Raw genomic sequence first — 962849 nt, 5'->3', positions numbered from 1 at the left:
TTTTGTTAGGGAGCGCTTTAAAACCGCGCGCTGATCCGTTTTAACCCGCGCTTGTATATTTACGGGAGCACCGATCACGCGATGATCGCCAGCAGCATCGGGCTGCACTTAATAATTTATCCAATTGCGCACGATCAATTCTCCAAATTTACGTTCGTATCATCCTTAAGGGGGTCACCCCGTGTGGGGGACCAATTTTTCGGGGTTTTCTCGTCATCTTTTTACATCGAGGAATAAAAACATGGACTTTTGAAATTCGAATTGTTTATCCGAGATGAAAAAACCAAAGAGCGTTTTGATGTTCTGCTATCGCCTGAACTAGAAGAGTTAAAAAATATTAAAAATTCATTGATTTTCGCGCTTCGCCAAACGCAAAATTTCGAAAATCTTTCAAACCCCAAAAATCCTTCGATTTTTAATATTATTGTATAATTTTAGTTCAGGCGATAGCCACTGCTTTAAAAATTAAAGCGCTCATTGGTTTTTCCATCTCGGATGAACCAATCCCCCGGAATCGTGGAGACGATGAAGAAACATACGAGTTCCTTTGGAGCAGTTTCACACCGAATCCACCCGAGATATGAGAGTTCAAAAATGCTATTCTAAAGTTAAAATACCAATAAATAAACCCTCGAAATTTCAAAAGTCCATATTTTTTTCCTCGCCGCAAAAAAACCCTAAAAAATTCGGCTGCCACGCACGGGGTGGCGTCCCCTTGAGTGGAGCAAGTTTTTCTATCACTCTGCTCGAAGTATGACATCGCCGCGGAAGGAGATTCACTCGGATTTCACTAGCCATTGAAAAATCTCATGATCCAGCTAAAACCTTAACATATTAAGAAAAAAAACAAAATACGAATAAAAACAAAGTGAAAGAGGGCTCGGGCGAGAGTGTTGATTGAAAATGTTTTCCGTTATACGACGAGCGACGGAGTTGCGAGGTTTTTCATCGTCGCGCGCGCTGTGACAACGAGAGGCTCTGCGAGGATAAAAAAAAGCTTTCACGAATTATTGACGCAGGCGGCTATAACAGCGTCGTCATCTCGAGCTTTTCTGACTGCGGCTAGCTAATACAACGAAAATACTTATACACAATCTGCGGCCGTGCACGAATACACGGAAAGAGAGTGTAAGGGGAGCTCCAAGAAAAAAGGGCGAGACGCAGGCTCGTTTGAGAGAGCAAACCGAGCCGGATTACGCCCTTACGATCTTTAACCGCGTGATGGATCCGCGTATATGTGCTTAGGGAGCGTCGTCGTAGGTGGTTGATCGTGCTAAAGCGTTGCATACGAAGGACGGTGATGGATAGCGACTACCGACGACAGGGCACCGGCACTGGCGTTAGGCAGAGCTCAATGCCACGACGTCGTCTCGTTCAGTTTCATCGTCGCATCACACCGCGCCATACAGGGTGTCCCATCCCGTCTTATTAATCCAAGCTCTCGTTACGACGCTCGAGGAGCTCTCAATTCGATATCGAACTCGATGAAACGAGGTTTCTCCCTTTTAAAAATATGTTTCCGGTCAATTATTACCGGCCTGCGAATCATCCGCGTCAAAGGATAAGTTCGTGCCTCGAGAACGGCTCAAAGCTCTTAAATATTTCCCCCTCCCCCCACCCACTTCCCTGCTTTTAATAGCTCCCCCCTGATTGGATGAACGTTAATATCTAATAACTCGCCACCGCAGCGAGCCGCTTGTCAATAAAACGCATTAAACTTCTCACGGCTCCGCCGTTTTCGAAGCTGAACTTAGGCTCACGGTATTGACCGGCTCTGACGGGGGACATCCTGCTGTACGCCGCTGCGGAGTTATATACGCTCGTCCAATCCGTCCCGGAGACGACAAAGCTTCCCTCCGTCTCGCTCTCACTCTCAGAAACCTTTATCTCTCAACACTCGTCCTCGCACTCCCTCCGCCGCTTCTCCTCACTCATCAGCCGTATTATAGGCGCTCGCGAGTCTGACACCAAACCGCAAATCGCTTCATGTCCAGCCGCAAGTACGCTGACGCGCTATACGACACCTGAGACGTCCTCGTATAATCGACGTCGAGTCGACGCATGCACGATCCTCTCCTCCCCCAAATACGCTTTTATCCATTTTTTTAATCACCCGAGTGACGCTGCAACGCTCCCTGTTATGGGGACAATTACGGGGGATTCCAACTTCGATAGCTTTTGAGCTTCCGGTCATTTGAGTAACGCTTTTCTAGAATTATTGATTCGCGGTGGTTCTTTTTCGTGCGGATAGCGAATCGCGACATCGAATCGAAATAGTTTTGCTCAATTTTTCATTATCTTGCTCACTTCTGTTCGGTTGTAATGGCTTTTTATTCGAGCTTTGTCGCGCGTGAAACGCTCGAAAATTATTGGCTTTGTTTAGAGTCGTGAAAGGAGTGCTGAAAATTTGCGTTTCCAGCGTTTCCGATGGAATATAGGAAAATAGGATTTTTTTGGTGGGGATTAAATGGCAGAAGTACTAAAATTTCGAACGGCTTAAATCTTTAGGTATTATAAACTTCGAATCGTAATTTCGAGACAGACGATTTAGACTAGAGCTTTGAAGCGCAGAAACTTCAAGATCCAAAGACACAAAAAAGGTTACGTAGAAAATAGAATGTAACATTGCCCGTAGAACGACTACTAAAATATCGATTTTCCGAAAATTCGGCCATCACTCTTTCCATTCATAAATTACTACAATCACCAATACTGTGGGTATTCACAATTTCGAAAATTTAATAACGAAAGAGCAAATTTAACCGAGATTGAAATACTGAAACGGGAAAACATTGAACGGCCAAAATGGCGAAACGTTGGAAAGTCGACTGATCGAAATAAAGAAACGCATGCAGGAGTGTGCTCAAAATACAAGCTTCTCACTCACTCACTTACTCAGACCAGTGATCTCCAATTTTAAACATCGCCATTTACTCTGTATATTCTGGTCTGCCTATAAAACAATTACTCTCCATTTTTAATTCGAAAATATGAACTTTTGACATTCGTATGAGAGCTTCGAAATGAGCGAATTCGAAAAAGCGAATTCGAAATGAAAGCTATCGAAATATATATATTTTCGAGTAAATACGAATTCAAAGAAGGAATCAACCGTTCTACAAATCGGTTATTCGACATATTGAAACCCAGCGCCCTCTCCTTTAAAATAGGAGAATAGAATTTTTTTCAAATCTTTTTATTTTCATTGGGAAATACGCTGCTCTCGTACTCTCCTTCGTATACGCCCCGAAATTGTTGTGTATACAAGCAGCACGCGAAGTGACGCTGACGAAAGCTCGTGTCGGAGTGATCGTTCGTCGTAATAAGCGCGTCAATCAAAAAGCAATGAGAAAACGCTTGCACCTTGTTCCCTGGAACATGATCGACTTGCTGGACAATGTTTTCGATGCTCACAGCAGATCCGCAATGCTGCTCAAAATAAAAATTGGTAGACACCGAGCAGTGCGTGGTGGACTCTCTGGGCAAATCGATTTAAAATCCGTCGTTCCATGTCGACGCAATTGCGGACAAAATGCTCGTGTAAATTTGAAAAACTCTTTAGCACCCTCGGACACGAGCGAGCTTTTCATTATTTCAATTTTTTCGCCATCATTTTTGAATTTCTTTCATTTCGATAAGAATGGACTAATTTTCATTCGCAAATTGAGTCACTGCATGCACGAAAGACGATGAAATTACAAAACTCGAGCACAAAGGTGCTAAAATTATAGAACAAAGAGCATATTGACTGCAACTCGATAGCGAACGCTGACTGTATCAGTACAGAGAGCATCGTTGGTGCTGGAGTGCAGTAAAGCACACCCGACCTTCTCGAGTTTACGTACAAAAGCAATTCGATACAAATCCTTATCCATGTATCGGTGCACTGCGCTTTTCTCCTTCTCGTATCGACGGCTACCTTTTTTTCCATTATTATTGGCTCGTGGACGTTCCACGTATCATTGAACACGGTACGAGGACATTAGTGCAAATATTAGTAGTGTATTTTTCCGGCAGAACTCGACGCTCGTCTGTGCAAACAGAATTCGATATTAAGAGCATGCTCTGAACTAATAGAAACCCGTGCTGTGAGGTTCGCGTCAAAGAATCAGTTCGATGTGGAATTCACTCACATTTCTTCACATTTTTTTCCATTCAATATCTTTTCTATTTTTCAATCCCGAACATTTTTTCCTCTTCTCATTACCAGTCACGTAATGAAACTCGAAATAAAAGTTTCTGCATATTTTCCCTACAACTAGAATCAAGTAGTTTCGTGATTGGAGCAAAATCATTACGCAGACAGGCAAGAACACCGACAAAATATCACCCGAACAAGATATCGCACAGACAGTATATCACCATTTAATTTTTTTGGTAAAGGTAAAGGCAAAGAATTTTTAACGTTGGTCTCCAAGCCGAAGAACGAACCTAAACGCACACACCCAAATAAAAAACAGGCAAACTACAATCACGATTATCTACATATAAGAGACAAAGTATATCCAGGCATTCACTCAAAAGTTACTGCTAAACGACGTTGGCTATTCGTTCTCTCATGAACAATATTCAAAACAACACACACAAAATTGAACTCCGATTAATTCGCGATAAATGCCTGCTCTTCGTAGACTATCGACGCGATATTTTGTCGCAGTTATATTTAGTCGTGTGAGATTTTGTACGAGTGATTTGTCCTGGTGATTGTAACAGTTTTATTTGGTGTTCAATGAAATAGTGTTATAATTTTAAAGATCAAACACAATTTATTCATTTATTTTGTTTTTTATTTTAGCTTCGAATTTTTTTTTTATGTAACATCGGCTCTGTTCGTTCGATCGTTCGATCAAAACTGCCTCGATTCATACACGGAGAGAAAAAAATAGTAAGAATTACCATGCTGCCATGGTATTGGGGTTCTATATCGCCCATTTTGAAGGTGTAACATTATTTTATTGCTTCAAATAGCTGTATTATTTACCACATTCACAATCTCAATTCACAATCTCCAGACAATAATACACCTCCGATCGTCACACATTCCATCGTACAATTCGTTCAGCGTATCCATACCATGATCGCTTGTCATAAAATATAATGAATATTGATTACTTGACAGAAAAATATAAAAATAGATCTCACTCACTCAAAACATCCATATCCATAAATCGAAGGGAAAATACAGCATAATCGGAATACAATATAAACTTATCTCGTAAGTTGTTCGGCGAATCCCACGGTGGCTCTTGCCCTGGGACTGGAGTGCAGATTCGATGATGAACAAGAAAAATGATTCTCTCGTAATGGACGATGGTGATTACTGAATTTTCCGGAGAATCCTGTTCCAACCAGCCTCGTAGACGTCCCAGAGCGAAGAGACCGTGAGCATGGGATTTAGACGCGATCACGCTTCGATTCCCCCTCTCTGAGGATCGTAATTTCGAAGGATCCAGTAACCATGACGATATAGAATGCTTTACCCGCGCATATTTAAGGATATATTGCACAGGCGATACAATGTTGCCATGCTAAACCATGCTAAAAACATAAAAAAATTCAAAATGATCAGAATTTTATAAAATTTGGTGAACATATTCTTTAGTGCCAAATTTGACAATACAAATTTTTTAAGATTTTTCTTCTGTACAGTTATCGAGTAATTGATCACTAAAGTTCACGTGTATAAGCATAGCGTTTCCATATATATGGGTATACATTCCGGGCATAAGAAATCTGCTTTAATACGTAATTACTTGATAACTAAACAGAAGAAAATTTTGAAAAAATTTGTGTTTTCGCACTTGATGTTGAAGAACATTATCACCAAATTTGATCAATTTCTAATTATTTCGACTTTTGTATCATTCACCCTTAAGACGCCAAAACGACGAGCTCACACAGGTTTTCACCAAAAATATTGTAATTTCCAAGTAAATTCTAAATGAAAGTTTTTAAATTGCGTATTTTGCTGTGACAAAGATTTAAACTGTGCTATTTTTTCCTAACACAGTTCACCAAGGAAACGTTGTAAAATTTATGTTGACTCGATGGTGAACTGTCAAGTAGAATTATTATGCCGTTTTGTGTTATACTTGGTACTGTTTTCACAATTGAAATTTACAGTTGAACATAGTAAAATTTGAGTAGCTCGAACACACGCATCGATCATACGCCAAAGTGTTTAGAAATGAACTACGGTAAATAACAGAATTTCATTCGAGTGAATCGAGTCGCGGAAAAACACTTTACCCGAATTGCCTGCGGATTTAAATTTCAGGCCAGAACTCCAGTTTCAATTTCTCGTTACATGATATATTGTCTGTGATATATTTAGACGTGCTACCACCTGAACAATTGCTAAAATACCTCCACGGAATACGCACTTAACTCAAATTCCATTCAAATTTTCCCCGACAATAGTCAAATTCCATGCGATTCCTGCTGGAAGATTTTTATTTGCAGGTTTATTGCAAGCTCGCGAAAAACCGTAAAAAAATTTCATTTTCAATCATTGTATTCACGCCATTTTGGGAAAAAAATGTTTCAGTTCGTCAAAAGAACTCGGATTCTACGTTCGTATTTGACACATGAATTCCACGGAGATATCACACGTAGCGTACGCACAATGGACGAGTAATTCTCGTTTTGTGATACCAGCACGTGCGTTTACATGGTTCATGTTACGATATTCACTTGGACTACTGGCGACTGTATAGTTCGATACGCACGTATATACGCGAAGAAATAAAACTTTCGGTGTGCACATCACAATGGGCCAACACACTTCGCACAGAGAATCCTGCCTACTCTAAATGTCGACGGAGTTTCAAAACTCCGGGTGGAATGCTCTTGTTTGTCATTTTAAATATCCTGTCAACGAGGATGAAATATGGCACTTAATAATACAACGTTCCAGCAATGGATAGTGCCCGGAGAGCAGCGAATATAAACGCGATGATGCTGGATCTCCGGACATGCACACACGAACGTGAGAACCGGGCGAATTCGTCGACCGTTTGGAAAATCGGTGACGAACTAAATAAATGGGGAGAACAGTGCGGACGAGAAGTGTTGCAAGAGGACGGAGAGAGAGAGCGAGAGTGGCGCAATATTGAAGACAAAAGGAAAGCGAGTGGGAGAGAAAGAACGAGAGACAAATGGACAGACGCGAAAATGTAGAGAAGAGCGTCCAGTGTGTCTGTCGAAGTGAAAAGCATTTTGTGCAAACACACAGTGTGACCACGGAAAATATCTGGTGAAATATATATCGCCGGGTGTTTGAGGGCGTTACCGTTCGATCTCATAAAATATTCATGAGAGAAGTTTGCCACCCTCTTCGCTTCCTCGGTGCTGGACCATCGACGACGCGCTTCCGGTGATCTACCGGTCGGTACATAGCAATGAGAACGAGTGACAGTCTTGTGGGAGTTTTAGACGAGGAAAAGGGGGAGGGGGGAGTGACCCTGAAGAGATGAGGCAAACCCAACCGGTGCCAGGAAACTCTGGGGAAGCTCGTCCCTGCACGGACCAAGGTGAAAGCACGCTCAGGCAAAATGTGGCAGACGGTTGGTTATCGAAACGTGAAAGAGAAGCGTTGGGGAGCCCGCAATAAATTAAATGGACGCTCGGACTCGCAGTCGCGCGGAGTCAAACGGGTCGGGGCATTCTTCAAAACTTTCCAGAGACTTCCGCCTTCGACGGGGTATTTTTAGGTCCATGAATTGAATTGTGAATTCGGGCTCGAAATATAACGGCCAGCGCCACTAAACTCTTGCGGTAATATGTTAAAAGTTAATGAGCAATTTGGAAAACGTAGAGTTGGTCAAATGCGCCTGGAAATCTCGGGAATACGCTATAAATTCACCACTTTACGTCCAAACTCGGACTAACTTCTCAGGCTAATACGAGAGGCTGTTGGTGAGTTTGAAGCGAACGGTCGAAACGCGTTAACATTCCATTTGACGATACAACCGAAAGCTACAGTATTCCCTACACACTCGCACGAGAGAACACACGAAAGGACCAGTTGCGTCGAGTTCAATGTCAAACCGCCTTGAAACCTCGACTTCGACGCCTCCGAGGACTCGGGTTACGCCTTTTTTCCATTCAACCCATCGATCTCCGTACGGATGTGTAGAATATTATGTGCCCTCGCGTAGAGATAAATGTGAAGCCTAACGGAAATGCGACGGTTTAGCACTGAGAGCTTCCAAAAGAGAATATTCGACGAACTCTCACCAGTGTGCCTCGCTCGTCCCCGCTTCGCTCTATTCTCGCTTTATCCGCTTTCTGTCATTCCCTTTCCACGTCTACCGCTCCCATTTTCATTTCCAAACGCCACATATCCACCCTGATATGGGCCATCAGGAGGAGGGACGAACGAAAAAGAGCGGTTTTCGTGAAAAAAATAGAAGCACGAAAAAACAGCGAGTGTAAAAGCGATAGGGTAGCCGGGACTCGAATTTTTTCACGTTTTAGCTGACTGCCGATCGGCGGGAAAAGAAGACTGGAAAATCCGAGACTGGATAAGCCGCGGAGCAAAGGATTCGATCGGGGTGCGGGGAACGAGCAACTAATTGGGGATGGACAACGCTCGAAGAGCGCGTGACAACAATACGAGAGACTCGTGTGCACGCGTGTATAAATGCATCCAGGAAACATTATGCCTGACCCCTCTTCCAAATAGTTTAGGTTTTGGCTTACTCCCGACTGGCTCCTGTGGTCAGAAACCGCAGGAAAATTTACCGCGCCAGAGCCACATGCTATTGTCACTGTGCGATCCTAACTTAAGAGCCTGAGCGCGCGTGGGTGTGGGAATTGACTGCAGGCATGAGAAAATAACGTCGATGCAGAGGTCCCTGGTCATTTAGCCATTTCCAACCGTCGATATCGCCCACCGTTTCGAACGCATTTCTAGTGCTTCCTGCGAAGAGACTTTAAGGGGGAATATCAGTGTGAAGGAAAATGAGCTTCAGCGCAAAAGAGCTTCCGTATGGTCCAGGGATGACGGACTGATCGGTTAGAACTTGTTTTATATTAATATTCAAGTTACATTATTCAATTTTATGCTCTCAAAGATTTAAACGCGTTTTTCTCGAAGCGTGCTTTTTGGTTGACAGCATAACTCTGTCAAATTTTGTCCAATCGACTACATTCCAAAAGGATTCTCTTCGAAAAACTTATCGCTATCGTCGCATCGTAGAGCTTTTTTTAATCGTTTACTTTTGTTTTTTATTAACAATTTACTGCAAAATTTTTGTGCAATAAAGTTCGAATTTTTTTTTTTTTTTAGATACCGCCATTTTTTTCTAATCAAAGTTTTCAAATTTTCTACGATTTTGCGATAGCTGTACTATTATATTTTAATAATCTTTTTGAATTCTCTGCTCAATAAAATGTACTAAAAATGAAAAATGAAAAAAAAAAAAAACAAATTCTCGTATTATTTCAAAAATTAGTACACAAAATATCAAATAATTTGATCGAGCACTTTTTTCAAAAGGAATTCCCAAAAAATACCTCATTTCTCAGCCTGTCACGCTGATATTTCCCCTTAACGAGCTCCGTTTCGTATAGTGAATTTGTAAGTAAATGAGCTGCAAAGATGCTGCGTGAAAAAATGGCACATCCGTCAGCAATCATTGGCAAATGATGTATCGAATTCATCATAGTTTCTAAATGAAATCAGCGATGCGCTCTGTATGAATCGAAGAACAAAAGTAGCGATTGACTATTTTGCGCTTTTCAAATTACCCAGTAAAATCTCAGTGAAGCGAATGCACATTGTATTTTTCCGGTTGAGAGAGGCTTCATTTGTACAGAACTAAAACAATTATTCTTTCGAAAGTTTCGGAGGTTCGAGTTAACATAACCGAGCGATATAGAGATGCGGAGAAAACCAGTGAATTGTGGGATCGTGCACTACAATCGTTTCACTCGCCGCTCCAAACTATTTCCTCCCGGACGATCCATCAGCTCTTTCCATAATTAACGACGATATAGCACAATGCCAATATAACGCGGGCAACTACTGTTGTTGCCTGGAAAAAGAGAGTGGGAAATAGAGAAACGCGCTAGCGGAAGCAGCGACAGAGAAAGAGAGAGGGAGGCGGGAGAGAGGCGACTAGTGCGTCTCCAATTCAGGACGGCAGCGCTCGATCGATTAATCATACACAATCGCAATTACAGCGGGGTAGACCGATCATCGGTTCAAGAGCCCGCTATCATTGCTATGGAGCACGACAACTGGCTATTTCGTCTTTTCTGTCTTCGCGTTCAGCTGCTCATATTTTCTCGAATTCACAAACTTTTTTATCAATCAGTCCGTCTAACCACAAATGCATTCTGTGCCTAGAAAAAAATGTTTTAAAAAAACATAAAAACTGCCGACTGCAAAACTCCTCCACGGAAGAAAATAGTTGTAAACTTTGAGGTGGTTCATACACGGAACGATTTTCTTAAGAAAGTCTTGAAATGTACACACAGAGTTTAAATAGGCAGTCGACTAACACGCATATCAAACTTTAAAGGGCTCGTCTTATTGGTTACTGAGATAAACGTGCTTAAATATGAAGAGAAATACACAAGGGGTTTAAGGACTATGCGTTAAAAGTCGTCTATTTTTCCGCATATAAAGAATGAACGCTTGTTACGAAGTTTATGACAAAGTACACAATTAAAATTAAGTATAAAATGAAGGTTTGGGAAAAAACTCGGGACGATTTTGTCTTGCTAGTAATAGAGGTATATTACCTTAAAGATTAAATGAAATTGGTAATGAGCACTCGTATTTGCTTATTTCGAGATTTCGTTTAAACTTTTTTCTTGATCCATTTCCCGTTTTTTTCCCCCTATGCGTTCTCTAATGGGATTTTTTATATGAAAAACCATAGTATTTTTGCTAGGGACGAATGACATTTCGGGTTCAGTCAGTGATGGATCCACGATTAATTAATGGCTTGTTATTTCATTCGCCAGAAGATAAGCTGAAAAAATTTATTTACGATTTCGAATTAATAACTCGGTAAGCTGTCATAGTCCCGAAATGTCATCTGTCATAAATGACAGATTTCCGAAAAGGCGTAACCAAGAATCATTATATTCCCGAAAAGTCATAAACCAGAAACGACATAAACCCGAAAAATTCCTATACGGATATAGTCTACTGCCTTCGAAATTTTTTTTTTTCGGTCATTACACATTTTTTCCTCTCATTCGACTCAGAATCGCGTGAAACATGTTTCGAACCCATCGTAGGAGGTCATTTTTTCGATTATTGAAATTTTTGAATCTCGGCATTTTTTCATAGTCTACTGCCTTCGAAATTTTTTTTTTCGGTCATTACACATTTGTCTCATTCGATTGAGAATCGCATGAAACATGTTTCGAACCCATCGTGGGAGGTCATTTTTTCGATTTTTGCGATTTCCGAAAAATTTCAAAATTTTCGAATCTCGCCATTTTTTCATAGTCTACTGCCTTCGAAATTTTTTTTTTTCGGTCATTATTTTTTCGGCATGATCTACCTCAAAAAGTCTGAAATACTAAAATAGATGTCAGGATTTTCGTCGGGAGATATTTTTACTTTTTTTATTCAATGATTTGATTATAGAGCCATCTCCCGACATCAATTTTATTTCAGGCTTTATAAAGTTAACTTTTTATGGTTTTTTTCAAACATTTTTTTTATTTCACCCTTTTTCAAGCTCATCATTTTTTAATGAATAAAATCAGCAGACTGTCAACTCGAAGTGAAAGTAGCAGCGCGAAAAACATTGTCAAGTTGTCTATATAACCAACCATTCGATATGGAAAAATAAATTTGAGAATAAATATTAGTTTCCTAAGCAAGTTCACCAGAGATTTTAACAAACTATGTCAAAGAACACTGTCCGTCACGTGTCGAAAACACGAGCAAAAATTCTTCTTCGACAAGTGTGACCGTTCCAAAGAAAAGTTGCTTCAAAAAAGTCCCCCCCATCAGCTGATCCCAGTGAAATCCACAACTCCCGTCTTTTTGCCCCGCGAGCAGTCAGCATTTAAAAATAACACCAATGCTCCTTCCGATTTCTTCCTTCGTTGAAAAACTCTCACTTATGAGCTCTCATTTGTCACAATACCGAAAAGAACCTTGCCGCACAATCACTACGATCACTACGAAATCACCGAACAAGAATCAAGAACGTTAAGCAGTCACAAACTCAATAAATGTGATCTCAGATGCCCATTCACCCACACATATCCAAAGACACACGAATCCATTGTGTTCTACTGATTCGTGATCCGCAACAGACGAAGCTGGATGCGGAAGGTTTAGAGAAGGAGAATAAGTAGGTCGTGGATAATTGGTTGGGATCGGTGCTTCGGTGCACAAGGGCGAAGAATGGATATAGACGGATAAACACAAACAGATTGGGGGAGGCAGGGGTGAAAACCTCTCATACACACATGTATAATGGATTTTCACTCGGCTTATATGTATATAGGAATGTGTGTATTTCTATACAAAAGCAGGAGTCAAGACGAGAGGGCCCGGAAGAGAAGGGAGGGGAAGAGAGGAAGGGAAGTGAGCAGCCACCCTCGCAAAATCGTCTGATGTTCCAAGTGGGTATAGTATTAGAAGGGAGGAGGAGGAGGGGGGTAAGAGAGGAGGAGATGCAAGAGAGGCCAGTCAAGTAGAGACTTCCTATCGGGACTCGAGCTGCGCTCTCGAACAACACGTTCATCCATTATGGGGTGAGTTACGAGAATATATATAAGGCTGTGCGGGGGCTACAGTCAAAATGGAGAAGAAGGTTAGCAACGACGCGAAAAGGCAATTCAAAATAACTTTTAAGGGCGTGTATTGTCGAGACATTGGAAATGGCGAATTAGGAGAAATCACTGAGTCATTTTTCTTGTCAACAAATTTGAAGGTAGCCCATACACGAGACGACTTTCTTGAGAAAGTCTTGAAATTTACACAGAATTTAAACGGGCAGTCGACTCACGCGCACTTCAAATTTTAAGGGGTTCGTCTTATTGGTTATTGAAATAAACGTGTTTGAATATGAAGAAAAACACACAGGGTTTTAAGGACTTCGCGTTAAAAGTTGTTTATCTTTCCATATAACGAATGAATGCTTCTTACGAAGTTTATGAAAAACGTACACAATAACAATGAAGTATGTGATGATAGTCTGGGATAAAATTTGAGACGATTGTCTTGCTAGTAATAAAGATATATTACCTTAAAGATTGAATGAAATTGGTAATGAGCACTCGTATGACCTCACATTTGCTTATTGTGGCAATTTGTTTCTTCTCGGCTTGGCCCATTCCTGTCATAGGCTTCTGTCTTTTTATTAGCACTTTTTTCTTGATCCACTTCCCTTTGGATTTTCCCTTGGCGCTCTCTAATCCGATTTTTGACATAAAAACTATACAGTACTTTCGCCAGGGACGAATGAAATTTCGCGTTCTGTCAGTGATGGATCCCCGATTAATTAATGGCTCGTTATTTCATTAGCCAAAAGATAAGTTGAAAATAGTATATTACACCACAAGGGCAGAAAGTTTGATATTCCTGCACTGCGCGTCACAATGCCCGAGGCGAAGCCGAGGGCATTTGACGCGCAGTTCAGGGCTATCAAACTTCTGCCCGTATGGTGTATACTATTTTTCTTCATAGCCGGTCGAAAGTACGTTTCTTCCGAAATACGCAACTATCGATAGAAGATGTTTTGATGCCTGCCCCCGACATTTGCTGCACGAGCGAAGCGAGTGCTGCTGGTCGGGGGGGCAGGCATCAAAAAAACAAGATATTAGCAAAGATAATTAATATGAATATTTGCATTCCTATGAAGCTGAAAATAAATCATTATTCCGAACGACTATATTCATTTTATCAGCCTGGTCACTTTATTTTTGGCTTTCACATTGATTTTATCTGGAAGGATAAATGTATGTTATTCGTTCGGATTTGTACTGTTTTGATAATAGTGCTTGGAAATAATATGGCATTTCCATAACATATTTCCGAATGAATAACATAATCTTATTCGTACGGTTTGCAGATGACTAGACACAACCTTTCAAAAAACACGTAAGCAATATCTGTTCAAACGTCAAACGTCAAAAGTAAAAAAAATAATTACGTCAAACCTTTCGGAATGCAGAAAAAAGTTTTTGCTCCCGCCGAGACAAATGAAGCGCATGCAGTTTTGACAGCACAGAAATGTTATCTTTCGACTAAGGTGTGCAGAGAAAAATTTTTGCTCCCGCTGTCACAGCGAGCGTGTTTTTTTTTTACCAATGCAGGAATGTTGAACTTTCGGCCCTGAAATCGGGGCCGAAAGTGCGTACTTTCGACCGAGGTATGAAGAAAAATTTATTTAAAATTTCGAATTAATAACTCTGACATTAATTTAATATGTGATAATATATCTTTAATTAGGAAGTAAAAATCGATCCAATTTAGACACCCATAAAGTACGGTCTTAAAGCCACACCTTAATATTTTTCTTTCGACACATCCGAGAAATCGACCGAATCGTCGACTTTTTTCTTCGCTCGTTGAAACTCTATTCAGCATTTCGATTACGATTCTATTATTTAGATGTACGAGTGACCAATTCTTCATTGTTTCCGTCTTTCCATACGTGTAATCATCATGGAATTCTGACCCAATTCATAAGCTCCGGCTATGTATTATGAAACGACCCAAAACTTCCTCACCACTGGCCACCCTCATCAATATTACGTATGTGTAACTCGAAATGAAACATTAGCGTACACTTGGATAATAAACAATGCGAAATCACATGTGCCTAAAATGTATGCGATAGACTCGCATCGTAAATCACCGTGTTCGGGTATATTATATACACGGTCGATCAGCCACGATGAACGCAAATTCTCCGCTTTAATTAGGCTCCCTGCTCTGAATATGAGAGAAAAAAAATAGTGGTCATTCAATATTCAATTCAATTCAATATTCAATATTCGAATTCAAACCTTCAATAATTTCAATGCAATATCATTAACAATGTAATAAACTCTTATAAATTTCAATTTTTGTGCCTTTTTGTATTTGATTAAGAGAGCTAGAGAGTGGGGGATCTCGATTTTGTCGATCGCTCCTCAATTAGCAGTCCGATATACATACAATAACTTCATAGTCTTTATCTTCTTTTCCGGCAGGGTTCAGCCAGAAGCACGACTTCGGTGGGAAACACCCAAGAGAAAAAAGTGCCACAGCAAGCATCTGAAATGAAAAATTGAAAGAGATTATTAAAATATAAAAGTACAGCGGTCGCAACATCGTAGAAAATTTGAAAATTTTAATTAGAAAAAAATAGCGGCCACTAAAAAAAATTCGAACTTGACACAAAAATTTTGCAGTAAATTGTTAATAAAAACAAAAGTAAACAATTTAAAAAAAACTCTACGATGCGACGATAGCGATAGGTCTTCTGAAGAGAAACCTTTTTGAATGACAAATGACATTGGACAAAATTTGACAGTTATGCTGTCAACCAGGTCAAAAAGCATGCTTTCGAGAAAAACGCGTTTAAAGTTTTGAGAGGATTGAATGATCTAACTCAAATATTAATATAAAACAAGTTCTTACCAAGACATTCCACCTTAATAAAAATAATTTGAACACTAATTTCTCTCCTTCGAAAGTCTAAAATATATCGATGAATTATTACAACGACTCTCCCTAAATGAAATAATTTTTTGTGGAAACTGCGAATGAACTCTGAGATAAAAAGGAGCACCGCCCTCCTTATTAAAACTCGACAAGACAGTTTTTCACTCTTCCTCCTCCTGCGAGTCGCTGCGATAAGACAACTTTGCTGAGTGCGTTCGAACGAAAATGGCTCTCTTGTAACAGCCGTATATGTGTACCCTATCGGATGTCAGATGAGGTACAAAGAATAAGATGCTGCGTGGGATAAGATGGAACGAGAAAAAGGAAATGCATCGCACGACGATAGTGATAAGTAGGCCACGGTGATTGATAGAACACTGACGTTAATAGCGTCGATGACCTGTCTGATGAAAAGTCGATAAATCGATCCTAAGACGCCTGAGACATTTACTTGATGCTGGGTACAGAGGCCGAGAGCAGAAAAGAGCGAGGGAGAGAGAGAGAGAAGGCCAACAGAAAATGAAAAAATACGCGTTTTTTATGTTTTTATCGTGTACTGTTTGAACGAAGTAGTTGTAGATTCCTGTACTTTTATTTATAGATTCTTCTCGTTTCACGAGTATGAGAAGAGTTTGTTCCTCGATAAAGCCTTCGAGATCCCCTTACAGCATTATTCATTGACGCTTGATTCGATAGCCTTATGACGTGAAATCCTTCGAAACCTTCGAAACTCTAATTACTCATTTTTAGCGTGGCTCAAATTCTGCCAGGATATTCAAAACATCTTTTCGGAATCATGAATCTTTGTGATCTCGGATTTCTCGGGATTGTTGCTTCTTTTTAAATGAGTACGAACCTTGAGACATCGCTGCTCGGGAAATGTTCTTGACGGATATATCACGGCGACAGTTATTCGTGAATATCGTGGTAAATAATCCTTTCAATCCTACCGAAATCTCCAGCGATATTCGCATCTCTGGCTCGCCCCTCTGATTTTATAGCTGAACGATTTAACGGGCTCTTAACTTATTTAATGATTGCGCAAACTCGCGAGGCAAAGTTCCTCACGGATTTCGACTTTTTCGAAAGCTTCGAGTTCTTTAGGGTTTTTGGGTCACGCTAATAAAGCAATCACACCGCGACTCGAGGGATTGTGAGGCATCAGAAGTCTTTCCTCGTTAGCCGAAACCCAGGGCGATCCTCATGCTCGGGAGCGTGTCACAACTTTGCGGAATGTTCGGTAATTGAAACTTTCATGAAACATCCTTCGATGCCTTGTCTCGTCCCCTGCTCCTTTCCCCATGCCCTCCGTCCCTGTCACGATTCTTCGCTGGCGCTTTCGAGCGATAAACTCATTCGAGGACGACAAAGGCATTTTCAACGCAGTTCGATCGGCGCGATCTCTCAATAGTGAATTTTCTCCCGACACCCTCCCGAGTATTTTTCAATATTCCTCTCGCGATACAGTGCAAACCGTCCGTGCCTGTAAAAGCATCGGTCAAAGAAGGAAAACAGAGAAGGGGGTGGGACGCAGTTGGGACATTCAAGCGCGATTTCATGGCTCGTGAAAATTTATCGCGTAACACGATACAAAACAATTCACCCCTCATCACACGTGCGCCCCATTCCCTCATCCCTTTCTCCAAAACTCTTCGACGCTCGCTCCAACTTTTCACCATTCACAGGACAACTGTGGCTCCGAAATTTCGATCTCATGTGCCCAGACTTTCTGAGCATGTCGGAGGATAAAACATTCTTATTTTTCTCCTGTCGCGACCCTTCAAAAACGACAGAGTTATAAGAATTGCTGCTTGGGCCAAAGAAATCAATGGTTTCTATTTCGAGGACTCGAAGTTACGAATTTGTACGGAGGGAAATAAAGAACCGATGATCAAAGTTCATTTACTCCAGTTCGATATACAATATAAACATTACAAATCTGAAGCATTTATTGTGGGCCGGACGAGGGAATTTATATCCTACGAACGAAAGAATCCGCAGGGTCTCGTCTCCGGAGGGTTACTTTTGTAATTTCTCGACAACGTTGCGTAAGATATTCTTCCTTCGCGCAGCCCTCGCTTCTATCTACCTCCAGATTTCCTCATCTCCCATCGCTCTCGAGGGATTTTCATAATTGCATTTCGGATGAATCTCGCATCTCGTCTTTCGCCAAGCAGATATTTCTTTGGCCTTTCTTCGGCAATGTCGTTTCTGCGTATATACGAGAGGTTCGTATAACGAGCAAAATACGATACTCATTCCTTCCTCCCTTGAGCGGACTTGGAAAAAAATGCGCACAAAAACGTGTGGCTATCGCTTAAGAGCCTCGAGTTTGCTAAATCGTCCTGAGCGCTTCGATACGACGACGATTAATTCGAGAATTTTTTACTCCGGATAAAAGTCCAACAGCAAATGGAGCGGATTATCAAGGATCTCCGAACTCAGCCTCATTTTCGACGATTATATCGAGCGCGAGCCATTTCGTGTCGGATTTTGGCAGCTCTTTTTCCAGGGAATCTACGAAAAAATGTTCCTTCATTCACTTTTGTAGGGACGACGTACGTAAGAAAATCTTTCTCCATGAAGACGAAGTGCGAATAAATTTGAAGAATTATCTGAAAATAAACGCCGCGCAATATCCAGTCACGGATGAAATATCATTTTGCTTTCGAGAAGCAGAAAGAGAGCCACTATTTTTTAGCACAGAATAATATCAGCCAAGATAAGAGAGAAATATCGAGGCGATGCAGAGGTGTGAAAACGTGCGCGTCCTTCATCGCAACCACGGTCTAAGGATCGATCGCGAGTCAGACCTCTGACAGTTTTATCAACGTGCAGCCTCCTTGATGTTGCGGTTGGCTGAACGGAACCACGCGCCTCTCCGACGTACTCTCGCAAGTAATGCGGATATGTATACAACGCCTATAAATATTAATATAGTTATAGATAAATAATAGCCGGTTTGACACGCGTGTTGCACGCCGAGTACACTGCGCAACGTAGCCTGAGGAAATTATTTTAGAAAAGTACCTTGAAAATCACGACAACGAAGAAGCCACTCTTTTGTGTTCGACGAAATTGATAAATTGATAAATTGATAAAATTACAGAAATTTGTGTGCATGTGTCGTGAAATAATTGGTAAAAAAAAAGAAAACTCATTATTTAAGTAGTTCGGCTGTTCTATGACTAGTCAAGTTTGCAACTACTTATGTCGATTAATTTTAACTCTAAATTATTGATAAAGTTGATAAAGACTTTGCGTTGCTTCAAAAATGCTTTTAAAATTGATTTTGGAATGCTTTAAAAATATCATAAAAGATCAAATTTATACTTCAACTTGACTAGTTAATGATCGAGTCGGTAACGGCACAACCTAGGGAACATTTTTATTGCGCGAAAGAAAGTTTACGTCGGCGTAATGCCACCGAGAACAAGGAATGGTCAATTCTTAAAAAAAATGCGGAGCCACTAGACGAATGAAAGCACGTGAGTCAGTCGCAAAGAGAAATTTGATGAAATTCCAGCGATTCTCAAATTTACTCGAATTTCAATCAACTGTTGCCAGCAGTCCGACGTAATGACTGACATCCGCTTTCGACACGTCAAAAACTAAAGTTTTTTCATGCTTTCTTTCTTAAAAGCCGCGTAAGGTAATGTTTTTTTTTTTTTTTTTTTTTTTTTTTTTTAAAGAAAATGCTTATCCTCAGCAGGGGACCTTAAACTATAATTTACCACAAAGAAAGTGGATCTTCACCGTACTTTATCGGACAGCTGAACTACTTAAATGGTTTTTTCACACTCACCTTCATTTTGAAATATCGAGGCAGTTTTATCTCAAGTTTTGGAGTAAAATCAATCGGGAACTTGCGCAGAAATGTTACTACAATGTTCGGGCTCCCAAATTTGATAGCTAATCGTTATAATACACGAAATTAAATTCACTCTCTGCTCTATTCTCGCGATCGATTAATTCCGACCGGAATACATTAACCGGAACGCAACATGTTTGAGGATTCCATTGATGTGGATAAACTATGCGAAATTATATGGAACGCGGTCAACGCTCATTCGATCTCTCCGTGCTTATTGGTATATTAGAAGCTCCAATTTTGGTTATTATGGATAATTACGTGTGACGTGGAAAAATTCATGTGGATATTTCACCTCGTGATTTTCTGCAGTAAACAAATGCATCGATGTTTTGACACGAACGCAATTTCTCATTTTTACGTACGATTCTGTTCAGTGTTTTGACATCTCATATAAATTCTCAATTCGTTGCTCGTTTACTCTTCTCATACTTTTTCACCTCCAACATTCGATCCTATTCATTTATTCCCAACTTTTGTCATCGGAGTAATAAACAAATAAAAATGTTTGCCTAAAATGTACAAGGTAAAAAATTACGTCGCCAATATTTTAATTAGGGATTTGAAAGGATTTCAGTCAATTTTGTATTAATTATAAAACGCATCCTAGCGTGATCGTCTCCACAGAATTTTTGCACTCTCCGATTCTCGTAAACATTTCGCTTTTCCATTATCCGATGCTTCACAGCGGAAAAATCATGTGTTTATTAAGCTCGAGGCTGCAATGGGAAAAACCAAACTCGCGTCTGTGTACTCTGGACCTCGATTTTGCTGAGAACAAAACAACGGTGTTTGCTACTTTTTCATAGTGATAAAACGTCATGGGAAAGCAAGTTTTCGAGAAGCAATAAAAGTGACAAAAAATATCGAACTTTGAACAAACGTAGTTAAGGTGGTTCATGCACGAAACGATTTTCTTAAGAAAGTCTTGAAATTTACACAGAATTTCAATGGGTAGTCGACTCACACGCATTTCAAATTTTGAAGGCTCCGTCTTGTTGGTTATCAAGATAAACGTGTTAAAATATGAAAAAAATACACGCAGGTTTACAGGGACTATGCGTAAAAAATCGTTTATCTTTCCATATAACGAACGAACTGTTGTGCCCTAGATTTGCAAAGATGAAACACCGCAATCATTAGCAACATAAAAGTAGAATGATGAGGAAATGAGAAACGTCCCTAAAGCGAAACTTCCAGAAGTAAATCGAGGTTAGGAGGTGCATCGAAGAAGGGAAAAGTCGATTGAATCAATGGAAGAAGCGACTAACCAAAATTCGGCAGTCTTTGACGAAAATTCGAACGATTGGTCTCCAGGCAGATAAACTTCGAATTTGTAAACTTTTTAAAGAAACTTATTGTTGCAACTTGTTATCAAAGTATCGAGTTGGAGTCCAGCTCTTTTGGCCTTAATCCCTTAAATACTCGTCCTTGATAACTCGTCCCTTCGTGACGGTCTTCATGGGCACAACAGAACGCTTCTTACGAAGTTTATGAAAAAGTACACAATAAAAATTAAGCAAATAATTTTCTTGATCCATTTCCATTTGCGTTTTCCCTTTGCGCTCTCTAATGCGATTTTTCACATAAAAAACTACAGTATTTTCGCCAGGGACGAATGAAATTTCGGGTTCGGTCGGTGATGAATCCCCGATTAATTAATGGCTTGTAATTTCATTCGCCAGAAAATAAGTTGATAAAATTTATTTACAATTTCGAATTAATAACTCTGGCATCAATTTAAAGTGATTATATCTTTAATTGGGAAGTAGAAATCGGTCCAATTTAGACACCCATAAAGTACGATCCTTCGGGCATGATCTACCTTAAATGAGAGGAAATCACTTTTTCTCATTTTTAAAAGTTTCGGATCGATTTCAGCACCCACTTCGATAAAAAACGGAAGTCTGTTGAACAAAGGTGAAAACGTATGTGGAAGGATGTGGAAAAAAAAAATTGAAGAAATGTATTAAAAATGTGATTGAATCCTGAGAAGATTGTCTCGGTGTATAAAAAGGTTGCAGGCAGTGTCGCAATCTGGGGGAACCCCCTTTGGGAATTTTGTATAGATGAAGAAAATGCAAATGGGGATTAGAAGCACCTTCTTTACAAAGGAATTTATATGGAATACAAAAAAAAAGAAAATTATGTGCATACTTCTGTCTCCTTCGTATCCGCACCGTTGTCCGATGCATTTTATGCTCGGATATCCCACCGTGTTCGGCTGACGGTACATCGGCTCTCGGAGTAAAGGCCTTCCGTACAAGGCTCCTTTTCAGTCTGCTCCAAAACGAGTATCGTAATAATGTGAAAATAATAACGACAAAGAGCACGGAACGAAGTAGAAAATGGCGTGTTTTCTATTTGCTTAAAACAAAATATAAAAGGATTTCCTTGAAATGTAATTATAAAAGTCGAGCCACGAGCCGGAAAATGTTTCGTTCATTCTTCCCGGCTGAATATGCAGCTATCGGATTTCCCTCAACGCCTTTGGAATTTAGTGGAATAATATCGCGAAGAGATAAATTTCATACGGAAAAAATGTTTAGATGCCACAAATTTGGAATTTCTTATATCGCGTCACATTTTTTGGCTTCCACTTTTGAATCAACGTGCTATTTGAACAAATATGTTGCACAAAATAACTTTCGTTTGAAATGAATGTTTGTGCACAAAAAGTCTGAAGTTCTCTGCATCTGCGCATGCCCAAACAGTTACTTTTGAATAAAAATGCGATTTAAAAAGTTCACTCAAACAGGAGTCCCCGGTGCAGAAGCGAATTTCACGCCGACAAACGAACCGAACGTATCAATTCGTTGGGGGAATTAAAAGACGAAAAAGCCACCAACGAAGTGAACGTACTCTAACGAGCAATCAAGAAAAAAGGGAAGAAACGACAGGAGTAGATCGACTGCACGTCTGTATGCAGGGCCCTTTTTATTTTCTTATTCCAACGTGTATACACACGCATCGAAAGAGAACGAGATAGAGAAGGGAAGGAAACAAGGTGAAAGAGGTTATCGGCTGGGGTCACGCCATTGATGGAAGAAAAAGGGGAAAAGTGGATAACGACGAAGTGCCTCATTAATTAGGGTCATCCGATTTCCTCGAAGAAGATTATTGGATCTCCGGAACTGGATAACTAGCGAAAGGGGTGCTGGCCGCGTGAGGAAATCGCTAACTTGGAAAGAAATCTTGAATTTATCCTGCCCCTCGTCCTTCAGCGAAATTGCAAGCGTGACGTATATAATATTGACGTGCTTGGCGGACCTAATCAGTCTCCCCAGTTAATTAAGATCTAGTTTCCTTGTGCGCGAAGCTACTCCTCAAAACCCGAGCTACTTGTTCGAAAATAAAAGGATAATTATCGAAAAGAAGTGAAGTGTTCAATAAAGGCTTGTTAATTAATTATACGTTATTAACCCAAGACGGTTACACGGGGTGTGACACACCCCAGGTAATCTGTGCGCCGAATGTGCACTGGGAATTCAATGAATTTATTTTTATAACCTTATTTCGCTGTATTATTATTATTTTTACATTAATTTTTTATTTTTGAATAAAGGAATTATCATCTTACATGAAAAATCATTGACATCTTGTACATCATTTTGCCGCTGAAACCCGCATGTTCATAGTGCGGAATAAATATACTTTTTTAAAAACCCACAAAAACTATTATACTGACCAGAAAGAGAATGCTTTCACAAATCAGACCCTGCTTGAATTTTGTTAATATGTCAAAAAACAAAAGAAAATACAGCATTTTTCGTAAAAAAGGGCTTTTTCGCGAATTTTTTTTCAAGAATTTTTCTAAACATACTTCAAACTAAAATTTTCGTTCCGTTCTTGGATAGGACAATAGAGAAACGTTTGAAATATGTTCTCAATTTCTGTTGAGCCCCCAAAATAATTCTACGAAATGCCACAGCGCTCTGAAGTGCTTGGGGTGTAACACACCCCGTGTGACCACCACGGGATTCTCATGAGGTGTGACCGTCTTGGGTTAAGAATAGCATTTAATGACGTTTCGAACTTCGTGAATAAAGTAGTGAGGAACAAGAGTGAAATGCTTTTAAAACATTATTTTTTGCTGACGTTTCCAATGTGGATGATTACAAGAGCTTTTGTGTTTCAATGAGACTTCTTGAAAAATCGATTTTTTTATTGCATTTTTCAAAAGTGTACACGTTTAAAAGTATCATACTAAAATTTTATAAAGATCTGGGCAGCCCGAGTGCACTTTTGAGCGACGTTTACTTGACTGTCCGAGCGCGCTAATACGCATAAAAATTTTACCACGTGTTCTTTATGACTATAGCTATAGCGCGTAGCATACGAATTTCGAAATTTTTAGTGGAACTATTTTATTTTGAAAAAACGATGAAAAAAAACGAGCTTTTTCGTAGTTTTTGGAAAAATGGCAGGCATTTTGTGATTTTTGAGAAAATCAAAAATCGTATGACATGCGCTATAGCCATTTACCTATTGAATCCAAAACCAATTTTTTTTTCTCCGATCATTCCTTCCGGAGATTTTATCAACAGCTATCTTTTTGTTGGATTTGTCTTCTCCTCCATTTTTCTGTACGAAAACTGAATAAAATAGATATAAAAAAAATTTTTGTGTATTTTGAGAGTGTATTTTTTAGGCCTAACACTTTTTATATCCATATTTATAGTTTATTATACCTGTCAAAAAAATTCGTGAAAATAATCTTTTTTTTGCACGTCCAATTAAGATAGATCCCTTAACAAATCGTCGAATGTCGAGTTCTGGGGTCGACATACAAGAAATATCTATTCGAAGTACGAAGATTTGAACGAAAAATCGAACGAAAATATTGCCCTTTTCAGGAGTGTATTAAACTTCGTTTATTTCTTAACCAAAAAAGCTGTTTTACAAAACAACTTAAAAATGCCTCGAAAATTTGCAAAATTTGCGAAAAAGTTATGTCCCGATATTAATTGAGCAACTCGCACATTACTCGGACGATCAACGTAACCTCTGCGTCCCTGCAGAAGCAATTTGACATTGTCGACTCCCGAAAGACCGAGCCCAGCGTCTTCATCGAAATAAATTCGTTCAGCAATGACAGAGAATTTTTTGATTCAATCCCAAGTAGGGCCAGAGTATAGCAAGAGATTAAAGCGACAGGTGAGTCCGCAGGCTGAGTGGAAATTATATTCGTATAAAAGGAAATAATGAAAAATAAAGTTTCAGAGTTTGGGGAAGGGGAGGAGCGAGTGTGTGTGTGAGTTCTTAAGTGGAGAAAGTCTGCGACCAGTGATAAGAAGTTAAGCATAGCAGACTTTTAATTCTGGAGCACACTCTCGAGGTTCACTAGTCTCAGTTCACCCTCTGACTTCCTCTCTCCCTCTCCCTCTTCCCTCTTTCATTAAATCTTTCGTTTCAGTCCTCATTTTCTCTTGAATAAAAAAGTAAAAACCCCAATGGCTTTTTCCTCTCTTAATTCAAGAGAATGTATAATTCACCCTGGATTACGACATAATGCAAAGCCTTGTTATAAATAATCGAGTGTCCATGCCCCCTCCTTTCGTGACAACTCTTTTACCTCGAAATCACGCTCAAGTATGAATCTCACGAGTCCATGAAAAAAGCCCGGTGCTCGAGCAGCATAACTATATTGTCTGCATAATTAACCTAAATCGCGTTCGAAATGAGGACGAGAAAAAAATTCCATCTCTCCATTTGTAAATACACGAATGATTATGGAAAAGCTCCTTTTTTTCACTTTACAAGCTTTTCTCTCATTTTTTCACTAACTTTGAAGTATCGCGTGCAATGGGGAATCCAAAACTCACCGAAATGAAATATCGAGGATCGAAAATGATCGAGCTACTTCAAGAGGGAGCATGAAATCGAGTAATTTGGACTTGAACAATATCGTTTACGAGGCTGACTTGGACGATCGTTTTTTTCGTTTACGAAAAATATTTCTTCGTCAGTAAGAATGGGCAGAGTTAACGGGCTGAGATTGGGAGAGAAATAGACGAAATAACGACGTTTGCTTTGGGAAATGGAGTAGCGAGGAAGAGCGAGTTTTTTCATTATCTTTTTCGAATTGATGGGAGGATCCGAGAGGGTGGCTTTTTCCAAATGACAAAAATATCGAGTACTCTATACAATAAATTCCTGTATATTTTTTTTCATTTGAGCATAAAAACGTCGAATCGATAGATGCGCAAGTCTAAAAATAGAGAGAAAAAAAAACGAAACGGAAAGTGAAGCTGGAGAGTGAAAACGAGGAAAAAAGGAAGGAATCCGAGGACGATGCATCCGATAATTCAGCAATAAGCTTTCAAGCGAAACACGCGAAATACGCGATGGCAAAATAAAGCAAGAAGACACGCGAGGAAAGCGGAAGCGGAAGGAACGAATTAGCGAGAGAATAAAGCATATTTCCAGCACGCGGTATGACCGAGGCTTGTGGAACGAGGCGGGTGGAAAAGGCACCGGCACACGTAAAGGGTTCTCTCGTGCACTAACGCGAAAGATTCGAGAGAGAGAGGGAGACAAAGAAAAAGATCAAAAGGACGGTAAGGAGGAAGCGAGAGTGGGATGAAATTGAAGGCCGCAGCATCCATTCTAGGTACGGCCTTCAAGACCCCCCAACCCCTGCGAAAATCAATGTGAGCTTCTCCCGTTGCTGCTGTGGTGTCGCTACTACCCATCCTGATAACGCCCCCCCCCCCCCCGGACTCTTTTTCTTTTTTTCTTTGTCATCCAGCGTGGAAAAAATAGACTTTCTCCGTGGGACTCTCCTGGACCAAAGCTCGTTGCCATCAGGTTTTTGGATTCTCTGCAAAATCCCATTTTCATGTTAACAGAAATATTTTCACAATGGGCTTCGATTTTTTTCGTAATTGAGCACATCTCCCCTTTGCGTCATTGCACGTGGTAGAGAGATGGTCCTGTGGGATTGCTGATTGTCAGTTTAGCTTTTTATGAGAGCGAAGTCGATTCTTTTCCCTTTGGTCGGACTCGAAGCTCGGCACGATCCAAGATTTGCACGATTTTGGTGCCGTTGTTTAGAGGAAATTAATTTTTCAAATGGAAGCATGCTTTTGGTGTTACTCGAGATTAATGTGGATTTAAAATTTCCCGAAAATCATATTTTTTTGAACGGAAATACGAGAGAAATTGCGGTCGTTTTTGGAGTAACTTCGATTGGACGCGAATTCCAGTTGAACTCATGTTCATTCGCGTATTGTTTCCATATTTTTCCATCCCGAGTCATTATTAGGAACGATTTTTATTCATACTCCCGTCGAAACGGAGTTTTTTCCCACCAGGAGAATCCGATGGGTTTTGTGCAGCGAGGACTGTTCTCTGTGCAGTGTTGCTGGTCTCCCAAGCTGAAAACGAGGGCCCATTACCGGAACGAGATCGAAGAAAAACAGGGAAATTGCAAAGAGAGAGTCGAGAGGGGTAGAGGAAAGAGTAATGATTTTGTTAGGGGCGAAAAAATTCGACGACCTGACGCAGGCGTCGATCAACGACGGTGCAAAAAGCTTTTTGAAAATGGTGCACGCGTTTGAGTTCGTCAATATGCAAACGACGATGAGCGATGAGAAAAACGTGTATCTGCATTTTTTGTGTCTATAAGTGTGTCATATCCGCGCGTATTTCGTTCACTGGAATTCGTGAACGTCGCGCAGCTGCAACTTTCATTTTTTTTATTTCCATTATTTTTTTTTGTTTCGTTTTTCTCTTTCATTTTGTTCAATTTTTGTTGAAGTAGTTCACGCATGAAACGATCGTCTTGAAATTTATACAGAGTTTCAATGGGCAGCCGACTCACACGCGTTTCAAATTTTGAAGGCTTCGTCTTATTAGTTATTGAGACAAACGTGCTTAAATATGAAGAAAAATACACAGGGTCGTGGCGACTGCGCGTAAAAAATCGTTTTTCTTTCCATATAACGAATGAACGCTTCTTACGAAGTTTATGAAAAACGTACACGATAAAAATTAAGTATGCAACGAAGGTGCGGAGATATGTTACCTTAAAGATTGAACGAATTTGGTAATGAGCACTCGTATAACCTCACATTTGCTTATTTCGACATTTTGTTTCTTCAAGGCTTCGGCTATTCCTGTACTAAAAAAACTGAAAAAAGTCACTTTTTTCTTGATCCACTTCCCTTGGCGTTCTCTAATGCGATTTTTGATACAAAAAACTATAGTATTTTTGCCAGAGACGAATGAAATTTCGGGTTCCGTCAGTGATCGATCCCCGATTAATTAATGGCTTGTAATTCCATTTGCCATGAGATAAGTCAAAAAAAATTATTTACAATTTTGAATTAGTAACTGCGACATTAATTTTTAAAGTGATTTTATCTTTAATTAGGAAGTAAAAATCGGTCCAATTCAGACACCCATAAAATACGACCCTCCGGGCACGATCTACCTTAAACTGATTCCACGAATACGAGTGATCTTCCAATCGAACGTTTTAGTTTTTTTTTTTCATCTTTAACTGTGTAAAAACCGTAAGCGAGGAAATATTGTCGTTGGCTCTGAAGGACGTTCGTTCGAAAAGTGTATTAATTCGAAAAGCCCAAAATCCCTGCGATCTCACGTGGTACTCGAAGACTTGTTGATCCTCGAAATTTGCACGAAACTGTGTCAACGACGACTCGACGATCGCGGTGTTTCGAGGCTTGGAACTCCCCAGGGAAGCGAGCATTTGACGTGGTGTCATGGGATGCGTTTTGCAGAAAAATACAAATCGTTATCGTTTCCTGCGAGAGTCGCAAAAACGAAAGCTTAAAATAAACGATTGAAAAAAAAACCATCATCGGAATCGTTATCAGAATTTTTTCTCGCGTTAAAAACAACCGGAAGAAATATTTCACTTCAAAGAACAAAGAATCAACCGAATCGACGTAGAACTCCCTGTACACAGCGAGGAATGACAAACTGAAAATAGATCGTAGTGGTTCATCGGATACGCTCTCGTACATAATTGAAATTGTATCGTTAACAGGTTCCCTGTTTCGTGTGTACCGTTCCATCCTCTCCTCTCCTCCGAATTCTGTTTTCGAAGCATTCCATTTTAACTCTCGCCCTGAGGAGCAGTTTATCGAGCCAAAATTTCAACAGGGCCTTAAAATTCCCGGACATTCTAAAGAAGCTTGGAACGAGGGACCGATTATTTCTTTCAATCGCAGCGAAAGTTGCTTCGAAACCAAATCAACAATACAAAAGAAAATCGAAATTTTTACTCCCGAAAATTCTCATCTCTTCTCCCTTCAAACGAATTTTTCAATAACCGCATTAATTGCGAAAAATTCTCAAATTATTCGACGATCCATCGACAGAAGCAGGGGCTCAAAAAATATTCCTAATTTTCTAAAAAATCAAAAATTCTCATATCCACAGATTATTACATCGTTTCCTCAAATATTTCAGTGGAAATGAATTTTCATAATTTTATTAAAAAGAGAAACAACTTGCTCTCGAACACCCGGTATATGAATTCAGATCGCAACGAGTTCTGTGTGTATACAACTGCAATCTAAGCGCCGAGTGTGTGCGTAGCGAGCCTCGCTTTTAGAGATCAAAGCTCATCTTTCTCTCCCACACTCGCTTTCCCCCGATACATTACACGTGTACACGCTCCGTGTACACATATATTTTCGTGAATTGAGAACACTGAGTGAATTCGAGGCTCACATAACTCTTGGTACGTGGCCTGAAAATTAGCCTCCTGCGGAGTGTGTAACGCAGCGCAGCTTGTACATCAACATTTCTGTGTGCTTTGGTATGCGAGTATACAACAACAGGACGAAAAAATGATCTGAGCCCCATTCGTTTCGGCCGATTGACGATTATATAGCGACAAAAATAATGACTATTCAAAAGGTTTGAACACGAATGATGATTGTGATTGAAAAGCCATTCTGTGGTTGTTCTGAGTACGGTTATAAACGGGCTCGTGTCCTTTGGAGGACATTTTTGGGGTCGAATAAATGTTGATGGAACAATTAGGCTCGGGAGTGCAAAGACCAAGTGGCAACTTGTGACTCGAGGAATTTTGTGTTTGATATAAATATAAAAATGTCCCGGGCGAATGTGATTTGTTTATTGGTTCGTCGAGCGATGACAGAGTCGAAGAAAATAATTTTTAAGTTGAGAAATTGGGGGGAAAGAGTAAAAATAATCGAAAAATCATGAATTTTCATTGTTTTTGTCAAATTTTCTTCCCGCACGTGTCAAGCGCAAAAAATTTTTGGAAAATGTATTAAAAACACGCGCCACAAATGAATGGTTACTTTTGAATTAACTGAAACTTGTTTCTTTTATCGTGATTAAAAATATAAATAATGGAAATGTAATTTTGTTAAAAGTTCTTTCCCCATCGTAGCATGCTCGAGTGAAGCGAATCGATAGAGCTCAAGTTTTAATTCAATTCGAAAAGCTTGCGCCAAAAATAACACGCGATTATTCGGCCACCGAAGAAATATTTTACACTAAAATGTGAATTCCCACTGAAGCATTATGAATTTCTCATTTTTCAGGATTCAATTAAATAAATAAAACAACAACGCCGTTTTCGAATTTACATATTAAAGGTTCTTCAAATCATTTATACAATGCAGTATTACTATGTTTCATATATAAATAGTTTGGATAATCATTGTAGAGTTTATCGAAATATATATAACGATACAAGATACTCGTACGATTTCATTAAAAAATATTCTAATCGTGTAAACATTTTATATTGTTTATTCTACAAGTGCGAGCTCGCGTTCGCTTTCCAACATTTTTTATTTTCCTTATTTTAAGCTGAAGCCGTAACAACTACAAAATATTTACAATAATGCAGATTCAGTTGTAAAATACCGTCCGTGCGAGTTTTACCAAATTTGTGGCTCGATATGTTTATTCCTTTTTGTAGATTTTTTTTCCATTATCATTTTTTTCCTCATCTCTGATCTGCGTTTCACGGTTTCGGGTACTGTACCAGCAGTTTAACAGCCCAGCTGTATGCGCACAACCAACGCAATCTCGTAACCCATTTTTTGTCATACAACGAATGAAATAATCTGACGAAATGATACCTCTCGAAAAGCTGACAGGAAAATGAAAAAAATTGAAAAAAAAAAATAAAAAACAGAGTCGCACGAACGGAAAATTACTGACACTTCTCTCACCCTTACGACATAAATCCTCAACTAGCTCAAGCAGACATTTTTTTATTCCTTTTCCCTGCCAACACAAAAAGTTCCATTCGCGAAACAACCTATGGAATTATTTATGTACACACTCGAATCTCCAAATGAAAAGTACAGCGGAATAGAAAGAAAAAATAACGTCGAACTGTGAAAAATGTTGTGTAACCACAATTTTTTTACGTGGAATACAGAGTTTGGTATTGAATTGTTTTGCAATGAGAAAAAAAAGTGAGGATTGGCGTTCCTGGCAACGTTTCGGATGATTCATAGAACGGCTTTTTGAAACAGAAATTCGTTAATAAATTGGTGAATGAAAATGTGATGTAGTTCTAAATTCTGCGAAAATCTACGACCAATTTTCGCGATATATCGCAGCTAAAAATTCCTCTTTTTCCGGAGATGTATTTTGTCCTTATAAAAATCAAACAACCATTTAATCGTATAAATAAATGTCGACTCGGTAAGATCGTACTACCTCGATCGGTTCGCGAAGACCATCGCTTTAAACACTCTCACAACGTGATCTCTACCTGCAAGAGATTAGAAAAGAAATAAGAAGCTGCAAAAAGTAGGAAACTCAGTGGATTTTCACAGATTGCAGTTCCCACGTTTCAACTAAATTGCTCATAAATTTTATCTTGACTTTCAAACATCCATCAAGCCACTTGAAATCCTGAATCCCTGACGAAAGAATTAAGGGTATTAAAAATTCCGAAAGAGAATATTTTAAAGCAGAAATCACTCATCAGCAGCACTACGAAACTTCCTCTGGCTCTGGATCTTACATTTTTGTTCCTGATTTTCCTCCCGATACACTTGGAAGTCTCAATTATTACATTTCTTCATTTATTTTTTTTGAATTTACACACAACTTTTTCGCGAGGGATTCAAAATAATGGTACACTGAGAAAAAACATGTTTCATTGACACCCTGTAATAATGCCACATTTCGTTGCTGCAATAACTTTTTTCTCTCAATGTAGTACTTTTTCCTCAATTAAAAACTATTTACATTCGTACGACCCGAAACTTTATCTCGTAATCGAATATGCACTCGTTTTCCTATAACTTACGAACTAATCCTATAAAAAACATTTATACCACAATAATTGGACAGCTTTTCATCAACGTAGATCATTACATTCTATGTGGAGAACTTAAATAAGAATCGGCAACTAGACGTTGATAACGATATGTTTGAAATTATTTATGATTGAACGCCTTAAGGCATTTCCCATAGCACATGTGCGTTGACCGAATTCCGAGTGAATCGATTTATTTTTCGCTTGAATAATTAACTATTACGAATATTGGATTTCATACATTTCGCTGTAATTTAAACGATATGCTCGAATTACCCGAGGCCATTTCAGAGCTCATTACGATGTTCATCAAATTACGTACCGGTATTTCACGAAAATCGTTGATGAAATTGTCCCTGATTAAAAAGACTATCAATTAGTGACTTGACGAAATGAATTTTTTTTTTTTTTTTTCTTTTCAATTCGCTGTAAACGGAGCACCAATTACTCGATGAGCACACATTATAGACGATTATTTATTGGTATCAAAAAGTGTGGCAAACTTCTGTTGACCCGAATCAAAGATATAAATTTTACGAAGTGTATAGATAAATTTTGAAGTTTGTTTGGCATGTTGGGTCGTTTTATAGAAAAATTGTACAATTAAGGCAGGTTGGACTTGCAAATTTGTATGCTTCGAACGAGTTAATCGCAATAATCGCGTATCTCATTCGGGCATTGTGGATCTCATCCAATTGAACTTCGAAACCAGCAAGCATCGAAAAATTTACTGGTTTCTCTGATAATGAAAATTCTCCCGAAATACCATACATTTCTCTGCTCCAGAGAAACGAAATATTCGCATTAAAAAATTTCAAAAGTTTGGCAAGCTCCTATCCACTAGTTCTCGCTACATTTTCTCATTGTACTTTCCCTCACTCGTCATCGTTTCCATACATTATCTACTGCTCGCTCGTTCGTCGAACTTTTCATATACGAACAATGGGAAAAGACACGTGGTGCTAAATAATTTTTCATATCCGGTGCGTTACGAGTTTTATGAATTTCTCGTTTTCACTCACAAAGCTGAGTATGTATACGAGATACAGTCACGCACAAAATATAGAACGCATCAAAATGTGCAGTTTATCAATAATGAAAAAAATGGAGAAAAAAAAATGTAGAACTGGAAATCAAATCGTTCATTAGAATACAAATTTTTTTACAATTCTTCGGAGCACGCAGAAAATGATTTCTGACACTCAATCAAATAAAGGTGTGAAAAATATGAAAGGATAATTCTTCAGCCTCACATTTTAAAACGTTTGAAATTTCTCATATTTTTGGTGTTTTTCGAAAAATATCTTCAGTAATTTTCCGGAGGATTATCTCAAGTAAAAAGTAACGATTTTGAGGTAATTTGTTAAAATTCAATAGCAAATTGATCATTGGAAATGTCGAAAGTCTCGTATACATCCTGGGAAAAAAAAACACCGTAAAAATGTCCACTTTAGCCTGGCAAAGTTGTACAATAGTACATAAACGCATTGCGTTTTGGAGTCGCAGTGCATTAAAGCCGAGGCTTAAAAGCTATTTCATCGTTTTGACGACGATGTATACGAGTGTGAGTGTGTTTGTGTTCGTATATATTATGGGATAACGAAAATTTTCATCCCGCGTTTATACATAGGCACAATTATGGCACTTGGCACGAAGTTTTCGTTAACTCTATGCTGAATAATGCAACGCTATTTCACGAGAGGGCAAAACTTGGATAAACTGGTATACAAAGACGAATATATAAAACGTTGTTACGGACGAATTAACGTGTACACTTTGACTCGAGGTTTGATGAGAGAAAAAAACGAACAGAAAATTTACATAACATCAGCCGGAAGTTTGAGATGATAGGAAAACTTTGTTGACATTATTAAAACGATGAGGAATCTTGAAACGAGAATGCTTCTCGATATTTTTGGAGTATGATCGGCACTCCAATTTCTACACTAATATTGTGCCTATAAAAACCAATATTTTTTATTGCATCGTTGAAAATTAATAATTATTATATAATTATTTCGTGAACAATACGAAACAATTGACATAATAATTCATTTATTATTTCCCATAACGTTTCCGATGACTCGTGTTTTCCATCGTACGAATAAGTGTAAACGATCATTTGGAAAATCGTACGTATCAGCACATGGCCGAGTGCTCTTCGCTCCTTTTCTCCAGTCTATTGAAGTCAAATTGACGTTTGATCGGCGAGCCTCGTGTGGAAGTGAAAAAAAACGCAGGAGCACGGTGAAGCTTTGTCGTATTCGCTCCTCGTCTCAGAGCTTCCCCTTGTCCTGAACCACTTCCTCCGAACAGTTTCTAATGAGTGAAAAAAAAATATAAAAATTATAGAAGCAAGAATCTGTTTCGAGTGGTTGATTTTTGTGGCGTGACTAATGAATGAATCTTGGGAGGAGTTGCCGATGTTTTGGGAAAATAAAATTCCCTCCACACAATTTTCACTTAATTTGAAGACACAGAAATGTAGCATTTTTACCAAAAACTTTATTATCCTGGTCTTGTATCATTGATAAAGAAACAATGTCAAAATTGATTTTCCACGTGAACGATAAATTGAGCAACAACTGGATTCCCAACGACCGTAAGAATATTCATATTTTACGGGATACTTGAATCGAGAGTTTTCGAAAATTGGACGAATAAATCATACGACCTTAATTTTGGACAAAACTTTTCCGTTTGCCGATCTTTATTACCTTCGGGCTCATCCTCATAAATCACGGGCTAAGCTACCCGGTGAAACCGAACGGTCTAAAGGTCGAATCACAGTTCGCTTGCTCATCCTCCACTTTCTCTTTTGTATATTGCTGTCAGGACTGTTCAATCTCGCGCAAACATTTTTTTTCGACAAACCCTAAAGTGCACGAAGCATAATAAAAATCATAGGGAAGGAAAATCTCCACAATTTCCGGTTTCCAAAAGATCGTATGACATCCAAGTGGCTAACGGGAAGGCTTGAAAACTTTATTTTTATAAGTAAAGACTAAAAAAGAAAAAAAATTCTTCAAGTCAAGAAATCCAAATAATCGTTTTCTCCTCAGGGCATTTGCCCCGAGAATCTTCCGTCGTCATAATTCGCACTTTGCCAAAAAATAAAAATACATCACTGGGCGTAACTTTTCAACAACCGAAGCAAAACACGAGCGGTAAACTAGAGAAAATAAAAAATAATGCCAAATTTGGTTCAGTTTCAAAAAATGTGGAAATTATTATTCCAGAGGTCAAAATGGGATTTGAAACCCTCGCTCGTAACGAGTACAATATACTAATTACACCGAATCAGGCCCAAATTCCGATGGGATTGAATTTACGGCTCTAACCTTTTTCGATCATGACGAGGCTTACGCCCGAACGCCTTTCGTTGAGCTCTGCGTGTGAATAACACCAAATCGTGCAGGTGGCTAAACAAATATTTATGGAATCAAGCCGCACTTCAATAGGATTACAATAGCAAAAGCTTGGAATCCGCAAAGTCAATACATTTTCCCGGTTTCTGGTTTCTCCTCGATGCTGATCGATGGAGAATAATTTTAACACAGAAGACAGATGGTGAAACTACTCGATGATAAATTAATAATGGATTAATGCTTGGAAACAAAAAAAAATGAATGCACTGATGCGATTTGTACAAAAGCATATTTCTTGTTCTTTTTAATAATAATAATGATAATGATAATAATAATAAAATGATGACAATATTAATAATTATTAGAATACATGGATTTAAAATTAATATTGAAATATTTTACAGACAAGAAACCATTTTTGTTCTTCTATCTACGCGATACGAACATCGATTTGTTTGAATGATGATTGTACAATAATAATGCGAAATTTGAGACTATTCGGCGATGTGAACCGGCATTCGCCGCCAGTCTTAACGTTAATACATGAATGGCAATAATTAGAAGAAACTTTACGATGAAGGCAGATAGAGAGAGAGCGTTAAATTAGCTTTTTTAGAAGTGTATGAGATTCTATTTTCTTTTCTTTCAGAAATAATAAGCAAAGAAATTTTATTTTTAGAACGGTGACGTCGACGATTTTACCTGATAATTATAATTACAGTCTTGGTGCTCTTCTCGTCAACGTCGCCGTCTATTTATTATTAAGAAAGGAACACATTGAGGCACGATTCGGTATTCGATTAAGGCAACTCATTGTTTCATCGTTGTTTCAAGAAATACGCGTCGAAAAGACCAGAGCACTGGCGCAACGACAGATGGCGATTTCAAAAATCGTGTAAATCCCTCTTGTCTGGTTATTTAATTTCTTGTAATTTTTGTTTTTAGGCGAAAAAACAAGTCAAGAATTTTCGTGGCTCAAAGCACTTTTAGAGGAACGCTCCTAGCTAATCATTTTTATAAAGGATTTGGAAGCAAAAATCATTCGAATGCTTACGGAGTTATAATTTTTCATTATCTCTACTCACATTGTTCGAAAATTTAACGTTTCGTATTGAGTCTAATATTTTCAATGATTTTATCTGAAATGCTGATACACGAAGAATCCTTTTAGAAGCATTCGGAAAACCACAAATTTAGATCGTGAAACGGGAAAAAACTTTTGGAACATTTTTTTCAATATTTTCGACTTGAAGTGTCTCCTCGAAACTTTCCGCATCAGCATTATTAAAAATGTTCATAGTTCGTGAGAAGGCTGGAATTTCGATGACAAAAATGACTGGCTGTAGACTTGTGTTAGAGCATAAGTATCAAAGAATCGTAATGAGAAAAATTGTGGGTAAGCAGACGAGAGGGAGAACAAGTTTTGTACAAAAGAAGCGCATCGAGTTCTTTCTTACAAAACTTTGTTAGTCTCACGAATAATTAGAACGATCAAAGGCCTGTATAGACCAGAAAAATTAGACAGAAGATGTCACGATTAAGGGTTTGATGAAGAGTGCTACGGAAACGTAGAGCTGATAAAGTAGCGATAAACAGGTAGGACGAAACATTGAACACGAGGAAAAATGAAACTAGCCATGAAAAAGCCAAGGGAACGAAACGATTTTTTGTGGTGTTCAATTGTTGTTGTTGTTGTTGTTGTTTTTAGCACAATTGTTAGCAGAGATGGTGACGAATGACGATGATGTTTGATTGTGAGGACGTTTCTGTGATCGGTTTACAACCTTCGCAGCGGAGCCATACTGAGGGAACTGCACTTTGCCTTCCTCGTCGGTTGGACCGACATCGGAGCTACTAGAACCTCGTCACGTGACGGCGAGCCTGAACCACCGTTGCCCAGCTCCTGGAAATACAGAAGGAATAAGGATTTTTTTCATAGCCTTTATTCCTTCTACGAATTGTGGAGAAAAAAAAACAATAAAAATCTTCTACACCGAAGGAATGTGACTTCGAAAACTACCGTGAAAATTCGCAAAGTTAGGAAACAACGGAAAATTATTGTTTTCACGACTAAATTTCAATTTTCAATAACATTCGATTGTTCTTTAAATTCGCGAATTTTCTGTTCTCACGCTCCAGTCGGTTTCGATGTTTAAAAAATCTTTTCAACACAAAATTGAAAATTTTGGACAATAGAAGAGAAAACGAGTTTTCCCATTTCGTATGAGTGACGAATGTATCACGATATTTTCACGGAAAATTTCACTCACAAATCTTTCGGTGTACAGGATAATAATAGTTATGCACATAAAACAGGACAATGAAATGTCTCTACAATACCATGGAAACCACATCATGCATTTTTTATAATTGCTACATGCATCCGCATGCGCAATCACCCGGAAACAAATATCCGAACGAACAGAGGATTGAGAGAAGGTAACGAGAAATAAGAGTGAGCATAAAAACAATGCGGCGAATATTTTGAATATTCCACAAAATAAACATTCTTTCAAAAAATCTTATATTTCCATAGTGCGATGATAATAGACAAAAAGAAATCTGAATGAAACACAAAAATTACATTCGTATTTGTTTCTCACAAAAATCGTAGAAAATCGTTGATTCTTTATCGAGTAAAAAAAAAAAAGAGAAGATTTTCAGTCGCAATCGATGGAAATGCAAATCAATAAATTCATTCGTAGACTCATTGAAAAAATACAATAATTACTTGTGTCCGTGGAACACTGATTTTCTGATTATTTTACACTTAATGGAACAATGATTTCAAACCATAGGAGATAATTCTGTTTCGGCGACTTTAGGGAGCAGATCAACCGAAGAAGAGAAGACACGCAGTTATTAATATAAACTACGCTGCCCGAATTCCTCAGTCGTATCATTGACGCAAATTCATTTTGAGCCAGTCGAAAAAAACTGCAGAAAATTTAAGTTTTCAAAAAAACAGTCAATGTTTTTTTTTCATCGCGAAAAAATATCCCTATATTTTTCTGTGAAAAATCTCTCGACGTCTACAAAAAATAAAAAAAGAAAAAGAAAAAATATGTGATAACGAGTGCAGGAGCCTGGTGATATTTGGACCAAAAAATTGAGGTCATCGTGAAAGGCTCATTAGCGAAGTAAGTATCAAAGTGACTACTTAAATTTTTATTATTTCGTTACTTACATGTGACACGTGGCGAAATATCGATCCACATTTTCATTCGTTTTTTTCGTTCGTTCTTTCTTTTGCTGTGATGTTTTTGTTTTTTTGTTTTGTTTCAACGGATAGGCATGAACACACAAACAATCGTCACCGTCAAAAATGACAAAAAAAAAGAAAAATAAATGCAATTTTTTTGCAGTCGTTCGTTGTGGAACTACGCACGACGTTTTTTTTCGTTCTGGATTGTTTTTTCTCGGTTTTGTCTATCGTATTTTTTTTAACATTATTCATTTCAAATAATTCAATACATGCAAAAAGTTTCGATGACGAGTACCCCAGACGGGTAGGAAGAAACAAATAGATCGCGTTTTGTTTTTTCTTCGAGAAAGCAACAAACTTTTCTGCATACTTAACGATGCGCAAGCTAGAAACAAACAGAGGCATTCGAAGTAAGAAAAAGCATAGATTTTCATACGTAAATTCAAAAGCGAAGCAAAACGAGAGAAAAAAAGTGTTGAAGGAATAATGAAAAGAAAAGAAAAAAACAAACAGTTTTGCAATTCAGTTTCAAAGAAAAATGTGGATTTATGATTCGCATCAAGGAAACAATGCCTCAGCATCAATGCGATCGATTTGGTCAAAGGAAATTTGTTTTTTCTTTGCTTTCTGTCCGGATGCACGAAATATTTTTCGAGCCAGAGAAAAATGCAGGATGCGAGGATAAACGAAGAAATATAATGGATGAACAAACCAGAAAAATGAGAAAGAAGAATATGAGGAAAAATATAATTAGAGCTGTTAGGAATTAGGTTATCAACGAACGTTAATATTGTTGCAACTGGCCAATCGCATCTGGGCTAACTGTTGACTCGCTGGCGTTAGACTGTTGGTCGAGCCGAACGGTGACATCATCGTCGACATTGCTCTCTTCAATTTACTCGGCGTTTTGTTGAAACTGAACGCACGTCCGACTTTCATTCTCGTTCGTGATGCAAATCTATGCACGAAAAATTTCATTAATATTTGTGTTATTCGATTGAGCAAGAAAAAAAGTAGTGCAAATAGCATTGTAACTCGTTCTCCCTTCGTCACAAAAGTTTACGGAACTTCGTCATTTGTTTTAACGTCGATCAAATTCAATATCAATCACAGTGTCGTTTCATATAGAAAGCATTCATTAAAAAGTTCTAAAAAAACTCTTGCGAACATTCGAAGGAAGAAAAGTTTTTTTCCACAAACAGTAGGAGTGTTGCAAAAAATTCAAAACTTGAATAAATCTCCCTGAACCAGTTCAAGTTGGCGAGACTAGAGAATAATTCGGAGATAAAAATGTAAAAAATAAACAAAATACGGTCATAGGTTGATCGGATTCGCACTAAGAAAACGGTGCCGAAGCCACGTCACTCGCAATTCAAAACTCAATAATTCGTGATGTGTCAAATTCATGCAATTTAACCACGTAACAAAGAAAAACCTCGCGATTCGAGTGTAACAAAAACCTGTAGGTTGCAGGAACTTGAAAAAATAAAAAATACTGGAATGTTAAATAGGTAAATGGAAATGTACTCATGAATGGTTAGAAGCACACAGGCAATAGAAACTGCGAATACACGTTTAAAAAACTAGTTCTTGAACTGGCTTATTTGTTAAACCGAATAATGTTATTTTCGTATTTAATTCCTTGAGCAATTGAAGTAGTAACAAAGTGTTAAAAATATATGTATAACCTAATAAGATAAAGCAAGGTGTAGGGTTGGTACAAAAAGCTAGTAAAAAAAATGTAATTCAGCCTGGTGCGAAAACTGACGGTAGTGGGACATGTAACGTGGTTTCACACATGCTATTGAGTAGGAACACATACGGGTCCATATACTCCAGGTAAAAATTATGAAATAGGCTCCTGCAACCAAACGTGATGTCGTCCCATTATTTGTTTTGTTTCAACATGCAATATTGAAAAATAGATATAGATGAATCGAATTTCACAGCATTGGAAAAACGTTTACTGTACAAGTTTTTAAATCATTTTTCATTCTTCAGAAATGAAATTATTGGCGTTAATACGACATATTCGATTGACGAGTGGCCAACGATTCCTAATGAAAAATCTTTTACATTTACATTAAGACAATTTCATGTCTCTAAAGTTGGAATCGCTACGTGGTTATAATAATCGAGGGATTACACAGATTAATGAGAAGTTTTATTTTCAACCGAACACCACGACGGTAAATATCTTCGTTTTGTTTCTCATTCACCGTGAGTATAAAGCCTCGATTGAAAAAATAAATATGCGAAATCTACGTAGCCACTAATAAGCCTCGAAGTGTCAATTATGAAAAATGCAAATTTGTATATTAAAAAAAATCTGAAGAGTTGAAAAATTATTTGAGGTTTTGATACTTACTTAAATGCTTTACTCAATGTACCTAACGCTACGTCACTCGTATCAATCTCAAGTTGATGTGAATCAAGACTTATTAAAAATGTGTCCTGGGAACAACATCAAAACGAGAAAACAATTACGCAGGGTTCTTTCAAAAGATGAAAATATGATCGTTGGGAGATCGTTGGTAAGACAAAAAAATACGTACTGCGTCAGTTTTACAAACGGTATTGGCCATTTGTCTGCACAGTGTCCGTAAATAATTCGTCTTGTTCACTTCCTCGTCAGTGATAGTGAATGAGAAGAGTTTTTCTTTGAATTCCTGATTACTTCGAACCATCAGGGCAAATACTTTTTGACATTCTGCAATGAAAACATCGATGCTTGAAACTTAAAGGGCCAAGATTAATTTGAAAATCCAACAATTTATAGTTTATTAAAGGAACAATTTCGTGAATAAAGTCTAGGAAAACCATGGAAAATTTCGAAAAATTGCCAATGTAATATTTTTTTGAAAAAGAATGGGCAGATTATTTTCAAGTATTTCTTCGAAAGAAACAATGTCAATGATACACCTGAAAAATAATGTGACAAAATTTTTGAAAAAATTGACTCACCGTCAGTTTCTCGAATGTCGACGACTTTTTTAATCGTACTCAGGGAAAGCATCGCGATATGTTTGTAAGGTTTGCCTTGACTGAGTTTCGCCGAATGAAGACCATTCGCTGTGTTAGGACTTTTTAACGAGTTAAAAGCTTTCGATCGTTTTTTGCATATTTCGAGGGTGTCGTTAAATAAGAACAAAACGAGATGATCGCCTCGGCCGCTCAAACTCTCGCTAAGTTCCATAACATCGCATTTGCCGATGAAAGAACGATGCGACGATACTAAGTAAGGCGGACAGTTGTCAATCTCGTTAAATATGTCGAATATCACAACTTGACCCTCCGTTTTTCTTTTATCCTCGTTTATGTATGTCATAACTTCCTTAATACTGCTGATCGACAGTTCCAAGGCGCTATGGTCTGGATTATTCTTATTTGTATGCTTAAGAATATCTGCAACAGATTAATTGCAGATTTCTGTTGCGCATTCGTTGTCTCTCCGTGATTAATTCTTCAACGAAAACTTTTGATGCAACTTCTGTTGAAACTATTACCAGTGAAGAAAACCAGAAATTATGAATATAAATGAAAAATTGGAGAAACTCACCATTTAATAATAAACTAATACTGGGTAGCCTTTGCACCGGTTTGATCAGTAACTCTTTCAGACTTTGTCTGCCGCACTCGGGTTTGGTTTGGCAGATTTTGAGAAAAGCGTGAAACCTCGGCTTATTCTGATCGCACTGATCCAACATTTCTTTTATATTTTCGAAAAAATTAACGTATGGTGGATACGCTTTGACAAGATCCGGCGCATATTTGAGAAATATATTTCCTATGCTAACATCCTCGGCCCAGTGTGCCGCGCTGTAGCGCAATTCTTCCAACATTTTTTTGTGAACTTCGTATATCGGGGGAAAATCCCCAAAAATTTTTTTCACTTCAGTAGTGTTCAGTAACTCGCCACTCGTCTCTATGAGATCCTCCAATGGTGATTTGAACAGCTGTAAGTTGAGAAAATTATTTAAAGATAGTTTCATCGAATATTCTATCCTCGAAAAAAATTCTTGACGAAATTTTACTTACCGTCATTATTGTACTGAGTATACCAACGTAATTCGACTCAGTTTGGACCAATTCGAGGAATACTTGATGTCGTGGTGATAAATTTTTTCTCGATGTTTCTGTCGTTACGGCTTCAACCTCTGGAATATCTGTCAGTTAACCAACACAATCCCATTGTATACTCTCATCTCTTTCCTCTTGTATGGTCCATGTTAATTCATTATTTGACACTCCGAGAAGTGAAGCAACAGCATTGATTTTGTATAGAGAATATTCTTTTTTCCCGGCCTTGAGTTTAAAAACTTGACTTGTTACTGGATAGTGGAGTATTAGTAAAGCAAAATCGTTCGGGTTTCCCGAAACGAATGAACCATAGGAGGAAGGAATATTTTTGATATTGTTGGAAATTACTTTGTTTCACTCCGAAAGTAGGTATTGCAAAATTGCAGCTTCGATTCAAATCCACATGGATACAAGCGACAGAGTAGATCAATCTTTTTGATGATCTTCAAGTTTATATCATTGAATTGCAAGCAATGAAGACTTTAAATTTTCGTTTCTTTTTTGTATTTTTTCAAATTTGGCTAGAAATAAAAACTCGTTGCATTGGAAAGATGCAAACTCCAAGATCATTGCCTTGTTTTTCATATTCATTTTATTCACGAACGGTTCGAACTCACCGTCTAATAATTTGTCCGGACTGGTTGTACAATCCAAAAAACTACCGCTGACGCTGAGGTGACCGGCGTCGCTGATGCTCGACCGTCTCTTGTGCACGGCCGGCGAATCAGCACCGTTCTGCACGAGACTAGATAATGTTTCGGCGAGCCGCTTCCGTTTTCTTCTCGTCGAGGCTGTGGTTGGCGTAGCTGCCTGTTGACTATCTCTTCTGGCTGATGCAGTCGGCGATAAAACGGATTCGAGATACTGTTTCGAAAAATAATTTATTAATTTTTGAATATTCTACTTTCTGTGTCCTGTTCTTGAGTTTCGAACCAAACGTTGCCCGCCGAACATCGACGAGCGTAGAAACAATTGATTAAAAATAATAAAAGGAAAGAACAATTGAAATACGCTGCAAAAATCGTAGCAAATTAATCGTCATTGACCATCAAAAAATTTACGTCCAAATTGTGTTTCGGCCAAATAGAAAATAACCCCGAAGCAAAAAGTAATTTTTTTTTCTAAGCATCAAGAAAAATGTGCTACAGCGAAATATTCGTACTTACATCTTCGAAAAGATATTCCTTCTCATCCGCTGCCCCTTCATTTTGTACAGAGGTCCAGAACCATTCGGCTTTGACAATGTGGGCCCGAACCGAGGCCAAGTCAGGTAACGCATTTACGTTGGACTCGTCTACTACCTGCGAAAATATATTACTCAGGGTTAAGATGTTTTCAAGAATTTTCTAGTAAAACCTTTTTTTTTTCTTTAACAAGACGAATCACCAGGACGGCACGTTTCAACGAATTCTTACAAGAGGGGATTACTCCTACCACTTTTAATCAGTCAAGGAAAAAGTTAGCTAGAAAAATATGTTCATACACATTTTCCAAATACCCGCTTATCGATTACTAATATTGTTATAATTACGAAACGGGATTTAAAATTGCATTCATTCTCGGGCAAAGGACTTAAATATTGCTAAAATAATATATTTTCATGTTGTTCATTCATGATTTTAATGCTTTTTGTATTTCTTCGGTATGTTAGTGGTTTGACAAAAATCAGAAAATTTCTAACCATCTTTTAGGTGTGAAAATATATTTTTAATAACGCCGGAAGGTCGTCAACAAACTTCATTTTTATCTTTATAATGTACGAATTTGTTTTCAGTTGCACACACTTGTGTTCCATAGTTATGAAAAACAAAAAAAAACAAATTGCTAAGGTAATATTTTGAAACTTGTTCATTGTTATGACGAATATTTTCACTAAAGCATGACAACGATTAGACATTTTACAATAGATTTCTCAGCAAATTGTGCAGAATTTTCTTCCGGTCACAAACAAATTGGTCGACATTTTTACAGAGTTATTATCATCGAAAAACCATGTCAAAAATCTGAAAGATGGTTCGATTTTTTCACATGTTTGTCCAGTCATCAAGCATCAAAATTTCAATGACAACGTTGATGGGGAAGATTTTCGATTCATTGCAATAATAAGTGACCACGGCGATCGTTATCAAGGCTCAGAGTTCCAAACAATACACCAGGTTCCCCAAAACTAATTTCGAAAAAAGGCCGATTGCAAGATAGTCGATTTACACGTAGTACAAAACCGCATTACAAATGCCCTCTGAATAAAAGAATTGCTACCGCAAGACGAGGTTTGTCCTCGAACCGCTTCGGTCTCACATTTTCGCCTCTGTTGAGAGTTCTCAGCTTGACGCAGGACTGAGAAAAATCCTCGAAACTTCCCTCGACGAGACTGCTATTTGAGCTAATTTTTGAAACATCGCGATTTGCTATTCGAGGGATTTTTGCACGAGCAGGTAAGGGACTGGGCAACGGTGTGTATTTTTGCCTCGGTGGTATTTTCTCGAGGCCCTTACGAGCGGGACTGACTTGCATGCTCTGTTTGAAAGTATGTGGGAAATTGATTTCGCTCATTTTAGCCAACAAGTTGGTTGCGAGTTTGAGTGTGCTCGAAGAATAATTACTTTTTCGGCACAAGGGAGGCGAGTCATTGATGAATTGATCGGAGACGAAGGAATCATGTTTTTTCTCCAAATTTGGATGGGAATGAGTTTTTACAAATTTGGAGTGATCAGGTGTTGTGATTTTAGGGATGGCGAAGCATGATTTCGACTTCCTCCAGCGTACGTAACGACGCGGTATTATTATTTTCTTATGAGATGACGACGAGATCACGCTGCGATTGTGAGTGTCAGATTGAAATTTGAAACATTTTGATCCCAGTTCTGCCGGAGCACTGGAACATTTGAGAGGCTGCCAATGTGGTAAAATGGTGCTAAACTCGTTTCCCCAATTATTGGACAGTGCGATTGTTTCCGAAGTTTTATACGCATCAGCGCTCGTCGCTTGCGGCACAAATGCGTCAATGTCCATTTCCATTTCTCGACTCTCCTCGTCCTGAATGAATTCACTGTTGTTTTGCTTTCTTGCAATCGTTCCCGATCGTGCTAAAATTTTTTCGCTGCTGTTGAACATCTCGCAAGACATAGCCGTCGACATGGAACTGTCAATTCCTGAATCCATTTCGCTCTCGTTTCTCGTCGAATTTCCCGACATAGTTTCCAAATTTTCCGGCAATGTTCCACCTCCGGAACTATTCCAATCTATCATTATTGCTGAATCCTCGCTCAAATTATTTGCCATCAAATTCCCTCTTGAATTATCCTTGTTCATGATGCAACCACCCGACCAAGACGGCATTTCATACATGGAGATCGATCTCTCACCACGTTTTCGACGAATCATTGTATTGCTCAAGCCACTCAAAGAATCCCACGTGTTTAACGAACGTGGTATTGTGTTTGTGTATGGATTGTAAAAAGTAAAGGAAAATGGCTCCTTACGAAGAAAATTAAAAGTAGCCAGTCTTGATTCGCCCGATGTGCGCTTGAAATATGAAAATTTGTTTGTTTGCGTGTCGGCAATCCTGCATCGTCGATTTCCCATATCCGTAACCTATGCAGATTTTTTTCAACAGCCCAACACATGTTAATCGATGCAATTATATTTCAATTATGCCTCAATGATTGTCACTTGTTTCTTTCAATTTGTATTTCATTCGTAGTTCGATAAATTAAACAGTGAAAAATACTGAAATCGTAGTTCTCGCCGTTCTACCGTTTTTTTTTTTACATTCCATTTTCAACATCATCCTCCTCTCTCGTTATCTCGCTTTTTTATGGATACTTTCAACTTACCACGTGCGTGCAATTCGGGTCGTCAATTTCAGTAGGTTCACCGCCCTGTTGCTGCAAAACTTCGCACATGTGTTTCTTCTCATCCTCAGGAAAACCGAAGAAGCAGACTTTGGCACCGACGAAAGGCTTGAGCTTAAAATTTGCGACCTGTTGAGAGGAAGGCAGACTATTGTAGAAAAATTGATTCATCGTTTCCCATTCGAATTACGCTAAGATAAAATCAGGAGAAAATTCATATTTTTCACCGGTGTTATTTCATTAATTTGAAACGTTGAAAACGGAAGTCCAAATATTTTTGACCGTTAGAAAAAGTATCGAAAAACATCGAAAAGCAAGCGCACATAACAAAAACACGATAAATTAAAATAAATATTTGTTTTTCCTTCACGAGTAATTTTTATAAACAATAATTTTGTTGAAATATAAAATAGCCTCTATACTAAAGATAAATGTAATTTTCATAACGATGAAAAAAAAAGTGACAGCTCAAATTCTTAGAATTAATGGCCTACAAAATAGAAGAGCTATAAATTATAGAATAAATTATGAAAACTGACCAGTTCCTCATTGTTCCCAAAACTCTTTGTGTCGTATTTTCTGTCCCACAAGGCAGTGACCCAATTCATGGACATAATAGGAACCCGAAATGTGACGGCGTACTTGTACTTTTCCCCGCCGCAACAATTCGCAATTAGATGTGTAACTTTCACGCCCATTTCCTTCCTAATGCTACCGCCCATACTGTGGATCATATTGATGAGTTTCGTCTAGACAAACAACCACAAAATCCATTTTCATTCGAAGATACCGGAAGTGTGTAGGTGTCAATGTCTGGCAATGATCCCTGCAACGCTTATTTTTTCATCTACACATTTATTTGATGATACGGAAATCAGCACATTGGGATGCAGTGAGCGATCTTCAATTCTCTATTAAAAAATATTTTTCAATTATTGTAAAGGTTTTACGTTTTGATGGTGGACTGTAAAAAATCAAACTCTCATATTGTTTCTAATGATATTCCTCCGGCTGATTTGAATTCTGAACGCCAAACAAAACTTTTCAATGCTATAAAATAGTTTCAGATTCTCCAAAAGAAGTTGGAAGTCTAAAAAAATGTTCACTAGAAACTCGTAAGCAAAAACCTCGAAATATTCCAAACGCGTCGTAATTTCATGTATAAATTTCTTAACGTTTTTTTGGATTTCGAATGTCATTTTTTTGACAATCGATTTCGTACCCCAGATCTGGAAAGAAAGTCAGGCGCATCGTTTTTCATTCGTGATTGAGTCGATTTTGTGAAACAGTTACAATTGTTTTTGCGGCTTGTCGCAAAAAATTTTTTGCGCTGTTCCAAAACGTGCGTTCGTTATCGTTGAACTTGAAGCGAACTTCGGAAAAAATTATTCGATTACTAATACCGCAACGGTAGGATAATGTGCTGAGGTAACGTCGAGATAAGAGCCAGCTTACCAATTCATCCTTTTTCCTAAAGCCGGTAAACACGACCACTGTTCCGAGCATGGCTTGAGTGTACAGCGGACGTGAAATACTCGGCAAGGACTCTTTTTTCTCCGCCAACTGCAGCAACGCCGTTGGTCCCAATATTCTGTGAACAAAATGAATAATAATTAATGAATAACTACTACAAATAAAATACGAAGAATTGAGTCAATTTGGAACAAAAATAGCGACTTTGTTTGCCCGACGATAGTCGAGTGATGTCAATATTAGTTCTCCAAATCTGGGGATCGTTCGTTAAAAGTAAACATTTTCCTTTTGCAATTTTCCGAACGAAAATCCTTCGGTTGTACCAAAAAATTGGAAACAAAACACACAGACTATCTCATCAAAAATCGAATCTTATGTCAATTCAATAGAAATTCGGAGTATCATTTAAAATGAATAATCACTAGTGATGAATATCACGAGCAAATATTGCCACTTTCATGAATCATTATTTTCTTTTGTTTGAACTCATTTTTCTTTGCATTCGTTTGCCTGAAAATGAGCAAATGATTTTTGGACAGATCCTTCCACTTCTGATTCAGTTTTCTCTCGAATAAAAGCATGTCGATCAATTTTATTTCTCACGCCCATAAATCATGGCTTCAATCTACTTTTTACGTTTTCAATGTTGGCCAATAATTGATCTTCCCCTACGATCATCTCGAGCGAACATAAAATCTGATTGTGTAATTTAGCAGGATAGCAGTATAGTGATAATAATTACCTGTGGGCACTTTTGTGAAGCGCATCGTACTCCGGTCCCTCGAACTGATTAAGTATAAAATATGTGCAGTACGTGGTGTCCTCGATGTATTCGGAGCCGCAATTGGACTTGAGAACGGGAACGCTGAACTGTTGAGCAGCGGCACCGAGGGCTGCATCATCACAGGTTGGACCGACCAAGCATATCCGTTTTTTCCGAGGTATCCTGGCTGCTGCAATGAAGACAAAAAAATCAGGACGTCGAACGAAAGACGTTAAAATTTATTAAAATTGGAGAATCGGCGGTTGTAGTCGAGGCGAAATGACTCGATTTCAACGCTCATAAAATCGAGTGGATTATTCATGTGAATACAGGAGAAAAAAGCTTCGAAGGAGTGAGATAAAAATTGGTGAATTATGCGATGACGCTGAAGTTTCCAACGTTGGAGTCCAACGAAATGATTGAAAAAAACTCTCCAATAATTCCAGTAATTCTCCTATTTTGTTCCCTGCCAAATTTGCGATTCGTAGTTTTTCAAGCTGCACCAACGATTCGTGAAATAAAAAATTGGTGAATTAAAAACCTTTTTTTCGTTCATTTCGTTGGAGTCCAACGTTGGAAACTTCAGCGTCGTAATTATGCGGGATTTTTCTGGTCTCAATAACGCGTGCGAGAGCCTCTGTGGAAATGACCTTGTTGAGCAATCTCTTTCTTTCTCGACCAAACTAGTTTAAATTCGCTTATTTTAATAACGCAGCTAGTTTAATCGAATTAACGACGACTGTCGACAAGACCATGGGAAAAATATTCCAATTGTTGCGCTCGTGAGAGCGACACGTAAACTCGAGGCAGTAACACCATTTTTCCGTACGCTCTCCAGGGAAATTAGACAGAAAATTCAATGGGTGTGTTTTATATGCTGCGCCGTGAGAAATCGCAAATTCACGAACAAAGGGTGAAAATTCTAGCGTTTCTAGGCGACTCGACTTTTTCCAACGGAACATTCGTTAAAACCGGCAAGGATCTGATACAGACCCGGAAAATTAGTCGCACTTATTTTTCTTCTTTAATATCATTCCACCAACTTAAATCTAGAAAATCTTCTGGCTCGAAATTTCATTGTTTTTTGAAGATAAAGACGCAGACGTTGCGCACGAGCTTATCTCTCTCTCTCTCTCGCCCTCTCTTTCCCTCTTGAAGATAAATTAGTGACTCTAATGGCTTATCTCTCGAAATGATAAATTTATTCTTCCATCGAACTCAGCGAAAAAAGGGTGGAAGCGAGTTCAAATATTACAAACACACCCAAACCCAGCGAATTGCATGTTGATCCAATGTTATGAAGAAATTGTAGAAAAAAACCATTCGCAGCTAAAAAATTCAACCTCAGAATCGATGTACAAACTCTTCTATCGACTTCTCTAATCTTTTTCACATCTGTTTTTCTTCTTCGGTTCATTGCGAATCGTTGGAAGACGCATTTCGAAAATGAATCCAAATTCAAACAATCGCATTATTCACCATTTTTATTACTACAAACTTCCCATTTCCTCTTTTCACAGATGCTGAATTATTTCAAAATCTTCATTGTTCTTGTTAAATTCACAAGAATGGTGAACGACAAACTCATTCTTATTCTTGACAAAAGATGCCTCGCAACATTCTATTTATACGAGCACCAGAAAAATTTGAATGAAAACCATGGCTACTCGATGACAAGAAGAAAAGACACTAAACGAACACCAAAAAATAATGTCTTCTGGTCCTTGGAAATATTACTGGCCCTGATTTCACTATTCGAAAGAAAGTAAGAGAAAGAATGTGCCTAGAATTATTGAAATTCGAATTACATTTTTCAGAATCTGTCAAATTTTGTTGAGTGTCGATCGAAGAGTCATGAATTGTTGAGCAAGTTTCGAAGCTTGGTGTAAATAATTTTTTTGCCTAGTATAATTAAATAAAAAGGTCAAGAAAAATTGTTTGGATTTGACTTAAGTTCAAAGTAGCGTAACACAAAGCAGAACGGAAAGAACTTTTTGAAATTTTGTAGCGCAACCGCAGAACAACGAGGCGGAGAGCCATAATTCAGTTAGCCTGTAGTACAAAAATCATTAAAAAATATTTTCGAAAAACAAGTAGCTGAAATATTCGAGTCTTAACAACAACATTCGGTTTGTATACGTATATGTAAATAAAATGTGTATATTTTGTTTTATTCGTCAGTTTCAAGGAAAGAAGACTGGTGGGAGATTTTTTTCGCAAATGCCGGATCATCGTCGAACTCTGACGTAATTTTACCCAAAACCTGAATGTGTCAAGGCCGAAAATGCAAAAAAAAACACTAAAGTGAGAAAAAACATCGCGAAACCTTGCGAAAATTTTGAAATCATCCTCCCATGTATTTGGGGGAAAAAGAAAGATCGAAAAAAAGTGGGAAAAATGTGAAAATTGGAGACGACCAGATTGAAGGATGACAGGAAAGCGTCCGACGTCGGAGTTTTCCGTAGTGGTAAGGTTAGTTAAACGACAAGTATGAAAATGTTATGATTAATACATATATACTTTTTGTTCAATTTCGGTGCATAAATAAAGCTCAAACTTTTATTATTCATTGAGATTAACCACGGCTTGGTATAGTCCCCCCTCTCAGCCGCGGTTTTACTCGCTCTGTCTGTTCCTCTCTTGCTCACCGATCGAAAAACACGCGCGAGGGAGCGAACGAGCGAATAAGAGAGAGAGTGAGAGAGAGAGATGGATAGATAGAGAGGGAGGTAGGAGAGAAGAATGAAAATGAAAAAAGGCACAAAACTCGAGACAAGATCGAACAAAAAAACTTACGCTCTGTCTTGACCGTCTCCTCACTATTTATATCGCTGATACTGCTGTGAACGCTTTGCTCTTCCATTTTGGCCCCTATCGTAGTTACAACATCGGTCCACCGCACTTTTATAACGATTTTTTTACGCGTACGTTAAGATTCGTTACGACGCAAGGATTCAGGCGTTAAAAAAAAACAAATCCTGTTCACGGAACACTCGAGAGGCGCGCAAGAGCGACCAACTACGCGAACGTTTATTTATCATTTAAAATCCATCGTTCGCCCATCGGCGGACGCACGCGAAACACTGATTTTCAACTTTCAGCATGAAAAGTCACGAGGAGAGCGGCGTGCGGGAAGGGGACAAGAGGGCTATAGGAGGTTAGAATAAGAAAAAAATACGCACACACGCACTATATCTTGTGTTGGTTTACGAGCGAAAAATTCGAGTTCGCTCGTTCCGCAATCTATCGACTCGCTTTTGCACTGCACGAAGAGAAGTTTCCTCCTCTTTTCTCTTTCTCTCTCTCTCTCTCTCTCTCTCTCTCTCACTCACTCACCAACCTATATTCACAATGATTCCTTCGGTTTCCCACCGCACGTCACTATGGCGCTGGCCTCCGTTTAGGTACACATTAAAACACGACAACAAACTTTTTTCTCGTTTGTTTGATACATCCACGGATCGTTTAGCGAGCCTCATCGGCACTTTTTTCTCTTTCTTGGCCCTTGAGCTTTGCACTCCCAAGGAAAATGAGAGAATCTTTTTTTTCATACTCGCCGCATATCGTGGTAGCACTAAATTATGACAGCTCTCCCCTCCTCTTCTTTCGCGTCATCCCCACTCTTCGCTTACCCAAAGCACAACAGCCACAGTCGTGTCGTGTCCACTCCAGTCCACGCTTCTTGAATTTCGACTCTTCGAAAACCCTTGAATTGTAGTGCGGAGAAATAAGAAGGAACGACTCATCTCCTCCCGCGCCTCTCTCAGAAAACGACGCGCTCGTGTTCATTCGTCGTCAGAACACGCATCACGTGGTCCATTATAACGTGCGCGTGTGACGGAGAAACACACAACGATGGTCACGTGACACTCCGAGCGGTTACAACAACGCCGTGGATGATTTTGAATTCTCATAAAATACACGAATTTCCTTCATTTTCGTTCTTTTTTCTAAATCCGCGATTATTTGAAGAAAAATTACTATTAACTTCATTTAGATTTGAAGTTCAAATGTCATACAGGGTTCGTTCCGACCTGTGCTAATTCCACGTTTAAAAAAACGTTTCCTCCATTTATCTCCGATTGTTTATTTTTGGCAAATTTCTCCAACGATCGATTTGCGGATTTCAGGTGTCATATTTCTCAGATGTCATAATAATAAATAATGAGACAACGTTATTGGGAATTTCAAAACCAACTGATTTTTATTCTTGCCTTATCTAAAAGTTGTTTTCATTCGCATAAACATTGCAACGATCGATTTAGCCATTATTTCAATTCACGCATTTTCAGTTCACTTCCATCCATACATCCACGTGAAACATTCTTACCGCCATTTAAATGTACTATTTGAATGTTGTTTTTCCATTTCTTTTTATAATTACACAAAAATGATGTTTTCGAGACGCAGCATACGCAAAAAAAATTAACTTACCAAGATGGGGGATTCAATAAATAAAATTGAGGTGTACACAGAAAAGTAGAGTGGCAAAGTGGGATACCTGAGGAAATATCGTACTTTTTAGAAGTATGCGAAACGTTCATTATCCAATTACGTACTGTGTTTTTTTACGACTTTCGTAAAAAAAAAAAACATTTTTCTCGGAGCATCATCAAAAATTGGTGGAATTTTTTGTTTTTCAATCCGATGCACCTTTGACGGCTTCTTTTGAAAAGCAGTGGAAAAAAAATTAGAATTCCTTCAAAGTATTCAGTTTTTCTAAATTTCATTTTTTTAATGATTTTTTCTTTTTCTTCCTTTTTGAATTTTTTTCATCTTGAAAGTATTCCTTTTTTTCGCCTTTTTTGAAAAATATACCAAATTGCAAAAATGAAAAGAAATTACTTCCGAATTTTTTTAAATATCCGATTTTGCCCTACATATCGACTTGATGAAAAATAATTATTATATATAATCGATGAGCGCACATTCCGTGCTCATGTTAAAATCGTATCGTGTGTTGATATTACCGTTAATATTGCAAAACGTAAAAAAGCTCATAAATAGCAAAACTTTTTAGCTATTTATTATTTTTAAAACAGAAACTGAAAAGAATTTTTTATTGTGATTATTTCATTTTTCTTCTATCCAAACGAATTTCAAATCTTGAAAAAATTCGTCGTTTTCGGTTATTGATTGGAGTACTTTCTCAAACTAAATAAAATGGACCAAAAAAAGTTTTAAACTTTGAGCTTGATTTTTCGAAGAATAACATTATTTTACAACGTAAACGACAATATGTGTAAATGTTCGTTAAACTTCTAGTGGTGACTCGATGGAACTTGAGATCACTGCTCCGTTTTTTTTCCTGAATCTCTTCCGGCTACTCTAAGAAGTTCAGCACAATTTTAGACTCGAAAACTGAATAGTTTCTTCGTGCTTTTCTATTGGATGGTCTAAAAAAATATATAGCTAGTGTGTATGTTATGTTTTGTTCTTGTTTTTGCCGATATTTGCAGAACTATCCAAAATCAGGCACATTCGGTACGTTTTACGAGAGACGATTCACAATGTCGCTATTTACGTACATTACAGCTCTTCACACTTATCAATTATTCAAAACTCTCCAACGTATCTGCTTAATCAAGCTTTACACAACGGATTTAAAGCCAACAATTTTATTCAATTTCACACGATTTCAGCACTCAACAATTTTATTTGAAAAACTAAAACCTTACGATATTATCGATTCTTCGACAATAGTATCAACGATATCACTGAGAAAAACTTTTGCATCTAATGTTCGATGAATTACGTATAACTCATTAACGTTATGAATTTTTTGCAGACTACTTTGCTAATTTTTTCCGAACGATCTAAGCGATTGAAATCATCGGTAATGTTCGAAATTTTCATTGAAACAAATTCGTCGAGTAGAATTCCAAACAAGAATACTCTTTAAAAACTTTTCAAAGTAATTATACAAAATTCGTGTTGGTAACACTTTCTGCCCGATGGCTCGAGTTGTGAAATTCGAGTAGAATAAAATCGAAGGCTACGATGGGTATAACATCCTTGACAACAAAACATTTTTTCCTTATCTCTACGAAGTTTTTTCCCTTTCATACATTTTATGATACATATTACGACGAACAGCTACACACAATTAAGCCAGCACTATAGTATTTGATGGTTGCGGGTGAAATGCATGAAAATACAATATAAACGGCGGGAACGTGTGTTCTTTCTCCTCCTTTCCTCTTTCCATAGAACTTATTTTCGAAAATGATAAAAAGAGGACGCACAAATTTTTGTCTAAACATACATACAACGATCTCTCGAATAGGAAAGAATTAACAACAATTATTTCTGTTTTAGTTTTTCGGATCAAGTGAGCTTTTGTAATGCCTATCACTTCCTAGTGTAAGAATATCGACGATTGTATCGTAAATTAATAATAACTTCATGGAATACTCGAAATAAATGTGGATCCGCTAATTGAAAATGAACGATGAGACTATATGGAAAATTATAATGATCGAATTCAAAGATTTTCGTAGTTTCAAAGATAATTATTAATTTACTCGTTATTATTTCGTAGTCTCAAGAATCAAAATGATCAAATCAATGCTTAAAAATCTCTAGGCAACTCGGCACATTGTTATTGTGGTAGTAAAGATTATTGTATCTTGCGCTTGACGTTGTAGTTCTCGATGTTTTTTTACTTATTCTGTCATCGTAAAATACAACGTATAATTTTTCGTGTATATTGGCATGGTTTTTCGTTCACTATGACTGGATTGACCAGAGTTTCAATTAGCAACCGCGATAGAACGAAGAAAATAGTGGTTGACCGAATAGCCAGAAATTTGTAGAATATTCAGAGTTTTTTCTGCTTTTTTCGCATGGAATAGTATAGTTTCTAGTATAGAACAGTAAATATATTATTAGGTCAATTCTGAATGTATCGAGAGAAATTCATCTACGTGATTACTTGTTCGAGGGAATCACGTTTTATTCGACATACTAAAAACTAAGCTCGTTCTTTCTTTTCTCCATCCATTAACTCGAATTTCATTGCAGAATCAACGATTGGACAAAAAATAATAATACGGAAAGTAATTCACATTTCAAAAGTTTCGAGCAGTTCGTGTTTTTTTGTTGTTCAAATTCTCGTGACGCAGTTTTCAAACTTATCAGACTTCGATGCAACGTTATTGCTCGATACCGTGTTTTTTATTCGATATTTCATCGTTTCTGGTAAAGATTTAGCGTTTTTTGAATCCCTAGCACTGCTTTGGGACGAAGGAAAAAAGTAAGAGAGCACACAGAGGGGGAATTTATACATTCGCATACGTGTCAATGAAACAGACTCGTGGGTACTCTCAGATCTATTTTCAAGCTAGTTTTATAATATATGCAACGAGGTAACAAACGCATCACGTCTAATGTTGGATCTCAAATCGCAAGTTGTTTCGGTTTCCTTTCGCTTCTGTCTTTCCTTCGTCTTCGAGTTTGATTATTTTTGTTTTCTTCATTTTTTAATTCTCTTTAAGAACGCATATCCAGGGCTTCCGACGAGGCTCTCTAGTTTGGTCAGCATTTGATGAAGTTCTTGAAGTTTATGGTTCCCTGTTATCACTTCGATTGTTGATTTGCCTCGTCATCGTCGCTGTAGTCGTCACTCAGATAACGATTTGTTTGAGGAAATTCGTAACGCCCCGTTTTTTTCGGTGGTGGACTGCAAATATTAAGTTCATTGTTTAATTCGTTGTTTTGATGAATGCTTTGCACATACGTTCCTATCTTAAAAGTTCGATATTTCAGTATTTAATAATGAATGTTATAATAATTCAATGACAAAGTTCTTAGGCAAATGGAAAAAAACACAAGTTTTCCATCGCAGGATACAGGTCTCTTAAACGTTTCTAATGTGCTTTTAATTTTATCGGAAAAAATATTTTTTTCTCTTCACTCGTGATAACAACCACTGAATATTCAGTGTCAGAAAAAATGTTATCGAAATTCATACACTATTCATAAGATCTGGGAAATCGTCGGAAGTGATAACAGGGGAATAAATTTATTTACTCCGGAGTTTCTGCTTTCAATAACTCATTGGACAATTTTCATACTTCATCGAAACACCTAAAATAATTGTGTTTTGTTTTTCGTTTCCAGCGTTGCTGAGTAATGACAGTTTTATCGGGAAAAAAGTTGGCTAGGAACGTATGAACAAGCATCCTGAAGGATGAGGGGGCAGAATGCGAGCGATTTTCATAGAATTTTTTTACAAATTACTTCTCATTAATTTCCAATAAAAAAATTGCACTCTTGTGGCTATAAAGTTTCATTCGATGATCGAACAGAGTTATTAGCTCGACTTCCAAGTCTGTCGGAAAAGTCATTTATACAAAATTTGGTTGATAAATCACCAGCAGTGCATGAAGACCGCAAGCAAACGGCGCTTTATCTGTATTATAAATTTCTTCTCTATTATAATTCAGAAAATTGAACTGACGCTCTACGGAGGAGGATGTTAGCAGCCGATGAGGAGACAGAAAATGCGGATTTATCGAATTGTTACGTCGAGGAATTCGCGCACTGGCCCGCGTACGCTACGGAGCTTTACTCAATACTAGGAAATGCGGAGACATAGTACCTGGTCTGATCCTCGTCGTTATGGCTGCTACTGCTGCTACCGTTTGGACTCCCAGCCCGTTTGGGGCTCGCCGGTGGCGACAGTGCTTGCATTAACCGACCTTTGCTTTCATTCCAGATTGTTGACTGCAAACCCCAGCGTAGAGTGAACAAAAAATAATAAAAAAATCGTTAAACACTAACCGTCGTCGACAAGAACAACACAAAAGTTAATTTTTGGAGGTAACCGATCTCTAGTTAATGAAAAAGGACAATCACATTGCCAAATTGTAGGGAAAATCGAACTGTTTATCGATTGATGCTCGTTAATAAAACTGGACTTTGATAAACGTACAAATCTTCATAGGGTATCCGCTCTTGAGAAATTATTACGAGGGAAGATTTCCTAACGATTTGTTAGTAAACTTGCTCGTGACAGAAGCTACAAAATCTAAATTAACGTCTACGAATCAATAACGAAGCAAAATCGCATGAAGATAAAATTCAATTTATTTTATTTAGCGCTATCATCAAGATCTATTGTATAAATATATCACGATTGAATGCATATGAGCGAATAACAATGACGGTAAAAAATGAGAAAAAAGTTAACAACTATAAATACAGGCTTGATAAAAAGCGAGTTTCTTGCAGCGGGGTTAATCCAAATCCATGCATTAGAATCATTCGAGAATACACTTTATCCCCGTAATGAGAATGTCAGCTGTGTATACGAAGCCGACTACTATCATCACGGTTACTATAATCACGTAGGAAGCGAGTAAAAAAAATATTCCTACATCCGGGATGTTACCCACCAATCTTCCTTCTCTTCCGAATAATAAAAGAAACGCGTCTATAAAATCACGCGATTTTTCCTCCCATTTGCTGATCATGTCCATACGTCTCTCACCGATATTTTCCATAACCCGCTTTCCCTTGTCCTTCAGATCGTCGAATTTATTTTGTAGGCGAAACTTTTTCTCCTGTGTTAATTGGATGAATGTAAATGAAAACAAAATATTATTTAGTCATTTCAAAATATTCGACAGAATAAATTGCTCTTAAAATTATTCAAATTTTTGAATCTATTAAGTTTTCAATGCTTTTAGTTGTACAAGTTCATCAAACTCCATTCATTGCACTGTTCTAAAGTGGCAAGCTTTCAAAGGTTGTCATCGAAAAACCAGTTATTCTGTCATTCTGGAATAGTCGATCAATTAAAAAAAACTGTAAGTTTGAGTACTAAATTTACGTAATAATATTTTAATGAACTTGAACCTTTTGAATATTGTAAAAATTTCTGGAAATAAACTTGACAAACCGGATTTTGTATGTTTTTTGCAATCGAAATATTTTTTTAATTTGCTGCGTTAAACGTACCAATCACAGTTTAAAATCTTTATAACACGTGACCTTTGACAGAGTGGTTTGAAATTTTTTAATTTGGAAAAAATCGAGTTTTAACGTACGTTGAGGAAAGAAACATTCAATTCCTTGGCGCTGTAGCCTCTCGCCAAATTTCTTCTCACATACATATCATAATCTTTGACTATTCTCGCAACGATATCCGAAGTTGAGACACCTTCGGTTCTCTGTGTAACAACAAACATTCCACGATCCTTTATCCACGCGTAAACATCTACTCCTTCATCGTTTATGTATGGAATATCGTCGTGAGCAACAAAGTCGATCTGCGAAAAAGTAAACATCAATTTCTTCGGTTATTCTCAAATAAAAATAAATTTCGTTGTGATTGAAGCACGATCAGCAACAACTCTACAATTTGTTTGTTAAATTTTCATCTCAAACAATCAGAAACAATGCTGTACCTTATGTTTCTCGATGAATTCATCATCGAGCTCCCAAGGAGCGTCTCTGACGACTTCGTCGACGTAACGACAATGCCTCACTGCATCGTACCTTTCCTCATCATTCAACACTGTTCTGCCTTTCTTACGGTGTGTCAGTTCATCGTTGCACACTGATATTTACATTACATAAACGGATTTTAATTGACAAACAAAATTTTCGTCTTCGCGTTTTAGTCATCTACGAAAATTCAAATTCTACAATCGATTGCAAGAATTATTTCCTGTCAAAACTCACCTCCGGCGATGAGATAAACGTTGGGAAAAATATTTTTTGCCTGTCTCAGTTGCCTGGCGTGTCCCTGGTGAAAAAGATCGTAAATACCGTCCGCATAAACTCTCACCTTTCTGGGTACTGCAAAAGAAAATAAAACCGTTTTAAAAACAATTGAGAGAGCTTCGTTCGACGAAGAGTTGAATGAATCGTACCTTTGCCACTGCGAGCCATTTTGAGGGTGATTTTTGTGTTGTAATCGCACATATTAGCTTCTGCCAAAGCTTCAGGATCATCACTGAAAGGAGCTTCGTTGCAGCTAGACTGGAAGGCAAACGAAAAAGCCATGCTTTTTAACAATGTTATTTGGAAAAATTCGTTCCTCTCTCGAATATTCGCTGATACTGACGTGGCCTCGCTCCGTCTGGCAATTTCTTTTGTACAATCAATTACTGACGCTAAGAAAAACGTTCTATGAATATTTATAAGCTGCCAGAGAATTCTATGAGTACGACACGCGCTCGAAGCTTCGCGAGCTGGCGAAAGAGACTAATTTTATTTATTTTTTTTTTCTTTTTTATTCCGCGACTCGTCTTCGTGTATGTATCAACACCACGAGTTGCTTTGATTAAATAATTTCGCAACGTACCAAAACATGACGTTTTATTCGATTTTTTTTCTGTTAATGCATATTTATTTATTTTCATTCAACTTTAAAGCATTTAAAAAAGAAATCAAAGAAATCCCATTATCGCTTATTCTCTCTGGAAACGCATCATATGTTTTGTAAACACGTCATATAGTTAATGTTTCGATTGAATAACTTTTCACGATATGGCCAAGAATACTCGTCGTCCTTCTGACAAGATGATTGAACATTCAAAAAAAGTTTTTATTGTTTTTTTTTTTTTATTTTTCTCATGTAAATGAGAAATAACCATTATTGGAAGTTTCATCTGAGAAGCAACGTGGAAATCTTCCTTAAGAGTCAATCTGCTTATCACCTAAGTGGACGATTGCGACGATTAACCCCTAATCTCAGCAAAGTTCTGTCACAATCACAGTTATTTTCTGAGATCTCTGTGCTGCCTTTCGATTGAGATAAGCCAGATATTAATTGTATGAGTGAGGTTTGAGAAGAATTAGTGAATTCGTTATTCAAAAGAAATAAAAGTGAATGGTTTATCGGTCGCCGTGTTCATTGGAACATCCAGTTGAATTTATATGGGAATCACCACTCGTTGCTTCTCATGAAACAGACAGAATTTATCAAAAGAGACACAGTGTTACGTAATACTCAGATAAGTGGAGAAAATCACTAATATTCATAAATTATGTTCACCTAAATCTGGGATTCATTAATTTTTTGTTCATCTTTCATTCACAATTACGTAATCATTATAAAAGAAAGTAACTTTTCATGGGGAAAATAATTCTAAAATAGAGTTTTTCGATACTGTTATCTATTCAGACGTTTTGATTGGGGCTCGGGCTTTATGAATTTGTTGAGTTCTCTCCTTTCTCTTTTTCGAATTTCTTTTTCGATTCACAATTGAAGCCACAAATGAATCTTTTGAGTTTAATGAACTTTGAAGCTTAGTTTTTTTTCAATGAGACATAAAAATAAAACATAAAACGTTCAAGATGTAGAAAATTCGTTTGTCTTAATTGAAAGTAATATTTTTAAAACCACAATCATATCCATTTTCTTCCCAATGGCTCAATCATTATGCATTTTTTAATGGTGAATTGTTATCTTATGTTCTTACCGAGTATGTAGGGAACTCCGCTCGAATGCACGGAACTTCTTCACCATTTTTGCTCTCGGTCAATAACATTGTTTCCAAAGTTTCACTGTCCCCGTTAGCCATTTTCTTAGGCATTTCAAATTCCATTAAATATAGATACTAGCAATATTTGTTAAACTGTAAAAAAAATAAGAAACCTCATTGGAATTATCAGTGTTGTACTATCATAATTGACTTATTATGACAATTACAATTTGATGGTATCACAAATTTTTTTCTCAATGCTGTAAGGTTGAATACACATTAATTTTTATAATAAGAGTTGATCCTTATGAATAATCAAAGCTTTTTAAAAAAAAGTTTTACTAATAAACTCACATAAAAAGTTGATTTTACCAACAGCAACGAGTTGTATATTGTGTTAAAATGGGAAAAAAAAAGGCAAAAATCTTATCACAGTATAAAGTGTGGATAAGAAAATAAATCAGAAATTGGTTTATCGACCAACAGAAAATAAAATAAAATACAGCGAGTGTGAAATTAAATTTGATATCTTTTTTTTCACTGCACCAACACTTTTCCCAATAGAAAATATTCTAAAACTTTTTTTCTAGACGTTTTATTTTGAAACGCTTTTACTCGCATATGTCTTATCGACGGTGTCAAAAAAACGAATAATCGTTTTTCATATTTCAGTATCAAGATTCACGTAACTATGGCAATAGGTGAAAATTGGTTTTGAAAAATTCACAGGAAACAAGGGAAAAAAGTGAAGATTTGTTTTTGTTCTAATTCCTGAGGATAAAATGGAGTTTGAGTAGTTGAAGTGAAAAAAAAAATGAGTTTTATCCGCGCTGTAGTAACGCGAGGGATGAAAAATTTTGCACCATTCGAGCTGCGATCAAATTTCCAAAAAGTGTTAGTCCCGTATTGAGCCAGGGGAAAAAACCACCTAACCTAGCAAATTTTCTCACAAAAAATTTCTCAAATACAAATAAAAAATAAATATAAAGTACGACGTTTTGTAAAATTAATGAATTCAAGCCTCGGTGCTAATATTTTTGAATAAATAAGTAAACCATCTGTGAATTTATTAGTCCGAAAATTGTCGACTGTCTTTCTCGCACTCGTGTATCACGTGGTACCCCCGTTAGTTTCATGAAGAAATATAGAGGCTGAGAAATCCGGACCGACACACTTTCCACGGGAAAAAAACGGAACGGTTTATTTCAAGCACTTCTGTACCGTCCATAGACACAGCGGATTAATGGACAATTAATGAATTGTTAATTCATTTACATCATGAACGATGAGTTCAAAACCAAAAAGAGTTTTGATATTCAGAAACATTGCACCAATGTTTTGGCTTTTCCAGACTTTTACGAAAGAGGGTATATGACAAACGTTAAATAAAAGCGTGGACAAATACCGGAACGTTTATGCTAAAGTGTGCATATGACGAAGATTCACTCCAGAGTTGCAAACAATTTCGTACGTTCGATGAACAGTAATATTGCGTTTTTAACATATGACGAAAAGAGAAAAAACGAAAGAAAAAAAAACAACAGCACGATCGAAACAATGGGAACTTTCGTCGTAGTATATATATGGTTTTTCACGATTCAATGCACAACTCTGCAAACACACGTACACACTATATATACCGCGGAAATAAATGTATTATGATGCCGCCATGGTATGCCTCAGCTGACCTAGCAGACGCTCACCACGACACTGAAAGTTGAAAGGATGGAAAAAGGGGAGAAAACCACGCTCGGGAGCGAACTATTTAGTCGTAAATGCGCACACGCTGTGTGGCACCGCCTTAGGAAAATAATTTCTATTTCCTGAACATATGCGTGTATAACTCGGATTTCACTATCCCGATTGAACGATCTATACGGTTTGAAATCCTAGATTATATATTCTCGTTCGTACATGAATAAAAAAAAAGTATATTTTTCCAAAGTTATGTATATCTATATACGTGCGCAAGGTGCACAGGCGTTACAGGCTCGCATGAACACGTACGTATAGAACATATATTAGTGAGAGTTGGATTATCATGTTTGACAAAATCTACACAGGTGTTTCCGTAAAACTATGTTATACACACAAAAACGTCAGGTATATCAGTCGAATAAATTGAAATTGAAGACAGAGATAAAACATTTTTTATGAATTGATATGAATTTGAGAAAGTTTTAAGGCGTACAAAAACGCGAATTGAAAAAAATATATTCTTGCGGATACTAAGTGCGCAATCAAAGATTTTGTTGTAGCCAAACAAGCTCTGTTACGTGTATTCAACGTTTATTATTGTGAATTAGTATATCTGGGATCAACATATTATTTATTTACCGCGCAACTGTTGAATTTCGTCAAAACAAGTTACTCTTCGTTAACTGTAAATCAAAAACGTTTCACAACTAGTCTGCTCAGCAACGGACAAACACAATTTTTATGAAAACCTACCACGCACTTGAGACTTTATATAGTTACCTTTTTGAATATTTCGCGCTACGCTTGAAGCGCTCCGAGGTGAAAAAACTTCGTACCCGAAACCACAATCACCTACGCCCGTTGCAACGCGACAAAATAAATGACAACCTTTGTGTATCAATACTGTTAGTCGCCACTACAAATACTCATTGTTTTACGGAACAATATATCAATTGGCACGAAATCTTTTTCCAATATTCCAAATTCAGTCGAGTATTTTTCAGTTCTGGTTCGATATAGTTTTTCGATCGCGCGAGCTGTTTGACATTTCAGTGAAGCGGCCGCACGCCGGTCGCTCGCAACGTAGCAGACTGGCATGCTTCATGCTGCGCGCACAGGATGACGTAATATCGGATGATCGTGCACGTCACGCCTCGACGCCGTCTATGTAAAATACGTGGAGCATACACACGTGTGAGTGTATGTATGTATACTTATAAAAGATAACGGTAGACCGTTAACCGAAAACGAACACGCAGTAGCTCAAACACCTCAATTTCAGAGTGTCATCTGTCAGAATATCTATGTCACGTTGATAATAGAAATAGAGGAAGGTCACAAATTTGTATTTCACCGATAGTAGAAACAATTCCTGTGGTTCCGATTTCTCGCTACACTACTCGAATAAAAAACGTCAAAAATATTCTCCGTCAAAAATCAAGCCATAAGGCTTTCTCTTCCCGGAAAAATAATAAAGCTGACAATTCGTTCAATCAGATTTCGATGGATATATAGAAAAAACCACTTGTAGAAAGCTCTATTTCGTAATATATCGAGTGTTCGCAGAATATTCGGTACCGGCAATATTGGCAGTGAATATCGGGAGCATACACACACACACACACACACACACACACACACACACACACACACACACACACACACACACACACACACACACACACACACACACACACACACACACACACACACACACCGTTGCTAAACTTTGGACGCACAATTGCTTATGTTTGCGTTTATTTCGATTGTTCAAACATCCGATTGTGACCGAGACGACACATTCTTCGTTTTCAAGTTATTTAGGGGCTCAATAAATCGTAGAGAATTTTGGAACGTCCATGTTTAGTAAATTTACGTAACACATCCTGCGTCCGGAGTGACTCGTCGGTCGTTATCATGGCGCTTCGAACCGGATATGTGATAGAAATGCCAATTAATAACATGTACTCCAGTTTCATGATACATCTATGTGGTGATGACTCGATTGGATACATTTCAGATAACTCATCGATTAGTTATCTCGTGTCAACTTTTCTGGAGAGTAGACGCGTCGGAGAGGAACGTTGCGGCATTCCCCGTCTAATCATTTGTTCGTAACGAAGAAGACGGTTACAAAAAAATGATGGTCACCGATTTAAAAGATGCATGAAAGCGGGCAATCTCGTCGAATGAAACGCTCGGTTTACAAAGCTGACATTTATTTCGATCAATAATAACTTTAAAATAATCTCTATACAATAATAATATTATCATCAGAGCTATAATTTATTTCATATAAGTTTTCCAGTAATTTTTATTTATTTATTTTTTCTTTTCATTTCAGCTCATATTTTTTTCCTGCAAAGAACTTGGTAATTCGTTCGCGATAGGTACAAACAAAAGTGATTAATTTTTTTGCTCGATAATCGGATATTTCGCAAGTCGAACCGAAGCACTTAAAAATTTTTTTTTTTTTGAAAAATAAAAGAAAATAATTGCAGGTGCAAACGACTAAAAAATTATCAGCATGGTTTTAGTCATCTCGCGATGAATGGACCGAGAACGAGATTTACACTCTACTTTATTTAGTGGGCTTCTCAATGCTACTTTTATTATTCGTAATATGTACAAAGAAATATTCTCATAAAGAACCATATTTCGTTCGTCTCTTTCGTCGGCGGTTTGTTTTTTTGTTCCACCGGTGATTTTTTTAACGACGCTCACGTCGAATTAGTTTTTTTTCTTTTTCTCTGCGAGACAGAAAACATTTTCTTCTTGCGCCTTAATTCTTCAATACTCGTTTATCTCGTTAATGTCAAACGTATTTGAAAATTTTTAAATCTACTATAGCTGTATATTGAGTTTCAAATAAACAGACGAAATGGGAGCACGGCCAATTGCACCTTCTTTATCAGCAGCTTTAACCAAACTTTTCAGCAAAAGTACGTTTTTGGGGGAGCAAAATATCAAAGCGTTTTATCTCATTTTAGTGATGGACTTGGAAAAATGTGGACCAAAAGGAAAACGTCGATCGCCGCCCAACGATTTGTCACAAACTTCTAATTTTCGATCATTTTTATCCTTTTCGCTGTTTTTTTTTTAATTTCAACTTTTTAAATACAAATTCCAACGGTTCATCGTTTCGGTTCAATAATATTTTAGAGATTCCTGCGGTAAACCGTGTAGCTTTAAACACTGCATCGTTTATCGATATTATCATTAAATAACATTTACTCGTATTCTAAATATTTAATCGTAAAATACCTAAATCACAATGTCATGCTCGCCACGCGGTTTTACCAGTTGGATTGCTTAATTTCTTCCTGTTTTTGCTTCTTGGATCAGGAACCGTATCAATATCAAAATACAGATTAAATGGTTAAAGAAAAAAATACTTGCAGAAACTTCAGTGAATATTTTCCATTTTTTATCTTAAATTTCCATCGAAACAGCGAGTCTCTCCAAAAAATCGACCTGAGCCGTTATAAATAATCAAAAAAAAAAAAAACGTTTATCTTATAATTGTTTACTCTCGTATCGACATTATCGTAAAAACGTGGACGATTTGAATCTTCAGTGTTTTGTTTTTTTTTCGTTTAATTGGTCATGCAGGATCGTACGAATGAAACAGCACAAATGAAATTATTTTTTTTTCACCTTTGCTCAATCCTTCATGAGCAATCCCAGGATTACGAGGATCGAGCGAAGTCGACGGTGTATTTTTGCCTCTCCTCTTTTCTATGTCTCATTCGAAGCTTTCGTGCTTCGAACTTGTCAAATCCTTTGCATTAAAAACCACAAACGAAACTTATTTCTTGAAAAATACGTTCATTGGACTCGTGAGATTAATAATAACGACGATAGAAATGAGAGATTGAATATCAACCGCTTGTAAAAACGTTCCTGTCTCAAAATGGCGTCTCTTCAATTTTCATGATTCTCTTATCATTTTTGTCCCATCATTTCGTACATTATCGCTAACCGATCGACTGACATAATAAAATGAGAAAAATATCGTTTCATAAAATTCCTATTTTTTTTCGCTTTTCATTCTTCTCATAAACATTACATCGTATCAAGACTTTCAGATTCAAGCAAGTTTTTTTTCGTGCGCTACAAGTCGTGAGTAGGCGAAAAATTTGCAATTTTTGCGTCGCGTCGAAGTTATTTATGAGAGGGCGAGGGGGTGGGAGGTGGGGGAGGGGGGGGGGGAGAAACATTCTTTTTTGGCGCGAGGTACAAAAAGAAGAAAATATATATATGTATATAATATTGAATCAACAAGTAACAGTGAGGTAAAACCGATTGGGTTGGGTCAATCGCCATTTTTCATCTGGTTCTCTCGTGTTTAGTTTTTTGTTTGTTTGAATTTTCTTTTTTGTCTTACTCTCATGCGCTCTGTCGGAACGAGAGGCTGGATATTTATTAGGCTGAGACGAAAAAGTTTCTCCCACCTTTAATAGGTACACAATCTAGCTACCTTAAGAACTTTAGTTTAGTTTTGTTATAATCGCGAAGCGTAGGAAACTCTTGCGATTGCGAATTGGGATGAAGGGCTACCGACAATTCTCTTTCATTTCTCTTCTCATTCTTTCGACTGACTCTTCGGGTGTGTTTCAAGTTTTATACTCTTTCTTTTATCTTTCTCTTTCCTTATTCCATCGTCTTGCAATCGGAGTGAAAAAAATAAATTGTTAGTTGTTTAAACGAGATGCTAATTAACGACTGCTGGTTGATTGCTCAGAGCCTCGTGCAAAGCTTGCTGCTGATCTGCCGTTAAAGCGCTTATACACGCCTGGAACATCGTTTCGTTGCTCTGCAAAAAACAAAACAGAGCAAACGGTCGTTTCATTTCTTGCCATTGCTATTGCTATTCTTTTTCTAATGTTAAACTTACTTGAATTTGTCTGACAATACTAAGAATTCTACCCATCACTGGATTATCTGCAGCTACAGCCTCCTTGAACAACGCCTCAGCGAAAAAGCTTATAAGTCGTGGTAAGTTGGCGTTGTTCGGTCCTAAAACTACCGGATAGTTAGCCTCTATCAAGTCGCAAAGATATCCGTAAACGTGGGGCGCTTCGTCTTCGTCGACCACTACGGGTAGCCAAGAGAGCCTTAATGACAAAAAAAATTGAAAATCAGTTAGGATAAATCTTGAGTTTTTCAAAATAATGGTTAAGCGCCGGTTCAACCAGGCAAAAGTAGGGTCATTATAGAAAAATGTAAACTTATTTTCAACCAAATTTTGAAGTCAACCATGAACATGATTTTTTATGGAAAGATTTATGAAGAGCCATTTTGATTAATTTCAGGACAATTGCCAATTACCTTAACACGAAAATAGTGTCAATTGTTAGAAAATTCATAAACACAATGGTCAGCAACATTTTTTCTTTATACAGTTACACTTCCGAAGGAGTTTGATTTTGGGTTAATAATGTGTTGGCACACCAAATTATGTTCGAGATTTTGAAAATTTTATTACGAGCCTGTGAAGAATTAATAATAAAAAAGCAAGGTTCGACATTTGATATGCAAAACAGGAAAAAATGGAGTTTATCCCATAATTCAATTCGTTAGATTTACTAGGCAACTATCGAATGGTCCACAATGAATTTTGTCAGAGTAGAGGAAATGTAAAGATAGAAATCATTAGTATGAATAAATTTTTCAAATAGCTTACCAATGTGGGAGTATCTCGTCGACGTTGATAGCTTTGTTGTTGTATTTAAGAATTTTCGTAACAGCTGATATCGCGTTTTCAGTTGGATTAACGTTTTCCTGCAATCTCGATTCTGGATCGTTGATAACTTCCATAAGCCTCGGAAGTGCTTCAGCGCAAGCTTGAGCGAAAGCTTCTCCACCGAATTGTCCAAGTACTCCGCAGCCATAAGCAGCCGCTTGTCTGACTTCGGGAGTTTTGTCAGTGACGTATTGGATCATCGGCCTCAAGAAGTATTCCTGATATTTTGCGCATTCTGGACCACCGTATTCTATGACGTCATCGAAAACACACAACGCCCATTGGTGGTCGGACCATGCGCGCTCCGGTGCCAAAAGTTTCACGAAATGTCCGCATATTTGATCGAAATATGGGAAAAACGCGGAATTATGGGTTATGAAAAGAGCGTGTAAAATGTCTGCTATTTTATTCAGAGTGTAAATATCCTCGTTGTCTTCAGCGGCGATTTGTTCTTCGACGACCTTGATTGAAGAAAAAAATCGTTACTTCTGTTCGATGAGTGTTTTTTTTTTCTTTCTAAATTTGGCATTTCTGCTTCCTCGGCAATACCAACCTCGTCGTAATCTTCGTCTTTGCGTTTTTCCAATCTCGCCACTGCGCGCTCAAAGTGTTCGTTCAAAAGCTTGTCAAGTATACGCAAAAGCTCGGTCATCGGTCCAGCTGCAAGACAGCCCGGCCCGAGTGCCTCAATACATTTCGCCAAGGAATATAAAAGCTCAGGCAACACTTCGGCTTCGGGTTCAGTGTCGATTGCCTTCAATAGGTCTGGCCGTATGTAATCCCACATGCCTTCGAGATATTGAGGCCCTGAGCAATAAAAATTTTTTTATTGTTAAAGCTCATTTACTTCTTTTGTCATAGAATGCATTCGAAAATCCCGTATGAAAACAACTTTCTTAGGTGTCCATACGTTTTTTCAATGACCACTTGAGGAAATAATTTATTTCTTCTTAAATAATTGTTATAAAATGCTGAACCAAAACAGAGCACGAGTTGAGATAATTCTCGATATAATTGATGGAAAAATGAATATTTTTGAAGCTGAGAAATTAGTGTACCTTTGATCTTGGCACACTCCAAGAGACACGGCAAGCTTTCAGCAGCTGCAGTTCGAACACCGTCGTGGAAATAAAATTTGAGCATGGGCACCATGAGCCTGACGACTTCTTCAGCGTAATCGGCAAAGCCTTCTTTCAATTCACGCGCATAGCAGACCAACATTTCACACGCCGAGGCTTTGTCCTCTAGACCAGCCGTTTTGATACCGAAATTTTGTTGTTCGCCAAGTGACACGAATTGCCAATCGAGATCACCCTCAACGCCCTCCATGTCTTCGTTGTCCAGCAACGCGACCTCGGGTTTCATAGCTGCTGTACGTAACACTGGTCCCATTACCAAAGGCAGATATTGTTCGAACTGCTTTCCTGTTGGAGTGCATAAAAATAAAGTAAACTCTAGTACGGTCAATCGATAAAATTAGTATCTCATTGTAAATACAAAATTAAAAAAAAAAAAAAAAAAAAAAAAAAAAAAAAAAATTATTGGCCTGTAAAGAAACGAAAGGAAAAATCACAAAACTCTGCGATTATCAATGACGTTAATACTCGTATTTTCGTGTTTTAATTTTTCGGTATTTTATTGGTTCTTATTAGCATTACCGAGAATTTTGCAAATCCGAGCCCAAGCTGAGATCAGATAACTCGTTTGCGGATCGTCATCTGGCAAATCACCTTCCGTGTGAGTTTTCAACAACATGTCCATGACTTCGCTCGCATCTGTGATAAACTGTAAACAATGAATAAATTTAGAAACCAGATGAAGTGGAGAAATAAATTAAAGATAAATGTGATTGATCGACGTGTGATTGTACGATTAACGAAATTCATGATTTTTTTGATTTACCTTTTCCGGCCCGACAGCCAGACCGATAAGACTCACACACTCGATCGTTTTTCCTCTCAGCATTTTGTGCTCTTGCTGATTCGCATTCTGGATAATGTACTTGAGACATGGCATGAGTCTGTCGTAATACGTAACGAATTGTTCCTCACAAGTGTCTGCTACAGATGCGATCGTAGTCACGACCTAGAGTTTTTCATGATTATATTATCAAGATTACACGGATTGATATCAAATATCACAGTCGTTGGTATGCATCGAAATCTTTTTTTATCGTAATATCACGATTTTTCAACAGTTCAAAGGTTATTTCTATTTAAAGCTTTTGACGTAGACTACAATCTTTCCACTTATTGTTGTTAATATTTTGAATGATGGAAGGGGTGGGGGTTTCAACCCCCACCCGATGGAAGAATGAACATTTAAAGCATGTATATTCATAAAACACGAACCTGCTCGAGTACCAGCTTCGTGCCCTTCTCTACGAGTTCTCGGAATTTAGCAGTCAAGATCGATTCCAATTTGGACATGATTGCGTCGAGGTACGGAGTCAGAATGTTTTTCGGGCAATCCTCACTAAAGTTAACGAGCGCTGCACCAGCGTGGGCCTGAACTCGTGGATTGGCATTGTCATCAAGCACCATCAACAGACCGGGTATAACTTTGTCGTGGAATTTTCTTTCGAAAGTTGGTGCAAAATCGGTGGACATTTGACCAACTGCGTTACAAGCTGCGTATCGGACACGAGGATGCTGAAATATTCAATGCAATTTAGATACGCGAAATTTTTCAATTGACATGTTTTTAAATACGAGAACCACAAAAACTGTGAGAACAACTTTTTCAATTTTTTTTTTTTTTTTTTAGATTCTTACAAATGCAATTTCGCAAAACTGTTTAACAATGAGAAATCTACTCAATGTCATTGCAAATAATTTCACAAAATTGCACCAAAAAGAAACTATATGCCCTTCGTTCTTTAGGATTCACAAAAAGCATTGGACTATATGCAAATACGGAAAAATATACATTTGCATACTATTTCGTTTTATGGGGTTGGTGAACTTGTTGAAATACCTTAATAAAGATGGAATGAAAAATATCTATCGGAACCTACGGGTAAAATATTTCGATTACAATGCGGATCTGGTATTTGGGTTGAACACGATTTTTTCATGTTGTTGCAACTCTTCAAATAAAATTATGTAAATTAAAATCGTGTATGTTCCAAAACTATGATCGTATTACGATTAAAAAAATGACGATCAACTCTCAGGAACTTGCATCGAGGCAGGTTTTGATAACCTTGCTATCAAAACGATAGCAAAGTAAAAACCAACGACTCTCGAGCGTTTGATTTGTCACTGACGTAACGCTTTCAGAATCATGTTATGAAAACTGACCGCTGACTCGATCTGTGACCATTATATTGATAAAATGCGAGGGTCAACGCTTCGACGCCTTCGGTAAAAATGAAAAAATTAATTTTTCAGGTTGTTTTTTCTTGAACTTACTGGATCTTGAAGATAATGAATGATTCCTTCCATTATTTGACCCAACATCGCTTCCATCATTTTGTGACAACCTTCGCCGACTGCTGAGATGGCCATGAGGGCAGCGTGTCTGTAAAAAAAGGCTAAGTATGTCAATCGAGATATTTGCATGTCTCAGCTGTATTTCTTATTAGTTTCTGTTTCGAACATTGAGATTATATGTTCGTCAATGAAATACAGATCGTATCAAAAACAACACAATCCTGTCAATCATTGAATTCCAAAGAGCATTCGAAGGTTTGCATTCGCCAGTACGGGAATAAAACTATCGACTAAACTCAATGGTTAATCTGCCACAGATGTAACGCGAATAAGTTTTTCGTAATAAACAGACCGCTGACTTTCTATGGCACAAGAAAATATACGAAAAATATTCTATTAAAGCTGCTGCGTGAGACTCAAGATTTTTTCAGATTGTATCCATCGTACGAGTGTTTCAAAAATGAGAAATTTCATAAAATGTCAATATGATCATCTGAACCAGAAGATTGGAGTATTCTTTCACTTCAAAACTTTGCGATTATATCAATTTGTCTCTGTAATTGTGAACTTCATGGTTTTTAAGTCCAAGTCAAAAGTCATGAACATTAAGTAATCTTCGATGGGAATAGTTTTTCTGTGGAAAACAATGTCTCACATCAAAGCTGCTGAAACTAGATTTATTCTCAAATTGTATTGAAGCTTTTGAAGTGAGCGGAAAGACGATTCGTGAACGTGGCCATGAGCGAGATCAATACCATAAACACTCACAATATTATTTCCACTTAATTTTTTATTAACTTTTATGATTACGAGAAAACGAAATTATCTATGGGAATTGAAAAAAAAAAATTGCTTCCTTACCTGTATTTCCAATCGCTATTACTTAACATCGATGGTATATTTTGAACAATGTGCGGCAGCATTGTTTTGCCACCAAGACCGCAAGCAAGTCGATCCAAAGCACTTTCGGCAACAACGTTGTTGCATTCGTTGTCCTCTTCAATGATTTCATCCGAAAAACTCCATTCTTCGTCCTCTTCAAGATCAGTCATCATTTTCAAAACTAGTGGAATTAACGCGACGATATATTTGCCCCCGACTTTACGAACCATCGCGGGTGCTGTCTCTGCGAGTGTGACCAAAACTTCAAGGGATAATTGACGCCACGAGTCACCCATTTTCTCGTCCGAAAATATTTTCATGCACATTTCCATTATCGCCTCCAATTGAGGCCTCAAAAATTTTGGTGTCGTTTCTGCCAAATCTATCAACACTTTCAGAAGCGCCTCGTCTTCTTGCTTCTCGACCGATTGTGCCGTTACTTGCACAACTCCTGGTAATAACTCCGAAAAATGTTTCTGTATGTTTGCTTCTTTCTCGTGAAGGGTTATGAACGCACCGATTGCTCTGACCGCTTGAAATCTCACCTTGAATTATAATATTTCGCAATTATTATTTTCTCCTTTTATTTTTCAACAATCATTTTTCATAATTTACAAATTTGCACCATTAGAATGTAAATTTTGTATTTTCCGTATTTTCTCCAATTTAATGAAAATCAGTTAATATTTTTTATCAATCTTTTTGTAGAAAACAGTACAAATTTATTCGAATCATGCAAATTTGTGATTTTTTCATGTTCACTCCGTATCTGTCTGTAAATTAACACGTCACAAGTTACAGTCATCAGAAAGTGTTTTTTATTTTGGGAGAATTTGTGACGAGAAAACGTGTTTTCGTGTGAACCCGTGTATCAATCTCCCGGTCCTTTGTAATTGGCGGTCAAAAAATAAATTCTACTCACTTCATAATTTGCGGCGTCCATCAATGATTGCTGCAACATTTGTTTAATTGAGTCGAGATAATTTGCTTGCTGATTTCCAAATACACCGGGGACGGATCTGTAACAATGTATTAATTATAAATAAAAATTTTTTAAATAAAATTTTCAAGATTTCTCACAAAAAACCTTTCAAAGTCACACAAATATCAATGAAACCGAAAATTTAGAGAGGATTGCGTATAAACAATTGATAAATTAAACTTTTTTGAAATACCAGATTCCTAACTTACGTGAACATGCGGAGAGCGCTTTCTTTAAGCGCTGGCACTGGGCCGTTTGCACACTGGAATAGGAACTGAAGGAATTCTGGCCACAAATTATTGCCATCATCGTCTATAAGATTTCGTGCAACTTCGGCTGCGACTTCGCATACTTTGCGTCTCAATGCATCACTCTGTTCATTCTGCACTGCCAGAAGTATTTGCTTTTTCAACTCAGTTTGAGCCTCTGGGAGAATCTGTGATAAAACGTTTGAAATACATTCATAACATTCCATATTCCATATAACATTTCAAATACAATTAGTTCACGTTGAGAGGTGGCAACATTCTAAGCATCAAAATTGTGGAAAAACAAAACAAACTGGCTTAAAAAAAAACCCTTTTCGGAGATATTCAAACGAAATTTGAACAAAACCCACAAAATTTGACAATCCTCATGATTATGATTTTGACCATACTCCTTTCACTGTTAAAATTTGTTTCAATTTTACGAATTTCGTATCCCTGTACCTAAAGTATAAAACTGTTTGTTTCAATACTATGATTGTGTTCTGTACAGCACAATCAACTCTCAGAAACGTCTGTATGGATGACTCGGAGAGCTTTGCCATCAGGACGATGTCAAAACAAGAGTCTTATCCACCCAGTTTACTCTACCACAAATGTAACGCTTTCGGAATGAAGAAATTCAACCGACCGCTGACTCCATCTGTGGTATCAGTGTCACAATTATTCAAGAACTCAAAAAAACGGAAACTTACTTTTGGATAGAAATCCATGAATTCTGAGGAGAAGAGCCGTCGCAGGAGCACTGCTGCCATGGCTCGCATCTCCTCGGCAAGGATGGAATTGCATATTGATCCAAGCAAGAAGGTGACTTTGCTCTCCACAGGAATATTTCTGTATGCTTCCTAAACAGAACAAAAAGTTAGAATATGTAAGTCACATGTTCATTAGGGAAGAAGATAAAGCAATTATCATATCTATTCATATTGTCATTTTTGTAAATAAGTATACGTCCATTCTAAAAATTGAAGTTCCAAGGCACTCTTATTTTTAAAATACCACAAAGAATTCTTCTTTTTTACAGAACAATTTTGAATCTTCGTTTGAAGAAGTTTCAATTACATTGACCGAAAGTAAATAATATGACTTGAAGAATTCTACAATTTTGTACATGAAAGAAGAATAAATAGGCGTCAAAGGTACTTTTGTTTTATACAACAAATACCGGAGTGCTAAAACTGCATAATCGTTTTGATAAAAATTTGTCTGTTACCAAAAAATGAAAAATTGTAACAACGTATCTGGTAGAGACATAATTATGCAAATGTTAATTCAAACTAGGTTTAAACTGCCACACAATGTTCTTTTTAATATAGGAAATGCTAGGGCATCGTATGATAAATTATTCAGGCGGTGTCTTCAATTATCGTGACACTAAAGGAAATGAACTTGATGTATGAGTCATAAGCCTATTTTTATCGTACTCTTTATCGTTCGTCACACCGTATTCATTTGAGTTGAAAAAAAAAGCAGAAAAAAGAAAGCGAAAATCGCGGATGGATTCGAAATGAAGGCAACAACACGTGTACCCTTTTTGTGGCATTATACGTATATAGAAATTGAACATTCCTGAGAATTAATCACGAGCGTATAAATAGAGATGAGAATTTGGGCTGGAAGAATTTTCACCTACGAACGGAGCGAAGTGATGTGAAATGAAGTAATGTAATGGTCCATATTGGTTTTTTATACACGAGCTCGCATAACCTATCAATACACACGCGACATTTTGGGTGCATTTTATATGCGTGCTCAGAGTGGACAATATTGGGCGCGAAAAAAGTGCGGAAGTCCCTATTTGGGATAAAGCGAAGGTAATGTTGGGCGACTTTTGGCGGGCAAGTAAAAGCGATGAGTCAGGATTCAAGAGTAATAAAAAAAAAAGTGGGCACAAGTTGATTTTTATCGAATGCTTTGCTCAATCCAACAGCGCTGACATCGAAATAATATAGGATGAACTCGAATCAAAAGGAAATTTGCCAAGCCGCACGCATATCTGTTCATTCGTATATAACAAGCCGTTTGGCAATGTTAGTCGCGTCGAATGGTGAAAATTTGATGCCGGTGGGGACGAGGGCAGTGTAGACAAGTAGCGGATGAGCGTCAAATAGATGCGAATCACGGCAAGGATCGCTGGGAACGTGACCGGTTGTTCGGAAACGTTGCGAATTATAAAATAAAAAGAAAAACGTTGCGGGGCCGAGGAGAGGAAGGGGGAATTCGACTGCAGCCACGCGACGACACCATTTTGGCATTTTTCCCTTGGCTATTCCGAAACACCTGTCAGCCGAGCCATAACCCCGTTTAATTTTACAATTATTTCTTCCATTGTATAAAATTCACGCCTGCTAACCCTCCAAGTATTCAATCAACGCGATGGCGAGCGACGGCGGGGGAGGGAAAATTATGAAATATAAGAGAGTAGCCGCGTGCTCGAGAAGCCCTCTGACAACACGTTGCCAACGTGTTGGCCCCGAAATTACTCATTTTTATAACGTCAATCCCCCGATGTTTTCAACAACCAATTAGTTCGTTAAAAAGATTTGATGAAGCTCCATTCATTCACGTACCTCTGCTTGTGTGCGGACATCGTTATCCGTGCTAAGAAGGGTCCTTAAAAGCTGTTGAAACTGATCGAGGTCTGCCGCCATTGTCGCCGAACGAATGAGACCATCGCGCACTCTCTCACGAGTCGATCGTCATTTCCAAACATGCCGTGCCAACCTTCATACTTTTTCTTTCGAGCTTGAAAAATTAATGAATCAGCATTGCCAATTGCTTATAGCCAAGTGAAGAGTGAAGTTCGTCAGGAATTCCATTATTGTTTTGTCCACAAAACGCCGCTATATATCAAATTCAAACAAACGCCAAAATCTGAATATCGTAATTTGAGCCTCAATATAATTCGTATGTACCTCATTATTTTCTGTTTATTTCCCACAGAAATTCCAATTTTTATTTTCCAGAAATTACTCTTGGATGTATTGATACAAAACATAAATCGAATGATAACGTTTGATTGAATGAGTTTTCCACATCATTGAAATCTATAAGGGTGATGAAGAATAATTAGCAAAGTTTATAATGATGTCATTAGAATGTAGCTTCGGGAAACATTAATTACTTATCCCCACGTTTCGGCTTTCTGTTTACGAGTGCGCCGAGTGCATAACGTGACCTTGACACTAGATGTTTCTTAGTCAAGCAATTTGAAAGCTGTGTTTTTCTCATCATAACAGTAATTACCAAACAAGTGGTACAGGAACGAGAGTCGGTGGAATTTTAGACTTATTCATCTGTGTTTGACAAGTCCACTACTATGGCTTACCCTGTAATAACTATATAATATTTGTTGTTTACTTATTTTAAATAGTTTGAGGTTACGTTCAATTTCCGTAAACAATTTTTTAAATATTCAAGATATTTTCCAACACTATTTGCAACGTTCATTACGGAAAAATGTGAATTTGCTGATCCGTAGGGCGCGATGTACGGCTCATCGGGAGATCAACCACAGGTTACTCCTGAAGTTCAACAATGGTTTGCTTCGGTCGACAGAGATGGTAGTGGCAAAATTACTGCCACTGAATTGAGGGCTGCTCTTGCTAATGGACAGGGCGGAACTTTTTCAGACACTGCTTGCAAACTGATGATTGGTACGAATTTTTTATTGCTGGATTTGAACTTTAATCTTCATCAGCATTGAGTTTTCCCATTGTTCATTAAAGAAATGTCATTGATAAAATAAAAAATTGGTTGCGATTGTTTTTTTTTGTCATTTTCAATCGATCTACTGACACTGATTCCTTCAAATGATTTTGTAGAGAATGTTTAAAAAAGTGCAGCCCACAAATGTGCAAGTAGCTTGAGTGTCTCCAAAAGTATTATAGTTTAGCTGGTTTACTTGAAGAATTGAGATTGAAATTTAATTGGGCTTTAGAATATTATGTAAGTGCTGTAGCGCATTAATAAAGGAATTATTTTGTCACAGGTATGTTCGACAAGGAAAAAACTGGTACAATCGATTTGGGAGAATTCCAGGCTCTCTACAATTACATAAACGCTTGGTTAGGAGTATTTCGAGGATTCGACCATGATCAATCGGGTAGTATTCAAGAGAGTGAGCTGTATGCAGCTTTAACGCAAATGGGCTATAGATTCAGTCCTGAATTCATTAAATATTTGATTAAAAAAAGCGATTTCAATAACACTGAGAGCATAACGGTTGATCAATTCATCGTCTTATGTGTACAAATACAGAAGTTTACGGAAGCTTTTAGAAACAAAGACACTGCACAAACAGGTACCATAACTATAAGCTTCGAAGATTTCCTATCGATAGCTCTTAGCTGCAGCATCTAATAAGCAAAGTTTTCAGGTATCTTTGTATTTAAGCAACCACTGAATGCTTTGCAGATATTTTTATTACTCGTTTCAAATAGTATTAAGAGAATGGAAAGCAAATTGCAATTTGCCGCATTTCTGTAATTAAATATTTAAATTAGGTAGGAATTTCAAATTTTACATTCGTGACAAATCAGGACTGATAAAAAAACAAAATTTTATGAAACAACAAACACTTAAAACTTTTAGTTTTACAATCGACTAGGAAATTCTCCAAATTGTTGCGAGCTATGCGGTTTCTGGTAAATTGAAGTTCTATTTTTTATACACGCAAAATGAGCTGGTACTTAGAATTGAATGCACTTTGGAACTGACGAAAGAACCGATCAAAGTTTTATTATACAAAGCTTGAATAAAGACAACGATCTTTTTAGCCATTTCTATGCCTGCTATAACCAATTATATTAAGAAGAAAGTTTGATGAGAAATACCAGAATTTTTTTAAAGCACTCACCAACTAATATCTACAAAACTACAAAAATAAAAGCCATCGGATATTAATTTGGACTATAATGCATGAAGCAATTGTGACATTGTGGAATTTGGCATATTTCCAAAAATCGTTGTAGTTAACGGTGAACACAAAGTATGAAATTGGGAAATTGAGGAAAAATGTTTGAGACTAGTTCAAGTTTGTTTATTGTAAGATCCCTACATTAAAGAGATTCGGGTGAAGATGCCAGAATTGAGAAATTCGCTTTTGCTATAAGTATTTACAAAAAATAGTGGGAAATCACGATTATATTGCTTTTTTTGCAAAAACCCCAAATTACAAATTCTTTATAGTCTCTAATAATGTACAATGAGTATCTTCCCGTCTCATTAAATTATATGAATAAAAAACCAACGCCAATTTTTTTCTTATTTCCGATATCCAAACAAATGTTGGCCCCACCTAACCACAAATGGAAAAAATACGAAAATATTGTGAAATTATAAGATCTTCTTCAAAGTATCGCACAGTCATTTTTTCACACACGAACGTCGTGCTACCATCCAGAGAGTTTCTAATGTGTAAAATTCATCAATACCTTCCAAACACATCCAAATTTGTCGTCACAAAAGTACACAGAGTGCACACGTTCGCCCGAAAACAAGTGTTTCAGATACCAAATATGACTTTCAAATACGTTTATTCACCTCAGTCTATTTTTTCGACATCTGAAAATGCAAATATTTTCAAGGCTCGGCAAACGAAACAATAAAAAAAAAAAAATTTGACTGAATCGAAGAATAAGATTGAATAATTTAATGAAAGCAACAAAATGATCAGACGAGTCAAAATCACTGGAATAATAACAAACTTTTAACACACCATTTCGACGCTGAGCCGAAGATATCAATAATCTTTTTAACGATCTTACCGAACAAACAAAAAAACAGGAATTGTGAGAAAAAAAGGAAGTCTAACGTGTGTAGATGTGAATTAGCTAAGGGCAAGTGGAGGATAAATTGTGGAGTGGTGGAAAGGTGACACAAAAGGATACGAGTTCATGAGACTAACATTGCAGGGAGAGCCTGCATTCACAACGGCAAAGAAACTGTTAAAGGGAGACGGAAAACGAAAACAGGATAGCGAAAAGTGAAATGAATTGGGAAAAGGATGAATCGAAGGAACGAAATAATGCTGAAAATATTTATTTTAAAAAATTTATTTCGAAACAGCCGAAGAATAGTTGAGCCAGTCGAAGAGAAGAAACGGATTCGAAAAAAACGAGTTCTGAATACCACAAAAGGAGTTCGATCTGAAAAGAAGTGAGAACAAAAGGTAAAATATTCGAATTGTTGGAACGAACTGAATTCAGGAAGCATTGGGAAAAAAACGTTAAGAAAAATGTTCGCTGGCGGTACTTCGGTAGTTCGCCGAATCTACATGGTTTATTGAGAATAAAAGGGGGACAAAAAAGCAGCGTAAAACAGTGAGCAAAAGTAGAAGAGGCCATTGGTGCCACTTATATGTACATAAAAATTCTTCAAATGGGTAAGAGCAACGAATCAGCGATGAATAACCAAAAAGGAGCAACCAGACTTGCATTATTGTACGAAATAATGTCATTTACGACCTTTTATTCGTCAAATGAATCGCACACACACACACACCTCACAGATATAGTAATATGCGTGTAATGCTTATATACGTATATACTTAAAACCACCAACCGGAAACCTCTAACGGGCGTATATACTTTGATACATTGGCGCAGGGATCAATTTTCTGCTTCGATAAATTTTGAAGTGTCGTTAAAAACCTTGGCTCGCCAACCGCAGCGCTGCAATCGTGCTCTTCACGTCCAGTGGTTTTAACCTCGCAGTTCAACAAATTATGTTTTGATTTTTGAACGACTCGCTAGAGCATGCTCTCGTTTGTTTCGACTGAAAAATGGTACGATAATTTTGTCGACTATACCATTATTAAAAATTCGTTCAATCGAGAAAGAAAAAACTATCAAAATTCAGTTGTAATTGGGAAAATAAAAAATTAATATTTTCGAGTATATTGAAATTTTGAACTCGCGTTAAAACAGTTTTGACGCGTTTTACGGATCTGACGTGAATTATTCAGTCGTGCGAATATGTAACGATAACGAATTCAAATTTTCCAAATAATTTATCCAGTGAAGTGTTTCGATGCCGACATTTCGATTATGTAGAATTTTTTTGCACGGCGTCAAGTACGTACTTTTTTCGTATATTCGTGTTTATTATGAAAATCAACCTTTCGGATGCAATATTTATTTTTGTTGCTTGTACATCCCGTCACCAGATGGCGCACGTTCCCTAATCATTTCGTTGATAAAATATGATCGTATGAACAGCTACGCTGTTGGCGCGGGCTTTTGGGTTTTAAACGTATGGAATATATATTTATATACATAAAGTGTCGAGGGATAACTCCTGAGGGCTGAGCGCAAATGTTCCACCGCCTGTTACTCTAAGTGCGGTCAGTGCGCGACGAGCACTCGCTATCACGAATTACTATATTTTGGCTCATTTGTCGTCGCACTGCGCAACGATGACAAGGATCAGAATCCAAGTTACAGCATAGAAAAAAGAAACTTTTCAATGAAGTGCAAAAAAATTCACGTGCTTCGAGTGATTCGAGTTTCAAGAGTTTTATGTTATCGCATTGTTATTGTTGACTAATCTCAGACTCATTCGCCATGTCCACGTAATTTCACACGTAATGAATTATCTGTAGCCCGGTATGAATTCCCGCAATTTCCGATTCTTTGGAGGAGCACCGAGTAAAGAAAATCACACATTGTATGCAAGAACGCGCTGTAGCTAGTGCTTTGTAGGTCATACGTGTGGAAACTAAAAATAGTCAATTATTCCGGTAATTCAAAAATATAAAATACAACTCACTCGGATCACGTGATCTTTGATAATAGAAATTTATGCGATTCGGAAGCGTGATTATTGTCCAGGAATTATCATGATTATTAGTCGAATTCGTCGCGATTAATTTATCCAAACATCAATCGCGACACGAGTGAATAAATTGTGGAGTGAAAAATAAAAAAAAACATGCTGACCCAACGTTCGAGTTCATGAAATCGCAGGTGCATCTCCAATACGTGAGTGTTCTCGAGCGACAGCGGACGCGCAACGAACTAGTAATTAGCATATAAATTCGTTAACTCAAGTTTTGTGTTATCAATTGGAAAAAAAAAAATTTCAAATTTTTGAAGCGTTATGAAAAAACTGGGAGCGACGATAAATCGGGGGCTTGTTTGAAGAAAAATGATGCGTTATTCGGTAACGCTGTCGTGCTTGTGTTGTCAGATTATCACACAAAAATAAACAATGAACATTTTCGAATCAATATAAATTTCGCCGATACCAAGCGCTTTTAACTGTAGGCGGAGGCGGGACGAACTAAAGAGTGACAAAAACCGGTGTTTAACCCAACCACGTATACAAGTGCTTTATCGAAAAAGTGAACGTTAGGCCAATCCAGGTCGAATGGTTTTTGAATAAATTCTAAGTGATTCGGAGTTTATTTAATTCTGTCGTACGTAACAAACTCTCGCGTAATTGGCCGGAGAAGGCGAGAACAGTTATGATATTATTGCTGTCCATATGGGGGAGCCTTCGAGGCAACGGTTTCGTTGTCGGGCGCGTTGGATCCTGAGCACGTGTTTCATGAAACGAAGCAAATTGAAGACGACACAGAGAAACGTGCGTTGACGATTTCGGCTAGTAGAAACAATCCCTCCTCCTTATTTTTCTCCTCCTTCAAGAGGTCACACAAATTTGTACACTTCGATGTTTACGTACCCAAGTGTTTTCTATCTCCTTTTCTGCCCCATGTGTCTTTTGTGTAGCGTGTGCTAGTCGATAAGAGTCGATCGTACGAAACCGAGGAGTGCGTTTGTACGACTGCGAAGGAGGGAGAGGGGCCAAGAGAGAGAGAGAGAAAACTGGCTGTGAGAAAGAAGCGCCCGGAGACGAAAGGCGGGATGTAACGACGCCGGTAGTGACTGTTCAACGTGAGCAGAGGATCGAAAAGCAGCGAAAAACCTAAGCGTGTCTTCGCTCGTCGCGTTCGGGTTAATCTCATTCGTAAAGGCTGCTTCGCAACCCGCGCATGTCAATTCTTGCATCATTCTATTGTAAACTAGATTGTTTATACATTTTATTTACAAACTATCGTGCAATAAAATTCGACAATTTTATAAATTTACAATCAATTTTACATCAAATTTTTAACTCGTCGCTTTACAATCGACAATCGTGGATAATAAAAAAACAGCGAAAATGCCTGATAAAGTTGCACCGGTTCCGGAAAAACGATCTGTTGTCAAAGCCGAAAATGACACTTCCGTCGACACCGGTGGCGGCGGTATTAAATTGAAAAAAGAACTCGGTTTGTTGGACGGTGTTGCTATCATCGTCGGGGTTATTGTCGGTTCGGGGATTTTCGTCTCCCCTAGAGGAGTACTCAAAAACAGCGGCAGCGTTGGGCTTGCACTTATCGTATGGATTTTTTCCGGTGTGCTATCACTCGTTGGTGCATTGTGCTATGCGGAACTGGGTGAGTATTCGCAATTTATCATTATTTTCGGAAACATTGACACCTATCGGTCCCAAATCGAACCCAAACATAGAAATTATTTTTTTTTTCACTTACAGACCCATATTCGGGGATCCTCCGCGACTCGCGTGAGATGAATCCAAATCCGAAAATCCCCGCCGTTTAAATTACTATCGTACAGTCACGAGCAAAATTTCCGAATTTCCATATTTCTCCAACACATCGATTGCCATATGTTTTGAATAATGAAAAACCTTTACCGGACATTTTTCTTTTATTCTTCCCATAAAAATAAACGTTCCACTGCTTTGTTGACCGGAATTTAAAACCTCGAGCAATGCATCTTACCTTTGTCCAGTGCTTGCATGAAAATATTTCAATTTTTTTAAAATCGAAAACTATTATTTTAATAATAAAATAAAACGATGGCAGACACAAAATATTCTTAAATTGTGCACCACGCTAAATACTAGAATTAACGAGCTGTCAACGTTTAGATTTTCTCTCTTTCATTTTAACCTAAACCGCTGCGTCGTTACACGCTTTACTATCGTCACGTATCGCGCACGTGGACCCCCATTTTTTTTTCCAAACTCAACGAAAATGTCGGTACATTTTAATCGATATTCTTGGCTTATCAGAGCCATCAGAGGTGCTCATATGCCTGTACCGTGTGCCTGACACTACTGTGAGAATTGCGTCATGCTTTTTCATTCACCTGCTCTATTCGGACGCATTTGCCTCGCGGCAGGATGGAGTCAACGAACCGCTGTTTCCCGCACACTAAGAATTCGATATTTTTTCGTATTTTCATTATTATTTCCTCTCTAAGACGAACGGTACATGGAAATTCACTTTCTAACCATCTCTCGAGTTATGTTTATTCCCATTTTCATGCTTCGGTTCACGAGTATTCCAAAAAAAGTATCGACGAGTCTTGGACGAATTATTTTTTTTTTTTTTTAACTTTCATAAGAAAACGATGATTTGCGTGGCATTAAAATTCACAAATCGCTCAGTATTTTTTCACTTTATCCAATAATAATCGTGCTCTTTACGATCGTACGTGAAAGTACAAAGTGAAACTAGGAATAAAATAATTTTCATAAATCTCTGGTATTTTCGAGGCGGAGAAAAATGTGTAGAAAATCTGAAATATTCGTGCTTGAATTGCAGGCACGATGATACCGAAATCGGGCGGGGATTACGCATACATCAGCGATGCATTTGGTCCACTCCCTGCGTTTCTCTACCTCTGGGTAGCTCTGTTCATCCTAGTACCGACTGGTAACGCGATAACTGCCCTCACATTTGCCCAATACATACTGCAACCGGCTTGGCCCGGCTGCAAACCACCCTACGAAGCCGTACGCTTGCTGGCAGCCGTAATTACATGTTTGTATTATTATATTTCACGATTTTTCCAACCATTTGTTAGAACTTTTTGAGCAAATTTTATCGAATTTTATTTTTATAGGGGAAAAAGTTAAAAAAAAGGTTTTTCAAAAGGGACGATGACGAAGCAAAATGATTTTTCGTACATGAATTTTCGAAACTTTTCAAACTTTTTTTACGTTCAAACATTCTTTATACTCGAAAAATATTTGACGTGGTAACTTACTCGGATACTTGGAACAATGTGTAAAAATCACTTTTTCGATTAAATCTCAAAATAATATTGCTCGTACAACGATTCAGCTTTAACGACTTTGGCAACTCTGCGGATGCGGATCATTTCCATCGCGTTTAAAATTTCGGAGGTTTATCGTCCTCGAGTTAAATTTAGCTCTTGTTTCTCGCTCCTAAATATTAGACATTTTTATTCTTCTCGTTTGTTGCTCGTTTTTCACGAAGACTTTTTGGATCTGAATTTGTACAGAAAAAACATTAATTTAGAAAATTCTCGTTTGTTTGTATTCTCGCAAGATTTTTTTGCTCGCTTGACATTCGGAAATTCAGCTTCGAGTCGCCGAAGGTCAAATACGCAAAGACGTTGTGAATTTTCAGGTTTACTGACCGCGATCAATTGTTACAACGTCAAATGGGCGACGAGGGTCCAGGACATATTTACGGGGACGAAAATATTCGCGCTCGTTATTATCATGGCTGCCGGTTTGTGGTGGCTCTGTTTAGGCCACACGGAAAATTTCGTCAAACCGATGGCCGGCACCAGCACCGAACCGGGCTACATTGCGCTCGCCATTTACTCCGGTCTCTTTTCCTATTCCGGATGGAATTATCTCAATTTCGTCACGGAAGAGTTGCAGAATCCTTACAAGTAAAATACTTGATAAAATATCATGCGATATTGACGTTGATCGAACCCGGTTGGTCCAACGCGACGGAAAATCGATGGAAAAATATAGAAATTCCATGACCCGAATTCACACTTGTTCGGCTTCCTGTTTTCGCGTTAGGCTGGACTCGAAGCTTTTGAATCATTTATCCACGATCCAATGAATCTAAAATTCGTTAGTGTTTGAAAATTTTTATTTCCAGTCCAATTTTAGCTGGTTTTTTGAACTCTCGCGTTTGGTTTTACCTCAAACGAATTTCTTGTCTTCTCATCCACTTCATAATTATGAAAAAATTCAAATTCGCCAGCAATGGAATTTTGGTGTTTTCTCAATACTGGCACATCGCTCGTACTTTTTGCTCGAGCATATTCGATGAATTCATTCAATTTTTACGTTTCAGGAATTTGCCAAAAGCCATCTGCATATCGTTGCCACTAATCACGGTCATTTACGTACTTGCAAATGTTGCATATTTTGTTGTTTTAACGCAGGATGAGATCCTCGCTTCAAACGCAGTCGCAGTCGTAAGTAAACTGTCATAACTCTTTTGAACAATATTTTTTTACATTTTTTATATTATTTCAAAATTTGTGATGGCTTTCAATAAAAGTTTTATCCTTCTCATATAATTCCGAATATTTTTAGATTATATTTCCCTTCCGAAAAATCATAAAACGTGAGAAAACCAAGTTGTTTTAACAGTCCCACTCAATTTGTTTTTTTATCTTATCAAATGAAGTATCAAACAAATCGATCGAAAGTTCAAATCATTTATACGCGTGAAGAACCGAACGATCATTTTTCTCCTCAATTTCATCGTGATTTATTTACATAACATGGTTGCGTGACCACCACACACAATATTATTTTTATTTTTCACAAATTTTACACATATCCAAGTCTTACAAGTGTAGGATATTTTAAAATCGAGGATATTATGTCGTTAGGACTTGTTGAGGGAAATGTCTTTGTCAAACGTCATTGCAGGTGTGAAATGATTTTAGATCTACGGTGAATAGAAGAAAAATTGAGTAAATTGTAGAAATTAAGGGAGCTGGAGAAAGTTGGGCGAGAAAATTTTGAATTTTTGAATATTCGACTTGAATTTTGTGTCTAGATTTTTTTTTTTTACTAAGGACTCGCCCCTTTCCTTAAAAATGATGGATCGACGAAAATGAATCGATATTTCAATGGACAATATTTTTCAGACGTTTGGTAACAAATTACTGGGAGTGATGCATTGGATAATGCCATTTTTTGTGGCGTGTTCGACGTTCGGTGCCTTGAACGGAGCGATATTTGCATCCGCACGGTTATTTTTCGTCGGAGCCCGAAACGGGCATTTGCCGAATGCCATTGCGCTCATAAACGTACAAAATCTGACGCCGATGCCGTCTCTTATCTTTCTCGTGAGTACAAACGTAGTAATAACAATCTCTTCGGAAGCACTTGCTCGTAGGATGATTCGCGCCGCGTGGAATATCGCACCTTAAAGTATTAGATTTTAAGTGTTTTGTAAACACAGGATCGATTACATATCGAGACTCTGTTGTTACAAGCGGAGCTTCTGTCGAGTGTCTGATTTCTAGGCAAAGCAAATATTTGTCTGAAATATTATATCGAAAATCAGCAAAAGACGAACCGAGATTATTTGTTAAAAATTCGGTAAGAATATAAAAAAAAAAATCGACTTTTCACAGTTTCCTCCATTTTCGTAGTACAAACATGACTTCAATGATTTTGTGAATTTTTGTATACGTTGAACAACGAGATAAGATGATGAAAAGTTAACACAAATTATTCGATCGACCTCCTTAATTAATTTCACTGTTATCACTTCGCCTAAATTTTCAATTGTTTCGATCATCGCATTCCCAACAACGAAAATTAACGGCGAGACTATTTTTGCAAATATTGCTCTCAAGATTTATCTGTAAACGATTTGAAGTACGATTTAATTAGGTAAATGCTATGACAACACATGTGTGAACAAATTGGTATAAATTGGTAGTTCGTTGACCGTTGAACGATGAATGGAGACAATACATAAAGTTACGAGTACACATGATCATTCGGCCTCACACATACGTACGACGTAATCATATTGAGAATTGAATTGAAATCAATTCAATTTCACTCACTGAATGAAAGCTTTCATAGAGTCTCGTCGAGACCCTGTGAAATGTGACTTTCTCGGTACGACATTTGGCCTTGCTACTTTACTCTTTGTACTTCGTGTAATTTGTTCCCATATGATCCGCTAACTTGATCTTTTCTTATTCAATCTTCATCAGAAATCTCGAGCTCGAGCTAAAGTCCTTAAGAAATGATTAAAAAAATAAATAAATAAAAAAAAAACAAATCAGTTTGTGATGAAATATTTTTGAAAAGAGAAACTTGTTGGAAGATCTTTCTTCGTCAGATACTTTTTGATTTTTTGCACTTGAGAATATTTTCCAAACGAAGCAAAGAGAGATTGAAAGGTTGTTTACTCTATTTAACATTTATTAAAAATTTTCTTGAATATTTAAAATATTTTTCAAATCAAATGGAGAAAGATGAAAAACTTATTTCTCTTCATCATTAATTTAATTTATTTTCTCTCCAACTTTATACTTTTTCACTTGAAATATCGAATAAATGATTTCGTCAGTGTGGATTCACTTTTACGTGCACTAAAACCTCTGATCGAGACCCTAAACTATAATTTCCGTCTCTAGTGCATTATCACACTAGCCCTGCTGATCATAGAGGATGTCTATTCGCTGATCAATTATGTGAGCTTCGTTGAGGCACTATTTACCACGCTATCGGTCTCTGGCCTTCTCTGGCTCAGGTTCAAAAAGCCACATCTCGAGCGACCCATAAAGGTATGCATTTTCAAAACACGAATAAAGTCACATCAAAAAATAAAGGCAATGAAAGCTGTTTTTCAAATTTATTTACCGACCGTATTAATAATCAATTAATTTTTTTGGCGAATTGACTTGCACGATTGTGTGAATCGAACATGAAACTTTCATTATTTAATTAAATATTTTGCTTTTTAGGTATCGCTCGTTCTGCCCATCATATTTCTTATGATATGTTTATTCCTGGTTACGGTTCCCTGCTACGTTTCGCCTTGGGAAGTTGGCGTTGGAATGATAATAATCCTGTCCGGCATTCCAGTCTATTGGATTTTCATCCAATGGCAAAATAAACCAAAATGGCTTGTCCAAGGATCGGGTGAGTGTAAAAGCTTCGAAGATATTCGAAAGTTGTTATTTGTTATTGTAAGACTGCTAATAAAAATGCTAATAATTCAATTCGAATTGATTTCAGAAAAACTTAATACGGTCTGCGCAAAGATTTTCATGTGCGTTCAAGAGGACAAGAACGACTGATATCGCGACTACGAAATAGCAAAATGATTAATTTATTTATGAAATGAAGACACAACGTTACGTCGCGTTCATGTGAAATCCTCCTTTTTTTCTTGTTTTCTTTTTCAAGCATTCCACTCCGAAGATATTGCGACTCGAACGACCACAAGTGCCATTAGTATTATTGAGACAGTTGCTGCTTGTTCCGGAGCCTTAATCCCAGAGCACAACCGTCCGAAGTAAACATTTTTATTCGCGAAAAAAAACCGGAGCAAAATCAAATGTGCTGGCGATTGTTTGTTTTGGTTTGCTAGTATTTAGGAAAAATTAATTTGCTAAAAATTTGTTGAGCATCGAGGATCTGACGATTTTTTATAGATTTTCTTAGAGAAACGAATATTTAGGCCGATTTAGGAGTAACCCTATAATTAGAGTTTATTGTAATTTTTTTTTTTTTTTAACCAATCGTCAATTCGAACCTGAAAAGCAATAACGTTAGAGCTTTTGAGCAATTAAAATATATATGATCCAACATTACAAATGTTACGATTAAAAATTCGCTGCTTAAGCTCATGAGCTCATTGAGCTCAAGAATTAAATTACTTGTAGTGAAGTCTGCAAAACGGATGAATGATTCACGAATTCAATTGTACAAAGTTATAAAATAGGATTATACATTCGATCGTGAAAATCTTCAATAGAACATTTCTTCTGGATGTAGAGCCAAAAGAAGTGAGAGAAAAAAATCTCAATTATCAGACAAGCAGAACATGCAAGAGGAAATACACTCGAATATCACCGAGTGAGACCAAAACTCACAGTTTCAATTTAAGGGCGAGGTAACGTCAATTTGGTGAAAAATGTTTAAGAATTTTTTTAGACGCTACAGATAATACGAAACTATTTTTTGGTTGTGACATCATAATACAATATTTTAATATAATGTCACAATCAATAAAATTGATTTGCTGTAGCGTCTAAAAAAATGCTTAAAATTCGGTCTTTTTTCCACTGAATAGAAGTTCTCCGCCCTTAACTGAAATGTGACTATTTATACGCAGTTTTAAAATCCAAGGAAAACGATCACTATTTGCTCTATTGTTTACGAAGGGCATGTCGACCAAGTCAATTTCGTTATGAATCATAAGGATTGAAGTTCCCTGGGTCTCGGAGATCTACTGAAGCAATTTTTCATCAAGTTGCAAACATTTTTCGATAAAATTTTATCAAATTATTTTGTTGCATATTGAATCTGTGAGTGAACTTTCTGTTCGTATTTTTACTTTAAAAGTGAACAATTCACGAACATGTGGCTATGAAATTTGCTTTTTCGTAATAGATTTTCCATTTCCGCATGTGCAAAGAGATGCAACATTCGTAGAGGATCACGCACTACTCGAGAGTGCGTTTTTGAGTGCCTAAAGAAATTTGAAAAATGCATGAATATTCGGATAGATGCGATCGGCGAGTGTGATTTTTACGACAATACGATTAAGGTAGTTTATATACAAAAATACACTAAGGTACTTTAGAAATCATTGTTATACAAGCACCGATTAAATTCAGGGGTAAACGTAAGCTAATTACGCTTACAACTGCGATGTGAGCGATGATAATTACGATCGCCTAATAAGGCCAAAAGTTAATGAGATCATGTAACTACAAAATCAGTTTTACACGTATTTTACTTTTCCATATCTTGGCTATGCTCTGATAAAAATTTTTAAGGAAATTAAAAAGACATCCGTTGAATACTTAACAAAAATGGGGACGTCGGGATTTCGTATTGACGCCGATCCTCTGAGGTGCTTTGGGGCAGTTTTTAGGGCGAGTCCGAACAGGCTGGGGTAATTGTTTACGACTGGAAAAGAAATTTTTTCTTCGTTGGGATTTTGTCAATTCTCATATTACGGGCCGAAAGGTACACCTAAGTGTTCGAAATTCAAGGATTCAAGTTACTTCGATAAAAGCCTAGTTACACGTATCAAAAAAAATGTTTATACTGTACACTCGAGGGGCTGTCGCGGCGTTCAATTGCATAAAATTGAAAATTTTGCAATGAAGAGACTTTGGAGTGTTTGGACTGACCCTCCTAATTTTAGTACAAATTACAAGAAAAATGTATACACGAAATGGTAACCGGACGTTTCTGAATTGTAAAATAGCTTTTTCATAATGGACTGGAATTAAAAAATGTCGATTACCCCGCGGATTGGGAACAAAAAAAACTGAACCTCAAAAATAAAAACAAAACATTATACAAACTCGACGTTTCGCAATCGTAGTTTCAAGTCTCTTCAGTTTCAATCCCAATACCTTGTTCCAAAAACGATGTTGAACGAAGCTTGAAATTATACAGGCTTCGTACATCTGCAGCTGTACAAACTATTGAAATTTTGGAGGAAAAAATTTTGTTCGCATTTTCGATTAGATGTTTACTAAATGAGACTTTATTGTACACCGTTCCATATGTTGCCGAGGTCGAAAAGGATATTGCATTATTGAAAGTTTGGCAGGTTTCTTATTAGGAAAAATAAATGGTATAAGGATTTTTCAGGATTTCAATGATGGTTTGTGACAACACTATTATCCAATCGATTCAACAATACTTTTCATTATATCGACTCTGGGGCGATAATAATTATTTATTTGGCACATACAGTATAATAATACCCACTTATATTTTGGAATTTCATATGACTAGCAAAAAGACAATAATTCTTCATTATTTTGATTGAAAGACAATAATTGTATCGATAATTGTATATGTTTTGGTTTTTCTCTCCATCGATGGAATATCGCGTAGTATTATATAGTGGAATTATTTTTCAAGTTATTTGTATCATTCTCCACTCCCAACCACGCACAGTCTTGACTGTAGAAGCAAAAAAAAAAAAATAATCGTGGTACCGAATCGCGATAATGAATAAATTTCAAGGTGCCTTCGCGGTGTTGATGCACGTGCAAGCTCGTTGTTTCCATAATTTGTCTCTAAATTACAGTAAGATTATGAACTCTGATTTTTTTTCTCCACCTGGCCACATGACATTTTCGAGTGTTTAGATATTTTGAAAATTTGATCGATTCGCTAGAACGCACGTAATCAGAATCAATTGCATTGCCGTATACAATATAGCACCGTCTGATTTCGCTGACTCAACACACATATATGACTATCTGTCATGAAAAAATAAAATAAAATAAAAAACAAAAAAATAACGAAAAATGTTTTGATGTCGAATTATTCCACACCTCGATTACCATAGTTCTACATCTCTTATCACTTTTTCTTATCGTCAAATCGATGGACGATAATAAACGGTTGAAAATATTGATTTATCAAGCGTTATCGCGTTTGCTAACATTAAAAATATTATCTCTGACTCTCGCGGTGTGCGTATATTTCGGAAAAATAAGAATAGAAACTGGACTAGATCCAGTTCAATGAGATAATATAGAAGATAGTGAATAGCTCGGAAACGAGATTTTCCCCAAAATTAGCATGAGGTCATTTGCTAGAATTATCGATAGGCCCTGCGCACGTTACCTCGCGGAATGTTCCGTGTATCATTATCTTATCATTACACATGTATGGTTTTTCATCTTGGCGAACAATAAAAATGATGTTTTTGTTTCCCCGGTAAGAAAAACCGGACAGATTTTCTGCGTTTTGTTGTAAATAAAGGAAGATATTTTTTGTTTGAACCATTTCAACGACAATGGTTAGTCTGGGAAAATAAAGTTTTCTGAGCATGACGTCCATCAACCCTCCGCCAAAGGTCGTGTTACCCAGCCGTATTTTTCGTGCGTTTTCACGAGGTTCCTGAAAGATTCTTCTGCCGATTTTCGGTCGAAATCTTTGTTGTTCTTTGGTTTTCTTGCCACTCTTCCCTTTATCGAGAAATAAAAAACCGCAAATTATCACGATGGCAGATCTCATCTCCAAATGAATGACCGATAATGATTTTATTCATTAAAACGTTCTTATAAAATAACATCAAGTATTACGTCTCTTCGATATTTATTTCAATTTCATAGTATTCGTCATTGATAAGGTTAAACGTGATTTCAGAATCATACAATGTTTACCTTGCCCTTAACGATGCTGGCTGCAAATTGCATGACAACCGCTTCAATGGTGTAAGCACTGGCCCATCCTCGAGGTGTCAACAACTCCATACAAATAGCTCCTCCTTCCATAACAAAACCTTTCTCGATTCTTGGTGAGACAACTCTCATGAAAGGAGGTGCAAAGGGAAACGTTTCTGGAAATATCAGATGCAAAAGTATATGCGGAATTTCCAATTCTATCATATCAGCTGCAAGCTCGCTTTCCGGGTCAATTTTGTGCAAACGTATGTGCCATTCATAAAGATTGTCTGCTACAAGTTCAGCTGTGAATGTTGATTCCGGACGATGCTGAGTTCTCTGAATTTCACTGAGTTCTTTCATTAGTCGACGCAGCCTTACACCTCTCTCCGGGATTCCAATCATCTGAAATTTCGAGAATATATTCGGTAAATGTGTTTCCCTTGAGTAACTCAATGTTTATCAGTTGAATCCCTCAATTTTATTATTCTGGAATGTGCATTGTGTCAAAAAGTAAAAATTGATTTTTTTCAGAATAAAGTGCCAAAAAGTTTTGGAAAGTGTAGAAAATGAAAATAGCGGAATGATCTTTTCCATTATCGAAGCCCCTCAACTTTTGGATGTGGGAAGGGCAGTTTTGTATTTTTGTAATTGAAGAATATCATAAGAAAAAAACCTTTTTGTACTATCCGTTGGATATTAGATTGGATAAAAACCCAAAAACGTTTGTATATAATTATGAAATTAGAAAAAAAATGTAATCCTCTGAAAGTGATAAATTTATACTGAGATATTGAAAATTGAACGAAAAATGGATATTTTCATAACCATGATTAGATTGCTTTCCAAATCTATTGTCAAGTCTGAAATATCTTATGAAATCGAATGAAAATTTGCGAAAGAAAAAAATTTCGTTGTTGTATACCTTTTTCTTGATAGGATCCATTAGGATTTTCAATTTGTGAGCGCAAAGTCTTATTAATTCTGGAACGAGGAATTGTTCAAATTTTTTAAATTTTTGTTAATGGCGGCTAATCGTGCTCGCAGGTTCAATCACGTTCTTGGTGAATAAAAAGCTTTCGTATTTCAAACGTTTTGCAAACGACACTAGTCAAAGTTTCTCGATGATATTAAAACATTATTTATGTTCGGTATATGCAGAATTAGCGAAGGTTTCCACGCCAATTAGACACCAAACTAGACCAAGCCTCGATCAGTTTCGATCGATTACATCCGCTCGGACAATCGAGAACTATACAACCCGTTATGGTAAAGTTCAATAGTAGTTTTGTAATATTGTCAACTTTTATTGCTTAAAGTTTGGCACTGTTGCTAAGCACTTAGATCTTCAATTGATTTACTTCGAATAAGACATTTCACTTGTAAATGGTTTTAAATGGAATACGATTCAATAATATTTTCGATTGATTTAAAAAATATCAAAATCATCAGTTAAGACCGAATTTTTTTTCACGGGAAGTATATGATGACAAAAGACTTGATTCAGCAACGGAACTGAGTTACAGTGCCACCTAACGGTCAAAAATTTTTTCCGGCTTCCGCCATGTTCAAATTTCTACGATAGGCAATTTGCGCGCGTGAATAGCGAATGAAAATAAAAAATTTTACACTACCGTAAAAAACTGATAATGCATATAATATACACACTTGTTATTCGCAAGCAAAATAGAAATGAAGAATAAGCTCTGCATTGCATCGTCAAAAACGAGTATGTGTGACAAGGTGTAAAATAACAAATTCGGAAAAAAATTGATATTGAAAGTGCTAACAAATACCTGAGAACAATTGCCGTTCGATTTCTTCGATTTGAAGAAATTACTGACCGTATGACTAGCGCCAGGGTTTTCGGGTAAAGCGGCTTCGGAAGGAGTTACCGCATCGGGACGATGATGACGGCTCAGTAATCGCCTCGATGGCGAGCTCGTCGAACTGCTACCTGCAACATCTTGTTCACCGATTTTTTCCGATGGACGAAACAGTTTGCGAAAAGCCGCGACGACTTTTTCCTTCGACCTTGTCGTCATTTTGATCTTTTTCTCACTCGTATACACTCACTCGTATCGTACAGTTCGGATATGTGATTTATTAATCTGAAATTTCATCCGTTACAAAAAAGTGCAGTTCGATAATAGTAAATTTTTTGTTTTTCGACATCTCGTCAAGTCTACACCGAGACATAATTCAAGAAAATATAAAAAATCAGAAAAGATTTCAGCGTCAAAAGAAAAAAAAATAGCGCCCGTCACTTTTTTTATCTTCATAGGGTGCATCAGGTTTTTCGAGATTCATTTTTCTCCCCCATAAGAATAAACAGGCTTGTACATCAACAAAAACAAAACATTCAGTAAGCGCCACTGTCACTTGCTTCTAAAGGTAAACATCTGCGTATTATGGGAAGGATTTTAGCTATTCGACACTGCAGCATTTATACGAGCGTGTCAACAATAAACAATCACAAAGAATAATAGGGATATGAATAAAAAAATGTTATTATGTACGGAGAAAAATCATTTGTATAGACCGTCGTAGTCTTGACAAGTGTAACGTTTTATAGTGCAATTAATCATAGGCAACAGGGAAAGAAAAAAAAAAGTAGCAAGATCCGATGATGCGTGGGAAAAAGTATGAAGAAAGGTGAAAAGTGAAAATGAAAATAATGCTTACTCATTTTGCGCCACGTGTACATATTTTTCCTCAAGTCTTCGACTCTATTCACGTCCGAGACGATTGATGAGTAAAAATATGCCGATCAAACACAAACAGATAACTTTGCGACCACGTTATTTAGTGTGTGATCCAAAGTGAGGATACAATTTTTTTAGAGTAGCGCATTTGGCGAGGGGTGATACGAACATCCAAGCTGATGACGCGAGTAGGACAACGCGCAGTCTCCGTCTCATGATACACACAGAATCAAACCAATTTGTGTGCAGTCTCGGTGTTGTATGTTTGTATTTGTGTTGAGTAGGGTGTGGAACGAAAATCAAACGTTTGTCTATATATATATATATATTTATAAGAAGAACGAACGACGAGACAACGAGAGGGTTGGGGTGGGAGAGAAAATACTCATATCGATCCCACCTGTATATTTTGTTGATGTTAAACGATGAGGGTTCGATAAAGCATCGGAATTTTTCAGAACAGCGTTAAATTTTCGAAATCTCGTTTCATCTTGTTCAATCAACTAAAAAACTTTTATTTCCTGTCTTACATGGTTTGTCGATGGAGTTTTTCGCTTCTAAATCTTATACATTTACTGGTAATTCATAAAGGAGGCATTTCATAACCTAGAAAGTTGTATAAAAATTTTCAATTTGAACGTGACAACCTTTTTTCTTCTATGGTTCTCATGGTCCGCGATTTGAGTTTTAATGGTTCTTCACCGGAAATTAAATGCGACGATAAAATCTTTTAAATTGCAGTTGTTATCGACTGTAGATAAAGTAGCTCACTGACGTGAAAAATTCGTCCCAACTGTTGATAAGGCAAGTGTTTGTACGACTAAAATTCACAGAACACTTGACTCCCTGCACAGTCGATCGAATATCACTGAAGGAATTCAATTCTGACAATTTCCCTTAAACTTCTTCGGGGAATCCACAAAAAGAGGGAATTTCAAACCAAAAATGGTGTATCGTTGGCATGAAAATAACGAATTGGGTTGCCATTAGAGAACGTGAAAATGGGAGTGTCGACTGAGATTATATCGCGATGATTTTGTGACCGCGAATAACTGCGTTTAAGAAATGTACAGCAATGATGCCAGGAATCCGATCAAGTGCCACGACCATGAAGTGAGCTCATTGATTTATTTTCAAAATCGTAAAATTCTTCACTTGCTGTATAATATCGGTTGTGATACGATGAATGAAAAGTGGTAGTGAAAGAATGAAAACAAAAAAAAAAACCAATAACGTACACATTTTACATGTATAAAGTTTGTAATGTAGTTTATAATGATTTATTGTAGTAAAATTAGAGTAATAACAATCACATATCGTGTCATTTATCAACGAGATATAACACACATGCTTTTTTTTTCTCTCTTTTCATTCTATTATCATTTTGTTGTTGTTGCAGCATATTTCATTAAAATGATGGGACATAAATAATTTAGATGCATCGTCGAGCGAGATTGTGTGTTCGATGCCAGAGTGCTTAAAAATCACGTAACATTAAAAATATATATGTATAATATATATATAATATGTATAAATTGTCGAGTTCATTCCTATAAATATCTTCTAAAATCTTGTGTGGCAAATCAATCACTTAGAAACAAATTCACAATTTTTACGTTTTACTTTTATTCATTTATTCTTTTTAATATTTTTCGTTTTCTTAAATTGTTTATTGGTATTTATCATTTACTTTTTACTTATTCATTCATTTCTTGCTTCTTCTTTTTCTTTTCTTTTACTTTTTAGGCACCAATGGTATGCGGACCCTGTCTCTTTGGTACATACGACCGATTCGACTTGTGTTTGTCATTCCGTGGTTTTACTGGTAGATATGTTTATACAACATATCTCAATTATTTATCTCGTGGTTGTTTTCGTCAAAAAAACGATTTGCAATTGCATTTATTCATTTATTTATTTAGATATTTGTTGTCTGTTGTTTTCTTATTAAAATTGAACGCCTTATCGAAGACACTGAAAAAACTGGAGTCCCGTGTACACGTTTCAATGAGTTTATCGCCTTCTTCTTCTGCGTCTCCTTTCGTACGATCTCGTAATCCTGTGTCTCACAGTCAATGATACGATCCATGATAAGATCAACGAAACACCACGATCACGTCGTCCTCTTTCGTCATAATATTCATCAATTATTTTGCTCTTTATTTGTTTTTAATTCTTTGCCCGCGCTTTCTACGTTATTTGTCCGCGAACGAGAACTCAGTCTTCTTCCTTCTTCTCGGGTTTCAAGTCGACCATTGCGTGAAGTTCTTCCGGGCTGTATCTATTAGTGCGGATAGAAAAAAAAGGAAGTGAGAAATCATCCAAGTAGTTTTTTTTTCTGGAGGCAAAAAATGTTGAATAAACAAGGATAATTTTGATTATGGGCATTCAAGGTTAACGGCTCATTGCCGGATAAATCGATTAAACAATTTGGCGTGTTTTATCCTTGTGAAAAGCTCGAGATAAATCAACGACAACCGTGCATTATGCGTCGTTAAGTGATTTTTTCTTTCAACCTGATCACCCGTTAACGATCTTGATATTCATAAGTTCCACTTTTATAGGATAATATTAAAATCAAGGGAAAAACAAAGCACGGGAATTTAAAATGCTCGAAGCTTACCCTAAGAGACTCTGCAAATCGCAAACGAAGCGATAAACGTATCGTTTTCCAGCTGTTTTATGAATAATGTTCTTGTCGTAGTAGTAACGAAGACCGCGGCTAAGCTTCTCGTAGTTCATCTTCGGCTTGTTCTTACGTACACCCCAACGACGCGCTACCTCGTCGGGATCGGTTAACTTGAATTCCCAACCATCACCCGTCCACGATATAAAGCCCTGACACGATTTATCCGTTAGTAGCTCCAGTAAAAATTGCCACAACTGGATTGGCCCGGATCCGGTGAAACAGGGACCGCCGCCTGAAATTGCAAACAAATTTATGTTTTCAATCCTATTTTCATGGGAGTTTTTTTTTTTTTTTTTATTTAGTTCTCTTTTTAATATTAAGAAAATTAAAAAATTATTTTTTCTTAATTTTTTATATTCAATACATAAAAAGTAAAGGATAAAATAAAAATAAAGAAAACGATTAATCAATCGTTTACTTTACAGAGCTCATTAGTGAACACGGTTGATAGTGAGAATTCAATTTCGTTCTTTTTTTTTCCCAATCTAGTGGTTCGAAAAGTTCTGAGAAGTTGGAAGGATGGTTTTGCAACTTCCATTTGACAGGATTTACACTATTTTTGTTCTCACAATACAAAATAAAACACTTCAAGCTTGTGAATATTTCAGAAAATTTCAAAAATTGTGTTTTTGTATTACAAATAAATGTGGTGTTTGTGTAAATTGTTAAGGCTCAATAAAATATCAAAATTTTCGTGTATTTAGGCAAAGAATTCGAATAATCGTAAAACTGTTTCGACACGAACAATAGAATTTTCTCAAATTCGATTATATTTTCCAGACTCAAGTTGGATCATCACACAGCCTCTTGAAAATTCGTTTGAAGCACTGAATTATCGAATGTTCAAAGGTTTGAAAAGCCTTGAGGAAGCTCACCTGTATAACCAGCGAGCATAGCGCTCTGCAGAAGTGGTTTTTGGTCCGGATTATTGCCGATGGAGGAAGGATGATGAGGATTGGAAGAATCGCGCGGTCCAAGACCAGCGAGAAATGCTGGATGATGAGAAAGATGTTCGCCCAATGGGCCGACGCCCCATTGGTCGGCACCGACTCCGGCGGCCCCAGCTCCGGTTCCGCTGCCCGGAACAGTTTGGAAACTCGTCGTGTCATACTGTGCGTAACCAGTCTCGTTGTAGCTTTCGTGATAACGACCTTGAGACAGAGAGAGAGAGAGAGAGAGAGAGAGAGAAGCAAAAAAGCCCAATTAAATCAGCTGTCCAGTAAAAATTTCGATTTTTCATTTTATTTTGTTCTTCCAGAGGGAACTCACCACGTGGATAATTCTTGAATGGCGGTGGTTGATACTTCGGCTCGAGATGGATTCCACTGGCGCTGTAGAACTCCGGCGAACCGTCGAGATTGTAGTGATTCGGCGTTTGATGATCTTGCGGAATACTGTGATAATCGGAAGCGTCGTCGTAACCGGAATAATGGGCCGGTGTCATGTAACTGTCGTTCGTCGTAGCACCAACGCGCAAATCGTTATCGTTGCTACCATTGCCACCAAGATCGCCACCAGCCGTCATTCCAGCACCACCACCACCGCCGCTTTGCAAATGGTCCGTTATGTGATGGCTCGGATAGTTCGCTAAACAAAAAACAAACAAATTCGTTTTATTCAACTTCGAACAACAATTGGATTATAAATTTTAGTGTTTTCATTTATCAAGAATTTGGTCGGATTATTTCAATGAAGATACACCGAGAAAAAAAATGGTTGATGCGATAGCAATTCGTGATATTGGAAGAGTTTTCTTTATTTGAATGCATTGTTTTTGGAGAGAATTAATCTGCAGATCTAAAACTATTTTATTCGTTTTATTATGTTTAAACTCGTGATGTTCCAATGAATTTTTTTTTCTCAGTGTATTTCATGATGAGAAAATTCAAGTGTGAATTTGCTTTCGAAAATCGGTTTTTCCATGATCAATTTTTCGTTGGTTAAAGTTGAGTCTTTGTATGGAGTTGAATTTCGTGATTTTTTTACGAAAAAATATTGTTTTAGGTGCTTGGATGCGAGACAAAATTTTCAGAAAACTCAAAGTATTTTCAAGTGCGTTTACTTACATTCCGCTTTGAGCTGATTCAAGTTCCGTAAATGTATGTACGCGTTGCTCGCGTTGTTGTTATTGTTGTTATTGTGATTGGTGCTCGGTGTCGTCGAGTGAGAATTCGGTGCATGGGAATTGTGGTTGCTGTGCGGGGGTGGCGACGTCTCGTCCCTCTGGCTCTGCTCGTCTTGGCACACAGGACTGCGCAAATGGTTGTAACCGCCTATAAAAAAAAACGAAAAATTTCATCGATATTAGTTATTTCACAATTTATATAGGTAAATTCATCATTTTTAAGGGGTTCGCATGGAACCTCATTGAATTGATCTCGTGATTCGATCATTTTTCATTCGAAAATGCAATGAATTACTCCAAAATAAAATTGGCACTCCATTCGTTCATCATTTTCGATGGAAATATCACAAAAATCGGTCCGGAGTGAGCTCGTGTCGCTCCAGCATTCGTTTCAACGGCTCCAAATGCATAAATATTCTCAAACATTTTTTACTCGACTTTTTTACTGCATTTTTCGAAAGTACACATATTTAAAAGTAACATACTACTAAAATTTTATAAAGATCTGAGCAGTCCAAGTGTACTTTTGAGCGACGTTTACTTAGCGCGCTAATACGCACGCTCAGTGCGCTACCGCGTACCTGCATTTGTTTTAAAAATTATTACGTTTTTCGACGGCTCGTTGATAAAATCTCCGAAACTATTGAACCGATCCTTATGAAAATTTTACCACGTGTTTTTTATGACTATAGCTGCAGCGCGTATCATACGAATTTTGGAATTTTGAGTGGAACTATTTTTTTTCTTTTTTTTTTTCTTCGAAAAACGTGCTTTTTGTGATCTTCGGAAAAATGGCCGTCATTTTGTAATTTTTGAAAAAATAAAAAATCGTACAATATGCGCTATAGTAGCCTGTTTAATCTAAAACCAATTTTGTTTCTTCGATCATCCATTCCAGAGATTTTATCAACAGCGCACACCCCCGCATTTTTTGGACCTGTCTTCTATTTTCCCGTACGAAAAATGGTTAAAATCAATATATAAAAAAATTTTGTTGCATATTTTAACAGTGTATTTTTTAAGCCTAACACTTTTTATATCCACATTTATAATTTATACCGACCAAAAAAATTCGTGAAAATAGTCTTTTTTCGTCCGTTTAATTAGGGTAGACCCCCTAGATTTTTTCCCCCAAAACTGAGTTATTTCGCTCGCAAAAAACGTGTTTGCTCCAATTTGACCGTCGTCAGTGCAAACTCTTAATTTTTAACCTTGAATCACGTACGTTTGTCACGGAGCGTCGAGCATGAGATAAAATCGTGATTTTTATATAGAAAAAAGAGTATTTTTGAAACGACAAAATGGAATTCTGCTGAAACCCATACGATAAAACGTCGAATGAAAAAAAAAAAAAACGGAATATTGTAAATTTTCATGAACAGAATGAGGTTTAATCGTGAATTTTAATGCGGATGGGACACAGAGAGATCGTAGAAGAGCGGGTTAAATCGTGGGCGTCCTGTATCGACGCGATTGGTCGGTTTCGACTCCGCCTATAACGCGGACTTCCTTTCTTCGTTCCGCGATACCAACACTCGCGTACCACCCCGGCGATATATTGCGCGTGTGTGTGCGTGTGTGCGCGCGCCCGAGCCGTTTGTAGTTCGCGGTTTGCGTAACAAAGACGGAGATATAAACGCGCGAGTGAAACTGTTGGGGGTAAAACTCTCGTTCGTCGATAGCCTCCTCTCCATTGTACGCGCTACACATCCGCATGAAAACCCGGACGATGCGAAGCCCGCGCTTTTCCATCTGTTGCTCCTCGCCCGGCAGCTCATTCGGTCCCCTGAAAAAACTCGTCTCAGAGCGCTTCGACCCGCCTTTTATTTTCGTACGTAATTCTCACTTTAGACGAAAAAAACTTGGCGGATTAAAATCTCCAAGGTCTGTTTGATATTTTCATGATAAATATTGACCGATCGATTGTTTACACTGACAAAAGTGTGCGAAGACGAGAAACGGTTTGTTTCATTGATCAAATTAGTCGAAGGCTTATCCGGAGCTGAGAACAAAATGCGCGAGAAGGAGTTTCATCGCCGCGACTCAATGCCACGAGTCCAATCGCGGAAAGGAAAATATCTGCGCACGGCGAGCAACGAGTGCACTTATTAACGTCCCGATATGACGGAGGAGCGAATGAATACGAGCGAGAGAGAAAACATAATAAACGACGAGTCTCGAGTCGCTCAGTTGCGAATAATTGGAAGCGTGCTCGCACCGCGACAAGCATATGCGCGACCTGCACCACGTTTTTTGCCAACTTTCTTTTCAATTATGCGATGAAAATTTGATCGCGGGGCTTTTAAATTGTACCGGCTCGCCTTCCCTGCTGTCTCCCCCCTCCCCAACTTCTCCGGCACCGTTGCTGGGCGAATGAATTCCCCAACGACACAGCTGATAATTTAGCGGACAGCGCGAAAGCGCTTGCCCGAACTTGCAGGCAGCCTGACGGCTTGCGAGGAGGGAGGCGCGACGAATATTATGCACGTGCGGCATTTGACGCCAACTTGAGCCTCGAGTGCGGCCAGTTTTTTAAGAATTTCTCCAAAGCGCGTCCGATTGCTTTCTCTTAAGGACGCGATTCTCGGAGGAGAATTTTTCAACGCTGACATTTGCGGAAGGACTAGACAAGTTTCTTCAAATATTTGTATTTCAAGCTTTTCCACAAAAACTCAAATTTCCAGAGATTCCATCGGGGACCTTAATTCCTCGCGCTGTCAGGAGATTTTTCTCGATCAGAGTGCAGGCTTCAAGAATATTTCGAATAATTTTGAACGAGTCTCCATTTTCTGGATAAAATATTGTGCACTTTTTAAGCCTCTCGGAGCGTACGTTGTTTTGCGCAACACGCGCTTCCGTAAAACTGCATCAGTCAGGGAGCTCGGGGTTCTAACTGCCTAGTTCCATCCGAGCAAGGTTAGATTGCATCATAGGAACATCTAAACCAAGAGATAAACTGCCTTAAGGATATTTGGCACAGCAGGCTTACACAATGTTGCTATGCTAAACCATGCTAAAAACATAAAAAATTTCAAAATGATCAGAATTTTATAAAATTTGGTGAACATATTCTTTAGTGCCAAATTTGACGATACAAATTTTTTAAGATTTTCCTTCTGTACCGTTATCGAGTAATTGATCACTAAAGTTCACGTGTATAAGCATAGCATTTCCATATATATATAGGTATACATTCCGGGCATAAGAAATCTGCTTTAATGCGTAATTACTCGATAACTAAACAGAAGAAAATGATGAAAAAAAATCGTGTTTTCGCACTTGATGTTGAAGAACATTATCACCAAATTTGATCAATTTCTAATTATTTAGACTTTTGTATCATACATCTCGTTAACCCATGGAAACATCAATACGAAGTCGGCGCTTCAAACGGAAGCTAACATGGAGTATTTAAGGTATTAGGTGATATATTAATTCGTAAATTTTCCTGAAAAAACTAAAATATCGCAATGGATTTGTGAACTAGAAAGTATTTTGAGCTAAAGTAATGAATAATTATCCTTCAACGTGAAGTAGGCCTCGGTCTGAGAGGGTTGAACACAACGAAATTCGGTTTCATAAAAAATTTCGTACAGCGCGACGCTGAAGTTTGCAGCGTCCGAGAGTCCAACGAGAAGAACGAAAAAAGGGGTTTGCGATTCGCCGCAATTATTTGATTTCCCAAAGTATCGGTGCAGCTTGTTGAAAAACATCGAATTGTAAATTCGGCAGGGAAGAAAATTGAGGAATTACTGGAACAGTTGGAACCTTGTTTCATTTCGTTGGACCTCCAACGAACGTTGCAAACTCCAGCGTCATCGCACAACGCGAATATTTCTGATGAAGATGTAAAACCATGAGAATTGAAAACGTCGGTAAAGAACGCTGGATCTCTCGACCGAGTGGGAATTAATGAAGAGCCGAAAAAAACGCAAAAACAGCAATCGGAGAAGGAGGGCCCTCGAGTTTGGATGATGCGGTGTCGAGTTCTAGTTATTTTACTTTTGCGTGTATATTTCTATAGACGTCATTATATTTTGCGCCCCTTCGGAGAGGCTCGAGTGTGCGTGAGCAACGGCTCGCACGCATTTGTTCGAGAAGCATATACGAAGCTGTAACGCTTCTCGCATTCACAGGCATGTACGCACCTGCGCGCGAGAAGTGCAGCCTCGAACTGCTGCTGTTGCCGCTGCTCGTGTCCGTGCTGACGAGAAAGAGTCGTTGCTTCTGCACCTCGCACCCCATTTCATGGACGCTGAGCGTGGGAGTGCTTGCCCCGAGTGGCCCTCACGCCCCCTAACACACTCCCGTATACGCGGCTTGTCTCGTACGCACCTTTACATTTTTGTCCCATAATCTATATATAGCCATTCGGCATGTGAGGTATATAAATGGACGAACGAGCCGGTTTTAATGTGTGAAACTTTGAGTTTGGGAAATAAAAGAGGAGCCCCGCTCCGAGTCGTATTAAAACGCGTTTCATTACGAAAATGAATTATCGAGGATCGCGCATGTGAATTGTGGGCGAAATTATTTTCGATCAATCATTTCTCACTGGATTCAGCTGTTGTACATTCGTGCCTGGACAAGTTGGTACAATATCGTCAAAAGATATATTCTCATAATTCAATTGTAACGAGTTTAGATTACTTCAATTATTCTGTTGGCAATAACAGATAAAAACATTATTACAGCTTCTTCAATCGAACAACTTTTCCATCGAATCGAGGCTCGTGTATCGTCGTTACGGTACCGACGACAACGTAATCTTGTTCAAACAACTCTTCAAACTTTTTCATCATTGACACTCCTCGTTATTGAGATTAACTAGCAAGCTGTTAATGACTTTTGAGTTCGACATTTTTCCTGATCACGATCCGCGCTCACTGGCCGTTGTTAAAGACTTTTCTCAAAATCTATGCTCAGGAGATGAATGAACTCGCGAAATGGGAAGTTGGAACGAATTTGTCAAGTCGATCGTGACCTCCGGTCGTTAAAGTTGGAATACGCGAGGCTCGACTCCAATTCAACGGCGTGGTTACAACTGACTGGAGTCGGTGTACGAATAGTTGGGAATACGAGGGGAAAAGGTTGGAGAGCGTTGCGCAAAGCTGGCGAGCAAAAATAGGGAGCAGAGGGCCGGTGTTACAGAGGTTGAGGGAGCATGAGCGGACATCAGCTGGAGAACAGGTGCCAAAGGCGGTCAGAGAGGAGTCAACGAGCTCGTTTCTCTCTCGCTCTCTTTTTTATTAGCCTCTCTTCGCGCCCTCTTTCCCTCGAGAGCAGGCGTTGCGCTGTGTTTTTTGTGATTCTCGCGGTGCCTGGGCAAGAGCGCGCCCGCGCTTACACTCGATCGAGGCACGGCGGTCGGCACGCGCCAAGCCGAACGAAACGGCCGCCGACCGCGCGACGAGCGAGAGAGAAACGCGACAGAGTCCGCGGAGCTCTCGCACAGCTGCTGTCGCCTCCGCGAGGAGAAAACCCGAGAGACTGCACAACCGAGACGCCGCAGACGTTCGGCTGCTGCTCGGGGATCGATCAACGAAAAAAATCATCAACCCACACACACTGCGCGGAGCAGCCACGAAATGAGGAGGGAAAAAATCAACTGGCCACAAAAAAATCGCCCCTGTTAACTCCTGCCGCGGGGCCTCGCGCCTCAGGCGCTGCCCACGGTGGTACGGAAATAGAATTTTCAGGGGGTAGCTCCTCTTACGTCGCTCCCTATCCTGCCTCAACAACGCGCCTTTTTTCACTCGGCAATGACTGAGTGCTTTTTCGAAGATTTTTTTATCTTCTGCCAGGTGATGATCTTCGTTAAGATGCTCGGGACCGTGAAACTTTGCGGGATCGATTTTTCACTCTCATCTTATTGAGATTCGTTGGAGGTTTTCTTTAGTTTTCTCACATTCTCGTTGTCGATTATTTACTGAACACACCCCGTCACGGGCTTTTCAATTGCAGTCAAAATTCTGAGGCAAAGCAACGATGCTTGATAATATTCAGACGTTCGGACAATATTCGAGTGAATTTCAATGTGACACTGAAGTTTGCAATGTTGGAGTCCAACGAAATGATGAAAGAAAAAAAAAAAACCTACGATAATTCCAGTTATTCTCCCAATTTCGTTTCCTGAGGAATTTGCTATTCTTAGGTTTTCAAATTGAACCGATACTTCGTGAAATTGAAAATTGGCGTGACAATTGTTTTTTTCCTTCGTTTCGTTGGACTCCGATGTCGCAAACTTCAGCCTCGTAATTTCAACGGTTAGGACCCGCGTTACTGTCGAAAGATTCGTTGTCCTTTCGATAATATAAACTCAAAAACGCATCGGCCCTAAATCAGTTTTCCATCGAGTTTTTCACTCGTTCGGTATTCTCGTAAACGCTATTTACGAATGTGATATAAAAAATAAAAAACGGGTGCACATTGTTCGACGGCTGAGACGATGACCTTTGAGCCGAGACGTGATACTTTGTTTCGAGCTCGACAAGACTATTTTTATTTTTCCTTTTTACAAGAGTGAGCAACGTGCCGAGCGTGAAAAATTCATCGCCAAGCTTTCGATATCGTAATAAAAAAACTCGGCCAATCAATTATTCATTATGAAACGAAGGACTGATTGGCTCTGGAAACAGACAATTCTGTAGGAAGTAATATAACGATTTTACCTCGGATCAAACTCTAATGAGGGTGTAAAAAATACTCGTTTGTCGATCGTTCGTTGAATCGAGACTTTTGAAAGATTTTTCGAAATTTCTCCAAAGTTAAATGAAACTGCGATCATTCGGAAACTATTGATTCCCCATGAAAATTGTATTTTGAAAAATCCCTTTCTTTAGAGCCAATGCCTCTAAGATAATTGGCTGATTTTTCTTCATTTTTCGAATGAACGAAAGAAACATTTATTTCTCATGTCTCGAAATGCGTATTTTAAAAAATTTTTTACATCTTTTTTTACCATTAACCGAAAATCACTGGTTCCAGTCAGAACTCCGAACTCGTGCGAGCGAGAATGGTTCAAATTTTATAAAGAACATGTATTCGCTTAAGGAGTGACGAGGTGACGAGCGCGTGTCAGGGCAGTCGTTAAGATTATTCCCACAGAAATAGAATTTTTCGCAGGTTCGGGAGTGAAAGAGTGTGTCGAAATTTCCATTGAGTCAATTGTCACCTGACGTCCTTCCAGCTGCTACTTTCGAAGCCGAATTACGAGGAAAATTGTGACGCTCAAGCTCGCAACGTTCGAGTCCAACGAAGTGGTGTAAAAAAGCTCAAATAATTCCAGTAAACTTGCAATTTTCAATTCGTCATTTTTCAAGCCACATCAGTGCTCCGTGACACAAGAAAACGATGAATCACAAATCTTTTTTTTCCTTCATTTCGTTGCAAACTTCAGCGTCGTAGGAAAATTGAGGTATGTATAAAAAAAAAAAAAAAACGAAATGGAAATTTCATTGAAATTAATCGGAGAAAATGGAGCTTCGGAAATACCTGGTGTGTGCGTAGTCGCGTCTAACGAAACCGGAGGCATAACAGTTCTGTTTAACGCTTGTTGTTGCGTCGTTTGTTGGTGGTGGTGTGTTTGATGCTGTTGTTGACTGTGATTATTGTGGCTATTATTGTGAGAATTGGTCAGAATTTCGGTCTCATGATACGAGGGATAATCCGCGTAAAATGGTTCTTGGGCGGAAACGAGTGTATTGAGCATGTCGAGAACCATCTCCGAGGATGGTGAGCGGTTGAGGGTCGTGGACAAATGGTCAGTGCGAGCGGAGCTGCCGGAGCGATTATTATCGCGTTGATTGATATCGGTGTCGGCGTTGTTCAATGAGAAATCGTTGTTTCTCGATTTGTCCGTGGCGAGGGAGAGCTTTCCGGTGTTGGTTGTAGTAGCAATTTTAGGACCTTTCGTTGTTTCGTCGTTATCGTAATACGACGATAATGACGAAGAGCCGATACGAAAATTCACGGAGCTGCCTGGAGCGGAAGTCGCGATTGAAAAATCGTTAATACCGATTATCGGATTACCGGTGACACGGGAAGAGCCCGATGTCTCGAGGCCCGCGACGCCCGCCGTGACGTCGCTATTCGAACGCCCGAAACACTCTCCTCTTCGGAGCCTCCAACAATGATCAGTTTCTCCTCAAAGAGTCAATATTCAGAGCTCGCCGGGTGAGCTGCTCCCACTGACTTAAACGCCACTTCCGCTCGGACGCGCACTTGTACTTTTTATCACTTTTGTATTTCAGTCACACCGAATCTCGTGCTCTTCGAGAACTCGAGGTTGCGTTAGTTCGCAGCGCCACACGCCGGTTATTCTTCGCCGCGACTTCCGCCGGGAGAACAAGAGACGAAACACAACACAAGTTTCACGAGAGGTTTCTCCTGCCTCTGCTCCTCGAGGATTAATCCTTCGGTGTAGAGACACGTTGAAACACAATTTCGAGATCACACTTTGTACGGAGCTCGATACTTTTCAGGGGGCACTTTCCTAAATTTCGATCCCTACACGTCGTCGAATTTAGCACCGTCAAATTATCCCACGGGAAAAAGCCACAGTCGGATCGAACAATAATAACGAGCCGAATGCGCTCGAGAAACACTTCAAAAAATGACGATAAAGCCCCGTTCGTGGATCGGCTTCTTAAAAACAATAAAAAAAAAAAAACCAAAAAAAGCGTATTCCAAAGGTCGAGAACACTCGCGTTATCCCCGGCTCATAGCACAACGAGATTTTTCACACTTTCGATCGAAAACGAAGAAGGGCTAATCGCGGGCGGGGTACGAACGGAGTTGTATCGGTAGCACAACAGCGCCCCATCCTCGGTCAACGCATCGTCGCTTTAATCCGCAACGAAAAAGACTAAAACTTTGTTTTGCGGGCTTCGCGAGCCTCGGTTTATTCCTCCAAATGCCACGAGACGACGCAGGGGGGGGGGGGGGGTCGTTTGCGCTTCAACGGTTAAAAGGTAAACAGTAAATAAAAGCAAATTCGTAAGAAGGCGCAGAGTCGTGTAGCGATTGAGCGAAGAAGCGGGCGCAACAGCAGTCTCCACTTGACGTGAACGCGCGCGTGTCACTGTGCCAGTGCCGCGGACCGTTTCCGCTCTCGGGCCTCACCAGAGACAGCCAAGAGCGAAGGAGCGAGCGAGCGAGAGAGAGCGAGATAAAGCAGCGGAAAGAGAGGGACTCCAAGAGCAAGAGGGATAAAAGGCTCTGCCGGGCGGAGAGGGGGGAGCAATTTAGAAAGAGAGAAAGAGTGGCTGATCGTGGTGCTTGCCTACTACTTCTTCGCTTCCACCGGGCGTTGCACGGGCACGCTACTTCGTCTATGCGCTTTTGAGCCGTGTCTCGTCGACCCCCTTACCCCCACCAGGCTCCTGCCGACCACCACCACCACCGCGAGGAACTTCAGCCCCGCGAACGCGCGGCAAAAGAGAGAGATAAAGGAGAGGGAGAAACGAGAGAGGGAGAGAGCGAATGAATTTACTCATCGGTGGTTTCGTCGGAGTTAAAAAGGCGCAAATTCTCGTTACTGAGGATGCGGAGTTTAGCAGCGTGGATGCCCTTTTACGCTGCTAAATATCACGCACATGTGCGGCGCACTTCCCTTTCCATAGATTTTTCGCTTCGGCTTGCTACCACTTTCCCCGTATCATCGAACATCCGAAGCGAGCGCACATTTCTTTGCTGACCAGTTACGATACGACTGTCGCCTTTTTCTCTCCCTCCCTCCCTCTCAATCCTCTCTCTTGGACAATCCACTCGTACTCTTGCTTAGGATCAAAGCGTCCCGTATGCAATGGCTATTACGAAGTTTAGACCGAGTGGGGGTGCGATCCGCTCTCTCGTGTTCGTGTGCAACTCCTCGTTGAGATCTTATTATCTTCGCGAGCCTGAGCCATAGACAATATCGCAGAGACTCTTGTTTTTTTTACACGAATGTCCAATTTTTCCATCGCTTTAGTGCTCAACCGTAGCGAACGGGGATCAGAAAAAACTGTTGTACGCAAACGTGCTTAATCGATCGATCGATCGATTTTTCATTGAAATTAAAAAAATTATTTACAATTTATTTTAAATAATTTTAATAAATAACTAAATAAGAAAAATTTAATTTTTTAAAATACAAATAATAAAATAGAAAAACGCATTGACATTGCAATCGTGATCATCATCTTTTGATAATTTCACCAATATTTCCGGCGAGGTCTAGATTACTCTGCTGTTTTTTCTGTCCGCTGTTTGTGGACTCGATAATATGTAACAATCTCGAGATTACAATTTGGAGATTCCCCGTTTAATAAACGAGCTTGGGGCTCATTTTTTTCATACTGCCTCGATAAAAATCTAACTCGTGACTAATTGAAGAATTTTTAACCCGTAGAGATCACGCACCGATGCAAAATTCATTTCTTTATCGCCCATTTTTCTATGACAAAACTTGATTTTTCCATTTTTTTTAACAACTGTTATCGATTAGTAAGGAATCGTGGATGAAATAAAAACGCTTTGAAAAGTCCAAGTGCAAATTTGCACCTCAAAGAGAGTGTTGCACAGCGATCATGTATATTTTTGACGAGCAAATGTTTCTTTCTCTCCCGTTCCTTATCGATCTCTAAGCCCATCGGTATCGACAGTTTTATGAATAAGTCGTGAGCCGGGATGAGAAAATGCATTAAATTTCCGATTTCAATTATTCTCGTCTCGTGTTAAATGATTGATGAAGGTTTTTGCGGTTCCGTTAATAATAAATAAACAATGCGGATCAGCTTCAACGAAAAAGTGATAAATATTGAAACTTTGGAGACGTTTTATTCAATCGATTGCAGAATTAACTTGGCAGCAGCGATGAAATTTCAGGAGATTTTATTCCGTTGGTTCTTAGTTGAAAATATCGTGGGGTTGGAAAAATTGTACGATGCTGAAGTTTGCAACGCTCGAGTCCAACGAAAGAAGGAAAAAACATTTGGGATTCACCGATTTGTTTATTTCACGGATCGCATCGGTGCAGCTTGAAAAGCTACGAGAATTGAAAATTCGCCAGGGAACGAAATTGGAGAATAACCGGAATTACTGGAGGCTTTTTTCATCATTTCGGTCGGCTCCGAGCGTTGCAAACTTGAGCGTAAAATCGTGGGAAGTCACTGAAACCCAAAATCGTCGCGATTCCCCAAGAATTCCCCCATCGACGACTCGTCCACGATTGAGCACAGCTCCACCGCCTTTGACCTCTGGAATATTCCCAGCACACGTTCGATACACAGTGAACATCAGAGGATACGAAAGTGCGGAGTGAATATCGTTGGGTTTTTTAATAAAACGCGATCGAATCGAAGGACGAGAGAATGGCTCGAGTGGAAAGGAGAGAGCAGAGGGTGGCACGTCCCTCGGAAGGCTCAACCACCTGCTGCCGTGGACGTAGACGCGCGTCTGTATAGCGAGGAGACTGAGTATGAGTGGAAATCGTTTTCTGTATATATGCGAGAAGCATGTACGCCCGTGCATTGAAGTCTTCGTTGCGTGTTTTCATTGCGAGAAACGTAGGAATTAGTGGTGAACATGAGCGTAAACGCATTTTTCCCACGTCTCGTACGCTCCGTACGAGCGTCAGCAGCATCACAATTTTCCCTACCCTTAAAGAGCCCACGCATATACATAAATATACAGATGGATGTATAAATTGCTGTTGTAGAGAGAAAGCACGAGAGAGGATGAGTTTTCTCCGGGGGATTTCCGGCCCGATGCCGCATCTCGCTCGCCGGCGAACCTTCCACCATACTAATGTATACGCACACACCGGCATGTACGAGTGTGTGCGAGGAATTAGTGTTGAGGGTTGCAAACACGCGGACACATGTAGACACGCCGGGTCGGCACTTTGCCCCGCTGGGATGTTATATCGCCCGGAAAAATCTTCCGGTGAAAAGATTTCCTCTTTCATATTTCTTTTTCCATTGCTTTTTTGCTGCCTCGACAATTGCGCGCTCGGTTCTTAACCGTCGAAAAAAACGATTTGGCAGGTTGTATCGAAACTTTGCTTTATTGATCATCGATCCGTATCGATCGTTTCACAACAAACGTTTTTAACGCTTCCTTCGTCCTTACGCGGGAGAACGAGAACCACGAGGAATATCATTTTTCATTGATGCTCGGTACGGAAACGAAAAAAAAAACGAAAAAAAAACGAAAAAAAATTGAAGACAAGAAACTTGGAATCCGCACGGATGCGCGCGGCGATGAAATTTTCAGCTAGGCAAGTTCACGCGGATCTCGTGGAAATCGAAAATTGCTGGAAATACGCACAGCCTGCGGAATAAGAAAAGAATAAGAAAAATAATGTTTTTAGATACCAATGATGTCTTGAGGAAGCCTTGTTACCGCGGTGAAAATCACTTGGGAATGGAAAAAGAAAAACTCTTATTTGAGGTTAACGAGCAATGACGACACAAACGGTGCAAGGTTTGACAACACCACGAGCCAGCTGGTTTAAAACCTAGATATGCGTACGCACATAGATATAGAAAATGGCTCTTGTCACATTTTGCTTGACGGTTTAACAACGAAAGTATTCAAACCGCTGTCATAATATTAAAAATTGATCAATCTCAAAAAATAAGTTACGCATAATTAATTGCGAGAATTAATAGTTTCTTTGATGACGAAAAGAGCAAAAAAGTTTAGTCGCTTTTTTGAATCACGAGTATCGCATGATCTTCCTTAATTTCTGACAATTTTTCCTCCTTTTTCTCGCCCCCCCCCCCCCCCCCTTCTCCGGATCCTTCGAAGTTCCAAAGGCTTCGAACAAACGAATCGAAAAAAAATGAATATTGGCCGAATGGCACGACAGAAAAATGTCCTGTTCGATTTAATAATCAAAAGCGTGACGGCCGTTGATTGTTCACGGGCGAATCGGACAGACATACGTGCCCGTGGTTCACCCACGCACACTCTCTCTCTCTCTCTCTCGTGCGTCGCGCTGGGCCTAGCCTACTTTTTCTGGCTCGTTTTTTTTCCGTGCCTGAAGGATCACGTCGCGCTCGAGTGCGAGTGAGAAAGGACAAAGTTCCTCGTCTAAGGGAACCGGATGCAGCGGAGTCCCCGTGGGGGAGGAGAGGGAGCCGAGTGAGTGAGTGAGACAGAAAGAGAGAGAGAGAGAGAGAGAGAGAGAGAAAAATGAAGGACGAGAAGAGGCAAGGGACGAAAGAGAGCCTCGAGTCCCCGTACGGTGGCTCTCGCACGTGATACACACGGAGGACCGGAAGTGCTCACCTCCCTTCGTCGCCTCGTGCGCCTCATGATTTTCTCTCTTTCTCCTTCCCCTTATTTTCCCCTCGGCCTCTCTCGCGCTCTCCTCTTTTCTGCGTTGTTATAGACGCGTCTTTCTTTTACTTTTGCCCCGACGAGACCAACTCCGGCAGGCAACGAGTCTCGCGATCTGCCCCCCGAGCCCACCGTGCCGTATAGACTTCGGAGAAATTTCACAGCGGAGAGGATACTTCAAAAAGAGCATTTAAAAGAGGCAAAGTCCATTAAATTAACATAAAATGTGGAAGATGGTGGAAAATTTAATCACGAAACTATAAGCTTTGTGGAAAATAACGATTGAATTGGGCGTAGAGTATTTTTGTGTTACTTGAATTTCGAAAATCTACAAATTTTTGTTCCCAAGCGCGTGCGTGAATGAGAAAAAAAACACTACGAATTAATTTGACCGCGTGCGCGTCTACTGCTTCTGATGAAAGGGGAAAAACGGAGATATTCCTTTTTCCAAGACGCGCAGCAGCACGTGCCAGACAATAGAAATTCAATAGTACAGGAAGATCGGATGAAGCCTCTGAAAAATTCATCACAATCGAGCTCTTCGGGAGAGCGAGAAGTTTGAGTGCTCGCATCGCACTTCTCGATGGGGGTATACGTACGAAAAGTATTCTCGATGAATGATCGAACAAGAATATCCTTCCGCGTTGGGCTAGGCCGAACGATCTCTGAACATTCGGGGGAGGAAAAATCTCCAATCTTGCCAGTTGCTCCGGTTCCGTTGCTGGGACATTCGTTTATTCTTCCAGATGATTCAAAAGGGATAGAAAAACTCCGGCGATGTGAAGTTATCGAATGAAATCGTGGAGTCGAATGTGCTCAATCAAGTTCTTCGATTCGAGATTGAAAAAAGTGTCTCAAAACTCCGGATATAAAGATTCGCCAAAATCTTTGAGATTTTTGAGAAAGATCGTGCGCGTCACACTCGCGATTCAAAAACGCAACGGAACTTTTTCGCTCTTTTCGTGATCGAAGAAAGGGTCGTGCTTTGAGGAGTCGAAAATAGTCTAAAATTGTTCTCAAAGTTTGAAGGAGAGGGTAGAAAATTTGAAAATCGTTGGGGCGAGTTGCTCTGTGTACATAAAATAAAATGTACACGCAGGGGGGCTTCGAGGAGAATTGTCGAGGGTACGGTAGCTCGAGAAACATCATACGACCCCCAACTCAGGTAAATATATGATTGAGGATTAAGGTGGGAGGAGGAGAAATGAAAGATGCGAGAGTGGAAGGAAATAAAGAGCGAGGAATCTACGATACACAGGAAAATAGAGAGGCAAAGGTTGGGGAGAAGAGCGGTGCGTTGGTTCCGTTTTTGGCGCAGGTTGTATTCATCCGTTCGTTTCATTCATAACGTTCGTAAATATAGGTATAGACATAGACAGGGACATGTGGAGACGCGGTTGCTACTGGGCTCGAGCTAAGAGTCTTCTTCCTTTCTCGTCACTTTTTTCTCTCCTTTTCTCTCCGCGTCTCGTCGTCGGGCGAGCGCACTTTACAAAACACATCGTCTCGTTTGGCACTCACGACACGTCCCGATGGCACATGCTTGCGTTCGTGTGGTATCGTCATTTCGTAGAGGCCGCGAGGAAGCCTTTTGTGTTCCTTGGGGTACACGAGACGAAATTTCATTTTCCATATCTAGTCGCGGCCAGATAAGATGAAGGAAAAATAGCAGCGGACCGCGGGTGCGAGGAGCGTTTGGGAGTGTTTTCATCCCGCGTCAACGGAGATGAAAAAAAAATCGAAATTTTCTAAAACTTTGAAAATGAAAGCGAAAAACCGAGTTTTCGTACGCGCGACGGAGGAGCAGCTTCGTCGTATTTTTTCTGCTTCTCCACGCCCGAAGCCTGCTTGTGCGATGAATCTTCATTCATAAAGCAGTGCGAGGGAGCCCTTGCCGCAGTGGTTTTTGGTTGCTCAATATACCTTCTTTTTCTCTATAGAGACACAGAGACGTTGAGTGAGGAAAAAACGAGACGGAGCCCAAGAGGAGGAGGCCCGGAGCCGCTGCTGCTGCCGGTGGCGAACACGGCTCGCGTTACAACCGGAAGCTGGAAGCAAGGCAAGAGATAGAAGGGGACAAGGGTGTGGCAAAAGGGCAAATGAGAAGGGGAGGAGGAGGGCTCCTACCCCAATAATATACTCGAGAAAAAAGCGGCCCAGATAAGCTTCGCATCGTGCATTCTCGTATATGTACGAACAAGTATACCTATATAACGTGCTCGAGTGCTCCTCCCTTAACGCACTCTTAATGTGCCCCCTCGAGGCATTGTTGCTCATTTGGTAGACGAAGAAAGGGCACCGATGGAAAGAGACAAATTCACGAAGAAAAGAATGATAGGAGGAGTGAACGGGAATTGAAAAACACGCGGACACACGAAGGAGGAAAAAATCAGGCAAAGATAGAGCTCGGATAGAGCGAAGGGAGGAAGTTGGAAGGACGAGAAGTGAGCAGATGCACGCGTCGAGCGTTGAGCTCATAGAATACGTACCGCGTGAATGTACACAGGGGACGAACTTGTCGAGCTACTCGAGCACATAATAAATATACGTTGAAGGGGAGTGAAGCTTGGGGAGGAATGCATCCCTTCTTCGAGCTCGAGAGGCTGTGCGTTCTTCGCGAACCACGTGCCGTCATTTCAGTTTCACCAATCAAAGCGAGAAATGCGATCGGGGCTGGCACACGGACCGGATTCCGAAGAGGTGCGACGAGGCAAAGATTTTCGCAAATGTCGAGTCCGTTGACGCATGAAATACCGGAAAAATGAAGTGTTATTGGGGCGAATTTGGGAGGGAGTTTTGTTCCTCAGGAGCTCGTAACGATGCGATTATACGTTTTATTGGGTTTATTCAAATCCGTGGATTGTGGCGAACCTGAGAAACGGACAATGAAATACGAAATGGATGCTGTTTCGAATATTTCGTTACTCGCCTACCGTTTCTTTTGTTGGGCTATCACGATTGTTATTCCGCTTCGAACAAGTCTCCGTTCATTATAATTTTCTCCTTATTTTTTTCTCTTTATTTTAATAAAATTCATATTTGAGGCCCCTTGCGTCGACGCTCCGTGCCGAAGGCTCGTTTTATCATCGATACACGATACGCGAGAAATATTAAGTGGATTCATACACCACGGGGAGCGGAGAATAAGAGAAGGAGAAAGAACGAGGGACGGAGAGAGAAAGCTCGATCGAAATGCACAGCGCGCAACTTGGATAACTCGAGGTTATGAGCCACCGCGGTTCGGCGAAGCGAGAATAAGAGAGAGAGAGAGAGAGAGAGAGAGAGAGACGCTCTTAAGGGAGAAAGAAAGATACGAAATGTAATGTATACCCTCGAAAAATATCGCGGATCGCTCGCTCTCCGTCTTGCCGACAGATTGACAAACCTTACGCCGATAATGGCAATCGCGCGTTCGCTCTCGCCGCGATCTGAGACAAAAGTTCAATCGCAGGAGCGAGAACGATTTTGAGAGAGAGAGAAATAAAAAAAAAGACAGACCCATTTTTGGCGAGTTTTTAGCCGCCTCAACATTCATAAAATCATCGTCTGCGAGAAGGAACACGCACCTATTAAAATATAACGTCTTCGCATCGTGTCGCGTGCGTGCGATTTTACGCGTACGTGATGCGAGCCTACAATGTCCGATGCGTGACGACGCCAGGGGGAGCTCCTCTTTATCATGCCAACTTCGCTACTTGAGTCTCTGACCAGACGCTCGCGAACGTGGCAACGGAAAATTTCGTCCCGGCGAATCAGTTTTTTGGCACACAAATAATGGAGAATATTCTGTTGACAAAAAAGTCACTGAATCCTGATGCAAAAATGTCGTTTAATTTTTCTTCAAATTTCTCCAGCCCTTCAATTTGTTTATTTTCGATTCGGTTCTGTTGAGTTTTCGATACGACTCGCCTACAAATTTACCGAATTTCCAGCAGTTTCAGCGTTCCAGTCGAGAAGAATAGTCTGAAGAACATTCTCACCAAATATCATAAAATCTTTAAACGCGATTATCTCAGAATCGTCTTTTTTTAAATAAAAAACTATTAACCCGATCCATACCAAATTTATACCACTTTTTTTTATAATAATAATAGCTATAGAGCCTGGACGAAGGATTTCGTATTTTGTTGGAAAAAAAGTCGTAACAAAAAAACCGAAAATTTAGGACCTCAAAAAATGAATTTTTTGTTAAAACTGTCGCCATTTTTTTAAAATCAACATTTTTACCAATCCTTCGTCCAGGCCCGAGCTAGCGTTATAATAAATGAGTGGTACAAATTTGGTGTGGATCGGATCAATAGTTTTTTAGTTATCATGTCCATCACAACTGGATGCTAAAAAAAAGGTGCAACTGGAATACAGCTGGAGTTGGGCCATTTTGAGAAATTTTTCGATGAATGTCGTTTACAGTTTTCCAATAAACATTTATTTTCTTGTGTAAAAAAAAAAAATCAAGAAAATCACGTTTTTTCGTTCGCTGCAAGTGTGTACACAAAAGGCCTTGAAAAATTCATAAGAATATAAAAAATTCGTGTTTTCCTCATAAAAAAAGAAATCTCATTGACATGAGTGGAGCGTTCCAAGGTGCGGGGCCCGAAAGCGAGTTGACATACGGCTCGCAAAATAACACTGTAGATTCCGAGGAGTTCGGTATATAGAGAACGAGGGTCTAATGAGCGAGAGTTTTGGAGTAGCGAATACGAGAAAGAGCTTCAACGTGATTTGGTGAGTGAGGAAGAAAGAGAAAATGTGGAGAGTAAGACGAAGAAGTTAGCGAGGCATTACGCGCGATACATAACGCAGAGCGTAACGGTACACAGAAGGCAAGCAGAAATAATGAGTCTATTACGATTTGGTACTTATGAGTAGAGATATTATGGTCGAGGAACGCACACATGAAAGAAAAAAGGTCGGTCCGACGGTGTGCGGATAGTCATTGGAAATGAAAAGTAGCAAGAAAAACGTCACCAAAGTTATAATAACGCGGGAGTGTAGCAACGAGTCGCGCATGCAGCGAGTCCGCGAAGTAAAGTCCCTTCTCTCGTGTTTCCTCCGCTGTTACAATAATTATCTACCTCCCACACTGGTCCGCGAGTTCATGAATAAAAGAATAAAAAAATAATAATAAAAGAGTGAAAAACGCCTCGAGGGCGATAAATAACATTGGTAGTTTCGATTCTGCTCTGGCACAATCGTTATCATTCTGATTTTCTGTAGCCTCGCGAGAGTTTAAAGCTCAAAATCTCATCGCATAAATCGCGTTCTCGTTCGCGCTCGTACGACCATACAGCTTTGTTACGAGCTCTATAATTATGCATTTTTATTGTTGTTCGTTAAAATGCGATACAAATAGCGAGTATCTCGCTCTCTCTCTCTCTTCTTCTTCTTCTTCTCGCTCGCTTGTTAAACGCCCGGACGCTTGTGGCGTGATAACACAATCCAACATTAACGGCGACGTCGAAAGAGACGATTTACCAAGAATCATATACGACGCGGCATGAATCATGCCTGCGATCTAATTTATAATTGGGTAAAAATCAAACGCAACAATCCACCGTAATACCGCAGCTCGCGTTGCCATAGCAGAGGCTCTATCGTCCGCACCGGAAGTGGGACACTCTTTTCTCCGTCGTCCTTCAATCCCTATTTATTTTCCTCGGAATCCTTCTCTCAAGGTAAATCATGCCCGAAGGATCGTATTTTATGGGTGTCTGAACTGTCTCGATTTTTACTTCCCAATTCAAAGCATTACCACTCTAAATTAATGTCAGTTATTAATTCAAAATTCCAGAGCAAAAATACTCAAGTTTCTTACGCAAAAAATATCGCATTGGAGAGCGCAAAGGGAAATGGATAAAGAAAAAAGTATCAATAAAACGACAGAAGGCTGCGACAGGAATGAGCCAAGCGAAGAAGAAACAAAATGCAGAAATAAGCGAATGTGAGGTTTTACGAGTACTCATTACCAATTTCGTTCAATCTTTATTACTAGTAAGACAATCGCCTCGAATTTTTTCCCAAACCTTCATTATATACTTCATTGTTATTGCGTGTACTTTTTCAAAAACTCGTAAGAAGCTTTCATTCGTTAAATGGAAAGATTTTAACGCAAAGCCCCTGCTGTGACTCTGTGTATTTTTCTTCATATTTAAGCACGTTCGTCTAAATAATCGATAAGACGAAAAATTTGATACGCGTGTCCAGTCGTCTATTTATGGAAGCTCTGTGGAAATTTCAAGACTTTCTTAATAAAATCGTTTCGTGCATGAACTACCTTAAAGTAAACACCATTTGCAGCGAATAATAGGTTCGCTGGAAGGAGATCGAAGTGATTTTGGGCGAGGATTCCGAGTCGCTCTTTAATTTTGCGCAGCTTAAAATTGCGCAATTTTGCTGAACTCTGCCTCCGCAGGAACGATGATTGCGCAACTCGCGTCAAAAGAGGAAAGTTATTCGTGTAAATTCCTAAATAGAATGATCCGCGTTGGATGACTGAATTGAATGAAATGAATGGCAATGGTGTTTGGACACAAAGAGAGTGAAATTTAGCGGGGGAAGGTTCGTGAACTAAGAAATTGCATTGATCCTGAGCGCGTGCGTGGTTCGTTCATTCGCGCAACGAGGACCACCGCGAAGAATCAAAGTGAACGCAAGAATGGCGTCCTCGGGGAGTCGGCCCGTTGTGATTCGAGTCCGCACGCAGAGCAATATCCACATGCATTTGTTTCAGTGTATATTTAACGATTTGCACACACAGAGAGCGAGAGCAAGACAGCGTTACAGCCGCAGCACGCGAGTAACAACGGATCATCTCCATTGTCCGCGGCGGAGCGTGCAAAAAACGCAGCAGGCAGCGCGAGGACTAGACAGAACTGTTGCGATCGCGTTCGCTCTCCTGTCCTGGCTTTCCCTCGTTCACTAACAACAGCAACGACGATGACGACGACGACGACGACGACGACGAGCAACAACGATCGCGCGGTAAACACGGTCACCAGAAACCGCGGCGTGGCTATCTATGAATAGCTCTTTCTGTTGATGCTTCGCGCTTCGGTTGCCTCGTTGCTTACTTTGTATGACGCAATGAAAATATATTCTATACGTATTTACACACGCATACACGCTTGCCTAATTGTTGCCAATGCCCAACTCCTCCGTGACACGTGCAGCTATTTCGCCAAATAATCATTTTCGCCAAATCATTTTTCCTCCTTCCCATTATCCCGAGGCAATAAAGCTATGGTAAAACGCGTCTAATGATGATTGCTCCACGAGCGTATATACAAATATTACGTGACATTTTTACCCGATTCCATTCCAGTTGTGAGTTTAACTCCATTCTCTTTACATTCCAAGCATCCTTTTTGTCAGCATTTGCTTACCGAATCTTCGAGTTTTCATTGCTCGAATACAACGAAATTTCGCAGGAACAGTGCCCCGATCTTGGCGACCAATTGGGCCTACGAAGGGCTGCTTTTTTGCTACTTTTCTTGACACGCACGACGAATTAAACCGACGAAAACGAGGACAAAATTTAGGGGGGAGTGGACTCATTCCGGACGCAGGTTAAATACGGACACCACACAACATCTTTGCATTCCGAAACCCTCGCTTTCACACCCTTGAACTCGTGCGATAGCCCCATCGATGTTCAGTGTACTCACATTCTTCGAGGCGTGAAGCGATTCGTTTTCTTCGAGGTGAGACCGATCATAAAATCAAAGTTAATGAAACAATGGGATAAACGGTTTCAATGTTATTAAAAAATTAATTCAATATCCTTGTTCCATGCGCAAGAATCACTAACGCAGTTCAAACTCGGGCTTGCCCTGGCTGTTTTTGAATTATTTATTGATTTGTGAAGTTTCGCAGTTTGGGATTATTTCTAACGGTCTGTTTGGGGGAATTTCGGACGTTCTGCTCTCACCCCGAATCGATTGATTTTTTAAAAATTTCAGTAACGTCGTAAAAACATAAGAAAAAAAAGACGAACGTGTACGATATCGAGTGCGTAAATGTAGCGGTGAACGATGTGAGAAAAAAAAAGTTATTTTTGCTTTGAAAAATATGAAAATTCGGCATCCGAAGAGTGGATTATGCGAATCGAGTGTGAAAAGCGGGCTCACAAAGTTGCACGAGCGAAAGTACGAGTCGAAAAAAATGTGTTTGCGATGTGTGCAGCAATTTCTAATGCAATCTAGATTCAGCCCAAGGGCCGTCCGGAATTACCCCGAGGTTCGGGCTAAACCCGAATTTTACGGAGTCTTATTATTGGCAAATATCTAACAATTGTTTCATCCATTTGTTCAAATTTACATCGTAAACAAGATATCAAGGAATAGAGCAGATGGAAAATTTATTTTTTCATTTCAATTTGCTTCAGGCGGTCGGTATTTCGCCAATTTCCCCTAGCGGAGTTGGGTGACAGCGAATATTTTCGTTCCATCCAACGCTTCGAACTCGGAGTCTACGAATATGTTTAAGCTTGAATGGAAAGGTAACTCACCGTCGTTGTGATAAGATCTGGGAGTCAATGAAGCCGGTACGGATGGAAGTGGCTGTTGAATCGAAGCCTGAGATGGTGTATTTCTCGGAACGGCGCCGCCAGACGAGGAAGTCGTCGAGGTTGTGGAGCTCGCCGGCGTTGCCGGACTCTTGTGTTCCGGGGTCGGTACCGAATTGTTCGCGGGGTTATTCTGCTGCTGTTGTTGCTGATAGCCGAGAAAATCACCGAGATCCGGTACGCAAACGCTCTCGTAAAGATTGGCGGGCATGTTTTCCAGCGACGCCTTCTCGACTTCGTCTTCTGGATGAAAGAGAGCCAGCAATGAGAAACAAGAAAAAATAGAGAAATCAGGTTGCGTCGAGTACGATTTTCTTTTTTTTTAAAAAATGATTTTTGCTGCGTCGTCGTCGCAACAGGATGAATTGCGATCGCGCGGTGCTCACTTTCCTCATTTCCGTTTTCGTGCCGCGCGCGCACCGAACAGGCGAGAAATCGAATTCTGGTGTGCGGCGGCGCGCCTAGCCGGAGCAGCATGCCAAAAGGAACGAAAAATTGCAACTTCTCGTGTCCGAGTGCGAAAATCCGGTATTGCAAAGTTAGTCCGTTTTCATTATTCGCGTTCCGACCACTTTTGCTTTGCTTTTTCATCGCTCTAATCGCACGAATCTCATCGTTGCATGACCAACCGAGTGATTCGGTTTTTCAAAGTCTTTTCTACACTCCTTTCCCCGTGGCAGTGCGTCGAAAATTGTGAGAAAACTCGATCTTTCGTCGTCTCAAATTTCACTGCGGAATCGCGGGATCGTCCACTCGAAGCTGCCCCGCGGTCGCGAGGCTACAAATCTCGCTGCGACCCTAAAACTGTCGCGAACGACAAAATTAATTGGCAAACGGGGTGCAATGCGCCACTCACGAGCCCCATTTTCCGGAGTGCTTCGGCTCACGTGACCAATCGAAAGACACAATAAAAGAGAATATCAATGATAATAATGAGAATAATGCGAGGCGAGCGCGGGTGTTCGAAAAACCGCTTGAGTGGCCGAACGCGCGATGCTTCGGGAGTCTCAATTCACTCCGGCAAAGGCACAGGACATCCGGAGTTGGAGTTTCTATGGCGGGCCTCTTATTTTTTCCCTTTTTTTATATTTCTTCCTCCCCCTCGAGCCAGCCTACTCTCGTCTTTCCCGGGTGTTCCGCTAAATAAAAACCTCCAGACTGAATTCAACTCCTCGAGATCGAGGGCGTATGGCCCGTGTGTCTAGCGTCTCATTGTCCACCTTAAAGGTGCCTGCGTTTCATACGCGCGTATGTGCACCGTCTAATTCTCAGCATTCTTCGATCTACCTGCCCCTCGACGCGGGCTATTTTACGGAAACACGATATGTTTCGGCCCCTTCCAACATTTTACTTCCCTCCCGATCGGCCAGGACGTTCCGCCCTCGCTGTACATCCACGAAATTCGATTTTTCCACAATTTTATTTACTCCTCTGACCCCCGTCGTCGCGAGATCTTTTCATATATCGAGTTTTATTACCGTTCCCATTTCAAAATACGCTGGCAAAATGTGGACTTTCGTTTGCGCGGTGCAGCTCAGTGACGTTTGACGATTCTTCGCAAATTTTTTTTTTTTTTTTTTTTTTACACTTTTTCGGGCTTATTTATTCGAGAATACGTTTTGTGATGGAGTTTGGGTAAAAATGAAACGAAAACGTGAACGCAGACGCGGCCGATATTTTTATTTCCATAAAAACGGTTGCGAGGGCCTGGAAAATCGAAAATTATTAAGCCCTTCAACCCCTGACACTACTGTAACACTATCCAAATCAATGCTGCGTCGATCCAAATACGTACAAATATGTGAACAAGCACACGAGAAGCCTCGCGTATTCGTACTTGACGATGTTTTGGATTGATCGCTTCCGGTCTCTCGGGCTAACCCAGCACAGCTGCTATCGGACGATTCGATCGGGAGCAGCTCACGAGATTTATTGCCTACTGCGCAGTAAAACGCACCCACCGTACTGCTCGGAGAGCCTTAACTACGGATCCTACGTTTGCTCCTCCGCGTTCTATATTTTCGCGAATCTTCAACTCTGGCAACGATTTCTTTTCATATTTTTCGATCCGCCGCACATTTTCAACGCGAAGACAACGAAAGCAACTAAAAGTTGTGACGAAAAACGGACAAGGTTTGATTTCTTTCCGATTACTAGCCAAGTGGCTTCTCGATCGAGTTACGAGTCGATTGATTTTATCGACTGGAGTAATCGCCAGTTTTGTCTAAGCACCTAAAGTCATTTTTTACTGACGAAAAATCCCGCTCGAATGATTATTTTTGTAATCCTCGAACGCACAGATCTCGAGGTTATTTAACACAAAACAATAGAAAAGGTTGGCATGGTTTTTGTGGAACGTACCTTTCTGAAGCATTTCCAAATGCTCCCAGAGAATATCGCCCATGAAGGCGGGAGCACGTGCGAGGAAAGAGTCTTTGCCCATGGCACAGATTTCTTTGCCGGTCATGTGTTGCCAGGGCTGCATGGCTACACCCTCCAGAGAGAATTCCCTGATGGCCCAGTGGATCCAATGGTGAACTGCCTTCTCGGACCACTGTCTCGGGTCTGGAACAACAAAGAGACGCACGATTAGAGATATCGCGCGATAAAGGAGCGCGAACATGAGAAAAATGTGTTTTAAGGAGAGTAGAAAGATTGGAAAGTTATCGCGGCTTCTCCAGGCGATAAGCTTGGAGGGCAATTAAGGTCTGTCATTCATCCGAGGCCAAAACAGATGTTGCCAACGGTAGAGGAACAGAGCAGTGATTTTTTTCGTATCGTTGTCGAGATAACAATAGTGCCCGAGGGAGGAAAAAGCTAAAATGGCAGTCGGTCAAAAGATGGCGACGCGGAGGAAAGAGCTGCGAAGTTGAGCTCGAAAAAATCTTTTCTCGAGAACCGATGGCAAAAGGGTCGAACGCAATGATTTTCGTGACGGGGACAACGCGATAACGATTTTAGTGAGAAACAAAAGCTCGTTGGAAATTCCACCATATTGGCGCGATGTCGATGGGCAACGATACCAAGAAACTCTGGAATGTCCCATTTGAGGTGTGCACGCCCATATTTGCGCTCGTTCGTGCTCGACTCGCGCGACCATTGTTTCGCGGTATCTCGCGGCTTTTTTCGTTTTAAAGTGTGTATAAACGTCTCGGAACGTTTTACGTTGGCACACGATCGTCATCGCGTTGTTCGAGGTGCCGATGCCCTCTGAGCTCCGTCGCCAACGCCTCCGTCTCTCTCCCCTATCCTACATTAATTTTATTCATCCACATACATACGCGCTCTTCGATATATCGCGACGATTCAAATGATTCAGTTAATCGGACTTTAATCGAGCGGAGTTTGTATCAATTGTCTCGCTCGCTCGATGGATTTTCGGCTAATTTTTTCACCGCTCTTCAAAAGGCCAACGAGTTTCATCATTTTCCCTCAACGCCGAGTGTCCCGGATTGAGACATTCGTCATGAAATATTCGAAAATGTCCGCTGATAACGAAAGTTTTTCTAGAAATTTGAATACATCCTACGAAATACGATTGTACACTTGTGATGGGCGGAAAAATCGAAAGTTTCTTTAGATACTCTCGAATCTTTCAACGCGATTATCTCAGAATCGTCTTCTTTCAAAATACCTTTGCGGTGGAGACGGTTACCAAAAAACTATTAATCCGATCGACACCAAATTTAACCCTTAATAGCCACACGGGGTATATTGGACCCCAGCCGTTTTTCGACCGACGATAACAAATAGAAATTTCGAGAAAACGGGACTTGTGGTCACCTCGGTCGACAGTTCGGACCTTTGAGAAGAGAGCCTCATCGTTATTATTTGAAGGGCCCGTTAGTTTAGTTTTGGTAGTCGATCAAGTCAGATCGTGCGAAGATCCGGGGTCCGATCCACCCCAGCGTGACAAATTTAACTAAAAGCGTGATTTTTTAATTGAAAATTATGATTTCAACATAAATTTTTGTGAAAAAAGTCATTTTTCCTGCATTCTTTTCTTTGACATTTTTTTTTAATATTAAAAATAACACGAATAGAATAAAATCGTTATGGTCGTTTCTTAAAGGTTCAAAATACATTCCAGTATTTTTATTTTATTTTTTTTTTTACAGTTTTTCAATTATTTATCATCCCCCAAAGTGAGTGGGGGCACTTCGGACCCCGTGCGTGACTATTACGCCAGAAACTTGAGGTGTGACTAGTAAGGGTTAAACCATACTTATTTATTATAATAATGGCGAGAGCCTGAACGCAGGATTTCGTATTTTGTTGGAAAAAAAGTCGTAACAAAAAAACGGAAAATTGAGCACCTCAAAAAATGAATTTTTTGATAAAACTGTCACAATTTTTTAAAAATCAACATTTTTACAAATCCTTCCTCCAGGCCCGAGCTATTATTATAATAAATAAGTGTAATAATAAGAGTTGGGCCATTTTGAGAAATTTTTCGGTGAAAAAAACTGTACAAGTACATGAACGTATGTACTAATGAACGTCGTTCACAGTTATTCAATAAACATTTATTTTCTTGTCGAAAAAAAATCAAGAAAATCACGTTTTTTCGCTCGCTGCAAGTGGATGTAAGGCCATAATGACGCAAATGGAATAAAAATACAATTAGTCCGTCCGGAATCCCCCACGTCGCGATATATTTCGTCAGAAGCATTGTTTTTCCCCGAGTCGGAGATTCGATCGCGACACAATGTAGTGCAATGTACACACTCTCGGTAACTCATTAAGTATCACGCTCTCCCTCTCGCTCTACACAATCTATCCGCATGTTGACGGTCATTCATTATCACGTAACAATTTTTCTCGTGTATATCTCGGTTAGGGATTCGTCACGCTACAGGTCACGATGCTCGGTAAATCGATGGGAGAAACGACACGTAGAAAAGGTTTTTTTTCTCTGCGCATATCGCAGGAACATCATGAATCACGAATGCGCGGGAAACAAACCCGTTCGCGCATTTCGGGACTGTTTTCCGGGCAGAAATTTCAAGCCTCTTTTTTCAACTTCGAAGCACGCTACTTTGCTATCGGGAATTTCGAGCACTGTCGAAACTACCGGGGCGCGATGACAGGGAGTACAAAAACTGAGAATTTTTAGTTTGTTCTCAAATGAATCAAACACAACGCAATTTCGATGAAGCTTATTTTCCCTGAATTATTCGAAGGAAATCGAACGGAAAAAGCGAATTAGAAAAAATTCTTTGACAAAAAGATATTGCCAATTTGAAAAATGAGGGAAAAAATGAAAAGAAAATTCGACACTCGGAACCAGCCATTTCCACCGTAAAAGTTTTTATTTTCCATAAAAAACTTGACGAAATTGACTGAGACAAAGAAATGGGAAAACTTGCTTCCCCGAATGTCGAACTCGAGCGCAAGACCGTCGAAGAGCGGGGGTGAGAGGAACTCCAGAACAGTCATGTCCACGAAGGTATAACCAAAAAACGCAAAGAGTGGTTTTTGCGGTGTACGCAGACGTTCTCGTCTCACCTCGTGAACGCACGCAGCACGTATCCTAAAACAGAGATAAATCGACGCGCACACACATCGCGTCGGCGTGTACAATAGCGTGGAGTACGTAACGTGTGTAGAGCGCGAGTGAAGCGAGCGGAGTCGTGCGAACAAAGGGACTCGGGGGATCGCCGCGATTCGGATGAAGGCCTTTTATGAATGGAAGAGAGCGCGCGCTCTCCGGGACTAGGCAAAGTACGAAACGAACGAAAAACGTGTGGCATGAGACACACGTACGGGAACGTACGTCCGTACTGTGAGTGCGAATTGTAATGAAAAACGTAAAATTCTTGTAAACGGCAAAATTCTTCCGTCTTTGAACCTTAAAAAATGCAGAAATTTCCACGTTCTCGTGTTCCAGGGGAAATCAACTTTGAGCGCAACAAAAATTCGATTATTCGGGAATCGGAAAGTTTCAATCGTTCATCCTATTCGTCGAGAGTCGAGTTTTCGCGCCTTCTCAACGCTTCCGATCGACTTTCGTCCGTCGAGATCCGGTGCACGCGAAGTATTTTGTGAAATTTTCAAAAATCCTCAACTCGGAGGTCTTACGAACGAGAATCCAACGATAAAGGAGAGAGAAAAAGAGCGAGAACGTGGCTGGTGATCGAACGCATGCAGACACGTGTGTTTTGATGTGTGCGTGCGACGAGACAGATCAAAGGACACCGCCAATGTTTGAGGATCGCGCCGATGTTTGTTCAACTTATTCCTTCCCAGCATTGTTAACAGACTCTTATGAGACTCCTCAGAGTTCTCACTGCTCTCTCATCACAGGCTCATTTTCACCTTCGCCACATCCCCCCATTCGTATCTCCCTCTCGCTCTCTTTTTCTTTATTTTTTGTGTGTGTTTTTGAGAAAATTCTCTTTCCTTATCTGACGCGGAGATATGCCAATACAGCATGCTGCGCGAGGCACGAGATAATCTCGGCACGTTTAACAGGTGTTCGGAGACTCCGCGAGAGAGTGACACTTCTTTTCTCATTCTTTATTTGACGAGAGGAAAGAGGGGGAGAAAAATAAAACGGTACAAGTTTGATATTTACTGAAATTTGGTCAGCCGAAACTGTCTTCGACGTTCTTTTCTTATTCACTCTCGCCGGGCTGGAGGCAACGAGTGCGAGAGATCGTGTCGCGCGGAGCCGCTCGTGGCACGTTAGGAAACGATTGAATTTTCCAATATTCGTTAAAATCGGATTGAAAGTTTTTTTTTTTTTTTTTTTTTTTTTTTAAATTTGTAAACTCACAATGTTTGGATCGCTGGTTTGGCGATGTTACGGAAAATTGACGAGACCGCAATGAGATGTTTGACGCCAAAACGCTTTTTTCAGGCACCGAAAAATCGCGTCACTCGAAAAAGAGATTCAGCTGCGTGACCCGGCGTCGTGCGTTCGGGGCGCCCAAGCAGCTGCTCATTTCCTTATAATTTCGATTCCCTTAATCGACGGACAGTGCGTGTATTTCCAAAAATGACGAAGCGATAAAACAGGAAAAATTGCTCAATAAAAATGTGTTATCGCTCGTCGAATTCGCTATTTATTCGCGGATAACGAAACAGCTGATGCGTGCCATGCGTTTTAGCGGTTCGCCGCAGCAAGATTGCGCTAGCGGGATCGGCAGGTCCAAAAACTTCAGCGGACCTTTTCTGATAAGCTGAGCAACGGCGCAGCAGGTGTCACGACTCTATTCCACCCGGACCAGGTATAAGCGAGGAGGGAATAAAGAGCAAAAAATCAAAGCTCCGAAACGCGCGCGGGGAGCGCCAAGATTTAGAAATTTGCCAGATCAACAGCTGCCCAGGCCTATTCTGTTCCTCGCAGTGTGTGTGTGTGCGTGCACAGTCGCAATATCTGCACGCTGCCTGCGCCACAGGTGCAGAAGAGGTCGGTCAATAGTACCTGTTGAATACAGCCAGCTTTTTCAACGGCTCACCAATTTCCCCGATTAAAATATGCCTCGTTCGTGAAATAGAAAAAATCCGATAAGATCGCACTCCAAAACTCTAATAATCGGTTTTTTTTTTTAACAATAGCGAAAAGAAGAATTAAATGAAAAATGTGAATTACGAATCCATGGAAGGCGAACCTGTCCAGATATTTCGGGCGGAAATTCCGAGCTTCTTTTTTCGAATTGCCAGCACTAAAACGGATTGAAAATAAACAATGTCATTACGAGTCGTGTGCGAGTGGAATTTTCGAACGCTTTTCAAAGGAATCGCATTTAAAAAAAGAACAAGGAAAAATGACAATTTTGACACAAGTGATTTTTCTAACGGCAAAGTATCGATGGAAAAATGAACGTCGGATCAATGCTTTTGTACATCTTTCTAAAATTTTGGCTCACCAACTTTTCTCACAAATTTTCTGTCATTTATAATATTTATGAAAGAATAATTATAATTGATAGGTCGCGGATTAAGGTAGATCGTGCCCGAATGATCGTATTTTATGAGTGTCTAAATTGCATCGACTTTGACTTCCTAATTGAAGATATTTAATTAAAACTTTAAATTAGTGTCAGAGTTATTAACTCGAAATTGTGAATACATTTTTTCAACTTGTCTTTTCGTGAATGAAATTACAAGCCATTAATTAATCGAGAATCCATTGCTGACCGAACCCGAAATTTCATGGCGAAAATACTAGTTTTTTTTTTTATGCAAAAAATTGCTTTAGAGAGTGCAAAGGGAAAAGACAAAGGGAAATGGATGAAGAAAAAAGTATTAACAAAAAGACAGAAGGCTGTTACAGGAATGGGCCGGGCCAAGGCGAGAAACAAAATGCAGAAATAAGCAAACGTGTACTTCATTGTTATTGTGTACGTTTTTCATAAACTCGTAAAAAGCGTTAATTCGAAGACGAAGCCGTTAAAATTTGATATGCGCCTGAGTCGACTGTCCATTCAAACTCTGTGTAAATTTCAAGACTTTCTTAATAAAATCGTTTCGTGCATGAACTGCCTTAAAGATCGAGGCGAGTGGATAAAAAATGATCGTTTTTCATGCAGTATAAAAAAATTTGAAAAGAGACGGAGAGAAAAAATAATTTGTTCGCCTCGATCTGTCACGAGAATCATGTATCTCTGTACCGTGCATCAAAATTCGCGACGTTCTCTCTCTCTCTCTCCTTCACCGTCTCACTGGATCGGTATATAATCGCACGTACGAATATATAGGGACGCGATGTGATGGGGTTCTGATGGGGAGCCGATGCCACACATCCGGTATGCGCATTCAGAGCCACGCGGGTGTGACGTTGCTTCCGGTCTACATGCCCTCGACGTTTTGCGTTTATTCGTTCATTTCTGCATACGCATACACACACACACACACATAAAAATGGACACAAAACTATGCGAATATGACGAAACGAGCCATTGAAATCAGTGTGGAAATGTTTGTGTCTCCCGAACGTATTTGTGGACAAATCGATCGCTCAGAAGCAAACGGTCGCGAGGAGTGCTCGGTTTTGCCTTTCGGCTCTTCCGACTCGAGGCCTTTTCAGTTTCATCATTAGTCTGCACGTGCTAGTACACGCACTTTTGGGTTACTCTTTCGTGTAAATACTCTTCTATATCTATAAATAATGCCTCGCTTTCGAACGTTAATACAAAAATGTATCAAGGTGTGTATACGAGTGTACGCATAAATATGGATATACATGGACACATACATTTCTCGGGACACTGAGCGTCCCGACGTCGCACCGTCAGAAATCACCTCGTCTGACCTCATGGTGAACCTACTGGCTTCCCCTCGCGAGTCGTTCCACTTCGTGTAACGAGAGAGTGGACTGCTCCATACTACACGTTCGTTCGTTACTTGCCTCATTATTTGCCTACATCTATATGCCCGCGTGCACGTACACTTTGCTCTCGCACACCATTGTCTCACTCTCTTTAACCTTAAGCACCGTCATAGCCTCGCACACACGCATGCTGGGAGAGATAGAAACGCACACTCTCGAGCGATGGGCTCTTTTGTTCGAACGACGAGAGCCACGCAACGTTATCTCTCGAGCTCCATCTCGATGTGTCCAGCCAGCGAGCCCGGAAAAATCTTGCTCTCCCTCTCGCGCGCGCGCGCTTTTTTTTCGACGTAACGAAACACTGTCCTGATTGGATGATTCCTCGAACGAGAAAATCGAGGCGAACTACCGGGGACTGAGATTCTTCGAAGTGGAGTTTTGTACTTTTTGGAGGCGCAGTTTTTTGCTGGGTTTGGTTCGTTTGGAAAATCGACTTTCCGGGTATTATTTTTCGTACGATAATGCAGAAATATCGGCTCGGGGATTCAAAGTTTTTCGTAACTTATGTGGAAAACTCGTCTCCATTTTTTCTCGCGTCTCGTTGTTCGAATAAGAGACAGCGGAGGATGCAAAAATTGAATTTCTCTCGAATGTGCTCAACGAAAATATGGAAACATTGACGCGGGAGTTTCTGGCAGGAATTGAATGTTAAAATCGAGAAAAAACGTTGTTGATTCACCGAGGAATTTCGGTTCCGGTGATCTCATTTCTTTCGTCACGACGACTCGGGAAAATTTCAATCAAATCAACAATTTTCCTTCCCCAATGCACTGCAAAATTTATCATTCGACAGGATCGCGCGATGCAACGATTCGTCCAAGTTGATAGGAAGCTTTCGAGGATGACAAACCTTTGGTGATGTTGAGACGAAGTTGTTCTTTTTCCCAGGATGCGAACGAGGCCTTGAGGGCCTCGGTCATCTTCTTGTTCGTCCCAGGCGTCAGCGGCGGTACTTGCGCCGGTATATCTGTAAGCCAAAACATCAGAATATATCATGAATCCCAAAGGAAGTGAATCCCACACTCAAAATATGTTTTTCCACAAGAAAAAAAAAATAAAAATAAAAATAAATACAAAAGAGAAGATGAAAATAATTAACGGACACGAAGATCGATATCGCGGAGATTCTTCGGTCGGCTCCTCTCCATATTCATTCCCGTTAAATCCTCTATTGTTTATAAAATAGCGTAAAACTTTCAGCTACGAGCCCACAAGAATACGCATGCTTGCATAAACAAACACCTCCGAATTGGATACCGAATAGAAATGGACGATAATTACACGTCTGTTTTGTCTGTTTGAGGTGAATAAAGAGAGTATCTGATCGGCTGGAGTGAGCCAATGTTCACTCCAACACACGCTGCTCTCTTTCTCACTCTCCATTTATTTATCTCTCTCTCTCTCTCTCGCTCCCTCGATTTCTCTCTCTTTCTCGTATCTCTTGCGTTAAATTTATTCGAGTTTTGCGCGGAATGGAATGGAATGGAAAAAAAAGGTGAAAATAAAATAGAATAGGACACAGGTGTATATTAGTCCCCGTGCGAGTCTGCGCCCCGCGCAGTTTCGTTTCGCTCCGCCACACGAGGAACAACAAGTCGTGTACACGTGTGGATCATACAGGTATGAGGTTGAAAGAAGAACAACAGGAGTGGATCGCGTGGAAACGACTCGGTTCTGTAAATTCCGCATCGTGGGAAAAAAGCGAAGCGAGCTTGAGTATTGTGTGGCGCTGGAAGACAAGCGGCGAGGAGCAACGCAACGCTTGCGATATAAACGTATGCTAATTGCGTTCGATTTATAAGAGCGCTAAATTTTTCAACACTGGCCCCAACTTCGATGACGACCGATGAGAAGAAAACCGGGAAAAATAATCCGCTGCGACGACTCGCGGTCGCAGCCTTGAGCGGGCATTTAAATACTCGATGGGAGTGGAAATTTTTTCATTTTACTCACTCTTTTGAGCGGTGAGACGATGCCCAGGAAGGGTGGGAAAACGGCTCCGGCTCTCGCCGCTCCGAGAGTTTTCAATCGAAAAGCATTTTTTTCGTCTCTCATGCGAGAACCGGGGGGATAGCGAGCGGAGTATTGTAAATGGCGACGAACAGAGAGCCGGTGGATTCGTCGACGGGGTCCCGAGTGCGCGTCGCTCCCTCGCTGAATTACGTGAGCCGCGTCAGGTGTCAAGACCGGAGCCTCGTAAGGTGCTCACAAAGTTTACTCGAACTCGAGCAATGGCGAGGAAGTGATGCGGGGAGCTCGAGCTCGCGAGGGTGAGAAAAGGAAAACGAATTGTTGGAGGGCTCGTCGCGCGAGCAGCGACGACACGAAGTCTTCTTTCCACTATAGATAGTCATCGTTTTCTCGTAAAAAACCGTCCTGTTGCGAACGGGCTGCGACACACTGCTGTTCCTCGAGAGCATGTATACGCACGCAGGGTGCAGGTGCAGGCCTGTATTTATAGAGGCATACACCAGGGTGCATCGGAGCACGTTAATTTCCACGATAAAACAACGAGAATTTATCAGGGAGCAACTATTCAAGGGCGCATGATAAAAAAACTGTTATTTTCGGTTGAAAAAAGCGTCGATTCTTACGGTCCTAGAGCGGAAAAGACGAACTTTTTCGTCGCATTTCTTCGTCAGACTCCGTCAGTTCCGATTCGGTTAATGGGGCTGATAAAATTACGGTGGAATCGGACTGCTGGGACTCTCGGCGAATTAATACGTGAGCGATATTACGTAGCGAAGAACCGTTCGAACGATCAACGACTTTCGATATTTACCAATCGCGGTGGCACATAATGGAAATCGGGGCATCTAACCCCTGACCTAACGTACGCCACCGACCTCGTGACTGTTCAGCATAAATTATCATATTAATACGCGCCCCGGCTCGAGACTTTTGTTTAACGGCTCGCCAAGCGCTTCCACATATATATATCTGTATATAAATAAATAAATTTAATGATTTGCATATGTGGAATATATGCACGAAGATATGTAGCGTCCGAAACTAATTAGTATACCGACTCGGAGTAACCCCGATATATATATCGTCGAGCCCAAATGAAAAAATGTCTTTCGTGTATCGGAGATAGCCTTAATTGGGCTGAAAAATCCATTCGGTGTATAATTCATGCGGGAACGATAATACGCGAGCATTTCTTTGTTCGTTGCGACCGACGAGATCTCTAAGATCTGACTAATTTATTCAAATTAATGATTTTTCATCGTCCGATTCTTTGGGAAAAATAAAAAGTCGATAAACACTGTAAAGGTCGTATCTTTTTCGTCGGTTACGAACTTTGTTCCCTTTCCTCATTCGTGTCTCTATACACTGAGAAAAAAATTTGGTCGAAACACTTGAAAAACGTTAAATTTCACAAAATTTATGATAATTATTCAAATAGATAGCGATTCGGATTAACAAAATTGGGGGTTAGGCAACGATACTTGGGTCACTCTTTCGAGGTAAACAATTGATTTGGCTCGGCATCGATAAGGTTTTGTCAAGCTACACGAGGAAAAAATCTGACTATCTCAAAATTATTTGTTATTTTCCACAAATCATGTTGGCTAAACTAATAATATGTTTCAACGAATTTTTAGTTATATCGACCCCCCCCCCCCCCCCCCGCCAGTATGATTCGATTTACAAAGTCGATTTACAAATCATTCTCAACAAAACCGTTTCGATACTTCAGTATACTTGATATTCAAATATATATATATCATAAAAGTGTATGTGAATTAAATATAAATAAAGAAATGTTTCGAGTTCTTTGAACAAAAGATTTGGTTTCAGTCGTTTGGGTAATTCTCATGAAGAAAAATTTATTTTTTTTATCCTCATTGATCGCAAGATGTTAGCTATATCAAGCAACAAAGATATCCACAGTTGGTTGTTGCAACGATTTTTTTTCTTAGTGTAAAATTTTCAATATTCATCGTCCCCGAGTTTTATTCTTTCTGCACATCTCTTATTTTCTCACTGTAACGAAAACACGCGTGAGTATTTAGGCAAAGTGTCTCGAGTTTGTATCTTTTCTTGTGAAAAAAAACGTGGCTGGATCTTGATCCTGCGAGTCGAGGGGAGCTAATCTCCGAGCGGATTGGGCTGGATGTTACTTTATTTTTCTCTCGCTAACAGCGCGAGACGCGCGTTCATAAAATTTATCAAACGTGCTCCGTTAACATTTTGGGTGGCACTTTCCAACGGACGTCGGGCACGTGTTTCGATACTCGGGGAACGATCCACACACGCGGGCTCTCGTATAATCCCCTCCTGTCTTTCCTTCACCTCTCCGAGGGGCACGAAGAAACGAATTAAGAAGTGTGCACATACGCGCGTGTTAGCTTATGTATGACGATAGAACAGCAGCAGGAACAGCAGCAGCCCGACAACTGTTGCAGCTGGCGTTGACCTCTTGCCCGGAGAGAGCATCGGTAGCTTATAAAACGTCTCGGTGTTAGCATTTCCAAAAAAATCATCCAAAGACGTAGCACAAGAACGCCGAAGAGCCACTGGGGCAGGGGGGGAGTCTCATCGTTGGGCAACATATGGTTTGCCACCGGTTAAGGTCCAAGCTCAACGATGACTTTCATCCCTTCTCGAATGCACGCTCGATGTCCAAGTTCCATTAATAAATGGATATTTTTGAGAGTTAGTGTCAGCGATGAGAAGGAATCGTCGTTGTTTTCAGGGCGAGTTGCTGCTCGGAATTTTTCTTCGATCAAATTCTTTGTGGAGTTTCTTTAGACTGTGGAGAATCAGACGTTCGATTGTGCAGTTAATTCAGTCATCAACTTGTTGAACGACCAAGACGTCGGAGGGAACTTGTTTGAGTGGAAGCAATGTTTTTCCTCGTTTCAGTCGATCCTGCCCCGAGGACACCTGTCGCACATGGGAAACATCGGAAATACTAGAGGATCGTGCGAGAAAAGCTCGTTTTCGGCTCATCGTAGCTGACGCGGTTGATCAAGTTCTTCGGTACGGAATGAAAAAAAGGCACGAGGCACTGTCACCCTCGGGGCAGAGACATAAATTTGGCGTAAAGTAGGAATAGTGAATGTCAGATGGCACACCAGTTCCAGGACCGAGCCGCCGGCTGCACTCTTAAAACGCCATATTTTTAAAAATGCTTGTCCCTGCGACAAAGTGACTCAGAGGCAAAAACGATTTTCTTCGAACCGGGGCGCGATCGCCTCACCACGATATTCAATTATTACTAATCGATTAACGTAGATCATTCCCGAAGGATCGTACTTCATGGGTGTCCAAATTGGATTGGTTTTTATTTCCTAATTAAAAATATAATCACTTTGAATTAGTGTCAGAGTTATTAACTCAAAATTGTGAATACATTTGTTCAACTTATCTTTTGGTGAATGAAATTACAAGCCATTAATTAATCGGGGATCCATCATCGCTAAGAGGACCCCAAATTTCATTCGTCCCTGGCTAAAATACTATAGTTTTTTATGTCAAAAATCGCTTTAGAGAGCGCAAAGGGAAAACACAAAAGGAAATGGATCAAGGAAGAAGTGTTAATAAAAAGACAGAAGGCTGTGGCAGGAATGGGCCAAGCCAAGAAGAAACAAAATGCTGAAAAAATAAGCAAATGTGAGGTTCTATGCGAGGGCTCATTACCAATTTCGTCCCATCTTTAACGTAACGACGTATCTTTTATTAATAAGACAATCGTCTTGAATTTTTTCCCAGACTTTCATTATATACTTCATTGTCATTGTGAATTTTTTCATAAACTTGGTAAGAAGCGTTAATTCGTTATGTGGAAAAATAAACGATTTTTTACGCATAGTCGCTTTCACCCTGTGTATTTTTCTTCATATTTAAGCACGTTTATTTAAATAACCAATAAAGACGAAGCCTTTATGATGTGCGAGTGAGTCGACTGTCCATTTAAACTCTGAGTAAATTTTAAGATTTTCTTGAGAAAATCGTTTCGTGCATGAACTACCTCAATGAAACTGGGCTCGAAGACGAAAAAAGTAGTAGTTTTATGTGATTTGAAAAATAGAGGTTAAATCAAGTCTCAATATTGAATGAAATGCTCGATTTTTTCCTCGAAGCGATAACTCAAACTCGATAAATTTTCGAACCAAACGATATCCGGTTACACGATGATTGTAGTTTGAAAAAAAAAAGGTTTTGAGCTCGAGGAATCTCGAGAATTGGAAACTATGCAGAGGAGAGGACGAGAAATTTTGTTGCGTGCAGTCGAAGCTCCATGGAACTTTATATGGGTTTGTGTAGTATCGTCGCGTAGCGTATTATCGGAACAGAAAAGCGTGTGTTTCAGCATGATATCAACTACTGTGGCGAGTGTGCCGAGGTGATAAAATAACAAGCTATCTCTCTCTCTCTCTCTCTCTCTTTTTCATTCTCTTTTTTCTTTCTCCCTTATTCTCGTCCCGCCGACTTCCTGAGTCAATCCAGGCAAGATTCTTCCAAGCATACTAATGCTCCCGTTCTTCATAAACTGTGCGAACATTGTACTACAATCGCGTCCCTACATTTGCCATTATTATATCGCTTAAACTTTGATTTTATGTCGAGGGCGAGAGAAAACTGATGAGTATATTTTCGTTAAAATATTTTCGTTAAAAAAGGAGCAGAAAGCGATTCGAGATCGTAGCAATTATAACGAGAACGATTGAAAACGATTCGATCGATTCGACTGTTTTTATAGTAGAGCTTAATTTGAAAAAAAACGTAATTCTGCATCTACTTCGTTCTCGTTTACTCAATCCCTCTCGGGACATTATTTCTCTTTTTTCCTCGCACAGTGTGGTCAATCCTTCATGCAGATAAATACCGAAGGACGACGATGCGAATCGCTCTCGCGTGGTTATTGCTGTATCTTGACTCTTGAGGCCTCGTATTCTGTTATCTCAAGCTCTCAAATGCTCCGCTCTGAAGCCGCATCCTGTGAGTTCTCGTTAAACCGTTTTATATGGCGAAGCACACAAAGATTTTTCAAACATCTGAGCATTATTCCGGAAAAAATGAAACTCAACGGTCCCAAATAATGACGTTAGTTGAATTCACTTTTCAGAGATCTCGAATTAAAGTCATTTTGCGACGAATTCAGAAAAATTAGCCCAAAAATGGCATCCAATGAAAAAATATTTTGTGAAAAACTTCTTTAAAATAATAACTTCATCATTTTAGAAATATGATCGGTAGAGAAGCAACATTTTTATACAATTTCATTATTAAAAAAACGTTTGCAGAGTTCATTTTGACCAGCGTGGTGCAACAGCTGCCGCTGCTGTTGATACGTCACGCTGTCTAAAAATTTTATAGCTTATCAAGTGAGTTGACTGTCCAAAGTAGTATTGGAATGGGAGAAAATGAAAAAATGAACGATCAAAAAGTTTACCGGGATAAAAATCGTCGTTTTGTAAAAACGGACAAAAAAAACGTGGCCAAGCAAACGAACGACAAAATATGACCAAATGATTGAACGGACTTTACACGTGAACATACGTTGAACGCAGCGTTGTCAAACCAAAATACGTACGTGTATTTTTGGATATAACTGATGAAAAAATTCAATAACTTTTCATGCGTGTGTGCGACTTTCATGTGCCGGAGTGGCAGTGTCAGAAAAAAGTCGACATTCGATAATTAATTTGCTGCTAAACTCCATTCCAGTACACCTTTATATTTGTCTACAAAAAATACCATCGCGTAATCTTGGATAGCGAATTCTCACCCCACTACCTTAAACCGTCCAAAGAGCAAAGTACTTGGGACTTGGCTCCACATTTGGCCGTTTCAAAAAGTTCTTGGATCAATATTGAGTGTAAAAATCTGATATTTCCTTCCCAAAATGAAAGAGAGTAAGATTTTGCCCCGGCGATGCCGTCCGAGGGTCAAGAATGCGCTTCATAAATATTTTATCATCTCAGGCAAGAGCAGGCCCGGCAGCTGAGCATATGGCAAGCCCACTTGCTTGAAGAGCTCTCAAATATAATTATTCTTTAATAGCACTATAGTAACATTGAAATATATATATATATATATATATGTATGTACGAATGTATAGAACTAGTGACTGATGCGGGTTCGTTGACCAAGTACAAAGGTTGCTATAATAGCGCGTCAGTCCCTCTGTGTATCTACGAGGTGCGGGCAAGAATCGCAGCTTTTATTTTCTTCGCTTGGCATATTCGATTGATGTACAAGTTTATTCAAAATTTTCTCCACACACGGCAACGTGTTTTCCAATCGCTGATTTCTACGTCGATCATGGCGAGCTCGATGCGAGCTTGATAAACGTTTTGCCATTGGAGAACAAATTGTCAGGATTTTTAGTCCCTCCCGAAGGGAGAGGCTCAAGTTGGCAGTTTCGTTACGTTTTTCGAAACGACGTTTTTCCCATCGTTGACAGATCGGATCGACGAAGTGTGCAATTTCTTATGAATTCTCCTGTACTCGTGTGTATTTAAGGCAATCTTCTATGAATGACGATCGAGGAGTGGCGAGAGAGCCTAACTTCTGTGTATAATCAAAGGGGGAAATCGAAAATAGCAAATGTGCGGCTCGCACATCGAATCGGATTCGCAGCCTTGATCGACTCGTGTGCCTCGTCCGCTCTCCCTTTTGCTCTGCCCTCGTCGACGAGAAGCGATCAAATTTTCAATGCGTGATTATCGGAATTTCGTTTAAATTCTGGGTGAATAAAAGACCGGCGAATTATCGAGAATGATTCTGAAAAGCTGTTCGCGAACGTTCATCGATAAATTTCGAGCCTTATTTTTCAGCTCGAACGATAACATCGATCTGACGTTTTTGTGTTATAATTCGCGGGATTCGCGTGAAATGGTGCGATTAAAAGACCCCGCAGGCCGAGTCGCACTCGTCGAAATGGCTCCTGAAGCGTTTCCACGACTTCCGTCGTCGTCGTCGTCGTCGTCGTCGTCGTTGGGCATTTCTCCCGATATTATCCGTGCCCGTAGTGAAACGTGCGCGCGGGAACTAACTCACATATTAACTCGTATGCATGAGTGTGGCGCACGTGCGCGCTCGGCCGAGCTTCGGCCCTAATTTTATCCGCAGGCCGAGAGAGCGGTAGCAGTTTGACGTAAAAATAAAAGCAACGACACCGCCGTTCATGCGACACGAGCTCGGCAACTTCCCTCCTCCGTATATTCTCATCTCGCTCGCTCCGAAACTGCGTTATAATTTACGCGATCGAAGAATTTACTCGCGCTATATTTCCTCCGAAAGTTTATTTCTATTTTCCGAGCTTCGTTCTTACCGGGAGTTTGGACTCGGGGCATTATTTAATCGCGCTTCTCTCTCACGGCGAACTGCCTTAAGAATATTAAAATGCGAGCTCCCATCGATCGCAAGTTTTAACGAACGATCCCGGCGACCAAAGTTTTAATAAAACTCGAGAAATCTTCAGAGAAACTCCGAGCCACAAGCTTCTTTTGTGCGTATTTTAATATCCGCGCGACCGGCTCGACTCATCGCAGGAAATCGGTGAAAAAATAGAAGCAACATCGCCTTGGAAAATTTGAATAATCCTGTCCGAGAGTTCGAAAGGAACGAAAAAACTCTCCTCGAATTCGCTTCGAAAGCAAGAACGTAAGAAAACTCGGCGTTCCCGGAGTCCTGCAGCCCCGACGACTTCCAATTCGTATAAGCGAATCGATTTCGTCGAGGCACCTCGCAAGAGGGATGGAATTTCGTGCAGTAGGTTACTCGGCTACACAATTGACAATGCGACGGTGGTGTATCGGAGCGAAGAGTTTGAGAGAAGCTGTAACGCGGCACGCGACGCGCCAGGCTCGAGGATTCCCCCCCACTTGGTGGTGTGTGGCGTGTTGCGAGGCGGACCGGAAGTGCATGCGGTAAGTAAGCCCGGCGATGCACTCCTCGACGGGAGTGTACAAGCGCGAGGTCTCCGTGTGCATGCACACCCTCGTGAATATATTTTCCCCAACGTCTCGGCAACTTGGCCATCGCCGAGGGGCCAACATCTGTCGTGCTTCGAGAGCGGAGCACGAAGTGTGCGCGGGTGTCTTTCGCGCACCTTCTTCCAAGCACAGTAAAAACTGGGGTCTTTCTCGTGCTTTCTTTCCGGAGCTTGTGCCTCGCTCTTTCTGCACCGCTTTCAGAGCGTTAATCAACGTAATTTGAGAGGAGGAAGCGAGGGGATGAGACGGGAGAGAGAATTCAATGTCAAAGTCGAGTATCCTCGGAGCTGACGGCGGGGAGTCAAAAGTGGGTCAGGAAAGAGCTGATTTTGTAAAAACAACGAAAAATTATTGGAGAAATTAAATGATCGTTAAGCGCACTTGTCACGATGTTCGTGCTTTTCGAGTTTCCTACGATTTCAAAAGACGCCCTGATAAATATCGTGTATCTCTTCGCACAACCGGTTGTCGATTATAATCCACATTCGAATTTAACTATTCACCAAGAATAATACAGTGGGCGTGTTAAGCACTAGGGTTACCTCTGGGCCTGCCGAAAGACTTCATGGCCTTGATTCCCATTCCGGTGTGTGTATCAGCACCGTAATCGACGTACATTCCTCTCGCGTTCGCGCACTTGGTTAATTCCTATATATGAGAACGAGTGTCTCGAGTTCACAGACCCCCTCGCATTCGCCCTTAGCCGGTGATCTGGGTGAGAGCGTTAGGAGAGGAGTAAAGCAAGAAGGCAGAGGGAACCAAGAGCCGAGATTGGTGGAAGCGATTTATTCGTCGCTGTCGATCTTCCCGGTGTTCGTCGTCGCCGGTGAGCGAAGCTGGGGCCACGTGTTTATCGTCGTCGTTGTGGCGAAGGGATGGTGCAGCAGGAGCGAACCGTGTCACGTGGTCGGTTTGGCAAAGTCCGACCACGTCACGCTCATGAAAATCGAGGCTCCTCTCGGAAATTCGGAATAATATCGAACCGGATATCCAGGTGCGAGGTGGTGTGCAGTCTTTTATAAATAAACGAGCTAACAAGAAGGGAAGAAAATTCGCACCGTGAGGGTGCAGAGTCGGCGTTTATCCCATGACGAGCGAAACGGAGCAGCACTTTCATCACGTCGCAGCGATCCATCGACGTTCCATCATCATCGTCCTTCCTCTTTATTCGTCCTATCGATGGCAACGAAGCGTTGACAATTGGAGCAAGGCGCACAGAGCTTTATCCACGTTGTCGCGTTCATCCACCATGTGTTTGCTATCAATTCGTTAAATCCAGCCTCCCTCGTGCCTCGCAGCTTCCAACCGATCTATTTTCGTATGTACCTGCGAGGAAGCGGGGGATCGCGCACGCTTGCGCAACTTGTTCCGTCCAATTCCCCTCCCTTTCTCGCTTCCTGCGGGCACGAATTCGTATACACGTAGGCCGCCTCGGCGTGTGCACATGTAGCTGTGACTGCGCGGACCAGTTTATTTATTAGGTCGAAGCGTCGCGGAGTAACTCGGCATGTTCCAAACTTACATAGCGCGCATGTGTTGTCAATAAAATTGCTTTCTTTTCGGAGGTGAAAAACAACGTTGAGGAAACGAGCTTCATTCACAACCCCCGCCCGCGTCGCACTCGGCTCCGACGTCTTTTCCCCTTCCCCTCCGGCTTCGTTCCCCCTCCGGGCGCGCTTATTCTCGCGTTATATTTACGAAGCGAGTTCTATCGGAGTTGGGAAGATTTTTTTCGGGGCAGAGAAGCTCCGCTTGACTCTTCCGCAGTTTGTCTCGCAGCTGAGCGGGAATTTGTTCAAGTTTTTCCTTGTTTTTATCGTTCGTGATTGATCGCTCGATTCGCTCGGTCACTAAACACAGAAACAGGGTCACTCGTACATTTAGCGAAACACTCGCGTCCCCTGGGCACTCGGTAAATCTCGAATAATCGAAAAACTCGGAATTATTGTATTGCGAAAGGATTGTAAAAGTTGCGATAAATGACAAGTTTCAATGGGAATAACCACGCGAGTACGAGCAACGCAATGTCTCGTGCACACGTGTATTATCCTGCGTGTAGGTGTAACGCTCGTCAGTAATTTAGTGGTGGGGGTGGGGGAGGGAGTTAACGCGGACGACGAAACGACCAATGGATCGTCGCTACGACGAGGTTACTGCATCGTAAGTCAGAGGGCGTTAAACACTCCGACAATGTGATGGAGGGAAAGACGAAAAGGAAAAGGAGGAGACGAAGGGAGCGCGGATCGCGTACAGCAGGGGAAAAGTGGCCGCGAGAGAACGAGACTCGTTCGTGTTATTGCGTTCTCGCTTGGACGTGGGCATCGTTGTACCATTGAACGTTCAAGACCGCTCGCATGTCCGCACTGGATCGGTAAAACGTTATGGTCGCACGTCGAATTTCGTTCGTCGATGTTCCAATTCACGCGTTGTCGTTCGACAAGAGCCTCGGAAGAGCGGCGGCGAGTCTTTGCGATCGACTGTCAAAGGCTTATTTGCGGATAAATTTGTTCCGAAAATACTGAAGCGAACTCGAAGGGTCTCTGGGTAACCATAAACGTTTGACGTCTCGCTCGTCTTCCGGCAGCTCGAAAGTCGACGCTCTTCGTACGTTGTTTTTTTAGTCACTTTATCGCACTGCCGATTGCCACAGTATTTCTCGCGTGGACGCACGCGTACCGTACGCGTCGTGGCCGGAGAGCCGAGCCCCGAAGAAGAGAGGAGAGCAGCGATCGCGAACTCTCGCGTTACCGCGGATAAGTGCGCACGCGGCGCGGCGGAGGAGCGCGCGAAGGGCAAACGCGCCGAGGAGCAAACCGGAGAGCGCGAGCACCAGCACCAGCAGAAACTTCGGGAGGAGAGAAACACTCAATGGGAACGAGCAAGAGAGCGAGGGAGATGAAAATACGTGAAGAGAAGTCGAGGACACGAGGCCAAGTGTGCGTACATCCCAGGGCCGGAGAGGAGCACCAGCAGAGAAGGAGAGAGGCGCGAGATCATGGTGGAGGAGAATCGCGGCCAGAGGGACAATGTAAGGAGGGAGGCAGCGAAGGAGGAGAAGAGAGAAAACGCGAGGAGCGCTCGGGAAGGGGAGCCAGAAGGAAAGGAGGGGAAGCTTGAGACGCGCGACGGAGCGCGATGTATCGCGTTCTGTATAAAAAAAAACGTCTATCGAGTGCTCAATAGTCCAAGGGAAATCTGACGCGAACCTCACATTAATATTAAAATCGACGGAGCAGGTCAAATTTTGGCCAACATTTCTGTTGGATTATTGTTTATCCACTTTCAGCTCGAACTTTGGTTCGTACGGCCCAACATTACCGGCCCCCGGATCGCCAATCACGAGAATTAATGCGCTTCTACGAGACTGAGATTTGTTCCGTTCATGAAATCGACGAGATCTTGGAGAGAATGGCTCCGCGAAGTGAGAGGAAGAGCGAGAGAAAGAATCTCGGGACGGAGCCCCCCCCCCCCACCCCCCTTCCGCTCTGCGGCTCAACTGAGAAATCTCGCATTTACCGCCACTCGCGCGTTCCCGACTTAGTTTTATGAATGAATACCCTCTTGGCCGGCTGTTCGAGGCGAGGCATGCGCAGCAGCAGCAGCCCCGCGATCTCGCGGTTTACAGCCAGCATCGCCTTTTTCTTCTCCCGCTGCTGCTCGCTCTCCTCGCCCGCCCAAGCACCTGCTCAGCTGTCTTGTTCTCTTATACGTTAAATCTTCCTTCATTCCGTCTCTCGTTCACGCTAACTTTCAACCACAAATTCACGTAACACGCCCCCGTTACTTTCCCGAAATATCGCCCTACCAACAACGATTATTTCATTAGCTCAATTCGCCGCGTATATATTCGTTTTATAACGGAATACATACTCTAACGAATGGCATTCCATCATCGCTTTTGAAATCGCCATTATTTCGTATCAAAATTACTACGATTAATGACGCTCAAGTTTGCAGCGTCGGAGTCCAACGAAACGATGTAAAAAGACTCTCGAATTATTCCAGCAAATCTCCAATTTTGCCTCCCGAATTCCTTATTTTTCAACCCGCACACATCATTGAGATCACGTCAAACGAAAACAATGATGAATTACAAATCTTTTTTTCCTTCGGCGTCGTTGTTTACGCGAAGACTAAAAATTCCGTGCAACTTTTGTTGCGAGCTGAATCGAGCCAAATCACGCTGAAGTTTGCAACGTTCGAGTCCAACGAATTGGTGTAAAAAAAAAACTCTCGAATAATTCCAGCAAATCTCCAATTCTGTTCCCTGCCGAATTTCCAATTCGTGTTCAGCCCTGCACATCAATGATTCGTGAAATAAAAAATAGGTGGATTACAAATATTATTACACCGGCGTCCGGAGTCGCTTTTCTTAAATGCGTTTTATTCCACACGAATAATAAAGAGCAGAAAATCTCATCCCGGCGCCACGCACTCGTGCAGAGGCTGCTTTCCCACGAGCGTCTACATAAACCCCGCGCTCGATATCGTCTGACAAGAAGATTGACATTAACGGATCTATCGTCGTGTCGATGAATGGGAACCAGAATATGACACGGAGGCTCGCGGAGTCGCGGAAATGCTCGCCGGTACATAGGATTTATTAATAAGGAGAGCGGAGAGAATCGCTGTTTCTCGTAAACAGGTCGTTGAATGAACGTAAGGCGACGGAAACGAGGAGGATAAGAGCAAGGGAGAGGGCAAACGAAAGTAAAAAAAAAAGAAAAAGAAAGAAAAAAAAGAAAGAAAGGAAGAAACAGTAAGTAATGTTACTACGAGCGAGCAAAGTGTCTTCCGGTTCGCGCTCCGTTCAGTCGATCGAGCTACTCGAGTCCATTCATGGACTCGGCATGTCAGCCCCCTCCCCCCGCCTCATATTTCTTTCTTTCACGCGACGACTCTGCGCTGGCCCCCGCCCTTCTCCTCGCGTATACACTTGATTGCTGCGGTGCCGCCAACATCAGTAAAACATGGCGTGTCTGAGTTTCCGCGAGGTGTTTCCTCGACGAAACTCTCCTTAAGCTCGGGCTCTTACGAGCCTTCGCTGCAGCCCTTTTCCTTTTATTATTTTTATGAGTTTTGAGCTACGAGACTTTGAGCCGGGACCAAGTCGCTGTTTCGAGCTTCACACTCCAGCCTGGCGAGTGGATAAAACGGTGAAACCGCGTTCCAGGGCGTCTGCGTAAAGACTCGGACAAAAGATTGAATAATTTTTGGGAGGGTTTTTCTCAACGGTGAGAGGACGGGGGAACTTCGGAAATGGATTTTTCTCAATTTTGATGATACTCGAGCGACGCGTTCGCGTGCGTGCGGCGACCTCGTCAAGGAAAAACGGGATAATGAGGGGCGAGGATGAGAAAAAAACGGAAAGTAGAAAAAAAAGGTAAAAGGCGAAGATAATGGGAAGGAGAGACACGGGTAAATATAGTTGCGGCGATGAGTATACGCGGGAGCAACGCGCGAGGCGCGTTGCAAGCTCCGGAGAGAGATGGAAAGGAGAAAAGGTAGATGGAAGTGTAGTGTAAGGCGTGAAGCAACGAAGAGCGACAGAGAGCGAGAGTTTGTGCGCGAAAGAGGGAGAGAGGAAGACGAAAATGAAAGAAGAGAAACGCACAGGTAGGTGGCCTCAGGCCGAGCAGGTTTTTGCTCCATTTTTTCTTCGTACTTTTAGTTTTTTATTTATTTCGTTGGCCGTTTATTATAACTAGGAAGCCTCGTGTGTTGGCTCTCTCGAGCTGCGCCTCCTGGTGTGTGTCCGATAATGCCCCGACGGTTGCTCCTGCATATAAACACGGCCAACATATGGGAGTGTTTCTCCGTAAAATACGAGAAAGGCCGAGTGAGAGATTAACAAATGAATGGAGAAAAGAGAGGAAGAATATCGATGTGACCGACTTGGAAAAATTTTACGCCTTAAAAGTATACGAAAAGGAAGCTCGAAGATGGCAGCGTCAGGTGCGGAGAGCCTGGGAATATTCCAACTTCGATGGCAGTGCGAAAAATCAAAAGTACGTTGAACGACGATTTTCAGATCTTTGAGCAAAACCTTTTTACGAACGTATCGTCGCGCGATTTTAATCGCGATGTGCTTACTATTGTGCATTTCTTCAAACTTATTTTGGGAAAAGAGACAACCAAAAGTCAACGAACATGCTTCAAAAACTCAAATTTGAAAAAACATTTTTGTTTTGAAATTGATTTTTTTTCTTCAATCAATTTGATTTTCTACAATTGCGTCTCGTTTACGATAGCTTCGTGGTGCACTTAGACGAACGTTTACATATTATCTGTCACCTACAGCTGTTTTAAAAAATTGATTTTTCACCCTTATTTCTCATATCGAATGAAAAAAATGTATGGGGCAAAAGTCGCCTTTTCGTCGTGCAAAAAAAATGATTGCGTCTACTTCGTCCCCGACGTTTGAATTTATGTTGAATTTTGCTAAAAGTTCTTCGTATCTTGGCGTTCTATTTAAAGGGAAACTTCGTTGAGATTCACGAAACGAAATTAATCAATGGAAGAATAACGAACGCACGGCTTCACACTAATTTTCATTGGAAACGAGAAAAAAACAGTTTCACGACGAAAATAATGAGGATTAAAATTCGAGTGAAAATCTCCCCTGCCTGTTCGTTCGCGTCGACGAATCGAGTGTTGGAATCATCGCCGAAACTTTCGTCCGGACTGGCGAGTTTCATAACCTACGAATTGCAGGTTCAACCGAAGTGTCGTTGAATCGAAAAGTTCATTTTCCAGTGCCCAGATCCAAGGGACTGTGCGAGCATCCGAGTGAATTCTGTGCCTCGAAGGCTCGCGATAATCAAAGATCGAGAGAACACGGAGCAGAGCACGGAAGAGAAAGACGAGGGGTCAGTGCGAGGAGTTTGCATGTGAGAAATCAGGTTGACTAGAATCGAGAGAGTAAAGGGAGTTCGGGGAGAAAAAGAAGAGAAGCAGCAGCGGAGGGGGAGGGAAGGAAGAGAGCGAGTATCGCGTCATTTCCTCGGGCCCTGGGGCAAATCGGCGCTCGCTCTCAACTTCCGGCAACCCCGTGACCCATGACCACCTTGTGTCACGATGCACTTCCGGTATCTCAACATCGGAACGCGTTTGTCTTTTTTCTTTCTATTTCTTTCTCCTTTGATGCTTCGCTCGACAAATTGAAACTTTAATGAACCGCAGAGGATTCGGGGCTTCGAGGAATGAAATTGGCCTCGAAGGTGCATCAATTGTTCCTCTGCTGGACGCTCCGCGCGGCTTTATCGAGATCGCGGAATGTCGATAGTGCATTTATCAAAGAGACCTTAATCCGCCGCAGTTCGCAAACGGATAACGGACACGAAATTCACTCGGCTAATTCCCCAATCGGTGAGTTAGTTAGCTCACGCGCGGGCGAATGTACATCTTTCACCGGAAGTCGATGGACGCGCGCCTCGCACACATTGAATAACGTTTTTTCGAAGTTGCTTCCACGCTCTCAGGGAGCACACTCCTCGAGTATAACGTATTACGCGCGGTTACCGTGTGAATATGTCTGCTGCAGCGTTGTGTCGTTTTTGCCTCGGTTGTCTCCGGTGAAAGTCAGCGGCTTATTGGTGAGTTCGAAGAGGAGAGCAATAATACACACCGAAAAAAAGCATTTTGAGGTGAATGAGACGCGAGGCCGGCCGGGGAGGCGGCGGAGATAACGGTCGCTCGGAGTTTGCCCGACTTCCGGTCTCCCCGGTAAAAGCGCCAGTCGAAAAAGAAAGCAGAGATAGAGAAGATTAATCTGCCGATGTTGGCTCGTGGTTGATCAATGACGTGGCTAAATAAATCACGTTCCATTATCGAAATGTGCCACGGTTATTATTTTAAATTCCGCCTCTCAATTGTCTCGTACGAACTTATCGATGTCAACGTTGATTGGCACGCCGCGAGACGGTTTCCTCGTTAATCAATGCTTTCGGAAGTGCTTCCTTTTTTCGTGATTGCCACGAAGGCTTGCTGCAAAAAGTCCAATAAATTTGTCTATTTTTATGAGAATACTCGGGGTTTCCGTTTCCTTGAATTTCCACTCATACTTAAACGACGATAAGTCTTTCTCGGTGGAGAAAACAATTAGCACAATTGGCACAAGTTCCCTTCAATATTCCTCAAACGAGCTCGCCGCCACGATCGACTTTAAATAAACCCAACAAAACAAGTATAGCGAAGCACAGAGAACGGGGCCGTAAAATAAAGCTGAAAATTCAATTGAAATAAAACAGTCTCTCCGTCCACGAAAAGCTCCGCCAGCAAATATCGCGTCTCCGCGCCGAGATTCTCTCGCCGCCACGAAATTCTTTCCCACGGGAATTCCGTAAGAGCGTGCTCCCTTTCTCTCTCCCCCCCCTGCGCCTTTCGTCAGTCATCGTTATCGTTTCGAATTCAAGGAGCAGAGTGCGATACTACCCAGCAGCGCGAAGGAGAGTACAAAGAGAGGAGTCCGTCAGAAGGAATAACGAGTCGGCCCGTTCTCGCCGCTGGTTTCGCCGGCGAATTTCTTTCGCCCGCACAATGCGAGCCCTGCGCTCCTCAGAAAACCTATGAGGTCCGTACATTTGCCCTTCTCCTCATCAGGGCGATACATAATGAAGCCGTCTCGCGCTGTACACACGAGAAGAAGAAGAAGAAGAAGAAGAAGGAGGAGGAGGAGGAGGAGGAGGTGCAGCGCGCGCGAGAGGACACACAGCAGAGAGGAAGAGAAGGCGACCGGCTGGGCTCGCGGTTTGCGAAACCATTTCATCGTGCCTTCGCTCCCTTGCTTCTGTATACATATATTATGAGTTCATGCATAAAATACATATTATATATACGAGGCATGTGATGTATATATACGCCTTTGGACATGTATATTTAGTACGAGTATAACACGAGAAAATAATCGCGCGAGCGAAGCGGCTCCGAAACGCGACCGAGATTACCCTCGAAAACCAGTTCCCGGCTTTGCTCCCACGCCGCCGCGTGAACGTCCTTATGTACGGGCGCGTATAGTATACGTGAATATACGCGTATATCAAGCCCCGTGAGCTTCTGGCCGGCGCACAGCGCACACGGGGATAAAACGCGACGGGAAAAAAGACGACAATTAAAACGAACAAAAATGGGGGACACTAACTGTGGAACGAGACAGGTGGACGCGGGGCAACGGAAAAAATGAATAAGGAAAAGAAAAAGAGGAGAACGACGACGACAACAACGGTATGGGGAACTAAAAATAAATTCGAATTGCGCAACACGATTTTGAATACGGTCATTAGTTGTGATTACATTTTTTCATCCTTAATCCTCTCTCTCTCTCTCTCTCTCTCTCTCTCTCTCTCTCCCCTCCTCCTTTGTTCTCTTATTTCTTTTAGGGTCGTTCGAAGAGATCGAGAGTCATCGCGGGGTCAGGGAGATCGGAGCCGACGATACGGCTGAGGGTTTTCATATACTTTAGGCTCGCGACGCACGTTTGTGCGCGCGAACTGGTTGGCTCGAATTTGAACCACGGTTGGAATCGAATCGGTGGTTTTTTGAGGATTTTTGTAGCCGCGACGACATCGAAGCGACGCTTCTCTCGATTGGCATTTTTTTGGCTTCTTTCGAGTCGGTTTTTAAGTTTTTGAATTTTCATTGAACGACGAGGTGCGGTGCTGGCTTCCGAGTGGCCGAAATTAGCAACGTTACTGCGAGGGATTATTTATTGTTTTGATAATTCGAATATACAATAAATATATTGACGATTGAGAAATACCGTTATGCTTGTGATCGAATTTGCAAATGTCACGATTCATTAAGGCCCGGTAATCAGACGAGGTTTTTCTCACAGCATCTTCGGAGTGTGCGTATACAGTCCAATGAACATAATACCCGCATCGGTTTAATTACGACGGCACTATTAACGGGGGTCTGCAAATCAACGTGATCGATCTATCAAAGCGGCTTTCTCCGATCGAGCTAGCCGAAAGGCTAGCTCCTCGATTGTCGGATGCGAGAGCGGAAATAGTGCCAGGAGGACAAAAATATTGTGAAAAAGCTTGTTTCGAGTGGCGAAATTTCGGGACGCAAAAGCGAGGAAAAAAACGTTGCGTAAAGCCGAGTTTGCGTCCGCGAGGAAATCGAAGACTGGACATCCGGAGCTCGTGATTCGATTATTCAGGTACCTGGCAAGTGTTACGACAAACAAATCCTCGAAAGTTCGAGCCCGAGTCGAGAGCGAGCGGCACGTGAAAACGGGAGGAGCTTCGAAGGAGTCGAAAAAAGAAGAGCGACGGAGGAAGGAGTTGGAAGAAGTGAGAACACTGGTGCTCACGTAGTAAGTGTAGTAAGAGAGCGACCGGAAGTTCCACGGGAAGCCGCTCAAGGAGGGACGGAGGGACAGGCCAGGAGAGGCCCACCGGAAACGAGCGTAGCCCCGCGTCGCAAGGCACATGGGCTAACCGAAGAAAAGCGTTTGAGCGAACGAGCCGAGGAGAGGAGGAACGGCGAGATTGTCACGGTACAAGTGCACGTACGCGTGTGCATGTGTCCTCGTTCAAAGAGGCAACGAAAGAGAGAGCGAGAGAGAGAGAGAGAGAGAGAGAGAGAGAGAGCGACGAGGGACAGGGAACTCGAGCTATTTTTGCTACTTTGTATATATACGTACGCAGCATATATATTTAGGGTTGGCAAAGAAAAGGGAGTCACGCATACACGATTTGAGCTCGAGAGTCATGTGGGTCAGGCCCTTTTCCCTCTTTTTCTCTCCTTTTTATTTAAACTTGTCGACCAAATCTTTCCTATATCTGTATCACGATCGAGAATGCAACAAGTGACAGTGAAGCGGTTACTCGAAACTCCCTCGCTCGAGTGCGGGCCACCCTCTTTCATCATCTCCCCTCGTTTTCTCCCTCTCCAGAGTCCTCCGTATACCTTTCTCTGTTACTCCCTTGATGTCTATTATTTGCACCCTTTTCATGAATGGCCCATCGGAGCGTGAATCACGAGCGGAATGCGCACCGAGAAATTCATTAATGGATCAAACGTATGCGGCGCGAGAGCCCGAAACCTCTCGTCTCGTGATTTACGATTTAACGAATGTTTTTTTTCGCCCTCGAGCGAACTGTAACGCGAGGAGTCTACGAAATACAATGCCCGGATATCGTCATGCTGTTTTTTCTTTTTAATCACTAATTAATATTCATCAACAGTAATTCTTCTCTTACCCCAAGTTTTTTCTTGTTCGTCGACTGTGCGCTCGCTCCGCCAAAGCCCCTTTTCCGCGAATCGCGTCAAGACGCGCGATACAATTTATTTTAAAACGGTGAAAATATAAAGCGACGATTCCCCAACGCTCTCTCGATCTTCGGCGTTAAACGGTTGGGAAACTCTCCGGTTCATCATTATTCAATGGGGAAGCTCCTCGGTCTCAGAACGCGAGAGGAGGAGGAGAAGAAAGAAGTAAATGTTGCGGAGGCCTCCCCCCAGCAAGCTCATCTTCCTTCTCGCACTTACCGCATCTCAAATACACACTTAAACCACTGATTCCTTCATGCTCGTTTTACCATCACTCTCCCCCCGCCCGCCCGCCACTTTTTTCATTCACTGACTCACTGACGTATATATCCGTAGAAACGCGAGCGTGTGTACGGTGTGTATACTCGACTACATTATTGTTAGACAACTGGCCGTTTCCGGCGCTATCGCGACTACGTGTTTGTCATATATTTACGTTTGTCAGCGAGCATGCACAGCACACGAATAGCGTCTTGCTGGTTTCTTTACTTTTCAGAGCCTCGCTACGTTGCTGTACGAGCTCGATGCTTTTGTGTGAGATCGGAGAAATAAATCAAGTTATTCGAAATTCTTATTTCCGATCGACTATTTAGCAGAGATTACGCGTTTAACCGAATATTTATTCATTCAATTCGTATTTATTTCGATAGTTTTCATTTCGAGTGCAATTTGAATGGAGCATACGAATGTCAAAAGTTCATTTTTTCGAATTCAAATGGAGAGTAATTGCTTCGTGGACGGACCAGAATATGGAGTAGGGAAAAATCGAAAGTGAATTTTTCGAGCCTATGAAACTTGGATATGCGGAATAACGATCGTTACTATGTTTTTTCGAAATAGTGAGTATTCACAGTATTGCTGATCGTAGTGAATTATTAATCGAAAGAGTGCGATAGTAGAATTTTCGAAAAAACGATATTTTAGTCGTCGCTCAATGGGCGATGTTACATTCTATTTTCGATGTAAACGTCCTTCGAACCTCGAAGTTTCAACTTTATTTATTTTCGACACACAAAGCTCCAGTCTCGATAATATCATTCGAAGTTCAAATAACTCGAGATTTAAGCTGTTAGAAATAAGAGTAATTCCAAAATTTGATCTCGCCACTCGAAATATTTAGCGCTTTTCGTAATGTGCGCGATAAATCGTTGGAGCACCTGTCTCGGGCGAGAGGAGTCTGTGAATAGAGTTTCCTGAAGGATCGTCGAAAGCTCCGCGGGCGCCTGTAATCTCGTTCCAGGCTCTTTTAATCCCTCGGAAAAGAGGAGTTGAACTGTAACAAATCGTTTCCGTAGTTGGGCACAATTCGCGGCTAGTGGAATAACTCATTGTCGGTAAGTTCTCGAGGAATCGAGTATTGTTTATGAAGATGGAGGATCGATCAACTGTAAATCGCGGCTGGTATCATCCCCTACAATTATTTCTTGTCTGAGCGGTGAATCAAGCCTGGAACGGCGAAGCGGTCTGCAATTATTTATTGTCGTAACATCGAATCGAGCTTCGAATCTCATCTTCTACAATTATTTCTTGTCGCTGAAACAAAGGACGCTGCATTGCCGTTCGTTCGGATTATCTCCGTATATATAAGAATGAATTGCAAAAGTGAGCATTCGCAGTTGCTCGTTCGCAAGCAAATATGAAGGTAGTTATACAAATGACGAAGGAAGCCCCTGTTTATTCGAATTCTTGTTTAAATTCGTTAAAAAGTGGACGGAGAAGGAGGAAAGCGCATCTGCCACGGAGTGCAGACACGTGGGGAAGGGAAGGAGGGACGAGGGACGCAGAGGGAAGGCGTTATTATACACGGAGACAAGACGAGAGCTGCGATCCTCGCGAGAGTCATTACGTAACGGACTTTTGCCACAGAGAGGGCAAAGAAAACGACGGTGAAGTTACCGAGGCATAAAGCTTGAAGGAAAAGGGGCGACCTCTCTTCTCTCTTCGTTTCTTTCCATTTCTTCTGTCCGCTGTTTTTTTTTCTTCTATTCAACGTATTTCTCCGAGTCTCCTGTCGCGAGACTGTTTTGCTCGCTACTTTTATTGAGAACATCGGCGAGTCGAGGCACACATTCGGAACGAGGTGTTCGCCCCGTCCTCCTGTTCGTCGAGGCGTTCCGATCGAAAGATTGCAATTTGCGGGGTGGCTTCGATCGGAGCAAAGTACATTTGCGGCGAAGGTGAATTGGGCGAGTAAAAAGAGTATGAAAATGAGGGCAATTCGACGGGGAGGAGTTGAGAGATCGGAGAGTTGCAGAAAAGGCGAAAAGATGTGGTCGCGAGGAAAAAGCTGACCGCGAGAGAGGTAAAAAAGAAACTCGGAAGCTCTCTCCGAGGGAACCAATGAGGAGAACTCGTCGAACAGAGCGAGAAAGCGAAAGAGAGCATGAGTCAAGGAAAAGGGCGAGGAAGCTCGTCGGAAGAACGACGAGAGGATGAGCAGGGCGCAGAGCCAAGCAGACAACGAACGTCCAAGATAAAGCAGACGACGATAAAGACGACGAGGATCTCAGAGGATAAAGACGAAGAAGACGTTACAAGAATAAGGAAAAAAAACAACTACTAAACGAATAGACAGAGCGGGGAAACGAAGAGGGAATGGCGCAGCGGCAGGCAGGGGGGTGCCCGCGAGGAGGGGAATGAAACAAGAGGGCGAGGGTCGAGGGGGAGTTCGCGAGAGTTCTGGCTGGGTGAACGCGCGTCCGGTCATTAACGGAGCTTATCTACATGAGCACACCTCAAACTAAGCCAACCGAACCTCGGTTACATCCACGCTCTCTCGCACCACTACGAATAACCACGCCGAGTTGTACTACCTGTTGAACGTCCCTCTCCCTCGCTCTCTCCCACTTTTCTATACACATAAGAATACCGGGTGTCCTATAACACGTGATCGATATACCGTAAACCGGAGTTCACGATGGCAAACGGAGTCTGCGGAAGCCGAACGCTTCGAGCTCCGATCAGAACCGCCCCTGACGAGGTATTAATTATGAAATTGGGCAAACCAGGGGCGAGTGTTTTCTGTCTGCAGTCGGCTGCAATTGGGGTCGGTTGGGGCAGAAATCGTACGGGAAACAAAACGGATCTGTTGGAATTTCGATGCAGCGAAAATTACTGCGATTTTTCCGGGCCAGAACGCGAAGCTCGAGGATTCGAGACTTTCGAATCTTCCGATCGTAAGAGAGCTCCGATCCTCGAGCACGAGAATTTGATGGCGCCGAGACGTTTCGTTATTTCGATAGCCACGAAGCTGAAATTCGATTTATTGGTGGACTTTGTAATTAGCTACGATTCCGAGCAACTGCGGGGGGACACCCTGTAGATTTTCGTGTGTGTACGCACACTTACGGTAACGATAGCCGCGTGCAACATACATTTTGTTATTTCGCTACGTACCGCAGCGACGATGCCACTTATTCGCACCGTTCGCCACAACTGCAATTGTTGAATATTTCTCCCCTTTTTCTCCCGTTCCTCGCGATCCGAGCGCTCGTCCCTCGCGTCCTTCAGGAGCGTTCGAAAATCTGGCATTTTATCGGCGCAATCAGACTCGAGCCACTTCTCTTTCCGAGGCGACAGTTGGCGAATGAGATTTTTCATTTTTTTGCTCCCAGCCAAGGACCCAGACTTGAAAATCGTACGAACGCGAACCTCCGTCTGACCCGTGACGGAAAGTGGCCTCGGGCAACGGAGCTGCTCTCGTAGATCGTTGATACGAAATATTTTTCGTCTGACCCGCCGCCGCGCGAAAGCGAAATAAAAGTAACCGGAGATAAATAAATCAATTCATTAGCACCGAAATGCGAATTAATCCTCTACCAACGCAACCAAAATTCACGCGCTGAAAATCCGGAGTCGAAAAAACCGCGCGAGCAACTTCAACATTCCTCTCGACTGCCTACATTTTTTTCTACGTCGCCAGATTGATTTTTTCGTGTGCATCATCGTGACTCGAATCTCGTGAGATCACTTATTACGTTGTAATATTATCGTCGAATCGATTATACGCCTTGAGAAAGAGAGAATGAGCGTCCCGCACGAGGAGCTTTAATTGCTGAGGGGTTAATCATTCGTTTATACCTCTGCAGTCATTAATCACTCGCTAGGATCTCTCGTACGCACGCTCATCCATGTAGACTCAAGTGTTTCATGTGTGTAGGAGCATGGAAAACGGTAAGAGATATAAATCGATCTTCGCTCTCTTCACTCACCGCGAAGCGGCAATCGTTTTGGCCTCCGTTTTTACATTATTCACATCGCGAGTGCACCGGATCGACTCATGACTTACCTGAAACAAAAGAAAAATACAAAAATTCCGATTAATTTCCTTCTTCATGGAATCACTGGTCGAAATAACTTTAGTATAGTTAGTGGATTTCGTCAATTTTTGTTCGGTTCGAAAGCAAAGATTGAAAGTCGGTGACGATATTTTTCACGTCGAAAAAGCAACTGAGAAACTTTGAGTTCCTTGGCCAGCTCGAATCGTCCATTTTCCTGGAAAAATCGAGGATTGAATGAAGGCAAACGTGCGAATCGAATTTTTTGTACGTTCTTCAACATACAGTGGGAAAATGAGGAATCGTTTGAGAGGGTTTGACACTCGAGACGTTGGACGACTGCACGCTCGTTTGCGAGCAAAGAAAATTTCATTGGCGAGGAATTTTTCAATCCTCGGAGAGCCGAACTTCATTAGCGATGCGAGGCTCCCACGTGTCAGGAGACGAACCAAAGTCAGGGCACCTCGAGCGAAAGAAGAGAGGCCAAACAACAAATAAAAAAAAGAAGAGAGAACGTGGTTTCGAGGGCAGCAAAAAGTGGAAGCACGCTTCGCTGCTCCCGTCGACGAGCCGAAGCAAAAGCAGCGCCACCGCAGCGGCAACGGGGCCGAGCAGAGCGAGAAGTAATGCTCGCTGTGGGTGCGCCCTTTTCGATGAATATACGCGCATGTATGAGCAGAGAGGAAAAAACGCGATCGAAAAAGAGCTGAAAAAATGAGGCAGTTCTTTCTCCACTTCGATCCTTCCGATCCGTTCTCAAATCGCGTTGCGACTGCGGTGGAGCAATTTAGTCATCAAAAACCCAATTCCGAAATCGACGTCCTGAATTTAAATTCACATTTTATGCAGAATTTAAACGAAACCAATTTTCCTGATTTCGTCAAAACGAAGAAACTCTTGAGACATATTTATTTTTCGAAATATATCGGAGAACGAGAAACTTTACTTCGAATAAAATTGCTCAAACCCCTCAAGCCCAGTAATTTCTCAAGCACGAAGATTATCCTCCGACAACGATCCTGAAGAAAATGCACATAAAAAAACATGAAACCGATGAGTCGGAGCCGAACGAAAAACGACGTGAAAAAGCCTTTTACGCGAAAAGTGTCCGGGCCGGATTCCCTCGACTCTCGTCCACTTTGAGGACCACTCCGTGACAATCGGGAATTGCGCGTTGAATTTCCAATCCGTTGATTCCGCAGTTCGTCCATCCAGAGAAGAGACGCGGATGCAGAATCGGGAGTGTTTGCCACGTAGTTCGACTTTCGTGTCGATTGAATTGTTACGTATAAGGGGGAGAGGCAAGTGTCGATTAATTAAACCTCAGCAAACAGAGACTTCAGGGTTGAGAGCAGTATCAGTGCCACGAGGCATCGAAAACCATGGGAAGGCGCCCCTTTCGCAAGAGACTGTTTTCGCGTCCCCGTTTCATCGTGCATATATAGCACTTTATCCGTTAAGAATTGTAGATCGAGGTGACAGACCACGAGCATTCGAGTAATCAACCCCTTGGGCTGTCATTAGTGTATTCCAGAGTTCCCTCCGGTGGAGAGAGAGACGCAGACGCGCGCAAACAAGAGTTTGATGGGTGGCACTTCGTCAAACCCATCGAAAGTGTGCGCTCCCTCGATTCTCCAATTTCTCTTTGGGCTGGATCCAGTCAGACGGTGCTCGAGTCCCCGGAAAGTGTTCGACCCTGACAAAGCTCAGGGACGAGAATGAAAATTGCGAATGAGTCGTGCAGAAGGGCGCACAAAATCTTCTTCGTCGAAGAATGAGGGAAAAATCTTTTTTTCAAGATCTCTTGGTGGTCGCTGCGAATAATTTGGTTGAGAAGCGAGGATCTCACTTCGCGCGCCCTTCCCCGTGCCAATGAGAAGTTTCACGAGTTCGCTGGCTGAGGGAACCTCGTTTTTTGCGGGTGTGAGAATATTTGGAAATCTGCGTTGAATTGAGAACTCAGCCGCTGTGCCAGGCTGAGACCGAAGAATCCTCGGCATATTAATAGTCCGATGGAACATCTTGGCAAAAAGATATTTATATGCTTAAGAGAGAGAGAGAGAGGTAAAGAGGTGAGTAGGTAGAGACCGGTAGGTGGGTAAATGCCGAGCAGATGAGTATCGCACGCACAATGCGGGATCGTGGGAGCTCGCGTGCTTTCGCTCCCACGCCGTGACGCTAGGATCGTGCACTCGCTCTCGTCGCTCGGATCGTCTGCGGCGGCGGTTCTTCTGCCTCGCAGAAACACACGCATGGAAGGCGAGGACGTCGAGACGCGAGTTCTTTCGCCCTTTTTGTGCACGTTGATAGGTACGCTCGTTTGTAGACCCTACGATTAAAAAAATGGCTACCGCGCGGCCATATACAGGTGCGTATATTCGTAGCGCGCGAGGGTTCTCGTCTCGTTAAGGCGCGTCTCGGGCGCGTTAACGCAACATTTTTGCGGCGCTGAATTCTCGGGAGTCTTTCACATTTATTATACGCGAGACAATAATTTCACAGGCGACAATGAAAAATGATTGCTCGCGGTGCATGTTTACGCCTTGGTAAAAGAGACTCGAGCAGGGAGCGTTGAGGCCTCGCGGAGTTATTCGGGGGGGGGGGGGCTCGTTGCTCGTTTTCCCTCGATTCGAAGGAGGATCGGAAATCTCATTTGAGGATGTTTCGTCCTTCGGAAAATCGCGGTTTGCATCGACCTTGGAGTTTATTTTGAGAAGACTCAACACATCGAACGGTTCGCCTCCGAGTTTGGTCAAACTTGTAATCGGGAGTCTCGGCACCATTTTTCACGGGGACTCGCTCGGGTCAGCGATCTCGTTGTAACAGGATGGACGTGGCCATGCCGCACGGTAATTGGGGTATAAATAAAAGTCAGAAGCGCTTCGGCCTGGAGAGAACGAGCCGGGATAAAGACGGACTCGAGGCGCAGCGATGGATCCCCTTTTTTGTTCTCTTCGAGTTTACTAATTTCGTGTGCGTCTCTCGCGATCGCTCTTCCTCCTCGACCGCTCGACCACTCGACCGCTTCGTACGGACACGCAATGATAGCCGTTTACGAAACGAAACAATTACTTATACGCAGCAACATATATTATCCATTCATATGTACATACAAGAGAGGAAAAGAGAGAGGCGAAACGAGATAGAAACGTACGTAAAAGAGGAGGGTAAAAAAGAAGAGAAAACTCGAGAGTACGCTAATGGCAGCAGCACCTGCGATATCCTCGTATTCTCACGTGTTCGTACGCTTTAGAATAAAACTTTATTGTCGAACACCTGTAACACCCAACGTGACTCCACTTTCGAGAAGGCTGTACGTGTGGACGCATATTTTTTCATTTATTCCCTTCTTCGGGACGAATGCGTACGCGACATAAGGGTGAGAGAACGAGCCCCTATTGTACCTCGAAGTATTTTCTTTACAACAATTTCCCACACTCTACTAAGCGGCTGTTTAATAATGTATACGAGGGGGGCGGCTATCCGACGTGTGTCTTCCCCGGAGGATGAATTAGCCTCGTTTTGGCTTATCCGGATGAGCGAGTGTGGACGCGTCGATCGGTGTTCGGTTCGTCGAACATTGCGTCTGGCATCGTTCGCGTAACCGCTCCACTCGTCGCCGATTTCGTTGAAACTCCAAAAGACTTTGAAGAACGGTGAGAAAACTCGAGCGTCGACGAATCCTCATATCGGGAGCGAGTACACACTCATATTTTTCTTAGCAATCGCGCTTGAGTAAGAACAAAACGAATGTATGAAATCATGGAACGAGGTCGTCGAGCAAACTCCTCGCCTCGTACCGGCACAGTGACGTCAGTGTGTCACGCCTCGACGGGCACTGATCGCGTCATTAACGTCCCTCCCTCGCTCCCCCCATCGCGCTTCGTCCTTACCACCCCCGCTCAACCTGTAATCATCGCCGTCTGACCACCACAAATGATTCGCGGATTATGCACCGATTTCGTGAAACGAATGGGCGCCGAGGGGGACAAACGATTCGTTGGCGGGCCCGCCAACACTGCGATGACAAAAAATAAAATGTGACGGTCGTTGAATTTTCGGTGATCGCACAATCCCCAACGGTCGAGTGAGCTGGGAAACTTCGTATTTTCGAGGCTCCGGTTTTCGCCAAATCTCATTTGGAATCGAGTCTTTTTTTCGTATTCAAAGGCAAATTATGCGGAACTTTGACAAATTAAATTCAACGAAGTCGGAAAACGTGTTCAAAAATGAGTTTTTTTTTGTGAAATAAAAAAAAACATTTTAATTATTTTTAACTGAAAATTCGATTCGGTTGGAAAAATAGAAAAAAATAAACTTTTAAATTCTTTTTTTTTTTTGCTATTTGTTCGCTCACTTTTCCGTGCCCTTCGAAGTACCGCGTCAGCGCTCGAAAGAATGAAAATATTCGTGCTTCTTCCAGTAAGCAACATTTTTGGGGCTGACAGCGTAAATTGGATTATAGAAAAGGAGGATAAATTAAAAGCGAAACATTGTGAAGTCGCGTGTAGTGTGTGCGAACAGAGCGAAAAAGTACAAATTTAGTATGAATAAGAAATAAGACACGTTATCTCTGATGAGTCCGAGAGTCACTTTCATTGTTTGGAAATTTTATTTCAGCTCCCAAGTACATTTTATGAGTACAAAAGACTATAATATATTCGTGCGAGAAGAAGCGAGGAGCCCGGAAACCACCGAAACTCTTCGCTCGCGGATCCTCATCCGACATTATAATAAGATTTTTTTTTTTTTTCTAGTTAAATTCAAGTATTTCCCGTTACCCACGCGAGCACGGATTTAATTACTCGTTAATGGAGCTCAGAATTCGAATGATGAAAGAGGGCGAACGGACGGAAACGGGGGGAGACGCATAAAACCTTAAATAATCAAGATGTTAATTTTTCCCGAAACTCCCTTTTACTTTCTTCATGTTTGAATAAATTCTATGGAAAAAGCCTCGTATCGTTTTTGCTTAAGGTAGTTCATGCACGAGAAACGACTTTCTTAAGAAAGTGTTGAAATTTACACAGAGCTTAAATGGGACTGACACGTATGTCAAATTCTAAAGGTTTCGTTTTATTCGTTATTTAGATAAAAGTGTTTAAATGCGAAGAAAAATATCACAAGGCTTTAGGGACTGCGCGTAAAAAATCGTTAATCTTTCCATACAACGAATCAACGCTTCTTACGAAGTTTATGAAAAACGTACACAATAAGAATGAAGTATGTAACGAAGGTCTGGGAAAAAAATCGAGACAATTGTCTTGCTAGTAACAAAAATATATTACGTTAAAGATTGAACGAAATTGGTAATGCGAACTCGTATAACCTCGCATTTGCTCATTTCAGCATTTTGTTTCTTCTTGGCTTGGCCCATTCCTGTCACAGCCTTCTGTTTTTTTATCAACTCTTTTATCTCGAGTCTCTTCGCACTCTCTAATGTGATTTTTAGCATAAAAAACTGTAGTATTTTAGCCGCAGGGACGAATGGAATTTTGGGTTCGATCAGTGATGGATCCCCGATCAATTAATTAACGGCTTGTAATTTCATTCGCCAAAAGATAAGTTGAAAAAATGTATTTACCATTTCGAATTAATAACTCCAATATTAATTTGAAGTGATTATATATTCAATTGAGGATTAAAAATCGCCCCAATTCGATCCTTCGGGCATGATCTACCTTAAACAAAACATATTTTCTTTGATTCCAGTCGCTTTGCTTTATCAGCAAATTTCCCGCGTCGTATCTACTCAATTGCTCTGTCATAGAAAAGCTAATTAAGTGTGAGAGCTGTCACGTAACGCCTCGACTCCCGAATGGAGAAAGTTCTACGAGAGTATTTAATTGTCGTTGAAAAATTCGAACAATTCGTTTTTATTTACATTGCTTCCTGCAATATTCCAACCCATGGAAAGTCCTCCGGTTGTTTCCCCGCTAAATGTCATTGCCAAGTTCACAGACTCGTGAATATTTCGTGAATTTTCTACCAAGTTGACTCGATCGCGTGGATCATAGAAGAACTCGTCACGTGCGGGTGTTCGTCAGGCGTGGTAAACGCGGGGAAGCTACCACACACTTTTTGCTCCTGCGTACAAGGGAGCAGAGGTCATGAGGCGTAAAGAAATGCACCAACACAGAAAACGAGGCTTGTTGCGACTCTCTGACGTTTTCTATAGAGATAATACAAGAACAAAGGTAAAGAGGCGAGGAGAGAGAAAACTTTCAGAATGTATGACTCACGCGCGAGAGGAGACGGAGAGGGACTCCGAGGATTGGACGATCGAGACTCCACCCGCAATCGACACGGATCCACATTGAATTAAGGTATTACTTTCACGATAACCCGAATATTTTACAAATAACTGATTTCAAGTTACGGTCAAGTAAACGTGCACGCGAATAATTTGGCGAACTTTCAGCTCAGCTTACCGAACGTTTGATAAAGAATGGAAACTTGAAAAATCGTAAAATTTATACATATAAATTCTACATTCCTGATACAAACTGCCTCGCAGATAGAAAAAAAATTTAAGGAATCCATAGCGAGGATAAAAATAAAGGGTTACCGCGAATGCTTAAAAGAGGCATTAACGATAAAAGTTGGAAAAATCATGAGTCGAAATTTCGAGTGCCTTGATTAGAGCCACCAAAAAATACGGTCATGCGAAAGGAGCGCCTTAAAGCGACGGAACTTTGAAATGAATTTTTTAAAAATGATGCTGAAATTGTTTTTTTGTCGATGCGAAATGGCAGGGAAAATTTCCAGTAGAAGTATTGCGTAGCGGAAACGAAAGGACTGAGAAGAGACGATGAATGGAGCCCTTGAATCGGATTTGCAGGAGAAAGAGCTTCGAGAAAAGTTCACGAAAATTCGATAAATTTGTGTATCGAGGAGGAGAGGAACCAGCAGAAAAATCAGTGCGCGCATTGACGATTTTTCAGCACGTGTCGTTGCTTGATTTCCGGATTTATTCGGTTCCCTCGAATCGCGGCAGTGTCCGTCTCGCGTTCGGTGGGGCGAAATTGAGTTATTTGAGCAGCAAGAGAGCAATCAGAAAGGAAAATCAGAGTCAAAAGTCCACGACGAAAAAGTGCGTTTTCATCGAAGATTTGAGTCTCGTCTGATTTCAATCGTTTTTTAATCAGAAAGATCGGACCCCCTGCGTTCTATCGACGAATGTAAAAGCAGTGAAAACGACAATCAGATCCGATAGCGATCGACTGGGCCAGCGAAATGATTATATTGTCGCGGGTAAACAAGCCGCGATGATTTCCGTCGAGGAAAAAAGTCCGCTTTAAATCGATAGCGATCTCAATTCGAGAAGGAAAATGGAGCACCTCGCAGCACCTTAAAATTATTTAAACAAACGCTATATCAGATTCGAGGGCAAGTGTCATAAAGATGGGAAAAACGATGGAGTGGGGTGAAGAAGCGCGATAGCAGGGCCTCGTCATACCGTTAAAATATGCAACGTGCCCCGCGGCAATCGCGTTTATAATCCGATTGTACCTTCTGTCTATTTTTTCTTGTCTTTATTTTTATAAATATATTATTTGCTCTCTTAGGCGAGCGCGGTTCGTTCTCCCCCCCTGGCGCGGAATGGGCGACTTCGAACCTGTTTTCTCGCATGGTGCGCGCCGGGTTTCTTGTACGCCAACCTCCTGCTCGGTGAATCTCGTATACGTTCATTGCCCAGCAGATAAATATGTAACGTGCATATAAATACGAAAACATTTGAGAGCGGGACTCGTTTTTTTTCGAAGATACGGAGCCCAACTTTGTTCGCGTACCGATGCGAGGGGAAAAGTAGACTAGCGAAGAGCTCGCGAGGGGAAAATTGTTGTCGTTAAAGAGAGAAGCATCGTCGAGATGACAAAAAAGGGGGCGCGAGTGATCGGAGATAAGAATAAAACGATCGGACAATCTCGAGTGGCCGGGCGCTGATGGAATTAGTTGCTTTGCGATCTCGCGTCAATCTCCTTTTTTTCTTCCCTCGCCGCCCATTACGTTTGAATTTATTGAAACCGTATTCCGGGGCTTGGTTGCGAGTTCTCGTTGCTTTTTTGTCTGCCGCAATAAGTGAAAATTCGTCGAGCATATTATTTGCGACGACGTTGGCGAAGGATTTGTCGTAATGCGCACGATTTCGATGCGATTCCCCGTTTCGTCTGTAGCAGCGCGAAGCAAAATTTTTCTTTCCCTCGTGTCTGTGTGTGCGCAGCGAGGACGTTTGAGAGATTTCGTAAATCGCTTTGAGTTTTTGTTCCCCTCGTCAAAGGACGTTACACCGCGGAGGCTGCGTGAGGAGCGCTCCCGAAAACCTTAATTACGAATTCGAATCGGTAACAATGCATCCTTCTCGTTTTTCCATTCTCTCTTTCTCCTGCCGTCATAAGCGCGGCGCGCGAGCACATGCGGACGGAGATAAGAAAAAGGGAGCAGCGAGACTTTTCGATGTTCGCGAATCGCCGACAGTGAGCTAATTGGGATTTCACGAAGCAAAGAAAAAAAATATTATATATGTATGAAAAAAGTAAAGTGCCGTAGAGAAATGAAAATATAAAACGAAACTACCGAAAGCCCCATCGCCACGCAAACAAACAACGACGAAAAGCCGCTCTCTTTTCCCCCCGCTCTCGTTCTTATGAGAATCACGAAGCCGGGTCGTTGTGATTTAATTAGCGTCCCGGAGAAGCCCGCGAAACTGCGCAGCATTCAGCTTTTTACCTCGCTCCTTCGGCTCTTCGTCATTTCGACGAGTCCGCGTAACGTAACACGAGTTTAAAAAACGAAAAACTAAAAAAACAACAACAACAACAGCGACATTGAAAATAACAAAAGAATCAAGTACTCGAGTCAATGAGACGAAACGAAACTGCGAGCGTTGCATTTGAAGAATCGATCATACTTTTATCGTAAAAAGACATTTTTCTTCACCGGCTTTCATTAGCTCTGAACGGCGATCGTTTGTTTACCTTTCACTATATTCCCGTCATAAAATGCACCGAGTAATTTGTAGCAAAGTACAGTAAAATAGACGTCGGTATAAATATAAACATATTTATAAATCATACACACACTTATTGCGGATCCATAACACAGGCTCGTATATCACAGCCGAGCGTCGTCGATTTCCGGCTTAAGTCGCATTCTGCGCCCTGGTAACGTACGACAGCACGTACATACATTTAACATGCGCGAATCCCCGAAGGCAAACGATCCGTGAGACCGGGATTCGATCGCGTAAACCAGTCGATATTAAATCGAGGGGGTACACGCGTAATAGTACACGTCGCTGTATGTACAAATAATAAGATAGTAAAGGAAGTATATTGCGTCGGTCGCGATCGCCCGAGTACGGGAACAGTGTTTTTTTCTTTCGCCTTAAATAAGAGCCCGAAGGCTGCAGATCTTTTGACGCTACTGGACCATGCGGCCTGTGAAGTATATTCGCACTCGTAAGGAGAGTTCTCGTTCGAGTGATGGAACGAGAGTCTTTGTCGAGCGTTGCTTGTAATCCGGGCGATTAAATCTTGAATAAAGTTGGGCTCAATTTCATCGCGGGAGTTCGGTAATAAGTTGACTGTACGCGAAAGCCTGTGTGTGTGTGTGTGTGTGTGTGTGTGTGTGTGTGTGTGTGTGTGTGTGTGTGTGTGTGTGTGTGTGTGTGTGTGTGTGTGTGTGTGTGTGTGTGTGTGTGTGTGTGTGTGTGTGTGTGTGTGTGTGTGTGTGTGTGTGTGTGTGTGTGTGTGTGTGTGTGTGTGTGTGTGTGTGTGTGTGTGTGTGTGTGTGTGTGTGTGTGTGTGTGTGTGTGTGTGTGTGTGTGTGTGTGTGTGTGTGTGTATTGGGAGAGATCAGACTGAAATAATGCTACTTTCACGTCGTTTTATTGTCGCGTGATTAATAAATTTATCGCAAAATTAAGCAATTTCACGCCGGCTGAATATTGCATGGCTTTTTTTCCAACGTGCTCGTGTATCGACGAGAGAGTACTCGATTCTGAGGACATTTGAGTAAAATCAGTGAATGGAGATGCCGAAATGTTTTTGACTAAAAACACATTTTTCGTTGGGTTAATTAGAGATGCGGAAAAGGAAGATCAAAATTACGAGAATCTTTGGGAATAAACTTTGGATTCTCAAGCAATAAATTCTTTGCCTTTCTCCAGCACGAATGTGACGAGGAAAATGTCACCTTACGACCCGGATCGAAAAAATTACATTTTGTGGTTCACACCAAAGCATAAGCCCTCAAAAAAATTAGGGGCCCACTCCCATATTTGGGGGGTGACACTAATAACTAAAAATCGCGGTGCGGTTCTCGTTTTTCGTTGGTATCTTCAAAACTGAAGTGGTTGCGGCAAAAGTTCAAAAGGCAAATTTCTTCGTTTTTTATTGCTCTACAATAATATGTAACCGGAAATTGTATAGTTTTTTTTTAATTCCTTTTATTTTTATAAAAAAAACCCTGTTTTTTTTCATTTGCTCAACAATCGAGCTCAGAATCTTTATTTAGTTACAGTCCGTGTGCGTTTAGGGTCAACGACACCGCGCGGGACAAAACTCTCTAGCAGAGGGGAAGATGGTCTCGTAATTTATAAAATCTTTCGTCGATACGAACCGCGAGCAAAGAATGTATCATTGTGAACGTTTGATTAATCGATCTTTTATTCTGGAGTTACGGTGGCAGTCAAGCTCCGCCTCTCTCTCTCGCTCCCCGTCTCCCGGTTCTTGTTTCTATGCGGAGGGTTTGCGCGTCGATCTTGCCGGGGAGGATTGGAGGAGGGGATGCTGAATAAGATTGAAAATTGTGGAAAGACTGGGCGGAAGGCTGCATCGTGCAGCGGAGGAAAGATTAAGTTCGCATGCGGATCTGCATTTATGTAGACGCTCGTACAGAGCGAGCGAGCGAGCTTCGGCTGTTCTTCCCTCAAGAAAAATGGTCCAGGCTGCACAGCCAAGCGTTTCGTGCAGTTCTTTCGCGGCGGCGAGAGAACTGGAATACGGAAGGATCTGTGCGAGCCGATGCGGAGCGGAGGCAGATCTTTGCTTGTCGCAGTGAAAATATCGAAAGGGTAAAATATTTATTTGGCAAAAAGGTGTGGAAAATTCGTGAAAAATGGTAACGATTCTTGCAAGTTTATTTGAAGCGGAGAATTTTCATGCAACGAAGCCGCAGCGTTTACGATCGAGACGTTGACTCAAGATTATAAAAAAAAAAGTATCCGTGACGCAAAAAAACCGCGTAGACTCGAACGCTCCAGCCCCAATCGCGGTCGTTCCGCGCGTCTTTCGATAATAGAAGCTCAAATAAGCAGCGATTCCGTGTCCCAGAGCGAAAGATAAGTGTGCCGTTTTGCCCCAGCAGCGTTTTCCTTCGAGTGCAGAAAAATGAGAGAACAAGAAAAGTTAAAGGAAAGGGAGCAGGGGCGAGCGGAGAGAGGCAAGAAAGGAAGATAAGCGCGCGGCGATGATGCTGCGGAGCAGCACGCCAGGGGATCTCTCGGAGCCCTCGGGCATCACTTTTCTCTCTCTCTCTCATTTCTCTCCCTTTATCTCCGTCTTCCTCGACTTATAAATAAATCTCGATCGCGTGGCTCCGGCCCCCACTATTTTCACCGTTCATGTGTCCTCTCTCTCTCTCTTTCTGTGTTTTTCTCCTGGATGCCCGAGGGGGTTTCGCTGGTGGACGCGCGCCGTTCTCTCCCGACGATCCCTTCTCCTTGCGAAGATCCACGCGCTTCGCCACACGACTCTCGCGCGCGACGTACCGCTGCTGTTGCTGCTCCTGGCTCTCTTTCCTCCATCTTTCTTCTTCTTCTTCTTCTTCTTCTTCTTCTTCTTCTTCTTCTTCTTCTTCCTCTCATATTATCTTTCCCCCGTTTTATCTCTTTCTCTTCTTCTCTCTCATCTTTATGTGTACAACTCGGTGTATTACTTGTGTTGGTGATGATGCTCGTGTTCCTCTTTCTCCTGGCTCTTTCGCCGCGAGAGAAGCCGGTTGCACAGGTGCGCGCTATTCAGGATGTTGTAGCTCCACCGCACAACTCCCGAGACTTTGCTCGCGATACACCTCGATATATGTACACACGCGCATCTTTTAACATCCTTTTTGCTTATTATACAGCTCTCTGCTTTTTTGTATTTTTATTAGATCCTTCAGCCTCGGATTCTCTTCGTATCGGAGCGCTACCACACTCGAAGTTGCTCCTTTATATTTTTCTTATCCCTATCGTTATCGCGTTATTATTTGTACGTCGATTTCGCGTCTTGGACAGTTTAGGCCGTTTCATTCTCGTTGAGCTTACTTTATTTACGGGTATTTTGCGTTGAGCGTCAACGCGCCTAGGACGTTTTTCGACGTTCGCTGCGCGTGCGATGTTTTCTCGAAAGTTCGAGGGCACCCAGCGCGCATATTCTGGGAAGCAACCGAATCATTTTTATCGTCAATTTCTTTATTCTTTGCATATCGCGAAGAGCTCGGTCCTTTCCAAGTGACACGGAGGGGGTAAAACATTTTTTTTGTTTCCCGCGATCCGTGGAAACGCTGCGGAAAGGCAAAGGCACGAAAAAGTTGAACGTTCTGGCTGAGCGGGTACGACGAATTCCGCACGGTAATGTGTATTCGGGGGCAATTAAAAGCGATCCTTTGCCAGAGCGAGTCTCGACCCTGAATAACTTGTCACCGCAGGCCGCGCAAAGCGAGCACATTTAATTAGCACGAAAATGTTGAAATACTCAATTTCCTTTTTCCGAGCAGCAGCTCAATGGCTCGCTCTCTCTCCGTTGTGGACAAAGTTTTTCACAAACACGGAGACACGAGGCAGAGTGCATAGTGAGAGCGCGGTTTGTCTCTCGTTCTCGGTTGTCGTCATCGCGGCGCATGAATGAAAGCCACGGGGAGTTTTCATTCAACGTATCGAATACCGATCGTGAGAGACTTGTGGTATTACGTATTACACGTTGAAAAAAACGCTGCTGGTGCAGCGTTCGCTATGTTTTCTCTCTTCCTCTTCCTCTCGTGTGTTTATACGCATAGAAACGTCACTGTATTGGAAGGAAAAATGGAGGCGTCGCGGGAGCGGGGAATAGGAATGAATTTTTTCTTCGCGCACTGCTTGGGCGCTGTAACGAGCTCGGAGGATGGTGCAATCTCGTCCTTTCCGTTCTTCTGTATTCTGTAAAAGTGCAAATCCGTGCACGAGCGTCTCAGCGTACGGAGTGTGTCGCGCCGTGGCGAACAACAAAAGGGCCGAACTTTTCGCCTTCGAAGGAGCGAGCTCCGCCGGCTCGCGTCCTTTTGTTGCCCCGCAGAGAGCCTCGACATAAACACATATCCGAGAGCTCCAAGGTGTAACGGTTCTCGCAATGTTGCACATCGAAATGATGCATGCAAGTTGGAGGAAGACAGTCATCATCGACGCGCGTTAACTCACCAGTACTTAGCTACATGTTATATATTTCTCAACCAGCATCTTCGAATCCACGGATCTTCGCGAGAGAGAATCTCGCGGTCCCGCGCTTGTGTGCGGCGCCCAGCATCCGGGCGCGTAATACCCGGAGAATTGAAAAAACTACTACGTCGTCGTTATTCTGCTAATTAGAAGGACAGAAGGAGCGATCTCGTGTACGATCTTTAAATTAAGGTATTCCTTTCACGAACCCGAATATTCTACAAATAAATGATTTCGAATGACAGTTAAGTAAAACTCCGCGCTAACAGATTGCCGGAATTTCAGCTTACCGAACATATTTCATAAGGAATCGATACTTCAAAAATGGTAAAATTATTATACGGGAGCTCACCACATTTACATTCAATAATTCATGCACCAAATAATTCTACATTCCCCTGATACAAACTGTCTCGCAGACAGAAATTAAGGAATTCATAATAGCGACGATAAAAATAAAGGGGGGTTGTTGTGCTTAAAAGAGATGTTGACGATAGAAGTTGGAAAAGTGGCAGAAGCAGAAGCTCTTCCCATGTAACCGCGACTCCTCAGAGGTCAGGGATCAGTCGAAATTTCGAGCGTCCCAGTTTGCACCAAAAAAATAGCTTATGCGAAAGGAATACCTTAATTTTATGGGCATACGACAGGAGACTGAGAACACACAGATTCTGAACGGAGTTGGCACGAGGTTCGAACATTTATCGAAAATTCCCCGATCCCTCGGGCCACCTGGCATTAATATTCTTTTTTATATATGCAACAAGCACCAAAAGTGGTTGTCACTCTCCATAAAATGTTGTGCAACGACATAAAATGCATGATAATCGTGATTGGATCGGATTTTTTGTTCTCGCGATCGGAACGAACGAGTTTTAAGTTCCGTTGTGGGCCACGCAGGCTCCCAAGTAATCTCGCCTCTTTTCCCGAGCTCACGTACGGTTTAACGTTCCGCTGATTCCGCGCGCCACGCGTAAGTTCCGAGGCGGCGCACGATGAGCGCGAGCGAGAGAGAGAGAGAGAGAGAGAGAGGCGAGAAGGAGGGAGGAGAGAAAATTCCACGATGAAAAAGAGCGTCCAGGGATTGGAACGAGGCAACGAGAATCGAATGTATGTGTATATACAAACAAGAAGAGATGTACGTCCATCTCGCTTGCTCGCCGATGACCTTATACGTCTTGAGCAAAACCTGTTCGGCTACCCCCGGGTGCATTCGAGCTGCTTCTCGCTCTCGGATCACGCCGTTCAGTGCAATGATGCTTCTGCTTTTCTGCCTGTTGCGCCGCGTTGATCTCTTCTCCTTGGCGGTGCTCCTGCTGCGGCTGCTACGCCGCTGCTGCTTCTTTTATCCGCGACGCCTCCCGGCCAAATCAATTATTTATTTCGTTACTTTTATTTGGCGAGCCGAGAAAGCAGCGTCGACCGGCCTCCCGCGCGCGATTCGAAGGGGGGCGAATGTCGAGGAAATTTATCCCCGAAATCGAGCGATTTCAATATTTTTATGAACTTTTTGTCTGCGATGAAACCCCTTGACTACTCTGTTTTCGCGAGTAATCGTAGCGCAGCAACGCGTGCCAACTCGTGCATGGTTCCAACATGAAATATAAGAACACGAAGCGCGGTTAAGTAATTCTTCGTTACAGATTGCAGGGCGAAATATTAATGTTTAATCGTACAATCGTATACATAGTTTTACGATCGCGGCTCAAAGTGAGAAGAAGCAGAGTCGTTAAAATCCTTTCGTTATTCGCTCGGCGATTCGGACGCGCGAGAGACACGAAAATATATAGACTCGAGCATTATGTCACGTAATAATGATCATCATAAAAACGGACTAATAATCACAACAATAATGTGTTTTACAGTCGACAATTAACACCGCATTGTTTAACTTTCCTCGTCGTCTCGCGTTGGGCGCGCGGCGGCGTATGGAAGTTCTCCCTCTCATTATTTCGTAACGCGCGCGCACTCGCGATTGCCTCTCGCGATTAAAAAATCTCTCGCGGTTCGAGTGCCTCGCGTTTGTTAATCGTTTCGACTTTTTCACACATTTTTTTCTTCTTTTCTCATTTTCGCCGAGCGCGTGCACCGAGAAGGAAACGAGACTGAATAATTTGAGGGGAGTCGAGGCTCCGAAAGCCGGGAATCGAACTTTTTGTCGTTTCTGAAACGAATTTATCCAGGAAGTGACAAAAGGTCTCAGGCTTTGGTGCGGCGAACAGGCTCTCGATCTCGAGACAAAAATACGAGCCGAGCGAGCTGCCCGGAAGGTGATACGAATAACGCAGACCAGAAGGCCTTAATCTCGTTGGCTCTTTCATGCTTGCCTGGCTGGGAAATTGGCTCGGATCTTGCAGTCGAACGTGGCCATTAAGTGTATCGTATATAGAAGATTTACTTCTCTCGCTCTTTCCCATTCATTCGAGGTTGTTCTCCGCGGTAAAGAGGGATTGAATGGATCGGAGTTATCTCTGGGCGCGGTGTTGTGTGCAACGCGAAAGTCAAGGAGCTCGTTGGCGGGAACGGAAACGCGTTTCCCCCGACAGGATATACGGGAGAGTTTAGAAAAATCGAGTTGAAGAAAAGCGGGGGAAAGGGAGGAGGAGAGCAGGAAAAATGCGCGCAGGGGAAGCGAAATCGGTAAAAATCGTCGGTGAAAAACCGGACCCGCGTATATGAGCGTGCAAATACAAAGCCGCGAAGGAGAGATTCATCCCCGAGCAACATCGCGGAGCCGTGCACGCTTCGCTAGCGTGTGAATAAAAGAGGAGTAACACAACGAATCGCGGGAGAAGAGACGGGGACGGGAGAAACGCGCGCGCGCGCACGGAAGGAGCAAGAGCTCCGGAGAGGATTACGTCGCGTGGAAAGGAGGAACAAGTTGTTGATGCCTCGCGCATCGGCATGTATTTACACAAGCGGACTTGATTTATAAATGCACAAACTACATCGATGAGCGACCAAAAGAAAAGGTTGGAAAGCGGCGCGTTATTGTATGAATCCGTGTCCGCAGGAGCAGGCTCTCCTTCGCCGGACACTCCCACGCCTCCTCGCAGCAGCTGATCGACATCGCGCCACTCGAGTTTCGTGCGGGACGCTCTCTTGCGCGATGCCAAAATAAATAACGAGGAAAATCATCTGATTTCCGCGACGGATGCGCGGCGACTCGTGCACGGGCACGTGCAAATGCGCGGGATACTCGAGCTCTCTCGGGCGGAGGCATTTCTCGTTGAGAGGAACGAGGAGCACTAAAACGAGCCTGGCGTTCGGTGTAACGAAGAAAAAACTACAAGTTTGAGCGCCCAACGAGCACAAGCGCGTTGGGCGCTTCATTCACACGAAGCGTAGAAACCAATCGGCCAAAGTGAAACTCCGCAGTGTAAATCGATTGAGAAAACGGATTATTCCGCTGCACGTACTCACCAACGCGTTTGGCACTCGTGAGAGGCGATCGATCCGCCGCCGGACTTGAGACATTAAACTATTTTTCATCAAGCTTAGCAAACTCCCGCAGTAATTGTTCCTGTCAATGCGGGAGAGCGCGTGATGAAACGCTTCGAAATTAAATACTCGCATCCACGTCGATCGAGGGGTCCGCGTTCAAATTTTTTTTGCCAACTTCTGAGGCTGTCAATGGAGCAGCCGCAACTCTGTTGATCCTGTCGCATTAGTAGAGCGAACGTTTTTGTTTTTCTTGCCTGATCTGCTTCTTTGCTTTATCAATTATAATTCGCGCGGTACACACCCGCCGTATAATTATTGATGGTAAATTGTGTGAACATCCTGGATGAAGTGGTTCGCGATCTCGCGTCGCCTGATGGTTATACTCAGAGGCAAAAATACTGGAATAAACGTCCGCTGCGTTTACGTTACTTTTTAATCGGACAGGATCCGAGGCTCGAATGTGCTGTCTCAATCTCGCGAAAAGTTAAACTAAAAGGTTCGAATGAGAAATCCTGTTCGCTCGGGGCGCATATGCGACGAGGAGAAAAGCTCGTGCAGGAGGCACGAATCATGATGGAATCTGGGAAGAGCTGGGAGAGGAAAAAAATTGGAGAATAAAAAGAAGTGAAAATACGCGATCCGCGCGACCGCAAGAATTCTCGCGGGGTGAAGCAACGCGGCCCGATGGAAAGTTTCCCGATCGCGAGCAAGGGACCGGGAGAAGACGAGCGAGAGAGAAAGATCGGAAAGAGGTCCTCCCGCGTTTCGACGAATAGCGGCGGGGAAGCTTATCGTTGCTCTCGGTGTCGCGACCGCACGCAGGCCACATTTCAAACGAAACATTTGAAATCCTCCATTTTTCTCTCTCTCTCTCTCGTCTCCAATGAACATATCGTAACGAGCTGCGCCGGGGCACATACACGACGAGGTTACAAAACGGCGATAATAAAAGCTCCTGGTCGCACTCGACCACGACGGAAGGAAGTGGTCTCAGCCTTTCTCTCTCCGACTCATATTTTTCGTCCACAACTTTTGCTACTCGTGACGCAATTTCGTGCGCGGCGTATTACGGCCAATGCTGCGAGAGAAATACTGAAATAATTTAACGAACAAAATAACCAGGGACGGAGTATACGAACGATAAATTTCGTCTCAACGGATGAATAGCAACTCGATGAAGTCCAGAAAGTGAGAGAGTGTTCGAAATGAACGCGCGAGCTACAGCGAGGACGCGAGCCGCAGATTAAAACGATTCGGCGAGGCGCGCGCGCGCGCGCGCGATAAAGTCCCTAGCCTCGTTTGCGTGAGAATAAAAAATCTCGAAAACAAGAGAAATCACGGGGAGATAAAGCCCGTCCAATTTCCGCTTGGCGAGGTTCACGCCGAGTGACGTACTCGGATCCATGTATAAATGAGCGTGTATCACGAGGACTTCCGGTCTTTATACGAAGAGGCTGATAAAAGAAATACTGATATTTGCGCGTGGTATTTTAGTTGACACGAAAATAAAAACGAGTAAATAAACGAAGAGAGAGAGAGAGGAAAAACGAAAAGGAGGGCGTGTGGAGACGAGGAGGAATGAAGCTGTTGAAGCGCTCCCGCAGCTAGCCTCGCATGCCCTGCTCGCTTCGTGGTCCATTTCAGATTTCATCTCGCTCGATTTCTGTCCCTCCTTTCTTTCTTCCTTTCAGTGGCTCCGTCCCTCTTCTGTGTTTCTCCTTCGAATCGGCTCGCCTGAGCTCGCGTTGACGTTTCTTCGTTTGTATATCTCGGAAGAGTCTGACTGCTGTCGTTTAACGGAGAGGATTGGGGCTTCGACAACGACGAAGTAGATGCGCCAAGCGCACACGGCCCGATGCGATCCGGTCGCGCATTAATTCATTCCGATCGAACACGGCTAAAGGAGACAGAATGTGTGTATGCTCATATACGAATATGTGGACGAGCGTTGAACACGCCTGTGTGGAGTATGGGAACCGTGGACTTGTCCAAGATATCGATACGTTTCGTGTCCCGCGCTCTCTGCGCGCGGAGCACAGCTACCGTGAGCAGCAGTTGGACGTTGGAAAAAGGCGTCGACGTCTTCGACAAGCTTCTCCACTCGATTTATCGAGATTCACCGGCGCGCGGCTCTTATTTATTCAGGACCCATCGCACTTTCCTCGCTCCTTTTAGCTTCGCCATCTCGAGAATATTGTCAACGGAGTGCGGGCTCGACCGGAGGATTTTTGCGCCGCGCTCACAGTCGCCTAAGAACCGTTATTTTTTTCGATTTATAAAACCGCGGATGAGGGGCGAAAAAAAATGTTACTTTCTACTATCCGAGACTCGGAGTCTGAGCACAAACGAATGGACGAGTGTGTACGTAGATAAATACGTGAGCGCGAGGCATAATTCGCTGAATGGCGATCGCACAGCGGGCAATTTCCCGTATCGCGCGCGTACAACCTCACCCGGTCTGTGAAAATTCAATGAAAAGACACGGAGCGAAGTAACACTCCGCGCAGAGCGAGGAGAAGAGATGAAAAGGGCGCGAGGATCCGATAGTGCCGAAGAAAAGAGGCGCAATCAGTTCCTCGCGATCCCCATTCCTGTGCGTGCAGCATCCTTTAAGAACATGTGCGTATTACCGCTTTATATACGAGGCATTTCACACCTGGTTTCAATTTTTCGAAAATCTTTCGTAGCTCAATGATCCGTCGATTTTTAATATATATTTCTCTGGGATTTTAGTTCAGGCGATAGCCCCGCTGCTTTGCAAATCAAAACGCTCTTTGGTTATTGTTTCATCTCGGATAAACCAGTGCCCGAAATCGTGGAGAACGTGGAGAAACATGTGGGTTCCTGTAGAGTACTTTTACACCGAATTAACCCGAGCGATTTATGACGGTGAAGTTTGCAACGCTGGAGTTCAACGAAATGATGTTAAAAACCCTCCAATGATTCCAGTAATTCTCCAATTTCGTTGCCTGCCGAATTCGCAATTCGTGGATTTTCAACCCGCTCCGATACTTCGTGAAATCAAATATTGGTGAATTACAAATCCTTTTTTTCGTTCGTTTCGTTCAACTCCAACGTTGCAAACTTCAGCGCGTCGTCGAGATATCAGAGTTCAAAAATTCTATCATAGAGTTGAAAAACCAACAAACGGACCCTCCAAATTTCAAAAGTCTGTTATTATTCTCTCCCTCTCGCCGCAAAAAAATCGCGAAAAAGCCCAAAAAATCCGGCTGCCACACGGTTCGATCTCCTTAATATGTATTTACTATTATATTTTGTATCTATTCGAGCAGAATTCAAAATACTAACATCGAAAATGTGATTAATTCGAAGAAACACCCAAGAAAAAGAGTATTCACCTCTAAAAAAATATTTCGTACTTTAGAAGCAAAAAAAACCTTGACATTATTGTTTCCAAATTTCTTTTATACTATCGAGTGAAAGTGTTCTTCAAAACAAAAAAAAATGACATCTCCACATTTGTTGGTATCTCAATTAGTATAGGAATTATCAGAGTTTAAAGTTTTTGAAAAACTTCCAAAGCCCATGCACATTTTTTCGAAAATTATAACGCTCGTCGCAGAGAAGAAGAAAAAAAAAAGAAAAAAAAAAACAACGAGGAGAATTAAAAATCGTCGGGGTCACGGCCCAGGTGAAATGGCGTGGAATGCCCCATATAAAAAAGCAGTGTTTATACATGTGGAGAGATACGTGTGATCGAAACCAGCTCATTGTAGACCGGAGGCTCTCGAAAATTAAAACGTAATTACAGTCCATATAATACTCGCGCGGTAGTCGAGGAAGCGCGATCGTTATTGGGAAAATAGCATCTCGCGTAACTCTCTCGATGCTTTGATCTACCTGTGAGCACATGCGTGTACATTAATGGGCGAGATGTGCGCGTATGATCTTTGGTCTCGTTGTTTCAAGAGATCGATAAGGAAGAAAGGAAGAGCGAGAGGGAGGAGGAAGAGGATGGTGGAACGGGAGGTGCGTTGTACGAGAGCGGTTGCACCGTTGCACAGCCAGTGATATTTCCTATCGGAGTATGTACAAGGATGGCAGAAGGGAAGGAGAAAAAAGGAAGCGTAATTTCATTGAAGAAGTCGAGAGGAGGCAGATAATCTGTAATAAAATCAAGTAATTTGTTGTTTTTGTTGGTAATTTTGAAAAATAAGAGGCCAATTTTGACTTTCCTATTGAAAATAGCGCGCGCGAAGCATCGACTCGGGGGGACGAGGAAGGAGAAGAGCGTCGCGGAGGGCGATGAGAGATCCGAGGGAAGGCATCACCGAGGCTAATCGCTCCCCTCAGTCATCCTTTTTAACAACAAGAATCGATGACTCTCCCGTGTATAAATAGTCTGCGGAAAAGCAAAGCGAGCCTCTCGCGCCTGCTCCCTTCCTTTTTACTTCACCTGCGAGCTAACGAGTAAAAGAGAAACGCGTTAATGACGAATCTGGAGGAGCGTCCGCGTCGACGAAAATTACGTGCTCGATATTATGGCCAGCGCTGAAGCCCCGCGCGGGGAGCGCCGGCGGGGCGCAGAGGAAGCTGGAGATGGCGATGTATAGGAAGGATCAAAGAGGGAATGAATCTACTCGGACAGTCACTATAAGCAGGCACATTTCGTGAGAGTTACTCTGCGCTCCGGAATAACGAGAGTGCAAAGAGAGAGAGAGAGAGAGAAGCGAGGAACGAATGTGGCCAACGTTGCCAAGAGGAAGGGAGATGAAAATAGACGCGGAGGAGCACATACGCGCACACGTTTACACGCGAGTACACGGACATTGAAGCAAACCAATACATATTTTCGTGACTCTCGTTCCTGTGCAGAGCACACGCACACGCACGCACACACGCACCGTGGAAAGTACAGCGGTGCTACCTGGATGCTGCAGGTTCTAAGTGGCATGGCTAGTTTTTCCACTGTTGGCGTCTTGAAGGATGAATGAACCCAGCAATTTGTTGGGAGCGAGGACCGAGACGAGGCACAAGTGTGGTTGTAACGTCTCTCGTTACGTATTAACACGTGTACATGCGCGAATTGCGTGTGTTTGTTAAAATGTAGGATACAGAAACGTGTGCGTTGCGTAGTGCTGCTGGCAACTCCCCCCTCAACACATGCACTCGAGCAGCGTTGTGTGTACCGAGGGTAGAGCTCGGGCTGATGCAGTATGTAGAATTTATTATCTCTGTGTAATCTCTGTTGGTAGCAGCGCGAGAGGGCAGCGAGAGAAAGAGCGTTCGGACGCATGTGTGTGCGGGGAATAAGCGAGGCGATAGTGGCCGATGGATATCGGGGAATACGAAGAGGAAAACGGAGAGTTTCTTCGTCGGAAGTTGCTCGTGTGAGCGCAGCTTCTCGATTGTCTGTTATGATTGTGAGCAGGAATAAGGATTGTTGGGATTGGAGGAAAAATGGTAGAAAAATAAAGGAAGTTTATTTTTGAGCTGCGAAAATGCTCAACCTGCGAAGTTCATTCACTGACGCTCTCGCTCAGGTGCAACTATCTCCGCATTTAGAAGAATAAAGAAAAATATAAGCGTGGGCATAAAAGACACGGGCCCCAGTCAGCCGACGTTTATCTCGCTGAAATTGATAATAATGATTTTTTGAATGGCCGCTTATTGGCCACTTGGCGCGTCGATGCGGTTTAAATATTTCAGGGCAAGAAAGGGCGTACGCGTTTTTTTATCACGAGGGTTTTAAGCGGTCGGATTCGCAGGGTGGCTCGTCGAGGCCCCGAAGTATGGAGCTCCGTGCTTAATGGTCTCTCTCTCTCTCTCTCTCTCTCGTTTGACGCAATAACGATGCGTTTTGCGGGGTGCTCGAAGAATTAATTCCGGTGGAAGAGGATAAACAGCGAGCGCGTTCTCGCTAGAAAATAAAAGTTGGGATCCTCGCTCTTCGTTTTATTTTTTCTCTCTTTATGAGCGTCAGAGAGAGAGAGAGAGAAGGAAAAACTCGAAGATGGAGCAAGGTGCTCGGCATAAACAACGCTAATAGACGTCTAATCCCTGCGTTATCGAGGCGGGAGGGCAACACTCGAGAGCCTAAGAAATATAATGTATACAGTAATAGCATTAGCGCTGAGCCGACTATAATCCTACGCAAGGAATATTACATGTCTAAAGCGGTGCGGCAGGAAGGGTTACGCTTTTAAGAGCCCTCGAAATGATGCATAAACGTTGAGCCGTAAAAACCAGAGTTTTCTCTCTCTTGCTCCCCCCCCCCCCTCCCTTCTTTTGCCGGAGTCCAAGTTTATTGAAGCTAGAACACCGGAGAGGCTTTCCTCGCGCCAAAGATGCTCGTTTGGAGCGTTCTTCTTGCTGCTCTTCTCTACGTTCGATCCTCTATCCTCCGGAGCGGGAGCAATAACGCGTCTTCGTCTTTCATAAGTTCTTACACATGTAAAAATGCCCAGGGGTATTGCGATCGAGGAAAAAGGAGGCAAGTGAGACGGAAAATAAGGCGATTCGGGCGCACACGCCTGGGAAGCGCGGTATCGTACGCACCGAGGATGAAACCTCGAGGAAAAAGAGGTTCGAGAGCGTAAGGCCCAGCAACGATAAACTCCCAGGGAACGAAAGAAATCACGAAACACACGCATTTTGTGGCGGCGATTAATCGGAAGGGGAAACGGGGGGAGGCTGGTGGAGCCTTCGGGGCAGCCCGCGGTCCACTATCAGCGGCTCGCGATTACGAGCCGCAATTATGTCTCCGCGGAGCTCACCGCTGTACTGCGGCTCCTGCCGGAGCAGCAGCCGCACCGATCTTTGAGGTCGTCGTGTATAACTCCTGGCAAAAGTTAGCCGCCCATGAAAAATCGTCGAGCGCGATTTTTCCCCTCTCCGCAAGTCGCCAAGATTTCGTCGTTACTTTTCTGCGACGCCGAGCGCCTCGGACGTTTGAGCACACTTCGATGAACAGGTCCATAAAATTCTTTCGACCATCGGGAGACGAGGAACTGTGTCAACACCGGAGAATCGTGCTCCGCGCGACGATCCAATCCGTCACGATATATCCGGGTCCGATTATATCTCCCGAGATTCGAAGCCCCGATTGTGTGCGCGGTCGCATTCTTTCGGCGGTCCCGGCCCGTCGAGAGAGCACGGCAAGCATGCACTTCCGCTCGGGAGAACACGGCACGATCCGTCCGCACGTGATATGTAATAACTTGTTGGAGCTACTGTACCAGTCGCAGAGCGTGTGGCTCCGGAGGGAAAAGTGGGGGGCGCACCGTCGGAAAATGTTGAATCGAGGTGGTAAAAGAGAGTTCTCCGAGACGGCAGCAGCCAAAGGGAGCTTAGGTGTGCGCCAAGACCATATAAACATATAATGAGTGCGCTCTGCGGATATAAAAATATGGATATGTACACGTGTATGGAGTATGGTAGAGGAGAAGTTGATCGAGCAACTTGTTCTCGTGCGCGCGAGAGAGAAAACGACGAGGGAGAGAAAGGGGGAGCGAGACGAGCGAAAAGATGGAGAGAAAGACGGGGAGGAAGAGCGAAGCGAGGGAGTGGGAAAGAGACGGGCGTCGCGAGAGGAGGGAAGGGCGAATCGAGAGGCTCGTTCCCACGATCTCATGAATGAACTCGCGTGGCCAGCGGATCTAGCGCGAGTGGTGGGGCTCGCGAAAGAGAGAAAGATGTCGAGAGAGGGGCAGGGAAGGAGGGAAGAGCGAAGGGGTTCAAAAGGAGCGAGAGAACGAGAGGTGAGCGCGCCGGAAAGGTAACGCTACATCGAGCCAGGACTATTATACCCTCGAGGGATGACCAGACGCAGACGTATACGAGCCGCAGAGATGCGGAGGGGTAAAAAACTCGACGCGAATTAAAACGATAGTTTTCGTCGTTTTTGTTTTTCGGTTATTATTATTATCATCGGAGCAACGGTTCCGAAATCCTTCGGGGTCAACGGCGGGAATTAGTAAGAGCGCGCGGGTCTCTTAACTCACTTTCGGAGCGAGGCCTCGAACTTACGACGAAGCATTCGTAATTGCTACTCTAATTGATTAAACGTACTTTATCGAGCATCCGCGCGTTTCGATACTCCCGAATTTTTAAACTTATCGCCCGATAAATCAAGCCGCTTCGTCTTCGAATCAACTTAACGATCTGATTTCAGGAGAGAACTCATTTTCTCATATTACACTCACGCGCTTTATGATCTCGTTGTTATGACGCTAAGCCTCATTACGAAACACGCCGCCGTTTTTTCGATTATCCGTAGTAATCAGAGCTCCCGGGAACGAGGAATGAAAGTAGGTTTTTTTCTCTCTCCATTTTTTCTTCTTTTTTCCGAGTAAACGTCGGAATTTCAGCTGTTTTTTGTTCATTTTATTAAGAAAAATTGGTTGGATGGATATAAATAAAAATTTTTACGTATACTCAGAAGTACTGGGAAAAATATTTTCTTTTTTTTTTCAATTCTTTTTTTCGTAGTATTTTTTTGTACAACGGTTTTGAAAACGGCACCCCTGGAATGGGCTGACAGCAAATCTCAAAAATGCAACATCTCGGGACAAAAAAGCAAAAATATTCTTAAAATATATGCTATTAGCTGTCAAAATATTATTTGGAAAAAAAATGGGGAGCATTTGAAGAAAAAAAAATCACAATTTTTGAGAATTTCTGAGTAGAAAATTGTTTATAAGAGAAGACAAAAGAAGCTATCAAAAAACGGCTACGTCGTGCTAAAAAAAATTTTTTCAAGTTTTTTTCCAGTACTTCGGAGTGTGTGAAAGATTGGACAAGGTTCTATGTAAATCCATCCAACCAATTTTTATTTATAAAAAAAATTTTTAAAAAACACATAAAATTCCAACGTTTAAACTGTTCACAGCCCTTAATGGCGCGAATCGTTCCTTCATCTCGTCTCGTTTTTCAAAATGATTTAATAATTTTTCGATAAAAATGCTGAAAATGGTGTGCAGGGGTTGCTAAAATGAAATTAGGGACGAAAACGTTTTCGCTCCGACGGCCAATCGTTGAGGCAGTCCGCAACAAAAGAGCATAAAATTCGGAATTGAAAAGCTTCGCGAAATAGTTGATTGAATAATGACGACACTCGCAATGAAACCTCGTTCGGATGGACGGCGCACAATAAGGTGGAAAAAAGTAATGATCGGTTTTGAAATTTCGCTCATAACCGCGGTCGACAGACTATTTTAACAAACGGCGAAGGTCTCTCGATGATCGACCACTAGCCGCTCGGGAGAAAAAAGCGTGAGAATAAAAAGCTGAAAAACAGGGTGAATGAGTATTTTAAGAAAATAAATGCAAAGAAAAAACGTTGAGAAAGCGAGCTGAGGAGAGAAAAAAAGGGGGGATTGGAAGGATCGTACGATGGTTTGCTGGTCCACCCGCATCCATTCTCTCCCTTCCTTTCCTTCTTTCTTATACTCTCGCGTCGCCCTCTCGGTGCCTGGCGTGGTGCTCGTTCATGAATGAAAGCGTCGAGTGAATCGCCGGGTCGAGTCGCGTGGCGCCACGGTGACGTCACACACAACCTGTTGCTGTACCTGTTCCTTCGACTCGACGCCATGGATTTCTCTCTTCATCTCCCTTCTGTTTTTTACCCCTCGCTCTGTGCTTCCTTTCGCGACGACGCTCACACGGTGCGTCGCCCAATAAATGGGTGGTCAAAGGCGAGCTCGTCGACGCGTTATTTCGGCACGTTGAGTCATAAGTGTGTTTCGACTTGGCGTTTCACCGAAGTTCTCGCGACTGTAGAATTGCTCCATTTTTGTGAGTATTTGCAAAACCGAAATTCCGCTGTTTCTCCGTATTTGCTGATGAGAAATTCAATGCTCGCGTGTTTCTCTGACAATTTTCAACTTTCCCAATAACCAAAGATTTGTTTCTTTCAATTATTCCACAATTCCTACGAAAATAATGTGTGCCGAATTGCGAGTACAACGACGGACCAAACTCGCAAAAAGTTATTCAATAATTTTCGGATTTTTCAACCATTTTTCAAGAGAATTGGTAATCAACCTTTATGAAAATCGATCGAAAATTTGACGGAAATATTTTCAGTTCACAAATCCAAATAATTGAATTTGGAACCGAAGTGTAGACTCGCACGATCGGCTGAACTTCTTCTTCTGAGCATTCACCATGATAAATCCTTCAAGCTCATTTCAAAATCGTTCTTTCTGGAGCTCGAGAAGCGGAGGGGCGCGCATAAACGTGGACTCGAGCAAACAAGGTTAATTAAGTAACGAGCACATTATTCGGCCTACGAAGTGAACAGAATAAAACAAAGCATGAGACACAGAGTGAGACCGGATAGAAAACGAGAGTCGGTCCGCGATGATTCATAATGCTTTTCGCTCGTTTCGTTTGTCTCCTTCGTCTTCTTTTTATTATTTTAAATTATCAGTAGGATCATTGCGAATAATTCCAGCGCGAAAGTGCCCCGCGCAATTGTTTACTTTGCGAAACGTCTTGTGAATGGCGCAAAATCCCGAGTGTGTGCGCGAGAGTTGGGGATTGCATGAAAAATGGATGATCGAGCGGACGATTTACAAGGAGCAAGAACTCTGAACGAAGAGGCGATGACGAAACGAGCGCACGCGGTAGTTCGAAAAACGTGCGCGCGCGTGTGTGTTCGGAATTACACGCAATTTAATCGGACAGAATTGTTGCAATTTTATGAATGAAATCGCATTAATTAAAAAGATGCTTTGTGCCTCTCCATTTGTATATTCTTTGTTAACCGAGCGTCAATCTCGTCGGATCTTTCATTCCGAGTTCGTTCCTTCGGCTCTCTGCGCGTGCGTTTTTCCTCTTCCTTTGCACAATAATGCGCGAGCTCGGCCGCGTATAACGAGGTCGATGTGGCAAGTTTTCTGCTCAGTGCTCCAAGTGCAAGTGGAGAAAAGAGGAGAAATTGCGCAATTTCGGGGGGCTCGAGTTACGCGAGGGATTCTCCGGAGTAGTCTGGCCCGAAGGATTGAAAGGAGTGAGCAAGTTTGAGCATCTCCGGAGTCCTGCCGGCTCGGCGGCGCCTTTCAGGGCCCTGTTTCATCGGCGGGGAAACCGTGGGACGCGGGGTTTCGCCGGGTGGCGCCCCCGCTCACCGGAGCCCGGAAACCGCCGGGGACTCGAGTCGGTAAATTATCAACCGATGACGGAGTCGCCCGCCTGCCAGTTTCTTTCCCCGCCTTCGTCGATCTCTCTCGGCCGATACTTCAGGGATTCTCCGCGTCGATGCAACCGCTCGAAAAGCACGTCCCGTTTACGTTTCAAAATATATGAAACGAAAGTGAGAGAAAGAAACGAGAGTCTCGGCGTGCACGAGATGAAAACAGCTTTCCTACGCTCCCGTCTTACCGGTCCTATCTCGTTGTTCCTCAAATAACTCCGAGCTCGACGCTTCATGAATGATTCACAAGCGCGCGAGCGCATACGGGAGAGCGAACGAGACAGAGGCCACGCGCTTTTCAAAGGGGATATACGACTGTGTGGCTCTCGTTGTTCACTCAATATCATCGCCGAATGCGAGGCCGAGATCGAGATGATGCCGCTGGCCGCTGCGGACGCCTATCTCTATGATACAAATATAAATTTGATAAAGAATTTATTCGCGATAAGAGAAAATGTGTGTGGGACGATTGAATACTTTTGTCGACCCTGGACTGGCATGGGAGTACGAGGAAATTTTACATTCGGCATGATGATTTTGAGACGGAGCGGGCGAACTTCGTGGTAACTTTGATGAACCCTTTGAACACAGAAAAGTTCATTTATTTTCATGTCCGACGTTCACTTGACGCGGAATCTTCGAAGCGGCTCGTCGCCGCGCTTGAGGGTTCCTTGGAAAAAATGAAAATGGAGCCTTTCTCTGCGGCACTCGGAAAAATATTGTGACGATATTACGCGCAGTCCTATATATGCTTTAATGAGACTCGGCGTGAGAAAGGAAGAGAGAAGAAACACGAAGAAGAAGATAAACAAGCGAGGCGTCTGTCGTCGTTGCCGACCAAAAACAGGCGAGGGCATCTGGCGCTGTGTTTTAGAAACGGTGTGATTTACGAGGGACTTTTGTACAGAATCCACCGATCGGTGCGCGCGCCCGGACTGGCCGTCGGACGATCCATTTTTCAACTGTAAATCCGTAAACACGAAACTTGGGAAGGGAAAATGTGGAAGCTTGGAGCGTCGATGATCGGCGGCTCATTTTTATCATCGCTCGTCGATAAGAAGTTCGATCTCGACGCGCTGATTCGGTCCGAGTTTCCATGTAAATTCGACCAGTTTTGATGGACGTTTATTTCCATCTCGCCGATCGATTTAATGGCTATGAAAATATTAAAGTGCGAGGAAGATCTGAAGGATCGATGATTACAAGCATGATCGCGGCGCGGATTGATTTTCCGCTGGTCACGAAGGGCGATTCGGAGAGGCCGAAGCGAGTGACAAGTTTGCGTAGCAACTTCGGCAACGTTTGAATGTTTTTTGGGGTTGTTTACTCGGGACTCTTGTTTCGCGTCGTTTTCCTTCGGTCCTATCTCCCGCCGGCACTTCAAATGTACACGTATAAAACAGAGGAAAGGGAACCCGAGCTATGTGCATTGGGAGTTTGTGCATACACACGCGAATGGAGGCAAGGAGAAACCGCGAGAGTGCCTGAGAGGTTTGTGGGGCTAAAGAAATATCGTGAGAATCGTTGGCTTTCTTCAGTTTTCTCACAAAGTTTGAGGTCCAGTCAGAATCCAATGAGAGTCTGGCAGCGGCGATTTTCTCACTGCTCGTTACACGAAAACCATACTTTTTCGTTGGCTCGCTCGTGGAGCGGCGCTCCCGTTCACATAGAACGTATCGGGACGAGCGATTTCGAGGCTTTTGCTGGGACGAGGAGCGAGTGGCGGTGCATACGAACTCTCACACGTGTATCGCGAGATGAGAGCAGCCCCATGCGCAGCTGCGGTTACACACATTTCACGCAATGTGCCGGCCACCTTGCTGCTTCTGCTTTTCTCTGCGCTCTCTCTCTCTCTCTTTCGTTCTAATCCTCGCTGTCGCTGTTCCAGCTCTTTTTCGAAGGAGACTTCGAGGGCGACGCGCGGTGTCGAGCCTCCGTCCGATTCGGTTCTCGCTCTCCCGACTTTGTTTTTGCGCCCCGAAACGTCGAGAATTTCGTCCGATCGGGAGACGATAGCGGTGAAAAAGCACCCTCGCGAGAGAAGCGTCGAACGTTGTGTGAGCGCCCGGTCGAAGCGCAGGCGACTCATTTCGATGCACCGAACTTCCTCCGCGGGAAGGATTTATCCGCGAAGGAATTTATTCGTTGGTAAGAAAAATAGAGTCGAGCTCGAGCGCATGTTTGGTGGGAATGACTCTTTTCTGAAAAATCAGGAGCCATCGAGCGTCCTTGCAGACGCTGTAAATCCTCGGGAGCAGACTTCAACGCGTGCCCGGACGCTAAGCGACTCGCTGCGCCAGGCTCGCGAGGCGAAACATCGATAAAAACTCGTAAGTAGAAATAAAATTCTCTCGGCTGACAGGCCGTGGCACCGATCCTCCGGAGCCTCTGTTACGCGGAGCCCTTCGTAATGAGAACCCAGGGCACGTAAGAGACGCGGAGACTAAGACAGAGACACGAGAGTCGCCTTAAGACGAGAATTCTCTGCTGCGTGCGCGCGCCTTCATCCGGTACTCGTTTGCTTGGAATAAATTTAACACTCTTTCTATATTTATATACGTTTAGACTTATAACTCTTCTGGTTTCTCTCATATACTTTCATATAGATATATCGATTAGAAAGTAAGAAATCGCTTCTCGGAATAACAAAGCAAAATGCGTTTGCGACGACCGTTCTTCGTGTACGGGCGAGGTGTGGTTGGCCGATGTGGTCATTGTCGAGTCTTCCATCGCGGTGTGCGTCTCTCGAAAACGAGAAGAATCCGTCGAAGCGAGGGGGACCGAGGGAGGGAGAGAAACGACGAGAAAATGTGCTAAAATGATGAAACTTTGTTAGCATTTGTCAAACGAAGCGTTCAAGACTGTTGGCGTCCAAGGATTGACTCGAGACGAACATTCCTTCGACAACTTTCCGGCGCGTTCTGCCTGAAGAGTCTCGAATTTTTAAAAAACTGACAAAATTTCGCGCATCGAGCGGCCCCGCACGTTGGACGACTCGAGTTCGCAGTTTTTTCATTTTCATTTCCCTTCGATCCGTGACCAATTAAAACTCTGCAGCTAAACATATTATTTTTCATCGATTTAGAGTGCCTTTGTGTGGAAATAAAAAGACTGATCCTACGAGATCGTAAATGCATTAATAACCGTCGCATTTTTCAGGGGCCGCAAGCCCTATTGCTGGGAATCCTCGAGGAAAAAATGCGAACGATGAAGAAACAACGGAGCACGATATTTGTTCGAACTGCGACGTGAGAGACATTAATAGCTGGGCAAAGTGGAGAAAATATAAAAGACGAAGCTGCGTCAACGACAACTTGGACGGCGAGGAAAAAATGAAAGAAAAAAAGAAAAAAGAAAAAAACATTGGATGTTCGTGTTAGAAACAAATTTGTTTTGGCCTACGTCAATGTCGTACTATTCGTCTTGAACAATGGAGAATTTACATAAAACATCGGCTTGGCTACTGGCGTTGCTGGCGTTGAACCGCGTGCACGACGTTCAAGTGTTGCTGTCATCGTACGCGCGAGGTGCTCACGCGGGGGGGGGAGCAGGCATCGTCGAGGATCGCGTAACAATTGCCGTCGCGTCCGCACACCGCGTTATAACGTTCGTATATGATCTGTATACAGGATGATTCAGAGCGCGCGCAACATGATGCAAGGAGAAAAAATCACTCGGGAATTTTTGAAATGACGTTTCGAACACAAATATTACGCAAGGCACCTTCGTATCACATCGTATCTTATCAATTAACGAATTATTACGACACGTTTTTTAATTTAGCGGAGCAAATATGCTCCGAGGGAGCGACAAACATGAGGAAAAACGGCGAGTTTACACGGGCAACAATAAAACCATTATTTTCACATGTTGAATATTAATAAATTCGTTTCTTATCGCTTTAAGCTGCTGTTCATCCGCGATACGATTTTCTGCGAAAGTGTTGAAATTTACGCAGAGTTTAAATGGGACTGAGACGCATATGAAAATCCTGAAGGCTTTCTCTCATTGGCTATTCAAATAAATGTCTTTAAATACGAAGAAAAATGCCACAGAGTTTTAGGGGCTATGCGTAAAAAATCCTTCATCTTTCCATATAACGAATGTACGCTTCTTACGAAGTTTATGAAAAACGTACACGATAACAACGAAGTATAAATAAAGGTCTGGGAAAAAATTCGAGACAATTGTCTTGCTAGTTACGAAAATACATTGCGTTAAAGATTGAACGAAATTGAAAATGAGCACTCGTGTAACCTCACATTTGCTTATTTCGGCATTTTTATTCTCTTGGCTTGGCCCATTCCTGTCTTTTTATTGACCCTTTGTGTTTTCCCTTTGCGCTCCCTAATGCAATTTTTTACATGAAAAACTGTAGTATTTTAGCCAGTGACGAATGAAATTTTGGGTTCAGTCAGCGATGGATCCCCGTTTAATCAGTGGCTGGTAATTTCATTCGCTTAAAGATAAGTTGACAAAATTTATTCACAACTTCGAGTTAATAACTCTGACATTAATTTAGAGTGCGATAATATCCTTAATTAGAAAGTCAAAATGGATTCAAATTAGACACCCTTAAAGTACGATCCTGCGGGCATGATGTACCTTAATTTTGTAATTTTCTTCTCGATTCGCCATCGAAAAAGGTTGTGAATTGCCCTGTAATTGGGACGTACATCGTCGCACACAAGTCTCTATCTCGGTTCTTTATATGTATGAGATTGAATTATTCAATAGAACCGAGTAGAGAAGCAGCAGTCGAAGCTGCTTTTGCATTTATCGGTTTTAAGGAAACTATAAGCGTCTTCAGTTCGATTTCCGATGTAGTGCAGTCGCGTAAGATCTTTTGCCCGATTATCCCGATATTACAGGGGAAAATTCAATCACTGGATTTTACTTCGTTCACCTTCGGTCGAGGGAATGATACTTTTAGAGGGAAGAAAAACGTTTGACGCGCGACGAAAATCTATCGACCGGGGACATCGTCACTTTAGCGAATTGGATTTAGTTCTCGGAGGTTTTTCAAGGAGAAAAAAAGCGACGATTCGAGATGAAAAAAAAAGATGGTTGCCTCCAATTTAAAATAGTGAGAAAGCTCTTAAGGAATATTCATAAAATTTAATTCTATATAAAAAAAATGATGACGCAAGGTGCAGTCTTCGGAGCACTCAACACCTGGAAGTGACATAAAAGTAAAAATCCCTTTGTCCTGGTTGTTAAGGGGCCGCGGGTTATTGAAGTTTATTTGCCAAATGGTTCAGTTTCCACCTTTTCATATTCTTCGGTTTCGTTGGAACGATCTGCGAAGGGGAGCTTGTAAGAATGCTGGAGAGTCGAAGGCCCAGCATCGCTCGCAGTTTTCATGTACAAACGCGTAAATATAGAGAGATAAAAAAATGAATAATATACGAGGACGCGTGTGGGATCCGTGCGAGTCCGTTAAACCCCCGTTTTAACGTCTTTTTCTTATAGCGCCGCGAGCGACGTCTAATAAATATATTTTGATATACGAATGCGCGCGTAATGAAAAACAACTTCGATATTCACGCGGGGAAGGCAAAAAAACTAAAAGAAAATGGGGTTTGAAAATTTTACGTGCGTCACACGCAAGCGCACGCGAATTCCGAACATTTTCAGAGGGATTCGAAAAGGAAGAAAAAGCTTTAAAGATCATGCGTTACTCGTTATTCAAAAACGCGACTGAACTCTTTTGCTCTTTTCATCATCAAAGAAACTATTGAAATTTATTCTCACAATTATTACAACAATTATGCGTAACTGAGTTTGATCAAATGGGGCAAAACGGACACAGGGTCCATTTTGCCCCATAAAGTTGAATCCCGGGGCAAAATGAACTTTCCCGAAACTGAAATTTCCTAAAATGCATAAAATTTTTTTTTTCCGTTCCAAATCATGTCCTGACCATAAATCATGGTAAATTATTGAATTCCACGGTGACATCCCCAAAAAATTCAAGTTTCAGAGCAAAATAGATCCCAAACTACTTTCTCACTATCTATTCCTTTTTTTGACTTATTTTTAATCAAGCCAAGTACTATACTCATTATTTATTCAATTCTTTGTCTCATTGGGACTTTGTCCCAAATATATATAATATACTGATATGTTTGGGATAAACAAATCAATATGATATTCAAAAAACCACTGAGATGAACAAACTTTTTTCATTATTTATTCACTTAATAATTATCGCTATACTAATCAAATTAATGGTGGGACTCCGATATAGTGCGAATACCAAATATACCCTAGCACGATGGACCCAAAGTTGATTTTTTGCATTCTTCAAAAACATGACAGAAATGGGATATAAGATTTGACTCATTTTTTTTCATTTACATCCAATGAATGGGGCCTGAGTGGTCTCGTATCTTTTTCCATATTACCGAGTTGACATTCTATTCGGGAACAGTCGCTTAGAACGGCTGAATTTCGAAAAATGTCGGTTTTTCGATTTTTATGCCTCTAAGGGGCTGTGTGTCCGTTTTGCCCCGAAATTTTTTTTTACAAAATTCGGAAAACGAGGACTGGGCATCAAATTTGGGACTGAAAAATAGTTGAAAGACCATATGCTCATCAATGAAACTTGCTTAAATCCTTAAGTGTCCATTTTGCCCCACATTACCCTATAATGACAGCGGTTTAAATGCTTTCGTAATTAAATCGTCAAGCGAAATGTGACGACAATTATTTTGTATTTGTATGCTTATGCATATCTAGATTTTAACCTTTGCAGGACGGATCTGGTCGAAATATCGACCAGCACTAGTTTGGTCGGACACTCCACTTGAAAAATTCATCAATATTATGCACGAATTGAGTGTGAAAAAAAAATCGATTTTAACTCGAGAAGTTTCGGTACAGAAGTCTAAATATTAAGAAATTGATCAAATTTGGTGATAATGTTCTTCAATATCGGGTGCGAAAACACAATTTTTTTCAAAATTTTCTTCTACTTCAAATTTCAAATTTGGCACTAAAGAATATGTTGACCAAATTTTATAAAATTCTTAACTTTTTGAAATTTTTTATGTTTTTAGCATGGTTTAGCATGGCAACATTGTATCGCCTGTACCGAAACTCCTTAAAAATCCCCGTCCGTGAAAGGTTAAACCAGCCGGCTCATGGTGTTATTGTCAAACCTTCCACCGTTTGTCGTCATAACTCGTTATAATAAGTGTTTTTCTTTTTCCATTCCCAAATGATTTTCATTGGTAACAAGGCTTTCTCAAGACACGATTCATATCTAAAAACATTATATTATCTTATTCTCGTTTTTGGCTCATGAAAGTTGGGAGGATCCCGTTTCATTAAATCGAAATGTCTTATCTTTAAAATCTCTTTAAAAAATGTGATTTTCGTGAATATTTTTCTCGAAAACTAGACGGTAGATCCTGTAATAATTTCGGGAATGGTTGCACGCTGTATATTTCCAAATGTCAATTCTCAAAGTTGAAATTTTCGGTTTCCATTAGATTCGCGTGTTCTTCCTTAAAAGCGAGCCCACCGATCTCGTGTCCTCGGCGTTTTACTCCGTTCGTTGCGTATTCGTCGTTCCGAAAGAGAATGCGAGCACAAAAAAACGAAGGAAAAGGAAGAGAGAAAGCGAGATGAAAAGAACGGGGTTGTGCTGCTGACGCGCCCGATTTTTTCGTACTCCGTGAAAGAATGAGAAGAAGAAAGAGAAGGGACGAACAGATTTTAGTTTCATACACTCTGTCACGCGAAAGACGCACCATACGGCTGTGGTGCACGTCGTCGTCGCTGCGTCGTCGCGTTCTTCGTCAAAAGACACACACCGGATGTGGTTCTTTTCTTAACGTACACTCCTCGGCTCGCCGTTCAATCGGGCCCCGTACATATTACCATACGCTATTCGTATGTGTGATCCTCATTTGAGTTGAGCTGAATATCGACGAGCGTATGAGCCTTGCAGGTCGAAAGAAATGAGGCACGAAGAAAGACAGTGAATCGTTAAAATCGTTTGAGCGGTAACGGGACGATCGGTTGCGTTTATAAATCGAGTGAAATCGTCGGGAAATGGATTCTCGATGGGCCACGAAAGTTTTCAGAGTTCCACTTAGTTCCTGGCCGAGGTAAATCTCGAGTTTAACAGAGCAGCGAGCGCATCAAGATCGGAGATTTCGCGCGACGCCCTTCGATCCCCGTTGTCTCTACTCGCTCCTTCATTGCTGTGTTTTAACGTGACGCGTAACACGCACGGACGAGCGAGAGACGCACAGGATGCGGCCTCAACCCTTCCGTGACGCCGGGACAGCCCTCGCGCGGGGAGTCGCTCGAGGGAGACTCAAGAGAGATGAGAAAAAAAAGAGGAGAGACGCGATCGTCGGAGTCCATCGCCCCGTTTCTCGTATCTCCTTGCGATTGACGTTTGCGCCGAACGTCCATTTCCCGAGCGTCAACTTCCCGAGCAACTTTTGTGCTCGGCAAACAGTTTTCCCGAGCACAAAGATATCTGGAGAATCGTGATTCGCGATTATCGGCTTTAAAAAATCCGGAAAAACTTGATTCTTAATGAAGTTCGAAGGCGATCCAGGCTCCGGAGGTTCGAGGCTGGTGATTGGCGGCTGGAAACTCAGTGGCTCGAGGCTTGACAGTTGAACTAAATCGTCGCGTAAAATCGGCGACCCACACAGCACACGATCAAGCAGAAACGAAGATATATCGTGGCTGCGAAAGAGAGTCTGGTTCTCTGACTCGGACTAACACGAACGCAAGCGCACACGGGCCGGGCCGTATATTTACACAGCTAAAAGCGTTCACGCGCGTGTGGACACTTGTGCTCACATACGCACTGGACTATATGCAAGCATACAGCGCGAAGGAAAGAAGGGAAGGCGGGGGCGTTCAGTGGAGGGCCTTAATGAGGATGCTGCTGATTATCCAATTCGTAAATTCTCGCTATATTTTGATCGTGCTCTCGAACCGTGCCCAAGCTGGTTCATGGACTGGAGACGTGGACGAATATCGTCGTGTGTATGGGGGATCTAGAAAAGGCCCCGATGCAGCGTGCTCGACGTCGCGCCCTTTCGCTTCTGAGGGCTCATCCCACCGCACGTCAAATGCGAACGTGTGTTTGGTGCATCGAGATTACTCGAAACGATGTTGTGTGCCCGTGTGTGCGAGCGACGCGACCGTCCTCCGAGCGTCTCTCGCTCGTCGTTATAAAACACAGCGCACTTACTCGTTACACACTCGCGACTCGTTCCAATCTTGCACGGTTTATAGGGAATGGACGCGCGGTACAATGGAGCAGAATGGAGGGACGACTCTCCTCGCTGGACGCGTCCACGGGAGCCACGGATTATTTACGCGCGCGGGCCTCCTCGACGTCTCGTTTGCGCCACAATCTTGATGATTTTATGTAATTAACACGCCTCCGGAATTTCGCCGGACATTTCATCTTCCGAGACCCCGAGTTCCTCCTCGTGACTAATTTCCGGACTCGGGATAACGCACCTCGCGGATATTCCGAGAGATTGATGAGCCCCTTGACAATGGCGGCTGGCTTCTTCTCCGTCCGCGGTTTTTTGGCAACGCTCCGGGAGCACGTTTTCTCTATTTTCTAACGAGCCTTCCGGCCCGGGCTTGGCTTTTCTCATCCACTCCCCATTTGGCTGTTTGATTACGAGAATTCGGTGTTGGAAACGAGACGAATTTCGTGGGGGGCGATTTTCGGAGCGAGATGCACGAACTCGAGATCAACTTTCGGTTGTTCATTCTTCGGGGACGATAGCGCAACGAATTTCTCGAGAAAATTGCATTGACCGCAGTGACCGTCGGCCGACTTTTTTATCTAGATCTCGTTCGCTGCAGCGGTTATTCTTAGTGCGTCTGAAAAAATATCTTTTTCAATATTTTCCATTTCTTCATTCGTCCGCGTCTACGAATCGTGATTCAACTTTTGACAGTAAAAAGCTACAAAGTTATCGGCGCTTTGGTGAAAATTCTGGGCGGCGCGAATTCTACAACGACTTAGTCGCTTCATTTTCGTAGCCTAAATCTGAATATTCTTACCGCGGAGCACGCGTATTCTCAATTTTGGACGAGATTCAAGAGATCTAAATTTGGATGTGAAAAGCTATCGCTCCGCCGCGACAGCTCGCGGAGAGCGACAGACAGCAAACGCGTGTAACGAGCCCGCGACCGTACGTACACAGCGGTCCAATAAAAAATCAAAGAAATAAGATAATCTTCAATAAATAGGCACGTTTCAAAAATACTTTTCTATCCCCCAATAAACCGAACGTTTCGTTTCACTGGATTCACGAATTTTTGACTCATCAAAAATCGTTTCATACCTTGATCGATAAAGTTTGAATTTTTATCGAAAAAAACTGGAATTTAACACAGCAGAACGCTCGAAAAGAGTTTCTGAACTCTCTCGAAGATTCTGGGCCCAAGCTCGTGATTATGAAAGTAAAACTGCGCCGAAACGAAAGTAAAAAGCGAGACGAAGAGAGCGGGTCAGTTGACAAGAGTACTCTCGTGTACGCATAAAAAGCGCCGCGTTCGTTTGCAACAAGACGACATGGCGCAAAGATCCCACGGGAGTCATCGCCCGGCGCGACGAAAGTGAAAAGTGAAACTCCCGAAAGAAGCGCATTGTTTCGAGGCACGAAGACTCGCACAATGATTTCGTCTTTGAATTCGTATTTCTAGCGTATCAGCTCCGTTTGCGCTGAGTCAAACAATTACGACTATTTAGCTCCACAAAAGTTCAACACGATTCGCAGCGTGAAGACGAGAAAAACGAATTCGACGGCAGATGGCGCGTGGAAAAAGCGAATTTTTTCTCGCAACCACGATCATTTTATCGGGTTGAGCTCTTCGGCTCTTCGTCGCTGTCGGCTCTTCGTTTAGTTCCTTCAAGGTTTGTTTGCTCAGTTTCGAAATACAAACTCACATCAGTGAAAAAAGCAAGATCGATTCACGAGCGAAAAGGCAGACCTCGTCATTTGTCGAATGTCTTGCGCAAAAAAATAACGTGTGCTTCGTCTTTTGACGATTCGAGCCGAAAATGGCCTGGCGAAAACCTCTTTCTGGTCTCGCTGCAAGTTCGTCGCTCGCAACCGAATTTCAATGAGTTTTGAGCAAGATTTATGAAACTACGCGGATGAAAATTGTTGAAATAAAAACGACGAAATATTTGAATGTGTTTCAGCGGAACTTCGTTTTCAGCGTTACAATATCGATAAACTCGAGTATTTATAGAATGGAAGGACTTACCTAGCGAGCTGTCAGGATCCGAGAGGTCAGAGAGGGATGGAACCTTCCTCATGGAGGTGAATCGTCCGGGAAGGGTTGGCACGAGACCCTCCTCTTCCGCGTCTGAGGCCAACTCTTGCTTCATGTACTTCGCCATCATCATCATCACACCTCCGCCACTGAGACTGCCGCATCCGCCCAATATACCGGAAGTGCCTCTGGCATCGCGCTGCAAAAGATTCGGACAAGGCGTAATCAGCATTGCTCGCGTTAGCGAGTCAAATCACTTTGTCTCTACTATGAAACTGGAATCGCAGATTTTTCAATGCAAAAATCTAGAGGAAGAATAATGAAGTTCCGCGAATGAAGCGAGAAAAATCTTCCGTTTAAGAAGCTCCAAAACGACGCATTCCGTCGAAACTCATTGTCGTAACATTCTTTCGATAATTCAAATCAATTTTTTCGTATTAAGGAGGGTGGATCGCGACGATACGATGTTGCCGTGCTGAACCGTGTTAAAAATATTAAGAATTTCATAAAATTTGCTAAATGTATTCTTTAAAAAGATGAAAGACAGTATCAATTTTTTTAGATTTTTCTACGACACAGCTCTCGAGTAATTGAACTCCGATTTAGCGCTCAATTATTCGATAACCATTGAAAAAAATTGTATTCTCAATACTCAATTCCAAAGAATATGTTATCACGAAATTTTATCAAATTCTGATCATTTTGATTTCGTGATCCACCCTCCTCAATTCTCTCCCGACTGCGAGAGCCATTATTCTTCCAAGAAAAAATGGGAACTCAGCTCAACTCCAAGTCGTTGAATGACAAAAAATATTGTTCACGTTTGTTTGCATACTTGATGGCTTCGAGCGAATTAATCCCTCGCGTATGCATGCCCGCTTACGCCGCATTCGTATCCTAACGTAACGCGAATCCCGGTCGGCTCCGATGAAAAAAAAAACATAAACACATGGACGCGTACTCGTGTGCGAATACGAGTTTGTAACCGAGCAGTAGCGCATCGAGTTGTCCGAGAGAACAAACCGTCGAGGGAGATACCGAGTCGGTATAATCGGTATCGAACACACATACTTGGCTCAGCAGAAAACATGAATGAAGCATAAACCTGCTGCAGGAAGAGCGAAGGGAGAGGGGAAGGAGGGAGAAAAGAAAAGAGAAAACGTGTCGGACAGAATCGGCGATTCCAGGTACAACGAGTGCAAAAGAAAAGGGAGAGGAGGCTGAAGGATCTACAGTGGTGGGTTACAAATGAGAAGAAATACTGCGAAGAGGGAAGAGCCAGTTCGGGGGTTGAATTTTATATGGCGAAACGTTCTGGCGATCGTCTAAAGTTAACTTTCGAGAAGTGGCAGAAATAAATGCGGCGAAAAAAAAATAGTAAAGAAAAAAGGTACTGCGATATAATTTCGTTTCGCGAGAACTACTCTGGGAACTTGAGGCAAATCGACACTGCGGTTTCAGGCATGAGCGGGAAAAAAGAGTGCGAGAAGGAGTTTGCGCGGAGGTAGACAAAGGAGACATCTTTTCAGAGGCTCCGAAAACCGAGAAAAAAACGCAGAGGCGTGAGCCCCCGTTTTTCGGGTGAACGCGGCGCGCTTCCGTTGTCGCAGTATCGACTCGAAATTTTTAGAGATTTTAGCCGTTTCTCAGGGGAAACTATTCCAACAACGTTCAACGCTTAGCGGAGTAAAAGCTTTTCTTTTAAATAAACGATTTCGCTAAAAAAGTTCACGTTCTTTGAATCCTTTCCCATCACATGGTCTGCACAAAAGAATGAAACTTTAAAAAGTTTTTTTACTCGACGATTCGTAACACGGATTAGGAATAAATTTCAACATTGATTCCAACTTTTAAGGTATTCTCCGTCGCATCGATCCCAACCTCTGGGAAGTCGAGGTTGTACAGGAAGCTTCTGCTTCTGCCATTTTTCCAACTTCTATCGTCAATATCTTTTTTAAGCATTCGGTAACCCTTTATTTTAATCGTCGCTATGGATTCTTCAATTTTTTTCTATCCGTGGAACAGATTGCGAATAGATCAATTTGGTGATAATGGAATCTCCGCAAGCTCCCGCATAAATTTCACGATTTTTAAACTTTTAATTCTTAGTTAAATGTTCGATAACCCGAGCTGAAATGTCGCCAATCTATTCGCACGTACTTTATTTGCTTAACTGTCATTTGAAATCAGCTATATTTGTAGAATATATTCTGGTCCGTGAAAGCGATACCTTAAGGAGGGTGGATCGCGGAATCAAAATAATCAGAATTTGATAAAATTTCGTGATAACATTCTTTCGCATCTTGTGTACAAATACAATTTTTTACAAATTTGTTTACCACATGGTTATATATTTTGAAAGAATAAATTTACCAAATTTTAAAAAATTCTTATAATTTTCAAATTCTTAATATTATTAACGTGGTTTAGCATGGCAACAGTGTATCTTTGCGATCCACCCTCCTTAAGGAAGTTGAGGCATTAGAATGAAAATGATGTCACCGCTTTTAAACCGATTGCATCTTATAAAGTGAAGTGTAAAAAAAAATCAGTTAAATTTACAGACAGTTTAGGAGCGTCGTTGCTGAGAAAAATCAATAACAATTTGGGCCAAATAACATGTAATCTTATGGAAGTCAAGACACATTCAGTGATATCTCCGTTAAAAATGATGCTAAAAATATGAAATTTTTTGGGCAACACGAGCAAGGCTCGCCGAATAATGTCAATTTTTTTCAGATTTATTAGGTGATTTGCTGAGATTATATTAATAATAATCTGTTTTCCGTGCAGTTTTTTGAGGCTAGGATCGTCACTGTTCGTGTTTTCGACTGAGCTTTCACCAGTTTTTCGTCTTTTTTCCCCAACTTTTCTTTAAAGTGTATGCGACATTGCTAACTGTAAACTGGCCTAACTTTTGAAAGGTACAAGTCATCACTTTTGGGTAAAAAAAATGACTGTACAGCCTCAACTTCCTTAATCCATTTTTATCGATCAACGTTCGACATGATTTAGCGAATTTTCACGTCAAGTTCACGGCGACTTGTTCAATGATTTGAACGACTCGCGATCCTAGTTCTCGTCGAATGACTTGTCCCCGTCGAGACACGAAGAAGTGGCCGCGGGGACAAGAGACCGAGAGAGTGAGAGAGAGAGAAAGCGAGTAGGAGAAAGATGGAGCCGAAGGTTGTTGGTAGTGGTGGCGCGGAGTGGAGTTGGCAAAAGGAATGAATGGGACATTGCGGGGGGAGGAGAAAAAAGGACGGAGGAAGAGACGCGACCGCTTGACCTTGATGCGGGCAGAGCAAACTCTGAATGAACACGCTCGAGCCGACGCGGCCAAGTGACGCAACCCGAGAACCCGAGTCTCGTTGCAGACGACGATGCACTGCCCTCCCTTTTTCTCTACCGCTCGGCGGCGAGCGTATATCCAACTGTGGATGCAGCTCGGAGACGCGCTTGTTGTGCGGTGGGGAATTAAAAGCGATACGAGTCACTTTCGTAGGGCTTCGACAACTTCCATATTCTCTGCCCTCTCCCTCCGTCTCTTTGTTTTCAATAGATTCAGTCATTATTTTGTTCCACGAGCAGAAATCTGCGCACGATTTTCATTAACAGCGAACTCTTTTCGGGCTTTCGGTTCGATTTCGGGGATTTGGGGACTCGAGACAAATATATGTCTTGACGAGGGATCACTTGGAGGCAATTCATTTCTTTCGAATGCTCGATTTAAAAAGTTGACGGAGAAATTGAAGTAAAAGTTACATTAAATTTGCGTCAAAACCGATCATTCTGAATTTCATTTTCATTATTCATTTTTCGTTTTATATTCATAGATTATCAAGTTTTGCTCGATATTCTCGGACTCTTCGATCAGTCGAGTCGATTTTACGAGTATGAATTAACGCAAAAACCGAAATTGAAGCGCCTTCGTAATAAAAATGAATTCGTAATTGTATCCGAGTTGGAAAATTAATGTCCGGGACGGGACGTTGCTGCATCGAGTTCGCTTTATCGCCAGACCGTTCGAAAACCCGCATCGTCCGAGATTTTACATATTTATTCATGTATGTATTTTAAGGGGTCTACCCTAATTAGACGGGCAAGAAAAGACTGTTTTTACGAATTTTTTTGAACGGTATAAATGATAAAGTTGGGCCTAAAAAATACACTCTTCAAATACGGAAAAAATTGTTTTTTTTATTCATTTTACTCAGCTTTCGTACAGAAAAATGGGGGAAAAGACAGGTCCAAAAAAAGTGTGCGCCGTTGATAAAATCTCTGCGGAATGGATGATCGGAGAAAAAAATAAAAATAGTTTAAGATTCAATAGGTAAAATAGGCTGTAGCGCGTGTCACAAGATATTCGATTTATTTCAAAAATGACAAAATGACAGCCATCTTTCCAAAAACTACGAAAAAGCACGTTTTTTTCGTCGTTTTTTGCAAAAAAAAAAAAAATAAAAAAAATAGTTCCACTCAGAATTACAAAATTAGTCATAAAGAGCACGTGATAAAATTTTGGTAAGAATCGGTCGAATAGTTTCGGAGAATTGGTCAACGAGCCGTCCGAAAACGTAATTTTGCGAAAAACTCTCGTTCAAACCGAAGGCAGGTACGCGGCACCGCACTGGGCGATGCGCATTAGCGCGCTCAGACACTTTCGAAGAGTGCAATTTAAAAAATAATGGATTTTTTGAAAATTCTAATTAGGTTAGAGACCCCCCTTAAATATAAAATGCACTTGCAAATAACGTATAATTCGTGAGAAGCATCAATAAAATGTGAAATTGATGAGGCCTTAATACTAGCGAATGAGAATTCACATTAATACATAATATATGAATGATCGATCGTTACGAGCATTGGGCTTAATTAAACGAAGTCCTGAAGACCTTTCTCGAACAACGATCCCACTGTTGTGAGGAAGAAAGAGCGAGACAGAGAGCAGAAGGGAGGGAAGGGAAGTCGAGGTGAATTCAGAATGAAAGAGTTTCGTCCTCCCCTCCTCGATTCGGAGTAACGATTATTCTTGTACATACATAAATACGTGCTGAGATAAGAGAGCAATCTCTCTCAAATTCTTGCTCACTCCTCCGTTTTATTTGTCAAGCTCGACAACGAAACCTGCTGCGCTTAAAAAGCAAGAGGATCGATTCTCCGAGTCGATCGAGAGCTGTGGACCAATTATTTTCCCCTTGGATCTCCGGCTCCTCTGCCTCTTAAACGATCGTTAACTTTTTACACGCTTTCATTCGTACGATAGAAAATAACGAAGCGGGGGCCAAGGAAATATCGTGAGATTGCGAAAAAAAATGTGTTACAAAGCTCGATCGCAATGGTGCGAGCGGGAAGGTTAAATTTGTGCAACGAGGAACGATTTTTTTCATCGTTTCGTTGGGCTCGATTAATAATTAGTATTGAAATTCCAGACTTTCTGACCTGCTCTAGCTCTCAAGTTGAATATTTCGGTCCATTTTCATGCCGCGACTGCATAATGATCGCGCTCGGTTACCAATCGTCGTCAATTATGAGTGCCAACGATCGCGGTGACACGCGAGGAAAAATTCGATATCGTCGGTATTTTCGTATCCGGCGAACATAAGACAAGCGTGTGTCTTTCAAAAAAGACGAATATTTTTCCCTCCCACGGGCACGTGGGAGGGAATCTCGGTCCACGATTTCGTCGCGCGCACAGATCCTGTTGGAAAGCAAGAGAGACTGAAATTGAGATGCAGGACTCTTGCATTACGAGGAACTGCACGAGCTGCTGGTCAAATTACCAAGAAAAATTAAATAAAACCATCGAAACAGACAATACGAATCCACGCGTGTCTCTGCTCATGCCTGTATTCCTCAACGCATTTGTAAATGTGATCATCAATGCTATCATTTGATGCAGAAAAATGTGCATCTTCCCTCTCTCCTCTCCCGCATCATCCGTCATTCGTCTCTACAGCTTATCGGTCAACAACACGTGTGCTCTTCCCAACGATGTGTGGGCGACGTTCGGTCTAACCGACATCATCTCATTCTCTCTTTTTCTTCTTTTTCTTCCCGGCTCTTTCTCCTTTCTCTCATTCGCGCTTTGATAGTACAATGGATGGACGAGTGTCGAAAAAACTCGTCGATTTTGACCATATCCTAATCGAAAAAATTACATTCATACATAAAAAAAAATGTTTAAGTTAAAATTCAAATATTATTTAAATTAAAAATTTAAATAGAAAATTATTGTATTGAATTTATTAAATTATTGAAATTAAATACCTAAAATTAAATGAAAGAAATTATTTATTCAATTAAATTTCAATATAAATAAATAATTAAAATAATTAAAATTGTAAAAAATTACTGTTTTAAATTTCTTTATTTTTCTATATTTAATTTATAAAGAATACATATTTTTAATTTTTTGCTTTTTTATTCATTTATTAATATATTTATTAGATACAATTATTTATAAGATTATGATTAAGTCATATTAAATTCATAAATTCAAGTATATATTAATGCTGCATAAGAAAAAATAATAATGAGAATTACGTACGAATAATATAATGTAATAAAATAAAATCTAACATATAAATGTTAGAAAATAAATTTATAATAAGAACATAAATATTTTATATTAACAGGAAGAACGAGAATTAAAAAAAAAAAAAATTTCGTTCGTAAAAAGGCAAGCAAAAGTTCGAGAACGTTTTACACGAAACCGCAGCAGCTCTTTGGAACTCCCCATTCGATAAAATTGTTCAATTTTTTTCATTCTCATTACACAGGCAAACACGTCGCGTGCCTGTGCCATTTTTCGAAATTTTCATATTTTTGATAATCTGGAGTAGTTTGAACTTAGTAAAATCGAGAAAACGAATAAAAAGTTTAAAAATGTACCCAATAAAGTGTCCTGTACCTGATCCTCGATAATAAACCGTCCCTGGGGAAAAAGCCCCAAAAAATGACAGTGCAGCCTCAACCGTAACTAAATCTCAACTTCACGTTTTAACTTTAGCGGTCCTAAATACGAGTGTTTAATCAACATGAGCTGGCGAGTTTCAGGACTTACGTAACTCGTTTACAGAGGTAAATTGAACGAGCTCGAAAGTGTACTTCGCCATGTGCATTATCCGCCCACTTGCTCGCAGGCATTTCGAGAAAGTTCGGAAATCAAATTACTCGTATCCTCTTACGCATAAATAGGAAGGAAGAGGGGCATTTCCACGTATGCCACACATCTGGCTCCATTGGTAAGTCAAAATTAAGGATCGAGCAATTTCAAAATTTTTCGATCTCGAACAACCTTCGACTGTTGAAAACGGAAGAGTTTGCGATATTTTGACAGCGATTCGATCCCCTTTCGAAAAAAAAAAAAAAAAAAAACGGTTCGAGCACCGAGATCACTGGACAATGGACCACCATAGAAAAATAGATTTCACTAATACAATTGATGTAATCGGCGCGTGATAAGTGAATCGGTGTATTCGTAATGCTGGTTTCTCGAACGGAAGTAAATGACGAGCGTTTTTATACACGGAGGGATCCGAGGAAACGAGAGTCGTTATGGAACGTTAAATAAACATATGAGCAATGGTAACGTAAAGCAAGTCAGAAAATTCCGGCTGTGCACGTACACAGCAGAAAGATCGACGACACGTGAGCAGGCATTCGTGTTTAACAATAAAGTCTGTGAACTCGAGCTCGAGACGAGGACTATTTCCAAGAGAATAACGCAGTAGAGAAGCAAACGTATAACCGTACGTCTAATGGAAGTAAATTAAGTCGAACAATATCAAAGCGCAAGTTAGAAGCTTTTGTCTTAACGAGAGAGCCTCGTTGAACATTAATTTTACTACAATAAACACGTTCCACGTACGTAAATGTGTGCATACGTGAGCGTCAGCATGTCCTTCATGCTCATTATGTCACTCAGCGGGAACCGTGCGATGCCATAGTGCAGTCAACACTCAATTTCTCGCTGGTGTATGTGGGCTGACATTTACAGGCAAAATTAATCATGCAAGTGACGAATTAAGGCCTTATATGCACTTGGAGTGGGCGAAAAAACGTGATTTTCTTGTTTTTTTTTTTTTTTCGACAAGAAAATAAATGTTTGTTGAAAAACTATGAACGACGCTTTTTGAGCATCAGTTGCTGTGGACGTGATAACTAAAAAACTGTTGATCCGATCGGTACCGAATTTATACCACTTATTTATTATAATAATAGCTCGGGTCTGGACGAAGGATTTGTAATAATGTTGATTTTTTTAAAAATGTGCGAGAGTTTTAACGAAAAATTCATTTTTTGAGGTGCTAAATTTTCGGTTTATTGTTACAATTTTTTTTTCCAACAAAATGCGGAATCCTTCGTCCAGGCTCAAGCTATTATTGTAATAAAAAAGTGTTTATAAATTTCGTATGGATCGGATTCTCAGTTTTTTAATAATCGTCTCCACCGCAAAGGTATTTTTAAAAAAATACGATTCTGAGATAATCGCGTTTAAAGTTTCGAGTATCGGAGGACCGCGCGCACTTGAAGAATATCTGATAAAAAACTTTTCCATTTTCCGCCCATCACAAGAGTAAATACGGCCTTAAATCACAATGAGGAAGAGTTCGCGACGTCGTTATGAATATTCGTCGATCATTATTTTTTTACGACATTTTTAGCGCTTTACGAATTATTTCGAATGAATGGAAAATTGGGATTGCCAATGGGAAGGAGAATCTTCTGAAAAAAATGCGTTTTCACATTCCATCGACACGAACTTCAAACACCGTGATAAAATCGAGACGTGCGAGTGTAAGGAAATACTGAAAATCACCATTATCGAGCAACCCATCTCAAGTATATATTTACGTAATCAGTTTTATCCCTTAATGTTTATACGGCCGTACAAGATTCGATGTTTCAAAGGCAAAAACGTCAAGAAATCACGGAATATTGTTCGTCGATCGCCGGGACGTGACTGCGTCGTCCCTAAGGGACAACAATAAATATATTTTCCATTGTATTATCGGAGATTTGTTATGATTATTTTGACGCGCACGCTTGGCATACATGCGGCTAATTTATCCGCGGAGCGAAAATGACGCGGCTATCGGAAAATGGACTTTTTCATTTGCTTTCTCATATGCTATGCTCGGATCATCGGGCTATGCTGCAGGACTTGGGCGCAAATTGGCATGCGTTTATATGTAATTTAGACACAAAGAAACTCCTGCATACGTGTGTTGACGCATAGGGTGTCCTCGCACGAGCGTTCGCAAACTTGTCTGCTAAACTTTTCGTCAACTTTGGTGTGACGGGCCGTCAATAATTTGTTCGACAATATGGGGCTGTGAGACTGGAATTGTCTGCGCGGAAAATCGTCTCTCGCGGTTTGTTGGTTCGAGGGACTTCGATCCGCAATCGGGAAACCGCCCGATTTCTGAGGCTCGCGGCTCGGCACTTGTATTCGTCCCCATCCGCGCAAAAGTGGAGATAGAAGTTCGTCGTGGGGGACTTTTTCGTGGGGATTTTCGTGCTCTAAAAAATCGGTCTGATGCACTTTTTTTCAATTCCCAACCGTTTCCGTACTGTGAGCGATCAAAGTACGAGGTTTCGAGAGCTCCCACTACCGATTACTTCGCAGCACGAAATCAGACGGGAAAGCAGTGTCAGAACTTTTGACCCGAAGTGGTGGGGACACCCGGTACATTTATAAACATGAACGAGGAGGCGTCGCGAACGTTCCTGAATACTTAATGCCCTAATGGGTCCGAGAACGAGAGAGCATCGCAGTGTCGACCGCGTGTGTGCACACGCTGTGCATAGCCCCCGTGTTTTAGCCTCACGGGCTCGTGATTTTATCGACGATCGCACTATGCTCGCGGGAGCGACGACGGATATGAAACCCCAAAGATGATACGTGTTTCTGAGTGCTTGCTCGAGCGGGGATCCTCCATCGAGTTGAAAAACGTGGCGCTGAGACGTTGTTTTTTTTTCAATTTGTGTCGTCGAGTCAATCTCAAATCCGTGTATCTCTGGGCACACATCCGAATTGGCACGAAATCGATTACTGTGACGTGAGCTTGAAAAAAACAAGTTCCTTGACACAGCGAAGATCTCGAGTACCTTTTTTCGCTGGCGGAACCAGAGTCTTGCACACATTTCGATGTGCGTACGAAGGTGACCGAGTAATGGAAAATTCGTTTATGCAGAAATTTCGTTGTGGATTGGAGTGCAATACAAAAAAAAGTTGATGGGATGAATATTTCGAATGAAATCCTGCTCACAGGAAATGATTACTTTCTACCACTTTATTGGGTTAAGTTATTTTTGAAAGTACGTTAGAATTTTATAGGAAACTGAGCAAGAGTAACTGTATTTACACGAGTGTGCATACTTCGATATTAAAGGAGACCAGCAGTGCGGTCGAACGACCCGATATCGCGGGCATATACATCTAGAAACTCGAGCCATCCGGTTATCCAAAACTATCTGTAACCTTATAATCGATAATCGAATGATGTACACGCCTGACTTGTGAAAATACGATTAATCGATCGAAAAAGGCAATGTGCAAAAGCGCCGGAAGACCGAATTTTACCTCACCGCGAATAATCAACAAAATTTTCAAATTTATCAATTTCTCAAATGTCACGCCACCGTCGCGCGTCATCTTAAAACCTAAACATTTTTGCATTTCACATTTTTTCTTCCACGTTTCAATACCGAAGGGCTAATCATTTCTTATTCACTTTTTATTTTTTATTATATTAAAAAATATATATTTATTATTATTATCATTATAATAACAATTATATGATATAAAATAAAATACAAGGAAGCAAAGATAGAACTACGTATATACGTCAGACAGTTCGAATTGATGGCACAAAAAGTAGAAAGGGAGAACAGAGAGAGGACCCATGAAGAAAGGGATGATCGAAGCTAAGCGGTAAAATAAGGATAAGGGGAACAAGGGGGGGGGGGGGGGGGATAATTATGTAAAAGTTAAAAAACTAATACTATAAAATAAAATAAAAGAAATATAAAGGATTATTATAAAAATATATAAAAAATATTATATATTAAAAATATATTAATTATTATATTAAAATTTGTTCATTATATTTTGTATAAAAGAGCCCTGGAAACCTTTTTCAGCTTCCTGAATTTTTCGTAGCGGATCCTCAACAGATTCAAGGGCGAAGGCTTGATTCATGGATTTCCGATGCAAAAATTTCAACGAATGAAAAATCAAAAGATTCGATAATTCAAAAGATTTATTTACCAGTCAACGCAATCGATAAATTCTCTATCAATCGATAAACAGCCAAACGTCATGTTCGTGTAGTTTGAATGAACGTCAGAATAACGTTCGATCGAGTGGAACACACCTAACACCCAAGGCATATGGGAGATAAATATTTCTGACTCTCGCAGTCGAGCCTTTTACGGCGAGTGGTAGCCTCAATATAAAACGTACTCGTGCATTCAGTCTTTCGAGCATGCTGCAACGTTTTACCGATCGATTAGTTAAATAAGTCGGAGAAGGATTAAAGAGACGATTGACAAATCAATTCCACGGCGTCTCACAAATATTTTTTCAGCACTTTCATAGCCGTTTGTTTTAACCAAAAATTCCAATAACCACAAATTTTTAAATAAAAACAAAAACTATTTTTTAATAAAATAAAAAAAGATAAAATCGAAAAATTCGAAAATGCACGAGCGTAGGCAAGTTCGTTGATAAATGAGAATAAAACTCAAAAAAATTTCTCTATTTGATGAATGCGAATTTGCATCATTCAACATCAATAATGAATCGTTCATTTCACCGTGGGCAAAAAAATCTTTCGAAAAAAAAAAACATAAATAAAACGACTTCTGTAGGCACGAAGATTCGAGCGTTGCTATACGATTTTTCACGCGATAATTCACGCCTGCTTTCATATTTATTATCTCTCTGCGATTATTCTTCTTCGATTTCTATCAAATGGATTTACGAGGAGAATTCCTCATAGTTTGAGGAGAAGCAGGATTTCATGCTGCAAATCGTCAGAGGAACTTGGTGAGAGAGAGAGAGAGAGAGAGAAAAGGGGAAAGAACGAATAAAAACTCTATCGAGATTGTGCTTTGACGTATTGCTCGGCCACACCGTGGAATTTCCTGCGAATGTGCACGAGCAATCAACGTATATTTTGCGCGATTCTCCTGTCAATCGTTGACGCATCAAACATGCACGCACCCCCGAGATTTATTGAGCGCTCGATACTGAAAAGTAGCAAATCACGAGAAACTCTATTCGAATACAATAAAACGATAATAATTGTGAAAAAAACTGCGGCAGCAAAAGAGATTTTTCGAAAATGAGTTAGCACGATTTTTCATTCTGGTTGAGAGCCAGTGCGAGCTACGATCAGTCAAAATAGACAAAAAAAATAAAACAAGAATTACGTGTTCGATTATTTCCTAACACCGACGAATCGTGTTTCTCCTTACCTCCCATTTATCATTCCCTCTCACTATTTTCTCTCTTTCCTGTTCTCAGACTACACATAAACCTCGCTTTCCGTACCTCGGACGTATCAACGAAATAGCTGCATGCTCTCAGAATAGAGTGCAAATTGCAATTCCATGAATGAAAAGTTCTTCGGACACGTCCGCGAGAACAAAACCGTCTACAGGAAAAGGCCTAAAGGTCTGTCTAATTGATCGATCGATGCGAACTCATATTTGCTCAATTTCGAGGAGCAACTCTAAATCAAAATACCGTTTGCACTTGATTATTAAACATCGAAGATTGTTCAAAAATATCGTCTCATGAAATTGGAACGAAAAAACGGAAACAAATTTCTCGAGATGCCGTAGAACCCAATTTTTCTGTCACTCACATCCAATCGGCATCGGAATTAAGGTAGCTCGTGCACGTAACCATTTTCTTAAGAAAATCTTGAAATTTACACAGAGTTCGAATGGGTAGTCGACTGACACGCGTGTCAAATTTTTAAGGGTTTGTCTTATCGGTTATTGAGATAAACGTGTTTAAATACGAAGAAAAATACACAGGGTTAATGCGACTATGCGTAAAAAATCGTTTATCTTTCCATATAGCGAATTGACGCTTCTTACGAAGTTTATGAAAAACGTACACAATCAAAATGAAGTATATAATCAATGTTTGGGAAAAAATTCGAGACAATTGTCTTGCTAGTAACAAAAATATATTCCGTTAAGGAGGGTGGCTAGCGACGATACAATGTTGTCATGCTAAACCATATATTAAAAATTTCAAAATTATAAGAATTTAATAAAATTTGGTGAACATATTCTTAAGTGCCAAACTTGGCAATACAAATTTTTTAAGATTTTTCTTCTGTACAGTTATCGAGTAATTGATCACTAAAGTTCAATAATCACTTTAATGCGTAATTACTCGATAACTTGGCAGAAGAAAATTTTGAAAAAAATGGTGTCTTCGCACTTGATGTTGAAGAATATTATCACCAAATTTGATAAATTTCTTATCATTTTGACAAATGTAGCCACCCTCCTTAAAGATTGAACGAAATTGGTAACGAGCACTCGTCGTAACCTCACAATTGCTTATTTCGGGATTTTGTTTCTTCTTGGCTTGACCCATTCCTGTCATAGCCTTCTGTCTTTTTATTAACTCTTTTTTCTTGATCTATTTTCCTCAGTGTTTTTCCTTTGCACTCTCTAACGCGATTTTCCCGATTAATTAATGGCTAGTAATTTCATTCGCCAAAAGATAAGTTGAAAAAATGTATTCACAATTTTGAATTAATAACTCTGCGACACTAATTTAGAGTGATAATATCCTTAATTGAGGAGTAAAAATCGATCCAATTTATATACCCATAAAATACGATCTTTCTGTAACTAAACTGTAACTAAATAACCCAGGGGTTTTATTATATTCTGGATGCTCCAGTCGCTTCAATAGTGATGGTGAAATTCTATAAAAATGATTCACATTTGACGAAATTTTCGAGTCGATTTACTACAGTTTGAACTTTTCAGTTCGAATGGAACAGAAAAAAGATCGAATTGTGTCGTCAGTAAAGCGAGCGATCGAAGATGGAGATGGAAGATACAAGAGTCAAGTAAAAGGTCGACTTTTATGGTCAAGTGCGTATTTGCAAAGTGGTTCTGAGAGGTAACCGATCTTGAAATGAAAAGCTCCGAGTGTAGGTTAGATCGAGTCATGCGCAGGGAAGGAGATAAATGATGGAAAATGAGGAAGCAAGAAAAGGAAGATTGCGTCAGTGCTGAACGCGTATATAAGAGGAGGGTTCGTTTTACGAGCTCCCAAAAGAGGACTTCCGGTTGTCGTTGGATCGCCACAGCCGAGCGGTCAGTTTTCTGGGCCGATCTCGGTGCAACCGAGCACGAATTCTCTCCACCGTAGTACCGGAGACTCGAGTGTGTGCGCACACGATGAGTTCCTCCGTGTGACAACTCTCGGCCATCCAGTGTACTCCGGTGCTCTTTTTCTCTCTCTTTCTCACGGATAAACCGCTTCATCTCGCTCCACAGGTTCCCAGGCTCTTGAGTGACCGGCTTCCAGTGTATTTAAAAGCCGAAGAACGCGAGCAGCTGCTTGGGAGCTGAATTTTTTCAAAATCTAATTGCCGCAACGAAACACTTTCAGGAAGATGTTCAAGAGGAATTCGTCCGCAGCGCTAGTTCGATCGGCGCAGGGCCGATTCCGTTTGAAAAACTTTGAAGATCAGCTAATCAGCTGTGGAAGCAGTGGGGAAAAACTTTCATTCGTCGGTTCACAGTGCTTTTCAAAATACTTATTTTGACTCGAATTTGACGTGCACGATCGTTGAGACAAATTGGAAGAAAGACGAAGCCAAGTGAGGGGTGGAATTCAATGAAATTAAAAAATTTTCATCAAAATTGGCTAATCGACTCAATGAAGTCTATTAAAATAGGAACGAAGAGTGTCTGGAGAGGGAAATGGGAAGTTGGATACGAGAAGAAACGAGCTCGATATACGCCGACACTTCGGCGAATGAATCCTCCGAAGAATTGGCAATATTTGCACGCGATCGATCCCCCAGGATTTCTCCCAGGATGCATTTTTTATAATCACCGATAATTGTGGCAGACAGCCCTTAATTAAGCGCCGCTGGAGAGGCCGAGCCCTTTGGCCTCTCTGCATAGACAATCCTCTTCGTCTTCCATTTTTTTTCTCTTCTCCCGCGAGCACTCCTTGGCTTCTTCCCTCGGGTCTCACCCGAGCCCCGGCGTGTGGTCGTTTTTTTCTTCAAACGTTTTCCCACAAGAGTATTTTGCGCCGATTTTCCCACATCTGAGCCTCGGAACGAGCGTTTCCGATGATCTCTTAATAAGAATTCTTCAAGAGTCTCGACGATGAATTTTCCAAAAGAAGTTATTCCGAGTCATCGAAAGAAAAATCCAACAGCGAGAGAACTTGAACCGGAGAGCACTGCTCCAAGTTCGAAAAAACGCGTTTGCCCGAACCGGAAATTCGTCGCCAGGCAAATTAGATTTTTATCCTCATCAGCGTATACAGCAAAAGGCTTGAAAATGCCGTTCCTACCGAACGGGATACGCTTTTCGGGCTCTTGTACTTTTCGACTTCCTGTCAACAGGGACATTTAGGATGTGAACGTTTAAGGGGTGAGGCCTACTGTGACCTTTGACGCTAACGCGCTTCCTTGCCACGAAGGACTCTCCGGCGCGTCCCTTCAAACTCCCACGAAACTGTATTTAAACATTTTATTTCCGTGGCTCAACTCATCGGTCATAAAACTTGGTTTATTCAACCCAGAAATAACGATTTCTCCGATTAACCATTCGGGATTTGTTGAGCTCCGATGGAAATTCAACTTCGCACACGTGGTTATGAATGAATCTTCGTTTCGGAGAATCGCGATCGATAATCTCAAAATTCACCGCCGTGCTCCTCCACGGCGAATAACGTTCTCGGCCTTTTCCGCGCGAGGTTTCCAAAGTTCTTTACGATGGCTGTTTAACCGCGAGAAATATTAGGCGAAAGCGCGAGCCCAGCGAAAGGCGCCGCGCAACGCTCTCGACCGCCAAAAATAGCAACCCTTTGCTACGTTTTCACCACACCGCAACCGCATCAACAAACGCGCCAACCCCGAACCTCCTCCGCTGAATCTCAACTTTTCCGTATGAAACTTCGGAAATTCTGATTATTGTTACTTCAGAACGGAATCTTTCGCTCGCCTTTGTGCGTTCAATTCCAACAACGTTATCTCGAGTGCATACAATTTTTTTACTTTTTCTCTTCGATTCTTTATTCTTCCTCTCCGCTCCAGTGTCCGAGTAAAATTCAAGTAATTTATCAAAATTATTCCGATTTTTCTCAATTCTACGTTACTTTATTGTTCGCTCGCGATATTTTCGACGATATTTTCGAAGTTTCATGAATTCTGAATTCATTATGAGGATTGGCGGTGAAAATTCGATGTGAACGACACTAAAAATGAAGCCGAGCTTTTTTTGTCGTAGTCCGAAACGAAAAGATTGGCGACGTTGAATTTTTCAAATTTCATTATCTCCGTGAAGAACGAAAATCAAAAGCTCGGGTCGACGAGACTCTCCGCGAACTCGTTATTTGCTTCGTGTCGTTCATCTTCGGATTTTAAATTTAAAAATGAGCTAGTTTGCACAAAGAAAAGCTATTGAATTCGATTCCCGATGACGAGACAAAGTTGGGTTTGACGCTGAAGTGTGCAACATCGGAGTCCAACGAAACGAACGAAAAAAACATTTGTAATTCACCAATTTTTCGTTTCACGAAGGTGCAGCTTCGGAAAAGAACGAATTGCGAATTCGGCAGGTAACGAAACTGCAGAACAACTGTTATTTTTTAAGGGTTTTTCACATCATTTCGTTGGACTCCAACATTGCAAACTTCAGCGTCATAAACATCAATATCAATAGTATCGAAAAAAAGAATTAAGAAACTGTTATGAAATCTCGGTGCCCTCGCAGAGCCGAGGATGAGGATTAGCCTGTATCGTTCGCGCGGAGTTTCGTAATCACACGATGCGGCGCATTAAGAGGCCTATGGCCGAAGACCACTCTCAGTTACGACGACGTTGTACACACACGGGACAATGTATTCGTATAAAAGAGCACGATTGAAGGGAAACGTTCAGGGACGCGTACGAAAGTGCGTGAGCCGTGAATGCGTGACCGGTAGCTCCATATGCCATAATACTCGAGCGTGTAGCGCGATATACATATGTATACGTGTTTGCGTGAACAAGTATACGCCATAGAGCTTATAGGAGTCTTTGGAGCGGAGAAAAGGAGGGAGGGAGAGTGGGTGTCCGGGGCGTTTGCCTGACGAACGGACGAAACAGTCTTTGGAGTAACGGTTACAGTTATTGGCAGTTTACAGATTTTGTCATTGCGGGAGTTACAGTTATTGGCAGTTTTCTCGATCCCCGTTTGCATTTCACAATCCACCCACGTCGACGGTTGAAACATTAAAATAGGGGAGACGGAGGTTGGCCAAGTTTGCAAACGATTGCTTGTAAGCAAGGAACTAAAGACGGTTTCAAAAACCAAATGATTTTTCAGAATAGAACCTTCCTGCATCTCAGATGAAAATTTGAATTTTCAAATCTCAGAGGAAATGAGTTGCCGATGAGTTTTGACGAAGCAACGCTCGTTTACTACGAAATTAACGAAAAGCTCTCGAACAATTCCAGTGAATTTCCATAATCTTGTTTCCTGCCGAATTTGCACATTAGTTTTTCAACCTGCACCAATGATTCGTGAAATAAAAAATTGCTCAATTACGAGTCTTTTTTTCATTCATTTCGTTGGACTCCAACGTTGCAAACTTCAGCGTCGTGGGCAAGTTGACTATTTTAACCTGACGACCATCCAAACAAAATATTATATTTTTACTGGCACACCTTGAATGGGCTCATTTAGAGGACTCGTTTACGTCGACACATGTGTTAGCCAACCCCGTACCACCGTTAGCCTACTTATTACCCCATACACTACTTTTTTTTAGCAAAAAACAGTTCTACCATCAAATTATAGCGATAATTGATAAAAATACCATGCACAATTACTGTTCAATCCTGTAGAGGATTATTCTAATAAAATTGGAAAAAAATTCGAGGCAGCGGGAGATAGATAAGATTGACGTAAAAATTTGGTTTTGTACCACGACGCTGAATTTTTTATTTCATGAAAAAGTATCGGTTCAGGTTGAAAAGCTAAGAATTGCAAATTTGTCAGGGAACGAAGTTGGAGAATAACTTCAATAATCGGAGCCTTTTTTTATATCGTTTCGTCGAAGTCCAACGTTGCAAACTTCGGGGTCACAAAAACAGCTGCGAGTAGATTTGATCGAATCGCGAGAATCGACGGTGAAGCGATAGAAAAAATCACATTCAGCAGGATATTTAAGTTGGACGTTTGAACCGAGTCGCCAACGGCTGTGCGATTCGGGAGAGCGGCAGATCAGAGAAGTCTGCGCGCCTCACGGTCGAGCCGATCTCGGGTGTTCTCGAGGTTCCTGAGCACGGGGCCGGTACTACGGCCGATTGTGAGTTAACGCAGAGAGGAGAGAGTGAATACATGTCGAAGGTGGAGAAGGGACGAGAGGTTCCGTGGGTTCTTTTTGACTGAGGCAACGAAAGAAAGATGAAAAAAGAGCGCGAGAGAGCGACGAGGGGAGCGGGGGCTCAAGAGACCCCGATGCCGTTGAATGAGGCAGATAAAGATGGAGAAGAGGCTGAAAGAGAGAACGATGAAAGAAACGGGGCGTCGCGAGAGCGGCGCTGGGGAGCGGGGGAGAGAACAAGAGGGCTGAGGATCGTCCAAACGTGCGAGCGAGAAAGTATAGTGCCGGTTTTACGTTCATTCATGAACTGCGAGAGCTGCTCGAGCAGGGACCGAGGAAACACCCAGTTCGCTTGACTCACTCTCTCGAGTATTTAACCAAGTTCGTAACGCTCTCTCCTTCTCTGGTCTTTCAAAAATTGTATAATCTTTCATATTTTTTTTTTTACTTGGAATATGACGGTGTAAGAAAAGCTGGAGTTTTTTCGAAGCACGCACGAAACGAGGCTTTCTCCGTTTCGAAATCTCCGGCAAGAGCCTCTTCGAAAAACAATTGTCTAATCGCCTGTTGCCCAAAACTTTTCGTATACGAAGTTATTTTTTTTTTTTCAGTGTCGTCAAAAATGGGCGCTGGGCACATGAGAATTCATTCGTAGACACCGCACCCACCCTTCGAGGTCACACACTCACCACACTGGTGCAAATTTGCGCTTGGACTTTTAAAAACTTTTTATTTCGTCCATGAATGTATGAAATTTATCTTACGAGACTTTTCAGGGGTAACAATTCCTTAGTAGTCGATTACGATCCTTAAGACCTTACACAATACGTCGAGAATTTTCGAAAAATCGATTTTTTTACGGATTATTATTCTCCATAGTTTTCGGCGTATTTCTGTTAAAGTCGATTGAAAAATTCCCTATAGATCGGAAATTATTAAAGAAAACGTAACTGCCCGAGGAGAGGGCCTGATGCGCACTTGAAACTTTAAGGAGGGTGGCTAGCGACGATACAATGTTGCCATGCTAAACCATGTTAAATACATTAAAAATTTCAAAATGATAAGACATTTCGTGCACATTGGGTCACTTTGACCCCAGGTAATTTTTGACATGGAATATCTCGGTAACAATGCGCTTTTCGGAATAAAAGGTTTAGTCACTTTTTGCAGTGAATCGATCCAACTTTAAGGCTGCAAAGTCGGATTTCCAAAAAAATCTTTTTTCATTGTTAAAAAACGTGCTCAAAGTTGATAGTGCACGTAAAAAGCACTTTTTCGGTTAAATCTCTCGTAAGAAATTAAATTTTGAGTTTTTAAAAAAATCCTTACAGAGTTTTACAGACAGGGGTCCATGCTTTAAGGGAAAAATAGTCCACTTTCCAACCGTTCCAAAAGGTTTATTTATTTTGGAGTATGAAGTGGCTATGCTCCCTACTTTTAGAGAGGGGATAACGATTTCTTAATATTGAGGCTTTTACTTATGAGATGCTCATCTGTAAATGTTATTCACGTGAGGAAAAATGTTGGGGTCAACCTGACCCCGGATGCACACTAAGGGTTAATAAAATTTGGTGAACATATTCTTTAGTGCCAAACTTGACAATACAAATTTTTTAAGATCTTTCTTCTGTACAGTTATCGAGTAATTGATCACTAAAGTTTACGTATATAAGCATAGCGTTTCCAGGTATTCATTCCGGGCATAAGAAAATCTGCTTTAATGCGTAATTACTCGATAACTAAGCAGAAGAAAATTTTGAAAAAATTGTGTCCTCGCACTTGATGTTGAAGAACATTATCACCGAATTTTATCAATTTCTTGTCATTTTGACGAATGTAGCCACCCTCCTTAAGGAGGGTGGATCGCGACGATACAATGTTGCCATGCTAAACCATGTTAAAAATATTAAGAATTTCAAAATTATAAGAATTTCATAAAATTTGGTAAATGTATACTTTCAAATTATGTGAGACAATATAATTTTTTTTACGTTTTTCTACCACACAGCTCTCGAGTAATTGAACATTAAAGTTCACGTGTATAAGGATGGAGTTTACATTTATACAGTTATGCATCTCGTACATAAGAACTTCGATTTAACGCGCAATTATTCGATAACCATGTGGTAAAAAAAATTTGAAAAAAATTGTATTCGTAAACTTGATGTCAAATTTGATCAGATTCTGATTATTTTGATATCGTGATCCACCCTCCTTAAATACGTTTTGCTCAAAACTACTTTTTCTGGCACGCTCTGCCATGACAACTCGCAGAGTTTTTAATATTTTTCGATGCTTTTTTTTTCAAATATTCGAAATTATTTTCTCTATGATCTGTCGAGTCGTATTTTTGATATATTCGTGATTAAAAAGTGTTATAAAGATAAATAAATGCACACTTTTTTAAAACTGCCGTAAATTGCTAAATTTTTCGAATTTCAAAAATCCGGCTCGACAGACTATAACTACAACTTTATTTGACAAGATTTTTTTTACCTTTTGCAGATACATCAACATCTCAAGAAGAAATGATGCAGACCGTGGAGCAACTTTTTTTTCGCGGTGCTTCGAGAAAGTGATTTTTTATGTTGTAATTTTTGAAAAAAAATAATGAAATAAATTGTTTTGCAAAGTTTAAACACTAATAAACGATGTGTAAAAATGATTTTTATTAATTTCTATTTCTATCTCTTCAAAAAACAGCTTCTTCTTTTAGCCCGTTCTAGCCACTGCTGGTCGTACGTAAAGCGTTTGAAAAATTGAAAAATCAAATTTTATTATAAAAAAGCAATTTAAAAATTAGTTCGATAAGTGGAAGTTTGCAAGTGAAACATTTGCCCGTTGTCAAGAGAGCAGCGACAAAAATATGGGAGCTCGATCGAAGGGCAAGTTCCAAAGGTTATCGAAGAACTGTAGAGTGCGTGGAAGATCATAAATAAATGAAGAGTTTGAATGCCGTTAAGCGACGTTCCTCTCGAATGAGATTCAAGCGAGAGAAGCAGGCAGCGACGATTCTGGAGTTACACGGGGAGTCCGCGGGCAGGTTTTGTACCCAGTCTGGAGTACATAACGTCAGATATTCCCTAAATGGCGAGGAGAAATGTGTAGCCATGTGTGGACGAGAGTAAAGCAACGGTCTTTCGTGCATTGCGACGAATCGAGAAATGATTTAGCTAGCGAACCGAGCATCAATTAACGATCGTTCGGTTTCTCGGAAGATTGGAGAGAAAAAAATTGCGACGACGAATTCGCGGTTTGTTTTCAGCGAGTTTTTATTTTCGTGGTGAAAACAGCGAGCGCGTGTTATTCAAATTTTAGTAACAACGAAATCACACGCAACAGCCTCGCTGTAGAAACGACGCTTTGCCCCGCATTCGTATGGCTCACTCAATTATTTCGTGGCTGTGAAACTCTTTCACTCTTTATTACCAGCAGCCTCGTTCTAACTGATGTTTGTTTGTAATTGAATTCGTTCGGGTCGAGACACCCGTTTCGAGCCCGGTGCACTTTTGTTTCAATGAATTAAACTGGATCTAAACTCGAGCCATTAGAGCCCCTCAATCGTTTAATCATCGTCGAAATACGCGAGTATACGCGTCGTTCTAAATTATTCGGTTGATCAGAGAGACTATCCTTTTCCATCAACTTTTTAGTGCTTTCCAGCACCAAATTATTGGACCAAATCACGGATTAAAATTGAAGCTTACCTTGAGGGCTCTGTGGTCGATCGGATAACCTTTTCTGCTCCCAGGACTCTCATCGTAAAAATCTTGTTCCTCGTCAACGTAATCGTACAAGGATTCGACATCCATATCTCCTGAAACACACGCATCCGCAGACGAATCACGATTAGAACGGGGACAAGGAACCACCGAATTATCAATTTTTACATTAAGGAGGAACATCAGTTTGAGAAAAATGGTGATAGCTTAATGAAACTTTTAGGGGTTAATGTTCCTCCTTAATTAAATCTCGAAAACGAATAAAATCGTCGGATAAACCTTTCGGCAATTTCTCCTCTAAATTCGCACTGTATTTTCCCGCAAAAAACGTCCTAAAATCGGATGAGCCAAAAAAATCCGCAAAAGCCGCTCCGAGAAAGTAGCAAATTCGCACGAATTATAAGTTCCTACAAATGAAAAAAAGCGCAATACTTTATGCCCCAATCCGGACGACATTTTAAAGGCTTCGTCTCTGATTTGCGGTTTCATAGGATGAGAAAAAAAAAAGGAAGGAAGGAAAGTATCTTTCGCCACAGCGAGAAGAGACGCGCTCTGTCCGATGCGTTCGTGGTTCTCGTGCGACGAGAAACATTGTCCGGGTGTTCAACAATAACGTGTATGCGCCCCGCGTGTGTATAATCCAAATGTTCACGTCTTCGACACTCGCGCACGAAAAAGGAGTAACGTACGTACAAGATACGTGAAAGAAAAGAGGGAAGAACGAGAGAGAGAGAGAGAGAGCGAGATCGAGTGAAGGGAGTTTTCAGGAGCCCACGGGCTTCGAGAAGGATCGTATTACTCAGGGCTCCCGATCGGAGAGATGATGGTAGTTGAACGACAGATGGTAGGTGTAAAAGTGCAGTCTTCGCGGGACGAAGGGACCGCCGAGTTGGCCGAGAGTCCTTCACACGGCTTCGAAAAAACACCAGAATTTCTCTCCTCCTGCCTCTCTCGCTTTCTCTTTTCATATCTCTGCGTTCGGATCCCGCCCGTAACGATATTTCTATATATCGTCTGCTCGAGGAATATTGCAGCGATGCACACACAGGAGGTTTGAGGTATAAAACGTCGATGGGGCAATCGATATATCCCACGGATGCTGGTTACCTCGTTCGAGATCCTGGGAAAAACTCTGACCACCGAAGAATATCGAGCAACAAAATCCTCTCACACGTCCTCCACGTGGCAGCAGGCGATATCGCGTCAACGTTTATTCACCGATGACGATTCTTTACGAAAGTTGCGTCACGACGCCTTCTCGTTTAGGGAGCTTCCTTCGGTGACGAAATTCAAGGTAGTTCGTGCACGAAACTATTTTCTTAGGAAAATCTTGAAATTTAGACAGAGTTTAAATTTTAAAGGCTTCGTCTCAGCGGTTATTGAGATAAACGTATTTACATATGAAGAAAAATACACAGGGTTAAGGGAGCTTTCCAGTGTGACAGCCCGAAAAATCGCTGTTTTCGCGATTTTTTTTGTAAAGAAAAAATAATCTAATCGGTCTGGTTTTTTTTTGTATATTAATTGGGTATTGAAGAATACAAAACAATTTTTTAATGATCGATTTATTTATTAATTAATATCTATAAAAATGATGAAACAATTGTTGCAGAAAATTCACTTGGATTTGGCAGTTTTCTTTACAAAAAAAATAGGAAGATGGCAAAAAAAAAAAAAAAGCTTCCATAGCACGATGAACAATGACGTTAAGAATATTGTGTCAAAAATTCAACTCGATAGCTTTAAAACTTTGCCCTCCAAGTTGGACACCGTTTTGAAAAATACTGTTTCGAGAAAAACGCGTTCAAAGTTTCAAGTGAGGAAATTTTAGGTAAATCGTTTACTTACGGTCAATCAGCGATGCTGTACAGTAACCGAAATAATCTGAATTTCGGCATGAAAATTTCAGGGAATATTCGGAAGAGTGTATACTATTCGATAAAGCAAAAAAAAATCGATTTTTTGAAAATTTCACACTGGAAAGCTCCCTTAAAGCGACTATGCGTAAAAAATCTTTCCATATAACGAATTAACGCTTCTTACGGAGTTTTTGAAAAAGTTCACAATTACTATGAAGTATGTAACGAAGGTTTGGGAAAAAATTCTAGACAGTTGTCTTTCTTACTAGTAACACAAAAATATATACCGTTAAAGATTGAACGAAATTGGTAACGAGCACTCGTACAACTTCACATTTGCTTATTTGGGCATTTTGTTTCTTCTTGGCTCGGCCCATTCCTGTCACAACCTTCTGTCTTTTAATTAATACTTTTTTCTTGATCCATTTCCCTTTGTGTTTTCCCTTTGCGGTCTCTAATGCGATTTTTTAACATAAAAGCGATAGTATTTTCGCCAGGGACGAGTGAAATTTGGGGTTCGGTCGGTGATGGATCCTCGACGATTAATGGAGGGCTTGTAATTTCGTTCGCCAAAAGATAAGTTGAAAAAATTTATTCACAATTTCGAGTTAATAACTCTGACATTAATTTAAAGTGATTATATTTTTAATTAAGGAGTAAAAATCGATCCAATTTAGACACCCATAAAATACGATCCTTCGGGCATGATCGCGACCTTTGAAATGCCGCGGATTTCGAGATGCGAGAGAGACGAGACTCGGGCCATTTTCTCGTGGCCCGAGTCCGACAGACGGAAGCAAACGTAGCGATTCCGCTCGATTTTGATCGACAGCTACAATAACGTAATACCGAATTTCAGCTGTGCAAACGAGCAACACACTGCGAAAGAACCTTGAATTTTTCGAACAAACGTCAAACGAATATTTTTCATCGCATTTCGTTCCAATTATAACTATTAAGAAAATATGGATATTTTAGCTCACACGTGTTTATCAGTCTCCAGCAAAAAATGAGATAAAAAGTTTCGCAGGCATCGACAAACATTTCGTAAAAACTTTTCAAATGTTAATTTATCAAGTTCGACGAATCGTCACGCGAGCTTCATTTCGGGGCTTCAATTCTTTTCTTACAGCAATCATTTAAATTTCTTCCTCGCACAGAACCAACCCGGCGAGTCTCCTTTATTGGAACAATCGCTCGCGTGTATATTCCCGATCTTCGGCAAGTACCGCTATTTACTCAACCGTATCTTCCTCTCCGTTCGCAGAAAATAACAGGAGACGCGTGAGAGGTGGATGGACAAAAAACCGAATTATTCCATTTCAATATCGTATAACGATAAATTTTTCATCACAATTCACTGCTTTTCTTCAAACCATGATTTATATTTAGTGCTAGATCGAACCGATTCCTCATTCCCAGCAAAAGCTTCGACACAAACGATTCGTTTGCTCCAATGAAGCATTCGAAAAATCGTTCGATCTGCAGCAGCGTCGAGGGAAAATGGTTGAAGCTACGAGACGACAGATCCATCAATTTTCTTATCAATTTGACGAAAAAACGCGATATTCGATCGCGCAAATTGAGTTTGTAAGCTTTGGGTACAAAAACGAAAAAAAAACGTCGACTTTACAGGACCCGAAGAACCGCAACGAATTGTTATCGTTGAAAGTCCCCAACGCTGATACGCTCGTCGAAGGCATCGTGAGATTACTCGTGAATTTCGCGACTCGAATTGCTGCGAGACTTTGAGCGACGGGTTTGGAAAAAATCCCCGCGAGTATTTTTATCTTCGATGACGAATGCCATCGATCATATCGCAATCGAAAATCGAGGTAAATATTGATCGTTCGCAAGAGTCCGTCGAGCCGGGAAACTGCAAAATCGCATGATTAGTTGCAACTACTTGGAGGCGAGTTGAATTTTCATTTATCGATGTCCACTGCAAATTATCTGCAAGTAAATCTAATCGTCGAACTAAACGTAAAAACCTTTTCATCGGTGCGATACTAATTCATACGATTGAAGAATTTATCGCGATAAGAAGTTACCGCGCGACATCGATTGAAATCTGATGACATTCAAAACGTACGCAACTCTTCGAAAATGGCTGCCCGGAACGTGGCGCCACTTTCCGCGGATGAATACAAAATATTGGAAAAAAAACTCAAATTTTCCTATCACGAAAAACGTCACGTGCCTGGATGGACGAAGATTTGAAAAAAAGTCGTAAGGAGCAGATCGAGTTTCAGCGATACTAAATAAAAGAAACACTTTTTGGAATGCTTCAAAAATGAGCGAAAAGTACGTCGTAAAAGTGAAAATTGCTTCCGGGTTTAACGTAACGACTGTTTTATTCGTTGTACCATTCTTCCGGAAATATATTTTCAGATTAAGGATGTTCGGGGAGGCAGGGAGGGCGCAAAAGATTGAAAAATATCTTACAAAAAGAAATTCAAGTTTCGAAAAAGTTTCGATGCCTTTATAAAACGTTGATCGATCGGGCCTCTCGGAAAAAATAAATCGAGTCGTCGTTTCAGTCACTCGCTATTTGACGTACGAGTGTGTGTTATTTATCTGTTTAAATAGATTTGGCATTGTGAGGTCTGACAGTGGCAAAGTCAATTGCCAAAAAGGTATTCGTTGGAGGTTCGATTGTTCGTGGATTCGACCCCCCGAGTCGTCAACCTGCTCGCTGTGTAAAATCGGCTCTCGGAATCCGAGGGTATTAGGCACCCCTACTGTGTGACCGGATTTTTCACCTGCGAACCCCTCTTTTATTTCTCTTCGAGATTTCTATCTCTCAGCCAACTATTATTGGCTTGAGGAGGGGCGAGAGAAAATGGGGGGGTAGAAAAGCACTCAAAAAATTGAGATCGAGCTACAAACATGTTTACTTCCGATAGAATTTCCTTTTTCCCTTTAAGGGGGTATTATTTTGCTCGAGATATCGATCGTTTTCCAAACGATCGAAAAAGTTCATCTCCGGAGTATTCACGAGGCCGAAAAACGAGTTTTAATTCATTGACGCATCTTTCAAGTGCTTGCGGAAAATATTAAACTCCAACATCGTCATCAGCTGCAAAGCAACGAATAACTTCAATCCAATCCCCCGGTGAAGAGAATTGAACGTGCAGGCAATTTAATCGTAACTATAGTCAACGAGGAAATTAATACACGAGTGAAAGGTAAAGAAGGTGCAAAGGAATGAAACGAGTCAAAAAACAATGCGACCGGATAATTATTGAGCTGCGAGACACGAATCGATCGAACGGAATGTTCGAAGATGCATTTCGAACCGATCGAACGTTGAGGGACCGAATATTTTGGTTTTTCGGGGGGAATCATTAAGGGGGAATAGCAGTGTGACAGGCTGAATAATAAGGCATTTTTGGGATTTTTTTTTAAACGGCTCGATCAGATTATTGGAAATTTCGTGTATTAATTATTGCAGTAATGAAGTATACAAGGAAATGATTTTTTAATTTTTAGTACACTTTATTAAGGAGAGGAGCGCTCGCAAAATGACCCCGACGGTCGACAGCACAAGTGTCACAGCAAGCATCTGAAACCAAAAATTCAAAAAGATTATTAAATCATAATAGTAAAGCTATCGCAGCATCGTAGTAATTTTGAAAATTTTGCTTATCAAAAAATGGTGGACATTAAAAAAAAATCGAACTTGACACAAAAATGTTGCAGTAAATTGTTAATAAAAAAAACAAAAGTAAACAATTTTTAAAAAAATCTACGATGCGACGATAGCGATGAGTTTTCTGAAGAGGATCCTTTTTGAGTGAAGTCGATTGGACAAAATTTCGGTTATTCTGTAAACCAAGTGAAAAAACATGCTTTCGAGAAAACCGCGTTTCGAGTTTTGAGAGAATAAAATTGAATGGAGTAACTTAAATATTAATGTAAAACAAGTTCTTACCGATTACCCTTTTACGTCCAAGCTCTTATTTCACACTGACATATCCCCCCTTAATGAAGAACCACGCCAGCCAACAAACCCATGGGATAAACGTTGATGGGGCTCAGCAACCGTAGCGCAGTTTACACATAAAAGAGCGAATATACTGTTTAGATTGATGCGAGGGCTAAAAGGTCTCGGTGACTGGGCACCCCAACGACGAGACTGGTGCGAACCCTCACCTGTCGGGAGCGAACCATTTTTTCTCCCCACATGCGCGAGCCTTTCTCGATGATTTTCGATTTGTATGTACGAAGACCGTGTGGGCACAGGAGCTTATAAATGGACCTTCCGGGGCTGGTAATCCAGTGCACGATCTGTTTTCCTGTCTTCTCACATTTATTATATTTCATTATTTTTATGCTCCTCCTCGAATGAATCCCCGGGAAAAGAAATGTTGCGACGCGCTCCGCTCAGTTCCAGTATAATTATTTTTTGCTCGAGTTCGATATTCTCGCGTCATGAAAAAAACAATACCGAATCGTCGTCCCTCCGCCACGACCCAATTCGAGTCGCGGCTCCGTTCTATAATTGCGCGGCCGTCGATGTTGCAGCGATGAATTATTCGGCTCCGCTATTCTCGGGAGTCAACTGCGATAATTTATTCGTCGAAATATGCGACGAAAATAATTGATATTCTGTGGAGAGTGGAAAACCCGAAATTTTCGATTCCCCAGATTCGAGAGCCTCGGAAATGATCAAACCTCGTTTCTCGAGGCTTCAGCGACGCTGTAAACTTCGAGAGCGTCTCTCTGGTCAATATCTTTGGGCCTGTGTTCCTATTTCAGAATCATAAAGCACCGGTAACAAGGCTCGAGTACTCGAGAACATCCAGGTACGACTCGGACCTGTCGAGGGATGTTTCTGCGTCGATGAGAAGCGTGTGCGAACTTTCTGCTCTCCCTACCAAAACGTTTTTCTCCCCTCGAAGCCCGCCTCAGGTTCGTCGACCGGAGTTTTAATGCCTCGAAATTACGAGGGCAAACAAATATGAGGAACGAAAATTCAGCAGCTCGGAGAAGCCTCCATTTCCGGGAGCTTTGTGTGAAAATAAGTCAATGAGAGTCGCAAAAGCACGAGGATCGGGGAAAATAGAAGATCCACGTCCCCCGAGTCAAGCTGCTGCTGTTTACAAGGAAAAATAATTCGAGTACCGGCGACACGACAAAGAGCGACGGAACCAAGAGAGTCGCCAAGGGCAATGGGAAAAGGAGCGCTGACGCGAAACCAGATCTTCTAGGATAATACCAGTGTCCGATGCTTCGAGAGAGAGCGAAAGGACGGAGGGCCGCACGAGATGACGAATTTTTTGCCTGTGTTTATGGCTACTCGGGGCTCCGACCGCCACGCTTTCCCCCATCACTCAAATACCCTCCGTATCTTTGTTAAAAATCGGTAATAACGCTGCACACTCGTTACGAATGTCAAGTGCAGTTTCCGAGAACTAAACGATCAGTCAAGAGATTTTCTTGAGGGAAACTAATCTCGCATGCAACCTTGAATTACACTCCTTGCTTCCCAAAGCCACGTTTCGGGCTTGAATCACCAGCAGAGAATGGAAATGGAAAAACTGTTCCGAATAACCAAGTACGACGATCGAGTCAAGAAAGGAAATCAAAAACTCGAATCGAAGCCCTCCGAAATCGTTTTTTGGTTCTTGTCAGATCTACGAATTTTTCACTTTTAAATCAACTTGTTTGCACGGAGAAAAACTAATGAATTCGACTCTCGATGACGAGGGAAAGTGACTTTGTGGCGAGGTCAATTTTTCTGCAGTGTTTCCCTCAATCTATAAAAATTCGACATCTCAATTGGTAATCTTGGATTTTGGAAGAAAGGACCGTTTTCACGGCTCTTTCGTGGTCCACCGGTTTCAAAAAACCAGTTTTCTCAACTCATATTGAGATTTCGAGTCCGAATCGTGGATTCGACCTTCTTATCGAACCTCCTTGATAAGCTCAAGGTGACAAGCATCGATTTATTTTGAAAACAGCCCAGAATTTATTTGCTCAGCGAGAACGATTCCTCTTCGTTCGGTAACCAAAAACGTGGCTTTCTAGTTCAGGAATGTTTATCGAAGAATAAGAACGTGAAAGAGCCTCAACTTCGTTGAGAAAAACATTATTGATTCAGCGATTGATGTTATTCGAAGAGTTTTCTTCATTTAAATGCAATTTTTTCGGAAATAATGAATCTGCAGTTTGATCTAAAACTATTTTATTCGTTTAATCACGTTTAAGGAAGTTCAAGCGATGTAAATAAAGGATACGACACGAAAAATACTTGGATTTTGTTATTCCAAGTTGATGAATTGAAAATTTGCGTGAATCTTGTTGAACAGCGCTTAATTATGTGTGAAAAATTTGGAGGCTTCAGCGTCTGACAATCGAGATATTCATCGTTGAAAAAGGCAGGTTAAACGGGGGCTCTTGCGGGAGCTTTAAAAAATTGCGAGCTTAAAAAATAAATATCTCAATTTCGAGACGGCGAGTAATCGGCATGTTCCTTGAGTTAATACTACCTTAAGCTTTCTGTTTAAAAAATGTTATTGTGCGAAATTGGAAATTTTTCCATAAAATACGCTTGAACCTCCTTAAGGTAACTCCTGTACTGCATGCTAGTCAAATGAGTGCTAAATTTTAAAAACGCTTTTAGAGCAAGTTTAACGTACCGATTAAATGTATTGTCAGTGGATTTGTATTACAGCATATCTTATTGAGATGTAAAAATATTAAAAACGCTGGTTTTACAAAACCATCAACTGATGAACGCAAATTTCCACGCTGAGACATTTTCACTGGTATTTTTCAAAGAATTATCTGCCTTTTTTCATCGATTTTATTGCAACAAGTCTCATTTTGTTCGTCAGCAAATTGTTCATTAAGTGAAAAAACTTTTTCATTCATAATTTCTCTCAGGAATGAGTTTAGAGGAAAATCTACGTGGTGAATTTATCGAGGATCAGTTGAGGAACAAAATGAGACTTGGTGCAATAAAATCGGTTAAAAAATAGAGATGATTCTTTGAAAAATACCTGTGAAAATGTGTCATCGTGGAAATTTGCATCTATCAATTAATAGTTTTGCAAAACTATCATTTTTTAAATATTTTTTCACGTTAATAAAATATGCTTGAATAGATATCTACCAACAATAAGTTTAATCGGTACGTTGAACTTGGTCTAAAAGCGTATTGACGATCATGTATTTCATTGGCAGCCCGCAATGTCAGATTTCGTTGTTCCAATTATTCGTTTCTGTGTTCGAAGGAGCTCTATATAAAACGAATTTAATTTGTTTGTATTGAGGATTTCGAAGGGGGAGAATGTCGTGGGATGAAAAGTTTGTGTTTCGAGTCGATAAATGATTATTTTGTAGGATCACGCGCCCATATTCTCCGTGAGGATTCGCATCGAGAGCATGGGGGTCGAGGATTTTCGTCAGTGTCTCGTTTTAAATGCATCAGCGTTGAAAATTGAAACTGTTGGAGAGAAGAGAAGAAAAAAAATAAGTGCGAGGGAGAAAAATAAAAAGAACGAGGGAAGTGACCTGGAGTGTCTTTTGTTTCAGGCATCTCGAGATGCTGCAGCATCCTCGAGAAGGCAACATAATATCCCGAAAGAAAACGTTAAGGGGAAAGCCCGCTTCACCAGATGCGGGTTTCGGGAGAGCCGAGGTCCTCCCACTCCTCTTTCCCTTTCGTTTCAACGGACATGGTCTTTCTAAGATTCTCAGGCGCATCACTAACCCGTATCCGAAACATTTGCACCCGAAGCACGAACCCCCGAGCCCTTGGCCGTAAGAATTATAAAAAACCTCTCAAAATTCTGTACCCGGAATGAAGAATTCTTGTGCTGGCTTCTCAAAACTTGAATGATTCTAATCTCAATTGTTTTTCGGCTCTGCACTACGAGACCGGGATTTAGAAATGTTCGATCGAGGGCGCCGAGACTTTTTCGTTAGAGTCAAACGTCAACGAGATCGCAGTATTTTTCGAATAATATTTTTACACTTCGGTGAAAAGTACTCGAAATGGCTGATTTTACAGCCCGATGTGTCTCGATACGTCGCCATTTTGTTCCAGGGTTGAGAAGGAACAAAAAGGCGAAAAAGAATGAACGAGCAACGATTTGACAAGAAAACTTGGGTCCGAGGAGAGTGCAGAAATGATGAGACCGTTTTTTCCTCGCCGAGACTCAAGGGTGTTGAAAAATAAAAAGAAGTCCGCGAGTCAAGATCCGAAGAATGCGAGCACGAGATTGGCGAGAGAGCAGGCCTCGGTGTCCCGCTGCGCCGAGAGAGGACGCACGACACGAGCGAATGAGCGTCAGAGCGAGAGCGGACGCGCCAAAAGGAGAAAAGAGACGAAAAACTTCGAATTTGCTGTCTCCGAGAAATGCCGAATGTTTCGCGCCCGCGTTGGAGCCGTTGGAGGAGAGATGGCCGAGAAGCGAACAGTAGCAGAAGAAGATGAGAAAGGAGAGAAAAGGAGGAGGAAGAGGAACAGAGAAGCGGAGAGGTTTCGAGTCTTAGCCTCAAATTACTGTAACGTTTTCCCTCTCTTTCGCTTCGCAGTTATGCTCGTTTTCACAACAAAGAAAGAGAGCCGTCGCTTCGTCCTCGTCTCCTATTCTTTCCCTCTCTCTTCCGCTTTTCGTCCCTTCCACGTCGCGTCACAGAATTCTCTTCCCTCGGACACTGAGACTCGACTCGTTTTATTTTTCCTCGTCGCTCCGTCCCTCTCCAACTCGCGAGTTTCGTCGAGCGCCATACCCACCAACGGCGCTCATCGGGACGCCGGAGAAAAACCGTCTTCTTCTTCATCACACAACACTATACACGCTATACGTTCTCGCTACGGCAAACTCTATCCGGGGCAAGCCCCGCGGCGTTGCCACGCCGGGGTCCAAGATCCCGAGAAACTGTACAAAAAACCACCCGTCCTCCGACACGCGCACACATTTACGGGATAAACAGTCGCACACAGCCGCACTTGGGAAATAAACAGTCCTACACTCGGGCGCATAACAAACTTGCAAAAACGGGGATAAATGTTCTCCCCGTTCTCGTTCCTCCATTTTCTTCCATCCTTATTTACCTTTTTCCGCCAACTGTCATCGCAACAATTTTCATCATTTTTTTGGCGAAATTTCAAAGCTTCATTTTTAGTTCGAGTTGATTTCAGAAAACATGATTGTTAGTCGAGAGTGAGGCCTGAATTGAGAGATCGTGGATTGGCGGGTGAAAATAATTATTCGTCGAAATAAAAAAAAACGTTCGGTGCAAATGAATCCTTTCGTTCGAGAGGTTTTTCATTCCAAGACAAAAGTCTGGAGAGTACCAAATGAATAGAGCAAAATCTAAAAATTCTCAGTCTCTAGAACGAAATAAAATGTCATATTTTTTCCTCGGATTTTCAAGATTGTCATTGTCGATCCGGAGGATTCCGAGTCAAGTTTACAGCCCAAAACGACCAACTCCATAAATTATGGGCTCTTTCTTATTCTCCTTTCCCCCATTGAGTGATAATAAACGCAACGAGACGAGAATAGTCATGAGTCGTTGATCCGAGGCTTCGGAGTGATATATATTTTTATATATAGAATATTAGTGCTTCGTGAACGCGCTCTGTCCCCGTACGATCGGGGGGGGGGATATGAAGAGCTAATTTGTTCAAGGATTTTATTAGCGCGATCATTGCAACGGATCGGCTCAGGGATTTTTTTTCCATCGAGCTGTTAACATTCACAATTTCTAAAAAAAACTGTTTCCTGCTTTTCCTCGTACGCTTTTGAGCAGCATCATATTTTTCGACGAAACATAGATTCCCATTTTATTATTCAGCACTCACTAAATTCGTTCTTCACTTTTTTTCAACGATTCGTTTCTTGAGTCAACAAAAATCTTTCATTTTTTCAGCTAATTCTTTTATACCGACTTGTTTACTCATATGTCCGTCCACAGCTATACAAGATACGTTGATCGATGACGGGGAGGCATGAATACATAAAGGGCTATGAGTAATATGGTCGCGAAGTCTAACATAATTGATCGTTGCATGCTTCTGTATACACAAGAATATTACGTAACGAAAACTTTCTTCGCGACACCGCAACATTGGACGAATAACCGTCTCGCCCCCCTCCCCTCCGCTCTGCCGGGCGGATCTTTGTTTATCGACAGTAAGTAAAACACAATACGCTTATCGACTCGTTGTACAGTTCGATGCAGTTCGAATCTTGACAGTTGACTCGAAATAGACTTCCAACATTCACTCATCGTTTTTTGATTTTCCTGACAGTGGAGTGGTCAAAAACTCACGAACCATAACCTCAGCACGATCAACGAATTCTAGTTTTTATGCTTTGTCGTAAATTCGGAGACGGAATTGACACGAGTTTTCGAATTAATCGAAATTCGACAAATTAAGGAGTGGATATAAATGATTTCAAGTATATTGAGTGAAAACGCTAAGCTTTCATTGTTTAACGAACGTTTAATTAATCTTCGATAAGGAGTTCGGGGGACACTTGTTAGATCGCAATCGTAGACTGTGACCAAAATCTTCTCAACTTCACCGCTAGATGGCCATTTGACTCTCGCAATCGCCGCTTCAGATAAACCATGCTAAAACCCTCTCATTTTTTTTCTCTAGATGTTTTTCAAGGTTATGATTTATTCAGATTATGCAATTTTGAAACTTCCGATTCTTTTCATTTATTAGCTGACTGAACAAACTTTTTTAAGCAAACAATGAAAAACCGGTTTTGTGAACAAGTTGCTAAAGCGTGTGGATTTTCATCGAATGGCTTCTGCGTTATTATCTCTCGCGAACAATTTCAAGAAGAGCACACAAAAATCGAATGATTATGTATTTTATGTCGATATTCGAAGCCGTTTGCCGGAACGTCAAAGTTTACGTCATTTCGCGCAGCACCCATAGACCTCTACATGTTTTAGACAATTTTTATTTTTCTGCAATTTTCTAACCACCAACGATCGCATTTGAGCCGGGTAACCCTCAAAAGTTTCAGTACGTGCTACTCACAAAAGAATGTATTGGCGATAGCGCCATTTTTCTATTTCACTCATAAAAAGCGTTCATTAATACACGACGAATCATAACTCGAATAGATTTGTGTAATGCCACATGTATATTATAAATTACTGAGCGCACAGTCACGCGGTCAAAGTGAAGAATGACACGTTACCGTGTTGTATTCGTATGCGTATATGGATGTCTATATATGCAAGTATTTAGTAGTGTGTACTTGAAAAAAAAAATGAAGAAAGGATAGAGCGCGTGAGGTGAGTTAAAAGTTTCGCGCTTAGCGGCGCTTTAATTGCGTATAATGTTTTCATGCATATCGATATGATTATGGCTCAATAGAAGAGAAAAAGATTGTATATGTGTTGCTATAAATAAATACCTGCAGTCTCGTGGGGAAGTGTCGTCCGTTGATGATGAAAAAAAAAAAACAAAAAAAAAAGAAACCAAACTATTTCAAACTTATTTCAAACAAAACCTCAACGTCACACGCTCAATTTTTCAACACTGTATTATACGACGACACCGAAACACACAGTATGAAAAGTAAAATTAGCGAAAACAAATAACAAATAGAAAGGGGAATATTATCACGTGTTAAACTATGAAGCGACCCGCACATCGGTGAGCACACTGCCGCGGCGCAACCCGACACAATATACAAGAATAACAAATTAATATATCCTGGCTGCGTCTACGGCCGTTCATGAATGAAACTAAAGAACAAGCACGCAGCACTCTCTCCCACGTTACCGAACCCTCAGGCTCCCCACTCCTTCTTTTTTGACTCAACTCGACGCCGGGAAACTTTCTCATTGGTCAACCGCTTCCCCACTGCTCGCCTCGCAACTCCGTGCAAATATACGAGTCAGACGAGCGCAGAGGGGATTTTCTTTCGGCACATCAATTCGCTGAATAAATGATTTCTCGACGAATAATTTGAACAATTAATCGAATAATTTGCGTGGCATGATTGAAAATCCGATTATCACAAATTTGACGTTTTTCCGAAAATCCATTCATGATTCCCAATGAAAATATTAAATCTGCTACTTCGAGAAATATTTGAAATTACTACGTACTCCGATTCATAGACGTTACTCATAAGTGATAGTCAAAATTTCTCTTTTACAGTTATTAGTTAATTGATATTAAAATCTATATTATTTTATAGTTTATCTGAAACGATTCATAAAAAGTATTTAATGTAGGGTATTAGACACTCGATTCAATAGAGTCGTGACATTGATCATTGGACGTCCGCCATATTCGTCTACAAGCAGCTGATTGGAATATCCGCAACTCCCAAGAAGTGAGAAAAATTTTTCCTCAGTTTTTAATCGATTGATGAATGATTATCTATTTAACTTTATCAGTTCTGAATCAATAACTATAAATAACATTTGAAAAAAATACATTTACGTTTAATCAATTCGCTTTCCGTGTGTGTAACCTCTAAATGGACGTACACCATTCCGATCTTGAAATTTTGTTACATAATTGTAAATTTTGCTGAAAAAACGTAAATTGTAATTGATCTTGATAATTGATAATTAATGTAGAAAATATGTATTTCAGGCAACCATGCTGACCCCACGATTCGTCGCCGGTGTGCCCAAGATTGTCAAGCGTAACATTGGAATAGTTGCACCAGCTCTTCAGAAGGCCAGTGATCCCATCCAGCAATTGTTTCTTGACAAAATTCGGGAGTACAAATCAAAGAGTGTGTAAGTACAATGTTTCAGCATTCAAATTCTTGCAGGTGTTAGAATTATCATGAAATCGATCAAACAAGTCTGCCTTAAACTACATAAAAATGTATTTTTCTGCACCGAGACCTATCGCAAAAAATAGTGACAGGTAATTTATTTCACTTGTCACAGTGGTGGAAAAATGGTCGATCCGACTCCAGAGATTGAAAAGGAACGTAAATCTGAACTGGAGAAGCTCGCAGCTCATTACGGTGGTGGACAAGGTGTTGATATGACTTCTTTCCCCACATTCAAATTCGAAGGTAATTAATCTTTCAGACCTACCTTACCTACTTTCTTGATCTTTCAACTACTCATTCATTTCATTTGACAACTTTCCACTTTGATCCGTAGCTTAAAGGTCATTTTACAAGTACTAGTATTGCATTCCTGAACAGGAATCTCAAACCATGAAACATACTTGATTCACATGAAAATGAATCTATACATTTTCTAAAAAACATATTTTATCAAATGTTTTTTTGAGAATTGTCTGACTCAGATTGACCTCATTTAGAATATGCGGACAAAGTGTCGAATGGAAACAATTGATCTTTTTTTGTTCCGAACATGGAATATTTTTATTCAACTATTGATAGCAATGGAATATTATTTACCTGTCATACTCTGTACAAATACAGTGACAATTAATAAGAAAAATTCCATTATTTCAGATCCTAAAGTGGTAATCAGCGCCACCGAAAAGTGAGATAATTATGGTAAAAATAGTGTAGAAGATATGAAATGACGAAACGTTGGTTTTGTGTCGATGATAAAAAATACCACACTCTTCGACTGTTACTTTTAAGCTGAATAAAAGAAAAACTCCGTATATTTGATCTCCGTAATAATTTATTTAATTTAAAAACAAAGTTTGCTTATCTACGATCTTACTTTCATATTTATTTTTACAAATTGGATGTCGTGTCGCTGATAAGACGCGTATTCGTTATGGCATCGTCAAGAAGCAACATACCACACTTTTTAGATATGGATTTCATTATTCTAGCGCACTGAATCATTTCCTGTCGTTTAATCGTCGTATTGAAATCTCCTGAGCACGTGCACAACTCGTTAGCGTTTTCTCTTTTTATTTGAAGGCACTTACGACACTGAAGATCTTGTAAAACGTAACCCATCGTTCTACGATAAAGTATATCTATCAGAGCAAATTCGATTTCTACGTTCTCGTAACTCGTCTCGCACATCGGGCAGTTCCATGAATATCTGCAAAATGAATAATTCTTTGAATCGAGTAAAATGCCAATGACACAGAAAAAAGAAAGCTTTGCAAAATTACTTACATTCCGTCAACTACGGAGACTGAATTGTCCTTGCAAAGATCAATGTCTCTCGTGTGATTGCAAGTTTTGCAAATGACTTCAGGCAATACAAACGATATACAAGGATCCGTCCACTCAGCTTTGTCACTGAAACTTCCAACTCCGATTAGACGCAACAGATTTTTTTTGAGATCATACACATCGTCGGTCAGTTCTCTATCGAGGGATAAAATCTGAAAACAAAAGTGTTCATCCCGCTTGAAGTTTATTAAGTTCTTCAATTTTGTTGTAATGAAAAATCATTTCGAATAATCACACCTTGCAAATGGCTTTAATCATTTCCAACGCCGGACTGATTCTCCTGCTCTCAGCGCCGCCAAGATCGAGATTAGGATTATCCTGAAGGTTAACAACTTTTTCAGGCAGTCTTTTGTGAATTTTTTGAACGAGTTGAAACAATTTTTGAGACATTTCGCCAGCGATGAGTTTCTTGGCAAATTCAGCAGAATTTTGTAGCGCTCCGAGTCCCAGAGGCGCAGTTTGAGTTTGACTAATGACGCTGTCTCTCCTCCTGCGTTTGGGAGTCTGATGCTCAGGTTCGTGGTCGGTTATGTGTCGGTAAATAGCGCTGATGTAGCCGGCGATAATGGTACGAAAGTGTTCGCGACACATGGCTTCGTTGGGTAAAATTTCCATGAGATTCCAATTCATCACAATTTGCGGAGTGTCGTCCTCGTCCTCGTCCTCTTCGTCGAGGTCCTGCAAATCTTTCGGCAATTTGCCGAGAACACCAGCGTGGTTTGGCAGATCTAGCCAGACGAGATAGAGCCAACAGTTCTCAAAAGTGATGTTGATGCTGTGGAACAGTTCTTTGTTTCTGATCGAAGCGACGACGTAATTAATGTGTCCGAGGGCAGCATCGACGGTTCTCTTTTTCGTACAAATGATGATTTTATTAAAATTAGCGAACACAATTATCGACCCGAGTCGCATGAATTCAGCGACCAATTGTATGAACAATTTTTTCATGTAATTATGAAGTGTGCGACGTAGAGCAGGGTCATAGAGGAGAGCGCTGGGGGAGCGTAGCCAGCGATAAAAGTTCATCAATTGGCAATCGGCATAAACATTTCTATGGAGAGTAACGTCTTTGAGCCAGCTGCTGACCATGCTTCGAAGGACTTTGAAGGAAGCGCTGCACAGCGCAGTTTCGTCGTAGCTCGGTATCGTCGCTGTCGTCGATAAGCCGGTGACCAATTCTTGCAACGAGGCTTGAGCAGCTGCGTGAAAAGCGACGAAAGAACTCGTGCCATCGACGTCGTTGACGTGATGCGATTGCAGCAGAGTATTTACAGCTAAACTTTCGATATCAAGCTCGACGCAAACGCTCGAATAAGTGCCAGGATAGTTCGCAATGGAGTTTGTGCTCTCCTCGAAATCGGTTAACAATCGGTTGTCGTCGTTCTCGCTACCTCCCAAATCAGGCCTCTCGGTCGTCGAGTACCAAAGCACAAAATTATGTTTTTTCAAATTCCTCGCGTAGAACAAATCCGCTCCGAAGAGTGTCGCATCGGCAGGAATGTTGCCGATCGGGGCGTGGAAATAACGGCATTGTTCAGCCATCAGCTTCAACACTCTCTCGCTTTTGAGATAATGTCCAATCATCGTTGTAGCTCCGAGCCTTTGCCACTCCAATGTATTGAATAAATATTCCGAATCTTGTACCCTTGTATTGACAACTGGAAAATCGTTGAGCAATGGCATTTCGCTGATCAATTCTCCGACAGTGATGGCTGTTTGAATGGCCAAAATCGTCGCCCCTTTCATCTCGTTCTTGTAAGTTTTTAGTGCAGCTTGAATAGCTCGACAAATGGCCTGGAAGCTGGTTTCTATTTTTACTTCGAAATGAATTTCCGTAGGTGCATCAATATTTTGTGCCGATTCTTGTAACGCTCTAGCTCTTTCGTTGACGTAGAGCGTTCCCATGTTTGGCATCTGATTGGTTTTGACAGTGTCTTGAACGTAAACGTGAGCTCGTTTGCTAGGGCCAAGAAACAGGCCCCAAATGGCGCGCTGGTGGTTCGAGGACCAGTGGTGATACAGAAATATGTATTTCATGTCGGACTCGAGATAAGGCTGAGCGGAAATGCTCTTGAACTGCAATTGTTCCAACGAGAAAGTGTCTCCGATGTCCGAATTACGAGGACACGAGGAAGAGTCGACCATGCAAACGCAGCCGAGGTTCAAAATTGCCCGAAACTCCAGAGACATCTGAGTTTCGTAAATCCCTTCGACTTCCGGTTTACTCAATTCGTCAGCCAACATCGGACCGTTTACTTCGTAAAGCTCCTCGGGAACGGTGTACTGATAAAGATTGTAAACTGGCCTCGATCTCGGCAATATTTTCGAGCATTTTCTCCACGTCTCGTTCGGTCCAGGTTCGCCTCTTTGCTCCCTCGTATTTACGTAGAAAATGCGAGGAACTCTGAGCCTTATCTGATGCAATTGTTTGTCAACCATTGCCCACAAACGGAACATCCCGGGCTCACTGGTTTCTGCAATTTGGATTATTTGCCAAGGTGTTTCGAGGAGCGTTCGATGAGAACGGTGGATGAAGCCGTGGATCGTGTTGACGTTCGTTGTTCTCGAAACGCCGCGGTTCCCCTTGTTCAACTCGTCGCTCCCGGTTCTGCTCCTCTTGTTTCGTCGTTGTAGCGATCTCTGTTGGGCCTGATGGTGCCACTTTTTCTTGTGAAACTCCAACCACGCCCGATGCTCTTCGTGCGTTTTCCCGTAACTCGGAGGCTGACCAAGAACTTCGCGCCAATTTTTGCTCAAGGTTTCCTCGTCCAGCTCCGCGGAGGATTGTCTCTTTCTCTTGGTCACCGTTACCATCGGTCTCTTGAATACCGCGGAGGGACCAGCGCCATCTTCGATGTCGACGATCGGCGCCGACTCTCTCGCGCTCTCAGGGTCTTCTCTGCTTTCTGCCCTCGTGGTTTCCACTTTTCTGAACATGTCAGTGATTCGCCTCTGCTTCTTCACGTCGTTCTTTTCAAGCAGCTTCTTGTGCAGCCAGTCAGGATACTTGACGCGAGGAACTGGATTCGAAAGACCCTGAAAAGCAGCGGGAATGGTTATGATTTTTTGTATCGTACTGCCCAATCTCTCGATGTAATAACCCCAATCGAGGATATCCCGAATATCGAAACTCTGGAGACCCGAATCTTTGAGCCATTTGCGTAAATAGTGCCGTTTCAAGCTCTCTTCGGACTGAAAAATCGCGAGAGGTATAGCTCTTTCGGTGACTGGCGCACCTTGCGGCTTCATCGATATTACGAACTTGCAAGCAAGACCCTTGTCCTTGACCATGTCGCTACCTAAAAACTCGGCCAGTCTTTTGGCGGTGGAGATCGAGGTTGATTTCTGAGTCCCATATTCTTCCAATTTTCTCGACATCGATTTGTTCTCGGAGATGAGTTCGAAGAGGTCGGAATCCGGCATGTCAGCGCCTTTGCTGTACAACACGTCGAGCCAGTAATCCGCGACTTTGGCTACCGATTTGTAACACTCCTCGAGAGTATCGCCTTTCAGGAACGACTCGAAGACCGAGGATTGGAAGATTTTTATGAGTTGAAGCTCGCCTCGTCGTTTTACTTCGAAACCTTTCAACTCCGCGAGGCTCCCGTCGAAATTGAAAACAGCGTAACGTTTTTTCAACTTTTTTCCTTCCTCTTTCGCCGCTGGCAATACCATGGCTCGGTAAGGACCGTCGACTTCGAAGAAAATTGAATTTTCGCTTCTTATCTCGTAAACCATATTGGCAGGATCGACGAGATCGTGATAAACGTCGTTCGTGAATTTGTCCTTGACCATGAAATTCAATATTGCGTTCGGGTAGGAAATAGCGAACTTTGATTTTTTTGGGTGTGTAGTTTCGATGATAAAATTGCTTGGGAAGCTTTGCGGTAAAATGCACCAAATACCGTCTGTGTCGAGTTCCAATGGACGTCCAACTCTTTCGATTATTTCTCGAGCTCTCATGATAATATTCGCTCCCGTGTGACACACGATTCCACCCATTTCCATGCTATGCCAGCGGGCACCTTTGCGCATAACGTATCCGTAAAAAGAATTGAGAATACATTTGTGGGCGAGTTGCAGGGAGTCGTAAATAATTTCGCGATTTTTCGCCGACTTAATTTCGCTGGCGTCGCCGCTGGCTATCGCAGCTGCGACCTGTTGCTTCGCCATTTTCGTTAAGCCCTTGTACTCGTAACGGCGATCTCGAAAAGCTCGCACGGTATCGACGTAGAAAGAATTCTCCTTTTGGCAAACCGTTTGCTTGCGTATTTCAACCTTCGTCACTTTCGTTTTTGCGTAAGCTTTTCGACAATAATCGGAGAGCCGTTTTTTCTCGAGAGCGGCTTGTTCCGGCAGAGGAAGTTCGTGGAAAGGTCGCGCCGTGCTACCGTCTTCCGATTTGACTGTTTCGGTCTCCAACTGTTGTCGAATTCGTTGAAATTCACCGAGACTCGCTGGCAGATATTCACCGCGCCAAGCCCATTCCATTTCTCTTTTGCACGCTGCTCCAGGGCTGTTAAAATCACAAGCTGCGCAAACAGCCTCGTTTACGATGGCCGAAGGTTGTAGTCGGTTGGTCAAAATGATATTCGGGTACATGGCTCCAACGTCGAGATGATAAATAACTGGATTTTCTTGTCTGATCGGATGGGCCTTAAGAGCTAACAATTTATCTTTTATTTCCTCCGAGACTTGCTCGAAATTCGTGACCGATTCGAGAGGCACTTTTTCCTCCTCTTGGATCGAATGTTTCAGCGCCTTTTCCACCCCACCGATCAATTCGTCCACGGCACTGGTCTCGATCTTGAATTTATATGGAATATCCGCGCGAAATACGCCCGATTCTAGAGCTTCGACGTGACCGCCAACGTACGTTTCGACGTCGAGCACGTGCCCATCCGTCGTCAATTTATTCAGTTCAGCAGATTGTTTATTTGGGAATATGATATTCGCTCGAAATGCTTCGACCATCAATAACGACTCGCACAGTGTGCCGGAACCTTTTCTCAGTACTTCGTCCGGATTCATGGGAATAATCGTACATAGAGCGAATATAAAGGGCTGAACGTACTTTTGATATAGATAAAAAGTCGCCACAGCATCGGAAACTGAATAATTCGCTAGCTTCTCCGGCTGCTCCGCTGCTAGTCGACACATGTCTTCCGCATCCAGTTCCACTGGATCGTACCTCAGTTTTGCTTTAGCTACGGCCTTCAGACCTTGTGAACCGACGGGCAGATAAGAATCACGTTTCACCCAGCTTTGGAAAATATAATTCGTCGTTAGTATCGTTACAACTCGCCAAACAAAGTGTCTCAGTAATTTTCAATTCGTTTCAACAAAAATCAATTTTTCATGAAAGTATGTCGACGATTTTTTCTCAACTTGAAAAACTTCTTTCAACTCTCGAATAATGATTATAACTGAATGGAATGATGACTGTTTTTCTCTGGAAAGAATTTTTATTTTAACGGTACGAAAACTTACTGTAAACAATCCAAATGAATAGCTGCTCGACTTCCATAAAAGTCATCCCTAGTTTTGGCAAAACCGATCGTTTTCTTCATGTCAATATTGTGGAAAGTTGCACGAGCTTCAACGAACGGCCAATCGAAACCATCGCCGTGGTAAGAAACGAAAATGTGCGGTTTCACATCGTTGATGTGCTCGAAAAATTTCATTAACGTCGCTTTTTCATTCTTTTCGTTGAATACCGTGAAGAGTCCTTCAAATTCTGGCCTCGGCGTGTACTCGAAATCTTCAATATCCGCCGATATTATTTCTCGATTCGTTATCAAATACCCCTGTCGGAATAAACGCAAAAACTTTTGTTATCACTGCGTTTTTTCAAACCTCGTACCTTTTAAGTTCTTTGTCCATTTTACCTGACCGTCGATCATGTATGATATCATCATCACTTGATCAGTCGCAGAATCCGGAAATTTTAGTGGTAATTTTGTAGTTTCAATGTCATAAGCCAGGACGATTGGATCTATAGGTTCTATGAGATCTTTTCGTCGTGTGATTATTGGCGGTTCTTCTGTACCTCGCGTTTTCACTGTGTACCATAAACCTACGAAAACTTCACAGTCTATGGCCACTCTTACGTGATGAGGAACATCATGTTCTCTAAAAACCATAATTATGAAGCAAACAAATTTGATACATACTATAAAATTGGTAATTTCAAAAAATTTTACTTGGAAAAATGTATCACTTTGTTAAAATACAATTTACCGAATGTCCAATATATTTTCCATGTGGCTCGTTGGTTTTTTTACTTCCTGACGTTTCATGGGATTCAGCATGTCGGATAGAAGATTCGTATAATAAGTATTTGACTTTTCACGCTCTTTGCTGGCTTTTACAGCTCTGTTTATGTCCCTTTTAACTTTTATCAAATCGGTTAAATTGGCAAAAGAAACTTTCAGATACTTTTGCTTGAGGCCTATTAAATGATTAGGCTGAAAATAACTTTGTGTTAGCATGCGAGATCAGTTTATACAATGTATCTACAGAATTTGAATTTAACAGAAAATTACCATATCGAGATCCTCTTTTGCCACTATTTCTATTTTTACAACCGTTCCGGCATACTTTTTCAGTAAAAATGTTGATACTTCCTGTTCTGTTTTTTTGCGACATAATATGTAAAAGTATGGGTAGTACGGCATCGATACTTTGAATCTTGTACAATCTTCTTCCAGAAAATAATAATCTACTCCGCTCAGAAGTCCCTTATCCTCTCCTATAATTTCAGTCTATGGAAAAATACATTTTCAAGCTATATTTCAATTTCCTTTGTGGCTTATTCACTGATAATAAGTAAAACTACGAATATTGTGAATCTACCGGCTGCATGTTGATAAGATATCCTGTACGTTCTTTGACATCGTTGGTAGTGTGGAAGCCATAAAGGCTGTCGAGTCTTATATTTTCAAGGGCTTGATTGAGTCTGCTCTCTGCTGTGTTTTCTCTTTTGGGGAAGGAAAATTTGACTTTTTTAAAATACACAGAATGATGTAGAGTAAAAAATTTTAAGTTATTTCAAACTTACTTTGGAGTATTGTCATCACCGAAATATCGCTTTTTTGTCGTTTCCGACCTATCCGGACGATATTTTCCGGTATTCACAGACATTTTTGTGACTTTACACTTTGCTCATCTCGTCGAAAACAATAAAATAAACGATATTTTGTCCTTCTTTGCAAGGTGTTTCACATTTTGTATCGAAATACATACATTTCGAGTTTAAAAACCCAATTCACTTCTCGAGGGATCCTCTCAACTTTTTGAGAGAAGAATATTAAAATCTTTTACAACAATAAACAATAACAGTGCAACAGGTCAAAACTGTGACAGTGTTGGCTGATCGGCTGGAAGAATGCGCGCCTTTTTCGCTATTCTCGAAGGAGTGGGGGTTTCCAATAACCACGTGGTTTCGAAACTCGCAACCCAGAGCACCAGCAAAGAAAGAAATATGAACTAAAACTTCAGAAGGCGTCATCGAGGGCGTTGCGAGCGTTTTTTTCTGAACGAATGAGATTTTTTGTTTGCCTGTTAAAAAATTTTGAACTCAAGGGGCGCGTTCAGGGAGTCGCTATTTGCGCTAAAAATACAAGATATAATAATATCATTCAATGATAACGTTAGCGTTTGTAGCGCAAATAGCGACTCCCCGAACGCGCCCAAGGTAAACAAAGATAATCTCTTTTTGGTGGGAAGTTAAAACAAGGATTAGAAGCGTCAGATTTTTATATTTCGAAATTGGTTTTTCCCCATCGTTCAATAATCAATCGCTAATCACGGGTTTAACCAGGCAGAAAAATAGTGAAAATAAAAATGAATAAAAAAGCACGTTTACAGCTATAATGAAAATAAATTTCACATGAACAAAAGTACTGTGAAGTGTTATTACAATAGATTCGTTAACTTAATTTTCGACTCTTATTAGACTTGGTTTTGGTGAATCGTCTTTTGGGTGGTAATAAAAGTTCCACAGCGTCGAGTATTTCCTGTTGAGTAACTTGAGTGTATCGACTTTTGACAGGTTCTTTATGTTTGAATCGTGTAACAGCTGCAGGTGGTGAGAATTCGATTTCCATGTCGGAGCCATCGGAGCTCGTGATCGCATTTTCATTTTCTTTATTTTTCGTGATTTTAAATTGAAGAGGTTTCAAAGTTTCATCGAGTTCCTTGTCGTCCGTGAGTTTAACGGGATACATGGTGACGTAGTATGTGCCACTTTTTCTGTGTATATGAAGAGTTGGCGGTAGCTCAATTTCATCTTCGTCGAGATCGTACATGCGTCTTTTCGCCCATTGGCCTCTGCCCAATGAGTGGTTGCTTTTACTTTTGTATGCTCGACTTCTTTTAACTTTACTCGTGGAAGTTGTGGATCGAACTTCGCTCGCCGAGCTGGTTGCTGCCATCATCGACTTTTTAGCGACTTGCATTTTGTCCCAAATATATTTCGGTATTGCACCGGGTTTCCAACCAAGAAGAGTTTTCAATCGGCCCGGTGCTTCGCCGGTGTTCCACAGCCATCCCATGTTCCCAGGCACCCTCATCCTGACGTCCAAACAATTTTTATGACCGTAACAAAACCTCGAATTTCGGTAATCGTCCATAAGCTTCATAACTCTTCTGCTCACTCTTATAGCTGAATTTCGACGGCTATAGGCTCGATCACCCGCCGGTCCAAGCAGCATCATTGACTTTTTTTTCCCTCGTTGTTTTATCTTCCGGGCACTTACAGATTTTCTTGCTATTGAAGTCTTCCTGGCCGGTTCAGGAACTTCTTCTTCCTCCGGTTTTTCCTCTGGACTTTCCTCCACCGGTGGTTTCTTCTTTTTGGATTTGCAGCTCGTGTCACCGCAAGGACTTGGTTCTGAGTCCGGTTGATTCACTGACTCCTGAAGCTCTCGTTGTTTTTCCAGTTTCTCGTCAGGCTTTTTCTTCATCTTCGAGACCAAAGTCGGCTCAATTTCATGGAGATTGTAATCTCGATTTGAAACCGATGCTGCCAAAAGAGCGATGGGCTTGTCTTCCAATTTCCCAGGTAATTGGGTATGGCCTTTTGGCAAACTAGATGCCAATTTTGGAGGCAATTTCAAAGTCGGCATTTCGAGACCACAACTCGTTAAAGCTTCGTTTTTTTGCCTACCAAAATATGGACTTTCTCTTGGATCCATCAACCCCAAACCAGCCAAACCAGGCACTTTGCCAATCGATTCGACGAAGTTTTCGGTCTCTTTGAAAGCCTTTATCAGACAATCGATTCCTTGGCAAGGTTCGTTCGAACAACCAAAATCTTTGCTCATCGTCGTCGTTTTTAACGAACCCATTGCTCCCGTTCCCAATTTTCCGAAACAACCACAACCGGATTTTTTGGAGGATGCTGACTTGACCGGAGACTTGCAAGACCCGGAAATTAAATCGTTTACCGATTGTCGAGGATATCGAGAATTTTCTTCGTCCCGGCTCTTATTCGCCTCACTGCAATTTGCGGCATTTCCGGGCGTATTCGAGCTCCAGGGCCCACCACCTCGCATTCTCCCTCTGTACAGATAATTCAATGAGTTTCTCTGAGAAACTGGAGCGTAACAAGATTTTACAATCGAATTATTGTTGTAAATTGTTTCCACGTTTTGTACGCTCCTCAGATTCGAACAAACTCTGTCTGACGTTATTCCCCTTAAAACAGTGCTAACTGGTCGACAGACACAACTCTGCACATTGGAGCTAGCTTCCGATGGAAAATCCCTCGTCAAAGGGTACTTTTCTTCGATAATTCGATGAGTAGAGAGTTTCAGCGGTGGTACTACTTCCTCAGGACCACCATCGCGTTTCGCAAGCTCCTGACAAATTGACGCGAGGCCAATAATGCTACTGGGTTTCGGTGACGAAAGCCCTTCTGATTTTCCTTCCGGTGAACAAAACTTTCCTCGATTTTCGTCGTTCGTCTCGGTAGCCTCGTTCCCTTCTTCCGGGACTTTGGTGCATTGGAATTCGTTGGAAGTTTCGTTACTCTTGAACAGAAAAGAATCATTTTTAACGGCAAACTGTGTTACGATTGATTTTCCGAGACAAGTTAGTCTGAGAAATAGCAAGATTGTTCCGGATGGTTTTCCCTCCTCATCGGTGAGATTCCACGTGTTGCGAAATGTGTAGGGCTTCGGAAGATGCGCAGAATCGTTCATCGACATGGACACTTGATCGCACAAACAGCCCGGCAAAGAAATTTCGGTTTTACATATCGAACCTTCCGCTTCTTCTCGGGAACAGATTTTCTGGGCCGTTGCTTTGTAAATGCCAATTTTCAAGGGCTTTGAGCGCATTGCATCGACCAATTCATTGGGTCTTTTTGGGAAAAGGCACGATTTTCCAGCAGTGAAATCCAGCTTGCCTTCAGCGCTCTTCCTTTCGTTGCTCAACGTCGATTGCTTCTCATTTCGTTTTTTTGACGACCAAAATTCGTCCTCGCTTATATCAAACGCTGGAAAATCAAGAAATTCGAGTCTCACGGTCAAAGGTTTCGAGCCGATTTCCGAAATCTTCTCGACCGTCAGATTCAAACGGTCAACGAGAAATTCCAGCATGTAAAGTTGTTCGGCTTTCGCCTGGGAACAACACGATTCTAGTGCCATAGTGATTCTTCTTAATCTGATTTGTTTTCAAACGACAGCAATGACATTATCAAGAGAAAAATACTACGGAATCTTCATATTATTTTTTTTTTTTTCGAAGCTTTACGATTTTTTATTCAAACACGAAAAATTTCGATAACCAAAACGTCTGACATAGTCGGCGCCTCGAACTTCTGACAGGTGATCATCGAAACATTTGAAAGATCAACAGGTCTTTTTTTCAAGAATTAAAAAGTACATTTATTTCACTCGTTTTCAAACGTTCAGCTGATGCTTTCGAGCTCTTCCAAGAAAGTTCGACATTTTCCTTTCAGAATCTTCACAGCTTCCATGAAAAGTATCGACGGCGAAAGAGCACCCAAGGATTCGATCGTAACTGAAATTTTACGTGTGTGTTAACACCATTTTTAAACAGAACATTCGAATTAGCACTAAAATTGAATGAATCTGAGCTTACAAATGTAGTGATCTGGTACTTTTCCCAGTTCAACCGAATCTTTTAAGCTATCGTGTCTGAATACATTCCGGGAACAGCTGTCGTAGCGTGCGCTCTTCACTCGAGCCTCTCTAGAGCCATCTTTTGCTTCAACGATCTCTATTACTCCGGGACTGAAGCACGTTTTCAATAAATCTGCAAGATCATCTTTGATCGGCTCTGTCAACGTAATGGAAGGTAGAAGTCTGTATGACGCGGTAGCTGTAAAATATTTAGTCCATTTTTATAAAAATTTCATAATATTCAAATTAAAGTTGTTTCATTAACTGGGACTTTTATCAATAGGATTGGAAACGATTCCAATGTATTCAGGAGCAGACTCATTTGTTGCATTGTACTGAAATTTTTTTCCTTCCGCGAAGTTGTCATTAGCATGGGGTTTCGAGTAGTTTTTACTTATAAAATTGGACCTTTTTAGAAATCAAAAAATATACTTCAATCGACGACTGATCGTGATTTCATACTACAATTATTGAAGTTGATTTGTCGTTTTTTTATCTAGATTTATTCTGAAATTCATAAAACACAGGACTTCCCACAAAGTTACTTTTCCAAAATAAAATTTCATAACAAGTATTTTATAAAATGAAAAGGGTAAAATGAAAAAAGATTTTTCAGTCGATCCACCGTTATGGGGGGGTTTAAAAATTTGAAAGATCCAATTATGGAATTGATGGAGCGATGTTGAAAACCTTGATAGCAAGAATAACATCGGGAATCGTGGCTGAATTTTTTTTATGCTGATCAACTTTCAATCTTCAATGAAATTGTCCATTTATATGCAGAATTTTTTTAAACCAATGGCACAATTTTTGATTGAGAAAATTGTACATAATTCAATTGGGAGTAAAAATTATTCCATTGCAGTCAGGGCTAACAGTTTACTCACCGACGGGTGAAAATTTTGCATGGTCTTTTCCAATGCCCTTGACAGCATGCATAAATGCATGGATCTCCTGACCAGGCCGCATTTTACATACAAGTATATCGCTTTCTAAAACTCCAAGTTGTTCTTCTCCACGAGGATAAATTTCTGACTGGCGACCTATCGGCACCCATCTGACATCTCTGCTGTAAACTTTGCCAAGAATGAAAAAGTTATGATGGAGAAATTTCTGAAATTGGAACTCATCTCGAGAAATCAATTCCATTACCATTGTTATTTTTGTAGATATCATCAGGGCGTCGAGAATCTTTAGGTGCCTGTGTGTTCCAAGAACAGGTAACTTTCATTTCATATCTCAGAGTGTCCTGATCACTGACCTCTTCCTCTTCGCCTCCAGAATGTGAGGGATATTCAAATAACCTAGGATCTGCTCTCAATGGCAAAAGCCCCAATCTGAAGAAAACTTACTTTTGTGAATTTTTATGAGACATTGACACCAGATCACTATCCTGATGTGAAACAGTAAATTTATTTTTTATTCCTTAGTGCAAACTATTGCAAGTGTGTGATGGAAAATTAAACTTAAACTGCAGTTTCTTGCTATTCAAATAAAAATGATAATTGTTGGAATATGATTGCCTAATGATTATGCCATTTTTTTGTTGTTGCTCACTGTTATAATAAAGTTCAGATGTCATTTTTTCACTTTTTTGAAAAGCATTACAACAAAGTTTTACCAAGATACAATTTTTCTTTCAGTTTTCTGGAATGCAATCAAGTTTACCTGTGAGCAAGAACTTCGTCCTGTATCAAACTTGTGTTGTTTAAAATGTAAACTTTCTCAATGGCCATGGAGGGTACTTCGCTAAGTAAAATTCTTCGCAAAGCATTCGCCAGGGCAGCGGAACACCCGATTAGATCGAATTCCAATTCTCGTTCATCCTTTGATTGACTCACAACTTTGATTTTCAATTGCTAGGATGAATAAAGTAATTATCGTAAGCTGACATGAAAATTGAGGATATTTTGAAACGGAATTCGTACCTTTTTAAAATTTGTTATACTCCATCCACCTTCCAGTGGCAAGTTGGAATATTCCGAAGCCTTCGAAGTACATAGAAACAATTATCAAATAGTTGTTAAGCGACAATAGATTTAAAATTACTTTTTTTTCGTTTACTCACGTTCGGAATTCCATATTCTTCTAAAATTACGCGAGGTTTTCGTTTCTTTTCTGCCATTTTCAAGTAATCTTATAGGTTAAGATGTTGTTATTTTCAAACACGTGGGTCGACTGCAACGCTACTGTGATGTTCGGGAAAACGGGGAAAACGCGCGGTCGACGGCAAAAAAGAAACTGACAGATTGATCAAAAACGACGAGTGGCTCGCTCCCGCGAGGGACCCACGGCCCACGATTTCTCAACGATTTTGCCGCGTAATCGTAATGGCCTCTGCACACTACGCGCGATGAGCGATGAGCGACGAGCGATAGCCAATATGAACTCTGCTTTTTTGGCCATCGTCCGGAAAATCAGAGCTCTTATTGGCTATCGCTCGTCGCTCACCGCTCATCGCGCACAGTGTGCAAAGGCCATAACGGTGAGAACGAAGCTATGCGCCACACTACTGCGATGCAATAATTTTTTCACTCCGCGGGTCGCACACAGCACTCGCAGCACGCAGCAGTCTGTTAGCGTTAGCGGGATATTACGAACACGATTCAAAATTATTCTCTTGAATTTTAAAGCAGACAATAATAATAAACTTTTTTCTGCATGGAAAAGTTTTCTCGGAGACTTTCTGTTAGTTCATTTTGTGTTATAAATAAGGTCTCAAAAATTTTGAAACAAGCGGGCCTATAACAATATAAAATTCGTAATCTTGAAGAAATGTCATGAAATACGTATGAAATCGACGTGCATATCCGATATTCGAGACATTCTGACGTAAGTAATAATTTTTCTTCATCCTATTTAGAAATTTTCAGGATAAAATAAAATACTGTTCCAATGTAGCAAATGAATTTTATGACGTTGAATTTATCAGCGTTGGAGTCCAACGAAATGAACGAAAAATTAGTCATTTTCCCATTTCTTCCCTCCCTATTAATTGAATAATAATTGAAATAAAAAATAGGAGAATTACAAATGTTTCTTTCGTTCGTTTCGTTGAACTTCAATGTTGCAAAATTCAGCGTTTCCCATGAATTTAGGAAAATGCGTTTTCGGTTCGAAAAATTATCGAAAAAACCCATTTTGCTTTTTATTATTTTTATGGTTATAGAATAGAAGCAAAAGAGAGCGAAAATAAACAATAAATTTTATATTCTAACGTTTAAATGTAACGACATACCAACTCATTGGATTCGGTAGACTCAAATACAAATAGTGTACTTGCGGACGAATATATTAATTATGGAGATTGTTTATTAATCCTCCTGTGGATAGTAGCAGCAGGTGTTTTGAATGGAAATTGATAGGAGGCTGCACAACACAAGTGGCCCCCTCTACTGACTGATGAATCATGCGCTGTTTCGTAGATGCACGTCAGGTCTCTTGTCAGGTGCATTATCAGCAGGCGCGCGGGGATACGTCAAAAAAGCATATAGAAAATCGCTATAAAATGAAGTATGTTCGAAACTCAGTGTTTTTCTCTCATTTATTATAAAAATGAGAAATAATTCTCGGGTTTTCAAAAGTTTTTGATCGATATTCAGTTATAAAAACGTGAATAAAAAACGTGTGAGCTTGGTGCGAAGAAACGAAATCTTATCGCTCCGTGTTTTTCCGGCGGTCGAACTACAATTCCTGTCAAGCAGGAAGTATGATAATTACCCCTATGCTTTCATTATAGCTCCGGCTGTTTGATAACGTGTATATGCGATGAAGTATAATATATGCAAAGCCTCTAAAAATGACTGAACCCTGCGGGTTCCCTACCAATACGTACATAAACGTCTGGTATGCTAATGGAACCAAGTTCGATCATTAGAGATCTGACCTTCTGGAAACACTAACCCTATAATCATCTTCCGAACATTTTCGCCCATGCTGTATCTCGGTTCTTGTCTTGGATTTGACATAACCCTCGTGTGCATCCAGGCGCAAAACCTCCGTCAAAAAAACTCTTACTACATTGTACAAGCTCCGCTACTTCCTACGGTAAAAATTTCAATATTTTGAAAATTCGTTCCAAGCGGGTAATATTTAACTCTAGATATGTACTCAATATACGTAATAAACGTAAATCGTTTATTTCGCAGCTTGAACTCCCTCAGAATTATGATTTTTCTCGAAGAAAAAACTTGAAGGAGTTTTTGGAATAAATTCACAGATTCATATTGTATTTTGTGACAATAGTTTCGTTTTCTTTTCTATATATTTTTTTCACAGTAGTATATTCTAATCAATCGAACAAAATGAAGATGAATGAAATGAACCTTTTGTATTTGCAGAGGTGAATTTGTAGTAAAAATTTCCAATTGCATACTTCATTTTGTAGGAAATCAATCTTGAAGATGCACTTGTATGAAGTTGAAGTTTGCAACGTTGGAGTCCAATGAAATGATCTAAAAAAACTCTTGAAATGATACTGAAACTCTTCCAGTAAATCTCCAATTTTGTTTTCTGACGAATTTGCAATTCGTTATTTTTCAATCCACATCAATGATTCGTGAAATAAAAAAATGATTATTTATAAATCTTCTTTTCGTTCATTTCGTTGGACTCCAATGTTTCAAACTTCAGCGTCATGCACTTGTAATCTATGAGTGTAATCTAAGAATTGTTTATTTTTTTCATCCGAAGGACTAATAATTTATAAAGTTCTTTGAAAAAGATACATTGCACACATTATTTCGCTTGGAACAAATACTGCAGTTCATTTTTTTTTTTTTTTTAATTTACATCTAAGGGTTGAATTTACCTGAACACAGACCTTATTGATTTATTTTTCAGTTAATTTTCCAAAAGAATCAAACTTTTTGTCAATTTTTTTCAAAGAATGTAAGCTTGTCAATAACTGGGAGAATTTTATGAAATTTCAGTCATCATGTTTGAGAGCACGCTCGGACTAGGACTTTTAGTCCTCTTAGCGAATCCTTGTCTTGCTCTCTACACTGACTGGGACATAGATGGGCAATGTCCTGGACTCGTTTCAAGGATTTTTACACGATACACACCACGTGGCAATTTGACTTACACCATTTTTACGGAACGGCCCGAACTCCAAGGACTAGATCAATGTATATTGGGCTGTTGCACAGCACCGCTGTGCAACGTTGTTCTAACATACAATGCAACGTGTTTCCACGTACATTGTTTAAATTCAGAAATGTGCACTCCCCTCTTCAGACCTGACACACTACCTGAGGACCCTCCAAGAATGATTCTAGTCAAACCTGTTAAACCAAACGAAATATGGGCTGATTTCTTGGATCATGTGCCTGATGAAACCACCGGGTGAGAATCAATTTTTCAAACACTGCATAATTGAAATTTGTTTATTGTAACTATTGGAACTAAAGATTCCAAGGGAAAAAATGAAATTAAGTTGTTTAAATTCACAACATACGTTTCTTGGATTATCCAGAACAGAGCAACGTGAGCCAATGGAATTTTTCCAATCCAGTGGAGTTAACTGTCTGGACGATGCATCATCTTGTATGGAAAATGAGGTTTGCGTCGCAACAGATATTAAGAGACAATACGGAGTTTGTCAATGTACTATTGGTTACAAAAGGAACATGGCTGGTTAGTGAAAATAATTATTTACATAAAACCATGGTATTAAAGTTGGGACAGTTACAGAATTGTTGAAAAATCATTGCATCATCTGTTCTATTATTGAATTCCCCAATTTTTCTAATCACATCTACTTGATTACTTTTCAAAAAGAGAAAAAATAGTGTAATTTTCGTTGGAGCTCAATTTTATGTTTACAACAATGTGTCAAGTTTTAAAAAAATCTAACGTTCCATTTTTTTATATGCTTTATCACATTGAAAAATGAACAGACAAGTGTACACCACTGATCGGGCCTCATACTCTCGGAGAATCACGGAATTTGGGTGAAGAATCGGGGATGAAAGATACCACCACTTCGATCAAGCCTCCTCTGCAGCATCTCGTCGTTTCGGTCGTTTCCAAAGAAGTCAGGTTGCCAGAAAACGAAGTCATTTTATCGGCCTTCACCGTTCCTGCCGAACAAGGAAACGAACACTACAATTACGCGTGGAGTCTTCTGAGTCAACCCGATGGACACACAGGGACAATGACTGACCAAAATCGGATGACCGTCAAACTCAGCAACTTGTCCGAAGGACTCTATAAATTTCGAGTCACCGTTACCAGTCCCAATGCTTATGGCGAAGCCTACGCTAATGTCAGTGTCTTACCACGTGAGTATTTTTCTCCGAAATTATATTGTTCGATTAATGAACACTTGAAAAATAGACCTGAAATATTGACTGACAGCGAGGTCTGTGCAGTTGTGTAGCTTCGGCGGTCTTCCAAATCAAACGGTTTTGGGCAAGACCAATACTTGAATAGGTGACCGCTTAGCCATGCACTCGCTCGCGCATCTATCACAGGAGCAGGAACAAAATTAGACAAATAACAGGAACATTCTGTTGATCACATGAATTTCAAGTTTTGGTTCATATCAGGAAAAACAATTTTACGATTTTTTTTTTCAGCGAAGCGGATCAATCAAGCACCCATAGCGATAATATCACCAGCATCTCAAGTAGTCAAGTTACCCAATACGGGAGCCGTTCTGGATGCCTCACCGAGTCGAGACGACGATCGGGTGATACGATATCATTGGGAACTGCAACAAGGCCCCATTGGTTATCAGCCAAGTTTGATAGACACGCCAACACTTCAACTAGACAACCTTGTCGCTGGAAATTACACTTTCAAGTATGTACTCGTATCTTTTTATTGTGAATCATTGGATTTATCTTCTGAAATGATTGGTTTTTATAAAACATCCTTTAATACGATTTGTCTTAATACGTAAACTATCTTTTGATTTCAAATGAAATATCAATGATTAAACATAGAGATTTTAGAATTTTCTAAAAAAAAATAAACAACTTGAAAATGAAACTGAACAGAACAAATGTTGAACGTAAACGAAGGTTCACCAATAAAAAGTTGTGTCGTGAAGAAATTTTTTTTTATTATCTAGATCAGTGTAATTAATTTCCTGTTTTTAATCTTCTTATTCAAGATTAACGGTCGAGGATTCTGATCACATTACAAATTCTACAACAGCGAACATTACAGTCCTCAAAGTAACGGATTATCCACCGAGCGCCAACGCTGGTCAAGATATTATAATATATCTTCCTCAAAACACGTTAACTCTAAATGGTAATTTGAGCACCGATGATCGAGGCATAGCTAGTTGGGAATGGACGAAAAGTCCATCTGATCAAAACAAAGCTGTCGACATGCAAAATACTAGAACTCCTTATCTCCAATTGTCAAATTTGGAGGAAGGAATGTACACTTTTGTTCTCAAAGTTACCGACGATTCGGATCAGTCCTCAACAGCTGAAGTTCACGTTTTCGTTAAACCACCGACCAACAAACCTCCCAAAGGTGCGTTCAATGTCGTACAAAATGAAGTATCGGAAAGGCAAATTTTTCATTTTATCACAATTACAATAGAATAGAATATTAATGAATTGATATTTTGAAAATTGCATTTTTTATTGATTCAAATCTTCCGAATGAATATTCTGACCAATTAAATTATTTGGTTTCGTTGATTATTGAAATACTAAAATATTTACGTTCTTTCTTTTAGCCAACGCTGGCAACAACATAACAATTGCTTTACCGGAAACTCGGACGGTGCTCGATGGTAGTAAGAGCAAGGACGACGTAAAAATTGTTTCCTATCACTGGCAACAAATAAGGTATTACAAGCTTGATTGAAAAAAACAAACAAACAAACAAAAATTCGTACGCCCTTTGAATTCTTCCTGAAAATATATTTTGTTATTTCAGTGGGCCAAGCAAAGTTGAATTCAGTGCGGCGAACGAATCGATCACAAATATTACGAAACTGACCAAAGGAGATTATGATTTTAAATTGACTGTAATCGATGATAAAGGAAATAAAGATTCCGATACGGTCAAGGTTAAAGTTACCCAGAGTGAGTAGAGTTTTTTTCAAACCATGTGAAAATATGTAATTAATTTCATTCATGACTGTTTGATAATATATTATTATCTATATAATTAATTGCAGATAAAAATGCAGCACCCAAAGCAAATGGTGGTGGCGATCAGAACGTCGTAGCTCCCGTCAGCGCTCTGTTCATCAACGGTTCTCAATCTTCAGATGATTTGAAAATAGGCCAGTGGGAATGGACTCGCGATCCTTCGAGTCTGGCAATCGGCACGATTGTCGAAGGAACGGATAAATCGCCGATATTAATGGTCACAGATATTGTGCCGGGACGTTATGTGTTCAAATTGAAAGTGACTGACGATCAAGGGCTCAGCAGCGAAGACACCGTTTCTGTTATCGTTAAACCTGGTAATATCATAATCGCTAACAATCATAACGGATGGAAAACGACTTCAATCTTTTCTTTAGCATATCAAATTTCTCGTATACGATATTGAAATTTGATTACGCACTTTCTTTTTTTTTTTTGATAAAAAAGAAAATAAAATCTATGATAAAGTTGTATTTGGTGAACACTGAATGATAATGACTTCATAAAACCTAGACAAGTATAGAAAAGATTCAAAAAAGAGCTTTCCGCTGAAAGGTTGGGCTTTTTGATTGACAATAATTACGAACATTTGAAAGTGGCGATGAAAAATTCGACAATAAGAAATGAATCATTAAATCATTCTTTTTCATTTCAGATCCAGAGTTATTGCATTTAGTTGAACTGACCCTCAACGTTGGTGCACAATTATTGACAGAGTCCCAGAAGGCGTCTCTAGTCTTGAAACTTCAAATGTTATTGCGCGACGAGGTGTCTATAGTCGTGCGAAATTTAAAATCCGAACCCCGAACCGGACGTGCGCGATTAGTTTTCTACGTTCGTCAAAAAGACAAAAAAACGAGTATGGCCGGACCGGAAGTGGTACACAGATTGAGAGAAAAACTTCGACAAGATTCTGGCCTTTTACAACTGTCTGTTGCTGCTGTTGAGACCGCCGTTTGTCAGAACAATTGCTCCGGACACGGTGTCTGTGACGAGGAATCTAGACAATGTTTGTGCGAAGCTTTTTGGATGCAAAATTTGATACAAAAGTATTTTGGAAACGGGGAATCGAATTGCGGTGAGTTTTCAATCCCCCATATGCATCGACGATTATCTTACGGCATTCCTGAAGAGGAATCCCTGTCGAGAACTATAAAAAAAATATTTTATGTTTTCAAAACTATTTTTCGATCGTACTGATTGATTATAAAGTCTACAGAACGAAAATTTGATGATAAAATATTTAGAAAACATAAAAATTGTTTTTTTACTTGAAAACTTGTATCAATTTTGACCGCGTTTTAGACAGCTTGACACAATATTAATGGAAGAATACAAAGTTGAAATCTGACCTGAAACCACGTTCCTAACATTGTTTTGCGAGAAGCGATTGGTATAAATAATTTCTTCCAATCTAAATTCTTTTAGATTGGAGCATTCTCTACGTTATAATAGCGCTACTATCGTTGATCGTCTGTTGGGTTGGTCTCGTGTGGGGAATCGTTTGTTTATGCAGCCGTATTTGCGGTAAAAGGAGATTATTGAGACCAAAGAAAAAACCAACACGATACTCGCTTCTTCAGCCAGAAGCCGAGGATGACAGTAGTGCATGTAAGTTTCCCACGAACTGGTTTCGGATAAATAAAATATAATGTAACATTAGAATATTAAAAATCACATAAATCAAGGTCTGCCCTGAAAGATATTCTGAAGATGCAATTGAATAAAAACAATATTGTAAAGATACATTTCGTTTAGTTTCAGCTCACAAAATGGTCCTTTCAGAATCCGACACGGATTCTGATGACGTACTATTCGAGCACCGAAAAGGCAAAAACGGCCACTTGAGAAACGGCAAGACTCGGAACGGTTTCCTCAAAACCGGTTCTCGTGTAAAAACATGAAATCACATCTCGAATTTATTTTCCACTTGTAAATGTATAAGGTAAAACCTAAAAGAATATGAAAAGTTAGTCGATTCAAATGTTTGTCGATGGGGCGAAAAGATGACTGACGAATGTGGTAAGACGCACATTTGCGTATTGATTTTGGCCAAACATTTAGTACTAGTCACAACAAGCTGTCGATTATTTTGGGATTATCGTATCGCTCGATACCCGTACCAGTCGTGGCTCGAAATATCATTGTTTTCATTTATTTTATACTTAAACTTATGCTGTACTGATATTTATCTCTGTGATTAGTACTGCAAATCGACGTGGCTGCGAAAACCTTACGAATAAGGGCGTAGTGCAATTTCACAAATGCACTGTTTGAATCATTCCTCGGTTTGATTTTTTTTTTTAATTATCGTGTAATTTATCTTATGACAAATATGCCATGGCTATGAAATATGTACTTTATCAATGGTATGATTATCTAAATATTTAAGCAAGAAAAGTTTTTTGTGCACGTTACACAGGGTAAAGAGACAACGCAAAAAACAGGTTGACAGAATATCGCTCCGTCGGAATTGGGCACATAGTTTTAAGCAATTATCGAAAATCGCTGTGTTTGTGATTTCGTCTATGATTTCCTAAGAAAGAACCGTCAAATATGTGATCAGATCTCAAAGCCTACGTTCGCTAGAAATGAAAAAACAAAACAGAAATTTTGGTGCATTCGAACAATGCAAACATGAACACTCAAATTTTAAAAATCACTCATTGCCTATCACTGAATCGAGCGAAAATAGTTTTACCGTTAAATTGTGATGTTACTCGTACTAAAGTGTGAAATGTGGATTATAAAAATGAGCCGTAAATATTTTGCACCCTCGTTTAATAAACCGAACGATTATTTATCCTGTCATTAGAGTAACGTGAGATGAAATTGTGAGCGCGATACTGATGTCGGAAGTTCCTAAGGGAACTAAAAACAAAGAGATAAAAACGTAATTTAATTACGATAAAGAAATATTGTGTCAAGGCTGTTTCATTGGTTTATGAATGCCACAGATTGCAGCCACCTACATTCCATGTTCGTTGCTTCAGATATGTGAGAATGAGCTGGAGTATTGAACAAAGAAACATATGTATGTTTAATTGTATATAAAAAATGATGAAACAGTAAAAAAGAACATAACGTTTGTGAAGAATGGTTGAAAGTAGATGTAAATGTGACGGTGCCTGTACCTTCGACCATGAACACTTCAAATATAGGTTTTATTTGCAGTGAAATGGAGGAAATATTTGTTTTCTAATCGACAACGAATTTTATTGAGAACTTCTAGAAATCGAGGCTTTCTGGGGCCCTCTCAGGAAAACAATTTTTTCGTTTTCAAACAAGAAATTGTTAAACATCTTTGCGAACAAAACGTCGGATTTTTTTAAAGCATTGACACATTCATCATTTTCAATGGGTTATGAATTTTATTGATCCACTTGGAAAAAAAACTTTCCGAGACGCTGTTTGAAAAGGTAATTTCTTACTCTTACATGGGTCGAATTATTATTAACACACTTCACACCAAAATCGGCCATAAAAAATTGATACTTTCGAATGTGACAGCAAAGTGTAAAAATGGTTTTCCATAATAATTGTTGAGTTTGCTCCTAGTTGAAGACGTGCACTCACTCAGAGATTCGGTAAACAATAAAGCACATTGAAATTTCGGTCAAAATTCTAACGCTGAATTACAGGACGGACATATTTTTGAATTTACAATTCGTTGAGTTATGCAAAGTTTCGTGTAAACGTATTTTATTTTACTAGACGTCAAATTCGTGGCCTTTGAAATATTTCGCATAACTAGTTATTTCGTCGTATGAAAATAAAATTTTCCGTAATTGATTTCGTTCAACACTCTTCCTCAGGCTCGTTCGTTTTTTCGTTAGGTTCGACTGCTTGTTTGTAATCTTCGACTAAATCAGGATTAAAAACGGCGAATTGAAGAGTAACCTTCTGATAATAATCTGGCAATAATTCTATATTGCTTATCACAGTCGAGAGGAGATGAGCTTTCTCCGCATAAATGCCTAAAAAAATAACAAGTTATACATTAGTAGTGATCTGGGAAAATCTAGGAATAAGTAAATAAAAACAAAAAACTATAGATTTTATCAATACCAAAAGTGTACCGAGAGTATTGAACGTTTTTTCAACAATTAGACGTCAAGAAGCAAAATCATACATTATTTTTCACCAAACGATTCGTTTGCATTGAATTTTTTTGAAGAACACCTGAACCGTCAAGAAAAAAAATATAAAACAAAAGTTCCAAAGTTTTGACAACTTTGTATTTATTAACAAGAAAACTAGTGATAATATGAACTAAATTTGAAAAAACCAATTCCGAAAATTTCTAATATTAGGATGAGACGGACGAATTGAGTAAAAAATAAATTACCAGCATCCTCCACCGATAATTGTGTGAAGTGCACATGAAGATGATAATAAGACGGCAAATAATGAAAATATATCCTCAGCTTCGATGAGCTGATATCGTATTTCTTGACGATAGCTTCTGTCCCTTTGTCCCTTATATTTTTCAATAGCGTCAAGTGACTCGCATTCAAATCTCTTATTGAATTGATTTTCTTCCTCGAAATGGCCAACACGTTTAGAGTATTGAGGTTGCCATCCCACTTCAAATCAGGGATCAAAACAAATCCGTTGTTCGAATCAGTGTCCTCATAAATAATTCTGTCTGCTTCTGATTTGTGATTCAAAATATTTTCTACCCACTGGAAAAAAAGATTTTTTTTACAAATTCATCAAAAAAAATGGTAGCTGTGTTTGAATTAGTTCTTTTTTCACTAATGTTATTTGTAATCAACCTGAAGCGACAATTGTTGTCCAATGACTTTGGGTATGGTCACTTTTTTGTACAATTCAGGAGTTTCTGTTACAATGTTGATCTCCTTCTTAGAAAATTTTTCCAAATGTTTCTGCGTCGCAGGATATATCACAGTTGTATTCAAACCTGCAGTGAAAAACAATACGTAGATTGCATTACTACAAGTTGAACCGTCAATTGTAAAAACAAAAAAGTTCACCTACAAATGAAAGTGTAAATTCTATCAACTTAATTTTGATAAAGCAAACAAAGAATTGCAAAGTGAAATTACAATTTTTCTATACATTGTCTTGATTTTATATTCGGGAATTCAAAAATATAGTGAAAAATAGAAAAATAAAAACTCATCGTACTCATAAATATTTGGATTAAAATTTTGTTATATAATTTTGAAAAAACATATTTGAAACCACAAAGAACAGAAAAAATAATAAAGTACTTTTTCCCTAAAAATTACATTTTTGAAATGCATGTTATGAAAAAAATCGTATATCATTAGTAGCAATTGCCGCAAAAAAATGTCGGAATTGAATAAAAACTTGTCGGAAATGGAGAGTGTCTAAAAATGACAACAGAAACTTACCGTTGTGTTCTCTTATGGGAAAGCATTCGTAAGATCCGTAAGCATCATTGTCAAAGAGATGCTTCAACAGTGTTTCGTCGTCGAAAAAGTTTTTCAAATTTTCGGATTCATCGGGGAAAGTTTTTTTCTCCAATAAAACAATTGCTGTATTTTCGTGGCCTTTGAATGATCCTTCAAGCCATACTTGTTTACGCACAATGTTGTTGTTGAGTACACGTTTGACCTCAAAATTTTGCCAATTTTCTATTACGTCAATCGATTTCTCTTGGGCGTCTTTAATTTCAACATCCAATTTTATTTTTTTTGCCGGCGAATCCACCAACTCGTCCTTTTCGTATCGTTTCACTTCAGCCATGTTTATTTTGTTATTGTTTTATCGGCTTTTTATTTCTGACAATGAGCCGGCCAGCGTGCGTGCGTAAAAACGAACAACCATCAACAAATCAACAATCCACAGCAACGCAACACACATACACACACTTCACCCGGTCGTATTACGTAGGTGTAGTTCGCCCAAGCCTGTCGAAACGTTGTTGACGATGAATTGTAGCCTCGTAGCGGATCTTGCGTAAACTACTGAACGTCACAAGACTTTGATCAGTAGAGCCATCTGTTTTCATATGTTGAAATGTCGGTAAATTATCGACATAACGTCACCTACATCCAACGAGACGACTGCTCATCTCTGATTCAACATTTCCATTTCTTAAGATGATGGATCAGTCGGTAATCACAACCGTGAGTGCGAGAAAGATAGCTGCAAATTTTAAAAAGGAAATTTTTCCACATCGTTCGTCTGATCGAAAAAATAAAAATGTCATCGGATTTTTGCGATCATGCTGCGTACGATGACATTTTTATTATTTTTATCGGACGAACGATGTCAAAGAAGTTTCAATTTCAAAAATTCGAGGTGTGATTACCGACTGATCCATCATCTTAACGTGATCTATCAGTTGTTCAGTCGGTAAAAATCCTGCTGCACGTTTTATTCCGAGTAGGTTGATATTTGAAAGAAAAAGTGAAAAAATGAGTTACACGCTATTCTCATTTTATTAGAGAACAAGGTGTAACTTTTATTTTTCTGAAAAAATCAAGTATGTCCGAGTAAAACGTGTAACCATTTTGCAGCTATCTCTCTCGCACTCACGCAAGCACCATGCAAGTGATAGATCACCTTAAAAATAAAACTCTGTCTCAGTGTCGTATTTGTAATTTTACGAGAGTTTATATTTTTTGTTATATATTTTGTCCAATTTCACTTATCAGCGGAGTACGCAGAAAGTTCAAAATTTTTCCGTAAATGGCGGTATATGCATGTTTGAAATTCGGGTGAAAAAATTGCGGAAAAAGCACGAAAGCATTGAAATGTTTTCAAGATCACTATCAATATTGTAACTGATCAATCATATTTCTGCAAAGATATGATCTCAGAAGTGAAAACCGACAATGGGATCTGAATAAAAATTTCTAGCCACTTGTTCTTTCTTTTCTCTCCGCCATTTTGTTGCTTCCTGGCTACGTCATCACTTTTTTTTATCTCTTTTTGTTTTGTTCTTTGTCTTTTGTCTCCTCCCCGTTATAATACAAGCTGTGGTGGGGCAAGGATCGTAGACACAAAGCTTCACGCGAGACCACGCAACTCACGCACACACACACACTCTATCCGTATACACACATTTGTAAACGTTACAAACGTGCAGTGTGGCTTTACCGTTTCACCTGTCGTCAAGTGACGATCTGGAGTGGTCGAAAACGTGAGCTGAAAAGTTCAAATGCAGCACAGTTGTGAAATTGGAAAAAAAATTTGGCAGATATAATTCTGGAATCGTTTGATTCATCATACGCAAGCCTGATGAAGTCAAATATTTCATATGACGTTGAAGAACTATCAGAACTCTCGCAGAAAATTTGTCCCCGATAACGGGAGTAATTCGTATTAATTCGTAAAAAAAAAAAAAAAAAAAATCGAGCTCGAGAATCTTCATGAGAGCCGAGAGAGGGAGAAGATTTTTCGGATGACCGACCAATCACGTTGCATCGATAAGTACAACTGCAATAAAGTTCACAGGCAACAAGGTGGCGCTGTAGGTCAATTCCCGATCATTTGACGATACAAGATCCAATTTGACGTATATAATTTTTTTCATATTCGCATAGTTCGTGGTCAGTAACTGGGGTTAAGAGAGAGAAAGAGAGCGCAGGGGAAAATGTCGGTGCGTTGGTGGGGTCCGTCGTGCGACTAGCGACTTTCGCCCACTGTTTCTCTCGTGATTTTGTCGAACATACTTTTTTTTTTATTTTTCCGTTTCTCACGCGAGAACGAGTCGCGAAAAATTGGTTGATTTGTTTGAGTGTTCGCTAAAAGGTGGATTGAAAAGATCTAAATTGACGGGTTTTTTGCGTCGAGAATTTTTCTGTTATACACGCGCGTGAGAGAGGAGCCAACAGCCAAAGCCTTCGATCGTTATAAAACCTATATACATATACACATACACGTATATATGTATATATATACCTTAACCATATATATAAATATATATTAGTGTGTGTTGTGCGTTCCGTGCGTTCGGGGAGCGCGCGGTGTTTTGTGACCAAACGGCCGTACAGATCTAAGAAATTTCCAACGAGCCCGAGCATAGAGACACCGTGTACAAAAGAGACGAGAAAGCATGGCGGCCCTCGGAATACTCGGAAAAGTCGAGTTCGTTGTGGGCGGCAAGTACAGATTAATGAGAAAAATTGGCTCCGGATCTTTCGGTGATATTTATCTTGGCATCAATATTACAAATGGCGAGGTAAGTAATATTTGTTTTTTGTTTCTTCATTTCGTTCCTTCGTCTTCCCGAACAAATCCCTTGTTTTTCTTATTTTACGCACGTATCCGTACGAGCGCCAACGACAGTTTCCTTGTGTCCTGATTTTTTTGTTCGTACATAACGCTACATCTATATACAGAAAATTCTATATAATGCTCGAATATGTGGACGGGTGTATATATATATTAATCTAAGTACGAGAGTACAGAGAACGCTTCGTATTTACAACATCGTTATATACACAAGCTCTAACGGTCGCACATAATCACTCGATTTCCATCCTATTTGACTCTTATCCCCCTGTCACATTCGTCTCGCATACCCGACCAACACCCACGCTCCTATTTACTGTTTTTCTCTTTACTTTTCTTTTGTAAACTGGCTTTCATCATGAACTTTGATAAACAAATGGTCGATGAAACGTCATTTCGTAATTGCGTATTATTTCAATTCTTGACATGTCGTACAACGTTCTCATTTTGGCGAGCAACGACGGATCGAAAATCCAGGCGTGATGTCGAAACTATGAAATTTTTCCGACTACTTTTTTTTTCACCTCGTTTTAACATATTTATTTCGAGAACATTCCATATGAGTTTTCGGAGTTTTTTCCTTGTTGATGATTCGCGATCTTTCTACCAGCTTGCTCACTGCTAAAATAGAAAGAATTTTTTCACTTACTTTCGATTCAAATATTATTTAACAAGTAATTTCACTAGATTTTCGATATCAAATAATTATCTCAAGGTGCACTTAATTTTAATTAAATCATTGAAGTGCATCGAGTTTGCATCAAGCCCAAAGATTTTAAATTTCAGGCTTGAACCGTAAAACAGTATACACAATTAATTGGAATCACGATAAAAAAAATCAGTTCAGTTCTCAAATGTTTAAAATGCAATGCTATTTTTGATGTCATCATTTGCATTTTGTGGCAATGGAAATTGTCGAAATGACTTAGAATTTTTCGAGGCATTGAGGATTGAGCAAAAATAAAATTGATGCAATTTTATGTGGCTCAATTCACTGATTCTAAGACTTATGCTTGTACTTTGTGAAACAGGAAGTCGCAGTTAAGGTGGAAAGCGTCAGAGCACGTCATCCTCAGCTGCTCTATGAATCGAAGCTGTACAAGATATTGGCGGGTGGTATTGGAATACCTCATATGCGCTGGTAATTTATAAACATTGTTTCTTATTCAGTGTGATCATAGTCGTTTTAGAGTTATTATACTGGGAAAATAGTTAAAGGATTCAAGTTATGATTAACAATTTATAAATTTGAGGATTTTTTTATAGAAACTTTAGATTTTGGGAGTAAAATATATTGTCACTGTTAGATGTTGTTTCCAATCTGGTTCTTTTTTTGCAAAAAACATTCTTCTACCAGTGCAATTCTGTGGTTTGAATGACAATTGTTTAAACATCAACCGGGTCGTTTTGACCCACGGTGATCAGTTGTCGTTGTTCAAGTGTTATTTTATTTTATTATACGGAATGAAAAGAAGAAAAAGGGTAGTAATACCACCCTGATTTTTTAGGTATGGCCAAGAACGAGAATGGAACGTCTTGGTTATGGAGTTACTCGGCCCCTCGCTTGAGGATTTGTTCACCTTTTGTTCCCGGAGATTCACCATCAAGACCGTTCTCATGTTGGCAGATCAAATGATCGGCAGGATCGAATTTGTACATTGCAAACACTTTATACACAGAGATATCAAACCCGACAACTTTTTGATGGGTATCGGTCGTCACTGTAACAAGGTCGGAGACGAAAAGAAAATTTTCAAATTCAAAAGCACAGAAAGACTATTCTTGAACTTCATTTCTAATCTATTACTCTTGTTATTTTTGATTTTTTGGATTGCGTATACAGCTCTTCATCATCGACTTCGGTTTAGCCAAGAAATACCGGGATGGACGTACGCGACTTCACATAATGTATCGCGAGGATAAAAATTTAACCGGAACAGCCAGGTACGCATCGATAAACGCCCACCTTGGTATCGAACAAAGTCGTCGGGATGACATGGAGTCGCTTGGTTACGTTCTCATGTACTTCAACCGAGGTTCGCTGCCCTGGCAAGGTCTCAAAGCTGCAACCAAGAAACAAAAATACGAGAAAATTAGCGAGAAGAAAATGTCCACCCCCGTTGACATATTGTGCAGGGTACGTTTACCTTCTTTTTTTTCTTTCTCCATCGTTACGCTGATCTTTTAGTAACAATTGCGTAATTGAATATTTCAGATTTTATTTTTATACTGTGTTATTAAAAAAGTAATTCAGTTTTACAAATTTGTGCAAACTTTTATTTTGCATCGATTTCTTTAAAAATTCTTTTTGTTTTAAGCATTGCCCAACATTTATTTATCAGCAAAAATTGGTATAGTATTAAAATTTGCGACGAAACCATTTTCCGTTGTTATTTTCTCGTTTTTCCATCACATGAAATAATAAATCATAAAATTGAATCAATCGAGCTTCATTTCTCGTAGCGTCTTTGAAAAATTCGTTCATCTGATTCATCTTCAAAATTTATTTCATCTAAATTAAAGTTTGAGGCATTAAGGCGAGCGTGAAGTAATGAATTCCCAATTCTGAAGAGCCTCTCAATTTCATGATATTTTTTTGGCGACTTTAATTCCCAATGTAATCAAACAGTTCATTTCGTTGAAAGACGTAAATTATGATTTCGTGTTTTTTTAAATTCGTTCTTCAAATCGTTTCTTTCAATGTCAAATCTTTCATAAAAATCTTGGCAATGAGAGTCCCCAAATAAATTTGTAAGCATCACTTTCGTAGAGTATCGTTTTGGAACGCTCATTCGCCTCGTTTGAAGTTCATTTCAATAAAAGATGGTTGAATACATAAATAAAAATTCCGAATTTCACGTCGTTTTGGCAGCACAACTTATTTTTTCAAATAATCTATCTCTTAATGAACAAAACTAAAACGTCAAAAAATATACCAGAAATATAATTAATTTACTATAGTGATTTTTTTGAAGAATGAAATTTCATCTTATTTCCTTGTTTTCGTATTCATTCAGGGATTCCCCGCGGAGTTCGCGATGTACATAAATTACACAAAGGGAATGCGTTTCGAGGAAAGTCCCGATTACATGTATCTTCGTCAACTCTTTCGAATTCTTTTTGGTACGCTCAATCATCGGTACGATTACACGTTTGATTGGACGATGCTTAAGCAAAAAATGTTGCCGAGTGGCGTTACGGTACCGCAGACTTCACCGACCACGGGACAACAAGGTATAGGTAAGCCGAGATTAAGTTTCTCGATGCTTCTTATTCTTCATTCGTTTTTTTATATTATGTTCCGCTCTATAATGGTTTCTCAATCTCATTCTTATTTTTGTTCGTATTATTCTTTTGGGTAATGGTGGGAAATTTTCAATTTTCTGATATTTTATTTCGGAAAACAAAAATTCTGCAACCATTCGATGGATTGCAGTCTTTTTTCCCATGTGAATACCCGCTTCAAAAATAGCATATTTTTCAGGAACGAGAAAAATAAGAAGATAATTGTATTGGTACTTTCGAATGCTTTGCAATTCCAAATCAACCTGAAAAATAACTTCAACGTTCTTCAGCAGATATTGGAAAAATTGTAGTTTCTTAAATGCTTGAAAATTTTATTCAATATTGTTGAATTTTTCAAAAAATAAATTTGCGATCTTCAATCCTTGGACAATAAAAACAAAAATTTTCGAACAAAGTTCTAATGAAGAATGAATTCTAAAATTGCAGGCTTCCAAGTATCAGTCGTTTTATTCCAACCGCAAACAAATGTCTAACTGGTTTTTCGTGGAATGTTTCACTACCAGAGTTATGAATAAATGTTGAATTTTGTTATTGAAAATTGATATTTGGAAGAGCTGTAAAACGGTCGATTATTTCAGGTTCGAATGGTATCGTAAAGCATTGAAATAACGATTAAAAAGTAGATATTCATTGAAAGTAATTGGCTTTAATGCCGAACGAAAAGGTTCACTTTATCTCCATTGTCCGCGTTTTTATAATGGTTTTAAGTTATACAAAATTATTCATAGAATTAATTTAACAGAGTGAATTCTCAGAGAAGCATGTTCTTGAGTATCGCAAATGTTTGTAATTCGTAGCAGCAGCAGGTGAGGCCGCAACGAAAAAGAATGCTTGCGGTAGTGTGACTCGGCAGGCGGTCAACAACACTTCCAAGAAAGGTTAGGGTTAATCTTCTGTCATCTGTCCGTCCGATGAAAAAAGAACGAAAGAGATGAATGAGAAAAGAAAAATGAAAAAAACGTAACAGACGAAAAGAAAAGAGAAATAACTCCTTAATCCCTTGTCGAATCGTCACCGAATAATTTCGCCCGCAAGGTCATTAACCACCACCGCCATCGCTAGCAAAATCAAGCCAACCAACAAAATACCTCCTCGTACATCGCCTGTACTTTCATGTAATGTCAACGTGGTGGTGGCTATCGAAAGATATACGAAAACCAACAAAATATGGCGTTTACAAAACACCAACAACCACAAAGAACAATAACAAACAGAACAGAAAATTTCATCGACTTAATAAAGAAAGTGTCCACCAATCCCCGTCGTGTTCCATGTCCTTTCCTCCTAACCCTTCCCGTTTGTCCATAATAATTTCTTTTTTTTTTTTTTGTTTTTTTTTTGTTTCAATATTTTTTCCAATTTTTAAAACGAAAAGAAAAAGAATGGATAACTTCCCAGCTGCGTGACAAATGTAAAATATTGACGAAGGAAACGACGACATTCGCGATTAAATCGATGTAACCGAAAGCTTGGGGTAAGCACGAGAAACGCTTCATCTTACTCGTCGTCCTTATTCCTGAGTCTTCGTCCTCTGTGTTCCATTCGTGTCAGTGCTATTTTGTTGTTTCGTGTTAAGACACATTACACTTAAAGATAAGTGCACGAACATACTTACAATTCATAGAGACATTTTGACACTTGTGCGATAAAAAAAAAGGATTCCTCCGAGTGAATCCGCTTACTAACGAGTATAACAAATAATTAACCGACAAAAGAAGCCTCTGGGAAAGAGAAAAACGCCCCGGACTCCGTGTAAAGTCTTAACTTCTCACCGGAAAACCCCAAAAAGACAAATTTAGAAGAGACTTTTTTTTCGTTTTTTTTTTGTTCATTCTAACAAGACGTTATTTCTTTCTGTCGTAAGGTTTCGAAGGAGAGTGACAACTGTCAGGATCTTCGATCATCACTTACGCGCAGCCGGAATTCTGGGATTAAAAATTTGTTTGCTTCGGTTATTTGAGTGAAAGAGAATATGAGAGAGAGAGAGAGTGAGTGAGTGACTGAGAGAGTGAGAAAGAGAGCGAGAGTCAGGAAAGTAGTGACTGTGTGAAAGCGTGAGGGACAATGGAAAAAACGAAAAAAATTCGAGGACAGAAGGAAAAAGGGAAAACGCAGAGCAAGAGAGAAAGAGAGAGACAGAGTTCAGGTGAGAATCTCGTTCTCTATTTTTCGTCATCCCTTTCATTCTCTGCTTCGCAATTCATCGTTGAACTGCCATTTTCTTGCGTACTCAAAAGCGCTTAAGAATTCCTCACAAAAATCATTCATTTCGACCGAATTTTTCGAACTTCGCGCTTCCACCATCGTCCGATTCTTTTTTACTCGAGGGAGGGGGGAGGGAGGAAAAAATACACAAAAATTCGAATTTCTTTCGTAGCAGTTTCATCGACTATTCCTTCATCTCTCCCAAAATCTCGTACCTCGTACCCTCTCCTTACATGGTGCACGATAGACACACATTATACATAACACACTCACGAAACGCTCATAATTATATGGTATTGGGTGTTTCTACGTTGATCAACGTTTAAACGAGGGTGGTTTCATTTTCGTTGAAACTGTGGAAAAAAATGAAAGGGTTAAAGTCAAAAATGCAATCGCTGATTCTTCGTCAATCGTCAGGATAAATATCGCAATGAAAAATCGTTTGGAAACAAGTAATTCCAGCTGGGAAAGTTTATTTGTCCGTTGCAACAATGAATTTCCGTATGACAAGTAGCACAATTTGGAAAACACGAACGGATTAGTATTTCGAATGAGGTTGGAATTGGGCAAACGATTTTCATCGTCAGGCACAGATGAAAATAGATTTTAACTGAATTTTAAAGCGCCTAGATCGTTTGGGTTGCCTGACGGTGCGAATTTATCGTGACGAATGAAATAATTGACCTGGACTCCGAATGAGCAGTGAAGAAAAATCGTCATTGCCAATGAACTAAAGCATCGAACCGCGATCAGCTTGAAAATACTAACAAACTTAACATCATGATAAAATAAGAAAGAAAAGGTGTGAAAACTGAAGTGAAGGAAGGAGTGAAGTTCATGCAGCGGTCAGCAGCTCACTTATTTTCTAATCAAAAACGTTGCTTCGTATCTGTTACAGGTGCACCCTAAAAAAATCGATTCGTACTGTACGTGACAAAACAAAAGCACCAATAATCCCGAAAGTTCTGGAGTATCTCGAAAACAAATTTAAAAAACAAAACGAACTCGAATGAATACAAACAAACAAACAAATAGTTCAACACGAAACACCGCCGGAGCAAAAATACGCTAAAAGGAAAAAAAAAACTAAATGATTTGAAAACAAGAAACATTTGTGTACCAGACTCTGAAAGTAAAAGGAAAAAAGAAAAAATCATTATCTCCGACTGAGAAAAAGAAGACAAAACGAGAGCAAGCTGAACATATATCACACACATACTATTAATAATTATAAACATGTGGAAACGAAGGACGAACCCTCGAATTCGAAAATATGACGTTGTGCCAGAATTTTTCTTTTTTCTATTGTGCACTGAAAATACGCAAACGTCCTCGTCTCGAAGTTTCCTCTCATTCGCTCTCGCTCTCTTTCTCTCTCTCTCTCTCTCTCTCTCTCTCTCTCTCTCTCTCTCTCTCTTACTTTCATACTCTCTCATGAATTTTACAAGGGTACATAGTAATTCATATTGCCGTATAAAAACTTCATTTGTCAATCGTGACTCGCGTTCTTAGTTTCATTATTATATACGAATAACTATAATATGTTTAAAGAGACAAGAAAAATGGAGGATAATTTGGATATAAGAAAAGTATGTTTTTTTTCTTAATTTTATTTCTTTTGTTTTTCCGTCATATGTACCGAAGATTCTCGATCTCGTTGTGGTAAATGTGCGCGCGCGTCATCAAAGTCAAGTATGGCAAGTGATATATACATGAAATAAATAGTAAAAAAAAAGGAGAAATAATAATCATCAAGTTGAATTTTAGAAAAAATTATATTTTTTATCCTTCTTTCACTCACGACCGATTCAAATTCAATTTACGAGATTAAGGCTCCCACAATGTTTCGAGCAACAAAACAGGCCTTCATCACAGTGTGGGGCTTGAGCTCAGTTTGCTTCGTCAGAAATAAAAAGAGCTCCACCAGGCTCCCTTTCAACTTTCGTTATTAAAAATTATGTTGAATTCTTTGCGATATTTTACAAAAATCCAACTCTGAACGAGCGACGTTTCGGAGTTATTTTTTCGCTATTCTCTCGTCATTATTCATCTTCCGCGGGTTCATCGTTACGCCACGATTCCTAACTCCTATATAATCCATATTAATATTATTACAATTTGTTTTATTTCCATTTTTATTTTTCATTCTTCTTTCGCTTATGTATGCTACTATATATATATGATCATAAACAAAAAAAACACAGAAACACCTCCACACAACGACGGGGATACCGCGTTCATTGAATATGAAAACGCTGAGAGAATGAATTTTAAAAAAAAAAAAAAAAAAAAAAAGAAACGGGGCTATTCGTAGCGATCGAAATACGAAAATGATGCGAACGTTGTTATGTGGACGAAGAAATGAAAAGTTTAAAATGATGAGATGAGAAAAAAAAATATTGAAAAGAAGATAACAAACGGATGATAAAATGTCGCAGTAAATATATATGTGAAGAACCATTGAGTGATGCTGTGCTTGAATGAATTGGTACGCGTCTCTGCTGCGTGTTTGCCCGCGCGAATGCGACTACGCATTAATAATTATCGTATTAAGGAAATTTTAAAAGTAAGAACAAAACAAAAAATACAATTAAACGAAAAAAATTTCAAATATAAATAAAATAACGAGGGGGAAAAAAAAGAAAAAAAAAACAAAAAAAGAAAACCGAAAAGAAAAGAAACCACACAACAAATACAAGTAATGAACAATGAAATAATTGATAATTGATAAATATGATGGAATACATACGAGTGTGCGTGTGAATTTGTGACTGCCGGAGTGAATGCGTGTATCAAGTAAATTAATAAAATAATTATACATGCACATGCTATTGTCTAGTATATTATACATATAAATATATATATATATATACATATAAACACGTATGCATATGTATATATACGTACATATTAATATTATTTCTATTATTATGAAGAAAAAAAAGGAAAAAACAAACAAGCAAACAAATGTTACAGTGACGAAAGGGGAAACGAAAGAATAATTTACTCGTTATTTCACAAAATACTTCATCGATGATTACGTCAATCGTTCATTGCTCTCATCCTATACTCTTTCCTAATACCACCCTTTTCTTCTTCAGAAATAAAAAGGATGAAACATTAAACAACGGTATTCCGTACGTAAAAACCTTTCGATTTTCAACAAATTATCCTTCACGAAACACCTGTTTGACGTCTTATGCGAATTTATGATTTTTTAAATCATAAACTCTGAAGTTTGAGTACTGAAGACGCTTTCAAGGGAAATTTTCGTAAATAAATAATCTTTTGTGGTTTTTTTTTCTCTCAATAAACTGACGTAAAGGCTATCGTCTCATTAGTCACGTGCTTGAAATCGTTGGATGAACGAAGCAAGAAACTGTTATTGATTCTCCATCAGGTTGGAGGGAATATTTTTGTTGTTACTAATTTTGGTTTTGAGAGATCAACAGAGTGCTGTGAGTCTCGAGATTCGCGACGAGAAGAGGCACAAATGAACTTAGAAGCTCCATAAACGAGGACGTTACGAATAGCGAATATGAAACGGTGAAAGGGACAAGTTTTTCTTTGCAAAGGGAAAGGGGAAGGTCATCGTGCACTTGACACTTTATTGCAGCGGTATTTTTGGGTCTACGCAGGTAAGCACCTACTACATTTTATTTTCTCTTTTGACCCACTGACCCTATTTTCAAGCCTGTCTAATCCTCATTTTTCCATTTCAAACTTTCTTCGTCACTCATTGCGACCACACCAGTTACTTTTATTCTTTGTCATAATAACGCCTCTGTTTAGGCTCGAAGAGTACGTCGAAGAACAAAGAGCAGGAAGACACAGGCTCACAAAACTATGTTGAATGAAGAAACAAAGTGATGTTTTCAAATATCCCCCTGCCATGGGGCTGGCTTCTTTTGAGAACTTGCTGTACTGTCACATTCACAAAATCCAATGCATATTCTCTGGTGCATAATGATGCAATCACCGCAATAAAATTTTATCTTCTCAAGAGTTTAGTGTTACATTAAAAATCGATTTCTGGCCATAATTTACCTTTTTTTTTGGTTCGACCCTTCACTCTGGTAACTTTATATCGCAAATGATCCCCCAACGTACCATAAATCGTTCTCAAAATAGGAAGATACACAAATTCTGACAAATTTTTTAATCACTTTTAATAGCTGGTTCATTAAATTCGACGATTTTTTAGATTGAAAAAAATTTATCAAAGCCTTGACGAGAATTTTATCGATTTAGCGATTTTAAATGTTTCTTTGGCTACTCAAACATGCCCCCCTCCCATTTCGACTCTTTCAATTTTTTTTAACGGCCATTGTTTTATGACGTTTGATAATTTGTTTAAATGTGACAAAATTGTTGATAATATTAAAATTGAGAATAAAATCGACAACTGCATCGAGTTGGTCGTAATTTTTAAAATTTTTATGCTCGAATGGTTCAATGAGGGTTCGAACAACGCAGCATTGTTTGGAGTTGACGAATGTTTCCGTAAAGTTTGTTTGATCTTATTTACGTGAAAAAGATAATGAAGATATTTGATAAATTTTTTTTATCATCAGCGATATCACTTACAAAAGATAGACTTGAAAAGAAAAATTCGATTTATGATTTTGAATGTAATTAGTTTATGGTAATTATCCAGAAGTTGAGTCTTACCTGAAAAATTTTTGAAGGCTATGGGATAAAATCTTGATTCATTGATATATTTTATTATGGCCATCGTGATAAAAAAATATGAAAAAAACGATTTTTTTTCCGATTCTAATAAGCTCCGGTTTGGCAATTTTTTAATATCTTTTTTTTCTCCTGAGTTCCCAGTACTTATAGCAATTTTTCTACTATGATAATATTAATGATAATAATAATTATTCATTTTCTGATGAAAATAGTTTCTAAGGTCAGCGCTGCGTGATGAATTTTTTTGATGGAGCCCTACTTCTGAATAAACCCAGCGAAATATATTTTTCTTTGAGGCTAACTTCTGTCAGTGATTCGGCCAACGAAAAAACATTTTTTTTTGCATATGAACTGTGGGCAGTTTAAACAAACGTTTTAATGCAAATAATCATCACTACCAAACGACTCCTCGTCGATTGGACCCTATAACTTTATTAGCATAAAAAAAAACAATTTGGAGGTAAATTTGTTGAATTTTTAAATTTCAGTTTATGAAAATAAATTCTCAAAGCAAAATTTGAATTGATCTAACGAACACCGTCAAACAACCGCCAAACAATTGGCATTGAAAAAACTGAATAAGTTGAAATGGGGGGCTGAATCGCAAGTGCCCCGTTTCTTGGTCGATAAAGCAGTACGACTGATAAGTAAGCTTCGTAGAGGGCCCCTCTTTGTCAGAGTTGTTGGGCCGAGTCGGCCGAGTAGATTCGTAGTTTGGTAACACTGCTTCACTGAGGTCTTTTCATTCGTTCGGTTTCTTCTATACACTGATCGAAAATGGCAGTAATACTCGTGCTAGTATACCTATAGTTCGCTGCTGCAGCCAAGGAAAATGCACACCGATACCCATCGATGTGACCAATACATTTTTGCCGGGATCGAAAATGACCGCTTAAAGGGACGACCTTACCTACGCAGTGCTACCAATCCACGGATCTTATTGTCGGACAGCTCGTACAGCTGCTACTTTTTGTTGGTAAATGTGTGCGTTTATCGATGTATATTGGTGTGAAAATGTGTGTATAGGTTGGATGCGTGCGTGCCCCTCTTTGGGGAAGGGTAAAATGTCGGTGCGTTGGTGGGGTCTGTCTATCTGGTGGAACAGTGAACTCTCGCCATCGTTCAGTATCGCCCGTACCCTTCTTTTGTTCCTTACCCAACAACACCTTTTATAACAATTGAAAATAATTTTAAAGAGGGGTATTGAATCAAGAACGATATCTGACAGGCACACTGCGAATAAAGGATTTGACCCGCTTCCCCGCGATCCCCGAATCCCTCGCCCTTTTTTGTTCATTTTTTTGTATGTACTCAAATCTGAAAAAAAAATTCTACCTCGATTTCCTTTAGCTTTGTTTTTCTTTACAATTCTCTACCTCTACGTGGGATATTATCAGAATACCGTTATTCACCTGTTATCTTATTTATTTATTGTTCTTGTCGTGTAACGTTTTTCATTCGTGGTCCCCGTTGTTCGGTTCACGTTCACTCTGCAAACGATCCGTTATCGTTTTTGTTGAGTTGTTTCTTGGTAAACTACGAACTTGTTGAAATTTCTGCACGTAAATTTTCGTGATTACTTTCGCTGTTCTGATCTACTGAGATCGTGTTAGTGGTAAGAGAGAATCACTATTGCTAACGACGAAATCGCGTCAAGTGTGCAAGAGTTATTTTTCTTCGTGTGGCAGCTTGAAAAAGCAGCCACATCGGGGACCCCGCAGCATCATCATAAAAATACATATTGGGACGACAAGGAAAAGCGAAAAGCTGCAGAGTGGCAAATCGAGGCGGAAGTGGCATGGCGAGGGCCGGAATACTCGGCAAAGCCGAGTTCGTCGCGGGTGGAAAATATAAACTTATGAGGAGAATAGGCTCCGGGTCTTTCGGTGATATTTATCTAGGGATGAACCTCACTAACGGCGAGGTAAGTTTTATCTCCTCTTCACTTTTATTCATTTTACTCGAAATTACAGAATTTCGCAATTCGCGAAACTTTACTTAGCAATGGAGATGAAAAAAAATATTTGTTGCGAAATTTATATCCTCGGACAAATGCTCGACCCTACCCTCTTTCTCACGCTCACGACTATATACGTCGCGTACCCATTAACGTTTCTCTCTCTCTCTCTCTCTCCCTCCCTTGCCCTCTCCCTCTTCTCTCTCACTCTCTTGAGGATAGTTTTCTAAACGATTCGATTTATTGCGCGATCATCGATAATCCCAAATGGCCGAATGATTCGTTCGATACCTCTCGCTTTCTCTCTTTCTCACTACGAATTATATTACGAAATTTTTACAGTTTTCTCTGGGATTCCACAAATACTAAAAAACTATTTAAAATCATCTTTTTATCGAAGAATCAATCATGTTCCAAGATCCCCTCATTTATTTTCGAGTATCACATCTCAGATATTTGTAAAAATACTTTGTTTTACTTTTTGATGAATGTAGGAAGTTGCTGTCAAATTGGAACATGTAAGAGCTCAACATCCACAGCTTTTATACGAGTACAAGGTGTATAAAATATTAAATGGAATTACAGGGATACCTCATGTGCGATGGTAATTGAGATTAATCATTATGAAATGTACAAAAAAGCTTGCAACTATTCTTGACAGTAGAATTTTTGGAGTTTTTCAAAGATAATTGTGCTCTCAATATATTTACTTGGAAATGTGTACTGTTTTGATATTCTTTTATGGCTACCTTGATATTTTCTTCATTCCAAAGCCTTTTCCTTTGGAACAGAGTGACATTTTTTTTTTATTCCAATGAGATAAAAATTCATTTCTCAGATTCAATTTTTGTTGAAATTCAAAAACTGGATGTGCCCTAAAAGGTTTAGATTATCTAATGAATATACGAATTGAGAAACAAACAGAAGATTTTTGTCGCATGCTCAGGATGCAGTATTCAAAAGTAAAAAATTTTAGATCAGAGATGATACAGATGCAGACTCCTCGAAGCATAGCTGTGCTCAGTTTTGAGAACAGAGATATTAGAGAGACATTCTGACAAAAAGATGTAGAAAGTAGAACTGTTTTTTTATTTTCACAACCGTTTATTATAGATCTCAAGTATATTAATGAGTTTGAATTAAATCAATCTGATTTAAAGGTGGGGAGAAGAACAGAATTGGAACATTCTCGTTATGGATCTCCTTGGGCCTTCGCTGGAAGATCTCTTTACTTTTTGTTCGAGAAAGTTTACCATTAAAACGGTTCTCATGTTAGCCGATCAAATGTTACTTAGGGTCGAGCACGTTCACAGCAAATCCTTTATTCATAGAGATATCAAACCTGACAATTTTTTGATGGGCATAGGGCGTCATTGTAACAGGGTAGGTATAAAAAAAATAAAAATTACTCACTGAACACTTTCATTGATTTTCCAAGTTTGTTAAGTACACGGTCGTTAATAGTTGACAGTTCTCTTCACAATTAGAGAATCATTTACATCTCAATGAAATTTGGACGATGTCCATATTGTTATTACTTCCATTCAAATAAAGTTCTCATTTTCCACCAGCTTTTTATCATCGACTTTGGTTTAGCCAAAAGGTTTAGAGATCCTCGTTGTCGAATACACATAGTGTATCGAGAAGACAAAAATTTAACTGGTACAGCAAGGTATGCGTCGATAAACGCACATCTTGGTATCGAGCAGAGTAGAAGGGATGATATGGAGTCGTTGGGTTACGTCCTCATGTACTTCAATAGAGGATCACTGCCTTGGCAGGGTCTTAAAGCTGCCACAAAGAAACAGAAGTACGAAAAAATTAGTGAAAAAAAAATGTCCACGCCCATCGAAGTTTTGTGCAAGGTAAACATTCGTTGCTTATATTTATTCACTCTTCTCAGTTTCCCCTTACGAGAAAACTTCATTATTTGTTATGAAAATCTTCAATAATGCAATGATTTCATGAGATTTTGTTTCGACCATAGAAATTTCGGATAGTCCACGTTTTCTGAACGTCTCAAATAAGATCACTAAAAAAAAAAAATTTCCCTCGTATTAGTTTGTTGCTTAATAAGGTTCAGTTTAGGGCTAAATGTTAATTATTCGATTTTTTTTTGTTTTCAGGGCTTTCCAGCTGAATTTGCAATGTATCTAGGATACACGAAAGGACTGAATTTTGAACAGAGACCTGATTATGTGTATTCACGTACGCTTTTCCAGATACTCTTCCGAACCTTAAATTATAAGTATGATTATACGTTTGATTGGACGATACTTAAACAGAAAGCTGTGCCCGGAGCGCACACATCGAATCAAAATACTTTAGTACCTCAGACACAAACTCAGGAACAGGAGCAACAACAACAGCAACAACAGCAGCACCAACAAACGCACCAACAACAGCAGCAGCAACAACAACTACAACAACTACATCATCAACATCAAATGCAACATCAACAAGAAGTACAGTGTTTAACAATGGAAGAACTTCAACCGGTACAAGGTCAGCCATCGACACAAGCACTTGAGCAATCGAGTGGGGCTAAGAATTCCGACTAATTTCATATGTTTCATCATTAAAATACCTCGTTGTTTCTGCTCTTTTTCGACCTTTTCGTTTCATCACATCTTTTTCGTATCATCAATCAATATTTTGACACTTGCTCACAGCAGAGATAAATTCATTCTCGTTCAACTATCTTTCCTGCTTTCTCAGCAATAATTCCGTTAAGGTCAGATCCCTATCATTTATATTCTCTAGAAAGATTAGCATCACAATTTAAGAAGTTTCTAAGAACTTAAATTAGTCACTAATTTTAAATGCACAGGTTCTCCAATACTTGCATTTAGAAAAAGTGTAAGGAGAAAAGGATTCGATTATTTCACCACGGAATATTTCAGTCCATGATGTTTTCAAAGATAATTTGCAAGTTTTTGTAGATCTCTGAGTATTTAAAATTTCGTATGAGGCAAAATGTGCTTGAGAATTTCGATAGAAATGAAACGTTGACGGAATTGAGGCTTGTTTCCTTTCGATTGCTACTAAGCATTTGCATAACATTTTTTTATGTTCGTTTGTTGTGATCGTGGATTTGCATTAACATCGTTGTCATAATTCGCCGTGAGCAAGGACGAACGAACAAGACGATGACAACGGTATCGGGTTCGTGGAGTTATTAAATTTTCCCCTGTTCTGTACATCTTTTTAAGGTCTCAAGTTTTTTCGTAGTGTTTTGACCCGAAATTCCAGCTCTAACTTATTTCTGCTATTGTGATCCAGGGAGAAACGGAGAGGGAAAGAAAATAGCAAGAAGATAGTGATTTTATTTTTGACTCAAAGGGTTGTTTTACGAACTCTCCTAATATCCCATTCTTGTTCCACAATGTACAGGTGATGAAACGCGATTGGACTCTCGCAGGCACCCCCGTGGACCGATCCATGACAGGTTCAGCATATTATCGTAGAATGAGAAAGTGGAAAGAAAAGGCGAGGTAAAGAGAGATCTTTAAAAGCTTTTTTGTTTCCTTTTCGGTTCTTTCACAATTTGAATGAAGCGGAAGCACGAGAATTCGTGATTATTTCGATAAATGGGAAGAAAGGATCGAACGATTGCGGGATGTTCACGACCGTAGACAGTAAAAATGCATCGAAAATTTTGTTCGTGTCGATTCTTTTTAACATTTCGCGAAAGTCTTCAATTATTTTTCGACACTAATTTCGATTTCGTTGTTCATTCAGCAAAATGAGTGGCTCCTAAAATGAAGAAACTGAAAATCTTATGAAAATCGAAATTTATCGGAAATTTTTCCATCGTGAGCTGTGGACCGAGTAAGAAAATTTTCAAACCGTTCAACCTCGATACTTGAAAACAGAAAACAGGAAAAAAAATGTTGATAAAAAGATCGTCTCTTTTCGTTCCGTCCAGTTTGCATAGCGCCATTGTTCCCACGTTCATAACACAAGCATAACGCACAGGAGGCCGATACATAATAATAGTAATTGTCATATTCGTACATATTAATCCGTGTATCGTTAGAGCCATATCGCGAATGTTTTTAATACTGAAATATGAGAATTCATAATCCATATCATTCGTCATCTGGAATCGTTTGTTCATGTCTGTTACAGGAGTACCCTAAAACATACACAACTGTACGTACCACGTCATGAAAAAACGCATCATAATCGAATACCGAACAATCACAAACCCAAACACAAAAGAACGGGGAGTAAAAACGAAAACGAAAAATAAAATAACGAATAAGCGAGAGCGCAAAACGATTGCCACTGTTTTGAAATACGTTGGGCGATTGTGAAATCGATGAGAAAGGGAGGGAGAGAGAGACGAGAGAGTGAGATTGCGAAAACAAGTGAACAAAAAATCATGAAGCCGGAAATGAAAAAAAGTCATAGTAAAAAACAACAATCACACACTAACTCCTCGAGCTCCGAGTTGCGCCCGTTATCTAGCGAAGGAAAGCGCTCGATAGAATGCAAAAATGGGGGTTTGGAGAAAGTGAGAGTGGTGGTGAAGATTGTGAGTGTTAAATGGCGAAAAATTAAAAAAAACTATGAACATATATGAATTTATATATACTCATAGGCACTAAAAACAATAAACAAACGGTATATAAACTACTGAAATCATTTTTTCGGTTTTCTCATGCTCGCCTTAGCAACGATAATGCTGAGACGCGTGAGCGATGCAATGAATATAAACACACCCACATAAAAAATCATGTTTAACGGTGGACCAGATAACCAACGTCTCGTGTTTCACCAACGGTACTTAGGATTCTTACTAATTCATCAAACTCATCGCGATCGGTGGAAAAATAAAAAAAAAAAAAATAAAAAAAAACTAAACAATTCTGACGCAATACGGAATAAACGATATAAAAAGCAGGTTTTTTAATACATTTCTAATTCCTTTCTATCTAAACCTCCTTCATCGTTACTTATCAATCGAATTCATTCGCACGTTTAATCATTAGTGAAGTAAAAACGATGTTATTTGTATCTATTTGTTTTTTTTTTTTTTTTTTTCGTTTCAAATGTCTCGTGATCTGTAACGCGGACGTACAGTAGTCTTTTTTTTATATTCCATGTATACATACAGTCACGCCCAAACGTAACGCATCACTTTCAATAGCGGTACGATGCAACGTGATGCGTTTCATTTTGGCGTGAGTGGATATTTACTGGGCATCGGTGACGCAACGGTTACGACCACTTGAGACTTTGTAGAAAACTTAGAGATCCATCCTGCCACGAAACAAAAATAGAAACGCTTTTCTGATGTGTGACGAAAATAAAAGGAAAACCGAAACGAGCAGATGTTTCTAAGTAAAATGAGACGAAAGAGAGAGACTATGTGAGAATGTTCTTTGTGCGTACTTGAATTTTGTACCGTCAATTTCTTCGTGGAAATATTGGGACGCACCTATTTGCCTTCAAATATAATTTATGCTTGTGAAAGCTAATAAAATGTTAACATCGCTCGGATCAAAGAGGAGAAAAAAATGGAGCCTGTTTATTGTCTTTTTCAGAGCTCTATCGTGGTTTTTGAATTCCACAGATCTGAAATTCTCAAAACGCTCATTTACTTTTCGTTTCTCTTGATGTTTTGCGATTTTATTTACGTTGCCCATCGATTAGAAACAAAATTGAATAAATAAGATCGTTTGATTAGCTAGAGATGAAAGGAAAAGTGGTGGATGCTATTCAATGGTGAAGATTCGGAAACCTGCGTTCAAATATTTTTATTCTTCTTCCGAGGTTCCGGATAACCACCTCAAGAATTTTTTAAATTAGTTTAGCTCTTAATATGCGATCGATTGGACGAGAATTTGATGACTATAGAAACACTATTAAAAATGAATTATAATAATAAACGAAAATATGTACAAATTTTTGCAATGTTCTCTGCAAGCAGAACCTTCCAAAGTCGGTTTTCACTTTATCGAATAAACAAATGCGCGTATATTCCTCGTCATGGAATGGGAATTGCTAAGAGAAAGAGATTTTCCGAGACTCGGAGACCTTTTTTCTAAGATTTGTAACACAAATCTTTCAATTGTTTTCACAAGTCATTAAAAATTATCAATTTTTCAATGAATCTCTTGATTTTCAATATCGTTGATCTATCGAACTCTTCAAAATGCGCTCCGACGAGTCTCGGATTCAATCGTCGTCTCTAGGCTCTTACGTTTCCTGTTCTCTGAATTGTCGCGACCGGCCTTGATACATTCGTCGGGGGACGAAGCAGAATAATGAGAAAATGAAGTTTGGCAAAATTGGAGGAAAAAATAGGCGAATAAAGAAATTTTGCCGAACATGCGAGGTTTAGGCTGGATAAAAGAGGACAAAAGAAGGTCCGATAAAAATATTAATGAACGGGGCAATTTATAGAAGTAAATGAATAATAAGATGAAAGGTAGGAAGGAGCCATTAAAAGGAAAAACAAATAAAACGAACAAGAAATAAATAAAAACAAACAATAATTTAATGAAGTTAGCGTACGACGAGAAAAAGTCGGAAACGAACGGTGTGATACGATGATCTTCTTACCCGCGTGATTGGTTCGAAATGTACGAATGCGTCAGTCCAGCGATACAATTAAATCGTATTGATTCTAGTTTGATGTAAGTATAATCGAGGACAAACGTGTGACTGAATGCGAGCGAAAATGTGTAAACGAATGAGGATAAAAAATTTACGAAATAAAAATAAAAACAAAGAAAGAAAGAATATGTAACGAATAAGTTATAAATGATTAATAAATAAAAACAAAAAAACAAACTAACGACAGTTGTGTGTACGTGTATTCTCTTATTCCTTCTATATATATGTACTTTAAAATTGAATAAAAATATTTCTCATTTACTTTAGAATCGGTCGCTCGTAAAACTTGAGCATGATTTGAAATTCAAATTTTCCAAAGTCATCCAATTTGGCGTGAATCGTTTTTTTTAATTTCCATGTTCGATTCAAGCCGAAGCTCCAAACCGTCAGCGAGGGTATTGATTTTTATTTTAATCGATCGAGCTGTCAAAGCAATGAATAATTGAACGTAATAATAATAATAATTTTCATACTCAATTCCACCAACACTTAGCCAGCGTTATTTTATTCAACGTTCGTTTGATACAAGGATTAATAAACTCTGACGAGTGCGCTCCTCATTAATTTTCTTGTCTCCGAATAAATAGTTATATTTTAAGGTGAAGAGTTTTGATGTACAGTTATGAGATTTCCGCGACATAATTTCACTTGTAATTTACGCATGTACGTACTTTGTGCAGAGGTATCATCGGCTCTCGTCGCCATAATCAAACTGAAAAGTAGTGTCCAACGGTTCAGTATTCAACGTTCGATTCATAAGATACAAAAGCGTAGCGACGACTGCCATAATCTTCTCGAGGGAAATAAAGTCCTATTCGTTTCGATGATTTTAACGCTTAAAATAATATCACCACACAGCTAAAGCTGTTGATAGAGAAAAGGAAAACAAAAGAAAAATCGATAGAAAAATCAAAAGAAATGTTTCCGATGAGGCAGTCTAGCAGCAACGGTGTGCCAAGTCATCGTGCCGTAGCCAATTTCAATCGTGATAAAATGTATAAAAAAAGTATTAATACGAGATGCACTTGTTCCAGCCACTTTTACGTTACAAGATTGAGAATTATTCATGTTGGTCTTCATTGTAACCGATAAATAAAGTTAAGCTAATTAGTTTTAATTAGAAAAATGAATGATTCATTGTTATAGGAAATAATGTAAGACGTTTGATGAAAGTAAATTCAATTAACTAGAAAACTCCAGAGAATTCGAATAATGATTAGTGAATTTTATAATTTTTTAACGAAGTGTAAATGTTGAAATTGAATCACAAGTGGCCAAAACTGGCACATCTGTTCCAAACGAAACAATGTTTGAAACGAACTGAACGAAAGATCAAAAAATTCATATATAAAGTCGACTGAACAAATAAGGATATTTTTGTCGACATCAATCCGGTTTAATGTACACATTAATAACTGAGCAGAGTGTGAATTTTTCTCAAATCGTCGGTGCCAACGCTGATGGATTGCGTCTTATTGTCGACATTTTTGCATGGAATACTTATTTCGGCTGCCATTATTTTGTTTTTAGAACGTAATGCAGCTGCCATTTCGCGGCTTAGGAATATCGCGAAGTCCGCCTCTGCTCGGCCACCCGTCGTTCTTCTCACAGTCTCTTCTCTGACGGCGTCCTGTTTCGAATATGAAAATGAAGAATTTGTTGTAGCAAAAGAATGGAAATTTGAAGGATTTTGAAGTTGTTTTCTCGATTTCTTACCGTCAATTTCTCCGCTTTATCTTGCAATTGCTTTATAGTTAATTGTCGTTCCAATAATTGATAAGACAATAATGCTTTGTTCAATTTGGGCTCTTCGCTCGTAATAAGTTTGCACTTTCGTAGATCCGGCACGGTTGGATTCATCATTACTTTGTGAATTTCCTATTGAATCATAAAAGGGAATTTAAAAAATGTCAATTTAAGTAGGAGTTGAAGCTTGTTCGATTTGATTATCCAAAATAAAGTATTTTAAGTTTAAAAATAGAGTCAATAAGCCAATTCTTACCTGAATAAGTTTGCCTCGTTCCTTTTGCAATTCCTCGAGTTTTGGATCTGTTCGTTTTCTGTACGACAAATCCGGCAACGGTTGCAAGGAATTGAGTTTATTTCTAAGATCATTAGCCAAAAGTTTTCGTTTTTGACGATGCTCCGAACTTAGAGCTTCTTTGAGAGCGTTTATCTCTTGTGTGAGAAGTCTGTTTTCGAAGGTTGAACTTGAGAAATCAGAGGAACTACCACTCGATGGGACCGTCGAAGTACCATCGCTGCTTGGCAAAGTCGAGCCTGGACCCGTTGGCGTCATCGATGTTTTCTTGCCGAAGGTCTTCAACTTTTCCTTCAATTGTCCTCTCTCAGACTCCAGGCTCTCGATATCGGTTTGCAGATGGTCCATCGTTTCTTCGAATTCTTTTTCCTAAAAAAAAGACAGTTCGAGGGTTTCAACGAATGCTCCAACGCCCATTTTTCCTCTCGATGAGTTTGAATAAAAATAATGAAAAATATTTACTTTGCGTTTGAGTAGGTTCTGCGCTTCCTCCAACTTTCTCTTGAGTTTATCGACGTCAAGCTCGTGTTCGCGCTGCTGGTGGGCCAAGCGTTTCTCAGCGAGATCTCGACGCAGTACCATTTCCGAAAGCTCTTCCTGTTTCTCTCGAAGCGCGAGACGACACTCTCGAATGTCGCTATCCCTAGTTTCAAGTTTTCTTCCTAATATTTTAGTCTCTTCGGATTCTTTGATGGCGGCTTGTGCTCTCATGAGAATTGGGGTTATTGGCTCATTGTCAGCTGAACCCGTTTGCGCGGTCGGTTGTTGTCCAGCGATTGCTAGCTCGTTTTCACACTCGGCCATTTTTTGTGCCAAATTAGCAGCCATCTGTTGTATGACGGCAAGACTCGATTTGATAGTGGCGACCGGACCAAGATCCTCCGTGTCATAAATACGTTCAGTCGAAATCGCTGCCATTTCTTTGAGCTTGTTCGCACTTAGGCCGCTATCGAAGTCTGCAAAAAAATTATTATTCAAAGATCTACGAACTTTTTCACCTGCTAGCATTAACTTAAGGGGTAAAATCAATGCCGATGACATTACCGCCATTCGCTGTGATTGCTTGTAAAGCGCTCTTCAACAAGTCCTGCAACGTTTTCGTTATTTTCACTGAATGCTGATAACAATTAGTAAATTGTTCGGCCCAATCTTTCTCCAATCCGAGATTCGTTCCAGGACCCGAAGAATTTGTTATTTGATCTCTTGGGACACGTCTTCGTGCGGAGTTGAGATGTTGCTGGATGACCTCGCACGTAGTTTCGGCGTGTTGGCAAAGCAATCCTGGAAAAATCATTCGATCAATGAAGTTCATTGAGAATTCGAGGTCTCGGATTTTTTAATTTTTCGACCGTTGAAAAGGATGAAAAAAGGGAAAATACCTATATCGCCTCCTTCTCCATCCAAAAGCGTTTTGACAGCGGTAGCTTCGGTCGTGATGGCATCGCAAGCGCTTCCGAGAGATCTTGTGCCATTGACGACCATACGTGCCTGATTAGCGATAGTGCTTTCGCTGAGAAGGACACTAAACATTGTGGCAAAGTAAGCCGCGCATTTTTCCAAAGCATCCATCGATACGTTCTCGTCAAGTTGATCTTTTTTAGCCAAATTAATCAAACAATCAAGTGCTTTTTCCTGCGCAGCCATCTCGGGATAAGTAGCACCGACTTTAAGTAACATATCGGGAGAACAAACGTTCAGGGCTGATTCGAAACATCCGAGAGCTGTTTGCAGTGCGTACATGTGCCCGCACAAACGGGATCTGAAGGCGTACTGGGCGATTGAATGTCCTTTTAATAACGTGGATCTGCAAAAATAAGAACACGATTAATCATTTTCGTATCGGAGATGAAAAAAAGTGCTTCCTTTTTAGTCATTTTATGTAAAAAATTCCAGTTAACGTTAGAATTCTTATTTTCTTAAATAAAGCCAATATTTCTCACGGTTGTTTCGATATTAATGCTTAGTTTGATTTACTGAGACGAAAAGTGTTATTGAACAAGGAAACTGGAAAATTACCTGTCGATCTTATCGATAGCTCGATACTTGTCTCTAACTTGAGAAATCAATATTTCCGTTTTATGAATCATCCTCGGTATGAGCAGCAGTGTCATAATAGCATCGTGATCGCCACCGCGAACGAGGAACGCGGGGGGCATGAAAGAAAGCAAATAACGAACGTGCAGACGCGCTTCTTCGACGTCGAGTCGTCGAAGTTCAAGGTCGACAGCTTTCGTTTGTGCTCTCGTTTCGGCGAAAGTTTTTTGGAAATCGAGAATCTCTGCGAGCTGTTGTTCCGCACCGCGTTCCCCGGTTTTCGTCGTTTCCGTCGATTGCACGCGCGTCTGCAACTGCAAGCATTGCTCCTGCAATTGTATCGTCAGTTCCCGGAATTTGGTTATCGTCGACTCGCGGTCGGCGAGAGTCTCGAGAGCTGCATCACGATGACGCTGAGCGTCCCGAGCTGAGCCAAGCGCCAAATCCAACTCTTCGCGCAATTCCAGCTCCAATTCCTTCGAGGATTCGGCTAATTGGTCAGACATGTCCTAGGAAAACGTGAAAAATGCAAATTTTTACTTTTTACTTGAAATTTGTTGAAAACGGTTTTTAGCTTCGAATTTCATTTTTTTATCTCCATATCAGCAAGTTCAAGATTACAAAAAATGTAACCGAAGGACAATTTTTAATGAAAAATTACTTGTAAGGCTTCCAAATCAGCTACAGCTTCCTCCAATTCAGCAACTTTTTCTTCCAAAGCCATTTTCCTTTCGCCAAGCATTTCTACCATTTCTTCAGCACCAAGAGCCGCATCGACCTGAAAAATGTGTACTTGTAAAGAATACAATGAAAAATTGAAAATAATGAGGAATGAAAAAATTGAGTTTTTCCTCGTCCAAGCACCTGCTCTTGCAAATCGGCGATTTGGTGTTCCATCTCCTCGACACGAACAGACAATTTTTCCTTAGTCCGCCCAAGCTCAAGAATTTCCGATTTTTTCTGGTCCAAGTCTTTCTGAAGTTTTTGAAATTCGTGTTTCTCGTGAGCCGATAAATCTCGCATTTTTACGAGTGTTTCACGCAATCGACTGTTCTGCTGCTCAAGTTGCTTGATCTCGTAGGTCGAAGGGCCGTTTCCTCCACCGGAAACGCCGGTTGTTCCACTGGCCTTTAATTATTAAATGATCAACTCCATGAACGGAAATTGTTAATGAAAATTCAATTGGAAAATCGGAATCGATTTAATAAAAAAGAAACTTTCGAATCAACGTTTTTACCCTTTCCGACATTTCTGTCCGCAAAATTTCCAAATCTAACGTCATCTCCTCGAGCTTTTCTTTAAGCTGATCCAGCTCGATCTGGAGAGTCTCAGCTTTCTCTTCAGCCATTTCTTTGTCGAGTGTCGCCATTTCTACGGTCTCAGCTAAATCGGCCATTTCATCTTGATAAATTCCACGAGCGAGTTGGGCCTCCCGAGTCTCTTGTCTCGCACGTTGAACTTCTCTCTGAAGACTTGCCTGTCAAAATGTAATAAACAAAAAAATAAACATAAGACCTCAAAATACTGCAAAAATTTCAATATTATTTTTATAGTTTCAACTCACTTGACTCTCCATAACTTTGGATTTGAATTCCAACAGTTGTTCGAGTTGAAGTTTCGTTTTTTCGAACTCTTTCATCCTCTCTTTATCTTGTAACCGTTTGATTCGAAGAGTTTCCACTTTTTCAGTCAAATCGACGACCTGAAACAAAATTTTGAATAATTTCAATCAATATTTTCCTCCACTACAAGCCAAGAACATAAATGAAGCGAAAATCATTTTGTCCGCTCACCTGAGATTTCAAATTGTCATTTTCCTGAGCCAGTTGCATGTGTGTAAGTTTTTCTTCAAGATTGGCGCTATTGGCTGTGGCCGATAACGAGCCAGCAATTGCTTGTCCCGGCACGAAGTTCGGCTTGAGAGTTTCCACAAAGCCGGTCTATGATTGAGAATCGAGAAAAAAAGAAAAGCCTGAAACACTCTCAATCTTGATTTGACGTTACGAAGTGTTTTATTTCTCACCATTATCGTTATGCTTCGAGAAAAAAAAAAGTAAAATTCTTAGGAACGAAAAATTAGAAACTAAAAATACATGCTCCATTGATCTAAATGCATTGCGTAATACGATAATAAAAAAGAAAACACTTTGTAACATTCCTTGCTCTCTCGAGAGCTCCTACTCATGGTATCGAGTTTTCGTTAGGCTTCCGTTAACGTCGAGCTTATTAAAAGTCGGATAAAATCGAGCAGACACCAAAAGCTACACCCAACTCTATCATAACTAGGTCAAATGATATTTTTCCATTTGCATTAATATTATTAAAATAATTCTGCTTGAAAAATCTCAAATAAGCTACTTCGGTAATGCTGAAAATAATTTAGTATCGGTTAGTCGTTTTCAACGATTATTTCTACCCATACCGAGGGCGTTAATGCTACTTTCATTGACGTTGAATTAAACAAGTTGAGAAAACCGACCTCGAGTCCTATCGACAATTTTTCATTCGGTTTTATAGCTAATAATACATTGAGGTGTTGAAAATCGAGTGAGAATACAGACTCGTTCGTGTTATCGCAAGCAACGATTTTATAAAACCATGATTTATTCGCACGCTTCTCAGATAATGTAGGAACGAGAAATTTCGTTAGTGGGGAAACGTGAGAAAGTTGCAGGCAACGAACGTTCCGTTCACAAATAAACATTTTCCTTTCGATTCTCTTCAATAATCTCAACTCAATTAACATAAGCATTTTTAATACGTGTTATTGTTGTTACCAAGCAACGATCGAATTGCTAAAATCAATCGAAGAAGCGAACGGTGATATGAGGGATTTCGGGGATGATGGATGATCGATGGCTCGTGTCAGACTTCCTTGAAGCTAAGTGGGAAAAAAAAACAACTTCATTGTTTTTCTCTCTCTCTCTCTCTTTCAACCCATCCACAGCAATTACAAATATCAAGAGTGTTAAATTTTTTCGTTTTTTAATATGCACTATTTTTTCATTGTTTCGAGGATGAAAGTAGTTTCGTGTTATGATTACTATGAGAACAAACAACTAGTATGATGTAGTAACTGTATTACAAGAGTTTATTTTTTGTTAGAGCATTATAGTTATATAGTAGAAATATTCAGGCTCATCGCAAATGGTCTTTGGAAACTCAAGTGTAGCATCGAACCTTCCTGTCGAAAGGTCTGCTGATATTTTTCCATATTCCTTCGTTACGAGATCATTATCATCAAGATTGAAGGATCCAAGTTCGTTTTTCTTGGATCTTATTGCAACGAGTGGAGATAAAAAGATAACTCGCAGGACACATCTTGCGGGGCATAAAATTTCCCTAGAAAAGCCTCTCATGGCGTTTCTCTATTTTCATTTAACTCTCAGAACTAGAGAGTACTTTTCTTTAGGAAATGAAATAGTCTCAAGAAAAAGGTTCCATTTTTGATGGAGAAAGTGATTTGAAGATCAGTAACGAAGAAGACACTGCGTCGTAAAATATGGAGAAACCTTTCAGCTCGAAATTCGATCTTGAACTCAAGCTTGCAAAGATGACCCCATTTGTGGTGGGTCAACCCGAACATGTACTTATGTAGAGATATATCATATATATATATATATATATATAAAGTGTATATGATTTTAAAGAAAACTGAAATATTACATTAATGAGTATTAATTACATTATTGCGATCATCTTGGGCCTTTGGCTTTTTGCCGGGAGGCGAGCTCGTGCTAGGGGTTTTCTGAAACACGTACGTGCATTCCCATATGAATTCCCACATTTCAAACATTACACTTAGTTCTCATAATTTTTCCTCACAAATTCCCACTCCTTTGTTTCTCACTCATAATTGAGATAATTGTTTTCATCGTTTTGTCTATTGCAACGTTATTATTTCTCGGTATATTTTTATTCTTTCGTTTTATCCAGTCGGGATCATCCTGTTTCCACCATTCGTGCGAGCTTCGGAATGAGCCTTTGCATTTTAGTATTTATCGTGTGACATGAAATAACGGGTACAATAAAAATTAATTTGATCATTTGGAATGAATTTGAGATTAATTGAACATCGAGGATCGATAAAACTTTGTTGAAATATCGTTTTAACACTCGCCAATAAATAATAGCGAAAAAGCATCGACTTGTTGGATTAAAGGTTGATCGATAATATTTCGGTCGTTGCTTCACATAAATTCATAATTTTTCGTTTTTTAAGATACTTCAATACCGATTTTTGAGGTGTAGAGTGAATTTCAAATGTTCTATAAGCGAATTACTTGAGAAAATTCATTTCATGCTATTTATTCAGCCGAAAGCTCCGTCAAAATAGAAATAATATCGACGGTTTTTATTCCAAGATTTCACTCTAATTCTACGCACTTTCAAATTTTTTTATTCTTTCTTTTCGTTCAGCAGGAAAAATACCAGTCCCAACGGGAACATCAATGTTTTCATCAAATATGATACTTGAGCTAACGCAACCAACTCGAAAATATGAAATATTTAAAGGCTCTTAAATATGGAACATTCTCGATAAAATTAGCTCTTTTTTTACCTCTACAAATGATGCACGTTTTGTTGATGTTGGCGCAGGTATTTGCGATTCACCACTGTCCTTCCGTTCATGAGGCGAACCCGTCAGATTCTCGATGCTCGGAGCACTAAGCTGAGTTCTGCTCCCTGCCAGTGATAGCCGAGAACTGTATGGAATTTCAAATTTAGAAATAATATTTTTCCAGTAGTCCAGAAGGCATTGCCCCGATCCCAATGGTGTTGAAATTATTTCCTTGGCAAAAATTTTTTCAAGCAATTTAATCATGTATGCGTTCGATCAAAAAATTAAAAGTATAGTTTTGAATATCGTTGATTACTGTATGACTAATCATTGAATTGATTTCTCTGTATTACTATTTTATAAACGTTTTTTCGATAAGAAATTTTATTCATTCAATATTCATGTACTGTGAGATTGGATGTATGATGATGTTTCAGGGATGAAAAACCAACGAATTAGCAATGAAAATATGTCAAGACAAAGAATGAATGTTTTGATTCCAGGAAATGAATAAAAAGATGCAAATTTCAAAAAGCTTTATCCATTGACCAAATGACATGAGTAACCGATGTCCAAAATCACACGAAACCATCAAAACAGACGCCACAATGGGGAAAAAAATCTAAATTCTATATCTTATCCATAGACCTTACCCAGACAGCTTATCCGACTGTTGCCGTGTTACTTGCGCAGGGGATGTTTTCCTTCTAACGCTTGTTTAACGAGCAGCATATACATATTGATTAATTATATGTCATTCAAACCAAATAATAAGGAAATTCAACTGATACAGCAGACAGAAAGATAAAGGAATGAAATAATAAGAGTATGGATGTAACGATTATGAAATTTTGAAACTTACGCCGTTGGTTCGTTCCTTCTGCGCACGCTCATGCTGCGTACGGATACAGAGATAAACACAGATATTGGTTAGTTTTTGATGGCTTTGAAAATGAATGTTTCACGCAGATTTGATGAGCTAGAATTTTTCATTCCTATGAAAATAATCCATAAAATGAAAGCCTGAAATGTCGTGTTCAATGATTAGAATTCCCAAACCCCCTCTGCAGTGTTTCCCAAATCACCCAAATTGGTTCTTATTCGAATGGAATCATAGCAAAAAAATGATGATGAATCCATGTAAGAAAGATGATTGCAACTCATGCTTTTTGTGGCAAATTTAGAATTAGCTGGAGAAAGTTCATTCAGAATGGAATTTTTTGACTTGGAGCTTCGGAGGGATTGAAGTTAGGCTGGGAATGAATAAAGTGGAATCTGGAAATAGCCTGTTGGGTTAGAAAACCCTGAACCCATGTATCCAAAGTAAGATGTGATTTTTCATGCTTGAGAAATGAATCAAAAGAATATTACCTGTTGAGACGACTACGAGCTCTTGCAGCTCCGGTGTCATCTGGCGTAGTAGCACTGCTACCGGCTGATGACGGGCTCGTTGGATCTGGCCTATTGCCAGCATCGTCAAGCAAAATGAGTTGGGTCTGTCGTACAAACATTCCATGGTTTTCTTGACACTGGGGAATGTTAAAGTTTTTAAAAAATCATCCGCTAGTTGAAAGAGTGATGTGATTGAATATAACCAAAAAACGAAATCTTGTTTCGCCTTTTTAAAAATGTTTTTTTTTTCCAGAAAATGTGAATTGTTTTCGAAAAATACGATTTCATGATTTTGAATCTTTTTGTAAATTTCAAAATTTTGAATTTTTCGAAGTAAACACTGTGCTCTGTCAGTATCGTCTACCTTGAAGTACGACTGTCCTTTAATAGTGCCATTATTCTTGCCCTTTGGTTCATCGAGAATAACGCCGATCCATTTGCCAGCAGCGAAACTCGGATGTCCGATATAAGCAATCGAGCCCTGACATTCTTTTCCCGTTATTTCCACCCGCTGTCCAATTTTCAATGACATTTTGTTCACTTATGTGTTCGAGACTTCATTAGGATCTCTCACAATCAGCTGTCAGTCTCTCAAATGTCGCCATATTGAATTTTACAGGTAGGTAGAAAGAAGGGAGCGCTGCAGGTGGCACTTTTCTGCAGTATAAAATTCCCTCACAGGTGGCATTACTGAGGAATTCTCATGAAAGAGATTTTTGGAAACCGACTGGCCGGTTACAGATAACTAAGGAAGCTGACACGAGTTAGCAATGATACTGAATCATCTCTGAATCACATCTTCATTTTATTTTATTCATGAATATATTTCTATATTATCTACAGATTTGGATAACGACGCCGTTGAACCGGAAAAAGTCTTTCTTCGTCTGCAACGAGTGTATTTTATAAATAACGGACTGCTGTGTAAAAAATGATTTGTCAAATATTCAGAAACTAATAAAGAATTGTTTAAAAGGTCAAAAATCGACAATGGAGGCGGATGATTATACAATGCGTTTATTTTTCAAAGGTGCAGGAATGTTGTCATTTTATTCAAACAACTATTAGGAATAAACAGGGTAGAAATATGAAGCGTATGGAAAAATGCATTTTCATTTTCGCAGCACGTATTCATAAAATTCAGAAGGTTTATACGTAAGTGTGACATTAATAATATACAAGCGAATCAGAGTTACATTCTGCAATTCTTAACCTCGCACTTATAAGGACGATTATCATTTGATGATGATATATCACGACAAAAATGATAAATTAAAAAATGACTTTTATGACTAGATTGCATCGAAGATTATATTTTACAAATGCATTTTGGTATATCACGTACTTATTTCTTAAAAGACAAAGCTCCTGTTCTTATATCGATTCGTCATATAGAAAAAAAAATCATCTGTGAATTGCCACTTGTTTTTACGATCGAATGGTGGATAATCAAGACGAGAACAACGCGCTTTTAAAAATAGTGCCCACATATATATACTTATCGAAGTCCCATTGTTCGATCATCTCGAATCCAACGGTAAATCAAAGTTTAAAAAATTGTTTTTTGTGAAGCATAAATTCGAACAACTGAAATTAGGAAATTGATCTAATTTTCAAGGATAATTCGAAGTCAAGCTCTTAAAATAAAAGAAGTTCGAGGGAACTTGGGCATCTTCTACTTCTCAGAAATTTGGAAATGTGGCGTTGTCAGAGACGATATAGAGCATACAAAAATTATCAGCCTCGCGACACCATTGGCGCTCCGATCACTCCACATTTTCCCCCCTTTCGAGGTTATGTAGCAAACAAGCTACGTCCACCTCGCACCAGTGATTTTTACAAGCTTATAATTATGGATTTATCTCAGTCACTTCGATTTCCAGTAACTACGTAACATATTGTTTCGCAAAAAAACGTTTTCGATGAGTTGATATAGTTTATTGTGCGTAAACAGTTCGCGTAAGCGTCGTCGAAACCTTGTTTACGTTTCCGCGTGTAGTTCAGTGTATATTTATACAATTGCCACATGCTGCTGGATGATTACGTAGATATCGAATATCACTTCGTTGGTTTATCAAGCGGTGTATTCGCTAACAATGATTCCAGCCGTCGGTGGTACCGAGTAATCGCACTTTCATCCCTGCGCGTGAGACTCTCTGTTTCTCCAATGTTTCGACTCGGCAAATTGCCTCCTATCGGCTAAAGCGCTTGAGGCCGTTTGCGGCACGTTTTTGAAGCATTTCCGGCAGGTCAGACGCCAAAATGCCAGCCTAAAGTCTGCCGAATAGAACGCGTAGATGAATGGATTTATCGCCGAATTTATCCAACCTGAAAATAGAGAAATACAATTTTCTAAATGCGAAACGAAATGCTTTTCGATTTTTATCGAAACGCGCGATCCATAATAATTCAAAATTCCAATTCGAAAAAGTATTCGAAAAAAAAAACGTTGATTGCAAGCATAAAATTATCGACAGACATTTCAGTCCCCAGTACATTTGAATTTTACCTCTACAGATTTTCCCTTTCTGTTAAATTTTGATAAGAATAATTGAAAAATTACGATATCGAAGTAAAACGAGTGAACTTTTAAAAACGTGTCCAAAGTGTCGGAAAACCCGTGAAAAAAATCTCCCGATCGTCGCAGTAACCCAAAGTTTTTTTTTAACCTGTTGTTCCACCGTTTCTCGATATCTCATAAAAATTCGGACAATTGTTGCTTTTGTAATAATAGCACAAAATAATGTTTTCAGGATGATTTCCGAGATGTCGTAATTCGAGAAGGATTATTCGTAGCTGCAAAACCCTGAAGCGTCAATGGAACAAAGCGATCGAGCTAGAAACGGTACAATTGACATTGTATAGTTGCGGAGCAAAATATCGAACAATATGGTACGTACCGAGCCACGTGAGCGCGGACATGAGGCTGTCGGGGGGTTCGACGGGAATGAACGGCGTGGCAAGATAAAGGACGAAGAATGGTAGCCAGCAAGCGATGAAGCCGCCGACAACAACGGCCAGAGTTCCAGCAGTTTTGGTTTCTCTGGTGACGCGATTGATGGAGCTCTGATGGCTGCCGCGTTGTTGGTTCCTGGATGGAACAGCGAGTAGGACTTTTTTCCCGGTCGGACCGGCGGCGGCGGGAGTCGTGGTCGAGTCGGTGGGAAGAGCTCGCTGTTCAGCGATTTTTTCGCTGGACGAGCCTGGACCGATGTCCGAAACGCTGGACAGCTCTTCGGAGCGTTTGCTCGCGGCTCCCCCCGCTTGAGCGGTGGTGCAACAACTTTTGGACCTCTCGCGTCCTATCGCGACCGGGGTTTTACCCCGATGCGAGCCGTAGTCGTTCTGAGCGTCCGCGGAGCCCTGCAGGCTCTTGTGTCGCCTCGCAATCACGCACGATATCCTCGCGTAAACGTAAATCATGCATAACATCGGCAAGAAAAAAGAGCCCATCGAGGAGAAGACAACGTACGAGCTGTCCATGTTGTAACCACATTTTTCACGATCGCGATTGGTCGCGCGTGGAAAACAGCCCAACAAGGGTGGGCTCGTTATTATGCCGGCGAGAATCCACACGACGACGATCATCAGGCCAGCGAGCCTTTTGCTGCGGCGACGCCGACTGTAGACCAGCGGCTGTGTCACTGCCAGGTACCTTAAATATCGATCATTCGTTGATTACCGTTACTAAAATTCTCTTATTTCAGGATTACTGGAACGAGAGGATGTCGGCTTTTTGCTAAACGAGCTCTTCAACACGCGAGGAGTGTAATTGCACTAATCCGGGCGATGCCGTGACGCCCGGGGTGAAATATCGACTGGACTTTTCACAACCGTGTGCAGCATTTTTCACTACTCTTCTGCACGAATGGATCGAGTTAATTAGAAAGTTTGCATATTCGCGCAATCGCTTTAAAATAAAGTACAAATTGCAAGTGAATATCGTGGGAAGAGGATGAAGAAAAGGGAAAGAACGGCGGGAAGAAGAATAATGGGACGAATGCAGAGATATGCGAAGAGGGGACGCCGCATTCGTTCACGGCTCCTCGTAATCCCGTTACGCAAACGTGACTCGATTCTAAAGAGCAAACTCGCGGTATAACGTTAAATATATACGGTTGTGAGCGACAACGAATGCGAGCGGGACCGAGACGAAACTGAATTAACCGAACGAAAACTCCCAAGGAAGTTTATCGAATTTTTTCTTCTACTGAGAGCTCACCTGTCTATCGATATCGCGCAGAGCGAAAGAATACTCGCCGTGCACAGTAGAACGTCCAACGATACCCAAGAGTCGCAAAGTATTTCACCGAGGGTCCAAATGCCACCGTTTATCTGCGAACACATTGCAAGCAGATCAGTTACGAGAGTTTCAACTAATTTCTGACTCCGGGTCGTTGCATATCGGTGAGGAACAAATTCTCAACTCCGTCAGACGCTCCCGACGACCTCGGCCACTTGGCTTCCTCCCTGCTCTCAAGAATTGGAAATTTTTCTATTTCTTTTTTTGTGAGTACGCGAAAAACTCTGGACAAAGGGAGCAACGGGACTGAACGCTGGGGAAATTGGTGGACTCGATCTTGGTCAAATTGAGACGACAGAATTCAGAATTTTGTTTCTTCAAGCTTGAAATTTTAGTTCGATACTGCCAAAAAAATATTTTTCTCTTGATACAAAGTTATTTATGAGTGCTGAAACTATTTGCTTTGCCGGAGTTGAACAAACTCGAATCGACACAGAAAAATATCATCGAAATGAGTTATTTATTGGGCGGTCCAAACGATTGTTCAGTCAAATTGATGATGGAGATTCAAACGAAAGTTTATCGCTATTTGCGCTATTTGGTTGATGATTATATGGAAAATCCATACGAGTTCGTCGTACGAACTAAATGAAACGTGTCATTCACCAAAGAAAAGATGAATCCATTAAATTTTCGAGTGGAACGAAGAAAATTTTGTGGCTCACTGGAGCAAGCTTATATGAAAAAAAAAAGGAAAAATGGAAGAGCATAAAACGAAATGGGAGCAACGATTGTCTAAACTCGCCAAGGACTCGTCGCACGAACGATTGAAGAGCTGAGATTTAAGCGCGTTCCATATTCTCGAAACATTTATCTTCTCCGTCGCGAGTGCTGTGAACGAATCGATAAAAACCACGAGATTTCACCGGCGTTTGAAAGGATATCCCGTGACATTAACGACCAGGATTAGATGGGTTCTGACAGCAGCAGCCGCAGCAGTAACACGAGATTCGATACTTTATACGAGTTTTCCGGTTGCTGAGGTTTCCCTCAAACTGGCGTCGCACTACGAGGCGCGTGTGACATTGAAATTTGATAACGATTCGTAATTTGGACGATGGAAAATGAGAGACAAATGAAATGGGCATAAACATTAGTGGGCTCGTTGAAACACACCCATTTGTAAAAGCGGCATACCGAGTCCGGAATCCGAGATTCACTCGCGAGATAATTCGAGCGTTAAACGCCTATAGGGTAGCACGTACGGTTGCGGATCGATGAGTAATTAGCCAGCGGGGGGAAGTATGCCGGCGTGCAACCGCAATGTTGTGTACACCGCATCGATGAAAATCGATTTATTAGCGCGGAGAAAACCTAGGACGCTTATGCGAGTGGAAACACTAAAAAAGTCGGGTAGACGCTGCTCCTCGGGATATTGGCATGCACTCGCGAGAACGCACAAGCGCTCAGGATAGTGTGCACCTCGTTAAAAGTATCGATTGGTCGCGTTTTACAAGTAAAAGTAAAATGAACGAATTGTTAGAGGGCGTTGAATATACGTACGTGGAGCAACACAGCAGGTGGCATAACCGCGAGCCCGACCAATAAATCGGCAGCTGCGAGGCTTGACACGAAACAATTAGTGACCGAGCGCAGTCGCCTCGTTGTTATTACCGCAGCGATCACGAGGGTGTTACCGACCTGGAATCAAATTCAAGAGGAACATCGATAATAGCCGATTTCACTCCCCCCGGGCAGCAGCTCTTCGTCGCTTTCCTCCGTGCTCCTTCGCAACGTTTCGTTCCATTTTGTCTTTCCACTAAAAATCAATGGTATTGTGCTCCAGTCCCCGTTGTTCCCGGATATGATACACCGTGCCATCGGAAACTTCGGCCCTCCCACGCGGATATTGACGAATTGCCGATAGCAATTTATATCGGAACGTCACCCTGTGGTGTCGCTCACTGGCAACGGCATTACACATCATTTCGATGAAAAACTCTGCCATTTCTCTTGCGTCCTGTCAAATGCAACGAGGAGCAGGGAGGTTCATCAACGAGCGGAGCTTTTAAAATGGATTTTTGTATACAAAGAACAAGAGCCGCTTCAGATAATTCAATCCCAGGCTCAAGGGCGCGTATCACTGACATTCCAAGCTTTCGTGCGATATTTCGGAATCAAGTGCTCTAACGCGCGGAAGCATTGCGGAAGGGGACGACGAGAAGGGCCTGGCATTGAACATTTCTATGGACGGGTCGCCCCGTGCGAGTATCCTGAGCCACCGATAACAGCTAGCAGCGAGAGAAAAGCATTTTTTAACTGCGTTTTCAATCTGTAACCGTTCGATACGACATAAAACAGTTGCCGCAATGCACGACCGCGTGCGACTAACACTCGGACGGAATAAATATGTTGTACGGTGAAATTCAGCTCGCAACGCGAATAGAAATATTTCAAAGCCGTTCGACGAAACAAACTTTTGTGCTGATTCGATTACTCGGTCGACAATACCCCGGGCTTCGATAGATAACGTCTATGATCGCCTATTTACTCGGCCATTCCGATCATCCGCACCATTCATACCTCATTCACCATTCAACGTTGCCCATTCAGTGTGCATTACCCTACCGCGGTACTCTCATTCACACGGACAGACGCGCGTCAACGTTTTTTTTTTTGGTAAATATGTTTGTGTATGAAACTGTAAACAGTTATTCAGAACGGAACGTATTTTTCTGTCTATTTTTTACCGCGTACAATGGCCACATCGTCGCAGGATTTTCATTCCACCGTTGTATTCGAATTAGCACGTACTCTGTTCAGACTCGTGAGCAAAAGTTCAACTATCAGGACGAAAATGTTTTCCACCCGCGCAATGATCATTGTCGGAAAATTTCGATTCGATTTTTGATTTTTGGAAGCCTGATTAAGGGCGCGCTGTTGGGTTCGACGTTACCGAAAATTGGTGTCCGCTTCTGCATGGTCTCGGTGGCTGTCTTTTGGCAAACTTTTTTGACTTTTTTGTTTCGTTTTCTTAGCACGAAATGAACATTCATTCGTGCTTTGTTGAATCTTCCTTTCCTAACTTTCTGCCCTTCCGGTCCCTTTCTCCATTGATCGACAATGTTCATAGACAGACCAGAATATAGAATAGCAATAAATCAAGAGTGTAGAAAAAAATGTTTCGAGCCTAGAAAACTAGATAGCAGAATATGCGAGTTTCGTCATTTTAGTGTTTCAGTATTTCAACCTCATCAATATTCAATCTTTCGTTATCGTATCTTCGAAATTGTGTCTATTCACAGTATTGCTGATTGTAGTAATTTATGAATCGAAAGCGTGATAACCGAATTTCCAGAAAATCGACATTTCAGTCGTCGTTTTATGGGCGATTGTATCATTCTATTTTCGATGTAAACGCGTCCCTCGAACTTTCAAGTTTCTACTTTATTTATTTTCAACATTCAAAGCTCCAGTCGAATTGATCTGCTTCCATATCGTCGTTCGAAGTTTATAAACTCGAGATTTTACCTGTTCGAAATTACAGTAATTCCAACATTTCATCCCCACCAAATAAGTGTTCACGTTTAATCGCTTCAATCCAATAAACAAGATTTTTCAATCCAGTCTAATCAATCTCCAATCCAAAAAGTTTCAATAGTCTCAAAGATTTTGTGCACTCCACCAAATGGTGTCTGATTAAGGAGTTTTGTTTCCAACCCCATTACACTTTGTTTGGCTCTCTTGATGAAATCTTGGAATAATCCATGTGATATATTACCATACATTGTTAGTGTCGTACACGCTTTGAAGCACGTATCACCGCATATAACAGTGGAAATAGGACGAGGGAGTAGAGCAGCCCATCACTGCGACGAAATGGTGTCTTTTATCAATGTTGGATTATAGCAATTAGTAACTCCGGAGGAGGAAGGGGAGACTATAGGTAGGTAGGTAGTGGATTGATTGGAATACGAGAAATTGTTATGACACCGAGTCATGTTGGAGTCGATGTGTAGGATGTGCGGAGTATCGTTTTAACGATCCGTGTATATTCGCCGCATATGTGTACGCCCCGACGAACTTATTCGAGTGGAGCATTCTCTCGACATAATTGTGCTTGTACGACAAGAGCTGTGTGCATCCTGTGCAACGTGAGTGTAGAATTTACGTCTCGGTGTATCAAAGATCATCGTAAACGCAGAATCCCTTATTCGGTACGAGGCCATAAAATATTTAGCAAAACAGGGTAAAATATTATGAAGGGAATGCTAATGGCCCTGCGCACACTGAAGTTGCAGTTAATGGAAAATCAGCGTTTCGCTGCCTGACCGCCTGGATTATTCTGTTTTTAAGGTGGTTCCTCCACGAGACAGTTAAATTAGGAAATTATTTAAATTTGGCATACGTATTGTTTAACATATGAACAACACCTCTATAAAATTTTAACAAGTTTCACCATCCCGAACCCGAGATATATGTAATTGAAGTTGACTCAATTAACACGTAACATATGGACCATGCATAAGCAAACGGCACATTATTAATTCTACCGCTAGTCGAGCCGCTAGTACTAAAATTAGGAAGTTTATAAAAAACGAGGAGGAGCTAGAGCAGGATATCACAGATATTGTGAAAAAAAATCAAGGTGATTGACCATCTAGTTTGACAGATATAGCCTCGAGAAGTACGAAGATTTAGGCTGCATACGATATATTTTGTTGCAAGCGAACAAGCGAATGTCGTCTGTATAGACAACCTTTTCTGTGTGTTGAAGCGTAACCCGGATAGTTCCGTCAAAAAATTTACTCACGATGTCGGATCAAAAATACTTTTAGAATAAATTTTACGAAAGCAAATGATATTTGTACTATATCTGCTGGCACCGAGTACGTATATAGGCTCTTTACAAAGTTATTGATTACGATCCGAACGAATTATCAAGCCTTTTAATATGCAGACAGTACATAACTTTTGGTTGGGGCTGTCGCAGAGAATCAACCTTAAGTAGTTCGGCCGTATTACGATTTCGTTTACAAATTTTGAGTTTTTAACACGGTGCCTTATTATGGGAGAACTCGCAATAATATTAATTGTGAAATTGGGACTGCTGCGTAACAGCTCATTGAACTTTGGGCGAATTCGGGAATCGCGGGAATTTCATCAAATTTATTTTTGAGACTGGCTCACGTGCTTTCATTCGTCTAGTAGCTTCGCTTTTTTTTTCATGAATTGACCATTCCTTTTTCTCGGTGCTGTTGCACCGATAGAAACTTTCTTTCGCACAATAACAATGTTCCCTGGCTTATGTGTATTTAAAGTGTCGGACTCGATCGTTAACCTGAGTCAATTTGAAGTATAAATTTGATCTTTCATGATATTTTTAAAGCATTTTATTACATTCTTACGATAAAAATATTCTCAATGCAAGTGTTTATTAATTTTATTAATAATTTATACTTCGAATAAATCAACATAAAGTAGTTGCAAACTCGACTAGTCATAGAACAGCCGAACTACTTTAAGGAGGAACATCAGCTTCACGTAAAGTGAGGTTATGTAAATACGAATTTCATTGTTTTTATCTAAATTATCTAGGTTGTAAACGCCCTGTTTGCTTTATTTATGCGGGATTAAACCCCAAAAATACGTCATTTTTGGGCGGAATTTATGTGATATATATTAAAAATGGCAGAATTAAACGACCTCGAATTTTGCACACATGTCCTTTAGAGTTCAAACTGTGGAACAGTACTTTTTTTTTCTAAACTATCACCATTTTTTATTTGTTTTTGCTAGAGTTATTTCCTATGCGTAGGCGTTAAATATTCGAAGTTTGGAAATGATTTACTAAAAAAATGGCTGAACGAAGTGGATTAAAAATTGGAGAGGCTATAGAAAATATATCAAAAAATGTATTCTAAAAGTTTAATTAAGCTATCACCACTTTCCTCAAGCGGATGTTCCTCCTTAATGCACCCCGTACGAATCTCGACACCTCGGAGAAAAGCCTCCAACCAGCGACAGGCTTGTACTAAAAATCGACTTCCACCAGCAGGTCTCGCCTGTACTTCGATGTTCCATTGTCCCTCCCTCCATCGAGGCCTGAGTATATAACCCACTTATGGGTGTTATACGTGTCAGAACTCTATCGCTGGATGATTCATGGGAGGTCTCTATCAGTCGATTTGTCCCCGTGTTTTCGCATACACACACGAGCTCTGTGCCGAACGTCATAGTTTCGTAGATTGTTCTAAAGGCACATACGTGCGTAGAGAACCCTTGACCAGAGGAGCAGCAGTTGCTCGGGTATATTTGAGCCAGCGTTCCCGTGTGTGGGACTCGGAATAGAGCGTTTCGGAGCACTCAGCAGCAGTGCGTTATATCACGTCCCTCGAGCATCGCAGTTTCTGTGATGAGTATTGTGAGACGTGTATTCGGTTGTAACACACACAATACCGAAGAGAGAGAGAGAGAGAGAGAGAGAGAGGGAAGGACCGGGGAGTGTAGTTTATGTATGCGGAAGGCGGATGGGTTACTGCACCTCTGAGAGCTTCATCAAGCACCTAACAGAAGAGAACAGAACTCGGGGCGAGACACGAATATTGTGCGAGAAGTTTCGCCTCGTATATTAATCGGAGTCTGTGGAGGACATTAACCAACCAAGTTCCGAAGTAGGCTCTGACCGCAGAGTAGAAGCTCAGCAGGAGCCGAGGGACTTTTCGTTTTTCTTCTTCGGCGCACATGCCAGGTCAAGCCTCAAATTCTTGGTGTTTCCACACTCGAGCTGCGTTTTGAGCACATTTCATCGCGATACGCTGGACAATGATCGTGGATTGGTTCAGACAAGCGTGCGTCAGTGCAGACGACTCGGACCTGATTGCCATTGGATTTTGGACGCAGATGGATTGGGAGCAGGACACGCTTTCGAGTCTGGTCATTTGCTAACTTAGATTTTGGGGAATGTTGGAACGAAACGACGCTCGCGGGGACCCTGGCAACGGGCTTTAGCCTCGGCTCCGAAAGCTCATGCCCCGCAATTAGGTGCCGTCGGATTGTCGCTGATTCATGAACAACGGACCAGCAGTGCCTCGACGTTTAACAAGTTCATGCTATTTTCCTTTGAACAAAGCGAGCCAACGCGCTTCGATTCTAATGGAATTATGAGTCCCCGAGAATTTAACTCCGCGAACAATGCTCCCGGCAGCAAACGCACGACAAAATTAACGGACGCACACATTGGAACGACGCTAGCGTGCGGGACTCGCTAGCCTAGCGTTAAATGAAAAACGTTTCGCAGTACTACTCACAATGGTAACGACAATAAGGACGGAGAACAAGGCAGCGAGAACGAGATCCGTCCAATCTGGCAAGTATTCCGTGGTCGATGCTGGTGCCGACGGTGGATGAACGTCTCCGTAATCCGCAAGACTCCCTCCTTTCGGTACGTTGCTCCCGTTGTTGTTATTGTTGTTGCTGTTGTGCTTGTAGTAGAGCCAAGCCGGCGAGTCTACTGCAGCTACGTAATAAGCGCCCGTACAATTCTCCATTCCACCGGCCATTGTCGTTTAACCCGCTTATCACCCGCGATAACTTTTTCCTCTTCCTCTTGCCGCTGCTGCTGCTGCTGCTGCTGCTGCGTTCCTCTGTCTTCTCCTCGCCACTTTCGGCCATGCGTGCTTCTCACTTTATCTGCAAAGTACAGATTAAATAATCAATCGGATTACAACCCATGACGTTCGGGCTTGATCGATTCACCGCGGTTGACTCGAACTTTTGTAAACTCGGAGCTCCTCGAGAGCGAAGGGAACCTGCGAAGAATTTGACAAATGCAATATTATTTGCTGGTTACCGACATTTTTTTCGAGGTTTACGATCCCTCGGTCCGTCGTTAGCGATAAAGGGGGGAGTGTCGGTGTGAAAAAAGTGCTGGGCCGCAAAGGAGCTTTTGTATGGTCCCGCGATAGCGGATTATTTAAGTTATACATCATTCAATTGTATCCTCTCAAAACTTGAAACGCCCTTTTCTCGAAAGCATGTTTTTTGAGCTGGTTGACGGTATAACTCTGTCAAATTTTGTCCAATCGACTTCATTCAAAAAGGATTCTCTTCATTTAATTTGTTTTCTTTTTAATTAACAATTTACTGCAGCAAAATTTTTCAATAAAATTCGATTTTTTTTCTAATGGCCGCCATTTATTTTCTAACGGAAATTTTCAAATTTCCTACGATGCTGCAATAGCTTCACTATTATTATGTAATAATCTTTTTGAATTTTTCATCTCCGATGCTTGCTGCGACGCTTATGCTGTCAACCGTCGGGGAGGTTTTTTTTTGAGACGCCACTTTGCGACAGCTCCTCTGCTTAATAAAATGCACTAAATATAAAAAATCATTCCCCGTATACTTCATTACTTCAATAATTAATGCGCCAAATTCCACATAATTTGATTGAGCCGTTAAAAAAAAAAAAAAAAAAAAAAAAATCCCCAAAAACTACCTCATTTTTCAGCCTGTCACACGGATATTCCCCCTTAATTGCAATTCAAGATCGACGAAGCCTCGTCACGGATCGTTAGAGTTAATGTTTGTGATGGATTCGTAGGCATTCGCTCACGATTCAAACGGAATGTGCTGGCCAAGGGATTGGAATACCCGAAATAGTTGTTACCAATCACATGAAAAAACAAAAAATTTGCATCAGTGTTCCTGGAAGTAATTTTGGTCGTTGTTTCCAAGTCGCCAATTGCGTCCGTTATTTGTTTAGAATGCGAGTGAATCGACCGAGAATTTCGCGTGCTCCAGGCTCGGCCAATTAAGACGATCGAGTTCTCGTGTCCCTTGCCACAGCGGTTTAAATTCTTGGTGCAATAGTATCGGCGGAATCCTACGGGTAGCATCTTGACATATATTGACGCGAACCTAAATAGCCTTGGAGGGAATGGGGTCGGGAATTTAGGAGGGTAAATAGGCGAACCAAATGGTACGGAAGGAAAATAGTTCGTGCGGTAAATAAATCGAATTGGAATGCTGGCCCGTTTACTGGCAAATTGCAATCGGACATTTGACGCTGCACGTCGAAATGACGAGCCAATTGGAACGAATACGTTATGGTACGGGCACATGCAAATTCAGGGAGCTTCATCGACTTTGTACCCATAAAAGCTTCGCTCGACTTTCGCGTACGAAACTGTTTTCATCGATGGACCTCCGACCGGCTCTGAATCGAGCAGGGCAAATAATATCTCGACTGACAAATTTGTTCGCAATATTACGCGCAGAATAAAAAGTGCTTTGGGCCGTTAAAGCGTCCCGATGTGGGTCGATCGTACGCGTGTTTTCCAAACGACCAGTTGAGTTCTCAGCTCCCCTCGAGCTTTTTGTTTCTTTACAAAAATAGTTTCAACAACGACTAAATGCAGGAGACATTCGAGTCAAAGTTGCTCAATCTCGATCGAAACGAAGCAAGGGGAGCCACCATCGTCCTCGCGAGCAGGTCGACCCAAATCCTTTTGAAAGCTCAGTACCAAACTCGGTGTCTTCATTCACTGTTATCAGCAAGCTAAGTTCCGGGATATTCTACCTGCGACAAATGGAGCTCGGAGCGAGCCGTTTTTTCTGAAAATCAATATCCGAGAACGTAGATTTTTATCTCCTTTTTACACCAACTTCACTTCAAATCGCTGCGACGCGAGGTTCGCAGGATTCGAGAAACCGATTTTTCGAGAATTTCATTCCCAAAAATTAGGCAGTTTGAGAAAAAAAGCAGTGGTTACTGCTACTATACACGTATGGTTATCGCCTCTATGGTAAAATGTACCAAAAAATATTGTTAGGACAATTTTTCCATAGTTAAATGAACTATATCTGTCATGATCAACAAAACATATAATCTCTATGGTGTGGATGACCATGTGTTATTTAAAAGTAACTAACAATCATGGTAAAAATCTTTACAATGATCAGATAATGCAAGTTACTTTATAAGTAAGTCGTTTTGGATATGAAAAATATGGTATACTGTATCATATTCATGTTTGGATAAACCTTACTGAATTTTACCATCCATATTGCAACTAATATCTATGATTGAATAGCCATTATCATAATATTTCATGATAGGAACAATTTTTGTAATTTTGTGGAGACTTGTGCTTCCAGGTATTGATGATTATTTGTTATCGCTAAGTCAACCATACCGCAAGGGATATTTATACCTTTCTCCTGAGTAAAAGTACGATGCGACAAAAAAAAAGTCGATCAGAGGAAGGCTCGACCCCGAGACTTTCGGAGTTTGAGTTTGGAACGCAATCCATTACGCTACCACACACTTTATAGCTGAAAAAAAAAACAAAACTTCGATATAAACCGTGATGACGACTTATATATGCGTTTGCTTGTATCCTAGTTATAGAACGTATGGTAGCGCAGTGGATAGCGCTCCAGGCTCGAACTCCAAGAGTCCCAGGATCGAGTCTCACTTAGGTCAATCAATGTTCTTCGGTTTGTTGAAATTCTTTCTTTTTGTTAAAATCCTTCCTCACCGTGGTCTACCTTAAATCTTTGCCAAGTGTACCATGAGCGTATAGTCGAGAGTACAATGCCTGATCGTCAAAAGTATTACTATTATTTGGTGACATGTACACAATATATTTTTGGCAAGGCCATTGTTGCTGTTAATATATGCGCTTGATGTAAACGACATATAAAATATAGTAAATACAATCATATTTTTTCGAATGAGCGTTACCATAAAAATATTTTTATCATCTCAGGGAAACATGCAAATATGGTACTATGAACCAAAAATGTTTCTCAGTGTGGCGAATCAAAACTCATTCAAAATCTACTCTATACGGTTTCCCCACTTTCACAGTGATTATTCGAGAAAATCCAGCACAAATTCAACTCCGCGCTTCCGGACTTCGACACAGTTTTTTCCCGAGATCGTTCAAAGCCGTTCTGACGAATTCAAACTTCATTTCTTTAATTTATTCCCTTGCACGCACACGCCTCTATATTCTCAATGAAGAGGCATAGAATTACCGATCGTATTCGCACAAGCTTGCAGCGAGATACAGGGGAGACCGAGGCAAAACGGGGTACTCCAAAAATTACGGAAATTGTTTTTTTTCCGCTACATTCTTCGGAAAAAGGTAAAAAATGAAAATTGAAAGAAAGAAAGCAAAAATTTTGTAGTAATTCCAATTTTTTGGGACTATGTTTCAAAAAAAGCAGTCAAAGAGTGTAAAAATTGCAAGAATTCTAGTACGTTGATTGGTGTTTGAGAGTGAGAAATCGATTCTCAAATTTCTGGAAATTACGATATTTTCTTAGGTACCCCGTGTTGTCTCGGCCTCCCCTATAGTTCGGTGTTGACTCGAACGTGTATACGAGATATTTTCGATGCTCCAATCCCGCTGCCAAACCCAATTTCTCCTGCCTTCGGATGGATCGCGTAGTATCGAGATAGTACGCTGCCTTCCTGCATTTATACGTATTTATATCGGCTTGTATATAGTGAAAGGAAGATGAGATTTTGTGAGAAGCTATTAACGAGAGGGTGCGAAGCTCGCGAGGGTTTGAAAGTTCTGCGACTTTGCAGAAGCGCGAGCAACAATTTGTTGGAGGCTCGCGTGAACCGTTGCGTAACGTGTTCGCGCGTCGATTCTGAGTCGGCAGTCCTCCCGTCGGCGTTCGGAGTCGCCCTCGAGCCGCGGAATAATCTAAATTTACGAGGAAAAAGCCAATCAGAGGCAATCGAAGCTCGTTATATATTTTTGATTGGTTGGTGGTGCATCGGGAATCGGGAGTCAAAGAGCTTCGGAGTCGTGTGCGTGAGAATAAGCGTTGTTCGTCCGATTGGCGAGCCCGGCAGAGCGCGAATTGCAAGTCGAACCTTTCGGGGCTCGTGCGCATGAAAATGACTTTTCGTTTCGTCATTTACAAATTTGAATAAGAATCGACGATGCCTGGTGAATAGTTGAATAAATTATGCGCTTTCCGAGCCAAATTCTGGCCATGGCCTTGCGGAAAAAATGGTCTCCAGGATCCTCGAGGAGACCTGGACTGCTCTATCGAGAGAATCTCCTCGTCCGGGACGACCGACCAGGAAACGAGAAGCCTCATAATTTTGGCAAAGAGCTTGAATCCACAGCAAAACATGACGGTGCTGCTGCTGCCGGGAAAGCTCGAGCGGACAATCGTTCACGGGGTGGCATAATGTAATGGGTCGGGGGCATGCACGATGTGCGGTCCCCGTCGTACTTTATGTTCGTACACGCGCGCGCGCACCGTGAATCAGGCTGGGGATTAGTGCGTGTGTATTTCCGGGGGAAATTTCCTCGGGAATTTGGACCTCGGGTTCTCAGCTGTTGCACAGTTTTTCTGCAGATCTCTGTGGAGAGCCTCCGCCGGGAGCGAGTGCCTCACGGCGTATGCACTTTGGGATTATTCAAGTTGGTACGAGGAGGCGAATCCCCAAAGTCTCTTGCGCGCTTTGTCACGATAAGGAGATTTTGAAATTCTGATGGGCTCCCCTCCTCCGGCGGCGCATTCTTCTTCGGAGTTTTCTAGTCCAACTGTTCTCCGCGTACAGCTTTGATGTGAATTGTGGCACAGACTTATTTCGAATGGCGGACTCTCGGATGGCGGAGCTACACGGATGCTGCCGCAAGAGGTTGGACATTTTTCTCCGGAATTTCACAGCCTCGCTTTACTCTCGAGTTTAGACGTGAATTGTCGCACAAACCGCTCGCATTTGCACGGAAATACTTGAGGTAGTTCATCCACGAAACGATTTTCTTAAGAAAGTCTTGAAATTTACAGAGTTCAAATGAGCAGTCGACTCGCACACGCACGTCAAATTTTAGAGGGTTCGTCTGCTTATTGGTTATTGAGACAAACGTGCTTAAATATGAAGAAAAATACACTGCGGGACTATGCGTAAAAAATCGTTTATCTTTCCACATAACGAATGAAAGCTTCTCACGAAATTTATGAAAAACGTACACAATAACAATGATGCAACGAAGGTTTGGGAAAAAATTCGAGACTATTGTCTCACTAGCGCTCGTTACCAATTTCGTCACAGCCTTCTGTCTTTTTATTCGTACGTTTTTCTTGATCCATTTCCCTTTGTGGTTTCCCCATTCTAAGGCGATTTTTACATAAAAAAGTATAGTATTTTCGCCAGGGACGAATGAAATTTCGGATTCACTCAGTGATGGATCGTCGATTAATAAATGGCTTGTAATAATTTCATTCGTCATGAGATAAGTTGAAAAAATGTATTCACAATTTCGTATTAATAACTCTGACATTAATGTAATTGATAATATCTTTAATCAGGGAGTAAAAATCGATGGAATTTAGATAGCCATAAAATACGATTCTTCGGGAATAATGTACCTTAAGTGCGGATGAGTTTAGAAGAAATATATTGAATTTTTCGTGTTAAAATACAAGTGCAAATGAATAAATGACGAACGAGGATCGCCCCGATCTCTGTGCATCGTCGGCTTTCATACGCGCACGTAAGCCTTGCTTTATGTACTGTAAAGAAAAGATGCACTCCGCCCACATGTCTCGTGTGCTTTGCATCAGCTCGATAAATATTCCATGGGCCTGAGGGTGGCTTAGACGTCACAGCGAAAAATCTAATGCGGGGCAACGGGTTTCCAACACACTTTTATACACTTTCCATTGTCGTGTTGGATGCGAATTCAGATCGGTGATATGAAATATTGAGATAGGCGGAATAAAACCGAGCAAGATGAACTGCCAGACTGGGAGAAAAGAACGAAAATGATAAGGCTCGCCAAAAAAATAGAGAAAATGAGGAAGATGCGAAAAGTCGAAGAAGTGGGACGCGCGCGAGGTCTCGAGAATAAAAATCTTCAACATTTTCAATCTGCCTACTTCATCCACGTCAAAATCCATTCATGCGTTATGCATCTTAAAACGTATATACGCGAGTTACGAATTTTCGATATTTCTTCTTTGTCGATATTTACCTTTACAGCCAATCGAGATCGCCTCTTTCGATCTTTTATCCGCATGTTATGATGCGTTTCTCGTCTCTCCTTCGATTGCTATCTCCACGATGGAGGCGAATTTGTGCAAGAGAATATCATACTTCTGGAATCGCTCCTCCGGGAAACTCTCCAAAAGACGACTTTCTCGATTTCTTATACTTCAAGCTCGATAAAGGAGCTTTTGAGCTGTTGACTTTCAGACAACACGTTGGTAGATCGAGGAAACGATACGCGAAGGCCATTCCAATAGTTTTTGCAGCACGAGCACAAAGTCCGCTTCTTATTTTACTAAGCGAGCATAAAAGTTGAGAAGATATCTTCGATTTGGGGCAACGGATTATTCCCTGGGTCGAGAGAAAAGCAAATCTTTTTTAATCTCATTCGAATATTATTTTTTTTCACAATAATTCTTGGCCGATGAATGCCACTTTACAGGGAGTCGCAGGCCCGAAAAAATAACAATGAGATCACTGGAGTCGAAAAGCACGAAAAGCTTTTGAGCTCGACGAGAAAATTGTTGCGCGTTGTTGGCGAGCCAACGCGAGCCACATTTTTCCTACTCGACGGGTTCGGCCCGCGTCGATATTTTATTCACCGAAAACACACAGCTTTCCATCGCCGCTTCGTCAGAATGAGAGAAAACGTTTGAACGTGTGTCCGTTCGTGCGTTCGCAGGCGTTGTAACGAATGGCAAAATAAGCCGCTGCTCCGAGAGATGCGAGAGACAACGAGCTCGGCAGCACGGTTCGGTTTGAAGGGGCCCATAGAAAGCTAACGATTCACAGAAGGCTTCGGTGGAGCTGATTTTAAGCGAATTGCGTACCTGATTCATGAGAACTTTCGAGATGTTTCTTCAAAGGAAAACTACCGCACAAAGCATTTCCGAAGTTGCTTACCGACCTTTCGACTCCCGATTGTACTCAAAGGATCAGGCTATGTTTAGAAAGCTTTTCAATTAAAACCCTTGCAAGATATCCCCGGACGTTGTGGAGAGTCAAACATTTTTTAAAATCAAGCATTCAAAATACCGTGCTCGCATTCTCGCACTCGTTTTATTCATTTTTCTTCGTCGATTTCATTCAATTTTTTATATTTTCTACCAAAATTACATTTTACAAACGATATTTTGAGAGGCAGTCGACGAAACGCAGATAAATAAAAATCTTTTGTTCGCATTTTCGGAATATGTTCCAGTCAAGTTTTCTTTTTTCATTTTTTTGAAACTTTTTATCGAAGAAAATCGAGTTTCGAGGGCTCTGTTTACGGTCAGTTTCATCAATCAAACTCTTGCCCAAATCCCTCCGGTAAACAGCTCACGCGATATATCGCTGGATTTTAATGATGAATAAGCCCTGCAGGAAATGAAAATAAACGATGAACCTCGAGAGCGCTACAACGGGGTTGGAAACGAAATTTTTCAGGCGAAATCCTCTATTGGCTTTTCCCGAGTGCGCTTTTTCCGAAACGATGTTTCATTTAATTTTCTTCATCAAATGCTGATCGAGCGGGCGTTGATGACGCCGTACTTTTTTCGTATTATAAGCAACGAAGAGAAAAGTGCGTAGTAAAATCTTGTTATCGCTTGCGAGGAAGGTTTTATCTTACCGAAAACATCGCAGCCGTTCTGGACCTCGCTCTCGGAGGCACGGGCGGAAAATCCAACGGAAATCGTCGGAAGATCTGGAAGTGCGAACTTTGCATCGATTGGAACAACACCGAGGAGCTTTTGCTCGGGGTATAAAAACCGAGAGGGAGACATAAAAAAAATAAAGATATTGGAGCGTTAAGGCGTCGAGAGAAGTAACCGAGGGAAAGCATGGATTCAGGGACATTGAACTCACGATAAACGTGTAGGCAAATGGAAAAAAAAACGTGCGAGATCGACTCGTGCAAGAAATGGGAGGAGAGAGGCGCAAATTGAGGAGATAAATTAATGAAGAAACCGGAATGAAAGTAGCCCGAAAACTGGCGCAAAAATTCGCCCTCCTCAAAAATTTGTTTTTTTTTTTTTTCTTTCATTCATTGGAAAATGCAAGTGCTCCGAAAACTTGATATTCGATCACTCCGATGACGAAAGAATGTCGCAAGAAAATTCGATTTTTACCGAATTTCAAGTTCCGAACGAACGAAAATTTAGCGAGTTTAGCTCGAAAAGAAAAATTTTCACTCTCCTGGGAGGGTGGTCCGCTGCCTCCCTCCCCTTCACAAAAGGACTGCAAATACTTCGGCCATAATTCCTGCGCGAAACAATAAAAATAGTAAAGCCATTCGCAAACTGCCGCGTCCTCGTTCCCGTGATATCCTGGTTCGTCGGAGGTATACACAAGGATCGGGGTTGGAGAATGTCGAGGCAAAGGGAGAAGACGAAGGAAGAATGGCCGAGGGACGCGGGGGGAGGTCGAAGGAGGCGAGACCGATTTCTCGGATCTCTCTCGTTAGAATTTCGAGTCGTCGTTACTTCGGTCGTTAGAGTTTAAAGACTCCCGATATCCACACACGAACGTGAATTATTCAGGAGTTGGCGGTGCTCTGTGCTGAGAATATTATCGATAGATAAACCCCGGTTTTATCAACCCTGTCCCGCGCGAGTTCCTCCGAAGTAACTCGAAACGTTAAAATCATTATTTTCTCCACCGGGGAAGCACGTGAGTCAAGTTTTTCATGCATATTCGTCCGCCACCTGCAGCGATTTCGCCCGAATTTGGTCATCGCATTTTGGCCGTATGACACTTCCCGGGCACTTTTATCGTGCGGTGCACGACACGCGGGCCGAAAATTTAGCGAGCTCCATTAGGTGCAATCATGGCGAGGGGGAAGCCTCCTATTTGCTTAAGAATTTTTGTCCTCGTTCCACATTTTTCTGGAACCGCAAAACTGATTAAATTGCCCGAGTCACGATTCCGAGGGGTGAAATGTTCGCGCAGCACGTCCCTTCGAATCTTCTAGTCCATTCCGCTCCTGTTCCCTTCACTATTTTCATATTTTGATTAAAGGAATATTTACATCGTTAAATTGCCGGAACAGACATTAAACTTGGAGTGCGATTCATGCGGTTATTTCGACACGCGGAAAACTCGTTACAACAACGCAAGGGCAGTAAAAAACTTGCAGCACCTCATAAAAACGAGGATTTTAGAGAGTCGCCTGCGTTACACGATCCTGAGCGCAGCGTCATTTTCATGACTGATTTCATCGTATTTTTTTCCATCGCGCGTCTGCGGCGTTCGAATGGTCGGTGAGTATTTTTCGTAAATTATTTAAACAACGTTCGTCGTGATGGAATCACGACTTTGGTCGTCCGGATCGGAGGTCGTGTGACGAAATTCCATTGAAACCGAGCCTGTCGCTGCAAATAACTAGTTTTCATTCGCGAATTTGATAGTCGGGCGATGCGGGAACGTAAAAAAACACCGAATGCGAAAGCGATTCCGACGAGTTCGATGCTGGCGAACCGGAAATTACACGACTCCGATGATAGAGGAGTGCGACGAGGTTGCATCAAAACTGCAGGGCGTTTGTTAATTATTCTCGAAGCTACGTTGCACACGGGGCTGGTTCATGGTCGTAAATATACGATCTATAAATTTGCTCTGTTTATAAAAGAATTCGCAATATATTCGTGTGAAGGGTAAGGAGGAGTGAAATGAATGGGACAGAACGAGGCCGACCGGAAGCATATTAAGGTCGAACGACGAAAAAGAAAAGGAGAAAGAAAGCTTTCACCCGGAAGCTAAGGGACTTCTGAGGGTGTTCCCTCGAGGTGGAGAGCATCGCTTCATTTCACGATCGCACTCTCTCGTAGTATTTTTTCCATCAATGATCATAGAGCTCGCTGTTCTTGAAATATTTCACTCGCGCTCTCTCACGCTCGATTTCTTTCTCAACTTTGAAAATTCCCTTCTCACGTTCCACCAACAATTTGCTGATGTACGCGCCATTCCGTTCGCTGGCCTCTTCCCTGTTTTCACTACGATCAAGTTGGCTTAACCCGTTCGAGTGTATACTCCCTGCGCTCGGTACACTGCAGTCGAGAGCCCGGCTCAAAATTAAGGTAGTTCATGCACGAAACGGTTTTCTTAAGAAAGTCTTGAAATTACACAGAGTTTAAATGGGCAGTCGACTCACACACACATCAAATTTTAGAGGGTTCGTCTGCTTATTGGTTATTGAGACAAACGTGCTTAAATATGAAGAAAAATACACTGCGGGACTATGCGTAAAAAATCGTTTATCTTTCCACATAACGAATGAAAGCTTCTCACGAAGTTTATGAAAAGCGTACACAATAACAATAATGTAACGAAGGTTTGAGAAAAAATTCGAGACTATTGTCTTACATGTGGCGTTAAAATTTAAACGAAATTGGTAACGAGCACTCGTTACCAATTTCGTCACAGCCTTCTGTCTTTTTATTCGTACTTTTTTCTTTATCCTTTGTATTTTCGCCAGGGACGAATGAAATTTCGGGTTCACTCAGTGATGGATCCTCGATCAATAAATAGCTTGTCATTTCATTCGCCATGAGATAAGTTGAAAAAATTTATTTACTATTTCGAATTAATAACTCTGACGTTAATTTAAAGCGATAATATCTTTAACTAGGGAGTAAAAATCCATCGAATTTAGACACCCATAAAATACGATCCTTCGGGTACGATCCACCTTAAAAGGAAATTTATAACCGTATTTATTCCCTGGGAGAGAGAGAGAGAGAGAGAGAGAGAGAGAAGGAGAGAAACGCAGGACCGAAGCATCGTTTCGATCCAGCATGCGTTTCAGCAGCAGCAGCAGGAGATCAGGTTCAAGAGCTCGCCTGTTTCTTTCAATACTTTTCAAGCACTGCCTGCTCCATCATTTACGTTCTTCAAACTGAATCCTCTTGTTTGTTTGCTTTCACGGTTATTCGCTTCTTGTTATGGGTAAACAGAGAAATATCTCGTTGCACTGTAAAATAACGAGTCTGCGAATGAAACGTAGCAGAAATATTGAGCTAGACGAATCGAGTGTCTGAAGCTTGAGTGGCAGGTGGAAAATTTCTTGGGTTCCGCGCATCACGCGAATAAACTCGCATCCCTTTTCGTGCATCCAACAACAATTATTAATCATAAAAAACTTGTATTTTTCCTCTCGTTGGCACAGTACATGAGACGCGATAACGCGGCTACTCCGAATTTACCTGCTGATGCAATTTTATCCCGCAAGGCAGACCATCGAGACTCAAAAATTCAGTCGAAAATTTGCCTCGCGCATGGCCCCTCGTTAATACTCGTTTTCCGCACGACTCGTCACTGTTTTCGGTAACGAAGAGCCGAAATAAAGCAAGAAGACTAGAGAGATCCCTGAATAAATGTTCGAAGAGAGCACCAGCGATCCGCGCGCGCAGATGGATGCGTCGCGGCGAGTCTGTGAGACACGAATAAGCCGATGTGTACCAACGGTACATATTTACGTATGGGCTTTTTTGTGCGAGTCCAAACGATTCATGGAGACTCCGTCGGAGAGTCCGGGGGACGTTTCGAAGTGAGAAATTGACCGGTCGATTCGAGAAGGAGTTTGGGCGTGACCGAGATTTCCCGTTTCCGGTTCTCCACTTCGTTGTTTCAAGGGCCCCGTACCTTCAGGTTTTTCCAAGCTAAATTCCAGGGAGAAAATATTCCTAACGAAGTTCCCGATTGGAGAAGCGGATTGGAATTAATGAGGTAGAAACGAAGGTATATTTAATTCGCTGAGTAAATGAGGCTTGAAACGTCCCTCGATCGAACTGCAGTTCCATGCAAAAAAGCATAGAATTAGAAGCCTCTCTGACGAGCGAGATCGCAATCCGGGCACAAAGCAACAGCGGGAAACCTGCCGTCGAGGATATTGGCACGAGTTCGATCATCGATAATTCATTTGAGGAAGGTCTCTCTCGCGTGTATGGGGCCGCGAACAGATTGTATCGAATCGGGGAGGATTGCTGGGCACGTCTTTCCTCGGGACAGAGAGATTGGATCGTCCTAGAACGAGTTTCGGTCCCCATCAGCTCTCGTCCCCGGACAAATTGGAGACGAGAATTTAAACTTATTTGAAAAAGCGTTTTCGCCAACGAGCCTTTTGTGCGAGAGTCCCTCGCTTCGTTGGACGCGAGAAACGCGTTAGGGGAATAAACAGCCCTCGATTTATCGACTAGACACACAAAGAAATGAGACGGAATTAAAAAACGTCATTTCTAACCCGTTCGGAGATGCCCGTACACGTAAAAACGAGCTTGTACCCACGCGCAGCGCGTAATTTATGTCTATATAGTTCGAAAAAGCTCGTGCGCCACTCGCAACACTGTGTTGCGTGTACGATCTGTCTATATGCATACAAAGGTATTACGCTACTGCCAGCATGACGTGTGGAATGCAAACTCGTTCAAGCTCTCGGAGGATTCAACCTCCCATATTGCCGAATTGCCAGGGAGACCCCTTGAGTACACGAGAAACGAATTGCTTGCTTCCCCCCCCCCCCCCCCCCCTTTGCTCGTCCCCGCTCCCTCAACCTTTTCATTCTCTTTTTTCAACTTCCTTATTCGTTCTCCGCATGCGATTCATGTGCTTTTCTGCAAAAACTTCACTGTTGGCATTCCCTTGGCATGTTTTTTCCCGTGTTTCATTCGCCAATGTCACAGCTGCCGTCGGTTCAGCGCGCTCATCGCTTCGGAGCTTTTCAGGGTTTGTTGCGACGAGATGCGAGCGTGCGCGGTCCCGTTGCTTGAGATTACGGATAAGTGTGCGCGCAAACGTCAGCGTGCTCGAAATATTATGGCGCTTTTTTCGCACCGCTCGCACTCCAATCGCGTATCCTCCGCATTCAACGAGCAAATAATCTCCCTGCAGCGATACAATCCTCAAATCGGATTTGAATAAAAGACCGATAAAGCCTGAAATATATCGGCTCCAAAATGGGTGCCCGCATCCATTATATTTTCTCCGTAAGCAGAAAATATACGTTCTCGATTGCGAACGTAGACTTCGGCTCTGATTTGCCGCTGCAAGCGTTCCACGGGCCACGGGAAAATTGTGAAATATATGGTGAAAGGATGACGCTGAGCAGACGAGGGCGGAGACTTTGTCCGCGAAGGATTGACCCAAGTTTCAATCATTTTCACGTCCTTTGGACAAAATACACCAAAGTGTTGGCCTCGGTCGACTTTGGACGAGTGGCAGCACGCAAAGTTCACGGGGCTACGGTGCCGATCGTCATCGAGTCCGTGGCTGACCACCAGGAAACCGAGAAATGACGATCTAGCTTTCGAAACAACGGGCCACACAGCTCCCGCAAATTTGTACGATTCTCGCTATTTACGGGGAGGCGAAGAGGGTTTAAGGGGGTATGTATGTACAGGCGTGCAGACCGGTGGAACTCGGGCAGGGGGGAGGGCGGAATGCCAAAGGTCAGGCGTTAAAAGTCGCGCCATTTGTATGCTCACCGTTGCGGTTATCTCGGCGCATTATCTCCAGAAATAAACACGTGTACGCATACAGGAAAATGCACACTCGGATTTTTTCGGTAATACGCAGAGGAAACGCGAGAGGGCCCGAATTTTGCAAAACGCGTTCGCACCTCCGGAGCGGCTGTTATATATTTTTTCATAAAATTTAACTCCGCTCCGCGGCGAGGAACTTAATTGCTCGTAATATTCGAGGCCATTAGCCGCAATAGTGCACGTTTATTAATTAACTTACGAGGCGGTGTACAAAGCCACACGGATTTTCTCTCGCGTACTTCTGCGCGTCCTCAACGGCATGTGCGGCGCCAGGACGCGCGAGGAAACACCTTCCCACCCCGTTTTAACGAATTACCGGATCACGGATGGCTATTCCCAATTCATGAGCTAGGCGTCCCCGCCGCTCTCGCGTCCTCCGGATTTTGACTGTATGGAATTCTACCGCAAATAGAGAATAATCCGTTCAACCAATTACGAGGAGAATGCCGCGGGCGCTCTTGTGTCGCGCCGAACTTCTTCCTCTCGCCGCCTCCTCCTCTTCTTCCGCTCGCGGCGATTCAACTATCAATGCTTCTTTCCAGCACCTGCGAGTGACGCCAGGAAGGCAGCGTCATTTTTTTATTCCTCAACGTCATATTCGGAACAATGATGCTTTTGTTATTCAAATTATCCGAGACGAAAGAGGCTCGATTTCTCGAAAGCTTCGACCAAAATCTGACCAATCGTGCCCGAGTCCGTTGTATTGGAAATTTTTGAACGACTCGAGCATTTTTTTGACGGGAATTTCCGGCACGAAGAGCCGGCTCGTTTCTGTCGGTGCGACCGTGTCAGTTTATTCTCAACGCCGATAAAAAAAGGCTATTTTTACGACGGATTCTCGTGAATTTTTTCTCAAATAATGACCAGCCCGATGGGAATTCATGCATTTTTCATCGGCGCCAAGATACCTCCATTGGAAATACAGAATTCGAATTCGAAAAAATGGAGGAAATATTGAAAATTGGGATTCGATGATGAACCAGTGCATGCAATTCTCGCCCGTCGCAGCCACGTGGAGCTTCCGTTCCGCGAGTCGTATTTTTATAGTCGAATGAAAAACGGGACGATGGAAGTTCGCGCACCTCCTGAGCAGACTCGTACCTTCGAGCATAAAATTCTTCCCTCATATTTACGTCGGTTGTTATCGAAAAACCGTGAACTTTGGTTATGAAAGTATATGTTCGTGGGCGAAAAAGGGCGCCCCGAAGTTGGGTGTCGCGCCCGCGCGTTAAAAACCGTTCGGGAAACTATCCCCGTGTCTCTTTTCCCCTTTGCCCCGAACCCCTTGAAAAACCTCCAGCCAAAATGCTGCGCCAGAGCTTTCGAATAAATTTGAAGAATGACAGAAACGGGCCGTCTGCGATTTATCGCCGAGGCGGAAAAACGAAGAGAATAGAGTGAATGGACAGCGAAAAAAGGCTATAAAAAGAGCGAGGGAAAGAGGAAGATAACGCGCTCGTGCCGGGGGTGAGTGCGTGCGCGTGCTGACAAAAGCGACGCGATACGAAGGCCCGGAGAAACCGAGTTCAAAATAGCTGCTGAAGCGAGTTTCGATCGCTGCTGAATCGAAAATGGGACACACTTTTTTCCACAATTTTAAGGCGATTTTTGCCCTCGATTTCAATCTGGAGTTCGGACTTTCGCATTAATTAATCTCGCGACGAAAAGCGATGAAACTTGTCATGAAATCATCGAGAATAAAAATGGGCCGATGCGCGTCCTGAAATTCTTCCCTCGCTCCAGCGCGCTTTCGCGATGTTTAAATTCTCGAAAAACCCCGTGAACACCCGGTTTATAGCGGAGTGAAGCAAACGCGGATGAGAGCAAGATACATCGGTGCTGGGTGGAATAAAAATAAAATTGATAGGGCGCAATAAAACGGCATTTCCCATCTACATCCGCGTACGAAATTCAACCGACACACAAAAACCTGCATATGCTCTCGCGGATTCTTTCGCCGTTGCGCTCGCTCGTGTGCGAATTACTTCCGGTCGCTGCTAAGGCGAAAATAGTCTGGCGGGGCGTGAGGAGACCGGGATATGCGAAAATTGCCTGGGCATGATCAACGTCACTGGTGAGGAATGTGTTACTCGCGCTATTCCAAGCCCCGCGCGCCGTGTACGCGCACGAACCGAGAGAGAAAAACCTGGGGACAGCGAAAAATGTTGACCCCTTTTGCATCCCCGTTGAACGAGAACACTCCCATTCTTCTCACCCCAATCCCCGCGTGCTCTGACACTTCCGAATGCAAATGCGAGCGAAAAGCAAAGAAAAACCTTTGTCTTCGTCTCGTTTCGAATTTCAAATTCGAAATTTGAAAATATTCCCTGATCTCCGCGCGGACGCTTCGTCCTTTGACGTTTGAAAAAAAATTCAACTTTCATCCCGCCTCCATTTCCGGCAGAGACTCACGGAAAGTGCGCCTCGCTCAACTCGGCTGCTCACGAGAACTCAAAGCGTCGAGGAATTCAATGACAAGTTGTTGCTCAAGTGCAAGAGCAGGGAAGTAAATGAAGACGCGAAATCTCTCTGCACGCCGAACCGCACACCACTTGCGAGTGCTCTGTCCGCACTTACTCCCTGCGCTTCGAATTCCCAGAGTCGTGCAGTAGTCGAGGTACAGCTGTGGCCAGACACCCGTAGCAGACTCCAAACTGTCTGGGGAATTAGCCGGCGCTCATGCTCCTCCAAAGGGTTACCTGACCTTCGCCTTCTCCATCGTTCCTACCGTGCGGTCCTCCTCCATTTCTATTCCGGATTATACGCTTTCGTATAATAAAGATTTTAGTGCCAGTGTATAACGGAGCTTAATATTAACCGCAGCTATTAAACCTACTTTGTGCCTTGACGGTGGGTACGAAAATCTGAAAGCCTGGAAAAGGTTACAACTGTATTTACGAAGATGGACGAGAGTACGTCGCACTTTTGTGAGTTTAAACTCAAAATAGCAGGAGAATTTTCACTCAAAATACCACTTTACAGGAAGGTACAAAAATGAAAAAAAAATTAAATTTGAAAATTCCGAATGAAATTTCAGTTTCTTTGCTATCGTCATCAATGAAAAATCGTCCCAACATTTTTGGCAACGTGTAATATTGATGGAAAATTATATTACGATTCATTTTAAGAATGGGGAAGGTCAAAAAAAATACAATCTTGTTTTTATGAGAGAAATTTCTTAGCTACTGCAATCATTCATTGTTTCAGCATTCATTGCTCCAAACCCATACAACCCCTTAACACGTAGACGTGGCTGGACGAGTCCGGAGCATCTTCCTAATTTCATATTTTCATACGGTCCCCTTCGTGATTTTTTTCAGATTCAAAGAGGAAATTTTTCATAAAATTTTTACCTTTCCTCTCCCCAAAAATAAATCGCGGTATCAATTTTCATGAATGACAATGCTTAAAAAATAATTTAGCATATGCTTTTTAACAAAAGTGGACAAAATTTTCGACTGGAAAGAAAGCTGAAATTCGTATTGAAAATTTCGTAATTTTGCGTGCTAGTCAAATGAGTGCTGAACTTTCAAAACGCTTTTAGACCAAGTTCAACGTACCGATTAAACTTATTGTTAGTAGATATGTATTCAAGCATATCATATTAACGTGAAAAAATATTTAAAATAATAGTTTTGCAAAACTATCAACTGACAGATGCAAATTTCCATGATGACACATATTCACAGGTATTTTTCAAAGAATCGTCTCTATTTTTCAACCGATTTCATTGCACCAAGTCTCATTCTGTTCCTCAACTGATCCTCTACGAATTCACCACGTAGATTTTCCTTTGAACTCATTCCTGAGAGAAATTATGAATGAAAAAGTTTTTGTCACTTAATGTTAACAATTAGCTGCAACAGTGAACGGATCGAGTTAAAAAAACAACTACACGGTGGATTCATAGAGGACCGGTTGACGAACAAAATGAGACTTGTTGCAATAAAATCGATGAAAAAACGCAGATAATTCTTTGAAAATGTGTCAGCGTGGAAATTTGCATTTATCAGTTGATAGTTTTGCAAAACTAGCGTTTTTAATATTTTCACATCTTAATGAGATATGCCGTAATACAAATCCACTAACGATACGTTTAATCGGTACGTTAAACTTGGTCTAAAAGCGTTTTGAAAATTTAGCACTCATTTGACTAGCATGCAGTACAGGAGTTACCTTAATGTCCCCAAAACTTTCTTCCGGAATGGAGTCAGTGGGAACTGGAGCTCGAGCGGTCCCTCGAATAATTATTCAGAAACGAAAATTGAGCGAAATTGATGCCACGAAAGTTGGTCGCTTCGTCGTTCCTTCGAATTTGAAAGTGAGTAAAGATGTGCAGCGTCCTTGGGCGCGAACGCGCCCAATTCTTTGATATCCTGCGAGAATTTGGAATGCGAAAGCTCTGGGAGCGCGCGGAGGTTTCCGAATTCGGGGCCACTCGAAGCCGCGGTTCGTTCGAACAGAATTGAATCCTTTAAAGCATCAGAAACAAGAACTAGTCCAATTATTGTGCGACCAAGCTGACTAAGAGGTTTAGCGGAACTTGAGCAGGGAGTTTGAAGGGAGGGAAGTTGGAGGGTCTAAACACACATTGAAAACTGCGCAGATAGATTCTGCCGTTTGTTCTAGGATCATGAGCGGAGGAAACTCGATGGAAAGACGTGCCGCGGTTTCGCCGCTCTGATACAGAGACGTCGTCGAGCAGAGAATTTCCCTCGGAACAGCAACCATTTTGCGTAAAGTTGTCTCCCCGTGCGCGCAGTCCCTTAACACGATTAGTGCTCACGGAGCGTGTCCTGGTCCACGGGAAATTAACCGCTATCAAGAATTCATTGGCCGGACTTGCGCGGCGCACTCGTCGAGAAAAATCATTAAAAAACCGTGCGGTTAGAACGTGTTTTCCAGCAGAACGCTGCTCGAAGTAATTGGATCCCGATTCTCCGCGCTGTGGAGAACACAAGCTTCGAGAAACTTTGACAATTTTTCGTGCGGCCCAAAGGCCTCGCAAGGTGCGAGACCAGGAGCGACGAAAATTCCGCCAACGAGGGAACGCAGCTGCGAGAAAAGACCCCTTGAATACTTGATTTCTTCGAACGAGCTGGAGAGCTTCCGCTCGAATTTGGCCTCCGCCGCTATCTCTCCGACGCCCAAGGAGGATCGAGCGTCGGGGCAAGGAAAACCGACCGGATGCGAGAACGACCGAGACCGCAATGACCCGGAGAACGGTATTCCCAACTGACATTACACGCCCCCCTTCTCCACCATGGACAATGCTCCTTTTCTTTATTCTCGGGATTTCCGCGCACTATTTACTTGAACAAGCGAAGTAGAAGTGACCCGACTTTGGAAGCGGGGACGAGAGCGTTTATCGGTACTGCGGGGTACGATTCAGCAGCTCGTTAAGGCGCGCGCGCGCTCGCTCGACGAAATTCCGCCTGCAAATTTTCCCTTTCGACAACATTTTTTCCTGCAATCGATTTTCATCCCTGCGAAACTTTACGAAGATTCCCCGAGCGTCGATTCAATATAACGAAGCACTTGAGAGCAATTATTGTTTCGTCGTTATCCGAATGCAGTTACGCCTCGCTCCCGCTCTCTTTCTATTCCCTGCGCCGCGTCATAATTATTAACCTCGTTATTCGCGGTTTGACGTTAATTTCATTATCGCAGCAGCCAATTCCGGGGCTTCATCTCGCTCCGCGCCTGGCCACAGGGAGAGACATTCGTTGTATTTGCCAAATAAATTCAATCGCGAATTCCAGCAGTGCGAGGACGACAGTTTTCCAGCTCTTGGCAAAAGTGCGCGCACCCGCGTTCCCTCGATTAAGGTCGATCTAATGGGGAGAGTGAGTCGAGGAGCGAACCAAGAAGCCATAAACCACGTTCGGCTAATCGATTGCTCGTGGATGTACCTCATTTATGTGGCTCGACTGCGTGTACGAGTAAACAAAACGCTCGATTTATCGTTCGAAATCCTCATCGCTTATCGAACGATTCAGATCGATAGTGCGCGCTCGCCGGAGATCATTCATCACTAAAATGGAGATTGATTCGCTCACGGAAAAAAGATTTTGAGCACGAAATGTCGAGGGTGAAAATGGGGGTGGGCCCGCGGTGCGTGGAGCATCGATAAACTTGAAAATGCTTCGTGGGAGTGTCCGAATGAAGCTTCCTTGGAAGCTGCGATTCCGAAGGGGGTTTCGAAGTTCGACAAATTTCAAGTTGCATCGATATTCGACCAACGATAATTAACCGAGGCACGGTCTCACGAGAAAACTGGAATTGCTACTCGTTTGAAAATGCCACAAGCCGGGAATAACGACGACACAGAGCGCCGCTTTTATCGTCGAACTTTTTTTATATTAGAAGTCATTACGAAGTTGAATATAAAAGGAGAGAAAAGGCCACGCGAGCGATAAAAAATCACGAGAGTCGAAAGTTTCGCCAGGCGAGTTGTGTTTTCCAGCTCGACAATCCTCGCGAACGAGCTTCGTTTCGAGATACACACCAGCAGCTTCGGAAAGCATTCTCATAGCGTGCATTCAATCCTCGTGTCATTGCTATCTCGCGACCCAAAATTGCACAGTCCTGCAATTTTAATTCTCTCGAGTCCTGCAATATCTCTCGGCTCTGCGAGTCCCTCCTCCTCGTCCCCGAGTTCCTATTTTCTCGTTTCTATAGTCGTGTGATGAGTCAAACGTAACAGAGCCCGAATCGGCTTTGAGGATTGTCGCAAACTTTACACAATGTTCATCGTCGACCTGCGCTCAGTAATTAAGGACTCGCCCGATATTAAGGAAGTTCGAGCGTATCTTACGGAAAAATTATTTTCCAACTTTGGACAATGAAATTTTTCAAACAGAAGCCTTCATGAATATGCCGATGATTTACCCTCTCAAATTTTCAATTCATTAACTTGGAATGATAAAATCTAATGTATTGTTCGTATGGTGTCTTGGACTTGCTTAAAGAACCGGAGAATTTCATCCGCGTGCTTCTTGAGCGTAAAGGACAGAAATGAAATTCGATCATTTTTATCGAATTCGGTAAATTTTTAAAATATTTTCATGCTTTTTATTCATCTTTGCTGAAAATTGAACTTTGACCTGCCTCGAGTACCCTCGAGTTTTGACGTTTCCTTCATTATTTTTGCTCTTCTTTGAAATAAAAATATTTTTTAAATCCACGCGAAAAACTGCACATTACTCACGTCCTCGTGGGAAGATTCTACGTTTCGCTCGGAAAGTTTCCGGCTCGTTGAAATAACCGTTCTTTATTAATACAGGTTTGAAGAAAGAGAAAGGCGAGCTTGAAGAATATTTCAAAAATTCAGGCGAAGGTCGTACGTGTTCGGCAAGTCGAGAGAATATTCTGTCACGAGGAACAACCAACCGAAAAGAACTTGAAAATTGATTGCGCACTATTATTTAGGTTATCCGAGGGATTTATAAAATTGTTATTCCCAGCTGAGGATGTCCAGACTCTCAGAGTATGTCCACGTGATCGTAAAGCATTTGAAATAATAACGTAACCTCACTCTAAGCTTTCATTCATGCACGAATCATCCTCGAGCCTCGGGCCTGGGCACTCTGGTGGAAAACAACACAAAGCTTTAAAGCTCGGCCGAATCCTTTTGTTCTTTGCCAAATTATTTCACGTTTTGCATTCTGAGTTCAGCTACTTTAAGGAGGAACATCAGCTTCGCGTAAAGTCAGGCTATGTAAATACGAATTTGATTGTTTTTATCCAAGTTATCTGGGTCAAGTATAAGCCCTGTTTACTTTGTTTATATTGGATTAACCCGTAAAAACGCGTCATTGTTGGATGATATTTGTGTGAAACGTAAACAAAATGGTAGAATGATACGACCTCCAACTTTGCACACGCGTTCTTCAGTGTTCAAACTGTCGAACAGTACTTTTATCTAACCTTAACCATTTTTTATTTGTTTTTGGGTATGGAAAGATGGAGTTATACTCAAGTTAGCAACTATACTTTAGGTTGATTAAATTGAAGTATAAATTATTATTAATAAAATGAATAAACACTTGCATCGGTGACGAGAATCGAGAGTCTCGTTGTGTCGAAGCTGAAGATTGTTTTGACAGGAGGAATGTGAAATTCATAAACAAGGTGTTTACGTCTCGTCCTTCGTAATCTTTGCTTATGGTTTGTAATATTGCCTGCGCTGTTTTACGAGAGAGAAATAATTGCAACGGGCTAACGAAGCCTCGCGCGTGCTTCGCAGAGACATTCTTGTCTCGAAGGCTGCTCGCACACTCCTCCACTTTCTCACTATCTCGTAAGCTCCGAGGCCACAACTCCTGGCGTGGTGGTACTCTCATTTAAAAGTGAGATTGAGCTTGCACTCGTCTTCCTTCCCTCCTCGGTTTCATCCTCCCGCTGCTTCGAGTGCATCTCCGCAGGCTCCATGCGAAAACCCCCAAAGTGTAATTCCCAACGTTATTGTCGTGTTGTTAGGCAGCCCCTGCAACGTCTCATCTCTTCGTGTCACACAGGAGCTGCACCGAAGTCACGAGATCGCTGCACTATTCGCCTCCTTTTGGCTGCGCATTTGGCTCTTTTTCCCCAACCTTTCTCCGCCTTCGTGAGAACATTGCTAATTGATATTTCACCGAATCTCGATATCGATTTAACCGCGAATTTATGTCCTCTCTTATTAAGGGATCTAGCCTAATTAGATGGCCGAAGAAAATACGATTTTCACGAGTTTATTACCAGTATAAATTAATAAACATGAATATAAAAAGTGTTAGGCTTTAAAAATACATTTTTTAAGTACACAAAAATTTTGTTTCTGTATTCATTTTATTCAGTTTTTTCAGAAAAACCGCACCTTTTTTCACTGTTTTTTGCAAACGAAATAATTCTGCTCGATATTCGCCAAGTAAACGTCGCTCGCACAAGCGCACTGAGACTGCTCAGATCTTAAAATTTTACCACGTTCCTTTAAAATATGTTTACTTTCGAAAAATGCAATAAACAGAAAACCGATTTTTTGAAATAAATTCTGATTAGGACCCCTCGACTATTTCGTTGAGCAATAATCAAGTTTTCTGCTGAATAAGTTTGGCAAATTACGCAGCATCCGGAATAATGGAAACGCAAAGATAGCGAGAGCCCCCAGATGTGCAGGAAATTTGTGTCTTTACCTTAAAAAAGCTGCCCACACACACACACACACACACACACAGATTATGCGAATTTTTGTAAGGCGAGTCAGCACGTATGCACATTTCGTGCTCGGTTATTCTCTTTCAGGATTTTTCTCCCTTTTTTTTCATTTGCTTAAAAAATTTTATGCATCCTCGCGCGCCTCGTCGCGCACGCACACTTCGACGTGTACGGCGCACACGGCGAGGTGTTAATATTTGAACTGTTGGATGAGAGCTCCTCCGTATTCGTATCACCTTCAAGGTTTTGTGTCTGTTCAAACACACTCGACTTTTCACGCTGCAGTTCTTCGAGCGTATAAACGCATGGATATATTCGTTAATTCATTCCGACGAGGGCTTCCAACAGAGGATCCTCATCGTATTGGCTTTACTCTCGTGCTTAGTGCGCCAACGATTCTCTCCAATGGGGAGGAAAATTTGTTTAACTCGATAAGAACAACCCGCTCCGGGTTCGAAACTCCTCGCACCTCTGGGAATTTCAATACAAACGATGAAGTCCAAACGATCGCGTTCACAAACCTTCGTTCGGATTCGGAATTTTGGTGAAAATGGTCGAGGAGAACGAAAATTTTCGTAAAATTTCCTCATTTTTTATCCTTTTTTCCAATTATCATTGATTTTTCAACATTTTTTCTTCGTTCCTTTGCTTTTTATTTTTTTATTTACATTCGTATAACGCACCTCGACTGTTTCTTAAAAGAGTAAAAAGTGCGTTGTACCGAAATAGCAACGAAAACGAAACCTTCACGCATTTGTCAGAACTTTTTTACCAAAAAAATTGCGAAAAATGACAGCAAATTTGTCGGTGTTCGAGAGCAAGAAACAGACACAGTTCCTGAAATATTCCAAATGTAAAATGATTCCTGGATTTTGCCCCGGTCTACCCGCGACTGAGAGAAACGTACTCGCGTATTCCATTCGCGTTGAATCACCTTGAGGCTCCGATACCTTTCATTCACGGTTGCACAGAAGAGTAGCGAGTTCTTTGGGAATACACTGTGAAGATCGAAGGAGCCCGCACGAATCCGGCGAGATATCAAAGGATGAAATGAAAAACAAAGTATATATAGAGGTCGGCTGAGGATGTAAAGCTTTTTCTTGTACAGCGCGCGGTGGGGCTGGAATCCTCTCCAGCCGTTCCTCCCCGGCCGATAACAGGTTTGTCTCTTGTTTTTTTTCAGCTTTTTTATACTTCATCCGGAGGTCTCTCGATATTCCGGTGCTCACATAGAATATATTCATTTCCCAGGGAGCTTCGAGGTGTAAGCATGGATATTGGCTTGTATCGGAGGACTGGCAACACGTTTTCTCTTCAACTTTTTCTCCCTCCTCGGGGAAAGCTTGTCCCGCCGACGCGCGGGCGAGCTTCTTATTTCTTATCATATTCGGCGTATCACCCTCGTCGAATCTATCCGCTTTATTCTTTCTCCTTCTCGATCGCTTCTTCCCTCGCGAGGTTGTCTCGGCTCGGACTTTAGGATTGCTCTCGACCGTAAACCTCCACTGCTCAATCGACGGAGCTCAACACCTTGGGACCGAACGATCTTCTTGCTCGTCCCCCTGGATCCGCACTTGGCAAACGAGCTCTCCGCGGCATATCGCGTGCTTCCAATAATCCGAATGATCGCCAACCGTAAATCGATCACCGACGGAATAATTTCATTATTCCTGGGAAAATCGTACGGACGTTTTCTCATATATAGAAAGCGAAGGGCGAAGGTGCTGATCGGAAGTTGAACTTTGGCAAGGGTGAACAACGATCGTGTTCGAGGGCAAGTAATCCGGGAACTTTGGCTCGATTATGCCCAGCGAATACACGAGAATTCTCTTCACAACTTTCGCTCGAACTTCAGCTAAGCTCACAACTTTTCCATCAAAGTTATGTAAATTATCGAAATTGTATTTGCACGCTGTTTTATGGAGAATCCATTGGCGGGGTAATGAATTTGGGAAGGAGGCGAGGACGAAGATTCACGAAGCAGCGTTCAAAATTCGAGGGAAAAAATTGCTTCGATAAAACGCGATTGTGGCGACATTTTCACCGAGGATTATTCATCGTTGTCCGCCAAATCCGGGGAATTCACAATGCGCGCGGACCAATTCCGTGTCCCGGGGCTCGACACACTCTGATTTCTCTCGGCATCAAATTTTCTACGTTCCCATCTCGATTTATTCATACTCGCGTCCACCGCGGATCGTGCGCGGGGACGATTATTTTCATTTCTACTACTGTATAATTTCTCGACGATTATTCTCTCTGAAACGAGGTGCTCCAACGCCGGGTAACAGCCCTGTCCAAAGATAGTCTCCATTCAATTCTCATCTCGTGGAATATGCTGACGAATATAATGTATTTTTTGCATCGTTCTTTGTCAAAGTAGGGAATTCCGGTGATCTTCGTTCGTAGAATGAATTTAAGGCCTTGTATACACTGCTCGTAAAGGGGTGATGGAAAAGAACAATCGTAACAAAAAAACCGAAAACTTAGCACCTCAAAAAATGAATTTTTTGTTAAAACCGTCGCCATTTTTTTACCTCAACATTTTTACAAATCCCTCATCGTCCACGTCCAAGCTATTATTATCGTAAATAAGTGGTGTAAATTTGGTATCGATCGGATTAATAGTTTTTTAATTATCATGTCCACTGCAGCATCAAAAAGAAATTTTTTGATGAAAAAAATTGTGCAGGTATAACGTTGTTCACAGTTTTTCAATAAACATTTATTTTCTTGTCGAAAAAAAATCAAGAAAATCGGGTTTTTCGGACGCCGCGTCGTTCTTGGAGTTGTCGAGCCTCCTTGGATCGTTTTATTAACTGCTACGAGAGGATGTGAAGCGAGAAAAAATTCAAATTTCGTGGCTCCGCGTGAATTTCCATACTTGGGAGTTTCGCGATCGAGTTATTCGAAGGGGAAAACTGGTGTTTATTTATTCACGAAGATAAATGAAACGTCAAACGATCGCGTAGCTCGTAGGAAGCCTAACTCAATGAGGCTTCGGCGCACCTGTTGAGCGATTTGCATACACGTAGCGCACTCGCAAATCGATTAACCGAAAGTTCTAAATTCCAAAGCCACGCGGAGATCGCGCCTTAAACGAAAAAGAGTTTTCGTCCCGAGGCCCGAAACTCGGCTATTTAGTTCGATGCGCGTTCGTCGTTCCCGTCGCGTTCGTTTCGCAATTATCGCCAAGTGGAGAAACCAATTTTCAGGGCGTTCACGGGAGACTCGCTGTGCGAATTCGAACGGCACGGAGCGCATCAGCGGTTCTGCCGTGAAAACATTCGCATTCGCATAACGAGATTGCATCAGCCGCGCGGAACTGTGCTTTAATTAACTCGGCTGTTCGACATTTTGGCGGCACATTTAATCGCTCGCCTCCTCGCGTTCGATATCCATATCCGAAGTTTTTCGCCGGTGTCCCAAACAATCCGGATGAACTGACCTGTCGTCGCAGGATGCTCCGTTGATTGCGCTGCTCCCAAAGGCAAACGATTTGTTATTCGACCACGAATTTCGTAATTCAATTAACCGCGCGCGGACGGTCGGTAACTCAAACGCGCTTGATCCCTGCCATAAATTGAAACCAAATAACCCGATTGATTTTGGGCTTTCGTCGTGACGATACGAGCTCGGAAATTAATGCAAATTAAGAGGGGAAAAAATCGTCCGAAAATCGGGGGCTCGATGGAACTCATTTCCAATCGAAAATTCTGTCTACTCGGCTCACATTATTCCCGCGTCCAATATTCTCCCGAACGCTGCGACGATCGTTGCTGCGGGACGAGCAGCGAAACACTTCCATTTGCGAAACCGCGATACGCCCGCGCCTCTGCTTTTTTTGGAATTTCATTTGCATTAGTCTTCAACGCCGAAACACGTTCTTGACTACAAAAACACGTTGCCGAGTGTGGCGAGAGTGATGCAAATGTGATAGAACGGATATGCCACATGTGTGCTTATGCGCTTGGCGAATGCTACTCGGATCTCATCCCCGCATCGACAATGGGAGAGGTCAAGTATGCTCTCTCATCGTCAGCCAACAGAAACGCTGCGCGTACATTTGCCATTGTTTTATGCGAGTGTGGAAATTTCTCATCCGCACGACTTTCGCGCCAATTTTCATTCGAACTTTTCGTACTTTTGAATTCCTTATTGTTCTAACGTTTTTGGTCTACCGTCAAATTACTGCGCGCATCGTGTCACGAACAGCCCTCTCGAGGGCGAAAAAACGTGAAAAAGTTCATTAAAACCAGCGTCGAGAGCATTTCAACAACTATTCCATAGACGAATATCGCCATGGGAAATTCATTGCGGCAACGTTTTGATGGTTTATTTTCCATCGAAAAGTGCTAAGTGACAACGTCGGAAGCTCTGATTTCCTGGAAAAATAAAAATAAAAGACGAAAAAGGTTCAAAAAGGGCGATAAAATAACATTTTTCCACAAAACTCGGGAAGTTACTGTTCAAAGAATAAAAGCTTCAAGAAGGACGATGAACTAGCATTCTTCAAAAAAGGCAAAAAAAAGAAGGAACGCTGAACGGTCATGAAATAAAACTCGGAAATTCGCTATTCAAAAAGGGTTTGAAGGGTGCGATAAAAACGATTTTTCGAAAAACCTCCAAAAATTAGTATTCAAAGAGTTTTGAGAGAAGATAATAAAAGTTTTACCGAATCTCGAGAACTCACAATTATACAAAAGGTCTGAAAGGAATGATAATAATTCGATGTACTAAAAATCCTTCGGAACAATGCTGCGGGTTGTGAAGTTGAAGATTTTTTTATTTCCTCCTTCGCGCGGACAATTTGCAGCGAAGTGAAATTTCATCAGAGTCGTCGCGGAGTACTTTTTTAAAGCCCCGACGAAGGGGGTGGAGAAAAAGGTTGGCACTCGCATTCGGAGAGAACGTGAGAAAAATTGCTCGAAACAAGGTAAACCTCGGGCCAAAATAATTTAGCCGCGTCTCTGCTGTGTCTCTCGGTGTTCCGTCTCCTTTCGTCCCGCGCGCTCGGATTTCTCTCTTAGCTCTCGCAGATATCGAGTTTTATTACCTCCTACCTTACTTCTTGTCGACAGTCGCGTGCGTCTTATTTTCCGTAGCCCTTCCGCTCCCGCTGACTTTCGTATCCGACGATTTGGCCCTTGAATCATGCGTTGCGCTCGAGCTTGAACGTTATTGTTTATACGTTTCGGTGGTACGATTTCGGCGATGGCTCGTTCGGGCCTCTATTTCACGCTCAAGAATCCTCGCGTATATAATTTCCTCAAACGCGCGGCTCAACATTTATTACGCTTTATTTATATCGGTCGTGTCCCCGCGACTGTTCTCTTCCGATAAGATTCATTGCCATTTTTCACGATGGGCCAAAGCCGATTTTCGCAATCACCTTGCCCCAGCAGACACGAAACAGTACGAATTCGTAGTATTTTTATTCCCGGCGCTAAAACCCTCCGAAAAGCTCACCCGAAAAGTCACATTTTTCCGGAATTTCCTCAAGCCCACCGCGCCCCGTTTTTCCCCCACTTTCCAATCGGAACGAACTCACTTCCCTCCACTTTCATTCCGTCCCCTCAATCAGGCCGAGTTTCACTCCGAATCTATAATTCGAGGCCGAGTCGTTCCGCGTCGCGTGCGTGCAAGTTCGAAATTTTCTCGTTACACGAGCACGGAGGATTGGCGTCAACCGGCGAGTCCCTCGCCCGCTTTCTTTTAAGCCCCAAAAACACAGGTTTCCTCTGACAAAGCTTCCTCTTGAAATTCGTAGCGCACACTCGACGATTGACGCGCTGCAGGGGGCCGCGTGCTCGCAAGGGCACCCACACGAGCAGGCCATGCACTGAGGACCCGGATCCGCAGTTTGATTATGAGAGTCTTTTGAACACCAGTTACTCCAACCTACTCCGGATGATGCTGAATAACTGGTATTATCCCTTCTACGAGCCACCATTTACGAGGAAGCTTTGTGAGCAAGTATTTCGCCGTTTGTGTCCTACTTCTTATCCCCTTTGAAGCAAGGCACGAGACAATGCGGCGGGAGCTCGCGAGATCTGAAAAACTGTGTCAATTCCACGTCCCGGTGGGCGCGATCAATCCGTTTTTTAAGCTCGACCCCTCATAGCGAGAGTGCGTTTTTGAATCGAAGAATGCGTAGCGGATATTCAACCTCGGAGTTGTTCAAACTCGATTTCGTGAGCGCGGTGCACGGAGGCAACGAGTTTCGTCAAGTTTCTGAAACGACGAGGGAAACTCGCTTTGAATTAGTTCGCTAATCCGACGATTGCTCCTAACAATAAACACTTTTTTGGAGTCTCGGCCGAAGCGGAATTGTCCCTGCTTTGTTTTCGGTGCAGCGTCGCGCCGAGCGGAACCAGCTCTTTTCCTGGGACTAAGAGATCCCAAAAGTTTCGCTGTTTCTTTGTAACACTCGTGACTGCTTCGCCTTGTTTGCTGCGAAGATTCCTTGTTTCGTGTGTTCTTACACATGTGCAAGCGATCGAACAAAGCTTTGGAGCTGATTAACGTCATTACGTTCGTAGGTGGGCTCACTCGTTGGACGAAACCCTTCGCTCTTTGAGTCCCGGCGCGACAGAAATGAAGCTGCACCTGCTTTGTTTTTATTTGTTTTCTTTTACTCTCTCACTCTCTCATCTTCAGTGCGCGCGTCCTCTGGACTTTTGTGTCGGAATCCGCTTTTCGTTTAATTAGAGAATGCATTTTTGTCGTTTTGTATTCCTCGTCGAACGGGTCTCTCGGAGCTCTTTGAGATCTCGCCTCCAAAGAGAAGCTTCCGCGGGGGCGACGAGTCGTGATACTCGCGAGCTCGTGCAATCATCTCTACACTTTTAATCGTAAATCCACATTTTTCAAATGGAGTTTTGAGTGTGAAAGTACGATTCTTAAAGCTCGAGGCGTAAAAGATTCAAGGGATTTCTTACTTTTTCAATTTATCGAAACTTTCTCGATCTCACTAAACCGCGCTTCCAAGTTCGACAGCGCGGGATTCTTCTCGCACTCGCCTTTCCTTCTGTTTACGTCTAATCGGTCGAAGATCCTGGAAGAATTGGTGCAATAATGGGCGCTCGGAAAAGGAGCGTTAAGTCTGACCTTATCAAGTGCGATTCCGATTGGCCGCAGCGCGGAGAAATACACGCCAAGTTTTCAATTCCAGACGCAGGATAAATACGGACGCCGCAACATAATCTTGTGTTCCAAAACCCCCACTTTTTTGAGCACTCGAAATCATCCGAGGTCCTATCGATATTTAGTGTATACTCACATTGTTCCAGGCGGGAAGTGATTTATTTTCTTCGAGGTAAGACCAGCAATTACAAAATTTCGTACATTTTCATCCAATTTTTGCCTGTACATTAAATTGATGAAACTATACAGGATAAACGGTTTCAATGTCATTCAAAAATCCATTCAATATCCTTATTCCATGTAAGAATCATTAAGGGGGGTGGATAGCGACGACACAATGTTGCCATGCTGAACCATGTTGCATACATTAAAAATTTCAATAAAATAAGATAAGAATTTAATAAAATTTGGTGAACATATTTTTTAGTGCCAAATTTGACAATACAAATTTTTAAGATTTTTCTTCTGTACAGTTATCGAGTAATATTGGTCACTAAAGTTCACGCGTATAAGCATAGCGTTTCCGGGCATAAGAAATCTGCTTTAATGCGTAATTACTCGATAACTGAGCAGAAGAAAATTTTGAAAAAAATTGTGTCTTCGCGCTTGATGTTGAAGAATAACATTATCACCGAATTTGATAAATTTCTTATCATTTTGACGAACGTAGCCACCTTCCTTGACGCAGTTCAAACTTGGGCTTAGCCTACTGTTTTTTAAATGATTAATTAATTTGTGAAATTTCGCAGTTTGGGGTTATTTCGAACGGCTTGTTTGGAGGAATTCCGGACGCTCTTGCTCTTGCCCCACATCGATAGATTTTTTCAAATTTTAGTTACGTCGTAAATACACATGAAAAAAAAAAAAAAAAAAAAACACTAACGCATGATGAAGACGAAAAAGTGATATTTGTTTTGAAAAATATGAAAGCTCACCACCCGAAGACTGGATTCCGTCAATCGAGTGTGAATATGTGGGCTCACAGAGTTGCACAAGCGAAAGTACGAGTCGAAAATATGTTTGCGATATGTGCAGCATTTTCTAATGCAATCCGGAATTGCCCCGGAGGTTCGGGGTCTTTTACGGAGTTTTACGGAGTCTTGTTTTTTACCTCCAAATATCTACCAATTTTGACATCTATATTTGTTAAAATGTACATCGGAAATAGTAAACAGGATATCGAGCAGTAAAATAGATTGAAAATTTATTTTCTTACTTCATCGTGTGGTTATTGATTTCCCCTAACGAATCGAATTCTCGGCTTGTCAGCGTCTCATCGGATTAAAAATATAACGTGAGAGAAGTGCTTGTTCCGGAGCGCACGGTCACCTCGACACGGATTCTCCTATCCACGCGTGTTTCTACCATCACAGGAATTCCGCGGGGAGAAGTTTTAAGTGGGCACAAAGGCGAGGGGAGCGATTGATCTGGGAACTTCTGGCTCGTGGGCGAGAGGAAAGTTTTTACGCAAATTGATTGCCTACCGGGGGATCGAGGAACGAGCTTTTTAATTGCTGAATCTGTCCGATCGCGAAGGTTATTGAGAATAACGCGAAGGTCCTGCAACTCGGAATATCAATCGGTCGAAAAAACGGTCGCAAGTTGTTGCGTCCCGAGCCGAAAATAATGCGAGAGGGACGCGAGGAATAAGAGAACGAAGCGGGATCTGCACAAAGTAAATATGCGGTGCCGGAGCCAACGAAAGACACGATTATCTCAAATGCAAATTAAGCAACAAGAGTACTTGAGAAACAGAAGGAAGAATGCGCACAAGTTTGCGAAATAACAAAACGCGGAAACAGTAATTTGGATTGCAAAGTAGAGGATGCTCGAGGCGAAGAGACCAACTCGCGCCTTACAAGTTTCTATTCTCAGCAGTAAAAACTAATTTCGCTCAATATTGCGGCTGGTGGAAAGTATATTAAGGGCCCAGTTTCTGCATCGATTGAGACGAGTGTGGTCCTTCGTCGTGAAAAGTGCGCTTTTTCGCCCCCTTAAACTGGAAGAACGAGTTTATTTCACATGATTTTATTGGAGGGCGCATTCGCGTGAAGCAATTATGCGAGGAAGTTTGAAAAACGAGGATTTTTTTCATAACAATGAGAGCTGTGAAAAAAACTGGGGAACTCTCGTCCTGGTGGGAACTTCTGTAAATGATTTTTCGAGGAAACTTTCTCCCCGGTAAGCTGTAGGCAAACTTCACGATCGAGTATCTCAAAGCTCTTCATTGAGCTCTCGCAAGCAGAGCTCTTTTTAAAATGCTTCAACTTGCAGGCTGCGAGGAATGGAAAATCGTCGCTTGTAATTACTGAAACTTCGTGATTAAGTATTTAAAGTCTTTTTATTGAACTTTCGATTAAAAAGCTCGGCGACAAGGACTCGAGACTCTTTCGCTAAGGTTCGAAAACCTTTTCAGAGTCCTCAAGACTTAAAACTCTTCGTTTTAAGTCTTGAAAGCCCTTCCGTCAAAAAAGACACGAGCGATGCACGAACACCGCTCTGACAACGTGCCGGCACTGCATCGAATAATAAAGAGCGTTGATGGCGACACCGAATTAATGTTTCCTCGGCTCCGGTTGACCGGATGCCCGATATTCATTCTGCGCTCGAGGCTTTCTTCCTCTCACCGAATCGCTCGTTTACCACTATCGAGCTCACCCAGAGCCCGCAGTTTTTCAAACTTCTTACCTCTTCCGTCCCTTCTCGGCTCCATTTTCTTCACCTTCCGAGCTCATAAATTTCATCAAATTTTTTGGAGTTCGGAAATGCTCATCATTCGTGAGTTTACCAACAATATTTTCCCGACGAAATTTTCTTCCGCCGACGAGGCTCGGTAAATTATTTGCGAATTTCGACCCTTTTTCACGGTTTTTTTCCCTTTCCACCACTTTTTCGGTAAGATTCTTCGGGTTCGATAACATCAAAGGTTTTCCTCGCGTCCCGGAGGACCTCTTAGCCCCGGGCGGTCCGGACGACTCGATCTTCGCATCCGTCCCAAATAAACGACGAGCGCGACGCGGCCATGAAAAGATATTACGTCTCGTGTGTGTGTGTGTGTGTGTGTGTGTGTGTGTGTGTGTGTGTGTGTGTGTGTGTGTGTGTGTGTGTGTGTGTGTGTGTGTGTGTGTGTGTGTGTGTGTGTGTGTGTGTGTGTGTGTGTGTGTGTGTGTGTGTGTGTGTGTGTGTGTGTGTGTGTGTGTGTGTGTGTGTGTGTGTGTGTGTGTGTGTGTGTGTGTGTGTGTGTGTGTGTGTGTGTGTGTGTGTGTGTGTTTATAATGCTCCTGCTCGATGGAGCTCGTGCGGAGCCTCCTTTGACGCTGTTATCCTTTCACCCGTTTTCGAATCCTTTCATTTTCCGCGTCGAGATCATTATTGTACGTAATTAGATGGCGTCTAACGAGGCGAAAACCGTTCGAGAATGCCGAAGTTCGATAATCATCAACCTAATCTCACTCGCCGATCGATCGCGATACGAATTTGTTGGAAAGTCCTCTCGGTATCGACTTCTTTGTGGAACAGTATCGTCGCATAAAATATTTCTCATTGAAAAAATTTGAAAAAAAAAAACAAATTTTTTTTATTTCTACACGAAAAAACTTTGCCCATCGAAAAAAAAACCGTTTGGTTGAACAAAAATGAAGTGAATTCAAGCATATTTGTGGCAAAAATTATTCGCTTCGTTCAACAAAAGAAAAGTCGAATCCACTGCATATTTTCGTCCAATTGCGATCAATGGATTTTGTTCGACCAACAAAGTTCCAGTGCCCGCCGCGCCGTGATAACTGCAGCTTGTTTTGTTCACTTAAAAGAGTCGAAAATTTCATGATAAACCGAAAATGACGCGGAGGGATTCGCGTTAGTAAATTTTTCATAAGGTCCATATCGAGGGCGATATTAACAGTGTTTGTGCTGTAATTGATTGCAACTGTTATCTTGTGCGTTCAGTTCATTCGCACGATATCGTACGGAGTACAGAGTTACGCAGAGTAAAACTGTCCTAAAAGTGGTACGCGCGCGTACAAATGGCTTTGCAAACGCTTCGAACTTTATCGGAGGGAATAAATTGTCCGTGACCCCGGAACGCGTCGATACGAATAGAACGTCAAGTGAATGAGAACATTGAGAAAATTTATCCTTTTTTGATGGGCAGCACAACGTAAATCCTCTTTATTTCGATGCTACTGTCAGATCGCAAATAGAGATGCTTCGATCGGGCCGAAGTGCCATTGTATAAAGGCATACAAGAATGGAGCGGGGCAAAAGTTTCTTCTTTTTCGAAGCCTCGGAATTCCGAGGATTGTAGAGATTCGAATATTTCGTCGTTTGTCGTATGAAAGAATGAAAAAAAATATTTTCAAACGGAGAGCAAATTTCGTGGCATTCGGGCACGATCTTGACGCAGTTCAAGAATTACGAAACTCAATGTATGTGGACCACTGAATAACTTTTTCTGCTCCATTAATTTTAATCCGACGAAACTTTTCGTTGCGTCAATGAAATGAAAAATGCTACGAATGCTCGCGAATTTTGAAACTTTCAGCTCAATGAGGAAGTTGGCATACGTACTGTGAATTTCGTATGCACTCGGGCGCATATGATCCGTCGCAGCGGTCGAGAGGCATCGACTCCACTTTCGCTGAAAGTTGTTCGCTTTCAATAGTCGCTTCTTTCCGCTGCAATGAAAAACTCTTCGAAGTGCACATGGAAGAGGCAAAATTCTCTTTATTTTTCTGTATCAACCCCGTCCCGGAGTCCTCGACTTCCGGTTCTTTCCAGCCGATCGCTTCCGCTCGCTCGCAGCTTTTCCCCAAACACACAATTGTTTTTCCGTCCGGAATCACATTTTTTCGACCATTTTATCGTTCCGTGCGCCACTCAACTTCCTGCTCGTTTCCATCGCACAAAGCTTTGCACTTTCGACGATTAGATAAAAGTCAGAAAGCCCGATTGCTCATCGAGCCCGGAGGCTTGTTTCTATATTTTTAGACGTCACTGCTCAGCACTGTTTTGAGCGTTGCGCGTCCCGCAGAAGCTAATTTTCCGAAGGTCCCTCTCGCCCTAAAACAACAGTGCACCCGCCTGGCTCCAGGCCAGACGAAGGCTCTCCTTCCGGTTCGTCCCTCACTTCCGGTACTTTTCCCTCATTCTCCGCAGAGTCGCAGAACCGTGCACCGGGGACCCGTAATTGCGTGGTGCCGATTATAACGCGATAATGTTTGTAATGAAACGCACTTTTGACAGCCCCATCGCTTCCGGTTGGCTATTGTCGAGGACTCCGAGTGGGGAGGATTCTCTACGCGTTTTCAACGCTCGTGTGGCTCGTACAATTGCTCCGATAATGCGAGAGGCCAAATTGGGAGCCCATTGTTCCTGGTACCGGGGCTTCGTTATCGCGGGACAATTATTCGGAAAAAATAATCGCACTTCGCACCCTTTTCACGTTCGCAGGGCAGTTTGGGCTCGAGTTGGTGGAGAATTTTTGGAAAAATGCATTTTCCCGCTGCTGTAACTTCTTCGGAAAGATTCAACGTTTTTTCTCGGAGTGTTCTCGCAGTTGTTTTCGCGGTAACAACGTCACGCGAGTGTCTCGTAATCGGTGCTCGATGGGCGCCGAGGAATTCGGAAAAAAGTAGTAGAAAAAAGCTTCGTTCAGCGTTCCTTCGTCGCTCCTCGTTCTCCAGACTGATAGAGCACGGGCTTCCGGGAACGTCAGCACAAAAACTGTGTCTGGACAATAAACCTGCTGCTCGGTCTCGCTTCCTCTGGCCCTCGCCGTGCGCAGCACCCTATCGCGAGATTCTTTCGCGATAGGGAGCTTATCGAGGCTTTCAAGCTTTCTGGAGGATGCGATAAAACCGGCGGGTTTGATTGACGAGAGGCTGGCCGGAGAGGCGATCGCAGACGGCCCGAAGACTTGCTGGACGCGGTCATGGAACGCGCACGCGATCTCTTGACGGACAAAAGCGAAAAAGTTTCAAACGAAGCGAAGGAAAAATCGGATTCCGTGACTAAAATTGGCTCCGAAACAGGCCTCGAAAAAAAATACAACAAAACAAGAGTAATTGACGATTCTAGCTCGTGCTTTTTCAACTACTTTCCGAGTCAGAGGAGCCCGCGAATTCGAAAATCTCGAGCGACCTCGATCGACTGTTTCGCCGGAGAAACAACTCCAGCATTCGCTCCTCGTCTCTCGTTCAAATTGTCTCGATTAGTTAGCCAAATGCTTTGCTATCGAAGCGTGCTCACGTCGCGGTGGTCGCGCGCGAACTGAAAATCCCAGGAAACACCCCCGCGAACCGGCCGCCACTAGTTCGCACACCCGCGCTCACGCCGCTCTTCTTCGCCCCTCGCATCCCTTCTCGCCTCACGATATCTGGGAGCTCTTGTCCGCCGTGCTACGAGCACAACTGTTTCTCCGCAAGCTCTTATCCTCATGAAAGCTTCGCGCCGTTTTTCACTTTCATTTCCTCCCCCGCACACGCGTATCTGCGATCCGGAAGCTCGCGACGCAGCAACTTTATTCGTGACTCATGCAGTTTCGCAGCCTCTATTTTCTACCTGCGGAAACAGACTTTCTTTCGAGCCAAAAGTTGCTGCCTACGAGGAGGCATCGATTTCCGCAAATGAGAATAGTTTCGTCCATTTTTTGCTTTTCGGACGAAAAATTCAACAATTTTATTCAATTCTCCTTTCCGCGGGGGCGCTCTTCCAACTCTGCGAAATAATTCCATCGCACTATTCGCCGGAACGTGATCGAATGTTACTCGAACGAATCACTCTTGCCGCAAGCATTTCATTTTCTCCGCTCAATAAAGCTCCGCGACGTACGACTCGCTTTGAGAATCCGAAAAACGTTGCGAATCCCCGAGAAAAAAACGGCTTTTCGTTGCTCCCTTTTTCCCACGAAATAAAATGAAAATGAACAACGTTCCACGACTTTCATGGCGATTGAATGAAAAGATTTTTCCTATGCGTTCGCCGGGATGCTTGCGAGCGATGCGAAGAAACGGAGATTAATATCACTCGGGATTTTTAAAAGCCTTGAATATTCGAGTTTCGAAAGCTTTCGACGTTGAAACTGGTACGCGGAATCAAGCGATACTTCAAGCGATTCTTTTCTTTCCACTTCCGCTTTGTGATCGCTCATCCACTTTGCGAAATTTTCTCAGTTGCGGCACACCGGATTTGTTAATCACTATCCGAGTGCTCTCGGCCGGAGGAGAATTTTCGAGAATTTCGCAGTGAGCAATTCAATTGAATTTAATCGCTGAGGAGCTCGATCGCGCAGCTCCTCTTGGCTCCGAGTTTGTTTGCCTCGAAAGTACAGCGATTCTCGTCAAATTTCATTTCACCTTATTACCGCGTATTAATTAGGTTTTCTCACGCGTACGCCAAACTGTAAGATTGCAATTGAAGGCGCACGTGCCCGGAGTTTCGGTAGGTCGCACCGTTTAACCAGGAGGGACTGGAAATCTCCTAATTTCTCGATGCAGCTTCCGCTTCGTTCTGAGAATAATCCCGGATAAGTTATTCCAAATATTCTCCGAGGAAAGTTGAATTTTGCAACGACGCTTTCCGCTCGGAGCACGGGGTCGTAAGGTTACGTTGAATTTTCTTTCCTGCTCTCTCGCTCTCTTGTTACGTCGAAGGCGAGCCAGCGTTTCTGAGACGAACCGAGTTCGACTGCATTTTTGCTGCTGGGCTTGGCTCGTCGGACTGCCGAAATGCTTGAAGGTCGAATGTGATTTGAATTCACAATTCGCTGTCAATCTCCGCGCGACTTTGATTGAATTCCCTCCCCCGAAGGAGAGGGAAGATCGAGGCCGGATTTCCCGGAATTTTCATCCGCACTCGTTTCTTCGGACTCCCAAAAATGCTGTCGAATCGCCCGATTTATTCGCGAATTTTCCGAAAAGCTGATAAATCAACTTTCACCGTTTTCCGCACGAGACAATTTTCCCTCTAGACCCTCCTCGAAGACACATAATTGAGATCGCCTCACGACAAGCTTCCTCGCTGGCGCTGAACGCACCACAAAAGGAACCGGTTAAGCAGCTCCAGCTCAATTCAACGTGGAGCAGAAACTTTGCAGCTTTGTTTACAACGGCAAAGAAAAAAAGTTGCACTCTGCACTTCAAGGGAGCAAAACTTGCGAGTGATGCAACTTCCGGAGAGAACTCTGAAGTAACCAGCAGTGAGGGAAGCTTGTAAAGGAACGCGCGTAAGTGCTTCGGGATTATAAAAATAATTTCGAAATTTCGAAACTTCGGAACGATTGAGGCGGAACTTGCAGGCGATTAAACTTCACGATTGAACACGATTGAAAAATTCAGGATCGAACGTTCCCTCGAATGTGAAGAATCTCTCGGGAACGAATACGCTTAAAAAGAGCCTGAAAAACGATTATTTGTCTCTGGCTCAATACCGAATAAGCGGAAACTATTAATTAAGGAAGAGCAAAGAGACATCTCGCACGGCTGAGAAGCTTGAAAAGGCAAAGGGTTTCGGAGGCGGCGTTCTCAGTCGCGATTTCTTACACGTGCGAACACATCCCGAGGATTCGCGCGAGGAGAACCGCGCCAGAATTTCTCGTCGTTACTGATCCCCGCTAACGACGTGTTCGCGGACTCGACGATATGAGACAGGAGATGAAGGGACAAAAAATTCCAAAGTTTTTTTCCCAAGAGGAGTCGCGACTCGTTTGAAGATCCCAACGCGCGGAGCTTCTCGCCTGCTGAATATCTCATTTATGTCGAAATCCAACTTGGTTTTTCTCGTTAAATCGGAGCCCAGGAATTCTCGGTTCGATATCCACGGGGAAAAAGCACTCGCACGTGCGGTCCCACAGAAAAGTCTCATCATTGCGTTAAGATCCTCGTGCTGGCCAAACGGACTTTCGCGAAATTGAAATTTTTTCGTAAGTGTCTCCGCGCGAAAAACAGGGAAAAGTTTTTTCCTTTCTTCCCAACGAACTTCCTGCCTTCTTTGACAAACCGAGTCGCGGAACGCACTTTGCAAATGAAAAGTGCTGCGACATCGTAAAGAAATCAAATCGGCTGTGCTCTCTTCCATTTGCCATTTCGTCATCCCTATACTGACATATCATGTTCCAGTCCTCCGACAATCAACGTCTCCAATTTCAGACGTACTTGGTAAACAGTAATTTCTTCGAAACTGGCCTTTGCCTGAGCATCAAATGAAATGAGGGGCTCGTACAACCTGCGCAAGCTCTTTTCGTACGTAATTCGCTGCGGGTTTGCAACTTTGTTGCATAAATCCAAGCTCGTCGTCGGTGTATGCACGTGCATGATGCGTACGAGAAACTGGGGTTATTCGGTGCACCCAAAGTTTTGGAAAGCCAAATAACTTTGCAGGGGAATGACGATGATTTCGGGAAAATCGGTACAGATTTATTGGCAAGTAATCGCGATCCCGGGAATCCTTTTAATTTCGGATTCTCGCTTCAGGAGACCGAATTTTCGTGCGGAAGAGTCGGAAGGGTTCGCACCTGAAGTGGGATAAAAAAATATTGGACCGAAATCGTAAAAATATTGATACGGAATGACTCTTTTGATCGTGATTCGAACTTGGGAGCATGCAAAAGAGACCGAAGAAACCAGAAAAAGCTGCTGCGACTCCGAAATCCTCGCAAAGTTTGAAGCCCTCACCGAGCCAGAGAGAGGGATGTAAGTAGAAAAATATTCGGAAGATAAAAACTTGGTAACTTTGGCATGAAAGTTACCCAAATTATTTGAGTCGTGTACCCCGGGAGAATTGGGCCGCCAAAAAGCATTTTTTTCAGTTCTTCCTGCACGAGCTTTCGTTCGATACCGCGGAAGGAGTAAATTCGACAAAATGTTCGAGCAGCTAACAAAATTCTAGGATTTTCCGGAGCGGCGATATCGACAGAGAAGCTTCGCAAATGGTCTTTTTGCTGGTGAATACACTAAAACTCGAAAAAATTCTGTATCATGCAAGAGTGCATGTAACGACCCTGCTGGCCTCCCGGACGGGTGGCTGCACATACAGACGGGGTACAACGTGGGCTTACGCAGCAGGGAACATCGATCGAGCCCGCGGTCCCAGAGACCTCGTAACTCATAACTTTTCGGCTAATAACCCGCCCCCAGCAACGTCTTACTACTGTGCTGCACTCCAGGAGGCTCGGTCATACGTGCAAACAGATACTACACGCTTGTGAGTTCAAAAAGGACGTAAGCGGCGCCCTGAACACGGGGAAAAGCTTGTTATACGACCATCGAACTCTCTACAATTGGGGCTCTAATGTGAAGCTGATATTTGTGATTTATAGTCGTTTGTTAATGGTTCGTTATTCGTTATCTTCTCTGCGAGCTCGAATATTCCGTATTTTTTCATCTTGTTGATGAAAATTTCCTCCAATTTTTGTGTTTTTCAGGCAGAGCGGTGCCTCTTTTGCGGGGCAGGCGGTGAGAGGAACACTCCTAGCTTGAAGAGGATGGATCAGTCGGTTTCGCAAGCGTGAGTGCGAGAGAGATAGCTGCAAATTTCGAAATCTAAATTCTTTATTGAGACAGTTGCGGACCGATTACAAAAAGGCTGTCAGCCAATTTTTGGGGTCGTCCCGCGCAGGCTGACGGAGCCTTTTTTTAATCGGTCAAACTGTGTCAACGAATTTTTGGAAATTAGTTCGGTGAGGTTAGTCGACTCATCTCTCGTCTTACCAGCTGCACGTGAATTTAGTTTCTGGTTTTCAATTTACATGTAAAAATATAATTGTGTACTTTTAGACGAAAAAATCATTATTTCAACGATAAAGTTCATGATTTTGGTGAAAAAAGCTTCTTGTATCAAACACTTGCTTTAACCCCGTTGGCTGCCCTGCTCAAGCAAATAGTTTACACATATTCGAACGTATCTACCAATTTGCATAAAAATCCCTCATTTTTTATACATAGCACCGTTCCACCTTAATGTCAACTGTCAAAAATATTGTTCCCGTTGTCACTGGGATACGAAATAGTTTGTATTTTATTCTTTCGAGGAAAAACGAAGCTGGGCATTGTCTCGAATAAGAAAAATGTAAAAACACCACCGTTTGAAAAAAAGTCATCATCGGAGTTCGTGCTATAAATAGCAAGTTGTTTTCCTTCGAAGATATTTCCCACGAGAGTTAAACGATGTTTTTGGGTTATAAAAGGAGGTAGAAAAAATAGTAAAATATGTCCAACGTTATACGACATTTTTGCACTTCATTTCTCACTCGAGGATTCGTGAATAATCGATTTCGAGCACTTACAACTGCACTCTTCCCACAGGGGAGAGAAAAGGTTACTCTTTCGTCCCCTCCCGCACCGCGCGGTTTCCTCTCGCTGCCTCTCTCTCACTCTCTCGTTCGTTCTCATTGAACGAGAGTGCGTCTCAACTTTGAGTGGCTCTATTCTACCTTCGAGAGTTAGCTGCACAGGAGTCGACTCTTTCTAAGAGACGCGGTTGGTCTTCGATGCGACGAGCATCCCTTTCCCGCACAGTGCGATGCTTTCAGAGCTTTTTTCCTTCGAAATAATGACAGTTTTTTCTTCCTTTCAACGTTGTTCCATTTTTTCGCTGTGAGGTTGAAGAATATTCGCTTTTACCTTTTGGAATATATTTGTCGTTCTCGTCGGATTTTTAGGGCTCGGAAGAATAAATATTGGGCGACGGGGAAAAATTCGTAAAAGTATATTGAACACGAAAACGCGTTACTTTTATCAAAAATACATAAAAATATGTACGAAATCGTCGATAGAAAAATGCCTCCGTCGTGTGCTCCGACTTTTGGGAGATTTCTCGAATTCCACCGGCGAAAATTTCTCGTTTCCGGAGCCCACCGTCGCCAGCGGGCCCCCGAATCAATCTTTCGGCACCTTCGCCAAACCTCTTTTATCCTCTAGCCCGCCAAATCAGGATCCATTTCGTTCTGGAAACTCGGGGTTTCCCGCCCGGGTGAACACATTTCGAGGAATCCCTCGAGGTCGTACAATTTAGCCAAAACGTTTCGAATGTTGTCGAGATAATGCCAACGTCGAATTTTCAGTTTTCTGAGGTACTCCGGGGACGGATTGTCCGCGAGAATTTTCACGATTTTCCGACAACAGCATTCCTCCCTTTTCCTGCGCGACGAATCGACGCTCGGGCGAGCTGCGATCGGCAGCCTTTCGCGACGTCTCGTTGCCTTCCCAAGCTCGCTGCACTTCCTCGGACTTCTCAAATAAACTCGACCAGCTCCCTCCTCCTCGCCCGGCAGTTCCTGCGGAAATCACGTGGGAGAAAAATCCCGTTTGAATCAGATGAAATAAATGGCTAACCGCTTCCCCCGGGAAATATGATGACTCGATTAAGCTACGAGATTGAATCACCGACTCGCACGTTAAATACGATAAAAGTGCAGCACGCAACGGCTTAAGGGGAAACGAGCGTGGGAAAACTAACGAGATTTACCAAGTTTTACTTCCGATGTCACATTTCGAGGTGCAAAGAGAACGTTTTGCAAAGGCTTCTGAACTCCGGAATAAACATTTACTCGAAACTTTTACTCGAAAGGTAACGTTAAGGCCTCACATACACTTGGAGGGGACGAAAAAACTTCATTGTTTTGCTTTTATTTCGACAAGAAAATAAATGTTTATTGATAAATTGTGAACGATATTCATTAATACGTATGTTCATGGACTTGCACGATTTTTTTCATCAAAAAATTTCTCAAAATGGCGCAACTCCAGCCGTATTCCAGGAGCACCTTTTTTGAGCTTCATTTGCGGTGGACTAACTAAAAAAAACTATCAATTCAATCCATACGAAATTTATACCGCTTATTTATGATAATAATAGCTTGGGACTGGACGAAGGATTTGTTAAAATTTATATTGTAAGAGCATGGCGACAGTTTTAACAAGAAATTCATTTTTTGAGGTGCTGAACTTTCGGTTTTTTGGAACAATTGCTTTTTTCCAACAAAATACGAAATCCTTCGTCCAGGCCCTAGCTGAACGAAGTGGGTAGTAAAATTTTCCATTTTTCAGCCCCCATCACAAGTGTGTATAAGCCCTTAAAAACTCGTGAAAAATGAATGTTCGACAATTCGATTATTTGGTCTGGTTTTTTGAAGAACTTCAATGAATGAATGAATTTTTTTAACCCCCCAATGCAGATCGAAGGATGAAATAGAGAAGGAAAATGGACAAAAATCAGTGCACAGAATGTGAAAAAATAATTGGCGACATGACAAAAAGCGCGGAAATGCTGCGAAAGCGAATGTTGGCTCGTATCGAAAGGTTGAAAAGTTAAATATTATTGATGAGGGTGTCGTACGTGCCTTTTTCACGAGTGGAAGCGGAGCGGGGTTGACTCGTTTAGCCTCGCGGGTGAGCCCATCGTCGATCATTTCATCGATCGAGGCTTTAGTCATGTCGGCATCGAGTACAAGAGCATCGTGCTTCCCGCCAGTTGGTGGCTCGTTGCAATTTTTCCGCGGTACATTGAGCAAAGAATGTGCCTTTTGATGAAACTTTTCTCCAGCATCGTTTGTCTCGGGAGTTTCATCCCTGCGGATTCTGTTTCTACGAGAATTCGGTTTATCCCAAGCTTCTGTGCAGTTACCGGGATCATCCCCGCGGGTCAACGCCGCATCAGAACAATTTCGTTTGCCTGCGTTAGCGTCAGGCGTTTCCACGGTTTTATAAGAAAATTTGGGCTTTTCGTGCTTCCTCTCGTTCCTCGGAGCCCCCAAATTTTTTCTTCTCTTCTGTTCGTCACACTCGAGGCCCTCGGCGCTCCTCGGTTCGCGGGGTTTCCCTTCGCGGGTGCACTCGTTCCAAGATTTGTTCAATCTCCTCTGGATGTGCTCGGTGTCCGATTCCTCTTTCATCAATTGTCTCGCTTCTTCCTCGGTCTCGCTCGCGGCCTCCTCCTCCTCGTTGCCTCGTTTCTCTCCCCGCTCCCCCGGCTCTCCGCACGTTTCCGGTTCTTCCTCGTCCTCGAGCTTGGAGCTCTCCAATTGGATGTCGAGCAGCTCGTCGACGAGTTTCCTCCTGAACTCTCGGCGCTCGTGCTCCTCGCTGCGACGTTCCTCAATCTTGTTCGAGTTACTGGACTTTCGGGGATCGATCTTCGATGTCCGAGCTCTGCTCGCCTGTATCGGGGAAGAGGAGTGAAACAAACAGTGAGAAAAAAAAACCGCTGAAATTTATCGGGAGGCAAGTTTTTTCGCGGATCCTCCGCTACGACCTTTCTCCAACTTTCTCGACACTAAAACTCAATCTTCGCGATGCCTCGTTCTTATTTCCCATTGACCCACTTCCCCGTTTAACAAGAATTTTCAACGACCCCGCACTTTTTGGTTATCCATCGTTCCTCGATCGAGAAACGCCCCCGGCGAATGTACGACGCGCGATATGGAAACGGATTAGGCAACGAAGTAAATAATAAAATCGAGAGTGTGATCGATAATGCAGAGCATTCGTTGTACAGCGTTTGTTTTTAAACTCCGTATTACGAGCAGTTCAATTTAATCCGGCACTTCGTTCGATGAAACGTGAATTATTCATTTCCATAGGACTCACAGCGTCACGACGGAAATTTCATTTCTAGTTTTCCGAGCGCGAGCCACCGCCGCTGTCACTGTTTTTATGCAACGTTTTTCCCCTCCTATGAATTATTCACGGCGGCATTTGTTGGGACAATGTTAAAATTATTAAAAAGATTGTCACACGCGCGATGCGATGACAGGGACGGAGTGTCGGGCACGGCGCTATGAATTATCGACGTTAATCGAATGCTCCGGAAAATCGACATGGGAGAAAGGATGCCTCGGTGAAATGGAAGTCAAAACAGGCGATGTCAAAGTCAACGGTCAAAATCGATCGTTGTAGCGACCACGCGAAAAAGTCTTGAGGAAGGGACGTTTGAAAAGTTATAGAATTTCGACAAAGCGGCTACGAGAAGCTGACGACGGCAGTGGGAACCGCCTGAGCGGAAGTAACGTGTGTGACGCCACTTGACGATTCGAGCTCGCATTCCTGCGATCCTTTCTCCCCCGTCATTTATCGAACGTGCCTCGAGCCGTAAGAGCCTGAAAAAAAAATAAAACTCCTAGACAAAGTGTTTTTCGGTGTTCTCGATAAGTAAATAAAAACATTCGCGAAAAGTTGTGGTTTGAGTTAGCACGCCAATTGACTTCGCTCCTCTCCACTGCGCGATGTGTTTGCTCGAGCGCGATGCACCGACTCTATTCCAACCTTACAATCGGTCAGAATCAATGAAAATTATTCCGGATTTAAGGTAACTCCTGTACTGCATGCTAGACAAATGAGTGCTCAATTTTCAAAACGCTTTTAGACCAAGTTTAACGTACCGATTAAACGTATCGTTGGTGGATTTGTATTACGGCATATCTCATTAAGATGTGAAAATATTAAAAACGCTGGTTTTGCAAAACCAGCAACTGATAAATGCTAATTTCCACGCTGAGACATTTTCAAAGAATTATCTGCGTTTTTTCATCGATTTTATTGCAACAAGTCTCATCTTGTTCGTCAACCGGTCCTCTATGAATCCACCGTGTGTAGTTGTTTTTTTAACTCGATCCTTTCACTGTTGCAGCTAATTGTTAACATTAAGTGACAAAAACTTTTTCATTCATAATTTCTCTCAGGAATGAGTTGAAAGGAAAATCTACGTGGTGAATTCGTAGAGGATCAGTTGAGGAACAGAATGAGACTTGGTGCAATGAAATCGGTTAAAAAAGAGAGATGATTCTTTGAAAAACACCTGTGAATATGTGTCATCGTGGAAATTTGCATCTGTCAGTTGATAGTTTTGCAAAACTATCGTTTTACATATTCTTTCACGTTAATAAGATATGCTTGAATACATATCTACTAACAATAATGTTAAGGAGTTTCGGTACAGAAGTCAAAATATTAAGAAATTGATCAAATTTGGTGATAATGTTCTTCAACATCAAGTGCGAAAACTCAAATTTTTTCAAAATTTTCTTCTACTTAGTTATCGAGTAATTACACATTAAAGCAGATTTCTCATGCCCGGAATGTATACCTATATATATGGAAACGCTATGCTTATACACGTAAACTTTAGTGATCAATTACTCGATAACTGTGTAGAAGAAAAATCTTAAAAAATGTGTGTCGTCAAATTTGGCACTAAAGAATATGTTCACCAAATTTTATAAAATTCTGAACTTTTTGAATTTTTGAATTTTTTTAGCATGGATTAGCATGGCAACATTGTATCGCCTGTACCGAAACTCCTTAATCGGTACGTTGAACTTGGTCTAAAAGCGTTTTGAAAATTTAGCACTTATTTGACTAGCATGCGGTAGAGAACTCAGAATAATATTAACCCTTAGTGTGCATCTGGGGTCAGGTTGACCCCAACATTTTTTTAACCGAAAAAGTGCTTTTTACGCGAACTTCAACTTTGAGCACGTTTTTTAACAATGAAAAAAGATTGTTTTGGAAATCCGACTTTGCAGGCTTAAAGTTGGATAAATTCACTGCAAAAAGTGACTAAACCTTTTATTCCGAAAAGCGCATAGTTACCGAGATATTCGATGTCAAAAATGACCTGGAGTCCGTGAATAAGTTGTACGGTATTCGAGCCTCGGAAAAGTTCATATCGCGAAGAAAATTCGTCACAGATTCCGTTTCTTCAAACAAAGCATTACCTTACGGGGCTTTTCGGAAAGAAAACATGAAAAAACTTGAGCTTATGACGCGTCGAAAGCGGACGTCAGTCATTAACGTTGGACTGCCTTTATAACAGCTGATTGAACTTCGGGCAAAGTCGAGAATCGCCGGAATTTCATCAAATTTATTTTTGAGGCTGACTCACGTGGCTTTATTCGTCTAGTAGCTTCGCTTTTTTTTTTAATGAATTGACCATTTATTTTTCTCGGTGCCATTGCACCGACGTAAACTTTCTTTCGTGCAATAAAAATGTGCCCTAGATTACGTGTATTCAAAGTGTCGGACTCGATCATAAAATAGTCGAGTTGAAGTATGAATTTGATCTTTTGTGATATTTTTATTGCATTTTATTACATTGTTGTGAATAAAATATTCTCAAGGCAAGTGCTTATTTATTTTATTAAGAATTTAGACTTGAATTCAATCAACATAAAGTAGTTGCTAACTTGACTAGTCACAGAACGGCCGAACTACTTTGATGGAGAAATCATTCGGGTTTTTTCATATTCGAGTCCAACGATTGAATTTCACGTTGAAAAAATGCGTTTGGAAGCGAAATACATCGAAGAGTGCCTCGAGCAGGATTTGAAATTTTTAAGATTTTCGTTGCTAGGTGATATTAAGGAAAAATAATGAAGCGAAGTTTTCATCGACGAATCCTGGAGCGAGTGTCCTAATTTTCTTCTTACTCGACACTCTCCTGCGACGGAGAAAAAAAAATTCTGCATCCGCTGCACTCGAATCCCCAGGCTCGTTAATCCTTCAAGTTTTTTATTTCCTTCTCGAGTTTTTAGAGCCTCGATTAATTTGAAATTGTTGAATTTTCGTGTAATTATACTGGCTCGTACCTTAGGACTCGGGGCGCGATTTTTTCGAGCCTCCCACGATAATTTGGCGCCGGAATCTTTGCGTCGAGGTTCGGAAACTTTCCTGACGAAACGATTGATTTTATCGAGTGTATCCGTCGACTCGTCGCTCGGTTGTTTCTTCTCCTCTCCCATCTGGCCCGAGCTCATTTTACGTTTGACAAATTGGCGCAAATCCTCACCCAACTCCTTCAACTCACGCTGATCCCACTCGTACTGCTGCTGCCAATCGTCTTTCACGACGCTCGAACCCGTTTCCAACGAAGGCTTACAATCGCCCTCGAAATGACTCACTTCGAGACTCTCGCCCTGCTCAACTGCTCGGTTTCTCAAATCCAACCACTCCCGACCACGATTCTTCGATGACAAATCCGTCTCCGGTTCGAAATGCGGCTCCTGCGATCACGCTTGCCGTCAAAATCTTTATTTTTATTTATCAATACACTTGACCTCGCTCGCAGTCACTTTTTTCTATTTCAATGAACATTCGATGCAGCAAAACTTTGGTTATTTATTCACAAAATTCGTAGTTGGGCGGATCTCGCTTCACTTATTTTCTTAAAGACGTCGAAAATCGTTAAAAATACGTAAACGACCCGATTGAACAATTCTATTTCCTCAAATTATGCTGATCGCCAAATTTTCGGGGTTTTTAGAACTTGCAAATGTCACATTTTTTGTATACTTGCCGAGTTATTGCAAATTCTAACTGAAAATGTCGACGAGAACGTCTTTGGAATATTCATCGACTCAAAATTCATCGAATTTATCGACTCAAATTTCCCATGAAAATAACCAAAAAAGTGAAAAATTTAATGTAAAAGCGATCTGACGGCCACGGATACTGTGAGATCGAAAAAGAGCGAGATTCGTGCATTAAAAAGTCAAAAAACTGGGGCAGGAGTTTCAGGGTTAAAATATTCCCGAGGCGGGCTGCGTTACGAAATTTGAGAGAATACGAAAAAAAAGTGAATTTGGTCTTACCCCGGATCGGCGGACGGGTTCGGTATGTTTGCAGGTGTTTCGCAAGGGTGTTTGGTCGTGCGAGAACCAATAATCGGACTCTTCAATCTCGCCGTCCGAAAAGACTGTTTCGCGAAAGGGTGAATCGCATCTGAAGAGGCATTCAGGGCAACAGTCGAATTTCTGTGAGTGACGATGGACCCTGGGGCTCGATTGGTTGTTGCGATTGTGGCAGCGAATTGTGGTAGTGCCAGGTCGATGAGACTGACTGCGTTGTTGATAGGAGGCGCTCGTGCGAAGCCCGTTTATCGTGACATTCCCGCTTTTTCCGTACTCCAAGTGCTGGCTTAACATCGCTTCTGCTGATTTTTCCGAGTTTCTTTTACCATAGAGACAAACGCGCGTGAAAATATATAACAGGAGAAATTAGCGGAGTTTGGGAGGGGACGAAGGAAAACGAGTTCAGGAAAAAAAAACAAGTAATTTTGAGGTTAAACATGAAAATGGCAAAGTTGCGCGTTTTGTGAAAGTGTTTCTTCTTTCTTCGGAGCGTATACATTTCCGGTTTGCTGTGAAAAGGAAAGTACGCAGAGGGTCAGACTAAAAAGAATCGTTTTTTCCGACCACGTTTTTTCCTCGTCCATTCGATTTCCGGGTCGTAACAAGTTTCCCAGTTCTCCCGGGTAAAATGAACGCTGAGAGGAGCGCCGAAGCGGCGAGAGTTTCACTTTATTCGGAAATGATTTTCTACCCACAAATTCACACGAAAAAAAATGGTTTTTTTTAATCATTATATCGAAGCTTACTTGCGGCTTAAATGCTCGGTTTTACGATTCGCGTCGACCGACCAATTTTCTTGGCTGTCCTGCTGACAGCAGTCACAGTGGCAACATTTCGTTCGATGTTTTCTACGTGGATTTTCTCTTTCACGAATTCTCCCGATATCACCGTTGAGACGAAAATCGACGTGGGAAGCGGTGTGACGTGCTGTCTGACGTTGCGTAGCAGAATTTTTAACCTCATGTGGGGGCTTGTAAAAGTCCTCGCGAAGATCGCGTTTAACTGGAATCTGCGGAGTCATTTATCACCGTTATGGAATCCAATAAAGTTCAAAAGTCACTGCCCGAGAATCGAAGAATTTTTCGTTGTCAAATCTCATCCCGATTCGCCAACTTACTAACCGTGTCGTCATCCATGACACTCGATGTTTAATACTACCGGAATCTTTCAAAAAGAGCGTTTTACACGGTGCGATAAACTGCGCGATGAAAGAAAAACTGTAAACTAATTAAAAAGTCAATTGAAAGAGCCTGCGAACGAAATCGGTGTCGCAGGCGAGCTTCGTTAATTTGATGCTGTCAAATTCTCAGTTAAAAATAACAACAAAAAAGCTCCCAGAACCTTTCAGCATTGGCTGAAACGTTCTTTTATTTCGAATATTCATAAAACGCGAATTTCGAATTTACGATGAGCATCGTCGTACAAAATCCAAAAGAAAAATCTTCGCTGCACCATGCTTCCAGTCGATCTCGTCCAAACGTCGTCGAATCTCGTTTTTTTTTCTTTATTTCATTTAATCTGTTTGAAAATCTTTCAATAAACCCACTCCACTCGTTGGTCCACTCGTTTCGCCATTTATTTAGCTACTGTAGAACGTTATGGCTCGCTGGGGAATCGTTTCGGTCGGCTGTTCCGGGCTAGCACAGTTTACTAATAAATTTGATATCTCCGCTGTATAGCAACAAAACGGTATTCCCGTCGCGTCATTCGTGTTGCGTCGATTTCTTGTGGAAAAATAAATGGTCATCGGTGCTCAGGCGCACTAAAAAATAGTTGAGTGGCAAATCATTTGTTGATATTAAAAATATCGATAAAATTCACGAGGAAGCATCGTTATTAGTTTGAACAGCAGAGCAATTTTTAGGCCCTTTTATTTCGCCTCGAAAGGCAAATTAACTCGACCGAATACTTGCAGAAACGTTCAAATATTACTGCACACTGAGTCTTCAAAAAAAATGGATTCTTTTGTGTAAAAACTATTGACTTTCGAACTAAAATATAAAGAAATAAAAAATAAGCGTTTTCGATTAAAAAATTATCATTTTTTTCAACTCAAATTTACAAATATGAAAACAAAAATGAAATTCAATAATTTGCTTGCAGTACTTGTCCTCGAAAATATCGTCGGGAGGAAAGAAGGACGAAAAGAACGAAGCTGCGTTCTAAAATTCTTTTTCGAGTCCGCAGCTGCTGCGGTCCGGGAAACAGGAAAGTGTCGAAGATCCATTACAGATATCAGGGAACAGTGTTGAACTTTTCCGAGTGCGTCACACAGGCTTCCGAGAATTGCGCATATATACGCGTGCGGATATCGTGTATTCATAAAATCGATTTGACTTTGTTGTATCTCGAGCCCACCACACTCGAGGAGATATGCAAACTTTCGGAATCGTTTCGATCTCGCATATTTTTGCCCTCGTATGTATGCAACGCACAAAGTTTAACCCCTTATTTTTGCTGGTGTACAGATTCCGGGATCGCGATCTCGCACGGTTTTTGCAAATCTCAGCTCCGTGAATTTAAGCGACGTTACTAAACTTTGGGGAATGTATGGCTTTTGAGGATTGCGTCTATACTGCGAGGAAAAAGTTTCTACAACACCCGGAATGTCCGAAATGAACTTTTGTAATCCTTTGTAAATAATACAATAATTGCGCGTCCAATGGAAAGCGACTCGTCGACGGGGCAGAAAGGAAGGAACGATCGAGGAGAACGAACGCGTTTCCTCGAGACAAAGACACTTCGAGTACAACGTCAGTGGAAATTTCTCATCTTCGATCGAATCGTTGAAGCTTTGAAGGGAGATTTTTCTATGCGATTCATACAATCCTCGTTACAGCCCGGCCCAACATTCTTTGACAAAAGGAAACACAAAGTTAAGGAAGCACTTTTTCGTTCAACCGCAGGCGAGGGGAGAGAAACAGCCGAGGAAGATTGTAACGAGGACGGCCAACACAATGCATCGTTGATACGCCGGCTTCCCTTACTCCGGATACTCTTGAGATAGCAAAAAAATAAAGTGAAAAAAAAAACAGAAACATCAATCGATTCCAACCCTCCGAGGCCCTTCTCTTTCGTTTCGTCTCGCAGAGTCTCTCGTTCAATTTATTTCACCGCGGTAAACTCGGTGCCCAACGTTCTTTAGCGTGAGCCACTAACTCGGGGGCAAATAATCAGCAAAGGCGAGTGTACCGGGAGGAAATTTGTGAGATAAAGGAAAAGAGGGGGAGAGACACGAACGCGGAGGTCTTTCGTGCACGCTCGGTGCATTACGAGACCGCGAAACTCGCGGTCTATACGCTCCGTAAATATCTACAATCAATGAGTAAATAATTGATTCAATGCGGATTTAAATGCGACACTCGAATCTTTGCCCCATTCATGGAGGAGTGAGTTCTCAGTCGCTCGTGGCTGGAGCGGATGGAAAGCTCGTTGGAGAGGTGCTTGCAAAAGCATTTAAAAAATAATAAAAATATTTTCGGACCGGCCATTTTCGTCTGCGAATAACTGCAGGGAACATTTGACCCTCGTCCTGGTTTCTTCCCCGATGGCGTCGACGGGTACGGAACGAGCAGCGAGATCGAATAAATGGTGGGCCAAAAAGAAGACGCGGAAAGAATCGAAGTTGCCTCCAAAAGCGATGGGTTCTTGGATGAAAGAATTGGTCGGCGACGGACGAATCTTTGGGGAAAAACCCAAAGCCTGGGAGTCTGCTCCTCAAATCGGCATGGACAAGATTCGAGCTCGGACGGACATGGGAAAATATTTGGTGAACTTTGCCAATTCCTCGACCATCCACGGACTCAATCATCTGGCAGCCCCGCATCGTCATCCTTTCGAGAAGTACGCTTTTCTTGGTTTCTCTGGCTCCGAGCGCGATCCAAGCGCTCAGGAGTTTTCAAGTTTCTGTCGTGAAAGAAACTCCCAATCCGATCGATCGTCCGAACTCGATTTACTCGAAAAAGCTCAATTTCACTTGCAGGTTCCTCGCAGTCGTTTTCATCCTGGCTGCCCTCGTGTGTCTGATCCTTTTGTCACTGATTTTCTGGGATCGTTATCAGAACCAAGCTGTCATATCAATCGTCGACAATGATTACAGGGGCTTCACGATCACGCAGCCCTCGATGATGATCTGTCCGCTCGAAAAATACGACGAGAACAAATTTCCCACTGTTTTTGCCAAGTAAAGTTTTCCCATTCGATCCCAAAAGCTGAGACTCATTTTGTAGTGCTGAAATCATAAAAACAGATCGTTCGGTTAGCTGAGTTTCAATTGAGAGCAAGGCTTCTTAAATCAACTTCATTCGGTCATTTATTTGAAAAAATTAACGTGAAATAAAATTAAGGAGTTTCGGTACAAAAGTCAAAATATTAAGAAATTGATCAAATTTGGTGATAATGTTCTTCAACATCAAGTGCGAAAACACAAATTTTTTCAAAATTTTCTTCTACTTAGTTATCGAGTAATTACGCATTAAAGCAGATTTCTTATGCCCGGAATGTATACCTATATATATGGAAACGCTATGCTTATACACGTAAACTTTAGTGATCAATTACTCAATAACTGTGTAGAAGAAAAATCTTAAAAAATTTGTATCGTCAAATTTGGCACTAAAGAATATGTTCACCAAATTTTATAAAATTCTAAACTTTTTGAAATTTTTTATGTTTTTAGCATGGTTTAGCATGGCAACATTGTATCGCCTGTACCGAAACTCCTTAATTTCGTTTGTAAATCCTTACAGATACGGTATCGAAGATACGGACGAAGCGAGAGGATTTTTTGGTTTCCTTTCGAATGCTACTTACGAAGAGTTTCCAAACACCCCCATTTACAGCGCTGTGCCATCGTCGAAATGGTTAGAAATACTTTGGGAATTGAAACCTAACGTCGAGACTGACAAACGTGATCAATCATCCAGATCTTGGATCGTTACCGAAAGGGGACTTTGCTTGATATTCGACTCACTGATCAGTGATTACTTTTCCTACGAGTGAGTATTTCATGTCGTCATTTTTTCCTCTTTTATTTCACGAGTTCTCGTTAATTCATTGTGAGAACGAGCAGCACCAGCTTGCGGGGAATTATCGCTTCCCTTGGACGATAAAACCCTGGAAAATCCCTTTTTTGTTCGTCTCCACTTCGATTCCAATCAGCCTTGCATCTTCGCTAACGTTTTTTGACGATCACATGCGTTCTTCCGTGCAGCAGCGGTTCGAATGAATACTTCGTAATTCTGGAAGCCAAAAATATTAAATTTTCATTTAAAAAATTCGATTCGAGTCCAGTGATCGTTATTGGACTTGGAATATAAAAAATGTCCGTCGATTACTGAGCTTTCTACCTCCATTCAAAGTATTTCAAGCGCAGACTGAAATAGCACCGCGCTAAAAGCTTCCTTTTTCCATAAAAACTTCCATGAGCCATTTTACTGTCTGAAGTTCAAGGCTCTTAAGATCGGTGAGCAGCGAACCTGTTTATTTTTTATGCATCACGTTGACACAGAAACCCTGAAAGAACCTCGCCGTTGTTTCAACTGTTTCCAAAGGTTCTGCCTTAATTTACAAACTTTCACAGATATTGGATGGAAAAAAATTGGACAGTCGTGCCGCTGCCTGAAAAAATTCCATCGTACAGGTACGAGCAGCGAGAAGAAACTCGTTCCATCAATATCATAACGCACGCAGTGTTCGTGAGTATTGAATAAAAAAAAAAAAGAGAACGAATTATTGAAACAAAGTTTGAGAATCTTTTTTCGGTCTCTCCTTCGACAGGCGAACAGCGTTAATCCGATTAACATTCCGAATTACATGAAGGCTGGCTTCTTGATAAAACGAAGACATCATGCGGCTATCGAAATCAATCCGACGCAAATAAAAACTTCGGCAGCGGTTAAGAGTCTGTCCATCTATCAACGGAAATGTAAAAACTTGGGGGAGGATAGACTCAAATTATTTCCGGTTTACACCCAACGTATGTGCAGCCAGGAATGCAAATTTGATCGTATGCTCAAGAGATGCGGCTGCTATCCACATTTTGCGAGACCATTACGTGAGTCCGAACCTTTCAGGAGTGCAGAAAAGTTTCGTCGACAATCGTTCGTTCAAGTTTTTTTTTTTTTTTTTTTTTTTCATATGAAATTTTCTCTCTATTCGAAATCCGTTGGATGGTGGTTTGTCTGGAATGCGCGGCATCGAAATTTTTAAAAGTAGAAATCCTGTTTTGTAGCTTCCTTCTCGTTGGCTCAAATATTGCAGTTTCAAAGAATTTTTAAGCCTCCAACAATCTTGGTGAAATGACCAGTCTCCCCTCTTTTCTGACGATTCTTCCAGCTGGAATTCCCATCTGCACGGCAAGACAATTACGCTGCTTAGGTGAGAACCACGATGAATTCATTCAAGTGTACCTCACAGCGGCCAAGACTTGCAAATGTCTTCCAAATTGTGACACAGTCACGTACGAAGACATCGAAATGGGCAGCATACCCATGTAGGTTGCTTTTTTCTCTCTTCCTTTCGATTTAGTCCTGAAATTGTACCAACAGAGTTTTCGAATCATTACGTCGGTTGAAAACCGTACAAGAATCTCTAGCACTAAAAATAAATTCGTTTCAAGAGCGTAAACTCCGTTACCGGCGTACAATAAAATGAAATTATCGTGGCTGCTCTTTCCTCAATGGAAAAATGAAGTTCTAACTGTCAAATGATTTACAGCAGTTGGTGGTTAATTTCATGAAAAGTGTTTTGAAAAACTTGAATTCGTATTTATTCCTGGATCTTCTTCATTCCTCATACGCTAATCGTTTTATTGGCTACTTTCGTTTGATGAAAGGAAAGAAGGATCGCCCATGGATGCAGTTCTCAATTACCACATCGATTTCCCCTCCGAGACTATACGTCGTGAGCTCCTGTTCGGATTCCTCGATTTTCTGAGTGAGTATCATCGATCGCTGTTCCATCAGTCAATCACGCGGAGTCGGTTTCAATTTCCTTCAAATTTCCTCTGTTTATGCACGTTTCCATCGTTCCGATGCGACCGCGACTCCGCGTAGCATCCGTCGGTGGGGCAGCGGGCTTGTTTCTCGGTGCGAGCGTAATATCCTTCGTCGAGATCATCTACTACGCGACCCTTCGCCTCTGCTGGTACAGGATTGGGATACGAAAAGAAAGAGAAAATAAATTAAAAATTCAAAAAATTATGGTTAAACAAAATTGTGACAAAATTCTTCTCAAGTATTGACGTTTTCGGATGCTTGGCATCGAAAATTATTTGAAAAAACAGATTGACGATTTTAAAATATTAAAACATGTATTCTTAAGTCGATGCTATGGTTCAACGCTTTTTTATAGTCGACGAATTAGAAAAAGTTTTCAAAAAGTTTCTCAGTCCATTGAAGGTGAATGTCTGGAAACTATTCCTCCCTACTTGAACTGTCGATAACAGCAGAGAACAGATTTTATTGATTCTTTGATAAAACTTCTGCTTTTTTATTGACGAAGGGATGGGCTCGTAAAAACCCGGTCGGGTATACGTGGAAATGATAAAGATCAAAAAAATTATGTTAATGAAAACAGAGCTAAATAAAAAGGTTCGAATAACTGGAAAATACGTTTTTTTATTTACTGTTGAGATGTTCACACCGTTTCGTCGTCTGGACTCGACCGAATATCAACACTGATAAACGAATCAATAAAATATTACATACATACATACAATTATACACGCGATTAATCGAGTCAGTGGACGAACGATGCAGTGGAACTTGGTCTAACGGTTTACTCTGATTTTTCTTTGCTATTTACGTCGTGCTGCGTAAATCTCGTTCGTCGTTATATTTTCATAAATCTCACGAAGTGCGTATAAAGGAATGACGGAGGATTTTCGTCTAAAAAGACGCGAGTATATCACTGAATGGGGTTCCCAGTTCCTTTGATGCAGCCTCGAAACCCTCCACGAAAGCTTTCTTCTGATCCTCGCTAGATAACTACAAACAAACAAATGAGTTTATGAAACACCATCTTTCTATGGAGCCCACAAAATTCTTAGTTTTGAACAACTCTCTCCGTTAAAATACAATATTGCCAACGAGAAGAAATCGAACTTACTCTTTGATAGAAATCCGACGCTGCTATGCACAAAATTTTCTTGTCCTCGTACTCGTACTTTCCCATTCTCGACTGAACTAGTGGAAATCTGAATTTTGACGGCTCAGGAAAAGAATATCTGTGAAATATTCTATTACTTTTGGTTCTCGATTCATTGATCCTGAAACTTTTGATCTCGTGGATTGTCACCAATTCAAAGGATACAGGGCTCTCAACCAAGGATTAGTCGAAGCGCTGATAAAGAAGCACGAAAGACACCAAGTCGACATTGCCAAGGGTAAACTTTGGATGAAATTAGGAAGACTAAAAACAATCCAATCCTGTAGTAGTTCTAGTTGAGTACCGTTGCAGGCTACTCGTTCGCAAACCTGATGGAAAAAAATATAATCAGAATTACTAAAATCTGTGAAACATCAGTTACCACGATTCTTCGGGGCATTCAGTTACTGCCACGGGTCTTGAGAGCCCGGAGGTCCACTACTCGTATTTTTTTAAAACTTTCTATTTTCCAAAACATTTATTTTCAACGGTGGAGCAACTCGTAGGCGAATGGTGCCGGATCCAGTGTCGACAAAGCGAATAATTTTGAAGTTCAAAGTTTCGAGCGTCGCCTGAGTTAACAAGACTCGTGGCGGTGACGCAACGATAATCGATCGAATTACCTTGAAGACAACAGCTGACAAAAGTCTCTGATGGGGTTGCTGAGGCGACAAAAATTCGCCGATTACCTTAGTAAGAATATCGGAGGGTGGGAAAAAATCGCCGAGAACTTCGGAAAGAACAGCGCAGAGTACTTGAACCTCAGTTGGATAACCGCGCTTTATACGATCGAATATCGAGGCCGTTCTTTCGATGGTGCGCACCAGAGCTTCGGGCTCGATGTCGGGCAGCGGTTCCTCAGTTTCAGGACGATTGAATCTGTCAGCCGACTCGGTGTACATGCACGTCAACAGTAATTGGAGCGCTGGCAATGCGAGCAGAGGACTCGCTTGTCGCAAACGTTCGATCGTCACTTTGACTATTTGCTCCGCTACTCGGCCAACCACGCTACGAGTCGCAATTAGTCGCTCTAGTCCCTGAAATCCAATTTTCCTTTTAACGCATTTCAATTATGTCAATCCTCGATACTGCATTTATCAAGTTTGCATATTTATCGTTGCTTGGAAATAAAAAATCGACAAACTCAACGCGACAAGAATCGGAGCAACGCTACTATAATTTGGTTATATTAATCGAGGTATTTTCACTAATCATTCGAATGATTCGATCATTCTTCGAATTTGATTCTCGCGATACTGGGATTTTTGCTCAAATTGTTACCATCAAACACTCGCGTGTAGGCAACGAATCTTTACGACTTTTAAAAGGATAAAAATCTATATCGTTCGATTCAAGGCTCAAAAATGAATTTTTTCTGGAAAAAAATTTGATTGGTTCTTTATATTGGGGTGTAAGACAACGAAAATCCTTTCTGAATGCTTTCTTTAGAAAATGATAGGAAACTCAACCTGCAGAAACGTTCTATGAAGATCTGTCGAAATATTTGGCAACGTGACTAGAGTGAGAACCAATTCCAAAACAGCAGGAGCTTCGGCTTCTGGTGGAGTATCCTCGGCGTGTTCCAAGAGGAAAAATACCAGAGCCCACATGATCCTCTGATGTTCTTCGCTCTGACCGAGGACTCTAAAATTAAAAAATGCAAAAACAGCGTGACGCTACTGTTTGGGGAATGAAAATTTTTTGAATGGAAGCCGACAACAATTACCCATTCTCCTCTTGCACCTCGATATGCTTTTGAATGTACTTAATCGCCAAGGGATGAACGACGTTCATCGTTTCCTCGCAATTAGCCAAAATGGCACTTTGCAAAAGATACAACATGCCATGGAGCGCCGTTATACGAGCGGGTAAGAAGCTCGATTTGAGGCTCAGATCTATCGAACGTTTGACTTTTTCCAAAGTTTCTATATCCTGGAAACAAAAAATTCAACTTTATATTAAAAAATAACTTTTTACTGAATATTATTAGCAATAAATTGTTGATACTGAGATACTGCGATGGTTTTTCATGATCCGGGCAACTATTTTTAATAAAAATTTTATTTTGGAAAAGAATCGGTTCCATTGCACTCAGAGTTTTAAAAATTTGCGTTGGAAGGTTGAAAATCGCGATAGGCCTAGACCAGGAATAAAACCAAAGGCAGCAAGCTCAGGGAAGTAAGAAAAATGACAATCGTACCAGGGGAGCGAGTACAGCAGCTGATTTACAAATAGCGACGACGAGATAGTGATGTAAAATTTCATTCTCGACGATATGAGTCCTGGAAATTTCCAAGCAAGTATCGAGCATCCATTGGAACTGCGCTCTCTCGACGAAAATTTCAGACATGGACAAAAGGGACTTGATGACTTCGTTGAGTAGCCTCGGAGGAGTATTGGCTCCTGGCATCATCCAACGCGTGTAGAGTTCGATGAGAAACCGCAGACAGGAGGCGACGTCCAATCTCGAAATTTCGAGAGTTCGTTGTCGTCGTTCTTTCAATGAAATAACGGAAGAACTTAATTTATCCTCGTGCAGAGCGCACACGGACCACAGGTAAGGAATGGACAATTGGCTGTACGTGAATTCACGAGTATTTGGATTTCTCTCGATGTTTCCACGATCGAACAAGTGCTCCAACCTCGCGGAGTCTTGTCTCGTTTTTCCAGCGTTGCTGACGAACTCGTACTTGGTCGTCAGGATGTCCTGAACGACGAGCAGCCTCTGGGAGCTTTTTTTCAGCAGCGCCAGTTGAGGGTCCCGTGGATGATGGATGGGTAAACTGTTGCCCGGATTGCCCGGGCAGGGGAGCAAAAGTGTCTGCATCAAGAGACGAGTTATCGCCTGAACGGCGAGACTCGTGGCTAAACTCTGCAAAGCATCCTCCGAGCGGTCGAGCTCGTTGGGAGAAAAGCTCAAAACACTCAAGAGCGCCATCCACATTTCTTCGAACTGAAGCCTCGAGGTCCAGCCCAGAAGAGTCACCCTGAAAATGAATTGCTGAAGGATATCAACTTCCTGAAGAAGATTTGACTCGATCGACAAGAGTGGCAAATTGCACTTTGTCGTCCCGGATGGCGTCACCGTCCAACCCTGTTTCCAAGCGAGGGGCGGCGTCAGAACGAAAGTATTCACGAGCGGTTGTCTGCTGATGCTTATGATCAAACTTTTCAGAGTTCTCAACATGAAATCCGGCATACTTTGCGAATCTTCCCGACGATTTTCCAACCAGCAAACTAGTCCACTCATTTCGAGACAGGCACGAGCGTAATATTTCGTGTCCTCGGAACCCAGAGCTTCGCTCAAGCCCTGATCGTCCGGGGCAACCAGAGGGGTCCCACTTTTTATTGACCAGTGATTCACGAGCTTCGTGAGAGTCTTGGATGCCGAGCAAATCCACGAGTATCGTGTCTCGCTTCCGAATATTCTCGTTATTCCCTCGTTCTTCAATAACTCCTCGGCACAATTCAGACTCAGTTCGAGCTCGTGAGGCTTCAGCATTCTAGCACTTTTTTCGTGAAGCTCCAGCATCCAGTGCGCAGTTTCCAGAGTGAGGAGAGCGAATTTGGCCAAATCCTCTTCATACTTTTCCACCGAAGAATCTAGTGAGAATTTCTGCATTTCGTGTAAACTCGTTACGTAATTCGTCACTGAAGGAATGAGAGTGAAAAGAGTTTCCCGATAAATCGTGTCGTCGATGAGGTTCGAAAGTCTCGAAGTGTACTTGACGATTTTGCCGTTGTTCTCAGAGCTGCTGGGGTCGTAAATCTGATGTGGTTTTGGCACTAATTCGTTCATGCTACGAACCTTTTCCAAAATGCAACGTCTGGCTGATCGATAAAGAGGACAAGGCTCCGTCGATCGACCGTTCGCCGCGATTTCATTTTCACGAAATTTTTCCCTGGTCATTCTAACCCCGAGTCTCACGCATTCTGTGAGAATTTTCAGATCGAATTCTTTGGCACCGAGGATCGAGTCGCACTCCTCGAGCTCGAGGTTGCTCAGCAATTGTGCAGATTCCGGGAGGTCCAGACTCGCGCAAGGATTGCAACAGCGTAGTTTGACTTGGGAGTAGAACCACTGACGATCCAGTTGGATATTTTTCACTGTGGACGGATTGAAGGGACGGCAATGTTCGAGCTCCAACGGGGACAAATCGTAATAAGCGACCGCCAGTTTGTTCATCAGACTGACGAGTGTCCCGTGCTTCCGCGCTAACTTGGTGGTGTGCAGCGTTTCCATGACTTGGAGCAAATCGTCGCGTGGCAGTTGCTCGAGCGCGTCCGCTGGACTCGAGGCCAAAAGTATCTCCGCTCGTCTGCTTGCGATCTTCGCAGCCATACGAGAAAGCGCGAGATGCTTGGTTTCCAGGAAGCGTGGAATGAGCGCGATTATGACAGCGCCGCTTTGACAATTGTGAGCACCTTCCATACACTGCAACAATCTTTTGACGAAGGAGGGCTTCGTCAGGTCGAGGCACCGTGCTGCTATCGCTTGCACCAAGAGACCACTCGCTGCTGGGTTTCTGTGAACTGCTGCCGTCACCAAATCTCGAACGGGAGGTTCGTTCGACAAATTAATTGTTTCTTCGATGTGATTGACCAAAAGCCACGTCAGTGGTTCGACATCATTCAAATTTTCGCAAACGTGATCGCAAAATAATATCGTACCTGCTTCGCGTACGATTCTTCTGTTTATGCTGCTCTTCTGACTCTCAGAATTTTCGTGATTCTTCCCAAGATTGAAGTTCGCTTCTCCGAGGGCTTTCAATTTGCTCCCCTCAGCGATAATTCTGCTACGGTTTTCCAGATTCTCAGCAAAAGCCGAGCTCCATCCAGTCTCTTCGATCCCCAATATTTTAGACCAGAAGCTCACTTCGCTGTAATCCAAAAGCGTCATCAAATAAGCCCAGTGGCAAGTCAAAAGCGGACAAGTGTCCGCGACGTCGATCATCATCGCGTTCAATCGAGAAATTGGCACGTTTTGCGTCTCATTTTTACGGATTATTTGCATCGATGCGTTCGCGATTTTGCAGTGACTCCCGGATTCGAACATGTGAACGCACAGTTGGAGGAAAAAAGCGAATTGGTGAATGAGGCAGGTGTCCTCGTCGGTGGAACCTGAGGGCTGAGAAGATTGCATTGAATCGATTACGGTCTTGAACGTAAAGTGATCGGTGGTCAATATTTTTTCACGATAATCAACGGATTCCAGGAGACAACGAATTCTCCCACCGACGAGATCGATCACGCGGAAAATAAAATAAGCGAATATGTTTTCCGGGGAGATCGGGGATGATTGAACGTTGGTAGCGTTGAGAGGATCTGCCGAGGAGTAAATCGTGTCGAAAAGTCCCAAAGTGTGCACCAAATCGGTCATGTAAACGCTCAGGTCGGACAACCTCGCGAGCATGGTTTCTTCTTTGGCGTAAGCGATCAAAGTGAGTAGAACAAGGTTCACCATACCCAACCAACGTTTCAGACGAACGAGAGGTTCTTCGATGCTCGGGGGCACCGTGAAGAGGACTTTCAAAAGTGGATCCACGGGTCTGAAGACCGTGGGGGAAACGGCAGCGAAAAGTTTCATCAACGCTGAATCCGCGTGTTTCCTCTCAACGCGAATTTTCCCTGAAGCCAAAAGCGGTAAGATCGTGTCTGTCGATAGACGGGACCATCGTCGCCACTTCTCTTCGCCATTGCCGTCGTCTTCGTACCGCGATTCTGCAATGCACCTTGCCAAAAGGTCCAACACTCGTGGATACTCGATTAATCGAAGCATCGTTGTCATCAAGACTTCTCGCGTGGTTTCGAGCTCCCTCTGATCCGTGGGATTTTTCGTAGTCGCTGAAGATCGTACCAAAAAAATGTCCTCGACTGTGGGTATCAAGGCTGGGATGCAGTGACTCGTCGGCGGCTGTCCGCTCGCCATCAAACCGTCGCAGAGTTGGATTATTTTTGGCACATCGATTATATTTTTCGAGTGAAATTTTTTGTACGAAAGGTGCACTAGAAAAGAAAAAATTTTCGGCAATAATTGGTCCGTATTTTGAATCTGTGCTTCGTCGATGAAGGCGAATTGATCGAGCACGAAACCTATGAATATTTTGTCCGTGTCCAAAAGACAATAATTCACGTGCAACTGCACCAGTTGAGTCAAGAGCGACAGTACTTGAGTCTGGAATTCTACAGCACCGGTCGTCGTGTATTGCTTCAGAGATTTTATCACCATCGGCTCGAAAATCTTTATGAAAGATGTCACCGATGTTTTTTGGTTCGTTACACGTGCGAAACTCTTGAACACCGATGATAATTTACGATCTTCTCGTCTCCGCATCGAGCCGATCCAACTGAAATTGAAAAAAAATATGTTCAATATTTTTTTTAGGCTGATCTGTTTTGTAGTATTTCAATTTGTACACGATCGTTTTCAATGAATTCCAGATTTTCACGAGAAAATTTGGCAGAATAATTTCATTATCGAGCCTTGGCGGTGCTTTATTTTCAACAACGTTCACCAAACGTCGACGGCTTCAAAGTTTTTTAAAAAAAGTCTTTCCGGACCGTCCTTAAACCTTTTTAATTTTAGAGGGACTTTGTACCTCTGAAATTCATTGAATATTCAAACTTCATTATCATTTATTATGATTAGGGTCACAATTTACGTTCCTACAAAGATACCGGAGGGGTTTAGGATCAAAAGCCAAAAAATCTCACCCCGCGTCTGGTTCGTTTCCACCCCTGCAATTATTTCCCATAGCTTTGATGGTCTCTGCCATGTGCCTGGCTGGTTTTTGGAAGCATTGTGCGTACAAGCCACGGCGAGCGTCGTCTCTCCGGAGGTCACCATTTTTTTGAGGATTTCTTCCGGCCTCAAATTCTGCCCACCGCGCATTGAGATTTGTGCCGAAAAGGCTCTTCAACAGTTGTCGAACGCACTGTACCGTGGTAGTCGGGGCAAGAGTGAGAGTCGTTTGAAGATAGTGGAGAATTTCATCGGCGTGTTTGCTTGCTTCGGGGGTCCCAGCGATTTCCAAAATTTGGGACATGACTTCGAGACAAGCGTTGAGAAGAGCGAGATACATTTTGCTTGCTTCAGAGTCAAGAGTGCTGGTGTAATTGGCGTGGGCCGATTTGAGTGTTTCGTAAAGCTTCATGTAATGTGGCATAGGAAAAAAATTGCCAGTCAATTCTTTGCCAGTTTTGAGGACACCGAGTCCCCGTTCTCTTTCCTTAAGCTTTTCGTGCGAGGAAACTTTTTTTCTCGGTGAAAGCGACTGAGCCGAAGGAAGAGACGGCAATGCAGATTTGGCGCTCGGTGGAACGAGCTGAATTCCATCGATAACGTGCACGTAAATATTTACAAGTCTCGCAACATGAGTAAACAAAAGTTCCAGATTCCGATTCGTCGCAGTGTCCTCGAAGAGATGCCACAGACTCGCGACGTCATTGGAATTGCCATTTTTCTCGTTATTCGTTTCACTGTTGGGCTTCAGAGCGTGCAGAGCGATTCCTGATATTACGTTTCCCACCAATATGATCAAGTGTCGATGTATCGATAGATCCAGGCTCACCGGCGATGAGGACAACATCGAAGTCACCAGAGACAAAAGTCCGTTGCCAATGGGCGTTAAGACGTTAGTTGTCAGAGTAACTTGGTTGATTTCTGGTGTTCGACTCGATGCACTTATTTTCGCCTCTTTTTTTACAGGCAATTTTGCTACGAAACAATCCCACGCTCGGGGATAAAGCGTCGTCGGATAAACCTGGCTCAAGTGACTCAGAGCTTCGCAACAACCGTATGCGAAATATTTCGATGTGTAAACGAGCAATTTTTCCGTTAATAAATTGATTACTATGGACAGAGAATCTTCTAACTTTTCACGATTGTCTCGCTTTCCAGTGTCAACGTAAAACGAATAAAATGGCTCGTTCAATGTTTCTACCATTAACTTATACTCCATTTGACACGTTCTCGACGAGAGTGGATCGGATATTATCGTCGAGAAATAACGATCCGTATAATGCGAAGCTTTTCTCGTCACTTCGTTTTCGTTCGGATGCTGATAGTACAACGATGGAATAATCCTTTGAAAAGGGAAACAAAAATATCGTCAAAAAGATTATAAATAAATCAAACCTTAAAACTATTTTTTTTCGCCATAGAAACCAAGGGGAAGAAATGACTCAGTTCGATTTACCTAACGATAGCTCCGCTCGCAGCAGCCCGAATTCTCGGATCCAAGTCTGCGAGCAACGTGAGTAAAGCTTTGATTGCGTTTTCTTGGAAATCAAAGTTTCCCGTAACATGCTTAACTGCGATATAGGGCAATTCGCTCAATACTTTGGCTAATTGTACTTTAACGAGAAAATATGGATTGTCGACTAGACGCAAAAGTTTTTTCATTGCTCGAACTCCCAGATGATTGTCTTCCGATTCAAGAATATCCGTCAAACAAATATTCAAGGCCATTAGAGTTTGACGACAAGCGGTCGTCGAATCATCCTCTAAACCCTGCAAACGATCGTGTTAAGAACATTGATTTTTCTCGGTACAACAATCAACTACGTAAATTCAAGGAATTTTTCTGTCTACCTTTATCAACAAATTTATGAGATTCTCCAGTGGCACTGCCTTCTCGCCCGGACGTTGGTCACACGATTTTTCGATATTGCTATAACTGCCTTTGCAACGTGCGTAAACAGCTGTCAGATAAAGTCCAATGAGGATGGTCACGTTTCCTCGTATCTGAGGATCTGGATGTTCGGAGAACAGCAAAACATCAGCAATCATCTGTTGATTGCCATCGAGTGTTGGATCTTTTGCAAGAGTCATAGACAAAACTCTTGGGTAAAGGCGTAAAATATTGCCTATACAAGTGAGAGCCAATGACTTAACGCTAACGCGGAAATATTTATCAGGAACTAATTGTCCACGAATTCCTGTGAGCAGGAACGACGATGTCAAATAACGACATGCGTAAATCAGCGGTACTTCTAAATCGGTGTAAGACCCAATGTCTATTCTTTCTTGTGGCATATTCGAGACTGTGATCAACGACGAATCATCCGAAAAATTCAATTCTTCGTGTAATATCGGATCCTCATCAATTTTTTCACTTTCCCGCGAATTCAACTGGTCCAGTTTTATAACACGATCCACTGAGGTTTCCAGGTCGACTGTATCGTCAGTCAAATCACCTGTGTCAAGTAAATGCGGATAAATTATATAATAACGAAACTAAACGTTTGGAGTATCAAATTTCGTACAGAAACTTGTCTAACAACAGTTTTCTGAGTTAAGCAGTCGAATTTTCGAAGGTTTTCGTAGGAATTTCGATTCTGCACAAAATGGGTCACCCCAACTCTGCTCAATTTTTAGTCTTGATTACGACATAGTGCACGATCCAAAATTCGGTCGATCAAGCTATGAATGTATAAAATAAAAATTGACCTCTTGTACCTACTGTCAATCGAGCGATTACTCATCGAATATTGATTTTCTGAATGATTGTCTGACATTTCCAAAACTCCACAGCTCATCGAAGGTGAATCAGATTGCGATTGGTGATGGCCACTGAAATTGTTAGTCGAATCGGTGATCCATTTTTCAACTTTTGGTTCAATTTCCGGAGTGTCCGGTTCGAAAAGTGTAAGCCTCGATTCCGTGTGATCGCCAGAAATCGTTGTGGTCGCAGAGCTCATTTGTCCCAACGATATTCGCGTCGAATTTTCTACAGCAATTATTTTGCTGCTGGGTATGCCTCTCTCCGATGTCAAAATTTTCACGAGCTCTTCCTCTGGCGACTGAAGGAGTTGTGCGAGTGTTTCGAGTGCTGCATTCACCATATTGTGATTCGAGTGCCACTTTGCATAGTGCAAACACAGATCGTAGATTTGTATCAGACAATCAATTTGACATGTTTCCGATTCAACCTCCCCTTCCGGAGGAGCTTTTATGTGAGGTAGGATTATTCTCAAACAACCAAGAACTCCAATTACCAGGGACGTGTTATCTTCGGTCTGTGAGACTGGCACTAAAGTATCTGCATTGAAATACCAGAATAATAAAAATTACAGTATTGAATAATTTTTTGAAAGGTTTGATGTGTTGTGAAATGATCTTGAGTTTTAATGAACGGCGCATTGGAATATTATTTGTGTAATGGATAACTTGTCATCGATGGAATGGATAATTGATATTGATTGTTCTCGTGTGAATATTATTTACCTATGAGATTTCTTAGCACGTAATTCAAGAAAATTCGAGGTATTCGACAATGCAAGCAAGTTGTTAATATCATGCTAGCTGCGTTTCTTCGAAATACCGCCTGAGATGAAGACAAGTTTGGATAGAATGCTTTGAGAAGTGTCTGAAATAAGTTTTTCTATCATCAAAACGTATATTTCTTAGTGTACCGGGAATTGATTGATGACATAAGTTATTCTTACCTTCACATCTTTATCCGTCATAAATGGTCCTAGACTCTTTAAAATCAAAGGCAAAGATTGAGCTAATGTGTCGATTACAGAGTCTTCGCTTCTTTGAGTGATTGCCACTATACATGGCAATAAATTTGACACATAAGCTTTCCCTTTCATCGGTCTTATTGTGTGACTCAGAACAGCAAAACGCCATAGCGCTGCACGCAATGATCTTGCTGAACCATTTTTATTTATCATGTTGTACAGAGCAAACTGCACTTTTATTATATTGCTATCTGCCATTGACTGAAAATAATGAATATTAATCATTGATTATATGAATTTACCATTATCTTTTTGAAACGATGTATAAAAGATTTTTTTTAAATTAAAAATTTTATAAAATATACAAAGAAAAAATTAATTTCCATAACTCTTGATCAATGAATTGTTGCATATAAGTAGAGAAATATTAATAAACACAGATTGTAAGAAATGAAGAAAATCAAATCATTTAAAAATTTTTTTTCAAAAATTATAATTTCAAAAATTTTCAGGATTTCTCTTGCTGCAAAGAATTTGGAGTTAAAGTTACTGATAACGATTACTAATTATGAATATTTCCCAATACTCTTATAATCCTGTTGAGACATTCATCAGCCAGCATCCGAACATCCGATTCAGAATCATCGCACAGCTCAAGTAAACGACTGATAGAAAGACCGAGAACTTGGGAAAAGTGTGGTGCTGTTTTTACAGATGGTAAACACATATTCTCCACTATGGTGGTGCAGCAGGCAATTTTTTCTGCTTTCCTAGTTTGACAAAAATGATATAAAATAGAATTTAAAAAGTTTCTTTTCAGATTTTTTATTTTTTCAAATAAATTGTCTGTACAGATATAGTTCATAAATTATACAAAATTGGAGACAAAAGGTTTTTACTGTTTGCGGCTGACATATTATTGTTTCTATATTTGATAATGGTTTTGAATCTAGAATTCTATTCATCTCACAGCTTAATTGAATCATTTCCAAAAAAATCTATCTGGAATCCTCTATCAACAAATGTTGTTAAAGGGATGTATGTAAGACCTTAATTGAAAACAATTAAAAAACAAAACTTTATTGTGCAGAGAATGATTCGATTCTTTAATGGATTCGAAATTTCTTCCAAAGAAATAATAAATTACATGATTAGCAACAATAAAGAGGTGTATTGTTTACCTTGCAGCATGATCAGTTAAGCTGTTGGTGTTCTGTTGAAAATTTCGTATTGCATCGACAGCTTTCATAGCAGTATTAAGAGCTTGCGCCATTGTTGTAATATTCATTAGCAACAAAGTCTCAATTTAAAAAAAACAATAGTCACACACAATTTTTCGTATCCATTATCTTCAAAGTTGAAGCTCGTATTAATCAAGTAAGGCAATAACAATGAGGGGACAAACGAATCATAACCAAACAGTTGCTACAGTTTCCTGCCATTTGTGACAGACGAATTTTCTTCTGTGCAATACTACTACGACATCATCGCACTGGTACATAATAACACGAATTACGTGCAATATACGTGTATGTCGTTGATTTGAATCGGCGCACACGAGCCACCCAGCAACTGACGACGCCAAGCGACGAACAAACACATAAAAATTCTGCTGCAGGTTTTCCCGCGCTCCTAACAAAACGCTTCTAGATGTCGCTAAGTGTAGACGACCCAATCATAGCTTAGAAAATGGCAGCAGCTTGAGAAATTTCTCAATTACTCATCGTACAATTGTGTTATTACCGGAAAACATTTTCACTCCAGCCGAGTTATATTTCAAAAGATCTACAACAACGTTTCCATTGCAAAATACTTTTTCCCGCGAATTGTGAAAAAAAAAAGGCGTCGAGGTAAATATTCAAAAAGGAACGCAGTCTTTACGCTGATTGTACCCTCGTGAAATTTTGTCACATTGTTTGTATTCTACAGAGCGTGGACATCAGATTTGCGCACATTATGGATCTTTTTATTGAAAACGCGCTCGAATTTTCAATGTGAAAAAAAAACTATTGTTTCTTAAAACAAAAACAAAATGTGGTTCGAACGGTTTGGCACACTTTGAGGACAGCTTATCACTGTATGAAATGTTGCAAGTTCAGCAAAACTCTTTCTGCAGCCTGAGGTAATTCCGCGTTGAAAAATGAAGAAATACTCTCTGAAAAATCCTGGTTGCCTTTGAATATTAATCAATCTTCAGTACAATGTCTCTGACTTATTCCTGTAATGAAATTCTGGATTACCGCTCTGATTCGTTTTGGCCCAGGTAAAACTGTCATTTTCAACACAATTGGAATACATTTTGTCAACTTCGACTGGCAAAAACAAATTAGAGCCAAACATCAGATGTCACCGGGTCATTAGGACCCAGAGCGAAAATTTTGAATCAGTTAATACTCAAAATTGAAATCTTTTTTGTTATTAAAAAATGATACATAATGATTTTTTCACAGCCCATTTTTTTCAATACCGTTAAGTATTTCCAAATTCAATGTTTTATGTGAAAAAAAATCAAGATTTCTCATAAAAAATACACTTCCCATGTATCTCATTAGGATATTTATTTCTTTTTACATCTTCACATAAGTATCAAATAATTATTTTCAGCATTCATCATCTAGATTTAATGAAAATCATTGGTGAACAAAAATGCCAGGCTGTGCTGCAATTGGTTGCAACAATCGCAGTGAGAAGGGTTTTACTATGAAATGTTTTCCTCGTAATCCAAAGTTGAGAAAAATTTGGACAGAAAGAGTATCGAGAGCAGATTGGGAGCCGTCAAACAATTCGTTCCTTTGTCACGTACATTTTGAGGCAGATCAGTGGACGATAACGCAGAGTGGAAGAATAAAGTTGAAAAAGAACGCGATCCCATCGATATTTACTGTTACGTCAACACGAAAATCACCAAGGAAGAGGAGGAAGCTGGTTCACAGCGAAGAAGAAGATATTTACATAATTGAGTATCTGGACGATCCCACGAACCATAAAATCTCGTCGAAAACAGTGAATTCAAGTTACGGTTGTTATTCAACGAGTAATTTGCCCACGATCGTAAGGTCAGGTTTCTCACGCTCTTCGTGTCGTACGACAAGTGAAAGTGTTATGGATACGACCGAAATGCCTGAAACAATCGTCGTTTCTGACGGCATGAGTGACGAGAGTATAAAAGAGATAAAAGGTGCAAACGGTGTCACTAACGACTCCAAAGTATCGGAAACTCCGAATGACTCGGAAGTTGTAATAAAAAAGGAATCACCGCCAAATTCGAATCACGAACTCGACGAGATCGAGGAAAAATTACGATTCATTTGCGACGGTGAGCCACAGAAAGACGACAAGAATACTATAGAAAAAGAAATCAATAGGAAATGTCAACTTGACGAAGATAAAAGCATGACTGCAAAGTTCAACGAAGATGAAAAAACGACACCTAAAGATTCAAGCAGCGGTAACAATGAAAAATGTACAAAGAGTCAAGAGAACGTTGGCATAAACTCGAGTAATCGTAAAAGACAATCGACGTTTGAAATAACCTCCGATGCGAAAAAGCCGCCCGTTACAAACGGAATAATCAGCTCGAATGTTAATTATGAGAAACCTGAAACCGAAAGCTCTGCAACGGCAAAAAGATCGACGTTTACAATCAAATTAACGGGTATCGACGAAGACGTAACAGAAATCGTCGAGGGTTTGGGAACAGAACCGATTTTAAAGTACAAATCGAGCAATGATTCGTCCAACACCAACAAAAATTTAGTCACATCAGTGATATCTGTAACTGACAACTTCGTAATAAAATCAGAAAATTGGATAAAGAACACTGAACGAAAATTGGAGTCGCGTCTATCGCCAAGCTTGGAAATCAAGCAAGAACCAGAAATTAATGGAATAGAAGACAAAAGTTCGACAAAGCTTTCGTTAGAACCGCCAGGAGATGATGACGACTCGACGGATCGTCAACAACTGAGGAAAAAGGTCAAGTTTCAAGAGGACGTGATAAGAAAGCTAAGAAGCCAATTGAACGCTAGTAAAGAAGCGCAATCGTCAACAAATTACATAAACACGAGATCTCAAACGAAGGGAAAAGTGATTATTCCAAAATCGTGTAATGGTGATTGTCAAAACGAAAGCAAAGATAAGTTGATCAAAGATCTATCAAAGAAAATTGAACACTCAAACGAGACTATTTCGAGGCTTCACAAGAGTCTAAACGAGGAAAGGCAAAACGTCAAAAACGCTCTTCTACAAATTCGCCAAAGAGACAATCGTATCAAAGAAATGAACTGGAAATTGAACAAGGCTTCGAAATACATAGAAAGAGCTGAAAAAAATGCTAATAATTACAGGAAAAAAATGACGAATCTTCAAAATATACTTGCCAAGAAAAATCTCGAGGCAGAAACTTGTAGGAACTCAAACAACTTTAAATTGACGGTACCAGCCGATACGATTAGAAAAGAATACAGAACGTTTTCGAGTGATGTTTGTTCTGCAGTAATCGTTGAAGAAAATGATCATGAAACAACCAACAACGAAAACGTCATTTATCAAACGGTTCAAGATATTTTCGAAGAAAGTAATCATGGCGATGATGATCCGATGATCGACAATCCTGAAGATTTTATGCGTCAATTCGCAGGTTCTCTTTAGAAAAAAAAAACAATTTCTTGTGTTTGATAATTCTTTAAATAAGTATTTTAATTATTTAAAAACTGATAATGACCTGAAAAAACCGCATCACCAAACTGTTTACGGTCTAGGATGGGAAATGTCAAAAATGATGGACACGTTCAAGTTTTCGTAGTTACGAATCGTACATTTCTCAATTTAGTTATTCGAGCATTATTGGAAAACGAGACTTAAAATGCAATAAGTGATTGTTAAAATGCAATATTCCTCGTTATTATTGATTAATTGAATTCCCTTATCAACTTGCTGCAGCAAGTTGATTGCTCTCATATTTAATACATGTACAATGCTGGTTTTGCCTATTGAATTCCTGCATCTAAATTTTTGAAAACTCCCGTTTGACGGTGAGATTATTGCAGTTATTTTTCAACTTTGAAATACAAAAACACTTGATCAAAGTGTTGAAATAGTTGAATGAAAGCTCCAACGCTTTTTACATCTTTTTTGACTTCCCTTAGACCGTGAATCGATGAATAAGAATGAAAACATGTGCACCGTATCGTTTGGACAAAAGCACATCTGTACATCAAACAAAACCTCCAAGTTTTCATGATTATCGCATTTGTTTAAATATCAAATAATGAATCAAGTAAATTAAATGTATGGTAGTGATTCGGAAAGATAAAATTATGTTGGGAGCAAAATTGGAGTGTCATATGGAAAGCTAGTACACACATCTCGGATCAACTGTCTTGTGAAACAACGCTCAAATGATGTAAATAACTTGTAAGTAGCTTGGTACTGTTGATGTAACAACTCAATGAAATATTTTCACCTTCCATGCCGATTTTTGATTCATTGTCTACGAGTGGTAAGACCAAAATATTTTTTTTCCCCTTCAACCCCTTGCGAAATTTCAAGAGTGTTGGATAAGCTCTGCTCTCTCTTATCAAGTTCGGGTCTTGCTTGTAAACGTCGTTCGTCGCGATCCTTGCAGCTTCATAATTCCAGTGCAAATGATCCTCTAACCACGGAGACATCTGGCTGTTTCCCTTCAGAGTGACGTTATTGGGAGTGCATCGTTCGACCAGTTTCTCCTCGATGTATTGGTACAGCAATTTGCACACTCGCTCAGGATTTTGATACGGAACCAAGCTGCATAAATGCTCGATCGAATCAACTTCGGGTTACAATTTTTAGGTTATTTTCACTCAAAACGAACCCACTATTTTTTGGTCAATTGAAATTTGTTTCGACTGCAGTGGAAAAAATCGTCCCACGATATTTAATTTTGAAAAAAAAACGATCAAAAAATTTGTCCAGGATCACTGAGAATCTCAACCAAGAAAAAAAATATGGAAAGGCCCCAAAAAACGAGAAATATACCGTATAGAAAATCTGGCGGTGACTGTTTTAGGAATTGTCAATTGAACAGGAACTTCGGCCTGTAAGTTGTTGTCAATGTAGTGCAAAACGAATGACGGATTCCGCCAAACATTCATGAGCGTTCGTTTGGCTTTTCCATCCAAAGCGAGCTTCTTCAAGCCCGCTATTTTTCTGTAATCGTCAATGTTTACTCTGAGATTGTGATAAATGTCTTCCTCGTCAGGAGTGATTTGGACGACGTCGTCATAAAATTCAGGAATTTTGAAGCGGCCCTTATCATCCACCAAAGTGTTTATTATGAAGAGAATATCTTGAATGGGCTCCCATAATATTCCACCGTATTCTTCACTGTGAAAATTCTCTCTGGGCCCATCGATAGTCACGTCGAAGTAACAATATCCACGAGAACCATGAATCAAACAGGGATCCTTTTTGCTAATCCATTCTCCATCGTTTATGAGCATGCAATCAATTCCTGTTAAAAATCCTGTTTTCAGCTCTTTCAAAGCCTGCTCAACACCAGGACTTCCCACTTCGTGCATCGATTCTAAGAATTTTTTTCATCGGATGAGTTCATTATTTTCCTTTTCATTATAGAACTACCAATTCATCATTACTTAACAGAACTGAACGAACTTCGCTAACTCACTGAATTTTGTAAAATTACACTTTTTTTAATTGATTGATTCAATTTGATTAATTTTTTAAACCAATCACCGCAGAATATTTTGATGTTGACTGGAATTTCCAAGCCTTGAACTTTGTAAGCTTCAAGGGCATGGAGAAAACAGAGCAGAGGACCCTTCATTTTCGCAGCTCCAGGACCGTACAAAATTTTATCTCGTTCGATCAATTCAAAAGGATCTGTTGTCGTCGATGATTCACGAGCCACGTCCGCCACATCCAAATGACAATAGTACAAAAGTGTTTTTGCATTTCCACTACGTCCCAGAGTGCCTAATAACACGAATGGCGTTCTGACCTAAAAATTTGAAGCTGCTCGCTTTCAAAAGCTCTGCGTAACAAGCACGAAATGGAAGTGAACGAGAAAGCGTTGAAATGTGATCGGGACTGTAGTTTCTTGTTTATCAAGAGAAATACCGACGAGTCCGAGTCTTCTGGTGTATAATTTCCAACGTCTTTAAGATCGACATGAAAGCCAAGCCCTTTCAATCGTTCTTCCATCCACTCAATCATGGACGACAATTCTTTATAAGATTGTGGATCGTTGCTTATCCCCGGAATCGCCACGATTTCTCTCAGTTCTTGAACATATTTTTTTTTCTGAGCATCAATGTACTTGAAGCACTTGACTATGTGCGGTGGAATAGCAGCAGGCATCTTGTAAAAATACAATTATTAGAAACGGGATGTGAATACTCAGTGTGATGATTCTCAAAATGTCAAGAGCCCTTTTTATGGCGATTTACATTTGTCTTGTTCTGCATCATTTGTTTGTTCAAGTAGCGAGCAACGCGTTGGATATCCGAACGTTAAACTGTTCCTGGACCATCAGGAAGAGTTACGGAGCTCGAAAAATCGGCTGAAAATATAGATCGTTTGGTTAAATGACCTCAAAATTCTTCAGACAAACTCAAATCGTCGTGTACTTTCGTCCATACACGCTCTTTAATTTTGAGTTGGAGTAGGAATAACGTACCGCTACAATATAAATACATATTTATGTATTTTTTTCTTAAAACAAAAATTTAAAATGGCAACGGAGTATTCTCATGAATTTTACAGTTATTATTTCAAAGTTAGTCGGCTAAAGTGCACCAGCTGCTTTCCCATTGGCAGAACTCTTCTTCATTGTTTTTTCTTTAACTGGAGCATCATCAACTTTGTTGCACTCGCACCACGGAGTTATGGTTTTATCACAGTTCAAGGAAATATTCAATATTGTTAACGTCGCATCGGATATCGTTGCGTTTATCGTTTGGGTCAATTCGTAAGACACGTTATTGAGGCCTGTTTGACGGTCACGTTTCCTTGTTATCTCACGCTGATTAAAACATTTCGCCATGTCCCTCTTACGGTGATTCTTGTCGTGTATATGCCTGAAATTGATTTCTTTCTAAATATAAATTCGAAAACAGCCACCTCCTCCTCAAATAATTGAACAAATAAAATTACGAAAAAAGTTAATTTCTTATTTAGAATCTGATTCGGAGTGTTAATTGTTTACTTGAAAGTGTTGTGGGTTCCTGTAGATATATTTTGGGGCCTTTTCACTCCTAAGGCAGCTTCTTTAAGTCGCACGTAAAATTCATCGTCTTCCAGTCCCCAACCCCAATATTTGTTCGACATTCCATTCACGAGCTCAAAATGCTCTCTAAAAATAAATTTATTTGAAATTTATTTCAAACCAACCAAAACGTCTATACCGATTTATCAAAATACTGAAATCTTGATTTTAGTACCTCCTAATCAGAAGTATTCCTCCTATAAATGTTGAATAATGATATCGAGGATGGAGTTCAGGCGATGATACGTGAAACGGTCCATCGGCTGGGAACTTGTATGACAATTCGTCATTAATGGGCAACAAATCAACGTCGTGCATCGCGATATAATCAAAGTTGTTTTTCACTTGAAGAAAACCAACATTTATTAATGATGCTCTGTTGAATCTAAATCTGTCCACCTAGAATTGAATACATATTTTCAAAGCATGTTCGAGACACTTTGCTATTCAACAAAATATTGAGCATGTTTCTCTTTACTGCCAAGTATGATTAAATTCTCAATGATTCGTTCACAATGCTCTTATCAAACTGCAAGCAAAAATCTTAATGAAAGTCGTCCGAAGAGTCAAAAAAATTCATTTACTTGACGAATTATTCTTACTCCAAATTGGACGACAAAATTTTTCGAAAATGCTTGAAAATCACGAAAAAATTACAATACAAATTTGAATGTTTATTTGAGAATACATCAAACTTTGATTTTTAATGTGAAATGTAAAATGGCTCTTGGATAAAAGTTCCAAGATCCCTCGGAGAACTCCAAAATTTTTTTAAGAAAATTGACAAATAAAAAGTAGTAGACTTATTGTCTTATCGAGTTTCTTTCGTGATATTTCAATTATTCAATTGACACTACTCACTTGATTCAATATGAATATGTGGTAATTAATATTTTGTTTATCCAGAAAAAGTTTCATGTGAGGTGCAAAGGATAAAAGCTCCTCAAAACGATCTCTAAATGGCACTAACAAGGCTAAACGGTGCTCAGAACTTTTTAACTTTTTCATCAGTTGACTTGACACTTTTCTGTTCTCATATTTTTCGGCTGGATCATCTTCCTTGCATTTGCATTCATCTGAAAAAGAAAGTATCCATTTCTTTTGGTTTAAAAGTAGCCCAAAAAATAGGTGTTTGTAATAGTTTTCAAATCAGATTAGATATTTGAACTCTGGAATTTATTTTTTAAGGAAACTATGGTTATGAATGTTAAAAAATCTTACCAATACCAAATGGAATGACACTCAGTAAAAAAGACACAACAAAAGTAACAAGAATGCAAATGATGAGGTGTTTCGCTCGCAAGTTTTTCCAATTGGCTTCCATGCCGAATGCTTGGTGTTCAAGGCATTGAGAAGTTTTTTTTTTCAACACAAGTTTATATTCTAAATATAAACAATTTCTTCAATGCTTTTCATCGACATCCTTGATTTTTCTGAAGTTTGAATAATTTCCGAGTTTTTCAAAACAATGCCGAGAAATTTGTACGTTTTTATGGGCCATTGTTGAATAATTTTATCAAATTTCGAGGAAAATCCCAACTTATTATCAGCTTTATGTTAACTAAGCTATTGTATTGAGAACCGACGATTGAACAATTTTTAAAAATTACATTCTATTTTCAAACAGTGTTTTTAACATTTTTTTTTAAACCAAGAATTTCGAACACTCTTTATTTGCGATAACAAACATAACCTCACTGACCTTAGTTACGTGATGATAAATCAGTTGCCTTTTATATCAACATAAATGTTTTAAAATGCCCCAGACGAGTGTGTACGTGTGATACATATTATTATCACTTTTTTCGGAAAATGAACATTTATAAAGCGACAATTTTTTATTTCGAAGAAAATTCATTAAACGTATAAATTTTTTAGAATTTACAAAAAAAGCAAGTTTTCAATTTTCCATAAGACTAGAATGTCTACGTTGATGGACACTAATAAACATACTTCAGATATAACTTTGACAAAATTATTTTTAAAAAGTTATAGAAAAAAAATGTTTAAGGTTGGTCTGGAAACATACTTCCTTGGGAAACATTTCGAAAATTGCAACGTCGGAAATGAATTGTAGGTCGAAGACAAAGAACAGAACACAGAGTTTGCATTATGGGGTTTATTAAAAATCACTCATACTTTCTATGTACACGTATTCATTATTATCGTTATAATTTTTCGACGAATGAGGAGACTTATCGAAATAACAATTAATGAATAAACTGGTGGGATGATTGGTCTGTTTTTCTCGCCTATGTCTTCTCCTCATTCGATTTCTGTTTTGCTTATTGATTGAACTCAAAATAATATCTTCGAGCCATACTCTATAAATTAGACTTCGTACAAGTAAAATATGATAAAAGAATATGGTATCGAGCATAAATTCAACACTATACGTGATAGATACAATTATTCATTATTTTAATTTCTTAAAAAAATTATAATTATGGATCGGTTTACGATGATGCTGTCAATGGGATGAAATAGATTCGAATAACCGCAAAGAATCGATACGTAAATGTCACGAAATACAATCAAGCGATTTAGCGATAACAGAACGATCATTGACACAAAAGTTTCGTTAAAAATTCTATGCCTCGAACGGAGGGGTTACAATTAGTGAAATAAAAACTGTCATGGGTCGGTAAAGTGTCAGTTTGTATCATACATCGAGAAAAATATCATTTTGAAAATGAACACACATTTGTCGAACAGATTGAGAATGTATACAAAATCGGTTTTTTTTGGGTTTTCTGATTAATCCATGGGCAACATTCGTACGTAAACATATATATGCTGAATAATTTATAACAAACAAAATAGAAAAAAAATATAGAGTTGATGCAACGTTGAAAATATCGAATTTCTAGAATGTTGTCTACTTGACGAATTGTACTCTCATCAATTACCACTAATCGGAGCGGAATCATTGTTCCAACACCAAAAGTGATAAGAAAACAAAGGCATTTTCTCTCTTTTTTTTTTTTTTGGAAACATACAAATATATAGTGTAAATATACTCTTTGCAGATTATAGAAAGGGACTGACTGTAGTTGATTCAAATGACAGACGGATTTTGGCCATGACTTCTTCCTCTACGCTTTTTATCAAATATCCGCTTTCCTAAATTTTAAGCAGACTCATCACCTTCCTAAGCCACAATCCATCTTATTAATGTTATTCAATATCGTATTATAAACATAAATATAATACGATTGAATAATTTTGAGGTTTTATTGTAAATTACAAAAAAAAGGCAAAGAGAATGGCGGAACTTGGGATAATAGTAAAAAAAATCTCTGCTACTGTCCCAAGTTCGATTTCCCAATGATTCGCTTGAATATCTCTGGTATTTATCGGGTTTTTCATCGTTTTACATAACGACACACCATTTTTTGGGTTCGACCTCGGGGTCTGACGTTAATTTGTCGTCGTTGAAACCCTTGAAGTTCGATTCATCGGTTTGGAAATTGTAACCTTGAGCATTAGGCGTCGATACTTCGACGGGTCTTCTCAAGCCTTTCAGTAATTCCAAGGACGTGTTAAAGAAATTGCTACTGCTCTCGGTTTTCAATTTTTTAAAAGATGCTCCCTCGTTATCTGTCATTTTACGTTTCCTGTCGGCGGGACTGCCGTTGCAAAGTATCGCGTCGGACAGCTCGCTCGGATATCGTGAGAGTTTGCTGCTCGCAGGATCGTCTTGATCCAAGGAAACACTCGATGTGTTTACGAAAAGCGAGCTGTTCGGTGAAAACCGGCTTTCTCGAACGGTGATGTATCTCAAACGATTTATCGTGCTGCGTCCCGATATATTTCGCAGAGTTTTGCCGAACGACATATCGACGCGTTTCGGCGGTTCGTCCGGAACCGGATCTTCGGCGTTACTCACATCGAACAGCTTTGAATTATCCTTGAGACAATCATTCAATTTGATTTGTACGTCTTTTAACATTATCGATGAATCGTAAGAAACGAAGGATGCGTCGTCGATGTTTCGGTTCGCTGTATCTTGGTCCGTAGTTTCGGCTTCTTTGTCCGATTGTGATATGTTCCCACTGTCCAAAGTCTCACCAGTTGTCGATTCTACGACTTCGTTCGAGGAGTTTTCGATTACTTTCGACAACGCTACAGTTTCTTCGATTTTTTCTCCTTTATTATCTCCGTTCGTCGTACATTCTTCGGTTGGCAAATTTTCGTCCGTTGATTTTGACACTTCGGGCTCGTCGATTAGTTTTAAAAAGCTCTCTTCGCTCTCCGAACCAGCGGTTTCAATCTCTTCCTTCTGATCCTCGTTCTTCAGTGCTTCGAACGAGAGATCGCCATTTTCCTGCTTTTCGATCTCGGTGCTGCTTTTCTCATTCGTCGATTTTTCCTCGATCGATTCGCTCGCCGTCTCTTTTGGCGTTTCCTCACGAGGCGTATTTTCTGTTTCTGTTAATTCTACAATTTCTTTACCGTTTGTACTCGAATGATTGATGCTTTCTTCAACTCCTTTGACAACATCATCGTCCGCAGAATTTTTCCCACTTTCTTCTTTGACGTCCTTCTTCGTTATTGACACTCTCAGCTGCACCGCTGATTCCTCAGAACCCGTATGCATCGTGCCAGACTCGGTATCTTGCGACTTTGATGTTATTGATGTCAACTTCTTCTCCTCCTTACTCGTTGTAGGCTGAAACCCAGGCGGATTTTTCATTGCTTGGTGATGAGACTTTGCAGGACTACGCAACTTGCTCTGCAACATAGAAGCCAGTTTTCTTGCGCATCGTACAGAATACTAAATTTACTGTGGGATTTTGGCAATTAGCGTTCCAAGGTAAAGCTTTTTCAACATTTCGAAACACGGGAAAATTTGCAAATGGAAACGTTCGTTGTGATCCAACAATACAGAAATTAGTGACATCACATTATTGAAGATTGAACTGAAACAAAACGATTTACTGAAGTACACAAAAAAGCTTCTACAACGATTTAATTAGGTGGTAAGAATTGCCCAGACTCACATTCAACTCACAAATAGAGCATGTAAACACAAAATCATCGAAACACGCTCTATTTTTCATATTTGCACAAAAAAAATGTATCATTACCTTAAAAACTTTAGTCACAGGTACCGGCAGTTGTTTTTGCACTCCGACCAATTTAGCCCTGCAAGAAAGATGAAAAAGTCTTATCGATAAGCATTAAAAAATCTCTAACTCCCTAACCGCTCTTTAACTACAGGTGAACAGTCTATAAAACAAGAATTTCCGGAGGTGATGAGAGGTCGCGAAAGTTGAACATATATTTGAGAATAACAAAAAGAAAAAAATGCAGTAGAAATTCCCTCGCAATATTTTGGTTCAAGCATTCCATAGAGTCGGAAGTCCCTGGAAGTACTTGTCTACAGACGAGAAAGGATTTAGAAAAAAAATGAGAGAAATTTTGAGAGAACGACCAGGATAACAATTTCGTTCGATCCCTTATCCAAAACAAACCAATCCTTTTAAAGACTCCAAAAAAGTAACAAGTGTTCCACATGTCCGCAGTTATCGAAATATAATTGCAAACAATTTCATTCAGCAAATAATAATCATAAACATTTATTGCACTAAAAATTTATTGACATAATTGTGGCTTCTTTTCTAAAGTTAGACAAAGTAGAATTTCCCAGAATCATGCCAAGCCCAGATCTTTCCTCTCGAATGCCACATATTCTTTCGTACTCTCCCACTCCAAAGACAAACTCCAAGCACACAGAAAAAAGATTGTTCTATCCGAAACCCAATGTTTTGGTTTATGAATCTTCTGAGGGAAGCCACATTTATGTATATAAATTCCCCACATCTACCGGCAATACCATTACTTGATGAACTTGCTGAAACTTCAACATTGCATACAGACGACATACAATGCGGAACGATCATTCCAAGAGGAATACATTGGAAGAGAAGTTTCTTCCGACTCTTCTTTCTCTTTGCTTGTTTGGGTGCTAATTTCAGGATTACAAACCTGTTGGAATTATCCGACTCTCGTTGTCTCATGGAACCTTTAGACGACAGAGCAGAAGTAGTTTTGAGTCTGCGAACGTACAAATTCCTCTCATCGCCTCCAGGGGCCGCCTTCTTTGGCGTTTTACCCATGTTTTCTTGCTTTTTTTCGTACTTAATCTTTTTTATCTCTCTTAGTGTTTTTCTTTAGTTATTTCGTTTATTAAAAGTAGCTTTGAAACTCCTCGGTCGAGTGTAGAAAAACCTGATGGTTTTCACCTATTTTTACGATTGTTCTTCACCCTCGAGTTCCCTTACAGAAGCAGAGACAGAAAAAACAAAGATATCTCTAAATACTTGGGTCCCACACGGGCAAAAATGTGGAGATACAGAGAGTGAGAAGAAAATCTGGTCTCGAAGTTGAGTCGTCGTGATTAAATGAATTCACGTAAATTAGTTAAACCCTTCATAAGGAACTGTAAACTCTTCACATAGATACTGAAAAGGGCTTTTTTCTCGTTTTTTTGTTTACCGAAGCGAAGCGACGTTTGGCCGTGATGCGTGAAGTACACTCCCTATAGACTCTCAGAGACGCAATTTAAACTGGTACGATTATCTTGACGCCATGTAACACAATGCTGCGTGCGATCGCTCCGGCGAGTCGAAAAAAAAATGTGTATATTTTCACTAAAGAATCGGGGGGGTATACGCGCGACCGCAACCCTTTCTCTCTCTTTTTCTTTCTCTCACTCGCTCTCGTAAAAATTCTACACTCCAAGGCCTAATCGCGATAATAGTATAGAAAAATTCTCGTAACTACACCTTAACCTTTCGAGTAAATCCGCAATTGTTTAAAACTATTTTTCGGCTTAAATGAATGGCACACCTTGTTGTAATTATTCGCGTTTCCGAAACGCCTTCTCGTTTTTTCTATCTCTTTTTTGGGACGAAAAAATCTGTGAACGCCGTTGATGTCTCGCACTCCGAAGGATGGCCTGGCGCGTACGTGCGTGTATTCTCCACGCTTCTCGATTCCAATCTCTCTCTCTCTTGTCCTTGCTCAAGTATACATATATCAGCGGCAAGTTTTTATACTTGTCTCTCTTGCTCAATATTTTTTTCTCTGTCTCTCTTGTTTCTCTCTTCCTCTCTCTCTCTCTCTCTCTCTCTTGGTCTTTTACGATACCGGCGAAAAATGATGCTAAGCCCACATTCGTCGGGGACGTCGGGACTCGAGACTGTAGTTACGACCCAATCATTTGAGAGCTCTCTGTACGACGTCGGTGCCCTTGCAATTGAAATCCCTCCCCTTCGACCCTCTTGCCCTTCGCCGTCCTTTTATATTTCCTTGCAAACTTTTCTCTCGTAAATTACAGTGGAGTTTCGAAATCGTGCTTTCGCGCAGCAATATCGTCTTGATTTGCCGCATTCGTTTTTAACGAGTTTTAATTTTTCACAGCTGCCAAGAAGGAAATTTTCTTTTACTGTTTTATTTAGCAGTATACTTTACTCCATATGTACTTTTTTATATTGTTTTCCACTCGGAATACCGATTGAATTCAGTCGGAAGGTCGGAAAGAACCGGCATGCACGCGCGTCAAATAGCTGCGTTTCTCTCGTGTTTTACTTTTTCTCCAATAGATTCTTCTTTTTTCATCCAACTAACAACGTTGACCAATCCCGTGCGAATTTCTTTGTGTTCGAAATTTCAGTTATTGAATCTCGAACAAAGATGGCGCTCATATCACAAAAATTCTCCGTCGGTAACGTAAACTTCTTGGAGGGGAACATCTTAATTATATATATATATGAAAATCTTGTCAACATGTTTCAGCACACGAAAGCATCAACGATTTCTTCCAAAACCAAGTGAAATTAATCATTTTTAGCAGACAATGAGATTGAAAGTTTCGAAAATTGGGGTGCGAGGAACATTCCAATTGTCCGAGGTAAAACTGGAAAAAGATGAAAAGAAAATGCAAAAATTCAACATTCCAAGCATTGTTTCATCGATCTATTTTTATTGCATTTCGTGCTTGCATTCGAATATCGTACTATATTATCACCGATACTTAAGATGATAACTCAATATATTAACATTGAATCAATAAACATTTGCACATGGGAACGAGGTGCCTGGAATTACAGCCCCCTACGAACTAGAAAAACGCTTTTTTCTGTTGCTCTACTAAATCTAAATGCGTTTATACATTTGACTCAACAATTTGTTCTTAACATTTCTTTTTTTTGTCACAACGACTAATCACTTGTAATTAATATTTAATTTGCAAGCGAATATGTGCAAAAGCATCAATCGAATTCTGTACCGTCGCAGAACGCTGTGATTCATCGAAAGGTTTATTTTGCCTTGTTTCCATATTTCCATATGAAAGAATCCCATTGATCATCACGATCAAAAAATAAGTTATTAACTGACGACTTCTTTTCACTTGAAATTTCTGGTAAAAAATTTGAGGGATTTTTATCAATGTTGATCCGACACATCCATAAAACTTATCACATTTTTTTGAAAAAACAGTGTTCGAAGTGAAGTAACAAATGACTTAACGGTACTTGAGTATTTATTTACAACGAGTAGCTTCGAAGTGGTTTCTATTTAACTTTTTGAGTGTTCTCAAACGAGTAACGATTAACCACAGCGTTCATACTCTGTCATTAAACATTTGAGTTCGATTGATTCACTAATTTAAGATCACAGACTACTGTTCAATACTTTTCGACTCGCACTTATCGACTATTCTATTAACGCATGATAAAAAATTAAAAGAAAATAAAAGTTGTTTGGAGCGGCAGTAAAATACTTTAAAACTGGAGCACAAATGAAAATAACAATTCATTTTACGAGAAAAAAAACACGAAATTTCCCGTGGCTATATAATTGGACATTCGATCAATAAATCACGAATTTTGTACATGTCCAGAGTCAAGTAATGAATTTTCCACTCTTTAAATAATGGAATAATTAATACAAGTCGGCATAATTGTTTGCGAAATCGATAAAACATTATCGGCAATTATTTTATGTACATAATTGACTAAAAGGTTTATTCTCCGAGTTATACTGCACTTTCAAGAACAAATCGATAAGTTTCGATAGACCCGGACATCCGAAAACGGCAAAATTTATGACGATTGATTCCTTGAAGATAAATCGTTACGGAAAATCGAAAGTATCGATTTGTTTCAGAGAGCACAATCCATGTCGCGTTTTACCGGCACACTTATACAATATTTTTTACACATAAGTACACACGAGTCTATGCTTTCTTGTCTCTTATAGTTTGGTGTTGATTTAACCTCCAACCAACGTTGGAACTAGATTCGCTAAACATTCAAAATCTTTTTTCAACTAACTTTGGCTTTTTTTCTTCGTTTTATGTATAGATGAACGTGATTTTTTCGCAAAATTAGATCGTCGGTGTGTGTGGTCCCTCAGAGCAAAACACCCGAGTAAAACATTATATTTATAAAACGATGACGAAAGTTAGCCAAATTTGTTGCATGTTTCGAAAAATTCATATTGAACATTGTAAACAGCGACGTGTATAAAAGCGGGCGTACTTCGCAAATCGCAATTCTAAAGTTGATTTCAACAAACGTATAAAAGATTCCAGACGACGACGTTCGAACTACCTGCGCTGGATTTCTTTCCTCTCGCATTTTCAAACGTCGTTACGGGTTTTATCGAATCGAACTTATCGACCGAATATATTGACTCGTGATTGTACTTTTGAATATTTTCCGTTGCATACTATTTTATCTCTCCAGATAACGCGCCAGATTTTAAACAGGAACTTTGTAAATAAATAATTTGAGAATTGGAAAATTCGAGACTAAGAAAAATGTCATGTGAAAAAGCGCCGGGACTTTCGGAACCTTTTTTTCGTGCGCTTAAGACGCTCGAGCTTCGTAAAACGCGCCGGCGATACAGTCACGTATTGAAAGTAATAAAATTTTCGAACGAAAGAGATCGAGAGAATTTTTCATTCCGAATTGCATTTTTTTCAGTGTGTTCACTTAAAAAACTTGGCGACAATAAAACAAACAGAAATATCTCTTCAAATTTTCCCACACGTTACTGCATCCTCGGCGCATTTTTCGATGCAAATTTACTTTACACTTTTCGCATGCACGCACACACGCATTCGCACACACACCGTTTTCGCAAAAAACTGCTAATACTCTATAGCAATACTTTACAAAGCTGTCAAATTTGACAGCCATATTTAGAATTTTCCGAAGCTACGATATTCGCTTAGACGATAATTACACGTTGAAGTCGACTGAGGCAAATTTGTCCTGCGAAGTTTTCGTCGTTCAAGGCCTCGCACTCTGATGTCCGTTGGGTGCGAACACGTTTGTGATTGAGAAAGCAAACTTTTGTTGGAGCTACAGAACTACTCGAAAGTTGTTATTTCAGGCAAAATTCCATAAATTTGAGGTGGCGTTTTAGAACTTGAAGCTTTTCGACAAGATTTTCCGGCAATTTTCCCCCTGAACTCTAATAATTTCTTACAAAGCGATCAAATGCGATTTGCAATCAGACCACCGTTCCTGAAGCTTTTGCCTCTGATCCAAATGGTGTTCGGACAGATTTCTCATCATGCCAACCTGTCCACCCGATTTGAGTTTCCTGGGGTCGAGATTAGCCCCGAAACTCTGAACGCCCTTGGCGAATTTAGAGAACGGTGAAAGTATCTCTTTCGCTGTCGTCGCGACGGGACTGGCAACACTCGCAACGTTATTTTTGATGGATCTGAGAGCGGATTCGCTCTGGGACGACGTTATGTTCGAGGCCAAGTCTTGCTCCGAGTTGGAGCGTTTTTTGTCGTGCAATTTACCGTCGTCCGCTTGGGCACGAATATCTTCGCCCAATCTTCCAGGAATACGATTATCGACTTCGCCAGTCGAATGACTTATGTTTTTCGGTAAGTTTAAACTCGAAGGCGGTATGGCTTTTTCCCTCTCATCGTAAATAATCGAATCGCCGACACCTTGGATCGTTATTTCTGGAGTCGTTGCTCCAGCTCGATCGATTTGTCCCATTGAACTACTTTTGTCCGCGTCACTCGGCTGCAGCAAATTCAAAACTCCGAAGGAACGATCCTGCGGATGTTCTTTGTCGATGAAACTGTTGAAATTATCCAAATCGCCGATCGTCTCAACCAGTTTCAAGTTCGAAGCCATTAAAGATTCTTCCAGCTCGCTCGAGCCCCGATGCACCTCGTTGAAATCGTGACTGCTTGTACTACTGCCACTGTTACTCCGTGATTTTCTATTCCCCTCGATGTCACGATTGCCCACTGTGAACAATGGCTTTCCTCCTGTTTTAACGTCCACTGGCTTTTTCTTTTCCAAATTCGAATCAGCTTTCACCGAATCACTGCTTTTCTTTCCAGCTATCGTGTGACCAAATTTGTTTAGCCTGCTGAACTGTTCCGACATGTTGGTCAGAGCTTTCGTACCTGTGACAATTTCATTTTTATGAGCAAGGCACAATTTTTATAGCGCAAATGGAAAATAGAGCGTTTTTATGCACCATTTTTCCATTTAAATTCGTAAAAATTAACAAATAATCTGGTTTTTAGAATTTTTTTTCTTTCACCTGCACTTTTTAAAGCTAACAATTGCGTTTCCGAAACGTTCCGCGTCAATTGTGGGAACGAAGAAATGTCCAAAAGACCCGTCGATCCTTTAACGTTCACTGTCTTGCTGGTTCTCTTGTCCAAACTAACGTTCATCGCTATTGGTATTTTTGGCAACCCTGCAATTTCCACAGCTACGGAGAAAGCTTCGCAGATGGCTTTTAAAGATTCTGGAATATAAGACAAAGTAAAAAATCAATATTTTAGTTTTTCTCTTGCATTCGATTCTCACAATTTAAACAGTTGTTGAGATTCGAGTCATGATTTTACGATGTGCAAATACTTTTCAATGACACAGTACAGTTCGATAATAAAAAATGTACCTCAGCATTGTTGAAAAAACCATTTTCAAGCCCCAAACTTCAGTAAACTCTACAGTCTCTTCGTAAAATTTGAATATTTCATCACTTTACCTATCGTTTCTTCTTCGGTTTTTATCACAACAGCCATGTTGTTGAAGAATCGTAAATTCGTGCTCCGAAACATGTGAAAGTAGCCATATTCGCAAGATATTTTGTAGTTTATTCTGATGCAATGATGTTGTTTATTTTTGAATAAGGAAACGCCAGTTTCAGGCTGTCCAAATTCGATCATAACCATATCGTTCAACGAGACCCTCTGATAATTGGTAACTTTATCAATTTGATCGTCGTAATCAGCGACGCAGTAGCTGTCCCTCGTCAAAATCAATATCGTGTCCATTTCCGTCTCACTCGGATCGCCAGTTCTGTGGGAAAGATGGCGATGAGAGTTATCATATTCTAATGCCGTTATCACGCTGCTTTGACGCACAGCGACGAAAAATGTGTGAAATTGAAAAGCAATAATTTCATCTGCTTTTGTCGAAGGATTCAGAAGTTTACGTACACAGGATCAGCGTCGATGAGACCCCAACTGCCCAAAATAATTTCCGGATCGGGTATCAACAATTTTTTGCAATCTTCGATTAACAATTTGACATGAAAAGCGGTAGCGGCATTGTCCTCTTCCTCGGTACGTTCTTGGAACATGTCTTCACTGACTGGTTTGCCAAGCATCAAATCGATGCTGGCTTGTCTATACACGTCCTTGAAACGATTCAAATAATATCTGAAAAATGAGAGCACAGAGTTTCGATTAAGTCGCATTTCAAGGTTGTTACACTTGTAAATTTCTTCAAGATTTCCATCAGATAAAATATTTCATGCTATGATAATCCGTGGATAAATTCGTGAAAGATCACACGGTAAAAACTTTATTATTTAGCTGATGCGATAAAAACCAAGCTATTATCCTCTCCACGAGAGTTAATGAAACAGGGGAAATAAATTGTAGCAATACACAAAAGAGTAAAGAACGAGTACGTGTTCGAAATTTAGCACTCTACGTGCAAGTAATCAATTTCCATGCATCTTTCGTCAGATTATTTCACGTTAAAACAAACGACCCGGATTAAAGATTTATACGCTTCGAGAATTCGTTAACGAACCTTGCCATTTCAAACATAGCGATAACATAGGCAAATTCGGGATGTGTCGAGAGTAGAAGTTGTATTTTCGGCGGTTTAACGGGAATTAGTTCGAGGCAACAATTATCGATTATTTTAATATAGTCTGACCAATCATCGCTTATGTGTTCAACGTCGATTTTACAACCGAGCGAGATGTCTATCGCCGCTTGACGTATGTCATCCAAAAAGTGTTGTTGATAATATCTACGGGAAAATGAAATGGGAGATCACGATTTTAATGGATCAATTATTTCCTCTTTAAGAAAAATGTCAAAAACAGCGAGAAATCGATCCACCGAAAAATATTTGTGTCAGTGAAATATGTTCGGGTGCTCATTCTTTTCAAATGGTTCAAGTTTTCCCTCATTTCTTGTTCTTCTATATTTATATATCATTTCCCCATTAACAAAAGGAAATTCAATTGTCACGAGAACGTGCCACGCCTTAACAAAAATTTCCAACGTCCTACATGCTCTCAGGCATGCTATGCTCAATGGCGAATATTCCATCGATCCAAGCACCCGGAATAACTCGAATTCCCGTGGAGACGACACAAATAGATTATTATCAAAGCATTCGACGGAACCGATAACTAATGAGGTCATCGAATTCTTATTTATCGTATGACCAATCCAGTTGAGGGTTCGTTCAAAATATTATATCAATACGATTACGAACCTGTTCGCCGAATTCACACCGTCCTTCATTAAGCCCGTGAATTTTCTCTCTCCCGTCCTCGTGTAATCGCCCTGAAATTATTGAGAAAATATTTTTCATTCTCGTTCACGAAGAATTTCACATATTTATGGTGAATAAGAGCATAGAAAAGATGAGAAAATTAAATTTCTGCAGAGCAATGAAATAGAGAATTTAAGAAATTTCATTAAAACACGAGAAGTCGTGAGAAAATTGTAATCCGTTGCGAACCTTGAGGGCGTTCGTTCCTGCATATTGTTTGCTTATAATGTCCCCATTATTGGCCCAAAGTAACTGAAAAGTTTGTCGAATATTCGTGGGTAACGTGCCATCGGGAGGAATGAGACCGAGTTTTGAAAATTGCATTTCCATCACTGTTTTTCCAAGCGCCGTTTGCACCACGTTCGTGCGATCCAAACAGTCGATGCAATTTACTCGAAACACTCCTTTCTGCATACATATAGGACCTTGCTCGTCGTGCCAACAATAGCCCATTTCACTGAGAATTCCTTCGAGAGCGCTTACGAGTATCGATACATTTTCAAAATGCATTCCACGGCTTGACAGAATAGAATCATTTTCACTATAAATTCTCGAGGAAAACAATAATTAGTAAATATTATCTTAATTCCTCACCAATACTCGTGAAAATCAAAAGTCGTGTACGTTATTTCAGGATTGTTATAGTTTATCAAGTGATTGTTGTAAGCGTCCCAAATTATTTTCTCTTTGCCAGCCTGCTCCACCAAATTTACTATGCAAATCGGACCGTAAGTTGCAATTTCTTCAGAAAAATGTTTCTCAAACGCCACTTGGGTCTCCGCTTCATCTGTTTGGACAAAATAATTCATCAATTACCTGAGAATTTTGGAGAGTGAACTCTTCACAAATACTGTCAAAACACCATTTCAGTTTTTTCTCAATCTTATGGTTTCTTCACCTTTATCGATTCTTGGTGGGGGTTTGTACTTGTATCCTGGCTGTGACCAATACACTGGAACACTACCACGGACTTGCACGAATGAAACCTGATGATCGTGATACCAAACCAACTGTTCGGTCTCAACGTAATTGGCACACTTTCCATCTTCGTCAACGCCTCTTCGTTTGTACCTTGAAGAAAGAACAAGATTTATTTTCGATCAAATTTACATCAGTTTTGAGTCAAAACTTGTGGTTATTATTGATTCGAGAATTACCTGGTACCAGCACGAAAACGGCTCCTTCTCGAGATGATAGCCAAATTAAAAATTTCGTACTGTGGCTGTCCGTCGAAGCCAACTTCGACTTTACACTTCTCAATTTGAACGAAGCCTTGGATGATCGGTAATATCCAACCGTCAGCTGCTTCCGTCTGCGTTACAGCGAAGAGAGTAGAAATAAATTTCAAACAAGAAATATTGAGAATTCTCGAACTTTTTCACAATAGAATTACTTTCAAATCAATAATGTCCTGCAACATGTGTTTGTTCCAGAAAAATCGATCGTCGATTCTTTTCCAGATGGGCTCCTCTTGATCTCCATGATTAAGACGACTCTTTTTATAAGCACACTGTCTTTGCAAACTATTCGTAATATCGCCATTTTGACAGAAAAAAAATGAATCCGTTTCTGTAAAAATTTTTGTCAATTCCTCAAGTATCCTACGCTCCAATTTTTCCTTATCCTTTGCTAGACCACCTCTTTTGATGACGGTTGATTTCACCTATTTTACAATATAAACATTTCAAATGTGATTTCTGAACAATTTTTTGAATTTTAAATATTATCAAATTTATAATCTAACCTGAGACGTGGCCATTGCAGCAGCTTGCTGAGTAGTATTTTTTATAGTGTTTCCAGCACTTTTGATAGTTCCCCATGTTTTGGCAAATCCTGCTTTTTGTGGAACGTCAAATAGACCAGTTTGAAAAGTTTTTTTTGGTAGACTTTGGTGTTTTTTGCAAGGCTGTAATCCAAGGTCTGCATTGTCCGAACCAATTTGGAGGAATGCGACGGATTTTATTTTATAGACTGTTCGACCACCGTGCAGTTCACCCACCGACGAAACTTCTTTTATCAACATCAATCGTGGCTCCATTACTGACGGCTCCTCGATTTTTCCAATTATACCGTGAAGTGTACCAAGGCATTCCAAATTCGTTGCAGAGGCCCATTCCCAATCTATCGCAACATCATCAGAATCAAACACAAAAATATCAATATTTTTTATTAACATGAGATGATTCAATAATTTGCATCATAAGAATGAAACAAATTTGTTTCTTTCTCTATAAAATATAGGATGTGAGTATTATTTTGGAAGCAAAAAGTTCACTTCTAAAAAAAGTTAGACATTTAGACAATTACAGATTGATTGAGTAATTAAAATATTTTTATATTTGAAAAATATAAATGTCAGAATTGTCAATCTACTTGTGTTCCCAAACAGAGAAAATTATTATGAAGATCTGTTAATTTTTTCAGTAGCAAAATATAGAGATAAAATAATGTAAAATACTTTTTTCTAAGTAACTTTTCCCTATCGGGTCATATTTCTATAATCAATTTTCATAATATATAAGCTTAACAGGTTTATAAGAAAAAAAACCAACGAGCAAAAAAATTTTTATCAGTTGTCTTGTTTTTTATCTGGAACATAAAAGTCAGTGGATTGAAGTGATTTGAATCACTGAATAAATGTCACGGCTGTTAATCATTCAGATTGTATCAGTAAAATTTATCAATATTTTCAAAATCAAATCTGAAGTACGAGAAATCTAAATTTATTGATAAATATGTTGTAAGAAAAGATAAAAAATGATGCAATAAAAAAACCCATGAAGTCTTACAACAATGCAGGTGCTTTTATTGAATAACGGTCGTATCTTTATAGTCTAAAATACGAATACAAAAAAATGAGAACGAATCGATAATTTCAAAGAACTTCCGTTTCGTTAATTAGCTCTTGTGTCATATACAGCAATCTCTATCGTCTCTCGTATTTAGAAAGTAAATAATGAACAAAAGATGAAATGTCGTGATGTGTGTGTCTGACACACGCGAAGAATGGTGGGGATCCGAAAGTACGAAATGAGAAAAACCGCCCACTATTTTCTCGTGAAACATCAAATTTGTGTCAATGACATTCGTGACAAATTTTTCGAAAAACACTATCGTTTTACTTCTCGTGCACATAATCCGTTAGAAAAGAAATATGACAGTAAAATGTAGAAGAATAATAAAAAATAAATAACAAAGAACAATCAAACGAACCTGATTTTGCTGACAATTCACCAGTGAATCTGTCACACCATAAATTGTGTCTTTCACGTACAAAGATGAAATGTGTCTCGGTACGGAATAATTCCATCTTGCACACCCAATTTTATTTCCGACCAGTTGCTTTGAAAACACTAACAAACACCGTTAACCCGTTTACTTACAAAATTACAAAAAGTCAACCACACATTTCTCGAGACAGGTCAAACATTCGTGACGTCTTCGCGTGGAGGCTCTCTCGAGTACGCATGTACTCTCGACGACCACTGGGGATCGTTTGATGTTGAGATGTTGATGAGTGCATGATACACAATATGCAATGCTATTTTTTTTATATCAATTTTTCTACTCGTGCGTCTGACGAGTTAGGAAACCGTTTGTTGATAAATGTAAAAATGAACTTGGCCGAATAATTTTGGATATTTGACTTTTTCGAGTGTTAATCGTTTGTTGAGCTCTTTTCGGTGATTGTTGGATCAAAATTGCCAATTTAAAAAATCAAAAACATAATTCGTGTGACGTTACATGATTTATTAATCGTTTGTCGGTCACAAATTTTTGTTGGGTAAAAAGTTTGTTCGATGACATCCAACAAACATTTGTAGATTAAAACCATAAGCATCGATAATCTGTAATGATTCTCATTATATGTACAGTAAGATTATTCTCTTTCAACTTATTTTCAGATTGATATTCGATCGCATAAAGTTATCGAAAAAATTACCAAGTCGTTATATGTTTCGGATGATTACAAAAAGTTTTTTTATAATAAATATTATAATACCCATGAATATTTCTGCATTATTATATAATGATCATAATTATATTGTGATAAACGCGATCTTGCAGAATAAAAATAAAGCAATGCTATCCATCACTTGCTGATTTTTTTAAGTAAAAAGTCAAACAAAAATCGCATTGAATGCATAACGGATTTACGATAAAAATATTTGTTAATTTTTCAGTAACGCATTGTGTGTGTCAACACCATGGAAGTAGAGAAGCCTCGACTTTATTCATGTTTACGTTTTGCTACGCGCTCCGCCAAAATTGTCCCAGTAGGACGGAGAAGAGCTTGCACTTACGTGCTCAAGCGTGGAAGGTGAGCGAGTTCCACGGTCGTCATCGTAAAGTGGTAAGGTGCTTCTCCGTGATGGGGATGCGAAAAGAGCAGTTCAGCCGTGAAAAGTGCATAGCGAAAGCGACTCGACCGAAGTATCGAAAAAATGTTTTGAAGCAGAGTGACATGAATTGTGTGGAGTTGGCAACAGCGCGGAGAGCGTATCCACGTCTCCACGTTTGGCGTCCAATTGGCTACTGCAATGTTGCGCGCGCGTTGTTCTACGATATTTAACGAACTTGCTCTAATAGCGATTATCAAAAAAGTACCAAAAAGTTATCTCAATAGGTCTGTTCGCGCTTGCTGAGAAGTTTTGCACTATTCTGCACTTTCGTGAGTTGCGATATCACGACCAACTTGCGAACAGACCAAATATATGAATGTCTGCTAATATTATTAGTTATCCGTAAGATAACAATCGTCCGAAAGCTATTTTTCGGTGATGAGAGTGATGAGACAGGGTGAGAATAAGAAAATCAGCACATTAGCATATGCGCACCAATCAGGCACCAGGGCACCACTGCCGCTTCACGTCCCCCACCACGCGATCACCGGCCAGTCAGGCTTCACCTCAGCTTCGCGCCCCCACCACGCGACCACTGGCGAATCAGACTTCACCGCCACTTTATAGCTGGGCCTGGGCATAAAGAGCGGTCCCCTGCCCGCGCGCGCAGCGCTACTTTGAGTACTTTGTCGTCCTTCATCGGAGCGAGTTACGAGAGCATCTTTTCCAGTCCTTTTCAGGACTAACTAACGTAGTCGTTCACAAATTTACAGTCCTTTTCAGGACTAATTAACGTAGTCTGTTACAAATCTACAGTCCTTTTCAGGACTAACTAACGTAGTATGTCACAAATCTACAGTCCTTTTCAGGACTAATTAACGTAGTCTGTTACAAATGTACAGTCCTTTTCAGGACTAATTAACGTAGTCTGTTACAAATGTACAGTCCTTCTCGGGACTAACTAACGTAGTCTGTTACAAATGTACAGTCCTTCTCAGGACTAACTAACGTAGTCTGTCACTAATCTGCAGTCCTTTTCAGGACTCCAAAATTCTCTAACGTGGTCACTTACACTAATCTACAGTCCTTTTCAGGACTGCAAAATTCTCTAACGTGGTCTCTTACACTAATCTACAGTCCTTTTCAGGACTCCAAAATTTCCTAACGCGATTGCACTAAACTCCAGTCTTTTTCAGGATTTAAAATTTCCTAACCATGGTCTTTCGCTAATTTACAGTCGTCAGGATTCACGTAGTTGATAATTGCTTCCTTCGGCTGGTGCGAATTTCCGATTAAAATCTCCAAGGGAATCCATTTTTTATTTCAATTATCTTCCATATCTGAAAATTTCATCTTTCTATGTGGATAAGGCATAACGATAATGATTCAAAATAGTAAAAACTAAAAACTATGGAGTTTTATTACCACGCCCATGAAATAGGCAGCACGCAGGATTGCTACGAGCTCCGACATTTCAATAATTTTTTCTAGTTGCTTCATTATAGGTGCTTTGGCATTGATTAGGGGCGATATTCGAGTTAAGATCTTTCAAGTAAACAATTTCTTGGAATCAATGTTGATGACTAGATACACGTTTATTGATGAAATAAAACATTAAAAATGAAAAATTTATATTTGCGCATTCATTTAATTTCTTATCGAAATAACGAGTTCCGAAAATATCTCAAAATTCAGCCGCATCTGGAATTCTGTCCAAAGCAATGCGGATGACTCCAAAGAAGTTCAAAATGGACTTTTTCTGCGATATCTAAATTACCTTTTGTGATTCTTTTTTGCAGATCATTTTTTTGTATACACCTATCACCGTTTTCGTATTGCATAACCAATAGAGGATGTTTCAAGATGATTATCCGCATGGACTTTTTTCCAGGGAATAAATGTCCTCAGGAATGAATCAGGATGCTCAATAAAAAACATTGGAACCGCGATTTCAAATGACTTTATTACGAACATTTTGCCAGTTATTTCTAATCACAGTCGTGCGAAGGCTCGATTGAGCGAGGTCGCGTGAAAACCTACTGCAAACTCATTCATTGTTATATCTCTCTCTCTTCCACACCGTCCAAAGTATTTCTTCCTTTTCTGATCTTTTTGCAATTTGGACAAAAATCGATATTTTCTGGTTGTATATGAAATCACGGAATTGAATGTAGAAAAAGTTTTTATGCCAGGCTTCGGGCAACGGAGGCAACAGAAGAATTTTAAAAATGTTGCATTATCCGACAATGAAGATGTAAAACGCTAAGTGCGTAAACTGTTCATTTTCACTCCTCATTTCTCAGAGGCGAGGAAGAAAGAAGAAACATAGAAGTTAACAATGCACATTCGTGCATTTGAGAACCCCCTTCCATTCGTTTTCATCTTCGAAGGTAGAAAAATTTGATCTATCGTTGGTCGCTAAGTTTCACAAAAAATTGGATCACCGACGACTATTTTGTTCTTGTATCCTTTTGTTATCTTTTTCTCTGCTGCAATTGGATGAGCTTTCTTGGCGTTTTGATGACAGTCGCGTTTTACCGTACACGTGGATTTTCATAGCCGTGTGTTTCTCCATAAAAGTAAAAAATTGCATTCAGCTCTTGTTAACTATATATTCTGATTGCCATCTCTTTCACTTCTGCCATCACGACGATGTTTTTTACTTCTATAATCTTCCCACTTGCGGTGATTTAACGTTTGAAAATCATCGACTTTGGCAATGAGCTCGAGGTAGTCAGAAAGTTTGAGCAATTCTTTGTCGGTGTCACGATTCAAATGAGCTTCCCTGAATGGTCTTATTTTTAGACCGGACTGTGGATTCATGATGAAATTCCTTCTTATGTCGTCAAACATAATCGTATTTTTTGGACTGAATTGTTTGTATCTTCCCCAAATAATACCAAGAGGCTTCACATTCACAACACCGTATTTGGGTGTGCGGACTGATATCATTGCCAATGAATCAAGATGAAATGCTATTTTGTAGTCCGGATGTCTCGAAACACCAAGCAATTTCATCTTTTCATTTATCCATTTCATATTAGTCGCCGACCACACAACTATATCGTAATTGACGTAAGCACGTGTCAGAAACTCGTGCAAATATGGTCGCATCAGCTCAGCACCGCTCGAAGCCACCGATCTATGATCAAACAGCGTATAATCAATGTCCAACACCAAAAGCTTTTTATTTTCTCTCAGTGGATTCAATTCTTCGATTTTGTAATCTCGTATACGCCTCTCAATCTTTGATAAATATATTTCAGCTTTTTCAATCTCCACCTCTTCCTCTTCTATGTCCAGATCATTGACCACATCTGGCATGTTTTCTGGTGCTTGACTCGCTTCGGCTATGTCCTCTTCTCGCGATCCCATCAACATCAACTTGAATCCTGACTTTACACTCAGTTTTCCAATTGTGTCATCGTCCGTCGCCGCTTTTCCTACAGCAGGAAATAATTTGTTTACATTCATACAGGAATCGATAAACCAAATGGCGTTTCTGAGTCTATTGGTGATGAAGTAACAATTTTCATTTTCCCTTACAACAATAAAGAAAAATTTGAGTTTGTAATTATATATTTGTTTGAGAAAATAGATGCTTATCATTTAAAAACATAAAAGATCACTGAACAATTGGATCAAATGGATTAACAACAGAAATAATATTTTGAAGCATTATCATGGGAGGTTTGATTGAAATTTTGGAGATTTCAACTTCCATTGAGAATTTTGTAATAAAACATGAGGCAATGCATTTCCTTTGGTACGGTACAGATTGATTCATGAATGTAAATAGACATGTAATCCACAATCAAAATCTATAAACTTTTGACCTCTATTTGATACTAAGTTTGTGGTAAAAAGTAATCAAAAATTTTTATTATAGGAATGGTAAGCTTGATCTTTTAAATATACATTTTCTGAATTGTTAATTAAGGCTGCGCACACTTGTCTATTCAGGATCTTTAAACTATTGCTAAATTGGAAATGATGATTTGTATAACTTCAAGAAATGTGTGTGTACCTCTTATCTACAATCAGATAGAACAGTGTGATCATGATCTAATTTGGAAAATTCATCATTCATTTTAATCTCAGATATATTTTCAAAGTACTCTAGACCTTAGGTCAACACTAAGAGTTTTTTGACAACGAAAACGTTGGTCATGTATTTTCAAATAGTTCAAACGAAAATGAACGTTTCTAGAATACGTTTCGGAAGTCAACGTTTGTCTAATAGTGCACTTTTTGATAAAACCTTAAAAACCAGGTTTAACTGTATTATCGTTAATTTCATATAAAATGCAATAAAAATTGTTATCAATTGGAAAACATTTTCTAACCTTTCAGTTTGAGATTCAGAAGTTTTTGTCGTTCAGGACGAACGCCGGTTTCCTTATAAATCCGTTCCTTGAGATCATAGACGGTATCACTCTCAAGAATATCGCTGATCTCATATTCTTTTCCACTCCACTTGACGACCACCCTAAAATCATTCTCCATATTTTCGCCTTTTGTTCTTTTTCACTCTCGTTATTTTGTTTGATCAGAAAACTCGTGCAATTCGTTCGTGTAAAATTCTGCTTATCTTTGATTTGTCACGAACACTTTTTATTGAGCTCCACGTTTCCACTTCTCGCCTTTTTCTTGAAATAATATTTCGTTTACTCGAGAAAGTCTGTTATAAGCCGAACTTTTATTTCGCCAGACAGCTGATCGAGTCATTCGAAGCTCGAACCAAAAATCTCAAATAATAAACATTGAACCAGATCTTGAAACTGCATTGTTGCGCCATCAAGCAAAAAAATTTAGAAGCTCGACGGAACCGAGCAGAGCACGAACGTTCAAAAACTATTTTTCTGAATAACATTCAGTATTCTAAACACATAAGCCCCGAAACGTAAACAAAAAGTGTACGAAAATGTCTAAATAATACTTTTTCAACACCAATAAATCGAAATCGAATTAAAAAATGCATAATCCTATTAGCTAAAATTTAAACGAAAATATAATTGTTAATCGCTGCATTCTATATAGAATAAGTTCTCCGGTATTTCCACGTAACAATCTTCTGCATCGAAATTTCATGATTACAAATCGAGCAAGAGCTAGCCGAATGATATAGCAATTTAAATAATCAATGCAAAAACGATATAATCCCAAAACAAACATATCATTCGCTGAAGCTGTCAAAGTACGGGGCAGTACGGGGTCATGAAAAAAAAGTTTGACAGACAAAAGATCATTGCGCATGTGCGCGGAGTGGCGCATTGGTGGAACATGGGCGAACTAGGATCGTACCCGGGGGCGCGTGCGCCCCCCAACGAGAAACTGCGTGAGTCTTTTAGAGGGGCGTAGAAAGGAGGCCATATTGTACAGTTAAATTAAAAGCAAAAAAAAGAAAAATATTATATCTGATCGGCTGTTCGTTGGTTGTCTCCGTAATATCGTTGTTACGTCCCGCAAAGGCCTCTGTTACCCCGCGGTTTCGTTGCAATTGAAGTGATCAGTTTTCGGGGGGGGTTTATATATTTTTTTGCTTAGTTCGTTATTGACGGGCCTTTGTGATTTGGATGCCAAAGTGCGTCCCCGTGTTGTCAACGGAGGTTTAATACGCGAGCCACCTGACAACGAGAAAGAGAAAGAAAAAGCGATAGAGCGAGAAAGACAGAGAATTACGTTTTTATTCGTCGATGTCAGCGAAATAACGGACGTTATATCAAAACTGTGAGAGGACGTCCCCGAAACGTAATCTGTCTCGCTCTTACGGAAAAATCCAACCAGTTACTCCTTGTATATAAATACAGTGATCTCTCTCACACTAAACACACACTTCCATACTTACACATCACATCCATACAAATTTCCTTGTATCCCTTTCTTTCCTACTCGCACTACTACCCGGGGACATACATCAAGTCCCTCCGTACCACAAAAGCCGCGGAGAAGATTTTTCGGGCTTCATCGTTGACGAGATGGGCACTCGAGACGACGAATACGATTATTTATTTAAAGGTACATTTTTTCAATTATTTTCTTCCATTTGTCTCATTTTTTTCTACAACAATACCGTAATGGCGCAAAATCATCTTACATACGTGACACATACATAAACACACTGGCGCAACCTTTTATCGTATACATATATATATATCAATGTAATTGTACGTTGGGTTTCCATAATTCTTGGGCCATACCACCAAACATCGAAAAATCGTCGGAGACACCCACTCTCAGAGGGGATTTTCTTTCTTTTTCTCTGCTGCTTTTTTTTTCTTTGCACACTAACGCCTCTCGTTCTTCCGGTCGCATTCGTGGTCAACGGTGAAGACCACAAAATACCCACAAACTTACTACGAATTTGTAACTTTTCTCGTTTGTTTGCTTCTCAACGCATTACTATGAAAAAGAAAAAAAAAGAATCATTGACATTGAACGTCACGAGTTTTAATTCGTCTTTTTTTTTTTTTAACATATATATTCGGGACTGTTACGTCGAAAATGCGCTTCATTATTTTCGTTCGTTGTGACGAGATGTACAATTTTTTCACTTTCGGTATCATGAAACAAAAACTCGAGAGGAAGAAACGAAGATGGAGAAAACATTCATTTTCGTCGAAAACAAAATTTAACTGTCCTTTTCTCGATAATCATGATTTGCAATATCTTTGCGTTTTGTTTTGTTTTTTTTTTCTTTTTCGAGCGGTCAGATTGTGACACATGTGTTCAGGTGACGCGTCGAAATAAAAAAAAAACTTGTTTTTATGGTCGAGACCCGTACGTGTCGAAATCTCTTTTTCTTCCGTTTTCCACATGTACCAGCTGACATACGATGACTGTACAACGATGACGTCGACTGTGAACCACGATGATATCAGCCACCCACGCGTATATCAACGAATCTCAAATTACAGATTTTTCTGTTTTTGGTAACCTTTTTCCCTTAAATAATTGCCACGAATATTCGATTTTGAACTGCCGTGATGCAGACGCGTGGCAAAATGTAGGTGGCTTTGACCCATACGACGCGAAATTCACCTGATTGATTAACATCATCAGAAAATCTCGAATTCATTCTTTATCCTTTGAAATTTCGAGCTCTTTTCTCATAATGAAACTTTGAATCATTAAAAAGATTTTTTTTTTCGTTCAAAAGGATTCAAAATTTCTACACATTTGCAAAGAGAAAAGAAAACTACTTTCAGTCTCAAAACTGTGTAACAATTTTTGACAATTAAAAACATAAACCATTTCATTCATTTGAATTTTGCTTAACGATTTGGGGTTACGATAAGCTTGATCTTAAATGATTAATTATGCAATACCATTCCCCTTTTAATCCCTTGTCCCAGCTCCATAATTTCGATCATTTTAATCATTTTAATTGAATTAAAACAAGACTGCTAAAATTTGTATTGATATGAGATAAATATAATTGAATCCAGTGATTTTTAACTTATTGCAGAGTGAAAAATTAGTTTATTATCCAATGTCTTGATTTTATCACTAACTATAATTTAATTGAAAATTATAATAGAAAAGTATTAAAAATAATTCTGTACAAATTCATTGTTATTTTGAATGATATTAATTAACAATTGAAATAGATGGTATAAAAGTTATTGCGTTGCCTCTTCTAAATTGGCTATTTTTTCAAAGTGTTACAAATTGAAAAAATTATCTCAAAGATTGGCATTCGTGTGTAGGCGGAGCTTGAGTAATAGAGAGTTTGGAACATCAACCTTGCTTGAAATTCCAAGTGACAGTTCAATTGGTGCTCATCGATAGTCTTATTTGAGTATCTGAGTGGTACAGAGCATCGTCGGAGCAATCAAATTAAGTGTTGTAACTCAAATACAATGCGTGCTGGAGAAAATTGCCTGAGCAATCGAGATAATATATCATTATTTTTACCCCGAACTGAATTCCATTGAATGACGAGTCTCATGGCTGATCTTTCATGACAACTAATAATTATGGGAAACAGTATCAACTGAAATCATTTACCTGTTCTTTTGGTTATTCTTTTTTTATTTTTCATTCCAGTTGTTCTCATCGGTGACTCCGGTGTGGGCAAGAGTAATTTGCTCTCTAGATTCACACGTAACGAGTTCAATCTTGAGTCGAAGTCTACAATCGGGGTTGAATTTGCCACACGCAGTATACAAGTAGATGGGAAAACCATCAAGGCTCAAATATGGGACACCGCAGGACAGGAACGTTATCGAGCAATCACCTCTGCGTAAGAATCTTATTTTGTCTTCAACAAGAAAATCAAAATCTTTCAAGCAACGTAGATTTGAAATTTATAGAATCTTTTGTGAAGTAAAACTAGTTAAACAATAATGTCACAAAAAAGAGAATATTCGAATTCGATAGGATTTGATTGGTCTGAATTATAAATATTGCATCCTCTGTCATAATGGAGCAATTTTGAAAAAAATGAATTTTTATTTCGACAGATATTATCGCGGTGCTGTTGGAGCGTTGCTAGTTTACGACATAGCGAAACATCTGACGTACGAGAACGTCGAGAGATGGCTCAGGGAATTACGGGACCACGCTGATCAGAACATCGTGATTATGCTCGTCGGAAACAAATCCGATCTTAGGCATCTCCGAGCAGTTCCAACAGACGAGGCAAAGACCTTTGCTGAGACGAACATGCTCTCTTTTATTGAGACGTCTGCCCTCGATTCGACCAACGTTGAGACAGCCTTTCAAAATATCTTAACGGGTAAATACTCCCGCTTTCATTATATTTCTTTCTATTAAAAGTTCATTTTCTTGTTTTACTCGCATTTTTTTACATATTCAAAGCAAAAGTACGATTCAACTAAAATTATTTCAACGCCAACGATTTTCAACGGAGTCTTAATATGTAAATAGAAAAAACATACTGAATGAACCAAGATCGTCGGCTGGTCCAGAGTCAACCTGAATTAAAAATTTTCATTGTCATTTCCCATCAGAAAAGGCCCCCTGTAAACTTAGTCGATTGATAAAATGGGATCGTGATTTTTATTGGTGAGACAATGTTCTTTACATTGTTTACTTATTTTGACAGAAATCTACAGAATCGTATCGCAGAAACAGATGCGAGACCCACCGGAAGGTGATACGATCCGGCCACAAAACGTAGAACCCATCAACGTTAAACCAACAATGAACTCGGATGGTATGCGTAAGCAATGTTGCCAGTGACTCGCCACGCTGTTTGTCATGTGAGTAACAAACACTTCTCGCCTTTCCGATCCGTATCTGGATAAATAATCTTTCGTATTTGAACAAAGTCGATAAATTCGTGAATGCCGCGTTTGGCTTATCGTTCGTAAAGGAGTTTCATTGCATCGAGAACTCGAGCTCATTTCCACATTACGAATTCGTGTCAGTCAATCAGTCATTCGCAACAAAAGTTAATGGGAATGCGAGTATAACACATTTCGCTTTTTTTTGGTGACCTTAGATCGATATGCAGTACAGTATTGCACAAGCATTTCGCTCTCTAACGCGTCATTCGGCGAAGGTCACCAATTTTTATTCTCAAATATATAAATAATGCTTCAGAGTTCTCGGTATTCTGAGACAAAAATTATCTCTCTTTTCCAACAGTTTTAACGTTGTTTGTTCTTTTTCATTAAAAAAAAAAAAAAAAAAAAAACAATATGAAAAAATTCAGCTATCGAAATATTGGAAATGTCATGATTGATCGAATGAATGATGTTAGAATAATTTTAAGAATACAAAATATTTAAATTGCATCAATATTAAACAACAAATCCGAGATCTTGGAGATAAAATATTACAAAAATTGGACCATACAACTATTTTGAAAAAAAATGAAGCCTAATAACTATAAAATATCGAATATTTCGACGTTTCTTATGTATCTTCATTGCTAATTATTAAGTTTCTTACACATGTTTGAAAATTTATTTTCTTTTGTTGTCTGAAAGCTCGGAAACACTGAATAGCTTCGAGAAACCTCTTGAACGAAAAAAAAAAAACAAAAAACAATCTTGTCAATTTCTTACAGGAACAGCAGCAGCAGTAATAGGAGGGAGGGAGGATGAGGGAACGAAGAAAGGAGGAAGAAAGTGGTGGTTGGTGAATAGAAACGTCAGGTGCATTGAGGCACGAGGCTAAGACTATGTGTGAGATGGGAGAAGGGGCTTTTCTTCTCGTCAGCACTTGATGAACAGAAAAGGATGGGAAAGGGTGAGGCTGAAATGACGACAATGACGGCGAAAGCGACGAGAATTGACTCTGAAACAACGAGAATGAAATCCACGAAGAACGAAATCTTTTTGGCTACTGGAGCGGCAGAAAAGATCATGCGGACGATCTGTGCGAGCTGAAAAGCAGAATAACTACCAGGGAATCAAGCAACGCCGCATTTTTTCCGATTGACTGGAATTTCAACGCGATACCCATCGCAAATGGCATATCTAACGAAAATCAAGAAAAAATCCATCCTCGAAAGAAAATTAAACATTCGGCTGTCAAAGTCGTCGCAAAAAAGGTTTTCGCTTAAAGGACACACACCTAATAATTGAAACGAAGAAAAAGGGAGGGGGAGAGAAAAGCCGCAACACGATCGATTTGTTTCCCAATATTTTCGATGTTGTCATCAACAGCAGTGCTAATCGAATTTCTTCGAACTTGCTCTCTGTCTCGCTTGCCTCTTCCGGTCTGCCCATCCCCACTTACCTTCTATTCTCTCTCCCTCCCTCTCTCTTTCTCTTTGTCTCTTCCCTGTCATTAAATAGGCAGAAAAAATGAAAGATACAAAAAATGAAAAAAATATATGAGTATGTATATATAAAAAAGGAAACAACAAGCAATTTGTATATATACATATGTCATATACCATCGAACGCAATTCTCACACAGCGAACACATTGAAGAAAAACACAATTTACACACGGGATCCAAGTAAAATACGAAAAAAAACAAACAAAATGGAAAAAAACATAGTTGAAGAAAGGGAACGAGAAACATTACACAAACACGTTGACACACGCGTATATTAATTATGTTACGATAATTGAATGTTGTATTACCGCTTCTTTGTAATACATAATATTATGATTATTAACATTTCTTCTAAGCATTAATAGTGTGAGAAAAGAAGCATAACGCTGAGAAGAGCCGCACCGCGTATTCGTATGACGAATGAAAACTGGAATAAACACGACAAAACCACATTGCGATTTAAAATAATAATAATATTTAATGAAGAATTAAACAAACGGTGATTGTGAATTATAGTTGCACGCGCTCGTTCATGGGAAAAATTAGGGGAAAAAATTACACACTAATATCTACAAAATCTTAAACATAACAAACGAATATCGGGAGAGGAAGAAAAAAAATGATTCGAGGATGGAAGGAACAGGAAAAAGTGTCCGATTAAGAGAAAAAATACACTAAACTGGAAGAATAGGGAACGAAGCATCGTCTCGTTTGCCCACTGCGTCTGTCTTGTCGCCGGTATCACGTAGTTATTGTAATACCAACTACTTATAAAGTTTAGGGTTCACTTCGTTATCGCTCTGCAGGCACCGCCCGACCAAGACGACGATGACGACGAACGCTCCTGCTAAGTACGCGCTTCAACTATACTTCTGTTTATTATTATTATTATTATTTTAAAATGATTGTAAAATTATGGTTCAGTTCCGTTTACTTTTTTTTTCTATACGCAAAATAAGATTTTTTCACTATTGTGAGCTAGTAAAAAATGAAGAAAAATAAATAATTGATGGAGAAAAAAATAATGGAGAACAAAGCAGTAATGACGGAACTGAGGAAATCATTTTGATTTTTCGATATTCTCGAGACAGAAAAATTCATCCGCTTCCTCCGAGCTTCTTGAGGATCGCAGGATCTCGAGATTTTTCAGTTTTGACTAAATTTGTTCCGTCTGACCGAGGGAGTAACGAAGAAGAAAGAAAAGAGAGAGAGAGAGAGAGAGAGAATAAAATAAACGAAAGGAAATAAAGTATATTTAAAATAGTCCATTAATTTTAATGATTCTTGCGGATGGTAAAGATCTAACCGAGCGATATTACAGTTATTTTTTCATTACGTTACGAATATATGATGCTGAAAAGAAAAGAAAAAAAACATTTTCTGCGTTTGTTAAACGATCACTCTCGCGAATGCGTGTTTGCGTGTGAGAATGTATGCATGCGAGATAGTTTGTGCTTGACTGTTCTGCATCTTAAGGGGCATGATGAAAACCGAAGCGATTGCTAAAAGGTGAGAAGAAAGTGCGACGCGATCCTCTGTTTTGTAGATCGAGAACTGAGGTGAGAAAAGCCCGGAGTAAAGAGAGGAAAGCCACGAGGAAAGATTTACAAAGAGAAAGAGGAGATGGAAGGAGAAAGAGAAGAAAACCACCTAAGTAGAAATAAAATTTAATGGATTCTTTTAAAAGCATTGTAAATTCAAGAAAAAAAAAACAATATTTAAGCTGCTTCTGTGCACCAAAAACTTGAAAAGAAAATACAAAAAAAACCAATAATTGTGAGAGTTCGAAGAATTGAAAATTCGTGTCCTAACTCGTGTATTGATAAAAATTGCTTTAGGGAGATACTAAAAAAAATGAATGGAACAAATGAAATTAATTGACTAAAAATGAGACTTTGATGCAGAGCTGAAAATGAGTAAAATCGCGTTCTGCTACGCATTGTTTCCCATCATTTTCTATTTTATCTCTTTCGTTCACTCATTCTTTTTTATAAATAATATATACGATAAGAAGTTTTTCTTTTTAGCTAAAAACTCGTTATAGAATCGATTGTTTTCTACAAAAATTTCGATCTTGGTGAATGAAATCAAAAAAAAAAACTGAAAAAAAAATTGAGGCATATTTATCATTTGATCGCATTATTTGTTCATTCGAAATAAAATATTGAGGGAACGAAAATGAAAGAATAACGAAATAGGCGATATTTGCAAACGCGAGATAAGATTTTCCTACGTTCTTATATTTTTCAGCCCTATTGCCTGCCTCCCGAAACCTCGCCCGTATACGTAGAACATAATTCTGTCAGAGTTTAAGGATTCTTAAGGAATAACAAAGAAAACGAATGAAATATAAGAACAATATTGCGGTTATAACTAGAACGATGAAAATAACACCACACAGTTTTTACTTTATTTCTAAGCGACATTAAATTACAAGGAATGATTATAAATTTAAGAGAGGACGTAAAAAACATACGAATAACGATGAAAAAAAAAACGACAAAAACAAAAATATATACATCACGAAGTATTTTCTTATTGATTGGAACCCCGTTACAATGTCTTCGCTCTCATGTTACTGCCGTTGTGAATGAGTTTTGTTCAACAATCTTTTAAAATGATTTTCGAATTTATTGTTATTCATTTCTCGTCTCGTATATCTCACAGAGACAACGTGATATTCTTCAATTTGTACATCTCTGACCTTTGCAATGAAAGCCCTGAATAATGGAAACGTGAATTGTACAAAATAGTACATTTGCTCTTGATTTGTGTTGTCCAGTTAGATTGGCACTCGTTATATTATCGTTATTTACAATTCGCACGTTGGAAATGTTGTATTCTGTTCGTTTTTTCACTATCACTCCCGTTTTATTCCGTACTGAATTCGTGTGGAAGGAGTCGGAAAATATAATTTCGAGAGTTAAATAATCCGTGATCCCCAATTCAGGAACGAATATTCGTGGGCACGAAAGTAATTGCGTAGTTTGTTAAACTATCTGCGAGAAGCAGCTACGAGTTCGAGAATATCGACGCAGGCTCCAGACGAACGGTATTCCTTAATGGAACACCGCTCGAATTATTTTTCTGTCGCCATTCCAACCATCTCAATAATTCGGGACTCAGGCTCGTGTCACTCAAATCGTTGCGAGCTTCGAGCTGTTGATAATACGCTTCTCTTATTAAGCGAAACGTTTGAACGTTCTTGTATGGCAGTTGTGTCATGGGATCAAGATATTTTGCTGGTAGTCTGGAAAATCGGTTTTTCACGTTACTATCAACTTATCAAAGAATTTATAGAGAAAACGCAGAAGTTTACGAACATTTCTGTCTTTTTACCTTGTAATCGCACACAGAGAAGGCAATGTGGGTCTTGGTGCTGGACTTTTCTTCATAGCCTCGAGGAACAATTTTTCAGTCTCAAAAGTTACGAACGTTCTTTCGTAGAACATTCCTGTATCGTCGGCTTCTAGTTTCACTTCTTTCACATTTGACGTTTCGGTTGTCGATTTTGAACTTGGTTCTTCGGAAACTTCGATTTCAGATGGTTCGCCGAGTTTTTCGTTGTTTACTTTCGGATCCCTGGAGTTATGCAAAAAATTGTTATCAAGGATTAAATATCACATCATTTCGACTCTATTTTATTAAAAAAATTATTTTCTTATCAACATTTCTGTTAAAGAATGCTTGAAGTAACGTTGCATTCGAATTTGTCATTTCTTACGTTTCTGCAGTCTGTTCAGACGATTTTTCTTCTGCAACTGGCAGAGTTTGCGCTTCGACGGTCGGAATGCTCATTCGAGTATTTTCTTTCGCTTTTGATTTATCCGCAAGAACCATGACCGGCATTGCCAATGATTGATAACGAATCATTGGCTCCGAATGGGTTTTCCTAACAGCTCTGGTATTTTTCTTTTCATTTTCCAATTTCTGATATTTTTCTGTAATAATACACAGATCGTTGAAGTGTAAGATTTTAACGAGCTTAAAATGAAGTTCTCGTTAATCTCTGTACCTAAAGATTTGATGTTCAATTCCTCGGTGAGCAACGCTTCTTCCAACAATTCTTCCTGAGTCGGTTTCCACGTGTCGTGCCTCACTATTTTTGGTTTCTTTCTTTGATCCTCATTCCTTTCTCGCAATCGTTTTCTTGTGGCTGCCGATTTTGCAGCAGTTGAACGACGAATTGATTTCCTTTCTGAAAATTCAATGAAAATCAAGTTGAAAAAAAAAATTAACACTCACAGGATTCTCAAAAAGGATTCAGTCAATTTTTAAGTTACAAGAATGAAGATCAGTTCCAAATCAATATTGAATGAGAAAAGAAACACGATAAGGAGTTAGTGTGGGAAGACATTTTATGAGCAAAAAAATTTTTAAATTAAATTATTCAAATCATAGAAAACAGCAACGTTTCTTTATTCTTTTGACTGAGGCAGGAAATCCATTGTTAGATAAAGCTAACAAACCAAGTCAATTGAATTGTTCTTGTATTGGTTCAGTGTATTGGAATAACTCTCTTAACCACGAGCGATGTTGAAATATTCAACAGTCATTGTTACCTGTACTATCTAGCATAAACCGATTTTGTTTAGGCAGTTTTGGCTTTTTTTCCTTAGGTGCTGCTTGAGGTTGAGCGGTTGAGACTTTGGCGGGTTCTTTGTAAGCTTTTGTAACAAGCCTACGCTTCTTTTTAGGGCCTTCTGCTTCAGGATCAGAAATCGGTTCATCATTTTCATCAATACTGAAGTCGGAATCAACTTCGTCTTCACCCTCATCCTCTTCCCTGTTTATATTCGAATGGAATTAATGGTTTGACATAAAAATTCCCTGCGGTATAGTATTATTCCAGACCATGGAAACTCACAAATAATCATTGTCCTGTTCAACTTCTTCGAAGCCTCCATACGTAGTTTTGTAAAAGTCATCTTCTTCTTCTTCGTTCAATAATTTTGCCATTTTGTTACCGGCATTCGATCGTCTTTCTCTCGTCGATGCCATGTTTGTTGATTATTGTCTTATCTCTCTTAACAAAAGTTATAAATGCTCAATGGCAGCACCCGGGTTTGGTTCTTGCTTTCGACTTCTTTCATCAAAATAAGTAACAGTTCGAATATTTATTTTATTTTTGTATAAACGAACACTGGAATGAAGACAGAGTTATAGTTAGTAAATAGTCTATGTATTTTCAAACACTCGCACTTTTACGTGAAACAGTATTTTTGATTTGTGAAGCAATTGAATTTGCTCCACTACCCTTAAAAATTGTAAGGTTCAATAATCATTTTTATATCCAAACGCAACGAATTTACGAAAAATATCGAATCATTTAATATGCTTATACAGCATACGCGAGAGCACTAACCTCCAATCTTACGTACCTCTTTCATCCGCCAAGCGTCGCTGGGATCGTCGAAACCGTCTAGTTGGACAAAATATTAAAATTGGACAATTCTTTGCGAAAATGAATTATTTTGCGATAATGTTATCATACATGTGCTTTATTATTTATCGTATATCAGCTGTATTAATATAAAACTGAATTTCATCAAAATTTTACGAAAATCATGCAAAATTACGACAATTGAAAAAATGATACATTTTATTTTATTCAGCAAGTATTCGAAATTTGTTCAAAAAAGTTTGAATCGACTTCGTATAAAAAAAAAAATATTTCATACTTTCACAAACAATCAATTGAATATATATACCGTAATTGTGAAAAACGCTGTACAGTAAAAGCAAAAAGGGGATAATCCCAATCTGACATTAATTGTCAAGCAGTCCAAGCCATCAAAAAAATGTATTTCCGGCTCCTTTTAACTAATAATGTAAACGATTGATAAGATGATTATTTTCTCTATGTATACGAATCGAAGTATCTTTATGATTCAAACTTCCCGCGTTGAAGAATAGCGATAAAAGCTCGAAGCGACGCGGATGTACAACCTCGAGCGTTTCCGTGTACGTCCGTGAGTGGTTCGGCACACGCTGAATGCGTGATTGTGGGACACAAGGCATTCGTAAAGCAGCGGGTTTGCGGGTGACAGGAAGGTAAAAGCAAATAATCGTGTCGATGTAGGTGCTATGCGTGTCAGCGGTAGGCACACATGCAAGGGTAGAACGTCGAAAAGTGAGTAAGAAGGAAGAAAGAAGGGGTAAAGTGAGAGAGAGAGCGAGCGACAAAGAGGAAGGGGGAGGCCCTAACTTTATACGAGTCATCAGAGCAGGCAGGCAGTATTTGTCCCTCCGCCCGTAGATTTGGTGGTTAAAGGAGATTTCGTAACGGGAGGAGAACCAGCGGAGAGTTGGGTGTGAACGCGAAACGCTGTTCCTCGAATTTTACTATCGGAAAAGTCCAAAACTTATTAATACGTAAAAAAAAATAAATCAAAGTTAATAAATAGTGGCTGACAAAAAGGATCGCAAAACGAAAAAACAAAGGGGGAAAAGAGAAAGAGCGATAGCAAGTCTTCACAAGTAGAAGAAAAAAAAGCGAAAAAAGAAATCATCGCATCAGTCCTTCGTCGTTAATCGAGCTCTCGCGCGTGTGTGTCTGTGTTCAAGTGCGCAACGTTTAGCGATACGAAAGATCATCGTCGAATTGTCGTGAATAACTCGAAAAATAATTAAGCATTGGAAAAACGAACGGCAAAATAAGCCCTCCGGTCAACGAATAAAAAATCATCGGGTGATTCAGACTAGAGTGTTGTGAATAATAATAACAATAATATTAGTCGCGAACTTGAGCTCTGGGGTGTCTCCTCCCGTTAAACTCGGGTTACAAAATTCATAATTAACCCAATAAAATAAATGAAACGTGGCGAATAAAGGATCGTCTGAAAATAAATGACGTGATAGAAAAACGTAACAGAAATATTCGTCGAAAAACTGCGACGTGTCTCGTGTACTCCACAAGATCCCTGCGAGAGAATATATACATGTATATATATATACCGACGTAATACCCTCGTTTCTCACAAGTGGGACTTGAAAAGTAAAATAGAAATTCGCGCTTAATAATAGTAATAATAATAATAACAACAACGAAGCAGAATAATTAGCGATAAATATCGTCGCTTCTTTTTTATCTGGTTCGTGAGCGATTGTTGCTTTTCAAAGCTTTTGCGAAGAAGTACAGGGCAGAAAAAAACGCGATTTAACGAAACTACGAATAAATAATATAACTTGGGTGAAATTATGTGGAATTTTGCTTCGGGATTACAATCGGCCACTGCACGTTTAGTCAGCTGACATATTGCGCTCCGCTACACCACGGCAGCCTGCTTCAGTGAGTTTGCACGATTTTACCAAATAACTCTACGACGACAGCCATATTATTCATTCATTTATTTTTTTTCAACATCATAAGTGAGTAATTTATGTTGAAATTGCCTGATTTTTCATTCGCAAGTGAAACTATTTCTGCGTCGCAATCGTACATTCGCAATATCTGTCGCTCGGTTTATCTCTCGATTTCTTTCTCTCTCTTTCTTTTTCTCCCTCTTTTGCTTGGCTCTCTCGTGCGCCTTGTGTCGCAATCCAAGCGTCACACACGCGGTATATCGACGCTTATAACTACTCCGTGCGTTCAACATTTCTTCAACGCCTCGCCACTACGGATCTGAAGTTTAGAAAGAGAGATAAATATATAGAGAGATAGACCGTACCTGTAGCCCGAGACGACAGCAGCATACTATTTTTACCGATAAGACGACCGCAACGAAGAACTAGAGAGTTCGCGCCCGTGACTCTCGATTGCGCGCGCGGTTATCCCCCGCCACTTCTTGCCCCCGTCGTTCGTCATTATTTCTTTTTTATTCGAACGCTCGTCCACTACATGCCCTGTCTCTATATTTTTTCGCAGAATTTACTGACCGTCCTATTTAGGCAACAATATTGTGAGGCGAAATCGTTTACATGCTCTTATCATCGTGCTCAGAATTATTTGGGTCTCCGGAGTCTCTCGTACATGCCCACGTGACATTGGCAACTCGAAAATTATCGCATCTTCGATCATCTAAGGAGCGACAAAATCGCTCATTTTTTTTTAAGGAAGTCAGGCATTTTTTCGTGTTTCGAATGATATCGATTTTTGAAAAATATTTTACATTTTCCACCGAAAATATTACACTCCTTTGACGTCCAGTGGAGAAAATGATTGTTTTCAAAATTCAAATGTCTCTCGTATCAAATAGGAAAATAAAAACAAACTGCAGGTCAATATCGAGCGCTGTCGTTCGTCGAGATTTTAGAAACGCAGCGTCACTTTTTGCTCCTCAAATTTCGTAAACGTTGTTCGACCTTCATGGAAATGAGCTCGAAGCATTGGATATTACTCTGGCACAATTAAATGAAAACGTTGTTGAGAGTGATTTTCTTCCACGTGCCGATTAAAATCTCATCTTTTTATAGAGCTGTTGATGGTCGATGGTGAAAACTAGCTTAAGAAGTTCGTAGCGCGTAATTTGCTCAATTTTCCGTATCTTCGCATCGAGGTATCACGCGGAATATTTTTTCCGATAATCCGAAAAAGGAAGGATTTTTGAAGCGGTAATTTTCATTATAAAAGCAGTGAAAATGAGGATGAGGAGAAAAAAAACTTGCACGAGTGAAAACGGTTGTGTTGTCGAAGGTTGTTTTGTTGGGAAAGTTTCCTCAAGGCAAGGTGAAAGTCCTACTTTACCGATGATTTACGATCTCGTCTTCTCAATTCGCCCGAATCATGATTATTTACCGCAATGAAAATCGAGAAGGTCGCGTCCACTGGGCATGTGACGCTTCATCGAAAATTCAATGATGAAAAGATCGATTAGAAAGACACCAAAAAATGAGACTCCCCGCGCACACAGTCACACTCGCGATAATAAATGCGCAACATATAAAAATGAATTAAAAAGCATAAACAGCTGCTCGTTCCTCCAGCAGCACAAAAGCCAATCCAGCCAACAATACGAAGCGTGTAGGAAATGTAATTTTGCAGTTCCGTGCACAAGCGAGCAGAACAGTTGCCTCTCTCTCTCTCTCTCTCGCCGTCTCCTTCTTTCGTTAACCTCCCGTACGAAAGCAATACGAAGAGATCGAGAGGCGAGATGCACGAATATCGCATTCGCACACCTGCACCACGTCCAAACACGCACTTGGTTCGCTCTCGCCAGATTCTTTTTTCTCTGTTATTTTTTCCTCGCTCACGAGTCTTTCTCTGCTCAGCTCGAGCGGGCGGCGAGTCCCCGGGGTGGGGGCAAACACCGAAGACTCGAGCGATCGCCGCGACACTAGGACGGACGGGGGGAAACCAAAGGTTTCTCCCCACCAGCCCCTCGCGCTTTCTCACACGAGTGCGAGAGCGCGCCCTACTCTTTCCTTCGCGTCTTCACTCCCCACTCGAACTTCGAACGGTCACGTGGTGCCGACGCTCGTGCCTTGTGTACATTGTCGGAAGCGCACCTAAGACCAGCGATACCCTAATAATTCTTTACTTTACTACCTTTATGTGCGCATTCGATCTTCGAAGAAAAACGTGCGCCTCGTGCGATCGAACTTTCGACTGTTTGTCTCGGCGAGTGACATTCTTCGAGACTGACTAAAAGAACGGAAATAGAATGAAAATATTTCGGATTCAACATTCCATTCTGTGTCGACGGAAGCTAGAAATTTCTCTCGGTCTCAAATTTATTCGTGGAAACGCCATATTTTTTTTTGTAAATTCGAAAACACTATTTGACTTCTGAACATCATTGTGTCAGTCGCGCGGGCTGCCATTTTGACGAGCTCTTTACCACGGGCACGGTCTTAGGTTTTCCAAAGCGTCACGTGGAGTAGTGCCTTTTCTAAAAACGGTTATCAGATTCTCATCTTGTTCTTATTCGGAAGGTGGCGCACATGAATTTATTACTCTTTGTGTTTTTATTTATTTCGAAACTCCGATGTACGGAGACGTATCGGGAGAGGGTCACGGTTCTCCGCCGTCATCGCGTTCGGCCCCTCGCTTTACCCTCCCTCCAAAAACCCATTCGCTGACAAAGCCCAGACGTCCAGAGGCTTCGAAAATTTCGACTTTTGTCCGTTGTTCCGAGAACGCTGTTGCGCCAACGTATGAAAGTTCTTTTCTTTCTGTATCTTCGATTTTTTTGCTTCATCCATCCCCCCCCATTTCTTTGTATCGAACTCGTTTTCGCAGTACTTTGTTGTTTACGCTCGGCCACCGACCTCGCGTGGCGGCACGTTTCGCGCGATCCAAAATCACTCTCGTTTGGCCACGTGGTTATTTGTTTGAGCGCGGAATGAATTCGCTCGTTTAAAAATTTCCTTTGTTTTTGACACTTCCATCTGCTCGCTCGAGGCTGAACGTTGACCTTGGAGACTTGGATCGTGTGCTTCTGCCCGTTGGCTTCTGTGAGTCGTGACGTTTTGACGATTCATCCAATTCTCGTGCTTCTTTGTGTGCTCGAGAATTCGTCGGGCTCGGACGTTCTTTTTCGAAGCGTTTTATGCGATCGATTTGAAAAATCTTCGCTCCTAACTCATTCGCGTGTTTCCATTCAGCTGAATTTCTTATCGCTTTCATTCTCGTACCAAATTTATTCTCGAAATACGAAGATTTCTTGAACGAACGTCAAAACAACGTGGACGTAATGCGAGCACTGTGATTACGAGAAATGTGAAAAAAACAGCTCCTGGGAGGATTGCCACGTGAGCTTGGACGAGCCTACGAGCCTCGCTTTTGCCCCTTCGCTGTTCGGGTGCCTGGCCGGGCCAGCGTGGCAGGAAAGCCTCGAAAGAGCCACTGGGCTGTGCAACGAAGTTGAGCATAAAAGAGAGGCCGTTGGGAATGAAAAAGGAGGCACAAAAAACAGCTGAGGATGACGTCGCGAGGCGGCAGGCTCGGGGGTATCGCTTTTATCGCTTTACCCCATTAAAACTCGATTTTCACTTTTTATCTTCTTCCTTTATTCACCGCGCTTTTCCAACGCTTTGCTATCGTTTCTCTTTCTGCAATGTGTCAGCCGAACATTCGTCCATTATTTCTCGCTCCTTCCACGCGTTCGCTCCGGGCTAATTGCTCAATTAACGCACTAATTTTAGCATATTTCTCCAAACATTACGAGCCGAAGTGTTGTCAGTATATTCGGAAATAATTCAACGTGTAATTCTTCAAATTTCATCCACGTTCGATTCGAAAGAACTTACATATTTTTTTCAATTCCAAAAACATTATTTTCGTCCATCTTTAACCCTTAATAGTCACACGGGGTATATTGGACCACAGCCGTTTTTCGAGCGACGATACCAAATAGAAATTTCGAGAAAATGGGACTTGTGGCGCCCTCGGTCGATAGTTCGAACCTTCGAGAAGAGAACCTCATCGTTGTTATTTGAAAGGGCCCGTTAATTTAGTTTTGGTAGTCGATCGAGTCAGACCGTGCGAAGATCCGGGGTCCGATCGACCCCAGTGTGACAAATTTAACTAATACTACCTGAAAGCATGATTTTTCAGGTTTATAGAACGAGTTGATTTTTTTTTAAATTAAAAGTTACGATTTCTACATCAATTTTTGTGAAAAAGTCATTTTTTCCTGGATTCTTTTCTTTGACATTTTTTTTTTAGTATTAAAAATAACACGAATAGAATAAAATCGTTATGGTCGTTTCTTAAAAGTTCAAAATACATTGCAGTATTTTTATTTTATTTTTTTTTACGGTTTTTCAATAATTTATCGTACCCCAAAGTGAGTGGGGTACTTCGGACCCCGTGTGACTGGTAAGGGTTAAAATGATTTTCAATTTTTATTCGATGAAAATTTGAAATTTTCGGGCCCCTCGTTCCCGAGGCCCCCTTTTATCGACTCAATTTTCAGTCGCCCACGAAGTGTCCCTAAAAAATGGTCGGAGGGGGTGGACGACCCATCTGGCACCAGGAGGAGAAAGGAGCCCGGAGAAGCTCGTGTGGATTCCATGTGGTGATCGATCTATCGCTCTTTCCTCTCGTTTCTCTCCCCGTCTCGCTTTTTTCGTGCTCGGCCACCGGCTCAAAAAACTTCACACTTGTCCAAGTATCCACATTTTTCTCTTTTCCAAACGTCCTTTCACACTCGCATCGTCGTTTCTCCGTTCAATTTTTTCCTCGACATCGCGTCGTCGCTTCGTCCATGTCCGCCTACTTGAGCCTCGAGGCAATACGCGATAAGAAAACAAATATGAGAACCGAGGCTCCGACACGCCCCCACTCCCGAAGCTTTGAACAGTTAAAATCAAATTCACTGATTGCTCGAGGAAAATCACCCGAAAATTTCGAGCTCCCTACACGGAAACAAAAAAAAACGTCAAACGGGTCCGAAAAGTGACACTTTCGTAAGCCGAGCACACACGATTGTCGTTAGTAACGTTATTTTGGATTTTATTCACTTCACTTTTGAATATCAACGGATGAACATCGGTTTGTAAATATTTTTTTTCCGACGATAAGATATTTTTTTTCCGCGACGTTATCTTCACGACGGACTTTTCCACAAGCGATTGAAATTCAGAATTGGCGAGATTTCATTAAAAAGTACGTTCTCTCTCGCTCATTCGGAATTTAACGATTTTTCTGTCCACCATTCTCACCACCACATTAATCACTTTTTTCGTCTCTTCAAATTTCGTCGCTCACCGAGGTGAGAGATTCGAGTCAATACAAATTCAATCACTCTCGAGTGTCGGCAGATTTGTTTACGTTTCATCAGCCGGGCGCCGATTGTGTTTTCCGTTCCTTTTTATACTTTTTTCGATCTCTCTCTCTCAACCTCACTTTTGCGCGCACGAGGCGCCACAGTGTAAAAGACGAACCAAACGATGAACGTTCTTGCATCAGCCTCGATTCCGGCGACGTGATCACTTCGCGTTCCGTCTTTTCTCCGCGCCATCAGAATTACGAAACTTAAAATTTTTGTGTTCTAAATTCTTATCCCCGAATTAATGTAGCTGATAAAAAATCGAGTTCCCTTAAATTTGACCATTTTTTCTGGCCAGCTAAATGAGTGGAAGCTTTTACGTCTTTACCCACGAACTTTTGGACGAAGATCCATGAAGAACGGTTTCCATGACGTAGTTTACGAGCATGTCAAAAAAAAGTACTAGAAAAATGTTGAAAAGGGTTTGAAACGCAGGCTGCGAAAGAAAAAATTGAAATTTCGTAATTTTTCGAATTTTCCGAGTGTTTGAATTTATTATAGGATTTTCAACGCCAAATTTGCACGATGGATGAACATTTCGAGTGTGCGTAAGTTAAAGAAAGGTAAAATGTGTATTGGATCGAAGTATCAGCGTCGCGATCGATTGAGCGTACAAAATTAATGATGACCGTACGAGGTCGCGAAAGAGGAGAAGGAGAAACAGACAAATGCCCTCGTCCTTCGTTCGAGTTGGTCTCAACCTCCGCATGAGTTATCGTTGTCTCACCTTGCCGTACACCAATATCCGTAGTCAGCTGTAAGTTTCGCCTTCCTTTTCGACACATAACCTAACACGTCGAAACAAAATTCAAATTCACTATCCGCTCTCAACCATTTCGAGTAATCTCCATTCCGTGGAAGGCGAATTGCTTTTTCGTTCTTCCGCTTGGTTTGTGATCGTTCTAAATGCAATTGCGAATAAAATATTCACGAGATAAACGAGAGATTGAAGAATGGAACGAAATTTCCGTACTTTCACTTTTCACTTGTCAAATCGTTCCATTTTTCAATTGCTTCGTATTCAACTTGATCTTTTTTCTGTCCGATCGATGCTGGTGAATACGAAACATTGGAAAAAAATCTCTCGATGATGTACACTTTCGACCTGGCCGAGTAAATGAGCGAGTAATCACTTCGATTATAAAATGGCGGTTATTCAACGAATATTTTCAAATTACGATAAAAATGCATGAATAGACTGTCAAGTTTTTTAACCTCAACCCCTCCGAAACCGAGACTTGCATTTTTATTTGTCGATATTAAAAACATCCAATCGAAATAAAAACTTCGCAATTTTTCTTCGCCTCCTTCGCGTGTCTTCATTTAGTTTTTAATAGTCTCAGAACTACAGTGACCGTTAAAACATGGTCACGTGACCCGATTCGGATCGTAGTTCGCGAGCTGTCCAGTGGCGCTGTACGCGTACGAGTGACGAAGATAAAAACGTTCCTGATGTCTCACACACGATAAGTAATCCGGGGGAGCGTCATTTGTTTAGTGTTTAGTGCGTCAGCTTTACAGTAAACAGACGCAATTTTATTTTATTCTCTTTTCCCTCATTGTATAGGCGGTTGATTGTCGTCGTTGTTGGAACGGCCGTGAACGTACCCTTTTTTCACTATTATACTTCACTTTTTGTCCGCTTGTCAAATCAGGCGCTTTTTATGTCGACATAAACGTTGATCGCGTCATTTTTGCATAAAATATCCACGCTTTTTGTAATAAACGTTTTTCGGTAATTTTTTACATTTCCATAGTTTTTATTAGAGTATCAAATGTTTCGTGCCACTGAAATCACTGTGAAACTGAACTTTTTCTCGTCCCGGGCACGGTTTTCGTCGTATATTCCTCTTCGTTATTGTCGGAATCGTTGGTGCAGTGTGATGTTGAAAATTTGCAGAATTTCACGAGACCTCTTGTTATTGCCGATATCTCAGTGTGTACACGTAAACGCACGATGACTCTTGAATTCTCCTGTTTTTTTTGCTCCGCTGATTCCTTTATCTTTTTCCTCCTCTATTTGTTTTGCATTTCTTCGTCCTCGCTCCCCCACACTCATTTTTTTTTCAGTTGAAAAGTTGTTTTTGCTTTTTAATTACCTCCAAGTCTGGCCGCTCCCTCGATCCTTTTTTTTACTCTCGCTGTCACCCGCGACTCCTCTTTCTCTCTCAGCTGTCGCGGGTCACGAAACGATACCGCAAACCCGCGAGTTCATTGCTATCCGTTTTGGAACGCGGGACAAAATCTATTCCCGGAATACTGTCTTTGTTGTCCTGTGCGCGGTACGGACGGCCGAGGGGAGGGGGAGGGCGCTACGATCGCCGAAACTTTCGTATTTATTTTGATTCGCTCGACTGCGTTAGCATTTTTCTACGATACAAATTGTGCGCTTACGGAAAATTTGCAATCGATCGGATGAATTTTTCGCGTGTTTTGTTTCGACTGAACAAAAATTCGACTGAAAAATACGTTCAAAAACTACGGAGAAAAACGCTCGATTTCAAGGTAAACGACCGCATCGACCAAAACACAAACATTGTAGACAGCAAAAAAAACGTCGTTCAAACAGCTTTGGGATAAAAAACATCGAGGCTCAAAAACAGCGAAAATTATCGGAGGAAACAGTTTTTTTTAATGACATTGATTTTTTCGGTCGACCGTCTAGATAATGAAATTGCGTTTGACATTTAATATTCACGGGGAATAATATTCCAAGTAAACTCGACGAATCTACGCAGTGCTTTCGAAAATACGTTCGACGTTGACATACGCGATCTAATCTTCGCTTGTACATTATGTATTATAATTCGCGAAATAAAAGAGAAAGTGATAATAAAACGGAGATAAAGAAGCTCGTCAATTGGAGAGATAGCCGAGCAGATATTGAAAATGGTGAAACTGTCCTACTTAAGAGTCCCGAAGTACGGAACGAGCACGAGAGGTAGCTCGCGATCAAAACGAATAAACTTGGCATCATATTTTTCAGGAGGAGAAGCGTAGCGAGAAAAAAAGGTCAGCAAAAAACAAAACCTTGAGATTCGCCTTATTTTTTTGTTCCCCGAAAAACGTACTTTTGTTTCTTCATACCCCTTTCCGCGACCCGCGTCGTTTCAACCTTGAACATTGAAATCGTCGCGTTTAAATAGTCTTCCGGCGTTTTCCCCCGGGTTTGAGCAGCCCCTCCTCCCCCGGGCTGCTTTCTTCGACTCTCCATTTGGGGAGAGGCGGTCGTCAGTGGTGTGCGTCGTTCGAGGGAATTCCGTCTCTAAGATAAACAGTAAAGTACGTTGAATCGTCGTTTCTCGGGTCATTATTCGGGGTGTCGTGCGCGCCCCCTTCTTCGCACCTTCCCCCTCTCCGCCGGCGCCGCCGCTGCCCTATCCCCACTCGGCGCTCCTCCTACTTCCGCGTTTCCTCGAGTGTTTCCAGCGCCCTCTTTCTCTCCATTCGGCCCTCCCCCACCATTTCTTCTCCGGTGCGAATGCGGCTCGTCATTTTTCCCTTTCTCACTTCCCACTCCCTCCCCGGCGCCCCCTACCGAGCGACGTCTTAATCGCTCTCTTTCTTAGTTCTCGGGCTGCAACGCCGACCTCGTGACGAGTCTCTTTTCGCGTTGCGCGCCGCGCCGCGGCTTCGTCCTTTGTACAACCTTGCGCGCACACCGCAATATCCCAATGAAAGACTGCAACACGCGCGCGTCACCAGCCAAGATTGCAACGGGCGGGTCGCAGGGTGATCATCAAGTGCAATCAAAACGTCATCGTTTGTTTCCAATCTTCTAATCTCTCCGTCTTATCCTCACTCTCGTTCTTGTGCTTTTTTTTTCTTCTTCTCGATCAATTGATCAATCTTTGTCCTTCCGTTTCCATTCTTCTGTCAGCCTCTCTTTCACCATTTTCATCTTTTCGTCTCAATCTTTTTTCCACTTTTTCTTCTAATCCATTTTCTCCCACTCGTATCTCCGCGTGTTTTTTGACAATCTGTGTATTTTCGCTCTCGTTCGGAGATCAGCCCTCGTTCGACTTTCTAAACTTTTCTCTCTCTCTCTCTCTCTCTCTCGTTTCGTCAGCCTTCCAATCTGCCTTTGTACGCTTCTTCATTTTCTTGTTCTCATTTTCGTCGTGGATTTCGTACTTTTTTTCTTCTCGCTCGCACTCGTGATTTATTTTATTTCATTTATTTCAATCGTCTCCGTATGCTCGACTTCATTCAATCCTTTCAGCTTCGAGTGTTTTCAATTTTTTGTACAACGACGCTGGACCGCGATGAACTTGTGAAGAAAAAATCACTCGCTTGACTTTTTCCCGCCGCTTATCATCGAACGACGACGAACTGTTTTTTTACACTTCCCAGTCATCGTCGCTCAAATCCCTTCGCTTTTATTTTCCATTGTGACAAGTTTGACGAAAAATGCGCGTTGAAGCCGGTTCGAGAGTTATCAGAAGACAAATATTCCGTGTCGGTACGAACATCGAACGTGAATATAGTAAACAAAATTTTATTGTCTTTTTACGGAGACGTTTTGACACGGTTCTTCGATAAAAAAAGCAACAATTTTTAGTAGATTCGACGAGGCAAAAATGAATCTTGATCCCAAAACGTTTTGACGTGCCGCTTGCCAATTTTCGTCACCGCTTTGATCGATATTTATCGAATAGTGAAATCGAAGTGAAATAATAAATAGTGGGAAAAGAAACTGCGAGAAAAATGACGCTGCAGAGCCTCTAAAGTCTTTGGAAACTTTCCAACTTTTTCGTTTCCGCGTTAAGCTCCCAGACGCGTTTGTACAACACGTGAGCAGGGGACTCGTCGAGACAAACGTTTTCGTATTTGCACGAAAAATCTAATGGCCCACCGCGTCGTTTAAGGAAGTTGAGGCATTAGAATGAAAATGATGCCATCGCTTTTAAACCGATTGCATCTTATAAAGTGAAGTGTAAAAAAAAATCAGTTAAATTTTCAGACAGTTTAGGCGCGTCGTTGCTGAGAATAATCAATAACAATTTGGGCCAAATAACACGTAATCTTATGGAGGTCAAGACACATTCAGTGATATCTCCGTTAAAAATGATGCTAAAAATATGAAATTTTTTGGGCAACATGAGCAAGGCTTGCCGAACAATGTCAATTTTTTCAGATTTATTAGGAGATTTGCTGAGATTATATTAATAATAATCTGTTTCCCGTGCAGTTTTTTGAGGCTAGGATCGTCACCGTTCGTGTTTTCGACTGAGCTTTCACCAGTTTTTCGTCTTTTTTTCCCCAACTTTTCTTCAAAGTGTATGCAACATTGTCAAACTGTAAACTGGCCTAACTTTTGAAAGGTACAGGCCATAACTTTTGGGTAAAAAAAATGACTGTACAGCCTCAACTTCCTTAATCGAGTTCGTCGTGTCCGAGTGGAACGAAAGGCGTCGAGATTCTTGGATCGTAAAAACTAAATGAAAAGTGACAGGAGAGCGGCTCGAAATGTAAAAGTGTCAGCAGGAAACGTCAAATTCAATTTTCACCATATTTCGATCGAATTTATTTCCTAGCAGCTGCAAATCCTCGTTCCCTAAATCTGACGACAATGCTCGTTCAAACCTGCCGAGTGTTGACCCCGAAACCCTCGTCGCACCTTGCGCTTTTTCACTTTTTCTCCCTCCCGCCCCTCAATCTCCGCACACACCATTCATAATCGAGAAAAATGGCTTGAAACAAACTCTGGTGAAATTCCGAAAAGGGCCGATCCACCGAGCAGGTGAATTCCTCTCCCCCGCCTCCGCGCCCTTCCTCCCCCTCGCGAGTCCTTCGTTAGAAACTTGTTTGTGTCAGTCACCCCAGCGCCCGGCTGGGAACTGGCTCGGGATTGACCGAGAAAAGGCCAGGGACCCTGGCGAGAGGTCTACGTCACAGCGTCAAAGACCCTCCGCAATGGAGGGATAAAAGCCCGCTATGTTTGTACTAAATTCACGGGGGTTTCCCCTCTGCCCCCCCCCTCCCCCCTACCCCCACAACCTCCGCCGTCTTTTGCCCCATCCGGCCACCTTATTTTTTCAACCGATCTCCGGTTACAAGACGACCAGACATTTTTTAAACTCTCGCTTGGAATAAAGCGTATCTATGGGAATTCGAGAGCTTGCCATTTTCTCGAGCCTTGAGAAAAAACGGTCCGAGTCGTACGATGACAGACAACGAATTAAATTGAGAGAAGAAAAAATTGGATAATTTTTTGAAATTTTCTCGTTTTCAAGCAGTTCGGCGTACGATTGAGGGTCCGTTTTTTTTTTTTTTTTTTTTTTTGCGGTTCATGATAGTTTAAGGTCCCTTGATAACGATAAGCACTGTTCCGGAGCCTCTCGAGGGGCAAAATTTGCAATTGTTTCATTTACAATTTTGAATTTTTAACATGAGCGAACCCACAATAATATTAATTGTGAAAAAATTGTACGGTGCTCGAGCCTCGGAAAAGTTTATGTCGTCAAGAAAATTTATCACAGATTCCGCTTTAAAAAAAAACATTTCCTTACGGGGCTTTTAAGAAAGGAAACACGAAAAAACTTGAGTTTCTGACGCGTCGGAAACGAATGTCAGTCATCACGTTCGACTGCTGGTAACAGCTGATTGAACTTCAGGGAAATTCGAGAATCGCGGAATTTTATCAATTTTTTTTTTTAAACTGACCCACGTACTAGTAGCTTCGCTTTTTTTGATCAATTGACCATTCCTTTTTCTCGGTGCCTTTACATCGGTGTAAACTTTCTTTCGCACAATAAAAATGTGCCCTAGTGTCGGACTCAATCGTTGAGTAGTCAAGTTGAAGTATAAATTTTATTTTTTATGATATTTTTGAAGCATTTCATTGCATCGTTGCGATAAAAATATTCTCAATGCAAGTTTTCATTAATTTTATTAACAATTTAGACTTTAAATGAATCAACGTGAAATAGTTGCTAACTTGACTCGTCGTACAAGGGTCGAACTACTAAAAAAATAACGAACCCCAAGAATTTCGTCGGATTCGAAAAATTAAATTTTTTCCAATATTTTGAAGTTTCCGCTTTCTGTCACAGATTTCGATGCTTTTTTTTTTTTAAAAAAAAAGTGCTTTTTCGAGGTTAGAATAGAAATTGCTGTGAAAATCACCGTGATCAGAGAAGTGAGAGCGGACGGACGAGCTTGGTACGGGAAAAAAGTCGTTACCCGAGGGTTGCCCGTATTTAGAGAGGTTTTCGCATCGTTCTGTCAGATTTCCGGGAACGATTTCGTCGCGAATTCACAATGACCCGGGTCTACACGGAATATAACAATTGAAGAAGAGAAAAAAGGATTTTATTCGCCCGCAGTCTGGCGCGCGAGCTCTCGCATGAAACGAACAACGCGAAGGCTTTTTCCCATCAAGCAACTACGAACGAGCTGGAACTATCGTAACGTTATACAAGCCCCCCGTAGACGAGGAGACTCGTAGAATCCACGTTCTCTGCGCTCGCCCGTTTTTTCAAGGAGATTCTCGTTTACCAATGTGAGAGAAAATGATAATTCGTTGTCTCTCGCGCGCCCGACGCCAGCCGCCGTCTCTGGCCACGCGCGTATCGCTCGTTCGAAGAGTTGCCATGTAACACTATTGTTGCGAGATGACTCGTTATGGTTTCCACCTTTCCGCGAAGGTATCACAGCTGGAGCGAGTTCGAACGCTAAACCGCCATTTTTCACTTTTGAGCACCCGGAAATCGGTGATTCGTTGGCATCCCTAAAGTTCGTAAAATATTCGCAAAATTTCGACGTATGATTTCCGCGTTGTTCGAATTAAAATTTTACGAAAAATTAAGTTTTTTCCGTTTCTCGCGCGACCACTTTCTCCCCGTCAACTTTTCGAATGTCTCCAATGCTACAATATTCCCCGCGTGAATGGACGCGAAACAGAATGGATCGTTCCCTCGGGATACCGAGTCGTAGCACAATCGCCTCATAGATCATAATACACGATACTGTGGCGCTGGATTAACATATAAATACATGTACGACCAGTGAAAAAAATGGTGGCAGGGACACAATGAGAAACGGAGAGAAAAGGCGCTGCGCGAAGCGAAGCTTCCTAAGGCTCTTTTTCCTATAGTATTTTTCTCACCGTTGAATTCTCCGCATGCACGACAAAAACTGGCAATTGAAGTTTAATGCTGAAACGAATAGAAAAAAGGCTCGTGGAAATGTGGATTTTTTGTGTGGTTATAGAAACTTTCGATGCCCGAGGTCGAATCGACAATTTCTTCCGTTCAAATCACTGTGCACTTTATTTTGCGTCATTGAGAAACTCGCATGAAATCTCGTCTTTTTTGCACTTGTTTATACCGTCGGAGTCGAATTTCTCGAGACTGAATTCTGGACGCGGTTTGTGTGTTTTTAAATCGTGTCCGGCGAGTCGCGGGGCTAGAGAGAAAAACCCGAAGTTCTTACTCGCATGTGTCCAACGCTTAACCTGAAAAATGTTTTTCTGCGAATTTGTAGCGGAATAAATTCGGTGCTTCGTATTCTCACTTCTGACGTTTTATTCGAAGGATGTCTGAAACTATTTTATCATGAATTTTGTGTTTTGTCGTTTATATTATGATTGAAACTATTGTAGCTATTGTTAAATGAATAATAAACGATGACAGACGAAGTTTGTTTTGTGTGGACGATGTTCGAGTTTTGAATCCTCGGGATGCCAGTCGAACTCATACTTGTTACAATTTAATTTCATTATTCTAATTCGTATTAGTTCGTTTTGCATGTCTCGATGTAAATTAATCCACTTTTATTACTTGACAGGTGCCAATGTCCGATAAGACGTGCGTGGGTGTACGTGCGCGATGTAAAATTCTCGATTTTTCCCCTCGAGTCGATCGAGCATTTCTAAAAAGTGGATTTGATCGGCCATTTTTATCAGATTTTTTGGCCAGCGACGTTTTTTTTTCGAGCGATCTAAATACAAATGACTTTCGAAATTCCGAAGCAGGTTAAAGCCGTGACACGCCGTCGTTTGTTCTTCCGTGGTACCAATTCGTTGCCAATCGTAGGTTACAACAGGTCTAAAATCTTTCGTGACCAATGATTAGACGCGATGACTGGCAAATCCGACGGCGCTTGGACACGCGAGCTCCAAGCATCGTTAAGGAAGCGGGAGCATCGGAAACCACCAGCATACATCTTCACATCGGCCGTCCGAAAATTCACGTTGCGTTCTCTTCTCTGTACATTGGCAATCCGAGATGTAAACTGCTTAAATCCTCGAAAGTTCTATTACGACGTCGACGGAAGAATAACTCGAATTCGCATATCCACGCGCGCGCATACTCTTGTTATCTATCCGCTTCATACACGCTCATTACTTTTACGAACCATGTGACGGAGCAGAATAGACAAAAAGCTACGGTAGCGGAGGGGCCAGAAGCGTGACTTGGTTCCATCGACACTAGCGCCATCCACTCCTCAAGCAGCCATCTTTGTTTGGAGACGCGCGGTATTCAAACGCTCGAACACTCAAAAACGATTGGTGACTAAATTTTTCAGCGAATTGATCTCGTCAACTCGCTTTTTGTTGTCAGAACACTGTCGAAACGGTCCTTAAATTCATTCACATTGGTAAATTTTTGAAAATGCTTTTACAAACTCATTAAATCGCAGTTTTCGTCAGTCGTTAATCATTTGAAAATCATCGGAATTGCTTGAAACGATGTTTCAAAGTTCCAGAATTTTTTTTCGACGCATTGTTTGGTCGAAATTGTTCTCGAATGAAACGTAATTTGTTTGGTGTTCAGTGGCAATAGCGTTTGAAACTTTGTTACATTCTGAACGAAAATTCGGTCTGAGCTTTGCTCGCTGTTATCACTTTCGTTTCTCGTGATCGAAGCGTTTGAATTTTCAGCGGGAATTTAGGGGAGTGCGTCGCTGCGATCGCATTAGCCCGTAGCATATTGTGGCATAGAGGCGGTGACGAGGAACACTGGCACTGCCTTCCTGTTCGGGAGCGACGGAGGTGGTGGTTGTGCGGTGTTCGGTGTTATTTCCTCGATCTATCGCGCATCGTGAAAACATTCGGCTCGCAACTAGAGCTCTCCCGTTCGGTTATATCTCTTTCTCGGGGCTCGTGTTCCTCCACCGCTGGTTCACTTGCTCGGCGGCGAGAGGGAGAGGAATAGAGATAGCAGAGAGAGTGAGTGGGAGACAGAAAAGAGACTGGGTTAGAGGGAGAGAGAGGCTCCCTTCGGACCACCAGGAGAGAAGTGTAATATTGAACGCCCGAGCGCGGAGAGGACGGTGGGTCGTGTGTGGTGCGTGGTTGTTCGCGGGCGGTGCGGTTGTAAGATACACAGCCAGAAAGAAAGAAAGGGAAAGAAAAAGAGAGGAGAAAGACGGAACGAAGGAGAGAGAGAGAGAGAGAGAAGAAAACCGTGAGATCTTCGCGTCGACGACACACGCACGCACGCTTTAAATTCATCATCAAAGCTCTCTCTCCCTCATACTAAACCCTGTCCACAGTTTTTGCTTCGTTCACCTTCATCCTGCCTGAAAATCGTCGACGAACAACCAAACACGTAGAACTCTGGATTACTAGATAAATAAAAAATCATCGTGCATCCGTGTGTATGTGTCGAGTGATTGCGTTTACGCGTGTGAGTCGAATCGTAAGCGTATGATAGAGGGAGAGAGAGAGAGACGAAGTAATTCCGACTGATACCGAGCTTCGTCCTCCTTATTCCGTCATTTCTCTTTTTTTTCCTCTCTCTCTCTCTTTGTTTTTTGTCCTCTCTTGAAAACGCTATTAAATAAAAAAGAAACGCGAGAATATCGAAAAGTGGCGTGTGTGTCTCTGTGTGTGATATTTGACGGAGGGTGGACAAGAGTCGAACCTCGAGCCAAGCTGGCCCGTTTCAACGCGAGTTGAAGTGAACTCTCGAGGCCGCGAACGTAGTGAATTCTCGGGATTATCCCCAGGCTAAAACAGGGAACCCGAACGATTGCGACACGTTTGACGTCACTAGTGATAATAATTAGGAGGAAAAGGAGAAAAAATATTCAGTTTTCGATGACGCGGAAGTGTCAAAAATTCGCGAGTGATTAAACTTGTGAACATTTCTTGTGTTCTTTTTCTTTTTCTTTTTTCGTCCTCTGTTCGTCTCTCTTCTTCGGAGAAAAACACGCCGCGTACGGCATTTCCCGTTACTCCAAGTGCCACTTCGACTTGCAACCTCTTTCTCTCTCTCGCTACGACACCCGAAATATTATTACGCCCTCCAACTCATTTCTATTATCGCTTCGATACGATAAAGGTCAAAATAAAGATTTTGAAGTGCCGGAAAGAAGGAATAACACACAGGGGAACGGGACACTAAATATATATATCTACTGAGCGCCACCGCTGCCGCGCAACCTCGGGGCCCCTATACACTTCTTAAATGCCTTTGAGACACTCTTACTACTCCATGTTGTGCATCGGTTGTTGCAACACGATTGCGTGCTCGAAAGTGAGTGTGTGGCCTCATCTAACTCTCACAAAAACCATATCTCCTTTGTAAATTTTACGTAGTACCACTTTTTTTTCGTACCTTTTCATCATCATTATTATCATCCTTCTTTTACCAGCTTTCTTTTAGAGCGAAATTCTCCATTAGTTCGCAAGTCACTCTGTGTACACTTGTCATTCTGCAAGTTTTATGAGAACACAAATTTTTATTTTTTTCTCTCTGTTGAACTCTTCCTTGTTCTTCGTAATTTAGTGCTCAGAACATTCAATAACGGAAAACTATATTCCTTATTATGCAAGTTTGCTGATTTGGCAATTGTACAAATATTTTTGACAGATGATGTTCGTTGGCAGTGATCGAAGACCAAACGAAATTCACTTCATCAAAGTAGTGGGAAAATTTCAATCCTATTTCAGCAATGCAGGGAAACGAGAGATTTAGTTGTTTCATGAAAAAATTAATCTTAGCTTCGACTCTTGGAAAAAAGATTTCTTTCTTACATAGAAAAACTTTTGTGTGGAAGAAAAATATTGGTATTCACTCGTAAAGAATTTTTTTTATGTAGATATTCATTGATGAGGATTATCCCTCATTCAAAGTAATGTTGACGCTAAGGCTGCAAGTTCTGCAGTGGTGAATCGACCTTTAGAATTTCACGACTTCTGAATGTTCTTCTATATCAATCCTTCCACGAGGAAGAAAATTTTTTATTAGCAAGTGGAACTGGCTAAATTTTTTCCCAGAGCAAAAAATGTCTCTAAATATTGTGGAATATTCTGTAAATAAAAAATAAACTTGTGAATTCACTTCTGGCGTTTTTTTTCTTATTTCCATCTCAAAGCTACTTCCAAACCATAGAGCAATGATATACAAACTGAATGAACCCCGTTATAATAATTCATTAGAACAAATGAAATTCAATACAGTAGAATAAAAATAATGTTGAATGTGATTCGAATTTGACAGATATCAACAGGAATTATAAAATGTTGAAATTAATTGAAATTTCCTTGTGTTTTTTTTAGGTGAATCTGTGGTGACGGCTGGTTGCAGAGGAGCAATTGGTAAGAGCGCTGCAACTGCAGCGTAAAGAATTGGATCCACTGATCCTTCGAACGGAGCGGTCTGCAATTTTGAACTGTTTGGACGGAGCAGTACATAAGAAAAGAGAAAGCAACCACATAGGATAATATTATAGAGCATATAATAATTAATCCATTCGAAGAGAAAGGAAAGTGTGACAAAGTCCTGCGGCTTCGAGAAACTAAGCGAAGAAGCTAAGATTCAGGAACGAAGATTAGTTTAAAAAAAATCATAAAAATGGAACGCGAGTCCAATCCCATGCAAGCTCTGTGCCGGAGTGGTTGTGGGTTTTATGGATCACCAGCCACCGATGGACTCTGCTCCCTCTGCTACAAAGAAAACCTCAAGAAGAAACAACAACCCCCCGTCTCCGCAGCAAGTGTAGCTTCCAGCCAAACCGTTGCCGGTAACGCTGCCACGTTGCAAAATACCGCATTCAGCAGTCCTGCATCAACCGGCACAACTGCACAGCCTACCATTCCCACCATCCCTCAACCAACGACAGATTTACCCAGTCCCAAAGAGGTGAGCTTCGTCTTACTGTACAGTATTCCCTCACTAATCACTGTCGATCAGTCGTAAAGAATATTTTTCAGTGCGCTTTGTTTCTTAAGCACCATCGGGGTCCAGAATATTTGAGACAAAGTTTCAATTCATATTTAGATACTTAATTTTTTCAAAATTTTTCATTTCTTAATATTCGTTGGTGTTAATTTCGTAACAGTTTCATAAAATTTTGGAATACTCCGAAATTTTTTCTTTATCTTCTGTACCAATTGTTTATTTCCGAAAATCGGAAATTTCAGGCTGATTCGATGAAGTTTTGAAAATAGGCGGAAGTAGTGCAAAAAATCCCCAAAATGACAAATCGTCCAGAAAATTGGCAAAATTTCTTTTGACTTTTGCTTTGACCTAAATGTGATGCACTTATTTACCATCAGCATGAAATTGGCAACATTATTGTTGAAAATTTGCCTCTGGCTTTAGAAATTGGCAAAGGTTTTGTTAAAGTTGGTTTTCCAATGAAATTGGCACCATTTTTTACTGTAATTTTGATATCGGTCTTGGACATTGCCAATATATTTTTATCAAATGAGATGTTTTGATAACAAATACGTAAATAACACTTGGTTCAATTTTCTTAGCCAAATTTGTGAAAAAAATGTATCTCATACGAGCAAAGTCATTCTGCCGTAAATCAATGACGCAAATTTCAAAGTTAAAAATCTCGTGACACTAGAATTGAGTTGATGTGGAATAGAAAATCATCTAAAAGTGTTCTTTTCCCTTTTGCCCCGGTCATAAATTTTTCCATTGAATATTCGTTGAATTTGGTAACGAATTCGTGCTAAATCCATAAGCATAGTTTCACAAAATGATAAATTTTGAAAAAAAAAGTTCAACTCTTATCAATAATTTGAATGATTTTTTAAATAATCATGGCTAATTCGTACGAATTACGTACACGTACTCGTCAAAACCAAAAATGAAATTTCGCCCGTTCGTGAGCTACGAAAAACCTGTTGTAAATCAAACGAATAACTGTCAAATTCGAGTGATCGACGTTGCCATGGATTCTCACGTAAAACACCCGGTTTTTGATAAATTCTAGTGGATTATGGCCTCGGGCCATGGCTCAACGTTCAACGGTGGTCCACGACACAAAGCAGTAACCCTTATTTAATTTACCTCATTGAGCTGAGCCTCAAACTTTCCAAAACTTTTTTTTCTCTCCCTCAATAAATTGCAATCAAATATTTGTAATTTGACGTTTACTAGTCAACCTCGGAAAATCTTTTGACAGTTCACGTGGAACTTTATTTTCTGTTTACACATTCCATTCGATCTTATCCCTCAATGATTATTGTCGAGTCTTGATGGTTATCTGAATTTGTACTTATTTTTATACAACGCATCATCACGAGATTGCGTAATTCAATTGTGAAAGCTTTCGAAAACAACGTACCAATCAATTCGACGTGCTATTTTATTTCGCTGATTAGTACTCCCTCGCTGAAGCTTCTTTGTTATTGAAACTTTTTGTCGCCCAATTTGCACAAACAGATCCATTTGGAACGAGAATATTGTCGTCGCCAATATGACTGTGTTGTTTATGCTTTGCTTTACTCAGATTTTTTTGTCGAGCATTAAAGTTTTCACTATAGAGACGTAAAAAAATGGTCGTCCACTTCGTTTGCGAATGTTTTTGCAACTGTTGAAATTTCATCTGACCATTTTGTCTTTGGGGTTTCAACAACGAGTCAAAATAAAGTGTGTTTCATAACGAAAATCTGCAAAAATTGGAGCCAGAATGATAATTTTTTATAATTTTCCATCAACCATCGTAATCGCTTATTTCAATCGTTAATTAGCATTGATGATTTTTAATGTTTTGATATTATTTGTAAACCAGGTGAGCAGGGACGATCAGGAGGGTGAAGTTGGAGTGAGCGGAGGAGCAGCCGAGGGTTCAGTGAGCAGTGGGGATGCCGACGACTGCTTTGATGGTAAAGAGACTGATAAGGAATCCAAAAAGAAGAAAAATCGCTGTGCCGTTTGTCGCAAGAAAGTCGGATTAACAGGCTAGTATTTTTATTCGTTAAAGTCAAATTCAACAAAAATTTAGTGAACTAATAGGTGTGACGTGACAGCGTCGATTGAAAATTGATGAGACTGCAGCGAATCTCAAAATCCTAAATGACCTCATCGTTCTTACCAAATAAATGGAATCACTTGACCAACGTTGAATCTCAATTCATAATAATGTCAATTTTTTACATTTTCACAGGTTTCGAATGCCGTTGCGGAGGATTGTTTTGCTCGATGCACCGATACAGTGACAAGCATGACTGCAAGTTCGATTACAGAGAAATGGGCGCCCAGGAGATCCGGCGCAACAATCCAGTTGTTGTTGGTGAAAAAGTGCAAAAAATTTGAACTATTTAGTGTGTAGTCGTTGGGAAAATGGTTATATAACTATATAAACAAAAACAAAATATTACGAAAACAAAAAAAGTTAAAAAGTAAGGAAGAACGAATGGGAGAGCGAGAGAGTGAGATAGAATGTGAAAGAACGCGTAAGAAACACAATAGAATGAAAAAGAAAGGAAACGGAAAAGGCTGGAGAGAGGGAAGAAGAAAGGATGTCGAAAATAAGCCATAAAACGGAATAAACAATAATAATAATTGAAAGAAACACGGAGAGAAACATACGTGAGAAATTATCTGGCAGCTGATTGCACATCAAGGAATAAGGAATAAATTTTTAAAAATAATTCAAATCTAAATAGGCAAGGAACAAAAGCAAAAACAATTTTCGATGAATAAACTAAATGAGAAATTCGTTTGAAGGAACGACATAAAGAAATGCGTGGAAGTATATCTAAATAAATAAATAAATATATATATATATATCTATATATTTATGTATGTATATATATATATTAAAAATGAATATATATATACATATATATACGTATATGCGAGTGAAAGATGGTGTGATTGTGAAAATGCGTTGTGGGCCGGGTGAGAATGTTAAAACGTGCGTGTGTAGTGATGGAAAATGATTAAAAAAATAACATATGAAATAAGAGATGTTGAGGGAAAGCAAACTGGTAAACGTTTGGATTTTTTCACGGAGCCTGAAGGGTGTGCGCAAATAACGGAAGCGGGAGGGAGGGAAGGCGTTCAAGCGAGAGGGAGCGAGCAAGAACGAATATTTTGCCAAGTTTTTTCTTCTTTTTCGTTGTTGTTTTTCATTTTTCCTCTTTTTGTGTGTATTTCCACGAAGACCTGAAGTGCGAATACGACCTCGAGTAATATTCTCGTTCGTAAGCTAGGTGCGAAGGTTCGAGCCGATTTCGAGTTACACATTTCGTTTCGTTTATTCTTCTCTACTTCTTCGGTTCCTGGATGCCAGTGCCATGTCGTATTGTCGATCGAAATCTGTTTTATAAACGCGTGTGCGACCGAGTTTTTTCAATAGATCGGCCGAAGGAACGTCAAAGCAAATGAGAAGAGAGTAAGAAATGAAGAACCAAACTGAAAAATCATACGCCAGAAAATGCTTCACGAGCGAACAATAAATAGGAAAAAATTATATGCCCACACACACATATATATGTAAATGTATTGATAAATATGAATATATACACATGTATATGTTTGTGTGCGCGTGTGTGTGTGCGAGAGGTGGTGTTAAGAGAGAAAAACGAGGAAAAATGTAATATCTGGTTTACTAATTGCTGCCAGCTTACTACTACTATTACATATTATTATTATTCTTGTCTTTATTGATTATTACGTTTATTATTATTATTATTATTATTATTATTATTATTATTATTATTACATTATCTATTATATATAACGTTTATTAGTTTACTTAAACGCAAAAGAAACAAAAAAAAACAAGAATTCGCTGGTGTGAAATCAACTGGTAAACGAGAAACGAGCTAGACAAAATATCGTACGAGTGTGAAGGCTGGTGGGAGGAGAAAAAAAAGAAGAAATGAAAATTTTATTTCTGCGTGTTGGAGAAGAATCGATGAAACAAAATGAGAGGGGTTTTGAAGAGAAAGAGAAAAAAGCGAGAGAGAGAGAGAGAGCCACACGTATCTATTACATTTAAGTAGACGCGAAATTCCTGGTGCAGTCAGTCAGTCAGTCAAGTCCGCGTGCGTGGACGCTCGCGTGTCAATTGATCGCGCGCGTCAAACGCCCGATTTTTAATAATTATACGTAGATATGAATAATGGAAAACGGATAATGAGAAGATCGTATGAGTACATGAAAACAAACAAAAAATGAAAATAAATAATAAAAACGAAGCGGGAAAAATAAAAAAATAAATAATCGAATCGAGGAAAGGTAACGAACGATATCTTCGTCGCGAAAGAAAGAAAAACACGTCGAACGTGAATCCGGAAACCGATGTAACCGTCAAGCAAAAGCTTCTACGAGTGCATCCTACCACGAAAAAGCAACAAAAAATATTGAATATAAAAACAACGAGAGCTGGAAAAATTATTTAGAAAAAAAAATGGAACGATAGGTCAATACGATCGAACGCGTTAAACGACCTTTTTTTTTCTTCTCCGTTTGTTTTTTTGTTTTTATTTCTTTTTTTTCTCTCTCTCCTTTCGTTTCGTTATAAGTACATATTGATGTGTCTATCGAACAAGCAAAGGAGAAAGAGAATTTAGGATGGACACATTATAGATTGTTTATCAAAAATACCCTCGAAACACGACGGACAGACAAACAGACACATACGAGCGGCCGAAGGTGGAAATCATTGAAATTCATTAGAAAAATTAAAAAAAAAAAAAAAATACAGAAAAATAATTCATGAAGAAATAACAAACAAATAAAAAAAAACAGAAAACACGATGAGTGCGTTGTTCAAGCGTTGATGACTGACATTGATGGGTGATCACAATTCTAGGTTTAACATTGCGAACGTAGTAGTCTAATAATTATTAAGTATATTAGCCGATTTGATTCATAAATAATGCAATGGAAGTATAAATGCAAAAAAAACGAAAAAAACGAAAAAAAAACCAAACAAACTTAGTACTGTGTGTTTATGTCCAATCTCACGAGGTGTAACGTTTATTATTAATTTTATTATTATTATTATTGTTGCTATTATTACGATTATGCTGGAAAGAATGGCAGATGACTAACCTGAAAAAGATACTAAGCGACGAAAAACTACGGTATCGAAGGATCGATGTGAAAAAGTTCATTCATTAGCTTATTATTTAATCGTAATGTTTTTTTTTTTTTTTTTTTTTCAATCTTGTACATTCTGTTTATTCTTGTTCATCTTTTCTTGTTTTTGTTAAATTTAAGAGGAAGTTTAATGCGTTTTCTTAGTCGGAGCTTAATCGAGCTTTCTTCGCTTGGCTGTAATCTTAAAGGCTTGGCGCGAAAGACTCAACTTCATTTTAGAGTCAGTATGGAAGGTTTTAAATTTTTGGGGGGGAAAAAACGCAGTTTAGCCAACTTCCTCTTCGTTCTTTGTTCTCTCTTCGGTTAACTTGTGATTTTTCGCGGAAATCTACGATTTATATTGGGTATATATATTTACATATATATATTTATGCGTACGCGTGTATATATATTATAAATGTTTAGTTCAATTGATGGATTTGTCGCCGGGATTCTCACCGGATGTGAAAAGTTCGGAGAACTCGAAAAATGGATGAGGCGATTTTGAACTGTTTTGTTTTTTCTTCGGAGGATTGACGGATACCGGCTCTACTCTCCCAGTTGGTTCGCATAAACTTCGTGATATATATATTAACACGTATATTTATATATCAACTATTGTAAAGCCAACTGTGAGAAATGATGGAAACGAAAGGAGATAAAAGGTCGAATGTATCTGTGCTGGTGTGAAAATTAGCGAGATGCGAGGTGTTTGGAGACTCGAAAAAAATCGGCTGACTCTCAATTCTTATTCGTATTTCTTAGGAGAATTTTTTTGTGTGGTTGGTTGAATTGAATGATTATTGAAAATGAAAATATCGTCGTGGATGACAGACGCCACCTGATTGTTCAATCCGTTTAACGAGTTTCGTCCTTCTGTTTCTTTTGTGTTGTTTTGTTTTCTGATGTTGAAGAATGAAAAATTGCGGCTCCGGTCCCGATTCGTTTCGCAAAGAAAAAATCACTGTGTGGAAAAACAAAATGGACTCGGGTGTGAAAGGAACACGGCGCAGCTGGAAGCGCGCTGACAACTTTTTTCTTCGATAATTATACGCTGCTTGTCGCTCGATCGCAAAACAAAAAACAAAGAAACGAAGAATTCTAAAGTGACCGCTTTGTACTACCTACTAGAACGAATACCTACTACGTACGAATATGACTGACAAGCCGAAATAATAAGGTCAACAATAACTCCACTAATTTCGGGCTTTTTCGTTGTTTTATTATTATCTCGTTCATTCATTTCTTTATGACATTCGGCTGACTTTCGAACTCGCGACCACTAACAATGTATTTTTAAATGTCGAGGATCGTTGATACAAATTTTTTCTCTTTAAAATTGCGTCCGACTTGAAAAGTCCGCTAACGGACTCGATGAAATCCCAATTTTTCCGCGACTCAAATTTAATGCCTTAAACGAATGAAACGTAAATTTGCGAACATAACCTGAGCACTATGTCTTCCGCTGACAAAGAGCTTTCGGAACTTATTACACATATGTAAATACATCATGCTTTCACCTAATTCTTGCTCGTCGGTTTAAGAATCATTACTACTTTTTTCCACTTTCGCGGGCAGTCGAATTATTCGCGAGTGAATATGTGTATCTCGTACTTTTATTTTTCTGTTATCGATATTATACTTATTATCGTTATTGAACGAAGGAAATGAAATGGAGTTTGAAAATGCTTCACTATCGGGCTCAATTAGCTCGCACTTTCTCAAACGTTACTTCGACATTGTAAAACGTGTGTGGGATTCGCCTTGGTCGGGAGGGCGTATCCGAACGTGCTCTTGAGCTTGCGAATTCTAACCTTGAAACTTATTGTTACGAAGCTTCGAAGAAAATCTGGCGTTTCTACAGAAAAAGGCTTTCGGACAACGAAAACGTTCCACCGGAAACTACAATTACGAGCAATAATTTTCAACTAGTTTATTCGATACGCTTTTCGAATATTGCCTTCACAATTAGTTTCTTTCCGATATTGTTGTTTTTCTTTCGTTCCCGCGCGCGGAGCATCCTGCTCGAAGTGAAACAAATAGAGGACAGAGATGCGTCGATGATTGAACGAAACGATGGACACTGACGGAAATGAATACGCGAGTCGGAAAATAAAGATGCTCATGAGATTTATAGATGGAAAAATATTGAGAATCGAGTAACTGAAAAAAGCGTAATAGTGGTAGGGGGAACGCACACCAAACTAATTTGGTAAAATAATATCGACGAGAAAGGTTGCCTTCAGGCCTTCACATCCTATTTTAGGCATAGAATATTTTTCTAACATATTATCGCAATATCGGAGGATTCTTGTTTAGCGAGAAAAACAAAAACCGAGGAAAGGAACGAAGGAGAGAGAGAGAGAAAGAGAAGAAAAATCGGCGATTGATCGATGGAGGGGCGCGCGAAGCGAGAGAGTGAATGAAGGAAAGAGTGCAAAACGCGTGAAAGAATAGCGATTAAGGAGGAAAAAGGGGGAGAATTAAATACATATATTACTATATATATTGAAGTGAGTGCTTGTTTTATCGTGAGAATGAAAAGAAATAGCGGATTGAAAGCGAATTAAAAGATGACAAAGAGAACAAAGAAGAAAGAAAGAAAAATAAATAAAAAGATATAAGAGGAAAGGATAAATGCACATTTTTCGAGGCAAATAAGAAAGAAGGAGAGAAAACTTATTAAATGAATAAACTAATTGAGAATTTATCAGCGGCGACGTTTGTATACAACAACAACAAACAATACACATACACACTCGGCTGACTCTACGCAAGGACGTAACGAATGCTTGTAATTATTAAAATTGATATTAGTAAGTTTAAGCGATTAAAAAGTAACATCAACTTTAATATATTATAAATGATTACCGATTACTTACTCCTTCGTAAAGTGGTGATGTTATGGGGGACGATAATGAAGAAAAAAGAAAAAAAATAAGAAAATGATTGAGGAGAAGACTAATGGAAAGGAGGAGAAAATGCTCTAGAGTTTAGGTTCGACGACGTCAAATGGATTTTAGAAATATTGACATCAAAGAGAAGAAATATTAATTCGTCCCTCGGTCCCTTTATTCCTTCCTTCCTCTTCGCCTTTTCCCTCTCGTCTTTTTAATCTCTTCTATTTGTCAACAAACAAAACATTCATTATAGTCGACTATATTTATGTATATTTAAAAACAACAAAAAAATATATATAAATTCATCATCCTATATTAAAGATCAGAACGTAGGAAAATAAGGCTTCTCAATCGTTAGGTATTACGTACCACCAGTTTGCTCTACCAGGCCCTTTAACTTTTTTGTTGAACATTTTTTTACAAGGTTTCAACAAAATCACAGAAGTGGCTGTTCTACAAAAAAAAAGTATCAAATTTCATTCGTTCTTTTGCATCGAAAGTGTCACATCTACTGCTATCAATTGTCGGTGAATGAGAACTGTTTTCGATTTCCTTGAAAAATCTCCCAACTCTTTTTGTATCTTCATTTTTTTTGCCTAAAAATATTTATAAATTTCTATTACAGGCCAGGAAAATGACTTGATGAAATCACGAATTTTCAAACCCCTTAAAAGCCACGGATTTGCAATATAATTTAAAAACTGTTTACAATTTATTGTTGGGGATCGGACAATTAAAAGTGCGACAAATCTCGATTTTGCAATGAAAGGATTTGTTTTTTGCTGTTGAGACTTTTAAAAGCCTCGAAGACTGATAGTCTTATGAAATTATGAAGTTCCGGGTTTCGATTGAAAAAAAATTCACTTCTGTGGGCTTGCTGAGATTTTGTAAATGCAAGAGGAAAATCGTGAGAAAGAATCGAGTTTTTGTTTCAATTTTTTATTCTTTCGTAACAAAATTCGCATATTTTCCTGTCTCACACTACAATAATCAGTTAATTATTGTAATAGTTTTGCGTGGATTACGAATATAATAACAAATTATGAACTATGCGGCGGCACGCGCCCACCAAGTCGATCGTCATGCGCGGAAAGGATCAACTTTAAGTTTCTCGATCGTTTTTCCCCCCGATCGTGTTAATATTGGCAGAACGTTTAATTTTTCGGATCGCGCAGTTCTAGTGACCAGAAAAAAAGAAAGTAGAGAGTGGAAGAATAACAAGAGAAATGAAAAAGAGGAAAAAGATTTTTTTGCAAACCTTAAGTGCACTTAGTAAATAACCGCTTGCGTTAACCGATTATATCCGATATTCTATGCGATATTGATATACGTATGTATGCGTATTAAGGACATACAAACGTGTACAAATATCTAGGTACTATCAGCTAGGATCAATCGAATGAAGCGAATAATCTCGTGTGGCGAAATTATCACGGGAATTTTCTCTCAGTTCCTATCTATTCTCGCCGTTTGGACTAGCGAAAAACAGCCTACACGCTCGCGTTTTTTCTTTGCTTTTTTTTGTCGTTTTCTTACTTTGAATCATCTACACGGGAAGGGGAAAAAACAAGGCGACATCGCTGATAGTATTGTAGCTTTGTAAAATGACGTTCGGACACGGCATTCCGAGCCTGCGCTCGTGTCCGAATATTTTCTTTCGCTCTTTTTTTCCAGTCGATACAATGATTTTTTGTCTCTCGTTGACGTCGAGCTTCGATAGATGATTTACTCTGTTATTCTGCCTCTCGTTTTTCGTATTGCGTTAAATGACTAGTACGCGTTGCCGTTATCGAGAATGTTGCGACGCTGCTGAGCAGTATTTGTTGACGCGACGACGCTCGCGAGATACTTTTGTAGCGTTCTATCGTTTCGCTGCTGACTTTGCTGCTGGGATATTTCACTTTTTGCAGGACTCTGCGCCAGCAAAGGCGGCGTCGAGGCTGGCGTCAATATCCCCAAATCTTCCTCCTCGCAATCGTTGTTCATCGAGGACGTCTCAGTCTCCGTGTACATCGACTTTTCCGATTTCATGTAACCGTGATCTTCGATCGCTGCTACCTTCGCTTTTGCGAACGAATTCTTTCCTATTTCAAGCGGTATACCTCCCCCACACGCCTTTGATAAACTATCACGCTGCTGCTGCTGCTGATGGTGATGGTGATTACTCGTTTGATGGTCGTATTTTATCGACGCTATTTTGCCGTTTTGGAGCACCGAACCCGCGTGCTGGATCACCGTGTGGTTCTTCAAGCCGGACGGGGTCTTGTAACTCTTTCCGCAAGGACATCTGAACGCCTTTCGTATCCTGTACAAAGCGACCAAACAATTATCTTGTTTCAAATATTCTCAGGTTTCTGGATTTTTACGAATATTCGAGTGTCTTTCTCTCAAAAACTACGAGAAATTTGCATGGTTGTGGAAACGTCTTCAAGAATTACTTTCTTGTTGAATCGAATGAAGAATTCGATTCAACACTTTTAATTCCTAATTTTCTTGTATCTGTAATAACTGAATTTCGATCCAATTTTAGAGTTTTTCTGACCTAATCAATTCGTAGTGAACTTTTGTAATTGAAAATGAAATTTTTTACAACGAATTGCATTAAATTGAGTGTACGGTCGCCTTGCTTTCTTCTCTCAATTTTTCCCCACAGAACATGAACGTACTTGCCATCTTTCTTATGACCGTTTTTAGAGTGATACTTTATTCCGTTGACGTTCTTGTAACGTTTTTTGCAGCCAGGAACAGGGCAAGCGAACGGTTTGTCGCTCGAATTGTTGTTGGTGTTGGTACTGCCGTTACTGTTTACGATGTTACTCGGTGGATTTGAAACGCTCTGATTAATAACCCTGCGAAATAATATGTAAGATAAATCTGTTACGCGACAAGTGGTGCGATAATAAAAACATTGAAATCTCACATTGGTTAGTGAGATTCGGATAAAATACACGAAGAAAATGTTCCATGATGAATATCTGTATTATCACATTTTAAAAATATTCAAAAAATTAATTTTCCTCGTCTTTTTTTAAAGTTTTCAAGTTCTCAACCAAACTAAACTCGATTGAATTTGCGCTATCGATCAAATTGAATACTCAAAATTCTATTCGGTTAGTTTTTCAATGAAAATTTACATTTTTGTTTTTTTAAATGACGCGAAATTACATTTCTATCGAGCTTTTCAAATTGCGACGTCAGTGAATTCCTAAAACCATGGAAAGATCAATTAAAATCGATATTTTGATGGAAAATTTTCTACGTGTTATTGGAAAAAGGAAAACAGTCCTTCAATACCTGCTTCCATAGCGCAATATAAAATCAGCCGAGAATTCTTCGGATGTGGTAGACGAGTCGTTGCTGTCGTCCGGCTCACTGGCAAACTCATCGCCCTCTTCGGCGTCGCTTCCTAGCATTTTCCAAATATTACTCGTGCAGTCGGGAAGCGACGATTGCCTGAGAAACTTTTACCTGTTGGTGTCGCAGCATTGTTACGATTTCTTGTTGCACTTGCAAGTATATTAACTTGACTCAATCTTCGTTTGGTGTTGGCCGATTTGGCACACTCTTTTCTGGCGGCATCGGTTAGAAATCTAAGCGCGTAACTCAACGGTATACAGGTCGGCTTCTGGATCTCCATTTGTTCCACCACGTGAGGATCGTAATCTAAGAAATTTTCATACTTTACGTTTTCTTTTTTCTCACACGACAAATACATAATCCAACGATCATCATTTCATGATGCCCAATTGGGTAGATTCATGCCATATTTCTTCTATCAATTTTTATTACGCAACTCAATGTTAAAAAAAGAATGAAAAAAAAATTAACAAAATGAAACGATGTTTTCGAGGATGCTTAGGAAGTAAAGTTGCATTCAAAAATCAATATCAATTCATTTATCAATTCTAACTTCACAGTTTCAAGATGATGTATTTCAACTCGGTTGAATATTCATTTAACCCGGATTTCTTAGCTGAGTATACTCATTTTTGGTTTTCATTTACAGTCAAATTCGAATCTGCGTTATTTTTCATTATATTTTGTTTGACGTTGTTCGTTGGAATTTAAACCACAGTCAGGGATATTTTTTTTTTCATGGATTTCAAAGATTTTTTAAATTTAACTGTTAAAGAATTTTTTGTAAAGGAAAATTAAAAGACACAGTAGGATTCGTCATTATTTTTATGAATTGCTGCAAAATGTCTGAGTACGATCCAAACGATAGTATTTTTCTTTGTTTCTCATAAACTACGTGACAAAGCTACAAAAAAAATGTTTACATAATGTAAAAAAGTTTCTTCTCACATGTCATAAAGCAACTGGAACACTTCAACAATAACTCCATACGATTAAACATTAAAATGTTACCTTCAAGGTAGGACATTTACCTTTTCTTATTTTTTTTTACATTTGTTTTTTTTTTTTTTTCAAATTATTCATCATTTTCCTCCAGACAGGTTGTCGCATTGCGCTTCATTCAAAAACACAAAATATTTCTCTACGAGCGAACCCTCTAAAATCAGGTGCTGGGCTAACATTGAACAAGATTTGTCATTTCAATCAGAAAAATATTCACTATGGCATTCAAAATAACTTGCTGATAAGAAATTACTTGTGTATCGATAGAATTATTCTTGTTTAAATGTCACTAAATATTTTTGCTCCATGGAAGCTTATCACAAATTAATATAGCGTCAAGAAATATTGTGGGCCAATAGAAAACCAGCTTAAATCATTGTTATGAAAGAAAAAAATTTTTGCAACTCATGACACATGACCTCCACCTTTGTGACGCCATTTCCCTGTCGATTCCAATGGCAATCTAAATCAAATCATAAGGCTACAATGTTTTTAGACACAAATCATGTGACATAGCAGTAGATCGGTATTAAATTTTGGAGAGGTTTGGAAATCAATCACTAAACAAAATATGGTAAAAAATGTTTTTGACCACTGTGCTACTCTGATAAAAGCTGATTGAAAGATTCGTTTATAATTATTAATTTTACAGTCTGCTAAGATTCTTCATATACAGCTCATTTGGGATGAAATATAGAAAATTAAAAAAAAAAAATGAATTAGAAGTAGGATTTTATGATATGGAAGAAATACATTTTTTCAGACAGTCTGAAAATCGAGGTATTCGTATGCTCTTTAACCCGCTGTATATTAAAAAATTATCGAGAATTTATATCAAGTACTGCTCAGAATTTTGTATGAAACAAAAAAGAACGAATGATACGACGAATACGATGGGAATACCGTTCGAAAGGTGAAAACACACGGACTCTTAAAATCACGGATGCAAATGCTGTCAAACAATTTTTTTCATGAAATAGTACGAAGAAAATCTCGTTCTATGAAGATTCAAGAGCCCAGATAACCTCTTTCGTCGACATTCACTCACATAACCTCCAATTTTGATATTTCCTCCCCCCTTGCTCCACCCCTTCACCCCCCCGCTCCATAATTAATCCCTTAATATCGGTCGAATATAGAAAATCTCCGAAACTCGTTGGACAATCTCGTTTTACCGATATGAGTTTCTTCGATGTGCTGTATCAAGTGTCCCAGACTCTTGAATGTAAGCCCACAACCGTTAAATTTGCAGTCGTTCAACAAAAATACGGCCATATCAATGGAGACTGAGAGACAAGAGTCGATGAGACGATGAGGCTATAGTTCAGTCAAACGAGCATCTAAATACCATTCTCTCACGATTAACAATTTATTGTGTTGTTTATAAAATCGGTTATTATCCGATGAAAAGTTAATTTCTTTTTTAATTTAATAAATCGCTACGTTTAGAATTACTCTGACATTCAACGATGTCGTGAAGTTATCAAAATTCTATTGACTCAATGTTGCAGACGAAATATACGTTCGGCTAAATTCGGTTGGTCGATAAAGGGTTACAGGGCGGTGGGAAGTGGTGAAACTCGAGCTGAACGAAAATCGTTAGTTTTCTTTAGGGTTTGTTCATAATAAATGGGATTCGGAGCTGAAGATTTGAATTTGGGAACGGGGAATAGGAACGACTCTATAGAAAAGAGACTCAGAACGGAACGAAAATATCAACAAATAATAAACCACTTTTTTTTCTTATTATTTTATTTTCTTGTTATCAGTTTTAGACTATTCGTTAACTAACCTATTTTTAATTCTCTAAATTAGATTCCTCGTTCCCCGTTCTTGAAGCCCTATCGTCGAAATTTTATTTCGATTGTGGATGATTCTTCAGTTGCGCAGACGTTTCTCGCGTCTCGAGCTGCGCATCCTCCGTTCGACGGGTCAATCACCATTTCAACATTCCAAAGGCCGGATCTCGCCTTGCCTCTCGTCGTCGACACTGTTCTTTGGTAAGTCCGAGCGCCTGCTGTGCTGGCAAGTGAGTAAAAATCGTCCCGGTTCAACGACGATAAAAACGTGAATAAACTGCGGTTAAATTAGATAAAAGTACAAATTATAATTGACAGATGAACAGGACGCCTCAATCAATAATATTCCGTTCTACAAGCCGTAGATTTGATTTAAAAAACAGAAAAAAAGTTCATTCGGTGTTCGGTGGAAAACGGAAATCACAAGAAGGTCTCCGCGGATACACGGCCATTTTTGCCGATTCCTGATGATGTGCCGCGGAACTCAAAGAACTCGCGTGTTCAGCGGAATTAAAAACTATGTTCCCAATGTTACGTCGACGCGTTGATCGGATTTATGTAAACTCTGACAAATAATTGTCAAATAAATGTTATCTCTCTCTCTCTCATCTTCCGTCCCCATAATACACCGAAGTTGCCGACATTACGTAATGATCCCGTGAGGGGTTCAAGACCGTGTTCGACTTTTTGTCCTCTCCGAAAAGCTCTCGACTTCTGTATTGAAACTTTTTAGTTGTTCCTCATAGTAAAAACTGACGTTACTTTTTCGCGATGCTACAATAAAACACGTTCTTTCATCAAGACCGCACAATTGTCACGTAACGCGAGGGATTTTTATTATCAAGTGCACGCTTTCCCGACACGAGCGCCTGCGAACAAGAGAGAATCTCTCACTCTAACGTCGCTCTTCACGCCCGCCATATATTTCATTACGTTGACGCGTTTTTTCGTATTTTCGATTTTCAGGTAATTTTCGAGTCGTCAAGACCAACAAAAAACCAACCAACCGTCAATATGTTTGCCTGCACCCGATTCATCGCGCCGGTCGCTAGAAGCACCGTAAGTAAACGTTGAAAAATCGTTATGTGATAAAAAAAAAGTTTTTGTCTTTGCCTTCGCTCAATTTGACGGTAATCGGTGATGTTCCGTGGCCTGTGATTACGAGGGTTTTTCACCTCCGTTCGCATTGACACACTCATCGTCGCGTTACATAATAAATATTTCGTTTTTTCTCGGAACTATTTACCTCGACCAAAATTTATTTCGATCTTTTCGTTGTTTCGAATATTTTTTTGACCCTTTTTTTCCTTTTGTCAGCTGGTCGCTGGTACAAAAAGCTACCTGCGCCCGTTGAGCAGTGCAGTTATCAACCAGAGCCAGTCTTTCCAGGAAAACCAGAGGCAGACCAGCTTCGTCAGTGTAAGTCCCATTTTTTCTATTTTTTTTTCTATTCGCCCGACCTTTTTTTCCTCTACTTTTGCATATACCTGTATATCCAGTTCTCTATTGGCGAATCCGCACACGCGCGCGATCGCAACTCCCGAGGACGCGCGCGCATTGCATAATGAACCAAGGTTATATAAGTTACAAGACCTCGGTTTTTCAAATTTTACCGAAAAAGTGATGTCCCTGCTTTTGTGAAACGTCAAAATTTCCCTCAAGCTCTATGTCATACAAAATATTCACTTGCACCGTGTTTTAAGAGTTTTTAGATACCGCCGGTGATATTTCCTTGCTTTTATCTCCTAACCTCATTTTTTCGATTTTTTGGAAACATTCTCCATCTGTCATGAACGAAAATTTCATCGGAACTTTTCGTAGAATTTTCTTAGTTTTCCATGACAGTTTTCAGAACTAAATCTCTTAATTCAACATTCCCTGCCTTGAAAATATTGGTTATTTTTTACGTGTAACGTTCAAGTGGCAACATCGAGAAGTTTCGAATTTTTTGATTGATCTAACATGCAATTTCCTTGTAGTCGCCGATCGTGCGCAACTTCCAGACCTCCACGATCACTCGTGATATTGACTCCGCCGCAAAGTTCATTGGTGCCGGAGCAGCCACCGTAGGAGTCGCAGGCTCTGGTACGTAACGTCTCTATTGTCCTAAAAATACTTCAATCCTTGTGTTCCAGAAACAAACTGACAAACACATTATGTAACAATTACATAATTCATCTTGATAAATTAGACAAGATTTTTATTGCTCAGTTTTTATTCCCATCCTTGATTTTCAGGTATTGGAATCGGGGTGGTTTTTGGATCCCTTATCCTCGGTTACAGTCGAAATCCTTCCCTCAAACAACAGTGTTTCACTTACGCCATCCTTGGTTTTGCCCTTACCGAAGCTATGGGATTGTTTTGTCTCATGGTTGCCTTCCTCATGCTTTTTGGATTCTAATCATGTCCTCGAGCACAATTCCTCAACACATTCTGCATCCTGCATGATCTGAAGTTACAGGGAAAAATACCTGAAGCTTTGTATCCCACTGACTGGAGAATCAAAAGTTATTCCCTTTATTCCTTCAACGAATCCACCTGAAAATCTTCTGTCTGATTTCATATAATTGGAATTTCCAATAACTCGCCAAATTTACCACTGCCATTTCCAAAAATAGAACCTTATCTATAATTAGATTACGAAAATAATGCGTTGAATAATCAAGTTTTTTTTTCGTCCACGGTTTGAAAAATCTTATCCCAATTTCAAAATCGAGTTAGTTTTTCAGAAATTGTTACAAAATCAAGAGTTCGATGTTCATTAAATTTGGCCAATTCCCAACGAGACTTGCTCACTTCGTTCATTTCTCAACGATTGAATTGATCATTGTAATAACGAAAATGATGGTTTCAGGTGCCGGAATTGGATCGGTATTCGGTTCCCTGATCATCGGTTATGCTAGGAATCCATCCCTGAAGCAGCAGCTTTTCTCATACGCCATTCTGGGATTCGCCTTGTCCGAGGCTATGGGTCTTTTCTGTCTTATGATGGCTTTCCTGTTGTTGTTCGCCTTCTAAGCAGCTCATCGGTTGGCGTGAAGAGATTTTGAAACACACAGCCTCCATAACGAATTACCGATAGTTATAGTGCGTCACTGCCAAGGCAGCGCTGCTCGTTCCATCAATTCTTGGCTTTCAATAGTAAAGAGAGAACGACCTTCGGCTGTCTGGTTCGCGGGAGCCCATGAAATAATTAAGGACGCCTTTGATTCAAACGATACTCTCTCTCTGTTATATATATTATTGGAAAGAAAAAAGAAAGACAAAAAAATCGCTAAAAGAAAACAACAACAAATCAATTCATAAAACCAAAATCTACCATTGTCAACAACAACAAAACACCATCGTTTAAAACATCTCATCGCTGCAACAACGCGCGAATGGCTCTGGTCGGGACGCTGCCGGTGCGACGATTGACTGTTAAACAAATAACTGCAGATACGAGAAAAAAAATAATAACATGAAAAAAAATTATAAAAAAAACTCAACAAAGGGATTGTACGTTTTCAAAGAAACCAAATCTATGTCAATACACCGGAACCCTTCAAACTTCCACCCTTTGAATCATGATCCCGTAAGCGTTCACCGCTTCCTTATCATTTCATGGCCTACCGCTTCATACGTAGCGTAACTCACCTTGTTGTTACTGAAATTATCATCAACTCTCTTACAAGGAAGTCTAAAAGAACTGAAAAGAAAATCATGAACGGAATAAACATTTGGAAATAGGCAAGAATACCGTTACAATATAAAAAAAAAAAACACGTTAGTTTGTCATTGTTAATGGCAACGAGTAGTAGTAATATTCAAAACCACGTATGCTCTGAACTACATCGCGAAAAAATAAGAAATTTGCAAAAAAATAACACGAACGTAACGTTATCAAGATTGACACTGTCTTCTCATCGTTGTCGGCACTTCTTAAGCACTCTCAACATCTTCTTTCTCCCTCTTTGGAACCACTTTTTCGTTGCATTTTCGTTTACCCCTGCTCCCCCTTAAGTTTTTTCTTATTTTCAACCGAGACGATTAATCATTGTTGTGCCGTCGCGAAATGCACGTTGTTGAGGTATATAACTCTCTTGGCGAGGATATTGTACAGTGATATCGAATAAAGATCCATGTCGTGAGACTGTTGCTCATCGTTTGCTGTTAATTATCCTGCCAAATTATTCACTCGCATATGATGGTTTTGCCGTGCGTTTCAACTTGACATCCTCAATTTAGAAAATATTTCTATTCACGCGAAAATCAATCGATAGTTATGAGGCGTGGGCGTTGGGTTACACAGCTCGTGTGCTCGCAATTGTATTCACGTTTATTGATCCCTTATTCGTGAGAGCTCAACTCGGCTTGCCAAAAATAAATAGTTTTCAGTTTTTATCCAACAAAATGCCTGTAAAATATTGACTTTTTGAAAAATTTTAGCTTTCACGCTTGAACGAGATGTCTTTCGATATAAAAACCGATCGTTTTTCCGTCGAGTGGAATGAGTGAAAGAATCAATGTCATAAAATTACTACGGGGAGTCGATGAAATTAGTGGGAGGGGTAACAAAATCTTGGAAAAATATGAAATTATTCACGAAGCTAAACAAATTCAATTTACGGGACAAAAAGGAAGATAATTTGATGAATTGTTGAATTTTTTGTCTTCAAATCGCTCCTTAATCATTTTCTTGAATATTGATCGTTTATCATAGCAGGCAGTTAATTTTGTTTTTATTTTTTTACGAATTGTTATGTGCTTTTAGCGATTCTCTCGTACTGGCCACGTTTTATGAGTTCGCTGCCCAAAATCGAATGTTAATAATAAATCTGTTGAGATTGCTGTTTCTTGTTAGTCGTAACGAGTGTTAGTCTGAAAGTAGCAAAGGAAAAAAAATGAACGAACAGTTCAATACCCAGTTATTTCGGATTTAATGTTTTTTTTTTTTTTTTCATACACTTCGCCCATTCAGTGACTTACTTATCCAGGGTTTTTTCTTTTTTCCATTTTATTGTTCGATTCTTCTCGTAGACTCGGAACGAAAGTTATTCTTAACGATTTTTGTTTGTACATACGATCGTGCACAATCTACGGAGAAGTGAAGGACACATTTCGGGGTGAATCGATCACACAGATTTGATTAAAGTGAAACACCAGCGTGAGGATCCTACTTCAAACACTCAATCTTACAATATACATAACGAAAAATGTTCATTTCACTTTTTTATACACAATTATTCGTAATTAGTCGCATAAACGCGTTACAAAAATCTATCAACGGAATTTGAATTGGCGGAAAAGTTGCTTTACAAAAAAAAAAAGAAACGAGAACAAAAACACTCGACACGGAGCGTTGTTTGTTTCAAATATTCTTTAGTCGATATTTTTATCACTTACTCCCTATTTCAGTGACGTTATTTGTCGAGTAAACTCATCAAAATATGAATGGGATTTCGTAACTTTGTGACTTCGAGGAATTTTTCGAATCGTGTAACGGTTTTTGAAATTATTTTCGTCTGGTTTTCTCGAACGTTAATGATTTTTTTAAAAATATTTCTCGAATTCATATATACAAATTTAAGCGACGTTAATGAATTTGCTTTGTTTCGAATATCGATGGGGAAAATGAACAAGATTTTGGCCTATTTTGAATTTTAGAGCTTCAATAATCAGAATAATTTTTTGTCGCTGTATCAATCGTGCAAACTGCAATATTATATTTTTGGATTGGCAAATAAACGAATGAATTCGTTGAAATTTATTAAAATCTACGATTGAAGTTTTCCAAAACTAATTTAAAATGAAATCCATCTCATTTCCGCCACTGAGCGAGTAGTAAGACCGATGTGAATGACTAATAAACATATAATCGAAATCTCAGTCGTAAATTACATGCTAACTGTGTGATTCAAGGCAACGGGTTCGCCGATACTATTGGACGGCAACATGTTTAATTGTTCCAGCAAAGCTTCGCGTTCTCTGAGACAAGTCCAAGCTTTTTCTTGTTCTTTCCTCGTGAGAGGAACTTTGCGTTGTTTGGAAGCAAGTAATTTGTTGTAGTGTTCGACAACTTCGTTGTCGGCGGTAGAAATTTTCCTCTTGAGAGCCTGCCGTTTGCTCTCTTCTTGAGCAAGATTGAGAAGCCTTTTGAGTTGCGTTACGTTGTGACTAGAGAGTGACATTAAATCCTGCTGGCATCGTTTGATCTCGGCCAATATTTCGTCGTCTTCTTGATTTTTTCTATGGGCATCGGGTTCGAGAATGCCCTGTTCTACCAATTCTTTGTGAACTCTGAGCTCCAAATTCATGGAATTTTGTATGCTAAGATCTCGCAAAACCGGTGGATCGCCGTCTCGGAATAATTTGTTTTCGGTGTTGTTATTAGCGACGTAAACGTTTTCCTCGAGTAACGCCGAAACGAGACGTTGCGTCAATGGCCCAGCAATGCCGTTTACTCTTTTGTCGGCTTTCCCCACCAACACCGACATATCCGAGCGCGATTTTTTCTTTTCCCTATTTGGATTAGCCGCGTCTTCTTCCTGAAGAAGATCGTTGTGTGCCCACGTGAGACTGTAGTGCCTACCGAGGGGCGGAATTTTTTTGAATTCCCCGAGCTCCCCGTGGGACCCGATCAATTCTTCCAGGAGCTTTATATCGTCCGGCATAATGTCGGTACAGTAAGGATCCACCGACGCCCAGAATTTATTCGTCGTGTCATTTTTCGGTAACAACAACTTTGGTACGTCGGATTTGGAGCCTTCGACTCGGACTATTTCGTGAGGGTTTGAAACTACTCGATCTCCCCCGCTCGACGACGTTTTCTGCTTCAATATTTTCGTTGTCAAGGGCGACTGAGTTTTCGAGTTTATGTCCTTTGCTCGCGCCTTGTCTTCACGAATTTTTTTGTCGAAGGACGACAAACCTTTGCCACTTTTCGATCTTTTGTCACGTCGCTCCTCCGCAGACGACAAATTTGCTATCTCTTCCTGAAGAGTTCTCGTTCTCACCACTACCGATGACAATAATGTTTCCAGCTCCAGCTGCAATGTGTCTAAATCTTCCATCCCCACACCTTCCTCAGCATTTCTCTGCAATATCATTGTGTATCTCGGTAATTGACGTGCACTATCTATACTCTTCAAAGCCGGTAAGTTCGACGTCATTTCTGCACCCTCCGAACTTGTGTCTGAACTCTGCAGTGACGGCTGAGCAGTTTTTCCACCCTCTCGCACCTTCACAGGTGTCTTCTTTGTACTTAGTTTACCTTTTCCGGACATGGTTTTATATCTGCAACCCATTGACATTTCAGTTATCTTATATGAGGAACAGAATTCCTGAACACAGATAAACATCAATCAGCAAATTGAGTTTTCCCAAGAGTTATTGACGACTCGTTGAAAACATTTGTTCTTTTATTAGTACGTAAAATTGAAAGTAGATGCACTGATAATTCTCCATCAACAAACACAATTTTGACCTCGAGGTTTTTTCCAGTACTTCGCTGCATTATCATGTTCCTTCTGTTTAACATTAAATAAGATTTGCAGCTTGTCGTCCTCTAGTCAAATCTAGGAATGTGCTAAATTTTTTACAATTCGCTTTTGTGCGAGTTTCACAGTGCAAAGAATTATCAAAATTTTCAAATCTGCTGATTTTTTCTCATGAATTTGGTGATGATTAATCATTTACTCATATTTGATAAAATATAGAGTTCAATTTGTCTATTTAGTTCAATCACTGAACAAAATATTCCAACGATTTTTAAATAAAAACGAATGAATCAATTGTACACTCAGAAGTTCGTAAATATTGTTTTGAAAACACAGATGAACTATTCCAGAGTTTAATTGTTCAGTGGACGGTGTAATAACGTGAAAAAAATGTTTAAGCAAAAGTTTTTCTTACTGAATATAAATTTCCACTAATTCGTGCTCCAAATATTCGGCAATTCGTATAAGCTTTTTCGTTCTTTTTCGTATATCTCGAACGTTGTTACCGCGCTTCTCTAGCTCCCTCTCTTTCTGCCTCTATTTTTTATCTGTTTTTGTCGACGATCAAATGTCGAACATTTTCAACCACTAATTTCCACCACGTGGTTATGTCGAAGCGTTTTCGACGAGCTTCGATTCATTCCCCGAATTTCATCATCGTTCTTTAATGTTTTTCTTCTTTCGATCGAGGCCCATCTGACTTTGAACAATGAATTGTATAAATGATTTGTGTACAGAAAACACTGAGGTTGCCGAATTTTCGTTGGCCCGTCAATCACAAAACTTTTCTGACCGAGATACACTAACGGCAAAATTCCCTGCATCGTCATCGACCGTAGCGCCACGTGTCGCAAGACCATACTAAATCACCAATATCGAACGTCCAGCGTCCAGCACTATTTGAATGTATTTTCAACGAAGCTCGCGTTCAATGTTTCTTACCCTAATTTGACTTCTGCAGCACCACCTCAATATTAAAAATTCGGAGTAATCACATTCGCATGGACAGTAGTTTCGTCTGTAGCCAATAAAATTTTTCGTAACATGCGCGTGGGTCATGACAATAACGCGTGGGTCAAGGATGCAGCATGAAATCAGCTGACTTCATGCAATTTAGAAAAGCTGTTCATACGAGAATTTCATCGATACTTATATCATACTTGACACCTTATTATTACATGTAAACATAGAAAAACAAGGATTGATATCAACTGACCAACCCGTTATTTACCATCGTATTTACAACTCTAAATATCACGAAAGTGTGAAAAAGGACGTGGGTGAATAGAGAAAAATGTATTAATCGTTGTATATGGAATATTGTTATATAAAAGGTAACTACGCCTAGTCACGATGTTTTGATCTCATGCAGATTGGGCGAAAGTGGACATTAGACCCGTAATTTTCAAGCGCGTTTCACACACGTCCAACAATGTGTGCATCATTACTCAACACTTCCATTCGACACCAAATAAACACAAGCGTACGCAATATTAGTAACCGGAGAGTTTGATTTTTTTTCTTTCGCAACAGAGCGAAACAGTCAGTGCGTCTTGTAAGCGGTACGAAAATATTTTACCATATTTTGCCTGTTCAATTTCAACGACCTGAATTCTTATCACCATCAAATTTTATTTTCTAGGGTCTTCCAAAAGGGCTCGGAAAATGTGGATTCGTCATACCTTCATTACCGCCATAATAGGCGTAGCGCTGACTAAATCGCAGTCATTTTTCCAACCACTCGAGTAAGTTAAACATTATTATATTATTGTTATTTATATTTCACGAAAATACCGAAAGTCATGGGTGAGTTAGTGACATCTGCGAAAATTTTTTTCAAGACCTAGTAACTTAGTAAATATTTTTAACTCGTTCGACTCTGTCTTGTTCTCACGGCCGAAGCATTGTAGATAACAAAATATCAGAATTTTTTTTTTGAAATAATAAGAGTCCTAAATCGGTCTTATATATTTTTGCTCTACGTTCAACGCTTTCACCGAATTTATCAGCATCGAATGACAGAAAGTCAAATAAAAATCGGACGATTCAAATAAAATCGGAATTTTTAGAGGCAATTGCAAAAAACTTTGATAAAGTGGTTGAATAACGCGTGTCACACAGACCAACGACAAAGATGCTGTTCGACTTTACGAACGTGACGAACGTCGATGACTGGATGGAAATATCGGATACGGTTCGGGAAGTTGGCATGTCAAAGGCAGTGTTGACTCTCCAAAAAACTCGAGTATTCCAGAGAGCCATTTTTTTTACTCTGTTGAACCCTCAACCGAACGGTGCAGGTTTCGCCGGTGTCAGAACTAGAACGAATCTCGATCTGACGGGCTACAAATACATCGAAATGTTATGTCGGGCTCAGGGAGCCAATCAGAACTACAAAATTGTTCTACGTCACAGAGGCATGGCCGCCGATTCCGACGTAGAGTACGAACATTTTTTTTCGGTGAGGCTCACTTTTCTTCAATAATCCACGAAAAAATGTTATAATCTGGTAGAAAATTAAACGTTTCTAAGCTCAAATTTATCGATTCCGGAACGTCCTTTTAAATGAAATTCACAAAATTCAGGTGTCGACTTCAAATGGTGGTTTTGAAACAGTCAAGGTGACCTTGGCAGATTTCAAGCCGTACTTTCGGGGACGTGAGCAGCCGGATGAACCGCCATTGGACGTTGCCAACATTACCATGTTCGGTATACAAGTGTACGGTGGAGTTTATTTACCAATAAAACAGAAAGGCGTTTCATCTCTCGAGATAAAAACAATCACCGCGACTAATTATTGAAGAGTTGTCACTTTCGACTATTCCCTGAACGAAGTCGAATAGTCAAAAAAATGTACAATTTTCTGATGTTCAATGAAATTAAATATTTTCACTTTAATAATGAAATGTCGAATTTATTTCTTGACCTATGAAATCGACTGGGTCAGGGCCAAATGAAAGAAATGAAGGAATGTCACAAAAATAAGTGCCTGCCAGCCAAAAATAGGTAACAAAATATAATCCTCTGTAAGTGACTTCGGTGAATCGAAGTAACGGCGATAAAACGAGACTGTATCACGCGAAGCACAGAAACGAGATGACGGTACCCTGGCACTAGGAAAGCTTTGCTGAATAATAAATTACTCGAAGCGATATATAAACAGGACGAAAGAGAAAATTCGAAGACGATCGATTTCAAGATGTGTCATAACGACGAAAGACAGCCCACGAACGATATTGTGTATCTCTAAAAATCGAGAGAGAGGGAGGGGGAGGAAGACGAACCAACTGAACAGTGCAGAGTTCTGCCACGGACTGAGGGAGATTTTTGTGTGTTTTGTTTGCTAGTCCTTGATGCTCGAACGAACGTGACATGGTAGCTTCGAGTGTAGGTTGTGGGTGAGATAAAAAGTGCTTCATTCCGTTTTCAACGTTTTTTTCATCTTCAATTTCATCACGATATTGTCGGCGATTGTTTTTCAGTAATACAACAAACTCTCAAACGCTGTTCGATTTCACACGCCCCGGTTTGGACAACGCGCTCACTACGTGGACGGAAAATTCCGACACTACGAAAACCACGGGAACTTCGAAGGCAGCTTTCGTTACCCAAAAAAGTCAAGTCTTTCAAAGAGCTGTGCTATTTACGTTATTAAACCCGAAGAAAAATGGCGCCGAATACGCAGCTGTCCAATGCGATGCGAGCTTCAATTTGGGCGAGTTCAACAATATTTGCTTGAGGTGTCGGGCCCAAGGGGCTAATGTTAATTACAAAATGCTGTTGAGACACAAAAATCTCGATAAAAATTCGGTTGTCTACGGTCAAGTTTTCACGGTAAATGTTGTTTCGAAAATGTATTCTTTCAATCAAAACAGGTTCAGTTTTTTACCAATTTGATTCAATATATCTGAAGAATTCAAGTTTTGTACCAGCAAATACTCTTATTTTCGTAATAAAAAATTAGTTCTGCACAAAAAAAAATAAAAATAGTTTTTCAATGTAAAAACAATTTTTGGTGTTTGCAAAGAGGATAATCAAAGTCGTTTCATTTGAAATGTTTTTCTATAGGCACCTATTAATGAATTCGGAACGATGAAATTACCTTTCAATGCATTCAAACCGTATCATCGTGGTCAGGAACTCGATATTGAGTCGAATCCACTAGATACGACTTTGATCACGAGTATTGGTTTGAAAATTGACAAAGGACCTTATTTACCTGACAATCAAGATGGAGTCGCTGCTCTCGAAATCGACTGGATTAAAGCTACTAAATAAGAGCTCAACAATTACGTTTTTTTTTACCTAAATATCGAAGCTTTCGTTAAAACAGTGAAATCTCTGGCCTGATCGAAGAATCGGAAAATTCTTTTCGCCCATCATTTCTTTTTTTCGTCTAGTGCACTATTAATTAACGCGTATTTCACTTTTCATTTTTACGAATTGGGCGTTATTTTTTCACAATATTATGCAAGGAAACTAATAAAAAAGGTTCCTTTTAACAATATACAAGATTTCCTCGGAACACAAAAATTACGGAATAATAGAAAAAGCTCAGGAAAACCGGCGGGAGCGCCCGCTAGACGAATAGTTTTGTACTTTTACTTTTAACCCAACTGCCTCGTCATACTGTTTTGATTCAATCGGACTATATATTTTTTTCAATATAAGAAATGGATTCAAGATGCAACGTGTGGAAACTTTATTCAATTGAAAAAAAATGTACAAAGATGAAGATACATAATTATGTTCAGCAAAATGTGTAGAATTTAACAAAAATAATAAACGAGAATGGAAAAATATAACCTCAAAATTGCATTATGATTTTTCCTTTACTACTTTTCAGTGTACCTACAATATAACCGATATTCAGTCCTACCCAGACGACTAAAATCTTACCTGATTCATTGTAAATCGCCCTTCTTTCTTCAACAAAAAAAGGAATGTAGGAACAAAGTGGTTTTACGTCTATACTACGCGTGTGCATAACAGCAACGAAAAAAATGACCAATTGCTGGGGTGTTTCGTTGCGCCAAGTGCAATATGGCGCTGGGTGACTCGAGTGAGGTGTCAAAGGTCGTTTCGTTATCGTTTCATTATTTTCACAATTCCTCAATATTCAATACAGTCGATACACCTTGTTCAATCATTTTGCAAGCAAAAAATCATTCGTCTACAAATAATCAACTGGATAAGTGTAATAGTTACGCGAAAGAAATGAGTGGCAAAGATTTTCATGATGGAGGTAAAGTTTTTTGTCATTGAGTTTTTTTGTATTCGTATTTGTTATTTGTAGTGTCATAGTAATAGAATTCCTTGTGAATTCCTCCAATGAACAGCTGTTTTCAGGACACAGAAAATCATATTAATAGAAAACTCGATTTATTCTCAATATACATCTAGACTTTAGAATACTTAAGATAAAATTTGAACTACAGGTTCTTTGGAAATCAATCATTTTTCTTATACGTTGATAAATTTGTTGATACGAATGAATGGCTTTTGTTTATTAAGAATCACTCGAAAGTAATGCTTATATTATTTCAAACCTTTCTTCACATTTCTTCTGAGCTAGCAGAAATTTGTCAGTTTTGAGGCATCTTATTGTGACTATAATGCAAAGATTAATGTTAATTCTTTTGTGAATACAGGTTGCAGAATTGTTTAATCACATTAACACGGGTATCGGATCATATACCTATTCCCAATGGGTCGTGCCCTTAATAGAACAATATCAAACTTCGAAAATACTTGTAACGAGTGTGGTTCTCCTTTTCCTCACTGTCTTATTTGTCTCATTGGCAATACTCAGAAAATGGAAAAACAAAGAATTTCTACCAGAAGTCAAAGAATTTGTTGGTGTCGGCTCAGCAAAACCAAGATTCCGAAAACGCGACAAAGTTTTGTTTTATGGGAGAAAGATGTTGAGACAGGTCAAGTCCATTGGAGGTCAAGTTCATCCGACTGGACAAGGCAAGAAGAGACGAGCCGTCATGAGATTTGCCAGAAGACTTTTACAACTCAAGAAGGAGACTGTTCCTCAACAGTTGAAGGTATCTCTATCGCTTATTGAAAAACTAAAAATTTTGTATCCAGCAGGTATCAAAACTTTTTTGGCACCGTAAATTAAACCGAAAGAATCCTGAAATCATCCATCATTGTTGAAATTTTCTTTGTCCTCATTCTTTTCATGATGAAAATAGAACTTCAGTTTCGATTCAATGGTCCTATTTTTCTCTCATAGTCCTTCCATGAGCAATATTCTCATCAAAGAATTCATTTCAAAGTTCAACAAAAAGATATAGTAATTGTTGAAAGAACTATTAGAACAAGACTATTTGAACAATTTTAGCACGTAAAAATTTCATTCTGTCATTAGATTATACTGCTTTCAATATCAACAATAATTCCTATATAAAAATGAATGGGTATTTTACGTTTGTATACACAGTCGATGAATAAACAATAATGCAACAGTATTTTCTACTTTGACTGCGTCTAGAGTTGACTAATGAAAAATTTTGTGACGAGGACACTAAAAAAATAATATTCACAGATGTGATTGAATAGAAATGGAATTTGAATTTTCAAGGTTCTGGAACCACCAGCAGAATACTTGGAAGAAGATTTGGGTCCCGGGGAGAGAGTACCGCCAGACGCATTATACATCCTTCAAAGCATAAGAGTATTTGGTCACTTTGAAAAGCCAGTGTTCTTGAAACTGTGCAAGCACACAGAAATAATGAATTTGGCAGCCGGAACAGCCTTGTTCAAAATCGGTGATCCGGATGAGAACGTATTCATCGTGCAGCAGGGTTTGGTCAGTGTATATATAACTGGATCGGACAGTTCTCAGATAGCTTTGAAGTTAGTTAAAACTGGAGAATCCGTAACGAGTTTGTTGAGTTTTACCGACGTACTTACCGGTCACACGAGTACGTACAAAACTGTGTCAGCAAAAGCGGTCGAGGACAGCGTCGTCGTGAAATTGCCTATGCAAGCTTTCCAAGAAGTTTTTCAAGATCATCCCGACGCGTTTATTCGAGTTATCCAGGTCATAATGGTCAGATTGCAGCGCGTCACTTTCACCGCTCTTCACCAATATCTTGGCTTGTCAGCTGAGCTCGTTAACCAGGGAATGCACAAGAAAAAACAAAGTCCGTTTTCTGGTTCGCCTGTTCGCTCGAAAACACGCGATAATTTTGGCAATCAAGGTGTCGACATCATGTCAAGCTCTTTCATCGGAATGTCCGATCAACATGAACTTACGGAAATACCAGAATCGTTGAACTTTGCGGGTGGATCGCAGCCAGTGCCGATCGCAACTAATCGGAAGTACGTCAATTGAAACGGACCGAAAACTCTGTTTTTTTTAGAAGAACTGGTGGTGGAAAAAAGTAATGAATGTTTTTTTTTTGTTTTTAGAGCAAAAACGAGCCTAGATTGGAAACTGGCCACCCCAAGCCCCCAACTCGGACAAAACACTCCGGACATGGTCCCCGAGTCTGACTCTCATTGGTCAGGGGGTCATTCATCAAATTCTCAACAACCGAGTAACAATAGTGTAAATAATAGCTCCGGTGCTCCTGACATAATGCATTCTTTGGGAATCGGCTCCAGTCACTCGGGCAGAAAACGCTCGACGAACGAAGGACCCACACAACCACCCATGGACGAATCTCAACTCATTCAAATCGCCACGGAAGCTTTCGTTCGCGAACTTGGATTGGAAGATGACTCCGTACTGCGGGATGGAAAAGTTCAGATTAGAGAAGTGCCTGCTGGAACTTATCTTATGAAAGAGGAATCTCACAAGGTATGCCATCAAATTCAGTTCAAGAAACGAGTCAGAAAGTTTCGGAATATCTTCGGAGGGAAACTCTTAAAAATTAAATGAATAATATTTCAGGACGTTGCCCTCGTCTACGTGGTCTCAGGATCGTTGATAATCAGCCAAAAGGTATCTGAAGATAGAGACCCAGGCCAAGAGGTTCACATGTTTAGCGCCCATCAGGGTGAAATCGTTGGAGGTTTGGCGGTGTTAACCGGTGAACCTTCGTTCTACACGATTCGTGCGAAACACACGAGTCGTATAGCACTGTTGACGAAGCAAACATTCTTCGCGATAATGCGTGAGAAACCGACCGTCGTGCTCCACGTTGCAAACACTGTAGTACGGAGGTTGAGTCCTTTCGTAAGACAAGTTGATTTTGCTCTGGATTGGTTGTTTCTCGAGAGTGGTCGGGCGGTTTATCGACAGGGTGACGAGTCAGATTCGACTTTTATCGTCCTCAGCGGTCGCTTGAGATCAGTAATAACTCATGCCGATGGGAAAAAAGAATTGGTCGCTGAGTATGGTAAAGGTGATTTGGTAGGAATCGTTGAAATGGTCACTCAGACTAAACGTTCCACGACCGTCATGGCTGTGAGAGATTCCGAACTGGCTAAGTTGCCCGAAGGCCTATTTAACGTAATAAAGCTTAGATATCCGATCGTCGTCACGAGGCTCATCAATCTTTTGGGCCATCGTATACTGGGCACGTGGCAGCAAGCCACTGTCAAAACCTCTAGCAGTAGACAGTGAGTTTTCCTGATTATCGACAAATATCAATAAATTAAGGGGAGATTATTAATCCATAAATGGTATTTTTGGTTCTTTAAAACAGAACGATTCTTTACAGGCGTCCTGCAGCAGCCACAGTCGACGCAAGACCCTCTCAAGTTAATTTTTCAACCGTAGCCATTGTCCCCGTGTCCGAGGACGTGCCACTTACGGCCTTTACGTACGAGCTTTATCATTCTTTGTGCGCTATCGGCCCTTGTTTGCGTCTGACTTCGGACGTGGTGCGAAAAGTAAGTTGAAAACCAGTAGAACTTGCACGCCGAAGTAATTATCGATCTCATTCAAGGATAAGAGCTCGAATCTCTGGACTCTGCAATTTTCATCATAATCGCATTCGCTTAAAATAGACTTTAGGCGCCAGCATAATGGAACCTCTGAACGAGTACCGATTAACATCATGGCTTGCCCAACAAGAGGATCAACATCGAATATCGCTCTACCAGTGCGATTCGAATTACTCTGTGTGGACGCAACGCTGCGTTAGACAAGCAGATTGTATTTTGATTGTTGGTCTCGGTGATCGTCCTCCGACACTCGGTCGCACCGAGCGCGAAGTCGAACGATTAGCTATGAGGACTCAAAAAGAATTGGTACTCTTACACAAAGAACAAAGTGGACAACGCCCTTCCAATACTGTGCAATGGCTCAACATGAGATCTTGGGTTTCGAGTCATCATCACATACAATGTCCCAAACGAATGTTTACTCGACGATCTCAATACAGAATCGTGAGTTATTTTTTTTTTTTTTTTTATCTATTTTAAAACAGCTGAGCACGAGCTAAATTAATTGTTATTATGAAGTTGGATTATACGTGAGTTTTCTCCAAACGCATCGAGAATTGTATTTGGTCAAATAATTTTATTTTGTCAAAATCGTTTTTTTATAGGAACGACTAAGAAGTATGCCCGAGGTTTTTCATCGTATCAAATGAATCTCTTGGTTTCCAGAATACCTAAGAATTCTTTCCATCAAGTTGACACTGAATTTTCTTTCGTCTCTCTAGAACGAATTGTACTCCAAAGTCCTAATGTCGGAACCGAACGTGCACAGCGATTTTAGCAGACTAGCAAGATGGTTGACCGGCACGTCAGTTGGACTTGTACTCGGTGGTGGCGGAGCCAGAGGAGCTGCTCACATTGGAATGCTCAAAGCCATTCTTGAGGCTGGAATACCGATCGACATGATCGGCGGTGTTAGCATCGGAGCGTTTATGGGAGCGCTTTGGTGTATGGAAAAGAACATAACGACGGTGACGCAAAAAGCGAGGGAATGGTCAAAGGTATCGCTATGAAAATCGGGAATAATGCAACGAATCTAGGAATTGTTTGAATTTATTTACAGTTTTGAATTTGTTTTTTTTTTTTTTCGATTCATTGTAATTTTTCAAATCACCTGAGAAATGTATTCTCTTTGTTCCAATCCTTTTTTAAGTTTTTCGGAATCACAAGCCAAATTGGGAGCAGTAATTGAGAATGTGAGAAATAATATTTTGTTACAGAAAATGACGCAGTGGTGGCGACAAATTTTAGATCTTACGTATCCAATGACTTCGATGTTTTCCGGTCGAGATTTCAACAAAACCATACAAGCGACATTCGGCGACACATACATCGAGGATTTGTGGCTTCCATATTTTATAATAACCACTGACATCACAGCTTCGTGTATGCGCACGCACACACATGGTCTGTATATTCGGATTATAGAATATCCGATTGAATCCCTTTGTTTTTTATTTTATTTTCATTTTCATGATATTTTTCATTCGTCAAATGATAACAATATGACAACGAAAAGTAGATATTTTTGTAATCGCAAAAGTTTTCGTCCTGTCACGAGCGTCGTTGTATTTCACTTTTGTGTTCTCGCTATCTGTGTACCAAATTCATCGATCGATATTGAACGATCGAGGAAAATGAACATTTGCTGAATTGCACTTTTTCTTCCTAATTTTACTAACTCGAATCGTCATAGATTTTTCGATGTTTCTCTCTCTCTCTCTCTCTTTATATTTAAATCTGTTTATCTGCTGTCTCGATCGTAGAATAGATTGGCTCTTCCACATTCATCCTTCCTCTCTTGTTAATTTCATATATTTAATGAAATTTTGAATCACGATTACGTGTGAAGTTTATCGATAAGATACACTGTGGTCGCAGCATTGTGCTTCACCAAAATATCGTGTTTTTTGTCTTATTTTTTTACTTAAATCTTTGTTTATGCTACGGGAGCGAGTTTTTTTTATGAATGATTGTTGTTGACGTACTCTCCGTGCTGGAGATAAAAGCTTGAAGGTTTATAAGTAAATAGGAAAAGAGGCTAAAAGCGCTATTTGTTGAGCCAGAAAAGTATTTTTGCCCCCGGATAAGATAACCTGTAGGTGAAAAAGTACTAGAGGCCGAGAGCCTGCTCTCTTTCTCGTTCCGCTGTCGCGCTCGTTCCAACATTTTGTTTGTAGTTGAAGGATAAACTTTGATAAGAAGAGTATCTAATGAGCCGGGTATTAAATTGATTATTGGGTTTGGATGTACACGAAAAATATGAAGAATATAAAAATTTGTGATTCGTCGTTGTTTAGGATCGCTGTGGCGGTACATTCGGGGTTCGATGTCATTGTCTGGTTATATGCCACCCTTGTGCGACCCGACTGATGGCCACCTTCTCCTCGACGGCGGGTACGTCAATAACCTTCCAGGTAATTTCAATTGGTACAACCGGGAAAACTCGAAATTAGCGCGATACGCTTTTAGGGCGTGTTTCTGTTACATCGTCGCTATTTTATTCCATCACATTCGTTATGTAAGAACAAAATTGACATGAGATAACGAGGGAACTGTACAAATCGGATTACCATTCGCGTGGACATGACGTTATACGGATGAAAAATGCAAAACAATATTTACCAACGAGTACTCGTATTGAATCGTCGCTGTAAATGTTGCACCGCATCATCGCCCATCTAATAATCGCTTTTAATATTTTTTTTTCTCGCAAACCCATAAGATTCATTTAACGAGTACTCGTCAATAAAAAAAACCTTTCGTACATTGCATTTTCCACGTATTTTCCACAAGAGAAAAGAAGAACTTGCTCCCGTTGATGAAAAAAGATGCATCGTTGAGAATTTACTGAACGGTCTAGTTTCGTTGTTTCACTATCAGGCTTACTATGGAGATACATTCGCTCGAGTATGACCATAGCGGGCGTTTTTCCTCCCGTTTGCGATCCTCGCGATGGGCATCTTTTGGTCGACGGGTGTTATGTTAATAATGTCCCAGGTATTCAGTTTTCTCTATGAATTTTTTGTTCGTGCGAATACACTATCCCCAGAAAATGGGAATACACTGTTTTTTTTTGTTCCAACAAATGATTTTTTTTGTTCCAACTATATGGTCAAGATGTTAACAGGATATTTAGTATCGGCGTGAATCTCAAAAACATCTCAAGGCTTCAAAAATAATGATTATTTTTTCAATGTATTCAAGCCCAAAATCGAATATTCAAATTATTGAAATATTTAAGGACTGTGAACAGTGGGAACGTTGGAATTTTAGGTATTTTTTTGTTTACTTTATAAATAAAAATTGGTTGGATGGATTTAAATAAAACCTTGTACACATCTTTTACATACTCAAAAGTACTGGAAATTTTTATTTTCTCATTTGATTTGATTGTTATTTGAATTTAATTGAGATTAGTTTACTAAAATTCCTCAATTTTTATGTAACTTCAATCCAGCCGCGAAGAAATTGGAGCAAAGAAAAACCATAAAAGAAACAGTGTTTCTGAGCTTTCCGGAGGTAGTGTCAAAAATGAGAGTAATGAAAGCAAAAATAACAAAACGGTGGTGGTCAGCCACGAAATTCTGGAGGCACAACCAACCAACGGTGTAACCATAAAGACGTGTAAATGTTTTGGATGAAAAATTGAACGCATTAATACCAATACGTTTATTCGTTACACACAAGCTGACGAAATGTTGAGGCAAGGGGCACATCACATTCTGGCGATTGACGTCGGCTCTCAGGACGACACGGATCTCACTAATTACGGCGACTCCTTGTCCGGTTGGTGGCTCTTATGGAAGAGATTGAATCCATTCGCTACACCTGTCAAAGTACCTAACTTGCCGGACATTCAATCGCGATTGGCTTACGTAAGTTGTGTTCGACAATTGGAGGAAGTGAAATCTTCGGATTACTGCGAATACATAAGGCCACCGATCGACAAATACAAGACACTTCAGTTCGCCAATTTCGACGAGATTAAAGATGTTGGGTATCAACATGGTAAGGCATTGTTATCGGCTACTCGAAATTTTCATTAAAAATTCAATTTTTACCATTTTTTAAATATTTTCCCACTCAGGCAAAACGTATTTCGAAGGACAATCCAAGGCTGGAGTTTTGCCACGGTTCAATGCTGATCGCGAAAACGCTCGTGCTCTCAGAGCAAAAACTCAAGCTGTCAACCAAGAACACGTTGCTTCCTCGTACACGTTCACCGATTTGGCACAAATGGTGTGCAAAGTATCACGTGGCAATCGATACACCGATGCTGACGACACCGATTCCGATGAAATGGAGGAATACGAAGCTGATCTCGAGGAAGATGCCCAGGAAGTTGGATACGCTTCTGAACCTACTGCTGGAATTATGGATCAGGTAATCTAGTGGATATGCCACCAGAAACAAATATTCAAATAAATTTTCTATTCATATTTTTCATAGGAAACATAAAATTTTCCATTGAAAAAACCTCGGTACCAGCTTTCTATTTTCAATGCTTCAAGCTTGTGAAGATGTAGAAATAATACCTTAAAAATAGCATGCCCATAAACCTAGAGATCCGGATGTTCATTTAATTCGTTTTGAAGGCTGAAATAAAGTCCAAATTCAACAATTAATCTCGCGTCACAATGTCGAATGTCATCATTTTATCACAAAAATGAAATTGCTTCTTTAGATTTCGATTTCGATGCTAAATTTTGGTCAATAAAAATTTAATGTCTGAAATGTAAGACGAATTTGCGAAAGCATACTTTCAACGTAGTTAGAAAACAATATAATTCTCATCAACAAAACTCGATGTTTGAATGTAGAAAGAAAAAAAATAATTCATGTTTCAGAGCCCTGAAGAAACTCGGTTAAGGCGGAGAGCCGGTGTCTCGCTGAGCTTGTCCGACACAGAAGCTGAATCCGAGATGAAATACCATCCCAGCATTTTTTGACTCGGATTGCAGAGAACACAAATATTTATTTTCGCGTTCAGTACGGTATTTTAGATACAGTCGAACAGTAAAAAAGAAAAAAAGAGAAAAGAAAATGTACTATTTACACATGGTTGGAGAAACGTTCAACGTATTCGATGAGTTCGAGTATTTTCTAAAGTACAAAAGATAACTCGAAAGAGAATTTAATGAAATGATCCGAATGTAGAGATACTCGGGTAATTAGACTGGTGTACAAATCGATTAGAAGAACGGAAGCCCTGACTGATACCAGTTACCGTTACGGTTAATATTCTTACTTAAATATTATTTAGAAACGAATTGTAAGCTATATAACTAATAACGATTCTACAATTTGTACGAAAAATAAATTGAGTTTTGTTAATTGGATTTTTTTACAATTATTTACCTTAGACTTATGAAACCTCGTAAACGATCTATATTTTCCAGCTTCTGATAAAAGTATAAAAAATTACATTTTTCAAGATAAGTCAAAATATCTTTGGAAAAAGGGCAAGAGATTTTTTCAACAAACTTTATTTTCAAATTCAGATCGAAGTTCGAACTTAGTCCTAGCACGAGATACCCTAGAGCCAGGGTTTACTTTAAGGGTTAGCCCTAAACTTCTTTTCAACTTTTACATAACAAAAACTGCTTTTTCTCAGTTCGCGAAAACATTTTTTCGTTTTACACAATATTTGAGATTCGATGTTCACCATACAAGATTCTGTTCATTATTGAATAATGAAGGCATATGACTGGATCTGATAATCGTACATGCAACTTTTCACTGTCGTGATTAGGGTCATTTTCGACCGTTTTAAGGTGACCTTTCAGAATAATAAATTATTGGAGTCTGGGGTTGTTTATTAAAATTATTTGATTAAAGTGTTGTTCGCATGGAAAGATTCGGATCGAGAATAGTGAGAGCAGCACCGACCAAATGAAGAGATCCGGTGACGAGTACTTGAATCCTTCCTTCTGGTGAGGGGACTTCATTCCTAATATTATGAAGCGCTTCGGTGACACTTTCGACACAAATTGCAGAAACACCCCAAAAATCTTGATGCTGTTGACATCTTTTAATCTGTTCCTCATTCGGTGTGTTGTAATTAATTTGGTCGACGATGGTAAGCTTTCCAGCGACATTCGGGGTGAAATAAACTTGGTCGAAGTTGAGTGATCGGAGAATCCTCAACATTTTAACGAAATCACGATTTCCCGTGGTATTAAAAATGAGGACTCGCTTTCCGGAGGAAGCTCCGATGGATTCTGCGAACCATTTAGCGCCGCATTCGATGCTCTCAATCGTATGAGCACCGTCGAGATAAAAATCTATTTTTTCACCTCGTAATATTTGAGTTCTTCCTGGCCATTGACAACGCGAGAGCGCCGAAGCTGCGGTGTCGAAAGAGAAGCTAAGTCGTTTTTTCATTGAATTGAAATTCATCCACGTGCGTGCCATGGAAACAGCGATCGACGCGTTGTAAGCCTGAAAGTCACCTAAAATCCCAAGTTTTGGTGTTTCCCCATTCGGCCAGGTATATTTTTGCAACGGTTCGACAAAGCTTAGGCTGCAATTCTTCTCAACAGCTCGCGTTTCTAATACTCCTGTCGCTTCCACTGGTTGTGGCACGCTAAACGCCACTGTGCCACTTTTGAATATTCCTGATTTTTGATAGGCAATTTCTTGCATCGTTGTGCCAAGGAGATTCGTATGATCGAATCCGAGACTCGTTATCCCAACGCAAACAGGATTTCTCACGATATTTGTGCAGTCGTGCTCACCACCGATACCAACTTCGATAATTGCAACGTCTACCGGCTCTTGCATGAGTATGTGAAACATCAATAACGTGAGAAACTTGAAATACGGCGGCATATCGGTCTCGTGATCTCGATCACTTTCCAGCACTTTGTACAGTTTCCAAAAGTACTTAGTAAATTTGTCCTCTTCTATGGGCTTTCCATTTATTCTTATCCTTTCTCGCACCGATATTAAATGAGGAGATGTGTAGAGTCCAGTTTTGAAACCATGTTCACGTAAAATTCGTTCTGTAAAAGCGCACGCAGAGCCCTTCCCTTTTGTACCAGCTACGTGAATTACTGACAATCCGTCCAATTGCTCTAAACTTATTCCTGACCTAAAAATAAAAGAATCCAATTGTTTTCATTCTAAAACAGTTTTGTTACACAATAGTACTTCTTGCATGCTACCAATTGAATTTCTATCAAACACATCCTTCGAACCTTCCTCATTCCCTTAATTTTACTACTATGACTTTTATCAACTCTGAAAGTGTATGCTGCTTGAATCCAGAATCATATGACCTATGATCTGAATTAAATCACCAAAATTTCCTTGCTCTCGCAAGATAAAATTCTTTGAATTACAAATAAATTGCTGAGGAAATGAGGAAACAGACGTATTTTTAAAAATTACACATCTTGACATTATCTTTAGTGTTATCTTTCCACTGCATTTTACCGTTTCAGGTACTTTTTTGTCAGGTCCAATGTGTTGTTTGTCTTCGGTTTGTGGTTTTTGACATTCCGGAGATAAGCTGCGTTGCTTTGGAGACTGTTTAAAGCTCTGATAGCATCCTGCATGAAAAAAATTCAATTAACACCCTTGAAATTTCCTTCAATAGTAACCCAAAGAAATTTTTCTATTTTGTATCCGTAAACATATTTTCTGCATCGAGTTAGAAATGAATTTAATTTCAGGAAATACTGAAACATTCAGGATCATAGAATTATACACAGTTGTTAACAATTCCAGTTACCAAAAATGAAAAAACAAAATGAAGTTTTCAGAATTATTTAACAATAAAAAAAAAATAGACACCTGCCTCGTATGTGCCAGCTGCATGAGAAGCGTATCCATTGCCAGAGACTTGTACCATTTTCCTGGATAGAATAAGTATCTAAAGCGATTCATTATGATGTCAGGCAATATGGTTTATACAGATTAAAAGTTTTGATAATAAATATAAAAACAACAGTGTTGTGTACTGCTTTTTGGGTCGAAGGTCAACGTAAACGATATCGCAGGTCAGACTTCATATCAAAATTCGTACGTTCACATACATATATGAGAACGTACACGTTTGTGTTGTGCTTTACTTGAAAAGAGTTAGGTTAGAATTTCTAAAAGCCGGTTCGATGTTTACGATTTATTAACAAAATTCATTGAAATAATTCGTTAGTTAATAACCCGTCATGCTGTGGTCATTCGATTCGAAAAAAGTCTTTCAGCATAAATTTACCGTTGTAAACATCGTAAAGTAAATATAGACGCAGACGACAATAGTGTTCTTATCTTTGTGTCGAAATAAGTACACCAAATTACACTGTACGTATGACAACTTTGTTTATCGTTCAAGGTAAAATTTTGACCTATTTTTCTTATTGTACATTGTACCATCACCACGTTTTTTCGTACACAGAATTTTGAAAATGTACCGTATTACCAAAATTTGTTAGTATGTTCTTTGCACAGTATTTTCGAGGCGTTTTCTTTTTATTATCGATATTTATTGTTTGAATACTCGTTGTAGTGAAATGTGATTTTTAAATCAATTACGATTTATATTTTGTAATTGATATAATTCTTTCGTAATTTTTTTCCCAATTCGTTTTATTTACACATAAGGTTTTTTGCGTCGAACACCATGTGGTACGAAAGATTACGAACTGGCAGACGACGCGGTTACCTCGAGTGCTAGGGCAACAGCGAATAACAATTCGAATTTGGGTTTAATTTTGAATCTAGTCGATTTTGCCGCGTCAAAATGAATGCCCTATCTCTGCGGCGGGGAGGAGGGTGGTGATATGTAAACATTTTGGTTCCAAGTTTCACCAAGCTCGATATGTGTCGAATTTCGTGGCGCTCGTGTCAGTCTTTACTCGCTCCGAGAATACATTTTGACAATATTCGCAGTTGCTTTGATTATTATTCACTGAGTGCAGTACACAATTTTTTTGGTGCTCCCACATCGTTCAATCAGCTGTTTTTTCTCCAACGTATCACTCTCAAAAGCACAATGGCAGACGTTACAATGAGCAACGGTAACGGTATGGGCACGTCGCGCAAAATGTCAATCAACTTGAATGGAAAATCCAATGGAGCTGAAGGAAAGACACCGTTTCTTATCGGTGTCTCCGGCGGTACCGCCAGTGGCAAAGTAATAATACACCTTTTTCTTTTTTTTTTAATTAAAATTTGTCGTTGAATTAGGACATCATGCATGTTCATTATTGCCCGTTAATTTCGAGAATATAACAACTTTACACCTCCCTTGTTGCGAATTCCTATGATTTGCACGTGGATTGACGCACGATGTAATGTTGGAAAAATATTGTGATATATATAAGATTTCCCAATTATTAGCAGCTTGTCACTCTTGCAATCAACTAAAACCTTCTCATCTTACCTTATAAAAAGTCCAACTTTCCGTTTTGTACAAGTCAAATTTTCCACAAAGCTGTGATGAAAAATAGTGTCCCTACACGAAAATGAAAAAAACTGTCTCAAACTGTTGGCCAATAACCACTTTATCTTTGGCTCATGTATCAATTTTTCCTGTGGTTTGAAATAGTCTATTTTTTTTCCCAAAGAGTATAGTATGCTGTTTTTTTTAATAAATTTCTTATGCGACTCATCATTTGCAAATGAAATTTATCTTTCTGTTTCATCACAATTGATCATCCTAGTGTGAAGTTAAGGATCATTTATTAAATTGAGCGAGTTTCTTCTGATAGAAACAGGTGGATATAAAAAAACATGGTCCAAGCAATTTTGAAAATATTTAGTTTTTGAACTGTTTAATCCAAAAAATTAATAAAAAAATATCAGATGCTCATGGGTTGCACATTGAAATTTCTACATTATAAGGTTGATGATCAATAACTGATCCAGAAAATGCTCGATTATAAATTTATCAAGTCTACTTCCTTCTAATTTGTATTTAGACTCCAATTTATTTGACTGGTGCAGTAGTGTAATCAATACATAAAACGTGCGAGTTTCTCACTTCATTTCATTTCAGTCGACGGTATGCAAAAGAATAATGGAAAAACTGGGCCAAGTCGATATGGATCACACAGAGAGACAAGTTGTTTGCATATCGCAAGATAGTTTCTACAGAGATTTAACACCCGCCGAGAAAATCAAAGCTGAAAAAGGACTGTACAACTTTGATCATCCAGATGCTTTTGACAATGATCTTATTCTTCAAACGCTACAAGATATACTTTCTGGAATCAAGTGTGAAATTCCTGCTTATGACTACAGGACAAATAGCTTGTGAGTATCATACAAAAACAAAAATTTTACATGCTCAAGATATTTGAAAAATGTAATAACTATTGAAAAAACTCATTTTAAATGAATTTCACTATTCTACATGTATCTTGTCAGTACCCTATAAAATTTTCTTTTATTTTTTTAATACTCATATTTTTTACAGTGACAAAGAGTTGATGTTCGTTGAGGAGCGTACAATCGAAAATGAAAAAAAAAAAGTAGAGATTGATGAAAACTCCGTTTTTTTTTCCACGCGAGCGAAGGCGTGGGTAGAAGCTAGTAATCAATAAATTGATTATTCATTTTAAGTATAGGCATATTTAGTGAACAACGTTTCTCGTCACGAGACACAGATGCGAACTATTCTACATGAAAGGTGTAAAAATTTGAATCCGAAGTATTTTCAGGCGGATATATTTCCTAAACCCATTTTTATTAATGTGAAATGACATATTTATGTGAAAGAGTTTACATCGTCCTTATAAAATTATTTAGCTGAAGCTTGTTGTTTCAAGATGGCTCAGCAGTCGTGACGGTGCTTAACTTTGCACTTGCATTCTAATTTGCTCCCACTTCTGTGGTCCTGAAATGTAAAAAAACAAAAGAAAAGTTATGTAGCCATGTTTTTTTGAGGATTTTGTAGACAATTTTAATATATTGGTGGAACTTACCTGTGAGCAATAGCAAGCTTTGCTATCTTTTCCATGGCATTTATGACAACCACAATCTTTGGGGCAATCTTTAGAGCAATCCTTGCAGCAGTCTCTACTGCATTCTTTGCAGTCTTTACAGTGGCTCTTGCAACAGTCCTTGCTGCATTCTTTGCAGTCTCTACTATGGCACTTACATCCTCCGCAGTGTCCATGATGGCAGTCCGGTTCACATTTAGGGTGAGAACATTTTGGTGCACCGCAACTACAAGGTTCGTCGTGACTCGGCCAACAGTGACGTTTGCCCGCTGGCTCGATGATTGAAAGCTCAATACGTTCGTGAATATCTTCAGCAGAGCACCAAGGATTTCCACATACTTTACAGCCAGTAGCCGAACCGACGACAACAAGAGCGACCACGATGAACGAAGCGAACACTAAATTTTTCAACATCTTTCTCCTTCACTCGTTTTCAGAAATTCAGAAAATCCACCTAACAGCACTCAAAGAACTTACAATCTGATATCGAAAACCAGTATTCTCGGAGGTTTTATACAAAAGGGAAATGTCAACATTTTTTGTTGTTTTTTTAATGTTTTCAAATTTTTAATCTACCTCGAAGAATCGTTAAGAGAGCAATAAGGAAGGAAACTTGTAATCCACGGAGATGCAACATATCCTGTATTGCAAAAGAATTATTTTCGATCGAAATTGTATGTGGAATTCGTGTTCTCACCCAACGCATTCGTGTAAATTTCCACAACAAAAGCATGCTGTTGCAATCTCGTTTCGACAGCCTCATTCAATATTATTATTATTATTATTATTACTGAACGTGTAACCTATTTTAAAGTAAAAAGTTTTATAGGAACGTGTCACGTTACGTTAAAACATTGCTACAGGAAACAACAATTCTTTTCGTTTCAGAATTAAGGATCAGATAACGACGATATACCCTGCTGATGTCGTTCTTTTCGAGGGGATTCTTGTTTTTTACTTTCCAAAAATAAGAGATTTGTTTCACATGAAACTCTTCGTTGATACAGACTCCGACACCCGATTGGCACGCAGAGGTAATTTTTCAAATACGAATTGTTTTCTGTGTGCTTTTACACTATTGCAAATATGAAGTGATAAGATAGCGAGTAGAAAGAAAACTGGATTCGTTAGATTTTTGCCTCGGTCCTTTGGTACATTTGAAACTTGAAATTCTGAATTTATTGTTAACAATAATAGCTTTGTTAATTTTTGTAAACAAATTTTACGATGTAAAAAAAATAATTTTGTGGTCTGCGAAGGAATTGAAACGAAATTGAAACTTTGCATTCATTTGCAATGATAATAGTGACATTTCCTAAAACAATAATGTAAAATCGTTAGTTCCCAGGGACATAAAGGAGCGAGGTCGTGATTTGGATTACGTGTTGAATCAGTACATGAATTTCGTGAAGCCAGCATTCGAAGAATTTTGCTTACCAACGAAAAAATTTGCTGACGTTATAATACCGCGGGGAGCTGATAACACAGGTAAAGAGAAAATATCATTATTTTTTATCTTCTTTTCCTTCTATCCTCGATGGATGATTTAAATTAACGAGAGATTATTTAAAAACAAACAAACAAACAAACAAAAAACAGCATTCGACTGAATTAATTTCTTCAACATTTAGCCAATCTTCGTATCGATTTGGCATTCGTTTAATATCATTGATTCATTTCATAATACTAAATCGAATTAATTGACCGAGTGTACATAAAAAATCGCAACGGGCTCCAACGAACGGTAGAAATGTGATTGTGGCAAAACGAGACAAAAATTACCACTTAAATCTCAATCAGTTGAAGTCTCCAACAGCAGAAACGAAGCTACTCTTCAAATACAATAACCACAAATTATAAACAATCGATGATTTCAGTACAACGAGATCACGATTACAAAAAGTAGTAGAAATCGTTTCCCTCATCATTTCTACCGTCAGTTTTGTCGCATGTACGCGAAAGGATATATTTGCTATGGGTGCTGCCCGGTAGGTTTGAGATGAGAATTTCTCTTAGCTATTGTTGTTCATGGCACGTGAAGAGAAAGAAAGAGAGCGAAAGAAAGAAAGAAAGAAAGGGAATTGGCCTCGAGCACGGGGACGATAAATAACAGAGACGTGAAAAGCAGAGAAAGAAAAAGGGAAGAATAGAACAAAAGAAAAAGAAATGCAAGAGGGAACGAGGAAAAACATACATAGTTTGGTTGTTGTATGTTTGCAGTGGCGATAGACCTAATAGTGCACCACATCTGGGACATTTTGCGTTCGAAAAAGGCCGAAACTGCATCCGGGCAGCATCCATGCATCTACCAGCGTAGGCGCACTTCGGCTTCATCAGACACCCTCAGCAGATGACCGATTTAAAAGAAAGAAAAAAATACGAAAAAAAAAGAAAAGAAAAAAAATAAGCTAAAGAGAGAAAAAAGATAAAGAGAAACAACCAAGCCATGCATGATTACGTTTCCTATTCACGCGCACCGTATACAAATATCGATTTTCTTTTGTTTTCCTCGCATTTGTACACCGGCCACAAAGCCACCGCAGCTGCATTGTGCATTTGTTTCGTTTTGTTTTGTTATTTTTTAACACAATTGTCACACAGTATAAAATTATCCTTCACTTATGCAAATATAATTTAACATTCATTATTCCTTAATCGCTCACCGGCGCGTCATATCGAGTTTTTCAAAACTTAATAACGTGGGAGTAATCACAAAAAGTATTATCCTTGTATTCCTAAATTTTTTTACGAAACGAGCTTATATTACATTAACGTTTCCTACATTATCTCGAAACATTATTCCAAGTTCGAGCATGTATCACATCGACTTAGTATTTTTCCTCATCGTTTCGTTTGGTAATGGGATTTTGCGTGATTCTACGCGAAAGTGCCTGTGCGTGTGTGCGCCTATGTGTGTGTGTGTGCGTTTGTGTGAATACCTCGTAATGCCGAATTTTTGTGGTTCGCTCCATGTTTTTTTTCGCCTTTTTATATAAAATATGAGTAAACTTGCAAATATATTCGGTGAAATAAATACGAAACCACATGTGCCAATAATTGAGCCTCAAAAGTACAGTTTTACACGTGCATGATGAATTATCGTAACCGCAACAAGCGTATGCTCTTAGTTTTGTCTTGTCTCTATCTTTATTACATGCCTGCCTCTGCCACAATTACTTTTTTAAAAGATTATTGAGAAAAACGAAGAAAAGACCATTATTCATAGACTGGAATATTTACAAGCATAATATTACTGTATACGTGAGAATTTATAATGTAAGAAATATTTGAAAAAAGGGAGTGATGAATAAATCGATCTGTCGGTCCGTGGCGCTCATTTTCTCTTTTCTTTAACTCATCGTTTTTTTTTGTTACCCATTCTTTTAACTCTGTGTCAATCCTTATTTGTCTTTGTGTTGCAGTGGCCATAGAGTTGATAGTCCAGCATATAAGAGATTTGCTAAGCAACCGGGGTAGAGTAAACGTCGAAGCGGAATGTCCAATTAGTCATGCGGAAGGAGTTTTCAAGAGACCTCATTAGTTGTTTAAATAACTTTTTGTTTTGTCGCTTTTGTTATTAGTTCAAAGAGAGCACCTCTCTCTCTCTCTCTCTCTCTCTCTTTCTCACTCAGAGATGAGATTCATCGATTGCCAGTAACAGCGTCGTAATACATATTTATATATCAACTCCGATACGTTTCCGCGGGCGTGAAACGTATCGTTCGTACCTTAGAACACCAAATTCAATTATCTCACCCAATTTATTCTCTAGGTATGTGTATTCATGTTTTTATAATTATTTATATTCGTTTGCTTTGTTTGAATTTTTTGAGAATTTCGTATTCCCATCAAGTCTAATTTTAGGTTCTTGTTAAATATTTATTTATTGACATCACAAGCATGCCGATGCTTCAAAGTCATACTGATTATTCGCTTTTTCGAGTGTTTACGAAAATCAAAGTATATTTATTATTTTTAAATAAAAAAATTCATATTAAGAAGAATATATGCATTAAAAGTGGCCTAGTTAAATTTTTTGAGCTTAAAGCAGCATATATTTAGATAATTAAAAATAATTGAAGGGAGATATTTGCGTAGTACCAAATATGATGAATGGTACTATTGAACAAAAACAATATTGAGAGCTCGCACCTCCGTATTTTCTTGTATATTTCAATTACTTCACTGATAATACAACTCTATATTCATACCGTCGTGTATCTCATCTGAATATTTCTGTTAAGGAAAGTTCATCATTGATGCTTCGTTAAAGTCAAACAGATAAATTGTAATTCGTTATCTAATTAGTAAAGCAATAAGCCTGTTTCAAAAATACTACCCTACGCAATGTGATAATAGTCGAGGAAAGAGCACTTTACTTCAGATGAAGCAATTACTTCTTTTTCGTCTTTGATATGATTGTTTCTTTGCAAATTTTTTGAAAAAAATCTTACAGTATTAATATAAGTATTGTCGAAAAATCCATATCGTTCAAATGGTTTCTTTTATTTTGTTTAATCGAATTTACTAAATTTCCATGTGAATCACAAACTTCAATCAACCAATTATTCAATGATTGTACACGTAATTGATGGTTAACAAAGTTAGGAAAAATTGCTTCGTCTACAGTTAAGGTAACACATCTATGACAGATACTCCTTTATTTTTAATGGATACTCAAAACTATAAATATTTTTCTAGTATTTAAATCACATTTTGAATGTAAAAATTAATTGAATCACAAGTTCGGCACATGCGACGTTGCTATGACAGTACAGTAGTACAATGTCATTTAGGAATGTACAATTTCAGAGTGTATAGTCTTATATCTATAATAGTATATATACATATATGTTTATAGAGTGGTTATTTTTTCAACTATCAATACAATCAATAGGAAATTTGTTCGTATTGACTCTTACCAAAATAACGACTATATAAACATATATTTCAACGCTCTATACAGGAAAGGATACAATCTTGCAGTTTTATATGATCCTTGTAGATTGTGTACCATTTTTTGAGAACGATTTTTCCCCAATGCGTTCCTGTTTGCGCCGCTATTAATTTTTTCAGGTCTCCTATTGTGTCGTCCGGGTTGCATTTTACCCTGACTTTTTTTCCAAGGCGATCGTTGCACGTTATTTCTAACATTATTCAGCAATCTGATGGAAAATGAACAAATATTTATCACTTATCAAAATCTTTGAAATTCAATAAAATTTTGTTAATGTTATTATGATTGTTCGAGTAACAGCGAATTTCCCAGGTTATCAAGATTTATAAAGTTATGCAATCAATAATTGATAAACACGATTATATATCACTATTTTTAAGAAATGATGAGCGAAAAAATTACAATAAATGTTGAACGTTGTAATTCAAAGTATTTTTGAGGTTATGAACTGAACGAATACCGGGTCAATAACTTGTATAACGCGTGATTTTATTCATATTTGGATGTTCGAATTATTATCAAAAATCGTCGTAGCCTCTACATGATAACTGAATACCACAAAAATAATAAAAATATTGATTAAAAATTGTACAAAACGAGCAATTTACGTTCTTTTTGTGCACAATTTTTTCGTCACATATATTAAAATTTTGACGTATACTATTGTGATCGAGACGATGTTTATTACCTTGAAATTTTCTTGATCTATTCCTAATAAAATGTACAAGTATATAATAATTTGCTTAAATGCGCTGTACAAACAACAACACAATGGATGCGTTCGACTTAGCGCTTACACGTATCCACCAGCTCTCACGCTTATGCTGAGTGATACTAAGGGACGTTTATTGCTTTCACAACTGAAATCATGTGCTCACATTCGTTTTGACAAAAGCGCGCTTTTAACGCCCACACTTTTGCCGCTTCACCTTACTAAAAAAAGCGTTTGCGAGCACAATGTTTGCGAGGCAACGGTAATGACGTCTTCCGTGACGTCATGAATGCTTTTGTAGTACATACAGCCTCAAGTTGCCCAAGTCGAACGTGTGAGTGATACTACACGCCTGAAAGCGTTATAAAAGCGCTCAAGTCGAACGCACCCAAAAAATTTATGCGGCAAGCCGACAAAAGAGCAACAGTAATACGAGTAATTCATCATACATGTGGCACATGCCCTTAGTGGGAGATAGCCATTCAGGATAAAGAAGAAGAAGAATACATCATACACACGATCCTATGAAAAAAATCAACTTCGAGTCTACACCGTGCGTAAACAGGTTGTTTTTTGTTAACTGGAATACCGTCAAATTTTTTAGCCGAAAATATACTGTGAATACTTGAAATCTTCAGAATGCGCAATTAAAAAAATTGTATATAATACCTTTTTTCTAATTTCGTATCTGTATATCCGTTGCGCTGCAAAATACCGTACCTCACTTTTAAATTGCATGAATAATGGATATGTCTTTGTGTATGTAAATAAAGATATTAATAATGAAAAAAAATGTCTAACGACAATGGATAAGTCAAACTTTCTACTTAAGATTTTCAAACGTAAAATATTTCAGTCTTATAATAAAAAAAAACTGCATTTCATAACATTCACGTGTACGATTCCAACAAAATTCCAAAAAAATTTCATTCGAATATAACACTTATTATATGATTTGCTATGAAATATGAATTTATGTAAATTGACATTAAAGTTGACGGCCGGGTTTTGACTTAAAAATAATTGGAACCTATTTTTCTTTATTTTAGAAGGTGTTACTTCAAATAAAGACTCGTACAGACGACTACTAAAAAAAAATTCAGGATTTTGTTACAAAAATTAATTTTATTGGACGTGTTGTTTTATAAGAATGAGCAAATTGAGAATTCGTTCGATTTTGCGTGGGAGTGCTTTTATTTGTGCAGTAATTTTCTGGACATTCGAATAATGAGAAAATGTAAACAAAATATTTTAAATTCAATTATAATTTGACTAGAGAGTTGGACTCGATAAATTTCCGATCCCCAAAGAGGCACGTACGTGAAACGTTTCGTTTGGTTTTGCGTATATTTCACGTGTTTGAAATCGCGGTCATTTGACCACGTAACCCGGAAGTTGCGTGTTTTTCCCGATATCTCCACATCATTACCGGGGAATAAAGTACGAGAGATCTCGATTGTGAGAAGGCTTTAATAATGAGGAGTTCTGGGCTCGATATGTGATATGAAGTTCAAACGAGTAGTGGTAATCATACGAGAGAGTAGTAGTTAATACTTAAATGATATATAGGTTTGGACCTCACGGTCGTTGAGAGAGTTACGTTTGCGCGAGTAAGTTTTTCGAGTCTCTTCGAAGGCATTTTTTTTCGTGAGCCTCGCGTGTAAGCTCAAAGCGTGTGCGTATGCTCTCGCTCATTCCTCTTCACACAGCCCGCGCTTTCTCTCTCTTTACTCTGTATCACGTATACCGTGTATACGTATGTGTGTCCGTGAGAGTGCATGGGTAATTTTTTATTTCGGTTTTTTGAATAACGCACGATGGTGCTCCAGCAAGAGGTTGTAACGAAGGCCGAGGAAATCGCCGACCAGGTAACGCTATTTTATTACACACCAACGAACTTTTTCGCAAATCATGGAACCTCCTTTTCTACCCGTATGTTATACATTTTGAGTGAAAGTTGAACCCCTATGGTTTTTTCTTTGAGATATACAGGTGTTCTACTCCTGTCAACGTCATCATGACCAGCCGTTGCGTCCAACTCGTTCACATACTTTATCACAAATCTACTACTCCGCTATCAGAAATTTTTTACCGTGTTATCGAACAATGCGATGCTTTGCGAAATTGCGATTCTGTACATTTCGGCTCAATCCCGTTTGTAGGTTATAAGCGAATATTTCTTGATTTTCTGTTACCAAACTTTGAGACATATTTTATGGGGTCCAGCTTTTGCAGCTTTCCTCACAATTGTTCAATCCTGTTCAAACACATTTCACATATGCTTAAAAAAATCCTTTGGTCGCTGATTCATTTGGCTTAAAATTGGATGTTATTTCATACATATTCATCGTTCCTTTATTTGTATTTGATATGGAGGGCAATTTCCAACTTTCTCTTTCTTCCAAACATATCAAAATTTTTTAACGACATTTACTGTTCATCTAGTTTCTAAAAAAAATGGTTTTTCTCAATTTTAATTGGATATTTATATTTTTCTTTTTTGATTCGAATTTTTGGTCATTTGTCCCTATTGTTAAGTAAAATTCTAAATGCTGAATTATTTCTTAATGAGCCGCAAGTTTTGTCGGTAGCGCTTGAATTTTTATTTCCTATCTTATTTTTTTTTCTTCCTTATGGTGATTGGTTATTATTGTGTTTTCATTCGTGTCTCTGGTTAAATTTTTCATTCAATTCTAAAACTAGTGTTGACTTTCTTCTCTGAAAAGTTTTAAATCATCCTGTACGTTAATATCCCAAATGAAATTTTCTTTGTTCACGGGAAATAAATAAGTAGGACTCCCAAGAAAAATGAATGAAGCAATTCAAACATATTGTTAAAAATGATTACAGGTAATTAGAAATGGAAAGCACATATTGCCGACGCTGGCGCGTCTCTGCCTTATTGCAACATTTTTGGAGGATGGCTTGAGAATGTGGACGCAATGGAACGAGCAAAGGGAATACATGGACATGTCCTGGGGATGCGGACAATTTTTAGCAACGTTATTTGTCTTTGTAAATCTGGTGGCACAATTAGGCGGTTGTGTGATGGTCATAGGAAGATTCAGAGTCAGCATAGCTTGCGGAGCACTTTTCTTCATCGTCGTACTTCAAACCTTTGCCTACAGTATACTCTGGGATATGCAATTTTTCTTTAGAAACTTGGCTCTCATAGGAGCTCTTCTTTTGGTACTGGCTGAATCACGAGTCGAAGGAAAATCTCTGTTTGCCGGTGTTCCAACACTTTCGGACAACAAACCGAAGAATTATCTTCAACTGGCTGGAAGAGTTCTTTTGGCGTTTATGTTTATAACGCTGATACGCTTCGAGATTTCGTTCATGCAAATAATTCAGGATATTCTTGGCAGTATTCTCATGGTTCTGGTGACCGTAGGATATAAAACGAAACTCAGCGCTCTCTTACTTGTACTACTTCTTACTGCTCTCAACTTTTATCACAATGCGTGGTGGACCATTCCTGATCACAAGCCTTTGAGAGATTTCCTCAAATACGATTTCTTCCAGGTCAGCTTCTAACTCAAATATTTAAACATAATTGAGAAAAACTTGAAATAAAAGTGCTAAGTTTTGTATCGTTGAGAATAACCATAAAATTTATCATTTCAGACGTTATCGGTTATTGGAGGACTTCTAATGATCGTTTCCCTTGGGCCAGGGGGAGTTTCCATGGACGAGCACAAAAAGAAATGGTAGATTTTTCTTCCATCACTCTCAGCATCATCAATCTATTATCATCCAAGAATTCCTCGATCGATCATGATAGAAAACCAACATTGGGTTTCGATTTTCGATTTTCTATGAAAGATGCAAACAAAAAATTGCAAATAAATATTCACCAGAAAAAACTTCCGGCTCTTTTAACGTTTCTACTGAGCGTATACACGTTTATAAAACGTCAATAATTCAACATCCCGAGCCAAGAATGAGCTCCGAACCGACGTTATATAACTGTGAAGAAAAAAAAAGAGCAATAAAATTTCACAGGGTTGGAAGAATGATCGATATTTAGCATTGTTAATCACCCTAGAATTTTAGACACAGTCATAGCGTACTTACACACGGGACCTATGAACCTCAATAGCGAGAATCTTGAGATAATATCTTGGGAGAATAACGAAACATGACGCGAGATACTCGCTGATACGTGGAACCGGAGAAGGACAAGAAATATTGAAAAATATCAAATGAAAGATTGAATTTCGGACACGAAGAAGACGTACGAAGACTAATTTATCAAATAATTAGTTGCATTGTATATACATAGCGGTATATTTACTATTGTGAGAAAAAACAATATTTTTTGGTGTTTGTTTTTTTTTCTCTCTGTGTTGATTTTGCGTCTGGATGCCAGGTTTTCTGTTTTTCAAATTATTCTTCCATAATAAATGTGTAAGAAAATGAAAATATTTTGTCATGTTTGTACGTGCCTTTTTATCAAGAAACGCAGTAGCGGCTTAATGCGAAATGTTTAAAGAAAAGCAAGCCTTACCGCACCTCTTATGTACACAAAATGCCGGTTTTGCGAATTCATAGTGTTCGTAATATCTGTATAAACATACGTAAGCCTTACTCCTACTATGGGGATTACTACTACATGTTGATGTGAATAAAAAATAGGTCGAACTTTCATTTTAGCCAAAATCTTCATTGTAGCCAGGTGTTGGATAGTGATCTTCGAACTGTTTGAACAGCTGGCTACAAAATTTGAAAATATTTTAAAAGTCCAATCATAATTTTCTTTGTATTCGGTGAATTATAAATTTTTATTTTTTTACATTTTTTAATTAATAAAAATTTACAAGTTTCGAACAGTGTGCACAACAATGTGATAGATAAAAACCTGAAACTACACAAAGATTTCAAGATTACATACAGTGAGTGACGAAAGTATTTGTACAGGAGGACATTTGGTTTATCCTCTGATCGAATAATTTCGTCGCTCACTGTATATCGGTTCATCGGTAGAGCAACAAATGAATAAACCACGTTGAAAATAGTTGCAGAAAATGAGTTCATATTAATTTTGTTCTTAAATTTGATGATGAGTAGTTTTTTTTTTTAATGCACTTCTTGGAGGATCTAACAATACGATAAACTTGAACCTTCATTAATTTTATTATCTTATAATAGTTTGCAATAAAAGTGATTATTTTCGATTTTTGCGTCACGAATGCATATTTCAGAACCCCCTGAGAAAATGTATGGCGAAAGTTGAATTCATTCCCGCTCTTTCCTAGACAGCGCTTCTCACCGACAAGATGCCAACGTCTTCGGAAGAAAGTTTTTTTATGAAACAGCTGTTCTATTGTGACAGTTATTCTGTCCAAGTGTCCATACTCCCTCGATAGGATCTCGGCAATTATTAATTCATGTCCCGACGATGTGATTGACTGAATTTTCGAGTTTTAACAATGAAATAAACAGAATCGCCGTTGTTCCTCGGACAGACATGTGGTGAGGCTCTGTCCGCAAGTTTTGCGAATTTTCCATAATCTTATGATTTGCGAATCTAACCATACTTTACGAATTCGTTGCCGCATCTATAGACTGTTACAAATTTTGCGATTTCTCTCAAATGATGAAATTTCGGATTTTCATACTGTATACACGTGAAATTTTTCAAGTAAGAACGAGCAACTATATGAAAATGGAAAAGTGCAAAAAAAAACGTTTGAAGCATCTCCAAAAGTTTCTCCAGAATATCTTTTTGCAAATCGTTAACTATCCAAATAATTGGAAGTTACAATTTTTGTCACAGTAAAAAATTATTTTTTGCATAATATTTTCAGATAACAGCTACGAATCTAACCTCAAAAAGTTGAGATTTCAATCTTTACACCTGTCAAAGATCTCAGAAATTTGCAACAATGTTCAACGCTTTCAAGAGGTTAGCTGGGAAGTCAGAAGGAACGACGAGCTCGTCGCCGAGACCAGCTCATCAATCCATGCCTTCAACTTTACAGCGGAAATTTGCTAAAGGAGTGCAGTATAATAGTAAGATAAATTTTTTCCTTCAATCTCTTTTATTAAGAAATATTTAAAAAATACAAAACATTTTTCAATTCTGTGGTCATTCCTTTCATCTTGGCAAGTCAAAGAATATAGTCCGGACTTTGGTAGCTTTTGTGATTGATACGAAGAATCATTTATTTCAAATCCCAAAGTGTAATGTTCATTTGATCAATTTTTTATTCTAATATGCTTGCAGTGAAAATAATAATAAAAGGAGACCGGAATGTTGGGAAATCTTGCCTATTTCACCGCCTTCAGGGACAGAAATTCATAGAAGAGTACATTCCTACAGAGGAGATAAGAGTAGCGAGTATTCAGTGGAATTATAAAGCAACGGATGACGTAGTTAAAGTGGAAGTGTGGGATGTAGTGGATAGAGGAAGAAGACGTCGAAAAATGGATGGTCTCAAGATGGACAACAAAGCGCCGTCGGAGAGTCTAAGTATGGAGGAGCCAGCATTGGATGCAGAATTCTTAGACGTTTACAAGGGAACAAACGGTGTGATAGTGATGATGGACGTGACAAAAACCTGGACTTTTGATTATGTGCAGAGAGAATTACCGAAAATTCCAGGTCACATACCGGTGATAGTGCTCGGCAATCACTGTGACATGTCACATCACAGAAGCGTGACGGCTGATCACGTGACGTATTTCATAGATTCGTTGAGCGAACGAAGCGCACAAGTGAGATACGCTGAATCCTCAATGAGAAATGGTTTTGGCCTAAAATTATTGCACAAATTTTTCAATCTTCCATTTTTACAATTGCAACGTGAGACGTTACTCAAACAGTTGGAAACTAACGAAGAGGAGACACATTTGACCGTCCAAGAGCTCGATTTGTTTCAGGATAGCGATGATGCAGATTATAACAAGTTTTTGGATAATCTCGTTAATCGTAGACGAGCTATCGCTGATTCCACTTCTGCAACTGTCCTCGTGCCTAACGTCACATCCTCCTTGAGCAGTGCTCGTCATCCCGTTAACTCCAACCATATTCCACAGCCGCTTGGCGACGTCAGACGGTCGGCCTCCATGCCAGGACCGATTGGCGGTGGAACACCGATCCCAGCAATGAAAACACTGGAATTTAAAACCACAGCCAGGCGAGAAAGCTTGTACTCAAAACAGACTGAAATTTCACCGAATCTAACTTGCCCTGGACAAGTCTCGTCCTCCACAGCCTCGCTGGCGTCTAGATCCGACACGAACAAATCCGGGGAGTCTGTTCCCGATGGTGCTCCCGATGGAAAGGACCTCGGAGGCACGAGGTCACAGTCTTTCATGTCGAAAATATTTGGGAACAAAAAGGAAGAAGAAAACGAACGAGCTGGTGGCAACTTCGGTGCGCCTATTATCAGCGTCGAGGACTTTGTCCCCGACGATGGTGTGCTAGATCGATCGTTCCTCGATGACAATCAACCCTCACCACAGAAAACACAAAATCAAGCTCGCGACTCGGACAGGTAAACATTTTGCCCGCTTTTGTCTTTCTCTTCGTACACTGTAAAACCCTGGAAAATAGACTCGCCCACTCGCTTCCCTCTAAATCGATCTCAACAGATTTCATCGATGTCATTTGATTTTCAGCGATACGGAAACTGCGAATCCTCTTGTCGCCGGCTACGAAGACGATTTATCCTCCGCCGACGAGGCTCCGAGCTCCGTACAAAGTCCGCCTGATTTACTAACCGAAAATCCACTGAGCAAGCAAAAGCACAAACGCGAATTGTTCGCCGTCGTCGAAACAACCCGCGAAGACGCAACGAAGCGCGATTCCATATCGTCGACCGAGCAGGAACTCGGCGACGGGGTCGAACCCTCTGATCTGGACTCGAGGGACGCGACCAATTCAGAAGCCTTCGACAATTGGCTCGGTCGCGATTCCAAGTGGCGTCAGAGTCCCGAGGGAGGTGAAGACGTTTGCAGCAGCACAAGCACCAGAAATAATCGTCTCGAACTAAGCGATAAAAGCTTGGACGTTAGTATGACCAGCTCCAACGTTCATCTCGAACTTCTCGACAGTACAAGTATGAGACAATTGAGCTCTAACGGAAGCAGTCCTGTGATGAAAGACAAAAAGAAACACAAGGAAAAGGTCAGTCAATTATCGATCTTCAGAGATCAGATTTTTCTCATTAGGTTGTCGGTGATCATTTTCTTCCGTGTTATTGAGGTTGATTGTTGATAAACAGCTGATCGCTGAAGCATGCTGTAAAAAGACGAAATAGAAAAAAATGTCAATAATCTAAGAGTCCATAAATTCGAGATTTTTCTGATAATTCTCGATTTATGCAGAATTTAATAAAAAAACAATAGAATTCATAGCTAGTTGAAGAGTGAGAAGCTTCGTTGAATTGTTGATTTCGACTCAGTGAAAACCGAAAAGTGTTGTTTCTTGCAGAGCGAAGACAAGGAGAAACGAAAAAAGAAGAAATCGAAGGACAAGGAAAAATCGGAGAAGTCGGAGAGGAGGAAGAAACGTTCGTCAAATCGTGCTCGCGACGATAAGCGAGAACGGGACGAATTCGAGGAGTTCCTTAACGGTTCGACTACGCGAGTCACCGGAATCGACGTTGCTTACGAGGCGATTTAGCTTTTGCCGCTTTATATAATTCGGGAAAAGAAAAACAAAATCATGTATTTTTCTTCCGAAAATGTCGATATAATTATTCCTGCCGTTGGTGAAAGCATTTTGTTGGTAGATCGCGTAATAATTTCATTACGAGCTACCATATTGTTAAGTTTTTACCATGCAACTCTACCGTATTGAAATTAACAGAATCAATTTTCTAGGATTTTCATCGAACAGTGAAAATTCTGGATTTTCATAAACAAAATTTGAACTCGCGGAAAATTCTTTTTTTAGTTAAACGAGGAAACCCAATTTCATCGTTTCTCTCGTTTTCGTAAAGTTATATATAAACATGAACTAAACTGGCTAAAATTTCATTCACAATTCATACGGCCGCATATCATTTTCAAGTTCACAAAGAAACGACGAAAATAGATATTCATTTTCATGTTATGTTATTTTTTTCATCACATCTCGTTATAACTAATAATAATAATATACTATTATAGAAATATAAATATATCCAATGTTGCGTCATTACTGCGTTACCTCGAGATTCATTGTAATTCATCGTGCATCGTTGTTGCAGCTTCATGTTAATAAATGTATATTTATAAAAATTTTACACTTCTTACTTTTCGTACACAAGGCCGAATATAAAATATTGAAAAAAGGACGACGAATTTTTGCAATTTTCGAACTTTTCAAACATTTTTGAAACATATACGCTTGAACAGTTGATTATTTGATGGAATGTTTTCGAAGGAGAACGAAAAAGAAAGTAATTATGCTATTTCATTGTTATTATAATTTCTTGTTATTATTTAATTGTTATTATAGTAAGAAAAATGGTTCAAACCAATTATGGCAATTTCAAAATGCTTGGGGGTTTATGGCAAAGGCGATTTTTTTAGTTTTCAACCGGAAAAAATCAAGTTTGAACGTAGTGGCTTGAATAGAATAATACTCGTAAGTTTCCATGCATCGAATTGAGTTCATAAAATTAATTTATTTTCTAAAAGTTCAAAGTTTTTCAATAATTTAAAAATCAGTTTTCTAGTACATTCTATAATGTATCGCCGCGTCGATTTTTATTTCACGACACGGTTGCGTCTGCTGGCTGCGTTTCTATGCCGCGCAGGTCGTCATGCACACATCTCGATCACACTCCCGAAAAAATCATGGTTGTGCCGATGGAGCCTGTGCGGTACCGCGTGAGACGAGTTATTCATTAAATTAAGAAAAAAACGAAAGCTGACACAAACCGAAGTGTAAAATCGTCGAATTAATAGAGTAACGAGAGATTATAAATAATCAAACGTCAGAATGTCTCTTTGCATACGAACAATTTCGAATAAATTGACGCCTTTCGTCGGCACGAGAAAACCGATAACGCACTTGGATCGCCAGCTGCCAAAACATGTAAAGGAGTCATCGGCTTTCCTTCAGGACGTGAGTTTTGCAAATTTTTAACATAATCTTTCAAAATGATCGATTTCAGTTTCCATCGTTTTTCGAATCTTTGCAGAATTACGTATTTTTCTGATCGCTCAGCTATTGTGGACATTCTGTACTTTTCACATTGTCGTTATTCCCAACTCGGTTAACCTCACAATTGCTTATGTAAGACGTGTATACTGATCGAGTTTTCAGTTATGTGATTTCAATCTTTTGAATAATAGAAGTTGCCATCGTATTTTTTTCAATGTAGTACTAAATTACTTACAGTCAAGCGATAAAGAACTAGCAAACATTACTTCATTTATCAAATGCTAACAATTGAAGAAAGAACAAAATTTTCATAGATCGTTATTGAAATTAAAACTCTTAATCATTCCATAATTTCATTTCCATCACAGTTTCTGGCTGGTGGTGTGATTCTGAATAGCAAGATACAACAGCGAGAGACAGCATTTAACTTGATGGTAAAACCCTTAAAGACATCCCAAAATGTTGTCGTTTGGAATTATAAACTTAAGAGGGAAGGCAATTGGAGTATCGGGAAGGGCAGAAAAGAATCTTTTCAGGATGTTGGCATAAAATTTTCCAATAAACTACTTGTGACAAAGGCCAGTAAAGTTTTTTCCGTTATGGGGAAGGAAAATGTACAGTCAGAAGCTAAAAATGATGATAATAAGCCTGCTGAAGCAACAGGTTCCGGGGATGGAAAACCATCGCTGGAACAATTAAACAATGTGTATGAAGTTCTTCGTGTTGATGTAAGTGCAATTCTACCTTAGACTTTGCTAAACTAGAGTGTTTGAAAAGTTTTGATACTAATAGAACGTCTAGAAATGGCAAAGTGAAATGAAAAAAAGTATCAAAGCTGTAATAAAAAAACTCAGTTGTTTTGATTTTAACGAAATTTCAAAGTCCAATACTTTTTTCACTAAATGAAAAAACATTTCTATAATGTTCATAAAAAATTATTAAAATTGCAATTTGATTATTTGCAGCTCCCTCACTTCTTTATAAACTCCATTGACTATAAGATCTACGGTAAAAATATAGTGTTCGAAAACAACATTAAGGGTACAGTGACAAAGTAAGTAAACCATAAACAAAAATGAGCTATGAATTCTGTAATCCTTTACTAAATATGAATATTTCAATTTCTTTTGCTCCAGAGGTATCTACGAATATGTTAAACAGACAGCAATGCTGAGAATTATAGGGCACGTAAAATTTGCCTACGTGAAGTTCGATGTATTGAAAATAACGGTTCATCCTGAGGACAGCTCGATTAAAGTTCGATGGCGTATACGAGGAATTACAGGATATAAGATTTTATTCACTTTTTGGAAATACAAGTTATGGAATTTGCAGTCTACGATTGATCAGCTTGAATCGTGAGTTTTCAATCTCTTATTCTTTCGTAATGCTTCAGGGAGTTAGAAAGTTTATATCCAGTAAATTTGTGACTGAAAAGCACGTAAAGTTTTTCTTTAATGTTTTGAAGTTGGTGTTTTTTGAAAAATGAATCGTGTTTAAAGGTTGATTTCGAAATTTCAGTTGGCATGATGGTTTCTCTACTTTCTACGTCGACGGAAGTGGCAAAGTGATAAAACATGTTGCTGACAAAATGATGCCGGATCAAGACAAGGAGGAAATATCAACTAAAGATAAATCAGGAATGGCAGCTAAGCTTGCATTATTTTTAGGCCTTTTTATACCTCAGGATTTCATGACGGACGTCCCACTACTGATGTCCAAGAGTGTCAAGCTCAAAAGGGACACGAAATGTTGAAAAGGAAAAGTCCGAAGTTGGAATCGTCTAATTAGAGCAATTAAGGAACGTAAAAACAAAAAACGCTTCACAATTGATTTTCTACATGTCAATAAATACACACGATTGCAGTAATTCCTTAGCAGAAAAAAATATGCGTCCAAAAATTGAGCACTGACGTTCAAAGAAATACAATTTTTCAAAAAATTTCAATTCTCCGAAAATTCATTAAAACATTGATTAAAAAAATCATTGATTTTTTCGAATTTAATTTTCATTAATTTTTTAATGTGAGAAAAAAATTGATTGATAGAATACGAATATTTAATGAGATTAGTAATAGAAGTTTGCGAGTAACAAGATCTTCTTTATGCAATAATATTATCACTGAACATCATTCGAAACCACAAGACAAAGAGACAGAAAAATTTACGGAGACAATTTTTTAATTTGAATCATGAATGAATTTGCAAAACTAAAAAGATTACGAAGTGGAATAATGTGCGCGCTAAAAACTACACCACTTTATTGAACCAGCCGACCCTCTTGTAAATAGTAGATAATTGTTGAAACAAAAATAAAAAATAAATAAACGATTGTTACTGACAGATGTAAAAGATGACGCCAATTGTGTAAATGTTTTGTTCTTATTCTATTAATTGACCATCCCACAGTCAGCCTATTTTATTCAATCATTAGCATATTAGTCCCAAGAAATCGTCCATTAACGTCCCGATGGCAAACTGAAAGAGAAAGGTCGTGATAATGTAAAATAGTAGCATTGAAACAGAATTTTTTGATAAAAATTCAGTTCTTACGATCCCTGTTGCGTCGACTCGTGTACCAACGATTTTCAGTCTGATCTCGTCATCCGCTTGGATTACAACATCCTGCAAAGATTATTTTGATTACTTGTCATTACTATTTTATTGTTGGTGATGTTTCGTTGAGATTTGTGTGTACCTCTTCTTTGGATTTATAACAAGCTGGATTTACATTTGGACAGAATTGCATTTCAGCAGGAATGGACTGTTGGGAGAAAAATTTAGTATTATTCTCTATAAATTATCAGAAGATTGATTCTTTTGCACTATAAAAATCACTTACATGATGGGATATGAAACACGATAACGGTCCTATTTCAGCAAACATGCCAACCTAATTGATAAATGAAAATTAACAGACGAAACATAAAAAAACTATACCTTTGTTCTCATGATCAGTTGTGATTAAAATTGTACCTTGTTAACTTGAGTAACAATTGCTTCTAAAACTTCTCCTTTGAAGGGCCTAAATACTATTGCCTTATATTTGACAGGATAGACCACAAAGCCTTGGCCAGGCTGAATTATTCCAGCTCCAATATTATCTATTGTTGTGACAGCAACGACAAATCCATATCTGAGGAAAATAGTTTTGTAAAATTGAATGTTTATGCTTATAAATTAGAAAAATTTTTTTGAAAATATTTTCTTCAAGGCTGGATGCAAAGGTTAGAAAAAAGCGTACTTCAGTTACGTTTAAGTCAAGTTCATTAGAGATAAAATTACTTTCGAAATGTGATCGTCTATATATTCTTAAAACCTTTCTACAATTGTAAACATACTTTCCAGTGCATGTTCCCTCGACTTCTGTGTACAATTTTTGTTTGACTGTGTCAAGTAATTGTGGCCCAAAATATCGCGGATGCAATAAAATTTCGTGCTCCAGTGATATCTATGCAAATCGAGGAGAGGAAGTTATAAAATGTAGGTAACTAAAAAGTAAATATTTACACACAATATTCAAATATTCAATCCAATGCTGCGTTTCAACACTGTAAAGTCAACATTTTTCCAAAAACTCCATCAAATATGATTCTATGATCAAGATAATTACAGATGGATTTTATAGTTAAATGAAATTTATTAATAATTTTTACATACGTGATAAAACATAATGGAAAGTCTATTATAACCTCAACAACGCGTCACGATTGTACACTAACAACATCTAGGTTATGTCTATCACCGGTGTCTCGGTGTCCGGTGTTATTGTGTCGCGAAACTTATAGGTGGCGTTGAATTCCGCATAAAGAACGCATGCTCATATTTCTCGTGGGTGGCGAATTCTTCAAATAAAAAAATTTCATCACATCCAAACAATTGTAAGTTAGATTAATGAAAAAATGAATTTTTCTCGTTTGCTAGGGAAGGGAAAAATTGGATACAGGATTTTTATTCAATGAAAATGGTGACCATTGATCTTCAAAAAAATCCATTACATAGCAATAATTATTTATTTTGAAACTTTTTCACCAAACTTTACATCCCCATAAAATTTTAAACGTGTAACAACAACATGTATCATCGAAACTAGAATTTTCATTCGACAACCACATTTTATAAGGAATCAACACCTAATATGAGGCTCCCCCTAAATTACTAATAGGAACATTTCAATTTGTCATCTACTCAATGCAACAATAAATATTACAACATATTCTATCGAGTGTAACCCTAGCAGATCGAGCAACGGTTTTGAGCAGTTCAGTTAAACTTTTTGTCATATTCAGGCAACAATTGCTGCAAGTACAAGGCAGAGAGCAATTTCTGTTTATTTCTTATTTTTCTCCAATTTATAAACAAGCAAAGAAAAAAATAACATTTTGCTTTTCTAATAAGTAGGAGATAATTTTCAAACTGGATTTTTTTTACTCTGTATGTTCTTGAAATAATCTACAGTAGAATTAGGAGGGAAGGAAAAATATGTAAAATATCTGGAATTGCCTTAATATTCTTACAAAACGTGAAAACTTTCTTTGGATTTTCCGGAATTTAATTATGATGAGCACAATGGGAAATTTACTATTCGGAATGTTCTTGCGACAACCAATCGAACAAACTTCACAAATTTGTTCGACCAGTTGTACAGCGATAACCGGAGGATAAAAGTAAGGTTTATCTTTGGTTGAAAGTATATTGGAACTAGGTTCAAGTGTAAACCACCACAAAAACGATGGCTTTACCACCTTTCAATAAATTTTTATTGACGGCTAAAGATTTGAGTCAATTTCAAATGTTGAATCCGTCAACTAAAACCCACCCTCGAAAGAGAAAAAAAATCCAAGTTTGTTAGTATCAGCAATGAACATTTGCCCGATTTGCTAGTAAATAAGTACTGATCAGTAAAGAAAATGAGCGCTAATTAACCGTAATCTCGTCGCCTATTGAGTAAAGAGTTTTTAAGTTCAAGAGCAAGTTTATAGCCGAGCTCAGGCCTACGATCTTTACCCTCGATCATGGCTTTCACCTGGCTGGAATTAACGATAACACCGTTACTCGAGATAACCGCAGCTTTGGTTTTTTCAATGTCAACGAGGTCAACACCGCGGCTACAGTCATCGATGAGTATGGTTCGATAACCGCTCGTAAGAGCGTCGACAGCAGTCGCTCCAACACAAACGTCATAGGCCAACCCACAAATATAAATGTCGGTTGCACCTTTGCCCTGTAGTTGAGACGAAAGTGTCGTTTCCGTCAGTTTTTTGTTGTCCCAAAATACTGAATAAGAATCAACTTCTGGATTTGTGCCTTTGTAAATTTTGATCGCTTTATCGACTATTTTGAGATCTTTGTGAAGTTCCGCGCCCCACGAATCTTGAACGCAATGACGAGGCCACAGACGTTGCTTCAGTGTAGGTGGCCCTCGAAATGTCACGGTGTCGTAGACTCGCGCTTCCTCTTTCGAAATTGGACTCGACTCGTCGACTTCTCTGAAAATGTGATTTTTTTTCGAAATTAATGCTGCGTACAAAATCTTCGGTCTGAGAAGTACGAAAGAATGTTGCGATACTCGAAACTTTTTTTTCTCGGCTAGAAAATTTCATTCGAAAAATACCATCCGCTTTGAGCTGAAAATAAATTTCAATTAAGTCAAAAACCACCGAACACAGTAATTCTCGGGTTGCGCTGACCCGGTGTGTACGAATAAACTGCAATTAGTATTCAATTCTAACCTCTTTTCGACTCAAAATTCTCCAAGTGAAGGATCATTTTCAAAAAAAAACTTAGCCTAAAAATTAATAACCTCGGAGAGGGATGTTTCCACTTTAAACAAATTTTTTAAAATAGATTTCTGTTCAAAGAAAAAATAATCATTTTTTTCGCCTCGAATTGACCTAATTATGGTAACGAATTGATAAAGTTTTGCACTTTCAAAAGCGTGCGACTTTCGGATTGGAGATTTTTTATATCAGTCCCTTGGTAAAAGTGTCAGTTTATTGTTCGATTACCTCAGATGTAAATTGTCGATGAACGATACGTGATCGACAGGATGCCAATCGAGGGAATAAAACACCGAATCGAATTGTACGGTCTCGAGGAGGCGATTTATGGGCTCGATTACTTCAGATCCATCATGTTGTGCCGCGCAATTTTTTATGTTCAACGATCCTGTTATGAAGTCATTCTGGACATCGACGATGAGAAACGCACTTCGTGGCCTAGTACAAACTTTTATCCAACGATTCCAACATATCTAAGAAAAAATTTAAAAAACTAATTTGTTTTTTTTTTTAACGATCCTATTTCCGGCTTAGTTTGGTTGTGTTGACTAAAGTAATATATTTTAGTCTCCTGTCACGATTGCGTGTGGTCATTATCATTCTTTACTCGTTTCTTTGCCAATTTTTTCGTTCCATTATCTTCATGCAATGTAAATTCCCTTCCCCCCACCCCCCTTCTTTTTCCCCTATGATATAATACGTTTGAATCGGCGACGTGAATTACATAGTGAATCATTTTTTGACGTGCCAATAAAATGTCAAATCTATAAAAACGTAATAAAGATAATAATGATTGGATTTATAAAAACATATTATTGTGGAAGAATTAAAACATTTCGAATAGTTCTGTGTACATTGCGTTTCAACACCTGAGATGAGTCAAATGTCCAGAGTGTTTACACGTTCTTGACCCACTGCGTGTGTTTCGATATTCAAAAAAAGCAACGGTTGATAATTCATGTACTTTGAAACGTTGTAGGGCTCTGGAATGTACGGTGTTGTGGGATCGTATTTTTCGGAATTTATGAAAAATTACGTATTTATAGAGTTCTCACCTCAAATTCTTCTCGATCGAGTTTACCGTCACATTTGAAATCGAATATCTGATAAATCTCGACCAATTGTTTTTCTTCGAGACCGTAGATCTTGCCGCGATCGTTTCGAAATAGTGCCCGGCATATTAGCTCGAATTCGTCGATGGACAAAAAACCATCGCAGTCTTTGTCGAAAGCGGTGAAGCACGCGTCCATTCTCGCCGCTCTTAAAACACTTGCACTTTATGTACACACGTTTCTAAGATATTTGTTGAATCGATATTCACACGCTTTTATGGAATGACGTGAAGCTTTTGACGAGTGAATTTTATACGTGCCGGCGAGCTTTAATACCGCTGCGGTAATAACACCGCAATTTTTCGACACCTCACATTGCATGCATGGCTCTCCTACTCCGCTCTCCCTCTCTTGCTCTGTCTTACACACATGTTGGCCCGAAAGACCTTGAAAAGGAACGAGGGAAGGGAGACCGGAGAGTGGGAGATTGAGCGCGAGAGAAAGAGAGGGAAAAACTTTTATCTTATAGCGAAACTGTTCAAAATAAAAGGGCAAAAAACATTTGCTCAAATTGAAACAAATTGAAAATTTATGACCATATAATAATTTGATGAAAAACGGAAATTTCGAAAGAACTATTCGCATTATTTTTTCCATTTTTTATCAATTTTATTGTCACGTACGATAAAATCAATTACTAAGAGCTTCAAGATCCAAAACTCAAATGCAAAAAGGAAAATTAAAAAAAATATTTTCACTTACGAAAAATGGTTATGAGGAATAAAATCGATATGCAGCAACTGCAAATAAAAGAAAATATTTTTTCCATTATTTTAATATCTTTTTAAAAAATACATTTTTTTTACTATTCTATTGAATAAGTCTATGATGAGTGAGCGTTGCCACGTCCAACATAGGCTCTGGCTGCAGCAACTCATTGGTATTGTATTTGGAGGATTCCTCAAAGGCATAAGTGACAGAAGTGTCGGTCAAAACAATATTTGACTCTGCAAGAATAATTATACAATTACGCAATCTTGCGCAAACTTCCCGATCAACTTGAGGCACCCTTGATAAATCTTGAGTGAATCCACCTTCCGAACGATCAGTACCAGAGCTGTTCGCTCCGATCCATACATAACCGTTAGTACCAAGAATCAATACAGCGCCATTGGCTAAATTATGAAAATGGGTTTTCATTGGTTTTATTAAAGCTGGTAGCACTTTCAGCATTATTCCTTGCGATAATTTTCCATATTTTAATACACGAGTGTGCAGAGACAGTGATCCATCTGAATATGTGTTTTGCACCTCAGCACAAATCAAATCTCCCTCTTGTAGATACCGTCGCATTGTCTGCTCATCTTCTGCTGAACGTCTTCTCTGGAAATTAATAAAAAATGGGTGAAAAAAACAGTAAAATACATTTTTTTTTCTGGAGCAACTTCTAATACAATTACAAGTAAAATATTTTCTAAGATGATTTCTATTTAATAAATGTTAACAGAACTTACAAGTTCTCCTCCCGGTAGGTTAACACTGGATAACAATAGAACGGAGTCAAGCTTGGAATTAGTATCGACTTTCCATCTGCTTTGCTGGACCTCTGTAATTCTACCAACGATAACGTCACCAATTTCCCCTTGATATCTTGTTTTCAGAGGCCTGACAGATATTAGTTTGTTAACTTTTTCCAGTACTCCTGCAACAGAAGCTCGCAAAGTTTCTTCTTCATCCACGTAAGTACCATGGCCTCTATGGGTGGAAAAAATATATTGGGTTAATACGGTTACACCGAACAATCAAAAACACTGTAATAATAAGTAGCAGAATTTTTGAGTTTGTTCGGATTCAGTTTTGCATTTGGAGCGTTACTCTCATACGAAACTTGAAACTTGAAAAAATCTAACATCATCTACCTCAGGAAGTCTGGTTGTCCAGTGATTTCTTCTCCAGGAGTGTAAAATCGTGGTTGAATACTGTCGAGAGGTATTAAATTCATATCTTGACGATAAACCGCCAAACGTACGTTTATATCAGGATATTCGTCTATCCCTAGCTCCATCCTGAAATTTTTTGATTTTTTTCTAACGTTCAACGATTGACTGAGAACGGTAAATAAGAACGAAACAGTGAAGGGGCAAATATCGTTTTCGTGCTGATGAATTTAGAGGTTATATACGACTGTGGAATCAACACGCGCGTGGTACAACACTTCAAAAAAACACGAGCCCCACGAGCCAATCGGCTGGACAGAACGTCAAAACTTTGACAGTGATAGGAGAAGCCGACAAAAAAAAGCTCGGAGTGATAGCCGATATTACCCACCGTGCATATTCCCCATTGAAATTTTGCATTGGCATCACTGGGCTTGAACACGAAGATTCATAGAGAGGCATGATACTAATAGAAAATATTTTTCTGTTTTATCATTCGTTATAAGTATTAATGAATATGTAGTATACAGATAGAGCGTCGGGTTGTATTTTTTGGAGTCAGCAGCGCTGATCACTCGCTAATTCAAATATTGAAGTGCTGCATGAGCACTTGAAGAAAAAAGATACGACGACAGAGATTCTCAACTTTGTTGACAGTCGAGTAAAAACACATTTACATCTTTACCAGAAACATTTCAACGAAAATTTGCACAACTACCACCATATATCAACTCTGCAAAACATTCTATTCGTAAATCTATAAATCGCAACGACTGTATCATGAAAATAAATAATATGAAAATATTATATCTAACGGTTCATTATTTGAAAAAAATACTTCCATGAAATATCCAAACGTCATCCTGACGTTCACGTGTTTTGATCATTCAATCGGCAGAATGTCTACATTTGTAACATGAAAATCATTTTTCATATTTCGCGCACTCGTATTTAAAAAAAAAAATCGTTGGTGTAGTTACTCACGGTTACAGGAACGGGCCTCGATCTTCTTCCTACCTTTTTCTCCCGCGATCCTTGCGATCTTCGTTTTCCTCGACGATCCTCTCCCTCTCCGTCTTCCTCCACGATCCTTTCGCTTTCCCTCTGCCTCTACGATTCTCTTATCCTGCTCCATGGTTCTGATCATAAAGAACTTTCCACATATTTTCAACACACTTTTCTTCCAATGTTTTTTCGTCCTCCCATGTTTGGAATAAATCATTTCACCTTTAACTTTTGTTATCACTTCACCGTATCGCAGAAAATCGTAATCGCGATTCATTATCACAAAGTTATATTTTCGCTGGTCTTTTTTTCGAGAACGAACTTGGGTTTTTATTCACCAAAAATTTAACTTTATACCGACGCGAGAGAAAAAATTCGTTATTTAATTGTACGACCGATTGAATACGAAAATTAACATAAACGAAAAAAAATATCCCCATTTTCAGGGAGGGCTCTTCTTTACCTACTCTTCCCTAGGTTTTTTCCCCCAGAAAACCGTTTTTGCGCAAATGGATAAGCCAATATGTCGAGTAACAGAAATAATTGTAGTGACAAAACCTGTACCACCGTTTCATAGAGAATCGAGTGTGCCCGCGTGCGTGCACGCGTGGTCGGTCGCTCGCGTCCTATTGTTAGCATTTGACTAGTAAAAACTATTCGTAATGCTGTACATAGCTGCGGTTATACGCGTTGCGTGCATTGCTTAGCGTGCAGCGTTTGCAACTCCGACTTATCTGCATGGAATCTTGCCTGCGCGACTTCAAAGTGATACAGAAACTGTATCGAGCTCGGAACTGTGTCAAACTATCCGCTATGGAGTAGATTTACTGACTGTCCGTCTTCGCTTGCCGACAACCCCATGGCTTTAGGACCGTGCGTTAGGTGCTTTGCTTTGCGTTGCGTTGCTCGGGGTATGCTTGCATCTTAGCTCGCTTGCGGACACGCGCGCGTGCGAGCATACACAAGACTCTCGAAGCTATATGACAGGCGTCACAAAACTCTTTCTGTTACTGGCCCTTGCCTCGATACTATTTTTCACGAATTACCAAAATTTTATAAATACTCATTCATGTGCAAATTTTGTAATAATAATAACATCGAGTGCGAGGACTTCCCTATCGGCTTATCTATATAGTTGCGTCAAAAAAAGGAATTTCAGAAATTAAAGGAAAAAAATGTATATTGACAAGGAGCGAATCATTATTTTTTATTAAATTTCAACTTTAATATTCGTTACGTTGTGTTTTCGTGTCTTTTATCGATTCGCACGATCCTAAGTTCATTTATTTTGTAATTTAGATGACCGATCATGCAGTTGCTTCAGCGAGATTGAATTTACTGTTAAAAGTATGAAATAACTGTTAAAGCTACAATAATTGATAAAATTATGACCGCTACCAATTTTTATTGGTTTCTATTTTAATTGTTTATCGATTGATTGAAAAAAATTAAATCGTAAAAAAAGATTATTTTAGTCATTGGATTAAGTAGGATTCCACGTGTCGTATTTCGTGCCCCGTTTTTTTTCTCAATGCACTGGAATGTACAATGCGTAGGGATAACGGCACGCTCACGTTCCGCGCCAGTCCTCACCCTACGCCCGCCGGGCGGTGAGTGAAGCCAATCATGTTGCGCCTGCGCCTCTCCCCTGTCTCGAGCTCCGCCCGGTGTCCGCCCGTCTCCCCTCTCTCCCGCTGGCGGCTGGCCGAACGCCTCTATCCCCACTCTGCTCTGCTACTACGCTATAGCGAATAGTCCAAACACGACCAAGCGTAAACGCGTGAAAACGTAAACACGTGAAGAACGAAAACAAACTGAACGAATTATCCAAAATCCATTCGTAAATATTCACCGATTAATTGCCATAATTATCAATACACAAAATTGTATGTACCGAACCGTTGAATAAATTATGATCATCCATTAAAATTATACATTATTTGTGACGCTCTAATATTTATATATTAAGGTATTTTTATCAAATTTTAATTAATATTTTTTTATTTGCGACATGGCGATTGTTTTTCCATTGATATCTATATATTTTTTTGTCGATTGGGAATTTGGACGGCGCAAATTCCCCATAGTTCATTTTTTGTTGTTCACAGAGAGATTAATAACAACTTTTATCGTTTTGAATCTCGGCGTACACATTCGTTGAACAAAGAGACGCGTTATCATAGTTAAACGCAAAATTCGTGCTTCGCTAGACAAAAATTCCGACAGATATACATATAATGTTATATTGTCAATATAATGTTATAATTGTACATATAATGTTATATATATGGATGTACATGTTCAAAAATGTTTCTTGGTAAACAAAAGTGAATGTTAAATAAATATATTCGATTCATCAAGTCACATGTGTATATACAAACTGTTAATGCATGACTGATGTACATATATGTGAATATTTATTATTCCCGTAATAAAAATCCAACGTGATTTTCTTTAATCGTACTAATTCATATTCAAGTGCTCATGCAGCACTTCAATATTTGAATTAGCGAGTGATCAGCACTGCTGACTCTAAAAAATACAACCCGACGCTCTATCTGTACTAAATTCATTAATACTTATAACGAATGGTAAAACAGAAACATATTTTCTATCAGTATCATGCCTCTCTATGAATCTTCGTGTTCAAGCCCAGTGATGCCAATGCAAAACTTTAATGGGGAATATGCACGGTGGGTAATATGCGCCATACCCGTGACATTAAAGTTTTTAAAGTTAAATAAAAAAAAAATTTCGCGGTGAATCTTGACATATTACAAATAAGAACTCTGTCTGACATATATAAAAAGTTATGTTAAAAATTGGTCAAGACAACTATCACCTTTTTTGAGGAAACTGGCGACAAAGGAATATCCCCCCACTGACTGATCGCAGTGAAACGCATAACTCTCGTCTTTTTGCGCCCTGCAGCAAAAGAACGTGCTGGGTGCTGGGTGGATAGTCGTGGATACATAACCTTTGAAAAAAAACATGAAACTAGTTACGTGCTGCAGAACGCAGATGAAAAACCAATTTTAAATTGAACTGGCATACATTTTCAGTCCGTTGAAAATTTTTAAAAACCACCGAAATGTCATCAGAATTCATCGAAACACGATGTGCTCGGTCGAAAAAGAATATGCACGAGAATTTCGTGGCAGTAGAGTATATAACCTATAAAAAAAAAGGTCGAGTGCCCAGAAGCGAAGAAACAGTGCGAAGCACGAAAAATGAAGAAACGAATGAAAACCGTAATGAGGAAATGGATCCTCGGAAGAAACAAGAATTAGAAATGAAAAGAGCTCGTCACGATGTGATGAAATTCAGTATGTCGGGCTTGGGTAACGTAGAAGCTCGGAAAGCAAAAATTGCCAAAGCCATAGCTCTAGGAGCTCGACCTCCTAAAAATCGTAGATCTAATTACAAGAGGATGAAAGAAGATAGAAAAGTATTGAAGGAAAGGGCGATAAAGAAGGAGCGGGCCTCAGGTGCCGACAAAAGTCTTATCAAGCGAAAATCCAGACGGAAACCAAGGCAAAAAGAAACCGGAATTTTGGGAGTATATGGAAAAGTTGATAAAACCGGTGCAAAAGCATGAGCCAATCTTGAGGATGCAGATCAGACTGAATCAGAGGTGAAACTTTGAATATGTTCCATCTTTTTTTATTGTTGTTTTCACAACGTTCAATTTAGCTATACGCTAAAAACAACAATGGTCTCTTTCTCTCTCGTCTTTATACTATCCGAAGAACAACCAGTAATAAAATAATATTTGTTCTTTATTCTTTTTCATAATGTTTTCTTTTTCTTTTCCTTCTGTTAAAAATCAATCTCCGAAATGAATCGGAGCTCACAGACAATATGTGGAAACTCGTATATTTGTTGTTTTTGTTTGTAATTGTAGATGTGTATTTTATTCATTATACGTTGTAAATAGAAAATAAATATATTGATTTTTTTTCATTTTCTCTGTTCTTTTCTCTACAGTAACCGGACGCCATAATGGAATGATTCGGCATCTGGTTGAACTGTGTTACGTGTAGGTGTGTGTTTTGGGGTATGTTTGTGGATGTGTTCCATCGATGAATCCGCAGCACCAAACAAAGAGCAGCTCTGGGGTAAATACTGACAACTGATGACCATCAATCGTACGCTGCTGCCGTCGGTGCGACTTCCAGCAACATTTGGAGAAAAACATTAACTGCCTCTGTGAAAAGTGAAACAAAATGAAGCGTTATTCAATATACTTTGTGGCAGAGCTTGTGTTCCTTTTCTTAAGCATATTTTTTCCAAACATTTCGTTTGACATTTTGCTCAAACGATTTCATTGTCATTCCTTTTCGGTAAATAGTATCTGAATTGGACTTACCCATAAATTTTGGTACGTATGCGTATTTAACGAAGGGTAGATAGAAGAACATTCCTGCTCCGATAAATCCGGCCGCGTACAAATATTCAATTTGTGGCTTGTCAATGATCGGTGCTACTATCAGGTACGCTGATATGCCCAACACTAGGATGGGTATTACGAGGGGGCATTTGTAGGGTCTCGGATGATTCGGTCGGGTGCGACGCATGACGAGAAGAGCCAGCATCGAACCGCCGTAAAATATCCAAGCGGTAAAGGAGAAGAAGTCTATGAGCGAATCGATGTTTCCGGAAAGGACCATTCCGCCTTTACAAAAAAAAAAGTGAAATTGAAAAAAATCGATTTCCCGTTTGAATCGAGATTTTCTTTTTTTCCGCAATACTTAACCTGCTACCAGCGAATGAAAAATGAGCCCAGGTGCAGGCGTGAAACGACGCACGTGGACGTAGCTCAGACAATCGAGGAGGTGGCCTTGCCTAGAAGCTGCGAAACACAAACGTCCTGCAGCAAAAAGAGTTCCGTTCGCTGAGCCAAAGGTGCTCACTGCCACAGACAGTGGCATCAACCAGGCCATCACTCCCAGGATTCGATTGCCGAAGGTCTGGAATTCAAAGGTGAAGGTAAATTTAGAAAAATGTTTTATTTAGAAGAAACCCCTCGAAAGCGTAATTCGACAAAAGCGATGAAAATGAAAATAATTTGACGGTAAAAAGGAGATTAATGAGATGAAATTTCTTACCACAGCAACGGCTTCGCTGTCAATCATTTCGCTCGGTGACATAACAGCCAAGTACGAGACATTGATGAGAGCATAGCAGATGGTAACGAGAGGAATCCCAATCATGATTGACCTCGGCAGATTTTTCGAGGGATCCTTGATTTCTTCAGTGACGTAATTGAGATTGTTCCAGCCATCATAGGCCCACAGACCGGTGTAAAAAGCGGTAGCTAAGCGGCCGATATTGACGGTATCGGAGCCGTCCATAGTTTTGAAAGCGTGCTGCAGATGCTGGGTGTTGCCCTGTACGAGTTTGTACGAGCCGCCGACTATTATGACCAATATGGCGATAAGCTTTGCCGCTGTAAAAGCATTTTGTACTCCAGTCGCAAGATTAACGCTGTAACAATTGACGAGGAGTATGAGGACGATCGCCAGGAGAGCTACGAGCTTAACGAGTTCCTGGGGCGGGTCACACTCAGCGGCGAACGCCTCGACCGCGTATTGTGCAAAGGACAAGCATATTATTGCCATTTGCGATGGTTTCAATACCAGGGTCGATGTCCATGAGAAGAGAAAGGCCGGTGGCGCGCCAAACGCATCCATGAAGTAGGCGTACTCGGCACCGCTGCTCGTATTCATCGTACCCAGCTCGGCATAAGCTAGTGCACCGCACAAGCTCAGAATACCGCAGGCGGTCCATACGAGAAAACTAACCCCGATACTTCCAGTCCTAACGAGCAAACCCGAAGGCGATACAAATATTCCGGAACCGATCATCGTCCCGACGATTAGAGCCACCCCACTGACGAGTCCCACCCGTCTCTTGAGGTGAACAGCGTCGTCCGCCTCTGGGTCCGGCCCCTCCAGCCCTCCGTTCCCTCCACACCCACCGTTTTCGTCGCTCCCTCCCATACAACCGTTGAACACTTGTTTCTCGTATTTTTTTTGCACCTCTTGTTGCTCCTGCCTCTCGTCCTGTTCATTCGCATTCTCTTCATTATGCACTTGTGCCTCCTGCTGGCGTCTCGGCCCTCGGCTTTTACAAACGTTCGCCTCGTTCCTCCTCCCCTCTCCTGTCTCGCTAAGCCACCTCGTACCTCCGTTTCCCTGCTGTTGCAACTGGCTGATATTGACCGTTTCCGGATCATGTCCCACGGTAGCTGAAACCAATCATTTTTTATTTTTATTTTTTTTTCATCATCATAAATTTCGAATTTCACTATCCTGGGAGTTTCAAGTCACGAGGTCAAAGCGTGTCGCTCCTAAAGTCGGAGCTTTTTGTCCGTGCGATCGCCTGCGTTCGTCACTAATTTTTAATAGATTTTTCTTCATCATTTTATGCGTCAATATTTTTAGTGCTCGTTTCATTCGTCGAAGGCCCGAAACGAGCCAGAAGATTCGTATTTTTTCACAAAATAGTTCAAACTGCTCAAAAATATTGTGATCAAAATTTTGTGCTTTTCCACGTGTCAGAGTCTATGAAAAACTTGGTGAAAAACTGATATTGATTTGGCCAGTCAACAGTCGAATTCTTCGCATTCGGTATTTGCGTGTGGTTCGCTCGACAACTCGCACTGCAATACACCGGAGCTGAGACAAAGCTCACTTTCGCGAAACAAATGGCTTTATCCATCATATCGAGTTACGTATAAATTGGATACGAAATAAAACTGAAGGGGTTTGTCTTCTCCGCTGACACGGCACGATCGTAGAGTATAATAAAATATGAATGAAATATGTCGGGAGTGCTGTAGTGCAAGTAAATTATACAGTTCACTGAGCACGTGTAAACATAAACAAAAATTCACGACACTTTCAACCAGGAAATTCAATATCGAAGGGAAAAGCTTCTGGGAATTTCTCGGGGGATAAATCGAGTAAGTTTCGTTTTTTCACGAATTCCGTAAAGTATAAAAAAAGAAACCGATGCGAAATGAAAACTCATCAAATGTTGGAACCAATTTGTACGGAGTCAAACTAATTTTTTTTATGTTTCGCTTTTCGTGTGGTCAATCAGATGATCTTCGTATATTTAAGTCGATTGAAGTGACTTCGTATAAATGAAAAGTATGAGCATTCGCGAAGTAAAAACGTCAAGTTTTTATCAAGGTAAAACTCGTAGTATAAAAGTCAACTAGAAGTGGACGTAGAGAGAAAATCGACTGAGAATTCGATCGCGCAAAATATAATTATAAGTATATTAACAGTGTGTTGCCGAGTGACGGGTGTGTTGGTGTTTTACGTCGGAGCGAGAGCGCGCGCGAAAGTATATACGCGAGCGAACGGTCACCGGAGCCGTTGGGACGAATGACGACATCGCACAATGACCCGTTGCACAGCACTAGAATACGAATTTTCTAGAATAAAATCATTTTTCGAAGTTTTCGATTCGTCAAAAGTGACCTGGATAAAAAAAAACGGTTGCTTCGGAACGTAATTTTTTTTCGACGCGGGAAAGTGAAGAAGGCGGTTTCGGGGTTGGAAGCTGAGATACTCGAGAACTGCGATGGCAGCACGTGTCTCATATCGATTTCGGATCTTCGCGTAGTCACACAATTTTAAAGCAAAAGTAATTTTAAAATTCACTATGAAAATTAAAGTCGCGATATCTTGAAAAAAAAAACTGTCACGAAATTACAAATTCTCCGTGAGACGAAAAATTTGAGAAAATTTAGTCCGAAAATGACTACGATCGAGTCGCCAGTTCGATCGCCAGATTCTTCAGTCGACCACAAGGTGTCGCTTTTTAAATCTCCGACGCGAGCGCTCGAAAACAAATGGCGATATTCCGGCACTAAAAAAACGATAAAGATTCTATAAAACGATTAAGAAAGAAGATAAAAGTTGCGAGGATATTTAATTACTGGCGAGACGTTGCGGCAAACGTGCGCTGAGCGATTGAGCCAGCTTGTATCGCATCCCTCTGAAGACTGACTGACTGACTGAGAGTGTGCTCTCGCATAGTGGCCCCCGAGCCTTTCGCATATACATATATACGCATACATTTGTAATACGTATGTCGAGCTTTATACCGATTCCCGGCAATTTTCATCGCGCTGTGAGAGAACTAAAACCGCGCTCGTCAATACACGCGAAAAAATTCTCACCCACGCGCACACCAACAGAGGGCGAAGAGGATGTCACGAGACAAAAATTATGACAATTATTGTATTGACTCGTGGAGTGCTTTAGCGTGGCGCCTCGCGATCCCAGTGGCCCAGTGTAACAGAAATAGATCGCGTTCGTGATTGTGTTTAAGAATCAGACAAGAAGAGAACTCGAGAATACACGACTGCACAAAGAGAGAGGGAGAGTCAGAGACAAAGGATAAATTGGAAAGAGGCTAAGAGCCAAACAAATTTCCTCGTGATTTCAAATGGAGTGTTACATTTTAAGACGCGATATGTGTTCCGAACCACGTAGTCTCAGAGAGCATATATATTTCCGCATATGAGCTCGATCAATTCGGAAGCAAAACCTTTTCAGCCAAAACGGAGCTTTTGGCTATCGATCCGTTCGCTTCGAGTTCATGGGAGAATGAAAATTCAGCTGATGATGTCTTGAGAAAGATGAAGGGGAAAGTTGATTCCCCTTTTCGGAACTCAAGGTGACCTTGCCCAGGATGGGATTCTATCGATTTTCGTCGACCTCGCTCACGCGTGGTCCAACTTCATTTTCTTCAAGTTTTTTTTCCTTTCGTCGGCGCGACAAGCAGCTGGAGGAATTTCAGTAGGGGACGGAAAAAATCAAACGGTTTCGTTCTTCGCCTGCTTTTTTTTCGTATCCTCGGTATTTCGTGGATTATGCAATAATGCGTCTCGACAGCCTCAGACCAGCGGGAGCGGTGTACATCGCTGAGTAAATACGCAAACACAAGACCATGCAAATTTATTTATTTTCTCGTGACAGTTTTAAGAGAGGCCTCCGACGAGACGCACAAATTTCACGAGAATCTGTCTCTCCCCCTCGATCGTAACGATAAATAATCCTTCCCGAGTAACTCTTTTCAAGTGGCGCTGTTGTCGCAAATACACTTTGTTAGAAACAACGATTCGTGGCGTGGGTGAAAACGGTTAGGAACCGAATTCCTGGGCTGACTGGGATTTCAGCTTTGTCGATTTTGTGCTTCAGCAAGAGAGACAAAAAACTTCGGAATCGCGTCCAATATTGTGGAAATAAATTTGTGCTCAAAGTTGGCTATTTTCCTTCCGTGTTTCTTACGGCATTTGCTCAAATTTACAGACATTATCAAAACATCGGTTTTGTGGTGAAATTACGAGGACGAAAACGTTGAAATTATTTTTTTCAAAATTAGACTTGTCTCAAGTCAATTTTTTATCAACTGTCAAGACGTTTTTTGTGAGCAAAATAAATTGTCCAAAATTGGGCATAATTGTCCATTTGTGATCGTTCGGAATTGTCGAAACGACAAAGTTTTTTCGAACGGAAGATAAATGCAAAGAGCTTACGCGCTCTCTGACAAAGATGGCCACACTCGCACGCGTCTTTGTAATTCTATACAGCCTGGTCAGCTCACGATTGTCGCGGGGGGAAATATTGAAGACGAATTGGATTACCAATTAATCACTGGACCGTCGTAGACGGTAATACGATCTGTGTTCCAGTCGCAATTTCACACTTATCGGGCAAGGACGTACCAGGCATTTTGTCTCCGACTCCCCGCAGCTTTTGTCCCTGTCGTTTTACGTTCGGTTGGTTCGACTCGATATTTCTTTGTAGTTTTTATCCGATCTGTCAACTCGTTGAATATTTCTTCACGCATATCGGTTAATGACCTCGCTTCGTTTTTTAGTGGTTGAAATAAAATGATAAAAATCCTCACCGATATGCAAGATGGTTTTCATTAAATAATCACAATAATTTTAATCGCAGCACAAACTTATTGTATTTCAGTTTCGAGTTACTGAGCCAACCTCAAAGTTCGCTTGGTTTATTGTTACGAGCGTTGTCGTTTTACCTCATTTTTTGAATATAAAAAAATGAAACATTTTCAGCTCTTTCATTGCTCTGCCAAAATGAAAAACTTTATTTCAGGGCCGTCCTACTTTTCTTAAAAAAAAGTGTATTTCAATATTTACGAAGATCGAGTACGCAGACGAACTGAAGGAATGTATCGACATGAGTCATTAAAAAAATCGAAAAATATTTCATCAGTCAAAAGTTATTGAAGTTTTGAAAAATCGAACAACAATCCTGTGGCAAAACAAAATTTTGAGTGAAAATTTGACCGCTCCATAGATGCGGCCATTTTTCTTTTCTTTACGATTGTCCCAAAATTGTAGCAACAAGTCGAAAAAAGAGACTTCATCGAAAGTTTGAATAATGAGAGATCCGAAATGACATATTCGGTGGGCGAATGGCGTTTCTATGAATGTATAAACGGACCGGTAGTATAGAAATAACATCGAACGAGATATTCTCAGAAACTGGGAGAGCGTCGCCGCGAGTGACGCGACGCGAGCGCGGGAGAGACGAGCGAAGGAGAACACGGAAAGACATCAGCAATATGATGCAATACTCGCTCGTCGAGGGGGTAGCGTATATACGAAAAAGTGTGTAGCGATGCGTTAAACGTAAACCGTGTTAAAAATGTGCTCACAGAATAAAAACAGGAGTTGATGGGAAGAAAAATATTTCGTCGAATACGCGTTCGAGATCGATTGTTGTCGTTTTTTCCATTGTTTTTACTGCGCGCTGCGAGCCGATTGGTGGCGGAGGTCATTAGAAACGATTACGACGCGAATATAATCGCGATTCGAATTAACGTGAATTTTCTCGGTTTTATTGACAAGTTTTTAGATTTTTTTCCTACATTTTCTAGCATCTAGTATTCGGTTCGGTTATCACCATAATATTGCGAAATTTCGGAGACTTGCAGAGCTTGGAACAAATGTTCGCGTCTAATTTTTTTCTCCTAATCCTTTCCATAAAGCTTTTGAATAAACTTTTTTGTAAAAATATATATCCTCAGAAATTGTTGTCCGAATGTTCGATACCGTTATTCACTTTTCAGCACTGTAAATATTTCAGTTTACCATTATCCTGTCAATCATGAAGTTGAACAGTTGAACGAAGTTTGTGAGGTTATGTAACAAAATCGCGAGATTCAAAAAATCCGGAGATCGGAAAAGAGGGAGCTGATGAGCAGGCAGTAAACATACGCGAACGAGTACGCAAATAACATTTGTTTGCCCGACAATCTGCCGCCGAGTCCCTTAAATATTGAGAGATAAATTTCGCAATTTAAAAAATAAATAATCCACGAGTGAATTGAGTTGTCAGGGCATAAATGAAGAAGGAAAGAGCGAGAAAATTGAAGTGTCAAAGTTAAGTTGACTGGATGAAAATTGAGTAGCACTAAATCGCCCTGAAGCCCATAACCTCGACGAGAACAGTTCTTCGCAGGCGTCGCAGAAACTCTCTGAACAAGAGAGCCCTTGCGTCAGAGTACGAAAAGCCTCATCATCTCAAGCCGAAAGCTTTGCTTTTTAATTGTCAGTGAGTCGCTTGTTAGGACTATTATTTTGATTATCATCAGAGTAGGCAATAAAGTGCTTTGCCCAATTCAAGGTAAAAGTCACGTCTCCCTGTGGTCTTTTTATAATAGCCTCGTCGTCGTCGTCGGCGCCCGTTGACATATATTCTGTGCTCGCACAATAAACATTAACCCTCGTGATCTCGTGAGTGTATGTATAATTAGCTCTCTAATACGAGCGGGCGTAGTTCACGCCACGTTACAGATGAAAGCTTTGCGACATTATGTGTATAAAAATGTTTACAAGTTGCGAATGGCTGCCCTCTCGAGCGCGCGCGCGCGCTCTTTAGTACGTTAAAGTTCGCACGAGTTTATGATGCAAATTGGTCTGTATAGAAAAGTGCGCTTGGCACACGTGCTCCTTTGAGCATTTTCGGCCAAAGATTGACGTCCGAATATGCATGTATGTATTAATATATGAATTAAAATTAGTCAAGGAAGAACGTAGAAGGGGCTCGCATTCATTCCAAATTTTCTTGAGCTCATTGACGCGACAAGGGCGCTTTTTGCAGCGCGGACAAAGGGTGCACTAGGGCGAGCATTCAGTTCGAGCGTTTCGCGCAACACTCGCAATTCGTATCTTCCCTTTGGCAGCTTGAGTTCGTTCATTGTACGCCGGCAGCCGGTTCGAGCAGATTAAATTTCATTTCAATCGCTTTCTCGTTAGACAACGATGCATATCGTCGAGTCATTCAGCCCGCGTTAAATTATGAATTTTCTACTAAATTTCACTTTTACACTTCGCTTCCCCACTTCAAAGTGAGGTTAACTTTTGACAGATATTTCGAAGGTTCGAAAAGTTGGAATCATCGTGTGCAACGATACAGCAGCAGGATTTACACAATCAAGATCCCTCGCCCAGTTCCATTCCAACAGAGCCAGAGCCTTTTATCCTCTTTTCCTCTTTCTCTTCGTCAACGAGCCATCCGAATTGCAGTGTCGTAAAATCGCCCCCGAGGACGAGCAATAATCACGTATCTTTATATTTAACGCGTGTCTCGGACAAATTGATGCCTCGATATAAAACGTTTCGAGCAGCAGCAGCTCGCGCTCGAGACTCTCGAGAGCGCGCGTGTGCTTATCAATTGGCTTAGATTGGATCGACCCGCAAAACTCTCTCGGGAACTTAAAATTACGGACCAAGATCACACCGACAGAAAGAATGAAAGAAATTGAGGCTCACTCGATATATACGAACTTATCAACACTGTCTACGACCTGCTTGAGCTATTGAGCTACATCGATCAATTAATTGTCCATTTCTGAATTATTTGCCCTCCCCCGTCTATACTAATCGTGGGAGAATCGTATTTAGCCTATGATTTAATCAACAATTTTTTTCCTAACCGTCAATTTCACGATGAAAAATCGCAATGAATTATTTTTTAATGTGATAACAATATATTCGTCAAATTTTATTCCCAATTTATTTTTATATTAGTTAAAAAATAAATGGCGAATTTTTAAAAATGTGCGAATATGCAATTTTTTTTGCATTTGGCCCCATATTTAATTTGTAAAAATCGCATCGTGAGAGTGCGAATTTTTCGTCAAATTTGTGGTTATAAAACATGTTGATATATGACAAAGTTCTAAAATAGTAGTTTCGTGCAAATATATTGAATGAAAAAGGTGTAAAGGTTTTGAAAACCTTTGAATGGGTGTTTATAATCACAATAATATAAACAATCATAATGATAATCTGTAGACATGTAAATTTGGAAAAAGTTGGTGCGAGCGAAGAATACTTGACGACTTGAAACTCGAGTGTGGTACTCAACGGATTTAAATTCTTCGCCAATCGCTCTCATAGCCCATTTCAGGTTATAGACTTCACAGTATTTTGTTATATTGTTTATTGTGCAGGGAGAAAAAAAAAAATTTCAATTAATGCGAAAGATCGAACATTGATTCGGAATTTTGCTGGAAATTGAAAATTGAGCTAAAATGCATGAACGCATGGAATGAGCGTCTTTTTCAAGATTCGACCACGAAGGAAACCGATCCCCAATATGGATCGGTGATTATCGCGATTTTTTTGCGAGTCTCAAAAATATTGTAAAATCTGTTATTTGCAAAATTTCGAGGTTCGTGAATAAATGTGAAAAACGAGTTTGCAGTGATTTATCCAAATTTACGATTCCAAAATGATATTTGGTGATAACAATAACAATGTACAGGATTATTGAATACTGGTATTAAAAAATAGTATGATTTTTAGCGTACCTCGTTTGAAGGGCGCGACATGCATGACTCTTTCAGGGACCGACAAGAAAAGCGGATCGTGAAACCGCCTCTCATGACACCGTAACGACTTTTCAGAGCTTCCACTTCGCGGCCTTTTATCTCGTCTATCGCTTGATCACCCTGGATTTCCGTTTGTAGAAACGAAACGAGCCCTAAATAAAGTGTGGAGCGTACTCTACTCGTACGAGGGTCCCGGAGGGCAAGGAAATGAGCAAAACTCGAATTTTTTTTATTTGAGCTTGTCTGCTTTTCCGTCTCTCCGGTACAAGATCTCGTTCACAGCCTCCCCTCGTGTCTAGTTTTTACGCCACGGCCTTTTCGGTCGCAAGAGTCACTTTCGCTCTCCACGTTTTTTCGAATATCTTTACCGTAAAACCTCAACTTTTTCTTGCACTAAAAAAATCCTCTCATTCGGGCTTAAGAAAATATGGAAGCACTCTTTGAAACTCTTTTTCTTCTAGCTTTCGAATTTCTATTCGACTCTCGTTTTGAAAAATCTCTTTTTTTCTACAATGAGCTGCTAACATCCGGCGAGAGGCTCGCATGAATATTTTTTTTCATTAATTCTGTTTTATTCTACGTTCGTTTTTTCCAAAGCTACTCTGTGAAACGCGAACGATCCACACCTGACAAGAACTCGCGTCGTACTGCCAATTTATAACAAGCTCTTGTTACAAACGCCCCCCTCTCCTTGGCTCCTAAGGGTGTGTGTTATAAACTGCGCGTGAATATGCCGGGAGACTTCTCGCAGACAGCTGGGATAAAAGCTCTCGTGTATAGGAGAGACGCGAATACGAGCTTTCGATTACCAGAGACGAATTCCGTTACAAACGTATATGCGTTTTGTCTATATGTGTTTTAATGCATGTGTATAAAAAGCACAACGCCAACCATAAAGACACGCACTGTCTCATCGGCGTCGGCGCCCAATGACGCTCGATATTCCTTCTATATTCGCCGCTTCGACTTTCCGCGATATACAAGCGACTCGCGCCTCGACTAGGACAAATTTTGTACTACTTACTTCTCTGTAACTGCGTGATGTGTAGCATTAGAATATCGGATTCCCACCGTGTTTACAAGTGCTTTAGCAATTCGTCACAATTTTTTTCTATTTTTATTACTTTCATTGAACAAAGAATTCCATTTTTTACTAATTCTTTTTTCATTTTTCGTCTCTTACATCTAATAATTTGTGAGGCGACCCTTGTTATCGATCGGATGAAAATTTTCCAATACTTTCCGAAGTCTCTAATAATTTGTCGTAAATCGTTCGAAACAAATAAACTGCATCGACCGATTTTTCAAAGCACCGGGACATATCGTACAAATGCGCTATATTGAAAATTGCATTAAAAAAGTTACTTCCTCTGTAAATATGTTTTATCGGGCATTATAGTTGCCGACGGTGTTTTTCCGAGACAAAAGTTTTCGAAAAATTCATTTTTGCTTTGCGATTCCAAATCATTCAGTACCGGGGTATTTTAGTGAATTTAACAAATACTTCTCAAATGTTGCTATCTCACGTTTCTGACAATAAAAAGTATTAAAAATGCAATTTCATTGGAGTGTAAAACATTCGTTTAACGAAAAATCGTCAGCTCCGAATAAAAACATTGTACACGTCACTTTTTTCAACAAAATTTCAGAAAGCTCCGATAAAACATTGTCGAAAAAGAATTTTTCATGTATATAGACATTTTTGTTTACAATGAACATAAGGAAATAAAAAATCATGGAGATAAAAAGTTAGCGATGTTAAAAGCACGTACGAAGTGGTATAAAACCTCCCATTGTAATTCGGTGATTTTTCAATTATAGGTTACACTAAACCGTTGATTTTCCACGTAGTCAATATTCTTCGTGCACCGATCGTGTCCACGTTTTCAAAAAGCTACCAAATAATGAAATTGATGTTAAAGAAACTCACAAACACGATGAATTAACACGGTTCATTCTGACGTGATAAAGCTGTACTTGAGAACATTTTTTCGAGTTCCAAAAACTATTTTCTTCCATGTCGTGTCTCCCTCCGGTAACATCACGTAGCTCGTTTGATTTTTCTTATATGATCAGAGGGGACATGCAACGAATAATGAATGAGTGTTAATTAAATTCCTTTATTTTCGTATAGTATCAATATTCTATACATATATATACACACACAGGCATATGTTTATATATATATATATAATCATAATAAAGTACGATTACCATGATTTCGTAACAACAAATTTGTGTACAATGAATACACACATATAATTCTTTTGTTTCGTAATTATATATCCGTTCGTGTGTGCGCGCGCGCGCGTGTGTGTGTGCACGCACATACACGCACATAATTTATGTATATAGCCATTTCGATTAATATTACCGACGTTACGGAATATTTGTTCAGCCCAATGGTTATGGCCCTGTCCACAATCGGGTACAAAAAAGTCACCTGACATTATTGTAAAAATAAGAGGCAGGTGAAATCGGGTAAAATCGTATAACAATAGTACTTCAATGCGGCAACAACAATCGCGTACAAAATAAGTGTAAAAGTAACTAAAAAGAAGATGAGAAAAAATAAGAAGAAACTAATATTTTAAAGAAATAAAAGGAGGCGGAGAGAGAAAGACTTTGTTTCTTTCTTTCTTATGGAATGATTTCGGCCTAATGAGCAGCAACGAAGTAGCGGTAGATGAGGGTCGCTAGCACACCCAGCGCCACAGGAATCAGCCACGATCTCCAAGAACCACTGGAATTTTTCCAATCATCACATCACCACGCAGCAGCTATTATTTTTGTACGTCGCAAGATTCAATACATGCGTTAGAAAACTTTTTTCTCTTTTTTCTTTTCTACTTTCAAGGTTTTGTTTTCACTGAATTGCATTTTGTTGTGACGTTGGTGCGAACGAAATGAGGACGTGACGTGTTCGAGGTAACGAAACTCGTACTCTCATCAAGCTTGAAAAGGTTTGTTAGTAGGCTCAGAGCAGTTAGTAATATGTCAATCTGGGAATTTAAGGTTTTGAAGTTTTTTCTATACCTTGAGTTGTCGTCATCATGACTTCCACCGGACCAGTCTTTTCCTTTCTTATCTTCCTTAGTCGAAACGTTTCGTTCCTCCTGAAAAACATAGAAAAACCATTGAATTCGATTGGTGGAAGATTTTCTGAAGATATTTGTAGTTTTCTCACTAACCAGGGTTATTTCGCCTATTTTAAATGGTTCCATCATTTGTCTGGCATCACTGGAATGGCCAACATCCTCGAATGTCTCTGTCGCGTCGTTTCCTGCCTGTTCCAGCAGTACCTCTTCGCCACCGGGATGCTGAAAAAATATTGAAATAAAATTAATCTCATTTCATGTAAAAACTGTTCCATTTTAGTATTCATCCAATTCATCGTATTTCACATTCCAAATCTTTAGCAGCTGTTTCTGTTTATTCTTTCGAATCTCGTGAAATATTATACGGGTCCTTGAGACCCAAGCAGTGAAAACTTCTAAAAAAATATCTTTATTTGGGTTCAAAATGACTTCATATTTGTGCCCAGAATTTACTTGCCCAGATTTTTTACAAATGAAAAAAGAGCTGAAAAATCGTTCGAGGGTTACTCAAAATGATTTTTCATAAATCTCACGAAAAAACTCGATTTCTATGAAAGAATGCATCAATTTTATTCGCGTTAAGTGAACTAACAGGATGAAACTTGCAATACAGATACAGTTTGTTATGTTCATTTCATACTATCAGCAATCATTTTAAACATACATCATCGTGATAGCTGTGTTTTCCCCTTACTAATAAAAAAGCTAATTATACACGTCACAGATTGCATATTATCATGTGACTTTGAAATGTATTACCAAACTACCCGTTAAACGTCAATTGAAAAAACTTTCAGGTTCAAGATCGTTTAAGAATTTCCATAAATGGGTTCAACCAAATTTTTTTCGAAGTCGGTTTTGAAAAAACGATGATTTTTCATAAAGCTGATAATTAATGAGACGATAAAATGAGTAATAAATTGTAAATGTAAATCACTTGGAAAAAAAATGTTCGCTTTTGCAGCGCTGATAAAAAGGTGAGAATGGATTGGAAAAAAAAAACAGATAATTTACCTCGTTAAGAAATGCGGTGACATTGTATACACTGTTGTGAATAATAAGCCAGCATTCTTTGCTATCGTTGTGCTTGGCGACCTCGGCTCGGGTAAAATATTTGGTGGGAATGTTGGTCGATTCAGCAGCGGACGCCATTTTCAACAACGTGGAGTAGAAAACGTTTTTTTTACAGTTATCTCCCTGTTTTTCAAGTTTATAACGATTCACAGATCAATCACAGTGAATTTTTAACGATAAAAAATGCCGAACGCTACTGTAATTTTGTAGATTATCGTACGACGCGAGAGATTAAAATGAAACCGGTTGCGGCGAAAGCTGTACCGCCGGGCGAGGTGTATATGATCTATATATATGATGCTTAATGGATTGTATATGTATGTACTGTTAGCCCATATGATGTCGCAACAGCGCTCCCTTCCTAACGTCACTCGAAACATAAAGACGTCGATATTGTCGGGAATATTATTATCAGCCATGCGTAATTTTGCAAAAATATACATATAATATGCATATAGTGTGTATTGAACTTATTTACACAGAAGTTCACATCGTCTTGCGAAAACATGGAAATAATCACGCAATTTTTTATTCAATTTCGAAGTGGTGTCTGTTATCGGAATACTTAAAAATTAAAAAAACAATTTTGTTAATATTTACGCTTAGCAGCAGAACATCGGAAGCAGCAGGAAAGCTGACTGGAAATCGCGGGTAATTCAAGTTGGTATTTTTTCACACAGAGACATAATAAAAAATATGGTTTCGAAATTATACTCTGCGTGCCATAAACAAGTGAACTCGTTTCGTAACGCGAATTACGTAGCATTTCAAAGTTCAATCATAGCTGGACGGAGCGTTTTTAGAAAAAATGTTCAATTTGCGCAAAACTGCATATAGAATTGAGACACACGCGAACTCTGGTGGCTAAAAATCCGACTGATTTTAACCGGCGAGCAAACTTCAATTGATACAAATCACTTTTATCAATTCAATGGAAACAATAACAAAAGAATCTATGTTTACCGGGGAAAGGACCGGTTGATGTGTAGTGTCTCGAGCCCTAGTGTTTTTTCGGACAATCTCCACCCTACCGTTCTTACCGACAAATGTGACGAATGCGTAATTCGTCACCAGAGTGCGCTGATTTCTGCGCTAAGAACCGCGAATTTGCGAATTTCGTACTTTAGCATTTCATACGGATTTGATAATTTGATCATTGAAATATTAACAAATGAGAGGAACGTGACGGACTTGGGTGACTAATATATAAGTATAGCATAAAAAATAACCGCTAGTCGATAAGAAATATGAACGTATTGACTAACTCATTCTTATAGTTTACATTATAATAGTCTCCATACGTTGAAATGTATCGAAATAAGGCTTTCTTTGATTTCTTATATAAATAGTTCTAGTATTCCAATACGATACTTTTACCCACTTCCATTTTATAAACATTAGGCTAAGACATATCCATCGTCACTCTTATGCTAAGGACTTAGAATAATAAGGGCATGTGTCATTGTGAAGCGAGCGTGTGAAACCAAGGCGTGGGCCGTGAGACCCTAGAATTCGAATGAGTGGGAGAATGAAGAACAACGTGATTGGTCCGCGTATGAGCGGAGCGTACGGAGTCTGCGCGTGAGAATCAAAAGATTTGTGAGACTAAAAGTCGAACGGAATAGAATTAAGAGAGAACATTGTTGTCAGCCGAAGAGTCAAGATCCATATTTTCGTCAATATATTCATCAAACATTTAAATCTTTGTCTTGAGTTATTGAAGAGAAATTCGCAAGGCGAGTTTCAACTCCTTATCAATCGAACCCACCCAAAACTAAATCATTCGAAATAATAGTTACTATAATTCCCGCTCGGAGCGTTACACAAAAACGACCGTGGTGACATCTCTGGTCAGCGTTTGCAACTAAGCTTTAACGTTAAGCTAGGTTCTCGAGCCCTAATGTTTTTTCGGGTTTCGGACAATCTCCACCCTACCATTTTTTGTATTTTGTTTGAATGTCGAGATGAAAGAAATCATCAATTGTTAAATACTTTGTTTATAATTGTCAGAACATAAACGAATCGGGTATTTCTGCGAGAGTGTCTAGCATCAATAAAAATGAGAAAATTCGATCTTATTATCGCAATTGTATTACAAATCGAGTTGGTGGCATGTTTTATTGAACCAATAACATTTACTTTAGGGGCAAGCTCAGTTATCGGCTATTACGCTTATCAATATTACATTAAATGCAACACTAACGAATGTTGCACGGATAATTGGATACCAGTTAATACTGAAGGTGAAAGGATTTATTTCTCAACTTCAAAAATTGTTTGCAATGATTGTCTGACTAAGCAAAATTTTGACAATTTACACCAATTTTCATGTGAAATACATTGTAATCGCTACAAAAATTTCAACTTGAAAATAAAAATGCTTGATCTGGAAAAATTTTTAAATACTCACCGACTGAACTTTTGTGTAAAGTAGAAAAACTTTAATTTTACGACTACTGTTTTAGATCTCGGGAGGAATTTTCGAAAGCATTTGCACGGACAACAGGTTGCAGCAACAACCGTCCTCCGTGCACTGATAGGTTATAAGAATACAAAAGAACCACCAAAGGCATTGGTGATGAGTTTTCACGGTTTACCAGGAAGCGGCAAAAATTATGTGACCAACATGATCGCAGCATCATTTTTCAAAGAAGGCCCAAACAGCAAATATTATCACTTTTTCAATGGCCGCAGTTATGCTCCTGTGGAGGCCCGAATTGAAGCCTACAAGGTTATAAACACTAACAATTTTTCATAAAGCAACTTAATACCGCTAGAGGACCAGGAAAATTTTTATCAAATTCCATCCCTTTTTAAATGCTTTTTAGGTCTCTAAAGAATAAGGTACAATTTGTGGAACAATGCAACTAAAATTGTGCTCTAAAGAAAAAAAATTAGTATTATTCTTCGGCGGCATAAATTTTTATGATCAAATTTCAATGTTGTAATTGTTTTCCAGTCTCCATGTTACTGAAAAATATCATAAGCATCCTCATTCTGTGATGAATATGCTTTTAGCTTGTCATTTTACGACTTTTGCACATTTTCATTAAAACGATATTTTCTGGGTGAAGAGAATGAAATTTTGGAAAATGTATTACTGCCCGTTATACAACATTCAGGAAGTTTTGACAACCAAAAATGTGCAATGCATTTTTTGTCACCGTGACCAATACTTTTTCGTTCATTTCTATTTCGAATATTCTATTATCCAATCAATGGATCGTTCTCTTAAAAAATTTCTAAATTGTTTATCTCGATGTAAAAAGAATTTTTCGATCTATCATTGAAAAAACTTAGTTCTTTGCCTAGTCATGCTCAATGGTAGAGTTCACGTGAATTCTCGTTTGAAACCCCCCCCCCCCCCCCCCCCCCGATATATGAGCTATTTTAAAAAATACGATTTTTCTCAACAGTCTGAGTTACGAGACACCATAGTCAAGAGTCTGTTGGCTTGCGAGAGATCGATGTTCGTATTCGACGAAGTGGACATGATGCCAATGGGTTTGTTGAATGTACTGGTGCCTTTCATGGATTACACGAAGCGGACCGGTGTGAGCTACGAGGGAAAGCACGTTTACGTGACAACGAATAAAGCGATATTCATATTTCTTTCGAACACCGGTAGCGAACAGATACTAAAACAAATGTTGAAATTTTGGGAGGCCGGAAAAGATCGCAACACAATGAAACTTGCGGATTTCGAGAACCTCATAGCGATCGGAGCTTTCAACGAGAAAGGAGGTTTCCAAAAGAGTGACACGATAAGAACCAATTTGATAGATTATTACGTGCCTTTCATGCCGATGGAGGAAACACACGTGAGGCTTTGTATGCGAGATGCGTTTGCGCTCAGAACTTCTCCGACACGAGAAATGGAAGAGGAAGTATTTTCGGCTCTTACGTGGGGTCCCGAACCTCACAATATTTATGCAAAAAGTGGTTGCAAAAAAATAGAGCAAAAAGTCATCAGCATCGTATATCGAAATCAGCACGATAAATGGTTATAGAAGATAGTTTAAATTTTTCTATAATCGAGTGTGAACGTTAGAAGAAAAACCAAAACAAAAACGATGATTTTTTTACACAAATACCAACGGAGATTTTTTTATGAAGTGTTTTTTTTTTTTTTTATAACGTTTCTCTGCGTACATGTAATATTTTGTTTTTTATTAATAAAACTTATTGGCACGATCGGAGAATATTTCTCACGAGTCAAAAATATAATTTCTCGTGAGTTTCATTTGTTTATCGACTGTTATCTTTCTTTTCATAATCTCTTCTTACTCTCTCTTTCTCTAATAGTTATAACAGTGCGTAACGATGTGTGTGTGTGTGTGTGTGTGTGTGTGTGTGTGCGCGTGGAAGCATATTTGTGTGCACGTACACGGGCTCATCGGGTGGAGTCGCACTCGACATGCAAGTATTTGTGGTTCGTTATTACATTTAAAAGTCAATTGAGCGCTCGAGGGGGTTCAACCCTTAAAGTACACACTTCAAACATCCCGAGCGTTTTTAAAAAGTTGCCATGCTAAAAGCCATGAATTTGAGAACTTGAAAAACTCATTTTCAAATACTTGTCAATAAGACGGAATAGTTTGTATATCGATAAATTGACATACTAGAAAAGTAAGAGTGTTTGAAAAACGAGGTTTTTACAGTTGGACGCAAACTGTGCTCCGGATACTGCAGTCTTGGAGTGTACTTTAAAGGTTAAGAAAGTGAGAATTTCAAGATTTATGAAATAACAACGACAGCGATCCCGAAATTTCATTGTCGAGACGATGAGCATTGTAATTCCATGATTACTACAATTATTCGTAGTAATCGTGATTGATTGAATTTAAAAGTATTGTTTGCTGCATTGTTTTCAATGATGAAGCTTCGATTGTTTCTTCGCTTTCTTTTATCCTCAAGAGACTCCCTCTTCAACTTGATGAAGCTATTATCGATTATCTGGATGAGTAGGCAAGGTCTTTCTTTTTGTTTTTCGAGGAAGAATTTGTGCAATTTCAATCCGAGACTAGTCGAGATCTGATGTGTCGAGAAACGCAGGCATCGGTGGATCGTAATAACAATTGAACGGTCAGTTAACCGTGAATAGCGACAACGGCCATAGTTTTTTCTTTTCTTTGCTCTTTTTTTTTATATATGACAATGATTGGCGCGCTTTTAGCAGCATTAACGAGTAATAGGACGAAAATGTAAACTATCGAACCGTTAGTTATTCCTCCTCGACATATTCTTTGGGAAAAAAACCAACTTGATCATTGATTTTACCCTTCCACCAACCCTTCGCGTCACCCTCCTTGCTCAGTATTACGACTCGACAACCCCGTCGCAGATTCAATTGATTACGTTCGACAGCACGGAAATCGAAAATTGCTTTGGCGAGAACACGTCTGAATGGCCAGAGCAGACGTTGATCGAGCTTCTCAAAATTCTCCGATAACGAAGCGCGCTCGTAGTACTCGACTAGTTCGACGACACTCTTAAAGTATCTCGACTCGCTGAGGTAGTAGAGATCACCACCGTCTACCTCCCGCTTAAATATCCTGATATGTTTCACTTTGCCGTCCGCTCTAGAATTGAAGAAAAAATTTGAACAATCAGAATAATAAAATCTTGTATTTCTAAAATGATTGAATAATCTTTATTTTAGATTCAAAAGACATACGTTTTGGGCAACAATAAAACTATGTTCAGTCAAATCAAATGATTAGAAAATTTTGAATCTTTTGCCTAAAAAAGCTCAAGGAATGTTTGCGAGAAAAAAATTTGAGATGTTTTCCAACAGAAAAAATGTTGTGAATGCTTGGAATTTGCACTCAGTTTTTTGTCATAAAGAATCTTTCAAGATAACTTCGTCAGGTAAAATAACTCGAATAGAGCCATTTGGATATAAGAATGATGGGAAACAGATTCGTCGAGTGGAAGAAAAATGTACTACTCACTTGACGCTCAAGGCGTAATTAGTTTCGTTTTTGAGACGAGGTTGACCAGCGGGCCTGATACGAAGCATGTACGTGCCGTCCTCACGAGCTTCAAGTTTGTGAGCAACCGCGTCTCGGCCCATTTCACCGACGAACCACAGTTTAGCGGATAACGCACGTTCGCAGGGTAAAGGTGGTGGCGGCGGGGGTGGCGGAGGTATGGGCATGCAACGGCCGGAATAAGTGATGCATTGTTTGTGAACCGAAAGCCTGCAGACCTCGCAATTGTATCCCTGATCGAAAATTTTGATTTTAACCATTTAATTCATTCGTTTGCAAACAATAAACGTTGTTTCTGTTTTTTTGTCTTGTTCATTTATGAGGAGTGAGAGGAACTTGATTTTTGTCATGTTTACCTGGAAAATTCGTCCTTTAAGGAATTTTCCACATATTTGACAGCTGCATGGACTCTCGAAAGTCGTCAAACGAAATTTGTGATTGGTGCTCCGAGCCGCCGATGGATTAACGTTGTCCATCGCATCTTGAAGCGCCTTAATCCACATTTGTTTCTGTTCGTCGGTACGCGCGTAAAGGGTATACGCCGTATACGCCTGCTTGTGCACCAGAAGCCACTGGTACGACCATCGAGAGTCTTTACCGAGAGTCCTTCGTCCCGTATGATCTTCTAGGCGATAATCGTCCAGTCTCAATGTTTCACGATAACAATACTGATCTCCTCGGCCTGCTTTGCAAACTAATATCGCTTGCTCGAAAACGAAAGCGTAACGAGCCTTTACCCGCTGGTCACCATGGGCTTTGACCTTAAGAACATTTATTGGTTTATTAGAATACCCTGAATTTAATAATAATGAACCCTGAATAGAATTGAATAAAAAAAGGAGATAAAAACCGTACCTTGAGTTCACCGTCCCTAAGCAAACGTCCGAAATCTTTCAATTGAGCGTCCTCGGGAACGTCCCAATCGATAATCGACGACTGAATGTCCTTTATAATGTCGAGAGTGTCGGAATCTCTTTTAACCTCGTTTATATATTGAGCCACATCGACCATGACCTCACGAGCTTTTCCCAATTCTCGTAAATCCTCGACCCAGTTACGAGGCGTTTCCTCGACCAATTTATCGAGCAGCAAATGATATTTCAACACTCTTTGCATTGGCACAGATAGAATATCGCGTAATTTGAACTTGCCGTTGTTGGCTTCTTGTTGGCACCTCTGCAAAAAGCGAAGAAAATTATTAATTGGAAAATAAATTAATAAAATGGAAATAAAATTTATCCAGAAAATTTGGCCTTACGATTACTTCCATGTTAATTGATTCATTACGGCTGCATATTTCTTGAAGTGTGTTTTGGGCAATGGTTAAATTGGCACAATAGTCACCGTAAATAAGAAATTTTTCTCGCCAGTCGAGAAAAACCTGAGCGAGAGCCGACCCATCTCGAGCTTTTCGCAATTGACTGTGAACACCGGCGTGTATCTCAGATAATTCTTTAATACCGAAAAATATTCGTGACCAATCTTCAGGTCGGAGCTGAGTTGAGAGTGGCCTAGCAAAATGCCTCAGAAGGCTTCCAAGTACTTCCGAATAATTTCTCTCAGTTTCCACCAGTTCCTGTACAACGTAGTCACGTTTTTCTGCTCCGGAAATTCCTCCTTCCTGCCATTTCGAATAAAATGTTGTTTACATATTTTCGCAACGTTTGATTCATTACTCTCCTTTCAGGTTTCATACTCGTTGGCCTGAGCCACGGCTAATAATAAAGCACTCAGCTATATTAAGTACTATTTTCACATTGTTTTTCCTACTGAATAATATTGGTAACAGATTTACAATTCACAATTTTTATTGCAACGAACATGCTTGTGACAACGAAAATAATTTTTCCTTCAAGTTATTTCGCTGATCAGTATTGGTGCTGGGAATGAATTTGTGTTTTATCGAAGATACAACCACTGGAAAAGATTTTGTTGCATTCTTTTTACCATTACAGAAGTTCGAACACCAACTCATTTTCATTGAGATGCATAATATTTCAAATCCAAGAATTTTAGAAAATAGCAAAAATTTCATAATATTTTAATAAATCAGCAAATTCATTTTGGACCAAGAATGAAAAATTTTCTGATTGTTGATTGAGCAACTATGCAGTTCTAAGGTCGATTTATAATTTTGTTACGACGTCTGAGTGCAATAAAACAGTGAAAATTTAAATAATTAAACAAAGTGACGAGGCTCCATTATTTTATCTGTTGCAGCAAAAAATTTTTCTAGTTGTATCCACTAAATGAAAAAATAAATCGACATGATTATTGAAGGAGCTGGGCAATGAAAAAGCTGTAAAGATGGAAAAAAATAAAAATAATAACCTGAATAGCAGACTGAGGAGGTGGTAGGTGCAGACTACATAAGTCATGGTAGATTTCCTCGCTTTGAGCATGGCTGCAGAGAGCTCCGTAGCCATCCTCCTCTCCGACCGGATCACCGTCGTCAACGCCTCCACCACCTGCCTCCTCACCCTCGCGTCTTCTAAATCTCCTTCGTCGGCCCTCGTTTTCACGCCTTGTGCACAAAAATATAAAACAAAAAAAGAAAAACACAGCCATGCACTATCTATTTGCGCCGCCAAAATAACACAAACAGCTCACCATCATTTTTCTTTCTCCGTCGCTTACCATTTCTCATTTAGGTAATTTCATTCATTTTTTTTCTCAACCAATTTTCATATTAATAAGGGATCAGAAATTATGTTGTTGTATGGACGAAGTTTCGAGATTCCTCGAATGTATGGTGGTATAAAAACGTTGATTTTCTATGTATTAATAATCCAGGAACTGCACACTATTTGTGTAAAACAAAAACTCTACTTTGGGTCTTTGCAGACCCCAAAAGTCTGAAAACCTTTTTTTCCTGACGTACATTACAAATTTCGTAAAAACTATTTCCTGCTCGTGTTTATTGAAATATCAATTGTCTCTGCTTCCATCAAAAGTGATCACCGAGAGACACAAGTGTTCAACCTTTTATCTTATTTGAGGCTATTGGACCCAAAGTAGTGTTCTAGAATTAAGAAGAAAAAAAAACATGCTATGCGTACTGGCACTGCTCGTTGAAAAAGATGATTGAGTAAAGTGAGGGAAGGAGAAAGAGTCGCAACGGAAAATCGTTGTAACGCTCAACCACATAACTCTCAGTGACAAAAAATGGAAATGATAGATTTTTGTTGCTTTTGTTTGTCTGGCTTCATCTCATTCGTATTAAAAAGTGAAGAAAAAAAAAACACTCTAACAACGACAGGGAGCGGAAGAAAAAACGACGTTTATACCTCCTCCGCAGAAGGCCAGTCGCGTTGAGGAGTAGTTGAAAAGCAGAGTAATTCTTGATATACTTGGGACTCACCGAGGTCCACGGGCCTAGATTTTATGGTAAACGCCACAACTGGTGTCGCGGTGCTAAACCCATATTTAATACAAATTATTCATCCACCATTTTGCTGAAGAATTTGTACAAGGATCAAGAATTTGCGCCGTATGTTCATATCTCGCAACAGTTTTGATAGATTCTTGAACTTGAGAAATATTTGCTGATTCATGTGGACTGTGTGCATCGAAAATGTTCAAGCGCAAACTCTTTGTCAGCCTTGTGTCATTTTGATTCTATTTCGCATCAAGATGGTTAATCGATTTTCAGTTCGGTTTCCTCCTCATTTCACGATTTAACCAAAACGTGAAAATCTTTAAGACTCACCCCACTCCTGCACTCTGGAGATCTTTGTATACTTCTTCGTGCGATTTGTCACGTCCCACGGAGAAACCACTATGGACATTTGAAAAACAAATGGGATTAGCTACAATCAATCAGTCAATCAAATTGATCATAATTGACTGCATTATTTGGTACGAAATTTTTCTCTGTTTTGTTCCATCTGGTATGGAATAAGGAAATCAGATTTCATGGCAAGTTTGGAATCCTTGTTGTATTACTCACGGTATGCCTTTGCGTCTCATATGTGAACAATTAGAAAGTGCTGAGAGTGTACAGAGTACCCGGTGGAAATTGGATAGGTCAAAGAGAAACGACGGCTCAAAGAGATCCGTTTCAGCAAGCCCAAAATTTGAGCTGCAAGTTGATAGGAACAGTTTGATGTTTCTTAGACACAGGAATTGGGCCATTTGAGGTTTCTGATTGACATCTTTCATGTCGATGCATCCTTGTTCTATGGTGTTCAGAAGATTGCACAATAACACTCCATCTCTGAGAGTGTACGCTAGATCGAAGGGCTTTGCCGATGGCCAATTTGCTCGATGATCCGACCTTAGTGCTCCACAACGTGAGAGCCAACTGGCACATTCTTGCCAGCCATTGGAATTGTCAGTACCATTGCTTTCTGACTCGCTCATTTTTATTATCACTGTCTTAATTTGAAATATTATCGAAGAAAGTATCTGCAAAAATTTTTAAAATTAAACTCAAATTTTCAAAAAGTAAACCACAAAATCAAATAAAATATGAAGCAATAAGAGAGTTTCATTCATTGAGAAAAATGAAAAATATGGTCTATTAATGAATTCCAGGTTTCTTATAGATTGAAACTATCCCTAGTTCTTTATTTTTAAACAGTGAAGAATTCTGCCTATTTCTCCCACTGTTTCTAAATTGAGGATAATTTGATAATATAAATAACAAAATTTCACTCCTTCCAGAATCAACCTGTCTTTAGACTTAAACAAACCAAATTGTAATTATTTTTTCCCTTGAAAAGTAAGAAATAGAACTTATAAATACATGATTATTGACCTTTATGGAAACCAATTATTTTAAATATTAAAAAGAAATCTTGTCCTCTCTTTTTGTTGATTTTTATACGAAAAAAAATCCAATTACATGATTGATTAACAAAAGAGTTTACAGCGCTACTGTCACTTTTTTTTTAATAATCATTGGCAAAACAAAACAGAAATACTTAAAGAGCATGATAGGAGTTAAACATTGTTTAGGATTTTCAATCATCACGTTGTTTTTTTGTATTGATACGAAATGTCAATTTACTTTAAATCCAATCATTTATTTACCATTAAAATTTAATTAAAATCTAAAGTAGCAATTGAAACGAATGTTTGAAAGATGAAAAAAAAAATCGACCGTCGAATTCAATAACACTGTACGTACCTCGGTATAGGATATAACGAGGGAGTTTCAATAGTCGTAATCTGCACCTTTTTGTCTCTTTGAAAGGGTCAAGCTCGATACGAGAATGGCAATAACGCGGGGCATGATAAAAGTTTTTTCATTGACCATGATTAAACATTTCACATCGATTAGAGTAACACACACTCACGCATTCGTTGATAAAATTAAATCAGCAGCACTTTCATATTATCGCGAAAATATACGATTTCTTTCTTTTATTTCGTTCAAATAAAATCAATCACATGTAACATAAAAATTGGAGGCTTATACTGAACGTAATGTTTGAAAGCGATCCCCGTTTATATTTAACGAAGACACGATCGTGTAATATGTTTATTATTATTTTTTTTTGTTGCTACTCGTCTTTCACCGCTGCATTTCTTGTGACGTACGGTTCACGGGGAGACGGCTCGTCGGAGGAATCCATTTTGATTATTTTCTTCATTGAGAGGGGCTTAGCAGAGAGGGCAGAGATATTATACGTGCCTCAATATACATGTATATTGCTGAATATACATACACTGTACGTGTGTGTCAAAAGTGTGGGAGCGAGAGAGAGAAAGACAGCGACGTGTGCGGAGGTGGCGCTCGCAATCACTAAACTAATCTCTATATTCACTACCCTCCCTTGTATTTCCTTCTCCCTCCATTGGAACCAATACTATTTATCGTCGCGGAAATATTGCAAATTTCGTTCACGTATCGATCGCAAAAATATATGGACCTTGTCTATTTCCGTGTCCACGAGAATAGATCAATTGGAATATCATTTGTACACCTCTCAGCTGAAAATAAATTGAAACAAAAAATTCCGATTCGATAATTTTATCCAACATTTCAAAAAATATATTTGCTGACATATTTTATTATCAACTTTTTTCATCATCTGTAGCATATCAAATTTAATCGGGATTTGTTTAAAAATTCTATCGTTGTTTTTTCTCCGTATATACGTATTTATTTTCATTATAATCTTCGAACTTAATTACGGCTAATTGTAATTGGTCCATATTCTCATTATTTTATTTTCGTACGACGCACAACGACGACTGATCAGAGCGGTCAATTCGATCAATAAATTTCATAATTAATTATTAAAATCATTACGAATCAAAACAGTTGTTATTGTAAAGGGGTAAGGGTGATGGGGGCGGGTGGTGGTGCAAGTCAAAGCGAGTGGGTTTGTATGCATGCAGGACGACCACCGACACCGACCGCTGATCCAGTGCGCGTGCGTGATGCAACTACTGTGGCAGGGGTTCGAGGTATCGAAAGCGTTGCCACGGCGCAGATAGTCCGCGCACCTTTCTTATCGTTCCCAGCACGTGGCGCCACGAACGAGGCAAAGAAGTATTACTAAAGTGTGAAGTGTAAGGCAAAAGAAAGCCAACAGAATTAATTGAACCAGATCAATCTAAAGATTGATTCAAATTGAGAAGTTTTCACATTTGTACTGATGAATCATTTCGTGAAACAATCCGATGGAAGTAATTCGATCACAATCAGCCCGAGATAGACAAAGCGACGTGAATAATAAAGGCTCTGCGATACCGGAATGTTTTTGAGTTAAAAATCTTCAAATAATAATTTATTGTTCCTGCGGATATTCTGCAATCGAAATTTTTCTAAACATATTTTAGATAAAGTTGAATTTCTGAAATTCTACAAATCGCGGAAAACAGGTTGATTAAAAAAATGTTTCTGTCTGTTTTCCAAACATTATATCACCTTTTTGTTATTCGAAGTCAGGCAGCGATGCAGCAGCAGGTATCTAAGAATAAAACTTTATTTGAACATCGCGAAAAAAACCTCAGTTTATTCCCAATGTCAACCAATGCAGGACATACGGCCGTTTTACTTCACGTGTACAGTTCTAAAATATCCTTGAATATTACATTATTTTTACATTTTATTTTTGTTTTAAACGTTAGTAATTTCCGGTGCAAATTGAAAAATTTAATTCTACTTCAGTTTTTCATTTTTTCTAAAAACATTAAAAAACTTCTTTAGCATTTCATTTTTTCTAAAAACATTAAAAAACTTATTCTCGAACTCGGATTGTAACGATCGTTCCGATGAGTAAATGATAGTAACAAAAGTCATCCTTCGAGATATTTTACCCGCATATTCAAGTTTGTTACGCAGATAGTGTACTATATACACGACTAACGAATAGAAATGTGAAAAAATAGACGTGACAGAAAAGCGTTTACCAAGGATACAGATTCGACGCATCGTTTCGTTGTGCTCCGCGGAAAGTGTAACTAGCACGTACTGTACACCGAAGAATGAGACTGTATTGCCTCAGATGACGCACTGCCCTCTGATGCTCGTTTTTCTCGTGGTTTCCTTGCACATATTTACCAATGAGAAACTGATCCATTGTTGTCAGTCCTATTGTGAGTCCGCGTGGAGGTAGTTTTGTTTTTCTGACCTTCGACGGGTTCGAACCGTGACTACTTTTTTCATTAGTCATTTTTTTGACACCCGGCAATTAGTAAAAATTTCGGAACCTCGAATTTCGAACAAGCTCGAAAAACGAAGATCATTGTACAAAAAGTTTCATAAGTACGTTGAAAAAAATGCAAATGAGAATTGTGTTTGTGAAATATTGGTTTTGTAATATTTAAGGCTATAATTAATATATTTATAAAATGTCTCGACTTCGAATCAGCGTGTTCGTACTCTTGATTAGCAATTTAGCAATAATTACAGCTGCTAAAACTACGAAAGATGTTTTGCAGTGTCGAGACGAGGACAACGAGCCAGTCGATTGGTGAGTTATTCCGTGTATAATATTCATAATAAAGTGAAAAGAAAAATGTAATTTTTTTTGCTTTTCCAAGGTTCGTTATGTACAAAATTCCTAAAATCCGTGAATCGAGTCTCCCCGACGTGAGGGAGGGAATTTCTTATCTGTACATAACGGACAAAACAGTTGGAACCGGATGGAAATTATCGACAAAGGATGTTACTTCGAAGAATTCTATTCCTGCGAGAACTTTGGCTCCGCTTTACAATGACGTGAGTAAAATACCTTGAACAATAATTATTCGGTTAGTTGTTGTCAATTTAATTATCGCCGAATTTCCAAAGAGCAGATTATTTTTATATACAAAATTATCACCAATTCATTGCTATGAATTGAACAAAATACGAAAAAAGTATTTTTTTTATCAGTGGCGCCCCCCCCCCCCTCCCCCGCCGTTCGCTCGAAACGCGTTTTAAAAAGCTATATACGTTAACGATCCGAAAGAAAATTCGACCTCATAGTAAAGTTGTTTTTTTTTTTTTTTTTATTAAAGTTTCCCATACAAAAATGGTGATATTAAAAAATAAGTGTAAAGAGCAAAATATACCGTAATTTTGACAAAATTTCTTAGAGAAAAGTGAAAATTTTTGTTTGAATGCAGAAACTTTCGTCGAAACTATTATGGGTGATGTACAACGACCAGCCTCCAGATGGACGCGCGAACGCGAACTACGGTCATGCGAAGGGTGTCGTAATGACGAATGGGGAAAGTGGTTTTTGGTTGATCCACAGCGTTCCAGGTTTTCCGTTAATACCGAATAGTGGGGAGTCTCGACGCCGTCGAATTACGCTGAACGATACGACCGAGGCGGAAGATAAAGTTCCGGAGGGTGAATACGGCTATCCCGATACCGGTCGAACAAACGGACAGAGTTTTATGTGCATATCCGTTAACTCCGATCAGATTGATGTTATCTCACAACAATTGATGTACAATCAGATTATCGTTTATCGTAAAAATTTGCCGGAATCTACTGCGAACGGATATCCCTCTTTCGTCGATGCTTCGAATCAAGTCAGAATACGCGATCCTCCGTACAATAAAAAAGCTGTGATACGATCGACACTCGGTTTGGAATTTACGTCGTTTGCTAAAAGCGACAAATGGCAACGCGGTAAGAATATTTTTCTCGAATCGTTACGCGACCCCCATCATTTTGAGGTTATTTTCTTCCCGGCTAAAACCTTTTTTTTCAACTCAATATTACCGTTCACTTCAAATTTCAGTGGGATATGGAATAATTTTCTGCTCGCGATTCCCGCATCGTTTGCTCAATCAGAAATTTCTCTATTTTGGAAAAAAAATGTCCGAATCTCGGTCATGTCGAGAGTTATAACCTCACAAAATTTCTTCCTTTCGATCATTTTTCCATTATTCTTTGTCCTCCCACTCGCTTGAACTTTCGCTTTGAATAAGAAAAGTTTTTGTTCTGAAATAATGGGCTGTAACTGTTGATTGTAATAACGGCTGAATCCGAGCCGAACAATGTTTTTGACAGAATGTATTCTTCCAATACGTACGCAGAGTTGTATGACGATTTCGTGGGTCCACAATTGAATTCTGATTTACTGGTCGAATCGTGGCAAAATGGGCGAGGGAAATTGCCGTCCGAATGCAATGGCTCTCGAGTACTCAATATCGAATCGATCAATCTTAGAGAAGCAAATGTCGTGTTCACAAGCACTCACGATCACTCGAAATGGGCAGTATCCATGACTAATGGAAAGCATGGAAATTGGGTCTGCGTTGGAGACATCAACAGAGCAGTGAATAGCAAACAATGGATTTTATCTGTGAACTCAATTTTTAAACAAAAGGTTATGTTGACGTTTCTTACAATTGCAGGAAACTCAATTCAGTAGAGGCGGAGGAACTGTTTGTCTGAAATCTCCGGATCTATGGAAATATTACAGAAACGTCGTGAACGACATGGAACCTTGTCCGAAGAAAAATGTCGGAATATTTGGAAAACTCAAACATTGGTTCAGTTCTAAATTTGGATAATCCAGTTGAAATGGTGCGAATCTTCTTCGTGTATATAAATGTGAAGTTGCAATATTTATGTGATTTGAATATCAAACATATCCAGTCTTTGTGCATCTGCGATATTATTGTTTATGATATTGTTGTATATTGCTATGAATAAAATGTGTGACTATTTGACAAGAATGTACCACGAATTCTCAACACTCGTAAACGGTATGCGTACAAATTAAAAAAAGGGATTCCCAAATGTCCTAGTTTTATTTTGTTTTAATTTTTTTAATTAACAATTTCCGACAAGCGTCGATTCGGATGTAACAATCACTGACAAGTCCCCGACAAACAATTCAAACAAAGAAGTCGTGAATCCAAAATTAATTGGTTAATATTAGGGAGGGGCGGGGAGGGGGGACGTCGTACCACACCACTTGAGCATTAGTGGCGCTCCGATCGCATTTACTACATTCGCAATTGGCAATCGTGGATCGTGGGGCTGGAGGTGGCTCGACACACACAATAGTTATTATTTACGATTTTGTGAACGGTTATCGAAATTCACAATATTTTGATCGAGAGATAAGAAAAGTGATACAGTTTAGTGGGACGATTCTTTGCAGAAATCATTGGCAAGAAAAAATTAGTCGTTCTACGTAAATACAAAGCAGCGTAGCAGTGAACTCTTTCAAACGACTCCTGTGTTTTCTAAGAAGTGAAATAATAGCGAATGTTTTGCAATTTTTTTAAGAAATTGGTACGATGAATGAAAAAATTCAATTAAATAAATTGGGTGTAATATGTCGTATTTGCCTGAGAGGAGATGGGCTAATGACTTCGTTATTCACGAAGGATGATGAGGACGACGATAATCAACCGATTTTAGCTACTAGGATAACCTCAATCGCATCAGTCGAGGTGGGTACGCTCATAATAGTATTAACTCTCAACTGTTAAGGATACGTTTGACGTTCAGCTGATAAAAGATGAATACAGTATGAATTTAAAAGGCGGGAAACGCTGCTTATTGTTGTAATCGATTTATCAAATCCAGAAATTGGAATAAAAATCTTGAAATAAACCTAAAAGACACATTTCTTTCATATGCCAAGTGTAAGATTTTCTATTTGTTCCATTTCACTAATAATTAATCAACGAAAGCAAAAAATGAAGCATAGTCTGTGAAAGTTTAAAACTATCGAAAAAAGTGACAGAAGTTCTAACCTAAATCATTGATTTAGATTTAGTTGTTTTTTTGAGAAAACTGGAGTTGAGCAAAAATGTTTCATAGGTAGCCCAGGACGATGGTCTGCCAGCTTCGATTTGTCAATCTTGTCGTGACCAAGTTGACAAATTCAATGACTTTCGACTCCTCATTGAAATTTCGGATAAAGCTCTGAGATCATACTTGGATGGAGTACAGGACTCTCAGAAAAATTGTGAGAAGTCTCAGAATATCAACGATTCGAAGTCCAAAAAATTTAAAGAGCAAGATGAATCATTGGAGGACCCTCAAGAATTGTATGCGGTCGATACAATCTATGTACCTTCCAAAAGTGGAACTGAGGTAATTTTTCTTACTTTTGGAAATTAAATGAAATTCCTAATCTATAAGAATTGATAAAAATAAATGTTTTGTCTGACAAAATACAACAGTGAAATTTTAACTAAAAATTTTTACCTTAAAAATTGTTATGAGTAATGATACTCCCATTAAGACTATTCTGGAAAATTATTAGTATTTTTCCAATAAGATTATAATGACCTTTTACTAGGTTTGGCGAATATGCAGTATAGAAGGCGATGAGGAAGAGAACGAATTGACCCAAGCGGAAACCCAACCAGCAATTCAAGCTTCGAATAAAGTACTAAAAAAAAACACATCCCAAAAAGTCACGCTGATACAAGGCAAGCAACCTCTGTTTTTCACAACAATAAACAGCGAGGACAATGAAAGAGTGACAAACGAGTCTGAACAAATAACGTGCATATCAATAATGGAGGAAGAAAATTATGAGGAGTTTGACCCTTTGACTTTGTCGTTGAACAAATACAGTTGCGAATTGTGTCTGAAATCGTTCAAAACTCTCCGAACACTTAAAAGTCACGTGAAGGATCATTTTCTTGGTGGTAAAGAGAAAATCCAGATCTGTGAGATGGAAAAGAAAAATATGAGGTCATTGAGGAGTTTGAAAAATTCTTGTGGCAAATCTGACAGCACAAAGACGAAGGAATGTTTTAAGAAAAGAGGCGAGATCGATCCTGTAACATGTAAAACGTGTAAGCGGGTTTTTGAGTCAGAGGAAAAACTGCTCTGTGCAAGAATTCAAAACAGAAAAACGACCAATACGGGTCACGATAATAAATCGTGTAAAGAATGCGGAAACGAGATAACCGACAGCTCGAATTTGAATCACGACCAAGCTCTTCACGAGGATTCATCTTTAACGTGTGCAACCTGCAACAAACATTTCCGTAACGCTCAATCCTACAAAATGCACTTAAAGAGACACACCCTGGGCTGTCGGTTTACTTGTGTTGAATGTGGTAAATGTTATTATTCCAATTCCGAGTTGGCAAGACACATGCAATTGCACACAGGAATGCGAGAATATCCGTGTTCCTTATGCCAAATGTCATTCTTCTCAAAACCTGAATTAAACAGACACACGAAGTATCACAATGGCGAAAAAAAATTTCAGTGCAAAATATGCTTGAAAAGTTATTACGAGTCTGGACATTTGAAAGTACACCAAAGGGTTCACACTGGAGAAAAACCTTTCCCTTGTACCGTTTGCAGTAAAGCTTTCATCACGAAATCGAAATTAATAAGGCATTTCAAAGTTCACGAGAGAAATCATGCAACGTGAAAAAACGTTCGGTTTTTTTTTGTTAAAAATGTAAAGAGAAAATTTCATATTATATACGGCGAGTTTGTATGTCATGTATGAAATGTATTTATGTAAATAAATTATTTTCGAAATCTTAGCGTTTCAATTCTTCTCCATAGTAGTTAATCGATATTAATAGGTTTCACAAAATTCCACCCTTGGGAAGCATTTTTTTCGGGTTTTGAAGTACTACTTATTAGTCAAAACAAGTAAAGTATTATAAACTACTAATTGCCAAGCTTTTGAATAGACTTTTTAGACCTTGTGTTGGAGAATTTTATGAATTCTGAAACTTAAGATGTTTTTCAGTTGCAAAAGTGGATGGTCCGTCGAATATTATAAATCTTATAAATACTGTTGTGTAGTACAGTTAGAGGAAAAAGGCTATTCAACGACAAAGCTCAAGTAAAAAAATATCTGTATTTCGTTTAAATCAACACTCGTACAATACTCGTAAGTATTTAAAGCTCAAATGATACAGTGGAACTGTATTGAAAATGAAATTAACGATCTTATAAATACTTGTAACTCTTGAAAGCTTAATTAGAAACGAGAATGTTTTTGGGCGAGAAAGTTCGAGTAAAAAAAATTAGTACTTAATATCTGATCAGTCTATTGATTTCCTTTGATCAATAAAAGACAGTTTATTCCCATGGAATAGCCAACCGTGCAACGTAACGAGTGTCAGCATACAGTGGCGAGAGAATGATCGCCGGTGCGAGAACATCGTCAGCCAAGATGAAACCTTTGTCAGGTGTTTCCTTCAATTGGCGAATGTGCGCTGTATTAAAGCGTTTCTCGGCGTCATCCATGAATTGAATGAAAACGCCGTTCATGGTTGTTCCCTCAACATCAATAAAGCTGACGATGCTTATGATTTCTCCCAAATCATTATTTTTCGTGTACAGCATTGTCGGATATTCGCATTTAGCATTTTCGTCGAACGAGTCGTTAATGTCTGGTGAGTAGCCTTTGCAACTGTATTTGATTCCTTTAATAAGGGCTTGATTGTATAGTGTGAACTTGCTGGCATTTTTTATTCCAAGATCTTTAAGCAGTTTGTTTTGCCAAGCGAGTGGGTTGCGCTTACTTTGTTTCGCGGATCCAATGCCATGAAAATAGCGATAATCACCTTTACGTAAATAAAATTCGGGTGAACCTTCTTTTCCGCTGTTTAGAGTAGTCAAAGCCTGCGACTTTATCGTGTCCGAGACCGTACTATTGTTGTAGATATTTTCAACAAACGTACGAAGAAAATATCCCCGGCAAAGTTGTAACGCATTGGCTTTTCGACTGCTCACCAATTTGATTGACTCTTGATTGCAGTATTTGAAGGGATAACTGCTGTGAACCCACAGAGGGCCCCAGTTTTCGACGGTGTCAGCCAAGTGATTGAGAAGATGAATCTTTTGAGACATTTTAGCAACCCCAAAAGTGGATTGAAATCCATATATGAATTTTTGAATAAGCTCTCGTGCAGTCTTTAGTTCGTCGAGAGTCAGCATGTTTCCACTGATCAAGTGTGCGGCGTCTGACAAAGTGACCAAAAGGTCGTGATCGGTTCGTCTTACAACTGAAAGCATGGACGGTACGCTGTAATAAAGCAGCCAGTGCTTCCAATCGGTTGCGTCCCACGATTTGTAGCTTTCTATCAGTTTCTGCTCGCGTCCGATGCTATCGGTAGGACACAAATTAACTTCATTAATTTTTTTCAACGATTTTCGATCGCCACGGTACCAGCGACTCGTCGTTGGGCTTGAAATAAACATCTGTACGAGCTCCTTGGCGGCTCCCATGAATATAACGTCCGAACTGTCGACGACAGTGCCGGACACCAAGTCGAAGCCTGGTATTCGCGTTGCAATTGAATCGCCCTTCGCTCCCATAACCGGTTCACCTGACGATGCTGCATCCGCCATGTGTTGCCGGAGTTCCTTATCTGAGCGATATTTTTGTTTTTCTTCGACCGGATACACTCTCTCATTGTTCAACTGTTTGCCATCTACGTAACACGAAGGACAACCGAACGGCTCGTTGGGCTTATGCATATTTAGAAGGTCCGGACGGAGCTCTGCTCCGACTAAGCAAATTAGCGGAATAAATTTACTCGTCATAACGTTCGAATCGTCGGGCTTCCAGGTAATACCCGATGAATGAAGTAGCCACAGATCATCAAAAATTGGAACTAAGTATGTTTCAAGCTTTACAGGCGTCTCGCTGACCCATATTCCTGCTAAAACTACGTGTCTCTTACGCAGTTCTGGCGGAAGCTCATTCAACGTTAAGAGTACTGGCCACGCCTTCGACGATGAGCGAGCTATTCGGCAGGAATCGATATGAATCGTGAAAGAGTAATTCCATTTAAAACTGAGAAAATTTCCAGGTTCGGAGTGACGTTTGTATTCGATCCCGTCGTAAATGTCCTCGATTCCATCGTCGCGATTTTTTTTCCTATTGAAACGGTACTGGAGCTGTTCTTGTATACCCGGGATAGCCAAAATCGTCTGCAACTGCGATTTTATATTTGCTGTGACGAAGAAAGGATTTGTTTGCTCAGGTTCGATCGGTCCACAGGTACCACAGCAGGTGGGATTCGCTATCGGAACCGTGGAGAAGTCAATGACGGTTTGACATTTGCGGCAATATGTATGGCATTTGATCGGAGGATCGTCTTTTCTTCCAATTGCTTCTATAAAATTTGTCTCTGTTGTTGGCAATTGCGCATCCGTCGAGATAAAATTCCACAATTTCAAAACACTTAATGTTGGTGCTAGGGATATGCCGTGTCCCACTGTCCATGCCAAAACACTGGTGAAAATGTCAGCTGCCGTCGTTCCGGGTTTGAAACTGAGGATCTCGTTCATGTCGGCATTATCGTCAGTCTCACTGATTTCTTCGTCCTCATCGTCCGATGACGACGACAATGATTCCGTGTTATGGTGATCTTTTTTGATGTCATCGTTATCGTCATCGTTATCGTTATCCCTATTGTCGTCGTCGCTGTCACTATCGCCGCGATGAGCGTTATCATCGTCATCGTGTTTTGCATTCTTTTCATTATTGTTTCCTCCGTTTTGGCATTCGTCATCGGTATCGTTAACTTCAGGATTTTGGTTCGGAATATTCTCGTCACTGCTGTTCAGATGCAGCAAATCAAACTTTGGCTCCATCTTTGGTCGTTTCACCATGTTCCCGTTGTCCTGTTTGAAATTGAAAGATTCTTTATATATTGCATGAATTCAATATTTTTGACTGTAGCTCAAAACTTTGGCTGTGAACAACAAATGTGATGTTACAAATCAGTTCAGAAACACCGAAATTAAACACAATTTTTCTATCAGCATCATATTTTTTTTGGATGTCGCGGCAGAAAAGTTTTGCAATCAAGTCTACTGTCTTTTGTATTAGAAAAGAAGAACGGTCAAAATGTTTCTATTTTCATTGAATCACGTGTTCAAACCTCAATACTCTGGTTCTTTTTCTTGTTTCTTATCAACTAAAAAATTTTTTGATTTCCATTTATTTTTCGATTGTTTAAAACTGATTAAAAAATCTTCAATTTTAACTCAATCCCTATAACGACACAACTGTTCAATACTTCATGAAATTTGTTTAGTCTTATACCCCCTGGGATACTGTCTGAATAAATTGATAAATCATTAAAACAATTTTCTGAGATTGCATCATGTACTATAGAATACAGGCTTTAAAAGTGGAATCAATTTCAAGCAAATTTAGAGATATAGAAACTTCATGTATAGTCGAAATAAATGTATCCACGTATTCAAGAGTTTCATTCGAATCAGTTTCAATGCTTTCATGGAATTATATAGGTAGAGGAAAGGGAGCTTATTTTCAAACATAAAATAAACAAAATAACAAGCATAATCCCATCCCGAAATAACTGCACTGTGTATAATCTTTGGTGCAGAAAAATCAGTAATATCTGTACAACGATTAGACAGCCCTTCCGACTTTTATATAAAAAAATACTCAGGACGATGTCTGCAATAATATATTTTAGAACAATTAGCAACAGAAGCGATTACCGTTTCTTAAATATTCACCCAAACGATGATTATATTGAAGAAAAAATGTATACAGGTAAAATCGCAATTAACAGAAATGCTACACAGATATGACACTTTATGTTAATTGCCAAAAATTGTTGGACTTCAAAACTATTTCTCAGTAAACTTATATCAGAATTTTCTTGAGAAAGTAATTTAATTATTTTCATTTTTACCGTATCTTCCATCACTTTGTGGACCAACTTAGGGCTCGGCAACTTGCCTTGGCACGACAGGTTGTCATTAGTGAATTTATTCATTTTTTTTTTATGAGCGGGTTGTGATGATTGCTTCTGAATTCGCCTATTTTTTGCAGCTTCCATGTTGGGAATCCACTTTTTGCTTCAAGGATGAATAAAGATATGGTAAATGAAACAAAAAATAATTTCGTGTTTACGCCATTTAAAACAGCCGCGTCCAAGAGTCAAAATATAGTTATAGGTTTCGTGAGGATCCACAATCCATACTTACCAGATAGACGCAATAAGCCAGAATATTGACTTTGTAATGGCAGCTTCTTGAGAACAAAGAAAAAACGAATGAATTCGTGACAACTATTAGTTTCGTAAGAAAAACGAAATAACTGATTTATTGATTGTATCCGAATATTTTTGGTGAAATCGATTCATTAATCTTTGCATTCGCAGTTTACGTGCTGATTGCGCTACATGTGATTACTTCACTTCAACAGGTTATGAAAATTTTAACCGTTGGTTGATTTGAACGTGTTGCCGCTATACAGAAAGTACGATTTGAGCGACAAAAGTTTCTCACGGGGTAACATTTTCTACAAATTTCTTCCTTTTCTATGAATTTCGATCAATCGATATATCTACCGGTAGAATAGATTTCGCCAAAAAAATCTTATTATCTGCGGATGATAACGACAAAATATTTACGAATCGAGCTCAAAAGTTATTTTCGAACATGAGAATTTTGCACTACATTCCAAAAATCGAGATTTACTGGAAGATTTTTTGTCTGAACGTTTCGAACGGTCGCAAATTCGTCCGTTTTAATTTCCAGCCGCGATTAAATCTGACTGTTCTCATACAACGAAAAACTGCAAAGACTCCCCCGTGAGTGAATTTGGTCTACGCTTCGTGTTGTAACAGGAAAAAAGCTGTACGTAACCACGTTTTTCATATTCGTCCCGTCAAGGATCGTGAAATATTCGCCGAATTATAGACGATAACTGATTATATTTCGTATTCAAGCATTTCAGCAACAAGTCCACTTACTTTTTGTTAATGGAAGGGTTGAGTCGGTGTAATATTGAAGATCGCACTACAATGAGAAGTCGTTAGATCACTGATACTCGCTTTTTCATACTTGAGATCACGCTTATTTTCGCCGAATAAGAATTACCGTTGACTATTCACAAATGATTGTCGCGACGTGCCTGTACATGGTCGAATGGCAAACCGGCAAATGTTTAGGCGGGATGTGCACAGTGCACAGCAAAACAACAATAAAGACGAAAATACGTGATTGGTTACTTTCGAAATAAAGCGATACACTGTGGTGACCAATCACAAAAAAGCTCAAACCGCATACAAACAAAAACGACCTTACAGTTCATCTTTTGTAAAAGCTGTTGGTAAAGTTCGTGAAAATCACAATTGCAATACGTAAAGAAGTGACGTGCGAAATCACATGTACCGGAATAGGTAGATTGTAAAACTCTGGGTTTTTGGTGTAACAAAGGTTTTACAAAAACATACAGGTCAACACAAACATCGGGTAGCGAGGGAAAGCTTGAGCGTTCGTAAATCTTTTAGTGCTGCACTGGTTTTTATGCTTTTACGAGTATAGTTGCGTCGTTTCGTAAAATATCGTTGTTTCACGTTTCATGCGCAATTTCGTCGGTACGCTTCTCGAAAGTAACAAAAAAGGGTGTCTGACGACTCGTTATTATGCACAAAAACCGAGAACACCGTCGTGTATCCGTATTCATAATAATAACGAGTTAGCAAATTGCTCAGGGAAAACAAATTTTTTAGAGGATTTTCCACAAGAAAATTATCATTCACTTTTTTCCCGCCTTTATTCTGATATGGGGCAATCCCAACGAAAAATACATTTGACATTGATAATGCGGACGTAACCTTTTATGTCACAACATGTTATACCTCGAGTGTATTTAAGAGTTTCCATTATCGAAAATAGTGTTGTGACTATAATATATAGTAGCTAAGATACTACGACTGATGAGAGTGTCACTTATTTACAACGACCAAATTGACAATAAAATGTTTCAGAAGTGCAGTTTATTCCTCCACCGTAACCTTAAAATAACGTTATCGATTTGCTCGTGGAAACAAGAATTTGGGAGACACTGGAACATCATATTAGCTTCTACTAATTGTAAGCTCCATATTCGTGAAACAAAAGATTTAAAAATTAACCAAATTATCGCAACTGTTCGAAACAATCAAGAAAAAAGATAACGCAACGATAAAATCTTTTATAACATTCGCAAAATTCAAAAACAAAAGATCCGTAGTAATAAACGTAAAAGAAAGTAACCAGAAGGAAATAGTACTTTCGAGTTATTTTTTACTGCTTTGGAAGCCCGGAATTCATAAAAGGGTTATATATGCCGACTGAAAAGTACAACTGAAGATAATTCTGAATTCAGGACTCGTGCGGAATTGATGAAGAACATGCATAGGCAGTTATCAAAAGCCCTTCATCCGAGAATCTGAAGCGAAGCTGTACCGAAGCGTAAGTACGATTGAATAAATAATAGTGCAGGAAGGTCGGTTTCGAACAAATAATTCATCGAAGGAAGAACGAAGCGAGGGCGTGATAAAAAGCGGGAAATTACGAATGAGAAAGTTTATAGTGTAACGTAAGGCAAATGCGGTGTTGAGCGAAGGTTCGCAAAAGAGGATGACAGGGCCCAGTGTGTGCATAGGACGGAGGCACCAAGACTCATCGATCGTTCTCTTGCCATTCTCTCCTCTCTCTCTCTCTTCTGCTTTTCTTTTTTACCCGCGGAGCCTTTTCGAAGCTAGCAGAGAGCACAGGAGAGTCGCTCTAGCGAGTTTCCTCTGTCTGGCAATGTGCCAGCACACACTGATGTAATTAACACCCGGACCAGCAGAGCACACTCGCATACATAACCTAGTCTGGTGCGCTGCTGCTGCTGCTGCTGCTGCTTCCAGGCTTCCAGTCCTTCCATTCCTTCCAGCCTCAAAGAGAACAAGAAAGAAAGATGGAATCATGGACAGCTTGTGAAAGGGAGATGGAGGCAAAGGAAGACTGAATTTACGATCGAAAGCTTTCTCTTTTACTCTCTCGCACTTACGAGCGATATGCAGACGAGAGAGCCTCGCTCTATACTCGTCGGGAAGTCCAACGATGCTGTTATATGCAGCTTCTCGGGTTATCTGTAAAGCTCTGCAAGGAACTGTGCAACCGGCCAAAAGAGATCGTACGTATAATATAGGTATAGCGGTGACATTTTTATCATTTTTGATCCGTTATCGAGGACTTGCCAAAACAAAAACAATTGGAAAAAAACCGTTTGTTTATTTATTTTATTTTTTGTTTTCAATCAATGCGAGAGGTCGCGGGTTAGTTTTGAACACGTATGTAAAAATGGGAAACGATATAGAGCGTGAAAACATTCGTTATTTTCGTTCTTTCATATATTCGCAAAAATAGACAATGGTAAAAAAAAAATTTGTGTGCTCGTATTTAGCTGGCAGAGATTATACCGAGAACTTTTTAATATTAAACTCGATTTCAATGTTTCGTGAGACTAAAAACCATGGCGTAACTGACACGATTTGTAAATACGAATCAATTAAAAAAGTACAATATTCGGGAAGGTTCATCCGCGTCGAGTGGTTGGACGTTGATAAAAATTAATTTCACCGGGACTATTCTCCTGTGAGGGATTTCGAATTTTTTTTCTTCGTTATATCGGCGTTTCCGAGGATTTATGGTCCTTAAAATTCCCGGGGGTGTAACGTTAAAAAATTGTGCTCCACGCGAGGGGAGCACGAACTCGAATCTCATCGATGCAGGGAATATCAATGAATGTGAACAAGCGTCGTTTTGTTTTTGAAACAGAAAATAATGAGAAATATTCTTTTCGTTTTTTCTTTTTCCATCGTTTTATTACTAATTCGATTCTTTTGTTAGCGTTCATATATTTTCTCCCATTATTCTGTTTTATTACGATTATTTTGTTTTCATTTCGTTGTGTAGGCTTTCGAGCGTGTCTATTAATATTTTCTTTCCTCGCGGAAACTCGGAAAATCTCGATTATCGCGCAACATTCGTAAAAATCCTCCGAATTTCAAATACGAATAGTCATAAAAAAAAACGAAAATAAAAAACGTACATACGATCGAGGAAAATCGATCTCAACGCTCCGTTATAACAATCCGCTCTAAAGCCGAGGCTCAGTGTCCCCTTTTTCTCGTATATATCTCCGACACGATATGTACCAACGAATACTTCAATTCATACACATATTCCTAGAACTCGTCGCCCATTCTCTCGCCCCCAAACGCGTGATCGGGGTCGATATCGGACCTCGTGATTTTTAGTGGGAAAAATCATTTTCACGGATACTGAAAAATTTATGGGACTATGAATTTCTTGGTTTTTCGACCCTTGCATGGAAGCGGTCTCAAAAACTGCTCCGGTCTTCCCCTGCGCATGGAACTTTGCACACCTGTGCCAATGAAGTTCAATCGTAGATCATTCTCTCTACGTTTTTCAATCAAATAAATTACAATCTAATATTCCACCGGGAGAACTCCATCGAAGAAATCTAAAATAGGAAAATAAACTTTTTCACTGAGATAATTCAAGTCGTTCTCGTTTTAGAAACACTAAATTAAAGACTGAAGTACGAAAAATACTCTCGAGGAGAGCCCACTTTATATGAGAACTGAAAGCCTGAGAAAATTGAAGAAAATTCTTTTTTTAGCAATCGAAGAGATTTTTTTATCATTCAGCATCAAAATATCGACCCTCCTCACGCGTTCTAGGAATACATATACTTTTATATACATAGTATATTATATATCATTAATTCTCGTATTTTATACATATGTATATGCGACAATAATAATAATAATAATAATAATAATAATAATAATAATAATAATAATAATAATAATAATAATAATAATAATAATAACAACATTAATAATAATAACCTAATACCTTCTCGTAAGTTGGTCACGTGTTCACAGAACAATTTTCCTCTCTTTGTTTATGTACTTTTTCATCGTATTACTCTCATTATTTACTTCTAATTCAATATATCTTTTTTAGTTTCAGCATTAATGTCAATAATTACAATGGAAAATGTGTTAACTCGTTTGTATGGACGTGATCGCAAATCTCATTGATTTAGGGCATATTTTTATGGTTTTTTTTTTTTTTTTCTTTTTGCAGGAGTTTATTAAACGGTGGTCGACACCGAAATATCCGAGTGAACCAGGAAATTTCCAGTTGTTCTTCGGTCTCGTTATACGTTTGTGCGGAGAATTTGCCGGCGTTGGACTCTCATTTTGCTCCACTGAGCTCGATAAACACAATCCATTTATCGCGCTCGCGTCATCAGCTGACTCAGGTCGAAGAATTTTCAAGATTTGTGTTTAGCCTCGTTGAAACTGCTCGACATTTTGTTTACTTCGTTGCGATATGTTGCATATGTTTTAATAATTTTTGTTTCTCTCGTATATTCGTATAGCTTTAATACTATTTATTTGGATTTATATATAAAAAAAATGATTTCTCACTCATAATCGGAAATTTCGATCCGACTCGTCACGGGGGGCTCGCTCTCTTGCGCCGGGCTGGCTTCCACGCTGCCAAACAGGGCTTGGAACCCGCGAGATTAATTGACCCGATTATCCCTGACAAGGAATCGATACTCCTGATACACCGGTGTCGTCGTTACGTAACGAAGGACGCGATATGAGCACCGATCGATAGAGAAAACGTTACAATTATGCTCCGAAAAGAGGTGACAATTTAGACGAATATATCCAGGAATTTTGCATGTGAAATTGGAGAATTTGAATTTATAAATAGTTTCACTGATGGATCGTGTTTTCAGTGAGCAATTTGACTTTTCGGTTTGGAGCGGAAACGTGACGGGGATTAAATTGAGTGGATGAGACGTCGAGCGGTGCTCATCTCGCAAGTGGAATCCATGAATTTGCATTCCGCGACCCATCGCCCTGATACATCCGTTTTCGGTCTCTCACGACGGACGACGAATGAGAATAATCGTTTCGCCATCGCGAACGAGAGAGTGCCAAGCTTTTCGCGCGAGGAGTTTCACTTTTTTATTTCCTGCTTCGCTGAACCGAACACAGCTGCCTTTCGCAACAACTCACACCCTCGGACAAATCTTACGTAGCAATTTAACGTGTAAATCTTAACAATAATCGTATTAGAAGTATTAAAATGTAACTTTTAATCGGTAGTAATACTTGTGGAGCGTTTCCTCTAAAAAATGTTGAATTCGCTTCTTATAATAAACTCGTGAGCTTGAACTCGATGTGTATTCTTATTATTACGCGATAGACTCGTGATCGTTGCTCTCGTTCGAATCGTCGAGATGGTAAAAGTTGAGCAGTTCATTTAAATAAAATGATTTAATTCGTTTCATCTTTCCATTTCGACGTAACAGTAAAGTTTTAAAAAAATGATCAATATGCACACATTTCAAATGACGGGAATCTCGAAATTCTCAACCCTTCAGGTACACTTCAAAGGTTTGCCAAGAAAAAGTTGATTTCTCTAGAGACAAAATGTAAAAAGTAAATTAATCAGAGCCGCTCGATTAAGCAGGGGCGAATGTGATGAAAAAAAACACACACACACACACACACACACACACAGAGGAGAAAAAAAGGACGCAGGGAGATCCACTGGATTTCCTGATTGCGGGAAGTAATTTTTGAAACTGGAACACCAATAAGACAAAAAAAGGCTCCCAGGGGTAAGTAAAATAGCGGTGAGGGTGGAGAAGCCAGATGGGACGAGAGATCGAGCACGAGAGTACAGATAAAAGGGGAGAATGAAACGAGTTGATTCATCTTTTTTCTCATTCTCACTTTTACTTATAGTCACCATTCGCGGAAGGAACCCACCGGTGAGAGAACAAACACAGAGCCCAAGAAGGCCGGAGAGAAAGAGATGAACCTGCAGAACCGACAAATCGAAACGAATTCAAGAATGGAGGAGAAAAATTCGATGGACTCTGATTAATTTACGGAAAAGTTCCTCGCCAAGAAGCTCCGCTACGCTATTGGCAAATTCTTCTGTCCCAAGCATCATTTGTCTTTCAACTGAATTGATGAGATTTTTATACGTAACACTGTCTCACGAGAAATCAATTTCAGTAATGACGAACACTAAAGCAGTGATCATTCTTTCCGAGTATAGTCATTTCGGTAAGAATATTTGACCAAAACAGCTGCGTTGGTGAATTCGTTGAATCATCATTTGCTTCTTCGTTACTCATTATTCGGTCAGCAGAGTGCAAATATTCCAGAAATAAATTCGTTTTGTACTCATTGTTGGTGATGAACGAACACGTGCATTTCCAAAACAATTCAGGTCAATATTTGGAAATTAAATAATTAACTGAGAGCTCGAAAAATAAACGTGATTGGGGAACCGTGAAATATTTAAGAGGACGAACATAATAATTTTCGGTCGAGTGAACTTTTTCGTACTTCAGCATGTAAATATTTGTAACGAATCGATCCGTGACAATTTACAGTTGACGCGATCACGAGGAACATTTAGCGAGATTAATCCAGCTCGCATTTCAATAGTTTTTTTTACGCTTTTTTGTTATTCGTCTATCAATCATTTTTCTATTAGAACAGTAACTATACACTATGCACTTTTATGTAGTCGGTTGGATGAAGCTGCTCTCTCTCTCTCTCGCGTTTTTTTTTCTCTTTCCTCCGGTGGTCAGGGAATATCGGTGCGTCTCTCATCGTTGAATTTACGATACGAGTATCTCGGTCATAAATATTTCGTACGTTTTTATTTTTCAGTCTCGGTTTTTTCTTCGAGGTTACATATCGCCAAGGATTTTTGGTCTTTTCGTATCTTCACTGTTGCTTCGTTGTTGTGGGAGCAGAGAGGCGACTCGGAACGGTTCCTGGACTAGCAGTCGTCCTGCGTCGAAGAGGAGTGCAAGAGAGCTGCAACCCTCTCGGAGAATTCACCCGAGGCTGAGCCACCGCACTGAAAAATAGAGAAAAAGAGGTCAAAAAGGAACATAAAAGAGGGATAGACGCGTGAAGTAAATGCTGAGGGATCAGACGCGTCGAAGGGAGTTGAAAAAAAAGAGACATTTTCATTAAAAGTTTCTTTCATAATAATTATCATTTAAATTCGTTGTAATTTCTAGCTCGGAGCTCGCACTAGAGAGTTGAATAGTCGAAGCGCTGGTTGTAACTCTCGTAAGGAAACTCAACTGCGTTGGAAGATTGCAGAGCGAGGCAACGTGACCGTTTTTTCGGTAGAATAAAAAATGGTGAGTCGCAGAGACCAGAAGGGACGACGACAATAACTGTGATGGGAAATCAATAATGAGAACGAAAAGTGTAGATTGACAATTGCGTCTGGTTCGTAATAAGCCAATCGAAAAAGCCGCCTCTGTCGCAGGTACATTGATGAATAAATGAAGTGAGAATTGTGCTCAATTGGTTGTGTCCAATAGGCGTCTGTATATCAGCCTCGGGCACTCGCGGGAGGGAAAAAAATAATGGCAACGGCCGAGTTGATTAATGTAGCAGAGACGAAAAATAAATTTGAACAGAAAAAAAATGGGACAAGAAAACAAAAGCGTGAATTGCATTTTTAATTGGATCAGTGAGCAAGGTGAGAGCTTGCAAAATTAATCCTTTCTCTCACTTTTTATTATTTCTCCCGCACACACTCTCCCTCGCCTGCTTGCTTTCTCTCTCTCTCTCCGTCGTTCCCCCTTTTTTGCTCGGAGCCTCTTTCATCGTTGCCTCTTCTCACTTTCGCCTCACCCTATCAAGCATCTGCTTTCTCTTTTTTGTTTCGAGAACGTTACGTGAATATAATTTCGGAGCCACGAACGGGCAAACGGTAAAAGTGAGAGAATGCTTTACACTTTTAGCCCTCCAAAGTACTGGAAACTAATTCTACCAACTGCAACTCCTCTCGCACGCTTATTCCTTTTATACAATCCCTTTAATCCCGAATATTTTCTAAGCGTAATGAGAGTCGAATTCGCCTCGGACCTTTTTTCACCACTTTATTTCTCTTCTTCCTACCCTACCACCAAGTTGATTAAAAATGTGCTTTTTCCTTGATTAAAAAAAAATCAAAAACCGTGCGTTTCAGTTGACCGAAATACGATTTCGATTATTTCGCTAAATTTTTACAAATTTTTCTGCATTACAGCCCAAAATATCCAGCAGTCACGTCTCATTGGTCGTTGAGTATATTTCGTAAGGAAACTTCAAATGAGTGACGAAAGCAGCAGCTCGATTCATTCTCGCTTATTTCGAGGGCCGTTTCCATCGGATCTCACAAAACGTCATCCAACACGTGGTCTTCGTTGTTCGATTTTATGCTGACACAAGAATGCAGAGAATTGCAAACACTTCGAAGTTGCAAGCTCTCGACGAAACATGCGAGCTCGTTCCCATTATCCCAGGCAGTAACGCAGCTCGAAAATAAACAAAACAACAAAACTGATTCATCAATCAATTTTCCAAATTGATGGTCCGAATGATCGATGATTGTTAGAGCGCGGAGAATGTAAAAATTCGTCAATTCAATTGGAGCTTCGAATGCTCGATGCAGTAATACTTCATCGAGGTAAAAAAACTGGCGCGGCAAGCCGAGCTTGTACCGGATGCGGAATCCCATGAATTGATAGTCCTCCGAGTACGATTTCCCTCGAAGGAAATATTCGTGCTGCTCTTTTATCTCGTTGCGACCAATAAAAATGTCGTTTCTGATTACGTCTGGAAGCATGAAAGTCCGCTGTTATTGTAGCTCTTTTTTCGTTTCTTTTTTCTGTAAAAATTCAAATGAACCGACGCGAGGAAACGCAGGTGGAAGCTGAAAGGGGCAGCGAGCGGGCGAGAGCGAGTAAAAAAATCAGTAATTTATGTGACAAAAAAGCTTTGGTTATTTGTAGCTATGGTACAAGCATTTGTACCGTTTCTTACCACGATCCTCCGTAATCGCGATTCTCATACATACGTACGACACGTAAGTATACATAAATACATACGTGGCGAAGGGGGGGAGGGGGAGAGGCGAATATACACGAACGAATTTATATACATTCGCGCAGATACATACATAAATATAGACACAGCGGGGTACACGTATATAAACCCGAATTTTAGGGAGGATATTCGTGAAGTGAGAACAGAAAACGTTTTCGGTGGTGGATCGCGCTAGGCCGGGGGATCGTATATATACAATTTTCTTGTACAATCTGCCGATGTGTATGGAATATACAGAGGCGAGGAGTGCTGCTGGGTGGTCACACGTACGAGGATAAGCTCGAGAGTTGGCCTCGAGGCTGTGTGTGCTCTTAGGAAAGCTTTTACAACGAAAAGGGAGAGAGAAAGAGCTCGAGGAAGTGTGTGAGCGCGAGAGAGACTCCGAGAAGACAGTGAGAGAAGACTAACAAGAAGAAAAGAGAGAGAGAGAGAGAGACGGAGGGGAAAGCTGGCCGGAGGAGGGGAAATCCGAGAGGGTGGTAGGAAGCCGACAAATACATTATTCAACGCGGTTCGTCTCAAAGCTCGGGCACCAGGAACGACTCGGAGCTTACTACCGAAGAGTAAAGGCACCAGCAGCAGCCTCTTCCTTCTCTTCTGGCGCGAGTGAAGGAGTTTATACGATGAGTCTCACGTACAAGAGAAGGGCAACCTTTCCTCCCTCAACAAACCCTCATGGTTAGTCCAAGAGCGACGACTTGTGCTATCTCTGTGGCCTGGAAGTTGGCCGACCGGACCTCGCCTCTCTCTCTCTCTCTCTCTCGCTCCCTAAGACTTTTGTAAACTTACCGTCCAGAAACACTCACACAAACAACATTCGCGATGCATCGCCCCCCGTGTGTTGGATGTGCCACGACAAACTTCTCGTACTCTCCAATAGCACGCTTTTATACTTGTACGTTTGAACGTTTTACCGCCGTAAGCATACACTGACCAGTGACGAAGAAGTAAAGAGGGCGCTACAAAAAGACGAGGAATAGTGGTCAAGAGAAATACACCGGGGACTCTTGATTGCTGCAACTTTCATCGCCGAGAAACTCGACCAGCATATATCCCTGTGTCTCTATACGGCACCGCGTACCCCCTCCTTCCCGCGGATTTCTCAGCTTTTTTTACTTCGTAATTGAGACAAGTCGCTGAGGATGCCAGTTTTATATATACAAATACTGTTTGTGCGTGTGTGTGTGGGCAGTAAACTGTTGGGAAAAGAACCGATGACATTTCTTATGAAAACCTCGAATCAGGATCCCTCGGGGAACGTCGAGCCGATAACTCGATACTCGGAGCCCTTTTATTCGAAGCTTTCTTGTCTTCCAGGTGCACCGTTATCTGGATTCAGTGCTCTTGAAATCATACTCGATGCATGCAGGCATCGAATAAACGCTCCAGGAGTAAAGAGAGAGAGAGTTGGAGATTTCCCCATCAAATCTCATTCTTATCAGAATAATTTTATTCCTGATTAATGGAAAGTTCCAATGAATAAATTGATCCCGACGTCGAATTCGAAATGTATTCCCACCGCTGTGTGTCTCCGAGCCGGGTTAGATTTAAGATTCTACGTAGAATAGAGTTTAAATCTCTCGTCTCGTTCGCTCCTAGTCTCCTCGGCTCTCGACTCAACGTTCTCGCGCGCGCCCTGCCGCGAACTCTTCTTGCCGCATTCTCTCTGCCCCCGCGCGCTCGAGGACCAGGGAGAAAATCCTTGGGAGAGGATCAGTATGCACCACGAATCTGCCCAATAGAGTCCTCAGGCTTTCTCGCTCTCTGTTTTTCTCGCCCTCGCTACGGACTCGCGCAAAGTTCCTGTGGACGAGATGAGCGGAGGGAGGCAAGTTCTGCCCCCTGCGCGGGGACCCGACGCGGTCTGTGACTCTGGCTTTTCACACGTACAGTTATAGCGCGACGATCCGAGGCTGGTTTTCTCCAGACAGACCAACGAATCTCCCTCGATCTTCTCGATCGACTTGCAATCACGTTCTGCCCACGAATACTCTTCGACGAGGACTTTCGGATAATCAACATTCACGAAGACGGACTCGCCCATCAGAATTCAAGACTCGCGACCGAGAGAAAGAGGGGGATGGAAACGAGTCATGGAAAAAAATGGACTCATTTTCGTATCGAATCTCCCCTCGAACCGTGTTCGAGCTCCTGTCAGTCCGCATGATTCAGCCGCTTTAAGTACAAGATCAATTTGTGGCAGACACTACATACGAGACTATTTTTTTTCGAAGCTCTCTCATTATTTTATCGTCTCTATGTGAATCGATAATGGGAAATGTGAGCACCGGCTCACCTTTATCCGATGTCCGATGAACCGGATGCTGCACCGATGAGTCTTCGTTCGTTCGAAATAGTTCGGTAACTCGAATCGCTGTTCATTCGGTGAATTAAGGGCCATGAACAGTGCAAACGTTGCGATTTTATTCGATGGATTTACACAAAGCCTCGTACACATCTTTCACATACTCGGAAGTACTGAACATTTTTTATTTCTCTTAATGGCCTATTTTTGTACAATGGTGCGTTGAAAATGGCACTCCTCGGATCGCCATTGACAGCTAAACTGAGAGTTTTTATCCCAGCGACTTTATTCAAATTGCATTTTGTAGGGAAAACGTATTTTTTCAGCATGACCTGGCTGTTTTTTTTTTTTTTTTTATAACCTTTTTTTTCTCTTTTATGAACAATTTTCTACCGAGAAATCCACAAAAATTGTGATGTTTTTTCTTCGAACGGTCGCGATTTTTTTTCTAAACGATACTACAAAAAATACCATATAAAAAAATGAAAACAAAAATTTGCCCAGTACCTCCGAGTATGTAGAAAATGTGCACAAAGTTTTATCCGAATCCCTCGAATCAATTTTTATTTATAAAATAAACAAAAACATCTAAAATTCATTCCGTGTCCAAAAAATTTGTTGCTTTCGATGAGCTCTGATGACTCTTCGGTTTTTGCTGTCCGAGAAGCTCCCTCCACTCGATCACCTCGTGGTTGAGCGTGTACTGTCGAGCGAACGGTCTCGGCCGGGGTCCGGGCGACCCGTCACTGCCATGTTAGGGTTGAGGTTGAAAATTTGGCGACGGTTTTCGTGCGTTTAAAGGGCATAATGAGGTGGGAGGCTCATAGATGCTCATGCCATGAGAACCCGGTGCGGATTTGCCAAGTTCGTCTCGAGCCCGGGGTCAGTCGATGGCACGCGGACTGACTCGTTCGATGTAGTCGGGCGTTTCCTTATCGCGAGGGCGGTATCCGGAGCGCACGCAACCGTCACTTTGTTCCTCGGGTTAATGCGATTTTCACTGTTCGGACGATGGAAATGTTGACACGAGTCACGTTAGCATTATAAATTTCGTCGAGTTGTTAAGGATTTATAATAAAGGCGGTGGCGCGGCGAGTGCTAAAGTCCCCATAAATTCAGCTCGCTCGCTCGCGCTCCTCGCAAATTCAATTACGTGCGGCGGGTTTAATTAAAATCGTTTATTATATTCAATCAAATACGAGTTAATCGTACGCGGAGCAAAAGATGCGTAGAAACAAAGAGGATTTGAGCACACCCCCCCGGCGCGTAGCTCTGATTACATTTCCAGCGAGGCCTGCTCTAACTCGAAAAACTTTCGCGAAATTTTATAACCGCACTGTTTTTTATCACGCGGACGGAAATGCGTGCATAAAAATACTCGAGAAATTCATACATTTATTCCCTTATCGCTTCACCTCCCCGCGGAATAATAGCAGCTCCGGGCGGGGAGCGAGTGTCAGTGGAAAAATACTCAAATGGCTCATGAACACAGGAGAATAAATAAGAATAAAATAAAGGCCGGGCGCTTTATGCTCGGCAAATGCGTTTCGCGTCGCGTGACGAGAGCGCAGACCTTTTGTGGCATGCTGTCGCACAGACGTAACGCGCGCACGCGGGGATGCATGCGCAAACGTAATATATCGAGTGTTGGGAGAAGTAAACATTGCTCCCGAAATTCGTGCGGCATCATCTCGGGAAACGATTTTCTTTCAGTTTCTGCCGCAAAATAGTAAAGAGGAAAAATCTCTTAATAAAAATATTCACGTTCGGTTTTACAACCGTGCGGCAATAATCCTCGGCTTGTAAAATACGAAAGGTCGGAGAGAAAAAGAGGCATTGAAATAAAAGGGGAAGCGATAGAAAATACATTGTGGCGCGGCGGCTGTGTGACGCGGGCTCTCAATATGTCGCGGAAAATCTTGTTTCGTTTCGAGAGTAAAATAATAAATAAAGCTCGAGATAGGACGGACCAAACGACACCATAAAAACCCTCCTTCCGAAAAGAAAATGAGAGAAAGAGAGCAAAAGGCAGTAGCCGGGCTGACTTCCTGGCTCGCAACATCCGTTTCCGGTGGTGCCACGACGGGACGCCCTCTCGCGAGCAAACTATACCGATCTTTCCCATCTCGCGAGCTTCCCCCTCAGCCGGGATAGGCTATTTATTCTTTACATATTTGGCACGCTACCTCTCTCCAAATCTCCTGCAAGCAACCTTCTGCCGGCGAGAAAACGAGAGGGAACCGCGGCGAAATTGAAAACGGCTGATAGTCCGTACTGCGGCGGGAGCGACGAAGCCGCGACGGGGTTGCAAGGCTCTGCTATCGGGGCAAAAGTATAGCTTTTTCTACTGTTCGACTTTGCTCTTGTATAACACTGTCTCATACATTATTCAACGGCCCGCGCGCGCGCGCGCGCGCGCCAAAGAATCCCGAAATCGAGCGGCGCATCCGTAAACTTCTCTCCACAATATCCTTTTCCTACTTACGATCTTAGCTCGGAGCTCTCAGGCTCGTCAAATTTCTCGAAAATATTTATTGAGCGTTTCTCAAAGATTCGCGGGAGATCGAGGCGGCGGGACTTTTCGACTGGGGCCAGAGCGCGACGCGGGAACTTGGACAGCTCCGGAACAAATCGCTTCCGGAGCAGACCGAGCTTCGCGCCGCTCGTCCGAGTCAGTCGCGCTCGCTCCTTATGAAAATAAAAAGCCAAAAGTACCGATCCCCTCGAGAGCCGTAAACCTGCGAGCTTCCTCCCTGGCTCGCGGAGACCCCTCGTACCCACGAGCAGGGCCCGAAAACTCGGAATTTCATTCCTCGGCTCTCTGTTCAGTCGAAATCTCAAGTCCCTCGCGGCTGCGATAATCGTTGATGCTTTTTTCACGAAATTATCGTGCGGAATCTGGAAAGGCTCGATCCAGGATAAAACTGCGGTGTTCGGACATCGTTTTTATTTTTTCGTGTCGTAATAACGAGGGAAAAAATGGAAGGATTGGGCCGATCAGGCACGAAATCTCGGGGTGCATTTATGCACATTATTCCTACACGAAGAACACAAATGGTCGTGTCACGCTCGAACAATCAGTCCGAGAACTATCCCTTTTCACGTTCATCCATCTACCCCTATAAAAATTCCTTTTTTAGCCCCCTTCTTTTCCAGGCTTTTCGCCAGCTCTTTCATCCCTTTTTATCCTTCGGTTGCGCGATCGACGCGCCAGCATGCAATCTCATCGTTCGCTCTTTCTCGTTTTTTATATTTTTTAACTGTTCGGTATTCGACTGGATCGATTATGAAAACATAATGATCCGTCCGCACGCGATACCCTCGTCGAGGATCGAGCAGCAAAAACGTACACGATTCGGTAATAACATTCGAATTGTTTTGACGTAATGCGAACTGCGAAGCAGCAGAGTTTTCAACGCCGGATGTTTATTCATTTCGCGCGCTAATTCCTCTCCATTAATCTCCAAATTTGTCCAAGTTTTTTCACATCGCGACATCGAAATCGAGAGAAAGTATTTTGTTCCATCACATTTAACGCCTCCAATTTTTCGTCGCAGTGACGCAAGCTTTTTGACGAGGCAGTTAATCATGGAATTGTGTATTCGAAATGACGAAAATTTGTGCACACCACGTCGATCGGACTCGTCGCACACACGCGTTGCTCCTGTGACGAAGAATTCGAAACGAGAGCCCTTTCGAGGCGAATGCAGTATCGTGAATTTTGGTGGGAAGGGGAGCGTCGATGCAAGCGACGAAAGTAAGATATCGAATTTACGAGGGATCCTTCCAAGTTGTCTCCTCTCGGTATTCGAAGTACCGTCGCGAGTTTCCCGAATGGTGAATATCCCCCCGTCGAGCTCGCCGCCGCGGATGCTTTGAGCCAATTTCGAAAAGTCGCTTTCGCACAAGCCTGCGAACTGCACTATTGCCTCGAAGCTTAAATTTTCAAGTAACTGTTGCCGCATCTCCGACTCTCGCACATTTACTTATCTCCTTCTCTCTCATCTCTTTTTGTATCTTTCCAGCATCCAGGGAACTCTTACTATACGCGAGTAAATGCGCCATCCAATCGTAACAGTTCTTCGAGGAACGCGACTCCGATAAGATGGAAGTTTAGATTAAGACGTGAATATTTAACATCTGTGCGCCCCCCATTATAGACAGCACAATCTCTGCAAATTCACCCCCGCACAGCCCCCGACGTTCGAATCCTCGGGCAACTCGCGAATACGCTTTCGCCAGCGAAAAAAAAGTATTTTCTATCGACCATTGGGAAATCAATTACCGCTGGGAAATTTCATTTGTCGGGATACTTCCGCTCGAGCAATTTCGAAGCTCGCTCACATAAATAATCGACGATACACGCGCTCCGCATTCTCCAAACTTGCGAATTTACTTGCCCCAATATTTTTATATATTTCTACGCGCGCTTCGGATCCCCATCCGCAATGCTGTTTCACATCGGAAAGTTCGCTTGGCCAGCAACGAACCTTTAAGGGACCGAAGAAAACCGGATTTTTGAGTTTACGAGGAAACTTGCGCATTCGAAAATTTCGCAATTGCAGCCAAATTCGTTCACGGCTCGTTCATCATCGATTTTGCCTCAGAATAATTCGTTAGCTTATATTCAAACAGATTCCAGTCACGATTGACAGCGAGACTGTCACAACCGGAACTCAATTTTTTCTATTTCAGCCCACTCGCGGAGGATCCTTTTGCTGCTTTTTTTTTTTAAGGTAGATGGGTGCCAGCCACGTTATCTTTGCATCAACAATATATTTTTCGAAAATTTCAAAAAACGGTGATTGAAGTATCATCGGTAGAGAATTTTATTATTAAAAAAACGTTCGAAGAGTTGATTTTGTCTGGCGCGATGCAACAGCTGCCGCTGCTGTTGATCTCGCTCGCTGTCAGTTTTGTTTACAAATTTCACAGGTTCCGAAGTGAGTTTACTGTCCATAGCTGTAGTGCAGTGGAGAAAAACGAGAAAAATGAACGATACAAAAGTTTACCGGAATAAAAATGGTATAGTTTTGTAAAAACTGAGGAAAAAAACGTGGCGAAGCAAACGAACGACAAAATATGACGAAAAGGTCGAACTGACGTCACGTATGTGAACGCATATATTGAGTGCAGCGTTGGCAAACGCAACCGATTCATTTGTCGTGTAATCCGAATGATTTTTCATCGCATATTTATTCACATTTCATCAGACTTTCAACGGCGAGGTTCTAAAACTAAAATACGTATGTATTCCTGATTTTTTTTGCGAAATCTTGGAAATAACTGATGAAAAGATTCGCAAAAAATATCATCGCGCATTTTGGACAGCGAATGTTTAATCGACAACGCTGTGAAGAGACTCGAAGCGAGGTCGTTTGGGATCGTACTAAAAAAAAGATGTGTCCGGACGAAAAATGATTTAGTTCCCAAAAGAAAAAGCGAACTTTTATCCTCGCGTGTACTTGTCTCCGAGTCCCTATCGCGACTCTTCGGATGATTTGAAATGACACGGATAGAAATTCGTCGAGTCAGCATTGAGAACACAGCGGCGCGGCGTCACTGAGCCGCAAACTGACTGTGAAGAAACCACTGCCGGGGTCCTGTGGTTTCACGAAAATGTCGCCGTTATGAAACTTTACTTGTCGATTTGCAAGTGAAAAGGTTCAAATGGAGTTCCCAGTAAGAGTTTCATTCGTTGCGCATTAATTATTTGTAATCGGGGATCGATCGAGAGCCGTTGCGAAAGTTTGGGCTTGCGAGTCGAACAGTTTCCGTGGTGTAGTGGTTATCACATCCGCCTAACACGCGGAAGGTCCCCGGTTCAATCCCGGGCGGAAACATTATTTTGTTGGGAACGATAATAAAATTTTTTTCGAACAATTAGTACGGTGAATGCGTTCGAAACTCGTGCTCGGTAAGGCGCTCACTATTTCGAGATAAATAAAAAATAAAGGGGAACCGGGAAGGAACGGAGGCAATAACTCGGCAAAATTGATTGGAGCCAATAGCGGATGTGAGAATAATAAAAATTCAAAGAACCGGGGGATTTATTGGGGCTCTTGAAAAACAGATTATTCAGCCTTTCCAATGAGTTTCCGTGGTGTAGTGGTTATCACATCCGCCTAACACGCGGAAGGTCCCCGGTTCAATCCCGGGCGGAAACATTATTTTTTTCGTCAATAAATTGACTCGATAAAATGGCTATTGCCAATAAAATGAATTATCATTGGGGGGTGGTGTCGTCAGCGAATGAAAAGGATTTTTTCCCGTGCGAGAAAACCGGAATAATGATTGTTCCGGTTTGTTAGTCTTACTGGGAAAACAATATTTGTTTTTATTCGTTATGCGAGAAGAGCTGACGTCGAAACAAATGTTGGTTTTGGGAGTTTCCGTGGTTATCACATCCGCCTGACGGGCGGAAGGTCCCCGCTTCGATCCCGGCCGGAAACATTATTTTTTCATTACGTTAAGCCGAAGCAGGTATTTGAGTGAAAAAATAAGCTGATGGAACGGGGGAGAACAAAAGGGAGGATTTTTTATCGTCGGACATGGGCGGATTTTATGTGCGTATTAATATTTATGCGCCGTCCGGGTTAACCGGCGCTCTGCCGGGCTCCTTGAGCTCGTGCGTGCCTCCCCCTGGCTGGCCCGGGAGAGGGTATTCGAGTTTAAAACAAGTGTCGAGATCGAAGAGCTCAAAAACAAGGCAGAAAATTCACTCGGGAAGCCTAATTAAAAGCCGCGTGGGCCCTGGAACTCGGAGGAATCCCTTGGAGCTCGGATTAAGGTAAAGGGCGTTGAGGTTCCTCGCTCATAGAGCCCAAATACAGGAAACTCTCATCCGAGAGCAATCATGATTCTCACCGTTTTCTCTCTCCCCCCGACTTGATTGTTAATTGCACGAAAAACGGGAAATAAGTGTGTGGGTAACTCGACAACTTTCGAGGGCTAAGCAGCAGCCGGCCCCAAACGAGATGGGTCGAGTAATCTCGAACGAGGTTAATCGTCGATTCTGCTTGCGGATCAGACACCTGCTCTCAAACTGCGTAACGACTCGTTCGAAACTCAAATGGCTGTAGAAATATCGGCAGATAAGTTTCGTGTCGCATACACGCGAGAGCTCGGGCCCAACTTGTAGCCAAAGTTCAGTGATGAACTTGGTTTTTTATGAGACAGTTAAGTGGTACTCGAGGCATATAAAAAGAGGGTTAATGCAAGATTTAAGGTGCTCGAAATACACTCGTCGAACGCCTCGTATGCGAAAAGCGATGAAGAAGCTTGTGCCTTGGTTAATAAGTGCGTTGAATGTGGGTCGAGTGACCTCCGAGTTATCCCTCGAGGTCGAAGTAAAGTCGAGTAATTTGTTGGTCCAGTGATTCCTGAAGGGGGCGAATCCTGAGTCGACTCACTGCAGGTACAACATCGAAGTAATCTCTGTCCTCGAGTTTCTGCTCCATTGATTGAAGATTGTAATCTTGGGCGAATAACCATAAAATGATATTCCTCGCGTACGAGCATAACTGAAAACGGCACGAGGAGGGGCCTGGACGAGACGAAGTGGAACGGTGATTCTGTATCGAACACAAACTGAGATAAAAACAAGAGCGTATAAACACGAACGTACACGGATGAATCGCCAAGATAAAGTGAGAGAACGTGGCCGAAGCACTTACCAAGCCAATTGCGGTTAGAATGGTGAATAGTCAATATACTCGATCGGGAGTCGATTAGCTCCGATAAACGGTGCTAACGGGTTTCGTACCGGAGGAATAGAAAGCACGAGAATTCAGTGTGTGTGTGTCTGTGTGGAGAGGGGTTCGCAGGAGAGAAGCGATGAAACTAAATGCACCTCCGGATGCCCACAAAATGGCCCAATTAACGAGCAGTTTGGAGTCTCTCGTCATTAATCGATTGTCGCAGCCTCTACGGGGCCTCGAACCCGAAATAGGTAACTCGGCGCGGTGGTACATCGAATCGAAAATCTTATCAGTCCTTGAAAACGAGGATCACGCTTATCAGCCTCAGCCTAAACGTATCTTCATCTTTCCACCTCTTCCACACAGCCGCGTTTCTACCTCCATGTGTCGTTTACCCTTTCGTGTGTTCTCCTGTAATTCGGATATTCATGGGCCACGGACAAGAGATGCGGGGGAGCACCCTGCAGCGTAAGCTGCGCTCCGTTATCTCTCCCAACAGGGAATTTGCCCAAAGGTCTCGCTCCATTTAACCGGAAGCAGATGTACATTTGATGTAGATGCGTTATACGTAAGATGTGTACGCGCAGCTCCACGTCCTCGCCTCCGTGTCCATTGATCCTTCAACAGTTAAGCCTTTGCTCAAAGTTTCCGTGAGCTTCGGTCCGCATCGATCAACCGCAGCCGTGTCCGAGATGCACCGAATTATACGCTGCTTGATTATCATCTAGAACTTGAGACAAGCAGTTGTACTGTCATTGTAATTTATAACCGAGTCATCGGAGTCAAAATAATTGTGGATTTAAGAAGATTCGTTACCTCGAATCATATCCGTGGATGAAAAACTCGCTAGAGCTTAATAATTCGCAAAGATTTATGAGGCTGATTTGGTAAAGAGAATAATCGATGCTCTCGTCAGACGTTGCTCTCTTCTCGAGTTAACAAGTCTCGAGTGGCAGCAGCGAACAAGAAAATAAAAAGTGGGAGTGAATTTTTCAGACGCGACTCCTCTTCGGCACTGCTTCGACAAAGATCGTGTCCCTAATCAAATTCCATTTGGAGTGTGTGCCCACACACACACGCACAGCGAGCAAGCGAGTGTGTCTCAAACGTACGAACGTAGTTAAAATGTTAATTGGTGTGGCACACGGCAATAGAGGTCGTGTTCCGTGTCGAGACTGTCTGTGATTATACACCCTCTTATAGCCCACCGCAACTTGTGCCGTGGCTGTGCACTTCTTCAACTCGCAGTTGCCCCGACTAGCTTGCTGCCGAGTGCATAGGAGAGTCCATGCTCGGTGCCACTCTTTCCTGTCGACGTGGAACAAGAGAGTCAAGAGAGCCAAGGCTTTGCGAGGAAAAGAGAGAGAGAGAGAGAAAGGGGGACTCGAGGAAGGAGCAAAATAAGAGAAACCAGGAGAGAAAGAGTAGTGCACGTAAGAGTGAAATCTCGAGTCGGGCGAGCTCTCCTCATTTGCACCGCTATATCTGCGCGCGCTTGCATTCATCGAAAACGAACAAGCTCCGCCGGGCAGACGGAATGAGAAACGGAAAATCATACATCCAAATGTCTCCGAGCTCTCGACACTTTTTGCCCTCTGTAAACGCAATTTTACGCCACTAATTATTATAAACTTGTTTTCTTTACTAGCGATTTTATCTATAACCGACTATTTGTCAATGCACTTTACAAATTATCGGTAACATTGACGTTCGATCATAATCCACCTGATACCGACATTCTTCATTCTATTGCAATTAAATTCAATCGAATGAGCCTAACCAATGGCGCTTGACTCTGCGGCCCGGAGGGAGGCTCGATTTCCAACGAAATGAGTGAAGCTCGAAAAATCGAAGCTCGTGTCCATTTCCCGAATATTCGTTCCAACTTCAGTAGCCAAAGTGGAGTCCCAGAACCGAGTTTGAACCGAGTGAATGAGCTTGCCTCATCTTCCCACGGAATTAAATTCACCGGACGTCATTCTAGACGTTGCGGCAAAGCGAAGTGACGCGTTATCAAGATCCGGTGAAATCGTCATCGATCAAATTTCCCACCGTCCATATTCGTCGTTTCTGTAACAATTTAAAAAAATCTCATTAACGCAGAAGCCTAGCAACGAGCGCATCCTCAGATGGCGTTGTTTTCACAAGCCTAAACTATTTTCCGAGATTGTACCATCGCAAGGCCGCATCTTCAGACGCGTACCGAACTATTTAGCCTTTTTCCATTTTCAGCGAGTGTACGGTACTCCGGAAAAACGAAAGGACGAGCCAGGTGGATCCTGCGTCAGGCTAAGAACGCAATAACAATGAATTACGAAAGCTGAGAGCGGTGCGGAAGGAAGAAGGACGAGGGGGAGGCTGCGACGAAAGGAAAGTCGAAATGTTGGCTTGTGCATCCACTATGGGAGTACTTTTGCCTCGGTAGGTTCATATGGCACACAACGAGTTTATTTCCTGCGACAAGGACAAATAAAGTCGGGGGGGGTTAAGGGGCGACGGAAGAGCAGGACAAATGTATGGCCCTGAGAAGGGAGAGGACGGGATTTAAGGTAGAAGCAGCGAGCACGCCCGTGTGGTGTATTTTCATTCGCGAATTACTTCGTATCGCATGTTCGTCATAATGCAGAATTTATTTCAGGAAAAAAATAAGTCGGTACGACGAGGTACGACGCAAAGTGACGTGACGCGAGACCTTCCGCGGCTGGAGATGAAGAAAAACGATTACGAAATCCAAAATGACTGATGTTCGGAGAAAAAAACGACGAAACTCGCTTCGCGAGTCAACTTCCAGCCGGAGAAATTCGCTTTTTCAAGTTTATTGAAAAGAGGAAACGACACAGCGTGTAATTACGTTGGTCTCCTCCCCGCGGAAAGCATATCCCCGGTATTTCGTGTCTCTTATTCCGTTTTTATGTTTCATAAACGAGGAAACTTGTAATGGATTTTTCTCTCGAATAGTTTTTAAATTAGCGATTTTTCAACGCCATCTTGTATGAGCCATCGGGCGACTCGTGATGGGCTTCATTAAAGTTATGTCCGTGATAAATATAGGGAATGCTGGAATATTTCCGGATAGCAGAGCGCCCTAGGGGCGAGGGGGAAGCGGAAGAGCGAGAGAGCAGAATAAATATAGTGCCGAGGGTCGACGGAATTGCACCGAAAGAGACCATGGGATGATACGTGCTTTATCGTCAACTTGGATTTTCGAGGATTCGCCTCATAAATATCTATATACATGGGCGAGTGTGCGCGAGCAAAAAGAGATTCCGTTGTGCGATGTTTGCCCACAGGAGCATTTTCAACGAGAGCAATCGCGACTCGAAGCAGCTTTCTTTCTGAAATATTTCTCTTCCGAGGGAGTAGAGATAAAATAAAATAAAAAAAAATAAAAAAATAAAAAAAACGGGGTGAAAAGAAAAACAAGAGAATAGAAAAAAGATGAAAGGATGGAGAGAGCTTCGATAAAACGCTCGGAACAAATGAAAAATCAGATATGAAACGGGAAAAGGTTGAGTGAATAAGTGAATCGATGTACGAGAAAATTGAAAATGAAAAAATTTACTGAAATAATCGAGGTTGATTCGTTCGCTGAATGAGCATTGATCACGATCGAGCAGCTTTGATATTTCGGTGATAAAGAAGACAATGGCAAGTATTGTCTTCCCTCCCCATCGAGATATCGGAAGGGAAATGGAGAAATTTTGTCGCGGAGTTTGCATGAGCTGATAGCAGCACAAAAGACTCGCCTTAAACTCCTTCCGAAAAGCATCTCGAAACTTAATATCGTCAATTTGTCAAATTCCCGAGTGGGTAAAGCACCGGGTTACGATATTTGTAAGAGGAAATAAAAACATTATCGAGGAGGGACGACGCGGAGCAAACATTACGAGCCCTTAGGAGAGTTTAAAAAAAAAAAAAAACAAGTCCGAGAGTCAAGAAAAAGAGGCGAGAAAAAAAAAGAGGGCTAAACTGGTTGACGCTTGTAATATATCGCAAAAAGTTGTTAAGCCTCGGCCCGCCCCCTGCGCTCTTTTTCTTCAAGGGGATAATATAAAATCCTTGTACACGAAGGGGAAATTCTCTCATGACAATTCGGGGGATGCCCGAGGGCGAGCGTGTAAAGCAGCCTGAAAGAATCGTTTGCGTCACCCTGTGGCTCATCTTCCCAAAGCTTCGGAGATATACGTATATAGAGAGAGAGAGAGCGCGCGGGGTCGAAGGCTTGAGAAAGATGAGCTGTGCGCATATAGATATACATTTATGTAGTGCCTTTTCGTAGCTTACCTTGCTCACTAACTCTCATCCTCACTCGTATTCTCTCCTTATCCCTAAGAGTTATGTCAATGGGACGAGCCTCGAATACCGAAGAAAACTGATCTTGTTTGTCAGTGTCTTTTCTCGTGCGAGCGTCTCCCTCCGTTCGTTTGGACTATTTCTTTCCCGCTTGCTTTATTTCTCCTCGGTTCTTTGATGAGAAAATACAAGCGTGGAACACACCACGGGCTCTATGAAGCAGGAAAAAATGATTCGTCTTCGAGTGAGAAAATACGAAGATAAGAGCAAAAATAAACTGAATATTGCGAATGGTTTCATTCCGTAAGAGAATACGATGAAAAAGGGGATGACGATTGTTCAACGACCCTAAAAAAATTGGACTTGGACCGGTAGAGATTAAATCGTTAAATGCGTGTGTTACACTCGAGCTTTTCTCCTGTTCGCCTTATATCCGTAAATGATGTCCGTATTATGAGCCCGTTGAATAATTTATCGTGAAAGGAAAATAGGAGACAGCGGCAAAATAGGTTGGGGGAAAATCTCACGAACGTTATGAGGAAAATTGTGAGAGGAAGAAAAGAGACAGATAGACAGACAGGCGGAGGGATAAAAAAGAAAGAAAAACGGAGGAAGAAAGAGGAATCGAAAGTCGAGTGTGCATAAATCGCGCTTCTATATATCCCCAGGGGTGCAACTCTTGCCGTTTTACAAAGCATTTCGCTATTTACCGTTCGACTGGCATAAGGAAAAGTGAGGGTGGTAGATTCTTGGAATATAACGACGTAAAAGAACGGATCGTTCTTTATCCTGACGTCATGTGCCACAAATATATACGTAGATTTTAGTGTATTTGTTGTATCGTAAGGAAGAGAAATATATTTATGTATGACTACCGCAATAATTATATCATATATATATTCCGTTGCGCAATTCAATTCACGTTTAATCGTGCGATATTTCATTGTTACCTCAATTGAATTCTTCCGCTCGTCACGTTCTCTTGCCGTCCCCAATTTACGGAAGGAACTCGCCGAGGAAAAAATTCCATCTTAATTAATGGCGCGGACCGCCATTTTTTCCCTTTTCTTTCACGACGAAGAAAAATGAGGCAGCAAAAAAGATGTGAGTCACTTATTCGTTTATCTGATACACTCAACTATTCACTTGAATTGGACGAGAATTAAATATCGCGTCAGTTTTGCTCGCCGCTCGCTCGCTTTCGGAAACAAAAACAAACGGTCAATTCACAACGATAAAGTGAAAAAATATGGGATTCTATACGACTTCAACGTGCCGCGAAATTGGCGAAAAATAAGAACCTGAGATACCCCAACGTCCCCAACAACACACACAGATGACACGAAACATAACCTCGCGTGAGTCGCGTGACTCTCACTATTTAGACAGAGGGCGCGCGAAAACGTCCAGTCCGTCTCTACCGTCCCATTAGTAACGAGACTGTTGTTCTTATTCGCAACCCTCCTGTATACTTTACGTCGAATTTGTCTTTCCGTGCAACACTCGTGTTCTCTAAATCGTGAGAATCCGAGAACTAACGATCGATATTATATATGTGCGAAAAAAAGAAAGGCCCCTGCGTGAGCTGTTTTTCGTTGAAATATAATTGACCGCTGCGAACGTCGACAGCAAAAATATACACGGAATAAATTGGCACGTATCAACGGGTGCTTGTGAAAAGTATTTCCCTCGAATCGTAAAAGACGTCGGACTTACTTATTATTTTAGATTCGTGGGCAAGATTTCGAACGAATTGTGAATTGTGACGTTTCGCTTGCCACAATATGCGCTCTACACAATAAATCGAACGTTAAGCTTGTTCTCACGTGTTTCATTAGACGAAGGATAAAAGTGTCATGAAAAGTGAAAAAAAAACGACTCTCGACAAACTCGTTCTGTGCAAACGTGACGCTCCAATAAATCATAATGATTTAACAAACAACTTAATATCAAAAGGATAGTAACTCATTCGTTATTGCCCCGAATGATTGTGCATAAATATCAAAACCTGAGATTTTCGTCTATATTTCCACTTGCAACCGACAAAGCATTCATTCTATCTACAAAAGTGATGACCGAGACTCTATCGAGTCTCTTGATTTGAAGCGTGTCAGGATGACAGTGAGAGTGGTGTAATGTGAACCCCAAATTTATTTTCAGCCAGTGGTTTCGTCGAGTTGTGTACTGCCAGCGTGTATTTGTCAAAGTGTTTCAAAATCGAAAATGTTTTCATCGTGTAAAAGTGAGGTTAAAAAATTCCGCGACAAGTTAACGTGCACGGCAGTGGAATTCAGCGAACGAGAAATAAGTAGTGTCAAAAAGATTTGTTCTTTCGAAGCAGTCGGGGAGACAAGGCTTCATGACCCAGACTTACAAGTGAAAACACGATGATCGGCAATAAAACGTCAAGAATCCAGATCCGATTTGGGTTTCAAGGCGATAACGCGAGTTTTCTTAGCATTCTGTATTCAAAGTAAACGCAGAGATTCGGGGATTTGAAATGCTAGTAGCGAATGAAGTCTACTGTGTTCCTGCGAGCTGCTGAGCTGTCTATACATTTATATATTCGCTGTTGTACCGCTGCAGAGAGAACTTGGCGTTTCTCTACCGACGTCGGGCAACCGCATCTACAACGCCCTCGGGTTACGTCTCTCTACCTTCTCCCTGTAATTTACATACGTAATTAAGCTTCCAACTTGATATTCTCGTATTAGCGATGCCAGTAGCGCCACCTCTGTTTGGCAAGTACGCTATCCCTCCTGTGTCATTCCTCTGTCTCGCTCTTTCTCAATCTCGTGCTATCGCGAGTGCTGCCACTGGGTACGCGGCGGCAACCGTTTGTACAAAATAGTTCTGCACAGGCTTCTGCTCCAACGCGAAACGCCCTCCCTAATTGATATTTGAAATACACTGACGAATGTCTAGAATGATATTCGAGAGCGCAATTGACGTGAAAAATTCTGACACATGCTACGATATTTCTCTGCATTTATCAGTAGTTTGGTCTTGGAAGCAATGAAAAATCGGTCACGATCGTCATTGAGGAGGCGTACCGTTGAAATGCTTGGGAATAGAGCAATAGTGCATAGGACCATTTTTGTAGAGCATCGAATTTCCTACAAAAAGTTCCTCGAAGATTTTTTTCTGTCGTCATTAGTTTCGGCCTGTGCGTCAATCGAAAAACTAGCTGGAATTTTCGATTTACAAGCAACTTTTGATGCGGTCAAATGGAGCCAAATAATCAAACTTGATTTGTCTACTTAGAGAACTGAATTCTGGGGTTCGAAATCAACGATGGCGGTACCAAACGACACAACAAATAGCACACAATTATTCCGCAAGCTGTGATGAATGAAAAGTATACATGGGACTCCAGCCAAATATTCTTCATTCAAAATTTACCACTGAAAACTGATGGTTCGGGACGAGGATAAAGTGGGAGATGAATTAGTATGTCTGGTCCAGTACGAGAACCTTTTTCACTGAAAAAGTGTGCTTCGAATTTGCGCTAATTCAAAAATTAGCTTAATTAAAGTGGAGTCTGTTTGTGTTATTTCTTCATAATTAAAATTAGCTTAATCTAAATGACAAAAAGTAAATCTGGCTAATATTTAAAAATATTTCTCGAAGGGAATGTGCCCCGTGATTTTCGAGGAGAAAAACGATACGGTCGGGTTAAGGGCTCAGAAGAGATAAGGATGAATAAGAGTTGGAAGGGACAGAGCAGGGAAGAGGGTTATTGTTTTGAGGGAAAATGCCTCGCGTCTGGCTTCTCTCCTAGCCCCTCTTCAGACGGGGTCGCCTCCCGTGTGCTAATGTAATATTCAGAAGCATAGCTCGTGGTTATCCTAATTAAAATCTCCGGACATCAAGTTCCTACACTCTTCCTCCTTCTTTTCTCCCCTCTATCTCTCATATTTCAAGAACGTAGCTTACTACTCGGCGCACTATCGCGGCGTTGCTTCTCAAACGCCGGATCTCGCTCTTCCAAGGCCTCCGGAGTTTTTCCACTATTTGTCAGCTGGTCTCTTCTTTTTAAATAAACAGAATGCTTCGAAAAAGGGAAAAATTTAAGGTGGATCGTGCCCGTAGGATCGTATTTTATGGGTGTCCAAATTGGGTCGATTTTTACTCCCTAATTAAAGATAAAATCACTTTAAATTAATGTCGCAGTTACTAATTCAAAATTGTAAATACATTTTTTCAACTTATTTTTTGGCGAATAAAATTATTACAAGCCATTGATTGATCGGGGATCCATCGCTGGCTGGACCCAAAATTTCATTCGTCCCTGGCTATAAAATACTGCAGTTTTTTATGTAAAAAATCGCATTGGAGAGCGCAAAGGGAAATGGATCAAGAAAAAGGTGTTGATTAAAAGACAGAAGGCTGTGACAGGAATGATTCTAGCCAAGGAGAAACAAAATGCAGGAATAAGCAAATGTGAGGTTGACGAGTGCTCATTACCAATTTCGTTCAATCTTTAACGTCTTACTTGTAAATTCAGAATTTGTAAACTTTCAGAACTCTGTAAACTTTCAGACTTTCTCAAGAAAATCGTTTCGTGCATGAACTACCTTAATAAGGAAATTCGTGGCTCCATTAAGAGCATGGATCAGTCGACTAACCTCACCTCGAATTTTCGAAATGAAAATTCTCCGCTGTCGTTTGACTAATCAAAAAAAGGCTCTGTCAGCGGACGCGGAAAGATGGCAAAAATACGCTGACAGGGGCTTTTTTTTATTGATCGAACTGTGTCGAACATATTCAATTTCGAAAATTGCAGCTATCTCTCTCGCACTCACGGTGGCGAGATAGCGATTGCTCCATTACCTTAAAAATCGAGCGTCATTCACTTTTACGACGTTGGCTGTTGAAACAAATGAAGCGCGATAAGAAAAAAAAAAAAAAAAAACTGAAAAACTAAACAATTCTTTTGACGCAACGAATTTTCTATTTCGGTAAACTGTGTCGCCTCCACGGTACGTTAATTGAAATTTATGCTATAAAAATGTTAATTCGACACGAAAAATGCTCGAGTTTCGCTCTCCTTTTTGCAGCCTCGCTGAAGCTATTCAATTAAAATCCTTTCTCGCTCAATTCTTTACGGAACATCGAGCAGAGACGGCATCAATTTCTATGGACGGAATATCGAGCATTTTTTCTTATCAAATGCTCTCGTCCTGCATAGCAGAGAGCTTCGTATCAGCGCATATTAATTTAAACTATATTTTCGGTAAATATTGTATCCCCGCGGGGAAGCTTTTCAAGAGGAACTTTAAAAGGAACGATACAATCTTGGTACTGAGGATTCCAAATTAAAAATTGTTTGTGCAACTGATGAAGAATCCCGGCGAAACATTCCACCGGAGCATTGTTATCCAATACATTTCGTCGAAATTCATCGAAAAGCATACATTTTTTCAATCAAAATATCTCCTTATAAAGAGTGTACACACTTCGGGCAACGCTTAAAACACGATTTTCATGAAAATGCAAAAAAGCAATTTACGGAAAAACAAATGACTGTCATAATGGACGTAAACTTGAACGTGGATATCGCACTCACGAGTCTCCATTTGATTTAAAATCCACACAATATCGCACCTTTGTATACAACTCGTGTATACCTATGTAATTTTATGCAAATCAAGATGTTTACGCGTGTACTTTTCATACATAAATATGCATACGTACAGGGTGTCCGAAACCGATCTTTCCACGTTGATATTCCCCGATATTCGAGCAGTCCAAAGAATGGACGAAGCCAAAGTGTTACGAAGGCAAAATTTTCATAGGTATCCAGGAATTATCACAGTTCGAAAGCTCCTTCGAAGCTCGAGGGCGATTTTGTTTTCTTTGATGCAGAAAATGCCGAGGTTTTACGATTTGAGTGTTCCAGTTATTCAGTCGCCAAAATGAGACGACAAACTAGTTGGGTTGAGCCGTTAATGGGGTATTTTACAGCATGTAAGAAAAAATATAAAAATAAAATAAAATAAAAAAAAAATAAAAAAACGTAAAAATGTAGTATTTAAATTTTGAAACTCAATTTTAAAAATCGTCTTTTTTCATCTGTTTCTCAATGTCTAAAATGCCATCTGCCATATTGGATTCCAACGTGCCGTCACTCTGATGGTAAACAATCTAGATTTTGATCGTATGCTCTGTTTTATTTTGAAATTTTACAAGTTATTATCAAGTTTGTTGCAGCACGGTTTTGTGCAAGCAGAAAGTACAAATCTACCAATGGCAAATACCTTGATGATGACAATGAATCCACAATTTTTGTGGATTTTTTACACTTGTATTATCGCATTCAGGCACAAAACTCCAATGATATACGTTATAACTCATTATTTTCACAAATCTTGTTGGTACTTGGTCTTTCGCAGTCGTATCGTTTACCAACGGAGTGACGTCACGAACCGAAAGAGCATGGCGCGGCTAGCGTTTCCGCGCAAAAATTCAAAACCATCAATAAAAAGTAGTTTTTAAGACACTTTTCAGTCTTATAAAATTAAAATTCTACTGGCTCATCACGATCTCAGGATTAATTAAAAACATTTTCAAGAAAGGTGTTTTTTTTTTTTCTACTCTAAATTTTTGTAAATATTTCGGAATCCACGATTGTACGTTTGAATATTTGGTTGAAAAGGTAAAAATGGAACACGTTGTATGAATAAATACATAACAGTACATAGAGAAAGACGCGGGGAGACAGGAAGCCTGGTAACGCGAGGTCCACAAAGTGTCACAGAGAGGGAGTTCGTGTAGATGCATTCGTAATTATGTTTGAACGGTCCATAGGGTGGGAAAACGTCCTCGTGCGCATAAAGCGCAAGTGAGGAGGAGGCGAGTGAGAGAAAGCGGGAAGGAGAGAGGAGCAGGTTTGTGTATTTATGAGAACATCACCGAGTGACAAATTAGAGCGTGTAAATTGTAAAACTTGGCACGAATTCATCCTGGACTATGGGGGGTTCAGAGAAATTTCTGAATGCAAAGAGGCTCGAGATTCTCCGACGTGTAGCACTTCCCAAATGCACCGGCATTCATCGTTATCACATCATACTTTGGAACACACACACACACACACACACACACTTTTTCTCATTCTCAACGCAGTTGTGTACGGACGTCCGCGTCCTCGACGATCACTAGGGTTTTTAGAATCCTCATTTTTTCCTCGCAGCTTCCACGAAGTTTCCTTCACATCCATTCAACTTCCATAAACCAGTGGAACGTCAGTTAGAAAAATCCCTCAAAAAACTGCCCTCGAGTTGCGTGGAAATATCACATTTCTATGAGTTTATACGCACGAAAAAATGAACGATTTTCATGGAGGTTTTCATTCGTTTCTTTTTTTTGCAGAACACGTGAGAATCTACGTGGAACAACTCTCAGTCATTTCGCCGGCTTCAATTCGCTTCCCAAAATGAATAAAAAGCTTCGATCGACTGTGCCCGTTGAAAAAACGATGAATTCGAAGAATCCTGACACGGATCTCTGCTCATTTTCGGTACGGATCTGCGAAAGAAAAAAGCGTAGTTCGAATGAAAATGGACCAGGGATTTGCAATGTAAAAGTCACGTGGAATGTCTGACGTATTAATATATACGCGTACATATTGGAGTATGCTGTACCGACAGATCAAACGAACGAGTCCCCCATCTCGCAGCATTCCTGATTGGGCGATTATATGAAAATTCCTGTAACGAGGAATTCCCCGAGAAGTTTGAACTCCGAATTTCGGCTGAGAGACAAAGAGAGGGTGGGAGAGAGGGAACGAATGACGTGGGGGGTGAGGGAAGAGCGAGGGAGGCGTGGAATTGAATATTGAGCAATGAAAAATAGTGGAGCTTCATTAAAATTGATTATCTCAAATAACGCGAACTCGTACGTTAGAGGGATCGAGTGCCTGCGTCGCGAATCGAGTCTCAAAGTTTGAGTTGCAACGAGGAAAAAAATGCTTCAGAAAATAAATATCCATGAAAAAAAATATTTAATATGAGGGATATTAAATTCTCGAGATCTTTTAAACGTAAATATTTAATAATATAGCTTTTGCGCGCAGGAAAAAATTCTAAGGGTCTTACTGTCAGATAAAAGTTCGTACAGTTCTTAAACTAACGATTCCAGGATGGCTCAATCTGAGAATAAAGAGGGGAAAAAAGGACGAGAGTACCTACGGCACGAGCACCAGCAACTTGCTGCATAAATCCGCAACTTCCTTATACGCGCGGAGAGTCTGCCATGACTTTATCCAAATACGCACACTGACGTACCATGTAAATCTATATTCGTACATGTAAAATACATAATATATAAGCTACGGAGCTCGGGCTGCTTATAAAACTTTTCTTTCAGTCGCCTACACTACTGAGAGATTATTTAAGGGTTTATATCGGAATATGAACCAATATTCCTGGATAAACTCTTTCTGCAACGTCCATGATTTTTTCGTGTACAATTTTTTGCATGTCAACGTCGATGGCGCTATGAAAAAGTGGACGAATTCATGAATTTTGTTTCTGTTTCGTGTGCAACATTCGCTGATGACTTTTTGGCCCAGTTTCGTTGGTACGAGTGGACGCGAATAAATTTCGACGTCAACATCCGCAGGAATAATCGTCAATGAAGTTTATTAATGGGTGGGACGTTTGAACGCGACAAGATACGAGCTTTGAATGGTGAGGGTTTTTTTTTTATGGATAATTGATGAGAATAATTATTTGGAACTGCTGGGGGCACACAGTCCGCTTAGGGTGTGACGAAAAATGCATATTGTTGATTTTAATCGAGTCAAAATGGGCCCGTAAAAATTGGATAATTCAGTGGAGCGAAATTGAAATTCGTGGGGCTGGCAACGTGATGATATTTGCTCATTTATGATTCGCGCGGGTCTTTGTCGAGGAATCCTCGGGGAATATTAGGATTGAGAGTTAACATGGAAGCTCTCGGATAGTAGGTTGAAAGAGGAATAAAAAGTGAGGGAAAAGAGAAGCAGCGTCGTCTCAAGAAAACGAAAGAAAAACCGAGCCAGACGATTAAAATTACAAGCACCAATCCCTCGTGGTCTTGTCGTATCTCCGTAACGATCCCGGTGAACAAGTTGAAAAAACGCTAGAAAAGAAGGAGAAAAGAATAAAGAGAGAGAGAGAGAGAGAGAAATAATTCGCGCCCGTGAAACAACGAAATTGAAGAAAGAACGACGGGAGAGCTGAGAACGAGAAAAAAACGATGGAAGAGGGAGTAAAAAACACATGGCCAGGATAGGCGGATTGTCGGCAGTTGTAGCGGACTTTCCGAGCAATAGAAATCCGCCAAATGATGCTTTCACTCGTCTTGACAATTGCATCGATCTCCGAGTCTCCTCTCTCTCTCTCTCTCTCTCCCTCGCCCTACCTTCATTTTTTATTCCCTCTCCTCGTTCACTTTTTGCCCTATATCTTTGCCCTTCGTGTGACAAGCGTTACAGCTACAATTGTACAACCGACGATGGCGACTTTGGTACTTGTACTCTTATCGCTACTGGCGCTTGTTTCAACTCTCCTCTTTTGCCCCTTCGCTCTCTCTTCCTCATTCTCTATTTTTATTTCTTTTTTCTTCGTGCCATTCTATTCGAAACAGCATTGGAGCTGTATGAGTGTGAATATGTAGTATGGCGAGCACAAAGGCTTGAATTCCGTCGACGATCCTCTCGTTCATTAACAAAAGAACCTGAGAGAGAGCGAGCGAGAGGAGGAGAGAGAGAAAAGAGGAAGAAAGAGGGCGATGTGTTTTCATTGACAAAAGCTCCGCTGCATTCTCTGCGCCCGGTTGTATACACGTATATCTATGTATCCGGTCGACGAACGCGTATGATACACAGAGATGAAGAGCTCAGGGGGTCAAATGGACCCCTCCGAAAAGTGGAGTAAGATGGCACGGAAATTTGTCGTTCCGTTTCGACACGTTCGCTCCCAAGTCGCCGGAACGTGCAAATAGAAGGTTGATCAATTGGGAATATCACTTTTGCGGGATCAAAGTATCGGAAAAGCGATTCACGCAGATCGGTTGAAAGCAGTTTTCTGCTTGGTGGTTCATTTTGCCCGAGGAGTCGCACGGTGAACGTGGAGTGCAGCAACCGCAACAAAATTAAAATTTGTGATCCGCAAAAATCAATGTATCGACGTTCGTACCTTCGGAATGTTTCGCGCACTCCACCCGACGGTCTGCTCCATTCCGTTCTTTTATATTGCAGTAAATGAAAAAAAAGTGCAAGCGTTTGTGTTCCTGAAATATCGCCTCGCGTCGAGCCCTCCCCCAGAGGCCTGTATTTTTCGTCGCTGCTCGGTCCATCGTCCTCGAATTTTTTCTGCTCATGCATCAGACAAGTCCAAGATATGAATCCTCAAAAACTCGAGCTTCCTCTACATTCGTACTTCGAGAAAAATGTGTGTTTTCGATCCGGCTGGTCCATTTTAACCGACTGCCTCGCAGCTATGCTTTTTACTCATTCGACGAACGTATTCCGAGCCCCGGAGGAATATTCTCTTCGGTTACGAGCATCTATCGTTCATTTTTCTCTGGCTTCTCTTCTGCTTCTCCTTCTGGTCTCCTCCCCCGTCGTTTTTCCCTATCTGAGCTCGTGTTGGTCGTCGTCGTCGTCGTCGTCGTCGTCGGGGGCTGTATATACCTCGAGAGCATCGAGGAAGCTTCGTCCCATAAGATTTTAACCACCGAGCAGTATTCTCGGACGTTTCCTCGGAACGCTGCTCCATTATTTATCGAGGCATATGTGCGGACGCGAGAAAACACTTCAGATTTCACTGTCGCTTTGTATCACTCGGTTATCCAGTTCCGTAATTATTTTATGAAGCATTCTCCGTAAGTGGCCTAGAGCCATCATTTTAATGTTTAATTAAACGCTCCGCGGATGCACCTGAGATATTGGCGACGATTTCATCCCCGTCGTACTACTGGAATGATTCATAAAGGAACCGTCATTCAGATTCGATGTTGCGATACGATACTCCGCCATAAAAATTCTATTCCCCGCTGCTCTCCAACGACGATTTACTGCCGAGAAATCCAGACGTTCTATTTCCAAGTTATAAACGTATTGACGATGATAACAGTGCGATAATAATTCCAAGCATCCGATGGAGAATTTCTGCTCCAGCACCACTAACACGGAATCGGTTTTTCATAAATTGCCAGCTCTTCGCACACTCCGTTAACCCCTTCTCCGAGTATCTTCTATTTTTAATGACTGCATCGCGAAATTTTAAACCATTAATAACACAATAAATATCGAATGTGTATCGAACAACGTTCCAACATTGTTCACATGTTACAGAACCGTTTGCCCGGTCCAACAATATTTTGCTTATGTATTTTTCATGTTGCTCCATAACGAATTTCCTCTGCTCCTTGTAATATTGAACGAGAATTCTGTACCCGGTCCCTACAATTATTCATCCAATCGCCGCAAGCGATTCCCACAGTTTCTTCCCTCCGATAATGTATTTACTCTCCTAATGAACACTTTCAGGGTCCATCGAATTGGAACGCATGTTACAGCCTCCGTAACACACGTCGTGAACAGAACTCTGCTTCGTTTTCTTCTTTTCGTGTGTTCATTATTCAAAAAAATGGGCAATTCTACATTCGCGAGATTCTCGTTGACGTTCTCATGACATTTTGCAAAATGTATGCGCCTGTAAAAATCGAATTCACGAGGTAATTGAAGCTCTTAAAGTTTATTGCAAAATTAACTGTTTCATTTTGTCTTCGACGAAGGATTGAGTGAATCGTTCTCTATTTTTATGATCTCTGCCTTTACAACTCAGCCATTGTCGAATCGAATTCCGATTTTTCCCTTTTCTAATCGATCATTAAAGCGATGTGGGCTATTTTCTCGTTATTCAAGTCCATAAATGGAATCAGATTGTACGAAAACTCCTCCAAGTCGTTCATCCGCTGAAGTTGAATCCTGACGACTTGTCTATAGCCGTCATTCCCACGGTCGGCCTCAACGACCCTGTCAACTCGCTATTTTTCGATCTTCTGTTTCGAGGCGATACGTGTGGGCTTTGACTTCGAAGTTTGGTGAGTTGAATATGCAGCGAAATTCCTTTCTCATCTCCATCAGCAGGATGCGATAATTATTGAAAGCGATTGTCTAATGGAATGGTTTAACGGATTGAATAAACAGCAGCTGGAAAATGCATCGAGTCGTGCTGAACTGAACGTCAGCGAACGCTTCGATTCAATGTTAAAAAAGTTGAGAAAAAAAGTGAAAATTTATTCTAAAATGACGGTCTTGGCCTGAGTCAAAAAGTCCCAACGGCAAGAGGGTTGGAGTCATGCGTAAAAAAAATAATGTGAAACGGAGCTTACCGTTCGCCTGAGGACTGTTCTGACAGTCTCGACTTCCTGCGTCGGCCAGCGTGCATAAACGACGAAGCTGAGAACGATAACGAAAGCACCAACGATGATAGTCCACGCGAGTGCGTTTTCGGTTCTCGCGAGTAATTTTTGTGAAGCTCTCATAGAGATAACCTCGTCGCTGGGTATTTCGAGCTGACGAGCTCTCGTCAGAATGTCCTGCAACCGCCTTTTGGCCTGTTCCACATCCGGCACTCCCATTTTTTCGCGTATCAAAGTGTCCTTCGTATTATTTATGCTTCGTCAATAATCCCGCACTCCGTGCCCGCACATCGAAGTGTAGAGAGCGTCAACTTCGTCCGGAGCAACGACAAATGACGCGATTTTAATCGCTGTCCTTTCCCCACCAACTATAAACACTTCGTAGGACATTTGGCGTTCGTTGACCGAGGCAGAAACGATCTCGTGCCAGAATTTTTCATCTTCCCGTTCTGTCCTCTCATGTCTCACGAAGACTCGGCACTGCTACAATGGTATGATCAACTTGTCACGACCGCTCGACCAATTATTCCCGAGCAACTGACCCGAACTCTGCCAACAGATTTTTTACGTTTCACTCCTCGTCCTTCGATCGTTCGTCGACGAAAAAACTAAAAACAGAGAGACAAAAGCAAGTGATGACTATGTGGAGCATCGATTTACTCCTTTGACCCGGTCATGCGAGTCTCGTCGGTCTCCGGCGTTCAAATTTCGTTTTTTCAATTGCCTGTCATTCAAAACAGTGACAAAAGAACATGAAAAAGTTCAGAATAATATGAAGTATCGCTCGTCACTGCAATCCATTGGAACTTTTGAATCGATCAATCACTCGATTATCATCGGAACATTGACAAATTTGCACTATTTTCAATTTGGAGGAGCAAAGATTCAACGCACTTTCCAGTCCACGGTTCAATTTACGAACTTTAATACAATTAACTCAATTCAGAAAAATGCTTCGATGCTAATATTTGTCTAGACCGTTCCGGTATGGCGCGAAAAGTGAATGTCGGTCAACACCCTTAGGCGAGGGTCAACGTTCCTCGATTTACGTTCGCGTTGTTTTCCTCATAATCATAATTGCACGAGTCTCAATCGAGAAATCAGAGTATCCAAAAGCAACTTTTTTTTTTTTTGAGGACAACGAATCACAACGTTAAAAACAACAACAACAACAGTGAATTCCTCTGACGAAAAAGACAAGGCAAATTCTACGTACATGTATCATTCATCGAAAGCCATAAATATCGTTGATTTTTCACGCGGTAAAGTCTCTCACAGAACGCAGTTATATTAATCCTTCGTCTTCCTCCTTTTCGACGCTTTCACCAATGTGTGCTCGTCATGTGTTCTCCAGTCCGTGTGTTCCAGCTTCCTGTTTATCGTTTCGGCTTCACGAGTCCAATCGAGAGCTTCCGATTGCTTTGATCACTCGATTCTCAATCCTGTCACATTCGTCCAAGCATACGTAAGAAAACATTGAAAACGCACGCACACGTACACAAAAGAGTTGAGAAACTCGAGTCCAGGATTCTCGAGTTATTCGTCATCAATGCTGGCTCGTGTGATCGACGCGAGTCTCATTCATAAGCAGCGAACCCTCCTCCGTCCGCTGCGCGATATTTTGTTTTGGGACATTCGTTCGAGCTCCTTCCGAACATTTGAAGAGACTTGGAACCTGGGTCGTATCGGTTCCCGGACGGGCGAGTACTAACCAGCTTCAGCAAGGAATTTATCCCTCTTATATAGCGCATGAGGGAAAAAATGATGGCGCAAGCGCCCCTCGTCCTGGCCGACGGTGAGGGCGCGCAAGCGCTTTTCCCAGGACGGCACTCCGGCTCGGCTGCTCCGCTACACCCAACTCTGCATATTTATATCGACGGATTCGTATCGCTGGGACCAAAATAAACGAACGAAATACGACGAGTCCGTTCGAACTGCGGTGCTGAAAGCGGAGAAAAATTCGTCATCTTTTTTGTCGACAATCCCGCTCGAGAGCCAAGAAAATTTACCGTTTAATCTTGCCCTTCTGTCGTTCCTCATCTCCACTTCCACGAGACCTCCGACCAATCGAATGCTCCATTTTTTCTACCCCTTTTGCATCGAACTGTATTCGCATTCGTGCTGGCGCGATTCCTCGCTTACGCGATACTACGTTCTCGGTGCCTTCGTATGCAGGAGCAGCCTTCCCGTGTATACGACTTGTCACTAAGCCACGTAATATCCAACACACCCCTGCCTCCAGCGTTACCCTCTTTCTCTCCGCTGTGACTTACCGCCCCCTCGAAATATACGTTCACGAGAATCCAGCGACGAACTTCCGGCAATCCGTATCTCGGGGCTCACCGATTCCTATTTAAATGTGAAAAAAACGTTGGGCTATGCTATTAGTGCAGTTTGTGCGACGACAAACGAACTACGAGCAAATATTCTTGCCGGAAAATCCCATTTTCCCCGCGAAACTTTCGTTTCGCACAGTTTTAATGATCGCGAATACTCACCGAATGAGACTTTATCACGAACCATTATTTTCGGCATCGAAAAACGAAGAAAACGGTGCACAATCACAGCTCATTACCACGAGCTAGGACCGTTTCGTACTGATGAAAAAAAAAAAGACCGAACTCGTCTTCGACCAAGTTTTGAAGTTGCCAAAATGGATCGCAGGATCGAAATCGATGGAGCTGTTCTGAAAACAAAAAAGTTTGTTAACTAAAAATTGAATCATCAACAAATTTCATTTTGTTGCCACGATTCGCTGATGCAATCGAAATTTCTCGAATTATTTTTTTGGCCGTGTAGCAAAATATCTACGATCGATCGAAAAATTGGAAAGAACGCTCGGAATGAGTACGCGATTCCGGGTCATGCGAGTTCGCAAGGTTTCTTCCCCCGGCTCATTTCGACTCTGACAGCTCTGACTGCATATGCAGTTTTTTCTCAACTTCGCCCGCATCCCCCCACCAATCGGTCATTTTGACCGAAGCTGAATTAGCATACACGCTTTTTGACCTCGAAGAATTGCGCCAGTGGGCGTACCGTCCGCTTAGTAAGAAGTTGTTTCCTCGTTTTACCAAGAAAAATGTCGGTAAATACCAGCTCTTGGAGAATTATGAGCCTGCTAATTTCCCGGAGTCATAAAGACCCTGGTAATAACGAGCGAAGCTTCAAAACCTCCGTCCAACGATTTTTTTAACGATCAGAGTGATGAATTCATACCTTCGTCGCTTGGGCACATTTGACTCAACGCTCCGAAGAGACGTTACGACGAAAAAACCCGCAGTCGCAGCATTGTAGGAAAATAAATTGAGAAAATAAAGCGAAGCACCTTCAAAATCACGATATCCAACTTTCCGTTCGACGAATCACTCGATTAACAAGGTTATGGAAGAATCGAGTGTGCATCGGATGAAACGACCGAAGCGGAAAGTGCTGTAAACACGTTTTTGTATGGTTATCCAACAAAAAAATGGAGATAAGGAGCAGCCGAAGCTTTTTGATACACAAAACACTTGTTACGATTGACGAGCGAGCGAGCGAGCACTCGATTCGTTTCATCTTTCTTTGCCGTGCCTCATCTCCATGTTTTTCCCACTCACTCGAACCACCTCCAAACCGTATGGATCTCTCTAACCCCCGGTATGGAAAACCTGTTGCTGGAAAGCTTTCACCAACCAACCATCCAAGTAATCAAGTCTCACATTTCAGACACTCGAGGCTTTTGAGCTATCTCTGACATATACATGTTTTCTAGCGGGTTCTTCAGATATTTTTTCTCCCGCGTATTCATCGGAGACGAGAAGCGGCGGCAAAGCGCGCCTAGAACGACAGCGAAAGAATTCGCACTCTAGCGGCAGACTGCGCAATGTCCACAATTAATATTCTCTGTGTCTGTGAAAGAGCCAAAGGATTTCCGACAGGTCGAGTGGCAAAATGCGATGTCATTTCACGTGAAACATTTATTTCATCGGATTCAGAATCGTACGAACGATTTATTTTCGGAACTTAATCTATGCAAAGAGGGTCAAAAATAACGGTAATCTTCCCTTTGGCATAAAACTTTTTTCGTGCTCGTTTTTTCAAAACGAAGAGATGAAAAACTCCCTGCGGAAGAGATCAGAGTTTCAGGAAGCTCTAAAAATGCTTTTCGACGAGCCTTTTGAAAAAAATAACGTTTATTCGAGTGTGCCAAAAGTGAAGCATCAGCTGCTCTTTACAATCTTCGTCATTGCGATAACGAGGTCGTTAATTAAACCCTCAAGTGTCAAATATTCGCGATCGAGATTGTGAGAATGATGGAAATGAAAGAAATACTTGGTCTAAGAACAAAGGCCTGTAAACCATCATTTGTGCGGCTCGTGCAAAATCGAAGTCGGAACGCTCGTCGCGTTCGCGCGATGCCATTTTTCCGAAGCGCCTCGCATTGAAGTTTTTTCTAATTAAACCAGGAGGAACAATGGCCTTGACGAAGTAATCGCGAAGTCGGGAATCTCAATCTATTCAAACAGCCATCGGATATCGAAAAGAGTTGGAAAAAAATATTGGAAAAATTGAATAAATGTAACACAAAAAAACGAAAGGAAACGAAAATAAAATAATAAAAATTAGTAGTCGTTTCGAACTCATCTTCCGACTGTATCACCATGTATGACATTCGGGCGGTTTTTCTGTTACTAAAACAAACAAAAAATAGCGAAAAATATATCTCCATTGCGGGAGTCGCAGGCACGCAACGACCCCTGGGTCATCAAGACCCATTGTGCTCACCTACGGTTGAGAAATATGAGAGTTTCCGCAATATGGAAGTTATTTTGCAGCAAAGCGATCCAATTATACTAGCACGTCTGTCCTCTACGTAAAGAGATATACGAGTATAATATACGAGAACAAAAGAGCCCAAAAATAAGGGAGGGCTGGAACAACAAAAAGACTGAACGACATTCCATTATCGCTCTCACGATTCTTTTTCGTCCCTACGCGACCACCCACGACGACAGTGCGAGATCCGTGTAAGCGCAAGGGAGCCTAAGGTTTCATCAAAACACACTGGAAGAACGAAAAACCTCAGTGACAGCTGGCAAGTATGCGAGATACAACGAAAAAAACTCACCGGGTGCGTGTGAGGTTACTAATGGCACGTATGCTTGTAACAACAGGATAAGGGTTTAGGGGTAACGACGCCGAATTTTTTCCATAAATCTGATATACGTGAACGAGACAATTTCAACGACTTCGGAAACCATTTAGAACGACGTTTTGCCCGTAAATGATAATCAAAAAAAATGATAAAGTACGAAAATGACATAGCCTCTCAAAACGTTGATAATAATCGACAACAAATTTTAATGTACGAGCAGGTCAACGTCGTGGTGCCGGGACTGCCGAAAGTTTTGTCTGTCAAATATCGAAAATCTATTTCGAGATAATATGCAATTCTATTTAAGAATCTCCGAGACCAGTTATTGAAGAAAAATTCCGTAATTAGAATGGAAACGATCGCTCTCGGAATAACCTCATTCGTCGTTTATTGCTCGTAATTTGAAACGTTACTTTCAGGCGAACGAGAAAAAAGTATTTAAAAATTGGAATATTTGATAGGATTAGTGTGGCATTTATAAAAGTTGGAAGAATTCGTGGAACGCGAATATATTTAAAAAAGTGAAGTTTTTCTCAAAGTCTACTATTTTTTGGTTCACGTATAATATATTTGTGTCGCATCGAGAATACTGAACGCAGAAAGGCAATCGTAACAGAATTCTTTTATTTTTCTTTTTTAAGTAAATTTACCTTGGCGTTATTGTCGCAGTTGCGTCATTGGTCGCCGCGAGGCAGAAAACTTTGTATCATACGATCGCCTCGGGAGCGCAAGATGCAACTGAAGGAAACAATTTATTTTTCAATTTCATCGTAACAAAAAACGCGAAACTACACAACAGAGAGAACACGAGCGTCTTGGTCCAATACCAGCTTTTATGAATACATGTATACATGTATACACCTCGGTGTTACACCTCAGGCCACTGTTGTTTACTGGCGCCACTGTGCGGTACGCATTACGCGAGTTTCGACGCGCTAGAGGATACATGAGCTACTTGTATACATACACGAAAGTGTACACAAAAAAAAACAACAATCGCTGAAACTTTCCAGAAACGAGAAAGAACAAAGAAAGAGAACACAACGAACGAGAACGAGAGAACAATGACGAGAGGAGAACAAAAAATGTTCACCACTCATGCATTGTCACAACCTTGGTCGTTATCAATTCTTGCTTTTTTCCATGCTCGCTACGCGCTCTACACGAGATTTTTTCTCTTGTTTTTTTAGACACTCGTCTTTGATTGCCACATAAACTCATTGTTTCGGATCGTTATCGCTTTCTATTTGTCCGCTATTGTTCATTCTTCGTAATTGCGATGCTATCATCTTTTTCTATTTTTTCGTTCTTTTTTTTTCTCGCAGAGAATCACTTTTTTTCACTTCTCGCAATCGGTATGAAGATAAGATGTATGATTTTTTTTAATGCAAAAAAGTCAATTCTTTCACGATAATAAATATGATAGACGATAAAACATCAATGTCAATCGAAAGTTTTTGACAACTGAAGGTAGAGAAGTGGAATTTCGAAAAATATGATTTTAAACAACTTTTGAATAACACGTGCAGCACCCACGTAGTGCCACTCCTGTGGCCATTTGTTTGAATTGTCAACAACAGCTGATTCTTCAGTAGCGAACTCTCACGACGGTGCTCTCTACCGTTACTGTTTTTTTATCCAGTTGCAAAGTCGCGTTTCGAGTTTGAAATTGTATTTTAACTCGCGGATAATTAAATCTTGGTTAAAATTTTTTGGATTAATACTCGTGCCATGAAGTGTATACGAAAAGAAAAGCAAAAAAATTTGAAATATATAAAACAGAGATATGTACGATTGTTATCGTGCTAGCAGGGTAGAAAAATTACGCATGTACCGTCGATGGCAGTTAACCTCAAATTTCCAAGGCGTTCGCCACACGATGAGGAACAATCTTCGATGAAATAATTTATTTATTTATATTATTAGTATTATTAAAATTGGTGTTAATTAGACCGAATTAATTTAACGGTTCTATCAAACAATGGCTCTTTACGATAACCGACATTGGTTGCTCTCCCATATCAGGGACAGTTTCATTTCCACTGATGACACAGGTTTGTAATTTTGTGAAAAAACAAAAAAAACATCGATAAATAATGTTTAGGTACAAGCCAAAAATATATTGCTGTGCTCGAAATAATTGTTTAAACGATTTTGGAGCAGGAGTGCTTTTTTGGAATTTTTCCTTAATTACAATGAATTCTCCAAAATTTTGTAAATTAATTCGTTTAAACCTGACGTGAGAATTTTTTTTAAATTTAAGGGATGTGCGAAATAGTAATGCTGGGCGAAGATATTCCAAAGCAGCTGAAATCGAATGGGCTGAAATGTTATCCAGGGATGGAGGAAAGTGACGACGAAGATTTGGATGCAATGGCAGAGTCGTACGACATTCAAATGGGTAATGGCATGCAAAAATATTCAGAACAATTCACATTGATTGTTGTTTCCATAATTTCCTTTTATTTTGTGGTTTTCTTCATGACAGACATGGAATTTGGTCTCCGAGCACGTTCTAACACGGCTCAAAGGTTAGAAAAGATGGACTTGGAGAGGAAAAAAGCAGCTAAGGTCAAACATATCAAGTGGGATCAGAATCCAGAGAATATATCACTGGAAGAACAATCGGAGCTGTTTAAACGGAAGGATTTCAGGAAAAAAGATTCTAAACCTCTCAAAAGGCATTCTCTTTTATCCGAACAATTGGAAAAATCCCCTCTTTTGCCTCGTAATACATTTATGGAGTACGCAAGATTTGATGGCAATGTACGCACTATCCCATCACTTTTGAACTCAAATTGAATTGAGTTTAGTTCAATCCGTAATAATTATTAAAAATTGATAATGATATATTTTTACATATATTTTAGGCCCAAATTGGAGTTCCTGTGCGAAAATACCGAATTTTTATGTGCATGTTGCCAAAAGAAGAAAGATCGTATCCTCTTCAAGTTGTAGTTTTAGCAACGACCAAAGTCCAGGAATTCATTGGTCTCATCTGTCACAAATACGCCAGTGAGCATCCGGATCATCCCCTGAAGTAATTTTTTCAATTTCAACATCTGTTATATATTCATAAGTCCATGTATTATTTCAGTTTCATTAATGTTTTATCAAATTGCAGGGAAGATATTTCGAAATATGGATTGTATTTGACGGAAGACGACGGTGAAGTGGACTGGGACTTTCCATGCTTGGATCCCCGGGAAACGATTGCTAAATTCGAATTCACGACTCTCGGTCTCGTCGAAATGAAAGAAAGTGATCGCGCCAGACACGACACCGTTGGACCCATTGCGAAAATCGACGAAGAACCTACTCCCGACAATGACAAAGAGCAACAGGATATAGCCGAAAATCTTGCGAGAATGGAGGGCCACACCACAGCCATGGAGGCTCCTCTCTATCAATTGTATAGGTTTGTTATACTGTTTTTCAAATTTTCCTTACTCGAATAGAGTTTATAACAGAACAAAGAGGTATGAAAAATTGCGACAGCCACTTTGGAATGACAAATTTTTATTTGCTTCTTTTCACATAATTGTATTATTTCTAATAACCCCAAATCTGTGATTGAATTTTGTTTTTTCGATTTTCACAGGGTATATATAATCAATAAAGTGAGAGCAAAGACTGAAATCCACCTGGGCATATCGGGTGAAAAAATAGAAATAGATCCGGTGATAACGGGTAAAGGAGCTGGTAGATTTTGGAATCGGCAGAGGGCAGTAAGTTATCAAATGGATAATATCGCTTGGTGCGAAATGATAGAAAACAAAGGATCGAAAACGACTTTTACCCTCGTTTATATGGCTCATCCGTCAGCTCCGACACTGGACAGTAACGTGTGTAAGTTTACAATAACATTTTCTCCACACGTCTCATTAAAATTTCAAAAATTCAAAATTGCTTCGTTGGAACGCAAAGAATCGTGAATTTTGGAAATTTCTTTATTTTTCGAAATTTCCAAATGTCAAGTAAGACTATTTCAAAACAAAATCTGTTAAATGTGTTGAGAATGAGTGTAAAAAACGAATTATTGCAACGACGATAACCGCAGTACAAAGAAAATAAAACTGAGAAACATTTTTCTAAACAGCCTCGTCGAGTCACTCGCAAGCTCTACATCAATCAGCATCATTCAAAAATCACGACTTTGAGGCGGATTACGCAACAGCCGATGAGATAGTCCGGAAAATCAATCACATTCTCGAGCTTCGCAGCAGCAATTCGCGTAAAGAATTTCTCGCTCACAGAGAGCGCAAGGCAGCAAGACGAAAGAGTTTTCATCTTCACAGATGACGCGTGACACGTTTTTACCAAATTTTGGCTACTTTCACGTATGAAGAATTTGCAGAATCAATTAAAAAATATTATTGTATCAGCATTATTTAAGTTAATACATCTATACGTGTATATAGATATATATGTTTATGTATAATATAAAACTCGTATTTCATTCGCCAATTTCGTAGTTATTATCTAGCTATATATACACGAATATATAATTAATTAATTTATTTATGCATCTTTGATGTGACGATTTAACTGTAAAATAACTTTTTTTCCAACGTCATGTAGACAAATATTTCGTTCTTTGAATTGACACATCAACAATGTTTCGATTCGCGATATTGTGATATTGTTCATGTCGTTTGATGTTTCTTTCAAGGTTTACGTGTCTTCGTGTATCATTTCTATTATTTTTTTCTCTGATAGAGAGATTCTATTTTCTATTATGTTGGCCAATCTATTGTTCAATGTCTTCGTCTTCTTTATGAGCCCCCCTACTCTGATAGCTCGTCCTCCAAGATCTTGTATTTTTTTAGCAATATCTATGTATGCCGGGCGTCCCAGTACAAACGATCTTTCCTCATCTGTTAGTACATTCAGATTGTAATCAGCACCTTGTTTTTTGATGGTGAAGCTTTTTTTTTGTAGATTCCGTCTTCTTGATTTTCGTTTATGCAGAGTATCTTTCCAACATTGACGCTCTAATTTGAGCCTCTGGATGTACGTTGGAAGATCAAAGCTTTTTCTCTCGCCATTGGTTGTTCTTTGGTTTCCACTATTATCGTCAGTTTCGTCACTTGTGATTTTGTTATCTGCATCACAAATTATTTGTCAATTCAGGAAATTTTTTGCACTTGAAGAAATAAACCTTATTTAATCAACAATTTCTTAATTCTATAGTTTATGAATGTATTAAACGTCAGAAATATCTAATTTAAATGTTGTAAATTAAATTTTCTGATGCAGTGCAACAGCGGGTTGTGATTATTCGTTTGCAAATTATCTATAGCCTACTGATGTAGATTTTTTCAGTAATTTTTCCAGCCAGTTATGTGTTTTCAATGTAGTTAATTAATTTTTACTTGAGATTGTTATTTTTATGGAATCGTCGGTTAACCCATCAAGAAGCTATCGCTATGATTTCTAACCTCCAAAAAATTTCACTGGTTTACACTCATGGTTTTAGCAAAAAGAATTGTTTATTTTTTTTTTATATTGCCAGATGAACATTTCACTTTCGAATTTGAACGATCCTATGAAATATTTTGAATGAATAAGAGTTTATTGCAAATGAGTATGAGAAACTATTGTTATTGCTACCATAACCTCTGTCATAAGATTCACAACCTTGAAATCGACGGTTGACTTGCAAAATCGATGATCTTCGTTTGTAAGTTTTTTTCGTTTGTTCGATGATGCTTCCGTCCGTGATACTATCATGATCACTCATTTTATTTATTATTAGAATAAAACAATCCGATAATTATAGTTTATCACTAAAATCTGTTTACAAACAATCGAAAACTCAACATAATTAGCGCCAATTCAAAAATTGAGCGTTGTTATTCAGTTCTAATATATGCCACGGCGGCCATCCAGCGCTGCTGACTGGCGTGGGTTTTCGCGGCGAACAAAAGAACTGTCAGTTACAGAGTCAGCAGCTGACAAGATTTTATTTACAGCGAGCACACGTAGTACGAAACGATTCATAAATCTAATTTTCACTTAGTATTTTATGAATACAATAAATAAAAAGTGACATCCAATTAAAAATAAAAATGAAACCGACTCCAGTGGCAGACGAAATGTTTCCGGAAGGTGCCGGACCGTACATGGATCTCGAAGAAGTAATTGTTTTCACCAAATCAAAACAATACTGAGCAAATTTGAAATTATACATTTATTTTATTGTTTTCTATTGAAGAGTTAATAACTAACCATTTTTTTTTTAAGGCGGGTGGTTCCAGCAGTTTGTTGATGGATTTAGCAGCCAACGAAAAAGCAGTTCACGCCGATTTTTTTAACGGTTAGGAAATGATGAATCGAATCAGTAATATTGATAACCTAACAAATTCATTTTTCTTTATTTTGCCACTAAATTGCAGATTTCGATGATTTGTACGATGACAACGACTTGGAATAAAATTACTCGAAACTTCGATTAACGTAGAAATTTATGCCAATTTTAAAAGAAACATAAACTGCTCAAAATCATGTTTTGGCTCGGATTGAAAATCGACTTCAAAAAATTCTACCGACTTTTTATTGAATGATTACATTTATTTTTAAGTTCTACATTTTCAAACTAATTGTATTAAATGAATAGTGTGGGTGAAAATAAACCAATGCCCAGACACAAAATATAAAAATTTAAACAAGAAAACGTGTCGACAAAAGTTCTTAACCAGAGTTTGTTTTTATAACAAGTGTGCGATACATCACGTTGTGAACAAAGGAAAACTTAATGCAGAATATTTGAAAACTGCTGCTTTAGAGTTTTAAAACATTTATTTGACGAAAGCACAGCTTTTCTTGACATGAATTTTAGAAATCCAAAAAAATACTTGGTCACTGATTCACTCGTAGACTCATTCTCATATCCTTGAAAGCACTAATTTTGTTGCAACATAATTGAGGAAGTGTGAGCTAATATGGATGAAAAAATAAACCGAACGCTATTAGTATGTATTACAATTTATTTATACGTTCCAGATCGAACCAGTGAATCACATCTGCGTTCGTAATATTGTGTTGTTTCTGCTTTTCACGACAGAATATAATTATCATTATAAACGTGCCATAAGAAAATGAGTAGTAGTTATATTTTTTGTCGTTTTTTCGTTTGTAGTTGTTTTTTTTTTATCGTTTTTTTGTTTTATACATGTACTGTAAGGTAATAATAGTAAGATTATAATTTATAATACATACATACTAGGCGTACAAACCTGTGTGAGACGATGCACGATTAAAATAGCACCGAGTTTCAGTCACTCTACACGTCTGTTGGATAAGTTTCGTTTTCTTTCTTTCTTCGTTTCTGTTTTATTGTATTTTTTTTTCTTTAATTTTTAATTCCTTATTGTTTCATCGCGACGAGCCTTCTGGCCTAACAAGGGCTTTGCTCATTCTTTTAAATTTCTATTCTCGTCGAATCACTCGTAATAAATCGAAGAAAAAATATATAATAATTAATAATAATAATAATAATAATAATAATTCACTCGATATGCCAAGTGCCGGATGGGGCTTAACAGATCATAAAGGCAGAACGGAAATCTTTCGTGTTTATGCGCGATTGTTCGTTTGTTTTTTTTTTAACCCGTTGGCCCCAGTCGATACAATAAATCCACATTCTCGATACTTGTCAGGACATTAGTTGCATTAATCCTCGCCTAATTCTTTCGTAACGTTCTCTACGACTCTTCTCGTATCTAATTTATAAAAATTCTCAACGTCCAATATCGCGCTAAAGCACGATCATCGTGTTTTTTTTCTGCTTCTTTAGTCCTTATCTTCATTTCTTAATTTATTTGCTTTCAACAATGATATCCTGAAACAAAACTCATTTATAAATCGTAACGCGCCATTTTCTTTTTCTTCACTCCCGAACGAACGAATAAATGTAATTTAGATCGTATCGAGAATAGCAAAAGTAGGACAGAAAAAAATATATATGTATATATATATATATATATGTATATGTCATATCTCGGGAATCGTCTAGACACCGGACGACATATCGCGGTGGACACTCGACTTTTCGTTTTTTGCATTTTCTCTCTTTCTCCTATTCGTTTGTAAATTCGTGTCTTGTTGCGTGATTAATTTGGATTTTTGAAAATAGCGAGCGAACCCTGAGTCAAGCTTCTCTCCTTATCTCGTATTCCACTTTTTCTCTCTCTCTCTCTCTCTCTCTCTCTTTCATACGCTTTCTCACTCACTCATTCTCTCTCTCTCTCTCTCCCTCTATGTCTGCCTCTCTCTCATTTCCGTCTTATGCTTCACTCTCTCGCTCTTTTCCCTGTTCATATTTTCTCAAGCCACAGGGTCGATTAATCGTGCTAGTTGACCTCCAGATCGCTATCGCCCTGCTCATCTTGTTCACTCTCCTCCTCCTCATCATCCTCCTCTGAAAAATATTGCGAAGGAGGTGATAGAGGATCCTCTGATAAAGAGGTGCGCGACGACGATGGTGGCCGCGAGTTTGAACCTTCCAACTTTATTCCCAGGTCGTCGATCGATGTGCTTGGTCCAGGAATCGTCGCTGGGATGAATTTTGCCAAATCACCCGACGCCAATTCTGTTCAATTGCAAAAAATTATATTCAACTTTACAATATAAAAAATAACGAGAAAATATCAAGAAGCTGATGTTTAAATTCCGGCTGCTCTTATTCAACATATTTCAAAGCGCGGAACTAATTTGTTGACTCACGTTCGACATATTTCTCCAAAGATTTCGGTACCATAGATTTAGCTTTTTGCAAATCCTCATCGGTACATTCTCCTTTTTCCAGACCTGAAAATTTTCATCAAAAACAGTTGAGCAGTCATTTTGTTTCTTCTATTAAATACTGTACTTTTCGAATTACTTCATTGGACGTTGTTTCGATACCAAACTTACCAAAAGCCAATCCCATTCGTTTAAGAACTTCGATATCGTCATGGATCTCAAACTTGTCGTTAAAGTTAAACAGGTACTCGGTTCTGAAAATAAATGAAATCATAGAATGATAGGTAATTCGAATATTTGATGTTGATCAAGAATCATAATAATTCACATACTTGTCGTTTGAAATGCTGCAGTCTATAACTGTTTTTTTGCTGGTATTGACTATAAGAAAAGGTAGCTGTATGGCAGAGTTCGGTTTTGGCGATCCTCGAAGGCTTTCGTTAAGGCAATTGCGCTCAACCAAATTCTTGAACGAGATGTGTTGGAGTATGAGCTGATGAAGCTGCTGTGTTTTCGCCTTGATTCTTTCGATTTTTTTCATTTTGTCTTTTTCGAGAACCGAGCATTCCTGCAGTGAATTTATCGGCAATCCCAACCACCGAATTTCCTTTTTTTCTTTCGATATTATGTCCATTGCCATTAACACATTGAGAGCATCATAAACTCGTCTTCTAATGTTCTTTTGATCATATTGCTGAAGTTGGAAGCAAAAATAAAAATCTCAGTTATGCATTGTCATTCAATACGATCCTGTTTTATCAATGAATATGTATAAGTAAAATGGCTAACCTGATCGGTCAGGGAATTTATGTGGGAGGGGTCACTAAATTCTGCGACAAGCTCATCCGCTACTTCGTTGTAAGAAGTTGTACCTTTGTTCTTAACTTTTTCACAAACTTTCATGGAAAAGTGTCGCAAACCTTTGCCTACTTTTTCCGTTTTTCTCCGTTTGCTGCAATAGTGTACGTAAAATTTAGTCATTCTATTTTTTTTATATTATTCACATTTCATCTCGTGAAAAAAAATGATTTTGCACTTGTTTTAGTAAATTAATAAATATTTACTCAGGCACAAAATCGCCGCTTTCTGGATCCTGACGTTTCCTAGTACCACTATGATCCAATATCGGACTTATGAAAGTTTTGCCAGAAGAATCTTTGATTATTTGTTGGCTCGCGGCCTGTTGTTGCTGTTGTTGTTGTTGTGAAACAATAGCCTGTTTTATGTTGCTCTGCAGGTGAAATTGAGTTAAAAAATACAGACAAAATATAATTCATTCGATGTCAGAACCTCAGAATTAAATAATCTCACCATTTGAGCAGACGTGAGTTGTATGGTTTTTGTAACCATAGGTTCGCTGGTTTTGACTGCAGACACTTTGGCGTTCTGCAGAGGTATTGTTACAAGCCCTGAACAACAACATTACGATTAAACAATGGAGAAATTCTATGAATATTAGTTTTTTAGCATCATTCTATGAGGTTTATGAATATTTCTTTTTTGTATTCATGAATTTAATTTTTTTGTTCGTCACATGAAAAAATTTTGATAGACTTCATTTTTAAGACAATTTCTTTACTTTTTCTGTTAATAATTGTAACCTTCGTTCACTCATATTCCTAAAGTAATTGACCGAAAAGTTAGTAAAGACTATTTTGAGCATGCATTGAATTTATAAAAAATTTTTTCATTATCTATGAAATTGCTTCAGTGTTGAAAATGCAAGTGAAGAAATCTAAAACTCACTCTGACCAGGAGTCGAGGGATTCTGTAAACTTATAGTTCTGAGGACTTGTTGTCCGGATGATAAAACCTGTACAAAAATTCACAGCACAAAATAAAGGACATTATTGTACAAGGGCTCCAAAAATTTGTTTTGTCGACAGGTGTTATTTGAATTTACCTGGGATTCTTGACCAGGTGTTTTAAAAACTTTGAGACCCGAGGCATTTGTAGTTCCTACAATGTTGCTCAAAGTTTTGTTGGGGGTGCTCTGTACCACCTTGATAACCTGTGGATGCCCTACAAAAATCATTGAAACCATTTTTACATAAACACATTGGAAGCACTTGTATAAAATAGTTGACGAATAAAGAATCAAAGGAATGTCAATGAAGCTAATTTGGGGGTTTTGTGAGTATTGTAACAGTGCAATTTGCTAGTAAAGAAAAACTGGCTCAACGCTGTGCAGAAGTATGGATTTAACGGATGAAAAGATAGTCTGTAACAAAATAAAGAATTTTATGTATGATGGGGAATTTCAAAAATGCATTTTTTCCAAAATCTAAACTAGTTCTTAAGGTTTGAATGGAGTTTTTCAAGGTTTGAAAAAAGTCGAGCACGTTTTTTGTCGTTGAAACGCCACGTATAATTTGGCAGTCACGTACGTTCCAGAATTTCGAAATTTGAGTAGAAGAGCTCGAGAAAAAATGTAAGCATAATACAAAGTAAAGTTCCGGCTAAAATCATGCCGTTTGAAAAGATAATTTAAATTTTTTCGTATAGCGGGAGAAGGAGGATTAGCAGATGAGAAATAGGCCTCTTGCATACACGCTGTCGATTGTTGGCGGTTGAGTTGTCTCGACTTACCGTGAGCGTCGTGTATCAAAAAATTCATTGTTTTATTTTGTTGTGTCATCACTGATTATAATAGTACGTCGTTGGGTGGAAAATTCAATCATATAACGACGTTGTAAAGAGAAAAAAATAAAAAGATCATAGGTGCAGCCGCTCGTCCGGGCTCAACGTATCACCAAAATGGCGACTTTGTTCAGTCACCATTTGCGAATGAAATATCGAATATTAAACGACGTACGAATAATAAAGATAACACTTTACGTAAAAATACAACGACAACACTATCCCGTTGAACTTGCCATATTTTAACAAATATGTTCAGAGTTCCGAATAGGGCAATTGAAAAATTCAGGCTTTTGCGTGCAAATAGAGCAGAGATGAGCTTGGCGGCAGGACAAAGCTAAACAGCTGATTGGTCATTCGGATGCGATCAGTTTTCCTCCAACGTTTGTTGTTCAAATATCCCCAAATTGAATCTGGTAATTATTTCGTAAATCAGGGAATTTCTGCGCTGATAAAACGAAGAAGAAACATTTATAACTAGATGCTCCCATAGGGGATTTTTGCGTTTTCGCTTATATTTTTCGCTCTTTTGACAGAATTCGAATGTAGGATCATCGTTGAAACAACCGTAAAGCTTTCAATCCTCGACTAAAATTTTGCGAAAACTCATCGATTCTGGAGTTGAGAATTATTGCTGACTCATAATTCATAGTCTCCCCAATAAACCACTTTATATAGAAAAATTACGTCAAGATTGAATTTTAATTTTTTTTTTATAATTTTTGAAATACTCGAAGCTTTTTTCTTTACTTTTAGGAGATTTCTCATTAAATAGCAAGATTTTGTGTAGAATCACTATGTTATAATTTGATCCATGATTTCCTTTTGTCTCATCGATCATGCCTCAGTGATCGACGGAGTGTGATAAATGATATGCAGTTTTGTTTTGGAACGTTTTGTAATGCATTGTACTTTTTTTGCAGGTTTCCGTTTGGTTGACCATTCATAAGGATATTTATCCTTATTGTTCATGTCAAACAGATCACACGGATATATTTCAAAATTAGAATCGCATATATACCTATAAGTTCCAGGGGTTCCAGGCAACGATTTTCGCATGCGAGTTTGCACGAGCGTCACCACATTTGAAAGCAACGATTGCCAATGACAAAACAGTTTCGAGAGGATTCTGTAGATATTTTGAAGGATTTTTTTTTTAATTGGCATTTTAAAATCTGTGTAGAAGATATGTAGATAGTAGGTAGGGTTTAAATCACTGTCAATATTGAAACGCTGACTCCCATGAGGTCCTAACGGGCTGCTGCTGAGCGTATCTTCGTTTTTTCTAGTTTTTTCTGTCAATGCTTTTAAGATATAGGGCTTCCCGAATGATTTTGATTGGTCGAATGTTTCAGGAATTCAATTTTCATTACCAACTACATAAAACGTACGCAAGTGTAATTTTTTGTTGTAAGAGCCGCCGCACTGAGCGCCTGGCAGGATTAGTTTTTTTCCGAACGTTCGCGTTTGCGAACTGCGCGTGCTGTTGGCGAACAGCTGATTTGGTCAATTTCTTATATCAATCTATTTTTTGGCGCATATTATCGCATAGGTGGATTTTGCGGTACCATCAACACTGATCGCGTCGTGTCGACAGTCTGCGTTGAGTTTTGTTCGGTCGTGTATGTATCCGCGCGTTTGTAGCGAGAGGTGGTTGGAGGGTCGGAGGTTATAACACCGGTAATTCCAGGCCAAAATGGACGATATAACCCTTCGGGCATCCGATCGTGTTTTAGAAGTGATATTCTCTTATCTTGATCTTCACACATTGAGAAATTGTTCGTTGGTTTGTAAAAAGTGGTACAGATTTTTGAACGATGAAAACAACGATGTTTGGCGTATGCATTGTATTAGGAAACTCGCGCAGGAAGCTCTCAGTTCCGATCTTCTGTCATCGGTACCTACTTATAAAGAAAAATTAAGGGCTTTCTATCACGCCTGGAATCCCAACGATTGCTCGCGCAATATTTACATCAAACCGAATGGCTTTACTCTCCACAGGTTAGACCAGCTGTTTTTATACAGTAGATACATTTTTTTCCTTCATTATAAGATATCTAAACATAATTACTTTGGTCTGCTACCACAGGTTGAAAAAATCACTTTCCATTTTGTGGTTGTTTAAATAATTTCATGATCGTTCTAGAAAGATGACGATCCGTCATGGAAAAAGCATTGATTAAACGCTCTCGTATTTACATACATTTTTCACATAAATTCTAATATTTTTCTGTTTACAATATCTGTCCAATATTCTGAATGGAGGTGTTGAATGAATGATTATCCAAATCAATCAAGTTTATAAATATTGTCAGAAATGTCGATTGTATTGTTGAAAAGCCAGGCTTCCGCATTCGTTGACAAAATTGAACGATCAGACATTTGTCGTTGGTAACAGCAATAAAAATGATTTTTGAATTATAGGAATCCTGTGGCACAGAGTACTGATGCTTGCAGAGGGAAGATAGGCTTCAGGCATGGGAGACACGCGTGGGAAGTCATTTGGGAAGGTCCTTTGGGTACGGTAGCTGTCATAGGAATAGCAACAAAAGAAGCATCCCTTTTGTGTCAAGGATATGTTGCACTACTAGGCTCTGACGAGCATTCTTGGGGATGGAATTTAGTAGACAATCATTTGCTGCACAATGGTGATGCTCAAGGGAATTATCCACTACTTAATAATGCACCAAAGTATCAGGTATTTGAAAAGACGTTATTTAGTGAATAATTTGGGACAATTTAATTGATATATTCTCTTTAAATGAAACACTCTCCAGAAAATTCGACTCGCATTATGCTATTTGTCCTTTTTTTAGTGAATAGTTTATTCATAATTCCTATAATTAAAATGTTATAATTTTTAAACCCTTGAGTTTCAACGAATTACGGCAATAATAAAAGCTATGATGTTGAGCAGATTGTAAGAACTTCATTTAATATTGAAAACGCTGCTCAGTGATTTAATTGTTGATTAACTGTTGATTGTACTATTCACAGGTGGGAGAGAGAATTAGAGTAATCTTAGACTGCGACGACAACACACTATCTTTTGAGAAAAACTATGAGTTTTTGGGTGTGGCATTTAGAGGTAATATTTGTCCCGAGTGAATCCCAATTTGAAAGTCAAAAATATTTTTCTTCTTTCATTAAATGCACATACCTAGCACTGTTTGAATGAATATAACCTCATCTTCCCCACATGGGAAAAGTAATTTATCGTTATTTCTCCCATTCTTTTATAAAGGTTTACCAGACAAAAGGTTGTACCCATCAGTATCAGCGGTTTATGGAAATACGGAAGTTTCTATGGTGTATCTTGGACGACCATTGGATGGCTAACGGAATAATTAATAGGAGGAAGGAGTCAAATTTATCGTCAAAGGATAATGATTCATTTAAGAAGTCCGATGTTGCTCGCTTTTCACAAATGAGTCGGAAATTATCCTTGGGGATATCCGAATCTTTGACGAATTATTTCATTGGACCGTCTTGGTATTAAGAAAATTATTTCATACGAAAAAAAGGAATCTCATTTATCATGTAGTACTTGAAAAGAACAAAAGGCATTTTTCAACCAACATACACTGTACATACAATGATTTCACAAATTTAAATTTAATTTCTCGCTCAACCAAATGCTGATACAGTGATTTCGTTTCGTATTGAGATTACGCTGGCCTGACTGTCATGGCCAAGAATTAGGCGATGCTTCAAAAATCACTATCACAGTAATTCAATCATAGCATTTTGAAAATCTTGCTGTTCTCGAACGTTAATTGATCATGATTAGAATTACTACACGATAACTTATTTTTTATTTAAAAAAAACAGGGAAACAAAGAAAAAAACTGAAAAACTAGAAATAATTTTGATAAATTCATCTTCATTGGCACATGCGATCAGAACACCCTTAAATACTTAATTTTGGCCGTAATTGTCTCGATGTACATAGTAAATTGCATTTAAAAAATAATATCACGTTGAGCCAGTGTTTATTCATTACCAAGAATATGCTTTTCGTGTCGATGTGCTGCAAATATTTGACGAGTAGCAAACTGAACGAGCAATTTTCATTTCAGTTTTTTTTTTTTTTCCATAACAAAACACGCGAAAAACTGTTTTTTGTTTTTCTAGCCTCTCTAGCGATAATGGTCTAAGTCAGGGAGGAAAAGAAAGTTCGTCTATCCTTTTTTCTCTCCTATAAGAGCTTTTGGCATATTCCATGGAATGGAATGTCAAATAGTACAGACGAATATTTGACGAAACAAGTTTACAAAAGTACAAATAAAGCAGCTTACCTCGTGTCAATCCAAAGAAACATTTACGTTGTCATATGTGATTGCTTGTAATTTGAGGGAAAAAAATCACGATATGTTGCTTGATTGTTTAATCAAATTAATTTGTCGTAGGTGTAAAAACCACTGAACAAAGGGAAGGTTGTAAAATATCTGAGCATTTACGAAAGTTAATCGCGTCTCTTTCCAATCATACATTTTTTCAAGTCGTTATTGTTATTATCATTATTATCATCGTCATCATCATCATCATTTACTTTGATGCAAGCCATATTATGAATAATTGAAGATTGTATATGACAATTTATGAAAAAAGTATACTTATTAAAAAAAATAGTGAATGTTTTTACATGATACGCGCGCGAATAACAGAAAGTATATATATATATATATATATGTCTAGGGAGATTCACAAGAAATTCTACAACTTATACACACTTAAACCTAAAAAAAAGTAAATACACAATTTTGATGTAAATATTAAAATGATTCTTCTTCGTGATTATATTGGAAATTGATTGTAACAGTGATAATAATTGTTTCTAAACTTTTGTACAGAACTGCATGTATATACCACTACGCTAAATATTTATTATATACAAATATCTAGTATCATTATGATTACCCGCAGCAGAGAAAAGAAATAAATTTTATTTCATACGAATTTCTTTTGAATGTTGTTCTTTCGTGGGGCAGCCAATGACGACGAGTCGTTAGTTTGTGTGAGGTGCCTTAACCGCTGATCCGAATATCGAGCAAGAATGATTTTTTGGCTAAGGGTGGCAAAAATGTGTGACAGGCAATTTTTTTTGTATCATTTTCATACCTCACGGCCCAGCACAGTTTATTTATGAATGTGTATCATCACTTCTCTCTATGACGTACGAAGCTCTCGAATAAATGTACAAAAAGATGTAAATAAATTGCTTTATTTCAATATCATAAATAAACAATGGATGCGAGCGCGCTCGAAAACTTCGTGTGTTCGTCATACTGTCACTTAGAGAAACGTGCATTTTCCGTTACATATTACTTTCGCGTTCAAGTTCAATTTTTGTTTTTATTGTTTACTGATTTTCTTGGTAATTTTCAAACGCTGTATAAAAATATTTGGATTTTTCTACGTGAGACAGTAAAATGTCCTTCTTACGTGTACAACAAATGAATACTTTTTTATTCGCGTTATTATCGAGCATATTTGTTAAACTTAAAAAGGTTTGGTAAAACTTCTTAAGTCATGAGGTATTTTCTTCATATAGGATTGAACGATAACGTCGAACCGTTTCATGTTATAGGCTACTAAATCTACGGAGCAACTGCTTTTTTACTAGAATTATAAATAAACGTTGGCATAAGTACAACAGTTTTTATCCGTGCTTATAATATATTAATGTCGGTCTCAGCGGTATTGTTTTTCGTTTTTTAGAATTATATTTTAATCATACATGGATTAGAATTGAGTGTGGTAAATTGTTTTTGTCGCTAATGTGGTGAGATTCGTGTCGGGAAAGAATCTTGTCGCTTTCGTTCATTGCTTTCTTAATAGAACAAGAATGGTTTACGTATTGCTCAATTTTATAACAATGTTGATAAAGTCGAACGATCCCTGAACGCTATTTAAATTACGACTACTCACTAATTTACCGTAAATTTGTAAAATATTGAAAATATATTAGTGGCTTTCTTACTAGATATTCATGGCATAACTAATTGTGTTGATAGAGACCATTTATCGGTCTGAATGTTACAAAAAGTAATGAATAATAGTGAATGAAAACGTAGTACATTTGAACATCAATATTTCGACTTTTCATTTAAAAAAATAAAAATAAAACGTGACAGTTTCCACAAAGCGGTTGAAATTTTTTCATGGAAATGATGAAAGCTTACATCGGTGGTACGTGGAATCGTGATGAGTAATAAAAATTATCGCGAGGAAATTCGCTAGCACGTAAAAACTCATGATTAAGTTAAAACAAATTTTTTTTAAAAACAAAAAGTTAGATAACTCTACTTATAAATATTCACATAATCATTGTCTTATCCTGCACGTGAGTGTTATTGATAAGACAACGATAAGCCTGATGGTGATTTGTTCAGGGAGGTTTTCTCAGAGACATTTTTCATTAATCAAAGTGCGTATGTCCATTGTTAAGGTCTTCTGACGTGGCTCTGTTTTCATTGGTGTTTAAACTTTTCTCATTCTGCTCAATATAATCTATGGGAAGTTCCAATGAACTTTTCACTTTCGTCAATGGACACTGAGTTATGAAATAGTCTGCCAATGTGACAAAGAGCTTGCACAACAACGGGCATAACAAGCCTTGATGGATTATCGCCCATATTCGATAGTTCACCGATCCAAAGGGATCGAGAATCGCTGGACAAAGTATGTGACTTAGATTCACTTGGACGGGCTGAAAAACGAATAAATTAATATAAAATAACAACCAATATTCAAAAATTTTTTAATTAAACGTCCTCACTGTAAAATGGAGATTATACTTACCATAGCTGCAGCTTGCAAAATCCACCAATGATAAATGAGATTTATGCCATACGCGAATATCGACCAGCTCAAATCTTTCCGGGATTCAACATTGTACGCACCTTGATACAAAAATTCATAGAAATATAATCATTGAGTTTATTTTTTTGTTACTCATTCTTATTCCCTGAACTCGCCATTTTACCGTTTGGCAACCAATTCTTAGGTCTTCTGGACCTCACATTATATTCCTATTTTGCATATTCTTACCTCCCACTCTCAGAAGATAGTAAGGAATAACCAACATCAATCCATGTTGCAAATAATACATTGCTTTATCCGGCAATATCTGGAATAGCGAATGGGGATTTATCAATGAATTTGCTGATAAAATGAGCAGTTATTCACAGCTAACTTACATGACGTGATTCTATTTCCGGAAAGAGATAAGCCAGAACCGGACCATTCAAGAAGTTCAAGTGTAATCTGAAGATTGTCGTGACCAAGGGACTTGGTTTTGCGGACAGCAGATACAGCTGTATCAGGAAAGCAAAAACATAAATTAGTTGCTGAAATTCTGTAGTTTCATCGAACATACCAGTTCTATCAAACATAAATAAGAATTCTAATGTTGTATCTTTTCTATAACAGAAAATTCTGTACGTAATGAAAATGCTGTTGCAAATGAATAAAAAATATACAATTTATTCTCATTGCATTTAAAAACATGCGATTTTAATACCTTTACTGAATTCCTAATAGCATACCTGAACAGCAGTCGTGATGTGACAAGGATTTAGCAGATAAACTATAGTTCTACTGGTGAATTTAAATCCTATTTCAATTCCAAGAATAAGAGTCATAAGAACGAGCAACCATTTTCTGCCAGTTCTCTCGGGACTGGCGTACGTAACAGCTTTGGGAAAGACCATTCTTTTGTAGCCCCATCTTAAACAAAGTCCTATAAGTGTAGTCGCAAGGATTGTTTCCAGTATTCTCCTGTAAGGAGTCAAAAAGTTGGCGCATTCTGGCCCAACGTTGCGCGGTATCGCTGGATTAACTCCATCATATGCCCACTCCAGCATTTTTCTGACTGAGAACTTTTTTACACTTTTTTTTCTAGTCCTGAGAGCCCCGAGTTCCTCTTGTTGATTTAATTGCGCACGAGTGGTTTAGTTATGTAACAGAAAAGTGATATTTAATATTGCATTCTACATATACAGGCACTATTTTATCTGACAACTCATGGTCAAAAGAAAATTAGGAAAAATTACTGATATTTATTGTGTCTTTGTAGAATTTCACTGGTGGACAGAGTCACGTGTAATTGCAAACTTTAAGTGATATGCATACTAATGATAAAATAAATAATAATACTATTTTTTTTTTCTTCAGTATATTTGCATCACAGAAAAGTATGAAGTAAAGATAAGCGACAAAGAAATTTTTGCATTTGAAATTATTGCTTCCATTGAAATTTTTATGCATACAAACATTGCTGAATGACATTACTATTAGAAAGAATGTGGAAAATAGCATTATTCTTCATGCTCCTGTGAAATGTTGAAGATGTTGATTATTAAAAGTTAAAAATTCATTATCAAAATTATTGATATTCAAATTGCATATTAAAATATACAAAAAAAAACATACATATCAAAAACAGATTAGTTAATAAAAATTGATTGAAATAAACGAGAGATATATTTCTAGCATCGATGAAATATGAACGTATTTCTTAAAAAAAACAGGCGTGTAATGTCGTAGACGATGTCAGTATGCATTTAGGGTCGATTTTAATGTCACGTTATCAAATGATATCCTCCATCATTGCTCAGTTGGATGAGTAGACAAGATTATCTATATTAAGTGGGTCGCAAATACATGTGTAACGAACGTTTTACTATTAATTAATTGATTAATAATATATTGGAAAAAATCGAAAGATTCGTAACGAATCAATGATTAGAGTGCAAAGAGTACTGAACTTGGAAACGTATTTCCTAACAGAAAACTATTGCGTGTTGGATCAACGAAGCAGGAAAAGTAGTCATTAGTGTTGTTGAGTATTTTTAGAAGATTTTAAGTTCATATAAGGCACGATGTCAATTTTAATCCTATTATGAACTGAGGTTAGAGATGTTTTTCGACACGCGCACTCGCTACTTTTAATTGTCACAATTATATTTTGATAAATATATGAATGAGCTTCGGATACAATGTAGTTCGACGTCGACGAGCCTTTGTCATTGAGATTTCACTTACCGGCGAGGTATATATTTTATATTAGAAACAATTATAATTCAAGAATAAATCTTTATGTTGAAATATTCAACAGCGATACGTCGTTGAACACACAGCTCGACGTCTCGACACGTCAGTGGCGTCAGTGTCAAACAACTGAAGCAGAAGCGTACAACGTACAATTTTCTATATCGCTCCTCCTCACTCACCACCCTCTTTCTTTCTCCTTCTCGCGCCTCGCGTGAACGTTAGTGGCACGAAACATTCACATTCGCTCAGTCGCGCGCAGTTCGCGGGACGCGGGCGTGCGAGGTAGGAAGTGTTGCGAGCATCGGTCGGCCACTCCTTTTGCTGCGTAGTCAAAAAGGGTTTCTATGACATCGGTAATTTATAAAGTACACAAATATTAATTTTGGGAAGCTAATCCACTTCAGATCACTCGAGGGCTCACAGAAATACCCGGAAATCGATTTTCAGTTATATTCTCTTCGAATGTACGTTCAAAATGTTGATGTTACCGCAAGGAACGTTCGGAACTCTGACACGAGGCTTGAAGGAGTGACCGAACGGTGGCGCCACCAGGACGATTGAGCAGCGTTTCTGTCAAGGTGATTCGAAGAGCAGGACGAGCTGATGTTTTTCCAGTATAAATGTGCCTCGAAATTTGACGCTTCAAGTATTCGTTTTTATTCCTTCCGCAAGTCGTTGCTCGATGATTGTGAAATTAATGAAAATATTCACTGAACAAATAAAAATGAGAAGCAAACTCGTTGGTTATTGACAGGGCTCGGGAGACTCGGTGCGTACAATTATTAACGTTTTCGCATGTATAAATGAAAGATCGTTTTGATTATTAATTAAGCGTCAACCCAATCGTTAGATTAAGAGTGAGATCGATATGAAGCCATTAAATTTATAACTATCGACGAAAGTTGAAACCTTTTCGTCGACTTTTCGTGTCGACGAGCAACTGAGCTTGTCTCTTTAGCACGTTTCTCGTCGGAACGTCCTCTTCGTCCTCGGACGCTTGTGCAGGAACAGCGGGCGTTGCTCTGCCGGGAAAAAGTGGAAACAATGGTCGTTCCTCCGCGTGTACGATCTTCTCGTTTTCCGATTTCGAATCATTCGACAAGTTCTCCATCTGTTAGGAAAAAAAATTCGTGCCATCATTTTCGCGAATTTTTCGTGCCGAATATCCGAATCGGAAATCCTGACAGAATTATTTTCCTCACAGAACTCGCACGAAAAATAAAAAAACTTCTATATTTTCATATATTTTTTCGTCATCTCCGTCACGGTCCCCGGACAAATCAATTCCTTTCGGTCAACAATTTCGAAAATAGTAATCCGCAGGGGTTTCAAAGCCGAAAAAAATCCGAAAGCTTTTCCTATCCCAATGACTCAGCAAAAAATAATCTCGCAGCAATTCAGTGACAGTTAAAAAAAAAAAAGCATTTCGCCACAATTTTTCGACGTTTCCTCGTTAAAAAACAGCCTCCCCGTTTGGCAGTGCGTTCAAACCTTTCGCGTCCGCTTATCTCTCCATATTCTTTCGTACTATTTTTCAAAGTCTCACCCCGTCAGCGAGCGCTCGGTCCATCAGTTCGCTGTACTTGTCCAGGCCCCCCATGATTTCGATGCAGCAGTTAATTTTTTCTTCGAGCATTTCGAAAAGGCTCCCCGAATCGGTAACGCGCTGAGGGTCTACGGGAACCGGTGAATCGCTGACATCCTTGAGAGCAATAAAATAAGCGAGCGCGTGAGGAAAGCTAAAAACCTCCACGGCGAGTCGGGGGCTGTAGAGAAATTGCGTATTTCGTTAGCAGCAGGATGGAAAAGTTAAATTTTCGTGAGAAGCAAGTGCGAGGCGGAGGTCCGTACACGTGCACGAGAATTCGATAATCAATGGAGCCGATACTCTTGCTGCTTCCTCGATGTTTGCTTTCGATAGTTTCGAGCAGCGTCGGGCCAGCGGGGGAAAGTGCTAATGCATCGAATACCAGCAGTGGAGCCGCACGTTCGAAATCTTTCACATCCTATACACACATACCAAGTACCGCGTTGAAAGGTACGCCCGAAGGTGAGAATTACAGTTAGGGGCTATCTCGGAAAATCCATCGACCCGACCCACGGGCCAACCGATCCCAGAGCTCTGTATATACGCGCGCGCGCGCGTGTGTGTAAGGAAAATCGCATTTATAGAATCGGGGCACAAATAAATACGTGCGGGATGCGCAACATTTTTCTTGCGGACGAGAAGATAAATGTCGTCGCCAAGCGTGTTCCTTTGCTCCGAACGACATCGGAGGAGGGTGGATCACGACGATACAATGTTGCCATGCGAAGCCATGTTAAAAGTATTAAGAATTTCAAAATGATCAGAATTTAATAAAATTTGGTAAATGTATTCTTTAACAATATATAAGACAATATAATTTATTTTAGATTTTTCTACCACATAGCTCTCGAGTAATTGAACATTAAAGTTCACGTGTATAAGCATAGAGTTTACATGTATACAGTTATACATCTCGTGCATAAGAAGTTCGATTTAACGCTCAATTATTCGATAACCATGTGGTAAAAAAATTTGAAAAAAATTGTATTTGTATACTTGATGCTAAAGAATGTTATCACCAAATTTGATCAAATTCTGATTATTTTGATTTCGTGATCCACCCTCCTTAAATCCGTTCACTCGGTCTCGAGCGTGCACCTTTGGAGCAACTTGAATCCGCATCCATCGGATACACACGCAGAGAAACGTGCGAGGATGGACTCGAGTTTATTATTATTGGATCAGTAATTCTATGCCGCAGCGGAGAGAGAACAAAACGGAAAACGAAACACGACATTTTCTTTCGGTTCGATCAACAACGTTTTTTCTTTCGGTTCGATGAAAAATCGCGGGGGTCAGCGAATTTTAGGTGCTCCGAGAGGAGACAGCGTTCGAGTCATGCGCGAAACGATTTTCTTGAGTCTTTAAGGGTGAATGATACAAAAGTCGAAATAATTAGAAATTGATCAAATTTGGTGATAATGTTCTTCAACATCAAGTGCGAAAACACAAATTTTTTCAAAATTTTCTTCTGTTTAGTTATCGAGTAATTACGCATTAAAGCAGATTTCTTATGCCCGGAATGTATACCTATATATATGGAAACGCTATGCTTATACACGTGAACTTTAGTGATCAATTACTCGATAACTGTACAGAAGAAAAATCTTAAAAAATTTGTATTGTCAAATTTGGCGCTAAAGAATATGTTCACCAATTTTTATAAAATTCTGATCATTTTGAATTTTTTAATGTTTTTAGCATGGTTTAGCATGGCAACATTGTATCGCCTGTGCAATATATCCTTAAATTTACACAGAGTTTAAATGAGTTATGTTGACTCAAACGCATGTCAAATTTTAAAGGGTTCGACTTATTGGTTATTGAGATTTAAATATGAAGAAATACGTAAAAAATCGTTTATCTTTCCACGTAACGAAACGTGGACAATAAAAATGAAGTATGTTAATGAAGGTTTGGGAAACAAATTCGAGACAATAGAAAAATATTTCGGCATTTTGTTTCTCCTTGGCTCGGCCCACTCCTGTCACAGCTTTCTGTCTTTTCATTAATACTTTTTTTTATTGATCCACTTCCCTTTGCGCTCTCTACTGCGATTTTTTTGTATGAAAAACTATGGTATTTTAGCCAGGGGCGAATGAAATTTCGAGTTCGGTCAGCAGTGATGGATCCCCGATTAATGGAATGGCTTGTAATTTCATTCGCCATTAGACAAGTTGAAAAAATGTATTTACAATATCGAATTAATAACTCTGACATGAATTTAAAGTGGTTATGTGGTTAATCGGGAAGTGAAAATCGGCCCAATTTAGAGACCCATGAAATACGATCCTTCGGGGATGATCTACCTCAAGCATTCATTTGACGAACGAAACGAAATGCGTCGGATTCAACAGAAAATTGGTCGATTCGAAGGGCAAAGACTGATGAATGAACGAGTGAGGTTTGTTCGGTCCACGAATTTAGATGACGCTGAAGTTTCCAACGTTGGAGTCCAACGAAATGATCTAAAAAACTGTCCAATAATTCCAGAAATTCTCCAATTTATTTCCAGTCGAATTCGTACTTTGTATTTTTTCAATCTACACAATTATGATTCGTGAAATAAAAAACTGATAGATAAATCATTTTATTTTCATTCATTTCGTTGGACTCCAACGTTGGAAACTTCAGCGTCGTGAATTTAGCTCGCCACGATTTTTCCATCGCAGTTAAATCGCCCGAAAATTCTTCAGTGCTTCATTCATGATTATACTTTCATGAGATTAAATGAAGAACGGAACAAGCTGCGGGGCGCTGTGGAAAAGCTCTGAAAATCGGGGCGTTGGTGAAAATACAAAATTTCTTTGGACTTTTCGAAGGATGCGCTCGGTGTAACCGTTGGTCCAGTTTTTTCGGCCGCTCTCTCCCACAAATTCTGTGGAAACCATTGGAACACGCTGTTTTTTGGGTTCACGGAGTGAGAAGCTCGAAACGAAAATCATTGCGAATACCGCCTGCGCCTGGCCAATTTAATTGTACCCTTTGGTTTCCGTTGGGTGCGCGGCCGCGCGCGCGCGCGCGCGCGAGCGAAGAAGCGAAGAGATATAATGACGGTCGTCGTTGGCGCGTCTGACCGACAACGTAAATCACGACGCGCGCCCTCTCTCACAACGTTTTTTCTCTTTCTCTTTTCCTCATTTTTTAAACGTATTGAACACAGATTTCATGTTGGCCATTCTCTCTCGCGCGCGCCTCAGTTCCATAAAACGCGTCTTAGATATAATTATATCCAAGGATTAGTCTCGTATACCTGTCCGCCGAATTCGCCGAAGAGAGGATGTGCTCCGAGCGTGCCAAGAGGATGGGAATTCATCGTGTGATTAGCCTCTTTTTCCCCTCTCAACTTACCCTCAGCAGATCACAAAATTTCCACAGAATTCGCGATATCGCGCTCGAGATTTCTTCCGTTCGTCCCTTTCCCGACAACGCCTTGCGCCGACGCTCCAATTCTTCCGATATTCGACGATTCAGCGACTCCAGTTCTTCGGCGTTTCTGCGAGGGTAATTCGGATTCGAGTTATCGCCGTTTCGGATATTTTCAAAGGTAATACGAATTTGGCGCAATTCGAAAGATTTAAACTCTGCTCACGATCGTCCGTGATCGGAGTTTGCTTCGAGAAAGCATCGAATATTCGGTTGCTAAATGACAATTGTGTCGAATCTCAAATCTTTCGAGTCGGCCCGCATCCTTGAAATTGACGGGAGCAAAAAGGTTCGGTTTAGAACTGGGTTTGGACTTACTCATCGGCGTTTTTGGTTTCGGAGAACTTTTGAGACTCGATTTCGGCGGTGAGCTTTTGTCTTTTTCTTTCCAAATTCATTTTCTCGTTCTCCGTTACGGTGCGCATCTTCTGGAGCTTCTCTTTGGTCTCGCGTTGGCTCAAAAACCGGTCGAGTACATCCTCGGTCCTGGTCACGCCAGTCGCGCTCCGCAATTTGACGAAGGCCTCCTCGAGCCTCGTGACCTCGTCCTTGGCCGCGCAGTCCCCGTTTTCGTCGACCTTCGTCGTCGCCGTTTCGCCGCTCGCTTCGAAATCTTCCCGCGGAAGTTGGCGGCTTGCCGGAAATATCATTCTCTCGAGTCGCTCGAGCTCGAGTTTCCGATCCTCCACTCTTTGGCGATAATCCAATATGACCAAGTCACGCGCTTTGCTCGTGTTCATCGCTTCGATCTCTTGTTTCGTCAGCGTTTCTTTCGTCGTGTCACGCAACTCTATCGCTTCTTCTTTCACGTTCTGGTGATTAATTTAACTCGATTTAAACACGCGGCCGTTCCCGTAAGTTTCTGTACTCGAAGCCACTTTACCTGCAACTGTTTGATTTCAATTTCCTGCTCTCTGATACTGTTCTCGAGATTCCTCAGAGACGAGACGTACGACGCAGCATCAGCCTTGAGGTTCGATCTCACGTTTCTGTATTTCTTTCGCACGGTGTCAGCCTCCATCTGCATTACGCTTACGCGTTGCAGTTGATTCTCGAGACTGATGATTTTCTGTTTAAGCATATACGGGAAAGATAATCGTGAGTTGACCCAATAGGGGAGAAAAGGGGCCTCGGTAATTCGGTGCTTTCGTTACAGAATCTTACGATGCCGGAGAACCTTTTTCAACGGATGCTCCAATTTGCTCTTCCCAGTTTTTCTCCTTCTTCCATTCACCAGCTCCTCGTATTCTTCCAGAAGACTGGCGAGTTTGCTTTGTTGCTGAAACACAAATTAGTGGGCTTGAGCTCAAAGTACTTTCGCCCCTTTCATCGATTCTTCATCGCCGCGTATGCATCAACAACCTTGTCACTTTGGTACTTGACGAGATCGAGCTTCCTTCGTAATCGAATGTTCTCTTCGTCGACTCTCCGAATCGCGGCCTCCGGACCTTCTTTCCGAACGCAAGCCGAAGACTCGCGACTCGTTTGAGCGACCCTGTCCGCAGCATCCTCGTTCTTTTCGAAAAAAAATGTTTCAACGTCTGTCAATCGAGGCAGCAAAATCTTTGGAACTCGTCTAATTAATCAAATTTATTGTTGTATAAAAAAATATATATAAATCGTATGAGAATTAAAACAAAAATGAGGTAAATTTAAACGAAATTGTATTAAACGAATAGTATTATTATAAGAGCTGGAAAATATAAAATCGACTCACGTTCTTAGCCTTGGCGAGTTTGATCCGAAGGTTTTTGATTTCCTTTTTGAGATTAGCAATTTTCTCGCAGCTTTCTCTCTTCTTGGTATCGCACTCCTCGAAATTGGCTTTTCTCTGTCCCTCTGTGAATAATATCAAAAGAGCATATGAAGCTCGGGATTTATAACGAGAGCGCGGGGCGGGAGTGAAAAAACTCGTGACTCATTTATTACACTCTCGAAGCGATCAGGAGTCGCGACTCATTCATTCGCGCGCGACGGTTTCTTCGTCGCGGGCAAATTATGAGACTTTGTGACTCGGATTCCCCCCTCGCCGTTGGATATGTGTAACACCAGTTTAATTTATATACGCGGAGTATGATGCTTTTAATGCATCGAGTTACAGCGCAAACTTCTCCCTCGTTCCTCAACCTCTTCATTGCGCTTATTAAAATAACGACTAGATTCTTCATCCCGCTGAATAATCCATTTTTTCTTCTCTCTTCCCTCTCCCTCTCCTTTCGTATCTCCAGTTTAATTTCTCCGTTTCTTTCGACTTCTCCAGACTCTTTTTCCTCGCACATCCTCGCCGAGAAAAAACAACATGGCGCTTCGCCGCCGCGCGAGGCCTCCGGTCATTAACGAAGCTCGGAATTTACTTGCGGGAACGAGCAAAACAGATAAAAACTAAAAGAACAAACTCCACGATGGGCTTCGAGGCGTTACAGAAAATTCAGAATGGGGCTTATTATCTGCTGGAATAGAGCGCAAATTAACGGAATTATCTATGAGATTTATTGCACCGATAAACGACGTCGAAGGTTCGAGCAGGTGCCTCGACTCATCACCGCGAAACGCTCGATCGCCAAGCGAACTTTTCGAATTTTTAATTCCACGCTTATTTTGTTCTGGAATTATTTCATTTCGCTTTCTCTGAGCAGGAAATTTGGTGTCGAATATCGAGTTTTTACTTATCGGTCGAAAGACACTCGTGCGAAGCGATTCAAGCACATTCCTCGTTCTCGAGGAACAAAGACTGAAAAACGTAGCTGATATTCGTATTCGTTTAATTCCACGAATGAGATCGAGTGCACCGCGGTGTCAACTGCAGAAGCAGCGAGTCGTCTCGGGATAACTGCTGGGATATATGTCGCGCTCTGCAAGCGGCTTTCGCGCAACCGAATTGTCGAGTCATTCGTTCGCTCCGGGCTTTTTCATAGCGGCACAGTGCATATACGTATAGCTTCTTTTAAGCGTACGAATAAAGCAGCAAGATAAAAGGATCCTGCTCGCGCGTGGAAAAGCGTGCAGGCCTCTGAATCACGAAGGCGAAACGAGGAACAACGAGGATAATAAAGCAGATGAGCAGATTATCGGACGAGAGCATCGAGATAAGAAAATGGGAGGATAAACAAAAATGATTCAAACCGAGACGCGCGGCGGGAGAATGCGGGAGCCTCGAACGATCGTCATTTCTGTTTTTCATCCGCTCGTGAAATCTTTCGATTTACCTTTTTTCTCGAGAGTTTCCTATTGATCTTGTTGCAGGAAAAATGGAGTGTCTTGCCAGTCGCGAATAGCAGCGTCGTTTTCATGATTAACGAGGCAAATTTCTGAACGAGATATGATATACGCGCGCGCTCCCCTTTTCATTTGCAACTCTCCTCGTCGTCGCTGCGTTATCGATGGAAAAACGAATTGAAAAGCGGCTCATTCTATATTTGGATTTGTCGGATCTCTCGCTCTCTCGCGCTCAACCAGGGTGAGTCGGATGAGATAAAATGAGGGAAAAAAGCGGTACCGGTATCGCCTACGCCTCGCTGCGAAACCTTCCGGTTTGACGGGCCCGATCGCTCGCGATTTAATTGCTTCGATAAGTGACAAAAACGTGGCGCGATCCTTATTTTATTGACTAGCGTTAGTAAAAAGGAGCATACCGATTAATTCGATCTTCAAGATAATTTTGTAACGCGGCTAACGAGAAAAAGGAGTCGGCGAGTCGCCGGGAGCTCCATTAATCGAGCGTCTCCGCTCATTTTAATGTCGACGCGAGCGCACCTTCCATTTTTTCTCATCGCGCGCCGGGACACAAGCTCGCCGGCTCACCCCTCGAGATTCCTCGTCCATCGAGAGCCCCGCAAGCCCAACGCACTCGTAGTCGAAAGCTCGCGTCTCCGTTGAGACACCGGTTCTGCTCCGGTCCACTCCTCTCCCGATCTTCTTCTCGATAGCAATCTTTCCGCGAGTCCCTCCTGCTTCGGCATAGAGTCACGTATGGATATATGCTCGCGCATATATGTGCGCCAGCGCGCGCTCTGTCTTTGCACAAGTTGAAGCAGAAAAGTGGTAGCGCGCCCGGAGTTAAGTGCACGTAAGGATGTACAAACGTCGCTGCTGTTGCTCACCCGATAGCTGGATCTTCTTCTTGATCTCTATGATCTTCTTGTTGAGTGCGCTCAGCTTGCTCTCTTGGCTCGAGGACACCAGAGGATCGGCCATTTTGCCTGTTCCTTCGGAGCCTGACGCACCGCACTGGGCATCGATTAAACGAGCTTGCCGGCGTTGCCCCGAGCGACAACTTTTGATTCACCTCGTTCAGCTTGCTCTCCGATCTTCCTCGTTTCGAAAACGCGAGGAATACGCGCGTGCGAGCGTCAAAAACGCGTGTTCGTTGTCCTATCGCGAGAACTCGCGACAGCTTGATCAACGCGCCCGCGCTCCAAGTGAGACAGCACGCGTCGCGGCGCTGGTATTCGAGTACTGCGGCGCAACGGGGCGACGTCGGTTGTCGCCGATCCATGCGCGCCTCACGCCCTCGCGCGCTCTTCGGCCTCCATTGATATATATACATACATTAACGAATCACGCAGGCAACGCGAGAGGCTACTGAACGACGCACCGGCAGAGCATCCACCGAATTATAATTCTGCATTTGTATTCGTTAGCGCGACGGGGCTTCGGAGCGAATACCAAAGAGCGAACTCTCCCGCGCTCTTCCTCGCCCGCCCAGCCGATGAATTTCGCGTTAAACGCAATCAGCCAACTCACCGAGCACACGAGATGAAACGAGATAAAACGACGAAGAGAGAGAGTGAGAGAGAGAGAGGGGAAGATCGCATGAGATAAATTAAAGTAACCCCTGGCAGAGCTACGAGCAGCTGTTGAAAGCAATATGTATCTCGAACTCGCGCTCCGCCTTACTTTTTTTTCCTCTTCGCTTTAAATTAATCGTTCGGATGCTTCCTCGAAGATCGCGCTACCCGAATTTGTAATAATTATTTTATCCTGTGCGTCTGTGCGCTACGGAACGAAGGAATATTAACTACTGGCCCGTTGCGGAAAGGCGGTGGCCAAAATTCCACGAAACTCGTTCTTATACGTATCAACAATTCGCATTCGACTATAAGCATATGTAACTTCGGTTTTTATGAGTCTCATCTCGCACAATATTGTTTCGGGATTAATGAGATTCGCGTTTGTATGAAAAATGTCGCGGTACTGCGTTGAAAAAGTGAAGAATTATCGATTGGCATATGCGACGAGTTTATTCACTTTTTTAGTTGGACCGTTTGGAAGAAACGCGAGCACTCGCGGTTCGGTGACCGTTCCGTCGTTCAGCAGCGATGATGGCTGGATCGGAAATCATTTTTTCAAATTCTTGAGACATTTTAGTTTCGTTCGGGTTATTTAACGATTGGAAATTAGCGGAAGAGCAAAATCGAGCGTATTAAACGAGGGCTTCTCTAAAATTAATGAGTTTCTTCTTCTTGAAAAATATAATTCTTCCCGAGCGCTATGCCGTGGATGGATTCACGAGGGAAACATCGCAGCGGAATCTCCGGAGAATCTGCTCCCCTGTTATTACCGCGGATGTGACTAATTAAATCGCAAATTATAAATTACATTTTTCCGTTTCTTACGCACTTAGAAGAAAACAAAACAAATTCGTTGATTCCACAACAACGTACTTGCTGGAGCGGGATAAAGAAAAGGAAAATTGTTGGCTCGACATTTGGTTGATTCGGTGGCCGCACGAACGCGATTTTGCTCATTAAATTTTCAAGAATTATCAAACCCACGGAAGCTTTGTTCAAGAACAAAATTTTCGTTCGTTCCCCACGATTGTCCCAAAAAAAGTTTTCTTGAATCCACAAATTTTTGTTTCCTCGTGTCCAGCATCATCATCATTTTTCGTAAAAAAGTTTCATAACTTTTAAAAAAAGATTCATAACGCTCCTCGAGTCCCTCGAGGCTTCTTCCTTGATAAATAAATAATGGAGGGACGCGTGGAGCATGCTTTTTTTGCATTTCGCGTCGTTCGATGCAGTCGGCAATCGTCTGTGGTTGCTGCGGACCGCAGCGTATTGCGTCTGCTGTTGAAACAAGACGGAAAAGAAAGATTCGCGCGAGTCCCGAGCTCCCTTTGTCGACGCTCGCTCGCTCTAATTAATGCGTTTATTAGCGAGACAATTAAATCGCTTTTGCGCGTCTATGCACCAACGCACTAACGAATTAACACGCATCCCGTGTTCGCACGCGAGTTTGTGCAACGCCCGGCGGCTGTGCCGAGCGCTGCGAATGCGAGGCGGCCGCTGCGCAACGACTCCATGGGAAATTAATGAAAAAGCATCAATCAGAGAGGATTCGCATGATGCGGGATCCCCGATCGTTAAGGGTACGATCCTCCAACCTTTGTTTCGTTCCTATGCTGCGCGCATCTATTTTTTTTTCCATCGGGAATACAAGCATGCCCGCGCGATGAAAGCGTCGGGAGAAAAAAAACCATCAAAATCGCCGTTTCCGAAATATTTTAAGGAGGGTGGATCGCGACGATACGGTGTTGCCATGCTAAACCATGTTAAAAATATAAAGAATTTCATAAAATTTGGTAAATGTATTCTTTCAAAATATATAAGACAATAGACATTTTTTAAATATTTTTCTACCGCACAGCTCTCGAGTAATTGAACACTAAAGTTCAACTATATAAGCATAGAGAACTTCGACTGAACTGTTCTATCCACACGGAGAGAAAAAAATAGTAAGAATATAAAATTGAAATAAAAATATAATTAATTATTATAAATCTTTTTTTCGTTCATTTCGTTGAACTCCAACGTTGCAAACTTCAACGTCGTAGATTTTGAGTATGCACATCTGCATCGACGAAAAACGTCTTCGAACGGAAAAATAAACAAAAATTACGATTTCGTTGTAATTTTATTTCGGATTTGCCCTGGCAATCGATTTTTCTGTGAATTACTATGCTGCCGTGGTATTGGGGCTCTGTATCGCCCATTTTGAAGTTTTTTACCGAAAGTATTCGAATTTCCAAATAAATTCTGAATGAAAATTTCTAAATTGCGTATTTTGTTGTGACACAAAGTTTTGAACTGTGCTATTTTTTCCTAACATAGTTCACCAAGGAAACGTTGTAAAATTTATGTTAACTCGCGACGATGAACTGTCAAGTAGAATTATTATGTCGTTTTGAGGAGCTCGAACACAAGCATCGATCATACGCCAAAGTGTTTGGAAATGAACTGTTGTAAATAACAGAATTTCATTAGCGATTGTACGATAATATATACCGGTGTATTTATTTTGACATCACTCTTCAATATCATCGAGTCGCTTCACAAAAAATTACCATCTGTGTTCGTAAGAATTAAGGTGGTTCCTCCACGAGACAGTTAAATTAGGAAATTATTTAAATTTGGCATACGTATTGTTTAACATATGAACAACACCTCTATAAAATTTTAACAAGTTTCACCATCCCGAACCCGAGATATATGTAATTGGAGTTGACTCAATTAACACGTAACATATGGACCATGCATAAGCAAACGGCACATTATTAATTCTGCCGCTAGTACTAAAATTAGGAAGTTTATAAAAAACGAGGAGGAGCTAGAGCAGGATATCACAGATATTGTGAAAAGAAATCAAGGTGATTGACCATCTAGTTTGACAGATATAGCCTCGGGAAGTACGAAGGTTTAGGCTGCATACGATATATTTTGCAAGCGAACAAGCGAATGTCGTCTGTATAGACAACCTTTTCTGTGTGTTGAAGCGTAACCTGGATAGTTCCGTCAAAAAATTTACTCACGATGTCGGATCAAAAATACTTTTAGAATAAATTTTACGAAAGCAAATGATATTTTTACTATATCTGCTGGCACCGAGTACGTATATAGGCTCTTTACAAAGTTATTGATTACGATCTGAACGAATTATCAAGCCTTTTAATATGCTGACAGTACATAACTTTTGGTCGGGGCTGTCGCAGAGGATCAACCTTAATAAATATTGCCGATATCGAACCCTACTTCTGTGGCACCATGCACAGCAGTTTTTAGTGAAATTTTCTCTCCGTCCACCGCATAGCGAAAAGATCTTTTATTTTTTGTTTTTTCAGTCACTTCAAATGTTTATGTTGTAAATTATGCTCGGGCAACCCTAAAAAAAAATCTTCATGCATGGTAAAATGTCACACGTATTCGGTGGGTATATTCGTGTATTTATCATAGAATTTACTATGCTGACAATAAAAATTTGTGATTTACAATACAGTTTTACACTCGAAAAGAAAAGAAAATATAATTCTGGGGCATTCGAGGAACGAAAAATTGGAAAATTCAAAAAATACTATGCTGTTTGCAATCGGTGTTTAAATATGCTTTTGAAATTCTTGAAAAATAATATATTTTTCTCGCTATACGAAACGAATCCGTTTACTCCGTGTGGTGAAAAAGTTTGAAAAAAAATTGTATTTGTATACTCGATGCCAGCGAAGAATGTTAACACCAAATTTGATGAAATTCTGATTATTTATTCGATTTCGTGATTCACCCTCTTCAACAGATTTGAAGAAAAATCATTTTCATTTGTCATTTTTTCAACAATACTGCGGAAAAGTATCGACCGCGTTTCCTGAGCAACGGTTTTCGATTCTTCCCCGGACGAAGCCAGCCCCGTTTATCGAAAGGGCTGCGCTTCCTGTTTGTTTTTTTTAAGGCGAAATAAACATTCCTTGAGGTATCTCGAAGGTAACGGAACCTTTCGAGCTCCCCGCGTCGCTTCTTCGACTCTCGCGCTCCCGTTCGAAACCCACCCTCCGCGTGTGCTCCCGCCGTAAACAGCGGATGCCCTCGCACGCGAACGAGTGAATTCGATAAAAAACTAAAGCGAGAAACTTTTTATTCGAGAATCATGACGATTGGAAAATTGAGTTACGATTTTTTCGTGATGCTCCGAAAAGCCCGATTTTTGAGCAAGGAATTCGAATGGAGCTTGAAAATTTATTCTAAAATGCTTTTTTCCCAGCAATATTCTACTCCGGAAATTTGACTTAAAAAATTCGCTGGAATTTCGTCTCGAAATTGATGAGCAATTAAAAAATCGATTGACGAGAAAAAAAAATGGGCAGCCCGAGTCGCGACTCTCATGGTAAAGTCGTATAGAGTCGGTGTATTTCGAGGGCTGACTGTACACGCGCGGACGTAACCGTATTTAGGAGGGGATGCGACCCTTTTTCGTAAAACGGGGGGATGAAGAAACAGCTGGCCGTAGAACGCACGGTGGGCCAAAGGGGTCCGCGGCGCTTACCCCTCGTGAAAACGATTTTTTCGATTGGTCGAACGCCAGCGGCCATCTTGAGGCGCGCATTGATACAAGAAAGAGGGCCCCGGGAGGCAGGTGCGCGCGCATCCGAGAGGGAACTACTTTCAGCGCGTTAAGCGAACAATAGAACCCCAGAAGTGTTTGGTACGCAGTCGTGCTCGTATATGGGTCCCTCTTATGACTCTTCGCGTCTAAACCACGTTTATTAACATTACGAACGAATGTAAACACGGTGTTGTGTCATTATCACGGATAATCGAGTGAATGAAAGTGATATTTGGATAAAATCAGTTTATCCACGTGCTTTAATAGTTTTCATTATAATAATCATCATTCTTTTAGTGATTCAATTATCGATAATAATATTTTAATATTAAGAACATCGCGAGTGTTCTCTCGGCCACCAGAGGGACCCGATTTTCGCGAACGTTTGAGTTTTTCCATTAATTTGGCGTCGTCGTATAGAAACACACAAATAAATACAGAAATACGTGAACACAGATGTACGAATAAATATCGAATGTGTTTTGAAAGCGATAATTCGGTGGGAAAGAGAGAAAAATATAAAAATCAGTCCAAATGACGGGTCCTCGGTTCGTAGTGTGTCGTCACGGTGCGCGTGAAGTCTGATGAGTGCGCGAATAGTTTGTTTGTTTGTTTGTTTGTTTATTTTTTTATTTCTCTTGGTTTGTTCGTTCAACTGAAAGTGCGTGCCCCCCTTGGATTTAATATTTAAAAGAACGACGGCAAGATGCTGAGGCCGCGGCGATATTTGGATTACCCAGCAGCTGCCGTCGTCGTACTCGTTTCACTGCTCATCCTCGTCGTTGACCTTCCGATCGTTCACGGTGAGCTCACACGTTTTTTTTCCATTTCTTCGACTCTCTTTCCACCTTATTTTGCTTCCTACTCCCTCCTCCATTCGTCCAACAAAGTCCTCTTTTTCGGGAATTCAAAATCGCGTTCGGAGAAACTCTCGATAAACCGCCTAGCCGTCGAGGCCGGCCCTTGTGCATCTTTGCTGCTAGGCAACAGGTTTGCCGAGACGCCTGGCGCCGGCGCGCATTCGCGCACGACTTTTACTCTCCGATTGGACAGCCGCAGCCCGGCTCGTCTTATTCACGCCGATTCTTCAAAATATCATGCTTTTTTAAAGCCCCTTTTAACACTCCCTAAACCCCATTTGAAGCCAGGAATCTCTATATTTTTCCTCCTTCTTTCCTCTCGTGCTGGAACCAATGAAAATAAACTGTGCACCGAGCCACTTTCCCATTAGTATTCCGAATCGTACGTCCGACATTGCTGCCTCTCTTCACGCTTTATTCACCGCTCGAAAAACATCGGTCGCGCGCACGATCCCTTCTCCGTTCCTTGTTTTCTGTTTTTTTTTTCTTTTCCACTTTTCACCGTTCACTACAATTCTACTGTATTATGCTCGCGAAAATAATGCAGTTTTTTACACTCCGTCCTTCAATGGGAACTCTCAATTGCCGGAACTCAAAGTTTCCGCACGTTAAACATTTTTTTTCCCGTCCCTTTGACGTCCGCAGATCGGGGAAATGATTTTCGGGCCTTTTTTACATTTTGCATTAAATCGACGCAATCGAATCCACCCCTGCCCTTCGATTCACGACCTTCCTCCGAGTCCCTGCATGCGCGATTTCGTAAAATAGCCAATTAAATATGTTGGTTACTCCGAAATTTTTGAGTTTCGTTAAAAAACGAGGTTTTTCGAGTTTCCTCCGATTTTGCTCAACGTCAAAGGAGGAGCCGAATCCACCCGATTCGAGCGTCCGCACAAAGTTGCATTTCCCACGAAAAAAAACTTTCCTTCCTCCAAAATTTGAAGGATTCCTCCGTCTTTTGTGGGCCTCAAGGAAAATACATTTCCGGCATAAAATATACGCTCCTGCGGGTCCTTGACAGGGCCCCTCGACGGCCTGGCCACACGTGGTTCGCGTTTCACGATCCTCGGCGCAGTGGCTCTCATTCCCATCGAGCTAACACGAGCGATGCTAGAAGTTGACGAGCGCTGAGGGACAGGTGCCCAACCCCGCTTTCCAGGAAGCCTCGGGAGTTCGGAGCACCGTGTACGTTTCTCGTAACATCGAAGCAATGTTTTCTTGCTTTTTTGTCGCGTCTCGAAAAGGCAGGAAAGTTTGGCTCCTCTCTCAAGTGTCATTCGACTCATGAGGGACTTGTCAAACGACTGATGAGCGGCGAATGATCCGAGTGATGCGGATCGCATCTTTATTCAGTGAGTTTGAGGATCGAGAGACTCGTGGACCTATTGAAATATGCTGGGGGAGAGCGAATAGGATGCTTCGGTGAAGGGTGCGCGCGGATCGACGAATCTGTTTATAAATGAAAGAGCGAATCGGTGTGTAACCTCGAGAAGACGTCCGCCGCGCGACGCAACGCGTTGTGCACTTCTCCTGCGACGCTGAAGCAACTTGCAGCGTCCGAGTCCGGCGAAATGGTTTTAAAAACCCTCCAATTTCGTTCCCTGCCGAATTGGCAATTCTTAGTTTTCGAGATTGGCGCATCGCACGCAGACGAGTCTCGAGGCTTGCCTCGGAATCGCAACGGTCGAGATACGCGTGCGCTCGCTTCCATTCGCAAAAGGTCGGATGAGTCAATGATTTTCGGACGACGGGGCTCCGGAAAATCTTGAGTTTTCTCATGCGTTGGAAATGAGCGAGATTTAGGAACTCGGCGGAGTCTCGACGCGCCTGCAAACATCAAAGAAAATAGTGTAGAAAAAAAACTTTAATGACGCCGGACTTTTGCGACGCAGTCCGCCAAACGATGTCGGCAACTCTCCAACTTCGTTGCACCCCGCGCGAATTGGCAATTCGTAGTATTTCGTCCTCCACACGACGCTGAAGTTTGCAACGTTGGAGTTCAACGAAATGAACGAAAAAAAGATTTATAATTCATTATTTTTTTATTTCACGAATTATTGATGTGGCTTGAAAAATGATGAATTGGAAATTCGGGAGAGGGAACAAAATTGGAGATTTACTGGAATTATTTGAGAGTTTTTTAGACCATTTCGTTGGACTCCAACGTTGGAAACTTCAGCGTCATTCCTCCACCGCGATGCTTCGTGAAACCAAAAATTGGTCCATCGCAAATGTTTTTTCCTCCATATTGAATTTCAAGGGCGGGGAAAAGTGTAATTCTCGATGTCGAGGACACGCTGCGTACGCACGAAACGTAAAAAAGTTCGTAGCTACAAACGTTCGTCGATGCACAATCGCCTTTGGCAAAGTGCACGTGTGCTCATACAGTAGACTCCGGATCAGCGGACGAGCGTCGAGCGCACATAGTATGCGGAACGGAAAACCTATGCGGAGATGGGGGACGCTCCCGTTGGCGATAGGAGCGATCTCGCGCGTCTAGGAAAAAGTGAATAGGAGGACGCGAAGACTTGCTGGGTCGCCTCGTTCTACTCGTACGAGGGAACGAGCGCGAGTGTGCACGGTGGTTTGTGTGTGCCGAGCGAGAATGGCGAACTCGCCCGCTCGCAGTAACGTTCTCAGGCTTTCTCTTCTCTCCTTACGAACTGTGATCCTCTCTCCTCCTCGGCGGGTGTGCTGGGCGCGCGCGTATCGCACACGACACACGGCGCTTTCTCATACAAGAGGCTTTGACTCGTTCGCCCGTGAGATGGGCTCGTAACGTTGCTTCGAAATCCTCGGGGCTCGGTGAAAAAAAATGTTTTTCTTCGATGTGCGGGAGCAGGCGAAAAGCTGGCGTTTTGGGAGGGTCAGATCGATGGCGCGGTCGAGGCGGTTTTAGCGGATAGGAAATCTTGGTCCGCGGAATGGAGGAAACGTCGAGCGGCGGGTATCTCGGCGAAATCAAAGCGGCGTCTGTGAACTGTAAAAGGGCATCGGTTCCAACGGTTGCAGGGAGCGAGTCTCGTCTTTATCGCGTGTTCTATGTACTCCCATGACGGACATTTGCATTCGCGAGCATCGACGATCCTTAAATCCACAGTGAGACATACGCGCTTGGCGGAGAGCAGAGCGCGCTGACTATTTCGTCGTTTATCTCTCCGCTCAGCTCCCATCGATCCTTCCCAACCTCTTACTCTCTGCCCTGGTTCTTACGATTCTTTAAATTCCGCCCGGGAGACTCTCCCTCGGTCGTCCTCTCTCCTTTCTTCAACCCGCCGCGATCCGGACAATTGCTCCGATCCTTTTCGTTTCGTTCTCTCAAACTCTCTCGGTAAAACCGCATAATTAAGGGATCCCAGGAGTTCTTTCGTGACGAGGAACTCTCCGCATACTCCATCGGTCCGTTGCTCGCTGCTCTCGCCCTCCTCCGTCCGCCATTCTTCTCGATTATTCTTCGACACTTGCGATTTACAAACGTTCGCCGTGTCTCTTCTCCTGTTTTCCTCATTTTCATTTCCCCCGGAGTCTCTCTCTCTTTCTCTCCCTCGTCGAGTCTCGTCGTCGTTATTTTTCTTCGTGTCTTCCCCAGCGAGGATATTCCGCTTTTCCATTCATCCCTCTCTCTCTCTCTCTCTCCCTCATTCCCAGACGTATTTATCCTGCTCCTCGTCCTACTCGTCTTCGTCTCCCGATCGAAGCGCCCTCTGCGCTATCGCATATAGCCGCTCGCCTCTCCGCAGATTTACCGATCTTGCGCTCCTCGCGTTCGCGGTTCTCCCTTGTCTCGCTCCCCGAGAGATATCCAACGGGAGAGAAATATCGGAGTAAAGCATCGAGGATTGTGCCGTCACTCACGAAAAGAGACACACACCGAGCGTCGAGCTCTTTGGACCCTTATAAAGTACCATTGAAAAGAAAGTTAAAAATAAACGTGAAACAAAAGAAAAATGCATTTTATGCATGTGCTCGAGAGCTGCAACCGCGACATCCATCCACAGCTCCGTTTGGAGCGACGATCGTATGCAGATCCCTCTTTTCTTCTTGCTTTTTCTCCCCCTCCTCTCGTCGTTCTCTCCTCGGGACATCTTTTCTTAACGATCCATCGATCCTTCTCTCTCTCTCTCTCTCTCCGTGTTCTCAAACGCGAAACGTGTCGTCGGTTGCTCCTTCGCCGAACGGCGGAGACGTTCCTTCTCGCGCGCACTTCCGTTTATCAATATTTTTATTTTCTCAAATTTATCTTTTCACCGCGCGTCTCAAAGTTTGCGTTTACATAATTCGTGGGATTTCGCCCACGGGCGAATCGCTTTTTATTACGCAGAATCCAATCGGAGGATCAGCTTTTCTGGCTTGCTTTGTATTCCGGACGCAAAGATCCTTCGGAGACTTCGCGCAAAATTATTCGCTCGCTTTTCTCCGAGCTCATACGAACACGCTCGAAACTTATTCGTCCAACGGACTCGAACGCCGCGGGGGCGCCTTCTATGCGAACGCTAATTCATTTTTCACGCGCTCCGAGCATCGCGCACGGAAGCATGCAGCCCGCGCAGTTCACTCTCATTCGTCGTATGCGTGAGCGGAGGCCGGCTTGACTCTCTTCTCGGCACGGACACGGCTTGTTGCATCGTATTACACGCTCGCACGATGGAACGAAGCTTTTTCACGGTACCCGGGCCGGACGAGGATTCTCCAAATTTCAGAACTTACGAGCGTCTCAATCAAGAGTGCGATCGCACATTCGCAAATCTTTCCTCATTTTCTCGAATGAGAATCGACGAATTGAACTTCCGATCGTCTTTTCGCGTTGAGCTCGATGTTCCTTGACGAGTAGTACGATTTCGATGGTTTTTCCTTTCGAAGAGATCGAGCTTTTCACCACCAGCAGTTTCAAATATAATTTGTATGGGAAAATCCTCGCTGTGAAATTCCCACCCCGCGTTCTCCCAATTCTTCCTTCTGTGGGCGCTCTGTTCGCGCGCCACGAAATCTCGACGATCGCGAATCCGCTCTTCCGGAAATTGCGCAACGCGCCGCTTCCCATGAGCCCGTGCACCGTCGAAAAACAAACTTTGCGTTAAAAGAACACCAACCGGCGCGTTCTCGTTTCGTAATTGACGAGGGAGAAGCCCCGCGCGCGTTATCGCTCTATCCAGTGAGGAAGTTTCAGCAAAGCCTCTGTTCACCGCTGCGCAGAGATAAAATATAAACGAGAACAGTTTTTTTTATGCCTACGTGAAACGAGACGTGTGCGATTTGAATGCTTTCAAGGGACATCCGGCTCTCGCGTCGCGCTGCTCATCCAAAAAGTTTTTTCTTTTTGGATGAGCGTCGGAGTGAATTTGCAAAAAATAAAATTGAATGGCCAAGATAAAAGGTCGAAATAATTCTCGCGCACAAAGATCTGTAAAAAAGAGTATAAAATTAGAAGGAAAACTTCGAAGAACGTTCACGCACATTTTAGGCTTACATTTTCAGGCACTTTCCAAAGAACGAGCTCGATCGAGTTCGCAGATATTTTCATTCGCTCATATATACGCGAGGGTTCCGCCGTTTGATCGCGTTTACTCGCTACGCGCTCCCGCGCGGTTTCATATGTGCAGTCATCGGAGCGTCGATCCGTGTAAACTTGGAGCGCATCGTAGCGTGTCGCATTACGGTTACACACACAAGCGTCTATGCCGATGTGCTCACGCCGCCAATCCTTTGGCTGATACACATTAGTAATTTCCCGGGGCAGAAAAGAGCAGCGAAATTTGATATTGCGACTGAAGGAATAAAGAGCGATATCGAGAGACAATGAAATTCAAAACGCTCCTTGTACGAGAGGCTCGCGCGCGTACGAGTGTGCGCAGTATTAATAACCTCTCGAGGCCTTCATCTCTCCGCGGGGTTAATCGACAAGTCAATCGATTGCGAGCCTCCTGCTCTGCCCCGGCTTTGCAGCGTTTCATCAATTTTTTTCTCCCTCTTTTTCCTCCTCTCGTCTTGCCACGACCTTAAAGTCTTTCTTCCCGCAGCACCGATGCCTTTTTTCATCATTATAATTGACTTTGCTCGCAGCCTCCGTTTGAATATTATTGCGAATGGAATAAAAATACGAGAATTGAATTGTTTTTCCCCTCATAATTTCACCTCGAAATAATTGAAATTCTCGAGAAATTTTTCACTCGAAGATCGAACGGAAACAACGCCATTTTCGACGGTTCCCGAGGCCGCCTCGCTTCCCAAAAATTTTTAACTTTCTCGGTTCCATTTTCAAATCCGTGGATTCGAGGGCCTAAATAACGATAGCGCGGCGACGAGCCGCGATTCGTCACATTATTATGGAAGAAAAATTGAATTTTTCTATAATTTCAATAATATTTATCGTTCAAAGAAAATTCCGCAAAATATTTAACATTTTTCACAGTGCTTTGCAAGAATTAATGCGATTTACGACGCTGAGGTTTGCAACGATGGAGTCCAACGAAACGAACGAAAAAAGCATCCTTTTTTTATTTCACGCGTCATTGTTGTGGGTTGAAAACGTACAATTGCAAATTCGGCGGGGAACAGAATTGGAGGTTCACTGGAATTTCAAATCATTTCGTTGGACTCCAACGTTGCAAATTTCAGCGAGACATGAATACTTTTCATCAACTTGTCCCCGCAGTCAAATTTCACAACTCCGTGTACAAAAATTTGAATATTTATTTTCCTCTAATAAGAATCGAGACCAGAAATTCCTCTCCAGGCAATACCTTTCCAACGACAACTTGATCCGATTACACTTTCGCGTTAGTTTTTGAGACGTTAAGCTTAAACTTTATTATAAATGAAGATATATAAGCCTGTAAAAGTGGTCGGAGTAGTCACAACAACGAATGTTCGTGGCTCATCGTCGCTCAGGCATAATCCTCTTGATCCCTTTAGGAAAATAATTTGCTCCGTAAGTGGTGTTTTTGTGAGATTCGGGGCCCTGATTGGCGGCTGTTCAGGCAGTTTGACTCCATCTTTTGTGAATCGTGGAGATGATCTTGGTCGGGAAATGATCGTTGTCGATGTTCCATCTCGGTTTAGCCCTGAGGGAGGAAGAAGACCTTGATGATCGATCCGCATAACGAGCGTATCAAAGGGGTTATGAATAGAGAAATTCTGTGGACAGGAACGCGCGCCACTCGAGGCTGTACTGAGCCTGCGTGTGCGCGCCTGGCGTAGGTTGAGTTAGCGCGCGCGGTCGAGATAGTCGTCGGGAGACGACTTTTATTACAATCGATCGTCTGGATCGCGATGTATTCTATCGCTATAAATATCTTTAACGGTTTCATGTTTTTACTTTTCATTCATTCGCGCAGCTCCGCTCCTCACACATCCGACGACGAGATCGCTCTTGGATCATTTTAACAATACAATTCATTAATCACAAAGGCTCTCGCGGCGTTGATCCTTGATTTTTATCTACTCGAACGACGACGCTGCGCGATCGCGCGCGGCGACGATAAAAGAAAGCTTTTATCGCTCCTAATTCGCGCGTGCTCTCGGACACGTTTTCACCGAGTTTGAGAGCGACGTGTGTGCGTGTTTGCGATCAAAATATTGGTGAATTGACGCGCGTCGTTCCGCGCGGGTGAGCTTCTCGAAATCAATCACAAAATAAAGGGGCGAGCATCGTGATTATTGAATCGCGATTTCAGGTGCTTCGTTTCAACGAATTTATGGCGCATTAAAAAATGGCTCGAATGGCCGCCTTTACACAAACAATTGTGGTATTTTTTAGCGTGCAACGTTCTGGATCGAAACGACTGCGAAGATTTTGTTACTCGCTATGCGTATACATTTCGTCCAGCTCAGCAGCATCATCGGGCTTTTCGCTTATAAATGTTTATATACGATTATTTTCACATCGAGATGAGACCCGTGCATAATTAACAATTCTCGTTGCTATTGGCTCGCGAAAATGATTGAATAATAAAATTCCACGAGTCTGCGGTCAAATATCCGGGCGGGCGCGATGTAACGACGTCGCTGTGACTTGCCGGACTCGTGACAGTAGAGAACGCGCGCGCGCGCGCGATAAATCATTTTTAAAGACTCGCGCGCGCAACGCGCGCGTTCATAATACAATGAGCCCTCTATCCCCCGTCGTATTTTAATTGTCGGCGGGTCTCGGTCGCGCCCACGCACCGCGACATGGAATACTCGAGGGAAAGGTTTTCTCTCTCTTCGTTACTCGTTTCGCGTCTCGCACCTCAACGGGCCATTAAAACCTCGAGTCGCTCGGCGAAGCACGCTGCTCTCTCCCCCTTAACGTATCTTTGCTCGTATCTTCTCGGGTACGCCTATTATTCAGCATTAATAACGAATTATTATTGTCTCATCGGGGATTACGAAACGGAACGAAAACTCGTCGAGACATATTCCTCGCGTCACAAAAGCGTTGGCGCGCGAACAAAATCGCACGAAATTTTTCACGCTCGAATCCATCATTGTGAGAGCCCGCTGATTGCGACGTTTGCACGTGCGCAGCGCCGTCGAAGCGATCGCAAAAATTATCATAATGACGATAATTGGATGTCGAACAACGGTAGATCCGCTCTCGATGTGATTTATCTCTTGGCACTCTGCTTTCGCTTTTGACTCTCGCGGCGCGCAGCCATCTTCTCTTCGGCGTCCCGGCCGAAACAACTTTGCGAATCTGTATCATCACTGTACGGCTCTGTCATTGGCCCGCAAACATAACCATGGGAAACCAATCAACTTGGCTGCCTTTTTTTTGTTTGCTCGAAATTCTACCGGCTCGACTCCTCCCGTGCTAACTGCGACTTTGGAAAATAATTAACGCCGATTTTCTGACACTTTCGGATGAAAAGACTCGCGATTGGACCGCGCTCCGACCACGTATTCCAATTAACACCTTCCACTCGCTCCTGCTTTTGCTTCGAATATTCAATTATCGACGATCGCATCTTCAAAGCGGACGCGATTGGACGCAAACCTCGGTCGCAGCTTCGAAAAAATATGGCGCTCCACCGAGAGTACAGAGGACAAAGAAATGGCCCCCGTCATGTTGAGATTCGCGCTGCTGGACACCGCTCCGAATTTCGTTGTTTCGTTTACTTTCGTAGTCTCTGAAACACCGAGAATGTGATAATTTGAAGAAAATCGAAGAATTTTCTCAGCATTTCAACAATGAAAACGCGCGAGCGCGGAATAAAATTTGGTCTCGTTCTTCAATTTTGTCATCTCTCGCACGTTCCAATTTCAACATCGAATCGTTGTGCGATTACTTTTCGTAACTGAGTAGATCCCAAAGATACCGGATATCGAATGCAGATTAGGCTCGCTTTTGTAGCGCGCTTCTTAAAACGTTCCCCGAAATAAGTCAACGTAGCCATTAAAGAGCTATTAATTCAGCTTTTACGCAGCTGCTAAAACGAACTGTCGTTATACTCAAATCAAGAAAAATGAAAAATTATATGTTAACAGAATGTTTATCATTGTGGCACGTAGCGCAATTGGTTCGTTCTCATTTTCATATGAATGCCTGAATCTCAAAAAACATCCGAGAGTGGTTATACTTTCGGACATCATTGATTTCGGTTTTTTGGTTTGCTCTACCAAAATTTAGGAGCTCCTAAATTTAAGAATTTTTTCACGAAATTCCAATTCAAGAAGAACATTTTCTAATTAAAAAACATTAAATTGTTCATTAATTGTCGTGATTCCCGCGACACACCTCGGTGGGCATTGGAGGGCACATAAATAAAAATTTTTCCGTAGATTCGCAGGGTTCCTTTCCTACTTTTATTGCTCGTTTGAAGCTTAACCTCCGTAAAAATAAACACTAAAAATCATTGGTAAGAAAGCCAGGTTTGCCGCATGAAAACCTGAAGATGACGCGTTGCAAAATTTGCCAATCTTGTCGTTCGATTTCTCGCACTTTGTGTCCCTTTTTTTGTTCACTCGAACTGTCATTTTTGTCTATTAAAAAAAGAAAAAAAAAATATCTATTTTTATTCCGCCTTTTTTTTTGAATCTATGCATCGATAAACTTCCCGAAGCATCTCTCGCTCTTTCACGAGGAACGCGTCCGGATCGGTATTATTGTTAAGTTCATTCAAGATGGCCATTCCCTCGCCGACACTGAGGATGTCCTTTTCAACCTGTTTAATCCTCTTAAAGTATTGATCTTTGGTGTTTTGTACGTACAACATTATCTATAACCGAAAAGAAGAAAAGAACGCGAGTGAATATGTCCGGATTGACTTAGTGGGACGACGCTGAAGTTTCCAACGTTGGAGCCCAACGAAATGAACGAAAAAAACGTTTTTAATTCACCAATTGTTTATTTCACGAATCGTTGGTGCAGCTTGAAAAACTACGAATCGCTAATTTGGCAGGGAACAAAATAGGAGAATTACTGGAATTATTGGAGAGTTTTTTTCGATCATTTCGTTGGACTCCAACGTTGGAAACTTCAGCATCATTTAGTGGGCGTCACGACGAGTGCAAGGGACAACACGCCGGCAAGTAAGAATATCGTTGACGAACATTTCCAATAAATCTTTGTCTTTCTTACCGCGTAATTATTGAAATCTTTCTCCGAGTTGACACGACTTCTGAGTTCGTTGAGATAAGCAAGCTGGGTATCTTCCTGACGTAGCAATTCTGCAAACCCGCTGACCAACCGACCGTACGCGCCGCTGGCCGCTGACAAGAGATTCGTCTTGTAATCATTGAACGGTTTCCGACACTCCGAGCACGCGACGCAACTCTCTACCCCTGCTTTGTTCATTTTCAGATAGATGTCAACGTTGCTTTCGAGCTGCGTGAAAAAATTGACAATCGAGAAAATTTGAATGCCGAAGGGAACATAGATTTCTATGTTCTCTCTTCACAATAAAAGTTTCAAATAAATTTCCACATTTTATATATTTATTACCGTAGAAAAATGCTTCTCTAGTGTGTTACGATTGGAGCCCATGAAACTGAGCATGTTTGGGGAGTGCACATCCAAATTGAAAAATTGCTTCTGTACAAGTGAGGTGGACTTGCTCATCGATTTCACTGCATAGTCGATTTTGTCAGAGATAAAGTTAATTAACCACTGTTCCGGCATCAATTCAGGCGAATATAGCTTCAACGGGCTGGATTGAAGGAGCGCTCCCTATACAGATATTTCGTGAGGTATACAATTATACAAAGACATTTAATGAAAAGAGAGCTCGGAGGACGTTGGAGCAATACATACCAAGGCGCAGGGACTGAAGGCGGCACAAAAAATGATCACGAACGTCGACATTTTCGTTTTCGTTACTTTTTTATCACTGCATGAATACTGGTTCGACAAATGAACATTGAATGGAGACTAGATTCGCTTAAATATAGGTGCTGGCTTTCTCCGGGTAACGCATGAATCATTTATTGGATCAGCTGAACAAACGTAGTCTCCTCAATAATGAGAACAATCTTTAATTTCATGCCACTCATTTTTCATACAATTGAACATTCCCGAAAGTTTGACGCACGCGATAAGAGAAAGTTTAATCGTATAATTCATACGCCGTACTGGTGCGGTACGTTTTCCTCGTGTCGGTGGAAAGAGTATGTCGGCACTCAATATATTCGTACTGTTATCGTACGCTGTACCGAGTACTCTACACCGTCGGAGTACGGCGTGTACGTTGGTACTTTTACACGCACAGTAGCAGTATTTTGTGCCGAATGGTACGCTGGCGCATCAAACTGACCGCACCGCTCTTTACGCGGGATCTTCCGGTCTTTCGATGTCTCATTCTTCCTCATTGTTCCTTTTCCATTAACCTTTCTTCCACCTTCCAACTTACTTCGATCTTTCAATTTTTCTCTACAGAATTTTCGTGTCTCCTCGTACGAATATGTGGAGCAAACCGTGACCAAATTTCGAGCTTTTTTTCTCAGCGGTATCGTTGTACTCGTCGGAGCCTCGTCTCGGTTCCGAAAATCGTACAATAAGGAACCCCATTCAAATCAATTTATTTTCAGCATTTCAATGTTTTTCGTCCTGGAGATTTATAAAAATCGATCTGAAATAAACTCGAAAAATAATTGACAGCGGTCGTTAAAGGAGGGAAAAGGCTTGGCAGTCTTGCTCTCGCCCCATCGCCGTACTAAATGATGCGCGTCAACGTCTTTCCTCAAGAATTCACACGAATTGTTAGCCTCTTCCTTCGTTTTCTCGCTCGCTTAGCATAAAGCATTTTTTTCCTTATACGTTTATATGTATTTTGACATTTCGTATACGAATATTTAGAATATCGTCGCGTGTGCGCGTCTTACCTCTTCATCTCTTTTTCCTCGCAGCTCTCGCCTTTGTGTAACTTTCGATAAACCGTAGCGTGGACACTTAACCCGGGTAACGTGTATGTATCCTGAGTGTCTTTCACGTCTCGATATGTCCACATCCGTTCGTGAACGCGCGCACCTTTTTCTCATCCCTCCAAATTTTCTTATCGTCTCTCTTCTTTCACGCAGCTCTCGTGTCTTTCCTTTCTTTGATTTTTCAAGCCGCTCTCTCTCTCTCTTTCCGTCCTCCTTTTTCGCGCAGCTGAGAAACGATTCTGCCTTTTTTGTCACCGGCTTCGATTGCTCGTATCGATATTTCGGACGTTGAATATCGGAGAGCTCGTTTGACGCAGCAGGCGAAATGGGACGGTCGTGATTTTACTGCGATCTTTTCCGATCGATCCTTCTAGCGAGCCCTCCGTCGATGGGGAGAGCTTTCAACTTTCTGTTTTTTCTTTAGGGATTTTCGCGAGCCACAAAAGAAACTTGCTGCTTCTTCTCCCTCGCCTCAATTCTCTTCGGGTTGAGCTCCATCTTTGTTCCGAATTCCAAAAACTTCCGGCAGTTTGACGAGTCTTTTCCGTCGTCCGAGAGAATTTCACTCGGATTGGAAAGTCGATCACTTTCTTTCCTGCGTATACTTAACGGCCCTCGAAATCGTCTTCATACTTCCCTCGCATAATCATTGCTGTTTCCACTCGATTGTCAGCCCCAGCAGGAGCGACGTCAGCCCTCGACGTCGCAGCATCCTTCAAATTTCGTTCTATCTGCAATTTATTAGCCGAAAAATATTTTTCATTTCGAATTTTCCCATCGAATAGATGAAGAAACATGCGAAAGAGTGTCCATCCGACAATGGCTTTCGTCCTGCTTCGTAACAGTCCGTTTATCGATTGCCAGGTGTTTTCTTCGATATGCATATACAGGCAGATAGAGGCATATGGGAATGCAGCGTGAGTGCGGGGCCGAGGACGCGACGTAGGAAGAATCGTGACGGGAAGCAACCCGGTCAGGGAAGGGTGGCCTCTTTTTAGTCGGTTAGTCCACAGGCGCGTCTAAATGTGTATATAGAGAGGGGGGCTCCTCCAACGGAGTGGAGGGAAAAAAGGATACACATCGGCATCAGCCCCAAAAAGAGGCTTTAAGGCCTGCAGGCTATTAAAGGGAGACGAGCGGAGTACGAAGGCCGAATTGCTTATCTCATTGGACCAACAAACTCGATAATGCGGAGCGTCGGTTTTTATGTGAATTCGTAAGAGAATCGGCTGTCAGGATTCCTCATCGATTATCTTCATTCCTCATCCTTCGCTGACTCGGAATACTTCGGAGTGCGTTTTCGAGGGGTAGGGTTCAAAATAAGTAATCCGTAATTCTTATTTCCGATCGACTATTTAGCAGATTACGAATTCGTATTTACTCGAAAATATATATTTCCATAGCTTTCATCTCGAATGGTATTTCAACAGACCATACGAATGTCAAAAGTTCATGTTTTCCAATTCAAAATATGGAGAGAGTAGACAAAATATAGACAGATCAGAATAGAAAGTAGCAAAAAGTCGAAAGTGGATTTTACGAGCTTATAAAACTTGGATATGCGAAATTCGAGATCACCGATCTGAGTATAAGTGAGCGAGTGAGACCCGTGTATTTTGAGTTCCGCTGCATTTTTTAATTTCGATCGGTCGACTTTTCGGTCTTTCAGTATTTCAACCTCAGTAATATTTAGTCTAATATTTAGTTCGCAGTTTATAAATTCGAGAATTTTAGCTCCTCGAAATTTTAGTTTAACATTTTATTCCCCCTCCCCCCTCTTTTCGAGTACCATTGCGAAGCAGCTTTTTCAAGAGTTCACCAAAGAAGTGAGCGAACGAAAGAAAAAAGAGTTTTGCACCATTATTGGCATAATGGACGTACACACAAAAGTAAGCCCTACCTTTTGTACTGGCATTACCTCGACGCTGGAAAGAGCCACGGCTTCCCGTAAAGTCGGGGGACTACCAAGACGATATACGCTTCCCGGAGGCCTCCACACAAGTCGTCCTCTTCGCGTAGTCGAGAGTGCATGGTCGACATTACTGTGTACCTAATTATTCTCCGGAGCGACGAACGGGGGGAGAGAGAGAGAGAGAGAGAGGAAGAAAGAGCCAGGGATTTGGTCCTCGCGAGGGGATAATATTGTCTGTATATAGATACGATACACGGCTAATATACCGCTACAGTAATTGCGAGGCTCTCGATCCTGCCTCTGGGCGACTGTGTCTCTGGCGTCTTCGCGAGTATTGCGATTTTTTCCCCTTTTTTCTCATGGCTCATTACGGCGAAGGTTTTTTGCGAATTAATCAAATGTTCGAGGGGCTTCCGGGCGGTCATTCGGCGAGGCTGAGCTTCCAATTGGGTTTGAGCTTTCATTCGGGATCGCGCTTTTCGTTACTTTCCTTTCGATCCTCCCGTGCTGCGAGTTTCAAGGGTTTTGATGAACTTGAAGAAAATAAATTTGAATAATAATTCTTGGTGTTTTCGCATCTTGGGAAAATGGAAGAAAAAGCCGTTGAACGGGCGCGCGGTGGGATGAGATGAAAAGCGAGCCTCTCTGCTCCTGGCGCAGCGGCAGGTGCGAGACGCTTCGGCGACACATTCGTTCGCTCTGCTTCCCCCTCCGCGCGACCCCTTCCATTCAGGCGGTGCGCGAGTTCGTGCATTGACATTCGATGCGAGAACAGCATTGGAGGGGCCCGACGATGCCTCAATCTCAATATATACATGCGCGCGCACACACACGCACGATCGAACTTGAACGTTTTTCTCATACTCCGCGAAGGAAAGTTCTTTGTAAAGTAAAAAAAACGTGATGGAATTCGCTCCGCATCGAAATGAGCGATTTCATTGAGGAAAAACTGCTCGACGATTCTCGCTGCCCGACCCTCAACCCCGTGACTCAACGCCCCGCTGACGCTTTTCCTCCCGAGCAAATAACGCAATCGAACCGCGGCAACGATGCGGAGCGCTGACCTTTAACGCTATCTACGAATAGATGTGAACTTCAGCCGCGCAGCCTCGCACACCGTCGCGTATAGCTTGCGTTTCACAATTGTGCGGAACGGTGCGCTGGATTTATGGTAGAAACTTGTTGCTACCAAGTGAACTGAAATTCGCACGGTGCCACAAACCTATCGAAACGCCCGTCCTTTCTGCCGGGCTGCCGTATTCCTTGTGCAGGATTTTCGAACAATTATTCACTTCGTTCGAACCATTCGAGGATTTTTCTTCCAAAGAAACTTTCCCTGTGCTGTGACTCTCTTCTTAGTTGCGCGTCTAAAAATGAAATTTAGCGGCTATCCAATTGTGGGATAAATGAATATTTTCGAAAGCCCATTTTGACACCCGATACTCGCACGGGGCTCGGCCAGAGGGAGCCATCAGCCGAGCATAAACGTAAGAGCGCGGGGGGAATCGCGCTCGCCTCGAGTACTTAAACGTACCTCTCGGTATTCGGGGTCAACGAGGCGCGCACATGAGAAGCGAGTCGAAGCATCGAGCCAGACGCAGTCTCGGCGGGTATGATTGAAAGAGTTTAAGAGATTGCGGCGAAACGGAAATAAAGCCAGTTAGAGAGGGAGCTAATGAGAAAATAAGGAAAATAAGAAAATTGCACTCTGTGTCTGCGCGCAAAGATGCCCCGATGGCGTGTGCACAAAATCTCCAGTCTCACTATAAACTGAGCAGTTGTAAACGTATCGATCCTCGAGGCAATCTCGTTTATAAAGGAGCGAGCACCACCGCCTCGCACAAGAGGAACTCTTAACGCTCCGCGACCCTCGAGTCCGAAGCCTCGTGCTTTCTCCTCGTGTATATTATTTTTGCCCACTGCCAGATTCACTTCAAACTGGACGGGATAATGAATCTCATAAGTTGCCGTCATTCGTGCTCAGCTGCTGCGGATATCGCACGAATTTTCTCAACTCTCCAAGCCCCTTGTAACACTTGGTGGCAACACTTTGATTTTTCGATAATTGCATCGAGGCATCGAGGCATCGAGACTCTACGAGGCTATTTTAAGCATTTTATTGAGAACCGCTGTAGCTTCGGACTTGCAGAACCCTAGCGAAGAGCCAATGAGGCGAGGAAACCCTGTCTCTGTACGGGAATTAGAGTGATGCAAAAAAAGCAACATTTTTTGGAGCTCTTACGGAATTCGTTGGCACATAAAAAAAAAGTAATTTTTCCAAAATTTCGGGTTAAAGAATAAATGTTTAGATACCGCTGAAGCCAGTTTTCGAATTCGACAAAATTTAAAAAAAAAACATGTTTTTGCAAAATAGTTTCGCCCTTATTCACGTTTTTGAATCTCACAATTTATAGCTAAATATACAGACAAAATTTTATATGAGAGCAAAAAAAATGTTTGCTTCGCGATTTTGGGAATGAAAAACAGGAAAATATGGAAAAGTTGCTTGAGTAATAAATTTAAAAAATCTTTTGAAAATCTGAAATTTTGGGAAAATGGCTTTTTTTTACGCACTAATGAATTCTCTTGGAGCTCTGAGAAAAAATATCGATTTTTTTGCATCCCAGCCTAATGGGAACACTGGCATGTTGGTGCAGTGCACGGATCCCTTCAGTTTCCGGTATATTAGTGACGAACCTCTAATACCGCTACAGAACGACCAAGTAGTCTCGTATGTCTTTCTCCGATGCAACCGACGCGTTTGTCTTCTTTCGTATCCGCACAGCCTTTTTTTTTCCTCGCTTATTTTGTCCATCTCCGCTCTGGCTCTTTAGTTTATTCTTGATGCTGCACGCACGCACGCACGCAGCGCCATCTATGGGACAAAAAAAGCAGCACGCGAATGTATGAGAACTTAGAAATACGAGAGGATCGAAGGGAAAAGGAGAAAAAGGGAAAGAAATAAGAAGAAAGGCCAAAGGATATCTCGTAGCGGCCGGGCGGCATGCACGCACGAGTGCCTCGTCGTGTGCCTCTGTTTGCTTCTCTGCTTCTCTACTTCTCCCCCGCGCGCTCGTCGTCCCTTGTACCTGGTGTCTAACACACCGAATACATTGTACTACTAGTGGAGATATGAAGGTTGGTCGGAGCGTGTCGTTCCACGAGGCACGGGGCGACGATTTGGAATCGGAAAGTTTTACGCTCGCGACGGTGCCTCCACGTGGTGGGAGGCTCGGTTTGCGGAAGTGTCGACTCAAAATGGGCGAGAAATATTTCAGGACGAGCCTCATACGAGGACGATTTTTTTTCCATTGTTTATCGAGATTTATAAATTCGAATACCGCGAGCACGGAGGTGTTTCCTGTTGGAATATTTCCAGTTTGAGGCTTGAGTCAGTCGTCACAAGAAAACGCCTAAGCACACTCGAAGGCAGGGAGAGTTGACACGACGAAAGAGAGATAAGCTACGACAATATTTAACCGTCGTTCTCTCTCGGCGTAAGCTTTTCATACATCCGCGCAAATAGTGACGAGATCCAAGGTGCTCTTTCGCCTCGTATCTCTTTACCCAGAGACCTTCTCCGAAAGAAAAGACAAAGCTGGAGAAATTCGTTTGAATAAAAAGTCTTCCACGTGCTGTGCGAAGTGGAGCTGCGTCGTTCCCGTGGCTGCCGCGCCGCGGGGACTGCGGCTCTCGGAAATTTTCAGAATATGGGAAAAAGGAAGGCGAGCTCTGGCGATGCTGTCGGGGAACAGAGACGAAGGAAAAGGCCCCATAAAAAGTCGATCTCGTTGCTCCACTCTCCGCGCTGCGGCGCGCTCATACTGGTGAAAGAGATGCAAGCCCGCTGCGCCCGGTCTCTTCGTTCATGAACGGAGCTGATGAACGACTTGAACCCATTGCTCGTTGTTGGTAGCTCGCGATCGCACAGCGGAGATAAGGCATTGGCGAAGATGAAACCGGATAACCTTCCCTGCTGCCTCGTCTCCCAGGCTCTCCACTTTTGCAAAAATTTTCAAGGCTCTCGCGGAGAGCCGCAGCCTCGAATTACGCGAGCAGTCCCCGCAGCCTTCTTTCTCCTCGGTTATCGTGTCTTCGTCGACACCCATCTCTGCACTCTTCGCAAATAGCTTCCCCCATTTGTTACAATTCCGGGGGGGGGGGGGGGGGGGGGGGGGGGGCACGAATTCTCACCAAGTATCACTGTCGTCATCGAAGTAACTTCATTTTCTCGTATGAATGAAAACTCGAACATCAGAACGACGGCAAACCTTCTTCGCTCCTGCATCATGCTCAGGCTCGAGTCGCCTTTACTTCTCGAACAAGAATCCTTCCTCCAAATCCCGTAGAATGCTCCTTCTGCGGCCAAGTGAAAAAACCTCCTCTGCGCGTTAAGACGCCTGGCAACATGAGAGTTGGCAAAAGTTCTTGTTGCCAGAGCTAGTTAGGCCAACTCTGACGCTAATAGGATCTCTCGGTTTAACCTAGCAGCAAAAGCTCGTGGTGACTGCTCGCAGCTCCGACATCCTCCGCGTCCCACGATCCCCTCTCTCTCTTCATCCTTTCTTGTATCCCGTGTTCCTCCCGTACAGTATCGAACACCTCTGTTACCGCCTTTATTTCGCTCGACAGCCCGCATGGAGCCCATTATCGGGTCACTTGATCCAGTTTCCTGTCCATCTTCCTCGCTTCGAGAGTGCCCCTTTATATATGCGACGTCAATGCTGGGAGCACACAGAAGCAAGATTAAACAGAAGCTTCTTACGGGGGAGTGTATTTCGGACAGAAATTTCATCACTCGAAACAGCAACGGACGAAACTAGCGTTGAGATCACGAAGAATTTATTTTTCTCCAATTCCACTTTGTATGGCGTCAGAATACTCGGATGAAGATTATCTCGCGACAGATGGCGGCCCGGGGCTCCGTGAGGTGCTCGAGTCCTTTGGGTGAACAGAAGCGTGGATCCTTTTCGGTATTCTATTCTCTCGTTTTCTCTAGTATCCCCATGCCCCTATTTTTTCCATCAAAGCACACTTTTGCGCTTGCGATTTGTACAGTGACCGCGTCACAATCGTCCTGAAAGGAGATTCGTGAGGTTACTTCCGCTTCACATGTAGTCCGACGTTGCCTAACTCTGCACTGCGTGCGTGGGAGTAGATACGTACGATGATATGCCACAAGGTGGTCGCCCGCGAGAGCAGTGGGAGTACAAGAATTTATTACAAGTGTAACGACGAACACTCTCTCAACATGAAGCTAATGCAGGGCTTGCTCAGCGCTCCGCAGCAGGCTTTGTGACGCGCGCGCGCACGGTGGTGCTGGAACTTGTGTAATCGCACGGCGTTCGCGTACCCGCGGAATTGCGAGTGTGGCTGCTCACTGATTCGCGTAACTCTCTCGTGTGCACGTGACGCGAATCTCCTGCTGGTCTGCTTTCTTCGAGAATTCTGCTGTGTCTTATACACACTCTGTTGTTTCTATGCTGATTACTGTTTTTAGTTCCGAGCAGTAAACTCGGTAGCCGAGGAAGGCGGTTTTGCGCGTGCGGTTAATCCCGGCGAGCCGAATATCAACTATATTTCTGTGCTGCGAAGTAATTTTTAGAAAATTTGAAGTACTCGACTGGGTCGAGCGCTGGGGAAGCTTCCATCCGAGGTCAGTCCCGCAGCCGGCGCTCTCGAATCGACCAGAAACGCTTGGTTTTGTGTTCAGCTCCGTTTTGAGCTCGCTGATCGAGCTCAACTGCTCGCAAATCGTCGTTAGCTCTCAACGATCGGGCTTTTGTCGAAGAAAATCATAATTAATTGCGAATCATAAGATTGTAATTATCGTGAAAGGCGCGTGGGATAACGCGGGGGCGTTGCTGGGAGTAATGCGATCTCGCGTCGCGTTCTCTCTGTCGCAACGAATTTATTCGACATTGTTGTGCTGCTGCGGGCTTTTTCATTTTCTCTTTTTTTATTCGTCGCGGATCGCTACCGCGCCTTTGAGCTCCTTCTTGATCGACTCGCGGACATTAGTGGCCGATCGATCATCCGTAATCGGACATCAACTGCGGATGAACAAGCCGGAGCGATCTCTTCGCGAATACTTTTTGTTTTTCGTTTCGTCACAAATGGTTTTTTTATGGGCTCGGAAGTGGGACTCAAATCGAAGCGAGAACGGGCTATTAAAAGCCGATAAAAAAGAGCGAGGATCGACGTAACGGCCGTGTGAACTCGGGAATACATCGAGCAGCGCGTGGCTCTCGTTAACTCGTAGAACAAATGACGGATTCTTTTTGGATCTGCGAAACGTATTAACGCGCTACTCGGCTCAGCCTCAAGCAGAAAGCCATTTTTTTTCTCCCCACCGCGGCAATTAGCGCTTTTTCGGGGTCACGTTTCGAGCGGAGACAAAGCGAGCGATTCCTCGTCGATAATTTGATGAGCTCCGAGGACGATGAGAACAAAGAATATTTCTCTAACCCGCCCGGAACATTCTGCCCTGAAATTCATTTAGAATCGCTCATAAAAACATAAGCGCGACGTTGAAAGTGCCAAAGGCCATTGGATCGGGATGAATTTTTGTTCGGAGCACCGCGAGCGACGCGATCCCGCCTCCCGCGTAACGTTCCAACGGACTCACGAAGGTCTGGGCGCGCGAATCGCATGCACGAAAGGCGCGATTTAAATAAGTTATTCCGGGGTCGCGGTACGCATCGCAGGGCGAGTTATCGGTTGTGTACAGTCTGCGGGCATCGAAATCCCCGATCGGGCGAAACCCGCGTGGTGTGTTGTTCGTTAGGGACAGACTCTCGAAGTCTCTCAACTGCACGGGGCGATCCGTTGCGGTGATTCGAATGCCGGCACGCACGGGAACGCGCCAGGCCTCGGGCCGCGCTCCCTCCGCGTATATGCGTGTCTCTTTCGCACGAGCTGCTGTTCGGAAAAAGAACGGAAAAGAGAAAGAGAGACGCGCGCGCACGCGCAGAACGAGTCAAAAGAGTCCAACTTTTGTTGGACGGGCAGTAGAACCAACTCGCAGTTACGTGTCCTTTTGCTCCGTCTCGCTCCCACATTCGCGCCACATGCCTCTAACCATCGCCCTTTTCCGCTCCCTCGTCCTTTCTCCCCCCTCCTCGATGGCTTTCCCTCTGTTTTGATCGCGGTGGAGCGCACTGGTGTGGTCCCCGGGCCACTACAAGCCGGCCGGGGCCTCTCGTCGTCGACGTATAACGTGGCGCAAGGCGATGGTGCTCGGCGATGAAGAGCCGCGAGAGGGGGGCGACGGGGAACGGTCTCGGGGGGCCCGGGCATCGGCAGATGTTCCATTCGTTTCGTCCTACCGTCCCCGTCCGCCCTCAACCGAACACCCCGTTTCTGATGATCCGACAGCGGCAGCCATGCAGCACCCAGGGCTGTACAAAATCGACGAACCATTTCCATCATCGGATCTCCAGATATACGGAAACGCGGTATTGTACGGAGCGCTCGTATGCGAGTCGGTTAAATACACTGGCGAACTCAATCAATATCGAATCCCGGCTCCACCTTTGTCAGGAAGTAGAGCCGAAGAGAATTTTATTATGCTCAATCCGGCCGGAAAGGTGCTCGAATCGGAGAGGCTTCGAAACTGTTTCCCCACAATAATCGCGTGCGTGATCGAGAAAAAACAAATTTTTCGATCGAACTGCGATCCTCGAAGTTCGATTCTCGGTCCACTTCTTCGGGGGATGATCGCGCGTACGCACCCAGTCCGGGTCTCACGCTTCTGCATCTGCACAGGAATGAGAAGATCAAGAGAGAGAGAGAGAGAGAGCCGAAGAAATACGAAATAAAAACGGAAAACAAAGACGTGGCGAAAACTAACGAAGGGCTATAAATTGTGCAATAGGGAAAGAGCCGGTTTTGGTGCACGAGGAGACGAAAAAGTTTGTGCGTGTTTACAGGGAAAGGGAGAAAGGGAAAGCTGAAGAAAGGACACCAGGGGTCCCTTCACCGAGTAATGCCCATTACAATACAATAGAAAGCCTGGTCTTCGTCTTCTTCTTCTTCTTCTTCTTCTTCTTCTTCTTCTTATTCCCCGCGACGGTTCTCGGTCCCCCTGCGTATGCCGAAGATAAAAAGAGGATCGAGAACGAGGGAATAGAGCGAAACTAAAAGAGCGAACAAGGACGGAGCGACTTTCGAAAAACAATGGAAGTTTGTCTCGGTCGAGAGAGGGGTGCGCGAAAAAATGGGGACCGCGATTCAAGAGAATGGTCATAAGGTCCCGTTCCTCCGTTCGGGAGACGCTCCCGAGACACGGACCGAATCTCCGATGAAAAGCAACGCGTACGAGAACACCGGGGCCGCGAAACAATAGCCTCGGGGCAACCTGTCCTACGGAACTTTCGCCAAAGCGAATATTTTGCATGAACGAGAGGCACAAAGGGAAGCCACACGCTCTCGTGCTCGTGAACGCAAAATCTGTGCTTTTTCGGCGATGCCATTCCTCGAGAGCGAATCCATCGAGTGGAAGACCGCGGCGAGATGTGTTTGGCGATGCGCGAGTATCGAGTGTCGCTCGAGGTATCGAATGCCCGTCAACGACGTCGAGTGCCCCAACACACAAATGCGTGTATATAGAGAACTTCCTCGGGAAGAAAACCGAGACGAGACGAGACCGAAAATCCGATATAGCCACGCTCGTGAAAAAACGAAAAATCGCATCTTCAAACCTCGCAGAATCACCCTTCGAATCGCGAGTCCATTCGACTTTTCATTAACGCCAACGATTTATACTCCGGGACGAAAAAAAGCCCTTAATTATATCGCTCCATCTCCATCTTTATTAGAGCCCACATTTTTCTCTGCACAATCCTCCGCGCACATCGCCACACATATAATCGATCTCATCGCATTCTCATAATTATTCATATAAGATTAAGTTGTATTCGATTTGAAACACGATTTTCAATCTGCGATTGCGATTACTCCATAAAATTACAATCTCCTCTCGAACCCTTCGCCCCCCCTCTTACTCCAGCAGGACAACTTTCCCCCAGCTCCTTTGATTATTATTGATTAATGATATTCGATCGCTCCGACTTTTATTGCAATCGAATGTACATTTATACATGGAGCTCTTGTATAGAGTCGAAGCTAGATGTAGCGAGTGGCGAGCGAGGGAGCGTACCGATGCTGTGTAACATCGGAAAGCAGGAGGTACGAGCATGCACGCCAAACACGTTCCGAGATCGTCGATATTATTTCTCGAGCGACTAAAATCGTAATTAATTCAAAGGCGGAACGAGCACGCGGATGCGGTATAACACGCTCCTCGCTACGATTGCTACGCGATGTGCTTGCATCACGTCGCTCTCAGAGACTCGGCTCACAGTCGCTTCCTATCACAAAATATATATACACGAACACCAGTTTTTTCGTATCCCTCGATCGTCTCACGCCTCGACCGCGCCATTCGAATTTTATGAATTAAATACACGCCTTCGACGGTTGCAAACAGAAATTCATAACCCACTTCATCCCCCCGACTATATTTCAATCTTTGAGATTCATAATCAGCAACAGTTGCGATAATGTCAAGGACACAGACTCGAGCTCATTGCGATGACCAACTTTATATTTCAGTTAATGGCGTACTGAATTCTTTGGAGTTTCTATATAATTAACGATTCAACTTTGCCATCGATCTTTATCTCAACGCGCAATCAACGATTATTCATTGTCCATGAAAAATCTCGTCGTTGTTGGTCAAATGTTCTCTAAATAAACTGATAATTTTCCAATTCCTTTATTTTGTAAACCATTCTCGACGTCACTGATGCCCCGGGAACGTGTTCGCAGTCTCTCCTGCACCGCTGATTTTTCCCTATTTTCCGTTAAGCTAAAACCCCCTCGGGGCACTCGTTCCATAGGCGCAGTCTGCGGACATGGATACATGGCAAGTTCGACGATAGTCCAAGTTCGTGTAGCTCGAACGTTACTCCAGTCCGTAGGGCATGGACACGGGCTCCAGGGCCGTGTAACCCTTCCGCTGTGTACAAGGACTCGTCTCGATGTTCCACGGCCACGCGGGGTTACACATGAGCGTTTTGCCCTTCTCGCTCTCTCCCGATCGTCCAGTTAACATAAACCATACGCCGTGCGATACACACACACACACACACAGCTCGAATCTGGGGTCTTTGCTTCTCTCTCAGCCACCGGCGACCGATTGCAACGAAATATTGCGGCAACCCTGCCCGATAATATACCGGGGTTATGCTAATTTTATTACCCCCTTTTACGAGCCGCAAAGTAAAACAAAACCTGGGAAATACTCGTGCGCATGCTGGCAGATACAAAAACTACGCTGCAGATAAATCTCTGATAATGCGTCAAAAAATAAGCGAGATTAATGGGAACATCACGCTCGATTTTTCCTCCTTAACATTTTATCGCGTTTAGTGACAGTTTTAAGGGTTTTGGAGGGCAATGAAAATCGGGCGATTGCATTTGAAATGGCTTAAAAAATTGAGATTGTTTTAGCGTGACTTTGATTTTCGGGGCTTGAAATTTATGGCTGCGACGGCGAATGGACATTTTCGAAGGTTCGGTGCCACAGGACTCGGGCTCCGTAGCAAATGAGACATGATAGAAAATGTGTGGACAAAAAATATAACGATAATCTATAAATTTCTATGTAACTGTGCGTGCGCGTACGAAAGTCTTTAGAGTCTCGCGCTCGCGCATGCTCCGGGCGATTAATAAATTGTCTGATTGCGAGTCATCGAGGGGGCTCGCGGAAATAGTTGGGGAACCCGAAACCAAAGCGCATTCGCGAGAGCGTCTAGAGAGGAAGGGAGATCCAGAGAGCCCCCTCCGCAGGGATTCCGAAACGCAAAACTTTCGCGCAGGCGGTGCTAATGAACCGATAGAAAAAGGTATCACAGACTGGAGTAGTGAAAGCGCGGAGCAGAAAGACGGATATATTGCGGGCCCGAGATACGCCCTGGACCGGGCGTTCCTTTGAGCCTGGACGACTCTTTTTGCCTCCCTTCATAAATCGTAATCATGGAGCGCGCGGGCGAGGCATCGTCGCCGGGACTTTGAGCTCCAGGGAATGGCGAATTTCACCGCATGATTTCACGACGAGGCCATGGGAGTGCGCGACGTTTCTTGGGGATGCGGAAAAATCGAAAGGATTCGTCCTCGGTCAGCGAAGCGAACGTGGTTTTACACATTTTTTGATTTTGAATTTTTTATTCGTTTATATACGCGTAACAGCTGAATTTGGAAAGGAGCGTGTTTGAGGGATGAGAGAACTTTCAATGTTCCCTTTGGACCGATAAAACGAGAATCCTCTTGGATTTTTTATTCCCAAGGCCGGCTTGCCGATGCTACTCGAGATTTTTAACATTCCCTGGAAATTATGGGCCGAGGAAATACACGCCAGGGTAAAACTCGTGTGCGTTCAAAGAATCGTGAAAGAGAATGACGGAGGCTGAAAAAAATGAGAAAAAAATCGGTTACAACTACAAAAGGTTTGTGGGGGCCAGCAGGCAAACTCTCCTCTTGATTTGTTTTTGCCCTTGCAAAAACTTAACCACTTTTGTCCTTACCCGCAGCAGCCCCGCGTGTCTGCCCGGAGAAACTGCAGAATTTATATTTTATTTTCTTCGAGTAGGCGTACGATGATTGCGGCGGCGCTCGGCGAGAATACGCGAACGGATTTCAAAAAATTGTAATCGCGCCTGCCTCGAACTTTTACGACTTTCCATTCGCCTCGTCAAAGTAAACACTGACGTCTGCAACGAGGGACTTTATGCTGCCTCAAACCGAGCCGTTTCGCAGACGCTCTTTCGCGCGCGCACACGATCATCCTCCACAGAAATAACCTCGGAGTAAAAACCTTCTTCACCAGACGAAAATCGCCTCGTGCACCGCGTCCAAGTTTTTTCATCCCTCCTCCAGCAAAAAAGATAAAGTAACAAGAACTACGCAATGCTGAAATATTTTTTCGAACGTGCACACCGACTGTTAACAAAACCTACAATCCAAACGCCTTTTAACCTCCGCGAATATCGAGGCAACGCAATGACGTCGTTTATCGAACAGTAAAAAACAAACTTTTTTTTGCAACATTTTCTTTTTGGTACAATAATGGAATGATTCAAAACGTGAACAAATCTCACTCGTTTCTCGTAAAGAAAATAAAATCAAGCCTGCCAAACGATTTTCTTAAATAAATAAAAAATTTTCAATCAGGCGAAAATACGAGCTCGAAGCGTTTCCGAGTCTCGAACGATCTCAAAGTCTAAATACGCCGCTGAAGTTTGGAGGGTCGGAGTCCAACGAAATGTTCTAAAAAACCCTCCAATTTCGTTCACCGCCGAATTTCGTAGTTTTCGTAGTTTTCCAAAACCTGCACCGATGCTTCGTGAAATAAAAAATTGGTCAATTACAAATGTTCTTTTCCTTCGTTTCGTCGGACTCGAACGTTGCAAACTTCAACGTCGTTAAATTTCACCGGAATGAGATATTGATTGAATGAGATATAAAATCGTGGAACGAAGTTACAGAAAAACGTTTGAGGTTGTTAATTCGAAGGATAAACATGCTTATGAAGGATGAAGAAACGCGAAAAAATTAGTAGTCGAGGCGTTCGCGCGTGTAAACTTTCCTCGATGGGATACGCGAGCGCGCGCGTGTGCAGTTTAGCTGGCGGCGGCAGCACGACACGGAGAGAAAAATGATCGGTTGTTCGCGTTTGATAGAGCAAAACTCCGGAGGTATTTCGTTCTGCGCTCGTTGCTCACGTCCGTGGTAACGCGGGTCTCGGGATCTGGTAGCATTAACGGGAGAGATCACGTAAACTTGTGTATGCCAAAAAGTTGCACAACGTTTCGTTCACCTCGCACTGGGCGTTTTATATGTTGCTCAGGATTTGCCTCCTTATTGAGAATAGCAGAATTTAATATAAAAAAGTCTCGAAGATTTCGTTGCGAATGTTCTCGCTGCAACGTGTCCTGATCCGCGTTAAGCTGCGTGCTGTCACCGCAGCTCAACGCGTTGCGCGTTTCCACTATTTATTTGCTTGAAAACGTGAAAATAAACGCGGGTCGAATGCGAGGAGAGAGAAAGAGAGAGCAAAAAAACGAAAGTCAATCGCGACGTTACTCGGGGACTGAACAGCGCGGAGGCAACGTGCTCAAGAATTCAAAAAACTCGTTTTCTCGTCCGGCGATGATCTCTTCGTCGCGCATCAACGTCCGTCTCCGCGCCGTATGGAAAAATACATTTTTCCGAATCCGCAACATTGTAGATGCCCCTCGATCAAATAATTAAGATCTCGGAGCAGGAAAGAGCGTCGGAGCTATCGAAAAGCCATAAAAAGTGGCTTAGCTCCAATCCCGATTTTCAGATCCCATTTCTCTTGCGCTGTATAGCCTCCGATATATTCCAAATTGCGGTGAGACATTGAGTGAAACGTAAAGCGCGATTAGTGGCTACCGCAAGCTCGTTAGTATATCGGCAGGTAGGAAATGCCAAGCGATTAATATTCATGCGCGGTGCTGGATTTTCTGGTAAGCGGTGGAGGCATCTGACGGTATAATTCCCCGCGTGCGGCGTGTCTGCAGTGTGTGTACACGAGCGGCCGGCATCGCTCGCGCGCTCCTGGAACATATTCTCGGCCGCCGCGTGTGTTTAAGGCTTGTGCGAGGGGCTTCATCTCTCCATCTATTTCCTTTGATGCTAAGCAAAACCGCCATGAATTATGACTACCGTTTCTGAATATGTACTAACAACGAGAACAAATACGTAAGAAACGCATATCCGAGGCTGCATATTAGAAGAGCTGTTTTAAGTACACTGCAACGATCTAAAGGCGTATTAGTAGATTAAGAGAGAGAAGGGGAAACCCGAGATTGGGGAAAGAGGACGCTTGTCGTTTGGCCATCGCCGAAAACAGAGCACTGAGTTATATTTTCTTCCAAGTGTAACATCGATTCAAAGTCGTTTACATGACGAAGAAAAATTAAGTAACCTTGACAAAGATCTGTCAAGGTATATAGCGACTCTGAGACAAGTACATTTGTGTTATGACGAGTCGCTGGCAGAGAGTCGCTTTACAGGAGCTTTTCAGCTGTTTTCAATAACTTACAGAATTTATTTCTTCAATAATTAAATAATTACGGTAGTTCGGAGAACACTGCGAGTTGACGTATTTTTTATTTTTTCTTTCCTTTTTCTCTCTCCAATCTCATTATACACGAAATATAACCGACGACACATGCTAAAATGGAAAAAGCAAAGTGAACGTTTTTTTTTGTTAATAAAGATATTTGTAAGGTTTGTAAAATTCGAGTATCTGTGACTCTCGAGAAAATAAAATTCGTTGCAACACGAACGGAGAGAAAAAACGTCACGACGCGGAATTGAATTTCGGTTCTCGATCTTCCTTCCGATCGCGGTTGACCCTTCAGATTTTCCAATCCGAAGCCTCCTTTTTCGTCGTCCCTTTCAAACACGCATAATTGCGCTCGACGAATTGATAAATTAACTGATCCCTCTTCGGAACGGCCGCGGGGGAGGCGCGCACTCGAACCGAGTGACGCGACTGAAATTCCGCGCATTCGTAAGCGTCTCGTTCCTTTTGTTGCACAAATCCGATCCACACCCGCTGCGCGCGGAGAGACGAAAGGATAAAAGCGTGAATTTGTGAGGACGCGCGAGCGCAGAGGGAGAACGGAAACGGCGTTATAGAGCCGTCGTCGATGTGGGCGGTATTGTGCGTGTATGATCAACCTCATGATCTTACTCCTTTTATCAATAGCCATCGAGAGAGACTCGCCGGGAGGAGGCCGCACTCTTGTGTGCGTGTATCTGAATCCACGTAATTGTGATTAATGGAGCCGCGCGGATCGTCCAGGACCTTGCAATGCGTCACGAGAGTAAGCATTAGCAGTAACACCATTGTTTATACAAGTTTCTATGAATATCTTGAATCTTTTCGCGCAACAATGACTTGAAAGGATTTCCTACATCGTTGTTCAAAAGGCGCGATCTTCGATCTCCGTGCGCGAGTGTAAAAGTCTCGTTGAACGAACGCTCGCTCGCGAATTCTGCACATTTCTTACTCCGTGTAATTTCAAGTCGCTCACCGATCACGGGCCTAATTTCCCAAAGGTCGTTGTCTCTCGCAGTCCCAATCCCCAAAGTCCGCTGGACCATAATCCCAGGGTGCACATTTTGTTGGCTGCTCTTTGACGTCGCTCTGAGATTCGACGGGGCGTCGGACTTCACAATCAGCATTCGATGCCTCGAAGAAGTAGCCGGCTGGTGTTAATGATAATCATCGCCATCAGTTTATAAGCGAGCCGAGCGCGGTGCTGGGCGTGGTACACAAAAATGGATAATCTTCTAAGAAAAAGTCGACGTGCAGCACCGCGAGTTTTTGCTCCGCGTCGCTTCTTCAGTGGCAGTATCAAAGACTCCGGGGGCCAAAATGTCGGCGATTGTGGTCGCGGTCGCGACCGGGCTAGCTTCTCTTGCCATGTTCTCAGCAGCACCGGGAACGGAGGAGGGAACCAGCCGGAAAGGAGCAGCTCTATAATAATACCAGCGAATTATGATCTCCCATCGGCGAGGAGCCGGCGCTCGCATCTTTTCTTTCTTCCTCTCTTTTACTCCTCGTCTGGTCGATCCTCGCTGAACCAAGCCGCCCGCTCGTCCAATCTCGGGTACGCGGTTCCTCGAACCCCTCCGCCCGAACCCGGGCCTTGAAAACGTGTGTCATTTACGAAACCGTATCTACGCTTACCGCGAAAGGCTGCTCGTGAACTCGGGTCGCCTGACCCGGAGGCCCGCGCAGCTTCGTCATGAACGAACGCGAAAGCCTCCTTTTCACCAACTTTTTTTTGCAACTGCGGAGCTCAAAAAATCACGAGACAGTTGCTCAATGAATTTAATGGGACAACGAGGCGAAAACTTTACTCGGAACGAGCTGCGTGATTTGGCGAAGAAAATTCCTTCTCCTTGCTTTTGATCCGAGCCAGTTTTTTCGAAGGGCACAGAAGTCGAATCGAGCTCGATCCTTGAGCATATAACGGTTCAACGTTCCTGGACGTCGACGACGATCGATTATTGATGCGAGAACGAATGAATGAATCGCATTTCGAGAAGCGGATTACAGTTTTTTCGACATTTCGCGCCGTGATTCGTTCACCTTTTTCCCCGGAGTCGAAATACTCTCCCGATCCATTTATCAAGGCTCATTACGTCTTAAAGAAGCGAGAGGATTATCGTAACGAACGTCATAAGCGAGCGCTCATCTCAGGATTTCTTTCCGTTTTGCTGGCTTCTGCATATCAATGCCGATAATTCGAAAATATTCAGTCGAGGTAGCGAGATCGAAGACGTCGAGAAATCTCGAGCGTCCGTGTGTCGTTATAAGTGCTGCGTGTCGGTGCATTTTTCGTGGTGAGAAAAAGAGGACTTTGGACGCCCACGCTGATTGAGCTTACACATTTCTCGCTACCAGCTCGATCCAACGTCCTCTCATGCGGACCGAGCTCGCTATGCTTCGGTCCAAGACGAGAAGCTGTAGTACACTCGGTGTACGACTTTCAATGCAAAAACGGACAAGCAAAAATCCACACATATCCACCTCGTTACACTCTCGTTCTTTGCTCCCTCGCTCCCCCTCCCTGTGGCAATGACACCGCGCGATGTATAAGTTGTTCACTCGTTAAAATCCACCTCCTCGCTTGGTAACAGTTTACAACCGATTCACCGTATACGCGCTCCCGCGAACGCTTCGGATTCCACGTGTGTATTATACACGCCAAGTCTTTCCTCTGAACGAAAAGGCGTAGCTTCACTCGTTAGGGCATTTAATCGAATGAATCTTGCCCTGTCATTAACCGACGATGATCCACGCACGGGCCTCTCGCGGACACTTCGACCTTAACCTGTTGTAATGGGCGCTGCTTCCGAGATTAAGGGTACGCGGGACCTGGAATTTGGAGGTTTTTTTCATAGGATTATTTACGATAGAAACGATCAATTTCAAGGGGCTTGGATTGGATTGGATCGAGTTAGATTTTCCATGGGCTCTGATCGTTGGATCTTATTTTTTCTTAAGGCCACACTTTCAGCGGGCGAAAAACGTGATTTTCTTGATTTTTTTTCAACAAGGAAATAAATGTTTATTGAAAAACTGCGAACGACATATTGATGCGTTCATGTACTCGTACAATTTTTTTTATCGAAAAATTTCTCAAAATGGCCCAACTCCAGCTGCATTTCAGTTTCACATTTTTTTGAGCATCAGTTGCGCGGTGGGCATGATAACTAAAAAACTATTAATCCGATCCATACGAAATTTATAACGACGCTGAAGTTTGCAACGTTGGAGTTCAACGAAATGAACGAAAAAAAGATTTATAATTCATTATTTTTTTATATCACGAATTATTGATGTGGCTTGAAATATGGCGAATTGGAAATTCGGCAGGGAACAAAAAAATTGAAGATTTACTGAAATTATTTGAGAGTTTTTTTAGACCATTTCGTTGGACTCCAACGTTGGAAACTTCAGCGTCATAATTTATACCACTTATTTATGATAATAATAGCTCGGGCCTGGACGAAGGATTTTAAAAAATGTTAATTTAAAAAAAATGACGACTAATAAATAAGTGGTACAAATTTCGTGTGAATCGGATTAATAGGTTTTTAGTAATCGCGTCCACTGCAAAGGTATTTTTCAAAAAACACAATTCTGAGATAATCGCGTTTGAAGATTCAAGTATAAGAGAATATTTAATTAATACTAAATAATATTGAAGAATATTTAATAAATAAAATTTCCGATTTTCTCGCCTATCACAAGTGTAAGGCCTTATTAAAAACAAAGTTCTTCGATATAGAAACGCGAGACGCGTTCGTTTATAAAAAGCCTCAAAAGAGTGCGATCATGATTGTTGATGCTGGGGAACGCTGAATCGAAAGCAACCAGCGTAATTATGTATTTTTATAGTATGATAGCGAAGGGATTTCCGCACACGAATGTATGCCCCCGTTTTCTCAGAAGTCGTAAATTTTAGCATAAAACCAGTACACGGGTGGAGTCCGTACGCCGTTGGAGAAGTAATTTTATTGAATACTTATTGCTATGGGGATCGAGTTAAGTGGGACACAAGAAAAAAAATGGTAACGAACTAACAGAGTTTTGTACCCAGACGCAGTTTTTTCAGGGCGCCGATACGCAAAGATTCTGATGAATAACTTCGCAGTCGATAATTAGATGTAAAACGAAGGAAAATGGGGGTTTTTGGTCGTTAGAAAATGGCGTTTCGTTCCGTAGAGCAATGTACTGACGCGCGCGCGTCGACGATGCAATTTTTATCGCAGTCGATGTACTCAACATATCGTACAAAGTTCTTACAACAGCTTGGCTTTTTATCGAGCCTTTTGGATGATGCAATCGTCGCTATTAATTCTCTCCTTCGAGTCGATTGTGCCCTTACGAAATGTGCACAGAGAGAGAACGAAGCCTGACAAACGCACTTCTCTTGTCGCCAGCTTGATATTCTCTCGTACATAAGTAACATCCTCTTTCTCTTGGTCGCCTCGAGCACACCATTTCTCCTCTCTCTCTCTCTTATTCTCTCTTTTCGCACATCTTTCCCACTTGGTATGGCGAAGAGCGAGATCAGAGGAAGCGGAGGATTTGTCACGAAGGCAGTTTGGTTTAACTGATCTCATCCGTCTTGAGGTCCGTGCGGACGCGTTCTCTCGCACTGCGAGCATCTTTTCCCGCGCCTCCCTCAGCCCTTTCGCATCGTTCTGCAAACGTATATACGCACGCGAATGTACCCACGGTCTGTGCAGTCTCGCGCAGCTACTTCATTCTATCCTCTGACTTGACTCCATTCCTCACTCCTGCCATTGCGACGTCACATTTCTCTCTTACACTCGCTTCGCCCCTGCCCCTTTCTTCGTGTATTTCGTCGAGTAACGCACTCCCCGCGCCTCAATTCCTTTCTCTCAGCTCGATCCGACCTCTCCCCGAAACATTCGCTGCGTTCTCGTTGTCGACGAGCGCACTTTTCCTTCCTCCATGTTCCATCATCAATTGCCAATCAGCTGCAATTATTAAGTTCATCAAGGTCCGGCCACTGTTGCCCTCGCGTGTTCACTTTTTCATCCAAACCCATCACTAAAACTCACTAAAAATCAATTTACAAAGATATTTTCGAGCTTCAACAATATCAAAGCCTTAACGCGCATAGTCACCGAAGTGACGAGCTTTTCACTATTTTTGAGCGAATTAAAGAATATTCAGGTTCAACAAATTAACACAACAGCAATCGCGCAATTGAAACAAATTTTTTCGTATTTTCACCTCCAAATAATTCCAATATTCCCACGACGATTTGGAATTACGTTTTTTAAGCTCGATTCTCGCACGCACCTGCGCTCCGCGTGTGCCGCATCGCTCGATAATTTCTGTCATATAGCAACGAAAAAATGATTTTTCATGAGACCCTGCAATTTGCACCGGTGCGTACGATTTATTATAACGAATAAGCGGATAATCGTGATTGAGTGGGTCAAGATGAAAGTGGTTATCAATGGAAATATGACGGAGCTATTATTTTCTCTATGACTCTATTATTCCCTCAGGCTATTTATCGAGTATATGTCATTAGAATGACTACATACCGGTATTAGATGCGGCACATATGATGATGTAGATGCTATTATAGTTTAGGTATCGCACGAGTGCCGCGATCCTGCTACGAGCAGCGGGCTCGCGCTTCAGTGACGCACGCACGGATAAACGGTCGGCGTGTGTGAAACCATTCGAGTTGAAGTTCCGGCAACTTAAGCAGGATGTGCGCGGGTGGTTTCGTACACGATATCTACGCCGAATCCCCCCCCCCCCCCCCTTTTCTCTCTTGCCCCTTCTTCGATCGCGTTTATTCTCTGCCACCAGACGCGTTCCTCGCATATGCTGCGCGGCTTCGTACGATTTTCCTGTGCATCGCGACCGATCACTGGCAAATCTCGATCTTTTTTAACAATTATGATGCCTGTGAAAAGATTATGATGCCAGTTTTTCAAATATTTTCCAAATCCCCATTATTTTCAAGATCTATTGCGCAAGGTTTTGATTTGCGGCAATATGATGCTGAATTTAGGCACGTTTCGATTGGCTCAGAACCCCGGAGGATTTTGCGGGAGCTTGCAGAGATTCATTGGGTCATAAAATGAAAGAATTGGGGCAAAAAATGTGACGGTCGATCTTGAATCATTCCCAAAGTCGCTTTCAATTATCTTCGTTTCTCTTTCGATCGAATTCTTCTTTTTCTTTTATACTGTACTTGGCACGATCGACTCTTGGATCTTTATGTCAATGCACCTGGTACTGCGGTGTTATTCGAATACAGTGCACACACGCTATACTTCTCATAGTTGTCGACCCACAGCCCTTATTCTCATTTACTTCGTTGAGACCGTTCGCAAAACACGAATGTTCACTTTGCCCGCGCCTTGTCAAAGGTATGCCGAGTTCACAAATCTCTCTCTCTCTCTCTCTCTCTCTCGTTCTTCGTCTTGTTTTCCTCTTACGCGAGAGCAAGAGCAAGAAACGTGTGGCCTTAAAATTACGCATACGAATCGCTCGTGCCTCGCGCGTTGCTCTTTCCCATCCGCTAATTGCCACTTCGATAAGCCACTACAAGCTTTCCTTTCGGAATTTAGCATTCGTCGGCGTGCCACGAGGGATAATGCCCCGATTGAGAATCGCCTCGCTCGGTGTATAGCTATGCGCTCTTCCATCTATCGATACTCTCGTCGATATATTTTTTTATCAAACTCATAAAAGCGATTAATAAAAATGACTGCGTTCTAATTACTTCTTCAATTTATGAAACCTCGTAGCGCGGAATGTCTTTTGGAGTTTGCGAATCGCGAAGGCATAACTCGCATTCTTGATTTTTCATTCTCTTACCTCCATCGATATTTACACGCTAGGAATTTCGTTTATTTTAACTAAAGAATCCTCGAAATTTATAAAATTTACATTTTTCAATCATTTTTTTTCGATGCCTTTTTCAACTTTTTCACTATTTATTTGTTCTCATTCCAGGATTCATCTCTTGTTCACCAAGCCCCTGTAAAAACGAGGGGATCTGTGTGTCACCGTTTCGGGGCGAGTCCTTCTGCAAGTGAGTACACACCCACGTAAACAGCGAAAAAATTTGCATCTCAATACAATTGCGAATTCCATTAGAAGTTACGTTTCCACTCTAAAAATATTTGAAATTTTGTGTTTCTTCTTCACACTCGAAAAACTCGATTCTCGCGTACTCAGCAATGTTTTGTTCCACTATCTAATTGCTTCCTCGAAACGAATCGATAAGAAATATTCATTTTTGTGACGCCTCCAGGCTTTTCCTAAATCGTTTTTTCCATCTTTTCTCATAAATATAAAAATCGATGGGTCTACTTAGAATTCGAAAATTCAGTTAATTAGCGTGTCATCGAACCATATTCGAATCCCTGCGGCAAAGTAGTTCCATTCGAAAGGAGATTCGGTGGGGTCCCAACGCCTCGACGAGCACGAGTTTATTGTGTGAATCTTTAAATTCACCGTTCGCATATTTAACATACAAATTGTACGTACGTACTCGGGTATTGGATCGATGAAAAAGGAATCGCGGGATGAAGATTACTCTTGAAACTGATGATTACGAGCCGTACGGGAACACGAGGGGGTTCAAGAGTTCAAGACACGTAGAGAGAAATATCGTTTTGGGTCTGAGCGGTGCGGCGGCGCGGTGGTGCAAATTATCGGGGAACGAAGGTAAAAGGGAGTGAATACAAAAATTCGCGAGTTCTGCGATCGACGCGGCATCGCGAGTTGGACGTGTGTTCGTGTATTTGAGTGCGGCGGTGTGTGGATATGCGCGCGGAGTCGATGGAAAATCATGTTACAGAGTTATCTGCTCCTCGGGAGGACAACCCTCCTCGGCCATTATCGAACATCTTCGCCCTTTTCTCGTGCAGCGTAGCACCAGCGGGCGCGCGAGTTGTCGACAATTTGAATATTCTTCTCCTTCCTCTGTTTCTTCTTGTGCGATGGCAAAACGCGCTAAATCACTTGACAAGCCCCGCCGAGCCGGGATCGCTGTATGCTAATGGCAAAAATTCTCTCGCAGCGTGGGACGAGACGATGGGAGCGAGGGAGAAAACCGAGCCGCTGTAGAAGAAGCCCTCGAAGGAGATAGTGGTCCCGTGTGGATCCGGTAATAGCGGGTAATAGTCAAGCCACAGTCGTGACCCGAAGACGCATCTAAATTACCTCCGTCACGAGCCATCCACTCGGGAGAATCAGTCGAATGGTAGTCACTTTACGAAATATTCGTACCCAAGTTTCGATCGCAAACGACATTTTTATCGAAGCATACACTCGACCAAACTTTTTCCATATTTTTCTCGCACCACTCTGTTTTTTATCAACATCGATTTCTTAAAATGTGAAAAAGTTTGTCAACAAACTCGTTCGAATCGTTTTCGAGATCCTTCGGTCAAAGTGACTCGCATTTCCCCCCGATCCCCGCAACCCCCGGTGCCCGTACTTCTACTCGTTCTCGCCACACTGCCCCGCGGGGTTTCACTCTTCTCGCCGCGCCTCGTTCCGTCACGCGCTCAAAACTCCGAGTGCCCCTCACGGACCTCCGCGTAACAGCAACGGACGCCGATTCCGTTATATACCGGCTGACGGCGGTCGGCAGAAACGGTCCCAATTACGGCCGATAGAGAAGAAAACTTTCGGCGGTTTCTCTCGAAACCAGAGCCGAGAATTATATACCGAGTGAAATATGAACTTTCCAACTGTAATCGAGGGAAAATCACCCAGCAATACAAAAGGGACCGGAAGCCAATAAAATCGATGGAAATCAGTCAATGAAATTTCTACGATAAATCAAAAAAAGGCATCTCACATTTTCGTATGTGGCTCGTGAGAAATTTACTCGTTTTTCCCGCATATCCCTGGGTTTAGAGTACTATAAAATTAATTGCACCGAAATATACAATTTATATGAGCACACCGCACAGCGGCAGGGGTTCAACCGAGTCCCGGGAGGGTTTTCTCCGACCCGAACGGTCAGAACTCGCTCCTCCAACGTAATCACACGTAATCCGTTATCGCTGAACTCTCGCTCGCGAAGGAGCTCTCGCACAGAGCACGTATTAGTTGTCCCAGCGCTTGCTCGCGCGTGCGCGGATGTCTCTCGGTTTTTCATCCTCGTCGTAGCTTGCTGGCTCATCATTACATACACGAGCAACTTCTCTCGTCATAGTTCTTATTATCGTTGTCATTACTGACCGTTATATGCGAAGATTCACCGGTGCACTGTATGACCAGGTTGGAATGCGCGTGGAGATATATATGGGGCTCGCCGCGAACACACGTTGGGAATTATGCCCTCCCGGCGAGTCGTCTCGGACTCGCAGCCCCATTCTCTCTCCCATTTCGTTATTTTTCTTTAATCTCTCTTCAAAGATTCTTTTCCCAGTGGCGGGTCTCGTCATCAGGTTTTCGTCACGGTACACTTTGACGGGTGAATATATATTTTTACTGTTAACTTTGAGCTCGTTTGTGTCAACTGTTGTAGCGATTTTTATGTCGTTTGACTCGATCGAACATGACGATTTTTTTCTCCGATCGCTTCTCTCGGCCGATATGTTGTTTCGCGCGTGTGTTTGTGAAAGCAAAAAAACGTCCGAGGCGTAGTTTGAGAAAGGAGCGTTAGAAGAAGCGTTTGAAATCGGGTAAAAAAGTATTGGAAAATATTTCGATGGACTGGCCCCATTTGAAATTTATTTTCACCGTTGTATATCGCCCTTGCGTGATATTCATTTTCTGAGATACGAATCGAGATGTATGGGCGTGATGAAGAGGTAACAAAGACATAAAAATCGGCGACTGTGAAGGATGCAAAAAAATATTGATTGAGTGCGCGGCGAGTCTGAAAAGATTCGCTCTCGCGCATTCTATCCTTTCGCCCCGACATAATTGAAACAATATCTCTGTCGGGGGCCGCAGCCGCGTCATACGACGTCTCGTGAGAGGGCGAACTAACAATAATTGTGATTTGCATTCTGCGCTCTCTCTTTCCCTCTTTCTTTTCCTCGACGCACGGCGCTCTGCTGCATTGCTTCTGGCATTGGTGCTGCGTCATGAGGACGCGATGAAGAATAATACGAACAAGTCCCGGCCACGAGGAAGCACACGAGAAACTAAAGTTCTCGTTTCAGCCCTCCATTACGAGATTCACCCGCATATAAAACAAGCCGGAGAAAGACAGACGACGAGAGAGAGAGAGAGGGAAAAACGTAAACGCGCGTATTAAGTCTCCCGCGGGGGGAATAATGCAGCAAAGTCTATGATAATGAAAAAACACTCGTGTGTTTCGCGTGTATGCACACTAAAACTGAGAATAATATTTTCCTTCTATATACGTTTCTAACGGCTCTCCTCCCGCGTGCTCAAATCATTTTGCACGAGTTTCGTTGAAAAGGCTTCATGCCAGTTTGTAACTGCCGAGGAAATGGCATTACGATCCATCAAAACGCGATTTCTGATGCAAAGTTACTGCTTGTTCTCACACCAGGATAAACGGTAAAGCACTGAAACCAAAATTTTGTTAAACTCGTTCAGCTGAATTTGTCGACCAAAAAGAAATGTTTATTGCTTCAACTTTCGTTTTGCTTGAAACAATTTTTTTGTAGTTTCTACCTGAACTAAGAGGAATTTGTGAAATACGAGCAACGGAGTTTTTCGATGTTTCATCAAAATTTCAGTTTCTTCAGCCCATTCGAGAAAAGTCCGTCGTAAGTCGCGAGCATTTGATAATTTTCTTGATTTTAATAGTTCGCCCCCTTGCTACTGTAACGTTCGAAGTAATAACGCACGTGTCGTTTTACTGTGCAGACACGTCTCGAGTGCATTATTTGCATACGGGTTTGTGCCGCCAGAAACGCAGTTAAATGCAACGCCGTTCGCGAGCTCTCGAATGACGATGTTCGGAGCGTTGAGTTTAATTGGGTGTATTGGCAAGATTGCCGGCTACGAATCTATTAGCGGCGATTCGACTTCTCACAACGGAAGAGTGCAACTTGCGCTGATAAGAGTGAGTTCTCGCGATCGCTCATCGAAACTCGAGCCAATTTTTCGTCGTCATTCGTATTCTCCGCCCGAAAAGTCACTTCCCTGGATCCATAAATTTTTTCAAATCTCTCCGCGCCCCCGTTTCCTGCGAAATGGGCCGTAAAGAACATGCCTCGAGTTCCAATGGCCTGAAAAAGGGACTTTACAGGCGGTGAACAAGTTTTTTGTCCCTCCCCATCCGCAAACGTTTGCGCAGATCACTTCAGCGATGATTTCGTAGTTTATGTGGTCACTCGACATCCTTCGAGTTTGCGAGTAACGCGGTGCATTCACACAAACACACACGTGTACGTGAGAAGCACGCGTCTGTCGACGACGGTCTGCTGGCAGTTCTCGTAATCCAATAGAATAACAAATTTGGTCGGTGCATTTAACGGTTTACGGAGGAGCGTGGCTTATCTGTGAGCTTAACCGTGCTTTCCGGTGTACAGTGCAATTCGTACACGCACTTGACAATATGCCGAAGAGTTAAAACCGTCGAGCCGGCAGCGCGCGCTTCATGGGGTCTGAGGACAAAAGGGGCCTCGAGGCCTGTGACAATCCGCCGGGGAAACAACCCCCTCGCTCGCTTCGCTGCCGCCTCCTTTATGCCCCCCTCGCTTGCGTCCCCGCATGTGCGCGTGTATGTGTTCCGTTCTCGCAACGGACACACGATTCTCTGGAGGCGCGTGGGCCTCGTGCCTGGGCCACGTGACTTTCCATATTCCCCCCCCCCATTTTACGATGTTACACGAATGCGTATTGACATACGCACCACAAACTCCGCATCTCTCGAACGTGTCGAGTACCTTTTTGCCAAAGGATTCATTTCCCTTGTTCCTGCACGGACCTTTTGACAATGGCAACGATAACTCGCAGATTCGACGTGAAACTGCGCACCAATAAAAATTGAAGCGTTTCTATAGGTTCGATCGAGGATTTTCGGGAATCGCGCTTTTCGAGTCGGCTTCGTGTGTGGGCAGCTCGGATTTTTCGGAAAAACGATGCGGGCGATTTTAATCGATCAACGTAATTATAGTATTTCGGAGCCTCAGCCATGCGATCGAACGTGGCGGAAGGGAGAAAAAACTTGAGCTCGCAGCCGCGGAAGGCGACTCCGGCAACCCCTTCGAGGTACAGGTTTCCATGCAGGCTTTAAAAAGCTGCACGGCGGACTGGATTTTCGAGTTTGGAATAATTTTCTAGGGCTTCCTGTACGGCGGTGGCATTCAGAAAATATTCAGGAGCAGATCCACATGCGTCGCGAGCTGCGTGCTCGGAGCCCACGGAGAAGGGTTTCGCCCCGTGAACGGGAACGACATATGCGCGATGATGGATGGTGATACAAAGCCTAGAAAAACGTGCAACTCTCCTCGTCATTCCGAGCTGAAGAGGAGCAGTTTATGAGGGGAGAAGGGAAAACGAAACGGTGCGGGAAGCTCGCAGGGCGCGTCGTCATTGTCCGGACCCGCAGCATTAACCGAGATCATAAAACTGCAGCACGCTGTAACGCTGCGGCGCATAAAAAGCTTAAAAAACGAAACGAAAGGAACAAATCTACGCCCTTATCGCCGTATATCGGAGATTTTTTACCGCCAATCATTCAAAACGTCCGAGGTCTTCAGTTCTCTCCCCGATTTTTCATGGTTTTTGATAAATTTCTTTGAAGCTTCCCTCTCTTTATGGCTCCTCGCACCGTTCCAAGTCTTCAAATTCACTTAAACCGACCTCTTCTCCCCCGATCGCATTCGAAGAAACTCCATAAAATGCGGGGCCCTCGTTACGACTGCGCGCGCGAGTTAATGGCTCGATTCGAGATTCATTACGAAGCAAATTCCACAAGAGGAGCGATCCTGCTACGCAATTACCGAGACGATCATTATTTGTGAATAAAAAATTCACCAAATTTTCCTTCAAATCAATTCTAACAGCGAGTCTGAAGAAACGAAACCTGGAAGCTGCTCGTGTGGTGACTACCGTTTTGATATTTAATATCGAGATTTGTAAAAACTTGACTAGAGGCTCCCAGATACCGATCAGGATCCCAGTATTTCTTGAAATATGAAAAAACATTTAGATAAATTGATACGAAGAGCTAGTCGGGGGACGAGGAAAGAGGTTTTAAAGTTTCAAAATTATTGAAAAATCTGTCCGCTCCGCGACCGGTGACTCTATAATAAGAACTTTATATATTTTAAATAGTTAATTCATGTTGGTCATTGCCGAACAGGACAATGACGACGGGTGGTCGAGAAAAAGATGATTAAACTTCTCGGATTTTGCTCGACGAGCCTGTTTGCACGAGGCTTTTATTCATGCTCGAATACAAACGCGTTGTAAGCGTTTTCAAACTTGTTTTAAAGTCACGGTCGAGATTCCAACGGTTGACACGTCCCGGCCCAACCCGACGGGAGGTTACGCGACGTTTGCGTCTTCTTCTTCCCTCGCCCGATCGATTCTCGTCTCTCCCTGTCTCTCCGGGCTGCGAACATTGAAAAGATTATTCCACCTCCCAACTCCGCACTAGAGTCGAACGTATCGAACGATCCTGAAGTCGAGGCGAACAGAGAGAACCAGCGGCGTTCGACGCCGTCTCTCTCCTCTCGATGACGAAAGCCAATATGCGCTTCGTCTGTCAAAATATGCTTTTTATTCTCCCGGACGCCCCGCGGCGTGAATGACACCGGGCGTCGTCCTCCGCGGCGCTCTACCACCGAGATGAAGATCCTCCTGGAGTATCCACTCGCCCGGAACACACCGCGCCGAGGTGTGTAATAAAAGAACTAACAATACGAGAATGAAAGAAGCCTTGATAACCAAACATGCAGACAGCAATACCCTGCTCCATGTTTTTTTATATCTGCAACGCCTACGCTCGTGCAAGTCACTCCCGCGCCTTTGAACGTGTATTGTCGGAGTGTGTCGAAACATTCGAGCCTGCCAAAAGGATACAAAAATGCTACGAAACCAAGTCCCTGCTCATTCTACTAAATTCAATAAAAATCTTGTCGCTTAACTTGATTCGGGGATTAAAGTGCACGGAGAGAATGAAATTTGATAAATTACAGTCCAGTAACAATAAAAATTCTATTCGTTGTTCACAGTATAGGAACTTTTACCGGAGTATTTAGTAAACTTTGACCTCACAGCGAATTTTACGGCGCTCCACTGTACAAATTTCCGTACTAATGTTTATGCTAGGATGCGACTTCACTGGGAACGTGGCAGGGGTATCTTGTCGCTACATATCGGCCTGCTTTCCCATTCTTATATGCTCAGTTGTTGGAGTGTGCTACGAAATTCGGAGTGATCGATACCTGCGTCGGGGCAAAGGCATTTGGCCGCGATGCACCTTAAAATTGACCAAACGTTTTATAAATTTTAGTAAACGCGCCATAAGTTTCACTATCTGCAGTATTGACTATTATAAAACTGAAGTTTATGGGAAATATTGAAAATTTAACGGTGCGTTACTGGCACAAATATTTTTTGTTAACTTGTCCCCGCAGTAAAATATGTCCGGTTAAATTTACAGAGCAGTTTCATCGCTCGTCGATTAAACGAAAAGGAGTCGCCAAACTCTGGCCAATTTTTTTCTTTCGTATTGAGAAACATCCGTGGAGAGAGGCTTGGGCGATCCGAAGCCCGACGTTTTATCCACACGTTCGTGTGTATAAAAAACAATTGCAAAAAAGTGAGAAGACAAACAGTCGCGCGGTAGCAGCCACATGTGGCTTCTCCGCTCTCCCGCCGACGTTTATATTTTCTACGTGCACAAAGTTTATACCCGGGCGTAGTTGGAGGTCGCAAAATCGGGCGGCTCCTCGTCCACCGAAAGTGGAGCTGGCTCGAGACGGGCCTCGGACAAGTGCGACGCGCACGGGCACGTCTTTGAATCGCCCGGAGCAGACGCGGAAAGGACGTCGCGGGATGCTTTATCATTCTAAATTCAATGCCAGCCTCCGCATTGACCTCAAACTCCAGCCAGTATTTTGCTTATCAAGACGAATCGACTTTGGTTTCAATGATAATAAATTCCGAAGACGCTTTGGCACAGTTTGAAACTAGCTTGGACTCGGCGAGATCGAGGACGGGGAATTCGATTGAGTTCGCCGCGGTCAGCTGGGCACAAAAACGTAAAAACAAACGATCGATCCGAAGCATGCTGGTGACCGTAACGCGAATTGCAATCGTTTAAGCGGCGTAGTAACGCGTCCTCGAAGAATCGGAGATGAGCCGCGCGACGCAATAATCACTCGGATCCAGCAGCACGTACTACGCTGTAATAGTAACGTGTAACTCGTACTCGTCTATCAATGAAACATCCGGCGAATCTCGGGCACAGATGGCCGAGTTCTCTCGCCTGTATACGCAGCCCCGGCGCGCACGTGCACGATTCAATTTCGCCTCGCGTATATGAGCCTGCAGCATCGTTCGTGGAGGAGCAAAAGAGGCGTCGGGGATAGGCGGATTGATAAAAAAACGAATTTTTATGGGGGGCGAGGGGTTCGGAGGCACTTTGCGTGAATTTACCCCTATGTCAGTTTGACCCTGCGACCGAGTGCACCGTCCTCCGCTCCATTCAAATTCGTCTCTCTCTCTCTCTCTCGAGAGAGAGAGAGAGCACCTCCCTCCAAATAACATATTCATGTACAAACTTATCGCGGAAAACATAGACAAACATTGGCCCCGAAAAAAGTAGCGTCACACCGTGTGCCACGATGGCGCTTTTTTCTGGAAGAAAACATCGAAAAAAGGTTCTTTCTTGTCGGAGTGGAAAAAAAAGTCCTCGAGAGCGTTGAGTTTCACGAACGTCGTGGAGGAGATCCAAGGGAATTAGATCGCACCGGCTCAGTCCCCGAAAATCCTGTTATTTGAGGGGCTTATTTTTGGCAGCTTCGTCCACCTACAAAAATTCGTGTTGCAGTTTCCAGTGACCGCGGAGTATGTTTTCGGTCCCGTCAAGAGACTCGCGGCGAGGACCCGGTGAATCGGGGGCGTTGCGAAAAAGCGATACAGTTTGTTTGACACGCCGGTGAGGAGCTCGTCACCCAGATACTGAGAACCACTGGGCGAGCGAGAGCAGGAGGGGGTGGGGAGTCTCTCCGAGGGGCCTTGCGCGCAGCTCGGAGTCGTTCGGGCGTGATCGGTAAAGCTCGGGGCTGCCTGGCCCAGGCCAGAGATTGTCCCAGACTGTCGACGTTCCCACGCCCTCCGCGCATGCGCCGCGTCCCCGCTCGCGCTCCGCGCCCCGGAAGCGTCCCCGGTTCCCCTACTCCCCGGGGCTTTTGGATAGACGCGCGGTTTTCTCGTACCTCTTCCATTCTCCGGTCCGCTAATCGGCTGCTCCCTCCACTCGGTCTCTCGAGTTCGTGCCCTCTCCGTTCGTCGTCGAAGCTCTCTCGCTCGCGCGTCTCTGTCCTGTCTCTGCTATTCCTATACCTTCGCGGAGAAAAAAGCCTCGGAACTGAGGAGCCTCGAGTTCCATCGGAGTCCGAGTTACGGGACGCCCTTTTGAGAGGCGCAGGAGGATCCTCTCACTTCCTCGCGGCCGATTCAGAGACAACCAAAGACACTTGCCGGTCTCGCTCGTGTTCCCCGGACTGCATGCGTGTGTCGGGCCTTTCTATGTACGTTTGTGAATCCTCTCCTCAGTCGTGCGTTTGCATCTTTTCGTGTCCTTCTTGCTCTCACTCCCGCTCCTGAATGCCACATGCTACAGACGGAGCAAAATTACGCGGGCTCGCTCGCCTCGAATACTACGAACGTACGCTCAAAAATCTTTTCGCGACTCCGTTTTTTCTTCTTTTTCTCTCTGAGCCTGCTCTCCGGAGAATCCTGGCCCATCTCGTCATCTCACTTTATCGAACCATTCAATGCACTCGGAGCTAAGATGATTCGGCCCTCGCAGTAGAGCATTGTAATATTATCGATATAAATGGCCGGGGATATACTCGGCTTAGGTCGTTCCAGTCGATTTCAGCGTATTCAAGTCTTCCCATTTCTTCAGCTTTGTCTCTCTCTCTCTTCTCTCGTTTTTTCTCTTTCTCTCTGCTCCACTGTCGGGCGCACACACGTTGCCGGACATCTCGATACATATTTCTGTCCGGCTTATCAGCTCGTGGACGCAAATATTTATGGTTTCTTTTTTTTTGATCCCATTCGAATATGCCCTTGCTTGCCCGCGTCGCTCGGCGCGCCGGCTCTCGCCTTTCAGGCATTCGTTTCTTGCAACATATTTGCAAGAAAGATCTTTCGGAAGAAGATGATTTAGGGCATTAATTCTCCTGATTTTTTTCTTCTCGCCTCGCGGTCAGTATTCCGTATCGACATTTATCCAGCGAAACAATCCTTCGTTGCTGGTGTTTTGGAACGTTCGAAAACGATCCTATACTCGAAAAAAGCTGCGCTTCGTACCGCTGAATTTATGTGAATTAGCCCGACCTTTTAACAATATCAGCAGCACCGTGAGACGAAGAGTAATCGATGCCCATCCTCGTGAAATCGCAGCAAGCCACAAAAAAGTTGGAATGCATTCGCGGGAGTGCAACAGAGGCCAGCAGCAGCAGCAGCGACGAGAAAATATTTCTCTTATCCTAACACGGGCTCATGCAAATTGTAAACGGTAGGCGCTCACCTACCGTTTCTTCGCCGTTATTTGCTCACCCGCGGAGTACTTCCATACGTAAGATGCGCTACTGTGATGTATGCACGGGCATACGAGCTCTCCGAGGGCCGTTCCGGTGGAGATCTCTGAGCGGGGGGAGAAGAGCCGAAGCTGTTCTTCGAGGCGCGATTGCCAAGGCTCTTTCTCAAATTTAACGCCGCGCTTCTCGAAACCCGATATTCCCAGAGTACGTTTCACCCCGTAAAAACACATTTGCAATGATTTTTTCCAAACTCTCGAAGCAAAAAGTTCTCGCGCGTGAACGTTTGAAAACGTGACCTTTGCGAGCGTTCAGCAGCGGCTCGCGGACCCCGGAGAGCGAAGCAACTAAAGGAGGCGCGAGGAAAAATTAAACATCGAATTTTGGAACGCCTTGGAAAGTGAGTTGTGCGCGGACTCCGTGCGTTGTCATCTCGCACCGACTCGCTCATTGACGCGCCACGATCGTCGCAGTGTTCCGAGAGGCTTCGACTTTTCTCGTTCGCGAAGCAGCAGCGCTCGCGCGCGCATCGACGAAGAAAAGAGCTCGGACCGCGTCGCCTTTTGATCCTCCCAACAAAAAACTCGTTTCGCTCATTCAAGAGCTCGAAATCGATGTTCTCTTGCCCTTTCGGCAATTTTGTTTTTTCGTATTACGTTTCTCCGGCTCGAGTGCGCGAATTTCGCGAACGTAAGAAAATGCCTGAATAACACGGGACTGCGGTCGCCCAGCAACATTGTAAGCACTTCGAGTCTCGCGCACGAACCTCCCTGCGTGTTGTGACCACACACGTGAGCCAAACTAATGACTTGGCACTGCGGGCCTTCGCAAGTGCTTTCCCATTTGGAGGTTATTCGTCCACTTTCTATGAGATATATTCCACCGTCGCGAAACTAGTCTCGTTTTTTCCATCTCTGGAATTTAATCGATTAGCTTTTGCCTCGCTCTGTTTACTCCGCTATTTAGCGATGTCATTTCCCAGCCTTTTTTTATCAATTACCATCGCTCCTTCGAATCGATCGTCAAGAGAAGAATTTCGTCGCCGTTCCACCGTTTCTGCAGACCACGAAACATCGTTTTCCCTCACCATCAAAAGGGTTCCGAGAGTCTCCACACAACTGTTCAGAACCAAAATAATATTCGATAAATTCGAGCTCGGTACGAACGAGCAACGAGAATCGCGACGCGACTGCCAAAAGCTTTTGGAACTTTGCGATCGAATTATCGGCTCGCTCGAGAGAGCGCACGCCCAATGACAGTCACGAAACATCCGAAATAAATGAACTTTACATCCATATTCACATTTCAATGGACTTGTGAACGTATATGCAGAGAGCCGACAAGAAAGCGCGGCAGAGCCCGCGTTTCGCTTCGGCGAACACGGGCGTACGTACATTCCACCTTCTTATCCTTACGGATCCCTCTCGACGTATACGCGCACACAGTCAGATTCCCGGTAGTGGTGTGCGTACACGAGAGCTGCTCGCTTTTGCCTTCCCCACTTTACCGTTTCTCCTCGTAAGCCTCGTGTGTGTACACATAACTTCGTATTCAGACACTTTGATCTGCTCTCCCTATTAGCTATAACTATTTATCAACATTATTACACTACGGACGGCCGAGCAGTGGCAGTGGCCTGCGCTCCGATTTTTTCGTCCCATTATTCGCCCGCCGTACTTTATTTTCCGCTGGCGTTTCTCCACGACTGTGATTCCCCCCTTAAATGTGGAACACCGCGAGGAACAAGTTTCCGTGAGGTGCGCGCGATATTTCTTCCCTTTTCTTTTCTATGCGGAACGTGAAGAAAAAAAGGGACGCACGAGGTTGAACCATTGCCGGCTGGACTTTCTGGGACGCATCTCGGTATCGGGGAGGCGAATCTTTTCGACTTTTTTTCATCGCGAATAGCTCAAGGTGTCGGTTGCTTGGAATTGGGAAGCGAAGGGGAGAATTTTTAATGGAAAATGGATGAAAAAAGTGGAGTTTCGTTGGATTGTTTTTAGAGTTGCGCAAAGAGAGGGTCGGCGGAGCGAGCGTTTCGGATTTTCATGAGGTGCTCGCGAATTTGTCGACGGGAGAGGGCCGCGATGGAAAGGGTTCGGTATTCGCGTGCACTTTTGATGCGAGTCTTTAGTGCGGTACGAGAATTCAGGGAAGAAATGTTGGAAGAATATTAAAATGAGGCATCGGGGTCCGGGCGAAGGGGCGCGGCTTCCCCAACCTTTTTTCTCGCATTTCTCGGTTCTGTTTCTCGTATTTGCAGCGTTTTGGTACGCGCTCGCGATGCAAAATATAAAAATACGCGCTGGCTCCGGGCGAGCGGCGCATTTTCGTATTATTTTCTCCCATTTCGAGGATTTTTATGTTTCGCCGCGTCTCTCGCGCCCGCGGTGACTCTCTCGCGAGCGGAAAGGAGCAACGATAATTGAAATAAACATAAGCTTTTGGTCGCGAAACGGGCCCCTTTCGAATGGTAATTTCTCGTCCCCTCCGCGACCCTCCCACGCCGAATCTCTCTCTCTCTCTCCTTCACTCTCTTTCTTGTTTCCTTCCGACGAATGTTTCTCTCGGTCTCCTCGCTCCGTCCTCTTCCTGCTCGGTCTATCCTGCCTCGGACTCCCAAGCACCAATGAACTCGGTTTAGCTTCGGAGTGTGGTAATAAAGTTACGAATTTATAATCTTCCAAAGATTTTTCCCTCGCGAAAACCACACACGCGGGGAATGCAATATCCACGCTGTTTTTTTCCCCCTTCGAATCATCGTTCCAATAGAGAAACGAGGATGTAACAAAATTCTTTTTTCTTACCGATCCCTCGAAATTGGTTGAGCATATAAACTCGCTTTGTGGGTGATCATCGAAGGATTTCGGGGGGCTGGTCTCCGAGGCAATGAGGCGAGCAATAAATTATCCCAAATTTCAGAGTTTGTTGCACTTGAAAGCGAATTGGACGTAACCAGTAATGAATGTTGTCGCGATTTGGCATCATAAAGTTGGCCCTCGTTTCAAAAATGCCTCAATGTAGGGGAGGTGCGCGCGCACGCGGAGGCTGGAAAAAAGAGTCGAAAAAGTCGAGCAAACAGCCCGATAAGAGATCTGCGAGGTGAGGATGAGAGACAAAAATAAAATGGAATAAAAGCAAAGGGCTTTAAAAATGCGTTTCACGTCGTTTCTAATGATGCACCTCTCGGCGTGCAAACGCGTCGTCGTTGGCTCCTTCGATCGTGAACGATAATTATCGAGAGCGGCAACGATATATGTTTTCGGAGGCGCATCCGGATCGAGCGAGGAGAGAGAGAGAGAGAGAGCGCAGAGAGTGAATAAAAAAATGGACAAAATAAGAAACGTAGACACGGCGAAACGGAGGAGAGAAGAAGCGAGGAGGAGGCTGCGCTTTTTTAGGTCTTTCAATCTCGCTTTTTCGCTATGCCCACCGCGCATATATTTCGAGCCTCGAAGCCGGAGGAGGTTGCCTTATACCGAACGAAAATAAAGGATGTTCCGATGCAGAGCAGGATGGTTTTGTTTTCCACCGGTCGCGAGTGTACGTGCGTCGAGTGTAAAAAAATAAATCCGTAAGGATAAAAAGACCGAAGAAATCGGCCGGTGGACCAAAAAACCTCTCGAGCTGTCGTCCCTGTGTGCGTGTCCGTGTGTTTTCGCTCCGGCTATCGTGCCAAAACTGCAAGTCCTCGAGTCGCACATAGCCTCCGAAACGCGATATTCAACTCGTCTCGCTCGCGGAGCAACGACTCTCGCTAATCACCGAGAGCCTCTCGTTCGTTCTCCAAGCCCCCTGCTAAATGCATAGCTCCTTCGATGCTCCAGTTAGGTAGCTCCTCTCGCATTCCCCTCCGCGGACCCTCGCCTCTTCGCCCCACATCGGGGATCCATTTCCCCCGGTTCGCGTCATCCTATCGCGCGCTGCTCATGTCGAGCACCTGCGCTTTCGGCGCCCTAACCACTCTCGCTTCTCTCGCGTCTACTCTCCTCGCGCTCCCTCCGCAACGATCCGCATAATTATTGCGTCCGGAAAAAGCCCGCTCCCCTTAATCACACACTTTTCCATCGAGATTCTTTTTTCATCAGCAATAACTTTCAGCACGAAAGCATTAATCGATTTTTCATCCATTTATATACGATTCTTGGCCCAATTGTACGATTTTTTCAATGTGAGCTCGCAGATCGCGCGATGGATCCCACACAGAGTTCCCGCGAAAGTGAGTGGGCTGCGACAAGTTCGATTGCTTGGGAATTTCTCGCGGATGGCATTGCTCATATTTCAAGAGCAGTCCATTCGATTCTCCTATGTTTGTCTGGAATATACATTCATCATTTTGTTTTGATAAATAGAAATTTCGAATCCTTACAGTACTCTTTTCGCAATGCTTTCATCCGCGCGAATGATAAATCAGAATGAGAATTTAGAAATGGGCTTTGGGGAGCCGAGATCATTCCCCCGCGGAGTATGAATCATAAAGTTTCATTTGTAGATTGTCCTGCTATAATATCTCGTTATTTCAGCGAGCGTTTTCTCTCCGCCACTGGCTCATTCTCCGAGGCCTGTACATGTGTGCGGTTCGAGTCCTTTGGGCATGGAATGTTTAGCAATTCGTTTGGCTTTTGAGACGCGATCATTTGTAGCGGGATGCGAGAGTATTGAATGGATCTAACATCAAGGATCGAGTATACACGGACGAGATTCGCTGCGAGCCGGCGAATCGAGAGAAAGAGAGAAAGAGGAGCGCGCGCTGATTACACGCCGCACCAACGCCCCGGGCCACGAGGTTTCAGGCTCCTCGCAGCATCAGGCGCGTCCTACACTGACTCGCTGTGATTAGAGACGGAGCCAATCTCGCCTGGGAGCAGCAGCAGCCGCACACATGCTCACGTACATTCCGCAACATATATCCTTCGAGCCTCTGTGTCTCCTTCTATTTTGTTTCTCGTTCAGCCTCCTCTCAGATCCCAGCACTTGGCCTGCTGCTGCTGCTGCTTCGTATTATCTCGGCTCGGCTATTGCTCCAGTCTTGGACTGATGAAAATAAAAATTTCCGAGCCAACTTATAACGTAGCGCACAGGCAAATGAGCATCCCGCGTATTCGATAAAAAACTAAATGCTTGCGGCCAACTTTCAGCGACTCTCACAAAACCTAAGCAATCGAATTTCTTTGCTTAAAAACGAAGCGATTTATGAGCTTTCTTCTCTGCAAAGCACAGGAATTCCAAACATTTCCAAAAGTTTTTCAGCGCACCTTACGAAACTCGTATTTTCCTGTTTTCCGTATAAACGAGATTGAGGTCTCGATTTTCCGGGGGAACCTCAATGAGAGGAGAAAGAAAAATGTTAAAAAAATGCTAATGAACCGGCGTCTCTAATGGATGCTTTCTCACGCCCTATAATTCGTTCGTTCGATTAATATATTTATATCCGGAAAAACTTGTTAAAGATTTCTTTTCGACGACTAAATTTGAGCCAAAAGCGAGCCATGCGTGGACTCTTCCTCAACGAAAACCGGTACGGACGCACACGTGTGTTTGTTCATTATTGAAAAGCCTTGACGCTCACTAAAGAAAAAGGATTAGCCACGGTGGTGCTCGTAGCCCGAGACTCTTCCTAATTTATCTATCCCCGTGGAGCGTTGTATATCGACCGGTTTCATGCTGTATTGGGTTACGTGTTGAGATCGTTCAGCTCGCGGTGTCTATCGTATGAATGGGACTGAGAAAATACACTTTTTACGTGGCCATTAGCGTTCATAAAACCACTACATTTTTTCCGCTCCCTCTCCGACGATTTTTATCACATTTCGTTTCCCCCTGCTTCGTTTATTATCGCTCCTCGATTGTACGACCGGTTTGGATGTTAATTTTCTTCCGACTTTGGAAAAAGGGCCAAGGAGAGCGGGCTCGTTGGAGTTGGCGCGCGGTACCGCTACGCCCTTTGCACAATCATCGTAGCGCATCGGAGGAGAATTTTCAACGCCGAATTGTGGGCCCATCGCGTGCCTGCGCGCGCAGCCGACGAATGGGTTTTTTCGTTTCTTCTCGGTTTTTATTATTCAACAGGCAAACAGAAATGCAACAGAAATATTTTAAAAACCGGCGGTTTCGCGTCGTAAACTCGTAGCCTCGAGGTCCTCTCGCGCCGGAGCACGAGCATAGATGCGGAGCACGAGCGCGCGGTTCAGAATCGTTTAGAAATTTCTTGGCAGTTCGCTTCGATCATCGGAATACCTAGCTTAAAATGAACGCATCAAATGGCGGGAGGAACACACGCGAGGGTGGGGAATAAGACACGACGACGAAAATATTCGCTGCCCTCGCGGTATTTTCATCGACGAGTCACGTGGCTTTTTTCCATAATCATTTTTATCGAGATTTGTAATTCGAGCGGATTCTTGCGTTCCCTCGCCAGGGGTAAAATGTAGAAATGATTGTTCGATTATTTCGGTCCCGTATTCTCCATCGCTTCTGACTCCTTCCTTTTGTCCCCTCGCTCCATCTCTCCCGCTCCACGTCTCTCTTTCTCTCTCTCTCTCTCTCTTTCTTCTTCCGAACTCGTGACGTTTTCCGATTCTGCGGTCACGAGCCGATTCTGAGCTCCATTATCGCGATTAGGCCCCCGCGCGCCCAACTCTCTCTCTCTCTCTCTCTTCACCGTTTCACCAGCCCCTTTTCGCCGTACAGATATTCGTTGCCCTCTCAAATCCCGCCATCTCCCATATGCTGCTGCGCACACAGCTCGTCGTTGACTTTGGACTGCAGCGAGAGAGAAATCGTCGGAGGAAGACGGAAAACTCGCGCGGTATCCCCGGACCATTATGGTAATGATATGTTCTTGGGGATATCGAAACTTGGAACGCGCGAGTCGCTCTCTTCGCCCGACTCCGTGCTACGATGATACCGATAGAACGAGACTCGCTGCGAGTGGATTCACGTTTCGGGCCGCACGCGGCTTATATATTGCAACGTGCAATTCGGTTATGCGCTGCTCTTATTAGGAGGATATGAAGATCATGACACAAATAACTCAATAAAAATCAAGATAATTTAAACTCGAATGATCGTATAAAACACGTTTGAAAAGAAACGAAAAATCTCAAATTACATCCCGCACCTATATTTGCTTGATTCGAGAAACTTCAAAATATATCAATGAGAACAGAGGAGGCCAAGTGAAAACCCTCGTACGAGACCACCATCGCGGACGAAGCAAGTTCCGGATTTGCGTACGAATATTGTTGAGCATCGCGTCCTTAACAACTCTCCCCCATAAATCTTGTGTCAAAAGCACTAAAAAATAGCCTTCAGCCATTAGCAATAAAGGTGAGCCTAAAAACCAACAAATCCATGACAACCGGATAATGTATTGTCGTTCGAGGATAAACACGTTGTTTCATTCTGCTTAAGCGCCATACGAATAGAGTGCTTGATAATATACACCGATGTATAATTTCCATAATATATACACACGAGAAATAGCGAGTGGATTATTTGCCGTGGAAAGAGGAAGATGCGCTACGGGTCCTCACGAATTTCTAATTATTATTCATGAATGAAGAGCCGGCGGTGAGGTCACCACTTCTCTTCCCTCCTCTTTGTCCTTTCGTCCTGCTTCTTGTGTTTTTTTTTTTTTTTTTTTTTTTCGATCCGCCGTGCTTAGAGGGGCTTTCGCGTAATTGGTTGTTCCTCTCTCGCGCATACTTCTCATCGCTATTCATAGGCCAGAACACTGTTGCACGGATGCTGAGCTCTGTACATAAACTGCAAATCTATCGTACGTTTGGTTTAGATACACCGGGGGCTCCTTCGTTAGGAGAGCATCCGCGCTATTATACAAGCTCGAGCGAGTGTCTTTGTGCGCCCGTGCAAAGCTATATTACTCGTGGCTCACCGGCGCATCCGTATACAACCCCCTCGTTCGCGCCCGATGTTTCGCATAATGACGTAATTAGCGTGACCCTCCGATGTTCCAACAACGAATCGCGGCTCCTGGCTCCTGCACGCTCCACCCTCGCTGGTGGTGGTGCTGCTGCTTTAACGACACCCGCATAATCTTTTTTATTCTTCATCCTGCTCTATTGCGCCTGCTCTTTCATCTTCGGGCCTATCGTTGGAGACTGAAAAATTCTTGATTCAACGATCGAATCGTTCGATCCTCCAGCCCTGGCAATATGCTCCGTCGATTTTAATGAATTGAACTTGATTCAGTGAGTTAGAAATTGATGCTGGGGGTGAAGAAATCTCACGGCTCGCTCGCGTCCTCCGATAAAATTCCTTTTTTTTTCGTGTGGAGAAAGTTTGCTTGATGCCACTTTAATCGCTCAATAAAATTGATCGACTCGTTCAGTGCTTTCGTTCATCGAGAAAAACGACTTTTTATCGATTCATACGTTATAAACGGTTTTATTGTACGGAATATTTGCATTTCTCTCTCTCTCTCTCTCTCTCTCTCTCTCGACATGAAAAAACTTGTAATGCGGTTTAAACGCTGCTCCATGGCGCACGAATGCTGCGGTGCCGTAAGCGTGTGTCACTTCGCGGTTCGCTGCATCGCAAAAACTTATTTCCCCGGAGTTAGCTCCACTTTTCGTAACCTCTCCAAACGCCTCTCGACGGAGCTCGCAGAAGCGTTATGCATATAATCAGAAGAAACGTGTCAGCCGTTTCGTCCTAAAACGAATCCCCGGATTTTTGTGCGGAACATGGATTAACGAGAATCGTAGACAAGCACGCACAATTCCGGCGTCTGCTGGGAGAGGCTCGCGGAGAGCTTGACACACAAAAAAATTGTTCCCCACAATCTTCAAATTTGATTGGCACTCTGATCGAATCGATCGTCGCAGAGTCCCCAAAAAATGCGCACAACGTCAAACCTTGCAATAAGAAATGAGAAGTGAGAAGAAAATTGAATTAATTGACAAACGTGATTGGCACAAGCGGAGCAAAAGAAAATGAGAATGTTGCCTCGATTAATCGGGGTTAGAATGGGCTATAGAGTTCAACATAGACAGAAGAGAGCAGCCGTTATCTCTGACTGGTCCGCGAGTCGATGGAAAAGAAGGAGAAGGAGTAAAAACGCGATGAGTATAGGAGCGAAGCTGGCGCACACAAACAGCTGAGTGTGTAGGTTGGGCGAGGCCCAGGTGAAAGCTTGAGAAACTCCTCGAGTCCTGTAACTCACTAGGCGAAAGAGAGCTCGGGCTTTAGCGCTGCTGTTGCACTCACTCGCCCCGCATATATATCTTCGCCTCGCACTGTATCCACCTCGGCGCAGCACGAAAGATAGATCCTACGTATCGCTTGTTTGTATAGTTTGCTCTCGCGCGAGCAAGTCGCCGTGGCGAAGGGGTTGTAACTCGTTCACGCGCGCGGCTCAGGCCATACGGCACTCTCAATTTCCGGATTTAAAATCCTCTCGGTGCTGCACACGCTATGGGAAATAATAATGGCAAATCTCGTTTATATGTTTACGTTCGAGGCTTTATTCTGCGCTGTGCGCAACATACATCAACCTGTAAATTATCCAATTTATATCTTACGATATTGGAGCAGCCAATTTATCGTCCTCTCTTATCGCTCTCACACATTAATGCTCTTTCACACGTATTATTAGATCTCCCACTTGCCTCTTATGGAATATCGACTTTCCTCTCTCGCACTCCCTCCCAACGCGACACGCTGACAGTTCAATGCGCGCTCGCTCGAATTCGTGAAAATACCCGAGTCGAATGCCGCGCGACCAATTATACAATGCCGAAGATCAAAAGATATTACGGTTGAATCGCAGCTAATTCATTTCGTCGAACGTAATCGATGAAAAAGGCGATAAAAAATCGATGAAAATAGCGATTGATTTCGTATACTAAAATTAATGAAATCAGATGCTTCGGAGCTGCTGGGAGAATGATTTTCGTCATCGACGAGATTCAGTCCCGATGAGAAGGGAGCTCGCCTCAGGCCGTTGCGATGTATGCCAATTCTCGTTGAGCTCGCAAGACCCATCGCGGCTAATGAGGCGCAGTAAGTTTATTTATCGACATTGTGATCGATGCTGAGACGGCTAACCCACTTCCGTCTTGGCATCCTTCCAGGGCAGAGTCAAAGCCGAGTCGAGGCGGACTCCCGATCTCGCGAGAGGCGAAAATCAGCCTCTTCGATCGCCCAACGACGAGAGCGTTGTACGTATGCTGCGGCGTATATACAAACTCACAAAATATACTTGAAACACCTGCTTAGAGAGTCGAGAGGCGTCGACGAACCACGAGGACGCCCGATGGTGTCGCGATGCCGTTGACCCCTCTCGAGGTGTCGTCCACGTAGCTCACACTCTCCAGACTTCAGCTGCTGATGCTGTTTTCTTTCTAACACTAAACTGTACACCGCTCGCCGGGGGGGGGAGAGAGAGAAACATCTCGGAGAGACGTCTTACCAAAAGTGCTTGATACAACGCCTGATATGGGCGCTATCTGATCTTCTTCGCATCTTCTTGCTAATTCCCGAACGGTATAACACTCGTTTGGGAGTTTCTTTCACCGTCTTTCAATGAGAAAAGGTTCATCCGAAGCGATGACCTTTTGATTCCGAATTTATTCGAGCATCAAATTATGACGGATTGGATCGCGTAAAGTTAATCTGGCCAACATCAACTCCAGGAAGCTTTTAAAGTGTATTCAGAGTTCCGGCATCAAATGAAATTTTTCCCACAAGATCGCTTTTGACCTTGACTCTATGCACGATAAAATGTGCGAGTGTCCAGCCGCGTTCGAAGTCTTGGCGAACAGCTCTTTTTTCCGTCCCATTTGAAAGCTCAACCGCGTGTGTACACGAGCGATGCCTGAATCATTGTAGTCCAAAGAATCCTCGTGCATCTTGGAAACGATGATCGAGAAGCTCGATATTGTTGTTTTTTTCTCTGAGGCTCTCCCACCACCGATTTTCCCACGCGTGCTGCGACTCCCGTGCCAAGCGACACACGCACTCTCAGTATCGCGTCTTCGCGTATGTGCTCGACGTTTTTTGCGAATCGCTACTCAGGATCTTCGTACAAGTTCTATTGACGCTGCTGCATGCACGCTGATGAACAAGCGTCCTGCCGTCTAGGCCGTTCGTGCGGCTCAACTAGGTTTTGCTACCGCGAACGCACGTACACCAGACTCGCAATCAGTCCTCGATCCGGTTTGGAGTACAGACCGTTTCAAACGCTTCCGAGTTAACGAGTCCAACCAAGTTTTGGAGTATCGCTGGAAAAGAGGGGAAAATTAATTCTCATGCATCGATTCGATGCTCCGCGCGAGAGAAAAGTCCGCGCGTTACGAGACGCTTCGTCTATGCTTCGCCCTCAGTTTCTAGTGAATTTTCTCACCAGCAAATCATCGATGATTCCATGGAGAATCTTCGTCTCCGGAACTCGAAGAATCGAGGCCTCTTTTGAGTTCGCCTGTAAAGTCCTGGAAACGTGACCTCGGAACCTGCCGCGAAGGCGAGATTTTTCCAGAGACGCGACAAGACTAAGCGCATGAGTTGAAGAAAATAATCGCGATGGCGAGCAGCGGCACTCGATTTCGCACCGGACTGCGTCGCACCGGCGAGCAAAGTACATAAATAAAATGAAGATTGTACCTGGGCTGACATAAATATAATAACCGCGCTGAAAGTGCCGGCCGAGGAAAACGATCCCGTCGACTTTCGCGCACGTCTCGATCGCCCATAAATACATATTCGCCTGAGAATATTTGCGGATGCGTACCGAGAGCGTCGGCTTCCTGTCAAACCCCAAGATTATCCAAAGAGCTTTCTGCTTCTTCCTTATAAGCCCGGAACTATGCGCGTGTGTTAAACTCGCACAAATGATGGAGCGCCAATTATGGGCTCTGCTGCTGTCGATACGCGTATAACGCGAGAGTTGCTCAGGGTGGTCGAGAGCGATCGCGGCGATGCAGATATGAGGGGGGCGTTGCGAGAAAGACAGTGGGAAAAACGAGAGGGGAAACTATAAAGTGGAACATCCCGATGCGGCACGGTGTTGTGGCTCCTCAACGTCGCGCGCACATACAACGCATGCACATGCGCTCCTGGGGTGTTTGTACACACAGAGAAGTCCGTGCTACCGCTGCCGTTGGCGAGAGCACGCGGGAAGGCACACAGGAAAGTATACATAACTCGCGTCGCGAGTGCATCGATGCATTAATGTTTCTCGGTACAACGCAGCAGCAATGAGCCGATCACGTTGAAGAAATTCTCGCCGCTGTCTCTCGCGAACTCTCCGGATATCGTGCAAAAAGCAGAAACCTCACGGGAGATCGAGAGATGAATGTGCCAAGGGGAAGGACGGAGGGGGCCGAGGGGGGACGCGCAATCTCCAGTCAAGTAGCCTTATGTAGGCTGACTCAGGCATCGCTTTACCGGGAAAACGGGAGACAAGAAGCCTCGCGGTATCGCGCTGGCGCATGCTGTGTGGCATCCCCCGGTGCTGCGCTGACCACTTCGCATACCGAATGACCAACAACTGTGGAAATCGAAGAGAAGGCATACGCAGTGGGGCACGAAACCGAGCGACAAAGTTCGCATTCTCTTGCCAAAAAATGTCCCGGAATAAATGCGACGCTCAAGTTTGCAACGTTCGAGCAGCCCAACGAAACGATCTTTGAAAAACCTCCGATTATTCCAGTTATTTTCCAATCTCCAATTACAAATGTTCTTTTCCTTCGTTTCGTTGGAACAAGCCAATCGGGGAACGGACCCGAGAACCGCGAGAACACTTGAATTTTATAAAAAAAACTATCGATCGAAAATTGATTTTTCATCCCGAAAAAATCGCCTCCTCGGAGCGGGTCGAAAGCGAACTTTGAGATCGCGGTGCCGCGCATTACGTATATTTTTCTCTCAATTATGCCGCGGGCACGCGGCGCTAGAAGCGATCATAAAAATCACGTGTGCCGCGCGCGAACTCAAATATAATCTCTGTAGGAAAAGACTTAGGAGCATGCAGACATGATCGAGCTTAAGGTATGGGATTTACATCGCAATCGAAGCATCTCTCTTTCTGCTGTGCTCGTAATCATGGAGGAAAACCTCCCTGGGACGGCGTATGCGTGTACCGAGCACGAGGCTCGGTAGGACGTGAAATTGTGAAGATGCTGAAAGCGCACATAGAAATCTCGTGGCGCATCGCGAGAGGTCGTTAGCGTTCTCGTGAAAATCGATTCGCCTTTGGGTGTACGAGTTATCTCGGTCGTTGGTGTGCGCGAAACGATCATACGATTTGGCACGTCTCGAGGTTTTCTTCTTTACAAATATTTTCTTTTCCCCGCTCCTCTCCGTCTCGCCCCTTCTCTCTCTCTTTCTCTCTCTCACTTTATTTCAACGTCATAATATTGAGCCTCGAGCTGATGAGCCTTTTCCTTGTCACTGATTCTCAGAGTGCGAGTGCGTGCCGACTCGCGATGGATCTCGCTGTTCACTCGCGGCACTCGTAACTCCGTAATGCTCTCGTCGAGTTTTGTAGCTTAGGGCTCGTCGCGCTCTCGTCCATCCACGCGAGTACGAGTGTGCGCGCTCTTGCATTTATGCCTGCGTATATATATACATTTATAACTGCGCTCTTTCCTCGCACTTTCAACCTCCGCAGCTGTGTGTATAGACACGCGTGTAATTGAGCGTCCGTTGGCACGGGAATAATGACCCTAGCTGGACGTTAAATTGCGTGCGTTTCTCGCACATCTCCTCGCTTCGCTCTTGAGCCTTTACTGTCTCACACCGAGGTTTCTTCCTCTCGTGGGTCTCTCTCATCGGGCCCGGGCGAGAGAGAGAGAGAGAGACTCTCTCGATAACGAATAACTAATGGGCCACTCGTGCCTCGCGACTCGTACTCCGAAGAAATTTATCAAATTCCACCACTTTGAATTGATCAGCGACACTAAATTCCGTAATATCTGTTCTCGACTTCTCGTGTCTTTCGTATATGGGATGATCCCGATAGACCGAATATGGCCAGTAATAATGTCTATGACACGTCAGTGGTGAAAAATCGCTTTTATTAAATGATCAAGAATGTGGTTACGTTGATATTTCATTTCGAAGGAAACACACGACGATAATTTTAATGGGGTGGAAGGGGGAGGGAGCGCTCGGAGTGATGTAACCTTGGCGACAATGACCCGCCAGGGATCTTAGTCATGCTGTTCCCAGAACTCGTTTCTTTTTTATTCGTATTTTTCTTTGGGGAATATAAGAAGGATGCCGATATAAAATCGAGTATTCAAATGTTCTTTGGGGTTTCGAGCTCCAGCTGTGCGCGGTGCTGTTTTAAAATCAAATAAATAATGAACTCGCGTACTTGAGAAAGTTGGCTTTCCAAGCGGTGGAACCGCGACGAGTTCATTTTTGATGAGGTTCGTTTTTTCGAGAAGATAATGAAACCTTGCGATATTATTGCTTCATGGGGAGATTTGAAGTTTGAGGTTTGAGGAATTCGAAGGATTCTTCTCCTCCGTCGTTGGGAAGATCTGCGAAAAAATATAGAAAGTTGGAGGCACAGTGTAATTGCTTTCGCGGAGGAGGCTGATGATCCTTGGAGACCCTCCGTCGAGGAACACTCCGCGAGCGAGGGAAGATGAGCCACGCAGTCGGCATAAGAAACGGGATGAGAAACAGCAGCCGCGGCGACAGAAACGTCGATGCATTTCTTTTCTTTCTCCGAGGTTGCGACAAAACATAGCCCTGTCGTGGGTCATCAAACTCCGGTAATTGTCCGGAGCTAAGTATTCGAAGAAAAAAGAATTCGATCAGCCAATCGCTGTCGCCAGAGCGAGTCACTCTCGCTGAGGCGCGGCAGCGTTGCCCTCTCATCTGATGCTGGCCTCTTCACTCTCGACCCTCCGTTGACGTTCCGCGAGTCTATTCGCAAAGGGAGGGGGGGAAAAAAAATAGGATGAAAAGGAAGCAAAACGCACAGAGCGGAGAGAAAAAAGGTCGTGAAGGGGCAAGGAAAGAAGAAAGACTCGCTAATAGAATCTGTAGCCCTCTATTTACTCGCTTCTCCGCAAAAGCTTTGTGTTTGCCTCTCGCCAATTTGATCTCGCGACTCCGGCGTCTCATCCTCGCAATATTATATTCCTATCCTCCCTTTTCTCCGTCCACCGACACATTTCGCGCTCATTTTCCTCGCCCCCTTCTCGCCGTTTGCTCTTCGCGATTGACGCTAAAAGCCTCGCGCGCTCCGCTCAACGACGAGAGTCCTTGCACATGCTCGCGGGCGAGACAAACGCGAGCGGACTTGAGCCTCGAAGACTGACTGCGCGAAGAGGAGTCGCTCACGCGTCGTTTTATACACTTCGAGTGCGACGCGGCCCAGTCTTCCGTCATGCTTTTCGTTTTCCCGTGCGTTCTTTGGAGCTCCTGCTTCCTGCGGGCGACGCGACTCTCGGGGAGGAAAACGAGCATCGCGATCATCCTCCGCCGTCGTCTGATCCTCGCAGCCAAGCAGGATCTCAGTCGTTGGACAGAAAACTTGAGATACACAAACGTCTGAATTCTCCGCGACGAACTCGAACTCACACCGCCGATGCACACTCTCTTTTGCACATATCGTCACAGCGCGTATGCAGCACGCTTATTAGAGATTACACACACACACACACACACGAGGAACGTATACGATGTTAAGAAGTAAGTCGAGAGAGCACTTCCAATAGCGAGAGTTAAGGCTCGTTGACACCGGACTCGTGAGGTCAACCAACCAGTGTTCGATTCCCATCGAGTTGCCCGCGCGGTCCCTGCCGCTATCTTAGTGTATGTGCGCCTTCCTGCATGTGTGTATATATTTATAACATGCATTCGATCTCCGTACAGTATCCATAGTGAGGGTACACAGTATTCTATAGACTGTTTAGGCTCTGCGAGCGGAGAGCAGCTCGAAACACGTTACCGATCTCTTCGGGGTCCCTCGTGGGCGTTCGCTCGCGCGCGCGCGCCAGTCTCTCCAGCCCTGGCGCGCCTTGCAACCGAGCAATTTTTTATTTCTCATTCCGCTTCTTATTTCTCGTTTCCTTCGTTTATTTCTTCTTCTCTTTGTCTCTCTTCTTGTTCTTCTCGGTCGTTTTGTTCTTGCTCGGAACGCGCGCATACTCAATCGGGACAAAAATGCTTTCGATAAGAGCAGACTCTCCGGGGAGCGTCGCGATACGTGAATCTGCTTGGAAAGTCTCCCGCGACAGCTCGCTCGTCGTAGAGGCGTCTCGCCAATTAGCCCACTTCGAGAACTCAATAATCAAAGAATTCTCGGAAGCAGTCTCTCCGTATATTATAATTGTGTGCTGGCATTGGGGGAAACGAAATTCAAATGCGCGGATAGAGTTCGGGTTCAATTAAACGACCGAGGAAAATCGTTCCTCGGCCTACCCACTCTGCAACGGGATTTGGGACTCGAACCTTTCGGATTTTTGGATCGCTTCACACGGAATTCGGTATTCGCGGATGCAAAACGAAAATATTCTTACGAGCTTTTATTCGCGCGGGTGCGCGTAGCACGATGCTCGGGTGTAAATACGAATAAGCGGTTTCACCGCGTAATCACACGAGATTGCGGTTTTATAGAAGAGACCGCGAGAGGTCTCTGGGCTGGGTCTCAGCTCCGGACGATCTTCAGGTTTCCGCGCGTCCAACGACTCCGCGCGCGGAGAGTGCGAGAAAGAGAAAAAGTCCGCGCGCACGCGGTTGCAATCGGGATCGAAAGAGAGGCCACTCGGGGGACACACGGCGAGGCCGTCGCGACTCGTCGTCCTTTATCGTCATTACATCTCTTCTATTCGCCGTTTTTGTTAGTGCCCCGTAACGCAATTGCCGCAGTTGTCTTTCGCTCTTCCTTCTCTCGCGCCTTTCACTCTTTTTCATTCCCTCGTTCCATCATATAATTCATAATTTTATTGACGTACCCACTCGTCGTATTTAGCTCTAACTCTCTCGTCCAGATAAAATCGGCTTGGGACGCGCGGGAATCCATTAACGTTTGAAAATAACGTTTTGCATCCTCCAAAGGAATTGCCACCGGCCTCAGAAGTTCGATTCTAAAGTGTATCGATATTACAAATAACAACCATCATTTTACGAGGCAACTGTAACACTGTTCGAGCGGCAATTGGGACGAATCGAGAAGTATTTCACTTCCTAGGAAATGTTTGCAGAGCACAATAGAAAATACAGTGATAATATATTTGTAAGCAATTCGAAGCTCCGCGCACAAATTCTCTCACGCGCGCGGTGCGAGGAGCGTCTAGGTGAAATTCCCCTGCGCTCGTTTCGCCTCCACATGGACAATTGTTTTTCGAATCCCCGTTACAGTTCTTATATCCGTGGGTCACTGAACCGAAGCAGCATCCGCCTTCTGCGCTATTCGTCTCGTTGAGATTTTACTATTTATAGAGAGAAACGCCGCTTTGATTTTCGGGGTGTGAATGCGACGAGAATGAAACAAACTCTCGGTTACGCATGTGCCCGAGCGAGTGGCCTCATTTCAATGGGGGAGGAGCGAGAAAGATTTTTTCAAGGGTGCCCGCACGTCTCTCGGCAGACCCTTCGCACCCTCGGCCTCCTGCTCCACTCCTCATCTAATTTTGTCACTGTGGGAAAGTCGTGTTCTCGGGACAACGACCTGTTGCGCGCGCAAAGCTGTTTACCGGCTCTTTGACTTGGTTTTATTCGGATCTGCGAGCGGTATTACAGAAGCATTGCCGCGTGAGAAGGAATGAAGAATCTTCGGATGTTGAAGACTCCAAGGTTAACGGACAGCATCCGCATCTTTGAACAGCGTTGACAAAAGTTATTCGATGCGAGCGCGCGTTCAAAAGTCGCTCGCGTTTCCGTGAATTTCGATTGTCTTTTGGGACCGCGCTCGCGGTCTCTGTTCCGGAAGCGGCATTTTCTCAATGAAATCTTCGTTTCTCGGCTCCCCTCAGTTTATTAAATTCAAATAGCCCGCCAGAAGTAAGCAGACGCCTTAATTTCTGGTCCCATAAACAATTAGCATTGAGTAACGCGACGATTTAACGATGGACGTTAATAAACAGATGAGCCATCTCGCGCGCAGCGAGTCTGCACAGACTCGCGAGCATCAACAAGTGTTCCAGACCTGTTGCGTCTCAGGAACGCAAAAAAATCACGTTTTTTCTTAATGCCACTCTGACGCGCAGTGCTTCGTTGGCTCCCTCGGTGTCAGTTTACCGTGCAACTTTGGCCGCGTTCGACGATAGAACCGACAAAAAGTCAGTGACTCGCATTTTTGCTGCTTTAGCAGTTCGAAAAAAAATGGAATAAAAAACATAAGTAACCGGCTGGCTCGTTGCGTACGAGGAACCAGAAAGCTCGAGTCGCCCGGCGGGAGGATAGCGCGACGAGAGCCTCGGAGTCGAAGAAAAACGTGAAAAAACGAGGCAGACACGAGGCCCGTTTTTTGCTTTTAAATACACACATGGCGCTTACGCGAACACTCGAGAGCGCTGTACGGGGACGCATGAGGGAGTCGTAAACTGTCAACGATACTGCGATCCTACGACCTGGCAAGAAGCTTCTTGCCTCCTTTTCATTTTCCCCTTTTTCAGTTCTCTCTCTCTCTCGTACTCTCTTTCTCCCTATCTCAGTGCCGATTTAAATGGGATTTTTTGCATCGGTTCCCCGAGTCTAAAATAACTCGTACGCACGTAACCGCGTCCACGCAAACGAAGTCGAGTGAAAGGGTTGCAAAGGCGAGCGCTGAGAATATTCAAACAGTTTGAGATTCCGGTCCAATTGTGTGTGTGTGGGACGAAAGCGTGTGCACTGAATGGAAGTCTGATCTAGTCAACATTTTTTCTTCCCAATGCGTTATTGTTACACACATCCCCAATATAATTCGCTTCGTAAAGCGATTTTCAGATGACTTTGTCCCGCTGACTCAGTCACCTTGGAAAGAGCATCGAATTTCGTCTGGATTATCAGCAATTCTAATTCTTTCAACTTTTTTCTCAACACCGTTTCTCTTTCTCGGATCTCGCTGCGAATACTCCCTTCATCGGAGCTGCTTTTTCGGTATTCTTTCTGGCCATGCACTCTCGTCGAAACTCGTTTCCGAATGATTTTACTCCCATAGCGTTTTCGTCTTCGCGATGTCCTCGGGGCCGGGATCTTTCAACCGGAAAGAAAGACCGTGCCGTTTCGAGGTCGTAGGATTCCTGCTGGTAAGACGGAGGAGAAAAAGTAATCGGAAGAGCGGGAGAAAGAGTGGGAGCAGGGGGAGAAAAATTAAAGGGAGCTGCTCTCGCGAACGAGAGACGAGGAGAGAAAAATGTGTGGCTCATCGCCGAGTCTTCTTCGTCCCGGTACTTTTCTTGCACCGGGATGCCCACACGTGGCCGACAGACGTTGCCGAGTCCGGCATAACCTCTCGTCGCGCCACGTCCCTTTCCGATTCGGCCTAATTGGCCCTCCGCGCACCATCGCAGCAGCGAGCGCACTCGTTCTTCATCCCATGCGACCCAAATATTTAATCCAGCATCGATACCGTCGCAATTAAACGAATTTTCGTGTTTTTTGTTAGCCTCCTCGTCAGCTCATTTACCGCACACATAATTTATGAAATCGCCAAATTTTCGGAGCTGCCGTACCAATAAAACGAATGTGACGAATTAAAAAGAAGTTCGAACTACCAGAATTCGCTCGATTTCTCGTCCGTTCGAAATAAATGAAAACTCCGAAGAGCTTTATCGACAACAGCCTCGCAGTCATTCCAGATACTCCACTCCGGAAAAGCGTCGCAGACTCGCAATTAAAATAAACAGCCTCGTTTGACGTACGATATACTCACGGCAGATTTTCTCAGGAGCTCGCCGCGCACTAGCGCAATAGGCGTGGGGACATCGTATCACAGAGCCATTAGCTTATCAATGAACACCCCCGCCAACAGCCCTCTCAACTGGAGTACATACAGCGGGAGAGGAAAAATAAACGATCTCCCTCGTGAGAACCCTTTCGTGAACACATTGCAGCAAGAGAGCGCCGTCGCCTTAGCTGCACTGTCGCACAGCCTTCCCTCGGGACGTCTCACTCTCCCACGTATATTTTCCTTCTGGTTGAAATTGCTTCTTTTCTATTCTCCCTCGCTCTCCATTCCCAACGCAGCGTACGTCCACGTGATGCTTAACTTCGTCCAAGTGTTTGCGCGACCCGTCCGAGGTGCGGAGCTAACGAATAAACGTCGAAAGCTCCATTGACAGCTGATTTACTTGTCAAACGAGAAATTCCGTGAAGACGAAACCCTCGTAAATGCGTTTCCTCCTTCCCTGTCGATCGGAAGCTTCGGATCATCCTTTTCGTACTTGCCCCCACATTTTTTCTCAAGCCCCCGAATAACTCGTCGAAGCCTTTTTGGAGGCTCCGTTCGCACTCGCGTTGCGGAAATTGGAACCGCGAGATCGAGTCCGGTTCTGCTGGGAGGGTGCGTGGCGCCTAATCGTCGACTAATGAGAACACACCGAGTCCGAAGTGGCGCGGCCAAGTGAGTAATCCGATACGACGGTAAACAAGCGCTTTCTTTCACCCTTCAGCCCCATGTGTGCGCGCGTGTGTGTGCGTCCACGTTTTTGCTGCTCCGACCACAAGACTCCCCCCCATCGAGACATCGCCTCTCCCTCCCTCTCGCTCTTCCTTTCTCTTTCCAGTTTTGCGTATATAGTTGGGTATTGTCGAGCCCTTTCGCAGCCCTTTGCCTCCGCACTCGTAGGACGACACACAGCGACCCGCAGTCACATTATCCACGTGGGAAGCTCGACTCACTCGTTCCCTCGTCTACCACTTGGTGCACAACACGCCGCACTTCATCTCTTCCTTCTTCAATTTCTTAGCATCACACTTTCGCAAAACTATCACTTTTCATCTTCCCGCACACGCACGCACACGATCCCAATCTCGCGGCCCTTCGAACCGCAACGGGGAGGATTTGTTTTTCATCGTCAATTGCTGCTGGTCTCGCCTGGATTCTATCGATGGGAGTCGAGTGTGATGATGAAAAGCAGATCACAAAGATTGTACCAGCTATTGAGTATTTTTCGTTCTCGACTATTTTTCAAACGACTATTCAATGAAATTACATCCGGATTATTCGTCTCTCATTCTCAACGGATTAATGAGACACTATTTTTTATGCTTTTTTCATTCATGTTTGGAATGGGAAATTAGATGACGAGTCGAGAAGGGCTCGGCGTCGGACGCTTGGGACCCGTAGCAACGTCGATGGAGAGATCATTATTCATCGAAGACGATTTCCGAGCCGCGATGTCATGTTTTCACTTGTCGTTCGACCACCATCATTCACTCGGTTCCATTTTCCGCTTTATTTCTCCCCGCGTAGCAGCATCTCGCGTTCCTTTGTCAAACTCCCATTCATAGCTTCGAGCAGCGAGATCGAAGCTCAAGTGAGAAATAATCGGTGTTTGGCTGCGACGCAGGGATCGGGGATCGCGAGGCTGCTCCACAGATTTATTGTTTTCCTGACGATTTTCTCGGCTCGGACGACTCAATCGTGAGCTCACGGTTATTCGAACGAAATGTGAAATCCATTCGTCACGTTCTACGCTCTCATTCGGCGCATACGCGCAACGCGATGCGTGTAACGGCCCGCTCGAGGCGCAGACTCGCTTTTAATTAGCCCTTCTCGCGTGTATACATTAGAGAATTGAACGCTCCGCGTCATCGATCCCACCTCGCACGCTTTGAAGCGGGCTGTAATTAGCGTTTGCCGAGGTTAATTAGCCGCTCGCGTTGCGCCATAGAGACTCGCGAGAACAACACTTCGATCGGGCCTAATACAGACGCGCGTTTCAACTTCGATCCTCAAACACGAAGGGCCATTCAACTTTGGGATTAATATGAGTGAACTTCTGAGAGAAGGTCCCTCCGGAAAACCTCATTTTCGTGCTTTTTTTCTCCAGCAGCTTTATCATCCACTTTTTTTTCTCTCCGTCCAAAAGGGGGGCTTGAGCCTAGTATAAACGTGAATGCATCGAAGACAAAAAATGGACGCGCGTATAAATGTTTGATTTTGAGAGCTACCGTCCATAGCCCACCGCAGGAAGCGTTGCAGCGCGATTGTTGGGCGTCCCTTGGGCGCCATTAACATTCGGCACGGCAAATTACAAGCCGCGTGCGACGAGAGGCTAATGGACCCGGCGAGAACAACTCTCCTCTCCTTTATGTGTGTACTCGTATATATACGAGGGACGTGAAATGAGACGCGAAAGGGCGGTCAACTCGGGGGGGCGTCGAGTGTCTCGAGTGCCCGAAGAGCCGTCCGTCCGTCACTCGCGGGCCTCGCGTCCATTCTCTTTTCGAGAATCATAATGAGACGAAAATGAACATAAAAACTGGAACGACGACGCGTCGAAAAAAGTCGATTCTTCGGGACCCTTCGATCGATACCGCTGCGGCCAGAAGTTCCTTCGTCCCTGCGGTGCACCGTTGGCCCGCACGGTGCACCGCAGGACGGACGGCTGAGGGAGTGCGATTCGCGGACTCGAAAGTTGGTCCCGGCGATGGGAAAATGTAGAACGATCGATTGTCTAGGGATTTGGAGCGTTCGATCAAGCCTTTCGGATCGATCGGTATCGGCCCGAACTTGTTCAGAGATTGATTCCTGATGAAAGCTAGTTTGATACTGCGAGAATAAAACCGCTCGAGAAAATGCCTCAATCTTCGCGTTCCTCTGAGATCGAGTGTCAATAATTCGCAAAAACATGCCATATCGCTTATTCTTCGATTGCTCGAGCAAGTGGACCGCTGAGTGAAGCCTGCGTTCGAGCGCGAGTGATCAGCGATCTTCGTCAAATATCGCGGGTCCTGCTCGCGGCACCGGCGTTCGCAGATGGCGAGACGAGTCTTCCGCACAGAATTCATGCGTCCCAATGCGGAAAAAAGAAGGAAATATTCTCCCGGCGCGCTGAATTGGATCACGGAAAGTTTCTTATCCGCGCTAATCGTCGGGCATTCGGTCCCGACGGTTTGATGGTTATTTCGACAATCGGAATTCGTCTTTCCCCTTCCACGCGCGAACGCTCGATTATTCGAGCAAAGTGATGATAGCCCGAGCGTCTTACGACTCCAGGCAAGTCGCTCCTTCGATTGATACGCACGCACACGCGCAGTTAAACCCTCATTTGTGTGCGCCTATGTTCAGATGTGCGTGAAGATGGAAGCATGACGTGGCACGTTCGAGTGCGATGCTGCTGACGTTACGTGCCCTCAGCCCTGCTTCGACGAGTCCCTCGCGCCCTTTTATTTCAGTGTCTCCCTGAAAAAGTGCCGACATTCTTCCCCCCCCCCCCCCTCTCTCTCTCTCTCGCTCTCCTCCTTTCTTCGCCACTTTTCTCGCTGTAGAACCCGACCGCTGCCGCGCAAGTCTCTAGCACAATCCTGGCGAAAACAAAAAAATGATGGTCGTTAATACGCGAGAACGGCGGAGCAATGTCGTACCGACCCAAAGAGAGCAACTAATAACAGTTGTCTTCGTCTTTTTCTCCTTTTTTTAGATCCAGCCATTGCATCGCGATCAGTGTCTCTCGAGAAGAAACTTTCGCGCGTATTTTCCCCCGGCGATAAAACGATCCACACGAAAGCCTCGTGCCAAAAAGGACGAAATTCGAGAAAAAGACATTCTTCGTAAAAATTTTTCATGCATCGAATTTAAGCGTATTTTAACTTGCCCCGACCGAGAGCTCTTTGGCCACTCGAAATGATTTTGGATCAAAGTTCGCTCATCAGCTGATCCCACGACTCGAGAGAATTGCTGCGTTTTGACAACACGAGGCAGGGCCTCGTGCTCGGCCTCATCGCAAGAGTTTTGGTACTTCATTCGATCGAGCAACGATTGTCTGCTCTCGATTTTATCCTTCGACTCTCTCCGGGCTGTGAATTCTCCACGTTCTTCGTCATCTCTCATCAGTTACGTCGATCCTGCGGCCTCGCTGCTCGTAAATCTCTCCATTTCCCATTATCGTCATCATCGTCATCCCTCGCTATTCTTCTTCTTCTTCTTCTTCTGGTGCTTATTTAAGCCCGGGTGATTTCTACCGGGGGCACCACATAATCCGATATCCATCTATAAATATAGAGAAAGAGTGCACGCCGTATCAATTGGTTCACGGAATGATTGTAACGGAGACGAATAAAAAACGAGGTGGAAAGTAAGGAGCGTTGCGAACGTCATTTTTCCCACGACGATCTTCCTCCCGGTGCCATCCAACGGAACGAGCCCTTTACAACAACAAAATGGAATGAGTCACGACAATAGAATGTCAATACTTTCGAAAAAGGAAGAGAATCTCGTCCGGAGTAACCGGAGCGCAATAATTCCTTTATCATTAATTTGATAGGCGTCCTTGGTTCGCTCCTCCTGTCACAATAATCCTTCGATCGTTCCTCAGTTATACGACGAGGCAATATTTTTTCGCTGCAGCTCTTACGAGCGTTTATTTTATTCCATTCTGTCATGATTTTTTATTTGGTTTTACACTTTTTATGCGCGCTCACTCCTTAGGCGATCGTGATCCTTATAAGGCAAATCCGTCGCGAGCGAGATCGCCTAATGGCCTCCTCGATTCTCTCTCCCTCTCTCTTTAGCCACGCACACAAACGAGCGCACACGCACCGGCCGATTTCGCCGAGCGTCCAGCCTCTGCAGCGTCACTATTCGTTTTATTCGCGTTTCACTTTCCGTTCGTACAGTATACGTGGCCCTAACCGCGGCCCGGGAGAGCGCGCGCATCCCAACACTGACCAGGTTATTACCGACTAAGTGGACGATTCGTAATGACACCGGAGGCTGCCATTTTAGTGCTAAGTGCCGCGCATTACATGTATCGCGGGCAGTGCAAGGGATCGCAGGACCAACGCTCGGCCCTCCCGAGACGCACGACGAGCCCGTCGTTCATTATTATTTCTGTATTTGTTTTATAATGTCGAGCATTTCGTTCCATAGCTTCTGACAATCGTGAAAAATGTGTTTCGATTAGCCCAAGGAGAATTTGTCCGTAACGGGAGTTGCGTGAATGGGGAAAATGATTTGTCGCTCATTTGCTAACGATTTCCGTGATCCTCGGAGGGGGGCCTCAATTCATTCGGTCAATTAGTCGTGCGTCTTTGATCGCGTGCACTTCGGTGCACTTACTTCGATGATTCTATTGAAAAAAGAGATAGCACGAGAAGTTTTATGAATGGTCGCTTTTCCGGGAGGTTTTTTCTCGTGGAATCAGCAGTGGGGGGGAAAAAAAACAAATTTCTCATGTTTTGGGGATTCGAGGAGACGAGCTGGTGTCTTTGATCCATGCTGGGCACTCCAAAGCTCAAACACAAAAACATGCCCCGTGCGGCAGAGCGGACCCAGTCTCTCGTCTCCCTGTTAGAAACTTCGACTCGCTCCTCGGCCGCGTGCGCGGAACAAACTCAGAATACGCTTGCTCCGGTGTGCTGTACTCGGGTTGGTCCGAGGCGCGCAATTTACGAGGCAATTTCGGCCGGGCGATCCGTTAATTTCCGGGCGATACCGGGCGTCGATAACTCTGCGGAAATCTTGGCAATCGATCTCCCTTCGCCTCTTTTCTCGTCTTTTCCTCGATATTTTTTCTCGGGCCTCACGACGCTCCCGATTTCTCGTTACTTCTTATCTCCTCGCGAGCCAGCTCGCTGACGAAAATAACTCATTACCCTCTCGCGCAGTTGACTCTCCTTTCCGGAGAATCGCATCGAGCCGAAAAAACTCGATCTGAGAGTCGGAAAGGCAGCGTTTTACAGACGAATTTCAACTTCCCTCGAGCCCCCGATTACCCACAACCTCGGCGGTCACTAATCCGACCCACGAATTAGCCAATTAAATTAATTTCACAGGATGCGAGAAAATCATGGCCAAGAAAATCGTTCAGACTCGATTCCGACCTTCCGGAGGCGCAATTCACTCACTTTGTATCCTCGCGCATTAAATTCAGCAGCATCGAATATCTTCAAAGTGAAGGTTTAACGTCCCTAAACGTCGTGCAAGTGCGCTCATGAACGCTTCATGCAGATCTTGACCGTTGACGTATTAGGGTTCGTAGCGCGGAGTAATAACTCGCCGCGTCCCCGCGGTGCAGAATATCGACGAGTGCAAAACCTATCGTACGTTATTATATTGAAGCCTCGTATATGGCGTTCTGTCATAAACATTTATTGCACCCCTTTCCTGCCGCAGAAGCGAGTGTGCGCGCAGCAATGAAATATTTTACAGCCTCCTCGGGAGCATCTCCGTATCCCGTGAACTTTTGGCTCCTGGACGTGCTACCGTCGTCCATTACCGTTAACCTCTCGTGCCTCGTATCGAAAGAAAAAATCGTCGAAGCAGGAGGAAGCGGGGCGAAGAAGATTCTGAAATTGAAATAAACTTTTTTTTGGCGAAGTCTCGCTGGCTAGTTGAATTTCCGGTGGAATATCCACGGGAATATTGTTTGCTCGACGTCCGTATTTAGGAGGGTCAGAAGGAAGCCAAATATTGAAAAATTCATATCCGTAAATAAGCGTTCGCTCCTGACACCGGGTAAAGAGAAGTCTAAACACTTGATCCGATAACATCGGACGCGCAAGAGCTAAGAACTCTAACTAATAAGTCAAACAATAATTAGAAAAATCTCTTGCCCCCGCTCTGAGGAACACGCGTCATCTCGCGCAGCTGGTCCAAGTCCATATCCCCGCGATACGGACTTGGCCGCGCGGATGTAAACGCCACGAATGTGTGCGTGCGCTCGCCCGCGACAGAGAAGCGCTAATTGGCTGGACAAGAGGAGCGGAAAATCTGTGAAGATCCGAAAGGGCAACATTAGATATACGAGAGTGGCAAGTCGCGGTGTCCTTTGAGGAATTTAATAATAAGGACCCTCCGCTATCCACACACATACGCGCTCGGTGCACATGCACGCTTTTGTCGGCTTTTATCATTTGCCTCCCTCGACGTCTCAACGCTCCTCGCGGCGAGATCCGCCGCGTTGGAATCGAGAGAAAAAAAATCATATTCTAAAAGCGTTTCAACCTTTGCAGCTTTTCCTCCCCTCTCTCGCTCTCTCTCTCTCTCTCTCTCTCTCTCTCTCTCACCCCTGCACTCTCCTACCAGCATGAAAACGAGGCGACAAATTTCCAGGCTCCTTCCGGAGCTAATAGTCGCTCGAGCCGAGCGCGAGATCTCGAGGACTTTTTCAGGCATCGAGAATGCCTAAAATGTCCTTGTTATTGTTGAAATCCACTTTAGGCCCGAGGCGATTGCGCGCAGTCGAATCTCGACTACACACTTACCTCAAGAGATCGCACCATACCGAAGGATACACTCGTACTACATACCACACTCGGCAATCTCGATTCTCTGCTCTCTCGTATCGTTGTAAAACGTGATTATAAGTCGAAAGGGGCGAAGGCACTACGCTCGTTTTTGCAGCTTCTTATTTTTCCTCCTCCCATCCCGATGCGTGTGTACTTGTTCCCCTTTGCCCCTGCGAATGCATCGCTGCCCAGGCCAATTTGCATCGAAATGCGAATCGATACTACACACGTCGATATTATATATTGCGTGGTTGTATATGTTATATGCACGACTTGACTTCGATGATGATGATGATGATGATGATGATGATGATGATGATCCCGAGAGAGCCGCGTTGTTCTGCCAGTGCAAACATATCCGCAGAAACAAATACGAGGGTATATCGAAGTTGCACGTATAATGCACTATCCTGATATCGAGAGCCTCTTGAATAAAGGTCCGTGACGTTGATACCGTAGAATGTAGACTCCACGTGGTTCAATTTAGGATTCCCATCCTCGTGGGATTGGATCAATTATTTTTTATTGTTATTTATATTCGCATTTTGTTTCGATGATTTTTTCCACCGCGCTCGGTCCGCGAAGATCGTTATCTCAATTGTTACGTCGATCGAGTCCGCTCCTTTTATCAAATCGCGAAAAAATCTGTTCTGTGCCTCATTCGCCTCGGTTACCTTCGACCCTGCTGAGGCGCACCGCGGGGAAAACGATACTCCGGTGCTCGCTTTCAGTGTCATCGGATCTCGCAGTGCTCGCAAGCTTTGATCGTTATGATCAAGTGGCTTCTGCGCATCCGGTTTAATGGACTTTGAGACGTTCAACGAGCGAGAGGCTGCGCTTGCGTGTTCGTCGAACAGTTTTTTTCCGCAGCCGGAAAATCGAGGGCGACGTTCGAAGTTTGTCGCCTGCGTTTCTCCTCGATTCAAAGAGTTTCAGGAATATTCCTCCGCCTCCCGTTGACGCACCACGGGAGGTAGACACGAGCATAAATAGACAGTGCATGAATCGTACGAGCAGTTGATACCGTACCGAGAGGAGCGGGGGATTCGAAATGGGAATGGAAAAAGTTGGTGAAAGAGGAAAAATATTGGAGAGGGAGCGCGTTGAAAAAGGAGGATTTTATAGAACAAAAAATCCAGGATGAAATGGCCGGTGGTGCGTTAGGATGTAGGATATCGATAGCAAGAAAAATCTTTATAGGCTCGGTCCCGAGCTCCTTAAGGAGCGACGTACCGCCCTCGAGAATCTCTTCCTCCTCCGTTCTCTCTTCTTTCTCCATTTTCTTGTCCACCTTTTTCTCTCGTGCTTTAGCCGTTCTCTGCGCGGCAACGCTGCGGCGAGAAGGCTCTTTTACGGTGGGGCAATCAACCAAGAGTTCTTCAGCTAGTGTCCAGCCTCGCAACACGGCCCAAGTTAAGAGCTCCATCGGGGAGCACTTTTTCCGTGAATTCGACCCTCGACTTTCTGTGTCCGGCGTTAACGATTCCTCTCGATCTTTAGGCGCATTGTTCTTACGTACGCCGATGACAGACGCACTTTTTTTATTTTCGTTCGACAAGATACGCGAGCGTTCGCGACTGCCAAAGACTTTACTCTCTCGCTCCGCTTACGAAGCGAATCTTGTCGTCGTTCTCGAAAAAGCTTTCTCCGGAAAAATCCAGCGACGAATAAATACGCACGAATTTATGAAAAATTCTTCGTCCACCCTTAACAATGTGTACTAAATACAATCCTCTCGTTATTTTTCAGCTGCACATCGAAATACGTGGGTGAATACTGCCAACATCTGAATCCCTGTCACAAAGGTCCGCGCTGTCAAAACGGTGGCTCGTGCCGAGTCCGCGAGGGTATCGACGGCGGTACTCCTTCCTTCGTTTGCTCGTGTCCCGTGGGATTCAGCGCTAGCCTGTGTGAGATACCGCTCGAAAACGCTTGCGATTCGTTGCCCTGTTTCAACGGAGCAACCTGCGTCCTCAAATCGCTGTGGGACTATTCCTGCACTTGTGCATCGGGTTATACGGGTGAGTTGAAAAGCGTTGTTTCCAAATTACTAAAAACCTCGATGAACAATGATTTCAGCCTACTACTTTTCTCGAGGCTCCTCCTGGCACGTTGAAAATTAAATTTGTCTTATTTTCCTGAAAAAACGACTCAACGAATAAAGCTCATTAAAAACGCAAAAAATTCAAAGTGACGTAAAATTCCGTGGGCAACAAAAAAAAATGAAATTTCTTCACGCCCATCGAGTTTTTCCATCGACGATCGTTTTATTTATAGCGCACAATGCGATAAACACGTTTTTTAAAAGCGAGCGTGCGCATGTGTCATCGCGGCACAGGCAGAGAAGCGTGACGCTGAAATGCCCTTGCTTATGCACTGCGACGAGATTACGAGGAAACGAAAAGAAAATAAAGGCGCGAGAATCGATGGAAAAAAAAAATATTGCGAAAAACGGTCATTATTACAGCGAGGGTACGTCACAATCGAGCGGTCAGAGCGCGCATTACCATAATAATTTGCGTGGGCTTAATCGAGGCGAAAAACGAGCGTTCGAAAGATACACGACACAGGCGACCACGCTCCATTATACAATATACGATTATAATGCGTGTCTTTTAATTACAGTCTACGCTGAAAAATTTTTGTATTTTATTAATATACTCATTGCGAGGAGCGGATTATCGTGTTGTACGTTGAAGAAAACCGTTAATCGAGTCACACGTATACAATTAACATAAGAAAAACGACGATCCTCGCGCAGTCGAGAATTGCTGCGCAGCCGTAACGAGGTGTGACCGGATATTCGTTGAGGAAAAACATTTTCATATTACACATATCAACGATCATTATACGAGCGAGATAGTCGAGCGTGGGAAATCGGAATATCTTCATTGCCGGACACATCATGATTTTATTATTTTCTTATTTTTTTTTTTTTTTTTCATGCGGCATGCCTTTCGGAATTTCTCATCGACCGATCCAATCAACAGATCCGATTGATTTATGTTTATCCACTTTGTTTCATGCGGTGGTATATTATTTTTCGAGGTCTTCTTTCAAACTTACTGACTGGAAAATAGAACATTCGATTATCGGGACAGAGCATTTAACTAAAATTTCATTCAAATTAATTCGAAGATAAACGAAGATAAAAATACATCTTAAGGTAGTTCGACAGCCAAGTGCCGTAGAAAAAGTAGAGAATCATTCAAATTATCGTTAATGATCGGTAGATGATATTTTAATAAAATTTCATAATTGTTCGTGATTTTGGAATTAATCATTATTTTCTTTTGCCCCTGTCTAAGACGGGCGCAGCATCCTAAAGTATAGCGATAATCGTAGCTTTTGTCTCGCCCGACAGCGTTGCCACGTCGCGAACCTCGAAATTCAGCCACTCAAATTCTCCCACGACTTTTATTCCAATAATTTTTTGTCTCGAAAATTAGGCGATAGATCATGTTTTTTAACATTTTTTTCTTCAGAAGATACTCCAATACTGTGTTCTTTAAAGATGAAAAAGGGTAAGAACCGTTCCCGAGTTATTTCGATAGACATTTTTTGTTTGACGATGTTATCATGTGTTCGGATGGAGAAACCTAGAACTTTAACTTTGTATGGAAATAAGTTTGTGATTTGACGATATCGACGCGATACCCGAAAGTATCAAGTTCGCAATTATTATTAGTTTCGCTGATCAAAGAATCAAATGGATCAGTTCGGTCGTCTGATCCATATCGCCTTAAAACGTAGGCTCCGCGTTCAAAAGTTTCGGTCGTAATGCATCGGAAATGTTCGAAGTGCTCTCGGTCCCCATCAGAAACGTGTGTATAGAAAGACGAGAATCGATTCGAATCCGCGCTTAAATATTTTCTCCTGTTTCAATCCCGACTTTTATACCGTTAAAAACAAATTGACTTCCGACTAATTTGTCACGGCTAATTGGCCGGTATAGCGTCGAGTGAATAAATTATACGAAAGCTCGAGAGCGTTCTCCAAAAGTCGTCGATAAATCTCCCGCTCCGCCGGGTGGTCTCGATGAATCAAGTTTTCTCACGATGGACTATCTCAATTTCTTTTTTTTTCTTCTCATTTGACCGAACGCGATTGAATGAATGTCCTCTTTGTTTTCGTCGACAGGTGAACATTGCGAGAGCGTCGATCATTGCGCATCGTCACCGTGCAGAAACGGCGCGGAGTGCAATTCGCTCGACGACGGTTATCGGTGCACATGCGCTTCGGGATTCACGGGATCGAATTGCGCCGAGGATATCGACGAATGCGAACACGATCCCTGCAAGTATGGAAGCTGCAAAAATACCCATGGCTCTTACAAGTGAGTAAATAAAATTCGCATAAATTTCTCATAAAAATAATTGACGGACAGCAATAAAGTCGAATTTTAACGTTATCATCGATTCTATCGCAGTCGAAAATTATTCGAAAGTTTCTTCAGTTGTATTCGGAGCCCCGGAGAATGTCACGAACGCTCCTCCGGGAGATGAGAGCGTCGGCATTTCTTCATAACTGTCTCACTGACGTTTCGTTCCGCGGCGAAATCGCGGAATTATTTATTAGAAAAGGTAACGATATTTTAATGAAACTCAATCCAACGCGGTGCCGTAAACATCGGCAAAGAAGTGCGATACCGCGCGATATTATAACTGGAACTGTGCGAGCACCGTCTATGGCAACGCGTTAAACCGAATGTTTGATAATAAAAATAACGAGGAGGGAAAAAATGAGGGAAATAAAAATAACGCGGAAGTGTATTGGCGTTAAAGAATCGAAGCTCTGCCCACCTCGTCCCAGGCCGCGTATCGGTAGAGATTCCGCGAGGTTTTTCTCGCCCGAATATGGCACCGATAGTACAGAAATACGGGACGGATCCATACGCAGAAGAGATCCCTCGATTTATAACCGGTGATTATTTGCTCGCAGCCATGATTACCTAAATGGTTGAACAAGCCCGTTGTCGGTTGGTCGTTCCCCCGGCGAACCGAGGCCGATTTCCGATATGGATTTTGCTTTTCCTCTCGTAGAGAAACCGAGAGGCACAAAGCAAAAAGAAGAGAGACAGAGAGAGAGAGAGGAGAAAAACGTTATAAAATAATGGTCCCCGCGGAGGAGGCGTTGTCCGCGCAAGAGCAGATAGAAATGCTCGAAGGAAAATTATTTTGAAGTCGGATAAACATGATGTGGGAAAGAAAGGGCGTAGTGGAGAAATATGGACAAGTGCGAGGATGGAAAGAGGAGGAAGAGCGAGTGTTTCTTGCGATGTTTCTGTGGGAGTTGGAACGCTTGGGCACACTCGTACTTCGTGTACCTAATACCATCACACTTATAAATCACCGAGACGATTCTACCATGTTTTCTCTTCTTTCTTCCTCCGCGAGTCAACCTCCGAGCTCTCTGCGCCTTGGCTCCTCTTTTCCCCTCCGTCCTTGCCGTCTTTGTCGCTCGCAATTACCGATTGATCACGCATTCGTCCTCTGGAAGAACGTGGAAACAGGTGATGCTGCGGCGCAACGGTAGAACACGAAGAATGGATGGAGCCGAAGAGATAAGCGACGCACACACACACGCGCGCGCGCGCGCGCGTGCAATCGAGTCAAGTTCGTATGGAAAGCAGCGATCAATCTCACGCCTCATTTACAATTTCATACTTCCTTCAGCCTCTGCAAATCTACGACACTCTGCTGCGCGCGGCTAACCCCCTTCAAATTTACAGTTCCACCCGTTCGTTCACTCCTCCTCGAAAGTCCCCCGTATCCTGTTTCTGCTCCGGCCTATCAGCCAAAGACTTTCTCAGCCCAGTTGCCGCGGAATGCTTTCTGCCGAGGTACAACGACTTGGCTATCGAAAAACGAGAGCTCGAGACCTCCGATCCCCTTAATACTAATCAGTTTCGACTCCTGACCGCTCTGTCGCATTGAAACCGAGCGAAATACAACTCGTCGACGACACACCGTCCCAACACATGTCTCCCGGAGATTATACCGTACAAACGAGGAACTTTCCACCTGGTCAACCGCGCGGAACGTCCCCCGCGGTGGGTAACCACCTGCGAAAGAAACCCCTCCTTGTTTCGATGCCGGCAAGCCAATAAAAGGGATCCCTCGTCGGGGGCTCTCCGACCTTCGACATCTGTTAAAAATCATCGCCGCGCGGGCTGCTCCTCTTGACCCGATTTTATTCGATTGATAGCCCACTTTTGTGGGCTCCCGCACAAAAGGGAGTGGGATTTTCAGTCAAAACTCCCTGTTCCGTCCAAAATCGTCTCTCGACCCAGTAATTTTTTTGGAATTCACAAAAACTTGAAAAGTTGCGCGCCCGTTCAATAAAGCATGGCGAAGGTCCACTTTTTTGCGGTAAATGATGAAATTTAAGGTCCCCTGATAACGATGAGCCCAGTTCCGGGGCCTCTTGCGGGGCAAAATTATTTGAAAAAATTCTACGGTGTTCGAGCTTCTTCGAAAACTTGAGTTTTTGACCTGTCCAAAGCGGATGTCCAAAACATTGGATCGCTGGTAACAGCTGATCGAACTTCGGGCAAAACCATTTAAAAAAAGCTAATCTATTTGCTCAAGTGTTTATTAATTTTATTAATAATTTAGACTTCAAATTGATCGACATAAAGTATAGTTGCGAACTTGACTGGCGTAGAACGGCCGAACTATTTTAATCCAGATGCATTCACGTCGGAAATCACACTGAGCAGACTACTCGCGTAAAGTGACTTTCAGCAATTGATCCCTTAAGGAGGGTGGCTACATTCGTCAAAATGATAAGAGATTGATCAAATTCGGTGATAATGTTCTTCAACATCAAGTGCGAGGACACAATTTTTTTCAAAATTTTCTTCTGCTTAGTTATCGAGTAATTACGCATTAAAGCAGATTTCTTATGCCCGGAATGTATACCTATTTATATGCAAACGCTATGCTTATACACGTGAACTTTAGTGATCAATTACTCGATAACTGTACAGAAGAAAAATCTTAAAAAATGTGTATTCTCAAGTTTGGCACTAAAGAATATGTTCACCAAATTTTATTAAATTCTTATCATTTTGAAATTTTTAATATATTTAACATGGTTTGGCATGGCAACATTGTATCGTCACTAGCCACCCTCCTTAAATTTGTAACTTGTCAACAATTATCGAGATCAAAACTATTTCAACGAAGCGCAGCAACGTTTGCAGCGAATTCTTGGGCAATGCGAGTTCTGACGGTGGCTTAAAAATTGATGACAGCCAACGCCGAACTTGCCCTTCGACTGTCCGCATCCAAAAAACCTCGCTCGCGTCTACATTTCGAGTTCCCTGCTCGCGAGACATCACCGTTCGTGTTTCAGGCTCCGGCTGAAGCAAATCTGAGGATTTTTATTCAGCAGGGATCGCGGATGACCTGTGGGATGCGCGCGATTTCAAGATAAATAGAAAAGGACAACGGGCAGGTTGAAAAGAAGAATGTGGAGCAGGCACCCGGGAAAGGGGAGGGGGCGTAAGTTTATTATCTTCGTAGAAAAAACGTGTTTGATCATTGTCCTTCTCGCGAGCTAACTCGAGAGAGAATACATTAGAATCTTGTGGTCAGTTTTAGTTCCGAATTCAGCTGCGAGGGAATGAAAGACCGCGAGGATATTATAATTTCTCGGTCTTTCATCATATATACGTGACTCGAATGACTTGCGTGAGAATATTTTGGGCATACATGCGCGTCCACCGGATGTGAGATTGGCCCGTTTCCAGTCTTATTCCAGATTTCTATCCTCCTTCACAATTATAATACACGCGGTTTCGTATCGCGCCCCCCGACGCTTGGATTTTTCGTCGTAAAAAATTATTCGTCGTATTAAATTATTCGACTTTCCGGCGATTTTAATTCGTGGAATTGAAAAATGAGGATTTTGCTGCGGATTTTTTCTATAAAATGAGTCCCAACCGAAAGAAAAATCTTCGTATTAATTCACGGGTTTGCAAATATTATTATTCAATCCACTGCTCGAATGACTCCGAGCGCGTCTTTACGGCGACAGTTAAAAACAGCGATCGGGGTTGACTCATCAAATAAAATTGCCAGAGACACGAACTGAATCGAAATGTACGGTTTGGGAGTCCCCCGGAATTATGACGTCACGAAACTATACCGAGTCTGTGGAATAACGTAATAACGAGCCGCGCGACTCCTGCTGGGGTTGACGACCCCTCATTACAATAATCGTGAGATATTTCGCCACTTGTTAGCTACTTCGAAAATAGCATCATTTGAAATATACAATAGGAAAATGTGAGTTCCTTTTACAAACGTACTCGGCGTTCTGCTGCTTCTTAGTCGATTTGCGAGTCGACTCTGCTACAGCTAAATTGAATAGATTGGCGAAATTTCAGGTCAGCTTACCGAATATTTCATGAAAAATTACCATTTGAAAAAGATAGAAAAAGCAGTATACTTGAACGGATAGAATAAAATGTAAGAAATTCACAGCGACGTTAAAAATAAAGCGTTACCCCGTATGCTCAACCTCAAATTCGATTCGATTGACTTTGTCGGCAAAATGAAGCGAAACCTTTGATTATTTTAAACCCAAAAAGTAAGCTGCCTTAAAATTGACGATTTTAACGAATTTGAAAGTTTTCCAAATTCGGCAAATCGATTCACCGTCCGAGCCGAGATTATCGGAAGCTTCTCCAGCAGTCTGGTTCCCGGCCGCACAAATCTCCCCATCGTAATACTAATTGCACACAATTTCTGTTTTAATTTGCATGCGCGCCGGCGCTATCGCTCCGGTCTCAACGGCCTTAAACTCCCGGAAAGCCTCGACCTCGCGCACCGTATTTATCGATCTGCGTAAAGTGGGTGCTCGGTCGTCTAGATCGTAGGGGTATGAGTCAACCTGGATAAAATCGATGCTCGATCTATAGCTGTGCGATAATGTGAATGCTCGTGTTCTAATTATCCGCGAGGCGTGTCCGTTATTCGAGTGACTAGAGGCGGATTTACCCGCCGCGCGATCTCGATAAATAAGATTCATTGTGGGAGACAAGATCAACGAAACTTTCGATCAAATGAAATTCAATTAAGACTCGAATCGATTATCCTCGTTTCTCGACGTCATCGTTGTAAATTCTTATTCGTACGAGCGCATTAACGACGGATCGTGCGGGTGCAAATGAGCCGTTAAAAAAAGCATCGAATTGAGATTTCTTCGATTTAATCAAAACAAACAAAATAGTCGCAATAAAATGCGAATAAACGCATGGAAAAACAGGTCGCTGATCGCATCACGCGCGTTTCCATACGCGCACTCATAAAATGCGTGCTCGAACGAACCTTCACCCATTTGGCGATGAAAAATCGAGTGAATTTAATCGTCGCGAACATGCAAATCCGTTTAAACGCGTGTTATTCTTCGTTGTTCGCGCTCACTCCCAGTAGCGCAGCGCGATCGACCCACGAGCATTAAATTGTATTTTCTTGTAATAAATCCCCCGCCCGTCGCAACTTTCAACAATTTGCTGTACTCCGCATTCGCACGTATCGCGTGTGCAACTCCATTGAACAATTATAATCGCGACTGTGCGATCGGCGTTTCAAGGTGTGTCCTTCCCGGAGACATCGCGCGCCAACGAGAGTACAGTCGCCCAGAGTTTCCCGCAGGTCTTATTCTCGCGATAAATAACTCGAGTTTCATAAATTTATCGACCAATCAATTGATCGCGTCTAATTAGACACAAAAAACACGACGAAACGGAATTTCGAGCGGACTTTATCGGGGTGAGTGGAAAGTGAGGAGGACGAGGAAAGGAACGAGGATCGTGGAAGGGGAAGAAATAATAAAAAGAAACAGAAGAATAGTATGATAGTCAGCTGACGTAACGATTATCGGGCCTCGTACTCAATTCAGGCAATTACGGTGGGAAAGCTCTCTCGCCTCGCGACTATGACAACCTTTTTTGTCGCGTCGCGTGTGCGCTTCATTCTGCGTTTCGCTCGACAGTTTTTAATCCCTCCGGTTAACTTCTCGGCTCTATTTTACATCGTGGAGCGTCCCCGCCACATTTTGTCGGCGGGTTTGCAGCACGATGCGAGTTTCTGGGAACCCTCGGGGCACTCGGTTTCGTATAAACGAGCGACTAATTGCATGCAAACAATTAAGGTAATTCGTTCGTTTCAATAATGTTTTGTTCCAAACTCATAAGTTTGGGCCGAGAAGAAAAATCGTCGAGCTGCAATTCCACGAAATTTTCGATAAAATTCCATTTTCTCATGATATTTCCGCACTTGAAATACTCGAAAAACAGATTATTTAACGTTTTTGTGTGAAGTACGAAAAGCAACGTGTATCTTAGCACGCGAGTTACGTAAGGCTTGAACGAAGAAACGTGTCCGCCTGGCTTTGGCATTAAAATAAAGCTACGCACTCGCTCAGACACGGACTCATAGTTTTGCAGACTGGTCGCTGTATCAATGTTGTTACGCTCGCGCGAAATTAACCGCGGACTCCGGAGCAGGGCGCTGTGCGCGCGAGAGAGAAAGATGCCGAGGAAAAGAGCAAGGTGCAAGGATCCGTTATCGTTGCGCTCGAGTGAGCTCGAATCGATCTCCTTCGATTCGAAAGCTGCATCTCGTAAATTTTCCCGATTCCCTTCCCTTGGATCAACCTGCACAACGGACCTGATTCTCCAGTTAAATATTAGCATCGCTCGAGCGTCGCTATATGCGAGAAATGGAGGAAAATCAGGTGCATCAGTTGCGGGGTTCATTGAAAAATCGATTTTTAAACGTCAAAATATTTTGTTTGTTGCAAAAGAGACTTTACTGATAGAAAATTAGCACAATTTGTTTCTTGGAAGGAAACGATTGTTCGTATCTTCAGAAAATCGAAGACCGTGAAATAATCATCGAGATTTGGTCGCTCGCGGAGCAAAATCGTGTTCGAAGGATCGTCGTACGACAGCAAAATGTATTTTATCGAAAAAAGAGTAAAGTCGGGATATTTTCTCGCGACTCGTACGTGTGCGTTGTAAGGATTGGTGGAACGAGAGAAAAATGAACGCAACGTGTTCCTTCAAGCGACTCGGCCTTTTAATATTCTCATCGTGAATGTTTTCATCGAGAAATTTGATGGCCTCGTAAAGGCTGATCGGAGGACGAGTCGCTTCGCGCGGCTCCCTTCGCGTTCGTTCTCGCCGCGTTTTCATTCATCCTCCATCTCTATCCATACGCGCCGAATCCATTTATGTATTTATATGCATTTATGCGTTGGCTCGTGTGCGTCGAAAACGTACCGTTCGCTCCTGCTGCTCCTTATCTCAGCCGATCGAATCTTCTTCACCCGGGCCAGCCCAATTCGACGTCAATTAAACGGTAACTGGCGAAGAAATGAGAGAAAAGAAAGGAATCCGTGGCCCCGGCCGCTCGATCAGAAGCTCCGATCACGCGAGACCGTATTAATCTTTGTGAAGCCCGCACACATAAACCCTAATGACATAACTGCTTCGGAGCCATCCCACCGAGATAATTCAAACAATATATTTATACATCTCGCTTCTGCATCTCCACAAATGTGTGCTCGGCAATGCGCCCCACTTTACAAAACTTCAGATCATATCAATACTTGAAAATTATCACACACGTTTCTTCCGCACGAATGAACAGGCAACTCGAAACACCAAAAATACACACACACACACAGACTCGTTAGCTTTTCGCTTCGTTCCAAAATTGGACTCATTTGGGGCCTAATTATTAGCTTGTTTCGAGATAAAACTCATTGCAGCAATCCTCGGTCGAATGTGTATAGCTCCCAATTACCCGCTTCCGAAGACCTAATTACTCTCTTTTTTGAGCCTGCTCCGATTACTTTTTTTTTTTTTTATCATTCCATTCGTAAAGCTTCGTTCGATACATTCGAGATCGTAGGATTTTAATGATTTTCTATTGAAATAACGAACGTCACAAAACCGGGTGAAAGCTTACAAGGAAAAACGAACTCGCTGGCTCCTTATCGATTGACTGCAACTACTTTTGCTCAATGATAAAACCTTTTTTTTATTCAGAGTGCGCGCAACGTCCGAGAGTACGACGAAGGGACAAGAGCCCTTCGGAGGAACACGAAAATCTCGGGTTCCCCTGCAACCTGGCAACTACCCTGGCCGAAGATTCTTGTCTGTTAATTTCTACACAGCGAGTCTCTCCGGATTGAAGCGCCCTCTAGCTCGAAGTAGCCGCTATAAAAGCCCCTCGACTCTGAAGTCTTAATTGGTCGCATATTCTTCGTTTGTACACAGAACTTCACGTGAGCCTAGTTCGCTCGGGTTTCGAGTCGCCTAATTAATTAGCCGGGGGACAATAATTAATTATGGAGAAAAAGATTCACGGTATCGGAGCGTGCGATTATTCACGGCAGCTCTGTACTCACTGGACTCTTCAAAGTCGTCGTTTTTTTTGTGGCTTTTGCTGCTTCCCATCTTAGAGCGTAAAGATTTTTGAGAGCGTTGGCTTCGATCGCGGTCGTTGATTGAACTCGTTTGTCCATCGATTCGTCGATCCGTCATCGGTGGGGATGGTAAAAAGTCTTGAGTGGCGAACGCTTCGATTTTTCGGAGCTGAAGATCCTCGAAAAAGTTTAATTTCAAATACGAATTGCACGAGCAATTTATTCCAAGATTTTTTGTCCCTTTTTTGGGGCTCGTTCTCTCCTTCGAAATTCGTATCAATTTGGAGAAGGTGAGAATTCGATAAAACAAAATTGAATCGATTTAAAAATGTGCTCCATCGCGCGTCCTATAAACCGGGCTGGATAATTTTTTTGGCGACGAATGATTCATCGGCGGTCCGCGGCCAATCACTGCGTGAATCGTGGCTGAAGCAAAATCAGGCCTTGCGCCGGTTATTCGGAGGATCGCGGTCGAATAATATATTTTGCCTGCAGGCTGCGCTGAGATATTCCGTCGAGGCCGTTCGCTCCCCCGTTTCGTCCGCTCTCGAGAGCTCTTCTTCGATCGTCGAGTATGCGAATCCGTGGGTCCGATCGGCCCCGTCTCTGTGTGCTGCTCTAGTCCTCCGAAAGTGATTCTTCGACTGGTCGTCGGAGAAGAGAGAGAAACAAAAAGAAGGATTGAAAACGAGAAAGCGAATGAGCATTGGAACTCGAATGATAGAACGGAGCTACGAAAATCTTTGGACCGAGAGCTCGACTCCCAAAATCGCATCGCTTCTCAGAAAAAAACTACTGAAATTCCATCGAACTTATAAAACCATTTTCCATTGCGAAACGAAAAATGTTGTCGAGTTGATAGAGAAGAAATTTCGAAAAGCATTTCAATTGGTTCTTATAAATATTTCCAATTATACAAAATTCGAAGAAAATTTTTAACGATTTTTCGATATTTATCGCGCCGGTTTTGATGTTTTGCATTTTTGGCTTTCAAGAGCCTTTCGTGATCGGTATTCGAGCTAAACATATTATACAGTCCAGAAGGGCACGACCGAGGGGGGGACTAGACGAAGATTTTGTATTGTCCTCCTCGTCGAAAACGTGGCCCGAAGGGCGTCAAGTTCTCCAACACCCAACAGCTTTTCGCTCGACACGGTTTATCGATACCCGACAATAAGAAGGGCGTAACTGGGAGCATTTAGCTCGTCGAGCCGCATCGATCAGGGTCTTCGTTCCCGAAGGGCGTTTCCCCGCGTCAATAGGACATTTTGGACCCCTCGTATTTTCCATTATACCCACGAGACGACAGGGAAGCAGGGGGGAGGGAGGGAGAATCGTTCGTGCAGTGGATGATGCGACGTCCGGCAAACAAGTGAAAAAATTAAACTCCTCCATCTTTTTGAGATCGCGTGGCGTAGAATTAAATCCCCTCATTCACCGTATCGATGAACCGTCATTCGATGTAATTTATATCCTCTCACTGGTTATAATTTGTGCCAGGCTGTGAACGTAATACGATAATCCGTGCTATTTACTTTCGGTAACCGACGCCTTTCGGCCCGGAATCAGTCGCGCGAATTCCTACTTTTACCTTTCACCGGGGTTACTCCTTTTCAAGCCATTTTTTCCCAAGCGTTTTTATTCATTAGATTCAAGCAGATTTTGAATCTCATTCGAATCACGATTTACGAGATTTTTCGTAGATTTTTAGTCACTGAAACGTTCACACGTGACTAAGCGATAAAATGCCTATCCACCGTGTTGACAAACACTTTGGAATCCTCGAGCTACCGTTGTAACGAGCGCCGCTCCACTTCGCTTCGGTCTTCACGTCACAAGATCTCCGCTATTGTCAAATCACTGTATTTATTCTTCCTAATCTCCCTAATACTAACGGGATTCGATGGAACTTGTCAAAAGTGTAGTGGCGAAAGTTAAAAAGATCGTGAAAAATGAGACAAATCGTCTTATCTCTGAAATCTTATGAAATCCTGTCACATAATTCAGCTCGAAATCACGGGAGCTCGAGGATCCGTCTGAGGATAATAAAAGAAATAAAAATGTGCGTGAATCACTCGACTCGACTAACCTCAAACCTCGAATGATGACTCTGCTCAGAGGCATTATCGGAAATAAATAATTGGTAAGGATACGAGTGTGAACGATGAGAATAATGAAGGCAAAAGAGGAATTCAGCTTTCACTGTATCGCGTCGAAAACCTCGATGTCTCGATGCGAGGTTATATAGGGGGACAGGCGTGTGGACATTAGTTCGGGAAACGGTGGCAGGAGTCGCGCCGGTCGGGTCAGACGAGGGAGAGAACGAAGACGCAAGACACGTAGATAGACACGAGATCTCGGTAGGAAGGGAGAAAGACCGTCGAAACTGCCACCAGCGAAAGAGCACAAAACCGAGACTTCCATTTGGAAAGGACCACAACGAGGAGGCCCCAGGTGGTATGCTCGAGAGAAAGACGGAGAAAGGCTTCCCGCTTTTTCCTCGTTTCTCGTTCCATCGCGTGAAAAAATGACCGAAGGGAAAAGACGGAGAGAGAAGACGAGCGCGAAAATCGACGAGTGTGAGAGAGTTTGAAAGAAGATAAAAATGCCAGAGGAGAAATAAGGTAAAATAGAAGAATCAAAATACTAATTTCATGGCCCCTAAATGCTGCGAGGCTGCACAACAGAGTAGGGGTAGAACGCGATGTAAGCAAACGGTCGAGGCAGAGAGAAAGGGGATAGGGCGAGTGGGGCCCGCCGAACGTCGACGGAAAAGCACGAGCAACTCGTGCGCCACCGCAGCGGCCCCCGCTGAAACGTGTATAGTCCAGTCGATCGTCAGCCGCCCGAGAGCGCGGATCGTCGTGTCATTGTCTTATCTCGCATACAATTGATTTCACCTAATTATCAATCACAAAGTTTATTCCCCTTTGTTTATATTCGACTCTGGGCGTCGGAGCCTCGCAAGTCTTTCTACGAGTGATACAAACGATTAATCTTCGCGTGTTTATTTTCCATAATCCGTGCGCTACGAAATACATCGCAGACTGGATAATCAAGTGATTGAAAAAACCTCCAAGGATACTGAAATCTCGTGCCCCTATCGTGTACACGTGTGATATTTATTTAAAACGTTTCTATCAAGAGTGTCACCGGGGGATTAATAAAAGAGGAAACCGGGAGTGCCGAGTGTCTCGTACCCCATCAGTGCCCAAGTTGGATATTCGTTATTATACGGCTCGTTTTTATTTTTATCGAGGATTTACGAAAGTTACTCTTTTCGACGAAATTCCTTCCCGCCGGCTCTCGCTTTGGGGAGAAATTCTCCCTTTTCATTAATTTAAACGGTGGTTCTTGATGATCGGTGATTTGGCAACGCCTCGCGATCGTTGCTCGCAGTCTCCCGGTCATGGATAGCGCGGTGATTCGTCGTAACACAGGATAAAGGCAATTTGAGCGAGTTTAGAGACTGCTCTCGAGTGGACGCTACGGCATACACGTATAAAGCGATACAGTCGCGTGTGGCGGAGCACAAACTCTTTCGTGTATCCAATGCACGATACGATTTTTTACTGTATGACAACTTGTGACGGTGAAATATACGCGTACGTATGAGCAGACGAGTAAAATTGTAAAAGGCCCTTGGATCGCATATGTGCAACGCGATCTCGTAAGAAACAAAAAAAAACAGCCTTTTGCGTCTGCGCGCCCCCAAAGCACCGTGCTTTGGGGCTCTCTGCGTGTGTTACACGCTTTAGGACCCAAATCTCTCGCGATGTGTTTACATGTGCGCGCGCAGAGCTACTAGAAGTTGAGTTGGTGTTGGTGTCGCGTGGAAAAACGTGGGAAAGCCATCGCCGGACGCTCCGAAGCGTCTAAACGACGGCGTTCCAGTAAAAAATACACGCTGTTTATGCTCCGAAAGAAACGAAAAAAAGCGTAATTTTAATTACGATCAATAAACATTTTATCATCGTGGAGACAACTATTTTTCAAGTTAATATTTGGAGATAATTTGACATTTTTTCACTACGAATTCTCTGCGCTTTTTCGCGGCGCTTCGTGTCGTTTGTTGGCGATGAAACTCGACGTAAGGCTCTGCATCTCTGACGATTTAATCTGCGGTTTGATGTACCACGTCGACCGAAGAATCTAGTTGAAAATTGTGATAAATCGTATCCCGGATTATTTAAATATTTATCTTATTTTTTTTTTTTGCGTGCGCGTAAGTTTGTGAGGGCGAGAGTTGAAAAAGTCACGTCGACCAAGTTCTTACGTGGAACGGTGCAATCTCAAAATTCTAGTGAAACCACCGATATAAATACGAATATATTGTATAGATATGCAAATTTATAAATCTTTGTTTTATCATAACTAATAATAATCATTAAAAATATCGTGATAGCTCGTCGTCGGTGACTTGGTGCAATTTTTTTTCGTGTACCCGTGTAGTTTCGTGCTCGACAATAAAGTGCTTTTTTTGTTTTGTTTATCCTTCGAAATACGACGTAGCTATGATTTCACAGTGAGGATACATGTTTGCAAAGAAAAAAGTGACAAAAATACGTGAGGCTTAATGAAATATGTGGAATACGCCTTGGATATACTCGCGGGCTCCGAATACCACTAAATATGAGTCTTACGAGTTTGTTTCTGGTGCTTCTGCTCGCAGCGAGTTCGAGGTGCAGTAATTTTTATTTTCCCCGAATTCCGCGCGATCGCGATTCCCTCAACATTTTTTATCCTTCGACCATAAAACTTCTTTCATTCAGTCTCACGAGATTCCAAAATTATTCGACCAAAAAACCAATTCGAAGCGAAACATTCGTTCATCCAAATACTTTTCTCATAAATTCCGTCAACTTTCCATTATTTTGAGACTCGACCATGATGGGCCGAGACGAATTTGACATCTGAGAAAGTTTCCGATGCCGTCGGGCGGCGATCGGGCGATACAAATTTACGGCAAACCTTTGAAAATTATTGAAAAAACAGAAACAAACGACAAATAAAATGAAATTCCAAGTGACAATGTCAAACGTGACATATTTCCCGGTCTCTCGTATACGCGTAATTATTTCTCCGCCGGATATTGCGCGAAAGCCGATATTCCAGTTCGATAAGAGTGTGGCGGGGGGCGCTTCTTTTTACACACTGCACAACAAAGCGACACGCGATCTCTTCTCCAAACAATAACAAGCTTTGTTTTTCAGCATCAATTTTGATACAAACCCATGCACAGGTGTCAGGTATGCGTGTGTGTGCGAAACGTAAACGCGCGAGAGAGATGACGCTCGATGATTTTTAATATCTGATTCAGAAACTCATCGTTTTAACCAACCTCATTTTTAAACAAATACTTTTTTTTATCGATTCGATCGAAATTGACATTGACATTCCGAGGCTCCGGATACCAATTTTTTTATAGCACGGAAAAACGATGTTAAGCCCATTGATCGCGTGTTTGCAGCATCATTTTTCCATCCTTTTGATATTATTGAAAAATGGACGTGCAGTGATAGAACCGATGGAGCGATCAGTATGACGCTGAAGTTTCCAACGTTGGAGTCCAACGAAATGATCTAAAAAACTGTCCAATAATTCCAGTAATTCTCCAATTTATTTCCAGTCGAATTTGTACTTTGTATTTTTTCAATCTACACAATTATGATTCGTGAAATAAAAAACTGATGGATAAATCATTTTATTTTCATTCATTTCGTTGGACTCCAACGTTGGAAACTTCAGCGTCGTCGATCAGTTGACTTGCATTTTTTTTAATAGTAACGAAGATTTTATGGTTTTATACAAAAACGACGAGTTTTATGATATATTTACGAAGCTATGGCTCGTTTTGACGAAAATTCACATTTTTTTGTCATTTTATTCGTCAACGTTACGACCACTGAAGCTCTTCGCCTCCGACCCTAACGTCGGACAGTAATTTTTCAATATTTTTATTCTCTCTCTGCAGTAGAATAATAATTTCGAAAAAAATCTCAATGTTGAGATTTTGAGTATGCATTTCTGCATCGACGAAAAACGACGATTTTCCTATGTTTGCACACTTTTTTTGAATCCACTCGCACACAGAGAGAAAAAATACAGTAAGAATTACTATGCTGCTATGGTATTGGGGGGGCTAAATATCGCCCATTTTGAAGGTTTTTACCAAAAATATTCTAATTTCCAAGTCAATTTCGCTGTGCTATTTTTTTGCTAACATTGCTAACACCAAGGAAACGTTTTAAACTTTATGTTGACTCGATGATGAACTGTCAAGTAGAATTATTATGCCGTTTTACTATACTTAGTACTGTTTATGACGCTGAAGTTTGCAACGTCGGAGTTCAACGAAGTGATCCAAAAAAGCTTTCAATAATTGGAGTAATTGTCCAATTTCGTTCCCTGTCGAATTTACAATTAGTAATTTTTCAAGCTGCACCGATACTCGGTGAAATAAAAAATTGGTCTATTACAAATGTATTTTTCGTTCATTTCGTTGAACTCCGACGTTACGAACTTCAGCGTCGTTACTGTTTTAACAATTGAAATTTACAGTTTAACATAGTAAAATTTGAGGAGCTCGAACGCACAAGCATCGATCATACGCCAAAGTGTTTAGAAATGTTCTATGGTAAATAAGAGAATTTAATTCGCGATTGTACGATAATATGCCGGCAAACATGTGTCCCGATGTATTTATTTCATCGAGTCGCTTGACAAAAAATGACTACGTATATGTTCGTAAGAACTAATAAATATTACCGATATAGAACCCTACTTCTGTGGCACCATAGCAGTTTTTAGTGAAATTTTCTCTCCGTCCACCCATTTACCTCGGAATAAATAATCGATAAAATTAGTCTGACTTTGTCAACCGTTTTAACCGATTTTCCAACGAAATTTTCTACAGATGCATGTGCACGACGGGATATACTGGACAGAATTGCGAGAACGAATACATCCCCTGTGATCCGTCGCCGTGTGAGAACGGTGGCTCGTGCCGGCAGATCAGCCAGTCGGACTACCAATGCACCTGTCCCGAGGGTGAGTCGAATCGTTGAATTTTCATATTAGAAACATACAAATGGAAGGTTGAGCGGGAATGAAAGTGGCGAAGGCGGTTGATCGCGAAGCGGAGAAACGTCCCGGATGGAAGTAACGGGGTTCCGAAGTCTCGCGTGAAAATAAAGCGATCGCGAGAGACAAGCGAAGCTTTTCGGCTGAACAAAGAGCCTCGAAAGAACACTCGTCCGTTCCTTCCTTTCTCGATAATGACACACGCGGCGGCGAACAAGCGAGCGCGGCTACGTAAATATTCTTTGACACTAATGACCCCCGCGGACTCGCTGACAAAAGTTTGCAGAGGTGGGTGTTGTCCTTATTCTCTCCGCAACGAAAAGTAAATTCCCCATCTTTGTCTCCTCGCCGTTACGCTCCGCGTCGTGCCTCATTTATTCGCTATCACCGTCGCAGCCATTATTTTCGCGCAAATATCCTCGTTCCCGGGACAGTCTTACTTCGGCCTGTCGAGCGTCATTTTTCGAGTCGCGATTAAACCTTCTCTTCAATTGATCCTCCGCCGTTGAATTCCGAGTCTCCGAACCGCAATTGTCAACGTCGTCAACAAAAAGAATTTCAAACTTACAAAAAAGTGTTTCTCGCTCCCGCCAGCCGAGAATGTCGACAAAACTTTGTCCACGTCCAAGCAAGACGAATATCATCCAATTTCCAAACTCTCGATTCAAACATCATTTTACAGCCAAAAAAAGAAAAGAAAACAATTCTTTTGCTCCCCATCGCTCAGCATATTCCGCACTATGTGTAAACATCCGCGAAAATAAGCTCGGCCCCGGACGGAGCAGGCAGAAGAGAGTCGAGTCTGCAGGAAGAACGTAGTTGCGCGGGAAGAAAGGGAGGGAGCACACACGATTACCCGAAGTAACAGGTACTCTCGACAGGCTCGCTCGAGTATTTCATTACGAGAGTGAGCGCAATGAAGGTAGATGCTTAATTCGAGAGCTTAGGGTCAGTCTAGCGTGGCCCTGCTCGCGCACGAGTGAGACGGAGAAAGGAGGAGAAAGATTCGCTCCCCTCCTTGGCCGTTCGATCGGCGCGTTTGTCTCTTTACTCTCTTCGCACACGTACACGTATACGGGAGGAAAAAAGGAAGAAAAAGAGGAGCACAGAGAAGAATCGCACAATGCTTTATAACGCTCGACTCTTTCCTTCGCTCGTTTCTTCGCTCGCTCTCTCGAACCCCCCGAACCTCCTTCGACCCCCACCCCCCGCCTCGTTCCTCCTTGTCGCTTCCCCTTCGCTCTTCTCGCACCGCTAGCCGCTCCTCAAAGCCCCCGGTGTCTACTTGATCTTCTTTCCCAGGCGGACCACAACCGTGGCGACCCCACCTCTGCTCGTTTCTCCCTCTCTCGCTCTCCATCGCTCACTCTTCCTTCACTTTTGTGTATGTATTTATGCTCGGCTATGGAAACGACGACGGGGCTGAAAAAAAGAGACACTTTTTTATATTTATATGCGCAAGGTACCATATTTACCGGGGGCATTACCACGCGATCGAATACTTTTGGGTTTACCTCTCGCTCATTTCTCATATCGAATGACGATTCGATCGTTGTGCCAGATTTTTTGACGGTCTCCCTTCTTCCGGTTTCGGTGAATTGTCACACGACGCTCGAGTTTGCGACTTTCGAGTCGAACGGGACGAAGGGAAAAGCATTTGCGGTTAAGCGATTTTTCATTTCGCGAAGGATCGGTGCGGATTGAAAAACTATACGAATTGCAAATTCGACGGGGAAGGAAGTTGGAGAATATAATTTGAGGGCTTTTGAGACCACTTCGTCGGACCGCGACGTTGCAAAATTCAGCGTCATCGAATGATCGGTTTTACTCGATTTCATTTTTTTCGACAATTCTCGTTATTTCACGGGGAGCCCCCGTGACTCGGGCTCCACTTTTTTATTTCGTACTCGATGAAAAGTGAGCGAGTTGAAACGTCAGATCGGGGAGAGAAGCTCACGGACACGACGCTGAAGTTTCCAACGTTGGAGTCCAACGAAATGAACGAAAAAAACGTTTGAAATTCACCAATTTTTTATTTCACGAATCGTTGGTGCAGCTTGAAAAACAACGAATCGCAAATTCGGTAGGAAACAAAATAGAGGAGAATTACTGGAATTATTGGAGAGTTTTTTTCGATCATTTCGTTGGACTCCAACGTTGGAAACTTCAGCGTCATTCACGGACTGAGACATCGAATTTTCGTAATTTCGAGTCATTTCGAAGTTTCTATTTCTATCGTTTGAGCCAGCTGAGCTATAAATTATTGAGCCGGGACTCGCTCGACGTGTCTCTCGCGATGTCGGTGCAATCGGGAAACCGGTGTTCCGTCCGCGCATACACAAACAAACTGACTCGTAAAGCCTCTCGCGCGTACACGCATGAGCCTGGTCTACATCCCGGTGCCGCGAGAACCTCTTGGAGTTTAAAGACCCCCGTCGGAGACGTCAGAAGGGGAAGGGCCGGAGGAGCAGGGAGAGCAAGGACGAGGTCGTAACTATCGTCCTGCACGGGCGAGCCGCCGCGCCTTTCCAAAGATTCTCTTGCGTGCGCGTGCGTCGAATCTTATGCGAACGGTCAGTTATTGTTATTGTGAATTTCCCAAATTTCTCGAGTCGAATCGATCTCCATCCAAGTCGTACGAGCTCGAGGACGGAAACGATTTTTCCGAGTTTTGCCGCCCTCCACGAGGGCTCGAGATCGCGATACATTTATCTGCACAATAAATTTGATGCATGCGCGATCCATGCAACGAAACGCACAGATGCCTGAGCGCGCATAGTCCGGCTGCTTCGCTAATTAGAAACTGTTCTATGAAATCGATGGAAAGCGATTTATCACGCGCGGCCAATGGATTAATCGAACGTTCGAGATTCCTCGTCGCGATATATCGTTTCTTCGCGTGCCTCCGCGTCTACCTTTTTCCGAGTGGCATTTTGCCTGCCTTCGCTATCGTATCGAGTTATGCGTTTTGTATATGCGTGCACGTTAAATGTTGCCGATGTTCCACAGCGGCGCGTTTTCTCTCAGTTTCTCTTTTCTTTCGCCCCTCCAAGTATTTCTCAACTCCGCGACGAGGAGCTTTTTCCAATCGTAACTCGCGACCCGCGTGTGGTCCTCGTGCTCCAACGTTGCCTCGAATTCCACGATAAAACTCCGAAACGTTTGTGTATCGACTGCCGGAAATTCTGCCCGACCGTTTTATCGTCCTTTCCAATCGCAGAGCCGCGGGCTCTGCTTAACATTTTTTTGTCTAATTACGCGCGCTCCCGCCGTTTAACCGACGATATTCCGTCTCCTTTCATCGGATCTCTCATTCGTTACTTTTTCCACATTCTGATTCAACTCGTTAGAAAAAGACCCGTGTTATACTCTCGTTCAAATTAATTTTCCTTGGCCCACCCAACGTGCGCCGAAACAGACGCTCGGAGGTTCTTTGACCAAAGATAAATATCAGCTGTTTCCGCACTTTTTCCAACTCCTTCCCCCCATCGGCTCATTAAAACTACAAATTTCGAAATTTTCTCTAAATATCATTTTTCCACAATACCTCCAACTCGAGTTTCATTCCCATTCCTAATTATTATCACGCTAAGTGATCGTCTCTGTTATTCGTAACATTAATCGCGTCGCAGCTGATCGGATACCGCGAATTGCAGTTGATCAATGGAGGGATAACCAGAGAATGGCGTTTTTAAGCTCGAGCAGGAAAGAAGATTCACACGTTCGAATAATCTCCGGAGAGTCTGGTACACCTAATTCCTATCGTACTACTTACATCCTCTCGATTCGTTGTCGGCAATATCGAGAGATTCGCAAGAGATTTCCTCGTGGAAACATTAATTTGGATGCATGAGTACTACATATTCGTTGGTATATCGGTGTAAAACCGCAGTCGGTCGTCAATCACGCGCTCTCTTACGAGTCTTATACGTACACAGGTTCGTCGTATTCTTTCACATTCTTACGGTGCATTATGCCGAGGATGCATGAGCCAAGAAGACGGATAGATAGCGCAACAAATCCCGGAGCCTGCACCCACACACCGGGCCCTTCGTTTCTCCCCCTCTTTTTCATCGGAGTTTCTCTCTCTCTCTCTCTCTCGGTCTCTCGGTCTCTACGATAGAACATTGTAGCCCCGGGGATGGGGGGCTCGTGAGGTCTTTGGCTGAGGATGTAAGACCGAGGAAGCGAGAGCCTCGCGAGCGGGTGGTTATGCCCTGGCCGCTGATTTATGCCATTGAGCGAGCATAAAGTGCGTAGCGCGCGGGGAGAAGACGAGACGACTGTGTGCGAGAGAGGAGCAGGAGCAAGAATGAGAAACTCGACGCATAGGAGCGCTGTCGCTCCTGGGGGCTCGCTGTGGACATGGAAAATTGAGCGAACGCCCATTTTCCTCGTGGCCGCGAGTAGCGCAGAATTTCGACGAGTTTCCAAAGACTCGACTCGCCTCATATATTTCTCACCGGAATAATCGATCTCCGAGTTCTCGCGGTACTCGCATTTCGTACTTTCTCCAGCTACCGTGGGCTCATGCGGAGCCGCGAGGACAAGCAACCCCACGAACGGGGACCGCGCACCGCGCCTGACAGTGACAGATATCTGTCACTGCATCGCTTACTACACGTCATACAGGCTTGCGCTGTAACTATACGCTCATTTACGTCGGGTATGAGATTTCATTTTGTTACGTATCTTTGTGTGCGCTCGTCTCTCCGTGTGTGTGTGTGTGTGTGTGTGTAATGCTGGATTACTTTGGAGAGAAGAGTATCGGTATCCCTGGGTGGCAGTTAACGCTCATAAAAGCACTGTACCGCGTGGGCAGTGAAATAAATGAGGCAAGAACCAGATCTCTGTGGGCATGCTTAAAATCCCTCACATATGACGAGCCCTCTCTCACTCCCGGAGAAAGACAGAAGCCCATTTTGCCTCTTGAAACCAGAATAATCTATTATGATCTCGGTCTCCTCGTCTCTCTTTCTTCTCTCCCCTGTTCTCTGCCTCCTTTCCTCTCCTTCTTCGTCTCTTGCCCTTTTCTATTCTATTCACAATCACGATAGTCTAGTTTGGACGTATAATGTATTATGCCTCGGTAGTCAGCGCTCACTTTACTTTGTCGTTGTAAGGAAGCTCCGAGCCCCGGCGCGCGGATATACTCCTCTCTCAAATGCCTTGAATTTCCACTCTACAAACTGGTTACTGTATAATAAAAGACGAAATAATAGTCGAGCGCGCTTTTCACGTCAACTATTCCTGCTCATACGCCACACACGAGCACTCGATTTCGATCCCGATTCATTTTTCTTCTTCGTTTATCTCATCCGTGGTTTTTTCCCCTGAATTACTATCGTAAAAATGATTGAGCTGTAAATCTTATCGATTCACGAGATCTAATTTTCATGCTTTCGAAATATATTTGCGGATTTGGGTTGCAGGGTTAATATATACCATTTTGTGGGCTCTTTCCTCGAGCGTGTGCAATCATTAGCGAGAAATAATTTGGAATGAGCACCGAGCAATTTGGCTCGATTCAACATTTTTTCTTTTTTATTTCGCCCTTTTTCTTATTCTATTTTTTACGTTACGTTCTACGAGGATCATTCCCGCGGGTACACACACACACACACACACACATACACACTCGGAATTAGCGAACGTTGAAACATAACAAATACACAGTTTTTTTCACGTTTCGTACAAGCGTTTTTATTACTCGACATATTAAAAAGTCCGCGCGGTGAATCGCTCGAGGAATTTTGTTTCCGTGTTTCTAGGCAAGTGAAAACCGGTTTTTGAGATACCAATAAAAAATACTCACTTCTATTCGGCTCTTCCCAGATGTCTCGAGAGGGTATTAAGCTAATGAGAATCATTCGGATGCGCGTCACACGCACCGTTTTATTGGAGCCGAGATCCGAGACTTTGTTTCTTCTTCCTTCCCGTCGTCAGAGTTTTCTTCGCTACTATGAGTTTCTCAATTTTTTGTGCTTCGACAATGATTCGAGTATCGAAGGAAAAATAATGAAATATGGGAAAAAGTGGGATTCGCACTCGCGGAATAATGCACGAGCTCCTCTGCTGCTGGGAAGCGTGAACGCGGTCCCTCGCGTTAAATGCGATTTTGAGTTATGGGAGTGCCTCCGAGCTAAACTTGACTGATTTTTGCATACCTTGAACTCCGAGAGCACACACGCTCGCACACATCGACGCTCGAATTGCGAAGGGGTTGCAAGAGAAAAGAGATTTGCCCCTTGCGAGAGCTCCTCGAGCGAGTATTTTCGCTGTGAACGTGACCTTAGTCTCGGAAGTGTTTGCCAGGACGATTTTACCCGCGCGCACGGCACAACAAAATCCCTCGATCTTCGCTCATACTCCTCATTTCTCGTCTCTTTTTTCGCTCGTACGTTCATGCTGAAAAGTGCCCTCGCGTGCTCTCCTCCCAGCGGAGAGAGAAAGCACTTCATTTTTCAGGCGATACGAACTTCGGCTCGTCGTATAACTTGTGTGCGGTAATTCGACTGTCGTAATACACCGAATAGAAACGAACACACGAGCGCGCACGCACCTCGATATTTCTCTCTGTTTTTAATATAACAGTCTTGCTACTGATATTCTTCTTACTTTGTACCGCATCCTCTTCTCTTTATTCTCCGTCATCTGGAGAATTGCCAATTCTTGGAGCCAATTATTCAAATTTGTTTCAACGATAAATATTATTTGGGCTGATTTGTTCGCAAATTGCTGAGAAAAATATTTTGTACCAAAACGTACTTGGGTCTCGAAATAATCTCAATTTTTTCTTTGTTTTTCGTAATGATAAAATTATTAAAATTTTCCACTTATAGATTGCGTTATTATTTCGAATGAATTTTCTCCATTTTGTTAAGATTTTCTCACCAAGGCGCACTGGCGCAGTCTTCATACATCGATCGAATCCCATTGAACGTTTAATCTTTGTAAAAATTTTCATAAATATAAAAGTGACATTCAGTTTACTTGATTCGAGAGTAAAATAGAATTTCCCGATTTTATAAATCGCATTCGACAAGAAGATAACACGCGCGATTCATGTATGAATGAATACTCGTTTTTGTTGCTCGTTCCTTTCACATAATCGCGAGGAACACTAATGGGAGCAAAAGTCGTTGTTGGTCGGGGCTTCGGCATCGTCGTATACTCTCTTATATATTTTCAAACACTCGCGTATATGAATGCAAATATTCCACGAACTTAAAAGCCATTGAGATCGTTCGAGGCTTCGAATTAATCCAGATTTATATCAACAACATTTTGCTCTCGCTCGCTCTCTCTCTCTCTCTCTCTCTCTCTCTCTCTCTCTCTCTCTCTCTCTCTCTCTCTCTCTCTCTCTCTGTGTATATACACGTCGTCTGTATGAATTTATTATTCGCTATTCCAACAGTTCACAGTGCTTAGTCAGCTCGTGGAATCGAAGCTTTATTTATCTATTTGCAGACGAGCATCGCCGCAGCACACACACACACACAAACTTTGCTGCTAACATCATTCGCGATCTTGTACTCGCGCATTAGAATTTTCTTCGACTCTCTTTATCTTGCTCTCTCTCTTTCGTTCTTACCGACGCTCTCTTTCCCTCGCGCTGCCTCGATAATTTTCTTCATCTTCCAGCCTCCTCGATCTTTTTTCTCTCTCCCCCTTCCAGTTCCCATCGACGAAGACATGTTTTTTCTCTCTCCCTTTTCCTCTCCGAGTCTCTCGTCGATCCGGATTTTCTCCCGTTGCAGCCGCAATCTCTCGCGGTACTGAATGCTGCCCAACTCGCCCGAGGACGTTGCGCGTAGGCGTATTAAAACCGTTTTTTACTCCACCCTGTAAAGCCCCTTCGACATAATAAAACCTGGAAAATATACGGACGAAGCGATACCTCGGGTACGAAAAGTTACCGGTTTTCTCGTCCTCCCAGTCCCTCCCGTGCCTCGTCAGTTCTTATACTGAACATCGAGTCTCGTACGGATATCCAACGATGAGATGCTATCGGTTTTAGGGACAAAATGAAAATCCGTCCAAGACGACGAAGTTTTCATTTTTTCCTTTTCTATCGTTTGCGCAGTCACACAAAATTCATTTTTTCTTATCGCAATAATCGAATTTAACGATTCCACATAACCCGAGTCCCGATTCCCGTGATATTTTTTACCGCAATGATAGAAAATTTAATTTCCCTCCAATCCACTGTTTTCGTGACGCGAATCGTGATTTCGATGCGCTGTAAGATCTTGAGACATGAAAAGCTCTGCTTATCGTGGTATTTTAAATTTGAACGACATGCCGGAAGAACGAGTTCAACTGGAAGTAGAATCATTTAATTATCGTGACGAAACCGGGCAAGATTTTTCGTCCGTTCTCGTCGAGAAGAGAGAGAAAATGCGGCTCGAAACGAGTGTAATACGTCTGAAGAGAGGTCACGAACTTTCGCTGTACGAAGCCTGCTACACGTACATCCCATAACCCTCTCTATATACGTATATGCACAAATTACGTAAAACAAGTTCTCGGTTTTATTGCACGAGGCTTGTACGAAACGAGCTGAAATCGGGAGGAGGGGGAAATAACATTTAGGATAAAAACAGGAATAGCCTCGCGGGGGGAAGGAGCTTGCCAGGAGAGAAAATCAAATTCGTGATTTCACATCGTAACTGAATTATTTATTATAAGCGGTCCGGCGACGTTTTGTTTTTTAAGTGCGCAGTCTCCGGAGGAATGCCCACGAATCGTCTTGGAAAATCTCTTTTATTCGAAAGCATGACGTTTTTCATTCGCTACCGTTAGAACTCTCCGTGCATAATAATAACGTCCGAAGTATACGATATGACGACGAAAAGTTTGCACTTTTGAACCTCTGACTTTGTTGAACTCTGAAAGTGAGGAAATTTTATTCCCCGGATGAGCTCGGGATCAATACGATTTTTATTTCAGCACTGAGGATAATCAAAAGCTCTTGAAAAAATGACTTTTTTCTTCATTTTTAGACAAATCGTAGTCAAATCGCGATCCATCGTTCTCGGACTCAAGCGTGAGTGCACTCTCCGACGGTAGGAGAGATGACAAATCGGTGACGGTAGCGCGAGATCTAAGAAGTCGTAGTTGAACCTGATGCTCCTGCGGACACGCGTGTGTCTGCTTATTCACTGTCCTGCTACCTTCGTCAGTACGAAGAAAGAAGAGGGAAATGAGCGAGAGAGAGAGAGAGAGAGAAATGTTGCATCCCGCGTGAGTCATCGCTCTACCTCGAAAGAGTCAAGCCTCTCGGGGACGAGACGCCGGTGTAATTTCTCGCGGTTAATTGCGACAATGTACTTGGCGTCTGTTCACCTCACTACTCATCTTTTACACACGCGTTTAAAACCAGAGCCGAGCGACACCGCCCACTCCAACGATTAATAAACCCGCGGATTCATTCTTTCGAGAAAATTTCATTCGAATTCGTTTCAATACAATCACTGAAGCTAAAATCGAACAACAATTGCGTGGAAACTCAGAAGACGAATTCTCAGTCGCGTTAAAATTCTAACGTTCTCAAAAGAAGCGGTTTCTACCCCTGAAAATGCCCGCGGGCGGCACTCGCTGCTTCTAAACTCGTCGAATTCCTCCGCCGTTTACATATACCCTCGTCGCAGTTACGAGAAAATCGGTGAGCAGTGAAGGAATCGAATAAGAAAAATGCTGCTGAAGAAGGGGCGAAGTAAAGAGTCAATAAACCCTGACCCCGAGACGGTGACTCCGCGATATCGTTAATTAGCAAATTAAAACGAACACCCCTTCTGATCTATCGCGGAGCGGAAGCTCAAGGGGTCGCACACGAAGGAATTCACCGGTACGTGTGTACGTATGCAAGTGTGCAAGTGTAGTTATTGACTCGAGGAGGAGGAGGAGGACGCGAGGACGATGATCTTACCAGCATCTCGGTTAACTCGATAGCGCATCCCCCTGCCGGCCGGGCGCCTTTTTTCTTCGTCTCTCGCGTCGTTATAGGTTCACCGATACGTGTACGTTCACCGCTCGCATATAAACGTATCCGCGGAGAGCCGAGATATCCCCGGAGATGTATCTGTTTACCTTGGAGCTTGTTACATCGCCGTACACCGCAAATTCCATAGGAGAAAATGCATATGCTCGCTTTTAGTGTAATCCCCCCTCCGCGCGTCGCCGGTCCACCTTTCCGCGTGCTTTTACACGTATCGATGTGTATAATAAAACGTGAATCTGCTCCGTGGTATCTCATCCTCCTCGCCCTTATTAGACGAACCGAGCAAGCAACGACGGAAGAAAAAACTCGCTTAGAGTATGAGAATTGCTGCACACATACACAGCCCTGTATATAAATGGACGTGAAAGCTTCTCGTTACACGAGATATAAATATAGAGAGGGCTTTATGGAAGGGATGAAAAAGGCGCGAGTCCCTGCGCGCGCACCGTGTGCCATTTAATTGGAACACGATTCTGACCCCGAAACCCAAGATACGAGAAATATTCCTTCGGGACTCGAGTAGCCCTCTCTCGAGTCTTGCTCCGCGATGCCTTCTGGGCTTTCATATACGTTTTGCTTCATCTCCTTTTCCTCCCACCGCGTGTGAGAACATTTTTGTGTGTGTGTGTGTGTGTGTCTTGTGGGAAATCCTTCAGACTCGAGCTCTCCACTCGTCCGTCTCGTTAGCTGTAAAAAATCACGCCGCGATGGCTGACGAAACGTGTGAATTCTTTCGTCGTACGTGCCTCTTTTTTTATCCTCGAATCACCTGTTGCCCAATTACGCGATCGTTGTAATAATTGTCGGTGCTGTTGCGCGTCTTCGACAGGGTTTTAATTGTGCCGCGCTTCTCGCCTTCCTTTTCCTCATATTTTAGTTCCCCTCTCACGCGGCTTCGTTCGCAGAGCCGATTTCTCAAATATTTAGCGCACGCTTCATTCACACGAACCGCGTGCGCGCGATCACCGCGTTTCTCAACGTTGTTTCAGCGGGATCGGGCCCCGCCCCCCCCCCCCGCCCCTAATTGCAGCTTTGATTAATTTTTATGTTTGTATACGCTTAACGTGTGAATCGTCTTTTAATTGCTCCGTTGCGCGCGGAGACTCGACCGGGATGTGATTACGCGAGGAGCTCCGTTCGATGGTTTTTATGATCGAACACGTTATTGTTGTTCCTCCTCTGCCGCGATCCCGAGGATCTCTCCCTTGTCGAAATGTCCAACCGCAAATACGCGCGGGGTCACTCATTTTTATTGTTCCCGCTTGTTGCGAGAGAGGCGAGAAAAGATAAGAGAATAAAATACACACAAGCCGAGGATAAAAAGAAAGAAAAAAGCAGGCGAGTCTCGCGCGCCGCGGAATAAGATACACACTTTGGCGAGATCCCAGGCAAGCCGGGGAAAGGGTTGTGATGGATTGAACGGTGTAAAGTCGCGGGTGGCGAGCTCGGAATTTCCCTTACCGAACGATGTAACGGTTCTTCTCGCTTTATTTCTCTCCCTTTCCTCTCTCCGTCCGCGCGCACCGCTTTCTTTATCTTCATCTTTTTCTTCTTATACTTCTGCGCGCCTCTTTCGTTCTCGCTGGCCGCGCTGCCTCTTCTTTCCCTTGTAACCCACGCGTGTAAGATACCGCGAGCTCGTTCCCTCGAGGACGGGACTTCCGACACAAACCTCGCGCGCTCTCGCAGCAGTTGGCAGCGTTGCAACCGCTGCAAGCCCGGACTCTCGTATATCACTTTGCTCGAAAGAGTGTGAATGTTTTACCCCCGCGTCTCTACATCAGAAACTCCAAATGCCACGGGCGCATGCACTCTCGCGCCGTGGAGACTCTCCGCTTACGTGACCCCCGTTGCACCGTTTCGAAACAACTTTACGCCTTTCCATCCGTATATATATACACACGAACGTACAACACACCCGCGGAGATTTATGGATAACGGCTTTTGCGAAAATAAGCAGAAAACAACGTTTTTTTAAATGTATTTAAATCGCTCTACGATTTTACGGCTACGAGGAAGACTTCCAACATATATTTTGTTACCATCGATCATACAGTTTTGGACCAACGCCCGCGCGAGCCTCGGAAATTCCGGAACGGACCCCGAAGGCTGCGACACACCGTTGCGACCATTTCAAAGGACTCCCCAGGTCCCTTAATAATTGTTACTCTCAGCCGATAACAGCGCTTTTCACCCGGTCCCTCATTGTTCGAAGGAACTAAAGAAATAGTGTTTTTTTTCTTCCACACTCTTATTTATACAAAGTCCCACATCAGAAGTGCCCGAAGAACTATTCATCTTGGCGATCTTTCCCCAGACCGTAGATTTACTCGGACGTTCACACATTTTTGTAGCACACGATATTCATGGCAGAAGACTCGTGTGGGTGTACGCGGAAGATAAAGAGCGAGAGAGGAGGGTGAATATATGTAGCCGCTCCGGTACAGAGGCGTGCGAGTCCCCGTGTCGCGTCGACGGCACAGCAGCCTCCTTTTTATTCGGATCTCGTGTTCCTTCGCCGTCTCTCCTTTTCAACATAGTGTATTATACCGGCATCCGCAGGTTTTCTGTTTCACTCCGGAGCCCGGTTTGCGAACGCGCGGTACAGGCGGAGGGACGCCGCGCGGAAACGAGGGAAGCATCGATCTGATTTATTTTCCCGGCTCTTCCTCCTCCTATCGCACCGCGCTTCGAGTCGCGAATATACATCCGCGGATACTTCCGCGAGATGCAGATATCTCTCTTCGGCTCTGTGCTGGACGTACCGCGAACCGAGGCGATCCTGCGGGAGGACGAGCAAAAAACTATAGAGAAGGAGGAAAAACGAGGGGATCCGGAAAGGGAGGGAGAGAGCAAAACGGGCGGCGTTCACCTCGCTCATACGGACTGCTCGATCGTTATCAGCCTTAATTACCAGTCGCTTTTTAATGTACCAATACCGCGGAGAGTCGTACAGCTACCGCGCAGATGCATAAAGAAAAAGCCTGAGAAAAAAGAAACGAATTAACGTCCGAGTCCAGGAGTATCTCGCGGTCTCTTCCTCCCTTTTCTTGCTCTCGTGAATGCCCTCGACGCCCGATCACGAGCACCTCGCGCACACTTTTTCAACACTCGCTCATTTATACGTTCCTTCTTCCGCTGATCGTATAACGAGCATTTTTCATTGTTATTATTATTACAAATTAGACGCCCTTGGCTCGCGAAATAGCTGGGTAATGAAGAATTTTACTGTAATTACGATCACTCGTTGCCTCGTGAAAAATCGTTAGCAACGAGCCCGCGCGATTGCCTCAGCGCGCTGATATCCTCCAAGCATTTTCCCCACGCGATTTTCAACCCCCGCCCCACCTTTTGTTACCACCAATTACAGGCTAATTAATTGTTATTTGTCCTCGGGCGTTTGATTATCTTTCTCATCAAGCACACCGCGCTCCATCTTCGCTTACAGTTTTTTCACGGTTTTACACGCTGCCTCGTTATTTGATAGTGAATAAGTACGCACTGCTCGCTCGCGCCTAGCAGAGGTAAACATGCCGGAGTGGATCGTAAGGAAATCTGTATAAAGATTACTCCCGAGCGGAGCCGAACGGCTCAGCCTCCGAGGTTTAAATCTTTCGGATAATCTGCTTCGTGCCCTTTTCGTACCAAACCGCGACGAGACCGAACTCTTCGCGTTCACGTTTCACATTTGAGCGCGCCCACCCGCGCGCTCTTGTCCACCGTAATCCGTACAGCAGTGCATCTATTCAAAGCGTCATTTTATATGCCCAGAAAGCGATGAACCGGATGAGTTGCTCGAGCGTATTACCGCTCGCCATATAGTTCCATCCTCGCCCTCTCTCTGTCCCGCTTTCTTTCTCCGATTTTCTCCTGCACCGTCACATAATACCAGCGCAAATGTGCCCCAACGCTGCAGGTATTTCATACCGGTAGTCTCGTTCCATTAGCATAACGAGAGCCACGAACAAAGTAGCGCCGAGATGCACATACGTGGACAGCCCGGTGACCGGGAACTCGCGTCGGAGCTCCGGCGCAGGATCTTTCCAAGTATTTTCGTGTCAAGTTTGACACTCCCAGCTTCATTTTATCGGATATTAATGATCGAACGACGACCGGGACTTTGGGCGAAGAAGGGGAAACAGTGGCGGAAGGTTGCGCGGCGATAACGCTGGCTCGGTTGACTCGCTTCTGGAGCCGCGCCGGATCGACTATCGTTGATGGATCGATATCTGAGGAACGGTGAACACGCGAAGGAGCTTTGGAACTGTGAGCTCGGAGTTTCTCGATCGTTAACGCGTGCGAGAAGTCTTTTGAAGAGGCACTTTTGGGAGGCTTTGCATGCAGCGGGGAAGATATTGTACGGGAAATGGATGGAGAGAGCCGGGGAAGCGCAGCGGCACGCGGCGCTTCAATGCTAATCTTTATTCGTCTGGTATACTCGATCCGGATTTACGAGCCGCGGGCCACACACCGCGATCCAGCGAACTCGCTTTCGTACCTGTCCGCCGGTATTATTCAAGCGCGACATTAAATTTCCCTCGTTTCAATTATTCTACTCGATTAGTCTCGCGCGCGTCGTCGCATCGCGAAGGCTCCTCTCGTTGATTGCAAATATAAAAGTTAATCAAATTCTTCGATATGATTTTTCCCGCCGTTTCTCTCGCTCCCCCCCCACCGCGAATCCTTGCCGCGCACCTTCGCGCGGGCGCGTTCTTTTTTGAGACACCGCGCGCGAAAATATGGATGAGCCGGGGTGGCTGAGAGATGAAAGAAGGAAATGCGAGGGGCGAGCGATACGAGCGGGATCGCGAGAGAGACGGGCGCATGTGCGAGGACCCTCGCGCGAGTAGGTACGTGCCAGTCGCATTAATCACGGTACCTCGAGACAGCGAGATACCCAGCGCATAATGCGTTGCGTAGATTTATTTATCATGCGCGGACACGTAAGTCACTCGCGCGAACGCCCGGCGGCGAAACGCTCACGCCGCCTTGTACGTTCGCCCTCTTCCCCTCCCCTTCCTCCTTTCTTCGCTCAAAACACTTTCTGCTCTCGTGCTTCACAGGCTCAGAGCCCAAAAAAAAAAAAAAAAATAAAATAAAATAAAACGGGGAATTATTAAGAAACGAAGAAAGACAGAAAGGTCGTGGGTGCTGGTGTCGAAACTTTCAAATTATCAAAACCTTATCACAGCGTTGTCGGTGTGACGTATCGTCGCGAGAGAATATTTTCGACCTTTTGTTTTTGTACGCTGCTCAAGCTTCGAATCCGCTTCGAAAGGTTGCAGAGCGCGAGTTCACATCGAAAATTGATTTTTTCTCCTTCACTGTCGCGACCCAATCTCGCAGCTCATTCTTCGTCTCTCTGTCTCTCCCGTCCTCGCTGCACTCTCAACGTATTAACTGTAAAAATCTGGTCATCGCGGGCGTACATAAAAACGTTGTACGGTATATAAAGTGGGCGGGTGTGCTCGACGCCGCTGCCGTTAAGATCGCCTCGATTGCCTTGCCTCCCGATCATCTTGATGAAAAAGTCGGAATATTTTTATTATCGATTCGTTACATGTCCTTTTAACCCCACGATCCCGCTCTTTTCATAATATACGTTGAATAATAAAAATAAAGTTTGTTCAACCCGAGGCTTCGTCTCTCTCGGCGAGATTCCCTCGTCGGCTCAATCCTCGAAACCTTTTTTCCTCCGCATCCGTCCGCGTGTGCTCGTGTCCAAGTGCCGCAATCGCATCAACCAGTATATAATAACGGAGCCTCGAGATTCTGGTGCAAATGAGAAAAAAAAACGGGCTCGCGAGTATTCCAAAGAAAGAGATAGCACCCGAACACAATTTCCGGCTAATTCGTTCCGCTTTTTCTCGTCGCGTCACCCCCCGAGCGAAAGATCGTAGGGACGAGAATCAAACCTCTCAACTTTTACATCTTCCTACCTCCTCCCATATTTTCATCGTCCGATTCCCTGAAAAATATGAATGAGGACCACCGATGTCGAACGACAATATTTTTATTTTGTTTTCCTAATTGGAATATTACCGGAATCTCAGAGGAATTAACCGTTTTTACTCACAGCACTGGAATCTGCTTCAGGGAACTGAAGAAGGCTTTACAAAGTTGATTGAATCGATCCAAAATGCAAAATAGAGAAAAAAACACTCTCGGAATTCGAATCGTTTGGAAATGCAGATACCAAAGATTTCCGTCTCGCAACAAATGCATTTTTTTTTTATATCAAAAAAATGGTCTTTTTTCCACATACGTTTCAAGCGCAAGACTCGAAAATCCTTATTAAAAAAAAGATTGAAGCTTATCTCGATGACGTAAGATTCAATGTCAAAAAGATAGTCGCTCACAACGAGATCGACTTGCCCGAATTCCGACACGCGGGGAATCCGCTTCAAAGTCCGAATTCATGAGTGTGTACTGCGAGTTCGGAGATCACGAAGCAAGAGAGAGAGAGAGAGAGCAAAAGGGAGAAATAGCGAGAGGTCCCACCCACTATAATGCGCTATATAGATAATACGGTGCCGTGAGTCTCCGCGTAGTTTGAGTGGAGGCAAGCGCAAGGGAAACGAGACTCGTGACCACCGCGGGCTGATATGTCGAACCGAAAGCCAGGCTCTCCCTCGCCTCTCGTTTTTTCAGTCGTTTTATTTCGTCTCTCGTTTTTCTTGCCCAAGAGAAGAGTTTCTTCTTTCTCTCTCTCTCTCTCTCTCGTACGACTATCGTTCGTTCGCGCGGTTTCTTTCCATCCTCCGCTTCTTCTTCGTCTTCCCCTTCTCCTCTTTTATTCCCTTTTTCTACGAGTTTTTTTCCCCCTTTCGCATACGTACACAGCATCTTCGTTTCTTTATCCAGCTTTTCTTATTTTCGAGGGCCCCGTAGCTCTCTCGCGTTCGCATCTCCTGCTTCGCGAACTCTCAGTTTCTCATTTTTGCTCTCCCCTTTACCCCTCGGCTGTTGCGTCTTCCCCGTTCTCGCTCTGCCTCCGAGCTCTCCTCTTCGCATCTCGACAAAAGCGAGAGAGAAAGGAAGAAAGGGAGTTGCTCGGATCTTCTCGCGGAAAAGGAGAAGAGAAGCAAAGGCGTCTCTCGCTCTCACGAATATTCTTCCCATGATTTACTTCAGCAAACTCCGCAGCTCTCCGGGGCTTTGCTCACTTCGCTCCCTTTCGCTCAGCAAGGAATAAAAACTTTGATGAATCCTCCTCCGGCCTTTCTTCCTCCGCGTCTTCTCACTCTCGCCTTCTTCTTCCCTTATCGATACCGCGCGCGATTATCACCGAACATCGACCGATATGCCATCGACGCGCAATGACAGTCGCCTTATTATCCTCGCTCCATTGGAATTATTTGCCAACTTGACCTGACAAATTCCTGGGATAAAATTCTGTCGAGCGTCTGAATCTTCGTGCATGCTCCGCTAATCGCGCTTTCCCACTCTGCAATTTTTAGATGCGAGAACTTTATTGAAATTGTGCTAATAGAACGACGAACATTGAATTCATGTCGAAGAAACGGTGAAGAGAGCTTCGCCTATTATTGATTGATACATCGATTCGTGAATAGCAATAAATCATTCAGATTTATCTCCACTTCGATTTACTTAGTTAAGGGCTTTGAGAGCCGGCGCGGGGATAGGCTCGTACTTATTGCGATTCTCTCTTCGACTGCGATCAATATTGTCTCTCGTTCTTTACTTTCTGTGTCGAACATTCACACGCCCTCTCACGATCTCACGAGAAATCGCGCCAACTCTTTCTCTCTCTCTACCTTTGGAACTTCACCGGTTCGCTCCTCTCCGGGCGCGCATGGAGCCCGCCAAGATTCTGAGTAAGTGCGAGAGCCTTCGTGAGATATCTCTCCCACTTATTCCCAGCACCTCGTTGCTCCTGGCTGAGGCCCAGAAATCGGGCCTCTTGTCTCGTTCAACAGTCTCACGAAGGAGCCCTTGCCCCTCCGGCCCTCCCCAATCCTTCAAACTATCCTAAGTAAATCCTAATATATACCATTGGACGTGATTACCGGGTGACTCATTCGAGCCCCCGATCGCTCCATGCAAATTCCGAATCGACGAAGAAACTAACGCGAGAAAGACTGAAAAATGATGGACAAGCTTTTTTCGACTCGACGCGTCGATCCATCGATCATCGATTCCGGATTAACCGGTCAAAATCACTCCCTCGCAGCCCGCATGAAAATCAGTAATTTACTGCTGCCCTCCGAGCATCTCCACTTCTGTACTTTGCTTATTTCCCCCCTCTCTTCCTCTCTCGCCGCTCCTGGTCCAAAGGTTATTGGTTACAATAGATTTTGATGGGTTATGAAAGCCAAGGAACGTGCTATTCCGACTCTCAGTCTTCGCGCCCCTTCCAGATATACGCCGCGGTTGCAATTTGCTAAAGTGTCGATTGTAACGTTCCTATATACATGCCAAGTTGTGTACGTATGTAACGTGTGTGGCAGAGGTCAATGCCATCGGTAGATCGACGCCGGCGGCGCGTGCAACACTTACCGGGTTAAAGGTCTCCTCTCGGGGGCGTATTTCTAGATAAAAAGACAAAAATCAAGTCGAACCCGAGCGAGTGAGCGAGCGCACATATTTACATGTGTAGATTCTTCTACGTATATATGCGTTCGTCGGCTCGGTACCTTCGTATTATTGTGTACAACGTCTGCTCCCCCCTCCCTAACCGCGCGCGCATCCATCCTCATTTCCCAGCCCCGCGCCGCGCGCACACGAGAGAAGATTAAGTGCAGGATGATCGACGCTGTAAATAAGGTATTGGAATACGCATATGTAAATCACCAAGGGCGCACCCACGCCCCCTTCTCAGCATTATCTCTCTCTCTCTCTCTCTCTCTCTCTTTTCTCTCATTTTCTTTTTTCTATTCGCTCCATCCCTGTCTCTCTTTACTTTTACACTTTCTTTCTCGTCTCTCGAGCCGTGGTTCTCCATCGTGCGGGCCCTCTGACGAGATCATCGTGCTTATTACGAGGATTTTTATTTTCCACAAAATAAAAAATTGACGAAAATTCAAACGTACGAGGCAAAAATTATCGATTTTTTTAAATGATTAAATACTAAAAAATGCTCGTTGTTCACAACTAGATAATAAAAAATTAAATATTCAGAGGGGTGATAAAAATGATGGATTTTTTTTGAAATTAAGTATTTTTAAAAATCATCAAATGCTCAAAAATACTTGTTGTTCATATAGCTAAATATAAAAAATTAAACATTTGAACGGATAATCAATTTTTATTTTCCACAAAATATAAAAAAGTTTTTATCATTCAAACGGACGATGAAAATGATTGATTTTTATTTAAATTATTAAATCAGGTTCCTCGTAATATTAGATCAGGTTGCCCGATCTTCAAATTTTATGCGAAATTTATGCTCGTAATTTTTCCATCGCTTCCTTCTTTGTCGCTTCGATTTGTTTTTTTTTCTTCATACCTCACGATATTTTCTGCTTCAATGTGTTTTCCTCCTCGCGGCGTGTAAAAATCTGCTTTTTGCGCTCGGTGCACGCAAGAGAAACGAAAGTGTTGGAGGAGCAAGTATCTCGGTGTCGTTGAACAGTCGCGAAACCGCAACGAACCCACCAGCAGTGGTTTCGTCGCGAGCTCTCCTTCAGCGTCAATGCAAAGTCGCTCCACACCGCGGTCGAGTCGGATGACTTCGATCTGGAAACGACGGACGAGTCTCTCCCACGGGATCGATTTCGCCTGGACCAACGAGCTGAGAAACCGATTCGCCCTTCGTACGCTTTTTTCTTCGTCTTATTAGCGACGAATCTCCCGAGCTGCTGTGAATTAATTGACGCAGAAAGTTTGAGAGAACTGTAAAGTTTCACAAAACTCGGAGTATATTCGAAGTACTACCGAATCGGAGATTACTTTTGTACCGATTTTGTATCGGAGCCCGCGGACCGGGGATAATTGTGTTTTTGCCCACGCCAGACGAAGAAAAAGTATGCGTTAATATTCATTTTCGTATATGAAAGCTCTTCAACCAAGTTTATTCCACTTCTGCGTGACGAATCTCGATTTCTCGCGAACGAAAGTACGAATATTCCCCCGTGGTTTGTGTTTCACTACGGCGAGTCGAGAGAAAGAGAATTATCGAATAAAAGGAAGAGCGAGGAGAGGAGAAAAAGCTGATCGTGCCGGAGGAACCGCGCCTACGCGCACGCCCAAAATCGTAAATAAGGGCCTCGATCGTCCTTTTAAAGGAGGAGGCATGCACACACACCACCATACCGCAAAGTTCTTCATCTCCTTGCTCTTTTCAGCTCCTTCTTCTTCTTCTTCTTCTTCTTCTTCTTCTTCTTCTTCTTCTTCTTCTTCTTGAGTTTCATCGGCCGCTGTCTTTCTCCGTATAAAAGCGAGCGCGCGCGCGCTGTGTGCCCTTGGCCCGCCACCGATCAGCTTCTATCTCTTTTTGTTTTCCTTTCCAAGCTCCTCCAAACCCCCTACTGATTGTCCGTGAAGAATGGTAGCCGTATGACGGGCCCATTGTTCGAATGCCTCCCGATTTTCAGTGTGTGTTTTATGCTCGGACGAGGAAGAGAGACGGTGAGCGGCGATACGTGTCCGTATCGCTAGGAGAGCAATACGTGTGCACTCCAAAGAATTAAAAGAGTGACCACATGAATAGGTATATAAAGCTCCCTTGAAGGAGGGAACACGAAGTATCATCGAAGAACAGAAATCGAGTTCTTGGGAGTCTGAGGTCGAGTCACCGGCCTTCTGTGCCTTGGCATTTGTCATAATCTCGAGATTAAGGAAACGAAAGTAAGTTGGACCGTGGACGCACCCGCTTCTTTATTTCAGAGCCGAGTCACCGGAGGCCGAACCTTGCTCGGCACACTCGTTTTCCCAATTATCACGTATCATTGATTTTTGAGGCTTGTATACCCCCGGCCATTTGTGTCCGGGAGAATCCTGAAAATATGCTGGTGTCTTTGAACCGGAGCGTTTAGAAATAGCAGGGTTCGCGGGGCCCGAGAAATGTTGGTTGGTTTTTCTTCCTTGAGCGCTCTCTCTTTCTCTCTCTCTCTCTCTCTCGCTCGTGTTCGCCGCTCCCTTGCCGAGTTCTTAGGGCCCCGGTGGAATCCTCATTCGTTCTTTCCTCCTTTTTCCTGCTTCTCGCGCGCGCGAGAAGAATCGCTACAAAAAGGAGGAACGGGGCTGGCTCGAATGGACACTAGAGCCGAATGACGGAGAAAACAAACGAGAGGCACAAAACACGCGGAGCTGTAGACACCGGAGAGCCGCCGCGCGGTCAAGGCATCCTCTGAAACGGCCGGGCCGAACGGCGTGCCTTCCAGACGGCCGGCATGCGAAACAACCTGTTGATTGTCTTATACCTGTTGGCTGAGAGCTCTTCTGCTCGCGATCCCCGCATACTTTCGCCCTGCGAGACGAGCGGGCCTTTATTCTCCGGCGTTTCGGGGGCCTGCTCCACTCTTGGATTATTTCGGGCTCCCCCGTGCGCCTCGCCTCAGCTAATTCGCCAAAAAGACATTTTTCACTTATCCCAAAATATCCTGGTTAACGTCACATCAATGTCTGATATTTCATCCATCGAGAAACCTCCCGAATTCGCCTTCTACGGGTTAAAAATCAATTTACTATAAAAACGAGGCTCCCGTGCTGGTTCCCCTAAGCCTTCGACGCGTCCACACTTCTAGCTAAAACTTTCCAGCACTCTCCCTCCGGAATGTCCATTTCGGAAGGTCTCCTCGTCGTATCTCTAAAAGAGAATATAAAAAAAACGCTGGCCTATCAGCTCGTCCATTCGGTCCGCGCGGGACTCGATGCGAGAGAGCTCCGAGAACTCGAACGACAATCATCGCTGTCAGATTGTAAGGGGACTGTGAGCAGAGTTTGCGGTATTGAACCCGCGCGCGCGAGCAGACCGAAATCCTTCAACCCCGGGCATCTCGTCGGGCCCATCGGTCCTGGTCTTCTTTTCGTCATTAACCGCGTAGGACCCACCTTTTTCCCAGTATTCTTTTCCACCGTGTACACGTAGACACACGAGAGAGCCTCGGCCCCTCTTTCGTTCCTGGTGAGGCCATTACCCATTCAAATTACGCTTATCGTTGCGCGGGCCCGGAGAGAGAGAGAGAGAGCGAGCGAGCGAGCGAGTCTTTTGAAGCCCGTTGTGTGCCTCGTACCTACAGATGTATGCGCGGCCTATGAATGGCTGTGAGTTGCTGGGCGTTTTTTTAAAAAGCGACTCGTGTTAAGAGGTCTCGGAATACAAGGATGCATTTATGCTCGTACAAGAGAAACTTATAGAGAGCTTCACTCGCTCTTGAAACACTCGTGGCTCCTCCTCGGCCGCGTCCTTCTTCTTATACGTGAGAGATAACGAGACGACGAAATTCTCTCTCCGCAACGAACCAACTAACGCAATAGCACACCGCGCTCGAAAACAAGACAAACACAAGCGTACAATCCAGTCCTTTATCGCGCCGAGTCTCGTTTCTCTTTTTCCCTTCTCCGGGGTTAGCCTCTTGAAGATTTTTCATTGTTTTTATTTCGCGTTCCCCCGTTGCGCGAGCACTCCCGATTTCTCGAGAGGACTCCTCCTTCAGGATAGCTCTCGCTTTCGCTCTCGCCGGGCTTGTCGCGTCCTCTGCTAACATCGCTGCGTTATAAGCGACGTTCACGCGTGTGCGCGATCATCAGGCCCGATAGCGCTTGCCTCGCTCGACCCCCGGTTCACCCGCGTTCTCCGGCCCCCCTCGCCGCGTCCTCGTTCCTCGCTCTCTTTCTTCCTTCAGTCAGTGAATCCTCGCGCCCGGTGAAGCTCCCTCTTGCTCGCGCCGGGCTAACGTCCCGAGGACTTTCGAGTCGCTCTACCGACACCTGTCCAACGCTACCGCGATTTCCTCCGTTCACTCGGATTGTGTTCAAACGCGGCGCGTATACTCTCCGCAACGAGAAATGCCCGCAACGAACGCGGGAGGAAGCCCGCCAAGAAAGATTCACAAATTATTTGGACAAACGAGCCACGACGCTATCGCGATGAGACTTATTTCCCGCGCGTTGGCTCACGCACGTACACGCGCACATCCCGCGAGAGACTCTCCGCAAAGTCGAATGAAATTCCCTTCGAATGCGCCCGCGAGCTCCAGCTTCCCGACGCCGCGAGAGCCTTTTTCACAGGCGAATTATCTCATACAAAGCGTTTCGTTTCACACGGAACGTTTAGAGAAACGTCCGAAGCAGCAATCGAATTCTATTACGATCCGGTTATAGCCGCAGCTCTTTTTCATCATTTGTCTCCTCGTTTATCCTCATTACTCTTTATATCCTCACTCATATTCCCCTTCCTTATCTCCCTCGACTGCACCGCGCGGCTCCATGCGATTTCGTAAAGATTTCTCGCGCGCACATTCGGACCATTAGCCGGCTCTAACGAGGGGTTAAATCGCTCGCTCGCGTCCGTACGCCCGACCACGCGCGAGAGCCTTCAAATAATTATTCCATAAATGGACATACGAGATCGGGGAACGAAGTTGCCGATCGCCCCGAGAGGCCTCCGATACTCTCAAGAATGCAGACACCGCAGACCTCCTTCCTCGGCCCCCCATTCCGGATCAGATCCAGATATTTGTACTACACTCGCATTCCCACATAGACGCGCGCGAATCTCTGTCCGCCCGCGTGTGCGTGCGTGCGTGCGTGCGCTCGCGCGTCTCTTTCTCCTTTTCTCCTTCCACTCGAGTGTGTCGCGGCGCACTAATAATAATCCATCTCTCCGGCAGGCCTCGCGCTGCTCAATGATCTCGTTGTCCGGACCTTTGACGCGTGCGTTTCGGCTCGCTCTCTGCAAATGACCGCGCCGCTCCGAATTATTTTATCTCTAAAAACATCGGACACGTGTACCGTAATCCGGCGCGTCCCGAGTTACCAGAAATCATAACATTTCGATTCGTAACCCTCCCCGCCGTTACGCACCGACCGCGGGCCGAGCGTTTCGCTTACATTTTTATTCGTCGCATTGACATTCCGAGCTGGTAATCGACGACGGTAAACAATCCGAGTCGATTCGTTTCACCGATAGAATCATTTGGATAAGTGAATTCCACGACCCAGTACAGACCTATTTCCGCATCATTCCCAGCTTTTCTCATTCTAATCTCAAGGACTTTGAGACTGTTGACGATATGACGGTACAGACACAATATTTATCCGCATACCAAAGTACCGGAGTCAAAACTCACTGACGACGATGAGTCAGCGCAATTGGATTAAAAGAATAAGGATAAGATTTTCTAACGACCTGCGAGGGCTCGCTTTGAGGATGGAAAGGTTGAGACACGATTGAATCATTAGAGAGAGCTCGAGGCTCGTTCTCCCTTGCACGGTCTCCGGCTGACCAACGCTCATTGTAAACCTGCGCGCATGTAGAGACATTTGTGTGCATTAGACCCACTTTATCCCCGGCTCTCGCAGTCTCTTGCTCTCTCGAAGCTTCGCGTCTTCATCGCCACCTCGAACATATTGCCCGGCGTTGATCGAACGATTTTGTTACGTTTGCCCGAGGCACACGTACGTGAGCCAGGAACTCGAATGTGTTCGCGGAAGCCAACAGCCAAATGATTTTTCCTTGCGCGCACCCCCGTGGCGAAGACCGCGTGGCCACCCGGTGCCTTGACTCCGTTTTTTGGTGGGGTAGCCCCGCACGGGTCCGCAGTTAACCTTCATCCTCCTCGTACTTGCTCGGGCCTTCGATCGAAGTCGACCGGGCCTCAGGGATTCTCACTCGAATTCAATCGATACGAGCTCAAAGAGGCGGGACTGGTCGACGAGGAAAAACTGCAGGAAAATCAGAAAAAAAAGTCTCTTCCGAGTGCACCGTTCTCTCCGCGATGAACGACCGTGAAAGGGAATCGACGACGAGTTTTCCTTGTTTATATCCAACTTTCCTGTGAATCCACCAAAAAATATTGATTCTACTGAACAAACCGATCGCTCAGTTTGCCCAATCAAAGTCCAAGCCATCCTCGGTCCACGGAACTTTTGCCAGTGGCCAAAAATACAAGTGACTCCGATCTCTATTCGTAATACATAAATGCGCGTATGCACCGCACGAGTTTCCTGCTATGTTCCGGGGTTGATAGTCACTGGTTCCCGTGCTCGGCGGCATGAGAATTTTCCCACAGTCCCCACCGCACGGAGTGAGGCCCCTCGGGACGCACACCCGCTCTCGCAACGTTGCCACACCTCAGCGACGACGTTCTCGAGTGCTCCGGAGAGGGGCTCCATGCCGGTGAAGGAGAGAACCCGCGAACGCACACGTACGGCGAGGCTGAGGCTGTGTTGCCCCGTCTCGATTCCAGTCCCCTCTGCGCCTTTCAGCTTTATCCAGAGCGCCCGCGAGAGAAAGAGCACGCGATAATGGACTCTGTATATGCTCCTCCATATTCTCTCTCTTTTTACCTCCGTCCATCCCTCTCCGACGCTCGCGCAGTCTCCGAGTTTCTCTCGCTCCCTTTTTCCCCACTCTCTCGTGCCTCGCAGTTTTGCTGGCGATGTTTATCCCTGGGCCCGCGTGGAGCTTAGAGACAGGCGCTCAACACTATGCGGACGAAAGAGAGCGAGAGAAAGGCGCCCGTGTGTGCGCCGCCGCTATAGCCGCGGAGGAAAAAAGGGCAACGGGATATTCGGCGGACGACATCCAAAAACCCTGTACGCTCCCCCCGCCCCGCTCGCCTCATCTCTTCTTTTCTCTCGTCGCACTTTTTCCACCCGAATGTTCCATCCTCGCGCGACCTTTCGACGACGCGATTCTCGAAATTCTCGAGCATATCGTTGCGGGCTTTTCACGACGACGGCATGTATGAAATAAACATTGCTGGGAGACTAATTGCGATAGGGAAAATACAGGGGAACGGAGGTTCTCGGGCGGGTGATTTGAGATTGTTTTTGCCCATGCGAATGTTGACACGAGTGAAATTGAATACTCGTTGGCCCGCTTCCTCGCAGGGGAAGCCACGATACTTGAGTTCGCTTTTGAAAGGATTGTCGGAGCTGCGAGAGTCCGGAAGTATTCGCTCGGAAACGCGGTGCATCCCTTCCGGAAAGGGCAGAAGCCATCGAAGGGCTCGTTCCGCCTAATCGCTTTCGGCTCGGAGCAAAACATACGAGCGCGGAAAAAGGCGCGATGCCGAGCTCTTTTTACCGAATTTAATATTCACGAAAACCGGATAAATGAAGGGCTACCAAGTACTCTCTTTGTCGAACGACATTGACGCACGTTCGAGAGTGGGAATTAAGTGAGAAAGCCCCTGGAGCCGGCATTCGCATCGCCTTTTGCACAAATGTAACGCTGCGGTTTAATATTCAATTATGCCGAATACGCGAGGTGCTGGCAATTTTTTCTTTAACAATCGCTCTCCGGCGTGAAAATAAAATATGCATGTTGTGTGTGCGGTCCATTGTGTCCGAGACTGCGTAGACTCATAAATTACATATTTCGTGAAACGAGCAACATCCTCACAGACAAAGTTGTAGTCGTTCTCGATGCTGTCCTCGCGTTTTATTCCCTCCTCCCAAAGTATCGGGCTGTTTCGCCCTCCGGTTTCACCCTCCTCCCGCTCCCGCAGCCTCTTTTTTTTATCGTTTTCTTGCTCCTTCGCCGCGTTTCTTTCTTCTTGCTGCCGTATGTTGTTATTCCCGGTCCTCTCGACGCCGAAACGCGAAACTCCCTTCGCCGACGGAGCTCGCGCAGTCGCCAGGTTGAGAGAAAAAAATACGCGAAAGGAAAGAAAGGAGAGAGAGAGAGCGCGAGGGAACGTGGCGCGGATCACGTGAAGTACGGAGGAAGAAGGGTTCCGAGAAACCAAGAGGACCGTAGCTTATGGAAATCAGCGTACGCATTATTAGCGGGACCTTCCTATGGACCCTTCTTCGTCCTCCTTCCTTATTATTCCTTCGGCTTTCGATCTTACCCACGCTTTTACTCTCTCGCGTCACCACAGAATCCCATCGAAGAATTCGTGTCCCCGAGACCCGGAGACTCTCTCAAAACTCATCAAAACTTAATCGTCATTTCGTATTCACCGATTCACAAGGTTCAGGCATTTCTGAAAAACAAGTTAATTCACTGCCGTTCATTTCCTCTGGGATAGGGCGCGCAGAAATTCGAAAACTTATGCAAACGAATATTTTTTTTTTATCGGTTCGTGATTGATTGTGAATTTTTTTAGAAATGGGCGCTAACCAATTTCGTCCTGAATCGTTGTTATTCGAAAAACGGAAAATTCTAGTGGCTTCAGTTGAGGCTCGATACGAGCCCTTCGACGGCGCGTGGAATCTGCGAAAGGTTGAGCTCCCTCTTGAAATTCACTGCAAGCTTCTCGCGGTGGGAGGGAGCTGATTAAAACAAAACTGGCGCGGATAAAAGGATAGAGAAAAAGTTAATTATCGAGGAAATATGTTGCTCGAGTGCAAATAGTGCTGGGCAAAAAGTGTGAGGACGGTAACGATAAATGGCTTTTGAATTTTTCGCGCGGGCTGTATCGACATTAACGGGAATCGATTGGTCTCGGTACGAGAGAGTCAAAGAGATTCGCGCGAGCGCGGTAAATACAAAGGCGCGCGCGCGCTCCCTCGCCTCGCGGTAGTTCTTGATCGAGAATTCGCGTTTTTCTTTCCTTTCTTTTCATGACTCTCCTGCTGCAGAAATCGAAGCTTCGACTAGAGGCTTTGCGCGTTTTGAGGCATGTAGAAACGACGAAGGCTTCGACAGCATCGAGTCCCTCGATCGGGGAACCAATCGAAAAGAACCAACAAAAAGGCTCACTAATTTATGCGCCCCAAAAAATTGATGTACATGGCCCGCGACCCCCTTCGACATTTCGTAGCCGCAAAGATTTATTCAGTCGTTTCCGAGGACGACGACGACGACGACGACAGATTTAGTCTCAAGAGCTTCTCCTAGCACGGAAAGAACCCTTAAAATTATGCGCACAAGAAAAAATCCTCGATTCTTCATTATACGCGCCGAAGGATCGAGCTCCCGATGAAAAATACCTCGCAGAGCGATGCCTTTCTGAGATTCGTTCCATTATGAAACCTCCCCTGACCTCTTCCCTCCAAATGTTCAGATTTCATGAATGATTTTATTTGCCTGCTTCCGGGTGGTCCCTTTTCGCGGTGTATCTTTAACGACGCTTTCAACAATTTCCAATAAACTGAATACAAAATTCTCTAAACTTGCATTCGATAAAGAAGAACGAAGAAAACCAGAATTAATGTTTTCTCTTCCTTCTCGGGAGACTCTCAGCGAGAGGAATCTCTCGAAAAGCACAGTTCCGATCGTGACTCGAAATTCTCTGCATGCTTCGATAATTGTCGCGCATTTTAATCCGGTGAGCGGACAAACAGTTCAAATTTCTTTCAACATTTAACGAACATTCTCCCCCCTCGCGATGTCCCATCAATTCTCGTGCACGCTCACCGTTTATCCAACAACCGAAAAATACCTCCGACCGTTTCTCGCTCACCGATTTCCTCGACCAATCAGCCCACCTTAACGCTTCCAGGGTATTCCACCTCCAAAAACCGAAACTCGTACGAAAAACTCTTCTCGCGCTTTTTCCCTCCCAACTTATTCGATCGCGTTACATTTTCCTTCCCTTCTCCCCCTCGTCTCTTCCTTCCTCATTATTCTCCGTTTTTGTCTCCCTCTCAGAGAGAAAAAGCCCCGAGTAAAACAGCCCGAGGGCGTTAATATTAATGTCACTCTTTCATAAGTAAGCTCGGCTGCAGCATAATAACGTCGTGGCTCGACGGAGTTGGTCTCGCAGCGAGCGAGTGCTTTAAACTTATACACAGCGACGAGATATGCACGCCTCGAGTCATCCTGTTCGCGGCGCTCCTCCACACCCCCGTGCATTTCTCTACATGCTCAGACCTCTCGCTACTCTCCGCGCGTAGATCGCGAGAGACGGCATTCTCCATAGATGACTGACCATAAGCTCACTTATACGTGTGCAGAGAGCGAGCACCCGCACGAAACAACACACGAGCTCGGACAACCTCATACGCGATAGTTAAGGCGCCCTATCGGACATAAATTATGCCGGGCATTAGATGCTAACTATCGCGTTCATGAGCACAGGTATGCATCACTCTCAAACAGCTGATACGAAACGATAAGAGAGTCGCGAGAGCAGCTCTCTCTCTCTCTCTCGGTAAAAGTATTGAAAGAGGAACGCGAACGAGCGTTGAGAGTTTGACGATCTATTCAACTGCTTCGCTGTAACGTTCAATTTATTTGGCTATCGCGAAACGAGTACACGAGCGCAGAATCGCGATCTGTCTGTTCGTTGAAAGCGTTGGTACTCTCGATAGTCGGTGAAACTGTGCGCAGACACGCCCGCCGCTGTTTCCGTGTACGATCACTTTTGTTTGAACGAACGTTTATCGATTTATCCTCGAGTTTGTTCGAGTATCATTTTGATGATGGAAATATGACGGAGAGTTTTTTCTCCACTCGGAATTCAGGGATTTAGGGTGATTAGGGGAATTCGAAGGAGTGAAATATGAAGTCGATTCTCCTGGGAATTTTGATACCGGAAAAGTCTGCGATGAAAAAATTAGGATTGGCGCTGCGCTGGTTTGGAGAGCCGATAAATCGATTGGCTCGACACAATCCCTCGCTTTTTCGCAAGGCGAAAAATGGGTGAACATACTGCCAGCGCGGGAATCGAGTAGCTGGAAGGTTCGCGCGCAAGCGAAACGAGTCTCGTTAATTATTCGTGGCAACAATGAAGGCGCAAAGTATGCAAAAAAGTAGCTGCTTTAATTATCGAATATCGACACAATTGCGGCGTGCGAAAATGGTAACTAATCAACGTTCACTTCGTCGTTTCACCGAGAGCGTCTACACACACGATTATGGGAATTTTCTAAAAATTATTCATTTCGCTACAATCGCGCTTTCGAGATTTTCTTATATTATTATTGCCGGTTAGCATTTCCAGTTTTTTCTATCGTCCGATGGGGCAACGTCGCCAGCATCGCCTCGGTGTTCGCTCTCCCGACTCGATTCCTCGATTTCTATGAAAGTGTCGAAAATCTCAGCAGTTTCTATAAACAATGAGTGCGCGAGTGTAAAAATGTTGTCGCGAAAAAAACGAAAGCGCTTCGACCTCTCCGGCTTTCTAATCGAGAAAGAAAAATTGCCAGCACGCATGCACGCGTATATTCTGCACGGGCAAGGGTGAACCGGAAGTGGCTTCGCCACGCATCGGCACATTAAAGGTGTATCGTTTCGGAGTTATCGTGCATGTGCTCGAGCGCTTTATCTGTTCGCCCATGCAGGCGAATATGGCTTCGCTCGTTTTCTCACGTTAATTTACAGTCGTGTTTTCCCCCCGGAGCATGTGACAGCGGCGCGCGCGAGGCGATGTATCGGCTGTCTGCTCCCGACGAGACTTTTTCCTATCAATAACGCACACCCACTCGCGTTATCAGGTTCCTCCAGCAATTTTGCGGTTAGCTTGTTTCCTCCGGGGCTACGATAGCTCAAATTCTCATCCATTTTTGCTGAGACCGCTCGCGATAAGAGAGTGCAAAAGGGACGAAAGTTTGACGAATCGGGGCTCGATTGCTTGCGCGACAACGATAATTCATTTCCGCGTCTCACTTTTATATCCGCATAATTCCGAAAATTCTCTCGTCCGAATTCCACTCAATTTTCCAACCGCGAAACTCGCGATTTTTCTTTCCCCATTTCCTCGTACGATAAATCCCCTCTTCCTCCTCCCCGCCTCCCACCGCGGCTCAGGACAATGATCATTAATTCAGATATCCATTGGGGCTCTCGCCCGATCCCAGCAGCAACGGTCTCTCTTCGGCTTAGAAAAGCCGAGCCGAGATAATGTTCCTCCTTCTTATTATTATACGGGCGAACGTCGGTCCAGCATTTATGTTCGAGTTACCTGAATTACACTCGCGTGCCAGTGACTCGTACAGTTTCTATTAGCCGGACATTATCGCCTGTTCCACAGGGCTCTCTCGCTCCTTCGACCGAAGTTGTACAAGAGCGAGCCAATACACTCCGCGAGCAACGTCTCGCGACTCCGATGCGCCGAGCGAGAGCGAGAGCGAGAGCGCGAGAGAAGATGTTTGCTCGGGAGAGTACTCAGCGGCGAAATACTCATCGATATGCCTTATTCAGCGAGAGAGAGAGAGAGAGAGAGAGAGAGGAGAGAGAGCCGGACGAAGCAGGCGAATACGTCGAATAAAATGGCGCTTTGCCGCCTACTATCCAACTCCGCTTCTCCAATTTATCGCCACTTAATTACGCCAGCTCCTCGCTTATCTCTCGCGCCCTCCGTATTCTAAACCTCTATTGTACGTGTACATACGGTGCACCTCGACACGAGCATGTACCTTTTATTTATAATCTAGTTGTTTATCGCACGGCTTTCTCAAAGAAGATACACTCCAATGGGCGGCTAGCTTACGCCTGCGAGGGGCAAATATTCTATTCTGACATTTTCTTCGATTTCTTCGGTTTTCATGCTGAATTTTTGGTTTATGTGTCACGATGCGCAGGCTCGAGCGAACCTAAACGGAGTGCGAATATTTTTTTTGTTGTGGCGATAAAGTTGGTAACTAATTCCAGTAATTCTTCTATTTCGTTTCACCAAAAATTGGTGAATTATCATACGAATGTCTCTTTTCGTTTATTTCTTTGTACTCCAACGTTGCAAACTTGGGTGCAGTTTTTTGTCGGGGTTTGTTCGCGGGCTCCGTCCCAGCAGCGGGGGGAAGAAACTGACGAATTTTGTGGCGGAAAACGCGGGACGAGTTAAACTCCGAAGAAATTGGCGAACGGGATAGAAGAATGGGAGAAAACGCAGTGGATTCGGCTCAGCGAGCTCGGCAAATTTAACATTCCGTTGCCGTTGTTATACTCTATCGTTGTCCGAGTCAAGTTCATCGAACCTCTCGGAGTTTCTTGGTTGATCGAGAATCCGGAGGAGGCTCAGCGAGCGCTTCGTTGCGCAACGATTCGAGTCCGGAACAACAGTGCTGAAGAGCCCGGAGAAAAGTGCGCGCAAAACGTGGCAGCGTGCAAGGTCACGATCGCAAATCCATTAGTCCCGTCTCTAAATATTTGTTCTTATGTCAAGTTGGTGTGCATAGGAGCGGAAGGGAAGAAGTGGATCGATCGGACGACACGGAGAATCGATCTTCCGCGTGTCTCTCGTCCTCATTTTCTGGCTTTCGTCACGTTTTCCGCTCCGACGAGATCCTTTCCGAACTTTTTGCCCACACGGTTTCGATAACTTCGTCAATTATTTGCACTCTTTCAAGTTTCCTGCAAATTTCATCGTCTCATCCTCGGGATTCGAGATCATTCGGGATCATCGAACTCGAGAAATAGTCGTCGAGCCAACATATTTCGCCGACGCTCTTCCTAATGACGTTCCGCGTTTTAATATTATCCCCGATCTTCTCCATTCTCTCGCCTCCCTTCATTTATATTTATAATAATAATTGGCGCTGCTGCATAACGAGAGTCATCAGTGAAGCATCCGCTGCGACTCCACCCGTTTAAAGCTGCCTCGGTTACGTGCTTATCTGGGCATTCTCTTTCTTTTCATTTATTTTTCATCTTACCAAACCGGCGCCTCTCCTTTCTCATTTATTTCATCACGTTCTCCATACACCCTCCATATTATTTTCCCATGGTCTATAGACGTAGCGTATAAAAGTCGCGAGGAAAGACGTTCGACGCGTCCGCGAACGCGCGCGGACGCCAACAGGTTTAGCACAGCGGGCATTATTTGATTTTTTCATTGCCAAAAAGCGACGTTTTTATTGATAATTTTTCAATGAAAAATATCAGTCCCTCGAGACTCTAGGGGTTCGCCGAGAAAATATTCGAGTTGTAATAACTTTTGAGAAACGATTTTTTTCAACATTCTTTTTTATCGGCTGTAATAGTCGTGCTTCTCTTACGCCCGGAGAGTTTCCAGTCTTCGTATGACGTTTGTTCGCAACATTTTATCTTTCAATTTGTTCGTTTCTCTTCGTATCGATATGCATGTTTCTCATCGGCACTCGAGTACCTCGATAATATATACGCCGGCGTCTCCCCGCGGTAAAACGCGTTTTATTCGAATATTTGCATATATACACGCGGCTGATAACGGAACGAGGAATGAAATTTAACTCGTTTTTATAACTCTCGTGCGGCCAAGAATGAGCTCGCCGAATGAAACGAACTTCGTAAAGTCTCGTTAGAAATGACTAATTTTTGTCGTTTTTTTGTTTTTCTTACTTTGCAGGATTCCGAGGCGAACACTGCGAAGAAAACATCGATGATTGCCCCGGGAATCTCTGCCAGAATGGCGCAACCTGCATGGACCGCGTCAACGAGTACTCGTGCCTCTGTCCACCGGCGTTTACCGGCGCCCAGTGCGAATTCGACGTTGACGAGTGCTCGGTCCGGCCATCGCTGTGTCACAACGGCGCGACATGCACCAATTCGCACGGCAGTTATTCTTGCATTTGCGTAAACGGCTGGACCGGACCGGATTGCAGCATCAACATCGACGATTGCGCAGGTGCTGCCTGCTTCAACGGCGCTACTTGCATCGATCGCGTTGGCAGTTTTTACTGCCGGTGCACTTACGGAAAAACTGGTAAGTTCACTTTTTTCTTCTTCATCCTCGACTCGATTCAACGCCACTCCAATTTGTTCCATCTTTTTGCTCCCGCCCGATTCATAAATCATGAGATATTTCTCGACATCGAATCTCTCCTCGTTTCCATTTTTTTGCACCTCCCAGACCAGCCTCCGACCGGTGATAAATCCGTCGTAAAAGCTCGCTGAATTCGGAACGAACCGACGAGTGGAAAAACCATCATTTTTTCTGCGGCCCCGGGCATGAATGTTTGTAACGACCTGTCTCGTTTCAATATTCTCAAATTTACGCTTCCCGAAATGCGAATTTCTATTGCGAGCCAACCTCAAAAATTGTGATACCAAAATTCCTTGAACATAACCCCGAAATACTCGATAATAAATAATCAATTATCTCGTTAATATTCACATAATGAAAAAAAGTCTTTCGAACGAGTGAAAAAAATCGAGAATCAAACTTTTCCATATGTTGCCGCATTTGTAAAAGTACAGAAAACCCATGCAGTTTTTTATCCAACATGCTCTCGCGACTGTGTTATTGCTTGTGTCTTTGACGCGTCCTCGTGTATCTCGGATCCGCGTATATAAAGAACACGAGCATTCGTCAAGTCTGGAAGCGAAGCACTCGTCGATTCAAAGTCAAGAGAGAATAGCGCGCAGAAGAGCAGATAAATCGCGCCGCGTGTCTCCGCTTGATCCTTCGCGATTAGAGGCAACAGCTATCGCGTAATTCCGCGCAGATATAAATCCCCGTTTCGATAGTCAAAAGGGCGTACGTCGCGGCTCTTTCGTCTCGATCTTCCGGCGGTTAAGTTTACCCAACGATGTTACCTTTGTTACGCACAGGTGCGCGCAAAAGCGCATCACAGGTGTACACCCGCCGTTTTCTTTCTTTTTCGCTTTTCCCCCTCCGCTCTCGAGCTTCCTTATTTCTGACATATATACCGCGAATCCGAAGGATCGACGCGGAGAGTTTATGGACATATTCGCGCTCGCATGCGGCGAAGCCTCGTCGGACTTTGCACCAGAGCCTCGCGCGGATTCTCGTCGAGGAACGAGTTTTCTTTCGTCTCCGCGTTATTACGTTCACACCAATCTCGTCATTCGAACCGAGGTCGTACGACTATCGCGGTGACAGGTGTATACCGGCGTCGAATTTAACCCCAATTCTCGGAAGCCTTTTTCAGCTTCGCTTTGAGAGAAAATATTTTTTCACATTTGCTCGAATCTCAAGTCTCATCGTATTTCGATACCGGCCGCGATCAATTATAGTTTCTTTCTTATTATTTTCTACAATTTTTCCTCGCAACATCCTAATTTTTAATTCGCTGAAAAAAGTGGGATTTCAACGCGAATTCGACGATTCGAAATTATACTCATTTGGCTCAAGATTATAAAGAATGAGTTTTCGTGAAATTTCCCGATAATCTCGAACCCCGTTTGCTCGCACCGATGACGATATGCAACGAGCTCACCAGCTCGGAGCGAACGGGCATACTCGCGGAGCGTCTATTTTTCAAGGTGGTGCAATGGAGACCGAGACACCGAGAGCTTTATTCCCATGTTATTTATCGTCGTATCCGTAGACGTGAATTTGTCGGGGCCCACTTTGTCCGTGCGTTTATTCGACGCTGGAAAAAATCGGTTCTCCTCAGCGAGAAAGGAAGAGACCTACATCGCGATAAACTATAATAAGTCTGTGCTGTGCTATATAATGGGGAATAAGGGTAGCGGAGGAGACGCGGCGTGTGTTTTGCCTCCTCTCTCTCCCTCTGTATCGGTTCGTATTCGTGCGTTTCACCGTATAAATGAGCACGGACGCTGAGTGTCGAGAATTCCCTCGGTTTCTCGTCGCACTCTCGCCGAGCGATCTTACCTTCTTTGGATCGAGACAATCCGGACCATGTTTGGATTTTATGGAGTCCATATATATGCGTGTATATCTGCTGTTGATATTTCCTGAGCAAGGACGATACCGGTGTCCTAGAAAATATGCTGCGATTTATCTCGATCGATCCTCTCGTTTTTTCCAATCGCAGTGTCCCGACACAACGATAATTGGAAATTTCAGCAACTTTCGAAGGCTGTGGCGACTTGATTTTTCGCCGGATTGGCTCCCATAGTAGCTTTTACAAATTTTTCAATTCGTTCAGCCTCTTGACAATCACTTTTCTCTTCTTATCAGGTCTTCTCTGTCATCTCGACGACGCGTGCACCTCGAACCCCTGTCATCAGGGCGCCATTTGTGACACGAGCCCCATCAATGGATCCTTCACCTGCTCCTGCGCGAGTGGCTACAAAGGACTCAACTGCTCCGAGGATATCAACGAGTGCGAGCAAGGTAAGTTCAATTGAAAATTTCTCGAGTTGGAATGAAGGGATTTGGAGTCTCTTTTATGGGGTATTTTCTCTTTCGTCTTAATCTCTGGAACAATACGAAAATATAATGCCGCCCAATTTCATCGTAACTCTGTTCATTTCGAGGAGTGAGCGTGACAGAAAAAATTTTAATTTTCGTATCTTTCCACTGAAATCGAAAGTGCCAGTTGGATTTTTTCGAAGGTTGATTCACTCTGAGAAGTTCGCAGGGTAAAAGTGAATAATGTCGCATTGTTTGGAGGCTGAGCTCCATTTTTGTAGTAGCCAGCAGCAGCCGATGAAAGAGAAATCACGATCGGTATCGTGCCCCGCGCTTTTAGTTTGAAATGTCCGCGAAATTTCTTCGAGAGAACAATGGCGAGATTACTCATCTGTGGGGAAGGGGAAAGGACTCGTCCTTGACAACAATTATCGAGGGTAGGAAGGTGCACACGTGTGCGCATTTCGTTCCTTCGACTCATTGCAAATCGACCGTAATAAAAAAGTAATCGAAATCGTTTTCTCTCTTTCTCACCCGGAATGACTCGAGTCTCGTTCTCTCACGGGAGGGAAAGCTTCGATGAAAAAATCAACCGTCGAAAGATATTAATCTGGAGCTGACGAATGAGCGTTTGCTTCCATTGCTCTCGTTTTTTTCCATCGTTTTTCCTTATATTTATATCTGTCGATGTGTCGTGCTGCTGCGTGTAAGCTGCGAGACAGATTCGCGAGTATACGCTCGAGGGACTGAAACAAGGAGAACGAGGGAGTGAGAAAGAGAAAAAATTGATAGAAAAAGAGGGAACGAGACTCTCGTATGTACACGAGAATCAAGATCGCAGTTGTCGGAGTTGTTGCATAAATAAAAGCATTTAAAAGACGAAATGAAAGTGAAAAAAAAAAGAAAAATAAAAAGAAATTGGGAGAGAACGACGTTGAGACTGGGAGGAAGAGAGAAAATGTCGTTGCCAGCGGTCAGTTCGAGATCGTTATTATCATCGTCAAGTAATCTCGTGCCCCGGGACACCGAGTCGCGATTGCAAGCTCCCCCGGGGTACCGGACGACCCTTAATAACCAGACTGTTCCCCTCTCCTTAGTTTTTTTTTCTTATTCGCGTCTCTTCGCTTCTTTCATCTCGCGCATAGATGCACGAGTCACAGGCAAACTCACGCGCGCGCGTTCAACTCTCGTAATCGTTGTCATTCGCTCTCCGCGTTTTCTTCGCGTCTTCTCTTTTCGTTCCATCAGCAAAAGCCTCGCTTTTTATTCCAATTATCTCGAAAGTTCATCTCTCCGCTCTTTTTTCCTCGGCCAGCCTCTTGGTTCACTATCTAAAAAAATGTCTGGCTATCTCGGAAGAGAACTCGGTGTTTGAGAGGAAGTGAGCAAAAAAATAGTAACTGCCCCCTTGAAAGAATCGATGCACCGATTCTGGGGTGTTGTTTTTCTTCAATTATCTCGTGAATTGCGTCCCGAAACAATGAGAGTCGTGAAAGCAGCGCGAACTCTTAAAAAATAACGTCGATTTAATGTTTTCTTTTAATTCTGGCGAGCTCTCGTCGCAGTTTTTCATTGTTTATTGCTCTTCGTGCCCGTATGCGGGGAGTCTTGATGGATGAAAATTGGAGTGAAGCGCGCGCACCCGGGGAACGAGAGTATTGAAAATATAAAATGTACAAAAAGCCAGAACAAGAACGCGGAAAAGAGAGAAAGAAGAATGAAAAAATAACGTAACGATATGAGAGTCCGGGAATGTGATAATAGTTCGGAGTAAATCCTTTTCATCGGAGGCACTCTCTTTCGGGTGCTTCCGATAATAAATAAAACAGGGATTGTCCGTACCGCAAGCTGCGGGCTTTAATATTACGCGCACCGATACATTAACGTTCTCGCGCAGCATTGAAATGGCGCGGCTTACTCGCACGTTTCCTTTTTTTTCTATTTCGTTTTATTCTTTCCTCGCATCCATCGGCGTTCTTAATGCCTCTTTCGTACCGGACAAAGACACTTCATTAATAATCGGAAGCGTTTCTTTTGTGGCGCGACTTTCGTTTGCCTCTCCTCGCTTCTCTTCTCCCTTTGACTTTTCCTTCTTTCTTATTTTCGTCTCGTTCTACTTGCTTCACATACGTCTCCCTCTCACCGAATGCTCGTGTTAAAGCCTCACGTGTATTCTAACACGAGGCCGCTGCAAACGGCAGTCCGTACGTAAGCATCTTCCATCTTATCGTTCACTTCCTACTCGCATTAACCATCTCCGTAAGCATCTGCGAAAGAGAGAAAAATGAAGGAAGAAAAAAGGACGACGGAGATGAGAGTCTCTCACGACTACGAGCCCGGGCTCTTTTCGCGTACATTTATGTACGTTTATTCGCATTATTGCTATATAGACATCTCTCATGGACAAACGTCTCCCTCGAATGGTCCACCGCGTGGCTTCTCCCGCTCTCGCTTCCTCCTGCTCCTCGCCTCGGCCTCTGGACCGCGAGACTACCAGACGGTGCGCGGATCGAGTGTCAGATCACGCGAAAGATCCGCCAATGCGAGAGAAAGAGAAAAGCACGGACGGGGCAGAGATTCAAAGGAGTGTAATTATAAGCGCATTTACGAAGGGAGACGCATCTAAACTTTTTTCCCTCGGACTTTGACGTCGTCGACGTTCGCCCTTCCGCCTCTTCCCCTCCGCGTGGGACTCTCTTTATCCTGGCAAGCTTAGTTACGAAACGAGAATGAGCCAAACGATACGAGCGAAAACTGCGAAATCCATGTATCTCGACATATTCGAAAGGTTTTTGCCACACGCAGGGCGTGCCTATCTCCTGAGATCTGACCCTTGTCCCTTTGCCAAAACTTTAGGCTCGCTCACTTTCGCTGATTGCGACGAACCCGTGAGCGTGGGATTGTAGAAATATCGAAAATGAGCTCGCTTGAAAATAAATGAACGAGAATTCGTAAATTCTTCATAAATTTTCACAAAACTTTATAAAGTTTTCTAAAAATGAATATAAAATGAGAAATTTATAGAAAAAGAAAAGTCGAAACTCGTACTTAAATGACGGAGCTCGAAAAACACCTTGAAACCGTGAAGTTAAATCGGTCCTTGAAGTCTCCCGCAAGAGGAAAATAACGAGTCGTTGCTCCCGCGCGCGCGCGCGCGATTCGTAACGAACGACAAGTGCTTTTGAATTTTCGCATTTTCATTTCCCCTCGAATAAGATACGCTCGGTGCGTGCCGGACTCGAAATGGACTCGTTGCCGTATCGCAACGAACGACAAAAATATTTATCTCCCCGTGAGCACCACCACACACCCGGCTACCGGCGATGAAATAGTAGCCAATTGCGCTCCCATTTGCGCTCCTCTTTTTTGCACGCGCTTTCGAACGGTCCGCTCGCCTACTAATGTATCGCGGCTGCGCCATTCTCGTTGCTCTTTTCGCCCATGGGGACTATCCCGTTCGCATTTATATCTCGTTGGTTTCCCGACCACCGAGTTACACGCGCGCGCGTCCCGTCGATCCTGCGGGACCGGGCTCACATCGAGGAAGATCAAAAGAGACGAGAAAAAAAAGCGTTGGCAACAAGTTCTGCTCGATCGGTTATTAACGATTACTCCGTATAATTAACGCTCCCGGGGCTCGCGCTCGGCTCTTCCTCTTTGACTATTCTCGCCCTCGATCGCCTCTCGCCGTTGGCACTGATCGCGCAATTTCAGCAACGCTCCTAACTCATACCAAGCTCGTTTCATCTCCGTCTCATATTTTCCTCCTTTTTTTCTACCCTTCTCGGGAGCTCTCCTCCTGCGGCCACCGCCGTCTCTGCGCAATCCCTTTTCACACTTTTTTCTCGCCCTTCTCTACTCGCCACATGGCGCAATCACGGCCACCGGACTATCAACCGATCGTACTATTTCCACCATTTTATTTCCTCCCCTCCGGGCAGATGCGACGGCTACGACGATAAACACGTTGCTCCCTCGCGTTCCCTCCGGCAAAAAGTGCGGATCGAACGAGCGGCCACGGGACGAGCGAGGACTCTTTATTTCCATCTATATGCACAATGTTCGAATCCTCTTCCTGGTTTTCCTTCTTCGATCGCGCTCGTTCACCTCCCCGCGGTCTAAAACGACTAGCATCCGCCTCGCGGAAACACAAAGACAATATAAAATCATAAAATCTCCGCGGAACGAGACTCTCGCCACGGATCAGGGGGCCGGACAACCAACCGCAAGAATTTCCGGACTCGCGTCAAATTATTGTGGAGACTCGAGAACAACAGTGGCCAAAAACATCGACAAAATTTGACTTGATTTCTAGCGGATTTTGAATTTTCAAGCCCGCTCTTTCGGTCTCCTTCCTTTCATTCTTCGGCCTGCTCTCGCGCCTCTTCTTTCTCATTCTTTATATCTCGGGACTCGCCTCCTCTCGCTGCTGCCCATCATCTCGTTTATGAATTTCACTAAAATTCCTGGAAGCCATTCTATATCTTGGTCGTTGCTTCTCCTCCTCGTCGCGTCGCGTTCTTCGTGAGCGTGCAACCGGATCGCGTTCCTCCTCCGCTCTCTTTCTCTCTCGGACCACCGACGTGTCCGGAGTCGGATTACCGCGACACGGTGAGTCTCTGCCTCGCTGTGTTCGGTGCGCTGCTCCTCCGAGCGCACACGCTCGGATCGTTTTCAGGACGCGGAAGGACCTCGCGCCTCTCCAAACTCGAAAAATCTTGTTTCGCGATTTTTCATTATTTAAACCCGAATTTATCATACCCTCGGCCGCACGCTTTCTTCATTCCTGACACTCGTTAAATCCTGAATAATGCGCGCGCATTCACTTTCGGACACGTGTAAATAGAAAAGTGAACCCGGACCCGGAACGTTACATATTCGTTTCATCAAATTCTTCACAAAATGCATCCTTTCTCGATTCCTGCTATTTCGAGTTATCGCTTTCGAATCCAACGAGCACAAAACTGTTTTTCTCGAATTGGCAATATACCCCAGAATTCGAAATTTTCGAATTTCACTGTTGCCACGAAATTCGGCAACGTTGCTGAAAATAAGTACTAAAATAACGGAGAGAAATAACGCAACAGTAACGTAGAAGCAGAAGTAAACCGATACCCCTGGGGGCCTCATCTCCGCAGTTTCTCGAGCACCCGCGCTCACCTTCGTCATATGAAAAAAAAAAAAAGCAACTCCTACACTCACGAAGCACACATAGACGCACACGAGGAATATTGCCTGAAATGGGTGGTGGTCCCATCTCGTACCTGCTTCCCCGAGGTCCCCCCGCGCGCTCGACGTTTCCTCCTGGCCCAGAGGACCTTTACCCCCTCCGCTCTCTTCATCCGACACCCCGCTGGGCCTCGATCTCTTGCCGAAAGAAATATATGTGAAAAATAAGAAAAAGGCGAGTGCACATGTGCGCACAAAGCGTAGACCGTGAAAAAAGGCCTCCGGTGACATCCGAGACTTTAGCGGACGTGCCACGAAAATCTTGTTTCTTATGAGCCTTCGGATTTCGTTGCTCTCAGAATCGATTTAATTTTGGCAGTAAACGCCCCGTCGAGATTAGAATTCGGCGTCCAGCTAATTCGGGATGAGTCTCAAAAGGGGCTTTCGGTGTGATCGCTCGCGGAAACATTTGATTATCCAAAATTGGTTGCGTTACACGATTTCCGGAGGGCGGATTTCGACGCGTTTTTGTAAATCGGAATTCCGCTCCGCAATCGATTACCCCAATTTTATCGGGCTCGAGGTGGCGTCCAAGTGATTTTTAAAAGAGCGTTTCAACCGCGTCGATCGGTCCACGAAAACTTGAGCTTTCGTGCAAAAAAAGTGGCTCAATTTTCGTGATGTAATTGTGAAATGACTTTTGCTTCGCTCGGAGCATGCTACCGTTGCGATTTTCTCTCTCGTGCATGAGAGCCCGCTCGATTCCACACACGGCGCACACGCGCGCGCACGGAGCATGCACCACCGCATCGGCCAGCTCGCATACAACGAACGAATCTAATTAAACGCTAAAACGTTATTTTAAGTTTAATAACGACTATAATGACCTCTCGCGCCCGTTGATGCACACCAGCGCGACTCTGTTATTATCTAGATTGCATATTTTCTGGTAGATTAAGTTTCCTCCCTGGCTCCCCGGATTTTCTTCTTTTTTCTCTCCTCCCTCCGCACCGCTCTCGGTTTTTTAAGCCTTTTCTCTTCCCTTCTCCGAAGAAAGAGAGAGGGGAAAAAGGTCTCCGTGCGCGCGCGATGGATTATTTCGCGTACCGGACTCCCGCTCGCGTACGCCTTTCTTTCCTCGTCTTTTATTTATTTCGATTTACCGATTTAACTCTCCTCGTTCTCGCTCGATCGATGTAGCTAACGACAACGACGCGCCGCGCGATATACAACGATCCCAATCGATTCGCGGCCGATCGCGAGGAGCTTCGAAGCGAGGCAAAAAATCGCCGGATTAAAATTTTGTATTTAATCGTTCCTTCGATATACTCCCAAGGGCGATTTCACAAGCGAGGAAACACGGACTCGTACCTTTTCTGCACTTCGCTCTCTCTCTCTCTCTCTCCCCCTTGGCGCTATTCAAACATTTTCGTTTTATGCCTTTTTCGTACATACACGCCGGGCATCAAGAGACATATATTTACCGGACCCTGCGCTCTCGCGCCTCGTTGCGAAAGATCGTCGCTGTGTTAGCCTCTTTAATTCTTCACTCGGTGAAGTACAAACACACGCACACACTTTTACATACAAATCGTAATAAGTAGCTTGAGTCTTGTGGCATTGTAAACATGGCGTTGCAATGCGTTTCTTGCTAGACCCCCAAGCCAGAGCCCATCTGTGAACCGTGTGCTTTGAGCTCTCGACGAGACGTCTCAGGCCCCTCCGAGCGCTTCCAGCCAATTACAATGGCGGAAAAACACTCGCGAATTACACGACTACGGTATTCGGGCTTCTGCGTTATACACCGACGACGATACTCCCCTCCCTCGAGCCGAGAAGAATCTCATTTTTATCCTCCTTTCGAGAATGTCCACGAAAGCGTATACAAAGTCGTTTAAAAAGGTGGCAAAAAGTTGCTGTTTTTACGGCGCATGCGCAAGCCTGGGGGTGCGCGGATTCACCTACGGAATTCACTCTTGAGATAAAAATGCAAGTTCCTCAACGAAAGGGGCTTTCTAAAAAAATCGTCAAACTTCATATCGATTCCGTATCGAAGCAAATCTTTCTTCCTACCGACCAAAGCCTCGTTTTTGTCGGCCACATTGTCGTCGTCCCTCCTGTTACAAAGCCGAATAAACTCTGCCGATCAGCTTCATCGGTATAAATATTCGAAGAATGTCGGACGATATTGAACTCGCGATCGATATTTTTTATTGATTATTATTTCGCACCGGACAATAAACTTAACGAACTTTCTATGTTTCCTCCTGGAAATTCATGCCCGAAACCTCGAAAGTCGATCTCACGATCGAACGTCTTGAAGCTTGAATCTGTCGCGCGTCAAAGAAACGTGCAATTTCCGCAATGCGCGCTAACGCAAGTTAAACAGACGGACTGTGCAACTCCCTCGCGTTCGTACGCTATTCCTTTCATTACAAGTACACTCCGGCGTACGTTTTTAATTACACTCGGCATACTCTCTCGAATGAGATCTCTGAGAGGTTGTGAGGAAGGAAGATGGAGAGAGCGCGATAGCAAAGTCGCGCGCACACTGCTCCTGGAAAAGTCCATAAATATCTCGGATAATTGGCGAGGGCAACGAGCACGGATAGCGGCAGGTGTACACACGGACTTGCTCGTCGTCCGCACATTTTCGCCTCGCTCTTTCTCAACCTCTCTCTCTCTCTCTCTCCCTTTCTCGGTCCACGGAGAGGCCTATTCGCGTTGCGGGGTGAGCTCCGTGAAATTTTTCTCTCTCTCTCTCTTTCTTCGTTTAATCGCGTGTGTCCCCGCGGGCTTTTGCCCGAGCGAAACGAAAACGGACGCGAAACCGCATCGCTCCGGGGAAGAGGGCCTTCTCTCCTCGCGCGCCGCGCATGTCCATCTACGGTACTCGCGGCAAGGATCTGTATATACGCGCTGCTGCTTATATGTGTGAGAATACGCGACCGAGTTAACTCTCCAGTTATTCTCGAACCCTCAATCCCCCTTCTCGATTAAACTGCTGCCTCCACATTCGTCTTTTTTTTTTATCAATGTCGATATATATTTATGGATGAAACGCACGAGCCTCGTATGGAAGAATATTGTGATACACTTGTCGTTATGGAAGCAGCCCATTCAACGATTATCCTCGCGCCTTTCTATGTAAGAAACTTGGACTTTAACCAGCACGAAATATACCCGATCGATCGATCAAACGAGATCGATAAATCGTTGGAAAACCTCGCTACGCGGGGGGACCTTCGTCGCGCTCCTCATATTTCATTCACAATTGCCTATCGCACTTTAAAGATTTTCTAAATGCAGCGAATTCATCTGATTTATGTTGGACGAAAATTCGCGAGATAAAAACTCCTCTCGACGCTCGATCGAATCCTGCTCTTACAATTGCGGTGAATTTAATCGAACTTTTTTTCAAATGCACTGTTTACCTTGCGCGATTGACTCTCGTCCACGCAGTCATGCACGACTCGTCCAGCGTGATGCACACACTCGCCACGCTGCTCAGCCGGACGCGGGGCGCATTATTAATCATGCGGCGCGCGTCCCTTCGCCTTTTAATTATCACTCGCGTCGACTTGCGAGACTCCCCGTCCCGCTCCTCACCTCGCTCCTTCTTACGAGAGAATAAACGAGACGAAAATCCCTCTCGGACCCCTCCGAAGGAACGTCAATCTGCGATTATATACTTGCACGCTTACTTTTGTACTCATATTTTCAACGGGGTTTGTGTTCGCATGAGAGGATCGAATTGGAAATTTAAAAATCCGTCGTGTCTTACTCACATTGAATTTGAGATCTCGCTGGTACGAGAAAGTGATTCTCCTCCTTAAGTGTGCAATGCCGTGCGCGCACACACGAACGCGATATCGCGCCCGAGACTCACCGTAATAATCCATTTACCATCGTGACACAGTTTGCCGAGTTTGAAGAAATCCCCGTTACGAAAGCCTCCGACCATATTCTTAATTTCTTCTCGTGGGTATTGATTAATGCGAAAAAAAATCGATTCTCTCCCTTTTCCGTTTATTTTTCTTTCGCGCCGTTGCACACTGCTCTTTATTTTGCCTCGTGGGAATCGCTGCTCGATGAAGCTGATTCGCGTTTTATTATCATCGATTAATGTTATCGAATAAATTCACACGACGAATCACCATTTGTTTATCTTCTCGTTTTGATTTTTCGAAAAATTTTATTCGCCCAACACCGACGCGAAGTATGCTGAAAAAAATGATTTTTTTCTCCAATTCCAGGTTCGCCGTGCGAGCACGACGGCATTTGCGTCAACACCCCCGGCTCGTTCGCCTGCAACTGCACTCAGGGCTTCACCGGACCGAGGTGCGAGACCAACGTCAACGAGTGCGAATCTCATCCGTGCCAAAATGGGGGCTCCTGTCTCGACGATCCTGGAACTTTTCGATGTGTCTGCATGCCTGGTGAGTGCACGTTCGTTCTTTCTAACTTTTTTTTCAGCCCGGAAACTGAAAACGCTCGTCATTTATGAGGAAGGAAATTTGGTCTCGATGACTTGCGTAAAGCGAAGGGAATCCACAGATCCTGCGTTCGCCCGTGCCTCGACGATGTCTCTGAAGTTTTTTCGCACGAAGCGATCTAGAAATCTCGCGATAACGAAACGTTGCTCTCGAGGAGATTCGCGTTCTCCCGTTTTCCGCGTCTCTCACTTCCGTCCGTTCGTCCGTTTCCAGCGAAACATCGATTTTGTCTTTCTCCACGACTGCGTTATCGATTCGAGGATGCATTAAAAGTTGTGCACGTCGATTTAGCCTTAATTGTTGGACAGTCGGGAAGGCACCACCGCGATAAACGGCACGGACGGGAGTGCGAGAGAGAGAGAGAGAGAGAGAGAGAAGAATAACGCGATCGAGCAGATTACCGATCTTTTCCGGTCGCCCTATCTCTCGCCCCTGTCCAACGGAGAAACTTCGAAAAGGGTTCGAGGATTTATATTTCGTGTGATCGCGCACATAAACCCGCATCGCTCTTCGTTTCTGCCACAGCCAGCGCACAGACTCGTAGATCGATGATCGATAATTTCCAAGAAATGGCGAAAGAACCGAAAGCGTGAGAGCGAGGGAGAGAGCGAGACCGTATTCTCGCGTCGAACCCTCGATAACCGTAGGTGTATCATTCCTATCGTGAAATCACGATTTCTAGGGCCTCGAGGCCCTTAAACTCTTTCGCCATCGCACCCACCCCTCCCGCTCCGCTCTCCCCTCTCTCCGTCTCTGCTCTATTCGCACAAGATACAGAAACTCTCGTGAACGCTCGAACCCTATAAAATCGCTTGCTCAGGCCGCGCGTATAAATTTTTCCGCCATTTTTTCGAAGCGCTTCTCCTATCCGTGGATCAAGAAATCATTTATCGGTGAATTTATGAAATTACGAAAAACACAAACAACTGTTGATGAACTCCGCTTCCGCCTTCGCGATAATCGAGAGTCACAGTGAAAATCCGATCTTCGTGCGAACAGCAGAGACGCCAAAAACAATCGCGGAGCGTACGCCCTGTCCGAAGCGGTTTCGTTCGAAGTTTCTTGAGAGGCTACAAAATCGATTCTCCAATCCCACAACAAAAGCTGCGAGTCGAAAAATCGCGACGTAATCGCGGTCAATCTCGTTGAAAAAAGGAAAAAAAAAGTGAGCTTCCGAGTCATTCGTTCCCGATTGTCCCACTTGCGCCTCGCCCAACGATCATTACTTCCGGTATTTAAAATTGTAACTCATCCCAAGATATTTTCGTCATATCGGGAATAATGTAACGGCGAAGGGGGAGCCAGAGAAACGGAGTGCGAGCTGGACAGCCCAGGGCGAAACAAATGGAGCATTAAAACGGAGTATAAAACGTGTACGATCGCAAAATTGCAGGCATCGATCGCGAACCGCGAGAGAGTCTCTCACCACGCGAGTCGCTCTCCGCTCGTTGTGCGTCGAACGGCGCTTTTATATCCGCGCGAATCGATTTATACCGAGCCGTATATATTCGAGATTCCCTGAGGAGAGCAGCGAGTCGTGTCGTCGTCTCGCGATGTTAAGGAACTGCTCGCGGGATCCGGACGCGAGCGAGATGGGTATCTCAACATGTTTATACGTGTCTGTGAACCTCCGTATTCGTAGAGATAAATATGAGGAAAAAACTCGGTGAAAATCTCTCGCGAACGAGACGGATTAAATTATCGTCAATTGGCGACGATTTATCGACGACTTCGTGCGCCCGGGCTCCGTTACGAATCAACAGACGCGCACCGCGTGGCTCTCGAAATACTCGCGTCGCCTTGAAAACAAAATTGAATAATTCTTTGAGACCGAAAAAATGAGGATTTCGTTGAGTTATTACGAAATTTTTAGAGCCATTCTGAGAAAAACTGCTCCTCGTCCTTCCCCCCTTAAGCTCGCTCGAATAAAATATGGAGCCAATAACGCGAGAGTTATTATTCAATTAACGAAACACGCGGAGCACAAATGGCTTTTTTTAGCGAACGCGCAAGCGCGAGAGGTGAATGTAAGAATAAAGTTGGAAGAATAAAGAGAGGAGCGAGGAAGAACAATGAGAGGACGAAGATTGAGTACCAGGACGAAAGGTGAAGCCAGGAAGCGCGTCAAACGTGTATATTTATATAGTCCGTACATATACGCGGAGCTGCTGATGGCGCGTCTCAAAGCCGCGAGGATTGAAATAAAAGATAAAAGGAAAAAGGGCGCATATAAAAATCGAGTTGCCTCGCGCGCACACTCGTTCCGACCTTTTTATATGCGCTCTCCTTTTTTGCTTCCTTTTTAATATTATATTAAATATGATAGCAGTGCGAAAAGATTCGCGAAATGTGAGACACACCGAGCAAAGCAAAAGGAAAAAAGAGGAGAGAAGGAGGGATAATATTCGCTCTCGCCGGAGATGCGAGACGGACGAGAATCTCCTGCTGGCCTCTTACTCACAGTTTAGCCTTCCCTCCCTTTATCTCTCTCTCTCTCTCTCTCTCGACGAGAGAGCGCACAAAGAGTTATCTCTTCTTACCGCAAGAAAATAAGTGATGGGAGCGACGCGAGTTAACCGCGCCCGCCATTTTCGTGCTCTTCACATCCCGCGCAGATTTGATTTTTGTCCTTTCTTTCTCTTCGTTTCTTCATCGCGCTCGCGTTGCCTTTGTCCCAATTTGCCTCCGCTCCGTGCACCTTCCGGGCCGGGATTTCGATCTCGTTTTTCGAAATTTTCTAAACTCCTCGCTCCGATTTTTCCTCCCCCCTCTAAACGAAATATCGCTGCGTCTCCTCTCGAACACGCTCGTTCCTCAGAGGCCACTCCGCCGAACTCCCGAAATCAAATCTTTTCGCAACCTGTTTTTCGAGCCTGTAAGATTTTTCGTAACTTTTTCAACGTTCAATACAGTAAACCACTTTTTTCAAGCCACTTTTTTTAGCTCTCTTCTCAAATCGTTTATTTTTATACATAATCGAAGATGCAGATGACCCTCCGTGGCTCCGTCCGTCCCATTGTTCTTGGCCGAGCTCGCGCACAATGCATCGCAGCAGCAGTTGCATATGCCGCTGCACACGTACAGGTCTCATCTCCTCACTTTTTTCAATCGCATCATTCTTTTTTTATGCGCGGATACGAGACCTCGTGAATAACTCTCGGGAGCGCTCCATTTTTTTTCTCCTTCCATTATTTCCATGTTATTCTTCGAGACTGCAAAATATGCCTCGATGGAAGATACGCACTTTTCGCGATACTTTTATTTCGAGTTATTGAAAGTTCATTTATCGCAGAGCGCTACGAGAATTTCGATCGTCCAATATGGATAATTCCGATTGAATTTCGAGTAACGCGCGCGGTATAGAGTCTTTATAGAATCTCCATCAAAGTTGCATCGCGAACAAGTGCTCGAGCAGCGATTCCCTACAAATATCATCATCGCTCTTCCTTAGTGCACCATTCAATGCTTACGAAATTAATGCACGCGATACATTCAACTTAATCGCTAACGAAACTCGCCTTTCGAGGGAAAGACCCTACGGCGGAGATTCTATCTCGGTATTAACGTACACGCCTGCAGGGAGTAAAAAAAATGAGATAAAAAATTTCTGCTCTTTTCACAAATATTCTTCCCTCTCGAGCTAACCCCCGAGAGACGTTATCTCAAATCTGTGTCCGCAACTCTCTCCCTTCGAGGAATACGTTTGTGCACAAATATCTGCGCTTTAACACCGCGCACAAGTGCGTTTCCTCTCTTCCACGTTTTTTTTCATGCGCTCACGAGGAGCTAGTTTTTCACTAATAAAAATCGCGAAATTTACGAAAATTTACCATCTTTTTCGTTCCTCCCGCGCGTCCTCCAAAACGAAGATTCAAGAAAGCTTATTTAATTATCTCGTCCACGTTTTTCTCCCTTCATTTTTCTTTGTTCCACTTTGTTTTACCGCTGAATCGACGACTTCTGCGTGCGTCTCTTCCCGCCGCGGTCGGGGCGCAGTCACGTCCCCGCAGTTTTTCCGGGAGGGCTCACGGAGCGGGAGCACACAGAAGTGTAGGTGCGAGGATCGATACGAAAACCTGAATGCAATCGTTATTGCCATCGGAAACTCTCAGATCAGATCGTGCCCCACGGATAGATCGAGGCGGGGCTCGAAAAACCGCCGCTCTTTTTTCACTGCGTACGTGTCACGAATACGGAAACCGAAACTATGTTTTCTTATAGTTTTTTCGTCAATTAGGGACCCCGACGAAGTCAGTCAACGCGCACGGTCTTGATGTTTATCGCGACTCTCGTCCCCGCAGCCTCTTCGACGCTGAACTCGAGTTTTTATTTTTCTATGAACGAAATGTTCGTAAGCGAACTGATCAGGGTCGAGAATTCCAAGACAATTGGTTGAAAATTTGATTGATAAACTAACGAAGCGATTCGTAACTGAACCGAGGAATCCCCTAAAAATGTTGGAAGTTCAGGCACCCCTGGGAGCCTGCTGGGCGTCCGAGAAATCAGCAAACATTTATATGGGGATAAGAATAACGATTTTTATGACGATAATAATGCAGAACAACGCGAGGATAGCGAAAGCACTTTTCTCGAGGCCTCTCGTGATGATTAGTCACGCCGAGTGTTCCCTTCTATACACACACGTTTTAATATGGTCCTGCTTCGCCAGCTGTGCTACGATAAAGACGTAAAACTCACGTCAGAAGTATAATATCGTCGGTGCTTATAAAAGCGCAAACGTAAAAGCGACTGAATAACTGTCATTTGGCAACTCGAAGATTGCGAATGCATGTGCCAAGGTATTGGACAAAAACGGCTTTCCATGCTCGACTAGTGACGATTCGCCCGATCCCAAGTTCGAACTGAACGTCGTTCGGGTCATCTTTTCCTCGTCGAGATCCTCCGCGTGACTCGAAAACAAACTGACTCGAAATGCCTTTGAGTATATAGCTTAAGAAAATGGAAATAATAATGAATCCTGTCTAATAAGGTTAATTTGGTTTCGGGCTCGTGATTTTAATATCAGCGAAGGATAATTACATTCGGCGAGTCCACCATCTCGCCGGAACAATAATTTATGTTTTTACGATCCGTAAGAAATCGATTCGCTTTGAGCGGAGCGCGAATAGCTCGCTTTGCGTAACGTACGCGTTTCGCTTTGGTCCATTTGAAGTTAAGAATAATATTAATTTGCTGGTGCGAGGAGCCCGCGGCTTGACGTTGATTAGAAAAACTTAATTTCCGAACAATCGATGTTGACACGCTTTTCAGGTGACTTGACGTTTCGCAACATTTGATAACGACTCTGATTCGTCGCTTTACGAGCTGTGAAATCAAACTCTTTCGACACGAGTTAATCGACCTCCCGCGTGCGTTTTAATTAGAGGAAGAAACTAAAGTGTGAAAAAAAAAAATGTTTTTTTTTTTCCGAAAATCGCGTGATTCGAAACGCTCGCGATTTTACTGAGCGCCGAGTTTCTGACTCGTGCTAATTGCGAGTACAAAATGTCAGCAACAGTTTTTCATGAACCTCAATTAACGCAAGTGCTTTTTAATTAATTCGGAGCAACTGAAATCCGAAATAATCAATTACGAATACCGATTTCACGCTGCGCTACCTGCAAATAAATAGGGCGAATGAAAAACTCAATTCGACAGATTTGCGGGTACTTGGACTATCGCAATTGAGGGCTCCCTACGACACCACTAATTCCAACTTCTCTCGGCACACGCTGCGTCTACTGGAGGCATTACACACGGCGGCAAGCTCGCATATCGACGATATAAAGTCTCTTGACCGCTGCATGCCACGTTTTTCTTCCTCTTCCTCTCGTTCTCTTTTCCTTCATTTCTCTCATTCTTCATAGATATTCTTCGCTTCTCTCATTCTCCGCCGATTCGTCGTGAGATGCTCGTTAGGAAAGTTGCGCTGTACAATCCCGGCTGCAAGTTACTCCGAATAAGCGCAGTTTGAAAAGTCCTCTTTGAGTAACTTTTATTCGCCTCGAAACTAATGTTCGGCAAGTGATTGAAAATTCACTCAATTCCATCAGCTCGTCGACTGTTTTATCGTCAGAACTTTTTCCAACGTTGATATTTTGAAACGTTTTTTCGAAAACCTCCATCACAAGAGCCTGATCGAAGCTCGCAAAGTGAACGAACTTCGATGCTTGTACACAAAAAACTCACAATTTTCGCCTCATCGATTCGATCATCAATTTTTTATATATAAAAAAAAAACAAATACTTGGATTTCCTTTTGTGGTCAAATAATGAAACGACGAAACCGTTCGCATTTTTTCGCCCAACACTATTGATTTTTGAAGCCGACTGTAGATCGTCGCAATACATTATAAATTTATGCGATTGGCTACCGCATTGGACTATCGCGGCGTGTGTCCGATCCACAATTCCCAGGATTTATGGTATTGGCGAGCACCAGGAGTCGGGATCGAGGTCCGCGTACATACAGAAGCATGCGAGTTTATACGTCCGCGTGGTTATGCCTCGCGTATAAAAGTGGGTACATATCGGTACTAACGCAAGCGCCGATATATAGCGGTGGGTCAGCGCGCGAGAAGGTCGTTGAGTTTATGCTCGGTTGTATCGTCCTCGCGCCCTTCGGACATTGGATCCTTGATGTAAGCGAGTTGAACGCGTCATGAAACGTAGGAGCATACCGGGCCGTGAATTTACGTGTGTTGGAGAAAGGCGAGCCTGTTTTTGACGAGCGCGAAAGTCGCGTATGTGCCCGTGCGCCAATGCGTTTGTGCGTGCGTGCGCCTCGGTATGTGAAACCGATGCAAAGATCTTTCCAATCTGTCTCTCCCCCCAGCTTTGTCGTCTTCCGTCGTTATATTACGGAATCGAAGGCTCGCCACCGTCTCAGAGATTCTTCTCTCTGTCTCGTAACGCAGTTAACCGCCTCTTTTTACGCGCCTATATCTGTACCTGTGATAATAAGCTACATATAGGCTTGTACGCCGAGCACACAGCTCGGGAGTTCAGCGGCGAGTGAATCTTCGAGAAAAGATCGAGAGACCGAGCGAGCAGGCTCTTGCTTCTTCGCTCCAGCCTGGCCCCGCGCTCGCCTGCTCGCCCTCCCTCCAACAATATTGGTATGCGTCGAAGAGATGCATCAGTCAGATCCATCGCGGTCGCGCATCTTCAAACGCTCCAAACGGATGTTAACTTAGCGACTTTGCGCGCGCGGACACGTGACTGAGAAACTCGTTATAGCCCGAGAGCTACGTGAATGTATTCTCGCATATTCTTCGAGCTGCCTCGCGGAGCTCATTTCTATCGCAGTTATGTTCAACTCGATTTATCCGAATTTGTGAAAATTAGTCAAATTTAAAATAGCCTCGGCAACCGTCGCCCAGCGCAGGGATCCTTTGAACACATAGCGACTTCGCTCGGAGGTACTAAAACAATATCGACATTCCGGTGCGCGTTTTTTACAGCCACGTTTTTTATCTGATATTCCTCGTGGCTCTCGCGATGATACGCGATCGAACTCACGTCGGATTTACGAGAGAGGTATGAGCTGCGTAGGAAGAGAGCGTCCGTGAACTTGGCGCGAGTAAATCCCCGACGTGCCTCATCTCTTTTCCTCTTTCTCTCATCCCTTCGCGCTGCGCATCGCCAGCATATACACATCTTTGTATTTCCCTTTCTATATTCATGGGCTGGGGCAAGCACTGAGAGATTCTATGGATGCGTGCATATAATAGTGAAATAGACACGGTACCTCGTTAGAGAGGCGTTACTTAAAATTCCTTCCGAGTCTCTCTTCTTCACGCTCGTTTCGCTCCAAGCCGCGCCGTCGTTTTCTCTCTTACATACAACTCTCGTTATCCTCGCTGTAATATTCGGAGCTGATTTAGCCCTCGTGCATTATACGATCGAGCTATAGACGACTGCGGACGGGAATCTCGTTTCTTAGCTCTTATGAAATGTTCGTTTATCGAGTGTTATAGAGTTGAAATTTTCAAGCACTTGGTAAAAGGCAATAAAGTTATTTACTCGAGGCTAAAGATTCGATGATCATTTTTTAATTTCCTTTTGACAAAGCCCCTTCCTCTAGGAGGCTCGTACTTTAATGCAAAAAGTCACATACACGCGCGCGCGTTTACAACTCCGTTTTAAGATTAAATAAAATGAGCGCGCATTTCGCGGTCGTTAAATTGTCCCCGGTTTTGACTCTCTTCGGTATTCGTTACATTTAAAATGTAAATGATTAAATTCTTGGCGTTTCGCGATTTTACATCGTTCCTCCTTCGATTTCTCGCGCTGCCCCTCGATTCGATCTCTCGCTCGAGAACAAACTCTTTCGAAGAATGCAGTCGCGCTTTAAAGCCGCACCGGTGTGCCATTTACCGCAAAGGACATGGCGCGGGCAAAAGGGAGTCTCGAAAAGTGCGAGAGAGAGCAAAATCGTCGGCCAACTTTTGCTCGATTTTCAACTCCCCTCGCTTTTGTCATAGCCCCTTAAAAAACACGGGCTCCCTTCCAAAAAGGTCTCATGCGTACGAGCAGCAGGACCGCGCGCCTCCTCAAAAGCGTTTCGCTCCTTATTTCCATGAGACCCGAATCTCCAATGAACTATTCCAAAGGAGAAGACAAACCCGCGATAAAACAAATTTTCAAACTCTTCAATAATGCATGAGCCTTTCGCTCTGCTCCTTTTTTTCCGCTGCGCGCTCCTACTTTGTTTCGCTTTTGCTGCAGATTCCACGATCCACTTCTAGGATAACTCGAAAGTTTTCCGCGAAATATCAAAACGGCAAAAGTATAAAGCGTGCACAAAATGATTACTTTTCCACTTGACTTTGGATGAAAAATTCTTCCCGTGAAATGGATCGATGAGATCCATGCGGTTTCGCCCATCCGAAGATAAATTTTTTCCATCAACGATCGAATCTTTCAGCGCCATTTAAATCGACGGAAAAAATAGTTGCCAATGGAGCGAAGCGTCCGCGTTTCGCGTCTCTTTTGTTTTTGTAGCCTCATTTTCATGCTCGAGTACGGATATGTTTGCCCAAAATTGAAGAATAAATCACGAGCCAAACGACCCGCAAAATATCCCTGAATTGCGATTGTATAAGAAAAATAAGAAGACGAATCAGACGAAAGGAAATAAAAAAGTTTGAGAAGAGGAGGAAAAAAAATATTGCGAAATGACTCGAAAACGCCTTATGCAGATCTTATTTTCTCAAGGGAATTCTCTCTCGCGCGCTCCTCTTGCGGTTGAACCCATTTTTTTCTTTCCTCATCCGTTCCTTTGTCCGCAATCTTCCAAATGTTTTTTTCCGCTCCCTTTTCATTTCATTCTTTCCCGTAGCGCATGTTCCATGCACCCGCTCGAATCGCGCCTTTTACCCTCCCTTATCTCCCCCTTTTTCCGTCGCTCTGTCGCGACCACCCTGAAACTTATTGCGTGATGATCCGCGAGTGACCCATTAATTTGCATGGGTTCTTTAAAAGCAACTTTTCTTCCCATTATTTCGACGAATCCGCAACCGCGCTCACCGCCCAGATTTCGTCTTCTTTTCTCCCCTGCCTTCGAGCGACGAAATCGCTCAAATTTCGTGCTCCCACAAGCCTTATAAACTCGAAGATTGAGCAGGTCAAGAGGTCGCGCGTATTTCCGGATACAAATGCGCGCGCACAAACACGTGTCCGTAATCTCGAGTCGCTGATCGTTGCTCGTCCACCGGCGTGAGCGCGCGGACGCCGCGATATCAGGGGAGAGTTCACGAGCTCTCCGGAGGTGGTGAAAAAGAATCCGAGTTATGGAAAAAAAACAATGAGAAAATGTGCGCTGAGCCTATTCCTCATCTATCGCGTGAACACCTGCCAAGAAACTCGGACGATATCCCACTACGCGATCGTACATGAAAGCCGCGAGTTTGCGTAACGCCAAAGCCGGAAAGCCCGCGAGAGGAGCGCGAGGCAAACGAAAAGAGGAAATGGTTTATGGAAGGCTATAAAATAGCAACGCTCGCCGCTGCACGGTCCCCTATCTGTATACTATGTTCCTCGATATACTTGCGAACATACGAACCTTTATATCTGTATACGTATATTGAACATTTTATATATAGGATACTTTAATGGTTCACGACTTTTGCCTATGCAGATTTCGCCTTGCCGATAATCCGCGATCCTCGCCTCGCCTCTCCCTCTCTCTCTCTCTCTCTCTCTTTTTCTATCTGAGTCAGAGCTTTGGCGAGTTCCACGCTTCAATGCTGCCCAGTCTCGACCTCCGCAGAGATTCGCTCGATGTCTTAAGAAAATATATTATTTCCACGAGAACTCTATCACTTCCGCTTCGCGGCGAGAGAGAGAGAGGCTAAAAAAAGGGCGCGATAGAGTTTAGTATCAATATTCGATGATCGGAAAAAACGGCCGATGAGATCTTTACCTCTACCTGGAAAACCTCGGGTTGCGCGTTTCACAAGACAGCGATGCCGCGCGCAGAGCTCGAAAAGCGAATCCAAAGATATTCGCTGCTATGTTGGATGAGCTCCGCGCGCGGGATTTCTCTCGCTCGAATCCCAATCCCCTGCTTCGATAATGCACCAACAAATGGGAAAATAATTGGACGAATTAGCGCGTGGAAAAGCGAAGGAAACGCGCCGGCGAAAGGGCCCTCGCCCCCTGCCTCTGATTTAATAGTTCGTGCGCGAACGCGAAGGGCCAATTGTGCGCGTGAAAATATAACGCAGAGCGCGAACGCTTTTAGATATAAACAAGAAGGTAACGAGACAGCGGAGCGCAACCTCCGGTGCGGCCCGTAAAAACGAGAATTAACGAGAAAAGTCGAGCTCTCATGCGAGAGAAAATAATGATCAGCCGCAAACTTCAATTATCTCGGAGAGAATTTACGGTAGCGCCGGGCCCGCTGCTACCCCGAATAAAATATCGATAAACCTCCGTAATCCTACATATTTGGTTATGCGCACCGTGCGACGCACTTTCGTACCGATAGCCCTCGCAACGCAATCGAACGAGAAACTTCATTGTTATTCGCATTTTTATTTACCTCAATCCTCTCGCGCTACCCCCTCATTTTTTTATCGATACTTATTTTAACACGAATACATCCATAAGGGAAAAGCTTCCTCGCGCACATTAAATTCGATACCCATACAGGAGCAAATATACTGAAATCATTATCCGCACGCCGAGCGAACTATCTATGGAAATGTGGCGAATAAGTTGCAACGACTTTCCAACCGAGAATAACCTCCTTCTATATTTATATAGGAAAAGGTATCTATAGATTCTCCATCGCGCGCTCCGTCTATGCTTTTGTATGCATTATTCTGGTTGCTGGTATAGCGCTCCGCGCATGCACACGTATCTCTTGCACACACGGCGAGAGTCGCCTCAATCCTCGAACGAGGCTTGCCTTAAGCAGCTACCGAGTGGGACTATATTGCCATGGGACCATTATTTCCCATAAAGCCCTCGTGCGGTAATTATCGGTAAGTAGCGGATGCTTTGTTCCGGAATTTTTCCAACCTCCTCCTCCTCCTCCTCGCTCTCCTCTCGAATCCACCCTTTTCCATACATATTCCCCTCGTACTTCGCGGTCTTCCTTTTGTTCGAGACACTTCAACTCGCTACCGGCACTCCGCGCGGCGCTTCTTCAGCTTCTGTTGACCATGCTCGCTCAAACGCGATGTTCAGAGGTTTGCAAGATTATAGAAAATCCGAGGTCACAAATTTGAAATGCGACGAGAAAAAAAAAACATTGGAATTTGAAGGGTTTATTTATTGGTATTTTAACTATACGGTTGAACTCTTATGTCTCGAGTAAATTCGGTGTAAAAGAGATTGATTTGTGCTTGAAACACAAAATTTCAATTTTCGAAGATGCTTCGAAGCACAAAAATCCTTCAGTTTTTAATATTTCTGTATGCGGTTTTAGTTCAGGCGATAGCCACTGCTTTACAAATGAAGTTGTTTTGCACCGAATCTCCCCGAGATATTTAAAGTTTAAATATTCTATCGCATAGTTTAAATACTAATAAATAAACCCTTCAAATTTCAAAACTATTGTTTGCTTTCTCGCCGCAAAAGAATTAGGAAAAAGCCCCAACAAATCCGGCTGCCAAACGGGGCAACCGCCTTAATAAAAATGATAAATTCACCAACTTTTCAAGGCTCTTTTCAATTTTAATTTTTTCTCTTTTTGAACCGAATTACGGAAATAAATGTACTTTTTGAAGTAAATCTCGAGACTTTTATCTCTCGAAATGGTGTATTCGTTTTTCCGTATATCCGAAGAGACAAGTCCGTGACGAGCGGAGCTAATGTCCCCTTGATACGGCGATTCGACGCGGCGCAAAACAAACTTCTTCATCTTCGCTCTGCTCTCTCGCATCTGCCCCGCGCAGTGAGACGTTGCTTCTTGCAGTCATTATTAAAGATGGACCGCGCTCGAATTCTTTCAACGAGGTGGCAAAATATCCGAGTGCAAACATCGGAGCACCATACTTCGTAATTACACTGGAATACTTGGCTATAATTCTCCTTTTTTATCGCCTTCAAAGTATGCGCGAAAGAAGCTCGTTGCGAAACCAACGAATAATTTGCTCGGTACTCGCTTTTATTTCCCGATCAAAATCGATTTTAAAGTTTCGTTAAAACAAGGAATCGCTTCGGAGAGTATTCGGATGCGCACATAAAATAATAATCAATATGCTCCGATCGAGTGGAATTTTATCAGAGAAAATGCCGGGGGCAACAGAGCCTTTATGATTTTTCGATACGAGACAACGTGATGTTCTCCCGGCGAATCTAATCATCAGCGAATTTATAATGCTTCCTGCTCCCTGGCCACTTTTTGTGCACGTCTTTGCGAGCCTCCTCGCTGCGATGCTCCGTCCTAAGGGGCGTTAAAAGGCGCAAGAGTGTCCCGAGCTTATAAGCAAGTAGTTAATACACTAGCCGAACGGTAGGAGGACGAAAAAAGGTGGAAAAAATGGTTGCTATCCGTACGGGGTCGCGGGGGCTTTACGAGAGATATTATCTCGGAGGAATAGCCGGTGCACTTGGCGACCGCCTCATTAAAAGTCCACTCCCTCTCGCTCTCTCGCATGCTCTCGCGTCGTCGCCCGACACTGCGCAGCAACAGAGCCAGCTCACGGGATAGAACGACCAAGAAGAAGCTCAACGCGCTCGCTCCTTATCTGTATCGTGTTTCTCTCGTGTACTTGGCCAACTTACGACGTGTCATCAGCCGAGATCTACACATATACATGTATATTTGCCATTCCTCCGGAATCGAACGCTCCAATTATGTTGAAAGGGATGAAAAGTGGCATCGGCCTCTCTGTCAGCGTTGAGAAAAACGCTACGGAACACGTGTGACTATGCGCGAGCGCACGTTCGTTATCGAGAAACCTGGCGATGGATGTTTGCATCGGAAACTCATCTAAAACCTAGTCCGCAATCGTAACGAGATCGCGCACAGAACAATCTACAGCTAAAGTATAACAATCTCGTCATGTCCGATGTGTAATTTAAATGAAACGAAGGTCGAAAGCACGGCTCCCTCTCCGTCGCTCCTTTTGTCTCGCTCGACGGCGGCGTCGGTGGGTTAAGATCATCGTGACTTTGAAAATTACTTCCGCTATAGTTACATTGAGATGTTTTATCCACCGAGCAAACTATACCGTTGCCCCCGCGAGGTCCGTCTCAGCTCCAACGAACTTTGTTACTTCGTACGTGTGTGTGTGTGTGTGCGAGTGTGTCTATCCTGGAAAAGATAGTTTATATAGCGATTGTACACGGAGGCCCATTGCCAGCAGGCTCCCCTGACGCGTCCATCTATCCACCTCAACCGCACAGTTACGCGCTTATGTATCTGCGGGAATGCGCGGGTGTGAGAGTTCTCGCCGAAGAGTCAAGACACGAATCCACAAAGGGGCCGAGGAGGAGAAGTCTCGAAGCACAAGTGAGAGGGAGGGAGAGAAAAATAAAAAGGGAACGAGGAGCGATGCCCTCGCGCGGAGATCGCGTTACCACTCCGGTGGCCTTAATCTTTAACGCGTTTCTTATTTTTTCACTTGCATATTCTCACTGCTGCTGCTACTTTGTATTCGCGATGCACACAGGCGCGCTTTATCGCGCGCTCAACTTCTCAAATTTCCAGCATCCCCCTCGTCCCCCGGGTCGAGCATCCAATCCAGGAAATATGTATTTTCTCGCAAACTGCCGCAAGGGTGATTGGAGTCTTGTATTGCGCCGAGTGAGAATCATTCAATGCGCGATTACTTGATTGATCAATTAATTGGATTCTTCGAGGCCGAAAATAGTGAATCACGCGTAGCTCTCGCTGCGTGCGTGTACATGAATTTTGATTGGATTAGGCTCGCGATTCTAATCAATGGGAACGAGAGGAGCAGCCGAGTCACGAGGAACAGGCTCCGAGAAACACAAATACTTTTATGTATATCGCGCATGCCAGCGAAATTTGCCCAATCACCGGAGATAATCCTCGCCCCTTTTCCATCACGAAAGCAGCTTATTTACGCTGCTATTTTGCAACTTCATTAAACATCAGCTCTCTTATTATCGTTATTGTTGGAACGTTTTTTTCATTCTGTTTCATTGGATTATGAAAGAAAATGCAACGGTAGAGGCCCCTCGGAACGCACGTGTCGGAATCTCAATACGCCGCGCGCGCACTGACAAGGCCTTACGCGCCAACATCCCAACGTCGCGGCCAATCAAATATAGAGATAAAAGCCTCGCATCTCGTCGATCCTCGACACGAGCAGGCTTGAGCTACATACATGCATTAAAACCGAACGAACGAGACTCCCGTCGCGGCTTTTGCGCGCGCGTCTACGCGTCCAATAACGCGAGCCATAAATCGACGTTGTAATGGCTCTCTAATCAGACGTCACGGACGCACGAGATCACTCGGTATTGTGCACAAGAAAAAGGACGTTTTTTTTACAAAACACTCTCGAAACGTTACAACAGTTTCTTCCCTCGATGGAATCGCGGTGAAGACATTTTTTGAAGCCTCTTTTGACGTTTGGAAAAAGTCGAATCTCCACCGTCGTTCTACAACGATTTCCGCGGCTCCGAGACAAAGTAAGCTGAGAAATTCTCCGCGAAAATTTGTGCTAACGCTATACCAGCGGCACTTCTGCCGCTCGCAAAGACCCGCAGAAATGCTCCAGCGCGAGAATCTCACCGCCGGTTCATACGACTCGCGTTGTTTCCTTATTTATTTGCCTTTTTCGTAACTCGCCACGCGATATTTTCCCGGCTCAAAAGACGGCCTATATCGCGTGTGATTCGCACGGATTCGCGAAAGATGCTATCGCCCCCACCGCGCACCGGCACGTACCGACGCACCAGCTTCGCGTCCTTTTTTCAAAGCAATGTTAACTCCCGCTATGATGTACGAGAAGTCTAACTTGCCGCTGAAATATTATATCGTCTTCGGCGAGAAATTTACGCATTTTTTCACCTCCGCCCTCCCCCCTTAACGAGAATGCAAAATATTCGTGATTCATTAGGATTTTCAACGAGGAGAAATAAACGGAGAAAAAGCGTATCGCGTTTCACATTATTTTGTAAAAAACTGATGCGTCATTCGCGGCCAGAGCAGCCGAAAAACTTTCATCAAATTTTGCTCCTCCTTCCTCTGGGTCCGAATTGAATTCGTGCCGCCCCAGAAGGGCCGTGCTCGCCTATCAAACCAGTAACGAGATGCCCAAGTAAATGTCAGTATCGCCACCTATCCTGATATTGACGATCGCCGTTCAAGTCCGATCCGCGATCCTCGTAGGATAGAAGGAGGAAGAAAAATAGCCTGGATGAGAACTCTCGGCGCGGTGCTTTCCATCTCCGCTGCTCTCTCTCTCTCGTACCTCTCAACTTCGTCCTCTCGTAGTTCCCTCATTCCCCAGGATCGGCGCTCCGCGAGAGCCGCAGTAAAGGCGGTTTGTACAGAGTAAGAAACGCGACTTCGTGATTGCCCGAGGCTACCGCGAGATCTGAGAGACTGCATCTCATCTCTCGGCAACCCCGCGCGCACATAGTTTAAACGATACGGTTTATTGGACGCCACCTCGACCAACAGTCATTGGCACTCCTTCGAGAGTAAATCTTCCCTCGACTAAATATTCATATCAATTAGATGTCAGATGAGAATGAAATTGATTGTCGGTGGTTGAGAGTTGAATGGGAATCGTGCGTCAATAATCTTCAAACGTTTGAACAAACTTTGATTTTTTTTCGTTTCACGATAACCGAACGCGCACGATTAATCTCGGGAAACGAGTGCGAGAGCCACGAATCCTCTCGCGTAACGGGATCGGAGGAATTTTTTTTCTTTAAAAACGAAAGCAGCGAGTGAAAAACTGCACAATAATGGGCGAGTGCAATTAAAATGAAAGAAACGCGCGCGCGTTTCATCTCTTTCGGCTCATCTCGTTTCGCTCCGCGGGGACGAGAATTCGGTAGTTTACCGCGTGCGCTCGAGTCTTTCGGAATCCGGGAGAGTTTGCGTTGCTCGTTAAAATTATTGGTGGCTCGCTCGCATGGTCAAAGCTCCGCTTGTTTATTTCTCTCTATGTTGTTTACGCGCTCCTCCCCACTTCGTGCAATTCGTTCATCCTCCCGAGTTTTTGTTCCTCCGCGGAGAGTAAAGGGCAGGAAAAGGGGCCTTTTTTCGGTCGGTCTTGCGAGCAGCAGGAACACACACGGACGTTTCGTGCGTCCGTTGGCGACGAGCGCGCAGCGCCGAAAATATTCGCGGGGCTCTCGGTTCCTCGCTTATCGCGATCGGACCGGCGATGCTCTTAATATACGAAGGTAAAACGAGGGAAAAATAAAGCTTCGAATAAGAAGAAACGACAGCGAATTGGAAAATAAATTTACACAAAAAACAACAAAAGCGAAATGCCGCGCGGGGATGAGGCCCGAAGGGAAAAACGAATAAAGATGCTCCGGGCAATCGGGAGCCCAGAAATAATTCGCACCTTCCGATTAAAATAAAACCTCCGAGGGAGAAATAAATGTTTCGCCGTCTCTGCGCTGCGTGACCGTACCGAACCTCCTCGCGGTTTGTCAACCCGACGAACGCCCAGGAAACCTTTCCTCGAGTCCTCGATTCCTCGCTCCGCAACCAAGAGGATTTTAACCCTCGAGAATTCAAGAGAATAAGAGCGAGAGAGAAGATTGTACGTTGAACTTTATGGTAATGCGATAAGTTACGGACACTTGAAAAGAGAAACAAAAATTTGAAATGATATTGTCCCTTAATACAGCTTCGCCCATGTGTGTACACGGACACGTTGATTCCGTTTCGAGAGCACGGAGAATCAAGAGTAGCCGCGAGCTCGAATGAAAGGGGATGAGGAAAGAACTTTGAGTTTGTTGAACATACTCGAAATCCCCTCGGCAGAGGGTGGCCGTGCCTGCACATTTCAGATCCACATTGTCATGCTAATAAACCCGCACGTAATCGCACTACGAAAAAAATGCTTGAGGAAGTTGCGTTACAAGATTTAGACGAGCCAGCTGTTCTCAACTCGAAAAAAACCGAGGAAACGTCCCGATAATAATAACAATGAAAATCAATTAAAAACGAAGAATTTTTCGTGATCAAATACGCTGTTCGAATGCTTCACACTCTTCGCACATTGACATTCTCGAGTGCAGCGTATAAAATGGATTCGCTGTCCGGAATACGAACTCTTTCGTCTCAAACGCCCTTCGAAATTCGCAAAACTCTTCTGACCCCGCCTCGATACGATTATTCAATGAAATTCAATGATTTTTTCCAACCATCAATAATAATTTGTTAACGAGATCGCACTGAAAAAAATGCCATCAAAGGATTCATTAGCGAATTCATTTGGCGGAAACTCGATTAAGAAACGGCACGATAATTTGCATATTTTCTCATTTGTCGTTTACCAGCACCGAGCTCGACACCGGCTCGATAAATCATCGGGGAGAGTTAGCATGTAGAGCAGACGCGACATAGATGCAGCGAGCTCCGCTGCGGAGGGCAACGAGAGCGAGAGAGAGGAGCAGCTTCGTCGTCACAATCTCCAGTAGCCATTAATCTCGATAATTGAATCAATATCCAAGTCGAGATTGTGTTCCATCGTTGTTGAGTATTCGGATTCATCCACGTGATAATTATAGCAGAGCTCCTCTCATTAATCATTTCGCAAAGGAGATATTCAAAGTATGAGCCAAAGTTTGATGAACTATAATACTGAGAAGTGTGCAAAATTAATTGTTTCGCAGCAGCTTTAGAGCGAAGCTTCGCGGGGAGGTGAAAAGGGGTCAAATTTTCGGTACAAGTTTTGACCTTCGATGCGAGATCGTTAAAAATTGCTTGAGCAAATTACAGGATTTATTCGACGTTGTAACGCAAGCTCCGAGGCTCGAAGGATTCGGAGAAATTCTCATAGTTTTCATGAAAAGGTTTCAACGATTCGAGACACTCGGGAAGTTCGAATCGAAAGCGAGGATCCCCAGCATCTGATCTCCTTTGGAAGAAAAAAAAATGAATTGTACAGTTGTCAATCTGCCGGGGCCAACTGTTGGTTCGTCTTGCATCAATATTTATCGATCGCGCACGCCCAACAGAATGGGTTTTTCAGCGGTCGCGAGAACACAAAACCTTTGCATATTCACGATACGCGATGATTCGGTCGCGGTCACGAACGTCTTTTTCTCCTGGAAACCGATCTCACTTACACGGGCGCCCGCCAAGATTTTATGCAATTTTCATTGCTCGCGACGCATTTACCAACGAGGGAGAAGGGGAGAGGAGAGATCGAGGGGAAAAAACGCTCGTAAATTCGCTTCGATCTTTCTCTTTTTCGCCCCTTTCGTGCTCTCTCCCGGAGAGAAAAGATTTATCGTTCGAGATCCTCGCTGACTAATTGACGCCGCCGAGATACGCGATTTCGCGTGGAAACGCGAGCTCGCGTAAACCCAGCGACGGAGACCTCAACTTCTCCCTTTTATTTCGATCTCCCCGCGAGTCTTTTCGGGAGATCTCTCTTCCTCTTTCTGCTGCCTCCCTTTCTGCGACTCCTCGTCCCGTATTTTTGCATCTCAAGCGTGTATAAAGAAGAACTCGCTTTCCGCGTGGCGACGTTATCTGACGATTGGAGCAACGACGTCGGGCGCACCGAGCGAACGACTCCGGAGAGCGGCAGGAATCGTAAAACGCACCGCCGGTTAATTAGCCAATTATTTAATTGCGTCCACCTTTTCTTTAGTCCTTTTGAGCCTTCTCGCTCAACGAAAACAACGTCCGATCCTCCGCTCCCTTTTCCATCTCCCTCTCGCCCCCCGTCCATTTTACTTGAGTTTATGCCTTCGAACAAAAAGTTACAAGCATCTATCTGCCCGTGTACACTGAAAAATCAGCCTCTTTTATCTCGATTCATTTCACGTTTGCGCAACTCTTCGAGAATTCAATTTCTCCGCATTCAGCCCCCGGTGCGCTGCATCGCTTTCTTCACATTTACGAACACCGCACGCTTCGGTGAGCTTCCTCAAAAAAGTACGGAAAGAAACGTGTTACCGCTGCACCCTCGTCACTTTTTGCACACACTCGTGGCCGCGAACATACGCGTGCAGCTTTCCAAATTGTCGGTTTACATGGACACTGGAGAAAATTATTTAAAAATAATTTATTTCTATTAATCCGTTCATTTGAGATTTAAATTCAGCACTTTATTTTAATAAACCAATGACTTTGGTGAGCGTGCTGCCTGCTTTTCACGACTCTTCTAAAATCATTGAGCGTGTGAAGAACGTGAAAATATATTCATTGACCAATCCTCCTACTTCGTAATCCCATGGCCCTCGACTAACTTTCCCTTATTAAAGGGCCACTCCGCATACGCCCATACGAAAATTGCCCTCGTCCGTCCCGCGCACCGGAACGAGGAAAGGCGAGCGTCTGTGTGCGTGGAGTTTCCAAGTCGAAGAAGCAGCAAAAGCCACGAGAAGAGGGAGAGGTCGTTGGCCACACGAGAGCCCTGTAACGGAGGATTTATCGAGTAAGAGAAAAAGAGAACGAGTAACTCGCGCTACAACGCCCCGCGCAGAGTCTCCTTTGCTTTCCGTATTATTTATTCATTTGTATTGCTCACCGAATCGACACCGCGAGCGCGATGAAATTTCGCGTAACGTTGAGACACTTGCGTTGCGACCGGGGATTTCTGGGGCGCGAACGCGGGTTCAATTCCCACCGAAAGGAGGATGAAAACCCGCGCTTTTCTTCGTTCAATTAATCGAGCCATCGGGATTTTTAATCTCGTCATTTCAAAGTGAGAAATAGCGGTATCCTCGTACGATGAAAATGATTATTCTGCGGCTGTGCGCATAGAACACAGAATCCAGATGCACTCGTGCAATTCGACGTCGACGCTGCATCACTCACACACATTTGTACGAGATGCATTTCGCTACCGAAGCTAAGCCATCACCGTTGCCCCCGGTGCAAGGGCCGGGGGAGAAGACGCGACTGAAAGAAAGTAAGGATGGAAGCCAAGAGCTGAGAAAAGGAGTAACAAGTGTGGAAGAAGACCTCGCCTTACTCGCAGCTCTCGCGCGCAGTGTTGCGGCCACGCCACATTCCGAGCCGCGCTTGATTGGTTTTTGTGAGCAAGAGAACACAGCGAACGAGCGCGATGGAAGATGCTGACGGAAGTCTATGCCTGTATACTCATATTTTTACGTCGATGTATTCGGTTCGTTCTGATACACATTCGCGGTCGAGAGTTGGACCTTTAAGGGCGTATTCCTGCCTCTCTTACCACTCGTTCGAGGTCCTTTTCCGCGGAGGGATTCGTCGCGTTACGTGTGCGTCAGTGCGAACGTGTGTGTGTGAGCAGCACCATCGCCGCCTTCGCAGGAGCTGGCGCGCTCCGGGTCAGGTCAGGTCGTCTCTGCACACTTCTACGTGACGTTACATCGCACATGCTACAGTAATACAAGAGTCGTGTGTTATTATGTAGATAAATATATACAGTGTGAGACTTGGCAGATCACTCGCTCGCTTCTTTCCTCTCGAGCAGTCTCTCGCAGCAGCTGCTCTCCGCGCGAGCTTATTTTTCTTCTCGCCAACTCGCGTGGAGCCCGCCGAGGGACTCTCGCGTCGCGGTATCTCCATTGAGAATTTCTCGTTGATTTTTCGCCGAAAGCCCACCCTCCGACCGCTTTTTTGCATGCACATTTTTTCATTTTAACAACGCGACCATTTTTTTATTCGGTGTTAACGTATTGCGAGGGGCGCGGACGATATTTACTTGGAAAAAGTTACTCCGAGGAGAGTGCTCGCGATAGCTTTCCACGAGGACGCTGCTCGCCTCCTGCAAAAGTGAGCGACACTCTCCAGCCGAGTGATAAAAAGCACCCGAACCTTCGGTATACCTATAAAACTTACACTCTTCGGACCACTCCATATATCCTCGTTGACGATCCAGTCAGAAGAGTTGAGAAAAAACCGAGAACCCCCACAGCCCCTCTCGCTCGCTCTGTCCTACCTTCGTGATAAGTTTTAATGGAGAATATAACAAGTCTCCGCTGAGACAAGCCTCTTGAAGATTAACATGATGAAGAAAACGAAAATATGGCTTAGCTCTCGGATGAAAAAAGGGACGAAGGGGGGAGGGGCGAGTCGATACGTTTAAATTCCACAAAAAGGTGTTTGTATATATGCCTCCCATCGCTTTCGCTTTTTTGTTTATCATTTCTTACTCGCAATCCCTCTATCTCGTCCCGGATGAGAGTGGCAGAAAGCGAAAAATGTCGTTTCCTTGGCTTTTTTCAATCCTTCTTTAAGGCCCTTTTCGCGATCGTAAAACGATTTTATAACAAGACTGATGTTCGCCTCGACGCGCTCCGTTCCTCGGATACACAACACTTTGAAAGGCGGCTATCCGCGCGCGCAGCTTTTCTCTTTTCGCAGAAAATATCCGGACTTGTCACGGTTTTTTATTTTTATTTCTTTCTTTTTATTATTATTGTTGTTATTGTTATTATCCACAAGTGCTGAGAGTAACGGTTATGATAAGGCGAGTATATATACAACGCTTTAACGATCTCAAAAACGAGCCATTCTTGGCTAATAATTCTCTCGAGATTTTCTAAACGGGAAGCTGAAACAAACCGAATGGAAGATTTACGAGCCGAGAAAAGATGGTGCAAAACGTTACCCTCTTATGCCTCGAAACAGTATGACTTTGGAGGAAAAAGTTCCTCGGACACGAGCAAGGAAAAAGGAGCTTATCTAAGCAAAACCGCGGCTCATTCAATTGTGCTCTACGCCAAAACGTATTTCCTCCTCGGTACGCAATTAAAAGGAATAAAAATTGATGCCGAATTTAGCGAGACGGAAGGAGGACGGATATACCAAAGCCTCGAGAAAACGATGCGAAATCCCCAGTTGGGTATCTCGTGTGCCCCCCGTGAAAGGTTACAATTACCAACGTCGAGAGGTGGACTCGTACCAAGCGCTTCGGACTCTGTAATTTACGCATTCGAATTTGGGGAGGGTCAAATCAAGCGTGTGAGCAAGAGAATCTTGCGAAAAGAATGCGCATACACACTGCGAGAAAGAATGAAAGAACGGACGCGGGGACCCCGAGAGGAAAGAAAGAATCGTATGAATGAAGCTCAACCGCGTGCGAGAGTACCGAAAACTGATGAAGTTACGAATTTATGGTAGGTCAATTGCTAGAGTAAGAACGGAGAAGAAAAGATGAAAAAGCACTTTTCCCCCGGTCTCAAGAGTTGCTATAAATAATTAATGATCTTGTATGCTCCAAAATATATTAGACGCGATGAGAAAAGTGATCTCTCTCTCTCTCTCTCGTCAACAAAAATGCCCGTTTTATTAACGATCTTGTATGCCGATTTGAATAAATAAAGTAACAAAACTCAAGAGTCTCGTAATTGAAACGAATTGATACGATGCAACGGTAATCCGGTCGAGCTGCTCGCATCCCTGCGAATGCAATTAATAACAGTCGAGCACAAAAACACATCGGAGGATATACGATACTCGCGAAGGGAAATATTGAATTAGTTAACGGATCGAAAGATGAAGAGCGAGTGAGGCTTTATATACTGTTACCATTTTGTCGTGGCTTCGAACTTCGATATACGTAGGTACTTGATCGATTATCAAAAGCAATGAAAGATTGCAAAAAGAGAGAGAGAGAGTGAGGGGGGGGAGGGGAGGAGAAAAGAAACAGTAAGAAAGGGCTCGTTAAAAAAAGGCTGTAAAAAAGGGAAAGAGACTCGAGCCCAGCATCCTCGATTGCTATCATCAATTATTCATCCTCCTCTCCCCAGACTCTCCCCGGCTCTGGTCAGCTCTCAGCTGAGGCCCATTCTCGGCATGTTACACGTCATTGATGCAGCATCCTCTCTCTCTCTCTCTCTCTCTGTATAGTCCAGCCTCTCGCGTTTCTTCCCCTCTATAATATCATTCAAGAAAAATACTACTCCCAGTTGCGCAATTACAGTCGCCTTTATTATTCGCGATGAGTAGGAAATCGTGCGCGTACAATTTTTTTTCCACCGCACAATCAATTATTGCGTCGCCTTTATTGCTTGTACGTGTAATTATCGATCGGAGTTGCTTCGATTTTAAAACGCATATAGAGAGTTCAAATGGAATTATTCCATGACGAGTGAACTTTTTTCTTACGCTTGCCGTTACTGGGCTTCGATTCCTCGATATGATATCCCGCAGGATCTGCCCGATCACCGCGCGATTCCCTGTTAATTTGAAACAATCGGAGAGTGACACGCGCGTCTAGAATCGCTGCTCGGGTTTTGCCCTCCGCACAGTTGCGCGTCAAACTTAATCTGGCTTCGGAAGCTTTCGAAGTGGGCACAGACGCGGGCGCACTCACAAAAGTGTACGCTCGTGTGTCGTATTTCCACCGCGAAACACCTGCAACCACCTGTGGCATCGCAAAATACTTACAATGAAGCGCGAAGCGGAGAGAAGACGAGGAAGCGAGCGGGCACTTGGTCTGCCTGCCTCCCTCTCTCTCGCTCAGCATCACCGGCTCTCCTCATACTCCGGATCTCGTTTCTCGCCCTTCTATGGCGCGGCAACGCGACCCTGGAAAACCGCGTGCTCGCCAGAAAGGGAAGCATCGGAAAGAAAGATGCGCGAAGGATAAAAAAAACGCGCGCAACAAAGTGCACACAGAGCGAACGAGGACGCAACGAAGAAGAGACCCGCAAAGTCCGGTTCTTTGCTCTGTCTCAAGCCCCCCGAGCCTCCCTCCCCTTCGCTTTGTAATTTATATATCTCTCTCTCGTTGTGTGTCGGCGAAACGATAATTACCATTCAAAAAGGCCCTCGAGCTCTCTTCTCCGCAACGGGCAGAGCGGCCTCTCTCGAGAGCATCTCTCGCCCTTTGCCTCGCCATATACGCACCAATCGTTCGATACTTTTTCACCACTTATCTTGTGTATACCTGCACGACGCTCGGCATAAAACGTCCGAGTATCATTCCCATCTGTTCGTATGCAATATCATTGCGAAATCATCCGGCCAAATAATGTGTTTCGTCTCGTATGTAACAAACGAGAGATTAACGGAGATCGATTATTTCGCAAAGATCCATCCGCGATTCGAAAACACCTCGAGACTCCGCTGCAACGAAACGGTTATCGCGCGCGGTGTCCTCGCTGAGGATAATGGGGATGTGTAATCGCCTTTCTGAAAAACGAATCGTCAAATTCAAACGAACAATGAAACCTCGAGTCCTGCGCGTGCCCCAACGATCCGAATGATCAAACAACCAATCCTCGTAATATTTCCTAACTTAATCGGAGCTATTTGAAGAAATCATAATTTCACCTATACGATTGAATAATTGGCCGAGGTTATGTCCGACGATTCAGTCCCTCCTAGCCGGCTCCATTTCGCTGTAATTATTCTCGGTTATTCCGACGTAAACGATCGTACCAGAGTGTCCATGTGTGTGTGGATTCCACTGAAACGGCGGATCGGGTTAAGTACCTTTTTTCAGGGGGATCGCGAAGAAGGATAGAAAAGAAATGGTGTCTCCTTATCTCAATGGCGAGTTCACGGTTGTAACGAAGATTCCCGTTGCATCCCAGCGGACTCTCGTTACGGGAAAGGACAGCTCTCTCAACTATACCTCGCTCTCCATCCTCGTGTGTTCGCTGCGATCCATTTGCTCTTCGCGGTCCGAGCGAACTCTTTACAGCGAGCGCCCCAACACACGTACGCTCTCCTGCACAGCTTCGGTTTACATAAGCAATATGCGCTCCTCTCCACGATAATCCTCCGCGCTCTGACTCGCTAGCGCGGTAGCGCCTTTTTTTCCTCGGTCCAGTTATGTAGGCTACCAATGCCATTTCGCGACCCTCTCTTTTCTCCCGACCACTGCCAATTCTTTATCCGAAGCTTCGACTTTGCAAACGATCGCGCAAACGACTCCGCATTATTCATTTTATCCCGACTTTAACCTCGAATGATGAAACCCAATTTTCATACTTTTCCTCGACCCTCGTTCAGGTGGGAACGAATGCAGCGAAATTCGATGTTCAGCATTCAAGAATCGTTTCAAAGTAGTGCGTCAACAGCCAAAGGCAAAGCTGACTTTTGTTGATTTCACCCAACGAAATATCGATCAGCAGAATTTATCGGAACTTTTGATTGGAAAAATCTGGTCGATTTGAAAGGAGCGTCCCGCAGCAGCGGTACGTACCGCTTATCACCGATGCCACGAACGCGATCGAGCTTGGAGAACGTCCAAGTCGAACGTATACAAAGCGCATAGCGGTACCCCGCGCGCGAGCACACAGGGAGGAGATCGAGTCCGTAGCGAGAGCAGCATACACAGGCGAGGTAAAAAGAAGGACGGCGAGGATACACCACGCGCGAGAAGCGCAGCAGGAGAGAGGCTGCAGGAAAGCCAAGAAGCGAAGAAATAAGAAACGAGCGAGAAAGATATGAGGTCGGAGGTCGCTACGGATGGGAACACGCCCGTGGCCACTGTGACCTGATGTAGCGCGCGCGAATCCCGCCAGTATTTTTCTTCCGACTCGCCAATTTACTTGAAATTATATCTACTGTTATGTTGACTCGGCGCTGGAAATAGAGAAAAATTTTGTTAAGAGGTATTTACTCGGTTCATTTGTGCCGATACTTCAGGTGTCCGTTGAAACATCGTTTTAATGTGTTTTCATTATTAATAGCTGCACTCTCGAAGCCATTCATTTTGAGCCGATAGAGCGTAACTGCGTTTTCGCGCAACAGGAAATTCCGAACGATCGATTATGTTCACGCGCGTATCATGAATTTCATGCGTTCATCAAATTAAATGCGATTCATTTATTTCATGGGAACCGCCCTCCAAAAAGTCTGAACCCTCCAAAATCAAAGGAAACCGCGATGGAAAGTGTTGAAGTGTTGTGGCGACGATTAAACGAACACCGTCCAACTTGCTTGTTTCTCGGTCTGATTTCTTCTTATCTCTTCGTATATTCTTCTCGTGTCTCTCGCCGATTCGAAAGATATACGTTGGGCCAGCTACGATCAATCGAGCAGCGAGTATCGATGAATATTTATGACTTTCGACAGGAACATTATCGGAGAGCGGGCTCGCAATTGGCAACAGCAGGATTTGTGAAAGTTTCTTCGCGTGCCAAATCTTTGATTACACGAATCGAGCATAATCCGCGTTCTTCAACAATTGTCTTTTCACAACTCAAAACGCCCGGGCGCTCACACATAAGTAGTTTGCTAATCATAGACATTTATTTCTCTGTTACAGGTGAGTTGATGAGACTTTACTACGGTTCAAAGTCCCTGTGAAATGAGAGGTTTCTTCATCAAGGTCAGATAGACAATAAGAGTGTCGTTTAGAGACTATAATTTTGGCGAGAGGCGTACGATCTTTGATCGAGAACACACCGAACTGTGCGTTTCGAGGCTCCTGCATAAAAACTCGACTAAAATTTCAGGAGACTCAAAACTCTTGAAAATAAATCGCGATTCTTCAAAGAAATTTATTTCCTTGAATAATTGACTGAGAACATTTGTTCTCGTATGAAAAAATCGAGAATTTCTTTCTCGCTCGACCCGACGCACTGACACGCGGATAAACAACTCGAAGCACTGCAACATCAGTGAAGGGCAGTGGAGAAAGATTGTAAAAAATGAAGGTTGGATGTTTGATTTGCCGATAGGATCGAGGTTACTCATCGAGTAGCCAATTATTACAGGCTCACCGTGTTGTTAAGGGAAGGAGGGAGAGAGCAGGGAGGAGAAGAGACTCGACGTGAGAGTTATCCAGCGTGTACAGGACGAATTCTCGGCTGTCAGGTGTCGGAAGGTCTGCCGAGGCAAACACGGCTTTTGTGTTGGTCGTGTGTTGATTAAACTTTGAATTCCGATTTAATTGGATTAACGTCGTACGAGTGGTAAAACACCGATCGAAGTTCCTTCGATCGCCCTTCAATGTATCAAAACGTTTCCCATCCCACTTCTCCAATTTTCTTCTTTTCATTTTATCAGCGACGTTCGCAAATTCCGTTCCTTCGTGAAGAAACGTTCGCGCAGAAAGCGATTTAATCCAGCGCAGAATCTCTCGATCTCTGCAGAACTTTAACGAGCGCGAACGACTTTGATAAGGCGCAATTAATCGCGGTCCCATCCACGCACCGGCCCTTCCAACGAAGCCGATTCAAAGCACTCCGAAAAGTCCACGCTTCCGAATCTCTCGTGAATTTAACAATCCCGAGAGCTAATTCATCCGCTAAATTTTATCGAAACTCCAGATCGATTTAAGCCTCGAGCAATTTCAACGCTTCGAGCTCCATGCCACTTATACCTTCGCTCATATATATTTGTACCTTAAATCTATATTTATATATGATACGAAGAAGCAGGTAACACGCCTAGAGTCGCGCTGGCATTTAAACAACTGACCCAACTAACCCAGAGATTCGACTCGCCACGTTTATCGAAACATACACACACACACACAGACGAGAATACTTTTACGGATACTCGCGCAGTTAAATATAAATATATATAATGTCGAAGGTGGTGGCATGCAACGCGAGGCTTTTCCTCGTGCTACAGAATGATTCATAATAACTAAACATCTCGTTATCTCGTTTGAGCAAAATTCCGGCTGTTTTAGCGACGTTGAATCGAAACTTTCTACGACTCTGGACGTTTCCACGTATCCTTGCTTTATTTATCCGCCGCGATTCCGTACATTCGTATATGCAATATCTTCGCGGCGAGTCCAGGAAGAAGAGATTTGTTGAGAGGCTGGAAAAGGTTTCTCGAGGTAGCGAGATCTCGAGAGAAAATCCTTCGGCCAGTAGCCAGAGCAGCCGGTGGACCGTTACTCCAGGAAGAGAGTTTCTCCCTTTCTCTCTCCCCGCGGTTGTTGCTCCACGTCGAAGCGTCGCGTTGTCTTGGTCGTCTTGCGGGTTGGCTAAGTGTGGCGAAGCACGCCCCGGGCCTGCATCTCGCTGGGCAGCTCGCTCTTGTGCAAGTTAGCCCAAGTCCTTTTGGTAGACATTCCTCCATCGCAATTGAGCAAACTCACGGAGCATCATCACCGCTCGGTAGGTTCGATAGTTGCTGGCGCTGTACGCGCGCAGCGAGAGATTCGAAGCCGCGGGAGTCTTCCTTTCCTTCGTTCTCCTTTCTTCGTACTTATTTTTTGTCTTTCGTGATGCTGGATTTTTGCTCATGCCGGACCACACCCACGTTTTCTCCCTCGCTCGCTGCATATCGCTCCGCGCGTTTGTTCCTCGAACTCTTTCTCTTTTCGAGAGTCTCATTCACGTGCAACTGGCACTGCCGCTCGTGTGTTCGCTCGCTCATTCGCGTGTGCAAACGATCCGGAGGCTTTGACGAGTGCGCGCGCGCCCGCCGCAAAGAGAACGGAGCTCCGTCCACGTTCTCAGGTATCTCGCCGTCTCAGCCGTTCGCGGTTCTTCAACCGCGCTTTACACAAAGTATCGAGACTCGCCTCTCTCTCCTCCGCTCTTCGGCTCGCTCTCTCCCTCTTTCTCTCCGAAGGTGTGCATGTGCTTTTGTCCACACGTATATTTGTCTTAACGTTTCTCGATCTCGAACGTCATCTTGTCGCATTCGTTGCTACGGGGAATTTGCATTCCCTGCTCCACTTGGACTCGCCTCGATCGAGCGCAATCGGAATACGCGGATATGCATGAGAATGATCTTATCAGCGTTTGCGCCGATATACACACACTCTCTCTTCGCAGGGAGTGTCTCGCGCGAATTAGTTCGCAGAGCCTCGACGGAAATTAGTCCTCGTTACTCTCACTTTCCAAAATCTTATCGAGCCATTTTTTCACCTAAATTTCATAGAAATTCGACGATTCTCTCGGAGTGCCTGATCGTAGCTGAGGCTCGGATTTCAGTTTTCATTTCTTCACGTGGAATTCAAAACTCGGAGGCCTCTTCATTTCTGCTTCGCGGATCAAACTTTTTCCCGCTTTTCCTCCATCGCCGTGTGTGCGTGCCCGCGACCGATTCCTCGATAATCGCGTTACAAGTCCTTTCGCGAAGCCTCACCAAATACCGCATCGACGAGATGAGAGTCGGCGTGGGAGACTCGCGCGGTAACGTGTTTTACCGCGCGAGCTTCGATCTTTGAGCACGCGGAGGGCCACGCCCATAACGATTACGGCGCGTCGAGGGCGCGTGAGCCGCGACCGGAGATAGTGCCACATGTCGGCATCGCACGCCGCTCGTCTCACGCGCCCCGATCAAGCTCCTTCCAAGAAATCGCGAAAAAATATAATCAATTCCCGAAAACACTTGGAGCCTCCCGCTCCCGAGAAACTCCGGCAACGAACCACCGCGTGACGTTGCGCGGAGTACACGATCGCGAACGGAGGCGCTTTGGTATGGCCAGGAAAGGAAAGATCAATTGAGAAAAGACACAAAAGTTATTGGGACTCGGAACGAGTTTCAAAAATCTTTGAAAAATTGCTCGATTCATTGGAGGAAGAAGAAGATTTCTCAAGCTTCTGAGGTGCTGAGCATCTCAGAAGAATTTGCACAATTTCGTGTCTCGTACGAGGCTAATTTACTCGGGAACGAGCGATTTGAGCCGAGAGTTTTCGGCGCCGAATTCAGTAACAACCAAATTTCGAGTCCGATCGCGGAATGTCACGTCGATGCTTTTATCTTTATCGACACTTTTTTCTTCTCTATTTTATATGAAAAAATGAGATAAAAACCGGCGTGGAATAAGCAAATGGGTATGGAGATTGGCGTAGGTAAAAAGGCGAATAAGTAGGAGAGAGAAAAATAGAGGCGCGGTTCTGCTAACGATGCTAACGAAGAGATATATGCAAGGAATATATTTTCATCGTTCAGCAGGCGGGTGGGCAATGAAAGATCCGCCGAGATTCCTTTCTGGGGATCCTCCGATCTCCGATTCTCTCGCTCTCTCTTCTTTTACCTCGCCCGAGAGTCTTTCTCTCTCGTCCAAGGATCTTCGGCGATCGGAAGCAATCGCGTCGCGTAAGTGCGCGATCGCGTGCGTGCATAATATTCATTAAAATCCGTGTGATCCGACGAGATGGCAGGGAGAGGACGCGAAGGGGAAGGACAAGAGAGAGAGAGAGAGCGAGTGCGAGCGAGAGATCGGAGTTACCGAGGCACACTCGAGAGAGGCACGCAAGAGAAGATATCTCGTCCTTATGGGACCGGTCTACTTGTCTCTTGCCTTTTTCAGCGATAACACGCCCGAGCCAAGTGCCATAATAATATTCCCGCTAAAATAAACGATTAATGCCCGATCAAGAGCGAACGGACGTGTCTATGGGAACAGATGTTGGAGGAAAAAGTATTTACGATGAAAGAAAAAGTGGTGAGAAAACGAAAAGTGAGTCGGCAGGCTTAGAAAGCTGATTGTAAGCGAAAGAGTATTTTAAATTAAGCACTCGGCGTATCCCACACTTTCGATCAAATAATCGAAGCTTCCATTAAAAATATGGAATGAAAAAAACAGACTCTCCGGGATGTTAATAAACAATCACCATAAAAATGTCATTATTCTGTCCCATCAGTCACGGATTTCTGAAGCTAAAAGACCAAGATTTATTCCCAAAGCGATACAACACTGCGAGCGTATAATTATTAAACAGAATTATTCAATTTATGAGACGATGATTAATTGAAGCGGAGAGTGGGAATTAGAAGGTCCAATTCAACCGTTCGTATCGTAACTTCGTAAAAGCTACGCCACGAGCGCATACATTCGTGAATGAATGCAATGGGAACGAGTGCACCAGAGAATTTCGAAAGAAGGATCCATTCTATGTAAAGCCCCCCTCACACTCGTGCAAGTTCAACTGCGCGCCTCAACGCTGCTGCAGGATCTTTACCGATAACGTATCGAAAGTCTCCGGCACAAACTCCGCTCGCAATATTACTCTATCTCTATGACAAACGTGCACGAACCGTTTGTTCCAACTAAACGCTTCAAAGAACCCCCATGAATCCGCTTTATCGCGTTGTTACGTGTTCGTATATCTGCTCACTTTTAAGGATTCGATCGATTACAGCTCAATGCAAAAATCTCTCGAGGATTCGTGCGACGTTCGAGAGAAACAGGAATTGAAAAAATCATCAAAACAATCAAATTCAAGTATCAGCGGACCGAAAATTCGACATTTTTCTTCCTCGGCATATTTAATTCGTCTCAAAAGCATGGAGCAGTCGGCATATCGGAACCGTGAGTGCGAGACAGATAGCTGCAAATATCGAAATCGAAATTCTTCGAGGCAATTTGACCGATTGAAAAAAGGCTCCGTCAGCCGACTTTTGCCATCGCCCTGCGCGGGCTGACGGAGTCTTTTTCAACCGGTCAAACCGTGTCAAAGAACTTTGATTTCGATAATTCCAAATGAGCTTAGTTGACTGATCCATGCTCTTAGGAATTCCGAGAAGCTTTTGTATCGATTAAAAAACTAATCGTTCAAGCTCGAAATTGATAAATTCACTCGGCCCGACTCATCGTGCACAGAATTGAAACTTTGAACGCTCCTCTATCGATTGAGCAGCCTTAAAATATCGAATTTATTCGTACATCAGAATAAGTTTCTCGAGACGTTGAAACTTTCGTCTCCGGACTCGCATGTACAGCGGAGTTGAACCGTTTGCAACGGTGTGCTCACTCGTTTCCGTGACCTGGGTGTGGTACCAGCACGATTTTTACATGGCTCCAGCATCGCGCTGACACATCTGTCCTATATTTATATATTTATATACGTTGATAGACACAAATATAAGGCGTGTATGAATATCGCGGCGCGTATGTGCCACGCCGTGTGATTACCGGGCGAAAGGATAACGCTTTTCGCTGTGGATATTTCTCGCGGGCGATCGAATCGCGAGATCTTTCCTCCCTCGTGCGGACGCCTCTATGCCTGTACATTGCCCCAATGCGGTTACCGCTGCTGCTGCGAATATTGTTTTCTTTCTCTATACCTGTGTGTGGATCGTAACCGGCGTGTGAGAGCTCGCCGATTGGCGAATTATATTACGCAACATATTACAGAATTCCATCACATTTTATTCTTCGATATATCGTCTAACGGAGATAAGTTTATAAATCGATTTGCACCAACGCTGATTTTTTCTCTAAAAATCTAATCCTTTTCCTGTGGGAAATCCACGATCGGACTTATCGCTTGAGTAATAAAACGTTAGTTGGTTTCTGTTCGATTTTTATTCGTCGAATCGAGGAATTTTGGGTTGGTTTTTAGCGTGCGCGGAGTGCGTTTGTCGACAGACTCGCGTGCGCGGGGGGGTCTGTAAAGAATTTTTCTCGATCATTCATCGGGCGAGAGATGCCGGCGATGATCGGTCGTCGTCGTCGGTATGGAAACTCGATAATCCGGAGCGGCAGCGGGACCACGGGCGGGAAACTCGTTGCGGCATCGAGTTAAAAATTCATCGGGAATAGAGAAGGAAAATAAGATGCTTTGAAATAAAAACGGCGTGTTTGGTCATCGCGGTTGAGAAATTCGCCGATGGGAAAAGCAGAAATCGTCACAGCGCCGACGAATCTACGGGGAACCTGCGCGTCGTGTTTTTCTCTCATATTTTTATCGATTTATATCTTATTCGCGATATAAAAATGTTACTTCATTCATCTCGTGCGTCTTTGGGAGCGAGGGAGAGCGAGAGAGAGGGAGCGCGGACTGAAATTCTCAGATTATACGTCCCGCCGAGACTGATAAAAGCGTGTTTGCGATCGAACGTTATAATTGCCTCGTATATTCACGAGACAAGTCTCCTCATCTGCTAACATCCTTGAAACCCTGATTCGATATTTTTCAAAATAATTTCTTCGCGCCATGCGTACACACGAACGCACACGCGCGCGATCGAACACGTAGAATTCCTAGGTTTAAAACATTCGTATCTTCGAACGAAACGAATCGGTTTACCGCTTGTCTCAAATAGATTTATAAATATGCTCCGAGTGAGTAATGAATCTGGGGCCAATATTTCTTGACGTTTCTACACACTTTTTCCACCGAATCAGAGGGAGGGAGAGCGAAGCAGAGCGACGACGGTTCATTCGAGAATCCTCGATGCGCCCGCAATCGCTTCCGAGGCGCCCGTGACTCAACGAGCTCGTAATTAGCACGGGCGAGAAAGACTACTCGTTCAGATTTGCATAAATCCGATCTCGGATTGGTGGTGTTCGATTCGCAAGTCGTGCTTTTGCCCAGCGCACTCGTATCTCCGCACACACGCATATGTATTCGTACTTTATTTTTCTCCTTCTTTGCCTCGCTCTCTCTCTCTCTCTCTCGCTCCCCGCAGTTGCCATCGGCTAATTGAAAAAACAAATAAGCCAAACCAATATCGTTTGCCATACTTTTCTTCCCCCTCGTTCTCCCCCGCGGCCTCCACCCTTCCGCTTTCTGTCTGCGGGTGCCCAGCACTGGCGAGTACCGACCGAGGCTCAATTACCGCAGGATTAATTGGCTACCGCGATGAAAAGTCTCGACGGTGACCAATGAGACAGCCCACCTCCCGTGATCGATCTTACGCCAGTCAAACGAGCCTTGATCGATCGCGTTTCGAAAGCCTCCTACGTTTGTGTCTCCCCTTCCCTCATATCTCATCATTTTTCTTCATCTTTTTCCGCCTTTATGCGGAGACGCGGAGACGCTGTATTCGAGCCCATCGATTTCTGGATCGATCCGTCCGGGGCCTGGGCTTTGGACAACTTTGCTCCAAGCGTCTCCGTCCAACATTTCGTCTTTTTTCCGCAACATCCGCTTCTAATTACGTAACAAAACTCGTTTTTTCTTCAACGCACAAGCTCCCTCCATCGAAAGTCGTAATCCTCGCGTCCGAATACCTCAATTTTCTCTATACCGATCTCCGCATCGACACGCTCCCCTTTCACGCCTTTTTTCGAACTCTTCCTCCCCCCGCGCTCCACTCTCGTTGCAGCCGATCTTGCACTCCCGACCCGACTCCCTCGCGCCGCGGTCGCTTCAGGCGTTCAACTTTTACGAGGACGCTTCTTCCTCCACTTCTTCTTGCCTGCTCGCCAACAAACCGGGCGTTTTTCTTCAACGGGTGGCATTCCCGCGTCTAAAGAATTCAAATGCCCTCTCAACCATCCGCGCGCTCTTTAACTCGAGACTTTCATAGCTTTTACGATGAGCCACCGTTCGTGGGCCGTCTACGCAAGCCTGTACGTCGGCTATTTTACGTTTCCGGATATGCTCTGCAGGCTCGAGCTCTTGAAGGAATGTTATTTGCGTATTCCACCGTTGCGTAACGATGCTGAAGGTACGCGGTGATCACAGTTTCTAAGTAAATGTCTCATTAAAAACGAGAAAAAAAATATACATTCGCTTTTTTGTCTGCACGATCGACAAACGGAAAGGATTCGTCAAAATTGTAATAACTTCGTTCCAACCCGAGCAGCCTGAAATTACACTTTTCTCTGTCCTTCTCGATCCCTCGACGAAGCCTCCGTTCGTGTAACGAGTGCGGCCAATAACATTACAAGACTCGCGATGATCAGAGAACACAGCAATAACGCTCGCGCGATTCTCAAAGGATTCCCGCGACCGCATGCAGCTCATTGTTGCACTCTCGATACTTACGAACTTCGGTACACGACGATATATGGATCATTGAGATTGCGATCGATGAAACTACTCGCAGCGATCTCCGCAGATCGTTTACTGATCGATACAATAAACCATAATCGCTTCGTGATTGATGACGCTAACGAGCAGAAGCAACTCAAATTAAAGAGAGAGCCGTGCGGTAAGAAGAGCACGAAAATTCTCGAAACGACGCTCAGCATTTTTTTCTTCTTCTATTCCACATTTTTCCACTGAAAAATGCGTCGTTACGTGAAAATTCGATGCTTTCAAAGCTTCTGTAAATAACGACTGAAATACTGACGGAATCGTGATTTCAATAAATCAATTTCCTCCTATTGATCTCTCTCACCCTTCGCGCCCAGAGGAAAAATGACCTACGTGAATTGCTCAGACCGAAAGAGCTGCACATACGCTCACCTCCGTGTGCACAATAAATATATTATGTTTATATGAACGTATATACGCTCGAGCCACACTTTATCAACGCACGAAGCTGCCTTACCGATCACACGAGTCCCACAGCCAAGAGTTATACTCGAAGGTGTGAGAGCAAAAGAGCTGCGGTGCATATACTCCTTGCAATAGATTACAATTATCCGAACACGGGAGAGAGAGAGCTCGGATAGTCCGGCAACCAGCATCGATCGCTGGGCTCCTTGCAAACGTGGGAGTGTGCGAATATCGTCTCTCATATTTTTATCATCTTTTTTTTCATTCGGTAACAGGAGGAAGGCAAAATTCTTGCATGAAATTATAAAAAATTCGTCACGGAGTTGCGGGTCGTCCAATTCAGATTTGACGGGTTCGAGGCGACCAGAGTTTCGGATGAATTCGACAAGAAGAGTGTCAGCAAATAGTGAAAGAACGAAAGCCCGTTTGATGTTTGGCTCAATCAGAAAACTTTTGTTCAGTTTTTCCCATTTCACATTCCGATCTCTCTACTCGTTTACTTTTCGATTAACCGAATGTATATGCTCATCTCAGTTTTTCAATATTTTCACTGTTTTTTTAAGTTCTGAAGTTTCCTTCTCCTCCAAAAAAAAAGAAACGTGGGGAAGACTTTGTTTGGTTTCTCCGTGTCTCGAGTGCACACTCGAATCACTTTTCCTATATACCTGCTGCACCATCAGCTTCAAGCACACACGTAAGGGCGGATGCAGCCACTCTCCGAGTGCAACGAGGCTTTTCAGCCTGCAACGGAGAGCTCTCCGTTCGGACTAACCTCGTATATTCGCCTTTCAAATACCACTAACGAGACTTTACCGATCTCGTTACTATATGCTCGCGCTATCTGCTTCTGCTCGAGCTATAAAAATTTATTCAAGATCACCGCACCTATTTCCTATACGGGGACGTGCGGCTTTTGACTGAAAAATCTAATCGCTGAGTCAGAAAATACGGACACACGTGCGGGTAACGCATCCTCGTTCGTGGAAAATTTACTTGGAAGAAGAGTCCTCGTTAAATTGGGCGGTCAATTTAATTTTTTTTTTATTTTGATGTATTACTTCTATGATTCATTTTTATTATATTATATAGGGACTCCGATTTAATAAGGACGCGAAAGCGGTGATGCTTTGTTTGGGAAAATTTACTTTTTAGTTGCAAATTTCAATTTATATTGAATTTAGTTTAAAAATAATGAAATAGCATAAAATTTAGAAATGATTTCATTCAGAATTCACTGAATTTTAATTTTTTTTTCAATTTATTTTTGTATTGAATTGAGTTAAACTATGTGGAAATGAATAATGGAACGAAATTTGAAAAAAAAAATATTCAATTCATTGATAAATTTAATATTTTTTAAATCAACGAAATGTGAAGACCTCCTTCGTTGAATTTTTTTCGTTTTCCACTTCTCAGATCGAAAATCGATCACAATTGTGTTTTTTGAGGGTAAAATGCGGACTCGAATGGGACATTTTGTTCAAAGCCTAATAGCCGTTTGGAGCTTGTAAATATTCGTTAATTAGCGCATTTAATGTACGATTAGGAGAAATTTCTCGAGAAAAAACTTCGAATTTCGCACGGGTTGGGACAATCGAGAACGTACATTATATTTTTAGGTACATAAAACCATACACGAGAATTGTGCACATCAAGCCGGAAGTCTCGATTCCGGCGCGGAAGAGACTCTCAATTAAGTCAATTAATTCAATGCCCGGATGTGGTCTCGTGGCGAGAGAAAGAGAGCTTATGATAATTCTTAATTCGAGGATTCACCGTTTCTCTTGGTTTACACAAGCACACACAAACAAAAGAAATTTCCATGCTCGAGTTGCAGAACGAGATTATTTCGGGAAGCGAAAAGAACATGGCGCGTCGCGAGTGATAAGAAGTTTCGCTTTTGCGATCGTTCTTTCGTCATTCGAGCGCCATTTTCTCCCGTTACCTCTCAAGTAGGTATCCTTTCTGCAAAGCAGTTATTCAATACACTTGAACGTTCCTCTACTTCATTCGTTTAAAGCGAGAGAACGATATTTCCATTTCACAAGATCGATTTACCGTAAAAATAGCATTGTCCCGAAAGTCTGTTTCGAATAAAAGTTTCGAGGATAAAAATTTGTCTCGCGGACTTGTCACTCGATCGAGTTGAAAGGGAAGGAGAATTCGAGTCGCCAGAAAGATTGATGGATATAAAGGAGAAGAGAAATATGAAGTTTGTACTAAAATATATAACCTCGAGGCAAAGAGAAACTTGGCTCGAAACAAGAGCGAACCTCGGTGAAGAGAGGGCAATGGAAAGGGGCAATACCCAAAGATATTCATCGTCTGTGTGTATATGAAAATTGAAGTATCTCAAGACTCTCAGTCTTGTCTCTGGTACGAGTGGTACCCAGAAATTCTATAGACTCTTTCGAGTTTCTCGAGCCTTCTTTTTTCTCCCTTCTTTTTCTCTCCTTTCTTTGCTCTGTGATGAATATGGCCTCCCATATGTTCTTGCACATGCGTATTAAATCGGACCACTCTCGTGTATTTTTCTCACTCTTTCTCGTACACAAAACAATCAAACATCTTCCACCTGTGAAACGAAACGTTGCGATAAGTTCCACGTACATTGTCCCGATCCGCGGTTACAATTGAGCCTCGAAATCAGGCCGCGAAGCGAATGACGGATTACCAATCTTTTGTAACGACCAACTCAAAACCGAAACAAAAACGCAGCTCTGTAGTGTGGCCTCTCGAATGAATTCGCAGGTTTATATGAGCGCATAGAAAAGCTTGAAAAACGTCAAAAATACTGAAATCGAACCTCGCATTATTAAGCGTTTCGTCAACGATCCTCGATTCTTGAGCCACCATTTTCGTCTCATTTTTTCAGCGCACGAATTCTCACTGAAAAACGAGACTTCAGCTGCGAGATTATTGTTCGAATTCATTCGTGGATTCCATCGCGATCGTTTTTTTTTCTCTATCGACAATAAATATTTGCGATACATCGCGCCAGCTTTCAGACGCACACCAAAAGTTAATCGCGAACGAATAAACTCTTTTGCTCACTCCCCCGGTGCTGTCCAGCCCCGAGGGCCCGTAGCGCACCGGTGTTCGGGGTCCGCCCTTTTTTTTCGAGTTTTCAAATGAAGCATGCAGAGTCCGTAAAATTGTCGTCGGAGTTCGGGCTCTCGGGTTGCCAACGCCGCGGTACGACAACACCGAGAGAGAATTTCGGTGCGAACCGTAAATTGCATCTGGGTCGTGTTCCCTCGTAAAACTCAGGCTCACGCGAGAGAATTCGGCGGAACTGAGGAACGACGAGTCGCGGACTCGAAGCAGCACGCACCCATGCATAGCGTGCGTGTATATAAAAAGCAATTGTACGATAGCAAAGTTTCTTTACACCTTGAAAAAGAAGAAAATCGATTTTGAACGTGAAAAGCAGAAATTCTTTCGTTTCTTTCAAAAATATATTGAAGGTGCATCGATTCCGAAGAATTTCAGTCAATTTCATAGCGATAATTCCAATTTTCTAATGAAATTTTAATGAAATAAAAAGAAAACTGATTTTCGAATTGTTTTGACGCACCAAACGTGTTACTATAAGGTGCGGGAAAGTCCGGCAGGAACTCAATGTGAGAAAGACAATGGAGCGTAAAGTCATCGTTGAAAAATCCACCGTTCGGTCCCTCCCCGAGGCTGTTTCTCGCTCCCCCCGCGTTCTTCTTCCCCGCGTGTGTCTCGAGCCCCACCGATCTTTTTAATAATTCAACGCACCGTTCTCTCGGTTTAACTTCTCTATAATGAAACTCTCGCGGCGGCAGATTTCTCGTCACAGTCGCCTCGGAGTTGTACTATTTGTATGTAAATTCATGCACGCGTGTCCCACCGCGGCTTCGTCCTTTTTCTCATTGTCTCGCCGAGCGTTGCGAACACCGAGCTGAAAAACGAAAATTTTCTTGAGCAAATAACGAGACAAGAATCGTCAAAAGAATAACCAAGTTTTAACGGAAACTCGAGATCCGTGATACACAAAATTAACAATAAAAAAACGCCGAAGACTCGCAACGACGATCCTCCGTCGTCGAGAGTCTTTCGATCTGTCGCCAGTTCCCTCGTCCCGAACGATTAACTTTTGTCGACAACTCTGACCTCGAAAATATTTACGATTCGTTAAAACCGATGAAATCGTTCATTTTCTAATGGGATTCTTACCGCTCGATTTTTTCCAGGGTTCATGGGTACTCAGTGCGAGATCGACATAGACGAATGCGCCGCGAATCCCTGTTTGAACAACGGTGTCTGCACCGATCTGATAAACTCGTTCAGATGCACGTGCGCGGACGGTTTCGGTGGATCGCACTGTCAAATAAACATCGACGATTGCGCCTCGTTGCCCTGTCGTAACGGGGGTACGTGTCAGGACTCAATAGCCAAATACACGTGCGAGTGTCCGCCAGGATTCACGGGTGCGTCATGCGAGACGAATATAAACGATTGTCAGTCGAGTCCTTGTCACAGCGGGTCATGCATCGACGGAGAGAACTCCTTCACTTGCAACTGTTGGCCAGGATTCACAGGGCGTTTGTGCCAGACACAGATCGACGAGTGCGAGAGCAATCCGTGTCAATACGGCGGCAGATGCGAGGATCTCATCGACGGTTATCAGTGCATTTGCAGGCCGGGCACTTCCGGCACGAACTGCGAGGTCAACGTCAACGAGTGTTACAGCAATCCCTGTCGGAACGGGGCGACGTGCATCGACGGAATCAACAGGTGAGATTCGAGCTTTTTTTATCGAATAATCCAGCTTAAATTTCAGATTGAAAATACTTCATTTTCGAGGAATCGTAAAACTTCAGTTTTCAGCGACTTTCAAACGGTCGGTATTACATTATATGAGCTTCGTTACAATTTACATTTAATTAACTCTACCCCATCGAAACCTCATTTTCAAACAACTAATCGAAACGTCTTTCGTTCGCTTTTTTTTTCATTTTCAATCTCGCAATCGTCTCTTCTATTCCTCTTCCTTTCGCGCGAAGCAATCGGATGCCCGGTCTAGGATGGTACGTAAATATCTTTCGAAGGAAGATTCATTATCACCGAGTGTGACAACTGTGTGTTCCGTGTGTGCTTTTGTTTTTTTTTCTTTTTCTTTTTCTCTCTTTTTTTTTCTTTTGCTTTTTTCGTGTTCAATAAATATTTTTTTTAACTTCTTCATTTTTGGACATAACAATTCTGCAGCCTGCATCCAGAATTCGATGCAGAAAAAGATTGGTTTGTTTGGGGTTTTTTATCGAAATTTTGGGGTGATCACCGCTCATCAGGATGAAGTGAACTTTCGGAGTACCGGCGACACGTTTTTCTGCACTTTTTGATCGTTTAATGGAATTCTACGTCGACTTGACTCACTCTCGAATACTCTCAACGCTCCACTCGAAACGGAACATCTGAGAAATTCCCTTTTTTCGAAGCCTCGCCTGCTCTGGCTCATTATCTTTCACTTTCCTCTTTTCATACTTCACGAAACATTCAAGCTTCAATCGTTTCTACTCGCACCATTGTTATACTTTTGATTTGATTTTTTTCACCGTGTGTCCACCGCAATAGCACTATCGTAAGTCGTGATCGAAAAACATCGAAATGAAAGACATGCATCAAAGTTATCGCAGCCACCGATCGATATTTCAGTAGCGATAACTCGCAAAAGAAAAAGTTTGTGAGAATGCCCAATGAATAGTTGCAAAATAATTCCGTTTCGGCATAAACATCATTCGGATGGAATTTTATTTAAAAAAAGTGGAAACGAGTTCAAGTTTTTTCAATGATTCGTGGCTTTATGTGCAATGGAAAATTTCATTTTGGCTCGCGAACGACTTTCTTTTGATTTTCGATCGTTTTCCCATCGCGATATCGTATTTCAATGACGAAAATTGATTATTCTAACGTTGGACGATTGTTCTGTTATTTTGTGTTGATCAGGTACTCTTGCGAGTGCGAATCAGGATTCACAGGGCAGCATTGCGAGACGGACATAAACGAATGCGCGAGCAATCCTTGCGCGAACGGCGGGCGTTGCATCGACGTGATAAACGGCTTCAGATGCGAGTGTCCACGAGGATATTACGACGCGAGGTGCTTGAGCGACGTGGACGAATGTTCGAGCAATCCATGCTCGCACGGCGGCACGTGCGAGGACGGTGTGAATCAATTTATTTGCCATTGTTTGCCGGGCTACGGGGGCAAGAGATGCGAGGCTGATATCGACGAATGCGGTTCGAATCCTTGTCAACACGGCGGCATTTGCAACGACCATCTCAACGATTACAGCTGCCAGTGTCTAGCCGGTTACACCGGCACGAACTGCGAAACGAACATCGACGACTGCGCCAATAATCCTTGCCAGAACAGCGGATCCTGCATCGATCTCGTAAACGACTACAAATGCGTTTGCGAACTGCCCCACACCGGCAGAAACTGCGAGGACAAATTGGATCCCTGCTCACCCAACAAATGCCTTCACAGTGCCAAATGCTCGCCCTCCTCAAACTTCCTCGATTTTGCTTGTACCTGCACCGTTGGCTATACCGGACGTCTGTGCGACGAGGACGTCGACGAATGCGTCATGACATCGCCCTGCAGAAACGGAGCTACTTGCCGCAATACGAACGGCTCCTACCAGTGCGTTTGTGCCAAAGGATACGAGGGACGTGACTGTATCATCAATACCGACGACTGTGCTTCTTGTAAGTATTCTTTTGCTTTGACTATCCTCTGGACCGATCGATTCTACATTATTCAAATCTGAGTCAGCAGTCACTTGAATGTAAATAAAAAATTTGTTCTAGAGACCAAAACATTTCTTGAGTCAGACTTTTGGCTGATCTAGTTTCGAAAATGTTTGAGAGTCTATTAATTCCTCAAGTTGAGAAAAACAAACTGAATGAATTTTTAGAAGAAATTGATTTTGTAGGTGAGATTATCAATCGTCAAATGCTGAGTGTGTTTTTTTTCTTTTGCAGTCCCATGCCAAAACGGTGGAACCTGTTTGGACGGAATCGGTGATTACACGTGTTTGTGCGTGGACGGTTTCAGCGGTAAACATTGCGAGGTTGACGTGGACGAGTGTCTCTCATCACCCTGTCAGAACGGTGCGATATGCAAGGAATACGTAAATTCTTACACGTGTCAATGTCAATTGGGATTCTCGGGCATAAACTGTCAAACGAACGACGAGGATTGTACGGACAGCAGTTGTATGAACGGTGGAAAATGTATCGACGGTATAAACAACTACACGTGTCTCTGCCAGCCAGCGTACACAGGCTCAAACTGTCAATATCGAATAAACGAGTGCGACAGTTCGCCCTGTTGGAACGGAGCTACTTGTCACGACGATATAAACCATCATTACACCTGTCACTGTCCTTACGGTTACAAGGGACAGGTTTGCGACACGTACATCGATTGGTGTGCCGACATGCCCTGCGAAAACGGAGCGACCTGTGTGCAACGCAGGAACAAATATCATTGCAACTGTGCACCCGGCTGGACAGGAAAAGTGTGCGACGTCGAGATGGTCTCTTGCAAGGACGCTGCGTTACGTAAAAACGTGCCTGAAAAGAATCTCTGCAACAATGGAACTTGCGAGGATATTGGTAACAGTCACAGGTGTCATTGTATCGAGGGTTACACCGGTTCGTACTGCCAAGAAGAGATAAACGAGTGTGATTCAGCACCCTGTCAAAACGGCGCGACCTGCAGAGATCTCGTTGGTTCTTATCAGTGCCAATGCACCGAAGGTTTCCAGGGACAAAATTGTGAGCTCAACGTCGACGATTGTCAACCGAATCCCTGCCAAAACGGCGGCACTTGTCACGATCTCGTAAATAACTTCAGTTGTTCGTGTCCTCCGGGTGCACTGGGAATAATTTGCGACATGAACGTAAACGATTGCGTCGTTGGGGCTTGCCACAACAACGGCACTTGCACCGATCGCGTTGGCGGCTTCGAGTGTCGTTGTCCCGCGGGTTTCGTTGGTCCGCGTTGCGAGGGCGACATCAACGAGTGTCTGTCCAATCCTTGCGCCTCACCCGGAACACAAGACTGCGTACAACTCGTCAACAACTATCACTGCAACTGCAAACCCGGATACATGGGACGCCACTGCGAGGTCAAAGTCAACTTTTGCGACAGCTCACCCTGCCAAAACGGCGGCGTTTGCACCGCTAAACAAGCCGGCCACACTTGCCTTTGCCCGACGGATTACCACGGACACAACTGCGAATTCGCTGGATCACTCTGCGACGCTGAGCCTTGCTTGAACGGCGGTTCGTGCAGAGTCGCCGATACCGAAATTGGCTATCGGTGCTACTGTCAACCCGGCGTCACGGGAACCCACTGCGAAATCGACGCCAAAGACGAATGCGCCAGCAATCCTTGTCAACAGTCCGATGCAATGTGCGAAAATTTAATCGGCGACTACGCTTGTTACTGCCCTCCAAAGTGGACAGGCAAGAACTGCGAAATTTACGATCCGAACTATCGAGGCGGTGTCTTTGGACGTTTGAACTCTATGATACCAAAGACCATGAACGCTTTTGATCTCGATCTCGAGCGCGAAAAGAAAAAATGCGTAGAAAATCGTTGTCAAGAAAAATCTGGCAACCATCATTGCGACGAAGAGTGCAACAAATACGCCTGCAATTTCGACGGGAACGATTGCTCGCTCGGCATCAACCCGTGGAGAAACTGCACCGCTCCTATCAACTGTTGGGACGTATTCATGAACGACGTTTGCGACGAGGTTTGCAACAATGCGCAGTGCCTCTTCGACGGACGGGATTGCGAGAAAAAGCTCGCTCCCTGCAACCCCATTTATGACGCTTATTGCAGAAAACACTATGCCAACGGGCACTGCGACTACGGCTGCAACAACGAGGAGTGTAACTGGGACGGCCTCGATTGCGAGGACGAGAAACCCTCTTTAGCGGAAGGTGTTATTTCCGTGGTGGTTCGCATGGACATGCAAAGTTTCCGCTCCAACATCATCGCCTTCCTCCGCGACATTGGTCACCAGTTGAGAACAACGCTCCGCGTGAAGGAAGACGAGCTTGGCAACCCGATGATTTATCCATGGAAACGGGACCGTGATCAGGGAATGCAAACCAATTTCTTCGGCAGACCGACAACCATTTACAGCGAAGGTCAAAGCGGCGTCAAAGCTTATCTCGAAATTGACAACAGAAAATGTACCGTCACCCAAGGCGCAGTATGTTTCCCATCGGCGAACGAAGCCGCCGAATTCCTCGCGGCAACCGCCTCGAAACACTCGTTATCCAGGAATTTCCCTATCGAGCAAGTACGCGGTGAAGTCGGACCGCAGGATCCCGATTATCCGGATTCACCGACCAACTACAAGTACGTTTTCATCGGCGTGGTCATTGTCGTACTCGGGGGTATGCTCGTCGGCGTTCTCGTTACTGCTCAGAGAAAGCGGGCTGTCGGAGTTACCTGGTTCCCCGATGGTTTCCTACGGACGAACACGAGCAGCGGCCCGCGGCGGAGATCTCGTAGACGGGGACCGGATGGACAAGAGATGAGGAATTTGAATAATCAGCCTTCGGTTAACTGCATGGATATCGACGTAGTTAATGGTCGTGGACAACAGTGGTCGGATGACGAATCGGATTTGCCACCATCGAAACGCATGCGAGCTATTGAGCCTGGATATGCGAGCGACCACACAGCGATCACCGATTACGAGGAAACGGAGCCGCGAATGTGGACGCAGCAGCACCTCGATGCGGCTGAAATTCGCAACAGACCGGATGCCGGAGTCCTGACACCGCCGAGCTTGGAGCACGGTCAGGACGTCGATGTACGAGGACCTTGCGGAATGACGCCGCTCATGGTTGCGGCAGTTAGAGGCGGGGGATTGGACACCGGTGAAGAGGAGGACGAGAGCGACGGAACCGCCGCGGTTATTGCCGACCTCGTGGCTCAAGGCGCCGATTTGAACGCGACTACGGACAAAAGCGGTGAAACTTCGTTACATCTAGCAGCGAGATACGCTCGGGCTGATGCCGCAAAACGTTTGCTCGACGCGGGAGCAGACGCCAACTCACAGGACAACACCGGAAGAACGCCTCTCCATTCGGCAGTAGCTGCCGACGCCATGGGAGTCTTCCAGATATTGCTGAGAAACCGCGCAACCAACCTCAACGCGAGAATGCATGACGGCACGACACCGTTGACCCTCGCAGCAAGATTAGCTACCGAAGGTATGGTCGAAGAATTAATAAACGCCGATGCCGATATCAACGCCGCTGATAACAGCGGGAAAACAGCGCTCCACTGGGCTGCTGCTGTAAACAACGTTGATGCTGTCAACATTCTCCTCGTACACGGCGCGAATCGCGACGCCCAAGACGACAAAGACGAAACGCCCCTGTTCCTCGCTGCTCGCGAGGGTAGCTTCGAAGCTTGCAAAGCTTTGTTGGATACATTTGCCAATCGAGAGATCACCGACCATATGGATCGATTGCCGAGGGACGTTGCCAGCGAAAGGCTGCATCACGACATCGTCAGATTACTGGATGAACATGTACCGAGGTCGCCACAGATTCCGGTCATGCCGAACGGTTCTCTCATGGGTACGTTGTCAAAGTTGATGGCGCATTACTTTTATTTTCATAACGCAAATAACAATATCTTCATAACGCTCTCGGTAATTACATTTGTTTGATTCCCATGAGTAATATTGTATAAAAATAATGTTTACAGGATCGCCGAATCATCAAAACCTGATAACGCATCCAACGGTGATAGGCTCAGCGCCGAAACAGCCGAAAGGGAAGAAGCGCTCGAAAGCCGGCGGAGCAATAAATCCAAACAGTCCGGAATCGGAGGGAGTGGTGGCAGCAACGGTGAGGCGAAAATCTTCGGTGAAGAAGCAACAGCCGATAAAACGCGGTGCTCAGCCCCCAAACCAGGAGATCCCTCAGGGAGCGGAGGGAGCCGAGGGAAATCTTCCGAGCCCGTTCGACAGCGCGAGTCTGTACAGCAACGCGCTCCCACTCGTAGGTCACACGACAACAACAACGGCGAAGCAACCACCGCCGTACGAGGATTGTATAAAGGGTCAAACGATGCAGGGGCTTCAACAATTGGGTCTGGATACGTTTACGACGAACACGTACGGTTTGCCGAATTTTCATGACCAGTTGCTCGCTCCCCATCAGCGACAGACCCAAGGAATGGTGAACACCTTGTCACCGCCTTACAGCAATCAATCACCGCCCCATTCGGTGCAATCGAACATGACGTTATCGCCACAAGCGAGTTACATGGGCTCGCCATCGCCGGCCAAGAGTAGACCGTCGTTGCCAACATCGCCGACTCACATAGCCGCGATGAGGCAAGCGACGCATCAAAAACACGGCGGGATGCCACCCGTCGGTTTTGACTTCGATAATCTTCCCTATTCCACCAATCAACAACAGCAACAAATGCAACAGACTCAACAACAGATACAGCAACAGCAACAACAGCAGCAACAACAACAACAGCAGCAGCAGCAGCAGCAGCAACAACAGCAACAACAACAACAACAACAGCAACAGCAGCAACAACAACAACAAAACTCCCAACAACAACAAACCCAACAGTACTATCAGTACTTGACGCCCCCCTCGCATCATTCCGGCCCGGATGTTACGCCACAGCATCTCATGCAAGCACCCGAGAGCTTTCCCACCCCCTCGCCCGACAGCCCCGGCCACTGGTCCTCGAGTTCCCCCCACTCTAACAGCGATTGGTCCGAATGCGTAGCCTCGCCGAACGCCTACGCTCCCGGCGGACCGCACCAAGGTACCAAAGGCTCCGAAGCTATCTACATATGAGCAACGTTTATCTCGCCTCGCGCAAATGAGTGATGAATTTTTAAACAAAATAGAAAATATATATAGATTTTCATATATAAATATATATATATATATACTGCACGAGGGTATATATTTATACAGATATACATGTATATTATATATTTAAATATATATTAATATACATATATATTTTTTGGAAGACTTTTTCGAATCAGAGACACCGCTACGTACTCAATCGACAATCGTGCCTCTCTAATAATATTACTATTTTAAAATATCACTATTATTATTATTATTATTATTATTATTATTATTATTATTATTATTATTATTATTATTATTAGGAGTAGTTTAATTATTGTAAACGACCTAGAGATCGATAAGGTAATCTATTTTTTATACATATACACAGAGAGAAATGAAAAGAATCATGAAAAAGCAACTCTAACGAGAGCAAAAGAATAAACGCATTTACTCAACGAGTGTCTTCAACACGATAAAGCAAACACACGCTCCTGTTTCTCAGCTCAACGAACAATGGTGCCTTCGACTTGCCACAGAATGAAGATACCTGTGCCGATCGATATCGCGACGATACGGAAAGGAATGTTACACATTGAAAAAAAAAACAATACGAGAATACTTGTTATAATTGCGACAACGAAACGACAATAATAATTTACATGGTATTCTCTCATTGATGTTTTTAACTTGTTTTGAGGAACGACGCCTTGCTACTACGACTATAATATTTGTAAATAGAAAGTAATATTAATGGACTCGTTTTATATAACGACACAAAAATTTATCTTTCCCTGCTCATCACGGGTATAAATGCCTTTGACTATCATGACCGTCTACGTAGCGTGTAAAGTAATATGTAATATTTTCTTTTCCTTATTTAAACACAAGAAATATATATATATAAATTTTTTATATATATTTTCATAAACGCCAAGTACGATTTATACATAGACAAAAATTGGCGTGTCTCTGAAACGACCTCGTAATTATCTCTTTTCTTCTTCAATCAATGAATCAAATGAACTAAAATGAGAAGAAAAGAAAGGTAACGAAAAAAATACAAGTGAATTCTCGAGGCTGGTGGTATATGAACGCGTGGGACGAGATTTACATTGAGTGGAAATGACGTATTGTGCCTTTGATCAAATTATGACGCGTTCGATAATGCGTTGTGTAGACAAATTAACTGGAATTGTGCGTTGTTTATATCGTTTTTTTTTTTTATGTTTGCTGCAGACGCAAAAAAATTTGTCTCATTGTCAACACAATCGAGCCCGTTTTTTTGTTCGATTATTTTATTGTAGCACAAACTAACGTGAAGATAAAGGAAAAATGTAAAATCATGTGAAAAATAGAACGAGCTAACGGTCGTACGAGACTCAGTGAACTCAAAATGTTACAGATGCGAATGATGCTTGAAAGAAAAAACGAGAATGAAACAACGACTCGTCGTTTTCCATACACAGACATTCCAATGTTCTTTTCTAATGGCACACTTATACTCTCTCACGAGATTGTCTGCCTCAATGAAATTTGTTCGAGTAAAAAAATAAAAAAGGATTTTTCAAATCTCTCGATACGTTACCACTAACAGCTTAATGTATGAACTTTTTATTAACCCTCTCAAGTATCATTTTTCTTTCTTCATTTAATGAACTCTATATTCATTCTCTAATATCTCCTAAATACATATTTCCTTCTTAATTTTAAGAAGTTAGCGAGCTCCTTTGACCTGTCACATCATGGGTTCACTGATTTTCGTTCACCAAAGCCATACACCGAGTAAACACATAAATTATATATACACAAAAAATAAATTAAACATTTGGAGAGGACAGAGGATCGATTGAAAGTGGTTGCGTACACGTTAAATCGGTGGTATTCACGTAGAATTGTTGCGAGAGAAAAGATTCTATCGACTGTGTGCAGATGTGATTTTGACTGGGCTTGCAATAAAGAAGTAATTATTGAAATGAAAAAAGAAGGAGTTGTATGCAAGTAAACACGATTATCGTACAGATTTATAGAGATCGACGAAGACTTGATTATTTTTTTTCTTCTCTGCTTAGATATTTCGTTCACTCTCGAAACGGGGGCAAAAGACCTGGTTACAATTTTTCGTTTCGTTTTTTTTGTTTATGTTTATTTTTTTTTTATTTTTTTTTTTTTTATTCTCGTCACTCGAGAATATTGTAAATAATTCCTTCGTTCTTATTATTCTAATCCTAAAATGCACTGTCGAGTACTTTTTATATATCTTTTCTCTCGATTTTTGTACAAACTGTTTTTATGTCATACGTGTAAATACGTGTGTTTGTCTATCATGATATATATTCACACGTATATACGCGTGTAATTTAGATAGTAAGTTGATAAGATAGGCGAAAAACGAAAAATCGATTATTGATAATTTTGTAAGATGATGAACTTACGATAATCATGTTTTTCTCATATTATAATATTATTCATTATAATATATATGTGGCTATGTATATATACACAATTATGTGTTTATATATGTATTCATATATATATGTTTACGGTGTGATTCTTTCCTTGCATGAAGGATATTCTTGCGATAACATTTTTTCTCGATGCAATACTGGCTTTCACATACACTAGACACACACACACACACAAACATGCAGATAGTGGTGCAATGAAGAATTCATTTAGCTTCGAAGTATCCCATACATTGAATTGACAATATTCTTTTATACATCGTAGAAACGAAAAAATAAGTTTTTTATTCTCCAATTAATAAGCGGACGAAAGCGATTGTTTTATTATTTTTTTCTCCTACATACTCTCTCGCCGATGGATGAACCATTAGCGGTTCTTTTTTGTTTGCTCATCGATAAAAAAAAAAAAAAAAAAAAACCACTGCCAAACGTTAATGTAAAATCTGAAAGTAGAAAAAATTCAAAGGAAATGAAAGAAAGTGAGAGTTGAAATTTTTGATACCAGTGAGACTATACGAATTCTCGTTTAATTTGAAATCGAGTTGACTCGTTTGGAAACGAAGTTAATGTCTGAATTGAATTCGTGTACGTATAGTCATATACGTAATCAAATGTAAATTGTAAAAGTAGATTTCCAATTATTTGTGTTAACTCTTCTGAACGAATCGCGATTACTCTGGACTAACGTAAAAGAATGAAAAATTGAAAGAATAAAATGAAACGAACGGGAACAACAGTAGAACCTATAATCACACTCGTATAATGTACGCTTAAATCGTAAGTTAAAGAGGAACTCCGATTACGATAATAGAATTTGTTATTCCTTGTAACTTGTAAAAAGTACTGAGTTTTATTAGTATTAACTGCGTATAAGGAATCTAAAGATACGTTTGATCCTATGAATTTTCAACTCTCTAGCCCGACTTCTTCCCCACACCCACGAATCTCTTTTACCCATATTTTCCCTCTTTTTTATCGATAAGTTATGTCTCTTTAAAACAGATGTAATAATAAAGATAATCTAACATTCACGATAGGGTTGTTGTTCTGTTCTACTGAGCTATGCTTCCGCGATCTTTTTATTTCACTATCTAACGATGTAAGCATAGATAATTCTAGTATATTTTCAACAGATTTTACACAACAATCAAATTGTATTATAGCAATAAAAAGAATAAAGATAAAAAGCTACAAATAATATTATCACGTTTTTCTCAGTTAATACCCTCTAAAAAAAAAAGGTACTTTGAAATATCAATTCGTATGGTAAAAATTGTGGTTGCAGGAAGGGGAGAAAAAGGCATAAATAAAATAAGAATGTTTGATAATGGAATGATACAGACTTTGCGTTTATTATCATTCGAAAAACAAAAGTCGTATGGATATTTTACAGTCATCACACCAATCATCGTAATAATTAAGATATCGTTACTATCCCGTTTGTTTCGTCTTGAAAATCGTACATTACGGACAAACGTACATAATTATCCCTTGTATTGTAGAAAAAAACGTATGTAAAAAAGGAGACGAATCGTTATTACATACTTTCGTTCGCGGATACGTTGTTAGATGCGAGATAATTGGCATCGGGAGGAGGTAAATAGGAAGGTTTTTATTTCACAAATTTCATCATCGCTATCTCGAAGTGTGTACACAATGAAAGATAATATATATTCGAGGATGAGAGGGGTATTCGCGTTATCGTTTTTCTCTTTTTTTTTCTCTCCTTTTTGTTTCATGTTTCGTTATAAACATATCTACGAAAATTCTCACGCGCGATCCTTACTCCGTCGATTTTCGACGAATAATCTACGCCGTTGTGTGTTTGGACCAAGAAAACCTCGTTTGTCGCTAGCTAATAATTATTCATACGTTCTAGAAGAAAGAAGATAAACTTAAAATCTTTGTTCCACCGTTCGAGCCGACGTAATTCGATGGAAATAAGCAAAAAAGAGGAACTCGTTCCGTTGCTCTTTCAATATCGAATATTTTTTTTTTTTTTTTTTAATTTTTATCTCATTTTATAATACCGAAATATTGAATTTATTCGTGGTTTGTTTTTCTTTCTTTCTTTTATCAATTTCCTCATTTTTTCATTTGTCATTCTTGTGCTAACTATACAAATCGCCAATTCAGCTCGATTCTCGGATGCTCCAAGGCCTGGACTTTTTTCGATCAAATTCTTTCTTCAGCCACACAACTTTGCTTTCGGTCTTTCTCTCTCCCTTTCATCACACACTCATACGCTCATACAATCGCTTTTACAACAATGATTCATAACGCACTGAACGTTACACCTTAATACGCGATAATGACAAATGTTCTCGTTACCATACAATTGTACGAAGGAATTAAATTTTATATAAATATTTACACGACCGTCAAATCTTCCATTCGACCGAATTCCATCGATTTCTCTTGTCGTAGCATAATAATCGAGAATTTTTTCACCAATTTCTTTTCTTTTCCACGTGTTCAACGAGACACAAAGAAAATCACGTGCTCCTACAATTAATTATCTAATTCATTTTCCTCTCGAACAATCTCGCGAATTTTTCAATGAAATAATTGAATGGAAAAGAAAAAACTCAACGTTGAATGCGACTCGAATCATAACGAGCCTACGTTTCTGCAATGGGACACAATGTATAACTGAAACTAAAATTTTTTTTCCATTTTCATCGAACGTTCGCGAGTTTATTCGAATTTTGATTAATTTTAAAACAACAGAAGAAAAAAACGTTTTTAATCATCCACACAACGTTGAATGACAGAAACAAAAAACGACGTAGTGCTGTCCGATGCACGCGTGAACGCTCATGTTTCAGTCTCTTTATACAAACTGTATTTAACATTGAACACGAAGCCATCTCGATTTCGGCGGCCAATTCGGAAGAATTTCTTTTGACAATTTCGCTTTGCTCTTATTTTTTCCCTTTTGCTCTTTCCTCACGTTCATGGATTTTCACAGTCTGACGTGAATCGTTCTCGTTGACAGAAGCACTCTTCAAAAATAATACAATCAAAACTATCTAGAGTTTAATTTGTGAATTTGCTCGTGCGAGTGGAAACTAAAGACTTACAAAATTTCAGCCCAAAAACGTTTGTCTCATTTCTTCGATTTACTCTTCGCTTGCAAACTTTCACGTTTTAATAATAGAAAATGATGAAGATATCTCTCGTTATTCGTCAAAATGCACTCATCGAATTTCATTCATTGTATTGAAGTGACTGAACGTTCGCTTCAACCGTTTGCTCTTTACTGCCTAGTTCAAGTCGTTTTTCTTTGGTTTATATGAGAAAAGAAATATTTTAGAAATTCTTTAATCGTCGGAACAATTATTTTTCTGTTTTCGTGGCAGGCATTCGTGGCAGGATAATCAACGTTCAATGAATTCCACGCGATAACTAGTCAAAAATATTGAGCCCAACGTTTTGAGAATGTATTTTTGAAAATAACAAGAGGCATCGGTGCCAGTGTTTCGTTTCGTGCCTCGTGATTTATTTTCGGGATTTACATCGAAAAAGTTCAGTCTCGTAATTGAAAGAAGCTCAATTTCAATATAATCGATAAGCAAAAAAACGACAATGATTTTCTCATCACTCGAAAAACTTTGTACAATCCATTTGGTGAACGTTGCCGAACTTTTTCGATGAAAAATCGCGAGCAGCGTACAAATTTCATGACTCAAACTTTTCCTCAGCGTTTTATTCCGACAAGTGTCTCAAAGCTGTGGACTTTGAAAACACTCATCGCACAATTATTGCTTCATTTTTTCTGTACGACCATTTTTTCGATTGTATTTATTCGAGCCAATTTAAGGGCATTACAAAAATTGACAGCAATAAAAAGCAACTCGTTGAAGATCTACGACATAGTTCAAACTAATAATTCGCGAAAGGAGACAAAATAAATGTTCGATGCTTTCAGCCCAATAAGATAAAAATATGACGAGACGAGATCGTTACGTTTTTAAACCAAACGATCCTTTTTCAATTACGAAGAAAAAATAATGTTCACTAGGATAACGTTCGGATAACGTTGCGCGAGAGATCGTCGCGAGTTGCATTTTCCCAGCTTCGTATACGTGGTTTCACATTAAATTATATTTATACATAGTAATTGAAAGTTAATAATAATAATGATGATCATGATAATAATAATAATGATAATAACGTAGACGTAACGACAATGAAGAGTACAATTCGGAAACATTTGAGGTTTTTCGCCTCTTCTGCATCGTTTCTTGTTCTTTTTTTTTTCATTTTTTTTCTTCTTTTTTTGGAATATTTTCGGTGGGCAGTGACAAAGAGTCGCCAAACACAGATTCGTCCACTTGGAAGCGCTCTGAGTCTTCGTACCGTCAAGCAAATATTAAGGTCTCAACACATTGAATCTTTCATTATTCTTTTTTCAAGCTACTGCATCACTCACAAATTTGTATGTGTTCTTCTCACTCAAGCTTTCATTCTCTCGCTCCTAAAATTCTCACGAAATTTCCTTCACAAACATTCATTTATTTACATGGATAAAGAATCGTATATGCAGATAAATGTTTGTTAATAACTACGAACATCCGACATACAAATTTATAGACTTACGAAAAACGAAATAATAATAATAATAATAATAATAATAATAATAATAATGAACAAAAACGACAATATTTACATACGGTACTGGCAGTAATTCGTATATCTTTCTAATTTCACTCAGAGTTTGTTCCGGCGCGAAGGACGATCGAAAAACCAGTCTATTTATCGTACGATCGCAATATTTAAAAAATTCAGTCATAGTTATCGCAATACGGTACGACCGAGAGATACGCCTAATTCTTTTGCTAACGATTCGACAAAAAGATGATATTGAAGAAACGCGTGATTCAGGACTCATGATTGCAGCGAAAAGTTGAATAATAATCAAATGAACTAGATTTGGGGAACAGAAAAAAAAATCTCCAAGACTTTGAAAGTGGCTTTGAAATTGTATGGAAAATGAATTCCACAGAATTGATTATGGCGCGATTGGGGATTGAAATTTCGTAAATCGGGACGAACCAATCGTAGCAAAAGTAACGAGCTAATAATTTCGTTAATGTATAATTATATAAATTAGAAGTTTGGCAGTGTTCGTTCCACGCTTTCCCTCTCTTTCTCTCTTCCTCCCTCTCTCTCTTGCTCTCACGTCTTAAATATCACTTGGTTTTCTCATAATTTTTTTACGAGTCGTAAAAAGAGAGAAAATGAGAAAAAGTCAGTCGACAGGATTGATGTTAATTAATTGCGGCTTATTAACCGGTCACCGTGCCCGATGCTTGTCCTTTTATCGAAACAACATAAAATAAACCAAAAGGATCATTGGAAAGTAATTGCTCTAGTCTAGAGACGCGCACACATACACTCGCACTCGCTCACGGATACAATTGTATTTTCGGTTCTCCCGAACAGCGCTACATAAGCACAAAAGCGGAAATATTCGCGAGACTGTTGTGACATAAGTTTTCTCCATTTTTTCATCGTTCGCACAGTTTTTCCAATTCATTAGAACATGTTTCTAAGTATCGAACGCCCGGGCAGTTTTTTTATCGCTCGTTTCACGTCAAAAGATTTGCGAGGGAAAAAAAGACCTTTGGAGAAGCGCGCGCGCATGAATCTCTGGGCGGGACCAACTATTTTTTGTATGCTCAATGTTTTCTTTCTATATTTTTTCCTATATTCAGGGACCATTGTAAAGATGGACCTTTTGGAGTGTAAATGAATTTATAGTTTTCTCGAAACTGCGCGCTGAGATTCAATTGCATCAAAACAGAACTAAAAAGACTGATGAATTCATGACTTTTAAACGAATAAGTTTGTTTTTGTTGCATGGAGCGTTTCTCGAAAAATGAACGTCAAAGTGAGGGGAAAAATTGTCAAAAAGAAAACTTTTTTTTATCGACCCGATAATAGTCTGTTTATACTTTTCAAAAACTCAAAATTTAAACGATCATTATTCTTCCTTCGCAAAATAAACTCAATGATTAATTTGTTTTTTTTTTTTACTTTTCGAAGATCGTAAAAAGATCGGCAAGAAAGTTCATTTGATCAACAATCGTTCGAAAATTTTTAACCAAGAATTCGAATTCCGATTTGCAGAGGTGGCTAAAATTGATACTTCATCGAAAGCATGATTTAGAAAATGCTCCATACATCGAGGGCAATGTTTATGTACATAGATTGAAATAATGAATACGAAACAAACGAGTTTTCCATTCGCAAGAGGTTCGACATCGACGTGGTATTAAATATCGCCTAATAATGCAACGCGACGGAAGTTAAATCGTTCTAAATTTTCTAATAAGCTCTTATGCCCGAGGCTGCCGTGTTATTCACGATAAAACCTCAAAATTATTAGTATTTATTATCACTGTATTCAAATCTCTTGTAGCTTTTTATTCATTTTTTGCCTTCCTTCGTGTCATTAATGTGACCAAATTTTCGAATAAAATTTCTTAGACCGTAGACCCAACGAGAGAACAATCTCATGGGACGAATTCCCAACTTACGGATTAATTCAAAAAAATATACACATCTTTGTCTCCCTCTAGTTTTTCCTCTTTCTCCCTTTTCTTTTGCTTCATCATTTTGTACACGTTGCACGAATCGAACAAATCACTTTCCGTCGTCGGATGGACTGTTTTTCTGTTTGTAAATTCAGTTATATATGCTAAGCGCGCCCGGAAAGGGCTCAATTGTTCGTGTCTATTCTACGACAAAAAATCGCTCGAAACCGCGTCGACCGATTTATCGATGTATTCGAGATGATCGAGTATAAGTAGCGTTTTTATTATTTTGTTTTTGTTTTTATGCTTTTTTATTTTCTGTCATTTCGTCAATCGCCATTTGTGAAACAGGTAAGTATTTTCATTTTGGTCTTGTATTTTTTTGAATGAGCAATGCAACAGCTGCTTATAAAATCCCAAAACTGAGTTTTCGCCACCTCTCGTTATGGGGACTGAAAAATTCTACGGGACAAATCACGATAGCCGTTCAAGCGAACTAATTTAACGACTGTATTGGAAAAATAATTCTCTTTCCATTTTCCTTCATTTTTATTTTCCTTCGGTATTAACGAATCATATTGTTTCTCGGCTATTTCGATTTTTAACGTAGAAAATGAGAGAATAAATCGTCGGATTTTGATGCCCCGGCTTCGTATGAAAATTTCGCGCTTCATTATTTAGCCCCAACGAATATCGTCGATCGGGTATTATTTTAACGTTGTAAAAAACTCTTATTGGAAAATTTAGTCCGTTCGTAACGGAAGAAAACGAAACGAAATGAAATACCGGCTATTCGACGTTCTTAACGACCGGCTTTTTGCATTCACTGGCTTTTAATACGTTGCTAATAGTATTCTACAATTATTTACATTGGGGAACACGCGCGTTTAATTGATTTATAATGAAACGAAATAAAACTGTGAATCTACGTTTATTCGACGTTTAGACGATCACTCGAAAGAAAATTAAGGCGTTTTAAAGAACTACGCGATGGACCTTGAACAGAAAAAGAAATGAATTTTTCTTTTGGATTAAAAAATGACCGATTTTTTAAAACTCATTAAGGAATCAATTTTATGATCAGTCGATAAGAGCCCGAAACGATCAAAGGCTAATATGTTCACTCTACAATTTCCTTCCAAAGAAATGTTCGATAGTAATGATTTCTATGGAAAAACACGATCAGACGATCAATTAACGAAAAACATTTGTAACGTCGCGGGACAAAATCAAAGTTCATCGGCCAGCAACGAACCGTAGAGAATTTAGAAACAAAAATTCATTTATCGACCGCGACAAAATTTTCACGCGTGATCGTCGACGTGGAAATCACGTGAAGAGTAATCGAAGTTTTAACGTTACCAAAAGTACGCTCGCGTAACTAGAGACCAGAAGCTTCCTCGTTCTCCACTCAATACGTATCGTCGGACGAAAACGCCCCGAGGGGAGAAAGAACAAGGACGCCTCTGGTGAGTAGAGGATTACTTGTAACGATCAATGATCACGATCGCGACTCTTAAAATCTTAAATTCTCAGAATTTTTCATTTGTTTTGTTATCTTTTGTTTGTTTATATCACGTGAATGAGGGTATAAATGGACAAGCGTTAGGTATTCGGGCCTTCCCATTCAATGAGATACTGCATCTGACAATTAGGTCCTATTCTCTTGGCGCGAACGACGAATTTTTCACCGGAAGCTATTCTATTAGCAGCACCGAAGTACATATTGACGGAAGATTTGAGATCGTCCATCGATATGTCAGGAGCGTTTTGTTTTACAGGCGAACACTTTGGGGAATTGGGTACGCTTCCGCCTTTTTTAATTTGTTGCGTATCCGGCGGTGGCAGTTTATCATTGCTTTGACGTTGTCTGAGACGGCGGCCGTTCAGAGCGTAATCGACGCAGTTGCCGATTTGACTGCTCGTACTGCTGGTCGAACTGTTGAAGGAACTTCGCAAATTTCTCACGAAATCGCTCTTCACTTCGCTGTTGCGCGCCGGAAGTATCGCAGCATTTTTGCTCGCGGTCGCTTGAAACGTTGATTGCTGCTGTTGGGACTGTTGCTGCTGTTGCTGAGGCGGACGCCCGCGACGATGTTGACGTCTTCGTTTTACCTGACCGTTACGATCGACGATTATATCCTTTTCCGATAATTGACGCTTCGCCGGTCGCACGATCGGAGGCTGTGAAATAACCGGCGTCAACGGCAACGGCAACGTTATCGAAGTTTGGGTGTAAGCCAATGGCGTACTGCTCGAAGCGTTATTCGGCCCAATCGTCGAGCCTGGTGTCCCTAGCAAATCACTAAGGTTCCTGAACGGATTATTCTTCCCTTCGAAATCCTTTGGCGGTGGTATAAACGAATCCAGAGTCCCACGAGAACTTGTCTCGTCCCCGCTGGTGTCCGCCGGCGTCGACGGTGGCAGTGTGTTCGTAAGGTCAACTGAACTCGGCACGGAGAGCTCCGACATCCCTGACGTTGTCGCTGGAGGCGTCGGCGGACCCGATACCGAAGTTGGCGGCGTTGGTGGCAAATCCGATACTTCCGGAGCCCGCGATTTACTCTGTTATACATTGTTTTATCAGCAAGCGTCAAGTTGTGTTATTAGTTGGAAATAAAATCCACGTTTAATATTCTTATTGGGAGGGTCACAATAAATGACGATGGGAGTGCTTCTATACTTTTATTATGCTTCAAATAATAAATTCTAAAAATGTGCTTCAAAGAATTTTACGTAAAAATGTTTACAAGGCAATTGAATCAACTGTGATGTTAAAAGTAAGGATTAGGCATGCCAACTCACCTTCGCTATAGCATTTTTCAAGAGTTTACGAGCTTTTCGGTACCTCGCTTCTCTCACGCCTTGTGACTGCGATTTCACCATTGAGTTCTCTCCGACGCAGTCTTTCTCGCGTTTCTTGTGTTTTCGCAACATTCGCTCGCGCGAACTCCCCAGAGCCATCAGTCGTCTTCTTCTCTGTAGGCTCAATTTCGGAAATGGAAATGATTTTTTTACGAAGCCCCTACCGCTGTACCTGGCGAACAATCAAGCACGACAGTTAGCGATCTCAAGTTTTTAACTTTTTGAGACTCAGGCGAATTAAGGAATACTGTCATATAAGAAATTATTGGCGAGACTCGTATTCAGAAATCTAAAAGAAAATTCAACTTTTTAATAAACAGAGCGCAATTCCAATCCACCTTCGAAATGTATTCAAAATGATGTAAAATATAAACCAACAGTTTTTCAGTAAAAACACAAAGCATTGATGACACTGAAAAATCATGTTGTACTTTTCCAATATGATTTGGCATTGATTATAACAGCTGTGCACACAAGCTCTCAACTCGATTCTCAATGTTTTAATTTCAGGAAGCGAATTTTGAATGACTGAAAATATTATTTATCACTGCCAAATCAAAATTCGTGCAGTTTTTTAAATAAATTTGAGACAATGTTTCCAAGGTGGGTTTAGAAATTCAAACATGAAAAAATTTTACCTTTCGCGAAGAGCTTGCGTAGTTGGTGCTTGAGATGTTGGATTTGGACAGGATCTCTGTTCGGACTCAGTATTTTGATAAATAGTACCACGCATCACAACGTCCGAAGGATTCACCGAAATCTCGACATTCTCTGCAGGAGATTGTTTCAAGGCGTTGAGCTGTTTTGCCGTTTCCGGCAAACACACAGGACTGCGCAGAGAAATAAAATACTGAGCTTATTTTCCGATAGACAACGGTCGCCCAAAATGATAATTTGTTTTTCTGGGATGATACATAAAAGGCACTACTAACCCAGCTGGCAGTGGAAGATATTGCAGTCTTTTGTTCGCGCCCCAACATCGTCGCAACACAGAGTCATCGATGATGCCGCTTGTGGGTAGATTCACAACCGGACACGGCGGCGGTAATCTTACTCGTAAACCCCAAATTGTAGTACGCTTTTTTATTTCACGACCACACTTGAATCTATTTCTATTATTTGTTAGTATCGCAAGAATCGATTCTCTGCGTATTGTTGGTGTAACATCGCGAACCTGAAATTCGTAAAACCGAAACGTTAAACTCGAATACTTGTCTTTTATTTTCTAACGTTATTTGCTAATTATATTGTCAAATAAAACATCTTAATAAATGCAGTAAATAAATAATATTGTTCTTGCTCCTTTGAGGTAAAGAGGAAAGATTTTTGGAATGATATTTGATTAGGCACGTTAATAATTAAAATTCAGGGCGATTTCGAAAAAAGTTAATTTGAAAAAAACAAAAAATCTATAATGGAATGATAAATCTCACCCTCGGTGGCAACTGTAGAGTATTCCAATTATCATTGGCGTAAGGAATAATGACGGTGTCGAGATCGTAATACTTCTTGGCGTTATAAACAGTGAGATTGTACAGCATGAGATGTACAAGATCGACCCACTTCAATTCCAGTCTTCTGACAAATTCTTTACCGTAATTGCACATCGAACATACGAATACGTAAAATCTGTCGCCACTGTATAACGGATATGTGAGACAACTGACACATTTTTCGTGAAACCACTGCTTGCAACGAGCGCATTGCAACATCTGCGTGTACCACTCGCCATTCAAACCACAGTAGCAATAAATTTGCTCCGCGTTCACTCGATGGTGAGCATCCCAGCTCAACATTTCGGGCTGCAAGTAAGAAAACAGAAATCGAAATTAAATTTGCTTTGTAACGATAATAGACACAAAAAAATTGGCTCATGTTTGTAGCTTAAAGAAACTGAGTCGAAAACGATTTTTTATTGTTCAGGTAGAATGATTTCCTGAGAATCTCAATGTTTCTCGAAGTAAAATGAATTGTCAAGTATCCTCCGATCAAATTTCAGTGCTACCGTTTTGAGCGCGATACTCACATCGTACGGCAATTTCGTCGTGTCTTCAGGTGGGGGTTGAGGTTGATCTCTGCCACTACAAACTCGCCTGATATTTGCCTTGACCATGGAATTCTTTGGCTCAGTTGGCTCACGACTTCTGGGTTGGCTGTCCACGCATCTTTTGCACATCCAGTGAGCATCGGAAGCTCCATCCTCCTGTTTTGTTATGTGTGGCTGCAACATTACAAAATATTAGTGGCGGTCCAAACCTATGGATGAGATTTTTCTTTTCCCTATTCTTTTTTGTGGAATCTTCAAATTTGGAATAAGGACAATGAACGACCTCAAAGCAATGTTTAATGAAGTAAACCATGACTTTTCTCCCTTCGAATAAAATTCACTTTTTTCTATGCATATACATTTTTTTCGGTTACTAACACAGACATGGAAAATCCAAAAACAATATAAAAGCTTCAACGTCAAAGAATTTTCAACACCAAAAAGATAGTTTGTGCATTTCCATCAAGGTTTTTATGCTCTCCTAAGCATGCAACATATTTTTGCTAATCTTAATTGCAAAGAATTACTTACCAGATGACACAACTGATGATAGCCTCGTCCACACTTGTCGCAGACAATGATATCGTTGTCTGTCTTTGATTGTGATTTTTTGCAAAGTACGCACATAACGTCGCAGTCCGGCATAGCAAGTTTGGTGAGTTCTTTGACAGAGGACCAGGAAGAGGTGTTGTCCAAAAATTTGACAAGACATCTTTCCCGAGCAAGATCAACCTCAACAATTGTGCCAAGATAAAATTTGCCATCTTTATGTTGGAGAAGTACATCTTCGCCGTGTGAAAAACCCAAGCGTTGTTCTCTGGTAGTGCTGTCCGGAACTGCGGAACTATCCTCTGGTTCCAACATTTTTTACACCTTCGCTGAAAGCCACAAATGAACAAGAATTGAAAGAAATATTATCGACAAAACGTCAGCAAATTTGAACAATTCTGATAAAAATAAACATATTCCTTGTTTGAACAAGTTTCTGAGCCAACTTTGTTTGTGGAACCAAAACGTTCGTGTTTATATTATTGAAGCAAATGTTCGAAACATTGTTGCATTAAATGAGTTTCGAAATGATTATACGTGGCTTGATATTTTTTCTGCTAAATTCGTATTGGGATTTCGTACAACACCATTCTAATGATTAGTAGAAATTTGTGTTTCATGAATCAGGGTTATTTTCGATCGATTGTTAGGAAGAAAAAATAAATTTGACGATCGTACTTTTCTCGATTAATATCACAGATTTCGCGATGTATAAATTTTCTAAGTATTATTTTAAAAGAGAATACCAACACGCTTTGTGAGCTCCGAAAGAACGCGCTCGTCAAAAAATTTCTGTCGAGGTAACGTTGTCGTTACGGGTAAAAGGGGGACGAGGGAAAAAGAGAATGAGAGAAAGAGAAAGAGGGGGGAAGAGGGAAAGAACGAGGTCTCGAATTACGAGAGATCGGAGTCTCGTTGAAACGAGGGACGAAATCTCACTGGAACGAAATACACCCTCCGTACGATTCCCGTGAGTTTCGCAAACGCTTCGTAAAAAAAGAGAATACAGGAGCAAAGAGAGGACCGAAAGAAAGAGAGAGGAAGAGAGAGAGAGAGAAAGAGACAGAGATACAAAAAAGGGAGAAACCAAGAACTGTTTAGCAAAACATTCGCGAAACCTCGGGAGGACTAAAAGCGATTGAAAGGAATTGGAGCGTGATATATGCGTCAAGAGGCGAGAGACTAAGATTCGAAAATAAATGAAAATAAAAATACGAAGTTACAACTTGGTCAAATTCCCTAGGGATGAAACTGCACCCATATGATCGGCATCGCATTCAAGGAAAAATAAAAAACAAAAAGACCAGTCGGCACACTCACTAATCTTGATCGGAGCGAACAGAAAAAAGCGCCAGAAAAATATTACACAAATAACACAGTAACAGTTTTTTTCAATTCAACTGTTTATTCAGCATAAATGAAGAAAAAAATTACATGAAAACCGTTGAACTACTTGTCTGGTGTTGGCTCAAACTCAGTGTATAATCGTGGAAAATAAATTCGTCCGATAAATGTTATCTTACAAGAGAATCCGCGAATATTATTAAGTTTCTTTCAATTCACTAGCGCTCGTTTCACCGAGGACGACGCCGAACCTACCTCATGAGGAAACAATGGAAATATTTTTTTGTCAATTCCACCCTAAACGATATTAGAAAAAAATAATGAAGGACAACTTCTAACTGTCGATCAATCAAACGACTATCACGAGACAACTCCCGGGATATTTCGCGACAGGGTCGTCCTCCGGGAGCTTGTCTCACGCGGCTCCCGCCCCCGCCCCCCTAATAAGTGGACGTTAAAATTGCTTTACGCTCCAAAAACTGATGTTTCTTTGATAAGGAATTCAATAAAAGATACTCGATAATTTATTTTAGAACCACGAAGTGTTTTTTTTTTCGTTACCTCGGCTATCTCGGGCCAAGCTGATTTCTCGGGACACTTGCACGTTTTTCTTTTTTATCTTTTTTATCCCTTCATTATTCTTCGAAGCTCGAGACGGCCATTCCGGCGACAATGTACAGCCCCGCCGCGATTTTTCCCAGTGTGTACGAATATCGTGTATGAGAATTTTCTATGCCGAAACGAAACTACCAAACACGCACACACAGCGAAAATCCCGCGGTGTTTTATACTATTAAAACACGGAAATACACGCTTGGCAATGGAGGAGTATTCGAGCGCGGCAAAAATATCGCCAAGATCGAACGAGATTGCACTCACACCGACTTGGCACACTCGAAAAGTTCACGTTAAACCCGATCATTCACCCTCGAACGCTTAACGAACTTTTGCGATGATAAAACTCGAATCATTCGAGCTTTTTACCGCGTTCGACGAGTACACCATCGTTCTGTCTTTCGCGATTTCGAATGGACTACGAACTACGGCCGCCATATTTTCCTGGCCAGACAGTCCCCCCACCATCTACATATATACACTATATATATCTACACAAGTCGAACGTTATCGAGTATCGATTCTTAAGTTTTCGAGGTATCGAATTTTTTATAAAATTATATCATATATATATTTCGATTCAAAAATAATTATATAATAAAATATCAATCATGCATGCATAATCGATTCGAATTTACGCACTTGAGTTTTTTGAATTTGACAAAGTATTCTTGACAAAGTATTGTAATTTATTTGAAATTCAAAGCCTCGCAACAATCGTTTACATTTTTATCAATAGAAAATTTGAAAACATTGTTCTCGACTATATTTTTAACAGTATATGAACGAAATGAGATAAAATGATTTCTTCAAACTACATTTTAAAAAAATAATTATAATACAGAGATGTCACTGCAAAATTGAGCCAAATCTACGATTCATAAATCAAACATATATTATTCTCATATTTCAACGCGCATCAATAAACGATCCATCCAATTAAAAAAAAACTCCCTTCACAGCATTTTTTTTATTCATAATTTTTTTCAAAATCGATGTGCTACTGGTTTCAGTTTTAAAAGTTTCTCATTACTTGATATAGAAGTATACCAACATGTTTTCGAATTACTATACATTTTATTTGCATTTTCGAAAATGAAAACAATTTATGAAGCGTTCATAAATGTCATTGCACAAAACATGTATATGCAGTCATGAAGAATTAATTATAAAAACATTTCAAGGATAAAAATCGTCCCTATGTACTGCTGCAAGCACTCACGGCCCTTGCAGGTTACCATTGAATATTGAATTATTATTATGATTATCAAAGATTTCTGGAACGTTCGAAACCTACGGGTTTAAACCTGCTCTCGAGTGGTCGAGTGTATACGGATCTACGAAAAAATCGTTTGTGCTACCAGCGATTTCATGTCAGAGTGAAGGGGGAATGACGGGGGGAATGTTACGAGATCTTATTTTAACGGCATATCTTCGTTACAGTATTCTTAAATTTCAAGACTAGTAAAACATCGAGATGGCAGGAAAACCACACGAAAATAATCCCTGGTCAACGCTATCGACAGTGAGCACATTTGATAAAGGTTTGTCAATTTATAACCTCATAATTCGAACCCGCGTATTTTGAACTCACAAGTTTTTAATGTCAAACCAAAATTTTACCTTGAATCTCTGCACTTTATATAAATCGAACGATTTCATCATCCACCCGAATATATGAATACGCTCCTGATCCACGAATTTGTCAGCGAAAAATTTTGGAGTTGCTTATTATTCATTTTTAAATCTAAAAGGTTTTTCTTATTGCATTTTGCTCTATTCTATTCATCATATTGATTAGCCTAGTCATATTTTTCAAATCACTTAGAAATAAAGACTTACAAAAAAAATTTGAATTTTCTCAAAAGAAACTGATTTTTTTTCAAAAACTCTGTCATGTCACACATTATTGACTTTTTCTTTATTATTTCAAAACAAGGTAATCATTCATGGACAACACGGTACATAGAAGAATCAGACGTCCAGACCAGCGGACAAATTGTTGGCCGTGTCGCACCAGCCACAAGTTTGCTCATTGAATCGCTCATACAACAATTATGCACAATGTTCGAGGGTGATACTCTTAGAAGGAACAAGCTTTATTACGGTAAAACATCATTTCTGTCTGATCCATGTTATGATCAGACTTTACCGCCGGTATTGATTGGAGTCGATATTCAGTCAATGGATTCTTTGGCCAATCTTCATCTTCTAAATTGCTAATGCATGAAAACAATTGGAATAATCCAAGTATATCATCCAATTGTCATCGCTATTCAGCTAATCTTAGATTGTCCCAAGACAATAGGAAAGTTCATGATAACAAGTAGAAGGCGAACAACACTGTAACTACCCTATGAGAAATATAAAGGAACATTGAAAAAATAATTGAATTTTACTCTCCGAATACCCCAGTTTTTTTGTATATGAGGCACAAAAATTGACAGCGCTCTGATTTTCAGCAATTTGCGATAGACTCCACGAAATGAAACTCATCGATGGATCCTACAATAAAATAGAATTTGAAACAATGAGAGGACAATATCAAGTTGCTCTCTATAAATTGGTCGCTGTTGCCAGAGCTTTGACCGGCAGCGAAAGTTCACTTCAAGTACCAAAGTGAGTATAAATAATGTTGTTCCGTTGTATTAAATAAATTTATTTCAATTCTCAATGGAAAAAATGAACATCCAGACATAATTTCTATGAAAACATTATTTTTAATGTTCATACAATTTATTCATTTATTGAGAATTTATGAGAAATGTTTAGATAACTCAGTTATTTCGTGCATTTCTTAATTTACCAATTGAAACTTTTATTCAATTGAAAAATATCAATTAAATTCCAATAATTATAAGCAAACTCTTTCCTTCAATAGCTTTACTTATTTTGTGCCGTACTTTGATTTTTTACAGCTGCTTAATTGCCGAATGCTCACGGTATCGTCGAGAATTTAACGAAATCGGTTTCATAGCCGCGGGTGGATTCGGAGACGTATTCAAAGCCCAGCATCGTTTGGACGGTAACGTGTACGCGATTAAAAAAATAATTGTACGTTCAGGGCGGGTTAAAACGATAATGAAACATCTGGAAGAAGTGAAAACGATAGCAAGACTGAACCACACAAACATAGTATCGTACAAAGGTGCATGGATTGAACAAAGTTTAGCAGCGACTTTCATTCGAAATTTGCCAGCGTGTGATGGTCGTTCCGATGAAAAGTCATTTGATTCGAAAAATATTAGCACCGAAAAGTCAGAAGAACGAAACGATTCTTCGTCGAGCATTGAATCGTGCCAAAGTGAGAGTGAATCGCCTAGTGAGAGTAATAAACCGAGTAATACGGAGAAATATACATACACAACTGGTATGTATATGTACAGCATCCTGAATAAAAGTATCAAGAGTGAATCACGCGGAAGTAGCGGTGGCTACATTATAAGTCACGATATTATCAACGAGCGTTTTCAACAATTGAATTCTACGACGAATATTATAGGTCGACGAATATCTGAAAGACTGAGTTCTAGGCTGGACGACGAAGAGGAAGATTCTGATGTTGTATCATTTCGCAGCGAAACACGAGAGAGCAAAATTATCAATAGCCATGGTAATATGAGTCATAAAAGGGAGAGCAGTACTGAGGAAACCAATGGCATGGATAATGTAGATGATAGCGAGTCTTGTGAAGAAACAACCAGTGGACGCCAACTATGTACATTAAACTCTTCGTCGGTACGTAGATTTATCAAAATTTTAATCTCGATTAATCGAATCATAAAATTCAAAGTTTGTTGGAAAGAATTCTTAAAAAAAATGAACGAATTGGAATAAAAATAGTTCACAAATAAATTATGAAAATAAACTTTTTAGTAGTAGTTGAAGAATGATTCTTCTGATATGTAATCGAAGCTTCAAATGTTAAATATTCGTTGTATTTTGTTCGCAAATATATTTCTCATTTCAGTCACCAAAATTTGCAACTCTTTACATCCAAATGGCTCTGTGCGATCAAACGCTTCGTCAGTGGCTCGACGAGAGAAACGAGCCTACGCCGACGCACATTGTCACTGCCATTGTAACACAAATCCTCAATGGTCTCGAATATATTCATTCCTTAGACATTGTTCATCATGACATTAAACCAAGCAACATATTCATCTCAAAATCTGGCAATCTACAAATTCAGTTAGGAGATTTTGGCTTAGCCTGTCCCCTCCAGAGAGAAGGACATCATTCGGCGCTTGGGACACCAACCTACGCTGCACCTGAACAATTGAGAGGCATTTGTGACCCAAAGGTACAAATATTTCATTGAAAAGATTGTAAAACAAGATCGTATAAACGAATACTACAAAATTGAATTCTGCTATACAAAGGTACGAACAAAAGTCAAGAAAAATCGAGAACAATTATGTACCGGATTTCACTGGAAAATTTATTATGAAAAAAACGAAAACTATAATCGTGACTTTTAATTGACAATTTTTGAAAAACTTGGTGTTGGCAAATTTTTTGAAATTATCCTTCACGATCACTTCGTTTTTACGCAAATTTATTTGATTCCTTATATGTTTAATTATAGAGTGACGTTTACAGTGTTGGAATAGTTTTGTTAGAACTTTTGGTTCCTATGCAAACCCATATGGAACGAAGCAGAGTGATGACTGCGTTAAAAAAGGGTCAGCTACCTGCGTCGTTGAATGTAAATTATCCACAGTGGGTGAGTCTATTTAAAAGTTGAACGATTTTTCTTTCGCAACGAAACTATTGAACATTGGAATGACTCGATTGTTTTGTTTTATTTTAAAGGCTCAAGTGATCCTAAAATTGGTCCAAGAAAATTCAAAGAAACGTCCCTCGCCGACTGAGCTATTGAAAATTCTGAGCGAAGACAAAGATTCCATAATAGCGAGATTGAAAGAGGAAAACGATAAGAAAGATGATTTAATACACGAACTCCAGGATAAAATAGCATCATTGAAAGCGACCATTGAAAAACTAAAAATTTCATCAGACTATACGTAATGTGATTGGAAAATCTTTCGATTACAATCAAGCAATCTTGGATGCCATAAATCAAAGAGATTATTTGGGAAATCACGATAAAATGAATTCTTCAAACGATCGAAGACGATCGGACAACATTTTTCTTCACGTTTCGTAAATATTGCAGTAGTACTTAATATTTATTATTACGAAAGACAAAACGAAATCGTGGCTACTTGTTTATTTTTGAATGAAGACCACTTTACGACGAATTTCCAAAGAAAGTGTTGTCTAAGTAATTTATAGGCGAAGCGTGATTCAATATTACGTAGTAGTGATGTAAATGATAAAATATGTATTATATTTACAATGAGGCCTTGTGATATTCTACGTGATGAAGATGGTCTGAACTTTCGGCTTCTACAATATTTATAATAAAGTCACTAATTTTTATACATACGCAATCATCGTACCTATTTATTGTCATCCACAAACTTATCGAAACTATGGAATCACAGTTTGAGAAAGATTGGCATAAATGTGTTTGTTGCTAATGAAAATGTGATTGGAACAAGGATGTTTTTTTTTTGGTAAATAAACGAGAAAATTCGTAAGTTCATTAACGATTAATTTATCCAGTATCTTTAACAATTTTATCTAATATTTCCTTAAGCTTGTCACCATAGATTGTCCTTTCGTAACGACGAAAAACAGGCGCAGCGCATTGATCCAATATGTCAATGAGATCGCTATATTTCTCTAAAATGTGTATTGGTATGCTATGCAAAAATCCACCGGCAACTGAGGTAGCACTTGTTTTGTCCGATAATATGTGCTGCGGAATGAAAACAAAATTATGGAAAAAATAACATCGAGTTTTGGACTTAATGGCCTAATTCGGGGCTTGAAATATCTGACTGAGGGGAGCCTCTTAAGATAATTAGTGGATATTGAAATATTTTACTTGCCTGGCAAATAGCATAATAATTGTGATCACTGATTCGATGATTGCAAATATCTTCCGGACTGAAAGCCAAACAATTTCTGCATTCGATACTTTCGTCATTAGCTTGCATCTGATCCCACGTTTCAGATCGATCTAAAAATTCAAAGTAATTTTCAAACTCTAGTCCCATCAGTTTTGTATATTGTGAATAAAATTTTCATTAATTTTCACCGTTGAACGAAATATTTTTATCAACAATGATGATGTTCTCAAGATCGATGAACTTGGCTTCATCGTCCTCTGTAACCGCTATATTATCCGGAGTTAAATCGGTCAGATAAAAACCAAAATCTGGATCACGAAAAGTGAACATTTTTGCAGCTGCCAACAAACTTGCAGCTATTTTTGCTCTTCGCATCCAAGGCTCGTTGTAATATGCAGTCAACGGAGAACCAATGTACTCTACGACAACAAGCCTCCCGCATGCTCCCAAGTATTTTGGGACTGGCCATCCTTCTTCTGCTGGAAGAATCTTAAAACAAAAAAACAGATTTCGAGAATGAGTATTTTTTTAACGAAATCCTGCAGCAATCCCAATAGGAATATTCCAATAGTTTGTACTGTTACAGAGTTCAATTAAATCTCTTTTGTTTTATGTAACGCATTGAATATCTATAATTTCAAGGGACTCGATAATTCAAAACTGTTTGTGGTAAAATTCCTCTTATTGCTTTATAAAATCAATTTTGTGATGAAATATAAAAGTTTATTTTTACGAACCTGGAGCACAAGAGGCTCTGGATTAACGCTTATCAAAGTCCAAAGATAAATATCTTTGTGGTCAAAGTCATTGGCATAAATATTTTCGAAAAGTTTATCGAAGTGATGAGCGTTCGGACATAATCTAAGACTGCTAGCATCCGGCACTAAAAAACTTGAAGTAATAGCCCTTATAACGAGAGAACGAAAGTTAACATCGCTCTCGTATTTCGCAGTAGATCTATGTCCTGGACAAAGGCCAGAAAAACTTTTGTTGCCACAAATTACTTCGTCTAAGGCTCGTAGCTCGTAGCTATGAGCTAATTTTTTTAAAACTACTCTCGTTTGTCCCATTGTACCGAAAAAAACATTTTTCGAAGCTATCACATGGGCTACCGCGGAATAAAGACCGAAAGGTGTGATTTTAATGTTTCCCTTAACGATCTCATCACAAACCGAGAGACCGTAGCACGCGGGACATTTGTCAAATTCGCTCAAAGGCAACGGATCTGGTCGCAATGAACTCCAAATTGCTCTCATAAATGCTATCATCATAATCAAACCGAGTAACATTAAAAACTTCCATTTTCGTATTCTGTTCACGTAACGAAGACACATTGCACCCGCTTTTATTTAACAGTTTCTGTAGCATGTAATTCATCACGATTTTTTGATATCTAAATTAATCTCTTCGGAGATACTAATTTTATTTATTTATTTTTTTTTCAATTGGATGTATTTATAACTTGATTCTTCACTTCTTATTTTCGGGATAACGACAGCCGCATTATTTTCGATCGTTATGTTATCTTCAGGTATGTTGTGACGACTGGCGGGAGTAGCGGGGTGAATTTACAGCTGATCGAACGCGCGAATGGGGCGCAAGTACGAAAATAAGTGACAGCTGTATGTCACCACACGCTATAGGCTCAGTACCGTACTGTGAAGTTGGCTGCGTGCTTCGGTTTACAATTTTGAATGATTCTCTCTCAAACGTATGACCTGATTTTTTTAATGAACGAACGGAAACTATAAATACTCTTTTGTAGAAAAATTTCAGTTATTTTGTCGAGAGGTAACCAACCATGAGTGACTCAGTTTTAGATTAATGACCGAATTTAGCTGAAAATACTTAATGATTCGAATTTGAATTTTCGTATGTCAAGTCGAATGAAGATAAATTGATAAATTTCTAGTCGTAGAGAATTTCCAGCTAAGTTCATTTCTTTATTTCCTACTAACGCACAAAGTTTTCATCTGACAGAAATTGTTACAAATAAATAAAAAAAAAAACGAAGAAAAATAACACATTAACTTGTAATTTTATTTTCCATTTTTCCTCCATACTCTCGTTATTTTCTCAAATTTACAGTAAAACTCTATAAAAAAGCATAAACGTATAAAATTGAATAGCGCAAGCAGCTACAAGCTAAGTAGTTTTGACCCTGGGAATGAAGAAAAATTTGCGTCTGTCGACGAGATCATCGAGAGTATTCAAATCAGGCAGCACTTCCGGTATGTCAAAATTGAGACTTCCTGGCCACGGTCTTTTGGTCGAAAATCTAATGGATTTTTTTTCATCGCCGCGGAGACTCTTGAGTTTGTAGTATACTTCGGTGGTGGTTGATCGTTTTGGATAATACGGATCTTCGTCCAATTCGTTGGGTCCGGACGGGGAGAGAGTGCCGGCAAAGGGAAGTACCGGGAACTCGGTTCCTGCGGTCGTTAGTGGCGCAGAAGTCGTGCTCGACGGAAAATTATTGTTTCTGTCATTGGACGACTGTTCGGCCATGGCTTGCATCGACCTCAAAGTTTCTGAATAAGGAAAATTGTCGTGGAAGAACGGCGGTCTCTCGTGGATCGACGGCTTCGAATCTTTTCCATTTTTATTATTAAATCTGTCCCAGTCTTTCGAAAACGTTTGTTCCTTCTGCGCAGGCGCAGAAAATTCACTACCGGCTTCGCGGCTTTTCGCTCGGGTTTCTGGATCGAGCGTTTTTTCGTTGTTCATCGAACGGGCGTGAAAATTATTGGTCGTTTCTGTTTCCGACTTCTTGCCTCTGACCGATTTGTCTACGGGTGAAAATTCACTCGCAGCTTTGCTCGAACTCATTTTTTTCTCGAGTTCAGCTCCATTTATTAAACTCTTTGAACTGTGTCTTTCGTTCCCATGGTTGACTGTGAATTTTTCGTCATTCTGAGGCCGACCAGAAGGACCGTTGAACCGATTATTCGAGTGGGAAGAGGCTGCTGCGGCAGGCGGTTTTTTCGTCGTTGAAGTTGAGAATTTATACGAAAAATTATTTGACAGTTGAACTTCTCTGTCGAAATTCGATGGTCGGAAAATCATTGGGTTACTAAAAAATTGTTTGACTTGAAATTCTGGGTCGAAAGGTGGCAGCAACGTCGTTGTTGGGGTTGCTGCAATTCTCGGCGAGTCTCCCCCCCTTTCTTCCTTCCGGTCCGTCGCGCCGTCTAGCGAGTGCATCGTAAAGTTAAAATTTCGTTGATTATCGATCGTCGGTAGACGATTGTTTTGAAACACCGGTGCGTTGTTCCGTGCGTTTATTTCGTCGCGCAAGAAAACGCTCGAGCTTAGAACGAACGTGGGCTTTTGTTTCTTGGAAGTTTGTGGTGTGGCAACCTGGGCCTGTGGATTTTGAGTTATTCGGAACGATCTGGTGTAAGCGGAATTCGATCTTCCAGGCTGGAGCGAGCCTATGCGTTGCTCAACATTTCTATTGTTTTCATCGACGGTTGAATCTCTCGAGAACGACGTCTCGGAACGTCTTGCAGTGTCCCTGAATCCTTGCGACGTTTCTCCTCCTTTCTTTTCTACTTGTTTATCAATTGGAGAAAGCCTACGACCATTCGCACAGTCAACGAGGTGTGCGTGATCGCAAACAAGAGCTTCTTGACGAAATGCGGTCTCGGCCGGACAGTAATATGTAAATTTGTTACCGTTCTCGTCGCACGTGTGATAAACACGGCAGTTCGTTTCGACGTCTGCGTAAAAACCAGTGTCACGTCCTCTGCACGTGAAGTTTGTGTTCACCGGCGGTGGCATAGTGTTCTGTAAATTCAAATTTCAACAAAAGTCTCAATGAGATTCGAGATTTTATACAAAGATTGTGATACTTTGAAGTGCAGACAAATCCTCTTTTCGTATCGTTTTTTTGTTCGAAATTTCGCACGTGTGGGGAACTCTGCTGCATGAAACTATGGGGCGAGTGTAAGAAAAAGTTGTACGTAAATCTGGTATTTTTCTCGTGACAGAAAAAGAAAGATTTTCCCAGGGAGCAAAGGAAAAATGATGGAAGCCTTTCCGCTTCCTTATTAAATTGTGCTTTGCGAATAAAACGAAAAAATCACGAAGATTCCGATCGAACAAAAGAAGAAACTACGAACTCTGATTTTTTAAATCTCACTTCAACGATGACATCACGATTGACCCAAATAAAAACCTACATGCAAATTTATCAGCCACGAAATCAAATCGAGTGTCATGAAATTTCGAGTACTCAATTTTGGCGAGCGTTTTAAGGCATGTCGTAATACAATCCAACCAACTTCGGTACACAATACCACGACTTTAATGTCTCTGTCGTACTAAACACAGACTTTCGCTGCAACTCTTCACTTCCTGAAGAATTGAAGCTGCACAACATTCTCTCTTTCGCAGTTCGATCAATTACGCGTTAAGTGGTATAATAAAAAAAACGAGCCGAAATAAAGGTGCTCATGTAACACCAATCCGCGCAAAATATCATCACCTTTTGTCTGCTCTTTTATTGAGATGGATTTCTCATTTATTGTCTTTGTCTCTGTATTTATTTTCATTTCCATTCCTTTTACCATTATGACATTTCTAGTTAAAAAATCATTTAAATCAAAGAAAACGTTTATTCAAATTGATTTTTCACGTCGTCTTGCGTATTTTTGCGAAAATGTGTGCAGAACGAAAAAATAACGTTAGGAAAGAGTCTAACACGGTGGCGTGAAACTGCGACACGAACACTGCGTTTTAGTAGCGTTGATAAAACCAAATAAATACAACTATCGACTGTTTACGAAGTTTTTATTTTTCTGCGAATCATCGGCATTATCGAGGAGAAGAGCGTACGAAGCGGCACGTCCAAATTGGTCAACAACTTCCGCGTTATTGAAGGTTAAACAAGGAAGCAAACTTCTCGAGGGCGAACGAATTATGAGAGATGATGATGTGTTTATTTTTTCTCCTTTCTTTTTGAATGATTAGTTATGACATTGAGAGTAAGACGAGTTCGTAATACTCACGAAGAATTGTTGGGAGCAAACGTTGGCAATGAACACAAAGTGCAGAATCTTTCCGATCCAGTAATCCATCTTTATTGTTAAAAAATTCGTCACTTGGTGGAAATTTAAAATAAATTATTCGTTATTTTGGTTACGATTTTCTCAATGCAACATAGTCGCTTCGATTTTTAAAAATAATTTCCTGCTTGATGATTGTCATTAATTAAGCCTTTTAAGCATTTTTGGAAAAATTTTTTTGCCCTTCGATTTTTAAATTGAGATAAAAAAATGACGGGGGTTGATGTGCGAGTAAAAAGTACGAAATTTTTGACGTTACGTCCTGCACGATCTGATTGTCGATTCACAATGAACTCGGCTCTTAAACTCCAAGAAGCAATAGCCTGGCAAAGGAACCTTCGCTTCGTAAGATTGTCGAAGTGAAAGTACTAAGAAGGATGAGTTTAGGACGAAGGAGGAGGCTTAGCGAATCGTCGCGGAGAGACCTCGTGAAGGTAACCCGCCATCAACTATGATCCGCACGAAACTGTACACAAAAATTGGTCACGAGTGTATTTCTTCCTCTCCCACGTACCGGACGACGAACGATCACGTGTGCTGTCGAATTCGATAACTCGAAGGTCTTCAAGAATTCTCACACTAATTTCACCATTGATTCAAATTCATTCTAAAACTCTGTGACCAATCTTTCAAAATGAAATTCGGAAGAGCTGCGAAGCATTTTTCAAAATTTCGATCAAACGGTTTAAGGTTTTTCTACATTTCGAAAACCAAATATCAGGAATTTATCTCAGATTTTTTTCACTTGTACAAACTGAAGAGACCGGAGATGCGTCAATTTCAAGTCAAATGTAAATTCGATTACCGTGTAAATACGAGTAAAACTTTTTGTTCTCGAAAATTAATTCAAACCTCCGAAGCCCAATTATTCGTTAATATTCCTTCGGGAATGCGAATTTCAAAAAGCGAATTTGTCATCCCGCATCGATTGAAAATACGATAAATTATTACACGATATTAAAAATACAAAATTTTCGAAAAAAGTTCAGCACTAAGGACTTCGGAGAAGTGAAACGTCTACACGGGACCACGCTGTTCGTAAACAAAGGCCCATATGTTTTGGCAGTTTTGGTCAAACGGCAAAAACGCTCGAGAACAAGTGGCGCCCTTTACGGGCATGATGATAATTAAAACTTGGTTAGAAAGGTCAGAGTCCCCGGAGTGTGATGTATGGAAAAATTTGAACGCATATGCGTTAATTGCGTGGGGGTATCGAGACAGTGAGCGAGTACCTCATAACCCTGCGTGAAAGGCTTGACTATTGTACGTTTAGTAGTGTGTGAGAACGAAATAGAATGTCGAAGTGATGAAAGGAATAATATGTCATTGGTACAGATCTGCGATCGTCGTTCCCCGCGCGATCGTTGAATATTTTCGCATTCGGAAAAGAGTGAAGAATGGAAAAAATCGTTAACCTCGACACTTTTCTTTTAGTCAAGAAGTGTTCTCGTACCTGATGCGAGGCTCTCGTTGCATAAAGCCAATACGAATGTATACACTCGAGTATGCAAATTAGTTTCTCCGTTATTACGTGCGGTTAAGAATTCTCTGTTGAATTTTTCGTACATTGATATTGACTTTGCGTCATTTTTTCTTTACTTTAGTGGCTCGTAAATATCGGAAAGAGCTCGAATTTTTCCAGATCCTCCTTCGAATTTCTGGATTTCTAAGTATCGAAAATTTAGCTAAATAAACGAGAAAATAATCCTTGCTGAGACTGTACGCGTCCAAGCAACCACGAGCAGTTTCAGTCTTCGGTTTGTTTATCCTACGCGAAAATACAGTCAAACGTAACCGACTGTGGTGGGTCATTCAACTTCTCATTGGAACGCCGTGGCGTAGTTATTTTTCTCTCAACTTTACGTGTACATTTGTAAAGGAAAAAAATCGTGTGTCACTATGTTTTGGCTACTCATAATTCGAGAACGATAGAACGAATATTGATGAATCTTTTACAGCAGTTAGCGGATGATTCAGTGTACATTTTGGTTACGCATATTTCGCTCATGTCATTTTCTACACCGATACGAAAAATCGAAACTTTTTTTTAATACCTTCCCAACTTTGTTTTAGTACTTTCGGTAGTTGAATTCGATTAAAAGGTTTTCAAGAGATTTTCTACATTCCTTTTTCCCTTCATTCATTATTGCTTTCTGGAGTTCGAGTACGTACTGAGGTTTCTTTGATTGCGCATGGAGAGGCATATGCAAATTGCGCAAAGAGCGATAAGGATTCTCCTCTCTCGCTTTCTCTGGCGCCTGATTGGCTCTATCGTTCGACTAATTCGCTGGATATCTGCCAGATGGCGACGAGTCCATCGCTCTCTCATAAACGATCTATCCGCTGGACAGTCATAAATGTAACTGCCTAGACGTTTGTTGCGGTTTGATGAATTTTCCCAAAAAAACCAGCATTGCCACGAGACTCAGGCCTAAGTGAGTTTTCTAGTTCTTTTATGCTTTTTGCCTTGAGTTCCGTGCACGTATCATCTGCGCTGTTCAAAACGGCCTGGTGAGGAAACACGATTGTGTTTTTTGTGCAGATTTTAAGACTGTTCTGAAACATCCGGACTGGGTCGATCAACTGATAAAGAATATATGAATTATTCAAGCTTTTCTTTGTTACTCGGGTGAGTTTGAAAGGTAGCTTCTAAGTGGTTATAGTTTTACTCTGGCTCTTTGAAATTTAAGAAAAATATAAAAGTTACATCTGCAACTCAAGACTATGTCTTTTAAGCATTTTGACCGCGGCCTCAAAGAGAGGCTGGTCTTTCGTTCTCGTTATCTTTTTTGCCTCGGTCAATGCACAGAATCACACTCGACCCTCTATTAAAATACAGTCCAGTGAAGAAACACCATAACGTGTTTTCCGTGCAACTTTTTAAGGCCCGGCCCGCTATCTAAGGGTTGGGTCGATAAATTGATATAAAAATAATTATTATTGAGAATATTGTCATTTCGGTGAATACCTCGGTTTGTAGGCTCACAAAATTTAAATATAACTGACAATCAAAACTACTGCGTGACACGTGGAAACTTACTGTAATGCTCGATTTTATTTTGCGGGAATCGGATGAACTTGGTATGCGAGTTCTTTTTCTCAAATAATCTTCACAAGGTAAATTTTTTAGAGCAGAGTAAAGCCGTTTTTGTAAAAGTAAAATCAAAGAAAACGTTTATTCAAATTGACGTTTCACATCGTTTTTCGTATGCCACGAAAGTGTTATGTGCAGAACTAAAAAATAACGTTACGAAAGAGTCTAACACGGTGGCGTGAAACTGACACTTATTAATCTATTAATAAAAATACTTCTATTTACGACACTAAAACTGCAATTCGGTAGCGTTAAAAAAAGCGAATAAATACAATAATCGATTGTTTACGAAGTTTTCATTTTTCTGCTCATCATCGGCATTATCGAGGATAAGAGCGTAGGAGGCGGCACCTCGAAATTGATCAACAATTTCCGCGTTGTCTTTCACAGCAGTTAGCGCATGATTCAGTGTACATTTTGGTTACGCATCTTCGCTCATGTCATTTTCTACGGCGATAGAAAAAATCGAAATTTTATATCGATCAAGAAATTCGCAAACTTTGATCTCCAATTTTGAAAAATCGATATAAATGGGAAAATGATTTTACTTAAAAATTCACGAGAATATAACAGCCGTTTTGTGAATTGGATGCTAACAAGCTCACGAAAAAAACCTGTGAAAAATCGTTTTTAGTTTACTTTTTTTCTTAAACTTTTTTTTAATGCCTTCCCAACTTTGTTTCAGTACTTTCGGTAGTTGAATTCGATCAAAAGGTTTTCAAGAGTTTTCCTTCATTCATTATTAGTTTCTGGGCTTTGACAACTTACGAAAAGGCACACGCAGATTGCACAGAGAGCAATAGGGTTCTTTTGTCTCGCTTTCTCCGGCACTCGATCGGCCCTATCCTCGACTAATTCGGAGGGTACCCGCCAGATGGCGACGAGTCCATTACTTTCTTATAAACGATCTATCCGCTGGACATTCATAAATGTAATTGCCTAGCTGATTTTGGCTACATGCTCTTTAAAAACCAATTACCATGAGACTAGGTGCCAAGTGAGTTTTCTGGGGTGGGAGTCAAAAGTTAGAACGACTTTTTGAGCAGCCATTTTGTAAATCTATATATCCATATATAGATCTAAAAATGTTCAAACTCTTAGTCATTTTAACTTTTGACCCCCACCCGATTTTTGGTTCTCCTTTTCTTTTTGCCCTAGTCCAGCACGGATCATCCGCGCTGTTCTCAACAACGGCTCGGTGAGGAAAGCACTTCGGTGTTTTTTTGTGCATTATTTAAAACTCGGCTTCGATATTTCGGGTTGGGTTGATAAATTGATAAAAAATAAATGAATTACACATCTATTGACGTTCGAAAGTAATTCCCCAATCATTATTTTAGGTTACTATTATTACCGTCATTCTCATCCAACATATTTTCTCTCAGAAGGTATCGGTTTACGTTATTTGATGGTTTCTTTGCAAAGTCTTGAATTTATCATTGATCTCGAATCTAATTATACTCATTTTCAACAATTCACTATTTCCAATCGTTTCTTGAGTAAATCAGACGAATTTTTTTGCGTGTTGTTATTTTTTCCAAATAATTTCCACAAAAACAAGTTTTTTTTAGGCAGAGTAACAGCTGTTTTTGTAAAGCCAAACAAAAGTGTTTTTTCGTCATAAACTTCGCACATTATTAGCAAAGCGTACTGTTTAAGGAAGGAGGGTGGCTACATTCGTCAAAATTATGCCCGGAATGTATGCAAACGCTATGCTTATACACGCGAACTTTAGTGATCAATTACTCGATAACTCTACAGAAGAAAAATCTTTAAAAATGTGTATCGTCAAATTTGGCACGAAAGAATATGTTCACCAAATTTTATTAAATTCTTATAATTTTGAAATTTTTTAACATTGTATCGTCGCTAGCCACCCTCCTTAAAACAAAGCCTAGGAGCCAGAGATAGTAGAAAAAACCATAGTGTACCCGTTTCATCATACTAGAAACTTTTCGGGGTTCGAATGTATTTCGGGATCTCCCTTAAGGAGTTTCGGTACAAAAGTCAAAATATTAAGAAATTGATCAAATTTGGTGATAATGTTCTTCAACATCAAGTGCGAAAACACAAATTTTTTCAAAATTTTCTTCTACTTAGTTATCGAGTAATTACGCATTAAAGCAGATTTCTTATGCCCGGAATGTATACCTATATATATGGAAACGCTATGCTTATACACGTAAACTTTAGTGATCAATTACTCGATAACTGTGTAGAAGAAAAATCTTAAAAAATTTGTATTGTCAAATTTGGCACTAAAGAATATGTTCACCAAATTTTATAAAATTCTAAACTTTTTGAAATTTTTTATGTTTTTAGCATGGTTTAGCATGGCAACATTGTATCGCCTGTACCGAAACTCCTTAATGCGCATATGTATAGGTATGCGCAGATTGTACGAGGAGCGATAACGGATTCTCTTTGTCGTAGTGCTCGATTATATACTTCGCAGGATCTCTGCCAGATGGCGTCAAGCTTATCAGTCTCTTATGATCGATCTATCTGCTGGACATTGATAAATTCAACTGCCCATTCGATTTCAGTAACCGTACTGTGAGGCCAGCATACTCGAGACCATGTCTCGAGCTTGAGCACCTTATTGGCCGAGGCCTCAAAGAGAAGCTGGTCTTTCGTTCTCTTTGATCCTTTTTGCCTCGGTCAATGCACAGATCACCCGGCCCTCTATATAATACGGTCCAGTGAGGAAACACCATCGTGTTTTCCGTGCAACTTTTCAAGGCCCGGCCCACTATTGGGTTGGGTCGATAAATTGATATAAAAATAAAAATTATTGAAAAAACATGGTCATTTCGTCGACTAACTCGGTAAAAGTAAAACTGAAATTTTAGTAGCGTCAACTTTTAGCAAATTAATAGCAAAATATATTGTTCCTTTTCTTCTCAAATTCACATTAAAAAGTAAAGGAAATCTGGAGCCAGAGATCTGGGAGAAAAAAAATATGTTGATATCCGTTCCGTAATACCAGAGGATTAAGGTTTCCGACACGGTAATTTATGTACTTATTTCTCATAACTTTTAGGTTAATAAGTATCAAGTACTAATTTCCACTATCATGAACAGGCATCTTATTACATAAATTGGTGTCACTGTCTAAAAAAATGTTAATTTGAGTATATAAATAGATGGAAAAGATGTACAATGTACGAAATATATAATGCAATTTATTCTGAGGACGCTATTGTTTGTGTTTCGAGACATAAAATTATAAAAGCAGATGAGATTGTTGTCGCAATTGTGTATCACGACTAGGACCTTAATGGCGGCCAACTGTCACCGGGAGTACACGTCTTCGACAACGGTAAACGTAACGAAGACGAACACATCCTTGGCCCGATGACCTATATGAATGAATACACATCGGGAAAGGTCATATGCGAAGTAAAGGTTTTATGTATCTGTGGTAAATACACGAGAGGGTCGAAACATGTGCGCCAATACACATAATAACAACTTGATTTTTTAAACTTTCACCTGTGAAATGACTTTCGTCCTTTTGTTTTCTTATTATCTGATCAATTGTTTACAACTGATTGAAAATGTGTCATAATTAGGTTAGGTAATGAACGATGACATTTTTCGCCCTCCTCCCGCAGTTTTGAAAAAACTTCGATGCGGTTGAGTTTTGATGCAAGTTCAAGTATTCAAAGAACCCGAGACTTCGAACAACTGTTTTACTCGTGCAGAAAAACACATGCCTGACCCTATTCCCCTTCCGCTATTACCAATTAAGGAACGTTGTCCCTCGATCCGCTTCGGCCGAATAACTCCCTCCTCATCTTCGGAAACGACGTCAGGAGAGTATGACAATATCAGAAAATCGAAGATTTTTTACGTATCTTCAATCGCGAGCAATTTTTCCTTTTCCGACAAAGCAGATAGTTTTCGTCTTTCGGTATAGCTTGTTTCCCATAGGAATAACCTTTATTTTTGTAGCTATATATGTTCTCGTAAATAAATGAAACCGGAAATTGCCAACAAACTACACATGTATCTTCTATAACAATGGATTTCGTAATCTTTGTTTGAACCTTTTAAAATTGTTATATAAGGAGACTTTCGTATATTACAGAATGGCAAAGACAAGTAACGTGTATAGAGATAAATTAATTTAATAAATAATATTTACTGAATAAATTATTCTAACGAATTCACAAACAAATACTCGTTATTTTCATCCAGGATTTGTGCGAAAGGTTACACTGAAGCCGTTATAGCTTGGGTTTTTTGTGACATTGATTTCTCTAAGAATTTTATCGAAAAAATACACACTACAGATTTGAGGTCTGTTGCGCGAGTGATGATCCCATTGAATCGGTGATAAATAAATGATAACAGGCAATTAGTGAAAGCGTACATCGGGGAACAGAGTGATACCGGGGATAAAAAAAAAGTGATAATTCGGTGGTTACAGTTTTGATCGCTGTTATGTTTGTTCACAAACATCGGTGGGAGTATTTCGAACGATCATAACCTAAAAGATCGCAAACTATGTTTTCAACGAACCGATAATAACTCGTACAAATAAGGAGTGATTTTTTGACAGTGAGGAAAAAAATTAAATAAATCATGGCAGCGATTCGTCACACTTTACAACGCGAAGTTTTTACTCCGAGTGACGAAAAATTGTTGAGTGTTTGTTTCGTAAGTAAAACGTACAAAAGAAAGAAAACGAGTTTTCTGTGTTTGGCAACATCAACTGACAGTCCTGATTCTACGCTTTTGCTCTATCAAGTCAAGAAAAACGATAAAAATGTTTACAAAAAGAAACAGTCCTGGCTGCTCACTGACATACAAACCGTCGATGGCATAAACAACGATTCCCTGGAAATGGAATTGCACATAGATAAAGTCTATAAATGGTTGGCGACTGCTGCACAAGAGCGAAGAACTTTCATTAGTAATTTGTATACGTACTCTTGCGCTTTACCGCAAAGGCCAGAATTCAAAAATATACCCAAAGATTGGCTGGTTGATCCAACTTCGTTGAAGGAAAGTGACAGTATTACTTTGACTCCTGGTACGTTCATTGTTATTTCACTTTGTGAGAGAATAAATACATTTAGAAATAATTGTTGATACCATAAAATCATAATTTTATTGAATAGAATATATCTCGCTTGATCTAAAAATGACAAAAGAGATCAACTTTTAATTTCTTTTTAAATCTGATTTATTGACATAACTCAATTTTATTCAAATTTTTCAGAAAAGTACTGTTGTAAAAGTTTTATTTGGACTACAGATTTTACAGATTTGAAATGACATAAAATAATGTTGATTCGGTGTGTGGATTAATTACATTTATTCATTGTTGAAATGCTTCTTTTTCAGATCTTTTAACTCCAGTTATCACATCCGATTATCAACCAATAACTGACAAAGAACTTGTCGATTTGACCAAATTGATGGCAGATTGTAATTATGCAATATCAAATGCTGAACTCTTCATGGAAACTCTGGCAAAAGATTTATCTGTCCTTGATGGAGTAATTTTTTAAATTCTTTTATCATTATTCATCATTGAAGTACTTGAATAAGTAGCTTATGAAATTAATATTCATTTTTTGGGTAACTAACTAAACTAGCTACTTTACACTATTAAAAATTATTGAATTATGCGAGTATTTATGTATTTTCAGTGATTCTTACTGCAAACAAATAGAGATTTTTTGAAAATACAAAAATTCATGCTTTAAAGCTCATATTCCATTTACTTTTTCTTCACTGGAATTCTACATTGAATTTCATTTCGTATTCTGCTTATACAAGTCATAAACTCGTTCGATTTAATGAAATCTTATATAACGAATTATATAACTTTGATTATTGAATGATCGTTCATAAAGCATTCCCAGCTGCTATGCCTTTCAAAATAAATAGCAACGACTAAGGTAAATTTTAAATTGTAAAATTTTAGGAAAATGTGCAGTCCGTACTAGCCTCAGAAACTCGAGTAGTGCAATTGATGAATGGAATTGAAGCTGCAATAGACGAGGCTTCAGTCGTTGAGTCTCGTCTGATCAGTATCGACGAAACAATGGGAATGTTAAGAGACGCGATGGCTCAAATTCGTCGAAAGAATCATGAGATAAAAACCGAGAATAACAATGTGAAACTTTTGCTCGATCAATTGGACGATCTAATTGTAAGTAGATTCGAAACTATTCATCATCGCATTGAGATGAGTCTTCGAATGTAACTTGTCGCATTTACATTTCTGTACATTCGATTTCATTTCAGACACATTTAGATATAACGAACGAAGATCAAAGGATATTGAACGATGCAGAGCTGCCAGGAGGGAGAGTGGACCTCACTATCGCAGGGGGTGCTTTGTTGAAAGCCATATCGACTGCAATTCCAACCGGTTTGGACAAAATGGGTGCTGTAAATGAGCAGCGAAGACGTCTCGACAAATTACGAGCTAAATTTTCGCTCATAGTAGCTCGTCATCTCAATAACTTATTTATTCATTTGGTAATTATCGTGGAATCACAAGAAAGCAAAAATGTGTTCACTGCAATGAAAAATGATCACACAGAAGAAGAAATGAGTTTTTTTTCAGGAATTTTGAGTTTATTCTAATTTTAATCAATAGGGAAACGATGTTGGCGACGTGTCAGCATCCACAGGAGACCTCCTGCTGCCCACTCACCAAGCAGTTCATCGAGAACTCGAGCCTTACATGGAACTGATGCAATTACTACGTGCCCTTGACAATAAAGCCTTCCAGCAATTGACCAAAGTTTACACAGGAACGATGAGCAAATTGTATCAGAGAGATTTGAAACTATTCTTTGAGGAAGCGAAAAATCGGTTGATCAATACGAGACCTCATGGTAAAATGCTTCATATTTTCATCCATAAATTCGTTTATTTTAATCGATAGTAGCAAAAAATCACTCGAAAGTGAACTTGATTGATTTTTGCTAATGAAAATACTTTTTCCTGCACAGCAAATTCTTCGAAATCGAGTAGTCAGAAAGGGGAGGATTTGATAGCGCCGGCACCGTTATGTTTATTGAGTGGTGAATCTTGGGCACCTCAAGGCGAAGGAGCTTTATTAGATTCCCTTCTCGATCGAGCTCTCTCGCAACTTCAACCCGTGTGTCTTGCCGAGCAAGCTTTTTGTGTAGCTTTTTTACAGCTGGACGTCGTTTTGTCACCGTCGAAGGTTAGTGACGTCGAAACAGTTGATCCATCCAAAGACTAAAACCGTTATTGGAGTAAAGTCTGTAAAATTTGTGAGTCTTCATTGGAAACTCAAAAAATCGTCATAATATTATTGCATTTTCAACAGAGCACGGAAAACGAGGAATCGGAGAATACGAGCAACGGTGCGACGAGCCCAGGTTCAGCAACATCAACAGCGAGCAAAAAATTAGAGAGGCAAATCAACGAAGAGGTTCGGGCAACGATGGCAGCGATTTTTCCATCTCTCGAGCCAGAATTAAATAATTTCATACTGTTCCTCGACAAAATCGACAGTTTGTGCGTTTACAAAATTTTATTTGCTTTTTTTCTAATGGCAAAAACAAACTGGTATCGACATTTATTTGTATTTGCAGCTGGTGCATGTACGTTCTCGTGCGTTTGTCCCAGCACGTGATGTCGGCTCAGGACACAGGCTCTTTTCTCTCAATGACTTTCGCCTCCGCTCTCGTTCAAGTCAAACGAGCCTTTGACAAATTCATGCAAGCACAATTGCAGTCTATTTTACGTGACACGAAAGTTAACAGACGACATAAATGTGGAATTTTACCGTATGTCGAAAATTTTGGGCCTTTTGCTCGCACGGCTGAAAAAATATTCAAAAACTCGGACAGAAAAGTCGATCTGGAAAAATGGTACACAAAGTTGGTCGATGCCATGTTCGAAGCTATTATTATTCATAGCGGAGAACACCACAAAACTCCCCAAGAAGTTATTAAAATGGGTTTGTTTTGTTGTTCAATTTTTTAAAAGCATCGATCTTTTCATTTACAAAGATATGTTTAGATAAGTACTAACTTTAGAACGTTTTTTTTTTTTTTTAGAAAATTACCATCATCTCTACGATCTTCTGTCACAACTAAAAATTTCAGTCCTGGATCATGAAAGAAAAGAAGCAAAACAAAAATACCACGATGCTTTGAAAGCTTATGTTATTCAGTATTTTGGTCGACCACTTGAAAAATTAAACGTAAGTTTGAATAATTTTGTAATTTTTATAGAACGTGAATTTAAAGTGAATGCAAATAGAAAGTGAATTTTTATATTCTAAATGAATTCTGATAATCGAAGTTTTTACTTAAAAACAAATGTAAAACTTTGTTTCAGCTGTTTTTCGAAGGCGTTCAAGCAAAAGTCGGTGCAGGAGTCAAAGAATCTGAAATAAGTTATCAGATGGCCTTCAGTAAGCAAGAATTACGCCGAGTGGTAAAGGAATATCCAGCGCGAGAAGTGAAGAAAGGGTTGGAGCATTTGTATCGAAAAGTGGAAAAACATCTTTGCGAAGAAGAAAATTTGTTACAGGTAAGAAGTTCAAGACACTTTGTGAACATTTTTTGGTACTAAAGTTTATCAAATTGTCTACTACTGATGTAAATAATGGTAATTCTAGGTCGTCTGGAGAGAGATGCAAGGAGAATTCATTGCCCAGTATGTGAATATTCAAGAACTGATCCAACGTTGTTATCCTGACAGTAACGTTACTTTGGAATTCACGATACAAAATATTTTGGAATTTTTCTCAGAAATCGCAAGATCTCATTGAGAGGGAAAAAATAATAAATCATTGCATGAAAGAAACATGCTTGAATTGTAAATTACGGAACTGTATAGAACGTTTCACGTTGACGATTAAATCGTCTCATAGTTTTAAGCTAGACTTAACAAATAAAATTTTCAAACTACATCGAAATTTGTTTCTCGCAACAGGCCTTTCTTTGAAATAAGTTTCTAAGAAACAAAATCAATGTTTCATTGTTCTCTATGCAGTTTTAATTACAACGAGAAATATTCCACGTTACAATCAATGATAGATTTTTGCTTATCAACTCCTTGACACTAAATTATACATAGTTTCAAATCATATTGACATCCTTCACTTTTGCTCGTCTTTTGGTACCGGAGGCCAGCAGTTGAAGAAGATTACGCCACTTTGGGTGATCTATAAATATCAAACAAAAATATTTTAATTTCAAAAAATATTTTGAGACGCATGAGAACAAGTAAATATTAAAAATTTGTTGGATTGACAAAAAATATTACCCTACATACAATCATTTTGTTTTATAACACAATTTTTTATTTTCAACTGCTACATTAATTATTCTGTATTGAAATTATTTAATAAAAATATAGTCCAACTTTTATATGTAAACTACCAAATTGGATAAGGAATTACAACAAATTCATGTTTTATTAACAAAAATATGGGTGGGAATAGAATTTTCTGAAATTTTTCATTCACCAAGAATATTTTTCTTCATACTTACATAGTAAATAGAGCCTACTGCATACAAGATGCCAAAAGCAAGTTGCATATTGTACAAGGTTTGTTTGGAATCATATTGCTGTTGCCAGGATCCTTGAGGAATTGGAAGTTCATCCATGGTTCCGGGTTTGTAATTGGCTGCTTCATCGTGATATTGACGAGTGCCTGTAGCGAAGATGTCAAAAGTTATGCTCCACTAAACCTGCTACAATCGAATTTTTACCCAAAACCTTATCAAATTGAATGAATAATTCATGAAATTTGATTATTTTGTAGCTGCACGTTGAGGAAAAGTCAATAATGAAGAAACCTAATGAAATTTAACTGACGTATTAAAACTTCATCAGTTCTCTTTGATCATTTTTTGATCGCCTAAATTCTTTTAGGGAACGAAGAAGAATCGAACATTGCATCCCAGATAAATATCCGAGATTATGTTGATGAGTTCGGAAAATTTACGACTGATCAATATTTTTTTAAGGTTATGTATGTGACTTATCTATGATTTTTTTCAGTATGAAAATCGATCGCGTAAAAAGTTGATTTATTTCTGCATGAAAATATTTTGATTCATTTTTTTTTTCGAAGTTATTCGACTTTTCTACCTTGCGAAAGGCGTAATAATGGTCGAGTCTAGCGGACAGAAATAGAGGTATGAAAGGGAATTTGTTCGAAGGAGAAAAACAAAAGATGTTCGTTGGAGTCGATTTTACATGTTACATAATTTCGGTATGTCCGTCAAACGAGGTGAAATATCAATAAAATTAAATTAAGAAAAATCGTTGATGTGCGAATTGAGAGAAATTTCAAAAGATTATGTAAGCTATTATAGCATTCGAATACAAAAGGAGTGAATGCGACTGACAACTCACCTCGTCGAGTAACATTCCGGAAGACCGGTCTCAACAATTGACGGAACATTGTTAAATTCGTTACAATTGATTCAACACTTGTCGTAGATGAAGATCAATCCGAACTTCTCTCGAAATTCCGACTGAAAAGACAAGACGGAATTACCACGAACGAGTAAAAGTTCGCGGAGGTCTTCGCGAACGAAAAAATCGAACGTTCGGAATCAACCTTATGCCGGGTCCGCAGTCAGGCGACAGCGCCAACGACGATATCGAGCTTTTGGTTAGGCGCGAAAGAAAGTGCAGAATAAAATCCTGATTTGAGATAACATGCCCGAAATACGATTTTTTCGATTTTGAATATTCTTCCGCAGTTCTTTTTTCCAATTGAATTTGAATTTGAAAAGAGATTCAGAAAAAATTCGTTTACTATATTCGTCACTCTATTCGTTTAAATAAGAAGTTTATGTTCGCGGAAAATAATCGCTAAATTCGAAGAATTCTGAGTAGAAGTAAAAAGAAAGAAAATTTCTATCACCGTTTACAAAGTTTTAAAAAATCAAGTGTTTCTGCTTCATGAGATATAATGGAGCAGCTTGAGATCGATTAGCGAGTGATTTGTCCCTGCACGTTGGGTGGAGCTTGTCTCTTCTCATTTTAATGATGGAAAGGGAAGTGAAGAAATTTTGCGTCCAGATTTTCTCTCAACGAGCATCCAGTTATTGAAGGAGACATTTGTTCGTTTTTATCGTCGAAACGACAGGAGTTAGAGCAAAAGTGTATTGAATCAAAGTTGTAGAGAATTAAATTTTCTACAAAAAAGTTCCACATGACATTTTTCTATTATCAATATTTTACTCTAGAGAGCCCTCCAAAAACGGCGCTATTTTTCGAGCATCGCGGGTGCGTCAAGGCATTTTTGGATGCGCTCTCAGTATCAAACGACCAACGATAGAAAAATATGGTTTAAATATTTTTCGTAGGAATTTTTCCCCTCTACAGAAATGGTCCCATGAATTTTTGCTCTATCTGCAACCGTTTCGGCGGTAGGCACCACGAAAGACTGTTATCTCGTCAACCGCAGAAATCAATAATTAATTACACCAAATTCCGATGGAAAACTATACATGGAATACTTCGACTCGAAATTCATCGAAGAAGTGGAAACTGCGGCATCGAATACTGGATCTGGGACAGCCTGTATGCAAGCACGACGAGGAAAAGCGGGATGTTTTGTGTGGGTCAGAGGACGGTGGGTGACCCTTTCTTGCCCCTATCGATCGACGCCTGTGCAGTGTGGAGCAAACAGCAGGAGCAGAACCATCACAGAGCCATCGGAAACAATCGCCATTCACGTTGAGCTCCTGAGCTCATCGTTTCCGGGTTGTCAATAAGAACCACTGTAAAAGCTTGTTTATCGTCGGATCGATTGTCATTAGCCTCGAGTTTTATAATCGATTTCCATTCCTGATTTTTCAAACCTTAAAGAACCATCGAACTGCGTCGATCGATCGGATGCACGTGAAAGAATTTTCCGCTTCGTAATGTTGTTTGTGTCATCAACTGCCGGTGCAATTACGAGATGTATTTGATTCGGCCTACTTCTGACTTTCATTTTTTTAAATCGTAATAAAATTTCGATAGCGTTTTAACCATGAAAAACTTTATCCCGATTTCTAACTCTAACTTTAAGGACTAACCGCAACATTAAATTGTACTTTTTGTTTTATTTTTTTTTTGCTTTCTGAATTCGTTTCGGTTTCGTTTCGACGAATGTCAAAATTCTGCAGCACTTCAGATTTATTTTTACGACTCTGTTGTTCATTAGAAAATTTTTGACGGGTGTGAGACGAGCGAATATTTCAATTAAATTGAGTGCAACGAGTGGAAATTGAAAAGTTGTCTTTTTTCATCGTGCCTGCCCGTTCCTGCGAAAATATTTCGAACGTCACGCGTTTAATTGCTTTGATAAATTGACAAATGATCGTCGAAAAGAGTGCTCTCATTTATGTGGAGATCGAGCACCGATGACGTCTCATTGAGTGAACGAGGTGAGGGTTTTTATTCCATTTTCGGTTATTTTATTTGGTCATTCAACTTTAGCAGCACACGAAAATTTGTGGGGTCAATAAAAAAGCGCTTGACCTTAAAGAAGAGTCCATTGAAATATCAAGGCGCTCTGGCGTTCGTGACGGAACGGAATTGAGATGGCCCATTTTTATTTACGTTCAGAGTCGAACTACACTTTTTTCGAAGTCACATCAAATGGGGTGTTGAACTTTTGGCCCAATTGTTGGTTCAATCGATTTTTAGTACTCAATGCTTGAGTAAATTTATGTTAAATTATCGTTTATGAAATTTTTTTCTTTTTTTGCTTCATTCTTTTTTTATTTAATTTTTATTCGTCATCAATGATAATTGAAAATTTTATATTTTTTCGTTTTACTTAATAAAAGTGGATTCGAGCAAAACGAGAATGGAGAAAAATTTATTTTGTTCGTTCTCGCATCCAGATCACTTGGATTTTTTTGAATTGAGAAAAAAAGGATCTGAAATGATTTTTTTCAGAATGTAAATGAACGAAAAGCGATCGTCGATTTTCGCACTGTCAAAAAAGCCAACTGAAATCAGTTGTAAACTAAAATAAAATGTTATTTATGTTTCAGGAAGTAGTGCGTCATTTGGATCGAGCGATATTGATCAAGGGGGCAAAATAAGCTCTGTGGCGAAGGTCGCACTAGAGACGAAGTGCATACACATCCGCCGGTCGATCAAAGTCAACCGATTGGCAGTCGCAGTAGAAAGCTGCGACAAATATTTGCTGAATAGAGAAAGAAGAAAATGGGGACGGGAGTTTGATGAAATAGCGAAATGCTTACGAAAGGAGAATTTAAAAAATGAGAAATTCCAACTAGAAAGTTACGAAAAAACCTGATTAAGGGGGGACTTCGGTCGGTTGAGATTTGCGCTCGAACGCTCTTTATTTATCGTCTTGAAATCTTTGGAAAACGTTCTAAATATCGAGTCAGACAAATGGAAGTTGAAACGATGTCGGAAAGCGAGGCAAAGCCGGCCTCGCCGGCGCCGCCGAGCGCGAACACCTTGATCAGCATCCAACCCCCCGTTCTACAAGTCGCATGTCGAATGCTACGCTCTCCCAGCCACGAGAGCGTGACCACGGACCTCTCGCTCTTCAGCGTCTCGTCCATTGCCAGTGACGCTGCCAAATGTGGCAACAGACTCGTCGCCTTCAAGTCTTACGGAGATGGACAACTCTCCGGACGCGGGCCATCACCCAATCCTGATTCTCGCGAGATGCAAAGTAACAGGTGAGATTCTTCGGTCTCTTTGACCTGCTCCGAAAACTCGAGGGTGCTGCTGCACATTTTGGGGGACTGAAAAATCCCATTTTCATTCATTTTCACGTCGTTTTTGTTCACTTTATTTTATGTGTCTAAATTGGATCGATATTGGATCGATTTTTACTTTCTTATTAAGAGTATGGATCAGTCGACTAACCTCACTTGGAATTTTCGAAATCAAAATTCTTTTAGACACAGTTTGATCGATTAAAAAAAGGCTCTGTCAGCCTACGCAGAACGATGGCAAAAATCGACTGACAGAGCCTTTTTTTAATCGGTCAAACTGTGTTAAAGAATTTCGATTTTGAAATTTGCAACTATCTCTCTCGCACTTATGGTTGCGATATACCGACTGATCCATCCTCTTAAAGCTATTAACACTCTAAATTAATGTCAGAGCTATTTATAAGAAATTGTAAATACATTGGCCCTTGGCTAAAGTCCTGTAGCTTTTTTTATGTGAAAAACACAGAGGGAAATGGACCAAGAATAAGTGTTAATAAAAAGACAGAAGGCTGTGACAGGAATTGCTCAAGTCGAGAAGAAACAAAATGCCGAAATAAGTAAATGTAAGGTTACGAGAGCTCATTTCACCAATTTCGTTCAATCTTTAACGTAATGTATCTTTATTACTAGTAAGAAAATCGTCTCGAATTTTTTGCCAAACCTTCATTGTGTACTTCATTCTTATTGTGTACTTTTTCATAAACTTGGTAAGCGAAGCGTTCATTCGTTATATGGAAAGATAAACGACTTTTTGCGCTTAGTCCTTATAGGCCTGTATATTTTTCTTCATATTTAAACACGCTTAAATATTAACCAATAAGACGAACCCTTTAAAATTTGATGTGCGTGTCAATCGCTCATTTAAACTCTGTGCGAATTTCAAGACTTTCTTGAAAAAATCGTTTCGTGCATGAACTACTTTAATTTTATTGGATCTTTTTGCTTTGAATCATTATTTTGTTGTATAGAAATTCAGAATTGAGCGCCAAAAATCACAGGGTCTAACTGCTTTTTCGTTTTTAAATGAGCCTGAGACGCTGAAAATGAAGAAAATCATTGAATTGCACCATTTTCGTGGTTTCCAGTGGAATATTTTTTCAAACCGAAGTATTATTCACGAAAAAAGCGTTCGTTCTATGGTGCCATAACTTTTTGGAAATACTGCAAAAGATAACATTGACTCGATAACTTATTAGGCGGGTTCAATTCCAAAAACTTGCCAGTTAGGTACTCGGCCGATTAATTCGCAATGTTTTGCAGTATTTCTAATCGAATTTATCGATCTTGGACGGTGGGATTCGTCCGCAAACTTCTGACACAAAGTTCGAAATTTCCTAGAAATACTGCTTTTTAGTTTCTTTGGTTTTTATTCGAAAAACTCGGATTTTTGTCGTTTGAGAGTTTTCGTCGTCTTCGGTGGTTCGTCGAAAGCAGAATTCTCTCAATTACTCGATTTTAAGGGTTTCGAATGATCGAAATATCGATGTGGAAACGAAGAAATGTGGATTTTTCTATTCCCTAAAAAAAGTGATAACCGTTAGAAACGAAAATTGTTTCACAGGCCACCGGACATTCCGGAGATATTGTGGTTTGAGGAAGAAACGGAATTGATCCGAAGTTGCGGTGCTCTCTCCTCGGCCCTCGGTTTACAGAAGAGTTTCAGCACGAGCGACGTTTCCCAGTTGCCAAGCCCAGAAACGGTCTCAGCTCAGGTTTTACGATCCGCGGTATCCGCACTGGCGATCGACTCCGCTCAACGAAACGGCCTCCTCCTCGAACAAGCGAGACTCGATCACGCCTCGAGGTCATGCAGCACTTGGGTCGCCGTCGGCGATCCCACGAGTACTTCCCAGCTTCCCAGTCCCCACGGAGGAACCACCCAACAACCACCGGCCGCTCCTCATCCCCAGCCAATCCCCTTCACTGCTGCCGACCTCGTCAGATCCGTTAACAAAAAAGTTCGCCAAAATTACATCCGGCGAAGGTCTGTGAATCAAATTTTTCATATTTTTTTAGCATGTCAATTTATCAATTAATTTAGAATTAAAAGATTCTGAAATGAGACAAAGTTGTAATGACCGAAAAAAAAAAATTTTCGAAGGCAATAGACTATGAAAAAATGCCAGGGTTCGAAAATTTTCGAAAATTTCAAAAATCGAAAAAATGACCTCCGATGATGGGTTCGAAACATGTTTCACGCGATTCTGAGTCGAATGAGACAAAGTTGTAATGACCAAAAAAAAAAATTTTCGAAGGCAATAGACTATGAAAAAATGCCAGGGTTCGAAAATTTTCGAAAATTTCAAAAATCGAAAAAATGATCTCCGATGATGGGTTCGAAACATGTTTCACGCGATTCTGAGTCGAACGAGACAAAGTTGTAATGACCGAAAAAAAAAAAAATCGAAGGCAATAGACTATGAAAAAATGTCAAGATCCGAAAATTTTGAAAATTTTCGAAAATTTCAAAAATCAAAAAATAATCGCCCACGATGGGTTCGAAACATGTTTCACGCGATTCTGAATCGAACGAGACAAAGTTGTAATGACCGAAAAAAAAAAAAAATTTCGAAGGCAATAGACTATGAAAAAATGTCAAGATCCGAAAATTTTGAAAATTTTTGAAAATTTCAAAAATCAAAAAATGATCTCCGACGATGGGTTCGAAACATGTTTCACGCGATTCTGAGTCGAACGAGACAAAGTTGTAATGATCGAAAAAAAAAAAATTTTCGAAGGCAATAGACTATGAAAAAATGTGAAGGTCCAAAAATTTTCAAACTTTCAAAAATCAAAAAATAATCTCCCACGATGGGTTTGAAACATGTTTCACGCGATTCTGAGTCGAACGAGACAAAGTTGTAATGACCGAAAAAAAAAAAAAATTTCGAAGGCAATAGACTATGAAAAAATGTCAAGATCCGAAAATTTTCGAAAATTTCAAAAATCAAAAAATGATCTCCGACGATGGGTTCGAAACATGTTTCACGCGATTCTGAGTCGAACGAGACAAAGTTGTAATGACCGAAAAAAAAAAAAAATTTCGAAGGCAATAGACTATGAAAAAATGTCAAGGTCCAAAAATTAGCGGTCCAAAACGTTGAATTTTTTCAAATTTTTTCATTTAAATTGTCTCTCAAATCAGGCTTTTGACGACGTACCGAGCTCTCGAGCGATTATCCCAGAGTGAGTTCAACTTGGACAGACTGGAAGCAGCAGCATCAGCGGCTCAGACGACCCCGGGCGCGACCCTGGTGGTGCCGGGAGTGCCGAGCGTCATCGGAGCTGCTTTGGTTGGCCGAGAGAATCCGAATCATCTTTTAACGCGAAGGGACGTCGAGAGGGAGCGAGGCAAGCAGCTGTCGAAATACGAGAGAAATATGATGATTTTTAACTGGCTTCACACCCTCGACGACGCTGAAGTCGAGGACAGTATTCTATAAAGCGAATGTCCTCGAAGAAAGCATCGATTCAAGCAAAAATGGCAGTTGAATGTTAAAGAGAAATTTTCTCGAGGCAAGATCTCCGCGAAATCGGTAAATGAGACTCGAAAACGAAGGAAAAACAAAACGAAGTAAAAATCGTTTTCGTGATAAATTCATTTCTCATCGAATTACGAAAATTCGAGTAAAAAATAGGGATTCTCCTCGAAAAAGTAAAAAGTGCGACCATCATTTTTTGCCTACTTCGTATCACCCCCACAATCAACAGTCAATTTATTGGGTACTGAGTGCATTTCGATACGATTTTACGAGTGCGTTTGGTTTCGCCTTTTAGGAATATCTCGTTTCCTTGCGTCCGCTTAAACCAGCCACATGTACAGATATGTTAAGTTTCCGAAGATATTTGAGGTACGCGACGACGAAGGCTCGCGGGAACCAGCAGCACATTGAAAGCCAGAAGAAAGAAAATGAAAAGAAAAAACGATGAAAAGTTTCATGAGGAAATGAAAACATGGTTAGCTCATACCCAGAGGCTGAATCGTCGAACAAGCTTGCAACGATTATTGAGAGATAAAAATCTGAGTATGTTAGCCGAACGTGTTTACACACACGTGATTTCGCAACATCGCACAGTTCAGAACCCTCAAAATTATTGTTTTCGACGAGAATGTTCTACGCGCAATTATCGCTGATATTCGAGCACGAATATTTGCGTATTAAATTGTTTTAATGAAGTAGTCTTAAGCAAAGAATATGCAGAAATAAATTGGAATAAGGTTTGTGGTTGAATCGCCCTCGCTTTTACAGGGAAATTAACGTTTCGGATAAAATTTTACTAAAATCTAATTGAGTGTTCGTTCTAGTGTGCATTTAACGCAAATTTTATCTTCGTTCAAGTTTGCACTGTTGGACCGCAGAAAAGAATCTTTCACCTCCAAAATTTATGTCGATACGATATTTGCAGTTTTTAATATTATTACAAAAATGAAAATGTAGTTATGCGGCGACGAGGATTCCCGTTGCGGTCCAACGATCACAAACATCAATGGCATCAACTCTCAGAGACTTTTTACCAAAAAGTCAACATTCTGGCATTTTCCCAGAAAATTCTACGCTGTGTTATTTTTATAAATGGTGAAGACGTTTTTTTTCTTTTCGAATGAAACATTTTTATCAGAGGACTCAAAAGTGGAATTCGGAACCGTTTTTCCGCAATCTCAAAGGACCAAATCTCAAAATTTCAATATATAATAATATAAAAAGATAAAAAATCAAATTCCATAATTTTCATTCGATATGAAAAATGTTGAAATTTCTCAATGAATTTCTGGTCGAGCCAAAGAGATTCATCCGAAAAATCTACTTCGACTAGCTCTTTAGTGAACGAGTTCAAAGTTATTTGCGAAAAAGACTTTAATTCTGCCTCAGTTATAAAAAGAAATGAACATGAAAATATTTGAAAAAAATCTTGTCTAGCAAAAATTCGGTGTTTTAAAATCGACGATTTGTTCATTCTTGTCTGAATATGTGACGAAGCCTTCCAAAGATTGAGAGAAGATTTGGTCCATTGAGAATGTGAAGAAAAAATGCATTTTCATCTTCTAAATGAGGTTTCACATGATAAAAAAAAAATTATTAATCAAGATTTCAAAGAATATAAGAGAACAATGGTTATTGAAATAATTCATAGCAAAAGTATCAGAACTAAAAAGACATACACATTTCGTCCGTTTGTACAAGATCAAGAATACACATCGGTCCCGTCCATGGTAACTGCGAATCGAGTCATATCTATCACCGTTGAGCATACCCAAATTTTTAAATTCGTGAGATCACTCTTGCGCCACTGAGAAAGAAACAGTTGAACAGAGAAATATTGCTTGGAGAAAGATTCGTATACGAACAACTGGTGTCCGGTTATTGAAAGGGTCAATTGATCGTACAAGAGAGTATGATTTTCATGAAAAAATTATTTTCAAGATGTAAAACGCATCACACACGATGTATGGATGAATTATCGTTATATTATAGAAAATAAGATTTTAGTATGTTTCATAAGTTTATTATACAAAGCGTGTAAAGAGCTGAAAATGTCGGCATTCGTGTTCCTATCACAGCCTTAAATGTATTATTATATGCTATAAACAATGATCGAGATTAATTATTGGTGTTACATTTTTTTATGACAAATCCAAAAGATTTATTGTCATTCGTTTTTTTAATCTACGCGTGTTTCGTTTTTTTGGAAACAGTTTTATGCTACGGATCAATTGAATAAAAATATCAAATATAATCATTAATTTTTCGTGTAATCGTTCATGTATAGAGGCTTCCGTGTATAATGGTCACTAATTAGCGTCGTATGAGGCGTGACGGCCTTTTGGCAAAGTTAAAATTATTTAGTTTCTACTAGACCAAAAGAGCAATCAGATACTACTCACTCGATTGTCAACAAAGTTGAGAACTCTAGCTCTGTCGAAATTTTTATCGACGATGTGGTGGTGGTGGTGTTTTGACGTAGTGGAGACCCGCTTTTGTCTTTTCTCGACCGTCCCCAGCACGGAAAATGACTTATTGTTCTGCCTGAATCGAATCTCCCAATTTCGAAATTTCTCTGTTTTCGAAATCAGGAGATTCGATGATGGACAAATAATTGTAGGATAGACGGATTATATATAGGTATTTGTCCTGACGAAGCGTTGATGAGAAATTGTAGCCTCGTAACAGATGTTGCATGAACTACTGGAACGGCACAACGAAAACGATTGTGACGACATCTGTGTTTGACATTTGGAACTGGACCCTCACGAAAGGCCATAATAGGTTTTGTGTCTTCTATTTACCGGTTCTTAATTCGCCTAATCCCAGTAATAAAAATAAGAGATGTCACGACCGTGGTCACGACGTCACTGCGTAATTTTGAATTTTATTGAAATTGTAAACACGGTCAACACGGTGTTATCAAGACAAAACTGTATTCGATGCTCTTTGTAACTGTTGATGATAGTATGGTAAATTCGGTCATTTGAAATTTCGTGTTCCTTTGGTATTAAAATGGATCATCACCAATTGTTGACTGTACTGACAACAAATGAAAAACGTAAGCGTATTTTCAAACTACTAATATGTCATAATTGAGGTTACAAAACGCTTATAATACGTTACAAACGCTTGTTCATTTTGAAAATTGATTTCAGAGGAAGGACGAACTTTCGATGAGAATTTGCAACAAATAATTTTCAAAGTTGTTAAAATGTTGCCAGAAGAAGACGTCAATGAAGTGGCAAATTTTCCAACAAATTCAAATTTCGAATGCACGATTAGGTACGAGCATATTTTTTCTCTTGAACTGTTAATAAATTTCCATTTAATTTTTAATTTGGCAAAGCTTTTTTTTTTCAGACAACGATATGTTCACACGGTTTTATACGTACTAAAATCTCTAAAAAACTCAGAATTGGCCCAAAGTGATACATTTTTGAGTGTAAATCAACAGAAGACTGTAAAAGCAGCCATAGAAATTGTTGTCAGCATTGGAATACTTCCGTGCCTGTTTCCGGGTATCGGTGCTGGTATTTACAAACTGTGTCCTCGTGCAAAAGAATTGGACGATGAGAAACTCACAGACTTACAGGTATTAATGAATAAGAATACTTTGAAAAGAATTTGAAAAAAAAACTCTTCAAATAAATCAAATTGATTGCTCTATAATAAGAGAAAAATCTTAGGGAAAATTAAACTTGCAAAAGCACAGTATTCTCACCATCTGGGGTTTTGGATAAAATGTGCTCTAATTATACGAATTTCTCTGAGAGAACAATAACTTTTTATTCACATTTCAGAAATATGAGAGACTTTGCCTCACAGCTCGCTACTTGACAGATTTCTTTGACGAAGCATCACTCCGGCTCTCCCTTTTACCACAACTGGGTCCATTGCTAGGAGGTTTGTTGCAATTGTCTTACGCACCACTTATGAAATCGACAGAAGATTCCAATGATAAGGCTTCCTCCTCCTCCTCCTCTGAGTTTAGAATGACGAAAGAATTACATGAAAAATTGACAAAGGATCAGATTGAGTTCAGAAAAATCCTCTCGTCTCTCATCGAGAAATGTCCACTGGCAACTATCGTAAAAGAATTCATGATAATCCTTGGAATAAAAGAAGCACCGAAGTGGATTCGCAAACATGCACAAAATTATCTGGTCAGTGCCATTGTTCGACCTCATGGTATTCTGGCCTTGATCGACGCAGTTTGCGGGGATCACATCGATCTTGGCGCTCATTGGGACAAATTGGATACTGTTGCAAGACTCGTTGTCACATCGCATGGTCAAGATGTTAACAAATATTACGATGCTGTTTGCTCTCAGGTCAGTTGATGTCCAAGCAAATTTATTACTTTTAAACCCATGAAAACTTTGGTAGAATTCTTGTAGAGAATTGCAGAAAATGTAATACGTGTTTATTTTATTGCAGTTGGTGGCACTGTTGTCTTCTAAAAATATAAATCATTCAGCAACTATAGCGACAAACTGTATCACAGCTCTTTACGAACACAAGCCGGAAGTTTGCAAGGAAAAAGTAATTCGAGTCATTACATCCCCTCTGCGAAAAAAAGTATCAAAATCGTCGACAGCGTTGTTGGAAAGTGAAATCGAAATAACGGAGTGCATAGAAAATTTGACAAAATGTTTTGTTCCCAACGATGCAAAGTTCAAACATCCTCCTTGTACCGTCTTGAGAGAAATTGCCTTACCACTATTTAGTCTGTATACAAAATCTCGCGGGAGCGTATCTCTGTTGCAGAAAAAAATTCGAGATTTGTTGATTCACGTGATTACAGACTCGAAAACGAGGGATAATTTATTTTCTGCGTTTCTCAATCACGAGAGAACCGATGATGAAAACTTGGGTGAAAGATTGTCGTGGTCATTTGGACCGACAGGTGGACTGGTAATAACGGACGAAATGGATGATCTGGACAGTCAAACAGCAGCCGAATGTCTCTTCGATCTAATTGAAAATGAAGAATCGCTTGGATTCGATCTGTTCTATTATCTTTTACGTTCGTTGAGTAATTTGTACGGAAAATCGTTGCAATTGGCAGATGGCGCTGTCGACAAAATTGGCAAAGAGTTAGCGACGATGGAATTCTTGTCGAAACTCGCTGCTTCGCCTCAAATTCAAAAAGCTTTGATCAAAAATCCTGAACCCATTATTTCCTTCATAAAAACACTGTTCGACATGAATAGCACGAAACCGATAGAGAAAGAGGATGCGAACTTTACGGCTATTTATATCGGTTTGATGCTTGTACGAGTGATTTTAACCGATAACGAAAAACCCAAAGATTGGACACTTTTCAACGAACTCGCTGAATTTTTGACTGAGGTCAAAACACGCGGAAGAATTCCTGAACAATTGTCAACTTTGGTAGAAGAACTTTTGGGAATTATAAAGAATCAAGGGAAAAGAAGGACTCAACGTTATCAGGATTTAAGTGTCGATGGACGTGGCAAAGGCAGCGATTTCGAAAAAGCTATCAAAGATCTCGCTGATCCCTTGCTCCCTGTTCGAGGTCACGGATTAATTGCTTTAACGAAGTTACTGGAGAAAAAAGATCCCGAAGCTGTGGCAAACAAGGATATTATTCTCTGCTTTTTCCAAGTAAATAACTGGCCACTTTTTCTGTTTCGCAAAAATCAAAAACTGAAGTTTGATCTTTTAAAAATTTTCGTTCGTCAGATCGGGCCTGAAAAGAAAATGAAAATACGGCATTTTTTTCTTTCCAGGAAAATTTGAAGCACGAAGATTCGTTCATCTACTTGTCAGCTGTGAACGGTCTCTGCGTTCTCGCTACTTTGTTTCCGGAAAAAGTAATAGAAATTTTAATTCAGGAGTACGTCGACATGCCACAGCGTAATACCAACGGAGAAATTGCCCCGGAAAATCGAGCCAAATTGGGAGAAATTCTCGTCAAAACTGCAAGAGCTTTAGGTACGAATTTTGAATTTTCAAAAAAGCAAAAATAATTTTACGCAGATCGTACGAATAGTACTAATAATGTGCGTTTCCTCAACAGGTGAAATGTGCCATGTCCACAAAAACGTTTTGATCAATGGTTTTCTTAGCGCGACTCGCGATCCAGACGATATGGTTCGTGCCTCGAGTCTTTCGTGCCTCGGTGAGATCTGCAAGGTCATGGGTTTCCAGTTGGGTGACGGGATTACCGAGGTAATATAACCCTTTACGACTAAACATAATGTTTCCGAATTTTTACACCCTTTCGAGCGAATTCTATGTACACGAAAAAGTGGCTAGAAAATTAAAGCCTTTGCCTAGTGTTGGCAGTGTTGCTTCATGAAATTGTTACTAAATTTTATTGGACTGGTTTCAAAGCCATTTCTTTAACCATTTTTTATATTTAACTTGCTTTCTCGTAATGTCTCTATAAAACGTTTTTTATTTATATAGAAAACCAAAAACGATTAGACTGATATTTTTTTATTAGCTTTTTAGATAAGTCTAATTTTTTATTGTTTAATGTATTAAAGTGTGTCGTTTGAATTTTCAGATACTCTACTGCGTCGGACACGTAATCCACACGGACAAATCACCGGAATGCAGACGAGCTGCAGTGTTGGTAACGAATTTATTGATTCAAGGATTGGGCAAAGACGTCCTAACAGATTTGGGGCATGATCTGGTGCCTTTGTATCGAGCTCTCAAGTTGCTTCGCGACAACGATGACGATCATGTTCTACGTTTACACGCTCAGCTTGCGCTCGAGGAGTTGGATGACATCGTCCGATTACTAATATTCTCAGTCCCGAAGAAGTTGGAGAAACGAATATACCTTCTTCCTTAATATCGAATATAAATAAGTAGTCGTTGTCGTTATTCATTTTATTGTTTGTTTTTTTTTTACCACAAATCGATGAGCAATCGTCGATTCCTTTTTAATGTTTCAATATGTCGATGATAAAGTATTTTTCTGTACACAATATAAATTCGTTAGTAATATAAATTTTTGAAAATCGATATGGGTAATAATTTCGAAAATTGCGTATATGTATCTACGCATGTGATGCTTCAATTAATAGTTGCCTGCGAATTCGGTAGTACCGTTAATTCGTTCGCTGTTAATGACGCAAGTATGCGAAAAAAAAATACGTGCCACTTTCTTTCCACGGTGCATATCATGCGCACTTTACAATATTTTTTTTTCCATTATTCTTTCTGCATTTTTTTTTAGCGAAATATTATCGGTTCGGACATATTCTTCAACCACGTTAGCAAAACGATTTTTGTCTTTTGAAAAGACATTTTTCTCCACTGGTATGCTTTGGTTGATTCGAAAAAAGGTCGTATCTTCGGAAAAAAATCCTGCTAATCGAATGTAATTTCGTTTCAAACAGACGTACATTCGTTATTGCGGTTGAGGAGTCGATGTCGGCGAAGGTCTCGGCGGTATTGCTCGGAGTATGAATTCTTTGCACGATGCTTTCGGGGAAGTCTTGTGTTTTCCGTCGCCGAAGCGTCGAGGCGTGCGAAAGCAAAGCGAATGAATATCTTCGAATTTGTTAAGGGACACAAGTTTTCGAACTTGCGTCATTTATTGAAACAACACATTTATGCCAATCTTTCTCAAACTGTGATTCCACAGTTTTGATTAGTTTGTGGACGACAATAAATAAAAAGGTACGATGATTACGTATTTATAAAAATAAATTACTTTATTATAAATATTACAGTCGACGAGAGTTCAAACCGTCTTCATCACGTAGGCCTCATTGTAATTATAATACATATTTTATCATTTATATCACTACTGCGTAATATTGGATCATGTTTAGCCTATAAATTGCCGAGTCGACACTTTCTTCGCAAGTTCATCGAAAAATGGACTTCTATCAAGAATAAGCAAGTAGCCACGATTTCATTTTGGTGTTAGTAATAATAAGTGTTAAGTGTCACTGTAATATTTATGAAATGTGAAGAAAAATTTTGTCCGACGGTCTTTGATCGTTTGAAAAATTCATTTTATCGTGATTCTCAAATAAACTCTTGAATTTGTGGCACCCAAGATTGCTTGATTGTAATCAAAAGATATTTTGCACATTACATTATATAGAGTCTAATGAAATTTTTAGTTTCTCAATGGTCGCTACCAATGATGCTTTTTCATCCTAGAGTTTGTGTAAATCGTCTAGCTTAACAATTTCCTCTTTCAATGATGCTTTTTCATTCTGGATTTTTTCGTCTTTCTTTAGTTTTTTATCGTTCAAATCATCTTTCTTAGCACATTCCTCCTTCAATCTTGCTACCATGTAATGTTGTACTTCGAATTGAAATTTCATCAGCACAGCCGTCGAGGGATGTTTCTTTGATATTTCTTGCACCTCTGTGGAGAAGTTGAATACAGCGCCGTAGGTGTCTGACCCTTTTTTATTGCAGCTATCATTTTGCTGCGTTCCATGGGGGTTTGCATAGGAACCATAAATTCTAACAAAACTTTTTCGAGACTGTGAAGGGCACTCTGTAATTAAATATATGAGGAATAAAATAACGAAATGTGGGTGAAATCGATGTGATCGTGAAGCACGGTTTCAAAAAATTTTCCAACACCAAGTTTTCAAAAATTATCTATTAAAAGTCACGATTACAGTTTTCGTTTTTTATTTCATAATGAATTTTCGAAAAAAATCTGATACATAATTGTTTTCGATTTTTCTTGACTTTCGTTCGTACCTTTGTATAGCAGAATTCAGTTTTGTAGTATTTATTTATACGATCTTGTTTTTACAATCTTTTTAATGAAATATTTGTACCTCTTGGTCACAAATGCCTTTCCATTGTTCAGGTGTAATGTAGTATGATGTCCCAAGCGCCGAATGATGTCCTTCTCTCCGAGGGGGAAAGACTAAGCCGAAATTTCCAAACCGAATTTGAAAATTGTCAGATGTGGAGATGGACATGTTGCTGGGCTTGATGTCGTGGTGAACGACGTCGTCTAAGTGACGAATCCATTCAAGACAACTGAGTATTTTTTTCACAATGGCAACTACGTACGTGCCATGATCAGTACGCTGGTTTACTGGGTTACTTTTATATACGTATGATACGTATATATATATGTATATATATTACACATTATGGCCGAGCCGGGCAACAACGGCACATGTGGAGTTGCCATACAAAGCTCGATACCGCCGCACTAATTGCTATTTTTCAAGCTATCATCTCTTTCTATTATTATTTCGTATAAACAGCTGTTACAAATAAATTAAGTATTACATAAAAGTTCGAATTAGTCGATCACAATGAGCCTAAAGTTAATTGTGAACTCTAATGATCCTCCAATAGGTAAGGGTTTAGGTTATTCCTAATTTTTTTTGTTTAGCGAGACTGTGCGTGTTTTGAACGAACTAAATCAGTTGATTTTTTTTTCCAGGTGCTTTGATAACATCTGAACTAATAATTGAGGAGAATAAAGCACAGATAGAAATTTCATCGAAAAATTTCAATTCTGGCAATGTTCAATTAATTGCTACAGATGGAAGTGTCATCTGCGAAAGCTGCAACGAGGTCGGCCGATACTTTGGTAGAACGGTGCACCCGGATTTATATGGTAAATTTCGAAATGTGCTTCTTCTCATTTTTCTATTGGAAAATTATTTCGAAATTTTGAAAAAAAAAGTCATTTTTCACCACACTTGCGCCAAAAGTTCAACTTTCCGAAATCGGAAGGTTGAATTTTCGGTGCATGCGTGGTGAAAAATAGATACACTCCACGGGATTGAAATTAGACCACCTCAAACCGCGTGCTAATCACCCTCGCCTTTGGCTCGGGTGACAATTCTGCCCACGGTTTGAAGTAGTCTACTTTCCCTCCCTAGGTGTGTAATATACTATTATTATAACTCATTTTCCTTATTCCAAAGGAGGCTCAGATGTTTATCAAAGGACGGAAGTTGATCACTGGCTCTCCTTTTCTATCGGACCTCTCAAAAGCCAGAAGTCCATAAACGAGGCATTGGTTTATCTGGACAATATTCTCAAGCCAAAAACATGGCTCGTATCCAAACGTCTAACCCTGGCAGATATTTATGTTTTTTCGTCTCTGGTGGATCATCGACCTCTGGAAAGTGATGAAAAGTACTGTAATATAAACAGATGGTACAGGCAAATGTTGGCTATGCCGGCAGTCCAGAAAGCGCTTGCTGCTGTCCCAAAGAACAGAGTTGCAGGTTCTGGAAAAGCTACCAAATCTTCTGGTCGACAAGAAAACAAAGATGCCAAGAGACCTTGCAGTACTGGAAACAGAAAGCAGGAGGGAACATTTGTTGAACTTCCTGGTGCTGAAATGGGCAAGGTTTGGTTAATCATTGATAAAAAAATGTAACTGTTGTTTCTTTTTCATTGAAAAAAAAGGAACATTGTGTTTTAGCTCTTGAATATTTAGTAGTTGGAAAATAAATTTCTTCGAGTCAAGGCAAATAATAAATTTTCATTCTCAATCGAATTTCTAATAATTTCTCGTTCATTAAAGAATTTTTCAAATTGCAAAATCAAATAAATTTTTCATTATAACAAAAATATTTTTTATTGCAAAAAATCACTGAGTTGCATCATGCAATTGGATTGTCATGCTGCGTAATAAAACAGATGCATGATGCAAATATCATTTGATTCTGTACTTTATTGACAAACCTGAGACAAAACCGAAATAAAAAAAATTTAAGGTTATTTTTGCCATGAATAAAGCTATATTGAATAAATTGAAATTTACTTAAACTAAATAATTCAAATTACCGAGTAGTCTCAAAATTTGCTCGTTAGCGATAAGAATATGAAAATATACTAATTACATGAGAGAGTTTAGAGTTTGTTATGTCAAAATACTGACAAACTTTCCTCATGATTGTTCACGTTCTTAGGTAGTTGTTCGCTTTCCACCGGAAGCCAGTGGTTACTTGCACATCGGTCACGCAAAAGCAGCTCTCTTGAATCAATATTACGCAGATGCATTCAAGGGACAATTAATAATGAGATTTGACGACACAAATCCAGCTAAAGAAAATGTTGAGTTTGAACAAGCGATTTTGCAAGATCTCGAGATGTTGCAGATAAAACCTGATCGCTTCACTCATTCTTCCGACTACTTTGAACTCATGTTGTCCTATTGTGACAAGCTGATCAGAGAAGGGAAAGCTTTTGTGGATGATACGCCTGCTCTGTTGATGAAAGAACAACGTGAACAAAGATTGCCATCAGCAAATCGAGACAACTGTGAGTGAATTTCGTTATAAATCGATGTTTTTTAAGTTTTCATCGTTCTGTATGACACTGTTTCTTTAATTTTGTTTATTTTCTCAACGTCTCTTTCCAGGTGTTGAAAAAAATATGCAGCTATGGCAAGAAATGAAGGACGCGACTGCTAAGGGTCAGGAATGTTGCGTTCGTGCGAAAATCGATTACCAATCAACGAACGGATGTATGAGGGATCCGACAATTTACCGATGCAAAGCGGAACCTCATCCTCGAACAGGAACGAAATACAAGTAGGAATTTTTCGTACACAATCTTTCCAAGTTTCTCTGAATATTATGAAATTGTTTTGTTACTGCGAAGTTGTCATGTTAGTCAGGTATGCAACGCGGAACGAAGTCATGTCAGGTCAAGACAATCAATATTAAGATCAATATTAAGTCCTTTAACCGGAGATGAGAACCGTGTCTTTGACATGGAAGTGAGAATGAGTTTTAAGACTTTATAGCGGTGAATGTATCACCTGGTGTTTCTTCATTCTAGTTTTTCCGTTGATTGCAGTAATTCCTTTCACCTTTTCTTTTAATGTTGGAGTTTTGATTGCAGTTATTAATAGTTCACAATTATGGTTCACAATTAACCGGTTGTGTAAACCTTTCTACTTTGACCCCTCATTATTTTCATTGATGAAGATCGGCAGGGCCTGCATCCGATTATAAATCTACAGTTGAAATTAGTTTCTGCAACAAGAAGAAGTTTTATTGCTTAAGATTAGTTGTTCATTAGGTAGACCGTTATGAAGACACGAATTCCAGTTGAATTTACTCTCTACAGCTATATTTTCCTATTTTCTAACAAAAAGAGTTCTGATTTTAATTACATTCTCATTGATGTTGATGACTTTTAATTTTATTAGTGAGATCTATCGCGCTAATGTATAATATTACTAAAGTAATACCACCTACTAATCAAATGCCAATTGTTTTGGTGTTGAGCATACTCGTAAAACGTTGAATCACTTGTTTTTTCAGAGTGTATCCGACCTACGACTTCGCATGTCCGATCGTAGACGCCCACGAGGGTGTAACGCATACACTTCGAACAACCGAGTACCACGATCGAGATGTCCAATTTTATTGGCTTATCGATGCTCTGGAGTTACGACGTCCTCATGTTTGGGAATATTCTCGACTTAATATGACGAACACGGTTTTATCAAAACGACGGTTGACTTGGTTCGTCGAAGAAGGTTTAGTCGACGGTTGGGACGATCCACGTTTTCCAACTGTCAGAGGAATTCTCCGCCGTGGCATGACCGTCGATGGACTCAAACAATTTATCATTGCTCAAGGCAGCTCCCGATCCGTCGTTTTCATGGAGTGGGACAAAATTTGGGCATTTAACAAAAAGGTCATCGATCCTATAGCAATTCGGTAACATTATCTCTTTTTTTTCTTCGTATTCTGAATATAAGAGAGCTGAATTTACACATGAACAAAGTTATCGAACTTCATAGAATGGAGCAAAGGTTAATAGGGCAATTTAAAAAAATGAGTCAGTTGCCGAAAAAATTAAATTTATTCGATTTGCAGATACACAGCTTTGAATGACGGTGAAACCGTTCCGGTTGTGGTAGAGAATGCAAAAGAAGATTTTCTGACTGTACAAAATCATCCGAAAGATCCGTCGAAGGGTACGAAAAAAGTGAAAATAGGACCACGGATATTAATTGAAAGATGTGACGCGGAAACTCTCGTGGAGGGCCAAAACGCAACTTTCATAAACTGGGGTAATCTGCTCATCAAAAATATCCACAAAGAAAATGGACTGATCACAGGAGTCGCAGCGAGTTTGAATCTCGAGAACAAAGATTATAAAAACACGGTTAAACTCACCTGGCTCGCCGACGACAACAAGGAGAATAAAAATTCCGGTAAACAACACGATGTGGTCCCATGTTACGCGGTTTATTTCGAACATATCATCAGCAAACCTGTTCTCGGTAAAGACGACGATTTCAAAGATTTTGTCGCCAAGGATACAAGGGTAAATTAAAAAACATTCAAATTTTTATAACAAATTTTATGAATTATTATCTTTCAATATAATTACAATGTTAACGGTTGCAGAAAGAAATTAAATTATTAGGCGAGAGCGAACTGAAGCGGGTGAAAGAGGGCGAGATTATTCAGCTCCAAAGAAAGGGATTTTTCCGTTGCGACGTTCCATACGCTCCCATGAGTCCTTTTTCATCTCGAGAACAACCAGTCGTTCTTTTCCACGTTCCTGATGGACACTCTACGTCTCAAGGAGCCACCGCTGCACCCGCGAACTCTGAAACTGCGACAAAGACTAAAGCAAAAGACAACGGGGGAAAGGTAAGTAAAAAAATAATCATAGTCATTCCCATGAAAACCTAGTCGTTGAATTTGAGCAAAAAATTCAAAATGTCACGTATGGAAAACTTAATACTTGACGCTTATGATCTTGACGACGAACATGAACTCTGCAATTGGGTCGGGAACGCTCCAATCTTTCCTACGAAATTTTGCTCATCCACGATAATGAGCTTCAATTGTGCACGATTCTACTTGTCCCATGATACCGAAGCGAATAGTGTACGATGAAATAGCATTCGAAGGATATTTGACAACGAAAAATTTGTAAACAGAAAAAGTTTTAATAAATTAAGAAAAGAAGTATTTTGCTACAAAATTTGGGGTATTTTGACCCAATTGTCCTTTAAAAATTTAGCATCTTTTGCTGAAAGACTGAGTTAAAAAATTGTGGATTGCTGCTAATGGACATTCATGAACTAAAATTCTACGAATGTGCGACGTCTCATTGTTGTTTGTACGATCTCGTCGCTCACTTTTTCCTTTTATCCAGCGAAGTATGCACTAGCCGAAAATGAACGTGTTGGAAGCTCCACTATGCTCAAGTGTACGCCCGTTGTACTCCCACTCCCCTCGCTCATCGCACAGAGTTTTCGAAACCGTGACTTCCCTTTCACCTTCTCTTACGGACGCGCTCCACTCGTGCACAGTATTCTCGGTTACGCGTTGGAGTTCTCGACGACGTGTCTTCTTAGGAAAGTCCTTACTAATGTCGCATCGGTCCGTTTTTCCCATATGGATTGTTAACAAACGAAAGTCAACAAGAATTCATAAATCCATGCAATTTAGCAATTTTAATACCCTTAACATCTTTTATTAAATAAAATAAAATTCTCATGTTTGCTGTCTAAAACTTCAGGTAAAATATCGTCTGCTCACGGTCGAAATAAATTCGGAAAACTTAAAATTTTAATCATTTTCAACTTCCGAGACATTAGTTTACGATTGTTTCCATTGAACTAAAATAAAACAGTCTTTGTTTTTGAAAAAGATTCAGAATTCGATTTTATTGAAAACAAATGAAAAATAAGTGATTTTTTTCAGGATTTATCGTCGCTGGATGAGAAAATAACGGCCCAGGGTAACAAAGTGCGTGACATTAAAGCCGCGAAAGCTGAAAAATCGATCATTGACGGAGAGGTTAAAATTCTGCTTGCTCTAAAAGCTGAGTACAAAACGGTCGCTGGAAAGGATTGGAAACCAGGAGCGGTAGTGAAAAAGCCAACGGATGATTCTGCAACAGCTACTGATGAAACGCTTTCTAAAAAGGTACAGGAACAGGGTGAAAAAGTGAGAAAATTGAAAGCTGAGAAGGCGGAGAAAAAGGTGATCGATCAAGAAGTCAAAGAGTTATTGGCTTTAAAGGCAGAGTACAAAAAGCTTACAGGAAAAGATTGGAAGCCAGCTGAAGTTGCGAGTCAAAATTTAAAATCGTCTGCTACTGATGGAGCCGCGTTGTCGATTAAAATTTCTCAACAAGGCGACAAAGTAAGGCAACTGAAAGCAGAAAAAGCAGACAAAAAGTTGATCGACGTCGAAGTGAAGAATCTTTTGGCCTTTAAAGCTGAGTACAAGAACGCAACAGGCAACGATTGGAAACCAGAAGCTGCAGTAGCGGTTTCCACGAACGTCCAAGCTGCGAAAGCCTCGAACGAAGAGTTGTCGAATAAGATTCAAAAGCAAGGTGACAAAGTTCGTGAGCTGAAAACCGCCAAGGCCGATAAAAAACTCGTGGAAGAAGAAGTCAAAGTTTTGTTGACTTTGAAAAGCGAGTACAAGCGCGTGGCAGGTGAAGATTGGAAACCTAAAGAAACCGCCGTGTGTCCAAAAATGAGTAATGATTCTGCTGATTCGGTATCCGCAAAAATAACAGAACAAGGTGACAAAATTCGTCAGTTAAAAACGCAGAAAGCAGAAAAATCGAAAATTGACGAGGAAGTGAAGATACTATTGAAGTTGAAAAGCGATTATAAGAGTCTTGCTGGCAAAGAATGGAAACCCAGTACGACGAGCGCCGCTGCAACCCCATCAACGAATCCCTCAACGAAAGGAAACGAATTGTCGAACGAGATTACCAAAGCAGGTGACAAAGTGAGACAATTGAAGAGCGAAAAAGCGGAGAAAAATGCAATTGACGAGGCAGTGAAAATATTACTCGATTTAAAGACTAGCTACAAAGCAGCCACGGGACAAGATTGGAAGCCACCGGGAGGTGGTGAAAATTCTGGACCTCGCAAACCGAAAGAGTCTTCCAAACCAGCAGAAAAACCAGCCAAAAAAGAAAAAACGAAGGAGCAACAAGCTTCGAACAAAGAAACTGAAAGTAACAAAACCGGCACGCGTTTGGGTCTCGAGGCTAAAAAAGCCGAGAATTTATCAGATTGGTACTCTCAAGTTATCACTAAAGGCGAAATGATAGAATATTACGACGTTTCTGGTTGTTATGTTTTACGACCTTGGAGCTTTTCCATTTGGGACATTATAAAAGATTATATCGATGGCAAGATTAAAAAAATGGGCGTACAGAATTGTTACTTCCCAATATTCGTCAGTAGAACCGTTCTTGAACGCGAGAAAAATCATATTGCTGATTTCGCACCAGAAGTTGCATGGGTTACGAAAAGCGGTGACTCCGATTTGGCCGAACCAATTGCCATTCGGCCTACTTCAGAAACCGTTATGTATCCTGCTTACGCTAAATGGTTGAAATCCTATCGTGACCTGCCTTTAAAACTCAATCAATGGAACAATGTTGTCGTAAGTGTTAGATCTAGAGGTTTTTTTAATTCCAATTTTTTTTTTAACTGTACGGAAGCACGTTGATTTTTTATATTTAACGTATCAAAATGAGGCAAATATTGTCTTTTGATTCTGATAACGACCGATTTTTATTATTCTCAAGTGTTTCTGTCTATAATATAGAAAAATTGCATCGTCGTGGCAACGATTGTAACTTGATTGAATCTGTAATTTCAGCGATGGGAGTTCAAACATCCGCAGCCATTCTTGCGAACGCGTGAATTTCTCTGGCAAGAAGGACATTCGGCATTTGGAACAAAAGCTGAAGCCGACGAAGAAGTGTTGGAGATACTCGAGATATATGCACAAGTGTACGAAAACTTACTAGCGGTTCCTGTCGTCAGGGGTCGCAAGACTGAGAAAGAAAAATTCGCCGGTGGTGATTACACTACCACGGTCGAAGCTTTCGTCTCGGCAAGTGGCAGAGGAATTCAAGGTGCTACAAGTCATCATCTGGGACAAAATTTTGCCAAAATGTTTGACATTCAAGTTGAAGGTGCTGAGGAAGGGAGCGAGAAGTCTTACGTCTATCAGAACTCGTGGGGCTTGACAACGCGAACCATTGGAGTCATGATAATGGTTTGTTGAGCTCAGAACGCACGCTTTTTCTTTTATCTCGTCAGAACCAAATCAGAACGTCTCCATGGATTCAATACCCTTATAATTGTGAATTTTGTGCTAAAGTACGATTAAAAATATTTTCAGGTGCACGGTGATGACAAAGGGTTGGTTTTACCACCGAAAGTTGCTGCTATCCAGGTCGTAATCGTTCCTTGTGGAATCACAGCTTCAACGAGCCTCGAACAGAGACAACATCTCATGGCCGAGTGCCAGAAGCTTGAGGCTGAATTGAAGAAGAACGGTGATTTGAAGGTCAAAGGTGACTACAGGGACAACTATAGTCCTGGTTGGAAATTCAATCATTGGGAACTCAAGGGTGTTCCTGTAAGAGTTGAGCTCGGTTTCAAAGATTTGGAGAAAAAGCAGGTGACCCTCGTTCGAAGAGACAATTCCGAACGTTTGACCGCTGAAAGAACTAACGTTTGTGGCTCCGTCGAAAAACTTCTCGAAGAAATACAGAAATCTATGCTGAACAAAGCCTCGAAAGATTTGGACGATCATATCAAACAGGTCACTGAATGGAACAGTTTCTGTACTGAACTCGACAAAAAGAACATTCTTTTGGCACCGTTCTGCGGAGATACCAGCTGCGAGGATAATATTAAGGCAGACAGTACCAGGTGAACAATGATTTAATCGCGTTTTTCTTCTAACAACACAAATTCAATTATTTCATGGAAAAAATTTTTGTCAATTTTACTATCTAAACTCATGAGTAAAGACAACTGAAATAGCAAATTTTTTGAACGGCATTTTACGTGCTCATTTCCATATGTCTTACTGTCGATCTCTTTTACGTTTATGAATAAAGTTTGCAATCGCAAAAGAAATTTGAAGTATTATTAGATTAAATAAAATATGTATAAAAAATATTATTATCTAGAGTATTTTTAAAATTTAGTTTTGAATAATATGGATTTTACTTTCTTCAGAATTGACACCTCGAAAATTTAGACTGACAAACGAAAATTGATCAGAATGAAACTCAACAACCTACTCACAATGTTTCAACTTTCTTCGCCGCCAACATTAAATCTTTTTCTTCATTTTTCAGAGAGGACGGAGGTGAAGAACCAGGCGCACCGTTGATGGGAGCTAAGAGTCTTTGTATACCTTTCGAACAACCGAAAACACCGCTGAGTTCCTTGAAATGCATACATCAACGTTGTACGAAAAAACCGAAATTTTATACTCTGTTTGGTCGCAGTTATTAAAGAAAATTTGGCTTGATTCTCCGAACCAAAACTGGATCAATAAATGATTATTTAAATGATATAAATTTGTGTCCATTGTTATTCTCTAGATGTGATTATGAATTTATCTTATCGTTCAATTGAAATTTTCAAATAATTGCTCGTATCAAAGGAAAATTCTTGAAAATATGAACATGCGATTTTGACGGCTGAAGACAGTGCATATTTGTTCTTTGAAATTATACTCATTTTTAAATGACTAATAATTGCTAGGATATCAGAGCTGCACATTATTAGTCTTCAGAATTTTTTATTCACCGTTTAGTCTTATTTTTTTATTACATTTTCTTGGATCTATCGCGAGAGACAGGAAATCCGATATTGCGAGTATCTCAAGGTTGTTGTTGGAAAAGGTGTTTAAAATTGAACAACAAGGGGAGCTAACTTAAAGTAGCTTGCTCGACGTGCATTTCTTCCAAAATTTTTTTAAACAATTTAAATTTTTCAATTATATCTAGTTAAATCTTTTTTTAACTGTTCATTTAAATCACATAGTGTCCTCCGAACTTTTGTCGGATCATTATTTAAAAAAAATAAAAAAAAAACAAAGCGGTATCGGGTAAAAGTTTTTTAAGATGTATGACTATACAAATGTATATATTGGTATCCAGGTATTCATTCATGAGTCTTTATAAATAAACTTACACTTGAAAATATACAAATCATCAAACATTAAAAATGATAGCTGCTTGTTCACAGTCGATTGTGTACATTTGAGGTGTTTCCTAAGATTAATGATTCACTTATCAAATTTAGATAAACATTCTATATGAATGGATCACTCTTTTCATCCAGATTTTTCCATCAAATCTTTGGCTTCATTTATTTTTGCTGCTAAGTATGGGGAACCGCCTCGATCCGGATGATTGGCTGACATCAATCTTTTAAATTGTTCTTTAACTTTGAGCTTGTTCACCGTCGGTGAGACTCCGAGAATTAAACTTGCTTCCTTCCTCGTCATTGTTGGCTCAAACCCACCTTTGTAATATTTACTATTCGCTAAAGTCTAAAATACAATAATGCTTATAATTAGAACTTTAGATGAATATTGTTTAATTGTGATATCAATTGATCGTAGAATCTTTCCTGTACCTTCTTTGTTATGAATACCATGGAAAAAAGAATTTATTCAAAATTTAACTAGGATTTCCTGTTTTTATCAAAATGAATTATTTTTGAAAACTTCCAGAGCTTTGAAATAAATTTTAAAGAGTATTTTTTAATATTCTGAAGTTATAAGCTAATGCATACCTGTGAATCAAGTTTTGATACAGTTTTAAGAGCTTCAGCCAGTTTTTGAGTTAGCATTGGCATTCTATTGAATATCGATCGGCCTCCGAATCCTACAATAGCAATTCCTATGCCTGCAACTACTGCTGTATTTGCCTATAAAAAATGTATGATAATGAATGTATTTAATAAATAATAATTATCGATAATCGAAAAAAATGATTCAGCTACTTGTCTACGTCCAAGTTTTTAAAAATTTGTAGAGGTCCTTTTTATACTTATATGCTTTTGAGAAAACGATATTAGGCAATTAACAATTAAGGATATTTTTAAAAAATTGAGCGATCATATTAATGGATAAAATTTTTTAATTCAAGCGTAGAACAAGGAAAAAGAATATTTTTTTATTTTTTATTGTATGAATGTGGAGTTAATTTCTGTATAGTTTAACCGGTTTAACCTCAAAGACTTTTAACCTCAAAATTCATTCTCATATCTCATATCATGATATCATGTCTGGAATGTGCTGCATATCACTTGTCTCAATTTTTGCAAAAGGAGATTTATCTCACAAACGTGAAATTGTTGAAGTTCGAAAATTACATTGCCGGATAATTTTGATTATCCCAACATTTGAATTCGAGTTCGCGGGAAAGGTGTATACTTCATAAGAATATCCATTTTTTCAACTATATTTTGTGCAAAAAATAAATATTGGTCAGAGCATACTTACCATTTTTTTTTTAATTTAGAAAGACTGACGTAGAATTCAATAAATAGTAGGTCGAAATTTTTACGTGAGTTGACGACTGCACTCTTTTTTCCTCACGATTGGCACTATTATGATGAAAACACCCATTGAACACTACGACACTACAGCAGTTCATTGATCCAGTGATCCAGTTCATCCCACGTTAAACCTATAATAGACTGAGTTTAAAGATGAGGAATTTAAATTTGATTAATATTTTTTCGGTTTTATTTTCAGCAGTTGCGAAGATTGTTCTTCGCCAGTATACATTAGCCCAATACTGCTCAAACTGATTTTTCAGTTGAACTCTCCGTAGCCATTGAGCTATTATTTTTATATGAATTGCAGTATGAACATTTCTGTGGAAGAGAATTTTAGTATATATGAGCTCGAGTAATCAGGCAAAGATTTTTCTAAAATGTCATCAAATACTTGAGTATTCTTTGCGATTGCTCAGAAGGCATTTGTTCCAATTTTATTCTTTGAATGAGGTCACCTCTGAGTTTTGGTAGGTCAACAAACAGTTGTGGATTTTTGATCTTACCGAGGAATCGAGAAAAAGCCAAGGAAATCAGGATTTCCAAACATACCACCTGAAACAAAGATTTGAATTTTCGTGGTATCGTAAAAAACCACCGCACGGCGGCAGACTTTTTGACGACTTTTGACTGCTCCTCCCGTATGATCTTGACTTTTTTTTAGGGTCGTTTTTTCAGACGCAATTTTTTACCCACCAGGTGTTACGAACGAATTGAATTTTCGCGCTTTGTCTCCTCCCGTAGCGCTGCTCACGGACTATGTGGCAAGTTCACGCTTGTCATCCGGCGAAGAAATTCGAGGGAGAGTGAAGGAAGGAAGGAGGGTTGCAAGCGCATCGTGGGTGGCCTAGCGTCTTGAGACGCGCGTGTGGTCCGGCAGTCCGCTAGCAAGATGCGATGCGGCCGCCACGAAACTTGGGAGGATGTGTGACGCTCTTTGTCCTCGTGTAGACGCCAAAGAGACGCTTCGATGTAGCTTGTTTTGTTACTTCATTCGTGATATTCGAAATTCTCATAAATTCGCAAGGTACGTTTTGAAGCGTTGGATTCACTTTCTTGTCTTTTTGTACTCGGGCCATTGCCCCGGTTTTGTTTATCGCTGACCACGTGCAAACTGCGTATACAAGTTCGGCAACAATAAAGAGCCGGAATAAAAGCCGGAAACTCGTGCACCTCGGAAAACGTCAGTGCAATTTCTGGTGAAGAACTGACTAAAAAAAAACAATTCGATTTCGTAGAAAATTTTTGTTATTGAATTTAACTCGTCCACGACAGTTTGTTTTCTTTTGCCTATCAATATTCCTTCCGCATAAACTGTTCGTGCTAAAAACTGTCTGCGAAAATAACTCTGAACAGTCGCTCCACTGAATTTTTAGTGGCTCCTCACGTAATTATTGTCTTTCTCTACGAATTAACGTGTCCTTTTTACATTAATATTCAACGCTTATGATTGTCTGCTAAAAATAATTTTTTATTTATTTTCATTGCTAATAATAATAATAATGAAACAAATATTCGTAACTCATTCCCTTTTCAAACGTAGATTTGATCGATTTGTTTTCTTTTGTTTCTCGTGACGAGTTCGGTGCAAAACAACTTCGCAAAACAGCATAAATATTATTCGGTATTTTTCAATAAATCAAAAAAAATTCGGCTTTATAAGAAATTTTCGAATTCCAAGCATGTTTTTGGGACTTGAAAAATCTTGTTTTTCAACTCCAACGTTTTATGAGGAACTTCGAATGCCTTTTTCGTTCTCATATTTATTCAATAAAATTACTTCACTTTTTAGTGCCAAAAAAAAGACTTCGGTGAACTTAAAAATTGCGTGAAAATTTCGATCGTCTGAACCAATACGTGCACAGTCATAATCTCGAATCTATTTTTCATGGTGTGCGTTCGTAAACCGATAGTAAATCAGATGATTCGAAATTTGATCGAACTCGCGACTTTGTGTCTATCGACTTGTGTGTATCTTTGAAGAATTAATTTGAAATTGAATTTGACGTGCCAATCCATATTTTGATCACTATAAAAATCGTCTGTTTTTCACAAAAAGTGACGTCGAATTCGGTGAATTATGAAATTCAAAATTATTCATTAAATTGTGAATTTTTTAAATACTGAAAATGAAAACTCCACCAAATTCCAATGCATAAATTTTCAAAATTGTCCTACTAATATTTAACATTATTATCTCAGATGATGCTCCGCTTGGTGTTGCTGACAATCTGTTTCCACCGGTCAGTAAAATCAGAGTTGGGTCACAGTTTTGGAGCAAACGCGAACGGCGAGAACGAGACGTGGAAAGACTTGGAACTGAGCCATAGACACAGGGACCCTAAATACCTGCTGGACAGGTATCCCGTGGGAGAACTTCCGACGGATTCGGCCGACTGTCGGAGACCAGCAAAATGCATTCATATGCAACATGCAACTTGCATGGGAACGCGACTGCCGTACACGACGACGACGATGGATCTTATTCCTGGTTATACCACTCAGGACATGATACAAGTAATTTTTGATTGAGGAGCACTCAGCACCTTTCATGGAAATTTTCATCCAGAATTATTTGTCGTCGGTTATGCATTAACAGAATGAATTACGAGGACGTAAATATCTTCGTAAGTTAGTAACGAAAAGAGTGAAGTAGTGATAAACTCAATTTCGTAATTGTTTGGACATCGCAAAACGAAAAAATCGCGGAGACTGGAAAAATTCTTTATTTTTTAGCTAAATTCACCAGGGAAAAGAGTTTGGGAGTTGGCTGAAACTTCTTTCGGGTTATTTTGTTTTTATGGATGATTGAAAAAAGATGGCGAAATCTTACTCGAAACGTGGAAATTGTGAAAATTGATGAAACCAGGATTTTTGTCAAAATTTATGTTTCGCTTTGGAGATTCACTTCTGACTTCATCTGGGATAGTAACTCTGGAAAACGTCGATTGAGCAACCCTTAGGTTTAGAAAACACGTGTCGAACGTTCACTACCTGCCGGTCGGTCAGGTACACAGCGCATAGACCCTTCGTGCTTCAAGGACTTTCGTCTCAGAGAAAGACTCGAGGACGGATATTCGATCTCTAGTTTTTTATTCAGTGAAGTCGATATCGAATCAAGTTTGTCATTCGTATTCTGTACTTTCATCAGGTTAATTACATCATGTTCTCAATCTCATTAAAAAATATAAATGAAAATATAAAACAATAATGAAAATCGACACGAATATCCATAAAGTATCGGTTTACGAACGCATAAATTTCAAAAATTCTAGATTTTTTTCTGTTACATTAAACAAATTGCATTGGCTAATCAATAGCGGCAGAGAATTTCATATTTCACGCAATGTCTTTCGAATGTTTTCCCAGATTTTTTTTTCTACAGAGAGACATGCAACAAAATTCGACAAAAATAGCAGCGATTTTGAACACCCAGGAAGTAGTTGTCTTGGAAACGTTTGAGAAATTTTTTAATTTTTTTCTGGAAGCTCATTATTTTTAAACTACCAGTTTGCGATTATTCGGCCAGTCATTCCGGAATTTTCGAACATTGACCGGTGTGAGTTGACGTTCAAATGTGACTGGCTAACGATTAGATTTAAATAAAAGTTATGATATTATCTCTCGGCGTAACGAGAATTTTTTGTTAGATTATTTTTCACCTTTTTTACTTTATCATGCCATCTCACTTTATCTCTTATCGCTAATGTGTCGGGTTTTATCAAACCTTTTAAAAAACTTTGTTTTATAATATTCGTTAAAATGTCTGATTTTTGAGGAAAGTTTCCTTTGTGTTTGAAGTATAATCGATGAAATTTTTGTTTTTAGGAAAAATTGCGTTTGTTGCAAGGAGTGAGGCACATTCCAAAATGCTGGGCGGTCGTTCAGCCGTTTCTCTGCTCATTATTCATGCCAAAATGCATTAACGAGACTGTCGATCTGCCGTCTCACGAAATGTGCAAAATGATCTCTGGACCCTGTCGAATACTTTTCAATCATACGATATGGCCAAATTTCATCAAATGTGACAACAAAAAACTTTTTCCTCGTTTTTGTAAATACGACATCAGAGATCTGACCTTCAACACGACGGGAAAATGCTTAAAGCCTCTCATACCGAGTGACAATACTCTCGCTATTTTCGAGGGAGTCGAAGGCTGCGGGGTACAATGCAGTGATCCTCTATTAACGTTCGACGAACAGGAACAGATCCACACGATTATTGCGTGGGGCGCTGGCTTGTCCGGCACCATTAATTTCCTCACTGTGGTAAACATTATTTTTTACAGTCCATGGAATTAAAACCTCAATAATTCCTCAAGCTTCATGAGTTTACGTGAAAGGTTTCAAAATTTTAACTACATTTTCAATGTCATATTAGTATTAGAGGAAAGGATTCGAGAGGAGGAGTCCATTTGAATTGGAATCGACCGAGATTTGCATTGTTTCGGGTGTGGAAAATATTCACCGATATACTAACCAATTGATATTATCACAAATTGGTTATTCCACTCATACGAAGAGTTCACAACATGTTAACATATAAAAAGAGTCTCAAAGTTAATGACGCAATAACAGTAACACTCAAATAATATTTCCACACTAATGAGAGTTTTTATAAAGAAAAAATAAAGATTATGAAAATAATAGCTACAATTTTATAAAATAACACGAAGAAATACTAGGAAATCATTGGTGTTATTAAAGATAAATATATTCAATAACACAGGTAACGTTTCTAATGGATTGGCGAAGTTCGAACAAGTATCCGGCGCAAGGGATTTTTTACATAAATTTTTGCTTTATGGTATCGTGCATTGGATGGCTCGCGCAATTCATGGGCAGCAGAGAATTTATAGTATGTCGAAAAGATGGGACACCAAGGATAAATGAGCCGAGGTAACATTTATCAATATGCATTCATTATTTCGTATATAATCACGTTAATTAAAATGAATTTTATTGTGGATGCTTGACTCAAAAAGCTATAAGAATCAATAAATAATCGAGAGTGTTTTATAAAGTATTGGAGGTAAAAAAATTGGATTCTTGAAAATGATCTCAACTTTGGTGTTTCCACAGCGGCGAAACCTTGGGCTGCGTTGCTGTTTTCATTGCAGTTTATTATTCGCTTATGGCTGCCATGATTTGGTTCGTCATTTTCACTTATGCCTGGCACATGAGCTTTCAAGGACTCGGGAAAATTCAGGACCGAATTGACAAGAAGAAGGCTTACTTCCATCTCATTGCTTGGTGCTTACCAATCGTAATGACCGTGGCTGTAATAACACTAGGCGAAATCGACGGTAGCAGTGTCACCGGCATTTGTTTCGTTGGTTACACCAATAAATACGCGAGAGCTTGGTTCCTTCACGGACCACTCCTCGTGGTTTTAGCTTTCGGTGGATATTTCTTGGGGAGAGGCAAGTTTTTTTTATTATCGAAGAAACTTTATGATGAAAACGTTAGAAATTAGGTTTTGGTCCAAAAAGAAATTGCCAGGCTGGTATTTGGATTCGTTTCATACGCCGAACGATGGATTCATTTGAGGAAAAATTGCTGGTCTCAAATGATATATTGTTCTGTGAAAAGTTTAAATTTGCGTTCTCTTTTGTCAGTATTGGAATTTTTTAAAGAAAAACAATTTGTAGCGAAAAAAGTTTACTGCTTCAAAAACAAAAGTTTCTTTTACGTTTTGCTTTTCAATAAGATCCATTTTTTTTAATTTTACCATTTCCATACATTTTTTCCTATTAATATTCTCGATTTTCCTTATTCATTCATGGATCGAATGTAAGTAATGAAAAAAAAATAAAAAAATTTCAATTCCCATAAACAAAATATGTCTGTTTTTGTTTATTCTATGAGTAAAACTTCATTATTGTTACAGGATTGATAACTTTAATCTGTCTCAAGATAAGCAGCCAGGAAATAATATCGAAACGTGCGAGTAAAAAAATCCGCGACAATATTGTGAGAATGATATTGTTCTCGATTCTGACGATTATCGCCGCTATTGTGACCTTCTGGTGTTACGTCTACGAGTTTCAGAACTCTGAAGAATGGCGACGGAGTTTCAGAAATTACATGATGTAAGAAATTCTTATATGTGCACGATTTTGGAGATTTTTTCTCGAATCGTCATTTGACGTCACTCAGACTGCATTAATTTGCAAATGACCTGACATTTATCTCAAGTATAGTACAAAAATATTGTTGACATTGCGAAAGGATACAATGCTTTAAAGTATGATCTACAGAATCATAATTCTACATCAAATGCAAAAATACTCGGGTTCAATTTCTCTTAACAATACTCTGAATTTATGTATCCCAGATGTTCAATCACGACAAAATATGCAGAGGAATCCGAGTGTAAAATGGACTCGAGACCCAGTATAGCTGTCTTACAGATACAAATCTTAGCACCGTTCTGCACGAGCGTTCTCATGTCGTCCTGGGTGTGGAGACGATCGACGATAGAAACGTGGAAACGAGCCATCAAAAGGTGTGACATGACAATTTATGATATGGCATTATTTAACTATTGTAATATGGAGGGAAATTTCTCATTGGATCAGATTTATTTGAATCCTCCGTACATCTTAGTCGAGAGCCCTGACTGAACTTCTAATTTCAGGACATTCAAATGTGACTACGAAGAGCCCGTGAAATTGAAGAAGCACAAAGTTATAGCGCAAGCATTTGCGAAGAGAAAAACGTTCAACAACGCGGGTCGCTTATCGATAAGTTTCCGTAATACGCACGAGGATCCTGTGGGAGTGAATTTCAATTTGGATTCGGTGGATTCACAAGATTTCAGTTCGGCTTGGGCGGCAGCATTGCCGAAGCTTGTAATACGACGAGATGCGCTGGTCGGTGGTAACACGAGTTCAGTATCGAGTATACGTCGTAATTCGGGCGATTCGGAGATAAGTTTTAGTCTAAGGAGAGTGTCGGTCGAGTCGAGGCGCAATTCGTTAGATTCGCAATACTCGGTGCAAATCGCGGAGGTCAAAGCAACGAGAAGCCGACGTACGAAGCGTAGACGAGACGGAAGTAAGTCAAAAACGTCGAAAATCGGACCAGTCTTACGTCGCGGTAGTACAACGTCACAGGAGAGTCAATTGGGCGCTCAAATATTGTCGGCGCTGACGAGCGGTGGTGTGCCGATGAAGGGGGGCCAAGTGCCAAACATGAAAAGACGCTCAGCCATCACGGGCTTGGATGACAAACTTTTGTCCAAAATGACTGATGATAAAAAGCCACCCGGTGTTTTGCTTCCATTTTTGTTCCCTGCTTGCAGTGGCAGCGAAGAGAATCTCAGCAGCGTCGACAAATTGGCTGTCGATGAAGAAGCCAATAAGCACATCGACGTCGAGGCTGCAAGAGTCGAGAAAGACGAGAGCGAGAGCGAGGACAGTCAACCCGACGAAACAACGCGGCTGAACCTCCCGGAGGAACCTCGCGAACGCAGTCGTAGCAAAACTAGCAACAAAAGCTCCAAAAGCTCCAAAAGCTATTCTCACGAAACCGGCAAACGTAGTCGTGAACGACCCGAAAGCAAATATTCCCTCCCGAGAGATCCTCAAGACGAAACTTTGCTCAAACATTTGCTCGATAACACGAACGATTCGAAAATCACCAGTGATAAAGAAATCCTCAAAGATACGTATAGAAAAGCTTGTCTCGGCGATTTGGCGTCTAGTTTAACGGAATATTGCCCCGAGTTATGTCGAATCATGCGAACTGACTTGGACAAAAACGCTCGTGAAATTTCCACCCAAACCTCACTGCCACTTGACATCCTTGAAATGGAAGAGCTCAAACAGAGCATCGATGAAATTATCAACAGTCGCAACTGCAGTTCCAAAGGCACACAAATATCGCCCAAGATGAACAAAGTTAACAACCGACGGAAAGACGATTCTTATCGTTAAGCAGACTCAAACTCGTATTGCCCATTATTACTATTCTAGTTTGTTTTTTATAATATATTTTATACAAAGTAAAAAATTTGCATTTTTTTTCTTCATCCTATATGAGAATTGGGATTTGGGGAATTAAAAATTAGATCTTGACTTTGTCGGAATGTAACCAAGTTTCGCTTTCTCTTTAAAGCCTTCACAACCTACTCGCTATTTTCATGACGAAAAATTTCAATAAATCCTATGATTGGTTTTTTTCACTAAAAAATATTAATAGTCGAGACGAAGGCCGATGGTATTATGTCGTCGGATGTTTCGTACATAAAATTTTATTCGGTTGAACACATTCTCGCATTTGCATGCTGCAGTAAATATTAACCAGAACCTTCCTCACTTTACGATCATTGACTTTTCGAAAAAAAAAAAATGAAAATTCAACAATGCGTGCAACAATAACTTTGCTTTCGAAGTCAATTTGAAAAAATGTCTTAGTCGCGCGTTGCTCAACATTTGATATACAACACCATCATGAGCTTTCTATTTATTATGCATATTTGTCCAGTTTCTCAATGGTAGAAACTGCCGGCTCGACATTTTCCGCACGAATTCGAGTCTTTTTTATTTACGTACTTTTTTCGTCGATTTCATTAATATCGTGTCTCTCCAACCACGCGAAATTCTCCGATTAATTCAACGCGTCACATCCTCGTGAGTTTCATTCGTAATTTGGTGAGCTTTTAATTATGCTTTATCGTTTAGTCCTTTCCTTCATTTTCTCTTCTTCTTCTTCCTCTTCTTCACGAGAATTCCCTTGCATTGATGTAAAATCGTTTCAACGACGAATTCTTTCCTCACTTCGATTTCGTCTTCTTACTCGCCTTACCTGAAGGCTTCTTGGCTGTGTTAGAACCTGGAAACGACAACTGCACTGTATCCATGGCTGTTTTTTTTATTGACGTTGAAGATAATTCAAAAGAAGCCTTACACACAAAAAACAAGAAGAAAACGATCGACGAATGACACTTTTTTATTGTTTGCATACTTAAATACGAAAACGAAAGAAAAACAAATTGTTCAGCCCCATGAAACGAAATTGAAATACATTTTTTATGAACTCTATCTTCATTCATACAAAATGTGGACATTTAAGGGGTTTACATGCAAGAATATGAGAGTTCATTTGATATTTTTTCCAATCGCTTTTCGAGTTTCATGCGTCTTCATGAAAAAATGTTGGAATGTTTGCATGTATTATATCAATAACACATGATTATACGTATAAAGCCTGGAGTGTAAACAAATATAGACGATTTTGGTGAAGGTAGAAATCAGACATTTCGTGCAGCAGAAAGATCGTAGATGTATATCGCAAGGGTTCGAAAAAGAAAAAAGAAAAGGGCAATTTATTCACACGTAGTAAACTTGATGTACATACACGATACGATAGCGAATCGTTATTTTTTTCTTACTTTCAGATAGTTTGAGAAATGAGAGATAGTTTCAGATAGTTTGACAAAAGTGCGTTGCGGAATGTTGAGGCAACAGCGAAGGCAACAAAATGTAAAATTTACAGATAAATATCATGCTATTTGTGCCACACAATCACTTACAAACGAAAAATAGTTACAAAAAGAAATTACCACTAAACTTACATCGACACAACTAACAGTAATTTATTCATAATGTTGAGGAGATACGACTGCTATCTTTGTAAATGAGGAGTAACTACAGTAGATTTCTTTCGTGTTCAAAGTAATGGTTTTTGCTTGTTAATAGTAATGAAGAATCCTCTTAAAAATAACAATTATCAATGAATTTTCTCATTTCAATTATTGGCTTTTTTTACTTAGACATCATCAAAATATTATAAAGTGTTTTCAGCATTTCGAAGACTTTGGAATTGAAAATGAAAGAATTTTTCGATCACACTGCAATTATATTCGTAGATTTTGCTTATTTTTTTCAACTACGAAATATTTGAAACACTGGAATTTGGATTAGTTATTATTTACAATTGTCGTACCTCTTTAACACTTTACTATTATACAACGAAGTTGCGGCAGAATGATAGGATATTTACACATTCACATATATTCAGGAAAATAAGAAAGAAATAGATGCAAGGAAAAATGAAGAAACTGCAAATAACTGATACAATTAATACGTGGAGCGTGAACGTGCGTTCGAGTATTGCACTGAAAATGAGCACCCAATCGGTCAATCAGGAAGATAAAACGAAATGATTTCGAAATTGTTGTCTCCCCTTCTTCAATCTCGATTAATATCGGACGAAGGGAAACTTACGAACGAGGTGAATCATTGGAGTTTTGTGTGAATGTGAATTAGTCGAAAAAAATGAGTAAAAAAAGTAGCAAAGATCAAAAGAAAAATCGTTTTACGAAATTTAATGATTTTCGAAAACGTCGAAATATACTTTTTCAAATTTATGCCAAAAAGATGAGGCAAACGTATGAGCAGTTTTGTTGTCCGTGTTTTCAAATTGGATCCACAGAAATTATTGTCAATTTTCAATCAAAAGTGAACCTGTTTTTCTACTTGAGTATTTTGAGTATATATACAAAAAATGTTGCATCGATATGTACATTTTCGTAACGAGTATTCAATAATCGGAATGTAATTATAAAATAAATAAATAAAATCGGTAGATCGGATAAGCCTCGGTCGGGAAGAATCTCATGTTCTGAAATAGACCATCAACGACACGAAAAGCTTCTTCGATCAGTCGTAACTCTTACGGAAACTTACTCTTTTTCTCATACATATTTCTTCGATACGAGCTCAGAATTAAAAAAAAGGGATAAAACATCAATGAATATCCTTGTAGAAGTTATCTTTCGTTATCTTGACTTTCGTTATCTCGGCGGAACTTCCGGATCCTCCTTTGTTTTTTCTCTCACGTTATCCACCTTTACGCTTTCAAACCATCCTCGTTACTCTCAGCTACGTATCTTTTACCTACGTGCCGTTTGAATATACAGATTTTTAGTGGTTCGTTCAACGCCATACGAAAAAAATCAATTCCTGGCCTCAATCGACATGCAGACTGTCAAAAATGTCGCGCCAAAGCTTTTGAATGAGTTGAAATGAATTTTTTTTTTTCAATTGCTAGCATCATCCCATTAATGTGGTTCAAAAATTTATTGATATCCATTGATAAATTAATACCGATCGAGATAATCCGAATGTGGATGAATGACGTGAATTTAAAAACGTTGATGTGGAAGGGAATCGTTGGAATTTTGTTTTCCCATTATTTTCTCAATGGAAAATGCACCATTAAATTCTTCGCAGGATGGTAATTTTAATCGCATTAATTGTGCAACGAAAATACGAACTTTTGACTTAGAATGACTTAGAAAAAAACAACTGAAAATAGACTTTTCAGAAATTGTCGATACAGCTCAAAAAAATGAAGATAAAAAATCATCAACTGTGGATGGAATCATGAGGGTGAAATTGAACGCGAAAAAAGCGACCCAACCATGCTTGTTGCAGTGTGAAATATGACGAGGATAAAAAAATGAAAAAAAAAAGGACGAAACGAAGAAAAATGAAGACCGAAAAAATGAATAGTGCATTCACCACCACCGATGAGGGCAGAGCTTTTTTTGGTGTCACCGACCAGTGACCACTGGCGAGGCTACTTTATTTCGGAATAATTTTTTCGTTGCATATATTGTTGTTCGTTACCCCAGATGAGTTGATTAAATGCCTCTCCCGCGAAATACAGCATACTGCTGAATCCAAGAAGAACTAGGAAAAATAATATTCGAAGTGGCAGAGTCAGCACTTCCATCACCGGGTACACCCAAATTCCGCTTTTCATGTAGATTATGTGCACCCTTGAAAAAAACAAATCACGAATTAATTACTTTTCTCGACAACACAGCTATTTCTTCAATTTTTCATCTATTTTTTGGGCGAATTCCACAATTATTCGTTCATTTAACATCTTCGCAATTTTTCAAGTATTTTCTGTTATACTTCTTCATTCCTAAGATCAAATCATCATTTTTCGCTTTTCGAATTTGACACTAATACCATACATTTTTTGCTCATATTTCCAAACGAATAACGACCGTATGATTTTTTCTCGAACACCCTGATAATTATTCGACAACTTTTCGAGTACTTTGGCAAATCTTCGTTCATTCAACATCTTGAAATAATGAATTAAGAAATTTCGGTACAGGCGATTCAATGTTGCCATGCTAAACCATGCTAAAAACATAAAAAATATCAAAAAGTTCAGAATTTTATAAAATTTGGTGAACATATTCTTTAGCCCCAAATTTGACAATACAGATTTTTTAAGATTTTTCTTCTACACAGTTATCGAGTAATTGATCACTAAAGTTCACGTGTAAAAGCATAGCGTTTCAGTATACATAGGTATACACTCCGGGCATAAGAAATCTGCTTTAATGCACAATTACTCGATGACTAGGTAGAAGAAAATTTTGAAAAAATTTGTGTCTTCGCACTCGACGTTGAAGAACATTATCACCAAATTTGATAAATTTCTTATAATTTTGACGAATGTAGCCACCCTCCTTAATGAATATTCCGATGCTTATTTCAACGATTTCTTCAAACTTGGAGTGTTTTACAAAAAAAAATTCTTTCATTTACGCAATCAAAATAAGTCAGACTAAATTTCTGATGAATTCGTTGCTAAAAAGTATCGGCCTACATAAATTCTACTTTCGTAATAGTGAAAGTGCGATTTTGCCAATCAGTGATGAAAATGTTTGAAACGTTGATGCTTGCAATGTTTCTTACCAGACTAGATACACGAGCATAAGAACCATCAGACCTGTGAAACCGTGTGATCTTTTGGGATATTTTCGTGGCGCTACAATCATTTCCAAAACAGTTGATACCATTATGAGAGTGTGCATGAGATGATTCAGCCACCAGGGAAAGTAAGGATCCAGGGCTTTCGGCAGTACGAGCTCTCGGTCGACGAACATGAGACTCCAGAACGTGACACCCACGAACTATAAAACACGTAATTATAAGCATTATCGTAAAAATTAAACTCCAACGTTACTGTTATTAGAATACATTGTTACAACGTGTACGAGAAGAATGCTCAGCTTCTTTCGAGTCCACGTCTTGAGTGAAAAACATCAACTCTTTGAAGTTTTGAATCCATTTTGACACAAAGAATCCTCGAATTTTCTAATCATTAGTGAAAATGAAAGACAAACTAAATTATTCATAAAAAAGTGGGAAAAACGTAAGTGTTTGGAAATTGAGCATTTTTGTGGCCCGATTTGGCAGCAGTGGTTGAATTCGCATTTCTCAGAAAACGATTCGGAAATTGCCTCGAATACGAGGCGTCACGACATCAAATATTCGATAACTAATGATCGAGGTCAAATCGAAGGATTGGGAGACATAAAATACGTCAACTTGAATTCGACAGTGTTTTACAAAATTCTGAAAGATTGATCTCGATGCAATTGAACCTCGACTTTGTGTCATTTTTTCTTAAACCTCTTCGTTAACTTGTTCGATAAGTATTGGAGCCGTGTTTGCCTCATTTTGGCTTCAAGGGTCAAAAATGCAATAAAAAAATCGATTTTTCGAAGGTATACACATTTAAAAGTATCTTTCTAAAATTTTATAAAGATCCGAGCATTCCAAATGTACCTTTGAGCGACTTTTACCTGGCTGTCTGCTTACACGCCTTTCTTTAAACGCGTTTTTCTCAAAATTCCGTTATCAGACGGCTCCTTGACAAAATCTCCGAAACTATTGAACCGATCCTTACCAAAATTTTACCACATGCTCTCTTTGACTCTAGTTATAGCGCGTGTCATACGAATTTAAAAATTTTGAGCGGAACTAGAGATCTCACCAACAGCCCATTTTTTTGGACCTGTCTTCTCCCCCGTTTTTCTGTACGAAAGCTGAGCAAAATGAATCTAAATAAATCGTCTTTTGTGTATTTTAAGAGTGTATTTTTGAGGCCTGACACTTTTCATATCGATATTTATAATTTATACAGGTCGAAAAAATTGGCAAAAAAAGCAAATGTTGAATGTGCTTAGCGAAACTCTGCTATCGTTGTTTTATGTCAAGTTTTGATATTTCTCCTATAATTGGATGAAAAAAATGTCGATAAAGTAGCTTACCATGGCGAGAGGGAAGCCGTACGTGGCATGGAAGTAATCCTTAATCTTGCGAATGAGAGGCACGGATTTCGGAGCAACTTTGTTGGTGCCATACAAGTCATTAACGACGCATATAAGGAAGAATATCGCTTGGATAATCTGCAAAGAAAAAACATCGATTACGTGAAATGAGTCAGCACAAATGGACGTTTTTTCGAGCTCTTGCGCGTGGTGAATGGTTGCGAGTATAATGGCTCGTTACAGTGGCCAGCTCGCGAGGGACCATTTCGTCGAGGGAACCGTATTCGTGTGAAGAATGTGAGAGAAAGAGCGCTAAATTTCAAGCACCACATTCGGTTAAGAGCGGTTTGACAGCCTCGAGATCGAGCGAGCATTGACGGGTGCGGAGACCGACGTTGTGCTACGAAAACAATGAAATCCGTGGCGAATGGCTATGAAAGGAGGCAAAATGTAAAAAAAGGCGACAGGAAAAACACACTGGCGGCACGACAAGCTCGACGAATTCGTGAATAATTTTGAACCGATGCGCACGAGACTTGACACAATTGCACAAAACGTTTAGCCGACTCGCTTGAACAATTATTCAAGAATCGTCAACGTGGCTGACTAAAGGATTACGAAACTGCACGCGAACTGTAAATAATGCAGAAAGAATGGAAAGAGAATTTCTGAAATGGAAGAATTCGATGTGATTTTGACTGAATTCGCAGTTATCAGTTTTTCAACCTGAAATTACAATGTTTATTTCGTTCATTTCGTCGGACTCGAACGTTGCAAACTTCGGCGTCGTACTCTGCCTGACGCGACCTCCAAACGTTTTGCCGCTGACAAAAACCGCGCACCCCTTCGCCCAGCCCAATTCCCACGCATTATTTCCATTTTAAATTTCACTCGAAATGTCATTCGGAAGAAAATGAGCGGATAAATTACACTAGAAATGGAAAAGTTTATTTCCCAACGACGGTTAACCACAGCCTGCGATAATTCGAGGATCGTGCTCACTCCTCTCCTCTTCCTCGTACACTCGAGCTCGCTCCCTGCCTGTGGCACTTATTCATATATACTCGCAACTGTACCAATTCTCTCCTGCACGTAGAACGCGGTGGTTTTTCTACGTTACGTAAAAACACGGATAGCCCACGATTATGCGAGCCTACGTGAGATATAAAAGAGAGTTTCTTTGATAACCAGGAAGCCTTGCTGCTGCTGAACGATCTCGGGAAAGGAGAACCGCGTGTGTCAGGTCAACGTGGCAGGCTGCCGGGTCATTCGGCATAATTTTCTATCGATCATATTCCAATTGCAACAAACGATGGAAAGTTTGAAAAAAACTAAAGAAAGAATCGCTAATTTATGAATAATTTTAGTGTCGAAAAAGAAAAACGATAAAGATACGGAAAAGAAAACGATCCGCTGACGCGACGAATGGGAGGGGGTTTAAAAAAGTGGATTGAAAGTGGTACGAACCGCATCCCAAAACGTCAAAAACTTGAATTTTCCACCGTAAGCTTTGTGCATTTTGGTAACATCACCGGGCACAACTGTGTAATAAAAATCATAATAAACGGCGAACGAGAACGTGACGAACGTCACTGCGTGAATTACTAGGAGGAGGCTTTTCCGCATTTCAATGAGACGCTCCCCGGCGATTTTCTGTTATCTAAGAAAAACTGATCCAGTCTCCTCGCTTTAGACTCTTTGGACGGTTATTCATTTGCCCGCTTATCACAACGAGCAGGAGAGACGCTTCGACGATAAATACGTAATAGAAAATTCATTGTTTTTTCACGAATCAGTCAATGAGCCCACGAACTCGTCTTGACTATATCATTTCAAGACTTTCTCCGGATAAAATACACACGTGTGTTATGTACGTCGACCGGCGGCCACTTCCGAGTGACGTGACGACTCTTGATTTTCACGAAAGGAGACACGAATAAAAACTTGTCAACGAACCTCTTTCAACGCGATAGAAATAAAAAACAATCTGAGCGAGTGAAAAAAAAAATAGACCGCTCGAACGTTCCTCGATTTCGCAACGCATTTTTCACGTTTTTTTTCTACGGAGGAAAAGGAAAGAGCGCTTGTTGGCAAAATGAAGAAACTGAAATTGCGAATGGACGAAAAATCGGCGATTCTTATCACTGGATTTATCTCAAAATTATCCTCCCAGACGTTAATCATCCGTCGGACGATCGATATCGTCTCTCGAGATTTTCATCTCGTTCACAGTTGAACCGCAACCCGAGTCGACATTTTTTTCGATCGATTTTTCCTCCGATCACAATTTCCATTATTTATCGCTGTATTTTTATATTCCACAAGGACGATGTGTTTGTCGACGTGTATGGAGGCTTAGTGAATTCTAGCTGATTGCAAGCGCCAAGATAATGAGCGACTGCTGATCACGACGCTGAAGTTTGCAACGTTGGAGTCCAACGAAATGAAGGAAAAAAAACACTTGTAATTCACCGATTTATTTGACGAAGCATCGGTGTTGGTTGAAAAACCACGAGTTTGCAAATTCGGGAGGAAAGAAAATTGGAGAATTACTCGAATTATTGGAGAGTTTTTTTTTTACATCATTTCGTTGGACTCCAACGTTGCAAACTTCAACGTCATTGCTGATCCAAGGGAAGGAAAAAATATTAATACCACGCCGAAGTTTGCAACGTTCGAGTCCAACGGGATGAACGAAAAAAAGGTTTGTAATTCGTCAGTTTTTTATTTCACGAATCATTGATGCGGGTTGAAGAATGACGAATTGCAAATTCGACAAGAAACAAAATTGCAAATTTACTGGAATTATTCGAGTTTTTTTAGATCATTTCGTTCGACTGCAACGTTGCAAGCGCGACAGCGTCATATATTAATAATATTCGCGTGAAATCCAGTAATCGTTCGCAAGGTAAAAGTTTGAATCGAGCAGCCAAATATAGAACGTATCAAAATTAATGTGATCACAGAAGAATAAAAATACGAGGAAAAATTGCTAGGACAGCAGTTCGGGATAAGAGGCTCTGTCTCGCACCGTCCATTTCACGCGATGTCATTGAAAATTACGAATTCATTGTTTTTTAGTTTGGTTAGTTTGCAAGACGAGAATCGCATGCACTGTGAAAAACTGCTACGGGCGTATCTACTTCTTGATTAATTCTACCGTAAACCGCAAGTCGCCGTATTTTATATATTTTGTGCTGGAACACGCTGTCATAACCTTATCGCATGAAAAGATACGGCACGGGTGCTACGAAAAATTAATGAGCGCATGCGAATTCGAAAACGGTAGGAAAAAAATAATGGGAAAGACGATAGGAAAAAAGGAAAATCAAATGTTTAGTGAACTGAACAATTGATTTTCAACGCGGTTTGGGTTTTCGGTAGATTGATTAGGGTGTGAAAAGGCAACCCTCAGCCCGGCGAAGAAATTCACGATTCTGAATACAGCAGCGCGAGCGCGGCCACGCTAGGCCAACGTTATTTTTAGAATCCTCGTGTAGGAAATCGTTGACACCGAAGCCGAACGAAATACGAAAGCTTTGTTAATCCTCCGGTTCCGAAGTGGTATTTTTTTGCTTTAATTCACGGTATTATTATTTAAGTATAATTAGACTTTTTTGGTTTTCGATTTTGGCTACGATTCAGAAGCGTCTCTCCTGTTTTCAATTGAGTTTATTTAGTTATCACTTTTTGGTTATCATCGAGAAAAATAAAAAAATCGTTTCTATCGGGTTTTTTCCGATTTTTAAGTAAAACTGTCGCATTTACGGTAAAATGCCTATGGAGCTGCGTCGATTTCGTACCGCGACCGTTCCTCAAGCCTCTAGCTTAACTACTGACACACGCGAACGGACCCCTGCGCGCGGTTTCGCGCATACGTACAACGAATAGAACGAGAGAAAAGCAGACTCCGCTCAACGGATAGAGTGTAAGAGACGGAGATGGAAAGAGAGCGAGAAGCACAAAGTGGGAGGAGCACCAAACACGATGAAACTCGGTTTTTGTGTACATCGGTAGAGGAAGATTCAGAAAAACAACATACATGCGGATAACCATTGTTTTCGTATCCTTGGGGTGCTGCCCATCCAATACAACCGAAATCTTTGACTTTCATTGCTTTTATATTTCCGATTGATTTTTTCATGGTTTAATTTATTTACAGTTGTCACGAATTTGTCAAAATTTTCGAACCATCGGATTCCGACATGTTTCGAAGAAAAAAAATAAAATAAAACACGTCGACGCACGTTTCATATTTTTTTAGGCAATTCATTTTTTTCTTTCCGAAACCGACTTTTTGCTTGTACGACGCAAAAAAATAGTAATCAATTGACCGGTATTGGCGTGTGTCTCCTAATCAATGAGGGCAGGGTAATTGACGGTTGTATTTTCACAAAAAAGTTGAAAAACAATGGGGTCGTGCATGATCGATTTTTTTTGAATCGATCTCTACTCATCAAAACCGCTACGTCGTATTTTCTTGGTGCGGCTGTACCTATGAATTTTTGTGGCTACGAATGACGAGGGTGAGGATGGTATAATGAGAGAAAAAATTATGTGAAGGCTACTGCTCCGATCAGCTGGTCAATTTCGTCACCTCGTTGTTAAGAACTTAAACGCGCGAAAGAGAAGAGAAAAAATGAAGGAACAGCGCCACGCAATGATTTCGTGATTCCAAGAGGCAATATTTAGACTTTTGATTTTGCAGGTTATACAATATTCAGTTCGCGATGAAATACCAAGATGATGCAATCTAAAAGATCATAAAATCAACATTTGTACAATGACTATTAAAAACATGTAAATTGATGCGAATTTTTTGCTAAATCAGTTCTGTGTTCGCCCACGGACGCTATTTCGACAGAAAAATTTGTCTCGTTTATCGAAATTTTCATTTGATCACAAATTATAAAGTTGGAATACTTTTTTGCGAAGACCCTCTCACGGCGGATTATCGAAGCTGTTCGCCTTTTTTAAGAGTTTTGGAACGCCACCGCTATGGTTCAGCCATTCGTCTTGCATTCGTCGATGCCGTCAAATCGAATAGACTTCCCACGCTACATCCTCCTCGTTACTAGAACACGTCATGTGCGAACCTCTTTATCACAGTGCCAGAAGCTCCGAACGAATTGTCTGAATGTCCTCTTTAGAAAGTATTTTTGATTATGTAAATCATCTCGAATCTTACGTTCGTTTGCACAGGTTACCGATCCGATTATTACGTGTATTGTGAGATATGACTAAATTTATTTGCACACGAGCATCGATTCGATACATGCTTCGAGAATTATGTAAATAAACATAGCGTAAAACGGTAAGTTGAATAACATGGTGCATTTTCATGATACACGTTGTCAACGGAAATCAATCGAACGACGAACGATTCTCGAATTCACGAATTCGAAAACTCCCCAGTTTCGACAGCAGTCAATGTCAGAGTGTAGTGAATAAAACGAAGGGAAGTTTCTAATTTGAATATTTTAATGTACGACCCGCGGACGCGATTCAAAGCATCGAAGTATGAAAGTTATTGACGCGGCGGCGTGAAAAACTTGACGGTACGATGTTAGCACGTGTCCCGTGTCAATTGGCACTCGTAACGAACGCGCTAATCGTGGACTTTGAACCGAGAGAGCCTAAACTTTAATAGTATTGTTGTGAGTTATACGTTAGAGTTTTGTCCACGCGTAAACGAATATTTGACGAGAAGCGTAGAGTTTCCTTTAATACGAATGTTTCGGTTTCGACACGGAATTATGATCGTGCTAAGTCGAAACAACGTTTTGTCTACGAGAGTGCAAGAAAAATATGTTTCGCCGGTATTTGTGTGCGTCTCTGCGGCGTACTGGGGCGCCAACGACAGACTGCGCCGGTACCATAACCTCAAAATACCAATTAGTAACACGATCGGTATCTATTTGGTGGTTAGGCGTCTATGAACGTAGTTATATAATTCACCTCTAGCCCTCTTCGATTGAATGCCTCTCCGAGCGACTTTAGACACGTTGTATCTCCGTTATTGCGCAACTGAGTTAAAATGAGAATCACGAAGAGATAAGGACCGGCGCGCGCGCGCGTATGTCGACGAACGAGACCAATCGAAATGTATATCACGACCGTATTTGCGGTTACCAATACCCAACATAGTACACGCAGGAGAGAGTACGTAATAATTTATAGTTCAACATCGGATCGCATATGAAAGAAAAAAAAAGAAAACCGTCATTACGAGAAATTGAAAGCTCGCGAGTGTTACATAAATACGAGAGCTGTGCACACCGTGTACAGGTCATTTGGCGACTAATTTTTTGTTGGGATCAACGTATACACTACGGCCGTCGTTGGATGTCATCCGGCGAAGTTTAACTATTCATCTGAATAAGAATCTTTGGTATAATTAAACAGTGTTTTTACGCATTAGCTGAGCCGGAAATTTTGCGTTATTTTGTATGGGCATTCTAACGCGAGTCGATTCAACGAAAAATATTTTCTCTCGAACAACTCTTGCCTGCTCCGGCGCTTGCTGAATTTTCGCGCACCACTACTAAACTCAAATAAATTTCTACCAATAAAAAAATTCTGTCGGAGAAATCCCAGCCAATCAAATTTCTATCCAATACTCAATTCGACTAGAAAAACTCTCCGAAAAATCCCCATCGTGGTTGATCTTTATTTTTATATCTTTTTTCAATTTCGCTCCACGAAGATGTAACTGCGGTGCGGTAAGCTTTTTTCGAGTCGATTGTCCCGGTGTCAAAAATCAAAATACCCAAAGGATCAGCGGAAATCCGGAAAAAACCAAACTCCGAGCACTTTGTGAAAAATGAATTGTTTTATAAATGCAACGTATTCTCCGATGAATAAAGCACTTCGGGGGTTAAACCATTGAAAATGAATTAAGTTCAATAATCTCTGTTGATACGAAAACAAGTTTCGATCGTTCGAGAATAAAAAAAATTTAATTCTCACCACGTTCCAAATGGTTAAGTACTTCAATTGGCCAGGATCGAAGTCGCCGGTCGCTCCGGGACGTTTGAAAGCTGGCAGTTTCAACAGAACAAACGCATAGTAGAGCGTAAAAACATAAGCGGCTAGCTGCGGCAGATGGAGCAATAGTAGCAGTTTTGATGCCATCGGAATTCTACGATAACTAAAAAAATAAAAAATTCTCAACGTTTATCATCGTCTGCACAAAAATGGTTTTATCACTATCCATATTTTCATCATTATTATTAATATTTTTATTATGATTACTGATTATTTTCGAATGAATTTTTCAAGGTTTTTTCATCGTTTTAGCTTCATCGCAGATCTTTGTTAAGGATATATTGCACAGGCGATACAATGTTGCCATGCTAAACCATGCTAAAAACATAAAAAAATTCAAAATGATCAGAATTTTATAAAATTTGGTGAACATATTCTTTAGTGCCAAATTTGACAATACAAATTTTTTAAGATTTTTCTTCTGTACAGTTATCGAGTAATTAATCACTAAAGTTCACGTGTATAAGCATAGCGTTTCCATATATATAGGTATACATTCCGGGCATAGGAAATCTGCTTTAATGCGTAATTACTTGATAACTAAGCAGAAGAAAATTTTGAAAAAATTTGTGTTTTCGCACTTGATGTTGAAGAACATTATCACCAAATTTGATCAATTTCTAATTATTTCGACTTTTGTATCATTCACCCTTAAGGAAGATCACGCGTTACTTGTAATTCAAAAAAGTAATTGAACTTTTTTGCTCTTTCGATCATCGAAGAAACGGTTTAATTTATTCTCGCAATTATTAAAATTATGTGTAACTTATTTATTGAGATTGATCAATTTTTTAATATAATGCTCCAAACATTTAATATTAAGTTCAAAGTTAAAGTTTGCAAAAATTGAAGGGCAGTGACGATCAAAAAATGTTATTAAATGAATTTCGTGGTTGCTCGAACTGTCCATTCGATAGAAATTGATGAATAATCCGATGCTTCAAGTATCGTCATTTGAGTTTTATATTGCTGCAAAAAAATCTAACAAAATAATAAATAATTGGAAAAAATCATTTGAGAAAGAAAAATGAATCGTCAATCGCTCGTTTCAGTGAAATTTATCATTTTTTAAATAATTTTCTATCAGCCAATGGAAAAATGAAGCTTCAAATTAAAATCAACCTGCAAAAGGGCAGTTCAAAAAAATTCGTCTATTATCAGACAAGGCTGATAAGATCGAGAATAAAAAATGAGTCGAGCCCGACCTCGGAGCATGGTCATGATCCAGAACAGTCTCTGCGACGCCCTTGAGCCTGAGAACCGGTTTGACAAACTAAACGATTCGGACGCGGAAACATGATCGGATATTTCTTCGACGACTCGGACGTTGGCGATGCGTTTGCACGTAAATACAGTCTCGGTACGAATTGAAGCGGTTTTTGCGGAATCGGGATTTAATAACACGCGATGCAGCAGCGGTGGCCTTAAGTCGCGGAGCGAAAGTTTTTTTTCGTTTTTTCAAAATTTATTCATCTCCGGAGATGACGAAATTGAGAAAAAAATTAGCCCCACTATCCTCGTCGCGCTCCTGTCAAAGTTGAGCTTCTCTCTGCGTTATTTAGTGGGGGAGCGTCCCAGACGACTCATCGATTCGATATAAGCTGATGGGGGAGTACAGACCGAGCAAAAATTTGCGAACGTCGCGTCGCGAAAACTTTTCTTGAGTTGCCAATATTTCTCGTTTGCAACGGAAAAAACTCCAGTCTTTCATTTCGGTGGGAAAGTCGAAACTCGGTTAAAAGTCGATTATGATAATTGGAAGTCGAAACGACTTCGGTTAAGGATACTTAACGCTTTTCCATTTGAATTTAATTTTCACCGACAAATTGTGATAACGCCAATGACATTTTCGAATTGTCATTAAGGTAGTCGAACCGGTATATCAATCGGAATTTTGAAACTCTGCTTTCAAGTTCACTCCGACAATGGTAATCAAAACAGAGAGCTTTCACCTTCAGTGCTTTACCTTGGAAATATTATCAGGTTTATTTCTGAACAATCCAATCGTTATCATTCTTCACTATTTGTATTGAAAATTCGTTAGTTTCGTACTTCAAGGTAGATCATGCCCGTAAGATCGTATTTTTTCGGTGTCTAAACGAGGTCGTTCTTTACTCCCTAATTAAAGATATAATCGCTTTAAATTTATGTCAGAGTTATTAATTATAAATTGTAAATAAGTTTTTTCAACTTAACTTTTGGCGAATGAAATTACAAGGAAATTTCATTCGCCCCTCGTGAAAATACCACACTTTTTTATGGTGAAAATCGCATTAGAGAGGGCAAAGGGAAATGGATCGAGAATAAAAAAGTGTTAATAAAAAGACGGAAGGCTGTGACGAGAATGGGTCGAGCCAAGAAGAAACAAAATACCGAAATAAGCAAATGTGAGGTTATGCGAGTGCTCATTTTTTCCTCTCGATTTTTTTCCCACACCTTCGTCACATACTTCACTGTTGTTGTGTACTTTTTCATAAACTTCGTCAGAAGCGTTCATTCGTTGCACGGAAAGATAAACGATTTTTTACGCACAGTCCTTAAAACTCTGTGTATTTTTCTTCGTATTTGAACACGCTAGTCTCAGTAACCAATAAGACGAAGACTTTGAAATTTGATATGCGCGTGAGTCGACCGTTCGTTCAAGCTCTGTGTAAATTTCAGACTTTCTAAATAAAATCGTTTCGTGCATGAACTACCTTAAAAGCGTTGATTTAGATTAGTTTCGCGGAATTTAAGTAACACTATTCAATATTATGATGCAGAAGTTTGCAACTTTGGCGTCCCACGAAGTGGTGTAAAAAACTTTCGAATAATTTCAATAAATTTCCAATTTTGTTTCTCCTTGAATTTGCAATTCGCGTTTTTCAACCCACATCAACGATTCGTCAGATAAAAAAATGATGAATTGCAAATATTTTTTTCGTTCATCTCGTTGGACTCGAACGGTTGCGAACTTCGGCGTGGTCGTTTCAATAATTTCAATCACAATTAATTTAATTCCACGAGATTTTTGAAGCGACGAAATAATTGTGCGCGTTAGAAATGAGAATTTTTTTCAAACACGATGCACTTGAGAGAAACTCACAAACTGGTTAAATTTTTATTAACCTTTCATCGAAACGTTTAGAATCCGACTGACCGTACGGCGATTAAGGTACACGTAGCGAGCAATTTTTTGTCGCGTCATCGCGAACCGCACGTGGGATTCTCCCGCGGTAATCGCACACTTTAAATCAGCCGCTATAGAAATATAAAATAAGAGCCGCACTCGACAAGGACACTCGAATACAATTTATCGACAGTCCCAAAACGACTAGAATAATAAAAAATAAAAAAAAAAAAAAAAAATAGAAAACATAAAGAATCCGAATTTCCAATGTCGTTCTAATTTTTAAAAATAGCTTAAAAAATCCCAAGTCAATAACACCATTTGCGGCGATAAAAGAACGAGAAAATAAATATGACGAGTGACGTAAGAATTTTAAAATAAATCATTAAAAATGAATACGTACCTCTGATTTAAATATCGACAGTGAAAAATTTTTATTTCAAGTTCCAAACAAAATCGCTGCGAAACAAGGAAAAACGTTGTTTCGGAAGATATTGGTGGTTAAGTGCCGTAAAAATATTGCGATGCACGCGCAAGTACACGACTCGATTGTACTCTCGAGGATAAAAGAGGCGTCTCGGAGCAGGAGGAAGGCCGAATGACACGGTCAGCGCATCACGAGCTTCGGTGGCGGATCACGAGCGATAGATTCGATACGATGCCGGAGGAAGGACTGAGCACGCGAGAGCATCCAGACCGTGAAAGATGCCAGACTGGATTTATTGGAGTTGTTTGCAGCGCCTCCCCGTTAACCCGGCTTTTTAATCGCACGTGTTATCAGCTCTATCATCAGCGAAAATGTGTACTCTGACACGAGACGTTTCTCCTTGGGACGAAAGATTTTCCGCGCTTTCGGTATTTCGGTATTTTTCTAATCGCGTTGCATAGCGATTTATTGCTTCACGTGGGATTTTGTCGAGTTTTTTTTTTAAATATTTTTTTTTCTCCTCGTTCGCACGAAATTTTCATACTTTTCGATATCACCGGTTTTCATGACGTTGCCATTTTTATTGGTTAAAATAAAAGAACAGTTTTGAAGTTTTAATAGAAGAAACTTCTATTGACCGGCTACACAAATCTTATTCGTTGTTTGCATATTCGATGGGTACGTTGGGAGAGATCGGACCCAAAAAAATAATCGATTTTTCAGGGTTGAGGAAGATCATGCGGTAATTTTGTCATTCGACAATGCAACTGAACTTTTTTGCTCTTTCGATTATCAAAGATACGATTTAAATTTATTCCCCCAATTACTATAAATATGTGGAACTTATTTGGTGAGTTAAATACTTTCGTAGCTAAATCGTCAAGCAAATTGTGACAACAGCCATTTCCTATTTATATGCCTATGCATATCTAGATTTTAAACCAGCTGGCTCATGTCGTTGTCAAACCTTCCAACGTTTGTCTCGTTATTACTCGTTAACCTCAAATAAGTGTTTTTCTTTTCACATTCTCAAGTGATTTCCACCTGTAACAGGGCTTTCTCAAGACATCATTGATATCTAAAAACATTATATTTTCTTATTCTCATTTTGGATTCTTTATAGTTGGGAGGATCCTTAAATCGAAATCGTCGCACAGGAAGTGTGCCTGCCACAAGAGCCTGTGTCAGGGGCCTTGCAAAAATGTGATTTCCAGTAATTTTGGGATTTACTATAATAATTCTGGGAATAGGTGGACGGTGTATATTTTGAGCGTATTTCCAAATGTCAATTCTTAAAGTTGGAATTTTATATTTTCATTAGATGAGCGTAAACTTGCTGAATTGATTTGCATGGAAAATTCGTCAGTTAATTTATGGCTGAGTTTACTTTTAAGTCGTTGAACTGAAATTTTAGCTGTATCAACGCTTCTCGCCTTTTGCGTCGGTCAAAAATAGAACTACGAATGAAATGTTTTCGTGCAATTTTTCAGCCTGAAGAAACGGTGCAATTCGAATAAATAAATCGACCGAGTGAACACTGTTTCTTGTAATTATAGGAAATTATTGGTAAATTAAATTTTACGTTTCACGCGGAGATCCAACACGTTAGTGGAATCGAAAGTACGAAATTGTGAAGGAACGAACTTAGTTTGTACGGTGGCTGGTCAGAACGATGCGAGTGAAAAATCTTCAAGGGTTATCGACGCTCCGTCCCGGACGTAGATACAAAAATAATCGACCAGACGAGCGAGGTCCAGAGAGTATCGCTCGTCACGTCTCAGAAGTTTTATCTTAAACAATAATTGCTGCAGAAACAAGAGATTAACGAATCGTTGAGTGTCGTTACTGTCATCATCTTTGGCATGAATTACGAAAAATGTAAATCCCATCGAGTCTCCGTTCAATCAAATTTTTGGCATTTCGATTTTGGAGCAAAAGTCCTCAATTGCGAAACGTTGTTTCCTCGCTCTTTTCGCGCTCTTTCGCAAGATTTTTTTCACGCAGTATCATCGAGGATGCGATGAATTATTGTCTATCTGAGTCAGCGTTTTTAAACGCTGATAAAACGAGCGCTCGGTTCGATGAGAACAAACGATGACGATCGGTAAATAAATGCGGGAGAGAAAAGAATTGCGATAGATCGCAATCGTCAGGTTCAAACGTGCGTTGGCACTGATCAATCTCCGATGATAGATCCCATTTTTCCACCCCGAATTCAAGGAAGCGAAATATACTCGAAGCAGCGTCTGCCTATCTGTCGAAAAGATATAGATAATATAAATTTTAATTGTTCAAATTCTACAACTTCGCGATCAATCGAATTTTTCCGATCAAACATGCGCTCTCTATTGCGTCTCATCATTTTTTCTCCCCTCTCAAGCAGCATGAAAATTGAACGCCTGTCTGAACAACCGCGAGTCAGACGGACAGTCTGAAATATAATTAAGGTAACTACTGCACTGCATACTAGTCAAATGAGTGCTTAATTTTGAAAACGCTTTTAGACCAAGTTTAACGTACCGATTAAGGTAATTAGCGGGTTCAACGAATTTCAATTTTCCGACAACGAATTTTATTTTCCGACTCCTTAAAGCCTTCTAATAGGTACCTTAAATGTTGCTAGTGGATTTTTATTCCAGTGCAAACATATGAGAAACGACAATTTTGCAAAGCTATCAACCGATAAATGCTAATTTCCATGACGATGACATATTTTCGCTGCTATTTTTCCAATAATTATCTGCATTTTTTAACCGATTTTATAGCACTACGTTTCATTTTGTTCCTCGACTGTTCCTCTACGGTTCCACCACGTAGATTTTTTTCTAATTCGTTCCTTCAGAATTTATTAATGAAAAAGTTTTTTCTCTTAATGAAATAACGATTAAGTTGAAAAAAATTACATGATTAATTTGTAGAGGATCGACCTCCTCATCTCGATCTCATCCGAGTTGAAAATGTAGCCGCTTCTATCGATTAAGATGATGGATCAGTCGGTAATCACACCTCGAATTTTTGAAATTGAAACTCTTTGACATCGTTCGTCCGATTAAAATAATAAAAATGTCACCGTATGCAGCACGATCGCAAAAATCCGATGACATTTTTATTTTTTCGATCAGACGAACGATGTGGAAAAATTTCCTTTTCAAAATTTGCAGCTATCTCTCTCGCACTCACGGTTGTGATTACCGACTGATCCATCATCTTAAGTTTTATATTTTCTGCAGTTTCCTCGGCAGTTTCCCTTGGCCTGAGTGACTAAGAGCAGCCCTCTGGGAGGGTGTCACCGGAACAAGATCGGTGAAGACTGGGGAAAACGGAGCTTGAAGTGATAGGAAGGATTCGTGAAATAGGAAAAGGTGAATGTGGAAAAAATGAAAAAATATTCAACCATCTAATTTTTTGACGATTTCCTATATTTTCCTCTTCGAAATATTCTTACTTTCTTTGACAAATTGAATTTTTTATGAAAACGATCCAACGAGAATGGGTCCTTTGAAAAAGCGTTGGTGTCAATACTCAAAGAGTCTACCTTAATTTACTTTAAAAACACTCTTAAAATACACAAAAAACGGTTTTTTTTAAATTTATTTTACTCAATTTTCGTACAGAAAAATGGAGGAGGAGACATGTCCAAAAAAATCCGTGTGCGCTGTCGATAAAATCTCTGGGATGGGTGATCGGAGAAAAAAATAAAAGTGGTTTTAGATTCAGTACGTAAATGGCTATAGCGCATATCATAAGATTTTCGATTTATTTCAAAAATTACAAAACGGCGGCCACTTTTTCAAAAACTACGAAAAAACACATTTTTTTGCAAAAAAAAAATAGTTCCACTCAAAAGTTCAAAATTCGTATGATATGCGCTGTGGCTATAGTCATAAAGAACACGTGGTAAAATTTTAGTAAGGATCGGTTGAATAGTTTCGGAGATTTTATCAACGAGCCGCCCAAAAACGTAATTTTGAGAAAACGCTCAAAAGTGCCCTTCGGCTGTTCAGATCTGTATACAATTTCAGTATGATACTTTTGAATATGCGTATACTTTCGAAAAATGCAATAAAAAAAATCGATTATTTGAAAATTCTTATTAGGGTAGACTCCTTAAAAAGACTTTTTATATCGAGTCATTTTTCGAAGCTGATTTATCGTTTAAGATTACAAACCACACGATATTCCATTCGCGATTTTGTTTCCATTTGCATTCTGTGGTTTTATTTATCATCGATATTAATATCCACACGGATGAGTTCTTACTTTATTCTTATAAGGTGCGGCATAATGCGGATGTCATGTAACGTGCTCGAGCTGAACGTATCGGACATCTCGATTACAGCATGGTCACGAGGACAGACCGTCAAGCGTAATCAAATCAACATTGCAACTTAAATATTGCACTTTTTAACGAATCTCAAAGCTATGGAAATTCTACTTCAGCTAACTAAATATTCGACGCTTTGGATCAGTCTACTTTGATTGTCGGAATTTTTTGCGAACGATATTTCGAACAGAGACTTTATCGTGAGAGTTGAGATTGAGACAGTCTCTCAATCGTACAGTCAGTAAAGTTCCAGCTGCACGTTTCATCTGCCGAGTTTTGATATTTTGAGAAAAATATGAGTCGCGCGTTGTTCTTATTGAGTCGGAGTAGGAGGTGGAACTTTTATTTTCCCCGAAATATCAAGGATGTCCGATAAAAACGTGTTTTTGCTTCTCAGTTATCTCCCAAACTCGCAGCGGCGCACTCAATCGAATTATAAAAATAATTCACTCAAAAGATACGAGAAAAAGTTTAAATGTTGGAAAAAGTAGAAAGTTTAATCTGTCGGAAGTTTGTCGAAAAACACACGATGCCGAGTTACCTTTAATTAATTATTTTTCAAAAGAGCTTCGCTCCCTCGACCGCACACCTCTTTTCATCGCTTATTCTCAGCACACTGTCTATACCGGTTACCGTATATTTAACGTTAGGTTATTCGTCCTGATAATATACTGCTGAGATTTTTTTATCGTGTGTACTTTCGTCATATGACACTGCTCCTGACGAAGTTCTATTTCCCAGCGTCTCTATTTCCCATTAAAGTTATTAATTTCTATGAATATTTACTTTCCTGCGAACCTGGAAATCTAGAGTCGCGGCAGCGACTCTGAGACAAGAACGTTTGTGTTATTGTTACGTCCGGAAAGGAGCGTAACTGCAGGCGTGTTACTCTCAGTCGTGAGAGTACTCTCGAGAGCAATTTTCAGAATTTACTCTCACGTGGACAGGCATACCTTAAGATGAGATCGTTCAATTCTCGATGCAGGTTTTGGACGACTCTCGATTACATACGTTATATTGTAGGTAAACGTGACCTTGAGCTGGAGGTTTTAAGGATATATTGCACAGGCGATACAACGTTGCCATGCTAAACCATGCTAAAAAGATAAAAAAATTCAAAATGATCAGAATTTTATAAAATTTGGTGAACATATTCTTTAGTGCCAAATTTGACAATACAAATTTTTTAAGATTTTTCTTCTGTACAGTTATCGAGTAATTGATCACTAAAGTTCACGTGTATAAGCATAGCGTTTCCATATATATGGGTATACATTCCGGGCATAAGAAATCTGCTTTAATGCGTAATTACTTGATAACTAAACAGAAGAAAATTTTGAAAAAATTGTGTTTTCGCACTTGATGTTGAAGAACATTATCACCAAATTTGATCAATTTCTAATTATTTCGACTTTAGTATCATTCACCCTTAATATCCGTAGATTGGGAAGAGACTTTCCAACCACGGAGTCGATGTTGAAGGTCGTTGAATAAAAAGTGTTCGAAATTATTTTGTTACTACAAAATATGACTTTGTTTATTAATGCAGAGTTACACTTTTCATTTAAAGTTTAGATAAATTTCGATTTGAATTTCGCTGAGTTTAACAATTTTACTGATTGGAGAAAAGTCATTACGTTTGATATTCGATTGTAACTTTTCGGAGATTCCAAAAATGGTAATTTTATAACCTCGAGATTTACTTTGAGAGAGTTATGAAAGAGGATTGTGTTTGCGTTTAACCCTAGAACGCATGACTGGGGTGTGAGCACACCCCACGCGAACTTCAAACTACGCTCCCGTCCTAACAAGCGACATTATCGACTGATTATCGACGGATTTTTTAATATATAAATTCAATTGAAATTAGTTTTATCGTACATCATTATTTTCGTTATAAAAAAACGAAGAAAATGGTGTAGGATAAAGTCAGTTTAGCATCGTAGGACCGGATTTATAAGCAGAAAAAGAGTGGGGTGCGTTCAAACCCCGGTCATGAGGTTGAGGGTATGAAAAAAGGCACATGAGGTGTAGGGTTAAGGTTGGCTGTTTAAGTGATAAGAGGTTTCCCAGGCTTGGATGCTGCTGGAAAAAAGTGTGGGAAAGTAGGTCATAGGGTTTGATAGGTTCGGTTTTTAGGATGAGGCTGTTTTACGTAACGACGTAATTCAGTTCTAACGATATCGGTGGACTTGAACCGGTTGATCATCATGAGTTAGAACTCTAAGGAGTGATTGTTTTTAGGTGGATAATTCGGGTTGGTCTTATCGATACTGTTTAGCTGTGTCTTGCTGGCGGGATGATGAGATAGAGTTGTTTTTGTGTACCATGAGCTACGAGTTATTGTTACTGTATGTCTAAATGACTCTTACCGATGTCGAAAAATGATGATGTGGCTTTATAGTTTGCATACTATCTACTAATATGTCGAAAAAAATTAGGGGGCTACATAGGAGTATGTGTTAGTATGTTTTCGAGAATTTTCAAAATTTTACATCACTTTTTTACACTTTTTTATTATAGAAATAATATGACGTTTCCAAGACATATTTTTGGACGAATAACATAATCTCATTCGCACGGTTTCCGGACGACTATAGACACAGCCTATTCTCAAACGCTTGTATCGACGCCTCGAATCGCCCGATACAAAAATTTAGCACGATCGATTTCCGAAGCACGAAACGTTTCCAAATGATTATTCACAGTTAAAGATTAAAATCATGAAAAAGTGACATTTTTTTCTCACTAGTGCTGGCGTGAATTTTTGTTTTTTATTTTTATATTCAACTCATTCGACACCGATAATGAATTAGAGAACGTAATTTTCAATGCAACAGTATTTGTTTATTTCAACAGGAAAGGATCAGCGTTTTTTTAATTCGCCGAACCGTTGGCTACGTTTGTTTACACTGTTAAATTCTGAACATTTATTCATAATAGCAAACGAAATCTTATTATAAACATTGATAGTTAACGAATATTGTGTAAAAAGTTTTATTACACGAATAAAGATTTACTAGAAAAATCGAAATACCGTCAACTCTTCGTTCTAGAAATCCCAGAAGTCTAAAAAAAACATGAGTATGTTTATTTATTGCATCAAAGAAATGACCAAATATCGACTCGCCTTGAAGAAATACTGTAACGATGAAGAGTTTTCTATTGCGGTGCTAAGTTTATTTGGAGGTCAATAAATCGTTGAAATTAGCTCACGAAACAAGTCAGGATAACGTTTCTTCGAGCGCCACATGCGCTTACAGAGACCTGTGCGGTAAAGTGTACAAGTACAAGGCCGGTTGATGTTATCGACCGGGTCACGACTCACGAAGTTTTCGGAACGCGACTGAACGTTCAAGAGCGCCACTGTTCGATCAGTGGAGCTGGCACGAACTGCTTCTTACTGCGTCCAAGAAAATGGCGTCTCCTGCGCAACCTCGTGAAGTTGACAGGTCCCTTGGCGCGGTTCATTCAAAAATACAATCGCACGAAGGAAAAGGAATGATCGAATCGTTTAGAGGGCACAGTGTTTTTACGTTCGATTGAAGCGGAAATCAACAGTGGAGACGCAACAACATCTTTTCGAAAATAAATCCTCGAGAAAATGGAACAAAAATGCTCTCGCACGCAGAATTTCAACTTGGCTTCTTCAATAATAATTACAATAGAAACATTGCATATAAAAAATTGTGTTTCGTGTTCATGTGCGTAAAATTATGATTGAAAATTTACGGTTTTTTTCATTATATTTTATGCGAACTGAGCATTATTGTGGCACAAGATTTGCTATATAGACAAATACTTCGAATGACACAATAACTATTGCGAAAAATCAATTGCGATTGTTTTTCAAATGATTCTTCGAGTTTTACAACAGCGAACTCGATTTTTCCTAGTTCAACCGTGTCCACTTGGATTTTTGTTTCTACTGAATAGCAAACCATCGAGGAAAGAAACGACGAGTGGGAAGAGAGGTAACAAAATGGACGATTTGTCGTTGCTGGGCGATCGGTAAGTAGAAAGAGCGAAGGGGCGCAGGCGCGAAAACAAACTTCTCGACTTCGAATACTCCGGAGAACGGCACGAACTGTACCTCGTTGTTTTTTGTGTTGTCGTGGTCGTCCGAGGCTTTACGGGGGAACGCACAGTGAGCTCGGGCGTTCGACATTGCGGACGGGTGAAGTTCGAGGTCTCGATTTGTACGTTTCTGTTCGTTGTATGTCCCTCGAAATAGCAGTTCGAAGGGACAAAAAATACGTTACGTAAATTCGAAAGACACTCGGACTCGCGTCGAACAACGTACGAAGCGCAAGTGCAGCGATTGCATTGCATAAAATTCGCGTAACCGTGCAATCTCCCGCGTCATTTTCGATCGGTCTCCTCGGCTCTGATTCAATCCATACACAGTGTCGTCCGTCCTTCGAACGTTAATCCGGAATACATTTCTGCCTTTTCATTGCTACGAATGTCATTTTACCATTTGTTTTTCGACTGAACGAAAACAAAACGTCAATCAGCATCGATCTGCACGCTCGTTGGAAGCGGTTGGAAGAGCCTCGTGTTTGGATTAAGGAAAAACAACTTCTCGGCTCTCATCCGGCAGGTAAACACATTTCGCTTTCTTTTCGAGACTCGCTTTTCTTTGCGTTCTGTGAGCCGACTCGTCGCTTTAATCCGGTGAAAACTAATCGATTTTTCTACACAATAATACGAAGCTCGCACTTTAATCGAAAACGAAGTTTCTCCAGAAGAATTTTATCGTCGAAACGCAATCTGGGCAAAAACAATCCATTACGACGAAACTTTGTTTTGCAACTTCTCACAAACGTTTTTTGTCACATGCTTCCTTCGAACGTGACCCACTTTGACGCGTGTTTTTTAGAGACAAAGACTCGATGACACTTTTGTTCGTCCACCGAAACTACACGAAACAGCGTGTTTCCCTGATACGCGGTTATCGTCCCTGATCAACGAGGCTGCATTAATCAGCAAACGAAACACTACAATCAAATATCTTTTTCATTCTGACTTATCTCGGTCCTCAAAAATCGTACGCTGTCAAAAATACGGCGTATATTTTTCGCCGGAATGTCTCCCGTGAGCGGGTCGACGGCCCGCTCACGAGAGTCAGTTCGATTACGGTAACTACAAATCACAGCAAGCCTGGCCAGAACCTCCTGCCAAGCCAACTTTTCATTTTATTTCGACTTTTTTGTGTTTTTTTTCGAGTCCCAAGTCGCCGGACAGTTTTTCATCTTTATATTTGCGTCGTTGAAGTAATAATTTTTGTGGTGATCGGGAGTGTGCAGTTTTTAAAAATATTGTCGTAAGAGCTCGTCACTATTGTGTGCAGTCATCGCAATCGAGTGGTCTACTATTTTTTCAACCGTGAACGTGACGACGATATCGCGAGCCTTGGGCAACTATATCGCACTAAAGTTTTGAGATAAGACACGCGTTCTCTTCGATTGACCATTCATCGAGCGTGGTTTTAAAAACGTTTACCTTACAGCCACGATTACATTAGTTTTGCAATTGATTCGACGAGCGCGTGGTCCTTCGCGAGCTTTTCACTGCTGACGTCGCACGCGGCTGGGGGCATCGATCAAGTTTATCGGAGTTGTTTACTCAGTGGCGAAGGATATCAGGGACTCGTTGCTGACGGAGGGAAAGTAAAAGTGTGCCGTGAGAAACAACGTTTCGCAATTCACAATACTTAATAGTATGAACGCGAGTTAATCGAGGGGGGCGGTCGACAGTTTCCCGGTCGAAATTTCGGCCCGCTGCTTCGAGTGTTTTCTTCTCCGTTCGGGTGCTTTTCCCGCCGCATAGCGAGTGCAATTTTGCTGTTGTGAATTTCGTAAATCAGCGTGACATCTCAGCGTTTCAACTGGACCTTTTTCCCCGTAAATATATTTGTTGCGCCGCATAAAAAGTGGATTGAATCATAGAATTAAAAGGAAACGTTATTTTCTCAAACGAAACATTTTTTTTTCCTTACGTGACTCTCGGTTTTACACCGTTGCACATTGCTGACTTGAGAAATCGAGAAAATTACATAAACGACTTCCTTATCGAGGTTCCGGAGCACAGTGCAGACCTCTGTGAAACAACGAAATAAAAATTTTCCCATTTTTCATCGCAATTGCAGGTTTGCGTGTCCATTCGACAAGACGCTTCTCAACGCTCGTTCTTTTTATTTCACCGTCTCGTAATAGACACTTTTATCGTGATCCGAAGCTCAGGAACTTGAGGATATTCGTATGGAATCGATTGCTATTCGAGGCACGAAGAATAGGCGTCGGTGAGTCACGAATTACGAATTACCGAAGTGACAATAACCCCGACGTTCGTATAACCTCTTTTCGAAACCATTCACATTCGAGCCTACATTCACATCTCTAAGTCAACAAACGTCATCGATTTTAAAATCCATTATTTTCATTCCTTCAAAATTTCTCGCGAGGCTTCGAGCCTCGAAACAAGCTTGCGCACTGTTTGGCATCGCCCGGCAGTCCGGACTCGATGTCAATGTCGTTTTTCACGCGGTACAAAGCGCAGCGTTCCATTGTTCGAACTCGCAGAGAAGCCCTTTCTTCGACGTCGATCGCGTCGTTTAAAAACTCGTCTAATCAACGCGTCCCTCCGCTAAAATCATTTTTTCACAAAACCACGATTCCCGTACCGAGTTCAGCATTTATTTTGACGCACGTTTTCCTCAATAGAAAAAAACGCGTTGAGCGCTTCTCCTATTATTAAAATTCAATTAATTTCGCTCCGCAGTAACTCCGGCAAAATAATCGCTCTCTCAATTCAAACTCGACGCGAATATTGCCCTGACGATATAATAAAGCCCTATAAATTATGCACATCTCATTATCTACCTAAGCCTGCGTATATGTTTGTGGAACGGGGAATATTGTTACTTCCGTTCGTCCCATTACGGAACCTGCTGTCCAGTGCCGTGTCCGGCATACAGCATGACCACGATTGAGTGTCGCACTCACTAGAGGCACGAGGCCTGGTCGAAGAGACGAAAATTTTTTAAAAATGCATCCTCTCGCGCTAGAATTATTTTTAATTTCCGAGCACGAATAAAAACAGTTTATAGCTCGAGGGAGAAATCCTGAGTCGGGGGTAAAACGGATTCGAAATGTGATTTCGAGCTGATTTTTTAGCTCACATTTTTTAAGACGATTAAAATCGCTGGTTTTTTCTTCGAACCAATAGTTTCGAGTTTTTTTACTCAATCGTGATTCTTTTAGTATTCGTAAAAAATGGAATTAAAAATAATTTCTACAATATTCGCATTAGCGGTGCTCGGGAGGGAAAAAATACAAAGAGAAGCAGTCCATCTGGGCCGAAAACTTACGCAATCGATGGGGAGCCAGGTGGGGGGGAGTCCGTAAACCGTTCGAATATCGGCCGGCTCGGTTTTGTAACCGCGAGGAGAGACGAGCAAAAAACGTTGTTCGAGTTGGCATGTGTGCGGGCACGTGAAATGCGCGCGTATATTTCGTATGTACGAATACATAATTAAGGGGGTTCTGATACCGCGGCACTCAATATCAATTTTTTTTTTCTCACACGAGAAAGTTGAAGCGGTTTAGAAACGGTCTCCAATGAAGGAGACTCGAAAAATAATGTGATTCGCGAGATTCGATTCGTCTGAGAGTTGCGAGAGTGAAAAAAGTCTGTCCGTGTCTTTATTGAGCGGACAAAAAAGCGTTTTTTCAGCGATTCTGAACTCGACGAGGAAAACAGAAAAGAAGGAATATCCGACGATCGTCGAAAGAGATTTTCTCGGCGGGCTGAACGGCGGAGAGCGAATCTCCAAAAGTCGCGTTCCAAGTGGAGAAATACGAGAGACAAAAATTCGAAAAAATCGTCGAAAATCGATGGATTCCAAGGCCTCGCCGATCACTTCGGTACGCGATTTCGCCCACCCCGTGTACACCTCGGCTGAGATAAATATCGATGTGTACAGTGCGACGTACAAGCGTGTATCTCGAGGCTCTGAGTCATCCAAAGTAACCGGCTTCGTGCCGATTTCCGTCCTGCTCGCCTGCAGCCTTGCAAGCGGACTTTCTTCCTCGTTCTCGTTATTGCTCTGTGTCCCTCAACCTTTTTCCACTCGAGCACCGATCCCCTTTCGACGCTGTAAAAGGATTGGTCAACTCGTTTCTCTCCCCGCGAAGAAAATCCATTGTGCCGGGAGTCCTCGGAGCCAAATTTAATGAAAGATAATTGAATAATTGACGAAAGTTTCAGTGGATTTTAGAGGTGTGAGAAAAAGTTTCAATCCCGGCGATCATTTGCGCAAGAATTCTCCTGGAAACGCTGATAAATGTTCAACCGTTTCCACGAGTTTTTGAAATAATTCATTCGAATTATTGATTTATTCTAAAATACTCAACGAACCATTATAATTTTCACAACAAAAATGGAAATAATGAGGAGGAAAAATATTTTTAGAACCACCCCGAGAAACGCTTAGGATCGTATTTTACGGGCGGCTAAATTAGGTCGATTTTAACTTCCTAATTGAAGATCATCACTCTAAATTAACGTCAGAGTTATCAACTCAAAATTTTAAATATCTACATTTTTTCAACTTGTCTCGTGGCAAATGAAATTACGAGCCATTATTCAATCCGAAGTTTCATCCGTTCCTGGCGAAAATACTGTCACTTTTTATGTGGAAAATCGCTTTAGAGAGCGCAAAGGCAAATGGATCGAGAACAAAAAAGTTTTAATAAAAAGACAGAAAGCTGTGAGAGGAATAGGCCGAGCCACAAGAAGAAACAAAATACCGAAATAAGCAAATGTGAGATCGTACGAGTGCTCGTTACCAATTTCGTTCAATTTTTAAGGTAATATATTCATGTATTGCTAGTAAGACAACCGTCTCGAATTTTTTTCCATACCTTCGTTGCATCGTTAGTGCGCACTTTTTCATAAACTTGGTGAGAAGCGTGTTCACTCGTTACGTGGAAAGATGAACGATTTTTTACGCAAAGTCCTTAAAACCCTGTGCATATCTCTTCATATTTAAACTCTGCGTGAATTTCGAGACTTTCTTGAGAAAATGGTTTCGTGCATGAACTACCTTAAAGTGACTAACCGAGTGAGCTCAATTTGAAAAAACGTTTGGAAGAGAAAAAAATTGAGGAGAAAAGAAACTCCTTAAAATTTCTTCGACGCTCCATCAGCTCCGTGCACTTTTCTTCGAGAAATCGCTGCTAGAAAATCTGAAGAATCTGCGGATAGAATCGAAAGATGTGCTATGACGAGCGAGCGTTAAAATCTCCAGAGACTCGTTTCGAGGATCAAACCGAAGCAAAGTGGTGCGCGTGTGTGTGTGAGCGCGTATACAATTATGTAGGAGCGTGTTCTCGTCTAACGGACTCGTTCCTCAACAGTTTTATTTCCATCGGACGTTTGGATCGGCTCTCGGTGTACCGCCGGCCACGAGAGAATTCTCCGTTCCTTCGAGAATCGTGACGCTCTCTTTCTTCCATCTCGTGACTCATATTCCCCCACCTCCGCTTCGTATTTTACCTCTCACGGTTCGTGTTTTGTCTCGCGACCATGCAGTCGCGAAGCTAGTCTCAGAAGAAAGCCTCGTCCCGAAGGAGGACTCACCTGTTTCGATCTCATTGTCGCAGTATTGGAGCGCCGTCGTTTCCGAGCTCTTGCGGTACGGAAACTTATTCACGATCTCGAGTGGTGTTTCGCGTGGACTGCGACTGAAGAGTCGCAGAACCGAGCGAGAAACAATTTATCTTGAATTCTCCTTAAAATCGTTTCGGAATTCGTCATTTTTGAGAGCAGCTCGAGAAAGTAGATTTTTTCTTCGTATTGTCCTTGAACTCTCGCGTGAAAATTTCATTGAAATTCATTCGGAATCGAACGATTTGCGAAAAGCTTTTCACGCTTGTCCTCTTTTGTTTGAGCACACGAAAAACTCAAGGTCAAGTTGCGTGCGAATCGATGATACATGCCGTGGCGCAGACAGCCGTAAGAATTGACAATATTTGAGCAAGATAACGCGGCGGGCTTGTGATGTTTTTTTTATTCGTCGTTATTGCCAGTAAAAATTTACAGCACACTAAATGAGAGCAATAATAAGTAGTGTGCGAGTTTGCAAAGTGCACACACCAGTTTACAGCTTCGAATCGCGATCTTTCATCTCCCGTGACCCTTTTCCGTAGAGCTAGGATACTGATTTTTTGTACAAACTTCATTCGAGTCGTTAGACCACTTGGAAGTCCGAAAAAAGGTCGAATTTCTATCCAGGAAAGCATTGGGTACAAAACTTTATTTTTTCGAACGAGGAAGTACATTTTTCAAGAAAAAAAAACAATAAATAATGTGAAAATCAACAAATGCAGGGACGAAGATCAATAAAATTGTTTCCGTGACTTTCAAATGTTCCGCCTCGAAGTTTCTCCTCCTGGTTCGTTGACAATTCACTTCGGAAACGTATTTTTGAGGAAAAAAATTAAGCATTTGACCATTTTTTCGGCTTTCCGATCACCTGTAAACGCATCGAGCTCCGGTGAGCATTTTTGTGGAAATAAAAGGACCGGCATTCTTCTAGTGCGTCTGAGAAGAACAGCGCTGCGTTGGAGCAATAACTGCAGCGTCGAGACTGAGCATTATGTCAGAATACTGCGAGTACATGTGGGACCCGTCCCGCAGGCATCTCGGGAGTCCAGCTCTTGCACGAAGTATTTACGACGGCGAGGCCAAATTGGATGTCAAAGACAGAAAGTTGGCCATCAAAACTGTCAGAGCGATACTTCGAGGGATGCCTGATGTCGGTGAGTAAATAAAGCTTTCGACCATTTTCTTGATATTGTCACCTTAAATTGCACGAATTTAAATGAAGCAAAAATAAAAGCCCGAGGAAAAATTCAATCTAAATTCGTGACTCGAAGCGACGAAATTTCCCAAAAATTCCAATCAGCTTCCTTCGCGATGTCGACAATCCTCATAAAAAATCGTAAAAAACAAGATTTTTTAATTTGATAAAATAATATTAAAAAATAAAGAAATAAATCAGAATTTGATAACAAAAGGAATAAAATTAGAAATGTGGATTAAGAACAATTCCAAATAAGACTTCACTTACAAATTAGCTGTCAAAAATGAGAAAAAATTAAATGAACGTCAAAATGTTTTGTTTGTGTATGTCTGCAGATCTCAATCGTTGCACGGACGAGTACGTAACCCGATTTTTGCTAGCCCGGAAGTATCGAACTGAACAAGCAGCTGCACTTATCGTTGCTTACCAGTCACAGATCGCTCACAGGCAGGATATTTTTGGCAATTTGACTGCCCGGGATCCTCCCCTTCAGCGGGCACTCCGGGCCGGAATTCCGGGGGTATTGCCGGCGAGAGACAGGTATTTATTTCGCATGTTTATGTTTATTTTATTTCTGACGTAATTACGATGCTCCGTTAAAATTTATTTGCGTGTTATTGTTGAGGCTTATTTGCCATAATTGGCACCGCAATTTAACGAGTTTCGTGACTCACTGTTTCAATGACTGTTTTTAAATTCTCTTTGACAGAAAGGGAAGGTGCGTTCTCGTTATTTTAGCATCTCAGTGGGACCCAATTGCTGTGCCTGCATTGTCCGTTCAACGAGCAATTTTTCTCGTGCTCGAAACTCTCATTCAAGATCCCAGAAACCAGGTAAATGTCTGTCATTCGAAAAGATCGAGAAAAAGCCGAGGAAAAAATTTTTCAGATATTTTTTAACTCTTCCAAGTTGTTTATTGCTCACTTTTATTTATTTTTCTTCTCCTCGTCGAATGTCATTTCAACAGCAATGTGGCTTCGTCGCGGTTGTCGACTGGAGTGGATTTTCTTTACGTCAGGGTGGAGCCCTCGGTGCAGCTGCGCTCCGAAATCTGATCGCGGCTCTCCGAGGACGATTTCCGGCTAGATTCAAAGCCGTCCACTTCCTGTCAGCTCCTCTTTACGTTCAAGCCACCTTGGCACTCGTCAAACCATTTTTGGATGAAAAAACTCGTCATAAGGTAAGCGTGTGCAGCAATAACAGTCGTTGCAAGATTGTGCCCTCGCCGCTGGGCTTTTGAATAGAATTTTTAAGGATTTCGAGTAACTTATCACAAAAATCTATTAACATGTTAAATTCGATAAGGATTGACCGTTTCGTATTCGTGAAATTGAAAAGAAAGAATTACAATTTCACGTCAGTTCTTCAAGGTCGAAAGTTTTACATTTTTTGCCATAAGTTCGAAACTATTCGACAGATTTTTAATTTTGTATATATGACGAAATTTTAAAACAAAATACAAGAATCTTGACTGCTCGCTACAATTGCATAGAGCTTTGAATCATTTGCTTTGTGTATTGTACAAGAAAACGTGGTCATTTCTAACACTTATTTTAAAATTAAACATTTTTCCTGAAAGTTCGTATGCTTTCAGGCCCATATCTGGGAACAGTCGAAAGCTGATAAATTTTGGACGTGATTATGACGAGACTCGTACTATAAGTGCAATTCAAGCAAATTCTCACGTTCTCGTGGAGTATTGCATTTCTATTTTACTCCATCATTGACAAAATATGTTTTCAAGTATTCTTCAAATTGATTTTACTAATGAAAAGTCCAATTAAAAAAAAAATACGAGAAATGTTCGTCAGTGATGTTCCACCATTATCGTTTTACTGTTGAAAAAAATCGATTCATTTTTTTTTTTCAATTCTGAAAAAGACGATAGTTTTTTTCATTTGTATAATTGAACGGAAAGTCATAGAAGAAGAAAAAATGGAAAAACTTTTGGAAAATTCTCCATTCTCACGATTTTTCTTTCCATGGAAATGATCGAAACTGATTTTTTTTTGCTGTATTTTATTCACATTAGATATATCTCCACGGAAACAATTTGAGCACCCTCCACGAGCACTTGCCAACGGACATATTGCCAGCTGAGTTGGGTGGAACAGGCCCAGCGTTCAATCCAGGACTCTGGGCTGAGCCGGTGATCCATTCAGCGATGAAAGAGGCCGAGCTTGCGGCAATAAAGAGGGACAAAGAGATCGCAGAGAGAAGAACGAGCGCTGAGAACGAAAGGAAGAAAGCGTCGGAGGATTCCCCGAAGGAATCATTGGAAAAAAGAACACCAGGAAACGGCGAAGACGCGAGTTCTCAGGAGGAAAAGGCCGAAGATTGCGACACGGGAATAAAGAAAAGTAGAAAATTTATGAGAGATTCGCGCGATTCGGAAAAACCCGATGGCAGAGAATCAGAAATTTCGTCGAACAGTGCACAGAGTCCGCTGATCGAAGTCGAAAGAACGAATGATCGCGAAGATTCGATTAAAATTGATCATTCGAAAGAAAATAAGAAAAATTCTTCAAAAGTAAGTGAGCAAAATTTCACCGAAAAAAATGTTGAATTTCATGACCATTTTTTCGGCTCATCAGCGAATGTGGATCGTCGGAATGCCGACGAAAAAACGAGACTTCGAGTTTATCGCGATGCGGTTGACACGAATCAAATAAAGTCCTCAAAAAATGCTCCGAAGGATGAAAATTCTCTCAAGGGTGGTAACGAGGCAATCGAAATAATTGATTGTGTCGAAGCCGACACAAATTCCAATGAATTTGAAATGATCTCGAGCCAACCCGATAGCGACGAGAGTCGCGAAAATTCCTTGGAAACTCTCAGACTCGAAAAAGTCGTGAATACTAAAATTAGCAAAAACGAATCTTTGCCCGAAGAAGTTAATCTGATAGCGTAACGTGTAAATTTAAATGATTGTTCGTTAGAAATTTTTCCGAACATTTGAAGAATTTATTCGAATTTTTTGGATTCGAACTTTTGAGGATGAAAAAAGCATAGAGCGAACAAAAAAAATTGAACTTTCTTCATGAGCGACTCAAGTTCCAGGCAATGAAAGTTACACGTTTAGTCATCCTGAAAAAATAATCGAAATCAAATTCTGACAATTTCCATTACGAGAGTGTCCTCGAAAAATCGATTTTTTCAGTCATTTTCGTTTTTTTTTTTATTTCTTCTCGTTACAAAACTTCTGACAAGTTCCATTACGAGTGCTTTTTTCCTTTTAATTTCGTTTTTGTCGAGAATTGGGATCTCTTCAGCGTACACTGAAACTGTGATGACCATGTTACTATTTTAATGATTCAGACAGAACTGCTTATGCTTCCACGAAGAAAGCGTATTTTAGGTATAATATCGTAGCAATAATATTTATCTTTATGACTGTAAGAGAAGTACCGTTGAAAGTAAGAAATTTCTGCGGGTGTGAATCGGTTAGATAATTTTACTTCATTTTTGTATCGCACGTAGTTTTGCTACGTGCCATTAAAACAATTGGAGATTTCAATCGTCGCTGGAGTTTCTCATATTCGCTGTGTTTTTTCAGACTTGATTTTTGTGAGCACTGAAAAGGGTCAAAAATGGGCAATAGGAAAACCAATTCTAACGTGCGAAACTATAAACTCTGTCAGGATCACTCCAATAGTTTTTTTTTTTAAATCCTTTTTTTGTTTTTCTCACTTATTTTAACCGTTCGAAGTAGAAATTCCTTTTCGATCTTAATCAACGGTGATGGAAATATGTGTTAATAGACGGAGAAAGATCTGCTTTTTTCACCAGTCGGAATAGGCGGTTGAAACTGTTTTCAATTGAAGAATAAAAAGTATACAGAATTTCAAGAACGATCTAATCGACGATGCTTCAAAACTCGTTTTTTTTTCGTTTCCCGTAGTCGTATATGTGGAAAAAGCAGAAAATTTGAAGTATTATTTTATTATTCTGATCAAAATAAAAAAAACGAGAGTGACAATTCAGAAACGTCTGTTCTGAAATCGTTGTTCAATCCTAATTTAAGATGAAACGAGTTAAAGCGGTCACGAACAATCTTGTGTATTTAACGACTTATAAAGTGTTAATCGAAAATCATGTGATTCCTAAAAATATTCACCGTAACCCACGGATTCGTGCTTTAATTAAAAAATGAATAGGCTCTCTACAACTGGGCACCTGCAGACATGAGAAATGAATGAAACGCGGGAACGAAGATACATTCACATCGAGTGAGGAAGAAAATAATTTCTTCGAAGGTCTCGAAAAACAAAATAATGGGCTAACATTCCGCAGGTTATTGTATTTTAGAAAAATTTCAAATCGATATATTTTTCTAAAAGTTCACCAATTAATCGCACAATAAAGAAATTCATTAATGAAAACAGTGTATTTTTATCGTTTCTTTGTGTTCATACAAAATTTTATATTTCGTTCTTCGTTTCAGAACGAATTTGCGTTCGCTTGCTGCTCATGCATTTTGTGAGCACCTCTATCTAAACCTTCCTCTTTATGTATTTACTTTGTCACATTATCAAAATACTATACGAAAATCTACTGGGTATATATAATTTCAATGTAATCATGATTCAATCTATAGACACTCGCACACAGATTCAGAGTACTTCCTTTTTGGGATCTTTCTTATTCCCGATAAAACCTTGACAGAATATTTTCAACGAATTGTGCCAAAAAAAAATCACATACGAAAAATTTCGAATACTTTGCAAAAGTTCGAAATCCAAATCGCACAAAGAATTCTTGGTATTCGAAGAACAACGAGGTCGTAAAAAAAATATGGATCTTTTTTTTCTATGTAAAGCTTGTATGAAATCTTGAATATTCACTTATTCAGCATACAATGTGCAGAATTTCGTTCCTTATGAATATGATTTCAAAAAAGTCTTCGAACATACATTCACCCTTCAAATTTAAAAACTCCGTACATCACGTCGCTTGATACAGAGATTTATAAAAGGCACTGGTCAAAGTTTCCTCAGAACGCTCTTGCTCGGAATAAATCTTCGGGACGAGCTCTTGGGTTTCTAAGTAACGCGAGAATTGGGAAAATTCAAAATAATTTACAATTCTTAACAATTGATCACAAAGTGGAAGAATCTTAAATGCTTGGTTGGAACTGTGTCCGAAACACTCCAGTGGAGAGAATAAATTTTATAGGATATTAAAAAAGATGTATATTGTACAAAAAATTCTATTTAAGGTATTCCTTTTACGAATCCGAATATTCTACAAATAACTGATTTTAAATGCCAGTTAAGTAAAAGTGCATGCGAATAGATTGGCGAAATTTCAGGTCAGATTACCGAACATTCAATAAAGAATTAAAACTTGAAAAATGGTAAAATTTATACGAGAGATTATTGAGATTCCATCATCACCACATTTCTATTCGATAATTCGTGTGCTGAATAATTCTAAATTTCTGATACAAACTGTCTCACAGATAGAAAAAAAATCCAAGGAATCCATAGCGACGATAAAAATAAAGGTTTACCGAATACTTAAATGAGATGTTAACGATAGAAGTTGGAAAAATGGCAGAAAGCTTTTCCCATATAGCAGCGACTTCTCAGAGCTTTAGGAATCACTCCAAATTTCGAGTGCCCTAGTTTGCGCCACTAAAAAATACGGTCATTCGAAAGGAATACCTTAAAAGAAACTGAGGAAATATGTTTCCAACCTAGTGGAAAAAATCATTGGAAATTGACGTGGCCTACCAAACTTTTTGGCAGAGTTCGTCGACTAATTCGTTATATAATATAAATACTTTTTTACCCCAGAATATTATCTTTGCATCTCTTTTCTGAATACTGATTCGCATTCGAGGCTCGGAAAGAGTAACAACAAAAAGCTAACAATAAAAAAATAACGAACGATGAGTTTTGCACGGATTAATTCAATCCTGCGAGGAAAAGTGGCTTCCAAATGAAAAAGTAGATCGGTTTGTTGGTTTGGCCTCGTTTATCTTCGCTCAATAAGAAATCGCAGGTAAGACCCAACCACCAAACGCGTTTTCCAACTCAACCGCAACTGCTAAACTCAAATGATCCTGAAGATGACCGGCGACTACTTGCAAACCGATTGGAAGACCTTGTTTATTGAGTCCCAACGGACACGCAGTTGCGGGAAGACCCAAAATGTTGATAATGCCTGTGTACGCGAAATTGAACGGTTTTATCAGTGGTTCGTGATGGAGCGGCGCTGCGGTCGGATGCGTCGGGTATAAAAATACTCCATCGTCGCCGAGCATGTCCTGGAAAAATTCAAAAAAATTTGAAATCAATGAATTACCTTTCGACAGCCTTTTGCGGAAAATTTGTCAAAAACAATCCGTCTAATTTTAAAGAGTTTTCGGAGTATTTCCGCTGAGAGAATATTTATTCAGTTTTTTCGGTATCGTTCGAATAAACATTAGCTTTCTCTGCTATCTTGTCACCGACTATTAAAAATTTCGTTTTCAAATGGCAAATATAAATTGAGCGATGACAGCTTAAAAACAGCGCAGTACGTTGCACAGAGTTAATAAATGTCGTCGTTAAGTTAATCTAAATAATAAAATAACTCAAACATGAAAAAAATCAAAATAAAGGCATGACTAGATAACTTTTTTCCACCACTGTCGAAACATTTATAAACGTACCGAAATTTATTCGTATTGTCAACATTTTTCATTTCTACAGAGCTGTGTGCGGCGGATTGTTGTTTTCGAACATTTTCGAATAATAAACTCAAGAAATGCTGATGATTTTCATGTGCAATTAGAATTTAGAAATAATTAAGTAAAACTTTAAACTCGTTGCAACGATGACTGTGAAAAAAAATGAATGGAAAAAATGTTTTTTTGAAGCAGATTCGATGCTGTTATCGACCGAAGCGTTTTCATCGTTCCGAAAAATAGTGAAACACTTGAAATTTCTTATTTACCTTGAATTCTTGATAAAGCTCCCGACTTTGCTGAATAAGTGTGGTGCGCTCTTCGCTGTCGTGTTTGAATTTGAACATTTCAAATGCCGCTGTGACAAGAGCAATAAAAGTGTGGGAACCCGTCCGGGTAAACCATTTGAGAAATTCCCAGCCTAAGCTGATACGTCCTTTCCGATTCGCCAGCTCGTGAGCAAAGTCTTTACCGTCCGGAGAGGTCATGTTTGCCAGCCAAAGGGCTAAGCTCTTTTTCATTTTTTTGATCTCTACTTTTTTCGCCTTTACTTTGTGGGCCGTTTCCAAATATTTGACAACGCGTTTTATTCCGTCTTTGATTTCGTGGTCAACAGGCGACACTAAAAGTTGGCCTCCGTCGTCCAACATGTAATAAACCTGTGAAAAATAAATCAAAAAAATTAGCAAGGATTATTACATACGGAAAATTTTTATTCATTGTCAAAAAAGTGAGAAAATAGAAAAAAGAAAAAGGAAAGAAAAACGTAAAACGAAAGTTCGTTTTACAAGTTATAAAAGCAGCGCTGTATTAGTGGATTTTCGAAATTATTATTCATTTGGAACGAAATCTGTTGAAAAATTATTCTGCTCTGTAGAATGGTTGACACAAGAGTTTTTCGCTGACTATTTCCAACCTCAACACTATGAAATCTTTATTCGAAATTTTTCGTTACAAAAATAAAAATGAAAATGCGAAATATTTTCCCAGAGTGCAGAAGCTATAAAAGACTTACTTTGAGTTTGGAAATGTCAACTTTCTCGTCGAGATTAAGCATCGAAGCATTTTCACCAGCCAATACTTTGAGAATAGGAGCAAGATCGGTGGCGTATCTGCACATGGGGCCAATCCCGAGTAAACGATCCTGGTCTTCGCTATGAGGATTCGGGTACTGTCCATCGTTCGATACGACTCCTGGACAACGAAGAATTAATCGATTATTTAATTTTTTAATTTCTTTCACTTTCCAGACAACTAATTTTGTTTACCAACGCAGGAAGTAAAATAATGTCAAAAACTGTTATGAACTCGTGGGCCAACCTTTCGATGGTTTGTGGCCAAAAATTCCGTTGAAGAAACAGGGTATTCGAATAGAGCCGCCAATATCCGAACCTATACCGAATTGAGAGGCTGCAGCAGCTTGGATGCAACCCTCACCGCCTGAAGATCCGCCAACAATGTGCCTGTCGATGGAAAAATAATTAACCCATGGACGAATCACTTGAAAATATTTCATGAAAATAAGATTAATTTTTTACTAATTGCACATGCTAATGAATTTCATATAAACAAAAAAAAATCATACAAAAATTGGAAAATCCGACAGAGTTTTGTTCCCTCAGCTGTGGTATTCCATTCTAGTTCCCAAAAATGTCTTTCCAACTTATTTTTCTCACGAACACTCGTAAAGAAAGAATCGTTGCATGCGTTAATGACCCAAATACATTATCCTCGTCCATGTGTTTTTGAATTGTGGAAAAAATTATTCTACTTCAGAGTGATGGAGAAAATAATTTGAAAAATGGATCAATAACAAGCGAGAGAAAAAGATGGTAAAATGAGTAAATTTTTTGCATTATTTTGGTGACTGGGCGGATTCTCGAGAATTTTCGTTCCAAACTGTTTTACTTGTTTTTCCAAACAATAGAACAATCCCAGATACGATTGAGATCGTATCAGACTAACAGTGAATCTTTGTAAAATGTGGTCTCCCCGAAATATTGAAATAAAAGTTGAAATCGAGTGGACAAATGAAAATGCTGGAGGATTTTTCGCGTTTTGGTTTCACCTCGTGTTATAAGGATTTCTCGTAGTCCCATAAAGACAATTGCCGGTTTCCCACCACATGGCGAGTTCAGAAACGTTAGTAGTTGCCAGTGGAATGGCACCAGCTGCTCTCATGAGTCTTATAACTTCGGCATCGCGATCAGCAACAGTATTTTTTCTCAGGACGAGCCCCGCTGTCTGTTTCATGCCTGAAATTCCTATGCAATCCTGAAAAATAAAAGATTTATGGAGTCGTATAAAAAATGTGAAGAAATTTGCACCAAGAATCGACGCCTTCAAGATTTTATTGAAGGAGTTCCTTTTTCCAAAGACGAAAAGTAGCAATTTTGAATTTTGTCTACGTTACATCAAAAAATAGTAAACCAAAAAAATCCGAACTTCCCGTTGATTGAATTGTTGGAAAAATCTATCAAAATTTCCAATCGAATTTTCCACATCATAAAAAATAAATTTCTAGCAAAAAATAAAGAAAAAAAAACGTTCAATTTTCAGAGTAATTTTCTTCGTCTCTTCTCTAAAATGTTCCTTCACCTTCGTGGTGAAAGGGACGCCAAAAAATGGTTTCTTCTCGGCGAGAATTTGTGACGATGGTGCACTGGGCGAGGCCAGTAGTTCGTCACACTTGCGAGCTTCGTTAAGGGCTTCGTCGAATCGATCCTCGCACACGCAATTCAATATTGGCTGAACTTCCTTTATTCGGTCGATGTAGGCTTGCACGACTGACGTGGCAGTGACCTTGAAAAATTTCAATCCATTTCCAAAATTGTCTAGCTGTAAAAATAAACGATAAACAATAAAAAAAAAGTCGCTTATTCGAAGCTCACTCTTTTCTCCCGGATCATCATCGCGATCGCTTTGCACGATCTCAGTGTGTGGATCATGTCGGTTATCGGTGGTTGAGATTCCCCGGGTCCACTGATGTACGCCGCGAGGAGGAAGATAAATCGTCCAACGAACTCCACGAGTCGATGGACGAGCCCAATGATTTTATGGCTGACTTTCATTTTTTTCTCTCTTGCTGAATATCCTTTCGTCGACATTTATTCCACCTGTAAAATGTTAAAAATTCGTACCTCTTAATAAAATTATCTGAACGGGAGTTTCGGCAAATTGAAACCCGATCGGAATCGATCTATGCGGTGCAACGTTGTACTACATTTCTGTGCTACGCGTCGATTGTTTATTGTTGTACACGTTTGTACGTCGAGCCGTTGGAACAAAATCGGAAAACTGTTTTCGGAAAACACGATTAAGGCCTAGGGCAATGAAAGTCCCGCGAACCATGCGATCCCCAAATTTTTCCGTGTCAAAGTTGACAAGAACGATGAAAAAGCTTCGCTTGCCTCTATATTGAGTGCATCGATTTTATTACGTACACGCAAAGAGCTGCGGAATAAATTTTTCGCTGAATTTCACAGTGGAGATAACTCTCATTCACGGGAACGAAAAAATGATGGTTCAACATATTTCTAATGGATTGCAATCGTCTCAGTTAAATTGAACGATTTAAGGCCTTATATTAAGGCCGCCACACTTGTGATGGGCGGAAAAATCGAAAATTTTTTTATTACATATTCATTAAGTACAATGTCTGAAGAATATTCTCACCAAACTTCATAAAGATCCGTACCAAATTTATACCACTTATTCATTATAATAACAGCTAGAGCCTGGACGAAAGATTTCGTATTTTGCTGGAAAAGAAAATCGTAACAAAAACTCGAAAATTTAGCACCTCGAAAAGTGATTTTTTTGTTAAAACTGTCGCCATTTTTTTTTAAATCAACATTTTTACAAATCCTTCGTTCAGGCCCAAGCTATTATTATAATACACAAGTGGTATAAATTTGGGATGAATCGGATTAACAGTTTTTCAGTTGTCACGTCCACTGCAACTGATCCTCAAAAAAAGGTGCTACTGGAATACAGCTGGAGTTCCGCAATTTAGATAAATTTTTTGGTGAAAAAAATTATACAAGTACACGAACCTCTTTACTAACGAATGTCATTCACAGTTTTTCATTAAAATTTATTTTCTTGGCAAAAAAAAATCAAGAAAATCACGTTTTTTGCCTGCTGCAAGTGTACATAAGGCCTTAATTTTGTACGCGAAAAAATCGTCATTCAAATCTACGTAACATTGAACAGCTTTTGACTCGAAAAAATGAGAAAATCTTATTATATCTCCATAAAACATCGAAGCGTTTTCTTGCAGTCTGAATTTATATTTTTCACGTTTGCAAAGCGTTTTAATAGGCAGAGTTGCGCGTGCCGAACATACTTCTATTAAGGAAGTTGAGGCTGTACAGTCATTTTTTTTACCCAAAAGTGATGACCTGTACCTTTCAAAAGTTAGGCCAGTTTACAGTTTGGCAATGTTGCATACACTTTAAAGAAAAGTTGAAAACACGAACAGTGTCGATTCTAGCCTCAAAAAACTGCACGGAAAACAGATTATTATTAATATAATCTCAGCAAATCTCCTAATAAATCTGAAAAAAATTGACATTATTCGACAAGTCTTGCTCGTGTTGCCCAAAAAATTTCATATTTTTAGCATCATTTTTAACGGAGATATCACTGAATGTGTCTTGACTTCCATAAGATTACATGTTATTTGGCCCAAATTGTTATTGATTTTTCTCAGCAACGACGCTCCTAAACTGTCTGAAAATTTAACTGATTTTTTTTACACTTCACTTTATAAGATGCAATCGGTTTAAAAGCGGTGACATCATTTTCATTCTAATGCCTCAACTTCCCTAACGTTGTTGAGTGTTAAAATTCTCATCTTTCAACACGTCATTATCAATCTCGATTTCGTAATCCTGCGAAGAACAACGAGTCCCGTAAGAATGCGGTATTATGACTAAACGGGGTGTTGCGAGAAGCGTCACGGGCGACGGATAATTCTGCCTTCGAAACCGATGGCTGTGTTTTTATGTATTTCTTTTTTTAACGAAATAAATGTCAATTCAAGGACCGTAGTTCCGTCGGCCGCTTTTCGAGTTACAATTTCGTGGTCAGACGTTCCAGTCGATATTTCAATTGCTGACATAAATGCCGGAGAGGTCATCTCGATTCAGGGCGGGGGAAGGTCGTGCGTGCTAATTGTCGACGATCGATGCTACAGCGAGCTTTTTTAATCATTATTTATTTACGAATAAATAGCGAGGCTCTTAGAGTATGTACAATAGGGCATTTTACGTCATGTAAAAAAACATAAAAATGCATCTTCATGATAGATTTCGTAAAAAGGTAAACGAGAAACGTCATGTTTATTCATAAAAATGCAATTTCAATTCGATAACTCAATTTTAATAATCGTCCTTTTTCATCCGTCTTTCAAATTTCTAGAACGCCTTCCCCCATATCGGATTCCAACGCGACGTCACTCCGGTGGTAAACAATCTACATATTTATCGCGTATTCTGTGTTATTTTGAAATTGTACAATTTATTATTAAGTTTGTGGACTTTAATATCATTTATTCTATTAAAATCGCATGATGGAAAAGGGCTTTGCGAGAGCAGAAAGTACGAATCTACCGATGATAAGTACTTCGATGCTGGCGATGAATCCACAATTTTTGTTGGGTTTTTGCACTTGTATTATTGCATTCAGGCACGAGACACCAATGATATACGCTACAACTCATTATTTTCACAAATCTTGTCACTTGGTCTTTCGCAGTCGTATTGTTTGCCAACGGAGTGACGTCCCAAGCCGAAACAGCACGGCGGCTAGACTTTCCACCCGAAAAAATTCGAAATCATAAATAATAAACGACGCTGAAGTTTGCAACGTTGGAGTCCGCAACGAAATGAAAGAAAAAAACATTTGTAAATCACCAATTTTTTATTGCACAAAGCATCAACGCGGATTGAAAAACTACGAATTGCGAATTCGACAGGGAACGAAATTGGAGAATTACTGGAATTATTGGAGGATTTTTTTACACCATTTGGTTGGACTCCAACGTTGCAAACTTCAGCGTCATAATAATAAATAGTTTTCAAGGAACCTTTTCGGTCTTATGAAATAAAAATGAAAATTCTACTGGTTTATTACGATCTCAGAGTTTTCAAAAAACTGTATGTAATACCCCATTTTGTGCTGCTGCGCAAGTGATGATTTTTTTCTGAAGTTCGGCGTATTTGAATTTATGGAAGTACCGGAATAACTGAAAGCTCACAATAAGATTACATTTCTTGAGCCACTTTACTACGGTCGAAAACAGCCACAGGAAATTCGGAGTGTAAAAAAAAATTCATTGGCAAAGCTTCAGTGAAAATGACGCTTTTCTTTTGTTCTCCCTCACGCTTGGACGAGTAGATTTCCGTTGGAAAATTCATGTAATCGATGTTTCGGATAAACCTACAAAGCGCGATAAGCGAAAGTTTAGCTGGCACGTATGCAAGGTGCTAAAATGATAGCAGAAACGTGCGATATCGTCGCTCTTTCCATCCCAATGTAAACGATATTTATGTATTACCACAATCTGTGCTGGGCGATTATAAAAAACGGGAAAAACGAGATATTTATCTTTGCAGTTGGAATGTACGAGCGAGCCACTCGTGGAGCGGAGAGCGCGAGCGTAAAGATAGGAAAACATAAGCATGACGATATCGTCAAGACGCCACGGCTGCGACGAGGATCGCGTTCCCAGGTTTACGATTCGGGCCAGCGGGTGTCGCAAAAGTAATGCTCAACGTTTGAAAACCGAAATAATCTCGGAAGAAACACATATTTTCAGCTTTTTAGCTTCGAGTCACGTCCTCGATGCGTCATCACAGTTTTTTTCTTTCTCCATTTTTCAAAATACATTTTCAGGGTTACGGCCATCAAAAACCACGAAAAATGACGAATTTACGAGCTTTGATACGATAGCAAATGCTTGTTGATACCAAAAAATACAGAGAAACGAGTCAAACTTTGCGTTTGCTTCCAAACATTGTTTTCGAAGTCGGTGGACTTGTCTCGAGAAGCCCTCGATTGATCGTGGTCGAGTTTGCAAGGCATGCGATTTTATTCGCGATCTTCAAATTGATGTTCATTTTTTCATAGCTACCCGAAACGATACGTTTCGTAACCACCCTGTTAAAAAATCTAATAATCGCATCGACGCGCTTTGTATTTATTATTGTTTGACCTAAGGTAGTTCTGCATGCGTACGAGCTAAAAATTTGGGCAGCGGCGTACATAAAATTCAATGCTTACACGGTGTTGCCGGCTAAAAGGGTTTTTTTCTAGTAACAGAATTAACCATGAGTTCTGTTTTCCGAGTTCGTGTCCTCGCATCTTTCCAGCACACGTCTCTTGAATTCTTGCTTGGACGTGGCTTCGCTTGGCTTGTTTCGTTGAGTCGCACGTGTTGTTTATTTGTACTCTGGCGCCTCTATCTAACGGTTTTAGGCAGAGGCGCTTCCCCTTTCCTGTCTTTCTTCTGTTTCCCCTCTCCCCTCTCCTCCGACTTCCTTTCTTCTGCTGACCCTCCCACGTCCTTCTTATTATCAAGAGACGGGGTAGCGGCTCGATCTTTCATTTTCCTCTCCATTTCCCTATCACGGATTCCTTCAACCTCTTCCACGCGATTTTCTCCGCTTTCCATCCACTTTCAGACTCGTTCCTTTTGCTTTTCTCCCTTTTTATTACCAACTCCGTTTTCCGTCCGAGCTCCTCCCTTCCTTCCGCTGTTCGCCGTCTACATCGACGCCATTTTCCATCCTCTTATTCTCCTGAATACTATGACGCTGAAGTTTCCAACGTTGGAGTCCAACGAAATGATCGAAAAAAAACTCTCCAATAATTCCAGTAATTCTCCTATTTTGTTCCCTACCAAATTTGCGATTCGTAGTTTTTCAAGCTGCACCAACGATTCGTGAAATAAAAAATTGGTGAATTACAAACGTTTTTTTCGTTCATTTCGTTGGACTCCAACGTTGCAAACTTCAGCGTCGTTGAATACTTCTGCTTGCTTCTCGACTCTCCCTTCGTCGTGTTTTCCTCCTTCCCTGCCAGCTGACTCCCCTCTTTCATCGTCGTGTAGTCCATCTTTCTTGCCTCTTTTCTATCATCTTTACCCATCTCGTTTTTCCCTCCTTCTCATCGTCCTCTGCTTGCCCTCGATTCTTCCTCGTCTCGTACTTCGTAGTCATTCTCTCTTTCCTCCATTTCCCTCGTTTCTCAGGCTTCCTCCCGCCGCTTTTTCCCCACCGATCGAACTTTACACTCTTCCTATTTCCACAGTTCTTTATTCTCCTTATCAATCGGCCTTTCACTTCCCTTCATCCCACCATTCTCCTTTATCCTTTTGCTTCCTTTACGAAGTCTCGTGTCGACGCTTCCACCGCTTTTTCCCCGACGTCACTTTATTTCTTTGCATCCTGTAGCCTCTTCATTTTTCGGCACTCGTCACTTGCCGGCTCGTACGCGACAGTCACGCGTTTCCCTCGACCCCACTTGTTGCTCATCTCCTTTATACCTAGTCTGCGCATCGTCCGTCCTCGCTTTCCTGCATTTGGCTCCCTCGACGTCGGCCTCTTTTCGCACCGACTCTCGGGACTCTCTCACACCACTTCCCTCTTTGTTCCTCCTCCTCTTTCTTGCCCTCGCCGTTCCGCCGTTGCTAACCTCACTTTCACTGCGATTCATTCCTTCATTTTCCATCCCTATTCCTTTTTCTCCTTCTGCTTCTCCTTTTTGACGCCGCACACTCTAGCGCGACTTTTCCCTTCTCTCCGCCGCCGTATTATGCAGTGAAAACGCGTACCTTTTTAATCCAAAAGTGAAATTTCTAAATCGAATTACAGAAATATGTTTCTATGAACGATTTTGTAATTAAATTGTTTTTACAACTCAACTAACTCGAATTAATCGAACTTTCGTTCATCAAATGAATGATAACGATACAATCAATAATTCGCATTTTGGCTTTCCGTAACCATAAAAAATGAAAAAAAAAAAAAAAAATAAGAAAAACAAGAGCGTGAGTCAGGCTTCGAACGTCGCCGAATATCGCCAATGCCCCTCCGCCGCACAGGTCGGACACGAGGCTACGGGATCGAAATGTCGCCGAACCGTACCAGTAGCCTGGCCATTTACGAGATTGGGTAATCACGAGATAGCCAAAAAGCGGACAGTGTTCAGAGCGCTCGATATATGCGAGTCAATCTGAAAAATCGAAGGACTGATTTTTTTTCACAAATTTCAGTACGTTTCTTCATACACGGGAACTTTGGCTGCAGTCATTGGCAGTGACCGAGAGTTTGCTTTTATCCATGCTCGTCCGACTGCTCGTTGAGCGTATGGATCAGTCAGCTAACCTCACTTGGAATTTTCGAAATCGAAATTCTTCGACACAGTTTGACCGATTAAGGAGGGTGGCTACCGACGATACAATGTTGCCAGCATGCTAAACCATGTTAAATACATTAAAAATTTCAAAATGATAAGAATTTAATAAAATTTGGTGAACATATTCTTTAGGGCCAAATTTGACAGTACAAATTTTTTAAGATTTTTCTTCTGTACAGTTATCGAGTAATTGATCACTAAAGTTCAAGTGTATAAGCATAGCGTTTCCATATATATAGGTATACATTCCGGGCATAAGAAATCTGCTTTAATCCGTAATTACTCGATGACTAAGCAGAAGAAAATTTTGAAAAAAATTGTGTCTTCGCACTTGATGTTGAAGAACATTATCACCAAATTTGATCAATTTCTTATCAATTTGACGAACGTAGCCACCCTCCTTAAAAAGAAGCTCTGTCGGCCCACGCAGGGGGATGGCAAAAATGATTCATGCTCAAGGCGTTACTGCGAAACTGTATCAGAGAACGCCCAGTGTTCACGATTGTTTCGAAGAATCTGGATAAAAGTACTTTATTCGTGTCGAAACGTATTTCTTACATTTTTTCTTTTGATATTTCTATTTTATTTATATTTGTATATTGTTTTTTGTTCAACAAAAGAAAAAAATTTGAAAAGTGCTCCCTCAAGATGGTCAAGAAGCACGATGCTCAAAGCTTACTCTATGAGGTGCTATATTTTTCATTCCATTTTGGCTTGAGGAAGCAATTTACAAATTTTAATTTGCACCGTTTTTTTCTGTATATACAAGGAAATAATGTATTTTCTCTACCTTCTTTTACGAACATTAATTTATCTCTTTGTTTAAATTCACAAAAAAAAACTAAATGACGAGCCATCAGAAAAAACAGTTTGCAACTTTCAATTTTCATCGTTTTTATATTTACATTGAAATTAAATAATTCCGACAACTTTGCTGGAAAGTACAGAGGAAGTACAGACTTATACACAATATCTTTAAAAATTTCCAAAAATTGAAGCGGTTAGACGATTTTTTGGAAAACTCATATTTTCGTAAAATTCAAAAAATCATAAAATTTAAACCGCTCAACCGATATTCCCCAAATTCAATACCAACCTTCCTATTACGATAGTCTATTTATAAAAAAAAAGTTATCAATAAATCTTAAAATTTTCGAAAGTTAGAGCGTCGACACGCTTTTTATGAAAATTTCAAAACGTCGTATGATTCGTAATTTTTTACAAATTCTGACAAAATTATCAGAGAACGAAGAGCTTGCATAGATTAACATCTGTGCAAAACGGTAGTCCTGTATCTCAAACCGTTTCCGAGTTATAAGCGTTTTAATTTTGCAGTGCCATAACATACACACACACACACATCCGGACATTTTTTCTAGATATGATTTTTCGATGTTTTGGGACATTTTGTGGACATTGACATTGAAAAACTGGAAAAAAATTTTTCATCATCACATAGCTTCCTCTATGAGGAAGCAAAATTGAAAATTGACCATTATTTTGACTGTATAAGCTGGGGTAATTCTTCAGGCACACCGCTGCTCGGATATCACAATCGCTTTGTTTGCCATTTATCGCGAACATATTTTTAACGACGTGAAGTCCGCTTGTTTACGATTTTATCACGATCTCAGCGGAGCAACCGGCGATACCTTGAGTTGGGAAAGCTAAGGTCACGGTTAAAGCAGGAAAGATTCACAAAATATGAAAGAGATATAAAGGGAAAAAATGAAATATTGTGAGAAATTTTGCTTTCATCATTCCACGGTGACGATAGCAATGATTTTTTTCCTCAAAACGAAGCCGCACGAACGTGCGAAAATGGAAAGAGAAGAACTCGATACCGATGCGCACTCACATTTAGATTGGTAAAGAGCACCATAAATTCTTTCTGCACATTATGAGTTTTCCTAGGAGCTGCTACTTTCCAATGACTCATTTTCGTCCACTAGTACCGACGAAAAAAAACGTGGAATACCTATTTCGTAGCACAGGTCCGGAGTTGATATTTAAAAAAATCTACAATAAAATTTCGAGACACGTGTATATTTCGCATTTGTCGGAATTTTGTAAGTTCTGGGCCTCCCCTGTACACAATGAAAAAACCATTTCGACCGTGAATTCAATAAAAATAACCGGAGAACTTTGGGCCGATGAGTCAATCGAAACAAAAATATCTCCGACGATCAAAATACAATGAATTCGCTTTTATCAATATTCCTGATACAGGGTGCACATACTGATTGAATGTTTTTGAGAAAAATGTTCGATTTGTTTATAATTTACTATTATTATCAATCCATGTTTATAATTATGGCCAGAAATGTGTTTTGTAGCGTTTAATCACCGACACAATACGTTCATAAAAATTAATGCGTCTGTTCGCATATTCATTTTTAATTTCTGACATAATTTCATTGCATGCTCGTACTGCGTGTTGATAAATGCAAATTTTACTGATTAAATGCATCCCAAGTAACAGGAAAGGTTCACCTCAATAATTCCGATTCCGATACGATGTTTGAATTCAGATTTTTTACACTTTGAAATCTGCAATACGATGGAGTACGGTTCAAGGCTTCAGACGATTTTTTCATACGATTGATGGCATTCACTTTTCCGATCGGACTTTCAGATGCATACTCACGAATTCGAAATCCCCGTGTACGTTGTCATAAACGAAATGAATGTCGCAAATTTTCGCGACATTCGGATAACAAAAGTCCGAGATTAAGCCTGAAAAAATGGCACTTGCGAAAACGCCTATTACCGCACGTAATCTAACTTTTATGTAACGCATACAGACATCAGTCATCTGTGCACAAAATTTTATTCCACAGAACTATAGCGAAAAAAAGACGAATTCGCCAAGTCTAACGGGATTCTAAACTCTGGGTGGAATTGAAACTTGTTAAAATAAGTGTCGATTTGGTTTTAGTTCCGAAACGATTTACAGTTTTATATTCGAATAATTACGAGTTCTTTGAACGGTTAGGGCATAAAACTGTAAATAAACTCCGGGCTTCGTGTGCATTTGCGTATAACACAAGCGTCGTTTATTCTGTATCTCGTTTGACACACACACGAAGCAAAAATCAGAGTTTTATGGGCGTAGAAAAACGACAGGAATTTCGAATTTTAGGGGAAAAAACACGGAATTTAATTTAGAGAAAGAAACATTTATGAGAAATTACCCAAAGTGAAGCCCGTCTGCGTTGACGCGCAGCGACTTGCTCCTTATCACGCGCGAGAACACACAATGTCACCGGCGTCGCGGTACACTCGGCACGTTTTCTCTTCACAATTGATACGATGAAAAAATTAGATAAGAACAAAAAATCAATAGCAACAGAATAATATAGATTAGTGACAAAAGCCGCGTGCTGTCTGCTCCAACACTCAGGCAAAATGGGCCAGAGCGGTCAGAGGATGAAAAAAAGAAAACAATAGAAAAACTGGCAATGCCGGAGACACACCTATGCGACCGCACGGAGATGGACTACTGACTCGGCCTCTCGATTGACGGCTCGCTCTCCAAGCTTTCAGACCGCGTCTCTATCTCTACTCGCCTCCCATTCGCCACACGGTCGATTTTCTCGGAATATAGTTATATATGCTACCCTCTGTACACGAGTAACAGTCGATATTTACAAATAAACAGATTGAGAAAGCACCGAACGCAAGTACGTAATGAATAAATATTCTTCGGTCACGCGAGCTGCGAATCGAAAAGGTGTAACGCTCGAAAATAAAATAGTGTTTTACGCCATTGTGTTTCTGTGGAATGATCGGAATTCTTCGAACTTTAACAGTTTATGGGTTACGTAATTGCATAAATGAAAAGTGAAGGAAAAAAGTAATTTCAGAGGTTCATTTCTGTGGAACAAAAAACATCGAAAGTTTATTTGCCAAGCGTCAAGCAACGTCGCTGAGGAAAATTGTTCTATTTGGCGAAGAATCCGTGGGCTCGAAATCAGCTGATTGCTGTGACCCGCTCAATTTACGGCTGTGTTCGTGAGAGTGGGATTCCAAAAAATATATACCCGAGTGTAATACGGTATATAAACTTTTGATGGGCGACTTGCATGGAGTTTTCACGGATAAAATGTCAGAAGGGTCAGGAGTGCTCGTGAAACGTGTATCGCGCGTGTGCAAGATTGCGGTTTCGTTCGACAAGCCACTGCATCATTTCTGATGTTTGCAGTGGAAGAACCACGCGTCAGTGTCGCGTTTAGTCTGGGACGTTGGAGAGCAGTAAAGAGTTTGTCCAAGTACAGCGAGAGCAGCTTGCCGAAAGAGTGTGTATGAGAAAGAGAGTGTCCACTTTCCGGCCACTTGGGCTTTTGATTATACCGCAAATTGCGAGCAATTGCGGTTATTATTTGGTCTATTGCTGTTCATCTTGTTAACGATATATACATCTGTACATATGTGTATCAAAGTAAAAGTGTGTGCATTCATGTGTGGATAGTCTCCGGGTCGTGACAGATCGAATGGTGAGATCTTTGACACTAAATTCAATCTTTTGTCACTTTGTTGCCTTTGAGTCACTCAATTTTTGAGGTTATGTTGCGCTACGAGGACAATTCTTCGAATATTATTGCCGGATTTCCTGTAGTTTCTTATTGCCTTTAAGGAAGAACGGTCGAAAGTGGAATGGAGACATGTGGCATCGTTTATTTAAAAAATATTACAAAATTGATGTTCAACAATTATATTATTGCGTGATGATAACCTCGACGAACCAATGATAATTATAACCATATCAGCATCTATCGAAACCGCAGTCCGGAGTTTGATATTTTTTTTTACAATTCGTTACATTTGCGAAATGCTTAGAATACATTACACAATTTCTGTGAATTATTATTTACGTATCCAATTGTGATAAAATGAGGTTATGTTTTGTCTCCAAATACACGGAGTTGACGGAGTGTACAGTCCCTTCGACCGGGCATGGTATTTTATTGTTATACTTGATATAAAAGTGTAACTTCGGAAATAAGTGTTATTTTTGATTATTGATATTGAATTGGTTATCACTGTGACGCGGGAAAATATGCGAGTGTGTTCGTAAATCCATCGACTACTCCACTCATCTTCCATTTTCATGGCGCTGTGATCGTCCAGAGTTCTGAAAATATTTTGACATTCCCATCACTTTTTATTCACTCGCACTTCCAAATAGATGCAATAGTACAAATAAGTACGAATTTGATGAAAATAGAAAATTTATGTCGAAATTTTATCAATTATATCTGGAAAAATTCTTCGTACGATTTTACCAGCCGAGATCAGCTGATTCGTGTGACCGACGGCGCAACTCGGTCGATGGCAAACTAGAAATTTTTCTTACCTTCCGAATCGAATTCACTCTCACGAGTTTCAACAGAGTGTGACCAATAGAACTAACTTCCAATCGGCTTTTCACTGAGTGAATCTGAATTTGCTAAATTTGCTTTTTTTTTCTACAAAATTCACATCGTTCTTACGTTTAATTTGACGCTTTATAAGTTGGTGTCCCACGATCCCTCCTAAATGGAGCTTGAACACTTTTCATCGAGGCAAAATATTTCTCGAGCCGCTCCAGGGGAGACAAAAAAATGACGGCACTTTCAAATGATTATTTTCGATATACAAAATCGCTTCTGTGAAAGAGCAATTGCGAAGATTTAACAAAATGAATAAACGAATAAAAAATGGCAAAAGACTCATAAATAATGACAAGCATGAGCGAGGTAAATTTTCAAGTGCCCTGTCTGATTCCAGTCGTCCATCGAAGCCGGAAATGAATGAGAAACAATAGAACCGTTTAGAAGATGGAACCGACGGACAAATCGGACGCAAGTCGGTTGTCGCGTCTGAAATCCAGCGACAATTCGATGAGTGATAACGAACTTAAGAAATTGCCAGAAAAGTTGAAAAAAATCGAAGTCAAACCACCACCATCGCCAACGAGTTTTTTAGCGAGGAACGCCGCTCTCGTGCCATCCCAAGTGGCTCGTCTCAAACAAATCAGCCCCGTACGAGCCGGCCTTGAAATGAGTGTGTCTGGCGCACCGGCAACTTCCAGCGGTTCAGCAACAGGCAAGTACTTTTACAAAAGAATTTGCTCCTTAAAACGTCCTTAGAGAATCGCGCCCAGAACAAAAGGTTTTTACTGTTTTTTTTCAACCGCCGTGTTTCAAAAGTGAATACGTATTTCTAGATAAAATACTTTCACATGAATTTTTCGATATCCACGAACTTTCTATTACATCGAAATAACAAAAAAAAATACAAAACAGTCGCACATCGGTTTTCAGTGCATTCCCAGTGAAAAATTCTCTTTCTTAAGATGATGGATCAGTCGGTAATCACAACCGTGAGTGCGAGAGAGATAGCTGCAAATTTTGAAAAGGAAATTTTTCCACATCGTTCGTCTGATCGAAAAAATAAAAATGTCATCGGATTTTTGCGATCGTGCTGCGTACGATGACATTTTTATTATTTTAATCGGACGAACGATGTCAAAGAGTTTCAATTTCAAAAATTCGAGGTGTGATTACCGACTGATCCATCATCTTAAAGCGATCTGTCACTCGCTCAGTCAACAAAAATCCTGCTGCACGGTTTATTCCGAGTAGCTTGATATTTTAAAGAAAATACGAGTTACGCGCTATTCTCGTTTTATCAGAGAACAAGTGTAACTTTGATTTTTCTCAAAAAAATCAAGCACCTCCGAGTGAACCGTGCAACCATTTTGCAGCCATTTCTCTCGCACTCGCGCAGTGATAGATCGCGTTAAGGTGTTCTATTAAGTACCGTTAAGGTATTTAAGCTGTTTTTAATATTTCAGTCAATTTTCGACGCTAACGTTAAAAAACTAAAACACGTGTGTATTCTTGAATATCCACAAAATACAAGGATCGATTTTTTCTTCCGAAATCTTGGATATAACTGATGAAAAATTCAATAACTTTTTCCATAATTGATTTGCTGCTAAACTATGTGGCAACTGGCTTCCAAATTTTGCAAATCCATCCAGTATTTGCCTACAAAAAATATCGCGTGATCTTGGATAGCGAATGTTCACCCATCTACCTTAAAAAGGAGTGAAAAAAACCAGTTCTGCTTTGACATTTTTCGGGGATCTTCAGTGAAATTTCCAATGGCCTCTCCATTGTTTTTTTTCGCAGTCTTCGTGCCAGCATTGCCGCTGCGTTGTATCGTCTTAAGCGCGTTGAAAAAAGCGATTGTCATAATTGAGACCTTTCAGATGTTTCGCATTGTGTGTTTTTCTTTTGTTCTCATTGTCCGTCTCGCGCAGTCAAACGAACTAAAAATGTGTCTCCATTTTTGTTAGTACGAAGACAGAATACACACGCGGGCATAATGGGGAAAAAAGTTGAAACGAAGGAGCTGAAAAATTGAGATTAAAAAATCTCTTTGTGGATGCCAAATCCACGGGAGAAAGAGACTGAGAGTGTCAGCGAGTCGACGAACCTGTTGAATCGTTTGACCGTTTTTTTAGGCAACAAGTGCAGAGCCACGTGTTTGTGTTTACGTTGTAAAATTTCTTTTTTCCCTTTCCTCATTTCGTACGTTTTTTTCACATCCGTCCTTAAAAAAACGGACTCTTCCTATCTCGTCGTTAAACTGATGGGCCTCGGGATGTTTCTGCTACAGGAAACATCACATACGTGCGGACTTTCCGAGTCGATATAGAAACGTCGCTTTTCGAATGGTCGGAAAGGTCACTTCGCTTGGGTAACGACCACTCTGCTCGAGGCGTCTAATGTGCTGTCGTGTCCGCATCGATGAAAACAGTCTCCGCCGTCGTCTCTCTGCGCCCATAAAGCGCAAGCGTACTTCAAACGCTTTTCGTTTATTTTTTATCTTTCAGCTTTCTCAATCGATAGCCCTCTTCGTTGTTTTTGTACGATCTGCTGCCAGTCGAATGCGATCGACTCTCTCGATATAATTCCTCGCGAAAAACTCGTTTGCGAGTAGAAAAATCTACAATGTATTCTCCGATGCCGCGATAACGGAAAATTTCAGTCGAGAGGAAAATGCCATTTCTTTCAGAACCGCTACGATGACTCGGAAACTCTGTAATTCCAATTTGTCAATCGATTTTTATAGTTCGAGTGGTCGCAGCTGAGGTGCTCGGAGCATCGATAAATGGGGGGAAAGAAAATTTTATGAAAATTCAAAAACTACGAGAAATTTGCTTAAAATTCGAATATGCGTTAGTATTTCCGTGAGTGGGTCACTGAACGTTGTTCAATACCAAAACCCGATTTCTGACGAAAATTAAAAAAAAAAAAAAAAAACATGTCGCGCAGAAAAATCTAGCGAATCGATTAAAAAAAAAGTACTTCTATCGTTTAGTTTTTCAGATATTGCAAGTTGAAGTTCTGTGGTTTCCCCATCTGAACAAATGGTAATCGTCAAACAAAAAATATGAACTGAAATAACTCGAGAACGGTTCTGACGATTTTTGATTTAAAAAACCACAGTGTTGAGTATCTTCTGAAGAAAAAATTAAAAAAAAAAAAAAAAAAAAACCATGATCTACTGTCTAGTTTTTGAGAAAAAAATGATTGTAATAAAAATCGTATGAGAATTTGAGTGGGAAAATTTCAAGAATTTGAGTGGTCAATGATTATCACTATATTTTAGGACGTTGTGCTCGTCTCAAACAGCTGCTTGTGTACAATGTTGTTACGATTGTCGCGCTTCTGAGCGTTCATTTGTATGCTCGTATATGTGCATACGGCATGAAGATGTATTCTAGCAGGGGCGTACGCAAAAGAAAAAATATAAAAATTCCAAAATCATGAGGAATTATGAAATTTTAGTAAAATATCGTAAGGATATATTTTTTTACTAATAATGAACGATAATTTGAAGGATTTTTGAGACATATTTCACAACGAATAATGTTCACATAGAATTTATACTGCAGTTAGCTATCGAACTACGTGAAGCTGAAATTCTCGTGTTTCTGATATTAATTTGGAACTTGTTTTCAGGTATTCTGGCTGAAACATACGTTCAAAATAGTGACTTTCGTTGTTAGTAAAAAAAAAAAAAAAATCCCAAAATGTTACGGTTCCGAATCACGTTTTTATTAGAATCTAATAAAGTTCTTGGAAAAAAGAAGAAAACGTAACTTGTTCCAGTTTTAATTTGTTGGGAGTTTTAAAACTTCAAACGTTGGAAGAAAGTGTTTATCTCTTCGAAGCCGGTGCAGCTGAAATTGTCGGCATCTGCGTCCTCCGCATTCGCTTAGAATCGATTCTGTGTTTATTTTACTTTCATCATTCCTGGCACGAGTATAGGTAATATTACATTTCCAAAGTAGATAAAAGCGTATTGGCACGAATTGCAGACAAATCGATTCCGAATTGTTTTTATTCGCCTTCGAAATTTAGTGAAGTTTTCAACATTCCAAATAAAATAGTGCTGAAAAAAAAAACAAATTTTTCAGAGTACGAATATTTCGGATGACTCAGAGCTCGAATTCGACCTTCCTTTCGCCCTTGGAATGCTTCAAAGCTCTAAATCCGAGGGGCTATTCACAAGTGAAATCATTCGAGCACTTCTGTTCGAAATCGATTGCGAAATCGCAAAAAATCGTCTGAAATCACAAAGCATCTTACTGAATCAGTATTATGTGGATTTGGTTGAAATCACCTGAAATCAAATTGAAAATCACTGAAGTCGTCTGAAATCAGCGTGAAATCACTTGATTCAGGAAATCGCTAAAAATGATGGTACGCTCGACTCGCTCGAACGAGCGCTCGAAGCAATCAAATTTTCCAGGAAATTTTGTTGTGATCCTTTGTCACTTTGTTTACTTTTTAGTTCGTGCGCTCGAGCAGTCAGTCTGCGGCTTGACGCACGTATATGCAGAAGGGCTCATAGAAAGGTGACTGCTCGGGAAAAGAAATATTTTTCGAATATTTTTATAAGCTTTTTCAACTTGTGCACCGCATAAATTAGTGACTCATAGTGCCTAAAACTGTTCGAAATCCTGTCTTCAAATTTTTTGTTAAAGGTATGTATAATTTTCGACTGATTTTCACGATGTAGTTCAAATTTTTCAAATTTAAATTCAATTATATCGACAATTAACTCGAGGCAATTATTGCAAGACGTCTCATCTAGTGAGAAAACGGAACTCATTAACAACATAAATATCATCAATTTTTGAATGTCGCGTACGTACTGGAAATTGTGTGTTACGGATATCAATAAATAATTTATTCTCATTATTCAATATCAATCGAATCAACGTAAATAGAAAATGAGATTTGAAAAAAATTGAATACTTTTATTATAGAAAATTGCTATTAAATTATAGTATACATATTACAAAATCAATAACATTAAAACAAAAGATACGACATATACTAACGGAAAACTTTTTTGCTTGATACACCCGACTATTTAGTTATTTACCGTAAATAAAAAATGGAGGATGAAGTCGCAAAAGGGAAAGGAAAGGAGTCAAGCCATTTCTGGGATTTACTAGAGAAAGAATCAGGAGTTAACGTACCTGCATACATAAAGAATATTTTAAAATTCAACAATTTCGATAATCCTTTGTCGTTTCGTCACATAACGCCGGAGACAATCAAAGAATTAGAAGAATTCTCACGTCACACGATGAAGGATCTTTTGGAGCCTGAAACCGATTTATACCAATTTTATGGTCGATTCCATAAAGACCCGCAAAAGTTTCAATTTATGATCGGTGACCGCCATTTAATTGAAGAGCTGGTGATTTATGTGAAATCCAAAACTTCCGACTTTTGGAAACTACCTGCCACCGAGAAACTTATTGCTCAGAACACAAAAAAAAACCCAGGAATACGATCGAATCGGGTAACAAGCGATGAGAGGGGACTTAAAAACTCTGCTCAACTGAAAATCTCTCATAGACCGGACATAAATATTGAAGAAGAACGAAAAAAATTGACAAAAATAATAATATCGCTTCTTCGAAAAGAGAACGTCGAGAACGCAGTAAAAAACGAAAACAGCGATCCAATGTCTATGAAATTTCCTGAACAGAATCTTGACATAACTATTTCAGTCGTTGAATTATACAACGGTGAAGATTTGCCACAATCATACACGTACTCCGCCAAGATCAAATGTGTGATATGTGCAAATTCTGTGGTAATAACGAAGTGCGGTCATTCAGGAGACATCAAAGCAAGATGGGTCGTATCAAACTACAGACGACATCTACACACTCACAGTCTCGATACTGCAAAAACGGCTCAGAAACGAAAATCTATGTCCATACTTCAGGCTCTTCAACCTTCAGCGAAAACGTCAAAAACCAAGGGAAAAATTGATTCACAAACGACCGAGTTTAACAAGGAGATCGTTGAAACAGTTCCAGAAAATAATTCGTCGAATCGCCTAGATATTGAACCTCGTATTGAACCTATTGAACTCAATATACAACGAACTGAAATCGATTCGGGGGTAAACTCTAACGATGAAATTTCAGAATTGTCACCGTCTGATGAAACGACGGAAATGGAAGGTTAGTTATACTTTTTGCTTTTTTTAATACGGTATTTTAAGAATTTCCATTTGTAAACAAATTATTAAACATTATTATAAATTTCCAGAGTATATCGATCAGCGTCACCGTAATGCAACAATTTTTGAGGCCGGGCTTTCTGAATTCCCTGCTTCGCCTTCGACGTCAGCTGCTTTAACTGAACTCGAACGAGAGTTGGAGGTGGGGGAATATTAAATCGGGATTGTCACCGAACGGACAATCTCGATAAAAAGATTCCTTCAATGGACAGCGCTCGGAATCCTTCGAAAACCAGGATATTTCATCGAATGAAGAAAATGTATGCGTCTATTGGGCCAAAGCAACTACGTATTACTTCATTCTTCCCTATTGAAGATAAATTACGAAGACTTGTTCGAGAAAATGAGCAAGTAAGAAATACGCTGAGAACTTTTATGGAACATAAATCTGTGAGTACAGTAAATTTAAAAATAACTCAGTGTGCCGCAGATTCAAGCTCGTCACAATCGAACTTTTTATTAAGTTTGTTCCGTAGAGCAAATAACAAATGCAGTGAGGCAAAAAAAGTAGGGAATAGATATAACGAGGCTTTTAAACTGTTTAGTACGTACCTCTTTACAATAGGTGGAAGAATGCTGTATGAAACTTTATATGCGAATTTGCCAATTCCTTCCTTAAGTACAATAAGTCGTGTAATTGGTAACTCTGGCTGTGATATTAAGGAAGGTGTATGTCGGGCCAAAGAATTGAAAGAATTTCTAGTCGGACGAAATTTACCTCTCATTGTATGGGTGAGTGAAGATGCAACACGAATCACCGGTCGAATACAGTACGATACTCGTTCGAACCAACTAGTTGGTTTTGTATTACCGTTGAACCAAAAAGGAATGCCCGTGTGTGGTACATACCCGGCTACGTCAGCTTCTAAAATTGTCGAAAATTTTGAAAAGGGCACTATTGCTAGTTTAGCGTATGTGATAATTGCTCAGCCTCTGATTGAAAATGCTCCATCATTTTGCTTGTCCATATTCGGTACCGATAATAAATTTTACGCGACTGACGTTTTGAACCGGTGGAAATATATTATTTCATGCTTGAAAAAAGAAGGAATAACTGTTTTCGGAATTTCTTCTGATGGAGATCCACGCTTATTGAAAGCAATGCGTGTTCAATCTCAGCTGGGTACGAATTCGACCGTTGACACTGGAAGTTTTTCAATGCGGTTTCCGTACTTCCATGCGAGTTGCGAACCAGAAGTAATTTTCATTCAAGACACAATACATATTGGTGCAAAACTGCGAACCCGGCTCTTAAAGCCATCAATTATTCTTCCCATGGGGAATTTTATTATTACAGCAAGCCACCTCAAAATTCTCATGGACACGGTATCAAAAGACAAACACTGCTTAAATCAAAAGGATTTATCGCCAAAAGATAAAATGAATTATGCCTCGGTCGAAAAAATAAGTGACCCTAAAATTATTGATCTTTTAAAACACAATGTTCCCGGAAGTGAAGCGACGACGGTTTATTTACAAATAATGCATCTTTTTATGAGTGCTTTCCTTAAAAAGGATATGAAACCCCTAGACCGTGTATATAATTGCTGGTTCTCGATTTTTGTACTCCGAATGTGGAGAGCATGGTTGAATACTGTACCACAGTATTCAGTTTCCGATAATTTCCTATCGCTTAATACGTACTTGTGCATGGAAATGAATGCCCATGGCTTGGTCAATTCTATTATGAAATTGAAAAAAATCACTTCATCACCACAAACCCCTTCAGAAATGTTTTTGCCATGGCAATTCAGTAGCCAACCATGCGAGAGTTTTTTTCGTCTCCTAAGATCCATGAGCACAACCTACTCAACAATAGTAAATAGTACACTTCTAGAGACCATTTATAGAGTTAAAAAAATTCAGCTTCAAGACGATATTGCGTCAGGAAATTTGCATGATGAAAGCGCTCAATTCAATTATCCACGTGCAAAAGTAACAGGTCGATCAACACTAGAGCAGTCCTCACTTCCAGAAGTAAACGATATTTTTGAAATTATCGAACAGGCCAAAAAAGACGCTCTGACAAAAGTTCAATCGTTAGGGATAAACATGGGCACACTAGAATGCGACACGGTCTCTATGCGATGTAACGAAACAGGCTATGAAAAAAAAGACAGTGAAGAGGAAATTGAATATATTGAGGAGTCGAATATTGAGGTTCCATCGGTAGAAAACGATGTCAACGGTGATCGAGAACCTCAGCTTGAATTATTGCAAGATTTGTCCATCCTTTCCAATGCTCAAGGCAGTTTACTGTTAAAAAATTACGAGCAATACGAAATAAAACTCCAGCCTGACAGTCCTTTCGTCGTTGTGAAAGATAATCACAATAAAGAGTTAGTTGTAAGGAAATCGTCGATATGCTGGCTTCTTCAAAAAAATTCATCGAATTTAAGCAGTGATCGATTGCAGCGCGTAAGAGAGTCTGAATTAAATACATTTGTAAAAAGAGGTCAGTATAAACGTGACGACAAATGTTTTATAAAAAAAAATGACGAAATTCATATCGGTGACTGGTGCTTATTTAAAAAAAAAAAGGTTGGAAAAGGTTCACCAAAATGTTTCATGGGTTTAGTTCTTAATTTCGCGTATACTGACGGTACAACGAAAAAAAGTCAAGAGTATTCGAGTCATTACGCGCGCGTGAAAGAAAATACCAAAGAAATTGGTGTCTTGTGCAATTGGTACGAGATCGTACCAAAGTCACCCGATTTAGTACCGGTACCAATGGATGTACACGGATTCATTAGTATTAAGCAATACTGTTCAACAATTTCATCGCCTAGTATGTCCGAAAGAGGGCTCCATATTGACATGGCTTTATATAAAAAAATTAAACATTTTTTTTAGCATCAATATGTGTATTTTTCATTTTTCGTTCCTATTTCCCGTTGCCTATTTTCTTCAATTTAAAGTTACTCATCGAAAATGATCATTTTAGAGTTTTCTCCTCATTCCAGTGATTTGAGCAATCATTTGAAATTGCTTTAATGAATTCAAATGAAATCATCTGAAATCAGGTGAAAGATACGTGAAATCGCATATTTTTCAGGACTGCTTAAATCATTTATGAAATCACAAAAATCATATGAAATCGACTTCGCACGGAAATCTCTTGCGCACCTCGCTGAACAGTGAATAGCCCCTCGTCTAAATCCATGTAGACAAACATTTTTTATTCTCAATTTCTTATTCGAGGAAAAAGTCTGCGAAGAAAAACACATTTTCTTCAAATCAAAGGTTCATGTGTCGAGAGCCTTTGTTTTTAACGAACTCGCGACGAATTCGACCACGAGAACACAAAATCCATAAACAAAGCCATTACTTTTGTGTAACTGTGACAATATGAAAATCAATTTGATTTCATTTCATTTCAAATTGAAAAGTTCAGATTGTTAGCAACCCTTAAATATTTTTTATCGTATCTTTCATGAATTCTATGAAGTATAGAGCGATTTATGAAAAATCATGTCTGGCGACTGAGAAAACATCGTTTTGAGAAAACGACTCTAAAGTTTGTAACGTTGGAGCCCAACGAAATGAGCGAAAAAAATATTTGTGATTCACCAATTTTTTATTTCACGAATCATTGGTGTAGGTTGAAAAACTACGAATTGCAAATTCCCCAGGGAACAAAATTGGAGATTTACTGGAATTATTCGACAATTTTTTCAGATCATTTCGTTGGACACGAACGTTGCAAACTTCACCGTAATTTTGATAAAAACTCTACTTTCGTTGGTTTTCTTTCCAAAACCCTTAACACGTGGCCTTCGAGCTAGAGAAATTTTCTTTTTTGTCATCTGTTTGTTCACATAAAAAAATCGAAATTTAGCTATTATTAAAGTATTCCTTTCGCATGACCGTATTTTTTGGCGGCGCAAATGGGCCACTCGAAATTTGGACTGATTCCTAACGCCTGAGAAAGTCGCCGTTATATAGGAAAAGCTTCTTCTCCCATTTTTCCAACTTCTATCGTTGATATCTCTTTGGAACATTCGGTAACCCTTTATTTTTATCGTCGCTATGGATTCCTTAGATTTTCTTCCATCAGTGAGACAATTTGTATCAGGAATTTAGAATTATTTAGCACACGAATTATCGAATAGAAATGTGTCGATGATGGAATCTCCACAATCTCTCGCACAAATTTTACCATTTTTCAAGTTTTAATTCTTCATCAAATGTTCGATAATCTGACCTAAAATTTCGCCGATTAATTCGCATGCACATTTATTCGACTGTCATTTAAAATCAGTTGTTAAATATTCGGGCTCGTGAAAGGAATAGCTTAAGGAGTTTCGGTACAAAAGTCTAAATATTAAGAAATTGATCAAATTCGGTGATAACGTTCTTCAACATCAAGTGCGAAAACACAAATTTTTTCAAAATTTTCTTCTACTTAGTTATCGAGTAATTACGCATTAAAGCAGATTTCTTATGCCCGGAATGTATACCTATATATATGGAAACGCTATGCTTATACACGTGAACTTTAGTGATCAATTACTCGATAACTGTGTAGAAGAAAAATCTTAAAAAATTTGTATTGTCAAATTTGGCACTAAAGAATATGTTCACCAAATTTTATAAAATTCTGAACTTTTTGAAATTTTTTATGCTTTTAGCATGGTTTAGCATGGCAACATTGATCGGCTGTACCGAAACTCCTTAAAGCACTTGAGGTAAATTAGTTTCGTTAAAGTGAGCAGCGCCCTTTCGATCTATTTTACGACGAAAACGCAGCCACAAAATGTGTGTTCTAAAAGACTGTATCAAATTGTTATAAAACGTAGTCTTTAGCCAGTTTACTTAGAGTTGCTTCGGGCGGTTTTGCTCGACCGTAAATGTTGATTGAATCTATTGGTTTTCGAGGAACGGAAGGTCTGATACCGCCCGGTATAGGAAGCTCGATAATTGAGTACTGGCAGGACGGTATTTCGACAGGAAATAGTTCTGGGGTTCGAAGCTCGAGCTGAGCAAAACACAATAGAGCTGTAGACAGGAGTATGCCAATGTTGAAATTCCAGCCGTCTTGGCAAGTCACCCTTTAATAATTTGCTTTCAATATTGTCAAAGTTTGAGATGATTTAGCGCAAGGACGAACTGGCAAAGATAGCTCGCTCGAGGTGCTCGCCAAACTTGTAGCAACCGTCAACTTGTGCATTTGGCTACGACGCGGGCACAAACATTTTTTGGAAGTAAACAAAAATGTTGTATAAATATTTTAAAAAATCTTCCGAATATTTTCAACGTTCTTTGTGCTTGTGTACATTTGTTTGTGTTTCGGATAATTTTGAGCGAATAAAAGGGAATGGTGAAAACTCGCTTGGCTTTTTGAGTTCGTTTTTCAAAATATCGAACGGTTCGTTCATAACTGAGATTTAAAAATATTTTTTTTCCAAATATTTCGCGAGATTGCGAATCTGGAAAACGTATGATTGGAAACCAGGAGAAACTGAAGACTGAGAAAATGAGAAAAAACATGATTTCCATTTGAATTGTGAAATCTCCTTGCAGGATAAGATTGATGATAAAGAGAAAATTGCTGTCAGCCACACGAATATAAGAGCTTCCCCTCCCCGAATCTTCTCTCCCGTGAAAAAAGTTGCGTCAGCAACAATTTGTCTTGGCCTAAGGGTCCGAGCTGATCCTCGTGTTTTCTTAATCGAAGCGATATTTGCCCCAACGAAAATGCGATTTGGGAGAAAACTCGGGTCGAGGAGAGGGCCAGAATGAAGATAAAAACGCAGCCGTACGCGTCGGAAAATGGTCGGGAAGTGAAAGGGCGCGAGGGGCGGACTCACCGTTAGCGAAAAGCTCGCTTCCATACACACGCAGCACTCGGCACCATCCTATATTGATCTATCTGTCGCAAGCTCTCTCCTCTCGGTCGCGTGCACTGGAGGCAACCTACCGCGGGTCCCGGGTTGTTTAAGCTCAGTTACTTGCGATCCCTCGTCGTGTCATGATCATTCTCTTTCTCTTTTCCATCCTGTATTCGCACACTTTTCTTTCCAGTCGAAGCGACATGTTTTTTACCCGATAAAATCACGGGGAACAAAACAAGGATCCAATGATTTTGAGCTCTGAGAAGCAACGGACTGAATTTTCCTTTGACTTTCTTTCGTCCTTAATACCGTCAGTTTATAAGTCTCTCAAATATCGACTTGCCCGATAAATATTCAAGGTCAGGGCCAGAAGTGCTTCACGTTTTCGTCCCGCCGTTTCGTCGCTGCGTCTTCCGATCCGCTCTTCTCCTTCAAAATCCGCGACCATTGTTGTCCTCCTCTTTTCACGTCCCCCTCGTTCAACCCTCACCGATCCGTTATACTCTACGAGAAACTTGCCACCACAAGCAGAGAGCAGATTACACTGGTCCGACACAAACGCGAGTGATTATCGCCACGAGCAACGTCGAGACAAAGGACTCGCTCTCACTGAAGAGGGGGGAAGGAGAAACGCCGCGTGCGCGTCGCTCACTCGTCCGTGCTCGTGTGCATAACTGTGCTTCGAAATTGTGACGTCATGCGGAATACACCAACAAAATGTACGAACGCGAGGCGGGAGACGCGAATAGACTGTCTATCGGTGAACCGAAGAGTTTCGGTTTATCGGACCTCTGCCACATGGACCGATACGTCGCTCATCGAAGCTTCCAACGTTTTATTTTGAATTTTTCATACTTCGTTTCTGCCGAACGGGAGTGTTTCGATTATTTCTCCGGCTCAATTCGCATTAGCGAAATTTTCTCTTCATATTTTCATCCGGAAAGAGTGACCCCCGTTTTCGGGAAATACGTTACGCAACAACTGCAAATCCAAACTCTTTTTTTTCTTGTACAAACGTCAATTTTTTAATATGAAACGAATCGTTGCAAGACTTCGAGAATTTATGTTGTGAAGGAGCCCGAAAAATTGTGATTTCGACACGTCCATCCTCCTCGTCGTTCAGCGAATTACGAAATATATCTTCTTGTTTCGGGGGTATAAACTGTGAAAAATTGTACTCGTCAACCATTGAATTGGAGAAAATATTGAAAAGTGTCGTTATGTTTTTTGATAAATAGAATTATGACGAACCTTGGTCCGTGGTTGTGATATTAAGAAATAATACGTAAAAGTTATAAAATATGCCTCGATGTTGCGGTGCAACTTCGATATCCGTAATGGACGGGGAAGCCTCTCCTTCGCCTCAGAGCCTCGGTTTGCACATCCAGGACGGTTAGTAATTGAGAAACATAAAGTGTCAATAAGATTGAATGTTGCGTCCACGAGGATATTCGAAGCTTGGACAGGGCGATGGCGAAGGTTTGACAGAGGGGCACTTACGCACGTGGTGTCGCAGGAAAGCATCGGATTTCTGATCGGCTCGTCGAGTGACGGGAGTGTCTTTTTCACGATAACGCGCCTTTGAGCCCGAGACAGTATCGTCCAATTGTCCCGTCGATTTATAAACATCAGTGTTTTCGTCGATACCCTTGAAAATTATCGTTCAAGTAAAATTTCTCAAAAAATGGCAAATTTTTATTTTCCCAGTACTACATTTAATCCTCCGGTCGTCAACAAGAATAAAAATACGAAAGAGCTCACTCCTCGGAACGGGCTAACGAAAACAATTAATTTCTCGCATAAACGGCATAAATTACGGGTTTTGACTAACTAGTTTTATGAATTTACCAAAACTTGTTACCACGATGAAATCAAACGTAAAACAGGATTAGAAAAAGCACTCGGGTCCTCTTGGGGACGGTAAAAATTATGATTTTCCAATCAGTTTTTTTTTGTTACTTCAAAAAGGTAGTTGAGCAATGAAAAATCGAAAAATGTAAATTGCTTAACATTCCTTCTGGCTTTGTCCATGATTACGAAATTTTCTGCATCTTTTGTTTTCACCTCAAAGCACAGAGATAAAAACAAGCATGCAGTAATTGTGACATGCCTCTCGCTGGAAGGGTGATGCCTTCCAGCGAGAGATACCTTTGAAATCGAGAAATATCGTCTTAATTATTTGTTTGTGAATGCAGGGAATCCCAGGAACAAAACAGCCTTAGCACCGGGGCACAGTTTGATGGATTGGATCCGTCTAGGCTCATCGGGAATCGATCTTACCGGGGTCGGCGGTGTGCCGCGTAACGTAACGCTTAAGGAACTTGCGAAACACAACAAAAAGACGGATGCGTGGATAGCCATACGAGGTTTGTTCGACGACGCAGTAATTGGTTGGAAATACAAATTTTTATGCGGAAAATCGTGATTTCGTGGGGTTCGATCGATCGACGAGTACTTGAATAATAAAATTCAAAAAATAGCGTGCTTTGTAATATTTTTTTAAACTCTCGAGACGAATATTAAGGTGGTTTGAGGTTTGAAAATATTTGTTATTTTCGAGACGAATGAATAAATATTTTCCAAATCTTTTTCGTAATTCATGAGAAATCATGAATTAATAAAAAAATGAACGAAGGCTCGAAAATCAAAGTTGATCGTGAATATTCTGATTTTTGACACAAATTTATTTTTATCAGGGATCGTGTTCAACGTAACTAAATACATGGACTTTCATCCCGGTGGTGTGGACGAGTTGATGAAAGGAGTGGGCAAAGACGCGACGAAGTTGTTCGACGACGTAAGTTCAAACGGAAGAAATTTCATCGCCTTGAACGATAATAATCGCGGGTCGATCGTAATTCCGTTGCTCTCTGTGTGTATCCACAGATAACTTAATTCCAGGTCCATGCGTGGGTCAACTATCAGAGCATTCTTCAGAAATGTGTCGTTGGACGGTTGACAAGAGGGGGGCCGCCAGGATCTTTCGATTTGACGGATACAACCAATTCCCCTCGTGCAAATCTTCCGTCGAGTGGTCCTGCGATATTGGAGTTTGATACGAAGAGTGAGAATGCTTATGTCTTCGCGATGTTTTGTTTTAATACGGGCAAAAGACGATGATGAAACGGGATTTCAATTCTGTTTATTATTAATGTCCAAAGCATAATTGAAGCATTCGTCTGAAAAGGTTCACTCGAATGTGGGGTTCAACGAGCACGTTCGACGACTGCTTATTGTCAAAATTTGTGGAAAAACGTAAAAAATATCTAAAGACTTTAGAGTCGGGGATTCCTTAACTTTCCCATTTCGTATTTCGATCTAAAAATAAATGAAAAAATAATAAAATATTTGTTTCTACGGGCTCGTGTTTACAACGGGGATTTTTTACTCGCAATAAAAGTGTCGACTTGAAATGCTTGATAGCTGATACGAGGAAAAGAATAAAATGAAATTTGCTCATCGAATAATTTGACGCAGATGAAAATCTGAACGGTGAAGAGATCAACAAGTCCGGATCCCCTGCACTCAACGTACAAATAGATTGGAAGCAGACGACAAACTCAATATCCTTCAGCTACAAACCGGCGTCCCGTAAAATCGCGGTCGCTTATCGATTGACGAGATTAAATGGCTCCGAGTTTGTTATCAAGATACATCATGATAACACTGTAATCAGACACGAATATGATTTGAGTGAAAGCGTCAATTGGCCACCGATGGCGGTAAAAAACTTTGAAAATTCGGAGGTAAATATTTATCCGAAAAGTATGAAACACATTTTTTTGTATCTTCCATTTCTTATGAAAAATTGCACCGTTCAAATGCAGCTAAATCTTTCTCTACTCAAATATAAATTTTATGAATTATTAATAGATATTGAAGAAAGCCTGTAAAAATCAAATTTCGTATTTTTGACGAAAATGAAAATGAAATGAAATAATTGTAATTTAGCAATTTATAGTGTCAAGTTTAATTTTCGCGTTGCAGATTGAATTCTCGTTTACTAAGTGTACGGGAAAATTGTGGAATTCTTTCGGAAGTCGTTCCGTCGTAAGAGAAACGAAGAGCATCGAACGGGTATACAAAGAGTACAAAGTAATAAGCAATACGGAGCTTTGCGAAGGGGTCCGTCTACTGGTTGTTCGAGCGGAGGATTATATGGAAATCGTACCGGTTGGAAGACACGTAGAAGTGAAACTGAAAGTAATGGGTGAGTGGGAGAAAAATTGATCGAAAATCAAGGTCGAAAAATGGAAACTAAAGCCTTCGTTTACGATGATGAATGCCAAAAAGCAAATATCAATAACAGCAGTGGACGGTCGATGAAAAATTACGAACATTTCCCATTTGCCTCGTTCCAATAACTTTTGTAGCGTCTTACACTTAATAGGTGCAAAAGTTTCTGAAAAATAAGTTCTAAGATTATATTTTTTTTTCGATTATTTACAAAATATTTACGAATGTTTAAAAATGTTGTCTTTTACTGTCCTCGATCTCATTTTCAATGTTTTTTCTTTTTGATCGAAGACAAAAAATCTGCATTGGCCAAACAAGGCTTTAAAAATTTGTAATCGAATGAGGAAAGGATTGAAAATAATAACTGCTTATTGTTATGAGAACAGGTATGGAAGTTTCGAGGTCTTACACGCCTGTTCCGTCGTCCTTTCGTGCTGACCACGTGGCGTTGGGCTACAAGCCCGATTGTCTTTGCCTTATGGTAAAACGATACGACGATGGAGCTCTAAGTCCGTCCTTAACGGCACTCGAACAGGGACAAGTCCTCACTTTGAGTAATGGCCTTGGTACCTTTGTCGTTGAGTCCTTTGACGAGTGCGCCACTATTCATATGCTTGCCGCAGGCACCGGATTAACTCCGATGCTCGGTATTATTCAACGAGCTCTTGGCAGACGTAATGTGTAAGGACATTGATTTAATTTATGAAAATGTTAGGAGACGTACCGACTAAATAATGGTTCATTTACGGTTCCTTTTTTTTAAACTCTTTTAAAATTATGAAAATTGTAGATTTCAGAAGATTTTTTTAGTTGAAGGTTTGGAATTTTTAAGTCTGACAGAAATCCAGTCAAGTCTCTGCCCGACAAGGCGTTTTCAACGATAGCTATGTTGAAGCATTGCGAAGCAACTTTTTCAACGTCTACTACATTTTTTGTCGTATAAAATGAATTGTAGAATTTTTTTTTCTACATTTTTGTCTTCAGTCCCGAATGATTTGAAAGACGGAGCTGTTGAATAATCGAAAAGTTGTAAACATTGAGGAAATCGGTAAACATTTTATTCGAAGAACAAAAAACTTTTTTGTTTCCTTGAAAAAGAAGAGAAAAAATTATTTCTAAAATTTGTTACCAAGATTTTGGGGTTGTTGTTAACGATAACGGAATTGATATCGCCTCAATAGTTGTTGGATTATATCAGACGATTGAAGCCTTGTCTTTCAATTCAATGAAAAGTACATGGAAGTTTACGGGTGATTAACGTGAGTTGAAATTTTTTTCAGAATGACGATAAATCTTGTAAATTTCAACAGAAACGAGAAGAATATATTTTATAGTTCAGAGCTGGAAAGAGTAGCCGAGGACAAAAAGTAAGAAGACTCGTCGATAATGACGAGAAGACTAATTTCTCTTTTTTTTCTTTCACGGATGCCTTAAGTCTTTTATCCTATATTTATGTTTGCCTTTTTTTTCAAGACTGAGTCTCACTCACGTGCTTTCGCAGCCAGAAGAATCGTGGCAAGGCCGTAGGGGCCTTGTTACAGAGAGTTTATTGAAGGAACTGTTGGGAATTTCGTCGAAGGAATCGTGTGTTTTCATTTGTGGTCCAAAAGCTTTTATGATCGCGGCGAAGGAGTGAGTCGGAGAACAAACATGTTTCGTGCTTCTGTGAACTTTCGTTGTTACATTTATTCAGGAATGTTTACAAAACTCTTTTCGTTTTCCAGAGCACTAACGAAACTGGATTGGAAAGCAAGTCAGATCCACGAGTTTGACGGATGATGGAAACGCGTTATCGCCAAATGAAAGTACGAGACTGCACGAGTGCGGGTAATAATGGAATATTTTCAAGGATTCGGATTCGCCATCGTAGAATATTCCCAACTCCGGGAAACCAGAAACCTGCTATAAATTTGGCCTCGGGAACCACCTTAACGCCGTAAAAACTTAGTTTTCCTCTAAACTCATGTTTTTCGCAGTTTTTTCCCCGGAAATCCTGTGTCCTTTCGCACAACCCTGGGACAAATACTTTGAACAAAATCCTCGAATCACATACCCAAGTACCTTGTAATTTTAAGGAACAGTGCTAACGAACGTTGCGAAGATAATGATTGACGCTGAAATTTGCATCGTTCGAATGTATCGAAATGACTTTTATTTTTTTCCAATATTCCGAAAAAAAAGTCGCTCCTTTTACATAAATTCGGAGACATTTTTCTTTCTCCTTTTCGTTTAACTTAAAAATTAAACCTGAAAGTCGTAATTGCTGTTATTTATTTAATCGGAGTATTGAAAAACGATGGAAAGAAGAGTTTGCATTCTACGATGAAATTTCAGCATTTTGGCATCTGATCACTCAACAAAACAACTGATAAAAGTGATCCGAACCCTCCGTAGCCTTCCATAGGCCTTAATAAAATAAACGAAGTTTATAACCAACGCAGACCTCCGAAAACCAATGAACGACGAATAAACAGTTGTCATCGAGTGCATACAACGATAATGCGTTCGATTATGTGCAAAAAATTCGAAACATTTCTAGCAAAAACTTTAAAGAAAAAACTGAAAAAAGCAATAAAGTACGAAGATTTACAGGTTTTTTTGTTTAAAAGTTGAACCGTGGGCTATGGAGGGTCAAAAAATCCCTTGAAATGTCGATCGATCGGACAACACACCAGAGTACAAGTGATTTTCTGATAACGGATATCGGACCAGCAGCAAAAACACCATTCACCTTGGATAATTTATGGGAACAGAAACAAGAAACTAAAGAGCGATGATGAAAATAAACTGACAAATACAAATGAAACATGAAAGTTGGTTAGAACGTGTCACATTTTTAGATAAATTTAAAATCGTGAATTTATTCCCGATTGTCATACAATCATATATACGATTTAATTCGTCGAGAGCTCCAATTGTACGTATCTGCGTATGTTGTGTCGCTGTGAGTGCGAATGAAACTTGAAAAGTCGAAGAACATTCGATGTTTCAGCCCGTTGTACATAATATTCTAACGTTCATTTGATTTTTATTTATAATTATGAACCAAATGAATTATAGGCAACAATGTAACTGAGAATGCAAAGTGCGATTAAGAAAATAAATGTTCCGGAGACATCGTAGACCGATCAATGTCCTTGTTTGCCAGTATTTCGCGAAATTCCCTTTTCTTCTTTCTTCTTCATGATACTGTGAATCGAAACTACGGTATTTTGTGTTCAATTTTCATTTCATGAGTTATAATAACGTTTCGAGTGTTTCGAAGAATTTTTTTTGCGGTGTTCAAACGGAAAAATTCGTAATAGATTTTTTTACGTTCGTATACGTGACTGCTTTTTTTTCTCAATGCTACGAATAAATTCATAGAAACCCGTATCGAAGTTTTTTTTTTCATTCGCCTCTGGCGAGCTGTCTGCGAGTCTATAGGCGGAAATACGCAAAAAAATCACCGATTCATAAAAGATACTCGCATTGTAGCATCGAGTACACTTTCACAGCTCAAATATTCGAAAAAAGCTTTGAAAACGCATCTGTCAGCAAACATATTTTTCCGACGAATGCATAGACATACGAAAATGATTTCGTCCTCAGTCGCAATGTTTTCATACGAATGCCAAAAATTTGAAAAAAAAATGAATAAAAATCAAAATGCATACATCCAGTAAAGTTTATCGGTTGCACACTCCGAGAGCATAAAAACTATAAACTCGTGTGGTAAAAAATATACGAAAATGTACAAAATATCGCGATATATTTTACTGACACGAGTCCATAGTAAAAATAATCATGTCTAATTTCACGTCCACAATTTTTTTCTCATCTGTTTCGCTAAAATTTCAACTATTGATGTTTAACACTGAGAAATGCGATTCGTGTATGATTTTGTATGAGCCAATTCTGTTTTTTTTTTTTTAACTTTTATTTTCGTTTTCGTTTTATTTTAATTTGTTTTTGCAAATTTTTTGCTTTTTTTTCTCTACATTTGTTTCTTTTATTTTTATTTTCGTTTTAGTTTTTATTTCAATATTTTTTTTCTCCACATTTTTATTCGCTGAATTCTGTTTTCGAATCATGTGAGGAATACGAACAAAAATTGTGGAATCGAATAACCGGGAGCCTGTTATTTCAGGATTCTCTTCGTTTCGTTTCAAAAATCGTATCCATTTGTACTTTCAAATCGTATTTCAATGAATCGCGATTTAAAGTGAATCAGTAATGAGAGACTCAACGAACTTAACTGGTAAGCTTTTTTTTCAGTTTTCGTGCCAAAACTGGTACGAGTCACAATAACTTACCGAAATCCACGTAAATTTGTTTATGAGGGTTTTCGCGGTCGCTGATTCCACTCCCAAACTTAGTTTTCACTTAGCTACCCTTGGAAGGGGCGAATATGAGCGTTGAGAGTGAAAATTTGAGATTTTTCAATGTCACGTTTTCATGTCATGTTACATAAAAATTCCAAGCTTTTTAGGACACCAGACTCTTATATCTTGGCAGTTAGCAAGTTTGCTTTACTTCGATGAGAGTTCGGTGCCCTGAAAAACATATTTTTTATGTAATGTAGCACAAAAACTTTTCATTGAAAAATCTAACAATTTCACCCTCAATGCTCGATTTTCATCCCTTTCAAGGGTAGTAATGTAAAAATTAAATTCCGAATATCAATTTTTAAAAAAACCTTGAATATCAATTTTTATCGAAATCGGTTAAACATTAAAAGCGTTATTTCAATATGTACACGTATGATACATTACCAGAATGGGCCCGACTTTTTTTTGTACATAAATGATACAATACCAGTCAACCGATTAAAATGATGAACCAATGGAACTCCTCGATGCTCCTATTCGTTTCCGAGTGTATTTGGAGATGAAAAAATCGTAATGATGATAATGAAAAAATAATTTTTGAATGAATAATGTTCGGTTTTAAACTCGGTTCGCTTCGTCACACTTTCATTCGTCACGTCAAGTAAATTATTAATTAGCAATTACAAAAGGAGTCATTCTCGTTTCAATATAAGAAAATTTGAGAATGAATAAAGAAGTGCGAATAAGAAACAGTAGAATGAGCAATCGGGAGATTAATGCTCGTAAATTTTCTTCCTTTCGTCCTGGAGATCGTAATACTTGTTACTTCCAAATCTTATTTGAATAAATTACGTCGAACGATCGCGTATTTCCGGATGGATGGGGATGTGGCATTTACCATGGCAGAGGCGATTGGGGGAGTGGGGTGAGCAGCAAGCCAGAAGCTCAGGAAAATAATACAATCGGGAAATGCATTTGCATAATTTTATAGCAGACAGTAGGAAGCTGCTATGCAAATGAATCCTCGGGGCTTCGTCAGGCCAACTTTCGAAAGTGGCACTCTCCGATTCTCGCTATACACAGCAGTTCGCTCGACGGAGGGACGACGGAGAGACTACTAAGTTTTTCGACTATTTCAATGTATTATCACATTGTCCCTCATCCTGTAAACAGGGACGTCGAGTGGAGGAGGGAGCACTCGGACTGTTCGATGTCCAGCATCCGTTCCGTTTTTTTGGCACTTAAAAACCGGTCAGCTTGACGAAGTACCAGTTCGAGAATCGATGAAACAAAATATGAAACGAAAAGTACGATTTTTTTCTTCCAATCGAAAGAAATTCCGTTCACACTTTCGGTCGAATTGATTTTTTTTTTTATTCACCAACATCGAGGATGCTCATTTTTTTATTGGTTTTTTTTTCTCGCAACCAGATTTGTGAGCGATGTCGGCGGTGCGAAAACTTCGATAATGGTAAACTCGGTAACATTTGGACGTTAATTTTCCGGTGAAGGGTGAAGACTCTCGCTCGTACAAAAGTCCCTGGCGATGCTTGGAGCGTTGTGTACGATAATACGAACGAAGAGAGCCTATTGATCGTCCAGCACGAACTAAACTTTCTTCGTTTTTCCGCAATATGACATAATGGACCAACTGTGAGAGGTGGAAGAGCGTTAAAAAAGTGGCGGAGAAGAGCTCTGTGATGTCTCCGCAGGAGAGACAGATCTCTTTGGCTTCTTTGAACACGTTTACCTATACATATATACAACGAAAAATATAATTAATGGGGCACGTCTAAGGTATCTTGCCAAAGCCGTGAACCAGATTTCACGCCACGTCGTTTACTTGTCCTTGTCCCCATAAGTGCTCGGCTCACGTTTTATTTACTTGTGAAGCTAGGAACGCGTACAATTTCTTATTTATCCTTAGGAATATTCCATCGACGAATTACTCATGTTTTCACTTTTCTCTAAATTTTCTAAATATTCATTTCTCTATCTGAATTTTTATCCGAATATTTCAATAAATATATAATATATTTGAATATGAGCAAAAATAATCCATCAGAATAATAATAAAACTTGATATTAAACAATACAGATGAGAGTGTGCTCGCAGTTTTATAAGTTTATTTATAAAATGAATGAACAGATCAAGAAAGAGCTCGACACACGAAGCCCTTTGTCGTTGGAGTTCGAGTCACTTTTTCGACCACTGCAACGATCATCGCATGCAACGATAGATCTCTTAGAGTAAAGTTTATTGAATAAAATATATAATTGCTCTGCTCAAGCTTTGTGCCATTTATTTCGAAACCTGCTTATATAATAATATGACAGATAAATAATAATAAATAAATAAAAATAAAAAATAAATGAATATTTTAAAAAATATATAAAAAAAGTGAAAAGAAAATTTTTTAACCTAAAATACAGAATTTCTCTAAATATAAAAATAGTCAAAAATCATTTCATTATTTATGATTTTTTATGTTTAATATTTTATCATTTACGAAAAATCTTTCGACTTAAAATGGAGAAAAATCATTCCTTCGAAGTTTCACGATTTTCCTTTTTTAAATAAGAGCCCCGAACGTTTATTTTTTATCTACGCGAAAATGTGCCTTTTTTCTTTTTGCCGTAATTTTGAAATTATGATAAGAGATTAGACCATTGATTATTGAGATCTCAGCAGCAGAGTCATTGATATTGTCAATCGTGAAAAAGTTATCCAAGTTTCGAGTCGATTTTTTTTAAAGATTCGAGCATTCGTTTGTCAATGCCTGGCTCATACTTGTGGCCTCGATTGCCCAATAATCGGACGCAATTTGGTAGCGATTCACTGATTCACGCCAAAGTTATATTAATATATAACTTTATATGTAAAGTTAATTTGTTTTTATTTAATTATTAATTAAGTTAATAATAGAATAAATATTAAAAAAATAACGTTAAAAATAATAAAAAAAATAAAAATAAATAATATAATAACGTTAATACAAAGAGAAAAATTCATTATTTTTGAAAACTATTTTTTGAAAAATTATAATCTCTCGAATTTTTCCTGCAGAATTAACCAAAAATTTGGATTGAATGGAAAACATTGCGGAAGAACTCATTATACTTTAAACTGAAAACAATTGCAGAATTCCCAAGTTCCTCGAGAGACGAATAACATAAAAGAAGAATTTCGTTCGTTATCCCGAAGAACTCTATTCGATGAACTATAAATCCAGCTCATCAAATGAACTCATCAACTAATTTGTCCTTATTGAAAAACTTTGAATCGTCGAGTGACGAAAAAACTTCAAATTTGTCACGATTTTTCTTTCACTCGTTCGGACGCGACCGATTCAGAAGTGCAAACGTTCGTTATATTCGAGAAACTTTTGAGAAGCTTTGCATCCGAATCCTCCTGTCAATGGTACAAACGTATTGCGAGATACACGAGAATGGGCTTTAGTGGGAGAGTGTTAACGTCAAATGAATTTGATTCAGTTAATGAAGTTGGTTCGAAAGTTTAAAGGGCCAGTGGAAATTCAGGGGGCGCAAGAGCGTTTGGAAGTGCGTAGGTAACGTTAGAAATGGCAACGGAAAATCGTGCTCATTTTCAACGGGCGAAATGGTCAATGGCGTCGCCGAGTGGTCTGACCACACGTACGCCGTATCTACTACGAGCTCAGCCTCTCCTTCCTTTCGCCTTTGTCCGCTCATTCCTCGCGCATTTACCTCTTTTCTCTCCTTTTGTTCGGGGCGCTCTCTCTCTCTCTCGCTCTCTCCAACGTCGCTGTGCATTTCCACTTGTGGCGCAATCTGCTTCAAGTTCCCAGGGAAAAGGGAGCTCCGAGGGGGGAAAGAGCGGGAGGAAAACTCGAGTCAGATTGCAGGCGAGCTCAACTTTCTCCGTAATATGTGGAAGGGAAATTTTTAAAATAGCTCAGAAGCGCATCGCCATGCGTCAACCGATTATTCTTTCAGTCGGCAAAGAAAAAGTGAGGAAAAACGAAAATCCCAGGGGCGGGTTATTATCCAAAAACGAGCACGAAACTCTGGCAGAACTGCGGAAAAAATCTCGCGGTTCGGTGACCGATGAATGCTGCGCGCTTCCTCTTCTATTCCCCATTCTTTATTCTTCCTTTTTCCATCGAATACTAGTCTGAGATTTTCTGCTGCTATGCGTTCGTATAGAAACTGCGTTGCACTTCAGCCGGAATATTTTTCAGCTTTCGCGTAACTTATTCACTCTTTTCCTTTACGCTTAACGCCTTCGTTGCAACAGTCTGCGACGCAGATAGTGCACCAACTTCGTGCATTCTCTCAAATGTTCCAGCGGCTCGAATAAACTTGCGTGGCCTCGATTAAAGCGGAGTCTACGAGCGTACCATTTCACTCGAATGAAAATTGCAGGGAAAACCTTTTTTCACAATATGTTGTCAAGCATCGTCACGGGACGTACGAGCTTCAAAAAAACTGAATAAAAAATTGTTCATCAAAACCCCACGTACACGAATATCTGCAGCTCGATTGTCAGCGGTACGCGAGGATCCCTTTAAACGAGGAAAAATATTCGGAAAACGTCGCACTTTCCAGAGATTACTGTGCTTCGGTCGAATTTTTATTCTTCAAAAGCGCACTCTGCATTATTTGAACAGAAAATAATTATACTCTTTTTCGAATGACAAAAGATCGTTTTTTCCCATCGATTTTTTAAGGCACTTCATGCACGAAACGATTTTCTTAAAAAACGTCTTTAAATTTACAGAATTTAAATGGGCACTCGACTGACACGCATATCAAATTTTTGAAGGCCTCGTCTTATTGGTTATTTGCATAAACGTCTTTAAATGTGAAGCAAAATACACAAGGTTACAGAGACTGTGGGTAAAAAATCGTTCATTTTTCCATATAACGAATGAACGTTTCTCACGAAGTTTACGAAAAAGTACACAACAACAATGTAGTATATAATGAAGGTCTGAGAAAAAATTCAAGACGATTACTAGTAATAAAAATTACCTTAAAGAATGAACAAATTTGGTAATGAGCACTCGTAACCTCACATTTGCTTATTTCGATTCCATTCCTCTCATAGCCTTCTGTTTTTTTGTTTCTTGATCCATTTTCCCTTTGTGTTTTACCTTTGCGTTCTTTAAAGTGATTTTTTACATAAAAAACTATAGTATTTTTACCAGGGACGAGTGAAATTTCGGGTTCGGTCAGTGACGAATCCCCGATTATTTAAGGAAGTTGAGGCTGTACAGTCATTTTTTTTGCCCAAAAGTGATGACCTGTACCTTTCAAAAGTTAGGCCATAGTTTACAGTTTAGCAATGTTGCATACACTTTAAAGAAAAGTTGGGGAAAAAAGACGAAAAACTGGTGAAAGCTCAGTCGAAAACACGAACAGTGACGATCCTAGCCTCAAAAAACTGCACGGAAAACAGATTATTATTAATATAATCTCAGCAAATCTCCTAATAAATCTGAAAAAATTGACATTATTCGGCAAGCCTTGCTCATGTTGCCCAAAAAATTTCATATTTTTAGCATCATTTTTAACGGAGATATCACTGAATGTGTCTTGACTTCCATAAGATTACATGTTATTTGGCCCAAATTGTTATTGATTTTTCTCAGCAACGACGCTCCTAAACTGTATGAAAATTTAACTGATTTTTTTTTACACTTCACTTTATAAGATGCAATCGGTTTAAAAGCGGTGACATCATTTTCATTCTAATGCCTCAACTTCCTTAATGGCTTTGTAATTTCATTCGCCAAAAGATGAGTTGAAAAAATTGATTGACAATTTCGAATTAATAACTCTGTCATTAATTTAAAGTGATTATATATTTAATTAGGAAGTCAAAATCGATCCTATTTAGACACCAATGAAATACGATCCTACGGGCATGATCTACCTTAAAGTGAAACAATAAATGTGGTTGCATAAAGTATGAATACGCAGCTGTTGCGTAAGCCTTAATTTGCGGTTTTATTATTCCATAAGTTATCGTGTTCAATTCGTACTTATTAAGCACGCATAAATGCATTTATACGTGCATGTGCGTTCCAATTTAATTTCTCACGCTCGATACTCTCTCGATAATGGGATCTCCGGGAGAATAAAAAAATTGAGTGAACGACAGGCATCGTGTTCGCAACCTTGAGGACCAACGAAAAAATCAACCCTGAATTCGTCATATTTCTTGTTAATAATTTTGTGGGGATAAAGCGAATATTTGGGCGAGAATTTAGTTGGGTGTGTCGAACGATCACGCAAGTTTCTATCATTCAGTGAGATTCGTTCGAATGGAAATGAAATGAGTTTGAAAACTAGTGAATTTAACAGATTCAACAAATCTGTCAATTTCGAGTGAAACGAGCGAGGCTCGTACACACATCCATAAATTTATCTTCCATAGCCGATGAGAACTGCGTGACTGGATCGAACGCCTGGAGGCTCGTCACGTACGTGTCTCTCTCGACTTCTGTTCCTCCTTGCGACTGACGGCTCCTTTGGCAACGGAATGAAAAAGAATTAATAAAATGGAGCTGAAAATTGCAGGTTGACGTACGAGTTTCGTTCGCTTTACGCGAGTTTCGAAATATTCGAATGAATTTATTTTCATGAAAAACGCTGGATACGCGCACGAACATTTATGCCTGTCGATGGTAAAGCCAGAATAAAAATGTTGGCAAAAGTTATTGAAATTGAGAAGAAAAAAACATTGAAAAAATTACCACGATCCGGTGAGCTGAAAAAAATGATTGTTTTTTTCACCAAGCTGACGTCGAATTTATTTGCGGCTTTCACAGAATGATACATGCGTG

General features: G+C 41.1%; 74 protein-coding genes, 9 long non-coding RNA genes and 3 other non-coding genes across 169 annotated transcripts; 40 read left to right on the top strand and 46 right to left on the bottom strand.

Annotated features, from left to right (window-relative positions):
• Positions 1 to 30083: 30083 nt before the first annotated feature.
• On the bottom strand, positions 30084 to 52297 carry pbl (epithelial cell transforming 2 pebble). 11 transcript variants are annotated; one of them, XR_006261001.1, is made up of 17 exons: positions 51337 to 52295; positions 48520 to 48730; positions 47760 to 47895; positions 46844 to 47053; positions 46287 to 46433; positions 44710 to 46044; positions 43617 to 43751; positions 43068 to 43314; positions 42409 to 42536; positions 41930 to 42326; positions 41335 to 41775; positions 40926 to 41080; positions 40739 to 40824; positions 40139 to 40231; positions 39154 to 39328; positions 35139 to 37068; positions 30084 to 34116 (listed from the first exon to the last, which is right to left on the bottom strand). XR_006261001.1 is itself a non-coding variant. In XM_043419035.1 (17 exons), the coding sequence occupies exons 1-17, from the start codon at positions 51401 to 51403 to the stop codon at positions 34074 to 34076; spliced, it is 4071 nt and encodes a 1356-aa protein (XP_043274970.1). In that variant the 5' UTR covers positions 51404 to 52295; the 3' UTR covers positions 30084 to 34073. The 11 variants fall into 11 exon arrangements, 8 of the variants coding, with proteins under 8 accessions (XP_043274970.1, XP_043274968.1, XP_043274967.1 ...); XM_043419035.1 differs by having other exon boundaries at positions 36950 to 37068; positions 40193 to 40231; XM_043419033.1 differs by having other exon boundaries at positions 36950 to 37068; positions 48520 to 48727.
• Positions 52298 to 52718: 421 nt separating this feature from the next.
• LOC122410719 (choline-phosphate cytidylyltransferase B-like) lies at positions 52719 to 63729 on the bottom strand. Of its 2 annotated transcripts, none has more exons than XM_043419110.1 (9): positions 63456 to 63729; positions 60975 to 61130; positions 59421 to 59529; positions 59230 to 59346; positions 58953 to 59104; positions 58593 to 58814; positions 57939 to 58106; positions 57143 to 57267; positions 52719 to 56221 (listed from the first exon to the last, which is right to left on the bottom strand). In XM_043419110.1, exons 2-9 carry the CDS (start codon positions 61098 to 61100, stop codon positions 56119 to 56121), a joined length of 1122 nt encoding a protein of 373 aa, XP_043275045.1. In that variant the 5' UTR covers positions 61101 to 61130; positions 63456 to 63729; the 3' UTR covers positions 52719 to 56118. The 2 variants fall into 2 exon arrangements, with proteins under 2 accessions (XP_043275045.1, XP_043275046.1); XM_043419111.1 differs by lacking the exon at positions 63456 to 63729 and adding an exon at positions 62383 to 62675.
• A 4-nt stretch (positions 63730 to 63733) lies between these two features.
• Positions 63734 to 65347, top strand: LOC122410747 (uncharacterized). Of its 2 annotated transcripts, none has more exons than XR_006261009.1 (2): positions 63734 to 63869; positions 64696 to 65347. It is a non-coding gene; the product is annotated as an uncharacterized lncRNA (long non-coding RNA). The 2 variants fall into 2 exon arrangements; XR_006261008.1 differs by having other exon boundaries at positions 63769 to 63875.
• On the bottom strand, positions 64878 to 76699 carry Karybeta3 (karyopherin beta 3). The gene is made up of 14 exons (XM_043419049.1): positions 76556 to 76699; positions 74681 to 74830; positions 73929 to 74155; positions 73660 to 73756; positions 72717 to 73282; positions 71835 to 71943; positions 70773 to 71072; positions 70324 to 70506; positions 70080 to 70206; positions 69480 to 69845; positions 68975 to 69228; positions 68362 to 68882; positions 67573 to 67792; positions 64878 to 67491 (listed from the first exon to the last, which is right to left on the bottom strand). The coding sequence occupies exons 1-14, from the start codon at positions 76634 to 76636 to the stop codon at positions 67390 to 67392; spliced, it is 3303 nt and encodes a 1100-aa protein (XP_043274984.1). The 5' UTR covers positions 76637 to 76699; the 3' UTR covers positions 64878 to 67389.
• LOC122411753 (small Cajal body-specific RNA 8) lies at positions 73490 to 73619 on the bottom strand. The gene has a single exon (XR_006261213.1). It is a non-coding gene; the product is annotated as a small Cajal body-specific RNA 8 (non-coding RNA).
• A 62-nt stretch (positions 76700 to 76761) lies between the features above and the next one.
• Positions 76762 to 79236, top strand: Pef (Peflin). Of its 2 annotated transcripts, none has more exons than XM_043419136.1 (3): positions 76762 to 76892; positions 77467 to 77641; positions 77977 to 79236. In XM_043419136.1, the coding sequence occupies exons 2-3, from the start codon at positions 77473 to 77475 to the stop codon at positions 78345 to 78347; spliced, it is 540 nt and encodes a 179-aa protein (XP_043275071.1). In that variant the 5' UTR covers positions 76762 to 76892; positions 77467 to 77472; the 3' UTR covers positions 78348 to 79236. The 2 variants fall into 2 exon arrangements, with proteins under 2 accessions (XP_043275071.1, XP_043275070.1); XM_043419135.1 differs by lacking the exon at positions 76762 to 76892 and adding an exon at positions 77039 to 77316.
• A 2099-nt stretch (positions 79237 to 81335) lies between these two features.
• mnd (minidiscs) lies at positions 81336 to 91353 on the top strand. The gene is made up of 8 exons (XM_043419087.1): positions 81336 to 83427; positions 84604 to 84822; positions 85435 to 85705; positions 86125 to 86248; positions 86933 to 87133; positions 88445 to 88594; positions 88775 to 88952; positions 89049 to 91353. The coding sequence occupies exons 1-8, from the start codon at positions 83151 to 83153 to the stop codon at positions 89108 to 89110; spliced, it is 1482 nt and encodes a 493-aa protein (XP_043275022.1). The 5' UTR covers positions 81336 to 83150; the 3' UTR covers positions 89111 to 91353.
• A 342-nt stretch (positions 91354 to 91695) lies between these two features.
• LOC122410730 (ubiquitin-conjugating enzyme E2Q-like protein 1) lies at positions 91696 to 96077 on the bottom strand. Its single transcript, XM_043419126.1, has 4 exons — positions 95864 to 96077; positions 94975 to 95289; positions 93179 to 93583; positions 91696 to 92980 (listed from the first exon to the last, which is right to left on the bottom strand). Exons 2-4 carry the CDS (start codon positions 95221 to 95223, stop codon positions 92852 to 92854), a joined length of 783 nt encoding a protein of 260 aa, XP_043275061.1. The 5' UTR covers positions 95224 to 95289; positions 95864 to 96077; the 3' UTR covers positions 91696 to 92851.
• Positions 96078 to 97135: 1058 nt separating this feature from the next.
• On the bottom strand, positions 97136 to 232688 carry pnt (pointed). Of its 5 annotated transcripts, XM_043419062.1 has the most exons (12): positions 232353 to 232688; positions 220199 to 220420; positions 219077 to 219186; positions 196757 to 196964; positions 132774 to 132890; positions 124948 to 125151; positions 122530 to 122829; positions 100639 to 100845; positions 99842 to 100159; positions 99448 to 99723; positions 98507 to 98804; positions 97136 to 98164 (listed from the first exon to the last, which is right to left on the bottom strand). In XM_043419062.1, the coding sequence occupies exons 3-12, from the start codon at positions 219179 to 219181 to the stop codon at positions 98101 to 98103; spliced, it is 2097 nt and encodes a 698-aa protein (XP_043274997.1). In that variant the 5' UTR covers positions 219182 to 219186; positions 220199 to 220420; positions 232353 to 232688; the 3' UTR covers positions 97136 to 98100. The 5 variants fall into 5 exon arrangements, with proteins under 5 accessions (XP_043274997.1, XP_043274996.1, XP_043274998.1 ...); XM_043419061.1 differs by lacking the exon at positions 220199 to 220420; XM_043419063.1 differs by lacking the exon at positions 220199 to 220420 and having other exon boundaries at positions 122530 to 122826.
• Positions 187517 to 188742, top strand: LOC122410749 (uncharacterized). The gene is made up of 3 exons (XR_006261011.1): positions 187517 to 187633; positions 187699 to 187815; positions 188645 to 188742. It is a non-coding gene; the product is annotated as an uncharacterized lncRNA (long non-coding RNA).
• A 475-nt stretch (positions 232689 to 233163) lies between the features above and the next one.
• ATPsynCF6 (ATP synthase, coupling factor 6) lies at positions 233164 to 234553 on the top strand. The gene is made up of 4 exons (XM_043419146.1): positions 233164 to 233282; positions 233549 to 233697; positions 233854 to 233984; positions 234396 to 234553. Exons 2-4 carry the CDS (start codon positions 233555 to 233557, stop codon positions 234428 to 234430), a joined length of 309 nt encoding a protein of 102 aa, XP_043275081.1. The 5' UTR covers positions 233164 to 233282; positions 233549 to 233554; the 3' UTR covers positions 234431 to 234553.
• Positions 234554 to 234555: 2 nt separating this feature from the next.
• On the bottom strand, positions 234556 to 242451 carry DNApol-epsilon255 (DNA polymerase epsilon catalytic subunit 1). Its single transcript, XM_043419030.1, has 9 exons — positions 242146 to 242451; positions 241941 to 242064; positions 241631 to 241849; positions 241326 to 241552; positions 240974 to 241217; positions 240576 to 240892; positions 235323 to 240348; positions 235026 to 235237; positions 234556 to 234948 (listed from the first exon to the last, which is right to left on the bottom strand). Exons 1-9 carry the CDS (start codon positions 242226 to 242228, stop codon positions 234630 to 234632), a joined length of 6771 nt encoding a protein of 2256 aa, XP_043274965.1. The 5' UTR covers positions 242229 to 242451; the 3' UTR covers positions 234556 to 234629.
• Positions 242452 to 242825: 374 nt separating this feature from the next.
• On the bottom strand, positions 242826 to 245739 carry LOC122410694 (uncharacterized). The gene has a single exon (XM_043419052.1). It carries the CDS (start codon positions 245735 to 245737, stop codon positions 243017 to 243019), a length of 2721 nt encoding a protein of 906 aa, XP_043274987.1. The 5' UTR covers positions 245738 to 245739; the 3' UTR covers positions 242826 to 243016.
• A 129-nt stretch (positions 245740 to 245868) lies between these two features.
• On the bottom strand, positions 245869 to 248622 carry Polr1C (RNA polymerase I and III subunit C). The gene is made up of 7 exons (XM_043419117.1): positions 248304 to 248622; positions 248164 to 248223; positions 247904 to 248094; positions 247388 to 247572; positions 247123 to 247311; positions 246195 to 246434; positions 245869 to 246113 (listed from the first exon to the last, which is right to left on the bottom strand). Exons 1-7 carry the CDS (start codon positions 248358 to 248360, stop codon positions 246001 to 246003), a joined length of 1035 nt encoding a protein of 344 aa, XP_043275052.1. The 5' UTR covers positions 248361 to 248622; the 3' UTR covers positions 245869 to 246000.
• Positions 248623 to 248787: 165 nt separating this feature from the next.
• LOC122410693 (dyslexia-associated protein KIAA0319-like protein) lies at positions 248788 to 257537 on the top strand. Of its 2 annotated transcripts, none has more exons than XM_043419051.1 (12): positions 248788 to 249067; positions 251167 to 251581; positions 251712 to 251872; positions 252136 to 252519; positions 252817 to 253042; positions 253356 to 253729; positions 253938 to 254049; positions 254141 to 254289; positions 254385 to 254675; positions 255014 to 255436; positions 255787 to 255969; positions 256117 to 257537. In XM_043419051.1, the coding sequence occupies exons 2-12, from the start codon at positions 251172 to 251174 to the stop codon at positions 256260 to 256262; spliced, it is 2859 nt and encodes a 952-aa protein (XP_043274986.1). In that variant the 5' UTR covers positions 248788 to 249067; positions 251167 to 251171; the 3' UTR covers positions 256263 to 257537. The 2 variants fall into 2 exon arrangements, with proteins under 2 accessions (XP_043274986.1, XP_043274985.1); XM_043419050.1 differs by lacking the exon at positions 248788 to 249067 and adding an exon at positions 249667 to 250282.
• A 169-nt stretch (positions 257538 to 257706) lies between these two features.
• Positions 257707 to 260257, bottom strand: Dcps (Decapping enzyme, scavenger). The gene is made up of 4 exons (XM_043419120.1): positions 259740 to 260257; positions 259137 to 259282; positions 258707 to 259043; positions 257707 to 258335 (listed from the first exon to the last, which is right to left on the bottom strand). The coding sequence occupies exons 1-4, from the start codon at positions 260092 to 260094 to the stop codon at positions 258157 to 258159; spliced, it is 1017 nt and encodes a 338-aa protein (XP_043275055.1). The 5' UTR covers positions 260095 to 260257; the 3' UTR covers positions 257707 to 258156.
• Positions 260258 to 261897: 1640 nt separating this feature from the next.
• On the top strand, positions 261898 to 271229 carry LOC122410720 (casein kinase I-like). Of its 7 annotated transcripts, XR_006261005.1 has the most exons (8): positions 261900 to 262537; positions 263622 to 263731; positions 264099 to 264321; positions 264434 to 264727; positions 265608 to 265830; positions 266694 to 266774; positions 267761 to 268042; positions 269000 to 271229. XR_006261005.1 is itself a non-coding variant. In XM_043419114.1 (7 exons), the coding sequence occupies exons 1-7, from the start codon at positions 262412 to 262414 to the stop codon at positions 269008 to 269010; spliced, it is 1062 nt and encodes a 353-aa protein (XP_043275049.1). In that variant the 5' UTR covers positions 261898 to 262411; the 3' UTR covers positions 269011 to 271229. The 7 variants fall into 7 exon arrangements, 4 of the variants coding, with proteins under 4 accessions (XP_043275049.1, XP_043275048.1, XP_043275050.1 ...); XR_006261007.1 differs by having other exon boundaries at positions 261898 to 262537; positions 265608 to 265824; positions 266694 to 267370; positions 267761 to 271229; XM_043419114.1 differs by lacking the exon at positions 267761 to 268042 and having other exon boundaries at positions 261898 to 262537; positions 265608 to 265824.
• A 2354-nt stretch (positions 271230 to 273583) lies between these two features.
• LOC122410717 (casein kinase I-like) lies at positions 273584 to 281482 on the top strand. Of its 4 annotated transcripts, none has more exons than XM_043419105.1 (8): positions 273584 to 273769; positions 274482 to 274717; positions 275245 to 275354; positions 275911 to 276133; positions 276322 to 276615; positions 276877 to 277255; positions 278144 to 278244; positions 278882 to 281482. In XM_043419105.1, the coding sequence occupies exons 2-7, from the start codon at positions 274592 to 274594 to the stop codon at positions 278215 to 278217; spliced, it is 1206 nt and encodes a 401-aa protein (XP_043275040.1). In that variant the 5' UTR covers positions 273584 to 273769; positions 274482 to 274591; the 3' UTR covers positions 278218 to 278244; positions 278882 to 281482. The 4 variants fall into 4 exon arrangements, with proteins under 4 accessions (XP_043275040.1, XP_043275039.1, XP_043275038.1 ...); XM_043419104.1 differs by lacking the exon at positions 273584 to 273769 and adding an exon at positions 273778 to 274408; XM_043419103.1 differs by lacking the exon at positions 273584 to 273769 and having other exon boundaries at positions 273778 to 274717.
• Positions 281483 to 281841: 359 nt separating this feature from the next.
• Positions 281842 to 292001, bottom strand: DCTN1-p150 (dynactin subunit 1). Of its 3 annotated transcripts, XM_043419044.1 has the most exons (18): positions 291770 to 292001; positions 291385 to 291542; positions 290876 to 290908; positions 290667 to 290726; positions 290014 to 290158; positions 289138 to 289200; positions 287246 to 287392; positions 287017 to 287154; positions 286690 to 286929; positions 286317 to 286580; positions 286114 to 286230; positions 285435 to 285961; positions 284798 to 285222; positions 284463 to 284699; positions 283881 to 284374; positions 283380 to 283787; positions 283094 to 283255; positions 281842 to 283007 (listed from the first exon to the last, which is right to left on the bottom strand). In XM_043419044.1, the coding sequence occupies exons 1-18, from the start codon at positions 291935 to 291937 to the stop codon at positions 282786 to 282788; spliced, it is 4008 nt and encodes a 1335-aa protein (XP_043274979.1). In that variant the 5' UTR covers positions 291938 to 292001; the 3' UTR covers positions 281842 to 282785. The 3 variants fall into 3 exon arrangements, with proteins under 3 accessions (XP_043274979.1, XP_043274980.1, XP_043274981.1); XM_043419045.1 differs by lacking the exon at positions 289138 to 289200; XM_043419046.1 differs by lacking the exons at positions 290667 to 290726; positions 290876 to 290908.
• A 405-nt stretch (positions 292002 to 292406) lies between these two features.
• On the bottom strand, positions 292407 to 339782 carry LOC122410710 (D(5)-like dopamine receptor). 5 transcript variants are annotated; one of them, XM_043419088.1, is made up of 6 exons: positions 338102 to 339782; positions 302959 to 303340; positions 297212 to 297349; positions 295628 to 295740; positions 294306 to 295060; positions 292407 to 293733 (listed from the first exon to the last, which is right to left on the bottom strand). In XM_043419088.1, the coding sequence occupies exons 2-6, from the start codon at positions 303208 to 303210 to the stop codon at positions 293540 to 293542; spliced, it is 1452 nt and encodes a 483-aa protein (XP_043275023.1). In that variant the 5' UTR covers positions 303211 to 303340; positions 338102 to 339782; the 3' UTR covers positions 292407 to 293539. The 5 variants fall into 5 exon arrangements, with proteins under 5 accessions (XP_043275023.1, XP_043275024.1, XP_043275025.1 ...); XM_043419089.1 differs by lacking the exon at positions 338102 to 339782 and adding an exon at positions 331446 to 332140; XM_043419090.1 differs by lacking the exon at positions 338102 to 339782 and adding an exon at positions 331453 to 332140.
• On the top strand, positions 303028 to 359761 carry LOC122410704 (pickpocket protein 28-like). The gene is made up of 10 exons (XM_043419076.1): positions 303028 to 303092; positions 354255 to 354904; positions 354991 to 355994; positions 356134 to 356334; positions 356900 to 357148; positions 357733 to 357847; positions 357930 to 358206; positions 358488 to 358644; positions 358987 to 359087; positions 359207 to 359761. Exons 3-10 carry the CDS (start codon positions 355699 to 355701, stop codon positions 359392 to 359394), a joined length of 1584 nt encoding a protein of 527 aa, XP_043275011.1. The 5' UTR covers positions 303028 to 303092; positions 354255 to 354904; positions 354991 to 355698; the 3' UTR covers positions 359395 to 359761.
• On the bottom strand, positions 344235 to 353344 carry LOC122410697 (axoneme-associated protein mst101(2)-like). Its single transcript, XM_043419059.1, has 5 exons — positions 352898 to 353344; positions 352113 to 352470; positions 351111 to 351524; positions 346869 to 347684; positions 344235 to 345803 (listed from the first exon to the last, which is right to left on the bottom strand). The coding sequence occupies exons 1-5, from the start codon at positions 353170 to 353172 to the stop codon at positions 345444 to 345446; spliced, it is 2223 nt and encodes a 740-aa protein (XP_043274994.1). The 5' UTR covers positions 353173 to 353344; the 3' UTR covers positions 344235 to 345443.
• htt (huntingtin) lies at positions 359751 to 372247 on the bottom strand. The gene is made up of 15 exons (XM_043419029.1): positions 371948 to 372247; positions 371353 to 371536; positions 370749 to 371027; positions 370528 to 370669; positions 369764 to 370342; positions 368893 to 369497; positions 368498 to 368811; positions 367014 to 368384; positions 362500 to 366646; positions 362026 to 362231; positions 361769 to 361943; positions 360923 to 361336; positions 360465 to 360628; positions 360261 to 360348; positions 359751 to 360139 (listed from the first exon to the last, which is right to left on the bottom strand). The coding sequence occupies exons 1-15, from the start codon at positions 372052 to 372054 to the stop codon at positions 360041 to 360043; spliced, it is 8874 nt and encodes a 2957-aa protein (XP_043274964.1). The 5' UTR covers positions 372055 to 372247; the 3' UTR covers positions 359751 to 360040.
• A 173-nt stretch (positions 372248 to 372420) lies between these two features.
• Dlip2 (Dorsal interacting protein 2) lies at positions 372421 to 375433 on the top strand. Its single transcript, XM_043419067.1, has 3 exons — positions 372421 to 372616; positions 372696 to 372888; positions 373371 to 375433. Exon 3 carries the CDS (start codon positions 373413 to 373415, stop codon positions 375414 to 375416), a length of 2004 nt encoding a protein of 667 aa, XP_043275002.1. The 5' UTR covers positions 372421 to 372616; positions 372696 to 372888; positions 373371 to 373412; the 3' UTR covers positions 375417 to 375433.
• A 127-nt stretch (positions 375434 to 375560) lies between these two features.
• Positions 375561 to 378340, bottom strand: LOC122410708 (cytosolic non-specific dipeptidase-like). Of its 2 annotated transcripts, none has more exons than XM_043419085.1 (5): positions 378212 to 378340; positions 377883 to 378122; positions 377499 to 377763; positions 376782 to 377328; positions 375561 to 376550 (listed from the first exon to the last, which is right to left on the bottom strand). In XM_043419085.1, exons 1-5 carry the CDS (start codon positions 378230 to 378232, stop codon positions 376139 to 376141), a joined length of 1485 nt encoding a protein of 494 aa, XP_043275020.1. In that variant the 5' UTR covers positions 378233 to 378340; the 3' UTR covers positions 375561 to 376138. The 2 variants fall into 2 exon arrangements, with proteins under 2 accessions (XP_043275020.1, XP_043275021.1); XM_043419086.1 differs by having other exon boundaries at positions 376782 to 377256.
• A 111-nt stretch (positions 378341 to 378451) lies between these two features.
• beta4GalT7 (beta-1,4-galactosyltransferase 7) lies at positions 378452 to 380723 on the bottom strand. The gene is made up of 5 exons (XM_043419124.1): positions 380251 to 380723; positions 379891 to 380105; positions 379205 to 379428; positions 378970 to 379116; positions 378452 to 378841 (listed from the first exon to the last, which is right to left on the bottom strand). Exons 1-5 carry the CDS (start codon positions 380351 to 380353, stop codon positions 378550 to 378552), a joined length of 981 nt encoding a protein of 326 aa, XP_043275059.1. The 5' UTR covers positions 380354 to 380723; the 3' UTR covers positions 378452 to 378549.
• Positions 380724 to 381133: 410 nt separating this feature from the next.
• On the bottom strand, positions 381134 to 386588 carry LOC122410706 (uncharacterized). Of its 5 annotated transcripts, XM_043419078.1 has the most exons (4): positions 385531 to 385878; positions 385021 to 385311; positions 384120 to 384177; positions 381134 to 383764 (listed from the first exon to the last, which is right to left on the bottom strand). In XM_043419078.1, exons 2-4 carry the CDS (start codon positions 385149 to 385151, stop codon positions 382403 to 382405), a joined length of 1551 nt encoding a protein of 516 aa, XP_043275013.1. In that variant the 5' UTR covers positions 385152 to 385311; positions 385531 to 385878; the 3' UTR covers positions 381134 to 382402. The 5 variants fall into 5 exon arrangements, with proteins under 5 accessions (XP_043275013.1, XP_043275015.1, XP_043275012.1 ...); XM_043419080.1 differs by lacking the exons at positions 385021 to 385311; positions 385531 to 385878 and adding an exon at positions 385885 to 386588; XM_043419077.1 differs by having other exon boundaries at positions 385021 to 385878.
• Positions 386589 to 386999: 411 nt separating this feature from the next.
• On the bottom strand, positions 387000 to 396946 carry sp3 (spermathreecae). 2 transcript variants are annotated; one of them, XM_043419047.1, is made up of 13 exons: positions 396105 to 396244; positions 394636 to 395012; positions 394285 to 394554; positions 394049 to 394203; positions 393790 to 393962; positions 393486 to 393678; positions 393081 to 393408; positions 392832 to 392902; positions 392133 to 392357; positions 391532 to 391753; positions 391078 to 391391; positions 390625 to 390834; positions 387000 to 390484 (listed from the first exon to the last, which is right to left on the bottom strand). In XM_043419047.1, exons 1-13 carry the CDS (start codon positions 396199 to 396201, stop codon positions 389532 to 389534), a joined length of 3588 nt encoding a protein of 1195 aa, XP_043274982.1. In that variant the 5' UTR covers positions 396202 to 396244; the 3' UTR covers positions 387000 to 389531. The 2 variants fall into 2 exon arrangements, with proteins under 2 accessions (XP_043274982.1, XP_043274983.1); XM_043419048.1 differs by lacking the exon at positions 392133 to 392357 and having other exon boundaries at positions 396105 to 396946.
• Positions 396947 to 399178: 2232 nt separating this feature from the next.
• Positions 399179 to 402023, bottom strand: Ublcp1 (Ubiquitin-like domain-containing C-terminal domain phosphatase 1). The gene is made up of 2 exons (XM_043419123.1): positions 401581 to 402023; positions 399179 to 400677 (listed from the first exon to the last, which is right to left on the bottom strand). Exons 1-2 carry the CDS (start codon positions 401738 to 401740, stop codon positions 399842 to 399844), a joined length of 996 nt encoding a protein of 331 aa, XP_043275058.1. The 5' UTR covers positions 401741 to 402023; the 3' UTR covers positions 399179 to 399841.
• A 550-nt stretch (positions 402024 to 402573) lies between these two features.
• On the top strand, positions 402574 to 410522 carry Rab11 (RAS oncogene family member Rab11). Its single transcript, XM_043419127.1, has 5 exons — positions 402574 to 403252; positions 405284 to 405479; positions 405700 to 405974; positions 406305 to 406461; positions 407274 to 410522. The coding sequence occupies exons 1-4, from the start codon at positions 403213 to 403215 to the stop codon at positions 406439 to 406441; spliced, it is 648 nt and encodes a 215-aa protein (XP_043275062.1). The 5' UTR covers positions 402574 to 403212; the 3' UTR covers positions 406442 to 406461; positions 407274 to 410522.
• Positions 410381 to 413500, bottom strand: YL-1 (Vacuolar protein sorting-associated protein YL-1). Of its 2 annotated transcripts, XM_043419099.1 has the most exons (7): positions 413374 to 413500; positions 412860 to 413135; positions 412555 to 412778; positions 412008 to 412190; positions 411717 to 411933; positions 411332 to 411574; positions 410381 to 411242 (listed from the first exon to the last, which is right to left on the bottom strand). In XM_043419099.1, exons 2-7 carry the CDS (start codon positions 412991 to 412993, stop codon positions 411005 to 411007), a joined length of 1239 nt encoding a protein of 412 aa, XP_043275034.1. In that variant the 5' UTR covers positions 412994 to 413135; positions 413374 to 413500; the 3' UTR covers positions 410381 to 411004. The 2 variants fall into 2 exon arrangements, with proteins under 2 accessions (XP_043275034.1, XP_043275032.1); XM_043419097.1 differs by lacking the exon at positions 413374 to 413500 and having other exon boundaries at positions 412860 to 413351.
• A 530-nt stretch (positions 413501 to 414030) lies between these two features.
• drn (doctor no) lies at positions 414031 to 441842 on the top strand. 2 transcript variants are annotated; one of them, XM_043419132.1, is made up of 4 exons: positions 414031 to 415283; positions 433217 to 433799; positions 435688 to 435856; positions 436063 to 441842. In XM_043419132.1, the coding sequence occupies exons 2-4, from the start codon at positions 433512 to 433514 to the stop codon at positions 436209 to 436211; spliced, it is 606 nt and encodes a 201-aa protein (XP_043275067.1). In that variant the 5' UTR covers positions 414031 to 415283; positions 433217 to 433511; the 3' UTR covers positions 436212 to 441842. The 2 variants fall into 2 exon arrangements, with proteins under 2 accessions (XP_043275067.1, XP_043275068.1); XM_043419133.1 differs by lacking the exon at positions 414031 to 415283 and adding an exon at positions 430696 to 432191.
• Positions 441843 to 442812: 970 nt separating this feature from the next.
• On the bottom strand, positions 442813 to 447743 carry LOC122410718 (juxtaposed with another zinc finger protein 1). 2 transcript variants are annotated; one of them, XM_043419108.1, is made up of 5 exons: positions 447424 to 447743; positions 445358 to 445552; positions 445184 to 445295; positions 444556 to 444738; positions 442813 to 444194 (listed from the first exon to the last, which is right to left on the bottom strand). In XM_043419108.1, the coding sequence occupies exons 1-5, from the start codon at positions 447521 to 447523 to the stop codon at positions 443660 to 443662; spliced, it is 1125 nt and encodes a 374-aa protein (XP_043275043.1). In that variant the 5' UTR covers positions 447524 to 447743; the 3' UTR covers positions 442813 to 443659. The 2 variants fall into 2 exon arrangements, with proteins under 2 accessions (XP_043275043.1, XP_043275044.1); XM_043419109.1 differs by lacking the exon at positions 447424 to 447743 and adding an exon at positions 446195 to 446216.
• A 360-nt stretch (positions 447744 to 448103) lies between these two features.
• On the top strand, positions 448104 to 452184 carry ATPsynC (ATP synthase, subunit C). Of its 2 annotated transcripts, none has more exons than XM_043419129.1 (5): positions 448104 to 448277; positions 449014 to 449106; positions 449365 to 449466; positions 450027 to 450132; positions 450902 to 452184. In XM_043419129.1, exons 1-5 carry the CDS (start codon positions 448119 to 448121, stop codon positions 451063 to 451065), a joined length of 624 nt encoding a protein of 207 aa, XP_043275064.1. In that variant the 5' UTR covers positions 448104 to 448118; the 3' UTR covers positions 451066 to 452184. The 2 variants fall into 2 exon arrangements, with proteins under 2 accessions (XP_043275064.1, XP_043275065.1); XM_043419130.1 differs by having other exon boundaries at positions 448138 to 448248.
• A 763-nt stretch (positions 452185 to 452947) lies between these two features.
• Positions 452948 to 460553, bottom strand: Ada3 (transcriptional adaptor 3). Of its 2 annotated transcripts, none has more exons than XM_043419096.1 (2): positions 460425 to 460553; positions 452948 to 455322 (listed from the first exon to the last, which is right to left on the bottom strand). In XM_043419096.1, exon 2 carries the CDS (start codon positions 455310 to 455312, stop codon positions 453924 to 453926), a length of 1389 nt encoding a protein of 462 aa, XP_043275031.1. In that variant the 5' UTR covers positions 455313 to 455322; positions 460425 to 460553; the 3' UTR covers positions 452948 to 453923. The 2 variants fall into 2 exon arrangements, with proteins under 2 accessions (XP_043275031.1, XP_043275030.1); XM_043419095.1 differs by lacking the exon at positions 460425 to 460553 and adding an exon at positions 455941 to 456388.
• Positions 456598 to 458431, top strand: LOC122410733 (uncharacterized). Its single transcript, XM_043419128.1, has 5 exons — positions 456598 to 456821; positions 456898 to 457087; positions 457168 to 457270; positions 457647 to 457986; positions 458111 to 458431. Exons 3-5 carry the CDS (start codon positions 457191 to 457193, stop codon positions 458324 to 458326), a joined length of 636 nt encoding a protein of 211 aa, XP_043275063.1. The 5' UTR covers positions 456598 to 456821; positions 456898 to 457087; positions 457168 to 457190; the 3' UTR covers positions 458327 to 458431.
• On the top strand, positions 458446 to 460330 carry LOC122410736 (uncharacterized). The gene is made up of 3 exons (XM_043419134.1): positions 458446 to 458923; positions 459008 to 459359; positions 459594 to 460330. The coding sequence occupies exons 1-3, from the start codon at positions 458898 to 458900 to the stop codon at positions 459801 to 459803; spliced, it is 588 nt and encodes a 195-aa protein (XP_043275069.1). The 5' UTR covers positions 458446 to 458897; the 3' UTR covers positions 459804 to 460330.
• Positions 460554 to 460590: 37 nt separating the features above from the next.
• On the top strand, positions 460591 to 469766 carry sws (patatin like phospholipase domain containing sws). 3 transcript variants are annotated; one of them, XM_043419042.1, is made up of 13 exons: positions 460591 to 460770; positions 461177 to 461578; positions 462118 to 462860; positions 462951 to 463341; positions 463435 to 464105; positions 464192 to 464378; positions 464496 to 464876; positions 465155 to 465430; positions 465650 to 465836; positions 467313 to 467429; positions 468120 to 468440; positions 468520 to 468815; positions 469280 to 469766. In XM_043419042.1, exons 1-13 carry the CDS (start codon positions 460762 to 460764, stop codon positions 469379 to 469381), a joined length of 4083 nt encoding a protein of 1360 aa, XP_043274977.1. In that variant the 5' UTR covers positions 460591 to 460761; the 3' UTR covers positions 469382 to 469766. The 3 variants fall into 3 exon arrangements, with proteins under 3 accessions (XP_043274977.1, XP_043274976.1, XP_043274978.1); XM_043419041.1 differs by lacking the exon at positions 467313 to 467429 and adding an exon at positions 466730 to 466846 and having other exon boundaries at positions 460592 to 460770; XM_043419043.1 differs by lacking the exon at positions 467313 to 467429 and adding an exon at positions 466730 to 466846 and having other exon boundaries at positions 460594 to 460770; positions 464207 to 464378.
• A 34-nt stretch (positions 469767 to 469800) lies between these two features.
• Positions 469801 to 473080, bottom strand: Fpgs1 (Folylpolyglutamate synthase 1). Of its 4 annotated transcripts, none has more exons than XM_043419074.1 (4): positions 472855 to 473080; positions 472234 to 472308; positions 471870 to 471985; positions 469801 to 471525 (listed from the first exon to the last, which is right to left on the bottom strand). In XM_043419074.1, the coding sequence occupies exons 2-4, from the start codon at positions 472285 to 472287 to the stop codon at positions 470265 to 470267; spliced, it is 1431 nt and encodes a 476-aa protein (XP_043275009.1). In that variant the 5' UTR covers positions 472288 to 472308; positions 472855 to 473080; the 3' UTR covers positions 469801 to 470264. The 4 variants fall into 4 exon arrangements, with proteins under 4 accessions (XP_043275009.1, XP_043275010.1, XP_043275008.1 ...); XM_043419075.1 differs by having other exon boundaries at positions 472234 to 472291; XM_043419073.1 differs by lacking the exon at positions 472855 to 473080 and adding an exon at positions 472651 to 472809.
• A 138-nt stretch (positions 473081 to 473218) lies between these two features.
• On the top strand, positions 473219 to 480938 carry Uck (Uridine-cytidine kinase). Of its 2 annotated transcripts, none has more exons than XM_043419122.1 (5): positions 473219 to 473568; positions 474433 to 474689; positions 476267 to 476412; positions 476720 to 476866; positions 478801 to 480938. In XM_043419122.1, exons 1-5 carry the CDS (start codon positions 473254 to 473256, stop codon positions 478917 to 478919), a joined length of 984 nt encoding a protein of 327 aa, XP_043275057.1. In that variant the 5' UTR covers positions 473219 to 473253; the 3' UTR covers positions 478920 to 480938. The 2 variants fall into 2 exon arrangements, with proteins under 2 accessions (XP_043275057.1, XP_043275056.1); XM_043419121.1 differs by lacking the exon at positions 478801 to 480938 and adding an exon at positions 477599 to 478715.
• On the bottom strand, positions 475088 to 476237 carry LOC122410742 (PFTAIRE-interacting factor 2). Its single transcript, XM_043419141.1, has 2 exons — positions 475361 to 476237; positions 475088 to 475272 (listed from the first exon to the last, which is right to left on the bottom strand). The coding sequence occupies exons 1-2, from the start codon at positions 475790 to 475792 to the stop codon at positions 475210 to 475212; spliced, it is 495 nt and encodes a 164-aa protein (XP_043275076.1). The 5' UTR covers positions 475793 to 476237; the 3' UTR covers positions 475088 to 475209.
• A 1538-nt stretch (positions 480939 to 482476) lies between the features above and the next one.
• Surf4 (Surfeit locus protein 4) lies at positions 482477 to 485697 on the top strand. The gene is made up of 3 exons (XM_043419125.1): positions 482477 to 482915; positions 483898 to 484572; positions 484675 to 485697. Exons 1-3 carry the CDS (start codon positions 482865 to 482867, stop codon positions 484759 to 484761), a joined length of 813 nt encoding a protein of 270 aa, XP_043275060.1. The 5' UTR covers positions 482477 to 482864; the 3' UTR covers positions 484762 to 485697.
• Positions 485698 to 486336: 639 nt separating this feature from the next.
• LOC122410698 (rab-like protein 6) lies at positions 486337 to 490278 on the top strand. The gene is made up of 5 exons (XM_043419060.1): positions 486337 to 486522; positions 486858 to 487062; positions 487277 to 488549; positions 488674 to 489181; positions 489488 to 490278. The coding sequence occupies exons 2-5, from the start codon at positions 486936 to 486938 to the stop codon at positions 489677 to 489679; spliced, it is 2100 nt and encodes a 699-aa protein (XP_043274995.1). The 5' UTR covers positions 486337 to 486522; positions 486858 to 486935; the 3' UTR covers positions 489680 to 490278.
• A 525-nt stretch (positions 490279 to 490803) lies between these two features.
• On the top strand, positions 490804 to 493506 carry LOC122410724 (uncharacterized). Its single transcript, XM_043419118.1, has 5 exons — positions 490804 to 491110; positions 491518 to 491877; positions 492115 to 492203; positions 492286 to 492507; positions 492671 to 493506. Exons 1-5 carry the CDS (start codon positions 490985 to 490987, stop codon positions 492903 to 492905), a joined length of 1032 nt encoding a protein of 343 aa, XP_043275053.1. The 5' UTR covers positions 490804 to 490984; the 3' UTR covers positions 492906 to 493506.
• On the bottom strand, positions 493387 to 495022 carry Rpb7 (DNA-directed RNA polymerase II subunit Rpb7). Its single transcript, XM_043419139.1, has 7 exons — positions 494810 to 495022; positions 494491 to 494600; positions 494126 to 494285; positions 493992 to 494042; positions 493848 to 493913; positions 493703 to 493774; positions 493387 to 493627 (listed from the first exon to the last, which is right to left on the bottom strand). The coding sequence occupies exons 1-7, from the start codon at positions 494819 to 494821 to the stop codon at positions 493580 to 493582; spliced, it is 519 nt and encodes a 172-aa protein (XP_043275074.1). The 5' UTR covers positions 494822 to 495022; the 3' UTR covers positions 493387 to 493579.
• Positions 495023 to 495143: 121 nt separating this feature from the next.
• Naam (Nicotinamide amidase) lies at positions 495144 to 500249 on the bottom strand. Its single transcript, XM_043419147.1, has 6 exons — positions 499901 to 500249; positions 499496 to 499736; positions 498895 to 499364; positions 497985 to 498189; positions 497158 to 497402; positions 495144 to 496638 (listed from the first exon to the last, which is right to left on the bottom strand). Exons 1-6 carry the CDS (start codon positions 500044 to 500046, stop codon positions 496071 to 496073), a joined length of 1875 nt encoding a protein of 624 aa, XP_043275082.1. The 5' UTR covers positions 500047 to 500249; the 3' UTR covers positions 495144 to 496070.
• A 3414-nt stretch (positions 500250 to 503663) lies between these two features.
• On the top strand, positions 503664 to 505181 carry LOC122410741 (uncharacterized). Its single transcript, XM_043419140.1, has 2 exons — positions 503664 to 504557; positions 504911 to 505181. The coding sequence occupies exon 1, from the start codon at positions 504015 to 504017 to the stop codon at positions 504519 to 504521; it is 507 nt and encodes a 168-aa protein (XP_043275075.1). The 5' UTR covers positions 503664 to 504014; the 3' UTR covers positions 504522 to 504557; positions 504911 to 505181.
• Positions 504571 to 515474, bottom strand: sbm (sobremesa). 3 transcript variants are annotated; one of them, XM_043419069.1, is made up of 5 exons: positions 514796 to 515474; positions 506032 to 507173; positions 505680 to 505893; positions 505293 to 505598; positions 504571 to 505130 (listed from the first exon to the last, which is right to left on the bottom strand). In XM_043419069.1, exons 1-5 carry the CDS (start codon positions 514818 to 514820, stop codon positions 505066 to 505068), a joined length of 1752 nt encoding a protein of 583 aa, XP_043275004.1. In that variant the 5' UTR covers positions 514821 to 515474; the 3' UTR covers positions 504571 to 505065. The 3 variants fall into 3 exon arrangements, with proteins under 3 accessions (XP_043275004.1, XP_043275005.1, XP_043275003.1); XM_043419070.1 differs by lacking the exon at positions 514796 to 515474 and adding an exon at positions 510672 to 510934; XM_043419068.1 differs by lacking the exon at positions 514796 to 515474 and adding an exon at positions 508878 to 508961.
• A 1442-nt stretch (positions 515475 to 516916) lies between these two features.
• Cyt-b5 (Cytochrome b5) lies at positions 516917 to 519288 on the bottom strand. 2 transcript variants are annotated; one of them, XM_043419142.1, is made up of 4 exons: positions 518929 to 519287; positions 518008 to 518136; positions 517853 to 517932; positions 516917 to 517559 (listed from the first exon to the last, which is right to left on the bottom strand). In XM_043419142.1, the coding sequence occupies exons 1-4, from the start codon at positions 519064 to 519066 to the stop codon at positions 517475 to 517477; spliced, it is 432 nt and encodes a 143-aa protein (XP_043275077.1). In that variant the 5' UTR covers positions 519067 to 519287; the 3' UTR covers positions 516917 to 517474. The 2 variants fall into 2 exon arrangements, with proteins under 2 accessions (XP_043275077.1, XP_043275079.1); XM_043419144.1 differs by having other exon boundaries at positions 517457 to 517596; positions 518929 to 519288.
• A 1594-nt stretch (positions 519289 to 520882) lies between these two features.
• On the top strand, positions 520883 to 523215 carry LOC122410722 (torsin-1A-like). Its single transcript, XM_043419116.1, has 3 exons — positions 520883 to 521231; positions 521454 to 521719; positions 522405 to 523215. The coding sequence occupies exons 1-3, from the start codon at positions 521048 to 521050 to the stop codon at positions 522996 to 522998; spliced, it is 1044 nt and encodes a 347-aa protein (XP_043275051.1). The 5' UTR covers positions 520883 to 521047; the 3' UTR covers positions 522999 to 523215.
• Positions 523138 to 530651, bottom strand: Vav (Vav guanine nucleotide exchange factor). Of its 2 annotated transcripts, none has more exons than XM_043419058.1 (9): positions 530113 to 530651; positions 528931 to 529388; positions 528691 to 528759; positions 528269 to 528395; positions 526240 to 526602; positions 525837 to 526157; positions 525338 to 525742; positions 524943 to 525214; positions 523138 to 524570 (listed from the first exon to the last, which is right to left on the bottom strand). In XM_043419058.1, exons 2-9 carry the CDS (start codon positions 529341 to 529343, stop codon positions 524213 to 524215), a joined length of 2328 nt encoding a protein of 775 aa, XP_043274993.1. In that variant the 5' UTR covers positions 529344 to 529388; positions 530113 to 530651; the 3' UTR covers positions 523138 to 524212. The 2 variants fall into 2 exon arrangements, with proteins under 2 accessions (XP_043274993.1, XP_043274992.1); XM_043419057.1 differs by lacking the exon at positions 528269 to 528395 and adding an exon at positions 527313 to 527505 and having other exon boundaries at positions 530113 to 530649.
• An 842-nt stretch (positions 530652 to 531493) lies between these two features.
• On the top strand, positions 531494 to 535115 carry DNaseII (deoxyribonuclease II). Of its 3 annotated transcripts, none has more exons than XM_043419101.1 (6): positions 531494 to 531900; positions 532878 to 532909; positions 532980 to 533157; positions 533547 to 534060; positions 534471 to 534712; positions 534792 to 535115. In XM_043419101.1, the coding sequence occupies exons 1-6, from the start codon at positions 531829 to 531831 to the stop codon at positions 534948 to 534950; spliced, it is 1197 nt and encodes a 398-aa protein (XP_043275036.1). In that variant the 5' UTR covers positions 531494 to 531828; the 3' UTR covers positions 534951 to 535115. The 3 variants fall into 3 exon arrangements, with proteins under 3 accessions (XP_043275036.1, XP_043275037.1, XP_043275035.1); XM_043419102.1 differs by lacking the exon at positions 531494 to 531900 and adding an exon at positions 532406 to 532701; XM_043419100.1 differs by lacking the exon at positions 531494 to 531900 and having other exon boundaries at positions 532406 to 532909.
• A 288-nt stretch (positions 535116 to 535403) lies between these two features.
• On the top strand, positions 535404 to 537911 carry LOC122410707 (gastrula zinc finger protein XlCGF57.1-like). Of its 2 annotated transcripts, none has more exons than XM_043419083.1 (3): positions 535404 to 535841; positions 536215 to 536490; positions 536699 to 537911. In XM_043419083.1, exons 1-3 carry the CDS (start codon positions 535686 to 535688, stop codon positions 537791 to 537793), a joined length of 1527 nt encoding a protein of 508 aa, XP_043275018.1. In that variant the 5' UTR covers positions 535404 to 535685; the 3' UTR covers positions 537794 to 537911. The 2 variants fall into 2 exon arrangements, with proteins under 2 accessions (XP_043275018.1, XP_043275019.1); XM_043419084.1 differs by lacking the exon at positions 535404 to 535841 and adding an exon at positions 535910 to 536036.
• A 323-nt stretch (positions 537912 to 538234) lies between these two features.
• On the bottom strand, positions 538235 to 543386 carry LOC122410695 (uncharacterized). 3 transcript variants are annotated; one of them, XM_043419056.1, is made up of 5 exons: positions 543253 to 543386; positions 543126 to 543171; positions 542356 to 542401; positions 542061 to 542226; positions 538235 to 541014 (listed from the first exon to the last, which is right to left on the bottom strand). In XM_043419056.1, exons 4-5 carry the CDS (start codon positions 542205 to 542207, stop codon positions 538459 to 538461), a joined length of 2703 nt encoding a protein of 900 aa, XP_043274991.1. In that variant the 5' UTR covers positions 542208 to 542226; positions 542356 to 542401; positions 543126 to 543171; positions 543253 to 543386; the 3' UTR covers positions 538235 to 538458. The 3 variants fall into 3 exon arrangements, with proteins under 3 accessions (XP_043274991.1, XP_043274990.1, XP_043274989.1); XM_043419055.1 differs by having other exon boundaries at positions 543126 to 543386; XM_043419054.1 differs by lacking the exons at positions 543126 to 543171; positions 543253 to 543386 and having other exon boundaries at positions 542356 to 542597.
• A 16847-nt stretch (positions 543387 to 560233) lies between these two features.
• Positions 560234 to 560306, top strand: TRNAV-AAC (transfer RNA valine (anticodon AAC)). Its single transcript has one exon. It is a non-coding gene; the product is annotated as a tRNA-Val (tRNA).
• Positions 560307 to 560557: 251 nt separating this feature from the next.
• TRNAV-AAC (transfer RNA valine (anticodon AAC)) lies at positions 560558 to 560630 on the top strand. Its single transcript has one exon. It is a non-coding gene; the product is annotated as a tRNA-Val (tRNA).
• A 6801-nt stretch (positions 560631 to 567431) lies between these two features.
• LOC122410748 (uncharacterized) lies at positions 567432 to 574792 on the top strand. Its single transcript, XR_006261010.1, has 2 exons — positions 567432 to 567560; positions 573828 to 574792. It is a non-coding gene; the product is annotated as an uncharacterized lncRNA (long non-coding RNA).
• Positions 574793 to 577462: 2670 nt separating this feature from the next.
• Positions 577463 to 580076, bottom strand: LOC122410744 (uncharacterized). The gene is made up of 2 exons (XM_043419145.1): positions 578841 to 580076; positions 577463 to 578622 (listed from the first exon to the last, which is right to left on the bottom strand). The coding sequence occupies exons 1-2, from the start codon at positions 579087 to 579089 to the stop codon at positions 578485 to 578487; spliced, it is 387 nt and encodes a 128-aa protein (XP_043275080.1). The 5' UTR covers positions 579090 to 580076; the 3' UTR covers positions 577463 to 578484.
• Positions 580077 to 585593: 5517 nt separating this feature from the next.
• Positions 585594 to 588471, top strand: Sin1 (SAPK-interacting protein 1). Its single transcript, XM_043419094.1, has 7 exons — positions 585594 to 586058; positions 586268 to 586405; positions 586493 to 586770; positions 586875 to 587044; positions 587129 to 587422; positions 587606 to 587853; positions 588104 to 588471. Exons 1-7 carry the CDS (start codon positions 585986 to 585988, stop codon positions 588304 to 588306), a joined length of 1404 nt encoding a protein of 467 aa, XP_043275029.1. The 5' UTR covers positions 585594 to 585985; the 3' UTR covers positions 588307 to 588471.
• LOC122410738 (uncharacterized) lies at positions 586904 to 590086 on the bottom strand. Of its 2 annotated transcripts, XM_043419138.1 has the most exons (3): positions 589645 to 590086; positions 588912 to 589109; positions 586904 to 587039 (listed from the first exon to the last, which is right to left on the bottom strand). In XM_043419138.1, exons 1-3 carry the CDS (start codon positions 589745 to 589747, stop codon positions 586999 to 587001), a joined length of 342 nt encoding a protein of 113 aa, XP_043275073.1. In that variant the 5' UTR covers positions 589748 to 590086; the 3' UTR covers positions 586904 to 586998. The 2 variants fall into 2 exon arrangements, with proteins under 2 accessions (XP_043275073.1, XP_043275072.1); XM_043419137.1 differs by lacking the exon at positions 586904 to 587039 and having other exon boundaries at positions 588610 to 589109.
• An 889-nt stretch (positions 590087 to 590975) lies between these two features.
• On the bottom strand, positions 590976 to 595720 carry Dp (transcription factor Dp). Its single transcript, XM_043419093.1, has 10 exons — positions 595339 to 595720; positions 594653 to 594771; positions 594496 to 594562; positions 594061 to 594158; positions 593814 to 593980; positions 593539 to 593701; positions 593082 to 593443; positions 592921 to 593003; positions 592732 to 592815; positions 590976 to 592597 (listed from the first exon to the last, which is right to left on the bottom strand). Exons 1-10 carry the CDS (start codon positions 595385 to 595387, stop codon positions 592359 to 592361), a joined length of 1431 nt encoding a protein of 476 aa, XP_043275028.1. The 5' UTR covers positions 595388 to 595720; the 3' UTR covers positions 590976 to 592358.
• A 1115-nt stretch (positions 595721 to 596835) lies between these two features.
• Positions 596836 to 600348, top strand: Fsn (F-box synaptic protein). Its single transcript, XM_043420234.1, has 4 exons — positions 596836 to 597390; positions 597814 to 598087; positions 598387 to 598477; positions 598634 to 600348. The coding sequence occupies exons 1-4, from the start codon at positions 597086 to 597088 to the stop codon at positions 598726 to 598728; spliced, it is 765 nt and encodes a 254-aa protein (XP_043276169.1). The 5' UTR covers positions 596836 to 597085; the 3' UTR covers positions 598729 to 600348.
• A 249-nt stretch (positions 600349 to 600597) lies between these two features.
• On the bottom strand, positions 600598 to 632854 carry LOC122411451 (nucleoprotein TPR-like). 8 transcript variants are annotated; one of them, XM_043420226.1, is made up of 16 exons: positions 630920 to 632854; positions 630611 to 630835; positions 630248 to 630493; positions 611178 to 611299; positions 610823 to 611036; positions 610638 to 610739; positions 610344 to 610529; positions 609779 to 610272; positions 609386 to 609530; positions 605993 to 606148; positions 605356 to 605557; positions 602940 to 603316; positions 602592 to 602708; positions 602443 to 602521; positions 602194 to 602294; positions 600598 to 602101 (listed from the first exon to the last, which is right to left on the bottom strand). In XM_043420226.1, the coding sequence occupies exons 1-16, from the start codon at positions 630968 to 630970 to the stop codon at positions 601811 to 601813; spliced, it is 3108 nt and encodes a 1035-aa protein (XP_043276161.1). In that variant the 5' UTR covers positions 630971 to 632854; the 3' UTR covers positions 600598 to 601810. The 8 variants fall into 8 exon arrangements, with proteins under 8 accessions (XP_043276161.1, XP_043276159.1, XP_043276160.1 ...); XM_043420224.1 differs by lacking the exons at positions 630248 to 630493; positions 630611 to 630835; positions 630920 to 632854 and adding exons at positions 613262 to 613470; positions 613561 to 613970 and having other exon boundaries at positions 610823 to 610975; XM_043420225.1 differs by lacking the exons at positions 630248 to 630493; positions 630611 to 630835; positions 630920 to 632854 and adding exons at positions 613262 to 613407; positions 613561 to 613970 and having other exon boundaries at positions 610823 to 610975.
• On the top strand, positions 619312 to 806096 carry N (neurogenic locus Notch protein). 2 transcript variants are annotated; one of them, XM_043420222.1, is made up of 13 exons: positions 619312 to 619632; positions 655068 to 655146; positions 694895 to 695166; positions 697286 to 697481; positions 712509 to 712642; positions 746024 to 746380; positions 748568 to 748723; positions 758167 to 758349; positions 798294 to 798837; positions 799107 to 799130; positions 800047 to 800810; positions 801087 to 804719; positions 804850 to 806096. In XM_043420222.1, exons 1-13 carry the CDS (start codon positions 619536 to 619538, stop codon positions 805965 to 805967), a joined length of 7557 nt encoding a protein of 2518 aa, XP_043276157.1. In that variant the 5' UTR covers positions 619312 to 619535; the 3' UTR covers positions 805968 to 806096. The 2 variants fall into 2 exon arrangements, with proteins under 2 accessions (XP_043276157.1, XP_043276158.1); XM_043420223.1 differs by lacking the exon at positions 799107 to 799130.
• On the bottom strand, positions 651529 to 653789 carry LOC122411454 (uncharacterized). Its single transcript, XR_006261154.1, has 3 exons — positions 653639 to 653789; positions 653319 to 653422; positions 651529 to 653142 (listed from the first exon to the last, which is right to left on the bottom strand). It is a non-coding gene; the product is annotated as an uncharacterized lncRNA (long non-coding RNA).
• A 3659-nt stretch (positions 806097 to 809755) lies between the features above and the next one.
• Positions 809756 to 822853, bottom strand: Pcl (polycomb protein Pcl). The gene is made up of 8 exons (XM_043420233.1): positions 822344 to 822853; positions 820421 to 820767; positions 819869 to 820063; positions 819276 to 819644; positions 818775 to 819016; positions 818481 to 818672; positions 817783 to 818014; positions 809756 to 817542 (listed from the first exon to the last, which is right to left on the bottom strand). The coding sequence occupies exons 2-8, from the start codon at positions 820751 to 820753 to the stop codon at positions 816583 to 816585; spliced, it is 2523 nt and encodes an 840-aa protein (XP_043276168.1). The 5' UTR covers positions 820754 to 820767; positions 822344 to 822853; the 3' UTR covers positions 809756 to 816582.
• Positions 822854 to 823629: 776 nt separating this feature from the next.
• Positions 823630 to 827848, top strand: LOC122410909 (eukaryotic translation initiation factor 2-alpha kinase 1-like). The gene is made up of 8 exons (XM_043419376.1): positions 823630 to 823941; positions 824337 to 824504; positions 824860 to 825016; positions 825316 to 825767; positions 825900 to 826135; positions 826368 to 826700; positions 826986 to 827123; positions 827213 to 827848. Exons 1-8 carry the CDS (start codon positions 823875 to 823877, stop codon positions 827426 to 827428), a joined length of 1767 nt encoding a protein of 588 aa, XP_043275311.1. The 5' UTR covers positions 823630 to 823874; the 3' UTR covers positions 827429 to 827848.
• A 152-nt stretch (positions 827849 to 828000) lies between these two features.
• On the bottom strand, positions 828001 to 829957 carry LOC122410910 (divergent protein kinase domain 2A-like). The gene is made up of 4 exons (XM_043419377.1): positions 829116 to 829957; positions 828567 to 828867; positions 828358 to 828488; positions 828001 to 828224 (listed from the first exon to the last, which is right to left on the bottom strand). The coding sequence occupies exons 1-4, from the start codon at positions 829710 to 829712 to the stop codon at positions 828021 to 828023; spliced, it is 1233 nt and encodes a 410-aa protein (XP_043275312.1). The 5' UTR covers positions 829713 to 829957; the 3' UTR covers positions 828001 to 828020.
• A 375-nt stretch (positions 829958 to 830332) lies between these two features.
• Positions 830333 to 833759, bottom strand: LOC122410874 (uncharacterized). The gene is made up of 2 exons (XM_043419326.1): positions 833391 to 833759; positions 830333 to 832167 (listed from the first exon to the last, which is right to left on the bottom strand). The coding sequence occupies exons 1-2, from the start codon at positions 833457 to 833459 to the stop codon at positions 830524 to 830526; spliced, it is 1713 nt and encodes a 570-aa protein (XP_043275261.1). The 5' UTR covers positions 833460 to 833759; the 3' UTR covers positions 830333 to 830523.
• A 5351-nt stretch (positions 833760 to 839110) lies between these two features.
• Positions 839111 to 845461, top strand: Sec3 (exocyst complex component Sec3). 3 transcript variants are annotated; one of them, XM_043420428.1, is made up of 13 exons: positions 839111 to 839369; positions 839464 to 839551; positions 839815 to 841582; positions 841897 to 842051; positions 842483 to 842710; positions 842806 to 843042; positions 843164 to 843404; positions 843522 to 843739; positions 843866 to 844056; positions 844134 to 844501; positions 844602 to 844747; positions 844885 to 845079; positions 845168 to 845461. In XM_043420428.1, the coding sequence occupies exons 3-13, from the start codon at positions 841132 to 841134 to the stop codon at positions 845318 to 845320; spliced, it is 2583 nt and encodes an 860-aa protein (XP_043276363.1). In that variant the 5' UTR covers positions 839111 to 839369; positions 839464 to 839551; positions 839815 to 841131; the 3' UTR covers positions 845321 to 845461. The 3 variants fall into 3 exon arrangements, with proteins under 3 accessions (XP_043276363.1, XP_043276360.1, XP_043276361.1); XM_043420425.1 differs by having other exon boundaries at positions 839111 to 839551; XM_043420426.1 differs by having other exon boundaries at positions 839111 to 841582.
• A 63-nt stretch (positions 845462 to 845524) lies between these two features.
• Positions 845525 to 847099, bottom strand: COX7B (Cytochrome c oxidase subunit 7B). Its single transcript, XM_043420433.1, has 3 exons — positions 846916 to 847099; positions 846045 to 846208; positions 845525 to 845716 (listed from the first exon to the last, which is right to left on the bottom strand). Exons 1-3 carry the CDS (start codon positions 846962 to 846964, stop codon positions 845651 to 845653), a joined length of 279 nt encoding a protein of 92 aa, XP_043276368.1. The 5' UTR covers positions 846965 to 847099; the 3' UTR covers positions 845525 to 845650.
• Positions 847100 to 847875: 776 nt separating this feature from the next.
• LOC122411543 (uncharacterized) lies at positions 847876 to 855866 on the top strand. Its single transcript, XM_043420429.1, has 4 exons — positions 847876 to 848945; positions 849561 to 850223; positions 851824 to 852246; positions 853408 to 855866. Exons 2-4 carry the CDS (start codon positions 849928 to 849930, stop codon positions 853703 to 853705), a joined length of 1017 nt encoding a protein of 338 aa, XP_043276364.1. The 5' UTR covers positions 847876 to 848945; positions 849561 to 849927; the 3' UTR covers positions 853706 to 855866.
• On the bottom strand, positions 852106 to 856443 carry LOC122411548 (uncharacterized). Its single transcript, XR_006261174.1, has 3 exons — positions 856147 to 856443; positions 853424 to 853621; positions 852106 to 852248 (listed from the first exon to the last, which is right to left on the bottom strand). It is a non-coding gene; the product is annotated as an uncharacterized lncRNA (long non-coding RNA).
• Positions 856444 to 856477: 34 nt separating this feature from the next.
• On the top strand, positions 856478 to 860749 carry Tango6 (transport and golgi organization 6). The gene is made up of 8 exons (XM_043420424.1): positions 856478 to 856805; positions 856903 to 857029; positions 857108 to 857339; positions 857548 to 858078; positions 858185 to 859375; positions 859501 to 859705; positions 859791 to 859942; positions 860283 to 860749. The coding sequence occupies exons 1-8, from the start codon at positions 856760 to 856762 to the stop codon at positions 860574 to 860576; spliced, it is 2778 nt and encodes a 925-aa protein (XP_043276359.1). The 5' UTR covers positions 856478 to 856759; the 3' UTR covers positions 860577 to 860749.
• Positions 860750 to 861418: 669 nt separating this feature from the next.
• LOC122411546 (uncharacterized) lies at positions 861419 to 862799 on the bottom strand. The gene is made up of 2 exons (XR_006261172.1): positions 862540 to 862799; positions 861419 to 862247 (listed from the first exon to the last, which is right to left on the bottom strand). It is a non-coding gene; the product is annotated as an uncharacterized lncRNA (long non-coding RNA).
• A 95-nt stretch (positions 862800 to 862894) lies between these two features.
• Positions 862895 to 872074, top strand: GluProRS (Glutamyl-prolyl-tRNA synthetase). The gene is made up of 12 exons (XM_043420423.1): positions 862895 to 863074; positions 863163 to 863339; positions 863653 to 864083; positions 864649 to 865000; positions 865101 to 865272; positions 866011 to 866412; positions 866572 to 867025; positions 867109 to 867357; positions 868420 to 870132; positions 870352 to 870753; positions 870880 to 871415; positions 871850 to 872074. The coding sequence occupies exons 1-12, from the start codon at positions 863032 to 863034 to the stop codon at positions 872007 to 872009; spliced, it is 5091 nt and encodes a 1696-aa protein (XP_043276358.1). The 5' UTR covers positions 862895 to 863031; the 3' UTR covers positions 872010 to 872074.
• On the bottom strand, positions 867047 to 868424 carry LOC122411547 (uncharacterized). Its single transcript, XR_006261173.1, has 2 exons — positions 867852 to 868424; positions 867047 to 867319 (listed from the first exon to the last, which is right to left on the bottom strand). It is a non-coding gene; the product is annotated as an uncharacterized lncRNA (long non-coding RNA).
• Positions 872075 to 872628: 554 nt separating the features above from the next.
• Positions 872629 to 874308, bottom strand: LOC122411544 (mitochondrial import inner membrane translocase subunit TIM14-like). Of its 2 annotated transcripts, none has more exons than XM_043420431.1 (3): positions 874012 to 874308; positions 873300 to 873434; positions 872629 to 873054 (listed from the first exon to the last, which is right to left on the bottom strand). In XM_043420431.1, the coding sequence occupies exons 1-3, from the start codon at positions 874012 to 874014 to the stop codon at positions 872836 to 872838; spliced, it is 357 nt and encodes a 118-aa protein (XP_043276366.1). In that variant the 5' UTR covers positions 874015 to 874308; the 3' UTR covers positions 872629 to 872835. The 2 variants fall into 2 exon arrangements, with proteins under 2 accessions (XP_043276366.1, XP_043276365.1); XM_043420430.1 differs by lacking the exon at positions 874012 to 874308 and adding an exon at positions 873755 to 873948.
• Positions 874309 to 874924: 616 nt separating this feature from the next.
• smo (smoothened) lies at positions 874925 to 882257 on the top strand. The gene is made up of 8 exons (XM_043418561.1): positions 874925 to 875094; positions 876270 to 876584; positions 877896 to 878336; positions 878797 to 878966; positions 879150 to 879490; positions 879958 to 880159; positions 880405 to 880575; positions 880708 to 882257. Exons 2-8 carry the CDS (start codon positions 876270 to 876272, stop codon positions 882005 to 882007), a joined length of 2940 nt encoding a protein of 979 aa, XP_043274496.1. The 5' UTR covers positions 874925 to 875094; the 3' UTR covers positions 882008 to 882257.
• Positions 882258 to 882308: 51 nt separating this feature from the next.
• Positions 882309 to 899010, bottom strand: LOC122410439 (androgen-induced gene 1 protein-like). Of its 6 annotated transcripts, none has more exons than XR_006260940.1 (6): positions 898719 to 899010; positions 895129 to 895309; positions 888160 to 888297; positions 886799 to 887016; positions 885599 to 885858; positions 882309 to 882905 (listed from the first exon to the last, which is right to left on the bottom strand). XR_006260940.1 is itself a non-coding variant. In XM_043418562.1 (6 exons), exons 2-6 carry the CDS (start codon positions 895291 to 895293, stop codon positions 882847 to 882849), a joined length of 732 nt encoding a protein of 243 aa, XP_043274497.1. In that variant the 5' UTR covers positions 895294 to 895309; positions 898719 to 899005; the 3' UTR covers positions 882309 to 882846. The 6 variants fall into 6 exon arrangements, 5 of the variants coding, with proteins under 5 accessions (XP_043274497.1, XP_043274499.1, XP_043274500.1 ...); XM_043418562.1 differs by having other exon boundaries at positions 885707 to 885858; positions 898719 to 899005; XM_043418564.1 differs by lacking the exon at positions 898719 to 899010 and adding an exon at positions 897173 to 897294 and having other exon boundaries at positions 885707 to 885858.
• An 8178-nt stretch (positions 899011 to 907188) lies between these two features.
• Positions 907189 to 918318, top strand: LOC122410666 (clavesin-2-like). 4 transcript variants are annotated; one of them, XM_043419002.1, is made up of 7 exons: positions 907189 to 907669; positions 909218 to 909370; positions 913670 to 913892; positions 914272 to 914476; positions 914646 to 914769; positions 914904 to 915116; positions 915969 to 918318. In XM_043419002.1, the coding sequence occupies exons 3-7, from the start codon at positions 913730 to 913732 to the stop codon at positions 916845 to 916847; spliced, it is 1584 nt and encodes a 527-aa protein (XP_043274937.1). In that variant the 5' UTR covers positions 907189 to 907669; positions 909218 to 909370; positions 913670 to 913729; the 3' UTR covers positions 916848 to 918318. The 4 variants fall into 4 exon arrangements, with proteins under 4 accessions (XP_043274937.1, XP_043274935.1, XP_043274938.1 ...); XM_043419003.1 differs by lacking the exon at positions 907189 to 907669 and adding an exon at positions 908609 to 908972; XM_043419000.1 differs by lacking the exon at positions 909218 to 909370.
• A 1011-nt stretch (positions 918319 to 919329) lies between these two features.
• LOC122410504 (fatty-acid amide hydrolase 2-A) lies at positions 919330 to 933527 on the bottom strand. Of its 3 annotated transcripts, XM_043418685.1 has the most exons (9): positions 933509 to 933527; positions 933227 to 933328; positions 923501 to 923725; positions 923208 to 923411; positions 922678 to 922883; positions 921930 to 922072; positions 921625 to 921803; positions 920879 to 921268; positions 919330 to 920207 (listed from the first exon to the last, which is right to left on the bottom strand). In XM_043418685.1, exons 3-9 carry the CDS (start codon positions 923714 to 923716, stop codon positions 919926 to 919928), a joined length of 1620 nt encoding a protein of 539 aa, XP_043274620.1. In that variant the 5' UTR covers positions 923717 to 923725; positions 933227 to 933328; positions 933509 to 933527; the 3' UTR covers positions 919330 to 919925. The 3 variants fall into 3 exon arrangements, with proteins under 3 accessions (XP_043274620.1, XP_043274621.1, XP_043274619.1); XM_043418686.1 differs by lacking the exon at positions 933227 to 933328; XM_043418684.1 differs by having other exon boundaries at positions 933227 to 933515.
• LOC122410507 (uncharacterized) lies at positions 927297 to 927738 on the top strand. The gene is made up of 2 exons (XR_006260966.1): positions 927297 to 927377; positions 927510 to 927738. It is a non-coding gene; the product is annotated as an uncharacterized lncRNA (long non-coding RNA).
• A 123-nt stretch (positions 933528 to 933650) lies between the features above and the next one.
• On the top strand, positions 933651 to 954841 carry LOC122410503 (cytochrome b5 reductase 4). Of its 3 annotated transcripts, XM_043418682.1 has the most exons (12): positions 933651 to 934528; positions 935802 to 936119; positions 949669 to 949839; positions 950170 to 950270; positions 950375 to 950537; positions 950951 to 951219; positions 951461 to 951683; positions 952096 to 952390; positions 952990 to 953076; positions 953183 to 953341; positions 953434 to 953536; positions 954319 to 954841. In XM_043418682.1, the coding sequence occupies exons 2-11, from the start codon at positions 935852 to 935854 to the stop codon at positions 953486 to 953488; spliced, it is 1791 nt and encodes a 596-aa protein (XP_043274617.1). In that variant the 5' UTR covers positions 933651 to 934528; positions 935802 to 935851; the 3' UTR covers positions 953489 to 953536; positions 954319 to 954841. The 3 variants fall into 3 exon arrangements, with proteins under 3 accessions (XP_043274617.1, XP_043274616.1, XP_043274618.1); XM_043418681.1 differs by having other exon boundaries at positions 953434 to 954841; XM_043418683.1 differs by lacking the exons at positions 933651 to 934528; positions 935802 to 936119 and adding an exon at positions 948058 to 948865 and having other exon boundaries at positions 953434 to 954841.
• LOC122410508 (uncharacterized) lies at positions 934690 to 947561 on the bottom strand. The gene is made up of 2 exons (XR_006260967.1): positions 947450 to 947561; positions 934690 to 935166 (listed from the first exon to the last, which is right to left on the bottom strand). It is a non-coding gene; the product is annotated as an uncharacterized lncRNA (long non-coding RNA).
• Positions 939797 to 944449, top strand: LOC122410506 (uncharacterized). The gene is made up of 3 exons (XM_043418687.1): positions 939797 to 940077; positions 940474 to 941580; positions 941669 to 944449. Exons 2-3 carry the CDS (start codon positions 940494 to 940496, stop codon positions 941794 to 941796), a joined length of 1215 nt encoding a protein of 404 aa, XP_043274622.1. The 5' UTR covers positions 939797 to 940077; positions 940474 to 940493; the 3' UTR covers positions 941797 to 944449.
• Positions 954842 to 962849: the final 8008 nt, after the last annotated feature.

This window comes from Venturia canescens, chromosome 5, assembly GCF_019457755.1.
Source record: "Venturia canescens isolate UGA chromosome 5, ASM1945775v1, whole genome shotgun sequence".
NCBI classification, from domain to species: Eukaryota; Metazoa; Arthropoda; class Insecta; order Hymenoptera; family Ichneumonidae; genus Venturia; species Venturia canescens.
The sequence above is the reverse complement of the archived record's forward strand: the minus strand, read 5'-3'. Positions and strand labels throughout refer to the sequence as shown.

Excerpts from the sequence above, each read along its gene's own strand:
- LOC122410708 (XM_043419085.1), bottom strand. The coding sequence starts at position 378,232 with ATGATGCAGAACAAGACAAAT. Across the intron at positions 377,764-377,882 it reads CAGAAGACTCGGACTCGTCG|GTCAGAACGCCATTCGTGTT; the intron begins GTATTTCTCTTG and ends TCAAATTTTTAG. Across the intron at positions 376,551-376,781 it reads ACCGCCAGATTTTCTATACG|CTTGGTTCCGTATCAAAATC; the intron begins GTATATTTCTCG and ends GCATTTATGCAG.
- LOC122410722 (XM_043419116.1), top strand. The coding sequence starts at position 521,048 with ATGAGAAAATTCGATCTTATTATCGCAATTGTATTACAAATCGAGTTG. Across the intron at positions 521,232-521,453 it reads GATACCAGTTAATACTGAAG|ATCTCGGGAGGAATTTTCGA; the intron begins GTGAAAGGATTT and ends CTACTGTTTTAG. Across the intron at positions 521,720-522,404 it reads CCCGAATTGAAGCCTACAAG|TCTGAGTTACGAGACACCAT; the intron begins GTTATAAACACT and ends TTTTCTCAACAG.
- LOC122410720 (XM_043419113.1), top strand. The coding sequence starts at position 262,412 with ATGGCGGCCCTCGGAATACTCGGAAAAGTCGAGTTCGTTGTGGGCGGC. Across the intron at positions 262,538-263,621 it reads TCAATATTACAAATGGCGAG|GAAGTCGCAGTTAAGGTGGA; the intron begins GTAAGTAATATT and ends TTTGTGAAACAG. Across the intron at positions 265,831-266,693 it reads CACGGGACAACAAGGTATAG|CAGCAGCAGGTGAGGCCGCA; the intron begins GTAAGCCGAGAT and ends TGTAATTCGTAG.
- ATPsynCF6 (XM_043419146.1), top strand. The coding sequence starts at position 233,555 with ATGCTGACCCCACGATTCGTCGCCGGTGTGCCCAAGATTGTCAAGCGT. Across the intron at positions 233,698-233,853 it reads GAGTACAAATCAAAGAGTGT|TGGTGGAAAAATGGTCGATC; the intron begins GTAAGTACAATG and ends CACTTGTCACAG. Across the intron at positions 233,985-234,395 it reads CCCCACATTCAAATTCGAAG|ATCCTAAAGTGGTAATCAGC; the intron begins GTAATTAATCTT and ends CCATTATTTCAG.
- Polr1C (XM_043419117.1), bottom strand. The coding sequence starts at position 248,360 with ATGGCAGAAAAGAAACGAAAACCTCGCGTAATTTTAGAAGAATATGGA. Across the intron at positions 248,095-248,163 it reads GTATAACAAATTTTAAAAAG|CAATTGAAAATCAAAGTTGT; the intron begins GTACGAATTCCG and ends TATTCATCCTAG. Across the intron at positions 246,114-246,194 it reads AGTACCAGATCACTACATTT|TTACGATCGAATCCTTGGGT; the intron begins GTAAGCTCAGAT and ends GTAAAATTTCAG.
- Uck (XM_043419121.1), top strand. The coding sequence starts at position 473,254 with ATGTGTCGAATTTCGTGGCGCTCGTGTCAGTCTTTACTCGCTCCGAGA. Across the intron at positions 473,569-474,432 it reads GCGGTACCGCCAGTGGCAAA|TCGACGGTATGCAAAAGAAT; the intron begins GTAATAATACAC and ends ATTTCATTTCAG. Across the intron at positions 474,690-476,266 it reads GACTACAGGACAAATAGCTT|AATTAAGGATCAGATAACGA; the intron begins GTGAGTATCATA and ends TTTTCGTTTCAG.
- Cyt-b5 (XM_043419142.1), bottom strand. The coding sequence starts at position 519,066 with ATGGCGTCCGCTGCTGAATCGACCAACATTCCCACCAAATATTTTACC. Across the intron at positions 517,933-518,007 it reads AAATAGGCGAAATAACCCTG|GAGGAACGAAACGTTTCGAC; the intron begins GTTAGTGAGAAA and ends TATGTTTTTCAG. Across the intron at positions 517,560-517,852 it reads CATGATGACGACAACTCAAG|TGGTTCTTGGAGATCGTGGC; the intron begins GTATAGAAAAAA and ends GAAAAATTCCAG.
- LOC122410694 (XM_043419052.1), bottom strand. The coding sequence starts at position 245,737 with ATGGCACTAGAATCGTGTTGTTCCCAGGCGAAAGCCGAACAACTTTAC.
- Rpb7 (XM_043419139.1), bottom strand. Across the intron at positions 494,043-494,125 it reads TTGTTACTCAAGTTAACAAG|GTTGGCATGTTTGCTGAAAT; the intron begins GTACAATTTTAA and ends TTTATCAATTAG. Across the intron at positions 493,914-493,991 it reads CGTGTTTCATATCCCATCAT|TCCATTCCTGCTGAAATGCA; the intron begins GTAAGTGATTTT and ends TTCTCCCAACAG.
- DNApol-epsilon255 (XM_043419030.1), bottom strand. The coding sequence starts at position 242,228 with ATGTCTGTGAATACCGGAAAATATCGTCCGGATAGGTCGGAAACGACA. Across the intron at positions 241,553-241,630 it reads CAAAAGAGGATCTCGATATG|CCTAATCATTTAATAGGCCT; the intron begins GTAATTTTCTGT and ends AGTTATTTTCAG. Across the intron at positions 234,949-235,025 it reads GTCTCCGTAGTTGACGGAAT|ATATTCATGGAACTGCCCGA; the intron begins GTAAGTAATTTT and ends TTCATTTTGCAG.
- GluProRS (XM_043420423.1), top strand. The coding sequence starts at position 863,032 with ATGAGCCTAAAGTTAATTGTGAACTCTAATGATCCTCCAATAG. Across the intron at positions 865,001-865,100 it reads ATCAGCAAATCGAGACAACT|GTGTTGAAAAAAATATGCAG; the intron begins GTGAGTGAATTT and ends GTCTCTTTCCAG. Across the intron at positions 870,754-870,879 it reads CCATTGGAGTCATGATAATG|GTGCACGGTGATGACAAAGG; the intron begins GTTTGTTGAGCT and ends AAATATTTTCAG.
- LOC122410704 (XM_043419076.1), top strand. The coding sequence starts at position 355,699 with ATGGCGTCGACGGGTACGGAACGAGCAGCGAGATCGAATAAATGGTGG. Across the intron at positions 355,995-356,133 it reads CATCGTCATCCTTTCGAGAA|GTTCCTCGCAGTCGTTTTCA; the intron begins GTACGCTTTTCT and ends TTTCACTTGCAG. Across the intron at positions 356,335-356,899 it reads TTTCCCACTGTTTTTGCCAA|ATACGGTATCGAAGATACGG; the intron begins GTAAAGTTTTCC and ends AAATCCTTACAG.
- LOC122410706 (XM_043419077.1), bottom strand. The coding sequence starts at position 385,151 with ATGGGTAAAACGCCAAAGAAGGCGGCCCCTGGAGGCGATGAGAGGAAT. Across the intron at positions 384,178-385,020 it reads GAGTCGGATAATTCCAACAG|GGCTAAATTGGTCGGAGTGC; the intron begins GTTTGTAATCCT and ends TCTTTCTTGCAG. Across the intron at positions 383,765-384,119 it reads CTGTGACTAAAGTTTTTAAG|AGCAAGTTGCGTAGTCCTGC; the intron begins GTAATGATACAT and ends TCTATGTTGCAG.
- LOC122410439 (XM_043418562.1), bottom strand. The coding sequence starts at position 895,293 with ATGGCATCAAAACTGCTACTATTGCTCCATCTGCCGCAGCTAGCCGCT. Across the intron at positions 887,017-888,159 it reads ACGGCTTCCCTCTCGCCATG|TTCGTGGGTGTCACGTTCTG; the intron begins GTAAGCTACTTT and ends CGTGTTTTATAG. Across the intron at positions 885,859-886,798 it reads ATGCTCGTGTATCTAGTCTG|GGTGCACATAATCTACATGA; the intron begins GTAAGAAACATT and ends GTTTTTTTCAAG.
- htt (XM_043419029.1), bottom strand. The coding sequence starts at position 372,054 with ATGAATATTACAACAATGGCGCAAGCTCTTAATACTGCTATGAAAGCT. Across the intron at positions 368,812-368,892 it reads TCATAAATTTGTTGATAAAG|GGTTTAGAGGATGATTCGAC; the intron begins GTAGACAGAAAA and ends GATCGTTTGCAG. Across the intron at positions 362,232-362,499 it reads CTGCTGTACTCGCTCCCCTG|GATATAGAAACTTTGGAAAA; the intron begins GTACGATTGTCA and ends TTTTGTTTCCAG.
- LOC122410744 (XM_043419145.1), bottom strand. The coding sequence starts at position 579,089 with ATGGGAGTGCCGGATGTGGAACAGGCCAAAAGGCGGTTGCAGGACATT. Across the intron at positions 578,623-578,840 it reads GAACAGTCCTCAGGCGAACG|ACAATCGCTTTCAATAATTA; the intron begins GTAAGCTCCGTT and ends CCATTCCATTAG.
- LOC122410707 (XM_043419083.1), top strand. The coding sequence starts at position 535,686 with ATGAATGAAAAAATTCAATTAAATAAATTGGGTGTAATATGTCGTATT. Across the intron at positions 535,842-536,214 it reads CCTCAATCGCATCAGTCGAG|GTAGCCCAGGACGATGGTCT; the intron begins GTGGGTACGCTC and ends AATGTTTCATAG. Across the intron at positions 536,491-536,698 it reads CTTCCAAAAGTGGAACTGAG|GTTTGGCGAATATGCAGTAT; the intron begins GTAATTTTTCTT and ends ACCTTTTACTAG.
- drn (XM_043419132.1), top strand. The coding sequence starts at position 433,512 with ATGGAACGCGAGTCCAATCCCATGCAAGCTCTGTGCCGGAGTGGTTGT. Across the intron at positions 433,800-435,687 it reads ATTTACCCAGTCCCAAAGAG|GTGAGCAGGGACGATCAGGA; the intron begins GTGAGCTTCGTC and ends TTTGTAAACCAG. Across the intron at positions 435,857-436,062 it reads CAAGAAAGTCGGATTAACAG|GTTTCGAATGCCGTTGCGGA; the intron begins GCTAGTATTTTT and ends ACATTTTCACAG.
- LOC122410693 (XM_043419051.1), top strand. The coding sequence starts at position 251,172 with ATGTTTGAGAGCACGCTCGGACTAGGACTTTTAGTCCTCTTAGCGAAT. Across the intron at positions 253,043-253,355 it reads GCTGGAAATTACACTTTCAA|ATTAACGGTCGAGGATTCTG; the intron begins GTATGTACTCGT and ends TTCTTATTCAAG. Across the intron at positions 255,437-255,786 it reads AAACGGGGAATCGAATTGCG|ATTGGAGCATTCTCTACGTT; the intron begins GTGAGTTTTCAA and ends AAATTCTTTTAG.
- DCTN1-p150 (XM_043419044.1), bottom strand. The coding sequence starts at position 291,937 with ATGTCATTGAAAATTGGACAGCGGGTGGAAATAACGGGAAAAGAATGT. Across the intron at positions 283,788-283,880 it reads AGAACCTACTCAAACGCAAA|GAAAAAGAATTCGAAGAAAC; the intron begins GTAAATATTTTT and ends TCTTTTTTTTAG. Across the intron at positions 283,256-283,379 it reads AACGAGGCAAACTTATTCAG|GAAATTCACAAAGTAATGAT; the intron begins GTAAGAATTGGC and ends ATGATTCAATAG.
- LOC122411544 (XM_043420430.1), bottom strand. Across the intron at positions 873,055-873,299 it reads TATCAAAACTTGATTCACAG|ACTTTAGCGAATAGTAAATA; the intron begins GTATGCATTAGC and ends ATTGTATTTTAG.
- smo (XM_043418561.1), top strand. The coding sequence starts at position 876,270 with ATGATGCTCCGCTTGGTGTTGCTGACAATCTGTTTCCACCGGTCAGTA. Across the intron at positions 876,585-877,895 it reads CCACTCAGGACATGATACAA|GAAAAATTGCGTTTGTTGCA; the intron begins GTAATTTTTGAT and ends TTTTGTTTTTAG. Across the intron at positions 879,491-879,957 it reads TGGATATTTCTTGGGGAGAG|GATTGATAACTTTAATCTGT; the intron begins GCAAGTTTTTTT and ends TTATTGTTACAG.
- LOC122410738 (XM_043419137.1), bottom strand. The coding sequence starts at position 589,747 with ATGAGTGATCATGATAGTATCACGGACGGAAGCATCATCGAACAAACG. Across the intron at positions 589,110-589,644 it reads AGTCAACCGTCGATTTCAAG|ATAACAAAATCACAAGTGAC; the intron begins GTTGTGAATCTT and ends TTTGTGATGCAG.
- LOC122411543 (XM_043420429.1), top strand. The coding sequence starts at position 849,928 with ATGGAAGTTGAAACGATGTCGGAAAGCGAGGCAAAGCCGGCCTCGCCG. Across the intron at positions 850,224-851,823 it reads CGCGAGATGCAAAGTAACAG|GCCACCGGACATTCCGGAGA; the intron begins GTGAGATTCTTC and ends ATTGTTTCACAG. Across the intron at positions 852,247-853,407 it reads CAAAATTACATCCGGCGAAG|GCTTTTGACGACGTACCGAG; the intron begins GTCTGTGAATCA and ends CTCTCAAATCAG.
- LOC122410730 (XM_043419126.1), bottom strand. The coding sequence starts at position 95,223 with ATGACGACAAGGTCGAAGGAAAAAGTCGTCGCGGCTTTTCGCAAACTG. Across the intron at positions 93,584-94,974 it reads CGAACGGCAATTGTTCTCAG|ATGATTGGAATCCCGGAGAG; the intron begins GTATTTGTTAGC and ends TCGAAATTTCAG. Across the intron at positions 92,981-93,178 it reads CCAGCATCGTTAAGGGCAAG|GGAAGAGTGGCAAGAAAACC; the intron begins GTAAACATTGTA and ends TTCTCGATAAAG.
- LOC122410695 (XM_043419055.1), bottom strand. The coding sequence starts at position 542,207 with ATGGAAGCTGCAAAAAATAGGCGAATTCAGAAGCAATCATCACAACCC. Across the intron at positions 541,015-542,060 it reads ACAAAGTGATGGAAGATACG|GACAACGGGAACATGGTGAA; the intron begins GTAAAAATGAAA and ends AATTTCAAACAG.
- LOC122410504 (XM_043418685.1), bottom strand. The coding sequence starts at position 923,716 with ATGTCGACGAAAGGATATTCAGCAAGAGAGAAAAAAATGAAAGTCAGC. Across the intron at positions 922,073-922,677 it reads AGAAATCCTTATAACACGAG|GCACATTGTTGGCGGATCTT; the intron begins GTGAAACCAAAA and ends TTCCATCGACAG. Across the intron at positions 920,208-920,878 it reads AGCTTTATCAAGAATTCAAG|GACATGCTCGGCGACGATGG; the intron begins GTAAATAAGAAA and ends GAATTTTTCCAG.
- LOC122410733 (XM_043419128.1), top strand. The coding sequence starts at position 457,191 with ATGTGGATTCGTCATACCTTCATTACCGCCATAATAGGCGTAGCGCTG. Across the intron at positions 457,271-457,646 it reads TCATTTTTCCAACCACTCGA|ACCAACGACAAAGATGCTGT; the intron begins GTAAGTTAAACA and ends CGTGTCACACAG. Across the intron at positions 457,987-458,110 it reads AGTACGAACATTTTTTTTCG|GTGTCGACTTCAAATGGTGG; the intron begins GTGAGGCTCACT and ends CACAAAATTCAG.
- ATPsynC (XM_043419129.1), top strand. The coding sequence starts at position 448,119 with ATGATTCTTCAGTTGCGCAGACGTTTCTCGCGTCTCGAGCTGCGCATC. Across the intron at positions 448,278-449,013 it reads AGCGCCTGCTGTGCTGGCAA|GTAATTTTCGAGTCGTCAAG; the intron begins GTGAGTAAAAAT and ends TTCGATTTTCAG. Across the intron at positions 449,467-450,026 it reads GGCAGACCAGCTTCGTCAGT|TCGCCGATCGTGCGCAACTT; the intron begins GTAAGTCCCATT and ends ATTTCCTTGTAG.
- COX7B (XM_043420433.1), bottom strand. The coding sequence starts at position 846,964 with ATGTTCCGTCAATTGTTGAGACCGGTCTTCCGGAATGTTACTCGACGA. Across the intron at positions 846,209-846,915 it reads CCGGAATGTTACTCGACGAG|GCACTCGTCAATATCACGAT; the intron begins GTGAGTTGTCAG and ends TCTTCGCTACAG. Across the intron at positions 845,717-846,044 it reads CAGTAGGCTCTATTTACTAT|ATCACCCAAAGTGGCGTAAT; the intron begins GTAAGTATGAAG and ends TGATATTTATAG.
- Naam (XM_043419147.1), bottom strand. The coding sequence starts at position 500,046 with ATGGAGCTAGGGATAGACGAATATCCTGATATAAACGTACGTTTGGCG. Across the intron at positions 499,365-499,495 it reads ACCTACCGGGAGGAGAACTT|AGAAGACGTTCAGCAGAAGA; the intron begins GTAAGTTCTGTT and ends ATTAATTTCCAG. Across the intron at positions 498,190-498,894 it reads TTGCTGCAGCCAGAGCCTAT|AGCGGCGAGAATGGACGCGT; the intron begins GTTGGACGTGGC and ends AAGTGTTTTAAG.
- LOC122410698 (XM_043419060.1), top strand. The coding sequence starts at position 486,936 with ATGTTCAACGCTTTCAAGAGGTTAGCTGGGAAGTCAGAAGGAACGACG. Across the intron at positions 488,550-488,673 it reads CAAGCTCGCGACTCGGACAG|CGATACGGAAACTGCGAATC; the intron begins GTAAACATTTTG and ends TTTGATTTTCAG. Across the intron at positions 489,182-489,487 it reads AAAAGAAACACAAGGAAAAG|AGCGAAGACAAGGAGAAACG; the intron begins GTCAGTCAATTA and ends TGTTTCTTGCAG.
- LOC122410874 (XM_043419326.1), bottom strand. The coding sequence starts at position 833,459 with ATGGATTACTGGATCGGAAAGATTCTGCACTTTGTGTTCATTGCCAAC. Across the intron at positions 832,168-833,390 it reads TTTGCTCCCAACAATTCTTC|AACACTATGCCACCGCCGGT; the intron begins GTGAGTATTACG and ends TTGAATTTACAG.
- mnd (XM_043419087.1), top strand. The coding sequence starts at position 83,151 with ATGCCTGATAAAGTTGCACCGGTTCCGGAAAAACGATCTGTTGTCAAA. Across the intron at positions 87,134-88,444 it reads TGCCGTCTCTTATCTTTCTC|TGCATTATCACACTAGCCCT; the intron begins GTGAGTACAAAC and ends TTCCGTCTCTAG. Across the intron at positions 88,953-89,048 it reads ATGGCTTGTCCAAGGATCGG|AAAAACTTAATACGGTCTGC; the intron begins GTGAGTGTAAAA and ends AATTGATTTCAG.
- LOC122410697 (XM_043419059.1), bottom strand. The coding sequence starts at position 353,172 with ATGACTCCGCAGATTCCAGTTAAACGCGATCTTCGCGAGGACTTTTAC. Across the intron at positions 352,471-352,897 it reads ACCGAGCATTTAAGCCGCAA|AAACTCGGAAAAATCAGCAG; the intron begins GTAAGCTTCGAT and ends CTATGGTAAAAG. Across the intron at positions 347,685-351,110 it reads ATCGCGCCCCGAGTCCTAAG|GCGAGCAGAGCTCGGACATC; the intron begins GTACGAGCCAGT and ends TCCCCGATACAG.
- Dlip2 (XM_043419067.1), top strand. The coding sequence starts at position 373,413 with ATGCCAGGCTGTGCTGCAATTGGTTGCAACAATCGCAGTGAGAAGGGT.
- pnt (XM_043419062.1), bottom strand. The coding sequence starts at position 219,181 with ATGGATGTCGAATCCTTGTACGATTACGTTGACGAGGAACAAGATTTT. Across the intron at positions 100,160-100,638 it reads GAATCAGCTCAAAGCGGAAT|CGAACTATCCGAGCCATCAC; the intron begins GTAAGTAAACGC and ends TTTTTTGTTTAG. Across the intron at positions 99,724-99,841 it reads ATTCAAGAATTATCCACGTG|GTCGTTATCACGAAAGCTAC; the intron begins GTGAGTTCCCTC and ends CTCTGTCTCAAG.
- Pef (XM_043419135.1), top strand. Across the intron at positions 77,642-77,976 it reads TGCTTGCAAACTGATGATTG|GTATGTTCGACAAGGAAAAA; the intron begins GTACGAATTTTT and ends ATTTTGTCACAG.
- LOC122410710 (XM_043419088.1), bottom strand. The coding sequence starts at position 303,210 with ATGGCCGGTGGAATGGAGAATTGTACGGGCGCTTATTACGTAGCTGCA. Across the intron at positions 295,741-297,211 it reads CACCTGCTGTGTTGCTCCAC|ATAAACGGTGGCATTTGGAC; the intron begins GTACGTATATTC and ends ATGTGTTCGCAG. Across the intron at positions 295,061-295,627 it reads TGCGCGATATCGATAGACAG|GTACCTGGCAGTGACACAGC; the intron begins GTGAGCTCTCAG and ends TCGATATTTAAG.
- YL-1 (XM_043419099.1), bottom strand. The coding sequence starts at position 412,993 with ATGGCATCGACGAGAGAAAGACGATCGAATGCCGGTAACAAAATGGCA. Across the intron at positions 412,779-412,859 it reads GAACAGGACAATGATTATTT|GGAAGAGGATGAGGGTGAAG; the intron begins GTGAGTTTCCAT and ends GAATATAAACAG. Across the intron at positions 411,575-411,716 it reads TCTGAACAGACTGCAGAAAC|GGATCCGAAAGTAAACAACG; the intron begins GTAAGAAATGAC and ends GCATAACTCCAG.
- LOC122410910 (XM_043419377.1), bottom strand. The coding sequence starts at position 829,712 with ATGTGTCTTCGTTACGTGAACAGAATACGAAAATGGAAGTTTTTAATG. Across the intron at positions 828,489-828,566 it reads TAAAAATATTTCGTTCAACG|ATCGATCTGAAACGTGGGAT; the intron begins GTGAAAATTAAT and ends TTGAATTTTTAG. Across the intron at positions 828,225-828,357 it reads ATTATTATGCTATTTGCCAG|CACATATTATCGGACAAAAC; the intron begins GCAAGTAAAATA and ends TTCATTCCGCAG.
- Pcl (XM_043420233.1), bottom strand. The coding sequence starts at position 820,753 with ATGTTGGAACCAGAGGATAGTTCCGCAGTTCCGGACAGCACTACCAGA. Across the intron at positions 819,017-819,275 it reads CTCTACAGTTGCCACCGAGG|GTTCGCGATGTTACACCAAC; the intron begins GTGAGATTTATC and ends TACGAATTTCAG. Across the intron at positions 818,015-818,480 it reads ACGCAAGCTCTTCGCGAAAG|GTACAGCGGTAGGGGCTTCG; the intron begins GTAAAATTTTTT and ends ATTGTTCGCCAG.
- Sec3 (XM_043420428.1), top strand. The coding sequence starts at position 841,132 with ATGGCAGCGATTCGTCACACTTTACAACGCGAAGTTTTTACTCCGAGT. Across the intron at positions 842,711-842,805 it reads ATCAATTGGACGATCTAATT|ACACATTTAGATATAACGAA; the intron begins GTAAGTAGATTC and ends ATTTCATTTCAG. Across the intron at positions 845,080-845,167 it reads AAGAAGAAAATTTGTTACAG|GTCGTCTGGAGAGAGATGCA; the intron begins GTAAGAAGTTCA and ends TGGTAATTCTAG.
- LOC122410666 (XM_043419000.1), top strand. The coding sequence starts at position 913,730 with ATGTCAGAATACTGCGAGTACATGTGGGACCCGTCCCGCAGGCATCTC. Across the intron at positions 913,893-914,271 it reads TCGAGGGATGCCTGATGTCG|ATCTCAATCGTTGCACGGAC; the intron begins GTGAGTAAATAA and ends GTATGTCTGCAG. Across the intron at positions 914,770-914,903 it reads TTCAAGATCCCAGAAACCAG|CAATGTGGCTTCGTCGCGGT; the intron begins GTAAATGTCTGT and ends TCATTTCAACAG.
- Sin1 (XM_043419094.1), top strand. The coding sequence starts at position 585,986 with ATGGCTCTTTACGATAACCGACATTGGTTGCTCTCCCATATCAGGGAC. Across the intron at positions 586,771-586,874 it reads ACGCAAGATTTGATGGCAAT|GCCCAAATTGGAGTTCCTGT; the intron begins GTACGCACTATC and ends CATATATTTTAG. Across the intron at positions 587,423-587,605 it reads CCTCTCTATCAATTGTATAG|GGTATATATAATCAATAAAG; the intron begins GTTTGTTATACT and ends CGATTTTCACAG.
- Ublcp1 (XM_043419123.1), bottom strand. The coding sequence starts at position 401,740 with ATGGAGAATGATTTTAGGGTGGTCGTCAAGTGGAGTGGAAAAGAATAT. Across the intron at positions 400,678-401,580 it reads TCTGAATCTCAAACTGAAAG|GAAAAGCGGCGACGGACGAT; the intron begins GTTAGAAAATGT and ends TTCCTGCTGTAG.
- Karybeta3 (XM_043419049.1), bottom strand. The coding sequence starts at position 76,636 with ATGGCGGCAGACCTCGATCAGTTTCAACAGCTTTTAAGGACCCTTCTT. Across the intron at positions 70,507-70,772 it reads CGAAGCTGGTACTCGAGCAG|GTCGTGACTACGATCGCATC; the intron begins GTTCGTGTTTTA and ends GAAAAACTCTAG. Across the intron at positions 68,883-68,974 it reads AAGACGAAGATTACGACGAG|GTCGTCGAAGAACAAATCGC; the intron begins GTTGGTATTGCC and ends TCTTCAATCAAG.
- LOC122410742 (XM_043419141.1), bottom strand. The coding sequence starts at position 475,792 with ATGTTGAAAAATTTAGTGTTCGCTTCGTTCATCGTGGTCGCTCTTGTT. Across the intron at positions 475,273-475,360 it reads AAGCTTGCTATTGCTCACAG|GACCACAGAAGTGGGAGCAA; the intron begins GTAAGTTCCACC and ends TTTACATTTCAG.
- sbm (XM_043419068.1), bottom strand. The coding sequence starts at position 508,932 with ATGCGATACAAGCTGGCTCAATCGCTCAGCGCACGTTTGCCGCAACGT. Across the intron at positions 507,174-508,877 it reads TTTGCCGCAACGTCTCGCCA|CTACCGTGGGACATGATCCG; the intron begins GTAATTAAATAT and ends GATTGGTTTCAG. Across the intron at positions 505,894-506,031 it reads ACAGCGAAGCCGTTGCTGTG|ACCTTCGGCAATCGAATCCT; the intron begins GTAAGAAATTTC and ends TTTGAATTCCAG.
- LOC122410503 (XM_043418682.1), top strand. The coding sequence starts at position 935,852 with ATGGAACCGACGGACAAATCGGACGCAAGTCGGTTGTCGCGTCTGAAA. Across the intron at positions 951,220-951,460 it reads AAAACTTTGAAAATTCGGAG|ATTGAATTCTCGTTTACTAA; the intron begins GTAAATATTTAT and ends TTCGCGTTGCAG. Across the intron at positions 953,342-953,433 it reads TTTATGATCGCGGCGAAGGA|AGCACTAACGAAACTGGATT; the intron begins GTGAGTCGGAGA and ends TTCGTTTTCCAG.
- LOC122410719 (XM_043419110.1), bottom strand. The coding sequence starts at position 61,100 with ATGGAATTTGAAATGCCTAAGAAAATGGCTAACGGGGACAGTGAAACT. Across the intron at positions 59,530-60,974 it reads CGGAGTTCCCTACATACTCG|TCTAGCTGCAACGAAGCTCC; the intron begins GTAAGAACATAA and ends TTTGCCTTCCAG. Across the intron at positions 59,347-59,420 it reads AATGGCTCGCAGTGGCAAAG|TACCCAGAAAGGTGAGAGTT; the intron begins GTACGATTCATT and ends TTTCTTTTGCAG.
- LOC122410724 (XM_043419118.1), top strand. The coding sequence starts at position 490,985 with ATGTCTCTTTGCATACGAACAATTTCGAATAAATTGACGCCTTTCGTC. Across the intron at positions 491,878-492,114 it reads ATGAAGTTCTTCGTGTTGAT|CTCCCTCACTTCTTTATAAA; the intron begins GTAAGTGCAATT and ends GATTATTTGCAG. Across the intron at positions 492,204-492,285 it reads ATTAAGGGTACAGTGACAAA|AGGTATCTACGAATATGTTA; the intron begins GTAAGTAAACCA and ends CTTTTGCTCCAG.
- LOC122410718 (XM_043419108.1), bottom strand. The coding sequence starts at position 447,523 with ATGGCCGTATTTTTGTTGAACGACTGCAAATTTAACGGTTGTGGGCTT. Across the intron at positions 445,553-447,423 it reads CATCGAAGAAACTCATATCG|ATTACGATCCTCACGTGGTG; the intron begins GTAAAACGAGAT and ends AAAATTTCTTAG. Across the intron at positions 444,195-444,555 it reads GGTCATAAGAAAGATGGCAA|GATACGAAAGGCGTTCAGAT; the intron begins GTACGTTCATGT and ends CGCTTTGTACAG.
- N (XM_043420222.1), top strand. The coding sequence starts at position 619,536 with ATGCTGAGGCCGCGGCGATATTTGGATTACCCAGCAGCTGCCGTCGTC. Across the intron at positions 748,724-758,166 it reads TATCAACGAGTGCGAGCAAG|GTTCGCCGTGCGAGCACGAC; the intron begins GTAAGTTCAATT and ends CTCCAATTCCAG. Across the intron at positions 800,811-801,086 it reads TACCGACGACTGTGCTTCTT|TCCCATGCCAAAACGGTGGA; the intron begins GTAAGTATTCTT and ends TTTCTTTTGCAG.
- Rab11 (XM_043419127.1), top strand. The coding sequence starts at position 403,213 with ATGGGCACTCGAGACGACGAATACGATTATTTATTTAAAG. Across the intron at positions 403,253-405,283 it reads ATACGATTATTTATTTAAAG|TTGTTCTCATCGGTGACTCC; the intron begins GTACATTTTTTC and ends TTTTCATTCCAG. Across the intron at positions 405,975-406,304 it reads CTTTCAAAATATCTTAACGG|AAATCTACAGAATCGTATCG; the intron begins GTAAATACTCCC and ends TTATTTTGACAG.
- Ada3 (XM_043419096.1), bottom strand. The coding sequence starts at position 455,312 with ATGTCCGGAAAAGGTAAACTAAGTACAAAGAAGACACCTGTGAAGGTG.
- LOC122410736 (XM_043419134.1), top strand. The coding sequence starts at position 458,898 with ATGGTAGCTTCGAGTGTAGGTTGTGG. Across the intron at positions 458,924-459,007 it reads GCTTCGAGTGTAGGTTGTGG|TAATACAACAAACTCTCAAA; the intron begins GTGAGATAAAAA and ends ATTGTTTTTCAG. Across the intron at positions 459,360-459,593 it reads TCTACGGTCAAGTTTTCACG|GCACCTATTAATGAATTCGG; the intron begins GTAAATGTTGTT and ends GTTTTTCTATAG.
- Fsn (XM_043420234.1), top strand. The coding sequence starts at position 597,086 with ATGGACGATATAACCCTTCGGGCATCCGATCGTGTTTTAGAAGTGATA. Across the intron at positions 598,088-598,386 it reads ATAATGCACCAAAGTATCAG|GTGGGAGAGAGAATTAGAGT; the intron begins GTATTTGAAAAG and ends TACTATTCACAG. Across the intron at positions 598,478-598,633 it reads TTTGGGTGTGGCATTTAGAG|GTTTACCAGACAAAAGGTTG; the intron begins GTAATATTTGTC and ends TCTTTTATAAAG.
- DNaseII (XM_043419100.1), top strand. The coding sequence starts at position 532,788 with ATGTCTCGACTTCGAATCAGCGTGTTCGTACTCTTGATTAGCAATTTA. Across the intron at positions 532,910-532,979 it reads GACAACGAGCCAGTCGATTG|GTTCGTTATGTACAAAATTC; the intron begins GTGAGTTATTCC and ends TGCTTTTCCAAG. Across the intron at positions 534,061-534,470 it reads AAGCGACAAATGGCAACGCG|AGTTGTATGACGATTTCGTG; the intron begins GTAAGAATATTT and ends ATACGTACGCAG.
- beta4GalT7 (XM_043419124.1), bottom strand. The coding sequence starts at position 380,353 with ATGGAAGCCAATTGGAAAAACTTGCGAGCGAAACACCTCATCATTTGC. Across the intron at positions 379,117-379,204 it reads GGAATACTTCTGATTAGGAG|AGAGCATTTTGAGCTCGTGA; the intron begins GTACTAAAATCA and ends ATTTATTTTTAG. Across the intron at positions 378,842-378,969 it reads GGAACCCACAACACTTTCAA|GCATATACACGACAAGAATC; the intron begins GTAAACAATTAA and ends AATCAATTTCAG.
- Fpgs1 (XM_043419073.1), bottom strand. Across the intron at positions 471,986-472,233 it reads ATGCAGCTGGCACATACGAG|GATGCTATCAGAGCTTTAAA; the intron begins GCAGGTGTCTAT and ends TTTTTCATGCAG. Across the intron at positions 471,526-471,869 it reads ACAAAAAAGTACCTGAAACG|GTCAGGAATAAGTTTAGAGC; the intron begins GTAAAATGCAGT and ends TTTTATTTTTAG.
- LOC122410717 (XM_043419105.1), top strand. The coding sequence starts at position 274,592 with ATGGCGAGGGCCGGAATACTCGGCAAAGCCGAGTTCGTCGCGGGTGGA. Across the intron at positions 274,718-275,244 it reads TGAACCTCACTAACGGCGAG|GAAGTTGCTGTCAAATTGGA; the intron begins GTAAGTTTTATC and ends TGATGAATGTAG. Across the intron at positions 275,355-275,910 it reads GGGATACCTCATGTGCGATG|GTGGGGAGAAGAACAGAATT; the intron begins GTAATTGAGATT and ends TCTGATTTAAAG.
- Tango6 (XM_043420424.1), top strand. The coding sequence starts at position 856,760 with ATGGATCATCACCAATTGTTGACTGTACTGACAACAAATGAAAAAC. Across the intron at positions 856,806-856,902 it reads ACTGACAACAAATGAAAAAC|AGGAAGGACGAACTTTCGAT; the intron begins GTAAGCGTATTT and ends AATTGATTTCAG. Across the intron at positions 859,943-860,282 it reads TGGGTGACGGGATTACCGAG|ATACTCTACTGCGTCGGACA; the intron begins GTAATATAACCC and ends TTGAATTTTCAG.
- Dp (XM_043419093.1), bottom strand. The coding sequence starts at position 595,387 with ATGACACAACAAAATAAAACAATGAATTTTTTGATACACGACGCTCAC. Across the intron at positions 593,702-593,813 it reads AGCGGCGATTTTGTGCCTGA|CAAACGGAGAAAAACGGAAA; the intron begins GTAAATATTTAT and ends ACACTATTGCAG. Across the intron at positions 592,598-592,731 it reads TTTGGAGAAATATGTCGAAC|AATTGGCGTCGGGTGATTTG; the intron begins GTGAGTCAACAA and ends GCAATTGAACAG.
- LOC122410909 (XM_043419376.1), top strand. The coding sequence starts at position 823,875 with ATGGCAGGAAAACCACACGAAAATAATCCCTGGTCAACGCTATCGACA. Across the intron at positions 823,942-824,336 it reads AGTGAGCACATTTGATAAAG|GTAATCATTCATGGACAACA; the intron begins GTTTGTCAATTT and ends TTTCAAAACAAG. Across the intron at positions 825,017-825,315 it reads AGTTCACTTCAAGTACCAAA|CTGCTTAATTGCCGAATGCT; the intron begins GTGAGTATAAAT and ends GATTTTTTACAG.
- LOC122411451 (XM_043420224.1), bottom strand. The coding sequence starts at position 613,955 with ATGGATCGGCGACAACCGACGTCGCCCCGTTGCGCCGCAGTACTCGAA. Across the intron at positions 610,530-610,637 it reads TGGAGCATCCGTTGAAAAAG|AAAATCATCAGTCTCGAGAA; the intron begins GTTCTCCGGCAT and ends ATGCTTAAACAG. Across the intron at positions 606,149-609,385 it reads AATTTTGTGATCTGCTGAGG|GATGTCAGCGATTCACCGGT; the intron begins GTAAGTTGAGAG and ends ATTGCTCTCAAG.
- LOC122410741 (XM_043419140.1), top strand. The coding sequence starts at position 504,015 with ATGTCATCAGAATTCATCGAAACACGATGTGCTCGGTCGAAAAAGAAT.
- Dcps (XM_043419120.1), bottom strand. The coding sequence starts at position 260,094 with ATGGCTGAAGTGAAACGATACGAAAAGGACGAGTTGGTGGATTCGCCG. Across the intron at positions 259,283-259,739 it reads TCCCATAAGAGAACACAACG|GTTTGAATACAACTGTGATA; the intron begins GTAAGTTTCTGT and ends TTTTCACTGCAG. Across the intron at positions 259,044-259,136 it reads GACAACAATTGTCGCTTCAG|TGGGTAGAAAATATTTTGAA; the intron begins GTTGATTACAAA and ends CTTTTTTTCCAG.
- Surf4 (XM_043419125.1), top strand. The coding sequence starts at position 482,865 with ATGGTGCTCCAGCAAGAGGTTGTAACGAAGGCCGAGGAAATCGCCGAC. Across the intron at positions 482,916-483,897 it reads CCGAGGAAATCGCCGACCAG|GTAATTAGAAATGGAAAGCA; the intron begins GTAACGCTATTT and ends AAATGATTACAG. Across the intron at positions 484,573-484,674 it reads TCAAATACGATTTCTTCCAG|ACGTTATCGGTTATTGGAGG; the intron begins GTCAGCTTCTAA and ends TTATCATTTCAG.
- sws (XM_043419042.1), top strand. Across the intron at positions 464,877-465,154 it reads GACGATCTCAATACAGAATC|AACGAATTGTACTCCAAAGT; the intron begins GTGAGTTATTTT and ends TCGTCTCTCTAG. Across the intron at positions 468,441-468,519 it reads AGATGTTGGGTATCAACATG|GCAAAACGTATTTCGAAGGA; the intron begins GTAAGGCATTGT and ends TTTCCCACTCAG.
- pbl (XM_043419032.1), bottom strand. The coding sequence starts at position 51,403 with ATGGAAGAGCAAAGCGTTCACAGCAGTATCAGCGATATAAATAGTGAG. Across the intron at positions 42,327-42,408 it reads TACTCAGTACAATAATGACG|CTGTTCAAATCACCATTGGA; the intron begins GTAAGTAAAATT and ends CTCAACTTACAG. Across the intron at positions 41,081-41,334 it reads CGACATTCGAGAAACTGACG|AATGTCAAAAAGTATTTGCC; the intron begins GTGAGTCAATTT and ends TTTTCATTGCAG.
- Vav (XM_043419057.1), bottom strand. The coding sequence starts at position 529,343 with ATGAGCGAGTCAGAAAGCAATGGTACTGACAATTCCAATGGCTGGCAA. Across the intron at positions 526,603-527,312 it reads CTCCTCAGTCTGCTATTCAG|GAAGGAGGAATTTCCGGAGC; the intron begins GTTATTATTTTT and ends TCGAAATGGCAG. Across the intron at positions 526,158-526,239 it reads CAATTAACATGGAAGTAATC|AGGTGCCAACAAGAAGCCAA; the intron begins GTAAGGCCAAAT and ends CGCTTTTTGCAG.
- LOC122410506 (XM_043418687.1), top strand. The coding sequence starts at position 940,494 with ATGGAGGATGAAGTCGCAAAAGGGAAAGGAAAGGAGTCAAGCCATTTC. Across the intron at positions 941,581-941,668 it reads TGAAACGACGGAAATGGAAG|AGTATATCGATCAGCGTCAC; the intron begins GTTAGTTATACT and ends ATAAATTTCCAG.
- sp3 (XM_043419047.1), bottom strand. The coding sequence starts at position 396,201 with ATGGAATTATTCCGTACCGAGACACATTTCATCTTTGTACGTGAAAGA. Across the intron at positions 393,409-393,485 it reads TTTGATTTTCACGAGTATTG|CCGTGGAATGCATTTTGAAA; the intron begins GTGAGGAATTAA and ends TATTCTGTCAAG. Across the intron at positions 392,903-393,080 it reads CAGGAACGAACGCCCTCAAG|GGCGATTACACGAGGACGGG; the intron begins GTTCGCAACGGA and ends CAATAATTTCAG.